Source organism: Ambystoma mexicanum, chromosome 11 (assembly GCF_040938575.1).
Source record: "Ambystoma mexicanum isolate Mex_15411 chromosome 11, UKY_AmexF1_1, whole genome shotgun sequence".
NCBI classification, from domain to species: domain Eukaryota; kingdom Metazoa; phylum Chordata; class Amphibia; order Caudata; family Ambystomatidae; genus Ambystoma; species Ambystoma mexicanum.
In genome coordinates, this window is record NC_090934.1 from 1189462160 (window position 1) to 1190615592 (window position 1153433).

Consider the following 1153433-nt stretch of genomic DNA (forward strand, 5'->3'; position numbering starts at 1 on the left):
GCTGGACCCATCCCTCCTAAACGAAATACCACTCCCGGTCCTCTCAGTTCAACAAAGGGCGAGACTAGACTCCGATCTCTCGGAGACCGAGGTGGCAGATGCACTGGCTCAGCTGCAGACCGGGAAAACGCCGGGCCCGAACGGGTTCCCGGTGGAGACATGGCAGAAGCTGGGAAGGGTCGACATAACGTCATCTCTCCATAAAATGTTATTGTCAGCCCGGGAGCAAGGTGCTCTCCCGCAGGACCTACGTAAGGCCACCATCGTGGTCATACCCAAACCGAACAAGCCCCAGGAGCACTGTGCCTCTTATAGGCCGATCTCGTTAATTAATGGTGAGGCTAAGATCCTTGCCAAGATCCTGGCCAATAGGCTACAATCTGTGACCGATACCCTGATACATCCGGACCAATGTGGCTTTATGCCACACAAATCGACCCGAATGAACCTGCACCGACTCCATTTAGCACTAGAGAGAGCTCCCGCCATTGACACTTCGCTTGCCCTTTTGGCAATCGACTTTGAGAAAGCTTTCGATTCGGTCCGATGGGATGGCCTCTGGGAGATCATGACACGTATGGGCTTTGGGGTGGAGTTCATGAGATGGGTGAAATTACTGTATACAAATATATTGGCGGAAGTCAAGGTAAACGGGTGGACCTCTCGCTCCTTTCGGCTGGGGCGGGGCACACGGCAGGGGTGTCCCCTCTCTCCCCTTCTCTTCGCCCTGGCGATAGAACCATTAGCCATATGGCTTCGCCAGAGTACATCCTGGATGGGATTCGGATGGCCGGAGGGACATGAGGACCGGATTTCCTTATATGCGGACGACCTCCTGCTATACCTGGGAGACCCCGCCCGAGCTTGCCCTATAGTAACCCAGATTCTTGTCCAATATGGGAGATTTAGCGGTTTAAGGATCAACTGGAAGAAATCTGTTTTCTTCCCAGTGAAAGGTGGGGGACAGCCCGACCCACAGGAATGCCCTTATCAAATAGAACACCTTGGTTTCCGATACCTTGGGATCTGGATCACATCGGACCTAACTGACTACTGCAGACATAACCTCAAGCCAATCCTAGATCGCTTCTCTGCCGATGTACAGCATTGGAAGCTTCTCCCCCTGACCCTCATGGGTAGAGCTGCGCTCTTCAAAATGCTGGCTCTTCCGCGATTTCTCTACGTCCTTCAGAACGCCCCTCTGCAGATCTCGAGGGCTGAATTTGACCGGGTGGATACTCTCCTCAGGGAGCTCCTGTGGGGTGGTGGTCAAGCGCGCATAGCTCTGGCCACACTTCAGAGGTCGGTCTGGGAGGGTGGGATTGGAGTGCCCCGCCTTCAGACCTACTATTGGGCCTCACAATTGGTGGTGGTCAACGACCTACTGCACGGGGATCGGGAACTACCCCACATTAAGGCCGAGGTGGCAACCATGCACGACACCGATCCACTACAGCTATTGTATGACACCCCCCCTAGACCCTCCCCACTAACGATGAGGGCGCAGATCACTACTATTTGGAGGCAAGTGCACAACTTTGTGGGATGGGGGACAAAGATATCAGCGGCGCAACCCCTATGGAGGAATACCAACCTGAAAGAAATGGCGAGGCTCGGACCTTGGCCGTGCTGGGAGAGCGCAGGGATACAAAAGGTGGGAGATGTTCTTAGTGGTGACAACCTTGCCCCGTTTGCCGACCTGCAACACCGGTTTCGACTCCCCGACACTGAAAGATACCACCATATGCAAATGTCCCATGCCCTAAGAGTCCACATAGCGTCAGACGTCAGCATACCGGAGTATTCACCTGTAGAACGTAACATTTTACCTGAATATATTCCCTCCAAATGCACATCCATTCTTTATAACGCCATCACATCCTTTGCGACCCCTGAATTGATTGGCTTAAAGACCAAGTGGGAGGCGGATGTAGGGGACATTGACCCGGAGGACTGGATACGGGTACTGATGCACCCCAGGGAAATTGCTATCTCCACGAGACTCAGGCTAGTGCAACTTAAAATATTACATAGAGTGTATTATCCCAGAACTGCACTGTTTGGGTGGAGACGGGCAACGAATCCAAATTGTCTTAGATGTGGGAGCGAGGAGGGGACCTTTTTCCACATTCTGTGGTCCTGTCCTCGCATCCGATCTTTCTGGGGGGCCTGTTGTAGTGAACTGTCCCGGACACTGTCCACCTCAGTAGAGCTTGACCCGAAAGTCCTAATCCTGGGAGCACCGGGGGAGAATGAACTGAATAAATGGGGAGAACTCTTATTGCACACAGCTGCAGCCCTGATGAAGCGGAACATTGCACAAAAATGGGGGGTCCCCGAACCCCCAACGATGGAGCAGTGGGCACTAGACATGGACACGTGCGCTATGTTTGAGAGACGAGTCTATAGGGCAAGAGGATGTCCCAACAAAGCCTCTAAAATATGGGAGGCATGGGAGGAGAGAGGGCCTTGAGACACGTGATCCTGAGAAACGTCCTTTTGTTCATTATGTTGTGAATTGTGAATTGCAGATGTGCTCTATGTGAACGGGGATGATATAACACTACTGTTGTATGGGACATGCTGGCCCCACCTGATGTAGCTGCCTCTTTTCTCCTTTCTCCTTTCTTTCTTGTGCCTCTCTTTCGGTTATGGTTTACCATGTCTATGTTATGATTAAATGAAAATAAAATATTTTATCAAAAAAAAAATAATGATTACACTGGTGTTCATCACAGCTGAAGAGTGTCAGTGAACTTCAGGGCTCAATGGCAGAGTGAGCTGGGAGTGGGTATGATGTGGCGGAACATTTAGATCGCAATATCATTATAATGTTATCTTATGGTAGCTGGGCCAGGTTGAGCAGGGCTTCTGGCTGAGGGCGTGAACGGCTAGTCAAAAACAAAGAAGTGATGGCTGGAAGGTTTAGAATGAATCTTAACCACTGGCATTGCTCTGGGCAACCCTCCAGACCATCGTTCTTCGCCTGCCAAGCCATTACAGAAGGGGAAAGACCATATGCAAATCAGGCTTGGCCCCACCCCAAAAGGGGCAGTCCAGCCCGAACTGCTAGGTCACATCCCTTCTGCACGAGACCACAAGCGTCCCCAAACATGTTTCGCCCTTTTTGGAAATGAACGGCTAGTGCCAGGCTCGGGACAGGTGAAAGCCTTGTTTCCTGGGCCTTCGTTCCAGTGGGCCGGCTTACGCCTGCCGGCTGTGATGGGTGCTTCAAATGCACCTTCCAGCCAATCCGGGCTCAGCTGGGGCAAAGTTAGGCAAGTGGAAGGGATGCCAGACTCGGGGCAGCCATCTTGGACAAAGCACCAACCTTGTGGTACTCAATGGTGGTTACTGTGGGGTGCAGGTCTCAGCACCTGCACAGACAGCTGCAAATGGAACAAAAATGTTGCGGGTGACTTCTGAAATACTCACTAAATAAAATGCAGATTTTCGGCGGGCAGGCGCAATTCAAATCGCGCTGCCTAAATGAGATATTCTCTCCCCATATAGCTATGGGAGCCTCTGGGGCGTCGGGTTGTCTCCTGGGGGGGGGACCGCTGCTCCATCAGCGGTCCTGATGCTCCTGCTCCTCCGGTGGAGCCACGTAACGAAGTAAGTCAAGCAGAATAATATCGATCTTTTTCAACATCGGATTTGTTAGACCATCCCAACCCATAGCCCTAGATTGTTTAGATTTATTAATCCAACCACTGTGTCCAAAGGAGAATATTGATCTTGCCAAACACCCAATGAGAAACATGAAACACATAATGAGGTATAAGGAGAGAACCCACATTTCTTTGTGTACTAACTGTTCTAAGTCCCTTCATAAATAGCGTTATTAATGGTGTCTGACTGGTATCCCTCTTCAATCTTAGCACCTTTACCGCATTTCCAAAAGGAACAAGTATCAAATTTACTAGCGATCCCCAACATATGCTGGCTGTCTACAATATCAAGATTCCCACAATGGAAATGTAACCAATTCCTATCATTCTGTTTTATAATGGGCATAGTGGTCTTCTTGCGTAGGGAAAGACTTGGAGAGTGCCTAATATCTCTAAGTGATTTATGCAGCCTTTGCTTCCTCACACAGCCATGAAGTCAAAAATAGGGGACCTCGCAAAAAGCGGAGGTCCAACAGCTGGGAGGTTGTTATGGGTAAAATGTAAAACTTGGTTAAAAGCCCAGAAAATGATATGGAATCCATCTCCCCTCCCCACATAAGTGGTGCTTCATAGTTAACAAAACTCTCATGTAAGTGCATTACATTTATAAATCATAGAGCTGGACAAAAGATACGATTTCCTTGATTGAGGGGGCAGAAAACCCACTGGGCCAATCATAGGGAGATGATGATTCCCGTGCACATTGTAAAAGGTAGGCGTGGTAACTAAGAGGAGTTGGGAGGAATCACCATAGATTCAATATTCCCAGGGAGCAATTAAGAGGAAAACATGTAATCTATTGTTGAACAGCTAGAGCCCTATGCCATGTGGGTTGGCTAGGGATATCTGTGAAGTGACCATGGTCTCAACCCAGCCTGCCCCTGGTTGGTCAGACAGTCTCAATGGAGCAGTATTTTTCACACAAAGCTTATTGCCGGAATCTGGAATGGTACCAGTAAAATCCCCCATTAAAAGTATTGCCTCTTGTCCAAAAGAATAGTAACCAAATTTCCCAGAAGAGTCTCTCAGAATGAAAGAATTCTAAATCAACAGTTTGTTCAACCTTCCAATAACTATTTACTAAAAGCACACTAGTACCCGATGTCTCCACTGCAAAAGGCCAATATGTCCGCAGAGGAGGCATCCCATTCTTCAATCGCTAGGACATAAGAAATTCTTGATCCCCCACAAGTAATCTGCCAAACGGGTGCCCAAAAGGGCCCTTCCTACTTTGATTTAAGAACACACAGTAACCATCAAAAACGGGGGTTTCCATCAGCCAGACTTCTTGTAATGCAAATCCATTCATACCGGGAAAATTATTTCAAAAGCTGGAAAACCCTCATCAGTTTCACATTAGATGAGATAAAGTGTAGAATCGTCATGTATCTGATTAGAACTTACAAGCGAGGCTGATAGCTTAGGCCAATCATTTCTATAGGACAATTCTGAATTCTTCTCCAGAGCCAAAGAAACTTGACTACTACCTTCCACAGAAATGACACTCTGCAACCTTGCAGGGCATGATTGCAGCGCCCTCCTAGTTGTACCTGCATACAAGGGAACCTTGCTCCCCGTTATGGCTGGTTTATAAACGTTAACATCAAACCCAAAACCCAAGAATGATTCTATTTCTTGTAAAATTAGGTTTAAAACCAACTTCAAAGCAATATGTAAAACAACCAAATCTGTTCTTAATCGTCCACAAAATCAGCCTGTAATAAACCATAAGAAACAATCATCCTAAGAGATGACATTTCGGCTAGTAATGATAAAATAGTTGCACGATTGAGGACTAAATTGCCACAGCTTCAAAAGCAATTAAATGAGAACTGTATCCAGCAGCAGGTGTAAGCTTCGGCCCTCTATTCAAACTCAAAGATAGTGAGGGCATAAACACCTTGGCTCCACTACTCAAACTCGGTGGACGGGTCATGCCAGTGGACGATCTCATAGACTCTGACAGTGAAGACTGAATTAGAAGCACCCTGTAAGGCATTTCAGCCCATTTGATCCTAAGAACTTCCAATGGAGATGATGGATTATCCAGCCGTGCAAGGGGAGAAGAACCATTTCTTGGTGCTCTGACAGATACCGTGAATTAATCGAATCCGAAATGTCCGAAGCAGAAAGAAATGAAAGCTATTTTACTGAAAATAACTTTCCGTTTTCTCTTCCCTGGACATTTCAGACTACCCCCTTGACCTAACCCCCTTACTTACCTGTGGGCAGCACACCTCCTTGTGTGCAGGCATCTCCTACATCCCTTTGCGACACCGGTTCCCTTCACTTGCGTGGATGGGAACCAGCGCCGCAGGGTCCTCTTTCCATTAAAAAAAGAAAATGTTTTAAACTTTATTCAGACGGGTGTGAGGGCCACCCCTGCAACTCCCGCTGACATTACAGTGAACAAGGGCACGGGGGACACCCAGCAGCCCTGGTTCACTATAATGCCACCCAATGGGGGACTTGGTCGAAATTGTCGCCGTACGTAAATTTCATACGGCCGAAATTCAGTCAAATCTCCCATGAGATGGAAGCCACTGTATTCAGAACTTCCTCTGAGGCTAATTAGTCAAACTGTCCATTGTGGTTGTATGATACCCAGCGCCTGATCTATTCAGGAAATAGGGCAGAATACTCATTGTGGATTGAGAAGAGTTTTCCTCTGACTGAACTTGAGCAGATGATTTGGCATCTGTTAATGCTTTTCTGGGCATTTTTACTAATGCCAGTTGACATAGGAGCATCAACTTGATCTTCAGCAACCTCTCCTGGAAGAATCGTGACGCAGGAATAATCTGGATTTAAAGCTTTGAAAACGGTTTTAGAGTGTCTTCATTTCGCTGCCCGTAAAGGTGGTTTCTTGTTTTTATGTTGCTGTTTCAATTTCGCCAGCCCCTGAACATCCAGCAGAATAAAGGAGGATGTTCGCTGTACATATGACCGACCAAGTTTGAGATCATGTCCTCTGCAATCGTTGGAAGGACAGTAATATACGTAGTATTGTGAATGGAATGTACCTCATACACTGAGCAGCACAGAGGGCGAGGAGATAGGGGACCAGCACGGCACTTGGAACACGACATTCACCACAGGAGATGCAACCATAGATACTGCGTCCCTAACTACTATTGATTTAGCAGATGCAGAAATAATTTAAAGAAATCAAGCATAACATCTGGGAATTTCATATATGTTCATTATTTAAAATGTCATAAAGTCGGACTACATAGGTTGCCATATTGGAAGACAAACCTACACAGCCCACATCAATGGATCTATTAAAGAGGATTCTCAGATGATGAGATGGCATCCTGTGAAGAGTGGGAAGACTTCCCAGAGGGATGATCGAGGCTTGCTTGGATCATTGCATGAATAGGCACGGAGGGGTGGGGAGTAGAGTTCTCGAAAACAGAGGGGGTAACCACGAGAGACTCAATCTCATTCCTTGGAGGCCCCCTTTCAGCTTCACTCTCGAGACTCAAACATAATTGCAAAAAGGAATTTGCCACCTCAACTAGCTAACGCTCTGTGGATGGAAGTGGGGGGAGGGGAGGCATTCTGCCTCATAGCAGATGGAACAGAAGCGGCAGTCCAAGAAATCCTTGAACATGCCATTGTAATAGTCGCCTCCTGTATTTCCCCATAAAAATCAGCATTACCCACAGTTGATTCCTTTAAAAGCAAATAATCTGAGGGCGAGAGAGTCCCCAAACTGCATAGGAGCACTCCGTAGATTATAACTAGAGTGATGCGGGAGTGGATGTTAGCAATACAAAAGGAATCGAATGAGAGCCTTAAATGCACCAGATACCAAGTAACAAAAAGACGAAAGGCACGATCTTACCGCTGGTGCCAAGTTTCGAGGTATAGCAATGCAATGCAATGCCCCCTTGCGTCAACTGCACTTTGCTGCCCCCACTTATGTGCTCTGCACGGTACACAGCTCTAAGCGTTAAAGAAAGCACTATCTGGTTTCCTCCGAAGGGTGGTGTAACCGCAAAACTGCTCCTCCCTGAAACACGCAGCAACTGCACTTTGCGGCCCGCACTTATGTGCTCCGTGCGCATTGGTGTAGCACAAAATCTGGGGGCCCCCCTAAGAGCCATGCCGAGGCCCCCCTAGCTCCTTAAAGTGAGGAGCACACCACAACCCGGGCCAGACAATCACATGTGCGCAATATCCATGATGATTATGCTGCTGCAGAGGCATGCACTACTCAAAGCTTACATTTTTCATCTTGTGTACAGTTGTTTTATTAGAGGTAGTAAATATTTGCCAGAAGTATGCGATTACAACCGAACAGAGCCAGGGGGCCCGAACTAACCAAAATGGAGAGGGGGCAGGTTGAGGGGATTCTTCACACTCCCGTCAGAACCTGTTTTGAATAATGGGTTAAATGGTGCATTATAAAGCAGCCTTTCTGTGAAAATGTGGGCAAAAGGCCAGACAGTTTCCAATCGGCTTTGTAGGGTGTATGGTAACTCACGAAAAAAAGCATAATAGATACAAGTCACCAAACGTGCACAAGCGCATTTCCCAATGCATTGTCATCCTGGTCCCTGCAATATATGCCAGTATAATGCTGGCTGTGCCCCTACATTTCCATGCTGGCTCCACCAAAATGTACTAGTATTCCCATTAAAGAAAATACTCATGTTCACTTTGAGATTTTTTTTAAATAGTATCTTTACTAGCAGTAGGCACAAAGATGGCTTGGCAAATATATGCCAGCACTCATATAAGAAAATACTCTGGTTGGTTTGGCCATTAAAAGTGACTCACATTAAGAAACCATCTCTCTCTCTCTCTCTCTCTCTCTCTCTCTCTCTCTCTCTCTCTCTCTCTCTCTCTCTCTCTCTCTCTCTCTCTCTCTCTCTCTCTCTCTCTCTCTCTCTCTCTCTCTCTCTCTCTCTCACACACACACACACACACACACACACACACACACACACACACACACACACACACACACACACACACACACACACACACACACACACACACACACACACACACACACACACACACACACACACACACACACACACACACACACACACACACACACACACACACACACACACACACACACACACACACACACACACACACACACACACACACACACACACACACACACACACACACACACACACACACACACACCACCACCACCACCACCACCCCCCCCCCCCCCCTCCTCTAATTCCCACTTCAGATCTCACTCAAGGAAATGCCCGGGTCTGGTGTTCCTGTCTCCCCCCTTTGCCTGAATCAGGGTTTTATTCCCTCAGTGGGGAGAGCATTGCCAAATCACTGGAGAGGGTGCCACGGGAGGAGCCACCGTATGTACCCGAGGTGGCGACTCCTGTGGCGTCTATATGCACAACAGAGAACAGGTACACAGAGCCTGAAGAGTACCTTGCTTCCAGGTATACTGTCATCCAGACGCCAGCCACGGCTGCAAGGGCCAAACACAACCATTGCGCGATGTCAGCTGTAGGATCACGTGAACTATAGGCTCGCTTAGTGGAAGTCGCGGTATAAAACAAATGCTACCTATCAAGACTGCGCTTCTCAGCTGTTTGTGTATGGCGTTTGGCGTTCCAACTTGGATGTTTTGCTTCTTCGTGCCACCAAGACCTCTGGACTTGGTTCTACAGACTACCCTTTGCTTCATCCTTTTTGTACTACGCCCTAGAATTGTTTTCCTGGTTTTCTGACCTCGGTTTGTCTATGGATTGCTCAAGGATTGTCCATTCATTACCACGCCTCTGGATTCTTGCAACTGATTTTTGATCTCATATTGTTTACGGACTGCTTCACGGATTATCCCTTGATTGGATCAACAGACCTGGGCTTACCATCTTTTGCCATCCTATCAGCCACAGGTCCATTTCATCAGACTACAGGCATTCCAGTGTAGTGTAAAGGCACTCCCTCATTCATCCCAGTGCCTTCGTATGTTGTTTGACCCACTGAGGGAAAAGGTATTGCCCTATCCATCTATTGTCCACCATTTCTCGGCTTCTGGTAGGTGTCCTTTCTATATTCTGCATAATAGAGCTTGCGTACCTTCTGCCATTACCTAACTTGCCCTTTTCCTTTCAGCAGCCATCCGGAAGCCCTGGGTATCCTGTTTCTACCACCACACCGCCACACCCTAATCTTCGAACAGCGAGTAATTCCTTATCTCGCTGTTGGCTGCTTAGGGATGGAGGTATTCTTGTTCCTCGCGACCATCAAGTCTTAACAGACTGAGAAGCCTTTACCAAACTAAAGGCTGCTTCACCTCAGCCCCGGTTCTCCAACACCCAAAACCCGATCTTCCTTTTGTAGTCGTAGCCGATGCTTCTTCCTTTGCCTTGGAGACGTCCTATCCCAAACATGCCCCAACACCGGTCATGTACATCCTGTGGCTTACCACTCCCGAAAATTCAACCACACAGAGATACATTACACGGTCACAGAAAAAGAGCTGCTGGCTATAAAAGAAGCATTCCAAGTCTGGAGACACTATCTATTAGGGGCCTCCCATCAAACAATAGTCTACTCCGACCACAGAAACTTGCAAGACCTGGCTTCTTTGAAATGTGCCAACAGCAGACAAGTCCGGTGGCACCTGCAGAGACGCCTTTATGGGAGGGCAAAAGGGGCACTTGCCCCGGGCCCCCACCTTGGAGGGGGCCCCAAAAGGGAGCCTTATTTAAAAAAAGGTGGTTTCCCAAAGTTAACAAAATTAAGTATCACACATCAAGATTTTCTATGGTCTGCTGCTAAAGCTAAACCTATTTTCTGTCTGTTGTTGACAAGTACATTTTGTTCAGATCTTTTCATCCTGTAATGCTGTGTTCGCTGTGGTATACATAGTTTGTGTGGCACAACACCTGTAGCATTCTCACCTTTCTGTGGGGATTATATTGATCATGTCCAATAGCCAAAGTTGAAATACATTGAGTGTCTCGATGGTTCAGAGGATAGCTCAGTGTGTTAAGCACTCATTGCAGAGATATGCGTTCACGTGCAAGATTGCAATACCGAATTCCAGCAAGGCCGGCTCAGTGTTTCCAATGTATGAAGTTGTTAAGCCTGCATGTATGTGTACTTTGTTCTATAGCTCTCCAGGTGTTATTATCACCAGCGTACCTGCACTAGTTAGTGGTTGCTATAGAAACTAACATAAAGTCAGTATGGTGATGGTCTAGAAATTGGTTTGTTTAGATGGGGAGTTGTAAAACCTAGGCAGGCAACTCCAATGATGACAATAAAGTGTTAGAGGTGTTTATGTATCAAAATTCCAGACTGTGGAACCAAAGTGTTCATGCTTGGATCCTGGCTTTGCCAGCAGACGATACAGTGACCCTGGACAAATCTTATATCACTGACAGTACTGCACTGCCTTCTATGAATAGGTTTTCTTCTCACATACTTTTGGCATTTTTTGGCAAATTGCCTGATCTTTCCTATCATGTAGGCCATTTGAGTGGAAGGAGTTCTAGACAGAAGAGAGCCGGCCAGATATTGCAGGCTTCTTACCAGTATATTTTAAGGCCTGCTGATGTAAAAACAAAACAGTTTGCTTTTTTGTAAAATTCAAAGGTTTTTTCTGCACATTTTTAAATACCATTGCAAAAGTCTGTGTTAAGGTGTATTTAAATCTTTAAAATACAAAAGAGAAACCTATCTGAAATCTTTTAAGATCACATCCATTAGTATGCTGGTGTTTATATACTTTCCTTGATAAATGAGATAATGAGGCTACAATCATTCCCATTTTGCATAATGTGTTCCTATGACGTTTGTTTTTATAATGTTTATATTGGGTTATGTGATTTTCATATTTTCCAAGTCAGTTCTGTAAAATGGGATTATTTTAGCTCAAGGTAAAAACTAGAAAATAAATTGTTAAAGAGCAGCAATTGTGTATACGAATCCCAGCTTCACCTTTTAATGAATGTGTGATCCTGGGTATCTCATTTAATCTTGTATTTCCTGACCTGTCAAAATTGCAAGTCACTAAACCTTTCAAAATTGTCAGCCCTCCAGAGTGAATTCGTTCTTAGGGTATGATATTTAAAAAGAGTCATTCATGGTTTCACTGGCTACATATAGGGCCTCATTACAAGGTTGGCGGAATGGGTTTAACGGCACCGGTAATGGTGCCGGTAAACCCATTCCGCCCTATTACGAGGTTCCCTTACGGGACCCGCACAGAACGTCTGGTCAGATCAGATGTCCTTTACGGGTCCCGCAAGGGGACCAAGGAGCTAATAACGGGCCTGTTATTAACGGGCCCGTTATTAGCTCCATCCCCATTCCCATTGAGGCCTATGGGGGCTCAAATCGTAATGGGGATTGGTTTTGTGAAGGTTGGAATGACCCGTAATTCCTCATTCACAGAACCCAGACCCGGACACGATTTTCGGAGGCAGCCATGACACTAATAGCACCATGGCTACCTCCAAACTAGTAATGAGGCCCATAGGGTTGCTTCCACTATAATGATAGTGAGCATTGATATATTACACACCACAGCCACCTATTTCTTTCCTCTCGAATGGCAACACTGCTCTTGAAAACCATGTGCCACTTCTAATCTCAGTCTGTCTGGATTCCTGATATCTTCAAATCGTCATCCACTCTATGCTATTGTATGTGTATTTTTATCCTTGCTTCCCATTGGTTGTCTGTATCCATGCTTGAGCACTTTTTCTGTCTCTGAGGCAGCTAAACTGAGACAATTCTGGATTATGTGTACCTTTGTCATACAATCTGTGTCCTGCAGTTATACTATGTCCAGTATACCTTCCACGTTGCTGCTAGTGATAATATGTTGCTGTACCTATGCTTGAACACAAGTACCCTCGCATAGACTGCTAACTTTGCCCTTGAAATGCTACTTGTTTATCACTCTGATTACAGTTGCAAAATAGAGGATTACCCCAAAATGTGGTACAGCTATCGTGGGGGTCTAAAATGTATAAACAAGAAATACGAAAGCTGTGAGACAATGAGTTAGTAGACTATAGACTTAATTTCAATAATTAGCGATTATGGTATCTAAGCTATCCAAAAATTCTTTCTTGAAACAAGAAAAGATAATCTAAGGGAATAGGAAAACATATAAAGCTGATGTTATAAACAATTCCAATAGGATTATTGAAAAAATAAAAACAAGTTGTCATATAGTTTTGGTGAAAACAGGGTGCATATAGAAACATTTTTTGGAGCACAATGGTTTAAAAAGTTAAGTAAAACACAAACAGAATATTAAGTACATGTAAGCAGAGGTTTAAATGAACAAGTCTGCCAGGATTGAACAATGAATGAAACACAAACCAAATGAGAAATAAATAAATACATTTGTGCAAAAAGTGTAAATTAACTTCACTTCACGGGTCTGCCTACGTAAGCTTTTCACATCTATTCATGTCAAAAGAACGGTCTCAGAATGATGTTGTTTCCAAAAGGTTGAGGTTCCAACAAATAAAGACCTAATTAAGTTTCGGCGGGCCACCTGTAAGGCCGTTGGTGTAAAAACAAAACGCCTTCCTCGGGGCAAAGTAAGAAGTAATGATCTCTGCAGGGAAGCAGACAAATGAAAGATACTGAATATCCAATAACATAAAGCTTCCTATTTAATCCTCAATAGACTATCTTAAGTTGACAGGGAACCTAAATAAATTCTACAAAAGATTTAACATAACTACTAATTCAACTTGTCTAGAAAAGGAACCTTACCCAAATCAATGTGGGGGGGGATCTTCCAGACAAGGTTTCCTGATGCAAAAAAACACCTTAGTGACAACCAGGAGCACAGGCGCCCAGTGAGAGATCAAAGTCAGCACTCATCTGTGAAACCTATAGATAAAAGTGTATGGGTTAAGGTTTGGACTCCAGACTCAAGTTGAAGCGCCAAACCTGAAATTGGCAACCAATTTTGCAGAGAGATAAAGCCATGATGCTGCCACCATCAACGAGTGGTGATGCCATTAGTATGTGTTGAAAGTGCCATACTGCCGGGGTAGTATTGCAAAAAAATACACAAAGTTGAAGCCAAGGTGTTGGAGAGTACTGCCATCTACATGCAATGATAATGCCAATGTGAGAGAAAAAAGTCAAGAAGCAAAGATGTGGCAGAGGTGGAATAAACTGGCTGAATGTAACCCTACTAGAGTCAGATGGAGACACTGAGCTCAGGTTCGAATGGAGTTGTCAGTAAATGGGCAAAAGACTTTGATGGTCCTAAGGTGTTATAATGGGGGAATGAATTCTTCATTCAATCCATGTGTGTGAGTTTCTAATCAAAAAATCCAACGTGCTTCTTTGTTTAGTAAGCTTTTGGATGTATTGGTGGAATCTTTAACTGTTTCCAGTATCCACCATAGCATGTCATTGGGAGAATGTTTCAAGGCCATGTAATGATTTGCAAGGGGTGCTGTAATGGTTTTGCATCTATTTCACGAGTGATGTTCTGAAATTCTAATATGTGCTGCTCTGCTGGTTTGTCCAACATAACTAAGTCTGCAAGGACATTCAATGCAGTATGTCACATTCTTAGTTTTGCAGTTTGTCAGGTAAGGTAAGGTCCAAACTCGATCGCCAATTTTGAAGTCCTTCATCTTTTTGGTAAAGGTGCATGCCACACATGAACCGCATGGGTAATGCCCTTTAACTGATCGCAGATCCCATGGACCTGTTTTGGGTAGCTGTTTGCAAAAGCTCGAGTGTAGCAGCTTGTCTCGAATATTCTGGGCCCTTTTGAGAGCGAAGGGAGGTGGAGGTTCCTCGGGTAAATCCAGTTTTACAATATCCCAGTGTTTCAGAATGATTTTCTTGATTTGAAAACATTTAATGCCATGAGTTAAAACACAGGTCATTTTGTTGTCTCCCGGGTGTTGGGTTTTGGTGATCAGTAAGGAGTCGCGGGCCGTAAAGCGCGCACGCTTGCGTGACCGTTTAATGAGTTTCTTGGGATAACCTCTCTCTTTCAGTCTGGTATCCAACTCGTCTGCTTTCTTGTAGAAGTCTTGTATGTCAGTGCAGTTTCTCCTTATGCGCAAATATTGCCCATAAGGAAGATTCTCCATGAGATGATAAGGGTGATCACTGGTGTAGTGCAACAATGTGTTCCTAGCACTGGTTTTGCGGTGGAGACAACATTTGAATGTTCCATCATTGTGCTTAATGATAAGATCCAGTAAGATGACTTGATTCTTCGAGTGTTCAAGAGTAAATTGGATGTTGGTATCGATCTGGTTAAGCCACAAGAGGAACGCTAAAAGTTCAGCTTCCATTCCTTCCCAAATAAAAATAATGTCGTCTATATACCACTTCCAGTTCAAAATGGATTTGAAGAAGGGATTGGACTCACAAAGAATATGCTCTGTTTCAAACTTAGCCATAAATAAAATGGCCAAGCTCTCTGATTACAACATGAATGAGGAGTGTAAGGTTTCTGAAAGGGAGTTTACCATGCTTATTTTGATCTCTGCGAGGCAGCATATCAAGCTATGGGTTGTTATCGTGACACGGGGTGCGCACACTATATATTCTATATCCCTTAATTCCTATGGTCTGTTGGAAGGGGGCCCCAGAGGTGTCAGTGCCATGGGCCCCCAAAATGCTTAAGATGGCCCTGGGCACCTGTTCTTTGCTACCTACGATTTTGTCATTAAACACAGGCCTGGAACTATACATCGGAAAGCTGATGCTCTTTCCCATTCCCCAGGGGGTGTTTCTCTCCCGATTTTCCCCGATTCCATCCTGGACAAGAAACATGTAGTGTGTTTATGCACCCCGCCCTTGAACCTATTACATACAATACGTCAATGGGCTGAATCACATCCTGAACAGGTATCGGACTGGGGGTTGGTGTTACGTGACGGTCTTCCATACTATCAAGACCTGCTTTTCTTACCATTCACAGAGTCACGCAACTTAGCCCTAGAATGGTCCCACGATGCCCCCATTAATGGCCACCCTGGGCAAAGGTGCACTCTGAGTTTACTTCAACGTTGGTGTTGGTGGCCCTCGATGAGAGCGGATGTTAACGCCTATGTTAACATTTGTTCTATTTGCGCGCAGCACAAAAATAGGAAGGGACGTCCTCTTGGCTTGCTCCAACCACTGCCCATGCCCCTGAGACCATGGCATACCCTCACCATGGACTTTGTTACAGACCTGCCCAGGGTTAAGGGGTTTGACACCGTATAGGTGGTGGTCGACTCATTTATGAAGATGGCTCGTTTTGTCCCATGTGCAGGCATACCCTCAGCCCTGAGGTTGGCAGAGATGTTCTTTCGGGAGATATTCTGTTTCTTCAGGTTGCCCACGGTCCTTATTTCTGATCGGGGTACCCAGTTCATGTCCAAATTCTGGAAGGCCCTCACCTGTTTACTAGGTATTCATGCCCATTACTCCTCTGCATACCATCCAGAGACGGATGGGCAGTCTGAAAGAGTGAACCAAGTTATGGAGCAATACCTACGTTGTCTCTCCCTGCAGAACCAACAGTCTTGGTATCAGCTTATCCATCTGGCGGATTTCGCCTACAACAATGCACCACACTCCTCTCTAGGTACTTCCCCATTCTATTCATTGTATGGGCAGAATCCTTGCACCCTGCCGAAACCTGACCTGTCCGGCCCTAACGTGCCCACTGCCTCTGCTTGTGTCCGTAATATGTCCCAGGTCCATGCGCAAACACTCACACACCTTCTGGAAGTGCAGGAAAGTATGAGGGTAGCAGCCAATAAGAAACGGTCTCCTGCACCATGTTATGCCCCGGGGGACAGGGCATGGCTCTCCACTAGACACCTGCAACTGCCAGGCTCTGGCAAGCTCATGCCCCGTTTTGTGGGTCCATACAAGGTTCAGCGTTTAGTGAATCCAGTAGCCTTTCAGCTGTCTCTGCCTCCTACTTGGAGGATACATCCTGTCTTCCACTCCTCCCTACTTAAACCATGCCCATCTACTTCTAGGTTAGCTGTGCCCCCTTCCCCGGTAGTGTGTGATGGCTCTGTGGAATATGAGGTCAATACCATCTTGGGTTCCTGTTTTTCCAGCGGGCGTCTGTGTTACCTAGTGGATTAGGTGGGTTATGGCCCCGAGGAGAAGTCGTGGGAATTGGCATCCGATGTCCATGCGCCCCTGTTGGTATCCCAGTTTCATCGAGAGCACCCGTCATGCCCACAGGGTCGTGGGCCCTTGGGGGGATCCTGTTACGCCCACGTGTCCCCACACTCATTCCCCTGCATACCCTCAGCAGAAACCTGATTCCCACTCCAGATCTCAGTCAAGGAAATGCCTGGAGCCTGGGTCTGGCCCTCCTGTCTCCCCCCTTCGCCCGCATCAAGGTTTTATTCCCTCAGTGGGGAGAGCATTGCCAAATCACTGGAGAGGGTGCCACGGGAGGAGCCACCATATGTACCCGAGGTGGTGACTCCCGTGGCGCCTATATGCACAACAGAGAACAGGTACACGGAGCCTGAAGAGTACCTTGCTTCCGGGTACGCTATCATCCAGACCGGCTGCAAGTGCCAAACACACCCATTGCACGATGTCAGCCGTGGGCTCACGTGACGCATCATGTGAACCATAGGCTCACGTAGCCGAAGTTGCGGTATAAAACAAACGCTACCTATCAAGACTGTGCTTCTCAGCTGTTTGTGTACGGCGTTTGGCGTTCCGACTTGGATGTTTTGCTTCTTCGTGCTACCAAGACCTCTGGACTTCATTCTTCGGACTACCCTTTCCTTCATCCTTCTTATACTATGCCCTAGAATTGTTTTCCTGGTTTTCTGACATCGGTTTGTCTACGGATTGCTTACGTATTGAACATTAATTACCACACCTCTGGATTCTTGCAACTGATTTTTGATCTCGGATTGTTTACGGACTGCTTCACGGATTATCCCTTGATTGGATCAACAGACTTGGGCTTACCATCTTTTGCCATCCTATCAGCCACAGGTCCATTTCATCAGACTACATGCATTCCAGTGTGGTGTAAAGGCACTCCCTCATTCATCCCAGTGCCTTTGTATGTTGTTTGACCCACTGAGGGAACAGATATTGCCCTATCCATCTATTGACCACCATTTCTCGTCTTCTGGTAGGTGTCCTTTCTATATTCTGCATAATAGAACTTGCATACCTTCTGCCATTACCTAACTTGCCCTTTTCCTTTCAGCAGCCATCCAGAAGCCCTGGGTATCCTGTTTCTACCACCAGTGGCCCTAATCTTCGAACAGCGAGTAATTCCTTATCTCGCTGTTGGCTGCTTAGGGACGGAGGTATTCTTGTTCCTCGCGACCATCAAGTCTTAACACCTAGCCTTCACACTGATGGGGGAGGACTGGGCCGGGGCCCCACCAGTCCTGGTGTGGCGGGGCCCCCGGCACCATGGGGGCTGCGGTGGCCACCACTCCGTAGGTGTCCATGTGGTGCGTGGCTCTCGGACCTTAAAGAAGGCTCCCTCTTCTTTAGACTGCAAAGACTGCTGCAACTGCAAAACTGGTCTCACTGGAGGTTCATTTCGAACCCTGCAGTATATGTGTGGAGACGGCATGATCCAAGTTACAGTAGTGCATTGGCCCTCACTCTTTTCAGTGTCTAGGTTGCAGCGCTGGCCAAGATAATGTTGGGGTAGATCGATTTCACCCAATATTCAAAGTTTTATTCTGTATTTGGACCGTCAAAGCATGCATCGTACGAATAAAAACATTACAGAATTATGACAAATAAGCACAAGATAAATCCACATTAAACTAAAAACCTCAAAGTTGCAAACTCAAAGTCTTCTTTGATGCTCAAATACTGGTGTGCACAATACAGTTTGAGGCAGGCCGCCTCCATAGATTGCCAACATGCCTGCAAGCCCTCCTTTTTTACCAGGTCCAGGGATCCCTTCAACATGGTAGGTCGATCCCACAGGATCGGGAGATTAAGTTTGCGCAACCTGAATTTGACATGTTTCAGCCAGGAGTGCAGTGGCTACCTTCCAGAGTCATAACATATATCAAAATAGCCCTCCAATAAATTAGAGCTGAAGAAGTCCAGAGACATATCCGGAACAAGAGTGGCTTAAGGGATATAAGGTCTTCGATGGGCCAGCGGTCACACTCTAGATGCAAGATTGCATTTGGCGATCCTTCCATTTGAGTACGAATGGATTTCTGAAAGGTATTTTCAGTAAGTCCCAGGGAGGTGATTTTGCGTAGCCCCAAATCTCTGTTCCATGCAGAGCGGCAGGAGCAGCCTGCAACCTGTATAGTTGCAGGGCTGCAGAAAATGCACCCCCCACTATGTGGCAATGAAAACCTTATTCTACAACCATACTTCTCTAGTTTCAGATTTGCTTTGGACACATGTTCAATCCAAAGACTGTTCTCAACAAAACAGAGCCTCAAATATTCATAAGCCGGGACCTGCTCTAATGTTTGCCCATTCACTTCTATGAAAACAGTGGATCTCCTGGACGATCTATGCCTGAAAATCATAGATTTAGTTTTCACTTGGTTTATATCCAGGCACAATTCCCAACATTTTCTTGCAAATAATGACATGGCATGCTTTGCTCCCATTGGACTGGTTGCAAGCAGCACAGCATCATACGTGAAAAACAACGCTGGATAGCGTGTGCTGTCCATCCTAGGGGCATCCAGGCTATTGGCCACCAAATCCTCGATTAGTGCATTGATGTAAAGACAAAAGAGGAGTGGGGCCAAAATGCACCGCAAAAGGCTCTGTACATTCACCACCCTCACACGACAGCCTTGCTTTCTGAATACAAGGCCTGAATTATAGCAAGCAAATATGGTGGGATGTCGTAAGCTAGGGCCAACCAAAGTTGGTTTCTTGGGACGGAATTGAGGGCAGTACGAAAGTCTAGGAACATTACATACAATTTAGAATTGTTGAGGAGTGTGTGCTTTTTAAGTAAAAGATCAAGACAGAAGCGTTGCTCCAGAGTGCCCATGCCACCCTGAATCCTGCTTGCAGGTGGCTCAGAATTCCCTCTTTTACTGCAGATGTTCAAGAATAACCTTCGCATATATTTTCCCTGCCCCGTCTAGAAGGAGATGGATCGATAATTCCTTGGGCGCTCCCACCCACCTTTTTTGTAAATGGGGATGAGTATAGCCTCCCACCAGGTCGCTGGTATGGTGCACAATTCAATAGCTGCATTAAAGACCCTGGTCAATACTGGTCCCCAGACTACTGGCTCTTCTTTATATAGGTCAATACTTATACAATCTGGTCCAGGTGCTTTCCCTCTTCTCATAGCACCAATTGTCCTCTTTACTTCCTCAATACTTACTCTAAAACCCATAACATTTAGTTGAACGTTCCCAATATCATGATGTATTCCATTATTGCCTTCCTCACCCTTATACAAATTAGAAAAATGGTTTTGCCGTATATCGAGTGCGATACTGCAATCGAGTTTGCATGGCAAATTAGATGCGTCACCCTCCACACGTTTCCAAAAGTTATTGGAATCACTAATCCTACAAGCTTCTGTAAGAATTTCCAACCGTAACAAGATTTTTTCTTCTCCCTAATTGTTGACTTGTAAGTCGCTCTAAGGGCTCACAGTCGGCTTTTATCTACCAAGGGACTCACCGTAAGGTAGGAAATAAAAACGTCTTTGCACTTTCAACAGTCCTCGTCAAACCAACTCTGCCTAGTTGCCCGATTGTGTTTGATCACTCAGTTGGGTTTAGTAAACAGGGGGTACAAGCTTTGTGTTAAGGCTAGAAACTCTTCCATAATAGACTGTCCATCAGTCAGAGGACTACATATTTGTGTGACATGCCCTTCGCAACCTGATAAAGCGCTGATATCTTGTTGGGCTCTGAAAGCCTGGACAACCTCTACACCCGCCTGGATAGACCACAGATTTCAATATCTACTGATCTCAAGGGCATTTTTCCCTCTGGTATTCCATCATTCAGTGATAAAACGGTACAAGCTAGTGGTGTGTGGTCACTCTTGCAGAACTACAACTTCAAACCACCCGTTTCCATAACATCACATTGACCATAATGCAATCTATTGTGCTTGCCAATAAAAGGTGTTCCTTGCAGGTTAGTCACTCTCACAGTGACCATTACATTCCCTTAGATTACTTTTAAACAAAATGTGTGCAACCTCTGCGGCCAGACAATGGGGATTCAAATTGTAAGTTGAAGTCACACATTGCCATTAAAAGATCACTTAAAGAAATGAGGGATTCATGGGTTTTTGAAAGATCACTCATGGTGGTTCAGCTCTCCAGTGGGGTGGTCCCAGAAGTTCCATTATGAACAACTTGATCTTAGACCCCCTATTCATGAAAACATTCAGGAATTGTAGATCTGGGGTTATGGTATCCTCTGTGTTATTACCCAATAGAGTTGAGAACTTGCCTATGTCAGCAACCCTCCCCTAGGTCTACCCCTCTAGCCTTTAGAGGCTAGTTTCATGTAGGAAGCATACCTCTGTATATCATACTTATCCATTGCCCAGGTCTCTTGGAAGCATATTAAGTCAAACCCTTGAATGAATCCTATTCAATCCAGATCTACCAGGTGTTTTTCAATACCAGCAATGTTCCACGAAAGGATCTCAAAGTCCTGAAGAGATAGGATATTAGAGGGGCCCGATGGGGACTGTAGTCAGTCAGCACCTTCCAACCCTGATTCGTAGCAGGTTGGTTAATTCACCGTAGCAGGCACCTCTTCAGCTATGGCTCGATGTTTGTTGCTTGCAGGACGAGATCCTCAACTTATCGTGGAAACTCTTAGAGGATATGTGCGAGATTCAATAGAAAGGAGTAGGTTAGCCAAGAATCTATCTCACAAAATCAGATGGATACAATCCCCATTCCCCATAGGGATCTGGACCCAAGTACAATGGATGATGTCCTCTCTAATGATGGAGGTATAACACCTGATGTGTCTTACCCAATAGAAATTCACATTGCGCACACCATATTAATGTTAAGAAATGGATGTGTACTTCTTACAATGTTGTAGTTTTGCGTGTATTTAGAATAGTTCATTGGGGTTTATTAAAGGTTACTTTGAATGTTATTTTGTGTAAAGCAGGATACATTTTAGATTTGCATAAATGTGTTAAGAAAAGCGTCTCGTGGGCGCTGGGTACCTGAACTTCCAGTGGATGGTCGTGGTGAAGTAGCCAGGCTGTCCGACTGATGGTTGCAGAATGTGTGACGCGAGGAACCAGCGCAACACCCGCCCTGAATTCAAACAGGGTCAGTGGTGAACCGGCTCCCAACGCCACGGATGCGCACCTCCCTGATTTGTGTGACGTCGGGACAGTGCAAGCACTGAAAGGGAAGGTGGGTCTTGACTGGATAGAACTCCACAGCTGGATACCACAGCTAGGCTCCAGAAGTAGCGGGTGTCCGATGAAGAGTACTGAAGTAGGCAGGTGCAGTGGGAGGATAGTAGACTCTGAACTCCAGAGCTCCAGGGAAGGCAAGGCGCTGAACCAACAGGCAAGAGGCAAGAGGCAGGAGGCAAGGCACTGAATCAACAGGCAAAAGGCAGAAGGCAAGGTACTGAATCAACAGGAAAAGGAGACTAGGGGCCCTGGGGCAGAACAAGGGAAAGAGCTGGAAGGGTAGGAAGGGAGCAGGAAGGATGAAGGCCCAGGGACCTACTGGCTAGAAAAGGAAAGAGGCAAGAACTCCCAGAGGCAGACAAGGAAAGGAGCCTTCAGCAGGGAAGGACAAGGAACTGGGAATACTGACAAGGTGTCACTCAAGAGTAACACAAGCGTGGACGCGATCAGGAATCAAACCGCGTTGAGACGCGGTTTGTTCAAGCAAACTGGCCCTTTAAATAAGGCAGGCAGCACCCGGGAGGCTTGGAACGCAATCAGTGCTGTCCCCGGGTGCTGATGCGCCCAAAACGAGGCTTGGGAAGCAAGCTTGCAACTTCCAGAGCGCTATGTGGACGGCGCATGCGCGGAGGGCGAAACACGGCCCTCCGCGCCTGCGCAAACCACGCGTATGGGAAAATCCGGAAGCGGCTTGAGCCGCAGACGACCAAGGTTCGCCCAACCTTTATCGGGGATAGATGCGCCAGGACAGGAAGCGCCGGGACCTGCAGATGCGCCCCGCACCCCGGGTAAGTGGCATGACACTATGTCCCCTCCCAGAAAGGCCAGGGGCCCCAGGTTTCCAAGGGAATCGGAGGTGGAAGTCGTGAACCAGACGGGGAGCGTGCACATAACTGCATGGTTCCAAGTGCGATCACAGGCCGGGTAACCCTTCCAGTCCACCAAATACTGAAGCACTCCCCGTCGCATGCGCGAATCACAAATCTCCTGCACTTCAAATTCGGGCAAACCATGGACATCAACAGAGGCAGGTCGGGAGAAAGATCGCTGGAAGGTGTCAACCACATAAGGTTTCAAAAGGGAGACATGGAAGACAGGATGAACCCGCCAGGACTGTGGCAACTGTAGGCGATATGCTACAGAGGACAAACGCTTAGTCACCTTGAATGGGCCAAAATAACGGGGAGCTAGTTTGGTAGGTAGGTTACGCACTGGCAGATTCTTAGAGGACAACCAGACTAAATCTCCCACATGGAAAAGTGGTTCGGGAGTGCGCCCTTTATCAGCCTGTTGTTTCATGCGCCCCCGTGCCTCAACAAGAGTTCTGCGTGCCAACGAGTGTTGCTTTTGGATGGTGACGACCAGACGATCAGCAGATGGAGCTGTACTGGGTGGTACTGGATGAAAAGGCACCAATTTAGGATGTTGACCAAAAGAACAGTAAAAAGGACTGAGTCCGGTAGCAGAATGTTTCGCATTGTTATAAGAGGCTTCAGCAAGAACCAGATGTGTCTTCCAATTGGTCTGAGTGGCATTAGCAAAACATCGAAGGTAGTGCTCCAAAGTTTGATTGGTTCTCTCAGTCTGACCGTTCGTGTGTGGATGATAACCCGAGCTCAGGGCTCTGTGGATGCCTAGATGACTACACAACTGACGCCAAAAAGAGGACAGAAACTGGGATCCACGATCGGATATGATCTTTTCTGGTAATCCATGTAGTCTGTAAATTTCCTGGAAGAACGCCAAAGCCATCTGGGATGCCGTGGGTATTCCGGGAAATGGAACAAAATGGGCAGTCTTGGTGAAACAGTCTACAACCACCATGATGCAGGTATGTCCATCAGATGGAGGAAGGTCAACGATGAAATCTGTGGCAATGGTATGCCATGGGTAGGGAGGTATCTCTGTGGGATGAAGTAATCCCATTGGTCTTTTCCTCGGGGTCTTGGTCTGGGCGCACACAGGACAGCTCTTGACATACTGCTCAATTTCTTCGGCCCAACCGGGCCACCAGAATTGCCTGGATATTAGTTCTTGGGTGGCCTTTATGCCGCGATGTCCGCCAATTCGGGAATCATGGAACCCGCGAAGTACAAGGGTCTGAAGAGAGACAGTGGGTATGTATAATCTGTTCCGGAAAAAATAGCAACCCATTGCTTTCAGTGATCTGTGGTCGTTTCAAGAGGCTTTCCCGAACTGGATCTGTTATGGTATCCTGTACAATCTTCTGGAGATGAGGCGAGAGCGTAAGTAGAAAATGCTTCGGAGAGATCAGTGGCTTGTCACTACAGTCGCCCTTAACGTCTCCTTCCAAAGAACGGGATAAGGCATCAGCCTTCAAGTTCTGAGCACAGGGAATGTAAGTAATTTGGAAGTCGTAGTGAAAGAAAAAGAAGGCCCATCGGGCTTGGCGAGAGGTACGGCACTGAAGAGAACGTAAATACTGTAAATTGCGGTGATCTGTACGAACTTCCACCGAATGCCGTCCCCCGAGGAGATGATGCCTCCATTCTTCAAACGCTGCTTTTATGGCCAACAACTCCTTCTCAATCACGGCATAGTTCCTTTCACTAGGAGTGAGTTTGCGGGAGAAATACGCCACAGGTGTTCCATGCCGGTTTCGGATTGATTTTGCAGGAGAACAGCACCAACAGCGAAGTCGGAAGCGTCTGCTTCTACAATGTATGGTATTTCGTCATTGGGGTGACACAGAATGGGGGCTGTGCTGAAGGCCTTTTTCAAGTTGTCAAAGGCCAAGGTGGCCTGCGAATCCCAAATAAAAGGTGTCTTGCTGCTGGTTAGTCTAGTTAAAGGAGCCGTTAGCTGTGAAAAATGGGGTATGAAGTGCCGATAGAAATTGGCGAACCCTAAAAACCGTTGCAGGGACTTCAGATCGAGAGGTTGGTTCCAGTCCTGAATGGCTTGTACCTTTGCGGGATCCATGAAAATGCCTGATCCACTGATCACATAGCCCAAAAACTCCATGCTTTCCTTGTGAAAAGAGCACTTCTCTGCTTTTGCGTACAGTTGATTCTGGGATAACCGTCGAAGGACCTCTCGGACGTGTTCCACATGTTGTTCCTGGGTAACAGAAAAAATGAGGATATCATCCAGATACACCCAAACGGAGATGCCAATCAAGTCACTAAAAATGTAGTCCATAAAGCGCTGGAAGACAGCCGGGGCATTACACAAACCGAATGGCATTACCCGATATTCGTAATGTCCGAATGGAGTTTTGAAGGCCGTCTTCCATTCATCGCCTTCCTTTATCCGGATCAGATGATAGGCTCCACGGAGATCTAACTTGGTGAAGACTTGGGCTGTTCGAAGTGATTCCATGATATTCCGGATCAAGGGCAGTGGGTATCTGTCTTTTTGCGTGATGTCGTTCAATTGTCGATAGTCTATACAAGGACGTAAAGTACCTTCCTTTTTCTTCACAAAGAATAAAGGAAAACCAGCAGGGGATTTCGAAGTTGTTATGTATCCCTTCTTGGTGCAGTCATCCAAATATTCCTGTAAGACCTTTTTCTCGGTTAAGGACAAGGCGTACACCTTCCCGTGAGGTATCACCGAACCTGGTATCAAATCAATGGAACAATCGAATGTTCTGTGAGGTGGTAGAGGTATATCCCCTGGCTCGGAGAAGACCATCCGAAAATCGTCGTACACTCGAGGGATTGGGAACAATGAGCAAAGACCAGGTGAATTATTGCTTCTTGTAAGAGGCGTAGAGATGACGATGTTCTGAGGCCTGCCAGGCAAGCAACAATTCCGAAGGCAATGAGCGGAAGCAAAAATCAAAGAACGTGCTTCCCAATCGATAGTGGGATTGTGGCATAGCAGCCACGGTAAACCCAGAACTATTGAATATGAAGGTGATTTGATGACGTCCAGAGCGATTCATTCACCATGTTCCTTTATCTGGATGAATAGACCCATGGTGTGTTGACGTATTGGCCCCGAGGATAAAGGAGTCCCATCAATCACCTCCACGGACAGAACATTCTTCCGGGAAAACAAAGGTATACCATGCCTTGCTGCAAAGCTTTCGTCGATGTAATTACCAGATGCCCCACAGTCCAATAAGCCAAGGGCCTTCACCTCTTTGTCTAACCATCTCAAGTTGATCTCCAAAACTAACAAGACAGCAGGTTGCATGGGCTGGAACAGGGAGCAAGGACCGTAAAGGACTGAAAGTGAAGGGAGACCTGTCGTTGCCTTTCTTATAGACGACAGGTCACCTAGTTTTCTGACTTCCTTTGGGGACGTAAAGGACAGGTACCCAAGTAATGTCCGGCGGCTCCACAGTACAAACATAACCTTAGGCTTCTTCGGCGTTTCTTTTCTGCTTCTGATAACGGACCCCTCACAGCACCCAACTGCATGGGTTCTGGACCGGAGTCCGAAGACCCAGGAATTCCGGTAGACGTGTTTGTGGGTCTGGGAAACAGCCTCTCAGCACGACGTCTCTCTCCTCTTCGTTCTGCCAGTCTGTGATCAATCCGCAAAACCTGTTCCACAAGTTGCTGAAGGGTGTCGGGCTCTGGAATGTGTAATAATTCATCCTTATATTCTTCTCTCAATCCCCGACGAAACAGAGTCTTCTGGGTTACTTCAGGCCACTGGGAATCGGTGGCCAATTGTCGGAAGCGACCTATATAGACTATTATGTCCATGGCTCCTTGCTTGAGGTCCATCAATTGATTCTGTGCTGCAGAAGCCAGATTGGGTGATTGAAAAACCTCTAGGAACGCCTTTTCGAAGGCTGCAAAGTCGTTGAGAATGGGGCTATTGGCAGCCACCAAAGGCGCTGCCCAAGCAAGCGCGTTCCCAGTCAAATTACCCAGAATATACCCAATCTTGGCTTTGTCTGAGTTAAAATAGGAGGACCTAAAGAGAACAATGATTACAAAACTCGACCACACGTCTTGGATCTCCATCAAATTTGATAGGTGCGGTATGAGCCATAGCACCTTCGCCCTGAGGTGTAGCCCCGGTACCTTGTGCCACCAACTGTCTTAGACCAATGTTCTCTTGATGAAGTGCAGACATCTCGGCTCGAAGGGCCCGCATTTCTTCCCGAAGTTCCTGGGCTTCATCCATCCCGGAGTCAGAAGGTAGGCGTCTCAATCTGTTAAGAAAAGCTTCTCGTGGGCGCTGGGTACCTGAACTTCCAGTGGATGGTCGTGGTGAAGTAGCCAGGCTGTCAGACTGATGGTTGCAGAATGTATGACGCGAGGAACCAGCGCAACACCCGCCCTGAATTCAAACAGGGTCAGTGGTGAACCGGCTCCCAACGCCACGGATGCGCACCTCCCTGATTTGTGTGACGTCGGGACAGTGCAAGCACTGACAGGGAAGGCGGGTCTTGACTGGATAGAACTCCACAGCTGGATACCACAGCTAGGCTCCAGAAGTAGCGGGTGTCCGATGAAGAGTACTGAAGTAGGCAGGTGCAGTGGGAGGATAGTAGACTCTGAACTCCAGAGCTCCAGGGAAGGCAAGGCGCTGAACCAACAGGCAAGAGGCAGGAGGCAAGGCACTGAATCAACAGGCAAAAGGCAGGAGGCAAGGTACTGAATCAACAGGAAAAGGAGACTAGGGGCCCTGGGGCAGAACAAGGGAAAGAGCTGGAAGGGTAGGAAGGGAGCAGGAAGGATGAAGGCCCAGGGACCTACTGGCTAGAAAAGGAAAGAGGCAAGAACTCCCAGAGGCAGACAAGGAAAGGAGCCTTCAGCAGGGAAGGACAAGGAACTGGGAATACTGACAAGGTGTCACTCAAGAGTAACACAAGCGAGGACGCGATCAGGAATCAAACCGCGTTGAGACGCGGTTTGTTCAAGCAAACTGGCCCTTTAAATAAGGCAGGCAGCACCCGGGAGGCTTGGAACGCAATCAGTGCTGTCCCCGGGTGCTGATGCGCCCAAAACGAGGCTTGGGAAGCAAGCTTGCAACTTCCCGAGCGCTATGTGGAAGGCGCATGCGCAGAGGGCGAAACACGGCCCTCCGCGCCTGCGCAAACCACGCGTACGGGAAAATTCCGGAAGCGGCTTGAGCCGCAGACGACCAAGGTTCCCCCAACCTGTATCGGGGATAGATGCGCCAGGACAGGAAGCGCCGGGACCTGCAGATGCGCCCCGCACCCCGGGTAAGTGGCATGACAAAATGTAGCAACATGAATTGTATGAATACAATGTGGGAGCACATTGTGCAACTAGCACAATGAGATTTAAAGCCCAGAACCTTTATATAAAGTGGGGAAAAGGCGCTTGAATGGGGAATCAAATATGAGGGGATGTGGCGGTTTTGAAATCAGGTACATAAAAATAAACATACACACACATTCTTGTTTGGGAAATCTGGTGAGCTGAGGGAGAAAGTATTGGTTGGCAGAAAGACAGCTGCAACTAGATGGAAATGGCTATATGGGAATGGCTATTTGGATCTGAAATAGAATGAAGAAGCATGGGCTGAGGGTTTGGCTTGGAAATTGTTGAACGAGTGGCAGAAGAAGCATCGGCTACCTGGCATTGTCAATCAAGAGTTAGTAGCTAAAACTGTAACAGGGTGACTGGTGACTGGGAACGGAGATGACCACGAGCCTATGAAAAGGTCAAATAGATCAGCAGGAAAAAGATGATACTGGGAATAGAGTCCAAATGGATTGAACTGGTGGGCATGCACAATGAAAAAGCAAGAGAATACCAAGAATAAATATCCAGAGTGTCAGAGTGCTTGGAGAAAGGAGTTAGTGCCCGATCAAAGGAGCCTTTCGTTAGCTCTATAGCCTCATAAAGTGTCCATACATAAACCATGCCTGTCAGATTTAGCTTTGCAGATCTGCGACCAAGTGGAAGCTGTACTAAAAATATATTATATGTCATGCTAAGGTTGTGGTTCTTGCAGGACGAAACCAAAGAAGAGGGTTTGGCTTGTATTTGTAATGTCATGAGAATTGTAAGACTAAGAGGAGGGTGCCACAGTGAAAGCAGCCAATGAGATTTTGGGGATTAGATTTCCTTGAATAGGGCCAACCCATTTCTATTTTGTGTAATGGCTTCTAAGGGAACATGAGGGAAATGTGGGAGCCTCTCTCTTAGCGTCCGTTGTGAAATAAACTTGGTTTAATGACAATGTGCATTCACTTGAGGGGTGGGCTATTTTAAAGTACAGAGACCGGAGGTCAGCCCTGACATTTAGTGACCCCTTGACTCACATCAAGGCCCCCCAAGAAGATGAGATTTTCCTGTCCGCACATATTGTCTGCAGCGCTTTTCTGAGTGGACCAGTTATTGTGCACATAGAAAAGGAGTGGTTTGCAGGCCCCATATTGGTTAAAGGCGTGTCTGCTTCCTAAGGCGTGGTGCTGCGGCTGAGCCGTGCAGGACGATTGAGAGGAGCACCACTTCAGAGACCTTCGGAGGGCGTCTAGTTTACGTAAGTGCACAGCCATCCTCCCCGTCTAGGGCTTAATAAACCCACTGTGAGGGTGTGTGGGGCAGTGTGTGGCCGCATTCATGGGGAACTGACTAATAAGCCATGGCGATGTTGGTCTCTGGGGCCACGGATCTGTCCGAAACTACAAGCCCCATGGGGCTGAGCAGAGCGTGCTCATTTGTGGCCAATAGCCTTAATTGGCCGCACCTGCTGAGTTGCTGATTATTGTTGGAACTAGATGGCACGGGCAGGGCGCGGTGTGCATGAGGTTGAAGGCAGAGGAAACTGATGAGCCCAGGTGCGGCGATAAACCTTAGGAAGTCAGGAGACTGACACCTGTTCAAAGACGGCAATCATTTCGGCCCGCTTCTACTATGCTTCTACTATGCTCGTTGACGTCACGGATGACTCCCTGAGCAGGGTCGGACTGGCCCCATCAGCCAATCGGCCCGTGGCCATGGCGAAATGATGTGTAGTCCCTGCGGGCTGGTTTCTGCCCACGCCTGGGCCGGTGTGAAAAATAAAATGTGAAAAAAAAGAATTTGAAAGCATTTTTTTTTCTGCCTTTGTCTCCGTTACATTCCATCTCTGTGTCCTCGGTCATTTGACAAAATCCTTGTGCCTAAAAGCTTCTGTACAGTACAGTGTAGAAATGTTTGACCATAGCACATCAAGTGGCCATTGACTTTATTGTGCCACAATGAATGCTTTGTATACTGTGAACAATATAAACTGTGTTTTATAACCAGTACTTGGCTCACTAAAGACTGCAAAACGCATAGTGTGGTTTCCCTATTTGCATCCAGTCTGGGAGCCAGAGTCTTCATGGGTTGCTTGATGTACAAGTGTGATGTTGCACGTAGTGTGCTGCTGTTTTGCCCATACTCAACTGTGATTAAGCTCATCAGAGCTAGCAGTCAAACTGACTGACCCCCCTCACTAGCGTGAGAAGGGGGTTTAGATTCTATTAAAGACAAGGAGGCGAGTATTAGGCATACAATCTTTACTTCTGAACCACAGCAGCAAAGAAAAAACGTTTACAAACAAAAAAGTTTGATAAACAGAACTAAATAGAGTTCAATGTCAACGTAAGGGAGACTCCCCAATCCATCATGGAGGACAGGTCATGCCCTGCAGATGTTATGCTCAACTGGTCTCTGCGGGGGCGTTGGGGCACGGTTGCAGCCCTCCCTGTGATGCGATCAGTCTTGTCTAGCTCTTCCCCTGCAATTTTGCTCTCGACTGCGGCAATTAGTAGCACTGCTCCTGCGTAGATATATAAGGGAACGTGAGTATGCCAGTCAACGACCCTGACCCCTTTCTTCCAGACCCTAAGCTCCCTAGGCATGATTTTCATGAGGATGGACTGTTCCTGAAAGGCTCACCTGATGATTGTTAATGATGAGCTCTCCGTCTGCTGCTTCTAGCTGGGGCGCTTGTATGACTGGGGCCGAGTTCCTTCACTGGCCCCTCGCATGTGGTAGTCCAGTCCAGCTGCGACTTGTCCACTTTTCTGCAGGTAAGTGTCGTTCTGTTTCCTCTTTATCTCCTCTTGTCTGTTTGCTTTCAACTGGCAGTAATTGTTTTGGTATTGTTTGTTCCAGTATTGTTGCCCATTCTGTAAGTAACCTTCTTCCAGGTGGGCCACCAGTAGTTTTTCTTTATTTTGGCCTGAGTTTTAGCTATTCCCAGATGTCCTTCTACTAAGGAATCATGATAGTTTGCTATGATTTGACCTTGTAGTTTTTTGTCTGGGATATACAGTGGCCCTTGAAAGTATGGTAGATTGTTCATGATGGTGTATCGGTCTCCCTTTGATAGCCAGTCTTGCTGTGCCGATGGATTCCTCGGGTATTGCAGATCAGATTTTATGTTGTCTACAGAGGTGGTGCGACAATCGTGCTTAGGGTTCGTTCCTCGGGAATGATGGCCACGGGATCCGGTGGTCATATAGGTGAAGATAAAATCGTATTCCGCAAAGAAGAGAGCCCAGCGGAGGTGACGTGGAGATTGCACTTTAGTGGTCTTTAAATACTGTAGATTGCAATGATCCGTGATGACGGTGACTGTGTGTCTAGCCCCGAGAAGGTAATGTCTCCATGCTTTGAATGCTGCTTTAATTGCTAGCAATTCTTTATCAGTGATTGCATAGTTTAGTTCAGGTGCAGAAAACTTACCAGACCAGAATGCCACAGGGTGCAATTGTCCTGTCTCGGGGCCTCGTTGTGATGGAACTGCTCCCATTGCTACGCTGGAGGCATCTGTTTTGACCACGTATGGTAGATCTTTTTGGGGATGACGTAAAACTGGTGCTGTGGTGAATGCTTGTTTTAGCTTCTGGAAGGCTTCTTCTTCCTCCGTAGACCAATGAAATTGCTTGTTCTTTCACAGCAAGGAGGTAATTGGGTGGACAATCTGGGAGAATCCGGGAATGAATCGACAATAAAAGTTGGTGAACCCGAGCACGCTCTGTACTCCCTTCTTGGATGTTGGTGAGGGCCAGTGGAGGATAGTGTCTTCCTTGCGTGTGTCCATGTGTACGCCCTGAAAGAAGCACTTCTCCAACTTGGCATATAATTGGTGTTGCCGAAGTTTATCTAGGACTGCCCGGACATGTTTGATGTGATCCTCCTTGGTGGCTGAGTAAATAAGATTGTCATCTATATAGACAAGCGTGTAAATGTCCAATAATTCACGGAGTACGTCATTCATAAAATATTGGAACACTGAAGGGGCATTACACAGCCCGAAGCGCATAACTTAGTATTCATAAAGGCCATACTTTGTTTGGAAGGCTGTCTTCCACTCGTCCCCTTTTTTGACTCTCACAAGATGGTAGGTCCCTCCCAAATCCAACTTAGTATAAATTTGAGCGTTCTTTACTTGATCCAAAAGTTCAGAGATAAGCAGCAACGGAAACCATTTTTTTTACCATAATCTGCTTAAGTGCCCTGTAGTCAATACATGTTCTTAAATTGTCCTTCATTTTAGGCACAAAAAAAGAGGGCCGAGGAGGCTGGGGACTTGGGCGGGCGGATGAAGCTGTTTGCCAAATAATAATTGACGTAGGTTTTAAGATGCTGGTTTTCCTGCTCTGTGAGAGCATAAATTCGACTGCAGGGAATTTGGGCTCCGGGTACAAGATCGATTTGGCAGTTGTACGGCCTATTTGGAGGTAGCATGTTTGCTTGTTCTTTCTGAAAGACATCCTGGTAATCCATGTATTCAGGTGGAAATGAACCGGTGAGACCCAGTACGGTTTCTTCCTTTGCTTTCGGATTGGTGGAGACTTTCAATGAGATTCTTTTGTCATAACAGGTATCGGCACATTATTGGGGTAAAGATCAGAACTCGTTCACACCAGTCGATCTTTGGGTTGTGGGTCTCCAGCCAGGGCATTCCCAATATCATCTGGAACTGAGGAGTGCCAATGAAGGTGATGCCCTGTTGAAGACCGTCCTGACACAGAAGCGTTACCTTCTCGGTATAATGCATCACTGGGCGGGATGATAGCTGAGATCCATCTACTGCTGTTACGTTCTCCGATTTTTGCTTCTGTTGAAGAGGAAGTCCTATTCGGGTAGCCAGATCTTAGTCCATGTAATTCCCCACAGCTCCACTGTCAATATATGCCTCTAAGGCATGTAATCTTGACGGTTGTTTGTGGTTTACCAAGCACACAGGGATGACTAGGTGTGAGGTCTGTAAAGGTTCCTTTGTATCGCTCGACAAGTGGACCCCTACGCTTGCCGGGTGTCGGAGTTTCGTGAGTCATGTTCTTCCCTTTCATTTTTGTCAGTTGCTCCTATGGTTTTCCTGGGTGGTTTCACAGGACATTCGCGGAGGAAGTGACCCGCTTTACCACAGTATAAACAGCGCTGTTGCAGTCTTCTTTTCTCCCGTTCCGCTTTGGTGAGTGGACTCCGCACCCCCCTGAGTTGTACTGGTTCTGATTGTTCATGTGGTTTGGTTTGATTCTCACGGGTATGCACGTAAACTGACCGCCCTTCTGCCTTTGTCCAATCTATTTTTCGATCCTGCAACCTGTGATCGAGCTGCACTGTCAGGTTGATGTAATCTGCACATTCTTCTGGGGTATTCACCACTTGGGATAACATGTCCTTAGGTTCCCCACGCAACCCTGAGTAAAAGAGCTTAGTTCTTTTTCCCTCTGCCCAGTTTGTCTGGGCTATGAGACTATTGAAGGGGGCGATGTAAGTTAGTAGATCTTGATTACCTTGTCTAAGTGACAGTAATTTGTTGTCCATGGCCTGTCCATGTGTATGCCGTGCAAACAGTTTCTCCATTTCGTGCTGAAATCCCCCTAAGTCCTGAAGCAAAGGGTCATCTTGATTTACCAGAGGTATTGACCAGTCCGCTGCACTGCCTCCCAAATATGAGAGTACAACGGCCACTCTAGCTTGATTGTTGGGGAATGCTCCAGGCGTGCATAGGAAATGTAATCGACATTGATTCATAAATATGGCGCATTTATTTGGGTCGACTGTGAAGCATTCAGGTGGGGCCAGGGGGACTGCCCCTGTAATAACCACCTGTACTCTCATTGATTGTGGAGGTGGAGCAGGTTGGGCTAACCCCGGCAATGGGACCTGGCCAGCTTGTGTCTGGAGCATCTGTCTCGCCAAGTCGTCAATTTGATCTTGGTTCACAATGAGATCCCTCCTTAGAGCGTTGGTTTCCTGCCTTGAAGCATGAACTTCAGCCCGTAACTCTCCCACTAATTGAGCCAAATGGTCTGTCTCAGAAGTATCCATAACACTCAGGCAGAGGTTCTTAGGAGGCTTCGCGTTCGGTTATGCTCACCTGATCCCTGCAGGGCACTTTGGGGCATGGTTGCAGCCCTCCCTGCGATGCGATCAGTCTTGTCTAGCTCTTCCCCTGCAATTTTGCTCTGGACTGTGGCAATTAGTAGCACTGGTCCTGTGTGGCTATATAAGGGAACGTGAGTATGCCAGTCTACGACCCTGACCCCTTTCTTCCAGACCCTTCCTCTCTAGGCATGATTTTCATGAGGATGCGCTGTTCCTGAAAGGCTCACCTGATGATTGTTAATGATGACCTCTCCGTCCTGCTGCTTCTAGCAGGGGCGCTTGTATGACTGAGGCTGAGTTCCTTCACTGGCCCCTCGTATGTGGTAGTCCAGTCCAGCTGCGACTTGTCCACTTCTCTCCAGGTAAGTATCATTCTGTTTCCTCTTTATCTCCTCTTGTCTGTTTGCTTTCAACTGGCAGTAATGTCTCTCTTTTGCTCTCTCCACGAATAGGTGATGCTGCAGACCCGGCAGTTGCTGCGGAGCACAAGACGGGAGCCGGAGAGATGGAGAATGGCTCCACAAAGGTCTGATAACTGGTAAGTAGTCTTTTAGGGAAGCGTGCTATGATTTACTGCGGCGCGACCTTCAGTCAAATTGTTGATGAATGTTCTATCCTTGTTTTTTAATTTCCTTCACAGGGTCCAGCTTTGGAGGTGAAGAGCGTGCTGAGCGGCGAAGTCAAAAACAGGATTGCTGGTTTCAGAGGACGCACACAAAGATGAGGTTGGTTTCCAAGGTATGAATATGCAGGTAAGGCTCTGGAATCCAAGAGGTAAGTCTGCTGACCCAGGCAGCGGTGAGCGTTACGTTGCACGCGAGAGCAAATTAACGCGAAGCACTGGCCTTGGAGATGGAGCAGCTTATATAGCTGAGCTCCTGTGGCCACGCCCACTAGTCCTGGTCTGCCTGCCATGCCCTGCCCCTCCTAATATCTGCACATGCAGCTCAACCCAAGGGAATGGGAAACACCCAAAATGTATGCAAGTGGGCCTGTAGTTAGCACGTGGAAAGAAAGCATTCTGGTTCATTAAATAAGTGTTCCTGTTTATATTTGTACATGAGCCTGGGGCCAAAGGCGCCAGGACTGAGTCCAGCCGGGCCCCCTTTGTTTGTACATCCCAAAGAGGCGAGAATGGGTTAAGTGCCCCATTGTCCCCATCACCTGGTGGTGTGGGGCCTGTGTCCTGGAGCCAGTGACCATGACAGCAGGAGACCAATGAGCAGGGACCCTCCTCTATATAAGTCCTTTATTCCAATCCCAACTCCTCTTTCTGTAGCTGTCTTGAACCAGACGTCCACTGCACAGACCAGATGATGAATTATGAGGACAAAATCCAGTGAAGCTCCTGGATCACGCACTCTCCACATCGTGTAACTGTGACCAATGTTCCTGCACAGAACATCTCAGCCCGAAGCTGTAAGAACAACAAACAACGAAGGGTGAGTCAATGTGAAGAACAACAAACCAAAAAAGGTTCTCTCTTGAAACAACTGTGTATAGGCGCGCCATAAATGCCATATCATATCATATCGTGGGTTGGTGGGTGTTATAATACTCACATCCTCGTCTTTAATAGAATCTAAACCCCCTTCTCATGCTAATGAGGGGGATTAGTCATTCTATGGCAAGACAGGAGGCTCCTATTATGCAAGTTCGAAGCCCTTGCATCACATTAACTACAACATGATCATACAATAGTGATAATACAATACAAGGAGAAGAAATGTTTAAAATGTTTCTATTTTGACTAATCAACTGATTGTAAAAAAATGTCTCTAGGCTAAATGTCTCTAGGCTAAGTCACCCCCAAGAACTATCCTAGAAGGCATAAGAGACTTAATTGCAAAGAACGAGGAAGATGTGGCAACTCCAGTATTCCTCACAATAACTAAATCCACCTGGTTAAAAAAGGCAAAAAAGGGACAATAGACAAAAGGTCTTTCTATAGGAATAGCAGCCAAAGGGCATTAGGAGCACTAAGCTCCTCTGTCTTCAACACAAAACCTTTAAAACACTTAATGTCATACCATCTTCTGGTAAACCTAGATAGTAAATGTACCTAGCTTAGGTGGAATTTAAATGCAAAAGACTTGAGGGCCTTGCTCATCCAGAAGTGTCTACCCCGAGTCCTGTCCTTAACTGCACAATTGTCTCCAGTCATATGTAACACCTGTATACCAGTAAACCTTTCTAAACCAAGAAAAGTATTACGTCATCTGGAGGCAGAAGCGGGATGGAAAAGTGGGGCCACACCTGAAATCCAGCAGATAGCTGCTAAATAACATCCTGACTAAGAAGAGCCCAAACAGGGGACACTGATGACAAAGAGATATTCTCGAAAATCCCAGGAAGAGTTAAATACGTCAAGCTGTAAGGACGGAGACCCTCAGACCTCCTAAGCTCTTGAAGAAGTCTCTGCTATCATGACAATAGAGAGATATTTACATAACCTTGACCCTTAAGAAACAAAACTTGGCAAAGAGAAAAAACGTATCTTATATCTAATCACTCCCATCATAGCGTTGCCTGAACTCCCCTGCTAGATGCGCCAGGTGCTTGGACATATCCCCTCCCCCATGGTTGATAAATCCCCTAGGGGAACATAAACTAACCAAAGGAGGACACACTAAATTCCATAGTCTTGGAAAGACTCTAGACTGCAAAGAAACTGATCACTAAACAGTTAATATGAAGTTGCTTACCAGAGGACTAACCTCCGTCTTAGTAAATCTTGACTATCTTGACACCCCAACACACTGTGCTGGCACTTTATTGCAGAACAATCTCCAGCAAGAACCAAAAGGTCTACCTGCCATGCAGGCGGCTAAGTGAATCCAGTCACTAACGAAGTGTCTCCCTGCCCTCGAGTAATCGCACTGACAGACACTTGCGGGGATTGCTAATGCTGAGCCGTTGAAACGCCCTGTGACAGAGAGGACGTAATAACCTGGATGGAAGATGAGCACCACTCCCAGACCCCTCCATCCCACTGAGGGATATTGTCACTTCCTATAGGAGGAGATAAACCTCCTCCACTTATCTAATGAAAAAATAAAACCTGCAACCCAGAAGTTGATCCTCTTATACCTCTTCAATATATATATATATATATATATTCTTGCCCTTATAACCGACCCCATGACCGTAGAAGAGGGCCCTGCTAACTCCACTGGACTGGAAACTAAAAACGTAACCAAAACAAGAAACAAGTATATCATCCGGACCCCTTATGACTGTGGTGAGCCTGCAATGGCTCCTTTTAACTTAGTGAAATACCAGGAAATTGGTGAAGAGGAAAGCAAACAGATGGGAGGCAAATGCCCAGTGCGAGTTCTGCACTGGTCACGAGCAAGAACTCCTGTTAAAGGAAAAAACGGAAACCATCAGGTGTTCCTCCCAGAGGTGTAACTTTATGATGCAAACCCCCCGAAAAGGGTGGTGGGGGGAAAGGGTGAGCAGGGAGGGGAAATGACCTTAGGGTAATTATCATGCCCAGTGATTGAAAAGGCTGTGAAGGACTATTGGGACCACCGTCCCTTCAACATTAAGGCCTGGACCTCTGTATGCATGCAAGGCTGACTGGTCTCTCCAGAGATCAGGGGAAAGGAAAAAGAAGCACATTGCACATAATAAAATAGTACTTATATAGTGCTACGAACCCTCAGGTATCTGAGCGCTGCTATTATTACTACCCACGATGTGTGGTGTGTGTGGTGTTCATTTTTTCGACCTCGGAAGGGTGAAAGGCTGATTTTGACCCTTCCAAAATTCGGAACTTGCGTCAGCAGGCTCTGCACAGATGTCAAAGCAAGCACTCTACGCTGCGCTAAAGGGAAAAAAAGAATGAAAATAAACAACTCCCTTGAGGGCAAAAAACCTGGGCTTGTACTCCTCGAGCAGAGGAGAAAATATATACACTGCTAGATGTATTAGCGGAAATAGGCAAAGCCTTGGGAGAAAAGGCTATAGGGCGGCCTCTAGATGGTTACCGTTTTGGTGATCTTTCCCCGTAACATTAGCAAGTGTTTACTAAACTCTGTAACCGGGTCAGAACCTGGGTTGTCCAACATTGTCTTGCATACAAGACTAAACAGTTGCCTTTGAGCTGACCTTGCCCCACAAAGATTTTAATATTGGCTTTGTTTAATGCCATCCTGGGACAAAGACTGAGGGAAGCAGGTCGATCTTAAAGGATGGAGAAATTGATGTTGCCGAGCAGGCAAACCCCATCTGTACATCAAGCGCAGTCCTTGCACGTCAATAGGGACATTACTAGCTAGTTCCCTCTTCTGCCAGCCTAGAGAAACTGGGTAATCAAACTCAACACACTGTTACCACCCTTCCAATCCTCATTTAACCCTTTCTTGGTGTCTTCCCTTTCCTGAGCAAAGAAAGGATATAAGGACTGTTTGATCCAAGGAGGAAAGAGGGGGGAGGTAGGGGTCTAATATTTTTTCGTGTCTTATTAGGGCGAGTATAACCTCCAAATATCTGTAACAGAAACAGGAACAGGTTCTAAGGGAGCAATAACGGAAAAAATGAATGAATACACTGAGCAAGTGCACCTCAACTGCTCACCCTAGCAGGCTGTGGTAACCAGCAGTACACGAGGGAGTAACCTCGTAGTAGAACTCAGGCAAAGCCTGAAACCCAGCAGGTTATGACACACCTAAAGTAAAGGCACATCACCTATGCCATGAGCAGCGCTTAACATAAAACTGCAGACTGGCAGCGCATCAGACTCTTGAACAGGCGGGTCCCCATATATAAACTGAAATATCAATTTAAAATAGCAAATTAAAAATATCCACTTTTTAAAGAAGATTATATATATATATATATATATATATCGAAATGGAAAGAGGAAATGGCAAACCGCACTCCCGCGGGACAGGCGTTAATAGCACTCTCCAAAGATCCGGACATAGCATACAAAACATACAAAACATACCAAGACACCGTATGAAAAATATAGGTGTCTTTAATGTTTAACAAATAAAAAAATGCACTGTAAAGAATAATGCACAACACACGAGCAGCAACATAGAGATGGACAAATGCAGGACGCTGTGGTACACAGCCTGCAAACAATTATTTTCGCGCTAACTAAGCTCTTGATCACGTGAGGGGAGGAAAGGTTAGTCAGTATAAATACACATGAAAACAACAGTCCTTTGACTATGTCTGGGACATCAATGGGTTATGGCTATATGAAGAAACAAGGGCGCCCATGTTGGAAGGGGGTCAAAATGCATGGAGGCAAGTAATGCATATGGAACAAACCCTTATGAAATGGAAGAAGGGGGAAGATAGCGCTGCAGGCTAAATGCACAGTGCATAAATAGTCTGTATACATGTTGAAATATAGCATCAAATTATGAAAAACAAATCACTTTACAATATAAAAAATGCAATCCCAACATCAGACCAGATTAACAAGGGGATTTGAAGATGTAAATACATAATCAATAGATCAAGTGAATTTGACATTGAAGATTGCAAATTATTCATCAATTACAATGTACATGCACATAAAACAGCCCAATATCCCATATTAACAATTCATTAGTATAAAAATTACAGTCATCCAGTATTACAACCATCAAAGCAAGGTTAAAAAAATGTAACCAGGCCATAATATGCATAATAAAGCCACAAAAGTAATAATAAAAACTAATCATATATACCAATTAGGTATACTGTGCCCATTAATCGAACGTGGAAAAACCAGCTGAAATGTCCATCGTAATAGTAAATAAAATAGAACATTATGTGTTCAAAAAGGTGCAAGTGAAATTTCCTGACTAAAGTGCATATATAGCAGCAAGGCAACAATGTGCCTGTCCAGCCTCATGATAATGAGGCTGTATTAAAGTGCAAATGCATCAGCAGCAAAAAACATTCCCAAAGATCCAATTTCCTAGCTAAAGTGCATAGATAGCAGCAAGACAACAGTGTGTCTATCCAGCCTCATAATAATGAGGCTGTATTAAAGTGCAAATGCATCAGCAGCAAAAAACATTCCCAAAGATCCAATTTCCTAGCTAAAGTGCATAGATAGCAGCAAGACAACAGTGTGTCTATCCAGCCTCATAATAATGAGGCTGTATTAAAGTGCAAATGCATCAGCAGCAAAAAACATTCCCAAAGATCCAATTTCCTAGCTAAAGTGCATAGATAGCAGCAAGACAACAGTGTGTCTATCCAGCCTCATAATAATGAGGCTGTATTAAAGTGCAAATGCATCAGCAGCAAAAAACATTCCCAAAGATCCAATTTCCTAGCTAAAGTGCATATAAAGCAGCAAGGCAACAGTGTGTCAATCCAGCCTCATAATAATGAGGCTCTATTAAAGTGCAAATGCATCAGCAGCAAAAAACATTCCCGTAATAAAGATAGATCATGGAATAAAACCACTATTCAGAGCACAGTGGGCAGAAACCCAAAAGAGCAAGAATCACAGACATATAGAGGACTGCGTATAAACCTCAAAGTGATGTGAACATGACATGACATAAAGTGTACCACTCCCAGTACATTGCAAAAAATACAGCTGAAACATAAGTCAAGGAAAATATGGAAAGGGATGAAAAATAAGATAATCAACCCAGAACTGAGGAAGCCACACAGGGGCACAACATTAAAGTCCAAATGGACAAACAAATGAAGAAACAAGAACCCAAAAAGAAAGCAATACCAAGGTGGGAACGGAATTTCACAAATAAATATGAAAAACAACAGATCATCAAGTGCCCAAGTAAGTATACAGCTCCTCATCTACACTGTGACCCTTGGGATACTTGGTATCAAAATCCAGAATAAATCTAGTTTCCAGTTGTCTCAATTTCAGAACACGATCACCTCCCCTAGGGTGAGGAGGTACATAAGCCACTGCACAAAAAGTTAACATTTTCAAATGATTGCCATGTTGAGATTTAAAATGCTTGGCCATTGGGTATGCCGGGTCAGAGTTCTTAATGGCTCCTAGATGTTGCAAAATTCTGAGTTTCAGTTTACATGTCGGACTCCAGACATACCATCTCGAACAAGGGCAGGAAAGCACATACACGACAAAAGTAGTGTCACAATTGATAGAAAATTTTATCTTTTGCTGAGTTTTCGTGACTGGATGTACAAATGTTTTCTGTACGGTGGCATGGGCACAAGCTTTACATTTCATGCACTTGGTAAATCCCATTGAAGAAGCGGGGAGGCAGGTAGTGGAAAGCTGATTCTTACCACCTGGAAATAGAAAACTGGACACAAGTTTATCTCTCAGGGAGGGCACACGTTTGTATGTCATGGTCAGACGATTGGCCAAAATAGGCCTGAGATCATTATCTGAAGTAAGAACATGCCAATGTTTTTCAATGATTTTCCGTGTGTTATTGGAGGCGGTATCAAATGAGATAATGAGTCTAGGGTCATCGTTGGTAACAATTTTAGAATTGGTGTCATACAGTAATTTGTCTCTGGACATACCACGTGCTCGGAGATAAGCCATTTCAATAGTTCTCTTATCGTACCCTTGTTTCAAAAAATCCCTGGCTGTCAATGCACAGTGATGGTCAAACCAGGCAATGTTCGTACAGTTACGGCGATACCGGATGAATTCACTGTAGGGAATGTATTTTTTGCATGATACAGGATGACAACTGTTGGCATGGAGAGGTAGACCAGTATTTGTGGGTTTCTTATGAAGTGCAGTGTGAATACCTGAGTTATCCATCATCACGATGACCTCCAAATAGACAATCTCAGACCGACTATGGCATTCAGTAAAGGAAAGATTGGCAAGATTACTATTTATGCTTTTGACAAACAACAACCAATCACTTTCCAAACCCTTCCAAATAATAAAAAAACACCATCAATATACCGCCACCAGGAAACTATTGTAAAAGAGGATAGTAATAAGTCAGACAGAAAGGTAGCCTCCCACCACCCCATCGTGAGATTAGCATAAAATGGTGCAAAGGTACTTCCCATCGGATTCCCCCTCACTTGTCAAAAAAAAGACCCCTCAAAAAGAAAAACATTATTATGTAGGCAGAATGAAAGCATATCCAAAATCATAGAACTGTGTCCAAGATAATTTAAAGAGCGAGTGTCCAAATCATATTTTCATGCATTGATACCAACAGTATGACTAATAGACGTGTATAAAGAAACTACATTTAATGTGGCCAAAAGCAGACCTTCCTCCCAAGGTGCATAAGTAACAAGTTGTAAAAAATCCTTTGTATCCCTCAGGTAGGATGGTAACACTGATACAAATGGAAAAAGTGTTTCATCAATAAATTGGACCAGATGTTCCAATAGTATGTGAACACTGGACATGGCTGGAAGCAAACCCAGATTCTCTTGCATGGTAAACTTGCAACTTTACTATTGAGCTATCCTGCTTTTGGGCTGAAGCAGAAGCTTTCAATACACTTCGAAACAATTGGGTCCCATGGGCGTCGGGCTAAAGTCAAAACATATATATATATAACATAATATAAATAAATATAATAGGAAAAACATGGATGAAAATTGTAATTGTTTTTCACAACACGTTCATAATTTTGAAATTGGAGGATTGGCTCGAACCCCCAACCTTTAAGGCACAAGCCACAACACTTACTGGCTGTGCCACAGAATTCGAATCATAGAGTCCCTTGTGCGCCGGGTCTGAAGTGGAGGCTTCCATCAGACCGGCGCGCAATGGGACATAGAGGGCGGCAACGCACATACTGAAAAAGAAAACATTACAGCGCTCGCGTGCGGGACATGGAGGGTGGGAACAGGCAAACTGAAAAGAGAAGAAGAAGCATTAAAGCGTTCTCGTGCGCCGGGTCTGAATAGAAGTTTCTAACAGACTGGTGCGCATCAGGACATGGAGGGTGTCAACGCCCAAACTGAAAAGAAGGAGGAGTATTAGAGTGCTCGCGCGCGCCGGGTCTGAGCAGAAGTTTCTGACAGACTGGTGCGCATCGGGACATAGAGGGCGCAACGAAGTGAAAAGAAGGATTACAGTGGCCCGTGTGCTGTAGATACGCTCAACATAAGTGTTAAATGAAAGAGGGGCACGCAACCTAAATTCATTTAAAAAACATCCATAGTTATTTAAAACTTTCTTAATACCCAGCGCCTACATTGTACACAACAACCCCTTAATAACTTAATAAAAAGTAACAGCCGCATGTGGCCTCCCATACACAAAGATACCAAAGAAGCAACACATCAACACATTATTCTTACAAAAAAAATTACTAAAATATACCAAATACATTAACACAATTTAAGACCAATATACTATCAAGGCCTGCTACTGACTAACATGCAAGGCACAACTAAATTAGGAGTGACTTAGCTGTGGTGTCAGCAGCAAAGAAAGAGGAGTTGGAATTGGAATAAAGAACCTATATAGAGGAGGGTCCCTGCTCATTGGTCTCCTGCAGGGCATGACATGTCCTCCATGATGGATTGGGGAGTCTCGCTTACATTGACATTGAACTCGATTTAGTTCTGTTTTTGAAACTTTTTTTTTTTAGAAGTTTTTTCTTTGCTGATTGTATGCACAATAGGAGCCTCCTGTCTTGCCATAGAATCTGGACCACCAGCCAGCTCCGTGAGTGGCCTTCTGAGCCGAGAGCACACGAACATCCTGTGCGGACTGCCATTCGAGCCCCAAGGCTCTGCTCCAATGAATATCGCATTCAGAGCCATGCACCACACCTGCATTGCCTGCTACCTTTGGGGGGACAGAAAGTACTTATGTTTTACTGTAAAATATGTTTTTATGATTCCAAGATATACACAGCACCGATTTTACTTAAACAGTGCTTCCCAATGGCAGCCTCCAAAGTGCCAGGGGCTGCCTCCTAACGATGTGCTCTGTAGAGTGCTGAAGGAAGAAAAATGCTCACGTTGAACAAGACTTTTCCTGAAACAAAACACAGGGCTTACCTTCCAGTCCTCTCCAACTCCTGTGATCCCTCGTTTTCCAATTTGCAGCTTGCGAGGCCTCTGGGCTGTCATGAATAGGGATCACACAGGTGCTGGAGAGGACCTTTGCAAGGCAGGCTATGTGTTTTATTTTCATGAAAAGATGCTCAAATTTGAACATGACCTTTTTGTTTTACTTTTGACTCCATTCACATTAAGTGATCGGCGGCCGCAAGCCAGACGGACAGGCTTGTTGCTTTGCAATATTCCCCTCCCCCAAGCAGACCAGTGTAACTATTTTACTCAGCTCCAGCACGTGCCTCTACCTTGCTCTTGCAGTGCAGCACACTTTGCAAAAATATACAGCAGCATGTGCAAGTGCCAGGGGTATAGCTAGGGCTGCTCTGCTCCGGCTGGGAAAAGGCTGGTGCATAGTCTCATTGTCCCAGAGTACTCGGGGCTGTCGGACACGACTGCCGAGCAGCCAGTGCCCAGTAATTCTAGCGTGCATCCTGACTGCAGCTTTAGTGTGGTAACAGCAGCAGACCCAGAGGAGTTCTTACTCTCGGCACACCAAACAAACTGGACTGGTGTGACTGGTACTGGACTTGCACACAGCAGGTATGGAGAGCATGGGGTGGGAAGAGGCTGTGCTAAACGATAAACGATTCTTCTGGAGTTTGACACTAAACCTAACAGTGTGACTAGTCTGTCCGTTGAGTACCGTTTGCCTGGTATGGTACTTCTGTATTTTCCTTGCAAAGTGCACTTGTACAGCCAGCTAAGGAAACGTTTTGTGTAGAATACATCAAAGGACTGACATTTGCAACTGGCAAATTTCACCACTGCTTGTGTTAGGTGAGGTCACAGCATAGCTTGAAGCAGGTGTTAATTATATTTCATTGCAATTCAGAGGCCCATAGTGGGAGTAAATGTAAAGATTAGAATGCCTGAATCATTACTAGACATTCACCACAGAGGAACGTGCCACCCTGAGAAACAGTTTATTTCAGAAAATAATTTCAAAATTCAGCACTCCACTACAAATGCAATACATATTTCTGGCTACAGGGTAAGCTCTTAATGAAGGGGATTGATGGGGGCAGTGGTTCTCCCTGCCAGGCCATTTTAGTTTACCAATTTTAAAGGGGGGGGATCTTACTGTGCTTAAGCATGCTCACAAGATTTAAAATGTGCACAATCGGCACTAAGTACATGGGCAACCTCACATTGGTAATAACATATTAAACAATTTCCAATTTTGGCGGTACATACCAAGTAATCAGTGTGCACTGTCAATGTTGTTGGAGAGAAAATACCACTGAATGAACTGCATGTAGTGCAGTGATTTTGGACAGTTTCAGGGATCCAAAAGGAGTTCTTTGAGTGTTCAGATTGACGACAAATTTAAACTAGGAAGCTAAAAGGTAGCACAGCAGGTTGAGTAACTGTTGCTGAGATGTTATATGTTCAGTTCGACCTGGAGATTCTTGGGCATTTGGTTGTGAGTGCGCTGCTGTCCCTATTTTGCCAACCTCTGAAGCCTGAAGGTAGATTCACGCAGGCTTGACATGCAGCAACTTTGCCCCAGACCTGCAGATGAACTTAACTGGTCTGCTGTTAAATCTCTGTTACCAGTTTAATGGTATGCACCACAGAATAATTGCTCATTTTACTATAGCTGATATGATAGCTCAGTGGGTTGAGTGCTTGCTGCTGCGATGTGGGTGTGATCTGCAGGTTGCAGGTTCAAATCCCAGCTAGGCCATTTCAGCCTTTTATTCTTCTGAGGTGAATAAATGAGTACCAACACAGGTTGGGTGATAGTGTGTGCATATTTGTTCTATAAAAAAGAGCTTAAGTGTAAGTGCTATACAATAACATTATCATTTGGCCTTGGACGTCTGCTTGCATTCACAGTAATTTGACAATATGATCTATACGCACAGATATTAATGATTCATATGGTAGCCATTATTGTATGAAATGTTTATCAAATGAGTGATCTCATAACCCTATTTTTCATAGTGTACTTAGGAACAATGCAATTTGATGCCACTTCCTGTTTTGTCAAGGGATGAAAGGTCGTGTTTCATCGCTTCCCGGGATGTCACTTTCGGTGATGGCATCAGAGGTCAAGGGTCGCAAGGCGAGGGGTGGGCCACTTTTTCTTGGGTGTCCGGGCCTATTTTTTGTCACGGTCCGACCCTCTCCCTAAGCCTGAGTTAAGTACTAGAGACACATACATGCATGTTTGTTATATCAGCACGCTGTGAGGGTATCAGTGTACACACGTTTGCTCACGAGTACAGCATGACTTTCAGGGCAAGCTGTGTAACTAGCAGTGAGGTTAAACAATCTCCCTGAGCACCATTGAAATGAATACGGTGCGGGGAGCATTTCAGACCATTTAAAGACAGTGCTAGTTAGCTCACCCAGTATTGGAATAACAAATGTATGGGAGCCATCATTTTGCTCAATGTCTCATGCCATCTGTTTTTGTCTTTGCCATATTTATGTTTCCATGTCATGACTTATGTGTTTCATTAAGACTTCATGTAACATCATGCTCATTTCATCAAGTTTTATAAAGTGACCATTGAGTATGAGTGCGCAGGAAACTGAGGGTAAAGTGTTCATACACAGGTAGAAGGACAGGAGCTTGATCAGCACAGTAGTCAGGAACTGTGAATAGCTCAGGCATCAAGCAAGACGTGTCTGAGTGGTGTCAGGGAGGATGTTATGTTAGGTATATTGTATGTTTTCCCTAAACTCCCTGTGCCTATCCCTCTTTCCTGTGTTCCTCTAGCCCCCTACCCATCCACAACCTCTCCCTAACCCTCTTCCCCCCATTGGCTGACCTGTGGTAAACTGTTCTTCCTGAAATCTGGGACTGTGCCAACCAAGGTGGGAGGGTCTTACCCCCTTTGGCTTCCATGAGTTAGGGAGGGGGCGTGGTTGCTTCCTACCCCCACCCGAAATTGACAGAATAATCAGCCCCCTAATGGGATGATGAGCCACCCAAGCCAAATGGAGTCCACTCCCTTAGCAGAGGTATTAAAGGCATTGCAGGATTTACAGGTGGATCTTGCTATTTCGAGGCGGGAGACGCAAGATTTAAAGGCACAGGTTAATGGGTTAGCAGCTCAGAATGTACCATTGCTGGGAGGATCAACCTCTACGACAAGCAGACCGACCACAGTGGTAGTAAACTAATCCTTGAATGTGCCACTCGCGGCACCAGAACGTTTCTCCGGAGATCCGAGGACGTATTTAACATTCCTTACCCAATGCCAACTCCATTTTCTGTGTAAACGCTTGGCCTTGGATAATACTCCGGCCAGAACAGTGTTTGTCATCTCGTATTTATCGGGGGATGCAGCGGCATGGGCTATCTCATCGGTTCAGAAGGATGATACACTCTTGTATAACTGGGATCTGTTTATGACCGAGTTTGGGCGGTTGTTTGATCGAAAAAATGTCTCACTGGGTCAGGATAAAGAATTATTGGCACTAAGACAGGGGACACGAGATTTGGTGACCTACACAACAGTTCAACAGGCTCATTGTCGAGACTGATTGGCCGGAGGGCAAACAAACTGTAATTTTCTACCAGAGATGAAAGGAGGAATAAAAGGATGCTATAGCGCAAGTGGAGCCTCATCCCACCACTCGTACAGCTTTGATTGACTTTGCATTACAACTTGACCTCCGAATCAGTGAACGAAAAGGAGAGAAAAAGAGACCAGAGATTCCCCTTGTACAGTTGGATAAGAGTAGGGAGGGGAGTTCACGAAAGAGAGAGTGAACCCATGCAGATAGGTAGCATTCAGGTCCCCTTACTGTAGACGAGAAGGAGAAGAGACAGAAAGATCATCTCTGTGTGTATTGTGGTAAAGGAGGGCATTTTATTTACAACTGTCCTAATGCAGCATAACAAAGAAGGGGGCTTAGGCAATGGCCGGAGGCAGGAAAAGAGCAGGCTCGTCAATCGGGGGAACTGAATTGACGAGTCAAAAAAGGGAAGGGTTCCCAAAGTGCATTGCTAACACGGTCCAGATTAAGACACCTCATCTGTATATACTGGTAACTCTACAACAAGGGTGACTGTTTCGGCTAAGATTGATTCCGGGGCTACTGGTAACTTTGTGGATGTCCTGTTAGCCACACAAAGCAAGGAGGTCACCGAACCTCGAACAGTGGATGGTTCCATGTTGACTTCAGGTCCAATTACAACTCTAACTCAGCCAATACAAATGATATGCTTGCCAGGGCATGAGGAGGTAGCATGGGTTATAATTGGAAATCATGAACCTGGAGCTGAAAGTAGCACCTGGGTGTCAGGAATTCTACTCTGACCAGAAGCTATTAAATCAAAGCTTCATTCATATGTTCCCAGAAGATTGTGCAAAGGCAATCGGACACTAAAGCAGTACTTTTCTTGGGAAGCTATTCAGCATTGGAAACTTATTCCACATAGGAAACTTGCCACTTGCTGGCTGCACTACCACTTTTTTTCTTGTTATTATTAATTTATTTTTCAGTATGTATTCCTGTTCTCCTTTTGCTCTGCACTTTCCACTCCCCCCCCTCCTTGCACTTTTCCCCCTCCCCGTCTCCCATGCAGTTGCATGCTCTCAATGTCACTGGGCCTAGTAAGATCGTTGTTTTGTTCTCCCCTGTTTCCCCTTCGCTTGCCTTGTCGCGCTCTGAAACACTTGTGTATGAGCGCGATACAAATAAAATATCAATATCAATAGAACAGTTAGTTGAGAAAACCTAAGCAGGCATAGCCGTTTCTGAAACCAGCTTGGGGACCCAATGTGATCGGAGATAATGTTTGCAATGTCAATGTAACCCATGAACCTTTGAAACGTCCTCTGATATTAAAATATTCACCGGGCTTGAACTTTTCATTCAAAAGCATTGGACTGAATGTATATTTTGAAGAAATGCGTGTCAATTTATTGGGCTAAAAATGTGTAAAATGCTTGGGTGACGGTTTTTATGAGGGCCATGTTATGACCTCAACACATCACTGCTGCAAACGATTGTTGCCATTTATAATACCTGGTGCATAAAATGTGTTAGTTGAGAAAAGTATTACCAGGCCTGGTGGGTCACTTAAAACACTTAAAGACAAAATAAGTACAGAGTTGGGCTATGTCTGAATAGGACTCTTTTGTAACTAATCTGAAACCTAGCTTCTCGTCATGACCTAGAAGGCGAGGGCCTCCTTTGATTCAGATTACACGTGAATCGTTTATGCATGACTTTTCACAGGTTCAGATTTTAGAAAAATATGTGGCTTTTCACAATCAAAATGTGGGGCCTAGAGAGAGATTGTTGTGTGCCTTTAATAAAAAGATGCTCATTGAAATACCCAATTCACCTCAGGGACGGTGAGAAAAAATAAAAAAATATTGAGTCCTAAACGGACATTATACTGGATACTAGAGTCCATGTATTCTTGTTACAACTCAACCTCAGGTGGACATTTATAAAAGACTGATTAGATCAGGGTAGAACTGAGTAGAACTGGGCACATGCCTCCAAGTGTTTCCCTGTTTTCTGGATATTTATGTCCTGTTTCAGTTCCTTTTAGGAGGAGGCTGTTCAGGTCCTGCTGAAGCCAATTCACCTTGTACCACATGCGGTTCTCTGATGTACTGAAGAGAAGAGAGCTTGTTAGGTTATGAATATTTATAAAGCGCACGTACGCCCCAAGGCACCACGGCACTAACTGGCAAGGGGACTCGTAAAGGTCGAGAAGTTGAACAGGAAGGTTTTCAAGGAGCGCCGGGAAGAGAGGTGATCGGGAATAGCCCGCAGGGATTGAGGGAGAGAATTCCAGTCCTTGGCTGCAGCAACTGAGAAGGCGCGCCGCCCATACGGGAGGGTCAGACCCGGGGGCTTGAACCATAAGAGCAGACTGAGAACAAAGCAAACCTGGGGCAACGTAGAGTGGAAACTTAACCTGAAGGTATTCCACGCCCAGTTTATAAAAGGCGCCATGCACAATGCAAAGAGATTTGAAAAGCTTTGTTGAGCTTAGTGTTCATTTAGGTCTGACACTACTATCACTACTCTCATCCCTCACTGTATTATTATAGATTTTGACTCATCATTAATTGGAATAATTACAAACTGAATTTCACATAGTGGGGAAAGGCGAAGGAAAAAAAACATACCCTAGCCGTCTAATACTGTTATTGGGAGCTGTAAAACCTTGGACAGTTAGTTAGCCAAAATAAAAGTACTCGTGTCGTGTAAAAGTATAAAAGTTGAAGTTGGACCTCCTGAAATTCATAAACACATGATCTCTGTTATATTGAGATAATTGCAAGGGGTCCAACAGCCCACTTACCTCCCTTTCGGAAATGAACATTTTGATTTGCTTATAATATGCATATTTCTGAAGAACATATACTAAGTTGCTGGGACAGCTGCTAATTTACATACATGCCAGGACGCTTCTCTTTCTACTTGATGCGGTCTTTCGTCATCCTTTATAAATCTCGCACCACAAGTCCAAGAATGCCAAGAAACCCGATCCGGACAGGAAGAGCATCTCCCAAAGGACATGGCGCGCTCCACTTAGTTTAGTGCATGCACTGACATTGGAAGCCAGTATATTGTCTTCCTGTATGGCTTAGGTGCTTGACTTAAGGCACCATTCCTGCACATATGTGTTTTATGGGCTGGGACCGTATTCCCGGAGGCACATTTTACAGATTATTCTCTTTATTGCCTAACTGAGCTTTTTATTTACATAAGAGTTACCCATTATATTTCCCCTTACAGGGGAAGCATGTTTGCAATGCACCCACGTAAGCGTTTCCTCTGGTTTATGAAAATGAAGCACCCATAGCAGAGAGCAGGACTCTTAGGTGCAAATGAGCATCTTTGCCATGTTTTGCAGCAGCCGCAGTCCATCAGACTTAGTAGTGGTAAGATGTGAACTGCATTTGTAGGGGATATGGGAGCATGTGAAGGGTAAAGCAGCAGAGTGAGATGTTAAAACCAGGGCCTTCCACCATGCACAGATGTCATCACGTCCCATGGCATTCAGGAAATGCTCTTTGAGTCTTGCTTTTTTTTCTTTGCATTCTGGCATTTGAAGTCCCGTATTTACAAAGGTTAAATTAGAACTCCAAGTCCCACAATGCAAAGAACCAGACGGGGTGGGCACCTCCCGAATGACTTGAAGCATGCTCAGTATGAATACACTTACCAGACCCAGCGGGTATGGTAAGTGTATGTATGACACAATGCATTGATTTTAGGAAACCCCTATGTTTGTCCAGCACAAATGTGGATATAATATTTTGTGTCTAAATTGGAATAACCTGTTTCAGCCGGTGGTTTAGCCGCATTCTGAAATAAAAATGTAGATCAATGAAAACCCGACGGGCAGTTTTTAAATCGTTGATGTCAATGTAGACGAGTGTGGTGGAAGATTCAGTGCAGACCCTGCTGTGCACTTACCAGGCCTTCTTGGACGAACTGTGCCCACCCTGTCGCCACCTGCTGGTAAGCCTCGAATGGCAGGCGAGAGTCATGGTGGTTAGCACCAGCAACTGTGACACTCCAGTGCCTGGGGTGCAGTGAGCAGCACAGTGATGGACAGGCAGCCGATAGAGGGAGGAGTATGGCCACTGGCATCGGAAGACCCCAGAGGGAAGTTGTGTGCTCTCCTTGCGATCAGTACTAAAGCATCGCAGATGCCCATCTGCCTCCTTAGCCTGCCCCAGGAGGCCTGCAACAACAATATGCCTGCTGCCTAGGGGGCGCATGTTCAGCAAGTTCTTGGGCATTCCGCTGGCACAGCATATTATCTGCTCTCCGATTTGTAAATCTTGATAAAAAAATCCTCTGCTGCCATCTAGTGGTCAAAATAGGATATGGCATCACATCTAATGGAGTCACGGTAGGCGCCAATGGCAGCGCCTGCATAGAAATTGAAGTGACTTACCAGGCGCCCAGTCATAAAACCCAGAAGCTAATTAGCGCCCAGCAATTTTGAACCCTGAGGTAGTAGCATGTGACTTAATTGCTGCACCTCAGTTTGGAGTGATTTCAGGGACGCCATGATTATAACCCCACCATAGACTGGGTAGAACGCACATTGTCACTTAATGCCTCACAATGTGCAGAACATGTACAAGAGTTGGCAGGGCCAGCAGCATTTTTGATAGAGTGTGCAACATGCCCCAGAAGCATTGGGGGTGGAAACAATGCTTCCTGAGGCCGCACCATAGACCATACCACCGTTTGATTGACTTGGACGATAATAGGAAGCTACTCTGCAGTCTCATTTATTTATTAACGCAGCAAGAGAATCAACATTTATGTAAATATATCGACGAGATGCTAGCTTGGGGGTTCATAAGGGTGTCCAAATCCCCAGTGTCCTCTCCATTGTTCTTTGTTTACAAGAAAGAGGGTACTTTGACGACCTGTATTGACTACAAAACATTGAACAAAGCAACCATTAAAAACAGGTTTCCTTTGCCACTGATTTCTGTCTTGTTAGACCACGTCAAAACAGCAGTGGTTTATACCAAGCTAGACTTAAGACGGACCTATCATTTGATCAGAGTTAAGGCCAGGTACGAATGGAAGACAGCACTTTGGACCAAATTTGGTCTGTATGAATACCTGGTGATGCTGTTTGGCCTATGTAATGTTCCAGCTGTATTTCAACACTTTATGCAATGATCTTAGCTACTACATAGACATTTTTGTAATTGATTACACTCATGATATTCTGATGTATTCAGAATCTAAGGAACAACATGTGCAACATGTACAAGAAGTTTTACGATGTCTCCAGGAACATCGGCTATACGCCAAACTGGAGAAATGTGTCTTTCACACTTCCAGGGTACAGTTTCTAGGGTTTATAATCACACCTAAGGGTATAGAGATGGATCAGAAGAAAGTACAGGCAGTTACCCATTGGCTATCCCCACAGAGTTTGAAAGACGTACAATCCTTCTTGGATCTTGCCAATTTTGATCAGCGATTTATTGCATATTTTTGGCAGATTGTTACCCCAGTCACTTGAATACTCAAGAAAGCAGGTCAATTTAAGTGGGACGAGGAGGCAGAAAGGGCCTTTCAGGAGTTGAAGGGGCTTTTACCAAGGCACCTATTCTGCAGCATCCAAGTGAGGAACACACTTTTCAGGTAGAGACAAATACCTCAATTCTCGCAGTAGGGGTGGTTATGTCACAAAAGGGTCAGATAGGAGTTTTGCACCCAGTAGCATTCTTTTCTCCCAAATTAACGAGCTGCGAGCAGAATTACTCCATTACCAACAAGGAGCTATTGGCCATCAGGGCAGCCTTTCAAGAATGGAGACACTATCTTATGGGTGCACACCACAAAGTAATAGTGTTAACTGACCATAAGAACCTACAGTATTTAAGAACAACCAAGACTCTGAGTCCCACGGAATTGAGGTGGGAACAATACTTTGGAGAGTTTGATTTCACCATTACCTATCGTCCAGTGAGAAGGAATGGTGCGGCAGATGCTCTAACGAGGCAACATGCTTCAGAGTCTGTCGTACAGGAATCACAACCAATCATACGGGGTCACAGGGTAGTGGGAGCAACCACCTAGTAGCTAATGGAAGACATAAGGAAGAGTATATCCAAAGAAAAATTATTGACATGGAAATCTGCAGGCCCACTTAGAACGGTGCATGATGGGTTGCCCTATTATGCCAATAAATAATTTCTTCCAACTTAACAATTGAGGGAGAAAGCGATAAGGTGGTGCCGCAGGCCACCATTGGTAGTACATGTGGAGGAACGGAAGACCCGACAATTGTTGGGAAGATATTTTTGGTGGCCTGGAGTACAAAAACAAGTACATGCTTATATACAGCAATGATACATGCATGAGAAACAAGAGTAATCACACGAGAAAAAAGGGGGTTGTTGCATCCATTGCCACGCCGGAGGGTCCATGGTCCCATATATCTATGGATTTTGTTACAGAGTTACCAGAGGATAACTAATAGATACCATCATGATTGTAGTTGATTATTTCTCTAAACAGGCCCATTTTGTCCCATGTGTTGGCATTCCAAATGCGGGACAGCTCGCTGAAATATTCCTTCAGCACATTGTATTTACATGGGTTACCATGCACCATTGTTTCTAACCGGGGGTCGCAGTTCACATCCCGGTTTTGGGGTGCTTTTTGTGGATTGCTAGGAATTAACTGTGTGCTATCTACCAGTTATCACCCGCGGATGGATGGTCAAATGGAACGAGTGGACCAAACCATGGAGCAATACCCTCGCAGTCTCTTGGCTGATGGTATGGATTCATGGGTGAGAGCTCTTTGTCTAGCGGAGTACATGTATAACAACACAGAACACACATCACTGGGTATGTCACCAAACATGTTTGTATGGCCAAAAGCAAAATATGCTCCCAGAACATATTCCAATGTTAGTCTAGTTGCCAGTCCTTACAGAGTGGAAACAGATGATTGAAGACATCAGGCAAAAGGCCTGTCAAAACTAAGAAAGGGCTAAAGAGTCCTGCAAGAGCTATGCAAACAAACAGCGACAGGCAGTCCCCAAATATAAGGAGGGGTGACAAGGTGTGGTTGCTGAAGCAGCTGTAAGGGAGACATGGTATCAAGAATAGACTGACACAAGTGATCACAGTTCAAGGGTGTTTATGAAACTCTAGGTAGGAAATACGCTGAATCTAAACCTAAATCTAAGATAGGAGCAAGCTACGAATCATCAAATAATAAAGCAGCCCGTGTGACGTCTTGTCAAATAAAAAGAGCCTATTCTATGAAAAACCTACTGCCAATCCTTACGCTAAATACAAAAAGAGTGTGGGATAGGGTTTCACAAGAAAGAAAAAAGTGTTCACAAATGATAAGTCAGGATGTGTTAGCCCGGGGTCTCCCTTCCCCATGCTTTGAGCATGGGACCCGGCGGGAGTCCTGAGCACAGCACAGTCTCGAGCTTTCCCAGCACAAGACAACACTTCCACTTTGCGTATTAGGACCTTCGGTGGTTACGTCTCTTTTCTACAAAAAGTCTCTTGCCCCAAGGGCCTGATGAGTTTCAAAAATAACAAACAAAAGTTCTGTTCCAAATGTACATTGGGTGATGCCTTCACCCCTGGGTCCCCCTCTTCCGGACATAGAGCCCCTCAAACAATTCTTATCAATATCAGGATCTTTGGAGTTTGTCTCTCCTGCTTCCGAGGATCGGATAGGTTCAAACCACAAACAAAAAGTTATTTCGGGTTACACTTGAGGTGATGCTTCTTCACCTCTGGGTCCTCCTCTTCATGGCGCAGACACCTCTCGAATATCTGCCTCCCTGCCATCGGGTTTCCTCTGGCTTGTATTCTAAAGATCTCTTATTCTTGCCTACATGTGTCAAAGGGGTAATGGTTTTATACCCCCTGGATCTCCCTCTGCCGGGCTGAGACCCTTCTCAAATATTGGCCTCCCTCCATCGGGTATACTCTGGTTTTGCAAAGATATTTTTCTCCTTGGCATTCACAAATCTTAATGGGCCTCATCACGACTTCGGCGGTAACCCTTAAATCTGGCGGTAGCGCTATTACCGCCGGATTTAAGGGTCCGCCGAATCAGGGCTTTGGCGGATTTCGCCCCAGCTCTGAGCTGGGGGGAAATCCGCCTAAAATTCGCGCTATTACCGCCGGCGGGAAATCCGCCGGCGGTATTAGCGCAAAGATTCCCCATTGAGCCCAATGGGGAATGGGGCATTCCTGAATGGGCTCAGTGGGGAATGTGGACTTACATTACCGCCAAACTCGTGATCCGGCGCTATTTGCGCCGGGGAGTTCGGCGGTAGGGCTAATACCGCCCGCGCTAATCGCGTTACCGTTACCGCCCAAGTCGTGATGAGGCCCAATGTCTTTTTAAACAGTTCTTAGTGGACATCCCTCTGACAGGTTCACTTTTGTCAACACACTGTTTCTTGGGATTTTAGACTCTGCCCCTCTTTATTGGCATCCCTCTGCCGGGTTCACTCTTACCATTTCACAATTCCTTCTGCTTCCTTCTAATACAGGATTTACTTCCCTTGTGTTTTCAATGGTTTGTCGGTGAAAGACTTTTGACTGTACAGTAGTTTCATTCAACGTGTGATCAACCAGAGTCTCTCGAGTGATCACCCATGTGGTGCCGTAATCCTCTGCAGCTGGTCTTCCCTTAACAAAGTGCAGTTCTTTGAACTTTCCTCAGTGTGACACTTTGTGACTTTCATTGAACACAGTTCGGTTCCCCTTCGACTCACCGGCTGTGATGAACCCCTTGGCTTTTCACTCTGTCTGGAGTCAAGGCCGGTGCCATGGTAGCAGGAGTCTCCCTTTGTCCTGCTTATCAGCGTAGGCACTCTCCGTGTACCATTGACATCTGCTGACACACATTCAGGCTATTGTTCTCTGTCTTATGTTTCTTTCTGCGGAAGCCTCGCAGGTCTGGTTCGGAAAGGGCAATATCGCTGCTCTCCTTGTAGCCCCTTCGATAGTCGTCGCCTTTCCCCTCCTCCTGAACTGCCGTGCTTGCATAGCTCTCTCGCCGTGTGGCCTGCCTTACTCCACCACTGGGTCTCCCTCTGTTGGGTTCAGAACATTCTTAAAATATCTCAAGGTTCTCCCTTGGCCGGGCTCAGACCCTCCTTCCAAAAGTCACAATTTTAACAAAAAGGTTTTGGGACTTCTAGTGCCAGAATGCATTTGGTTGATTTTGCTCCCACTTCATTGCTCCCCGAAATGGCTCTTTCTGTCTTTGGGAGCTGCAGGAACCAAAAGGGGATGTCTGTAGGAGGTCAGACTCTCTCCCTCAGTCCCTCAGAGGCCTGGGGTTGCCTGTTTGGCCCAGGGGAAAAGTTTAACTGTCAGTACAGCCAGGAAACCCCAGCTGCCCCTGGTCTTGCCTTTTGGAGAGACAGTTTCCTCCTCCACACTGCAATCTCCTCTATGGTAGCAAGGCCAGTGTTTGGGCAGTTTTCTTCTCCTCCTCCAGGCCTCCCAGGGTCTCCTTCCAGCATCCCTGGCTCACTCCCAATGCTGTTTTTGGCTGCTGCTTTTATACTCCCAACTAGAGTTCATTGGAGTCAGGTGTGAGTAGTTGACCCTCCCTGCCTGACTCTGACTGACCTCGTTATCGGGATAACATGGAGACTGCCCATAGGAATCTATTGCCCATTGATTCTAATGGGTAATCATCATGACTTCCATCTGCCTCTTCCTCGTCCCAGTCTTTGTGGATTTCAATAGGGGAATGGGATTATGGGAGTTGTAGTGTTGTTGAGAGACAACATTCGTATTGGGCTTTAGGGATGATCCTGAGTTCCCCTGTTGTTTTCGCCTTCTTTTTCATAAGGGAAAGAACTCAGTGAAAATGGGATTTTGGTGGCAATATCCCATACAGACTGCTGGGATCTCGGGTCGGGGTGCATCAGAAAAATGGGATACCGCGTTTCACCCAAAGGCGCTCCTCTCGAGTCTCCAAGGACTCCCTGCCCAGGTGATCCTCCTTCGCTCGTCCACCCCCAGGGTTGGGATCCAAGAGCAATGGCCCTCCCCTGGCCACCTGAACAAAGCATCCCCCGAAATAACCTGGGCGAAACGCCTCAGGTTTCTCACACAGCATATCAAGATGGCGGGGGCACATACATTTATGCCACGATATATTGGACCATATGGGATTTTTAAATGTATATCATATACAGCTGTAAAGTTAAAGTTGCCTGGAACCTTAAGTATACATCCTGTATTTCATGCATCTCTAATTAAACCTGCAGGGGTTGGGGCACGTACCAGAAAACCACCAGTCATTGTGCAAGATGGGGAAGAAGTGTATGAAGTGCGAAGAATCCTGGACTTAAGGAAGCGTCAATGATGTTTGTGGCACCTGGTGGAATGGGCGGGCTATGGACCCCAGGATAAGTCTTGGGATCCTGCAGAGGCTGTGCATGCTCCCAGACTGGTAAAGCACTTTCTTAAACAATATCAGGGATGGGAATTCAGGGGGCTGAGCACTATCTAGCTCCTCCTAGTAATCGCTTTGAAAGTCCAAGGCAGGAGCTGGTTTCAGCTCCTGCTGAATTAGCCTCCTGGGAACATGCATAAATCACCCCTGTCAGCCTCACCCCGTGAGCTAAGACAAAAGTTGCTTCTAAATAAAACCAAGCAAGTGCGCCTGCAGAACCCATTCCAGATTTACAGACCAAGAAACAGCTTGTGCACAAGTGACACTTGCCTTTCTAGCATTTAAAATGTGTGTACAATTTCAAACATTTTTCCTTCTGCCCTGCTTTTGAAAGAAAGTTCAGTCAATTTCACTCCTTTTCTTACAGGAAAGCAGTGATTTTACTGATATTTCTTTTAAAGCCTTTCTTTTAGAAGGCCTAATAACATATTTTCTTGCAACAATTAAAGGCTGTAAAAATATATAATAAACAGCTATACGAGACCATCCATTTACTTACTGCAGGAAACCCCACTGTTTTTCTTTTTTAAAGTTTGAGCGGACTATAGCTCTAAATGGAGACTACAGATTTTAAAACGCAGGTGTAGGTTTTGTTTGAAATTCTCTCCATTTACATGTTGACCTTTGATGCACTGTGAGTTACAGATAATGCCAGTTACAAAATAGTTACAAACTATGCCTGCAATTACAGCTGGACAGTTGCCTTTATGAGACCTTTCACTGTAACATTAAATAGAGGTTACTGATGAAGTCGTCTAACCTTTGTCATTTTGTTAAAAAAAAGTGTTCTATTCTGAAAAACATTCCTGCTGCTGTAAAACGCACTTTGCCAAAAATGTCTTATTTCCTTATCTCTCCAAAATATGCATTAAGTCTCATACATGTCAAAAGGAATCTCAAGTCGGGCCAGGATCTTAATGTTAGGGCAACAGCTGTGCAATAGGTTGTCGGCTATAAAAAAAATCTCCCATACAAGTATGCTGTATATGGCTCCTAAGAGAAACCACATAATACATTGGCCCAGATGCCTTTTCTAAATTTCGGTTTACTAATGTTTTGGTGTTGTTTGATATTCTAATTGGGTTACTGCACCCGATGCAGAGGTCGTAAATCTTTAAAATCTGTGTATCTCAGGTTGGTACCATAGCAGGTATAACAACCATTCATACTCCTGAGGTCCTTAAAATATGGCTAAATAACCCCTGCAATACACTGCGGCTTGAGTCATGTAGCGCATGTAGCAAACATCTTGGCAACTAGTATATTCAACACCTGCACCATAAACCCTTTTTCAGTCTTAACCAAAAGCTCAACCAGAGTTACTTTTAAACCTTACCCTATTTCTTCACCTAAAAAGTGAAGGCATAGGGTGGGGTAGATATAGGGTGCATTAGCAGGAGAGAGAACACGGTGGTAGCAGAGAAAGAGGCAGTAGCAGCATGAAACGTGTCAGTGAGGGGATAACAAAAGCAATAGATGTAGCAACAGAAACAGTGCTCTAGTGACAGTCATGGGTATAGCGACAGACATGAATAATGACTGTGTGAGGAAGCAATAGAGAGACACATAGGGAGGCTGGCATAAGAGTAAATAAAAGGGAAATAAATATGAAGCTGCATTGCACAAGAACATAATAAAAAGATACAGTCAGTGACAGAGTGCAAGACAGAGCATTTTCAGGTACTTATCACAGATTGGAAATAAAAGCAAGTTCATCCAATTTTCAGGCATTCCAGAGTAAATAAAAAGTGGCATCCTATATCTATAAAGCTTTTTGTCTGAGAATCTCTTGATCTTCTTTAACAGCTCCTGGTCAGATGAAATCCCTGACACCCAGGAGCTACTTTCAGCTACTGCTTCTTGAATCTGAATTTCGACCCCAGAATACCTGGGTAAACCCAGTCCTCTGGAGGACCCTGGGAGAGGAGGTACTGTGAGGGTCTTTGGGGCAGTGTGTGGCCGCAGTCATGGGGAACTGGCTAATAAGCCATGGCAGAGCTGGTCTTGGGGGCCGCGGATCGCCCAGAAACTACAAGGCCCTTGGGGCTTAGTGGAGCGTGCCATGCGTGCATGCAACCGGCAGCCTTAATTGACCACACCTGCCTGTGCCGAGTTGCTGATTATTGTTGGAACTAGACAGCACGGGCATGGTGTGGTGTGCAGGAGATTGCGCAGAGGGAACTGATGTGCCCGGATGCAGCAGAAAACTTTGGGACGCCACAAGGCAGGAGACCGGTGCCCGTTTCAAGACACTGATCATTTTAGCATGCTTCTACTACTCTCTGGGATGCCACGGATGGCTCCTGAGCCTGAGTTAAGTACTAGTGATACATGCATGTTTGTTATACCGGCACGCTGTCAGGCTAACAGTGTGAACGTTCGTTGTGAGTAAGGCAAGACTGTTAGAGCACACTGTGAGGGTAACAGTGTACAAACGTTTGCTCACGAGTACAGCATGACTTTCAGGGCAAGCTGTGTAACTAACAGTGAGGTTAAACAATCTCCCTGAGCACCATTGAAATGAATACGGTGTGGGGAGCATTTCAGACCATTTAAAGACAGTGCTAGTTAGCTCACCCAGTATTGGAATAACAAATGTATGGGAGCTATCATTTTACTTCAATGTCTTACGCCATCTGTTTTTGTCTTTGCCATATTTATGTTTCCATGTCATGACTTATGTGTTCCATTAAGACTTCATGTAACATCATGCTCATTTCATCATGTTTGTAAAGTGAACGTTGGGTATGGGTGAGCAGGAAACTGTGGGTAAAGTGTTCATGCACAGGTAGAAGGACAGGAGCTTGATCAGCGGAGTAGTCAGGACCTGTGAATAGCTCAGGCATCAAGCAAGACGTGTCTGAGTGGTATCAGGGAGGATGTTGTTTGTTTGTTTGTTTAGTTTTATTCATTTGTAATGCGCACCAGACCTGAGGGTATCAGGGCGCAGGAGCAACAAGTATATTTTCAGCTTGGTTCCAATGCTGTACGAGGATTGTCAGTTATGACCCAAAGGGGAGAAAGAAAGGATTCAATTACCCGAATGAGGGGAGGAAGACGACCCAAGTGACGCAATGGCAGAGTTCCTGTATTGAGATCCCTTCATTCTCTACCTGTCCAAGCCATAAACTGCCTCAAGACTCCTGTTCCTATAATCACTCCACAGACAAGATTAAAAGATTTTCCTATGAACCAAGACCACTCACTAGAAAGATAACACATTTTCCCCTACAATCCCATTCTACCTCTAAACCCTTTACCTCAGCTTTCATGGGGTATTTCCAGACCCATTCATGCCCCCCTCCCCACTTGCAACAAATACTGGGACGAGGAAGAGGCAACCGGGAGTAGTAAAGATTTCCCATAGGAATAACATTGGGAGTTTAAGGAAAACCGACTGTAGAAAGAACTTAAGTTGATAGAGTCAGGCAGAGTCAGGCATTTACTAATTATCACTCACACCCAGTGCTCCAGATAAGATTTTGAGGTAGGAGTATCTTACTCAATTTTAAACTTTGAGAGTAAATGTGATTTCAAGAGAGTAAAAATGACTTTTCTCCTTTGCGAGAGAGTAAAATGTATGCAGCCAACATGTGCACAAACTGTACAGAAATTATTACCATGCAGTAGCTTTCTAGATGGTGACAGAATACACCTTTCATTAATTCTCTAAGGTCTGGCCATTTGATCTCTCTTATATTGTTTTAAATGTTGAAAACACAAAAACCTAGCCGATTACATAGTAAAGCAAACATGAATTGTATTGTGTGTTTTAAGGTTCGATAGCAGAATTGTCTTTTGATGTTTAATGAAAGTCCTCATTTCCTGGAGCTATTACTACCTAACGGTATGCCAATGTTATGATACAATAGTGCAGAGGGGCAAGGACTCCATGCTAAATTCTCTACCTAATGTAATGGTCAAATGGTTATTTTATATAGCGCTTTTGGCAAAGCGCTTTACATATAACATATATATATCACAATTATCACCAAATCGAAGTTGGTACTCCTTTATCGACCTCGAAAGGATGAAAGGCTGAGTTGACCTTGCCGGGATTCAAACCTGCAACCTACAAATCACGCACAGATCGCAGCAACGAGTGCTCAACCAGCTGAGCTATCTTATTGGCTAACATCTTCAGAGGTCGGTAAACTGAGTATCAACCGAGGTATAATAATCATAGTGCCTAGATGTTGGACAAACCATGTATGAAGCACTACATAAAGTTAAATACCTATCTGGATTATCACAGGGACAGGTTTTGCTGAGTTTCTACTTCAATTACAAATATAACTTTCATTTGTTTGTATTTTAACAGCGCTTGCACTTCCTGGAGAGGTTCTGGATGTTTTTACTTGTTGTCTTGAAGATGTGAGACGCTATAACACCTGTGATTGGTTTAATGACACTCCTACACCCTTGAGCAAACACTTTGCTGCCACTGACAATTCATAGTATTGTACCTCATTGACTGCAAGGTTGAATGGATGTACACAATACTGTACATACTCATCTTTTTACACACTGTTTTTATAATTAGAGTATACATTAAATTATAAGTGTAAAAATGAGCTGATTATGCACACAGCACAGGAACGCTGAAAAATACAACTGTAAAATACTAGTTTGCTTTCACTGGGAAAAACAAGCAAACTTTGTTAAAAAAGATTAATTCTCAATTGAAACTTAGTTTTCCATCTTACTAATTATACATTACTAAAATGCTAGGAAAATGAATATGCACAGTGCTTCTGTTTGCCCCATGAGCATCTACACACAGCACAGCAGAAGCTGAACAGAAAGAAACCATTCATTTCATCACAGTGTGCAGTTTCTTTATTTGAAAGGCTTCAAATAAAACATTCAGTTTCAGAGCTTTTCTCAATGGCTTGCAATTACATCCATTTAGATAAAAATCAAAAGAAGCATTCTGGTTTCTGTCAACTAACATGACCTTTGCACTGCACTCTGCTCTAAACTTGTGTGTAAATGGGTACGTTGTTCATTCATCCCTCTTTTATATTTTGCTGCACTTTTTGCAGAAATGTTGTGCCGAAAAGACATTGAAAAATATTAGGGGGTGGGAGGAGGGCATATAAGGGGTAATGTGGGCTGGTGTATGGTGATAAATAATAGGGGAGGAGGGACTGGGGGACCCCCCCCAAAGAAAGAAAAAAAATCTGATAATTTTTTTTGGCAAATTCTTTTCGGCAAAAAGTGCAGCGTAAAAAAAATGGTTGAAGAATTAACATAGAACCGCGTAAATGTACACATTAAAATAATAAACCTATCGTATTTATAAGAATTTCATGTGTAAAAAGGCCTGGTACGAACCTTATCTGGAGGCCTGCTCACACCTGACTCCACTTGACTGTGTTTCCAACTATAAAAGGTATGGTTTTACACAGGTGAAAGAGCGAGCTGGGGACGTTGTTTGGACCAGAGAAGCCAAGGTGCAGAAATCAGCAGGAATGGCATGCCGAGACGCTGACCCAGTGTGTGTGAGGGGCTGCAGAGTGGCTAGGGAGCTGTGTCTCCAGAGAGCCGTAGCGAAGTACCCTGCAGGCTTCTGTTGGCCATCAGAACATTGCTCGTTCCTTTGGGACCTGTACCGACCCCAAGTGTGTCTGGGGGGAAGGTGGTGAGACCCTGACCTCAGGCCTCCACAACCAGAAGGGATCGCTTGTCACCGTGCTGCTGCCCGGGTGAGTCTTGTGAAAGTAAAAGAGAGACTCAGGAGCATGCAGCTGACTGAAACAGAGCGGGCGAAAGGAATGCAGAAAGCGGCATGAAGCGGAAAAGAGGAAAGAAATGAAAGGAAACTAGTAAAGCAGTATAGTTTGAAAGAAGAGTGACAAGATCAAGAGAAAGCAAGCAAAGTGGAGAGCGCAAGGGGCGCAAAGTGAAAGAGCTATAATAAAGAGGGCGCAAGCAACCCGAAACGAGAGAGAAGTGTGCAAGCGACCTGGCAGAGTATGCAAGGGTGCACAGGAAAGTTGGAAAAGGTGCTAGTGGGCACGGAAAGGTGAAGAGAGTGCAAGTGTGCACGAGAAAGCTGGAGAAAGTGCCAGGAGGCACAAAAAGACCAAAGAAAGTGCAAGTGTGCACGGGGGAAGTTAAAGAAGGGGCCAGTGGGCACGCGAAGGAGAAGAAGGGGCAATTGTGCAGGAGAAGGAAAGAAAGGTGCCAGTGGGCACAAGAAAGAAGTCAAGAAAACAGAGGGGAACAAGAAGGGGTGCAGAAAGTTCCTGAAGGCAAAAAGGTTAAGAGAAGGAAGAGCAGGAAATAACAGAGAGTGATTGAAGCTTGGAGTAGACATGCTCCGAAGGAGCAAAGAACCTGCCATTTTCTCTGATGCTACCCCTTGAAATAACTGTATATGAAAGAAAGATGCATCCTGACAAACTGCACTTGTGTTTTGAAACTGAAGAGGGGCCTAAGATTGGGGAAGTGAACCCCGAGAGGCCCAAGAGTTGAATCTGTGTTTAATGCTCAAGAGGGGCATAGGTTCAGGGAAGGGAACCCTGAGAGGCCCAAGAGGTGAACTTGTGTTTGAAGCACAAAAGGGACCTAAGCTTGGGAAAGGGAACCCTGAGAAGCCTAAGGGCTGCACTTGTGTTGGAACTTGGAAGAGGTCTGAGCTTGGGGAAGGGAACCTTAAGAGGCCTATCAAAGTGGAATCTTGATTATTTTGTGTTATTGAAGGAAGTCGGAGTCAATCAGAGTCTTTGGCGGCATATTCGAGGCATATTGAAGAGAGCCGAGTCTGTGTGCTCTGTTTGCCTTGCTAACGGAGGAGAGGAGGATGAGCCTAATCATTTATAATCCCTAACTCCAAGCGGAGCGCTGCGGAGTCAAGCAGAGTCTTTGGCGGCATATTGGAGGCATATTGAAGAGATCTGAGTCTGTTTGCTCTGTTTGCCTTGCTAACGGAGGAGAGGAGGACAAGCCTAATCATTTATAATCCCTAACTCCAAGCAGAGTGCTTCGTGGTCAAGCAGAATCTCTGGCTATCTTCAGTGGCTCAGAGGTGTGATCAGACTGAGTTTGCAGGTATAAAGTAACTTTCATCTCTGCTGTATTTGTCAGTCTGTTCCAGCCTAGAACAAAGCGTGTAGCCAACTGTTTGTTGAGTTAAGGGTGACATTCATTCTATTGCACTTCTACAGAGACTTTTCTTTTTTGCGTTTGCCCTTACTCAGAGAAGTACAGGGGAGCATTCCTCTCTCCTCCCCTCCCTTAAATTCACTCACTGGTAACTGCGAAGCTCGGTCCCTTTGAGCCAGTGATGGTGCGAGAAACAAACATCACACAGAGAAACAATGCTTTTCGAACTGGACTAAGAAGTCAATCCAGCACTGACAACAGTCCCCCCACCTACTCCACAAAAAGCGGGTTGTCTTGTTTGGTGATCTGTGGTTCAGCTGATTCTAAGGGTGTGAGAAGGATGTGGAGGCCAACCTTTTCCCTCCTTTTGAAGTAGGGTGCCAAGTCACTCCTACGAAAGCTCTCACTACCTAAGGATTAACGGAAGGTCATTCTCGTGGTGTTCGGGAAGTTCAGACCTGCTCGCTGAAGATGCAAGGGGGAAAAAATCTCAAAAGGCCTCAAAGTAGGCCAGTGTTGCACATATTGTCACCCATTGCAGGGCAAAAAATTACAGCGTTTTCCCCCCGAATCATTGGATTCCAGTACCGAAATACAAGCCGTAAATCCAACGCTCTGTGCGGTTGTATTGAACTGCACCCTGATGAATGTGCTAACAGACATGAGCATTATTGAACATGCAGATGAGGCTATTGGAGCAGATAACACCACAGCTCAAAGTAGTGTGAACAAACAAATCTGTGAAACGTTGCGTACTGGTACTCCAACTGACCTGACTGACTTCATGGCTCAGGAAGCAGCGGGGAGCAGCTTCTCCTATCCCTTCAGAATTCACGAATCTTTTAGATGGTGGTCCCATCCACCAAACACTTAGAGAAGTAGACGATATGGTTAAACTAACTTCACTCAGCTTGCTGCACCTAATATGGTGTTGAGTTTCATTGTACGCCGATACAATAACATATAGGAAGAAGTAAAAAAACATACTACATTGTTGAACTCCATCAGTATAAAGGTTGAGGATTTGGAAGCATTTCTGGGGCACATTGTGTCCTTTGGTCCGGCGGCTACCCTGGAGAAGCCTCAGAGTAATCCTACACCAAAGTTACACAAAGGCACAGTCATTGTCATCGATGAGTCCGCTCCAGAAGTCTCTATACTGGCCCTCAAGTCTTCTATCACCGAAGTGGGTGGGAGTGGTGAACCTGGAACATCGGGTACACAAAGGGGGATAGAACAGAAACCCCTGAAGGAGCTGCCTGTGGCTGAGAAAGGAAGGTCGAAGAAAATTAAAAAGCAGAAAACCACCTTTAAGAAAAGCTCTTCTTCGAGGAAATTCCTGCGAAATCTTTACTTACCAGGATTTGTAAAAAAACGTGGTGCTCCGAAAAGAAATCTTCTACAGGTCCTGCCCCCATTGTTGGATGAAGAGTCATTTGATATAATACCATCGATAAAGAAGGTGACCTCTGAAAGGGATCCTACACACCATTCATTACCATTCGAAGGAGTCGCCAAGATTCAAAATACTCTGCACACCGACACAAAAGCGTTGCATCCATACTTCCTGTCTCAGGAAGCTAAAGGAAGGGGCTCTACCTCAGCAAAGATAGATGTAAGGACTACAGTAATTTTACCCACATACTGAGGCAACTGTTCCATCTACAACATTGGAATGCCAACTGCAAGGGGGATCCATTGCAAGGGACGACTCTCCACAGTCCTGTCTACTAATGAACCAAGCATTAACAACAAGAAATATACCCTCCCAATGTACTTGCAGTGCAAAGTCTGAAGGGGTGCAGACAGAGGGCATAGGACCCTTGGAAAATTACACTTTAACAGCTGCTTTGACCAAACTTCCCTTACCGCTGCAGGAAAATATAAATCCATTAAGAAAGCCGAACTCAGATTTATTTAAAGTGTATTGCATTGTTCCGGCAGAAACATTTGGAGTAGCTGCCCCTGGGAACTTTGCAAAGTTTACACCTAACTTTTTACCAATGATTGATCACTCAACTTCAGCTCTTCCCGCTTTGGCTGCTCTCCCTGGCGGACTATGCTCAGAAGCCACTAACTTTAATCTGGGGAAACTTCTTGGTAAATTCAATAGCCCTGTGGTTCGGAGGAGAGTCTCTCACTTTGACAACTCTCCACTCTATGAGGGTGGCTCGCATCTTCCTAAAAGGAAGGAAGGGTCCTATAAAATGAAATCTAAATTATGGGAATGTAGCACCATATAGTGTTAATGCATTGGTAAAGGCTGGCCCTCCTGTGGATCAGCTCCTTGTTCTACCTAAGTATTCCCACCCTTTCAAAGAGGCAAACTCCAGACCTATATTTGGCCCTGCTTCGGCTAGGGTGGCATACTCGGGCGAAAGTGTTCTTGATCTCTCCAGTCTTTTGGGCAATTCTGTTTCTATATGTCTAAATCGTTCAAATGTTTTTTTGATCTTTGCTGAACTTGGGCTTTTAAGATCACTGTCTTCTACAAACATTGATAGTGTTTTTTTCCTGTTAGAGGGGTTACAGAGTATGTTCGCCTATATTTTGGATAAAGAGTGGTAATGGATTTGATTCTATCTCAGAGGGAAAATATGGAGAGGCTGGGCTCAGGGAAGGGAACCTGGACCTAAACCTTTTCCCCCTTGGTTAAAACCCCCAACGGGGCAGTTCACTGCTAACCAAGATAACGAGCGGAAGGCTCCTGATTGGGGTAATGAAGGGTTTGGTGGGCAATCTAGGCACACTGTAGTTCCTGCCTGGGTCCAGAGGAGGGGATGGTGACGATAAGAGGACTGTGGTCCCCATACTAGGAGCATCTGAATTAAAACTACTGTCCTGGAATTCTATGGGCAATCCTCACCTTCTAACCAATACGCTAACCAATGAGATCTTGAAAGGTGGTTCTGTAATTTTCCTACATGAACCCTGGTCACTACCCCTTCACTGCTAGATGGCTACTGTATCTTTGCACAGACAGCATAACCTAGTTCAGGGGGCCACCCTGAAGGTGGTCTGATGACAGCTAATAGTATTGGTCTGGCTTTAACAGCTCGAGAGGTTTCAAACTGTACGTATGGGCTATTGGCAGTGGAAGTGGTTATTCCTGAGGAGAAAATCTGTACTTTTGGTTAACATCTATTGGCACCGTGGAATGGTCTCTCTGGAGGAGTTTATCCATGTTTTAAACGTTCTGATTTTGCCCTGGCAGCTGAAGAAAGGGTTTCAAAAGGTTGTTTGGGGGGGGGGGGGTGATCTAAATGCAGAATGCTACCATGTCGAATGAGCTCCTGATTCTGGTGAATCCAGACCGGAAATCCCAGACAGGACTGAAATGGCTCAATGCTGCGGCCGCATGGGACCTGAAGCTCCTAAATGGACAGATTGGTAAACAGAAGGGGGGGCTCTGCATTGTTTCGGGGTTCTAGTGAGTCTAGATTGGATTATATCTTTGTGGGCCACTACCTTTTTGATCGTTGCTCAGATTCCTGCATAGAGAAAAACTCTTGGAGCGATCATAGTATTATCAGTGCAAATCCAAACTCACCCTTAGCCACAAACTTACTCAACACTTGGTAGGGGCATCGACAGATCTCATTGTACCACCAGGTTGTGATAGAATTAGGTGGTTGCCTCGAAACATAGATTCTTTAAATGATGCTCTTAAGGTGCAAATGTCTTTGTCAACTTTTGAATGGAAGCTAAGGGTCTTCAACGTCTTCAGTTGTGACTCTACATTGGAGTCACTAATGATGAGCTTAGTAAGAGGAGGGAGTATTAGGATGAGGCAGTGTCCTCGATGCCACCTTCGTGTATATGACAAAACACTTGCCTATAAGAAAGCAGCAATGAGGCGTGATATTAAAATACTGAGGGGAGATGGGTAATCCACTTCCCTGCAAGTAGAAAGAATTAGGTTATTAAAACAAAGGTATAAGAATTTATGCAAAAAAATGAAAGAAGATCTTGCGAAAAGGGATGCGGAAAACATGCTCCAGGCACTGATTAGTAAAGATGTGAACGCATTTTTGTCATTGATCAACTGACTTGATGCACCACTATTGCCCTCTCAAACCAACACAGTTTTGGAGAAGTACTGAGTTACCCGTTTCTCTGAACCTTACTCTTTGGGGAATGCAAAACAAGAATCCTCAGATGCTATATCAGCAATTGAACCATTGGTAGGTTTTGAAATGCTTATGGATATTAAGAGGGTGGGCAACTTATTTAAATCATGTTTGCCCTCCAGGGCAGCCACCCCGAATGGCCTAACTAATAGTACCTTAAGGGTGGACCCCTTTAATTGGACGAACACCCTGGTAATCCTCTTTAACAGCCTAATTAAATTAAATGTTCTCCCGCCTTCCTATCCTGCATCCATTGTGGTCCCCATATTCAAGAGGGGTGCACGCTCAGAACAATGTAATTATAGACCCATCTTTCTTCTGGATTCCGACAGTAAGATCTTTGCATCGCTATTGGTGCCCCACCTAGAGGCCTGGGCAAATTCCGTGACCAGGTTCTCTATTTTTCAAACAGGTTTTCGTAGAGGACACTCGACCAACATCAATGGTCTGGTGGTAAGAGCTATCCAGGAAAGATCCTGGTCGCATAAATTGGCTACTACATATGTGGCTTCTATAGACCTCTCTGGGGCCTTCGATCGAGTGTATCGTAGGCACCTATGGTGGACACGGGACTCTTGGGGCATGCCGAAGGGCATGTTAAAATTAATCATGGCCCTTCATGAGAAGTCAGGGTTCGTCTGACAAGAGGTGGCTTGATGTCAGACTTTATTCCAACTGCATCCGGTCTAAGACAAGGCTGAAAACTCATCCCTTTTCTCTTTAATTTGTATGCATCAAATGTACCAATGTAGGTAAGTAAGGCTTTTATGGCCTTTCCTAAATTGGGCACCAAGAACATTACTTGGCTGGCATACACGGATGATTTTTTGTAGTTCGATCATACACGCATGGGCATAAGGAAGCTACTAACTGCTTTTTCTAAATTTGCGGAAGTGAATGACCTCTTAATTAACTCCTCAAACACTAAAATCCTTAACTTCAGTAAAGAGAGGAAAATGGCCCGGCTAGCTTGGCCTGCCGAAAGGGCTATTCTCAAACCATCTTCTAGTATGATTTATCTGGATTTTGTCTAGTCCATCTACACTTATGCTCCAACAAACTCTGACTCAAAAGGCTTCAATATTGTCAAATCAATTGGCGATCCGGAACCAGAAATGTGGTCGCTACTCAATCAAACCAGCACTAAAATTCTATGAAGGAAAATTCATCCCTATAATCATCTACGGTCTTGAATTATTCTTTGGTTTGGTATCTAAATGGTTGGATCGAATAGAGGCTAAACCTTGGTGGAGAATACTGGGAATTCCTAACAGTATCCCTATTTCAGCTATAGGATTTTAGTTGGGGTTAACCTCCTTAAGAGCTCGAGTTAAGTGTTAAATTCAAGATGTTGTAAAGGTTTTTTTTGCAAACCGTATACAATAAAAAAAAAAGAAGGAATTGAAGCTTGGTGAAGGGAACCCTGAGACTTTTAAAGAAGAACTTTGTTTTCTTGTGGTTATGCTTTGAACTCGGAAGAACTAAATCTTGGGGAAGCTAGCCCCAAGGCATTAAAGACCATGACATTTTTTGAACTGTGGAGAAGGTACTATGAACAGTCCCTTTTGATTGAACTCATTCGTTTGAAGCGGACCAACATACACCTGGTGAGAAGACCACCTAAAACCAATCCTGGTTTCCTATTTTTGTTGAACCCCCACTTTTTTGATATTTATTTTGGACTTCCAGGCTTGAACGGCCCTTAGAAACATCAGTTATGGGAACCATCCCTTTAGTTTTAGGGCCAATTAGGCATTACACCAACCCAGGAACTTTAGTAAATAAAGGTGTTGAAACAAATATCTTTGAGTCTTTTTCTCCCTCGATACCATGCCTGTCTCATAGTATGTATGGAGTCTGATAGGGTGGTTGTGAGAGATAAGTGTTTAGTGGGAGTGAATGAACTTTTATATATTTTGAGTCTTTTTCAATTTTTCCTATTTTTTTACTTTGTTTATTATTATTTTTTCTTGTTTGGTCAAAAGTAATTTTGGGAATCCTTCTGTAGTCAGAAAACGACAGTGTTGTAGATGAGAGCACTGTAAAAGAGATCAAGAGATAAAGAGGATATTTCACCATGGCAGTGGCATAACAGGCTGTCTTTTGTGAATGAGTGTGTTTGGAAGGAATAGGGAAAAAGTTAGTGAAAATTGTGGTGTGGCTAAAAAGTGTATGAATGATTGGGGGAAAATGTTAAGAAATTGAGAGTGAACAATTGGCTTTGTGCTGGGTTGTTGGTTAGATTTTTGTTGTGCTGAGTCAGCTGTTAAGTTTTGGTAGAAATAGATTGTATCCAGATTAATTTAAATATTGAGGCTCTGCTCGATCAGCTGTGCCAGGTGCCTCCAGGGCATAAAGTACCACAGAGAATGGGTACAAGAAACTAAGAGGAACTTTTTAAAATCATGGCCAGAGGAGGGAACAGTTAATAAGGGTATGTTAGAAAATATGCATGCCTTTTTAGTTGCTCAGTATAGGGGTTCTAAATCAGAAAAGCGATTTCATATTTTAGAGTTATGGAACATATATGATTAGACAGAGATATGGAAAGGGTTAAACTATGATAGGCGTCCCTCTGCACCCCCGCCATATGGGTGTTATCCTTTGGTGCCCGCAGAAGGGAACTCCAATCCAGACTATGAGCCCCCACCAACTACTCCAGTGGCTGCGAACAGATGTAGGCAAGAACCAATGCCTTCAGAGAGGGTGCTATGAAAGATTGAGAATGGTGAGGTAGAGGAGAAATGACGCCTTTGTCAGCCGGGTTAGCAGAGAGCTTATGACTAGAAGAAAAAGAGAGGGTTACCCCATGAAAGGAGAGGCTTCTGGATAATTCAATTAAAGAGAATGTCGAGGGGATATGCCGACGACTGAAAGTTTAGTCGAAAGACTAAGAGCTGAAGATGAGAGAAGGTCAACATTCTCTGTGTGTGGGACCTATGAAAGAGGGCTGGAAGAGCCTTTAGCAGCCAGAATAGAAGATAGGTTGAGAAGGGAACTTGAAAACCAGATGCAAAGAGATTGGGAAGAAACACAGTAACAAACAGAGTAGGAGGGACTGGCTCTACAACAGCAATGCAGGTAAGAAGGGAATAGACAGAAAGGAGAGGTTGAATTGGAGAGATGGAGGTATGGACAAGTACTTTTAAGACTTGATAAATCTTTCTTCAAGTATTTTAAGGTAGACCTTGATGAGAATAGTGTTGCTTTAAGTCTAGGTTTTGTCTCGGGTGGATAGCTCAGCGGAAATGTGCTCACCTTGGAAACAGGACGACACGGAGCAGCACAGGTTCGATCCACGGGTCCGTGCTTTGAAACCTCTGGGTATTAAGCACGTTATAAATAGCCTATCATATCATAACAAGAAGGAAGAGAGATGGACGCAGTAATAAAGGAGGAAGATGAGGATTGGGAAGATGTGACTGGAGAGGGAGCTCAGGGCTTATCATCCCCGGCACTCCCCATAGCAGCGGTCACAGAATCCACACTATGGGGTCTTAGGACACGCAGTGGTCACCGCATGGCAGTTGTTAAGTAAAAGTGGAAGAACAGGAAAAATAAGAGCAACTCAATTTCCATTGCTTCAGAAAGGACAAGGAAAAGCTTAATATGTCCCCTGCTCACACATGGACCAGAATAATGTAATGAAGGCACTGCCCTCACTCACTGCAGGAGCAGGGAAGTGGATTATAGCTTTAGAAAAACATACTGCTGGGGTCATGTTAGTTATTGGGGACATGAAAAGTTTATTTTCAGCTTTAATTATGGAACAATCAAAAGGCCCGTGGAGGAAAGCAGGTTACCTCAAAGTTAGATTTGAATCAAATGAATATGATGGATCACCTTTCAATAATTGTAGGGCAGATGTTTGGAAGGCACTTCAGGTAATATATCCCAACACGCCAGACATGAATTCAATTTGAACTAAAACAATGAAATTGGAAGATAATCCTACTATACCATATCCAGTTATATTTTCGAAAAAAGAGTTTCTAAATACAAAAGTTTCGAATACAAAGTTTAGAGAAAAAAAATTTCAAATGCATTTTTTTTAATGTTACACGTTTTATTTTAGTTTCGTATAGAAAAAACGTGTGTTTTAAAAAGAAAACAGGGCGTTGGGGAGAACCCCCCATTCATTTTTTTTAAAAATGCATCTGAAACTTTTTTTTCGATGCTTTTGTGTCAAAACATTTGTATTTAGAAACTTTGCCTGTCGAAAAAATCACTATAAACCCTACTATACATATTCAGACAATTCGGGAAATGTAGAGAACAGAAATAGGAGAAGAAGCATGGGATAAGAACATAGAATTGGTGCATTTGGCAGGTTTGGTGGGATGAGGCCTGGATGATTGGGTTGATAGGAGGTCAGTATGGTGGGTTGTATGAAGTGCTGTGCTGTTCTTGTTGGAAAATGGGACATGTGTCAAGGGTTTGTCATAGTAGATCTCTGTATTTGTATTTGTTGTATTTGTTGGTAGGTTGCCATGCAGCTGTTCACAACAGATGCAGCCCTCAACCCTGCCATATGCCCCAGGATCTGTGCAACCAAAGCAGGTTCAGATTGGTCAGAACCCAGCGACTGAAGTGTCACAGAACTATATGCCCCCATCGGTTATGCCAGCACATGCATTGGTGCGGACATGGGATAGGAATCATTTGCCTCAAGGAACAATGGCGCATTACTCTGAATCATGCCAATGTGTATACAGTTTAGGAAAGCCCACAGAAATCTCTAGCATGTCCAGTGCTATCTGTGCCTGCGGATCCAGAAGAGGAGCCCCAGGTAGGTGTAACAATAGGAATATCAAACATTTGTTTATGATAGACACAGGGTCTACAAAATCTTGTATCAACAAAGGTGACTTTTCTTTATCAGGTAAAGCTATGGACATGCAGGGATGATTTTCTGGGGCAGTCCTGTCGGTTCCATACTTGGAGGATCTGTGTATCAAGGTGGGTAATCAAAATGTATCTGCTCAGACCCTCCAGGATATTGCAGCATGAAATGGAAACTTTCGCATCACAAAAAAAGCACATTTTTGCAGCACAAAATTGTACTTATTGCAGCATTTTTGCAGCAGACTTTTAATGACTTGAAGGTTTAAGATTGGCACATTGCAGGAAGGAGGCAGTGTGTGGCTACAAGAGAGACAGGTTGTTATTATTTGTACTTTTTGGATTCATTTAATAGGAAGAGTCCTTGATGTCCCTGGCTTGACAGAACAGTATTTGTTTCCTTCTACATGTTTGTTTTAATGTGCATTCATATTTATTATTACCATTCATTATCAGTGATAATGGTGAAAATGTTCCCCTTCTATGTTCCCTAATCCCCCAAACACATATGTCTCCCACCAACACTCTTCACACTCACCAATTCCTCATTGCATTGCCAAGCCACAACCCACACTCCTCCAGTCTCTGCCACATTCCAAACCATACTCCCACCTCCCCAATTTCTCCTGCAGTCCACAGTCCTTCATTCTGAGATCCCAGCACAAGGTAAGAGTCTCCTGACCCTTACCTCCTCATTTTCAATTGTAAAGCAGTCCCATTGTGCTTAACAGCACACAGAGAGCACTCCGTGCCTGGTTCTTCTCCCTACCCGCCCGCATCCTGGTTCCTATTCACCCTGCCCACCCTGTCCTGATTGGTGCTCACTACAGAGCCCGAACACAGGCAATAGACATAGCCTACAGCGGCTGACCCGAGCCACTCTGAGGCCCCAGCACAAGATAAGAGTCTCCTGACCCTTACCTCCTCATTTTCAATTGTAAAGCAGTCCCATTATGCTTAACAGCACACAGAGAGCACATAGCGCATGATTCTTCTCCCTGCCCGCCCGCTTCCTGATTTTCCTTCCCCCTGCCCAACCCGTCCTGATTGCTGCTCGCTACAGAGCCTGAACACAAGCCATAGACATGGCCTACAGCGGCTGATCAGAGCCACTCTGAGACCCCAGCACAAGGTAAGAGTCTCCTGGCCCTTACCTCCTCATTTTCCATTGTAAAGCAGTCCCATTGTGCTTAACAGCACACAGAGCACACTCGGGGGGTGGTTGTTCTCTCTGCCCACCCGCTTCCTGGTTTCCCTTCCCCCGCACCCACCCCCGTCCTGATTGGTGCACCTCTCCCTCATCAAGGACTCTCCAGGGCAGCCCCTCCAGCGAAGGGCCCCGAGGCAAAGGGCGGCTCCAACAATGGCAGCTCCAAACAGTGTCGGCAGGTGTCAGCCAGTGAATCCAGCAACCAGCCTCAACCACCAAAGTAAGTGTAGCTTGGGTGGGGAGTAGAGCAATTACTCTTCTCCAGAAAACCCTGCCACTCTACTTTACCTTTCCAAAACATAGACTGTCAGGCAAACATCACTCATTCTTAGATAAATTTGTCACCACCAGCCTGAGTTTATGTATGACAGGTACATGCTGCCTGCATTGCATATAAACATATATGTGAATGTAAGCATTCCCACACTTAGAGGCCGATTCATGGAATAATTAGCGCGGCGCAAGTGGCCAAAAACGTGCGAATCGCAGTGTAATAGCGAAAATCGCAGTGCAAGTGCGAAAATCGCACGAAAAGCAGCGCACATCGATTCATGGAAGGCCGTGCGCGAGAAAACCATCGGATGTGCGATAATAAAGTGCGCCGCGCACGTTAGCGCACAGGCCATCTAACTGCGTGCGCCAGGTCACAGCGAAAATCGCACAGGCCACAGTGAAAATCGCACATAGCGCGGCGCACGCAACCAAAGTAGGCGGAACACAGGGCGTAACACTCGGAATGGGGAACAACTTGCCAAAATGTGGGCGTCACGGGGGAAGTACAGGGTACAAGTGCGCGGAACGCCCACACGCTCGCCTACAACACGTATTCATGGAATAGAATAGGGCAAAAAAGCGCACGCTCAAACCAGCGCACAGGCACAAACACGACCGCTACAAGAAAGCAGGCGGTAGCGTCTCTGCGCCTGTAAGAAATGTGCGCCAAAAGGTGCGCCAACAAATAGCACCTATTTACTGCCATGATGAATGTCCCATACTGTGGCCCTCCAAGACAAATGACGTGCAAAGGGGTACCCACAAACACGGACACCTGCTGACAAAAAATACGTGTGCGTGTATACCGGGGTGCGCGGGAAGTCTCACACGCGAATTGGCAGGGCATGTGAATCCCAGGGGTTTGCGGGAAGTTCCACACGCGATTTGTCAGGGTACGTGGATTACAGGGGTTTGCGGGAAGTTCCACACGCGATTTGTCAGGGTACGTGGATTACAGGGGTGCGTGGGAAGTTCCACACACGATTTGGCCATGTACGTGGATTCCAGGGGTGCGCGGGAACTTCCACATGCGATTTGGCCGGGTACGTGGATTTCAGTGGTGCGCGGGAAGTTCCACACGCGATTTGGCCATGTACGTGGATTTCAGGGGTGCGTGGGAAGTTCCACACGCGATTTGTCAGTATACGTGGATTTCAGGGGTGCGCGGGAAGTTCCACACGCGATTTGGCCGTGTACGTGGATTTCAGGGGTGCGCGGGAAGTCCCACACGCGATTTGGCCGGGTAAGTGGATTTCAGTTGTGCGCGGGAAATTCCACACGCGATTTGGCTGTGTGCTCCCAAGTATTCCCTGTACACCCTCCACGGCCCCTGCAGGCAGCACACACCACAGGGGACTACCCTGCACACCTGCTCATGTCACCCAGCACCCCCACCCCCCAGCATCCAGGGGCACCCTCCACCAGGCCCCCACTCATGTCTCCCACCACCCCCACCCCCCAGCCACCAGGGGCAGCCCCCAACAGGCCCCCACTCATGTCTCCCACCCACCCCCAGCCACCAGGGGCACCCTCCACCAGGCCCCCACTCATGTCTCCTACCACCCCCACCCCCCAGCATCCAGGGTCAGCCCCCACCAGGCCCCAACTCATGTCTCCCACCACCCCCACCCCCCAGCAGTGCAGGGGCACCCTCCACCAGGCCCCCACTCATGTCCTCCTGCACCCCCACCCCCCAGCATCCAGGGGCACCCTCCACCAGGCCCCCACTCATGTCTCCCACCCACCCCCCAGCCACCAGGGGCAGCCTCCACCAGGCCCCCACTCATGTCTCCCACCACCCCCACCCCCCAGCAGTGCAGGGGCACCCTCCACCAGGCCCCCACTCATGGCCCCTATCACCGCCACCCCCCCGCCACCAGGGGCAGCCTCCACCAGGCCCCCACTCATGTCTCCCACCCACCCCCACCCCCCAGCCACCATGGGCAGCCCCCACCAGGCCCCCACTCATGTCTCCCACCACCCCCACCCCCCAGCAGTGCAGGGACAGCCTCCACCAGGCCCCCACTCATGTCTCCCACCACCCCCACCCCCAGCAGTGTAGGGGCACCCTCCACCAGGCCCCCACTCATGTCCCCCTGCACCCCCACCCCCCAGCATCCAGGGGCACCCTCCACCAGGCCCCCACTCATGTCTCCCACCCCCCAGCCACCAGGGGCACCCTCCACCAGGCCCCCACTCATGTCTACCACCACCCCCACCCCCCAGCATCCAGGGGCAGCCCCCACCAGGCCCCCACTCATGTCTCCAACCACCCCCACCCCCCAGCAGTGCAGGGGCACCCTCCACCAGGCCCCCACTCATGTCCCCCTGCACCCCCACCCCCCAGCATCCAGGGGCACCCTCCACCGGGTCCCCACTCATGTCTACCACCACCCCCACCCCCCAGCATCCAGGGGCAGCTCCCACCAGGCCCCCACTCATGTCTCCCACCACCCCCACCCCCCAGCAGTGCAGGGGCACCCTCCACCAGGCCCCCACTCATGTCCCCCTGCACCCCCACCCCCCAGCATCCAGGGGCACCCTCCACCAGGCCCCCACTCATGTCTCCCACCCACCCCCACCCCCCAGCCACCATGGGCAGCCCCCACCAGGCCCCCACTCATGTCCCCTATCACCCCCACCCCCCAGCCACCAGGGGCACCCTCCACCAGGCCCCCACTCATGTCCCCCTGCACCCCCACCCCCCAGCATCCAGGGGCACCCTCCACCAGGCCTCCACTCATGGCCCCTATCACCCCCACCCCCCAGCCACCATGGGCAGCCCCCAAAAGGCCCCCACTCATGTCTCCCACCACCCCCACCCCCCAGCAGTGCAGGGGCACCCTCCACCAGGCCCCCACTCATGGCCCCTATCACCCCCACCCCCCCGACACCAGGGGCAGCCTCCACCAGGCCCCCACTCATGTCTCCCACCCACCCCCACCCCCAGCAGTGCAGGGGCACCCTCCACCAGGCCTCCACTCATGTCCCCCTGCACCCCCACCCCCCAGCATCCAGGGGCACCCTCCACCAGGCCCCCACTCATGTCTCCCACCCACCCCCACCCCCCAGCCACCATGGGCAGCCCCCACCAGGCCCCCACTCACGTCCCCTATCACCCCCACCCCCCAGCCACCAGGGGCACCCTCCACCAGGCCCCCACTCATGTCCCCCTGCACCCCCACCCCCCAGCATCCAGGGGCACCCTCCACCAGGCCCCCACTCATGGCCCCTATCACCCCCACCCCCCAGCCACCATGGGCAGCCCCCACCAGGCCCCCACTCATGTCTCCCACCACCCCCACCCCCCAGCAGTGCAGGGGCACCCTCCACCAGGCCCCCACTCATGGCCCCTATCACCCCCACCCCCCCGCCACCAGGGGCAGCCTCCACCAGGCCCCCACTCATGTCTCCCACCCACCCCCACCCCCCAGCATCCAGGGGCAGCCACCACCAGGCCCCCACTCATGTCTCCCGCCACCCCCACCCCCCAGCAGTGCAGGGGCAGCCTCCACCAGGCCCCCACTCATGTCTCTCACCCACCCCCACCCCCCAGCCACCATGGGCAGCCCCCACCAGGCCCCCACTCATGTCCCCTATCACCCCCACCCCCCAGCCACCAGGGGCACCCTCCACCAGGCCCCCACTCATGTCCCCCTGCACCACCACCCCCCAGCATCCAGGGGCACCCTCCACCAGGCCCCCACTCATGGCCCCTATCACCCCCACCCCCCGCCACCAGGGGCAGCCTCCACAAGGCCCCCACTCATGTCTCCCACCCACCCCCAACCCCCAGCCACCATGGGCAGGCCCCCACTCATGTCTCCCACCACCCCCACCCCCCAGCAGTGCAGGGACAGCCTCCACCAGGCCCCCACTCATGTCTCCCACCACCCCCACCCCCCAGCAGTGCAGGGGCACCCTCCACCAGGCCCCCACTCATGTCCCCCTGTACCCCCACCCCCCAGCATCCAGGGGCACCCTCCACCAGGCCCCCACTCATGGCCCCTATCACCCCCACCCCCCGCCACCAGGGGCAGCCTCCACCAGGCCCCCACTCATGTCTCCCACCCACCCGCACCCCCCAGCCACCATGGGCAGCCCCCACCAGGCCCCCACTCATGTCCCCTATCACCCCCACCCCCCAGCCACCAGGGGCACCCTCCACCAGGCCCCCACTCATGTCTACCACCCACCCCCACCCCCCAGCCACCATGGGCAGCCCCCACCAGGCCCCCACTCATGTCCCCTATCACCCCCACCCCCCCCCCGCCACCAGGGGCAGCCTCCACCAGGCCCCCACTCATGTCTCCCATCCACCCCCACCCCCCAGCCACCATGGGCAGCCCCCACCAGGCCCCCACTCATGTCCCCTATCACCCCCACCCCCCAGCCACCATGGGCAGCCCCCACCAGGCTCCCACTCATGTCCCCTATCACCCCCACCCCCCAGCCACCATGGGCAGCCCCCACCAGGCCCCCACTCATGTCTCCCACCACCCCCACCCCCAGCAGTGCAGGGACAGCCTCCACCAGGCCCCCACTCATGTCTCCCACCACCCCCACCCCCCAGCAGTGCAGGGGCACCCTCCACCAGGCCCCCACTCATGTCCCCCTGCACCCCACCCCCCAGCATCCAGGGGCACCCTCCACCAGGCCCCCACTCATGTCTCCCACCCACCCCCACCCCCCAGCCGCCATGGGCAGCCCCCACCAGGCCCCCACTCATGTCCCCTATCACCCCCACCCCCCCACCACCAGGGGCAGCCTCCACCAGGCCCCCTCTCATGTCTCCCACCCACCTCCAGCCCCCAGCCACCATGGGCAGCCCCCACCAGGCCCCCACTCATGTCCCCTATCACCCCCACCCCCCAGCCACCAGAGGCACCCTCCACCAGGCCCCCACTCATGTCCCCCTGCACCCCCACCCCCTAGCATCCAGGGGCACTCTCCACCAGGCCCCCACTCATGGCCCCTATCACCCCCACCCCCCCGCCACCAGGGGCAGCCTCCACCAGGCCCCCACTCATGTCTCCCACCCACCCCCAGCCCCCAGCCACCATGGGCAGCCCCCACCAGGCCCCCACTCATGTCTCCCACCACCCCTACCCCCCAGCAGTGCAGGGGCACCCTCCACCAGGCCCCCACTCATGTCCCCCTGCACCCCCACCCCCAGCATCCAGGGGCACCCTCCACCAGGCCCCCACTCATGGCCCCTATCACCCCCACCCCCCCGCCACCAGGGGCAGCCTCCACCAGGCCCCCACTCATGTCTCCCAGCCACCATGGTCTGCCCCCACCAGGCCCCCACTCATGTCCCCTATCACCCCCACCCCCCAGCCACCAGGTCCACCCTCCACCAGGCCCCCACTCATGTCTACCACCCACTCATGTCTCCCAGCCACCATGGTCTGCCCCCACCAGGCCCCCACTCATGTCCCCTATCACCCCCACCCCCCAGCCACCATGGGCAGCCCCCACCAGGCCCCCACTCATGTCCCCTATCACCCCCACCCCCCCCCACCACCAGGGGCAGCCTCCACCAGGCCCCCACTCAAATCTCCCACCCACCCCCCAGCCACCATGGGCAGCCCCCACCAGGCCCCCACTCATGTCCCCTATCACCCCCACCCCCCAGCCACCATGGGCAGCCCCCACCAGGCCCCCACTCATGTCCCCTATCACCCCCACCCCCCAGCCACCATGGGCAGCCTCCACCAGGCCCCCACTCATGTCTCCCACCACCCCCACACCCCAGCAGTGCAGGGACAGCCTCCACCAGGCCCCCACTCATGTCTCCCACCACCCCCACCCCCCAGCAGTGCAGGGGCACCCTCCACCAGGCCCCCACTCATGTCCCCCTGCACCCCCACCCCCCAGCATCCAGGGGCACCCTCCACCAGGCCCCCACTCATGGCCCCTATCACCCCCACCCCCCGCCACCAGGGGCAGCCTCCACCAGGTCCCCACTCATGTCTCCCACCCACCCCCACCCCCCAGCCACCATGGGCAGCCCCCACCAGGCCCCCACTCATGTCCCCTATCACCCCCACCCCCCAGCCACCAGGGGCACCCTCCACCAGGCCCCCACTCATGTCTACCACCACCCCCACCCCCCAGCCACCAGGGGCACCCTCCACCAGGCCCCCACTCATGTCTACCACCACCACCACCCCCCAGCATCCAAGGGCCAGCCCCCACCAGGCCCCCACTCATGTCTCCCACCACCCCCACCTCCCGGCAGTGCAGGGGCACCCTCCACCAGGCCCCCACTCATGTCCCCCTGCACCCCCACCCCCCAGCATCCAGGGGCACCCTCCACCAGGCCCCCACTCATGTCTCCCACCCACCCCCACCCCCAGCCACCATGGGCAGCCCCACCAGGCCCCCACTCATGTCCCCTATCACCCCCACCCCCCAGCCACCAGGGGCAGCCCCCACCAGGCCCCCACTCATGTCCCCTATCACCCCCACCCCCCAGCCACCATGGGCAGCCCCCACCAGGCCCCCACTCATGTCTCCCACCACCCCCACCCCCCAGCAGTGCAGGGACAGCCTCCACCAGGCCCCCACTCATGTCTCCCACCACCCCCACCCCCTAGCAGTGCAGGGGCACCCTCCACCAGGCCCCCACTCATGTCCCCCTGCACCCCCACCCCCCAGCATCCAGGGGCACCCTCCACCAGGCCCCCACTCATGGCCCCTATCACCCCCACCCCCCGCCACCAGGGGCAGCCTCCACCAGGCCCCCACTCATGTCTCCCACCACCCCCACCCCCCAGCCACCAGGGGCACCCTCCACCAGGCCCCCACTCATGTCCCCCTGCACCCCCACCCCCCAGCATCCAGGGGCACCCTCCACCAGGCCCCCACTCATGGCCCCTATCACCCCCACCCCCCCGCCACCAGGGGCAGCCTCCACCAGGCCCCCACTCATGTCCCCCTGCACCCAGGTCCTCACAATCACCAACCATGTGCGTAATGGTCAGCCTCCACAGCCAAAAGGCCCTACCAAGAAACCCATTCACCTACATGGAAATGAAAATAACATGTTACACCCCCAACGTACATAAAGCAAATGAACCCATGTCTGTCACACACAATGGTTGCAAATGAATTTGAAAACACCCAACATGACATGCATGAAACCAATGAGATGATACCACACAGTGAAGTATGAAAACAAAAATGTATTAAAAAAATATGAATGCAAATGAAATGAAACAAACTGCAATGCAAATGAAAAAAAGAAAAGGTGCATGTCCGTCCCAAAAAATGAAAAACACCAAATCCAAAAAAAATGTACTTCAAAGTCACATGAAAAAATAAATCAATCCGACAGAAAAAAAATAAAATCCAAACACCATTGCTCCATGGAGAAGAAAAAATAAAATTTAAAAATAAAAAAATCCAATGAAGAACTATGTACAAAATATCCAAGGGTCCATGAGCCCAACTGAACAAAGGAAACCTACTAAAAAGCCTAACAAAAAAGCAACTATATACAAAAAGTGGAGCAGTGTCCGTCGACTCCAAATCATAAGAATAAACAAATGAAACCTAAAACTAAAGAACTATATACAAAGGTGGCGGGCAACTCCAGCAGCTCACTCCGTAGTGTTCCGGGCCAGGGCATCATCAAACTCCTCATCTATGTCCCGGAGGCGGTCCTGTTCCATGGCCCCGAGGGTCCGCAGGGACGACGCCATCTGCTCCTCCAACCCCCTGCAGATTGCCTCGAGGCACTCGGCCCGCCTCAGGGCCCTCTGCATGGAGTTCTCCGCCCTGACCATCGTGAGCCGCTCCTCTTCCGCCCGCCGCCGCTCCGCACCTATCTGCTGGCCCAACGGCAGCCACACGGAAGACACTTCCTGTCCTGGGTCCTCCTGCCCTCCGGCCGATGCCTGCCCCTCCGATGTTGATGGCCCCGAGCCATGATGCCTCCCACGTTGACTCTGCTGCTGCCTCCGACAGCACGACGGCATCCAGGCTGATGGAATCCACCGACGCTGTCGTGCACGTGCCCTGCCTGATGATGCCGGCACATCCTCCATCTGCTGGGGTACAGTTGCTGTGGTGTCCACCCCTGCTTGACCTCCGACTCCCGACTGTGGCAGTGATGGGATCCCCACCGAGCTGGCTGCATAGGTCAGGGCAGGTCCACAGGGGGCCCTGGTGGCATCTGGGCCGGAAGACGGCAAGGAGAACGACTGGCGTATTGCCTCCACAGAGGAGGAGAGGGCCGCCAGATTGGCCGACACATGCAGGAAACCCCCGAACATGGAAGATCCCAATTGGGCCACGTCGGCACGGTGCTCTTCGTGATGATGTGCGTGCTCCTCCCGGGAAGCACGCACGTCATCACGAATTGCACCCGCGCGCATCGCAACCCCAATCAGGACCTTCTCCATACGGACACGGGTCCCCTCGTCCGCAGGTGGAGGGGAGTCAGGTGACATGGACATCCCCTCTACCTGCGGACGGGCCTGGGACGGGGCAACCCTGCTGGTGCATGGTGGTGCACTCACAGGGTCAGGGACAGCGACATGCACAGGCCCCTCCACGGTGACCTGTGCTGCCTCCTGCCCGTGGCCCTGGACTGCACCACTTGCACCAGCAGGGATGCCCCCACCAGGCCCCATGTGTGCCCCTGTGGCGGCCTCCTCCTCCTCTGTGGAAACCACCAACCTGGATGGCTCCTCACCGTCTTCCACCGTAGCAGGCCCCTGTGGGGGCTCACCCACCCCTTCCGCTGCAGCCGTGGGGGCATCCCCTCCGCCTTGCTCCACAGCGCCGTCTCCGCCCTCTTCTTCACTAGCCGCTGCGTGGAGGGAGACAAAGAACACAAGCATCAGGGTACTGTACAATGGTCCCCTAGATAGGAAGCAATAGCAGATGAGTACCACTGTCAAAGTACACTTCCATCATGTCCCTCCACAACACATGGGTCAGTCCAGGCAAAACACACACAGTAACAGGCATGGTGCATGCCATGGACATTTCCATACATGTCCAATGGACTCTTGAAACATACAATGATATGGAACTCACATGCATCATGGGTCATGCCTATCACATGCACACACTTCACCTCAGTCACATCCATCTGGCCCCATACACCCCAAACACAGAGGATACAAGGGTAACTAGGCTGCATCAGTGAATCTGTGCATTGTCACACACATGTGTCATGCATCCATGGCATGCACAAGACACAGACACGCAGGTCAGGCACACAGACATGGCTACCATATATGTACCTGCCATCAGCACCCATCCCTCACCCCCACCCATGTCCAGGAACAGAGACTGGCATGCTCTCATGTCCAAAATCTGCATAGGGCTCCCCATGTGGCATTTAAACACATGCAACAACCATGTGGTTCACACATCACTGGTTGCACATGCATTACCATGATGTCCCTGCACACATACATGCATACATGGCCTATGTCACACATACAGGCAAGTATCAGAGAACCAGCACACCGCAACATGCCCTGTCTCACACAGCAATGCTTGGACACTTACCGCTCAACTCCAGACGGGTCTCCCTCTCAAGGATCTGGGCGTGGAGCGCTGGGCGTACGCATTCCAGGACCCTCATCTGGATGGAACTCATGCGGCCCCGGCCCCCCTCCACGAGGCGCCGGGCCTTCACGAGGGTCCTGGACCTCAAGTCCTCCCAGCGCTTCTTGATCTTCTGGATGTCGCGGGTTGCCACCCCCTCCGCGTTGATCGCAACCACACAGTCGGCCCAGATCCTCTCCCATCCTTCCTTGCTGGCGTGGGACGATCCAAAGAGGGCATCATACTGCCCCAGGACATGCTCCACCAGGACACCAACTTCGGTGGCAGTGAAGCTGGTGCCCCTCTGCCCCTCTGGCCTGGGGTTGCCACTGGTGCCAGATGTGGAAGTGCCCGACATGGCAACCCCAGAGGCAGGTGTGGGTGGGCAACTGGGTCCTGGGGCTGGGCTGTGGAGCGATGTAATCCCAGTCGGGAGTCTTCAGTTCCAGCAGGGGTGGACACAGCAACTGGACCCCTGCAGATGGCTGATGTGCAGGCACCAAATGGCAGGGCACGGTGGCAGCAGGCAGGCAGGCAGGCAGCAGCAGATGGCACATGGGAGGCTGCTCGGGGCACTAGGGGGCAGTAATTCGGCCTTCTGGGCAGGAGCGTGGTCTTCCGTGTGTTTTCGCGTGGCCAGCTTGATACGGAGTGATTTGGCACGTGAAAATCCTGCACATCAGCGTGAAATACGAGGAAAGGCCCTTAGCGCGTAAGCGCGTCAGCACGCATACGCGATTCTATTGGACCAAAGGCCCTCAGCGCGTAAGCGCGTCTGTGACGTGACCCGCACGGGTGTTTCCCACACAGCACGTGATGATGGAGCACACGTGGAAAGACTGCACGTCAGAGTGTCATCGCGTGTAATTGGACAGCACGTCAGAGTGTCATCGCGTGTAATTGGACAGCACGTCAGAGTGTCATCGCGTGTAATTGGACAAAAGTGCGCGTACACGCGATTGGCCTATGTACGTGTATTTCAGGGGTGCGCGGGCACTTACACACGCAAGTACGTCAGCGCACCTGTATCCCGGGGTGCGCGGGAATTTCCACACGCTATTGGACTGGGTACTGGATTTCAGGGGTGCGCGTGTCACACGCTCGCCTACAACACGCGCAACGCATAAATTTGCGTGCTAACAAAATAACAAGCTCAGACCCAGGATGAACATACCGTTCCTAGCAGCAGTGGGCATGGGCTACCAAAGGAGGAGGAGGAGGATAGTCAGGGCCAGAATATTCACACCCAGAACCAGCCTTTTCGGGATGCCTGATGACCAGGTGTATGGGAGGTACAGGTTTCCACCACACATAATACTGGACCTGGTGAGTGAGTGGGAGGATGACCTCACATCACCCACCCTGTGCTCCCAAGCACTCAGCCTCCTGGAGAAGGTCCTCAATGTACTGCACTTCTTAGCCACTGGATCATTTCAGCGGACAAGTGCCATAGTGGGTGGGGTATCACAGGCCACCCAGTCACGCTGCCTACACCAGGTCTTGAACATCATCACTGCACGCCCATCAGTCCGCAGGCACATATACCTGCCCAGAACACCTGCAGAAAGGCATACTGCCGCCCTGGATTTTTACGGTGTGGCACGATTCCCCAAAGTGCTAGGTGCCATCGACTGCACCCATGTGGCTCTACGTCCCCCCAGGGCATCAGAGCACATCTATAGGAACCGCAAGCACTGGCATTCCATCAACGTGCAGGTAGTATGTAATGCCAAGGGAATCATCACCTCAGTATATGCCAACTATCCCGGGTCCACCCACAACAGCTTCATTTACCGAATATCCACCCTAAGCCGGGACCTAGAAGCTGGGCGGCATGGCGATACATGGCTGCTTGGTGAGTATGAATGCCACTGCACATGCATGCATGTCAGATACTGAGCAAGGTCACAACCCCACCAATGATACCAATCACCACCTCCACAGGGGACAGTGCCTACCCTCTCAGCCCCCACATGATGACGCCAATTCGGAACCCCACCACGCCACCCCAGGTAAGATATAACACAGCCCACATTACAACCCTGGGCATAGTGGAGCGCACATTCGGAGTGCTAAAGTCACGCTTTCGCTCCCTTGACCGTTCTGGCGGCCAGCTGTTGTACGCTCCCCCAGTAGTGTGCAGGATCATAGTGGCAGCATGTGTCCTGCACAACGTTGCAACACGCCGGGGCCTGGCCGTGGACATGGTGGTGGCCCCACATCCCAACCACATGCACAGCCACTGCGCATGGGAGGGGAAAGGGCACGGGGGGAGGCAGCCCGTACACAGCTAGTGGCAAATTACTTCACATAGAAATCACACCCCTGTGGAGTGCACACTGCCCTGGCACATTCCATCTGACAATCAATGATGACTCAACCTGACACTGATCCTGAATGTCTGGAGAATCAACCGTGAAAACCATATCAGCCTGAGATTGTTCACCTGGAAGTGTTACAATGTGTGCATCCCTACCCACACAGACACCACCAATGCAGTTTTGTGAAGAAACACATTCAAGCAGCTAAAAAGAATACCCACTTGCAAAATGCAACAAGAGGACAGTGCCATGTCAGCCAACCCATCCCCAGCACCGCCACACGACACACCGTGCCATGTCATGCTATTTGCAGGTAAACAAAGTAATCCCCACAACATGACACTAGTGTCACAATGTACAGTGTCCCTAATTGAAACTTGCAACACCTGAAATGCTCACAGTAATGCAGGACCAACAACAAACTTGAGCAGGTACTACCATTAACATGACATCACAAATGTAATAAATTAGTAGTCTCACCACCTGGAAATGCCTGCACTCCCACCACTACCAACTGTGCAGTGTTGGCGCCATGTAGAGTTGTAGGTGCACTGCTGCCAACATGGACCCCATCTCCAAACTAGAGGGCCTTGTGTAGACATGAGGAAGGGACCTGCAAATTGGGAGGTAGACACAGATGATGAGTTACACATCAATGCAACATGCAGTGTACAACACAACAGCAATATGCACTAGGAATGAATACACAGTATTGACAAGACTACCCACACATGTAGTGGGAGTCCAATGTCACCATGTACGTCAATGTCACTTGGGCACACCCTTTGCAAGCCCATGGAAACGGGAAGCAGGAGGGGTGTGTGTGACTCAAACCCAAGCATCTGAACCAAATACATGACAAGCCTGCATGTGCCCAGCCACAATGCAGCGTATCCCCACAGGAACCACGGAAGGCAACAAATTGTCCCAAAAAAATTGGGAAAAAAATAGCTGTCGCTATTATCACCCTGTGCAGCTGCATCCGGAGGTGGTTGCACTATGGGAGGCAGCCCACGCAAGGCCCTAGTCTGCTCCTCCATGGCTGCAAGCATGCGGGTGTGGTAGGTCTCGTTCTGGAGGATGAGTGTGCGGAGGTCCCCATGCAACAACTCACGGGATGCCCGGACCTCCGCCCTCGTTGCCTGCATCTCAGCTGAGAGCGTACGGGTGAGACGCTCCAGCTGCTGTTCTGTTCTTTGGTGTGTTGAAGCCTCAAGCTCAACAAGAGTCGTCCTGAGGTGAAGGAGCTCCTGCCTCACGGCTTCCCTGTGGCCCTGGGACTCTATGGAGATGGCTTCCTGCAGAGTCGCCAGTGCCGCCCGCCTGTCCCTGTTGGACCCCAACATGTCCTCCCTGTGTGACTGGCAGATGGAGTCGGTTGCCTGCTGTAGTCGCTCCATCAGCCTTTCAGAGGGGACAATGGAAGTGGCCACCCTATCCATGGCCTGAGCCATCATCTCGGATGATGCTGCCTGTTGGGTTGCCATACCGTAAATGGATTGCTCCCATGCGGTATTGCCAGGTGGTGTACGGCCACCACGTCGGCGGGCACCACACCTGTCTGGGGCAAGGCGAACTGCGCCTTGCTGTGCCGGCACTGCCTGAGGCTGCAGGACTGCATTCCCCCTCTGATCTGCTGGCCCAGGAACAGGATCAGATGTCGCGGAGTGTGACCCTGCATCCGTAACCACCAAAGGCGTAGCTGCCAACACTGACATCCCCACTGAGGGTTCTGACCCTGGTGCAGGTGGGTGGGACAGAACAGAATCCCTCCCTGGAACACTCACCTGCGACGGCACGTAGGTCTCATCATCCGAATCAACACCTGAGTACAGCTCGGGGGAGGTGCAGCCAGAGACACCCCTTGAGAGCACGACCTGCAGCACTTGTGGGTTCTCACCCACAACCACACCACGTCCCTCACTGGTGGTTGGTCGGCCCTCGGACCCCTCCTGGGTCTGCACCATCTCCACAACCCCAGCAGTATCAGGTGCGTCTTCCCCTGCAAAGACATAAAAACAAAGAAATGGAAACAGGCATTAGCACCATGGCACACAATGAGGGCTGAGAAGCAAGAGAACCAGTACTTGATTGACACATGTCCCACATGACTAAAACCCTCCCATGCATGCACCCTCACTGCGTATGAAGGGGAGACAAATGGCACACATTGATGACACCAAGATGGAAGATGAACACATTTTCTGCATGCTGCCTGGCAGTGGCATCACACATTGGCCTGTGATTGCCAGGTGAAACACACATGCCATCACACAGATGGCATGTACCATTGCTATTGAGTGAAGATGGAGAGGAGGGCAGCACCTATTCATTCAGTCCAGTTCCCGCATGTAATAGCTATTCTAATTCAAACAGGTCAGATTTTTCACCTGGAGCTGCCAATCCAAAATGGTCCAATTGCACAGGGACATGTGTGAACAAATGATATCCAGGTAACAAAGTCACTCCACTTTACCATAGCCATGTCAGACATGTGACTAGAGGACTGCGAAATGCCTAGTAAAAGTGGTGGAATGCAAACAATCTGACTGAATGAACAGTGAAAAATAAGCAACAATGTTGTGGCAAGGTGACACTTCAAGGGCAACTGGCGTGCAGTTGGGCTAGATGTCTACTGTTGGCAGAAGGGATACTGCTATGGCCAAATGCAGCTGCGCAGGATGTATTGCATGGAGCACATGGCTGACCCATACGACTCAGGCGCACACACTCTCACCTGGCACACAAACAGAAGCCCTCACACACACACCATGCACATGGATGACATACACATGCATGTGCACTCACCGGACAATGCCCCGTAATCAGGCAGATCTCCCACGCCTTGGATCTGTTCCTCCGTGACGTAGGTCCCAGCGACTGACTCATGTGGAGTGAGTTCCATGTCTACTACTGGAGACCCACCTCCAGTCACTAGAGTTGCGGCATGACTTGAGGCCAGCTTACTCTTTGCCCTGCGCTTTAGGTCATTCCAGCGCTTATAGCAATCATTGGCTGTGCGCCTCACGATTCCAAGGGCACTTACGATGTCCGCAACGGTCTGCCAGTGTGCCTGGCGTTGTGCAGGTGTGGTCTTGGATCCTGCAACAATGACCATCTCGTTATCATGTGCGGACACATATTCGACAAGTGCATTCAGTTCGTCATCCGTGAAGCTGGGCTTCCTCGACGGGCCGGACTGTGTAGCCGTGTCTGGGGCATCAGCCTGTGCCGGACGAGCACTCTTCCTCTTCCGCTTGGAAGGTGGTGGTGATCCTGAGTGTCCTGCGCCGCTCTGGACACTAGGGGCAGGAGCCCTGGTGGACTCTGTATCAGGAGTGTGGGATTGCACACTCAGCATGGGAGTTGGTGCAGGCATTGGCTCAAGTGTAATGGTGTCAGGGGGAATGTCAGCAGGATGGACTAGGACCGACACTGTCCTGGCTGGGTGTGTGAGAGCTGGGGTGGATGGAGCCGCAGCTGCCCCTGCAGCCTCTCCGCCCTGCCTACTTGGGGCAGCAGATGACCTTGCTGCCCCAGATGCACGTGGCATGATGACATCAACGTGCACCAGCGCACGTGTCATAGGCCTGCTGACCTGGAAGTCAGCCATGGAGTCAGCCAGGTCTGGTGCCACAATGGGCTGGTCCAACAAGGGCTGAGCATGGATGGTGTCAGCCACATCAGCCTCAACGGGGGGGGGAGGGGGGGATTATGGGTGCCCTTGACTGGTCCTCCACACATGGGGGGACAGGCTCACCCTACAAGTAACAACCACGTCCCCTACCGGATCCACCACGGCCACCACTTGTGGCTCTTCCACCTTTGCCACCCTTACGGAATCCTCGCCTCCCAGCCATGGCACTGATGTTAATGTGCGTATGGGAGTGGCTGTAAACTATTGTCCTGGGCAATTGGGGGTCAAAGGGGTTGGGTACCAGATGGTAATTGTACCCTAGTGCTCTAGCAAGGCTGAATGTAACCCCTGGGGAAAGATGACGGGTCACGCTACGCACAGGAGCCCCAAAAAAGGGAGATGACGTGCACGCAACCCCTCCTAGACCACGTGTGCAGAAAGAAAAACCTGCACTACACTGTGGCACCCAGTAACACAAGAATGAACGTATGCGTGTCACACGCAGCCTAGAATGACCTCTGAAGGGGTAGGCGACACACGGGGCAAGCACAGATGTTAGATACGTGCGTGACTCACCGTCTGCCAGGTAAAAGAGCGTGAAAAAGGAGCGCGTTTGGTTGGCAACACCCCCACCAAAAGAAGATTTGTACGCTGTCTGAGGAGACAGGACAACAGTAGAAGGGAACACTGTTTGAGGGAACAGGCCCAGGTAAACCAGTAAAAGAGAAAAAAGAGAAAAAGCTGTCAGAGGTAACAGGGAATACGAACTTGAAACGCTGTGAAGTAAATCGCGTGTGAAACGTCAAGAAGTACAGAATTCACCCACTCGTTCTCCACGAAAAGCACGTACAAGGAAATGGTGTTCTACACGTACCATTTATACAGGCCCACACGTCCAGCGTCACTTACGCGGCGTGTACGCGCTAGGGCCATTTCCACCAATTACACGCTTTGTCACTGCCACGTGTACGCGCTAGGCCCATTCCCACCAATTACACGCTTTGACACTCGGACGTGTCTTTAATTTTTTTAACACGCAAAATTTTCAAACGTGTGCCCAATTCAACGTGCACGTGACTTCATAGACGCGCATACGCTGGCTACGCCTTTACGCGCTAAGGGCCTTTGGTCCAATGACATCGCATATGCGTGCTGCCGTGCATACGCGCATGGCCCTTTCCTCGTATTACACGCGGACGTGCAGTTTTTCACGCGCGCTGAAATGCGCATGCACGTCTGTACGCGTCACGTCACAGGGGCGCTTGCGCTTGAGGGGCCTTCTGTCCAATGAAAATGCGTATGCGTGCAGACGCGCTTACGCGCTAAGGGCCTTTCCTCGAATGACACGCTGACGTGCAGATTTTTCACGTGCCAAATCACTCCGTATCAAGCTGGCCATGCCTATGCACACGGAAGACCACGCTCCTGCCCAGAAGGCCGAACTACTGCCCCCCAGAGCCCCGAGCACGCTCCCACCTGTCATCTGCTGCTGCCTGACTGCCTGCTGCCCACGTGCACTGCCATTTGCTGCCTGCACATCAGCCAGGGGTGCTGTTGCTGTGACCACCCCTGCTGGAACCGAAGACTCCTGACTGGGATTCCATCGCTCCACAGCCCAGCCCCAGGACCCAGTTGCCCACCCACTCCTGCCTCTGGGGTTGTCATGTCGGGGCAAACACCATCTGTGACTGACCACTGACAACCCCCGGCCAGAGAGGCAGAGGGGCACCAGCTTCAGTGCCACCGAAGTTGGTGTCCTGGTGGAGCAAGTCCTGGGGCAGTATGATGCCCTCTTCGGAAGTTCCCGCGCCGACAAGGAAGAACGGACTCGGATCTGGACTGACATCGTGACTGCCATCAACGCGGAGGGGGTGGCAGTCCGCGACTTACAACATGTCAGGAAGCGCTGGGAGGACTTCAGGTCCAGGACCCTGAACAAGGCCCGGCGCCTCTTGAAGGCAGCGGATGCCAAGGGGCGCCGAGGCCACTTGTCGGAAGAACAGATGAGGGTCCTGGAACGCATATCCCCAGCGCTCCACGTCCAGGTCCTAGAGAAGCAGACCCGTCTGGAGTCGAGCGGTGAGTGTACATGCATCCTGATTGTGAGCAGTGCGTGTGGTGATTATTCGGTAGTGTGCAGGTTGCACATCTGTTTGTATGGGGTCGAGTATGGCTGGGGGTGTACAGGGCCGTGGGGCTGACACATGCGAGGGCTGTAATGTGTGAGACATGGATGGTGCTTGTGTGTGTAGGCTTGCATGCCAAATGCAGTTGTGTGGGCACACATGTTTGGATGAATGTGTATGTAAGTAGACATGTCCGTGATGTCACGCATGTATGTTGTTTTCGGCTGCATGTATCAGCACTGTGTCCATGTGCATGTGTGTGTATTTGACAAGGGTGCAACAGTGATGCAACATGAATGCATGTGACAGCGGTATGTGGAAGCCTGATTGGCAGATGTGACATGGATGCCCGTCTGAACAGTGCGACACTTGGCAGAGGTGTACACATGCATGCAAGTGTGGTGGTGTGTGTACATGTGTGGTGCACTTCCTGTGTTGCATGTGATGTCTGGCTCACCTTTGGCTGCTCATGCTGTTGTATGTGTAGGGATGGTGGTTGCAGTTGCGATATGGCTGTGGTATGGCTCATGTGTGCGAGTTGTAATGACATGTGTGTTGGGGATTGTGATGACATGTCTGAGGTTTGCCAATGCCACTCATGTGCAACTGTCATGTGTGTATGTGTCCATTGTACAGTGCCCTGATGCCTGTGTTTTGTTTCTCCCTGTCTGCAGCGTCAACTGATGAAGAGGGCGGAGAAGGTGCTGTGGAGCACAGCGGCGGGGATCCCACCGCCTTCCGGAGACGCAAGGCCCGGCTCCCCCCCCGTGTTGTCATCTCGTCGGGGAGTGAGGAGTCCGGTGCCGCGTCCCAGGCCGCAGCTGCTGGGGGGAGGTCCAAGAGGCGGAGGTTGGAGTTGGACTCCTCGGCAGCAGAAGGGGCAGCTGGGACCCCACAGGGCCCAACAGGGGAAGATGGCACGGAGTCATCCAGGTTGGTGGGGGGTTTGGTGGAGGAGGAGGCCGTGCAAGCACCAGAGACGGGGTCTGGAGGTGGGGATCCCACTGGTGCTAGTGGTGCAGTGCAGGACCAGGGACAGGAGGCAGCACAGGCCGCCGCGGAGGTGCCTGTGTGCAATCCTGTCCCCGATCCTGTCCCTGCATCATCTTGCACCAGCAGGGATGCCTACGTCCAGACCCGTTTTCAGGCAGGGGATGAGCTGACGTCAACTGGCCTTCCTCTGCCTGCGGACGTGGCTATCCAGGTCCGGGTTGAGCCTGTCCTGGCTGGTGTGGCGTTGCGTCAACGGGCCATGCGAGGTGACCTGCAGTCTTTTTATGGAGAGACTGCACGTCATCTCGAATGGCTCGTTGACCACGTCAGCCTGCTGGGACAGGTCACCCAGGACGGATTCCTCTGTCTGATGGGGCTTGCTCCGACCCCCTCCTCAACTGGACCCCCTACATGCCAGTCGTCCTCTGTGCCATCTTCCCACCCATCAGTCACCTGGGTGCCCTGTGGAGCTGCCTCTGACGGTGCGGCCAGGCTGGTGGAGGAGGCATCCCTGCCACAGTCGGGAGTCGGACGTCCAGCAGGGGTGGCCACATCTACGACTGCACCTCAGCCGGCGGAGGATGTGCAGGCAGCAGGCGGCAGTGCACGGGCAGAGCAGCAGCAGCAACATGGTGGGAGCCATGAAGGCTCGGGGCCTTCGACATCGGAGGGGCAGGCATCGGCCGGAGGGCAGGAGGACCCAGGACAGAGTGTCTTCCGTGTGGCAGCGGTTGGGCCACGCCATAGATGCGGAGCGGCGGCGGGCGGAAGAGGCGCGGCTCACAATGGTCAGGGCGGAGAACTCCATGCGGAGGGCCCTGAGGCGGGCCGAGTGCCTCGAGGCAATCCGCAGGGGGTTGGAGGAGGACACGGCGTCGTCCCTGCGGACCCTCGGGGCCATGGAACAGGACCGCCTCCGGGACATCGAACAGGAGTTCGATGATGCCTTTGCCCGGAACACCACGGAGTGAGCCGCTGGACTTGCCCGCCGCCTTTGTATATAGTTCTTTAGTTTTAGGTTTCCTTTGTTTGTTCTTATGATTTGGAGTCAACGGACACTGCTCCACTTTTTGTATATAGTTGCATTTTAGTTAGGGTTTTTTGTAGGTTTCCTTTGTTCAGTTGGGCTCATGGACCCTTGGAAGTTTTGTACATAGTTCTTTATTGGATTGATTTTATTTTTCATTTGACTTTGGACAACATTTTTTTGGATTAGGATTTGGTGTTTTTAATTTTTTTAACGGACATGCAGCTTATCTTTTTTTAATAGTCATTGTAGTTTGTTTCACTTCTTTTGCATTCTTATTTTTTTTAATACAATTTTGTTTTCATACTTCACTGTGTGGTATCATCTCATTGGTTTCATGCATGTCATGTTGGGTGTTTTCCCATTCAATTGCAACCATTGTGTGTGACGGACATGGGTTCATTAGCTTTATGAACATTGGTGGTGTAACATGTAATTTCCATGTCCATGTGGGTGAATGGGTTACTTGGTAGGGCTTTTTGGCTGTGGAGGCTGACCATAACGCACATGATTGGGGATTGTGAGGACCTGGTGGAGGCTGCCCATGGTGGCTGGGAGGTGGGGGTGGTGGGAGACATGAGTGGGGGCCTGGTGGAGGGTGCCCATGGTGGCTGGGGGGTGGGGGTGATAGGGGACATGAGTGGGGGCCTGGTGGAGGGTGCCCTTGGTGGCTGGGTGGTGGGGGTGGTGGGAGACATGGGTGGGGGCCTGGTGGAGGGTGCCCCTGCACTGCTGGGGGGTGGGGTGGTGGGAGACATGAGTGGGGGCCTGGTGGAGGGTGCCCCTGGTGGCTGGGTGGTGGGGGTGGTGGGAGACATGGGTGGGGGCATGGTGGAGGGTGCCCCTGCACTGCTGGGGGGTGGGGGTGATAGGGGACATGGGTGGGGGCCTGGTGGAGGGTGCCCCTGGTGGCTGGGTGGTGGGGGTGGTGGGAGACATGCGTGGGGGCCTGGTGGAGGGTGCCACTGCACTGCTGGGGGGTGGGGGTGGTGGGAGACATGAGTGGGGGCCTGGTGGAGGCTGCCCCTGGTGGCTGGGGGGTGGGGGTGGTGGGAGACATGAGTGGGGGCCTGGTGGAGGGTGCCCATGGTGGCCGGGGGGTGGGGGTGATAGGGGCCATGGGTGGGGGCCTGGTGGAGGGTGCCCCTGGATGCTGGGGGGGTGGGGGTGCAGGGGGACATGAGTGGGGGCCTGGTGGAGGGTGCCCCTGCACTGCTGGGGGGTGGGGTGGTGGGAGACATGAGTGGGGGCCTGGTGGAGGCTGTCCCTGCACTGCTGGGGGGTGGGGGTGGTGGGAGACATGAGTGGGGGCCTGGTGGGGGCTGCCCATGGTGGCTGGGGGGTGGGGGTGGTGGGAGACATGGGTGGGGGCCTGGTAGAGGGTGCCCCTGCACTGCTGGGGGGTGGGGGTGGTGGGAGACATGAGTGGGGGTACTGGTGGAGGGTGCCCCTGCACTGCTGGGGGGTGGGGGTGGTGGGAGACATGAGTAGGGGCTGTCATGATCTCTGCTTCCAAAAGGTCAGGGTTTTCCCAACTCCCTTGGAAGCAGATCCATAACCCAGGTTCCGAGTGCCAACCAGTCCCAATTGGGACCTTTTGGACCCAGTCCTGGCGCCAGTGGCACCAGGCTCATAAATATGCCCAGTCCCAGCGCTGGAAGCGCCGGGCTCATAATGCTTGGGTGGACTTACCTGCAGCAGACCATGCTGCTTACTTGCCTGCCAGTTGAGCCTCTGATCCTTTTCTGTTTGGAACTACTTTTCCTGTTGGGTGGGGCAGGAGCCACTCCCTAGGTTCAGAACACTGGAACTCTTCTGGAAAGCAGGAACTCTTTTCTTACCTAGGCGTGGCTGTGGAAGGAGACACCTAAGCACTACAGGAGGCTATTTAAACCACACCCGATGGATGAATCTTGCTTTGCGTTATTCTGCATCCTCTGCAGCAGAACGCTCATCGTGTCTTCTGCATGTGATCCTGGGCCTAAGGAAAAAGGCTTACCATCCTGAATCCAGTCTTCAGCAACACCTATAAAGACAAGAAAGAACAGGTTAGCATTACGGTCTTCAGTGACAGCTCTTCACTTACCTGGTCCATCGGCTGTCACCAACGCCTCGCGTTGCATTCCGACATCTGTAAGACAAAGGCTTACCTACTCTTCGTGCGCTCCGGAGGTCTTCACACTGCATTCCGGCATCTGAAAGACAAAAGCTTACCAACTCTTCGCACGCTCCGGAGGCCTTCGGCGCTGCATCCCGCATCTGAAAGACAAAACAAGGTGCGTTTAAAGACATTGGGGAACTTTAATACTCACGTGCCATTACTCCTTTCCACATCTAACCCAGTGAGTATTCCGGCACCCTGCAGCCGCTCCGAACTTGTACCTGCAAAATAAAAAGTCAGTTAGAGCGCATCGTGAAGCAGGCAACAAGCGCTTACTTACGTGCTTCCAGGCGCTTCTATTCATCACACGGGCTCCATCTTCAACTCACTTCAGCCCGTCATCCACCATCGCCGGAACCCTGCAAAACAAGAGACATCATTACTAAAGACTTTAAAGACATTAGAATTACTCGAAACTTACCGTTCGTGCAGTAAACGACGGACAGCAGTCCTCTGAAGTCAAGAGGCCTGCTCCCCTTATCCAGTGAAGAAACTGGTTACAGCACCCTGCCCCGAGGCAGATGGAGAGCACGGCGTTCACTTACCTAAGGTGAGAGCGTTAACCTTCGGGATTCTACAGGAGAAGAGAAAGGGAAGAAGAGAGAGACATTCAATAACCCAGTTCATTAATCCCATATTTTCTATCTGCAGACATCTTACCCTTCGAGTCAGACATACAGTGCACAGAGGTCCAGCCCAAAGAGCCAGCCGTGTGTTACACATCACCTTTGAAGATACGGTATACGCCCAGTCAAGACCGGCGCCTCTACGGGAATCAGGTGAGCGTTACAGGGGCCTGGTGGAGGGTGCCCCTGCACTGCTGGGGCGTGGGGGTGATAGGGGACATGGGTGGGGGCCTGGTGGAGGGTGCCCCTGGTGGCTGGGGGGTGGGGGTGGTGGGAGACATGAGTGGGGCCTGGTGGAGGCTGCCCCTGGTGGCTGGGGGGTGGGGGTGGTGGGAGACATGAGTGGGGGCCTGGTGGAGGGTGCCCCTGGTGGCTGGGGGGTGGGGGTGGTGGGAGACATGGGTGGGGGCCTGGTGGAGGGTGCCCCTGCACTGCTGGGGGGTGGGGGTGATAGGGGACATGGGTGGGGGCCTGGTGGAGGGTGCCCCTGGTGGCTGGGTGGTGGGGGTGGTGGGAGACATGGGTGGGGGCCTGGTGGAGGGTGCCACTGCACTGCTGGGGGGTGGGGGTGGTGGGAGACATGAGTGGGGGCCTGGTGGAGGCTGCCCCTGGTGGCTGGGGGGTGGGGGTGGTGGGAGACATGAGTGGGGGCCTGGTGGAGGGTGCCCATGGTGGCCGGGGGGTGGGGGTGATAGGGGCCATGGGTGGGGGCCTGGTGGAGGGTGCCCCTGGATGCTGGGGGGTGGGGGTGCAGGGGGACATGAGTGGGGGCCTGGTGGAGGGTGCCCCTGCACTGCTGGGGGGTGGGGGTGGTGGGAGACATGAGTGGGGGCCTGGTGGAGGGTGCCCCTGCACTGCTGGGGGTGGGGGTGATAGGGGACATGGGTGGGGGCCTGGTGGAGGGTGCCCCTGGTGGCTGGGGGGTGGGGGTGGTGGGAGACATGAGTGGGGGCCTGGTGGAGGCTGCCCCTGGTGGCTGGGGGGTGGGGGTGGTGGGAGACATGAGTGGGGGCCTGGTGGAGGCTGCCCCTGGTGGCTGGGGGGTGGGGGTGGGTGGGAGACATGAGTGGGGGCCTGGTGGGGGCTGCCCATGGTGGCTGGGGGGTGGGGGTGGTGGGAGACATGAGTGGGGGCCTGGTGGAGGCTGTCCCTGAACTGCTGGGGGGTGGGGGTGATAGGGGCCATGGATGGGGGCCTGGTGGAGGGTACCCCTGCACTGCTGGGGGGTGGGGGTGATAGGGGCCATGAGTGGGGGCCTGGTGGAGGGTGCCCCTGGTGGCTGGGTGGTGGGGTTGGTGGGAGACATGGGTGGGGGCCTGGTGGAGGGTGCCCCTGCACTGCTGGGGGGTGGGGGTGATAGGGGCCATGGGTGGGGGCCTGGTGGAGGGTGCCCCTGGTGGCTGGGTGGTGGGGGTGGTGGGGGCCTGATGGAGGGTGCCCCTGGTGGCTGGGTGGTGGGGGTGGTGGGAGACATGGGTGGGGGCCTGGTGGAGGGTGCCCCTGCACTGCTGGGGTGTGGGGGTGATAGGGGCCATGGGTGGGGCCTGGTGGAGGGTGCCCCTGGTGGCTGGGGGGTAGGGGTGATAGGGGCCATGGGTGGGGGCCTGGTGGAGGCTGCCTCTGGTGGCTGGGGGGTGGGGGTGGTGGGAGACATGAGTGGGGGCCTGGTGGAGGCTGCCCCTGCACTGCTGGGGGGTGGGGTGGTGGGAGACATGAGTGGGGGCCTGGTGGAGGCTGTCCCTGCACTGCTGGGGGGTGGGGGTGGTGGGAGACATGAGTGGGGGCCTGGTGGGGGCTGCCCATGGTGGCTGGGGGGTGGGGGTGGTGGGAGACATGGGTGGGGGCCTGGTAGAGGGTGCCCCTGCACTGCTGGGGGGTGGGGGTGGTGGGAGACATGAGTGGGGGTACTGGTGGAGGGTGCCCCTGCACTGCTGGGGGGTGGGGGTGGTGGGAGACATGAGTAGGGGCTGTCATGATCTCTGCTTCCAAAAGGTCAGGGTTTTCCCAACTCCCTTGGAAGCAGATCCATAACCCAGGTTCCGAGTGCCAACCAGTCCCAATTGGGACCTTTTGGACCCAGTCCTGGCGCCAGTGGCACCAGGCTCATAAATATGCCCAGTCCCAGCGCTGGAAGCGCCGGGCTCATAATGCTTGGGTGGACTTACCTGCAGCAGACCATGCTGCTTACTTGCCTGCCAGTTGAGCCTCTGATCCTTTTCTGTTTGGAACTACTTTTCCTGTTGGGTGGGGCAGGAGCCACTCCCTAGGTTCAGAACACTGGAACTCTTCTGGAAAGCAGGAACTCTTTTCTTACCTAGGCGTGGCTGTGGAAGGAGACACCTAAGCACTACAGGAGGCTATTTAAACCACACCCGATGGATGAATCTTGCTTTGCGTTATTCTGCATCCTCTGCAGCAGAACGCTCATCGTGTCTTCTGCATGTGATCCTGGGCCTAAGGAAAAAGGCTTACCATCCTGAATCCAGTCTTCAGCAACACCTATAAAGACAAGAAAGAACAGGTTAGCATTACGGTCTTCAGTGACAGCTCTTCACTTACCTGGTCCATCGGCTGTCACCAACGCCTCGCGTTGCATTCCGACATCTGTAAGACAAAGGCTTACCTACTCTTCGTGCGCTCCGGAGGTCTTCACACTGCATTCCGGCATCTGAAAGACAAAAGCTTACCAACTCTTCGCACGCTCCGGAGGCCTTCGGCGCTGCATCCCGCATCTGAAAGACAAAACAAGGTGCGTTTAAAGACATTGGGGAACTTTAATACTCACGTGCCATTACTCCTTTCCACATCTAACCCAGTGAGTATTCCGGCACCCTGCAGCCGCTCCGAACTTGTACCTGCAAAATAAAAAGTCAGTTAGAGCGCATCGTGAAGCAGGCAACAAGCGCTTACTTACGTGCTTCCAGGCGCTTCTATTCATCACACGGGCTCCATCTTCAACTCACTTCAGCCCGTCATCCACCATCGCCGGAACCCTGCAAAACAAGAGACATCATTACTAAAGACTTTAAAGACATTAGAATTACTCGAAACTTACCGTTCGTGCAGTAAACGACGGACAGCAGTCCTCTGAAGTCAAGAGGCCTGCTCCCCTTATCCAGTGAAGAAACTGGTTACAGCACCCTGCCCCGAGGCAGATGGAGAGCACGGCGTTCACTTACCTAAGGTGAGAGCGTTAACCTTCGGGGTTCTACAGGAGAAGAGAAAGGGAAGAAGAGAGAGACATTCAATAACCCAGTTCATTAATCCCATATTTTCTATCTGCAGACATCTTACCCTTCGAGTCAGACATACAGTGCACAGAGGTCCAGCCCAAAGAGCCAGCCGTGTGTTACACATCACCTTTGAAGATACGGTATACGCCCAGTCAAGACCGGCGCCTCTACGGGAATCAGGTGAGCGTTACAGGGGCCTGGTGGAGGGTGCCCCTGCACTGCTGGGGCGTGGGGGTGATAGGGGACATGGGTGGGGGCCTGGTGGAGGGTGCCCCTGGTGGCTGGGGGGTGGGGGTGGTGGGAGACATGAGTGGGGCCTGGTGGAGGCTGCCCCTGGTGGCTGGGGGGTGGGGGTGGTGGGAGACATGAGTGGGGGCCTGGTGGAGGGTGCCCCTGGTGGCTGGGGGGTGGGGGTGGTGGGAGACATGGGTGGGGGCCTGGTGGAGGGTGCCCCTGCACTGCTGGGGGGTGGGGGTGATAGGGGACATGGGTGGGGGCCTGGTGGAGGGTGCCCCTGGTGGCTGGGTGGTGGGGGTGGTGGGAGACATGGGTGGGGGCCTGGTGGAGGGTGCCACTGCACTGCTGGGGGGTGGGGGTGGTGGGAGACATGAGTGGGGGCCTGGTGGAGGCTGCCCCTGGTGGCTGGGGGGTGGGGGTGGTGGGAGACATGAGTGGGGGCCTGGTGGAGGGTGCCCATGGTGGCCGGGGGGTGGGGGTGATAGGGGCCATGGGTGGGGGCCTGGTGGAGGGTGCCCCTGGATGCTGGGGGGTGGGGGTGCAGGGGGACATGAGTGGGGGCCTGGTGGAGGGTGCCCCTGCACTGCTGGGGGGTGGGGGTGGTGGGAGACATGAGTGGGGGCCTGGTGGAGGGTGCCCCTGCACTGCTGGGGGTGGGGGTGATAGGGGACATGGGTGGGGGCCTGGTGGAGGGTGCCCCTGGTGGCTGGGGGGTGGGGGTGGTGGGAGACATGAGTGGGGGCCTGGTGGAGGCTGCCCCTGGTGGCTGGGGGGTGGGGGTGGTGGGAGACATGAGTGGGGGCCTGGTGGAGGCTGCCCCTGGTGGCTGGGGGGTGGGGGTGGGTGGGAGACATGAGTGGGGGCCTGGTGGGGGCTGCCCATGGTGGCTGGGGGGTGGGGGTGGTGGGAGACATGAGTGGGGGCCTGGTGGAGGCTGTCCCTGAACTGCTGGGGGGTGGGGGTGATAGGGGCCATGGGTGGGGGCCTGGTGGAGGGTGCCCCTGCACTGCTGGGGGGTGGGGGTGATAGGGGCCATGAGTGGGGGCCTGGTGGAGGGTGCCCCTGGTGGCTGGGTGGTGGGGTTGGTGGGAGACATGGGTGGGGGCCTGGTGGAGGGTGCCCCTGCACTGCTGGGGGGTGGGGGTGATAGGGGCCATGGGTGGGGGCCTGGTGGAGGGTGCCCCTGGTGGCTGGGTGGTGGGGGTGGTGGGGGCCTGATGGAGGGTGCCCCTGGTGGCTGGGTGGTGGGGGTGGTGGGAGACATGGGTGGGGGCCTGGTGGAGGGTGCCTCTGCACTGCTGGGGTGTGGGGGTGATAGGGGCCATGGGTGGGGCCTGGTGGAGGGTGCCCCTGGTGGCTGGGGGGTAGGGGTGATAGGGGCCATGGGTGGGGGCCTGGTGGAGGCTGCCTCTGGTGGCTGGGGGGTGGGGGTGGTGGGAGACATGAGTGGGGGCCTGGTGGAGGCTGCCCCTGGTGGCTGGGGGGTGGGGGTGGTGGCCGACATGAGTGGGGGCCTGGTGGGGGCTGCCCATGGTGGCTGGGGGGTGGGGGTGGTGGGAGACATGAGTGGGGGCCTGGTGGAGGCTGCCCCTGGTGGCTGGGGGGTGGGGGTGGTGGGAGACATGAGTGGGGGCCTGGTGGAGGGTGCCCATGGTGGCTGGGGGGTGGGGGTGATAGGGGACATGAGTGGGGGCCTGGTGGAGGGTGCCCCTGGTGGCTGGGTGGTGGGGGTGGTGGGAGACATGGGTGGGGGGCTGGTGGAGGGTGCCCCTGCACTGCTGGGGGTTGGGGGTGGTGGGAGACATGAGTGGGGGCCTGGTGGAGGGTGCTCCTGGTGGCTGGGTGGTGGGGGTGGTGGGAGACATGGGTGGGGGCCTGGTGGAGGGTGCCCCTGCACTGCTGGGGGGTGGGGGTGGTGGGAGACATGAGTGGGGGCCTGGTGGAGGGTGCCCCTGCACTGCTGGGGGGTGGGGGTGATAGGGGACATGGGTGGGGGCCTGGTGGAGGGTGCCCCTGGTGGCTGGGGGGTGGGGGTGGTGGGAGACATGAGTGGGGGCCTGGTGGAGGCTGCCCCTGGTGGCTGGAGGGTGGGGGTGGTGGGAGACATGAGTGGGGGCCTGGTGGAGGCTGCCCCTGGTGGCTGGGGGGTGGAGGTGGATGGGAGACATGAGTGGGGGCCTGGTGGGGGCTGCCCATGGTGGCTGGGGGGTGGGGGTGGTGGGAGACATGAGTGGGGGCCTGGTGGAGGCTGTCCCTGCACTGCTGGGGGGTGGGGGTGGTGGGAGACATGAGTGGGGGCCTGGTGGAGGGTGCCCCTGCACTGCTGGTGGGTGGGGGTGGTGGGAGACATGAGTGGGGGCCTGGTGGAGGGTGCCCCTGCACTGCTGGGGGGTGGGGGTGATAGGTGACATGGGTGGGGGCCTGGTGGAGGGTGCCCCTGGTGGCTGGGGGGTGGGGGTGGTGGGAGACATGAGTGGGGGCCTGGTGAAGGCTGCCCCTGGTGCCTGGAGGGTGGGGGTGATGGGAGACACGAGTGGGGGCCTGGTGGAGGCTGCCCCTGGTGACTGGGGGGTGGAGGTGGATGGGAGACATGAGTGGGGGCCTGGTGGGGGCTGCCCATGGTGGCTGGGGGGTGGGGGTGGTGGGAGACATGAGTGGGGGCCTGGTGGAGGCTGTCCCTGCACTGCTGGGGGGTGGGGTGGTGGGAGACATGAGTGGGGGCCTGGTGGGGGCTGCCCATGGTGGCTGGGGGGTGGGGGTGGTGGGAGACATAAGTGGGGGCCTGGTGGAGGCTGCCCCTGGTGGCTGGGGGGTGGGGGTGGTGGGAGACATGAGTGGGGGCCTGGTGGAGGGTGCCCATGGTGGCTGGGGGGTGGGGGTGATAGGGGACATGAGTGGGGGCCTGGTGGAGGGTGCCCCTGGTGGCTGGGTGGTGGGGGTGGTGGGAGACATGGGTGGGGGGCTGGTGGAGGGTGCCCCTGCACTGCTGGGGGGTGGGGGTGGTGGGAGACATGAGTGGGGGCCTGGTGGAGGGTGCCCCTGGTGGCTGGGTGGTGGGGGTGGTGGGAGACATGGGTGGGGGCCTGGTGGAGGGTGCCCCTGCACTGCTGGGGGGTGGGGGTGATAGGGGCCATGGGTGGGGGCCTGGTGGAGGGTGCCCCTGGTGGCTGGGAGGTGGGGGTGATAGGGGCCATGGGTGGGGGCCTGGTGGAGGCTGCCCCTGGTGGCTGGGGGGTGGGGGTGGTGGGAGACATGAGTGGAGGCCTGGTGGAGGGTGCCCCTGGTGGCTGGGGGGTGGGGGTGGTGGGAGACATGGGTGGGGGCCTGGTGGAGGGTGCCCCTGCACTGCTGGGGGGTGGGGTGGTGGGAGACATGAGTGGGGGCCTGGTGGAGGGTGCCCCTGCGCTGCTGGGGGGTGGGGGTGATAGGGGACATGGGTGGGGGCCTGGTGGAGGGTGCCCCTGGTGGCTGGCGGGTGGGGGTGGTGGGAGACATGAGTGGGGGGCTGGTGGAGGCTGCCCCTGGTGGCTGGGGGGTGGGGGTGGTGGGAGACATGAGTGGGGGTCTGGTGGAGACTGCCCCTGGTGGCTGGGGGGTGGGGGTGGGTGGGAGACATGAGTGGGGGCCTGGTGGGGGCTGCCCATGGTGGCTGGGGGGTGGGGGTGGTGGGAGACATGAGTGGGGGCCTGGTGGAGGCTGTCCCTGCACTGCTGGGGGGTGGGGGTGGTGATAGACATGAGTGGGGGCTTGGTGGGGGCTGCCCATGGTGGCTGGGGGGTGGGGGTGGTGGAAGACATGAGTGGGGGCCTGGTGGAGGCTGCCCCTGGTGGCTGGGGGTGGGGGTGGTGGGAGACATGAGTGGGGGCCTGGTGGAGGGTGCCCATGGTGGCCTGGGGGTGGGGGTGATAGGGGACATGAGTGGGGGCCTGGTGGAGGGTGCCCCTGGTGGCTGGGTGGTGGGGGTGGTGGGAGACATGGGTGGGGGCCTGGCGGAGGGTGCCCCTGCACTGCTAGGGAGTGGGGTGGTGGGAGACATGAGTGGGGGCCTGGTGGAGGGTGCCCCTGGTGGCTGGGTGGTGGGGGTGGTGGGAGACATGGGTGGGAGCCTGGTGGAGGGTGCCCCTGCACTGCTGGGGGGTGGGGGTGATAGGGGCCATGGGTGGGGGCCTGGTGGAGGGTGCCCCTGGTGGCTGGGTGGTGGGGGTGGTGGGAGACATGGGTGGGGGCCTGGTGGAGGGTGCCCCTGCACTGCTGGGGGGTGGGGGTGATAGGGGCCATGGGTGGGGGCCTGGTGGAGGGTGCCCCTGGTGGCTGGGGGGTGGGGGTGATAGGGGCCATGGGTGGGGGCCTGGTGGAGGTTGCCCCTGGTGGCTGGGGGGTGGGGGTGGTGGGAGACATGAGTGGGGGCCTGGTGGAGGCTGCCCCTGGTGGCTGGGGGTGGTGGGAGACATGCATTGTTGATCAGTAGTGCAAGGTGACATGTGGGTTGGCTGGGGGGCATGCCCATGGTGGATGGGCTGCCTGCGGGACATGAGCAGGGGTGCAGGGTAGTCCCCCGTGGTGTGGGCTGCCTGCAGGGGCCGTGGAGGTTGTGGAGCGTACACCTGGGAGGACCCACACGGCCAATTCACGTGTAGTACTCCCCAGAACCCCTGAAATACACATACCCTGCTGAAATCGCATGTGGAACTTCCCGCGCACCCCTGAAATACACGTACCCTGCTGAAATCACGTGTGGAACTTCCCGCGCACCCATGTAATACACATACCCTGCTCGCACTGGGCCAATCGCGTGTGGAACTTCCCGCGCACCCCTGAAAGACACGTATCCTGCTGAAATCGCGTGTGGAACTTCCCGCGCACCCCTGAAATACACGCACCCTGCTGGAATCGCGTGTGGAACTTCCCGCGCACCCCTGGAATACACGTACCCTGCTGAAATCGCGTGTGGAACTTCCCGCGCAACCATGGAATACACGTACCCTGCTCGCACTGGGCCAATCGCGAGTGGAACTTCCCGCGCCCCCCTGAAAGACACGTACCCTGCTGAAATCGCGTGTGGAACTTCCCGCGCACCCCTGGAATACACGCACCCTGCTGGAATCGCGTGTGGAACTTCCCACGCACCCCTGGAATACACGTACCCTGCTGAAATCGCGTGTGGAACTTCCCGCGCACCCATGGAATACACATACCCTGCTCGCACTGGCCCAATCGTGTGTGGAACTTCCCGCGCACCCCTGAAATACACGTACCCTGCTGAAATCGCGTGTGGAACTTCCCGCGCACCCCTGGAATACACGTACCCTGCTGAAATCGCGTGTGGAACTTCCCGCGCACCCATGGAATACACGTACCCTGCTCGCACTGGGCCAATCGCGTGTGGAACTTCCTGCGCACCCCTGAAATACACTTACCCTGCTGGAATCGCGTGTGGAACTTCCCACGCACCCCTGGAATACACGTACCCTGCTGAAATCGCGTGTGGTACTTCCCGCGCACCCATGGAATACACGTACCCTGCTCGCACTGGCCCAATCGCGTGTGGAACTTCCCGCGCACCCCTGAAATACACGTACCCTGCTGTAATCGCGTGTGGAACTTCCCGCGCACCCCTGGAATACACGTACCCTGCTGAAATCGCGTGTGGAACTTCCCGCGCACCCCTGGAATACAAGTACCCTGCTTGCACGGGGCCAAACACGTGTGGAACTTCCCGCGCACCCCTGAAATACACGTTCCCCGCTTGGCGTTTGCTGTTTGCCAGCCCGGTGAACTGGTCCAGGGTTAGCACAGCCCTTTGCGATGATTTAGCGATTTTGATGGCTTTTCCTTGCGCGAGGGCGTTCTTGGGGGCGTTACTGGCGCTGCTGCAGGGTCGCTGCGATTCTCTGCGCCACGACTGTTTTGGGAGCCTAAAATCCATGAATACGCTGTGCGCGGAAATCGGTTTTAGCGCATGTGCCTGGCGCAGACAATCGCACGCGGACACTCTGCGCCAGCCGCTTGCGACACTTTTCTGCGAAATTCTATGAATTACCCTGTTAGTATTGTGAACAATAGCTTGTGTCGCATCTAGACAGGATTGTGAATGTTAGCATGTGCCACACTTAGATGGAATTATGAAGGTGAGCAAGTGCCACACTTAGATTGAATTGTGAATGTTAGCATTTGCCACACTTAGATGAAATTACGAAGGCTAGCAAATTCCACACTTAGATTGAATTGTGAATGTTAGCATGTGTCACACTTAGATGGAATTATGAAGGTTAGCAAGTGCCACACTCAGAATTGTGAACATTAGCCTGCGTTGCATCTAGTCAGGATTGTGAATGTTAGCATGCGCCACACTTAGATGGAATTATGAAGGCTAGCAAATGCCACACTTAGATTGAATTGTGAATGTTAGCATGTGCCACACTTAAAAGGAATTATGAAGGTTAACACGTGCCACACTTAGAATTGTGAACATTAGCCTGCGTCACATCTAAATAGGATTGTGTATGTTGCATGTGCCACACTTAGATAGAACTTGAATGTTAGCATGTCCCACACATAAATAGAACTGTGAACACTAGCCTGCGTCGCATCTAGATAGGATTGTGAATGTTAGCGTGTGCCACACTTAGATGGAATTATGAAGGCTAGCAAGCGCCACACTTAAATAGAACTGTGAACTTCAGGCTGTGTCGCATCTAGACAGGATTGTGAATGTTAGCATGTGCCACGCTTAGATGGAATTATGAGGGCTAGCAAGCGCCACGCTTAGATAGAACTGTGGACTTCAGGCTGCGTTGCATCTAGACAGGATTGTGAATGTTAGCATGTGCCACACATAGAGAGTATTGTGAATGTTAGCAGATGCCACTCCTAGATGGAATTATGAAGGCAAGCAAATGCCACACTTAGATGGAATTGTGAATGTTAGCATGTGCCACACTTAGATAGAATTCGAATGTTAGCATATCCCTCACTTAGAATTGTGAACATCAGCCTGCGTTGCATCTAAATAGGATTGTAAATGTTAGCATGCGCCACACATAGATGGAATTATGAGGTTAGCAAGTGTCACACTCAGAATTGTGAACATTAGCCTGCGTCGCATCTAGACAGGATAGTGAATGCTTGCATGTGCCACACTTAGATGGCATTATGAAGGCTAGCAAGCACCACAATGAGTTAGAACTGTAAACATTAGCCTGCGCCGCATCTAGACAGGACTGTGAATATTAATATGTGCCATACTTAGATGGAATTATGAAGGCTAGCAAGCACCACACTTAGAAAGAACTGTGAACTTCAGGCTGCGTCGCATCTAGAATTGTGAATGTTAGCATGTGCCACACATAGACAGTATTGCAAATGTTAGCAGGCACCACACTTAGATGTAATGATGAAGGCTAGCAAATGCCACTCTTAGATGGAATTGTGAATGTTAGCATGTGCCACATTTAGATAGAATTCGAATCTTAGCATATCCCTCACTTAGAATTGTGAACATCAGCCTGCGTTGCATCTAAATAGGATTGTAAATGTTAGCATGCGCCACACACAGATGGAATTATGAGGTTAGCAAGTGTCACACTCAGATTGAATTGTGAATGTTAGCATGTGCCACACTTAAAAGGAATTATGAAGGTTAACACGTGCCACACTTAGAATTGTGAACATTAGCCTGCGTCACATCTAAATAGGATTGTGTATGTTGCATGTGCCACACTTAGATAGAACTTGAATGTTAGCATGTCCCACACATAAATAGAACTGTGAACACTAGCCTGCGTCGCATCTAGATAGGATTGTGAATGTTAGCGTGTGCCACACTTAGATGGAATTATGAAGGCTAGCAAGCGCCACACTTAAATAGAACTGTGAACTTCAGGATGCGTCGCATCTAGACAGGATTGTGATTGTTAGCATGTGCCATGCTTAGATGGAATTATGAAGGCTAGCAAGCGTCACACTTAGATAGAACTGTGACCTTCAGGCTGTGTTGCATCTAGACAGGATTGTGAAGGTTAGCATGTGCCACACTTAGGTGGAATTATGAAGGCTAGCAAGCGTCACACTTAGATAGAACTGTGAACTTCAGGCTGTGTTGCATCTAGCACCATTGTGAATGTTAGCATGTGCCACACATAGAGAGTATTGTGAATGTTAGCAGATGCCACTCCTAGATGGAATTAGGAAGGCTAGCAAATGCCACACTTAGATGGAACTTGAATGTTAGCAAGCGCCACACTTAAATAGAACTGTGAACTTCAGGCTGTGTCGCATCTAGACAGGATTGTGAATGTTAGCATGTGCCACGCTTAGATGGAATTATGAGGGCTAGCAAGCGCCACGCTTAGATAGAACTGTGGACTTCAGGCTGCGTTGCATCTAGACAGGATTGTGAATGTTAGCATGTGCCACACATAGAGAGTATTGTGAATGTTAGCAGATGCCACTCCTAGATGGAATTATGAAGGCAAGCAAATGCCACACTTAGATGGAATTGTGAATGTTAGCATGTGCCACACTTAGATAGAATTCGAATGTTAGCATATCCCTCACTTAGAATTGTGAACATCAGCCTGCGTTGCATCTAAATAGGATTGTAAATGTTAGCATGCGCCACACATAGATGGAATTATGAGGTTAGCAAGTGTCACACTCAGAATTGTGAACATTAGCCTGCGTCGCATCTAGACAGGATAGTGAATGCTTGCATGTGCCACACTTAGATGGCATTATGAAGGCTAGCAAGCACCACAATGAGTTAGAACTGTAAACATTAGCCTGCGCCGCATCTAGACAGGACTGTGAATATTAATATGTGCCATACTTAGATGGAATTATGAAGGCTAGCAAGCACCACACTTAGAAAGAACTGTGAACTTCAGGCTGCGTCGCATCTAGAATTGTGAATGTTAGCATGTGCCACACATAGACAGTATTGCAAATGTTAGCAGGCACCACACTTAGATGTAATGATGAAGGCTAGCAAATGCCACTCTTAGATGGAATTGTGAATGTTAGCATGTGCCACATTTAGATAGAATTCGAATCTTAGCATATCCCTCACTTAGAATTGTGAACATCAGCCTGCGTTGCATCTAAATAGGATTGTAAATGTTAGCATGCGCCACACACAGATGGAATTATGAGGTTAGCAAGTGTCACACTCAGATTGAATTGTGAATGTTAGCATGTGCCACACTTAAAAGGAATTATGAAGGTTAACACGTGCCACACTTAGAATTGTGAACATTAGCCTGCGTCACATCTAAATAGGATTGTGTATGTTGCATGTGCCACACTTAGATGGAATTATGAGGGCTAGCAAGCGCCACACTTAGATAGAACTGTGAACTTCAGGCTGCGTCGCATCTAGACAGGATTGTGAATGTTAGCATGTGCCACACATAGAGAGTATTGTGAATGTTAGCAGATGCCACTCCTAGATGGAATTATGAAGGCAAGCAAGCGTCACACTTAGATAGAACTGTGACCTTCAGGCTGTGTTGCATCTAGACAGGATTGTGAAGGTTAGCATGTGCCACACTTAGGTGGAATTATGAAGGCTAGCAAGCGCCACACTTAGATAGAACTGTGAACTTCAGGCTGTGTTGCATCTAGCACCATTGTGAATGTTAGCATGTGCCACACATAGAGAGTATTGTGAATGTTAGCAGATGCCACTCCTAGATGGAATTAGGAAGGCTAGCAAATGCCACACTTAGATGGAACTTGAATGTTAGCATGTCCCACACCTACATAGAATTGTGAACACTAGCCTGCGTCGCATCTAGATAGGATTGTGAATGTTAGCATGTGCCACACTTAGATGGAATTATGAGGGCTAGCAAGCGCCACACTTAGATAGAACTGTGAACTTCAGGCTGCGTCGCATCTAGACAGGATTGTGAATGTTAGCATGTGCCACACATAGAGAGTATTGTGAATGTTAGCAGATGCCACTCCTAGATGGAATTATGAAGGCAAGCAAATGCCACACTTAGATGGAATTGTGAATGTTAGCATGTGCCACACTTAGATAGAATTCGAATGTTAGCATATCCCTCACTTAGAATTGTGAACATCAGCCTGCGTCGCATCTAAATAGGATTGTAAATGTTAGCATCCGCCACACATAGATGGAATTATGAGGTTAGCAAGTGTCACACTCAGAATTGTGAACATTAACCTGCGTCGCATCTAGACAGGATAGTGAATGCTTGCATGTGCCACACTTAGATGGCATTATGAAGGCTAGCAAGCACCACAATGAGTTAGAACTGTAAACATTAGCCTGCGCCGCATCTAGACAGGACTGTGAATATTAATATGTGCCATACTTAGATGGAATTATGAAGGCTAGCAAGCACCACACTTAGAAAGAACTGTGAACTTCAGGCTGCGTCGCATCTAGAATTGTGAATGTTAGCATGTGCCACACATAGACAGTATTGCAAATGTTAGCAGGCACCACACTTAGATGTAATGATGAAGGCTAGCAAATGCCACTCTTAGATGGAATTGTGAATGTTAGCATGTGCCACATTTAGATAGAATTCGAATCTTAGCATATCCCTCACTTAGAATTGTGAACATCAGCCTGCGTTGCATCTAAATAGGATTGTAAATGTTAGCATGCGCCACACACAGATGGAATTATGAGGTTAGCAAGTGTCACACTCAGATTGAATTGTGAATGTTAGCATGTGCCACACTTAAAAGGAATTATGAAGGTTAACACGTGCCACACTTAGAATTGTGAACATTAGCCTGCGTCACATCTAAATAGGATTGTGTATGTTGCATGTGCCACACTTAGATAGAACTTGAATGTTAGCATGTCCCACACATAAATAGAACTGTGAACACTAGCCTGCGTCGCATCTAGATAGGATTGTGAATGTTAGCGTGTGCCACACTTAGATGGAATTATGAAGGCTAGCAAGCGCCACACTTAAATAGAACTGTGAACTTCAGGATGCGTCGCATCTAGACAGGATTGTGATTGTTAGCATGTGCCATGCTTAGATGGAATTATGAAGGCTAGCAAGCGTCACACTTAGATAGAACTGTGACCTTCAGGCTGTGTTGCATCTAGACAGGATTGTGAAGGTTAGCATGTGCCACACTTAGGTGGAATTATGAAGGCTAGCAAGCGCCACACTTAGATAGAACTGTGAACTTCAGGCTGTGTTGCATCTAGCACCATTGTGAATGTTAGCATGTGCCACACATAGAGAGTATTGTGAATGTTAGCAGATGCCACTCCTAGATGGAATTAGGAAGGCTAGCAAATGCCACACTTAGATGGAACTTGAATGTTAGCATGTCCCACACCTACATAGAATTGTGAACACTAGCCTGCGTCGCATCTAGATAGGATTGTGAATGTTAGCATGTGCCACACTTAGATGGAATTATGAGGGCTAGCAAGCGCCACACTTAGATAGAACTGTGAACTTCAGGCTGCGTCGCATCTAGACAGGATTGTGAATGTTAGCATGTGCCACACATAGAGAGTATTGTGAATGTTAGCAGATGCCACTCCTAGATGGAATTATGAAGGCAAGCAAATGCCACACTTAGATGGAATTGTGAATGTTAGCATGTGCCACACTTAGATAGAATTCGAATGTTAGCATATCCCTCACTTAGAATTGTGAACATCAGCCTGCGTCGCATCTAAATAGGATTGTAAATGTTAGCATCCGCCACACATAGATGGAATTATGAGGTTAGCAAGTGTCACACTCAGAATTGTGAACATTAACCTGCGTCGCATCTAGACAGGATAGTGAATGCTTGCATGTGCCACACTTAGATGGCATTATGAAGGCTAGCAAGCACCACAATGAGTTAGAACTGTAAACATTAGCCTGCGCCGCATCTAGACAGGACTGTGAATATTAATATGTGCCATACTTAGATGGAATTATGAAGGCTAGCAAGCACCACACTTAGAAAGAACTGTGAACTTCAGGCTGCGTCGCATCTAGAATTGTGAATGTTAGCATGTGCCACACATAGACAGTATTGCAAATGTTAGCAGGCACCACACTTAGATGTAATGATGAAGGCTAGCAAATGCCACTCTTAGATGGAATTGTGAATGTTAGCATGTGCCACATTTAGATAGAATTCGAATGTTAGCATATCCCTCACTTAGAATTGTGAACATCAGCCTGCGTTGCATCTAAATAGGATTGTAAATGTTAGCATGCGCCACACACAGATGGAATTATGAGGTTAGCAAGTGTCACACTCAGAATTGTGAACATTAGCCTGCGTCGCATCTAGACAGGATAGTGAATGCTAGCATGTGCCACACTTAGATGGCTTTATGAAGGCTAGCAAGCACCACACTTAGAAAGAACTGTGAACTTCAGGCTGCGTCGCATCTAGAATTGTGAATGTTAGCATGTGCCACACATAGACAGTATTGCAAATGTTAGCAGGCACCACACTTAGATGTAATGATGAAGGCTAGCAAATGCCACTCTTAGATGGAATTGTGAATGTTAGCATGTGCCACACTTATATGAAATTATGAAAATTACCAAAGGCAATACTTAAATGGAATTTGGAATGTTAGCTTGTCCCACACTTAGATTGAATTGTGAACATTAGCGTGCGCCGCATCTAGATATGATTGTAAAGGTTAGCAAGCACCACACTTAAATGGAACTGTGAATGTTAGCATGTGCCACACTTAGATAGAATTGTGACCATTAGCCTGCGACGCATCTAGATAGGATTGTGAAGACTAGCAAGGGCCACAGAATTTTGAATGGTAGCACGTTAAATGTCATATAACCCACTAACCAAAAAGCTCAAACTTTCTGCATACTTATCTCACTCAAAAAACTCACACAACCATCTCTCACACAACAAGCCACACGCACTTCACCACACCGCAACAACACCTAAGCCAGACCAACAGGACACAAGGACTGACATCGATCCTATACTCGCACCAAAGCACAGCACCCGGTGTATACCGAGTTGAAGCTGCCAACAGAACACCACTCCTCTCACTATCCTACTCCCTCTTCACCTTACTAAGCCATCCCACCTTCTCGTTTACAGATCCGCCAGAGCGCCTGGGGACCAACTCCGTTGGTGACGGTGCGCGGTACAAATACCTTTTAACATTTAACATTCTTTCTTGCTACTTCTGCATCTTGCATCCTGTCTCCCATTCCATCGTACACTTCCCTCATCACTTCTTCCAATCTGCATCTCGCTGCCTCTCTCCGGCCAACTGCTCTATGTTTTCTGATCCACCGCTCCCCCTGTAGCCTCTCTGCTTTCTGGCCCAATGCTCCACCTCTGGCCCACCACTCCCCCACTCTGCTTTCTTGCCTATCACTCCCATTCTGGCCCGTCACTCCCCTGCCCCGCTCCTCCCCCCTGCCGACCCCACATAGTGACTTTAAAAAAATAATAAAATTTAGATTTTGGCCCAAAACCTCAAAAAATGGTACATCTAAACATAGAGCAGAGGAGACTCTGTTTTTAGGCAGCCCATTTTTTAAAATGAACAGGTCACCTTATTCTCAAAAGGTGACCTGCACATTTCCATGGGGCTGAGCTGTAGCACAAATGGTATGCTGGCCAGCCGCCTGGAATACATTAGGGTCAGGAGCGCTCTCCCGACAATGTTCTTCAGGCTCCCAGCACATTACACTGTGACCGGCCTTTGAGGGGCCCATCACTGTAAAATGCAATTAAAAAAACATTTCTATCCTGTTTAAGGAAGAGAAATGCAATTGGGGCATCAGTGGTTCATACCTTTGCTGTCACACTTAAAAAATACACACGGGGTTGCCTTAGTTCTCGGCACATTTAAAAGCACATCCTGTTTGTATATTCAGGCTGCACTTTTAAAAGCACAGAAATGCCCCCTGATTTGTGCAAATGCACAGAGAGATGGAAAGGGCCATCTGAATGGGGGCATACAAGATGCACCCATTCAGATGTTCTTTGTGGATTGGGCTGCTCTTTTTTGGCACAGGTGATGAGATGTGCTAGCGCATTTCATTAATTGTGGCAATGTTTTTGTTAACTTGGCCCCTAATGTCAATTTTTTTTTATTGCTCTTTTGCCATAAACTACAGTTTTTCACTGGTGTTGTTGCAAAAACTGCAATTTCTGCGCCTTTTTGTGTTTGTACTAGGATGGGTCCCTGGATTTGACCTTAGGTGTGGTGTGGAGGTGTCTCCTGTCCACCTGATAGCGAAGGTTCTAGGGATCCTGTCCCTGGTACTGTGGTCTGTCCGCTGTTAACCACGTGCTGATTGGTGATGGTTATTGCGGGTCAGTGTCTCGGGAACACTGGGGCCACATTTGTAAGAGGAACTGTTTTCCATGGGTCACAAGACCGTTATTCTTTAATTGACCTTCAAGGAAGTGTGTGGGCCCCAAGTCGTGGATCACTTACTGAGTTTAAAAATGTGCAATCACATAAATACATATGTGTGCAGAGCGGTATAGTTTGCCCGTAGATGATAAAACCTTGTCTGTTGTTGAGGGCTCCTACTTGGTTATTCTGACGGTTCTGGGCTCAGTTGTTCAACTCTATCATTATTTCTGTTTGTCTGGTTTCTAGAACATAACCACTCTAGTTTTGTTTGAGTATAGGAGTCCTTAGGACAACAGACTTTTGGAGGTTCCTTCCTCCGTTAAAAGAGCTTTATTTGTTGTTGGTATCCCAGCTGTTTTTTTTTAAATATCCAGTTTTGAAAGGTCGACCGGTTTCAATGATTCTAGGTACTCATCTTCCTCAGGACCGGTTATTCAAGCCTGTCTGCATTGGATCAGGGTTTCAGGGAGGTCAGGGGCGCTGTCACTCCATCTGCCTATGAAAAAAAAAAGATAGTTTTTTAAAGTTTTTGAGAGGTTAATATTTCTTCGGTTCAGTCATTTGTACAGTACATCTGGTTATTCATTAGTCATTACTTTATATTCTGTTGATATTTAGTTATGACATTCTAGGAGCATTTGCTGAACAAACCCTAAATTTCTACACATAGTTTCTCGATATCTGCATTGGGTTACCTTGTGCACAGCTCTAGTGGTGGGACGCTGTGTGCCTTGGGTGGTCATCCAGGCAGGTAAAGTTAAACTGAAGTTTTTCTAAAAGACACATAAAATGTTGTGTCACACAGGTGTTTCGCCAGTGTGGAGTGCCAATACTCTCCGCCATTCGGAGCTGGGTGTCTGATCACCTGTCCTGTTTGGCAAAGCGCTCCAACGCTCTCATCTGATATTAGCATTATGTGAGCACTTGTCTTTTTTCGGTGTGGGGGCGTGGTGTTAGTTGTGCTCCCACTGTGCTGATAGTAGTGCTGCATTGTAATGAAAGATGTATCTAAGTAGGTGCAAAGCAGGTAGCTATTTGATTAAATGATATGATCATATAAATGCACAGGGTGCTCTACAGTTAAGTGTCACACTGGGCGCTGTGGTGTGAGAGTGGACGCTCGTTGTAACACTTGTGTATAGGCGCGTTATAAATGCCATATCATATCATATCATATCATAATCCACAGGGCCCCCCCTTTGTGTGATGCAGGCGCTCGGGAGTGTTCGTCTTAGTGAGGCATGGTGGGGCCTGATGTACAAGGCGCTCCCACCGTACTGGTTGCGCTCGTGGTTGCACTGAAAGCAGATATAATCTGTTTTCAGAGTGGCGCCGTACTACTGGCGATTTGATGGTCAAGTGGTTGAGTGAAATGTAACCAATGATCTACCACGCGAGAAGCTCTGCGAGTGATTGCAGCGCTGTGGTAAAAAGATTAGATGGGCGATTACCGTAGTGTTCAGGAGTTCCACTTCCATGGGAACGCGGGATGCTACCGCTCACGCTTTGTGTCTGTTCAAACAAAATGGTTGCACAGCAACAGTTGTAGCTTTTTTAGTCATGCATCATTTGTGTCTACGCTCCTATTTTTTGCCAGCGGCCATCTTGGAATGGTGAGGGCATGCTCAATCTCTAATGTCAGAAGCCAGTACTTGGCAATATTAGGCAGATCTAAATATTAGAGACACTGCATTTCACAAATATATGGTTAAATGATGCTCATGGCCATTATCCCCTTTGCATTTTCGTGCTGTGCAGCAGACCACTTGGGTGGTTTTAAGGGGGAGGACGACCCAGCTCACCCTGATTTCGCTTCCGTTTATTTTTGCACAGCCAGACCGGCTGCTGGGAAATATTAAGTAAAAAGTGGGTTTGAGCACTCTCCAACCCACACCACTGTGACGACAAGAACCGACAGTTCTGGACCACAAGCTGAACAAGCTCTCTACACTCACCATACAACAAGATGGCAGAAAATAATTACCTTGCATTCGCAGAAGAACTTGTGGAAGGAATCATGGCTAATCCCTCACTGCTGGGGACAAATGCAACAATACAATCCCTTACCAATAACGATGAATGGAACGAGATTGAAGCCCTGAGAAAAAAACTGATACGGACAGAACTTCATGGAGCCCTGATGGTTGAATACCTGAGAGCCCATGCAGCCCCAAGTAGACTTATTATACACATAGAACCCAGAATCATCCTGAATGACTTACAATTCAGGCAGGACTGGTCGTTCATTGCTAACAAGTGTACAAGAGACTGTCTCATTCTAATCATAAACACAGCCAAGACGGTCTCAGAGAAACTCATGAAGGACATACAAACTAAATTGGACACCAGCAAAGCCAGCAGTCCACTGGACATCTACAATACCAAACTTGCGGCACTAGAAACATCCATGAAGGAGTTCCATGAACTGAACCTAACAAAAAAGATTAATAAACTCAAGAAGGACCTGGCAGCCTTCTCCCACGTAAAAGTGTACCCATATATCACAGAAAATGACTTGTCTGATGAAGCCAAGCTGGCAAGAAGAAATGCATATCTCCAAAACCAACAGATGGGAGGAAGACAATATAGAGGCAACAGATCCGGCTCCTCAAACAACTCCACCTTGAGTTCAGATGACGACCTAAGGGCTCAACAACGGCAAAAACAGGGAGTCCAGTTGACCACAACATGACTTTTCCCCAACATCCAAGGGCAAGGACAAGGCGCTAACAATGTACGTTTTTTTAGGCCAACGAGGAAACCAACGGGGAAAACCACGCTGGCAAACTTTCTCCCCAATGACAGCACGCAGCCGAGGGCGAGGGTTCCAGCCAACTTTCATTAATCATGAACTTATCAACATATGAGCTTACTGAATCAGAAAAAAGCATCTTGGGAAAAGGACTCTCATTTGTACCAACCGCATGATATGACCCATTCCAGACTAGAATCGAGATCACCCAACTGATTAGAAAAATAAGACTCAAGCAATTTTTTGAAAACGTAGCAGAAAAAGACAGTGGGAATTTCACAGATTTACACCCAGAGTCCCAATTCTTTCCACCAACTGAGAGTAACACACCAGAATGTACCTGTCATGATCCACAGAATGCGTCCCTTTTGGACTTCCTGGTCACTGTCATAACAGGGCTTGCACTCCTTGGTACTCCCAACATGGCTGTCTAACATGGTACGCTCTTCACCAGCCCCCACGTCAGACGTAGCACATTTTATAAAGAGACCACTCCCGTGTGGCCCCGCGCGTCTCAACGCTACGGCTTGCAGTGGCTAGACGTGTGCTCCGTATTTTGCTGTAACTAATCTCTTGTTTCCTGGCTCCCGGACCCTCGATTTCCCCCTCTACCTTTCCGTCCTCCTTATTCTGCCTTGCTTCCCGGATCTCGTGTACCGCCTCCGATTACACCATCCTCGTTTCCTGGACATCCCGGAGATTCCAAGTACCCCTGGACGCTGAACGCACGCTGGAACCAGAAGAGGCTCGCTCGGGGTTGTACAAAACCCGATCCGTACGCAAGAAGACTCCTCCCAAGAATTCCAGCAAACATCGAAGTCAGGTGAGAAAGGGGGAAATCTGTAACAGATTGAGACGTCAAACGACCGAAGGCTAAACGGACATGGTGGAGGCCGTTCAGGATCTCATGCGCCGCATGCAAGAATTAACGACCGAGGTGCAGAATCTGAAAGCGGAGAATGCCGCATTAAAACAATTAGTTTTGTCCCGTGATTCCACTACAAAGGAAAGGGTACTACTAGGCGGCATAGTTGATAAATACGATGGGTGTGCAAAAACCCTTTGTGGATTCCTTGACTCCTGTTTAGTACACTTTACCTTTAAGCCCTACTACTTTTCTACCGCCAGGGCTAAGGTAGGCTTTATAATTTCGCACCTTTCCGGAAATGCACTAACCTGGGCCACACCTTTAGTCAATTCCGGAGATGCTCTCCTGGATGACTACGACGGATTTATACAGGCTCTTAAGACCATGTTTGACCGCCCAGAACAGGTCTATAGCGCCCAGGAACGTCTACTTGATTTCCAACAAGGTTCCCAGGACATGCTCACGTATGTAACACGTTTTAAACAATTGGCTAAAGAAGCGGATTGGTCCTCAGAAGCATGCTTTACTCTTTTCTGAAGAGGGCTAAATGAAGACATCAAAGATGAACTAGCCAGAGTCGCTCGCCCAGGTTCGTTCCTGGCCCTTATGGATCTCGCTATGCAGGTAGGCTTTCGTATCCAGGAAAGGAAGGCAGAGAAGAAGAAAACCAAGATGCCCTTCCAGAAGGTTCCCATTGAGACCTCCTCGAAGTCTGACCCTACTCCTGCCTCTGTTAATGATCCAGAACCAATGAAACTAGGGGCTTTCCATGGATCCATATCCCCGCAAGAAAGGATGGGAAGGATCCACACAGGGTTATGTATGTATTGTGCCTCGGATAAACATCTAGTTAGAGAGTGTCCTCTAGCCCCTCCACGGTGTTCGGGAAACGCCAGCTCCCGATCCTAGAAGGAGCAAGACTTCAGGAGAGAGATGTTTGCTCCACATCTATTCCATCCTTGAACTCTCCTGGACAGAACAATCTAGTGGTTTTACAAGCCTTTCTATCACCATCCAAGAATGAGACCTACCCCATTTTGGCCTTGGTGGATTGTGGAGCCATAGGGATATTCATAGATCAAGAATGGGTCTTTAACCACCACATTCCATATGAAACTCGAGACATCATGCAACCTGTGGAGGCCATCGACGGAAGACCTCTTTCTTCAGGACCCATAACCTTACAGACCAAAGAGATCCAACTCTCGATAAACCATCATCAAGAGGTGATCAAATTTGACATCATAAAGTCAGCTCATTACCCAATGGTACTGGGTATGCCCTGGTTATAGAAGCACAACCCATACATCAACTGGGCAGCAGGATCCTTGTTTCTTGGTTCAGAGCATTTCATGTCTCACTTTCTATCCTTGGATTCCTCGTTGACATCTTCCGAAGGCACTCCAACAGACCAGCAAGGCCCATTCATGGTTTCAAATTTCATCCAGGTTTATCAGGATTACACTGACGTGTTTTCAACTGCCATAGTTCAGGCCCTACCCCCTCACAGACCTGAAGACTACGCTATTGATACAGAGCCCTCAGCAGTGATTCCCTTTGGAAGGTTGTTCATTTTATCTGAACCAGAAAAAAGGGCCCTCCGAGAATACTTGGATACCAACCTTGAAAATGGCACCATACGACCATCCAAATCTCCAGCTGGAGCTTTGTTGTTTTTTGTTCCCAAGAAAGACACTAAAGAGTTTAGGCCTTGTCTTGATTATCGTGAATTAAATCAATGCACCCTCAAGGACCGCTACCCATTGCCCTTAATCTCAGATATCCTGGAAGCGGTGAGAGGAGCTGTAGTTTTCACAAAATTGGACCTCAGGGGTGCCTACCATCTGATCCGTATTAGGGAAGGAGACGAATGGGAAACGGCCTTTAGAACACCCTTTGGTCACTTTGAATGCCTGGTCATGCCCTTCAGACTCGCTAATGCCCCAGCAGTCTTCCAACGTTTCATGGACAGGGTGTTTTCCGACATGCTGTTCCTCTTCGTCATAGTTTACCTGGACGATATCTTGATATACTCCAAGGACCATCTAAAGCATGAAGAACATGTTAAGGCAGTTTTACAACGGCTACGTGAACACAAGCTCCTAGCTAAACCCGAGAAATGCCTTTTCCATGTCTCTACTGTTAACTATCTAGGATTTGTCCTTAGTCCAGAAGGAATTGGAATGGATCATTCAAAGGTAAAAGCCATACTATCTTGGCCTGTTCCCACTACCGCAAAACAGATTCAACCCTTCCTGGGACTTGCCAACTTTTACCGGAAATTCATACCGTCCTTTTCTGAGATAGTCCAACCGATCATTGCATTGTTGAAGAAAGATACTCCCTTTCTATGGACATCAGCACAAGATGAAGCATTCCAACGATTGAAAGCAGAGTTTACACAAGCCCCAATCCTGGCTAAACCTGATATTAATCAACCTTTTCTGGACGGATGCTTCTAACTTTGCCATAGGAGCAGTGCTAAAACAGGAATTCAAGGACAATTTAGAACATCCCATTGCTTACCTTTCACGAACCCTGACTCCCAGCGAGACTCATTATTCCGTCTTGGAAAAGGAGTTGTTAGCCATCCGTCAAGCCTTTACAGAATGGCGTCACCTACTTCTGGGAGCAAAACATCCTGTTCAGGTCCATAGGAACCATCGAAATCTTCAAGTTCTACAATCTTTGGAATGTAGGAATAGTTGTCAAGCCCGTTGGGCCTTCTTCTTTGCCCAGTACCAGTTCCACATCCATCATGTCCCCAGATCACAGAACATAATTGCTGACATCTTATCTCGGCCTCCCGACTACGAAACTCTTGAGGATCGGTCCTTCCGAAAGATGTTTCCCCACACAATTTTTGTAGCCCAAGCAATCAGCCTCCTGGAAGACATTCGGGTTGCAAACCCAGTCCTCTGAGATCTGGAAAGACTTTACGGGGAAGAATTGGTGGAATCTTAGAACAAGGGACGGGTATCTGTTCAAGGATAATGGCCTGGTCATTCCCACACAGAAACTACAACAAAGGATTATAAACCTCTGTCACGATACGCTTCACTCTGGACATCGTGGCATCACCAACACCCTCCGTCTCATACAAAGACAATTTTGGTGGCCTAAAATGCAAATTGACGTTCAACTGTACATTCAAGCCTGTGCAGTCTGCAATCAAAACAAGCATGATAACAAGAAACGGTGGGCCTCCTACTTCAACCTACGCTGTCTTCAAGGCCCTGGGAATTCATCACTACGGATTTTATTGTGGAATTACCACCTTCCAAAGGGTACACGACTATCATGGTCACCATTGATTTATTCACCCATATGGCTCATTTTACACAATTGTACAAGTTGCCATCTTCCTCAGAACTCGCTGGCATCTTCCTGGAACACATATTTCGACTTCATGGACTCCCTTCCAAAATCATATCAGACAGGGGACCTCAATACATCTCTCAATTCTGGAAACACTTATGCCGTATTCTAGGAATCCAACGTGCCCTCTCTTCAGGTTATCATCTACAGAAAAGAACACTTAGAAAAGGCCTGAATTCACACCAAGCATTATGCGGACTCCAAGAGAAGACCAGGACCTTCTTATGGAGTGGGTGATAAGGTCTGGCTGTCCTCGAAACTACTGCCCCGACATTTACGACCAAACAAATTGGCTCCCTGGTACTATGGCCCCTTTTGCATCAAGGAAATCATAAACCCAGTGACCTTCCGGCTCAAATTGCTAGACTCCTGGAAGAAGATTCATCCAGTTTTTCACACTTCTTTAATAAAACCTTACATCCAGTCCTCCCGGAAGTCCTTCAGACCCAACCCCGTGGTTGTGGGCGACAAACTAGAATATGAAGTATCCGGAATATGCGACTCCAGGTATAAACAGGGTCAACTTCAATACCTGGTTGAGTGGAAAGGATATCCTCCTAGTGAACGCACCTGGGAACCGTTTTCAAATCTGAATACCCCCCTGTTACTCAGAAGGTATCATCTCATACACCCGGGTAAACCTGGTGGGACAGGTTTTCGGAGGCGGCATGCTGTCATGATCCACAGAACGCGTCCCTTTTGGACTTCCTGGTCCTTGTCACAACGGGGCTTGCACTCCTTGGTACTCCCAACATGGCCGTCTAACATGGTACGCACTTCACTAGCCCCCACGTCAGAGGTAGCACATTCTATAAAGAGACCACGCCCCCACAGCCCCGCGCATCTCAACGCTACCGCTTACAGTGGCTAGACGTGTGCTCCGTAGTTCGCTGTAACTAATCTCTTGTTTCCTGGCTCCCAGACCCTCGATTTCCCCCTCTACCTTTCCTTCCTCTTTATTCTGCCTTGCTTCCTGGATCTCGTGTACCGCCTCCGTGCACACCATCCTCATTTCCTGGACATCCCGGAGATTCCAAGTACCCCTGGATGCTGAACGCACGCTGGAACCAGAAGAGGCTCGCTCGGGGTTGTACAAAACCCGATCCGTACGCAAGAAGACTCCTCCCAAGAATTCCAGCAAACATCGAAGTCAGGTGAGAAAGGGGGAAATCTGTGACAGTACCACTTTCGAGCAAGCGCTACTGAAAAGACTAGAAACAATGGAAAAAGACCAGAAATATGTACACAACAACTACAGTAAAAAAGAAGCCGAAGCACCGAGGACTCTGTCAAGCAATGACAATATAACAATCAAGCCAGCAGATGTCACGATGCCCGCTCCCGGGGAGCCGGCTCAGGCCCTGCGTCCCCGAAAGCGGACATCAAGTCCCCGGAGAAGGTCCCAGCAACCCCTTATAGGGGCCCTTTGGACAGCGTCCTGGCGCCTATGGCGCCAGGCTCATAGAAAACGTCAGTCCTGGCGCCGTAGGCGCCAGGCTCATTATGAAAGTGTTTGGGTGCACTTACCTGATGCAGACCATGCTGCAGAACCCCGGCCTCCTTGAGGCCTGAAAGGAACTACTTTACCTGTGGCACTCATTTACCACCCGGGCGTGGTCGGGGAAGGATACATACCTGCTTGGAGGAAGGACACATTCTAGGAACTTCTTCCAAGGCTATTTAAACCACACCCGATCAGCCACACGTGCTTCGCGTTGTTCTGCATCTAGCAGCTGGACGCTCACCGTGTCTGCTCCTGCATCTTGACTTCTGCCACACCTGCCAGTATCCTGAATCACCTGCAAAGGAAGGGAACAAGAGAACAGAAGAAGGAAAAGGCCTCACCTGCTAAATCTGCATCCCAGAGACATTTCGCCGACAATCCTGAAAAGGAAGACATTTATTTTTTAAAAGCACATCGCATCGATCGCTGCAGCGCCGCATTCTACTCACCTTTACAGGGCGCCTCCATGTTCAGCAGCGACCATCCGGATTCGCAGTCGCGCCCCAGCGCCTAGGGAGAAAAAGACAAGAACAAAGGTGAGAGAAAGAAGGGAAAAGGGAAGCTAAAACTCCATGTCAAGACTTACCTGTTGGGTCATTCCCTTTTCATTTCGGGTCCGCGCCGCAACCAGGCATTTTCGGACCCCGGCCCCTAAGGGGAAAAAGACATCAGCGTTAATGAGTGAATAAAAAGACATTACCAAAACACTCATTAAAGACTTACCTGATTTCCACAAGGATTTCACCGCTCACCTCGGGTCGGTGCCTGTTCCCCGGCATTCCGTACCCCGGCCCCTATGGGGAAAAAGACACTAGCATTAGAACATTAATGCATAGACACAAGGGGAACCACTTATAGAAAACTTACCTGGAAGCCAAGCAAGTTTGGTTCTCACCCATCCGAAAATCCAGTGACGTAACTAGATACCAACGCGCCCCTGCATCAGAAGCAGGATGGAGAGCTCGTCCTTCCAGACCCTAAGGTGAGACGCTACGGGGAAGCACAGAAGGGTTTTGAGGAGGGTCAGAGGGGTAATTGGGAGGCCGATTGCATTACCCCGCAGACAGTTAACCCCATATTCTCACATACAGAAGGATACTTCTGCGAGTCAGACAAGCCAGATCTGGGGCCCGGTCCAGTCCGTCTTCCGAACCCTGCGCATCACCTTAGACGAGGTCACAGCAGCGCGAACCAGGCCAGCGCCCCCGTGGGAGTCAGGTGAGCGATACAGAACGCGAAGCCTTCCTACAAATTCCCACCCAGGCGCTATGGAAACTTCTGAGACTGATCAGTTGGCCCAATTACTGGGGGAATTACGGGCCGAAGTACATGCCGCTCGTCAAGAGACTAATGCCCTCAAGAGGGAATTAATAATATCAAAGGAAAGAACTGATGACCTGGCCAGACAGCTTTTGCAAGGTCAAGCTGGACAAACTCCTCTACCCTGTTCCGGAGGGAACCCCGCTCCTGTGGTTCCCAGTAACCCTGTGCAGATTAATCTACCTGGAAACATGCCGCTGGCCCCACCTGAACGCTTTGCTGGGGACCCCAAACGATTCGCCGTATTCATGAATCAGTGTCGTTTGCACTTCCTATGCAGACCTGGGGCCTTCCCTAATGATCAGACCAAAGTAGCCTTTGTATTGTCATATCTCAGCTGCTGCGCTGCCGATTGGTCAGTTCCACTGGTTACTCAAGATGACCCGATTCTCCGTGATTTTCAAGGATTTCAAGCAAGTGTGGAAAGGTTATTTGCTCGACACTCTCAGGGGCAGGCTCTGGATGACGAACTTCTATCCCTGCGACAGGGCAATCAGGACCTCCTATCCTATATTGCAACCTTTAATAGACTAATTGTGGAAACGGGATGGCCAGAGGATAAAAGAGTCACGTTATTTTATCGAGGTCTACGCGGAGAACTTAAAGATGTCTTGGCCCAAGTTGTAAATCCGCCCCAAGAATGCACAGAATATATAGACTTAGTGGTCCAATTGGATCACAGACTTCAAAACAGAAAAACAGATCGGTCCAGGTTTGAGACCCGGGTGTTGGTCAAGACCCATGCTAACCCCTAGGGAGTTGATGTCTCTGAGCCTATGCAAATTGGAGGGGTTAAAGAACCCTTAACTCAAAAGGAACGTGAAAGGAGGCGGCAGTTAAAATTATGTCTTTATTGTGGGAACTCTGGACACTTTCTACGAGATTGCCCGGCAAAACCGCCCCGAAAAGCGGTAGGAGCCGCTGATAAAAACCATGAAGACTCTGTTTCGGGAAACGACTCAGCCCGACAAGCGTAGGGGTCCGCTTGCCGAGCTTGAAAACTAACTCTCAGACCTTGCATTTCATTGTGCCAATGGTTCTCGTAGATCCAGAAAAGCCTAAGCGGTTGCATGCAATAAAGGCATACATCGATAGTGGGGCTATTGGAAACTATGTGGATCGTGAATTGGCCTCTAGGATTAACCTCCCTCTCCGTCCTAAAACCAGCAAAGATGTCATCACCGCAGTCGATGGAACTGAAATTGCCTCTGGACCGGTAACACATTTCACTACTGGGGTGACTCTTATTGGTCCTGACGGCCATCGGGAGGCAGTTGTGTTTGATGTAATCAAGGCTCCACAGTTTCAGGTTATTCTTGGAATTCCTTGGTTAGAGACACATAATCCTCGAATTGATTGGCGAGCTAAGAGAATAACCTTCCCGGATTGTGCACAAACATGCTACCCAGAAAACCTGAAGATTAATCTAGCATCTGTAACCTCTGCCTCCATGCAATTACCTCCGGAATACCAGGACTTTCAGGACGTCTTCCAACAGGAACAGGCCAACACGTTACCTCCTCACCGATCGTACGATTGCCAAATCGATCTGGTGCCCGGTGCACAACCCCCTTGTAGCAGGATTTATGCCCTTACCGAACCTGAGAACCTGCATTTGAGACAATATTTGGATCAATACCTCGCCAATGGTTTTATTCGCCCGTCAAAGTCCCCGGCATCCTCGGCTTTGTTCTTCGTGCCTAAAAAAGAAGGCGACCTCAGAACTTGTATCGATTACCGCGCATTGAACCAGATAACGGTTAAAAAACGTTATCCTCTGCCTCTGATTCCTGAACTCCTTGACCAGGTGAAGGACGCTTGCATATACACCAAGTTAGATCTCCGGGGTGCATATCATCTGGTGCGAGTAAAAGAAGGCGACGAATGGAAAACAGCCTTCCGTACAAAATATGGATTATTCGAATACCAGGTAATGCCTTTCGGGTTGTGCAATGCGCCTGCTGCCTTCCAATTCTTCATGAATGATGTCCTTCGGGAACTCATCGATGTTTGTGTTGTCTATATCAATGACATTCTAGTGTACTCCTCTTCGGAATCTGATCACAGAAAACACGTTAGGGCAGTTCTGGAAAAACTGCGCCAAAACAAACTATTTGCTAAACTGGAGAAATGTGTTTTCCATACCACAGAAGTTGAGTTTCTCGGTTTCATCCTGACACCCAAAGGAGTCCGAATGGACTCAAGAAAAGTGGATGCCATCCTCAAATGGCCATCACCTAGCTCTGTAAAAGGGGTTCAAAGCATGCTCGGCTTTGCCAATTTCTATCGCAGGTTTATCCCGGAATTTTCATGCATAGTACAACCCATTACTGCACTCTTGAGGAAAAATAAATGTTTTGAATGGTCTGAAGAAGCCGAGCAGGCCTTCCAGGATTTAAAAGCTAAGTTTACCTCTGCACCTATATTGAAACACCCACGTCCAGATCTCCCGTATGTCGTCGAAACTGACGCATCCAGCCTAGCGATGGGAGCAGTTCTGTCTCAAAGAGATCCTGAAACCAACCAACTGCATCCCGTAGCATTTTGGTCCAGAAAATTCTCGGCACCAGAGATTAATTACGCAATCACTGACAAAGAACTGTTAGCCATAAAGTCCGCTTTTAAAGCCTGGCGGCATTACCTGCTTGGCGCTCGACATACCATCACGGTGATCACTGATCACCGGAATTTACAGTATTTGAAAACCGCCAAGGCTCAGTCATCACGGCAGCTCCGATGGGCTTTGTTTTTCGCTGAATTTGATTTCGTGATTACCTATCGACCTGGCTGCAAGAACGGCAAAGCAGACGCCTTATCCCGAATTGGAATGGGAGAATCTGATACAAACTCAGAACCAGTACCAATAATTCCCGAATAGAGAATTCTAGGCATGACTTCGTTACAGACGCTTGAAGACATTCAAGTCAGAGTGAAACAACTCCTGGACCCTACAGTCCTACAGGATTGGATACAAAAGGGATCAGACTTTACCATAGATAATGGTTTACCTTATTACCAAGGACGCTTATTCCTGCCGCACAAAGATTTACACGAACTAGTTATTTCAGGTTATCATGATACATTAATAGAGGGACACCCCGGTATTGCCAAGACAATGGAAAAGGTGAAACGACAATTCTGGTGGCCCTCTTGGCGAAAAGATGTTAAATCTTTTGTGATGTCCTGTGGTGTTTGCGCCCAAAATAAAGGTCAAAAGAAAAGACCAGCCGGTCTCCTTCAACCTCTAGACATACCGCCAGCACCCTGGCACACCCTATCAATGGATTTTATTACGGACTTGCCTCCTTGTTCGGGATACAATACCATTCTGGTAATTGTGGATTTGTTTTCCAAAATGGCCCACTTCATTCCTTTGAAAGGTTTACCTTCAGCTTCTGTCCTAGCCAAAGAATTCCTCGAAAATATTGTTCGGCTACATGGATTCCCATCTATACTAATCTCTGACCGGGGAAGCCAATTAATTTCCCACTTCTGGCGCAAATGTTGTCAAATGGCACAAATCGACGTAAGATTATCGACCAGTCACCACCCTCAGACCGATGGTCAGACCGAGAGGACAAATCAGACCCTTGAGCAGTACTTACGGTGTATGTTACAGAAATCTGAAAGCAACTGGAAAGACATTCTTTGGATAGCCGAATACGCATATAATAATTCGGTACACTCTGGAACTGACCATAGTCCTTTTTATACCTTGTTTGGACATCACCCTCGAACCTCAAACCTCGACTCACCTCAGAACCTCGGAGTGCCCGCAGTAGAACATCTGCTTTCTACCATTACCCGAGCGTTCAAAGAGGCAACCACGCATTTACAACAAGCCAAGAGAAAATACAAGGAGAATGCGGACCTACATCGGAGTGAAGCACCTCCGTATCAGATTGGGGATCAAGTGTGGTTAGCTACCAGACATTTACCGCTCAAAGGGCCTCGAACTTTTAACCCAAAATATCTGGGACCTTATTCTATTACGGCAATAATTAACCCAGTAGCGGTTAAACTTGATTTACCAGCTAATATGCGAATTCACCCTGTTTTTCATGTGTCACTTCTGAAACCAGTGGTCCCCGGAACCCGACTATTCAAACCTCCAGAACCTATTCAAATAGATGGGGAACCCGAATTCGAAGTGAAGAACATTTTAGATTCAAAAATGTTTAGGTCAAAGCTTTTCTACCTAATTGATTGGAAGGGGTACGGACCTCAGGAGAGGTCGTGGGAACCCAGTGACCATGTGCATGCACCTCGATTAGTCAGGAAATTCCACCGACTCTTCCCAAACAAACCAAAACCCCCGGAGGGAACAACCTTGGGAGGGGCCTTGGGGGGAGTGCTGTCACGATGCCCGCTCCCGGGGAGCCGGCTCAGGCCCTGCTTCCCCGAAAGCGGACATCAAGTCCCCGGGGAAGGTCCCAGCAACCCCTTATAGGGGCCCTTTGGACAGCGTCCTGGCGCCTATGGCGCCAGGCTCATAGAAAACGTCAGTCCTGGCGCCATAGGCGCCAGGCTCATTATGAAAGTGTTTGGCTGCACTTACCTGATGCAGACCATGCTGCAGAACCCCGGCCTCCTTGAGGCCTGAAAGGAACTACTTTACCTGTGGGACTCATTTACTACCCGGGCATGGTCGGGGAAGGATACATACCTGATTGGAGGAAGGACACATTCTAGGAACTTCTTCCAAGGCTATTTAAACCACACCCGATCAGCCACACGTGCTTCGCGTTGTTCTGCATCTAGCAGCTGGACGCTCACCGTGTCTGCTCCTGCATCTTGACTTCTGCCACATCTGCCAGTATCCTGAATCACCTGCAAAGGAAGGGAACAATAGAACAGAAGAAGGAAAAGGCCTCACCTGCTAAATCTGCATCCCAGAGACATTTCGCCGACAATCCTGAAAAGGAAGACATTTATTTTTTAAAAGCACATCGCATCGATCGCTGCAGCGCCGCATTCTACTCACCTTTACAGGGCGCCTCCATGTTCAGCAGCGACCATCCGGATTCGCAGTCGCTCCCCCGCGCCTAGGGAGAAAAAGACAAGAACAAAGGTGAGAGAAAGAAGGGAAAAGGGAAGCTAAAACTCCATGTCAAGACTTACCTGTTGGGTCATTCCCTTTTCATTTCGGGTCCGCGCCGCATCCAGGCATTTTCGGACCCCGGCCCCTAAGGGGAAAAAGACATCAGCGTTAATGAGTGAATGAAAAGACATTACCAAAACACTCATTAAAGACTTACCTGATTTCCACAAGGATTTCACTGCTCACCTCGGGTCGGTGCCTGTTCCCCGGCATTCCGTACCCCGGCCCCTATGGGGAAAAAGACACTAGCATTAGAACATTAATGCATGGACACAAGGGGAACCACTTATAGAAAACTTACCTGGAAGCCAAGCAAGTTTGGTTCTCACCCATCCGAAAATCCAGTGGCGTAACTGGATACCAATGCGCCCCTGCATCAGAAGCAGGATGGAGAGCTCGTCCTTCCAGACCCTAAGGTGAGACGCTACGGGGAAGCACAGAAGGGTTTTGAGGAGGGTAAGAGGGGTAAGTGGAGGCCGATTGCATTACCCCGCAGACAGTTAACCCCATATTCTCACCTACAGAAGGATACTTCTGCGAGTCAGACAAGCCAGATCTGGGGCCCGGTCCAGTCCGTCTTCTGAACCCTGCGCATCACCTTAGACGAGGTCACAGCAGCGCGAACCAGGCCAGCGCCCCCGTGGGAGTCAGGTGAGCGTTACAGCAGATAAGGGAGGGGCCACAGTCAAAATGAACACCCAAGATTACCAACAAATGGTGAATACACTGGACCAAGATCGGAGTAGCTACCGACCTCTTCCCACCGATCCGACCACATCACTGAGAAAACTCATTGGACCAATTGTGGAAGAAGCACTTAATGAGGAATACATCAATGACAAGGAAGCTGCATTCCTCACACCCACACACCCAAGGCTGCTGGCATTCTATGCACTACCTAAAGTGCATAAGGGGATAACACCAATACCAGGCAGACCCATAGTGTCGGGTATAAACTCAATCCTAGAACCTCTCTCACAGTACGTGGACAGGTTCTGACGGGAAAGAATACCAAAGATGACATCATACGTAAAGGACTCAACAGCAATCTTGAACATACCACCCTGACCTTTGACCATACCAAACAATGGTTGGTCACTATATATATCGAGGCACTCTACACTAACATCCCACAGGTAGAAACAGTGGAAATGGTGAGAAGAGTCCTGATGAACGATCCCCAAATAACACTGGGATATGCATGTTTTATTACCCAGCTTGCGAAAATTGCCCTGACTAGGAATTTCTTTATCCTAGAGCACACATTCTTCCAACAAATATCTGGCACGGCTGGCGAACCTCTAAGGCGAACATTTTGAAAATGAATTCATATATGCAAACACGAACCCTTTTCTGTCCAACATAGGGATGTGGAACAGATATATCGATGATGTCCTCATGATTTTTCAGGGCACAAATAAAGAGCTTACAGATTTTCACCAGTGGCTCAACACCTGCAACCACTATCTGAAATTCACAAAAGACTCCAGCAGAACGGAAACACACTTCCTTGACCTCCATATCTCCGCCCAAGAAGAAGGATTAATAGCCAAAGTCTACAAAAAAGACACCGATAGGAATTCCCTATTGCAATACAACAGCTACCATCACAAAGCTCTGAGGGACAACTTACCATTTGGCCAATTTCTTAGGTATCGAAGGACATGCACAAGAATAGAAGACTACAAGGAGCAATTGGGAACCCTGAAGAGACAATTAATCCACAGAGGCTACCCGAAGACAATTATCAATGACACAAGTAAACGTGCAAGAAACATACCAAGGGACATCACATTACAGCAACATGTAAAAGACACCAAAAGAGAGGATATTATGGCTGTAATGGGTTATTTACCCATGTTTAACACCTTGAAAAAAGAGATAAAGAAACTTTGGCCTATTCTGAATACAGGCTCCAGCACCCTGCCTCTGCCATCCTTCGCTATGAAAAGACGTAGAAACCTAAGAGATAGCCTAGTACACACACTAAAGGAACAAGACCATCCCCAAGAGGACAATACAATATGGGAGGCAAGTAAACCCATGGGGGTCACACCATGTTGAGGTTGCACAATGTGTGCACAAACCTCCAGGAGCAAGAATATTGAGATAGGGTGGCAAACACTGTGGGAGCAGAGACACCTAACCAATTGCAAATCCAAAGGTGTTATATACCTCATCACCTGCCCTTGCAATTTGAGATATGTGGGTATGACCACAAGGGAAGTCAAGAAGAGACTTATTTAACATAAATCCTGTATCCGCACCAAGAAACTGACCGCCCCCCTAGTCAGCCACTTCACCTTGAAAGGACACACAAAGGACGATTTCATCTGGGCCATCCTGGAAAAGCTAAGACCACCAAGGAGTGGTGGGGACTTTGGAGAAATGCTATTGAAGCGTGAACAACTTTGGATCTCCAGGCTGGACACAGTAAAACACGGCCTGAATGAAGACATACAATGGCATAATCTGGCCTTAATTAAATAAATCGAGGAAGCAGATGACCCGGCTATATGATAAGGCTACGAAGGAACACCAGGGGGGACTGCCCCTACAAGAATGAAGCCATACTAGGAAGCAGAACCATAATAAAGCACATCTATGCAACCAAGCCAATACAACAAGGGAACACCGCGGGGTATTGCCCCTACAAGAATGATTGACATATGTAACTAATTTAAAAATTGCCTTGTCAACATGGCACCACTATCCCCTTGCCTCCTGTGACCACTGTGCTTTTCAAAACTGCTAGGACTGATACCCTACCAAAGACCCATTAGGCTCCCAAACACATCCGACCCCCCAATTGGTCATATCGTCCTCCCCCTTAAGACCACCCAAGTGGTCTGCCGCACAGCACGAAAATGCAAAGGGGATAATGGCCATGAGCATCATTTAACCATGTATTTGTAAAATGCAGTGTCTCTAATATTTAGATCTGCCTAATATCGCCAAGTACTGGCTTCTGACATTAGAGATTGAGCATGCCCTCACCATTCCAAGATAGATGCCGGCAAAAAATAGGAGCTTAGACAGAAATGATGCACGACTGAAAAAGCTACAACTATTGCTGGGCAAGCATTTTGTTTGCACAGACACAGAGCGTGAGCCGTAGCGTCCCGCATTCCCATGGAATTGGAACTCCTGAACACTACGGTAAGCGCCCATCTAATCTTTTTGCCACAGTGCTGCAATCACTCACAGAGCTTCTCGCGTAATAGATCATTGCTTCCATTTCACTCAACCACTTGACCATCAAATCGCCAGTAGTACGGCGCCACTCAGAAAACAGATTCTATCTGTTTTCAGTACAACCACGAACGCAACCAGCACGGTGGGAGTGCCTTGTACATCAGGCCTCACCATGCCTCACTAAGACGAACATTCCCGAGCGCCCACATCACACGAAGGGGGGCCCTCCGGAGTATTATGACGAATGTCCACTCTCACACCACAGTGCCCAGTGTGACACTTAACTGTAGAGCACCCTGTGCGTTTATATAATCATAACATTTAATCAAATAGCTACCCGCTTGGCACCTACTTAGATACATCATTCATTACAATGCAGCAGTACTATAAGCACAGTGGGAGCGCAACTAACACAACGCCCCCCGCACCTAAAAACGACGAGTGCTCATATAATACTAATATCAGATGAGAGCGTTGGAGCGCTTTGTCAAACAGGACAGGTGATCAGACACCGAGCTCCGAATGACGGAGACTCTTTGACACTCCGCACTGGCGAAACACCTGTGTGACACAATATTTTATGTGTCTTTTAGAAAAACTTCAGATGAACTTGTCCTGCCTGGATGACCACCCAAGGCACACAGTGTCCCACCTCTAGAGCTGTGCTCAAGGTAACCCAATGCAGATATCGAGAAACTACATGTAGAAATGTAGGGTTTGTTCAGCAAATGCTCCCAGAATGTCATAAATAAATGATCAACATAATATAAAATAATGACTAATGAATAACCAGATGTACTTTACAAATGACTGAACCGAAGAAATATTGACCTCTCAAAAACATTAAAAACCATCTTTTTGTTTTTTTTTCCATAGGCTGATGGGGTGACGGCTCCCCTGACCTCCCTGAAACCCTGATCCAATGCAGACAGGCTTGAATAACCGGTTCTGAGGAAGATGAGTACCTAGAATCATTGAAACCGGTCAACCTTTTAAAACTGGATATTCCAAAAAAACAGCTGGGATACCAACAACAAATGAAGCTCTTTTAACGGAGGAAGGTACCTCCAAACGTCTGTTGTCCTAAGGACTCCTATACTGGAAGAGAACTAGAGTGGTTATGTTCTAGAAACCAGACGAACAAAAATAATGGTAGAGTTGAACAACTGAGCCCAGAACCATCAGAAAAACCAACTAGGAACCCCTTAACAACAGACAAGGTTTTATCTTCTACAGGCAAATTATCATCTTACGATCAGTAAGTGATCCACGACTTAGGGCATGCACACTTCCTTGAAGGTCAATTAAAGAATAACGCGGTCTCATGACCCATGGAAAACAGTTCCTCTTAGAAATGTGGCCCCAGTGTTCTGAGACACTATCACCAATCAGCACGTGGTTAACAGTGGACAGACCACAGTACTAGGGACAGGATCCCTAGAATTTTCGCTATCAGGTGGACAAGAGACAACTCCACGCCACACCTAAGGACAGAAACCTGCACATTATGTAAGGGCCACCCCAGAAGAAAACGTTATTGAGGCCACCCATTAAATTGCATGAAAATGATAAAAAATCTCTACAGGAAGTGTTTTTGTGTGTGAAAACCATGTTCTAACTATCACTTCAGGTTGAATTGCGAATTACAATACAGCTCTCCCGGATTGTGCTTCCGTTCCCTGGGATTTGAGACAGGAGTTGGCGAATACCACTTGAATTTCTGTTTCAGCCTCCTAATTCATAAGAGATAACTGTTACGCTCATCTGGTATCCACAGGGATGCCACGCAGCTGGGTTACTCGCTGGTATACTTCTCAGCTTTGCCCTGATTTGGTCTACGGGGAAGGTTCTGCCTGAAAATACAGGAAGACTGTATTCAAGACTGACCGACTGGGGTAAGTATCCTCCCTCCAACCCCGTATGATTTCACTCCCTCTGGTGCCGTCTCCTCACCTTGTGGTAGAATTAGGTGTGCTCTCCATCCTGCCTTCTTTGCAGGGGCGCGTTGTCTTTCATGGGCGAGTGCGGTCCAGTTACTTCACTGACGCCGGCCCGTTTGATACTGTTCAGGTAGGTTTTATTGCTGTTCTTTAGTTTTATTGCTATCCTGCATGCCTTTTTTTGTTTAAAATGTCTCTTTTTTCTCCCTTAGGTATGCAGAGCTTCAGCGCGGCGAACTGGCTTGGTTGAGCCCGCTGCTAAATGATGGCGCATTAAGAGCGCTATGATGTGGTAAGTAAGCGTTATGCGTAGCGCTGCCAAGTCTTGCCTTTGCTAACCTGAGTTTTCCTTCCTTGTAGGTCGCAGTGTTCTTCAGCGCAAGTGGAATGTCCGGAGTGGTGCCAGCCGAGAGGTGACCAGCCAGGTAAGCCTTTAAGCAGTTCGTAATTTGTAAATGTCTCTACTGCTTTCTTTAATGTTGCCTCTATCTTCCTCTTTCAGGTCGTTCTGTCCGGGAGGCGTGCAGATTCGAGGAAGCTGTTCTCAGTAGCTGGGAGTGTTTAAAGATGAAGACTGCAGGTAAGATGCTGCTGCTAATGATGTTCCTTTTGTCTCCTTGCAGGTTCTGCTTCTCCGAGGTTCGAGGGAATAGCTGGACACGGTGAGCGTCACGTTGCAAGCTGCAAAGTAACGCGAAGCGTGTTGTCTTGCTTGGGTGTGGTTTAAATAGCCCCAACAAAATAGTCCATGTAAAGTAGTCCCTAGGCTACTACACCCAAAACACTAGACCGCATAGCTTGGTTGTTAGGAACCAAGCTATGTGGATGCCTCCATGTTGGCTGACAATACAATAAAGTAGTTCCCAAGCAAATTGTTTTTCATAGTGTATGAGCCTGGCGCCATAGGCGCCAGGACTGGCCCCATGAGGGCTTTTGAAGAGGATGCCAGGCTCTAGAGGCCCGAGTCCTGACTCCACCTGGCCAATGGATTTGCCAAAGGGGGTTTTGGGCGAGGGTCATGACAATAACACCAGGTACCATTGCTACTATCATTTTAGAATCAGTGATTATCAAAAAAGATGTAGGTTCTCGCAGGCTTCGATGAGTAAGGTGACGAATGGCGTACAGATTTGGGCATTGAACCTACCTTATCGATCAGGACATTGTCCAACTAGCAGTTTGTTCAAGGACAAAAGACACAGGGGGAGATGGTTTTTGAGGTTGGAGTGCCTTGCCAGATAGCGGTAGAGCATAGGGAAGTACCTCAAACTATGTCTGTCATTAGAACCACTTCGCCATATTGGAAACAAGATTTAGAAAAGGTGCCAAGTCATATGTGGACTAGCAATACTCATGATGTGGGGTTATTGAAAAGTGTAGGAGCAGTGCGGATAAAATTGAAACCTGGTGCAATTCTTTAACGTGTGCAACAATACCCCATGACTAAAGAGGCAAACGAGGGGATTTATGAAACCATTATGGACCAAAGGCATAATCCAACCTTCTGTGTCACCATGTAACACGGCCATCTATCCAGTGAAAAAGGCAAAACAGTCCAGTTGGAGAATGATGCACAGTTTGTGTCCTTTGAATAATATTGTTGAGGCACAGTTTACAGTGGTTCCAAATTCTGCGACCATTCTATGTAACATCCTTACTGGGCTGATCCACTTTACAGGGATTGATTTGAAAAATGAATTCTTCTCAGTTCCCTTACACCCAGATTCTCAGTATCTTACTACAGTCACCTATTGTAGCCAGAGGTTCGAGCATACGAGGTTACCTCAGAGGTCCTGTGAATCTCCAAGTATTTTTAATTGGTGGTTCTGTTACGCTCACCTGGTCTCTACTGGGAAGTTGGGGCACGGCTGCAGCCCTCCCTGGAACTGGCTCCGCTGGGTCAAGCTACTTCCCCGGCTCCAGTGTTGTGGACTGCGCTGGTTGTTGATACTGCCCCTGCAAGAATACGAGAGGCCATGAGAAAGCTGGGATATGGCTGTGGTTTCCCTCGAACCCTTATTCCCAGAATGTGGTGAGCATGCGCCTAACCATATAGTCTCACCTGTTTATTTATGAGGGTGAGTTTTCCGCCCTTCTTCTCAAGTGCAGAGGCGCCTTAGATAGACCTAGTTTCTTCACTGGTCTATGTACGTGGCAGCCCAGGCCGGCTGTGGCTGAACCACTTCAAAAGTAAGTGTTCTTCAACAATGATTAGTGTCCGTATTCTTTTGCAATGTCCTTTTTTCCGTGATTATTGTCTGTATCCCTTGTAATGTCTTTCCTTCTCCCCAATAGCTGATAAGAGGCCCAACAGAGTCGCTGTGCTGGAAGCGAGCCCCAATGGAGGCCTGAGGAGTTTATGATGTCCCAAATAGATGGTAAGTTTGGTTCTAAGGTCCAGCGCGTGGATTGCATTGCGTGCGACCTTAGCGTAATGTCTTTATGTTGTTTCTAACCTTATTTGTCCTTTTCTCCTGCAGGGATAGCCTGGCGAAGTCAGACGGGAAGCAGCGATCCGAAGACCTGCCTGGCGGGTGATGGATGGCTGGATCCGCAAGGATGCTGGCCGAGATGAGCTCCTGAGTAAGTGTTGGAAGCCCGGACAGGTAAGGATGCGCTCCGACCGCGGTGACTGCTAGGATCAGCTAAGATGCGCTGCAAGCGACAATTATTTCTGGAATCAAGTAAGATGCGCTTCAGGAGATGGTATTGCTGGAATCAGGTAAGAAGCGCTTCAGGCGGCGGTGAGCATTACGCTGCTATGAGCAGACTAATGCAAAGCGCTTGCATGAGGGCGGAGCAGGCTTAAATAGCCTGGTCCCTTCCATACCCCTTTGCTCTGCCTTGTGGCCCCACCCTGCTGTGGGATATTTTGACCCATTCCAATGTGCCCCACTGCATCACTTTACAAATGGGGAAAGAAACATCCCAAAATGGATGCGCTGACTCCTGTGCGCACCAAAATCTGCAAAACTGTGTTTGGGTCACAACCAAGAAAAGGCTGCACACCCTGCCACACACAGTTAAGGGGGGTGAAAGCAGAGTCATCACTGCAGGAGAATGCCAGTGGGCTTTGCCACATTCAAGCAGCAGAATTGTGCTGAAAACCGAAAATGCCTTTTAAAATGCTAGCTTTGCAACCTTCAAAGGGCTGTTTTTGACGGTAGATCCATTTATTTCCATTGAATCATTGTGAGTAAAAGGTTACTGAAATGTCAGGATCATCCAGGGTGGCTCAGAGGAACCGGGCCTCAATGACTGACAGCCGTTATGAAATGTATCTAAGGAAAAGGCAGCCCAGGAACATTTGTTTTCAGTTCCACAGGAAAAATGGGGCTAAAATTGCAACATGTAACAAAATCAGCTGTGCAGACAGAAACTTTAAACAAAGGCAGGAAACATGTATCCAGACTGCAAACAATCCCATCACTCAAGGCAAGACCTAATGCTGAATCAAATGTGTATGTGCTGCATAGGAAAATCAGATTTAAAAGAACTCAGTTTAATGTGTTTTTCCATGAAGAAAGTGCAAAATTGCCTGTTTCGAAAGCATGTTTTGGTTGAAAGGCTCAATTCTTTAAGAAATGTCAAAGGATTGCTAATGTAAAGATCCACCTACAAACTGTGTTCATTTTATATGTTTTAATGAAAGATGTAGGTAAAACTTAAAGTAGCCCAGCTTGGAGTTAATGAACTATTTTTTAAAAAAACAATTCTGCTTGACAGTCCTCAGCCTGGGAAAGGTTGACCCTTCAGGTTGACACTTCACTGCTGGCAGGAAAGCCTAATTGCTGCTGGGAGGCTTTGCATACCCATGACAATGCGCTTCATTAGACATTAGTCTTTGCCTGGACACTTATCCTTCCAGAGAGGGGAGGATGCTGGGAGAGGCTTCTAATTGAACTTCAAAGGACTGGCCATTTGCTCACACTTGGGAAGTAAGAAAAAAGACTGACCTGTGATTGTGGGTTTAAATTGCTTATTTTGTCACAGAACCTCATGATATTTAACTTGGCAGCAAAAATAAGTAAAGGAATGAAAATGACATACATTGAAATCTGAATTTATGATAGACATATGAAGACTTGGCATGATTTCTTACTGTGTAAGGAACAAAAGTTATGCAAAAAGACTAATTGCACAGAAACTATTAATGCTGCAAATCTAATATTGTCTACCCATGTTTAAGGGGTGATTGCACATATATGTACCGAATTAGGAATTGTTAGGCCAAACCTTTATGATTAAAATTGACAAAATTCCACAGAAAAACAAAGCCAAGTCCCACCGACTTGGAAGGTGGATGTAAATGTAACCCACAAAATATGTAACGTATGTGTCCGATTTTATTAGAGGGCATACTTATAGAAATATGTATTTGTGGGAAAGTTAAATTTTGGTCCAAACAACTGTGGGAGGTTCCCAAGACACATCATAAAATATGACCACCCTTGTTGTCATCCAACCAGCAAAAAGCAAGGCGGGAACTGTGCCTTTGACCAATCATAGCCTTGTGGGTGTGGGTTGTAAGTCTGCCCATACCATAAACTTAGTGATGTCATTTGGCAGGATAAATAGGGGAACCTCACAACACACAGACACATACTGATTCCTGACTCCATCCTGATTTCCGCATGACCCCCTGTTTCTGAGTTCTACATCTTGTTCCTGATTCCAGATTTCTTTACCAAGCCAAAGCCTCAGCATTGCTGAACTCTTTCTCAGCTATGCCCAAATCCTGAAACCATCCCAAAACTTAAGAGAAATAATTCTGATCCAGTCTGGCTTGCTACCATTCATGCTTGCCTGCTGAAACTCACCGTCCCTCTGATCTACAGTGTCCAGTAACCAGAAGGACCAATCCAATCCAGTCCAGTCTGAGGTGCCAGTCCAATTGACCAGAACCGCTCAGCTGACCTATCCCGCTAGAAGTGCCCTGCTGTCTGTAGACCCGATCTGTGATGACCAGAACTTGACGGTTCAAATCTTAAATTAAAGTGGACTGTAAGTATAAATAGGAATCTCATAGTAAACCATAGCATATATTGCCTTGTTCTATCCCTATCTATAACCTATCCCATCTTTAACTTAAGAACCTATAATATTGTCAGAACCATTCTTGCAACCCTATTTGTAATTCTTAGTGTTAGCGCTGATTTTCTCTCATTGTGTTTTACTAGTCCATAAGCCATTAGTGATTTGGGGTAAATAAAATAATTCCCATAAAGAAAAACGGGGTATCCACCACGTGAAGTGTTACAGTGGCCAATTAATTGTGGAGATTCACAGGTGGCATTCTTCTTTTTCTTAGCCATTAATCTAGTTTCAGTAAAAGCAACCTCTCATTTTAAAACCGATTTTCTGTTTTCTCTGTTCTATTTTCCTAAAAACACCTCTCATTCAAACTTGCATATCTTCCTCAATTTAATAGCTAGAGACTTAATTTCAACTCTGACTTAAACCTATTACAAATCGCATAGTGAAATTTAGGCGAGAATTTGCAATTTTGCAAATGTTTTACACTTGTGTTTTCCCATTCAAAGTATTTCCAAACTTCTATCCTGATTCAAAGTGTGTACTGTTGCTCATATGATAGCTTATGTTTGTTAGGATCTTTCCAGTGTTGCTCCCATAGGAAATTATATCAATTTAAGGATTTTTTGCACACTTTCATTGTTTTTCTAAGCCATTTTCAAATGTCATTTTAAAAGTGTAAAATTTCCTAAATGTTTTTCTCTCTTGTTTGGGGAGGGAAGATTGTATTCAAACCCTGTACATTGTTCTTTATTGCTGAATACATGCTGCTTACTTATATCTGTGTAGAATTGCTTCTTTGTGAGTTGAGAAATTTGCAGGGGGAAATCTTAACTTAAGCGCTATCTTTTCAACAAGCCAAAACTGTTCTTTCCCTGTGTTTTGTATTCTGTGTTGCTATAAGTGAATTCAACTACATTACTCACTTTCTTATTTGTATTGTCACCACATCGGTGATTGCTGCCCATATGTATTAAAACATGTTTGGTTTGATTTTAAATAAATAAATAAATATTACCTTTACCAACCAGCCTGATTCCTGGTCCATTGTGACCTGGGGGTATTTTGAGAAGGGGTGTGATATGAGTGGTATATCACTCAGAATATTGAACCTATAGACACAATAAATAAGTATTTCATTTGTGCATTGCATGCTAGGCTAAGACCCGGTGTATTGCCTGATTGAAATCCTTAACACTGCCACTCCCAGAAGATGCTGCACGTGCAGCCCAATGTATTCCTATTGCTACGCACGACCTGGATGCACGTGGGGACCCTGCAGGGGAGGAAATAACACATGCACCAGAATAAAAGTATGCACAGCGCACTTTATCATGAGCCTGGCACCAAAGGCGCCAGGACTGGGTCCAACTGGACCCTTTATGTGATGGAGCTTGTGGTCCTTGCTCTGTGGCCATGACAGGTTCAAATGAACTTGTGAAATGTACACATGTCCAGTACAGTAATTCAGTCCGTGGATGATCTATTGGTTTGCACCATTGCAGAGGAGCAGTGTCAAGGAGATTCAAGAACGCCCCTCACAGTGCTTGCAGAAAAAGGGGATAAGATGGACAAAGATACATTGCTGTACTGCCAGGCAGAGCTAATATATTTGGGGGAAGTAATATCACCAGCAGGAAGGAAAGTATTGCCTGCGACAGCAGTTCAAAACACCCCTCAACCAGTTACAGTGAAACAAATGCAGTAGTTCCTAGGACTCTGTAACTATTGTAGACCAAGGATTTTTACACAAGGCCCCTGTTGCTAGGACTAAAGGAAGCACAGGCAAAGGGGTTGATCGAATGGTCAGACAAGATGGATGCTTGTTTTCAGGAACTCAAGACCATGATGAGCAATGCTTTGGTCTTGACGACCCCAGATTACAATAAGCCATTCTTTTTGTTTTCACAGTCAAATGAGGAACTAATGACAGCGGTCCTGACATAGAGAACATCATTGGGACACAATCCCTTGGCTTACTAGATCAGGATTCTAGATCCAGTCATACAGGGACATTTCCCTTAAAACAGGCTTTAGAAGCAGCAGCTTTTGTAATACAAAAGTCCTCAACCATTACTATGGGCTGTCCGGTGACACTGTATGTGGAGCATGTGGTCTTTGCATTTCTGGAAAAGTCTAAATCAACACTTACAACACAGAGGGCTTCGGGCTATGGGATTATTTTGTCAAATGCATCCATACATCCTGTATGGCATCACATAGTCAATCTCGTAACATTTGCAGCTTCACCAGTAAAACCAGACGATATTGTCCATGACTGTTCAACGTATGAGGGAGAAGAAGAAGAGAATACAAATATTACGGAGGATGCCTTAGAAGGAGCACCATACTCTTTGTTGATGGCTCATGGACAAGTGATCAGGACACTGGGGAAAGACCTGCAGGTACGGTTTTGTGAATGGGAAATACCAGGTCAGGAGGAAGGAAAGGAAGCCTTTGCATTATTCCATGCAAGCGATGGAACTATTAGCACTCATAGGGGCATTGGAAATGAGCAAGGGGAAGGCAATCACTATTCATTCTGACTCTGCATACCTAATCTCCACTATAAGCTCAGGGTTATCAAGATGGCATAGAGAGGGCTTTAAGAGATCTGACTGGAAACCTGTACAGCATGCCGCATTACTATCCTGATTAATTGATGCATTAACCTTACCAACAGAAGTCGGAATGGTTAAATGTGCTGCCCACACTAATAATACTTCACAACAGGTACAATTGTTAGTTGACAAGTACGAGCCCTCTTTGCATTTATAGTATAATTCATAATTCAGAAACAATACCTTCTTATAGAAAACTGCTTTCAAAAGTTGAATATAGTCAGAAGCTTTTTTATTATTTTGTTTACTTTATTTACTTTCTATTGTAATATAAACATTACCATCATATGTAAAAAAAAGAATTGTGTACACAAATGACGATTGTTGATTGACAATCATTAAAAACCTTCTAAAAAACACCACACCAGCCAGTGAACTCATATATCAACCCATTCATCTCATCCACTTCCATATTCATTCAAAAAACAACATTCATACTTGTGCAAAATAGCACAATACCTATTGTTTGTTCAAGGTACACCAAATGGCCTATCCAATAGACCTCTAGATGCTGGACGATATTGGTTGTCAAATAAAGTGCATCAACATCCAATCTGTACTTGGCATATATTATCAAATCTCTTTGAATATGTTTGATTGCCACATCATTTCTATGTAGACCCAAGTACTCTCTGACTCCTGGGTGGAGTTAGAGCTGTAATCGTGTCGACTCGAGTTTCGGGCAACTGGTTAACAGGACAAATTCCCACCAGTGCACCTCGTCAGGACATAAAAAGAGAGACAAACAATCTTGATAGTAATTAAAAAATGGTGTGTGTTAAGCTGATTTGTGAAATGGTTCACAGTTTTTTCCTGTGCGTTCCAATTCCAGCCCTTCGATGAATAGTCGCAGAGGAGAAAAAAAGGCAAAGAACATATATTTCAATCAATCTTTAAGTCAACAATTACATACGGTATACCGAATATTGAAACCATAACATTTTACTTTATCAATATGTTGCCTGAGCCATCTTCAAGTGTCATCTAAATTCTATTTATTATATAGGAAAAAATAAGTGGTTCCTATCTATTCTGAAGGGTTGTATTTGTAACACTGCCGCACTAGAGGGGAACTAATAATACTGACATAATAGTGCTTAGAAATAGTGCTGCTGATAAGGCGGCCAAGGAGGCAGCGTGTTTATATTTTCCAGATTCCCAGAACAAAGAATTGGTGAACCAGCAGGTACAGTTGCCAGTCCTGTATACTGGAGTCCAAAATTGGTTTATACCAAACTTACAAGAACAGGTAAGTAAATCGGTAGGGAATTGCATCGTGTGTAGAGAGTTCAACCCTGGAACCATGATAGAAGCGGTGAGAGGAATTATACCCCTACCTTCAGGACGCTTCCGGCTTCCGGGACTTGCATACCAATATTGTGGACATGATAAAGAGGTGCAGTCATTTTTACTGCCTTATTGTCATTGCTTGTCCATTCTCCCGATGGTTTGAGGCTGGTCCCTGCGTACACACTGATGCTAAGTCAGCAGCCACATTTTTGGTGAGAGAAGTGTTTCCAAGGGGGATCATACCATTACTGCGACTAATTAACTGCGACCACAAAATATGTCAACTTTTTTTATTTTGACCCCCTTTACACGTTTTATATATATATATATATATACATACTATACCCATCCACCCATTTGGGTGGATGGGTATAGTATATAATGCATTTAGGGGTGGCTGCAAGGGTCTCCTCTTGCATATTAACGGGGTGAAAAGAGGGGGGTAAAAACATTTTCGATGATCGCAGTTAATTGGTCGCAGTAATCACATAGATCCTTTCCAAGGTGGGGAATCTATGAAGTTTTGAAGTCAAACAATAGAACTCATTTTTTAATGCACTTTTGAGATTACTTCACTTTTGAGGTTCAAGCACAGGTTGTGCTCAGCGTACCACCTTTAAGCCAACAAAATTGTTGAAAGATTAAATGGGCTATTGAAGTTGAAGACTGAGTTGGGGAAAAATTGCCTATACTGCTTACCAGTGACATTGTTGCAGTTGAGGAACCAGCCGACAAAGAATAAATGCCTTTCTCCTCATGAAATAGTCACATGTCATAGAATGTGTACACCACTTACCCCTGTGCGCACTGCAGCAGATGCCCAAATTTCTGCAGAGATTCTAGGCAACAAATTTAGGAGTACCTTGGGGCCATAACCAAAGCTGTCAGAATGATATCTTCACAGACTGAGTTCATTCAATAACAGTTGACTGCAACGAAAGACAGTGCCAACAGATCTGAAGAGTTGAAGCATCAGCCATTGCTACCCGGGGTCCACATAGCTACACAGGTTTGAATCCCGGGCTTGTGCTTAGAAAATGTTTTCTGGTATTAAGCGCATTATAAAAGACCTATTATCATTATAATCCGAACTTTTGTGTGGAGGTGGAGTGAGAGGAGATTTCATGGCCCCAACAAGGTGGTTTTCGGCACTCCCACAGCAGTTAAGGTGAAGGGACATAGGGGTTGGCTCCAGCTGAGTGACCTGAGGCTGGGCACCGAAATCCTTCAACCGACACAGGAGAAGGATACACGTTTAAGTTAAGTATGGTCTAGAAAATGTCCTTTCACTCCAGTCAACCAGTACAAGGTGAATAAACATTTTCGAGTATATATGAGAAACATCAAAAGTAAAATGAATACTAGGATTTTTTATTGTGTAGGTTTTCTTTTTTCTTTAATTTTCTGTTCTATTGGATCAGAAGGAACAAATGGAAATATTTATGTGTTATCTAGGGCTATAGAGTTTAATTAAGTATTTTTTTTATTTTATTGATTGGCTGTAAAAACAACCTTTCAATATAAACAAAATTTACATCATACAATCTTTAAAACGACAATACATGAAAATCTGCGTTTAAAACAGAATACATATATAGAAAAAGTATATACATTCTGACATATTTTATGAGAAAAAGACTTTAAAACCAGCATTTAATTCTAGTTCTGCTTTAGATCGAGCTCATTTAAAATGCCTGTAGTTGCCAGTTTAACCGACATACGTCTTGCAGCAAAAATTAGTAACCATAGTACTTCACTTTCGGTCATAGTATAAAAGGTAAAACAATCTGCAAAATATTTAGAATGTAGTGCATATATTGCAGGGCAATAGGCAACAACATGCTTTAAGGTTTTGTGAATGCACTGTTTTTACAAAATCTACAGACATTCTCACTGGCCGCCAGTATTTTCCGTCTACACAATATCTTTGGTAGGCCATAAATTAAAGCGGAATCTCATGCAATCGTCTCTGAACTTCGAAGACGGGTATTTGGTAAGGTATGATTCTGTGGTTCTAAACCTCTTGTGTCCAAATTGTGCTGGAATCCAGGCTTTAAGATTTTGGCATGATTCTAAGGTGTGAATCTAGTCAGTGCGATAAAGCTTAACCTTTGCGCAGTTGGGATTATTAAGCAGAGTGTCTATAGAAATATCAGCATCAATGACAATGTCTGTTGCCACATTTCGCCAGTTTTTAGGGTAGGGGTGTACTGAATATAGCAGATATTGGGCCTCATCACAAGGTTGGCGGAATGGGTTTACTGGCACCGGTAATGGTGCTGGTGCCGGTAAACCCATTCTGCCCTATTATGAGGTTCCCTTGTGGGACCCGCACATAACGTCTGGTCAGACCAGACGTCCTTTGCGGGTCCCGCAAGGGGACCAGGGAGCTAATAACGGGCCCATTATTAACAGGCCCATTATTAACGGGCCCGTTATTAGCTCCATCCCCATTCCCATTGAGCACTATGAGGGCTCAAATGAGAATGGGGATTGGTTTTTTGAATGAGGAATTACCGGGTCCTCCAAGGTTGGAATGACCCGGTAATTCCTCATTCAAGGAACCCGGACCCGGACATGATTTCGGAGGCAGCCATGGTGCTAATATCACCATGGCTGCCTCCAAACTTGTAATCATAATCGTACAAACTCGTAATGAGGCCCATTGTCCTAAAATACACTTCCTTAGAAATGCAATCATTTTCCAGGCAACCATACTATATAATGATAGTGAACCCAATTCTAAGCGAATTAAAGAAACAGATACACAATTAGGCAGATTGAATATTGCTCACCAAAATTTGTCCTCAAACTGGTCCCAGAAGGCATGCAATTTCATTGTACGAACTTCCGAACCATATGTGATGATTGGCATCACTTTTAATGAAAAAAAGTCAGCAAATGACTACATGTAAATTTGCCAAATTTGTAGGAGATTACCTTGGATTGTGAGATCAGGGTTTGTATTTCGACGTTAAATCAGTTAAATACAGAGATTCCTTCCTGGTGTTACTAATCAGGACCCCCAAATATCTATAGGATGGCGTGATAGAGATGGAATCTCGTCCTTAAATCCAAGTGAACTGGTTCTGTTTCAAGGATTTGCCATGGTGGCATTTCATTATTTGTGTTTTTGATAAGTTTATAGACATAGCTCTTTCAGATGCATAGGTAGCCAACCCTCTAATCAGCCTTTGGAGACCAGCCAGCGTTTTGGAGAGGAGAATAAGATCATCGGCATAGAGAATCCACAGGACCTGATCAGAGCCTAATTTAGGGGCATCAGAGTTAATGTTCCAGAGTTTCTCACCCGTGTCCAGAATAAACAAATTGAATATGGAAGCCACAAAGATACACCCTTGTTTTAGTCCCCGGAATGTAAGAAGGGTAGCTGTTAATTGACCATCAAGGGTTAATTGAACATGGATAGAAGTGTTTGTATGGAGGAGGGAAATCAATTTAACCACCGAAAATGGACAGCCCATAGATATCAATTTGCGTAGCATTAGTAAACGATCAATAGAATCAAAAGCTTCCTTGAAGTCAACAAACACTATGTAAAGGTATTGCTTTTGATGGTGACAAAGAGCTTTGATAGAGGAGAGAGTAACAATGTTGATTGCAGTACCTTTACCAGCAACAAAGCCTGTCTGAAAGCTATCATGCATGTTGGTTAAATCAATCCACTGGTGTAGGTCTCGTAAAATTAGTGAGGTAAAAATGTTCCCTAGTGCGTCCAAAAGGACGATAGGCCTATAGTTGGTTGTATTCTGCCAGTCACCCTTTTTAAATATTGGCACGATTAGAGAACTACACCAGGAAGTAGGAATTTTTTGAGTAGATTCAGCATGTGTGAATATCTCCCACAAAATACAGTATCAGGTAATAATATCGCCATATATATGGTCGCCGTAAATAATATCGCCGGGAAAATGTCGTGGCGATATTATTTGGGTGACCATATTTATGGGGACAGGGGCAAAAGAAAAAAAAAAGTTTGGTGGTTGCGGGGGTGTCCACCGCATGTTCCATGCAATAATGTCGCCACAAAAAACAGCCATTTTTCGGCGAGATTTTTGTGGCGACATTATTACATGGAACCCAAAATACTGGCCCATAGGTCAGGATACTGCTTCTGCATGAAGTTGGAAAGGCGATCAGGGCCCGGAGCTCTGGACCTATTAGCTTTGTGAATGTAGTAAAGAATGTCTTCTATGGTGAAAATTAACGAAAAGGGTCCTTCTAAATTCAGTGCAGTAGTAAGCGGGTAAGAATTAGGCGCTGCATATAAACGAGAAAAATGCGCTTGCCAAGCAGACAAGGAAACATCATTAATCTGCATTGAGCATTGGGAGTTGATATGGGTTTTCGTGATTAGCACCCACATACCTGCCGGATTTTTCGCTACCACTTGGCTCAACATACTCTATCCATCATTCTGGAATAGGCAGGCACAATAGACTCTCCTCCCATTTCTATATTGGGTCTAAATTGTTTTTAGTGAAGACCATCACAACTCGGCCGGTAAAGATACTACTAATTTTCACTCTCTCTGGAATTGAGCTTTTCTTTTCTGCATATTAAGGTTAAAGGTATGAGCAGTGATTCTAAAGTTGGTTGATTTAGCACTGGAAGTAAATTTAAACAGCAGTTTTGTGTAATCAAAGTCAGGTTCTATCAGCGATTTAGGATTGGCAAGCTGTGTTAGCTTACGTTTGGACCAGTGTAATCTGTTCCGACCACAATTAACCTGTATAGTTCCTGCCATAGCAGCTAAGGGTTGGTTTCAGACATGGGTATTACATTGCCATTTAAGGTTTAACATATTGTGATCGCTCTCAAGAGTAGGAGAGACATGAAAACCTTTCAAGGATTGAAACAGCTGACGACTGCCATAAAAATAATCAATAATTGTTGTAGAATTTCCTCTCTTCCAGGTCGAGTGAGGCGGACAATCCTCAGGAAAAGTGCCATTCACCATGACCATGGGCCTCATTACACAGTAGGCGCTAAGGGATCCCTTAGCGCCCTAATACGAGGTCTCTCAGCAGGTCCCTTCCTTAACGCCTGGTCTGACCAGGCGTTAAGGACGGGACCTGCTGAGGTACTTCAGAGCTAATAACGGTACCGCAAATTGCAGTACCGTTATTAGCTCCTTCCCCATTCCCATTGAGCCCTATGGGGGCTCAAATGAGAATGGGGAATGGTATTTGGAATGGGGATTTACCGGGTCCTCCAGGGTCGGAATGACCGTTAAGTCCCCATACCACCTACCCGGACCCGGTATGCGGTAAGGGAGTAGCCATGCCGCTAATAGCGGCATGGTTACCTCCTACCGTGTAATGAGGCCCCATATCTTATGAATCAATAAAATAGTTCCAGCACAGCTGCCTATTGGAGGAAAGGTTTTTTCGCTGTCAAAAGGTTTAAATCACCAGCCAAAATTACATAGGATAAAGAGGCTGATTGATACACTCTCTCCCACACGGATTCAAGTGCTTTCAGAAATTGGTCTATTGATTGAACCACGGGATTCCAGTACGTATTAATTACAAAGTAGTTAGTTTGTGTAATAGTCAGTTGAACAAGCTGCAGGTAGGGATTTAGAACTTCTTGAAATACAAAAGAGATATGGGGACAGGTTTTCAAAAGTACCATTAGGCCAGATATGGGGTCAGCCTTCAGTTGAAGGGATAGCTGGGTTTAATAATATATGGTAACCGTCCCAAGAAGGACAATGAGTTAACCAAGTTTCTTTCAAAATAATAATATCATGGTCTGCCAATTTAATAATAGAAGGGGAAAAGAGGTGTCTGAATCCTCTCATATTCCAGCTCAGTAATGAAAGAGTATGAACAATGGGCAGACTGAGCTCCAGCAGTTACATTTAGTGGAAGTCTGGATAGGGCTTTTCGAAAAGGTCACGGATTTGAGAGATTTGTCTGTCTGGAGCTGTGGTCTACTAGGATTGTCATTGGTCTCAGGTTATCAGTTGAAAGCTCAAATCCTAGTTCAAATAGCTCAGAGCGGGCAGCCTATGGCATGTTCAGCACAACTCTTGAGTGAAGCCAGTGTCTGGCGATAGAGAGGTCACAGGTAGAGGGAAATTCTACCTGTTCGATATCGGTAGTAGTGATGTCTCGAGGGAGAAAATGTCTCCAAATATTGCTAGAATACTGGAACGATTCAAATCATATTGTGGAAATGGCAAAGCTCTGCATTTGATAATCAAAGAGTGGAATGCATGTTTTGTTCCGAGTTTATTTGGGGCAGATTAAGAAACTAACTGCTCATTATTTAGGTTGGCGAGAGAATTTGCGAAGGAAGGCAGGTCAGCAGAGCGGCTCGGAGGCCGGGGAGAAGGGTTGGATTTTTGTGTAAGAGCTAGATTTATTACAAGTTGTTTAAGTGGGACATTATCGTGTTGGGTAGTCAGAGTTCCTACGGATAACTTGTGTTTGAGCATATATTTCTCGATAGCCATAGAAAGAAAATAATCAAGTGAAGGCCCCACCATGCCATCAGTAATGCCATTCATACGCATAGAATCAACTATAGGTTTGGTATAATTTTCTGTGTCTCCCATCTTAGCCGACAAGATAGCAGAATCTAAAGGTTTGGCAGAGAGAGACGTCAAGAGTGTTGGCACTGCACATGGATTAGAGACACCAGTGTTGTCAATGGTGGTGCTCTTAGTCTTGTCAATTAAAGGGAACGAGTTGGTAAATTGAGTAGACAAATACAAATCAATCCCCTTTCCCAGGGCAACACGTCTCAGACATAGCTCAGAGTCCTTATAGTCATTGGTTTTTAATTTTCGCAAATTGCACGGCAGATGCACATCCGGGAGAATGGGCGGCTTTTTTCCAATTAAGGCCACAATTTCATTCAAGGGAGCGTATGCGGCAGGCAATACCGGTGGAACTGTATCCTTCAGCTACTTTTCAGCTGCCAGTTTAGCATATTTGTTTTGTACCGCCTTAGCGACCATTGTGATTTTTTTTCTAGACAGTAACTTAACTGCATTTATGAAAGATTTGGCAATGGACAGAAGAATCCGTACGTTTGGTTGGTTTTTAGATTTTTTCTCATTGTTCGCACAAAGTGCATTTTTGACGGTATCTTGGTTGGGTGGGGGTTTGCCAGAGAATATTGTAAAAAGTTCTTTTGATGGGATTTGGGAAGCCCCAGTGCAGTTAGTGGAATTCGGGACAACTGGGGGATGCTTAGCAAAAGGGTTCATCTCACGACAGCTAACATCCCGAATTTTGCCAATCAAAATTGATCAACAATCGGATCGGTTTGTTCGGCATTTTTTTATAGATGGGAGCATAATTGAGTTTGCCATCTAGTTAATTTGGCGAGCTGGCTGTCTTGTTTCACCAGCTTTGTATTCAAGGTTTCATATAACTTGAACAGAGAAAAAATGGCAAGGTTCATAGCATGCAGTGTAGTTTCAACCAAAATGGTGGGCATTACCGCTTCAGTGAGAGGAAGAGTGGGGGAGAAAAGAAGGGGGAAGGATAATATCAGGATTCAAACCAGGCAGAGGATTACGTGGGGTCGGGGCAGTATAGGAAGAAACTGATATCGAGTTTCTATCAGAATAGATATGTGAAACTTCAGGTCAATGGTAATTGGATTCATGCTCATCATCGCCGTCCAAAAAAGGCGAGTTAGAGTGGAGTTTAATCACAGCTTGCTCATTTGTCAAACCAGTGGTGATAGGAGCCGAAGGCGGAAGAGCCGGTATAATAGGTAAAAAGTGGCAAGGTGCAATCAGAGCATCCGGCTGTTTTGGGGGAAGCACTACCGCACCGGCGGAATCGCTTATCTCACAGATGGGAGTTAGAGACTTATGCTGATTCTCCATATTTGTTAGTAATAAGGTTTCACTCCCTTTAAGCATGGTTACTTCTGAGATCGGTAATGTAGAAATAGGCAGAAGTGGTGGTACAATATTCGCAACAGTTCCACAGGTTATAGAAGAACTCGTACTAGATAACATATAATTAGAGCCTAAGAAGAGCAGCATCTGCTGTATGTCACAGGACATTACTTTCCTAGTAGGACCATTGTGTTTTGCCACTCGCAAAGCAGATAAAGCACGAGGGCGCAGCATGCTGCCCATTTGTTTTCTTTTAAGATTGTTAGATGTTGGAGATCAATGTTGGAGACAGCAGTTTAGGGGTGGACATGTCTATTTTCAAAGAATACGTACATCTCATTTTGCAACTTCTCGTGATGAGTTAGGTTACGCTCAGGTAGACTTAGCAATAATAGGAGTGTCCACAAAAATAATTAGTGACAGTGACCGCTGGACGCAGCCCTGCAGACAGCTAAGAAGTACTTAGAATTCACGTGTGAGTGTATATCTAAAATCAAAAGATATTTAGGAACGATGTCTTAGAATAAAATAAATGCTGGTATTTAAGCGATCAAGCACCAGATTTTTTAGGCAACAACAGATAATCTGTGGAGAGCAGTATAGTCCATAGATGCAGGGTAAGGATTGTCCTACAGCTTGAGCAGCTGCCAGAGTCCAACTCTCCTCCCTCACCCTGCAGACGTATACAGTTAAGATAGTAGGAACTGTCAGAGTAGCAGTCTGGTAATGTGGTCTTGTAGTACTCACACGGGTATTTGTAGATGATGGATAGACGTCTGACACATCAATAAGGTGACCTGGGGCACTGGAGCACAGGTCACAGCCAAACAGCTAAACAGTAGCTAGCTCCAGCCCTTACAGCCTCCAGGGCTTAACGCTACAAGGGCGAATGAGCCGGCAATAAGAGCTTCCTACTACAGTCACGTGATCCGTCACGTGACTGGGTGATGCTCCGACCCTCCTGGGAGCGATTCAGGCAGGAAGAGCGGACGCTCGGAGTGCTGCTTTACAAATGGTAGCACCAGCAGATTCCAAGTAGCAGCAATGACAGCATACCTTCAAGGAATGAATTACAGCCAGTTTAATGAAATATTGTTTATGGTCGCCAAGAGACCTGGAAACAGAATTTATGAAATTGTATGATGAACCAAATTTTGATAAAATTATAATCAAGCATGGTTTCACTGCAGAGAAAGGCTGGTATGGACATATGAAGGAGATGGAGAGCGAGAAATCTGCAGGATCTTGTTATGTCTGCTCACTTATTCTCCACGCTGCTGGCATACCTAGGTTATTTATTCCAGATGAAAGAGAATCTAAAGTTGCACTGTGTTTGGTGCCCGTAGCCTTGTGTCGGGTTAGAGGGAAGTATCAAAGGTGATCTGTTACAGCTTCAGTAATTCCTATTGATGAAGAGGAATGCATCAAAAAGATGTGAAGGAGCATGAAAATAATGTACGTTGTACCAGAAGAATACAATTGAATCTCAAAGGCACTATTGTCGCAGATAACCGATGGGAGCAAGGGGTGAAGAGTTGTAAAGCTGGTGGAATGAGGGGCTATACTGATGAAATGGGAGCACAAGTTAATGAAAATTGTGGAAATATCTGCAACCATCCTATAAGATGTCTGACATGGCTTAAGGAGCCAGAGAAACCTATTAAGAATCAGCTACTTAAGCATTTGTCTGTTTTAAGAGTGACAGCATGGTGCCTGTGGGCACTAATGGAAACTGCAGTCACATTATACACCTTGCTGACCTGGCTGGAGGAACATCTGCATTGTTATACACTGTGTGGACTTGTGGAACAAGCTCCTATCGACAATTGTCTCCATCCTGGTGGGGTGTGTGCTGTTTGACTACATTGCATGTGCCCATCTATGTGGTTCTGAAAAAACACAGCATTTGGAAGTACAGTATTAAAAACTGTATCTGTGTCTACCATGCCCTCTGTGCCCCTTGCATCATTTGAGTTTCCGGATGAGAACAATACATCACCGCTTTATGAGCCTATGAAGATGGAACTTCCTAGTAGGGTCAAAAGCTCAAATTAGGTTTCAGATGCATCTCAGGAAGCACTTAACAGGATTCCTGAGCAGTACAGACTTATTAAAAAGGCCGAGATAGTATTTGGCTCATTCCTGGCCCCAGGTCTTAAAGTCATAGCATATGCAAAAAGGCTCCAGATTACCGGATTTCAAACTGGTTTTGTTGGAAATGCGTGCTTTAAGGCTTAGGGCTTTACAGAATCACTGTATCCTCTACCTCCTCACTCCTCCGAGGACAGGATTTGTAGCAGAATTGGTAGTTTGTGTTGCACCTTCTCACCTGTGCACGATGGGGAGAATGACTCACCTGCCCAGACTATTACCACATTGCATGAACTGAAACAGGCCATGGATTGTGAGGCTGGCATTAAATCAGATTCATGGATTGATTCTTGGTTTGCGTGGGTTCCATCATGGCCTAGCCTTGCAATGAAGATCCTGATGCCAATCATTGTTCTTGTGCTGCATATTTTTGGTCTTTTGTCTTTCTAGATGCTGTTCCTTTAACATGCCAAGAACTGCTCATTCAATATCTGCCAATCCGTCCAAGGCTACGGCCACCGCCATTTCATGCCATGTGGGTACTCAAACTGTAAATTGGGAATTAACGGGGGGTTCTGATTTGGGCCCAGTATATGTATTAGATAATTAATTAACTAAAGGGGGAATGTTGGGGTAGATTAATTTAATCCCAATAGAAAATAGAAATGCACGCTGTGTGCACCTTATTTGTGAGGTTTGGGAGGTGGAGTGCTGAAGTGGTTTGTTGCAGGAGACATTTGGGACACTTTTGTGGCAGGTCCAGGGCAGGTGGGGCTGTGTGTGGCACCAGGAACCACATTTCCCCAACAGGCCGGTTGGCAGGCACGTGTGAGAACACAGGATCAGGGCTGGAGGGGGTGACAGCTTAATAAACCTGCCTCTGCCTGTGCCGCTTGCTGGTGATTCGCAATTATGCAGGTACAGGTCGAGGGCAGGAGCAGGTGATGAAGCAGAGATGAGGTGAGAGGCGGTAGGAGAGCGGACATTGTCATGACGGGCTATAAAGAACTTTTGCTTCATGTTACTGGTCCTCCATTGCTTGGATGCTTATACTCGCCAGAAGAGATGGAAGGTCAGCTCGCATAATTCCATTCCCCGCGTTGCAGGCTGATGGTTGAGACAACGCCCAATACATCAAAACCTGGGGGTACTGCGGATGGTTCCCCGGGCCTGAGCTAAGTGCACACATTATCATTTTCATAACATGTGGTAGAACATTATGTGTACAAGACATTAGAGTCTGCACAGAGTGTAGAGACTGAATGGACCATAAGGCGAATGGGTAACCATGCATATATGCACCTCAGGAGGACCCAGCTCTCAGAGAGAGAGAGAGAGTGTGGCATGAAAGGGAGCTAATATTGAGACTAATCCATGATCATGTTTTGTAATGTGCTATTGCTTATGTCTGTGCTTCCACATCTCAATTGAGGTTGGTTATGTGCTATCCATGTATTGTATTTGGTCATTGCCTTCATCTGCTTTTGTTTGTGCAAGCATTTACCATGGGGTTATGAAGGAGCTGGATGCATAGGGTGTGCAGGAGCGCAGGAGAACAGCCTGATACTTGATCCTCTGATTAAGGAGAGGTTTCAGGTTCCAAAGTGATCAGGGAGTGCGGGAAGTGTCTGAAAGGCTGAGAATACAGGTCAGGCAGAGTTTGTTAGGGAGAATTCTCATTCTATGGCTAATTTCCCTCACCTAGTGAGTCCCCCAGCAGCTTTGCTGGATTTCTGGAGTTTATTTTTTCCACTTGGTAAGAGTGTGAGCCTTTTCCCCACTCTTACATGTGTTTTGCTATGTGTATTTCTACTGTTTGTGTGATCTTGGGCTCTGGAGCACACCACTCCATGAGACCCACTTTTTGGTGTGTGCTACACAGCACCTTCAGTGCAGTGACACGGGGTTGTCTTTTAGACCTCCCACTGACTCCATTTTTCTGGGGCTGACTACTGTCCCCCATAAACAGGTAAAGTTGCCATTTACTTTATCTAGTCATTTAAAACTATACACCCAGTACACCCCATCTTACATGGAGTACTGGAAAGGGTTAATTCCTATCCCTTTTTGTCTGTGCCTCTCTGAGCTTTGTTTTGCTCTTTTAACATTTAGACTTGGCAGGTGGCAGTGGTATCTACCCTAACTTTTCTACTGCAATGATATTATATAAACATGGTACTGTTCCAGGCTATCATATTAGCCTCGAACATAAACTCGCTTGACCAAATACTCTTTCTTTTGGCTCTGGTCGGGTTTATTCACCATTTCTTTTTGTTAAAGTCCTTCTTGTGTTTTACTTTGCGTGGCAAACCAGGTTTGCCTTCTTTGTTCACCGTCTTTTGGCGGGCCTCTTCCAAGAAGCCCTCCTCTTGGTGCCTGGGTGTCTAGGTGGGCTGTATGTGAGGAAGGGGTGTAGTCACCCCCTGCACAGGGTATCCTTGGAAACCCAAGTTGCACTTTGTTGTGATTGGCTGGGGTGGTTGTCCGGGCCGGACAAACCCCCTGCTGTGTGATTGACAGCCAGGCTGTGTGAATGGGGGATTTTTGCATAAAAGGCAGGACTCTTGGGCTGGAAGTCAGAGTCGCCACTGGAACTGCAAGGAACTGAAGAGAAGCGGGAAAGAAGACGGCTGCTGCAACTACTGAGTCCCAGTGGAGCCCTGCTGCAGTCCTGAGCTATCTACCCTTCAACGACAAGAGAAGATCCAGTCCGGATTCTTCTTCCCTTGAGCCTGGTGGGATCAACCAGCTCATCTTCCACAGGTAGAGGATCCTCTTCTTGATCGAAATCGATGCACACGTCTGTAGTGGTCCGGATAGCCATCTGAAGAGCCTCTCCTGTTTTAAAGGTTTGCACCTTTTATTCACCGTTGCTTTTGCTGTTGCTGGCCTCATCCCTGGGTAGTGCAGATCGCTCCAGACGTCCTCCTTCTTCTCCCCACGACTGAAGTCACAGGAATCGTGAGTCTGCAGGAACTACCAGGAACAACTGCCGTGGCACCAGCTCTTCTTCACTTGAATAAGGTACTGTGTCCGACCTCGAGGAACTGGGGTGAACCCCTTTCTTCTCACCTAAGGCTTGTCCTTATCTTCCTTCCCTCTTATAACTTTTGCTTCCTCCTTTTGACAATATCCAAGTACTCCTGGCAATCTCGAATCGTGAACTGTACTAACCGTGTGATCCTCGGCAACAGGAACCCTGTTCCACTTGACACTGGAGCAGGTCTATTGACTTTTATTCACTTGTAGGGAAGTGTCCTCTGATTCTATCTGCCTTGACAAAAGTATTGCCTATGATTTTTATCCCCAACTCTCTTGTGTTGATTCATGTGCTAAGTGTGTTTTAACTCCGGTAACATTTCTTCCTGAGGGTACGCATATCTTTAGTAAGACCGAACTGTCATTACTGTCAAAAAGTGATCGCATATGTATTCCCTGTAACGCCTTTTGTTTCATAACACCGGTTTGTCAAATCCTAATATACTTACCTTGAGTTGTTCTGCACAAGGAGAATTGGTTGTGTGTAGTGTATTTGAAGTGTGAATTTAATTTAATAGAAGTGAAGTGTTTTGTGAACAGATGGTTTAAAATAAATGTACTTTTACTTTTTAACCAAAAACCTTGAGTCAGTGTTTGCTTGAGTCACAGTAATTGTAGTCCTTTGTGTAATCTCTACTACTGCTCATTTGCTCTTGAGATAAGTCTGGCTGCTCCACTACTGCTACCATTTTAACAGTGTAGTACAAGCGTGTACCAAAGGTGAACTTGTATTACCACTTGTAGTCTTAATTGTGTGTAGTGGTCCCTAAAGGCACTGCACGGGATTCTGCCTAACAGAGTTACATGTCAGATAGATGATATTATGTCCCCTTTCCCATCCATTACATTTTCCTGCACCCTCTTTCCGGTGTTCTGAATTCCCCTTACCTTTCCACAACTTCTCCCTAACCCTCTTCCCCCTCTGGCTGCCATATTTTACCCTGTTATTTCAAATCAGGAACCCGTGCCAACCTTGGGTGGAGGGTCGACTTCCATTCGAAGCTGTGTAAGATAACCACTAGTGGGTTTGACAATATTAATGCTAAGAAATGGATGTGATATTGTTACAATGTTGTAGATATGCGTGTATTTAGTGTAGTTAACTGAGGTTTGTTAAAGGTTACTTTTGGTGTTATTTTGTGTGGGATACATTTTAGATTTTCATAGATGTAACAACATAAACTATGTGAATATAATATGGGAACACTGTGCAACTTAGCACAATGGGATTTAAGGCACAGAAGCTTCATATAAAGTGGGAAAAGGCTCTTTAATGGGGAACCCATTATGAAGCGATGCAGTAATTTTGAACACACGTACATGAAAATAAACACACACACATTCTTGCTAGGGAACACTGGCAGGCCGAGGGAGATAGTATCTGTTGGCAGAAACACAGCTGCAACTAAATTGGAACGGCTATTTGGATCTGAAATAGAATGAAGAAGCATGGGCTCAGGGTTTGGCTTGGAAATTGTTGAGCGACTGTCCGAAGAAGCATCTGCTTCCTGGCACTGTAAATCTCGGGTCAGTGGCTAAAACTGTAAAAGGGTGATTGGGAGTGGAGATGACCACCGGCCTATGAGAAGGTCAAATAGATTAGCAGGAAAAAGATTTTAATGGGAACAGAGGGCCAATGGATTTCACTGGTGGTTGTGCACAATGAAAAGACAAGAGGGTGCCAAGAATAAATATCCAGAGTGTCACACTGCTTGGAAAAATGAGTGCACGATCAAAGGAGCCTTTTGTTAGCTCTCTATAGCCTCATAAAGTGTCCATACATAAACCATATGCATCAGATTTAGCATTGCGGGTCTTTGGCCAAGTGGAAGCTGTACTAAAAATGCATTAATGCCATGTTAGGGTTGTGTGTCTTGCAGGGAGAAACCAAAGAAGAGGGTTGGGCTTGTATTTGCAATGTTATGAAAATTGTATTTCCAAGGGGATGGTGCCACAGTGAAGGCAGCCAATGAGATTTTGAGAATTAGATGTCCTTGTATAGGGCCAATCCATTTGTATTGTGGGTAATAACTTGTAAGGGAACATGAGGGGAATGTGGGAGTGTGTTAACTGTTCTGGAAATGTATATATACTGTATCTTTTCTGTGTTACTGGGAGACTCAGGTTAGTTCAATCCCCACAGAGTTGTCTAGCCTCTCTCCCAGCGGCCGTTGTAAAATATACTTGGTTTAATGGCAATGTGCATTCACTTCTTAAGAGCTGTGCTATTGTAGAGTACAAAGGTGCTGGCTAACCCTGCGGCAGCCTCCAACCCTCCTCTCGCCTCCCAGGCTCTTTGCAATGCCCTTGCCTCTCACTTTATCTCTAAAACCCAGGCCATCCTGTCCAGCGTCTCCTCTGCTCCCTCTCCTCCTCCCTCTCCTTCTCTGCTTGCTGACCCTCCCTCAGTTACTCCCTCCACCGTTCTCCTCCTTTCCTCTTTTCTCCCCTGATGAGGTAGCTAGACAAATCTGATCTATGAATACCTCATCAAAACAGGTCCATCCAAGTTCCTCTAAAACCATTAAGGACCACATTGGCACCCTTGCTCCGGCCCTTGCTGATTTCTGCAACCTCTCTTTTGCCTCTGGCTCTTTCCTCTCCCCTCTTAAGCAACTTGGGTCCTTCCTATCTTCTATCTCCCTCTCCACATGTGGTGTCCCCCAGGGGTCTAACCTCTCGCCCTGGCTTTTCAACCAATACCTGGCAACTCTCGTCTACTGCATCTCCATTTTCTGCCCAACTATCCAGTGCTATGCTGATGACACCCAACTCATTTTCAGGCTTCCTTCAGTCTCCTCCTCTCCTTCCCTCATCTCTGATTGTCTAATCGCCATTCAAAATTGGTGTGCCGCCAACGATCTATGTCTAAATGCCAACAAGACTGAGAACCTTCTTATTGGCACACCATCTCCATCCTTTCCTCTCACTCTCTGGCCGTCCTCCCTTGGCCCTCCTCCTAACCCCACCTGCGAGGCTACGAACCTCTGGGTCATCTTTGACTCTACACTTTTCTTCTCCGCATGCATCTCTGACGTCTCCAAAAAGTCAAACTTTTTATTGCACCTCTTTAGAGGTACTCTGCCTTTCCTCTCCTTCCCCCAAAACCTCACTGTCTCCCAAGCTCTGGTTCTCTCCAGGCTGGATTACTGTAACAGTCTCTTTCTAAATCTACCTGCCTCCACTCTCCGCCCTTTACAACTAATCCAGAACAGGACTGCAAGACTTGTCCTTGGCCTCAAGCCCTGGGATCGTATCTCTCCAGCCCTGAAATACCTTCATTTTCTCCCAGTGGATGCAAGGATTACATTTAAAACCCTCTGCATTGTACACAAGGCTTTCTGGGGCCTGGGTCCAAAATACCTTCAACTATCCCTCCGTAAATACCTCCGCTCTCGAGCCCTTCACTCCTCTACTTCTAACTCACTCAGGGTTAGTCGTTTTGCAAAGAAACAAGCTGGGGGTAGATCTCTGTCTTCGGCTGGCGCCTCTCTTTGGAACAGACTTCCGACCACCTTGAAACTTGAGGAAAACCTTCTCCGGTTCCGGAAGCACCTCAAGATAATCCTCTATGCCTCTACCCCTTCTCCCATGTTGATCTGTTTCTTCTCTTGGCATCGTGCACCTGGCCACCCTCTGTCATTCGGGCCCAGGCACCTGCTCACCCTGCCACCCTCCTGCACTGCCTCCAGGCCACCCCCTGCACTAGGGTTCTGTATCTGTACCCATACACTCCCCCTCTCATATTTCTTCTGCACTTATCAAATATACCCTATCTGACTAGCTTTCATCTGCCACTTGCTGGCTGTACTACCATGGTTTATTGCCCTTATTTATTTATTTTAATTAATATTTATTATGTTTCTCCCTCTGCTCCGCACTTTCCACTCCCCCCTTCCATGCACTTTCCCTCTTTTCCCTTTACCGTGCACTTGGCTTTCTTAAATGCCACTGGGCCTAGCAAGAGTGCAGTGTTCTTTTTTTTTCTCCCTTGTTGCCCTCCCTTTTTGCCTGGTCGCGCTCTGAAACACTTGTGTACGAGCGCGATATAAATAAAATATAACTTCATTTTATTTCCCCGAATGAGTGTTCGTACCCACAACTTCTTAGGTCCCCACATTTCACTGTTGCCCTGACCATCTCGTCGCTGCGCCCAAACCACCGTTCCACTATGATATCACTATGTGCCAGCCCCTTGCCTTACTGCGGTGTCGCTACGCACCCCCAGCTTCCCACCTGGTCCCCTAAGATATCGCAGAGTACCCATGCCCCTCTAGTGTCCCATTTAGTCGCTGTGTGCCAGCCCCTCTGGTCCCCTGATATTGCTGTATACCCGCAGCCCCTCTGGTCCCGTGATATCTCTCTATAACTTCTGCCCCTTCATGCCTGCTGTTTGTCCCTACCCCCGCCCTCTGCGATGTCGCTATGTACCCATCACCTCCGGTCCTCATGTATCATTCCCAGGCATGCACCCCGTCTGTGCCCTAGCTCATGCACAGTCTGGTTTCTCCAAACAGAGTACAGTAGCTAGTCTTCACGTTCATGCTGCGCTTGGCCTGTGGGAATGCCTTGCTTTCTCCCTCGTTCCCCTTGTCCCCTAATGCTTTCAAAGCGCACAGTGCTTAGGCGCTTTGTCGATGAACTATCATATAATATCCTATCACTACACTTACTCTCTACTCTACACCATCACACAATTAGAGTACAGCTATATCCCATGACAAACCAGCCTAGATGCACACATAAGCGTCCTTCAGGCCTAACGCAGCCAGAACCCAGTCTGGGTGTCCACCCACCAGACTGCACACATTCAACAGATATCATCACCACCACACCTAACGCTAGGATGCAGCAACCATCAAGCAATTACATCAGCTGCACACATAACTGGTGCACCCACGCACCCGATGACATTTACCCTCCCTACTGACCTAGACTGCGGTCCCCAAGGGCGTTCAACCTACCAGCGCTTTGAGGTCATACCAATGATATATAGAGTGCTATATAAATGCCAAATAACATAACATAACAAAGATCCGAGGTCATCCCTGACAATAATATATCTCCCAACTTGCATGTCAAGCCCCTTACCTGTCCATATACTTCATTGGGCTCTCACCTGCCAAAACCAAAATCGTCTAATTTCACACCTCCCGCGGACTCATAAAGTCGAGAGGTGTGAGATAAGGTGAAATGGTGAGAAATTGTGGAGTGAATGGAAAAAGTGAAGGCAAGTGAGCTCAGCAAACCATGGGGCACTTGATAGGTCTGCTGCTAAGATCTGTCCCTGGAAGCAGGTCACTTTACCACAGAAAATATTCTGCTGTAAAGGATTTTATATCCTGTTTAAAAAAACACAGAGTGTCTCTCTGCAATGGGAGGAAGGACTGGGACCTACGGAAGGGCGGGCTACTCCTACAGAAAAGGAACTGTGGTAATAACACATTAAACATCAGAAGTGTTTCTGTTAAAAAATTATATTTTTTGAGTTTCAAATTCAGTTTCGGGGTGGTAAGGTACATGCACATGCTTTTTCTTGTAACTGAACCATTGAATGCTCCAATACTCTGCCCAGTCTTTACATTTTTGCCTCTCCACTTTTCTCTTTATATAAGGTTCTCGTGCTGAACCTCCCTACTGAATCATCTTGCCATTGTGCTTTATGAGATGGATTATAACCCTTGTTTTAGGTGAGCCCTTTGTACCTCTTTTCAATTTCTTAAGTCTCCTCCAACCCTAGCACACTTTCATATTCCTGACCTAGGCTCCCTCACTGCCTATAAAAGGTCCATAACACCAAATGCCCGGTCTGAGGAAGACGCTTGAACATCTAGGCGCCAAAAAGTCTACCCTTTACTTCCAACTTCTATTGGCAGACCACCCAGACTTCTCACATTGGCAGACCTTAGCCCGGTTTCTCTCCTTCATAATTTCAGTCTACACCTTTCACTGGTGCTTGCCACGTTTTGAATGGAAGGACTAGCATTTACTTTTTTTTTTAATCACATCTCTTTATTTATTTTACCATAACAGACAAAACAAAACAAACATAGGTACGTTGAGGCATGATACAACGGTCTCCATAGGATACCATAAAAGCAATAACACGATAAACCAGAGGATGCCAGTGTGTGATAGTAGTCAACTCAACAGTCCAGGATTGAAACAACATGGACAACCATGCTCCCTCAGCTCTCCCCCAACCATTTACCCCATATCTTCAAAAATGTTTGGAGGCAGCCTGAGTACCCACTATAGAAGACAGTTTGCACATACATTTCCCCACAGTATATGATAGGTGCCACCCTCCCTTCCACATCTGAGACAAGAATCACTCCCCAAAACCCCCCACCTGGCCAATGCGGTACGATAGTGGTATACCCGATTAAGTATCTTGAATTGTATGAGCCACAACCTGGCCGTGATTCCCACCTCTCTCAGAAACATTAAGGCTTCCACCCACTTTTCCGGGTCCAACCTTCACACATCCTGTTCCCATCTCTCCCTTAGGCCTGTCAGTTCCAAAGTGCCAAAGGCCGTGATCACTTGATATGATGTGGATGTTACATTAGATGGGATACCTGCCGAGTAGAGGTTAGCCTCCAAGGGTGTGTTCTTAGGGATTTCTGCCTGAGAAGCAAACTGAACGCTCATAGCGTGCGCTATTTGCGCGTGTTGAAACCTTTCCCACACTGGTAAGACATCTTTCTCCTGCAGCGTCTCAAATGAGCAAAGTCGGCCCCCCTGCACCACATCTGCTAGAGTGGCGATCCCTTTTTCCTCCCAGCTCCTAAAATGTCCCACTTTTAGCACTTCGGTCAGGTGTGCATTATGCCAGATGGGCTGGCCAAGGGTCGGTCTTTCGATCTCTGTAAAAATGTGTCTGGTATTGGAAGCGGGGCATTCTGGAAGACAAACACATTTGGGATGCGCTCGCTTTTTAAAAAGAACTGCTTTGCGCAAAAGCGTCAGTGTAAGAGTTTGCCAGTGCATTTTGTCAAGCGCAAACCTGTTAACCATGGGAGAAATCTGACAAGCTCGGTCTCAGGTGGATACCCAAATATTTCAAACCCGAGGTTGCAATTGCGTAGGGCAATACTGTGCAATCGCTTCTTCCCCCCACCCCACCCTGGGAATAGGACTGACTTTTGCCAATTCATTTGAAGCCTGCTGAAGCTTTGGCAAGCTGTCAATATACGGGTTACCACTGGGCGTAAAACCCCTGGATTGCTCATGAATATTAAAGAGATTGTCTGCATAAAGTGAAAACTCTCCCCCCCACTCGCAAACCCCCACAGGGCCATTTCAATCCCACCCATTCTGGTCTCTCCCTGAGTTGTACCGCGAATGGCTCAATCGCCAGTTTAAACAGTAGCAGGGATAGGGCGCATCCCTGCCTCATGCCCCGGCCAAGGGAGAAGGTCCGAGAAGAGACACTGTTCACTGTAATTGTCGCCACCGTGGAAGTATAAAGTAGGCAAACCCAGGACAAAATGTTCCCCCCAAATCCTATGCGACCCATGATTTCTCAGAGCGAGTCCCATTATGAGCCATCATCCCAGAGAAACCTTGTTGTGCCGCTGGCTTCTCGCCCCAGCCCACTCTACACCTACGACCCCCTGGCCCACCCTGCACTGCCCTGCATCTGTGTGAGACCTCCCCAAGCCCTGTGTACCTCCCTAAACATGACCCCACAAACTCCCCCCTCCCTGTAGTTCCCCCTCAATCAGAATTATCTGTCGCCCTAGTCCTGTGTCATACAGACACAAAAAAACAACCTGTGCCTGTGTGGAGATCCATCAAGCTGGACATACAAAACAGATTTAAACCATAGGAACCCCCTTCCCATCCCTCCCCGCACTCCACCCTCCCCGACAACTTGAAACACCTGTCGCCCTAATCTTGCATCAACTGGACACAAGAAAAGACAACCACCTATGGGTGGGGTGCACATCCGGGCAGCCATTATGAGCCCTCCCCCTCCTGCCCAGCCGCCATCTGTGAATAAATACACCCTTTTTGTAGAAGAACATGAAAAAACATCTAGGTTGAACCGGGAACGTCCGGCAGTCAGCTCAGCCCACTTCTCCTGCATCTGTCACCGCGGTAGTGTCCTCAAGGAGATCCGCGGGCTGTGTTTCAAACAAAGTTGGGAATGTACCCTCGATTGCGGCTGACCATGGCCTCCTTTTTGGCAGACTATTTGCAAGCATTGACTCTTTAATGTCCTTGCCTTCCCAGAATGATTTGCTGCTTTCACTCCAATGACCTGTAGTGATTCTTTCTGTGAACAACTCATTGCTGAACCACTGTATTATTCTATCAAATATACCATGCTTTGCTCAAAGGTCTTTGTAAACATGTAATTGTGTTTTCCGTTGTGTATGTGATGACTCCTGTGGAGTCATCACTGATTCCCTAGTTGGCGATCTCCTCCCATGTGGACCAGGGACGGCAGTCTTTACCTGATCCTGACCCTATGGGTGGTATCATGAGGGAGGATCACATGAAAGGAGATGGGTATCGGGGAAAGGTGGTGACCCCAACAGGCGGGACGCAGTATTCTTCCCTTAGCAGAGAGGCAGACCGCAAGGTTCCTGAATTCTTAATGGCTTGTTGTCACTTTACAAATCCCTCCCATTGCAGTACCCAAAACCCACTTTCTGCAAAATACTAAGCAGAATACCATTCATACCTCATATACATGTAATACACATTTAACATATCTTTTCTCAGATGTTTCTGTTCTAAACAAGAATCCTAACCAGTATCGTTTTGGAAGACCTAATAATCCTATGGACTCCAACTCCCATAATACCTCAAGTACTGAGACAAGGAAGGAGGTAGTATGGATTGAGAGACACCCCAAGGTAAACACGCAGACTAGTTGTTACAATGGAGCTCAGCAGCGCACGACATTTAGAAATGGCTTACAACTTCAAGGGAGAGTCGGAGAAGCAGGCCCGGCTCTAGCAGGGGGGGCAAAGGGGCCAGCCCCCTTACCACCCAAGGGTACCCTCTGGCCCTCCCAGAAAGGAAGCTTTGTCAGTGGTGTCAACCACCACTGGGACCCGAGGGAAACTAGGGATTGCAAGCAGGGGGGATTTAGTGATTAGCATTCTGATGGGGCTGCAGGGATGTGTTTGCTTGCCTTGGACAATGATTTGTGCCCCACGGCCATGAAAGCAGAAATGGCCAAGAAGATAGAGGGCCATTTACAGCTCTAGGTAAAGTAGCACACTTGCTCAAGCAGGCAGCCTACACTTATCTAGCAAGATCCTGAGTTGTTCTTTTTAACTGCACCGTTCATCTTGCTTACATTTCAAACCTCTCCTTTACAAAGTAGCTATTTCTTTAAACCTATCAAGATGATTTCTGTAATTTTAAATATGTTTTGTGTGGGTGAATCAGTGCTCCAGATAAGATTATGATGTGTGAGTATTTTACTCCCTGTTTTTTTTTTTAAAGTTGGGATTAAAATGATTCATTGGGAAGTAAAAAAGTAAGTCCAATTCCCAATGGGAGTAAAAAAAGATTTTAACTGGAAAATGTAAAGTTTTGTAATAAAAAATGTCTTCATGTTTACCTCTGCGTATCAGGCAGTAACAATAGTCGTTTCTTTCTATGAAACGACATATTCTACTGGTGGAAACATTTCCATGGAGCTGTGTGGATGAGAACAGGGGAACGAGTTCCTATGTGCCTGTTTCTTACTTTTTGTTGGAATTATTTTTACTCCCTATTTTTATTTTTTAGGAGTATTTGCCTAATTTTAGGGAGTAAAAGTGGCCGATACACCCCTTATCTGTGGGGCTGGTGGGAATATATACCTGTTGTCCACATCATGCATAACACAATGGTTAACTGAATATAAACAAAAAATGGCAGGTGATGATGGATGGACACAGATTTCTGCAGTAGGTGCATAAATGGCTGAGCACCCAGACAAATTACATTTACTGAAACACGAGCCACCACAAGCATTTTTAGTTCTTGTGGTCGAGGAACTTGGGTAGGACTGCTCACATTAGTGGCAGGGGGGCCATGGCTGGTTTGCAAACAATTTGCATGGAAGCCTGACCAAAGCAATGCCAGTGGTTATGATTGATTCAGAGACTACATCCATCAGACTGTGGGCCCTTACAAATTACATTCAGCATATATATTCTGCTGCGTGAACTACTTGAGTATAAGTGAACAATAAGGTTGTTGGTAAGAAAACTGGATTGGAGAGTGGAGTAAAAATAAAAAGTAACTTTGTGTAAGGCTTTCAATTAGGTTATTAGGTGTAAGCCAGAATGATTGCACTAGACCACAGACAGGGTGGAGAAAGGATGTTAGGAGGGACGCACATTCTTTAGACGTGTGTGGTTGTTTACCCATCCATTTCCAAGTTAATGTCTATGGTATTCCCAACAACTACCTGCCCCCCCTACCTGCTGAAACACACCCTCGTGGATACTCTTTGAGCTAGCTCTGTCACAAAGTAGCATCACATATCTGTGCTGTATTGGGCCAGTTTGTCGTATATCTAAGCATTCTTTTGAGTGTTTAATGACTTAATTGCCTCTGTAAATGAGGTCCTGTTATAATAAAAAATATCTTAACCATGTGTGTTTTCTGCCAGTAGATTTAAAAGCAATAAGGGTTTTGTAGGGCAGCCAGTAAGCAGGAACCAGGCGAGGATAAGGTAAGTACAAAACAGGAAGGTACTTTATTTGTTACAGGTCAAAGTTAGAAGTTAAACAGGAGAGCAGGTACCAACATACTTCTATGTCCCAGCTCCCATCCTGAAGTCCCTTCCCAACCGCCAAACCCAGAACTCGCATGCCCCTCGCATTCTGCAATACTTCACACATTTCAGGAACAGGTCACAGCACAACCATCAGAACATGTAAGATACCGCACACCTTCCCCTCTTAAAAACCGAAGAACCACCTAACCAACTACAACAAACAACCAGGGAAACTTGCACGCAAAACAATATGTGGCACCGCCTGCCCTGACATCCCTCTACCGGGTTCACGTTTGTCAACACACTGTTTCTTTGGACTGCCCCTCTCTGGGTCCCCACCTCTTCTTGGCACTAACCCCTCTCAAATCTTTCAATGCTGGCGGGATTCATTTTCCTTGATTTCTCAATGCGGGATTCACTTCCTTTGCTTTCTCAACAGCTTGTTGGTCAAAGACTTTTGACTGTACAGTGATTTTACTTTACCTCCTGTATGACCACTTTGACCTATCTTGGCAGCTCGTCTGCAGCCTTCTGTTATCTGTAGTTTCACTCAAACGGGGACCACCAGAGTTTCTTGGAGCAGCACCGACGTGCTGCTGATCCCCTTCTGCAGCTGGTCTTCCGTTTACAATTTTACAGTTCTTTGAACTTCTTTCGCTCTGCCACTTTGTGACTTTCATTCACCACAGTCCGGCTCATATCGGTTCCCCCTTCAATTCCCTGGCTGTGATGAACCGCTTGTCTTTCCTTATAACTGGAGTCAAGGCAGATACCACGGTAGCAAGATTCTCCCTTGCTCTGCCTTATCAGCCTAGACACGCTCCATGTACCGTTCACATATGCTGCAACACACTTGGGCTATTGGCCTCAATCTTACGATTCCCTCTTCTGAGGTTTCGCGGGTCTAGATCAAAAAGGGTAAGGTTGTGTCTCTCCTTGGCAGCCTCTCAATTATTGCCTCCTTTCTCCTCCTCCTGAACTGCTGGCCTGGACAGCTGCCTCATCCTTCGGTCTGCCTTGCTCTTACTGTGCTCTCTTGCTCTGCCTTTTATTCCTGTGTGGAAGGGAAAGGGCCAGCAAGTGTGTGTGATTCTGATCAATTGCCTGACTTTGCCTGACCCTTGTATTGGGACATGTCAGGTAATTGGCTCTGGCGTTAGTCCGTTCTCTTTTGTGTTGTGCAAAAGTGTTTTTGTCGGAAAAGGGGGGGGGCAGTGGTTTTGAATGTGCTACGTGGTAGGATTGGGAAAAGGTGTTGAAAGAAGGGGGATACCAGGTCTCACCCGTCGGTGTCCCACTCCCACTCCCAAAGGACCCCCCCATCCAGGTGATCCTCCCTCACTGGTCTACCCCCAGGAACTGGATCCAATAGATGGCCGTGACCAGCCAACTCCAAATGCATGGAAAATGTAAAATACTCCAGAGGGTAGTGGTGATCAGGCACCACCCTCCGCACTGCATATTAAAACAAACATTTTCTAAACATAACATGTAAATACATTTTAACTTTTCTAAAAGGAAAGTAAGTAGTGATGGCAAAAATACATGTTCATGGTGAAATTGAAATCCTCTTCACCCCTCCTCCACAACACCTCCCAACTGCATGGACTCCCCAACATTAAAATACCAACACAGCATAGTCATAGAAGCGGTGTCCAAACCACACCGGCAACACATAAATGGTGTAAATGACCACACCTACAAAACATGAATGATGTACTAACTACACCCACAACACAACAGAGATGTACTAACCGCATCTACAACACACAAATGGTGTACTAACAACACCCAAAACGCGCAGTACTCACTACACAACCCCATACTAAATAAGCACATAAAACCCTTCATTCACTACTAATTGAATATCAACTTCACTATTATGTGCATAGCTACCGAGAACACATTTCAAATCACTTGGTATTACTAACACGGGACCTCATTAATAAGTGAATCCTAAAATGTCCCCACTGCCAAGCAACACGTGAGCACCTATCAAACTTGCCCTTACGCACATCGCTATGTCACTGAAGCATTATACACATTATTATACTCTAACGTACATCCGTGACTGTGAATATTTAATTCCAAATACTGATGAACATACACACAAATGTCATAAATGCTGATAAAATCCTAAATTCCTAATTGCATCTTCCCTCTCAGGTGCTGTAGAAGTTCCCATAACTTTTGTGTGAAATGTTCCTCTACTGCAGTCAATGAATAGCTCTGCGCTCTTTACATTGCTACCGCATTCACTTAAAACGGCCATACTAACTGTTACTTAAATGTAGAGGCCAGAGCGGTAATATTGGGGAGAGGGTATTTCTGTATATTTTAGGGGTTTCTAATGTGCGTCAGGGGTGTGATTTACTTAAAATAGGTTTCATTTTTGGGAGGTGGGGGGGTTCTCATGCAGATGGGCGATTTGCCCGGGGGAGATGTGTTTAAAGCAGTGGGGCTGAGCACAGCCGAGCCGCTCCTCCCTTCCCAACAGGACTTCCACTGTACCCGTGAACAGTACAGCGAATAGTTATCGTCTCCGCTGGAGAGGGGAGGGGGGGGGAGGATTTGTTATGTGCAGCAGATGGGGATATGTAGACGCATATGGGTACGCTTAAAAGTTCAGTTATTTTTTCTCCTGCATGAGGGGGTGATTTGGCGTTCCCCTGGGAGGGGGTTGTTTATTTAACCCGTGAAGTGTGGCAGAGAAGGCTAAAGGGAGGCTTTACAACATTGCGTTTATTATCAATGACAAATGTAAAGTCCCTATGAGACTCGATAGCATAGTGTTTGTTTAAAAGTTGGCCGATATTTTCAAAAATGCCTTTGCGGCGCCATGTCGTTTTCTGTTAAGTCGCCGTGACTTTGTCACGTAGGACGTCTATACGTGCTTAGGGGGAAGGATCACTCCGTGCATACAGTGTACGGGCCGGTATTTATTTTTTATTGTGTATTTATGTTGGTGCCGGTGGGTTTGTTTTTCCTATTTTTATTTTGGTTGCAGTGACAGCGGTCTTTGTGTGTCTTCTTGGCTGGTATTGGTAAACCCATTCTAACGCCCCCTCCCAAAACAGAAGTGATTTGTGGCCGTGCCATGCACGCCGAGGGAATTTCAGGGCAGATGTTTTTTCAAAATTCGTCTGCTGGACCGATAAATCGGATTATTCGCCATCTTTCTCGGTAGTGTGTACAACTGCATCCTACCCAGGAAACGGACCACCATAGCAACGGCCCGCCTACTCTTCTTCACGTGACTTCTGACGTCATCATTGTGATTTTCGGACCGATTTGAGCTGGTAGGCTTTGGCTGCTGGTGCAACTAAAACCTGCGTGCCTTTGGCTTGCAGTTGTAGTGGTTAAGGTGGGCATTTTAACACCAGATGGAACCGAGCTGGAACTCGGGGAGTAGGGTGACCAGACGTTCGGGTTTTCCCAGGACAGTCCTGGGGAAATAACCCTCTGTCCCAAGAGTTTTTTCATTTTTGAAACTCCATCGGTGTTTGCATGTTTGGGGGGCTACGTAATTATTTTTCACAACACTTTCACAATTTTGAAGTTGGAGGATTGGCTCAAACACCCAACCTCTTAGCTCCAAGTCAGAATACTTACTGACTGTGCCACAGAGACTGGCGTGGAAGTTATTTTACAGCAAGCCATGTAACCTCAATTAGAGCTAACGCTCTTTTTGAATTAACATGCCACTATTCGCAGACAAAAGTGCACAAATGAGATTATATACAGTTTATAGAAAGGAGAAGTGCTGGATATATGGTTGGGGGGTGGTTGTGGGTGTTGGGGGTTACTGGTGCCCCCCCCCAGCGCTGCCCGCAAGCCCCGGATCCCCAAGGAGACAGCCTCACACGTCCTTGCGGTTCGGGCTTCCCGGTCGCTCTGCGCGGCCGGAAAACGCCCCGTTTATTTATGCTGCACGCGGCAGTGTGCAACGTCACGCCTTCGCGTGCGCGCCCTGTCATCGGGCAGCGCCACACTCCTCCTTTTTCGGGAGGACAAACAACAAACATTAAAGAACTATACACTGCAAACCAAAACACTATATGTCTATAACAATTCACATGTCCCGTTCTGAAAAACCCCTTTATTAACATCCACCCGGGTCCCCTTACTTAACCGTTCCCATTGTCAGGATGATCAGACACCTGTCCCAGAACGTAGTCGCTGAGGTGAGCAGGTTTCCCCTTGCCCAGTCCTCTGGGGGTACCTCCTACTCGCCTCCGTCACGGGTGTTCGGTCCATAGGCATTCCCGGGCCGGGGACTCAGGCAGACATGATGATTCTCCTTTGTCCTCAGGGACGACCTCCAAGTCTGGATCAGGGGGTGGATCAGTCCTGGGATCCCGTAACTTCTTAAAGAAGCTCACGTTGCGAGTTACCTCAGACCAGCCATCCGATGCAGTCACCATGGATCCCTTGACCGCAACAACGTCCAGCGGCTCCGGCTCGTACGGTAGGGAGAGCTTCCCATGGGGATGTCTATTTAGAATGAGGACCTCATCACCCGGCTCCAGCTGCTGTGGGCGAAGCCCCCTCCAAAGGTTCTCCTGTTCAATCCTTATTCGCCGGTCCGCCTCGACCTGTTGATTGTCAATCACCCCCGGTTCTTTCTCTCCGACCTCAGGTAACAGGCCCCGAGGACACCACTTGAACAACGCCTCTGCCGACGCCACTCCAGTGGATGCATGCGGCGTGGTACGGTACACCCTCAAAAACTGGTAGAGGGCTCTTTGGAGGGACTGTCCTTGGCCTGGGCGATCCGAAATGTCTTATTTATGGTTCTCATCATCTGTTCGGCTTCACCATTTGCCCTTGGCCAGAGAGGCATGATCTTCCTGTGCACCACCCCATAGCTCTCCATCAGTTCCGAGAACCGTTTACTCTGGAACGGCGCCCCGTTGTCTGAGCACACCGTATGTGGGAAGCCATGGGCCGCAAACACCTTTTCCACGGCCACCACAACATGCTCAAACCCCACTAACTCTACAAACTCCACCTCGGGGTACCTCGAGTATTCGTCAACCAGCACGAGGAAGTGGGTGCCCATTGTGGTGGAGCCAAAGTCTGCATGAACGACTTCCCACAGATGCGTCCCTTGAGGCATCGCCTCTATGACAGGTTCACGCTGCAGGTGTGACGCCGCCTGACACCAAACACAAGCTGCCACGAAATCGTCCACCTTGCGCTCCAGTTTCGGGAACCACACTTTCAGCCTTAAGCGTGCTTTGGTCTTGGCAGCGCCCTGGTGACTTCTTTGTGCAAGGGCAATCACGTTCCCCACCTTTGACTGGGGCACCACAATTCGATCTCCCCGGAGTAGAAGGCCAGATGTTGAGAACAATAGCTCCTCCCGGACTTTCCATAACTGCTCCAGTCCAGTTCTGGCTTCCTGGGTGCGCCCCACTAGGGCCTCCTGCACCGACTTCCAGGATCCCTGCTGCATGGATTGCCTTAGTATCCTGAAACACTCGTCATCTGCTGCAGCTGTCTCAAGTTCCTTTAAGGGCATGGCATTCGGGGTGGCCGCCTCCACCACCACCCGGACATGCTCTTCGGCCTCCTTCGCACAGGTGTCATAGTCCTCCGCCCCAGACGCCCTCGGGTGTCTAGAGAGATAGTCTGCCGCATTGTTCAACCCCCGGCCGATACACCAGCGTGACTCCATATTCCAAGAGGGCGAGCATCCATCTCTCAATTCGTGCTGGCGGCTTGGAGGATGACCCCGCCAGGATGGGAATCAATGGTTTGTGGTCCGTTACCACCGTCACCGGGCGTCCAAGAACGTAGAGCCCGAAGTGCCTGCAGCCCCAGAGTACGGCCAGCGCCTCGCGCTCAATCTGCGAGTATCGTTGCTCCGCCTCCGATAGCGCCTTGCTGGCGTAGGCCACCGAGCGGACACTCCCATCATGGTCGATCTTTGTCAGCACGGCGCCCAAACCAAACAGACTGGCATCAACAATGATCTCTGATGGTAACACAGGATCAAAGAAGGCCATGGTGTCCTCTGCTGCCAGGGCGCCCCTGATGTCGTCAAAGGCCGCTTGTTCAAGCGGGCCCCAGTTCCAGATGGTGTCTTTTCTTGTCAGCGCCCTGAGCGGTTCCGACCTGGAGGCAAGATTCTGGATGAATCGTCCACAGTAAGTAGCCATGCCCAGATAACTCCGCACATCCGATACGGATTCTGGAGGCTGCGCCTTTCTGATGTCCTGGACCTTCTTAGGATCAAGTGACACCCCCCTCCTTAAACACGAAGCCAAAGAATTCTATTGATGGTCGCATAAATTCACATTTCTCCTTGTGGAGGGTGAGGCCCAGGGACTGCAGTCTCTCAAACGTCTTTGCCAGGCGTCTCAGGTGGTCTATCTCCGTTCTGGCAAACACCAGGATGTCATTGCTGATATTCAGGACGCCCTCCAGGTCTGCTAGGGCGCCCCTGATGATGTTTTGAAACACCTCTACCTCCGAGTACACCCCGAAACTCAGTCTCTTGTAACTGTACAGACCTCGGTGGGTGGTAAAGGTAGTAATATACCTCGAGTCGGGGTGGAGGACGACCTGGTGATAACCCGCTCGGAGGTCCAGCTTCGAGAAGAAGCGAGCGCCTTGTACCTCGGCAATGATGTCGTCTATCGTCGGGGTGAGGTGTCTTTCTCTTTTGATTGCTTTGTTCGGCAACTTCATGTACACACAGATCCGGACGGCATCAGGTTGTTTGGGTTTTCGTGCCACAATTGGGGGGAGTCGGACCTTCCACCTTCTCTATGATGTCGAGATTGACCAAGTTGTCCAGCTCCTTGTCAACATGTTCACGAAGGTGAAAAGGTACCCTGCAATGTTTCAGGGCGATGGGATGCACGGATTCGTCAAAGTGCAACCTCACTGCGTCACCAGCCATCTGTCCAATCCCTTTGAATAGTGCGGCATATTTCTCCAGCAAATCATTGATGTCTTCTAGATAGACGGAGTACGCAAAGCTGACAATGCCAAGGGCCTCCGCCGCTGCACAGCTCAGCAAGGTATTGTTGCTCACTGGTGTCACATAGAACCGTGCAGTGATTTGGGATCCATCATGCTCCACCTTCGCCACGAAGACGCTGTCTAATGGGATAGGGTCTATGCCACCAAACGCAAAGATGCGGGCCTTGGGTGCGACCAATTTGGGAGGCCGGTTCATGGCATCATAGTGTCCACGGGCCATCACATTGACAGACGCCCCCGTGTCTACCAGGACTGGAGAATGGTTTACCTCCACCACACATCTTGGCTGTCTCCTGTTCTTTCCTTTCAGGACCTCCACACTTGCGACAAAGAAAATGTTCTCTTCCTCTTCTTCGTCAGCCTCCTCTGCCTGGACATCCTCTTCGCCCTGGTCCACTTGAGCGACGTTGGGCGGTCAGCCCTGGCGAATGAAGATGGGCCGGGCGGGGCCTCGGTGCACCAGCACAGGCATCGCCGCCTTGCACACTCTTGAGAAATGGTCTGGTAGCCCACACCGTCCACAAGTCTTTACGGCCGCAGGGCATTCCTTTGGGTGGGGCAGGTCGTAGCCACACTTCTGGCAAGACCCTCCTGCCCTCCCAGCTCTGTCTCGGGGGCCACCGCCAGGTCTTCTGGTACCCCTGCAACCGCGCCACATCGCACACACCTCCTCGGTTTTGATGAAGCGCGACCCAGCCTCCATTCTCGCTGCCCTCGCCTCGGACACCTCATGGCACCTCCCCAGTTCAAGGATGCGTGGGAGTGTGATTCCGGGCTCCCTTAGCACTTGTCGCCTGAGCTTTCCTGAAGAACACGCCTGTATGAGCATGGACCTGCTCATATCTTCTGCATCACCATCTTCTGCATCACCCCACGCGCAAGCTAACGACAGGCCCCTCAGGCGACCATAGAAAGTGTCCAAGTCTCGTCCTCTTTCTGTTTGGCGGACAGCATCACGAAGCGCTCATAGTCCGCTTTGGCTAGAGGCAGAAAGTGAGCTTGAAGGGCGGCCTTCGCCTGACCGTAGGACCCATCCCCCGGCGGAAGCGATTCAAGAATTTCCTGAACTGAGGGCCCTGCTGAATATAACATGGTTGCCAGTCGGGAGTCATCATCAGCCACTTGAGCGGCTCGAAAGTACTTGTCCAGGCGGTCGACCCACCTCTTCCATCTGGGCCCCAAGCTGGAAGGTGGGCCCGAAACATCAACCTCCGGGATTGGCTGCAGGGCTGCGTGTGCACGAGGCTGGGCCATAGCTGGAGGAATCTGTTGGACAACTGGTACCACCGCCGGCTGCACAGGAGGTAGCGGACCTGGAGGACCTGCCTGCCCAACTAGAGGCTGCTGCACCTGCTGTACTGCTGCTGCTGCTGGTGCACCGTCTTGGTCCTTGGTGTCACTCAAGAGCTCGGGCGCACAGGCACCCCCAGTGTGGAAGATGGGGGCCGCAACTCAGACTCAAACCACCTCAATGGAGGAAAACAGTCACTGCAACACACCTCTGTGATGATGAAGAGGATGAAAAACAGTAGGGCCACCAGCAGTCACCCTGAACAAGTCACTGTAACACACCTCTGTGATGATGAAGAGGATGAAGACGGTTTCAGCCTGATGAAGAAATAGTAAAGTCACTGCAGCACACCTCTGTGATGATGAAGAGGATGAAGAAGGCTCCAGCCCTCGACTGTTCCAAAAATTGAGACAAGAAAGAAAAATGGGCTATGCAGGCCCAGCCATTTTAGCCCTCCTCCTTGCTTGCACTTGACGCAGGAGACCCAAGAAAATGAAAAAATCACAGGTATATCTGCCTGCTGAAAGAAGTTCCAAAAATTAGGTCTGGATGCACTTCAGAGCTCAAACCGGAGCTTCGTGAAGTTCCACGGCCTGATAGTCAAAATGGCCGCCAGCTGCGTGGGTGGCGCACTACCCGCGGCTTGAAATGAAGTCTTAATCCGACCTCGTTTCGGTGACAAAAATGTATATCAATAATCACCGCTGGGCCCAGGCATCGTCTTCCCCCCTACTCGTCGCCACTGTTGGGGTTTACTGGCGCCCCCCCAGCGCTGCTCGCAAGCCCCGGATCCCCAAGGACACAGCCTCACACGTCCTTGCGATTCGGGCTTCCCGGTCGCTCTGCGCGGCCGGGAATCGTCCCGTTTATTTATGCTGCACGCGGCGGCATGCATCGTCACGCCGCCAGGTGCATGCCCCGTCATCGGGCAGTGCCACAGTGGGGGCGTGTAGGGGGAGGGGCGGTAATTGGTCGGCTGCAATGGGGTAGTCCCTCTTTTATGTTGTTGGCCGTTCCGGTTTTTTGTTTTGAAAATATTGGGGAGGCTCTCGCTGTCAGGCTGCAACAGCAGCAGGAATCGCAGGAAGTGGAACCGGAATCTGCGTGCTTTGGGCTTGTAGCGGTTATGGTGGGCATTTTCTTCGGGATACCGGAACTTTTCTGCAAGACCCCGATGGAGCGTCCGATTTCGTCTTGTCCCTTAACAACATTTTTCTGAGTGGGAGGCTGCCAGGTTGCAAGAGCAGCAATCTGTGGATTTGAATACAATTTGCGTTTTCTTGAGAACGTTCCTGCAAGACACTAGATGCAGACCGGGAGCAGAAAATTACATTTACTTTAAAAATCATATTCAGCTATTAAACGTGAAAGGAAGAAAAAAGGGACAGTGGATGGTGGTTAACTGATCAAAGCGGGCTAATAGAGTAATTGAATGTTTGATGAGAGTATGTTTAGGATGGGTGGTTTTAGAGTGGGTCGACTGGGGCGATCTGCGTGTGGTTCGGGTGAGGCACATGGGCTTCTTGGTGCGGGTCTGCAGTGGGGAAGGTGCATCTTGCTATGTGCAGGGAGGATGGGGCATTATGTTATTGGTCTAGAGGGAGGGATGGGGCATCTTGGTGGGGAATCTGATTGGTTGGATAGGGGCATGCTGTTGGTGGGATGGGGTCTGGAGGGAGCGATAGGGATGCAGTGGTGTGGGTCGGGAGGGATGGGGCACATGGGTGTCTGTCTAGAGGGAGAGGGGGCACAGTGGGTCTGGAGGGTGGTGTGGGGGCATCTTGGAGGGGTCTGCAGTGGATGGATGGGGCACATTGGTGTTGGTCTGAAACAGGTATGAGGCATCTCTTGGTCTGGAGGGTGGCATGGGCCATCTAGGTGTGGGGTGGGTGGGATGCAGCATCTTAGTGTGGCTCTGGAGGGAGGGATTGTGGCATCTTGATGGGGTCTGGAACATGTATGGGACATTGTTGGTCTTGAGGGTGGGATGGGGCATCCTGGTTTGGGTGGGGACCTCTGTGTGCAGCGGGAGGGTGGGATGGTGGCATCTTGATGTGGCTCAGGAGGGAGTGGATGGAGGCACATTTGTGTTGGTTTGATGGGAGTGACCGCGGGGGCGACAGGGCTCTCAGTCCAAATGTCAACTGTGGTGGACTGCCCTCGGTGCACCCTGAACACGCTGTGCTGCTGGGTAGGGAGGCCCATGAAGGGTGCCAGGGGTGTGAGGTGATGTTAGTTACCCACCTGATCCGTCTTGAAACACGGACCAAGGAGTCTTAATACATGAGCTTTTTGGGGGGCCGAATGAAACCCTGTGGCGCAATGAAGGTGAGGGCGGGAGCGCGCCGGCTGGGTGGGATCCTGTTCTGCCTGCTCTTTCAGGGAGTTGGAGCATGAGCTTGTGTGATAGGACCCGAAAGATGGTGAACTAGGCCTGGGCAGGGCTAAGCCAGAGGAAACTCCATAGCGGTCCTGGCATGCAAATCGGTCGTCCAGCCTGGGTATAGGGGCTAAAGACTAATTGAACCATCTAGTTGCTGGTTGCCTCCAAAGCATCCCTCAGGATAGCTGCTGCATGGAAATCCCAGTTTTATTTGGTAAATCAAATGATTAGAGGTCTTTGGGCTGAACCTATTCTCAAACTTTAAATGGGTAAAAAGCCCGGCTCGCTGGCGTGGAGCCAGGCATCGAATGTAAGTGCCCATTGGACCACTTTTCGGAAGTAGAACTAACGCTGTGGGATGAAGTAGAACTGACACTATGGGATGAACCGAATGCTGGGTTAAGGCGACTGATGCCAATGCTCATCAGACCCCAGAAAAGGTGTTGGTTGATAGAGCAGGACGGTGGCCATGGAAGTTGGAATCCATTAAGGAGTGTGTAACAACTTGCCTCCCGAATTGATGGCGCTGGAGCGTCTGGAGCGTCTGGTCCATACCTGACCGGCACTGAGAGCCGCAGGAGCTAAGCTGCAACGAGTAGAAGGACTGCAGCGGTGCGCAGAGAGCGCTCTCCTCCCTCCCCGGTCAGCCTGGCAGACCAGATGTCCCCGGCCCAGCTGGCGGCAGGCAGAGTGGCTCGACCCAGCCCTTGGGAGGCAGGCAGGGGGGGAGGCATGGCAGCTTAAGCCCCAGCAGGCAGAGGCAGTATCACTTTAATCCCTGGACGGTGGCGTCAGGGTGAGCATGGCCGATGGGCCGACCTGCCATCTGATCGAGAGGCCAGGGCAGTCAGACCAGGTGGCCCTAGTGGCGGCTGGCCTAAATGACTCCTACATTTGTCTCTGGTTGGGCTTAATAGTCTTTGGAAGTGACTCCCTGCAGGGCGGCTCTGTGGCGCAGGCTGCAGACACCTGCTCCGTACCTGGACCGATGCATAGAAGAGAGTCTGGGCCTTGACTTGCCGGTGGCGGCTCAGTGCACAGAGTCTATGCCTTAAGTCCTGGCCCCAGCTGTTTCCGAGTGACGAACTTCCACCGAATGCACAGATGGACGTTGGAAACGGAAATTCCGCCCCCTGTTTACGACTAAAGTTTCAACTGAGCTAAGGCAAGTGCAAGTACCCGTACCTCTGCACAGGTAGAGGCTGGTCACCCGGCCGGAGCTCCGTGGCACCTTTCTTGTCCTCGGGGTAATGTCACCTGTGTGTGCCCTAGTCCAAAACGCAATGCTGGTGCGACGCGGTGCCCCGAGCAGGCCCATTTCCTCGGTGGGACTAGAACCACTAAGAGCGGCTGGCCAGGAGTTCCATTGCATTCATGGGTTAGTCCCGGTCCCCCGTGGCAAGTGTCACCTCTGTGTGATCAAGTCCAGTATTGGTCGTGGGGGAGCCCGGTGCAGTCCCTGTGTTTCTCTGGAGGGAAAGATTCCCCGCCTTGTGGGCAAGTGTCCTGTAAAATGATTTCCGAATTTTGGCCACCTTTCCCGCAGAGAGCCATCTGGTCGTGCAATGCTTTCCAATGGGCCCAGACGGGAAGGGCCTTTGGCCCCCACTGGCAAGTGACTAGCACGTGTCCATGAGCAGGGGGTGGCAGCAGCCCACCCCAGCTGTGTTCTCTCTTTCTCTCTTTCTCTCTTTCTTCTCTCTCTTTCTTCTCTCTCTCTCCTGAGCACACTGGGAGGGATGGGGGGGGGGGGACACCTTGTTAGGCAGAATCACATATGCAGCCCCCTTGGGGACCACTGCACACGATTAAGACTAAAAGTGGTAATACAGTTTCAACTTTGGGACACGCCTGTACTACACAGAAAGAGTGGTAGCAATGGCTGAGCAGCTAGACTTATCTCAAGAGCAAATGAGCAGTAGTAGATTACACAAAGGACTACAATTACTGTGACTCAAGCAAACACTGACTCAAGGTTTCTGGTTAAAAAATATAAGTACATTTATTTTTAAACCATCTGTTCACAAAACACTTCACTTCTTCTAAAATAAAACCACACTTCAAATCTACTACATACAACCAATTCCCCTTGTGCAGGACAATTCAAGGTAAGTACATTGGGATTTGACAGACTGGTTTTGTGAAACAAAGATGGTACCGGGAGTACACACACTATCACTTTTTGACAGTAATGACAGTTTGGTCTTACGAAAGATAAGCGTACCTGCGGGAAGAAATGTGTCAAAACACACTTGGCACATGAATTAAAACAAGAGCATTGGGGATACAAATCATAGACAATATTTTTGTCAAGGCAGATAGAATCAGAGGGCACCTTGTAACCAGTAGATGAGTTAATAGGCCTGCGCCAGTGTCAGATGTAACGGGTCCCGTTGTCAAGGATCACACGGTTAGTACAGTTCACGATTCGAGATTGCCAGGAGTACTTGGGTATTGTCACAAGGGGAAGCAAAAGTTATAAGAGGGAAGGAAAAAAGGACAAGCCTTTGGTGAGGAACAAGGGTTCACCCCAATTCCTCGAAGTCGGACACAGTTCCTTATTCTTTGAAGAAAGCTGGTGCCACAACAATTGTTCCGGTTCCTGGGGCTTCAGTCATGGGGACAAGAAGGACGTCTGGAGCGATCTGCACTGCCCAAGGAATGAGGCCAGCAGCAGCAAAGCAACGGTGAATAAAAGGTGCGCTCCTTAAAACAGGAGAGTCTCTTCAGCTGGCTATCCGGACCACTACAGCTGTGTGCAGCGATTTCTACCAAGAAAAGGATCCTCTGGCTGTGAAAGATGAGCTGGTTGATCCCACCAGGCTCAAGGGAAGAAGACTCCGGACTGGATCTTCTCTGTTGTTGAAGGGTAGATAGCTCAGGACTGCAGCAGGGCTTCACCGGGACTCAGGAATTGCATCAGCCGTCTTCTTCTCTGCTTTTCTTCGGTTCTTGCAGTTCCAGTGGCAACTGACTTGCAGCCCAAGAGTCCTGCCTTTCATGCCAAAATCCCCCATTCACACAGCCTGGCTGTCAATCTCTTAGCAGGGGGGTTGTCCGGCCAGGACAACCACCTCAGCCACTTGACACAAAGTGCGACTTGGGTCTCCAAGGAGACCCTCTGCAGGGGGTGACTAAACCCCTCCCTCACATTCAGCCCACCTAGACACCCAGACGCCAAAGGAGGACTTCTGGAAAGAAGCCCGCCAAAGGTCGGGGAACAAAGAAGGCAAACGGTTTGGCGCGAAAAGTAAAACACAAGAAGGACTTTAACAAAAAGAAATGGCAACTAAACCCGACCGGAGCCAAAATAAAAAGTATTTGGTCAAGCAGGTTTATGTTTGATGCTAATATAATAGCCTAAAACAGTACCACATTTATATAGTATAATCGCGGTAGAAAAGTTCGGGTAAATACCACTGCCACCAGCCAAGTCTAAATGTTGAGAGCAAAACAAAGCTCCAAGAGGCACAGACAAAAAAAAGGGTAGGAATTCACCCTTTCCAATACTCCATGTAAGATGGGGTGTACTGGGTCTGTAGGTTAAAAGTGACTATATAACGTTAATGGCAACTTTAAATGTTTCTGGGGGACAGTAGTCAGCCCCAGAAAAATGGAGTCAGTGGGAAATCTCAAAGACAACCCTGTGTCACTGCACTGAAGGTGCTGTGTAACACAAAAAAAGTGGGGCTCATGGAGTGGTGTGGCTCCAGAGCCCAAGATCACACACAAAGTAGAAATACACATGGCAAAACACATGTAAGAGTGGGAAAAAGGCTCACACTCTTACCAGGTGGAAAAAAAGAAACCCCAGAAATCCAGCAAAGCTGCTGAGGGACTCACTAGGTGAGGGGAAATTAGCCATAAATGAGAATTCTCCCTAACACACACCCCCACCCCACACCCCCACCCCGCCAGACTAAGGTACAGGAGGATTTAATCCACTCCTAGATGGACCTCATACCTCTAGTCGGTTATAAACATCCTAGAGAGACCATCAGCCCATCTTAGTAGTTTAGGGTTTTCCCCTTTCATTTTCATCAGCCATCTCAAGGGTTGGTGGTTGAAGGTGATCCATACAAGTATGGTCTAAACTTCTTCAGTGCCCACACAATAGCAAAGCATTCACGTTCTATTATTGCCCACCTTGTCTCAGGATCCTTTAACTTCCTGCTGATGAAACAAATGGGATGTTCCCTACCTTTCTCATCCAGTTGACTAAGGACTGCACCTATACCTGCATTAGAAGCATCCGTTTGTACAATGAAGGGTTGGTGGTAGTCAGGAGCTCTTAGGACTGGACCTTGACAAAGGGCTTTCTTCAGGCCTTCAGAGGCTTGCGTTCACTCCTCATTCCATCTGATCTTTTTAGGGAATTTTGGAGAGGATATCACATTGAAGGGAGAAGCTAAGCTATGGTCCCATAGTTCTCTATGAAGTTCCTGTAGTACCCAGTGACACCTAGGAAGGCTCTCACTTGGGTTTGAGTAGTAGGGATGGCCCAGTTTTGTACAGCCTGTAATTTGCTAGGTAATGGCCTTATTTCACCCCCTCATACCTCATGTCCAAGGTAGACCACTTTGCTCTGACCAGTTTGACATTTACTTGCCTTGACATTTGCTTGCCTTGATGGTCAGATGGGCCTGTTCAAGAGCCTGCAAAACATATCCTAGGTGATCAATATGTTCTTTCCATGTAGGGCTGAACACTGCAATGTCATCCAAGTATGCCATGCAGACGTGCTCCATCCCATTCAGAACTTGATTGACCATCCTCTGAAATGTAGCAGGTGCATTCTTCAATCCAAAAGGCATTACCTTAAATTGGTAGAGGCCTGCTGGGGTGGAGAATGCAGTCTTCTCCTTGGCATGGTCTGTTAGGGCTATTTGCCAATAGCCTGACATTAGGTCATATGTGCTGAGGTATTTGGCTGCACCAAGTTTGTCCCCCAGCTCATCTGTCCTAGGTAAAGGATGGGCATCAGTCTTTGTGACTGCATTTAGAGCTCTATAGTCCACGCAGAATCTCATCTCCTTGGATCCTGCCTTTGGTACAAGCACAACTGGGCTAGACAATGGGATAGTAGAGGGCTCTATCACCCCGAGATCAAGCATCGTGTTGACCTCATATGGGTTCTTACATTGTCTAACATTCTACCCCCTGCTTTTCACAGGCAAACGGTCACCAGTGAGGATATCATGCTGGCCCCCAGGGGTCAAGCCTGGTGAAAGTGAGAACAGGGAGGCAAACTGATTTAACAGTCATTTTCACTTTTCCTGCTGGTCAGATGTTAGACTGGAATAGTGATTAACTCCTTCCACTTTCTCATCTAAAGGTAAGCCTCTGAGGAGGTCAGGCAGAGGTTCACTCTCCTCCTCCTCTTGAGCTGAAGCTAGAAGCAAAGCTCCCATTTCAGGTCTAGAGACATAAGCCTTCAAACGGTTGGTGTGAAAGACTCTGGGAGCCCCCTTCGGATTGCCTAATTCTACCAGATAGTTCACCTCTCCAAGTTAACCCACAGCTTTGAAGGGTCCTATCCATTTGTCCTGCAAGACCCTCTGACTTGTGGGTACCATAACAAGAACAAGCTGGTCTTGAGTAAACTAAACCATGTTAGCCTTCTGACCATGCCAATGTTTGACCAGCCCTCAAGTTATCACTTGCCTCTACCATCATGTGTGACATTCTCCTCCGGAGACCTATCACATCGTCAGTCACTCTGACTGGCTTGGTGGAAGGAGCACTCTCCAACCCCTCCTTAATCGGGGCCAATGAACCTCTGACTGGATGGCCATAGAGACGTTCAAAGGGACTGTAACCTACTCCCTCCTGAGGGACTTCTATATGCAAAGGGAAGGCATGGCAGTAGACGGTCCCACTTTCTTAAGGGGTTCTTCTAAAGCACCTATCATGCTCTTCATAGTTCTGTTAAACCTCTCCACCAATCCATTGGTTTGTGGGTGGTAGGCAGTAGAGGACTTGTAAGTGACTCCACAGGTTTTCCACATGGGTTGCATGGAGTGGGACATAAAATTTGTACCCCTGTCAGATATCACTTCCTTAGGAAAACCTACTCTGGTAAAAATACCAAGTAGGGCCTTAGCCACATCCTGAGCCGTAACAGTTCTCATAGGTATTGCTTCAGGATACCTAGTAGCATGGTCTACTACAACCAGGATAAACCTGTTACCTGAAGATGTGGGAGGGTCAAGAGGACCAACAATGTCAATCCTGACCCTCTCAAAAGGAACTCCCATCACTGGGAGAGGCACCAAGGGTGCCACATTCTTGGCTCCACTCTTGCCAGAGGTTTGGAAAGTGTGACAGCTCCTACAGAATGTGTCTACTTCTGAACCCATCTTAAGCCAGTAGAAGTAAAGAGTGAGCCTTTCCTTGGTCTTCTTAAAACCTAAGTGACCAGCCAAAGGTAGCTGTAGGAACTGGAGTCGGTTCACTAGAGGTACTACAAGTCTGTTGCAGTCTCCAGGGGTTGACTCAGTCAGTTCACTGTAGAAGAGGCCATCTTCCCAGTCCAATCTATACTTCCCAGGCTCTTCCCCATCAAGCTGAGAAGCTGCGTGTAGGTGAAGACCTTCAAGAGTAGGACACTCTCTTTGTCCTCTGCTGAAGTCTGCCCTGTTGGGTCCACCTTATGCCAGTAAAGACTGCAGTTCAGGTTGTTCAACAGGGTCAAGATCTCCAACCAGAGTAAGATATTCTTCCTTCCAGATCTGAGCCTCGGTATCTGGTGGAACCACACAGAGTTGAACCTCACACTCAGCCTCAGCTGGTGGAGGAGTCACAGGTGTGACTTTGGACAGTCTCGGTGATGTCCTTGTAGGCACAGGGGTGCTTGCTGTTTTCTTGCTGGTAGACTTGGATTTCCCCTTTGTCTCTTTTGGTCTCGCAATAGCAGTAAGTAAGTCCTGTGGACTTGGGGTGATCGCTTCTTCTATCAAGTCCCCAGGAGAGCCTCTCAAGGTTCTCTCCCTTGCAGACCTTGTGAGCTCCTGCTTCCTTTTGCTGGGAGGACTGGGGGTACTAGACACAACTCGAGAGTTTTCAGGTCATTACCCAACAGAAACCTCCCAGTTGCGTCACTTTGCACACTAATAGGTATCCTGACAGTCATGTCATTACACTGGATGAGAGCTGGTAACTGGGGAACAATTTGCACAGGGCCTCCAGCTAACTTGGTTAGGTGTTTGGGTGCCTTAGCAACATCCTCTACCTTGAAAAAACATTAATCAACCACAGTTATGCTGGCCCCAGTGTCTCTGATGGAAGGTGTCTCCTGACCATTCACAAGAACACTATCTTTATAATACTCTTTAGTATTATCTGGTATTCTGTTATAGACATCTAAATTCTGTTGTTCCCAAAGACCCAAGGACACCAAAGGAACACTAGCTGAGACTCTCATGGGCTCTTTGTCATGATGCCTACCCCCGGGGACCCAGACCAGGTCCAGCAACCCCGGAAGCAGGCATCAAGTTATTTTGAGCAAGCCCAAAAACCCCTGCTAAGGGCTGTTTGAGTGCGGTCCTGGCACCTATGGCGCCAGGCTCATATGGAGAGTCAGTCCTGGCGCCATAGGCGCCAGGCTCATAGAGTAGAACTTACCTGATGCAGACCATGCTGCAAGCTTACCTGATGCAGACCATGCTGCAAGAGCTCCAAGCCAAATGAGGCTTAGAAGGGACTATTTTACCTAGGGACTATTTTTTACTCTGGTGGGGCTGGGGAGGAATACTTACCTCGGACTACTTTGGAGGCTATTTAAACCACGCCCGAAGAGCAGCACACGCTTCGTGTTATTCTGCATCCAGCAGCGTAACGCTCACCGTGCCTGCAAGTCTGCATCCAGTCTTCTGCCATGCCCGCCTCGAGTTTGGAGCTCCTAGAAAAAGGGAGAAAGCAAGAGAAAAGGTTAGAACAAGAGCAATACCTTTGATCCTTACCTGAATTCCCGATCCATCACGCCTTCGAGCTGGAAGAAAGAAGTTATTTTATGCGCATCGCCTCGCATGCTGCAGCGCCGCGCTGAACTCGCCGGCCTTCGCAGCATCTTCACATTCCACCGCATCCTCCTGCATGTTCCGCCGCATTCCGGCACCTAAGGAGTAGACAAGAACAGCAAGGTGAGCCAAGGGAATACACAGAGGAATATTAGTTACCTCCCCATAGACTTACCTGATTTTACCACCGGGGGTACTATTCCTCTTCGCGGGTCGGCGCAGCTTCCACTGCATCTTCGCCGAACCCCGGCCCCTAAGGGGAAACAAAAGGACAGCAAGGTGAAACAAAGGGATTATCAAGGGGAAGTCTCCTCACCACAATAGACTTACCTGATTTTACCGGCGGAGGTATTTTTCCCTGGGACTTCATACTTTCTCTCAGCGCCTGAATAAGGGAGAAAGCAACATGTTACATATTGACATTATTTATCGAACTGTGTTGGAAATACAAATCCTTACCAGTATATTACCGGTTGCCATGAGGAACTCTTCACTAGGGTCAAGCTGCAATCTGCAAGGAATCGGACAAGAGTGAAAGTCAGGCATTTGAACTCTTACAAACTACCTACTTTTCAGAGTCAATATTGTTCTGGAACTCACCAATTCCTTCGAGCCAGTGAAGCAACTGGTTATCAACGCGCCCCTGCGCTCAATGCAGGATGGAGAGCTCCTCTTTTCAAACCATCAGAAGAATATTCCTACGGGCCAAGCAAACAAAGCTAGGTGGGCCAGTCCAGTCCGTCATCTCGGCCCTACGCGTCACATTGGTGGAGACCGCAGCTGTCCAGTTTAGATCGATGCCTCTGTGGGAGCCAGGTGAGCGTAACAGAATGCAAAGCCTACCCACAAATTCCCACCCGGGCGTTATGGATACCTCAGAGACTGACCAATTGGCCCAATTACTAGGGGAACTGAGGGCTGAAGTGCATTCCGCCCGTCAAGAAACCAATGCTCTTAGGAGAGAACTGATTTTGTCAAAGGAGCGAACTGATGACCTTGCTAGGCAACTTTTGCAAAGCCAGGCTGGACAAGCACCCCTACCTCGTTCCTGGGGAAATCCAGCTCCTGTGTTATCGAGTAACCCTGTGCAAATAAACCTACCAGGAAATATTCTATTAGCTCCACCCGAACGCTTTGTCGGAGATCCCAAAAGGTTTGCCGTGTTTATGAACCAATGCCGCTTGCACCTTTTATGCAGACCTGGAGCCTTCCCAAACGATCAAGCCAAGGTAGCCTTTGTATTGTCATATCTCAGCAGCAGTGCAGCTGATGGGTCATCCTGAGTAACTAGTGGAATTGACCAAATTCTTTGGGATTTTCAGGGCTTTCAAACGAGCATGGAAAGACTATTTGCTCGGCACTCCCAAGGACAGGCCCTGGATAAGAAACTTTTGTCCCTACGACAGGGTAACCAGGACCTTCTATCCTACATCGCGACCTTTAATAGGTTGATAGTGGAAACTGGATGGCCTGAGGCAAAACGAATCACGTTATTTCATCGAGGGATTCAAGGAGAACTCAAGGATGTCTTGGCTCAAGTCGTGAACCCACCTCAAGACTGCGCTGAATATATAGACTTAGTGGTCCAGTTAGATCACAGACTTCAGAACAGAAAGGCTGATCGAGCCAAGTTTGAGAATCGGGTGTTGGTCAAAACCCACGCTAACCCAAAAGGAGCAGATGCTTCAGAACCCATGCAAATCAGAGGGGTTAAAGGACCCTTAACCCAGAAGGAAAGAGAAAGGAGACAGCAAATGCAATTGTGTCTATATTGTGGAACTTCTGGGCATTTTCTACGGGACTGCCCTGTAAAACCACCCAAGAAGGTGGTAGGAGCTGCTGATAAAAGCCATATGGAGTCAGACTCGGGGAAACGACCACGCCCGACAAGCGTAGAGGTCCGCTTGCTGAGCTTGAAGAAGGATACTCAGACCTCGCATTTCATCATACCAATGGTCCTCGTAGATCCAGGGCAGCCATCGCATATGCAAGCAGTAAGGGCATACATTGATAGCGGGGCCATAGGAAACTATGTGGACTATGGATTGGCTTCCAGGATGAATCCACCTCTCTGCCGAAAAACCACCTCAGATGTCATCACCACAGTCGATGGAACTGAAATTGCCTCTGGGCCTGTAACTCATTCCAAGGCAGAGATGACACTATTGGGTCAGGATGGGCATCGAGAGATTATTGTGTTTGATCTAATGAAAGCCCCACAGTTCCAAATAATACTGGGGATACCTTGGTTGGAAACACATAATCCTTGTATTGATTGGCGAGAGAAGAGAATAACCTTCCCGGATTGTGCACAAACCTGTTACCCAAAGAAAAATCGGAACGCAGGCCTGGCCACAGTAACCACAGCAGTCGTGCAACTACCTCCAGAATACCAAGAATTGCAGGATGTCTTCCAGAAAGAACAGGCAAACACCTTACCTCCTCACAGATCGTACGATTGTCAAATCGATCTCATACCCAGTGCACAACCCCTGTGTAGCAGGATCTATGCCCTTACGGAACCTGAGAACCTTCACCTACGACAATACTTAGACCAGTACCTTGCCAATGGCTTTATTCGCCCATCCAAGTCCCATGCATCTTCAGCTTTGTTCTTCGTGCCCAAAAAGGAAGGTGACCTCAGAACATGCATAGACTACCGCACATTGAACCAGATAACTGTTAAGAACCAATACCCATTGCCTCTGATCCCTGAACTACTAGACCAAGTGAAGGATGCTTATATATACACTAAATTAGATCTCCGGGGGCATACCATCTGGTACGTGTAAAAGAGGGCGACGAATGGAAGACTTATTTTCGCACTAAGTATGGGTTATTTGAATACCAGGTGATACCTTTCGGGTTGTGCAATGCACCAGCAGCCTTCCAATACTTCATGAACGATGTCCTTCGTGAACTCATTGACGTTTGTGTTGTCGTATATATCGATGATATTCTAGTATACTCCTCTTCAGAATCTGACCATGTGAAGCAGGTCCGAGCAGTCCTTGAGAAATTGCGCCAGCACAAACTATATGCAAAACTAGAAAAATGCGTTTTTCATGCCACAGAAGTTGAATTCCTTGGGTTTATCCTGACCCCAAAGGGAGTCCGAATGGACTCACGAAAGGTGGACGCAATCCTTAAGTGGCCATCACCAAGTTCAGTTAAAGGAGTACAAAGCATGCACGGCTTTGCCAATTTCTACTGCAGATTCATCCCAGATTTTTCACATGTCGTACATCCCATCACAGCACTCTTGCGAAAAAATAAACGCTTTATGTGGACTGAAGAAGCTGAAAATGCCTTCCAAGAGCTGAAAGCGAAATTCACGTCTGCACCTGTATTAAAGCACCCGTGCCCTGACCTTCCATACATAGTGGAAACTGATTAATCCAGTCTGGCCATGGGAGCTGTCCTGTCTCAAAAGGACCCTGAAACTGGCCAGCTTCACCCAGTAGCATTTTGGTCCAGAAAGTTCTCGGCACCCGAGTTAAACTATGCGGTTACCGACAAGGAGTTATTAGCCATTAAATCCGCCTTCAAGGCTTGGCGGCACTATCTTCTCGGTGCCAGGCATACAATTCCTTGATCACCGATCACCGGAACATACATTATTTAAAAACAGCCAAGGCCCAATCGTCACGTCAACTCCGATGGGCATTGTTCTTTGCCGAGTTCGATTTTGTGATAACCTATCGACCAGGTTGTAAGAATGCTAAAGCAGACGCCTTATCCCGAATAGGGATGGGAGAGGCAGAAGTGAACCCAGAACCAGTACCTATAATTTCCGAACAAAGGATTCTTGGCATGACTACTCTACAGACACTAGAGGACATTCAGGTAAAGATCCAGCAACTCTTTGATCCTACAGCCCTGCAGGACTGGGTAAAGAAAGGCCCGGACTACTCTGTCACCAATGATCTGCCTTATTACCAAGTGCGGCTATTTCTGCCACACAAGGAACTACAAGCTAGTAATTTCCCGTTATCATGATACCCTAATGGAGGGGCACCCAGGTATTGCAAAAACTGAAGCTAAAATTAAAAGACAATTCTGGTGGCCCACCTGGCAAAAGGATATTAAATCATTTGTGATGTCTTGTGGCATTTGCGCCCAAAACAAAAGTCAAAAGAAAAAACCAGCTGGACTCTTACAACCTTTAGATATTCTGCCTACACCATGGCACACCTTATCGTTAGACTTTATTACTGATCTACCTCCTTAGACTTTATAACTGATCTACCTCCTTGTAATGGATTTAACACCATTCTAGTTATTGTGGATCTTTTTTCCAAGATGGCCCACTTTATTCCTTTAAAAGGATTACCTTCAGCCTCAATCCTGGCCAAAGATTCCTCAAACATTGTTCGCATACATGGATTTCCATCCGTGTTGGTCTCTGACCGGGGCAGTCAATTCATTTCACATTTTTGGAAGAAATGTTGTCAATTGGCGTAAATCGACGTGAGATTATCGACCAGTCACCACCCCCAGACCGATGGTCAAACGGAGTGGACCAAGCATACTCTTGAACAATACCTGCGTTGTATGTTACATCAGGCTGAGAGTAATTGGAAGGACATTCTTTGGATCGCCGAATATGCATACAATAATTCAGTACATCCTGGAACTGGACAAAGCCCCTTTTATACCGTATATGGGCACCATCCTCGAACCTCAGACCTTGATTCACCCCAACACTTAGAAATGCCTGCACTGGACCATCTACACGCTACGATTACACAAGCCTTTAAGGAGACAACTGCACATTTAAAACAAGCGAAGGGGAAATATAAGAAAGATGCTGATCGGCATAGAAGTGATACTCCACAGTACCAGATAGGGGATCAAGTATGGTTGGCCACAAAACACATACCTCTCAAGGGAACGCGGACCTTTAACCCTATTTATTTGGGACCTTACTCTATTAAGGACATTATCAACCCAGTGGCCGTCAAGTTGGATTTACCTGCTAATATGCGAATTCACCCCGTCTTTCATGTGTCACTTTTGAAGCCAGTGCAACCAGGGACAAGACTAACCAAGCCACCAGACCCTATCCTTATAGACGGGGAACCCGAATTTGAGGTTAAAAACATCCTGGACTTCAAGTCAAAACTTTTTTATTTAATCGACTGGAAAGGTTACGGACCACAGGAAAGGTCTTGGGAACCTAGTGACCACGTGCATGCACCTCGATTGGTGAAAAGATTCCATTGAAATTTCCCAGACAAACCAAAACCACGGGGAAGAACGACTTTAGGAGGGGCCTTGGGGGGAGTGCTGTCATGTTGCCTATCCCCGGGGACCCAGACCAGGTCCAGCAACCCCAGAAGCAGGCATCAAGTTATTTTGAGCAAGCCCAAAAACCCCTGCTAGGGGCTGTTTGGGTGCGGTCCGGGTGCCTATGGCGCCAGGCTCATATGGAGGGTCAGTCCTGGCGCCATAGGCGCCAGGCTCATAGAGTAGAACTTACCTGATGCAGACCATGCTGCAAGCTTACCTGATGCAGACCATGCTGCAAGCTTACCTGATGCAGACCATGCTGCAAGAGCTCCAAGCCAAATGAGGCTTGGAAGGGACTATTTTACCTAGGGACTATTTTTTTACTCGGATGGGGCTGGGGAGGAATACTTACCTGGGACTACTTTGGAGGCTATTTAAACCACGCCCGAAGAGCAGCACATGCTTTGCGTTATTCTGCATCCAGCAGCGTAACGCTCACTGTGCCTGCAAGTCTGCATCCAGTCTTCTGCCACGCCCGCCTCGAGTTTGGAGCTCCTAGAAAAAGGGAGAAAGCAAGAGAAAAGGTTAGAACAAGAGCAATACCTTTGATCCTTACCTGAATTCCCGATCCATCGCGCCTTCGAGCTGGAAGAAAGAAGTTATTTTATGCGCGTCCCCTCGCCTGCTGCAGCGCCGCGCTGAACTCGCTGGCCTTCGCAGCATCTTCACATTCCACCGCATCCTCCTGCATGTTCCGCCGCATTCCGGCACCTAAGGAGTAGACAAGAACAGCAAGGTGAGCCAAGGGAATACACAGAGGAATATTAGTTACCTCCCCATAGACTTACCTGATTTTACCACCGGGGGTACTATTCCTCTTCACGGGTCGGCACAGCTTCCACTGCATCTTCGCCGAACCCCGGCCCCTAAGGGGAAACAAAAGGACAGCAAGGTGAAACAAAGGGATTATCAAGGGGAACCCTCCTCACCACAATAGACTTACCTGATTTTACCGCCTGAGGTATTTTTCCCCGGGACTTCATACTTTCTCTCAGCGCCTGAATAAGGGAGAGAGCAACAGGTTACATATTGACATTATTTATTGAACTATGTTGGAAATACAAATCCTTACCAGAATATTACCGGTTGCCACGAGGAACTCTTCACTAGGGTCAAGCTGCAATCTGCAAGGAATCGGACAAGAGTGAAAGTCAGGCATTTGAACTCTTACGAACTACATACTTTTCAGAGTCAATATTGTTCTGGAACTCACCAATTCCTTCAAGCCAGTGAAGCAACTGGTTATCAACGCGCCCCTGCGCTCAATACAGGATGGAGAGCTCATCTTTTCAAACCATCAGAAGAATATTCCTACGGGCCAAGCAAACAAAGCTAGGTGGGCCAGTCCAGTCCGTCATCTCGGCCTTACGCGTCATATTGGTGGAGACCGCAGCTGTCCAGTTCAGATCGACTCCTCTGTGGGAGCCAGGTGAGCGTAACACTCTTCAGCTAGTAACTGAAAGTTTCCACTGGCTATAGGTACTTCTTCCACCTGGGAGAAGGCTAAGGAGACAGTGTGGACCCCTGGAGGTTTCCCCTTACATCTGGGATCCCCTTTCACATGGTCAGTTGACCCACAAGCAAAACATTTCCCAAATGCTTTAATGAATGAGGGCTTGTTCTGACCTCCATCTGGTTTGGGACCAGATGGTACACTAGCCTGATTCGGTTTCCCTTGTGGCTTACCCTGGTTATGTGTGAGGCCCTCTTTTCAAACATTCACACACCCAGGAAGCCCAAGGGATACCATCATGCTTTTTGTGGGTCCTAAACCTCTTAAGGTACATGGAAGGGGTCTTCCCAAATCTAGCTATCAAAGCTAGCCTCACACACTCATAATTCTGCTTATCCTCCTCCCCCAACACCATTACAGCATCATTTGCAACAGGGGGAAGCCTAGGAAAAGCCAATGAATCATCTGATTCCCTGTGATACCCTGAATCCCATGATTATACTCAAACATTGCTAACCCATCCAAAACATCAAGTTTAGTCTCATACATACCAATCATTTCCTTTGGCATACAGGGTCTCTTAGGGCTGGAAGACCTAGCAGATTCTGGGAGAGAAGCATTTTCCAAAGACAATTTCTTCATCTCTAAAGCATGAGCCATCTCTATTTCCCCGAGCCTTAATTCTTGATGTTTCATGGCAGTTTGTGCCTCAGTACGTTTCACTTCCAATTCAAGTCTCATTTTCTCAAGGGCAATAAATTCAGGAGTGAGTGTAGGACCTGATGGGGTCCCTATGGGCATAGGCTGTGGCTTATGGGCATGTAGAGGAGTAGAGGGGTCATAGGGCCTTCTGACATAGACTCATCTACTCCCTCTAATCCAACACTCTCAGAAACATCATTATCCACATTTGCTGGAGTGGTAGGCCCTTCTGACCCACTCTCCAGACTTTGTTTTCCCAATAACTTAGCAACCAGTTCAGATTTCTTTCCTTTACCAGAGAGGCTCTGTTCTCTACACATGGTTCTCAATATCTCAGCAGTGTAGTTTGAGATTCTCTTTACTGTAGTTTTGCATACTTGACATGATTTTCAGTTAACAGATGGTGTTTAGCCTTGTGGTTGGTTGACCCAAGGTAATAGAGTGCTGCTAATTGTAATCACTATACTTAAAAATCCTACCCCTGCCACCAGTATTAGGCGGAATCATATGCAGTACCCTTAGGGACCACTGCACACAATTAAGACAAGTGGTAATACAATTTCACCTTTGGTACAAGCCTGTACTACACAGAAAGAGTGGTAGCAATGGCTGAGCAGCCAGACCTATCCCAAGAGCAAATGAGCAGTAGTAGAGATTACACAAAGGACTACAATTACTGTGACTCAAGCAAACGCATACTCAAGGTTTCTGGTTAAATATAAGTACATTTATTGCTAAACCATCTTTTTCACAAAGCACTTCACTTCTACTAAAATAAAACCACACTTCAAATATATTACACACAACCAATTCCCCTTGTGCAGAACAATTCAAGGTAAGTACATTGGGATTTGACTGACCGGTGTTGTGAAACAAAGACGTTACCGGGCGTACATATGCGATCTATTTTGACAGTAATGTTAGTTCGGTCTTACGAAAGATAAGCATACCCGCGGGAAGAAATGTAACCGAAGTCAAAACACACTTAGCACATGAATTAACACAAGAGAATTGGGGATAAAAATCCTAGGCAATACTTTTGTCAAGGCAGATAGAATAAGAGGGCACCTTCTAACCAATAGATAAGTCAATAGGCCTGCAACAGTGTCTAATGTAACAGGGGCCCTGTTGCCGAGGATCACACGGTTCACGATTCGAGATTGCCAGGAATACTTGGGTATTGTCACAAGGGGAAGCAAAAGTTATAAGAGCGAAGGAAGAAAAGGACAAGCCTTTGGTGGAGAAGAAGGGTCCACCCCAATTCCTCGAAGTCAGACACAGTGCCTTATTCGTTGAAGAAAGCTGGTGCCACAGCAGTTATTCCGGTTCCTGGGGCTTCAGTCGTGGGGACAAGGAGGAGGATGTCTGGAGCGATCTGCACTACCCAGGGATGAGGCCAGAAGCAGCAAAGCAACAGTGAATAAAAGGTGCACTGCTTTAAAACAGGAGAGGCTGTTCAGATGGCTATCCGGACCACTACTGCTGTGTGCAGTGATTTTGACCAAGAAGAGGATCCTCTGGCTGTGGAAGATGAGCTGGTTGATCCCACTAGGCTCAAGGGAAGAAGACTCCGGACTGGATCTTCTCTGTCGTTGTAAGGGTAGATAGCTCAGGACTGCAGCAGGGCTTCACAGAGACTCAGGAGTTGCAGCAGCCGTCTTCTTCTCCGCTTCTCTTCGGTTCTTGCAGTTCCAGTGGCGACTCTGACTGCCAGCCCAAGAGTTCTGCCTTTTATGCCAAAATCCCCCATTCACACATCCTGGCTGTCAATCAGTCAGCAGGGGGGTTGTCCGACCCAGACAACCACCTCAGCCAATCGACACAAAGTGCGACCTGGGTCTCCAAGGAGACCCTGTGCAGGGGGTGACTAAACCCCTTCCTCACATTCAGCCCACCTAGACACCCAGATGCCAAAGGAGGGCTTCTGGATAGAAGCCCGCCAAAGGTTGGCGAACAAAGAAGGCAAACCTGGTTTGCCGTGAAAAGTAAAACACAAGAAGGACTTTAACAAAAAGAAATGGCGACTAAACCCGACCGGCGCCAAAATCATTGCGGTAGAAAAGTTAGGGTGGATACCACTGCCACCAGTATAAATGTTAAGAGAGCAAAACAAAGCTCCAAGAGGCACAGACAAAAAAAGGGGTAGGAATCAACCCTTTCCAATCCTCCATGTAAGATGGGGTGTACTGGGTCTGTAGGTTAAAAGTGACTATATAAAGTTAATGGCAACTTTACATGTTTCTGGGGGACAATAGTCAGCCCCAGAAAAATGGAGTCAGTGGGAGGTCTCAAAGACAACCCTGTGTCACTGCACTGAAGGTGCTGTGAAACACACACAAACAGTGGGGCTCATGGAATGGTGTGGCTCCAGAGCCCAAGATCACACACAAAGTAGAAATACACATGGCAAAACACATGTAAGAGTGGGAAAAAGCTCACACTCTTACCAGGTGGAAAGAAATAAACCCCAGAAATCCAGCAAAGCTGCTGAGGGACTCACTAGGTGAGGGAAATTAGCCATAAATGAGAATTCTCCCTAACACACCTCTTTAGAGCTTTTCCCTCCGGGCAGGGACAAGGACCATTCCGGGGCTCCCTGGAACTGCTGCTGGGCTTGGGGACGGATGACTCACATGCCAGGCAGGAAGCCGGGGGCAGCACCCCTGGCCGGGCTGACCTAGAGCTTTTCCCTTCTGGGAGGGACGAGGACCCCACCGGGGCTCCCCACGACCGCAGTGAGTCTTGGGGACATTGGACAAGTGGGAGACGGGCTCCCACAGCCCCACAAAGTAAGCATTTACCTAACTGAAAGGAGGTGACTTTTATCAGTCCTCCAAAACGGTACCGTCCCGCAGAATGCAGAATAGTTGGCAACCCTATCTGCGAGCCCTGCCATCTGGTAGTTGGACATAGGAATTAATGCAGGGACAGGTGGTAGGGCTGCTCTGGAAGTATGGATGACCCTCAATTAGAAATGTTTCTCCAGTTGGGTCTATAAGGAGCCTGGATGCTTTTCCAACATGTCCCCCTCTGTCACTCTTGGTACACAGATTACAAGAAAGCTTAGTCACCTTCCTCCAGATTACTATAGACCGGGTGTGAGGGACCGGTCTCTGCTCGGTTCTCGATGCCCATCCTGGTCTCCATGGCGAAAAAACCATCCCACGCCTGAAGCCGGAGTAGCCACTTCCACACTTACTTGTGCACCATCTTCATTGGCTACCCAAGGCCAAGCGCATTCGGGTCAAAGCCTAATGTCTACTTCATCGTGCCTTTTTATGAAACTGGGGCAGAATATCTACAGGCTAAATTCTGACTGTACATTCCTGCTCCGACACTCTGCTTGGCGAATGCCTGTCTTGTTTTTGTCCCCCGATTCAAGGCCACTCGTATTGGGGACCGATCCTTTCAGGTCGCCGCAGCCCACCTTTGGAATTCTATTCCCTGTGCTTTACATGCCACTGAGAACTATCTCTGATACTAAAATCATATCTTTTATAGCTCTTTCCATCCTAATTCCGCTAGCTAGCGCTAAGATGCCTTTGGGTGTATGCTGCAGTTTACAAGTATTGGTAACATAACCTAACACATGAAAGATAAACAATTAAGTCTGGTGAGCCTCTGTTCAGGCTCATACAAAGGGAATATGTTGTCAAGAATTGCAATGTTCAATACAGGGAAGCGACCAGAATTTGTAAATGCCCTTGACCCATACCTGAGCAAGACCCTTGTGACGGACTCCATTCTTTCAGGTTGTGGAGACTAATGGGGCACTGGGAGGTCCATGACCTTTATAGCTCGCTGGAACTGACAAACCATATAAATTGACCAGTCCTCAGATCAATCTGACATTTAAGGCGTTCTGCACCATCCAGCAGGTCACCACTGCGTGTTGATCTGTCCTGACAACACAACTCAGTATTATGTCAGCATGAGGTCTGCAACTCTCTGCATGTTCGCCCTCAATTTGTGGGGCTGGTGCCTGCAATGTTTTCCCAATAGCGTCCCACATGGCGAAAGAGGAGATTGTATGGGCGGAGTTGAAGTCCTATGTCCCCCATGAATGGGAACATTATGTGAAAACATTACAGCCAATCTTCTGTCTTGACATGTTACAGTAATACGTTGTCTCTGATTTTATCATATCTAAGGAAGAGTTAGGTGTTGATTACCTGTTGTTATTGGAGTTAAAGGCACTGTAACCCAAACTTGATTCTTATACCCAGGCAGGGAGTTCCTCCCTTCTGAGGTCCTCCCTCATGTTACCAACTCTTGGGGGCGGGGGGGACATTATCATTTAGCGGCCTCATCGCCCTAAACTCCAAGAACGAGTTTCCCCCTATCATGCCCCCGCCCTCCCCTCCTGGGATGAAGTGACGCCATCTGAAGGATCGTTACAGGACCTAGTCACCTGGTACCTTCTCAAAAGAACATGGGGAGCGTTAGGGTCACTAGGAAGGATTCCACCAGGTCACAGTACACAAGTAAATGGAGGTGTTATTATTATAGCGCAAACTAAGGCCGAAGGGAGTCTAGGTGTTGCTGCTGGTGTATAGGGAGTGATAAAAATCCACTGCAGGCAAGACTGGATGATATCTCCTTCACACAATTATTGGAAAGTGGTTTGTCTCTGGTCTCTTATATAACCTATTTGGCAGCACCAGGGGCATCTTGGAACAGCTGACTGTGTATGATGTCATTTGTAAATCAACTAATTTGGAGCCATGTTAACTGTCTACACTACCTGCCGAGGAGAACACTGCACAACCAGTGGGACCTCAATGTGCTTCTGTCGGCGCTCATGTGAAAACTGTTTGAACTGCCAATTGTCAGTGGTTGTCGTTAAAGGTGGACTTTTTGGTTGGTGTCACCCAGGACTGCGGTTAAGAGCTTAAAGCGCTCCAACAGCCTTCTGTTGTCTTGTACAGGGAAAAGGTGGTTCTCAGAACGCACCCCAATTTACGACCGATTTCGCCTTCCACATCAATGAAGAAATGGCGCTACCAATTTCTGCAAAATCGCACTGTCTGCTGTGCAGCAACAAATTTCATTGCGCTGAAAACTTCATGGGTATAGATTCACTAATTGACTATACATTACTAGATTTATTGAAATAAGCCGTAAATGTCGCTAAACAATAAATTGCTATACTGAGTCGTTTTCCTCAATACGTCTGACAGTGTGGAGCAGTGTATTGTGTGTGAACAAAAATAAAAGCTTAAAGCATATAATACAAGAAATGGCAGCAAAATATATGCAGGTGCACTTTAATGTAGGAATACGTACCCCTCATTTTGCCCTGCTCGGAATGACTTATTGCAAAACACTAACCGAATACCTAACACAAAGAGCTCATCAAAAAAACAAGAATACATATCAAAACACATAAATGCATGTTAAATACTGACAAAACTGCTGTGTACATACAAATCCATTATGCGTCCATATAAAAGTGCTGAGTGCAAAATGTGTCATAAAGTCAATGTAGAACCATATTACTTCATCAAGGCAAATCGTACATATTGCAAATGCCAGACTGAAGTACAAAGAGTATAACAGATTTAAAAAGTTCCAGGTGCGCTTCAGAAAAGTGTCAAGTGTTTCTGAGTTCCTTCCACTCCATTTCAGGCAGGGTGAGTTGCTTCTCATGTTATTTTAACTCACTGTCCTATAAATCCATATTTTGAGTGACATTTCTAATTGGAAATGTTCTTTCTGAGAACTTTAGTTGTCTATAGTTTACCTGTACTTGTTTACACTACTGCACCATCATGCAAAGCAAATCATTTATAGATCGATAATTGCGTCACAAACCTCTGGCACTGTGTATCAGCGTGCCCATGCTGAAGGTGTGAAGTCGTGATATCTGTTGATCCCTTACAGGAAATATTGTGACAAAAAATTGTGAACATTTGTAATAATAAAGTTTACTTTTTCCGTTATCAAATTCTTGCAGCTTTTCATGTTCAGTTATGAGAACTGTTTTTGAACAAATGTTTCACTGTTGGGCTTTGTTTTCTTCCGTTCACTCCATATGGCTCCACCAATTTGATCTTTGGTTTTAAGAAGGCAATTGACAAATATACTGTGGAATGTATAGTATGTATCCAGTCTACACATGTATATCTACTATTTGTTGCTTTACAGTGTAAGCACTTGTCATAATAAACACACTTCCATTACCCAATTGTCTATTTCTTTAAGCTGTTATTCTTTTTTTAAGTTGTGTAAGATTTTTATTAAGAATATTAGTGAACATAACACCAGTTAACAGTATAAATATAGGTTTATGTATTTTGATCTCTCCCCCTCCCTCAATGTCTTCAATTTTTGTATACCACCAAAGGTAGATGGTGGGTTGGGGTCAGGCCATATTGGATTGTGTAAGGGGTGGGAGGAAGGTGGGTGGTGGAAGGGTGACCTACCCCACATTCTGACATTTAAAAATATAATTGAGGTACAAAACATTTGGAAAAAATGCAACTAGTTGAGGTTCAATTAGAAGACACATACATAAGTATGCCAGATGGATAATATATCTTACACTTTGGTTCAATTAAATGGTTATAATAAATCTTGAATATGATAAATATGTAAGAACCATAAACCGATAACTTGAGTAATATAATAAATGAAAATAAGGCCTACTTTAACAATATAAATACTTTCATGGAATATAAATGACTGAAAATACGAAACTGTCAATGAAAAGAATTACATATTGAGTAAAACAATGAACTGAGTGCCGGTATAAAAAAAGGAGAGAAAATGACCATATTTCTAGATGGCCACGTGAGAATGGAGCTGTGAGACCCTGGGGGGTAGAGGGGGAGGGGCTGTACCTCCAGTATATAAGGTATTCCCAGGGTGTCTACCCTCTCCATGTTCTCATTTGCCAGGTACCAGTCTGTAATTCAAGACCTGGTCGAGTTTTGAAGAATGAACAACTCTGAATTAGAAGGCCAAAAGGTCTGTGGGTATTGTCTTTGATCCAACTAAAAGTACATTTGAATACACAGTCTGCAGGATGGACTGTGTAAAAGACATACTTGAGCTTTAGGGTATGCAATGAAGTGGGCATGTGAGGTTTAAGGTCGGCAGAGTTATTGTGTAGCTGCAGCTGCCTGCAGGAGGCACCATGGTGGGGTCAGGCAGCTACTAGGAAAGCACTGCTTGACATCAAGTTGGCAGCTGACAATTTATAACTGATACAAACCACTAGATCTGAAGATCAGTTACTCAGAAGAGCCAATCACTTTGTCACGTACCCACAAAGATTTGGGTACATTCATTAACACCCTTCCTTTTTCAGTTTCAAAAGCGGCAGGACTATACAGGGAGGCTTAGGTTGAAGGCCTAGTATGGGAGTTTGGAAACAAACGTTGCAGTAAAGAACGGAGTAAAAGAGGAAGAAGGAAGGCGAAGGGAGTGGAAGGAGAGTAAGACTTAAAGAGAGGTGGAGGATGGTAGAGCGGTGATGGGAGAGGAAGGTGAAGATTTGTGAAAAGAAGGGAAAGGGGGCGAGCAGCGTGCAGGGGGGAAACTAGCAAGGGGGTGAAAGGAGAGAGATGGAAGATGAGACACAAGAGAAAGGAGGAAATTACTTGGAGATCAGTTTGAAAGGTACAGACAAAATCAGTGTAGGAAGATGAGGCCCACCGATGGAGTAACATTTTGGGAGAGGTACTGAGGAAGAAAAGGGAGGTGGAGGAAGCAAGAAGTGCAGAAGGTGGACCCTGAAAATAAGGTAAATACTGTGGAAGGGTTGTGTCGTTAAGTATGCTAGCTGGTGCCTTGTTGTACAACTTAACCTAATAACTAGCACATCAAAAGTAGAAAGGGGTAGTGGAACGGCAAGGAGGAGTGCAGTACCCTGGGTAAACCAACTTGACTGTGGTTTATCTCTCAACACCAAGGTGAGAGTGGAGCCTCTCTTGGGTTTCTGGCCCTGTCGATGCATCACATCAGTTTCTGGCCCCTGAAGGGGCTTATCTTTGTCTTCAAGCCCAGGAGTGCCAGCGTGTCTTCAATCCCAGGACAGACAAATGGACTTTCTGGCCAGGAGAGCAAACACATCTTCATACCTAGTAGGGCCAATGTGTCGTCAATCCTAGGAGGGTCAACCCATGCTCATATAGAGCACTATAGGGGGATTAACTGAACAATTCACACTACTCCGGTTGAGTAATATTAGAATACGAAATTGGATACAGGATTAAAATCCTCTAGAAGAAAGGGGGCCCCTCCCGAGTGTCAGGAATGTAATCAGAGGGAATGTGCAAACTCAGTTTGATATTTGCATAGCCAAGATGGACAAGCATTACGAGGTAAAGGGGAATAACAATGTTATCAATTTGCCATCAGACAACAAAAATTTTGTGAGACAATTGAGGAGTTTGTTACAGCACTGAGAGGGCTGGCTATAAAGTGTTGTTTTGAACATTATCAGAAAAGAGTACCTTCGGGACAAGTTGATGATGAACATGAGAGCAAGAGGTCCCCTTGACGAATGGGAATTAGCCTATTCACACTGAAGCATCTAATTCCCTTTAGAGAAACGGACCTCCAACCTGGAGAAACAAAAATGTCCTCTTGTCTAATGGGAACTAGCCTTCTTAGTGAGAATAATGTAAAACCCATTATTATGCTGGACTTGACCACAAGGGGTAAAATGGTCTATTTCTCTAATGGGAACTAGCCTTCTCAGTGAATAATGTAAAACCCATTATTATGCAGGACTTGACCACTAGGGGCAAAACGGCCATTTCTCTAATGGGAACTAGCATTCTCAGTGAGAGTAATCTTAAAACCATTGTTATGCAGGACTTGACCACACCATAGGGGAGCAAAAGGCCCTTTCTCGAATGGGAACTAGCCTTCTCAGTGAGAATAATCTGAAACCCATTAATATGCTGGACTTGACCTCTAGGGGCTAAAAGGGCAAATTTTTTAATGGGAACTAGCCTACTCACAAGGAAGAAGCTATTTCCATCTGAGATATGGCCCTAGCAACCAAAGGTCAGTTTCTCAGATGGGAACTAGTATCAACCCATCTTTTTTCACCATTCCCTGTGCAGCACAGCTTTCACTGTTAAAACATTGACCTCACCCAGTTGGAAATTGAGCCCCATGTTGATCCCATTTTTAGCACAGCTGCATGCTTCTTTTTCTGCACTGCTGCTTGGATGCCTCTGGGGCCGCTGAGACCTCGTGCGCTGGGGATGATATATGTGCCGCCACCAGAGCGGGGGCCGAGTGCGGCAGCACACCAGGGCTCTGGTTGAAGAGCAGCAGCCGCAAGGGGATTGCTACGATGTCATGAAGTTCCCTTGGCGTGACTTCTTTAACTTCACTGCCTTTACGAGGTGAGGGTTTCTGATTGGACATTGCAGGGAGATGTGCCTGACTTTACCGCTCATTGCTGCCAGGCAGTGCATTGAGCTGTACTAGCCAGAGTCTGTACCACAAGATGTCTTTCTTAGCACCACCCCCCACCCCAAGGCATTTCTTCCACTGTCTGCATAGGACAAAGTTCCTTCAATTCCCTGAGTTGTCTTACCGACTAGGTGCCTGTATACTTTGGTAGTATACAGTGAAAATACAGACTGCTGTGTAGTCTTACCAGCAAGATAACCCTTGAGTATTTCGCCTTTAAAAATAGCCTTACTGTAGGCAGAGGTCTTCAATCTGTGGGGCATGTGATCCAGGATGGCGAGAAAAGAGAAAATACTTTTTTTGCCTCACTTAACTGCATGGCGAGCCACTGTCACCCCACCACCCCCCATGCACATGCCCAGTCAGTGCGACGTGGCCACGAAACAGGAAATAAACACAGCCTGGACGTGCGTTTTCCTATATTTGGAGCGTGTGTCCACGCTGCGTTGTTGCTTCCTCCTGGTGCCGCCAGCGTCTTCTTGCCTGTTAAGGGATGCTGCTTATTGGCTCAGCCCTCCACACCACAGTTGGAGGGGGTGGCGGGAAGCAAGCGTTTCAGGCCTTTGCTGGTCCCTCTGCTTCCCTCTCCCCCTTTGGACCCACAAAGGCGAACGTGTGGGGAGAGAAGGCAAGCAAGGGGGCTGCATCACTGCAATGTTGGTCCCCCTGTGCCCCTCCCTCTGTAGCCCCGCCTTGGGGGAGAAGAGGTGAGCGGGGACAGAAGCACATATTGTTGGTGTGTATGATATCCGGCTCCCCCACGACAGATTGCCGGGCTCCAGCAAACTGCTGTGGGGGAGCCAGATATCGTACAACACCGGCCCCTCTGCCTTGTCACCCCTCTGGTCCATGGGATGGCCCTGGCCGGGTCAGAGATACGGCATCCTATGTCTGTCTGGATCTCGGGACCCAGCCTGCCTCAGCCATGACCAGGCTTTACCTAGCCTACAGCTTCACAGAAGAAAGCTGGGGTCTCGATGACCTAATCTTTGCGGTGCTCCTTTCCCCAGCCGTCACTCGCACATTTCATGGCTCTGTTTGCTCATCGCGTTTGTTTTCTTCTGTCTTCAAAGTGACACCACGGAAATCCATGGGCATGAGCATCACTGTTGGGGAGCATCACTGTTGAAAGCAGGCATTCTACATGCTGGACACATTGTTGTTCAAAAGTGCATTTTACACGTTCATAGTAAAAAAAAATAATTTCCAAACTCAAAAACGCTGCTTACACTTGTGTTCACTAGTTTTCTTTGAGATTTATTTTTGTCGGAGCACCACACCAATAATACTCTGTAATTTGTGTGCCCTTTGCTTTGTGTTTTATCACAGATCACAGGTTATATTTATAAAGATGTTATGTTTATCAAACTGGTTAATCACAAATAAATGCTTTCATTGTGCTGACAGCAGTTATTACGAAATTAAACTGGGTTCATGCGTGCCAACTTTTGTTTTATTCTACAGAGGCAGAAATACCCCAACCCATTGCCCAACCCATCCCTTGGCCAAACACATTTCATATCACTTCCTTTTTTATAAGTAATTGCAAAAAGTCATTTGATCAAAGCTTTGCATATATATTTTGTTTTTATTGTTTTAGTTAAATTCAACTTTAAACACACTAAAAGAAACAATATATCAATACGCATAATTATATTTTGCATATATAACGTCTCAGCAACGGTCTGTCAACCTGCTGTGCTAACCCGGTAGCCATCTACTATAGAGCGAGTGTATGCATCCCTTGATGTAGTAAATATTAAAATTACTGCATTACCAACAGTAGTTTGGGTGCAACGCTGCCATAGAACTGATTTTAAAGTGGAATTCAAAGTGGAATTCATGTATATCTTTCTGCTGTGAGTGCCAGGCCTTCGCCTGCATAGGGCACCATATGTTGCAAAGAAGCCAAGGGCCCTCGTGCCTGGCATGGCAGCTGCGGAAGTCTGCTGCTATGTCAGCGCTGTCACTGAACTGCAGTAAAAGCTACATGGCAATTACTCGATGTTCCCGAAAGTTAGCTCAGTGAGTTAAGAACTACCATGTCTATTCTATGTAAGATATGTAAATGAATGATTGGAATGCCAGCAGGCTGGACTTCTCAACTGTTCTATGTAGGGAATAGAAAGGGTCAAATAAAACAAGCTGATGTTCTTTCTATTATTTTTTCTCTCTGTGACTTCGTATGAGTCACGTTTTCAGGTATGTGCTCTGACTGCTCACTGTTCTCTCTGCCAGCTGGGGTGGACTGCCCTATAGGGAACTTTGGAGATTTCCCGGTTGGACCCCGCACCCTAGGGCCCTTTTGTGTGCGTGGGTGGATGTGTGCCGAATGGCAGAGTGTAGTGTGCAAATATTGGTACGGTCAATCTGGTATGTCTATAATATTTCTTTATTGTACTTTTTCATTTGCAGGAACACAAATTTGCTGTATCATCCCATCTTGGACAGTAAAGTCCCCATTAGCAATGGCACCATAAAAATTCCTGACATCTGCAGTAGGACTTGCCAATGGTAAGAATGCCTTTTTTTTCTAACACTTGTATTTTGCTGTGGGTGATGGTGGGACAATTTTAAAGGTATAGTTGGGAGTCACAATCTGGGGTTTCAAACCTGTTTTTGAGACTGTTCCTTTTTCATGGCCAGTTTGGGGGTGGTACTGAAAGTTCATGACTCAATGTGGGGGTTGCATTTACAGTGCACCGTGTACTCTCCTTGTTTTCCAGTGTTAAGTCCTACTTACTAAGATGCCTAACACCCAAGAGCTGGGTTTAACCCCTGCTCATCTAATCTTAATTTTGAAGTCTCAGATAGACCTATGTATCCTTGGCTAACTGTTTTCATTGCAGCAGCATGGCTCCAAGCGTTGGTGTGTCAACCTAACCACCTGTGTCCCAGCAAGAAAAATTTAGTGAAGCACTTGAACCAGTCACGCAGGCAGGTAAGGATTTCTTTTCCCTATGCACCATTAGTTGAGTGGAATTGGCCCCGTGCAATGTGCATCCAGGTGTGGTTTTCACCGCCAATCTGTGGCCTAGTCCAGGACTGCACTTCAAAAAAGAATTCGAGCTAGAACTTCACGATCTGAACAGGGAGTCTTCTGTGACTTGTATCAATGTGTTTTTTTTTATCCAACCAGTATTTCTGACCCATTTTTGATAATTCTTTTTGAAAAATATTTTTGAATGTTTTTTTTTCAAGCTGTTGATTTCTTTTGGGGACTTTTTATTTTTTTTGCCCCATCCTTTTCACATTGTTCGTTTTAAATCTTTGCACGTGGTGTTTGCCATTTTCAATCTTTTGAAGCATTTTTATTTTTTGAAAACTTGAAATAGTTTTAAAAAAACTAACGTGACATTAATTAAAGTGGGAGTTTGCAATGTCTTAACAAATTCGGGCTCCTTTTTTAGATGGACCGTTTGCACTAAGTGAAAAAATCTTTTTCACTGTACCAATGGGGGGGGGATGCTGGGGCGGGGAGGTCGCTTTAGAAAGACCGCTACATGACCCCACAGAGGGAACTATCATACTTGTCAAACCCCTGTTGCACACAAGTGCGCGCAGGGGTTGGCGGGTGCTGTGCGCCCCAGCGGAGTCGCCGCAGGAGGCAGAGGTGAGTTTTTGAACTGTATGTGTGTGAGTGTATGTGGGTAGGATGTGTGTGTTGATGGGGATGGTGGGTGAGAAAATTGGGGATTCAGGAGAGTTAACGAGTTAATGAGCGGGTGGGGAAGGAGGGGGGCAGTATGTGATATTTACGCATTTTAAAGCCAACACAAAAAGGGCCGAAAAAATCTTTTTTGTGTTCGGGCATTAAAATGCAGAAATATCACATAGAACTGGATCGTTTCCTAGTGCCCAAAGATGGTAGGAATCTCAAACAAAAAGCAGGAGAGGTGGAAACAGACAAGAGGTGCAAAAACACAGAAATATGATGTCTCTTATTTGGACTTTGGGTTCACATGGATCACAGTTGCTGTGGTTTTTGGCACTACATTAGCAAGCCTGAAGCCAACACAATTAAGGCAGCATTTGGAACCAAAACATGCCAATTTAACCTAAAAGACCAGGGATTTATTTGTACGGTAGCTGCAAGGCATACAAAAGCAAAAAAGACCTTGTTAAAAATGTGACCTCAGTACCTTCAAATGGTTTGGAAGCATCTAACCACGTTAGTTGGGCAAAACAAAAAGCTCTTTACAGATGCTGAGAAAGGAATTCTGCCAACAATTCTCGCTGTCAACCAGGTAATGCTTAGTGACGGTGCAGCAGAGAAATGCATCCCTATGTATGACACCACAATTTACCGCTGCATCACTGACCTGTCGTCTGATATCAGTACAGAATTGATATTGTGCTTGAAACAGTCAGTTTGCCCTACAGTTGGTTGAGGCCACTGACATTTCAAAAGAAGCACAAGGCCACTGACTTTTCAAAAGAAGCACATTTGATTGCTTTTGTGAGGTACTGCCGTGGAAATATTGGAGAAATATTTTGTAAACCAATCCGGGCAGAGCAACTGCATCTGTAGTCTTTGACATTGTTAACTACTTCCTAAGTTCCCACTGCCTAAAGTGGTAGGCGTGTATTGGTATTTGCATGGATGGTGCTCCATCAATGTGTGGGGCTAGAGCTGGGTTAAAAGCAAAAGTGTTGGCAGTAGCTCCACATATATTGTGGACACACTGCATGATCCTCCGGGAAGCTTTGCCTGTGCCCAATATAGGTTATGGACTCAGAGGTGCTGACTTCTGTTGTAAAGATTGTACATATTATTAAGATGCACTGCACAAGAGCCTGTCTGTTTGCCACATTATGTGCATAAACGGGAGCTGAACATGATGCTTTGCTATTTCATACGGAGATCAGGTGACTCTCGAGAGGGAAAGGTTTTAAATCACGTTTAGGAACTCGGGAACAAAGTGAGACACTTTCTCCTGGGTTTTGACCAGACGAAAGAAGAGCCTGATTTCACACTGGCTTGTACTGTTAGATTACTATGGTGACCCCTTTGAAAAGTTACATTTTCTAAACCTCTACCTGCAAGGCACAGAAAAGAAACCACATCATTGGCTACGAACTCAAAAATATCAGCGTTCAAGAAGAAGCTTGAGCTTTGGAGGAGGAGGGTTGATGTCTGCATTCCGATGCGTTTCCATTATTAGCAGATGCTCTTGAGGAGACAGAGTATGCTCTTTCATGTGTTACTGAACTTATAGGAAACCATCTCAGAACCAGTCTCAAGTACTTTCTAGAGGACAATTGTAGCTTCATTGACTTTGGGCTTCAGCCTTTCCTAGCAGACGTAGGGGCCCACCCCCGAATTGTCATGAACTTCAGATCACGCCCCTTCTGGACCTCCTGGTCCTTGTCTCAACGGGGCTTACATTCCGTACTACTTCCAACATGGCCGTCCAGAGCTGAAGCCCTTGCTCGCTCCATGCCCTGAACGCGGCGTGATCTATTTATAGACCGCGGCTCCGCGCGTCTCAATGCTATTGCAGAGTAGCCTCAGACGTGTGAAGCATGACGGACATGTTAAGGCAGTTCTACAAAGACTCCGGGAACATCACCTCTTAGCCAAGCCTGAAAAATGTTTGTTTCACGTTACCTCTGTGCATTATCTGGGATTTATCCTTAGTCCAGAGGGGATTGGCATGGACCCTTCAAAAGTAAAGGCCATTCTCGCCTGGCCTACTCCCACGTCCGTGAAACAAATCCAATCCTTCCTAGGACTAGCCAATTTCTACCGAAAGTTCATAGCCACCTTTTCCGAGATAGTACAACCTATAGTGGCTCTGCTAAAGAAGGACACCCCATTTGTCTAGTCAACATTACAAGAAACTGCATTCCAGCGTTTGAAGACCGAGTTCACACAAGATCCCATTTTGGCTCAACCCGATACAAGTCGACCTTTTTTAGTGGAAACGGATGCCTCTAATTACGCTATAGGAGCAGTGTTGAAGCAGAAAATGGAGGACGACTTGGAACATCCCGTTGCTTATCTTTCAAGAACCTTAACTCCTAGTGAAACACACTACCCCGTCCTGGAAAAGGAATTCTTAGCCATTCGCCAAGCCTTCACTGAATGGCGACACCTACTTCTGGGAGCCAGACATCCTGTCCAAGTCCGTACTGATCATCGAAATCTTCAGATTCTACAGTCACTGGAGTGCAGGAACAGTCGTCAGGCACGTTGGTTGGGCCTACTTTTTTGCACAGTATCAGTTCCACATTACCCATGTCCCTGGATCACAGAACCTGATCGCTGACGCCTTGTCTCGCCGTCCTGACTATGTGACCACTGAAGATAAGGCATTTCCTAAAATGTTTTCTCCCACGATCTTCGTAGCCCAAGCAGTTGATCTCCTGGAAGATGTCCGATCGCAAACCCAATCCTCGGAAATATGGAAGGACATTTCAACAAGAAATCACTGGAAATTAAGAGCCAAGGAAGGCTACTTATTCAAGGACAATGCACTACTAATTCCTACACGGAAGCTAAAGCAAAAAATAATAAACCTTTGTCATGACACACTCCATTCCGGGCACCGAGGTATCACCAACACCCTCCGTCTTATACAGAGACAGTTCTGGTGGCCTAAAATGAAGTCTGACGTACAGCAATACATCCAGGCTTGTATAACATGTGCCCAAAATAAATATGATAACAAAAGACCAGCGGGTCTTCTTCTGCAGCCCACTCTACCCTCTAAACCATGGGAAATCATTCTACAGACTTCATAGTGGAGTTACCACCTTCCCAAGGATATACTACCATCATGGTCACCATAGATTTGTTTACCCATATGGCCCATTTTACGCCACTGATGAAACTACCCTCTTCTTCAGAGCTAGCTGGAATATTTCTGGAACACATAATCCGACTACATGGGCTTCCTTACAAGATCATATCTGACCGGGGTCCCCAATACATTTCACAATTCGGAAAACACTTCTGTCGGGTACTAGGAATCCAACGTGTCCTCTCTTCAGGATATCACCCCCAAACCAACTGAGCCACAGAACATGCAAATCAGACCCTGGAACAATATCTCTGATGTTTCGCAACCAAGGTCCAGGATGACTGGTCTCTCCTGATACCCGTTGCGGAATTCGCTTACAACAACTCAGAACACTCAGCGTTACAGACCAGCACTTTTTATTGTAGTCAGGGGTTCCATCCATCGGTTTTACCCTTGGTTCTTCCTTACCCTACACCAGTACCTACTGTTGACTCCTGGATCGAAACTCTTATCAACATTCACCGGGAGGCTAGAGAACACTTAGAGAAAGCCAGATTACAGACCAAGAGGTATACGGATTCCAAGAGAAGACCAGGTCCTTCCTATACGGTCGGTGACCGAGTGTGGTTGTCATCAAAACTACTCCCCCGACACTTGCGACCAAACAAGCTGGCTCCCCTCTACTATGGTCCATTTCCCATCAAGGAGGTTATCAATCCTGTCTCATATCGAATCAAGCTACCTGACTCCTGGAAAATAATTCATCCAGTTTTTCACACATCCCTATTGAAGCCCTACATCCAATCCTCTCGAAAGTCCAGTAGACCTCCTCCTCTACTGGTTGACAACCAACTGGAATATGAGGTGTCCCGGATTTATGACTCCAGGTATAAGCAGGGCCATCTTCAATACCTAGTGGAGTGGAAAGGATATCCTCCTAGCGAAAGGACCTGGGAACCTGTTTCAAATATCAAGGCTCCTCGGTTGCTCTGAAGATTTCACCTAGTACACCCGGGCAAACCTGGAGGGAAAGGCCTTCGGAGGAGGCATGCTGTCATGAATTTCAGATCACACCCCTTTTGGACCTCCTGGTCCTTGTCTCAACGGGGCTTACATTCCGTACTACTTCCAACATGGCCGTCCAGAGCTGAAGCCCTTGCTTGCTCCATGCGCTGAACGCGGCATGATCTATTTATAGACCACGCCTTCCGCGGCTCTGCACGTCTCAATGCTATTGCAGAGTAGCCTCAGACGTGTGTTCGTAGCTCGCGGTATTGTTTCCTTTGTCCCAGTGCTATTACCCGCTCCTGACCCTTTTCCCCTTCCTGATTCCGAGCATTACTAGTCTTTCCCTGACTCCCGGATTCCTGGACTCTGCGCTCCCGGAACTAAACACAACCTGGAACCAGACGAGACTCGAGCAGCGCTGTTCAAGACCAGGAGCGTTCGCAAGAAGGCAGCGATCGAAGACACTGGCAAACACCGGACCCAGGTGAGAAGGGGGGAACTCCTTGACACAAATACACCTCCAGGAGGATCTAATGGAGCTTCAAAGTGACCACCTACCAGAGAGCCAATTCAAAAAATTGTCACTGGGTGGATTTTGGCAAAATGCAGAGTTTCCAACTTTATCCAAATGTACTGTTACCTTTCAGCACCTCGTACCTTTGCAAGATTGGAATCTCAGCACTTGCAGCCCTAAAGACTAAATATTGGTTGAAGCTGGACGAAAACCTGTGGTTGGCTATTGCAAAAATTGGACCCAATACTGACTGGCTGGCGGCTGAAAGAGAGGCCCCCCTTCACACTAGTTTCTCCAGTATGCGACTGTCCAACTTGCAAGTGACTGCCTTGATAGTAATCAAGTTGTTATTTGAGTTATTGTAAGCAATGATTTTGAAAGAATTTAGTGTTTGGCACCCACACCTCCATTTGGGGCACCATTCTACACCATCAGGCGATAGCTGTTCTGTATGGGGGGGGGTGTCCAAGCCAGGTGCCTTTTTCTTAGTGGGGCTCTGGGTCACAAATAAATAAAGATCACTGCTGTAGAGTGATGTAGAGTGACTAATGTGTTATCAAGAAACCGTTTTAAAAGAAAAAGGCAAAAAACCTTATTGCTATCTGGCTGGCACTGCTATATGTTAACATATATTTTGATTGCTAGTTTGGAAGAGCACTTAGACCCTCTCTGGTCCCTTGGGGACAGTGCACGTGTGGGCTTGAACGGCGGAAGATTAATGTACTAAACAAATCTTTGCAAAATCCCTGGTTGCTTTTTAAAGTGGTCCATTATCCACGTGGTTGCTGTGCCCTTGTGTGTGATGTTGCTATGTGCACGGTACGGTGCATATACAACTTGTACACATGACCGCACCTTCAGTCGGTAGGAGCAAAATCATTCCAGTACTTTACTTTGTAGGAAAGAGTTGCCCGGGCCCAGTGATACTCAAGATTTGACTAGGCCATCTGCTTAAGAACATTGCAGGGTCGCATAGCCCCTGTGAGAATGTGTGTATTGTATATAAAGGGCACATTGCTTGTAATTTTCAATAAGTTGCCCACACAGCTGCTTGCTGGTGCACAGACGCCCACTGGCATAGATTTCCCTTGTGTGGAGATTGTTGTGTGGCTCGTGGGAAGCATGTGTGACTTTCGCCGCATCTTTAATATTGCATCATTCTGAAGCAGGGTACCAAGTTTTGTTTGGCTGGCTACGTTTTGAAGAAGTGTGGGAGATTGTTTGAGCCACTGTGTGGTACGGGGTGTGCTGCACACACCGCCAAGTGTTGTCTCTGGCTGGGGATGATTGAAATGCCCAGAAGAATGCGTTCTTTGATTCCTGCATTCCTTCTTCTGGTAGCACAGGGCGCTTTGGGCTTTACTTTACAAAAGCTTCAAGTTAGATTTGCTGTTGTGATTCTCTGCACATAGAATGGTTGCAGATATTGGCCATCCAAGCTCTCATTAAGAAAGGAGAAACAAAGGCTCCTCTAACTTACAGTGGACAGATGCCCCCCATCTATTTATTTCTCTTAACAATGCTTGCAACCTGATCATTGCTTTCACTTAAGCCATTGAACACCAACCAACAAAAAAAACCTTGTTTAAGCTGGGGAAGATTGTTTACAGTATGTGCATTAGTTTGAGATTTGTGAAATGTGTACAGGACAGGTACTCTGTTAAGTTCAAGGTCAAAGCACCCCTAAAGAGGTTCTGCAAAGCTGCCCCCATACACAAGTGAACTGTCTGGCATTCAAAGACTGTCATTTCTTATTGTAATGCTTTTGAATATTATTTTTTCACTGCTGGAAGTTATGGATGCTATACCCATGAGGCAGAGCTTTTTATGCCATTTATTTTAAAGAACACATAGAGGGCTTGTTAAGCTGTTTTCCATTGCCTTTTCGGCTTCACAGTAGGGCTAGTAGTGCCGGCGTTTATGCGCAGAGGACAGTGTTCTAATTCCCTGCATGACTCGTGCTCGACTCCATCTACGTTTAGTTTGTTCAACACTTTGGGGAAATCCCTACATGATTTAATATATACAAATGTAAGTTTCAGGGTCTCAGGATTACTGCATGTTCTAATTGTACTTATGTCACATTTTCTATATAGTTTGATGAGGTTCCCGGAGGGATTTTATTGCCCCTTCAATGCGGTTTGTTTTTTCCAACCACTTGACCTCAGCAGTTAATTGAAGATAGTTTGCCTGTAAACTTTATTGAATGCTTGCTAGGGCTAGTGATACCTGCCATGATCTGTGGTGAATGCTTTTTATGGTGATGTCTGTGTTTTTTTTTTTTAATGTATTTTTTTTTGTGTCTGTGATGATGGGACCAGTTCAATCTTTTTAGATGTGGAGTTTACAGCTATTTTCTTGCTTTTTCGGATTTTTCAGCAGCCTTGTGTATCAGAGGACTAACGCGGTAGCGGGCGTTTTCCGACCTGGCCGTGAAAGGAGTGCTGTTAATTGCTTTGCTATTTTAAAGTGGGTCACTTTATTGCCTTAAAGTGGTCTTCAAGCCTTTTTATGCTGAGCCCCCCCCTGAGTTAAATATACTTTCTGTTCCCCCCGCCACATATGCTATATATTTTTTTTAAGAACAGTTGTCATAATACTTCAAGTGCCCCATCACCGGGTATCGTTCGGGCCCCCCAGTTTGAAGGCCACTGCTTTAAGGCTCACTAGTTGTTCAGCATACAGAGGCCCCCTTCCCGTGGGTGGGGCAACTCCTACCCAGTTCCACACAATGACTGTTCTACTGATCAGGTTGATCGCTTTCAAACAGTTGCCAAGTAGGGGATAAATGCTCCTACTGGCTGCCCTTCTCTGGCTTTTAATGCTGTTGCTGCTCCAGTGCCCCCACAATGTTCCACACAAATAGGTCCATGCCTTTCTCAGATAGGTGCATCTGACCCTCTAAGTAATACATTATGTACATGCATCAGGCCATGGTGCATGTGTGAGAAACCATGCCACTGCAAATTGTACCCATGGCTTGGTTTACTTTTTTGTAGGATTTTTCCACTGTTATGAGCGCTGCACTAGTTCAACTGAAGTGCATCATTTATTGCACAGTAGCGATGCTTATGGGGCGGGGGAGACTTCTGACACTTCTGGAGGATGGTGCCTGGCTCATATTAGCAAGGCCTTCCTGCTAAGGTGTAATTATTTTGTTCCCCCTCAGTAAAGATCACTTTGGACATGGGTTCTGTTATGTTATGTTATTTGATGTTATTTTGCACTTATATAGCGCCTTAAATACCATTGGTATGCTCTGAAGTCGCTGGTAGGTTGAATGCCCTTGGGAACCAAAGTTCAGATCAGTAGAGAGAGTAGGGAGAGTCAAAAAGTGCGTGTGAGCACCGGGTATGTGTGCAGCTGTCCCTGCATACCCTCCTTTATTGTCCCTATCATTTCCTGAATGTATTGCTCTCTCCTGGGACTCTGTGGTTGATATTTACATTTAAGAAACTGAAACAGATTCTTGTCTTTTTAAAGGACACACACACAATGACTACAGCATTTTAGGTACAAGAGCTCCGCAGTTAAGAACGTATTGCCTTTCCAGAACACCCACCTCCTAATTTGATTAGTGAGCAGATGCCACTAATTAAAGCCACAGTGGGCGAGTCTTGGAGAAAGTTACCAAGCACCAAGAGACGCTTCAATCACAAATCGGGACAGATCAGGCAGGAACATCCACAGCAAGCCCACTATAAATTAATGGTTTTGGGTACAGACCTGGTTCACAAATACTTGGAGCATACTAAATTAACTTTCTTAAATTTCTTTTTTTAGGCAATAACTCAAATCATGGCACTCTTTAATGTGTTTTTCTTTGATTCCGACAATTCTCTGTGTATTTGTAAGGATGGGGAATTTGAGTCTTTGGCAATTCCTGGGGAAGTTAATTGTAAATGTCTGATAGAGGGTCTTGATGACAATAGAAGAGAAATATGTGAAGAAAAGGATTCAAGGCAGTCGTGCTTTTCTAGTCAGGTAAGCAATGTATTTTTTTGTGTGCATCTATTTGATGTTTGGGGGAGGTTACATCTTACATCCCTACGCAGAGGCATTCGCTTTTTTCACACATACAGATGAATGCTGCACAATGCCCACCACTCTTACAGCATCTCTTTCCTCTAGAATAACTCTCTAAAGTATAGATGAGGTCACTGAAGGTGTGTATTTTAGTGCAGAGATTTGTAATTGTGGGAGTTTATTGGGTGTGATGCCATGTTGGCTAGAGGTGAAAACTGAAATGAGGGCGTTTACAGGTTGGTTTGGGCACTGTGGGCTGTATTTGTAGTTTTGTATACTAATTCAGTGAACCTTAGTTAATGACATTTGAGTGCTCTAGCGAAGATGGAAAGTAACGGCTGCAAATTCCTTTGAGGTTTTCCAGTACACTATCCATTAGTCTAAATAAATAGACTCACCCTATGGTAATATCACCTGTCTTGCACACAAGGAATCAAAACTGTTTTCCTAAATCGTTTGGAAGCAACCTGAAATAAATCCTCCTGAAGTTTTCTGCAATAATCGTTCACAATTTCAAACCCATCCTGAAGTTGTCATGGGGTCATCCTGGAGTAATCCCCCCCCACCCATCCTGAAGTTGTCATGGAGTCATCCTGGAGTAATGCCCCCACCCATCCTGAAGTTGTCATGGGGTCATTGTGATGCTGTAAATGCATTGGGGGGTTAGGGCCTCCATGTCCTTGTCCTGTAGTCCTTTTATCATGTGTGTTCTGTGTTATTTTCTGCACAGGAGTCAATTGCGGTTCTCCTGGCAGTGCAACTCTTCCTCCTTTTGGTCATGGTGACAGACCCTTGGGATATACTTATGGTACCCATAGGTGGGGGTGTGACCCTGTACTCACTAGTGTATGTTTTTGGGCACCTGTGTGTGGGCCACAGAGCAGGGTATGGGATGGTGGCAGCCCCATGCTGAATTTGACAGGTGCTCTGAGTATCCTCCATTTTGGCATACCTGGGGCCCTGCCATTGGAATCTGTTGATTCCTGATAGGAAACAAGATGGCCCCTGTGGCTTCTTACTTTCTATCGCCTGTTACCTTTGTTTTCCCCAAGTCACATGATGCCCTGACTCTGTCCCTTCCCCTGACTGGCTGTTGGGTGGAAGTTCCATATTTGGTATTGTGGGGAAGTCCAGGCCAGACTGGCTGGAGCCTTCCTAATGACTTTATGTTGTGTTTACGCCTGTGGTGTGGGACCCGGGTGAATGGAGTGTGTGACAAATACGCATTTCATGTTATGAGTGTTTTTGTTTCACACAATGACTGAGACAGCCCTGCCCGAAAACTGGTATGAATGCATTCTGGAGTGCTGAATGGCTGCGTACTTGTCCGAATCCACATTCCGTGTTGTTAATGTCTGGATGGAGAAGAATGGCCTGAATGCACTGTGAGCCTGATTGGCTGCCTGCCTGCATGAATGCCCTTTTTAATGATTGGTTGCCTGAGTGTGACCCAGCAGAGTGAATGAGAGACCAAACAGTATATCTGGGGACCTCTCACTGATGGAAATCATTCAGAGGCTGAAGTCGAAACTTGATGCTTACTCTCGAACCCGAGCCAGAAGAAGAAGGTTAACTGATGTTCCCTTCGACACAATCTGAAAGCTGCTGTGCCTTCAACAAATGGATCCAAGAGAGGACCTGGCTAGGAGACCTCTTACCGAGCCACGAGGGACCATCATGCACCAGCTGATCTTTGCCAAAGCTCCCTGGAAGTCAGACCCTCGAAAGGCTGCCGACCGGAGAAGGGGACCGCCACGGAATCCGAAGTGAAGCAACCGGACATCCAAGTCCATAGTCGTTGACAAGGGTTTGCAGGTGTGCTATAACTGCTGGAAGCCCATCGAAGTGTGTTGCCCAGAAGAGGGAACAACTTGATGTCGTGCTGCTCAACGACCAGAGCCGCAATGCTCCATTGCCTAAGACATTTGAATCAATGACTCCATTGCTCATCATTGTCGACAACTTTGTCTGGCTAGAGAAAGTGAAGGTCGTTGACAACCAAGGTGAATCCGCCGGTCGGTTCCCTGCCACCTGAAGACCTCAAAGACGCTCACAAAGAGCTGAGAGCCAGCCGTGTTCACGTCCCGAACGCTGACGATACGATGCCCTTGCTGGGCCAAAGTTCTTCATTGACTCTTTGCGGCAACAAACTATTGTCGTCTAGGTATACCGCACTCCTCATCTTCACAGGAGGTTCACAAGTCTTCGTCAACAAGCACCGCGAAGATCAAAGCTGCTCCCTCGACAACAGCATTCACCTTTTCTTCACCAAGGAATCTCGGCGACCCGTGGCTCCTGCCTTTAAAGGAAGTACACTCAAGAAGGGCCCATCGATGACTCATCAAAGAACTCTACAAAACCAGGTACATTGGGGTTGTAGAACCTTTAGAAGGAATCAAGACTATATTAAGCATATCTGGACTGGGCTTGTCAATACGCTTTATTTATGGGTTGTCCAGGTGGGGGGATCCTCAGACCGAATGGTCTCTAGGTAACGGTAGTCCATATTTTGCCATTGCTTGATTTAACTTGCAGTCTTTCTATTGTCTATCGTTGATTCATCTTATGATCTGATTCGTATGCCATTTGAACTGTTAGCAGTTGATGCATTTCAAAGGAATCGATAGTTAGGAGTGGTACCACGTAAACCTGTATATATTTGCCATTATAGTATTGCTGAGTACAAAGTGTGGTATTATGATTGTGTATATAACTTGAACCTTATTTATATAAAGACTGTGTTTTCATTAACATAGTGTGTGTACATTCCTTTGTGGGTACTTGGGGACTACACTGTACTTAAGAACCAGCCTGCATCACCTCCTGAGAGCTAAGCCTTGATTGCTCATCCATTGCTACCAACAATACAGAATCTTAGCTGGGGTGCTCTGCGCTTCTACTCTGCAATATACAGGGCAGGTGTACAGATAACCCCTCTCCAGTCTTTACGCTGGTGGCAGCGGTGGGATGCTAATTTTTTAAAGAATCGGTGTGTAACCTTGCCACTTAAAAAATATCTACACTTTGTGAATCTGAGGTTTAGTTGTGCACTTTATAACTGCATTACAAGCAATGGAATCTATTGCAAATGGTAAATTGACTAGGATGAACTTGGAGGCTCTCCAGAGTGCTTGTGAAGCCAGGGAGTTGCACTTTGTGGATAAGTGTAGGGCTGAGGTGATAGCTGCCCTGGTGGACTACCAGACTGACTGTGAAGCTCTTGAAGCAGGGGGGACGCAACCAATGAGGACCCTACCCCTGAGGTTGATAATGAATCTGTTTCTGGGAATGCCACCACTTCTGCTGCCTCTATTCCGAAACCCAGCAATGTTTCTTCAGGGGATCCCTTGGAACTTGAATTATTGAGAATGAAATTGGCCTTTGAATATTAAAAGTTGGAAACAGAAGCTGAACTTAAGGAGGAGTTGGCACAGCAAGTGATACTCAAGAAAAGGGATCTTGAACTCGATACATGGACCTTGAACTTAAGAACTAGGACACTGAATGTCAGAAAATCCAGCTAGAGAAAGCATACAAACATGATGGGGTGGATTGATGGTTACAAAGTGAAAACGTTTGTTGAATAGTTTTTTGAGCATTTTTCTGAGGTCTGCTCACCAGAGCTGTGTCAGTATATTGCTGACCAGAACAATTTAGATCCTTTTAAACTGGCCAGGCTGGCTGACAAGTGGGTCTCCCACTGGGTGTCCCCTAAGGAACGCAGTGGGAAGGACAAAGAAAAGGCAACCTCCCAGAAGTCTGGAATCCCAAAAGCAGTCAGTCGGGTAAACCAAAACCTTCCTCTCCTAAAACCCAAAAAATCTAGTGGTGATAAATCCCTGGGACCAGTACGCAGAAGTACTGGCTACAATCCCACAGAATACCTGTAGATTTTTGAGAAGTGTCCTTTTGAATGGCCAGCCTTCCACTGGTTTGAGAGACACTGGGGCAAGCATGACAGTGGTGGACAGGACCCTGCTGATGCCAGGGGAGGACTATGTAGGTGCTCCTCTGAGAACTATCAGGTTAGCTGGTAGGCCTTCCAAATTATCTCCTGTAGCCCTAGTCACAATCATGATTGGAGAGAAGACAGCAAAGCTTCCTGTCCTGGTTCAGGACAACGTACCTGCTAACATTTTGTTAGGCAATGATCTGGTGGAGTCGGGGTTGATCTCTGATGGTCCCCCCTTGACTGCTGTTGCAGTACTAGGTCACAGGTGACACCGGGTTTGACAGAAAGTCAGGTGCCCATGCCAAAGGGAAGACCCAAGGCAAGAAGACAGAAGAGTAAGAAGACCACCTCTGTGAAGGGGGCTCCTTCTCTTCCTGCTGCTTCAGCAGTACCCATTGGGATTCATGCTCTGGACGGGCTGGGTCCAGTGGAAACCCCAGTCTCCACTCCTGAGGCAGAAGAGCCAGAAGACCCTCCTGCGGGAGAGGCGCTCAACCCGCAGGATCACCCCAACCTTCAATCCCTGCTGGCTGAAGGGGGACCCTCTAGGAGTGACTTCTGTAAGGGACAGAGAAAGTGGCACTCTCTTGAGGGTCTGAGGAAACGGGCACAAGGTGATCCTATTTATTGGGAGGGTGAGCTCCTTTTTGTAGTGAGCCCACTAAGCCTGAACCTGCCCTCAAGAGGTTGGTGGTACCCCAGGTTTACAGGCCCTTCCTACTGCAGTTGGCGCTTGAGGTACCCTTAGCTGGTCATCTTGGTACCAAGAAGACTAAGCCGAGGCTCTCTGCCCATTTCTACTGGCCCCGGAAGGTTTGCTATAACCGCTGCAATCCCATCGAAGTTTGTTGCTCAGAAGCGGGGACAACTTCACGTGTTGCACAACGACCAGAGCCGCAACACTCCATTGCCTAAGCCATTTAAATCAAGGACTCCCTTGCTCATCATTGTCGACCTCTTTGTCCGGCTGGAGAAAGTCAAGATCGTTGATGACAAGCAGAATCCACCAATGGGTTTCCCGCCACCTGAAGACCTCAAAGACGCTGACAAAGATCTGAGAGCCATCCGTAGTCACGTCCCAATAACTGACGACAGATGCTGACAGCACCCTTGCTGGGCCAAAGTTCTTTCTTGACTCTTTGCGGCAATGAACTATCGTCATCGAGGTATACCGCATACCTCATCTTCACAGGACGTTCACGATTCTTCGTCAACGAGCACCGCGAAAATCGAAGCTGCTCCCTCAACAACAGCGTTCACCTTTTCTTCCGAAAGGAATCTCGACGACCCGTGGCTCCTGCATTAAAGGGAGTTCACTCAAGAAGGGCCCGTCGACAACTCATCGAAGAACTCTACGAAACCAGGTACATTGGGGTCATAGAACCTTTAGAAGGAATCGAGACTATATTAAGCATATCTGGGCTTGTCAATAAGCTTTATTTACAGGTTGCCCAGGTTGGGGGGGGGTGATCTGCACACTGGTCTCTAGGTAACGGAAGTCCCTATTCTGCCATTGCTTGATTTAACTTGCATTCTTTTTGTTGTCTATCGTTGATTTATCTCATCATCTAATTCGTTTGCCATTTGAACTGTTAGAAATTATCCATTTCAAAGGAATCAATAGTTAAGAGTGGTACCACATAGACCTGTATATATTTGCCATTATAGTATTGCCACAGTACAAAGATTGGTATTGTGATTGTGTATATGACTTGAACCTTATTTATATAAAGTCTGAGTTTTCACTAACATAGTTGGCCCGATTCATAGAATTAAATCGCGCTGAAAAACAGGCGCAAGCGTGCAAAACACGCACAAGCGCCCATTTGCTGATTCATGGAACACATAGTACGTGGCTAACCGGAGACTTGCGCTGAATCCACACGGGTCCAACACGTCACTGCGACACCACGAATGCCTTGCGCGAGATGCCCAGGGAAGGCGCATACCGGCTAGCGCAGTCACCTAAAAAGGGGACGGAACACCTGGAATAGGGAACAACAAGCATAACTGTGGGCATTATGTGGGAAGTACCACAGTAAAATACTTGCAAGGCCCACACGCGCGCTAACAACACGTATTCATGGAATTGAACAGGGTTCTCCTGCGCGCGGAAAAAGACGCGCTCATCCGGAAACACGTCCGCCATGTGAAAGCAGGCATAAGCGTCGCTGTGCATCAAAAACAATGCATAAAAAGGGGGCTCGAAAAACCAACGCGCCATACAGCTACGATGAATGTCCCATTTTTAGCAGCATTGATCGCGGAACACCGCAGGAGGAGGAGGATGATAGCCAGGGCACACATTTTTCTACCCAGGACCAGCCTTTTTGGGATGCTTGATGACCAGGTCTATGGCAGGTATAGGTTTCCACCCCAGATCATATTACACCTGGTCATGGGGTGGGAAGATTATGTCACATCACCCACCTTGTGCTCCCAAGCAATGAGCCCCTTCGAAAAGGTGGTCAATGTACTGCATTTATTGGCCACTGTGTCATTTCAGCGGACAACTTCCATTGTCGGGGGCATTTCACAGGCCACGCAGTCACGCTGCCTACACCAGGTGTTGGCAATCATGACTGCACGCCCCTCAGTCTGCAGGCACATATACATGCCCAGAACACCCTCAAAAAGGCAGGCCGTGGTCCAGGACTTTTACAGGGTGGCGCGCTTCCCTAATGTGCTTGGTGCCATCGATTGCACCCATGTGGCCCTACGTCCACCTAGGGCCACAGAGCACATATATCGCAATCGCAAGCACTGGCATTCCTTCAAGATGCAGGTTGTATGTGATGCCAAGGGAATCATCACCTCTGTATATGCCAACTATCCAGGGTCCACCCATGATAGTTTCATATTCAGAATGTCACCCTTACAGTGTGCCCTGGAAGCTGGGAGGCATGGCAACACATGGCTCATTGGTGAGTACAAATGGCCCTGCAAATGCATGCGTGTCTCACACAGACAAAGCCACACCACTGACAACCCATCTCACCTCCACAGGGGACAGTGCCTACCCTCTGAGCACCTACATGATGGCGCCAATATGTAACCCCACCAGACCACCCCAGGTAAGATACAACGCAGCCCATATTGCAACTAGGAGCATAGTGGAGCGCACATTCGCAGTGCTAAAGTCGCGCTTCTGCTCCCTTGACCACTCTGGTGGTGAGCTACTATAGGGGAAAGGGCACGTGGCGAGGCTGCCTGTACCAACTTGTGGCACAATTATTCACCTAAAATCAAACCCCTGCCGTGTGCACAGAGGCCTGGCACATTCCAGGTGACAATCGATAATGACAAAGGGACAATCATCTGTGCCAACCTTAACACCCTGAGAATGTGTCCTCGGAAGTGCTGCATTGTGTGCATCCCTTAGTACTAAAAGTATCTCAATCTGGTGTGCACAAAAGGAACACATGGATGATGGATTATGCCAGAAACGGCATGACAAGGTACACATCTAAATGCCGGTATGTCACCTAAACCCTCCCATACTTATGTCACCTGCTTGACACACCATGCCATGGCATGCAATGTCTAAACAGAGAAATAAATGGCCAACACATAACACTAGTGTCACAAAGCGTGCAGCGATCAACCTAAAAAGTCCAGAAATAACTCGCTCATCAATATAATCATGTACACAGGAACATCAATTGGCCATTACAACAAACCAGAAACACAGGACCCAAGAATTAATCTGTCTGACCGTGACCATATCCAAATGCACATGTGCCTCAATGTGTCGTGACTTGCACATGCCACCCTTCTAAATTCCACCCTTCTAAATTCTTGTGACACTGCTAACCAAAGGGGGTCAGGGAAGGGCATACAGCATGAAGGCTAACAACAATGGAGACAGTCAAGGCAATGCATGAAGATGGAACATGAACAAACGATGCATCTCAATGTACAAACATAAAATGATGGCAACCATGCACTAGACAAACCATTATGAATCCCACTAGGGGTGTATACATAGGTCGGACTTGAGACTGCCCACAGATAGAATGGAAGCCCAATGCCACTGTGTACTTTCACACGCTGCACTCCTAGCAAGCCCATGGAAAGGGGAAGCAGGAGTGGCATATGTGTCTGGACCCAAGGCACAAACACCAACACGAGCCACGCCTCTATGGGACCAGCTGGAACCTACAGTGGATGCCCTTGGCTGCCACACAAAGCAACACACTGTCACATAAATGCACAATAGACAAAAAACTAATATAAAAAAATAAAATATGCCCATAGGACCCGGGGGGGCCCACCCAGGAGGGAGGAGGTGCAGGGTCACGTTAACACCCACATGTGTGGATGTCAAAAAAAAAGAACACCCCATGGGTTAATGGGCTGCACGGCTATGATGGAGTGGGGGACCCATTGCTGCTGTCACCACCCCCAGGGTTTGCATCAGAATGTGGTAGTGGAAAGGGCTGATAACCACACATAGCACTGGTCTGGTCCTCCATGGCAGTGGCCATGCAGGAGTGAGATGCTTGCATCTGCAACATGATGGCCTGGAGGTCACCATGTGACACCTCACGGGATGCACGCAGTTCGTGATGGTACGAGTCATCTGTTGCATCTGCTGTACAGACCGTCTACTGCTGGCTGCCTCGACTGCAGCCAGTGTAGTCCTGAGGGGCCTATACTCTGACCTCAGGGCTTCCGTGTTGGCCCGACCCTCTGCAGCCAAGGATGCACACAGAGCCCTCATTTACGCCCGTCGGCTCCTGTTGCTGGCCACCATGTTCAGCCTGTGTGAGCCGCATGTGGACCGCAATGCCTGCTGCTGGTGCTCCACCTCTTGCTGGGGGTATCATGCAATTGGCCACCCTATCCATGGCCTGAGCCAACATCTCGTGAAGCAGCCTATTGTGCAACAGCATACATGGACTGCTCTCACGCAGTATCGCCAGCTAACAAACGGCCACCGCGTTGGCAGACCCCACGCCCGCCTAGGCCAAGGGTACCTGGCCCTTGATGTGATGACTCCATCTGTGGCTGCAGGACTGCATCCTTCCCTTGATCTGTTGCCCCAGGACCAGGAGTTAATACTGTGATGCGTGACCCTGCAAGCGTAACCAACACAGACGGATGTCCCAACACTGACTGGCCCTGTGAGGGGTCTCCCCGCCCTCCAGATGTTTGGTATGCAACAGCACCCACAGACAATGCACTCACCTGCGACACTACAGAGGTATCCATATCAGATTCACCACCAGAGCCAAAGGCTTCCTCTGAGGCGGACTCAGCTGAGTGTGGGCCAGGATGGCCTGTAGCACCAGTGAAACTTCATGGGCTACCACACCACGTCCGCCACTGGTGGTTGGTCATGGCACACTATCCTGTTCCTCCTCCTCCTCTGCATCCAGTGCTTCATCACCTGCACATGGACAGCAAGAAAATGAAGAGCCATGTAAATACCATAGACCACACACATGGGCATCACAATGTCCTCATGTAACACATAAACCTTCCATGTCACAAACTCCTGCACCTACGCAGTGTCAATGCAAGTGAAGGCTAGCATCAAAGCAGCCAAGGACCTGTGTGGAAGGGCTAAATACAACCATTAGTGCATGGTGCATAGCATCTGCTACACACAGGAGCACCTGACTGGCATAGTTCGACCACCAATATCACAGATGCAAAAACACATATATCATGTACCATAGCCATGCCTGATCTGTAATACTGCATTAGATGTGACTTGCTGACTACTGTCCCAGAGCCATGTACAATGGATGTGACATGACATGTTAATCACAAACACAATAAACACAGGTGTCACACGGTGCAACAATGCAAGGGTGGTGGAATGGAGTGAAGCCACACACACCCATCCCATGAGGCCAGCTCACATTGACATCACACGAGTGAATAGGCATGGTGAAAGTGAGACCTGGGGTTGGAAATGGAAGTCGGAGTGGGCAGTGCAGTACATGGGAATGGCATACCAAATAAATACAACTACATTATCAATGAAAATCCAGTGTGCTGGTGGAAGTGTATGTGCAGACATCAGCTGTCAATAGCTGCTAGAGAGTTGTAGGGATACAGTTAACAGCCATTGAGTGTGGAGTATGTCAGGGAGGCAGTGCATGGGTACAACTGGTGGCTCAGAAGCCTGTGTCGGAGATCATAGTGTGTGTAGGTGACTAGTGCATTCTCTCACTCATCCAGGACTCCAGCAGGGGAGAGGAGGTAGAGAAAGCAGAACACATGAGCAAGGATCATAACAGCCCCCAGGCTCAGAGAAGGTTCACCTCCAGTGCCATTGAGGCAAGGAGGCTGTAGCAGAGGTAGGCCCCAGCCGAAGCTAGAGATTAGCCACCAACGAATTGCTCTGAGAAGTAAATGACCCTGAGGGAGTAGAAAAGGGATGATCAAATACCATTAGAAGGAACCAAATTGGGAAGATGGAGTTGAAGGAACTGCGGCACCAGGAGCTATAAGGCCCTATGGACAATGCAGAGCGATTGACAATGAACAGTGGTAGCACTGGGAGCCAGTGCCATCATCACAGTCATAGGGAGACATAATACCTGGCACCAAGACAAAAGGACACTCGCCACTGTCCAGGTCAGGATGAGTTGCAGAGGTAAGAGAGTAGAGGCACAGAAACTGGGTATAGGCCGTTGCAGTACCCCACCAGAAGTATGACCAGTCCTCTGGAGACACTGAGCTACTGGGGGAATTGGAGGAAAGGAGGAATCCCCCTGAGGAGGTGCAGCTGGTAGGGTGACCCGTCAGAGATGTGCAGAGAGAAGGCCAGTGTGGAGTGCAAGATTGTCACAGGCTATCCGCCATCACAGGTTGGAGCAGGGAGAGGGCCAAGAGGGCCTAGACAGAGTGACATGGAAGGAGTGAGCAGGTCTTTGGATGGGGTTTGTCACGGTGTGCAGCACATTGTGCGTATGCAGTCTGCAGGTCAACAAGCACATGTCAGTCCACCATGACATGGTTCACCCATTGCAGTCATGCAAATGCAGCCAGAACTGCCAGACAACCAACACACTTCATCCAAGCAACATACACATGACATGTACACACACGCATCACCACTTACCAGACATTGCCTCATAGATTGGCAGGAATCCCACGCCTTGGATCTGCTCCACATCAATCATAGCACCTATGATCTCTGTTAGGAAAGATTTCTTAATTGTAGGTAATTTTCCTTCCATGTGGCAACCCCTATTGTTTTCACCCAGATCTAGACTTTGCCAGAGAAGCGCAGCCTTCCGCCGCACTCCTCTGGGCTTTCGCTCCATTCTTATGGGGAAACTGACATGCCCTTAAGACAGTCAGTACCGGGAAATGTTGTTTTCCGTAGTTCTTTTCTCATGTTGCAGCTTTCGCGCAACATGTCACAAGAGGGCACTGTAAGCTAAGTTACTACTCTCTTGGGTCTCTAGTCACTCTACAGGCCCTAGACACTCTCTTTGGATTGTTAACGAACGGTGCAAGTGAATCACGGACGGGACTGGTGGCAGCGATCGTTTCTTTGTGTTTTGAGCTCCTTTTGGCTGTTTAAGCGCGTTTCTCACGCTTAGCCCAAAATGGTGGCCTGGCTTCCAAAATGGCCAGACCATGAGGCTCTTTGTCCTGCCCGCTGACCGTCTTGCCCCCTTCACCTTCCCCAGGTTGAGCCGACCCGGGGCCATCCTTATTTGGGCATGTACTTTCCCGCGAAACACAGATGCTTTCGCGGGCTTCTACAGGCCTTGTGTGCGCCTCCAGGATGTGGGATGGGATGTCTGGTCCCAATACACATTCTGGGTGCCAGAGAGTCTAGTATGTCTTGAATGCCTGGGACCACCGTGGTCCGTGATAGGTCCATGTACGGTGTGAGTGTTTTGTGAGCAGATCTCCCTTTGGGTCCTCTCCGTTTTGGCGCGACGGGAACTCTGGATAAGTGGAGGCTGGAAACACCACTACCAGCTCTATCTCCTGAGTTCTCACGAACAACGGATACAGGAGCCAAGTATCCTGCAACTAAGAGGCTGAACCGAGGAATCGCTGGTGACCCGCTGAAGGACTGCTCCTCTGCACTGCTGTCGCCCTGTGAGACCATTCTGCCTCTGATCGAACGAGAAGGCCTGTACTGGTACTTCGACCCTTTGGAATAGTGGGAACAACTATTCTCGTCATCTTCATCATCTCCTGCACGTAAGCCTTCGGAAGCGTCTCTGGGCCATCCAGTGGACTGACCAGCCTACCCAGGAGTCTTGCTCTGTCACCGCCGACAGGTTGCTGCTGTATTCAGAGTCCTTGACACTCTCACACGATTTGTACACTTGGCATTCCCAGGTCTGAAGTGAGAAGTCTACATTGGGCTGAAATACACACAGCCGCCTCGTTGCCCTGCTGTGGTAACAATCTGTGTGGGTTCACTGCGTTTGGGACATCCTCAACTCTAACTTCTGCTGCCGACGCTGAGACGTCCCCTGCTCGTATCTGAACCTGCCAGCACTAAAACTGACGCGGAGAAGCCTGGGTCTGCCTGCATCGGGGACCGGTGAGTAGCAACGCTAGGAACCGGTCGCCCTCCTGCAGTAGCCTGTAGCTTTTCCTCGCTGTGTTAAACAGCACAGCCTTTTCGCACTCGCGCTCTGCTTCTGCCCGCAAGTGGAGGCCACGCTTGAGTAGCGGAGATCTGTTTGCCCTCCTTTGTTCACCGCTCTGAACTGCCTGATTCCCTTGAAGAGACTCCCCTTGGCCCATTGGCACCAGAGTGTGCAGGTACTTTTGAGCACAATGCTCCACTCTTCGTAGGGCTCGGACTTCCTTCTAGTTAGGTGGCCGTGAAGGCGAGCTGGGTCTAACAATTTCTTGCACTGCCTGTTTTCCTCCCCATCTAGGTGGTCTGCATATTTCATGCTTCTAACTCTTTAGACCCTTTGGTAATTGTATATATATTGTGATGTGTTGGTTTAATTGAGTTTTACCGTGATTCTTTACTATGATCAATGTTACAGAGGCCTTGTAATAAATGTGTCTATATTTTTAATATAACTCCTGCTTGGAGTAATTTGTAAGTGTCCTTGTTTTGTGTGGTCATTGCGGGCTTTCATTCACCCTGACCCCTCTTGAGACCTAGTCTTGACTGCCGCCATCGCTACCCTGATTGGTCTGGCTTGTCCAGAGGTTACCCTGTTCCAAGAAACTAGGCTGGCCTTCTGAACCTCTGCCCCTCCAGGACAGAGTTCAGAAATCCATCTTAACAAATTGGTGTACAGAGGTGGGATACGACTGAAGGTATCCGGTGTTGCGCACGAGCGAAGGCATTTCAAGTTATTCCTACCAGGACACGTAGTTAATTGTCGTAGTATAACTTTTAAAAGGCCATAGTCCTATCTAACAGTATGGAAACAAATACCTTGTTAACTTTAAATGCTTCTAAATCCGAAACATTGAAAAAGATGTGTGCTGAAAGAGGTGTCTCCTCGCAAGGCACAAAAATGGAAATGATCCAAAGAATCATGGCGTGGCAAGAAGCTCAGCTTGACTCTATAGTTTCTGAGAACAGTGCAGAAGGAGGTGGGGCTGCACTCACTGGTAGAACTTGCAATTCTGCCGCTGCACTGGTCCACCGCGACCATGAGGACAGGGAGGATGAAATGTCCAATGTTTCCTCTGCCAGTGTCGATGGAGAGGCCATGCTTGAATTCAAGAAGCAAGACCTCCTGTTTAGGCAGAAGGAGCTTGATTTCAGTATGGCCAAACTAAAAATCGAACAGGCAGAAAGACAGGGATCACCAGTTGGAACTGGCCAAGCTTCAGGTTGCAAATGGATCTAGGGGTCCTGGACATGGGTCTGGGGCCTCCTCACATCCAAGGTTTCCAAAAGATCTGCTCAGTGTGTATGAGGAAAAGAATGACATTATGGAGTGGCTGAATACGTTTGAGTATGCAAGTGAAGTTCAACAAGTTGACAATGCTGATAAAATTGCCTGGTTACTCAGCAGACTGCCCCATTCTGGCTGCAGTGCCATTATGGAAATGTCGAAGGCTGAGCGAGCAGATTTTGCAGTGTTGAAGCAAACTCTCATTTTAAAGTTTGGAAAGACTCCTGCCCAATATTTAAAACGATTCCGAGAGTATAAGAAAAAAGAAGGTGGTACTTGGGTATCTTATGTAACCGAATCCTTAAAAACCTTGACTGGCTGGGTCGAAGGTTATAAGGTTTTTACCTTTGAAGGTATGATAAGTCTTGTCATGCTGGAACATATTTTTGCATCTTCTTCCCCGGAGCTTAAGCAGCATTTGGCAGATTCTAAGGAGATAGATCCAAAGAAACTTGCCATTGCAGCAGATTTATGGGTGTCACATCGAGTGTCCCATAAGGACAAAACTCATCCTGGTAAGCAGGAGGAAGGGAAAAAGTCCAAAGATAAGGAGGGTGGAGAATCTGATAAATCTTCTTCTCAAAAGGGCCACAAAAAAGAAAAATAAGGCTAAGACACAAGAGAACTCACAGTGTAGTGGAGGTCAGCCTTCGAAGCAGAACTCTGGTTATAATAAGCCTCCCTATGTAAACCGACCCAATGGATCTTGTTTTGCTTGTGGAGCAACTGACCATGTGAAGGGGGATCCCCGGTGTAAGGTTAAACCTTTGGGGTCCGCTCCGCTAATCTGGCCTTCTCCTCCTACGAGGAAGAAGAGATTACAGTAGCATCCTTCTCCTCAGACTCCTTCCCCAGTGGGATAGAAGCTGAGGTAGTTTTAGTTTCCCTGGGTTCCTGGGAGCCTAAAGTCGCAGAGGCTTATGCTAGGATTCCAGATAATACCAAGCACTACTTTAAAGACAGTGTGCTGATCAATGGAGTCGATACTCCAGCTCTTAGGGATAGTGGGTGCAGTCGAACTGTAGTGGATTCTACCTTGGCAGACTCAGAGGAAGTTGCCAGAGCTACTCTGATGCCCACTAAGTTGGCTGATGGCCCACCTCGCATGTTTCCAGTAATACCTGTAAATCTTACTCTAAATGGTACAGCAGTCAAGGTTCCAGTGAGCATTCAGAGGAACGTCCCAGGAAAGGTCTTGTTGGGCAACGTTCTCAGAGCTTTAGGATTCGTAGGAGACACTGCTGACAGACCCTGCACACGTTCTCAAACACGGGCAGCATTGGCCAAGACCACTGCACTGCCCCAGCCAAAGTAAAGAAACCAAAACGAGGGAAAGAAAATATTCCCCCGAACTCACCTACCACTGCGGTGGAGGAAGTTGGTCAATCGCCCGGACCTGACGAGGAGGCAGCGATACCTGAAGTATTTGACCCCAATGACCATCCTGAACTAAAAGACTTGTTAGTAGAAGGTGGTCCTGACGGGGAAGAATTCAGTAAAGGCCAACGTGAGTGCCCATCTCTGGAAGGCCTAAGGAGACAGGCCTGCTGTCATGATGCATACCCCCAGGCATCCAGACCACTTCCACCAGCCCTGGGAGCAGGCATCATGTCGCCTTGAGAAAACCCAGCAACCCCTGCTAGGGGCTGTCTGGTTCAGTCCTGGCACCTATGGTGCCAGGCTCATATGGGACATCAGTCCTGGCGCCATAGGCGCCAGGCTCATAGTTGCACACTTACCTGATGCAGACCATGCTGCAAGGAGATCCAAGCCCATGGAAGGGACTACTTTACCTTAGGGACTATTTTGTTACTCGGGTGTGGTCGGGGAGGAATACCTACCTGGGACTACTTTGGAGGCTATTTAAACCACGCCCGAAGAGCAGCACACGCTTTGCGTTATTCTGCATCCAGCAGCGTAACGCTCAACGTGCCAGCAGCAGCATCCAGCATTCTGCCACACCCGCCTCGAACCTGGAGCACCTAGAAAGAAGGAAAGAAGCAAAGGTTAGAACAAGAGTATTACCTGATTTCTTACCTGATTCTGGATTCATCGCATCTTCAAACCAGAGGAAAGACTTTGTTTTAAACGCATCGCCAGCAGCAGCGCCGCGCCATACTCACCGTTCCACGCAGCATCTCTTCGATCCGGCGCTGTATCCATCTTTACATCGCCGAATCCTGGCACCTAAGGGGGACAAGAAACAACAAGGTGAGCAGGGAGAACAGACAGAGACAATCTCTTTAGCCGCCATATGCTTACCTGATTTTACCGCCGGAGGTATAATTCATCAGCACGCCACATCTTCTTATGCCGCACCTGTAAGATAAGGAGAAAGCAGCAAGTTTAACCCTTGGCATTATTTACCGGACAGTGTTGGGTAACACAGACTTTTACCGGAGCGCTTTCAGCTGTCAATCTTCTTATTGGGTCAAAGCTGCAAGATAAAAGAGGAATTGGACAGGAGTGAATTCCAGACATTTTGAACTCTTACGAACTATATACTTACGGCTCTTCGCCAGGACCTTTTTAGAGTCAGGATTCGTCTACAACTCCTCCAATATCTTCTGGCCAGTGAAGTAACTGGTCATCAACGCGCCCCTGCATGCTTCGCAGGATGGAGGGCTCATCCTTCAAGAATATAAGGTGAGATTGCTGAGAGGGCGCTTCAGAGGTGATAAGTGGGGAGGACAGTGGGGGTGCTATCACTTGAATCCGCAAGTGGCTAAATCCATCTCTCCACTTGTAGGAGAATATTTCTACGGGCCAAGCAGACAAGATTAGGAGGGCAGATCCAGTCAGTCATCGCTGCACTACGCATCACGTGGGTGGAGGCCGCAGCAGTCCGGGTCTGACCGACGCCCCTGTGGGAGCCAGGTGAGCGTAACAGAACGCGAAGCCTATCTACAAATCCCCACCCGGGCGTTATGGAAACCTCAGAAACCGACCAACTGGCCCAACTATTGGTGGAACTTAAGGCGGAAGTGCACTCCGCTCGCCAAGAGACTAATGCCCTCAGAAGAGAACTAATTGTATCGAAGGAGTGCACAGATGATCTCACTAGACAACTGCTGCAAACTCAAGCTGGACAAGCACCCCTACCTGGTTCCGGGGGAAACCCAGCTCCTGACTTATCGAGTAACCCTGTGCAAATAAACCTACCAGGAAATATTCCATTAGCTCCACCTGAAAGCTTTGCCGGAGATCCCAAAAGGTTTGCCATGTTTATGAACCAATGCCGCTTGCACTTTTTATGCAGACCAGGAGCTTTTCCAAACGATCAAGCCAAGGTAGCCTTTGTATTATCATATCTCAGCGGCAGTGCAGCTGATTGGTCAATTCCACTAGTTACTTAGAATTACCCAATTCTTCAGGATTTTCAGGGCTTTCAAACGAGCATGGAAAGACTATTATTTGCCCGGCACTCCCAAGGACAGGCCCTGGATAACAAACATTTGTCCCTACGACAGGGTAACCAGGATCTGCTAACCTATATCGCAACCTTCAATAGATTGATAGTGGAAACCGGATGGCCTGAGGAAAAACAAATTACATTGTTTCATCGAGGACTTCGGGGAGAACATAAAGACCTCTTGGCTCAAGTTGTGAACCCACCTCAGGATTGCGCAGAGTTTATAGACTTAGTGGTCCAGCTGGATCATCAACTCCAGAATAGCAAGACCGATCGAGCTAAGTTCGAAAATCAGATATTGGTTAAATCCAACGTTGCCCCCAAAGGAACAGATGCATCAGAACCTATGCAAATCGGGGGGGTCAAAGTACCCTTAACTCAAAAAGAAAGGGAAAGAAGAAGACAGATGCAATTGTGTCTGTACTGTGGAACCTCAGGACATTTTCTACGGGATTGCCCTATAAAACCACCCAAGAAGGTGGTAGGAGTTGCTGATAAAAGTCCAAAAGAGCCTGATTCGGAAAACGACCACGTCCGACAAGCGTAGAGGTCCGCTTGCCGAGCTTAAAGAAGGACACTCGGACATCACATCTGATCATACCAATGGTCCTAATTGATCCTAGACAACCCTCACGTATGCATGCAGTAAGGTCATACATTGATAGCGGGGCCGTAGGGAACTATATGGACCCCGAATTGGCTTCTAGGATGAATCTACCTCTCTGCCGAAAATCCACCTCAGATAGCATCACCACAGTCGATGGAACTGAAATAGCCTCTGGGCCTGTAACTCATTCCACCGCAGAGATGACACTATTGGGTCAGGATGGGCATCGAGAGACTATTGTGTTTGATCTAATCAAAGCCCCACAGGTCCAAATAATACTGGGGATACCTTGGTTGGAAACACATAATCCTTGTATAGATTGGCGAGAGAAGAGAATATCCTTCCCGGATTGTGCACAAACCTCTTACCCAAAGAAAAATCAGAACGCAGGCTTGGCCACAGTAACCACAGCAGTCATGCAACCACCTCCAGAATACCAAGAATTCCAGGATGCCTTCCAAAAGGAACAGGCAAACACCTTACCTCCTCACAGATCGTACGAATTTCAAATTGATCTCATACCCGGTGCACAACCCCCTTGTAGCAGGATTTATGCCCTTACGGAACCTGAGAACCTTCACCTACGACAATACTTAGACCAGTACCTTGCCAATGGCTTTATTCAACCTTCCAAGTCTCCTGTATCCTCAGCTTTGTTCTTCGTACCAAAAAAGGAAGGTGACCTTAGAACGTGCATAGACTACCGTGCACTAAATCAGATTACGGTAAAAAACCGGTACTCATTGCCTCTGATCCCCGAATTGCTAGATCAAGTAAAGGATACTTGTATCTACACTAAGCTAGATCTACGAGGGGCATATCATCTGGTACGTGTAAAGAAAGGCGACAAATGGAAGACGGCCTTTCGCACCAAGGACGGTTTATTCGAGTATCAGGTGATGCCCTTTGGGTTGTGCAATGCACCAGCAGCCTTCCAGTATTTTATGAACGATGTCTTTCTTGAACTCGTTGACGTCTGTGTTGTCGTATACATAGACAATATCCTTGTGTACTCCTCCTCAGAATCAGACCATGTTAAGCACGTACGTGCAGTCCTTGAGAAACTACGCCAGCACAAGTTATATGCAAAATTGGAAAAATGTGTTTTTCATGTTGCGGAAGTTGAATTCCTTGGATTTATCTTGACTCCAAAAGGAGTTCGACTGGACTCACGAAAGGTGGACGCAATTCTCAATTGGCCATCACCTAGTTCAGTTAAAGGGGTGCAAAGCATGCTCGGATTTGCCAATTTCTACCGCAGATTCATTCCGGACTTCTCACATGTTGTACATCCCATCACAGCACTTTTGCGAAAGAACAAACGTTTCTTGTGGACCGAAGAGGCTGAAAAGGCCTTCCAAGAGCTGAAAGCGAAATCCACGTCTGCGCCTGTCTTAAAGCATCCATGCCCAGAGCTTCCATACATAGTGGAAACTGATGCATCCAGTTTAGCCATGGGAGCTGTCCTGTCCCAGAAGGATCCTGAAACTGGTCAACTTCACCCAGTGGCATTTTGGTCCAGAAAGTTCTCGGCACCCGAGTTAAACTATGCGGTTACCGATGAAGAGTTATTAGCCATCAAATCCGCCTTTAAGGCTTGGCGACACTATCTTCTCGGTGCCAGGCATACCATTACTGTGATCACTGATCACCTGAACTTGCAGTATCTAAAAACAGCCAAGGCCCAATCATCGGGCCAACTCCGATGGGCATTGTTCTTTGCCGAATTCGATTTTGTGATCACTTATCGACCAGGCTGTAAAAATGGCAAGGCAGATGCCTTATCCCGAATAGGAATGGAAGAAGCATATGCGAACCCGCAGCCGGTGCCTATAATTTCTGAACAAAGAATTCTTGGCATAACTACTTTACAGACACTAGAAGAAATTCATTTAAAAATCCAACAACTCTTCAATCCAGCAGCCCTGCAGGACTGGGTAAAGAAAGGCCCGGATTACTCAGTCATCAATGACGACTCTTTCTACCACACAAGGAATTACAGGAACTTGTCATCTCCAATTATCATGATACCCTAACGGAAGGTCACCCAGGTATCGCAAAAACGAAGCCAAAATTAAGAGACAATTCTGGTGGCCCACCTGGTGAAAAGATATAAAGTCATTTGTGATGTCTTGCGGCATTTGCGCCCAAAACAAGAGTCAGAAGAAAAAACCAGCTGGCCTTTTACAACCTTTGGATATTCCACCTACACCATGACACACCTTATCTTTAGACTTTATTACTGATCTACCTCCATGTAATGGATTTAACACCATTCTAGTTATCGTGGATCTTTTTTCCAAGATGGCCCACTTTATTCCTTTGAAGGGATTACCTTCTGCTTCAGTCCTGGCCAAGGAGTTCCTCGAAAACATCATTCGAATACACGGGTTTCCTTCTGTATTGGTCTCTGACCAAGGTAGTCAATTCATTTCACATTTTTGGAAGAAATGTTGCCAATTGGTGCAAATCGACGTAAGGTTATCAACCAGTCACCATCCCCAGACTGATGGTCAGAAGGAGAGGAGCAACCAGACCCTTGAACAGTACCTTCGTTGCATGCTTCACCAGACCGAAAGTAATTGGAAAGATATTTTATGGATTTCCGAATATGCATACAATAACTTTTTATACCATATATGGACACCACCCTCAAACCTCAGAACTCGATTCACCTCAGCACTTAGAAATGCCTGCAGTTAGTCATTTACATTCTACTATTACACAAGCCTTCAAGGAAGCGACAGAACATTTGAAGCAAGCAAAAGAGAAATACAAGAAAAATAATGATCTACATAGAAGTGAAACTCCACAGTACCAAATTGGAGATCAGGTTTGGCTAGCTACAAAACACATACCTGTGAAAGGAACTCAGACTTTTAATCCTAGATATTTGGGACCTTACACCATCAAGGCCATTATCAACCCGGTGGCCGTCAAACTGGAATTACCCTCCAATATGCAAATTCATTCTGTCTTTCATGTTTCACTTTTAAAACCAGTTCAACCAGGAACAAGATTAACCAAACCACCAGATCCTATCTTGATAGATGGAGAACCTGAATTTGAGGTGAAAAACATCCTGGACTCCAAGGTGGTTAAATCAAAACTTTTTTACTTAATCGATTGGAAAGGTTACGGGCCACAGGAAAGGTCATGGGAGCCTAGTGACCACGTTCATGCACCACGATTAGTGAAGAGATTCCATCGGGACTTCCCAGACAAACCAGGACCAAGGGGAGGAACAACTTTAGGAGGGGCCTTGAGGGGGAGTGCTGTCATGATGCATACCCCCGGGCATCCAGACCACGTCCATCAGCTCCGGGAGCAGGCATCATGTCGCCTTGAGAAAACCCAGCAACCCCTGCTAGGGGCTGTCTGGGTTCAGTCCTGGCGCCTATGGCGCCAGGCTCATATGGGACATCGGTCCTGGCACCATAGGCGCCAGGCTCATAGGTGCATACTTACCTGATGCAGACCATGCTGCAAGAAGATCCAAGCCCATGTGAGGCCTGGAAGGGACTACTTTACCTTAAGGACTATTTTGTTACTCGGGTGTGGTCGGGGAGGAATACCTACCTGGGACTAGTTTGGAGGCTATTTGAACCACCCCCGAAGAGCAGGACACGCTTCGTGTTATTCTGCATCCAGCAGCGTAACGCTCACCGTGCCAGCAGCAGCATCCAGCCTTCTGCCACGCCCGCCTCGAACCTGGAGCACCTAGAAAGAAGGAAAGAAGCAAAGGTTAGAACAAGAGTATTACCTCATTTCTTACCTGATTCCGGATTCATCGCATCTTCAAACCAGAGGAAAGACTTTGTTTTAAACGTGTCGCATCGCCAGCAGCAGCGCCGCGCCATACTCACCGTTCCACGCAGCATCTCTTCGATCCGGCGCTGTATCCATCTTTACATCGCCGAATCCTGGCACCTAAGGGGGACAAGAAACAACAAGGTGAGCAGAGAGAACAGACAGAGACAATCTCTTTAGCCGCCATATGCTTACCTGATTTTACCGCCGGAGGTATAATTCATCAGCACGCCACATCTTCTTATGCCGCACCTGTAAGATAAGGAGAAAGCAGCAAGTTTAACCCTTGGCATTATTTACCGGACAGTGTTGGGTAACACAGACTTTTACCGGAGCGCTTTCAGCTGTCAATCTTCTTATTGGGTCAAAGCTGCAAGATAAAAGAGGAATTGGACAGGAGTGAATTCCAGACATTTTGAACTCTTACGAACTATATACTTACGGCTCTTCGCCAGGACCTTTTAGAGTCAGGATTCGTCTACAACTCTTCCAATATCTTCAGGCCAGTGAAGTAACTGGTCATCAACGCGCCCCTGCATGCTTCGCAGGATGGAGGGCTCATCCTTCAAGAATATAAGGTGAGATTGCTGAGAGGGCGCTTCAGAGGTGATTAGTGGGGAGGACAGTGGGGGTGCTATCACTTGAATCCACAAGTGGCTAAATCCATCCCTCCACTTGTAGGAGAATATTTCTACGGGCCAAGCAGACAAGATTAGGAGGGCAGATCCAGTCAGTCATCGCTGCACTACGCATCACGTGGGTGGAGGCCGCAGCAGTCCGGGTACAACCGACGCCCCTGTGGGAGCCAGGTGAGCGTAACACCTGCTCCCAGCTTGAGGGTGAACCTCCTGGGAAGCATCAGATTTATTGGGAAGGTGGACTCCTGTACAGTGAGCCCACAGAGTCTACAGAAGGAGACCATGGGAGGTTGGTGGTTCCCCTTGCTGTAAGACCCTTCCTCCTGCAGCTGGCGCATTAAGTGCCCCTTGCTGGTCACCTTGGTATTAAGAGGACCAAGCAAAGGTTATCCAACCACTTCTACTGGCCCAAGATGGGGGTGCAAGTAGAAAGTCACTGCAGGAGTTGTGCCTCCTGCCAGTTATCTGGTAAGAGTGGGTCAACAATCCAAGCTCCATTGGTACCACTCTTAGTTGTGGGAATACCATTCGAAAGGGTAGGGATCGACATCGTTGGTCCCCTCGACCCACAAACATCTGAAGGGAATACGTTTATTCTGGTACTGGTCGACTATGCTACCAGATATCCTGAGGTCATCCCATTGAAAACTGTAACTGACAAGTCAGTTGCAAAAGCGTTACTTGGCATCTTTACTAGGGTTGGCTTCCCTAAAGAAGCTGTGTCTGACAGAGGCAGCAACTTCGTGTCAAAGTATATGCAGGCTTTGTGGAAGGAATGTGGGGTCACCTACAAGTTCTCATCTGCATATCACCCCCAGACCAATGGTCTGGTGGAACGTTTCAACAGAACATTAAAGAGCATGATTGGGGCTCTGGAAGAACCTCAGAGAAGAAAATGGGATCTTCTTTTACCATGCTTACTGTTTGCCTACCGAGAGGTACCACAGGAGGGTGTTGGCTTCAGCCCCTTCGAACTTCTGTTCGGTCACCCTGTGCAGGGACCCCTAGCCATAGTCAAGGAGGGATGGGAGATGCCCACTCCCCCTATTACTACCAACGTATTAGACTATGTGTTAGGGCTCAGAAAACGGATGGTACTTCTGATGGGTCTGGCTAGTAACAAGTTGAAGGCAGGACAAGCGCTGGTGAAACATTGGTATGACCAGAAAGCTTCCCTCATCAACTTTACACCTGGTCTGCAAGTCCTGATCATGAATCCCATAAGGCCTAGAGCTTTACAGGACAAATGGGCAGGCCCTTATACAGTGGTGGAGCCCCTGGGTGTGGTCAACTATTTAGTGGACCTTGGAAGGCCTGGACAGGCTCCAAAAGTGTTCCACGTAAATAGGCTGAAGGCTTTCATCCCAAGAGTCGAAATCGCAGCACTCCTACTGGCTTCAGATGTTGAGGAAGAGGAGTCTGAACCTCTCCCAGACCTGTTCCAAAGCGGTCCTTCAGATAGCTCCTTTGAGGGTGTCGGAGTGGCCCCTCACCTGACTTCTGATCAGCAGGCTGAGGTGAAAAGTTTGCTTAGGCAATTTTCCCCCCTGTTGTCGCAGTCCCCTGGTTTGACACCTTGGTGCAAACATAACATAGACACAGGAGACAGCGTTCCTACCAAAAGTAGAGGATACAGGATGTCAGACAAAGTACGGTCTTACATTAAGACAGAGGTCAACAAAATGTTAGATCTTGGGGTTATTGAACCCTCTAGTAGTCCTTGGGCTAGCCCTGTGGTTTTGGTTCCAAAAGCAGGCACTTCTGAATTGAGGTTCTGCGTGGATTACAGGGCTCTGAATGCTGTCACCAAGACAGATGCACACCCCTTGCCTCGAACAGATGAGCTGGTGGATACCTTGGGTGCCTCCAAGTACCTCAGCACGTTTGACCTCATTGCGGGCTATTGGCAAATAGCCTTAGCAGAACATGCCAAGGAGAAGACAGCGTTTTCCACTCCAGACGGTCTTTACCAATTCAGGGTAATGCCGTTCGGGTTAAAGAATGCACCTGCCACTTTCCAGAGGCTTGTGAATCATGTGTTGAATGAATTCTGTCTCACATATCTGGATGATATAGCAGTTTTCAGCGCCACCTGGGAAGAGCATGTGAAACACCTCGGGATTGTGCTACAGGCTCTTCAGAAAGCACACTTGACCATAAAGGCTAGTAAATGCCAGATTGGACAAGGCTCAGTGGTTTACCTTGGACATGAAGTATGTGGAGGGAGGATACAGCCTCTACCCAGTAAAGTACAAGCAGTACAAGACTGGCCTACCCCCACTACACAGACCCAAGTGAGAGCCTTCTTAGGACTCACGGGGTATTACCACAACTTCATGGCAGACTATGGTACCATAGCTGCCCCTCTGACTGCCCTCACCACTCCGAAGAAACCCAAGAAGGTAACTTGGACCGACGAGTGTGAGAAGGCCTTCAACGGCTTGAAAGACTCCTTGTGCCAGGCCTCTGTCCTCAGGGCCCCTGATTATCAAAGACCTTTTATTGTGCAGACAGACGCCTCTGACACTGGGATAGGAGCTGTACTATCGCAAGTTGATGAGAAGGATAAGGAACACCCTATTGGTTTCATTAGTCGCCAGCTTAAGGACAGAGAGCTCAGATGGTCCACAGTGGAGAAAGAATGTTTCTCTGTTGTGTGGGCACTACGGAAGCTGAGGCCCTACCTCTATGGGACCCACTTCACTGTGCAAACTGACCATAAGCCCTTAAAGTGGCTGATGAACATGAAGGGAGGGAACCCAAAGTTGCTTAGGTGGTCCATAAGTCTACAAGGCTTTGACTTCACTATTGAGCATAGGCCAGGTGTCCAACATAGCAATGCTGATGGGTTGTCCAGAATGTTTAACCGACCTGAACAAGAGACTCATCCAGGGGTGGATTAGTTTCCCCTGTCCATAGCCTGGGAGGGGCGAGTGTTAGGAAAGATTTCTTAATTGTAGGTAATTTTCCTTCCATGTGGCAACCCCTAAACTTTTTGCTGTTGTTTTCACCCTGATCTAGACTTTGCCAGAGAAGTGCAGCCTTCCGCAGCACTCCTCTGGACTTTCGCTCCATTCTTACGGAGAAACTGACATGCCCTTAAGACAGTCAGTACCGGGAAACGTTTTCCGTAGTTCTTCTCTCATGTTGCAGCTTTCGCGCAACATGGCACAAGAGGGCACTGTAAGCTAAGTTACTGCTCTCTTGGGTCTCTAGTCACTCTACAGGCCCTAGACACTCTCTTTGGATTGTTAACGAACGGTGCAAGTGAATCACGGTCGGGACTGGTCGCAGCAATCGTTTCTTTGTGTTTTGAGCTCCTTTTGGCTGTTTAAGCACGTTTCTCGCGCTTAGCCCAAAATGGTGGCCTGGCTTCCAAAAAGGCCAGACCACGAGGCTCTTTGTCCTGCCCGCTGACCGTCTTTCCCCCTTCACCTTCCCAGGTCGAGCCGACCCGGGGCCTTCCTTATTTGGGCATGTAATTTCCCACGAAACACAGATGCTTTCGCAGGCTTCTACAGGCCTTCTGTGCGCCTCCAGGATGTGGGCTGGGATGTCTGGTCCCAATACACATCCTGGGTGCCAGAGAGTTTTAGTGTGTCTTGAATGCCTGGGACCACCGTGGTCCATGATAGGTCCACGTATGGTGTGAGTGTTTTGTGAGCAGATCTCCCATTGGGTCCTCTCAGTTTTGGCGAGAAGGGAACTCTGGATAAGAGGAGGCTGGAAACGCCACTACCAGGTCGATCTCCTGAGTTCTCACGAACGACGGATACAGGAGACAAGTATCCTGCAACTAAGAGGCTGAACCGAGGAATCGCTGGTGACCCGCTGAAGGACTGCTCCTCTGCACTGCTGTCGCCCTGTGAGACCATTCTGCCTCTGATCGAACAAGAAGGCCTGTACTGGTACTTCGACCCTTTGGAATAGTGGGAACAACTATTCTCGGCATCTTCATCGTCTCCTGCACGTAAGCCTTCGGAAGCGCCTCTGGGCCATCCAGTGGACTGACCAGCCTACCCAGGAGTCTTGCTCTGTCACCGCCGTCAGGTTGCTGCTGTATTCCGAGTCCTTGACACTCTCACACGATTCGTACACTTGGCATTCCCAGGTCTGAAGTGAGAAGTTTACATTGGGCTGAAATACACACAGCCGCCTCGTTGCCCTGCTGTGGTAACAATCTGTGCGGGTTCACTGCGTTTGGGACATCCTCAACTCTAACTTCTGCTGCCGTGGAATCTACACGACGCCGAGACGTCCCCTGCTCGTATCTGAACCTGCCAGCACTGAAACTGACGCGGAGAAGCCTGGGTCTGCCTGCATCGGGGACCGGTGAGTAGCAACGCTAGGAACTGGTCGCCCTCCTGCAGTAGCCTGTAGCTTTTCCTCGCTGTGTTAAACAGCACGCCTTTTTCGTATTCGCGCTCTGCTTCTGCCCGCAAGTGGAGGCCGCGCTTGAGTAGCGGAAATCTGTTTGCCCTCCTTTGTTCACCGCTCTGAACTGCCTGATTCCCTTGAAGAGACTTCACTTGGCCCATTGGCACCAGTGTGTAGAGGTACTTTTGAGCACAAGGCTCCACTCTTCGTAGGGCTCGTACTTCCTTCTAGTTAGGTGGCTGTGAAGGCGAACTGGGTCTAACGATTACTTGCACTGCCTGTTTTCCTCCCCATCTAGGTGGTCTGCATATTTCATGCTTCTAACTCTTTAGACCCTTCGGTAATTGTATATATATTGCATCTGATTGTGATGTGTTGGTTTACTTGAGATTTACCGTGATTCTTTACTATGGTCAGTGTTACAGAGGCCTTGTAATAAATGTGTCTATATTTTTAATATAACACCTGCTTGGAGTAATTTGTAAGTGTCCTTGTTTTGTGTGCTCATTGCGGGCTTTCAGTCCCCCTCACCCCTCTTGAGACCTAGTCTTGACGGCCGCCATCGCTACCCTGATTGGTCTGGCTTGTCCAGAGGTTACCCTGTTCCAAGAAACTAGGCTGGCCTTCTGAACCTCTGCCCCTCCAGGACAGAGTTCAGAAATCCATCTTCACAATCTCCTTCTGTGGAGTGAGTTTATCGTCCTCTTCTGATAACCAACCTCCAGTCACCAGAGTAGAGTCGTAGTTGGCACCCATCTTACCTTTGGCTCTGCGCTGCAGGCCATGCCAACGCTTCATTGTGTCAGTAGCTGAGCGCCTCTCATGGCCCTAGGCGTTAATAAGGTCAGCAACACACTGCCAGTGGGCCATACGCTGGGCAGGAGTATGTATGCTCCCAGCTTGCACAAGCATGTCGCGTTGGTGTACCTGCACGTAGTCCACAAGGACCTGGAGCTCCTCATCACTAAAGCTCCTCTTCCTCGACGTGCAGGTCTCCTGTGCCTTGAGACTGAGCCTGTTTGCCTACTGTACGCATTGCCTTCTTACGCGGCTGTGCACACCCCGAGTGGCTGGGACCACTTGGGTCAGTAGGGGCTGGAGCACTGATGGCCTGGGCTGTGGCATCACACACTGATGATGTGACTGTAGGTGCCCTTGCAGGTGGCTGTACCTGGGTGCCGGTGCCATGATGCTGCATAGCATGTCCCTTCCCCTTCGATGCACGGATAGCATCTGCCCCTGCGTCTCCGTGGACTGGGGCAGGGAGCACCACAGGCATGGCTGACTGACCTGCAGGATGGGTGGTGGTTGCTACAGCTGTCCCTGCAGCTTCCTGACCCTGTTGGGTGGGTGGCATGGCTCTCCATGCACGGGGCCAGACACCTCTGGCGCCTCCGTCACCTCGCACACTTCCGCCACCTCGGGTGCCTCCACCGCTGTCATGATGCCTACCCCCGGAGCACCAGGACAGGCCCAGCACCCCCGGGAGCAGGCATCATGCCCTCGGGTAAAAGCCCAGCGGCCACTAATAGGGGCTCTTTGGACTTTGTCCTGGTGCCTTTGGCGCTAGGCTCATGTTGGACATCAGTCCTGGCGCCATAGGCGCCAGGCTCATAAAAGAGGGTGTTTGGTGCACTTACCTGACGCAGACCATGCTGCATGAAGCCTCAAGCCAAATGAGGCTTAGGAGGGACTATTTTATCAAAGGAACTATTTTACTTGGGTGGGGACTGTGGAAGAATACTTACCTGGATCTTCTTCCAAGGCTATTTAAACCACGCCCGGACTGCCACACGTGCTTCGCGTTGCTCTGCATCTAGCAGCTGAATGCTCACCGTGCCTGCTCCTGCATCTTGCCTCCAGCCACGCCCGCCTCGATCTTGGGATACCTGAAGGGAAGGAAGGGAAGAGAAAAGGTGAAAACCAAGAACTTTATCTAACTTCCTACCTGTGTCCGGAACCTTGAGGCAAGCGATCCTGAAGATAGACATTCTTTAAAAGCATTGCGCTACTTGTTGCAGCGCCGCGCCTCACTCACCTGCCTCGTGGGCTCTTCACTATCCACCGCGACCTTCTGGACATTCCGCCACATCTCTGCACCTGCAGGGGAGAAGAAGAGACAAAAGGTGAGCAGGAGGAACAAATGAGGAAAGCCTGATTTTCCGTCATAAGACTTACCTGGCCATATTTGACGGGACCACTCCTCATTTCGGGTCGGCGCCACTTCTTGGCCTGGTACCGCACCCCGGCCCCTAAGGGGAAAAAAGAAAGACATTACTAGAGGGATTCAAAGACATTTAAAGGGATCATTTTATCACGAACTCACCTGAGTTTATCTCCGGCAATATCCCTCGAAGCATCACTTCCACTCTGCACCTGAAAATAAGGACAGATCGCAGGTTACGAAAAGCAAACAAAGAGAAGACTCTACTCTGGAACTTTTTAAACTACATACTTAAGGTATTTCGCCTTCCGAAACCAGTGAAGTAACTGGTCAAACACGCGCCCCTGCACCAGAAGCAGGATGGAGAGCTCATCCATTCAAACATTAAGGTGAGCCTTGATTGGGGATTTCGGAGGTGGTCAGAGAAGAGCAAAGGGGAGGTGGGAAGCAATCACAATACTCTGCAGACAGTTAATCCCCTTTCTCCACCTACAGAAAGATTTTTCTACGGGCCAGACAAGCCAGATTTGGGGGTCCAGTTCAGTCGGTGTTTCGAATCCTGCGCATCACGCTTGAAGAGGTCACAGCAATCCAGACCAGGTCAGCGCCTCCGTGGGAGCCAGATGAGCGTTACAACCACCTTTTCCTCCCTTCCCACTAGTTGCCCTCGCTGTCATGGCGCAGATGGATTGGTGCAGTGGGAGGTGCAGCTATCGATTGTCCTGGGCAATTTGAGTGAAGGGGCAGTGTACGCGATGTCAAACGTACCAGTGTGCCGCAGCAAGGCTCAGTGTAACCCCTGGGGAAAAAATAAACGGGCCGCGTAATGCACAGGCACCCCAAATATGAAAAAAAGTGTACGCGATCCCTCTGCAGGCCACGTGTAAAGAAAAAACTTAACGCAGTATGCTGTACCACCCAGCAACACAAAAAATACATACGCGAAGGACACATAAGCTGCAGTGATGTTAAATAAGGGATTACGAGACACACAAGGGCACCCACAGATTGCAAAATGCATACGCAACTCACCGTCAGCCTCAAAAGTACATGCGCGGAGGCAATCCCACACCAAAAGAAGAGGCTCTCACGCAGTGAAGAGATCACATGGAAATGAAGTCCACACGTCCGTCCGCTATAAATCAGCAAGCGTATGATGCTCTCCTACGCACCACTTTATCCCGATCCTGAACGCCACGCCCAATGTTCAGCGCGTGTCACATAAATTACGCACCTAGGGCCTTTCCACTGAATCCACGCTAATGCGCTAGTTCCGCGCCTGCAGAGTCACTGTTTCCGGATGGCCACGTGAGTAACACGGAAGACCCACGCTCCTGCCTACCAGCCAATTTACCTGCCTCTAACTGCCCCAAGCTGCCTCCTACGAGCCATCTGCTGCTGCCTGCCCACTCTGTTGGCCTACTGCCCACATGCCCTGCATTTTTGTGCCTGCTCATCAGTCATTGCCAGTGATCCTGTCGTTGTGACCACCTCTGCTGATCCTGAAGACTCCTGACTGCCATACCACCGCTCCACAGCCCAGCCCCAGGACCACCTTGCCCACCCACACCTTCCTCGGGGGTTACCATGTCTGATACAGCACCATCTGAGGCAAGTGGCAACCCCCTGGCAGAAAGGCAGAGGGCTGTCCGCTTCTCACCCAGGAAAGTTGGCATCCTGGTGGAGCAAGTCCTGGGGCATTATGATGCCCTCTTTCCCGGACCATCGCAAGTCGGCAATGAAGGATGGAAGAATATCTGAGCAGACATCATGGGTGCCATCAACGCAAAGGCGGTGGCACCCTTGCGACTACACGCATGTCCACAAGCGCTGGGAAGACTTCATGTCCAGGACCCACAACCACAGATGAGATGCGGGTCCTGGAGCGCTTCTACCCAGCGCTGTACGCTCAGGTCTTGGAGTTGGTGCTCCGTCTGGAGTCGACTGGTAAGTGTCCATGTGTTCTTGTCCACCATAGTGCATGTCGACGTGTGGCTGGAGTGTGCACCTTGGCCTTATGTCTGGCATGCCTCTTGTACAGATGTCTGTGTGCATGCCCCCGACACTGCTGCATGTGAGTCCTTTCAAGTGTGTGCAACATCAATGGTGTCTGTGTTGAAATGCGTGATGCGCGCCAGCATGTAACGACGTGCACATGTTTGCATCCCTGAGTGGGGACAGTGGCATGCCTGAGGTGTGACACATGGGTGCTTTGGCCGACATAATGGACATGCATGGTGTACATGTGCATGTGTCCGAGTAGTGAGTGTGGGACTGGACAACACTCTGTTATGTATCTTACTTGAGCTTTTCATTGTGTGATTGCCTCACGCTGCCAATTTGACCTCCAGTGCATTCTGACGTGATAGCTCCGTGGCCTGCCTCATGACTGCCAGGTGATGTGTGTGAATGAGATGTGTATTTCTCATGATGTGTGTGAGCTGAAAGCACAATTCTGATTAGCTGGCACGGCCTTGTCCAAGGATATGAATGTCTGTTGTGAATGACAGACATGATTGCGCATGTGTGTGATTGGCACTTCCCTGTGTGTAGTGGACGGTGATGATGGTTGTGACCTTTGACAGTGCCACTGATGTACATTTGCATTGTGACAAACACACATATGTTCAGTACCCTGATGTAAGTGTTCTATGTTTCCCTATCCACAGCGACGATGGGAGAAGAGGGCGGAGAAGGCGCCGTGGAGCACGGCGCATGGATGCCTCCACCAGGCGTAGACTCATGGCCCAATCTGCCTCCCATGTAGTGTCATCTTCCCGAAACGAGGAGAGTGGTGCTGCGTCCAAGTCAACAGCTGCAGCTGGTGAGCTGAGGGTACGTCCAAGAGGGTGAAGGTGGTGGAGGACTTCTCAGCAGTGGGAGGGACAGGTGAGCCCGCACAGGGGCAAGACACGTGGGGAGGCATCCAGATTGGCGGGGGAGGGAGAGGAGGAGGAGGCCACAGCCCAGCCCATGTGGCCCGGCAGGGGTGATGACGTAGGTGTGACTGGTACAGTCCAGGGTCAGGGGCCGGAGGCAGTGCAGGTCACTGGGGAGGGGCCTGTGCCTAATCCTGTCCCTGGTACTGAGACTACATCAGTATGCACTTGCGGGCATGCCCCAGGCTGGACCGATCCGCAGGTTGCAGATCTTTCCACCCAGACGGAAACACCATTGCCTGCGGATGTCGCCATTTGGTACAGGGTGGAACATGTGCTAGCTGGTATCACGAGCCGGGCAGACTCCATCTGTGATGATGTGCAGGCTTCCAATCGGGGGCATGCACGTCATCACGAGATCTGCCTTCTAATGAACTGGCTAGCACATTTCCTGGTATCGAAATGGGTGCATAGGCAGGCCACTTAGGTGACCCCCCCCCTCCTTGTCTGCCTCTGTGCGCCAGTCGTCCTCCCTGCAGTCTTCCGTCCTACATACCACCAGGGCCCCCTGTGCTCCTGTCCCAACCCCGGCGGCCAGTCTGGTGGAGACCACATCCCTGCCACGATCAGGACTTGAAGGTCACCTCAGAGATCCATCCTGCAACAGGACATGTGGCAATGGTGGTAGAGCAGGCACCAAGCAGCAGGGCACATACACGACAACCGGGGCTGCCATCATCCCAGAGGCTATCCCGGAGGCGCAGGCAGCGGGCTATTTGGCGGCAGCTGGCTCGGCGTAGGAGGCGACAGGACTCGGGGCTACCAATGGAGGGGAGGCAGGTATATGCCATCGGGCAGGAGGGCACGTGGACCTTTCAACAAGGATTTCTTCCGTGTTGGAGCGATTTGGCCAGCAGATCAGAGCAGAGCGGCAGCGGGCACGGGAGGCATGACTCATCATGGCCAGGGCGGAGAATACCCTGCGTCGGGCAGAGAGGTGGGTTACTAGAGTAGTCTTGTGGGGAGTTTGAGAGGAGCACATTGGAGTCCTTGCAAGCCCTCGAGGGGAGAGCACAAGCCCGCCTATTGGAAAACGACGCAGAGTTCGATGATGCCCTGGCCGAGACCTTGGGGGGAAATGGTCAAAGGACTAGCCTGTTGCCATTGTACATAGTTCTTTATGTGTAAGTTTCCTTTTGTTTTATCTTTCTTTGTAGTTTTTGGACTTTACTCCACGTTTTGTATATAGTTCTTTGTTTTTTTTATTCTTCATAATTTTTGGACATGGTTCGGGACAATGGACCCTTGTTTTTTTGTACATAGTTCTCTTTTCAAAGGATCATCTTCAATTCACCATGGAGTAATGAGTTTCTTTTTATTTGTGTATTCATTTTGAACTACTTTATGGACATGGACCACATTTTTACTTTCATCTTGATTTGTTTGACTTACAATTTCTTTTCTTTTTGATGATATTTTATTTATGGGACATTTGATGTTGATTTCATTTTTGTTGTATATGAGTATGACTTCAATACTGTTTTTTACAATATATATTTTGATTGAAAATCAAAATGGTGTCTGGTCTTGATGGTTTTGGCCAACATTCACTCTTGCTTACTCTGTTCTATGTCCATGATGCTGGCCTATGTTCATGTTTGTGCAGACATGCGTGCATGTGTCATGTTTGACTTCAAATGGCATGTTGTGGTGTGCATGACCAATGGATGTGTCTTAAGGTGCACTGTGAGTGTGCAGCGTGTGGTGGCATTTAATTTCACATCTGCTGCATTTATGTCTGAGGTGTGGGGGTGTGGACATGTGGCGGGGCCTACCTGCAGGTTGTCGTCACAGGTGGGGGGGGCATGAGGTGGGGCCTGCAGGTTGCCATCTCAGGTGGGGGGGACAACATGAGGAGGGGCCTGCCTGCAGGATATGGTCACGGGTGATGGGGGACATGTGGTGTGGGCTGCCTGCGGGGTATGGTTGTGGGTGATTTGGGGGGTCCCATGTGGTATGGGCTGCCTGCGGGCATGGTGATGGTAGGGGGGTCCCATGTGGTGTGGGCTGCTTGCGGGGTATTGTCACGGGTGATGGGGGGCATGTGGTGTGGGCTGCCTGCGGGGTTTGGTCACAGGTGATGGTGGGGGTCCCATGTGGTGTGGGATGCCTGCGGGGTATGTTCACGGGTGATGGGGGTCCCATGTGGTGTGGGTTGCCTGTGGGGTATGTTCACGGGTGATGGGGGTCCCACGTGGTGTGGGCTGCCTGCGGGGTTTAGTCACAGGTGATGGTGGGGGTCCCATGTGGTGTGGGCTGCCTGCGGGGTATGTTCACGGGTGATGGGGGTCCCATGTGGTGTGGGCTGCCTGCGGGTATGGTCACAGGTGATGGGGGTCCCATGTGGTGTGGGCTGCTTGCGGGGTATTGTCACGGATGATGGGGGGCATGTGGTGTGGGCTGCCTGCGGGGTATGGTCATGGGTGATGGTGGGGGTCCCACGTGGTGTGGGCTGCCTGCGGGGTTTGGTCACAGGTGATGGTGGGGGTCCCATGTGGTGTGGGCTGCCTGCGGGGTATGTTCACGGGTGGTGGGGGTCCCATGTGGTGTGGGTTGCCTGTGGGGTTTGGTCACAGGTGATGGTGGGGGTCACATGTGGTGTGGGCTGCCTGCGGGGTATGTTCACGGGTGATGGGGGTCCCATGTGGTGTGGGTTGCCTGTGGGGTATGTTCACGGGTGATGGGAGTCCCATGTGATGTGAGCTGCCTGCGGAGTATGGTCACGGGTGATGGTGGGCATCCCATGTGGTGTAGGCTGCCTACAGGGTATGCTCACAGGTGATGGGGGAGCCATGTGGTGTGGGCTGCCTGCAGAGTATGATCACGGGTGATGGCTGCTGGGGTCTGGCTGTCCCGTGAGGAGGCGTCTGCTTCCAGGGGAGTTTTGTGTGTAACGCAATGTACGCACAGGCCTTTCCTTGCGATTTGGCTGGTGCAAGATTACGCTGAGGTGCGGACGGGGTACGCACGGGGCTTTCCATGCGATTTGGCTCATGCAAGCGAGGTACGCAGTTAGGCTGGGGTGCGGACGGGGTACCCGCAAGCCTTTTTTTCTTGCTGTTTGGCTGGCCCAAGCGGGGTCCACGATTACGCTGGGGTGCTGACTGAGTACGCGCAGGCCTTTTTTTTTTCTTGCGATTTGGCTGGTGCAACCGGGGTACGCTCTGATTTTTCACGTGATTACGATGGGAGGGGTGTGTGCTGGGCTACGGATGGCCCGGACCTTGTGCCGTATTGGACATTTCATTGGCTTTTTCCTGCGCACAGGGGCGTGTTGGGTGCATTACTGGCGCTGCTTGGTGTTCATTGCACCACGGCTACTGATGCCTCGCAAGATCCATGAATACGCATACCGCGTAATTGCTGGTTTACGCCTCGGATGGCGCACGCTCCTTCTCGGCGTGCGGCGCATGCGCTACTTGCGCTGGATTCTATGACTTGGTCCCAGTTTGTGGACATTCCTTTGTGGGTGCTTGGGGACTACTCTGTACTTAAGAACCAGCCTGCATCACCTCCTGAGAGCTAAGCCTTGATTGCTCGACCATTGCTACCAAAAATAGGGAATCTTGGCTGGGGTGCTCTCTGCTTCTACTCTGCCATATAGAGGGCAGGAGTACAGATAACTGCCCTCCATCTTTGCAGTCAACCTAGAGATATCCCCCTCCCCCTCTGACCCATCCTGAAGTTGTCATGGCATCATCCTGGTGTAATCCCCACCCATAGTAATCCCCACCATCCTGAGGTTGTCATAGGGTCATCCTGGAGCAATACATCACTGGAAATAATCAGAACTCATCCTGGAGTAGTTTCTGTGCTAACTCTAGAGTCATCCCATTTAAATAGTTCAGCCTATATACATAATTCAGGATGGTTTCGGATGATATCCCTGAACTAGCCATGGATGACTCTAGGATGGAGACACCAGGATGACTCAAGAATGATTCCAGGAAGAGCTTCCTTTTTGACTTGGGTGATATTCTTTTGACTTTACATGTTGCAATACAGATTTACATGTTGTCATGTGGCTTTATTTAGTAGACCTGGAAATCCAACATACTGAGCCAAAGTTTGTGATCATGGACTCGTAACCAATCCGCCAACCTCCACCGCCCCATCCCACAGCCTTCTTTTTGGATGCAGCTGGAGTACCACTAGTTCCTTTTTTCCGCTTCCACCCCTGCTCAGGGCACTGCCGCCCCTAAGGCCGGCCTGACTTGGACTGTCCATTCAGCACCACCCCAACAAATCCCCAGGTTTGCCTTTATAAACCCCTTTAATGCCGCTCCCACTCCTTAAAAAAGCTGTAAACAGACCACCAGTTCCTAGGCAACAAGCCTTCTTTCTAGTCCATTCGATTCCCGCTATGCTGCACAGTGACACTTGTACCAAATGTTTAAACTGATATACCACAAATTTACCTAGACATACTGCAAGGAATTGGTGTCACCCTCTTGAGCTTGTTGGAATGACCATATACGCGTGCATCAGCTTTCAGCTTGTGTGTGGTCAATTTCCCACCTGGTAAAAGCATTACAAGCACAATGAAGACTGCATGAAACCTAACTTAACGTAGACAGATCTAGAAGTCACGTGACAGGAATGTGTTACTAGGTCCGTTCCTCTAATGGTAACAAAGCTTCTTTACTCTCATCGCTGGATTGCCAATTTTGAAGACACGCCCACCTCCACTCGAGCCCTGAAGATTCATTGTATCGCAAGGACCCGGCAGCAAATAGTGAAGGGAGGATGCTGTCTTTACCTCAGAGACGAGGAAGCAACAGTACGTTTTTATGCGTTTCCTAAACCGTTCTTCTGCCCTGTCAACATTAAAAGATAGATGTCTGCGCTCCTGCTGCCTGTACTAGTTTGTAGCAACGAAGCCCAACACGTTGGTCCAACTGTGCAAGCACTGTGGGTTGCTGGCGAATGAGGGCACTGCCAGGCAGAAGTTGTTTGGTTTGCGTGTCGCGATAAACCAGAGTTGTTTGGATTCACAGAACACTGCTAGTCCTATAAATTACTATTTTGGTGTTTTAGAGTTTGTTTACACCTTCAAGACCTGGTTGCGCACAAAGTGACGAGAGCCACATGAAATCAGACCCACACACAGTAACCGGGTACTTACGAACTGCACGCATCAACCCAAGAGCAAAGCCATCTTTTAATTTCCCTTTTCTCGCCCCCACTAACTAGCCCCCCCCACTCCTTTCAGATCCACATGGATGCCAAGAACCCTTGTAAACCGCAACAGAGAGTGTTATAAAAACATCACTTTGTCCATGCATCCCCATGCCACCTTCAATCATACTCCATGTGTCCTTGTGCTCTCCCATCCATTTTCCAGATTAAAATGTTCCTATTTTTTTATGAAACAAAGATACTGGGAGGAAGGTGATAAAAGTGGTAGGCTATTAGCTAGTAAATTGAAAGGTATGGTGAATAGATCATATGTTCAGAGAATAGTGGATGAACAGGGGACGTCTATGATAAAAAGCGAAGACATATGTGAATGCTTTAGGACTTTAACTTTTATATGCGGAAACCCAATTTCCGACGTCGGCTAATTTAACAAAAAAATAGCCATTGATCGGCCTATTAGGCAGGAGGTAATCATGGGTGTAATAGACCAACTTAAAACAGGCTAATCACCAGGTCCAGATAGTTTGCCAGTTGAATTTTATAGAGCTTTTGGCACTGAACTGGCTTCGTTCCTATGTGGTTTGTATAACTATTTCCTGACAGAGGGAGTCTTATGCCCGACAATGCGAGAAGCATGCATCACTGTAATTCCTAAGCCAGGAAGGAATCCAACTAGTTGTGGTAATTACAGGCCTATAGCATTATTAAATATGGATGCTAAAATATTTACTAGGATACTCGCCAATCGGCTGGCCAAATATTGGTTATCTGATTGACTGTTCTCAGGTTGGGTTTATGCGGGGGAGACATGGTTATGGTCATATTAGAACCTTTATTGATATCATAGGGCTTCCTAGGAATGAGCAGCCGCTAAGTCTTAAAAGGCTGTTCACTATTTTGACGTAACTGGAAATACTGCAGCGAGGAAGAAAAGTTAGCGTGCAGTTCCTGCACAGCAAGCCAGCCCAGAGTAATGTTGCACTTGTGAATAGTGTTAAGGATTTCAATCAGGCAACCCAAATCGGACCAGGACCCTTGCCCTTAGCATTGGATGTAGCACACAGTTGAAATGCTTTCTCTTTATTTTCTGCAAATTCAAATTGAGCTGGCACACAACTCGTCTCACACCCACTTTTAAAAATACCCCGGGTCACAATGGACCATGAACCAGGCCAGTTGGTGGGAATGCAATATTTATTTATTTTTAAAATTCAAAGAAATCGCATACATTTTAATATTCGGCCGCAATCATGGGGTGATAATTACAATGTAAACCAGTGAAATACACTTGGTTAACCTTCTACAAGCACAAATGAATAGCAGCACTTATTCAATTAGGATCGATGGCACCCGATTTAAGGTTTCCACCTGCAATGTTCCCTCAACTCACAATTAGTGGATAGAAAGAAGCAGCAAGGATTCAGGGATATTGGGCAGCAAACAGAATCAAAATCTGACCTTCCCTCACAAAATAAGAGGCACAACCCTTTGCCATTGCTAAAAATGACACTCAGATTTTGACAGATAATTCATTAAATGTGTGGTTAAATAATGAGGTACATATGTTTGATCACAGTATCAGGGAGGTCATATCACTAGCAACTATAAGGCAAGGTATCACAAAAGGCATACAGTTCAAAAGCAGCTTGAAAGTAAGAACACGATGCAGCCGAATCACATGTTTGAAAGTTGCATTTTTCTACTTTGCAGTTTTAAATGTCAAAAAGGTTTATTAAGAAAAACAGGTGAAATACTCGAAATCGGAATGCGTGTTTTGGGCTGGGGAATAGATGCACATCACAGGGACAGTATAGAAGTGAAAGGATGGCTATAGCTGAAGAATTGGATGAGATTGGCAAGATAAAAGGAGGTTTGGTTTTGGAAAAATAAAGCCTACAAAGAAAAAAACAAAGTTTACTTATACTAGATTATCAAGAAGATAGCCCTGCCCATGAAACGGGTTAAGTGGCCAGATTAACCCGCTCCATGCCGCTTTTCTCTTTATGTGGAAATTACTTAAATTATTCCAAATATTACTAAGCAGTTACAAGATGGGGTGACTGAAAGAATGGCCCTAACGCAAGGAATCACAGACAAGATGCACAGACAGTTGGACAATTTACCAAGGCATGGATAGGGTTGCTTAGAGAGTGGAACAAAGACAAAGGGTCAAGATGGGGTAGGTTATGTTGCTATGCGATGGGGGAATACTCACAATCCGCTCTTGAATTTGGGAATAGGAACTGTCAACCAGGTTCTGGACTCCAAGGCTCGGGTCACCAGGTAGCGGCGGTCTCTCCTAGCAGAACAACAGCTAGATGGCAGGAGTACAGCAGGCATGCAGTTAGTGGGCAAAAAGACGGTCTGGTCACAGGATGCTCCCCAAAAGGGTACCACAGCTCTCCCCCTTGGTTACTTGCTGGGATAAGGTCAGCTATGCTTTGGCCTGGCAGTAGAATCTGGAATCTGGCAAGATGAATGTAGAATATCGGGATACGCAGGCGGTGGAAATTCAGGAGGGAGTGTGTGTGTGTCCAGAGTTCTGTCAGCCTCCCTTATTTATAAGGCATGGTGACATCATAGGATTATATGGTGGGACAGGCTTAGCTGGGCAGGCCTCTAAACAACTGGATTGGTCAGGGGTGGTTGTTACCGCCTTGCTATCAGCTGGTTGGACGTTTAGTGACATGACATCAGAATTATGAGGTGGGCTTTACAATACAAAGGATCATCCCACAGTTAATTTATCTAAAATCATTATTCACTTGAAACACACATTAACGCAATTGTGCCATTTTTACAAATTATCTAGTCAGATTACATATTTCATGCATACCATGACAGTCCAACTCTCTAGTTTGTAAGACTTTGTTTTGTCCGTCTAATAATTTTTCTTCATTTTCAGTGATAAATATTCAACCTAAAATTCTATAACTTTATACGTGGGTATAGATTATCATAAGGCATGTAAGTATTGAATTTCAAAGTGGCATCATGTACACTTTCCTCAGACTATCCAATTCTTTGCCATTTCTGTTTCCAATATGGCAGTGAAAGCTTCGACATCTTGTTTAAAAGCCACAAACATTACATTTAAACTGTTAACTTTTTACCTTCATGAAAAGTCCTGTTGCAGAGATAAGTCTTAAACGTTTATTGATAAAATAGTATTTTGAGACAAATGGTTTGCATTGTCTCCCAAATAAGGGCATAGCTTACAAGGCTGTTCTTGAGTTGTCTTTGAAGCTCTGCGTAAAAGTTGCGAGGATGTGTGATTTCCTTTTTCACACGCATGTGTCCCCGAATCTCTATTGTAAGAGGCCTCTGCCCAGACAAAAGTCTGATGGGCATGGGATGTTTAGTGCTTTTGGTCCATTCAAAGTGTTCAAAGGTAGCAATTAGCAGGCATGTGTCAAAGAATCTATTGCATCTCCCTTTTTCAGGGGTTAGGCCACTCTTGTTGTCAGCCAAATGTCCCTTGAGCCATGGCAGAAGACCTGTTTGGGCTGATCTCCCCAGTATAGCCACTGCCATCATTTCTTTGTTTTATTTTGTTTTGAATCAGAAGCAAGCCTGTTGAAAATAAAATATCCCATATATGTTTCCCAACAAAACCCCCTTTAAATTGCTAGACAAGGACAAGTTTTGTACTTGTAAAACAGCATTTTTTTGGTTTGTAAAAGCCCATTTTGACACATGGTCAATGCTGCTGGGATTTCTCTCTCAAATTCTGTTTTTCTCTTCCAACTGAATTTCCACATTGTTCTGCAGCCCCAGTCAGTTTCTTTTATACAGCAGTTTGTTCAAGACACAGGTTCAATGAAATTGACATATGCCAATAGAGCTAGGGTCTCTTTGAAGCATTCATTTTTGAAATTTTGTAACTCAAAAGTCAAGCGTTTTCCTGTGCGGCTGAAAGTAAAGCTTCTGTTGCTTCCCCAGTTCTGGCCTAACATGGCCTGTCATTCAGGGATACTGATGTTTTCTGCTGAAGCACAATCTGGATATGGGTGGGCATGGCAGGGCCTCATTGATAAAAACAGTGTGATGTTGAACAGATGGAAATGGCGTCAAAGCGGCATCATTTTAAATGTAAAATATTTCCCTTTTTCAAGGGGAAATGTGCTAGCAGCAAAGCAGTGCTGCTTTTTCATTTTCTTCTTCAGTGCATGTAAGAAACACATTGGCAGGCTTTCTCAGTGTGCCCCCTTGTTCCATCCTGCCCAATAGGTGCTTGGCAAACAGTGCAGCCATCCTTTTTGTAGCTGCAAAACGGAGGTGTGATGCAAGGCATTGGTGCTCAAAGGAGTCAGCGCAGCCGTTTTGCTGTTAACTGCTGAAGTGCAGCTTGGTTATGGGTGGGAATTCTGCTGAGTGGGTCAATGTATCCCACAAAAGAAACACTGAAGGTAGGGGCAACAGCAGTACCTCTCAAACAGGCTTCTGCAGGGACGTAACTATGTACATCACAAATCATTAAGATGGATGTTTGTACAGAGTTTGGAGAAAAGAAAGGAGGCACTTGTGATGCTGGAAATGAATTGGAGGGACAGGGCCTCTGTATCCTTGTCTGCTTTTTATCGTGTGTTCTGTCGTGTTTTCCATGCAGCAGTTCATGTGGGACTCCTTTCGGTGCAGCTCTCTTTTGGATTGGTGTACAGACCCGTGGGATACCCTTATGGCACCCACGGGTCGGGGTGCAACTCTGTGCCCCTAGTGTATGTTTTTGGGCACCTGGGGGTGGCCCACAGAGCAGGGTACGGGTTGGTGGCAGCTCTGTGCTGAAATGACTGGTGCCCTGAGCATCCTCCATTTTGGGATCCCCAGGCCCTGTCATAAGAATCAGTAGATTCCTGATGGAATCAACATGGCTCCCGTGGCCTCTTGCCTTCCTTCACCTGTTACCTTGATCTTCCCGAAGTCCCAGGAAGCCCTGACTCTGTCCCTTCCCCCTGACTGGCTGTTGGGTTGAAGTTCCATATATGGTAGTGTGGGGAAGTGCCAACCAGACTGACTAGAGCCTTCCCAACGACCGTATGTTGTGGGTAAACATGTGGGTGGGTCCTGGGTGAATGGAGTGTGTGATGAATAGACACTTCTTGTTGTGAATGTCTGGTATCTGGTGTTGGACACAATGACTGAGACAGCCCAGCCCGAAACTGCTATGAATGCAGTAGGTAGCGTTGAATGGTGTGGTACTTGTCCGGATCCACATTCTGTGTTGCGAGTGTCTGGATGGAGAAGGATGGCCTGAATGCACCATGCGCCTAATTGGCTGACTGACTGCTGAATGCCCTTCTGAGCGATTGGTTGCCTGAGTGTGACCCAGCAGAATGAATGGGAGATGGGGGCATCTCACTGCTAGAAATCGTTCAGAAGCTGAAGAGAAACTGGAGTTCAAACTGAAGCTTGACCTTGAAGCCCTGCTGGAAGAGGAGAATTGCTGTTGCTCTACTTCGCCGATCTGAAAGTAGTTCTGTCTCCAAGAACTGATCCCAGCGTGGACCTGGTAAGGAGACCTCTCCCCGAACTATGAGGGACCATTGTGCACCAGCTGATCTTTGCCAAAGCTCCCTGATAGACAGACCTACGAAAGGCTGCCGACCGGAGATGGGGACTGCTGAGGAATTCCAAGGAGAAGCGCCCAGACTGTTGTCTGTCACCGTCGACGACCGCTGTCGCCGAACGGAGCCGTCGTGCTCCCGTTACCTAAGAATATTTGATCCAAGGACGCTCTTGTCTGCATTGTCGACCACTTTGTCTAATCGGAGAAAGTCGAGGCCGCCAACTCGCCGAGGAGCATCCACCAGTGGGTTTCCCGCCACCTAAAGATCACAGAGACGCCGGACGACTCGGCACCCTTGCTGGGCCACAGTTCTTCAAACTATTTGCCGTTCTGAACTATCGACATCGAGGTGCCCCACATACCTCTTCCTTGTAGGACGTCTACGCTCCATCGTCGACAAGCACTGCTAGGAACGAAGCTGTCACTTCACCGCCATAGTTCATCCTGTTCATCGCCTGACGTTCGACGACCCATGGCTCCTGACTTAAAGGGACTGCATCCAAGAAGGGCCGTTGATTTCCTGACAAGGAACTCTACAACACCAGGTACTTTGGGGTTGCAGAACTATTGGAAAGACTCTGGTGAACAATATATGGACTGTACTTGTGATATATCTTTATTCTACAGGTTGCCCAGGTGAGGGGATCTCCACACAGATCTGTGTCTAGGTAAACGGGGCCAGTATTCTGCCAATTGTTCTAACTATCTGCTTTCCTCTTATATCTATTGTTGGTTTCCTTTACAAACTGATTTGTGTGACTTTTAACCGTACAGTTGATGCACTTATTCATGGTAATGGCGGAGTGAATCAGGTATGAATGCTTTGGCCCTCTAGTGGGGATAAACTGCCTGCCTGGTGGTCATTCCATGGGGTCTTGTGAACGGGGCTGGAGTCAGGTTGCATGGATTTGTGTTAGGGGGGAGTAGGTGCGATTTGCATATATTTTTCGGCAGCAACGTGCCTTTGTTTGCATGCACTTTCTTGTTTGCAGTCTGTCTGCCCTCCGGTGGTTCCGTTTTGCGGTTTAAGCTTTTCTTATACCTGAATAACTGGCTACACTTTCTGCCCCTTAAAACCAAGAAGAAAAGCCCCCTCTTCGTCCTTTTAAAAGCACATATACATAACTCAATTGATGGAAGTTAACCACTCTCCCACATGGACATCCAGCCAGGATGACAATCAAACTTTGCAACAGTACATTACGCAGCTCCTCTCTCCGACTCATAGCACTTGAGTAAAGATTACACAGAACATCTGTCGGAAACACGACACACAGATAGCCCGTCCTAATTATTAAACAGGGGCGCAGTCTGTTTCTTAAATTATGCGGACATGGGGGGGGCAGCCCAGTACTTTTGAGACCGAGAAAAGCTATGTTTAGTGGTGCAATCGGCGAGCTGATGTTGGCAAGTTTTTCTGGATGTTTTGACTTTACTTTCTGTGGATGTGTTTGCATTTCCTCACCTGGCTTGAGCTTTTTGTGCGAGTAATGCAATGGCCGCAGTACTTATTCTGCCGGGAAACAAGTTTAGTGGCTGTCCTTGCATATGTAACATCTATTGCTGGTCACATGGTCATCTTCTGGAGGCACGAGAGCTACTGCCCTTCGGCCGTTGCCGATCTAGTAAGGGGGAGAACAGGATATTAGCCATGGGAGTGCAGGAGTGCGACCTGATCCTAGCGGATATGACACCTATGTGTATGCGCACATACATATATTACAGCATTGCTTCCATTCAAGGCGGGAACTGAAATAGTTTGCTATTTACGCGACCGTTGTTTTGAATACATTTCTAACATATGCAGGTTTGTAATGCTGCACCTTCAGCTATTGACTTAATGAGGAGGCGGCATTCATGTTCTTCCGCTCCACCTTCATACAGAGGACAATTGCTGGAAGTTGTAATGTGGGATTATGGATACCGTAATTTAAGGAATGTTGGTCGCCTTTCTCTCTTATGTTTACGGTTTTCATGGGAATCCAAGGTTATTGGGACAAAGGCTCCGTCCAGAGGTATGCACATATGAATTCACCCCTTCCGTCACTAGACTGTCAGGTTGCCGGTATCTGTTGTTAGATTCTTTTTTGTGCATGAAACAACATGGACATATCCCTGTGTCTATTTGTGCGGATAAGACATGTACCTCTTGCCCCATGGCCCATTTAAATACATGGCATGTGGTTCTTACTCATTATAGAGTTCTGAGCCCTGTAAAGAGCTGTCATTACTGAAATTAAAGGAACTTGCTTTAAGCCTTCATCTTCAGGTCAATTCAGACGAACTCCTAGTGGCAGCGTGTGTGCTCTCAGTGTGAGGCTATACAGAGTGTGTAGGGAAGGGGAGGGTTCATTTGAGTTTCTGGGTAATGCATTCTCATATATGAGATGGATAGTACACATGTTGTATTATGCTGCATAGTGAGGTCAGGTAAACTCATGTACATATATATATGGGTTGTGTTTGAAAACAAGGCCACTTATTTCATTTCTTTGTTCAAATTGTAAGTAATGCATAGGTAGTGCCGGATTTCGAACATGGTCATATGCAAAATAATTGACAGCCTTCTCAGGATATTACCTTGGCAGCTATACTACGTGGGTTCTACATATTGGAGTATTATGAGTGCGGGGTGAGGTGCTCTAGTTATTGTTAATATTCACATCACAAATGATCGAACTGAACTGATATGGTGAACCATTAATTTAAAACATGGGTTTTTTATCGACACGACTGTAAATAGTTTATGAAATCAAATTATTATATGTCGCTGGCTCCACTGTACAGTTTGGCTTTGCATTATCTTGAACATACAGTGTTTTCTGATGAAGCGTGTGTAGTAGTTCCATCTTTGCATAGTGATATTGATGGCATATATCGAATGTAGACAGTGGGTTGGTGTTATTCAAAGATATATCCATTGCTGCTAGACAAATGAGGCCATTTGCGATTGTAGGGATGTTAGCCAAGGGACATTGTGGACCATGGAATATTGGCAGCTGTTAATATTAGGGTTCGAAGTACTGTCCTTACTAATGTCATGTGCAAACTGTCTAGTATTATTGATGCGTCGTTGTTGCACATCCTTACATTTGAATTTTGGTTCTCGGTTGAGAAGAAGCGATTAGTTTACTACTCGATATCTTGATCTGCCATTTTGGATTAATGACAATGGGTTTTGGGGTTTTCGGGCAAGTACGTGGGGGTTTATGAGAGAAGCTTTTAATGGTTCTTTCATTATATGGTTGTTGCCTTATGTTCTTTCTGAGGTTAATATCTCAGGTATGTAATTACTTTGAGAGTGCATCATAGTGTTTCCTGGGTATTATAATATATATTTTTTTTCATGTGGAGGGATTTGGTATGTTTTGTTCGATTCTTATTGGCTTAAAGATTATAGGGAGTTGAAGCTCTCTGTTAGGAAAGAGGACACAGTTTAGTTACTTGTTCTATTCTCAGTTCAGCTCTGTCTTATGGTATGTTTTTTAGATTAGGTTCGTTTGTTTTTCAGTTTAGGTTTTTCTTTAGTCCTTTATTTTGTCTCATTTGTTGGTCTTTTATGTTAGGTCTCTTTAATTTTATTCTTCTTGATATTTTGAGGGAGTCCGGTTTACATAAGATTGACACGGCGGTCCAAGCCAATTTAACAAGAGATTATTTTCGAGTGGTTTCTTGGAACATTAATGGCTTGAGTAATCCCATTAAAAGGAAGAAGGTTCTTACACACCTTAAACACTTGAAGGCAGATATAATCCTATTGCAGGAGACTCATTTATCAAGTGATGAGGCAATTCAGTTTGAGAAGTGTTAGGCAGGGCAAATGTTACACTCCACTTATGGCTCCAGTTCGAGAGGGGTATCCACCTTGTTTAAGAAAAATTTCCAAGGTAAAATTGTTAGCTCTAAATCAGATAAAGAAGGTTGCTGGTTGTTCGTCACGCTCCAGATACAGGATTTGGAATTCACAGTTTGTAATATATACGCTCCAAACATGAATAGTGGTGTTTTCTTTAATGGACTACGCCGCAAGATGCTCACTGTGGGGAAAAAGGATTTGATGATTTGCGGAGAGTTTAACCTGGTGGTTGACCCGGCTTTGGGGATAGGTCCTGCAAAATGTGCAGAGATGGTAGTCTACACTTGCTAATAAGTGATTTTGGTTTGTCTGATGTATGGAGGTTAAAGCACCCAAGTGGGAGGGAATATACCTTTCATTCCAATGCTCATAATATATATTCTCGTATAGCTCTCATTTTGACGTCGGGAGTGGTGACCCAAAATGTAGAAAATTGTGAAATTGAATCTATCTTGATTTCTGATCACGCACCTATTATATTGGATATGTCTCTCAGTTACACTTCGAACAGATCCAAGGTTTGGAGGTTGAACACTATGATTATAAAGGAGGAGGGTTTGAAAGAGATGTTAATTAAAGAGGCTGAGGATTATATTGAATCAAATTGGAATGGTGAGGTTGGGTCTGGTGTTGCATGGGAGGCCTTCAAATGTGTGATGCGTGGAGTGGCAATAAAGTTATCAGGGATTAAAAAAAGGAGACAGGCTGAGGAGGCTGAAACATTAAAGGTTTCTATCAAAATTTTGGAAAAGGATCTGATGTGTAGTTTTGATTCAGAGAAGTCGACAAAATTGCTGAAACTAAAATATAATTTGAACAACATTTTGAGTGAAAGAGCAGAATTCATGATTTTCAAAACCAACTGCAGGTATTATGAAGGGGGTGAGAAATGTAGCAGACTGTTGGCCCATAGGTTGAGGCAGAGGGAGGTAAACAGAACAATTCATGCCATAAAGGGTAATCAAGGTGTGACCAGAGACCCAGCTGAAATAAATGAGGTTTTAAGAGTCTTCTATATCAACTTGTATGGTGAAGAAACTCAAGAAACTCATGTGGACTTGGACCGGACAAATCAGTTTTTGGAGTCATTGGATATAAAACAGTTGACAAATGATGAAAAGGACTTTGGATTCAGAGGTTACTCTTGATGAAGTAAGGAAGGCAATTTGGAAGCTTAGTTTGGGGAAGAGTCCAGGTCCTGACGGATTTCCGATTGAATTCTACCGTGAAATGCCAGAAGATGTGTTGATACTAATGAAGGAGATGTTTCAAGAAAGTAGGTCAAAAGGGATACTACCGCCAACTTTGCGGCATGCAACTATAACGCTCTTACATAAACAAGGTCGTCCTGAGCTTGAAACAGGTAGCTATAGACCAATCAGCCTGTTGAATTGCGACTCTAAAATTCTTTCAAAGATATTGGCCAGTAGGTTAGAAAAGCTAATTCCCAAACTTATTCATCCGAACCAGGCAGGTTTCGTCAAAGGAAGAACTTTGTCTGTCAACCTGAGAAAATTATTGCTTACACTGGAAGTTTGTCAAAAACGTAATTTGGAAGCTGTTGCCTTGTCTCTGGATGCAGAGAAGGCTTTTGACCAGGTGAAATGGAGCTTCTTGATGAACACAAGGGAGAAGATGAAATTTGGTCTGGGATTTATGAGCTGGGTTAAATTGTTATACGCAAATCCAATTGCTGAGGTCAATACGAATGGAGTTATATCGTAGAGGTTTGAGTTGCAACGAGGGACGAGACAGGGCTGTCCCCTATCTCCACAGCTCTTCATAATTTCAATTGAACCTTTGGCGGAAGCGATTCGATCAAATGAGAAAATTGTGGGAGTCGAATTCAATGGGATATGCCAAAATTGGTGGCTCTATGCTGATGACTTGCTGCTGGTCATTCAGGAGATGGATTCTTCCATTCCAGAATTGATGAGTCTGATTGAAGAATTCAGTCAGTTATCAAATTACAAAATCAATTGGTCTAAATCGGAGGCTTTGCCAGGTTCAAACTTGACGAATGGTAGGGTTCTGGAGAGCCTTGGCTTCAGTTGGTGCCTGATACAAATGAAGTATCTAGGAGTTTGGATTACCGGAAATTTGAGAATCATGATGTGCCTGAATTTGGACATGATGTTAAAAAAGATGAAGCTAGAGTTGGATCGATGGAATGAACGAGGCCTGTCCATTGGTGGAAAGGTTAATGCTATTAAAATGGTTATGGCTCTGAAACTGAATTACATTTTGCATATAATCCCCCTTCCGGTGAGTAACCAGACATGGAGAAGGGTGACTAATATCCTGCAACGCTTTTTGTGGAATAAGAAATCACTGAGGTTAAAGCTATGGAAATTGCAGTTACGAGAGGACAGAGGAGGGTTAAATATCCCGAACTTTGAAAAATATCATCAAGCTTTTTCTTTACAACATGTTCTACCTTTCTTGGAAGAGGTAGGTGATGAATGGGCTGAGGCAGAAGCTAGAGGTGCGGGGCCTTTAAGTACTGGGGCACTTCTGTCCACTACCACAATAGATCGGGGTAACCGATCTGCTTTAACAGATTTCCTCAGATCGACATGGAGATCATATGAGCTGTCTGCAGGATTGATACCTGGTAAGACGGGGGTTTCGTCCATCTGGATGAACCCGGATATCAAATTGAACAATAAAACCTTATTCTGGCCTGCATGGTTGTCAGCCGGGGTTGCTAGAGTTGCGGACCTCTTTATGGGAATAAAATGGAAGACGTTTAGAGCTCTGAGACTTGAGTATGATTTATCATCGTGTACATATGGTGTGTATAGGAAGTTAAAGAAAGCAGTGAAAATTCCTTCTTTGACCACATCAGATTTGCCGGCAGTTGTACATAGGATTGGCAAAAATGAACATTCAGCATCCAAAATGTATAATTTACTGAACAGTCTTGCGAAAGGGAATGATAAGCTCCACAGGAAATGGTCTTGTTGCCTGAAGGAGGAGATGTCTGCAGAAAGATGGAATGAGATATGTGAAAATATAAATAGTGTCACTGAATGTGGGAGAAAGATCCAGACAAGTTATGATCATGAATAGGGTTTTCTGGACACCAGTGAAATTGAAGGAACTAAAATTATCATTGACAGACAACTGTTGGGGATGTGGTCACTTTTGTAGTACTATGGAACATATGCTATGGGAGTGTCAGAAGGTCAGGAAATTTTGGGAGGACTTGCAACAACGATGAACAAGGTTCTTGGTGAAAACCTGGATTTTGATTTTGAAACTTTAATCTTGGGAGAAACCACTATGTTATGCTCCTTGAGTGTTCATCAGATAACATGGATTTTACGTGGTGTGATGCTGGCGAAGAAGCTAATTTTAAGAAATTGGAAATCGGCTGTTTACCCCTCACAGAACAGTTGGTTGGAGGAGATGTATCGAACATGCAATATTGAAAATGTGATATATTCAACACAAAGGAAGAGACATTGGTTTGATAAGATATGGAAGGCTTATCCTGTATTCAGATAAGTGAACATGCATGTTTTTTATTTGTTCATTTTATTGTGATTGTGTTGTTTGATATTACTATGTAGATATTTTGTAATTCGATGTTTTCAAAAGTTTTCTTGGCATATGCATTCTGGTCTTCTTCAATGCTTTATATCATTTGTTCTTGTTTATTTTTGGGATGGGGTGTGGGTTTTATTTATTTTTTTCTTTTCTTTCTTCTCTCTCTATTTCTTTATTTATACTTACTGCTATTGTTTCGCGGATATGTGAATTTTGCTGAACTCTGTTTTGTAATGATAATATGCTAAAATGTAATAAATAGGTTTGAAAAAAAAAGTTTGAATAGTGATTGTGGGACCACGTAGAACTGTATAGATTTGCCATTGTAGATAACCAAGTACAAAGTGAGTTACTGTGATATTGTACATAACCCTGAACATTAATTATATAAAGACTGTGTTTTAACTAATACAGTGTGCGGACATTCCTTTGTGGGTGCTTGGGGACTACACTATACTTAAGAACCAGCCCGCATCACCTCCTGAGAAGCTAAGCCCTGATTGCTCGTCCATTGCTACCAACAATAGAGAATATTGGCTGGGGTCCTCTGTGCCTCTCCTCTACCGTACAGAGAGCAGGAGTACAGAACCCCTTCCAGTCTTTGCAGCCAATTACTCTTGGTGACAGTATGGAAGATTGACTAAGACAAGAAAAGCGGCTCAGTTTAATCCCCTCTTTTACCTCCTCCAAGTAGCACATTTGTATGTTTGGCAGATGCCACTTGCCCCTAGAGCATTTCTAAGGTTAAGGAGAGTGTTGTCAAATGTGACTCTTTTTCCAGGTATTTAGCAGTGGAGAAGGACGGTGGAGGTTTCCATCCACAACCTATACCTCTTCTGTCATGATGCCTACCCCCGGGCATCTGGACCAAGCCCATCAGCCCCGGGAGCAGGCATCCAGACATTTATTAAAACCTCAGCAGCCCCGGCTAGGGGCTTTCTGTGTTCAGTCCTGGCGCCTTAGGCACCAGGCTCATAGTCATTACTTACCTCAGGCAGACCATGCTGCAAATGAATCCAAGCCAACGTGAGGCCTGGAGGGGACTATTTTACTACAGGGACTATTTTTTATTCGGGTGTGGTTCTAGGGACTTCTTACCTGGGACTACTTTTGACGCTATTTAAACAACGCCCGAACAGCAGCACACGCTTCGCGTTATTCTGCATCCAGCAGCGTAACGCTCAACGTGCCTGCAAGTCAGCATCCAGTCTTCTGCCATGCCCGTCCTGAATCCGGAGCTCCTAGAGAAAGAGGAAAGAAGAGGCAAGGTTAGAAAATGAACTTTATTCCAGTTTCTCACCTGATTCCGGAACCATCACGTCTCTGCACCTGGAAAGGACAATATTTCTGCACGCCTCGCATCGCCAGCTGCAGCGCCGCGCCATACTCACCAGTCCTCACAGCATCTTTCGATTCGGCGCTGCCTCCGTCATTTCTTCGCCGGACTCCGGCATCTGGGGACAAAAGAAATAACAAGGTGAGCCGAGAGAGCCAACAAATACAATCTCTCTTACCACCATAGACTTACCTGATTTGCCACCGGAGGCATTATTCTTTAACTCTCCACTTCTTCATACGCCGCATCTGAAAACGGAGAGAAAACACGTTAAATACATGCATCATTTACCGGACAGCATTGGGTAATACAGACCCTTACCTGAACGCCATCAGCAGCCACGAGACCATCGTTTCTCGAACTCAACTGCAAGATAAGAAAGGAATGAGACAAGAGTGAACATCGGACATATTGAACTCTATGAACTTAATACTTACTGGTCTTCGCCAGGAACCTCGGAGTCAATTCTCGTCTGGAACTCTCCCAACGCCTTCGAACCAGTGAAGCAACTGATATTTACGCGCCCCTGCAATCCACGCAGGATGGAGAGCTCATCTTTCAAGAATATAAGGTGACAAGAGTGAACATCGGACATATTGAACTCTATGAACTTAATACTTACTGGTCTTCGCCAGGAACCTCGGAGTCAATTCTCGTCTGGAACTCTCCCAACGCCTTCGAACCAGTGAAGCAACTGATATTTACGCGCCCCTGCAATCCACGCAGGATGGAGAGCTCATCTTTCAAGAATATAAGGTGAGAGTACTGGATGGGGATTTCAGAGGTGATTAGTGGGGAGAGCAGGGAGGTGCCATCACTAGAATCCATGGGTGGCTAAATTCCTCTCTCCATTTGCAGGAGAATACTTCTACGGGTCAAGCAGACGAGATTGGGAGGGTCAGTCCAGTCTGTCATCTCTGCACTGCACATCACGTTGGTGGAGGCCGCAGCAGTCCGGGTCCGACCGACGCCCCTGTGGGAGCCAGGTGACCGTAACAGAACGCAAAGCCTCTCTACAAATACCCACCCGGGCGCCATGGAATCCTCCGAGACCGACCAACTAGCCCAATTAATTGGGGAACTTAGGGCGGAAGTGAGACTAATGCCCTCAGTGGAGAACTGATTGTGTCAAAGGAGCGCACTGATGACCTTGCTAGACAATTGCTGCAAAACCAAGCTGGGCAAACGCCCCTACCTGGACTGGGGGGTAACCCAACCCCTGCTTCATCGAGCAATCCGGTGCAAGTAATCCTACCAGGGGCTATTCCGTTAGCTCCACCTGAACGCTTTGCTGGGGACCCTAAAAGGTTTGCCGTGTTTATGAACCAATGCCGCTTACACTTTTTAAGCAGACCAGGAGCTTTCCCAAATGACCAAGCCAAAGTAGCCTTTGTACTATCATATCTTAGTGGCAGCGCTGCCGATTGGTCAATTCCACTAGTCAACCAGGATGACCTCCTTCTTCGGGATTTTCAGGGTTTTCAAATGAGCATGGAAAGACTATTTGCCAGACATTCACAGGGGCAGGCCCTGGATAACAAACTGTTATCCTTACGACAGGGTAATCCAGATCTGCTAACCTATATCGCAACCTTCAATAGGCTGGTGGTAGAACGAATTACATTATTTCATCGTGGACTTCGGGGAGAACTCAAAGATGTTTTGGCTCAAGTTGTGAATCCACCTCAGGATTGCGTGGAATATATGGACTTAGTGGTTCAGTTGGACCACCGACTTCAGAACAGAAAGGCTGATCGAGCTAAGTTCGAGAATCCGGTATTGGTTAAACCCAACGTTAACCCCAAAGGAACAGATGTATCAGAACCTATGCAGATCGGGGGGGTTAAAGGACCCTTAACTCAAAAGGAAAGAGAAAAAAGACGGCAGATGCAATTGTGTCTGTACTGTAGAACCTCAGGACATTTTCTACGGGACTGCCCTATAAAACCACCCGAGAAAGTGGTAGGAGTTGCGGACAAAAGCCCAAAAGAACCTTATTCGGGAAACGGCCACGCCCAACAAGCGTAGAGGTCCGCTTGCTGAGCTTAAAGAAGGACACTCGGACTTCGCACCTAATCATACCAATGGTCCTTATTGATCCAAGGCAGCCATCACGTATGCACGCAGTAAGGGCATACATTGATAGTGGGGCCGAGGGAAACTACATGGACCACGAATTGGCCTTAAAGATGAATCTACCCCTTTGCAAAAAGACCGCTTCGGACGTCATCACCACAGTCGATGGACCTGAAATTGCCTCTGGGCCCGTAACTCATTCCACTACTTAGATGACATTGTTGGGTCAAGATGGGCATCGAGAAACCATTGTGTTTGATTTAATCAAGGCCCCGCAATTCCAAATAATTCTGGGAATGCCATGGTTGGAAACACATAATCCTTGTATAGAATTGCGAGAGAAGAGAGTGACCTTCCCGGATTGTGCACACACCTGTTACCCGGAAAAAACCTTGAACAAAGGCCTGGCCACAGTCACTAATCCAGTCGTGCAGTTGCCTCAGGAATATCAAGAATTTCGGGATGTTTTTCAAAAAGAACACACCTTACCACCTCACAGATCATATGATTGTCAAATCGACCTCACACCCGGTGCACAACCTCCATGCAGTAGGATCTATGCCCTTACGGAACCTGAAAACCTTCACCTACGACAATATCTGGACCAATACCTTGCTAATGGCTTTATTCGTCCATCCAAGTCCCCTGCATCCTCAGCTTTATTCTTTGTGCCTAAAAAGGAAGGTGACATTAGAACGTGCATTGACTACCGCGCATTAAATCAGATTACGGTAAAGAACCGATACCCATTGCCTCTGATTCCCGAATTACTAGACCAAGTAAAGGATGCTTGTATCTACACTAAGTTAGATCTCCGAGGGGCGTATCATCTGGTGCGTGTAAAGAAAGGCGATGAATGGAAGACTGCCTTTCGCACCAAGTACGGGTTATTCGAATACCAGGTGATGCCCTTCGGGTTGTGCAATGCACCAGCAGCCTTCCAGTATTTTATGAACAATGTCCTTTGTGAACTCATTGACGTCTGTGTTGTCGTATACATAGACAATATTCTAGTATACTCCTCCTCAGAATCAGACCATGTTAAGCACGTCCGTGCAGTCCTTGAGAAACTATGCCAGCACAGGTTGTACGCAAAATTGGAGAAATGTGTTTTTCATTCTACAGACGTTGAATTCCTTGGAATTATCCTGACTCCAAAAGGGGTTTGAATGTACTCTGAAAAGGTGGTCGCAATCATCAAGTGGCCATTACCCAGTTCAGTTAAAGGGGTACAAAGCATGCTTGGATTTGCTAACTTCTATCGCAGATTCATTCCCGAATTCTCACATATTGTACATCCCATCACAGCACTTTTGCGAAAAAATAAACGCTTCTTGTGGACTGAAGAGGCTGAAAGGGCCTTCCAAGAGCTAAAATCGAATTCACGTCTGCACCTGTTTTAAAGCATCCACGCCCAGAGCTTCCATACATAGTTGAAACCGATGCATCCCTTTTAGCTAAGGGAGCTGTCCTGTCCCAGAAGGATCCTGAAACCGGTCAACTTCATCCAGTAGCATTCTGGTCAAGAAAGTTTTCAGCACCCGAATTAAACTATGCGGATACCGATAAAGAGTTGTTAGCCATCAAATCCGCCTTCAAGGCTTGTCAGTATTACCTTCTCGGTGCCAGACATACCATCACTGTAATCACTGATCACAGGAACTTGCAGTATTTTAAAACAGCCAAGGGCCAATCATCGCGTCAACTTCGATGGGCATTATTCTTTCCTGAATTTGATTTTGTAATTACTTATCGACCAGGTTGTAAAAATGGTAAGGCAGATGCCTTCTCCCGAATAGGGATGGGAGAAGCATATTCAAACCCAGAACCGGTGCCTATAATTTCAGAACAAAGAATTCTTGGTATAACTACTCTACAGATTTTAGAAGATATTAATTTAAAGATCCAGCAACTTTTCGACTCAACAGCCTTGCAGGACTGGGTGAAGAAAGGCCAAGATTATTCAGTCATCAATGACCTACCTTACTATCAAGGGCGTCTATTTCTACCACACAAGGAACTACAAGAACTAGTTATCTCCAATTACCATGACGCTCTGATGGAAGGACATCCAGGTATCGCGAAAACTGGAGCTAAAATTAAAAGACAGTTCTGGTGGCCCACCTGGCGAAAAGATGTAAAGTCATTTGTGCTGTCTTGTGCTATCTGCGCCCAAAACAAAAGTCAGGAGAAAAAACCAGCTGGTCTTTTACAACTTTTGGATATTCCACCCACACCCTGGCACACTTTGTCTTTAGACTTTATTACAGATCTACCTCTGTGTATTGGATTTAACACCATTCTAGTTATTGTGGATCTTTTTTCCAAGATGGCCCACTTTATTCCTTTAAAGGGATTACCTTCCGCTTCAATTTTGGCCAAGGAATTTCTCAAACATTGTTTGAATACATGGATTTCCTTCCGTATTGGTCTCTGACCGAGGTAGTCAATTCATTTCGCAATTTTGGAAGAAATGTTGCCAATTGGCGCAAATCGACGTGAGGTTATCGACCAGTCAGCATCCCCAGACCGATGGTCAGACGGAGAGGACCAACCAGACTCTTGAACAATACCTACGTTGCATGCTACACCAGACCGAAAGCAATTGGAAGGATATTTTATGGATTTCCGAATATGCATACAATAACTCTGTACATTCAGGAACCGGACAAAGCCCCTTCTGTACCGTTTATGGACATCATCCTCGAACCTCCGAACTCGATTCGCCTCAACACTTAGAAATGCCTGCAGTTACTCATCTGCACTCTACTATTACACGAGCCTTTAAGGAAGCGACGGAACATTTGAAACAAGCAAAAGAGAAATACAAAAAAGAAGCTGATCAACATAGAAGTGTAACTCCACAATACCAGATTTGAGATCAAGTTTGGCTTGCTACAAAACACATACCTCTAAAAGGAAGTCAAACTTTTAATCCTAGATTTTTGGGACCTTACACCATTAAAGCCATTATCAACCCGGTGGCCGTCAAATTGGAATTACCCTCTAATATGCGGATCTATCGTGTCTTTCATGTTTCACTTCTAAAACCAGTTCAACCCTGGACAAGATTAACCAAACCACCAGACCCCATCCTAATATATGGAAAACCTGAATTCGAGGTAAAAAATATCCTAGACTCTAAGATGGTTAAATCAAGACTTTTTTATTTAATCGACTGGAAGGGTTACGGACCACAAGAAAGGTCATGGGAGCCCAGTGACCACGTTCATGCACCTCGGATGGTGAACAAAGTCCATCGGAACTTCCCAGACAAAACAGTGCCCAGGGCAAGAACAACTTTAGGAGGGGCCTTGGGGAGGGGGGGGGGGAGTGCTGTCATGATGCCTACCCCTGGGCATCTGGACCAAGCCCATCAGCCCCGGGAGCAGGCATCCAGACATTTATTAAAACCTCAGCAGCCCCGTCTAGGGGCTGTCTGGGTTCAGTCCTGGCGCCTTAGGCGCCAGGCTCTTAGTCGTTACTTACCTCAAGCAGACCATGCTGCAAATTAATCCAAGCCAACGTGAGGCCTGGAGGGGACTATTTTACTACAGGGACTATTTTTTACTCGGGTGTGGTTCTAGGGACTTCTTACCTGGGACTACTTTTGAGGCTAATTAAACCACGCCCGAACAGCAGCACACGCTTCGCGTTATTCTGCATCCAGCAGCGTAACGCTCACCGTGCCTGCAAGTCAGCATCCAGTCCTCTGCCACGCCCGTCCTGAATCCGGAGCTCCTAGAGAAAGAGGAAAGAAGAGGCAAGGTTAGAAAACAAACTTTATTCCAGTTTCTCACCTGATTCCGAACCATCACGTCTCCGCACCTGGAAAGGACAATATTTCTGCACGCGTCGCATCGCCAGCTGCTGCGCCGCGCCATACTCGCCAGTCCTTGCAGCATCTTTCGATTCGGCGCTGCCTCCATCATTTCTTCGCCAGACTCCGGCATCTGAGGACAAAAGAAATAACAAGGTGAGCCAAGAGAGCCAACAAATACAATCTCTCTTACCACCATAGACTTACCTGATTTACCACCGGAGGCATTATTCTTTAACTCTCCACTTCTTCATACGCCGCATCTTAAAACGGAGAGAAAACACGTTAAATACATGCATCATTTACGTCAGCATTGGGTAATACAGACTCTTACCTGAACGCCATCAGCAGCCACGAGACCATCTTTTCTCGAACTCAACTGCAAGATAAGAAAGGAATGAGACAAGAGTGAACATCGGACATATTGAACTCTATGAACTTAATACTTACTGGTCTTTGCCAGAAACCTCAGAGTCAATTCTCATCCGGAACTCTCCCAACGCCTTCGAACCAGTGAAGCAACTGGTATCGACGCGCCCCTGCAATCCACGCAGGATGGAGAGCTCATCTTTCAAGAATATAAGGTGAGAGTACTGGAAGGGGATTTCAGAGTTGATTAGTGGGGAGAGCAGGGAGGTGCCATCACTAGAATCCATGGGTGGCTAAATTCCTCTCTCCACTTGCAGGAGAATACTTCTACGGGTCAAGCAGACGAGATTAGGAGGGCCAGCCCAGTCTGTCATCTCTGCACTACGCATCACATTGGTGGAGGCCGCAGCAGTCCGGGTTCGACCGACGCCCCCGTGGGAGCCAGGTGAGTGTAACCTCTTCAACCTTTTTCAGTGCCTTAAGTGGCACTACAAATTGAGGTGGGGCTCATCGAGGGGGCGTGGCCTAACAACGGGGGTCTTCATGGCCCGGTAGGCCACGCCCTCTTGACGAGCCCCGGCTCAATGGGCTACTGGCACCCCTGCCAGGCAGCCTTTTGTAGAGATTAGCAACCTCTCCCCAATGCGGGAGAGGGTGCTGATCTCTGCGTTTATTTTGTATAGGCTTGCCTGGCAGGGGACGGCGCCTCGCCTATTCAGCCTTAATGGTGATGCTGCCCCTCGCCAGCTGAGGAGGGGCAGCGTCACCATTAAGGCTGAAAGGGTGAGGCCACTGGAAGCAGAGGCCTTTTTTCCTAAAGATTGAAACTCCTGCGAATCCACAGGAGCTTCAGTATTTAGAAAGCAAGGCCTCTGCTTCCAGCGGCCTCACGATTTCTCCATAATGGTGGCGCCGGCCCACGTGCATCACTTGATTAAAGGGATGCCTCGCAGGTGCGGCGCCACCATTATGGCTAAAAGGCATTTTTTTCTGAAGCTATCGCTCACGAACGAGAGCTTCAGGCTGTAGAAAAAAATGCCTTTTCGTGTAGTGGTCGGGGCTGCCAGGGGAGATTAGTGGGCCCCGGCAGGGCCCCGCCTCAAAACTAAATTTCGGAGACTGCCGGGGTCCAGCCACGGCAGGCGCCGGCCCACTTAAAGCCCTGACCTTTTTCATCTGAGACGTTCAAAGTGATCACTCTGTGCAGATTCAGTCTTTCGTCCATCAGTGGGATTGGCTCTCCGCAGTGGATCTCACAGGTGCTTGCCTGCACATTCCCATTTGACCTCATCCGCACCGGTTTCTTCGCTTTGCTTTTGGGTGTGGGCATCTCCAGTCTAGATGCTTCAATTTTGGTCTCTGCACTGCCTGTTGAATCTTCACTGGGGTGATGAACAAGATGGTCAGTTGCCTGAGGTTGCATCTGTCCACATGTTCCCATAGCCTGAAAACTTGCTATTCCAGGCACAGTTTCTGCAAGTTGCCTCATGCCACACCCTTTTGCAGGCACCTTTTGTTAGTGTCCCTTTGGCCTCTAGGTCATCTGGTAGAAATATTCTGTATCCCTGATTAAATCCATGGCCTTCAATGGGATAGTGTGCCATACAGACATGAGAAGAACGTTCCCTACTTACCAGAGGGTGCACTTCCTGGAAGTGAGTGATTGGCCTTGTTTCTGGATTGCAGGGCGTTGCTGGCTCTCTTCCTCAAACAAACATACTTTCAAACAATTCTTTGCCTCATAGGCAGGGGTGTTGCTAAGCCTGGAAAAGATCAGGGTCTAAGCTAATGTTGGAACTGGCGGGACTCCGGGCTAGGTAGCATTTCGGTTGTCGCACCTGAGCTTCTATCCGGGTCTACAACCAAAAGACCCGGGGCTATAGCCCCCTCATCACCCCCTCTAGCAGTGCCTCTGCTCATAGGGTCTTGCATAATCTCTGTACCGATTACTTTCTTCAGCATTTGATGGTTGATCCTTGATCTGTCAGGTTATTGGTATCGGTTACAGTAGGCTCAAGCCTTCATAATGGCAATTGCAGAAGTGGTGAAGGAGGATATTCACTAGTTGGCCTCCAATGGGAACCTCATGAGATGCTCCTCCTGTCTCCTTCTGGATCTATTTGTATCTCTGATGAGCGACTGCACAGTGTATGGATATGGGTCTGCAGTAGACTTGCTGAGAATCCACTTACACTGGTCCTTGGGGGATCGAAGGGATCACATCAGTGCTGCTGACCTCACACAGATCTTTCGGCATTCGGAGCATTCTTTTAAACAACTGGGTGGTCCTGGTCTATGGCAGCAACCGGGGCTCTAGGTCGACCCAATTTTTCGTATTATAATTGTTGGCATGGGCTCTCAATGGGAACAACTCACAGAGCAGGTATTTTTAATTCAGTGGTAGGGCTGATTGTTCCATTTCCCCGCAGAAAATAAGAAGAACTCGGACATCCTCTGGGAGGTCTTCTGTCGGCTGACCCATCCACCCTTTTGCAACTCGAGCCAATTGCAAATTACCCCCTTACACCTCCTTGATGGTTTAGGGGGCAAACTCTCGATGGCCCCTGTTTCTCTCCTGGAATAAGTTAATGGGCTATGCATCAATGCCTCTTCCGCTGATTCCAGAATTATAGGTAAGCTCGTGGACAGTCACAACTGATTATTGATTCTGGAAGCTCCTTTTTGGCTCAACAGATTTTGTTTTTTAGATCTATCTCGAAAAGGATCATCGCTTCCGTTTTTAGCTCAGCAAAGACCTATCCTAGCAAGAGGACCTTACTTTCCAATCCCCACACCCTAATTACTGAACCCATTGAGCTGTTCTGAGGGTTTGATCTTGCCTATCTGGGACGGTGTTGGGATAACATGGGGATCATTAAAGAGGCGAGGATGTACTCCACTTGCAGATAGCACATGAGTCAGCTGTCAAGATTTTGATGTCTGCTCTTGGGAGTCAGTCACATTCAGGTCTGTCTCAATCATGTGCTGTCATTCATCTCTGATTTGGCCAAAGCAGACATTAAAACAGATTTTTGCATGTCTCATCTGTTGGCCCCTGCATGAATCGAGAATTCTGTTTTTTTTGTGTCTAATCCAATGGTCAACTGACAATTGTTCCCCCTGCCAAGGCCCTGTGTTGAGCCTTAAAATATTTCTAGGGATTGTGGTTTATAAACCATTTGAGACTATGGCTTCCTCCTTCGGCCTTCAGTTTGTGAAATGGGAGACTGCATTCTTAATAGTAGTGTCTTCCACTCGCTGTTAAGTGAGGTCCAGGCTCTCTCAGCTGAGAATCTCCTCACAACATTCCACAAAGACAAGGTGGTTCTATGGACTTGCCACTCCTTTTTTCATATGTTTACATCAGGCTTTCATATAATCCAGTAACACTTCCTTACTATTTTCCTGTCCGACCCCACTTCTGAGACAAAGTGATTTTTACTGAACCTGGATGTGGCCGGAGATTTATAAATTCTGTCTCTGTCACAGATGCACAGAAAGATATGGAGCACCAAGAATAGTACACCGGTTTTTATTGGTCACTTTGTGGGCTCTATGGCTGTCCCTCTCTTTCATGTCTCCCGTCTGAACCCTCCCTAATCCATCCATCCATATACCCCGGTTAATGCTACTGAACGGTAACCCTTCCTGTCAGGGAAACAATTTTTAGTGAAAGCCAGGCTGCCAAAGTGCCAACTAGCTGGCACCTAATTGGCTTAATAACTTTCCCTACTCGCAACAGTGTTAGGGTTCTAATGGGAGAATTAGAGACGGTGCCTATCAGTCGCTCGGTACGTTTCACCTGGTTTCACTTACACCCACGTTTACCTGACCCGTATACTCCACTTTCTCCCACCCTGTCTCCTCCCGACCAAATTCCCGGCCCTGTAATGTGCCTCTCCTCCTTGCCCTCTTCGTCCACCCTTTGATGTTAACTGTTCTTCCCTTCTACTACTCCACTTGCACTAATACCACTCCTCTTCCTTCTGTAACTCTTCCTCTCCCTACAACCACTCCTTCCACTACCACTACTCCTTCTACCACTCCACTACTACTAATCCCACTAACACTAATCCTCCCACTCCATTATTCAGTCACCCTTATTTCACCCTGTACCAGTCTTCTCAAATTCACACCCTACACTAGTCCGTTATTCACACGTATATACCACCCACGCGCGCACACACAATAGTGCATACCCTCTTTCACTCTTTCTTCAATATCACACTCATTCCAGAAGTCTACGCCACACTCTTTCAGTCATTCTTTCCTTTCCCTGGTCTCCTGCTTCGCCTCTTCCTCCACCGTCGACACAGAAATAAACAATTTCCTACTGCCTCATTCTCCTTAAATACCCCTACCTTTGAGGGGATTGGTTCGTTTACCATAACCATTCAAAGACATCCTTCTAGCTGCGGGATGTGTATGTGCAGGAATAGGCACCTAAGCTCTGCGTGGCTGGGTAGGTGCAGCCATCTATTCTCTGTCAACTCATTAGGGATGCTTGGTCCATCCCTCCTACCTCGCCTCAGGTTGTCAGGGGACTTTCCTCAGTGATCTGCGGGCCTGCCTCCTCCCTGCAACAGCACAGCATAACAGATGACCCTGGTGGGCGGCAACCGCACCCTCTGTTCCTGGCAAGGCAGCATCATCGCCTGGTGCCGGTGTCACCAGCCGCTCTGTCGGTCCCGGGTGGCCTCCTTGCTCGGTAGGCCTTGTCGTGGCTTCAGCTGGCAGTACCCTCCAACTCCGAGGGCCACCACTGCACCTAGGACTCCCCAGAATATGGTGCATGTAAAGACTAGAGGCGGGGTCCGTACTTCGGCTCTCGATATGGTAGAGGAGAGGCACAGAGGACCCCAGCCAAGATTCTCTTTAAGGTAGCAATGGATGAGCAATCAAGGCCTAGCTTCTCAGGAGGTGATGCAGGCTGGTTCTTAAGTACAGTGTAGTCCCCAAGCCCCCACAAAGGAATGTCCACACACTGTATTAGTTAAAACACAGTCTTTACATAATTAATATTCAAGGTTATGTATACTATCACAATAACTCACTTTGTGCTCAGAAAATCTACAATGGCAAATATATACAGTTCTAAAGTGGTACCACAATTATTATCAGATCTCATTAAAGTGCATCAACTATACTCTGGTCGGGGGGCGTGGCTAACTAGCCATGGATTAGGACGTGCCTTCGTTTGCAGCTCCTGCCGATCCGACGAAGATCCTTGAAATATGCCTGAAAACAACACACGCGCTCCTGGAGATATGGACGTTGGAACACATGCCCTGCAGCTGTCCTGAAAAGCACGAGTATCGCTCCAGATATTTAAAAGAAAACAAACTTCGAAGACGCAGCCGCGAGGCTACAGTGTTGCCAAAATGGCGGACAACAATGGACTCGCAGCCTGGGGAGATGTCATGAGATGCAGCTGAATGGCATCCGCATAGCGCGACCTGCATCAGATACTAGCTGCATGAAACAACGCAAAGCTTTGCCTCCAGTGGGAAGTTACATTGTGACATTGGGCTCGGGCTCTGGGGTAGAGGAGCTTTCACTCGCTGAGCCACGGGAGCGGGTGCCTGAAGTTTGCGCAGCTCCCAGCTGCACTTAAGCTGCACAATAAAGTGTGGCGGGCGGCGCTGGAGCTTGTGGAACACACCGGCGAGCGAAATAAGACTGACGGCAACAGGGCCCGCATTATGGAGGCGGGCGCCTGAGGTGCGTGCGGCTCATAGCCGCTCCTAGCAGGCAGCAGCGCGGATTTGATGGGGACACCGACCGCAAACGAATCGCATATATCAGTGCGAAGCCCAAGGTGTGGAAGCGGGCACCGGGTGTTTGTGTGCCTTCCATCTGTCCACGCACCGCACTATGAAGGATGGCAGGCAGCAGTGTGGCATAGGGAGGACACGGACTGCAAGTGAGTAGCAGACAACGGCGGTGAGCCACAGGTTGCAGAGGCAGGCGCCTGATGCTTGTGCGGCACCCAGCCGCTCGTAAACGGCCACATTCAACATAACAGGCAGCGGAGGGATCAGCTGCTAACATTGGCCGCGAGCGGTCCATGATTAATTGTGGCGGGCCCTGGAGTGGTGGTACAGTCAACGTTAAAGTGCAAACTAAGCATAGTACAGGCGGCAAGCGGCACAGGGTCAGGGGGATGCCTGGACTTGCATTGGGCATTTCTCTCACTCTTGGAATGTGCAACAAGTACAGATTGGCTCGCCCCTGTTGGGAGGAAATGCCAAATGGAACATAGTGCTGCATGAATAGCTGCCCCTTTGGGACAAGGCCCAGGGACTGATGCAATACTGGGGGCCCTAGGGACCTGCACAAAATACAGTACTGGTGTGAAATCATTGACAAAGGGGGCCAGAGCGTAGACGTGGGAGGACATAGCCCACTCGTGATACTACTGTATGCGCCACTGGGCAGGGCAGTCCAATGAGAAGGACGCGCTTGCACGAAACTGAACTGCAGACGCCACAACAACATTGACGGTCTAGTACCAGGTGGGGAATAAGGACAGCAGGATGTTGGTGAAAGGGCCGAAAGCCAGAAGTAAACAGCCCACGATGGAGACCTAGGCAAAAACACAACAGGACTCTTCGACCCCAACACAGAGTGTGGTGGCGGCCACTGAGGATGACACCCTAGGAGGGGAAAACCAGCAGATCCTAGCGGCCATAACAGACCTGAGTACTAAGTGGGGTGCAGAAATGGCTGATCTGCGGACGGCCCAAGAGAACAAAATAGATGCAGTAGGGATTGAAGTCACACTGCTGCGACAAGATGTCAGAGCGTTAGCAGAAAGAACTAGCGGTCTTGAGAGCGCTGTAAAGATCAATACGGATGTAAGCACAAACAATGTGAAAGAGGTCCATGTGCTAAAACAACAAGTGGCCAACCTCAAAAATCGAGTGGAGGAAGCAGAAGGGAGGGCCTGACGGAACAACATCTGGGTGGTCGGCCTGCCGGAGGGGGGAAGAAGGCCAGGACCCCACAGACTATTTGGAAAACATGATTTTGCAAGAAATAGGAGCAGATAAGCTCTCGCAAGGATTTACAGTGGAGCGGGCGCACAGGGCCCTGATGAGGAGACCGAGGCCTGGGGCACCGCCGCGGCCGATAATTGCGAACATTTTGAACTATAAGGACAGAGAGAAGATCCTGGAGTATTTTCGTAAAGGTGGAACAATAGACAGAGCTTCCTCCAAGATCACAGCATACCCGGACTACACTATGTTGGTGCAAAGGCAGCGATACAGCTATGTAGTGGTCAAAAGGAGACTGCGTACAGCAGGCTTTCAGTATATGCTTTTGTACCCTTCGAAGTTGAAGGTTTTGCATAAGGGCAGGGTGTTGTTTTTTGATACCCCGGAGGAAGCAGCGTCATGGTTGGACTTGCAGGGCTGCCCAGATCGAAACGAAGAACAGGATCACCGGGAGCATGATGAGTGAGGAGACGGTATCATGTACGATACGGGATAAGCAGGAGGGAAGTCTTAGTACGAGGTTTGGCGACATTTGACTTATAATCTACACCTCTAGACTTTGTGATACTATTGGACTGGAATATAGAGAATTAAAATTGCAAGTGAGCATAGTAGCGCTAGACGTAGCAAATTTGGAACAAGAATATGATGTATAATAGCGCACATGAAAATGAGAGCATTCGGCGTAGCAACTTCAAAACAATAGGAGCAGCAGGATCGCGGTTATCTACCCCCGAGAACTAGTAACAAGGCAGCCAATAGGGCGGCCTCACCCTGCTGAGCCGCGAGTATGGGTTTCACCAGAAAGGGCTAGATGCGGGGGTGCCTGAGATCCAGGGATGGAGCTGGGCAACAGTTGGGGAGGGTGTTGTTGGGGAAGGGAAGGGAAGCTGGAGGGAGAGGGGAAGGGATGTTTGGAGTGTTTGTAGTTGTAGGGAGTTTGAATTGGGGAATGAGCCTAGACCGATTGAGGCAGAAGTGGGATCTGGACCGCACCGGTGGAATGGGAAGGGGAACTCTAATGGGCCATGGGGGATCTTAAAATAATCACGTGGAATGTCAGGAGGCTTAACAGTTATTTGAAAAGGAATAAGGTCATGTTGTAACTGTGCAGGCAAAAGATAGACATTGCACTGTTGCAGGAGACACATCTGACACAGGAAAGGATGGAGATGGTTGTGAAGAAATGGAAAGAGGTTGTGGTGGGCTCGTCATACTCTGCTTATGCTAGAGGAGTACTCATCTGGGTGGTGCCGCATGTCCCGTTTCAACTAATACAGGAAGTGGCGGAAACGGATGGGAGGATGGTCATATTGAGAGGATTAGTGGAGAATAAGGAGCTAAGCATTGTAAACACATATGCCCCCAACCAGAATACGGCAGCGTATTTCAGAACTCTGTGCACCAACCTTAGTACGTGTATGGGTAGTGCGGTGATCTGGGGTGGGGATTTTAACTGTGTATTAAACCCCAGGGTAGATAGATCAGATGGCAAGATAGATAGACCCACCCCAGTGGCTAAAGCACTGCAGACACTGCTAGACGACTTTGGTCTGGCAGATGTGTGGAGAACTAAATACCCCTAAGAAAGGCAATATTCGCACTACTCCACCCCGCAGCAGCTACATACAAGGCTGGACTATGTCTTTGCCACGTCGGAGATAATAACGGAGATTACTCAAGCAGAATGCAAAGCGAGGGTCCTTTCGGACCACTCGGCCCTGGTTCTCGGGTGGCAATATTGCCCTCAGAGAGCACGGATTCCGACATGGCGCCTCTGAGCGGAGCCGCTTAAGGACCCGGTTTTTAGGGAGGACATAAGGAGGAGATTACAAACTACTTCGAGGCGAATACGGGTAGCGTTGACTCGGCAGGTACATTATGGGAAGCCTTCAAGGTAGTGATGCGAGGGGTAGCCATAGCAAAATCAAAAGGCCTGCAAGGGGGGCTTTTGTCTGACCTACAAGGAACAGAAAAGGAACTAGAAAAGGCATTAAAGGGGGGAAGTGAAGACATGGAGCTGGTACTTAAACTACAGCAGAAATGTGCGGAACAGTGGGAAAGACTGTGCAACCTCAACTACAGAAAATATATAGAGAGACAGCATGCGGGAGGGGATAAAAAAGGGAGGGATTTTGGCATGGATATACAAGAGCGAAACTCCCAGACCCATGATCAGAACGATATTGAGAGAAGATGGTAGTGTAGTGGACACCCAGGAGGGAGTTAACCAGGAGTTTGCGGATTATTATAAGTTTCTATATGGGGATGAGGAGGAAAGTAGCCATAGGGAGATAACGGAAACATTGGAAGACATAGGACTGCCTATGATAAGTGTTGAGGAAAGAGAGGAGCTGGATGCACCAATTACTCTGGAGGAGCTAGAAGAAGTGGTGACGCAGCTGCCTACTAGTAAGACTCCGGGGGCGGGCGGGTTCCCAAGTGAATTTTATAAGGTATATAGGGAGGAAGTGCTCCCCCTAATGTTAGAAATGTTAAATGAAGCATTCGAGGTTGGACGGTTGCCGGAGTCACTTAGAGAAGCGATCATAATACCGCTTCCCAAACCCAACAAGCCTAGACATAGCTGTGGCTCTTACCGGCCTTTGTCGATGTTGAACCAAGACAGCAAGATATTGACGGCGGTCTTGGCAAGCAGATTGCGAAGAGTTATTGGCAAACTCATACACCCTGAACAGACGGGCTATGTCCCGAATAGAAATTTAACTCATAATCATAGACAACTCCATCGGGTTGTTGAATGGGGAAGTAAGAATGAGGGCGAAATGGCGATTGTGTCTTTAGACGAGGTAAAAGCTTTCGATTCGGTCAAGTGGCCATGGCTGCTGGCGACCCTGGTGGGGTACGGAATGGGGCCTGGATACATAAGGTGGGCGAAGACGCTATACAGTGAACCGCTGGCTAGCGTTAGAACAGGATCAGTGATATCCAAGAGATGGCAACTCAGTAGAGGCACAAGGCAGGGGTGCCCATGGTCCCCAATGCTTTATATACTAGCCCTGGAGCCCCTAGCAATATACCTTAGACAACAATACGATACTATAGGTATCGAAGTGGGAGGGGAACGACACTTGATCTCCTTATATGCAGATGATTTGTTGCTGTACTTGAGGCACCCGGAGGAAAATCTCCAGTACATCCTGGAGGTGATGGAGAGATATGCGGGGCTGTCTGGGATAGCGGTGAATGCACAACAATCCAGTATTTTCCCGTTAGGCAGTTGTAAGGGAACCCCTGTGAGACGGTTACCGGTGTTACAAATACCATGGGCGGTTAGTACTTTCCGGTACCTTGGTATAGACATGTACCACTTGGTTAAAGAGGAACATAGGCACAATACCGAGGTAGTTATTGTGAAAATTGAGCAGTGTATGAATTTCTGGGTGAAGTTGCCCCTAGCAATGATGGGACGAGGTGCAATGCTGAAGATGGTGGTCTTACCCAGGCTCCTGCATTATTGTCATGATCTCTGCTTCCAAAAGGTCAGGGTTTTCCCAACTCCCTTGGAAGCAGATCCATAACCCAGGTTCCGAGTGCCAACCAGTCCCAATTGGGACCTTTTGGACCCAGTCCTGGCGCCAGTGGCACCAGGCTCATAAATATGCCCAGTCCCAGCGCTGGAAGCGCCGGGCTCATAATGCTTGGGTGGACTTACCTGCAGCAGACCATGCTGCTTACTTGCCTGCCAGTTGAGCCTCTGATCCTCTTCTGTTTGGAACTACTTTTCCTGTTGGGTGGGGCAGGAGCCACTCCCTAGGTTCAGAACACTGGAACTCTTCTGGAAAGCAGGAACTCTTTTCTTACCTAGGCGTGGCTGTGGAAGGAGACACCTAAGCACTACAGGACGCTATTTAAACCACACCCGATGGATGAATCTTGCTTTGCGTTATTCTGCATCCTCTGCAGCAGAACGCTCATCGTGTCTTCTACATCTGATCCTGGGCCTAAGGAAAAAGGCTTACCATCCTGAATCCAGTCTTCAGCAACACCTATAAAGACAAGAAAGAACAGGTTAGCATTACGGTCTTCAGTGACAGCGCTTCACTTACCTGGTCCATCGGCTGTCACCAACGCCTCGCGCTGCATTCCGGCATCCGAAAGACAAAGGCTTACCTACTCTTCGTGCGCTCCGGAGGTCTTCGCACTGCATTCCGGCATCTGAAAGACAAAAGCTCACCAACTCTTTGCACGCTCCGGAGGCCTTCGGCGCTGCATCCCGCATCTGAAAGACAAAACAAGGTGCGTTTAAAGACATTGGGGAACTTTAATACTCACGTGCCATTACTCCTTACCTGCAAAATAAAAAGACAGTTAGAGCGCATCGTGAAGCAGGCAACAAGCGCTTACTTACGTGCTTCCAGGCGCTTCCATTCATCACACGGGCTCCATCTTCAACTCACTTCAGCCTGTCATCCGCCATCGCCGGAACCCTGCAAAACAAGAGACATCATTACTAAAGACTTTTAAAGACATTAGAATTACTCAAAACATACCGTTCGTGCAGTAAACGACGGACAGCAGTCCTCTGAAGTCAAGAGGCCTGCTCCCCTTATCCAGTGAAGAAACTGGTTACAGCACCCTGCCCTGAGGCAGATGGAGAGCACGGCGTTCACTTACCTAAGGTGAGAGCGTTAACCTTTGGGGTTCTACAGGAGAAGAGAAAGGGAAGAAGAGAGAGACATTCAATAACCCAGTTCATTAATCCCATATTTTCTATCTGCAGACATCTTACCCTTCGAGTCAGACATACAGTGCACAGAGGTCCAGCCCAAAGAGCCAGCCGTGTGTTACACATCACCTTTGAAGATACAGTATACGCCCAGTGAAGAGCGGCGCCTCTACGGGAATCAGGTGAGCGTTACAATTATTTTGGGAATATTCCATACATGATACCCAAGAGGTTTTTTGCTAAACTGAACAGCATGTGTAGGGATTTCCTGTGGTATGGTACCCGGAATAGAGTGACGCTATGGAAGCTGCCGAACTTTTATGAAAAAGGGGGGATAAAACTGCCTAATTATGAGGTTTATTATATAGCGAGCCAGCTTCAATATATCGCCAAATGGCTCTCAGATGAAGCGACCCCCGAATCCAGGCTGTTCTGTCTCATGATTGCGCCCCATTTTATTTAAAAGATATGATCTGGCTGCCCAAAACAGAAATGAGAGAGCGCCCTAGGATGATAATGCTGGGGTGGAAGATGTGGCGCCGGGCATGCCGGATGATGGAGAACCTATTCCCATGCTCCCCGAAGATACCGCTAGTTGCACTGGCAGGGGGAGATAAGCAGCTGAGGATGATAATCAGGAACCACTGGGAATTGGTGGGGCTGATAACGTTAGAAGATATCTGGCGAGAGGGGATTATTATAGATTTTGAAGTGCTAGGGCAGGAAACGGGGTTACACACGGGCCAGTATATCACATATCACAGAATGGTGCATTGAATCAGGAAAACATGGCCCGAAACAGTATTGGAAGAAGAACCAGATGCTATCATAGACGCAATATGATATATCGGAGGGGGGGGCATGAGATCGCTAGACTGTACGAGATGGTGATGTCAAAGGTCGGGAAGGATTTAACACAGTTGATGGATTGGGAAGCTGAAGTAGGAGCCCCGATAGAGGATGGGATGTGGGAACGCGCTCTGGGGTACCATAAGAAGGTGTCAAGGAATGCGAGGCTAAAACAGATACAGTTGTATATTACGCACAAGGCATATATGACACCTCAGAGGATATCCAGGTTTGAAAATGCTGGACGACAAGCATGTCCCAAATGTGACGAAGAAAAGGCTGACATGGTACACATGTTTTGATCATGCCCAGTAATCAAGCGTTTCTGGGGTGAAGTGGCACAGAAACTAGCAGAAAAGGGGGTCACGATCATCATAGATACAGCCTGGGCCTGCTTGCTGGGGGGGTTCCCCAGATCGCAGAAACTTAAGCATGTTGGTAAATGGAAAGATCTAGCATATGTGCTCGCAAAAAGGATTGCCATGGGATGGAAGACATGTCACAGGCCACGGGTGGAGGTGTAGTGGAAAGAGTTGCAGAAATGGGCGGAGGCAGAAACCATGGTATGGCAAGAGGCAAGCAATCTAGGGGGAGAGGAGGAGGCGGGAACCCTGATGGCATGGAAATCATTAATAGCGGAATTGTTTGGAACAATACAAGACCTGACAGAATCCACGGAAAGTGAGACCCCACCACGTGCGGCAGATAGAGTGTGTGGAATAAATAGGCTCATAAAGGGGGGTGGGATGAGAGGAGCAGTGACCGAAATTAAGCAATGAACAATTGAACTGTTGATATATGCACTGCGTGTTTGGTTTGTATTTTTGTTTGGTTGAATAAAATTAATAAAAACGTAAAAAAAAACACTATACTCTGGTCAAATGTCACACAGATCCAGGAATAAAAACAACCAACAATAGATATAGGAGGAAAGCAGTTGGTCAGAACAATTGGCAGAATACTGACCCCTACCAACTAGGCACAATTCTGTGTGGATATCCCCCACCCCCCACCTGGGCAACCCGTAAACCAAAGATACATCACAAGCCCAGTCCACATATTGTTCTAGAAGTCTTATTTCCTTCTATAAGGTTTAAAAAAATACAGTTTTGTCAGGTTGCACTCTGCTTTCTTTGTTAGGCCTCTTAGGATTCCCTTCCCCAAGCTTAGGCCCCTCTTTGGTTTCAAATAGAAGTTCAGCTTGTCAGGATGTATCTTTCCTTTAAAGACAGTTCTTTCATACACACTTCACTTGTGGGGCACAATCAGAGACTTTCGAAATTGCCTGGTTCTTTGCTCCTCCTTGGCATGACCACTCCGATCTGTAACCCCGCTCTTTATTCCTTGATCTTTCTTCTTAAGCCGTTCACCTTCAGGTGCTTCCTGCACCCCTTCTTATTTTCCTTTTTTTTTGTTTGCCTCTTTCTTGTGCACACTTGCACCTTCCTTACTTTCTTGCACACACTTGTATCCTTACTTCTCATGCACACTTGCACTGTCTCGCTTGCTTTCATGTTTTCCTGTGCCCCATGCACCTTCCTTTTCCTTCCCATGCCTCTTGCATGCTTCTCTTGTCCTTTTGGTGCTCACTTGCACCCTCCTTTTCTTTGGGGGTTACTTGCACCCTTTTCCACACCTTTATGGCCTTCTGGGGCTCATTGCGCCTTTCCTTTTCTTTCCGATCTGTCAGCGCTTCTTTTATACACTTTCTGCTTTTCACTTTCACTTTAGTGCCTTTGGCGCTCTTTTCCAATCGCTTTCGGCTTCAAAACCTTTTTACCTTCTGTCGCTTGCTTTTTTCTCTGTGCCGCTTTATATTCTGTCTTTCTCCCGCTTCGCTACAGTCAAACGCCCGCTCCCCATTTTCTTTCTCATTGCTTTCACGAAACTCGCTGTGCAGCGTTGCCTTGACTGGCGGTCCCTTCAGGATACACACGGTCGAGGTCAGGGACAACCTGCCCTTCAGACACCCTTGGTGCAGGCACAGGTCCCAAGGGAACAAGCACTTTCTTGGATGGTGCCAGCAGGATGCAGACAGCCTCACTCCGGCTCCTTGGAGGCACGGCTCCCTCGCCACACTGCAACCCCGCACAGACACTGAGCCAGCGTATCGACCCGCTGTTCTCCTCCTGCCCTCAGCTCCTATCAGCATCTGCTCCTTGGCTTCTCTGGTCAAGACAGTATCCCCAGCTCGCTCACCCTCTTGAAAAAGACCACACCTTTTATAGTTGTGAAAACGGTCAAGTGGAGTCAGGTGTGAGTGATAGATGAATAGATGCCTGACTCTATCAGTGGCACAGTTTTTAGTTTTTTCTTCAGTAGGTGGCCCTTACTTTCTCCATGTTGTTTCTATGGATAATCTTTACTGCTCTTAAGTGCCTCTGGCTCGTCTCAGTATTTGTTGGAAATGGGGAAGGGGAGATGGAGTGAGACTAAAAATACCCCATGAAGGCTGAGGGAGAGTGTGTTAGGGTATTACTGGGACCGGGGGAATACAATGTCTCGGCGTTGGGCATTCTCCTCCCGAACCCTCGTGGCCCTCCATTCAGGTGATCCTCCCTCGCTTGTCCACTCCAAGGGTCAGGATCCAAAAGCAATGGCCCTTCCCCGGACACCTGAATGGAAGATCCAGAGGGAGTAGGTGGGAGAATACAATCTGGTTTCTCACACTTCCTTACCTCCCTTTGCTCTCTCTTACATTCCTCAGCTCTCCACTTTAGCCTCCCCTCGCCTCCTTTGCCTTTCCGCCACCTCTTTTCTCCACCTCTTTCTCCCCCTCTTTCTCCCTCTCTCGTACTCAAGCAGCCTCCGTAACTTGGTTGCCAATACCTTCCACCCACCTCAATACCAAAGTGACTGTTCCTTTTATAGAGGCATAGACTCCCAGTACCCCATTGAGCCGCCCTGCTCTGGAGTGGGGACACTTAGGTGTGCTTATTGTGGCTGTGAACGAATTGGAGCAGCTGTGTCTGTGTTGATTTTACCTGATTGTAATGAGTCTGCGCCAAGCTAATTTTAAACTGGCTCCCATCTTGGATGTCATGGACGCCATTCGAATGCCGCGAGCAGCACGTACTAGAACTTTCTCTCCCAAACTGACTGCAACTTTGTTTGCTCTGCATTGGACACAATCAGCAGGCAGCCACTGTGCTTACCAGATTCGTTAAAACTTTCAGCTGTTTTCCTCAACTTAGACTGCCACAAAGGGGGACCCTAACGTAAACCCTTTACGTTAGGGTTCCCTTTTGTGGCAGTCGCGTATTGACTGTTCTAAGCAAATGAGAATCCATTAAAAGGCGAGTGTATTAAATGTTATGCTGCTAGTGATAATCCTCTTCCTTAGTCCTGGGGTCAGGCAGGGTTTTGGGGTAACTCTATGACCACCATATTCACTACTCACAAATGGGACACTTCATCACACCGGGTAAAAAGGTTTGTGATACAGTCCATTTAGTTGGCATTAGCATGCATTATTTGATTTCAATGAGATTGTAGAGGATATACTTATAGCGGGATTCATTAAAAATGCTGGATAAGCGAACAGTCCTTGTTCCTGGTTGCATTCTAGGTACCCTGTTATCTATGTGGCATAACATCTTTTATACTCTATGTTCATCCTTGGTGACTTAAAGTGCATTATAAAACTAGTAAATAAAATATATTATTAAATATGATGTGGCCTTACAACACTATGGTGAATAGTGTTGTATGCCACACACTGTGCTTCTGCGTGGAAGGACACCAGAACCCAAAGTCAACCCTTTGAGGATGGAGAGCATCAGTGCAGCCAAATATTATTTTGTTGAGTGAGCTTGTGCATGACAAGCAGCAAATGTAAAAGTTGCAATATGATTTTCAATTTATTTTATTCTTATTTTATTGGTATTTTATATTGTGCTAAATAGCAAGCAAGCGTAATCAACGTCCATGTCCATCATTGAGAGATGGGGGAGGCAAAAATAAGAGTTATAGCAAACATGCATCATTCAAGTATGCATAACCTAAAACAGAGAATGAGACAAAAGGAGGTGGCAATAAGATGTCAAGGGTTTTCATCAATAGATGATTGAAATGATGTGAGAAGGTTGGAAGTATAGGTGAAAAATCATCAACCTAGATTAACTGAAAGCAAATTGTCCCCGTTTTTGGTACCCACCAGTAGTGCATGTGGAATGTGGAAAATTGGAGGGGGTTGATGGAATTACAATCATTTCGTGAAGCTGTGATGTTGTGAAATGTAGTAGTAGCACATTGTGTGACAGATCTGTTGTCCGCACAAGATTTTGGTCGTGACAACAATAGGTAGGATTGTAGACCTGAGAAGTATCTCGTTGGATGATGAGCTGCTAAGAGACCATGCCAAAATCCCCAAAACAACCACATTCCAGCAGGCTATGATGGCTAAATGATTATTTAAAACAAAGAAAACAGTAATGCAGGTTTCAGTTGGAACCTGCATGATAACAAGGTTGTCAATTGTTAGGGACCTTTTTTGTTTTCACATAATAACTACTTTGAACACAAAAAGGGGAATTGGTTTGTGCCTTTCCTGATAGCAGATTGTTTAAGGTGGGCTGTGGCTTGAACATGTACTTGACATTTACCTTTCCTTTGTCTGGGCTGATTCTCTGCTTGGCTTAATTAGACTTTCTAGGTTTAAGGGTGCATGTTGCCTGCCTCATCCATGGCCATTGACCCTGATTTGCAGAACATACCAAGCTTGCTTTTCTGGTGTTGGCATGTTTGGGCTGTTCTTGAGTCCATTCCGGTGCCACATCTGAGTGGGTATTTGTGCCTTTGTTTATGCTAGAAACCTTGAAGCGCTAGATTAGAATTTTCTGGCAGGTGAGAGATTGATTTAGAGATCTTTCAGGTGAGGGCCATTGTATCTTCTGTATTGTTTCTCTAATTCAGCAGATCATCTTACCATCAACCCTTTACCTCATAGTAAGTAAGTGAATAAACCCATAGTGATATTGTCACAGAAAAGACTAACCAATCTAGCAGTTTTGCACAAGGCAGCACAATAGTTCTACTTATGTAAGTATGTGCCATTCAGGTCCACCTATGTTAAATAGGCTAGTCCGACTTTAACTCTCCATTGATAAGCATTAGAGCATATTGGTTTGCCATATTCTCAATGTAGATTCTACAATGACCAATGTGCAAATAGTCCTACATAATTGGAATGGCGAATCAAGGTTCTATAAAAAGAGAAATACTTTAATCAAACATGCCAATGTAAAAATAACTAGAAGAAATACTATGGAAGCCCACTCCTGGAACACAGAATATACAATAGATCGAAATCACTCTTAGTGCTGAAACGGCTAGGTATGAAAACGCATTAAGCAACTACAATGAATAAAAGGATATCTTTCAGTGGTAACCGTGCAAAAGTGACTTAACCATGCTTTAGGGCCCAAATATGGACCAGGGGGGAAGTTATGGGTCATGTAAGGGCGCAGGAGTAATGCTCGGACACAGTGGTGGAATGTTTGTTGGCATAAACTTTTATTCAAAAGAATATAAGGGAAAAACCTACCTAGCCCTATTACTAATAGGGGTTTCCTTGCCTTAAATCAAATACTAAGGACTCTGTCAGGATAGCCGATAAAAGTATACAGTCCATTGTCCTGTCGCAAACCTATTTCTGTCTCTTATCAACTTGACTAGAATGGATGTTGGTCTTCTTGATCCAGAAGAATGAATTTGGGGAAACACAAAGTTCCAAAGCGTACCGAAACAAAGTTCCAGCTTGTCCAAAAACAAAGTTGCAAAGTTCTCTGACTCAAAATAAGGCAAAGTTCCTCATCTGCATGGACTGGTGTATGCGGAACACTGCTGAGTACCGAGAACCTTGTGCAAGCCGTCCAACCGATCCACTGTTTCTTTAAACAAATCAATATCTACCGAGGCAAGGCGCAGAGCGCCTGCACGGAGCCGGCCGATAGTGTTTCCAGTCACTTGCCATTCAAGCATCTTGAGGCGAGTGACCAGGTAAGGATGGAAAAGGACTTGTGGAAAATACTCTGCCAACCGCTAAATAAAAAGGGGGTGATGTTGACATCAGAGATGGAGAACAACGAGAGAGGTCAAAGCCGACCGAGTGAGTAAAGTCGCTCAGAAGTGCAACACCGCAAACTACGGCCCAACCCTTTCGATTTTACAAGATCTCTATAGGACTCCTGGTGGCCTCAAAAGTGAAGCAGTTTAGACTGTGTTTAATACATCTGTCCCGGTTGCCAGATTGCATTCAGCTTCCCCAATGTTTCTTTTTCCCTCGACGGTGGAAGACGCAGAAACAATGCCACTTGCCCCTGAGAACATCAAAACAGAAAGGGTGGATCTGCTCAAAACTCTGACAGCCGACAGGGGCATGGTAACTCAAACTCACTAATAGTTGGGCGATAGATTCAATCGATGCAATGCGGGACGTCTCAATTTCGGCAAAGCCTGAGCCATTTGAGACCAATAATGACAAGTGCACACCGAAGATGCCAGAAGTAATAAAGGTCACAGAGAAGGTGGAAAGTTCAGTGCAGGCCTGTCTGTCGAACACGACAGATATATCCATCTTGCCCCCACCTCTTCCTTTCCTTCTCCCGCTCCCTCTCCTTCTATATCACGGCTACCTAAACCAGTGCTTCTGCCAGCAGCTGCTTTGGGGGACCAAACACAAGAAACACAAGTAAGAGTCTACAAAGATAAAAATCACAGCCAGTAGAGATAACTGTTCCTTAAGGCTTTGAAACCTCACTTCAAGAAAGATTCTCAACCTATAGAGACAGGTGAAGAATGGGGGAATGGTCCATGTCGCCCAGTGGAAGAGGCCTCTTTTTGGACTCCCCTTCCAACACAATTCGTAAATCAAACTACCATCATAAGGACATGCTTGCCAAAGGGGCTCAATTGAGAATCAAACCTGCAAACAGTAAACTAGACAAGAAATGGAAATGGGCTGGCCCGTTTTCCAAAAAGGATCAGGGGAGCCAGCAGGGACTTCAGGGGCATCCTCAAACAATGGTTGCTGCTTTGGAGAAAAGGAGCCATGGAAATGAGAGCCCCGGTACAAAAGAGGCTGCGTGTCTCCTCCTCACCACACTCCATTGAACAACTTGAGAAATCGAACCTATCAAACCAAAGCACGTTTCCTTTTCCTGTGCAGAATACCACCGAAGACGACACCAGGCATGTTCTACCAAAGAATCTGCCTAATACACCTGCTAATGGAATTTACTTACCTCAATTAGAGTCCACACAAAAAGAAGGTCCTGTTAAACAATCAACTGAAGAAGTTAGGCTAGACCGATTGAGAACGAGGTTCACCCCCATTGACGTATCACTGCGGCTTAATCCATATTGTGTGGTTGGGGTGAATCCCCATTCTGAAAAGCAGATCCAGCAACCAAGAGGAGACTCCTCCGGCGAAGACTTGGTTTTGACTAAATCGGTAACGCAGGAGGGGCTAAGTGGGGAGAAGCCCACTAAGGAAAATGGACAGTCTGACGAATGTAACAATGTGAAGAAACTAACTGGTAAAGCGACTAAAGACCACTTCGCACAACTTTCAGTGGTGACAATAGCAATGGCACCATTCATGAAGTTGTACAGGGCCATAAATTATACCTTAAAAGACCAGACGACCCTACTCGCCATGCTGCACTCTTGATGATTTTTATTGAGTGTTTAGTTTCAGCAACCTTGCAACAAAACGTGAGGATACAATCAACATTACTAATACAGGAGATGTAGCTAAGGGAACAGTACCCCATACACAGCCTTACTTAACAAATTAGCATCCCCCGAAAGATCTTGGAGGCCGGGGCCCCCCTCAACCCTGGACTGGTAGTACGATGAAACACAACTAAGTAATTGTAAGCCCAGATAACGGTGGTGGAACTACACGTACAGTGCGCATCCGAAGGGTGTCTGCTTCCCCGAGATCGGGGAATGATCATACTAACACCTTCTTGCTCTTCTTGAATTTGAAGACCGCTGGGACCCCCGTTAGCGAGAAGATAAAACGAAAGTCCCTGCTCCTAATCATAAAATCATTATCCTCTAATAAGACGACAAAAAAGAGGGGGTAGAGGGAGCCCCCGGAAGAAGACAAGGTGATCTCATTAACAAACATGTCCATCTACTCCACTGACGACAAGATGAGGACACGATTGCTGCGCAAACGTCTCGCCGGTGCTTCAATCAAGGGGGGGTGGGAGGAATCTAAAAGAGCTTCAGAAAACAATAACCTGTCGGAAAGCCCATTTTTGACATTGTCTGAAAGAAGAGAGCGGGCTATAAAGATTCACACCATTGAAGTCCTGGTGCTGGTCCAGCTGCCCGGACAAACTTGCAATTGCACTTGGCTAGAAAACCACCTCACCAAAAAGACCTGGAGCAAGTGCGAATGAGGTCCCCCCAACTTTTTCAAAGCTACAGATCGTAAGTGAAACGAAAAGAGACACCTCTCAAGATCAAGAGCAGTAAAAGGATCCTTAAAAGCCTGCTTTGATCAGGCAAGAGACTTGATCCGCTGTATAAGGATGGAGCAAGATGTAGACCTAAGAAGAAAATGTATCCTGAACAGACACAACATATTGAAACTGTGCCATTGTGTGCCTTTGCATCATATTACAGGTGAGGACTTCTCAATAATCAAGTTTCCTAACAAACAACGTACAGATCTGATCCTGCTCCACCTCCATTCATCATTGATAAAAAATCGAATACTGGAGGGGGTTGCTAGTTTTTTTTCACTAGGCTTCGACTTAAATGAACCCCAAGGACCGGGCTCTGATGCAGAACATCTTTCCAAACAGGAAATTTCACTGGGCTCTAGAGGAGTGGATCTCGAGAGATGCCTACCTACTCAAACTCAAGGACTCGATCTGAGGAGAGAGAATACCTCCCCTGATAAAGAAAGTGTCTCCAAAGGCTCAGATGTTGGTCTAACCACCGGTTTGAAAAAAAAGAGAAAACTTGATCCTGACCGTTAATAAGGTGTGGACTCGCCTAGCAAACAGGGTGGTTACACTTAGAGGACACTTCCCAGTATCAACAAAGAAGAAAGGCGGGAGTGGTCCTCCACGGTACAACATCCTTTCATTGCGGGACGTTTTTTTTGCGTTTTTTTTTTTTTACTGCAAATTATTTATCAAAAAAAAACATTGCTTTTTTTGGAGGGGTTAAAAAATTATATATATGGGATGTTGGTTTTTGGTAATAGATATAAACAAATGGAATCTGCGGTTGGGAGGACCCTCCCAAAAATAAATTAAAAAATGTGATGGGTTTTTTCGATAAAACGTTTGCAGTAAAAAACCCTGCGAAAAAACATCCCACGATGAAATGATATGGAACCGTCCTCCACATCTCCTGTGAAGGAAAAGACCACCTAGCAACGCGCGGCTGAGGAAGTAGGCTTTGCAAAACTTACTCTAGTCTTGGGAACACGAGAGGATTCTCGTATTTGATCGAAAAAGGAGACACAAACTGGGGCGAAGCAGACTTCATCTGTCTACAAGAGACATGGTTAGTGAGAAAGCGGTCCCTGGATGGCTTTGTGCCTTTTCTTAACCCTGCAATTACATCTCTAGGGGGGCACCCGACAGCAGGCCTCTTGACATTGATAAAGACGGGTACCAACTTTGAACCTTTAATCTCAACCAACTACGGTCCCACTAGCCAACTTAGGGTTTTGAAACCCCCAAAAACTATCTGCACCCTTTCCACCGAAAATACACACCTAGCAGTGATCATTATATACTGGAACCCTAAAATAAAAGGGTGTGGACTCCGTGACGACCGACACTATGAAGGACATAAATGAGGCATATTGTTGGGACGTTTTAATACTTTCGTGTGCGGACTTAAACCTGTTCTCAAATGATGGCGCTAAAACGATACAGAGGAGAACGTGCATTCCTCGACAGTGAAGCAACAAAGAGGTCTTTATCACGTGACCTACATATCTAAAATTGAGTCCTTGAAAAAGGAAAAGATGTAAACTCACTTGGCACACAGGACAACAAACCTCAGTTATAGATTTTATATTCGCTTCCAGAAATCTGTATGGTAAAATAGAATCCCTAGAGGTCTGCTATACAGACAAGTGACCACAACCTTTTGAGAGTTAAATGTCGAGCAGAGAAAAATCCCAGAAGCAGGTTCATTTGTGTGCTCTGGAACTTGAAACAAGGGATCCATACTCTGATTTACAAAAAGTGGTCTAAATGGCTCTAACTAGGCAGGCCCAACTGAAGGACTTGGACACAACAATTCCAGTATCCATGATCAGTTATACCACGTTGTTGGTGGTCCATTTAAAACCTAAGTGAGGATCCTATGATACCCAAAACCATCACAGACATGGCTATGACACTCAGCCCAAAAAAAAGGCCGTGAGACTGGAGCGACTCGACTGAAAAGATTGGACCTAGACGGAACCTCAGAGACTATTGCTGGACTAAAAAGAATATGAAAACTGGGAAGGGCATCAGAAAGGAATTATCACAAAAGATGCCCAAATAATGCTAAATATCTTGAAGGAAAAAAAATACCAGGGAAATGTGGTCTATTATTAACTCGACTGGAGGTAACCAGAAACTCCCGATAATCAATGGAGTAACGATTTGGAAGCATTATACACTGATCCTAAACTACATGAACAGCGACATGGAACCCACCACCTATGGATCTTGAACTACTCATAACGAATTGACTACCTAGTTCCAAAAAGTTAAAAACCATCTCGAGCCCCGGGCCCCGTTGGCCTCTCAAATAAAATTCTGAAAGACAACCCAGAGGAATGGGCCGGGGTGCTACACGCAATCCTTGGGACGGCTACTAAGACCATTCTAGCGTCCTGGAAAGGAGCAATTGTAGTCCCGGGTTTTTTTTTTTTTTTTTTTTTTTTTAAACTTCTGTTTATTGGCAGGTGGTCAAGACAGGTACAGTACATTTATCGTGTAAGTGAGAACAAAATAGGAAGCAGTATTACAGCATCAATATACATTGCTACCATGATAGCGAAAGGTTTACATTGTAGTGGGGCAGACATATATCAGAAAAAACAGATTCGTACTCCCATGGCGCGTGTCAGGAGGAGTCAAGTGGTGCCGGGGAAGGGGCTGATGTTTGTACGGCACCATCCTTGCCATTGAGGTAGCTACGGAATTCAGTCCATACATTTGCAGGTCGGGATGGAGCTGGCAGGGTGCCGATGTACTCACTTCGCATGTTTGTACCCAGGTAAGGGCGTTCAGCCACATGCTGAGGGTGGGGGGAGTACGGCGCTTCCAGCATTGTAATATGCATCGTTTGGCAACCATAACACTGACATTCAAGAACCTCGACATTTTTGTCACATTTTCTCCCGTCCACATGCCAAATAGCAAGGCCAGCGGGTCCATCTCAACCGGGGCATCTATTACCTCAGTGAGCGCTTGTGTCACCTCCCTCCAGAACCTGTGCAGCGCCACACAGGACCAAAACATGTGAGCGTGGTCTGCTACGTTTGATTCGCATTTCGGGCATTTATGTGTCGAACTAAGCGTAAATTTTGCCACTCTGTACGGGGTGTAGTAGAGTCTGTTGAGTATCTTGTATTGGATGCAGCGGAACCTGGCACTGAGTGATACCTTTCGCGTGTGTGCACACATCTTACCCCACATTTCATCGGTAATCTCTGTTTCGAGCTCACTGGCCCACAACTCTTGTGGCGCCGGAGAGGCATTCTCTATTTTTCCCATCTGCATTTTATACAGGGAGGATACTATGCCCCTACAGCCTGCGGAGTTCGCAATGTACTGGAGTTCAGGTGAGTCAGGAGGCTCCTCTGGAAAGGAGGGCCACATTGTCCGCACCGCTGCCCTCAGTCTGTAATACTGTAATATGTCGAGTGCGGAGCCGGAGTGCCCGGGGCGTAGTGTTAGAGGTGTAATGAATGAGCCTTCATGGTACAGGTCAGTCAGGGCGCGGTACCCCAGGTTCTCCCATCGCTGGGAGAGGTGTTGGTCATGCGTGGGGGTTAGGCCAGGAAATTGCCATAAGGGAAGCCACTTATAATATGGGCGCCGTATTGGACTGGGGGAGAGTATATTGTTCCATGCCCTAATCGTGGATTCTACCGGGTCCCATGGGGCATCCGCGCGGTAACCATGGTGCAGTAGCAGGGTCATAATGTGGATGCCATCTCCCGCCATTTTTTCCAACTTGACATGTGGGGGCGGGTCGGGGTGTGAGTACCAATGGGCAGCATGCTGGGCCTGCGCTGCGTTCCAGTAGAAAGCTAAGTCGGGGGCAGTGAAGCCTCCCTTCTCGTACGGGAGGGTCATGTGTTGCCACTTCTTGCGGACCGCCCCCGAGTGCCAAAGGAACTGGGCGAACGACGCATGGAGCCTCTTGAAATACTGCTTGCCGGGCCAAATCGGCACATTTACAAATATATAGAGTAGCTTGGGTACCGCGATCATCTTTATGAGGGAGAGTCTCCCAGCGAGGGACAGAGGGAGGTTGCGCCACCTGAGCATCTTGGTTTCAATGAGCAGCGCCGCTGCTTCATAGTTATCCGCCAGCAGGGAGACTCTCGCCCTTGACACCTGAACCCCGAGATACTTAATCCCAGACGGGGACCAGCGCAGCGGGAACTCGCAGGTTGGCTGCTGGGTTGTCATGGTGAGGGGTAAGATTTCGGATTTTGAGTAGTTAATAGTGAAGCCTGAATAGGTGCCTATTTTTGTTATGTCTCGAATGATATGGTCCAGGTGTGTGGAGGGTTGTCTGACGTAGAGGAGGACATCGTCCGCGTACAGCGAGATGATTTCCGGTGTGCCCTGCAGGCGGACGCCCTTGTTAGTGTGACGGTTCCTGACATGATCGGCCATAGGTTCGATGGCGAGTGCAAAGAGGATGGGGGAGAATGGGCAGCCTTGTTGGGTGCCCCTATGCAACGCGAAGGGAGGAGAGGGGACGGAGTTGACTAGTACCCTTGCCGACGGTCCCGTGTATAACAGCTGTATGTAGGCGATCATGTTCGGCCCAATTCCCATTTTCTCCAAGACTGTCCACAAGTATTGCCACGAGACCATGTCGAACGCCTTTTGGGCGTCCAGTGTGACTGCCACAGCATCCGCATTCGGGTCAATTCTCGACATCACGTTGAATAGGCGCCGGATGTTAAGTGCTGTAGAGCGGCCCGGGACAAATCCACTCTGGTCGGCGTGGACCAAGTGGGGCATTAGTGGGAGGAATCTGTTGGCGATTACTTTGGCAAAGATCTTCATATCAGTATTGATAAGGGATAGGGGTCTGTAGGAGCCACATTCGTCTGGGGGTTTCCCTGATTTGGGGAGAACAGTGATTAGTGCTTCTCTTAGGGAGGGGGGGAGGGAGTGTGAGCGGAGTGATTCGGTCCAGACCTTGTGTAGTGGTGGCGCTAGTATGGCCACATGCTCCTGGTAAAACTCAGCAGTGAGTCCATCGGGGCCAGGGGCTTTGCCCTTAGGGAGGTCTGAGATCACCTGGACTATCTCTTCTAGTGAGAACGGGGCGTCTAGGAGTTCCCTGGTGTCCTGGGAGATCAGGGTCATAGGAATGGATTCCAACAAGTCGTCTAGGTCGCGGGTCGTGTGCTCTGGCTGGGGGCCGTACAGGGTGGCATAAAAGTTGGCGAAAGTGTCAAGAATACATTGGTCTGCCCAATCTCTGGACCCATTATTATCCATAATGCTATCTATACGAGTCCCGCCTCTCTCAGCCCGGGCCAGCCTGGCCAGAATTCTGCCAGGTCTGTCTCCCTCGCCATATCTGCGGGCGGTTGCAGGGCGGGTATGGTATCTCACTTCGCTGAGGGCATGCGTTTCAAATAGTTCCAGTTCCGTCCTAATTTTCGCTAAGGTGGCAGGCACTGGCTTGGAGGCATAATCCCGCTCCAGTGTTTTGAGTTTAGATTCGGAGCGACTTAAGGCCTGTCTTATGGACTTGAGGACTCCCGCTTCTTTGGCAATGCACATTCCTCTGATGTAGACTTTGAAGGCCTCCCAGCGGGTCCCTGCGGACGTGTCGGGGGGCCTTGTTCGTTTCGAAGAATAGGTTTATGTCAGCCAGTATCTCTGCTCTAAAAACGATGTCTGATAGGGCGTCGGACTTAAAACGCCAAGCGGGGCGGGCCCCTGCAATGAAACCCAGCTGGATCTGAAGCAGCACGGGGGAATGATCGGAGAGTGTGCGCGCTAGGATCTTGACTTCGGATACCCTACCCATCCGACTACTCGACAGGAGGAATAGGTCTATTCTTGAGGAGCTGTCGTGTACCGTGGAGTAAAAGGTGTAGTCCCTTTCCTGGGGGTGGAGTGTTCTCCACACATCGTGTAGTTTCAGGGAGCTCATGTGGGTCAGCAGCCGCTTGGCCGCTCGGGCTACCGGTCTCTTGGCCGTGGTTGTCCAGTCTAGGGCTGTGTCGAGAATGAGATTCATGTCGCCCCCCCACACAATGGGAACCGCAACATATTTCATGAGAATGCCGTGCAACGTGTCCATGAAGTCGGGAGAATCAATGTTGGGAGCGTACGAGTTCACCAGCAGGCATTCTTCGCCAGCTAATGAGCAGTGTAGGATCACAAACCTGCCCTCGGGATCAATGTGGGATGTGTGAAGCGTGAATCTAATTGATTTGTTGATGAGAGTGAGGACGCCTCTGGACTGAGTGGAGTACTGGGTATAGATATGTAGACAGGATCAGGAAATACTGATATATAGGTTAGAGTTTGGCCATAGGCTCTGCTTTCGTTGGACAGTTGTTTGAAAAGTTTTTATTTGTTAGCAGTCTCGCCGGTAGCAATCAGGTATCTCTCCCAGAGTTCTTCCAGAGCTCTTCATATGGCACTCGAGCTATTATCAATGGGAAGAGCTATCTTACCCCCATGTAGATTCTGCACAGCAGCAGACTCAGTGGAATCCTTACAACATCTTTTCACACTTTTCCAAGGACAAACTAAAATGAGAACCAAGTACTTTGCAAAATCGGTGGAAACATCGACATCTCTATCTGCAGACGAGTGATGGTGGATAGTACTACAAGGCGATCATGTGAGCCTGACAATCGCTGCCGTAAAATTCCAAGGTAAAGTTTGAATTTGGGCAGTCGCATGATCCCCAATAAAAGAATTCCTTAGTTTTAAAATCGGATAAAACAAGGGGAAATCAGCTGATGAGCTCCTCTTCCCCTTTCCCTGAGGGAAACCGGTAACTCCTAGTTCGGAGATGTGGAGGTGATGAGTGATGATATAAATGTTTTGTTTTAAAGGAAAAGGAAGATATGCACGTTGCATTTGCTAAAAGCTTTTCTTTTAAACTAATAATGTTAATTTAAAAAAACACATTTTTTTTTCTCCAACTGAAGATGTTGACACCAAGGGAATCGTTCCCTTCTTTTGGTCTCACTCTGGCTTCTCGCTGTGGTTACAGACACCAGAGGAAATGTCTCCCTTCCTCAGTCTTTCTTTAGGCTCCTTACAATGTCAAGAGAGTACCTTCCTTCTCTTGTCTTCTCTCATGAAGTTCTCACAACACCAGGGAGGATGCTTCCTTTTCCCTGGTCTCTTCTTCTCTCACCTTCTTTCACCTTGCTTTGAAGTCTCTGGGATATGGGTTCCAAACCCATAAAGTTCTCTCGTGATAGTGTGGCAGACCTGGTTCACTAGCCTGCCAAGTAATCCGATTATAAAGGTGACTGATGATGTTAATCTTCATTGGGGGCGGGTCCCAGACCCGTCTTCCTTGGTTTCTTTCTTGGGGGCTCTCTAGGGGTTACTTTGCTTCCCCGGGATTCCCGTCTTCCCCTGTTTGGCTGGGTCAGGATATCATGCTGCTCCCTTCTGCCCCTTCAAACTGTCCTGGTCACCCGTTTACCTTTAGGGTCTTTTCTGGTAGTCTTTGGTCGGTCTTGAGGTCTTCCTGCTTTGGTTTTGTGCTTCTGCAGTGCCCCCCCCCTTCTCCAGTGTGCTGCGTTTATTCTTCAGCAAGTGGTACCCCAAGTTCTCCTGGTTCCCACCGGGAGGGTTGGGCTTTCTGTCAGGTCCTTTGAAAAGGGGTTCTCCTGGGCTCCCCCCAGTCCTCAGCACTTCGCTGGCGTGCAAAGGTTCTCCTTTATTCTGACAGAGCCTCTGGTCCACAGCTTTTTCTGCTTCTTAACAGCATTCCTGCTCCTTCACAGCATTCCTGCTCCTTGCTCCTCCAGGGAGAGCTTCTCTCATATTTCCTGTGTCTGTGTTCCCTTTTATATTGGCTCTGGCCAATAGGACTTGGGGAAACCACTAAACTGCTGAGCGTGGTTCTTGCAGGTAATCGTCATTACCCCGTACTTCTCCCTAGTCACAGTATTGATCTTATGACTCCCATGTGAGTCATATGGGATCGCCCTAGTCACAGTACTGGGCAAGGTATCTTCACTTGGGTAACTCCTATTCTTCCTCGTCCCAGTATTTTCGAGGGGAATGGTTGGGGTGACTACAAGTTGTGAACTGATTAGGGAAGTAGTTCTTAATGTTGTAGAAAGGGGCTGAGCTCTCATGCAAAGGGGCTCCAACTAGTGAAAAGGAGACAACGTCCCCAGATTTCAGTCATTAGTGGCTTTCTGCTGTTCTTAAGCAGTTCAACAGCATCAAAACAGGCTTCAAGCTTGTGCTGCAGTGCAGGTCAAACCAACATTGGGTGCAGTGAGTCATGCTGGGTCAAACCGCAAGCAGGCGTCTTGTCTGTCGGAATTAGGAGATTGGTATGGTTTGAATGCAGCACTCGGGTCATGCAGTTTGACTGGTTCACCAGGTTTGGATCGGGAGTCGAAGAGGCTTGAGACATTGGTAAACGCTGGTTTGGGTCGGTGTGACGCAATGTTCCAGCGGTTCGAGTTGACGTCCTTCGGTATGAGGCTTTTACCTTGGTGCCATGATGCAATGTTTGAAGTGGCAGCAGTTTGAGTTTGGTCTACAGCGTTGAGTAGGTTGTTCAAGCCCAACAGGTGACTTGCTCTGCTTGGAGCAATGCGGCAGCATGCTGGTTCGACATGTGCAATGCTGCCCTAGTTAAAGTTCTGCACTCCTAACCTAGGGAGGTTCTGTGCAAAGTGGCAGGTCCTGGTCCTCGGAAAGAGTCACCCCCAATGTGCCCTGGGAATGGGTAAGAAGTAGACTCTGCCTGTGCCTTGGACTACTCCTTTACCTTCATAGCTAAGGGCTTTGGAAAGATCTACTCTCCAAAAAGAGTTCCAAACAAAAGTGAATCAAAGAAGCAGTGGGATACTTCCACTTTATAGGCAAAGGTCCCAGGCGATTGGACAAAAGCAAGCCTGCTTTAAGGGCTCCAAACCCTGTTCTTGTGACAAGTGGTGCTTGCCTCCTGTCATGATTCCTGCCCCTCATGTCCCCAGCCCTCCAAGATGTCAGGCTGGAGCCAGGCCACGATCACCTACATGGCCCTCAAGGGCCTCTCCATCCCTCCAAAGACCCACTTGGAGTCAGACATGCCGCTTGTGGCACCAGATTCACTCACTCCCATAGGATAACATTGGGGATTGGACTTTTAGTGCATTGACAGGGACAAGATGGATGCCCCCACATATTTCGGTTCCCAGAACTGCATGTGCAGTCTAGTCTTTTGGGTGTGGTTCAGCCCAGAGACACCTGGGATACCCAGAGACTATTTAAGCCACGCCCAGGCTGAGAAACATGCTTTGTGTTTTCTGCACCTGCAGCGTGACACTCACCGTGTTCGGATCGGTCTCCAGTAGGCCTACATCTTTCTTCTGCGTTCAGCTCCTGCAAGAACAAGAACACCGTTAGGAACAGCCTTACCTTGCTGCGTTTCTGCCCATCATTCATCGCACCTTCTGTTCTGCGGGCATCTTCGGCAGTGTCAATCCCATCCCGGCACGCCGCTTCCTAAGGAAAAGGGAAAAGAACAGAAAAAAGGCATTAGTAAGCATTCAGCAAATCTTCGCTTATTTTTAAAGACTGTACGAGCTTCAAACACTTACCTGAATCCCAGCCGCTCTGGGGGAACTCTGTCTCTGGAACTTCTCATCCATCTGCAAGAGGGAAAAGACACTCCAGGTTAGCGTGGAAACATCTAGAGGCGCCGCATACCGCGCTTACTCGCCGCATTTCTTCTTCATAACGGGCATCCACGCTGAAAACGTCACGGCACCTAAAAGACACCGAAAAAGAACTCAGTTCAATACAAAAACGAAAGGGTTGCATCACGCATCTCGCTCTCACTCACCTTCAGCTCTACTCATATCAGCAGCACGTCGCCATCCCCAGACGCCGGCCTTCATCAATGGAATGAAGTTAGATAACTGTTCAAAAGACTTGTTATACTTACCTGTCGGACTCTTGCCAGTGAAGTAACTAAGCAGCAACGAGCCCGCATCAATCAACGCGCCCCTGCGCTGAAAGCAGCACGGAGAGCACACTTTCCAAGAAAACAAGGTGAGCTGTGGATCAAAGGGAAGAGTTGGACCCCGGGGAAGAAGGGGTTCAAGCACACAGAGACAATAGGGAGTTAAACTCTACCAATCCTGTGTTTCAGGCCCAGTCTCCAGTCGAGTAGACTCCAGGGAAGGGTTTGAGGTCATAAGAGGTCAGAACAGGCTGAGTGACATCCCTGTGGATATCAGCTGAGAGTTACACCTCCTGACATTGTACCCAAAGTGCCTTGTGTTAAAGGAAGTGGAGGAGACGGAAAGGAAAGAGATTTGGAGCTAGCAAGATGGTGGAATCTTCCTCCTAACTATGCTGAGCTCCCTCTATTCTATTTCCGCCCCTAACCTTGTTCATCACATCAGAGCCCCTTTTCACAGGACAGCTCCTGTTAGGAGGCTGTTTGCTGGAGAGAGGCGTTACCAGACCTCACTGAGGATCAAAGGAGAGGTGCAGTCACTCATTCTCCTGCCTTACAGGAGTGGCAGGGCCAGGTGGTCTGACCATAATACACACAATCTTTCCACATCTGGCCTAGGCTAACAGTGCTGACACATGATCTCAACCTGATGATGCTTTCATGTAGTTATGTGATGGGAGAGATAAACGCCTAATCTAAACCTATCCACTATACCCTAAAACCTTTAGGTTTAAAGATTAGACAGCCACCAGAATATTAATTCATCATGAGTATCTGGCTTTTGAGCAGAGGTGCAGACTTTAAATGTTGTCCTGCTCAGAAGTGAGTTGGCTGTCAAAACAGCTGTCAAATGGGCACCTGTGACCTTTGGACCTGCTCTGTGCCACTGATGAGCATGCTCTGCAGCTCAAGATACTGATTCAGCAGAGTACAGGTGTACACTATGCTTTTGGTGTGGAGCTTATGAATGAGGGTCTGATGAGCAGATCACCCTTTCTGAGATTAATTACCCACATCATTTTAATAATTGATAAAAACCAAAAACTGCCATGGATTCTACTTCCTTGCCTGGAGGTGGGCAAAGGATCTGTTTAATACATAAATCCTGTATTTCGACCTCTATTCCTATAGTGATTAGAATCAAGGACAAAGAGGAAAGCAACATGAATGCCACAATAGACGATTCTGAATGGAGGCATATTTGAACATGCGCCAAAGGGGTTTCTAGGCTGAAGCTAATTCAATACAAAAATGTTAGTACAGTATATTGAACCCTATCCAAATTCATAAATGTGTACCTCAATGCGATATCGCCTGTTCCAGTTGTGCATCAAGAAACACTAACTTCATGCATATGGTATGGCCATGCAGCTATATTCAAACCGTATATACACAGGGGGTAATCCTGTCCTCGCAAATTAAAGACCAGTCTCTCTCGGTCTCTGATCAGTCTTCTCTGTTCAGTCCACAAACGCCTGGCGCATACAGACTCAACTTCTCAAGTCTGACCAGCCCCTTTAGGGCATACTATTAGCACATGGCGCCAAAAGACTTTACTTTCTAAGCCTCATTGGCCCATACTGCTTGGACTTAAGAAAGCAGACCCAAAATGTGGTACTTTACAATATAAGGACTATGAGGTTGAGATTCATATGAAGCAATATTTTGTTGATCTCCAGTGCTTTTGAATGTATGTATAAGCACACCAGACAGATATGCTTCTTGTCTGTTTTTTGCATTGGTAATTGACTGCATTTGCACTTTCCACTGTTTTGCACATTGTGACTAAAAACTTGTTTGGTTATGTTTAAAAATCATGTTGTTTTTAACAATTTTCTGAGAAAAAGAAATGTATACAAAGCTACATGAATAGCCAAAATAATAAAAAGGCATATGTAGACTAATCTCAGAAGGTGGTTGGTTCTTCCCCCAGCGACAAGTATTGTTTACCGCTGTTCAGGTTATTCAGGAAGGTGTAAATCATGACTGCAAGAAGCCATTGCAGTCTTTAATTTGCAAGGACAGGATTACACCCTGTGTATATATTTACTCCTCAGCCCACTATATCCTGTCCGATCCAGGGCTGTCCCTCATGTTACTAATATTCAAACCGTATGGCAGAAAATAATGATGTACCTCGCTAACATAACATGCTGGGGTCTGGCCACGACTCCAATGCTGTGCTTACTCAGTTTATTCCAAATAGACGATCAGTTAGAATGAAAGTTACATGTCTTTCTTTGTGGCTGGTACTTGTGAAATGTCACATTGCTTCTGACTGGACAAACCTAGCACCCAGAAATGTGAGTATTGGACAAAGAACCCTACTTGCTGGTCAAGTGCAGAAATGATTTACACAGAATGAGAACTCAAATGTGGATAATCATTTTTTACCATCTGGAATCATTTTCTAGATTCTGTTAGTTACCCCTCTGATTTAATGCCACATTGATTTTCACAATTCTGTTTCCGTTGGTAAATACATTTCACATGCTTATGCTTTTATACACATGAATAATGTAGAACTATGCACGTTGTTAACACATTCAATTGGATACAAAATTGTCCTACTTTTATAGTGATGCTGTTTGTCGGTCATTTACTGTTGTTGGTCCTTCTATGAAAACTCAACAAAGAGTATTAAAACAAATAGTTATTTGGTGACTAGCCCAGAAAATCCTACATAAAATGCTCATAATTCATACATAAATATATTACAATAAACAATCTTAAAGTACTGTAAAACGACCTATATTTGAGTATATTTGTAAAAACTGTTGATACAGTTATACACAACAACAAACAAAATTATACACGACTTTGTGTCAGAAATACTGGGTGTATACAACATGGAGTTATTCATCAGTACATAGAACAATCTCATATATCAAAATGAAAATGTCAGACACAGTTGATGCCATTTTCTGGTACGAATACGTAGACCGGTTAACTGAAAAGGTTCTAAAACCCAGCATTTCGTGTACTCTTTTGCTTGAAGTAAATGATAACAGAGTACACTGTGAACATTTACACAATTTCACCAAAAGAATTGCCTTTTTTATATAGATTCAAATATCAAGAAAAAAAAGCGATGCATATTTGTTTCAACGTGCAGCCTCATTAGTACCTATAATTTTTATCCTTCAATCACGTACAGGTATATGCTGTTAAGGTAATTGGTCAAAATACAGTTGGGTTATGCATTTTCTAGTTTGCAAATTATGAGAAAATATCCCTTTGTCAGCAGAGCGGGCGAGTGGGTGGAGTGTTTCGGTGTTTGGAACATAACCCGCTCATCCGTCCATTTTGGACCCATTACATAGCAATAACTCATTCCTCTTTTTCACCCCAGAAAAGTGTAACATGAGTCTTGCTTTGTTTTTTGGCATAAAAAGGCTGCAGATTTATTTTCCACAATATCATAAAAACACACTGCACACATTAGTGGAAATAATTCTGAAGATGCGGCGACTGCTCCCTGTACAAAACCTGCTTCCCCCTTTCCTTCCAACAGTCCATCATAGGCCCAACTCTCCCAACCCTTTGCGCCTGAGCCTCGCCTGCCCATGCAGGTGTTCGTGGGCGGGGAGAGTGCCTTTTCCTTAGGGGAAGCTCAGCCCTTGTTGTCCCCCCCAGAAACCCCTGCCGTTTAGGCCCCCAAGGGGCGCTTGTCTGAGAAGAGCAAAGACCCTTCCAGCTTTTTCCTGGCTCATCTGGAGTCTGTCTCTTGTGTTTGGTTGCCCAAACACCGCCACACCGCCTGTCGTCCTGCGACGTCGACGATCAGGCTTCCTTGCTTATCCTGTTTGTATTGTGGGTTTGCTTCAAAAACAAAGTCCTCTGTTGGCAGGCGGGCGTCCCACTGCCGAGACTGGATGCTGCCTGCAGTGGGAAGCCGGCTCGCTATAAAGGGGGTAGCCCCTCCCCTTCCATTGTTGCCCTTCGCAGGCTTTTTTCCTTTTTTGGCACGCTGAACCGTTTCGCGGGCTTTTCCCCTGTTTTGCCGCGCTTCGGCAGGGCACCTCCCCTCTACCCTGTTGAAGAGGGAGGGCGAGTTTTAGGAGGAGGACACCGCCTGGGTTATCGGGGTGCCTCCTCCATTTTGTGAATTTTCGTCGTCACTTTCACATCCTGCATGTTTTTGAAAAAGCTGAGTATTTCTATGCTGGCCATTGCTTTACATCTGAAGGAGAGGACGCCAGCTTTATAATCCCTTTTATCAGCGGAGTGCAAGGAGTGGTTTGGTGTTGGGTGTGTGGGCCTGCAGTCGGAAGAAATTGCTGGCCTGCACCTCCACCTCCTCGCCCCATCATTTTATTAGATTTATTGCATTGCCTTCGCTGAGAACTACCATGGTAATCTCACGCATTGTGGCACCACTGTTATATTTCTCTACTGCTGTTGGGTATTAGTGCGCAATACTGACTTGGGTGTTGGTACCCTTTTTAGTATGCATGCCACCAAAAAGAAAGTATATATTGCATAGCAAAGTCCAGAAATCCGGCTAGCGCCCACACAGTCACATGCATGCCCCTAAAGCCCGGAGTCTGGTACTGCAGGCTAAGAAAGGCAAACTGGAAAACAGACTAAATAATGGTGTCTCTCTGCAACAAAAACATCACTGGCCTTGGGGATTACACACTGCTTGCTGGTTGTGCTACGATAACAGCTGGGCAATCCCTCGGCCAAACTGCAGCAAATGTATTATCTGCCCCGCCATTAGATTCACAACCTTCTATGGCGGTATCTATGGTTGAAGGCTGCACCAGTCCTTCCCACTGCTCGGCAATGCTGGACAACAATGATGCTTTGCTTAAATTGTGCCACAAGTTAAAAAGTATACCAACAGCTCTAAATAGTGATCCTTTGCCTTGTGTTCTGGATTAAAATATATACTCCACTCCGGATTTGGAGGCGCTGATGTCCCCCACGCAGGCTTCTTATGGACGTCATGAGGATGAAGAACTTTCCTTGGCTATTGCAGAACTGTCATCTGAAGGGAAGAATACTTCACATTGCGCCAACAAGGTATTCAAAGCCAAAATAGAAGCTGTACTGGTGTTGTGCACCAGCATTGCTTCTGAACAGAGGGATACAAAATGGTCCTGTCTAAAGTGGTGGGCCCCCTTATAAATGAAACCAATAGGACCTTTAGTACGGACAAAACCAGGTATGAGGCTCCCTCTCACACTAATGGGCCCTTAGTTGGTCCTAGGGAAAAGTGCCCCGTGGTATTGGAACATTTTTACAACAAAGTACTGAAGCAAGCTGAGTATCTTTAATATTGTAGCTGCTTCTGAGAGTGATGCCATAGATGCGCTTTGTAATGAGCCTTCTTTGATTGATAACCCTGTGATTTATGGGGACGACAGCCAAGCTCAGACGAGAGTGGCATTACTAAATGCAAGAACAACAAGAAAAGAGATGTTTTTTTAAACTCCTCTCTCTGCTCCCATTGTGAACCTGTGGATTCTGTGATATTGACATCACCCATCGAGGGATCCAAGCGGATTACCAAAACTTGGGGAAATGCCACTAGACGACAGGTTGTCCTGCATGGATGTACCAATGGATAAATGCGTTGGCTGCTCTAGGATCAACAAGAGAGCTCTCCTTCCTAATAGAACTTTGACTCTGCCTGGTCCCTCGTCTATTAATATTAGACACACTATGAGGGATTCTAGCTGTACTCGCGTAGTGGGATTAGGATCGCCTGTACATGGTTTGTTAGACTTGGTTCATTTGCCGGATCCACATTCACAAGTGGAGGTTGCTGTACAAAAACCAAGTTGATGCTATTTCTTTTGTTGTTGCTGCTATGGGATGCATGGTCAAATTAGATTAAATTTCTCCGAAGAGGGAGAGCTCATTTTTGAATCGTACGGATTTGCTCACTTTTTTTAACTAAATTCCTTGTTTAGCCAGCATCACTAACCATGATATTCTTAGGCTTGAAGACCTAAATGGGATAGTGCACTTAACTGGGCATTCATTGAATTTTGCTCCCCAGTTGTTGTTTCTCTATTATGTTCTTCTGTGCAAGACTTGAATAAAAGGGGTTTCAAACTTACCATCCTAAATATGACAGATGGGAAGAAATATCAACGGCTCATGCAGGTTGTCAGGGCTAATATACATTTGAGAGATGGGATGGCATCTATTGATAATGCATTGATTAATTCCACTAAACAAGATGTGTCAGCAGTGTACGATATATAGGACAGTGAGACATAAAGAAAATTATACTGGGTGCAGTACATTAGTTGACTCCAGCAGTATGATCATCAAATGAAATGGCTCTGCTGGAACACCCGTGGTTTTCGATCTTTATCTTTTCTTGAGCACTCATTAGGTCTGGTTTGCATAGATAACTGATTTTTTTTTTTACTACAAGAGGCATGGGCTAGGAAGGGTCTTTTTATTGACGGTTATATTATTTTGCATACGGTTGCTACATGTGGTGATCTGGGCAGACCCATAATGTGCCTCGCTATTGGTGCGTGGGTTAAGTATACACTAAGGGAATAGCCTATGGCTAGACCGTCATCTTATGTTATGGCCACCAATTGTTAAATACTGGACGCCAAGTTCTTATTATGAATATTTATGATCCCCTATGAGGTGTAGACAAGGGCCATTATTGCTAATATCGAAGTCACTTCATTACTTTGGCTAGACTTCTGCCCTAAAGGAGGAATTCTCATTGCTGGTGACTTGAATGCCCCGAGCTTGTTGCAGGGGCTACATTGTGATCATCTTGGTGCTGGTGGGAGTAATCTAGAGTATTTGGATTCTTGTACGAACATGGATTATATGCGGTTAAATTTGGCTCTGACGCAAGACCTTGTCTGCTTAAACGTTACTAAGCTTGGCCAGGGGAGTTCGAAAGATACTTGGACTAATGGTGCTAGTTATTCACGTTTGGATTTTGTGTTTCTGGATAGGCACACTATAGAGTATTGTGGGGGAGTTTACCACTATTTTTAATAGTGTCAGCAATCATGCAACCCTGGGATGGACTTGCAGTATTTTATCTGCTCGTCGTCCAAAGTTTTTACCGATTTCGGTTACTGTTAAACCCCAGGGTAACTGCATAATATTGAATGGCCGCAAGGTTGTGTCTAATAGCAATTTTGTTAAGGGTGGTTGGCTGGTTGGCTTTCTGAGCAAGGCTGGGACGTTTCGAATGTCATGGATCTGTTAAGTAGCAAGTTATATATGACTCCAAAGGTGAGTGCCTGCCCCACTTCTCATCCTAATAATTTTTATATAGTGGTCCATCATAAGAACAAAACTATACCATAAACATTGTAATCACATTAGAAAATCTGAGCATCATAGTCCTAGGGAGAAACCTGTGTTGCTTGCTCTTTTATCAACTAGATACAAGAACAGGCGTAGGTATCATCAATTTTCAAAGAATAATGTGGATTGGAAGGGCCTTTTTCAATTACTTCATAGTAATGATGACAGAAAGTTCTGGTCACGGTTTAGACCTTTTGCTAATGGTATTAGTGGAAAGGAGAAAAATCTCATTAATGTCGCAATATGGACCAAAGCTATTTTGGCATTATATAGTAAGATCGAATTGGACAGTATCTCCATTCCTTATACCCACAATGTAGAGTTCTGTAGGGGTTTTGATACAGAGGACATTGTGACTATTATCAAAGCTTTAAATGGCTCAAGAGCTCAATGTCCAGATATGATGTCAAATGTAATCTTTAAAGCCGACCCAGATTTGTGGCCAATGGTCTGTCGAATCTTTACCAGCGTATTCTCTTCACTTGCTTAATATCATCTAGTTGGCGCAAATCCATTATTATCCCAGTTTTTAAAAAGGGGATCGTAATAACACTGAAGATTAGACTATTGGCCATGCTTGACATTAGCTCAAAAATCTTTGCTATCATTCTGCAAAAAGAACTATCCAAATGGGCTATAACTAAAAACCTGCTGTCTCCGTTTCAAACGAGGTTCCACAAATCGCATGGCACCCTGCATAATCTGAGTGAATTACAAACCATTATCAGTCAATGTCAGGAGGATTCCTACTGAAATCTGTACGTGGGCTTCGTTTTCTCAAAAGCTTTCGATTCAGTTTCCCGTAATCTACTCTGGACTAAACGGATTAATTGGGGCATTGATAGTTCACACCTATATGTTCTCCTTTCCCTGTATACCAATATTACGGTATCGCTTTGAGTCAACCAGTATGGTGAGGTCACGGAAGACATTCCAACAAATACAGGCTTGAAACAAGGCTGTGGCCTGGCTCCATGTGGCAGACATGGGTTCTTGTATTGAAGCGGCACATAATTTCCCCCCGCGTATTGGCATGGTTCCAGTGTCTTGGATTGGATATGCCGATGATATGGTCATACTAAACCATGCTCCCAGTGGTCTTCAGAGATCATTAGATGCTCTGATGTATGCCCAGATGAATGGACTTTGCATTAATAGCACTGAAACTAAGATATTGACATTTGGTAAAAGAAGGAAGCAGAGATTAAGAGCATCCCGCTAGAAGTATTAGCTAGTTACCTTTTATCTAGATGTTCCTATGTATAATAACCCAACCGTGCAGACGTTTAGTGGCTATATGTACACTAAAACTATGAAGAAATGGCTCCTTATTAGGATATTTACACGCAACGGGGGGGGGCAATGTGGAGGTATTAGTTGAAATACACCATGGAAGTATTGTGCCTGTGGTTTTGTATGGCTCTGCCATTCATCCCAATTCTATGATGACCATTCCTCCCCACTCATTAGCCCATCATCACTCATGCCGTCTGCCATTCGAATTGTCTTTGAACTTGGCCTTGCAGAGTATCCCGGCTCCTGAGAATAGAAGGGAGTGTGAGCACGTTCTTATCTTCAGTCTGGATGTAGCTTGCCCATTTTCTATTTCCATCCGTCCCACATGACAGGAGACCACATTTGAGCTCCTTTCCTCGAATTTAATGATATTAAATGCATAAAACTTTGCATTCATAGTGTTTCCATTACCCCTTAACAGGAACTCTCCTTGCTTCTCACGTTCATTGTATCTCCTTGAATAGATAACCAGTGCTTGGCTGCCCCAACATTTGACACTGTGCCAGACAGCCTTCTCGATCCTTCCTTGATTTCCAGCTGCTTTTCTTCTACTGTGCCTCACTTTCAGCCCTTCTCTTTCACAGGTCCTGGCTTACTAAAGTTGTGACATTGAACACACACACACACACACACTCTCACACACATACACTCTCTCACACACATACACTCTCTCTCTGGTGGCACCGCCTGCAGTCTATTCACTACATATAGCCAGCCTTCATGATTACTTTCTACTTGCATTGCTGCATCTGTACAGTTATGAAACGACACAGAATCTGAACATGATCATCACCAGTAGTGCTCCAAGAAACTAGAAAATATTTGCCATCCATTGTGGAACCCATGAGAAGATTGATGCAAATAAGCTGTCATTCGCAATATCTTCTGTCTCATCTTCCATTTTGATGTGCAAGTTCGATAGCAGCGTTATGGCCTCTGTCAAGGTCCCATTCTCGTCATCATGAGAAGGTATGAATGTGCAACATGATTCTCCGATTTTGGCACAAACACCTCCATCCATTGCCGTAGTTATGTCCAGGAGATATTTGTTCTGGAGAGTCATCAGTCTTATGGCTCTCAATTTTTCATTGATAGCGTTGAATCCCTTTATGGTAGTGTTGATCGTCTGCAGGAGCTCCCAGTGAGTTATTTGCAACCACTTTGCATTTGCCATCCTCTGGATCCCTGGCATAAAGATAGTCGTGACTACCCCAGCAGTCTGACTGAACAACCTGTGTTCATAAGGAATAGAATCAAAGGATTCTACGGTTTTAGCTGAAAAGTAATTCTCCCTTTTTGTTTGATTGAGAAATCCAACAGATCTCTTCCTCATGGGAGCATCTGCTTTTGGAAACTCTCAAATGTTCAGGTCACTCTTCAGGATCACCAATGCTGGAACAAGAATGAGTACTATGGAACACAGCACTCCCCAATCTTTGGGCAACTTCAAATAAGCCCTGGATCCACAGGCGCAGTAGTGGTCCATTAACACCACTGTTCCATCCTTCATTCCAGGTACATCGGAAATTCGTCTACACTGCGGATTCATTCCAGCCTTTCGCGTTAAATACAATCAGGCCTTCCGCCCATCCTTCTGAAGTCAACACTGTTCCTTTGATTTGCAGCTAACCTCTCTCCTTGCATCTTTGTATTTCTTCGTGGTTCTTTCCTTGACAATTGAGCATTTTATTTTCTTCTCTTCTGACTCCTGCTCCATTTATTCCAGACTATTCATATTTTATCACTTGATTTCTTGTCACCGATTTCCTTCTTGTCTTTAAATCTTGCACATAGTCATCTTCTATTGGTGCCGTCTTCTCAGTCACCCATGCCAAGGATGATTATGAATATCTTAGAAGGTATGAGAGCACAAACATAGCAACTCTCCTTGGACATTCTCTCTCCCACCTTTTTCATGTACTGATACCACATCTTATTACCCAAGTTTGCTCTGCTGTCTAGATAATTATTCAATTCATAATCATCTTCCCTTGTGCTTCTCTTGTGTCTCCCTCTCGCAAAATGAGTGCTTGCATAATACTCCAGAAGGATATCAGTAATGGTCCTCCCTACGGGTGAGATCATCGGTACATATGATTTAGCAATAGGCAACCTTACATGAGCTACTGGTGTGTGGAAAATCACAAATGGTCTTGGTCTTTCAATAATGGACAAATCTGTGTGAGTCGCTGGAGTGGGAAGAATCAAAGGGATTTCTACCTTGCTTGGACCAATGAAGTAAACCGTATGGATTAAAAGAATCAGGAAGACAATGATGAATGCTGAGCACGCCTATATTATACATCAATACATTAATCCCCACCGTTTACAATTCCCCACATGTTGTTGTGCTTGCTCTCTTTCCAAAACTGTACCATGTTCAACGTTCCTCATCTACTACTCTAAGGAAGGGAAAAAAAAAACCTTTTTAATCAGGCAACTCTGTTAAATGGTCAGGTAACTGCAGGATCTGTTCAACTATTGCCAAAAGTAACCTCCTTATTGCAGGGCCATATTTAGGATCATGCAGAAAAGTAGGTATGTTGAAATTACGCCCACCAAGAGCAGGATAAGATCTAAGAATAAAAATGAAACCAGCGGTAAGGATCCTATGGGCATTATCATTTGACAAAACTATAAATTCAACTAAACAATTGAGTGGTGTGAAAGGAATCTGCGTATTGCTCACGCTTCCAATCTCCGATTAGATGTTGTCTCTCAAACACATCCACAACATGTCAATCAGTTTTCTAAAGTTCAATTTTCAAATGATTCCTGCGGCTCAAGAACTGAGTTTGCACTCCTGCTATAATATCTATAAAGAGTGTCCGATGTGAGCCACAGTCCAAATGCACGCTTGCAATAATATTTAATCTGCAACGTTGACGTCCTTCTTCCTTGTCATTGATCGAGTCTGCACATACTGAACTTCTTCTCCTTGTCTTGCTTCCGAATCAACCGTTGGGGGTGCATTGGTCTCACCAGCATATGGCTTTACGTCGTTCAAATAGATCCAAGTGAGTCTCCCTTGGACTTTTACTTTCAGTTGATCTGAAATGACAGAGATGCTAGCGGTCATACATCTTAAATATGCTCGTAACTCATTTCCTAACATTTCAGCAGTCTTCTGGGCATCACTTCTGCTCCTCGATGGAGGGGACAAAGGCATTCTCATTTTTCTCCCTGTTACTAACTCGCTGGGTGGGACATGGTGGTCTGACCCAGGCTTATTCCTCAATGTGTATAAGGCTAGGGGAATTCAATCTAGCCATCCCTTCTTCAGTGTCAATTTTAGTTTAGCGACATTGAGTCTCTCACATATTCTGTTCGCTTGCGCTTGATAAGCAGAAGAAAACATGTGTAATACTTACAATAGGCTAATCTGTTCAAATACTTCATTGACAAAATGGGGCCCATTATCGGATCTCAGCACCTCACGCACCCCCCCACCTTGGAAAGACCTCTCGTACTAAAACATTTGCTGTATAAGTGGCATCAGGGTGTGTACAAGGACCTGCTTCGTTCCACCTAGAGGAAGGAAACACCACCTCTATCGTAAACCTGTATCCAATACATACTTGCAGCATATCAACATAGTCAATATGTAAATGCTGAAAAGGACCATTCGGTCGAGGAATCACTCCTCTAATCGTTTGCAGTGTATGCCCAGTGGTTACCTTTTGACATACAATGCAATTTACTACATAAAATGCAACGTATTCTAACAGGTTCGGTATGAACCAGTCCTCTGCAATACTTGCTGCAAGGCTATTCCCTCGTTATATGCTCAGGGTAGGGCAGCTGTTAAAGCACTACCCTCAGTAATGCTACTGGCATCACTATCTTTCCAGTGCTGTTTTGCTGCCATAATGCTTTGGAGAAAGCCCTCATTTCCACAGCTCTTGCTCTTGCTGCGGTGCACTGCCCTGAATTTCCATCAATTATGTTCTCTCTAAATGATTAAACCCTTCATTCACTACCATAATTGTGACTACTTTTTCCTTTACATTTTGGACTCTATGTCTGCAGCTTCGTTCCCGCGAGAAATAAAGTCAGTTCGTATGTGCTGTGCATTTAACTATCTCTATGTCTACTGGGAGTTGTAGTGCCTTAATAAGCCTGTCCAGTAACGCTGCGTGTTGCACTGGAGTGCCATCCGCTCTGAGGTAGCCCCTCCTTTTCCAACGTCCTAATCCTGCGTACGCCGTTGACGTCACATAAACTGAGTCACTGTACACCGTATCTTCATGCCCTTCGTGTTTCTCGAGCACGACTAGAAGCGCCACCAATTATGCTGCTTGCACTGAAAAGTGCGACGGTAGTCTTGCACTTGCTACAACCTCAAATTCACCATACGCTCTGTCTCACCACAGCTGAGCCAGAATGCCTTTCCCCACTAGTTTTATCAATTTTCAAAGAACCATCAATGAAGAAAATCTCCTCCGCTAATGCATTTTCCTTTACGTGTGGGAAGTCGTAGAATTCTTTGTAGTTTGCGCAATCATGCACATGCTCACCCTCTGCCACAGGCTCGGTTACAAACGTGGCAGGGTTAACTATTTTACATTTGAATATTTTAATTGCTGGATTAGATATAATCAGCTGATACGCAGAAGCTCTCTGAGATGTCCATGTACCCTTAGGCTTCTCCAAAATAGCAAACAAAGCGTGCTCCACAAAGAGTGTCATAGAACATCCCATGACAATACTGGTAGACTTCTCAATTGCGAATGCGGATGCTGCCAGCGACTGTTAGCAAGGAAAGTGCCCTTTTCATAACTGGATCTAGAATCCCTCTATATTATGCCAGAGGTTTATACCCTAGTGTAGTCCTCTGTGTAAGCACTGCTGTCATAACTGTCCCATTTGTGTGTGAAAATAAAAGGAACTTCACGTCATAATTGGGAATTTCTAAAACTGGAGCTGTACAAATTGCTTCCTTCAACTCCTCCCTCCGTTTCATTTTGTCATTGTTTACCTGTGCTTCCTTTAGAGCTTTATAAAAGAGGCCTAATGCACGAACTATAATTAAACACACATGCTCTGACATAATTACATAGTCTCAAAAACTGCTGCATTTGCTTCATTGAGTGCGGTTTTGCTGTTTTCATGATCGCCTCAGCTCTCTCAGGTGTAACCCTTTTTCCAGCATGTGAAATCAACTGGCCTATATACAATATACAACACCTCTTCCTGGCAATACTGTAACTTCTCCTTGTCTACCTTATATCCCTTGTCTGCTAGGACCGTCATTAACTGAATCGAATCTTGTCTACATTAATTTTCTGTAGTGTTACAAATCAGAATGTCATCTACGTACTGTATAACAACACTCTTCAAATCAATATTGTCTAGGTCCATCTGACAGACCTTATTAAAGATTGATGGGGACTCACAGAACCCTTGGGGCAGCCTTGTATGTTTCAAACGAGTCTGGCTGACCTAAAAGGAAGTCGAGTCTTGTGATTCCTTATGCAACGGGATTGAGAAAAACACATTTTTCAAGTGCATCACTGTGAAATATCGATACTGCATAGCATCATTGCTGGATTAGGAACTAAAGGAAACTCTGGGCCTCATTACGAGTCCGTCAGTGGCCGTGCCGAAAAAACCGGCAGGCTGCCGCCGGACCCAAAATAACATTCCTCCCCCGTGATTGACTGAATCACCGGGGCATTACAAACCCGGTGACCCGGTAATTCTGGAGGCGGAATTCCATAAATCCCCATTCCATGGTGTGCCGTAGGACTCCATGGGGATGGGGACAATGGAAACACCGGATCAGTCTATGACGGAGCCGGTGTTTCCATTTCCGCCTGCAGGCGGGTGGCGTTACTCCAGCCAGGTCAGACCTGGCGGGAGTGACACCTCCCGCCTGCAGAACTCGGAATCAGCCAGTCCGGAAACAATGTGGCAGGGGATTTACCACCACCATTGTTTCTCCAGACCGGCATGGTCATAATGAGGCCCTCTGCCTCTAAAATCTGGTTAGTCAGTCTCATGTCTTGTATGAATCTCCCTGACCCCCAACCCCCTTTGATTTCTTGATAGGATACACTGCGGTTTTGCACAATGATTCAGACGGTACCAGAATCCCTTGTTCCATCAGTGCTGATATGGTCTTAACGATCCCTTGTCTCGAGACATGGGGTACTAACTTGCTCAAAGTAAAATTGCTCCTGGCTTCAAATTTATCTTGACCTCCCCTACCCCTTTCAATAGGCCTATATCATAGGGGCCCGTAGTCCATAAAGTGCTTGCCACCTTTTCCAAGTCCTCATAAATAAATGCTGGATGCTGTCGTACTAGCAACATTCACTCTGGGATCTCTTGTCTCTATTCTAATCCAGTCTGTAATACTCATCTCAAATATTACTTCATCATCTATTGGATCATCCCTAAACATATCATCATCAGTGACGTCAGTCAGTCTACACCCTTCCCCAATAATAATCAATGTTCTCCATGGGGGGGGCGTGGCTAACTAGCCATGGACTAAGACGTGTCTTCGAGCGCTGCTCCATCTGATCCGACAAAGATCCCTGAAACCACACATCAAAAATGCCCAGAAATGAAGGAGTGAGCATGGGAAATAACGCACTTCCGTAATCCTTTGTAGTGAGTGCATTGAGCCCGGCAATCGGCAGAAAACATACGCGATCGAGCGACCACGTTGCAACGTGTCACCAAGATGGCGGACAACAAAGGGACTGGGCCTGCACCCTCGGGGAAGAGGAAGCTGAGCTGCAGGGCAGAGCGGAGAGCCACTGCAGTGTGTGTGACGCCTCGCCTTTGGACTTGCTACTGTTGCGGGCATATCATATGGACCCAACGATGCGGCGCTCCGGAGCTTGAGCGGAGGAGCAGAACAAATTTCTGGATACTGTTGCACCATAATATAAATAGACTGCCGGTGCTTACGCGCTCCCTGCCGCTTGGGAAGAACATCACTGCAGGCACGAATTGTAAGAAGCAGCGTGGGCTGCTTATGTTATGCGGGCTGCGAGCGGCTGATTTACAACCGAAGCTGAGCCCCAGCTGACGGAGGGACGTTGTCGCTGCCTCCAGCTGCTCAACGCACAGCTCTTTTCAGCTGCGTACACACATGGCATCCCTCCGTCTTCTTCGGGCTGCGCGTGTTGAACACCCTCCATTTCCTGATGACATAGCTCCCCCAGCCTACCCCAGCTGTGGAAGGCACAACTCGCTCACAGGACTCTGAAACACCCGTGAGGGTGAATCAAATAGGCGCTGGAAGCGAGCGGAGTGCAACTACAGAAAGGTGGCAAACTATAAAAAAGAAAGAACATCCTTGGTGTGCGGTGGAGCACATAACTTTAACTCACAGGCCCTTTGTTAGGTTTGTTGGGTGCTGGAGTGCACCGGATGCCCAATCTCAGTTGCAAGGGGGCTTAGGAACTAAAGCATCACAGAGAGCAGGGAAAGCACCCAGACCTTGTGCGAGGATAAGGGCAATGCATCCAAGCACTGCCACTTTGAAAGGATATTCAGGTGTACTGCCATCTCTGTAGCAGAAGCAGCCCGTGTGCTGGCGCCCCCTGGATATTTATTAGTAATAAGACAGGTGGCAGGCATGGAAGCGCAAGGGCAGCACTGACCATATTTACTGGCAGCACAGAAAAAGGAGTATCCAGCGACCCAGGGTGGCAAGCAGAGGGAAGCCGACTGCAGCAGCCAGAGGAGATATGTGACAAGACGCGACCCACTTGAGGGTCCTGGAATGGCAGCCAAACTGGTATGATACAGAGGAGACTGTAACGGAAACGAGCAGTGGTGTGAGTTATACGGGGAGCCCGAGAGATGGGTGGTCATGTTGGTGGTACGAAATAGTCTCCAGCAAGCAGGGAGATAACCAGGAACGTGGGAGGACACAGCCCACCTGAAGACATAGCTTCGCAAACACAAACATATATAGAGGCTCTTCAAGGAAAACCACCCTGGGCCTGGAGTGACACACTGGGGTTATACCACGACAAAGAAGCAGGATTGGTACGCCACGGGACAAGTAACCTCAGACACACAACGGAAATTGCAAGATGGCAGGGAGAGGAACCGTTAGCAAGAGCAGAAATAAACAATCCACGATGGAAGCATTTGCTAAGAAACAGCAGTCTCCTATGGCGGCAACGCTCGGCGGCGGAACAGCACCGGCAGGCAGCTCCTCAGTGGCTGAGAACCACCAGATACTAGCGGCTATAACAGAGCTGAGAGACTCATGGGGAACAGCGATGGCGGATCTGCGAACTTCCCTGGAGGCTAAAATAGACACAGTAGGCACAGAAGTCTCCCTTCTGCGACAAGATGTTAGAACGCTGGCTGAGAGAACGAGCAGTATGGAAAGTGCGGTGAAAACCAACACAGACACTAGCACCAGCAATGCAGAGCAGGTCCATATATTGAAGCAACAGGTGGCCAACCTGGAGAACCGGGCTGAGGAAGCGGAAGGGAGGGCAAGAAGGAACAATATCCGCGTGGTCGGACTGCCGGAGGAGGAGGAAGGCCAAGATCCTACAGACTACGTGGAGAACTTGATCTTGCAAGAAATCGGAGCTGACAAACTCTCGCAGGGATTCACAGTAGAGCGAGCGAGCACATAGAGCCCTCATGAGGAAACCGAAGTCTGGGGCCCCCCCCCTCGAGCGATCATCGCCAAAATACTGAACTATAAAGATTGCGAGAAAGATTTGGAATACTTTCGGAAGGGGGGAACGATTGAAAGGGCCTCCAGTACCATCACGGCGTATCCTGATTACACAATGTTGGTCCAGAGGCAACGGTACAGCTATGTGGCAATCAAAAGGAGGCTATGCATGGCCGGAATTAAATACATGCTTTTGTACCCAGCGAAACTGAAAGTGTTGCACAAAGGCAGAATGTTCTTTTTTGACACCCCAGAGGAAGCAGTGGCATGGCTGGATCTACAGGGTTGCCCAGATCGAGATGTGGAGAAGGCCCATGAGTTATTGGGATATCATATGCATATTGTAATGACGCAGAGTGGGCACCCCAGTAGAGACTATGATAATGATAAGATAAAGGGGTGTGATTGAGTAATGCTGATATTTAACAGATTGTCTGGGACTTTCTTGAACTTAAAGGACTGGAATATAGGCGATTGAATATAAAAGTAAATCAAGTAGAAATGTGTGGTTAATTTAAATGCGAATAGGAGTAGCAGGGTAAAGACACTCTACCCCCCGAGTAGTAGTAGTAGAAGTTGTAGGATAGCTATTAGGGCGACCTCACCCTGCTGAGCTGAGAGTACGGGCTATTGCCAGAAAGAGCTAGATTCGGGGGTGCCTGAGATCCAGTGATGGAGCTGGGCAACAGTTGGGAGGGGTGATGTTGGGGATGGGAAAGGAGGTGGGAGGGGGGGCGATTGGGGAGTTTGGTGTGTTTTTGGTTAAGGGGAGTTTAAACTGGAGAATGAGCCTATATGGAAAAGGAGGGAACTTAGACTTGGACTGCATCGGTGGGGGGCGGATTGGAATTCTAACAGGCCATGGGGGACCTTAAAATAATCACCTGTAATGTCAGGGGGCTCAGCAGTTATCTAAAAAGAAACAAGGTAATGCTGTACCTGCGTAGGCAAATAATAGACATTGCATTGCTGCAGGAGACTCACCTAACACGGGAGAAGATGGATATGATTGCTAGAAAATGGAAGGGAGTTGTGGTGGGCTCATCGTATTCTGCTTATGCTAGGGGAGTGCTTATCTGGGTGGCACTGCATGTCCCATTTCAGCGACTGCAGGAGATAGCAGAGGGGGATGGGAGGATGGTTATATTAAAAGGATTGGTGGAAAATAGAGAGGTAAGCATTGTAAATACATATGCCCCGAACCAGAACACAGCGGCGTACATCAGAACGTTATGCACTAGCTTCAGCATGTGTATGGGGAGCGTGGTGATTTTGGGGAGGGAACCTCAATTGTGTGCTTAACCCAAAGGTAGATAGGTCGGATGGGAAGATTGATAGACCCGCCCCAGCCGCTAAAGTGCTGCAAGCATTGCTGGGTGACTTTGCTTTGGAAGATGCACGGAGGACGAAACATCCCCATGAAAGGCAATATTCGCATTATTCTGCCCCACAGCAGTTGCACACGAGGCTGGATTATGTCTTTGTCACGTCTGAGTGTTAGGCCACCTACCTGGGGGGGGAGACGCTCCCGGTCCTGGAGGATCTATCCGAGGTTTCGGTTAGCAGGGAGAGGAGTCTCCCGGCGCCCGATTCCTCGGATAGTATCCGTTGTGCGCATGCGCCACGGCCCGCGGAGTCCAACGGCTTGCGCTTCAAGCCTCGTTGTCACTCCGGGGTTTACGGGCTGCGCATGCGCAAGGCCTCGGTTTCATGCCGAGGGATTTAAATAGCGGCTGTGTCAGGTAACGAATCGCGTCTTAACGCGGTTTGTTCCTGACCAGCCGTAGCAGCGCCTACCTTCTGTTTTGCCTCCAGCCCGAGTTCCTGTTCTTGGTCCTTTTGCCTGTTCTCCTTCCTGGGTCCGGTCCACGTTGGCTCTCCCGAACCCTACCCTCCTGGGGTTATCTGGGAGCCTTTTCTTGCTGCCTACCAGGAATCAGTCTCTTACCTTTTGGACTCACCCTGCATTCTCACCCTGCATTCATTCACTCCTTGGTTACTAAGACTTTCCTGTTACCATTGGCAAGCCAATCCCTATACCCTGGTCTCCTGCCTACTGGGATTCCGCTGGCTCTCTGTGGTACCCGTCCCCTTGAAGTTATCCCACCTATTGGTGGTCACCGCTCCAGAAGAATCGGTGCACTTACCTGGTACCTTAGCCAGTGATTAGTCCCTCAGCCTGGCCTCTCCAGTACTGACGTCATCCAAGAGTCCCACCTCGACAGGTGCTGTCCGCCCTAGGGACACACACCTTAACAGATTAAGACGCCTACCAATCTGTACTGTTCCAGGGATGGATAACATTGAGGAATTAAGAACTGAGATCCGAGCCTTACGAGCCGAGATGACGGTACTCCACCAAGAGAACGTGGCCTTACGGCAGATGGTTGCTCAAGGTTCCGGAGCAAATATAACGCCAGAGTCTGTGATGGCACAGACCAGCCCGGTGAAATTTGATGGGGATCCCAGACGAGTAGCAGAGTTCTGCAACCATTGCCGGATTCATTTTTTGTGTCGCCCAACCCATTTCAGTCTGGACAAAGCCAAGATTGGATATATATTGGGTAACCTGGTTGGGAATGCGTTGGCTTGGGCTACGCCCCTGGTTTGTAGCCAAGAGCCCGATTCTGGAGGATTTTTTAGCCTTCGAGAAGGCCTTTTTGGACGTCTTCCAGTCGCCAAACCTAGCAGCAACAGCACAGAACCAGTTAATGGACTTAAAACAAGGCACCAGTGATATCATTGCCTACATCAGTCGTTTCCGTCAGTTAGCCACAGATTCCCAGTGGCCAGAAGTCACCCAGAAAACCCTCTTTCGTAGAGGATTAAGGGAAGAGTTCAAAGACGAATTATTACATATCCCAGAACCTGAGACCTTACAGGCACTACAAGAACAAGTCCTGCGTATTGATCATAGATTGACGGAGAGGCGAAATGAGCGACGCAGATCTGACAAACCACTTCCTAGAATCCTGCCAGACATTCCCAAAGTCCAAGGCTCACAAGAACCAGCATCCGAACCCATGCAATTGGGAGCTCTGAGAGGACCCCTGTCAGAAGCCGAAAAGAAAAGAAGAAGAGATCTCCGGTTGTGCCTGTACTGTGGGGCCTCAGGGCATTACCTTTCCACGTACCCACAACGTCCTCTCCGTAGGTCGGAAAACTAAATGGCCTATCGTATGTAAGGAAGGCGACGACAGGCCCCTCTTCTTTGTTATCAGTCCTTCCAGAGAACGACCGGGAGAAACAACCCATGCAGCCAGTAGTCCTCATGGCCTTGAGGATCAATGTTACCTGGGCGAGAAATGACCCTGTAGAAGTCCTCGGGCTGCTGGATTGTGGGGCGTCCGGGAATTATATCGATGCTGACTTCGCTGCCAAGACCGGGATTGCCTTGTTACAGAAACGTTGCGCCTCCATGATGGAGGTCATTGATGGCACTCCTCTGTCTTCTGGACCGGTCCATCAGCATACTGGGACACTACAACTTCAAATCGAGGAGCACCGGGAATCGATTTCTCTTGACGTCATCAAAACTCCTTTGTATCCAATCATCCTGGGTTTGCTTTGGTTGTTACATCACAACCCCAGTATTAACTGGGAGACCAGGACACTGGAATTCTGTTCAGTCCGTTGCAAGCAGGAATGCTTTGACCACTATCATCCGGCTCTGAAGGCCTCGTCTTCTACTCAGACCGAAGTAGGTAACAGGACTGGTCTCTACTCGGTCACTACGATACCAACTGAATACAGGGAATTCCACGAGGTATTCTCTGAACCCAAAGAGATTCCATTGCCTCCGCATAGGAGCTTCGATTGTTCGATAGAGCTCCTTCCTAACACAACGATACCACATGGCAAGGTCTACTCCTTAACTGTGCAAGAAAAGGAAGCTCTCCAGGAATATCTACAAGAATGCCTTCAAAAGGGATACATTATACCCTCCACTTCTCCTGCGGGATTTCCTTTGTTCTTTGTTAAGAAAAAGGAGGGCACTCTTCGGCCATGCATTGACTATCGTCAATTAAACGACATCACTAAGAAAGACCGGTACCCGCTCCCCTTGATACGTACCATGATGGAGTCGTTACATGAAGCCCGGGTGTTCACGAAGCTGGACCTCAGAGGGGCCTATCATCTTGTGCGGATTCGAACCGGTGATGAGTGGAAACCGCCTTTAAGACCCTGATGGGTCATTACGAGTATCGCGTGATGCCATTTGGGTTGTGCAATGCCCCCTCCATATTTCAACGCTTTATGGATAACGTCTTTGCTGATTTGATCGGAGTATCAGTCTGGGTATATCTGGATGATATCCTTGTGTATTCCAAAGACCGCAAGGAGCACTTAGTCCAAGAGGTTCTCAAGAGGCTACAGCTGAACCATCTGTACGTCAAGCCTGAAAAGTGTCTTTTTCATCAAGCTCAAGTGAAGTTCCTGGGCTATGTTATCAGTGCTACGGGAATACATATGGACCCTGCGAAAGTCCGTGCCATCCTAGAATGGAAACCTCCCAGAGACCGACGATCCTTGCAACGCTTCCTTGGGTTTATAAACTTTTATCGGCGATTCATCCCTTCATTTTCCAAATGGGCAGCCCCGCTCTCTAGCTTGACCAGCAGTAAGAGATCCTTTTTGTGGGAACCGGAGGCTGCTGCTTCCTTTCTGCAGTTAAAAGAAGCCTTTAGCACCTCCCCCATTCTTCAACATCCACGGGAGGATAGACCCTACATTGTTGAAGCAGATGCATCGGATTATGCTGTGGGAGCAGTTTTATTGCAATTGGATCCAGATGAAGAGATGGAGCTTCCCTTAGCTTACTATTCCAGAAAACTTACCGCCAGTGAGCGTAATTATCCCATCATCGAGAAGGAGCTCCTTGCCATCAAGACTGCTTTCGAAGAGTGGCGCCACCATCTATTGGGAGGACGTTTCCCTGTAGAAGTGCGTACCGACCACCGCAACCTACAGTTCCTACGTTCATTACAATGTAGAACATCACGTCAGGCTCGATGGGCCTTCTTCTTTTTGCAATTTGATTTCCACATCACATACATACCCCACAACAAGAACGTCAGGGCTGACGCATTATCCCGCTCACTGGAGGATGACGTAGCACAAGAAAACAAGGGAGAGCTTGTGCTAGCCCCGAAACACTTTCTTCTGGCTCTTACACCCTATCTACAGAAAGTCGCTCAGGAGACTGCTACGGACCCAAGACGTACAACTTTATTGAAGAACCCGCAAGTGTGCGAAAAGGACGGCTTCCTGCTCTTCCGAAATAGATTGTACGTACCCTCTGAAGAACTCCGTAGGGCCATATTGCAAGGACTACATGATTCAAAAGTTGCAGGACATCGTGGGGTACGCGCTACACAGGAGAAGATAGCTCGTCAATTCTGGTGGCCTGGCTGGGCTAAACAAATCAAGCAATATGTGGAGACCTGTCCAGTGTGTGCCCAGGTCAAGACACCTAGACAGAAACCTGTAGGCCTATTGCAACCCACTGAAATTCCTCCTCACCCCTGGCACACACTTGCCACAGACTTCATCGTGGACCTGCCAAGCTCCGAGGGTCAGACTTGCATCATGGTAGTGGTGGATTGCTTCACCAAGATGGCACATTTCGTTCCCTTTCCGAAAATACCCACAGCTGCTCAGATGGCCCAGTCTTTCTTACAGAACATCTATCGTCTACATGGCTTGCCAGGGAAGATCATATCTGACCGGGGCTCTCAATTTGTATCCGCCTTCTGGGGTCAACTCTGTCACCATTTGAGTATACACAGGGCTCTCAGCTCTGGCCACCACCCACAGACCAACGGGCAGACGGAAAGAACCAATCAGACTCTGGAACAATACCTACGTTGTTTCACCAATGCTTCCCAATCCAATTGGGTGTCTAATCTAGCTTTGGCAGAGGTCGCCTATAACAACTCCATGCACTCAGCTACTGGGTTTAGCCCTTTCTATTGTTCTTCCGGCCTACACCCCAAACTCCTACCACTCTCACCCGTACAACCCAGTTCAGTTCCCTCAGCTGATCAGCTGATAGCCAATATACAAGGTTGTCATAGCCAGGTTTTGAGTGCCTTGCATGTGGCTAAGGCGAGTATGAAAAAGGCCGCTGACAAGCATCGCAAACTTGGTCCGGTTTTTCATGTAGGAGACCTAGTGTGGCTATCATCCAGAAATCTCCCGGCCCGAAACCTTCCGTTGAAATTGGCCCCTAGGTTCCATGGTCCTTTTCGTATCACTAAGCAAGTGTCAGCGGTAGCTTTTAGACTGGCTTTACCAGCTTCATGGCGTGTTCACCCGGTCTTTCATGTGTCCCTGTTAAAACCCTATCGTCCCGATTCCTTTGGTCGTTCCCACTCTCGGCCAGCAGCCGTCGATGTTCAGGGTACGCCAGAGTTTGAGGTCCAGGAGATTTGTGACTCCCGTTTCTATAGGGGTAAATTGCAGTTTTTGGTGGACTGGAAGGGCTATCCCCCCTGTGACCGCACCTGGGAGCCGTTCATCAATGTTCATGCACCTCGTCTTGTTCGGGAATTCTATCTCTCTCATCCTTGGAAACCCGGTTCTTCTGCCCTTTCTGTGGGGGGTTATGGTGTTAGGCCACCTACCTGGGGGGGGAGACGCTCCCGGTCCTGGAGGATCTATCCGAGGTTTCGGTTAGCAGGGAGAGGAGTCTCCCGGCGCCCGATTCCTCGGATAGTATCCGTTGTGCGCATGCGCCACGGCCCGCGGAGTCCAACGGCTTGCGCTTCAAGCCTCGTTGTCACTCCGGGGTTTACGGGCTGCGCATGCGCAAGGCGGCCTGCGTTCCATGCCTCGGTTTCATGCCGAGGGATTTAAATAGCGGCTGTGTCAGGTAACGAATTGCGTCTTAACGCGGTTTGTTCCTGACCAGCCGTAGCAGCGCCTACCTTCTGTTTTGCCTCCAGCCTGAGTTCCTGTTCTTGGTCCTTTTGCCTGTTCTCCTTCCTGGGTCCGGTCCACGTTGGCTCTCCCGAACCCTGCCCTCCTGGGGTTATCTGGGAGCCTTTTCTTGCTGCCTACCAGGAATCAGTCTCTTACCTTTTGGACTCACCCTGCATTCTCACCCTGCATTCATTCACTCCTTGGTTACTAAGACTTTCCTGTTACCATTGGCAAGCCAATCCCTATACCCTGGTCTCCTGCCTACTGGGATTCCGCTGGCTCTCTGTGGTACCTTGCCCCTTGAAGTTATCCCACCTATTGGTGGTCAGCGCTCCAGAAGAATCGGTGCACTTACCTGGTACCTTAGCCAGTGATTAGTCCCTCAGCCTGGCCTCTCCAGTACTGACGTCATCCAAGAGTCCCGCCTCGACAGGTGCTGTCCGCCCTAGGGAGACACACCTTAACACTGAGGTAATAACCGAGATTACACAAATTGAGTACAAAGCGAGGGTCCTTTCGGACCACTCGCCTCTGATCCTTGAATGGTAATACTGCCCCCCGAGAGCGAGGATTCCGACTTGGCACCTACGAGCAGAGGCACTAAGAGACCCCTGTTTTAGGGAGGATATGAGGGAGGAGATTACAAACTATTTTGAGACTAATACTGGCATTGTGGACTCGGCGGGAACGCTGTGGGAAGCCTTTAAGGTTGTGATGAGAGAGGCAGCCATAGCAAAATCCAAAGGTCTGCAGGGAGGGATCCTAGCTGACCTATGGGAGACGGAAGGGGAACTAGAAAAGGCACTGAGAGGTGGAAGAGAAACCAAGGAGGACATGGAACTGATACTCGGGCTACAGCAGAAATGTGCAGAGTATTGGGATAGGTTGTGTAACCTTAATTATAAACAATATGTAGAGAGACAGCATGCGGGAGGGGATAAACCAGGCAGGCTCTTGGCATGGCTATATAAAAGCGAAACCCCTAGACCCACCATCAGAACAATAATGAGAGAGGACGACAGTGTAGCCGACACCCAAGAGGGAGTTAACTAGGAGTTTGTGGACTATTATAGGTTGCTATACGGAGACGATGATAAGAGTAGTCGCGCGACGATCCTTGAAACATTGGAAGATATAGGATTGCCAAAGAAAAGTGTGGAGGAGAGAGAGGAGCTGGACGCACTGATTACCTTGCAGGAGTTGGGGGAGGTGGTGAGACAGTTGCCTACTAGTAAGACCCCTGGGGCGGATGGACTCCCGAGTGAATTTTATAAAGTATATATAGAAGAGGTGCTCCCCCCTTTGTTAGAAATGCAAAATGAAGCATTTGAGCTGGGAAGATTACCAGAGTCACTTAGAGAGGCGATTATAATACCACTCCCCAAGCCAAACAAGCCTGGACATAGCAGTGGCTCCTATAGACCACTGTCAATGTTGAATCAAGACAGCAAGATATTAACAGCTGTTTTAGCAAACAGACTGAAGAGGGTTATTAGCAAACTGATACACCCCGATCAGATGGGTTATGTCCGAAACAGGAATATATTCAATAATCACAGGCGACTCCGTAGAGTTATTGAGTTCGGGTGCGAGAACGAAGGTGAAATGGCAATCGTGTCCTTGGACGCAATATAGGCTTTTGATTCGGTCAAGTGGCCATGGCTGCTGGCGGCCCTGGTATGCTATGGGTTGGGGCCTGGGTATATACAGTGGGCGAAGATGCTATATAGTGAGCCATTGGCTAGAGTCAAAACCGGAACAGTGATATCTGAAAAATGGCAGCTTTGCAGGGGAACCAGACAAGGATGCCTGTGGTCCCCAATGCTCTATATACCGGCCTTGGAACCCCTAGCAATATACCTGAGACAGCAATATGATATTACAGGCATTGAGTTGAGGGGGGAGCCACAATTGATCTCCTTATACACAAGTGTATGAAGTTGCCCTTAGCAATGATGGGACGAGGGGCAATGCTGAAGATGGTGATCCTGCCTAGGCTCCTGCATTATTTTGGGAATATTCCATACTTAATACCTAAGAAGTTCTTTACCAAACTGAACAGTATGTGTACGGATCTCCTGTGGCATGGCACACGCAACAGAGTGGGGGAATAAAACTGCCTAACTATGAGGTTTATTATGTAGCGAGCCAACTACAGTATGTAGCCAAATGGTTGTCTGATGAGGAGACCTCCGAATCCAGGTTATTTGGGCAAGATTGTGCCCCTTTTCACTTGAAGGAGATGATATGGCTCTCCAGGGCGGAAATGAATGGGCGTCCCAAGATGATGATATTGGGGTGGAAGATGTGGCGAAGGGCATGCCAGATGATGGAGACTCCGTCTCCATGCTCTCCGCAGATACCACTAGTTGCATTAACTGGAGGAGAGGAACAAGGAACAACTAACAACTAAGGATGATAATCAGGAACCACTGGGAGCCGGTTGGATTGGCGACAATGGGAGATATCTGGCGAGAGGGATCCATAACAGACTTTGAGGGGCTGAGGGAGGAAACCGGGCTACACACGGGCCAATATATTACGTATTATAGAATGGTGCAGAAAATTAAGAGATTGTGGCCCAAAGTTATATTGGAGGAAGAACCAGACGCTACCATAGATATAATATATGACATAGCGGAGGGAGGACATGAGATATCTAGAATCTATGAGATGATGATGTCAAAAGTAGGGAAGGAGGTCACGCAGTTGAGACTAGATTGGGAAGAAGAAGTGGGAGCCCAGATGGAAGATGGGCTGTGGGAACGAGTTCAGGGGTACCATAAGAAAGTATCGAGGAACGCGACATTGAAACAGTTACAACTGTATATCACGCATAGGGCGTATTTGACGCCCCAGAGAATATCGAGATTTGAAAATGCAGGACGGCAGGCATGCCCTAAGTGTGATGAGGAGAATGCGGGCATGGTGCATATGTTCTGGTCATGCCTGGTTATTGAACGCTTCTGGAGCGAATTGGCGCAGAAACTAGCGGAGAAGGGGGTCAAGATTGTAGTGGACACAGTGTGGGCCTGTCTGCTGTGGGGATTCCCAAGATCGCAGAAACTCAAGCATGTGGACAGACTGAGGGACCTGGCATATGTGCTTGCAAAGAGAAGAATTGCTATGGGGTGGAAGACATGCCATAGACCGCGAGTGGAGGTGTGGTGGAAGGATTTACAGAAATGGGCGGAAGCAGAAACCATGGTGTGGCAAGAAGCGAGCAGTGCCAGGGGGAGGAGGAGATAGAGACCCTGTTGGCCTGGAAATTGCTAATTGCGGAATTGTTTGGGTCCATACAAGACCCGGCGGAACCTATAGATGAGGGGACCCTACCACTGGATGCAGGAACGAGATGAGGACAACAATAGGCTCAAAACGGGGGGGGGGGGATAAGGGAAGCAGTGCCTGGAAGCAAGTAATGTATAATGGAACTGTTGATATATGCACTGCCTGGTTGGTTTGTATTGTTTGTTGAAATCAATAAAATTGTTTATTTAAAATAAAATGTTCTCCATGGCCTGCTCTCATCTTCTGTTCCTTCGAGCATTGCCATTTCCCCTCGCACTATGGCTGCATTTAACTCTAGGGGAATAGTCTGTCCGCCCTCTTCGCCCATAGGTATCTGTGGCCTGAATAAGAATTCATCCGGTATTCTCATATAATCTTTCTCACTAAGCCGGATAGCCATGTCAACAAAATGCGTACCCAATAAAGAAAGACTTCTAGTTCCAGTGGCATTCCTCGCAGAGCCAATTGCCCTGTAAATGCCAATATAAATTCACCCACATTCATATGATGTATCGCTGGAGTAGAGCACACTATATGCCTTCATTAGTAAAAGAAATTGTCATGTTAAGCTTCGTCATTAAATCTCGTCTTCGAATATTAACTGGTGTCTTTCTTGAATACAATAATGGAACAGACATGTCACACTCTTCTATGGAGACAGGCAATTCGTTAGTAAAAGGAACTTGACTTGTAGCTCCAGAGAATCCTTGAGCATTTATGGCCATCCCCAATTTTGGGTACTTTCCCTCTCTTATACATGAACAAGTAGCCCCATTGTCTACTCGAAAAGAAAAAGATGTGCCTCCTATCGTCACATCAACCCTTGATTCGTCTTGGGGTCAGGTGTCACTGATAGTACTGAACACAGCAAGTCGCCCTGTGAGCTGTCCTATTGTGGATACATGCATACCCATGTACCTGTGAAAGGACTCTCCCTTACCCCCACCACACCACAGTGACACCCTCTGTGTTTGCGTTCTGCTGTATCTGCATGGGTACATGCTGCGACTGCCCTTGCAGTGTATTCAATGGTGCTTGCTGTGGCTGCAATGCCTGTTGCATTTGCGGCGCTTGTACTTGATACGCTGTCTGATCTTGGGCAGACCCATCCCTAGCTTGTGAGCTATATGCTGCAGGATAAGCTGTCCCCTCCCTCTTGAGAATTGCCCATTCTGTACATAACCTTGGCTCCCTCATACATGCGCAATGTGCCCTGTCATTCCACAAGTCCAATATACAAGAGGAGCTCTTCTGACTAGCCCCCTCCCCCCCTTGGTGAAATCCTCCCAGCACATTCTGATTATCATTCTGCATATTCCGGAAACCTTCTTGGTTATTCTGAAAACCACCCCTTCCTCTATAGCCCTTTCCTCTGCCTCGTGGCACAAACCCATTCCCTCCATGGTCCATTTTGGTGCTGATTATTCGCCTGTGACGTGCCCACGGTTTGCTGTATTTCCAGTCCTTCTCTGCTCGCCAATACTGCCCTTTCTATGGCATACTTTGACAATTTCTTCTGAACTAATTTGGCTTCCTCAAGTTTTCTCACATCTTCCTTTTTCCTATTTTCCTCCTGGAACAGCGCTTCCATTCCCACTAATTTCTTGAGTTGTCTTTGTACTGGGTCGGGCAACCCCTGACATAAAATGTGTTAAAATACTGCCACTGTTTTCCACTACAGAGTCCACTGTTCCTGAAAGTAAGCAAGCAGATCTTAATCTTATTTCATCTTACGTGTCATAATTGCTCCCATATCTGATGTGTCAGGATACTGCACCCTGGGAGCTCTCCAGACATCTGCTCTACAATTATTAAATGTTGCTCCATCGTGTGCTGTGTTCTGTGCCGTGAAACTTGAATAGCCTGCTCTCGTCCAAATTCATCAGCTCTTTTTCCAAGAATGGCTGTTAGGAGACCCTTAATGCCCCTATTGCCAACGTATTGCACCCTGTAATCTTCTTTAATTCATAAATCCATTTTCCCACACCGCCATCAAAGTAGGAAGTTTACACGTGAAATTATCGTTAACCATTTGTGGCCAAGGAATATACTCCGGTCTTGCCCCTCCCTTCTCCAATAAAGGGAACTGCGTGAATCCCAACCCGCAATCGGCTCCTATCGTCTGCCTATCCATAGTGGGGACAATGGTTTCTGATCACCTTCTACCTGGCAATGACCTCAGCCTGTTCACATATGGCGGTGACTCTCCTTTCTTGCTGTACGATTGTCCTCTAGGACCCTCTGGATATGCTACAGGATCTGGAGTTTTATCCTTAGGTTGCTCTAAATCAGACCACCTCACTTCCTTGGGCGGGCAGACATTCCTTGGAACCGCATGCACCTCCTCCCTCTTCCCCACGGAAGGTTTCTCTCTCTTCGTCCGACATATCTAGCCCCCAGCTAGTATGTCTCTCATCCCCTTCACCCTTATCTAAAGTCAGCCTGTCTAAGGACAAGGCTCTATGCTAGAGACTAAACCTGTGTCTTCCTTCGCCTCGTGATTGGAAGACCAGGGACTGATCTCCCTTCCCCCAGCTTCCTGATTTGCTACCTTCTCTCAAGTCTTGATAGGCTTTATCGATCCTATCTCCTATACTCCCTATGTCAAGATTCTCTTCTATGGCTATTCTAGATGGTCCTGGCATTGCCTCCTTTAACGGAAGAACCTCCTATGTTCCCCCATTATATTACTGGACTTGGTTCCATCAACTCCTTTTGAATGCGATCAATGTTGTGCTCCCGCTGCCTCGCGTTTTACTCCAATTCTTTGTCTAATTCTCTTTTTTTCTCGCTTTCCATCTAATTCTTTCCTCTTCTTGTTTTTTCTCTTCTTTCGTTCGCTCTATGCTCTTCTTCCTTCCTTCGTCTCTGTATCCTTTTATCCCTTAATTTCCGTGCTTCATCCACTTCTCTTTTCCTTTCTTGCCTATTTCGTTCTTTGATTGCTCTCTGCCAGTTACTTCCTTTGCTCCTCTGCCCTTTCTTCTTTCTTTTGCTGCTCTTCTTGATACATCTGTTCCCGCCTCTGCCTGCTCTCTCTTATGTTCATCCTCTTTCAGTCTCTTTTCTCATTCCCTGTCTTTTCTGTCCTGTTCATCTTCATCCTCCCTTTGCCTAAGCCCCTTGTTGCTTTCCCCATCAAGCCTGAGCAATATCTGTCCTCCCATCCATTTGTTCTGTAGGAGCGTTACCTCGTCAGCTTTATCCTTTTCTCCTTTCCATCTCTTAATCTCGTTCTATAACTGCTGACATATTTGGTTGCTCACTTTTCTCCTCTTTATTCTGCACAATCTTAAAGACCTCTTTTCTTCTGGTCTCTTCTGGACTATCGTCACTGCTATAAGCAGGCAGTTCATATATCGGGTTACTATATCCTGTCGCTGCCTTTAGTTCCTTTAACGGATACAAACCTACGTCTTCTATACTATCACCATTGGTTTTACCCAAATTGACCTTTTACAATTGACCTTTTGCACAATTGACCTAATTATAGTGGTCCTAATTGACCTTCTGCACAATTGACCTTTATATTATTTTAGTTATTTTATATATGTATTGGGTTGGTTTTGGATTATAGAAAATATAAGGGGATTGGGTGGGGGATTGTGGGGGGTTTGGATTGGGTGGGAGGTTACAAGGGGTTTCCCCCCGCATATATGTCCTAATTGACCTTCTAAATTAGGTCAATTCTCCCGAGGTCAATTGTGAAAAGATCAATTAGTATACAACCTCACCATTCACTTCAGATGAGGTAAGGGGAGCAGAAGGCTCAACACCTTCCTCCCTACACTGAGTAAGCATCCACTCCTCAGGGGGTGGATCTTGTCTCTCCTCTTGGTACATTTTCTAGAGCTCTAAAATAGCCAACCTCTTTTCCAATTTTTTCCCTGTGTACGCAGCGTGCAAGTATGTGGTCATGTGTTGCAATACTGCCTTAGACAGCTCTCTGTATGTCATGTATTAAATTGGCAAAAGGATTGTTATGTAACCATATGCTTTAATAAAATTTAAAAAAAGAAAATATTAAGTTATCCAAATCCCTCTTAATGTACATAAAAGGCAAAAAAGCTTGACCAATGACTTTTGCTTGTTCTTTACAGACAATATTAAAAACCATATGATCAGAGGATTTTTATGAATACCTGTCTTGTTTGTCAGGATTTTAACCTGTAATACATATAAACCTCATACCACATACCTGCGGACTAAACCACTGTCTAGGTCAGACCTCTCGAGAATCTTGAAGACCTGAGAGCGGCGAGAAGCCTGAGTGAAGATTGCAAGGCCCTGTAGATGCCTAATCAGAGAACACTGTAGAAACACCTGGAAAAGGTCCTGAGGATGGTGGATGCAAAGTTGCTTAAGGATCTCCAGACTGTTCAGTAACTGTCATGGCCACAGGCCCCAGAACACACAAACCCCACCATCTAGTGATGGGGGCAATGGGTCCCTTAACTCACTTATGTCCCTTTGGGACCCATAAACACAGGGGGCCTGGCCTTTGGTGCCAGGCACATATAGAGATGTGAGCAGGAACACTTTAGTTCAGTGCAGGAGTGCTTTTACTTTATTTCTGTGCAGGAGTGCTTTTATTTTACAAGAACTTTCCAGGTGCTGAAAGCCTTTATTCCAGAGAACATCCTCATGTGCTGACTCATCGGGTGTGGCTCCCTAGGCCTGGTCTTCATGTGCTGACTCATCAGGTGTGGCAGGCAGGCTGAACCTGGTGGGTGTGGCTTCAGAAGCTCAGCTATATAAGATACTCCATCCTCAAGGCCGGTGCTTCGCGTTACTGTGCACTCGCGTGCAACGTGTCGCTCACCGCCGCTTTGACCAGTTTACTTACCTTTGGAAACAAGGCGTTCTCCTGCATACTCCCCTCCAGGAAACCGGTGCTTCATCGCTTCATCTGCAGACTCATCTCCTAACATCCAATGATATTGATCCCGATGCCGCAGCACCGCACTCCGCATCCACGAACTCGGACCCTGTGAAGAAAAAGAAAGACAAGGTTAGAACATCCGTCCTAGGGCCGCGCCACATTTCAACCCCGCGTGCCCCCTAGTTAACAATTTACCAGCTACTGTACCGCTGCAGCTTCGTTCCTCATTCCCTCCGGCTGTCACCACGAGCTCCGCAGCTTCTGCCGTCCTGGCAATATCACTTGCAAGGGAAGAAAGCAAAAGAACAAACCTCAAAAGTGGAGCGGACAGCAATACAAGACAACAAACTTTACAATACAACAAAAACAGACGAGGAAAGACAAAGGCATACAGGAACACTTACCTGAAGCATAGTGGCTTAGTCGCAGCAGGACTGGACTATCACGTCCAAGGGACCAGTGAAGAAACTCGGTCCAGATCATACAAGCGCCCCTGCCAGAAACAGCAGGACGGAGTGCTCGCCAAGACTAATCAACAGGTGAGATTTCTGGAAGGGGATGAGGCACACAAGCTGGCATACTCACACCCCCTATTCTCCACGCAGGAGCAGTCCCGAGCAGCATCACCTATTACCACCAGTCACCGCATAAGCACAGAGGACAAAGTTGGACCTGAGCGACCTCACCCCCGGGAGGTCTGCCACTGTGCCCCAACGCCTGCGCAGAGACCAGCTGAGCGTCGCAGTAACTCCTAGAGGAGACTATGCTGAAACAGTTTTTTTCTTTTTTTGGGGTTAGTTTAGGGACAGACTATAAGAATAGGATCTAAAAACTGTTTGCTCTGGTCAATCCCTGAAACCTTGGTTTATTAGCTTAGTGTATCCTAGAGGTTAAAGACCCTCATGGGTAGGTTTATTGATGGCCACATAATTTGTGCATTTTCTTTGTACCGTAGGCTGCCCCAGAAGGGGGGGCACTTATGAGTAGGCATTAATTTGAGTTGATATGGTGACAATTCGGAATCTGGGAACCACTTATTTCATTACACCATCTTGGCAATTATTTTATATGAAGTCCCTATTTAGTTTTAGAGTTTCCCCTAGTTCCCTTAGGCATTTGTCCAACCCAACCCCTAAATTACCTGATACCAAATAAAAATCTCTTGAACTGTACTTTAGGGGTGGCTTGTATTATTGTCTCGAATTCCCCACATTATTCAATGCAGGAATGAGGAATATCGTACTGGGTGAAGAATACAACAAATGTCCATAAAATAAAGTTGCATCCACTTTTTTCCCTGGGTCTCTAGTCCCCTGCCAGCCTCTAAGCCTGGGCCCCCAGGTGTGCTAGTTAGTTAAAGTATGGGTACCAGTTCTGTGGTCAAGAAAACATACAGCGCACACTACGGGCCCTTTATCAGGGCGCCTGAACATGTAAGCCTCCAGCGCCATACCGGTCCACATTCAACCCACGGCACTGGGGCATTTCAAATAAAAAAGGCGTTTGAATCTAGACCCTGGGGGTGGACCAGTGCGGGAGGAGGTTCATAGTCATAGTTTCGAATCAAAAGATTCGAAAAACAAAAGCTGTGACATGCTATGTTTAACATGCAAAGTGCATTTCTTTCTAAACCAATTTGTCGACAATAGTCATGGATTGGTTTCAATTGAAATGCACTTTTACATGTTAAAAGTAGCATTTCAATGCTTTTTTTTTTTTGTAACGTTGAAACGTTAAATAGAGCTGTCCAGTGCTGTAATTTCAGCACTGGACAGCTCCATGTAACGTTTCAAGGTTTAATGTATTATGGGGGGGTTCCCCACCACGCCGTCCTACCACCCCCCAACCCTAACCCAAGCCCCAACCCTAACCCTTACCTGAAGTTCCGAAAGGCAAACCTTTGCATTTTTCAATTTATTTTGTTTCCCAAATAAATTGTCATTTGAAAGAATGGCATTTTGAAAAAAAAGATTTGAAAGTTTGCCTTTCGAAACTTTTGTATTCGAAAACATGACTGGACACCGCGGGAGGATCACCTGGGTGAGAGGTCTGCAGGGAGTAGGGGTGAGGCAGTCAATGGTGAGACACGGTATTTCCCCCTTTCCTGTACCCCATCCTATTTTATAGGATGTTCCTATGTCCCAATTCCCACCCCACCCCCCTTGCAACACAAACATTGGGCTGAGGAAGAGAGCAACGGAGAGTAAAGAGGCTAATCCATACATATCTCATTGGAAATGTCCCGCTAATTGGGGCAGGCAGTCGGGCACTTGACTTTAATCACATACATCTGATACCTATTGGGTGTCCCAACACGGATAAAAGGCGGAACATAGAGACACACTCTGAGCAAGGTGGAACATGAGAAGGTGTAGAACTTCCAGGGTGAAGACAAACCTACTGGAGCAGACAGAGCGATGAGAGCAAAGGATATAGAAACCCAGGAGGTTGTTGCCTCCGAAGAGCCGTGAAAGATACACAGAGAAGGCCAAATCCCTGACAAGACTGCATTGTGTTTCAAGGAGGCCAGCGACCCTCCCGGGTGAACAACAGAGTTGGGAAGGCGAGGCCATGCCGGTGGTATTAACCTTGACTTGTGAATTGAAACAGCAAAGACAAAGAAATGCACACATCCGTTCAGTTGGCGAGTGACATGAAAGGCCAGTGTGTGTTAAGGAAAGATTGAAGTTGCAACAGTATATCTCACAATTGAAGGCTGCATGCGTGTGGATGAGACGCGAAGGAAGGCATGCATACCTGTGGTGAACTTTAAATGACTGATTTTTTTTTTTTTTGGCGCAAAAGCTCATTTATTTTTAAATTTGTTTATTGGCATTTTCAGTAATATCACTTACAAGTTTTGCAAATGCGTCTTGTGCATACTCTTTTACAATGCTTTTCGGTTTAGCCTTAACAATATAACAAGCAACAAATAATGAATAACAATAACCGTCTCCTTGCCATGTCCATATGTTTCAGCGTCTCTTGTTTCGGGGGGGAGGGGTGGTGTAGGGAAGTTGGGTAGCATACTCAGGGAGGGTGCAGGGGGGATACCTTCCCAGGGCCAGCGTTGTCTCCAGTCATTTATCTGGGGTTGCCCTTTCCTGTCTTGCAGGTAAGTTCGTTTCGGGTCATGGGCTCATGGGGGCTTGTCGTCCGAGGGGAGAAACATGTGTCTAGTAAGTTCTTTCCATGCCTCAAGAGCTCTGCTGGACTCATCCGTAGATCTAGTGACACTTTCTTCCCAGGCCTTGGTCTCAGCCGACACCCATCGCTCTGTTTCACTGTGCCATGCTTTGTATTGTGGTCCTGCGGGTCTTTTCCAGGACATGGCTATGGTTCTTTTGGCCAGTATGCACGTTATGTCCATAAGCCTGACTATGTGTTTCAGTTTGGCTAGCCTAGGATAGGTTCCGAGTAGGCATTCCTCAGGTGTCCATTTGTAGTTGGTCATGCCTGTTTTCTCGCATGTCTGTTTTACCCTATCCCACAGCGTCCTAGACTTGGGGCATTCCCGCATCATGTGGATTAGATCCGCTTCCTCCCTCATGCACCAGGTGCAGTGTAACTGCGCTTGTTTGTTAAACTTAGCTATTCGTTTCGGGGTTAGGTAGGTTCGGTGCATTCATCTGTATTTGTCGGAATCTATGATTTCTGGACACCTCTTTGGGGAATGCAAGCGCCCTATTCCACTCCCCCTCTGTCATTTCTCTGCCTACATCCGTTTCCCATTTACCCTTCATTTCCGTGCTCCGGGGGTTAGGTATTCGCTCAGGTGTCTGTATATTTGGAACTTTAAATTACTGATAACTGTGAAGCCAATTACACAAAGTAGCAGAGTGGTCCAGCGAAAGGAAGTAGCCCACTCAAGTCTCCTCGAAATATGTGATATCTGGTTATAAAGCAGCAAAGTGAACAAACTCTGAAATACACAATGGTTAAGATTAACACCGGCGAAAGGTGAAATTAAAAAGTGATTACATTCAGATAAAGATTTCTGTGAACATTTGTGTTTATGGTGTTGAACTACCAAGAGACACTGGGGCAAATAAACACAAGAGTGCGAGTTAAAGTAAAACGTGCACATTCTAAAGTCTTTGATATCAGTGAAAGGTCTGAGCCCGATTGAGGGAGACCAGAAGTGTCATAAGTTAGGGGAAGGGAACCCCTAACAAATGTGAATTACGCTTGGGGAAGGGAACCCCTGCAAGTGCTGTGATTGAGCGGTCCGAGCCCGATGGAGGTAGACCTACGTGAACTTTTTGTTGACCTGTGAAAGAACTTTTGCAATGCTGAAATAAGTGACTTTAACGTGGAAGTCCAAGCGGGCCTCGATCCATGCTTTTGAACTGCCTTTGTGTTGAGAACCTGAGCCAGAGTTTGTCATTCTGTGTACGGGGGCCGCCTTACTCCGTGCTGCCCAAACTGGGGAGTAGAGCTGGCTCAGTCACTTTGATCCTTTGTTATAACACTGATTTTCCTTTGCATACATCTTCCCCTTTACACACATTTTGTATAAGAGATGGGGCAGGCATTAGGTTTTGTCAGTATAGGACATTTTTATTTGACAGAGACTGACTAGGACTGTTTTCTTTATTATTTGATGATAGAGACTACTCCCATCATAGCTATAGGGCAAAGCAGGAGTTTTTCCAAACCCCCGAAAATTGAATAAATGTTTTGAAACTTGTACCTCTTGTGTCAGTGTCATACTTGTGATACCATGCCTCCTTTACAATGGGGAAATCAAAAATCCACTTACCCAGAGAACCTTAAATACCAGCTCCACTGGTTCCATCAACGCATTGCTGATTGCTCCACACCACACAAGTGCCCAAACTGACGTGCTGCAACTGGCACGCATATTCATGTTCATGACCTAGAGTGTTCTCTCTCTGGGCTATCAAGCCACTAAGGCTTCCATTGCTAGATGGATCGTGTCGTGCAGTTCTAATGCTTACGACATTAGTGGAGTGAAATTTCAGTTGAGACTTTGGGCTCAATGCTTAATACCCAAGGCAGTATTGGCTACCTTTGAAAGACATGCCCCTATTTCTCAAATCCATAGGGCTGCTATTTCAGCTACACCATTAGCTTTTTGCAAATATTCAGCATTGCACACATTTTCTAGGAAAGGTGCATACTTGGAGACTAAGTGCTTAACACCCTTATTTACTTTAAGCCAGTTCTGTATATGCGTTCTCCTCCATCCAGTGCATTAAAAAGGCTTGGCTCATTACAGGGTTGCTGGTAACCTTGCCTTATCAGCCCTGCCGCCCTATATCCCAGTATTACTGGGATAGTACAGGCTGTGGAGTGACCGTAAGTTCCCATTCCATAGAGTACCATAGTACTCCAAGGGATGGGAGTGCCTGAATCACAGTCATCAGGAGTACCGGCGCCGGTGATTCAGGCATTTATCTGCCAGTAGGGGCCTGATCTACCAGCAGGTCAGGCCTGCCGGGAGATCAGTGGCCCCCACCTGCAGACTTGTGTTTTGCCAGACCAGAATAAATACCAGTGCCAGAATTACCGGCATTTGTTTCGGACCAGCAAACACGTAATGAGGGTCTTGCACCAATCGGTTGTGAAGGAGGGAGAACTGGATGGCAGAAATTAAAAATTACATTCACTATAATTCATGCTCATGCTCTTGGTCCAGCTCTGCCTCCTTCATAACACTCCCCTAACATCTGTGATGGGCACATACTGCGCTGCAACAGGCTCTGTGAAATGGGTTAATAAGCATATGGATCTAGGTTTTGCGTTTGATGCTACATGGGTAGAGTGCCTGGGTAAATGGGGTACAAATCAATGCAGGGCCCTTTCCTGCCATTCAACGCTTGTGGTATCCTCTTAAGTAAACTTTTTCCGACCCACATGTGGATACAGGCCCAACCATTTATGAATGGGAGAGATCAAGGACTAAGAGAACCTAAATTGCCACAAAGGTAATTTGGTATGTAATATCTGAGGATGTGTGGTAAAATTATAATACAAGCACATCCTAAAATGCATTGATTGATCGCCTTCTACAGGTAGTGCTGTATTCTGCAAACCTTGACAAAGATAGCCACATTTGTTGTTTGGCCACTGTACTAAACCTAGTACAAGTACAACATTTTATTCACACCAATGATAGATTAACCATGAGACCAGAAAGAGTTAAAGTCACAACATGTCTACTTCGGGTGATGAGTGATTTCAATCTCACAGCCCATTTTAGCCTATTTGTTTTGGAATTTTAATTGTTTTTTGATGTTCCACTGATGTGCATTTTTGTCAGTCTTCAGCTGAAATGAGATCAATTAACCCTTTCATCTTCAAACTACAGCTCGGGGCCCCAGGACTAGAAGCCCCACACTTATTTTTTCAGAGTGCAATTTATCAGGTAGCAAGCTATTAGCCAGACATAAAGATCACTTGTCCCCTGGCATAAATGGCAATCCTCGAAATGGACAACGCACACCATTTCTGATTCAATAGGAGCACATTATTGGTCTTATATGGCTACTGTGCATTATGCGGCTTGCTCCCTTTAATTAGTTTCTTATTCAATAGGACAAAGGTGATATTTCCTCTCTGTTTGTGAACTGTTTTTTACTTGTTGCCGTACACGGGGATTTAGAATCCATATTTGAGCTTGTTTCTAGATGCTCTGCAAAGGCTGCTATGGAGCTCCCTTTAGTTGGTATGGCTAATTTGACCTGAGCATAAATGTGGTTGATACTGTATGTAATTATCTTTGCAGATCTTTAAAGACCGGAAGCACAACATGGAGCCTGAGAAGCCAGCACAAACCGCTACTCTCCCCCTTCCCATATCCCATCCTGGCCTCCCTCCAGCTATGCCGACAACATTCCGTGTCCTGCTAGGTGTCACTGGAAGTGTGGCTGCCTTGAAGCTACCCCTTCTGATCTCAGGACTTCAGGCTTTTCCTGGCGTAAGTGCAAATTGAAGCTTAATAAATGTACCGACCCGTGGCCTACATGCAGGGCACGGAGCAAAGACTTGATAATCAAATCATAGCAGAGGTGGAGTTTCTTTGAGCAGTTATATTCTAGGGGGTCTAGGGCTAATGCAGAAAAGTCATTATCCATTGGACATGGGTAGTTGGCACCAATGTTCCCTATAAGCTGTATGCATGTGGGCTTGTGGAGCTTCCTTCTGGGTGCTGTTCAGAAGAGTTTTAGCAGCACCCACAGAAAATGTTCACCTTCTCAAGAATGAATATGGTACAAGTCACGATAATATGGTACAAGTTAATGGACATTTGCTTTCTCTCAAAGTAAAGCTAAATTGTATGAACTAGTCTTGATATACTGGTCTAGCCTATGGGGGGTGGGGTCTAACCTCTCTCCCTAACTGTTCAACCAATACCTGGCACCCCTGCCCGCCGCATTGCCGCTCTCTGCTCCAATTTACAGTGCTATGCATATGACACTCAGCTTGTTTTCAGGCTCCCCTACGCCACCTCTTCTCCCTCATCTCTGACTGTCTCTCTGCCATCCAGGAGTGGTGCGCCTCCAATGATCTGCCTTAATGCCAGTAAGACAGAGATTCTCTTGTTGGGGAGAAGCTGGACCCCCACCAGGGCAGTGGGGGGCCAGCAGCCATACCCTCACCAGCTATGGGAGACCCCAACACCTCCCATATGGCCCCCAGAAATGCAACAGAGACCCCAGCAGGCAGCCACATGTTCCAAACTGCGTTTATTCCTGGGCAGCAAAAAAGAAAAAAAAAAAAAAAACACGCAGAGCGTCGTGCACATCGAGAGTTCAGGCGCCGTCTCCCCCGGGGCTGGCTTGCAAGCCAGCTTTGTAATCACACTGCAGGCTGACCTCACAGAATTGGATCAGCTCCCAGAAACCTATCTCCTCCTGTTATTGGCTGCTAAGTAATAGGTTACCTATGCAGACCTTATAGAGAGCCTGATAATTGGACATTAGAGTTTTGCGTCAGTGGGTTGGTTTAGCTGTGCCAGCCCACCACTACCTAATTCTAGCTTGTTGCATTATGAATGTGTTCCCATAACTTTTTAGCTGAAGCAAGCATTTCGCACCTGAGCTCTGACTGCTCATTGGCTAGGCCTGAGCCATTCTTGTTACAATTATGTTTCAAATGTTGTGCGAGTCTTTGCGAAAATGTCTTTCTTTCCCAGAAAGAAAAGAAAAAAAACACACTGGGTTGCCGTGGTTTACTCGCATTATTGGAGAATTAAAAAATGTTTGTCTGCAGAAAGCAATGTTATCTGACTGCGCGACCTTGGCTGCTCGTGGGTTTGCGAGGAGTATTGGTGAAGGCATCTGCAGCTAGTGTTCAGTGAGAGAAATGAACTTGGCTGTAATTTTCCTGAAACATGGCTTTACACTGTGCAATTAGACCATGTTAATTCATATAGGCATTTGCAAGCCTTTAAACAGGGATTTTTGTGTTTGTAGATTGTGATATTGCTGCATTGATTGTAATGTAGCATGGAAGTTGCACTGTTGGTGAAGTGGGTGTCTTTCAGCATATTTGTCACCCATGGGTGCGCTGGGGCCTGGTCCAAATGATAATTGCGCTCCTTGTTCTTCCTGCTGTTCTTCTGTATATGCGCCTGGGGTGAGGCGGCAAGGGTTTGATCTCGATTTTGTCGACCACACCACCAAGCAACATTCACCTCCTTCCGGTCTGCATATCTTTGTCAATTCCTTGAAGTGTCCATAATTGTTCACATTGTTGTTGATAAACAGTACATATAGGAGTGTTCTCCTTCTGTGTTCCCCCACACTCACTTCCCTTCGTATTTCTCTGATCACAGGGAGTGGCCACCTTTATTATTGCTGGAACCATGTCGCACACCGCTATCTTCTCCCTTAGTGCGCCTCTTCCTTTCACCATGTCTCTTCTTTGCATTCTGATTTCTTCTTCTGTTCTCTCACATCTTGCAATGTATCTCGATCTTGCACAATGATGCTGTGCTCGGTACTAGTGCTTCCGTTATCACCTTCAATCAACCAGGCAGTCATGATGTCATCCATTACCATGCAAGCACTAGCTAGTTCTTTGCTTTCTCTTTTCAGATGCATTTTTTGCTGATCATTCTTTAGTATGCTGGTACTTCACCCAATAATTCTTCTGTCTCGCTCGAGAAGTAAGTCCCCCCTCTTTTTACTCCTCTGTCTGTTTCTCTTCTTCCGTTGTTTTCCATCTTGGTGAATGTGTCATTCTTCGCAACTTCCTTGGACATCACCAACAAGGGCATGCTGATGTGCACCATCGAACAGTTGCCTCCCCAATTCGCTGGTAGTTTCTCTTGATCTTTATATCCATATGGTCAATAGTTGTCCATAAGCGGTGATGTTCCTGCTCTCCCTATTTCTTTCAACCTTCTTTCATCCAGCATGATTGTCCACTTCTTGTCACTGTTGTGCTGGTAACATAAGGCTGGTACCTTCACAGTATACGTCCTTCTTCATTCTCCACCCAAGTGACCATCTTCGCTCTTTTGTCTCACTCTGTTAGGCACTTATCATATTTTTGTCTCTTTTTTTTCTTCTTCTCTTTTTTTTTTCTCTTGCAGCTTGCTCACTGGTGCATTTGCTAGCTGTTTCTTCTCTTTATGTAATCATCTTCCATAGGGGATTACCCCCTTTTTTTTTTTTAATCATTCTCAATGTTGCTTTCTTCCCTTGCAATCTTCTTCACACCTTGGGATACATGGGCGTCGTGCTCTGCAGTAGTAATTTCTGTTGTAATCAATTCTCTCACGGCATATTTTAAAGAGCAGTCAGGACAGCTCTCTCCAGTGGTGTCCCTACCAATTTTGTACATGTGTGCATGTTGTTGGTCACTTCTGCTATGTGTGTTATGTGTATGTTTTACTCCCTTTGTGTCTGCCCTTACCTCTCCTTACTTTAGCAGCAGCTTTTCCTCACCAACTGACGCCGTAAGTCTTCCTGCTTAGGTTAGGGAATGTTAGCAGGGGATACAGCGGTAATGCTCACTATTACATATAATTTTCAAATTACCACCCCCAATATTTCGTTCATCATTAATAGTCCCATTGTGAAGGTAAAAGTCCTTATTTGCTTGCCCATAACCACTTACGCTGCTGGGTCCTTACAGCTGATGAGATGATAAAGTTGCCCGTCTGAAAATCACAAGAAAGGCGTTAATACGTTAGTACTTGTTAGTAACCTCAAGCTCCGCAAACTAAACAATCACTAAGGCAAAAATGAAACCTCCCCCTGGACATTTTGTGTTTTCAAAATTTCTGAATATGGGTAGGGAAAATCTTGGGCTGTTTATTCAATGGAAGCAAGGACATATACTTCAGGGAAACGTGCTCTAAGGGGTCACGTGCTCTAAGGGATCTGAGGTTCCTGATAGGGTGGGCAATTGAGTGGGGAATGCTTCACGATGGTTTAATTAGTAGGCCTCAGGGTTACTAAATGAAGATAACATTAAGGAAATTTCCTACACATTTCTAACAGCATACATACGCAACAACCTGCATGTGCGGGGAAAAGAGAAGGAACAAAACAGTGTTACAGCTTTAGGCGCACAAAATGTAATATGAAACTCAATTAAACTTTGGACATGGGTGTGTCGGTTCCTATTCTAGTTGCTAGTGTGCGTTGGACCATAGGATGGCCATGTTTCCCTAACTCGGGAGTGTTCGTGCTATTTTGCAGTTCATGAAAATCTTTTGCCTTGGCCCTGTTGATCGTTGCTCCCTCGTTGCCAGGGTGGCCACCGCTTTGTAGGGCTTGACGCCTTACACATCTAACGTCTGTCAGGAGGGCAAAATGTCCCACTGTAGTCCGTAATCATTGGGTGTTAGTTGTCCGTTGTCTTCAGGCCTGCCCTGGGTCCTTTATATCTGGCGAGAAATGAAATAGAAGCGCTTGAGACCTGAGCATTTACATATTCTTCAATTTCTTGACCTAACCTCTCTGCACTACTCTTGCACTATTCAGTGTCCTAGTGGGAGGAGCCAATGGTACATTTATGCACCATCCTGTCACCACCTGGTGGCGTTCAATGACGGTCTGACCGTAACTTGTTGCACTATTCGAAATGTACCCAAAAAATGGGTAGGCACTTAATTTATGTGAAGATACTCATTACACACTTGGATCATATATACGCAATTTAGGTGCTAGTGTACAAATGGGCCTTTGGATCTTTATATTTACTGTGCTTTTGTTGTAAGCTATTTTTTTTTTTTATTTCAAACCGTTGTTTAATTAGTTCGATCAACAAACTTTTACAACTTTTATAAAAGATATTTTCTATGTTGCACAGTTAAAACAAAATCCATAACCAAATTCCATATAGACTACATTATTCATATCCTTTACAGCATTCGCTTTACCTAACAAAAGCAATTTTATATACATAGAATTTTAAGAATCATGCTAGATCATTTTTGATACATCCTAACGTAGTCTTATAGCATCTACATCATTTCATATTGATATAATAACTGACTTGTGGAGGGACATTGACGCTTCATTTCATGACTTCAGAATAACAACGAAAATACTTCGACATTTCAGATTTGAGTAATACAAATCTATATTGACTTAGGCCTGTGTGTCAGTAAGATGAATTTGCCACGCACTATGATGCGGAATTCTAACAGCTAGTCTATGTACTTCACCTGATCAGCTGCTATGCAGCTGCGATATTAGTAGCATCAACAAGTTTCTTGCGCCATTTTCCTATTAAACATCCTCTCAAGTTCATTATTTATTACCAGTAGAAGTCTACACAAGGCTATTATAAAGCTCGTTCGAGTCCCCCACATACAGGCTAACCATGTCCATTCCCTGGTTGCCTCAGTTAGTATACAATCAGTTGCAATTGTTAATAAACGTGTTGACTCAAAATGAGGGCAACATATCACTAGATGTTTAAGGGTTTCTTGAGTTGCACTATCATTACAAAACCTACACCCTAATCCCGCCTGTAGTTTCCAATGCAGGCTCCAGCCGCTAATTCTTTCTAGGGTGAGGGATTGGTTCATTTTGAAACGCAAGTACGCTTCCCTAGCTTTATCACAGGGGAACTGAATTACATAAGGTTTATGCGGCCGTCTTGAGGAACAGAAGCGTGCTGCTTCCTTATAACCCTTAAGATCCGCCATTGCAGAAACCGTTTTACACCAGTCATTTTCTATAATGCGATGTTTGACAAGGTTTGATCTAAGTTCCAAGTCTACTGGTGTAAGTGCAATCTCGTCCAATAAATGAAGCATTTGTGCATGGTAAATCGTGAGGGAAGATCGTTCAGGTGCAGTCATTAGTTGCCCTAGATCTTCGTATAGACAATTGGCAGGGGGATATAACATTCTGGCAAAGTTAGCCAACAAGCGCCAATTACGGCGTGCAGATAGGGAAGTAAGACCAAGTTCCTGCCTTAACACAATATTTGGTGTTGATTTGGCTAACCTCAAAGCCCCCTTCCACATACAGCCTTGTAATTGATCAAGGTAGGGGTTAATATTCACGAGGCACATATCCAAAGCAAAAAGAATAACTGACTCTACTTTTAAGATGTAAAATTCCAGAAGTGGCAACAGTGAAAACTTACAAAACTTCAGATATACTAATCGCATTTGCGTGGCGAGCGGAGCAGCCTTCTTCTGTAGAACCTCTCTCCACATTGCCATCGAATTGGAATCAGTTATGGTATATCCAAGATAACGAATTTGAGTAACTATGGTTAGAGGAAAGTTATCAAGACTCCACTTACGTGTGATGTTTCCCTTCTTGAGATTCCTGAAAACTACTATGTTAGATTTTTCAACATTGTACTTTAAATTGTGTGCCAGACAATAGGATACAAATAGATCTAATTTAATTTGCATACCTTTGGGCATGCGATCAAATAATACAATGTCATCCGCAAAGGCCAGCCATTGGATCTTAAGATGGCCAAGCCTTGCTGGATAGGAGATCTGGTTATTCCAAATGTCATTGATGCCGCATAGGTAAAGATTGAAAATCGTAGCTGCTAAATTACAGCCCTGCTTGACACCTAGGCCGATGTTTATTGGATGTGTTGTTGCTCCTTCATTATTCACCCTTACCAAGTAAGTTGTGTTTGAATGGAGCTTTGATATCAATTGTATAATGTAAAGAGGTATCTTCATCTCAACCATTTTTTTCCACAACAATGCTCGTATGACTGATTCAAAGGCGGAAGTGAGGTCGATCGAGGCCATATACAATGGACCTGAGTCTCTGATTTTGTGCTTGGCTAAAAGATGCGCCATGATTGACGCATTTAACGGTGTACCCATCCTTGCACGGAAACCAATTTGAAACTTGGACAAGATCTTGAGCTCACCAATAACCGCTTGTAGTTCTCCCAAGAGCAAAATGGCAAATACCTTTGCAGCAGTATCGATAAGCGCTATCGGTCGGAAATTACTTGGGTGAGACCTTACTCCTTTTTTATGAATAGGGACAATGATGGAATTTAGCCAAGACGGTGGGGTAAATGTAGTTGTCAACATGTTATCAAACAGTTTCTTCAGGATACCGGCCCACATAACTGGGTATCGTTTAAGTACACAAGATGGAATCCCATCCGGACCTGCTGCCTTTGAGTATTTAAGGGCAGATATAGTGGCTTCAATAGTAGCAATCTCCCATGGTAAGAAGGAAGCAGGAGCCAAGCAGGTCCATTTAAATTCCAAATCTTGAAATGGTGGTGGGAGAGCAAATTTTTTTTCAAAATAAGTTCTCCATGTATGTGCTGAAATCGATGAGGACTGGTCAGAGGGGAGTACAGAGGTTCCTGCCCTAAGTAAACCCCAAGTGGACCTTCTGTCCCTATGACAAAGTGTATTAAACATATTTTGATTCTGCTGGTTTTGAATAAAGTGCCTGTGATCCCTGCATTTATTCCGGTAGGTGTTTAAGATATTTTTTTTTTCTATACAGTAGCTCGCCCAATTGGGAACCGTTTTAAAACTCTGCCTCAGGGCCGCTCTCTTTGCTCTTTTGGCTTTCAGAATGAAATCGGAATTTTGCGGGGGGGAGCCGAAAATGGGGCTCGTTGCCTTACCACGCAAGGATTGAATTATCTGAGTTGTTATATTAAATAGAACATCAAGCTCGCGGTTTGACATAGGGAGTTGAGAATCAGATCTTTGATATAATTGGAATCGTGCAGAGATCATGTCGTTGACCCTATCGCAGAGGTTGGTAGTCCAACGAAGCGATAGGCCAGGCCGATCCCCTACTAAAAGCCCTTGTTGTTTATCAATGGGTAATTGCGCAACATGTAGTTGAAGGTTCAAATGAATCATATAGTGGTCGCTGAGCCCAGGATCGTATACTGTTGTATTGCTAGAAACGGACTGCAAGCCGCGCGAAAGGGCAAAATAATCAATACAAGTCGATCTCCCCCCTCTTCTCCAGGTATTACACCCATCATTGGTGCTAAACGGGAGGGTGTCAAGCTCCCAGGATTCCAAATATTCCAACCATAATCTACCTCTATGCCCAGGTTGATGCGTACCTCCACAATTTCTAGGGCCAAGGTTAGTTGTTATACAATAGGCATTGAAGTCCCCTCCCAGTACAATATTACAAGTGGGATGGAGTGTCAGAATTTTATCGAATAGCGTGTCAAGCTCTTGAAATGCACCCGTTAGGGAGATCATTGGAGGATTATGATATAGGGATACCAGGAGGAGAGGAGTTGGATACAAGTCCTTAAATATAATCAGTGCAGCCAACATTGCCGTAGCATTGAAAACGTTCAATACCAATATATTTAGCGAAGTATTCAGGCATATCGCCAAGCCCCCATACGGTCGACCACTAGTCCCGCGTTTTGCCTTTGTTTGCAGAACAGTGTAGCCGGGTAATAGGAGTTCATGTGTGCACATGGTTTCTTGACATAACATGATATCACATTCCATTTCACCATGCGGATTACTAAACCATGATGTCAGATTACTAAAGCCGCAAGAATTCCAGGATACAATCGATAAAGGAGCACGCTACTTAGTTAGGAATATTGTTCATGGCAGGGTTGCGAGTATTTTGCAGAGCAGCCAGCCATGACCAGTCCTTGCTGGAATTAGATAGCGTTACTAACTGAGCAATCACCTCAGAGCTTACCCCACTCTGCGATTCGCCAGGGACCAGTTTTGGAGGTTGATCAGGAGGAGGCGCCAAGGGTGTTTCATTGAAAGAGATGGCATCATCAATTGAGTCAAACGGATACGGCATTAAGCCAATAAACCGTAACTCCTCAGTATATTGCAAGAGGGGGTTAGTTATAATGGCAGATTGCACCTTGCACACCATACGATTGTTTTGAGTAGGTGGCAATGTTATCCATTCTATATTGTTCGTGTGTAATGTGCGAAGACCAGGTATCCGATTGAAAGCTTGCATCAAAGCGGATCGATTCAGTCGCTTTATGCCATTTTTAAATGATATAATTTCCCATCCTATGATGGTGGTGGATAGCTTTAAGGGTTCCCCTGCTAGTTCGTAATCCCCCCCGGATGGTCTGGAGATACCCCCTGTAGATTTTGATTCTCACCTATGCCCTGTACCTTTCGTGCAGGGAAAGCTTTCTTGTCAATCTCTCGATTTAGGCCGGGATGGGGTGCCTGAGGGGATTCGTGATTTCCTGGAACCAACACCTCTGGAATCTTCGTATCCAAGTCCTTCTCACTATTGCATGATGGAGTACCAACGCCCCTACCTATTTGCGTGATTTTGTTGTCTATCGGTTTAAAGAAGTTGGGTAGCTGCGTCTGGGATGCAGAATGTCCACACTCTTCATTCATCGAATGCCTCATTTGACGGTACGTTTTTTTTGGGTTTTTATTGGAGATTATTTCCCCAGATCCCCCACCATTTGGAGGAAATTGCGCTATTGTAGCGTTTGTCTGTGTTGTAAGCTATTTATAGTGCGTGCCTTTGTCCCGTGGGGCATCAGGCTCTGACAAGCTAAACAGGGAAACATCAGGGTGGTAAATTTGTCATATAGGGTGGCTGTGTTTCTACATTAAGTGGACCATGTCACTTAGTTAAGATAATCGCAGGGTTTTTAAATCTTTTTTTCTATGGCTCCTCTCTCAACTTCTCGGGGCGTGTCTCACAGTGAACTGCAGGCACTTTAAGCTGGTACTAATGAAATTTGCTACCAATTATTCGCTACCTGTCCCTCCCCCCTCTTTGTATTTATTTATTTATTTATTTACTTCCTCTTTTCTTTCAAACCCAACCCTCACAATTTACTCCCATTCTCTCTATCCCACCCCATGTTCACTTTTTAAACCCTACCTACTCTGTTAATTACTCATTTAGTCTAGTATTTTATTACTCCACTACTGTAATTACTGTTACATTTGAACACATTTTTTCTCCCCCCATTACCTGCTCTCAAATTTTAATACAACCATTATTCTCCAGTTTGTGCAGCAATGACCTCTTTCCTATGTGTGTTGGCTAATGCATTTGTGTCAGTGATGTGTTCAAAAGCGCTAGTGGCATTACTACATGCACTGTGGTATTTTGTCGCCAAATTGAGTCTGTTGGGAACATGGGTCATCCACCCTTTACCTCTGTTTCTCTCCTCCCGTGGTGAACTGTCAATGAAATGTACACCCCCCTTCAAGTGCACCTTCCTCCACCTTGTGTGTCTCATTTAATTGCTGTGTTAGTCGTGTATGCATGAGCCCAGTCTCCTCGCTGAAAGATGTGTGCTCAGTAAGTAGCTAAATGTACTCTCTTGTTATGCGCTATCTCTATGCACCCCCCTCTGTACCGTGCACCCCCACTATTCTTAAACAATCTTCCTTACTTTCAACATGTGTATGGCTGGTTTTTAACAAGTTATGGCTTTCTCTATTAATAAGGTGGTCATATCCACATCGCTCGTGATGTCTCAAATGTCTCTTCCCTAATGCATGGCCTAGTCGCCCCACTGTCACCCAGAAAAGAAAATATTTTGATACCTATCACCATCCCTATGCAATTGTCCTCTGCATTATTGAGTGTGCGTGAGTGTGTGTGTCGGCGTGCGTCTCGCCCGCTCTGTTGGGGAGGTGGAGCATGAGTGTGTGTGGCAGAGTAAATCAAATCAAGTTTGTCTTGGGCTGTCCTATTAGGGGTATAATGTCAATCTATGTCCTTTGAAAGGTTTGATCCCCATCAGGAAGACCCCTCCCAGTCATGTAACCGGTACCGTTGCTATTGTGTCAGTGTTCTGTATGGGTGCTTACTGCTGTGCAGTGCCCCTGGGTTGTTATTCTTGTCAGTCCTGGTGTAGTGGTGCTGTCATTTGTTGTGTCTGTACATGTAGTGGCGACAGTGCCTGTGTTGGTGCTTGTGGTGTCTGCTGAAATGATCCCGTCCTGCCCCATGTATCCTCCCCACATGGGTGGTGCATATTGTGGTGGTTGTTGACACTGCTATTGTGATGCTTGTGCGTGTGTGTCGAGGCTGTTTTTAACTGCCCCTCCCATTGCATACTTTAATAATTTATTTTGTGCCTACTTGTCCTCATCTGCCTTTCTCTGCCTCTGCCGTTTTATTTATTTATTTACTTGTTTATTAACAGTCTTCTCTTGCCACAATCTACAATGCACACAGTCAATGTCTAGCGCGCTATCCTTCCTTCCTCCCTTCCATAACCCCATGCATGCTGCACCACCCCTTACTGATCCTCTATCATGTTTGGCTGTGCTGTCTCGTTCAGTCCTTCTCTCCTCCTCCAATCCCTTTCTTCCCTTTCCAGTTCCCCCTCTCTGTTGCTATTGTTACTCCTTGCACCTCCCCCGTTATCTTCCCTTTAAATTTAATTCCTCTGTACATGTGCCTTCAAATCTGCTTCCATGCACTGCAGCCCTCCCTTGCTCGCTCCTGTGCTGCTAGTGGGTTGTTCTGCACCTTCCTGTTTGTTCTCTTTAGTGTATTGTGATTGTGTGTTTGTGTGGTGTTTAAATGTCCTTCTGCTGTTTTCAGTTCTCTCATGCAATTCATTCCTTGCTTACCATCTGTGTCATCAAATATTACACTCCCGGAGGTGCAGAAGGGTGAGTCCCCTCTTCCCTCTGCTCGTGCTGGTTCAGCGTCTGCTGACGCCTCGCCACTTCCCTTCCCTTCGTGCACACCGTTCAACTGTAGCCAGGTGCTTTTAAACCTATTCCCGTGTAAGTGCTGTGTATGTGTGTCCTTAGCGATTGCTGCACGCTTCTGGAGAAGCCGCCTATGAGCAGCCATGGTCTTTTTTAATTTACCTTCAGTACTATTGAATCTTTGCACACTATGTTTTACGGACTTATTTCGGCATGGAAGCTGTGTGCTACACAACAGGTGAAGGGGAGTCATTTCTGTATTGTGTGATACATTTTACCTCTATTCAAATTGAAAATTTCGATAGTCCGCTGTTCAGGGAGCAAAAGTTAGAAGATAATTGAACATTTTTCAACTTCTGTGAGCCTTCTTGGCTCCGCACCTTAGCCAGTGCACTCCACGTGCAGCCCATCTTCACCAAACCATTGCCTTCTCCGGCACACCCCCACAATCTTGCGCATGTGTCTTCCACACACCGCCTCTGGGTCACCTATTCTCCAGATCCAAAACCACATCACTATCTCCTCACCATCAAAACTCTGTGTCCTATGCATCAATCTGAAGGTGACGTCACCAAACTAAAAACACAGTGCAAATGAACAGACAAATGTGCATACACAGAACAATAACCCATTTCTCCCAAACCCACAAAAATCCCAAAATAAAACCCCACAATCCCCACAGCTGTCTTCCTGTCTCAACTGGAACAAGGTAAACCACAATAAAAACTCTAATAATTGGACTGCGCACGCTGCGTCGCCTCGCGTGTGATACGCTCCTCACCAGGGGACCTTAACCAGCCAACTATCTTCCGCACTCAGGAACAATCTAGCTACCTCCTGCGGGGAAACATCATCCACTCACTGAACTAAAACGCTCAATTAGCAGGGAACCTCATCTACTCATTGATCTATAACGTCAATTCATAGGAAATCCAGACCCCCGTACATGGAATCGCCATCCAGACCAACCAGCGCGGCACTCCTGTCCTATATGTGGGGAGTCACTACCCCACCCAATAGGCTCAAAAACACAAGAAGGGACCACTGCCACCGCCCCAGTCCCAACTACAATTCACGTGCCCATCACCACCAATTTGCTGAATTTTGCGACAATGTACAATCTCCCACCACCCAATTTACAGTGCCTCCCCCCAGTTTCTATCCAAACAAAAGAACTTAAAATATCTGCAACATACTGATCAACAATACATCATGATACTTGAAACATTTGCCACAATCACACCCTCCCCTCAAAGCCCATGTTGCTGGTTAACTTACATTTCCTATGCTGCACTGGCACTTGCTCTGCTGCTGGACACCCCCTCAAGGCGCTTCACCGTACCCCTTCTTCTGCAGGGCTCTCACCTGCCCTCAAGCAGGGTATTTCCAAGTGGCCCCCAAAGCCTTTAGCCGGTTACGCGTTTTCTGGTGGTCTTCAGGTGCAGGCGAGGGTCCCACAGCTTCCTTGAGTCGGCGGCAGGGACTGCAGTTCAACGCAGGGCTTGCCCAGGCAGTGCTCATTCACCCATGTTACAATGAGTAATGAGCCTCACAGAGGGCACCAACTTGTTGGGGAGAAGCTGGACCCCCACCAGGCAGTGGGGGGCCAGCAGCCATACCCTCACCAGCTATGGGAGACCCCAACACCTCCCATATGGCCCCCAGAAATGCAACAGAGACCCCAGCAGGCAGCCACATGTTCCAAACTGAGTTTATTCCTGGGCAGCAAAAAAGAAAAAAACACGCAGAGCGTCGTGCACATCGAGAGTTCAGGCGCAGTCTCCCCCGGGGCTGGCTTGCAAGCCAGCTTTGTAATCACACTGCAGGCTGACCTCACAGAATTGGATCAGCTCCCAGAAACCTATCTCCTCCTGTTATTGGCTGCTAAGTAATAGGTTACCTATGCAGCCCTTATAGAGAGCCTGATAATTGGACATTAGAGTTTTGCGTCAGTGGGTTGGTTTAGCTGTGCCAGCCCACCATTACCTAATTCTAGCTTGTTGCATTATGAATTTGTTCCCATAACTTTTTAGCTGAAGCAAGCATTTCGCACCTGAGCTCCGAGTGCTCATTGGCTAGGCCTGAGCCATTCTTGTTACAATTATGTTTCAAATGTTGTGCGAGTCTTTGTGAAAATGTCTTTCTTTCCCAGAAAGAAAAGAAAAAAAAACACACTGGGTTGCCGTGGCTTACTCGCATTATTGGAGAATTAAAAAATGTTTGTCTGCAGAAAGCAATGTTATCTGACTGCGCGACCTTGGCTGCTCGTGGGTTTGAGAGGAGTATTGGTGAAGGCACCTGCAGCTAGTGTTCAGTGAGAGAAATGAACTTGGCTGTAATTTTCCTGAAACATGGCTTTACACTGTGCAATTAGACCATGTTAATTCATATAGGCATTTGCAAGCATTTAAACAGGGATTTTTGTGTTTGTAGATTGTGATATTGCTGCATTGATTGTAATGTAGCATGGAAGTTGCACTGTTGGTGAAGTGGGTGTCTTTCAGCATATTTGTCACCCATGGGTGCATTGGGGCCTGGTTCAAATGATAAGTGCGCTCCTTGTTCTTCCTGCTGTTCTTCTGTATATGCGCCATGGGTGAGGCGGCATGGGTTTGATCTCGATTTTCCCTCTTCACTCCTCATCGGCACATTTGCACCCTCCTTTCCTGTCACCCTCTGGCCATCCTCTCTTGGCCCTCTTCCTGCTCCCACCTGTGAGTATAAGAACATCGGCTCATCTTCGACTCCACACACTCCTTCTCTCCTCACATCATTGACGTCTCTAAGAAGTCAAACTACCACTGCACCTCTTCACAGATATTCGTCCTTTCCTCTCTTTCCCCCAGTATCTTACTGTCTCTAGAGCTCTGGTTCTCTCTAAGCTAGACTACTGCAACAGCATCTTTCTAAATATGCCTTCTTCTACTCTCCGCCCTCTGCAGCACATTCAGAACAGGACTGCGAGACTTGTCCTTGGCCCCAAGCCCTGGGATCGTATCTCTCCAGCCCTGAAATCTTTTCATTGGTTCCCAGTGGCTGCAACGGTTAAATTCAAGACCCTCTGCATTGTCTCTTTCCTCGGCTGGGGCCTCCCTCTTGAACAGCCTCCCTGCCACTCTTAAACTTGAGGGGAACCATCTCCAGGTCTGCAAGCACCTCAAGATCTTCCTCTTTGCTTCTGCCTTCGCTCTTCCTCTCCGCTGCTGAACTGTCTGCTTTGGCTCTGTGCACCTGGCTACCCTCTGATTTCAGTCCCAGGTTGCTGCCCACCCAGATACACACCCGCACTGCCTGCTGGCAACGCTTGCACTTGGGTCTGTATCTGTAACCCTACAGACCCCTTAACTGCAATTATCAGACACCCCTTGTCTGCCCCTTAAACCTTGCACTTGCCACTTTGCTGGCTGCACTACCAGTTGTTGTTTTTATCCCTTGTTCAGCATTTTCCACCTCTCCCCTGGACCTTGCACTTCCCCCCCTTCCCTCCCTCCTGCACTTGTGCGTTCTCAATGTCACTTGGCCTTTTAAGATAGTTGTTTTGTGCTCTCTTTTCCCCTCCCTTGCCTCATCGCACTCTGAAAAACGTGTGTATGAACGCGATACAAATAAAATATCATATGTACATTAGACTATTGAAGAGGTACCTTAAAAATCCCAAAACAATCACAACCCTAAAAAAAAGAGATTACCCCATAAAGAGGTTACAAATGAATATGAAAAAAGTGGTCCTTGAACATAACATCTAACTAGATATACCTGCACACATTAATCAAATAATGTTCCCTCCCCACGCAAGACTCTGATACTTGACCCTACCGCAATGATGCCTTATTACTAACTCTGAATGGATTGTGTTCCCCACGTATTCCACATCTTTATATAGATAGCCTCTCCAGCTTAACTACTTCGGAAAAAAACGTTTTTCCGGTAGAGGGTGCTGTGTGTCAATGCGGTCGACTTGATGTCCCTGAACGGCCTCTGTCTCGAGTTCGATATCATCACTGGTACATATAGCATGCGCAACTCCTGTTAACTTCAGTTTTTGTGCGATAGCTGACGCTTTGAGAAATTACGGCGTGTTTTGGTTCCAGTGACAAATGTGACTTATTTGAATAGCAATGGCCTCGTCTTCAACACCGTTTTTCAACCCGAAGACCGGGTTAAAAAAATTGCATGGTTGCAGCGCTAGTGATACCTTCATTTCCTTACTCAGGAAGTTCATGGGATAGCTAACTATGCACATATGCATATTGGAAGAGCATCCTAAGCACCATCACTCGTAGAGTTAAAAATAACCCGACCACAACAACACTATTTTTCTGTGCTATGTGCCCAATGGGTGCTAATGTGTAACCTTATAAACGAAGTGTGTTTATTTATTGCTTTCAAGTTCTTTTAACTTGTCCTAAATGAGGAATAAAATATGACAGAGGGATAGAATTAATTACTTGTTTGTGCCCCAGAGAGACTCGTCACAAAGATATTTCCCAAAGCACACTTTCCTTATATTTTCCCAATGATTGCAGAATATGACCAGGTGTTTTAAGGTTTCAGGCTCCTTATTCGAAGCACAAAAGCGACATGAGCCATCGGAACATGCACCCTTGTTTGTATGCCAATTTTTAGTGCAATCATTGGTATGGAAGAGATCCAGTTTAAATCTAAGATAAAGATCTCTAGCTTTATTACAAGGAAAGCATAACAAATATGTTAGTCACGGCTGTTGTGAGTGTACAAATAACGCATATTGTTTATAGGATTTGTAACCCGAGATTGACTCAATGACATTGGAACAATGGTTTTTTTTACTAATGCAGGACGAACACAAAGATCTATGGGTTCCATCTCTAATTGACAAAGTATAGATTTCATTTTTCTGTCAAAACGGACAATAGAAACTGGATGAGCATTAGTCAAAATCTTTGCCAGGTCTTTATAAAAAGAATTGACAGGTGGTTGCAGCATTTTTGTGTAATTAGTTAGCATTCTCCAATACAATTTAGATGATAGCGAATTCTAGCCAAGTTCGTGTATAAGAATAACATTGGGCAAAGACTTTGGAAGGCCAAGGACCCTTTTCCAAATATTGCCCTGCAGCTTCTTTAGGATTTTGCTAATGTCCACAAGGCAAAGGTCCAGTCCATATAGGAAAGTGGCTTCTACCTTCAACAGATAAAATTCCAATATTGGCGTCAGAGAAAACTTATCTGTGGAAAATCTGTTTTATTTGCAATGTTAGTTGTGCAGCCCCAGTGCAAAGAAAATTCTTCAACATTATTAGGGAGTTGGAGTCAGAGATGTTATACCCCAAGTAACGCATGGAGAGTGCACTGTCAATTTTACATCCGCCAATCATCCAATTAAATGTGCAAATTATTTTCCTATTTTAAAAAATTATTATATTTGATTTAGTGGGATTGGTTCGAGATTGTACTTTTGGGCATAAGCAGAAAATAGGCACAGCTTATTTTGGACCCCATATGGTGTCGATCAGACAAAATCACATCATCAGCAAAAGCCAATTGGTGCATACAGAAGCCAGCCAGTTTGATGGGATAGATATCAGGAGTATTCCACATATGATCGATGTCACATAAATACAAATTGAAAAGTATGGATGCTAAATTACATCCGTGTTTGACACCTATCTCAGTAGGAATGAGATCTGTCAGAAAACCGGTTTTGTTTATGTAAACTCTGTAACTACTATGATCATGGAGCAGAGCTATACTTTCCACTATGTGCATGGGAATACTATGGGAAAGCATCCTGGTCCACAAAAGATCCCTTATGAGACTGTCGGAAGCAGAAAGCATATTGAGGGATGCCATAAAGATGGGACCACTTTGGGTGTGCTGGGAGGTTTCTAAAAGGTGGGCCAAGATTGTGGCGTTGAGCGATGTGTCCATGAATTTAAAAAATCCAACTTGGTAATGCGGAGAATCGAGATGTGTTGTTCGAGTTCATTTAAAATGAGAATAGCAAAAACCTTGGCAGAAACGTCAATAAGTGCAATAGGTCTATAGTTCGACGGATTTTCATTGAGACCTTTCTTATGCAACGGAATGATAATTGAAGTTAACCAAGATGGAGGAATAACTTTCATTTTAAAAATAAGATCACATTTTAGTTTTAAGGTTTTGGCCCAAAAGTGAGGGTCATACTTTAGCATGCAAGGAGGCATACCATCAGGCCCTGCGGCTTTTGAAAATTAAGTTTTTGGATCGCCCAATGACTATCCTCCAATGACCACGGACATTGTGCAAAATGCCTTTGACAAATGCATGCGTGTTGGCAGGCATGTGCCCCTGAAGTAGCAAATATAATTGTTCTTTATGTACTCAGTCCATGCTTCTCCTGATATTGCTGAGTCAAAACTGGATGCGCATCTAGGAATCAGATTTCTCATTATGGCCCAAATGTTTTTGGTGTTACGTTTACAGAGATGCCGAATCATGCCTTGATTATTGCCCAAGTGACGTTCAAATTTAATTCTTCCTAGTTGATATTTGTATTTTGATAATATGTACTTTTTTTGCAGAAGAATAAGAGATCAGTGTGCTTGAGGACATCTTAACTAGTCTTAAATCCTTGTTCTTGGAGCGTTCGAGTACAACAGTTGCTTTACTGAATTTGTTGGGATGTGAGAGCCTAGAGGCCATCTGGTCTTGAGTAGCTAAACTCTTTAAGTCCGATTGTATCATCTGCATGTTCTGATCCTCTATGAACACATTCGACATTCTCGTGCACATGACATCGGTCGCAACCAATAGATCATGACTGACAAGAACAGATAGGAGCCTACACAGCTTAGGATTCCAGTGGATGGATGAGACATCATGTTCCATTCCACCAAGGACAAAACATCTAATTGTTGAAATTGCTTAATAGAGATGTTAATGGTGCAGCTTAAAATCATATGGTCACCAAGACCAGGATTGGTAATGATGACAGGTTGGCTGATGCCCATCAGATTCCGCAAAACCCCAATGTAGTCTATCGAAGACCTAAGCACCCCTTTGTGCCAAGTGAATGCTGGTTGATTTGATGCTGTGGGAATGTGTTGTCCCATTCACCAGGAAAATGTGCCCAAGAAGTGCCTCTGAGAAGCGATGAGGTGCCATGTGATCTATTATTGAAAATTGGGTCTTGATGGTCTTCCCCAGTGAGCGTGGCATTGAAATCACCTCCAATAATGATCTCCCAAATCATGGTTGCGGATAAGAGCATCTTGGAGTACTAAATTAAGAATGGCAAATATGGTTGTCTGTGGAATCGAAGTAGGATTCCAGTAGATTGTAATGATTAACAAACATAATTGTGATTCATCATTTGTACGGACATCAATGGCTAAAATTCATCAGAGGAATGGATGAGCTTTGAGTCTACCCTCATATTATTTTGAACCAAAATTGCTAAGTCGCCAAAGGGATGGCCGAGCAGCCTGCGCTTTGAGGGTTGCACAAAGAAAGTGAAACCATCTACAAAGATCTTAATTAGACACATTGTTTCCTGTAGCAAAACGATGGCAGAGGAGTTAGACTAATGAGAGGAATTAAGCCAAGACAGCAAGTTTTTGAAGCTGCAACTATTCCAGGATATTACAGAAAAAAGATGGTTGTTAGGTATTTGTCTGACTTCTATCGTGAATGATGAATGATTTCATATACGGCTCTATCCACGCAAGTCCCTTTATGGCGTTTGTGAATGAAGCGAGTTGACCTAGCATTTCATTGTTAAGACTTTCGTATAGACCATGCTCGCCCAAGTGATCATTGTGGTCACTAGGTGGTGGAATAAACTCTACGAAGGAGCGGGAGTCCTCCTTTGTTTGGAATACAAGAACTTCGAGGCCAAGTCAGCTCGTTGGTCCCACAGCATTTTGGAAATAATCAGGAATTGAAATTTACATAGCATTCTGTTGTTTTTATGGAGTGGTAATTTTATCCAATACACATCTGTAGAATTTAAACTGCGCAGAAGAGGAATTTGATGAAAAGCTTTGAGCAGATATGAGTGATTTAGGCTTGCTTGTCCGCTGATATTGACATTGCTGACCCAACCAAGAATAAGTTTCATTTCATTTGGCACATCTATAAAAGTTAAAGCGGATTCTGTAAAGCTAGGTGTCACGTTATTGTCAATGTTCACCTCAGAAGAGGGTGAGTGCGCTACCTGTGCATTCGGACCACCATCGGCCTTTTGAGCAGCGATTATGGCAAAATTTGTTGGCAGTATTTCATTTAAGACATTGCTACCTGCAATAGATTCTGCATTCTTTGAGCCTAAGGTACCTACACCCTGTTGATTACTACATCCGGGGTCTTTGTGAATATCTGACTCACTTGACATCAGTGGAATCATCGCCTGTGGGTTTACCTGATCAGGATGATTGTGCGATGAGATGGTTACTTGTAGCTGGGTGTCATTATGCTTCTTAGTCTGAGTCACCTGATAGAAGTTGGTTAACTGTGTTTGTTTGTGGGCTGCTGTTAATATGGGAAGCTGATCGAGCAGTTTTTGCTGCTCACCATAGCGGAGCAAGATCTGTGTTCAGGAATTGGGTATTTTTTTAATCTGTTACTAAAGGAGTTATATTTTGAGCAGTATTAATGGCGTGATGCAGATTCTGCCCCTGCAAGTTAGTGCCTATTCGGGAGAGTGTGATCTGAGGGTATTTGATGGTCATTAGGCTTAGGTGATTTCCCGACCAGACACTGGCATATTTTGTGTGCATCTATTGGCAATTGGCAGTGCGCGCAGTGGTACAGGCAGGATACTTAGTCTGTTACATTGAGTTCGTTTTTTTGAGGTGTAACAATGCTTTACTTTCATCATTAAGTTGAGTTCGATCAAGAGTCACTTCATTCAAGGAAATGTTACATAGATTCCTGACATTGGAATTGTGTCCCTTGATCTTAGTTGGTGGGAGATTTTTGGGTTTTTCGATAGGGGACCCGTTTTTATTATTACTGATGTTAGTATTTTTGCGAATAAGTCTTCTTTTTCGTGCTCGAAGTGGTCGATTGAGATGCTTCATTATCTGCCAAAGCATCTGCATTTTCAGGCATAGACATGACATGAATAGACTGTTGGTCGAGAAAATCGGTGAGAGGCGTCGAACTGTCCGGGGGTTCATAATAAGTTGTTTTATCCTGTACGCTCTTCAAGATTGAATTCTGTTGCACAATATGTCCACCTTTAGAAACTGTTGGTCTCTATTAATAGTTGCTCAATTTGCAAAATACTATCCTGTTGCAATTGGGCAACTTGTACCTTCTCACATGTTGATGGTGAACTTGCTATAATACCCTTGGAATTAAAACCACATGTTATGGAGTTACTCCGGGGTAATTGCGCTCCGTTTAAGTGTGAATTATCAGATATATATATATAGATGAACCTGTTCCATGTGCGGGAATGATCTGGCTACGGGGGTGGAAGGACCCAAAGATAGGCGAACACGCTTACCTAGCTCGGCCATAACTACTGGGGCAAGCATCAAGAAATCAGAGATCGATTTCTGAAATCTCTCTTTGAGATTAACTGTGAGCGAGTTATTATTTGGTGACGCGTTAAAAACTGCATCCAGCGGCCCCAATTGGTCAACATTTAACTCTCAGTGTAAATGTACTTCCCACATTTTTCGGAATGATTGCCAAGTGCCCTTGGGCCTCTACTTCAGTCGTGTTTGCACTATGGGATAAAGGAGTATGATCCACTGAGCTGCCAGCCATGGTGGATCCTGTAACATTAAATGATGGTCCAGGACATTGCAATTTGTGTGCTTTTGAATACATCATTGGGTTTTCCAATTGTACAGTGGGAGAAGTAACTGGAGACTGAAGGGAGAGCTTTTTCATGCATTTGCCACTCCTCAAATCTCTAACCATTTTCGGCTCCTTTACACAGGATGGGCAGGATGAGAAAACACTAAAAATGCAGTGTGGCTACTCGGGTATGATGTTGCGCACCTCCAACCATATACACCTGCGCATGGATTAGTCTTCAGTTAAGTGCGCGTGTAATAGAGACTTCCCACAATCTCGTCAAACCTGGGCGCAGCAACTTCTTTCTCAGACCAAAGCCAGAAGAAATGCATGAACCCCTTCCCACTCCCATCAGCAAACAGACAAATCTCTTAAGTTAAAGCACGTATGTGTGAACAATACAACAATTAACCTTTTGAGGAAGGGCTAAGCACACGTGTAATCACTATGGAAAAACAAGCCCGTTTTGCAACCACAAGGTTCAATTCTGGGCGTTCACACTACAAAGTACATGTGTGCGCGATTGAATACTATACTGACAACGTTTAAACATGGCCGTCAGGATAGTTTCAAATAGCAATGTTGGTAACAAACACTCATGTACGACACAATTGCACTGCTTTGGCAAAGGACAGAACTTCCTGAGGGATATAAATGTGTTGTGAATAAAATGTAGCCTTACCGATGCACAGGTAGTCCCATCACTCCTGCGTGCGTGGGCACAAGTCTATTGGAAAGATTGAAACTGGACAAAGAGAAAAAGCTGTGGCCATTTCCAACAAAGGTGCGGCCATTGAACGGATATTGCGGCAAGTGAAAGTTAAGAGAGCCGCCCAGAGCTGAACAGGCTTGAACAGGCACTTCCGGGGGCACGTGCGCAGTGGCGCGTGCCCGTGTCTTAAACAAGAAATAGCCTGTTTTTAGGAGGCAGGACCACAGTAACTCGTGGTAGCTGTAGATGAAAACACATCATTGAGGAGACAGCTTCCGACTCTCCCAGGCTTGAACAGGCACTTCAGAGGCACTTGCGGGGGCGTGCCTTTGTTGACCGGCTGGGTAACCAACATGGTCCTCGTATTGGGCAGTTCCTCTTCTGGCTTCAGCACACGAGCCTCTGGCAGAATCAGAACATCTGGGTAAAGTTGGTACTGCCAGTCCGACAAGTAAGGCTTTGAAAGAGCAAAAAGGGAAATTAGCTGCGGATAGCCCCCCTAATAAATCCCCCTCGACGATTCCATTGAAAAAGCACTCGTCCCTCAAGATATAAAAAAAAATCCAAAAAGCGCTATTGCTCCAGGAGTGGTTCTCACCACTCTTCATCTTTGTCGAAGAAGATGAAAAATAGGTGACATAGATCACCTTTCACCTCCTCATCCAATTGATCTCCTGAGAGGAGTATTACATGCCCAACCAAAGCGTCAACTCCTGCTGAGTGGGAGTCATTTAGACAGGAAATGCTAAAAATCTTTGAGAAGGAGGCCCTGACCCCCTCAAAGAGAAGGATAAAAGCCATGATCCTGTTGCGCCTGTAAAAGCCGACAAGGAAAGGGCTAGGGCAAATCCTGTGTGCCCTCTAGCCCAGAATGAAAGGCAGAAACCCTGCGAGAACCATTGAGGTCTCAAACCAACAGAAAATTGGCAATTTCTATTGAGTCGGGTTTCGTGCCTCTCGAGGGCTCCGTCGACGAGTTTTTGAGGACATCAGCGACATTTGCGTCGAAAACTGTCAACTCCATCTGTGTAGAAGTCATCAACACCACTGGTGCCAAAACCTTTGATGTCATCGACGTCAAAGCCATTGACGCCTTTTCCCATGAAATAGACATTACCCTCTGAGGATGAAAAATCTTTACCTAGAAAGCATTTTTTCAAATCTTTGTCTTCTATTTATGAAGAACACAAGCCTTCAGACCTAGATACTCACCCTTTTGGATTGTAGGTTGGTACACCTAACATCTCAGAAGCCTTTGTTTCTGAGGAGCACAGGTTAAAGGACTTGTACGAATCTTCAATCTGCAAGTAGTATTGACACAACACCTGAACTTGAATTTGGCAAGCTGGAACCGGCAGACCACGCAGATGCCTCTTATGACTAAGGTAATAGATTATTTAGGATGGGGCAGACCCTAACCCCCATTCGAACAAGATGACTTGATGGATATATTAGATAAAGGTCCATTTTGCCCTTCAAAAAAAGGTAAAGGCAAACTGGGATGCTCTCAAATCTAGTTTAACAGTGAATAAAAACCTCACCAAAAAATACAGACCTTCCAGTGCCGATCCTGAATATTTGTCAAAACATCCTACGCCAGAGAGCCTGGTAGTTCAAGGCAGCAGCATCTACTTCGAAACAAGCGTCTTATCCAACCATTCTACCAGAAAGGGATGAGTGCTTTGATGCTTGGGATAGGTAAGTGCTTTCTGCCGGGAGCATGGCTTTTAAGTCTGCAAATGCTTGAGCTTTAGCCAAATGTATATTCACCCTGTGGGACTGTATAGCCATAGCGATTGAGCATATTCCCGATGAGGGGAAGAAAGAGATGGCTTCCTGAATATTGTAAGAGACGGAAAGGAGGCCATGTGCGAGTCTCTTCCATCAGGACTGGACTCTGCTGACCGCATCAGTAGAGCCATGGCGGGCAGCGAGCACTTTTATGCGCAGGTTTGAGTGGTTGAAATATGGATTTGAACCAGACGTGCAATCTAGGCTCCTCAACCTGCTCCTTGATGGCACTCCGCTGTTTGGCAGCAAGGCTGATGAAAGCCTACAGAAGCTGCAGACCTCTAGGGCGGCAGGCAAATCCCTTGGTTGCACTATTAGACACCCACAACCATCTCACCCCAGTTGATCTTCTTGGAGGGGTAGGTCCTTTTGATTCTACACCTCAGTTGGAAGAGCGAGAGGACTGGCTAGTCAAAGAGGCCAAAGAAAATTCCCTCATGACGGACGAGGGAGGGATGCCAAGTCCGCCCAAGCAACGTCTACCTTACCATGAGCCGCTCCTTCAGCCACCTCAAAACCTCTCTGATGCCTTCACCCTCAAGACCCTGGCAGCATCTGCAAGAATGGCAGGGCATTTCTTCATATGCGTGGGCATTGGAAACCGTAGCCCTGGGTTACTGCCTCCCCTTTATAAAAAAGGCCTCTGGATCATCTACCGGGAAGCCACTCGGTCAAAGTTCCACATCTATACCTTTTGCAGGACATTTTGAGCCTGCTAGAGAAAGGTGCTATAGAACCAGTACCTGTGACAAGGGTGGTGCTCTCCTTATTTCCTAATCCCCAAGAAGGTCGGTGGATTGAGACCCATCTTGGAGTTGAGATGCTTGAACAAGTTCAGCAGGAATGACCCATTCAAGATGGTTACCCTTTCTCAGACCCTTCAGGCCCTCCAGTTTCAGGATGCTTACTTTCTTGTGCCTATTCATCAAAAGCACAGAAAGTACCTGAGGTTCGCCATTGTCAGTTATGACTATCAGTTTAGAGTTCTGCCATTTAGGCTGACCTGCGCCTGAGGGGTTTCACCAAGTTAATGGTGGTGGTGGCTGCGAGTCTAAGGAGGGAAGGGAATTCATGTTTACACCTACCTGAATGATTGGCTGATCAGGGCTCGTTCACCAGGACAGGTCCTAGAACATCTTAGCTTAACCGGTCACTCTCTCCACAGACTGGGCTTTCCCCCTCAATTACAAGAAGCCCCACACGATACCTTCTCAAAGCCTCCCAATTCATCAGAGCAGTTCTGGATGCATCCTTGGGAAAAGCCTCGCCACCCGAGGTGGGAAAAGCTTTGCCACCCGAGGTGATGGCTCAGCACATCCTGCAAATGGTCTCCAAATTCCAGAGTGCCCAGCGTCTTCCGGCCTTCTACTTTTTGAGGTTGCACGGCCTCATGGCATCCTGCATTTTCCTGGTGTCAGAAGCCTGCCTGAGTATGAGATCACTCCAATGGGCCCCCAGGACACAGTGGTCCCAGTTCTCGGGCAAGATGTCCGATCTAATCCAAGTTGCAAGCAGAGTTGCACAGAATCTCCTGTGGTGGGCCTGCAAGGACAACATCCTGAAAGGCGAACCTTTTTGGCAGCCATGGCCGGAGATGATGGTAGTTATAGATGCCTCACTCACAGGGTTGGGAGCACATGCCAATGATCTGATGGTAAGCGGTCGTCTGTCTCCATCAAAGTCCAAACTGCACATCAACCTTTTGGAACTGAGGGCAATCAGTCTAGCGCTGAAGGCCTTTCTGCCCTCTGTACGGGGAAAGAATGTCCTGATAATGATGGACAACACAGTGGCCATGTACTACCTCAACAAAAGAGGTGGTGTAGGGTCACTACCACTGTGCAGATAGGCAGTGCATCTCTGGTTCTGGGCAATTCTAGAAGGAAACTCCCTGTCGGCAGTTCACCTAGCTGGAAAGGAGAACACAGCGGAGGATGCTTTGAGCAGGCAGAGCACAGTCCCCCACGAGTGGGAACTAGCTCAGGAAGTCCTTCAAGAGATCTTCACCCTTAGGGGGAACCCCTCAAATAGATCTATTCACGACCAGTGTCAACTGGAAGTGCGAACTGTTCTTCTCCAGGGAATTTCCCCTAAGAGGAGCTTTAGGGGACATGTTTGTAGTGGTCTGGGTGTTTCCACTCCTGTACACATTTCCTCCAGTCTCTGCCATGCCTCGCGTGATCAGAAGATTGAAAAAGTTTGGGAAATCCATGAACCTTATTGCTCCTAATTTGGGCCAGGAGGACGTGGTACCAGGACCTTCTGAACATGTTCAACTGCCCTCCAATGCATACACCACAAAGAGAGGACCTTCTCTCGCTAGAGGTGGTCGGATTCTCCATCCCGAAGTCAAGACACTCAACCTTTACGCATGGTTTCTGAGAGGCTGACATATAAGGATTGGGACCTCCCGGATGACGTAATGGAAATTCTGCTTTCGGCCAAAAGGACAGCAACTAAATCCTTGTACCGCTGACATTGCAACAAATTATGCAGCTGGTGCAGGGAAAAGGATGTGGACCCTTTTCAATGTAGTACACCTATGGTGTTATCTTTTTTGTTACATTTGGCAAATCTGTGGCTCCAGATTGGGACGTCGGAAGAGGTACCCTACTTCAAGATGCCATTAATCATACAATTCCTAAAGGAACTTCGTAACGTGTTCCGTCCATCTCCATTTCAAGTTCCGATTTGGGAATCTTGTACTAGCGTTTCTTATGTGCACTACTTTTGAGCCTCTTAATATGTGTCCATCAAGGCTGTTGACCTTTTAAAACCATCCCATTAGTTGCATTAACATCAGTCTGCAGGGTGAGCAGACTACAGACTTTATCCTGTAAGCCTCCATACACTTGTTTTCTTTAAGGACAAGGCAGTTCTTTTTTTTTCTTCTATTTATGAACTCCTGGCAGGTACAACGAGAGACATCCGGCAGAGGAAAGCGGGCAGCAGCGAGGACACATTTGAGCATACAGATGTATAGCTACTTAACATATGAATGATAAACAAACCGCATACATGCAGCAGGTTTTTCAATTCAAAATCACAGTAGCTGCGAATGTGAGGTAATGGGGAATGAAGGACAATTCAACCGAACAGCCGGATGATCAGACCGAGGTGAGGCTGGTTAAGTACGAGCGGAATTCCGCCCATGTGCCTCTAAGTCTGGAGGAGTTGAAGAGTGTATCGATGTAGGCCTCCTCACAGTTCTGAATCCATCTGAGGTCCACCAGCCATGTCCTAGTTGTTGGAGCGTTCTTGACTTTCCATTTGAGCAGTATGCACCATTTGGCGATCATATTTAGAGATGGTCTGAGGCGTTTTGACCAAAGTGTAGACCAACCTCCAAACAATGCATCCAAAGGAGAACGATCCAGCGTGACCCCCACTATGACAGACAATGTTTTAAGACTGATTCCCAAAATCCAACAAGGGAGGAACAGCTGCAAAACATGTGAATGTGGTCAGCCCCACGTGTACGGCACCTTTGGCATAGTTGGCTCCCAGCATTTTACCCAGTTTCCCAGGCGTATAGTTAAGTTGGTTTAACAATTTAAATTGCATGACCTTAAACCTAGAATTCAGGGATCCATTTTGTGTACGTCGGCAAATTTAAACTCTCCACCCATGTCAACCTGGTTTCTGATGTATTTTCAGATGTTTTATTTAATATCATCCTATATAGTGTGGAAAGGAGGCCATGACAGTTTGGAGTTTGCAATTTATGTTAATTCAGCATTTTCGAGGGGTTTGTTGGGGGTAGTCTGGCCACCATGCAGTGACAGCAACCCAAATCCTGTAGTACTGCATCTGCTCTATGGCAGAGTCCCTGTGGCCCTGTCGCAGGTGTGTGGAGTAATGAAGGAACCGTTTGGATGCAGATCGGCCAATACTAGGTAGCCAGGCCCTCCCAGCGTGAGCTCAGTGTCTTGTCCCATTGTGATGCTAGAAATGCACTGGAGGGACATGGCCTCCATGTTCTTGTCCTGTACTCCCTTATGTGTGTTCTGTGTTGTCTTCTGCACAGGAGTCCAGTTGGGACTCCTGGCAGTGAAGCTCTTCCTCTTTTTGGTTGTGGTGAACAGAGACCTTTGGGATGGCCTTATGGCACCCATGGGTAGGGGTACAACCCTGTACCCCTAGTGTATGTTTTTGGGCACCTGTGTGTGGCCCACAGAGCAGGGTATGGGCTGGTGGCAGCTCCATGCTGGATCTGACAGGTGCTCTGCGTATCTTCCATTCTGGGATACCCAGGCCCTGCCATAGGGAATCAGTGGATTCCTACTAGGGGACAAGATGGCCCCTGCAGCCACTTGGTTTCTATTGCTTGTTACCTTGTTTTCCCAAGTCCTGGGAAGCCCTGACTGTCTATTTCCCTGACTGGCTGGTGGGTGGAAGTAACATATATGGTATTGTGGGGGAGGTCCAGACCAGACTGCCTGGAGCCTTCCCAGTGACACTAGGTTGCAGGTACACCCTTTGGGTGGACCTGTTTTAATAGTATGTGACCAATATTTATTCTATGTTATTATGAGTGTCTGTTTTTTGTGTGTGTGACACAAAAAATGAGACATCCCTGCCTGAAACTGACATGCATGCACTGTGGAGTGCTGAAAGGCTGGGTGCTTGCCCCAATTCACATTCCTTGTTATGGGTGTCTGGGTGGAAGTGAATAGCCTGAATGCCTGTGAGCCTGGTTGGCTGCCTGCCTTCATGACTGTCCTTTCTTCTGATTGGCTGACTGAGCTTGGCTTAGCAGAGTGAATGAGGGATAGATGTGTATATGTTGGGACCTTTCACTTCCCAATTTGTTCAGTAGCTGAAGTTGAAAATTGAAGCTGCTTATCCTTGAAGTCCAGCTGGAAGAAGAATTGCTGCTGCTTTCCTTTGACAAAATCTAAAAGCTGTCGAGGATTGATCCGAGGGAGGACCTGGCTAGGAGACCTCCTCACGTGCTACGAGGGAACAACATGCAGAAACTGATCTTCATTGAGGCATGCTGGAAGCCAGTCCCGAAAGCCTGTCGACCGTAGAAGGGGTCCGCGGAGATTCTTGAAGTAAAGCATCAGGACCTCGAGGCCATCGAAGTCAATTGCCGTCGACCGGGATTTGAGGATGTCCATAACTGCTGAGTCGTGTTGCCCAGACGCGGGGACAGATTGACGCCATGCTGCTCGAAGACCAGATCCGAAACGCTCCGTCCTTACCTAAGAACATTGAATGAAGGGCTCCCTTGCCATCACCGTCGACCGCTTTGTCCTGCTGGAGAAAGTTGAGGTCGTCGATGACCAAGGAAATTCTGCCGGTGGGTTTCCCGCCACCCGAAGCCAACAAAGACACTGACGGAGTGAAGATCCGAAGTCAAGCTCGTGGTCGAGTCCCGATCGCCGAAGCTATCAACTCCCGCTGCTGGGCCTACATCCCTCACTGAGTCATCTTTGCAGGAACCAAACTCTTTGCATCGAGGTGCACCACACGCCTCATCTTCACAGGACTTCCACAATCGATCGTCAAAGAGCATCGCAAAGGTTGAAGCTGCAGTCCTGATTGAAGTGTTCACTTTTCTTCGAGGAATCTCGACACCTTGTGGCTCCTGCTTTTAAGGGAGTCCACTCTCGAGGGATCTGTTGACAACCATAGAAGAAACTCATCTATCTCGGGTACATTGGGGTGGTTGAACATTTTAACCTTGAAACAAGACTATTTAAACGTTAATGGACTGGGCTTGTTAATACTCTTTATTACAGGTTGCCCAGGTGGGGGATCCTCATTCAGAATTGTCTAAGTAGCAAGAGAAGCATTCTGCCATTGTTTAACCCAACATGTCTTCCTTCCTATGATCTATGCTGTTACCCAATGCTGTATGATTTGTATGCCATTATAACTGTCAGCAGTTGATGCATTTTAAAGGAATCCATAGCGAAGTGTGGTACCACATAGACATTGTATATATTTGCCATATTAGATTTGCCCAGAGCACAAAGTGTGTTATTAATTGATGTATATAGCTTGAACTTTTGTTTATATAAAGAACTGTGTTATCACATAACATAGTGTGTGGACATTTCTTTGTGAGGGCTTGGGGACTACACTGTACTTAAGAACCAGCCCGCATCACCTCCTGAGAGCTTAAGCCTTGGTTGCTCGTCCAAGCTACCAAATAGAGAACCTTGGCTGGGGTGCTGTGTGCTTCTACTCTGCCATATAGAGGGAAGGAGTACAGATACCCCTCTGCAGTCTTTACACCCATGTGGGGACCATCCCAGGAAATTTCCCTAGTGGGAGCCACTTATAATATGGGTGTTTGGCCCCCGTTTTTGCAAAAATTGAGCGCCACACTGTTAAGATAGTCCTCACTGGTCCGAGGGGCAATCGTCAGTATATTTCTCCTCTAGGACCAGTGTCCGAAGGTCAGTCCTCCCTGAAACGTAGGTCTTCCAGCCTCACATGATGTTGGGATGGGTCCTCCCTGTACCAGTAGCATGCAAACAGGGCTTGGGCAGCTAGCCAGTATAATTCAAAATTCGGAGCTGTCAGTGCCATAGTCGAATTTGGGTAAGTCATAGCTAACAATTTTTTTAGCTGCTGCCCCAGCGTGCCATAAGAATTGCGCTAGCGTCCCATGTAGTTTAGTGAAGAACGGTTTGCCGGGCTAAGGGTGCGATTAACTAATGTGTAAAGCAATTTGGGAAGCAGGGTCATTTTAAATGGAGCAAGCCTACCCGCCTCTGATATTGGCAACACCCTCCACCTGTCGACCTTATCTGTGACGTATTCTTCAAGGGTTGAGTAGTTGTCACAGAGGAGAGAAGCGCCCTCTCGAGTCAACATCACACCTACATACCTGTTGCCATTTGGATCCCATAGACAGGGTGAAGTTGGGGTGGGGGGATTCTCGGACTTGGTATAATTTATAACAAATCCAGAGTACTCGCCTTAGAGAGTAATATCTCGGATGATGGGGTCGAGATTAGTTTGTCGGTCACAAATATAGAGAAGGACATCGTCCGCGTATAACAAGATTATTTCAGGGAGGCCTCGGAGACGAAGACCTCGACAGCTGTGATTAAAACGTGCAAACAGGATAGGGACTGAGGGCATGCCTGGTGGATACTCCTTCACAATTAAAATTGATCAGAGACCCTGGAATTAACCAGGGAGCTAGAGTACAGTAGTTTAATGTATTTGAGCATCTCAGACCCCAGGCCAATTTTTTCCAGCACCAGGTACACATATTTCCATGATACCATATCAAATGCTTTCTGGGCATCCATTGTTACCGCCACAGCTTCTACGTCAGAGTTTAGCCTGGCCATTACAATAAATAGCCGACGGATGTTAAGAGATTTCGCCTTGCCTGGGATGAACCCCGCCTGATCATGATGGATAATGTGGGACATTAACGGTAGAAGCAGGTTCGTCAGCACCATGGCAAACATTTTTGTGTCCACATTCATGAGTGAAAGAGGTTGATGGGACCCGCATTAATTGCTGGGTTTGCCAGGCTTGAGCAGTACGATGATGACAGCCTCATGCATGGACTCGGGCAGTAGGGAGTTAGACAGCGACTCTTCCCAGACCTCAATGAGAGATGGGGACAAGAGAGCTCCGTGTTCCCAGAAGAACTCGGCATTTAGACCATCCGGGCCGGGCGCTTTTCCTCTGGGGAGATCCCTGATAACGGCTAAGACTCTGCCCACAGTGAGTGGGCTGTTGAGGCTTTCAGTAGCTTGTGGACTCAACCTTGACAGCGGCACTCCCTCTAGCCAGGCATTAGTGGCAAGGGGGTCAGATCATGGGTCTGCCTGGTATAGGGCCCCATAGTAGCACCAGCACACTTCCAAAACATTGTGTTCCTCCCATTTGAGTTCCCCTTGTGCGTTGAGGATACTGTCGACTTGGGTTCTCTTGCATTTGGCCCGTGCCACTGTGCCGCTGTGGCCAGTGTCCTTCCGGGCCTTTCTCCCTCCTCTTATTTCCTGGTGGCTACCAGTCTAGCGAGAAAGAACTTCACGGGAGCCGTCTCCAACTCAGTACGTATCTGCGCTAGAGGTTTGGTTCAAGAGATCAAGCATGTTCAGTCTCGAGTCTGGCCTCACTGAGGCTAAGGTTGTTCCTGATTGGTTTAAGGATCCCTGCTTCCCTGGATATTGACATCCCTATTATGAAGGCTTTAAAGGCCTGCCACAGAGTTCCCAAGGATGTATCTCCAGCGGCATTGCAGGCAAAGGTTTCGATGTCAGATTTAAACAGTCATTCAAAGCCTCCAACCTGAATCTCCAAGTAGTACCTGTGGACAGGGATCTATCCTTCCTCATATTCAAAATAACTGGGGAATGATCAGATGATGTGCTGGGTTGGGTCTGGAACCCAAGAACCTTGGCCAGGAGTGAGCTAGACACCAGAAAAACGTCAATGCGCGTAGCCATATTGTGTACTGAAAGATAGAAAGTATATTCCCGTGTCTATGGGTGAGAGTCTCCAGGCATCCTTTAGGGACAATGTATTCATGTGTACTGACAGGTGGCGGGCAGCCCTGGATGCGGGTCTGGGGAAAGTACCAGTTCTATCCAGTCCAGATCAAAAATAAGATTCATATCCTCCCCTCATGATGAGGACCCCAATGTATGAGGATAGTATCTCTACAACTCCATCGAAGTATTCTGGGGAGTCAACATTAGGGCAATATGTATTTACCAGCTGAGTTTCGACCCCCTTGAGTATCCAATGTTTAAGGACATATTGTCCAGCTGGGTCAAAATGTGACTTTTTTCCTCAAATTTCAATTTTATGCATCTGTGTCATCGCACCACAAGACTGGATCGAGTAGGAGGTGCAATAGCTGTTCCCACCCCAATTAGGGGCAATACGACGACCGGTATCAACCCTAGTATGGGTTTCTTTTAACATAAGAAATTTGACCCCCATGCCTGGCGGCATAGGCCATTATTTTCTTCGACTTGGTATAGTTCCCCAACCCTCTAAAATTCCAGCTCATAAAAGCAACCAGATTGTCGACCATTGCATGCTCTTCATTAATGTTTGCCTCACTGCCGCTGCTCTCCCCGCCCATGCCTCACCGCCCACCAAGAGAATTTAACAGTTTCAACCAACCCTTCCTTGAATGAATAGACTCAAAAACCAACCAGGTACCTTCCCCACCCTCACTGCCACCCCCCAACCAGCAGTCTATTGATCGCCCATCCACCCCATCCCTTGTCAGCCCACAAACATCTAGTGGGTAGACCCCTGAACATCAAAAAATACAAAGCAGTTGCTGAGGGTTAAGCTGTCGCCGTGTCGGCACGCTAAACGAGTTACTCTGAGCATATTAAATACTGTGGAGTAACAAATGTGTGTGATGTACACAAGGAGTTTACAGGACTTCATGCATGGGTCAATAGAAATTTTCAACTCGGGATTGTCCACCAGAATCTGGGACTCAATACATTTCACTGCCTCCTCTAGGACAGTAACAAAAATATTAATTCCTTCAAAACTGAAAGCGCATGCGAGCTGGCAATAGCATTGCATATTGAATATTGCGATCTCTCAGCATTTTCTTGACTCCAATGAACAGACAACGTTCTTGTTGGACCGCAATAGAAAAGTCAAGAAGATTCAAATGGTTTGAGACCCCAGACGCAGTGCTTTCTTGTCCCTGGCGAGCCGAAGTATCTTTTCTCTGTCACGGTAGCTCAGGATTTTAGCAATGATCAGTTGTGGGAAATCACCAGACTTTCGTCTTGGATTGAGTGCCCGGTATGCACGTTCCACGGCAATGTATGGTGAGAGTTGTGGGTCATCGAGGAACTTCTTGAGCAGATGCTCCACTGCTCGTTCCATGCCTCCAGACTGCGCATGTCTGGGAAGCCCACAATGAAAATGTTGTTCCTTCTTGACGGGACTCTTAATCATCGGATTTATGTTTAACTAGCTTCATGTCCTTCGTAAGGGTTACCACAGCAGCTTGGAGGGATTGTACGTTATCTTCGGTCATCCCAATTCTTTCTTCAACTTCGTTAATCCGTTGGACCTCTTTAGCTAATTGGGAGCGCATTGATGAAACATTTGCTGTTATGTCATCTAGTTTTTCATGCACAGAGGGAAAACACTCTTGTCATGGCCTCCATCATTTGTTTGAGGTCTGGGTCAGATGATTCGGATGGGGGGTAGGGGGATCTCCCGACGGGGAGGCAGGAGGATCCTCATCAGTTCCCCCGGGGTGCCACCGTGGCAAACCTATCCATGGCGCACATTATTTTTTCCCCACCTGCCCCCTTAGTCCTATTTCGAAGATGAAGGGAGAATAAGGGAGAATAAAAGCTGGGGGGTGGTGGGGCGGCATGTTACACAGGGCCTCCGACTTAGCAATACCCACTGCAGGTGGTGGTGTTGTCTCCTCCCTCGATGTCCCACGAGGTGACTTCTCCCAGGGCAAGATCGAGGGCCCGGCTCAAAAGGCACAGAGCCTAGGGAGGACAGCAATGGGCCGGTATGCGGAGCGGTCCACCCCCCAGGATGGACTTAGATTTTCACCGGCGAGGTCCCCCCCCAAATGCACCGGGGGACTGCAGGCACTCAAAGCGCCATCGCAGGGGCCCAGCTCTGCCGCAGGGGGAATCACGGCTGCACCACAAGACACGAGGTCCTGATGCAGGGCCCGGCGGGCAGAGGGCCGCTCAGTCAGCAGAACGGGAATCTGGATAGTCACAGAGTTCCCTCAAGGCGCATGTCCCACACGGCCACCACGAGGAATCAAGGCTGTGGTTTCAGGTATAAGCTAGTTAGGGGTCTGCCACAAAATGAAAGTATATTGGTGCTGATGTGCGGAGCTCAAGGCTAGGCAGCCATCTTCTTCGACTGTTCAACAGCACCACACCCTCCAACCCCCACATCCCCCCAAGGACAAGGTAGTTCTTAAAGTCAAACTAACCAAAAATTGTGTTACCATCTTTTTATCTGCCTTTCTTTGCTTCTCTCGCTCTTCTATGGCTTCTGCAGTACTTGCGGCTCAGCAGCGTTTAGTTCTGGGCAGGCTGCGTGTCTCTGCATACCCACGCTGAACAAGTGTTGCACACCCGCAGAACAAGTGTTGAAGAAGCCGATGAGTGAAGCTCGGCATTCTAATAGCTTGGGCAAGCATTACCGGCAACAGTATCCAGCCCCCCATTTACTCGCGTATAAGCAAAGCAAGTGAATATTGTTAGCTGAACTTGAATTACTTGAATAATGGGAAATGTAGCACTTGTTTGTAAATTAAGTCTTTTTACTCGTGTAGAAACGAAATACTGCTTTCATCCATTAAGTTTTCTAAGTCTGTTATTGTATGAAGGAGTTGTCGCATGTCACCAATTAAGCAAGGTGAATGCTGCAGGTGTAGTTTCCGAAAACCCAGCCTTGTTAAATCCATTGTTGAAACCATTAACTTGTAAATATGACATTATGAAGTGGGCCTGTGTGCCTCATTGTAATTCCCAAAGGAGAGCTGAACTTTATCCTTCACTTTACATGGGAATACAATTCCATACTGAACTTTAAACTCTTAATATAACATCAAGAAGTGGGCACGTGGGCCTAGTTGTGATTTCTGAAGACAGATTACATTCTATTCTTTACTTTAACAAGGTATACCTCTCATGAACAACAAGTTAGTGTATATATTACTGAAGCAGAGAACAGGCATTGTTCAAGCGAGGAGTTTCCCCGTTTTAACAACAATGCCAGCTTTTCTTGAAGTTGAACAGCAATCTATCTGTACTGTAGAGTTACTAACAATTAATTGTCCTACAATATGAAGTGTGCAAGCATTACCTGAAGCTAAGAGTGGCACCAAGGCTTCTGGGTAATGACTTGGGGTGATTGCTGGCACAAAGGTACAGATAAAGTTGCAGAAGGGAAACTGACTGCTTGTAAAGACTATTTTGAAGCAGACACAACATGTAGTGCCAAAGACTGTGGAAAACAGAGAGAAGTGAGTCATAAAGGCAAACTCAGGTTGTTACTGTGGCAGACAGACAAGAGAGGCAAAGAGGCTGCCCCTTTTCAAAGGCGATATTCAGAGGAAGACTGCCTTGCCTACAAGAGGGGCTTGAAGTACTTTAAAGTATATCTTGTCGAAGCCTGTCTAAAAGTCTAAATCACTGAAGATGTGGTAGTAGTCCAAAGTAATGAATCAGTTTTGGTATATCCAGATGTCAGTAGGTGCAACATTGCAGTAGTCTAATCAAGGCGGAGTACTGTGAGACAAAGGTTACTGTGCTCGTGGTAAATCAAGAAGAAGCTTGTTTGTTGAAGTGGAAGCAGCAGCACTGAGAAGTCATCCTGACAAATATACCATTGTGAATGCTAAAGACGGCAGCTAAAGAATTCCTAGCTGTTGAACAAGAACTGTATGGTACTAACAGTTTGGATATTGCATTTTATTTTGAACTGTGGCAAATCTTCGTAAGGAGGTGACAAAGCATTGTGGCCAGGATTATCATTGGTGCTATTTTTTTGGGAACAGGATCTTTCACACAGGAGAAGAGATTTGTAGTCTGTGAAACATTTGTTGATTAACTTTTATTCTGACTCTTCAAGAACTGATTCAAGACATTCCTTTCTTTGGTTGAACATTTGCAGAAGTGACTTTGAATTCTCGGGAAGGGAAATTACCCATGACATTATGTCATTTAGAAACTGTGAATAATGTTCATGCCATGAGATATTGCCTTATATTTTCTTTGTATATTTGTTGCTTAGTGTGAGGGCCAGTTATCCTGTGTTAGTGTGTTCCTTTAGCTATGGTTAGGCAGTGAATTACTCAGCAGAGTAGGGACAGTGAGGCACTCTTAAATATTATTTTAAGAATAAAATGGTATACTTTTATCAATCATCAAACAGTTGTCCACCTCGCAATACTGACCGCTCACAAACCCCAACAGCCAAAACAAAAGCATCAGAGGAAATCTTCCTCGGTGCAGTAGTTACAAATAAACCAGTGTCCACCAGAGAAGGGTCTGGGACCCCAACAGTCAAAAAGAAAGCATCATAGGAAATCTTCCTTGGTGTAGTGGTAACGAGGAAACCACTGACCACCAAAGAAGGGTCTGGGACCCCAAAAGTTAGAAGGAAAGCATCAGAGTAAATCCTCCTCGGCGCAGTGGTAGTGAGGAAACTACTGGCCACCTGAGTAGGGTCAGGAACACCAACAGTGAGAGAGAACTGTACCAAGCATTACCAGGAGAAGGGACGCAGTCTCCTGGTATTGGAGAAAGGGCTGTGATGAGGACAACAGGATAAGGGAGTCATTCCCCCTGGCCATATTGTGAACTGTACCAAGTGACACCAGGAGAAAGGAGGTACTCTCTTGGTGTACTGGTCTTAGAGTTGTACTGGAGACACCAGGCAAAGGGAGTCATTCCCCCTGGTTCTTCTGGGAACTGCATACGTTTATACCTGGAGAAGTGAGTAATTCTCCTGGACATTGCATAAAGACTGGATGATGCCTGTAAGCTAGGGGAAGGGAGTCATCCCCCTGGTATTTTCTGTTGAAAGAGAACATTCTTTGGACACTGTTCCAGAAGCAGTAGAAGGGAGCCATTCTCCCGAAGAAGGAACTTTGTTAGTTTATCCTTTAGTTATAGTGTGAGGGTTAGAGTAGGATTTGACACAGGACGGTGGAACTTTGATTTGACGGACATTCTGACAATTCCTTTAGTTTTATTTCAAGACGAGGAAACCCTTCTTAGAGATGGGGACAGTGATGTTTTCTATTTGAGAAATACGTTTTTACCCAAAACCATGACACCTTTGAAAAATCAACTGATTTTGGGGTGTAGGAGTACCACACTAGACGTCCTGACATCTAATTAAGAACTGGTGAAAGAACCAGAACTCGACAACTAAAATAGTGGACGCTGACGAGTAAAATAGTTAAAAGTAGAAAACTGGACATGTACCGCAAAGAGCTCCTTGACCTCTCTCTACTCATACTTCTTCTTCTGTTCCTTTTTTCTTCTTTTCTTTTTTAAAAGTTTGTAACAAACTGTATAAAAATAATTTTAAAAAAAGACACCTTTGTGTCAGCTCCCTTCTTCAATACCCTTACAGTGGACTGTGACTCATAGATGTAGTTCACTGAGCCGCACAGGAGATGTCTGGTTCCTCAGCAAGGAGCACAAAATCGGCGATTGAGGCTCCTGCCAGACGATGACCAGGAAGGCTTTAAAAGAGAGAAGGCCAAAACTCTCTGTAGGTCATTTAGTTTCAAAGTCTGTCTTACACTCCTTCAAAGAGAACATCTTCAGTAGGCAGGAGCTCTAGGGGCGACAAGTCTGCAGAAATGTCCAGGAAACGCTCAAAACATACCAAACGGTCAAGATCGAGGAGCGATTCCCACCACTCTTTGTTTACATCGTCACAAAAGTTGAAGAAACAATACCATTGTTCCTCATTTTCCAACTCGTCACCCAAAAATAGTCAGGTAAGTTTTCCCAATAAGACCACCTCAATGCTCAAATTAGAAAAGTTCAGTAAAAAAATGAACGAATTCTCGAAGGTGGGTCCCCTCGTCCATTGAAAGAGCCGAGGAAGGCTAGTGATCCCACAGGGAATTGTCAAAGGCTTTGAGCCTCATGAGCAAAGACCCAAGTCAAAAGGCCTCAGGGATGTCGTCTTGAGTAGCGTCAACAGTGTCAACCATGATGACATTGAACGCTCCTGCGACTTCTTTTTTGTCGAAGCAATTGAGGTCGAAGGGCCTTTCCAGGTCATCCTCGCGTCCAACTTTGAGTTTTAAATCTCAGTCTAAGAAACATTTCCTTCAAATCTTTTGGATCCATTTTTGAGGATGAAGGTGAAGAAGACGACGTTAAATGCTTGGGTATTTACATTTTGGAACATCTACTAATGTTCCAGAAGGATTGATCTCTGATCAATCTCGTTTAGAGGATGTAAATCCAACAGATTGTCCACAAGATTGTGGAACTCTCCCGTCCCCTGCACACCCTTTATACTGTAGAAACAGTCAATATTTCTATACAATGGTAATATTCAGTTTCTTTCAGAAAAAAGAAGAAATTAATGAGAGAGGCTAATTCATGACACTATTATAATAAAACAGAATGATGGGGACCATCGGTTTTAATTGAATTTTAAATTAATTGTTATAGATATGAATTTCAATTCATTCATCATCCAGTCTTTGTAAACATAATAACATAAATGTGTTCATTTTGAAGTTACATTCAATATTATAATACAAGGGCATACAAGGTACTCATCACACTTTCTATACAATAGGCTTTTCACATGGTATATCCACAGAAAGTAATGATGAATATTTTCTCGACGCGTTTCGGGGTGTCCCCTTCTTCAGGAATTGATAGCCCTCTTCATTGCCGTTAATCTTTGTTTCGTCTATAATGTATGATACAATGATCAAATTTTAGATTCTCACTGATAACTGTCATTTAACTCTTGGGAGAAATTTTTAATAATAATCACCTGGATGTTCAATGTGGAATATCCTAACTGGATTTATTATCAATAGCAATATCAGCCCAATAATGGTTATTCAACCTGTAGATGTGATAAAAAGACAATAGGGAAAGCTCAATTAAAAACGGGATCTTAATTCATGAAGGAAAATCTAGTCATGTAATATCTAAGAAAAAATATTACCTTTCGGTATTTCTGTAAAAAGCTACTACATCCATGGAATGGGTCGCTGTGGTATGTAGAGAGTCCTCAGGTACGGAGGTAGTGCAGTAATGGGCGATTCCTCCACTCGTGTCTGTAAAAACACGTATATATACTATATTAGATACACGAAAACAATGGGGTGGGATCATTCTGTGGAGAGTATTCTGTGAAGGCCTCTAGGCTCATGATATGCAATTGGGGAGCTGTTTACAAAGGATTCTCTTACCTCCTTCCTGAGAAGATGGCCGGTGCTGTAGCTCGAACCGTTCTACACGGTTTTCGCTAAAGATGGCCACTATTTACATTATGACGTCATCACGTCGAAGCGTGACGACGTCACTATGTTTAGAACGTCAGCGTGTGACGGGAAAACAGACGTCATACGGACATATTTTAGAAAACAATGTGTAATTAACCAATAGTATATAGGTGTATATCTATACTGGTGCAGGGAGTTTGAGTCAAATGAAATAAAGGTGAAAAGAGTCGAAAGATAAATGTGAGGAGTGTCTCATGTAACTTCTGGGAAATCTATTGTTTACCACGGACAAAAGTTAATCGAATATTGGACATCCGTGTGTTTACTATTTCAAGAGAAGCATGCTCACATTCTATGGTCTGTAACTTAATACATCCTATGTCAGTAAAAAATCATCCTAAGTGAACTGAACAAATTCAAAAATGTATTTAACAGCAATTGATATTGTATCCACACTGGGTTTCTGATTGGGTCAGGGGAAACAGTATTTAGTTACAAAAATGAGGCTAAACTGTAATCTTCGTTCATCCCATTGGGAGCTAGACTGTTTAGTCTCTCTATCCAGAAGATTTCCCTCTGGTTCATACGTCTGGCATGATTGCCACCTCTTGGGGCTCTGTTCACAATTTCCAAAATCACAACTTTTAGTTGAGAAATATTATGTTTCTTTATGGAAAAATGTCTTGCTACAGGTGAGTTAACACTGTTGGTACGTATGTTACTTTTGTGTTCATTCCAGCGCTCCTTGGCTTTCCTTTGTGTCTGTCCAACATAGTAAATGCCGCATGGGCAGCTTAAACCATAAATGATTGATTTCGTGTCACAAGTGGCAAAATCCTTTAGTGGGATTTTTTGGCCATTTGATGGGTGTCTTACATAGCTTCCCTTCATTATGTTGTTACAATTGCCACAACTGAGACAGGCAAACGTACCTATTTTCCTCTTGGTGAGGGTTCTTTGATTGTCCACTCTCGGTCTTTCTGCTTTAACTAGGCTATCCCTGAAGTTCCGACCCCTCTTGTAGGCGATTATGGGTGGTTCAGGAAATAGTCTCTTTAGTTGTGGATCCAATTTGATTATACCCCAGTTCTTCTTGATCATCCTTGTTATGTGATGACTCTGTGCTGAATATCTTAAAGCGTAGAGAAATGGGATCTCCTTAGATCTATTTCTTGATATACGGAGGTCTTTCCTCTCCAATGTGAGTGTTTTTTCTTCTGCTTTCTTGATGATAGACTCTGGATAGCCTCTTTCCTTGTATCTTTGTGTCATCAATAGGTTTTCATTCCTCAGGGTGTCAGTTGTTGAGATAATTCTCTTTAGTCTAAGGAATTGACTGTAGGGCAAATTATTCTTTAAATGCGTCGGATGATGGCTCCTGAAGTGTAACGTGTTGTTAACATCGGTGGGTTTGTGATAAATATTGGTGATTATCCCATCTTCCCCAATCTCTAGTTCAACGTCCAAAAAATGTAGTTTAGGGGTTCCAATTTCCATCGTGAATTTGATTCTGTCGTGGCCTGAATTGATGTATTTTAGGAATTCCTCTAGTTCGTGATGTTGTCCTCTCCAAATGACGAAAACATCGTCAATGTATCTTTTCCAGGTGATGATTTTTTTGCTAAATTTTGTTGGTATCAAAATCCATTTCATCTCCAAATGGTACATGAATAGATTAGCATAGGCTGGGGCCATTGCTGACCCCATTGAAGTTCCTGATGCTTGTAAATAGTACTGCGTCCTGTATCTGAAATAGTTGTTAATGAGTATAATTTTGCTTAATTTCATTAGGAAGGTTTTGTTTGCTTCACATTCATTTCTTAGTAGACACCATTCGAGTGCTTCCAAACCGTCTTGATGTGGGATGCATGTATATAGACTCTGTACATCAAACGAAACCAGTAGATCATTTCTGTTAATATCTGTTAAGGTGTCTAGGTGATTGAGAAAATCTGTGGTATCTTTAAGATATGTTGTGGTTGTTTGGACTATGGGTTGTAATGCCTTGTCCACATAAACTGCTAGTGGGTTGAAGATACTATCAGTTCCCGCAACAATCGGTCTGAGGGGGGGTTTTGTCAAGTTCTTATGTATTTTTGGCAGTCCATAGAAGATTGGAGTAATAGGATGTTCATTAATCAAAAACAATTTAGTCTTGTTGGAAATCCATCCTTGGTCCTCAGCTTCCTCAAGCGTAGTTTCAATAATGCTTGATATTTCTCTGACCGGATCTTGTTCAATTTTTATGTACGTGTTCTCATCTGTTAGGAGCTCTAAAATCTTCTCCTCATAGTATGTAGTGTCCATAATAACTATGGCCCCTCCTTTGTCTGCCGGTTTTAGGGTCAGGCTTCTGTCATCCGCAAGGTTCTTGATGATTTCATTCTGCCTTCTCCTGGTATTGTAGTTCCTTGTTCTGGTGAAATTAACCCTTTTGAGATCTTTTATCATCTGTTCTTCAAACATTCTGATGGTTATGTTATTGACTTGAGGGTCGAAATGACTCTTGGGTTTCATTTCTAAGTATTGATGTGGCTCTTGTGTAGTGTTGATTCCCATTTGTGAATCAAAAAAGACTTTGAGTCTCATTTTCCGTGCCAGTCTGTGAAGATTGATTTTTTCTTCCAGCAAATTGGAATTCTGGGTTGGTATAAATGTTAAACCTAGGTTCAATGTGTCCGTTTGGTCTTTGGATAGTGGTTTTGATGAAATATTAACAACTAGTTGTTTGGTTTGTTCCGCGATCTTAGATTTCTTATTGCCTCTTCGCGTAGTCTTTTGTCTAAAAAAACCGAGGGAGTGGTTTGTGCGTTAGAGGTAGTCGCTTCTTGTGATGTATGTATAATCGGTCCACTTTCCGCGTTCTCCCTATTGATAACTTCGTCCCCACTTGTAGGTATTTCGCTACTGGATCCACTTGGTTCTTGTCCCGGTATTGGTGTTTTGTGGTTTTGTGGTCTTCTACCTGGTGCGGTTTTGTTTTGTGCGTAGTATTCTTGCCAGGAGTATACTATATCCTGAAGATAATCCAACGTATCTCTTCTGAATTTTCGGACTTTGCGTTGTTCTATGTCCTTTTTGTAGTTGTCCAATGTTCTGTTCACTTCCTCTATGATGGTTGTTAATTCCTCTTTGTTTTTAAATTTCGACAGTTGTTCTGTCAGGTCTTCGATTTCACTGTCGAGTTTGCTGACAGATTTTGCTAATTCCTCGATTGTCAATAATATAAGATCCAAAGAGCATTTATTTAAGATCTGCTCCCATTTCTTCACAAAATCTGGGTTGTCCTTGCACAGTGTGGGTCTTAAATATACCCTTAGTCCTCTTGGGATTCTTTGTGCTCGGTAGTATTGTGCTAATGTAGTAGCGTGTAGTTTTTGCGATATCTCCCTTCTGATGACCCTCTCCAATTGTGTAATAAGTTTCTCTGGACTAGTCGTTGTTGGTGTGGTTGTTTCGATTTCCTTCAAAAGCCCTAAAATTCGTGTGGCTTCCTCTTCGTTAAATGCCAAAGTTGTGGCGTGTTTTTCTGTAATTGCATTGATCTTTGAAAAAGACATCCCTTAGGGAGGCGGAGGTGATTGTTAGTATTTCTATTGGGTGCTGCTATGGCTGTTGTGTCACTCCCTAAGCATTTTTAGGGGGGCAGAGAGCAAGAATCCAATATTTGTGTTGCCTAGCGCACACCTAGGTTTAAGGTTTTTTTACAGGATTTGTTGAAAATTTACGGGGTGCCGGGGAGAATAACAACCTTGACACTGGGTTGTTTTAACCTATGTAAATCCAACAGATTGTCCACAAGATTGTGGAACTCTCCCGTCCCCTGCACACCCTTTATACTGTAGAAACAGTCAATATTTCTATACAATGGTAATATTCAGTTTCTTTCAGAAAAAAGAAGAAATTAATGAGAGAGGCTAATTCATGACACTATTATAATAAAACAGAATGATGGGGACCATCGGTTTTAATTGAATTTTAAATTAATTGTTATAGATATGAATTTCAATTCATTCATCATCCAGTCTTTGTAAACATAATAACATAAATGTGTTCATTTTGAAGTTACATTCAATATTATAATACAAGGGCATACAAGGTACTCATCACACTTTCTATACAATAGGCTTTTCACATGGTATATCCACAGAAAGTAATGATGAATATTTTCTCGACGCGTTTCGGGGTGTCCCCTTCTTCAGGAATTGATAGCCCTCTTCATTGCCGTTAATCTTTGTTTCGTCTATAATGTATGATACAATGATCAAATTTTAGATTCTCACTGATAACTGTCATTTAACTCTTGGGAGAAATTTTTAATAATAATCACCTGGATGTTCAATGTGGAATATCCTAACTGGATTTATTATCAATAGCAATATCAGCCCAATAATGGTTATTCAACCTGTAGATGTGATAAAAAGACAATAGGGAAAGCTCAATTAAAAACGGGATCTTAATTCATGAAGGAAAATCTAGTCATGTAATATCTAAGAAAAAATATTACCTTTCGGTATTTCTGTAAAAAGCTACTACATCCATGGAATGGGTCGCTGTGGTATGTAGAGAGTCCTCAGGTACGGAGGTAGTGCAGTAATGGGCGATTCCTCCACTCGTGTCTGTAAAAACACGTATATATACTATATTAGATACACGAAAACAATGGGGTGGGATCATTCTGTGGAGAGTATTCTGTGAAGGCCTCTAGGCTCATGATATGCAATTGGGGAGCTGTTTACAAAGGATTCTCTTACCTCCTTCCTGAGAAGATGGCCGGTGCTGTAGCTCGAACCGTTCTACACGGTTTTCGCTAAAGATGGCCACTATTTACATTATGACGTCATCACGTCGAAGCGTGACGACGTCACTATGTTTAGAACGTCAGCGTGTGACGGGAAAACAGACGTCATACGGACATATTTTAGAAAACAATGTGTAATTAACCAATAGTATATAGGTGTATATCTATACTGGTGCAGGGAGTTTGAGTCAAATGAAATAAAGGTGAAAAGAGTCGAAAGATAAATGTGAGGAGTGTCTCATGTAACTTCTGGGAAATCTATTGTTTACCACGGACAAAAGTTAATCGAATATTGGACATCCGTGTGTTTACTATTTCAAGAGAAGCATGCTCACATTCTATGGTCTGTAACTTAATACATCCTATGTCAGTAAAAAATCATCCTAAGTGAACTGAACAAATTCAAAAATGTATTTAACAGCAATTGATATTGTATCCACACTGGGTTTCTGATTGGGTCAGGGGAAACAGTATTTAGTTACAAAAATGAGGCTAAACTGTAATCTTCGTTCATCCCATTGGGAGCTAGACTGTTTAGTCTCTCTATCCAGAAGATTTCCCTCTGGTTCATACGTCTGGCATGATTGCCACCTCTTGGGGCTCTGTTCACAATTTCCAAAATCACAACTTTTAGTTGAGAAATATTATGTTTCTTTATGGAAAAATGTCTTGCTACAGGTGAGTTAACACTGTTGGTACGTATGTTACTTTTGTGTTCATTCCAGCGCTCCTTGGCTTTCCTTTGTGTCTGTCCAACATAGTAAATGCCGCATGGGCAGCTTAAACCATAAATGATTGATTTCGTGTCACAAGTGGCAAAATCCTTTAGTGGGATTTTTTGGCCATTTGATGGGTGTCTTACATAGCTTCCCTTCATTATGTTGTTACAATTGCCACAACTGAGACAGGCAAACGTACCTATTTTCCTCTTGGTGAGGGTTCTTTGATTGTCCACTCTCGGTCTTTCTGCTTTAACTAGGCTATCCCTGAAGTTCCGACCCCTCTTGTAGGCGATTATGGGTGGTTCAGGAAATAGTCTCTTTAGTTGTGGATCCAATTTGATTATACCCCAGTTCTTCTTGATCATCCTTGTTATGTGATGACTCTGTGCTGAATATCTTAAAGCGTAGAGAAATGGGATCTCCTTAGATCTATTTCTTGATATACGGAGGTCTTTCCTCTCCAATGTGAGTGTTTTTTCTTCTGCTTTCTTGATGATAGACTCTGGATAGCCTCTTTCCTTGTATCTTTGTGTCATCAATAGGTTTTCATTCCTCAGGGTGTCAGTTGTTGAGATAATTCTCTTTAGTCTAAGGAATTGACTGTAGGGCAAATTATTCTTTAAATGCGTCGGATGATGGCTCCTGAAGTGTAACGTGTTGTTAACATCGGTGGGTTTGTGATAAATATTGGTGATTATCCCATCTTCCCCAATCTCTAGTTCAACGTCCAAAAAATGTAGTTTAGGGGTTCCAATTTCCATCGTGAATTTGATTCTGTCGTGGCCTGAATTGATGTATTTTAGGAATTCCTCTAGTTCGTGATGTTGTCCTCTCCAAATGACGAAAACATCGTCAATGTATCTTTTCCAGGTGATGATTTTTTTGCTAAATTTTGTTGGTATCAAAATCCATTTCATCTCCAAATGGTACATGAATAGATTAGCATAGGCTGGGGCCATTGCTGACCCCATTGAAGTTCCTGATGCTTGTAAATAGTACTGCGTCCTGTATCTGAAATAGTTGTTAATGAGTATAATTTTGCTTAATTTCATTAGGAAGGTTTTGTTTGCTTCACATTCATTTCTTAGTAGACACCATTCGAGTGCTTCCAAACCGTCTTGATGTGGGATGCATGTATATAGACTCTGTACATCAAACGAAACCAGTAGATCATTTCTGTTAATATCTGTTAAGGTGTCTAGGTGATTGAGAAAATCTGTGGTATCTTTAAGATATGTTGTGGTTGTTTGGACTATGGGTTGTAATGCCTTGTCCACATAAACTGCTAGTGGGTTGAAGATACTATCAGTTCCCGCAACAATCGGTCTGAGGGGGGGTTTTGTCAAGTTCTTATGTATTTTTGGCAGTCCATAGAAGATTGGAGTAATAGGATGTTCATTAATCAAAAACAATTTAGTCTTGTTGGAAATCCATCCTTGGTCCTCAGCTTCCTCAAGCGTAGTTTCAATAATGCTTGATATTTCTCTGACCGGATCTTGTTCAATTTTTATGTACGTGTTCTCATCTGTTAGGAGCTCTAAGATCTTCTCCTCATAGTATGTAGTGTCCATAATAACTATGGCCCCTCCTTTGTCTGCCGGTTTTAGGGTCAGGCTTCTGTCATCCGCAAGGTTCTTGATGATTTCATTCTGCCTTCTCCTGGTATTGTAGTTCCTTGTTCTGGTGAAATTAACCCTTTTGAGATCTTTTATCATCTGTTCTTCAAACATTCTGATGGTTATGTTATTGACTTGAGGGTCGAAATGACTCTTGGGTTTCATTTCTAAGTATTGATGTGGCTCTTGTGTAGTGTTGATTCCCATTTGTGAATCAAAAAAGACTTTGAGTCTCATTTTCCGTGCCAGTCTGTGAAGATTGATTTTTTCTTCCAGCAAATTGGAATTCTGGGTTGGTATAAATGTTAAACCTAGGTTCAATGTGTCCGTTTGGTCTTTGGATAGTGGTTTTGATGAAATATTAACAACTAGTTGTTTGGTTTGTTCCGCGATCTTAGATTTCTTATTGCCTCTTCGCGTAGTCTTTTGTCTAAAAAAACCGAGGGAGTGGTTTGTGCGTTAGAGGTAGTCGCTTCTTGTGATGTATGTATAATCGGTCCACTTTCCGCGTTCTCCCTATTGATAACTTCGTCCCCACTTGTAGGTATTTCGCTACTGGATCCACTTGGTTCTTGTCCCGGTATTGGTGTTTTGTGGTTTTGTGGTCTTCTACCTGGTGCGGTTTTGTTTTGTGCGTAGTATTCTTGCCAGGAGTATACTATATCCTGAAGATAATCCAACGTATCTCTTCTGAATTTTCGGACTTTGCGTTGTTCTATGTCCTTTTTGTAGTTGTCCAATGTTCTGTTCACTTCCTCTATGATGGTTGTTAATTCCTCTTTGTTTTTAAATTTCGACAGTTGTTCTGTCAGGTCTTCGATTTCACTGTCGAGTTTGCTGACAGATTTTGCTAATTCCTCGATTGTCAATAATATAAGATCCAAAGAGCATTTATTTAAGATCTGCTCCCATTTCTTCACAAAATCTGGGTTGTCCTTGCACAGTGTGGGTCTTAAATATACCCTTAGTCCTCTTGGGATTCTTTGTGCTCGGTAGTATTGTGCTAATGTAGTAGCGTGTAGTTTTTGCGATATCTCCCTTCTGATGACCCTCTCCAATTGTGTAATAAGTTTCTCTGGACTAGTCGTTGTTGGTGTGGTTGTTTCGATTTCCTTCAAAAGCCCTAAAATTCGTGTGGCTTCCTCTTCGTTAAATGCCAAAGTTGTGGCGTGTTTTTCTGTAATTGCATTGATCTTTGAAAAAGACATCCCTTAGGGAGGCGGAGGTGATTGTTAGTATTTCTATTGGGTGCTGCTATGGCTGTTGTGTCACTCCCTAAGCATTTTTAGGGGGGCAGAGAGCAAGAATCCAATATTTGTGTTGCCTAGCGCACACCTAGGTTTAAGGTTTTTTTACAGGATTTGTTGAAAATTTACGGGGTGCCGGGGAGAATAACAACCTTGACACTGGGTTGTTTTAACCTATGTAAATCCAACAGATTGTCCACAAGATTGTGGAAATCGAAACAACCACACCAACAACGACTAGTCCAGAGAAACTTATTACACAATTGGAGAGGGTCATCAGAAGGGAGATATCGCAAAAACTACACGCTACTACATTAGCACAATACTACCGAGCACAAAGAATCCCAAGAGGACTAAGGGTATATTTAAGACCCACACTGTGCAAGGACAACCCAGATTTTGTGAAGAAATGGGAGCAGATCTTAAATAAATGCTCTTTGGATCTTATATTATTGACAATCGAGGAATTAGCAAAATCTGTCAGCAAACTCGACAGTGAAATCGAAGACCTGACAGAACAACTGTCGAAATTTAAAAACAAAGAGGAATTAACAACCATCATAGAGGAAGTGAACAGAACATTGGACAACTACAAAAAGGACATAGAACAACGCAAAGTCCGAAAATTCAGAAGAGATACGTTGGATTATCTTCAGGATATAGTATACTCCTGGCAAGAATACTACGCACAAAACAAAACCGCACCAGGTAGAAGACCACAAAACCACAAAACACCAATACCGGGACAAGAACCAAGTGGATCCAGTAGCGAAATACCTACAAGTGGGGACGAAGTTATCAATAGGGAGAACGCGGAAAGTGGACCGATTATACATACATCACAAGAAGCGACTACCTCTAACGCACAAACCACTCCCTCGGTTTTTTTAGACAAAAGACTACGCGAAGAGGCAATAAGAAATCTAAGATCGCGGAACAAACCAAACAACTAGTTGTTAATATTTCATCAAAACCACTATCCAAAGACCAAACGGACACATTGAACCTAGGTTTAACATTTATACCAACCCAGAATTCCAATTTGCTGGAAGAAAAAATCAATCTTCACAGACTGGCACGGAAAATGAGACTCAAAGTCTTTTTTGATTCACAAATGGGAATCAACACTACACAAGAGCCACATCAATACTTAGAAATGAAACCCAAGAGTCATTTCGACCCTCAAGTCAATAACATAACCATCAGAATGTTTGAAGAACAGATGATAAAAGATCTCAAAAGGGTTAATTTCACCAGAACAAGGAACTACAATACCAGGAGAAGGCAGAATGAAATCATCAAGAACCTTGCGGATGACAGAAGCCTGACCCTAAAACCGGCAGACAAAGGAGGGGCCATAGTTATTATGGACACTACATACTATGAGGAGAAGATTTTAGAGCTCCTAACAGATGAGAACACGTACATAAAAATTGAACAAGATCCGGTCAGAGAAATATCAAGCATTATTGAAACTACGCTTGAGGAAGCTGAGGACCAAGGATGGATTTCCAACAAGACTAAATTGTTTTTGATTAATGAACATCCTATTACTCCAATCTTCTATGGACTGCCAAAAATACATAAGAACTTGACAAAACCCCCCCTCAGACCGATTGTTGCGGGAACTGATAGTATCTTCAACCCACTAGCAGTTTATGTGGACAAGGCATTACAACCCATAGTCCAAACAACCACAACATATCTTAAAGATACCACAGATTTTCTCAATCACCTAGACACCTTAACAGATATTAACAGAAATGATCTACTGGTTTCGTTTGATGTACAGAGTCTATATACATGCATCCCACATCAAGACGGTTTGGAAGCACTCGAATGGTGTCTACTAAGAAATGAATGTGAAGCAAACAAAACCTTCCTAATGAAATTAAGCAAAATTATACTCATTAACAACTATTTCAGATACAGGACGCAGTACTATTTACAAGCATCAGGAACTTCAATGGGGTCAGCAATGGCCCCAGCCTATGCTAATCTATTCATGTACCATTTGGAGATGAAATGGATTTTGATACCAACAAAATTTAGCAAAAAAATCATCACCTGGAAAAGATACATTGACGATGTTTTCGTCATTTGGAGAGGACAACATCACGAACTAGAGGAATTCCTAAAATACATCAATTCAGGCCACGACAGAATCAAATTCACGATGGAAATTGGAACCCCTAAACTACATTTTTTGGACGTTGAACTAGAGATTGGGGAAGATGGGATAATCACCAATATTTATCACAAACCCACCGATGTTAACAACACGTTACACTTCAGGAGCCATCATCCGACGCATTTAAAGAATAATTTGCCCTACAGTCAATTCCTTAGACTAAAGAGAATTATCTCAACAACTGACACCCTGAGGAATGAAAACCTATTGATGACACAAAGATACAAGGAAAGAGGCTATCCAGAGTCTATCATCAAGAAAGCAGAAGAAAAAACACTCACATTGGAGAGGAAAGACCTCCGTATATCAAGAAATAGATCTAAGGAGATCCCATTTCTCTACGCTTTAAGATATTCAGCACAGAGTCATCACATAACAAGGATGATCAAGAAGAACTGGGGTATAATCAAATTGGATCCACAACTAAAGAGACTATTTCCTGAACCACCCATAATCGCCTACAAGAGGGGTCGGAACTTCAGGGATAGCCTAGTTAAAGCAGAAAGACCGAGAGTGGACAATCAAAGAACCCTCACCAAGAGGAAAATAGGTACGTTTGCCTGTCTCAGTTGTGGCAATTGTAACAACATAATGAAGGGAAGCTATGTAAGACACCCATCAAATGGCCAAAAAATCCCACTAAAGGATTTTGCCACTTGTGACACGAAATCAATCATTTATGGTTTAAGCTGCCCATGCGGCATTTACTATGTTGGACAGACACAAAGGAAAGCCAAGGAGCGCTGGAATGAACACAAAAGTAACATACGTACCAACAGTGTTAACTCACCTGTAGCAAGACATTTTTCCATAAAGAAACATAATATTTCTCAACTAAAAGTTGTGATTTTGGAAATTGTGAACAGAGCCCCAAGAGGTGGCAATCATGCCAGACGTATGAACCAGAGGGAAATCTTCTGGATAGAGAGACTAAACAGTCTAGCTCCCAATGGGATGAACGAAGATTACAGTTTAGCCTCATTTTTGTAACTAAATACTGTTTCCCCTGACCCAATCAGAAACCCAGTGTGGATACAATATCAATTGCTGTTAAATACATTTTTGAATTTGTTCAGTTCACTTAGGATGATTTTTTACTGACATAGGATGTATTAAGTTACAGACCATAGAATGTGAGCATGCTTCTCTTGAAATAGTAAACACACGGATGTCCAATATTCGATTAACTTTTGTCCGTGGTAAACAATAGATTTCCCAGAAGTTACATGAGACACTCCTCACATTTATCTTTCGACTCTTTTCACCTTTATTTCATTTGACTCAAACTCCCTGCACCAGTATAGATATACACCTATATACTATTGGTTAATTACACATTGTTTTCTAAAATATGTCCGTATGACGTCTGTTTTCCCGTCACACGCTGACGTTCTAAACATAGTGACGTCGTCACGCTTCGACGTGATGACGTCATAATGTAAATAGTGGCCATCTTTAGCGAAAACCGTGTAGAACGGTTCGAGCTACAGCACCGGCCATCTTCTCAGGAAGGAGGTAAGAGAATCCTTTGTAAACAGCTCCCCAATTGCATATCATGAGCCTAGAGGCCTTCACAGAATACTCTCCACAGAATGATCCCACCCCATTGTTTTCGTGTATCTAATATAGTATATATACGTGTTTTTACAGACACGAGTGGAGGAATCGCCCATTACTGCACTACCTCCGTACCTGAGGACTCTCTACATACCACAGCGACCCATTCCATGGATGTAGTAGCTTTTTACAGAAATACCGAAAGGTAATATTTTTTCTTAGATATTACATGACTAGATTTTCCTTCATGAATTAAGATCCCGTTTTTAATTGAGCTTTCCCTATTGTCTTTTTATCACATCTACAGGTTGAATAACCATTATTGGGCTGATATTGCTATTGATAATAAATCCAGTTAGGATATTCCACATTGAACATCCAGGTGATTATTATTAAAAATTTCTCCCAAGAGTTAAATGACAGTTATCAGTGAGAATCTAAAATTTGATCATTGTATCATACATTATAGACGAAACAAAGATTAACGGCAATGAAGAGGGCTATCAATTCCTGAAGAAGGGGACACCCCGAAACGCGTCGAGAAAATATTCATCATTACTTTCTGTGGATATACCATGTGAAAAGCCTATTGTATAGAAAGTGTGATGAGTACCTTGTATGCCCTTGTATTATAATATTGAATGTAACTTCAAAATGAACACATTTATGTTATTATGTTTACAAAGACTGGATGATGAATGAATTGAAATTCATATCTATAACAATTAATTTAAAATTCAATTAAAACCGATGGTCCCCATCATTCTGTTTTATTATAATAGTGTCATGAATTAGCCTCTCTCATTAATTTCTTCTTTTTTCTGAAAGAAACTGAATATTACCATTGTATAGAAATATTGACTGTTTCTACAGTATAAAGGGTGTGCAGGGGACGGGAGAGTTCCACAATCTTGTGGACAATCTGTTGGATTTACATAGGTTAAAACAACCCAGTGTCAAGGTTGTTATTCTCCCCGGCACCCCGTAAATTTTCAACAAATCCTGTAAAAAAACCTTAAACCTAGGTGTGCGCTAGGCAACACAAATATTGGATTCTCAATCTCGTTTAGAGGACCTAGTATCAAGTGTAAGCATGCACTGACCTGTGCTTCACCTGTGCTTCAGAGTTCAGTTTGTAGAAAATGCCGAACAGCCCTGATGGCACTCGAAACCCTGAAGGCTACAGGGGACTCCAGAGCTGTCCGGGATGTCGGCTGGGAAAAACCCTCATAGGGTCGAAATAAAACCTTGCTGACGGACCGTAACAGTTTTTGAAGGTGTAGATGGTCGTGAAGATCTGCTGATGCCCAGAAGTTCGGGAATCGGAATGGTACTCCGAAAGGCAGGAATTCAGGAACGAAGGAAACGAGGTAAGAAAGAGAATCCAGGTACAAAGAAACTCATTTTTCTGAGCAGAAGCCATTTGGTGGGTTTAAATGAGCAAATCGACTGGAATATATAATTTCCAGAGCTCTTTGTGTGTCAGCGGTGTACCAATAGAAAGTGGTGATCGTGACCGCTCTGTTCCAAGCACCTATTGTGTGTATCTAGCTTAGGCTAATGCACGCGATATACACGCCCCCTTTTTTTGAATTTCCGAGTTTGTAATGGCATTTTGAGAGTGGCTGCCAGTCAACATGCTGGCAGGGAGGCCGTGTCCAGATGCCTTTGGCATCTAATTCATTCATGCTAATTCAAGCGTAACGTGACCATTACGGGGTTGCGCAAATGACCATCACGTGGTTGTACGTGGGGTCACGTGAACTATATATGCTCCGGACGTACGATTCCACGACGGCTTGCGAAATCATTGCTGTTGGTGGGGAGCGTCTTGTACATTTATGGAGGTAAGTGGGTTCACGAGAATTATGTTTTGGAAGGCCCTGTACATTCGTGAATAGTTGGTATCTTGCCCGAAGGGGTTGGGGCATGGTGATAAGTTTATAACACGGCCAGATGATGCCTGTTCCAAGATAAGAAGGAACGGTGGCGAGAGTAAGGCCAACGTTCTGCAGAACAATGAGGTGTCTCTAAATATAGTGTGCTGTTGTTTTTTATTACATAGACAACTCGCCATGCTTCAGATTAACCAGCCAGCAATTGTCGCCGCTCCCGGCCGACACATCGCAATATGAATGAATACTAGAAAGTCATATTAACATCCCGTGCCGAATGTGGCGTGTTCTTAATATCAGGTCAGTAAGACCCCGGTCCGCAATGTGTCTACCTCTCCCTGTTTTGGAGGTTGTGGATCGGTTATTCATTAACTACATATACAGTTGTTAACGATTGAGGTGATAATTTTGACGCAGTCTTTTCTTCTTGTTTCTTTTTGTGTGCTGTTTTGTTCCTGGCCGGCCTGTCATTTACAGCCTGACTGAGTGGGCTGTATATTATCGCGGTATCGGCAAGTACCGTATTGACCTTTTTAACCGATCGACTGAACAGGTCAAACACCACTGTTTGTCGCTGCGAAGTGACGTGTCTTTGCGAGCCTCATGCATTGGAGGACTGTGAGTCTAAAATGTATTGGTTTACCTACGTGGTATCACCGGTGTCTGCTGGTAGTCCTATGGGCCTTTGGTATCACTCTTTGCTTGCTTTTTCTGGTATAAATTGCATTTTCAGTGTGTATGCCGCCACAACTGACCTTATAGGTTACCACATGTGGGGTTAGTTTTTTGTATTTTACTTGAACCTGAGTCAGGATTTGCTCTGGGCAGCCACATGACTGTACTGAATTAAGCCCAATAAGTTTCTTTGATTGTCCTGCCATGTAGTGATATCCTAATAAGGCAGAATATGTATGACCCTGGATATTTTGGTGTGTTTCACGGTGTCATTGGTCTCCCAGTCACTGTACTGTTCGGGTACCTGTGACCTCCTCGTAGGATGAGGATGTAGTGGGGTGGTTATTTCCCCAGTTTTGCACTCCGCTTATTGATTTGGCGGAGGTAGCATATGTCAATCGGTATAATTATGCATCTAGCCCGATTGAATGTTTTTATGTGTTTACATTTATAGGTGAGCTCCTGATGTTGTCCACATGTTTATACCTCCATGTATACTCCCCTGAAAACACCGGACCTACTTACCCCTGAAGAATTTCTGCTGAATGAAATTAGCAGAGAAAGAAACATGTTGGGTTAGGGAATTTGCTGCTGCTATAGGCAGCAGTTTAAATCACAGTGTTGTGCGTTGTTTTGAATTTATTGAATACTTATTTGTCGCCTTGCTATGAGGATCTCCTGTTCTTCCTTGTAACCAACGGAGATTGTATTTTAGAATGTTGTTTTAGATTTGAGAGTTAAATGTTACAATTGGATGAAATAACAGTAATGTTAGGTTGTTTGATTGAGTGTGAATGAGGTATGTCTGGAGAATGTTTTCTGGGAGAGGATGTGAATAGTGTGTTGAATAAGATAGATTAACTGTGTCTTTGACTTTTTTTTAGAAGTGCTTTGATGTTAGCACTACGGATGATTTTAAGATATATTTGATCAATTTATAGTGATGTGTCTTTCTACAATTTAAAAAAATGTTAATATTTTAACGTGTCCAGTGAAGTGAATTGAATTGTTTCACTTGACTAATCTTTATATTTGGACATTGTATTACCCTTTGGTTTGTATGAGTGAGACATTGGTTATATAGACATGTGTACCTCTTTAGAGCTCACCCCATAGTAACACCGGTTCTATGATCTTAGTTGTTTAAATAAATATAACAGTTCTTTCCAAGTTAGATCATAGAACAGAGATAGACCTGGTGTCCCCTGTTACTCTTGTTTTTTGCTGCCATGGAAGGGGTACCTGTAGCGGAACAATACCAGAGTTGGTACTTGTGAAGAATTCTACGGATCCCTCACTGAAAACCTGCCTAAAGTCTCCTCCCAGGTGGCCAGTGAAAGGCAGACACTTCCTGATCCTGACCTTGGGGGTGGTGTACTGCAGGAGGATCACCTGAGAAGAGGCAGGGCCCAGGGTGGTGTGGAGATCCCATGAGATGAGACACAGTATTTGTCCTCTTAAAGGAAGTGCCTTTCTGGGTTGCAAAAAGAGGCAATTGCATATTGTCATTGTAATGCCCCTGTCCCCCAATTTCAGATCTGTAACCAGGGGGTACGAGTTCTGTTAAAAGCTGAGCAACCCTTGGTTTTTCAGTGTATCTCAGGATAAACACCTTCCTTAGCCCCAAGGTTCTAATGTAAAAGTATCTAGAGAAAATACCTTAAATTCAATATCTTCTCCTGTATCAACCAATTCTAAAGACCCATCTTTTAATGACTTTAAGGGAAATGCATCTACCCTTAAAAGTGACTCGGTGATTAAAAGCGCTAACTTTGTTGAAGGGGACTGCAAGTCCCATAATTCCCTAAGTACTGGGTTGAAGAGGTATGCAGTTGCAGTAGTCGGGCAATTAAGCCCAACAGCCTACACCTGAGAGAAACTGGGAGGCATAAAAGGCCCCCCTCAGGTGCAGGCAATTGGAAGTGAAAGGACCTGGAACCATGACTGGAATGCGAGCTGTAGCAGTAGGAAGAAGGCACAAGGAGTGCAAACCAGGCAGAAGTGGGAGAACAAGAGGGACGCCGGAATGTGGAGACAGCAGATTTCACCTCCTTGTTCTGAGAGGGTTCTGTTCGCTCGAACTTTGAAATGCAGAGGCTGCATAGTGGAAGATGTGCAGAAGAGCTGTCTTTCCCCATGTGAGCTTGATTGCTGCGCAGTGGATGTGCTGGAGACCGAGGCAAGGAGCAGCTGTCAAGCCTTGGGTCTCGGAAGCTTGTGGGATGTCTCAACCCACTAGTCCAAGCCCTGCAACATTACTGGGCATTGTTTGCAGCAGAAACATTATAATGACCGCCGGAAAGCATGCTGCTCGCTGAAAATCACCAGAAAGTGCGCAGTAAAAATCTGAAAAATAGGCTGCCATCCACTTTTGCCTATGTCAGTGGTAACATAGGAGACCACTGCCAAAACCCGCCATTGGGCTACCCACAAAGTAGCCTGAAATAACTTGAAAAAGCAATGCTGATTGCCAAAAAGAAACACAGAACTGTTTGGAAATCCGTTTTCTTGATTGTCAAAAATGTGCAAAAATCATGGCTCACAAAAAACCTAAAAGATCCAACCTCCTTGTTGGGTGTCCCACATTATTCTACTGCAAGAATCCACATAAATACAATGTCAGCAAGAATCAGATGTTATCAGAACAAAATCCTTTTTTAAATATACTTAATGGAAAGAAAGCTGTCAAAAATGGGTGTAGTACCGTTACTCACCTCTGTCAGAAGCCAGTGATTTAAAACTTATCATGTGTAAAGTTGAACATTGAACTCAAAATATGCTAAAGAAGATATTTCCATCAAAATGCCATATAAGAGTGCCACATATTGATTTTCATGTTGAAAAAGGACTGGAAGTAAAGATCGGTTTGCTTATTTTAAATTTATAAATGTATTTCTTTCACAAGGACTATGTTACAATTGACCAGAAGGTAACCTGATTCAGTTAAAACTTCCAAGAGGCCTTCTTCTCCTGAGAATCTCACACCTTGTTCATTCCCACCAAAAGGAGAGCATTTCGCACTGGCATGTTAATCAGAAGGGGAGGCGATTTCCCCTGCTGCCCAGACCAAGAAACAATGGATTCCTTGGGCTGAATAGGAATGCTAATTCGGGTGTGACTGACAACAAACTGCTCTGGCAGGAAGGCAGGCCATGTGACCCTCTGACTCCGCCCAGCTCTGGAGGCGGGCCAGACTGAAATTGTTGATTGAAGTTGGTGTAAATATATGTTTTAGAAAAATGCTTATAGCAAAGTGTACTGAACTGACAAAAATATGAAACTTAGAGATTGTTAAAATGGAAAATTCGCTCACAGTTTAAGACTAAGCTGGAATCTGTACGATGTTCTGAGACTGAACCCTGGAAAATATTCATATTGTAGCCATGGTGTTTATGTTAGGAACATGAAAAATTACAGGAATGTGCCTAGAGGGGACGTGCATGCATGTATAAAAATGGGTGCAGAACTAACATTGAGAAACCCACCAAAAGCGCTAAAAAGTTGTCATTTATGAATCATAGCTCACAAGAAGATGGGAGTTGAACAGAAATGTACCTTAGGCAATCTGTCATGTAATTATGTATTATGAACAACGTGTTTATCTTGGAAATATGTTTTTTGGGGAAAATAGATTTCCTAAGAAAAAGCAATGGGGAGGGATTTCCTTTGGGCCATAAACACAGCATCACTCTGACACCTGATGACACACTGCTCCTGTCTCAAATCAGGAGAGGGGACAATCTCTGACCTATCAGATCCTTAGAGGGTTGGGCATAGATAATTAGCCTCCCCACCCACTTTGGAAATGGATAAATAGGGACTGCTGAGGACAGACAGACACACTTTCCACTCCTCAACTGATTTCTTGGCGAAGCACCCTGCAGGAAGATCCAGGCTCCAGACATAGATCCAGAGACCAGACTCTAGAACTTTGAAGCAGAGAGGCCTAACCCAAGAAGCTGAACCCTTTTTCAGCATGCCTCAGAATCTTTTGCAACCTGATTCTAACCCCTAAACTTCCTCGGGGCCTAACTAAACCATTCAACAGCCTGGCTGAGCTGTTTTGCTTATGGCCAAGAACCCTGTGCTAGAACCAAGAGCCAGACCCGCAGAGCAGAGCTGTAACCCAGAACCCATCAGATCCAGTCCAAGAGGCTGCGCAGACCAGAGTGCCTTGCTGAGAGCAGAGTCCAGGTGCCCTGAATTCTGTCCAGTGGCAAGTGAAGTCCAAACCTTTGACCATATCTTTGACGGGCCCACTCCCTTCCAAAGCCATAGGAGCGAGTATTTAATCTAGAACTGTCTATAGTCATCTCTTAGTTTAAAGTAATCCTATTCAATCCATTTCAACCTGTCCAGAACTGCATTATAGAATCTTGTGTCCATCCTGAATTCTTCTCATTATATAGTCTGTGATAATCGTAGCGATAATCATCTGTGCGCTGATATTTTCTGAAGAAAGTCAAGTGTCCTGGCGCACAGCAATCAGAGCGGAAGGCACCCTGGTCTGGTGGTTGTCCCGTTGGGTATCTTGTACTTTCATAGCTCCTTAGAATAAGTCCATCTTGGTTCTAATCTTCAAAGCGCATCTGTCATTTTTGAAATCTTGACTTTGTTTCTGAAAAATCGACCTTCACAAAAACCTCTAACATTTGAACCGTATATCCTAGAGACAAAATGTCATCTTGAAGCTAACATCCTCAGCTTTCAAAAGCACCCAAAACGACATTCCAGTTCCTTATAGTTTTTCCGTAATCGTGTTTCCCGCATGCGGATAAATTGCTGCGATTTACAATTTGGCGCAATTTCATTCTATGTAAAATTAGCTATTTCTTGCTTTCAACTTCTGAATTTCGTTTTCCATCTGCTAATCATTCTACAATCATTGCTAGTGTTGACCTGAGCCAATCCAAAGCAACTCTCAGTAGTTCTGAATCCATTTAGCGAATTAAAATCATTTTTAGCATTTTCCCATTCAATTCAAACCACATTTAAAAGCACTTTAACCTGTTTAAAATCAGCCCTGTTTCTCTCTGCTTGCTGGGGGGGAGTGGGATTGAAACTGCAATTGTGGATTGTTATTCCTGATACCTGTGTGCCCTCATTCCATCTCTTCATATTGCATACTGGGGGGAGTGAGTAATAACGGGGAAAGAGTGATCATATTGTCTTTTGATTGAAGTCATATCAAGTTTATTTCTGTGTTGCATTCTTTCCTATCATTGCATTCCCTTGAACCCACCCAAAGTTATTCTCTGCTACACTATTCTTCCTATTCCTAATTGATTAAAGATATTGTTGATATTGTAACATTACCCATTGCTAATCACTGTTCATATTCATAAGTGTGATATTCAGATATTATTCATAAAAGTGTAATCTATATATTGTTCAATTCTTCAAATAAATCTTTTAATTTGCAAAACAAACCTATTTCTTGGTTCAGTGAGAATGGGGGAATTCAAAGAGAGAGGTGTTATATAAGGGTACATCATCCAGAATTAAACAAACTTTGACATACAAATATATAAATAAGGGTTTCCATTGGGCATTCCATACTAGGCATTGACTTAGTTGGAGTGCTGGATTTAAATCACTTACAAGCAAGAGGGGCTCCATAAATGTGTGGCCATCAGAGGCACCTCAGAAGCAGTAGAAGTTGTGGCAGAAGTCATGGAAGCAGTGCGACGCACAGAGCAAGTGTTAAAGAAGTCACTGAGTGAAGTATGGCATTCTAATACCTTGTGCAAGCATTGCCAGCAACAATATCCAGTCCCCTTTTCATTTTCATCATTTAAAGGGAGTAGAAGTTGTTTGTTGAAGCCGAAATACCTGAACAATGGAAATGTAGCACTTACATGTAATATCAAAGTCCTTTTACTTGCATAGAAAGCGAAAGCTGCTTGAATCCATTGTTCAACCTTTAAAAGACTGTTACTAGCTGAAGGAGTGGTTGCGTGTCCCTAATCGAGGAGGGTAAATGTTGAGAAGACCATTACTGAATACCTAATCTTAAAAACACCATTGTTGAAACCTTTAACTTGTGAAAACTATATAAGGAGTGGTTGCGTGTGCCTAATTGTGATCCTCAAAGGAGGACTCCACTCTGTCCTTAACTTTCACTGGAATACAATTTCATATCAATCTTTAAACTTGCTGGTAAGCCCAGCCAAGATGGCCACTGGCCTGTCAGCTCCTAAGTACCTCTGTATATCCGGTCATAATCCTGGCATTCCTTGACCCGCTCATGCTCTGATAACACATGTCCTGCTGTGTGAGCAATCTGCTTACACCTGAATGAAATCTAGGAGCCCTCACTGCTGGGGGATTGAAGGTATTGGTGGCCACTCCTGGTCAACACCGACAGCCCGGGAGGCAGAGGGCCTCGGGCGAAGAGAGAAGGGGGTGTGGCAACCAGTGCGCGCCGTTAGACAGGGCTGGAGTGTGGCAGTGAGTCTATCGTGGCGATCCCAGCACCATCCAGAGACTAACCGTGGGGCCTGTGGAGAGAAGCGGCACAAGACCACAGAGCTCGGGGGGAGAGGGGCTCCAGACGACCGCAAGGCCTAGTGTTCTAACATACAAGGAGGAGTGCCAGAGCATGCATTGGAGGACCCCTGGGGAACATGAATGGGGAAAACCTCTCCTCTCTCCTGGAGGTAGAAGAGCGGGGGATTGAATGGGACGAAACCCCAGAGGCAGTCGGAGGCCGGTGATCATGGCCTGGGAGTGTGTGGCTGCCGCCTGCGGTCACGGTCTGGTGGCTTTGCCATCACTGTGGACTGGCCTAAACTGGGGGGTAAAAAACGCTGAATGCATATGGTGCCCCTCGACAGCTCGTAGTGATGGACACACTGGTGGTGCTAAATAGAGCTTGATTGCCGGCAGCGGTGGGGGGACCAGCCTGCAACCACATGAAGGCATTTGAACCCCCGTTCTTTTTACTTGGATATCAACTGCTTAGGGCCATCTAAGAGCGTTGAATTGTGATGGACGTTCTGGAAAGGGGATAGCAGGCTCCTCTGGTGCAGTGACCATATTATATGAGGTGATGAGACTGTCCTGTGGAATGCAGTGAAATAGTCCGGCAAGGACAGCACTGGTGAATGCACTCTTATTGGTCTCTTGTCAGCCCTTTTACGGTTGGACCTAAGATATTTGTGGCAGCGTGCTACCAGCTGCGATGGGGGCCAACACACGCAGCACGGACGACCCAGTGGAACAGCAGAGTATGAACGACTGGGATTAAGACAAGTCGGTTGAGTGCTGGTGTGGGAGGTGTGCTGTATAGTGTAGAGAGTGACATTGAAGCATTTGGAATATTAGGGCTCTGAGACAATCAACTACAGCAGGGTCGTCACTGCTGGTGTGGGAGGTGACTCATTCCGCCAGAGAGGAGCGAGACGACATAGGAGGCACAGGATACTGTGACCAACATCAAGACAGAATCGCTAACCTTTCAAGCCCAGAGAAATTGAGGGAGTGACAGTGGCACTAGATTTAAATCCCATCAGTATGTCTAAAGCAAGCAAGGTGGGGAAAGGGCAGTCGAAGTTGCAGTTTGAAACTTCCTCCCAAGCCAGGAGTCAGACAATGGAGGACTCACCAGATGGGGGGGCCCCAACTCCCCACTCAGGACGGTTCTGGGGCACCTCAGCATATTAAAATGATGGTATCATTGGGCAGGAAGGAGGATACCCAGCAAAGGCCAAGGCACGAAAGCTGCCCTCCTGGACTTAAAGAACCAAATCACTAAAGTAATGGACACAGGCAAACCAGCCCTCTTACTACTACTGGACTCAGCCGCATTTGACCTCGTAGATCACAAAACTCTCACCTCCCACCTCACCAGTGCGGCCCACTTCACCCATGCCACCTCCTGGATCACCTCTTTCTTAGAAGGTAGAGCAATGAACGTCTTCTCAGGCGCAGCTTACGCTGCTCGCACCACCATCCACTGCGGTGTGCCGCAGGGATCGTGCACTGCCCCAACACTCTACAACTTGTTTACCAAGCCCCTTTTTGACAAGCTTGACTCCTTCAGGATAGCTTACACAAACTATGCCGACGACACTCGAGTCCTCCTCCCATTCACAGGGTACTACGAACATGACTCAGCAGCCCTTCTCCAAATTTACTCCACCATCCAGGCCTGGATGGTCACCAACGGTTTGTGTCTCAATGGAGACAAAACCAAGATCATTATCATAGGCCCAAAAGAAACCCTGAACAAACTGAACCCCAAATATGACAACTTCATCATTGAAAATACCACCATCACAGTCTCCCCATCTGTTAAGACCCTAGGCATATATCTAGACACCACCTTATCCATAAACAAACAGATCAGTGCCATTGCCTCTGCCTCCGCTCACACCACCAAACTTATAAACGCTGTCAGACCATTCCTTACTAACCATAACTGCCTGTCTATCGCCACAGCTAACATCGGTGCCAAGATAGATTATTGTAATGCCCTACTAGCAGGCACCTCTGCAAAAAAACCTAAACCGGCTTTAGACAGTACAAAATAATGCACTCAGAGCGGCCCTCAACATCCCCAAGAAAGATCACATTACCCAAGCAAGGAGAGATGCTCATTGGCTTCCGGTTACGGAAGGAATAACCTTCAAAACTCTTACCTTAACCCACAAAGGCCTCAGCCTTTCCGCCCCCTCCTACCTCTCCGAAACTATCAACTGAGATACCTCCACACGCCCCACAAGGACACATCACACCAACCAACTACGCATTCCCTCAATCTAAAGAACCAAAACAGGAGGTATAGGCTTCCCCTTTTTCGCTCCCAAACTTTGGAATGCCTTGCCCAACGTCCTGCGAGCTGATACCTCCCTTGCCACATTCCGCAAAGGCCTCAAAACCACTTTGTTGAACTGACCCACCCGATTGCCAACTGTATTCCCCTGATACTGACAATAGTAACTAAGTATGTATGAATAGTTGTTACTGTACCTGCAACTCTTTCATATGCATGTAACAGCTCTTTGTTCCACTGTAACCAGAATTGATTCTTGTCCTGTTACATGTAACAGATTTTTCTTGCAAAAGCGCCACAATGCCTTAGGGCTGCTGTGCGCTTTAAAAATGCTAATAAATAAATAAATACCCTGACACGTAAGGTAGAACACATGCATGTCCGGGAGGGACGAGCATTGTTCGTCCTGGGAGCAATACACGGACAGGCAATTACTCTATCAACTACTATGGTCCCAGTCAGGACTCGGTGGAAACACTGGAGTGGATAGCCCAGCAATTAGATGAGCGTACCCCTGGTATAATTATGTGGGCGAGGGACTTTAATGCGTTCTTGGAACCAGACCTCAACAGAACAGGGGGTGTACACAGGCCACTGCTGAGGTTGACCTGTAAACTACGGGATCTATGTTGGACCTGGGAGTTAAATGATATAGGGCGTACTTGGCATGAAGGTGAGGGTGGCTACATGTTTCACTCCACGGTGCACCAATTGGCATCTCGATTGGACTATTTCCTGATTTCAGACACAATGGTGTGCTAGGTGACTGAGGCCACAATACTGGTGTGTATGCTGTCAGATCATGCCCCGGTGGAATTGGCCGTTGAGGTACTGGGGCAGATGGGTGGGAAGTCGTCCTGGGTGGTTAAAGTGAGGGACTATCTGATGGGGTGTATCGGACTGGGATAGAGTACGCTATTGATGATTTTTGTTAGGAGAATATGGGTTCGGTTGATTCATATACAGTACTATGGGAACGTTTCAAGTGTAATCTGGGAGGAGGGCACCTTGAAGGAGTCTGGAATATTAATACAAATTCGAAGAGTATTGGTGAACAGTGAGGTACTACTACGGCAGATGCAGGCAGAGACAGGAACTATGAATGTGCCACTCAGGCAGAAGGAGATTCTGCACACCTCCCGTTTCGATCCCTGCTTCTATCATTTCCTGTCATAGAAACCCTGCCAGGAGCTCTAGTGCCGGAGCAAATAATCTTGGGGATGCTTCACACCCCTGTCATGTCCCCCTGCTTAGTTCCCACTTCCCGAGACCCAGTCATTGGTCCTTACAATCGCTACCGGTTTATTGTACAGCAGGCCCACCATTTACAAATGTTCTCCCCAAACCCGAACTCCTTCAACACTCGGATTAACCACTTCCACTCCAGCAAATGAAACGCCTTCATGGCATGAAAGGAGACAATCGCCATGTCCCTCTTTTGAGATTTGATATGATCCATCACATGATGGAGATGACTGATATTCCCTGTCATATTTCTTCCCCAACAAACCCACAATGATTTTGGTGAACCAATACCGGAGCTACCCTCGCCATCCTGGTTGCCAAGATATTCCCCAGGATCTTCCCGTCAATGTTCAATAGGGATTTGGGACGGTATGACATACAGTCCAACAGATCTTTCCCCTCCTTCAGGATTAGTGTTATAATAGCTTCCCTCATGGACCCTGAGAGACTCCCCTTCTCGAAAGCCTCGTCATATACCTTCTTGAGCCATGGGGCTAGAAGACATATGAACTCTGAATAAAATTCTATAGGGAACCCGTCGCTACCCGGCGCCGTACCTTTCCTCATGGAACGTACTGCCCATCTGATATCCCTCTCCTCCATCTGGGCGTCCAGTTCTTCCCTCATATCCACCACTAGTTTTGGTAGCCGCACCATATCCAAGAGACCCTCCATATCCTCTTCCATTCTAATCTTCCCGTCCTGTGTGCCCACTATTTCCCCTGATTTGGTCATCATTTGAGTTATAGCCTGCCTCAGACTTTCCCTATTTATCAGCCAGGCCAATGGTTTCCCTGCCTTATCCCCCCCAAGTAGCTGTACATCCCGTCTATTGTTGTCAAAGTGTGTCAGACTTGTTAGTGTCTTGTGGTAAAGCGCCAGGTTCTGAGCCAGTCTGCCCCCCACCTGATTTCCCCTCACGGCTTCCCTGTCTAATTCCGCCACCTGCTCCTGTGTTTGTCAGAGTGTCTCCTGTAATCTTTCTCATCCCCACCGTCATTGAAAGGCAGACACCTCTCATGCTTGCCTTGAAGGTCTCACAGAGCACCTCTACGGATGTCACCGACCCCACGTTTAACTCAAAGTAGCTTTCAATCTCCTTAAGCATCTCTTGTTTGAAAGCCCCGTCCTATAGCGCTTCTCTCTGCATCCGCCACATTCGTCGCAGGGAGTCCCCTGCCCTTCCCCACCAGCTTAGCCACCAGGGGGGAGTCATCCGTGAGAGTGTGCCCTAGATATTCTGGTCCCTCAAACAACTGGCAATGTTCTCTACCTCTTAGTAGATAATCCAAGCGTGAGTACGACACATGTGCTCCCGAGTAAAACGAGAACCCCCTCTCTTCACCATGCTTTTCTCTCCATAAATCCACCAGGTCTAGCTCCTCCATCACCTTATGAAGTGATGCTGTCATTTGTTTTTTACTGGGCCCACTCCCCTCGTTCCATCCAGGTTTGTGTTCAGGTGACAATTGAAATTCCCCTCTGACCGCCATATAATCATTTCACATCTGAACGCTCCAATCATATGTAGCACCGAGTGGAAGTATTCCTTATCATCAATGTTACGTGCGTACAAGTTCACCAAACATATTGAACGTTCCTCCCATTTCCCTATCATGACCACTGTCCTTCCTACCTCATCTTTCAGCAACTTTGCCACCTGCAGTGGTACCCCTGTCGCCACCCAAATCAATACCCCTTGCCTGTGTTGAGTAAGACACACCCACCACTTGTCCACCTCACTTGCCACCTGCAGTGGTACCCCTGTCGCCACCCAAATCAATACCCCTTGCCTGTGTTGAGTAAGACACGCCCACCACTTGTCCACCTCACTTTCTCCCCAACGCCACTAGGTCCGCTTTACCCATATGTGCCTCCTGTATCAGGGCTACCTGTATCCCTTGTCATTTCAAAAACTCTCCTACTTTCTTGTGTCTCGTCCCTAGTCCACGGACATTCCATATCCCAATTTTCAACCCTCTAATCTCCACCATTGTTGTTGGTCAAATTTAAATTCCATATCTCTCCCTCCAGGGTTTCCCCTTTTCAGGGTTCTCTTCTTATCCCCACCCTTCCTCTTTCTGGTTATCCCACCATCCTTGTAGTGTTGACATCCCTCTCTCTCGACCCCGGTTCCGGTCTCATACGTTTCAGTGTTGGGTCCATCCTCAGTTCCCCCACTCCCTTCTTGTCCCCTAACTGTTCCCCAGCTCATAACCATCACCAACTCGATATCCCCCCCGCAAGTCCTCTCCGCTCCCCTCACCCTCCACCCTTCTCCCTCTTCCCCATAACTTCCCCCCTGTCCCAATTCCAGAATTGTATTCATTGGTTGTCCCCCCTCCGGGTTCCATCCCACCAATCCAGGCACACTGGACAAGTTGACTAGCATATCCCACCTTTTCCCCTCTCCTCATGGGTTAGTAACCAGTGGCATTGTAAGGGGGATTCCACGTTTCCCCCGCTCCCACCCACCTGTTCCAGATTTCCCCTCCTCCGTGCCCTATAATTACCCCAAGGTATAAACTTCGTAGTAGCTCCCTACTTAGTCTCGGTCCTCCCCGGTTATCCTCAGTCCCCTGCCCCAGGTTGTGTCCCATTTTGCGACTCCTTTCCCTGTGGTGTGGTGAGGTTTCTAGCTAATCCCATACCTCTTTCGGGGACATAAAGAACCATGACTTTATCCCCGATATGATTTTCATTTTGGCCGGGAAAAACATCATATATTTTAGATTCAGTTCTCGGAGTTGGCGTCTCACTGCATCGTATGTTCTCAGCTGCCGTTGTACTTCCATGGTGAAGTCCGGGAAGATGCGTAGTTTCGAGTTCCCAATTTCGTAGAATCCCACCTTGCGAGCCTCTTGTAGTATGGTGTCTCGTTCCCGAAAGTTCATAATCTTTTCCACCATTACTCTTGGCGGGCCACCTGGCGGTGGTGCGCTACCCAGCACCCTTTGGGCTCTCTCCACCGTGAAGAATTTAGATAGTCCTTTTATCCCTAGCAATTTCAGGACCAAGTTCTCCACAAATAGCTCAGCACTGGGTCCTTCTTCCCTCTCGGGTACCCTGACCAAGCGAATGTTGCAGCGTTTTGAGCGGCCCTCTGCATCCTCCACTCTTACCTTGAAAGTCCTGATCGCCCCACCAGGCCTGCCACCTGGTTTTTGAGGTGTTGAATGTAGTCCTCCACTGTACTGACCCTTTGTTCCACACCCGCTCACAGACCTTATGGAGGTCAGCTCTTACTAGGGAAACATCCACGCCCACCTCCTTAATGCTTTCTTCTAGGGAGGGTCTGGTAGCTTGTATCACCTCCATCAGCACGTCCAGGGTAACGCCTCCACCACCTGTCGCTCCTTCCTCCGTGGCTCGGTCCGACCCCTCCTGTTTTTGTGACTTCCCTTTGTTTCTGTGTATTTCTCCATCCTTTGATGTCATTTAACCATACTGGCCGTGTCCCCCTTCATGACTGCACTCAGTTGTGTTCCCAGGGCAAAGGTCGTTTTCCGGTTGTATATCCCTGCCTTTCCTCTGTTCCAACTAGAAACCTCTTTGACGTAACTCCTGAGTCTTCTGTTTGGTGCCTCGAGGGTTATGATGGTAGAGCGCCCCCTCCTGCACACGGGTTGCTTCATGTCACCCGACCAGTATCACCAGCGTTGTCCTTTAGGTATCCGCCTTGAGCCAGTACCCCCTGTTTCACTTCCTCATCTGGGCTACAGTGTCCAGTTCTCCACTCCGCCTTGCTCTCCCTTTTTCCCCTTTGCTCTGCCCACTGTTGGGGGTGGAGGGGCAGGTTGTGATCCGTGACTTGGGCATAGGGCTTCGGGAGTGTAATCTGTTCAACCCCTCGCTCGCCCCTTTTTCTTCTCGGGTGCCTTGTTAGGAGTCAGTTTGCCATATCCGTGTATGTGGCCCGGGTCTCCAGTGCCTGATATGTCTTATGTTGCTGCAGGAGCACCTCCTTCAGTTCTCTTGACCAGTGCAGACTTCCAGGCTAGCCCATCCAATGTTCCTCCACCGTTGACCGTTGCGCTCTGGCCGCTCTTGATTTATTCCAGTCTCAGCTCTTTGATCTTGGTTTCTACCTCAGTTATCTCCTTCCCGCTCTGACCCAGAAATGAGGCAATGGGCGGTGATGTATTAGGGGGGAGGTCGAGACCCCACTGTCAGTAACTTCACTTTTACCTCTCTCCATGTCTTGTCACGCTGTGGTCCACCTGCTCTGCTTCCCCTTTCCTCTTGCTGTCTTGTCCGGATTTCAATAGGCAACTCACTGGTCTCCCAGACCGAAGATGGCGGGTGCAGTGCCTCGCTGTTCTTCTGGTTCCTTGCAAGTGTGCTGGCTCGGGGCTCCCGGACCGTTCTCATTCCGATGCTCAAGTTCTATGCTCCACGGTCTCTCCCTCTCCGCCGCACAGCGTTCCAGGGTGTATCTCACGGCCACTTCCCGGCCTGGTGTTCCGATCCCTTATGATGTGGAGGTGGTCTCGATGATCCGCGCAGTGAGCGTGAGAGTCTCATCAGGCCAGTCGCAGGTGCTGCTTGCCTCCTTCCGCATCAGGGCAACATTGTCTCTCTCCAGGCTCTCCTGGGGGATAGCACCGGTTCCCTGTCTGCCCGGATAGCTGCGGGCATCCGCTACGTTCCGTTAATGCAGACATCTTGGGTCTGCATTGTGGTGTCGTACCCGCCACACCTAGGTACCATTTATAGGAGGTTGTACCCCATGTTTCCTCTCCTCTGGACCTCCGCTCGTGGCACCCGTCCCCCCCCCCTGCAGCGATTGTGCTGATTTTGGCACATTCTTTGGGGTTCTAATACCGGATTTCAAAAGAATTTTGGCTAGTGGAGCAGGAGCTCTGTGAAACTACGTGCTCATCGCATGCTGGCTAACCACACCCCATTATATTTTGAAGTTGGCACAACCTGTAGTGCCAGAGACTGTGGAAGACGAGAGAGAAGTGAATCTTAAAGGCAAACCCAGGTTGCTATTGTGTCAGACAGACAAGAGAGACAAAGAGGCTGCCCCATTTGAAGAGAGTTATTCAGAGGTAGAGTGCCTTACCTAAGGTGTTGAAGTACTTGGAGTGTATCTTGTCGAAGCCTGTCTAGAATTACAAATCACTGAAGCTGTGGTAGTAGGCCAAAGTACTGATCTTGTGGTGGTATACCTGGTTGTCAGTAGATGCAACATTGTAGTAGTCTAAACAAGTGGAGTACTGTGAGACCAAGGTAACTGTTCTCGTAGGGAATCAGGTAGAAGTTGCTGAAGTGGAAGCACCAGTACTGAGAAGTCATCCTGACAAATATACCATTGTAAACACAAAAAATGTAATTGAGGAAATGCTAATTGTTAAACAAGAGCTGACAGCTGTGGATATTGCATTTCTTCTGAACTGTGGAAAGTCTTTTTGAAGAAGTGACTAAGCATTGTGGCTGGGATTACCATTGCTGCTATTTGGAAGTGGAAAGTGGATATTTCAACAAGGAGAAGAGATTTGCTATCATTGGAACTTTGGTTAACAAACTTTTCCTTTGACTTTAAAGCATCAAGAACTGGTACAAATCATTTTTTCTTTGGTTGAGCATTAGCAGAGTTGACCTTGAATTCTGGGGAAGTGAGTGCACCTTTATTCAGAATCTATAAATGTTGTTCATGTCATGTTGTATTGCCATATATTTTCTTTGTGTATTTGTTGCTTAGTGTCAGGATTGTAATCTTTAAACAGATTGACCTGGTCGGACGCTGACAAATCATTGGGCTTTCTCCAGAAATGAAGATATTGGACAAAAGCCTCAGTAAGCATTAAGCTCCAGTAACTGAACACAAGGAGATGAGTGCCTATTGGGCGGAGCCCAGATATTAGTGGAAAGACCAATGTGGAAAGGAGATGATGTAGTGAAGTCTGCCCAGAGATGCGTGGTGTGGTCCGTAGATCGAAGCTGGATGACCAGGTGAACACCAAGGAATCCCAGGAGGGAGAGCCAAAGAAGAAGGGTGCAATGGAATGCATGTAAGATTTGGCCAAGCAGTGAGCAGAGAGGAGCCCTGCTCCGAGATGCCAAGGCGAGAAAACAAAGAGAATGTCAGCAGCTGCGAGCTGGGAGGAGCCCAGCTCCATGGAGCTTAACATAAAGAAAGAGGACCAGGCAAATAGCAGCGAACTGGAGGAGCCGGAACACAGCATGCAGGCAAAAGAACAGAGTATCTCCGAAATGGTAGGAACCGTGACACAAAGTGTCGGAGCCAAGAAGGCGAAGCGACGCAGTTGCCTTACCGTCGAATCCCCCTATGCAGCCTGTTGAATGGTGGCCTGCAGTAATGCTGCTAGATCCATGAACGTAATGAATGGAGCGCCATCTTGAGGGGGTGAAAACTGCATTCAGATGTCTCCTTCTCCATTGTTGCCATACGGACCAGGAGTTGGCATGAGTCCTGACCTTAGTGGGAGGGCCAGTGATCCTATGTTAGAGTGTTTCCTTTTAGCTTTGGTTAGGCAGGGAAATCTTCAGCAGAGTAGAAATGGTGAGGCATTTTTGATCCTATTTATTATAAGAATAAAATGCCATGTTTTGATAAATCATCAAACAGTTGTCCGTTCCGCATTACTGACCCCTCACATACTCCACTTATTTTCTGGTTCCCAAAAAAGATGGGGGACTGTGACCTATCTTGAACCTGAGACGCTTGAACAAATTCCTCAGATAGGACAAATTCAAGATGATCACTCTTTCGCAGTTCCTCCCGACCCCTCAGCTGCATTATTGAATATTGTCATTCGATCGATGCTTACTTTAATGTACCTATACATCCCAAGTACAGTAAGTACGGGAAGTTCACCATTGGCAGTTCTCACTATCAGTTTTAAGTACTACCTTTTGGAGTCACCTCCACTCCGAGGGACTTCATCAAGTTGATGGCGGTGGTGGCAGCAAATCTAAGGAGGGGAGAGATTCCCATCTTTCCCTACCTAGATCAGAGGCTGTTCTACCGAATAGGCTCTGAAACATCTGAACAGCACCTGCCACTCTCACCGCAAACTGCACTTCTTCCTCAACTTCAAGAAGTCCCAAGTGACACCTTCCCAAAAGCTGCAAGTCATTGGAGTGGTACTGGACTCTGCACCCTGAGTTGAGGGCTTAACGTATCTTGCAGATAACAAGATTTCAGAATGGCCAACATAGCATTCGACTTTCTGAGGTTGCTGGGACTCATGGTATCCTGCATTTTCCTTGTCCCGGAGGCCTGCTTAGGATGAGGTCCCTTCAGTGGGCTCTGAGATCTAATGGTCCTAATTTTGAGGCATGATGACGGATCTTCTTCAGGTCTCGAGCAAGGTCGCACAGGATCTCTTGTGGTGGGCCTCTGAGGAAATGTGATGATAGGTGAATCTTTCTTTTTCGCAACCCTGGGCGGAGAGAACAGTAGAAATGCATTCTTCCCTCACCGGAAGGGGAGCTCACATGAGCGATCTCAAAATCCACATCAGAATCAAGACTACACAAAAACCTTTTAGAGCTGAGGGCAATCAGACTGGCGCTAATGGGCCTTTTACCTTTCATACAGGGGAAGAGTGTCCTGATAATGACTGACAACACATTGGCTATGCATTACCTCAACAAGAGAGGTGGTGTAGCATTACTACCACAGTGCAGGGAGGAAATGCAGTTCTGATTTTGAGTACTACAAAATGGGATCTCTCCATTGGCCGTTCACCTAGCCGAAAAAGAGAACATTATGCTGGTTGCTCTGACGAGACAGAGCACATTCACTCGCGAGTGGGAGTTGGATCAGGAAGTCCTTGCCCTTTGGAGAAATCCCTCAGGTGGAACTTTTGACGTCTAGTATCAACAGGAAATGCGACCCCTTCTGTTGCAGGGAATTTCCACAGAGAGGAGCTCTTGGGGAAACGATCATAGTGGACTGGGAATTCCCACTCCTGTATGGTTAAGACCCTAGTTTTTGTTAAATCGTATTGAGACATGCACGAAAGCTGTTTTATATAATTAATTGTAATGATCAGGTTTTTATACATAGTTTATTTGCGTATGTTAAAGCTGCTCTTTTATTCCAGGCTTGTTTGCTGTGAATTTTATGAAATATGATATATATTTCTTTTATGTTGCAAACTGAAGGCTTTACAGATCACTTCACTGGCGTTTGAGGGTTAATCCGAAGAATTGTTGGTATGTAATGGCAAATAGTGCATTTTATAGCACCTGCAACTTGTTACATTGGTTAAAAAGTGGTTAGGAATACAAATAATATGTCATGGATTTGGGTCCTTTCTTCCCTGCATAAAAGGGATTTGTCACAAAATGAAAAACAGGTGTTTGGTGGTGTTTATTTGGATAATGCATTAACAATAACTTCATTGATTTGAATATAAGGCAAAGTATTTAATTATGAAAAATGTTGAATGCATTTGCCTTATCTGCCCATTATCCATGTGGTTTTCCACCATATAACAAATGTACCCGACACTAAACTTAATATTTCCTATAAATGTAATTTTTGGTGGCATCAAACCTAAACCTTACTTGTATAAAAAGAGCATATGCATGCCACCTATGTGTCCATTGTGCTCTTACTAGCTGTAACAAGGAACAGACGATTACCATTTTCTCCAGGATTCAAACATTGGTTCAATTATTTTGCTCATTCCTTCATTTGCCAGCTGGACAAAGTATCTGAACATGACAAATATTGTTTTATTTTGTTAGTTTTTATTTAATCAGTTTCAACAATACATCATATGGTCTCAAACAAAAACATCTATCCACGTGCATTAATGTCCAACTGCAACTACAGACAGTGACACAGCTAAACTATCCCTGTGCGGAAATAAAATAAAAATCGAACTCCTCCCACCTTCACATTGCCCTACACCAGTCCCCCATAAACATGACAACTTTTTAACAATGTTATTATTCATCAAATTGCTCTAATAACACAGAGAATAATAATGATTCGATATATTATTCCCACATCATGAATCACAGTTCAATGTTCAATACATTCATACATTGTATACAGAGCAATATATACTTGCTGTTGCGCAGCGCAAGTTTAAGATTAAGTGTTTAACTTGAGTCCATACCATTACTTGCATTTAGCTGAGAATGTATAGAGAGGCGGTGACTGGGATACCATGAGATGGATTGACACCTTCTATCCGTGACTGTTTACATTCATTGAAGGAGGTGATTTTCAATAATGGACCTAGTTTTTATACTTAATTGATGCTTGTATATATTCATCTACATGTAGAAGTTCTTATATCATGGGGTACACTATATTTCTTTTACAGCTTTTGGAATAGATGACTCCACTGAGGGGAGACAACTTGAATTGTGACCACCAAATCAGACAGGTGGGTGAACATACATTTAGTACTTTAACTGAATATTAGACTGACCGATACTTTCTCTCTTACTTTCCTTAGAACTCTTGATTCTTGATAGCAGTTACACCTGAAGAAGGAGCAACACACCCCGGAACGTGTAGTGTGGTGTCCACAACAAGCACCACAGTAGGAATACTTAGTTTTGCTGGTGTGGTACGACTTGTATTGGACACAGAACTGTGATTCATTATGTGGTAATAATATAACGAATAATTATTATTCTCCGTGTTACTAGAGCAATTTGTTGAATAATAACACTGTTTGATGTAAAAACCTTCAGTTGAATTAATGAGAAGAATGGCAATACCCAGTTGGATATGGAGTGATTAATCTTCATGTTGAATTATTTGTCTTTTGAACAAGAATTGAGTTGGTTTGATACTGAGAACCATATGTATATCTTTTTGTATTAATATCTTGAGTGAAATGTACCTATTCTTGTGAATAAAGTGTTTTATAATGACACAAAGGGGTTTTTCTTGGACCTTGATTAGAGTGACTGGGTCATTCATCAGTGTGAGTGATTCATTTTGTTGGTATTTAGTTTATTCCTTCTGTAGCAAGGGTTGGGCCCGGAGCACTGGAAGATAAGTGACATTGTGAATATACTTATCAAATAAAACTTTGGAAAAAAAGTAAGAGGTTGTGCACCCAAATCCCCCCTATACCTAACATTTTAACAATGACACTGCAATGAGAATGGACATCTTCTGAAAAATAAGTTGCATGGTGGCAAAAAACACAAATCTTGCATCTACAAAAATGAGCCAACCCAGCAGGCTCATTGGCTAACATTCTGTAAAGTTCAGAAATACTTTGTGGTAATACTGCTACCAAGGTTTCATCGCGTTCGCCCCTCCTTCTTGAACATGGCCCACAGCAACTAGCAAGCAACATATTACTGTGTCGCGAGCAACATGTTGCTCCCGAGCTACACGTTGGGGATCACTGACCTAGAATATATACATTTTCCAATATCCCCTTCTCAAAGGTCACCTCATTAGGCAAATAATTTAGTATTTTACCCTTAGTTTTCCACAGCTGTTCCTGGTGGTACTTTAAAATCTTCACCTTTATAGCCAGGAAGTACCTGATACAAATGATTTAGTGGCGTCTCCATACTCCAACCCAATTTAACCAAGACATGTCACTTCAAAATTAATGACTTTAAACACTGAAGCCAAACCTGTGGCACTAAATATAAAACTAGGAACCCCTTTTTTTCCCCCCTTCCCGGTTTCTTAGTCTTCCCCCACAATCACTCATTTTGCTTGCTTTCACCACAATCACCTCGCTCAGCTATTCACTTTAGTTACACTTCTCCCTCTTACACAAAAGACAGCATCTTATCCAAAACACACACACCGGCCAATAGCTCTGGGATATCTCCTTCTATTGAGAATAGAAGGAACGCAATGTTTTTCACTACAACACTACTGCACTCACTGTCTTCATTGCTAGTACAGTGTTTTCTACTACAACACTGTCTTTCCATAACTACAGGAAGATTCCCTTCCCTTCACTACTTCGACTAACCAAAAAAAGCAAGGCGAGAGGGCTTCATCCGCTCAGTCAATACAAAATGAAGGGTGCCAAGGGTATACTTCAAGAAAGGTATCTATGGATGGATTTACCATAAAATGCCACCTCACCCCTAGGTGAGAGCAACAGCCAACCAGACAAGCAATTTGAAGGGTATCAGGACCAACCTCACAATGGTCATGCTGGTGGGGATACCACCTCACACCTCTAAAGTAACAAACTAGGTAATATATTCAAAGGACTTAAGACATAAAACAGTTCACTCACTCCTTCAAAGAATTCACCCTTTCAGTCCCTGTAACCTTGTCTAACTCCACACACGCACTCCGATTCTCCCCTTAACAAATCCCTTAAGAGAAAGAAAAAACCCTCTTCTTCCCCTATTTCCCCCTTTCTTTACCTGTCAAAAATGCACTCACGTGAACCCGAAGCGCTCCAAAGTGGTGCTCCTTCAATTCACCCTGCACAGCTGAACCACAGTACCATTCCCCCGGGGACCAAAGAGGCCTCTAACCAATATGGCACCTGTGGACCTCTCCTTTTATCATGCACAAAAGACTGGTCCCTGCAGAGAAGTGCTGCAGCTGAGTTGTGTGGACTGGAAACCCACAACATCTCTTAGCAGCCTGGGTTCCTTCGCTGGCTCACCAAATGTGCGGATGGGCCTCTAATCACCTTATCCCAAAGTAGGCCCACCACTTAAGAAGCGAGTGCATGTTTGTACGTAAATTAAGTTTACTGTACAATCAGCCGGGAGGAGCTAGATGGCGCTGTACAGTCAATCTAACGACAGAAACATTTTACATTATAACCATTTTGAACAGTTAAAACACTCCAACATATGTTATTACAAATCATCCCCCCACACGGTTGGTCAACCCTATACAAAAGAAAGCCAGTCCTCTCTAATTCCCACATTCTCATTGGCCACATTCATTTATCTACCATAATCTGCTCATATTTGTAGCACTCCCCTTTCCTGGAGTCTTAGTACCACATTTAAACATAAAAATAATTCAGGGGAGGCCCGCATTCCTGGCGAGATGCGATAATTATCCCACTATACAAGAAAGGCGAAATTAAGAACCTGGGTAATTACTGACCCATCTCGCTTTTCGACGCAGTGGGCAAGGTGTAAGCAAAGGTGCTGTTGACACGCCTACAACACTGGGCAGTGGTGAATAACACAATCAACCATCTTAAAGTCTGGTTCTCCCCCGGCGTAAGTACTGTGGATCAATGTTTCAGGCTGAGTGCCATTCTGGCCAAGTATGTATCATTACAGCACATTCAGGTTTATGCAATATTTGTAGACCTTTGCACAGCTTTCGACAGCGTTTTGCATTGGAAGCTGTGGTCTGTGATGAGGCAGAAGGGAGTCCCTCGGTACCTCCTGGCCTTAATCAAGTCTTGTTACACGGATAACAGGGCTTCTGTGAGATGGGGGCTGTATGGGGAGAAAATTGATTCCATTGTTGTAGAGGCGTGGGGGGTTCCGACAGGGGTCTGTGTTACTCCCCCTCCTTTTTTGTATGTATATTAACCCTATAATAGAGGAACTCTGGCCCTCTGGTTTTGATGTCCCGAAGCTGGGTTTGGATACGTTCCCAGTGTTGTTCTATGCAGACGATGCAGTGTTGTTATCCACCACTCCAATGGGGCTGAGGCATAATTTGAATATTTTTAACAAGAAATGTGAAGAAATTTAAGTGATAGTTTTTAACAGAAAAGGTTGTAAGAAAATAAAACGGAGGGTTTCCGTGGACAATTATGTCCTAGAACAGGTACGCCACTATGACTACCTGGGGATTAGGTTTGTGGATGACCTCACATGGACGGCACATCTCTCAAAAGCCACAGCGACCCTGGGAAAATACAGCAGTGGAGTGATTTTTCAACACTGTTGGTAGGGGCACTATTTTCCCTGCATTTAAGCTGTACAGAGCCCTCTTATGGGGCTGAGCCATAGGGTCAGTGTAACACCAGGGAGATAAAGGTAGCTGAACATAATTTCCTGCAGTGTCTACTTATGCAGACCAAGGGTGCCTCCGTACTAACACACAAGCCACTGCTTTACTAGATCAGGTTGTCGAGCACGCCTGATCTTGTAAAGTATAGAGAGGCATTTATCATTCTGCAGAATGTCTCCGGATATGGTACCCTCAAATGGTTCACGTTTATTCATAATGGTTTTGAGGAGCTGCGCTTGGATAGCAAATGGACTAATCCAGTGGGGCTACAACCTAGCACTAAGATGCTGGTTAAGACAAAATGCCATGAAGCCGCTACCAGAAAGATGAAAAGGGCGTGTGCTGTAATGCGGACGGGTGCAACTTATATAATGTTAAAGCATCTGGAGGGCTTTGAGCCATATTTAGACAGTGTGACACCCGCATACACCCGTGCAATATTTCTCCAGCTGTGTACCAACACCCTTAAGGTGGCCGCCTTCACAGCAAGGTAGTCAAACCCACCAGGCACACATTGTAAAGTCTTTGGGGATCCAATGTAATTCATAAAACACTTCCTGTTATTCTACCCATGGTACACCGGATTGAGGAGACATTATCCGTTACCACTCTTCCGCATAAGAGACATTAGATCGGCTGAAATAGGGGTCACATTTTGTAAGAGCACCACTGATGTGAATTTAATTCATTTCATTACAAAGTTTCTTCACAGCGCTTGGCTCCAAAGGGCAAAAAGTATAAAGTAAAGGAAAAAAAGTCTAATGAATTATATAGCACGTAAAGAGACGATTTCAGATTTTAAAATATTCGATTGATTTTATACAGGAGAGTATTGGGTTTATATGTGCAAATGCAGCTCATGTATTGCTTGTACTGATTTAATTTTTATATATTGCGATGCAACTATGCTTTTATGGTTTTAAACCGAATAAAGTTATGTGAACTACTTACTAAACTTAATTCATTACAAGTTGCAGCTTGCCTGGGAACTTCTAACCCCAAGGTGATTGCACATGGTTTGCAAGGCCACTTCAAACAAGATGGGGGGGGGGGAGTAAATAAATTTCCTTTGAACTGGTGATAACTATCTGACCCACCCAGACTTGCTGTCGTCCTTGTTTCATTATAATGAAAACGACTACCAATTCAACACGTGGGACCACCGGACCCAACCTGAGAAAATAATCAAAACCCATAAAGTATCAGTCAGCACTGCACTTAGGTGTCTTTTCACCCCAGTTTTATTGCTCAGCCAGAAACAGATTGACGGTCCTATCTGAACAGTGAATAACTGGCTCTCATGTACTTCAGAAGATTGCATCTCCTTCTCACAAGAATGGCAAGTCATAAAAACCCATCCTGGCTGTAACTGACCATCTGATAATGTTGCGGCTACTCATTTCCTTCCTTCAGCCTCCAACATTGAAAAAGAAACAATTTCACAGTCTCACAGAGATCAATTCTGAGTGCAGGGCCTGGACGAACTATGAAAAAGCACACGGCATACAGATTTGTACACTTTCACCATGTACCCCAAACTATCCCAAACATATGTGCCTTGAGGCCTCAATGTATCTTGTCGATGAATGAGTGTTTTTAAACTATTGCGTCCTCTGTACAGTGGTTCCTTCATGACAAATCTCCTTTCTCGCATGCGCATTATGAAACTTCTCGTTATCAAGTTTCTAGGTGCTGCGTGGGACATCATACCTATATTGCATTTATATTTCATCTGCAGTTTTGACATTTATCTTGCTGCGTGCTTGCAAATCTAAATGTATCAGCTTAAACACAAAGTAACACTAAAGTAACAGATATCCCAGTCTCATTAACTACGCTAGATATGTAAAACTGCAACATCCTGCCAACTTCGCCGCTCCCCCAGTCACTAATATGGCACTTGCAGCGTGAACCCCTCTTTCTCATTGGGACCTTTCCTGACCACCCATAAACATTCATTAATTTAGCCTGAACAGAGGACAATCCGAGTTCTGATTGAATCCTTTCCATAGAGAGGGATTAACTAAGTCCCAGCAATCAAGTCCAGATTTTACTTTTCATAAATTAGAAAGAACTTCCTTCTGATTGCTGCAGACATCTGCACTGTAAAGAATTGAAGGAACCACTTTAGCTTTAAGCAGTTGCATAATCGAAAGGGCACCTATATTCCACAAGAACCAGGTAATGCTGACATTCAAAGTATATTTTAGGTTTTTGTTTGTGGTGTGGAAACAACCAGTAAAGCCTCCTCTTAACCCATATTCCCAAGTAACAGGAGTTCAACCTTTTCTAGTTTGTCTTCCCTGTACCACCCGTTTTTCAGTGGGAGTTCCCATTGGTCTTCATCATAATTTTGGTTTTATCTTGATTCATTGATCTCACATTAAAATTGCAAAACGTTGATCGATTTCAGCGAGAAAATGCTAGTCAGGTTGAATAGGACCTGATCATCTGCAGAGGTGTGAAGCCAGTTTTCCAATTTCATTTGAATAATAACTGCAGCTAGGGCAGCTGGAAAGACAGAGATATTTAGGTATTGGGCACATACACATATGTTCTTGTTGTTCGGCACCTGCCGAATACTTTGTCTTCTTACTTAAATGCAATTTAACAATGCACTATATGTTCACCTCAAGAAGCGAATCTGGAGTGCAGATTGGAAAAGTGAACAGTATTAAATTGTCTGACAAGATTTATGATTGAATATAAAACTCATATATGTTTGTGTTGTGTATTAGGGAGGAGGAGGGGTTGTAAGGCTGAGCGAGTGGTGAGCATGATTTGCTATAGTGGGAAATACCTTCTGTGAAAATGTACGAGTTCACAACAGGTAGTGGTAAACACTATGGCTGAGGCTGTTGTTTATTTGTGAATCAGAGGGAGTTACATGTGCATGGCCAAAGAACCTCCAAGAGGAAATTCAAGTTGGGAAATCTATACAGTTACCCTGTGAGTTAACTTGGCAAAGGGAGTATTAAGAGATAGGTGTGAGGGAACACTTTGTGTGGGTCACAGTCGAGGACTATGTCCTGCTGATGTAATTGGAAGTAGGCGAGAATGTCTGGAAAGCATCACATTGCTCCATCTAGGTCAATAGGGCTGGGCATGAGTCAGTTACATGCCCGGCAGTACAAGATGCAGTGGGCAATGATCAACCCATATTGGCCTCTTGAGAGGAGTGTTTTATTTGGAAAGCCCTCGAATAGCATTATAGGACAGTCTGCCCGAAAAGGAAATTTATGAGATGAGAGCACGTTTCTGTTTGGGCAGAGAAAGAGAAAGAGAACACTGTATCTGTTGGTGCTGTGGGGTAGAGGGCTGAAGAGTGATGGACACATAAAAAAGTCATAGAGTATTGCATCCAATAGTGTGGTGTGAAGGAGGTGGGGTAAGTGGACATGAATTGAAATTTGGTGGAATTGTGCAACTGCTCAACAGGTGAGTATTTTCTTAGGGGTTGCAGAGATTGGGCTGACTTAGTTACTTGCCAGCCTTTCCAACCCTGTCGGCCCCTCTGGGGTTTCCTCTCCTATATAGCCTTGCAACATTGTTTCCTGAACCCTGTGCTTTTACTCCGTTTTATATTGAAGTGCTGATTTTATTCTTGTTTTCATTCATTTATATTCTTAACTTTTTTAATTAATTTTTTATTGGCATTTCAATTTTTTCTAAACACTAAACTTACTCCATATACCCCTTTGTCCCCCTCCCTTCCCATGTCATCCCCCTCCCACCTCCCCTAACCGTAGATCAAAGAAGAAAACAAGAGGTTCTTGAAATAATCAAGTATATGCAATGCCAAGTATTCTCAGTTTGTGCGGGCAAAGTGCCACATTATGGTCTTCTTGCAGAAATCTCAATACTATTCCCCAGACTTTCCAAAATGCTGAATGCATCCCCTGAATATCATGTGTCAGCCATTCAAGAGCAACAGAATTCAACATTTTTAGAAACCAATCCTATACATGTGGGGGTTCTTTATCCTTCCAATGTTGAGCGATTACTACCAAAGCTTCCACCCTTAACACAGTCTGTGCATTACATTTGAACTTTGGGCATTTACTCTCTTCCAAAGGGCCAATACCTAGCAAAGTGTCTTTTGCATCTGGCAGCGAAGTTTTCTGAAACAGTTCTTGGATATGCTTGTTTATAATTACCCAATAGTTCGCCTGTTTGGGACAACTCAGCCACATGTGCATCCATTCCCCTGTACCCTTACAGTCACTCCAACACTGTGTTAATACAATAAATTTTATAGAGTCTGTGTGCAGTGTAATGCCATTGCGTCATAGTTTCATACCGGGCTTCCCTGAACTGCAAAGAGCGTGTTAGTTTTGGGATTTCTTTCCAGAGAGTCTGCCATTCTTCGTTGGCTATTTCTATCCCCAAAGTTCGTTGCCAGGTCTGGACATACCACAATGTACCTATTATGTGCTGCTCTTGTGCTGCTCTTGTATTAAATGGTAAAGATGCGAAATAAGAGATTTCTGTCCCAGATTCGAGATGAGAAACTTCTCAAATGTTGTGAGTTGTCTAGTGGCCGCAGCCCTATTCAGGGGGCGGTGGGGTTTGGGGGGATAACAACCAATGTCAAACTTGAAAATATTGAAATTTCTCCAATTCCTTAAGCCCTAGTTTTACATTGATCAAACAATTTGAAGTGCATGCCCTGAAACAATTAGCTTTTTTCCATCCAGTAAAAGACCCTTTATCCAGACCTGGTTTGAACTGTGGGTTATCAAAAATCAGTGTAAATGGAGAGGGAAATGTTGTGACATGGCATTGGAGCACCACATTATCCCATATCTTTTCAACTAGTTGGGTAATCTTGCTAGCATGCATCATTTTAGGGCAATCCTGTTTAGGAAGCCATTAAGGTTCTGCAATATTTGCACCGCAAATCGCACGTTCCATTTCAACCCATATGTTTTCTCACTTTGGGGACACCCATTCTTTCACCACAGAAAGCTGCGCTACCTGATAATATTTTACAACATTCGGAAGTCCTAAACCCCCTTTAGAAGTTGGCTTCATTAGTATCTTCAATGCTACGCAAGGGGTTTATTATTCCAAATACATTTTTATACCAAGCCCATTAATTTCCTGAAGATGATGTGCGGTACATGTATTGGGAGAGCCTGGAAAAGATATAGGACCTTAGGGAGACTTGTCATTTTTACTGCATTAATCCGCCCCAACCAAGATATTGTTAATGGGCCCCAATGCTGCATTACTTCTAAAGAGAACCGACAAAACAGGTACTCACACTGTAGACAGTCCTAAATTCTGGAGGCTAGTGCTTGCAAAGGCTAGTCACGAAGGATAAACCAAAGAAGAAGTCTAGAGTATGCTGACAATACATTTATTGTTGAAAGCACAGTTCTTAATGAATCCGAATTTTTATACTTTTGATAAAAATGAATAAAAGCAATTGGAAGAAATTGAAGAAAAACATAAGACATAACATTCATCATGAATACATAAAGTACAAAAGAACAACATATTCATCAAATCGCAAACGTGGATTGTTCAAGAGCATTTAATGAGAAGAATAAAACAATCCTTGCAGGATACCAATTGTTCCTACAGCATGGGGCCTACCAGGGTGTATGAAAAATTACCCTGGTGGGTGTAGAGAAAAAAATAAATTAGCTAAATTTGCATGTTTATCTGCCAACGTGTAGGAGGAAATCATAAACTCGTTCCCAAAGGGAACAACACACATAGATATCACGTTTCGGCGTGCCAAACTGGCATCAATAGTAGAGGCCTTCCTCGGGGCAGGATTGGAGTGGTTTGATAAAATCACCCTAAAGGGGGCAGAAAATAGAGGGGACATAGATTATACATACAAGCTTCTGTTGGGACAACTTCAAAGGAATATCAAAATTCAAGAGTAGCTGTCTTTTAATATGCGGAACACTCACCCAGTATAGATTGGAGAAGACGGGGTGGAGTCCGTGGGAGCTACTTTTCCAGTTTATTAAACTTCTTGCATGGGATAACAGTGCAACCTGGTATTGAGAAGAGAGTGAACCTGATAGACGGTTCTAAGCTCGCTGTGGGGGAGTCTGCCAACTGTATAAACAAAATTAAATTAAACAGGAACGGTGGACTGCAGGGCAGAGAGGCCATACAAGCTTACTGTTAGAAAATTACAGGTGGATAAAATCATCTGCCTATACTTAGAATCAAGAAAAAATATTTTGTGACTGTTCAAAAAAATATTATGTATATAATAGTGAACACCAAAATCAGTGTGAAGTGTGCAAAGAAGAAAGAGACCCAGAAGAATGGCAATAGACCTGAGGGATACCTTATATAATTGTGCTCCAGGTGGGGCTGGTCCATGGAATCAAATAGGAATGAAAATACCGCTGGTACGGTAAATGTTGATCAAAAGAAGGCGCCACAATGGGTGCTGTGGAAGGAAGCACACCAAACATAGCAAAAATGAGGCGTGGGAAATGGCAGCATGTGGAAACATATAACAGCGCTATCAGGATTAGGTACCAGAATAGAGCGGATACTGGCCCTGACCCTGAGGCGAAGAGACCCGTGTGGCATGTGTAATTGACAACTCACCAGTAGCGGTGAAAAGGGGCTCAGGGAGCAAGGCTCGCGCAGTCAGAGCCAGCGGGAAGAAAATTGCTGCGTCATGCTTCAGGGAGACGGATTGCTGTGAGACACTCTCGAGACAAGCAGTTGAGGCTGGTAAAAGCCGGCTTGCACGTCGCGGGAGGGTTGTCACGACAACCACGTTCCGAGCCCAAAATAACCCTTACGGAGGGTGTGTCAAGCGTCAGGCGCTCAGATCAGAGAGGAGGCTCAAGCTGGAGAGCCAATGAGAGGGAGGGCAGGGCAGCATTAAGCATTGAAGTTCTATCAGAATCTGAGGAAAATGTACTGCATACATTGATTGCAACGATTCCGTTAGATAGACACCCAGGAATTTGATTTTCCCTCCCGCCCATGTAAATTGTGTTTTTAGAGACCCGGCCCACCAACACTAGAGTAAAGGAGATCGAATCGGAAGAGGCCTCTGTGTTGAGTCACGAGTTACGAACTCTGAGGTGCAGCTTGATTCGGAAATCTCTGTTGTTGATGTACGTTGGTCATGTTGAGAGGTCCTTTCCTCCAACAGTTCCGGCTCACTGATTTAGCTGTGCTAGGAAGACGTATCCTGGGCCATGCGGTGCAAACTGTGTACTGTGGGCTGCATGGAGAGCTAGCGCGGAAGGCTACTCAGAGCCGTCCTGCTGAGGTACGTAGGTAAGGCTTGCCCTTGGGCAGTGCAGGCTGTGTGCTGACCCGGAGCGGATAGCAAGTCAAATTTAGCTAACAGGGGTATGCTGGGGAGCTCATAGTGCCGAGTCCCACAAAGGAACGGATGGTGAACCTGTGCCACGTAGTTCAGGAGCCGAGTTAAAAGTCACGGGCAAAGTTGTGAGGACTATCTGGTATCCCGTGCTCAGTGCCTAGTGTCTGCCTAAAGCACATTAAGCCTACCACAAACTGCGGTTAGTGGCTTCATCGATATAAGTAGCTGGAACGCATGCTCATTGAAGTAATACTATTAGTATTATTAGGTACAGCTTCCCTTGCGGTGATTGCTTACCTCGCCTGGCAATTTGGCTCACCCCCCCACTCCCCAACTGATTGACGACCCAACTATGGCTGTTTCCTCCATGTGGACCTGGTCCCAGCCCAGATAAGCTATTTGATCGCAACTTATGACTGGAGATTGGGAGCCGCAGTTCCTTGGGGGCGACGCTTGGAGATAACAAGGGTGCAGCATTGGGTTCCATCTGACCGCTTATCCAATATTGGAGTAGGGCGGTGGCTGCTGCTAATAGGTCTGCAACCAAGAGCACAAGCAACGTGAACAGGAGACTGCGGGCTATTAGCCTTTGATCCTGGTTAAGTAGGTGAAATCCACCTAAGACTAATTGCTGCTGCCATACCACTAAATGTAATTTGAGCACTGAGCAAGACTAGTAGGCAACCCTTAGGAGACTGTGGGGTTTTTCTCTTTATGACCCTGCAATAAAATGGAATATTAGCCTTGCTTCTTAGTAGCTGCTGTGCTAGTCACCCTAATAACTGGTGGAAAGTATTATACTAAAGAATACAAGACCATAGTTGGATATGGCATCTATTGTTAATACTGAAATGCAGTCAGGGAAAAGGGCCATACAATCTAAATACAACCTGTGGAAAATAAAGACACAATCTAGTAAGGAGAACTTGGAGATGCAAGTGAAGGAGAATACATCTGAATCCAAAAGAAAGCTAAGTACTCCATTCCAGCTGATCAAGGTGTAATCACTGGGTTTTTTCCTGTGAACCCACTCCCTGAATTTAATTCAACAAGAATTGAGGAAATTGTAGTCCCAGACCCAAGTGGTAGTACTCTAATGAACTCAACCAATTTCGATGATATTGATAATAACTCCCTATTGGAGCTGTGTTTGAACATACAGAGAGGGATGTCATCGCAAACACCAATGACGGTGGTAAGCAGCACTGTACCGCATAATGAAAGTAATATGAGTATTCCGCCTGATCTACTTAATCCTATTTGGAGCTATGGACGGCTGTCGGCTTCCCCTAATCTAGTAATGGCTTCCATGGAGGATGTCCCTGACAAAGAGGCAGAAGAGCCTGACTGCCTGTACCATGGGGCAAACGAGATCGCTGAGCTACAGTCCTCTGTTGCTTCGCTACAATTTGCACTTAAGATCCTATTGCAAATGTCTGGACGTATCTTGCAAATACTGGAACGCGAGGAGGCGGAAGTCAATGGGCCTCATTACGACCCAGGCGGTAAGTTACCGCCTGGGCCGTGACTTTACCACCATGGCGTAAACTAAGTTTACGCCATGGTGGTTGGCGGACTTACCGCCCCATTCCGAGGTCGGCGGGGCGGTAAGTCCCCAATCCCCATTTACCCTTCCCCATTCCCATTTTTGCCCCATAGGGCATAATGGGAGTGGGGAAGGCGTTAATTACGCCACCGTAAATTACGGTGGCGTAATTAACTCCATGGTCCCTTAGCGCCATGGATTTTAACACCTGCTAAAAGCAGGTGTTAAAAGCGCCATGGCGCTAAGGGACCTCGTAGTTGGCGGTAAGGGGTCGGCGCAGCTAACGCTGGCGTTAACCCCTTACCGCCAGGGTCGTAATGAGGCCCAATCTCTCCGATGCTATTCACATTGTGGAAGGAAGTGAAGATCAGTAAGGTATTGAGGAGACTGAAGTAAACCCTTCTGAAATTATCCATAGTGTGGAAGGAAGCGATGAACAACAAGGTAACAAGATTGGCAAGGAAAGCACTAAAAAGAAAACAATCAAGTGCTCTTCCCTCCCCATTGGGAGCTTTGACAACGTTTGATACACACTCTAAACAAACAAAGAAAAGAGCAGCTAGAGCGAAGGAAAGGGCCTCTACAGCTAAGGGCCACCTAACCAGCTGGCTATTACCGGAGGAAGGGAAGATGAAAGATCTGGTTGAAGTTGAGGAATTATTGGAGATAGAGGACCAGGGGGAAGATGTAAGATCAACATTGACCCCTGAGAAATCCGTAAGAACTATGGGCGAAGGAGATATCCCAGTGGCTATATCACTCAAGCTGGGAAAAGATTGTAAGGATACTTATGACAATCACATTTGCCTGTGTAAGAACTTATACCAAAGTTGTAAAAACAGTTGGCTATCGCAATCTGAACTATTAATTAGATTCAACTGTGTACTGCAACTTTGAGTCTTGAAATATGATGACTTTTTATTCGTTGAGCCGTTGAAAGGCCCCAATCCCAATGTCTCTGCTCTACATTGTACTTTCTTATCCACAGCGCGGATGATTAGAAAGTACAAAGATTAACTTTGGGCAGTAGACGTTGACATTGATGTGAACTTAAATGAGATCGATCCTATTTCTATACAAGATGATATGGCTACTCCAGTCTTGGAACCAGCATGTCTTAAATCGACCGAAGGAAAGAATTTGGAACTTGCTGAAGTACAAAAAGTGTTAAAATGGCTGATGGAATCTCTTCCGGGGGTCTTAGCTAATCATTGAGCTTTTACGTTTCTTACATGGAATTGCAGAGGTTTTGCCCATTTTTTGAGAACAGAGGGCTCTGTTGATTTCTTAGCAAAACACAGTTGCATTTGTTTACAAGAGACTTGGGCAATGGACTCTATGATATTAGATGGTTTTGTTTGTACCAAGCAGATGCTTAAAAGGGTGAAAGAGGTCGTCCATTTGGGGGACTACTCATGGGGGTGGCAAATGCATTCGTTTCTAGAAGGGTATACTATAATCAAGAGGACTATCTTATTGCAGTGGAGGTGGAGTATGGGGAGGAATGTAGTTCCCAAAGATTCCTCCTTGTAAATCTTTACAATCCTCCTGGAGCACTAGCAAGGGAACTAATACAAGACGCACTTCATGACTTAATGACATCTTGGATGATAAAATCAGGCAACTCTGCGGTAGTTGTAATGGGGGACTTCAATTGCCTTATGACAGGCGAGGGAGGAACTTCACAGAACCCTAAGCTAAATGAGAAATGTATAATGACCCATGGGAAAAGGGAGGTGGAGGGCTTAGGATGGATCCAACTGCTTGAATCCTGGGAACTAGAGATGATTAATGGCCGTACCCCAAGTGACTGTCCTGGGAAACATAAAAGGACCAACGGGGCAGTTTCTAGTACCTTAGATTAGATATTTGTGTCCTATAAAGCAGCTTCAAGTCATGGACATAGAAGTGATTCCCAATAATTGGAGCGACCATGCAATACTTCGATGTTCCCTTAACATTCCTAGGGTAGTCCCTGCACAAATGAATATTGGCAGAATAAATGTTAATAATGTAGAGACTAGAATTAGCTGGTCAGATAAGAATATAAAGTCTGTAATTGAAGCTTTAGACACTAAGAACACTTTTAGCTCCACTGGTTTCAAGGCCATGTCCATTAATGCAATTGACAAGTGGATTTTGGCATTTTCTGGTAAACATGCAGTTGCCAAAATGGGATTTATGGTAAGAACAGAAGGAAATATGCTGTCCTTCAACAAAGATAAGAGATGCCAAGAGGGGTCTTGGAACTGAACTCCGCAGAATCAAGGTCAAGAACTTGCCAGTGTCACAGTATTGTGATAGGGTGAGGAAAGTTAAAAATAGATATAGAGCTGCCGTAAAGAACATTAAAAATGGCTGAAAGAAATTGCGCATACCAAGGGTAGTGCAGAGTATCTGCTCTAAAAATGTGCGCAGTATTTGGTCACTCTTGAGTGAGGCAAGGGGCAATGTTAAAGGTCAATTAGTTACTCCAATCAGCGGAGCGGATTGGGTAAAATTCCTGGAAGGACGGAATTCAGGGGACAATGTAGCTGAGAGCATACCATTGAGTAAAGCTCCGACACGTCCTCCCTTTGATGTTTCTTATGGGGTAATTTTAAATAAAATAAAAGATCTAAAGTCCTCAAGAGCCCCGGGACCAAATGGGTTGGCTAATGTTGTAATTAAGAACTACCCAGAATTTTGGGCTAGCCTACTCACCGTACAGTATGAGAAGATCTTAACTCAGGTAAGGATACCCTATTCTTGGCAAACAGCAATCCTCATCCCAATTTTTAAAAAGGGGAACCGATTAGATCCTAGCAATTATAGACTTCTGTCTATGTTAGACACAACAGGAAAGCTGTTTGCCTCACTATTGTCAAGTGAAATACAGAAATGGGTGGACGATGCCAACATTATTTGTAAATTCCAGAGTGGGTTCCGGCGGGACTACTCTACTACTCACAATCTCATGGTGATGAATATCTTACGCATTAGATCGATTAGTAGGGGGAAGCCTCTGCTTTACACTCTTTATATCGGTTTTAAGGCTGCGTTTGTGGTCCAAATTAGAAGCCATGGGTTGCCCAGGGATACTCCTGTATTATCTGACTTTTGCACCAGAACACTACGGTCAGACTTAAATTAGATCTGGAAGGAAACATGACTGAAATGGTCCTACAAAATAGGGAGGTAAAGCCGGGGTGTGTCACTGTACCACTTATCTATAACCTGTATGTATATGACGTACCAGCAGCAATAGCAAAAGTTCATAACTGCCCACCTAAAATCGGTAAGGCCCCGTGTGCTGTGCTAGCATACGCTGATGATTTGGTAATATTGGATAACACCATAAGTGGACTCCAACGATCAGCGACTGCTTTATGGGAATATGCTAGCAAAAATGGCCTGACCATTAATTTAAATAAGACCAAAGTGCTGAGATTTACTGGTAAAAGAGCTTCGCGTGTTAACCTGATGGTGGGTAAAATAAATATACCATATGCGCCTTCTTATCGTTATCTGGGAGTTTAGATTGAGCCAAACGGTGACTATTACGCATGAAGACAAACACGCATAATTAGAGCAGCACAAGTCACTGCTTTGATTTCCAGCTTTACGAGTAAGCAGAGTGGTTTTACACTTAGGGGGACACGGCATCTCTATATACAAGTGTTTATCCCAATGATCACATATGGTTTTGAGGCCCTTCTTTCTTTTGACCTAGCTTGGCTTCAGGTGATTGAAGGGAAATTTTGGCACCGGATTCTGAGGTTACCCCCAGGGGTCCTGATGGCCCTAATAAGGCTAGAACTAGGACTTCCATCCCTAAAAGCGACAGTATTAAAAAAGAGGGCTAGGTTCTTTCTGAGGATGATTAGCGGGAGCACTAACCCATGATTGATGGTGGTACATCAGAAATTGGTCAAAAAATATACCACCTGCCCATTATATAAATCAATGACAAAGTACCTAGCAGACATAGGCTGGACTCAGAGGAGTTAGCTACTTAAAGGAAGTTCAAAATGTGTTGATTTATGGGACTGGTTAGAGAACTTTGCTCATTTGAGCATGCTAAACAGCTACCAGTTCGTCAAATAGAGGCAATACACCTTGATGAAGCCACAGGCGTATTTTAATCTTTGTCCTGCTAAAAGGCATAGACGCTTTATCCTCCTATTCAAAATGGAACAATTACCAACTAGGATGATCTTGGGAGTAGAGAAGACATTCCCATTAAAGAGCTAATCTGTCGCCTTTGTAATTTAACTGAAACACTAGAGACAGCTAAACATTTATGAACTGAATGCCAAATAATGACAGGTACAATCCAGTTGTACATTGGTAAATATGTACACAATTTAGAAACCAACAGAGAACTCTCCTTTTGGCTATATTGTACGAATACCTGGAATGTGCGTTTGTTTATTGCCCTTTACAATATATGGTTGGAGATTGAATCTAGGTTGGGCCCCATGATATGAGAATTCTGATGGCTGTTACGCTAAGCTGATGAGACCTTGCTTTGGGGGCAACTATTATCATAGCTGAAACCTTCAATTAATCTACGAACACTGGAAGGAAAGCTTAAAATGAATTTATAGTACATTGTACATAATGGGATTAATGATCCTTACACTAAGAGATAAATATGAGAGAGATCTTGAGAAGATACTATTGTATGCTTTAGGTTCATTTTATCTTATTCTATTTTTAATGATTAAGGTTTTATGTATTTTATATTATTGTATTTTCTTTTCCTTGTACACCTATTTATTTGTACGATATGTGTAAAGTTTGAGTTTCTTAAACTAAATCACTTTACAGAATAAATAAAAGTAAAGGATAAATTCAGAATTTCAGATTTAGTATATTTCATTTTAATGCCTGCCACTTTGCCAAATTCTACCAGCTCCTGCGTGACCGCTTCCAAGGACTCCACAGGGGTTTCCCCCGTGATCAACATGTCATCTGCGTAAGCCATAATCTTATGTTTGCCCATCCCAAATGGTATCCCACGCATTGTATCCAATTGTCTAATTTTAATTGGAAAGGGTTCTAAATGTATTGTATATAACAGGGGAGATAATGGGCATCCCTGTTTTGTACCCCTGCTCAGCGTTATTGGTGTAGATAATTGACCGTTTATAACTATTCTAATCTTGGGCACTTTGTAGTTCACTCGTAACATATGCAAAAATCCCGGACCAAATCCCATAGCCTACAGCGTTTTTAAAAAAAACGACCACTCCACCCTATGAAACGCTTTTTCTGCATCTAAAGACAGAAATTGCGCTAACTGTCCTTTTTTGCCTATTTTTTCTATCAATTGGCAAGCCCCTCTAATATTGTGATGTGTCTGCCTGTTTTTGATAAACCCAGACTGATCTGGGTGACTCAAGATTGGCAAAATATCTATCAATCTATTAGCTAATATTTTAGCGTACATTTTTGCATCCAGATTGATCAATTCAATAGGTAGATAAGACCCACACATCTTCGGGTCTTTATTCGGTTTGGGGAAAAGAATCAGTTTGGCTTCCTCCATGGATGGTGTTATACGGCCCTTGTTTTTAAATTAATTGTACAATCTTAACTTTGGGCCAGAATTGAAAGATACATTTTATAAAACGAAGCTGTATATCCATCTGGGGTTTTAATCATTGGGAGATTTTTAATTGTCAGTCAGTCAACAAGTTTATTCGGATTGAAAAAAGATCCATCAAACACAAAGCAGAAACATCACAGAAAAAGCATTTACAATCAATAGACCACATACTCGAATAGTACAGCAAAGAGTCTCTTAGGGAAAGAAAAGGGTGAAACAAAGGCCCCCATCACCCTCTGGATAACTCCCCTTGCCTGGGCCTGATCCCCAAAAAGCCTGTCCGGTTACGGCCCAGGGGAGTGAGGTTTGCCCCAGACAGGGGGCAGGGCCTCCTGACTGGCCTCATGGGCGATATAGAGCCTAAATAAGAGTGCGGGCTGATTAGAATTCCGCTCCCTGGTGTCCCTCCCGTCCCCCCCTCATTGACCCAGGACCCTGCTCGCCAGTCTCCAGTCCCAAAAGTCCAATTCCACTATGTCCTCCGAGCTCTTGCCCACACTGGCCAATCTCCGACAGCCTACCAGGGTTTCCCTGGACACAAACGAACATCCTCTCACGGATCGTAACCAGTGTACACTTTTATTTACAAGAGACTCCCTGGAATCCAACATGTTCCTTTCCATTTTTGGTACACCGTGAAGATACACTGTAGCTCGACCATTCTGGTCATGAACAGGAGGCTGAGATGGACCGACTCTGTGCCGTGGACCAAAGGCAATCTTCCCCTCATGATTAGGGCTTTTTAGGACTACTAGACTTGAGGCAAATTCCGCCACCCCACCAAGTTCACTGTGCTTGGTGCCGCCTGCCCTGGGATCTTTTCCAATGTCTGAATGTGCAATCTCAGACAACAGGCTGGGGCAAGAAGATGATGGAACTATAGTCTCGGGACACAGGGGGGCTTGGTCCTTGGGGTGTACCAGAGGGAAGTCAGAGAGACCCTTACAGACAATCGGAATGGGAAAGGGCTCCCCCTCCCTTTGCTCCCTCCCCTTAATGGCTATTAGTGTTGTAAGCAAATTTCTAATAGCAGCCAACTCAGCCAAAACTTGGTTGCACTTACACCCCCCGAGTGACAGAACCACCTCGGCTGGGGGGTTAATAACCGGCCCTACAGCCGGGGAGGTTTCACATTTTGGTTGCTTGGACACCCTAAGTGGAAATAGGTAGAGAGAGGGGCTGGCCAATGGGCAAAGTGTGGGCATAGGTACACTCCCGAAACTTCTGTTGCCCAGGGAGAGATTGCACACAGGGTCATTGTCAATAAATGAACTGCCCCCCACAATTGGGCTAGCCAGAGCGGAGCTAGAAAGTGTGTTTCCCGGGCTGGTACGAATGATAGAGCCTGGTGACGGGGTGGAAGCCACGATGTTGCTGGCAGGAGTGGAGCTTACTGAGGGATAGCTGCTGGCTAGTACTCCGATTCCTGCAGTGTCTCCCTCATTGGACTCTGGCATCTCTGATCCGGGGCCAAGGTTACCGGAGACGGATAACACCTTGGGGGGGAGGGGGGGACTGATGCTCAAGGTGGGGACAAGGGGAGAGAGCACATCTGCAGTAGATGGACGGGACATCGGGCCTGGATGTCTTCCTCCGTTGGGGCCTATGATAGCCTGGTCCTCCTGAGGCATAGAGGTACAATCCCCTCCTACGCAAGGATCAGACAGACTGCCATGGTTAGTAGGTATTGGACCTTCCCTGATCCCTTGTCCGGCAGCTATACTGTCCCCCTGTGGCAGCCGACAGCCCCCATCTTTCATCACTAGTGGGGATTCGGGGGAGCATGGGAAGGGCTCACCCCCATGAATTAGGACAGAGTTTTGCACATCCAGGATTAGAGCTTTGGCTGGCGCTCCCTTTTGATCCTGGGAGCGAAACCTCTTCACAGCCAGGACCTTTCGCTTGGGTTTGGGACCACTCTCTTGGCAGGCGAGAAGAACCTCTGAACAAAATGAAGGGAGGGGGAAGGGTGAGAGTGCTGGTAATGGGGGGGGGTTTCCTTTGTGGGCCATGAGCTTTCAAAGTTCTTAGGGACTTGAGGAGTGACATTGCAAGTTTAGTGGGTCCACACCAGTGTTTCTGCCCTCTTGTCCAAGACACACAGACAAACCGCTCCTCGTACAGTCCCTCTCCTGCACTTACTTCACCCTCTTCTCCCAGGTGGATCCAGGCTGAGCCTCCCTCTTCACCGCCGAAACACTGTGTCCTTGTACCGCCTCAGGGTCAAAGGGACAAAGTCCAGATGGTGCACCTCCACGGGTCCGCAAACACCCTCCGCGGGACGCCAACACCTGCGCCCTTGTCCCCGCGGGCTTCACCCTGGTGGGCCGTGAGTCCTGGGAGAAGTAGTGAAGGGGGCGTGGCTTGCACGCAAGTATGGAAGCCCTCCTGGGCCAAAACTACACCCTCCGCGGGACGCCAACACCCGTGCCCTTGTCCCCGCGGGCTTCACCCTGGCGGGCCGTGAGTTCTGGGGGAAGTAGTGAAGGGGGCGTGGCTTGCACGCAAGTATGGAAGCCCTCCTGGGCCAAAACTACACCCTCCGCGGGACGCCAACACCCGCGCCCTTGTCCCCGCGGGCTTCTCCCTGGCGGGCCGTGAGTCCTGGGGGAAGTAGTGAAGGGGGCGTGGCTTGCACGCAAGTATGGAAGCCCTCCTGGGCCAAAACTACACCCCCCGCGGGACGCCAACATCCGTGCCCTTGTCCCCGCGGGATTTTTAATTGCATATGAAAGTTCTTCAATTGTTATCTCTCTTTCCAATTGATCTTGTCTCTTGGATGTGATGCATGGAAGCTTAACTGATCGTACGTATGCTGTTTGGGATAAGGGGTCTGGTTTCTCTGATTCATGGAGTTCAGAATAAAATTCGACAAATTGTGACATAATCTTAGGTGTGTAGCAGTTACCAACCCACCATTTTTATCTTTGACACCTACAATTGTACGTGTGGCCTGGGATTGCCTTCACTGTCTGGCCATCAATCGATCCGCTTTATTTGCCTGAATATAAAATGTTTGTTTCCAAACCCGACTCAATTGCCCTACGTTGTTTTGTCTTGCTGCCCACGTGGATATCAATTTGCCTCTAAACGATGCCTTAAAGGAATCCCATAAAATAGCGAGGTCCCCCCGTCTCATTTATCTCAAAATATTCTTCAATTTTCACCCCCAACATGTCTTTCTGAATGGAGTCCCAGAATAATTCAGAAGGACAGACCCATGTCCATAACCCTTATTTTGTTCGCGGAAGAAGACGTTTCAATTTTAGAGAAAATGATACGAAATTGTTTTTGGAAGTATCTCTATTTTAATACATTTCCCAGCAACACTGCCGATGACCATACATAATCTATGCTTGAAAAAGAGTTACGGACATGGGAATAATATGTGTATCCTTTTTCTATAACCTTCAAAGTTGTGCAAACATCAAAGACTGCTATCTGTTTAATTGTATTACAAAGCCCTTGTGAGGGAGAAGGTTGTATAAATCTAGGCCTTACACTTCTATCATCCAATGGATCCCACGCCAGATTGAAATCCCCAAAGATTAACCGTTCCCCTATCATACATTTTTCTAATTCCGTTGATGTCCTTTTCAAAAAGCTATCCTGGCCTGTGTTTGGGGCATAAAGCGATACTAAAGTCATTTTAGTCAAATCTAAATCGACTGCCACAGAAAGGAATCTATCTTCCCTATCCATTTTCCTATTAATTATCTTTACTTGTAACCCCTGTCTGAATGCTGTTAACACCCCCGCCACTTTCTGGGGTTCATTAGCTTGGATAATTATGTGGTGGTGTCTGATGTAAAGACGGAACTTATTTTGTATTCTAATATGGGTTTCCTGCAAAATTAAAACTTCAGGGCGATGCCACGCTAGGAATCCTAATTTATTGCGTTTAATTGAGGAGTAAAAGATATAGGGCCTCATTACGACCCAGGCGGTAAGGGGTTTACGCCGGCGTAAACAGCGCCGACCCTTACCGCCTGAGTACGAGGTCCCTTAGCACCATGGAGGTTTTAACACCTGCTTTTAGCAGGTGTTAAAATCCATGGCGCTAAGGGACCATGGAGTTAATTACGCCACCGTAATTTACGGTGGCGTAATTAACGCCTTCCCCACTCCCATTATGCCGTATGGGGCAAAAATGGGAATGGGGAAGGGTAAATGGGGATTGGGGACTTACCGCCCCGCCAACCTCGGAATGGGGCGGTAAGTCCGCCAACCACCATGGCGTAAACGTAGTTTACGCCATGGTGGTAAAGTCACGGCCCAGGCGGTAACTTACCGCCTGGGTCGTAATGAGGCCCATACACTTGAATGCAGTTCCTATTTTATTGCATTATTTGCATTTGGTACTCCACCCCACAAACTCGGGCAGTTAAACATTGCCATAGCTTTCTGCGGTTATCCCCTACCACCCCCCAGCCCAACCCACCCCAACTCCCCTTGTCCCCAACAACTTGTCCCCTTTCCTCATTCCCCCCAGCCTTTCCTTGGTTTGTTGGTTTGACCCATAATACCTAGAGTACCCACTACAATCACTTCTCCCACATGGATCACCATTTCCTCCAGGGTGCCCCTTACGGTATCCTAAAACTCTCTTCTCCACCTCACCGTTGATTCCAAGTGGTGCCTTCTGTGCCTATGCTGTCTACTTCGCGGCATAGGCACAGAGTGTATATGCCGCGAAGTATAGACATTCTTTGCATAGCAGAGTTGCGTCGGGTGCTACTGCTGGTGCGCTCTTGATTTTTTTTTTTTGGATTCTTTTTTTTTTCAACTTGGAGCTGTTTATTTTTTCTTCGGATGTGGCATTTTCTATCGTGGAACGGATATTTTTTGGTGCTACTGGATGGATTGCTTTTTTTGGATGGTTTTCTATCTTGGAATGCAGTTTTTTTTCTACTACTGGATGGATTTTTGCCTTGGATTCTGGATTCCTGATCACTTGGATTGGATCTTCATGGACAGTTTGGATTTGTTTGGGCGAATTTTTCATTTGGAATATTATTTTGATTGCTGAATTTCAGTGAAATCGGATTTTTATGGTTATTTCTTACTGTGGATTTTTTGGGGTATTTTCCATTGAAATAGTCTGAGCGATTTTAATTCTTGTGCTGATTGTTCCATTTTAAGTTCCTTTTATGAAATGCCACAGATTTGGGTTATTTACGTTAAATTCTTTATTTATTCTACTATTCCATCCTTCTTGAATGTTGTTTGTTCTTGCCCTGTTTTCCTTCACTGCTTGGTAACAGTTTCATACCGAAATGGCATATTTTGCTTTCCTCCTTGTACCATTCTGAGTAAGTTGCCCTATCCAGGTGCTTTCCATGTAATCTAATAAATCTACAAATTGTTCCTCATTTATCTTAAAGTATTCAGTGTCAATTAGGGTTTCATAATACTCAATTACTTGGTCTTCTTTAACAAATGCTAATGAAAAAAGTTGCTTTATGTTGTGTTGAAAATCACTGTTTTCAATGTATTTTGATTGCAGTTCCAATTTTTTGTATTTTTCTCCATTTTGCTTGGCAAAAATGAAAAAAACATCCCTGGATGTGTCTCTGGGTATATTGTTTTAAAAGCTTTTATTTGTCCTTGCTCGTAGTCCATTACTACTGTATTTGGCATTTTTTCTGGAATAGCTTCTTTTATTTGTCCATATAGACATCTATACAATTCCTCTGTTTTCCCTGGCATTAATGCATGTACCAACGGTATTATTGTCTCATTAATATTGCCATGTATACTATAAAATTGTACAAACGGTTCTGGACATGATTTAAATGTTGCATCTCCATGCCATACTGTTGAATTTCCCAGATGTAGTAAATTGTCATTAGTTGTAAAAATTTGTATTTTTTCCTTCCTGTTTCATTTCTAATGTGCCGAAGAGAAACTGTTCCCCCTTTTCAGTTTTTTGCAATATTTCTGGTATCTATTTCAGCATAGGTAATTGGTAATAGGTGCCATTGGTTTTCTTTTTGTTGTTTTTGTCTATTAATGCTACGTTGCAGTAGTTTTGTATTTGACATTTGAGCCACTACATGCAGCAGTATTTTTTTCACATGTCCTGCTTACTATTGAGCCACTTGCCTCATTTTGATGTGTTTCCGCATTTTTCTTAATTTCATTTATTGTCTTTTTTTTTATCAATATAGCGGTATTATCTGGCATATGATTGTGCTCCCCTGTGCTTTGTATCTTTTCCCCTTCCATAATGGCTCTTCATGTACATTTCAATTTGTGGTACGCTGTACATTTCCAATATGTTGTTTCTTTACGATTCATTTCAAGATTGTACGTGTAACCTCCATATACCAACTGTTTTCCTCCCATTTGTGATTTTACATAATCAATTGTGGCACTCATCATGTATCTGAAATATCAAAAGTATGGGTTAATTTTGTTTTCGTTACTCAAATATGGGTAATTTTTTCTCAATTTGACAGTTCATTATCATTATTCATTTTACCTGATGTTTTTTGTCTCGCAATGCGATGTTCGTGTTAGCAGGTGTTTCCTTTCTCCAGTTCTCTCACGCACTGACAGTTTGTTTTCAACTGTCATCTGTGTCTCAGTCTCTACATGAGGTTCTTTACTCGTCGTTCTTTTCTATTGTGTTAACCCTTAATTGAGCGGGTGTTCAAGTACTATCTGGTTTTAACGTTCAAAGCTTTTGTTTCAACCAAATGACTGCTTACATGATTTCTATTAGATGTTGAAACTTTTACTTTTGATACTTTTGATTCAAAACTTTTGTTTGTCGGCACTATTTTTTCGGTACTATTACTATAAACTAATCAGTGCCCGTGAACTTTAGATTAGACTATTGCAACAGTCTAATACTGGGCACATCACAAGGCAACCTCCATCGCCTTCAGACCACCCAGAACGGGGCTGTGAGGGCAGTTCTTGGGCTCTCTAGATGAGACCATGACACAGACTCCAGGAGGAAACTGCACTAGCTCCCTATCAAACGGAGAATACGACACAAGTCACTTCCTCTTGTATACAAATGCCAGAATAGCAGCGCACCTCCTTACTTATTGTAGAGCTTATCCCTCAAAACCTCTACTAGGAACCTACGCTCTTCTAATACTGTGCAGTTAACTCAACCGCATTTTCTTGAAAAAATTTGGTGAAAATAGTTTTGACTACCATGCACCACGTGAATGGAATGCTCTTCCTACTGCTATCGATAGTCCCTTCTCTCTGATGGGGCGGACTAATCCTTAATTTTGCTGAGCTGACCTACCTTGCTGTTCGGCCTTCCTCTCACTTGCTGCGCTCTGAGGCCTTAGGGCATGTAGCGCCTTACGTAAAACCTAAAATAAATGAATACAGAAATATACTTAGCCCTCTCTTCGACAATACTAGCAGGACGGCGTGCACTCTCCTCACATTTACCTTTGACTTGTGTCCTGCAAGAGCAGACAGAAATACTTTATACATTTAAATGTGAGTTGCAAGGAAAGTTTGAAACTCACTCTCCACCCAAGAACCCTTGCAACTTGCAAGAGGTTGCAATGTTTGTGATTCACAATGACAATTGCTAATTGCAATGCTCATATTGTTCATTGCAACATAGCACATTTCATTTGTGATGCCTGCCACTTTGAGTATCACTGGCTTTTTCATTTGCAACATTTTTCTTTAAATAAGGATGATGTATAGATTAAAATGGAGAAATTAATTAAACCTGGGAACAGATATTGAATATATCGCCTTCTTGTTTTAAAGTTTGTTTTTCAAGTTTGGAACATGATTTATTAAATACGATAACTATTTGGCCTCATCCAAATACTTGACAAACTATTTTGCATTCGTGCGAATCCTAAACTTGCTATTTGGGAAACTCCTAATTAAAATAAATGGGGCCGTTATACAGTCTTGGTTAATATTCTTTCAATATTAATGTTCCTAATACATGCCCTATTTGTCCCCAATCAAACTTTGACCCAAGTATCCAAGTACAAAGCAAAACTTCGGTTAAATAAAAACCTTGATTTCGGATGATCACCGCTCAGTGACTTTTCCCAAGTAGATACTGTGTGCCAAAACCGGGTTTGCACGTTTATCTGATGCCCACGCGATTTCCATCTCCCATATTCCTTCAGCCTAATACTCGGTTCTGGATAGATGCTGATAGTGAAGATGCAGGATAAAATAAGGGGCGTTTTCTTGGTGAAATAACTACTTTCAGATCTGTTATTCTATCTAGTTTTAGCAGTATTTGCCCTACTAGGCTTCTCTTTTTTAAAGAGATAGGCAAGTAAATACTTTGAACTGGAAGGGTTAAGACGCTTGAAAGGCGGTTGCCAGCTGCCTGCGATAGTTACACACCAATTTAACCTGCAAAAGCAGTGTCTGCCACACGTTGGTAACATACCAATTGTCTCTTGCAAATTGTTTAAAAGGCTGATGGCTTTATTTTAATCGTGGCAGATGGCTGCCATCAGATTAAAGCGGCCGCCATGCTAATAAGTCACCCAGTGGCGTTGCTGGGGGGGGGCTAAGGGGGCTATAGCCCCTGATCTTTTGGTTGTAGCCCCTGATAGAATCTCAGGAGCTACAGCTAAAAGACTAGCTAGCCCCCAGTCCCAACAGTTCCGACATCAGCGTAGCCCCTGGTCTTTTCCAGACCTAGCAACTCCCCCGAACTCACCTCTAGCAGCAATGCCTAAAACTACCAGGTTCAATTGTGCGGCCTTTAAACAGGCTGGTATTTTTTGGCGCCCCCCCCCCCCAGCTTGGTCTTGTTGCTGCTTTCTATTCCCATCCTGGAGTCGTGGAATCACAGGAAGACTCCTGCATGTCACGAACATCAGACATGGGGGAGGCTATGCTTTCAGTTCCTGAGGTTGTCCCACCAGCCTTGCAGTTGAGGCCAACCTCCCTTGGTACGTGTGCCTCTAGGCATCCCTGCTCGCTGTAGTGGAAGTTATTCAGAATTATAATCTCTCCGTTCCTCATTACACAGAACAGCGTTCAGTGTAAACTGCGGTAACAGTGCTGATACAGCAGGTGAGGGCGCCAGTGGTTTAATTGTGCAGATTACAAGTGTAGTGGGGCAGCAGCCATACAAGCAGGTACGATCTAACTCGCCTGCTTGCTTCTCCCGTGCTCTTCACAGTGTGAGTCACCATAGAATGAACAGCGACGGCAAAATATCTTATGTTGGTATTTTGATGATCTTTTTGGTAGATCTGTGCATCTTGTGTCTTACTCCATACTTACGGCTATGCAAAGGAATGGCCATTTGTGTGGCCATGTACATCGTCACAAATGGTTGGTTCGGTATTGCAGGGTGTGTGGTTTCCCAGTTCAGTGCCAGCACCATGCTAAGCGATGCTATTTGACCTGCGCACTGTCGGTGGTATCCAGTATATTGTGGGCCTATTGGGCCTACTCCACACACATGCACTATCTTTAGGAAGAAGCCTGGTGATGGATATGTGCAACGCTACCTTGATCCACAAATGGGAGTAGTAGGTGCACAGTTAAGTATTAAGTACAGAGGGTTGAGCACCTTATAGGGAACATTCGGATATTTTCCAGAAGATTAAAGGCATGTATATTTGTCCTTGTTTTTGTCCCGGCAATGTTGAATCCTATGCAAGTGTACCTCTTGATTTGCTGGCACCCCTCCCAATGCTGTGTACCCATTTTAAACACGGTATAGAAAATGTATATAACTTATTTATTTTCCAATGTGCTCTAATGTATCTTTTTTGTTGGGTAAAATGTATTGCATAACATAATGTTGTTACCTCCGGGTAGCTGGCGATCTAGCAAAACAGAGAACAGACGTTGGCCGTGTTGAATATTTTTATTTCTCCCCTTTGCTTGCAGGAAAATCCCTTCTGCTGGTCTAATTGGCGAGATTGTCCACATTTCACCAGCAGATGGCAGCATCAAACAACTATCGTGCCGCAGGACTAATGTAGTAATCGACTCATTTGCGAAATAAGCAAATGATGCGAGTCAGCAAAGCCGTCCTTCTTGATGTGCACCTAACCTGGCCACGTCTACCGCTAGTTTTTGGAAACCCGTCTTGCTTTCATTCAGCTGGCTGGATGCAACCTGATTACCCACTAGCATCCTGAGTGGCCAGGCAGGAGCTGATTTCACATTCTCTGACGCTCATCTTGGCACCGCGGGCAGCTCCTTATTTGCCTGATGCAAATTAAGGCGATGCTGGTACCTAGAACAGATTTACCTATGAAATATCTGTTGTCGGATGATGGGTTTTTATTGTTTTTGAGTTGACAAGCAGCTTTACAGGCGTATACACTGATGCGCTTTTTCACGAGAGAAGGATTTTGGTGGACAAAGCTGTGGGGGTCGGGGAAAAGGTCCTGGCTTTGTGGAGTGAGGTTATGAAGTTCACGTGATATATTGCACTAAGTTTGGGTTGCAGCTTTATAGTCGAGTGATGAACCATAGTGCCAGAAATGTAGGAAACGGATTAGGTAAAATCTCAGAAAAAAGAATCCGGAGTTTAGATCCCACACATCTCTTCTTAACTGTTTCCGTCCTGACATTTCTCCAAACATATAGCACTGATTGGATATTTTGTTGCATACTTAATTTTTTTTTGGCATTCATTGTTTCAGGTTGAGACCATTTTGGTACTGAGGTTTGGAAAAGATTCGGCCTCCAGAGCGATTTTTAGTTTGGGCTATTCGACAGCCATAAGCCAAAACTATTGCATTAGAGTACACCTAAGGAGAAATGGCAAATGATGAGGGATGCACAACTTCTAGGTGTTGTTTCGTATTTGCCCACCCATTGAATGGCCATGGCCATGCTAGTTCTTATACCCATTCCCACCCAGTTCCTGCCCCTGCCCACCCAAAACACCTCCTCTTGAGAACTCTTTGAGCACGCTTTAATCAAGTTTTACTACCATATTTTGCCCTAGAAATGCCTGCTAGTGTTTTTTCAAAGCAGTCTTCTGAGAGTTAATGGCTTAATTGGAGTTGTAAACCAGCTACTGGTGTAATAAACTTTTCTTAACCATGTCTGCTTTCAGCCACTCGATTTAGAAGTACTCTGCATGTCCTTCACTGAAGTCCGGTTAAAAACAAGCATTGGACTTTGTGGTGGGGGAGATTGTGTTAGCTGCGGACGTTAATTTGGCTTGGGACCCACGTATAGATAGTGCAGGGGAGTTGACGGAGGTAGCTGGCCGCTAGCTGCAGAAGGTCCATCTTCTGGCTCTTTGGGCAACTTGGAGAGTTCTTAATAGTAATGACAGGGGGTACACCTATTTTTTGCATTTCCATGGGTCAATGTCCAGAATTGATAATATCTGGGTCTCTGATACTTTCATGAGCACGGTGGGTGATATAGATATTGGGACTATTTCCCTGTCGGATCATGCAACACTTTTTTTTGACTAGTGCAATTTCAAGTATGGAGGTGAGGGGTGGTCTCTGGAGATGGACATTTTCCTGCTGAACTAGTGAGGGATTCAGTTCCGGGCCAGGAAATTAGGGACAAGATAGATCTTTTCATGGGACACCAGGGATTCGGCGGGACATCCTTTGGAATTCCTTTAAGGTAGTCATTTGGGGAGAACTTAAATCAATGAAAGTGAGGAGGGACAATCAGTGGGGTGCAATGGAAAAAGAGCTGGAAGAGCAGTCGAATGCGACGATGTTGGCGTTAACGAGGAAAAAATTGAGGCTGCTGCAAAAGACGCTTGGGGCTATCCAGGGTCAATTGGAACTTATTTGCACTCGCCATGCAGAATCTTTTTTGTCATATGGAAAGCAGAGGTACTGTGTCGGCGCAAGTAAGACCGACCGCTTATTGGTAAGGCAGCTACAAGTATGTCGGAACTGTTGGGACTGGGGGCTAGCTAGTCTTTTAGCTGTAGCTCCTGAGATTCTATCAGGGGCTACAACCAAAAGATCAGGGGCTATAGCCCCCTTAGCCCCCCCCCAGCAACGCCACTGGGTGACTTATTAGCATGGCGGCCGCTTTAATCTGATGGCAGCCATCTGCCACGATTAAAATAAAGCCATCAGCCTTTTAAACAATTTGCAAGAGACAATTGGTATGTTACCAACGTGTGGCAGACACTGCTTTTGCAGGTTAAATTGGTGTGTAACTATCGCAGGCAGCTGGCAACCGCCTTTCAAGCGTCTTAACCCTTCCAGTTCAAAGTATTTACTTGCCTATCTCTTTAAAAAAGAGAAGCCTAGTAGGGCAAATACTGCTAAAACTAGATAGAATAACAGATCTGAAAGTAGTTATTTCACCAAGAAAACGCCCCTTATTTTATCCTGCATCTTCACTATCAGCATCTATCCAGAACCGAGTATTAGGCTGAAGGAATATGGGAGATGGAAATCGCGTGGGCATCAGATAAACGTGCAAACCCGGTTTTGGCACACAGTATCTACTTGGGAAAAGTCACTGAGCGGTGATCATCCGAAATCAAGGTTTTTATTTAACCGAAGTTTTGCTTTGTACTTGGATACTTGGGTCAAAGTTTGATTGGGGACAAATAGGGCATGTATTAGGAACATTAATATTGAAAGAATATTAACCAAGACTGTATAACGGCCCCATTTATTTTAATTAGGAGTTTCCCAAATAGCAAGTTTAGGATTCGCACGAATGCAAAATAGTTTGTCAAGTATTTGGATGAGGCCAAATAGTTATCGTATTTAATAAATCATGTTCCAAACTTGAAAAACAAACTTTAAAACAAGAAGGCGATATATTCAATATCTGTTCCCAGGTTTAATTAATTTCTCCATTTTAATCTATACATCATCCTTATTTAAAGAAAAATGTTGCAAATGAAAAAGCCAGTGATACTCAAAGTGGCAGGCATCACAAATGAAATGTGCTATGTTGCAATGAACAATATGAGCATTGCAATTAGCAATTGTCATTGTGAATCACAAACATTGCAACCTCTTGCAAGTTGCAAGGGTTCTTGGGTGGAGAGTGAGTTTCAAACTTTCCTTGCAACTCACATTTAAATGTATAAAGTATTTCTGTCTGCTCTTGCAGGACACAAGTCAAAGGTAAATGTGAGGAGAGTGCACGCCGTCCTGCTAGTATTGTCGAAGAGAGGGCTAAGTATATTTCTGTATTCATTTATTTTAGGTTTTACGTAAGGCGCCCTTCCAACCTTACCCGACCCTCGGAACTAAGGGAGACAACAGTCTGATGATCTTTCGGGTTCAACTATGGACTACAGAATCCTCCCCCATAGAAGTTCTAGCCATGCTGGACTGCGGAGCCGCAGGTAACTTTATGGATATCGAATGGGCTAAGGCACAACGAATCGCCATTAGACGCAAGGAGAAACCTATCCCTGTAGAAGGGGTAGACGGTGAACCCTTGTCCTCAGGCCCCATAGATTCCGAGACTTTACCCTTACACTTGGTCTTGGGAGAACACCATGAATCTATGATATTTGACCTGATTCGAGCAGCACATTTTCCTTTGGTGATAGGTATTCCATGGCTTAGACGTCACAACCCTATGATCAATTGGACCACCAATGTTGTGCGTTTTGACTCTACTTATTGTAAGGACCACTGTACCATCAATCCCCCTACCCAGGGAGAGAACAAGGAGCACCGAGCACCCCAGCATAAGGTGGTAGCTGCCATTCCCCTACGATACCAGGAATATGCTGAGGTGTTTCAGGACACTGTACCCAAGCTATTACCTCCCAATCGACCAGAGGACTGTGCCTTAGATCTCCTTCCAGGGTCCGTGGTTCCCTTTGGTAGAATGTATCCTTTGTCTCCTTCCGAAAAACTAGCCTTACGGATCTACTTGGACGATAACCTTCAGAACGGACTCATTCAGGAATCCCGATCGTCCGGGGGAGCATCGTTATTTTTCATCCCCAAAAAGGACACCACCGAATTGCGGCCTTGTATTGATTACAGGGGACTCAACCAGATCACTGTACGTGACCGCTATCCTATGCCTTTAATCAGAGACATTCTGGAAGCGGTCAGAGGGGCCTCTTATTTCACGAAACTAGACCTCAGGGGAGCCTATCATCTTCTCAGGATAAGGACTGGCGACGAATGGAAGACCGCATTTCGAACCCCATTCGGGTTATACGAATACCGTGTCATGCCCTTTGGTCTCGTGAATGCCCCAGCTGTTTTCCAAAGATTTATAGATAAGATCTTTTCTGACATGTTGTTTGTGTCAGTTGTCATTTATCTGGATGACATCCTTATCTACTCTGAAAGGCTTCAAGAACACCAAGAACATGTGAGACAGGTGTTACACCGACTCCAGTCTAACCACCTTCTGGTAAAACCTGAGAAATGCCAGTTCGAAGTAACAACTGTTTCTTATCTAGGTTATATCCTATCCAAGGAAGGAATCCAGATGGAACCCGAGAAGATTAGAGCCATCATCGAATGGAAAGAACCTAGAGGAATAAAGGAGGTTCAAATATTTTTGGGTTTAGCCGATTTCTATCGCCAGTTCATTCCTAACTTTTCCGACCTGATGTTACCTATTACCGGTCTTCTCAAGAAAGGAGCTAAGTACATTTTTGGTCCAGAACAGAAGAGGGCATTTTTGCGCCTTAAGGAGTTATTTACTTCGGCTCCCATGCTGGTACAACCTGATCAAACAAGACCCTTTATCGTGGAAACAGACGCGTCTGGAGGAGCACTGGGAGCTGTACTTCTACAAAGAACGGACGATGGCCTCAAACATCCAGTCGCTTATTACTCAAGGACTCTGACGAAAAGTGAACGTAATTACTCAGTTCTGGAAAGAGAATTACTTGCCATAAAATCAGCCTGTCAAGAGTGGAGGCACCTACTCTTGGGAGCAGCTTATCCTTTCCAAATACTTACAGATCATCGCAACCTCCGGGTATTGCAGCAGATGGAGTGCACCAATGCTCGACATGCCAGATGGGCTTATTACTTTTCCCAATTTGAGTTCACCATTTCATATGTACCGGGTACTGCAAACAAGATGGCAGACGCACTCTCCAGATGCCAAGGAGAGGAAAACAACCTACCGCTAGAGCCTGACCTCTTGTTCCCAAATCTGAAGATTATGGCTAGGGTCGGGCCCCTTCTACAAGATCTGGTAACCCAATACAGTCATCTACCGGCCATACCCGCCTCTGTCACTCAGGCCAATGACGGTCTATACTACCATGGTACAGAGCTGTTTCTCCCTTCCAGAGAGCTTCAAGAACAGATACTATCATGATGCCACAATACCCCCCTAGCGGGACAGCCAGGTATCAAGAAAACACAGGAACTCATAAGCCGCCGATTCTGATGGGCAGGACTACCCAAGGATGTTAAGAGATATGTAACCACCTGTCCCGTATGCGCCGCTAACAAATACCAAACAGGCAAACCTTTGGGCCAGTTGCAACAGCCTATCCTACCCACTAGACCCTGGGAACTGATTTCCATGGATTTTATTGTTGACCTGCCGGAATCCGAGAATAAGACAGCAATTATGGTCACTGTAGACACCTGCAGCAAGATGGCTCATTTTTCTGCTCTTTCAGGTCTTCCGTCAGCTCCAGAGATGGCTTCGATCTTTCTCAGAGATGTCATTCGTCTCCATGGATTTCCTCGGACCATCATTTCGGACCGCGGAACCCAATTCACCTCCAAATTCTGGACGTTACTATGTCACCAATTGGGTATCAGCCGAGCACTTTCCTCTGGTTTTCACCCCCAAACTAACGGACAAACCGAGAGACTCAATGCTGGGTTGGAACAATATTTAAGGTGTTTCTGTAGTCACAAACAAGAAAGATGGTCAGCCTTTCTCTCTCAGGCCGAATTCGCCTATAATAACAATTACCACACGTCCATTCGCATGAGTCCATTCTACTGCACTTACGGGTACCATCCACAACAACTGCCTTGGACCGGAATGCAACCTACCCAATCTCCCGCCATAGACGACAGGTTGTCAGAACTCAAGGAGGTTCATAGAATGGCTAGAGAAGCACTGGAAGGCAGTCAGCTCACACAGAAAAGATGGGCGGATAGAAGTCGACGGTCCAACCCAGAATGGAAGCCAGGACAGAGAGTCTGGTTATCTACCAAACATCTTCCTAGATGGATACACACAGGCAAATTTGCACCTCGATACCTGGGTCCTTATCCCATCATCAGACAGATCAACCCCGTAGCTTATGAACTACGCTTACCTAAGGGTCTTCAAAGAGTACATCCAGTCTTCCACACCTCATTACTCAAGGAATACAAGGAGGATCCTTTTCACCACAAGACTCAGAAGACTAAGACTCCCAAGGTAAAGGAATCACAAGAATACGAGGTTGATTACTTAGTGGATTCACGTTACCACCGAGGGAGGCTCCAATATCTGGTCCATTGGAAGGGATATTCCGAAGATGAAAGGACGTGGGAACCCAGGTACCATCTTCACGCACCCAGACTCGTAAGAAGGTTTCATCTGAGGTATCCAGGAAAACCAGGAGGGTTCCGGCGAGGGAGAGGCCATACTGTTATGATCCGCCCCTGGAAGCTATGGCACGATTGGAAAGCACTGCCACGAAGAACCTGACAGTAACGGCCTAGCCCTCAACCAATATGGCGGCCACCGCTACTTAAACCAGCCCCGCCCACTTACCTGCGCGTTGTATCTGTGATTTCCATCGATACGCTCGCTCGGCTACTCCTCCGAGTAGCCTCCTCCCAGCCTTCTACCGTTTTCTACCTGCGCTTCACTCTTCTTGCCCAGCCTACGATTTTACCTTGCTTCCTTCTTTCTGCGGCATCTGCCGCTTATCATTCCACTCTGATTCCTTACCTTCGGCGCCTCGCCGTTCCGACTCGCGGTCTCCTCCGCCACTCTCGCGCCTCCTCGCGTTCTCCTCTATTAGCTTCGGGGTTCCGTCTATCCTTTGGGTTTGGGACTATACCTGGCTCCTAGTCTCTCCCTCTCTTTCTATCCTTTCTGCTTCCATCGCTCTCTTCTGAAATTGTTACGGATCCTTCTGTGACAGCTTACAGTACTCTACTACTTCTCCCAATACCTCGTACTCTTTGCTGGTATATTATTCCTGGGGCTTTGCCAGTTTGCTTACTATGTGATCCTGAGAAGTGAAAGTCACCCCAGAACTTTACCGGTCTGCCTCTTGCAACTATACTCGACTCGAGTATCCTTCCTGGAACAGCCTGCAGGGTTTTTTGTGCCATCCATCGGCTTTTTCCCTGTCTTTTTGGGGCTTGGCTCCTCGGGGCCCCCCTCAAGACAGGTCCCATTCCCTGTCGAGGTGGCCTCCGAGGGAGCCAGGCCTTACTTGCATGACAGGAAGTCAAAGGACAAGCCATCTAAGGAACATCCCAAGGTACTACGGAAGAAGCCATCCAGTGTCCAAGAAAGCCAAGAAGAATCTTCAGGTGAGGAGCAGGGGGCGGAAGGTGATCAACGTGACACCGTGACCCGGAAGTGGTCGGTTAAAACACCGGGTCGCGGAGCGCCCAACCAATCAGAATCAGAGGAAGGGAAACCAGGAAACAGGGGGCGTGGCCAAAGTGAACGGAGCGAAGTTCTGCGTCGCCAGCGGCTCCATAGACGCCAGGAACTCGGCGGCATGACACTTATCTCAAAAAACATGAACACAGTTGAATCGATTCTAAAGCTCTATTCTCATCGGCTTCCAATATGTTTGCTTGCCGATTTTAACGCCAAGATTGGTGAGATGTCCTTAATTGATAAACTGACGACTGAATGTTATAAATCTGAGGCAATTAAGCTGGCATTTAATATCCAAGGTAATACATGGCGTAAAACACTCCAGCCTAGGTCCGCCTAAATGGTCTGACTTCTGGTAATTCCAAATGGCACCCACAAGAATTGAGGGCCGGTCTGCTGTGACCATAGATTACATATTCTCCAATCAAATGGGTATGCAGTATATTGTTGACATGGGAGTGGCCAGTCGCGATGAAAGTGACCATCTGCCCCTCTGTCTTCTGATTGAGCCCATGTACGTAGTCATATCTTCTGTGGAATATGATAGGAACGGGCAGATATCACTCATTCAGGGCCATAATCGCATCCTGAGAAAAAAACACAAAATCTTGGAAGCAAATCAAACGGCGCAGGTTCTCCTGCCAGAATTCATACGTTCTTGTACTTCTAATCATGAAATGATAGATAATTTTATGTCAATTATGGTGGCTATCCAAAGTAAGGCCATGGAACAACGATCGTACAAAACGGTCCTGGAACGTGCTAATTTCCCTCTGCCTCTAAGAACCGGCAATGACAAAAAGATTCAAATCACTAAAGGAAAGTTGCAGCATGAAATTAAAATCATTATTGACTGCCAGGATCGCAGGACCTCCAATCTTACGATCACAGCTCAAATGCTCGTACAGAAGTTGGTTAAAAACCCACAAAAAAGAACTTTAGTTGCAGCTCTGGCTCAAAATTGCCAGTCTCGCATTATCAGGTGATGGCAATGGCATATGGCAATTGCTCACAAAGAATAAAAAACGAGATCTAACCCTTGACTGCATCAATGAGGATACATGGGCGACACATATTAAATCTACCATTGGTCGTGTTGAATCTGCTGCTTCAACTTTACCGATTCCTGAAGCCCATGGGAATGCAAAGCCTCTGTTCTCGATATTATAACCATCATAGATTGAAATCCTCACGTGCCGCCGGTCCTGATGGCATTAGCAATCTTGTAATTAAAAGTGATCCTCCATTATGGGGTGCTGCCTTACATATACTTTCGGATCATATTGGAAAACATGGAATACTTCCACCTTCTTGGAAATCTAGCAACATTCTGACAGTACAGAAGAAAGGAGCATGGAGCGATCCATCCAACTTTCGAATTTTAGTCATGCTCGACTCTACTTCTAAAATCTTCACCAAAGTTCTTCTTCATGAGCTGAATATTTGGATCACTGACAACAAGATCCTGTCTACAAACCAGATAGGTTTTAGAACCAAATCCAGCACCTCACATAATTTGCTAATTTTGAGCTCTGCCATTGAACATTCTTGGCAACGTCGGAACTTAAATGTACATTGCGCATTTATTGATTTTTCTGCCACATTCGATACTGTTTGGTGTCAAACCCCCGGGACTGCAACTCCCAAGATCCTGACCTCCCCTCCTCAACTTCCTCCTCACCTAACAACCAAGAATCGGATGTAGCCTCTACATGTGGTCTCCTGGAACGGTAATCCTTCTTCTTTCTCCTTTCCTTCTTTTTTTTGTAGACAGTGTCACGCTCCCAGAGAGAGAAGCCACAGTGGTAGGTTGTAATACGATACCATTGGCCCCTTCCCCGAAAAGGGCCTAATGGGGAAAAAGCCGTTCGGCACAAAAAACCCCAGGATGAGATCCAAAGTAGTGAAGACCCAAGCACCAGCTGGGGAGTGGAAGATGGGCTCCTCAGGCTCAAGTGTAAACAGGCACGGAGAAGAGCAAGGCTTCTGGATAACAACAATGTTTGGGCGGTACCTTCAGGAGAAGCACGGAAGGTAAAAACCCAATTTTCAAAGACAGAACAATAGAGGACAGCGAGGCAAAACTGTGCGAGAGCTGGGAACCGTACAGGATGTACATGTAGAAACCAGGTAAGGAAAGACAGCGGAGAGAGAGAGAGCAAGAGTGAGAGACAGAGAGAATGAGAGTGACGGCGATACAAAGACGATCGCTAAAGCAAACACACCGCAAAGAGGCGGCAGAGGACTAAGGAAAAGCTGAAGAGAAAGCAGAGCGGAAAACAATCGAGGAAAGGTACCCAGTGCGGGTAACTAGCACAGCAAACCAAAGACGCTGGAACCGAAGCGGTTGCAATGCGTAGCGCGCAGGGCGGGGGTGACAGATGAGCCTCCCTGAGCGCTACGAGAAAAAAAAAACTAGACCACAGAGTCCGTGCGGAAGAAACGTGGCGGCTCTGTCAATGGCCACCACGCAACCTGAATCGGGGCAACAGGCGCCACGAAGTTGGGCGCCTGACATTTGTAGAAATCGATTGTGGCGGAAACTGGATAGTTGGGGGGTCCCTCCTGGTTTGCTCCGTATGTTGATGATTCTCCATGCCGACACAACTGTTCGTGTACATCTTAATGCACTTGGAAAACGATCTAAATCTATATCTAATCACTGCGGAGTAAAGCAGGGGTGCATGATTGCATCCATCTTATTTAATTTATATTTGGCTGATATGAGCGATGCATTTAACATCCAGGCAGCCAACCCTATAAAAATTAAGAACGTCACCATAGGCTGGCTTGCCTATGCAGACAATCTTATATTGTTGGATTATACGCCAGCATGCTTGCAAATGATGTTAGATGCTCTTGTTATGTATTCTGCAGCCAATGGCCTAACGATTAATACAGCAAAAAGTAAAATCATGGTTTTTACCCAGAAATCTAGACCTAAAAGATCCTATTGGTCACTATCTGCCAAATCGTTTGAACAAGTGTTATCGTACAAATATTTGGGCCTTATGCTCAATGACAAATTGAAATGGGACCTACACTGGGCTGACTTGAAATGGAAATGCATGATATCAGTTAATGTATTAAGTGCATTTATTGGTCGTAACAATGGCTATTGTGCATCGGCCGTTCTGTCCATCCATAATGCAAAGATCTCAGCTATGCTGTCCTATGCAGTAGTGATCTGGGGCCATACATTTAGGAAACAGATTGTCACCTTCGAAGCAAAATTACTGAGAAAGATATTCTGCCTTCCACAATGTGTAAGCATTGAATTCCTTTACCTCGAATTTAATATAAAAGGTATCTGGAACATATATACAGCCCAATGTGTTCTGCTCTTTGAACGTTTACTTAATGTGCAAACAGATACAATCATTGTCCCCTATATGAAAGCTTTTTTAGATCTTGCTGCTAATACTCCGATAGGTAGAATTGGTGTTCTAAAACGCACCCACAATAAATGGCTTTACGAGGGTAGTCACATATATCGATCTGGTGTTGTAAAGCTCTGGCTCAAGAACAAATTACGAGAGGCAGCATTCATGGAACATATGCTCCATATCGGGTCCATGTCTTCCACTCGTGATTATTGCAGCAAGAGAATATCAAGGACATTTCCTCCAATATACATTACTGCCTATCCTAGCCCACACATATTTCGAACCTATTTACTCATCAAATTTAATGTTACAATAGTACTATCCTCAAAATATTGGAGTAATCAATTGTTTTATGGACATACATTTTGTCGCCGATGTGGCAGTTTGGTGCATGAGACGGTCTATCATCTGATTACAGAATATGAATGTCTTGAGTATTTACAAATTAAAGTTTTTAAAGCCTATAATAATGCTATTACTGCGAATGAAATACCTTCCCTGTGTTTGGTTTTTATGCAAGGAAATGACGTGAACTTAATATATTTTATTGTTCGGTTTTACATGTATTTTGTTGACATTTTCAAGTATCTCCAATAAGTCCCGAGTTGATTTTGTGGATATTTTATATAAATTGTATAAATATCTTTGTATGTGTTTTGTAAGTCATGTGTTATACAAAGCATTGTTGCTATATGTTTATCTAATAAAATGGAATGAAATTTTCAATTTTCTAACCATGCACCCCTACTCCCTTCCCTACCTTCTCCTACTATACCTGTTACCTATTTACATTTGGCTCTACACTACGACTCCTACTATACGTTGTTACCTATCTGCATTTGGCTCTACCACATTGGTGTATGTACTTTACTTTATCTTCTGTTAATCTGTTTGCCCTGTACATGTAAATGTATTCTAAAGTGCCCAGATACCTCTGGGTCAGGCGCGCTATATAAATAAAATAAACAATCAAAAAAACAATCATCCATGACGGGATGTTAGTTTTTTCTCAGCACTTGAAGGAAGACTGTTAGTTTCAGTGCGGCTCGTCTCAGGAAACGGTAGGCAAGAACTGCAGGCACTTTCGGCGATAGTCGCCACAGTCTGGTAAACCATGACCCAGAGGAGCTGGGACGAGTTTTGGTGGGGGAAGGCCCAGGACCACAAGCGAGCGATTCCCAGAATCTCGAGTCTCAACTCGGAACGGCAGCGTTCCTATGCGATACCCTCGTTCAAGCTGGTCAGTTCACTGGATGGCCCGAAGAGGCTCTTTGCGAGGGTAAGCAGGAGAAGCCGAGAGTAGTTGTTCCCACTACTCCAAAGGGGCGAAGTGCCCTTGCAGGCCTTCTTGGTTCGATGAAGAAATAGGGGTCAGACCGGACACACAGTGCTGTCAGGGTGCCAAACCTTCCAAGCACATCACCGCAGTGCCTCTAGTCTGCTTTCTTCCTAAGGAACCTCATCAGATCGACCTGGATTGGATGCAGTGCCCCTTCTATTATCCAAGATTCGGTTCACGCTCAAATCTCATATAGCCAATGGAAGATCTGCTCTTTTGCCTGCATGCCAGACGTGGCCCACGGTGGTTCCAGTCATTCATGGCTACCAGACATACTGGCACCAGTAGTGTGGATTGGGACCAGACAGTCCCAACCCTCTTCCTGGGCACCATCACACGTGACATGCAGGAGCCAGCAAAAGTTGCAGTTTTCGCGGGAGGCTGCATGCCCAAATAAGGAATACACGGGTCTCTCAACCTGCAAAATGGAAGGCAAAGTGGCAAAATGACCAAAGGACAGCACAAAAGACTTCGTGGCAGAGCCATTTTCAGCACTGGCCACAGTCTTGGGCCAAATGCAGTAAACACTGTATGGTCCATAAAAACAAAGTAAAAATACTTTAAAAGTAAATTGCTGCCACCAGTTCGTCCTACGTTGTACAAACACCAAAAAATACTTAGAGGATGGTTAGGGCCATAAAACTAAAGGTCCCCTATTCGCAGTACTCTAAGGTACTTGGCACATAACTAAAAAGTTACCAAGAAATGGCAACAAAGTTGAAGACTAAGTGAAACATAGTTTCCCAGTACTGACAGCCTGAAGGACATTTCCACATAAGAAATGAGCAAAAAATCCCAGAGGAGTGCAGTTGAAGTCTGGGCTTCACTGGTAAAAGTCATGTTGGGTACTCCAAACAAAAGCAAAAGGTTTGGGGGGTTCACAAATAGAGGCAAAATTGCATCTAAGGGAAATCTTTCCTAACAGAAGACCCGCTCCAACTCGTCCTCTTCAGCTGGGGTGCGGCAGCGGCTGCAGCATTGTGCCATTCCTGCGCGTAGAGTGCTATCGCCGAATCGCAGGTGTACATTTCATGGGATGAAAGGCGTGGAGTTGTGCTGTGTGCCTTTATATCATGACATGTGGCGTCATGTGTGTGCTGATGTGCATGATCACGGTAGTGGTTGGTTTGTTCTTGTTTGTGTGGGATGTTCTGCAGCTGTGTGTGTGTGTGTGTGTTCTGGGGGGGTTCAGGTGTGTCTTGTTTGCTGGCATTGTGTGTTTTGCATGGGGTGTTGTTCTTTTTTCAGGTTTGTTGTATTGGTTGCACGTAAGATGTAGGAAAAGCAGAGGTGCAGTGCACTCCCAGGTAAGATGTGGCAGTATGTGTGTTTGATGTGCTCTGTTGTGTTTTATGAGACATGTGTGTGGTTTTGTGTGTTGTGAGGAACCCCAAGGGTATTCTCACTCCTACTGCCCTTGGGTCCTCTGCGCAGGTGGCCAGGGAAAGGACATTGCTCTTGTATCGCGACCCTGGGGCGGAGAAGCGAGGATCAACTGGGAGGAGGGTCCTTGAGAATTTGGAGTGGGGTGCCCTCGGGCGAGACATGGTATCCCCCCTTTTCCCATTGATGACCAACCTAACCCTCCTCCTTTTATAACCCAGCTCCCCTCATTTCCCCACCTGTGACACTTGACAGTACTGAGAAGAGGAAGAGGTGACTGAGAGTAATGCACACTAGCCATGCCACCACTTCAGTACTGTAAAATGTAGTGAAGGTCAGGCTTCTCCTCCTAATTATGGTGTGCACACCTGCAACCTGTTGAAAGGTTGCAGGTGTATAAAAGTAGACAGAATGTGCAGCAAGACAAGAGACCTGGAGACCTGTGGGAAGGGGACCAGCAGGAGACACATGTTTGGAAGAGGCAGCCGTGGTGGGACTTGTTGAATAGCCAGGTTGCCGGCCTGAAGCCCAGAAAGCCTATTAAGCCCAAGGCCTGTTGGGACGTTAGGCGTGTGCAGGAGCTTCTGTGGCAAGAACCGTGCAGCCGGAGCTGCAGAAGCATCGAAGGGAGCGGGACGCTGTCCGTGCCCTGTCAGAGGCAGTGGAGCAGACAGTGGGGCACAGAAAATCCCCTGAATGTGAGCGGGGTTTGTAGCTGCAGGCCCGCCCACCTGCGAGGCTGGAAGAGAGAGCGGGAGCCGCCAGGGAGCATTGTCGAAGACTGGTGAGGGTCAGAAGAGGCACTCTGGAGCCGGGGGTGTTCCTAGCGGGTGACAAAGCGGTAATGCATTACTGAATGAAGGAAAACGCTCAATTAAAGCTGCTAGATGCACATTGAATACCAAACCAAATGGGATTTTGAAATTAAGTATATTGAACATTTATTAAACAAAAAACTGAATGAAACGATAAGACAACCAAAGCGTAAATGCCTAAGTAACAACAACAAATAAGAAACTAAACCAGTATGAAAGAGTACCATAAAAGGTGGGACCACTACAAAGTGAACTTTATGAACAATTGCAGTGTGGCAAGGCCAAAGACTGCCAAGAGGTGTGTGACATACTCTGGCAGAGCTAGGGGGCTACTAAGGAGAAGCCAAAGAAGCATAAATATTATACATAAAGCCAAGAGGCCACAAGGAGAGGGATCCTAGTTGTACAACCTTGTCCCTAGACCAGTGAGCCCTGACCTGTGAAAACCAAAGGACATTGTGGGATAAAACAAAAAAGGGACACTGCCAGTGAATGGATGAGGCAATTCAGGAATATGGTCAAGCTGACCTTAAATTATGTTAACCCTTTTGTTTGAAAGATTAAAATAACTATGTCTTGGGGAAGAGAGCCCTGAGGCGTGAGACATTACACCTGATGTCTTGGGGCAAAGCTTCGAGACCATTTTCCTTTTAACTATATTGCTTGGAGCTTGGGGAAGGGAACCCTGGCGATTGCGTGGAACTGTATTACCTTGAGTGGAAGAAAGGTAATTCTAAGACTTTTGTGGAACTTTCTTGAACTTGGGGAAGGGAGCGGAAGAAGAAACTGAGAGCTGAAAACAGCTCAGAACTTTGCGTTGAACACTATTTCCTTTGACTTTGACATTCCTACACATTGGTTAGCTTTAGTTGTGAGGGCAAGGATAATCTTTGGACCCATACAGACTTTTAAGTTCAACTCTTTCACTCAGATTTTCCTTAGTTTCATTCAGGTAGGGAAATCCCACCTTGGCATAGGGCAAGTTAGGCCTTCAACTATACTGACATTTAAGTTTATAAATATCTCTTGTTTGAAATTTAAGTCAGTTGTCTGTGTCCTACTTCCTGATGCTTTGACAGTGTCCAGTGTGAGAAACTGTGTCTAGCTCGGGAGGATAGCTCAGGGGCAATGTGCTTGCCTTGGAAGCAAGACGATGCGGAGCAACACTGGTTCGAGCCCCGGGTCCGCGCTAAGAAACCTCTGGGTATTAAGCGCGTTATAAATAACCTATCCTATCATATCAAACCTAAAGGTGTCTCACCCGCTAGTCCTCCGATCTGTCATCCAGGTGGTCAGACACGGCCATCGCTTTTGGATCCAGTTTCTGCGGGTGGACCAGTGCAAGAGGATCACCTGGGTGAGGGGTCTTTGGGGAGTGTAAGTGGGACACTGGATGGCGAGACACGGTACCCCTTTCCTGTAACACATTTACAACATCCTACCAAGTAGGATACTTAGGAACTCAACCCCCATTCTTTCCCAACAAGAACATTTCCTCACAGACAGCTCACTACAAGAGCAAATGGACTAACACCCGAGCCATATACCTGACATGTCCCAATAAAATGGTCAGGCAGAGCTAGGCAATTACTTCTGACCATTAGACACACCTGACCTCCATTACACTTCCCCACACGGATAAAAGGCGGAGCACAAAAGCACACTCTGTGCAAGGCAAAGCACGCAAGGAAGCAGCAATTCCAAGATGGCAGTTTAATACGAGGTGAAAGACGGTGAAACCGAAGAGGATTGCAAGGAGGGAAGTGCCCTTAACATTTTCAACAAAAGACTGTTACTTTCATGAACCTTTGAGAATAGGAAACGTTAGACCAGGAATCAAGGCTGAAGAATCCTGCATTGTGTCGGGGGTACCCGAGGCTTTCCCGCGTTGATAGTCAAGGGGGAGGGGGTAATAGTTTGTTGCTGTGGTACTGTCCTTGGCTCCTACAACAAAGTAGCGCCAGTGAAGTCAGCACAGCCAGTGAGTTGGGGAGACTGATACCAGACCGGTCTGTGTTGAAGCCAAGGTTGCAAGTGGCAACATTGTATAGTGAAAACTGAAGACAACAGTGTATGAAGCTTATGTGGCAAGCGACACAAACACAATTAAACAGCAGAAGAGTGACTGAACTTAAAAGCCAAGATACAATACCATAGACAGAGTATTCCGGCACCACGTGGGTGCTCATTCTAAGTCTCTGTTAGGTATCCAGCCTAAAGGTGGCAAATGCATTTCCCACCTGTACCTACCCTGTAACTAAGCTCCCTGCAAGTAATAGTGCCTCGATGCCCATGGGCTGTTTTGTGCGCTATACAAATGTTAAAAGTAAATAAATGTGAAGAATGATAAAGAATTGTGAAATCGAAGTGGTCCTGCAACGGGTCAAGCAAAACCCAGTGCACATTCGAAAGTCTTCGATATATGATGAAAAAGTATTTGAAGTTGGTCCGAGACCACCAGTGGGAGATCAGCAAAAAGGTTTTGGTTAAAGAAAGTTTGTGTAAAGTTATATTGGAAATTGGAATTTGTCAGAGCCCGGCGGAGGGAGACTAATTGAACATTGTGTTGAAAGGGATCTGAGCCCGACTGAGGGGATCTGAGCCTGATCGAGGGGGATCCGAGATCTAAGCCTGACTGAGTGCATCTGGGGTGAACCGTGAGTCACCCGAGAGAGAATATCCTACAAGAAATTGGATATATAAATAACCTATGAACATTGTGTTGAGAGGTTCTGAGCCCGGCTCAGGGGGGTCTGAGGTGAATAGTAAATCGACTAAGAAATTGATTACTTGGGAAAGTCTGAAAGAGGAAAATAACTTATTGTTTGATTTTTGCATCAGGCTCTCTGAATGAAGAGACTTTGAAAGGCAAAGAGACTTGGGCACGGAAGGCCCTGATGCTAATGATTGAACTGTATCCTCGTGCTAGAGAAGCCAGAGACTATGCTAAGCTCGAGTGTACCGCCTTGTCCCGTGCTTAAAACGTGGGGAAGGGAGGCCAACGGCCTGAACATCCTGACATATCATTTTGTGAACACTTCTTTCGAATGGATTGTGTCCTCCCGCGTATTCCTTATCTTTGATATTCATTTCCAGCTTGCTGGCCTCTGAATTTTTTTCTCAGTAGAGGGCGCTGCGCGTCGACGACCCTCGAGTCGATGTCCCTCAAAAGCCTCCATATCGGCGTCAACATCATCATAGGTATAAATAGTCGCACGCAGCGTCCGTTGCTCAATTCTGTTTTTCCGTGCTTCGTAAGCCTCAGAGACGTAACGCTCGGTTCCTCAGTGAATCAAAACCTTTGAATATTCGTGAAGAAAAAACATTGAATCTTACAATCCATGATGGCATCTTCGTCAGCCCCATCGACGCCCTGATGCGGCGTTTAAAATATGTCAGCATTATGGGTAAAATATGTTGTTGACTGATTCCCACAGGATTTGTCTATGGTGCCTGGGCCCAGAGCACCCGTGTTCAGAGTGTGAAGAATGTCTTTCCATGACGGTGAAAGCCTTGAGGGAGCGTAGGGGGAAGCTGGAGAAAGGTCAGACCGTTAAATCTGTTACCCCTCAGAATTGACCTCTGACAAGTCAAGACCGTCGTCTCCTCGTCGAAAAAGAAAACGCTCCCGTTCGAGGACTCAGAGTGGATCACACCACTCATCCGCTTCGAGACACAATAAGAAGAGGCACCATAGATCACCCTCATCTTCGTCCTCCAGTTCCCCAGAAAAAGTTGCAAGCCCCACTTAGTACAGCTCCCCGGCTCAGTGGGTGGAATTTTGTTTAAAAATGTTAAGGGTCTTCTAGAACGCGGCCTTGCCACCCCCAGAGACACCTAGAGGCGATACCCCAGGTAAAAAAAAAAACCTAATAAACATAAAAGCAGTGAGTCGTCGACCTCGGCAAAACATACTCCTCGAGAGCGTCATGAACCCTCGAGTAGAGAAAAAGCCTCTTTGACGCTAAAGATGTCGATTTTACCTTCGAAGCCCAAAACTGCATCATCAACGACTCAGTCGAAAGAGAAACTACTGATGCCTCGTGCACCTTCTATGCCGTCTGTACCCGAGGCATCGAAGTCTCCTTCGAGAACGTCTGAACCGGTGTCGACCCCATCGGCAACATCGAAGAATAAACCAAATCCCTCTACAACATCGAGGCCAATCTCGAGTACATAGATGCCTTTCACGATTACATCGAAACCTAGGACGTCTACCTCGACAATTTCGAGTCTTTCTCAGTCAGTGATGACTAATATAGCCCCCCTCATCATTTGAGATGGACTTCACACCACTTCCATGCTCTGATTATTTCAGGGCTTTATCTTCCATATATGAAGAAGGAGAAGACTCAGATTCAGAAAGACCTTTTGGTCTAGAATCTACAAGGCATCCTCTACCAGAGGAGTTTGTACCAGAAGAGGTCAGGCTAAAGGATTTGCAGGAATCCTTACAGGACGCCACTGGTATTGATACCTCTTCAGAGATGGACTTCACCAAACCAGAGCCTGGTGACCATGCAGATGGAAATTATAGGTTACTCATGAACAGGGTAATGCAGTACATGGGATGGGTGAAACCCAAACCTACCTTTGACCAAGATGACCTAACAGACATCTTAGATAAAGGACCTCGGGAAGACCCTATAGTTCCCTTCCAGACAGCTTTGCAAAAGAGAATGTCCACAAATTGGGAGACTCCGGAAGTAATTCCTGCAGTAAATAAAAAAACTCTCTGCAAAATATAGGACATCGGCTGGAGATCCTCTTTATTTATCTAAACATCCCACTCCAGAGGGTCTAGTAGTTCAAGCCGCAACTTCCTCAGGCAGACAATCTGCATACCCCACAATCCCACAAGATCGAGATCACAAAAAATGTGGTGCCATTGCCAAAAAGGTCTTCTCGGCATGCAGCCTGGCTCTTAAGTCTGCTAACGCCACATGCACGCTGGCAAGATTTAGCCACACCCTTTGGGAGTGTGCTGCAATGGCTGCTGACCACCTCCCTGAAGGAGTGGAGAGAGATGGTTTCTTGAGTATTATCAATGACGGAAGGGATGCAATGTGTGAGTCCCTCCAGACCGGTTTCGACTCTGTTCACAGCATCAGCAGAGCCATGGCGGCGAGTACCACAATCCACAGATTTGCGTGGTTGCGGAAATCTGGCTCTGCTACTGATGTACAATCCAGGCTTCTGAATATGCCCTTTGACAGCACCCATCTATTTGGAAAGAAAGCTGATGACAGTTTGGAGAAGTTGCAATTCGACAAACTCCAAACCGCCCCACAGGTACGCCCTGGAGGGGTAAGCCCTTTCGCCTTTACTCCGCTTTCGGAAAAGGCAGAGGACCGCCAGCTCAAAGGGGCCAGAGACAATTCACCCATGGTGGACGGGGCAAGGGTACCAAGTCCGCATCAGCAGGTGCTGCCTTGCCCTCAGCATCTGCTTCAGTCACCACAAAACCCCTCTGAGGTCTTACTACACAAGACACCAGTAGTAGGCAGGTTAATTCAACATCTGACAGAATGGCAGGCTATTACTTCAGATGTTTGGGCATTGGAAACAGTTGCCCAAGGTTACTTCCTGCCTTTCTTACGCACACCTCAGAGTCATCCACCGGGGAACAACTTTTTGATTTTTCCAGACCCGCTCCTTATGCAGGAGATTTTAGACCTGCTAGAGAAAGGTTCTATAGAACCGTTACCTGTAGCGGAGAGGAACAAGGGTTGGTACTCCCCATATTTTCTAATACCGAAAAAGGTCATTGGAATGAGACCCATCTTGGACTTATGAGAATTGAACAAATTCCTGAGGAAAGACAAGTTCAAGATGGTAACCCTTTCTCAGATCCTTGAGGCCCTCCAACTTCAGGATTGGTTGGTATCTGTGGACCTTCAGGATGCTTACTTTCATGTGCCAATTCATCTCAAACACAGGATGTACCTGAGGTTCGCCATTGGCAGCTCTCACTATCAATTTCGGGTTCTGCCATTTGGGCTGACCTCCGTCCGAGGGTTTTCACCAAGCTAATGGCGGTTGTGGCAGCAAGTCTCAGGAGGGGAGGGATTCATATCTACCCCTACTTGGACAACTGTTTGATCAGAGCAGTGTCCCCCGGAACAACCTCGAGATCATCTGTATTTTGTTTCACTTCCTCCACAAGCTGGGCTTCTCCCTCAACTTTAGGAAGTCCCATATGATACCATCACAGAAACTCCAGTTTATCAGAGCAGTCCTGAACACATCTCTGAGAAAAGCCTTGCCACCAGAGGTGAGGGGCTCAAGATATTCTACAGATGGTGACCAGATCTCAGAATGCCCATCATCTGCCGGCCTTCGACTTTTTGAGGTTGTTCGGCCTCATGGCATCCTGCATTTTTTGAGTGCCAGAGGCTCGCCTGAGAATGAGGTCTCTCCAGTGGGCTCTAAGGGACCAGTGGTCGCAATTCTCAGGAAAGATGTCAGTTCTCCTACAAATCCCGAACAGAGTCTCACGGGACCTTCAGTGGTGGGCCTGTCGGGAGAACATCTTGAAAGGAGAACTTTTTTGGCAACCATGGCCAGAGATAACAATAGTGACGGACAGCTCACTAACGGGGTGGGGAGCCCATGCCAACGATTTGACCATCAGCGGTCATTGGTCTCCATCAGAGTCCAAACTAAACATCAACCTATTAGAGCTGAGAGCAATCAGGCTAGCACTGAAAGCTTTCCTGCCATCAGTACAGGGAAAAATTTTTCTAATAATGACGGACAACACAGTGGCCATGCACTACCTCAACAAAAGGGGAGGCGTAAGGTCACTGCCACTGTGCAGAGAGGCAATGCAGCTCTGGTTCTGGGCAATTCGAGAAGGAATTTCTCTATCGGCAGTTCACCTAGCCAGAGAGAAGAACACGGCGGCGGACGCTCTTAGCAGGCAGACCACAGTCTCCCATGAGTGGGAACTTGCTCAGGATGTCCTTCAAGAGATCTTCACCCTTTGGGGAACCCCTTAGGTGGATCTGTTCACACCGAGTCTCAACAGGAAATGCAAACAGTACTGCTCCAGGGAATGTCCCCAGAGAGGAGCTCTAGGAGATGCGTTTGTGGTGGACTGGGAGTTTCCGCTTCTATACGCGTTTCCTCCAGTCCCTGTCGTTCCTTACATAATAAGGAGGTTGAGAAGATTCCGGAAAACCATGATCCTAATTGCCCCGGATTGGGCCAGGAGAACGTGGTAACATCTTCTAGACATGTCCATCTGTCCTCCGATTCATCTTCCACAAAGAGAGGATCTTCTCTCGCATCCAGATATCAGAACTCTCAACCTTCATGCATGGTTTCTGAAAGGCTGAGATACAAAGATTGGGACCGCCCGGATGACGTAATGGAGGTGTTGCTTTCGGCCAGAAGGCCAGCAACCAAATCACTATACCGCTGTTGTTGGAACAAATTCTGCAGCTGGTGTAGAGATGAGAATATTGACCCTTTTTCATGCAACACACCGACAGCATTGTCTTTCCTACTAGACTTAGCAAATTTAATACTACAGGTTGGCACAAGTAAGGGTTATCTCGCTGCGTTATCAATTTTCAAACGCACAGCGGAGCAACCCTCATATTTTAAGATGCCTTTAGTGATTCCATTTCTGAAAGGGTTGACTAATGTCTACCCTCCAACCCCTTTCCAAGTTCCCCTGTGGGAATTAAATCTAGTTCTAAAATATCCAATGGGCACTCCTTTTGAACCCCACCACTCCTGCCCATTAAGATTTCTCACTCTTAAAACAGTTTTCCTAGTGTCAATAACTTCTGCCAGAAGAATGAGAGAACTACAAGCTTATCTTGCAAACCTCCACATACTACTTTCCACAAGGATAAAGTAGTTCTTCAAGTAAAGCCTAATTTCCTCCCAAAGGTTGTGTCAGAATTTTGCATTACGCTGAAAATAACATTACCTTCATTCTATCCACCTCCTCATCCTGAGAAAGAGGAGGAAAGATTGCACAGACTTGACCCAAAGCGTGCTTTGAGTTTCTACATCAGCAGACTTGCAAGATTTAGGCAACCAGACCAATTGTGGGGTATGCAGGACATAAACTAGGCCTGGCAATCGCCAAACAAACTATCTCAAGATGGATAATTTTAACCATCCAAGAATGCTATAAATTTGCAGGAAAAGACCCCCCCTCAACAACTGAGGGCTTATTCAACCAGGGGTATCGCAGCTTCGTCAGCTCTCCAGAGAGGAGTTCCAATAAACGACATCTGTGCAGCTGCCACATGGTAGTCTACACATACCTTTACCAGGTTTTATAGTCTTGACTCCTCCACTAGCTAGCCAAGAAACTAAATTTGGAAAAGCTGTATTGCACTCTGTGCATACTTGAATCACACAAAATTTTACTCCCGCCTCCTGTACACATTACTTCTTTGGGAGTCTATCAAAGATAAGGAATATATGGCAGGACACAATCCATTTCAAGAACAAGTTAGCTACCAACTGTAACGTTCTTTCGACTGGATGTTCCTCCCACGTATTCCTTATCGCCCCTCCCATTCTTCCCCACAGTAAAACTTCCCTTGTAGTTGCAGCCTACGCTCCCTCAAGAGGACTAACCATCTCATCCTGGATAAACATAGCACTTCTAAATGGAACTGAGCAACGGATGCTGCATGCGACTATTTATACCTATTCTCCAGCATGGGGTCTGGCATGGATTCACATGCTCATGAATATTCCCCGTCGTCAGGCTGGGAATCCTCGGTAAAGAAAAATCAGTATCAGTTTCGTTTCTGATCTGTCTTTCGTAGTAGTAACCAATCACTGATCTCTGCGTCATACTGACCACAGCCAATGACTGCCCTCTCCTAAAGCCCCGCCTCTGGCAGCCATCCTCAGATTTTTACCACATGTTCAAGTGTTGGGATCCTCGTGTTATTGCTCTCGAGCTTTAGTGCGTTTTCGCGCTTTTTCATAGGAAAATTCTCTCTTTTTTCGGTCAAAAGAGCCCCAAGCTCTACTGTTCTTTATCCGATCAACGGGGACCTGTGTCGGATTTTTCTACGCCCCTCAAGGGTGAAGATTTAGTCGAGCCATGCTTTTTGAGGACTCCAGAAGTTTCTCAGGCCCATCTCGGACATGGCCCAGGAGAAGGGAAGCTCGACGCACGGAAAGCTGTTCAGGGTCTGCCCTGGATGCCAGCTTCAGAATGTCTTCAAGGAGGACGAACACTCCCTTTGCCTCTACTGCCTGCATGAGGACAAGACACACGTGGAGAAGGACTGTGCGTTTTGCGGGAACATGTCGGAGCGGACCATGAAGGACCGCCATCTGCGTCTCGCCAACTGGTTGGAAGGGAAGAGCCCGTCAGGCGAGAAAAAGAAGAAGTAGTCCGAGCGGTCTTCTAAGACCTTTGAGGGGGCCAGACGACGGGGGCCCAACAGAAGGCCAAGCACCGCGAGTCCGCTGGCACAGGGAGCGCCGAATGGTCGGGCTCTTCGACTGCCACGCAGGGCGCAACCTCCCCGGTGCCATCAACCACGAGCCAATGCTCTGGCTCGGGTAAGAGGAAGTCCGAGCACCCGGCAAAGCTTCTGGAGAGGCCCCGGTCGAGCTCGAAGGCCCCATCGGAGGGGGAGCGAGGCAGTGACCCTCCCCCCAAGGAGAAGGCGGTGAGCGCACCTAAGGTGGTGAAAGCCTTGATCCACCCGGCCAAGGCCTCTATCGAGACAGTCGCGGCAGCCCTGGCTCAGCCTGTGGAGGCTACACCAGTGGAGGCGACCTCGGGGCCCAGAGTCTCCCTGCCACCGCGGAGGGAGTCCTATTTCAAGCCCATCGACAGGACCCCCATGAAACCTCCGACGGAGAAGAAAAGGGGGGGGCAGGAGGCCATCGTGGATTCGGCCTCAACCTCTGAAGAGGAGCTGATCGAAGTCTTAAGCCTCGGCATTGGTGTGGAAGAAGACCAGCCCATCGGGAGGGACCCCGACATAGGAGACGACGAGAACGTCGAGGGTGCCGACGAGGTTCCTGACCGCCCGTCAGAATCCCCTCAACCAGTGCCGCAAGACAACCCGGCGGCCATTTTGTTGGCTATACAGTCCTTATGCTCGGAGATAAGGACGAGATTGCCGTTACCACCAATGGAGGAACCGCTCCCGACGGGGGACCCGGAGCCAGGCCCTTCTGGGAGCCCTACTCCTAAGAGAAGAAGGATTCATCCTCCACCTCCTTTTCAACCATCATGCCCTGCTCAGCCCTCCTCCCCGTCCACGACCCCTGGGGATGATACGGGGACGGACACGGCCGCGACGGGTACAGACGACGAAGTTTACGTCGAGGATCTTCCGTCGTCACCTCCTCCCCGGGCTTCCCCGCCCGACGAGATTGGATCGTTTCATGCTATGATCGCCAGGGCATCCGAGCTTTTCCAGCTCTGCCCGGAAGAGAAGAAGAAGGAAGGTTTCCTTTATCAACGGCGCGAGACCAAGAAGAAGACGGTCCTCGCTGTACCTCTACTGGACGATATCTGGGATGAGGGTCTCGCCCTCCTCAAGAACCCATCCACAACGCCTGCGAGAAGGGACCGGTACGAGAAGAAGTACCGGGTCCCGGACGCGTCCCCCTTGTGCCTTCGGTTACAGCCGACCCCGGACTCGGTCGTCTCCGCGGCAGCCAGGAAGAAAGCCGGGGGGGGGGGGCATTGGCCTCTACGTCAACCTCCCCCCCGGACGGCGAGGGAAAGAAATTGGACACGATGGGACGCAGAGTCATCTCGTCGGCAGCAACGACGATTAAGGCTGCCAATGCCTTGGCTATCTTAGCCCGCTACGACAGGGAGTTGTGGTACAAGATCGCCCCCCTGCTGGACTTCCTACCAGACGACAAGAGGGCGGAGGCCCTAGAGATCTTGCAGGAAGGAGAAGTGGCGTCGGACCACGTCATTACGATAGCGACAGACATCGCTGACACTGGGTTTCGCCAGTTGGGCAACAGCGTGTGCCTTAGACGCCATGGATGGCTCAAGGCAACGGACTTCCGGCAGGACGTGCAGACCAGAGTTTTGGACATGCCGTTCGACGGGAGCAACCTGTTTGGGAAAACAGTGGACGATTCCCTACAAGCCATCAAGACGGACACGGAGACGGCCCGGGCTCTTGGTGTTCTCCAGCAACAACGGCCGCCCTTTCGGAGCACCGGAGGCAAGCAGGGTGCCTCCAAAGGTTCCGGCGGCGGATATTCCACCTAACGTCAAGCGGCCCGTTCGTCGTCACAGGAAGCCTACAGGGGATGAGGCAAGTCGGGCGGACCCCGCCGTCGTCGCCAGGGAGGACAATGCGGCAAAGCCTCGTCGAAGCAGGTCTGAACCGGCCGTGGGGTCGGCCCCCTACCGAAGCACCCCGGTGGGAGGCAGGCTGGCGAACTTCGTCAGCATGTGGGAGTCCATCTCCACCGACCGTTGGGTGCTGGACGCCCTGGCCCAGGGTCACGCACTCGAGTTTCTAAAGAAGTGCCTGCGCGTCCCCCCCGTGGCCAGGAAGGTACATCATGTCCCTCAACTTCTCTTGGAGGTAAAGGCGATGCTCAAGAAAGGTGCCATCGAGCTCCTCCCAAAGAGGCTTCGGGGCTCCGGAGTTTACTCAAGATACTTCCTCGTGAAGAAGAAGACAGGAGGATGGCGTCCCATCCTGGACCTACGACGACTGAACAGATTCATCAAGGCACAGAAGTTCCGGATGGTCACCCTCCAGCACATCCTGGGTCAGCTGGAGGAGGGCAATTTCCTGTCGTCTTTGGATTTGGAGGATGCTTACTTCCATATCCCCATCCTAAAGGGGCACCGAAGGGTTCTCAGATTCGTGGTCCAAGGGCGTCACTACCAGTTCAGAGCCCTTCCCTTCGGATTGAGGTCGGCACCCAGGGTGTTCACCAAGTGCCTCGCACCGGTCGCGGCGCGGCTGCGCCTGGAGGGGATCCACGTCTACCCCTACCTGGACGACTGGCTCATCCGAGCAAAGACAAGGGAGCTCGTCGCGGAGCACACGGCGAGGACCGTCCAACTACTCACGGACCTGGGATTCTCCATAAACTACGCCAAGTCCCACCTGGTGCCCGCGCAAGACGCACTGTGTCTGGGAGCGAAACTCGACACAGTGGCGCTTCTGGCCTCGCCGTCGGAGGAAAGGACGAGGGCCATCTTGGGCAAGGTGCAGCGGATGCTGGTTGAGGACGTGGCCAGGGTGAGGTCCATCAAATCCCTCCTCGGAATGATGTCTTCTTGCATTTATCGCATCCGCCTGTGCAGGCTTCGGATGCGCCCGTTACAGGAGTTCCTGGACGCTCGCTGGATCCAGACGACGGGCAGCTTCGAGGACAGGATCACACTCGACGAGAGTTTCCGACGAGCGATCCGGTGGTGGGGCACCCGCGCGCATCTGACGGCGGGCATGGACTTCCAGACCCCGGGCCACCAGAAGACAGTGACCACGGATGCCTCCCTGGAAGGGTGGGGAGCGCACACCGAAAATCTGCACGCGAGAGGCCTTTGGCTTCCGACGGAGAAGTCCCTCCATATCAACGTCCTGGAGCTCCGTGCAGTGTTTTGGGCCCTCAGGTCCTTTCTTCCGTCCCTCAAGGGCAAGGTGGTGAGGATCTTCACCGACAACACCACCACCATGTTCTACATCAGGAAGCAGGGCGGTACCAGATCCCCAGCCCTGTCCAAGGAGGCGCAGGATCTGTGGCATTGGGCCGTCGCCCAAGGGATGTTTCTGGTGCCATTTCATCTGACAGGAATAAAAAAATACCATCGCCGACTCGCTCAGCAGAGAGCTGCGCTCGTGCCACGAGTGGGAACTACGACAGGATCTAGTGGACCGCCTCTTCCGACGGTGGGGCACACCCCAGATCGATCTGTTTGCGATGGCGACGAACTCCAAGTGCCGGAGGTTCGCCAGCAGGTTTCCCCAGCCGAGGAGCATGGGCGATGCTTTCTCATTCCCCTGGGAGAGCCTGTTTCTATACGCGTTCCCTCCATTGCCGTTGCTGATCCGGCTCATCAACCAGCTCAAGAGGTCATGGTGCAGGATGATCCTCCTCGCACCTGCGTGGCCGAGGCAGATATGGTTCCCGGACCTTCTGGACTTGTCAGCGTCCCCGTCAATCAAGCTGCCAGTGGATGGGGATCTTCTCTCCAGGGAAGGAGGCGCCATCCTCCATCACGACCCGAAGTCGCTGAACTTGCAGGCCTGGCTCCTGCAGCGCTAGAGTTTGGAGGTTACGACATACTGGCCGACTGCAGAGAGGTTCTTGCAAAGGCCAGGGCGTCCTCAACTCTTAAATGCTACGGACACAAATGGAAGAGGTTCTCTGTCTGGTGCCACGCACAGAAGATTAACCCTCTACGGATTACGGCTCCTCAAGTACTGCTGTACCTACTGACGCTGGCCAAGGCTGGACTGGCGCACGCTTCCATCAAGATACATCTTGCTGCGATCTCCCGATACACCAGAACCACGGGACGGACGTCTTTGTGGTCTCATCGTCCTGTGAAAGAATTCATGAAGGGACTGTTCAGATCATTCCCGCCGGTGAAGGCTCCGGCCCCGGCGTGGGAGCTCAACGTGGTGCTGACCAAGCTCATGGGACCTCCGTTCGAGCCTCTGCACTCAGCTCCGTTGAAGTTCTTGTCGTGGAAAACAGCGTTTCTTGTGGCCATCACCTCCGCACGACGGGTGGGAGAGATCCAGGACCTTTCCTGCAAGCCCCCGTATTTGACTTTTTACGACACAAGGGTAGTGCTCAGGACGCACCCCTGCTTCATGCCCAAGGTGCCGTCGGACTTCCACCTCAACGAACCCTTGGTGTTGCCTGTTTTCTTCCCGTCGCCTTTGTCGCCGGCTGAAAGGACTTTGCACTCGCTGGATGTGGCTAGAGCGCTGAAGTTCTATGTGGACCGCACCAAGAGTTTTCGGAAGACGTCACAACTTTTTGTGAACTTTGGACCTGTCAATCAGGGGAACGCTCTCTCAAAGGCTTCTATTTCCAGATGGCTCTCTGGCTGTATCATGTACTGTCATCGGTTGGCAAACCGACCGCTGCCCGTCCGTCCGAGAGCCCATTCCACCAGAGCGATCGCAGCTACCACGGAGTTCCTATCTGGTGTGCCCCTTCTGGATATCTGCAGGGCTGCTACGTGGAGGTCGACGCACACCTTCACGAAATTCTACTCATTGACCGGGATTCCAGGGAGGAGTCCAGGGTCGGCCAGGCAGTGCTGCGCAACCTGTTCGCTTAAGGTGAGCCTGGTGAGGAGGTAAGAGATGCTTAATGTTGAGTTGTTTTGTTGCTTAATGTTGAGCCTGTTGCCACCTCCTGTGGTTGTGCATGTGCGTACTGCTATGTATTCTTTTATTCATGAGCATGTGAATCCATGCCAGACCCCATGCTGGAGAAGGAACAAGTTACTTACCTGTAACTGTTGTTCTCCAGCATGGGTCTGGCATGGATTCACATGCGAACCCTCCCGCCTACCCCTCTGCGGCTCTTCACATGGTCATACTGCCACTTCACGTGCTACCAAATCTGAGGATGGCTGCCAGAGGCAGGGGTTAGGGAGAGGGCAGTCATTGGCTGTGGTCAGTATGACGCAGAGATCAGTAATTGGTTACTACTACGAAAGACAGATCAGAAACGAAACTGATACTGATTTTTCTTTACCGAGGATTCCCAGCCTGACGACGGGGAATATTCATGAGCATGTGAATCCATGCCAGACCCATGCTGGAGAACAACAGTTACAGGTAAGTAACTTGTTCCTTATTACATCGACGGCGATACGAAGGCCTTCGAGGGACATCGACTCGAGGGATGTCGACGCGCAGCGCCCTCTACTGAAAAATAAATTCAGAGGCCAGCAAGCTGGAAATGAATATCAAAGATAAGGAATACGTGGGAGGAACATCCAGTCGAAAAAACGTTACAGTTGGTAAACTTGTTCTTCTTTTCGTAACATTGTTTCCCACTCTATTTGTATTTAGAGGTAAGGTTTGGCAATAGGTTTATTAGTGTAGGCCCTTTTATTTTGACAAGACACTACAAGGACAGCGTTATTATTATTTGATGGTTGAAGCTTGCTCCCATCTGTAGATTTAGGATTAGATAGGCGTTTTTCAAACCCTTTTTTAAGTTCATTAAACACACTTGAACTGTGGTCACTTGTGTGTGTTTTACTGTTCATACCATGCCTCCCTTACACCAGTCTCTTCTCTGGTACCTTAGTGGTGGTTGTGACTGTTATCTATTTTCTGGTAACTGTTTGGCAGAGATATTAATAGTTATATGTTTTGGGGTTATTTATGCCTATGTCTTTGCATATCTTCCCCCTTTGATGGAAGATATGCTATGGTATACGCTCTTTTTCTTAACTTCCGTCTTTCAGTATTTTGGTCACAAGTCTTTTTCTTAAATACATGTAACTTACCTCCACACAAGTTATGACTCATTTTGGGGGCATAAGTTTGACTTACGATTCTTATCTTCCGTAGTAAATTTGAGTCATATATTTAGCATAGGTGTCAGTGAGCGTGGCAGTCATTTCTTTTCATAGCACACACATGCCAAAGTTTGGTCCACTGCTTGTGTAATATGGGAATCTCTTTTGCTTTCCAATTGTGGGCTATGGTTAAGCGTTCTTCTGTTAACATAGGTTGGCCAGCCTTGAGTGTTTAGGTCCGGGTATAAAAATCTCTTGGTTAAATAAGTTGCCCAATAAAATCATTAATGTGTTTAAAGGCAAACTGATATTGTATTGTATTGTATTTGGTTATTTATATAGTGCTCTTTCCCCATTTGTGTGGCCTCAGTGCGCTTTTTGGTTGGAACGCCCTCAGTGACCGTAGTCAATGTGCTGGAAAATTTGAAAGAGTTTAGATTCGGAGATGCATGTGTGCATTTTGCCAGTCTAGGACTTGGGTGGATGGCTAGGCTCGACTAATCAGCCCAAAGCAAGGTCAGGCACGTGGATGGGCGCTGTTGGTGGTTTGCAATAGATTGCTATTGTTGAGTCGATGTGTGACCAGCTATACCGGATTTCTTTTGTAGGTAGTCGCCGTATGGTAGTGGCAGAGGTGTTGAGGTACATCAGATGCTTCAGTCTGGGCAGCTTTATGTGCGGCTAAACCGGAAAGCATAGCCATAGCTGCATTCTATGGTACATGGATGTTTGGCCGTACCTGCGGCCTGTGTCCACAGATGTGGTGGAAGCTATACATACCGTAGTCTTCAAGGTTATACGTACCGTAGCCCTGCTGGATGATATTCAGTTATATCTAAATGTGGTACTGGCTAACATTCACAATCCTGTCTAGATGTGACACAAGCTAACAATCAATCCTATCAAATGCCTTGATTGCATATAATTCCAGTAATGCAAGAGGTGTCTTTTTTTACAACAAAAAAGTATCTCATTAAAACCTCTCTGAAAATTATTAGTTTAAAAATTTAGTATGAAGCCTGATTGCTCTACATTAATTAAATTGAGTAGGAAAGGAAGTAGAAGGTTCGCCAAAATCTTGAATGAATTCTAGCATCATAATTCAGAATGGTATGGGACGATATGCCAAGTTGTCTTTGGGATCCTTATGTGGTTTGAGTAAGAGGGTGAGTGTGGATCGTGACATTGGTGTAGTGACACCACATGAAACTGGAAAATGATTGAAGCGACGCATAAGAGGGTCGATTAGATGAGAAGTAACTTTTTGTAAAAGTCAGTGGAGAAGCCATCAGGACCTGGAGATTTTCATAAGGGGAATGATTTAATCGCTTATAATACCTCTTCCACTTACATAGGCCGATCTAAATTAGGCCTGTCGGCTTAAGTTAGAGTTGGAAGATGTGTCTGGTTGAGATCAGCCTGCTGGACAGTGGAGTCTAAACCTTTGGATTTAAAAAGGAGGTAGAAAATATATCAAACTAGCGGTACCACCCAGCGTTACACGGTCTGTAGCTGACATGCAGGTGGGTGTCTGCTATAGCCTTGTGTATGTTATTTTGTGTCATAATGTCCTATTTTAGAAAAATTGCAAAATCGTCAATCTCCCGAAATCACCTATACTGATAGCACAGGGCCAGACCCCGCCCTGTGTAGGGCAAATGGGTGGGGTTAGTCAGATTTCACTGTCGCCAGTACACCCCAGACTGATATGCTGACCTCAGGCCAACGTTTCAGCCCACCAACTGTTGTGGGGCTGGAGCCAACAATCGGAAAATCGGCAATCTCTTGAAATTGCCTAGACTGATGGCACAGGGCCGGACCCCGCCCTGTGTAGGGCGAATAGGTGGGGTTGGTCAAATTGCACTATTGCCAGTACACCCCCAGACTGATTTAAGTTGGGGCAATTTGTAGGCTAAAATGTTATTAGCTAGTTGCTTTTAGTATAATTGAACAGTATGGTGCATAATAACGATGTGGTCGCTTCTTCACTCAATAATGTTTCTGTCTCATCCCCTGGCTGTTCTCAATGTGTGATAAACCATAGAGGAACCTGTTTGCTTGTGTTCCTGTTCTAAAGTTGAAATCTGAGCTCAAAGCTCGGCTAAACGTGATTTAATCATTTTATGTTTGGCTGCCAAAAGTTTAATTGGCTTATCCCAAAGCGACCACTTTGCAAGCTTTAAACAGTGATTCTAATGAGACTTCTCCATTGTCATTTAGCTGAAAATAATGAAGAATGTATTTCTTTATTTTCTGTTAGAGAATGGGAATGGGGTTTCTCTACAGCAAATCATTTAAAAGCCTGGTGTGAAGAGAAGGTATCTTCAGAGTCCAGAGAAACAGTTAAATCAATAATTAAATGGTCAGAGTGAAACTTGCTACCAATGAGTGCACCTTGGACTAAATCTAATAATGAGGGGGGGGAGAGGGGTTCTATCCTTACTTGAATAGATATTATGCATTTGGGAATACAATGTATAATCTCTAACCTCTGAGTGGAGGAAATGCCAAAATACCTATCAAACCTAAATCTCGGATTCCTTGGGCTAGGGCGTCCGAGGCGGGAGCGTCAGTAGATGATTTGACAGGACTATTATATGGTAGGATCCATCACAATTTTAAAATTGCCACCCAAAAACCGCAGACTCCTGGAAAATTGTGCAATATTCAGGAGGAGGTGGGCAAGACAAGAAACATTGTGACTGTTTGGGTCGTAATCTGAAAATAGGGTAATGTGCTTCCTTCCTAGATCACCCAGTTAGCAAACATAACCACGCTTCAGTGTCTATAAGAAAATTTTCCATCTTGAATTTTGTCTTGGCATTAATTAGTGTCACCAGGCCTCTTTACATGCAGTTATTGAATGGGGAAAATTGAGAAGGGAATGTGCTAAAATGGAGTTTTTTCAATCAGTAAAAATACCTTTATTCACATTTCTCCATTAAAACATATACAAAATCATATAATGGAATTGCCATTCGTCAGCCTTTTTTAAATGCGTTTCTTGAAGCAAAATAATATCTGCATCTGAGGGAGCTAAATGTGTGATAGTGCTTTTCTTTTGAAGGGGGAATTCAAATTTACATTAAGGGAAAATATTTTAATAGACATGATTGACATTTGATCATTCACTTGTATGCAAGAATTGTGTCGTGTAAACAAGGTATAGTGTTGTCGGAATATTCCTAATATTTTTTCCACATCTTATTTCCACTTAACTTTAAAAAAAACTAAGGGGTAAGTGATTGTTCCAAAGACCGAAAAGCAATATTCAACATCGATGAGGCTTCTATAAATGGCGGTCCCCAAGCAAGGAATAATCTCAATATAATCCAACATTGATTGTGTTTCAATAATTCCCAGAAAACAGCGTAACGGGCCAAACTATAGCATTAAATATTATATAAGGTGAACAAATATGTATTGCTTGTAGGTCTTAGTAAAAACATGGATACAATAAATGAGGTAATAACACTAATGAAGCAACGTGTGTAAGAGGGTGTTGGAAGGGGAAGGTCAAACTGCTTTTCTATCAAAGTAATATTAACCCCTCATCCATTCACAGCAACACAATCATTTTGTTTTAAGTTGTTGAAGGAAGAAGCTTAGTAAAGAAACATATTATATCCTCTTAATCTATATATATAAATATTTGTGAAAATGTGTTTGTATGTTTGGGGTTGGCTCCAGCCTCATAGCAGTTGGGGGGCTGAAATGTTGGCTCAAGGTCGGCATGCCAGTCTGGGGTGTACTGGTGATAGTGACATTTCGCCAACCCCACCCATTCGCCCTGCACAGACGGGGATGGAACAGGGTCAGGCCCTATGCTATCAGTGTAGGCGATTACAGGAGATTGCCAATTTTGCGATTTTTCAAAAATAGGCAGTTAGTACACAATACAACATACACAAGGCTACAGCAGACCCCCACGTGCATGTCAGCTACAAACCCGGGCAACTCTGGGGTGTATGGCTAGTTTATATATAAAAGTGAACATGTGTTTGTGGCAGGATTTGTAGCAAAGTGTTGTTCCATACAATTCCACACAGTTCACCAGCCTGCACCAAATTTTGCATAGTTGTCTGTTAGGACCCTACAGATGTTACTGGCTACATGACATTTGGACACCAGACCCCGTTCCCCGAATTTCAGCACAAGTCAAAATTTGTTTGCAAGTTTGTGGCTTGTATGAGGCACAATGCTTTCTTTGCCAATTCCACACTGTTTCACGAATGTGCACCAAATTCTGCATAGTTACCGGTTAAGACCCTCTGGACATTACTGGCTATGTGACATTTGGACACACACCCTGTTCCCTGGATTTCAGCACAAGTCAAAATGTGTGGGTTTGTGGCTTGGCAAAGCCTTGTTTTTTATACAATTCCACACTGTTTCACCAATCTGCACCACATTTAGCATAGTTACCTGTTAGGACCCTCTGGACATTACTAGCTTCATGACATTTGGACACTCTACCCCATGCCCCGAATTTCAGCACCTTCACACATGAGACGGTTGCCTTAAATCGGCGAAACATCAGTGTGGTTGTAGAAGGACGGGTCCCGACACGAGAAACAAAAGTAGAAGTCCGGGCACTAGGGTGCACGATTTCCAGGATATTTGGACTGCAAGGAACTACACCACACCAGGCTGGGGCAACAGGTGAGAAGAGAGCACAGAATGTCCCAGTATGCATCAGCACACCAACTCTCGCCTACCTCCAACGTTGTCTCCAGGGTATGTCAGCCAGCCACAGGTGCTCATTCTCAGTAGTAGTTTATTACAGGGTGCAAATCACATCTGCGATAAGCGAATCAGAACAGCGACCTACAGGATTAGTGTTATCATGTCTGTCTACAGAACCTGTTTGGAGAATGGGTACTTATGCTAATCTGATATAAAATTCTCATAGAGAGGTTTGCAAACAAAGATCAAAAAGCTCAGCTAGATAAACTGCTTCATGTGTACAGCTTCAATGCTTGTCTTCTTCTTGGTGATCCATTTTAGAGTTTCTGTTGAAGTTGCTGTCTCCTTTCGGGGCAGGTTGGCCAACAAATTTTCCGTGGTCGAAGGAAGGATGAAGAAGGATGATCATGCACAGTGCCAAAATCCAGCTGAAGGATGGCGGAGGCTTTGTCTAAAGAAGAGACCTCAAAATGTTTGCTATTAAGTTTATAGAGAAGCTTAAAAGGAAAGCCCCTCCAATATGGAGTGGAATGTTCTTGAAGCCAAGAGGTTACAGGTTTCATGGGGCGTCTTTCTAGAGTGTGGATTGTGCCAAATTATGGAAAAAGGCACTGCTTCGTTCTGCGAAAGGTATAGAACTCCAAATTCTTTGTTTACTTCATGATATTCTCTTTCGTGTTGAAATACTGGACCCTGGTTAGGACATCTGGGAGAAATCCCTGTAGCTTCTCATAAACTGATAACGCATGGTCCACAAGGTGAATGATCATGTCCATTTCTTCTGGAAGGTCCAAGATTTCTTCGAAAAAGTCTTGTACATATCTTTCTAAATCCACGTTTGTGATTGTGGATGGGACCTCTCTGATTCTGACATTATTCCACCTAGCTCTGTTTTTGCCATCTTCAATTTTAATTAGTACTTATCCCTGATGTTATTTTACCGCTAATATATTTTGTTCAATGCCTCCTCGATCGTTATAAACTTCCATCAGTGAAATCCCAACCTCATGGGGACGCTGCTCTGTTGCATCAATGTATTTGTTACTATCTCCCACTGTACATTGAAATTCTATTTTGCAATCAGAGATGTCTTGTTTTAGCTCTTGTAGCATGTATTTTTTCAAATGTTGAAGTTGTGAGGCAATGATAGCTTGTAGGCCGATGAGGTTTCTGCATGATTATCTTTACTTTTATTTGCTGTAATGAGTAAGTCCTTAATATCAGATGTTTTTTGTTGTTTGGGTTTAGCAAACGCCATGGCCCGTACTGGTCTGCTCTTTACGGCAATGAGGAGTGTCAGAATAAGACAAAAGACCAAGCAATGGGTGACAAGATATACAGTGTCCCTAGAATAGGCCCAATTAGCAGGATAACAGAAGAAGGGGGTGTACATGACAATGGTTGTAAGGATATGTAGAAATAGAGGACAAATCTGCTTTTGTCAATGTTAATTTAATTTCTCTTGATATTTTCTTTCACTTTTCAACAGTTATTTTCTTGTTTACTGCCTATTTCTCTTATCCTCCTGCTTTGTCTCAAGATTTCTGTTGCACCCCTTAAGTTCTGTCTTTCCTGTTACAAATTCAAAACTTATTTTAATCGTTCCCTTTTTTCTCTCTCATGCACTCCTTCGCTTGGTCTTTGCATTTTTCTTAATGTTTGTGAATTTCTCTTGTGACCTTTCTGTCATCTAATTAATCATTTAATCAGTAAGCTCCCAAGGCATTCCTCAAAGCCAGAATTGACCCCCCCCCCCCCCTGCAAGGTCTTATTGCTATTAGATTCCCAGCCTGTAAGACCTGGGGTACTAATAGTGTTTTTTTAAAGCTTTGATTCCCTTCTCTGTTTCCATGGCAGCCATTCAAAAGCAAAGAAAAAAATAAACTAGCAAGATGGCCGCCATTGAACGGGGAAAAGGGACTACAAGTAGTCCCTTCTCCCTTTCCATGGTAGCCATTAAAAAGCAAAATAAAAAAAAGTAAACAAAGAAGATGGCCACTAGAAAACGTCGAGACGGGACTACATGTAGTCCCTTCTCTTTCTATGACGGCCATCGGGTCATTGAATGTGACTCAGTGAAAGGCTTTGTCGGACTGGTAACGACCAGGCAAGGGCCAATGACAGCGCTTGTTACAAGCTCATTGTCCCTCACTGGGTACTAATGAGAATTCTCTTCCCATGCTTTATTCCACGCATTCTTTTCCTTTCCCAATCTTTGATCTCTCCCTTTCTCAATTTTTCAATGTCTTGAGTTCTTGTCCTTCCTCCAAATTAATTCTGCGTTTCATCCATTGGGACCTTAGAGGTCTTATTAATTTAATGGGTTAAAGCTTAACGTAGTGATGATTCCGGCTGATTCTACTTGGCTGAAAATATATCCCTGCTCCCCTGAGATTGTTCAATTTTGATCCCTCCTATGCATCCAAGTTTAAAACACTTGAATTATCTGGGAAGGAGATCTTGGTGCGAGTACCCAGATTAATGCTATTATGCAAAATGTTTTTGTTAAATTTGCCAATTAGGCCGGATTTGACCTTTTATACGAAATGTGAGAAACCGAAGGGTATTTCCACTCCTTCTCCCCCTGGATCCTCTTCTCAGGTGGCGGGGAAAGGCCATCGCTTTTGGATACTGACCCGGCGGGGTGAAGAAGCGAGGGAGGATCTCGTAGGCGCAGGGTCCTTGGCGATTGGGAGTGGGGTGCCCACAGGCAAGACATGGTATCCCCCTTTCTCTAATGATGACCAAATGATGACCAACCTACCCCTCCCTTTATACCTTTATAGGCTGTTTTAAATCTGCTTCCCTCATTTGAGTCGAGAAAGTACTGGGATGTGGAAGAGGCGACTAAGAGCAATAAACACTCAAAATCCTTTTCACCCCTTTGATACTGGAACAAAGAAGATGCCTAACTATGGTCAAGCAAATCTAATTAGGAATCCACACCTGCAACCTGTCAAGTGATTGCAGGTGTATAAATGGAGAACTAGAGAACAACAGAGAGATCAGCAGGGAGACCTGTGACGTGAAGAGAAGGCTGTGGTAGGGCCTGCGAGGCATCCATGACGCCAGCAATGCTCTGAGAAGCTGTGGTGCCCAAGGCCGGTTCAGCCATGGGGCTACCACCTATATGGGAGCCTCAATATTGGAAAGCATGTTGGTAATCCTGCCAGCAAATCGAAAGAAGGGACGCCGTCTGTGTCAGGGAAGCAGAGGCCCCGGCGTCTGCAGACGAACACACATAGTGAAAGCAGGGCTCGCAAGAGGTGGTCCGCCGACAGGAGAAGCAGACAGAAGGCAGGATGAGCCGCTGGAGAGGACGGCAAAAGCTGGTGAGTGTCGGAGGTCACTCGAAGCTGTGGCGCCTCGGGAAAGCTGCCCACAGATAATGAACTGCCGTACACTGTTTGAATACCGAATGGAATGAAAACATGAAACAAATCTGCAATATACATGTTGAATATGGAAATGAGTGAAAACTCGAACCAAAGATAAAATATGCATTTTGAACACCTAGCTGAATGAAAACTTCAACGAACACTATGGTGTATTGAAAACCGAACTGAATGAAAACGTGAAACAAGAGATACAAGGCAAAGTTCCCAACTAAATGCAAAATTCATAAAAGCGTGCAAGTGTTAAAGAGTATCACAGAAAGGTGGGACATGAGCCATACCATCGCAATACAGTGAACCTTATGAATGAGTACAGTGCTAAAAGGCCAAAGAGTAGTGCAGAGGTGTGTAACACATAATGGCAAAGTCAAGAGGCTGACTAAAGAGAAGCCTGGAAAATGTGAACTTATAGATAAAGCCAAGAGGCCGACAAAGAGAAGTCAAGTGAAGGTGAATCTGTAAACAGGAGTAAAAGAGAAAAAGCTGTGTGGGCTAAAGAGCCTAGGGTTCCTGGTTGCGCGACCTGTGATGGTTGGACCGTGTGGTCTGACAACTGTGCCTAGACCAGGGAACCCTGAAGTGTGAAAGGCAAAGACATTGTGAAATATATCCAGAAGAAGCACTACAAGTAAGCTGGTGATGCAAACTAGGACTAGGGTCAAGTTGGCCTGGATTTGTGTTGAACTTTGAAAGACTGAAACAAATATCAGTTGTGGTATTGAAGTTTTGGGGACAGTAACCCTGAGACCCGAGGAATTACAAACGCTGTCTTGAGGACAGAGCCTCAAGACTCTTTTCTTTTTAACTGAGTTGTTTGAGTCTTGGGGAAGGGAACCCTGAGTATTATGCGGAACTGTATTGCTTTGAACTTGAGAAAAGTAATCTTAAGACTTTGTGGAACTTTATTGAACTTGGGAAATGAGAGCCGAAAAGAATGCTAAGAGCTGGGAGAAGCTCAAACTTTGTGTTGAACACCATTTCTTTGATTATTGACATCCCTACACATGGTTTAGCTTTAGTTGTGAGCAGGGATATAATTTGGACACATACAGACTTTTAGGTTGAACTCTTTGGCTCACACTTTCCTCAGTTTCATTCAGGTAGGGAAATCCCACCTTAACATATAGGGCAAGTTAGGCCTTCAACCATTCTGACATTTGCTTTAATAAATTATCTTATTTTGAACTTTAAGTCTGTTGTCTGTGTCGTGCTTCATGATGCCTTCACACAAAGGATTCATGTTAAGTGGTGGTTAGTGCTCTGATTATTACCAAACTAGGGAATTCTATTGCTCTTTATACGGAATTGAAAGCCCATCAGATGACACGGCTGCAAGGTGTCCAAAACACTGCTGTTCAGCTAGTCTTTAATATCCTTAGTCTGACTTTTAATTGTATTTGTGGTTTGGCCACAGGATATATTTTGGAGATGGACACCTGGTATACTCCTAATCAGATTCTTTGATCATCTCATCAGAGATTACGCCCTGTTCCTAGGTTTTGGTGCTCTTCCCGAAGAGGAAGACGTTTTTCTATTCAGGCGCCTCCTCTATAGAATGCCCTTCTCCTCCAGCATAAGAACAGTACAAGAACCCCTACATTTTTGGAGAACATTGAAAGCGTTGATTTTAAATTTGTTATTAGTGTGGTTTTTCTATCAATAGCAGTTATTGATTAGGTTCTCGAACCTAGAAGCAATTGAATTTGCTGTGCATTATTCATTCAAATTGTCATGATTTCCTTTTCCTTTTGTTCTCCCTCCCCGGTCAGTTATTAAAATAATCAGTATCCCTCATAACTGTCAATAAAAGTTGGTTTTAGCCAGATTTACAAGCACTCATTTAATGTAATTATTCTCTCCTCCCACCTTTTCATATAGGTTGAAGTACGAGTGGTGACCACTGAGCATGCCAAGCATTTTTACAGTTTACAGGATATTTTGGTGCCCGTTTATAGCGACTCTGATGAGTGGGATGTGAGTACCTCATAAGACCATTATTCATGTCTGTAAACTGTTGTGTCTGATAAGCGTGTCTGTGAGTTGATGAGCATGTTCCAAAGCAATATGTTATTGAGAATGTGTATAGGTTTCAGTAAAATGTTATTAAAACATAAACATTAACAATTTCTTCTTGTAGGAGGGAGAACAGCTGGAAATGGCTTTCAGATTTTAGGTACAGGTGTGATGTTTCATGGGCTTGGCAAGAGACTTTTGATTCCAAACATCAAACCTTTTGAATCGAGGATTTACTTACCTGGCTAAACCCCTCCCAGTTTTATGGAAATTGGTTGTTGGACAGGCTACCCTGGAAACGTGTTCACATTGGCATATGTGAAGTTTCATTGACAGTCCGCAATAAGATGGTCTTGAAAGGCTTTGTCATGATTCTGGAGAATAGCTCACGGGCAACACGTTTGTCTTGAAAGCAAGACAAATCAGAGCATCACACCGGTCCCATGTTTAGAGGCTGTCTCTGGTATAAAGTGCGATATAAAAGCTCCTTTATTTTTAGTAGAAGTAGTATTAACTTACTTCTATAACATTGTACCACTTGGTTTTCAAGTGTCCATGGAGCCTTCTCCTGCCTCTTTTTTTCCCTTTGAATGTCAAATTCTCCTGCTTAAATTAATAATGCTTGCGGCTTTAAAAATGCAGAGAAAAGACATTATTGATAAATTAACGAGACACCACTATATAAGCCGCTCAAATGATGAACTATGGAATGAGCTATTTGCGACTCCAAAAATCACAGTAAGAATAGCCACTATTCAATTCCTAAATAAGCTTTTATGTCCAATTTGTCCCAGTAAGTAATCGATTGCTCTCCTTGTTTTGATTATAAGATTATTCATGTAAGTCACATGTGTTATTGTTCGATGTTTTAATTGGTTACTTGGCATACCTTGCCTTTTTACTGTATGTTTTTTTTAATATTTTGTATAAAAGTAATTTTGTTTGAAAGGTTAATCTAATTAGCCAAATCAAACCAAATAAAAAAAAAAAAAAAAAATTAATAATGCTTCTGCTAACCTATCTCCAATTTTCAGGCACTGATTTGTGCACGTTTACAATGTGGTGAAATCCTTTTTGTCCAGGATTGGTTAGAATTTTTGAAACTTTTAATATTTGTCTTTTAACTGCAGTGTTTACCTATGTGTAACTATGCCCTGTGTTTGAAATATCAGTGCATATTCTCTGTGCATAATCATTTGACTGATGTTAAAAATTATTTCACTGCAAAACATGAGCACAAATGAGATGTTAGGTGAAAATGCATTAGGTGAAGTTTGGAGTATGAGAATTTGTATTTTTCAAGAATGGAAAGTAAATAATCCTTTAAAGCAAAATAAAAATGCTAGCGTGCCCATCCACAAATGCAAGACTTGAAACCACCTCTTCCTTAACACATTGAGTCATCTTTGATGGCATCCTTTCTTTCATAGCTGAGGCCAAATAGGTTCTCTATTCTGTGACCTTCAGCATTGAGAGCAATTATTCTGCTGTCAGGTTATTCACTTTGCGAGTTGTATCTAGGAAAACATGGATTTATAGGTTTTAATGGAGGAAGGTCCAATACAAAACAAAATGTAGCCAACTGGCTTTCCCAAGGGCAAACTGAAGAAAAATAATGTCTTGTGTTTGGTGGGGGGCAGAGTCTGTCTCCAAGTGTCTATAGATTTTCAGGCCATTAGTCAGGAAGGTTGGATGCTGGCCAGCAGAAACTTGAATCCGGTGCAGGAGCAGTAGGTAAGGACTGAATGATTAGGGATAACTACCTTATATGGTGAGAGAGAGACAATGCTTCCTGGTTGTCTTTCTCCAGATTGGTGCGCATGCACGCTGTAGGCACTCCCAGAACGAGTGGGCCACTGATCTCCCACACATGTGCAGTAATTCGAAGGGGATGCTAACTCCATGTGGTCAGTGCCAGCTGTATTCCTCTACAAGCGGTCCTTCATGCCTGTCTAGAAGGTTGCTGCTCCACAGGATGCTGTTAAGTGTTAAAAGGTGGCAAGGGGGCAGACACCCTCACCACAAGCTGGATGTTTACAGCCATGCAGATGGATGTTTTCAAAGCAGCAGTGGGTTCCTGAACATGTTCTAGGCTCCCTGACGGCCACAGTTCGAGAGCGCAGTACCACCCTTCTCTCTCTCTCTCCAGACTCTCTTAATGGTCACCTAATGCATGAAGCCAGGGTCTGAAATATGTCTTCTATTAAACACGGCCAGTAGTTTGGGCGCGTGTAGTTTTTTTTTACAGGATCCCAACTTCTCTCTTTGGGCCTATACCACTCCCAATTCACCAGGTACTCTAGTGAATAGCCCCCGATTACCATAGGTAGGATTTGAACATTAGTTTTGTCATTAAGATCTAGTTTCAGAAGAGATAACATGCACTGCTCTTTTTCTCTTCCTTTTTCCATCCTTGGTGCCCAATTTGTTTCTCTTAAATACAAATGTTCATTTTCCCTCCCTAGAGGTTGCTGGAGTGGGCTAGGAGCATAGCCCCCATATCCTTTCTTTGAACTGTTTATGAACATACTTATTGAGCATTTGTTAGGCATTTGTTATTGAGTGTTTCCAGGCACTACAAGACAAAAGTGGGGCGGGAGCAAAGGCACTAAATAGTAATATACAATTGTGGTCCTCCTAGGCCTTGTGGCATTCGGACATGCAAGTGCAGTGAAGAGGAGTGCAGGAATTGTTGAAAATCAGCTTATCGCTTGATGTGCTTTGCACCCTGAAGTAAACTGCACTGAGAATGGGCGCGTATGGCCGGTTGATATACCGGACGTTTGGGGAAGGTGAGAGTTGGTGTGCTGCTACATACTGGGACCTTCTGTGCTCACTCCCCACCTGTCAACTCACCCTGGCATGGTGCAGTTTGTTGCAGTGCGCTGCGGTGCAGATGTCCCAGAAACAGTGCATTCTAGGGTTGAGGACTGTCCTTCTACGACCACATTGATGTTTCGCAGATTTTAGGCAACCGTCTCATGTGTGAAGGGCTGAAATCTGGGGAAAGGAGTCGGGTGTCCAAAGGTCATGTAGCCAGTATTGTCCAGAGGGTCCTAACAGGTAACTATGCAAAATGTTGTCCGTACTGGTGAAACAGTGTGAAATTGTATAAGGAAAAACACTTCACCATGCCACAAAAAACCCACACATTTTCACTTTTATAAATGTAGATAATTTGTACAAAGTACAAAAAAGATAAAATACTGTTTTATCATCGGGCAACCAAAAACAAGAACAAATGAATTGAATGTATTTATTTAATATGCATACAGCTTTCAGGGTTTACATATAAAACCAACAATTCATACAAAATTATACAATTCATCCTATAAAAAAAAAACGTGATGCCATAATCCTCTCGGGGAAAGTAAAAAAAAAAAATCTTCATAATGTGATATATCAAATTAAGATAATTTCCTAGCAGTACAACTTGCCATATAATACACATATTAGCACATATTAGCAACATCATAGCTATTGTCATATGCCTTCAAACATTTCGCTCTTAAAGAATTCAGACTTTCGCAGTGGCACGTTAGATGTTTAGCAGTTTCTGTGGTTAGATTCCCACACAGTCTACAGTATCTTGTAGACTTAGGGATACCCAATTTTGCTCCTAAAATTTCCAATGTATCTCGTATATTGAATTTAAATAGCAATGACTGCCTTATAATTTCACAATCTGGGTAGGTTACTTGGTACATTGGTTTTGTCAAATCGGTCAACCAGAATTCTAAAAACAGGCCGTTATTCGCTTAGTTGCCAGGTTGATCTCGTCACGTTCTTGCGCATAGTTAAATATGGCTAATTTCAATAGACGTTTAGTCTTGGCATGGATATTTTGTAACCATAAATATGCATTTTCTTTAGCCCATTTAAAATAAACCCTACTTATCATTACTAAAATATCAATATCTATCAGGATTGCCTTTGTTTCAAAGCTTTTCATTAATTCCATTATAAAAGTATTATTTGATAGGTTATATAGTTTCACATAAAATGATTCTAAAATGTCTGCGGCGCCTATAAAATTACGTTCTAATAAGAGATCTTCTCTGGATAGTGATTTTGGTATTCTAAATAAAATCTTTAAAAGTTTTGCTTCAAACCGATTTATTTCATCGGTATATCTCATTCCCCATATTTCTGCAGCATACAAAAGACACAATGCCACTTTCGATGAATATAACATCATAATAGTGTTAACTGAAAATCCACCTTGTTTGGCAATGAAATGACTAAGTGACATCACTATTTTTAAACATTTCATTTTTGTATCCAAACAGTGTGGCTTCCAACTGAGCTTTTGATCGATTATTACACCTAAATATTTATAGCATTTAACTATGTCTATTGTTTGGCCCATAATCGTCCATCTATAACTCTTAAAGCTGGAACATTTAACCTTATCTACGAATGGTACAATTTTGGTTTTACTAATACTGATGCTAAGACCATTCAGTTTTGCAAAGTTTTCCAGGGCCTTCAATTTGTTTTGGAGACATTTAGGAGAGTAATCTTGGAGGAGCAGGTTGTCTGCGTAACCCAGCCATCCCAGCCTCAAGGAGCCTAACTTGATATCTGCGAATATAGTCTGTGAATTTCTCATAAAATCTGCAAAATACAAAATGAATAGAGTAGCAGCAAGTATGCAGCCTGACTTGACTCCACGTGTAGTTGTCATGGAGATTGATTGCTTTCCTTCATTATAAAGGCGCATTCTTACAGTAGTGTCCCTATATAATAATTGGATCATGCTTAATAAGCCAGCTGGTATTCCCCATGCTTTCAATTTCATCCCTAGTCGCTCCCATATTATGGTATTGAAAGCTGTTGTAAAATCTATTTTTCATAAATTGTAGAAGGCGTCCCTCTCCAGAAAGAACACGGCATGATAACCTGTTCAGTGTTTTTTTTCCCAATATGAGAGTTCGCAGCCATCGCTTTTTGCTCACTGTACCTTTCACAGTTGGGAAATATCCATTTGCATATAAATCTTTGTCCCGCCCACATGGGCAGTCCAGCACCGAAAAGCTATGGCAATTCCCTTATGAACAAGAGTACCAACAGCAACCCCATACACGTGTTTCAGCCTCGTTGGGCCTCGTCAGTGAGGTGGAGCTGTGCCTCCCTGAGCACAGTGAGCAGGGAGTCCACATCTGGGTTCCCCCAGGTAACTCAGGGTGACCAAGCCTAAGTTCCTTGCAAACATTTTTCATGAATCTATAAATGCAGCATATACAGGGAGATTTAGAATTTTCCAAGAAACTTCAATAGCTGTTACTAAATTGACCATATTATGTGTAGTGGATGATTCCTTTCTAAAACCAGATTGATTAGATGGCAGTATCTTAAATTCATCTATCCACTGATTTAATTCAGTCAACAGGATTTTAGCGAAAATCTTTGCAGGAATATCCAGAATGGCTAACATCCTGTAATTTCCAGGATCCTTCCATGAACCTTTTTTATGAGGTTATAATTATTATTATTCATAATAAGAGAATTATGCTCTCGCGCCAGGATGATAGTATTTTCCCATGTTCACTGATCCATTGAAACAAAATATTCAATGCCATTGGCCATTTCTCTGGAGACCTCTTCATCAGAGCATTGCAAGTACCATCTGGGCCTACTGCTCTAGAACTACGCAAGTTCTTAATCAATTTAATCAAGTCATTCAGAGTATATTTACCTTTTCAAGGAAAAAGTTACATGAGATAGCAGTATCAACAGATATAACGGCAACGCATGTTCTCTCTATGTGTGAAATCCAATCTTTCTCAGCAACACTATTTAAGGGAAGTTTTCTTTTCTTGGTGCCATTAATTATGTCCCAAATTCCTTCACTATTATTATTTTTTGCAAACCACGCTATGGTTCGCCATATTTAATTAACTTTCTGAGTTCGATGAGACCGAAGCCATAAACGATAACTTTTTTTAGCTAGTCTAATTTGCATCGAGGCATCTTTATTGCCACTATTGTTAATTTCTCTAATGGCAGCTCCGAGTTGTTTTTTGGACTTATGGATAGCTGCATTAAATTGATTTTTCTTATCATGGTTAAGATTCCATCTCTCATAAGTACTTTGGTAACTGCTTCTCTGGACCGTTGCACTTTTTATAGCTAAAACTATTTCTTCAAATGCTGGTAACATTTCTTTAGGTCTCTCATCTCGCATACTTATCATATAGTCAAGGAATTTTACCAACTCTCATTCTGCAATCAATTTGCCCTTTTCCAGTTTAGCTGGATTCCATACAATCCGATACCCCCATTATTTACACTTATATTTCCATTCAGTTGATGTTCACTGCTTGTGCAAGACTGGGGTAGCAGGATATACAGGGGTCAAAATAAAATAGGTAAAATCATTGTGTTCAAATTTGCATTCAAATACAATAATTGCACAATAAGAACAAAAATTACACCTATAGAAACATTAAACACCTATTAAATGAAAAGACCAAGTAAAGCAGTATTTGGTTCTCAGTTTGACCCACTTGAAAAAATGATTTCTTTATCTCATTGCACCTTGGAGGAATTTCATAAGCGCCCATGACGCAGCTTCCGTATTATCCCAAATTTATTTTTAAACTCTTCTTTATTCATTTTTTTCCAGAAATGAAAACAAGAACAGAACATGCCATATCCAGTCACATTCATCAGTAACATTGATAAGAGCAACTCCTCCAATGAAAGCCCACTCCATTGCAACAATGCACTAATATACAATACCCCCTTAGTTACTCCACCCCACTCATTCGTACCCCCATTGCATCTCCAAGTTTTCCCAACTAGTACCAGCAATAGCATGTCTTCACCATAATAAGATTGATCTCGACCCTCGCTCTCCCTTTGATAATACCCTACTCACATCTGGAGACGGCTTACCACCTCCCATCAACCCAATCTTTCTGACATTTGTCTCATGGGGGTTTTAGATCTGGGGAGAAAGCCAGTTCATTCAATAAATGTCCCCAATCCATTCCACCCCCTCTTCCTCATCTGGTTGTTTATTTCTCCTCAAACATTCCATTTCTGCCATTCCCCATCTTCGTACATTGTGGAGCCACTGCCCGATTGGTGGACTCAAGGCGTTCTTCCAGGCCATTGCTACTCTGGCCTTGGCCTAGACCATTTATTTTTACATTTACAGCATCTCACAAAGCGCTGCGGCATCTGGGTGCTAGTTACAGTTACAAGTGGTTTCAAGTTACATGGTTGCAGGACAAAAATATGAGTAGTTTAAAATTAAACAAAATCAAAGATACAATGAAGTCAATTATATTGTGATTTGCGTGTATAGGAAAGAGACTAGGACATGACCTGCCTACTGGGTCCAGGTTGAAGCACGGTGGGCGAGCGGAACACAGCAGGCAAATATAGGGAACAGTAATGCCAGGTACATGCCAGAAAAGCTGCACCAGTGGGCTGGTGGCTACATCGGTAGTGCAAGCCAATGGACTCTAGAGTCAAAAGTATGGTATTTGGAATGCTGTAGTAGTTACAGGACCAGCGTTTTGGGGTGCAATGAGCAAAGGCCCTAGATATTTCCTGGTAGCAGCTCCTGGGTGAAGATGAGTGAAGTCAGGTGCTGCTAAAATACTAGTAAGCATGTCTGGGTAGTAGGTTTGGAATATTAGGATTGGGCTTACAATCAGATGAAGAACAGGGCACGTACCTCAATTAACGGCCCTGCCGGAGGCCTTCCTGGCCCGGAACGGCCCAACAGAAGTAGATAAGGCCCTTAAAGGTGGCCCTTCGAGGGGGCTGGCTTCGCCTGACGGCTCCCCTAACCAGAAGTAAAGAAACATATCCCTGGCCAATCTGCTGATTGCAGAGTCAGGATTTCCTCAGCATAGGTTCCAGGGGACATGGGAGGCCCCTGCAGCAATATTTGACTTGAGCAGATGCTCCAAAAAAGTGAATGGAAGTCCAGCTGGGCTTCCTGTTGAACGCCTGAGGCACAGATGTCTTGTATGCACACTGGACGTCTTGTGCTGTTTCCCAGACAGGAGTAGATGAGGCCCTTAAAGGTGGCCCTTTGAGGGGCCAGCTTCACCTGCTGGCTCCCTTTACCAGAAGTAAAGAAACATATTCCCAGCCAATCCACTGATTGCGAAGGCAGGATTTCCTCAGTGAAGGTGCCAGGAGACGCAGGGGATTCCGGAGCAGACATATTTGACTGGAGCAGACTCTCCGAAAAAGTGAATGCAAGCCCAGCAGGGATTACTCGTTGATGGTTAACTCCTGAGGCACTGAGGTCTTGAATGCACACTGGAAATGAGCCATCAGAAAACAAGCCATCCAGCGCAGAGTTTTGTCTGATTTCTTTTTCCTGGGAATCAAACCGAGTAGACAAACAGTTGGGGAGCATTCGTAAGTACTATTCAATAAGGGGTTTGAACGAACCATCACCCCTCTCCAATATCTATTGATCACCGGGCATTCCCAAATCATATGCCAAAAGCCAGCAGACTCTGGTTTACATCGCGGGCATTTATGCTATAACGAAGGGCTAATTTTATGCAATCTAGCTGGGGTCATGTAGACCCTGTGTAGATGATTAAATTGAATTAATTGGAAACGTTCATTCCGAGAAACCTTTTTCCCGTGTTCCCATATTTGGGACCACTGTTTCTCTGTGATAGAGTAGCCCACATCTCGCTCCCATTTACTTTTGACCATGAACTACTCCATTGATCGGGTCACCTGTAGGGTAATATACAGTTTAGTGATCATGTGTCCCCCCTCTTCTAATGTTAACAACGTCTGCATTAGTGAACTCATCTCTGGCTCCCCCAGGGATACTGTCCCACAATGCGGCTAACCTCCTATATATCCTGGCATAGAGGGGAAAGTGACCAGGTAACATACCAAAGGTCATCTTCCATTGTTCAAAGGTCCTCAGCTGTCTGCCTACAAAGAGATCCGCCAGCACTCTACTATTGCTCCCTTCCAGTGTGGCCAATCCTAGAGACTTCCAAGATAACCTCATCTGTGCATCATAACCTTTTGATAACTCGGTACCATAAAGGCTTGTCACCATTCGCTTATTCAACAACTTTTTCCATAGTTCCCGTATCACTGTAAAGATGATAGAAGTTCCCTTAGACCCCATGGGATGCCACAATAGTTCAATGCCCTGCCGTTGCCATGGTGCACCCCCCAGTAGACCCACAATTCCTCCTTCAGTGAGGAATCCCACCTGGCCACAGATTGCAATTGGACTGCCAACAAATATATTTCAAAATCTGCTAAATTCAGCCCCCCCATCCTTACATCTACACCGTAACGTCCTCAGAGCTACCCTGCATATCCCTGTATTCCACAGTAGCTCAAACAATTTTTTTCATCCATCATTGTGAAGAATACCATCTTAATTGGATATTGAATATTTGTCAAAAATGCAATAGCCTGGAGAGCAACACCTTCTTGCAGAGTGCCAACCTCCCCTTCAAAGAGATAGGTAACGTCTTCCAGAAATTAATGTAATCGCCTATGCCCGACAACGCTCTACCTGTATTATATACAAATGTGTCTTCCACCTTATGGAATATTTGAAATCCCAGATATTTAAACAATTCCATTTCCCATTTGCGACACCAGTCCCGTAAATCGTCACTCTGCTTCTTGCACAATGCTGCTAAGCGGAACAACGATTTATCCGTATTAATTAGAAAGCACGACAACTTCCAAAAGTTGTCCATGACTTCGAATACAATTGGGACTGATTTCAGAGGGTTAATGATATATAATAATACACCAGCTGCATATAACGATACATTATGCAGCACCCCTTCAACCTGTATACCTGTCCTCTGATGTACATCCGAAAGTACCTAGCCAGTGGTTCTAGTGCTAGTGAAAACAAAATGGGTGATACTGGACACCCTGTAATGTACCTCCTTTCTAAACCCCATCGTGAAGGCATCCAACTGCCAGTCTTAACCCATGTGACGGGACCAGTTTAACGAACCCCTAATTTCTACCCCGAAACCAAAGGCCTCCAGAACTTTAAACAGCCACACCGACTCAACTGAGTCGAATGCCTTGACCGCATCTAGTGATGCAATGGCCAATTCCAGTCCCGACTCTTGCATCTGATCCATGACCTGATGTAATCAGCGTAGGCTCATGGTCGTATTGCATCCCCCTATAAAACCACATTGGTCAGGATGTACCAGACTGGGCGCTACCTTAGCTAGCCTATTTGCTAGTACTTACCCCCAGAGTTAAGCATCAACATTCAATAGCAAAATGGGTCTATACGACATACATTTGTTTGGGTCTCTGTCCCCTTTGAGCAGGATCATGATGATTGCTTTGCTCATGGTTTCCGGCGCAGAACCCCTCTGAAGCACACTGTTGTAAAACCTCTTAATTTGGGGCACCAAAATATCTACAAACGTCTGATAAAACGCCACAGAAAACCTGTTGCTTCCTGGTGCTTTATTCCGTTGCAATAGGTGCATCCAATTCTTCCCTAAAATCGTCCTCTTATTTGGGCAGTTTTATTTTAAAGCTGTGGTTCAAGATCGGAGTAGGTACTTTCACTAGCATACAGTCGTGCATAATACAAGTGAGACACTTCATTTATTTTCTGCTGGGATACCACTATATCACCATTCAGGTTCCGAATTTGCGTAATTATTGACTTTGGGTGCATGTTGTAAGAGCCATGCTAACAAACTACCCGCTTTGTACCCTTCTCCATGCACCTCGATGGTATATTGGCTGTGTTCAAACTTGGAAAGAGAGTCCTGTATAGGTGGTCAATTACCTAGCTAATTCGTCCCCCACCTGGATCGCTTTCGCCAACTCTCCTTGTAAGTGCTAAATCACTTTTTCCGTCCTGGTCAGGGAATTCTCCAGCATTTTCCAGACACCAGCCACCAATGAAATACTTAAGCCCCTTAGCATCAACCTAAATGCTTCCCATTCTGTTACCATATCTGCCACCAATCCCTCATTTAACTAAAGAAAATAGTCATTTTCTCCCGTAGCTTAGTGCAGTAGGCTACATCCTTCAATGCTCCCGCCTAGAACCTCCTTGGTGAGATCGCCTGTCTCTGAAGCTGTGTCATCAGTGTCCCTGCCAGGGTGGAGTGATCAGATAGAAACCTCCCTAGATATACAATATCTGCAAACCAATTAAAATGTTTCCGCCCTATGAATAAATAATCCAGGTGAGAGTGCGAATCGTTGGTTTTAGATAACCGTTTTCCTGTCCATGTGTCTCCCTCCATAATTCAACATGATCCAGGTCTGCTGAGACCTGACGCAGGTGGCCGAAGCCTGGGGCTTCGTCGCCCCTGGTCTCCCCTTACGATCCAAATCGTGATCCAGAAAACATTGAACCCCCATTCCCCAGAAACACACCAGACGTTTATTGCCACACCAACCTCAACACCGAAGGAAAAAAGTCCTTATCTGTGTTAGGCGCATATGTATTGACGACCAAAATATCTTCCCCCACCACGATGCCCAGTTGTGCCTTTGTCCTGCCTTCAATATCCCTGATGGTGCCAGTCACCTCTAAGCTACCCAGATCAAAACCCCACTACCAAAGGAGGAATACAAAGACCAAACACTCCCCTCTCCCACACCGAGTCTCCAATCTTTGCAAGTCTGCCCCTTTCACATGGCTCTCCTGGAGTTATGCTAATTGTATCCGCTGGCGTTTGAAAAATTGCCCCACTTGAGCCCTCTTTACCACCTTCCCCAAACTTCGCACATTCCAAGTGCATATTCGTAACGTGTGATCACCCATTGGTCTCATCAAGTGATACCCTCTGCAACATCCCCTCACCAGGTAGTATTCTCTCATCTAGAGTTCGTGCAATCCTCACCTTTTGACTGGACATGAGAACAATAACAAAACATAAACACAAGAACCCCTCAAAACACCTTCCCACCCTCTACCTCCCCTCAATACCATATCCCATCCCCCTGGCCCTTCCCTTCCCCCAAACTCCCCTCTGTACACTCCCCCACCCTCTTTGCAACAGCCCATCACCCTAAATACTTCACCAGCTAAATCTTCTGACTGCCCTCAAAATACCTCCTCTGGCCATCTGACCCAAGTCACTAGGAGGGAAGCCAGTCCGCGGTCCCTCCGACCAACCCATATAGCACCTCAGTTGACCACTTTCCCTCCCATACCCAGACCAATAATAACCTCAAGAGAACCAAATCATCACGTGATCTATCTGCTTCGCATTCGAGGCCCACAACATTTGCCCCAGTGTCCATTTCAGACCCCTGCTTTCCGTGCAATCAAATGACCTCCTCTGTTTCTAAACTTTTTGTGTGAAATCAGGTAGAATTTAAATCCTCACGTTGCCCACTCAAAATCGACCTGCTCTACTCGATTCTGCAGGATTGCATCCCGATCTCTAAAATTGAGCAGTTTAGCCACCATGGCTCTCGGATAGCTTCATGGGGTGGGGGTCTGCCCGGCACCTTATGCGCTCTTGTCGTGATTGCCTATGATTAGGTGTGACCAGGAGCCTCTTATCTCCACCTCTTTCAAGGCTGTGTCAACAGACGCCTGGTCATCAGTCATTCATGTCAAAAAACACCCTACGCCGTCTCTCAGCGCTAAAAGACAGTTAGGCCTAGGCTCATGTGCTTATCAACATGATTAAACATACACATTCAGGAAATGAAGGTTCTTGGACTTAATCCGAGACACCATTCTGACTCATCGCACTGAAATATAGACTTGACAAGAGAGTTATGGTTTGAATGCATTTAATGATTCTCTATCTTTTGAGGATTCTTATCCTCATTAAACAAGCTAAAGGAGACATAACATATCATCCTACCTATTAACAAGAGCGTCATATAAGCAAAGAGCATCTTGAATATGTAAATAATAGAACAAGTGATGTTTAGTTTATAAGCATGGGTAACACATATCTCTAGCTAGGCTACTCTGCACTACACTCCTCTAGTCTCCATGCTGTCATAATTCCTGCCCCTCATGTCCCCAGCCCTCCAAGATGTCAGGCTGGAGCCAGTCCACGATCACCTACATGGCCCACAAGGGCCTCTCCATCCCTCCAAAGACCCACTTGGAGTCAGACTTGGCGCTTGTGGCACCAGACTCACTCACTCCCATAGGATAACATTGGGGATTGGACTTGTAGTGCATTGATGGGGACAAGATGGATGCCCCCACATATTTCAGTTCCCAGAACTGCATGTGCAGTCTAGTCTTTTGGGTTTGGTTCAGCCCAGAGACACCTGGGATACCCAGAGACTATTTAAGCCACGCCCAGGCTGACAAACATGCTTTGTGTTTTCTGCACCTGCAGCGTGACACTCACCGTGTTCGGATCGGTCTCCAGTAGGCCTGAATCTTTCTTCTGCGCTCAGCTCCTGCAAGAACAAGAACACCATTAGGAACCGCCTTACCTTGCAGCGCTTCTGCCCATCATTCATTGCTTCTTCTGTTCTGTGGCCATCTTCAGCGGTGTCATTCCCATCCCAGCACGCCGCTTCCTAAGGAAAAGGGAAAAGAACAGAAAAAAGGCATTAGTAAGCATTCAGCAAATCTTTGCTTATTTTTAAAGACTGTAAGAGCTTCAAATGCTTACCTGAATCCCAGCCGCTCTGAGGGAACTCTGTCTCCGGAACTTCTCATCCATCTGCAAGAGGGAAAAGACACTCCACGTTAGCGTGGAAACATGTAGAGGCGCAGCATACTGTGCTTACTCACCGCATTTCTTCTTCATAACCGGCATCCACGCTGAAAATGTTGCGGCACCTAAAAGACACAGAAAAAGAACTCAGTTCAATACAAATACGAAAGAGTCGCATCGCGCATCGCGCTCTCACTCACCTTCAGCGCTACTCATCTCAGCAGCACGTTGCCATCCCCGGACGCCGGCCATCATCAAAGGAAGGAAAGGAACGAAGTTAGAGAACTGTTCAAAAGACTCATTATACTTACCTGTTGGACTCTTGCCAGTGAAGTAACTAGGCAGCAACGAGCCCGCATCAATCAACGCGCCCCTGCGCTGAAAGCAGGACGGAGAGCACACTTTCCAAGAAAACAAGGCCCAGTCTCCAGTCGAGTAGACTCCAGGGAAGGGTTTGAGGTCGTAAGAGGTCAGAACAGGCTGATTGACGTCCCCGTGGATACCAGGTGAGTGTTACACATGCACACAGGCAACATCCATTTGTCACTCACCTTTAGAGAGGAGTCTGTCTCAAAGCAAGCTGCTTCTGAGTTTGACGGGATCTGCCTCGCTGGACCTGGCTATCTGTCTCTTCTCTTCTCCGTTACTCCCCAAACCCCCTGGCTTTAATGAGCAACCAAGTCTACTTGCCCTCTGTCTCTGTGTGTTCTCCTGGTGTGCTGGCCAAATATGTATTAACAGCAAAATGGCTGCCCTGCATGTGTGGATTTGTCATATGCTGCACTTACTCAGAGCATTGCTGCCCTGCTTTCCCCTCCCCTCTCCCTTCCTTTCCCCTTGCACTTCTCGCACTTGCATGATCTGAATGACACAAGGCCTAGTAAGATTGTTTGTCTTGTCCTCCCTCTGTTTTCCCTCCCTGGTCTTGTCACGCCTGGAAGCACTTCTGTACAGGCACGTTATAAATGACCTATCGTATCGTATATTTGCCTTTTTCAACAGCAAGGGGTGGCACATTAGAGGTAGAACTCTGTAACATTACAGAAACATGTTCATTTGTAAGCTATGCTAGACGGCCTTTTGTTATTGAAAGGTTACATCTTCTTACCTGTTAGCCAGTGCCTCTCACTGTAATCTATGGCACTTTGGGTTTGTAACTGTAAAGAGTGGCCACGCAAGCCTTGCGTGTTAGCTGGCCATTTCCTGCATCAGATAAGAATTAACTGTGCAATGCTAAAAGCTACCAATTGACATTCTGTGGTTAGCTGGCCGGCTTGAGGAGGGAACCGAACCATTTCCTTGTTCTTAGCTAAGCTAGAGAATGTACGAACGCAGTGCAAGTTTGGACATCTGTCTTTACACATGCTGGGTTAAGGCACTTGGCTTAGCATTTGAGTTATAGCGCTAAGCGCAAAGAAGACATGGCACACGAATGCGCCTTTTAAAGTGTTCGCCCCATAGTGTACAGGGTGTCTGGGCTATGAAGACTGTCTTAATTGCTATGAGTTTCTGGTGCATGTCACCCTTCTCAAGACAGTCGTAATAGATCAGAGATCTGTAGCGTTTCAAACCCCTTTCTGGCACTTTTAGGCACTTTATTCGCAAAAAGAAGCAGCCTATATTGGTGGCAAAAATAAAGCATTCACATCGTAGCAATTATGATCAATAATTACTGCATATCCAAATAAATGAGTTGGAAAGTGCATACATGAGTGCTTAGAAACATATTGTAGATTCTAAGAAAAACATAAATGAGAAAAAGAAAGCATAAGTGAACACATGTATTCAATTTTGAGGTATTCAGATTAATTCGAATTGCTATTACTGGTTATAGCCAAGAAAAAACATAAATGAATACATGTGTTTAATGTGAGGTATTAAGGTTAATTCCAATTCCTGTTAATGGTTATAGCCAAGAAAAAGCATAAATGAATACATGCATTTAATGTGAGGTATTAAGGTTAATTCCAATTCCTATAACTGGCCATAGCCTTGTGGTAAAACAGGGGCGCGGGGGGGGGGGGTGGTCTTTGAGAACCCATTAGAAATGAACATTTCATCTCCAAGCTCATTAATGCTTCCTTCAACACCAGTACAGTTCCAACCAACCTCAAAGAATCATGGGTACTACCACTTCTTAAAAAACAGACTCTAGACCCATCCATCCCGACTAACTATAGGCCCATCACACCTGTCCCTTTTCTCCTAGAAATTATTGATAGAGTAGCCTACCTCCAAATATAAACATACTTGGAGACCAACCACCTCCTAGGCTCACGCCAATCGGGCTTCAGACTGCAACACGCAACTGAAATAGCATTAATTGATCTAAAGACACAAATCGACGAGTTGAAGGACAATGGTAAAACAGCCATGCTACTCCTCCTTGCCTGTCTGCAGCCTTTGACCTGGTGGATCACTCAGTGTTATGCCAACACCTAGCCACTGCTGCACACTTCTCAAGTGATGCCATAGCCTGGGTTCAATCCTTCCTAGCCAACCGCAGGATGAGTCTTCTCCCCGTCAGCTTCAACAGACCCAATCCATGTTACCTGTGGCGTCCCACAAGGTTCATGCGTCTCACCTACGATGTATAACGTCTTTACTAAGCCTCTCTTCGACGAACTTGACCGACTGGATGTCACATAGACGAATTATGCTGACGATACTCAGATTCTCATTCCCCGGTAGGGCAACTTTGTTGAAGATACAGCTCTGGTTAATAGGATATACCTCCTCATTCCGTTATGGATGGCCTCTCACGGACTCTGCCTGAATGACGACAAAACTGAGATTCTGATCCTGGGCTCTGACTCCAACTTAAAAAACACTTAGCCCGGAGTACCATGCGTTCATTATCGATGGTAACATAATTAAAGAAGTCACTCGAGTAAAAACACTAGGTTTTTATTTTACTTAAACTCCACTCTTTCACTAAAAAAACAAGTCGGCTCAATGGCCTCTACCACAGCCTACTCCTGTAAATTAATTAGGGCCTTCAGACCCTTTCTATCAAAAGCTAGTTGTATCACTCTTGCCAATGCACTAATAATGTCTAAATTAGACTATTGCAACGCTCTGTATGCTGGCACCAACAAAAATACTATCAATAAAATTCAAATCCTTCAGAACAACACTTTGAGAGCTGCTCTAAACATACCACGCAGAGAGCATATTTCCAATTCCAGAAGAGACCAGCACTGGTTAAACATCAGTGACAGGATTGTCCTTAAAATGGCATCCCTTACCTTTAAATGTCTCAACAAGGCCGCTCCCCCCTATCTATCTGCCAGACTCACCAGAAAAATCCCAACGCATCGCACTATGGCATCTTCCCACCTCTGCCTTGAAGTCCCTAGATCTAGACTATCCAAAGCGGGAGGAACTAGCTTCCCTGTCAAAGCGGCCACTACCTGGTATGCCCTCCCTACCACCATCAGAAAGGAACAACCATATTCCAGCTTTAGACGGAACCTGTTGAACTGGTTGCATACTAATGACCTCTAGATATAGCACACCCTGAACCGGCTTCAGGTACTGACATGTGAATTTATAGGCGGACACCGCCACCCATCCCCTTACCTGACAATGTAATCTGGGTTGTATGTATACACCCCCAACTGTATGCTATACACCTATGTATATTTTCATTTACCTACCTGTCCTCTATAAGCAAGCATTAAGCATCCTTGTAATCTAAGTTTTTCTGTACCTAAATGTCATCTATTCTCTGTAACCATATGCATGTTGTAACTAAGCTTTAAGTATCCTTGTAACCGCTGCGCCCACCTACCTAAGGGTTTGGTGCGCATTACCAAATAAACAAACAAACATCCAGCACAAATTGGATCCTGACTTTCTGACCCAACAATCTTTAGAATGTGTGATCTTGAGCTTATGTCCACTTGTGTAAATTGTCCAAAGTTTAAATTGGTGATCCTTGAGGTACACCAATATGGGAGTCCCTCTGTCACCCAAAGTGATTTGCAGGTAGCGATCATCCAATACATACGTATGCTGTGTGCTTAAACTTGGGCTCTGAGGTTATAATGCAGTATATTTCCAGTTCATTGGACCCAGATTGTGATACCGATGGTGGCGGATTTAGCAGTGTTTCAGTCTTTCTGATATCAGCGTTTGCTGTTAATCTTCTCTTGAGGTGTGTGAGGAAACAAACTGGTGAAGGAAAAAGAATTTGCATTCCAGATTTCTGCAAGGACATGAGCTTTGCCTTGTTGTGCCTTGTACTCCTGGAATCAGAAGTATCCATCACTTTTCTCAAATTGGTTTGCTCCTTGGCACCCAGCGTTAGCGAGGAAGCAGGTGTTATATCGTGTCTGGCTTGAATCAGGCTTTGCAGCTGGGGCCCCATTTGTTCAACTTGCTGCTGCTGGTTTCACAGGAGATATCTGGACATAATCGTCGTCTTTATCCTCTGAGCAGTTTCCTTTTCCCTGGCACAATCCCATGGCGAGCTGTGGCGGCTGGAGGGGTTTCAATAAAATCACAATTGAACACTTGAGGGAAGAATCTCTGGACCCCACACATGTCTCTGTGCACAGACAGAGTTGGCATTCCCGTAATGAGTTTATTTATAAACAGAGGTGTGCCTGGTCACAATCCCTGGTCCTCCAGGCTAGTCACTATAGTAAATCACCAACATGGACCAGTAGGACAGGGAATGGTACATATTCTACATTTATCTTTTTACAAATAACAAAAAATGTCACTATTTAGATTAAAAATAAATTTTATTTGTCAATCACAGATATAAAATCTCAATTCATAAAACATGTATCAAAAACATTTCTCTAAATTCAGCTCGCATACATTCAAACCTACCATCCATTCACTTCCTTAAAAAGTATATATATCACACCTATCTCGTTGACCACTTGGTCAACAATCAATCTATTTCACTGTGAAAAATGCCCTCCACCTGTCTCTCAGATGGTACTATCTGTGTTTAAACAATTACACAGATTTAAATGTCTACATATGTTTCGGTTGACTAGTTGGACTTCCACAAATTCGTCCACTTAATAAAGCAACCTTTATCAGGACCACAATGGGGAATTGTGTCATTCCCACATAATCAGTACAGTGTTATTTCAGGACTTGAAGGTGAACACACGCATGTGAATAAGGCACAACATAGTCCTCCATGATCCATGTGTCATTAATCAAGTGCACATGACCCCAGGAATGCAGTTCCTGACAAACCAGGGAAGCTGTAGTTTTAAGGGGAATATTTAAAACACGATGCAGAATACAAGTAGTCAGTCCCGGTACCCATGCAGATGATGCTACAAAACCTCTTGTAAGCACACTAAGCAACAAGAAGGTAGAGTCTGACATTGCCTGGCGTATTGCAACCCTGGACAAGTTAAGTGTATTTATTTGTTCTGGCCATGAATCACATTCCAATCTGGGACTCCTCTGCTAAGAATGTCTAGGAAGTCTGTTACATCAGAAAGACTTACTGCTGCTTCTTGGTCGCTTCTAATTATGGACAGGTGATTTTGAACCAATCCTACTAAATCTGTGAAGACATCCCTTAGCGCATAGAAGCCCTGCTCTAGTGCTTGTTCATTAGAATCTGATGCATGGAATCCTTGTTGTCAATGCTCCAGATAGGATTTTGGCATGAGAGTATTTTACTCCCAGTTTTTAGAATTGGAGAGTAAATCCAATTTCAAAAGTGTGAAAATGAGTTTCCTCCTTCGCAAGAGAGTAAAAGTGTCTGAAAACTATCCAATTTGTATGTAAAATTATAACTGTGTTCGAAAACATTAGTGACAAAGAACTTGTTGATGCGTACTGTATTACGCAGCTTCATCTTCATTATACTTGGACACTAAAACTATGTTAAGAATTACTAGAGATGCCAGCTAGTTACATCATAAATGAAGTCCCTCACTCTACCAGCATCGCTTGTCTGCCTCTCGGGCCTACTGTTGTTGCCTGGCACTACCTGCTTGACAACAACCACTCCATGTTTTTGCTACCTCGCTCCTCCCCTTTGCTACTCTGTTTCCCCTGTCTCTCACTTTCTGATGTTCTGCCGATCACCCTTAAGTATTGCTATGCCACGTTTTGAGGTCTGTTGCTCTGTCACTCTGCCTCTCCCATCTCTGCATTCTATTATTGCTGTGTCCATCCTACATTGTGCTGTATCGGTTGATATAACTCCTCCTCCTCCTCTCTCATGTCATTACTCTGGCTATATCTGTCTTTTCATTTTCTCTGTTGTGGTTGCTACTCCTTTTGATTATCTTGTTGCACTGCCTCTTAGGTTATTCGCCTGCCTTTCTCTAATATGGATTTTCTATTTCCAGCTCTCCCCGTCTGCTGTTGATATGTGTTTTCTTATTTTACTGTCTCTATATGTCTCTTTTGCTCTGCTTTTATCCCTCACTCCTAGTGTGTGTATGTGTCATATTATTTTCCTCTTTTTCCCTTCCCACTTTCTTTATTGCTCTCTTATGTAGCTCACTGGTCTCTATCTTCCTGTTGCTCGAATTCCTGTTTTGGATTGTCTAATAAGTTCTCTCGGCCTCACCTCCCACCCCCACTTTGTTCTCCTGTATTGCTTGGGCTCAGAGTTGCTCATTCTCTCTTTTTTGTCTTTTGACATAGCACCAATAAATATTCAAAAAACTGAATATGCCTTTTCCATTTACAAATCTAGTACAGCTTTACCATTGGGTGCTCCTTTTTAGATGCGTGTAAACCTCTTTTTGGCCATTACGATAGGAATTAGAGTTAGAGGTTTGTCTCACCAGATGCAGCACTTGCTTGTTGAATGCAGATGTTTTAGAAGCACTGTATGCCATTACAAGTATAGGAACCCAGATGAGATGTGTGGTCTGAGCCATTACAGGTTTAGCAGCCCTCGTGGAATGTGCTTCTTCTGATCCATTACAGTTATAGCAACCTTGAGTGAATCTGCCTGTTCTGAACCATTGCAGGTATAGCAGCCCAGATGAGATGTGTGTGCTCTGAGCCAATTCAAATATAGCTGCCCTGATGAGTTGTGTGTGTTCTGAGCCATTACAGGTATTGCAGCCCTCTCAGGATGTGTGTGTTATGAATCATTGAACAGTTAGTAGTCCCTTTGATAAGTCCTGATCCAGCCATGTCCCTGCACTTAACGCTGATAAATTAGTCTACTTTGCCTGAATATAATATAGCAGTCGTATTAAGTGGTACTGGTACAATCAGTGCCACTGAAAATATATACAGTACTGCTTCCACCTGCATCCATTATACTGTTGTGTTTTACCTATCCTGACTATGTGGCTATTCCCTGTATGTATGTGTGCCTGAGTCTGGAATGTTTGGTATGGAGTGTTCTGGTTGGAATGTTTGGATGTGAGTGCCTGTGTTCCTGGATTTCCAGTTGGAAACTTAAGCTTGGCACAGGGGGACCGGTGGATGCTTCCATTCTATGAACTTGTCCTGTATTATACCTAGTGTAATTACCTGTGTTCCTGTGGACTTTCTAAAGATACCCAAACCTAACAAGGCTCTTGAGTGGTTATTTATAACCCCAAACCCACATCTTAACATTGGCGACGAGGATTGTTGGAAACTGAAGGGAGCAGCAACAGAAAAGGAACAAGGAACCAAGCAGTATACACAAGGACTGTTACCAGGACACAAAAGGGGCAAGGAAGTTGCCCATCAGCAAGGAGCAGTAACCAGAGAGGCATCCACCGTGCCCCCCCCGGCCCCCAAGGTAAGCGTGCTGTGCCTGCATGGATGAGTGAAAGGCTCAACCCAGTGATTTCGCAGGGCAGCGCTGCATGGCTGTCATCGTATATAAAATTGGCCTTTAAAGTGAGCAGCGGCCGATATAAACAGCGCACAAGGGGCCGGGGAGTTATCTACTGAAATGTGGCCAGCACTAAAGCATTGTGAAATTGAGCAGAGGGAACAATGTATTAAGGCAAATGAGATGCTGATAATTTTGCTTTTGGAGCAGCCTTTATTCAATGTGTGCGTGTTGGCAACCTGTCTTGGTGCGATCCCTGCCTTGCTGACACTGGTGACGGTTGGTGCGAAGAGCTCCGCACAGGCCGGCGTCCCCGACAACAATGGTGACGTCATCAGGATTATTGCGGAGTCGGCGAGGGTCCGCTGTAGAAGAACGTGGTGGCGAATGTTCTGTGAGCAGGCAGCAGCGAGAATGGAAGCCGGAGGCAGTGAGGATTACATCATTTCTGTGGATGTCTTTGTTAAAAAAACGTGGCCAACGTGCTCCAGAACGTGCCCAAACGTGCTCTAAGCGTCTAATTGAGTATGAAGAAGATATTACGGAGCACGCAGTTTTGAACATGTGAGGAACAAATGGTAACAATTTCTTGGAATAGCGATATTTACGCATCTGTGAGCTAAAGGAAACCGCATGGAAATATCATTCGACGTTCATTTTAGTGTTATCTGTAGTGGCATGAACTATGAACTACGTAATTTTTATATTATGCCGGTGTGGACATAATGGATTGGTCGCAGTGTTAGAGGGAATTCAACGACGGAAAGTTTCCTGGTGAACCCTGCACAATGGACAGCATTGGGAGCAACGGATTACAAGCACAGGAAATCTGTTTGGTGACTTTGTTGGCACTATATTATTATCTGCATTTTTGTTTACAATATTGCTATGTGAGGCGTAATCAGATGATAAATTCAGTTATGTTATAAGCTGCATGCTGGTTGGAACAACTACTATTTGTTGTTTTATGGTTGCTAGTAACTGTTTAACTAGTTAGTATTGCATTTTCACAGTCAAGATGCTTAAGTGGAAATTAGTGGTTGGCAAGAAGGTTCGCTTCTAGTTGTGGGAAGTGTTCCCAAATTCTGTAGTGATTTTACGCATGGCTTGCAATGGCTATTTAGTGGCAGTTTTTTCTACTTGAGCCATATGGTGGCATGGTTAAAAAAAAAAAAAAATAAGTGGAGAGTTTTGCCAGTATTGGTGGCATTGTGTGGCGCTAAAGGGTGCGTCTATGGGAATTTCTATGGGAATTTCTGATGTCTTGGCTATATACTGGATCTCAAAAACTTGTACTGAAATTGAAAACCTAATGTGAGTGGTGTTTATGTTTTACAATGTATTAACCAATTATTCTTCCACAGGAAAATAACCATAAGGACTTTGAAAGCTTTATTATTGGACTCAAGTGTGGTGCTTAGCCCTTGTTTATCATATTAAATGCTCAATTTTCCTTACTGGTGTGTTTGAGGGAATGGTTTGGGCAGTGATGTGACTCTGTGAGAGAGTGGAGGTGTGCAAATGGAAGGAGGGATGAGACTCCTGACACTTTTGGTGTTTAATCTTTGGGGGTGGTGTCAAATCTTTGGGGGATGGAGAATCCCAACATTGTTGGTGTCAAATATTGTGGGGATGGAGAATCCCGACACTGGTGGTGTCAAATTCTTGGGGGGATGGAGAATCCCAACACTGGTGGTGTCAAATCTTTGGGGGATGGAGAATCCCGACATTGTTGGTGTCAAATATTGTGGGGATGGAGAATCCCGACACTGGTGGTGTCAAATTCTTGGGGGGATGGAGAATCCCGACACTGGTGGTGTCAAATCTTTGGGGGATGGAGAATCCCGACATTGTTGGTGTCAAATATTCTGGGGATGGAGAATCCCGACACTGGTGGTGTCAAATTCTTGGGGGATGGAGAATCCCGACACTGGTGGTGTCAAATATTGTGTGGGATGGACAATCCCGACACTAGAGGTGTCAAATGATGGTAGGGACTTAGATTCCTGGCATTACTTTTAGGACGCCACTATTTAGTGCATGGAGTGGTGGAGTGGTGGAAATGGTATTGTGCTCAGTTGCGAGCTTTTGGTTTCCTTAGAGGGTGTTGTTTGGACACTCACTGTGGAGTGGAGATGAGTACGCTTTAGGCAGACAGTGGGGTTTAACCCTGTAGATTGTGTTAGCACAATTTGTTGTTGGTGAATGATGATGCAGGGTTATTGTGTGATGTAGGTGGAAATGGTTGTGTATGAGATTGCGGGCTGGTTCCCTTGTAGCGAGTTCCATAATAGGCCTGTTATGGTCCTAGTGATTGTTTTGGAAGTGTGTTAGCCAATTGGCAGGTACTCTAAGGACTTGGTAGGGGATAGCTTTATGCTAGGAGCAGTTTGCTGGATGGATGTTTAGAAGGATCGTTTTTTTTTTATATACATACATGTTAGTAACACTGTTCCTTTTGTTTCTTCCTTTGATTGCATGGTTATGTATGGGGGGAGATGTGTTGTGTTTTACCTATCCTGACTATGTGGCTATTCCCTGTATGTATGTGTGCCTGAGTCTGGAATGTTTGGTATGGAGTGTTCTGGTTGGAATGTTTGGATGTGAGTGCCTGTGTTCCTGGATTGCCAGTTGGAAACTTAAGCTTGGCACAGGGGGACGGTGGATGCTTCTATTCTATGAACTTGTCCTGTATTATACCTAGTGTAATTACCTGTGTTCCTGTGGACTTACTAAAGATACCCAAACCTAACAAGGCTCTTGAGTGGTTATTTATAACCCCAAACCCACATCTTAACATATACCCGCTTGCGGTGGGCGGTTGGTCAGAAAGGGAGTAAAAGTAAATTTCAGACCACATGGCCAGCTATTCCTTGCTCTCTAAGATGGCAAACTATGTACAGTGCCCTTTAATGCATGCCCACAAACACATGCTATCTTCAGACTAAAAAAACATCTTCATATAGAGCACCAAAACCTTTTCCTTCTCACAAATGCCAAACAACTGCTTGCTAGGAGGCTCTCCTAAAACATCAAGAACCCCAAGCCATTAAATGTAATAAATGTTCTCCTGTGATGGAAAAAACACAAAGTATGAAATACCCATACTGTTGCAACTGCACTGCCTCTATTAAAGCTGATTAAAACAGGAAAATGAAGCACAAATGCATCCTTTGTTTAAGACAATTTTCATTTTGCACAATACTACATGTGTCCTAAAGCAATGTGAAAAGCATGCTCATGATTCAAAATGCGTCAATAATAGTGGAACCTACAAAATGCAAGCAGTTGAAGGAATTGAACAAAACACAGATTCCCTTCTACGTTACTCAGAAGTATTATCTTGATAGAATTATCAACAGAGATTTGCAAGCTGCTGCGGGACAGGCTGTCACCAGTGAACTCCATGATTTATGACGGTGCTACTATAATTAGCCTGCGTGAGCTGTACGCAAGGAAGAATTAAAAGGGCATATTGACAAGATTTTTGTGTGTAAAAAGGCCTGATACGTACCTTATCTGGAGGACTGCTTGTCGTACTGCCTCACTTTTAGTCTGCAGGATTTGCAATATGGCGTGTGACCAAGTGTAAGTTCTACTTGTTACTGATGCTTGTCCCACCTCACAAGGTATCCTAGGGTCAGTGGTGCTGTAAGTAGCTGATCTCCTGACGTGCCCTGTCACCTACTCTGTGTGCGCCTTAGAACAGCAGCTGCCTGCATGATAGCTATCCAATTATTTTCTTTTGTAAAATGATCTAAGGATTGTATCACCTAATTCAAGTGAGATTGTGAAAGCATTCCTTGGCACAGCTTATCTATTGTTGCAGCTTGTGTCAGGGAAGTGTTATGGGAATTCCAAGCCCGATATGGGGCCCATGCTAGTTCCTGCTTTTTTTTTATTGCATTAATTTGCTTGAACAGCGCATAAAACAGGACGCCCTGATGCTTATGTAATATGCGTGGTGCCATGCAGTTCTTTTTTCTCTATTTATTTATTTTTGCATTTATAAAGCACACAAAACCCCTTAGGCATCAAGGCACTGTTACACAGGTACACTTAAAGTGGCCCTGAAGAGAAAAGTCAGGTGGAAAGGAGCAATTCAATAGTTTATGTGAACAGACAGATTTTCAGACCCCTTCTGAAGATCCAGCAGGATTGCTCTGCTCTTAGATGAGGTGGGAGCACTTTCCAATGGCGAGTAGCAACAGAAAGGAAGCTGGGACCTCCACATTCGGCTTTCTTGACGGTGGGGAGGACAAGTCTGTAAGTGTAGGTACTCCTAACATATCTGGAGATAAGACGCACTCCAGAACTCACCTTCTTCCTTGTTCCGCTATGAGTAGAAGCTCAAGTTAGTATTACTGCAAGTGGTCTGGTACTGCATATAATTAAAAAAAAAATACATCAAATGTGGGAATCTACATGCCATGTCTAACGTGTGAACAACCTTGATTTGCCATATTTGCTAACTCCAAGTGGACCACAGAGGGACAATTTCCTGCCATGTTTGTTCAGTCATGTTTGCAAAGCATTCTCTGTCAAAAATGACAATCTGCAACATACATGCACTGTGCATTATTTGGCTCTGTTGGGAATTTATGCTGATTTTCAAACTTGTAATCCTCTGCTTGGTATGGCTTCAGTGAAATATATGGGAACTATGCTTGGAATTCTGGACTATCAATTTGGAAAGGCACGGCACAGTGTTCCCAGAAAGTGTATTGGGTCCACAGGATGGGTTCACATTTGACAAACAAAAAGGCATTGTAATATCGCGCATAACACACATGGGTTACCATCTCATGGAGGTCCTCAATATCATCAAAAGCATCAAACAAAGCATTTTGCGCAAATGTCTGGAGCCTAGTAGTTAACAGTTCTCTATATTCTGGACACAGGATTACTGGGTGCAAAAAGTGTGTACTTGCAGCTGCTGGGCTGGGCCATTAAAAGTCTTGAACAATGGCATCCACATGTGACCTATGTTTAGAGGAAACATTTGTAGTGAGGCTGGAGTTTCCGGCCATTGAAGATCTCTTCTCTAACATGTGTGAAGAACTTAAAGATTTTAGAATAACTTCTTTGCTTACAGGTGGGGTGGAAACCTTTATCAAAAAGTACCATGAAGTCAGTGAGATGAGAAACACAGTAAGGCTCAGCCTCAGCCACAGGAGAAGGCAGTGTACTGCCAGTATTATGTAACATAGTTTCATAAAGTTTGTCCAAAACAATACTTTCATCATTTTAGAAACCAAAAGGGCTTTTTGCTTCCATATTGTCAGACCTGTAGTACTTCCCTGAATTGTGGAGTTGTAGTCAAGTGTGGCTTATTCTTCATCTTGCATGCCAATCGTCATCATTTGTTGAATCTCCATCTCTTCTTCTTCAGGCTCCTCAACTGGAAGAGGAAACATTGTGTAACATTGGAAACATTGCATGGAAACATTGTGGTAACCAGCTGGAGCAGGTTTCAGGTGATCCACAGAAACTTGTCTGATACCTCTCTTGGGTGGTATTGCGGGCAGAACAGCAGTTCTGGAACCTTTCCACCTGGTTATATGTACTGCCTGTCTATAGGAAGAGCCAAACCGAGTCTTATCATGGATCTTCCCACGACCCTGTCTCCTGCTTTGAGGGTGGCCCTAGGACTGGCCTCGGTAGTTTCCACGTGAAGGGATTCCGTCAGCAGCGTTGTCACCAGCAGTTGCTCTTGCCCAAGGAGGGGGCTGGGGAGAGTGTGCAGGTCAGGCATAACATTTTTTCTTCCAAACAGGAGTTCAAATGGTGTCATGATGCCTACCCCCGGGCATCCGGACCAGGTCCATCTGTCTCGGGAGCAGGCATCCAGATACTTGGGAAAAACCCAGCAACCCCGGTTAGGGGCTATCTGGGTACAGTCCTGGCGCTGTAGGCGCCAGGCTCATAGAAGGGGTCAGTCCTGGAGCCATAGGCGCCAGGCTCATTTGCTTTCACTTACCTTATGCAGACCATGCTGCTCAGCATTCAAGCCAATGTGAAGTATGAAGGGGGACTACTTTACTTCAGGGACTATTTTCTTACTCGGGTGTGGTCTTGGGAACTTCTTACCTGGGACTACTTTGAAGGCTATTCAAACCACGCCCGAAGAGCAGCTCACGCTTCGCGTTATTCTACATCCTGCAGCGTAACGCTCACTGTGCCTGCAAGTCGGCATCCAGTCTTCTGCCACGCCCGCCTCGAGTCTGGAGCGCCTAGAAAAAAGGGGAAAAAGGAAAAAAGGTTAGAACAAGAAAAATACTTTTATTCCTCACCTGATTCTGGATCCATCGCGCCTTCGAATAGGAAGAAAGACATTATTTGATGCGCGTCGCATCGCCTGCTGCAGCGCCGCGCTATACTCACCAGCCTTCGCAGCACCTCCACGATCCACCTCTGTCTTCATCACTTCTTCGCCGAACTCCGGCACCTAAGGGGGACAAAAAGAACAGCAAGGTGAGCCGAGAGAATAAACAAGGCAATATTAGTCACCACCATAGACTTACCTGATTTTACCGCCGGAGGTATTCTTCATCTCCACGGGCCGGCGCAGTCTCCATCTCATCTTCGCCGAACGATGGCACCTAAAGGGAACAAAAGGACAGCCAGGTGAGCCGAAAGAACAAACCAAGGGAATCTCTTACACCATAATAGACTTACCTGATTTTACCGCCAGAGGCATTATTACTCAAGACGTCATAATTTCTCACTCTGCACCTGTAATAAGAGAGAAAGCAACAGATTACATACAGGTGTCATTTGCCGGACAGTGTTGGGTAATACAGACTCTTGCCTGGACTTTACCAGCTGCCACGAGGCAATCTTCTCTTGGGTCAAGCTGCAAGGAATCGGACAAGAGTGAAAGTCGGACATTTTGAACTCTTACGAACTATATACTTACGGCTCCTCGCCAGGAACCTCAAAGTCAATATTGTTCTGGAACTCCTCAATTCCTTCGGACCAGTGAAGTAACTGGTTATCCACGCGCCCCTGCATTCCACACAGGATGGAGAGCTCATCTTTTAAAAACCTAAGGTGAGAATATAAAAGGAGACATCGGAGGTGATTAGAGGGGAGAATAGTGGAGGGGGGTTATCACTCAAATCCACGGGTGGCTAATTCCCTTTCTCCACTTTCAGGAGAATACTTCGCAGACAAAATTAGGTGGGCCAGTCCAGTCTGTCATCTCTGCACTCCGCGTCACGTGGGTGGAAACCGCAGCTGTCCAGTTCCAATCGACGCCCCTGTGGGAGCCAGGTGAGCGTAACAGAACGCGAAGCCTCCCCACAAATTCCCACCCGGGCGTTATGGAGACCTCAGAAACTGACCAGCTGGCCCAATTACTAGGGGAACTAAAGGCTGAAGTACATTCTGCCCGCCAAGAAACTAATGCGCTCAGGAGAGAACTGATTTTGTCAAAGGAGCGAACTGATTACCTTGCTAGGCAATTTCTGCAAAGCCAGGCTGGACAAACACCCCTGCCTGGACTCGGGGGAAACCCAACTCCTGTTTCATCAAGCAACCCTGTGCAAGTAATTCTACCAGGAACTATCCCATTAGCTCCGCCCGAACGCTTTGCTGGGGACCCCAAAAGGTTCGCCGTGTTTATGAACCAATGCCGCCTGCACTTTTTATGCAGACCTGGAGCCTTTCCAAACGATCAAGCCAAAGTAGCCTTCGTACTATCATATCTCAGTGGTAGCGCAGCCGATTGGTCGATTCCTCTAGTCAACTAGGACGACCCTCTTCTTCGTGACTTTCAGGGTTTTCAATTGAGCATGGAAAGACTATTCGCCCGACATTCACAGGGACAGACCCTGGATAACGAACTTTTGTCCCTGTGACAGGGTAACCAGGATCTACTAACCTATATCGCTACATTCAATAGGTTGGTGGTGGAAACAGGATGGCCCGAGGTAAAACGAATTAAATTATTTCATCGTGGATTGCGAGGAGAACTCAGAGATGTTTTGGCTCAAGTTGTGAACCCACCTCAGGATTGTGCTGAATATATAGACTTAGTGGTCCAGATAGATCACCGACTTCAGAATAGAAAGGCGGATCGAGCTAAGTTCGAGAATCGAGTGTTGGTTAAACCCAATGTTATCCCCAAAGGAACAGATGCACCGGAACCCATGCAGATCGGGGGGGTAAGAGGACCTTTAACTCAGAAGGAAAGAGAAAAGAGATGACAGTTGCACTTGTGTCTGTACTGTGGAACCTCGGGACACATTTTCTGCGGGATTGCCCGGTAAAACCACCCAAAAAGGTGGTAGGATCTGCGGACAAAAGTCAAACGACCACGCCCGACAAGCGTAGAGGTCTGCTTGCCGAGCTTAAAGAAGGACACTCAGACCTCGATCCTAATCGTACCAATGGTCCTCATTGACCCAAGGCAACCATCATGTATGCACGCAGTAAGAGCGTACATAGATAGCGGGGCCATAGGAAACTATATGGATCATGAACTGGCTTCAAGGATGAACCTATCTCTTTGCAAAAGAACCACTACAGATGTCATCACTACCGTCGATGGAACTGAAATTGCCTCTGGGCCAGTAACTCATTCCATTACAGAGATTTCACTGTTGGGTCAAGATGGGCATTGAGAAAGCCTTGTGTCTGACTTAATCAAGGCTCCACAATTCCAAATACTTCTGGGAATGCCATGGTTGGAAACACATAATCCTTGTATAGAATGGCGAGAGAAGAGAATGACCTTCCCAGATTGTGCACACACCTGTTACCCGGAAAAAACCTTGAACAAGGGCCTGGCCACAGTCACTAACCCACCTGTTCAGTTACCTCGGGAATATCAAGAATTTCTCGATGTTTTTCAGAAAGAACAGGCAAACACCTTACCACCGCACAGATCTTACGATTGTCAGATCGATCTTGTACCCGGTGCACAACCCCCATGCAGCAGGATCTACGCCCTTACGGAGCCTGAAAGCCTTCACCTACAACAATACCTGGATCAATACCTTGCTAATGGCTTAATTCGCCCATCCAAGTCTCCTGCATCCTCAGCTCTGTTCTTCGTACCTAAAAAGGAAGGTGACCTTAGAACATGTATAGATTACCGTGCATTAAACCAAATTACGGTAAAAAAAACGATACCCTTTGCCTCTGATCCCTGAATTATTGGACCAAGTTAAGGATGCTTGTATCTATACTAAGTTTGATCTCCGAGGGGCATATCATCTGGTACGCGTGAAGAAAGGTGATGAATGGAAGACTGCCTTTCGCACCAAGTACGGATTATTCGAATATCAGGTGATGCCTTTCGGGTTGTGCAATGCACCGGCAGCCTTCCAGTATTTTATGAACGATGTTTTTTTCGCGAACTCATTGACGTCTGTGTTGTTGTATACATAGACGACATTCTAGTGTACTCCTCCTCAAGATCAGACAATGTTAAGCACGTTCAAGCAGTTCTTGGAAAAATTACGCCAGCACAAGTTATATGCAAAGTTGGAAAAATGTGTCTTTCATTCCACAGAAGTCGAATTTCTTGGATTTATCCTGACCTCAAAAGGAGTTCGAATGGACTCTCGAAAAGTAGGTGCCATTCTCAAATGGCCATCATCCAGTTCAGTTAAAGGAGTTCAAAGCATGCCTGGCTTTGCTAATTTCTACCGAAGATTTATCCCTGAATTCTCTCATATTGTACATCCCATCACAGCACTTTTGAAAAAGAACAAGCGCTTCTTGTGGACTGAAGAAGCTGAAAAAGCCTTCCAAGATCTAAAATTAAAATTCACGTCTGTGCCTGTTTTAAAGCATCCACCCCCCGAGCTTCCATACGTAGTTGAAACGGATGCATCCAGTTTAGCCATGGGAGCTGTCCTGTCTCAGAAGGATCCAGAAACCGGCCGACTTCATCCAGTAGCATTCTGGTCAAGAAAACTCTCGGCACCCGAATTAAACTATGCAGTAAGAGTTATTGGCCATCAAATCTGCTTTCAAGGCTTGGCGGCATTATCTTCTCGGCACCAGGCATACCATAATTGTAATCACCGATCACAGGAATTTGCAATATTTGAAGACAGCCAAGGCCCAATCATCATGTCAACTTAGGTGGGCATTATTCTTTGCAGAATTCGATTTTGTGATCACTTACCGACCAGGTTGTAAAAATGGCAAGGCCGATGCCCTATCCCGAATAGGAATGGGAAAGCATACTCGAACCCGGAACCAGGACCTATAATTTCAGAGGAAAGAATCATTGGCATAACTACTCTACAAACTCCAGAAGACATTCATTCAAAAATCAAGCAATGTTTTGATTCAGCAGCCCTATAGGACTGGATAAAGAAAGGCCAAGATGATTCAGTTATCAATGATCTACCGTACTATCAAGGTCGTCTATTCATACCACACAAGGAGCTACAGGAATTAGTCATCTCCAACTATCATGATGCGCTGATTGAAGGACATCCAGGAGTCGCAAAAACTGAAGCTAAAATTAAGAGGCAATTTTGGTGGCCCACCTGGCGAAAAGACGTTAAGTCATTTGTGCTATCTTGTGGAATCTGTGCCCAAAACAAAAGCCAGAAGAAGAAACCAGCTGGTCTTTTACAACCTTTGGATATTCCACCTACGCAATGGCACACTTTGTCGCTTGACTTCATTACTGATCTGCATCCATGTAGTGGATTTAACACCATTCTAGTTGTAGTAGATCTTTTTTCCAAGATGGCTCATTTTATTCCTTTAAAGAGATTGCCGTCCACTGCAATTTTAGCCAAGGAATTTCTTGAAAATATTGTTTGACTACATGGATTCCCTTCCGTATTGGTCTCAGACCGAGGTAGTCAATTCATCTCACAATTTTGGAAAAAATGCTGCCAATTGGCGCAAATCGACGTGAGGTTATCTACCAGTCACCATCCCCAGACCGATGGTCAGACAGAGAGGACTAACCAGACTCTTGAACAATACCTACGTTGCATGCTACACCAAACCGAAGGCAATTGGAAGGATATTTTGTGGATTTCTGAACACGCATACAACAATTCTATACACTCAGGAACTGGACAAAGCCCCTTTTTTTACCATGTATGGGCATCATCCTCGAACCTCAGAACTCGATTTGCCCCAACACCTAGAAATGCCTGCAGTGAATCATTTGCACTCTGTTACACAAGCCTTCAAGGAAGCAACAGAGCATTTAAATAAGGCAAAAGAGAAATACAAAGAAAATGCTGACCAACATAGGAGCGATGCTCCACAATATCAGATTGGGGATCAAGTTTGGCTGGCTACTAAACGCATACCCCTGAAAGGAACTCGGACCTTTAACCCTAGATATTTGGGACCTTACACCATTAAGGCCATTATCAACCCGGTAGCCGTTAAATTGGAATTACCTTCTAACATGCGAATCCACCCCGTCTTTCATGTTTCACTCCTGAAACCAGTCCAACCCGGGACAAGATTAACCAAACCACCTAACCCTATCCTAAGTGATGGGGAACCCGAATTTGAAGTTAAAAATATCCTGGACTCTAAGATAGTTAACTCAAGACTTTTTTATTTAATTGACTGGAAAGGTTATGGACCACAAGAAAGATCCTGGGAACCTAGTGACCACGTTCATGCACCCCGACTGGTGAAAAAATTCCATCGGACCTTCCCAGACAAACCAGGGCCAAGAGGAAGAACGACCTTGGGGGGAGTGCTGTCATGATGCCTACCCCCGGGCATCCGGACCAGGTCCATCTGTCCCAGGAGCAGGCATCCAGATACTTGGGAAAAACCCAGCAGCCCCAGCTAGGGGCTATCTGGGTACAGTCCAGGCGCCGTTGGTGCCAGGCTCATAGAAGGGGTCAGAACTGGCGCTATTGGCGCCAAGCTCATTTGCTTTCACTTACCTCATGCAGACCATGCTGCTCAGCATTCAAGCCAATGTGAAGTATGAAGGGGGACTACTTTACTTCAGGGACTATTTTCTTACTCGGGTGTGGTCTTGGGAACTTCTTACCTGGGACTACTTTGAAGGCTATTTAAACCACGCCCGAAGAGCAGCTCATGCTTGACGTTATTCTGCATCCTGCAGCGTAACGCTCACCGTGCTTGCAAGTCAGCATCCAGTCTTCTGCCACGCACGCCTTGAGTCTGGAGCTCTTACAAAAAAGGGGAAAGAAGAAAAAAAGGTTAGAACAAGAACAATACTTTTATTCCTCACCTGATTCTGGATCCATCGCGACTTCGAATAGGAAGAAAGACGTTATTTGATGCGCGTCGCATCGCCTGCTGCAGCGCCGCGCTATACTCGCCAGCCTTCGCAGCACCTCCACGATCCACCTCTGTCTTTATCACTTCTTCGCCGAACTCCGGCACCTAAGGGGGACAAAAAGAACAGCAAGGTGAGCTGAGAGAATGAACAAGGCAATATTAGTCACCACCATAGACTTACCTGATTTTACCGCCGGAGGCATTATTCCTCAAGACGTCATAATTTCTCACTCTGCACCTGTAATAAGGGAGAAAGCAACAGATTACATACAGGTGTCATTTGCTGGACAGTGTTGGGTAATACAGACTCTTACCTGGACTTTACCAGCTGCCACGAGGCAATCTTCTCTTGGGTCAAGCTGCAAGGAATCGGACAAGAGTGAAAGTCAGACATTTTGAAGTATGAAGGGGGACTACTTTACTTCAGGGACTATTTTCTTACTCGGGTGTGGTCTTGGGAACTTCTTACCTGGGACTACTTTGAAGGCTATTTAAACCACGCCCGCAGAGCAGCTCACGCTTGACGTTATTCTGCATCCTGCAGCGTAACGCTCACCGTGCTTGCAAGTCAGCATCCAGTCTTCTGCCACGCACGCCTTGAGTCTGGAGCTCCTACAAAAAAGGGGAAAGAAGTAAAAAAGGTTAGAACAAGAACAATACTTTTATTCCTCACCTGATTCTGGATCCATCTAAGGGGGACAAAAAGAACAGCAAGGTGAGCTGAGAGAATAAACAAGGCAATATTAGTCACCACCATAGACTTACCTGATTTTACCGCCGGAGGCATTATTCCTCAAGACGTCATAATTTCTCACTCTGCACCTGTAATAAGGGAGAAAGCAACAGATTACATACAGGTGTCATTTGCCGGACAGTGTTGGGTAATACAGACTCTTACCTGGACTTTACCAGCTGCCACGAGGCAATCTTCTCTTGGGTCAAGCTGCAAGGAATCGGACAAGAGTGAAAGTCAGACATTTTGAACTCTTACGAACTATATACTTACAGCTCCTCGCCAGGAACCTCAGAGTCAATATTGTTCTGGAACTCCCCAATTCCTTCGGACCAGTGAAGTAACTGGTTATCCACGCGCCCCTGCATTCCACGCAGGATAGAGTGCTCATCTTTTAAAAACCTAAGGTGAGAATATAAAAGGAGACATCGGAGGTGATTAGAGGGGAGAACAGTGGGGTGGGGGGTTATCACTCAAATCTACGGGCGGCTAATTCCCTTTCTCCACTTTCAGGAGAATACTTCTACGGATCAAGCAGACGAAATTAGGTGGGCCAGTCCAGTCTGTCATCTTTGCGCTATGCTTCACGTGGGTGGAAACCGCAGCTGTCCAGTTCCGATCAACGCCCCTGTGGGAGCCAGGTGAGTGTAACAATGGTGTCCTACCGCTGCATAAAGATTGGCATGGTAAATTATTTAAACTTCTGATCACTGGAGGCACATGGTCTACGCAGTTACCCCTCATTAGTCAGGCACAACTTTGAGTGGTTTGCCCTTTCTATAAGCACATTTTGTCTCCGGACAATACGTGTTAGAAAAGTGCAGCTCTGATCCGCAAACCTCTAATGCTTTTCTCAGGGTCCGCCTTGCCATTATCAGGATGGAACGTTTGAGTTGCTGTCATGGCTACTACACACCGGAGTGCCTGTATGACTGCTTTGCAGTCTGCTCTCTTCGGAGTAATCCTCCAGGTGAACCTAGTGCAAGAATCCATTATTAAGCCGTCAAGTGGCAGAGCGAGTAGAGTGCTCGCTTTGATATGTGTGCAGAGCCTGCTAATGCAGGTTCGAATCCCGGCGGGGCCAAACTCAGCCTTTCATTCTTCCGTGGTCGATAAATGAGGACCACACACCGTGGGTAATAATAGGCAGCGCTCAGATACCTGAGGGTTCGTAGCGCTATATAAATGCCAAATTATTATTATTATTACTACAATCTATTTGTACTTATTTATTGCCGGTAGTGGGTCAATGTCTTCTAGATATTTAATCTCAAAAGGCGAGGTTGCCTTTCTTAACGAAGCCTCTTTAGGTTTTTTGCTATGGTCCACAGTTGTCTTCAGACATGTGTCACAATTTGCTATCTATACTTAAACCTGTTACCTTAATTCTGGCCACCAATACCTATCAAGAAGCAGCTGTGTGGTTGCTGTAACCCCAAAATGGGTAGATACAAGTCCAGCATGCGTGGCAGCTATTAGATTTTCCCTGTCTGCTCCATTGGGGATTACTCTTTGAATATGATCTCCTTTTTTCATAGAAATTGTCACTACTGCTTTGTTATTCTCAATGTCATGAATGGAATTACTTGGGAAGCCTTTTGGCCTGTGTAAAATATCCAAACAAGCTTCTTTTATTTCCTCCTCCATTGCAGTTGCTGAGCGAGTTATGGCTGCTACTGTTTTTCTCACTATGTGCTCTTCAGCATATTTTTCTGCCATTGCATTGCCAATGCTATGAATGTGCCCTTTAGTATGTGCTCTTGTATGCATCACCCATAGCAGGGGGTTATTCTGTTTAAGGTCCCAAACTTGTTTCCAGGGTTGCCTGGAAGCAATAGTTTTATGCCTGATGTCTCTAAGCTCATTTTGAATCCACCAATGTAAATCAGTGTTATAAGCCCTAACAATGTAGTCTGAATCTGAGACCCCTAATGTGGGCTTCTCTGAGTCTGCTCGGCGCAATGGAAGCAACAGTCCATGCAATTCAGCAGTCTAGGGGGACATGTCTCCCAGGTGCTTGGTTGCAATATCAGTATGTATACATTTCCCCTCTTGTGTAAAATTTCCTACTATGGCTGCACATGCAGCTGCATTGTTGGAACGTGTTGCGGAGCCATCACAGTAAATTACTGGGAAATAATCAAACAATGGGATTCCAGGCAATGAGGTGTTTGGCTCTGTAGCCATTGTCCAAGTCAAACCACTCATTGTTTGGAATTCCACTTTATAATATTTTACATCTTGATCATGTTGAGATGCTGATCATTGAATCCACCTAGTGTGTAATGCTTTTGCATTGGATACGCTAGCTCTTGTGGCAGTCTCAAGTTGAACTAAAGGTGTATTTATGTTTATAGTTCTATTCTCTGCTATGGGCCTTTCTTTTTGAAAGATAATCTGAACTGAAGAGAGAATCTTCTCCTCAGTTGTGGCCTACACATGTGACTTATAAGCAGTTGGTTTAGTCTCCCCTAAATTACAGACTATGTATGTGAAAGCGTCATCTCCCACCAACAGATTTATTTCTAAATCCTTATCTGTGTTTCTGTCTTGCAACGGACCATTTTGAGTCATTAATGAGTACAGATGGTGCAAAATGTGAGTGTGCCCTGGCAATTAATGAGCTGCTTTGAAATCTGCTTTTATCAAAGCATACAATGGTTTCACTAGCTCTACAGAAATGGGCACATAAGATCTACCAAAAGTTAAAAGACCTAAGATGGCTTGCAATTGTCGAAGCGTGTTAGAAGTAAGTGTGTTAGAAGGTCGTATCCTGGCACACTTTTTGGGAAAATCTGCTGACAAGTCTCTGCCATCTGTAAGAGTAAAACCTAAGAAGGTTACTTCACAACGAGCTATTTTTGATTTCTTTAAGTTGATCAGGTACCCTTTTGCAGACAATGTATGAATGACTAAGTGTTCTTGTTGCAAGTGTTCATTAATTATCTCATGGGTGATATAAATGGCATCTACATATTGCCAACAATTAGGGATGTCTATTAGAAAACTCTGTATTCTACTTGAGAATGTGCTGGGCAAATTCTTTCACCCCTGCATTATTCTAGTGCATTGAAAATGCATTTCCTTAAATGTAAATGCGGGATATTTCTGGCTTTCCACACTTAAAGGTTGTGTAAAATATCCATTACCTAGATCAAGGTTTGTTTTGTATCTGCATCAGTGTAAATTGCTAGAAGTCCCCTGCTGTGCTGCTTTTTAGCTGCCTCTGTTTTACAATGGCATGAAGTGATTATAATGAAAATAAAAAGAATTAAATATTAACAAAGAAAATATCGAAAAATAAATAGATGGTGGTTGGGGGTAAGACATTGATATTTTATTTCTATCGCGCTCGTACAGAAGTGTTTCAGAGGGCAACAAGGCAAGGGAGGGGAGCAGGGGAGAACAAAACAACGATCTTACTAGGTCTACTGACTTTGAGAACGCGCAAGTGCATGGAAGAGGGGGAGGGGGAAAGTGCATGGAAGGGGGGAGAAGTGGAAAGTGTGAAGCAAATAAGAAACAGATAAATAATTAAAAAAAAATAATAATAAAGGCAACAAACTGTGGCAGTGCAGCCAGCAATTGGCAAGTGCTAGGTTTAAGGCAGCATACAGGGTAGGTCTAATAAGTGCAGTAAGAATAAGGGGTGGGGGGCTGTATGGGTATAGATACAGACCCCAGTGCAAGGGGTGGCCCGGACGCAGTATGGGAGGGTGGCAGGGTGAGCTCCTGGACCTGGAGGACAGAGGGTGGCCAGGTGCACGGTGCCAAGAGAGAACAGATCAGCAAGGGAGAGGGGGAGCAAAGGCAGAAGAAAAGAGAAAGGTCTTGGGGTGCTTCCGGAACCGGAGATGGTTTGCCTCAAGTTTTAGAGTGGCAGGGAGGCTGTTCCAGAGGGAGGCCCCAGCCAAAGACAGAGATCTTCCCCCAGCTCGTTTCTTTGAAAAACGACTGACCCTGAGGTAGTTAGAGGTAGAGGAGCGAAGAGCTCGAGAGGAGAGGTATTTGCGGAGGGATAGCTGAAGGTATTTTGGACCCAGGTTCCAGAAAGCCTTGTGGACAATGCAGAGGGTTTTGAATTTAATCCTTCCATCCACTGGGAGCCAATGTAGGGATTTCAGAGCTGGAGTGATACAATCCCAGGGCTTGATGCCAAGGACAAGTCTCACAGTCCTGTTCTGGATTAGTTGCAGAGGGCGGAGAGTAGAGGCAGGTAGATTTAGAAAGAGGCTGTTACAATAGTCCAACCTAGAGAGAACCAGTGCTTGGGAGACCATGAGCTTCTGGGGGAAGGAGAGGAAAGGCAGAGTACCTCTGAGGAGGTGCAGTAGGAAGAGGTTAAAAGGTATTGGGGGTGGTGCAGGGTGGGGTTAGAAACATGGGAAACAGGATGTGGGGGTTGCCCCTCAACCCTCAATACAAAAAAAAATGTGATCTTTTTTTTCTTCGTAAATATTTCATTTGGTTCGTTACCACATGTAATCCTTACAATGTGAATTCAAAATTTGATAATCCACTATAAAATGGTACACACCATCTGGTTTTAAAACCGGCAACAAAGGACTTTTATATGGGTTTGCTTGCTTTATAATTACCCCTTGGTGCATTAATTGGTCCGCTATGGTTTGTATGTGTGCTATTGCTTGTGACTGAACCGGATACTGCCTCTGAGGCGGAGGTGGTTTTAGCACTATAATCACATGCGCTGGACATTCCAGATCATGTTAGATGGTTTTTAAACAGTTGCACTGTTTCTAGTGCTGCCCATTCTTGTGCATATTTTTGTACTAATTCCCCACTACCTTGCTTTGAAAATGCAGGTATCACCACTTCTTCACCTCTGGGTGCTTGTCTCACATACAGTGGTGGCCAATCTTGAAATGCTAAAAGCCCTTTATATTGGATATGTAACTGTGCCTAAAACAGTGCTTCGATTTACTTGGAATTTTCACCTTCTAGCTGAATGGTTACCAAATACACTTCATTATCTGCTAAAATCTGCCCTGTGGGTGTAGTTATTTGTGCAGTTCTATGTGCCTTTGTGTGCTCCAGCAGTGCCTTTTGGCTGCATTCAAATATAGAATTATAAGGTCCAGAATGTCAAAGGACCTCTATCCAGTCCGTGTGTCTCTTAGTCTTGGGAATGATTCGATGAGTGTGTGCACTCTGCATGTTGCTGAACTTGAAGGGCCACTGTGTTTTTTCTCAACCTTCACGTCCTTCCCCCTCAGTTTCAGAACAGTCTGGCGTCTTCGCCTGTGAGGAATGATATGAGCCCTCATTAGTACCATGTTTCTGTGGACTTCTCATTTGTTTTCTGTCTCTGAAATCATGGTCTGTTGGTCTAAAATGGTAGGTACTGCCCCCTAGGTTTACCTCAAGGTCGTCTAACCCTGTGAGTGCCCTGCCACGGAGGGGTGTCCCTTTCTCCTGCAGCTTTCTCTTTGATACATGTTCTGGGTTTTTTCTTCCTCTATCAGGGGAAGCTGTTGTCTGTGTGTTCTACCACCCCACCCCATTTACCTTGAAAATATCCCCTTCCTCTTAAGGGTATCCCTTGCTAATGTGTCTCCTTGTCTGGCTTACTATCCTTGCTAACCTTTTTCTTTGCCTCTGCTGGTCTCCGGCCTAGGTGATCTCTGCATAATGACTGATAAGTGCCAGTCACTATGTCCCCAAATTGCTCCTTTTTTCCTGCTCATTCCATTGGGACAATTTTCTGTGAACTTCTAATCTTGCAGGATCTCTTTTCATAAGGCTAGAATTATGCTCTCAACCATTCGATAATTATTGGATGCTATGGACAATCCTAAGATCATGGCTGCAGCAGCACCCTGTGTTCCATTGATGTCTGCCAATATTGATACTAAGGATGGGATAGACGGAGAGCCAGACATAAATTGAAATCCGGCTGTCGCAGCTTGCTAAGGGTGGTGTGCACCAGAGGGAAGAAACATGGCTAGGGCCCTGTGCCTGTGATGTAATCTGGGGATAAGTGGCTTGTAGCTGTCCTAGCTTTTCTGAATACCACTTGGGTATGTCCTCATTTTTGGAAGGGCATGACTCTAATATAATTCTCAATGTCTGTAGCTACACTATTCCTGTGTCCATCTGTCCTTGTGGCTGCTGGGCAGGCGCTTTGCCATGTTATGCAGTACATTGTAATGCAAGGTTATATGCAGTGTCAAAATGTGCAGCGAGGAGTTGATAGTCTGCTTTTAAAAAGGGGCCTTTGCCATCTGGATGAAAATGGGCTAAGAATTCTAGTGACAGGTTGGGTGTGGCTAATAGTCTGTGCCTAGCATTTGTTTGTGGATAAACTAGATCACCTCAAAACCAGTTGACATGATTTATATGTGTTATAGCCAATTCAGGAAACTGGTATGGCCGATATTGGATGTTGTGAGAAACCTGAAGGTGTCTACCTAACTAGTCCCCGGGGGTCTGTCATCCAGGTTGCCAGGACACGGCCATCGCTATTGGATTCTGTTCCTGGGGGTGGACCGGTGAGAGAGGATCACCTGGATGGGGGGTCCTCTGGGAGTGGAAGTAGGGCACCAATGGGTGAGATGCGTTATCCCGCTTCTTATGACACCTTTTTCCGAACCTACCACGAAGGATACGCAAACACTTTACCCCCCTTTTCCCCTGTAAACACAATCGCATATTTCGAAGGACGATGGACTAATACTCGAGCCATTTACCTGACATGTCCCAACACCATGGTCAGGCAACGTTAGGCAATTGACCAGAACTGCACACACATGACAGCCCTTTCCCTTCCCCACAGGGATAAAAGGTGGAGCACAAGAGCACAATACGAGCAAGGCAGACCGCATGACGTGAGCGCTAACTCAGCATGGCAGTTCAAGAGGAGGAGAAAGACAGCGCAAACTGAGAGGGTGACAAGGAGAGAAGCGACTTTGCCCTTTCCGACCAAGGTCTGTGAAACATCTTCAGAAGGAATTGTAAGACCGCAAACAATAGCCAGCGTGTGTTGCAGCAGATGTCAACAGTACACAAGACCCTCCTCCACTGATAACCAAGCCGGGGAGAGACACTTGTCTCTCTGGTACCAACCTTGACTGCAAAGAGAAAGAAAGCCAAGTGGCTCATCACAGCCTGTGAGTCGAGGGTAGAGTCGATATGCAACCAAACTGTTTTGAACGAAAAGTAGCAAACAACCAATTGAACTGTGAAAGCATAAAGCGCTATTGATGCTTAAAGGCGGAAAACCAGCAACAGAGGAGTCCGGCACCACGTGGGTGCTCACTCAAGAAAACTATGGTACCAGAAGGCCTTGGGAAAGGCAAGGGGAAGGGTCAAAGAGGTCATACGGGTCTTATAAAATCCTCTGTACAGTCGAAAGTCTTTGACCGACGTATGATTGTGAAGCTAAGGGAAGTGAATCCTGCATCGTAAGAGTTGAATGGTAAAGGTTCGATTGATAACAGTGATCCCGAAAGAGGGATTCCGATAAAGACGGGACAAAGTTTAAAGTCTCCCTATAAGGTGTGTTGACAAGAGTGAACCTGGACGAGGGATGTCGACAGTGAACTGTTCAAAGGGATATAATGATTTGTAAACATCACAGAAGAGATTGTTGAACATTTATTCTGTTACTTTGAACCTGTCAGTCCCTCGAAAGCAAGAAAACATAGCTATCGGAGGTCCTGCAATCATTAAGGAGCTTTCTAGGGATCTGCACCCGGAAGAGAGGCCTGCAAGAGTGAAAGGCATCACCCAACGTACAAGCAGAAAATAACTTTTGTTTTTATTTTGAATGCATAAGGCCCACAGCGACAAGAGACTTTTTGTAGAAAAAAGACTTAACCACCGAAGACCCTGATTGCTGAGCGCGGAACTGTTGGCTCGTGCTGGGAAAGCTCGAGCGTGTGCTGCGCTCCAGAATCTTACCTTATCCTGTGCCTAAAATGTGGGGAAGGCAGACCCCGACTACTGCATCCTGACTTATTATTTTTGAACACTTTGTTATTTCTTAAGAATATTTAGCGTAAGGACTGGCAATAGTTTTTTTTAGTGTAGGCCCTTTTATTTTGACAAGAAGCCACTCGGACTGTCTTACTATTGTTTGATGGTCGAAGCTTGCTCCAAATTTGGGTTTAGATTAGGTGTTTTTTCAACCTAACTATACAGTTTAATAAACACCCTTGAACTGTGATCACTTCTGTCTGTCTTTCTGTTGCCACAATGAGTTCCTTGCAAAGGCATTTAAGACTCCCCTTATCACGAAAGTGACATATACATTTTTTTACTTTTTAACGATCTAAAGCAGCATTTACCAGGGTGAGAACAGGACTTTAGAAAGGACAATAAGCAGGAGCAACTATCAGGAATCAGGATTAGCCTTCACTATGCTTTGAAACTGCACCAAGGAGACAGGTGGGTTCTTTAACATACTTTTGGAGCAAAAATGATTGAAGGCTTGATTCAGTGAAAGGAACCCATTAATTACTGAGTGTTTCAACATAGCAGCTCCAAGGATCATGGTTCAAAGGGTAAATGTAGTACACAGGAAAGTACTTTCTCTGCAGGTTGCTTTTTCCAGTGCAGCATTTAGCAGGTCAGTATCGGTAGTGGTCTGGCTTGAAGGGCACGTCCTTTTCCAACCCCAAATACTTAGCCAGGTCATCTGTTAATTTGGTCAGTTTCATGCCCAGTTTGTCTAGGTGAGCAACAGCTACGGCTTCATCCAGCTTCTGTGGTAGGAAGTGCACACCCACACGTGTCTGTATTAGTCCAAAGCTCTATCTGGGCCAGAACTTGATTGGTGAAGGAGTTGCTCATGGCAAATCTTGGGTGGCCCATGGCACAACCTAAATTCACCAAGCGCCCTTCAGCTAGGAGGATTATGTGCCGGCCATTCTTCAGCTGGTATCTGTCACCCTAAGGTTTAATGTTAACTTTCTTTGCTGCATTCTCATTCAACCATTTCACATCAATCTCGCAATGAAAGTGGCCATTGTTGCAGACAATGGAATCATCTTTCATCTCTATAAAGTGTCTGCCTTCGATAATGCCTGTGCACCCTGTGGTGGTGACAAAGATATTGCCTTCCTTGCACGCTTTATCCATGGTTGTAACTTCATAGCCTTCCATTACTGCTTGAAGTGCATTGATTGGATCAACTTCAGTGATGATTACTCTGGCACCGAAGTTTCGTAGGGCCTGGGAACAGCACTTCCTCATGTCTCCATAGCCAGCCACCACAGCCACCTTGCCTGCTATCATGCCATCCATGGCATGCTTAATGCCATCAACGAAGGACTCACAGCAGCCATACAAATTGTCACATTTACTCTTGATGACCGAGTCGTTGACGTTGATAGCAAGCACTTTCAGAGTTCCGTTGGCCTTCATCTTGCATAGGTTGTGCACACCAGTGGTGGTGTCCTCCGATATTCCCTTTATTTCTTTCAGCAGCTCTGGGTACTTTGTGTGCACTAGGTTGGTCAGGTCACCACCATCATCCGAGATGAGAGGTTTGCCGTCCTTGAAGTACAGAGTATGATCGATGCACCAGATGTACTATTCGTCCGTCTCCCCTTTCCAGGCGTACACAGGGATCCCAGTTTGGGCGATTGCTGCAGCAGCATGATCCTGAGTGGAGAAAATGTTGCAGCTGGACCACTGCACCTCAGCACCAAGAGCAACCAACGTTTTGATCAGCACAGCAGTCTGCAGTGTCATGTGGAGGCAGCCTGCAATACGCGCCCCTTTCAAAGGCTTGGATTTGGAGTACATCTCGCGCATTTTCATTAGGCCCGGCATCTCGATCTCAATGGCCTTGCGCCCCCATTCAGCCAGGCTGATGTCAGCGAATTTGAAGGGCAGTTCGTCTCATATATTTTGATTGATGAGGCAGACGGAAGTTCACGTGTGCTGAGCACAGTAGCTGAGACGGGAAGGGCAGCCTATACATTGCTTACCTTGTTGGCTAGGGTTTTCAAGTAAGTGAAAAATGATTTGAAGGACAGACCTTCCAATTGTGCAATCGCTATTCTAAAGTTTAATTTGGTCCCTCACAGTGTGATAGCCTGAGCCAATCATGGACAGCAGTCCCGCAATGGATAGGGATATTGATTTCCTGATGGTCCATCTTCTGTACCCACCTAACATCTTTATTATTAAAAAAAAAGCTTTTTTAGAAAAAATATTTTTGCCTGGTCCACTTATCGTGACTGGGGCTTGAGGTTATTATTAGCAATGCTACTGTCATGTCATCTCTAAGAAGTCACATCTACGCGGGGTGCCACCTGTCGTGATTGCCTATGATTAGGCATAACCATGAGCCTCTTATCTCCACCTCTTTCGAGGCTGTCACAACAGACCCCTGGTCATCAGTCTTTCATGTCAAAAACACCCTAGACCGTCTCTCAGCACTAAATGACAGGCAGGCCTAGGCTCATGTGCTTATCAATATGATACACATTCAGGAAATTATGGTTCTTGGACTTAATCAGAGACACCATTCTGACTCATTGAGCTGAAATATACACTTGACAAAGGAGTGATCATTTGAATGCATTTAATATGATCCCCTAGCTTCTGAGGGCTCTTATCCTCATTAAACAAGCTAAAGCAAAAGCAGCTATAGTATAACATATTAAAGAGTGTAATATAAGCAAAGAGCATGTTGAATCTATATATATATTTGGTGAAATTGTTTTTTTTATGTTCGCTGTTGGCAGCATATGATATGATATTGCATTTATAACGCACCTATACACAAGTGTTTCAAGGCGCGATGAGGCAAGGGAGGGGAACAGAGGGAAGACAGAGACATCGATCTTAGTAGGGCATGTGACATTGCGATCGTGCAAGTGCGTGGGGTTAGGGGGAGGGGAAGTGCAGTAAATAGAATACCAGTAATAAATAGGAACAATAAATAAGAAGTGTGGCCAGCTCGTGGCAAGTGCAAGGGTAAGTGCTGGCATCAGGTGTCAAGTGCTGGTAGGGGGCTGTAGGGATACAGAACCAGATCCAGAGTGCAAGGGTTGCCAGGAGGGCAGTGCAGGTGTGCAACTGGCGGGGAGGGGTCCTGGGCCAGAGAACAGATGGTAGCCAGGTGACCAGTGCAGCTTCAGTTTCAGCAGGGGAGAGGAGGAGAGAAAGCAGAGGCAAAGAGGAAGGTCTTGAGGTGCTTCCGGAACCAGAGGTGGTTCTCATCAATTTTCAGAGCGGCAGGGAGGCTGTTCCAGAGGGAGGCCCCAGCCGAAGAAAGAGATCTACCACCAACTTGTTGCTTGGAGAAGCGACTGACCCTGAGGGAGTTGGAGGCGGATGAGCGAAGAGCTCAAGAAGGAAGATATTTAGGAAGAGAGAGTTGAAGGTATTGAGGCCCCAGATGGCCTTGTGGACAATGCGTAGGGTTTTGAACTTAATCCTTGCAGCCACTGGGAGCCAGTGCAAAGATTTCAGTCCTGGAGAGATACGATCCCTGGGCTTGAGGCCAAGGAGATGGGTCTCATTACAAGTGAGGCAGTATGGGGTTAACGGCATCTGTAAAGGTGCCGGCGCTGTTAACCCCATACCGCCTCATTACGAGGTCCCCTCGCGGGACCCGCTCTGGACGTCTGGTCAGACCAGACGTCTTTTGCGGGTCCCGTGAGGGGACCAGCATGCTAACAACAGGCCTGTCATTAACGGACCCGTTTTTAGTATGCTCCCCATTCCCTTTGAGCCCTATGGAGGCTCGAATGGGGATGGTCCGGGTCCGGGTTCCCTGAATGGGGAAATACCAGGCCCTCCAAAGTCGGAATGGCCTGGTATTTCCCCATTCAGGGACCACCGACCTGGACCCGAGTTTGGAGGCAGCCATGCCCTTAGTAAGGGCATGGCTGCCTCCAAACTTGTAATGAGGCCCAAGTCTTGCAGTCTTGTTCTGGATGAGTTGCAGAGGGCGGAGAGTAGAGGCAGGCAGATTTATAAAGAGGCTGTTGCAGTAGTCCAGCCTAGAGAGAACCAGAGCTCTGAGCTTCTGGGGGAAGGTGAGGAAAGGAAGAATACCACTGAGGAGGTGCAGCTGGTAGTGTGACTTCTTAGAGACGTCAGCGATGTGAGGAGAGAAGGAGAGTGTGGAGTTGAAGACGACTCCAAGGTTTTTAGCCTCACAGGTGGGAGCAGGAAGAGGGCCAAGAGAGGCCGGCCAGAGAGACAGGAAAGGCGGAAGCGGGTGTGCCGATGAGGAGAATCTCAGATTTACCGGCATTAAGGCAGAGATCATTGGCGGCACACCACTCCTGGATAGCAGACAGTCTGTGATGAGAGGAGAAGAGGTAGCTGAAGGGAGCCTGAATATGAGTTGATTGTCATCCGCATAGCACTGAATGTTGGGGCAGAGAGCGGCAATGCAGTGGGCAAGAAGTCCCAGGTATTGGTAGAACAGCCAGGGAGAGAGGTTAGACCCCTGGGAACACCACAGATGGAGATTGAGATAGAGATACAGGTGAGGGGAAGGACCGCTTCAGGGTGGAAGGGAAAACTGCAGTGGGGAATGAGTGGTTTTAGAAGTCAGCCAGGGTGGGAGCCAGGGTGTCAATGTGGTCCTTGATTGATTAAGAGGAACAGGGGTGAACCTGTTTTGACAAGACTTTCATAGATCGGACTTGTCTAGCAACTTCGTCTGGGGAGAACAGGAGACAGGCAGAGAAGGAGGGAGGAGAGGTCTGAGATTTTGGCCCAAGGTCGGCATACCAGTCTGGGGTGCACTGGCCATGGTGAAATCTGACCAACCTCACCCATTCACCCTGCACAGGGTGGGGTCCGGCCCTGTGATATCAGTATATTGGATTTTTGGAGATTGCCAATTTTGCGAGTTTTCCAATAATAGGAAGTTAGGACACAAGGTCGACATACCAGTCTGGAGTGGACTAGCGATAGTGAAATTCGACCAACCCCACCCATTCGTCCTGCACAGGGGTGGAGCAGGGTCCGGCTCTGTGCTATTAGTGTAGGCGATTTCGGGAGATTGCCGATTTGTTTTGTGATTTCTCAAAAATAGAAATTTATGACACAATAAAACATACACAAGGCTGTATCAGACCCCCATGTGCATGTCAGCAACATACCCGGGTAACGCCGGGTGGTACTGCTGGTATGTAAATAATAGAACAAGTGATGTTTAGTTTATAAGAACGGGTAACCCATATCTCTCGCTAGGCTACTCTGCACTATACGCCTCTAGTCTCCATGCACACAGAGAACATCCATGTGTCACTCACGTTTAGAGATGAGTGTGTCTCAAAGGAAGCTGCTGCATCAGAGGTAGAAATCTTTAACATTACAGAAACGCGTTCATTTGTAAGCTATTCTAGGAGGCTTCTGTTATTGAAAGGTGACATCTTCCTACCCGTTAGCCAGTGCCTCTCACTGTAATCTATGGCACTTTGGGTTTTGTAAGGAAGGCATGGTGCCGCAAGTAGACACTGACACAAGATTGAAAGTTTGAAAACCTTAATTTGTATATTTTGAAAGGGGGTTTTGCGAGAACTCCTAGCTTGCCCTAATACTAAAACGGTGAGTAATCTCCATCATAAACTAAAGAAAACATTCCTGGTCAGTCTTGTCAAAATAATAATGGCCTATGCTAAAAGAAAACAAATACCTGCCCTTACTCTAAGATAACAAATGGGTGAAGGGATATGGATTGGGTCAAAAGAAAATCAGTATAAAAAACAAATGTCAGTGTGGTTGAGCAACCGTCTCTCCCCACGTTTTGCAGCATGTGGTAAGGTGCCACACTTGGCTTGGGTGACACACTCTGGCTCCAGACACATGAATGCAGTTCAAAAGATGGTGAACCAGGTCCCACTTGGCCTACCACGATCAAGTTCCTTTTTTTGGCAGTAAAACAAAATGACCACCGTTCACAATCACGGCTCAGCTTCTTCTCCAGAAATACAATTTCACCCAGGTCTCCCTCTGCCGGGCTCGGACCTTTATATCAAAGTTCAGGGGGTTCCCTTCCCCAAGCTTTGTATCTCTTTCACTAGGCTCCCCTCTGTTGGGCTCAAGCCTTTGTTTTACTTTTCCTACTGTCAAAGATTTTCGAATGTGCAAAGAGTTTTCTAAGACCGCTACATGACCACTTCGTCCTTTCTTCTTATTTGCTTTTTCCCTTTGTAACACAAATGTTCCTTGATTCCTTATAACTTCGCAAACATACAAAAAGAAAGTTCAGCAAAATCTTCACCAAATGACACTTTCTCGCAATGCCTGCCGATACTTGTAGTTTTCAATCTCAGGCTCCCCTCAGTCGGGTGCACGCCTTGTTTCCTTCTTTCGCTAAGTATTTCTTGTCTGCGCAATATTACAAAGACCTTCGATTGTACCCCTTCTCTCGGTATGAGCACTTTGTTACCTGGTATCACGCTGCACCATTAACCATGAACAAGAGTCTTTATCACTTTCCTCACGATTGCCGTCTTACGCGCAACCTTTGCTTGCCACTTTGTTGCCGCTACAATCTTCGTTTCACACAGACCAGTCTTTCAGGGCATTAATTTCTCTTACCGGCTGTATGAACTCTTTGCAGCTACTCGCTGCTCTGTTCCTGGAGTCAAGGTTTGCAGTTCACAGCTGGTGTCTCCCCTCCCCAACTCTGTCATTCACCTGGGAGGGTTACTGATAACGTGGATACACTATGCAAGCATTCTCTTTCCTTTCAATCGGCCTTTCATCCACAACCTTCAGGATCCCGGGTAGGTAATGACCTCTCGGAGGGAGGTTCAGGATTTCTCTCTCCCTTGCTTCCGTCCTTCCGACTGTCGGTTTGACGCAGCCCTGGAAGTACTGCTTCATTCCTTGTCGCACCTTGCTCAGAGTGTGTCCCAGTGCTCCACATGTGTGTCAGGTCTATGCAATTGTAGTCAATTGCCTGACTTTTAATCATGGAAAGACATCCAGAGGATACAATTCAAAGGTTTGGTATCAAGGATTTTTATTAGACCTGATACAATTTAAATAGATGAATCAAATCATGATTTAATCTGCACTTATGGCAACAATTTACATAGCAGGAAAAAACTTTTTAAGAACACATCTAAATAATAAAATTCATACTGTTCAATCGTTGAAGCATTCATCCACATGCATTTGTCAAAACAACAATCCACTCATACCAAGAACCAATGGGTGTACGATATAAAATCTATAAAAAAATCATGACATATAATTCATCAGAAGGATTATTTATAGAAAGAATGTTAGATCAATATGTAGGGCCACAATAGATAGTGCCAGTGGCCGAAAGGTTGAGATGGGTCCCAGAAGTCTCCGACCACGACCTCATCCCAAGTTTCACTCTACCGGTTTCGACGTATATACTTTATTATAGTGACGTCTTCATCAGGAGTAAAAGTTTACATTCTACAAAGAGGAAAGGAAAGGGAAACACAAATTCATGAATTCCCTTTATTTTGATGACAACATGAAACGATATGTTAAAACCAATACAAAAAACATATGTAACATCATTAAAAAATCAATTGATAGACAAAAACAACAACCTGCTCTCACCCAGAGTGAGACTCTCTGGGTTGGACCTTAGGTGTCAGAATGGAAAAGTGCTACCATCATGAATTGATGTCCTAAAGTCAAGTGGAACCAGGTCATGAACAAAACCGACACCAAGGTTTTAAAATTTTAGAGTTTGGACAGGGGATGTAAACTGACCCCGGCTGACTTCGTTGTTGCAAAGGTGTTCAGAAACTGCTAGCCACATAAATGCTCAATTTAACAATTTAACCATATATGAGTGACCCAACTGTTAGGCCTGAAAATAGCCGAGCTAATGTAAGATGGTACCGGGAAGCTCGGTGACAACCCTTACTCTGTGCTAGGACTTGTTGAATTCAAACCGCAAGGTACTGAAAGAGGTGGTAACTGACCTTAGCTTTGATGGAGGAAGGCTGTCCATGGCTCCCTTTCATTTTTAACTGGGTCTACTTGTTTGTTCTAATTGACAGCATCCCAGGGTTGGTTCCTGCACACGGGATTGCTGAGCTCACAACCAGGCTCCACCCTGTCAAATGTTAATATATTTATAAACATAGCCAGGTTGGAACCATCCACCTAGGTCTAAAGTTACAAGTCAAGAAATCTTACCTAATGTGTCCAAGTGGTGACACAAAACTGTGGGTAGATGTGCTAGCGCCCACGGAAGTATGAAGCCGGGCCACACATATGTTTCGCGTGCCTGGGTAGTAAGAAAACAAGAGGACCAATCACAACGCTCTATGAATTCGGATGGACAAGAGTATTATAGAGTGTAAACTCATTGTGGTCACAATAGTTCTACCATGTAGTGTCCTCATAGTTGTTTATGGGACAGACAATGGCCCATGGATTGGGTGGAAAGGCTGGGACCCCAGATCATAGAGATCCCAGCTCATGGAGGGAACCATGTTGAGTTAACCCATAGATTGAATTAAATGACTGGAACCCCCAATTGCCGTAGCAATGTGTATTGTCCCTAGACATTGGGTGATCTAAGAATTAATGGACCTCCCCTGGTTAAAAGGCAGCCTATAGCCAAAATCACGCAGCACGATTTCACTTACCTGCAACAAACAGGAGATGTTATTCCAATCGCGGCCGCCGACTGGGATTCTGGGAGCGAAGTAAACTGCGGCAGACAAAACCGCTCGGCAACGCTGTGTTTATCCCGCTGAGAGGTAAAGTAGCATCTGCTCGAGCATGTGATCTTTCATTCTGACACATGACTTTGCGTTAGAGCGCGCTACCTAGGTAACACAGAGTTATGTGTTAAAAAGAGAATTTCTCTCAGGTTCGTATAGTTAAGTTGAAGCAATTTCACCCAAGACAGAGATTTGATTTCTCTGCAGTGTATGATTTAAAATGCAGCAAAATACGTAATTCCGGCAGCAGCGTGTCGTTATTTTTGCCGTCATTTTAACGTGTTTGAAGAGGTTGCCATGGCAACACAATGTCTGATGTTGGAAGGATTTCTCAAGGAGATCAAAAGGTCATGGTGCTGGGCCTGACCGGATTGACCTGATTGGGGGATTTGATTTCCCCGCCATGTGAAATTTGAGTAGAGGGGTGAACTTTTTAGAACATTTTTTCTTTTTTTTAAAAAAACCCGGGACTCCAACAGAAAACTGTCGTCATGTTAGCCGTCATGATTTGATTCATATATTTAAATTGTATCAGGTCTAATAAAAATCCTTGATACCAAACCTTTGAATTGTATCCTCTGGATGTCTTTCCGTGATTCATTGTTATATTAATACTCTTACCCAGAGTGTGGGGTCCCCTGTGTCTTTCAGAGAACACAATTGCCTGACTTTGCCTGATCATATTAACAGGACATGTCAAGTGTAACATATGAGTGTCAATCTTTTTCCTCTTAGACCTCTTCCTCAGCTCCGTATTTGTGTAGGAATGGGGGGACTGGGATTTTGGAATAACCTAAAAAATAGGATGGGATCGGGTTATTGGAAAGGGAGGGGTACCTCGTCTCACTATTAGATGCCTCACCCCTACTCCCCGCGGACCCCTCACCCAGGTCATCTTCCTGCACAGGTCCACCACCAGGGGCTGGATTGAAAGGCGATGGCCGTACCCTGGCCACCTGAGCAAGAGACCCCTGTGGACTAGACAGTGAGACACCCTCTGGTTTCTCACAGTTTGTAAATGTAAAGAGTGGCCACGCGATCCTTGTGTCTCTACTGGCCATTTCCTGCATCAGATGAGAATTAACCGTGCAATGCTAAAAGCTGCCAACTGACCTGTTGTGGTTAGCTGGCCGGCTTGAGGCAGGACATTTACCATTCCTTGTTCTTAACTAAGCTATAGAATGTACAAACGCAGTGCAAGTTTGGGCCTCTGTCTTTACACGTCCTGGGTTAAGGCACTTGGGTTTGCTCTTGGGTTATGGTACTAAGACCTAAGAAGACATGGGACATGTATGCACCACTTAAAGTGTTCTCCCCATAGTGCACAGGGTGTCTGGGCTATGAAGGCTGTCTTAAATTGCTATGAGTTTCTGGTGCATGTTAGTCTCTATCGTAAAGAGTCTGAGGAGGCCTCCGATTTTCAGTGTTTCTAAAATCCACTTTTCCACACACAATTCTGCACTTGTGCCCCCTCACCTTCTGGCACCCCAACCAGGCGAATGTTACATCTGTGAGACCGGCCCTCTGCATCCTCTGCTCTCGTCGCCCCTACTAAACCTTCCACTTGTTTTTTTGGGGGGATTTTTAAAAAAAAATGTTTTAAAATCAAATCTTTATTGATATTTTTGCATGTCTGGTCCATCAACGATATCACCAACTTGTACAAACATATACGAGTTGCAACCTCTTCCCCACCTCCCCTCCCTTGTACCCAGGGTCTGCTGGCAGGCAAGGAGACTGGCTCACCTCTTGTGTTAATGCTGTGCACCCAAGTGTTTAAAGGAAGGCACCCGTCACTGGTAAATTGCTTGGTGATCACTGTTATGAGCTCCTCCCAGAAAGTCTGGGGGAAGGCTTCTGCCTGCTTTATGGAGTTAAAGACCTTTGCCAAGGGCCCCGCTATGGTGTCTTGAAACTGCTTATAGAAGCCTGCTGTGAAGCCATCCTCCCCGGATGGCTTTCCCGTTTTCAGTGGCCCTATTGCCCTCTTAACCTCTTCTCGTGTTATTTCCTATTCGAGCATGGATTTCCCTCTGTCGTGAGGCGGGCGATGTGGAGCCTGCCCAAATATTCCTTAATCTATCTTCCTTGAAGTTTTACCGGTTGGTAGTACACTGCTTCATAGATGTCTGCGAAGTGGTCTGGGTGTGGTCCTCAGAACCGAGTGTCACCCCGTTCTTGTCCCTTAACCAGTGAACCCTCCTGTCTCCCCTACATTCCTTGACCCGGTTTGCCAGCAGTTTCCCCACCCAGTCACCCCCTTAATAGAATTTTTGTTTGGTGTATCTCAGCTTCTTTGCCACTTCCCCTATCAGGGGTGAGTGCAATTCTTTCCTCTTGTCCTGCGTTGTATCCAGTAAACTGTCTCTGTCTTGGTCCGGTCTCGTCAGCCTCGTCCTCGTGTCCCTCAACTGTTCCTGTATCTTCCCCTCAATCAACGCCATTTCCCTCCTTTTTTTGGGCCCCTTCCACTATGAGTAAGCCCCTCACTGTCACCTTGGCCACCTCCCAAACCGTCTTTGGGCTTGTCTCCCCTGTGTCGTTTACTACAAAGTATTGGGTGATTTCCGTCTGGAGGAAGTCCGTGAATACTGGTCCTTAAGGAGGCCATTGTTGCACTTCCCAGTGTGGGCATTCCTTCCTCCCTTCTTCTAACCACCAGTCTGTTATAACCATCTCATGATCCGACCATGTCACTGTTTCTACCTTTGTGATGACATTGTGGCCTCCTGCTCATTTGGGACCAGTAGGAGGTCGATCCTGGTGCATGTGTGGTGTGGGGGTGAGAAGAAGGTGTATCCTCCCGCCTGGGGGAACTTGGACCTCCATACATCTACCTAGAAGTGGTCTTCCAGCAGTTGGACAAATGCTTCATGTTGCTTTCCTTTTGCTTTGGTCTTGTTTCCATTTGCCAACCACCAGTCCACTGCCAGGTCCGTTATCAGGTTGAAGTCTCCTCCCACCATTAGCATGCCCTCCCCCCATTTAGAAAGTTCCAAGACCACCTTACGCAGGAATGCCAACTGATGTGTGTTAGGTGCGTATATGGAAGCTAGGGTGATTAAGCGCCCTTTGACTACCACAACCTACCACCAAAGCCCCTCTTAACCTGCACTTCCCTTAGTTGCATGGGTTATCATGGGACAATCCCCACTCCCTCTTTTTTGCTGGTCTTATGTGAGGCCCAGAAGGTCTGTCACACCGCTATTCCCTTGAGGGGATGCTCTTACCCCCGCCTGTAATGTGTTTCCTGTAAGAATAGCACTATGTTGGCTTTGCGGAGCATATTCGACATGAGTGATCTTTGTTCAGTGAGTTTAATCCCTTTATATTTAACGCTGCAACTTTCCAGTTAACCCATCTCCCCTTCTTCGCATTCTCTCTGTGCGCCTACCCATGGTTTGACATTTCCCCCAGTTTGGTAGTGGAGTTGTACTGCATTTCACCCTCCCCTGTCTCCATATCCATCCTTTCCCCTTCCACTCTATCAATGTGAATTCTGCTCATGTTGCTAATTCCCCTAGGTGTCCACATCTCGTCGACTTCTCCCCCTCTGCCTCTCCCCATCCTCCCTCCCCTTTCCCCATTGAGGCGTTCAGCCTCCAGTTTTCGTATGTCCAGGCATTATGGCCGAACCACCAAGGTGGTGGTCCCTGTCCTATTCTTTCTTTCACCCTGTTTTAAACTTTCCCAATAGCGTATCATTATAGAGCTGCCTGACCCCTTTACCCCTTATTGCCTGCCTGGTGTGGGCCCCCTCTATCTGGTCCCTCCCCCCCGGTACCAGGTCTGTGCTAATCCTGTGTTTTCCCCCTGTTGAACCAACTCAAATCGTAACATGGCAACGGCCAGTAACTCGGTCTTCTCAACTATATGTATTGCCCCCCCCTCTCCTGTTTCTCCTCCCCACTTCCTCCATAGGCACAACATTAAACCATACAACAGAGTCTTGCATCCTGGGCTCTTTGGGCCCCCTAGTTTGATCCATTGACATCAGGGTGACTCATATCCCTTCAGGTCGTTTCATGTTTGGGAGGAGGGCTGTTGAGCTTTTGAAATTTCCTGCCCCCCTACCCTCCCTGTGTTTTGCGCCTTCCATGATCCATCTTGGGGCCTCTGAGTTCACGTCTTTTGGAAGGCTCAATCCCTGCTCTTTCCCCCTGTTGATCCTGATGATGTCCTATTAAGTCCTCTGTGGCCCTCTTGATATCTTCTTTGTGCACCAATTGGTATCTCTCTCCCCCCAATTCAAATATGAGTGCAAGGGGGTATCCGTTTGTGCTGAGAGGTCCTGAAAGATGGTCACTTTAGAGTTCTCATAGTCCTTGACCCCCATTCTTCTCGCTTTATCCAAAATATCTACCTTGTCTCATTAATAGTGCAGCTTTGCGAGCACCAATTGGGGGCCCCTGGTACCTCCTCATGCCCTGTGGACCCAGTCTATAACCACTTGGTCACCTTCTTTGGTCCCTCAGACCCTCCCCATTATTTCTTTATTATTTGCTTGACAAGGTAACAAAACCATCCGAACAGCAGCAACACAGGGCGGAACATGTTCATACATTTACAGAATCAACAGAGATATTATATCTCAGCAAACCAGGCTACGTTATTGCAGTGTTTCAATGGATCATGAATAGTATTAGTGGGACCCCCTAAGGGTGAATAGTTCATGGGGGGGTCGAGTGGGACTGAGTCCCTTTCATTTTCTGTAGCGAATTCCTGTAAGTATGTGCGGAAGGGGGGCCAAATGTCTTCGACGAGGCGAAAAGCCTGTTAGTTTGCAGAGAGATCCAGCGCTCCTCCATGTCCGCCCAAGTGACGTCTCCAAGCCCTTGTTCAACAGTGGGGGCAACAGGCCTAAACCATAACAGTAATATACAGCGTACCGCTAGAAGCATGCATAGGCTAGCTAGTTTACGCGCACCACTTTACAGAGAGGGGATCTCATGAAATAAACAGTTCATATGGTTGGTCTCCTGGAGTTTGGTGAGTGGTTTGTTGATCCGATCTTGGAGGTGCCTATATAGTACAGACACCGCTCCATAGGGCATCACCGTCCCGGCAAACAACAAAAGCAAGGGTTCGTCTGGAGGTTGTGAGGGAAAGTCTGGCCATGCCCTCCTGATTGCGCGCCGCAGCCCTGCATACTGAAACCATCTGGAGGGGTGCCCGTTGAGACGTTTGTGGAGGTCAGACCAGTCGATGAATGAGCCTTGCTTATACATGTCCCCCAGCGTGGAAAAGCCAGGGATGAGATTCCAAAGAAGCAGCTCCCTGTGGAACGGCAGGAGTTGCCGGTCCGCCTCCATATCCTATCACATGCAAGTGCGGTGACAGCTGCCGGGTTGGGGACACCGGTGTCCCTCCACTTAGGAGGTAGAATCAGAGAGCGGAGTTCCCTGGGCTTGTTGGCCAGGCGTTCGATTTCACGTGGGGCAGTGGCGGGCAAAGCTCTGACCAGTACATTGCGTAGTGGGCCTGGCCGGTCAGCCAATAAAGCTCAAAGTCACGGGCAGCCAGGCCTCATCAGCATAGACCACTTCAGTTCACCACTCCAGAATGCCACAGGAAGCTGTTCACCGCGGCTTGAAGCTCAGCGAATAGCGCTGCCCCCAGTCACAGAGGGACATTGAGGAAGTGCTACAGCAATTGCGGTAGCACCACCATCTTGAGAAGAGCTATTTTGCCCGCCAGGGTGATGGGTAGTTCCCCCCTCTGGATAGTTTTCATTTGAGTTGTTGTAGATATGCCTCATAGTTGCGTTCTAATGACGTGTCTTGGCTCCTAGTGACCACCAACCCACGGTATTTTATCTTTGTTGTGACCCATGAAAATCCCAGAAGGTCCGTGGGGGCTGTGGTAGCATTGGTTAGGGGATATAGTTCAGACTTGGATCGGTTAACTCAGAGGCCAGGAAGGGAACTAAAGTGGGAAATATCTTGCATGATGGGCTTGAGATTACATTCGAGATCTCTAATATACAGTAAGGAGTCATCTGTATAAAGTGAAATAATTTCAGGGGGGCCAGTGAGCCGGATCCCTCTGTGGGGGTGTTTGACGCAGCAGGTCAGCGAAGCGTTCCATCACTATTGCGAAGATAAGTGGAGAAAAGGGGCAGCTTTGTCTGGTTCCCCTGCAGATATCAAAGGGGCTGGATAATTGCCCATTGGTACATACAGTGGCAACAGGATTGGCGTACAGCAGCTGCGTCCAAGATATAAAGCGGGGACCGAAATTGCATCTCCCAAGCACCGCCCAAAGAATGCGCCAGGAAACAGAGTCAAAGGCTTTCTGGGTGTCCAGTAGGGCAACCACCGTGCGCACCTCCGGGTCGATTTGAGCAAGGACGTTAAACAAGCGCCGCAGATTGAGGGCCGTGGAGCGGCTGGGGACAAATCCAGACTGATCACCAAGTGCACCATATATGGACTAAGGCAGAGGGCAAGTACCTTTGCAAATACCTTGACATCAGAGTTAATCAGCAATAGGGGGTGGTATGAGCCGCAGCTCGCGGACAGGCTTGAGAAGGACTGTTATCACTGCCTCCCTAAGAGTCGGGGGAAGTTCCTTCCTCACACAGGATTCCTCCCAGAGATCGGCCAGTCGGGTAGCAATGGAGGATTTGTTGCACTTATAAAATGCCATGGGTAACCCATCGGGGCCTGGAGCCTTGTTAGAGGGAAACATATCTATAGCACAGGAAATCTCCTCAACCGACATCGGCCAGTCTAGGGCCTCCCTGGAGTCGTCAGTGAGCCTCGACAGTGGGTTCCCGTCCAGGAAGGCATCTATATCCCGGTCCGAGGCATCATCGCTGTCGGAGTAAAGTGGTGGGTAAAAGGAGCGGAAGACCCCATTCACTTCAGCTTTGGTATGAACCACTCTACCCTCTGAGATTTCATAAAGCGGGATACGTTGTCCCCCTTCCTCCCAGCGGACCACTCTAGCCCGGAGCCCGCCAGGCCTCTCCCCCTCGCTGTATTGTCGTGCAACCAGTGGGTTGTGCAGAAATTTCAGCTCCCTTTCGGCAGCCTCCCTAAAACCATCCAAGGCCTCCTTAATTGCACCCAGGGTTGTAGTGGAATGGTCAGTGGCATACCCAGTTTCAAGCTGCTTAAGGGAGGCCTCGCGTCTCTGTATATCTCTGCGTATTGCCTTAAGGATCCCAGACACTTTGGTCAGGCCCATATTGCGGATATACGCCTTATAAGCATCCTAGAGGGTGGCAAGAGAGTTCACTGAGCCTGTATTAATACCAAAGTAGTTGTCAACACAATACCCTAGTTCAGCCCGAAACACAGGATCCTGCAGTGCATTAGGCCTGAGTCTCCAAGGGCGTCTTTGGGACTGTCGCTCTTGCCAGGACAGTGATAGGGTGATTGGGGAGTGGTCAGAATATGTTCTAGGGAGTATATCTGCCCCAAGTACACAGTTAATTAATTTCCCTGACTACAGCCACAGGTCAATTTGAGAGTGGGAGTCATGCACAGTTGAATAAAATGTATAGTTGCGGTATTGGTGGGGCATTAATCTCCAAGCGTCAGCCATCCCGAGATCGGCTGCCTGTCTAAGAGGGCATTTGCAGCTCTGGTTAGCAATCAGGCCTGACTCCCGGATCTGTCTAACTGTAGGTCAAGGATTGTATTAAAGTCATCGCCCCAGAGGATCGGGATCAGGGGGTAATGGACCAGTATTCCAGTAATTTGTAAATAGAAATCAGGATGGTCTACATTAGGGCCGTAAATATTAAGCAGGATCACATCAAGCCCGGCAAGCATGCCAGGTGCTAGCACGTACTGTCCCAGAGGGTCTATGCGGGTGTCTATTGGGGTATATTGGATTGCTTTATTGATAAGGGTTATGACTCTGTGACTCTGGGTCGAGTACTGCGTGTAAAAGCACTGGGAGCCCCAACACTTGGCGAACCGCTCACATCCCGGCGCGAGTGCATGCGTCTCCTGCAGAAAAAGGATATGAATTTTATGATGTTCCACATACAATTGCAATCTGCGCATCATAGAATAGTTACCCAGCCCCCTGACATTCCAGCTCATGCATTGCAATAAGTCAGGTGCCACACGCCCCTTGTTGGGAGAAATTACTTGTGCCTGAGCAGGCCAACAAATAGCACCAGTAGGAATGCAACATTATATATCGAAGCCATCTGGAAGTCCCGTCACACATGCCAAGCATTTTCAGTAACTTAGTTCCACCCGTCCCTCCCACCTCCCACACCCCCTCCCAATCAGGTGAGTGAAAATCCTGAAACCAGAAGGGAAAACATTGTAACTCGGCATGGGGCGGTGGCTGATTACCTAAATAGGTACACTGTGCCGATGCACAACAGAGCAGTAGTGGCCACCAGAGCCTGGTGGAAGGAGAACACACAGATTCAGACGTGGCTGAGTAGCAAAGGCCATTATACACACAATGGTTTAGTTGAAGGACAGGGCAACCTCATCCGGGAAAATGTTGCTCCAGGAATTTCATAGCCTCTTCAGGCAACATGAAGAAGAAAACTTTGTCAGAGTGCACAATGCAGAATCTGGCGGGGTACATCATAGCGCAGCTGACTGCGAGGTCCCTTAGCCTCTTCTTGACTGAAAGGAAAGATTTGCATTCCTGTTGTACAGCGACAGAGAAGTCAGGGTATAGATGGATTGTATTTGATCCAGAGCACGTTTTGGGGACTGTTCAGGGTTTCCACCTGGAGACTTCCCTCATCGGTTTGTCACACAGAAAAGTCTTCGGTATTCATGATTTCAGGTAATTTCCTTGGCACGAGAAATGGCCCTTTTACCACACTCACTAAAAACAATCTGGTTGTTCTCATATGTTTTTTTTTTTTTTAAACTTCTATTTATTCGTTTTTCAAGAAGAGAGAAACAAACATCAATGAACATAAACAGTAACATACTTATAAACTACGACCCATCCCTCCCACCCTCCCCCCCGTGGTGCACACCCAAGAGTCACTTCTCATTCCCTTCACCCCCGGGCCTCCATCGGATCGTATACGTCCAATAATTTTAGTCTCTGTGGACACCATTGGGCTCTAAAGTCTCCTTTTAAGGATTCCAGGGTCACCCCCCAGTCCGCGTGAAAAGAGCCCAATTTATCCTCTGCAGCATAGGAGGCCAACTCCAACGAGACTATATCCCATAACTTTCTCAGCCACTCCTGCTCTGTCGGGATCGCAGCCCCCTTCCACCTCTGCGCAATGAGAGAAAGAGCTGCCAGTATGAATATCACCCTAGCTTTGCTGCAGCCCAGTCCGGTCTCCTCTACCCCCACACCCTCCTCCCTCCCAGTCTTCCCCAGCAATATCTCGCGTGGGTTTCGGAGGGGGCCTCCTCCCAATGCCTGAGCGATGGCTGTCTTAAGATCATCCCAGAAGGGCTGTATAACAGGGCAGTCCCACCAGATATCTGTAGCTGTGCCCCTCTCCCCACATCCCCTCCAGCATTCTCCTGAAACGGCGGAGTTCATTGCATGTAGGCGGGCGGGAGTGTAGTGCCAATCCACCAAGCATTTGTACCACATCTCCCTAACCTGGATCGCTTTCGCTAGCTTGGATATCCGTGCCCATAATCTCTCCCAGTCTGCCTGCTCCATACTGACCCCTGTGTTATTCTCCCACTTAGTCATGTAGGTCCACTTGATGCTTGGGTTACCCCTCTCAAGTTGTCTGTATAGGTCCGAGACTAGTCCCTTTGTGCCCTCGTGAGTTGCTAAGAACCTTTCAAAGTGAGTCAGATCTCTTGTCGCCGCCTGCCTAACAGCCGGAGACATCACCCAGTGGCGAATTTGAAAGTATCGGTGCCTCTCTCTTTCTCCCACACCAAATTCATTTTTACATTCCACGAACGATTTCACTCTCTCACCACTGAACATGTCCCTCAGTGTCCTGCAACCCCCCTCCTCCCAAGCCAGTAACGCTCCCTTTTCCATCCCTGGGGTAAAATCCCCGTTCCGGAAGATAGGGGTGAAAGGCGAAGGAAAAGACGAGATCCCCCCTTTTAGCACAGACCGATCCCAGCAGTCAACCACATTTTTCGTGATGTCGCTCAAGTAAATGTGTGAGGGGCGTAGCCGTCGCGGGAGCCAGAGAACCTCTCCCAGATGATGCCTCGCCACTGCCCTGTCCATCCTCACCCAGTGTTTTAAGTACTCTTTCGAAAACCATTCCCTAATTATCCTGAGCTGTGCTGCATCGTGATATCGGCGGAAATCGGGGAAGGCCAAACCCCCTCTATCTCTGGAGGCAGTGAGCAGCTGCCTGGATATACAAGCTTTCCTCCCCCCCCATACGAAACCCCGTACCAATCTATCCAGCCTCTTAAAGAACGTTTCAGGCACCCTCAGTGGGATGGCTTGGAAAAGGTAGAGGACCCGGGGTAGTACCACCAACCTGAGCACCGCCCCCCGGCCCAGCCAGGAGATCGGAAGGGTCCCCCATCTCCGCAGGTCTTTCTGAATTGCTAAAAGCAGGGGGTCATAATTCGCTCCAATCCAGCCAGCCAGTGAGGGGGTGATCCTAACTCCCAAGTTCCGCAACCCCGAGGGGCTCCACCTGAAGGGGGACAGGTCCCTTACAACCTGCGCCTCCTCCTCCCACAGGGAAAGATTCATAAGTTCCGATTTCTGGAAATTGACCCGCAGGCCTGATGCCTCCCCGAAGGAGGATAATTGTGCTATGCAAGCTGGAAGGGATTCTCTAGGGTTAGTAAGTGTAAGCAACATGTCATCTGCGAAGGCCGCGATTTTATGTTGTTCCCCACCAAAAGGAATCCCCCGATCTCCGTTGTCTGGCGGATCGCCAGTAGGAGGGGTTCCAGATAGATAGCAAACAGCAATGGGGAGAGGGGGCACCCCTGTTTCGTCCCCCTCTGAAGCCTAAACGGTCTAGACACCTCTCCGTTAACCAGAATGCGTGAAATGGGATTTTTATAATTAGCGGCGACCAGGTTGATAAACCCCTCACCCAACCCCATCTTCTCCATCACCCGGAACAGGAAGGCCCACTCAACCCGGTCGAACGCCTTCTCGGCGTCAAGCGCCAGAAGGATCGCCGGGGTACCTGTTTTGCGGGATTTCTCAACAAGATGCGCCACCCTTCTGATATTATCCGCTGTTTGCCGTCCCATGACAAACCCAGACTGATCCTGATGGATCAGAGTTGGGAGATGTTTTTCCAGGCGCCGTGCCAAAACCTTAGTGAAAATTTTTGCTTCGGTGTTATTAAGAGCAATAGGGCGATACGAGGTACAGTCCTCCGGGTCTTTTCCTACCTTATGAATAAGGGTGATCTTAGCTTCCTCCATCGTCCTGGATATGCCGCCCTCCTTCTTAAATGAATTAAACAGCTGCGTCATGTGTGGGACCAGGAGGTGAGAAAACTTTTTATAAAAAGAAGCAGGATAGCCGTCAGGGCCCGGTGCCTTATCATGAGGAAGAGCGGCAATAACAGCCCTCACCTCGTCTTCCGCGATGGGGCGGCCCAGCTCCTCTGCCACTTCCCTGGATACCTGCGGGAGAGGCAGGCCCTCCAAAAATCCCCCCTGTAGACGAGGGGGTGGGCCCTGGGAGGAGTACAGGGCCTCATAGAATTCCACGAATCTCTCCCTTATCTCATCATTCCGGGTAAGACGCCCACCACCCTGATCTTTCAGTGCGGTAATGGCCCTCCGATCCCTTTGTCCCCTCAACAGACGAGCCAGGAGGGTGCCCGCTTTATTGGCCTTAGCGTAAAATGTTTGTCTCGTTCTGAGCATAGCTTCTTCCGCCCTCTTATTCCGCAGAATCCCCAATTGGCCCTCCGCCAGCCTATATGCCTTGAAGGCTCTCCTCGTGGGAGTGATCCGAAGTTGGGCTCTGGCGACCTCCACCTCTCCCTCCAATTGGGCCTCCAAACCCCTGAGCCGCTTATTCCTTTCTGCCTGTAGGGCGATAAGATCCCCCCAAAGAGTCGCCTTAAAGGCGTCCCATCTTGTACCCAAGCTCGTATCGGAGGGGGGATTGTTCCTGAAAAATCCTTGAATCCTAACTTCTAGCTCACCGCAAATCACGGGGTCTCTCAAAAGCCCGTTCGGAAATCTCCAGCTCCACACCCCTGGCCTACGTCTCCCCAGTTTAAGGACCATCTCTACGACCCTGTGATCCGCCACCCCCAGGGGCCCCACCTCCACCGCCTTCACCGCCCCCACCAGACTGGCCGATACCCAAATGTAATCAATTCGGGATTGTGTCCTATGTACATCAGACAGGAAAGTGAAGCCCTCCTCCTTCCCCCGCAGCGACCGCCAGACATCCTGGAGGCCAGCCCCCTTCCATCTCTCCCTCAACTGGGAGAAGGCCACTGCCCCTCCCCCCCCGTCTCCACTCCTGGAACGATCCCCAACTCTGTCCCAAGCAATGTTGAAATCCCCCAACAACACCACCTGGCCCCTAGCGAAATTCTCAATAATGTTTAAGAGCTCCCGTAAAAACTGGTCCTGACCCACGTTAGGCGCATATATGGACCCAATAGTGTAGCATGAACCCAATATGGTCCCCTTAACCAACACGAACCTCCCATCACTATCCCTAAGAGCTTCCTGGAGCTGAAAGTCTGTGCCTCTGCCAAAGGCGATGGCCCCCCCCCTTTTTCATGGGGCCTGACGCAAAGTAAATCTGGGGAAAGCCCTTAAGTCGCAGCCGGGCTTGATCTTGTTTCCTCAGGTGGGTCTCCTGAAGGGCTAACACGTCCTGCATTCTATTTGTGGGGCTTCACCCCCAATCACACTTCCCTTGGTGCGGCTCTGTAAATGCCAGGCTCGTAGGGTGATTCGTCCATGATAAGTGCTGCAGATACCCACCTCCATATGTTTTTAAAAAGGCACATGCCGCAATTATCAGGGCATTTGTCATCTGCCTTGCAAATGAAAGGATTATATATGTTTTATTCTTTTTCTTTGTTTGGCAGAAATACTAAACATAGATGTCTTTAAATTCTTTTCACTCTTTAATAAAAACAGGGTGTTGACCCCAAGAAATAGTACTGTTTAGTTTGTGTGTTGTGGTTTCCTGAGAGACACACGGCTAAACAGGAATGCTGTCAGATATTTCTAGGCAGAATAGTAGTTTTTTCAAGAATGCTACCCCATGTGTTCCACAATGTGCTTGCCCTTTTCCTGGGTAGCCTGTGGTTCACTCTGTCTCCTTCCTAGGTTTGTTTGGAAGGACCCCTATACGGTTTTTCAGCATGTCATTGGTAAATCTTTACTGACAAGACCGGAAAAAGCCTACCAGTTTCAGTGGACAAATGTCACTACGCCACTTTCTTCAGGGTTAAATTGCAGCACATTGCAGTGTGTTGCTTATGTTTTGGCAAGGTACCCCACCTGTAGAGGGGAGATAAAAAAGGGGGTGGGGAGTTTGGAAAAAGATGCATAACACAATTAGCTCTCTATATCTCAAGGATTACCAGTAAATAGTGGCAAGCCCAATGAGAGGAGTGGTGAATTGCCTACCCCACTTGTTTGATGAGATATTCAGACAATAGTTCTTGAAGCGGTGTGGTTTGAGTGATTGAGTATCTTCTTTGGATGCCTTCCTTGGTGGCATTCTATGATACCTCAATACTCGGCTGTAGATACATTTGTGTGAAAAGTGTAACACGTGAGACTCAGGGGGCTTTGTACAGATGGGAGCAGCCTGGCGCCAGAGCAAGGGTCGCACAGAAGCACCCCCTGGATCCGCTGAGAGGGGGCAGCTCCCCGGGCATGAGCCGGCACGTCCGGGAGTGAAGCAGCAGTGGTTCCGGTCCAGCCACCCCAAGACGTAACTTGCAGAAATAGAATCACACTGTGCAGCCTATGAGGCCAGGCGGCAACAGCAAGGAGTCTTCCAGCAACGGTGTGCAGTACAAGCAGGGGCCTCAGCCGCTCAGGGAGTACTGGGGACCAGGAGCACCCCCAACACTAACCAGGCATCTGACGAACAGGTCGTAGCCCGGCACCGAGACTCAGTCCTGGGCGCACCCAGGAGAAGCAGCCCAGGCGCTGCAGTGAGTAGGCAGCAGATATCAAGTGCAAATAGCAGCAAGCCACAACAGATCTGGCGCAGCGAGTTAGACGCCACTCAATCCACGTAGGGATGTCACCACCACTTGGTCCAGAGCAGTATCGGAGCAGGCAGGGGCTTAATGGTGGAGCATAGATCGGGCCCTCCTACCTCCATAGTAGCCCAGTCAGGGACTACACGCAGCCGGAAAGCGCCTGAGCTCACCAGGATAGTTGGCCGCCCGGGTCTCAGGTTCAGTAAAACGGCTCCAAGAAGTCAGAGGCCTGGCTCCTCCAGCCCAAAATGTTGCCACAAGCCCCCCGAGCCACCGCAGGAGAGGAGAGGGTGGATCGGTATGGAGAGTTCAGTCGCCTAGCCCCCTGCTGGGAGGGAGCTCAGAATCCCCTTGGGCCGATAATACAGATCTCGGAGGCCCAAGGGTCACAGAGCGCTCCCGCAGAGACTCTGGTGTAGTCCGCAGAGTTCAGCAGAGCTTATATAGCAGCAGGGCCGATGTACCCCTGCAGTCTAGCGAGCAACGTGCAATGCTGGTAGGGTGTCCCTCACCACCTACAGCACAGCAATCCAGGCAGCACAGGATCCAGAGGGACTCAGGGAGCGAGTGTGCCGTTTTAGCAGGAGATGTCACCAGGAGGGAGCACAGCATAGCTTGTCGGGCCGCCTTCTCGGCGTCACCGTATCCCACAGCGTCTTGCAGTCTCAGCCACAGTGCAGCACAGCACCAATCCATGCTCCAGAGACCAGTTGGTTTCGCTGGAGGGAGCCACAAGTAGCAGCGGCGTCTTGCAAGGTATACTCAGCCCGGCACATAGGGCAAATAGCCCCAGATGATCTCCGGAACGGGCGAGAGCCACACTCTGTGGCCCGCACACCCAGGTCCGAGTGGGCTGCGTGGGCGACTCAGGATTCCACCGCTCAGGCGCAATCTTAATTCACGCTCAACAGCGCTCCCTTCCCCATTATTTCTTGAAATTGTTTCTTTCAAGTCCCTCCACAGATTCCCCCTCTTTTTCTTCCAGTCTGAAAAAGCTGAGGTTGTGGCGCCTCTCTGTTCTCTATAATGTCCGCTTTGAGCTTTCACTGCTTTCAATGTCCCAGAAGCTGACCTCTATCTGGGATTCCAGCACTCCTGCCGAGACTTGATTTGCTCCCACACCCTCCAATCTTCCAGGGTGACTACCTTTGCAGATAGGTCCACCACGTTCGCCCCAATGTCTGTGCGCATTCTGCGGATTTCCTCCAGTATTATTTGGATATCACTTTTTATGGTCCCTATTTCCGTGGCACAAGGGTGGAATCCCCCTCCGCCTTTGCTTCCGCCATGACCCCTTTCGCTGGGTACTGGAACTTCGAGAGAACTATCTTCCAGCTCATTCACTTGCTGAGGGCCTTGGTGAGGGCCTAGTGTTGCTGGGTGTCCTCTATGGTGTTCCCTCCTTGCTTCTCTTTCTTCTTTCCTGTGCGGTTTACTTTTCACACAGGGGTGTAGCGGGTTTTCCTTCTCCCACAAGAACTACCTACGGGTGCCGGCCTCACCCTGTTGCTGATTTCACTGCGGTCATGATTTGGCATTGTTTGTATCTTCTGGGGGGGGCTGTCCCTCTCCCCCTGGCTTTTCCTTATCCCCTGTTGCTTTTCCCTGAGCCACCTCACACTTTTCCCTGGTCTCAATACTGGGACCTTGCGTAGCGCCGGGGCCACTGGTTTCCCAACTGCTCAGTTAATGGCTTCTGCGCGATCTGCACGTTCTTCCGCAGCGCGTAACCTCTGGCAGGTCTGGGACTGCACTCTGTATGCTCCTCCAGCTTTCCCTGCTGCGCCCCGTGACTCTCTGCCCTTGTGCACCGTCCCACCAGGTGTCCTGGAGCGGGCCTTGTCTCATTATGGCTTTTGTGCCCTGCAAGTTTGTGGGAAAGGGGGGCCGCTTCCCTCTTGCTCCTCCTCCTCCCCTTCGCTGTGCCACTCTCTGGTTTCCCCCATCAAAGCCCCCGGGGGGGACCGCCCAGGCTCCCTCTGCTTTTGCGTTCCTCTCCCCCCCCCACCACCACGGCTCTTCCCAGCAAGGGGACTCACTGATGTGGCCCCTCCCTCAGCCTTCACCCCTTCTGCCTGACGGGCTGCCTCTTCGGATGTGTCTCCTTCGGTCTCCACATGGCTCTGTCATTTGTTCAAGGTGCGCCACTGTTATTACGCTGCCCAGGGACCCCTATGACATTGGTCCCGCGGTTCTCTACCCGCCACAAAATCACCGCTATTTGGGACAGGGACCGGAGCTACGTAATCAGGACTACGCCTCCTTGTGCCCTCTGATTTCTTTCTCTTTAAATATTTTTATTGAATTTTAAATATAACACTGGTCTACCCTCCAGCCCCCATCTCCCACCCCTTCACCCCCCACCCATTCACCCCCCTTCTCTCCGGATCCATTGGGAGAAAGCCCAGATTTATAGGTTTAATATATTCGTTTCTGTTATGCCTACAATTCCCAGTCTTTGTGGACACATTAGCTCTCTGTAGTTGTTATGCAAAAAGCAAAGTATTGCTCCCTGTTCTGCTCTAAGCCTGGATTGTTCCCCCTGAAGGGAGTAAGTCATCCATTCTATTGTTTGTTTTAAAAAAGAAATGTTTTATTGATTTTGCAAAAACACTAACAAAAACTTAACACACTGCTGCCATATGCAATATCAACAGCCTTTTCCTTATAGCATGTCTTAACCCATGCCGCCACATTCACCCCCTATTCCCTCCTTTGCCCTCCCAACTCCCACCCCCTGAACTTGCCTGCTTTCCACTCGTGCTATAAATGCTCTACATTTTGTCAGATAGTAGCAACATGTTCTCTCGCTAGGGTCTATCCACTTCTACTTCTTCAGTGTGTGCCTTCGCAAACAGGGTTTGTAATAAGACTTCCCATTCACTTATTCCTCAGGAGGCTTCCTCACAGTCCCGCTGTACCTCCCCCTTCCATACTGCAGTCTCCTCCACTCCCCAACTATACAGGTCCCTCCACTATTTCTCTATTTCAGGGCCTTTAAATGATTTCCATGCCATAGCAATTCTGCGTTTAGCCAGAATACACGCTAGATCCTTCAGCTTGGCAACGTGTTTCCGGCCTTTGGGACGTGGGAAACTTCCCAGCAGACATGGACCCGGGGAAAGCACATCCAATTCCACCCCACTGTTTGTAATCTATTTGCCACCTCACTCCAATATAGCCCCACCACTGGGCATTCCCCAAACATATGCAGCATTTCCGCTTCCGTAGCCTTACACCTTGAGCATCTTTGTGCAGCTGCCCCCGGAAACCTGGAGATCCGCTGAGGCATCATGTATGCTCTGTGTGTCACTAACAGTTGTATAAGATGCAGTCTTGCATTTCATGACACTTTCTTGTGGTATCCCAGTATCCTCCCCATTGTGCTTCTGCGAAGGTAAACCTTAGGTCTTCTTCCCATTTGCCCATTATTGCCAGAGGGGAAGCCGGCCCGTTAGACAGTAGGAGGTCATATATTTGCAATATGGTATGCCCGCCCTCAGTTACGGCATACAGGATATCCACTATTGAATGTACCTGCAGTAATTTGCTGTATGCTGGCCATCTACGTGAAATCTCTCTTAATAGCGCTATGTAACATGTATTGGCCTGTGTGTATGTCGGTCTGTCTAGCCAACTCTAAGAAGGGTACTAAAACAGTATCCTGCAACAAATCCCCTATTGTGGCCACCCGGCAGGCTTCCCAATACCTGTGTATACCCTTACTCGCCTGAGGCGCTGATGACATTACCGAAACCAAAGGAGTCTGTGCCGATATTGGGTCTGTTAACCCCATCACTGCCAGGGCTCTGTCCCAAACGTTCACTTCCAGGGACACTAGTTGTGACCTTCGGCTCCTACAAGGTTTCCCCATCCACAATATCTCCTTTAAATAATAACGCAGCCCAGTAGTTTGTCACATCTGTGTGTCTGGAGTAGGGTTATCGGCAAGCCAATTCACCACAAATTGCAGTTGCCCTGCTATGTAATATAACTCAAAATGCTGGACTCTGATATCCCCCTCTGCGTGCGGCTTGTATAATGACGCTATCCCACTTTGCCCATTCTGCCACAGGAAGCTTCTGCTGATACCCTCCAATTTCTTAAAAAAGGGCCTAGCTATGTAAAATGGGACATTCGCGAAAAAGTGTAATAGTCTGGGCAATACCACCATCTTCAGTATGTCCGCCCTCCCGATCATTGACGGTGGCAATTTAGTCCAGAACTTCATGGGGCTCATGATACCCTCCAGTGTGTGTAGCGTGTTGTGTATGTGCTCTTTCTCCGGGGCATGATACACTTTAACCCCCAAGTACCTAAACGTCCGCTCTTTCCACTGTAGGGCCAGCACTGGCAGCACACCTCGCTCTATCCTACGTAGTCCTGCTATCGGAAATAATTCCGATTTATCCATGCTTATAAGTCCCTGACAGTTTCTCAAAAAATGCCATGGCCTCTAGCTACAGCTCCAAATTATCCTCCGGGTTCTGAATATATAATAAAGTGTCATCTGCGTACAAGGATATCAAGTGTCTAGCCCCATCTATTTCAATACCCGCATCCCTGTATTTTGTCCTGAGGTACTGGGATCAGCTCCATAGCAAGGACATAAAGCAGTGGTGATACAGGGCAGCCATGCCTTGTGCCTTTTCCTAGTTCCCACGCCCCCGAGAAGCATCTACCCGTTTTAACCCTAGCCATCGGTCTAGTGTACACCAGTTGGACCCACTTGATGTATGCCTGCCCAAATCAAAATCTATGCAGAGTTGCGTAAAGCCAGTCCCATCTCACTGAATCAAGCGTTTTTACCGCATCCATTGTGCAAAGGCACAAAGATTGTCCCAGGATGCTGTCCTGTCCATCACATGATGTAATCTCCTTAGGTTCCAGGCTATACTTCGGCCTGGAACGTAGCCCATCTGATCCGGCTGCACCAATTTATGTATCACTCATTTCATTGTAGTCGCTAGTATGGACCTCCATTTCTCATTATCCTGTTTGAGGATTGAGAGAGGCCTATAAGAACTACATTCCATCCGGGTTTTTGGGGTTTTAGGAGGGGTATAATAATATATTCGCTCAGGCTAAGTGGGAGAGCCCCGGTCTCATAGGAATCATTGAAGGTACTAAGCAAATGGGGGGCCAATTCTTGTGCATATTCTTTATAGAATTCAATTCTCGGAACGCCTCATTAATCCCATTTTGGTTGTAACATAAATTCCCTTGTCCCGAGTTTACCGAGTTTATGGGGCCCCTTTGCACTTCATTCTTGTATAGCCATGCTAGCAATCAGCCAGGTTTATCACCCTCTCTATGCTGCTTCTCTGTATATTTGGCAAAACTGTGCTTGCCCACTCTCTCCCAGCGTTCCATGCATTTAAGTTTTAGTTCCCTAGCTTTCACATTACTGTCCGGGTATTCCTCTTGGGACTACTCAAATTCCCTCAGTTGTTCCTCTGCAGAAGTTAGTTCTTGGTTTATGTTTGCCTGGGCACCTCTGGACCCCGCCATAGCGGCCCCTCTAACCACCACTTTCAATGCTTCCCAGAAGGTATCAGCACTTGGTACACTGCCCAAATTATGTGGCACATAGTCTGTGATGCAGTCTTTAATGCTATCGTGAAATGGGGGATCACTCGGCCATTCACTCCTAAGCCTCCACTTAGGCACAGGATCCTCTTTGTTGTAAAGCTTTGACTGCTAGTAGGCCGCGCCATATGCAAAAGGCCATTTACAAGCGTCTAGGACCCCTTCCACAGGGTAAGTATCCCTGAATAAGAGCCCTCTGGCCTAGGAGGTCTGTAGTTATACAAGTCTGCTTGTGCACTCCACTGTGCAGATCACACAGTCCAAAGTACTTTAATTATCTCTCGCCTCAGGTTGAGCAGGGCTCTCTTTGCATCTTCCTCAGTTGTCGCCTCCCTCCTTTTCGCCGGGCCCAATCCTCACTCTGTCCATCCATGCCTGCGCTTCCTCTGGGAGATCAAAAAACCAAGACTTGTTTTTATATATGACCTTAAGTCGTGCTGGGGAGGTCAACATGTATTTCAGTACAGCCGCACAAAGTCTAGCCTTAGCCGCTGTGAAATGACATATAGTCAGAGTAGACGCCAGGTCTGCAGATGCCCTCTATAATTCACCTCCTTGCCTGGAATAAGCAAATATTATTTCCCTGCCCTTATAGTTCAGGACCATAGCAATAATCGGTCTCAGGAGTGCTCCCGGAGGGGGCCGCCTGGTTAGAGCCCTATGTGCTCCCTCAATGGTAAAGCCCTATGTGAGGTTCCCGGGCCCAATCTCCTGGAGCAGCATATTTTCTATATACGTTGTCTGGTCTGTGCTATCATCTCCGTCAGGCAGGCCTACTATGCAAATATTATTTCATTCGGGGTCATCCCTGCCTCTTCAACTCTGTTCTCCAGTAGACTGACCTATTGTTGCAGAACATGGACATCTGCATGTGTGCCTCACCTGTGTCTCCAGCGTAGTAGTGCGCTCTCCCAGGCTCTGCACGTCCTGGCGCAATAGTCAAACGTCCAATTGCACTGCTGCAATTTGCGTCCCCAATGTAGCTTTTAAATCCGCTATGGGCAGCATCACCTGACTGTGCAACTCCATGGCGCCCCCTTCTTTCTCCTGCGCTGAGTCCGTACTTTTTCCTGGAGCCTGCAGTTTATCCTTGGGAAAGCTTTCCAAAGTTGGCTGGTTCACTTTGGCTTTAGTTCACTTGGGAGGCATTCAGCCAGCTTCCCCTCTCTGTTGGCCACAATTGCTTCTTGCTAGGATTGCAGTACTTTAAGTTCCTCTGGGTGTTTACCGCGTAGAACGCCTTGGCCAGCAGCCCATACGATATTATAAGGAACTATGGCGCCGCAGTTCTCCTAGGCGGAGTCCACTTTTGCAGTACCCTTAAGAGGGTGGCGCGCCCCTGTCCCCTGTCCTCTGGCTCATATGGCTACCTCAGTGCTTTGCGTGCTAATGGCAGTGTGAGATATTGTCACCTTCTTGGAACTGCCTACTGCCAACTGATCATGTTTACCTTTTTTGCTGCCCTCCGTCAAGCAGTCTGCAGTCTACTGCCCTGTTCTCTGTTAGCCTAATGCAAATGGAGATGTGCTTCAGATTTCACCACCCGGCCCAAATTCTTGAGGTGCTCCCCTGCTGCAGTGACTATTGTTGGCCGGTTTGGTGCCTGCTCACATGGCCGCTGCAGGCTCCTCGCTCAGGATCAGCAGGCTTCACAGGGCATCTCACTCAGCCACTCGCTTTTGATGTCTTCTTTGTTGTGCCTGCGCCATATTTGTTCCTGGCACTGCTGGAGGGTCCTTTGTTTCGCGTTGCGTTCCTCGCTCACAATGCAACCTCAACGCTCTACCTTTCAGCTGGGCACTCTCGAAGTATTCACTCAGGTTCCCCGTTGTTTGCAGGCAATATGTAAACCTTACAGCTTGCTTTCCCACCGGATCATGAAGGATCAGGCGGGAGCAGTCCAAGGAGCCGTCCTACTGCATTGTCTGCTAGCCACGCCTTCTATTCATCAATTCTAATGAAACAAAGTTCCATATCCTCATAATCCAGTCCTGCTATCCTGGAGGATCCGATTGCATCCACCTGTGGGCAATCACCAATAAAGCTGCAAGAGACATGATCATATAGGCCTTCCTTTTGTGTCGGCCATGCCTTTCTGCTCTGGACCTTTCAGACCCAGAATACGTTGTTCCATATCCCTGGTCCCTCGCTGATCAAAGATATATTGCAGCCTACTATTCACATCGGACCAGAACTGTGTAATTTTTGGGCAGGCCCACCATATATGTACCCAGACTTCTGTCCCCCCGCATCCTCTCCAACAGAGGCTGGACGAGTTAGGATAAAATGTATGCAATTTAACCGGAGTGTAGAGCCACAACACCATCATTTTCAGCCACATCTCCCTGACTTGGATCGCCCTCTTTAGCTTAAGGATATCTGCCTATAGACGCTCCCATTGACCTAATGGAGTCGAGTGCTCCAGGTCTGCTTCCCATTGTACCATGTATGGCCATGTTGGGTCTTGTGGTCAGCAGATAACAACTTATATAGAACTGATATCAGTGTTTTGTCCCCGGGTTAGTAGTGATGTCTTTTTCAAATGGAGTTAAGTGTCTAATGGCTGTTGTTTTTACCATAGGTAGAACCAGCAAGTGCAGAAGTTGGAAGTATCAATTTCTCTCTGATTCCTGTACCGCAAAGTAAGTTTTACATAGATCAAACTGCTTTATATTCTGGCCACTAACCATGTCCCCTAATCTCAAACAACCGTTCCCCTCGCACTGTCTGAATGCTCCTGGCTCTACCCCAGGGGAGAACTGGGGGTTCTGCAACAGTGGGGTGAAGGGTGATGGGAATGAGGCTATCCCTTTCAGTTGAACCTGTTCATCCCAAAGGACCTCCACCAGGGTTGTGATCGTGCTTTTGTGCATTTTCTGTGGTCGGTCTGCATGTGGTAGCAATATGACTTCATCTAGTGGCTTCCCCTCTACCGCCCTATCCATACTGCACCATATTTTATTCTTGCTGCCCACAAGCCATTCTCTAATTGCCCTAAATTGGGCCAGCACTTCGTATGTATACATATCTGGGAGGGCTAGACCCTTTATCTCGAGCCTCCATCAGTACCCTTGTGGAGACCCTGCGGTTTCGTTTTCTCCAGATAAATAACAATATTAACTTGTAGAGCGATTTAAAGACTGACTTCGGAGTCTTGACCGGCAGTGCCTAAAAATATAGTATTTTTGGAAGAATCACCCATCTTTATGGTGTTAACTCAGCCTAACTATGAGACCGTCAATGGGCTCCATTTGTTCAATAGTTGCTTCACCTTCTCCAGGAGGGGAGTATAGTTCACTGCGTACAGGGATGGTATAGATGTGGTAATCTGGATGCCTAAATACATTAGTTGGTTGTCTACCATAGTGAATGGGGTGCTATGTTGTAGTGTGGTTACTTTGGAGGCACTCAGGGACATGTTTAGCATTTCTGATTTCTTACTATTCATTTTCAGGCCTGCCACCATCCCGAAACACTTCTAGCTCTTGCGATATCCCTGGTATGGATTTCTCTGAATCTGTTAATGTAAGAATCAAGTCGTCCGCAAACGCCATAATCTGGTGCGTCCCCACCACCCTCAAAAGGGATTCCTTTAATGTGGCCCGATATTAGAATTTTCATCAGCAGCGGCTCGAAGTAAATTGCATAAAGCAACGTGGATAGTGGGCAGTCCTCTTTTGTCCCTCTTCTGATATTTATTGGTTGGGACAGGGATCCGTTGAGGTGCAACCTGATCGTTGCATTAACATAATTAGCCTGTATCGTTTTCATAAATCTTGGCCAAAACCCCATGTGGTCCCTTATTTGAAAGAGGAATGACCATTACACTCTATCAAACGCTTTCTCAGCGTCGAGTGCTAGTAGAATGGCTGGGCATTGCTTCTTCAGAGACCTTTTCTTCTAAGTGACTAACTCTCCTGATGTTACCAAAGGTTTGTCTATGTTTTATAAATCCTGATTGATTGGGTTCGTTCAAATCTGGGGTCGTGGACTCCAGTCTATTTGCTAATACCTCATCAAAGGAGCTAAGGTAAGCCCTCTGGGCTATTATAATCATTGCGCACGTCGCGCTTCATCAAAGCAAAATTTTCCCCTGCTTGCCTTAACCATCCTTCAGCATTTGCTGATAAAGAAAAAAAACATAATTGTTAAAGATACACTGCGGCAAGGATTCGTTTCACCTTTTAAAGTTCCTCACTCCTCTCTTTGCATGTGTGGAGCTGGCCAGCCCAAGTTGGCGGCTCTCACAATGTGCACTTGAGAGTCCCGACGCTGTGTCATCTGATTGGTTGCAGTCATCAACATACTGGCCTATTGGAAAGCCTGCAGGCTTGGCCGGCCTTCCTCGCAAGGCCCACTCCTGGCCCCTTCCTACATCCACACATCACTCGATCCCCGCCTCCACAGAAGGGCACAGCTGCTGGACTCCTGCAGCGCTTTCTCCCTGCCCACCGGGAGCCCTCTCCATCATCAACGTAACTAAGAGCATCAGCTGCTGTGCGCACGACTGCACATTCTTTCTTTCTCCAGAAATACAATTGCAACATCAAAGGAGCTAAGGTAAGCCCCCCTGGGCTATTATAATCATTGCGCACTTTACTCTTCATCAAAAGGAATTTGGTTGAGGCCATCACCATACCGGCCTATTGGAAAGCCGGAAGGCTTGGCTGGCCCGCCTCGCAAGACCCACTCCTAAGGCCCCTGTCTGCTCCCTGTCCGCTGCCGGTTCTGTGTGTGAGGCCTCCCTGGACCCGCTTTATATGCACCTTGATGTTGATGCTCTAACATTTTCCTGGAATCCTGAACTACTTTAACACTATCACATCTGCAATTATGGGTTAGTCACCCCTATCTTGTCTTTCTACCCCCCCCTGACTTTTTACACTTCCACCTTATCTCACCCTTTCTTTTTCCTTTCTCCCACGCTCACTTCCTGTGACTGGACTGCTTTTACAACATTTGCTGATGCTTTGAAATTAGCTTTTAGTAACATTCGCTGATGCTTCGAACTTAGCTGTTATTAACATTTATGGCCGCTTTGAATGTAGATGTGCCCAGTGATTACCCTGTGCTACCCCTTCCTGCTTTTGCCCAAATCCTGTCTACCCCGCACCGTCACTCCCTTCTCTCTTGTTCTTACCCCTACTCCACGACACCTATGGCACTCTTTGTCTCTCCCATTTTCTCAAACTGTTTCTCCATTGACTATCCTACTCTTCTCACTAAGTCTGGCAGGAGAAGTTCAAAAAGGATATCTTGACCTCTAACCATGGTCTCCCTATTGCTGACACTCCAGCACTTCCTCTAGACAGACCCTCTTCCACATCCTCTTTGTTGTTCCTTCGCCTCTGTGCTCTCTCCTTTCTCTTCCTCACCCATTAATGGTGGCGCCCGGTGGGAGGCACTCCTGGACCCTTTCCACTCCTCTAAGGTCATCATTAATGTCTACCTGAATGGCATTGTCATGGTCCAAGGTCCACAGACCAAGCTTCTCCTCTTTGACAGATGCTTCCCACGACTCATCAACTTCCTCTCCTCTCCTGTTGTCCCATCTCTCCCATCTTCTGTCTCCTTGCCTCCCCCCCTTCCTCCTCCTTGGCTATATTACCCTCTCCTCCTTCCTTTTCTGCCCCCCCTCGTGCCCCTTCTTCACCTCCGCAGGGTGTACCTCTGATTTGTACCCCATACCCCACCCCCGGAAGTCCTTTAAGGATGACAACCTTCTCCATATTGCAACTCTCAATTATCGCTCAGCTGTCAAACACTCTTCTGACATCTGCCGCCTCCTGGAAGAACTTGACCTCATTGTCCTCGGTCTCACTGAGACATGGTTCACAGCCAGCTCTATCATGTGCTTTGAGACTCTCCTCAATGATGGCTACAAGATCCTCTCCACACCCAGACCCAACCGTTCCAGAGGGGGTGTAGCATTGATCTTCCTGGAGTGGATTCCTGCCTATGCAGGCCTACTCCTCTTTTGAAGGCCTTGTCTGTAGGCTCTCTCTCTCCTGGCCATTCTCTTACTGTGGCTACCATCTATCGGCCACCTGGTCAGATCTCATCCTTCCTCTCTGAGTGGACAGACCTCTCCTCCTCCGTCCTGGCCTTGACCACTCAACTCCTCCTTCTTGGAGACTTCCACATACATCTGGATGCTTCCTGTACCGCATCTGGACTCTTTTGCGACCTCTACGACTCTCTCTCTCTCTTCCTATTCTCCCCTCTGGCCTGACTCATTCGGCAGGACACACTTTTGATACTCTGATCTCCTCAGCCCTCCCACTCTCTATCCCTCTGATCACTCCTCGCTACTCGAGTGATCACTCTCTCCCTTCCTCCCATCTCTCCCTTGCTACCCCTCAGGCCAAGCCTATTCCAATACTTCCACCTACCTTCTCGGTCATCCGACCCATGAAGCGTGTGTCAGTTGAGGCTTTCGCTACCACCTTCTCGCCCTCTCCTCTTTCTCAGGCTGACTCACATCCTGACACAGCCCGTTCCACGCTCTACTCCTCGATCTCTGATACTCTTGATGTTCTTGCCCCTGTCATGAGGATCCGCTTGAAGCCCAAAGCCAAGTGCAACTCTTGGTACGACTCTGACCTAGTCACCCTTAAACGCAAGATATCCTCCCAAAATCCTCCTCCCACCTCGTCATTTACCCACATTCATGACCACTCGTTATTGCATGCCTTTATGGCATTATCATAACATATATCCTGCTCCCTCCTCCCCTAGAACCATCAATGTTCACAGTCCCCCTTTTTGTGCTTACTGTGCAACTAATCGAACTATACTTCTTGTTCCCCTACACTAATTCCCAGTTCACCTGCTTTTCCTTTGCACAGGGAAAATCTATTCTATTCCTCCCTCAGCGATGTTCCACTCTGCTTGTGTAGGTAAACCATCTATCGCTACAATCATTACTTTTTACAATGCACACAATCATCCTCATGGGTTTGCAACAATATCCCCAATTCTTTTTATAACATCAGTTTCCTGCTATATCTCTAGCAGGGTGAAGGAGGGGCTATGATCAGGGGCTGACCGAAGCGAGGCCAGCTAGAGGGTCCATTTTTTGTTACCACAGTTCCTGATTGGTGACAGCATCTTCTACAACAGCAGATTACTGCAGCAATTATAAGAGAGAATACTGGGAGACATACAGTGGTGGTAATCTAAGGCTGTTCAGACACTTCCTGATTTACAGCACACAAGCCATCCTCTGCAGTACATATTGTGGCAGTACGATTAGCCACTTCAAATGCATGTTTCGAGGGGATTGGTTCCTCCGACGTATTCCATATCTATGACAGGTAATCACCACAGCTGTGCTGCTTCGGAACATTTTCAGCTCCTGCGTCGATGACGTCGATACGCTGTCCTCGAGGGCCTCCGTCAGCTGACGTCAACGGATGTTATAAGTAGGACGCACAATGCCCCTAGCCTCAATTCTGTTATTTCCGCGAACGTGTTCGCTTCAGAGATCTCGGCGCGCCTCGGTTCTTCTGAGTTATTCTATAGGTTCTTCAAACTCATTTGTTTGTGAAGATTTCCTGATGTCTTAGTCTTCTTCTACCCCGCGTCCGGGTTTCAAGAAGTGTCGGGACTGCGGTTCCAAGATGTCGCTGACGGACCCACACGACGCCTGCCTCTGGTGCCTCAGTGAGGACCACGCCATGGACGATTGTGACGATTAGCAGTCATTAACATCGAAGGCCTTGCGGGAGCGTAAGAAGAAGCTTTCTGTCGGTAAGGTGTCCAAGCCCCGTAAGTCGAAATTCACTGGGCTTTCGACCGACGATTCGAGGGGCGACACTCCGCATTGTTGGCGTAAATCCACAGGGTCTCGGAGTGGGTCCCGCCATTCCTCTGCCTCTGTGAGGCACTCTCGGAAGAGCCGTCACCGGTCGCCTTCCCCGTCCTCGTCCGAGGACTCCGCCTGTCGGCGGGTTGCTTGTCCCAACAAGCATTCCTCTCCTGCGGAATGGGATTAATTTCGTAAGGCGATGTTGGCGTTTTTTCAGTCGCAGGGCTCCATTCCGTCTGCTCCATCGAAAGACGCTGGCAGGGAACGTGCTAGAGCCACTGTTCGCACGCCTTTGGGCTCGAGCGGTCGGCGCGATCACCGGGAACCTTCGAGGTCCCGGTCGGACAAGGTGGATCGCTCTAGCAATGCCCGCTCCAGGTCCCGGTCCTCGATGCCCTCGAGACCGTCAGAGTCTGTGAGGTCTTCGAAGAAGACGTCGACGCCATCGGCGCCATGTCCGTCGAGGGAATCTCTCGAGGCTCCGCCTCTGAGGAAGTCATTGACGCCATCGGCGCCAAGGCCGTCGAAGGACACACTCAGGGCTCTGCCCTCGAGGCCTGTGTCGAAGCCATTCTGTTGACGCCCTCAACATCTTTCGAGGAGGCTTTATCAGAGGTGCCCCGTAGATCGGTGGAAACTTTGAGGAAGGCTTTGGCCAAGTCCAATCATGTGCCTTTTTCTGTGCCCTCATCCAGGGATTTATTCCAGCCTCTTGATTATATCTCTGAGGTGGATGAAGGATCTGATGAAGGTCTGGTTCCTGAGGAGGTTCCTGATGACCTATTATCTGGTCCTAACTAGTTGGAAGACCTGCGTCAGTCTTTGCACAACGCCAGTGGTCTGGACACCTCCCCGGAGTTTGGCAGGCCTGAGCCGGGTATGCATGCCGAATACTCGAACCGGCGCCTCATGTCGAGGGTGACGGAGCACTTGGGGTGGTCTGTGCCACTAGGGGATTTTCTGCACGATGACCTGACAGATATCTTGGACCACGGTCCACCAACTGACCCGGTACTGCCATTCCATATGGCCTTGCAAAGAAGGGTGGCAGTGACTTGGACTGCTCTGGAGAGTCTCCCGGCTGTGGGCAAGTCTTTGCCAAAAAAATACCGTCCAGCCAGTAGTGACTCCAGCTACTTGACTACGCACCCCACTCCGGAAAGTTTGGTGGTGCAGGCGGCTACGGCCCCAGCAAAATAGGCATCGTACCCTACCATCCCTCCTGATGGGGACGACAAGCGTTTTGATGGCTGGGCGAAGAAAGTGTTTTCTTCAGGGGGTATGGCTTTACAGGCAGCCAACTCTGTGTGTGCCTTAGCACGTTTCACTCATACTCTGTGGAATTGTCTCTCTTTGGCGGCTGAACATATTCCCGAAGGGGAGGAACGGGAGGGCTTTCTTTCTCAGTATGGCAAAGATGCCATGTGTGAATCCGTTCAGTCGGGACTGGACATGGCAGATTGTGTCAGCCGGTCTGTGGCGGTGAGCACTGTAATGCGCAGATTTGCCTGGTTGCAGAAGTCGGGATTTGCTCCTAATGTGCAAGCCCGGCTTGTCAACATGCCCTTGATGGTGAACACCTTTTTGGCAGCAAGGCTGACTCGAGCCTTGAGAGGTTGCAGACCTCCAAAGCTGCAGCGAAGTCGTTGAGCACTGCAGTTCACCAACCTCTGCCTTTTCGTCCTAGGGGACAGCTATGGTGGGGAGGTTCCTTTCGATACTACTCTTCCTTTGGTAGATCGAGAGGGGCTGCTAGTCAAAGGGGGTGCCAGAGGTGGAAAACAAGGTACTCGAGGTGCCAAAGCCACCAAGGCAGTTGCCTCTTTACCCTGAGGCACTGCTGCAGCCGCTTCAGTTCAGTCATGAGGCCATGTCCATGGTTCGCCGGTTGGGGGAAGGCTGGTGCAGCATCTTGTAGTATGGCGTACCATTACTTCAGATGTGTGGGTTCTGGAGATCATAGCCCACGGCTACTGTCTTCCTTTCCGGCAGAGGCCTCACGACAATCCACCACGGAATATCTCTTTGAAGAGTCCGGATCCGCTCCTTGCGCAGGAAATCAAATACCTGCTGGAGAAAGGCGCCATAGAACTGGTGCCTGTAGCGGAGAGGAACAAGGGATGGTATTCCCCTTATTTTTTGATCCTGAAGAAAGACGGGGGATTGAGACCCATCATGGACTTGCACGGTTTGAACAAGCTCCTCAGGAAGGACAAGTTCAAGATGGTTACTCTCTCTCTCAAGTCCTCCAGGCTGTTCAACTTCAGGACTGGTTGGTGTCTCTCGACCTGAAGGATGCTTATTTTCAGGTGCCGATTCATCCCAAGCACAAGATGTACCTGAGGTTCGCGGTTGGCGACTCACATTTTCAGTTTCGGGTCCTGCTGTTCGGATTGACCTCCGCCCCTAGGGTCTTCACCAAGCTCATGGTGGTGGTGGCAGCGTATCTCAGGAAAGGAGGGATTCACGTCTACCCCTACCTGGACGGTTGGTTGATCAGGGCACGCTCTCCCGAGCAAGTCCTGGATCATCTGTCAGTCACCTGCCACTCCCTTCACAGGCTGGGCTTCTCCCTCAACTTAAAGAAGTCCCACTTGACACCTACCCAGCGGCTCCAGTAAATGGGAGCTGTGATCGACACATCCCTGGGGCTGTGTTTTCCTCCCCAGGTGAGGGCTCATCACATTCTGCAGATGGTGAACAAGTTTCAACATGCCCAGAGTCTCCCGGCGTTCGAGTTCTTGAGGTTGCTCGGCCTCATGGCATCCTGCATTCTCCTGGTGCCAGGCTGCAGATGAGATCTCTGCAGTGAGCTCTCAAGATGCAGTAGACACAGTCCTCCGGCAGGATGTCGGATCCCGTTCAGGTGCCGCCCTCGGTCGCCCAGGATCTTCTGTGGTGGGCTGTCGAAGGCAATTTGATGAAGGGGGGTCCGTTTTGGCTATCCTGGCCGGAGGTGACGATCGTGACAGACGCATCCCTCACGGGATGGGGAGCTCAATGCAACGAGTTGACAGTCAGCGGTTGTTGGTCTCCGTCGGAGTCCAGACTCCATATCAATCTGTTGGAGCTGCAGGCCGTCAGGCTTGCCCTGAAGGCTTTTCTGCCGACTTTGAGAGGGAAGAATGTCCTGATTCTGACAGACAACACAGTGGCCATGCACTACCTCAAAAAAGGTGGTGGGGGCAGGGTCATTTCCTCTGTGTAGAGAGGCGATGCAACTCTGGTTCTGCGCCATCCAGCAGGAAATTTCGATCTCGGCGGTTCATCTGGCAGGAGACGAAAACGAGACGACGTACACTCTGAGCAGGCAGAGCATGATCTCTCACGAGTGGGAGCTGGCTCAGGAGATTCTCCTGGAGATCTTCGCCCTTTGGGGGACCCCACAAATGGATCTCTTTGCCACCAATGTCAACCGGAAGTGCGAAAGGTTCTGCTCGCAGGAATTTCCTCCAAGAGGAGCCATAGGGGACGCGTTTGTGGTGGAGTGGTCCTTCCCACTACTGTACGCGTTTCCTCCAGTCCCCATCATTCCGCAAGTGCTGTGGAGGTTAAGGAGGTTCGGTTCCCGGCATGGGCCCGGAGAACGTGGTACCCGGACCTTCTCAACTTGTCCATCTGCCCTCCATGCCGTCTATCCTACCGAGACGATCTGCTCTCACAGGAGGGGGGTCAGGTTCTCCATCCTGAGGTCAGATCCCTTAAGCTTCACGCTTGGCTTCTGAAAGGTTGAGGTATAAGGATTGGGACCTCCCTGAAGACGTGATGGATGTGTTGCTTTCGGGCAGACGGCCTGCGGCAAAGTCCCTGTACCGTTGCCTTTGGAGGAAGTTCTGCGACTGGTGCAGGGTTCAGAATGTGGATCCTTTTTCATGCGACATTCCTGTGGTTCTGTCTTTTTTGCTTTCCTTAGCCCATAAGGGCCTGCAAGGGGGTACCATTAAAGGTTACCTGGCGGCGCTGTCCATATTTAAGCACTCGTCTGAGGAGTGTTCTTATTTTAAAATTCCTTTAATTTCTCAGTTTCTGAAAGGGCTCACTAATGTGTTTCTGCCGTCACCTTTCCAGGTGCCCGGTTGGGATTTGAACCTGGTTCTAAAATTCCTAATGGGTGCTCCATTTGAGCCTCTACATTCTTGTCCGTTAAGACTGTTAACCCTTAAAACTGTGTTTTTAGTTGCGGTTACTTCCACTCGCAGAGTGAGTGAGTTGCAGGCACTTCCTGTTAAGCCGCCCCCTGTACCTGCAAACTCTTTGTCACATCTGTCACATGTCTTAATGCTGCTTCCGCTTCCTCAAGCTCCTAAAATCTATGTGGAATTAACTAAGGCCATCCCTTCAAAAACTTGACATAAACCTTTACCATTCTTCTCTGTGTAGCCGTCCAGAAAACAGTAAACTGCTTAGTACCTGTATAAACCGTGTAATGCACATCAAACTCCGGTGTTGCCACTAATTCTATTTAACAATCCTTCTCTTGGAAAAACCTTTTGGAACAACCTTTTTCCTACCAAACTATATCCAGCTTCCTGACCTTCCCAGCGCACTCTGTTTCCAACCAACATAATCTCTCTCTCACTTAATTTACTCAAACATTGCAACACTGGGGGTTGCAAAGGCCTCAATTCCCAACTTCAAACAATGCTAAACCACACATCGGGGGTTATCCCTGTGGCAGAGATCAGGTATTGGGAAGCACCGTTGGGTGGTTTGTCTTCCCATACTTCATGATGCATAGCCCACTCTCTGTTGCATCCTGCCCATGCTCCAGCCAGTATTCTACTGTCCAGCACCCAAAGTCCTTTGGTTGGCACATGTGCTGTGAACGAAACACTCTTTATCCTCACAATACCAGCAATTGTACTTTCAGAAATGTCTCCATTCCCATAAATGTTCAAGTATCCCGGAGTCATTTTTCGGCAGTCTTGGCCAGCTATTGTGTTCGCACATCTTCTCTGATTGATACCAGTTGAGTGTTCAGACAGTCTTGCACCTCTTCACACACCATGTCCCAGTCCAGGTTTCTTCCTGCTCAAGCACCCTTTCCCTCTATTTCAGTATCTTTATTATGGGCTGTTGTTTATCGAGTAGAAACTTCACCAATAGTCCCTCTTTATTTCTCTTATTAGCTCTTGTAATTCCAGTAAAACATTCTTGGCCTTGATATTCTCTTTAACAAAGTATTTAGGCCAGCCTTTCTTGTGATACTTTCTCAGTTTTTGGTTGGAAGGTTTAGATCTCCCACAGTGCATTGATTCAGTTTTTCTCAGTTTGGTTTTGGTTTCTACCCACTTGATATTTCCCCACGTATGGACTCTCTCTTTATTGCCACTTTCTCTACTTGACAAACTTGTTGCAGCTTCTTGCTGACACAATTTTATCCCTTTTTTTAATTATGTTCTGGTGTGAAGCCTTCATAGACTTCCCATCCAGGATTATCCAATTCCCTGCTTCTCAGCTTTATACTGGTCCAGTTACATAGCTTTTAAAAAATGTATCAACTCTTTGCGAGTACTGGGAAGAGTTCCTCTTCTCGTTGGCCCTTGTCTGCAACCTCCCACTTCTCCTGTCCTCCCCATTACCACTCTGCAAGCTGAGGACGTTGCGGGCTCTTGTGGTTGCTCGGGTGATCTTCTCTGGTACTGGGTTTCTCCTTCCTTCTCTTCGTCACCCCCTCATCACTGGCCGTTGTCCTGCCATATGTGGATTGGGCAATTGGGAAGCTTCTTGCATTGCCAATGACTATTTCGTTCTCAATGCTCGTTGGTCTCCTGTTCTGAGCTTCCCTTACAGGCTTTACCGCTTGGAAGCTCCTCAGGCTTCCCGTTGCCTTCTCGGATGGTCTTGCCGTGTTTGGTTGGGTACCCTGCCCACCATGGTAGACAAGTGGTCTCGCCACCACCTGCAGCAGGACTCGGCATTCCTGTAATACAACGGTTCTTCCGTTGTATACACCCAGTCTCCAGCGTCACACTCGGGCACTCAGCCGCTCTTTAAAATTTTGGGCTCTGTGGCTGTTCTCTGGTCTTCCTCCTCCAGGCCTGCTCGCGTGTGGGAGCTACACTTTCATAGGATATTCTCTGCTTCTTATGATGGTTATCTTCACTTCTCCCCAAGGAGGAGCCCTTTCCCATGAGGCTAGGGAGGTGCAGCCGCTACCCAGTAGTGCCCCTAGTGTTGGTTCATTGCGGGAGGACCTTATAGGGAGTGGACTCCCCCTCTGGGGATAAGGATGATCACCTAGGGTACAGCCTGTTGTTCAGTGTCACACCACAAAATTCCCTAACCACCCCCCCACATTCCAAACTACATCCTTGACAGTAGAGCTATGTATTTCTGTAGTGTAGGAGAAATAGCCAAAACAAAAAGTACCAGGATGAAGAAGAGCACAGAAGACATGAAGATTACTGACTGTGATAGAACTGGTACGAGATGATGCTAGTGAATAGGGACCCTTAACTCTCACAACCCGATTCTGGGACAGGGCTGGCTGTGACTCACTGCCTGCTAGTCCCCTTGTCCTGCCCCCAGCCAGGGTCATGGCCCTGAAACTGCCACAGTTCCTTGGTTTATCTTCCCATGTTCACCATTTCTATCTGTGTTGTAATCGATCTTTGCTCACATTAATGCTTGTTCTTCCCTCCCTTTTTGCTTCACTATTCAGTGTCTTCGCCCAATACTTGTTTCTTGGTCTTTTTTGCCAAAACTCATCTCTGTTTCCTGTGGTTTTCCTAGCCTCCCCTCTGACTTATTTTCCTGTTCCCCCCTACTTCTTCTCTATACCCTTCCATTACTTCCTCAATCACCTCTCTTTTCCCTGTGTTCCTTTAAATAATTCCCCAATCTTTCCTCTCACTCCTTTCATTTTCTGGCCACTCAAACCTTCCCTTTCCCTCTCTGACCCCTTTCCCTTGTCTATTTCACCTCAGAAGATGAATGAGAAAAGCATAGAAATTGGATCTGTGCTCCGATCTATTGTGAGTATTCTCACAGAGGCTGAGTGGGATGCACAAGCGACTGAACTCAGAAAGTGTGGCTTACAGACTTTATTTTTACAATGCCAAAGAATGAATGCAAAAGTCAAATTGGTGAACGGAAAAGTCTTAGCGATAATCATGCAAAGGTTCTCACCTTCTCGCCCAAAGGTGGTTTCTCTGCCTTGCCTATTAGCTAGATTCAGGCTTTCCTCGACCCCTTAGTTACAGCTATCTAGCAACAAAAGTCCCCAACAAGTCAAAATTGAAGGTGGCTCTTTGAATCCATTGGATGGCACATCTATGCATCACCTCTACCAGCTGTAGGTACAACTCAAACTTCTGGAGGAGCTGGAGATGTGTGTCTCCACTGCCACTCTCTACTCCTCGTGGCCCTTCTACGCCTACAGGCTTGCGTCCATGGACCAATTGTTTTCTGCATTTCTACTTTAAGCTTACTGCATGGGTGTCATAACTCCTCCCGCCTCTGCTGCCTTGAGCAAACTGGGCCTCTTCATTCTTTCCAAATGTTGCTGTTTTTGCCACCACCTTCTTCAATTGTTACCACTCCCTCCTTGAAATCACCATCTCCTGCTCATGTCGTAATTTCTTCCCTACTCTTGCCAACGCCCCCTGACACAAACACCCTTCTTAAGCATTTCAACAGCACCTCCTCCAATATCTCCACCAGCCACACCACTTTACTTCCTTCTGGCTATTTCTTCAACTCACAGTTCCAACAGCCTCCACTCATCCACAGTCCTTGTTTTACGCTCAGAACTCCTCCAACTGCCAACCAGAGCCTTCTCCAACAACCCACGTTGTCAGATTAAGCTGCTTATCTTATATCGTAAGGTCTCCTCTTCCCCTGTGTAACACAATGGTTGAGGGCCTGCACCTGTGATTCCCAATTGCTGGATGGCTGGGATTGGTTGTTACTTTCAGTCTCACCTCAGTGCAGTTGAGGCTAAAAGGGGCATCCTAAACCTATATCAAGACTGGCAACCATTTTAGACTTCAGGTATGTGTCTGCAGTGCCTGGGATAGCTGCTAATAGAAGAAACATCCCTGTGTTTTGTTGCTGTGCATGTGAGTCCTGTTTGAGGGAAGTTCTTTTTTTTGTTGCTAATGTTAATTTCTTGTCTCTCCTGATGTTAGCAGTTGTTTAACAAGTTTGCAAACTGTTATATTTCAAATGTTCTAGGCATTGTGCTGGGTAGATGGGGTAGAGGGAGTGGCTGGGGTAGGTGGGGATAGATAGACTGGAGATAGGGTGGGTGAGCGGGTGAGTGGTGGCAGAGAGTGGCGGTAGAGCGGGTGGGGTGGGGCAGGTGGCCAGTGTCAGATGGTCGGTTGCAGGACACATGAAGAACAAAGCAGCCTCGAGAGGACACATCGAAAGTAGGCCAGACAAAACCCAACCAGCACATGTAATTGCGGTGGGTTTGCGGGTGGAGAGAGTGGGTGTGGGGAGGGTGCGTGTGTGTGGGTAGAGAGAGTCGGGGTAGGGCGAGTGGGGTAGAGTGAGTGTGGGTGGAGTTAGTGAAGGTGGGGTTAGGGTGGGTGGTTGACGCTAGAGAGTTTGGGTGGGGGTAGGGAGAGTGGGGGTTTGGTGGGTGACTGGGGTAAAGAGAGAGAGAGTGTGTGTGTATTGTGGCGGGTCAGAAGAAGGACGCAGACTCTGATTAAACATTTCACTTTTAGATTTATTAAAAAAAAGTTAAAAAAAAGTCTGGCTTTCCCTATTCTATAGGGCTTCCCTACCCAACATATCTAGTTAAGGTGCTAGTTAGTCGTCATTGAATGTCTTAACAGAAACTGTCTACTTTCCACGACTAAACTAACTGACCCTGCCACTATAATAACAACTAAAGACAGGAGACTGTCTCCCTTCTCCTGGTGTGAGGTTTGCTTCTTGAAACCTTTTATTTCAATATTTAATCTTCAGGTAGTCTCTAGTCACAGTTTTGATTAGTTCATATATGACTTGTTTTGACTTCAGCTTTCTTTTTATACTTGTGTAGTCTATTACTCTTCTCTTGATTCTCTCTACAGAGATTTGTTCTCCTCTCTTCCTGGGATAAACTGTTTCACCATGTACAAGTTTCTCCTTCTATTTTATTTTCTTGGACTATATTTGTATAAGACTAGATATTCCAGTATTGATTCTTATTCACTTCTTAAGGTTGTCCTATTTGGATTTTCTTTTTTATTCAGATGAATAAGATGGGTCTCATGATGATTTTCATTCACCTTTCTTGTTTCAAGTGTCATAGTGTCTTTATTCTGACTGGGACGAGTAGAACTAGTTCCCTAACGATTCTTACTTCCCTCCCAGGTCTTCCATTCTCCCTGTTACTTGGGAATTCTAGGGACAAAGTCACTGGGGCTTCTTGTGGCTCAGGGTTTATTCTCTGTACAGTCAGGGTTCTCTCTTACTCCTTTTAAGGCTTTCTTTCTCATGCCGTTGTCGTGGATGGTCATCAGGTACTTCCCATACCATAGTTTTGTCTACAGGATGGTTTTTGCATTGGTTGGGGGAATCGTGGTTCACCACGAGTCTTTTGTGGTCACGCCACCACCTTTGATGTCTCTTTCTCTCATTTCACCTATATGCTCTGCACCCGTCTGCTTCTTTGGTTTACGTCCAGGTGAGACCCTACGCATCTATCTCTGCTTCATATTCCCTCTTGGACCCAGGTCGCTGCAAGTCCAACTCTCTCTCTCTTCCCCAGGTAAGACGCTGCACCTCTGATGCTCCTTCACTCTACCAGGTAAGACTCTGCATGTCAGATTCTCCTTCACTCTGCCGTGCGTCTGCTGCTATCTCTCTCTCAATAGTAAGACGCTGTACATCTACTTCTCTCCCAGCAACCTGCAACAGCCTTGTTTTGTAACTCGTAGGCTTTCTTGTTTGCCAGTCCATTCCCTCGTTATGTGGGACAAATGCTTGGGACTTCCCTGGCATACGTTTGGGTCCTTCTTTATTGCTCTTGCTTGGCCTCCTTGTCTCAGTAGAATGGGGTATTCCATTTAAAGAGATATTTATGGCTTCTGAATGACAATAGCAGATGCTAGTTTCTTCCTCATACATGGTTCCACAGTATCTGTTCTCAGAGGTATTATTGAGCGTGTTTTTAGGGAGTTACCTCAGAAAAACCCTACCCTCAGAAAAAAACTAAGACACTAATTAACTTAAATGTGAAAGCTGCTTACGAAAGCCTGTGAAGAGCTAAAATATAAACCTTGCTAGATTGCAAAAGAGTATTAAATATAGCGGTCCAGGAAGACCGGGAGTACCTTTCAGAAACAGTTAGAAAGTGAATCAAAGTAAACATTAAGGTCGGTTACGGAAACCTGAGAAACCCGAAGTCTAAGCCTTTGGAGAGGACACCGAAGTTATTATGCACAACACATCAACACCCTATCGGAGACAGTGTGAAGCTCAATGAATCTGAAGTTTTAAGAGTGAGAAAGAGAAGACAAAAAGAACTGTGTGAAAAGGGGATGGAAGAGGGGTGCAAGACAGATCCCCATTCCCTATGCAATACAATTTGGAAATATATATTATAAGAAATGTGGAGACTTTTTCTTTTATTGATTTTAAACATTTTTTGTAACAACAAGAAACTTTGTTTCTCTTAGTGAAGTAACCCAGAGAAGAAGCCCACTGAGTTTGGCTTAAAGGGGAAGTTATCGGAAGCTGAACATTCTGGTCTTATATAGTTGTTAGTTAAAGTGGTAGGGCTAGTTAGAAGTAGGTTGGATGGAGGACAGTCCCTTTGGACTTTGGAGGATGGATGAACACCCTTAGTTTTGTTAGGTAAGGAATATCCCCTTTAGTAATAGGGAAAGTTAGGCATTTTAAAATTGTTTATTAAAATCCCTAAAATGTCCTCTGTGTATCATACTCCTTCTTCTGGTTTGACACAGTATGTAGAGACAGTGGGGTGGTGGGTGGCAGTACAAAGAGTTTGGGGTTATGGTGGGTGGTCGGGGGTGGAGAGAGTGGTGGTACAGAGAGTTGGGGAAGAGTTGATGGCTGGGAGTAGAGAGAGTGGGGGTTTGGTGGGCAGATTGGGGTAGTGAGAATGGGGGTTTGGTGGTGTCTGGGGATAGAGAGAGGGTAGGTATGTAGAGAGTGTGGGGGCAGGTAGGGGTAGGGAGAGTGGGGGGTATGGAAGTGGGGTTACGGTGGGTGAGGGTAGAGAGAGTGGGGGTAGCATGGGTGTACCTCTGAAGTAAGACATTTGTGGGAGGAGTCAGGCCTTGCAAATTCTTTACAATTCTGCTAGACCTGCAGGTCGAGTAACTTAGTTTACCTACTAAACCTAAGCGAAATGCACTCGACCCATAGCAAAGGATGAAAAAAATTGAAATGTGCTTTCTGTAGAAAGGTGCATGTCACCACAGATCCACTTCCTTTGGCACATTGCTGCCACCCAGAGGACAGCTACGCACAGTGAAACTTTTATTTGACATTTTGTCATGGGTACTAGCATGGGAACACAAACACGTGGGGCAAGGCCTGTGACACGAGCAGGGGCTAGATGGGTGAGGGCCTGGCAAGCAAAACATGCGCTGAGAAACTGTTAGTAGGAACACATTCTTATGGGCTTGTTTTCCCATTCACTTCCTGTACCCTCAACATGGATGCTTGGGGACATCCAGGAAATGTGAGAAACTGTAAAGCACGCTCTAGTGTTTGGGTGTGGCTCCCTATATAAGTCACACCCAAGATTTGGTCCATGCCTCGTGTGCCTTCTGTTGCCTTGTGCACACGTTCACCGCCGCCTGGATTCCGGCCTGCTTCAGCCGCTCATCACTTTGGAACGAACTTACCTGTTCTCTCCCTTCATTGCTCGGATATCCTGGGATCACTGACAGCTGTTTTACTTACGCGATCAGGTGAACTGCCTCTATCAACACTTCAGTACCCGATCTCCAGTTCTCCTGCTCTCCAAACCCAGTCTCCTGTTCTCCAGCGCTCCGGACCCGCTTATCAGTTCTTCCGTGCTCCGAGCGCGATATGCGGAAGAAAGAAGAGAACTAGTCAGAACAAGAACAAGTAAGCGTGTGCATGCCAAATAAACCCTGATCTCCCGCGCGACCACCGAACTTACCTTTCAAGGCAAGGCTAGCCGAACTCTTCTCTCCAAAGCCCGCAAGCTGCTGGCAGCCCGCTCTGAAACCTGTAAAGACAATAAACATTACTACAGCGCTCAGTTTTTGCCCGATCAATCGCCCGCCTAAAAGCCACCAGCAATCCAGTGAAGTAACTGGTTGGACTTGCCACTCAAAGTTTGGACTTACCTGCGGGTTCTTCTTCCGCCTGAATTCACGGACATACCCAGTGCAGAAACTGGGCGAACTCCAGAAAGGGCACAAGCATTCTGCTCCAAATCCCAGACTTCAGCGCCCCTGCGGATGCAAGATGGAGGGCGCGCCATTATAATACAAAAGGTGAGCCACGCCTCCATTTAGGGAAGACGCACCACAGGGACACAGGGAGGGCAGAGGGAGGTTTAGAAAGCTAATTCACAAAACCCCTCTAAACTCCAAATCTCTCTTGGCAGGTCTGCTTTTCAATCTCGGGGTACGAGTGGAGGGATCTGGAGGACTCCATTGCTCCCGCAGAGACCCAGGTGAGCGTGACAGAACACAAAGCCTACCGTAAACCACTCTGCCTGAGCAATGGAAACCTAGGAAGTGGATCAGTTGTCCCAGCTCTTGGGGGAGTTGCGAGCTGAAGTGCATGCAGCCCGCGCTGAGACAAACACCTTGCGGCGCAAGTTGATAATCAACAGAGACAAGACTGATGAGATAGTCTGGCAACTGCTCCAAACCCAGGCAGGGCAGTCACCATTACCCGGTGGAGCTGCTGCTTCCTCAATGCCACAGACTCAATCCGTAACCCCTGTACAGGTGGTACTTCCGGGTAATATTCCATTAGCACCACCAGAAAGATTTGCGGGAGACCCGAAGAAATTTGGAACCTGCCGTTTGCATTTCTTGTGCAAACCCGGGTTGTTCCCCAATGACCAGTCCAAGGTGGCCTTTGTGCTATCATATCTAGGGGGTCATGCAGCACAATGGTCTGTCCCGTTAGTAAGTAGGGACGATCCCTTGTTACGAGATTACGCCAGTTTTCATCATGAAATGGAGACACTCTTTGCCCGTCGCACGCAAGGTCAGGCCCTAGACGATGAGCTGTTATCACTCCGACAGGGCAATCGAGATCTTCTAGCTTACATGGCCACGTTCAATCGGCTGATTGCCGAGACAAATTGGCCGGAAGAAAAACGAGTTACTCTGTTTTGCAGGGGCTTTTGTGGGGAATTAAAAGATGTACTTGCACAGGTGGTAAACCCCCCAGAGGGTTGCGCTGAGTACATAGATCTAGCTCTCCAGCTTGATCATCGGCTACAAAACCGGAAGACTGATCGTGCCCGTTCTGAGAGTAGAACATTCTATCTCTGACCTAAGGAATTTGCCCCGCCCTCTGCAGAACCACACCCCGAACCCATGCAACTAGGCGTAGTACGGGGCCCACTCACTAAGTTGGAATGGGACAGGAGGCGACAAGAACAGGTATGCCTATACTGTGGTAAATCAGGGCATTTTCTCCGCAATTGCCCAGCAAAAGCCACCTCGGAAGACAGTAGGTGCCTTGGATGGAAACAAAAACACAGAGGTGGCGGAAAACATAGAGGTCGGTTTGTCGAGCATGGTAAAGACCCCTCAGACCTCCCACTTTGCCATTCCAGTCATCCTGAATCCACCGCACTCGCCCAAGATGCCTGCAATCGAGGCCTTCATCGACAGTGGGGCTGCAGGCAATTACATGTACCTGGAGACGGCCGACAGGATGGGGTTATCAATTAGCCCAAAGACCATAGCTGACAACGTAACCGCGGTAGATGGTTCCCAATTGCTTTCTGGCCCAGTAACTCATTGCACTACGGATGTCACGCTCCTCTGCCAAGATGGTCACAGGGAAATAATCTCCTTTGATTTGATTAAGGCTCCACAATTCCAGGTGATTCTCGGAATACCTTGGTTGGAGACTCACAACCCCCGTATAGACTGGTGAGCAAGAACACTGACCTTCTCAGAGGACTGCAAACGCTGTTATGGGACTTCCAAATGCCCAGAATACCCACTACTCGCGTCCCCTAAATCAGTGCCAGTGCTAGGGATAATTGGAGTCCTACCACCCGAATACCAGGAATTCCAAGACATAGACGTGTTCGCCAAAGAACAAGCTAACACTCTTCCTCCTCATCGTTCGTATGACTGCCAAATTGATTTACTACCTGAGGCCCAAGTACCATGCAGTCAAATCTACACCCTGACTGAAGAAGAGAACTCCCACCTAAGGAAGTATCTGGATCAATATCTAGCAAACGGATTCATCCGTCCTTCAAAGTCACCTGCACCGTCACCACTATTCTTCGTCCCCAAGAAGGAAGGTGACCTACGCACATGCATTGACTACCGCACATTGAATCAAGTCACCATAAAAAATAGGTACCCACTGCCACTAATACCAGTCCTGTTAGACCAGGTAGACAAGCGCAAGTTTTTACTAAATTAGATCTACGAGGAGCCTATCACCTGGTGCGAGTTAAAAAAGGTGATGAATGGAAGACCGCGTTCCGCACCAGGTACGGCTTATATGAGTACCAAGTAATGCCGTTCGGGCTATGTAATGCTCCAGCGGCATTTCAACATTTCATGAATGACGTTCTGCGGGAGTTACTTGACGTGTGTGCAGTAGTGTATATTGACGATATTCTCATCTATTCGTCCAACATGCAAGAACACATCATGCACGTGCGAGCTGTACTCCGTAAACTGTGTGAGAACCATCTTTACGCCAAATTTGAGAAATGCGTGTTCCATGTTACAGAGGTGGAATTCTTGGCGTTCGTGTTGTCTCCGCAAGGCATCCCGATGGACAACAGAAAGGTTAAGGCCATACTTACTTGGCCTTCACCCCATCTCTAAAAGGGGTACAAAGCTTCTTAGGCTTTTCAAATTTCTATCTACGCTTCATACCCAGTTTTTCACACCTGGTGCATCCGATTACCTCACTTCTCCGTAAACACCGAAAGTTCGAGTGGACGCCAGTTGCCGAAGAAGCCTTCCGTGCACTGAAAGACAGGTTCACCTTAGCCCCTGTGTTACAGCACCCTCAACCAGATCTCCCTTACATCGTAGAAACCGACGCATCCAGTGTAGCCATGGGGGCTGTCCTCTCTCAGCAGAATCCAACAACTGGCCACTTACATCGGGTGGCATTTTGGTCAAGGAAATTTTCTCCAGCGGAGCTAAACTATGTCATAACAGACAAAGAGCTCTTAGCAATCAAGGACGCTCTCAAGGAGTGGAGGCACTATTTACTCGGCGCTAAGCATACCCTCACAATCATATCTGATCATCGGAATCTACAATACCAGCGCTCAGCTAAGGCCCAGTCATCACGACAACTTCGCTGGACATTGTTTTTAACTGAATATGACTTTGTAATCACTTACCGACCTGGAGTCAAGAACGGCAAGGCAGACGCGTTATCGCGCATCGGAAAAGGAGAAGAGGCCTACAATAATCCAGACCCAGTGGACATAATTCCCAGTGAAAAGATCCTAGGCCTTTGCGACAGTACTCTCTCCCCACTGGATGCGCTCAAGAAAGAAGTGAAGGGGAGCATTCCCACTGAAGAACTAAGAACTTGGGACCAGAAGGGGGCTCACTTTTCCATACAGGACAAACTCCCCTATTTCCAAGGGCTCCTATACCTAGCTACACGTGCTCTTCAAGAAGAGATTCTCACTAGTTACCACAGTTCGCCCCTGGAAGGTCACCCAGGAGGGGACACGACATTAGCCAAAGTAAAGAGACACTACTGGTGGCCGACCTGGCGGAACGACACACTGAATTTCGTGAAGTCATGCGGGATATGTGCTCAAAATAAGGCATCAAGGCAAAACCCAGCCGGTCTGCTACAACCCCTGGCTATACCTCCTGCTCCTTGGCACACAGTGGTGATGGATTTTGTCACAGATCTACCTTCCTGTTCCGGGTACACCACCATCCTGGTGGTAGTTGACCTTTTTTCTAAGATGGCCCACTTTATACCCTTGAAAGGAATACCTTTGGCTCAAGTATTAGCCCAGAACTTCCTAGAACACATAGTGAAATTACATGGGTTTCCATCCGTGGTAATATCTGACAGAGGAAGCCAGTTTATATCTCAATTCTGGAGGAAATGCTGTGCGTTAGCAGGAGTGGAGATTCGCTTATCCACCAGTCACCATCCACAGACCAACGGGCAGACGGAACGCACAAACCAAACTCTGGAGCAATACCTTTGTTGTCTGCTACACCAAATAAACCATGCTTGGTTGGAGATCTTATGGATGGCAGAATATGCATACAATAATTCAACACATGCCTCTACTCAACTGACTCCTTTTTATACTTTATACGGACGGAACCCACAAACTTCCAAATACGATCCACCGGAAGCTGTCGAAATGCCTGCGGTCAAGACCTTGCCTGAACATATCAGCCAGGCCGCCAAGGAAGCAGTGAAGCATTTACAGATTGCTAAAGAAATGCAAAAAAGATATGCAGATCAACACAGAGAAAAGCCCCCAAACTATCAGATCGGAGATTCGGTGTGGCTAGTAGCAAAATATATAGCACTAAGAGGTCCAAGGAAATTCCAACCTAAGTTCTTAGGCCCATTTCCAATCGAAGCAGTAATCTCCCCAGTTGCTGTGAAACTAACCTTACCACCTTGCATGCGCATACATCCGGTGTTCCATGTTTCACTGCTAAAATCAGTGCACCCGGATACACGCATAGCAACACCCTCAGCAGCTCCAATAGGAGTGGAAGGTGACGAACCAGAATATGAAGTCAAAAGGATTCTGGATTCTAAGATAACCAAGGGATACCTATACTATCTAATAGACTGGAAATGGTATGGGCCACAGAATAGGTCATGGGAGCCTAGTGAGAACATTAATGCCCCCCGGCTACTGCGTAAATTCCATCGGGATAACCCCACCAAACCTGGACCAGGGAGAACACCCTTGGGTGGGGCCTTGAGGGGGAGGACTGTCATGGGTACTAACATGGGAACACAAACACGTGGGTAAGGCCTGTGAAACAAGCAGGGGCTAGATGGGTGAGGGCCTGGCAAGCAAAACATGCACTGAGAAACTGTTAGTAGGAACACATTCTTATAGGCTTGTTATCCCATTCACTTCCTGTACCCTCAACATGGATGCTTGGGGACATCCAGGAAATGTGAGAAACTGTAAAGCACGCTCTAGTGTTTGGGTGTGGCTGCCTATATAAACCACACCCAAGATTTGGTCCATGCTTCGTGTGCCTTCTGTTGCCTTGCGCACACGTTCACCGCCGCCTGGATTCCGGCCTGCTTCAGCCGCTCATCACTTTGGAACAAACTTACCTGTTCTCTCCCTTCATTGCTCGGATATCCTGGGATCACCGACAGCTGTTTTACTTACGCGATCAGGTGAACTGCCTCGATCTACACTTCAGTACCCGATCTCCAGTTCTCCTGCTCTCCGGACCCGGTCTCCTGTTCTCCAGCGCTGCAGACCCACTTATCAGTTCTTCCGTGCTCTGGGCGCGATCTGTGGAAGAAAAAAGAGAATTAGTCATAACAAGAACAAGTAAGCGCACGCATGCAAAATAAACCCTGAACTCCCGCGCGACCACCGAACTTACCTTTCGAGGCGAGGCTAGCCGAACTCTTCTCTCCAACGCCTGCAACCGGCTGGCAGCCCGCTCTGAAACCTGTAAAGACAATAAACATTACTACAGCGCTCAGTTTTTGCCCGATCAACCGCCCGCCTAAAATCCACCGGCAATCCAGTGTAGTAACTGGGTGGACTTGCCACTCAAAGTTTGGACTTACCTGCGGGTTCTTCTTCCGCCTTAATTCACTGACATACCCAGTGCAGAAACTGGGCGAACTCCAGAAAGGGCACAAGCATCACCGCCTGAACTCAGTGAGCTTTCTGCTCCAAATCCCAGACTTCAGCGCCCCTGCGGATGCAGGATGGACGGTGCGCCATTCTAATAGAAAAAGTGAGCCACGCCTCCATTTAGGGAAGACACACCACAGGGACACAGGGAGGGCAGAGGGAGGTTTAGAAAGCTAATTCACAAAACCCCTCTAAACTCCAAATCTCTCTTGGCAGGTCTGCTTCTCAATCTCGGGGTACGAGTGGAGGGATCCGGAGGACTCCATTGCTCCCGCAGAGACCCAGGTGAGTGGGACACATTTACTGCAAGCAAAGTAAATGTTAAGTTTCAAACATCCCCTGCAAATGGTACCCTTTCCAAAAATATACTTGGCTGTTCGAGTGGGCGAGTAGACTTTGCAAACCCTGGATGAGTGTCTGTAAAATGAAAAATGTTAGCTGCATGAATGGACACAAATAAATAAATGGATATTGTAATAAAGACTCTCAAAACAGTTTGGCCAGCTGTCTCCAGCAGGTGCTAATATATATTGCAATTATAATCATAGAGCAAAGCGAGCTCTGGAGACTTAATACAGTGCATGGTATTGCAGTAGATCTGTAGATGTACAGATTGGATGGAACTATGAATAACGACTTTGTGTTAACATGTAATTAATTGTGTGTATTCATTATGTAAGAGGAAAGAAAGAGACTAAGCAAATTGGATGGAAAACGGGCAGAGAACTAGACAAACTAGGTAGAATATTGTAGTTTGCGTCCATCTGACTTTCAGGGGAGATGGTATAAAGAAACAGGGTGATAAGATAGAATGTCAAGAAGTATGGGATCAGCTCATGGGTTGAGACCCAGTTGCAGAGATGTATGCAAAAGCAGGTTACATAACTAGGTTTGCCATCAAAAGCATTTGGCTATGTGATCATGTACATTTTCAAAAGGGTTCCCTAGTCGATATGATGCATCTTCCCCAACAAAATGAAGTTTAGTTGACACTGAGATTGAGATACACACTTACACTTACAAGTAAATCATGGAGGCAATGCAGTGTCTTACAGTAGCAATAATGTAATTATGCATTATGTAACGGCTTCCATTTTTAGAAATGGGATTGCATGGCTGTCTTAAAAATAAAAGTAAAGGCAACATCTTCTGATCTTTGTCAGACAGGATATAGTTTGGTTAGTAAAATAATCCTCCCAATTTACTTCTGGTTTGCAATTATTTGAAAAAGAAAAGAAAATCTTGCCTAGTACTCCTAAACAGGCCTTTGGCACAAGAGTGGAGGAGACGATTCCTGCTGCACTCTCTCCCTCTATAAGCACATTTGAACTTGCACATAGAAAAGAGGGTGGAAAGAGAGCCATGAGGGTAAGACATAAATGCAGGGTGAGCTGTGTTTTCAGTGAACAGGGCAACTTAAATAGCTAGTTTTGCTACAGGAGTTTTAATTTCATTGGTAAACCTACTGAACTGCATAGCAAATTGCTATGCAACACTGCTTATTGTATGCCTTTGTATCACTGGACATTCAGAATGCTTACTTCCATGTGCCTATTCATCACAAGCACAGGATGTACCTTAGGTTCGCCATTGGCGGTTCTCACTATCAGTTTCGTATCAGGAACAACGGGATACGCTGGGAGAGGCCATCACGGTGGAGGACATTTCAGATGCGATTAGATCCCTTTCCACATGCAAGTCCCCCGGGACTGATGGTCTTACCTCAGAATTTTACAAGGCCTATGAGGAGATTTTGTCCCCTGTATTGCATGCAGTATACATGGAGGCATACAAGTCTGGAACTCTTCCTAATACCATGAGAGAGACCCTCATAGTCCCAATGCTCAAGCCAGGTAAACCAGCCGACGAGTGTGACTCATATCGCCCACTGGCGCTCCTAAACTACGACGGCAAAATATTAACAACCATATTGGCTAAGAGGCTCTCGAGGGTGATTGGATCCCTGGTACATGAAGATCAAAATGGTTTTGTTCCGGGACGAAACACTACTGCCAACCTCAGGAGCCTCCAACATATAATAGCACAAACAACCGAATGCAAGGAAGACCTAGCAGTACTCTCACTTGATGCCATAAAAGCCTTTGACTCAATTTATTGGGAATGGCTGATTGAGACTCTGACGGAGTTTGGGCTCGGAGAACATTTCATCCGTTGGATCAAGGTGCTCTACAGCAACCCGGTAGCAAGAATAAAAACGGGAGCCATGGTGTCAGGAGCCTGGTCTATTCAGAGGGGTACCAGACAAGGATGCCCGCTGTCACCAATGCTGTATATCCTGGATTTGGAACCAGTGGCAATCTACTTCAGGAAGCAGTTTTTTGACGCTGGCATTAACATTGGTGGGTCGGACAATATTATGTCTTTATACGCAGATGATGTCCTCCTATATCTGCGAGACCCCCTGAAGAATGCCCCAACAGTACTGGATGTCCTGGATAATTTCGCGAAATACTCGGGGATAAAATTTAGCAGACAGAAGTCATGTTCGTTCCCACTTGCAAGTCTAAGGGGAAAGCCTGTGGAAGAGCTTCCTGAGATCGGGATCCGTTGGCAGGTGGACGCCTTCCGCTATCTAGGCCTTACTATCACACACACGCCAGTATCCACCCATGAGTCCAACACGGAGGCTGCAATGAGTGGAGTACGTAGATCCATAAAATTCTGGTCGAAGCTCCCGCTCTCCATGATGGGTAGAGCTGCAATATCCAAAATGATAATATTCCCCAGGTTCCTCTACTACTTCACCAATGTGGCATACTACATTCCCCCACCCTTCTTCAGGAAGCTGGAATCCCTGATTAGGGACTTTCTCTGGGGACGAGCCAGACACAGACTCACACCAAATGTCCTTACACTTACCTGCACCGAGGGTGACATCCAACTTCCCGATTTCCAGAGATACTACTTGGCGGCTCAATCGACACATCTAGCAAAATGGCTTTCAGATGAACCTAGAGCTGAGTTGAATCATCTCTCCCAATTAACACCACCGTTGCACCCCAAAGAGTTAATATGGAACACACGAGTTGGTCCATCCAACCCACCCATGATACTAGATGTGGGGAGACAAGTATGGAACAGGGTTAGATCCATAGTCGGACTACAACACTCATATGCACCCGATATCCCCATGCTGGCGGACGTTTGCAAAACCCCCAGTGATCTATCAACACTGAGGTGCTGGGAGAGTTATGGCCTCTACACATGGGGAGACATGTTTTGCAAGGGACTCTTCAGGGACTTTGAATCACTGCAAGAAAGGGACGGACTTCCACCACGCCAATTCCTATGGTATCAAAAAGTGAAGCATGTAGCCAAGGAGAATTGGGACAAATGGCCTGAAGAGCCAGAGACACACCCTCTTTTGCGGGAAATATACGACCTCGGCGTTGGCTGGAAGCCAACATCACGGTTATACACTCAAATAAACAACAGGCCCAACCTGTAACGCTCACCTGGTTCCCACGGGGGCGCTGGTCTAGTCTGGATTGCTGTGGCCTCTTCTAGTGTGATGCGCAGGACCCGGAACACTGATTGGACAGGACCTCCAAATCGTGCTTGCCTGGCCCGTAGGAATATCCTTCTGCAGATGAGAAAGGGGATTAACAGTCTGCAGAATAGTGTGCTAGCTCCCCCCTTTCCCCCTTCCCCCTTCGTTCCTCTCTAACTTCCTCCAAACCCCGGTTGAAGCTCACCTTATGGTTTGGAAGGATGAACTCTCCATCCTGCTTCTGGTGCAGGGGCGCGTGTTCGTCCAGTTACTTCACTGGTTTTCAGAATGGTGCTGGCAAAATCCACTTGACTTTCCTGAGCGATGCGCCATAAGTATGAAAGTTCAAAGTTCAAGTGAGGCCCCCTTTATGTTGTCTTTCTAACCTGTGATCTGTCCTTTATTTCAGGTGCAGAATGAAGGCGATGCGTCGAGGGGTTAAACTGCCGAGGTGAGTAGTGATGAGGGCGATCCCTCTAAATGTCCTTATCATTCCCCAGAAATGTCTCTTGTCCTTTCCCCATAGGGGCCGGGTACGGTGCCTGCCAACGGGGCGGCGCCGACCCGAAATGTGGAAGAAAAGCCGGTAAGTATTATGGCTGTTAATCAGGCTTTCCTTCTGTGTTCCTTCTGCTCACCTTTTGTTTCTTCCTCTCTCCCCTAGGTGCAGAGATGTGGCGTCTGATGCTGACAGGTTCGATGGAGCCGGGAGATGTCTCGAGGACAGATGAGTGAAGCGTGGCGCTGCAGCGAGCAACGCAATGCTTTTAAATGGAAGTCTTTCTTCAGGGATGCTGGCGAGAAGATTCCAGATGCAGGTAAGAAGTTTGAAATAGTCCTTGGTTTTCACCTTTCTCTTCTCTTCCTTCCTTGCAGGTCTTCCAGGTTCGAGGCGGGCGTGGCTGGAGTCCAGGAGCAGGAGCAGACACGGTGAGCGTTAAGCTGCAGGAAGCAGAACAACCCGAAGCATGAGCTGCTGTCTGGGTGTGGCTTAAATAGCCTCCAAAGAAGTCCCAGGTATGTATCCTTCCCCAACTAGGTATGTATCCTTCCCTGGCCACGCCCGAGTGAAAGAATAGTCCCTATGAAAAAATAGTCCCTTTCAGGTCTCAGGGAGGCCTGAAGCGTGCAGCATGGTCTGCATCAGGTAAGTGCACAAAACACCTCCCTTTATGAGCCTGGCACCTATGGCGCCAGGACTGATGTCCAACATGAGCCTGGCGCCAAAGGCGCCAGGACTGAGTCCAAAGAGCCCCTATAAGGGGCCGCTGGGCTTTTACCCGAGGGCATGATGCCTGCTTCCGGGCGTGCTGGGCCTGGCCTGGTGCTCCGGGGGTAGGCATCATGACACAACCCAAGGAGTGCACGGCTGAAAGAGAAATGGGAGACCGACTTGGGGGCTGAAATCACAGAGGGCGAATGGTCGAGAGCCCTGGCATACCCAAAGGAGGTGTCTAGGAATGCCAGGCTCAGACTGATTCAACTGAACGTACTCTATAGAACTTATATGACCCCACACAGGATATCCACGTTTAATAACACAGCCGAACCAAAGTGTCCTTGGTGCTCCTCTGACCTGGCGGACATGATCCAGATGTTCTGGGCTTGTCCCAAATCTCAGAAACTCTGGCTGGCCGCTGAACAAACCTGCAGGAATGCTGGGCTGGAGACATATGAATGGACACCCAAGGAGTGCCTATTGGGCACTTACCCTAGGCTGAGTAAAATCAGGCACCTGGCAAAACGTATGGACATGGCTTGTGTGTTAACTAAGAGGACGATTGCCATGGCCTGGAAATCGCCAGCAGGCCCCAGACATGAGTCCTGGATCAAGGAGATGGAGAGGTGGACCATGGCCGAAACTAGAGCTTGGGAGGAGGGGAACAGCTGGGGAGGTGACGATGCGAGCAACACACTAGAGGCTTGGAGGGCCCTCCTGAGAGACATGATTTTTTCGACGAACTATAAACCTCCTTGAATCTAACCCCCTTAGACGCCAAAGGGGAACAGAGCGCAGAGATCAGTCAATTATTCCCATATACGTCACTATGTCACTGCCCTAAGTGGGTCAATGCAGAGAACCGGCTTTGGACCTGGGCCCCTAACCTAGAAACATGGAACACGAGGTGCTAGTAAATGGTGGGACAGTCAATTTTGTTATTTTGTTGATTTATTCGTTATTGTTTTACTGCAGTTTAATTGGCACACAATATATGCATTAGATGATGCAATCCAAAGCAGTTGCTCAACAGTTTTTCTGTATACTTATAAATGCCAATAAAAACATTTAAAAATAAACTCACTATCAGTTTCGAGTTCTGCCATTCGGGCTGACCTCCACCCAAGCATTTTCACCAAGTTGATGGCAGTAGTGGCAGTGAGCCTCAGGAGGGAAGAGATTCACGTCTACCCCTAACTGGATGATTGGCTGACCAGGGCCCATCTCCCGAACAGGTCCTGGAACATCTCAGCATCACTGCCACTGACCCCACAGACTGGGTCTCTCCATCAATTTTAAGAAGTCCCACATGATACATTCCCAAAATGTCCACTTCATCAGAGCGGTCCTGGATGCTCTCTCAGGGAAAGCCTAGCCACCCGAGCGCTCACCACATTCAGCAGATGGTCACCAAATTCCAGAATGCCCAGCGTCTTCTGGCCTTCGATTTCCTAAGGTTTCACGGCCTCCTGGCATCCTGCATTTTTCTGGTCCCTGAGGCTTGTCTGAGAATGAGGTCCCTCCAGTGGGCCCTCAGGTCTCAGTGGTATCGATTTTCAGGCAAGATGTCGGATCTACTTCTGAGCAGAGTCACACAGGATCTCTTGTGGTGGTCCTGCGAGAACGGCATTCTGAAGGGGGAACCTTTTTCGCAGTCATGGCCAGAGATAACGGTAGTTACGGACACCTCACTCACGGGTGGGGAGCCCACGCCAACGATCTGACTGTCAGCGGAGTCCAAACTACACATCAACCTTTTGGAGCTAAGGGCAATTAGACTAGCCCTGAAGGCCTTTCTGCCCTCTGTACGAGGAAGAAATGTCCTGATAATGATGGACAATACAGTGCTCATGTACTACCTCAACAAGAGAGGAGGTGTAGGGTCACTAACACTGTGCAGAGAGGCAATGCACCTCTGGTTCTGGGCACTTCAAGAAGCACTCTCCCTATCAGCAGTTCACCTAGCCGGAGAAGAGAAAACAGCAGCGGATGCTCTGAGCAGGTACAGCACAGTCTCCCATGAGTGGGAACTAGCTGAGGATGTCCTTCAAGAGATCTTCACCCTTTGGGGAACCCCTCAAGCATATCTGTTCACGTCCAGTGTCTTCCGGAAGTACAAGCTGTTCTGCTCCCAGGAATTTCCCCCGAGAGGAGCTTTAGGGGACGTGTTCATAGTGGTCTGGGAGTTTCAACTCCTGTACGCGTTTCCTCCTGTCCCCGTCATTTCTCATGTCATCAAGAGGTTGAGGAAGTACGGGAAAACCATGGGCCTGATTGCACCGGATTGGCCCAGGAGGACCCTTCTGGACATCTCTTGATAGTACCTTCTGGACATCTCCATCTGCCCTCGAATGCGTCTTCTGCTAAGAGAGGACCTTCTCTCAGAAGAGGGGGGTTGGGTTCACTCTCCAGAGGTCAAGACTCTCAACCTTCATACCTGGTTTCTAAGATGTTGAGATATAAGGATTGGGACCTCCCGGAAGACGTGATGGAAGTTTTGCTTTCGGACAGAAGGCCAGCAGCAAAATCTCTAGATTGCCTCTGTAGGAACAAGTTCTGCAGCTGGTGCAGAGAGAAGAATGTGGACCCTTTTTATGTGTGACACACCTATGGTGTTATCATTCTTGCTACATCTGGCCAACCTGGAGCTCCAGGTTGGCATTGTCAAGGGATACTTGGCAGCGCTGTCCGTATTTAAGCGCATGCAGCAGACTTCAAAATGCCTCTCGTGATTCAATTGTTGAAAGGGCTCACAAATGTGTTCCCTCCAGTCCCTTTTGTGGTTCCCGTTTGGGATTTAAATCTAGTTTTGAAAATCCTTGTGTGCTCCGTTTGAGCCACTTCATTCTTGTCCATTAAGATTACTGACATTGAAGACAATCTTTTTAACATAAGCATGCAGGGCCATCGAATTGTAGGCTTTGTCGTGCAAACTGTTGTGTACAACCTTTTATAATGAAAAATGAGTTCTGAGGGTTCGTCCCACTTTTCTGCCAAAAGTGGTTTTGGAATTTCACCGGTCCCCAAAAATTGTATTGCCAACTATTTACCCTCCGCCTCATCCTGGTAAGGAAGATGAGAGACTTCATAGACTTGACCCCATAAGGGCTTTAAACTTTTACATTTCTCGTTTGGCGAAGGGGAGGCAAGATGACCAGTTAATTGTCAGATATATTGGACACAAACTGGGTCTTGTATTGACAAAACAAACGTTATCCCGCTGAATAATTCCGTGCATCACCAAGTGTTATAGCCTGGCCGATAAGGATGTCCCTCTGGGCTTGCATGCTTATTCGGCAAGGGATGTGGGCACTTCATCCTGGCAAAGAGGGGTGCCGGTACAGGATATCTGTGCGGCAGCCACTTGGTCATCTTTGCATACCTTTACGAAACACTATTGTCTGGACTCTTCGTACAGACAGGAGACAGGATTCGGAAAGGCTGTGCTCCACAGCATGAATGGCAAACCTTGAAAATTCTTACACCCTCCTCCAATACCATACTGCTTTGGGAGGCTATCCTAAGATGGAGGAATACGTGGGAGGACACAATCCATTTGAAGAGCAAGTTACTTACCCCTAGTAACGTTCTTTCGTCTGGATGTTACTCCAACATATTCCTCATTGCCCCTCCCATCTTACCCGTCAGTAGAATTTTCGTGCATTACACCTTTCTTCTCTTGAGTGCCTGGTCTTTTGACCTCGTACCTCGCTGTTACCAGAGGGGGAAAAAAGGGAACTAACGGGCGCGGTGTGTGCTATATATACTGTTGGTGACGTCTGCCTCGAGAGGGGACTGAGGGCCTTCGAGGGACGGGATATCAAGTCGATGACGACGCACAGCGCACTCTAATGCAAACAAAATTTCAAAGCAGCTGACGCTGAAAGAAGTTATCATAAGATGAGGAATATGTGGGAGGAACATTCAGTTCAAAGAACGCTATCAGGGGTCAGTAACTTGTTCTTCTCGGGCCATGCAAGAGCACTATTGAAACCACAGTTCTTTGATTCACTGGGGAGCTGAAGTTCCGCCAAATGTTAATTGCCCTTGGAAAAGACAGTAAAACATCCTAGAGCTTGAGATTACTGAATAAACACTGTTCCCAGCATTCCTTTCCTCATGAGGGAACGAACCATCAGCTAAACCAAAGTTACCTCGAGTTACTAGGAGCCTGTAAATCGCAACTGCCAGCGTTGAGAGAGAGACCACTACAATGAAATGCAATTTGCAACGTAGATTAGAGGATCCGCCGTGTGAACAAGAGATGGCAGAGGACTGTGCACACACATGACACTCTAGGGACATTGTGTTTACCTGAGGCAGAGCTGCGGAGTGCTCCCCAGTCAAATGAGTAACTGAGCGGTCTGCAAGACCCTCACATGAACTGGGACTTGAGTACCATAACTCCCCACCGCAGGCTACCATTGCGGAATGCTGACGGACCTTAACATGAGAAAGGGGCACTGCTTAGACCCCATTTGTACTTGTTGATATTTATACCACCTCCTGGGAGGGGAGAACAGGGAACGATTGGCTCAGGGAACCAGTGGGGAGAGATAGCCAAGGGGTGAAAAGGAGGACAGGATAATGGAGAATCTGAGATAGGAAGTTGTCGGTTGTTTGGGTGAGGTCGGCAGAGGTGTACCAAGAGATATGGTGGAGGAAGAACAGTGCAGCAGAGTGCGGAGGAGGATTATACAGGCAGTCTGCAAGATAAGGTATAGGTTTGTGAGAGGAAGTGGTAATGGAAGTGAATGTGCATGTGTCTGAGTGGAGTGGCAGGAGAAATTAGGAGTGAATGAGACAGAGTTGGTAACTGAAAGGAAAGAGTGAATGCTGGACAAATGGTATAAAGATTTAGGGAGAGGAATATCAGGGCATGGAAGGAACAGCGAGGATTAATATCTTGGTGTTTGAAAGCCCCATACCTTAAATCATTCCTGTGTGGAAAGCCATTGCATAGGAACCTGTACATTGATCCCTCGGGAAGATGAGGTAAAAAAAGGCTTTAGCCTTTAGGAAACCACCACAAGACATATTTTTTATACAGTAGTGGTTACCGATTTCTAGTGCCAATTTAGGATAGAGGGACACCTGGGTTGGAGTGGGTCTGCCCGTTCCTAGGTTAGAGAGAGTGACAGCCATTTGACCCACTGCTGAAAGAAAAAAGAAAATCCCTTGAACTGTCTCTGGGAGTTGGTGTGTTCTTGAGCCCATCTGTGGCATTATCCAGTGGCTGGGAGTTAAAGGGGCCACTGTCTAGCACAGCATTAGATGAGCGTCGGGGTAACCTTTTTCTCTCAATGGGGTATTGTTCATGCAAATACAATACCTGGAAATGTAGATATTTCAGTAGACCTCTGAAGTTACACAAGTGATGCTGTGCAGCTCGCCTAATAGCTTGGGGGCACGTTGGTGAGCAGGTGGGGCTGTCCCTGCTTGTTTCAGTCCTTCCCTCCCCTTCCTTCATAAGACTATGCTTCATGGGGTCCCTGGACAGTGCATTGCCAGTGTTATGTTTCAAATGAATGAAGCTATCTCATAAGGGTGAGGTAGGAAAAATCAGGAAGGTTTAGGCAGGCTTTATTGCACTTCAGGAAAGTTCAGGTCACAACTTAAGCCTCCCAAGTACTTTAAGGACAAGGGGCATTCGCTGGCCACCTCACTCAGCTCAGCCCCCAATTGACACACTGCACAGAACACTCATTCAAAGCAGAAACAGTCACAAAGCATTCCAACATTTTCTGAACTGACACGCACTCGTCATTCACCATCATTCTATCTGTCATTCACTGTAGCCTGTAGGACAAGGAGATGGGGCACAACACGTACCGTACTGGTGTTTCTATGCACTCAAAGGAGGTGAGTTGAAGGACCACTGAACTTATGTCAACAAGCCATTTGTCTCCTACTTCTATGTACATGTACTTGTAACAATTACCTATGTTTAACCGCCCAGATACCCCAGGGTTAGGTGCACTCTACAAATAATAAACTAAACCGCGCCCACCACAAGGCACATTTTAGTGCAAAGGGTGGGGTTTTGACAGGAGAAGAGCGTCCAGTAGTTTAACGTGACGGGCTCCAGCTAAGCATTGGGGCTTAGCAGAGAGTGACCCGAGGATCCTCCCCATTCCAACCACGGAGGCACTCCCAACGATGGATGGGAATGCTTGTGCCAAAGAGTCATAACCACTCGAAATGTATCTGAGCAGCATTAGCTGATTTGTGTGATGCAGAAGGGGACCAACCATGCGGAATTCTGTCTTGACACTGGCCCCAGAGAAAGCCGTGAAATCCAGACACCTAAGCACTCTATATGTGCATATATGTTATCACAAACATGTTTCAGCCTTGATTTCCATCATTTGTACAAGAAGACCTAGTTATCTAGGCACACCAATCAAAGCACACACATCTGGGAATCCCCCCTATATACCAATGCATTATGCATTGATCGATAACTCGCTCACTTATTCATTCCTTGCTCTAGAAGATGAAAATGGCAGAGGGAGTGGACAAACATTACACCAGTTGAAATTGAGAGTGAGGAAATATGAGTGGATAGGAAAAGGACAATGTAAGTGGCTAATTGCCCCATTTTCAGAGGGAGCACATGGTCTCCTGGGATGCCTTTCAACCCTGTTTCCTAGGAAGGAGGAAATTACCTTCCTTTAACTCCTTTTGTGTCTTCTGTCATTTTTCTAGATGTCCCTCAGGAGTTGTAAAAATGAATGAGATCCTTTATGCCTTTTGGTTTACAGATGTGGAAGCAGAGAACTGACCCAGTGCTGCATATTGAGTTGAGACGGTGGGCAGATGTTATGGTTGTGGCTCCGCTGGACGCAAATACAATGGCAAAGCTGTCAACTGGCATATGTGACAATTTACTGGTAAGAAGTGCTTCACTTTTGAACTCATTGATAGTACAGAAGTAAACACTGGTTTTGTTTTCCACCGCAAACAGTATAAATCATATTTCAACATACCACATTTCCTTTTCCATTCATTCTGAAACAAGGAAAGAAATTGCATTGTCCTTTCCTTCATTCAGTCTAATGTGACTCAGATATTGCTGGCCAAAAATATACCATTCTAAATAACACAGGCTTACAATCGCAATAGAGATTGCACATGTTGCTCTTTAAATTCGCTAAGAAAATATAATAGCAGTTTGCACTAGAAAGCACTTGGTATGTATATCACTGTCTCCTTTTATTCAAAGTACAATGTCAAACATCACAGAGTTTTTTAGTATTGATCATACAGGGAGGAAAACACAAGGGCATGAACAATAATTGATCCAGTTGCTTCTGCATCAAACAAGGAGTGAGTCCTTCACTGTCGTTATCTGGTGGACAGTATTGTACAAAAAGCAAGTGAACATTTTTAACATAAACAACACTGTCAGCAAGTCCACATCATTGTGTGGGCGGGCCGCTGTTGAGGACCAGGCGCGAAGCGCACCGGACGTTACGTGGGGGCTAGGGAGGGGCCGTGTCCAGGGGAGCTGCAGTCGCTGCGTATGTTTAAAATAAAGAAGGTCCTAAGGCAGCCAGGCTCTGTGTCTCGTTTACAGGAGTCACTCCTTCACGAACCACGAGGGTATCTAACAATGGCGACGAGGGGTGAACAACCCGCTCGTGTCACCATGAGGCCTGCCGTCGGGCAGTGAAGCGCGTTGGCGCGCCTCCGACAAACTTCAGAGGGACATCACGCGTCATGCCTCACTTGAGACGAAGACCCGCTCGGCAGGCAAAGTGAAGCCCAGGCAGACTCCACAAGCAGCGGAGGAGAACGTGAGTGCACCGGTGACAGAGGGGCATATAGGCACCCTAGCAGTAGCGGGGCACGAGAGCACCCCGGCTGCAGAAAGGCACGTGAACACCCCGGCAACAGCAGAGCACGTGAACGCACCGGCCGGGCGGCTCATACACACCGGAGCGCCTTGCCCACATCAAAGGATAACCCCGCCTGCTAGAACTATGCAGGAGAATCACAGAGCGATTTTCACAAGTCTCAGGCGGGTGACAGCTCCTCCAGTAAAGCAAACGTAGCCGCACAGGGTTAAGAAACCTAGTCACGTGCCCCGACAAGCGTCACACACATAACACATAACAAGTAACAAATTGTTCTTCCAAAAAACAGTGACAATACACTGTGGTTAAAAGTAGTGTCGACGATACACTGTAGTTAAAGGTGCGTCCATATATTCGAAAAACTGCAAAATATTTGGTCTGTAATGACTCTTCCAGTAGATAATTTCTCCTGATTTGAAATTACTAGATTCTTTCAGTCTTTACTGCCACCCTCCCCAAAGTACTGTCAAGATAGCTCTGTGAGTTAAACATTCGACCCAGCATTCAGGGCGCCACTATGCATCCCGGGCACTCCAACTCAGCCCTCTATCTTCTAGAAGTCGGTAGCATTGAGTACTTTTCAATTGGGTACTAATAAGCACACCTTCTAGCATTGAGAAGTGAGTAGAAACCAGCATGGATGTCTTTTTTTCAAAGAATTCAATGATATTTAAAAGGTTTGTCTGCATTTCCCAGCATTTTATCACATTTTTTTATAAGGGGGTGGATCTCCACCCACTACCTTAACCCCAACTCACTTTACCCCGTTCCCGCCCAAAAAATACCATATTTTACTGTTGTGAAATGTCCAGTGGTAAAATGTGGTGGAAAGGATGCAGAGACATGGGAGAGGACTTTAAATGTGCAGCACTTGTCATCAACGTTTATGTTCTTTGTCGACTCATGACGTGCACTTTGCCACGGTATGATATGCAAACACTATAAGAAATGCAAAAACAAACTGAAAAAAAGGATTTATTTGTACAGAGGCTGTTTGCTTTGAAATAATAATTATAGGTCACTGCAGAACCCCATAAAAGAGCCTTGGTTAATCAGAGGGGATCGAATTGAGAAGTAATTTTGACTATCATCTCATGATGCATTGACCAGTACAGACCACCCTATGTACATTACCTCCCTAGAAGAGATTACATTCGGAATTTAGGCTATTGGTTATCTTTTGCAGACTCAGCGAGTTCCTCTAGGCCTCCAATGCCCTTCTTGAACATATGGACCATGTTTAAAGTGCCTACTGTTTACTACAGTAGGTGTTTATTAATGATGGATTAATGCAGGCTGGACCAGGTGTTTGACTAGACTAAAAATAAATTAAATAAGGGCATACCTGAAGTTGAGTTTTATCTTGGAAAAAAATAATACTGAAGTACATTAAATAAAACATAAAATCGCATGGCACTCTGGGGTGGGTCTTAGAACTGGTTATATCTGTGAATATAAATGATGACTTTGGCAGGTCTGCACCAGCCCCTCTACAGTCAGGGTCGCCTGTTAACTTTGGTTGCCTGGAAGGTCTTAGTGAGTTTATTTAATTTTTCACTTGTAAGGTGCTTATATAGGAAGCAAATACCGTTACAAAGCGCCTACAGGGCAACAGGGAGGGGACATGGGATAATACATGATTGATAAAAAAAGATATATAATACAGTGGGGATGGGGAAGATGAACCCACTATGCCTTGTGAGTTTTTAGAATGTGCAGGTGCAGAAGGGAGAGGGAATAGGATAGGTGCAGTGATGCTCGTCGGTGAGCAGCAGGTGAAGTGCAATGTAAGGTTAAGTGCAAGCCACCAAGGGTGGTGAGTGAATCGATGCAGGTCCTGAGGATAGACAGAAGCCGGGATGATAAGGTGTGGGAGGTCAGGGCCAAGAGGATGCATAAGGGCCCTGCACACCAATCCGGCGACTGTGAGACTAGCAGAGTAGAGGGGGGAGGAAGAGGTGAAGACAAGTGTCTTGAGGCTCTTCCTGAATTAAGTCCTGCATAAGACAAAGAGGGAGGGGAAGGCTGTTTCAAAGAAGAGAGCCAGCTGAGGAAAGGGATTGACCACCTGCCCTCTGTTTAGCAAACCGCTTTACACACAAGGAATTGGTGCCAGAGGAGCGCAGAGGTCTAGAGGGGGAATATTTAGTAAGACAGAGTTGCAGATAGTTGCAGAGTTTATGAATGTAGTCTATTGATGACCTTCTACACACTGACCAGTTCATGTAACTTATCAATTCCCTACATGAATCTGTGCATCTGGTTGTAAATACTGTATAATAGGAGGTTCTACTCCTAAGAAATGTATTTCACAATGCTCTGTTGGAATGGAGCCCTTATTGTACATCTCTTTACATAGCAGTGAGCCTGTACAGCACCCTTCTGACTTGCACATCTGCACAGTCACACAGACTGCATTGGTATCTCATCTTAAACAAATTATTTGATCAAAATATATGATAGTATTTTCTTTTTCCAATAAGTTATTATTTGCAAAATGGAACCGTGACAACTTCCACACATTGAATTTCCGTCCCCCCCTCAACTTCCCCCCCTTCCCTCCCTTGATCCGGTTGCAGTCCTTGCAGGAAGTCTGCGTTGCAGAGGCGTTGACCAGACGTGTTGGACTCCCCTAGTCCTTAGGTGAAGTGAACCTTGTTTCTGTGGTCGTTATATGTCCTCTTCCCCCGGGCCAGCTGTTATTCCTAGGAGGGACATGGACCTGGGGCACCATGCCCGTCATGCCCCATGTTTTAGATACCCCAACAAAGTTGACCATTCTATGTTAAACCTAGCGTGTTCTCCTTGTATCGAGTATGCAAGCCACTCCATGGCAAGAAGCACCCATATTTTCGTTATACATTCGGGGTCTTGGGGGGGAGGGGGGGGTTCTCTCGATTTCCATTTTCGTGCTAGAACCAGTGCCGCTGTCATCATCATAATGACATAGTTTTTGGTCTGCTTTTGTCTCGATGTTTTCAAGGGCCCCATTTAGTCCAATCATTGCTAGCCCCTGTTTGTTCCATACTTCATCCCTAGGACCCACTCAATTGCCTCATGAATGCCCGCCCAGAATTGATCTAATTTTGGGCAGTCCCACCATATGTGGCTCCAAGTGCCAACTCCACCGCAGTTCCTCCAGAATGGTTGTGGCACCTCCGGATATATTCTGTGTAGTTTGAAAGGGTTTAGGTGCCACTGAAAAATGAGCTTCAGCCAAATCTATCCTGATTTGGAGGGATCTTGTTAACTTAGGTATCTGCCTCCTAAGTTTCGACCACTCAGTATCGTCTATAGTAGAACCAGTGTCCGCCTCCTATTTTCCCTTGTAAGTTCTGCTTGGGGGGACCTCCCCATCCTTAATGAGTTTGTATATGTTTGGTACCGCTTTCTTTTCCCCTGTGTCAGTGTTCAGATACTTCTCGAAAGGGGTCACTTGTCGAGTCCCTGCACGTTGCATGGTTGGATGTGACAACCAATGCCTCAGTTAAACATAAGCAAATCTCTGTTTCTCCCCCAGCCCGAAGTCCGTTTTGCATTGCTCGAAGGTTTTAATCTGATCCCCGTTAAACATGTCCCTGATTCTGTGGCATCCCCCTTGTTGTCAGGAGCCGAATTTTGTGGTGTTGTGCCCAGTGGTGAATTCTGGATTGTTGAAAAGTGGTGTGCATGGGGAGGGAAAGGAGGTAATGTGTGCGCTTTTTACTGCATGGTGCCCTGCATTGCCCACCGCAGATGGGATTAGGCTACTGTGCACTTGCACCGGTCTGTCCGCCCTTGGTTTCCACAGAATGTCCTCTAGGTCAGCCCCTGCAACTGCCCTGTCGATAGATCAACATATTTTCCCCCTAGCATCTATATGCCAATCTCTAATGACCCTCATCTGATCTGCGGTTTAGTAGGCCTTGAAATCTGGTACCCCCAGGGCTATGGGGGTTCTCATTAGCTTTGCCGCCACTCTCGGGGGTTTATTGTTCCAGAGGAATTTCCTGGTTGCTTTATGGAGAGCTTTAAAGAAGTGGGATTGTATGTGAAACGGGAGACATGTGAAGTGGTAGAGAAGCTGCAGTAGCACTACCATTTTCAGGACATTGATACACCCCAACCAAGATATAGATAAGGGCTCCCAGTTTATCAGTTTCAATTTAAGTTTCTCCAAGAGGGGCAGATAGTTGGTCTGGTATAGCCCCGTTGGTGTTTTGGCTTTACCCCCAGGTATGTTATAGAGTTGTTGACACATCTGTAATGGTAGGTCTTTTTAAGGTTTTGCTCTGCTGGGGCAGAGAGGGAGATGCTGAGTCAGATTTGTTCGTGTTGACTTTTAGTCCCACCACTGCCCCAAAACGGGTGCGTTCCAGTTGCACTGCTCTCAGTGAAGTATCTGGTTGTGTCACCGTCATGAGCATGTCATCTGCAAAGGCAGCGACTTTGTTGGTGACTCCCCCGAAATGTATTTCTGCTATGTTCTCGTTGGTTCTTATAGCTGCAAGGAAGGGTTTTAAATGCAGGGCGTATAATATGGGGGTCAGCGGGCAGCCCTGTTTCGTGCCTCTCCCTACTGTCACTGGGTGGGAGATGTGCCCGTTTATGGCGAGTCGTAGGAAGGGGTTGTTGGTGATTGGCACTAATGCACCTCAGAAAGCTCTACCCAAAGCCCATCTTAGTCATGGTGGCAAAGAGGAATCCCGGGTCCACCCGATCAAAGGCTTTCTCTGCATCCACTGCTAGGAGGAGAGCGCAGATTCCCTTCTTCTGGGATTTCTCAATTAGATGGTCTATTCTTCTTATGTTATCCCATGTCTGTCTACCCCTGATGAAGCCTGACTGGTTGGCCTGTACTATCATGGGGAGAATTGTTTCCAGTCTAGTGGCTAGGCTCTTGGTGTGGATTTTTGCATCCATATTTATCAGCGCTATGGGCCAGTAGGACCCACTGTCAGTTGGGTCTTTACCTTTATTAGGGATTAATATCACATTAGCCTCTTCCATTGACTTTGGCAAGGCTGTGGACTGTCCTATCTGATTGAACAAATTTGTGAGGTGCGGGTTTAGCGTTTCTTTGTGGGTTTTATAGTATTCTGCGACGTAGCTGTCTGGGCCCGGGGATTTATTAATTGGAAGCAAGTTTATGGCTAACCTAACCTCGTCCCCCTTGATCTCCCCTTCCAGTGCCTCCCTCTCCTCCCCAGTTATTTGTTGTAACTCTATTTTATGTAAGTAGGCTTCCTGGGAGGAGTGTGATGGTTATCAGAGTTGTACAGTGGGGAATAGAATTTCACAAACTCCTTCTCTATGTCCTCTGTTTTGGTGCTAGTCAGGCCGCCCTGTATTCTAATCTTCAGAATTGTCTTGTCCTTCTCATCTTTTCTAAGCATTCTGGCTAGAAGGCGGTCCGACTTGTTGGCCTTAACATAGTACTTTTGACTGAGACGCAGCAAGTTGTGGTCGGCTGCCCTAGTTTGTATGATATCGTGTTGCCCCGGTATTGTCCTATATTCTCTTTTTATAGCGGGTGTTTGTTTCTGGCCCATGTTGGCCATTATGTCTTTTAGTTTTGTCTCTAGCTGCGCTTCTTCCAGGCTCCGTTCCCTTGCCCGTCTTGCTTTTATGGCTATAATCCTGCCTCTTATTGTCGCTTTTAGTTCGTCCCACCAGGTCTGCGGGGTATTGTCACTGGCCCTATTGTTCTCAGCAAAGGTTTCTACTTCTTCCGCCAATTCTCGTACTAAGGTTGTGTCCTTAAAGAGCTGGGTCGGATATCTCCACTTCCACAGGCCGGGCTGACCCTGGTTTCTTTTTATGGATAGGGTCATTGGGACATGGTCTGAAAGGGTGATGGCGCCTAACGCTATGTCGGTGGCTTTGCCTAATAGTGATCTAGATAGCCATATATAGTCAATCCTAGAGCGCCATCGATGTGCATGAGAGTAAAAGGTGTACCCTTCGCTATTCCATTGCATTTCCCTCCATGTATCAACTAAGGCAAGGTCTTGGAGTTTCCGCTTCAAGTCCCCTGAGGGACGGACCGGCTGTCCCTGGTAAGTCGAACTCCTGTCTTTGGTGGGGTCCCAGGCTACTTTGAAGTCCCCTGTTAAAACGACTGGGATTTTCAGAATTTCTCTAATGGGGTGAGGACTTTTTGAGTGAAAGCATCCTGTCCTGTGTTAAGCGCGTAGAGTGTCGCTATCGTGTAAGCCTCCAACTCGCCCCTCAATGCTACTGCCAAATATCTCCCCTAGGTGTCTTTTTCCGAACCCTTCACTGACAGGTCAAGCCCGTCCCTCAAGGCTACCAGGACTCCCCCTTTTTTGGTGCTTTGTGTGGCCTGCAGGATCCTTGTATAACCCCAGAATGTTATCCTGTGAGAGACCTGGGTCTGGACATAGGTCTCTTGTAGGGTGACTATGTGGGGCAGCTCCCTTCTCAGGAATGTTTCTGCCTTCTTCCTCTTGACCAGGGAGTTGAGCCCATTGACGTTTAGTGATAGAACCTTTAGTTGATCTGACCTAGCCATAATCGTTCCCTTGTGATACTTTTGTCAGGGCCGGCGAGCCCTTTGATTTGGGGGATGCCCCTCTGTGTCTCCTTTGTCTCCGTAGTTGGCCACTCTGCTCTCTTATTTCTCTTATCTGCTGCCTCCGGATCCTCTTCTCCCTTCCCCCCTCTCTTTTCCCCTCCCCCTCTACCCTCCCCAGCTGGGTGGGTTCAGCCTGCCCTCAGCCCCCCTCATTTTGCGTTCACGAGAGCTGAACCCTAGTGACTGCCCAGCATTTCCCCACGCAGGATATCCCAATCCCATTCCAACAGTCCAGCCCGCCCCCCACCCCTGTGAAGATATTATTTCTTAATTTCTGCTAGGCTCTCGAGCACTGAGCTTGTCTTCTCATGCACTCTCCCCAGGCATATAGTAGCTGTGGAGTCTGTTCCTTGTTCAAAGTTCATTTGTCGCTGTTGTATGGGTTCCCGGCGTTGCCGTGGTCCTTATTGATTGGCGGGCTTCTGTGGAGAGGGTGCGGTTCCCCTTTCTTAGACCTTTAAGATTTAACCGCCGTCCATTCCCATGGCCTTCGGGCCTTCGTTTGGCTGGATGGCGGGGAGGCGTGTGACTTGGTCTTCTGCTTCGATTCCCCCAGTAAAGTTGCCCACTGTTCACATGTCGTTATTTTGTGCTACTTCACTTGCCAGTTAAAGCTGAGACCGGATGGGTGCAGCCATCTGTATTGTACCGATTGACTTCTCAAATGGGCCTGAATCGGGGACATGCGCCTTCTTCTGTTTAGGGTTGTCTGGGATAGATCGTGGTATAGGAAGATTTCCACCCCATTGTAGGTGATTTGGTTTGCCTTCCTGGCCTTGGCCAGAATTTGTTCCTTGAGCATATAGCTGTGGAACGCCACCAGGATGTCTTGTGTCCTCGCCCCCGGTTCCTGACGCCTCGGGCCCACTCTGTGGATTCTATCGAACTGGATTTCTGTGCCCGGCTCCGCTTCTAGTAGGTCCCCGAATATGGTCTGCATGACTTGGGTCAGGTCTTGATCGTGAGTGTCCTCAGGCAGGCTCTTGACCCGTATGCTGGACCGCCTGGATCTGTTTTCCAGGTCTTCTGTCTGGAGCTCGAGGTTGTGGGTGGCGACCGCTAAGGTTTCCAGCAGATTGTCAGCTTTCCTTGCGTCTTCTGTTAGTTCTTTAATGGCCCTTTCGTTGGTGTCCACTCTCTCCTCAATCTTATTAATGTCTCTCCTTATTTCTTCTATGCCCTCGGCCAGGTCTTCTAGTAGTGCGTCCATTTGTTGGCCTGCGTCCACTATTTCCCCCAGCAGATATTTGAGGGATATGTGCGTCACCGGTCTTTCTTGGTCTTCCTGCATGTCGTTAGGTACAGTTTCGGCTCCCCAGTCCTTCGTGGTGTGGGGTCCCGATGAGTCGGTTTCTCTGGCCCATAACTGGGCTAGTGGGCCTTCCTGCCCTTTTTTAGCTGTTTTCGGGCCAGCTGGTGTCTCTTCATTTCTATTTCTGGACATCTGTCATGATGCCTACCCCCGGGCATCCGGATCAAGCCCATCAGCCCCGGGAGCAGGCATCCAGATATTTAATAAAACCCCTGCAGCCCCGGCTGGGGGCTGTCTGGGATCAGTCCTGGCGCCTTAGGCGCCAGGCTCATAATAGAAATCAGTCCTGGCGCCACAGGCGCCAGGCTCATAGACTTTACTTACCTCATACAGACCATGCTGCAAATGAATCCAAGCCAACGTGAGGCCTGGATGGGACTATTTTACTACAGGGACTATTTTTTACTCAGGTGTGGTTCTAGGGACTTCTTACCTGGAACTGCTTTGGAGGCTATTTAAACCACGCCCGAACAGCAGCACATGCTTCGCATTATTCTGCATCCAGCAGCGTAACGCTCACCGTGCCTGCAGTCAGCATCCAGTCTTCAGCCACGCCCGTCTCAAATCCTGAGCTCCTAGCAATAGAAGAAGAAGAAGAAGGAAAGGTTAGAACACCGATATTATTTCAATCCTTACCTGAATTCCGGATCCCTCACGTCTTCAACTTGAAAAGGACATTATTCTACACGCATCGCCAGCTGCAGCGCCACGCCATACTCACCAGTCCTCACAGCATTTTTCGATCCGGCGCAGCCTCCATCATTTTCTTCGCCAAATTCCACCATCTAGGGGACAAAAGAAACATAAGGTGAGCCGAGAGAGCCAACAAATACAACCTCTCCACCATAGACTTACCTGATTAACAACCGAAGGCATTATTATGTAACAAACCGCAACTTCTTACGCCGCACCTGTAAGGAGGGAGAAACCAGCAATTTAAATACACGCATCTTTTACCGGACAGTGTTGGGTAATACAGACTCTTACCTGAACACCATCAGCTGCCACAAGACAATCTTCCCTTGGATCCAGCTGCAACACAAGTAAGGAATGTACAAGAGTGAACATTGGACATATTGAACTCTTTGAACTTTATACTTACGGGTTCTCGCCTGGAACCTCGGAGTCAGTATTCATCCGGAACTCTTCCAACGCCTTCAACCAGTGAAGTAACTGGCATCTACGCGCCCCTGCATTCCACGCAGGATGGAGAGCTCATCATTTAAAAACATAAGGAGAGCTTACTGAAATTGAATATCGGTGGTGATTAGTGGGGAGAACAGTGGGGTGCCATTACTAGAATCCACGAGTGGCTAAATCCCTTTCTCCACTTGCAGGAGAATACTTCTACGGGTCAAGCAGACGAGATTAGGCGGTCCAGTCCAGTCTGTCATCTCTGCACTACGCTTCACGTTGGAGGAGGTCGCAGCTGTCCGGGTCCGATCAACGCCCCTCTGGGAGCCAGGTGAGCGTAACAGAACGCGAAGCCTATCTACAAATCCCCACCCAGGCGTTATGGAAACCTCCAAAACAGACCAACTAGCCCAATTATCAGGGGAACTTAGGGCGGAAGTGCACTCTGCGCGCCAAGAGACTAATGCCCTCAGGAGAGAACTGATTGTGTCAAAGGAACGCACAGATGATCTTGCTAGACAACTGCTGCAAAATCAAGCTGGGCAAACACCCCTACTTGGACTCGGGGGAAACCCAGCTCCTGTTTCATCGAGCAATCCTGTGCAAGTAATCCTACCAGGGGCTATTCCTTTAGCTCCACCCGAACGCTTTGCTGGGGACACAAAAAGGTTTGCAGTGTTTATGAATCAATGGCGCTTGCACTTTTTATGCAGACCTGGAGCTTTTCCAAATGACCAAGCCAAAGTAGCCTTTGTACTATCATATCTTAGTGGCAGCGCAGCTGACTGGTCAATTCCACTAGTCAACCAGGATGACCCTCTTCTTCAGGATTTTCAGGGTTTCCAAAGAAACATGGAAAGACTATTCGCCAGCCATTCACAAGGGCAGGCCCTGGATAACAAACTTTTATCCCTACGACAGGGTAATCAGGATCTGCCTACCTATATCGCAACCTTCAATAGGTTGGTGGTGGAAACCGGATGGCCTGAGGAGAAACGAATTGCATTATTTCATCGTGGGCTTCGGGGAGAACTCAAAGATGTTTTGGCTCAAGTTGTGAACCCACCTCAGGATTGCGCAGAATACATAGAATTAGTGGTCCAGTTAGACCACCGACTGCAGAATACAAAGGCTGATCGAGCTAAGTTCGAGAGTCGGGTATGGGTTAAACCCAGTGTTACCCCCAAAGGAACAGTTGCATCAGAACCTATGCAGATCGGGGGGGTTAAAGGACCCTTAACTCAAAAGGAAAGAGAAAAGAGACGGCAGATGCAATTGTGTCTGTACTGTGGAACCGCGGGACATTTTCTACGGGATTGCCCTATAAAACCACCCAAGAAAGTAGTAGGAGTTGCTGACAAAAGTCAAATAGAGCCTGATTCGGGAAACGACCATGCCTGACAAGCGTAGAGGTCCGCTTGCCGAGCTTAAAGAAGGACACTCAGACCTCCCACCTAATTACACCAATGGTCCTAATTGATCCAAGGCAGCCAGCACGTATGCACGCCGTAAGGGCATATATTGATAGCGGGGCCGTAGGAAACTACATGGACCACGAATTGGCCTCAAGGATGAATCTACCCCTTTGCAAAAAGACTGCTTCGGATGTCATCACCACAGTCGATGGAACTGAAATTGCCTCTGGGCATGTAACTCATTCCACTACTGAGCTGACACTGTTGGGTCAAGATGGGCATCGAGAAATTATTGTGTTTGATTTAATCAAGGCCCCGCAATTCCAAATAATTCTGGGAATGCCGTGGTTGGAAACACATAATCCTTGTATTGATTGGCGAGAGAAGAGATTGACCTTCCCAGATTCTGCACACAACTGTTACCCGAAAAAAACCTTGAACAAAAGCCTGGCCACCGTCACTAATCCAGTTGTGCAGTTACCTCAGGAATATCAAGAATTTCAGGGTTTTTTTCAAAAAGAACAGGCAAATACCTTACCACCTCACCGATCATAAGATTGTCAAATCGACCTAGTACCCGGTGCACAACCTCCATGCAGTAGAATCTACGTCCTTACGGAACCCGAAAATCTTCACCTACGACAATATCTGGACCAATACCTTGCTAATGGCTTCATTCGTCCATCCAAATCTCCTGCATCCTCAGCTCTATTCTTCGTGCCTAAAAAGGAAGGTGACCTTAGAACGTGCATAGACTACCGTGCATTAAATCAGATTACGATAAAAAACTGATACCCATTGCCTCTGATCCCCAAATTACTAGACCAAGTAAAGGATGCTTGTATCTACACTAAGTTGGACCTCCGAGGGGCATATCATCTAGTACATGTAAAGAAAGGCGATGAATGGAAGACTGCCTTTCGCACCAAGTACGGGTTATTCGAATACCAGGTGATGCCCTTCAGGTTGTGCAATGCACCAGCAACCTTCCAGTATTTTATGAACAATGTCCTTTGTGAACTCATTGACGTCTGTGTTGTCGTATACATAGACGATATTCTAGTGTACTCCTCCCAAGAATCAGACCATGTGAAGCACGTTCGTGCAGTCCTTGAGAAACTACGCCAGCACAAGTTATACGCAAAATTGGAGAAATGTGTTTTTCATTCTACAGAAGTTGAATTCCTGGGATTTATCCTGACTCCAAAAGGAGTTTGAATGGACTCTCGAAAGGTGGACGCAATCCTCAAGTGGCCATCACCCAGTTCAGTTAAAGGGATAGCATGCTTGGATTTGCTAATTTCTATCGCAGATTTATTCCTGAATTCTCACATATTGTACACCCCATCACAGCACTTTTGCGAAAAAACAAATGTTTTTTGTGGACTGAAGAGGCTGAAAGAGCCTTCCAAGAGCTAAAATCGAAATTCACGTCTGCGCCTGTCTTAAAGCATCCACGCCATGAGCTTCCATACATAGTTGAAACCGATGCATCCAGTTTAGCCATCGGAGCTGTCCTGTCCCAGAAGGATCCCGAAACCGGTCAACTTCATCCAGTAGTATTCTGGTCAAGAAAGTTCTCAGCACCCAAATTAAACTATGCGGTTATTGATAAGGAGTTATTAGCCATCAAGTCCGCCTTCAAGGCTTGGCGGCATTATCTTCTCGGTGCCAGGCATACCATCACTGTAATCACTGATCACAGGAATCTGCAATATTTGAAGACAGCCAAGGCCCAATCATCACGTCAACTTAGGTGGGCATTATTCTTTGCCGAATTACGATTTCGTAATCACTTATCGACCAGGTTGTAAAAACGGCAAGGCAGATGCCTTATCCCGAATAGGGATGGGAGAAGTATATTCGAACCCGGAACTGGTGCCTATAATTTCAGAACAAAGAATTCTTGGCATAACTACTTTACAGACTCTAGAAGACATTCATTTAAAAATCCAACAACTTTTCGATCCATCAGCCCTGCAGGACTGGGTAAAGAAAGGCCAAGATTATTCAGTCATCAATGACCTACCTTACTATCAAGGATGTCTATTTCTACCACACAAGGAACTACAAGAACTAGTCATCTCCAATTATCATGACGCCCTTATGGAAGGACATCCAGGTATCGCAAAAACTGAAGCTAAAATTAAAAGACAATTCTTGTGGCCCACCTGGCAAAAGGACGTAAAGTCATTTGTGATGTCTTGTGGTATCTGCGCCCAAAACAAAAGTCAGAAGAAAAAAACCAGCTGGCCTTTTACAACCTTTGGATATTCCACCTACACCATGGCACACCTTGCCTTTAGACTTCATTACAGATCTACCTCTGTGTAATGGATTTAACACCATTCTAGTTATTGTGGATCTTTTTTCCAAAATGGCCCACTTTATTCCTTTAAAAGGATTACCTTCCGCTTCCATTTTGGCCAAGGAATTTCTCGAAAACATTGTTCGAATCCATGGATTTCCTTCCGTATTGGTCTCTGACCGAGGTAGTCAATTCATTTCGCAATTTTAGATGAAATGCTGTCAATTGGCGCAAATCGACGTAAGGCTATCAACCAGTCACCACCCCCAAACTGATGTTCAGACGGAGAGGACCACCCAGACTCTTGAACAATACCTACGTTGTATGCTAAACCAAACCGAAAGCAATTGGAAAGATATTTTATGGATTTCCGAATATGCATACAATAACTCTGTACATTCAGGAACCGGAAAAAGCCCCTTTTATACCATAAATGGACATCATCCTCGAACCTTAGAACTCGATTCGCCTCAACACTTAGAAATGCCCGCAGTGACTCATCTGCACTCTACTATTACACAAGCCTTTAAGGAAGCAATCGAACACTTGAAACAAGCAAAGGAGAAATACAAGAAAAATGCTGATCGACATAGAAGTGAAACTCCACAATACCAGATTGGAGCTCAAGTTTGGCTGGCTGCAAGACACATACCTCTAAAGGGAACTCAAACTTTCAATCCTAGATATTTGGGACATTACACCATTAAGGCCATTTTCAACCCGGTGGCCGTCAAATTGGAATTACCCTTTAATATTCGGATTCATCCTGTCTTTCATGTTTCACTTCTAAAACCAGTTCAACCTGGGACAAGATTAACCAAACCTAATAGATGGAGAACTTGAAATCGAGGTAAAAAAATATCCTGGACTCTAAGATGGTTAAATCAAGACTTTTTTATTTAATCGACTGGAAGGGTTACGGACCACAAGAAAGGTCATGGGAGCCTAGTGACCACGTTCATGCACCTCAGTTGCTGAAGAAATTCCATCGGAACTTCCCAGACAAACCAGAACCAAGGGGAAAAGCAACTTTAGGAGGGGCCTTGGGGGGGGGAGTGCTGTCATGATGCCTACCCTCGGGCATTCGGATCAAGCCCATCAGCCCCAGGAGCAGGCATCCAGATATTTAATAAAACCTCAGCAGCCCCGGCTGGGGGCTGTCTGGGATCAGTCCTGGCGCCTTAGGCGCCAGGCTCATAATAGAAATCAGTCCTGGCGCCATAGGCGCCAGGCTCATAGACTTTACTTACCTCATGCAGACCATGCTGCAAATGAATCCAAGCCAACGTGAGGCCTGTTGGGACTATTTTACTACAGGGACTATTTTTTACTCGGGTGTGGTTCTAGGGACTTCTTACCTGTAACTACTTTGGAGGCTATTTAAACCATGCCCGAACAGCAGCACATGCTTCGCGTTATTCTGCATCCAGCAGCGTAACGCTCACCGTGCCTGCAGTCAGCATCCAGTCTTCAGCCACGCCCATCTCGAATCCAGAGGTCCTAGCAATAGAAGAAGAAGAAGGAAAGGTTAGAACACAGATATTATTTCAATCCTTACCTGAATTCCGGATCCATCACGTCTTCGAACTTGAAAAGGACATTATTCTACACGCGTCGCATCGCCAGCTGCAGCGCCGCGCAAATACTCACCAGTCCTCACAGCATTTTTCGATCCGGCGCAGCCTCCATCATTTTCTTCGCCGAATTCCACCATCTAGGGGACAAAAGAAACATAAGGTGAGCCGAGAGAGCCAAAAAACCTCTCCACCATAGACTTACCTGATTAACAACCGGAGGCATTATTCTGTAACAAACCGCAACTTCTTACGCCGCACATGTAAGGAGAGAGAAACCCGCAATTTAAATACACAAATCTTTTACCGGACAGTGTTGGGTAATACAGACTCTTACCTGAACACCATCAGCTGCCACAAGACAATCTTCCCTTGGATCCAGCTGCAACACAAGAAAGGAATGTACAAGAGTGAACATTGGACATATTGAACTCTTTGAACTTTATACTTACGGGTTCTCGCCTGGAACCTCAGAGTCAGTATTCATCCGGAACTCTTCTAACGCCTTCAAACCAGTGAAGTAACTGGTATCTACGCGCCCCTGCATTCCACGCAGGATGGAGAGCTCATCATTTAAAAACATAAGGTGAGCTTACTGAAATTGAATATCGGTGGTGTTTACTGTTCTCCCCACCAGTGGTGGGGAGAACAGTGGGGTGCCATTACTAGAATCCACGGGTAGCTAAATCCCTTTCTCCACTTGCAGGAGAATACTTCGACAGGTCAAGCAGACGAGATTAGGCGGTCCAGTCCAGTCTGTCATCTCTGCACTATGCTTCACGTTGGAGGAGGTCGCAGCTGTCCGGGTCCGATCGATGCCCCTGTGGGAGCCAGGTGAGCGTAACAACATCTTGAGGGGTAGCTGTTGGGGGTGTGGACCTTGGAGGGTCCCGTCTGACCCTGGTGTGTTCCGGGGGTATGGTGGGCCCTAGATGGCCAGGCTAGGCGATGTTGTTGTTCTGCTGTGGATTCTGCCCCCGTGGGGCCCCTCGTGAGCCCCCTCTTGCACCCCGTTGCGGTGCCACCTCAGGGAGCTGTGTTTTAGACTTTGTTTTGCATGCTCTCTTGATGTCCCTACTGGGGTGGTGCTCACTGGAGTTGGCTTGCTGGAGGCCTCCCTGTGGTAGGTCTGCTTGCTTTGTCTGCTTGCTTGGAAGTGAATTAGCTTGGGCCTTTCGCAGATCCTTCAGATGCTTCTCCTTGAGGCCCCCCCCCCACCCTGGTTAGCAATGAGCCTCTATGGCGCAGGGCATTTGTATCTCTCTGGTGGGTGAGGGGGGGTTTCCCAATGGATTCGAGGCCTTCCCCCATCTGCTTTGCAGGGTGACCGGGGTTAAGAGGTGCACAATGGTCCGGCGCAGGATAGCCGGCCGCATGGTTAAGGCTGCTTTGTGGGTTGGGGTTTGTGTGCGCCACAACAGAAAGTCCTCGCCCGTGCCCCTGGTGCCCTGTCTCCGGAGAGTGTAGCTGTACGCTGGGACCGTGGCTGGGCCTACCAGCTGACAGGAGCACAGGTCTTGTTATAGGTATGCGATTGAGGGCCCACTCAGGGTTGGATCACTTCCCTGCATCTGCCAGGTTCGGTAGGTGTCTGCGGGCCGGTTCGAGTCCCAATTGCTATCCCCTGCCGGAAGAGCGGTGCGCCTCCCCTGGGTTGTCCGCGGGGCCCCCGGGCACTTACTTGCAGTCCTGGTCCTGGTGTTGACAAATTGTTCTCTGGCCTCAGGGAGGGGGGGTCGGAGGGCTGCCCAGATAGTTGGCTGAGTGGGCTCTTCCCGAGGGCCTGCTCTGGTGGATTCGCAACTCCGGCCGGTTAGAGCCTTCACCGCTGGTTGCTGGCTAGAAGGGAGGTAGGGGGTCCCTCAGCCAAGGTCCTCCTCTGGACAAGCCCTCCATTTCAGTGAATCTGGGTCAATCCCTCGTTGCTGGCCTCAGCAGGTTTGATGTTACCAAAGGTGGTCGGAGGACCGCGGCACCGCTGCGCATCGTGGTGGCCCTTCCCCGCAGGCGGCCGACCCCCGGTCCGTTAGGGGGCCAGTAGATGGGTGTGTTTGCCTCACTCCTCCATGATCGAAGATGCTCTGTAACTCTCACCTGATATCCACGGGGACGCCACTCAGCCGGTCCGGACTTCCAACCACTTTGAACCCTTCCCTGGACTTGCTCAACCAAGCACTGGGCCTGAAACACAGTATTATCAGAGGTCAATTCCCTATTGGTCTTGCTTGTCTGGCCCCCCTTTTCTTCCTTGGGTCATTGGGTGATGCGGGCTGGAGGGTGCCTAGTTGCTTCACTGGCACGGGCCCGGCGGACGGGGCTTGCTGCGGCTTCAGCCCGACCGGTAATTGGAATGAGTCTTACCAAAAGTTCTGAAGGCTCTAGTCTCTTTAATACTGTGTCTTTCTTTCCTTAGGTGATGAAGGTCTTGAGGATGGTGATGCGCTGCTGAAGTAAGTAGGAATGCGGAGCGTGATGCTTATTGGCTTCCTTAGCACTAACTAATGTTCGTCTTTTCCGTGTCCTTTAATGTGCCGCAGTAACCCCGCATGGAAGCGAGCTGAGGAGATAAGCTGCGGTGAGAAAGCGCGATGTGCGGCACCTATTAAATGTTTTGCGCTAACCTGATGTGTCTTTTCCCCTTTTTCAGATCGGCGGGATGCTCCAGAGCAGAAGTTGTCCGATCGACTGGAGTTCAGGTAAGGATTAAACTCTATTTGCAAATTCGAGAGAGCTAAGTATTGCAGAATGCTTACTAACGTCTTTTCTTCTATTCTTTCCCCTTTGGTAGGGCGCGGCGTGCCGAGATGGAGAGGACTCTGCCGTAGGAATCCGCGAGACTGGGAAGAGCTGGACAGAAGTTGGATGCTCTTCGAGGTGAGTATTGGTAACATAGTTCTTATTTTTGCAGGTGCGCTGGCGCTGAAGAAAGAAGTGGGCCTCTTCAGGAGGTCCGAGCACGGTGAGTGTCACGCTGCAGGTGCAGAGAAACGCAAAGCATGTTTCTCAGGCCGGGTGTGGTTTAAATAGTCTGTAGGTATCGCAGGTATCCCTGGGCTTAGCCACACCCGAAAGACTAGACCGCTCATCCAATTCAAGGAACTGAATTACATGGGGGCATCCATTGCCCCATAATACATTGCAAGTCCAATACTAAGTGGATCTCAGGACTGTGTGTGAGCTTGGTGCCAAAGGCGCCAAGTTTGAGTCCAAGTAGGTGTCTGGGGAGATGGCGAGGCCCTTAGGGGCCGACTAGGTGGCCGTGACCTGCCTCCAGCCTGATATGCCTGGGGGCTGGGGGCAGTAATTGTGACCTGCTCTTAGTCTACCAGAACGTCTTCTGGCTTGGATCCGCTGCCTCAGTTGGGTGTGAACTGAAGAGTGGGCAGTCGCTCTGCATTGCCAGGCAGCCCTTCCGGCTTGTTGCGGCCCTGTGTGCAACGGCCTTGGCAGCCTGCGCGCACTCCGTCCCGCGGTGCTAGGGGGATCAGAGGGCAATGATGGTAGCTGCCGCTGTCGCACCCATTTTGTGGGCAGATAGCATTAGGCAGTGGGTCCTGGGGAGGGCTATTCAAACCTATTTTTGTGCTTTGCTGCTGTCTCAGAGCGGGAGCTCGGGGGACGCAGTGCTTGCGCAGTCGCCGCCATCTTGGAATCATGTGATAGTATTTTTAAGCAGATTACTGAGTTATCCGAAGTACAATATTAGTCATATATCTTTTTTCTCATTACTTAAACAGGTTTCATGAATGGAATGTTGTTCCAAGAGTCACATGGAGCATATCTTATAGGGCGATTATCAGATGCCTCAATGTTATCCCATTCTAGACCAGCCCTGGAATACATGACTTACTGTATTCAATTTAAGTAACCCAAACTTCATGTACATAATAGATTTGATGCAGAATTGTAAGGAATAATAAGTAATAGCAAAAGAGCCATTCATAAAGATACAAGTTTCATGGCACTACACAGAAAAACACATTTGACTAATAAAATGCAATATAATTAACACACATATTAAATACATTCAGAAATTTCCAACCACTAACATACATTTAACCAGTATGGCAGGCAAAATTAAATATGGCACTTGCAGTTCAAATAAGCAATGCTTTCACATATGCTTAAAAATCTGCATTGAGGAGCAATCCCTAATTGAAATGGGCAACACATTACTTAAGGTTTTCCTGCTCAGGTGGATCTGTGAAATTTGATGACTGATACTCCATACTTTGAATGGATTGTGTCCTCACACATATTCCTCATCTTTGGTATATTCAAGTCTGCTTGCAGCTTGCTTTGCAAAATGTGTTCATAGAGTCGAGCGTAGTGCAGTGTCGAATCTTGGTCCTCTACGCTCTCTCCGTACGTCCTTTGTGACTTTGACAATGATATATATTGGCACGCGCTCTGACCATTACCTCACGTACGTTTTTTGCCCATTGCTGCGTTCTTCAGAGCTACTCGCCTCAGCGATTAAACTATGTTTTACTCCGAGGATGGCCTGCACACCGAAGATGGGCTTCAAGCGTTGTACCCACTGTGGGGCCAAGATGTCGATTACAGATCTGCACCGTGTTTGTCTGTGGTGCTTGGGATCAGGCCACAATGTCGATGACTGTGGCTCGTGTCAGTCTATGACGGTTAAGGCCTTGCGGGAAAGGAAGGGGAAACTTGATGCAGGTAAGCCCTCCCCCAAATCCCTGGCCTTTACCCCTTCGAAGAGGAAATCTTCCTCTGACTCAACAGATGGCTCTCCTGTAAATAAAACATTCAAAACATAGATGTTCGAGGTCCGGTTCACAATGCTTGTCTTACTCTTCCCATAAAAAGGGTAAGAAACAGCACTGCGGGTTCTCATCGTCGTCTTCATCTTCCTCTGCTGAAAGAGTTAGTTTCCCAAAGATGAACTCGACTCCAGCGGATTTAGAAAACTTCCACTTAAAAATGTTAGAATTTTTTTTTAAATGCGCTCCTGTGAGTTTTTCTCTAAAGGAGTCCGAGAACAGTGGCCACTCCTCTGCATCTTGGAGACCGGTAGGGAGTCCCGTGTGTTCCCTTCTCATGCACCTAAGAGCCTGAGAAGAGAGGTTCCTCAATATAAATCGAAGGAATCTTCCTCAACGCACAAGAAAAAGCCGGTGTCTGTTACCTCAAAACTTTCACTAACGGCATCGAAACCTTCTTCAAAGGAATCAAAAAGTTTGTTTGTCACCTGAACCTTCGAGGCATACAATTCATATTGAGCCTACGAAGCAACATAAGATGTCGATGAATTTGTCGACAGTTTTGAATAAGCCATCAGCGCCTTCGACCTGATCGAGAGCAAAGAATGCTCTGAAGATTGTAAAATCTATTGTTGAGTTTAGATTGTTCCAACCCATTCCAAGACCTGATTTCTTTAGGCAGATGGGTTCAATCTTTGAAGATGATGAGGAGGAAGATGATCAGCACCCTTTTTGGTATGAGTATGGAACTCCAAATGTTCCAGAAGAATTCATTTCAGATGAGTCCAAGATGCAGAAACATTTGGAAACATTAAAGGAAACCAGTGGTTGGGAAACCTCACCAGAAACAGAATTTTGAAATGCTGAGATATCTGGTTATACTGACCCTTCTTACAGGATGGTTATTGGTAAAGTAGCTGAATATCTGGGATAGTCCAGACCTGCAGCCACTGTGGAAACTGATGACCTCACTGATATCTTAGACAGTGGGCCAATTAGAGGAGTTTTACTACCATTCCATGCAGCCCCGAGAGTAACGGTAATGGAAAACTGGTTGAAACCAGATTCTCTTCCGTCTGTTTATAAGTTATTAACAAAAAAATACAAGACCGCTTCTGTAGATCCTCCATTTCTGAACAGGCACCCAACGCCTTAAAACCTAGTGGTTCAAGCAGCAACAGCAACTTGTTTATTTATTAATTTGTAGGGTGTTCCGAACGCTTAGGTAACTGGGCGCAACTAGGTACAAGAATACTTAAAGCTTGGTTACACAAAGAAGGATACAGTGAGGCAGAGGGTCAGATACAAAGGATGCAGTCAAGTGCAGGGGGGGGGAGTACAAAGGTTACATAGGTAGTGTACATCATACATCATTTTGTTGCGCCAAAAGCTGGAGTGAACTGGTCAGTTCTCAGGTCTAGTGGTAGTGCATTCCAGTATTGAGCGGCTTTAACTGGGAAACTGCTTGCACCAGATTTTTTAAGCTTAAATCTAGGTATCTCTAGGCAGTGGGAGTTGGCCTCTCTGGACGGGCAGGTCGAGGTTCTCCTGACCATTCTCTCAGATAGATGGGGGAGAGCTGTGTTGTTGAGGCACTAAAATGTTAGTGATACTGTTTTGAGTAAGATACTATCACATATCTTTAGACACTGGTGTTCTCTTCTAATATTAGATACATGTTCTCTGTTAGGTATGTTCAGGGCAGTTCTGAGGGCTGAGGGGTTCTTCATAGGCTGCAGCCTATCCTTCTGCTCCAGCAGATAAGGAAGATAAGAGGATTGACTCTTTGGGTAAAATAGTGTTTATTGCTTGAAGGGCACCAATGAGGAGCTCCACAGGTATGAGGATTTCCTTAAAAATAATTTCTTTGGTATCACACTAACTGGAGAATCCAGCAGAACCTCGATTGATTTCCTTGATCTGACCATTTATATAGCACAAGGCAAAATAGAAACTCAAACTTTCCGCAAGGCAACAGAGGTTAATTCGACGTTGCATGCGGATAGTTGCCATCGGAAATCTACCATTATGAATATTCCAGTAGGAGAGTTCTTCCAGGCATGCCACAATTGCAGCCATGATCAATCGTACCTGCAGGAATGCATACTTTTGACCAAGAGATTTTGTGAGAGGGGATAGCATACTTCCACAATCTCTGATGTCTGTCTGAAAGTGGAGAGGAAGCCAAGAGTAGACATGTTAAAAACTATCATTAAGGATAAGGAGAAAACACATTCCAGGAGGAGTGTGGATATCATCACCAAATATACAAGGGATGCAAATGTGCTATATAAAATAGTGACCAAGCATTGGGATACTTTAGGCTTGGACAAGGATTAATTGCCCTTTTTGAATAAGAACCCATCCTTTGTTTATACTAGAGCTCCAACGATTAAAAATAAACATTGTCCCTACCTTCTGACTGACACATGTCCAAAAGATACTGACTGGCTGAAACCCACAAAAGGGTTTTTTAAATGTGGAACTTGCAATATGTGCAGATTTGCACATTCTAACTGTCAAGAAATTGTCAACCAACAAGGTATCAAAGTAGTGATTCATGATTTCATCAATTGTCGTACAAAATGTGTGGTATATTCAATTGTTTCCGTGTGTCTAAAGGTGTACGTAGGTAGCACCATAAGACAGCTTCATATCAGACATCTCAAGTCTGAATAAACAAGATCAAAGGTTGTCTTTAGCATTGCATTGGCAAGAATATCATCAATTGGATGATGTTAAAAATATTAAATTTATTGGACTGAAGAAAGCCCAATTAGTCAAAAGGGGAAGAGATCTGCAATTAAAGTTACAGAAAATTGAAGCTAAATACATATCATTTATGCTGTGTTCAAGAAGGTCTCAACTCTGAACATGAGATGAACGTGTGTTTATGATCAATATGTCAATGTAATTCTGTTGTTATGGGTCCAAGTATGTTCGTTTTTAGGATTTGTTTGTCACATGCATTGGGGAATACTAAGCAACAGAAGTGCCAATGCCCTTTTTCATTAACTCATGTCAATTATTACCATGGCATCCAGATATTATAGTCCACCATATCAGACTCAAAGTTAGACTAGTGTACCTTATCATTAGACTTTCTTAGGCCCTTTACGCCAAGCACATATAAAGATTATCTGCTCACACAAAGACATTTCGCCAGGTGCAGGATTTTGTTCGCTTTAAAGAACATCATCTGTAACGCCTTTTTTTTTTTTTTTAACTTTCGTTTTTATTGGCATTTTAAATTGTACAAACAGGCAAACAAGGAAAAAGAACCGTGGATCCCCCCCCCCCCCTCCCCCTCTCCCGCCCCACCCCTGGATCCCCCCCCCTCCCCCGTGTCCAGTTCAACGTGTTCGTCTTGGGAGACTCACGGAGCTGCCGCCGTCTCCCTTGTCGTAGAGTCGTTGCGATGCATAACCACTACATCAGTTGGCTGGCTTCTGGCCTTCCCCAGGTCCTGGGGCCCCAAGTTTTGGTTGACCTTCCAAAAGGGAGACCATCCCCTCAGATCCGGGGTGAGGGGAGTTTCGAAGGGTTCAGTGTACGTCCCATCCCCAGGATTGCTGGACACCCGACCAGTCCGTAAGAAATGTGTTCATTTTGTTATTTACCATGGCCGTCAATTTGTCCATCAAAAACATGTTTTTGACCTTTTTCATCCAGTCTTCCTTCGAGGGGGCCTCCGGGCTTTTCCATTTCTGTGCCAAAGCCACTCTTCCAGCCCTTTACATCGTTTCCCACATCCTAGGGTATCGGTGCACCTCTGTGTCCTCTGGGGGGAGGCCCAGCAGCATCGTCAGGGGATTAAGTGGAATACGGGTCTCAGTCACTTCCTCCATCCAGTCCCTCACTTGCTCCCAATATGTTTGGACCTTCGCACAGTGCCACCACATGTGGCCTCTGGTCCCCGTCTCCCCACACCCTCTCGGGCACCTTGGTGATACTCCCGGAAACATCTTGGATAGTTTTGCGGGGTCTCTGTGCCATCCCTGCAGTATTTTAAAATTATGTTCCATGTCGGCGGTAAAGAGATTCCCATGGAATGCAATTTTGAAGATCCTGGCCCAATCATCCTCGGGGATTTCGGCACCTGCCAGACCCTCCCAGAACAGGCGAAAACTCCTTCTGCCCTGAAGGTTGTACGTGTTGAGGACCCTGTACAGACTTGATACCGCCCCCTTCCTGGAGGTCGCCAAATCAAGGAGCTTCTCAAAGGGGGTCAACTGTCTTCGCAGGTTGGAGCCCCACGATGGGTCACAGAGGATGCCCTTCAGGCGAAGGTATTCGAAGATAGATATTGGATCACGACCTAGTGCCTCCCTGAGCTCCTCATACGGTAAGAATTCGCCGTCCCTAAACATTTGCCCCGCCCATTCCATCCCCCTGTCTGACCAGGTCTGGGAATATCTGAACCCTCTTCCTCCCAGGTTAATGGGGTGTCCCCAGAGGGATGACATTGGAGACGGCCATGTGGTAAGGTGGGCGGTTTGAGGGCCTTCCTTCCAGATGTCCCATAGTACCCCCAGGGTCGGGTGGGCCCGTAGACGCCCTGGAATTTCCTTACGAGGAGTCCACAGGAGGTCGCGGACTTTGTGGGGGTGAGCGTCCATGTCCTCCAGGTAGGACCAGTATGTTCTCAGCCCCTCCTTCATGTGCTCCAGGAAGACACGCAGTTGGGCAGCACAGAAGTAGAGATGGAAATCTGGCAGCCCAAATCCCCCCTCCTCCCTTGGTAGGGTCAGGACGGCCCTTCCAATTCTCGGGGTTTTGCCTTGCCACACAAAGTCACGGACCCCCGATTGCAGGTCTTTAAGGTTCTGTGTCGGGACCCTGGTCGGGAGGGCTGTGAATAGGTACAGGAGTCGCGGCAGGACATTCATTTTGACAGCCGTCATTCGGCCATACCACGAGAGAATCATTTTGTCCCATCTCCTTAAGTCTGCGGTGATCTCTGCAATCATGGGACCATAGTTGGCGGGGCCCAGGTTCGACATATCTCTGGGGATGAGGACCCCTAGGTATCGTATAGCGACCCTCTCCACCTTGATCCCTCGGAATCTATTCTGGGGGTCTAGCACCCGGTCTGTTTTTCGCATTGGGAGCAGGACTGATTTAGCAGTGTTTATTTTTAGGCCCGAAAATCGGCCGAAAGCCGACAGCAGGGCCAGGAGGGGGGGGGAGGGAAGAACCCGGATCCACTAGGTAGGCCAGGATGTCGTCCGCAAACAGGGAGAGCTTAAATTCCATCTCTCCCCTTCTTATTCCCCTAATGTTCGGGTGCGCTCTAACCGCTATTGCTAAGGCCTCCATGGTGAGGACATAGATCAGGGGGGAGAGTGGGCATCCCTGCCTTGTTCCTCGGGAGAGGGGGAATGACCCGGACAGTATCCCGTTTACCTGTACCCTCGCTGTGGGGGTTCTATAAAGTGCAGTTACCCAGCTCATGATATGGGACCCAAAGCCCATTCTTTGAAGTAGAAGCTCCATATAGCGCCACTCGACCCGGTCGAAGGCCTTCTCTGAGTCCAGTGAGAGGACGCAGGCGTCAAGGTCCGATGCTTGGGCAAAGTGAAGCAAGTCTAGGGTCTTGCGGATGTTATCCGAGCCCTGCCTCCCGCTTATGAAGCCCACCTGGTCCCCGTGAACTAGCTTCGGCATTATGCCTTCCAGCCTTTTCCCCACCACCTTGGCCAGGATCTTCACATCTACATTCAACAGTGATATGGGTCGATAGGAGGAGCATTCTGTGGGGTCTTTCCCCTCCTTGGGCAAAACTGCTATCACTGCTCCCATCATAGACTCGGGGAGTATGCCCCCATCGAGCACTTCATTAAAGACCCTCACCAAGTATGGGATCAAGGTGGACCGGAACTTTTTGTAAAAGAAAACTGTGAAGCCGTCATCCCCGGGGGAGGTTCCCACCCTCATCCCAGAGATCACCTTGTCCACCTCATCCTCTGTGATCGGGCCCTCTATTCCTTCTGCCATATCTCTTGTGAGGGATGGGATCTGTATTGAGTCAAGGAAGGTTTCTATCTGGGCATCGTCCCCATCATATTCTGAGGAGTAGAGAGTTGTGTAATATTGGCGGAAGGCCTCACCGATATGGGGAGGGTCGTTGCCAAGAAGCCCCTGGGTGTCCCTCACCTCCCTCACCCTTCTATTCCTCTGGACCTCTCTCAGCTTCCATGCTAGGATCTGGTCCGCCCTGTCCCCCTTTTCATAGTATTTTTGTTTAGTTAGTTGAAGGCACCTTTCTGTCTTATGTAGGAGCAGGTCTTTAAGCTGTAGCCTGCAGTCTTCGAGGGCGGCCACCTGCTCTCCCGTTAATGGGTGCCCCGGAGAGCTCGCTGGCTGGAGGCGGGATATCCTATCCCTCAGAGCCTTCTCCTGTATCCCCCTCTCCCTTTTCTTTTGGGCCCCAAGTTTTATAAGGACCCCCCTCAAGGTGGCTTTGAAGGCGTCCCAAAGCGTGTGGGTGGCGACCTCCCCGTTGTCGTTTAGGTCAAAGAATTCTGTTATGGAGTCCAAGACTTCCTGGGTGAGGACCTCATCTTTTAACAGAGCGTTGTTGCACTTCCAGCGCCCTCTGTGGCCTCTGCACCACCCCATTGCTATTGTGACTTTGACCAAATCATGGTCTGACCAGGGAACAGGGTCTATTCTGTAGCCTGACACATAAGGGCTGAGTGACTCCTCTACCAGGACGTAGTCTATTCGGGAGAAAGAGTTGTGTATAGCTGAGTAATAGGTGAAGGAAGGGATTCCCCCTCTGGGGAGAGGAATTGTATCGGATAGGCCCAGATCCGCGTTTACCCTCTGGAAGGATTGTGCCATAGCTTCTTCTGTGGCTCTGGGAGTGAGGGGGTCTACCCTTTTCCTGTCCCTAGTCGGGTCAAGGACCATGTTGAAGTCCCCCCCCACCACTAGCGGGCCCTGCACGAATAGTCTGATCCTGTCACTCACCGATTCCCAGAATGAGGCCTGACCCTCGTTGGGGCCATATACTACCGCCAGAGTGAGGGGGGAGCCCCGTATGGTGCCCCGGACCAGCAGGTATCTTCCCTCTGGGTCTTTTAGGATGTCCGCCTTCTCGAACCCTGCGTCTCTGGCTACCAGGATGGCCACCCCTCTCTTTTTGGTCCTGTGGGAAGCGTGAAAGACCTCCTCGATTCCCCCCCCGCGCAGCCGGGGCTCCTTTCCCCTTGCCCAGTGCGTTTCCTGTACAAACAGAAGGTCCAGTTTAGCCCTCCTGAACTCCCTACAGACTAGGGATCTCTTCGAAGGGGTATTCAAGCCCCGAACATTTAGGGAGCCCACCCCCAGGGCCGGCAGTCCGTCAGCCATTGTCTATGGGTTCCATTCTAACGGATGGCTGCCTCGCAACGGATCTCATCTCTAACTCCCCGTGAGTTGACTTATGGACACTTTTGACGTGTTTCCCCAACTGATCCCCAAACCCCTTCCCAGACAAACAATCCCCAACTTGTTTCGATCCCCCCACCCCCTGCCCCGGCGTCCAGCCAGTTAGTTCAGCCATCACTGGCGCTTTGGCCGGACCACCAGCCTGCCCCTCTCGGCCAGGCCATCATTAACAGGCACCTTATAGTGAGCCCCCCCATCTATCCCCCCCCCGATTTTGCTCACCCAACTTGCTTTGCGTGGGGATTTTAGTTTCCTCCTCTTCTCCTATCTTTTTGCCGGGTTCTTCGCCCTCAAGAACACCCATTCCCTCCGGGATCTCCAGCGGCCTCGTTCACCCTGGGACTGCCCGGCCACTGTCTCTCAGAGTCATTCTGCTCCCCTTCTTTCCTTGGGGAGGGTGTATTCATCCTCCTGAATTTCCTCGCTCCTGACTTTTTCCGTCTTTCTCTCGGCGGGCCTGGGTCTCCAGCTCCAACTCTGGCCGGCCCCCGCGGTTCTCGACGGGGCGCTGGGTCTGAGACATAGTCCTGGATAGCCCCCTTGATGTCTTCCTCCGAAATCAGTGTCGTTCTCTGACCCAGGTACTCGAATGACAAGGAGAATGGGAAGCCCCATCTGTATCGCACTCCTTTTTCCTTCAGCATCTGTGTGAGGGGCCGGCACATTCTCCGCTTGGCCAGGGTGTATGCTGAAAGGTCCTGGAATATGGAGATCTGGGAGTTGTTGTAAGTGATCTCCTGGGCCTTTCTGGAGGCCTCCAGCACCCGCGTCTTCTCGAAGTAGTAATGAAACCGAACCAGAATCGACCGGGGGCCCCCTGCTCGGCCTCCCGCTCTATGTATCCGATCGAATATGAGTTCTGTGGTCATCTCTTCTTCGAAGAGGAGGGCGATTATGTTGCGTACTACTCGGGTCAGCTCCCTCTCTGTTTCCCCCTCCGACTCCGGGACCCCAAAGATCCTGAGGTTGTTTCTCCGCTCCCTGTTTTCCAAATCGTCCATCTGTCTTGACCTCTCCTCCTCCCTTTTTTCCAGGGCGGCTAGTCTCATGTTTACCTCTACTTCCAGGGTGGCCGCTGAAGATTGGTTGGATTCGACCTGAAGAAGTCTGTCCTCAACTGTCTCGACTCGGCGGTCCATTTGTTCAAACTTTTGGGCAATGTCCGCCCGCATATCTCGGATCTCTTGCAGTATGGAGGCAAATCCCCGCTCCATTGCGGCCGTAGAGGGCGCAGGGGGTTCCAGATGGGCCATTCTCTCTCCGTGGGGCGGTTCTGTAAAGGGGGGGACTGGGTCTCGGTAGCGATACTTTTGCAGGTTCTGCTGCCAGTCCATTAGGTTGGCCCCCCGGGTACTCTGTCAGGAGGGTTATCTCGCTTCCTAGTGGGCTCACCTCATTGGACCGTTGGTTTCCCCTCGGCGGTGAGGCCCCTCAGACCTGTTGCGCGCCTTTATCCAGTCTTGGCAGTTGACCCCGGGCAGGCTCTCGCCCCACCGGCGGCAGGTGGGGGTCTCACTTCTCGGGCAGTCTCCGAAGCGCCTCCGGTGTACCTCGGTTGTCTTTCCAGTAGGTTGATTTCCCTCTGGAATGGGGGGGGGGTGCTCTTGCCTCCGCTGGGTAGAGTGCTGCAGGTTTTCCGTTGGGGGTCCCTCCTGGCAAGGTGTGCCGTCCCCCCTCCTTCCGAGCGGTCTTTCTGGGCTTTGGTTGATGCCCCCCCGGGAGGTCCTTGCTCCAGGGCGGCCACCGCAGTCTCTCCCGTACACCTCTTTAGTGTTTCAGGCACTCGATATGCCCCCTCTGAGATGGGTGGGGGGTGTTTTCGCCTCCACGGAGTGTTGTGCTGGTGGCGTCACGTTGGGGTCCTCTCCTTCCCCCCTGGGAGCTCTGGGTGCTCCTTGTGGGATGCCCCCGGGCGGGCACACGCCCCGCCTGCCCTCGGCGGGGGCCACACACCCGGGGGGGGGTGGAAGCGGGTCCCGGCGAGCCCCTCCGGAGCCCACTGGGGGTGGGGGGAGGGGTGTGTTGTGCAAGCTCTAGGCGGCGGGTTGCAGGCCCCGCTAAGGCTTCCCGTGCAGGATCGTGCTGGCAATGAAGGGGAGCAGGGGGAGGGGGGGGCTCCACGGGTCCGTCCCCCCTCCGTATCTCGTACCTGGCAGGCCGCGGCCTCCCTTGGCGCTCCTGTAGTGGCGGGTGTTTCCTCGCCCCAAGGCGTCCTGGCTCGCGCCTCTTAAAGGGGGAGGCGAAGGCTCGCGCCGATGGGCCCGCTTGCTCCTCCTCGGGCTGCGTTCGCGGCCTGCTGTGACGATCCCGCCACTGCCGCCGCGTTCTCGGATCTCCGTCGTTCGGCGGTCCCCGGATCTCGTTGTTTCGCCCCGGGGGGGCACTGGGGGGGCGGCTTTACGTTCGGCCCGCTTGCGCTCCGTGGGGGGGTCTCGGGGGGGGCTCAGACCCCGTACTGACCCGGCCTTAGGAGGAGCTCGCAAATCAGGCTGCCATTGCCTGTGCGCCCCCTGGTGGCCTCGCTGTAACGCCTTTTTTCATGATAATTTTTAGCTAATAGGCCTTGTCAATATACATCCATTCATTCCATCCCATATTGGGGGAAGCCACCACCAAGAGATGCATAATCCTCACACATTAAGAACACCACCATTCCCATCATAGATGGAATCTTCATGTCAGTATTGATTTGACATTTAAGGACATTCTAGTAATGATTTACATATATTGGAGAACATCCTCAGATACCATAGGGGCATTTCGGATCATTCCGATTATCGATATCATTTAGCTTTATCAGGCATCCCATATTGGGGGATGCCACCACCAAGAGATGCATAATTCCCACACATTGAGAACTCAGCCTGACCCATCTCAGATGGAATGTTTATGTCAGTATCGATTTGACAGTACAGGACATTCCAGTAATTATTTACATATATTAGAGAACATTTACAGATATCATACGGGCATTTCAGATTAATTCTGCTTCTGGAAATCATTTAGCTTATCAGAGAATAACTACTGACAATCCATGATCATCTCTGATCACGTTTCACTTAGTGTTTGAACCATTCTGTCAATACATGACGATGGTTTTGCGAAATGCACATGCGCGTGACGTTACACGGCGACGTGTGATGTCACATGCTCTTTATTGCAATAAATACACAAACAAGATGGCGCCGGGGGTGCAAGATAATAAAATAGCACGAGACCCAGCCCGTGAAATTGCTGAAAAGTGCAGGTATGCTAGCACATCAGGGTATTGGTATCAGTGCAGAACTAGGGTCACCATGGAACTTGTGATCAAATACTGTAATCTATATATTTCCGGTCTTTGTACCAGTGATATTGGAAGAGGAGATTCTACGAGATTTGGCGCCACAATTAGTTGACAGGAAATCTAATTGACTATTAGAGGAAGAGTGGCCAATGGGCTAACATGGAATATTGATTGTTGTCACCACATAGATAAGACATAACATAATTTAGCACCTGACTTTATGGATTTGTTTGTCCAAATGCAGCATGTATACTCAACGATTATATCAATCATATTTTTAGGGACAAGTATCTGAAGGAACATATGATGAGTTACAGGACTTAATTACTCAGCCTATACATTGAGTGTGGAAACGCACCATACCAGCTACTACCATTGATTTGACAGTGACACACTTGCTACAGCAAGGGTAAGGGACATCTATTGTTAGGTCTTCCAGACAAGTCTATATTTTTGATTAGACGGAATAACAAGTGCAGAAAAAATATGAAAAATGTGTTTATTCATATTTCTTTGCTACAGAGCTCAGTCCGTTGACAAGATAGGTGAGTCGATATTTATCGTACCTAAGAATGGAGCAGCATTCGAGACTGCACTGGGATAATACACAGTCCTTTGTGCCGGGTTTTGTTCACTGGATTTCACTAGCTATTGTTTACCCGGAGTGACACTGGGGTTACAAGAGGCCAATAACGCTGTGTATCCACCATTGATTACCTAGTTATTATGTTTGCTCACATGAGATTGATCCACAAGATTTCCTGGGGCATGGTAACCCTGTTCAACCTATTTATAATTGAAACTGGCATCTCACACTTGTGATTCCTCTGATTAAGTGATGATTGTACTACCTGGATGGCATGTAATGGGCACATTCAGTAATGGCTGACTTCAGGGCAAGCACCAGTAACCTATGAAGATTAATAATGTAGGTTGCAATGTTCTTTAAGAATTGACTATTGCATTTCTGTATGCATTATTTTATTTTTATTCTTCATATTTGTTTATCCCTCTGCACCTGTTCACCTTGCCTGACTCTGAATGACATCATTGTATGTAATTACCATTTTTGTATTGTACTGATGACAATCCTGTTATATGTGTTTATTGCATGGGCATGCATCCCATATGCAAATTCAAATTCGTTGTGTATATTGTTATTTTTGTGGGAACAATAGCCTTGAGGACAACCCATTGGTTGAAACAGGTGTCCGCTTTTGATTGTTGGATTCAAATCTGAATCTTTACATTAGACATGTTGGGACTTGATCTTCAATAAGGATTATTTGCATTATTATCAAATTGATGACCCAATACAGGGTTACTTGTGTGGATCGGCAGCATATACAATTTTTCCTTTTATTGCAGGAAGTATGGCATTAAAATCTACCAATGCTACCAGTGCATTATCGAAATACACACATACCCTTTGGGGTGTAGCTGCTTTAGCAGCAGAACACATACCAGAGGGAGAAGAGACAGAAGGTTTTTTTAAGCCTGATACCAGATGGCAAAGGTGCCATGAGGCAATCTCTTCAATTTAGTTTAGATACAGTGGACTCGACCAGTAAAGCCATAGCTGCCAGCACAGTACTTAGACGTATGTCTTGGTTAAGAAAATCTGGATTTTCAGCGCATTTTCAGGCACGCCTGCTAGACATGCCGTTTGACGGTACATCTCTTTTTGGGGAGAAGGCTAATAGCAGTCTAGAAAAACTGCAAGCTTCTAGAGCTGCAGCAAAATCTTTAGGGGCGGCAATAAGACAACCTAAATCTACAGGTCAATGATGTAGAGGTCGTTCTTTTTGTTTCTATTCCTCCATATCTAGAGGAAGAGGTCAGTTCCAAAGAAGACCCTATCGTGGAAGAGGTAGAGGGGGAAGGACTCCCCATTCAGCACCTGCAAAGTTACCCTCAGCTGCAGGTGGAGCAGCAAAATTACTCCTTCAACCACAGAACTGTGGTAGGGGGCAGACTGTCATACCATGTCCAGAGTTGGCGAAGCATGACTTTTGAAGCATGGGCGTTACAAACAGTAGCAGATGGATACTGCCTACCATTCTTGAAAAGACCTCCCGATTGCCCCCAAGAATAAAATCTTACTTTGGTTCCAGATCTACTCCTCCAACAGGAGACTTTCACCCTTTTGGAGAAAGGTGCGATAGAATTGGTACCTGTAGCAGAGAGGAACCAAGGTTGGTACTCTCCTTGCTTTCTAATCCCAAAGATGGACGGAGGAGTGGTAGTCTTCTTGGACTTCAGATGCTTGAACAAGTTCCTCAGGAAGGACAAGTTCAAGATGGTAACGCTTTCGCAAATCCTTCAGGGCCTTCGACTCCAAGATTGCTTGGTGTCATTGGACCTTCAGGATGCTTACTTTCATGTGCCGATACATCAGAAGCACAAAGTACCTGAGGTTCGCGGTTGGCGGTTCTCATTATCAATTTTGAGTTCTGCCATTCCATTACCTCACTCGAGCCGCGGAGCTGCTCGCTGTGGTGCTCGCAGTCTGAGGCAATCCGCGGCCGCCCGGTGGCCCGCTACCAAGGGAAATGCCTGCACGACAGTCTGGTGACGAAGGGCACTGGTTGAAAAGCCAGCGAACCCGGAGTGAAATTAGCGGCCTGGAGCGCAGGAGCCCGCTGAAGTTGCTGGCCCGCTCGAGAAAAGTGCCTCCAAACCCAGAAGATGGACCATGGCGCAATCGCAAATTGAGCGAAACGAAGGCTCAAGCGTTGTGCAACAAGCACCAGATAAACTGCATGATTGCCCCACACGAATCCTCCATAACACCATTGATGCCGAGGGAAAAGCCACTCCCTATCAACTGCAAGGTGCCTGACCCGGCCGCACCAACCATGGATACGCTCAAAGAAGATGCTCCAATCCTTGAAGGAGAAGGACTAACACACCCACCCCCGCCTTCCAACAATGCCGTACTCGGCTTTACCAGCCCTCAAGAAGTCCTCGCCCCGAACATTGCTACCCACGCACTTGACGATGCTGCCACGGGCGAGGACGTGTCCAGGGGGGCGAGGGTGGATGAGGTGCAGAACACATCCCCTTCCGGTCTCCCAAACTTGTCCATCCTTGCATCATGTCCATCTGGCTCGCGCGATGCCGACAACCGGCACCCCGTTGCGGAGGTGACAAGTGGCTCGGTTGATCGAGAACGGGCAATGGAGAAGGAGGGGGAGAAGGAGGAGCCGAGTTGGAGCAACAAGACGGCTTCCACGAAACGGTTGGTGATGGTGCCGACACAGGAAAATGTGGAATCACACAGCCCTGCGCCGCATCTGGAATTGGAACCTGCTCCGGATGCCAATTCTTGACATCAAAAGCCGGGGCATCTCCCCTCCAGTCAACTGGACCCCAGCAACCTCAACAGCATATTTGAAATGACGGCGGACCTGAAAATAACTTCCATCACGCAGGAAGAATTTACAACCCCCCTTCCCCCCGCCTTCTTGCAGAACTGACATCCTGGCACAACAAGGTCTACCTTTAATTAATGAGACCGTTAAGGTAGACATTCACTGGCACAACGAGCTCTACCTTTAATTAATGAGACCATTAAGGTAGACATGCACCAGGCCCCCAGTCACGAGGATTTAGCCAGCCCTCCTAACTATAGTGCTATGGATCCGGCAATCGATGATTGCTCATACTCTACTATAGAGTATTCAGAGGACGAAATCGAATCATCCATGGCCACCTCCAACCTTCAGACTATCCCCCTAAGGTCAACCAACCCCAAAGAACAACACTCTACGCCGACTGTAAGCGTGCCCATAAACCCCCACAAAGCAACGTTGGCTAAAGTGGCCCGGCTTCAATCTCATGCAAAACAGGACTCCAAATCTATTAATCGACAAGCCCACAAAAAAACCTTAACGAAAGACAAAGTGCATCTACGTCCATCAAAGTCACTAAAAACACCAACGACAGGATCTATTGCCAAATTTTTTGCCATGAAAAAAAAACAGTCCCAGGCCGAGGGAAAAGGCGAATGTCAGATGCAGACTTACTTAAAGGAACATGTCAGGAGTTGTTATCCGATCCGGGCCAAAAAAGGGCTGGTGTGGACGCAGGAGACCGAGAATGATTCATTGCGCAAACTAGCGTTTCTCAAGAGATGGCACCTGAAATCAGAGCGGTCAATAGAAACTGGAAGCCCCTCACAAGTGAAAGGGCTAAAACCTACATCCAATCAAACAAAAATCCCGACAGACCAACAAATAACACAGCACTCTCTCATTTGGAACCAGTCAGTGGAAGACCCTACGTCAAGATGTATGAAAAGTTCCAAGAAGACGATAAACTCGGTGGAAATTTTAGGGCTGACACCTAAGATCTTGGCTGGTCCCGAGATTTTTGAAGGCAACAAGTCATTGGATTCTATTCCCCCTAAGAACCTGATAAGAGAGACGCCCATCAACCCAGTTCGACTAACAACTGGAAACACCACGATCATCCGAGAGTCTCAATCTACTCCAACAACGTCCAACACTCCAAGGAAATTATCAAGACCCAGCAACCCTTTGGGCGATACGGGCCCCTCTACTCCGTCAAAAAAGCCGGATTTCGTCTCCATTATGTCATGTCTGACAATAGCCCTGGTCCCTTTCACAAAGCTTTACGAAGCCCTTAACGACACAGCAAAAGATCAAGTGACAATATTGGCATACATGCAAACAGGACTTTCCTTCATAGAAGGGTATATTACAGCAAAAGACAAAGACAAACCTCCTATGAAAGAGGCTTCTTCGCAATCAAAACAGCCAGAACCTGTAACAAAACACCCAATCGCTACATAAACAGAAGTGACGCCTTTCAGAACCTTTCTATTTACAGGAAGCACCACGAAAGAGCCCAAAAATATGGCTGCCAGCACAGCAACCAACCTGCAGCCGGGCCAGCATCAAGCAAAACCAGTGGATGCAAACCCTTCCAATGTGCCCCTATTAAAATCAAAGGAGAACGACCCAGTTAACTCCAGGAACCACCACCTTCCGCCCATTGAGCATGTAAAGACAAGCAAGTCAAAAATGTTGACGCGAAAACCCCTAAAAAATGGATGTGCTATATGGTCCACCGACTTGTTGATCCAAAAAGACAGAGAAAGACCAGAAAGGCCCTCTAAGATGACCCCGAGCAGACGACCAGCCCGAATAAAAACTGCTGAGCCTAGCCGGGCCTCCACACTAAAGCAAGCTCGTCTGACCTTTCAGACTAAATCCATAGATCTTACCCTGCACCCCCAAGTCAGCGAGCTCCTTATTCCTATTGATGCAGACCAAGACCCGGAAAACAGTGTCCGATCAATAACAGAAAGTGAATTGATGGAGGCGGCACTCAACCTGAACACTGATCCGGAGGATACGGACGACGTGGAGTGGACAGAACCACAACGAGGCAAAAGAAAGGAAAATAGACAAACTCCCTCTCAAAGCCTCGACAAACCGGATCAGAAAGTCTCAGCCTTGGACTCGGCAAGTCCAATCTTCCTTACGCTTGAAGAGAAGAAATTAAAACTTCTTGCAAAGAACAAGGATCCTAGGCTGACTCAATATCCAGCCTCAAGAAAAGCAGAAAAGAAAATATTCTGAATAAGTCGGAGGAGTGCACCACCAACAGAAGGATCCAATGAGAGAAGCCACCCACAACTCAAAGAACGAAAGATCGTCAAGAAACCCCATACGCTGGAGCTCCAGAGTCCACCGAAAAAGAAGCTCAAAAAAATCGCTCGACCTCACGACAACCGAACTCTGAAAGTCGAACATATTGAAAGATCGCCCAGCTCAACCAGAATTCACACTTACACAAGCCCAAGACGGTCCAGAAAACCAAAACACGAGAACTCAACCAGAGAGCGAAGTAACGATCATCGAGCCAAAAGAGCAATGCTAAAACGCTCTGAAAGAACCACAGTGACCGGCACATTCCTCTTAAAATCCATTTGGAAAGAAGACGCCTCATTTATTCTAAACAGAAAAACCATCTTGTGGATCCTTCACCTCGTGCCATCACTTAAGTGCCTCTCAACAGAGGAGATCACAATTGTAGAATTCCTAGACAAAAAACGGGTGGATAGGGTTTACCTTCACATACAATCGTCAACCACAAAGACCTTGTTAATTGAGGCAAAAAACAAACTAAAATCTCTGGGATACGATCTAAGAGAGTACGAGTCAAGTGACTCGAGAAAACCCCTTCCTCATGGACGCCAAGATAATCCTCAAACAAAGTCACAAGACCGCAAACCGGTAACTCCAAGACCTATTTCCAACCATCGAAGCAGAATTCACGACAAGAAACATCCCCAAACGAATGAGAGAACAATTAAAAGAAACTTTTCATGGCACAAAGATAACGACCGAGTGGCAGAGTCTACGGAAAGAATAACTCTCGATAGAGGAACTAAAGACCGATACGACAGAAAGAACCGAACTCCGGCCCGTCGATCTCCACCAAGTCCTATTAGACACAACCAAACGTCGCCACCAAGGGATCGTAAAATTGATCATCGTTTAAGCTCCTTGGAAACCTAAAGAGTACCGCCGGGCCCACAAAAGAATTGGAATTTCACAATTGACCAAGATATTTCCAAGAAGAGTTACAAGGACGCAGTACTTGATCAGAAGCAGTGCCGCCCTAAAGTAGACATAAACCAATGGACCTGGCTGTCGAGAGTCCTAACAGCCAAATCAAGATTTTAGCAATCAGCAGCAAGACAATGTAGCAAGGCTAACCCCACAATGTCATCAAATATGGAGGCTGCTCCCTGTCTAACCTTGGGCTCATGGAACACCCGAAGCTTCTCTCATTTGACAAACGCCTCCGATATAAACTTTGGATCATTTGACATCTTGTGTCTTCAAGAAATATGGATGCTCAAAAAACCAACGATCGATGGCTTTGAGATCGCCTTCTCCTCAGCCCTGAAAGGACCGACGGGTAGGCCGAGGGCGGCCTACTAACAGCAATTCGCATAGGGTCCAACCTTCAACTGACCAAGGTTGTAAAAGAAGACCCCCACATCTTGGCCACCTTGATCCAACGAAGCTTACTTCAATCTGGCACAAACCAACAGAAGAGCATAATGTACCTATTGATAAACGCTTATTGGAATCCGAGGGAAACCCCAACAGAACTATTCCTCTCTAAAATCGAAGACCTACTGGACGAATCCAGAATCAATGAAACAATCGACAGCATAATCATTTGTGGGGACATGAACGCTAAAATAGCACTAAAACAAACTGAAAACCCATCGAGGAAATCTTTGCCCAACTCAAAGATAAACACCACCTGTACGTCAGGAAGGTCATCATGTAGAGGGATGGAATGGGCCAACCTGATGGCGTCTCACGACCTGCATAACGCACACTCTCTGAGAAAAAACACCGACCCGGTCATTCTGACCTGGGAACTAGCAGGACGACACGCCATCTTAGACCATGTATATCTTTCCAGAAAACTCCTGACACAGGTCACCTGTTTTGAGGTCACTCGAACACTCTAGTGACCACAACCTTTTGAAAACAACTTGGACAACCCCCCCACTTACTACCAACTGCTTGCAAGAATTTATGCCTACCAACATTGAGACCAACGCAAACGCCACACGTCTGCGACTGAAGGTGACAGTGATAACTGATCTAACAAACAGTTATCGACAAGCAAAAACACTGAAGAAGCAAAACGAGGTCACAAGTCTCATGGATTATTGCCCGCTACTGCTACCTTACCAGGTGAAAAAAACAGAGGCAAAACTCTACCTAAGGCCCAACAGCACAATAACCTGGTCCTCGGAGAAAGAAGACTCACCATGAGACGAGCGAAAAGAAAGGCTCTTCGTTTTCCTTCGATCACTAACAGTGCGAAAGCACGGATAGCGACTAACCGATACAAGAACTGGTTAAAGGCTACAAAATTCAACTTTATCAGGAAGATTCTGAATCAATGCTGAGAACGCTCAGTGGCAAGCAACCGAATGCTTTTTGGTCACTCATATCATCCAAAAGCCGTTTAACTCAAGACAACCTAACATGCCCATAACATGCGGTGTACCACAAGGATCTTGTGTGTCACCCACCCTCTACAATGTTTTCACGAAGCCCCTCTTTGATGAAATGGATCATCTGGGTATCGCCTACACCAACTACGCAGACGATACCCAGATCCTCCTTCTGCTCTCAGGAGTTTACGCCAAGGATCTGGCCCTAGTGAACAGAATCTATAAATTTGTTCAGGCATGGATGGCCACACACGGCCTATGCCTGAACGATGATAAAACCGAGCTTATCATCCTAGGCACCCCAACCTATATATCCAAACTCAGCCCTGATTATGCCAACTTCATTATTGATGGGAACAACATAAAAGTAGCTAACGAAGTGAAAACCATAGGATTCTACCTAGACGCCACCATGAACTTTACCAAACAAATTAACTCTCTAGCCTCTGCTACAGCATATACATGCAAACTTATCAGAGCGAGTAAACAATTCCTCTCCACAGACAGCTGCATTACACTTGTCAGAGCCCTGATACTATCCAAATTGGATTATTGTAACGGACTCTACATTGGGGCAAATAAACAGATCATCCACAAAATTCAAGTCCTCCAGAACAATGCCTTGAGAGCAGCACTCAAGATTAACAGAAATGAGCATATATCCTCTATAAGAAGAGAACACAAATGGCTCTCCACCGTTGATAAAATTCAACTCAAGATCGCCTCCCTCACCAACAAATGCCTCAATAATAAAGCTCCACCCTACCTCATGGACAGGTTATGTAAAAGAACCTCTTCCAGACCAACAAGAACAGCTAACTCAAACTGCCTCCAAGTTCCGCGCTTCAAACTCTCCACTATAGGAGGAAATAGCTTCCCTGTCAAGGCTGCGCAGTTATGGAACTCCCTCCCCCATGACATCAAAGCACCTGAGCCCTTTGCCAATTTTAGACAGAACCTAACTAGGTGGCTGAGAGCCAATGACATCTAATTACTCTAACCTGCATGACCCTTTAAATGCTCCTTCTTTGACTCCCACTCCCTGCTCCTGGAGCCTACCTACCATGCGATTGAAGCTCTGTGCGCAGCACATCACTCTGACATCGGTGACTTGATATGTCACACTGTACATAACTGTATATTACTATCCTATGACTATGCAGGAACATGTACCTTGTTCCCCTTTGTTCCTTGACCTTTCCTTGTACATACCTGCCTACTGTAACATTGTTGATGTCTGTATTTTTTCCTACTTATCATGTACTTGTAACTAAGTTGAGCATATCCTTGTCTGTTTGCGCCCTGATGCCCCAGGGTATGGCGCGCCATATAAATAATAAACTAAACTAAACTAGCATCCCAGAAAAGTCCTGGATTACTCACTTCTCTGGTCTCTTTGACTCGCCACTGCATGCAATCGAATCCCCCGGTGGAACCACAAACAAATGGGACATAGAACTCACCCCACTTAGCATCGAAAGCAAAATCAAAAAGCTCAAATCATCACACGCTCCCGGTCCAGATGGGCTCTACAACATGGATCTAAAGTCTAATCCTGCTTGCTGGTCCACCTTAGTGGCTGAAATTTTCGAATCCTGTGCTTCAACAAAATCTATCCCCTTGTCCTGGAAGACAGCTAATGTGGTGCCGATATATAAATCAGGTGAAAGAGGCGATCCTAACAACTATCGCCCCATCGCACTGCTCGATAGCATCGGAAAGCTCTTTGGATCACTTCTTTTGGAAAGTATCAAGGCCTGGGTTTCTTCATCAGAAGGTTGGGGCCCATTCCAGACTGGCTTCACAAAAAATCTAGGCACAACGGCCAACATATTTACGCTTCACATCCTTAAGGCCAGAGTCCTGGAAGGCGCCCCTCCTTTGTTTCTGGCCTTTATTGACCTGTCCAAAGCTTTCGACAAGGTCAACAGAGACAAATTGTGGAAAAAACTCATTAACTGGAACTGTCCTCACTCGCTGTTGGAACCCATTCAAGAACTGTATTCCCAGACATCCATGAGAGTCCGACTCAACGGCACAGGCCTCCTCTCCACAACTATCCCGATGAGTCACGGAGTAAAGCAAGGATGCTCCCTGGCGCCGGCCCTCTATAATGCCTATACAGGAGACTACCAACACTCTGAAAAAAGCGTCAAAGCATTTCCACCGACCTTGGGCACAGAAAAGGTCAGCAGGTTGCTCTATGCTGACAAAATCATTTTAATTGACCAAACTCAGATCGGGCTACAGAGAAAACTGGACAACTTGAACGAATATCTCAAAACCAACGACCTGGAGAGCAACACGATGAAGACCAAAGTGATGCGATTGGTCAAATCAGCCAAACGAAAAACCCACGGTGCTTGGTTCCTTGCTGGCGCACGACTGGAAGAAGTTGAAACCTTCAGATATCTGGGCATCACGTTCAGCAATAAAAACAAAGAGCAACCGATGCAAGAAACCTTGGTCCTTAAAAACAAAACCTTGACCAATCAAATGATCCTGATGGACAAAAAATGTGGTCACTTTTTACTCAAAGCGGCAATCACCTTTTATAAGGTAAAAGTGGTGTCAGCTCTCACTTACTGAGTAGAAGCCATGCCAAACATCCCCAAAACTAGAAGGCTTTCTCTGGAGGATCTCGGCTTCGACCCCAATGGCTCTGATAAGAAGAGAACTCAGTCTCATCTCGCTCAAGGGTACGGTGTCTCTCAACACCCTGTTGCTTTACAGAAAAACAAGATCGTCCAAAGAAAAAATCTACACACTTATCCACGGAGAAATGGAGACAGGTACAAACAAAATGCTTCAAGAATGGATCAGCAAAAACCGGACAATTTTGGAAGAGATAGGAAGCACAGAAGAGGAACTCTTGACTAACCCAACGAAGACCGCAAAAAAATTCAAAGAAATAGACTGGTGTGATGCACAGTCGAAAGCGCTGAGTTATAAGTCTGCAGCTCATTTACCACCCTTCGTGCAAAAAATAAATGAGTCCCTCTGTTACCTACTGAAATTCCCAAACAAGAAAACCCGCTCAACCTTTCTGAGAGCAAGATTAAACATCTTGAAAACAAATGAGGTACTGGGAATTCGTGGTAAAACAGAGGTGAACTTCTGCCACTTTTGTGCGATGCCTGACACAATCGAAAGCTTGAAGCACCTGATCCTCGACTGCCCAGGTCTAATCTCTAACAGAGAAATCCATCTCGGGTATCTATATTCAGAATTTTCAAGGTTGGACGAAGATTACTGGTGGACGTTCTTGATGAACGGGCTAAGTCGAAGACCAGTCATAGCAATGGGAAACTTCTTGCACAGCCTCGAGTTGGACTCCCGAACTTAGAAGTGCAACATTAAAGGACTTAGCCCTTGCAAGCCAACTTAAAGCAACTTAAAGAAACCCAGAGAAACTAAAAGAAGAAACAACACAAACTTAAAGAGGAAACATCTTCCTTTGTAAAAACTGTTGACACAGTTAAATAAAAAAAAAAAAAAAAAATTATCAATTTTGTGTTCTGCCATTCGGGCTCACCTACGCCCCAATGGTTTCCACCAAGCTTATTTCAGGGATGGCAGCAAGTCTAAGGAAGGGGGGGAATTCACATCTACCCCTACCTGGATGACTGGCTGATCAGAGCTGTTTCTCCAGAACAGTGTCAGGGTCATCTCAGGAGCACCTGCAACCTCCTCCGTGATCTGGGCTTCTCGCTGAACTTCAAGAAGTCCCATTTGACACCCTCTCAGAAGCTTCAATTTATTGGAACAGTCCTGGATTCCTCCTCGGGAAAACCTTTGCCACCCGAATTAAGGGCTCAATATCTTTTGCATTTGGTCCAAAAACGTCAGAGTGCCCAACGTCTTCTGGCCTACGACTTCCTAAGGTTGCTCGGCCTCATGGCATTCTGCATTTTTCTGGTGCCAGAAGTCTGCCTGAGAATGAGATCCCTTCAGTGGGCTCTCAGATCCCAGTGGTCTCAATTCTCTGGCATAATGACGGACCTTCTCCAGGTCCTGACAAAAGTCGACCAGGATCTTCTGTGGTGGGCCAGCCGGGAGAATGTAATAAGAGGAGAAAATGTTTGGCAACCATGGCTGGAGACGACAGTTGTGACGGACGCCTCCCTCTTAGGATGGGGAGTACACATGAGAGAGCTTTCAATAAGCAGACACTGATCTCAGTCGGAGTCCAGACTCCCTATCAACCTTTTGGAGCTGAGGGCAATCAGACCAGCGCTGATGGCCTTCCTGCCCTCCATATGGGGGAAAAGTTTCCTGATAATGACGGACAACACACTGGCCATCCGTTACCTCAACAAGGGAGGGCGTGTAGGGTCACTCCTGTGCAGGGAGGCAATGCAGCTCTGGTTCTGGGTACTAAGATAAGGAATAACTCTTCTGGCAGTTCATCTAGCCGGATACAGAGTGCAGGGGCAGACACTGTGAGCCGGCAGAGAACTAGCTCAGGAAGTCCGTCAAGCGATCTTTACCCTTTGGGGAACCCCTCAAGTGGATCTGTTTGTGACCAGTGTCAACCGGAAGTGCAAGCTGTTCTGCGCCAGGGAATTTCCCCAAAGGCGTTTCTCGTGTAAACTTCCCCAGGTTTTATCTTTCCTACTTCACTTGACCCATTCTGGGTTGCAAGTAGCCACGGTGAAGGGCTATTTAGCGGCCCTTTCAATTTTCAAAAGATCATCCGGATGAGGGATCATATTTCAAAGTACTGATTGTGACACAATTTCTGAAAGGCTTAACAAATTTGTTCCCGCCTACTCCCTTCATTGTGCCATCATGGGATCTAAACCTTGTACTAAGAAGTCTTATGGGAGCTCCCTTTGACAGTTTACATTCGTGCCCTCTAAGGATGCTCACCATAAAAACTGCCTTTTTAGTGGCTATCACATCTGCCCGTAGGGTAAGTGAGCTACCGGCTCTGTCATTCAAACAACCTTTCACAACCTTCTCCAAGGATAAGGTAGTTTTAAGGGTTAAGTCATCTTTCTTGTCTAAGGTTGTGTCAGAATTTAATTTGGCACAACATATTGCACTACCTTCTTTTTATCCTCCTCATCCACCTGAGGAAGAGAGACATCATCATTTAGACCCAAAGAGAGTTATACGTTTCTATATCTCAAGGACTGCAATATTGTCGCCAAGATGATCAGCTTTTTATTGGTTATGCTGGTCATAGGTGAGGATTAGCTGTCACAAAACACACCATCTCTAGATGGATTGTTATGTGCATAACTGAGTGTTACTCATTGGCTGGCAAGGATTCACCTGAAGGTCTAAGAGCTCTTTCTACTAGAGGAGTGGTTGCTTCATCGGCTCTTAAAAGAGGTGTACCAGCAAGGGACATTTGCAGGGCGGCAACATAGAAGTCCAAGAGAGGAATTTGGCAAAGCTGTCCTTGACAAAATTAAAAATTAAGGACAATCTGAGCACCCTCCACCAAACTCAAACTGCTTTGGGCGTCTATCAAAGATGAGAAATACATGGGAGGACACAATCCATTCAAAGAACAGGTTATTTACCCCATGTAACGTTCTTTCGACTGGATGCTCCTCCCACGTATTCCTCATCGCCCTCCCATCCATCTCCTCTTGCCTAGAATTTCTGTGTCTTACACCTTCCTTTCTCACAACGTCCAGACTATCTCCTCCTGGAACACAGCATGCTACTTAAGGAGGCGAAAAAACTAACAGCCGAGGTAACAGTCAGCAGACGTGCCAATATATATCAGCATTGACGTCATGAAGGACGCTACGGAGACCGTCGAGGACCAAGATTTGATGCTGCACGATGCTCGACTCTATGAAAGAAATTTCAGAAGCAAGCTGCAAGCAAACTTGAATATATCAAAGATGAGGAATACGTGGGAGGAACAGCCAGTCGAAGAACGTTACCAGGGGTAAGTAACTTGTTCTTCTGTTGATACCTTGATTTCAGTCAAGGGTAGGTGTGGTTTGGGAACATGGACTGCATTAGAGACTGAATTAATTCAAAATACAGTTAAGGTTGCTGCTGGCCCGGCTCCTACCTGAAATACAAAAGGCCTTCATGGCTAGCAAACCATGACGAAAGTAGAGATTTAAGTGCCCTTGATGCTTTCTTCAAAGCTTAGGAATCCCTTTGATGTGAAGAGAAGATGGGACTGCTATGATGAGCAGAGATCTTTACTGAGTCTGCGGTTCAACACTTGGCCCCACTTGAGATGCATTTCTGGTGACATTCTGTCTAGAGCAGAGAGCAACGATGAGTGATGTGGTTAAGCAAGTATGTGGCCTTCATGACTGTGGTTATGGCTGTGGGGGCAATCCGGGATCGGCTGCTATCGAATGCACTGCCAGTGCAACCCAACTTAAAAGAACACTCTTCAGCATAGACTCTGCCTGCTATCATCCTGCATTTCTCTACCCATCTGTGGAATCTCACAACAGTTTTTTTGATAAATGACTTTCAATAGTTTAAATGCTGGCAACCTACCCCCTGTCAATAGATATCCTAATGTTGAGCCCATCGCTGTTGAGTGCCTCCATACCAGCCTCAATGTTGAAATTCACAATTTCTCTAACTTACTTTCAGTGATAGAAAGAAATATTGATTGTAGAGGTCAAACACACCATCTTGATACTAAGATGCAAAAAGTGACCGTCAAGACTGTCAGAGCCCAGAATCTGCTGCAAGAAGCCTTCACCAAGTTCTGGAAAGCCCAGGACTTTGCTTCTTGATGACCACTGGCATCTCATTGGTTTACCAATCCTACTAGGTATACTCCTAAAACCTGCGTATACTGACACCACATGTGATTGTTAAGGTTAATCCTCTAGCTCTGCTAGATATCATCTGTGAGAAACCTAAGAGTATTTTCCCACCTACTCCCTCAGGATCTTACATTCAGGTGGCCTTGGCTTTTGGATGGGTGGACAAGCAAGGGAGTATCACCTGAGTGGAGCGTCACAAGAGATTGGGAGAATACCCAAGGACGAGTCATGGTATTCCCCTATTCCCAATAATACCCTGACCCACTCTCCCTCTGCCTTCATGGGGTATTTTCAACCACACCCTGTCTTCCCCTCCCCATTTCCTATAAAAACTGAGTCGATGAAGATGCAACTAAGATCAATGGAGATTACCCATAGGAAAAGCATTGGGCAGCAAGACATGGCCTACTACTACTATAGCCTACCACTAGGCTGTCCCACTAATAGAGTCAGGTAAGGTCAGGCACTTGATTCCAACTGTGCACACCTGACTCCACTTGACTCTTTCCTACACTATAAAAGGTGGAATTCTGCCAGAAGCAGTGAGTGTGCTGGGGGTGCTGTCCGGACCACAGAAGCCAAGGAGCAGAGAGCAGCAAGAGCTGAAGCCTGGAGGCGAGCGGCGTGCCGAGACGCTGGCCCAGTGTTTGTTAGGGGCTGCAGCGTGGCTAGTTGTTCCTCCAATGAGCCAAAGTGAGGCAGCCTACATCCTGCTGGCGACATTCGGCCAAGTGCTCACTCCCTTGGGATCTGTGCCGGCTCAAAGGGCGTCTGAGGGACAGGTAGTGAGACTCTGACCTCAACCCCACGTATCCAACAGGAGACCGCCTGAAAACGTGACCTGCCCGGTGAGTTTCGTGAAAGTAAGCGAGAGAAACTCTGGAGCGTGCATTTGACTGAAGCGGAGTGTGAGATGGGCACAATTTGTAAAGCAGCATGGAACAAAAAGAGAGAGCAAGCATAAGAAGTACAGAAGGTGTAAGAACGAACGAAAAGAGAGAAAACAGAAAGAACGAAAAGGCGTTAGCGGCGCTGAAGGAAAGTGAAGCCGAGCAAAGGCATGTGAAATGTGCAAGAGGTACAAGAAACAGACAGGTGCAAGTGTGCATGATAAAGAAAGGAAAGTGTGCGAGAGGCACGATACAAGGACAAGGAACTAAGGGAAGGTGCAAGTGTGCACAGTGAAGAAAAGGGAGTAAATGTGCACCGTGTAATCAAGGAAACTAAAGAAAGCAAGAAGGGGTGCGGAAAGCACCTGAAGGTGAAAGATTAAGAAGGAAGAGCAAAAAATGAGGAGAGGCGTTTAAGGTCAAAGTGGGCGCGGTTGGGAGGAGCAAAGATCCCAGCGTTCTCGAAAGTCTCTGATGCTACCCCATGTTAGAACTTTGTAAGAACTCTGCAGTGAAAGGTACATCCTGGCCAGAAGAACTTTGTTAAAAGACAGAAGGGGCCTACCCTTGGGGAAGGGAACCCTGAGAGGCCTAACAAGAGTTGTGCAGGAGACATTATTGAGCTGTGTAAGGAGAGGCCTACACCCTACACTTGGGGAAGGGAACCCTGAGAGGCCTAACAAGAGTTCTGCAGGAGACATTATTGAGCTGTGTAAGGAGAGGCCTACACCCTACACTTGGGGAAGGGAACTCTGAGAGGCCTGACCCGAACTGTGTATTCTTTTTATTTGTTTGGAAATGGAGGAGTCTGAGCTTGGGGAAGGAAAGCCCAAGGGACCCAAGGATATTGTGAGCTTTGTTTTTGCTGCAAGAGCCCTGCGTGGAAGGTTCTGGGGGCTCCGCGTTTTGAAGTTAACTATCTTGTACTGGCAGAACTACATACACTGGTAGGACTATCTGAAACTAGCTGTGGTTTACATTTCCTATTCTTTGAACCACTATTTCTTCCCTAACACTTTTTTACACTTCCTAAAACATATTTGTAAAGAGTGAGGGCAAGCATAGGTTTAGACACAGACGGATTATTATTTTGGACTTTCAGACATAGACAGCCCTTAGGAACATCAGTTAAGGGAACCATCCCTTTAGAGTTAGGGCCAGTCGGACATTACTCCAACCTAGGAACCTTAGTAAATAAAGGTTTTGAAACTAAGATCTTGGAGTCTGTGTCTCTCTTGATACCATGCCTGTCTCGCACATCCATCTGCGATGACCCTGACAAAAATTCAGAAAAGAGCAGCCCTACAGCTGAATATCCAAAATGTAACTGAGAATGGGAGATGCCAATTATTTTGAAATCTCTGCAACTTTGAGAGCCTGCTTAGATCAATTATCCCTGTGCTTCCAGGGTCACTTGATCCAGTGATGGAACATTTGTAGGTCCATCCCAGGTGATCCAGAAACAAAGGTGCAGCAAAATGTTTGGTGCTTCAGACTCACATTTCCTCTTCAACAACCCTCCATCAGACTCTCTGATTTTCTCAGGCATCAGGAAGATATTCTCCTCTTATCCCCAACCTCACTCCTCTTGACAAAACAGGGCTCCAGATAAGATTTTGAAGTCTTGAGTATTTTTTGAAGTTAGCAGTAAAATTATTTTTTATGGAGTAAACCTCACCTCATTTCGAGTGAGGTTTAATAAAGTCCCCAGTCTGGATAATGGGACTTATTTGTAGGTGATCTAAAATATTGCACAGTCACCCTCCCTTAGCCCCTGTTACATTTCAGGGTATAGTCACGATGGCAACCTTACTCGCTGCGCTGTCCTTTTAAGGGAAATCACTGGTATTGCTTGTGGACCTTCATCCCTAACGCCTTAAAAGTCTTGTCCCCCAGACACAAGCATTATCTCCCTTCTGCGAGAAACTGTAGCATTGATATTGTCCCTTTGCGAGATTGGAACTTGGAAGACCAAGAAAACGAGATCTGCAGACCCCGTCCCATGTTAACAAGCCTGAAGTTATCACTACCTGGACACAAAGACCCAGATAGAAAATGCATTTAAACAGCCTCCACTAGTGCTTTACAACTAAGAAATTATCAAAAGGTCATTGTTATTGTTAAAGAGAACGCTGCAGGAAAGAGAAACCCACTTCAAAGGCCCAGAGAAGTTCCCTTGAGTAGTACAACTTTTCCAATTCAGTCTTTACGGGCATCGTTTACAATTGCAAGTGAAACAGTTTTGCCAATGAATTGCCTAACGGCAGAGTTTCCACTCATGAGTGTTAAGTAACTGCACTTTCTCCAAAGACAAGCATCCCTTTGACACGTAGAAGGTTTGGACACACTGTAAGTTTACCAATTTTTATTATGGTCACATCAAAAACTTGTAAATGCATGACAAAGGTAATGAAATGTAACAGATATATGAGATGAGAGAAATAACACTCCTCGTCACCAAATACTCTATACTCCTCAATTAGAGCAGCATTCAATGAAGAACAACACAAAACAGTAATCAATTTAAAATGACTGGAGGGTAATATATAAACAATAAAAGATTACAAATATCACCACCCAACTGTAACCAGTAATGGGAGGTGAATAAAAAAAAGCGATGTACTTAAGAATATGGTACAGCTTAAGAATACAAATACATCCAATAAATCATTCTAACACTATTGGGCAACACAAACAAAAGGAGAGTATGGGATACAAGGGTGGGAAGGACATTCAAAGATATAATGCAACCTGTACATATTAGTCAAATAGTCAAACTCAAGCAAATCCAAACTAAATGAATTAATCTCTAATAAGGGACTGTTTCTCAACAATCATGTCACAATGAATGAGATTGTGAATGGGATGAGACGAAAAAAAGTGACAAAGGCATGCCTTTTGAATGTCATACCTGAAAGTTAGGTTTGGAGTTGTCGCAAGGCATTTGTTTAATAAATCTATGAATATTACATAAGCCATTCCACCATGCCTTGATCATATTTTGGGGATGTTTCTAATACGTTTTAATGACTTGTAATGCAGTAAATGTAAATAACTGAAAAAGGGCATAACAGCTTTTATCAGTTGTAGCCCTAATAGCTTTGCTACTTAACTAAATATTTCCAAAACAGAGGGGAACTTTCATCTTAAATATACAATGCAATATCTGACAAACTTGATTCGAGAGTGATTTAATGAATTTACATCAAAGAACATATGTTTAAATGTACCATGCTTGTCAAGGCATGACCAGCACTTTTCAGTATTAATATGTTTTGCATTCAACAGGTCAGAGGGGGTTAAGAAAGCTCTGACGGATTAATATGAAGTTTGAGTCAAAGAAGACATAGAAATCACTCCAACTCTATTCCAAATATGAGACCACATTTCCCCACCCCAAGCCATTTCACAGACCAACTCCCAACTCATTTCAGAAGACCACTTGATGTCCCAGTACCTGTTAGTATTTAGAATGGAATAACACATGTATTTATTTATTTATTGGACATTTGTATGGCGCCTATACACAAGTGTTTCCAGGCGCCACAAGAAAAATTTCGGGGGGATTGGAACGAAAACTACAAAACACAGCAATAACTGTTATATTGACAGTGGGACATCCTACCGTGCAAGTGTGAGGGAGAGGGAGAAGCGAAGGAGGGGGTGCCCAGAAAAGGGGGGTGGGTGAGCAAGTTGCAGGGGGCTAGGGGGCGACAAGACGGCCAATGCCTGGGGAAAGAGGGGGAAGGGAGGGTAAGTGCGATGGACAGGGTGGACCAGGTTGGGCTAGTCCAGGGAAAGGTGCCCGAGGGCAAGTACAGGCAGAGGATGCTGGCAGGACTGGGGGGGGGGTCTGGCCCCTGTAGGATTCAGAAGGGACCAGGTCCCAGTCACAGAGGGGTGTTAGGAAGGGAGGGGGAGAGGGAAGGAGAGGAGAAAATGAAAGTCTTGAGAAGTTTCCGGAACTTAAGAAGATCCGAATCAAGTGTGAGGGGTCAGGGAGGCTGTTCCAGAGGGAGGAACCTGCTGAGGAAAAGGGACCTACCACCCATTCTCTGATTGGAGAAACCTTTGACCAGCAGAGAGTTTGAGCCAGAGGATCGAAGAACTCTGGCAGGGAGGTATTTAGGGAGGGAAAGGTGGATGGACATAGAAGCCCTAAAGGAGAATACATTCCTTAAATGCAATCTGGCATTATCAGGGGTACATTTATTATTAAATAAAAATTGTAAGTTATCAGTAAAGGCATTAAGTATCTTAACGTATTGAAGTAAAAATGAAGTGAGGTGGAGGGGCATGTTTAGCCCTAACACATCACCATTCAAGAATTAAGTCCCAAAACAAATGAATTAATTTCTTCACCCAAGGCTTCCAGGAGAGATGTTTCCCATTAATCTTAAACAAATTCAGACATATTTCGTATATATGTGGGAATAGGATGGGATAAGGTTATATTAATGCAAATTGGTTAATTCTTAGCCCTATTATTTGAATGTAAAGTATTGCTAATAGGAAAGGGCCTACACGCTCCCTTTCCGAAATAGACCAGACTGGGGAATTAATAAAGACGTCTGGTAGAAACCACCATTGCGCATAGTTTTTTTTTTTAACACATTTTTATTGTTTTTGTTTAACATAACATACAGACTTACACACCAATGTACAACATCGCCACAAAAAGTTACGTCTGCTTATCCCTCCTTCCCCACAACTCCCCCGCCCACCTACTTGCATCCAATAACACACATACTTGCAATTAAATTCCACTGCATCCTTCGTTTCTAATACCTTAGGCCTTCCTCTCCTACCCTCTTAACTAGTGTCTTCGTACCTGGCGGCGGTTATATCCATTACTATCTGTCTCCAAGCTCCCAACCCCATGTTACTCTGTTTTGGGTCGTGGCTGGTTGCTTCTTGCCAAAAGTCGAAGTGGGCGGGAGCGGTCTGGAGCGGTGCTCCCATACTTTTTATTTTTAAGTTTCACTGTTCCTATACTTTTATTTATAAAGAAACCGTTCTGGAATGGTTAAGTTTTAAAATAAAAGTGTAGGAAGAAGTTGAAGCTTGCACTTCAGTGCACTGCACTGCACATTCCCATAAATAGCAGGTGTGTTTGTTTGGGGGGGTTTGGATTGTGTGTGGGAGGGGGCGCAGGAATGGGGTTTGTGGGGAGCGGGGCAGACCAGCAGAGAACATAGCTCCACTACTTCTTTTCGTACACTTTGACCACTGCTTCTTGCCAGGCCACAGTTTCTGCATTCATCCACTTCTGGAGATGCGCCCAAAACACCCATGCCATCAGCCCGTTCTGTGCTTTCCACCCCATCGCTATCCTGCGTTTTGCCAGAATGTATGCCAGATCTTTTAACTTATTCACATGTCTAGCTTTCTTGGGTCTTGCAAAGCCCCCCAACAGGCAGGCCTTTGGGGATCCAGTGTCTAAGGTAATACCTGCTCGCTCTAAAGCTAGGGCTATCTCCTTCCAAAATTGTCTAATCTTCCTACAGGCCCAGAACATGTGAACCAGATCTGCGTTGATTAATCCACACTTCGGACATGATTGTGCTGCCGCATTGCAAAACTTCTCTATTCTTCCAGGGGTCAGGTATGCCCTGTGTGTCACGTACAATTGTATCTGCTGTAATCTGGCATTTCTGGACACCTTGTGATGAACCAATGCCCTGCCCCACATATCATCTGACAATTGTTACTGCAACTCCGCCTCTCAACTAGCTTGTATATTCTCGAGACCTAGTGTCCTCCCTCTGAAATGTCGTAAAGCGTCTCAAGCTTTTCATCCTCATGTAAACCCTCTTCTACGGTATGCCATTTCAGCCTGATCTGAGTTAGCAGACGGGTATACGTGAGCTATTGTCCCTGATGTAGCCTCGTGTCTGCCGTCAATTTCACTGAAGTCTAGGGGGCACCCCTTCTTTCAGCATATTTCTCACTGTTGCCACTCCCGTGGGTTCTCAATACTTCCTCACATTTAATCTCACCTGCCTATCTCCCCCATGCAGTGTGACCAGTGGGATCTGAGGGGAATATGGTTCCACCCTCCCAAGCAGCTGACAAACCCGTCGCAATGTATCCCTCCCCAACTTCAATAGTAACCATTGAGCTTAGTTAAGAAAAAAAGCAGCATAGTATAGTTTAACATTTTGGAACTTGACGCTTCTGCTATCTTTAGTTCGATTAAGTTCAGGGCCATCTTAAGGTTTTCTGGGCCCAGGACACAGACACCACAAAAAGCAAGGGCACTGTTAGCAGAATCAAGTGCAGTACCCTTTGGGAACACTACACACAATTAAGACTACAAGTGTAAGTACAATTTCACCTTTGGTACAAGCCTGTACTACACAGTAAAGTGGTAGCGATGGCTGAGCAGCCAGACGTATCTCAAGAGTAAAGTGAGCAGTAGAACAAGTTACACAAAGGACCAACAATTACAGTGATTCAAACAAACACTTACTCAAGGTTTCTTGGTAAAAGAATATACATTTATTTACACACTCAGTTTGAAAACATTACACTAGCAAGAGCAACTCAATATCACACACTAATCAACCACAATTACACAACCGGTAAGTAAATTAACAAGTTCAACTCCCCTGAAGTGGGAGCAAAATGGCACTTCAGATACTTTAAAAAGGAGTAAAAAGACAAGGTTATAGGACTAGACAGCACAAATACTTGCATAGGCAGGGCAAAGGGTTTCAGTAAACTACAACCAGCAATTCAGTTCATAGGCCTGGGCCAAAGTCAATGGTTCAGAGTCTTTGAATAGGATAGCACAGTCCTGGTAGTAAACGATTAAATCTTTGCCACAGAATTCAGAAGAATTTGGCTAGGTGAAAAGTTTGACGAATGTTTATGGAAGGACAAGCCTTTGAAGTTGAGAATGTTTCCACGAACTTTCGCAATGGCCAAAAAGATTCACGGACCGCATTTGCACACTACCTTGGTAGTGAAGAAGAGCTGTAGCTGAGGCAGTTGTTCCTGTCAGTTCGAGCAGATCTCGCTGTTACTGCGCTTCAGTTGTGGGGACAAGGACGACGTCGGGAGGTTCCTGCACTGCCCAGAGATGAGGCCAAAAGCTTACCAAGACGTCGGTTTAAGGTGTGAGTGCCTTAAAGTCCACAAGCTGGTTTCCTTCCCTCTGGCTATCCGGTTTTCAACAGCACTCTGATGAGAATTCGACCAGATGGGGACGGTGTCCAGGTGGCTTGCGAGTTGGTTGTTCCCACCAAACTTAAGGGAAGAACTTAACCTTGAAGGGATTCTCTGTCAATGGACTTTCAGGCAATTCGGACCTGCAGCAGGGCTTCACCGGTCGTCCAGGAGTTGCAGCAGTCCTCATCCTTCAACTCGTCTTTGGTTCTTTCGTTCCAGTGGTCGACTCTGCTTTCCAAATCCCAGAGACCTGCTTTTAAACAGTTTTCCCCCATTCATTCAAGCCTGGCTGTCACTTACACAGCAGGGTGGCTGTCCTTGCCGGACAGCCAGCCGGCCAATCACACCAGAGTGCATTCAGGTCTCCTAGGAGATTAAGCACAGGGAGTTTCGGGCACCTCCCTCACATCCTGTCCACCCCAGACACCCTCGCGCCAGAGGAGGACTTCAACAGTGAAGCCTGCCAAAAGCCAACAAACAAAGGGACCAAACCTGGTTTGACGCGCAAGAAATGGCGAAAAAAGTTGACCGGAGTCTCTTTTTACAGATAGGTCTTGGGCGCCATATTAAAAAACATGGCTGACCCGATTTTTAGCTACCGTTGTTCGCGGTCAGGAAAAATCATGGTAGTTTGATCATTTAAGGTAGGAAAGGGTAACATTTGACTGTTACATGATTGTTTTGACTCAGGGGAAGCTAGGCAACCCCTCCAGCCCTCTATAGGAATGTAGTGTGTTCTGGGTCAGTAAATTCAAAGAGACTAGTAAAGTCAGTTTAACTTTACATGCTCTGGGAGACAGTAGTCAGTCCCAGAGAAGGTATTTAAACCTTGGGAAGTCTAAAAGACATCCCTGTGCCACGGTTGAAGGTGTTGTGTGACACTCAGAAAAAGATGATGCCTATGGAGTTGTTTTAAAACTCCATAATCAAAGAAGACAAAAGTAAAACACACATCAAAATACATGGACGAGTGGGGAAAAAAGGCTCTCGCTCTTCCCAGGTAAAAAATAAAATCTTAGAAATCCAGCAAAGTTGCTGGGGGTCTCAAAAGGTAAGGGAAATTAGCACATTCTTGTGAATTCTCCCTAACAGGCACTCCCTTAAAGCCCCTTACCCTCTTCGTTCTTATGGAAATCAGAATAATAAACAGGGGGTATTTTCAGGGCAACATTAGCAGTTCTGGACCAGTGCATGTGTTCTAACATAGATACAGGGCACTTTTTAGTAACAGCAGCCATGGCAAAGGTATACCGGCCGTAGTATAAATGCTGGAAACAGATCAGTAGCTGTATGAAAAAGGAACACATAGCCCAGCCTAGACAGAGAACTCAGATTAGTAGTCTCACAGAATGCTTAAACATGGAATCAGATCGAAAGCAACAAAAAAGGTACACATAGCATTGGTAGCAGATACCGGATAGAAGCTTTAGGGAAAGTGCACCTATCAGGATTTAGACGGAGATTAAGAGGGGGCATGGTTTTCAACTGGTACTGCTTTTACTGAGCAAATAAACAAATGACGTTGTGATGCCATGGCCCTCTGCTGCCTTCAGAGGCAGCGATTGTGTAACAGCGGCTGCCCACCTCTCTACGGGATGGTCGCGCATTAACTCTGTTCTCGCTACGCCCCTTTTTTGCACCAACGGCACTGAGCCACGCGAAGCTCCCACAGGTCCCCTGCCCAATGACAATGTTGCCGCTATGTCACCATGTACTACCGTGTCTGATGCTATGCACCCTGTCAATACCCTTGTCAGTCTGCCATATAATATTGTCACTAATTATGTCTCTGTTGCCCTGCACCCTGACAATGCCCTTGCTACCCTAGCATGTAATACTGTTATTGATTATGTCTCTGTTGCCTTATACCCCAATGCCATTGATGTTATCTTGCCTAATAACGATGTCACTGCTGCCTTGCCCCTCTATAACGCTATTGCTACTGTGCCGCCTGAAGGTACTATTGTCCCCGTGTCACCTGCTCTTGCTCATGATACTACACCCTGCATCACCTCACCAGCCCATCGCAACACCTCTACCACCCCCCCACCACCACCACGTACCACTTGGCAGATGTCCCACTCAAGAGTGCACTAATCAACTACTGTTCCCTTCCTACACATGCCCTAGACGTGCACGACCTAGTCACTAGGGATAACCTCGTCTTTCTCTTCCTCACTGAGACTTGGCTCACTGAGTTCTCCGGCACTGCACACACCCTTGCTATCCCGAATGGCTTCACCATCCACAGACAAGACCGATCCTTGCATAGAGGTGGGGGTGTCGCTGTCATAGCCGACAGGCTCTCTCAATCAGAAGGATTGAAGGTGACCTTGGACCTAATTCTGACTATCTGGCTCTTAAATGTAAGCTTTCCCACAACTCCTCCATTGCCATCCACATCGTCTACCGCCCTCCTGGCCCTGTCACTGACTTCCATGAAGCCCTCATCCATTCACTCTCAGACAACCTATAAACAACATCTAAAGTCTTACTCCTTGGCGACTTCAACCTAGGGCTTCACGACGCCAATGACTCCCACGCCACCACTTTCAACAAAGCGCTCTCCATCCTTGGGTTCTCCCAAGCCATTACTGAGTCCACCCATACTAAAACCCGGACCCTAGATTGGGTTTCCCACCATAACTGTACCCCTTATGACACTGAGGTTACTCCTGTTCAATGGTCTGTCCATTACTGCATTAAATCTAAAATCACTACCGTCAAAGGCCCCTCCAAAGCCACCATCCCCCTCCCTGCAGCACTCTCAAGAAGCGCTCGGCAGCTCACTGTGGAAAATATCTCCCAACACCTTTCGTTGCCTGCCCTACTACCCTCATTCTCCAACGACCCTGGGGAACTCGCAAATGCCTTCAAAAGCATCATCACCAAAGCTGTCGACACCGTGGCTCCACTCACCCTTAAAAAAGCCTAAAACTTTAAGCATGCCAATGCATGGTTCTCCCAGGAGCTCGCACAACTACCCTCCAAAAAAAGGGCTGAAATTACCACTTGGAAAAACCACCCCAACAAAACCACCAAAGCCACTTTGAAGGCCCTGACTAAAGAATACAAAATCGCTATCATCAAAGCAAAAGCCCTGTCCTTCAACACTAGGACAGTTAATGCCAAATCAGGGACGAAAGAAATCTTCAGAGAACTAGAGACCCCGGCAGCCCCGCCCTCCTTAAGGATGAGGCCTGGTGCAATAAAATTCAACGTGCCATGCTCGACAAGCTGGACACCCTGCACTCCAAAATCATTGCGCACCAACAGGCACTTAACATTATCATCGCCAATAGCCACTCCTTCCCATCACCTGCCATTGACTCTTGCCAAACCCTCCTATTTAAGGACATCACTGTGCCTGAAGTCACTGCTCTCCTCAGATCCATCAAACCCTCCAGTGGCAAAGGAGACGCCTACACAGCCCAGGTCATCAAGGACTGTGCCCCCTCCCTTGCCCCCCTCATCACAGCGTTCATCAATGCCTCCTTCCAACCTGGCCACGTTCCAATTGGACTTGAGGAAACCTGGGTTTGTCCGCTACTCAAAAAACCCACCCTAGACCCATCAGACTCTGGGAGCTACAGACCTATCACAACTGTTCCCTTTCTTCTAAAAAATCTTGGACAAAGCAGCCTACCTGCAGGTTCAGAAATTCTTAGAAGAACACCATCTTCTTGGCCTCCGTCAGTCAGGGTTCTGGCCAAGACATGGCACCAAAACGGCCCTCCTTGACCTTAAAAATCAGATGGATGATCTCAGAGACGTAGGCACACCTGCGCTCCTTCTCCTCCAAGACCTCTCAGCCGCTTTTGATTTGGTAGACCACAATACCCTCTGCCATCATCTATCCACTGCAGCCAACTTCTCCCCAAAGGCCTGCGACTGGATAACCTAATTCCTACAGGATAGAGCGATGACAGTCTTCTCCGAATCATCATTCACTACTCCCAGGATCATCAAATGTGGGTTCCCACAGGGCTCCTGCATTGCCCCCACTCTCTACAACTTCTTTACAAGGCCATTATTTAAAATCTTGGACACCTTGGCCATCTCATACACTAACTATGCTGATGACACCCAAGTCCTCATCCCCCTCTCGGGTGATTACTTGACGGACTTGAACACACTCCACTCCGTTTACTCCACAATCCAATCCTAAATGGCAGAAAACTGGTTATGCCTCAACAGTGAGAAAACCGAACTCCTGCTGATTGGATATCCATCCACCTTGGGCAAGTTGGATAAACCATACAAATCCTTCCCCATCGACAATATCCCAATCACTGTCTTGCAAAACATTAAGACCCTGGGTGTGTATCTCGACCCCAACCTGTCCATCAACAGGCAAGGAAATGCCATCACGTCGGCATCCGCATACCACGCCAAATTTATTAATTATATTAGACCGTTCCTCTCCAAAGAGAACTGTTTTACCATTGCTAGAGCCATAATTGGATCCAGACTGGACTATTGTAACGTCCTCCTCCTAGGAACCTCAGAATGAAATCTGGCCAAACTCCAAATTACTCAAAGTAAGGCCCCTAGGGCCGCCACAGGGCTCTCACGCAGGGATCATATCTCTGGACTGAGGAGACAGGTCCATTGGTTACCAGTCAAAGAAAGGATCATCTTCAAAACCCTTGCTCTGACTCACAAGTGTCTTCATGATTTGGCATACTTGGTGCAAAGATTCTCCAAGGCCTCATGCTCCAGACCTACTAGGACCCCCTACTCTAACAGGATAACTATTCCCAAATCACGAAAAGCCTGTGCTGGTGGCAGTAGCTTCCCAACACTGGCTGCCACCCACTGGAACGCCCTACCGCCACCTATCAGGACCATTGACTCGCATGCGGCTTTCCGCAAGGCCATTAAAACAAGGCTCTTTGTCTAAAAAGTTGTCCGCACTACTCTGTATTATGTATGCTATACGATGTGCTGTCAGTAGTGTAACCGTCACTGTATCCACTGTAAGTACCTGTAACTTTATCATGTAATCACTATTAACAAAACTTTGGGCAGCATTCGTGTAACACTGAATCAAGCCTTCTTTTGCTCACCTTTAGCACCTCGATGCCTGCGGGCTGCAGTGCGCTTTACAAATTCAAATACATAAATGTGCAATATATCAAGGGTCACTAATATATAACGCAACAATATAGCCGTTTAGACTGAGTCAGGTTTTAGAGTTCCCTGAGAACTAAATCACTCGTTGGGACTGACAATTTTGAAATATTTAGGGACTACATATGTGACAGGTTAATTGAGTTTCCAAGGATCAAACACATTAATGAACATGGGAAGCTGGAATTTGAGCCCAGTGTGTAATGTCAGCACTTAACCAAAATGTTTTTAAATTATTGCCATATAGCTCCCTGTTTAGTAGACCTGGCTTGGAAAGCACACAAATCACATAACAAGCGAACATTTAAAAAAAGCTTTATAGAAGCGTGTTATGCTAAAGGTGAATGATTTTTGCTTAATTTTCTCCATCCTCAAGCAAAGTATACAAGTATGAGAATGTTAATTGATGCAAGCATAGACAAATCTCCTCTGGGTTTCTCCATTGCATTGTATTTATTTAAAGCTTTAAATACACGTAGCAAAGCCTTGTGTACTGTTAGTCATGATGTGCAGAAGAACATCTTAAATTGTACAAAAAAGCAAACCTTTTTGTGACAAGCAAGCTGATCTGAAAATATTCTTGCTACAGTTAGTGATATTTGGTCAGCTCTTTTCTGTGTAGGATATCTTTGCATCAAATGGCCTATATAAAAGGAAAGAACAGGTAATGGCCTAAATGTACCGAAATATAAGAGGACAAACATTTTCACAGGGTACAGCACAGTACTATGCAGTGAGATTAGATGATTTGTCCAGGATTATTATATTGTATGGTGGGAAAGCCAAGACTATAAGCCTCGACACTTAGGTTCTACAGTCTTGAATTTGGCTCCTAATCACCCCTTCCAACTAACATTTTATGCTCTTCTTTGGGTTTTGCTGCCCAATTTTTACTTCCCTCGTTAGGAGGAAATGAGCTTTAGCATTGCACCATACTGAAGCTACATGCATTCATATAGCTAGTGCGATTTAGTGCAGTTACATTGTTTTGTAACATAGAAGATGTTAGTGTCCCCAAATTATATGTACATACAAGATTATCAACCTTAGACATGAGAAAGGCACAGTCAGGCCTTGGCAAGATTTTGAACTGTGATCTGGCATATGAACAAAGAGCTCTATAAAAAGTGCTTTACACACTGAGCTATCCTTTGAACTATAGTGGCACTTAAATGTATCACTATGCGTTTCAACTTCTTTTAAAAAAAAATATTTTATTTGGTTAAAACAATAACCTGTAACAATTTTCAAAATTATTCAATCACATTAAAAATTCATTTGAAACTTTAGGATCAATGCATAAAAGTAATTTGAAGCATTATGACCAATAAATAAAAGTCGCCCTACAACGCACCCGCCCTGGGTTTAAAAAGAACATTACAGGACAATGCACGACACACTAGGAAATACCCCTAACTATCACGTGCCAGGCTTCCTAGAGTCTCTCTGAGTTCCGGGAGAACCCAGACTAGCACGCTCTCCATCTGATCCGCTTACAGCCTCGTTTCTGTGGGCCCCTCCTTAGGCCCTCCTCTCACCTCCCCCGGCTCCTACCCCCCCCCCGGCTTACTCCCCTGCCATACCTCCCTCTGAGTTCACGCACCCTGCCATCTATTCTCCAGTCCTGTGTTGAGCCATGAACAAGCCCCGCTCTTTATGAAAAGCTGACACCTTGTGATGATCCATATATGCAATGCAAGTTTCTGCATAAGATAGACTGCCCATACATTTGTCAACCACTTCCCTTTATCTAGTATCTCCGGGGTCTTCCACCTTTGAGCCACTACTATCCTTCCTGCTCTCAGAAGGGCTTCCCACATTCTTGGGAATCTATAATCCCCATGTCCCCACAGCGGAATCCTGTGAGCGGCTCAACCGGTAATTGACACTTCGTAATCTCTTTCACCCAACTCAGCAGTTCTTTCCGAAAGACCTGTATCTCCGAACACCCCCACCACATATGTATTAGAGTGCCACGTTTTCCACAACCCCTGGTGGATAGCGGGGAAGACCCCTAAAACATTTTGGATATCCGCACCGGATCCCGATGCCACCGATGTAGGATCTTAAAATGATGTTCGATGGCATGTGTGGAGAGATTCCCTTGAAATATCACCTTAAATATTTTCTTCCAAAGATCATCCGGGACCGCCTCTCCCAACACTTTTTCCCAGTAGGTGGTAAACCTCCTTCCCCTCTGGCATCATTCATTTTTTATCACATTTTTTATCACAGGAGCCAGTCTGTCCCAACCCCTGTCCCAAGTCTGGCTTCTTTGGCAAGGGCATTTTGAGACATTGACGTTTTCTCGCTCCCTGGACTCGTCAATGTTCAGACCTCCCCTGCCCTCTAACCGGCCCACCTATCCCTGCATCCCGAAAAGGCAGCCCAGTCCTCGTGACCCTCCACCATTTCCTTCGTGACCTCCAAAATATCCTCCTCCATTGCCAGGTTGTACTTCCCTCCTTCCCACTTGAAAACCAGAGCAAAGGGGAACCCCCATCTATATCTTGCCCCTTTGTCCTGTAGCCATCTGGTTAAGGAGGCACACTTCTTCCTTCTGGCCAAAGCGAAGGTGGATAATTTATGGTAAATACCCACCCTTGAATCCCCATAGTCAAAGGAGCCCAGCCTTCTAGCCTTCTCATGGATCCTGGAATTAACCCTGTAATAATGGAAGCGTGCCAACACCGAGTGGGGCCCTCTGCCCCCTCCTTCCGCCCTGTGCAGTCTGTCACTCTCAATGCGCAGGCTGTCCTTGTCTCCGATGACCTGCTTAAGTATCCCCTGAGTGGACACTTGCAAGTTCGCCACTGACTCGCCCTCCTTTTTCTTTAGGCCGAAGAACCTCTGGTTATTATGCCGCTCCCTGTTCTCCATATGGTCAATTTTTAGGCTCAACTCCTCCTCCCACCGTTCCACCTCTGAGCCCAACATCCATTCGCAATCCCAGTGTATCCACCGATGCCTGGCTGGCCTCCACCACCAACCTCTCTCGCATCACGTCCACCTTGTTTGAGAGGTCTGCCACCTTAGCCCCAATGTCTGTCCGCATATCCCTAATCTCTTCCAGGATGGCCTGAATATCAATCTTTATTGTGTCTGCAGTCGTTGCAGAGGCCGCTGGGTCCCGATTTGCCTTTACCATCTGCTTGCTGTCCTACCATTGGAATCTAGCTAGCAAGTCCCTGCAGATCATCCAGCTCTACACGGGGGTCCCCTTCACCCCTGTTCCACGACCCTGTGAAAGGGGCAGTCCATGCTTGCTTCCTATGCCGAGCCCCCGACCAGGTGCAGGCTCTCTACTCTGGTACCAAAGAAACCCGAGGGTTAAACAGAGGGCCTATAAAGCGGGGGTACTTAGGCCTCAATAAACATGTCAACAAATACGTGTACCCCTGCATTGGTTGCAGAAAAGAATACTGAGTTTGTGGATAGAATCCATTATTTGGATCTATCCTAATTCTGTGTTGTCAGGTCTCCTTAATTAGAGATCCATAAATTTAAATCTGAGAATATCCACACACAATACCAGTGAGCAGTCAATGGGGGTCATTCCGAGTCCGGCGTTAAGGGAAAAACGAGGCCGGTAAAGGAATAACGACTTCCTTTACCGTTACGGCCCATTCTGACCCGCCACACCGTTATTTACGCCACCGTAAACTACGATGGCGTTAATAGCGGACCAGTGTCGCGCGCCCGACACACCATTGCGGAAATAACGGGAAGGCGTAAACCATCTCCGATTTCAAGCAAAGCGAACACGGAAATAACGACCTCCACAAGGGCGCAAAGTACCTTACCGCCATGGCGTTAATACCGGCATCGCGGGGAAGGTGTTAACAACCCTGATCAGTGATTGGAAGAGGAACAGGTGCACCCAATCAGCACAGGTGGAGGCAATAGAGTCTGGCACAGCACAAAAGGAGCACACCCACACACCACACCCCCTCCCACACCAAGATGATACCAATTGTAGCAGCATTCCTGGAGCTGGAGGCCCTGCTTGCAAGGCAGCAACTACGACAACAGCAACAACAGCAACCACAGCCCCCACCACAGAGGATACACAGGAGGAGAAGGAGGGTGAGACAGGGCCAGCATGCCCTACCGGTGCAGCCACCATTACAACGCCGGCAGCCCCCAATTCCCCGCATCAGAGCCACCCCCTTCAACCTCACACCAGAGCAGATCCACACCCTGTACCGGCTTGACTGGGACACCATAACCACCATAGTGGCCCTGATACATACCGACATAGTGAGCCTCATAGAAATCAGCACTGCCATCCCCCCTGTACTAAAGGCAGTGTCCGTGCTCCACTTCCTTGCCACAGGCACCTACCAGCATACAGTGGGGCACATGCATGGCATTTCACAGCCAATATTTTCCCGGATACTCAACCAAGTGCTGGATGCCCTCCTCAAGCACAGAAGGGACTACATATGCCTCCCCCGGACTCCACAGGAGATATATGATACCAAAGCTGCCTTCCATGCACTTGCAGGCATGCCAAATTGCATAGGTGCCCTCGACTGCAACCACGTAGAATTGGTGGTTCCTCATGCCATGGAGGTGCCGTATCGCAACCGCAAGCAATACCACTCCATCAACGTCCAGATGGTGTGCAATGCCAGTAAAGCCATCACACAATGCAATGCTCGGTACCCCGGATCAACTCATGACTCCTTGGTCCAGCGGAACTCAACACTACCACGCTACATGGGCCGACATGCCGGACAACGTACCTGGCTGCTTGGTGAGTAACCGTAATGGGCCATGGCAGTGCATTGGGGCTCTGAGTAGGTTGTCAGCATACCCCACTGTGAAAGGGGGTGGGAGGGATGCATACTCCACCCGGGAGGGAAAGTGGGGGGGATGCATACTCCACCCGGGAGGGAAAGTGGGGGGGGATGCATACTCCACCCGGGAGGGAAAGTGGGGTGGGGGAAGCATACTCCACCCGTGAGGGAATGTCAACGCTATTGTACGTTGTGCACCTCACAGAACACTGTGCCCCATGACAAGTGGCACGCCACATTACCACCTAACCACACAGTTGTGAATACGAGCCAACACCTAATGGTACCTGACAAACAGTTACCCTGGCCAAAGACCACGACACATGCACCACACATGGGTGGACCGTACACACTGTAAGGCCATCGTGCACCATGCAGTGCAATAGCACCATGTCGCTGACTCCTGCATCTCAACACAAAGGACAGTCATCCATGGGAGTGCATAGAGGTTAGGCTAACAGGGATCCTACTGCGTGTGACTGGTTCGGCACCTCCATAGGATAGCTGCCAATCACCATGATAGGGATCAGTGCTGAATGGAGGGTATGCTACCAACTACTACCAACACACCCTTACAGCAGGTCTCATGCAAGTCATCAACTAATGCAGTCCAACACTGCTGCATGCATAAACGATGCACATGCAACAAGACATGAGTGCGCACCATGACCCATCAGGGAGAAGCTACCCCCTCCATCATTCCATTGGCCAGCACACATGTCCGGACCAGTAATGGGTTGACTGTATCCAGGGACATGTGTGCATGGCCAGTCATCACCCGCAGCAATGTAAGACTAGCACAGTTCTCCACCATGAATGTACTAACACTTACCTTCATTCCACTCTCATGCAGGTGATGCTGGCTACCCTTTGAAACCGTGGCCCATGACCCCGGTCCGCAACCCCCAAAACAGGCACGAGGAGGACTATAATAGATCTCATACCCGTACACGGGTGGTCATAGAGCAGGCCTTCGGCCTTCTGAAGGCACGATTCCGTTGCCTCAGCCGGTCAGGTGGGGCCCTCATCTACAGCCACGAGAAGGTGTCAAGATCACCATGGCATGTGTGATGCTGCACAACATGTGCATCCGTCGGAACGTGCCACTGCCCCCTGACGTGGGACTGCTACCACCAGATGAGGAGGAGGAGGAGTTGGAGGAAGGAATGGCAGAACAGCAACACGGTGCCAATGCACGGGAGGGACGTTCCGTGCGACAAGCACTGATCGAGCAATATTTTTGAATCACAAGTCAGCTGAGGGGGTGAGGATGACAGGGCATTGGGCACTGGGTGTGGGGATACATGCACTGTGAGACATTAAAAGACACATGCACAATAATGAATGTCCACTCTGTATTGTAGGATAGACCAAACTGTGTATTGTATGATGATGTCCAAACGTGTACAACAGATCCTTCACCCTCAACCCCCTCACCCTCCCCCCCCAACTCCCACACACACCCTCACACCCCTCCCCCTCCCCCCAACTCCCACACACACCCTCACCCCCCTCCGCCTCCCCCCCAACTCCCACACACACCCTCAACCCCCTCACCCTCTCCCCACAACAACCCCACAATGTTCCCATCAGTGCAGCATTGGCCACATGTGTGTGGCTGCATGGTCAATGGGCACTGCCAGAGCCTGGGCCATCCCTTCCATTCCGGCGCATCGTGCGCAGTGACCTACGGTCCGGGCTGGTCTGCGTGGAGGAGCTCTGGGAGGGTGGCACCTCCTGCTGGGGCTGTGGTCTGGGGGGTGCTGCCTCCAGGGAATCAGCAATCCTGCCAAGCATCTCACAGATGCGGTTTGTGCTAGTACTGATGATCTCGCCCAGAGCCTGAAGGTCATCATGAAGCACCGACCCTGATTCCCGGTTGTCCTGGAGAAACTCCTCTATCATGCCCGTGAGGTGCTTGCAGCGCACTGTTTCTGCAGCCGATGTGGGCGATGTGGTCGGCAGGCTTCGTATTGTCGTGCCTGCAGGACTTTCAGGACTTCCTGCAGGGGGAGTGGGCTCATGACAGACAGGTGTATCCCCTTCGCCTGTGAGCCCTGGGCCGTCACTCGACCCAGGGTCGCTATGGGCAACCTGGCTGTACGAGGGAGTGTCTGGGCTCTGTACATAGTCATTGGGCTCCTCCACGTTGTCGATGGTGTTTGGTGATGTGCTGCCTGGCACATCGAGGATGCACATGGCAGCATTCTCCCCTGACGCACTCGATTCCTCATGGTGCAGCGTGGGGCATGTGTCCCGCAGAACTGCAGGCATGTCCAGGGCCGCGGATGGGGGTTGTGTACCCTCCATGGGGGTTGCTGGGGCAGGTGGTGTGGCATGTGCCTTCTTCCTGCTTGCAGGTGTGTGCTGTCCCCTGCCTGTGCCCCGGGAGGTACTTGTCCGGGGGCCTTCCTAGTCCTCACTTTCATGACCGGTGCATTTGGGGGGCAAGAGAGAGACCGCATGAGCAATGATCTGGGGGTCAGAATTACTTCCAGACAATGGTATTACGATGGGATAGCAGCGTTTTGGTGACATTTGGGTGCTGAGTGGGACTGTGATCTTTGCTTGGATGGGAAAAGCATACTGTCGGCAGGGTCACTCATGTTGGCGGAGTACTGTGGTGACTGACATTGACCAGCTTTTTGTGTGGCATGCCCAATATGGGTGTCAGCCTTGCACCTGACATCATCCTGGGTCCCAGTTGTTACGGCATCATTGGAGGGGGGGGGGTCCCAGTTGTTACGGCATCATTGGAGGGGGGGGGGGGTTTACCCAGACATGATGTGACTGCTTGACCAGCCCTTGGCGATGACTTGCATTAGGGATGCATGTACTGTTTACACTCATGGCACTCACCTGCGTCAGCTGATGAAGGATCACCGCAATCCATATCGCCAACACCTTCGATGGCTTCTGTGCCCATCATCTCTGCACATGTTTCCTCCCAGGGCATCATTTTTATGGGTGAGGCTGGGCCTCCTCCTGTCTCTAGGGCCAGATTGCGGTTTGCTGAGAGGATGGCCCGCACCCTCAGACGGAGGTCATCCCAGCGTTTGCGGCAATGCGTCGTGCTGCGGGGGGTGTTTTCGACAGCGCTCACCCTCTGCGAGACCAGTTCACATATCTCCTTCTTCCTGAGGATGGTGGGCCTGCGCATGACGCTGCTGAAAACAATCTCAGCATGTTCATGCAGAGTATCAACGAGTACCTGGAGCTCATCCTGGGTGAATTTCTCCTTCCTGATGCGCGCAGCACCCTTTTTTAATGCTTTTGGCATGATGCTGGTCTCTGGAGTCTATTTTGCCTGTCACAATATGCCCACGAGTCCTGTATGGAGAGGATTGCAATGGATTGTGATTTTAAAGATGGCCGCCATGATGCTTCCCGTTCCTTTTCAATGACGTAATTTCCGTTTACGGTTTTTACCGGTGCCCGTAATTTACGGTCATCGTTAATTATGGGCACCGTTATTTATGCACTAAGTGGAGGGCGATGGTGTTAGTTACATCTCGGTTGTTGTCGGTAAGGGGTTTGACGCGCCCTTTACCGCTATGGTGCTAGGGGGTTTACCGGCATGGCGGAAAGCTCGTGCCCGCGAAGTCGGAATATGGTGCTAATTACGCCCTGCTACCAACGCGGATATGGTATTTCCGCCATGCCGGTAAAGTCAGTAATTTAACGCGAACCTCGGAATGAGGCCCAATTACATTTGAGAAGTAAACATTAGAAGGAAAAAAGGAAAAACAGCATTTAGTCAATGATGCTGCTTTACTCAAACAGACATATTTTTATTTTACTCTCTGATCATGGAATCTATCAGCTGTTTCAGAGTGTAACAACAATAAAGAAAAAACTAAACGAGAACACATGTATGGAGATATAGACAGACCTCAATTATTATTCATTGATAATGATTATCTTCGCATTGGATCAACAATGATGCATAATAATGAATAGAAATATTTTTAAACAAATAAAAAATTGTGATGTGTGATATACAATGTGACGTAAGATCAACATAATAACATAATAAATCATTAATTGAAATATTTTGAAGCAAACTGAGAATTGTAATGTATGACATACAGTATGAATTCTAATAATTCCTAAGCCGAATTCTTGTGGTCCAGATGCAGGCTGCTAATCAATAAGTCAGATGCACGCTAGGACAGAAAGGGTTTCACAGTTACCCTCAAAGTGCAAGATATTTTAGAAAAAGAACAGAAAAATATTCCAGGGTCATTAGGTAAAAGATATCTTTGCCAACGTGGAAGATAGTGATTAGGCAAAATCTAAGGACAGCGGACCTGTCTTTTACTATGGTTCCCTGTGGTCTTCACGTTTCAGCGGTCATTAGCTATACCAAGGCCGCCTTCATGAAGACTCTGAGTCGAGGACCCTGTGGAAAGGTACAGAAGTGGAGTGTGAGTGGAATATTTCTGAGGGTGCCTGTAATAACTAGGCACGGGTGATAGTTGATTAATTCTCACAGTGCCGGTTATATGCTTACCTGCCGGGACTAGAATCCCAATTTCTGGGTTTGAACATTAGTGGAGGGCGTCACAAGCGACTTTAGTGATCACAAAGGTAGTGGTGCGGTGTGGTATCCGGTTGAGGTGCGGGAAACAGGCCTTACTGCGTGGTATGCAGGAGAACAGGTCAGGCATGCCCGATGTCCTGTGGATACATTTTTACATTTGAGCGGGCTATTGAATTTCTGGGTTACATATGTGGTCATCTAGTGTCTCAAATTACTTGTAGTTTTTATTTTGGGTTGTATTCGGATCTGTAGGTACTCCAGTGTGGTTGAGAGAAGGGCAGTTCCTGTCATGGCACGCCGTGGTTTGTGCTCCTGTGGAGGAAGGCAGAGGCCAGGGGCCATGATTAAAGGCAGGCTCCGTCTGACCTGTGTCATGTATGCATACTGGAGCCGTATTTTACGATATCAGATTTGGTGTGGCATGTATAGTAAATTAGTATTTAGTGGGCCATGGGTATGTATTAGGAGAGATGACTGCCCTGAGGTCAGCCCTCACGACAGTCACTTTGTATGTGGCGGCTTCCATATTGTGCACAAAACGCCAGCGTGCTACATGGTTGAATCGCTGGTCTAAACTCAAAATTCTTGGCCGTGCGAGCTGTGTATGTATCGTGCATGTGGATTATGAATCTGCCCAGAGGGAATACAACTCAATGGGGATACTGTGCTGTACAGGTCCTTATCTGTTTGTTTCTCCGTCTTCAATGATTGGAGTAGTCGGCGTTGCGTCCGTGTTGGGCTGGTCGGGTCAGATGCGCGCAACATGGTAGGTTCTTGTTATTGTGTTGCCATGGTAATTGTGCATGCACGGCTTGGGATTCCCGTTCGAGCATGAGCGTTGTACTCTAGACAGGTACCTATTCCTTTGAAGTAGGGGATCATGGAGGATGCCTAGTGTAGTCTGAGCTGGCTTAGTAGTGCTTGTGCACAGTTATGGGTTTGAATTATTGGCAGCTCTACTGGGAAAAATTGTGTGTATTTCTGAGTTGAGTGCCTCTGCAACGTGTTGTTGTGGGGTTGCCATGGTGATTGTGCATGCGTGTCGGCGCTTCTACTGCCATATTGAACTGTGTGCAGAGCTGGCACCAGGTCCTGTGTTGATTGTGTGGAGGAGTTGCCTGGGTGGGCAGAGGACTCTAGAGGTAATCACCCACAATGGTTCAAGTGACTGGCCGGCAATGCTGATATGTTCTGTAAGCACTCAAACCAGTGACGATCTCATTTGTGTCCATTTAAGGATTAATTTGTCATGGCCACAGGCCCCAGAACACAAAAACCACACCATCTAGTGATGGGGACAATGGGTCACTTCACTCACTTATGTCCCTTTGGGACATATAAACACATGGGCCCTGCTGGACTCAGTCCCGACGCCTTTGGTGCCGCTAGGGTCATATAGAGATATGAGCAGGAACACTTTATTTCAGTGGAGTGCTTTTACTTTATTTCAGTGCAGGAGTGCTTTTATTTTACAAGAACTTTCCAAGAGCTGAAAGCCTTTATTCCAGAGAACATCTTCATGTGCTGACTCATCGGGTGTGGCTCCCTAGGCCTGGTCTTCGTGTGCTGACTCATCGGGTGTGGCAGGCAGGCTGAACCTGGTAGGCGTGGCTTCAGAAGCTCAGCTATATAAGCTGCTCCATCCTTAAGGCTGTACTTCGCGTTACTCTGCACTTGCGTGCAACGTGACCCTCACCTCTGCTTGGACCAGTTTACTTACCTTTGAAACCAGGCGTTCTCCTGCATAGTCACCTCCAGGAAACCGGTGCTTCATCTGCAGACTCATATCCTGACATCTAGTGATCTTGATCCTGATGCTGCAGCACCGCACTCTGCATCCACGAACTCAGACCCTGTGAAGAAGAAGAAAGACAAGGTTAGAACATCCGTCCATGGGCCGCACTGCATTTGAACCCTGCGTGCCCCCTAGTTAACAACTTAGCAGCTACTGTACCGCTGCAGCTTCGTTCCTCATCCCCTCCGGCTGTCGCCTCGAGCTCTGCAGCTTCTGCCGGGCCAGCAACTTCACCTGCAAGGGAAGAAAGCAAAAGAGCAAAGATCAAAATTGGAACGAACAGCAATACAAGACAACAAACTTTACAATACAACAAAAACAGGCGAGGAAAGACAAATGCAAACAGGAACACTTACCTGAAGTATAGTGGACCAGTGAAGGAACTCTGTCCAGATCATACAAGCTCCCCATTCAAGCCAGAATCATATTTAAAACCCTCAGTATAACGCACAAATGCATTGCCAACAAAGCTCCCAAATATCTCATCAACACAGTCATGAAGAAATCTCAGACTAGACTTCTCAGATCCAATAACAATTCACATCTTGAAATTCCATGATATAAAAAAAAGAAAGCGGGGTGGCAGTAGCTTTAAAGTATTTTCTCCCAGACACTGGAACTCCCTACCCACCAATTTCAAGAACGAAACATCCTACCCACAATTCAAAAAATCATTGAAAACTTGGTTATTCAACGAGTATTAACTAAGCCATGATCACCAACCCTTCTTGATGTGACCCCCCCTTTTTTTTGTATATACACTGCATGTTATATTTTGTATTGTTTTGCTGTATCTCTGCCATAATATAAAGATTGTATTTAACCACTGTCTGTAACTACGCCGTGATACCTCCGGGTCTGGGCGTATTATAAATGTAATAAATAAATGAAATAAATAAATAGATAGAAGCAGCAGGATAGAGTGTCGGCAAAACTAATTATCAGGTGAGCTTTCCAGGGACAGCGCATCCCACGGGTACCACGGTTTGGGAGAAGGGTTCTGGAAGGGGATCAGGCGCACAATCTGGCATACTCACGCCCCCTATTCTCCACGCAGGAGCAGTCCAGAGCAGCATCACCTATTACCACCAGTCACCACATAAGTACAGAGGGCGAAGTCGGAACCGAGCGTCCTCACCCCCCGGAGGGCTGCAACCGAGCCCCAACGCCACTGCAGAGACAGGTGAGCGTGACATAATTATGTTGATTATTGATGGGGGAGCTTGATCCCACAGTAAAGATCGAGTCCTTTGCCGGACGATATGACCCTTGTAGGGACTTGAGAAATGCGTGGACAGGTGATACTCCCAGTCTGACAGTGCCAGACTGTGTCGGCATGGTATCAATGGAGAAAGGATGTGCGTAGTACAGTGCCGGTGTGGCTGTATTTTGCCAGATTCAGTAAACCATGTCATTGTGGAGGAGCAAGTATTTGGGCGCCTAGGAATTTGTAAGGGCCTGAATTTATGTGTGGCACTGTTGTGTGTCACAAATGTTGGTGTCCCGGCTCATGACCCTGGGGACTAGAGAAATGCATGGACAAATGCTACTCCCAGTCTGACGGTGGCAGAATGTGCCGGCATGGTGTCAATGAAGATCGGATGTCAGTGGTACGATGCCGGGGCGGCTGTATTTTTCAAAATTCTGAAAACAATGTCATTATGGAGGAGCTAGTCCTGAGGCACATAAGAAATTATTCGAGCCTGAGTTTAAGTGTGGCACTGTAGTGTGTGTAAAGCTCACTTGGTATCCACGGGGACGTCACTCAGCCTGTTCTGACCTCTTATGACCTCGAACCCTTCCCTGGAGGCTATTCGACTGGAGACTGGGCCTTGTTTTCTTGGATAGTGTGCTCTCCGTCCTGCTTTCGGAGCAGTGGCGTGTTGATTGATGCGGGCTCGTTGCTGCCTAGTTACTTCACTGGCAAGAGTCCGACAGGTAAGTATAATGAGTCTTTTGAACAGTTCTCTAACTTCATTCCTTTCCTTCCTTAGATGATGGCCGGCGTCCGGGGATGGCGGCGTGCTGCTAAGATGAGTAGCGCTGAAGGTAAGTGAAAGCGCAATCCGCGATGCACCCCTTTCGTATTTGCATTGAACTGAGTTCTTTTTCTGTGGCTTTTAGGTGCCGCAACGTTTTCAGCGTGGATGCCGGTTATGAAGAACAAATGCAGTGGATAGGCGCGGTATGTGCCGCCTCCAGATGTTTCCACGCTAACCTGGAGTGTCTTTTCCCTCTTGCAGATGGATGATAAGTTCCGGAGACAGAGTTCCCCCAGAGTGGCTGGGATTCAGGCAAGCGTTTGAAGCTCGTACAGAATTTAAAAATAAGCGAAGATTTGCAGAATGCTTACTAATGCCTTTTTTCTGTTCTTTTCCCTTTTCCTTAGGAAGTGGCGTGCCGGGATGGGAATGACACCGCCGAAGATGCCCGCAGAATAGAAGGAGCGATGAATGATGGGCAGAAGCGCCGCAAGGTAAGGCTGTTCCTAACGGTGTTCTTGTTCTTGCAGGAGCTGAGCACAGAAGAAAGATGCAGGCCTACTGGAGACCGATCCAAACACAGTGAGTGTCACGCTGCAGGTGCAGAAAACGCAAAGCATGTTTTTCAGCCTGGGTGTGGCTTAAATAGACTCTGGGTATCCCAGGTGTCTCTGAGCTGAACCACACGCAAAAGACTAGACCGCACAAGCAGTTCTGGGAACCGAAATATGTGGGGGCATCCATCTTGTCCCCATCAATGCACTACAAGTCCAATCCCCAGTGTTATCCTATGGGAGTGACTGAGTCTGGTGCCACAAGTGCCAAGTCTGACTCCAAGTGGGTCTTTGGAGGGATGGAGAGGCCCTTGAGGGCCATGTAGGTGATCGTGGCCTGGCTCCAGCCTGACATCTTGGAGGGCTGGGGACATGAGGGGCAGGAATCATGACAGAGTGTCACAAGCGTTGGTGTCCCGGTTCATGACTGTAGAGATGGAAGAGAGCAGCGCCCAGCTCTTCAACAGGTTATTGGCTGGAAGATCTCATTCACGCCGTGCTGGTATATGTCTAAACGATGGATCCACCTGGATTCCTTGTGTAAGAGGCTGCGTTGAATGTCCGGTCCTCCCTTGATTTTGTTTCTACCACCCACCAGAAAATATCATTTGGTGTGTGGTTGGTGGCTAAATAATGTTCGACTAAGGGTGCTGTCAGGTTTTTGCACCTGATTTTTGATCTGTGTTCCAATATTCTGATATTCACAGACTGGGTAGTCTGTTTGATGTATTGTAAGCCACATGGGCATTGGATGCAGTAAATGACATTGTTGCTTCTGCAGTTTGTGAGATCTCTTAGGTACCTGTCTAGAGTACAACGCTCATGCTCGAATTGGAATCCCAAGCCACGCACTCGTGATAACCGCGGCAACACAATAACAATAACCTGCCATGTCGCACGCATCTGACCCGACCTGCCCAATGCGGACACAACGCTGACTACTCCACCCATTGAAGACAGAGAAACGAACAGGTAAGGACCTGTACAGCACAGTATCCCCATTGAGTTTTATTCCCTCTGGGCAGATTCATAATCCACATGCACGATACATACACAGCTCGCACGGCCAAGCATTTTGAGTTTAGACCAGCAATTCAACCATGTAGCACGCTGGAATTTTGTGCACAATAGGGAAGCCGCCATATACAAAGTGACTGTCGTGAGGGCTGACCTCAGGGCAGTCACCTCTCCTAATACATACTCGTGGCCCACTAAATATTAATTTACTATACATGCCGCACCAAATCTGATATAGAGCATGCCTTTAATCATGGCCTCTGTCCTCTGCCTTCCTCTGCAGGAGCAGGAACCACGCCGTGCCATGACAGGAACTGCCCTTCTCTCAACCACACTCGAGTGCCTACCAATCCAAAGATAACCCAACATAAAAACTAAAGGTAATTTGAAACACAAGATAACCACATGTATTACAGAGAAATTCAATAGCCCGCCCAAATGTACACATTTATCCACAGGACATCACGCATGCCTGACCTGTTCTCCTGCATACTATGCAGTAAGGCCTGTTTCCCGCACCTCGACGGGATACCGCACCGCTACCATAGTGATCACCAAAGTCGCTTGTGACGCCGTCCAATGATGACCAAACCCAGAAATTTGGATTCTAGTCCCGGCAGGTAAGCATATGACCGGCACTGTGAGAATTTATTAACTTTCTCCTGTGCCTAGTTATTACAGGCACCCTCAGAAATATTCCACTCACACTCCACTTCTGTACATTTCCACAGGGTACTTGACTCGGAGCCCTGATGAAGGCGGCCTCGGTATAGCTAATGACCGCCGAAACGTGAAGACCACAGGGAACCATAGTAAAAGACAGGTCCGCTGTCTTTAGATTTTGCCTAATTACCATCTTCCACGTCAGCAAAGATATCTTTTACCTAATGACCCTGGAATATTTTTCCGTTCTTTTTCTAAAATATCCTGCACTTTGAGGGTAACTTTGAAACCCTTTCTGTCCTAGCGGGCATCTGACTTATTGATTAGCAGCCTGCATCTGGACCACAAGAATTTGGCTTAGGAATTGTTAGAATTGTTACTGTATATCATACATTACAATCCTCAGTTTGCTCCAAAATATTTAAATTCATGATTTATTATGTATCATTGATCTTGCGTCACATTGTATATCACACATCACAATTTTCAATGTGTTTCAAAATATTTCTATTAATTATTATGCATCATTGTTGATCCAATGCGAAGGTAATCATCAATGAATTATAACTGACGTCTGTATATATGTCCGTACATGTTGTTCTCTTTTTTGTTTTTCTTTATTGTTGTTACACTCTGAAACAGCTGATAGATTTCATGTTCAGAGAGTAAAATAAAAATTTCTGTTTGCACTGAGTAAAGCAGTATCCTTGACTAAATGCTGTTTTTCCTTTTTTCCTTCTAATGTTTACTTATCAAATGTATTTGAATGATCACTGGTATTGTGGGTGGACATTCTCAGATTTAAATTCATGGATCTCTAATTAAGGAGACCTGACAACACAGAATTAGGATATATCCAAATAATAGATTCTATCCACCAAACTCTGTATTCTTTTCTGCAACGAATGCAGGGGTAAACATATTTGTTGGCAGGCTCTCTACTCTCCAAGAGTGGGGATTTAAGCGCCTCCTTCCCTTCCTCACTCCCACTCCGTGGCACTGTGTACTCCAGTATCCTATGGCGAGGGCATCTCTTGGATTCCTGACTGCCTCCGCAGTCCAGCCCAGTGCCGACCTCGGCAGTTCCACTAGGAACTCCCACCTCCTCTTCTAGGCACCCCTGCGCCTCTCCTGGTCTTGCGTGGCAGTGCTCTGGGGACAGACCCTCCTCCTTCCCCTCGCCATGCCACAGGCTGCACCTCACCAGCTCCACTGTGTCCCCTGGCTGCCAACTATTCCTTCAGTCTTGTCCCAATTTCCACTCCTGTACACCACCACTCTCACTGGCAGATCTGTTATCCCTTACTCTCCCCTCCGGGCCGGTAGAAGCCTGCCAAGGCCTTGGGTGTCAGGACTCTTTCATAAATCCCTGGGCCTTCCCATGGCCAAAGCGAAAAGTGGCACAGGGGGTGAGGAGGGCGGCCGCTCCACCTCCGCCCAGGTGACGTCTGACCCTTGTCTCAAAACCACTCTGTGGCTCCTTCCACCTCTGTGTGCTCCCACTCTGGGCCTCCTTACTGCAGCGCTGCTCCGTAGCTCTCCCTGTCCTCTGCCCTGTGTGCTCGTACACCGGGCTGTTTCGCTGCTGCTCCCTCCTTTCACAGGGTTGCGGCCGCCATGTGGCCAGCAACCTTCTCCCCACTTTGCCACAGCTCACAGGAGGGATTCCTCGCAACTGTGGGCTGGCGACCCCCCTCCTAGCTCACCTCGTCACCACACCGACTCCGGATGGCTTGTCATCTAGGAGATATACATCCGCAACGCTACCACCTCCCCTGCAGCTATGCCTCACTCGGATGCAGTACAGACCGTATTCTACTTTTGTTCCTCCAGAACACAGAGGAATCTAATCTCCAATTGTACCTCTGTGCCACAAAACGAATCGATGATCCACCATTCCTTCAGAATCGCCTTAACCAATCTAAAGTCGATGTCTCTGGAGTATCTCTGCTAGGACATGGGAAAGGGGGCAGAGCTACCAGCTCAGTCTGCCAATTTGCCTGCACCCCCTGGTGGCTCTCCCCACCCTTTTTTAAAGACGGGAAGGACATAGGCGGTGGACCAGGAAGTTTGAAACTGTTAAGTCAAGGAGATATGTTCAAAGAGAATAGTCAAAATCTCTGGCCTCATGCGCGGGTTCCCCTTAAATAGCAATTTCGTTAATCTATTGAGCTCAGGGGCCTGGGAAACACTGATTCTTTGTATAATCTCATTGATCGGGGTAGGGGAATCTGATAGCTTCCTGGTAGTAGCATGCAAGCTCAAGTCACAACTGGAAGCACGATTAGCCCTCAACCATTTTTTCTATGCCTGCTTGGCTTTTTGAATAGACCTGTATTTATTTATCAATGATAATGGCAGGGTTCTCTTAATTTCTCTTATTTGTGCTCTCATATTTTTTTTCCGTTTTGCCATTTCATAAAGATGTGCGTGATTCCCTCTTGAGCGCCTCACGGGTGCACTGAATCTGAAGAGGCAATTATTTATTAAATCACTTACAGAACTTTCAAAGTAATCTACCAAAAAGTAGTTGTGTTGCTTTTCCGGTGTTATGGTGTTGAGATCATTTGTAACACTTTTGTTTACATGGTACACGGTTGGGCGATTCCATCTTACCTTCTTTCCGGCTGTATTGATGCAAACTCCTTTAGCTATGTGATCAGACCCCTTTCCCATTCCCCCACCCATTTCAGAATCTGCATTCAAAATGTAATGATCACTAAATTCTGTGGGGACGATGGATAAGAGCTTGCATGTCTCAAACAAAAAGCTACTTGTGATTATGTAACCCAGTGTAGACTGGTAAGAGGCACTATACCAAGTAAAGTCGCTTGGAATGTCACCTATAATGGCTCTGTTCAACATCACTAAACCCAAACTGGTTAATAATTTAGACCAAACATGACAAAAGTATTCCTTACCTTTTAGCATAGTGGTTAGGCCAGTTGTTGAGTTTGCATGCAGACATGTTGCATTAAGGTTGCCAGAAAAGAGGATCCGCCCACCTTGCCATTTATCAAGCCACTAATTTATACAGCTCAGAATTAGATTAAGAAATTTATTTACATTACTGCAATCTAAATGCTAGTAGATGTTCAGAGCCAAAATATCTGAGTCACAATCGATAGAAAATCTAACATGGGTTGCTATAAAACCAAAAGTATGTTTTATACGTTCAATAATGGAATAGAACCGACTAGATTTCACAAGGGTCAGCAGTCCTCCAGAAGGACGTCCACCCTGGATACCGGAAAGCCTGTCAGGAAAAAGCCAGAATGCTGTTTGTTTGGTGTTCATCAAGGAAACATCAAAGGAAAGGCTACTGAAGAAACGGAAGTTAAGGTGGTTCCCCGTATGCTGTTTGCTGGGCTATTGACGATATGGGACATTTTTAAGTGAACTTGTGTAGCGCGCTGCCTTTAAGATCAAAGCATGAGTCTTGAAAGAGAGAGCATTCTGCTTCGTCCCTGCTAGCCCCGAGCTGATCGCCAGGCTCAGTTTGCACTTGGCTTTTCCCCTACAACATGCAGGTGAACTTTGTGGTGATTTCTTGAAATGCAAAACCTGTTTTGTTTAAACAGGACAGTCTGAGGCACTTATAAATGTGCTTAGTGTGAAGCCTCGGAAAACCTGGGAAAAATAAAACAAGGTACTTCCTGCAGCTAAAGTGCACATGATCGTGCATGCAAAACAGTTATTTTACTTGTCCTCTTTGTTTTCTGAAGGCAACGCAGTAACTTTATAAGGATAAGCAGAGCAGAGGATGGAGGAGTTGCACTATGGGTGTCCCTCGAGCCGCCCGGGCGTGCCTCCCCTGTCTGTGCTGGTGACTCTTGACAGGCTTTCATCTGAGCTAGTGGCACCGGGCGGCTGATGAAAAGCGATTTAAATATTAATTCTCCAGCATGAGGTCTGGCATGGAGTCACATGCTCATTAATATTCTCTGTTGTCAGGCTGGGTATCCTCGGTAAAAGAAAAACAGTTTCACTTTCACAGTATGCTATAATCTCACATCACAGAAGGGAGGGAAGGCTCTGGGCCCTGGCCTGTTGCATGTTGATTTGTTTACAGGTGAGGTCAGGGATTAGGATCCAATCTTGTGCCTCCTCTTTAATGCCTGTTTGAATGTTGGCACAAAGCTACCATCGGACCGATTTATAAGAAGGGAGGGCTCGATGACCCAGCTAACTATAGGCCAATCTCGCTCCTGGATGTAGTGGGGAAATGTTTAGCTAAACCCTTAAGTACATTTACAAGAGTGGGTGGATGGGAAAGGTATTATTTACCATTTTCAGGCAGGGTTCTCCACGGGGTAAGCACATTGGATCAGGTCTTCCGGCTGTATATTATTGTGCAGAAATACATGGTACTGAGGGGGATGAGGGTATATGCGGTCTTCAACGACCTCCGGACCGCGTTTGATAGCTTTTCGACAGCGACCTTGTGGGCAATTCTTGTTAGGAGGGGGATTCCAGCAGGCCTTCAGATATTGAGCAGCTTTACTCAAATAACTCTACCAAAGTACGTTGGGGACTGGGGCAGGACCTTACCGACCCTATCTCAATAGCTAGAGGGGTCCAGCAAGGCTGGTCCTTGCGCCTATATATTTATTGATACATATTGATGAGGTAGTCTGCTATGTAAAATTGAATTGTCTAGATTCCCCGAAGTTGGGGCTTGAGACCCGCCCAATCCTTCTCTTTGCGGATGATGCCGTATTGTTATCAACGTCCGTGAAGGGCCTTAAAGCCACGCTGGAGGCTTTTGTGATGAAATGTAGAGAACTGAGTTTTGAGATTAATATGGGCAAGACTAAAACCTTGGTCTTTCGACCTAAACTCAAAATGTTGACCTGAGCGCGGCTGGCCATAAATGGGCCGTTACTTGAACAAGTACATATTTACGAATACTTGGGTTTTAGACTTAATGATTCTGGCGATTGGACCCCTCAGCTCCTAAAATCCAGTTTGACCCTGGGAAAATATGAGGGAGGTATCATAAGGTTCTTTTATTTGCATGGCCAGGGTGCCATCTCCCCTGCAATCAAGATGTTCTCACCTTACGTAAAACCAGCAGCCACTTATGGGGCAGAATTATGGAGCTATTCAAAATGTAACAATGTTTAATTTAAAGAAACTATTAGGCCTCCCAAAAAGTTAGCCTTCTGCTCCCATTTATCTTGAGGTGGGATTAAGTCCAATCCAAAAAGAGTTCCAGTATCAGCCAGTGTTTTTCTGGTTTGATTGTCGTCGACTCCTGAATTTCAGACTTTCCAGGAAGGGGTGTCCCACATCCTGGAATCGGGGAGTGGGAAGTCCATACCCTGGTTCCAGCATGCAAAAAAACTTCTGGCCCGTCTGGGCATGGCTGACCTATGGCTATGCCCACAGAGAATAACTCTAAGCGACTTTGGCAAGACCAAAGTGGCCCTGCAAAGGCTGCTAGAGATGGACCTGGCTAGAGATTGCTTAGAGGTGACTGCTGGTAGGCCATACTTGCACTCCAAAATAGCATCTGGATTTGAAGATTATCTTGATTTTGTTGTCCCCCTCTCCCCCCCTGCTGGCACGTAATCTTTACTTGAGGTTCGGATTGTCACAACTGAACTTGGCCTATCATACATGAAAATGTTACCCTAGTGAGAATGAGCTTTGTCCAGTTTGTGGTTTGCTCAAGGAGACAGTGCTCCATTTTGTGTTCTTCTGTCAAGGTTACAGGCTTTGTCGAGGTAAATACCTTAAAACAATATGTAACTATGGTATCTGTACTACAGGTCTGATGCTGCAATATTCATGAATAGTGAAGATGAGTGTTGTTTACTGTATTGCAAGCTATTTGGCCTTGTCTTGGAGCGTAAGGGGCAAAACTATAAAGGAAGGAATACTAACATGAAAGCCGTAATGGAGTCTGGATGCAACTTGGTTATCGAATTAATGTGCTTTACTAAAGAAAACGAGGGGTAGAAAGGAGAATAGGAAAAATAAAGGCCGAGCATGTATGCTTCTCATGACAAATTTACACATTTTATGGAATTGTATTTTATGTCCGCCTTTGTTTTTTAAACTATGCACCGTGCGAAATTGGGAATAGCTGGAGGGGTAGGCTTGCCAAATTAAGTTTAAGCAAATCATTTTAATGTGTTCTTGTCGTTTCTTGATTTATGTATCATATGAAATTATATTTTTGCCTCCTTGTATTTTAACGCAGCATGATGTAATTACTTGGTACTTTAATGTTTTTGTGCTTTTATGGCATTCCTGCCGAAATGAAGTTGAAATGATGATGATGAGTTTCACTTTCGCTTAAAAACTGTATTTTGAATGGATTGTGTCCTTCCACGTATTCCTCATCTTATGATAATTATCCTTCCAGCTTCAGCTGCTATGAAATTTATTTTCGACAGGGGGCGATGTGTGCCGTCTCGTCAAGTCGATGTCCCTCGAGGGCCTCCGTTCAACTGTCGACATCATCATCAGTATAAGTAACGCATGCAGCGCCCGTTGGCTTCTTTTCCGTTTTTTCGAGCGAACGATTCGAAGAATTGCGGCGCGCTTCGTTTCTTCTGTGAAATTCGTCAGCTATTTACAATCAACGAAAATGTCATCCCCGTCGGCTCCATCAATGCTTAAGACGTTAAGACGGGCTTCAACAAGTGCCAAGACTGTGGATCGAAGATGTCGATCACCGACCCCCACCGTATATGTCTGTGGTGTATTGGTACCGGTCACCGTACCGCAGACTTTAACTCCTGTTAGGCGATGACCGAGAAGGCTCTGAGGGAGCATACAGGTAAATTAACGGGGGGAGGTTGCCTTCGAAGTCTCCTTCGAAGAGCTCAAAAAGTCCGATGAGTGGAGAGATTCTCCTTGACGGAAAAGATCTAAAAAATCTTGATCGAGAAGTCAATTGCGCCATTCTTCGTCGTCTTAGAAGAAGGCAAAGAAACAGCATCATAGGTCACCTTCGACCTCCTAGTAATTCCTCAGACGAGGTAATGAAATGTCCAACTAAAGCAGACTCCCCAGCAAAATGGGATGCATTTTGTAAAGAAGAAATGCTTAAGATCTTCATGAATGCGTCCTGAACTCCTTGAGGGACAAGCGGAAAGCCCATGCCCATGTCAATCCACATCAAGGCGACAAAGGGAAGTCGAAGACAAAATCTTCTAAACCGAGCCATAAGCCGGTACAGCATTGAGAAAATCTCAGACGAGAAATCGTTGAGGGCTTTGACAAGTCAGGAATCCAGTCCTTTGAGGGTTCAGTCAGAAAAGCATAAAAAGTCGATAACGCGGACGCCTTCGCTAACACCCTCGGTGTCAACTCCGACAAAATCGACTCTGCCTTCAAAGTCGTTGTCGATGATTACATCGAAGTTGTCGAAGCCAACAGTAACCCAGGAAAAGATTTTCAAACCCTTGCCAAAGAAAGATTTGTTTAAACTGTTTATCATCTATCTATGGAGATAATTAACCTTCAGATAACACACCTCCATTTGGGTTATAATATGGCACCCCTCATGTGCCAGACAAAAATTCATCTCAGAAGAGTCTAGGTTAAAAGACTTGTATGACAACCTTTAATTAGCCAGTGGGTTAGATACCTCTTCCAAACTGAAATTTGGTAAACCAGATCCTACTGACCATGCTGACTCCTCATATAGGAAGCTGATGAGCAAGGTTATTATGTTTTTAGGATGGAGCAGGTCTACTCCTTCTTTTGAGCAGGATGACCTGACCGATATTTTGGATCAGGGTCCCCAAAAAGATCCAATTTTGCCCTTTCATAGTGCACTATAAAAAAGGGTCTCAGCAAATTGGGAGACACCAGAGACTGTTTCTACAGCAAATAAAAATGTTGCTAAAAAATATAGGTCATCCAGCAGCGACCCAGAGTACTTGACAAAACATCCAACACCAGAAAGCTTGGTGGTTCAGGCTGCTACATCAACTAAGCAAACTGCATACCCCTCTATCCCTCCTGATGGGGATGATTAGAGAGTGGATGCCTGGGTGAGAAAAATATTTACTGCTGGCAGTATGGCATTAAAGTCAACTAACGCAACTTGTACCTTATCAAGGTTTACGTTTACCCTGTGGCTCCCCGCTGTCGTCAGATGAAGAAAAGAGCACATAGGCTTCTTTTGAACAAAAATAGAACTTTTTCCGTCAAACACGAAAAAACATACAAATAACTCGGAGAGCAGACTGGAGGACTCCCAACACTGAAGCGTGCAGTAAAAATCTGAAGATGACGGCCAGAGGAGGGGTTTAGGGAGAGGACTGTCATTGGATGGGGGCAGTATGACCCGGAGGACAGTGATTGGTTTTGAGGAGAAGTTACTTACCCCTGGTAACGTTCTTTCGATTGGAGGTTCTCCCCACGTATTCCTCATCTTATGATAATTATCCTTTGAGCTTGGAATGCTATGGAATTTATTTTCCACAGGGTGCACTGTGTGCCGTCTCATCAAGATGATGTCCCTCGAGTGCCTCCATTCAACTGTTGACGCCATCATCAGTATACGTAGAGCATGCAGCGCCCGTTGGCTTCAGTTCTGTTTTCGCCCGCTTTAAGAGGAATTACCAGGCATACTATAGATGGTAGGCTCCAAGAAAGTGTAAACTGCAAGAACACGTCAATTCTGCGGCGGGGTAGGCTGGGAGGGGCGATGAGGAATACGTGGGAGGAACATCCAATCAAAAGAACGTTTCCAGGGTACAAGTAACTTGTTCTTCGAATGGATTGTGTCCTCCCACGTACTCCTCATCTTATAATAGACTCCCAAAGCAGTAACAATTTGGTGGTAGGAGTACCAATTATATATTTTCTTAACTGTTGTCATGGACTAAATGAAGGACCGCTTTTCCAAATTGTCCTTCCTGACTGGAAGATGAATCCAGGCAGTAATGTTTCACAATGTTTTAATAGAGGACCAAGTGGCTGCTGAACAAATGTCTTTGATTGGGACACCTTTCTGAAGAGCAGCAGAGGTTGCCATGGCCCTTGTGAAGTGTGCTCTCAAGCCTTCCGGCAGGTCTTTGCCCACTAACCTGTAACATTCCGTAATAGCCAGGATGATCCAACTGGATAGGGTCTGTTTTGTTACAGCTAAACACAATTTAGGGCCTGTATAACCAATGAATAATTGGTTGTTTTTACGAAATGTAGCCATTCTTGATATATAAAAGCTGAGAGCCCTTTTTGGGTCCAGCCTATGTAATCTTTCCTCCTCCTTTCCAGGATGAGGAGGTGGATAGAATGTTGGCAAAATAATCATTTGTGACAAGTGGAAGTCAGAGACTACTTTTGGTAGAAAAGAAGGTTTTATTCTGAGAACAACTTTGACTTTATAGAAAACCGTAAATGGGGGATTACAGGAAAGTGCCTACAACTCGCTTACCTTGCGGGCTGACGTTATTGCGATTAGCAAAACAGTTTTCAAGGTTAACAGTCTTCATGGGCTTGAGTGTATAGGCTCAAAAGGAATGCACGTTAGAAAGTTAACACCAGGTTAAGATCCCATACAGGAACTTTTAATGGACCCGGCGGAAATACATTAGTATGACCCTTTAGGAATTGAACAATCAGAGGGATTTTAAAATATGAATCCTCCTCTAAATAGTGCTTGAAAATAGATAGTGCCGCCAGGTAAACTTTAATTGTTCCAATCTGAAGTCCCAGATTTGGCAAATGTACCAAAAAAGAAAGCACCATAGGTATGTCACATAGAAAGGGATCCACATTATTATCCCTGCACCAGCTGATGAACTTGTTCCAATGGAAGTGGTACAAAGATTTCATTGCTGGCCTTCTGGCCAAAAGCAAGATCTCCATTACGTCCTCTGGGAGGTCCCGATCCTTGTATCTCAACCTCTCAGAAACCATGAGTGGAGGTTGAGAGTCTTGACATCTGGATGGAGAACATGACCCTCCCCTCGTGAGAGAAGGTCCTCTCTTTGTGGAAGACTCATTGGAGGCAGAAGGATAATGGATTTCCCGAAATTTCTCAACCTCCTGATCGGAATGACGGTGACTGGAGGAAACTCGTATAGGAGTGGAAATTCCCAGTCCACTACAAACGCATCGCCTAGAGCTCCTCTTGGGGGAAATCCCCTGGAGCAGAACAGTTTGCACTTCTGTTTGACACTGGTTGCGAATAGATCCACTTAAGGTGTTCCCCAAAGGGTGAAGATCTCTTGAAAGACTTATGGGAGACTGTGCTCTGCCTGCTCAGAGCATCCGCCGCCGTGTTCTCCTCTCCGGCTAGGAGAACTGCGATAGGGAGATTCCTTCTCTCAGTTGCCAGAACCAGAGCTGCATTGCCTCTCTGCACAGTGATAGTGACCCTACGCCGCCTCTTTTGTTGAGCCAGTGCATGGCCACTGTGTGGTCCGTCATTATCAGGACATTCTTTCTCTGTATAGAGGGCAGGAAGGCCTTCAGCGCTAGTCTGATTGCCCTCAGCTCCAAAAGGTTGATGTGTAGTTTGGACTCCGATGGAGACCAACGACCGCCGATTGTCATGTCGTTGGTGTAGGCTCCCCACCCCGTGAGTGAGGTGTCTGTCACTACAGTTATCTCTGGCCATGGCTGCCAAAAAGATTCTCCCTTGAGAATGTTGTCCTTGCAAGCCCACCACAGAAGGTCATGAGAGACTCTGCCTGGAACATTCATGTGGTCTGACATTCTGCCTGAGAGTCCATTGAAGGGATTTAATTCTGAGGTGAGCCTCTGGCATCAGAAAAATGCAGGATGCCATGCGACCGAGCAACCTCAAAAAAACAAAGGCCGAAAGATGCTGGGCACTCTGGAATTTGGTCACCATCTGTAGAATATGTTGAGCTCTCACCTCGGGTGGCGAGGCTTTCCCTAAGGAGGCATCCAGAACTGCTCCAATAAATTGGCGTCTTTGAGATTGTATCATGTGGGACCTCTTGCCATTGAGGGATTAGCCCAGTCTGTGGAGAGAGTGTCAGGTTATGCTGAGATGTTCCCGGGCTTGTACGGGTGAACATGCCCTGATCACCCAATCGTCCAGGTAGAGGTAGACGTGAATCCCCCCTCTCCAGAGACTCGCTGCCACCACCGCCATCAACATGGTGAAAACCTCAGGTACTTTCTGTGCTTGTGATGGATAGGCACATAAAAGTAAACATCCTAAAGGTCCAATGACACCATCCAGTCTTGGAGTTGGAGAGCCTGAAGGATTTGGGAAAGGGTAACCATCTTGAACTTGTCCTTCTGTCCTTCTGTCCTTCCTGAGGAACTTGTTCAAGTTTCTTAAGTCCAAGATGGGTCTCAATCTTCTGTCCTTTTTGGTATCTGAAAATATGGGGAGTACAAACCCTTGTTCCTTTCTGCCACAGGTACTGGTTCTATAGCACCTTTCTCTTGCAGGGTCAACATTTCCTGCACAAGGAGCGGATCCTGAAACAGTTGTTCCCCGGTGGATGATCCTGAGGCCTTTTTTGAAATGGAAGGCTGTAACCTTGGGCTACTATTTACAGTGCCAAGAGGAAAGATCCATCAAAGCTTCTACAAGTTCTCTTAGGCCTACTTTGCGACCTCCGACCATGATGGAGGAAAAGGAGGGAAGGTCCCTCTTTGGCAGAATGTTTGTGGGGGACAAGCACCTTCTGTGCTTCTACTGCCTGCACCTGGTTCACAAGGAAGTATATGCCTCGGTTTCTCCAAGCAGAGTTGGCTGGTGGCATGGCTTAACGCCAAGGGCTGTAACCTGTGCTCGGAGCAGGGTTGAGCCTCACCCTGGACCGGCCAGTCTGAGGAGCGGTCATCTAAGTCCTTTGGGGGCACCTCATCCGTGATCGCCCAAGATAAGGGCAAGATCTGCAAGTCTGAGTCCACCGTGTTCGCCGCAGAAGCAGGTCCCAAAGGATAATATGGCGCGATCAGCATCACCTCTGCCTCCATTGCCAGCCTACTATCAAGCTCCTCTCAAAAAGGAAGTCATCTACCCCGGCTAACCTGTGTGAGAAATTTGAGAAGCCACGGACAGTGGAGAAGAAAGTCGAGCAGCCCAAGCAGGCTCAACCGGCACAGACGACCTAGTTGATGACTGCTACTACCACAAAAGCTACAGGCGCTGATCATACGAGGGTTGCGTCCACGGCTCAGAAAGTGTCCCTGCCCCCAAGGCGCAACACTGCCGCAGTGACTTTGGCAAAGTCTGCCGGCACGCCAGAACGGGTGAAACCGGCCCAGTCCCGCTTCAAAACCCTCGGGGGAGTAGGAGGGGGGCGAGAAGGCCCTGAAACAGCCTTCCCAGGCCATTGCCCAAACCATGGAGTTCTGGTCCACGGACGACAAAGATCAAGAGTCCTTGCATATGGTGCATGAGGACGTTGAAGAGGAGGACGACAGCGAAGGGCCTACTTTTCCTGTTCTGCCTTCTCAGCCGAGGGACATTTCCTGGGATATTCTGTCTACTATACACACCTTGGTGTCAGAGATCCAGATGAGGCTGCCTCAGGTTGCTGTGCGTGTGGCCCCCTAGGTCCCTGATCAGCCTCCAACGAAAAAGAGGAAGCGTCATCCGACGCCCCCATTTCAGCCTCCTCCACCACATCTGGTCCCTTCTCCCCCAGCAGACCCAGACACGGGAACGGGGATGGATACGACCATGACGATGGATGAGGACGAAGACATTGTCGCAGCGGGCGGTGAATCGCCACATCTGAATGCTCCAAATAGGGTGCCCCCACCGGACTAGGTAGGATCGTTCCACCCCATGATCGCTAGGGCCTCCGAGCTGTTCCAGCTGATGCCCGAGGAAACCAAGGAGGAGGGCTTCTTGTACCAAAGGCACAAGGCCAAGAGGAAGACGATCATGGTGGTTCCTTTCCTGGACGATGTTTGGGGGTAAGCCCTAGCCGTCATGAAGAACCCTTGCACGGCTCCAGCCAAACAGGATAGGCTGGAGAAGAAATATAGGGTGCCCGACTCCGCACCAAAGTGCCTGAGGTTGCAGGCATCCGCGGGCCCAGTGGTGTCGGCATCCGTGAGGAAACAGTCGGCTAACCTGTTGTTGTCGACTTTGGTCCCTACGAACAGCGAGGGGAAAGGAAGGACGCCGTAGGAAAGGAGGAGATTAATACCACAGCGATCCTGGCCAGGTACGATAGAGAATTGTGGTACAAGCTGGGACTGATTCTGGAGTTCCTCCCAGACGATAGGAAGATGGAGGCCGTCGCTCTCTTCCAAGAAGGCAAACTGGCGTCGGATCACACCATCAAAGTGGCTTTGGACGTCGCCAACACAGGGTTCCTGCAAATGGGGAACAGTGTCTGCCTTCGTCGACAATGTTATATGAAAGCCACTCATTTCCGTCAGGAGGTTCAAGCGAAGGTGCTGGACATGCCCTTCGATGGAGACAATCTTTTTGGGAAGGCCGTCGACGAGTCCCTCCAGGCCATCAAGACGGATACAGAGATGGCCCGTTCCCTGGGCGCACTCCAGGTGCACCGCTCGTCTTCTTTTCACTCCTCCAGGGGAAAGTCGAGCAAGTCTTCAAAAGGGTTCTCCTCATCGTACAGACAGCCTTCCAGATCCTCAACTCAAGAGGCCTACAGAGGCCATTCCCAGACCTACGGCAGCAGAGGATAGCGCCAAAGCAAGCCTGAACCGACCGAGACGTCGGGCCGTTACTCGTGCACCCCAGGGGGAGGCCAGCTGATGAGGTTTGTCAGTGAGTGGAGAAAGATCACCACTGACAGATGGGTGCAGGATGCTCTCGCCCAACGACACAACCTGGAGTTCCAACGCAGGTGTCCACGGATCCCTCTGTTTCCCATCAAGAGCAACACATCTGTCTGCTTCTGGAAGAGGTACGAGCCATGCTGCAGAAAAAAGGGGCGATAGAGCTGGTTCACAAACGACTCCGGGGCTCAGAGTCTATTCCAGATATCTTCCAGTCAGAAAGAAGACGGGGAGCTGGAGGCCCATCCTAGACCTAGAAGAAATACCTAAAGTCCCAAAGGTTCAGGATGGTCATGTTGCAGCACATGCTCGGTCAACTGGAAAAAGGAGACTCCTTGACGTCGTTGGACCTGGATGATGCCTATTTCCACATTCCCATTCACAAGAACCATAAGAAGATTCTACGTTTCGTAGTACAGGGACAGCACTACCAGTGCAAGGCCCTTCCTTTTGGCTTGAAGGCGGCCCCCAGAGTGTTCACGAAATGCCTGGCACCAGTGACAGCCCATCTGCGTCTACAGGGCATATACGTATACCAGTACCTGGACAACTCGCTGATTCGCGTCTGCTCCTGGGAGCTGGCCGTCGGACACACAGACGACGGTACGGCTACTGATGGATCTGGGATTCTCCATCAACTATCCAAAGTCCTGCTTAACGCCATCACAGAACACGCTGTTCCTAGTCGCCAAACTCAATACAGTGTCTTGCCTAGCGTTGCCTTCAGAGGAGAGGAAAGGTGCAACGGCTGTCGTCGATGAAGACAGCCACGGTGCGACCCATCAAATCATTGCTGGGAATTATGTCATCCTGCATCTACCTCGTCTGTCTCTGCAGGTTGCAGATGCGACCCCTTCAAGAATTCCTGGATGCTCACTGGATACAGGTGTCCGGAAGCTTCACAGACAAGATCTCTCTCAATGAAGAGTTCCGTCGGGCGATAGGATGGTGGGGCGTCCGCTCTAACATCACCCAAGGCATGGGGCTTCAAAATCCCCCATACCAGGAGACGGTCACCACGGACACCTCCCTGGAGGGTTCGGGAACGCACACCGGGCGTCTGCATGCCAGAGGCATGTGGCTGCCGGAGGAGAAGGATCTTCATATCAACATCCTGGAGCTACGGACAGTGTTCTGGGCCCTCAAGTCGTTCCTCCCGTCTCTGAAAGGCAAGGTGGTGAGTATCTTCACAGTCAACACCACCACCATGTTTTACATCAGGAAGCAAGGGGGCACTCAATCCCCACCGCTCTCCAAGGAAGCGCAGGACTTGTGGCGCTGTGCCGTCAGACAGGAGGTGTTTCTCGTCCTGCTCCATCTGGCGGGAGTCAAGAACACGATTGCAGACTCCCTCAGTGGGGAACTGCAGTCCTGCCATAAGTGGGAGCTTTGTAAGGATCAGGTGGACCACCTAGTTGTCAAATGGGGCAGACCCCAAATTGATGTTCGTGACGGCAGCAAACTCCAAATGGCAGAAGTTTGCCAGCAGATTCCACCAGCCGAGGATCCTGGGGGAGCGTTCTACCTGTGGGAAGGGCTGTTTCTGTATGGTTTTCCTCCAATCCCTCTCCTACTATGAGTCATCGACACACTCAGACAGTGTCATTGCAGGATGATACTCATGGCCCCGGTGTGTCCAAATCACATTTGGTATCCGGACCTTCTCAGCCTGTCGGTGTCGCCTCCGGTCAAGCTACCCATGGTTCCGGATTTTCTCACCAGTGAAGACGGCGCAATCCTTCATCATGAACAAGGATTGCTGAACCTGAGGGCTTGGCTCCTGCAGCCATAGAGTTTGGAGGATATCAGTTGCCTGCACACTGCTGGGAGGTCCACGCCAAGGCCAGGACGTCAGCGACCTTGAAGTGCTATGGTCACAAGTGGAAGCATTTCGCTATGTGGTGCCGGTCACTGAAGATGACCCCTCTGAGGGTCATGGCCCACAGATCCTTCCCTTCTTGCTATCCTTGGCCAAGACCGGGCTGGCTCACGTCTCCATCAAGGTACATCTGACGGATATCTCCCGATACACCTGGTCCCCAAGAAGATCTTCAGTTTGGCCCCACCTACTCGTCAAGGAGTTTCTCAAAGGACTTTTCAGATCTTTCCCCTGTCGGTGAAGGCTCGTGTCCCGGGTGGGAACTCAACGTGGTTCTGACGAGGTCCATTGGGGCCCCCTGTGAGCCTGTGCATCAGGCCCCACTCAAGTTTCTCTCGTGGAAAACAGCTTTCCTTATGGCCATCACCTCTGGCAGAAGGGTACATGAGATCCAGGTGCTATCCTGCAAGCAACCGTACCTGAATTTCCATGAATCGATGGTGGTGCTGCGAACACACCCCTCTTTCATGCCGAAGGTTCTGTTGGAATTCCACCTCAACGAGCCTTTGGTGTTAACTGTTTTTTTCCCGAAACCTTTGTCATTGATGTAAAGGGTCTTGAACTCTCTGGACGTTGCTCGTGCCCTGAAGTTCTAGGTGACACGCACAAAGATTTTTTAGAAGACCGTACCACTGTTCATGAACTTTGGTCCTGTGAACCATGGGAAGGCATTGTCCAAGGCTTCCATTTCAAGGTGACTCTCCGGCTGCATCACGCACTGTATTTGGTTGATCGGTTGGCGAACCAACCTCTGCCTGCCGAGAGCCCACTCCACCAGAGCGATCGCTGCGACGACAGCGTTCCTTTCTGGTGTGCCCCTGCTGGACATCTGCAGGGCTGCTACATGGAGGTCCACGCACACCTTCACGAAGTTCTACTGTGTCGACAGGGATTCCAGGGAGGAGTCCAGAGTCGGCCAAGCAATGCTATGAGACCTGTTCGCTTGAGGTGAGCCTGTTCCAGAGGTAAGAGTTAATTGCTTCTGTTGAGCCTTGCCACCTCCCTTGGTTGTGTAATGTTGTACTGCTATGTATTTGTTATTCATGAGCATGTGAATCCATGCCAGACCCCATGCTGGAGAAGTTTTAAGTTACTTAGCTGTTACTATTGTTGTTCGACCTCCAAGCCTTTCCTACTTCCACAAAACATTGCTGCCTACGACTGTGCCTACTAACTCCAAGTCCCCTACAGCATTCTGCAATATATTGAGGGTGTTTCAAAACAGCGTCACTGGCTCTCTAAGTATCTGGTCACAGGAAAGCCACCTGTATGGCCATTATCAATAAATATCTTCAGATGAAGCTTTACAACCCTCTCTTGCCCTCACTTGAGACTTGTACAGACAACCAAGCCCATATGCGTTAAGTCCCGCTGACCACCTAACTACCACCCCAATGAAGGTTATCTAACCATCCGCCACAAAGAACACAAATATCCCTGAACCATGTTCTCAATCCCTGCATCCCATGAAGAATATGGCACACAATATAACTATCCTAACGTAAATACAGACAGCACTGGACCATCAACCTTGACGACAACCTTTCAAACTCCCATGGATGGACCACCATTGACCTATATAACACAAGAGACAGAAATAACGAATTTGCCCTAAGTCTAAAAATAAACCGAGCACAACATCCTCTTCACTGGATCCGGCTGACTGTAGAAACCTTAAAATCGCACTGCTAAATAACAGATCACTTAATAAACATGCAATTGTCATACATGATTATATCATCGAGAACAACCTGGACATTCTTTGCCTAACTGAGACCTGGATCACCGACTCTAGTGGCCCCGTGATTAATCTAGCCACCCCTGAGGGATATACTATCACCTGCAAAAACCGAGAGCAGGGTCACAGCGGGTGGCGTAGCTATTATTGCGAAGGAAAAATTCCAGTTCTTTGAAACTCCAAGTCATTGTAACGACTGTGAAATCCTTCACTTGAAACTTCCTCCCACACACTGCAGCTGTGTTAACTCATTCTATTATACCGACCTCCTATAGATATGCCAAACTTCAACGAGGATATCGTACAGCTATTAAGAACACTGAATGTATCTAATTGTGCCACCCTATTCTTAGGAGACCTAAATCGATAGGCGCAAGAATATCATTGACAAAGAAGCTATTGCATTAGAACAAGCCCATAATAATGACCCGACCTCTTACAAAGGCAGTATTTTAGACTGTTTTGTTTCGATAAACTTGGATTTACACATCAAGAACAGAACTCTGTGCATTTGGTCTGACCATTTCATCATAGATTTTAACTTTCGGCTTCAAGCTCCTCCAGAGAAACAAACTAATGCTTGCAAAGTGTCATTAGCCGCAACTTTAAAAAGGTTCATACCTCAGACCTACAGGAATGCCTCAATGACATTATGTCCTCCACATCCAGCTCTCACCTCCCAGATCTATTGGGGTCCACATATAACTCCACTATGACACGTATGTTGAACAAGTTGCCACCACTAAAAAAGAAATCATTCAGAGAAAACACCAGACATAAGAGGTGGTATGCTGAGGTGGTATGCCCTGGAGCTCACAACTCAGAAAAAAGAAGAGACGTGCTGAGCGCTGATGGCTGAAATACCCCACCGATACCAATAAAGCAGCCTGGAAGAAACTAGAACCATTGTACAAACTTGTAATACATGAGACAGCATTTTTATTTTTTTAATGAGCAAATAAACTGAGTTAACAACAACTCCAAAATACACTTTGAAATTTTAAAACTTCTCATAAAACCTAAAGCGCAATCACTATCCTTTTCCCCGAAGGATCAAGACTGTGCAGAAGTTCAGCGTGCCTTCGCTGATAAAATATCCATGGCTCAGAATAAGATCAATAGTGACTTATTTGTATGCCTGGATATCCTACCCTCCAAACATTACAAAAAAACCATCACCTAAATACAACCAGTTGAAATTCTACTTTAAATCCATCACAATCTTGTACATGGAAAGAACTCTGGCTACAATGCACCCCACCTCCTGGATACGTTATACCAGCCAAATCCATCTTGGTCAATAAAGGTATCTTCTCCCATTTTCTCACCAGATTTGTGAATGCGTCCTTCCATCACAACCATATCCCGACATCAATAAGGAGGTCACCATCACCCCCCTCATAAAGGAAACGGGTCTGGATCCTAAAGACGCTAAGAACTTGAGGCCTATCACCAACTCCAGCTTCCTACCCAAATTCCTAGATAAAATGGCAACCCTACAACTTCAAGCTTATCTTGATACCACTCTTAAACTACACACCAGGCAGTCAGGCTCCAGATCGGAGCAAAGCACAGGGGCGGCCCTGCTAGACCTCCAGACTCCTATGTATGAGATCCTGGACAAAGGGAAAACAGGATAATTAGTCCTATTGGACTTATCGGCTACGTTCGAACTCCTTGACCATGAATTCCTGCTCAATAACCCGGCTGACCTAGGAAACGTCACACACGAAACAGTAAATCGGGTTCAGTCTTTTTTGTCCTATTGGAAATCCACTGCATGCTTGGGCGGTACTACCTCAGAACCTGTCCCAATCCTCTGTGGTGTGCCCCAGGGAGCTTGTCCATCCCCCACTCTGTTCAACCTATAAATTAGACCACTCGTCAGTTTTCTTGAGGAAATGGGGGTACTTTTCACAAATTACAGTGATGATACTCAGCTCATCCTTGAGATCAGTGGAAAGTATGCCACGGACAAAGCAAACCTCCAACATATATATAATACAATCGAACATTGGATGACCAGCAATTGGATGTGTCTAAATGGAGGGACGTCAGAGCTTCTCATCTTTGGATCCTCTCAGGCAAAAATGAATGCTAACTATTCTAGTTTTAACATTAAGGACTGCAACATTCCTGTGCTAGGGAAAGTTAAGACCCTAGGCATCCACCTAGAATCATCCCTCAGTGCAGAAACACACATGAATCAGACCACCAACAATTTCCAATACTAACTCAGATCGCTAAAAAATATAAAACCATTTATTTCTGAGGCAAACTGCATAACGATGCAACAGGCTAATATATTGTCCAGGCTAGACTATTGTAATGCCCTATTGATTGGCGCTAACAAAATATGCCTCCAAAAACTACAAATCCTCCAAAATGATACTATTCATATCATAAAGGGGATCTCTAGGCAAGAGCACATCTCCTCTAGCAGACAAGCTATGCACTGGCTTCCAGTCTCAACACGCACACAGTTTAAGGCTGCCACTCTGGTCCATAGATGCCTATTTGGAAAAGCTTCAGCCAACTTGAAAACCCGACTGACCATATACGGCTCTAAAAAAAAAAACACCTACACTCAACTAACCTGGCTCTGGCCGGCTGTCCCAGATCTAAATGAACAAATGGCCTAGACAGGTCTTTCCCTATCATGGCGGCCCACTTCTGGAATTCCTTACCTTTGGAACTACTACACGAAGTACACTTTAAGCCTTTCCCTAAGTCACTAAAGACTATCCTCTTTAATTAAAGCAGATATTTACAGACCTTTCCATGGTTCACGCGCTGCCTCCTTCTCTTGTCCCGTTTTCTCCGTTCATACTACTGTGTTTTTGTGCGCCCTGATGCTTGCAGGTTTTCGGCACTGTATAACTAAATAAATAAATATTAAGTGTAAGACATTTGGAGTCTTTTCAAATGAGTGATAGCATGCAGGACCGTATAGTCTTTGCAACCTTTTTTTTATTGATGCTCTCACCTTCTACTTCTGCCGGTAGGCAGGTCTCAGAAGTTTCCTCTGAGGTCAGCTTCTTTCACAGAAGCTAGGGGTGGTCTCTCACTCCTCCGCTCAAACAGCATCCTTAGCTGAACATTTCCTGAGGACTTACCCTTTGGCTACCTAGGTTTTACTTTGAGAATAGTAAGATTTTTCAGACAGCAAGAAAATAGTAATCTTGCACACAGTACAGAAGTAGATGGATGAGTTTGTGTTTTTAGGCATTGTAGAAGAATAGAAATCCATTGCATTGCAACCTAGATGATGTTTCTAGTAAGCAGAATCTAGCATTTAAGTTGAATCTTGTTGTATACATTTGCTAGCTGTTTCGGCAGATCTTAATTCTGAATATTGCTGCTTCACTGGCTTTGTCTGTCCTCAATATGTCTTTGGTTCTTAATTGACTGATTGTTGTTGTAAGAAACAACAAGACTGCTCCTTCACAATGTTGGACCATACCCCTGTTAAACTCCTTTACAGGCTACTGAATACCTACCGCTAGCCGCCTACATGGCATCTTAACCTGTCAATGTTTGAATATAAAGACATTACCAATTACATTTCAACTGTTATAAATGATTTGTGGGTAATAGCTGTAACCCTGTGGTTCCGTATAGCCCACTCTGCTACACGATGAAGGAATAGGTACAAGGAGGAAGGAATAGGTACAAGGTCAACACATATCCCTCTCATCCGCCAAACTAAAATATTTCAGGAATGAGGCTTAAAGGTTGACTGAGGAAACCATCAGCCTCCAAAGGAGACACTCACAAATGCCTCAGAATTCTTTTAATATTGGTTAAGCTGCATGAATGCAGAGAACATCTGCAGGAAATGTCTCTGGCCCCAGGGCCTACATTCCTCCCGCCTTGTAATTAATCATACTAGAAGTATGCTTATTAACTGACCAAAAGGATGACTTATATATACACATTTTCAAAACAGGCACGCCTTATTCACTAAAAACTCAAGGGTCAGGAGGATTTAACATGTGACATGGGCATCAACATTGACTCATTACGACAACTTTTATGAACTCTGTCAGGATGGCCACCGGGATCATCAGTCGAGACCTACTCAAAGATATAGTTTGAGTGTTTATTATCTAAACAACACCATTGAAGTGAAAAGGGTACATTAGAACTCCTGTGGCGGATGAAGTAATATCATTGTGTGGTGTATTGTACAGTGTGATCTCCACAGACTTTATCCACTATAAAGACTCTTGATGAGGACTTGCTTAGGGAGTTTCTGTATCCCTAGTCATTCCTTCCCTATAGCATACACAATGCCTGGAATCTATTTGACCCCAGTGTGAGACATCAGTTGCTGATTAAAGCCCTTCATTGTTATGGCCCGGGATCCCTCCAAGACCATTGTCTTCCCTGTGGGACACTGGATTCACTGAGAGTGAGGTCTTTGGTCCATCAGTGTGTGTGTGTGTGGCTGGCTGGGAGGCCCACACTAGGGTCCCTTTTCTACTTCACAAGTTTGCTGGTACTTCAGCTGGTCCTGCCCTTCCCCTTGCAATGCGACATCCTCCTACCTCCTGCCACCGTGGGATCCCCCCTGCAGATTGTAAATTGACCCCATGTTCAGCCCCTCTACTTCTGCGTGCTTGTTTTCTGCTTCCTCCTAAAGTACTTCACCTGCACTTCTCTCCGCTCTGCTAATCTTTTCCTACTCTCTCCTCCTCCATCACCCTGCGCCCCCTCCCGCTCTTTCCAACTCCTCGCTCCCTTTCACTGGAACCGCCTCCCCCTTCACATCCGCTCTTCTCCCTCCTACCTTTCCTTTTGCTCTTCTCTAAAATCGTATCTTTTTCACTCACCTCCCTAAAACCCTTTGCTTCCTCTCCTCTTTCTCCCTCCCCCTCATTCCTCACCCCTTACGTCTGCTCTTTCTTACCCTCTCCATCCCCTCTACCTCCTTCCACCACACCCCCTGCTCTCATCTATTCTTACTATTTCCTCTCTTCTTCCTCACACATTCTTGCATTCCCTCTTACTCCCGCTCTTACCTCCACTAACACCTACCATTCTCTTGCACACCTCTGCCCCTCCCTACTCTCTCCTCACCTCTGCAATATTGTAAATAGTTCCTTAAACTGTTTTCGAGTTTTGATTCAGTTGCCATTGTATGCTTTTTGTATTTTTGCTTGTTCTCATGTAAAGCACTTTGGATTAAAGGGCTATATAAATTCAATAAAATACAAATACAAATACCTGTGTTTGCTGTTCTTTCGCTAGACTGTCTGGCCTCCTCAAACAAACCTCCTTCTCTCCAACTCCTTCCAAGTCCCTAACAAGTCACCACCTTCCTCCTTTACAGTAACATCTTCTACCTCCAGATGTAATGCACCTCCTTCCCTATTTTTACCACCTTCAACGTCCTGATGTTACACCTGTCCTTCCTGCAGTTCTTCAACCTTCTCGATCAGTACTTCCATCTACTTAAACCCTCAGACCTCGAATTCAAATTGCCACCATGCTCTAACAACCTCCTTGACTTTGCTAACATTCCTCTTACAATATTCCCTCCACCTTCTTAAATTCTCTGACCTCGTCCTTAAATTCTATGACCTCCTCCTTAAACTAAACAACAACTTCCAACAGCTCTCCTAGCTCCTTCTCCAATAGCACTCCTGCCTCCTCCAACAACTCTCCTACTCCCTCCTTTTTTTCTTCAGATGATAATCCCTGCTCTAATCATTTTCCCCTTGCAACCTTCCACAAATCTCTTGAGGTTATTCCTCTTCATCAGTCCTCCTCTCCGGGCCAACCACCACCAACCCTTTTCTGCCTCCTTTCTGCCCTAAAATGTCACCAGCTCTCCACCACATTCTGCTTCTCTAACCTCCTCTTCCCTGCTGTGTATATAGTGTCCTGACCCCTCCCATGAGCTGATTCCCAAAGCAATGGGTTGCAGCTATGATAGTAGGGGAGGGCTGTGCTTCCTGCAACACCCTTGGGCTTGGCCTTAGTGAGACGGGGGCTGCAAGAGGTGTGGTGGCTGTCTTGGTTGTCACTGGTTTGCCCTCTTGGTTTTCACTGATTTGCCCTGCCTCTCCCTCTCTGCCTATCTGTAGCTCTCACTTCAGTTTGTATACTGTACGCTTAAGTTTTGACATGTATTCTGTTGGTTTTCCTGGACCCACACCCTCCTCCCGGGGCTTGTTGAGGCCCTTTGTGTGTTTCTTGAGTTGGTTCTAATGTTTTTGGTATTTCCCAAATCCACGGATCTGCAGATCCCGCGAAATTCAAAAATAATTTTTGTTTTGGCCTGGAGGTCCACGGACCCGGCAGGGGAGCCACGGATCCCACGAAACTCAAAATAAGGTGCCTGACCATCTGGTATGGGTCTCTGTGGCACTGTATGTCCTATGTCTCATTACAGCTGCTGGTCATGGTGGTGCCGTGGCCGACTTCGATACGCTGGTGCATTATGGTATTCCAACATGGCTGCCGGGAGGCGCCGAGCCTGTACAGAGAGTCTGCGCACTCCTGTTTCTGAGTGGACTCCGCCCATGGGTGGTCAGGTGACAAACTATAAGCTGCCTGCTGCTGTGGGTCAGCGCGTCGCTACTCTTGTACTAGACACTCTGGAAGTTTCGCTTCCTAGGAAAACTAACCTACCTGTTACGTGTGTTCCTTCTATGCTTACTCTTCTCTCCTGTTACAGCTCTGCCAACTCTGCAGTTATGTCCGCTCTTGGTTCACCCCTATCCCACCCCGCCTGCCCGTACTGCGCCTCCAACTCGGAAGTCAGTCTTCAGCTTACCTTCATTCTTGATTCATGGGAACTTAAGATCACAATAGGGATCATCCTCTGGGTTTTCTTTCATATCAGTCTTGACCATACAGAAGATCTAACCCCTCTGTCTCTACAGGATTCTCGCGAAAGGAGCTTTGCCTCTTCGTCAATCACGCAGTCAGTGCAGAAACGCTGACCTGCTGCGACACGTGTTGCCCAGTAAGTCTACCGGGGAGGGAGCAGATATTTGTTTGGGATCAGGAAACTACTACTTCTTACTCTTCATCTGCCTCTATATAGAGTTCACCGTTCTTTGGAAAGGAATCCAGGTCCACAACGCCTCTGCAGCAGACTGAATAAGGACTTCTCAGGTGCAATTTGTTTCCTCTCTTCAAATTCTGTTCCTATTTTCTCTCCATGTCACTACTGCCCTCTCCCTTATTTCCGACAGAGGGTAGCATCATCTCTTCCTTATGGAGGCGTCCAGTCCAGTTAACTCCTGGCCGTGGATCTGAAGACCAAAGATCTGCCACTACCTTCGCTCTCAAATCCAGCACAGGGTTTTTTCCCCCAGAGGGATTCCCTGGGGATTTTGCTCCTCTCCGATCCCTGCCTAATCAGGCGGAGAGTTGTAATGCGTGATTTTATGTGGGGTGATAGGTCCTTAATTATACTATCTGTGAGTCGTATTGCTGAGGCGTGTGTGTATAGTAATTGTGTTCAAGGACTACAGGAATTACTGGAATTGTAGTTTCCCTGTGACTGGCCCCAGCAATGTGGTGAGATCACAGTGCAGTGTTCCTGGGTATCTCTCCCACTCTGCCGATGCCTCTTTCCTGAGGCACAGAGGGCCCCTTAGCTCCTGGAACGACCACCCTGTCGCCCCCCTAGTACCAGCAGCAAGCCACAGTCCTTGTGAAAACACTTCTACACCACACAGACGACATACTGGCAATGGGAATACAATCCTTTTTGTATTGGTTGATCTGCCAGTGGTGGATAAAGACCCATCTAAACACACCCATTTTGGTGAAGGACACCACCTAAACTATTTGGACGCTATTTGGACGCTACACAAAGGAAACTTGGGTAGGCGGGATGGAGTCCAGATAGATTTTTCCCAAATGTTTATAGATCTTTTAGTCTCTAAGTTTGCATAAATGTTTACGGTCCCCCTTGCACCTTGATTGTTGCCTCAATTTCTTCACTGAAGCTCTTACAAGCTGATACATGTCTCAAAAAATCTTTAAAATCCTGCCGTACCTGCAATTCAAGTAACTGCTGTTGTCTGTTTCACCTAAGTGAAAAGAACTAGACCCATGAACCTGATGGCATAATGATGTTTGTATTAAAAAAAACACGGTGATGCAGGAAGAAACATTACCAGCAATGTGTACATGCCTTTTCAATGTTCTCCTCCTGGGCACTTTGCAACACAATTTTCTGTAGACTACAGAGATACATGGTCCCCCGCATGTGCAGTACCATTGAGCGTGGCTAATTTGAGGGTTATAATGCATTTGGGTGATAGGCTTACAGATAGCATTAGCTTGTTGGATTGAGTTCCTAAATCTAAAACATAGGAAATGAACCCATACTCAACGGACCATCACCCAAGGCCCATGATAGGGAGACAGGTAGATTAGAGTATGAGCTTATTAAACAAAAGCAACACTAAATAGTGCAGGATGGTTCCAGAATAAAATGTGGTTGGCTGAAAACCGATTAATCGTTATATCAATAGGAGTAACAGTTCCTGTGTTTATTCAGTCAATCTTTTGTACCCCATAACACAGCCCTTCACTGATGATATGTGTCTTATTGCACAACAGCAGTGTCGGAGGGACCCAAAAGGAGCAACAGGCTGCTGCCTACTGTTGGTTCAATATACATTCACAAAATGAATGAGCAAAGCCATTAATGAATTTAAATGAGCTGGGTGTCTGACATCTCCAAACCAACTATACCTGAAAATATTTACATATCTATTTTGAGGATCAACATTGAGTAACTCGTCTGCCCCCTCACCATGAGAGCTGCTAGATGCATTGTGGCCACAACAGCCAGGGATAAAACATTCACCAGGCTTCAATGCAACTGCCCCTCCTCCCCGGCCACTCACTTCTGATCTGTCCAGACAGTAATGTACAAAAATGAGCCTATATGGGTGAAGCCTGTGTTGTCATTGCATTGTCGTTACCATTTCCTCTAATATCTTATATTGTCTTTATGGCACAGTACTTTCAATGTAAGCTTTGCCAGCCTCCAATCTGCATCGTCGAACCCCACAATGAACATTAGTGCTCGGTCTATTGTTTGCTGTTGAAGCCATTGGCCTTGGGTCCTAGTGTGATGAATGCAGGGAATTTGTCTGCTCTCCCCAAAGGGATGCCACCCCCTTTGGAACTATGCAGCTGAGCCTGCTAAGCGTCACACCCCCTAGGGCAAGTGCGATCCAACTGGGGGCAGGAAATGTCTAGATAAGGATATATGTTCTCCTCCCTTGCCTCAAAAATACAATAGGTTTGGACATATATAATGAGGTACCACTGCATGTATCAATGGCGGGTGTGGTTTCTGACTCTACTCGGGCACCATCTTTAATCTGGCCCAGAGAAAAAGAGAAAAACACTCACCCTCACTGTGGAACGGGAGGCGAGTCCATCCACGTCAGCGGAAGCGAAGAGAGTGACCCGCAAAGCCACACAGGAAAATCCTCTTCCTTAGTTTGTGTGCCTGGGCTTTCGAGTATGCATGCAGTGTGGTGCGCTGAACACATATAGCCTGCAGAATGTTAGGAAAAAAGCTACAGCACCGAAGAGGGACGAAAGACCGGTGGCCCAGCCGAGCGAACTGTGGCCACTGATTGGCAATGAGACTTCAAGCAGCCGCAAATTCCCTGGTAGGAGCCTGCAGGGAGGGAGTATCCGCTCCAGTCGAGACAAAGGAACTCGACCAAATGTGACTGTACCACCTTCTTGAGATACCCGACCAGAGGAGCGCCACTTGAGGATAAAAGGTACATGAATGCTCAGGAAAACCAGGCGGTGGGTGGCAAGGTCAAAACCGACCCCAGGTGGGGTGAGAAGCACGACAACCCTAGAGTGGGGTGTAAACTAAATGACATGTAATTTCCCATTTCTGAAGTCTATGGGACTCCATGGGGATTTTGGCGGATTTATTGCGAGCCGTAATTCTGCTGCAGTAAATCCATCGATTTTTGGATGAAAAGTGGAGCTTTTTGCTGGACACGAATCCTCCACTTTTGACTCCAAACTTGAATTCGGTGGTACAGAAAAAACAGCAGTAATTCCATTGCCACCCAAAAAAGTGGCAGTTATGGAATTACCACCACTTTTTTTACCCCACAGCCGAACTCATAATGAGGCCCATTTACTTACAGCAAGCTCACAAGTCATGTGCTTGGTTGTGTGAACTGCACAATGGAGTCAGGGATGCTCTCTGGATTAACAGAGACATGTCTCTGGGCCATCTGCCATTCACTTATGGGGCAAGAGGCCCTCTGTTTCGTTATTTTATATTCCATTCTCTTATAGTGGTAGGTATAAAGATCAGGATAGACTAGGTTTTCTGGACAATGGAAAGAGAGTATTTTACGTGACATGCAGATGAGTGCCCTTTAGACTTCTTTAATGTTTTTCTACGATAGGGCCAAGAAGCAATAGGAACAGGAAGGTTTATTGTGAGTAAAGAAAGAAGTTAACCAGAATGACACCATGTTTGTCTCCTGACTTTGACTTTGCACACTAGGGAGCTGGGATTCTCTCTCTGCCTCACTTAGATTCTGGCAGTAGCCACCTAGACTGCTGCTGGTGAAGGTGTCCAGCAATCCTTTTCCCTTTATGGATAGGGCCAGGCTCACCGCCCAGCCTCCTGCTTGAACTTTGGGCCTCTCCCAGCTCCAGGCTCAGCATCAGAAGGCCATTTAACAACTCTGTTATGGACAATATGTTCATTTTTAATTGCCTCATACTGATTTTCTTCCCAACACTGGAGTTTGGGCTACTAAAACTGCCACACTCTTCAAGTTTACAAACTCCAAATATACACAAACCTATAGTGAATCATTGTTCTGAGTAATTATCAATGCTATAACAAGACACATTTACAAAATCTATTTAATCCATTGCAGGCCTGTATCATGTAGACAAAATCATAATCCAGCAAGTTGGTGTGTGGACATTGGGAGGATGAGTCTGATATGAAGTATTTTGATATACTGACTAATGTAATGCAAAATTTGGATTGAACCACACCAGTTCTAGGCTACATGGGTACCTTTTTTGCGCTATTTGCAGGTCTCAGTGACCATTCCTCTACGATCTTTTCTTAGCGATAGAAGAAGCAGGCTGCCACTCAGGCAGGCAGACGTCATAGCTCTCAGGACACATCTAACACAGAGCTGCTCCAAAGCCCATCCCCCCAAGACAAACTTCACCAACAGGCTTGAATGGCAGATTGTCACAGATTGACTTTCATGTAATTGGGATTAACCTGGCGCACTGGTGCTATGTAGAGGGCTGTTGCAATTAGTGCACAGAACATTTTAGAAGGCACACTCGACCACTGAGTCAAGCACTATTGAAATGGTACTTGCCCCTCCCAAAATGTTCTCCTCTATGCTAGTGATTGAGTGATTTTACAAGCCTTTTGATATTCTTGATCAACACAGGTGCAGCCATTCTGGCTACATGTTAGGGGACAGTGTGAGGAAATGATTGGACTTGATTCTGGTAAGACAAGGGGACAATGACTTAGTTTCAGAAAAGGTGTCTCACAGGACCAGTTGAGAATGCATCTCCAGGCATATTTGGCTGTGCTGTATCATGCCCCTCTGACTGTGTTGTAACTATTGGCATGGTATCCTGACACTTTTGGATTCATTTAAGAATTAGACCCCTTTGACTACACATGCTCTCAATTGAACATCTAGTGGCGGCAATATGGCAAAGGGTGAAAGTACAGGACATATCATACTGGGGAAAGAATCATTTCACTATTGGTGTAGCACACATTTCAGTTTGTCCAATCTGGAGACATCTATGCCCGCACTTCTTGACGTCCTATGAAAATATGGCTTTGTCACAGGTTATATGCTTGCCCTGACTAAAACCAAACGGATGCCCATTGATCTTCGAAAGATGGATATTTGTGCATTGGGTGGTCATTCCCAGATACAATATGTGAAACATCTGGGTATCTGAATTACCAATGGATTTGCTGGCCTACTGTAATTTCATCAATTACCCTTTGCTACGCTACCATAGCATTCTGTTATATGTCCTGTTATCCACTACTATCCCGCAGGAGGAAAGGGCGCGGGTGTTTGCTCCGAGGACCTGGAGCTGAGGAGGCTGTCTGCTGCTTGGCCCCACCCCCTGCATGTCTAAATCTGCCGCCATAGCCCGCGAGGGTGGAAGCCCGCGGGAGGAAAGGGCGCGGGTGTTTGCTCCCGCCTGGGTGTTCACGCCCAGACGGTGTGGAGCACCTTGCACCCAACATCACACACCTTGCATCTGGACCCAACATTTGGCACAAGAATCGGCGCAGAAGCAGACTGTCCCTAGCACTGCGTGCACGGGGGCTAGGGGTAAGGTGAGATTTCCTATTTCTTTTGGATTCTGGATTTTGACCCCCAAAACATCCCTTATTGCAAGATGGTCGGCCTCCTTGGGGGTGCTAGTTCTGGAGTCCGCGGTCCCATGGAAGAGGGGGATCTCTCATCCCCCTCCACCTCTCCAAATCCACCCTTTTATCCAGCATACAAGGCCCCTTGGCCCCTGTGGAGCACCGAAAACGGATTTTGGTGAGAAGACTTGGGGGGGCCTGCCACATAAAGCAACCGGGGTCATGCAAGGTACTGAAGTCTGCATTGGAAGTCCACTTGTGAATGAAGGGCATACCCGACCAACTATGCCCAGTGGTCGGGACCCTGCACACAAGTTGCCCTGCACCCATCTACCAAGTATCCACAGCCCCTCTACGTTCCTCTGGGACCACATGGGGTCTTGTTTCATCTCCTCGACCAATTCCTGCTCAGCTAAGCCAATTTTTGGATGAAAATGTGCCCTCGGTCAACCTCTTATTCCCAGGGGGGGGCCTTGACTGTGCAGCCACCGCTGTTCTTCTGGACACTCTAGCCACTGGATGTGAGAGGATCTCTTTGGGCATCTTAAAGCTGCCAAAAGGGCACGTTGTATTGGCCCCACCGCTGGAACCTCCGCACCCACCCTCTGGTCTGAACCCTGTTCTATCAATTCCGCAGTCGACAGTTGTTCTCCCTGAAGCCCATCCACTGTCTGCTTCTGCTTCTGCTCCTCTGTCTTCTGCCCTAAGTGGGGTGGGCAACTCTGATTTGGGCAAGAGAGTGAAACCTAACCCCCCTTCCTGCAATGCGAGCGTGCTCACGCCTGCTGCCCCTATGGGGTCAGCCCCTCTTTACGGATCAGCTCTCTCCGGGCTCCTGACCCCCCTCAACTGGAGCCCAGTGTTCGCAAGTCCTATCTTCTACTGCATGTGCTGACCTGCCTAGCTGTCTGTGCCAACTCCTGCTCTCCGAGCTGGTGGAGATCAAAAACCTCCTATTGGTTCTGACCAAGGAGGTGCTCGGGGTCAGGTGGGAGGGTAGTGCGGGGGGGAGAGGAGAGGTCTCAGCCGGGATAGGGCCAGGGGGTCCGAACCCAGTCTCCAACCAAGGGTCGTATTCCTCGCACCCCTGCCCGCCCCCAGTCCCGGTGGATAAGAACCCCCAGTCTAAAAGGAGCCATTCAGGGGGGGTCCATTCCCCAGTGCTACCCCCTCGGAGGGAGCTCAATGGGATTACAGCTATTGAGCCACCGCCAATACAGAATTCTGCGGGGAGAGTCCAGCGTAACATGTGCTCTGTGGGGAGGGGGACTGGTATGTCAATCCTCGGGCGAGGCAGGTCTATGCCTGGGCACTTTATTTGCCAAGGCCACAGTAGTTCCACAGTATTCCTTGAGGGAGTCCCTAAATTACCCACGGACAAAAGAGAACCAAGGGACGCCTTGCGGAATAAATGTCTTCACTGGCTGCGGGCTGTAGGGCAGTGTGGGCTTGTGTCAATGGACTCTTTGTTGGAGTGCTCTAGATTGTCCGAATATGCAGCTAAAACGGACACTGTTAGAGTGGTCTTTGGGGACGCAGCTTTGGCAAGGGAGGTTTTGGAAAGATGTAATGGTCGAGGGCGCCCGTGGGAATCTGGTTTCATGGTCCACTCTACTCTCATTCCTGCTGGTATGAGACCCATGGGTGATCCTCCAAGCAATAGCCCCCTTTCAGGGGCTAATCTGACTGCCCTGGGCCCGAGGCAGTTTGGGAGACGGAAGGGTCAAAGGGACGGTGGCTCCTGATTTCGGGTCAAATGTACTTTCGGGCAGCACCCAAGTTAGGGTGCAGCCTTTTGCTCTTGCTTGGGTTTGTCTCTCCTTCTTTTTGCCTTGTCTATTGTAATTATATTTTAGCAGTGTATTTTTAGGATGTACTTTGATGGCCTTTTCAGGCCGAATAAAGTTGTTTGACTGACTGACTATCTTGGTTATCATTTGCCAATATGTATATTCTTGTTTTGCCTTGCCCTCTCGCACTGTGTACCCAGGACCACTAGGGCTTTATGTAATTTGTGTTCTCCAGCATGGGGTCTGGCATGGATTCACATGCTCATGAATATTCCCCGTCGTCAGGCTGGGAATCCTCGGTAAAGAAAAAATCAGTATCAGTTTAGTTTCTGATCTGTCTTTCCTAGTAGTAACCAATCGCTGATCTCTGCGTCATACTGACCACAGCCAATGACTGCCCTCTACCTAAGCCCCGCCTCTGGCAGCCATCTTCAGATTTTTACCGCACGTTCAAGTGTTGGGAGTCCTCGTGCTTAGCTCTCGAGCTTTTACTGCGTGTTTCACGCTTTTTCAGGTGAATTTTCACATTTTTTCAGTTAATCGAGCCTCAAGCTCCACCGTTTCTACTCCCGTTAACGGCTACCCGTGGCAGGATTTTCCTACGCCCCTCAAGGGTGAAGATTTCGTCGAATCGACTTCTTGGAGGATTCCATAAGATTCGCAGCCTACTTCGAGATGGCCCAGGATGCGAGTTCGTCGCCCGGACCCAAGCTGTTTCGCAGCTGCCCTGGATGCGGGCTGCAGAATGTGTTTAAGGAAGACAAACATTAGCGATGCCTCTACTGTCTTCATGGGGACAAGACTCATGTAGAGAAGGACTGCCAGTTCTGCAAGAACTTGTCGGAGCAGACCATGAGGGACCGTCGATCCCGTCTCGCAAGCTGGTTGGAGAAGGGCTCGACGGGTGAGAAGAAGAAGAAAGGGTCTGAGCGGGCTTCTAAGTCCTGTGCGAGCGCCCCGGCGATGGGGGCCCAACACCAGGCCAAGCGCTGCGAGTCCGCTGGCTCCGGGAGCGCCGAAAGGTCGGGCTCTTCGGTCACCAGGCTGGGCGCACCTTCCCCGGCACCGTCAACCACGAGCCAACGCTCCGGTTCGGGGAAGAGAAAGTCCGAGACCCCGGGTAAGCTTCAGGAGAAGCCACGTCCGATCTCGGAAGAGGGGGAGCGAGGTGTCGCCCCTCCCCCGAAGGAGAAGGCCCGGGACGCACCTAAGGTGGTGAAGGCCCCTACCCAGCAGGCGAAGGCCTCTATCGAGGCTATCGAGGCGACTCTTGCCAAGCTGGCAGAGACACCGTCAGCGGAGACTGCCTCCGGGACTAGAGTTTCCCTGCCGCCAAGGAGGGAATCCTCTTTTCAGCCCATCGTCGTGGCCGCCATGATGGAAGAAGCGAGGGGGGGCACGGTGCCCTCCTCGAGCTCAGAGTCAGCCTTGGAGGAGGAACTGACCGAGGCCGTGAGGAACCTCGAAGTCCAATTCGAGAAGGTTCGATCCCGTCAGGAAGATCCTCGGGAGATAACCGAGGAAGACGACGATGGTGAGGAAGAGCGGCCTTCCCTTCCGGCGCAGCCGGATCCTAGGCCTCAGGATGGCTCGGCGGCCATTTTGTCTGCCATCCAGTCCTCATGCTCTGAGATAAGGACGAGATTCCCGCGGCCCAACCTGGCCCGTCGGGAAGTCCTCAGAACAAACGACGGAGGACCTAACCCTCTCCTCCGCTCGCCCCCGTAAGGCCTACAGTTCCCTCCTCGTCCTCCCACGAGTCGGGAGATGACGGTGCGTTGGGCTCGACGACGGGTTCTGAGGGCGACGGCGATGACGACGGAACGGGTCTCCCGTCGCACGGGCCTCGCCGCCCGACGAGATTGGCTCATTCCACGCCATGATCGCCAGGGTGTCCGAATTGTTCCAGCTCTGCCCGGAGGAGCAGAAAAAGGAAGGTTTCCTCTATCAGCGGCGGGAGGCCAAGAGGAAGACGGTCATCGCGGTGCCCCTAATCGATGACATCTGGGAGGAGGGCCTGCCGGTTCTGAAAAACCCCTCCACGGCACCAGCCAAACGGGACCGGTACGAGAAGAAGTACCGGGTCCCCGAAACCGCTCCCCTGTGCCTCAGGGCCCAGCCAACGCCAGACTCGGTCGTCTCGGCGGCGGCGAAGAAGAAAGCGGCGGGGTCAGGAGCCTCGACGTCGAATTCCCCGCCGGACGGCGAGGAAAAGAAGTTGGACGCCATGGGGCGGTGGGTCATTTCGTCGGCGGCGACGACGATCAAAGCGGCCAATGCCCTGGCGATCGTGGCCCGTTACGACAGGGAGCTCTGGTTTAAGCTGGCCCCCATATTGGACTTCCTGCCGGACGACAAGAGATCTGAGGCCCTGGAAATACAGCAAGAGGGCGAGGTGGCGTCGGACCACGCCATAACGGTGGCAACCGATATTGCCGATACCGGGTTCCGCCAGCTGGGCAACGGGGTTTGCCTACGACGACGGGGTTGACTCCGGGCGACCAACTTCCGTCAGGACGTCCAGACCAGGGTGTTGGACATGCCGTTCGACGGCAGCAATCTGTTCGGGAAGGCAGTGGACGAGTCCCTCCAAGCCATAAAAACGGAGACGGCCCGTGCCCTAGGAGCCCTTCAGCAACGACGGCCCTTTTGGAACTCCGGAGGCAGACAGGGCGCCTCCAAGGGATCCAGCGGTGGCTCGTCGTCCTACCGCCAGGCGGCACGCTCCTCCTCTCAGGAGGCCTATAGGGGTCGCGGCAAGCAGGGAGCGCCACGCCGCCGTCGGCAAGGTGGTCAGGGCGGCAAGGCCTCCACCTCCAAGCAGGACTGAACCGGCCGCGGTCTCGGGCCCCCACCGAAGCACCCCGGTGGGAGGCCGGCTGACGAATTTCATCGGCGTGTGGAAGTCCATCTCCACCGACCGTTGGGTGCTGGAAACCCTGGCAAGAGGACACTCTATCGAATTCCTGAGGAAGTGCCCTCACGTTCCACCTGTGGCAGGAAGGAAAATCACGTCCCGCAACTGCTGTTGGAAGTACGGGCGATGCTCAGGAAAGGCGCCATCGAGCTTGTCCCGAAGAGGCTCCGGGGTGCACTCAAGGTACTTCCTCGTCAGGAAGAAGACGGGCAGCTGGCGCCCCATCCTGGACCTTCTTCGTTTGAACAAATACATCAGATCACAAAAGTTCAGGATGGTCACCCTCCAGCACGTACTGGGACAGCTGGAGGAGGGCGACTTTCTATCGTCGTTGGACCTGGAGGATGCTTACTTCCACGTTCCCATCCTCAAAAGTCACTGAAAGTTCCTCCGGTTCGTCGTCCAGGGACGCCACTACCAATTCAGAGCACTGCCGTTCGGATTGAAGTCGGCCCCCAGGGTCTTTACAAAGTGCCTAGCACCAGTGGCAGCGTGGCTGCGCCTACAGGGGATTCACGTCTACCCCTACCTGGACGACTGGCTCATCCACTCAAGGACGAGGGAACTCGCCGTCGAACACACTGCGAGGACCGTCCAGCTATTCACAAACCTGGGATTCTCCATAAACTACCCGAAGTCCCACCTGGTGCCGTCGCAGGTGGCCCTGTTTCTGGGAGCGAAGCTCGATACAGTGAGGCGCCTGGCGGCCCCGTCGGAAGAACGGACGAAGACCATTCTAGGCAAAGTGCAGCGCCTGCTAGCCACAGACGTGGCCAGGGTGAGGTCCATCAAGTCCCTCCTGGGGATGATGTCCTCTTGCATCTACCTGGTGCGCCTCTGCATACTACGGATGCACCCTCTTCAAGAATTTCTCGACGCCCGTTGGATACAGACGACGGGCACCTTCGAAGACAGGGTCCCCCTCAACGAGGTGTTCCGGCGGGCGATTCAGTGGTGGGGGTTTCGAGCGCACCTCATCGGCGGGCAAGGACTTTCAGACGCCAGCGTACCAGGAGACAGTGACGACGGACACCTCCCTGGAAGGTTGGGGCGCCCACACCGGAGATCTCCACGAAAGAGGCTTCAGGCCCCAGAGGAGAGGCTCCTGCACATCAACGTCCTGGAACTCCGAGCCGTGTTGTGGGCTCTCAAATCGTTCCTCCTGTCGCTCAAGGGCAAGGTGGTGCGGATCTTCATGGACAACACCACGACAATGTTTTACATACGGAAGCAGGGAGGCACCAGACCCCCAGCCCTATCCAAGGAGGCACAGGATCTGTGGCACTGGGCGGTCGCCCAGGGGATGTTCCTGGTTCCCTTCCACCTGGCAGGAGAAAGCAACACCATCGCCGACTCGCTCAGCAGGGAGCTGCGCGCGTGTCACGAGTGGGAACTGCGCCAGGATCAGGTGGATCAACTCTTCCGACAATGGGGCAAACCCCAAATCGACCTGTTCGCAACAGCGAGGAACTCGAAGTGCAAGAGGTTCGCCAGCAGGTTTCCCCAGCCGAGAAGCATGGGCGATGTGTTCTCGTTCCCCTGGGACGGTCTATACCTGTATGCGTTCCCTCCGTTGCCGTTGCTGCTTCGACTCATCAAACAGCTCAAGAGGTCCCGGTGCAGGATGATCCTCGTCGCACCGGCGTGGCCGAGGCAGATCTGGTTCCCGGACCTTCTGGACTTGTCAACGTCCCCTCCCATCAAGCTGTCGGCGGGCGCGGACCTTCTCTCCAGAGAAGGAGGCGCCATCTTCCACCACAACCCGGCGTCGCCGAACCTGCAGGCTTGGCTCCTGCAGCGCTAGAGTTTGGAGGCAAAGGCCAGGGCGTCCTCGACTCTCAAATGCTACGGTCATAAGTGGAAGAGGTTCTCTATCTGGTGCCATGCACAGAAGATCAACCCCCTACGGATTACGGCCCCTCAAGTGCTGCCGTACCTTCTATCGCTGGCAAAGGCTGGGCTAGCCCATGCCTCCATTAGGATTCATCTGGCAGCGATCTCCAGATATACCAGAACCACAGGACGGACGTCCCTGTGGTCCCATCGACTGGTAAAAGAGTTTATGAAAGGACTGTTCCGGTCGTGAAGGCCCCGGCGTGGGAACTTAACGTGGTGCTGACCAAGCTCATGGGGCCCCCATTCGAGCCGATGCACTCCGCACCTATGAAGTTTGTGTCGTGGAAGACTGCGTTCCTGGTGGCCATTACCTCCGCACGTCGAGTGGGAGAGATCCAGGCCCTATCCTGCAAAGCACCGTACTTGACTTTCCATGCCTCGAGGGTGGTGCTTAGGACGCACCCCTCCTTCATGCCCAAGGTGCGTCCATCTTAACGAGCCCTTGGTGTTACCTGTTTTCTTCCCGTCTCCTTCGTCGCCGGCCGAGAGGACTTTGCACTCGCTGGATGTGGCTAGAGCGCTGAAGTTCTATGTGGACCGCACAAAGAGTTTCCGGAGGACATCACAGCTGTTCGTGAACTTTGGACCTGTGAATCAAGGGAAGGCTCTCTCAAAGTCTTCTATTTCCAGATGGCTCTCCGGCTGCATCATCCACTGTCACCGGTTGGCTAACCGACCGCTGCCAGGCCGTCCGAGAGCCCATTCGACCAGAGCGATCGCTGCTACTACGGCGTTCTTATCTGGTGTGCCCCTGCTGGACATCTGCAGGGCTGCTACGTGGAGGTCGACGCTCACCTTCACGAGATTCTACTGCGTTGATCGGGATTTCAGGGAGGAGTCCAGGGTCGGCCAAGCAGTGCTGCGCAACCTGTTCCCTTAAGGTGAGCCTGGTGAGGAGGTAAGAGATGCTTAATGTTGAGTTTTTTGTATTGCTTAATGTTGAGCCTTTTACCACCTCCCGTGGTTGTGCATGTGTGTACTGCTATTTAATCTTATATTCATGAGCATGTGAATCCATGCCAGACCCCATGCTGAAGAAGGAACAAGTTACTTACCTGTAACTGTTGTTCTCCAGCATGGGTCTGGCATGGATTCACATGCGAACCCTCCCGCCTACCCCTCTGCGGCTCTTCACTTGGTCATACTGCCACTTCACGTGCTACCAAATCTGAAGATGGCTGCCAGAGGCGGGGCTTAGGTAGAGGGCAGTCATTGGCTGTGGTCAGTATGACGCAGAGATCAGTGATTGGTTACTACTAGGAAATACAGATCAGAAACGAAACTGATACTGATTTTTTCTTTACCGAGGATTCCCAGCCTGACGACGGGGAATATTCATGAGCATGTGAATCCATGCCAGACCCATGCTGGAGAACAACAGTTACAGGTAAGTAACTTGTTCCCTGTCTCGCATCTATTGCCTTGTAGACTGTTGCTACTACCACTCTGACCATCTGAAACCTGATCCCTAGTATTATTGTGTCTTTTGCAAATGTAATTGTAACATCTTCTCTATGCTCAAGCACCCAGATACCTCTGGGTTAGGCGCGCTATATAAATAATAAACTAAACTAAAACTAAACTCTGGTTGTTGCTAAAATCAAAGTGGGATGTCATTCCTCTTTCCATAAACACACTTTGGGACTCTCAGTGTATCGTACCTGACGATATGCCCTAGTCTTTTATTACATTCAAAATTATCAGGTCAGTAGTTTGTTATTCACTATTTTAATGTTACCAATCATGTAACACTAGCTTGCCCTCCAACAATTCTTCCTATTCCCTCATGTAGTCGCTCTTCCTAGGTTGCGCTGGTGGAGCCGCTTATCTAGGGTGAGGGGATATAGTAAGATATAGTAAGAACTTGCCTTATCACTATTTTGCTGCAGTCACTGATACCTTTTGGTTGGTATGGTAAAGTAATAGAGTTATGTCAACCTACCAATGAGAGTGTCTTAAACTACTAGTTTGTCTTTTATGTAGTCATTTTTGATTTTAGTTGCCAAGCAAGGAAAGAGAATAAATTACTTGCAAAACAGATAACACATGATTATGTGTTTTTTTAGAAAAAAGGTATCGGTGCTGCAGCAAAATAGTGATAGGGCAAGTTCTTACTCTATCCCCTCACCCTAGATAAGCGGCATCACACACAAATCACCCCGTCGACGACCAAAACACACACATCACCCGGGAGTAAGCCGACGCAGCCTTCAACCCTGCGACCACTGTCACAATTGAGACCACAGAGTTGCCTATACAGGACAATATATCGTCCTCCAAGAGTATGTTAAAAACCCTGACAAGGGACGCGGTAGAACATGAGCATGTTCCTCTAGGAATATCTCTGATAAACTACCCAGACATCATGCATGAGGACATTTTACAGCATGAAATCCCTTCAGATTTTGAGCCTCCCTCAGAAGAGTGTCCAGGGGTCACTGACTGCGATCCAGAGGAAGGTACTTCCCAACCTCCCATTCAGATAAACCCTCTGATCGCCTACCGCCAAGAGGAGAAGACACACTTCTAAACATTTCAGACACCTACTCTACCTGCAACACCATTGGGAATGGGAGGTATGAATCTGCAATACCCCCTCCTAAACCCACAATTATTGCTCTCCCTGCAAGTGCTTTCCACACCACAGTCACTATTGGGACAGCTCAATGCCAGGCTTCCACCCCCGCAGCCACGGCCAGTTCATGTATGCGGAAAAGACCAAGGTACACTAGGGCAGCAGCATCAAAGGGATTCAGGCCATCCCTCTAGGGAAAAAGACCAAATGTCTACGAGCTCAATCCCCTCCTAGACCTCCACTTCCGTGAGGACATAGTCCAAGTATACGCGAGCAAGAAAAGGGGGAATTGGTAGACACAAACTAGGACACTGGTCCACAGGACACAGGCTCCACCACCTCTTCATTTCCTCAAACAGCCGACACGGGGGACATGGATGACCCGGACCAAGATATGCAGGGTAGTCCTGCTCAACCCTCGCCTCCAGATGACATTGGGGCTTTCCGCACCATGGTTTCTAAGGCATGCCAGGCATTCAGCTTAATTCCTGAAGAAGAAAAGGACTGTTTCCTTTTTTACCACATGGGGAAGCGCAGGAAAGCAGTGTTTTCCACTCCCATCTTGGATCATGTTTGCTTGAGGGTCTTCACATTCTTAAACATCCATTTACAGAGCCGGAAATTAAAGGGAGACTGGGCAAAAAGTTTAAGGCACCTGAACCAACACTAAAATGTCTCCCCTCACAACCCACCCCAGAGTAGGTGGTGTCAGTGGCAGCGAGTCAGAAGACTTGTACGGAGCACAAATGCACCACTCCTCCAGACAATGAAGGCAGGAAAATTGTTGCCTTCGGTAAGAAGGTGCTCGTCATTGGTACAACAGATGTCAAAGAAGTAAATGCCCTTGCTATAGTTGCTCGATACAATCGAGACATGTGGCATCTGTTGGCTCCTATATTAGAACATTTACCTGAGCAACAGAGGAAGGCAGCCATGTTGCTCAAACCACAGCATTAATATCGCTGTAGATCTCGCAGAAACAGGGTTTAAACAGATTGGCAATGGGGTGGCCCTCTTGAGGCAAGGATGACTACGTTGCACCAATTTTCGGCAAGACGTCCAGCAGAAGGTGATCGACATGTTGTTTGAAGGAGAAAATCTGTTTGGTGAAAAGATTGGCAAGGCCCTCAAAACCATGAAAGCAGACTCATTCACAGCTAGATCTCTTACTCCCCTACAGGGCAGGTGGTCCTTTTGGTGGTCCTTTTGGTCCTTTCGAGGAACCTCGGGTAATTCTAGATTCTTGTCCTCAAAGGATAACAAGAATTACAACAGATCCGGATACTATTCTCAGGGCTGCAAAAGAAATTACCAGTCCTCCCAGCGCAGCAGGGACTATCACCAAGGACAGATAAAGCGCCGATCAGCCACCTCACAAAGAGGTAGGCAGAACAAGTCCCAACAATGGCTACTTCAGGGGCAGACAGGTGGGAAGAAATGTGGCGTTTTTCCTCAGCATGTGTCAAGCAATAACAAAGGACAGGTGGGTGCTGGATGCCATCTAGCATGGCCACTTGTTGGAATTGAAACGCCCACAAATCCTGTTACCTCCCATAATGGTATCACACCCGCAAATTTTACAACAGTAGGTGCGTCAAATGATAAAGAAACATGCAATCGAAAGGGTTCCTCATTCAGCAAATGGAAAAGGAGTATACTCCAGGTACTTTGTCATAAAAAAAACAGACGGGAAGTGGCGTCCTATTCTGGACTTGCGAAAGCTAAACAAAAACATCAAAAAGCGAAAGGTGAAGATAGTAACACTTCAGGACGTCATAAAGGCCATACAAACCCGCGAATATAAAAGGTCTCTTTCGTACTTTTCCTCCAAAGAAAAAGATTCCACCAGTATGGAGCCTGATTCTCGTCCTGGCTGGTCTTATGAAAACTCCTTTGGAACCTCTATCATCAGTGCACATCAAGTTTGTGACCTGGAAGGTGGCATTCTTAATAGCCATTACATTCTCTAGACTAGTTTCGGAACTACAAGCTTTAGTAGTAGATCCTCTGTATCTTTGATTTGCAAAGTTACTTTTCTAGGATGGGAAAAGTGTGCTAAAATATTATTTAGACCGGTCAAATCATTTAGATCAACTAAACAGCTTTTAGTCACCTTTGGCCCATCCAACAAGGGAAAATCCATTTAAAAACAGGGCATCACAAAGTGGATCTCATCAACAATCTCCTTCTGCCACTCGAAGGCTAACAAGTCTTTGCAAACTGTGGCTAGTGTGCATTCTACAAGGTCTACGGCTGCCTCTGCGGCTCTCTGGTCCGCAGGGCCCATCAAAGACATTTGCCAGGCGGCAACATGGGCAGTGCCTCACACTTTCCAGGCGCTACTCCTTACAACAACAGCACGCTGAAGACGTGCGCATGGGACAAGTAGTCCTTCATCGGCTGTTCCAGTAAGGTAAGCACTGCAGCTTCCGGGGTATTTTTTCTTATGCATATGTATATTTACTTCTCCCATTAGAGCAGAAAATGTGCAAGTCTGTAATTTCTGTTTGCCTGTTTTATCTCCCCCTAACATGTATACTGCTATAAAATCTATTCACAGCATGTGAATCCATGAAAGATCCAATGCTGGAGAAGGGAGTAGTTTCTTACCTGTAACTCCATTCCTCCAGTGTTGGTATCTTTCATGGATTCGCATGTGCCCTCCAGCCTACCCTCTACAAGCAAACATCCTCTGTAGGGGGATATCCTCCAGCTGGAGTGGTTAAAATCTGAGGGGAAGCTGCTTGGGCTGAGCTATACGCTCAACGTCCTATTGGTGGGGACCAAAAGCACCCACGATGACATAGATGGGACACTCATCAGTGTCAAGTTTTTCCATTTGAAAATATCTAAGTCAAAATAACTGAGGATTCCCAGCCTGACGACAGGGAATATTCACAGCATGCGAATCCATGAAAAATACTAACGCTGGAGAAATGGAGTTACAGGGGTTCCATTTGATAATATCCCTGCAAAAATGTTTCCATGCAAGAATGGCGCTGTTTTTTGCGGCGATATTACCAACTGGAACCTGCGGGGGACACCCCACGACCCCCATATTTTGTTTAAGGAAGCGGGTAGCCACCCCTGCCTCCCCCGCTCCCATTTACCCCATAAATTATCCCCATAAATAATTTCGAATATGCGGTTTCCCGGCGACTATATGTATGGCAAAATTATTTATGGGGATAATATTACCTGATACCGTTGCAGGTAAAAAAACACTCCCTTCTTCCATGGTTATGATTGCCTAACTGCATTCAGAAGCATCCATTCATGGGTTATGCTTTGAAATGTTGGGCCAAAATAAAAAAAGATTGGCTGGCACAGCACAAGGGATCTCCTAACCACTAATAGGGGTCAAGCACACCCAATGTACCTACCACCTACATATTTCAGAGGCTGGATGTGTCCAGGAAGCACTTAATCGATATCAGGGAGTTTTATGACATAGTTAGGTTGCATATCATTATAGACGTGTGGTTTGCTCAAAAGAGCCCAAGATTCAAATCACAAAGACTGTTATTACAAAACATATTGTACAAGCATAGACTACAGAAAAATCCCATTGTATTTTATCGGGAAAAGTATGAATTTCAAATTCTGCTGATTCAAACAGTTAACAGTGTTGACATTAAACACTGTAGGTGAAGATGTCGACACAGATGTGTTTCGGCCAGTTGTGGCGCATTGTGATGCCAATGATGCGTTACACGGTATCAGGCTCCACTTGCATCAGTTGAGGGGAGTCCAGGATAGGCCAGTCATGCGCTACAGGTAGGTTAACTGTGGAGGAGAACGGAGAGCATGGAAAACCCAATGTCCCACGCACATGCAGTCATGCACCCAACACCCATGCGGTCGTTGGTTGCAGGGGTATATGGTCTAGGTCGGTGGGGGACCGTGTGGTTAATACCTCCCATAGCTGCCACTTGATGTCAGTAATGCACCCTTGTGGGTTGGTGAACCAAATGTACTATAGTCCGTACGGGTGGTTGGTCAACGTGTCATGTGTGAAGTACATAGATGATAAAAGTCCTGTGAAGAATAAGTATCAGTAGCAGGATGAGTTTAGAGTTACCAGTATTTCTCATAGTGCAGAGCGATGGTGCCGTGGTGCGTTAGTGATAAGGAAACCCTGTGCGGAACACCCGATCTGATCGCTGCTGGTGATGTGTGGGCGTCATGAATACAGTATTTGCAGCGAAAGGCTTACCATTGTCATTGTTAGGATGTAGATGGAACGGACCGTCTGCGTGCAATTCGTGTGGTGGATCACTTGAGCTGTTGTGAGTCGACTATGTGTGTCTCAGGAGGTGTCCATTACCATGGCAACGAAGGCCGTCGCGTGTATGGAGGCCTTGAAACAGTGGCAGCCATGTTGGAATGGTTTTTCAGTCAGCGCATACTGTCCTAGCTGGGAAAACATTATATAACATATCGGTCACGTGGACCAACGTAACAGATTTGCTAAAGTTTAGACTTATAGCAACTGGGGTATTGTTACTTAATTCTGCTATAGTTTGCAAATACACCAGTACACTGTATGGTGTAGAGCAAAACCATGGCTGATGGTGCCAGGATGATTGGAAGGCTGTAGACAGCAATTGGAATGCTGTATGAGGTTACCATCCGGAGTGGCCCGTGTCTCTGGATCGACAACAATTACAAATGCTGGCATCAGTGCAAAAAGACATCATTTTGCTCAAACCTGCTATCACAAGAACTGTGGTGACCTATATGGATTTCAAGTTTTGGGCATGTGTGAATTCCATGTGTGTGTCATGCATCAAGAGGCCATCATCAGACATATTCAACTAAAATGACATACCATATTTCACAGTACAATCATGCCACAGAATGCAAGATGCATGGCACGATGAATGTAGATTCATACAGTATTATACATAATATTCATTGACCCTAAAAAGGGGGGTTTTGGGTGGTGGGGGTGGACGGTAGGGGTCTGTGTCTAAACAAACCCCAGATATGGGCTTTCAAAGTTAAAACACAACAACATAATCCTGCCAAATCAGGCTGTCAGAAAGGTCATAATGGCCTTTGTGGGTGTTGCATGTGTGGCATGAGTAATTGAGCCCCAGCAATGGGCTGGTGACACATTTAAGACCATGAAAATAACACTGAGTCCAACTGACATGGAGGACTACAGACATTAGTAATGGGAATTTCAGATGACGTTTGCATCCTGTATCAAATCAAGCAGTGGCACTGTGGTGATAACCACTGTGTTGGAGGATGTACTTATCCCAAAAACGTATAATTATTGGGTTCCCAGGAAATGACTCCATTCGACTGATTTATTAAGTCTGTTATTAATGGTGTCGAGACGAAGTATCCACCTCTGTTCACGTTTTTTCAATTGTTTGTTGATGTCTCCTACCTCTTCTGTGGTGAGAGCATCTGCAGGACAAACCATTTCAGTTCCAACTTGGTGTGTTTTTTTTTAGGTTATAGTGTTCCATTAGTGGTTTGCCTGGTAATGGTTCTTAATACATGAGCGGTGCTCAGAGATGCGCTGCTTTACTGCCTGGATGCCTTTGCCGATGTAAAGTAAGCGGCATGGGCACTCTATCATGTAGATAACCATTCTACTGTTGCAGTTGGTGTGAACTTGAAGCTCCCACCTAATGTTATGTTAACAAACGTTTCCGTTTTTGGTAAAATTGCATGCAACCCAATGCCCTCACTTGTGATGTCCTTTTACGGGCGGTGGTGGCTGTTCTGATTGGTTCTGCGTAGGTGTGAACCAGTTCCTCTTTCAAATTGCGGCTCTTTTTAAAGGCGAATAAAGGTTTTTTGGCAAGGATACCAGTATTTTTGATCAGATGCCAATGTTTGTTGATCGTACTCTTTATCAGGTTACTCAACGGGCTGTATGTTCTCATGCAGACTAGTCTGTCTAAAGGTTCTCGTATCCTCTGTGTCAAACATGTCTCAATGCAGGTGTTGGCTGCCCTCTTTTTTTTACATCTTCACATCTTTTTTCGGATATCACCTATCAACCAGTCTTTGTTGGAGAAATTCTGCGTGCTCAGAAACCTTGGTCTTGACTGTGCAGTTCCTCCTAATTCTCAGTAATTGCCCACAGGGTAGATTGTACTTGAGGCCCGCTGGGTGGTAACTTAAAAAATGGAGAAGACTATTCTGATCCGTTTTTTTGTGTGGAATAGTTCTGTTTTCAGTTTGTTGTAGGACCTATAGATGTGTAGGTCAAGAAAGTCAATTGCGTGTTCATCCCAATGGATCGTGAACCTAATGTGTCTATTACAATAGTTCAGCCATTGGTGGAAAAGACAATACATTCGACGTCCCTGTCCAGTTGAGCAGGACGTCGTCAATGTACTGTCGCCAAATGAGTATGTGTCCCCTATAAGGATTGGTGTCTGAATAGATGTGGTCAACTTCATACTGGGCCATGTAAAGATTAGCTACATCTGGGGCAAATGTTGATCCCATACTCATGCCCTTGGTTTGTCTGAAGAGTTGGTCTTTAAAGGGGAAAGAATTCTCTGTCATGGCAAGTCTGGTGCACTCCAGAATAAAATCTGTCGGTACCGTCCGATTGTCTAGTCTGGTGTTTAAAAAGATGCGTAGAGCCTCCAAACCTTCTTGGGGGGATGGACGTGTACAAAGCTTCTACGTCGAGATTGGCGAGAATGCAAGGGTCTGATACCTCCATGTTGCTTAAAATGTTTCAAGTTTCAGTGGTATCCTTAATGTAGGATATCATCTGAGTGACAAATGGTTTTAGGGAAACATCTGCGTAGAGTATAGTGGTTCCAAAAGTGAATCCCATGCGGAAACAATAGGTCGGCCCGGGGGGATGCTGGAGTTCTTGTGGACCTTTGGAAGGATATAGAATGCTGGAATCCCGTGGTGCGTTTTGTTAAGAAAAACTCTTTCATCCTCACAGATCCAACCTTCTTATTCTGCATGACTTGTCGAGATCTGTATCTCCTCTTGGCGTCATGTAGTCAGGTTGTGATTTACTTTTTCATAGGCCTCAGTATCGGAAAGTAGCCTTTCGCATTCTCTCTCACAGTCTTCTGTGTTGAGACGTACAATGCCTCCCCCTTTGTCAGCGGGTTTTATTGTGATTGCTTTGTTGTTGTTGAGGGAGGTAAGGGCTAATCTCTCTTACCGTAGTGTGTCCTCTGGTAGTGTTCATTGTTTTATTTTAGTTTGTTGTCTTCTTTAGATCACCGGCAATACACCAATTGAAAACAGCATGAGAAAGGAGGTTGTGTTCGATACTTCTGAGATTAAACTGTTATGACCGTAAGGAATCCTACTATTACCCTCATTAATCAATGGTATCCTTTGGTGAAAATAGAAAAATGGATATGTAGATATTAAAAAATCAACTATAAATGTAAGGAACTTGTGGTGGCAACAGTAAAGACGGGCACACATGATCACATGATCACAGTTCAAGGGTGTTTATTAAACTGTAAACGCAGGGTGGAAAATGCCGAACCTAAATCTAAGATGGAAGCAAGCTTCGACCATCAAATGAAAAATAAGGCAGTCCTTGGGGCGTCTTGTCAAAGTAAAAGACCTATACTAAAAAAAAACTATTGCCAAAGTGTTCACAAATAATAAGTCAGGATGTGATTGCCAGGGGTCTTCCTTCGCCATGTTGTGAGGACGGGACAAGGTGGATCTCCTGAGCACAGCACACACTCAAGCTTTCCCAGCACGTGTCTGGAGTGCCATACCAGCTATCAGGTTCTTCAATGGTTAAGTCTTTTGCCTTCGCAGGCCTGATGTATTCAACAAAACAAACAAACAAAAGTTCCTTTCCAAATGGAAGTTGGCTGATGATTTTCCACCCCTGGGTCCCCCTCCTTCGGCCTTAGACCCCTATGCTTCCTTCGATGGGGCTCAGGTCTTTCTTTCGGAATCTCCCTCTGCCGGGCTCAGATCCAATTGCTAAGGGGGACAATCTACTTTGCCTTTCTTACATTCACAAATCCTAATGTCTTTTTAAACAGTTCTTCAGGCTTCCCCCTTTTTTTTCGGCCACCCTCTGCCTGTTGAACTCTTGCCAACTTTTGCAAAACAGTTCACTGTGTACATCCCTCGGTTGGGTTAATTCCTGTCAACACACTGTTCATAGGAACTTCAGGCCTCGCCCCTTTTTGTTAGCATCCCTCTTGCCACTCTTGCCAACTTTTGCTAAACAGTTCACTGTGGACATTCCTCTGTCGGGTTCACTCTGGTCAATCTTGTCAATCGTACCTTTCTCAATCAACTCTTACAATGCAGGATTCACTTCCCCAATTTTTGCGATATGGGATTCACTTCCCTTAACTTCAACTTCATAATCCTTTGTCGGTCATAGACTTTCGACTATAAAGAGGATTTTACAAGACCCCCTGTAAGACCACTTTGACCCCTTTTCAACTTTTCTCAAGGCCTTCTGGTTATGGTAGTTTCTACAATCGGGTAATCGCCCAGAGTTTCCTGCGTGAACACCCACGTGGTGCCGGACTCCTCTCTTTCTGATTTCTCCCCCCCTTTTTTCATCAATAGCTCTTTAAGCCTTTCATAGTTCAAATTAGCCGTTTTCTACTTTTCGTTCAACAGAAGTTGGTTTCTTATCAACTCTCCCCACGATTCACCCGCTGTGATGAACCACTTGGCTTTCTTTCTCTTTGGAGTCAACGTTGGTACCACGGAGACAAGCGTCTCTCCCTGGCTTGGTAAGAGCGGAGGAGGGTCTCTTGTACCGTTGACATCTGCTGCAACACACGCTGGCTGTTGTTGGCGGTTTTACGATTCCTTCTGCAGAGGTTTCACAGGCCTTGGTCGGAAAGGGCAAGATCGCTTCTCTCCTTGTCACTCTCTTGGTATGCGCCGTCTTTCTCCTCATCTTGAACTGCCGTGTTGAGTTAACTCTCACGTCGTGTGGCTTGCCTTGCTCCTCCTGTGCACTTGTGCTCCACCTTTATCCCTGTGGGGAAGGGGAAGGGCTGTCTGGTGTGTGTGATTCTGGTCCATTGCCCGACTTTGCATGACCCTCATATTGGGACATGTCAGGTAAACGACTCTGGTATTAGTCGTTGTCTTTTGTGTTGTGTGAAAGTGTTTGTGTCGGAAAGGGGGGGTGGCAGTATTTTGGAATATCCTACGTAGTAAGATGGGGAAAAGGTGTCGGAGGAAGGGGGATACCGCGTCTCACCCATCGGTCTCTCGTTCCCCAACGACACCCCATCCGGTGATCCGCTCTCACTAGGCCACCCCCAGGAACTGGATCGAACAGCGATGGCCGTATCCCGACTACCTGCATGACAGATCCCCGGGGACTAGCCAGGGAGACACCTTTAGGTTTCTCACAGTAGTCCTGTATTCTGACCACGTTTGTTCACCTTTTTGAAATCTTTCCTCTAGAATACAGGGGAGCTTATTCAAGTTGTGTGTGCATCTGCGTGTCCATTATACACAAGCAGAGGCACAAAAACTAAATAAACAGCATTGCACTGAGTCTTAAAAATGCATTTGAGACACACAAATGTATTTTAGTGTTGTAGATGCATTTTTAAGAATCTGGTCTACAAAGTTGCAGGCCCTGGTTGGAGAGGGAACTAAACAAATAAACTTCAAGGTGTGTCTCAATTCTTAAAGGAGTGTTCTTTGAGTTGCACCTTTCATGTGCTTTTTCCGTAGGCGCCAGTGGAGAAAGCTCTGTTCTGTCATGATCTTTATAGATCCATATTAGCAAAGAATATAAACGTTCACACTTTGCATGAGCGTTTCTATTATTGTTTTCCTTTCCATTTCCCAAAATGGAGCCCGGGCGAGGGCGAGTGGGGGGATGGAACAATACATTTACTGTTTCAGGTGCTTTAAGTACTGTCACTGTGAATGTGATTATGATGATGACGTTGGTAGAATGCTAATTGCAGTCCTCCATTCCCTTGGGGGAACAGCAAGTGATGAATATATCAGTGACGGGCGTGCAACACCACTAACATTTTGTAAGGGTCAGGGTACTCACACCAGGCAAGTCAAGAGTCATGGTAGAAACCATCCCAGAACATCTGGTGGCAGAGTATGGACCTGGCCAAGTACATCTCACAGGTAGGAGCAGGAGGGACATGGGGTCTGTGTAGGAGTCTCATGTAAATTTAGCAAAAAGAAGTTTAAGGGCCTTAGCCATGTAATCTCACAATAGGTCAAAGTTGCTGTGCTTGCAGAGCATTTACTCTGAAACATGTTCATTTCCATGAACAACCTATTAGGTGTAACTTTTTAAGCAATGCTGGGAGGGCTGACTCAGAGTACTGACCCCCCCCCCAATAATTTATTACAGTGTTTGCTCTCAAGCATAAGTAATGTATTCTTATTCAGGCAACTTTAAAACTACTTCATGAATAAGTAGACTATTTTGGGCTCATATGCTGTTTGAAAGTAAACATTCTTTGTATCTGGGTAAATTCACAGCTGCAAGCATTAACTAGCAGTTCTTGAAAAGTTACAGAATAAATGCCCAATTAACTTTCAATTTTCTGTGCTAACTTTCAAAGCAATACTGAACTCTATTGGTTAAGCCTTGCCGTCTTTGCCAGTATATTTATATCCAGTGCAGGTTATAAATCCAAGATAAACATGCTTGCTGCGAATATGTGCATGTTGAGGGTAGATTTATAGCACACAACCTATCAAATGCTTTACGTGGGTCTTTATGCTACGATTCTCATCAAACATTAAACTTACAGTGAAAAGTATTAAACAAATCGAAGATTTTGGAAACTCATATTAGCAATTCGATGATAACAAAAAGGTCTGACCCTCTAAGTTGATGTCACATAAAAGCTGGGACAGAGCAACTAGTATGTCACTGGGGAAGCTTTTAAATAGAGGACACTGATGGCAGTTTGCTTGCAACACTTTTGCTCTCAGAAGGGCCGCATATGCTCCAGCCACCCCACATAAGTAACTCTATAGAGGAGACTGATGGGACAGAGTTCAGAAAGCAGGCACATTTGGACAGGGCTCCCCCTGTGCCTGCTCCACTATCCAGCCAGCACATGGTCACTGATAAGAGCTCCTGATTGGGGTAGAGGATCACATGAAGGCTCTCCACATGCATGGAAACTATGCTGTACATGTTCTTTGCAAGTGAATCTTGCACATTCAATGCGTATGCTATATTTGTGAGAATGTATTTGTGGGAGAAGCCTACTGGCCCCGGCATGGTCTAGCAGTTCCTGTTTGCATGGATCCTGCACTGACCCAGCCTATGTTGTACCTGTTTGTGAAGGAAGTTTGCAGTGACCCTGCACATACTGTATCTTTTTGTGAGGGAAGCCTTCCTGGCTCTGCCAATGCTGTTCATGTATCCATTTGTTAGGGAAACATGTAATAGACTTGTCAATGCTTTTCTTGTCCCTGCTTGTGAGAGAAACATGCGCTAGCCTATCCACTCTATACCTGTGCTTATTTTTGAGGAACGCTTGCGTTGACTTCCACTTGTTCATGCTGAATGTTTGTGAGAAGCTTGCTCTTGTATAAATGCTGCATCTATTTGAGATGAAATCTTCAACTAGCCCTGTGCCGCTGTATGTGTACTTGGTAGTTAGGGGAGCTTGTAGTGACCCTATACATGCTATAACGGTTTGTGAAAAGCTTCCACTGGCCCTTCGCTTGCTGTACCTGAAGGATTTGGAGGAAAGCTTGCAATAGCCTGCTCTATGTTGTACCTGTTTGAAGAAAACCTCTGCTAGCCCTGCCCATGCCCCTATTAATATAGTAACTGTATGTGCTGTATTTGTGAGGAAAGCCCATAGTATTGGAAATATTTGTTGCCTAGACTGTGACTTAAGGGTGCTTGTGAGGAAACTGGGGCCTGCTAATACCCATTCAGTGCCTGTCTGGTGCGAGAGAGTAGCTTGCAGATTTGCGGACCATGATGTATCTATCCAGTGTGTGATGGAAGCTTTCAATGCAGCTCTCTATGCGGTTCCTGTTCTTTGCGTGAGGGTTACTTGCTCTGATATCCATTTTCTACCTTTCCATTAAGTCAGGAAAGTTTGAAATTCTACTGCACATGTTGTCTTCTCTGTGTGTGAATAAAATGTGCACTGTTTGTGCCAGTACTGTACCTATTTAGTCAGTTAAGGAGGTGGTGTGGCGCACAATCATGAAACACAATTAATGCCTTTACACAGCACACTGAGGAACTTCTTTGATCAATTTGTGAGAAATGGGACTTTTTAAATAAAATTGGTAGAGTAAAAATGGTTAAAACTCCCAGGTGCACAGCGCATAAAAGCCCCTATTTAGAAATGCTAGTGGAAGCAGAGCTTTTCCCCTGATCCCCACTCCATCTCGTGACAGCCTGACCGGGAGGCGGAGCCACTGGCCCATTTTTGTATCTGGGCCTAATGGCATCCTGTTGGCGGTAATCAGCCTGGTCAAACAATTTTCACCAGGTCGATTCCCTGTAACTCAGGATGGCGCTTTTGGTAGTGTACCACCTGCTTGGGGGTGCTGTCTCACTCCTGTTCGCCTCTATCTCTGTGACGCCAAAGAATTTAAATCCACTCGCCTGCAAATGCTTTCGAGCATAGGATATTTCTCGTTCATCTTGCGAATACCTGGAAAGACGATGTTAGGCAGCTAGGACCAAACAGAGCTAGCGGTGGTGGTAGCACATTTACTGACAGCCACTAACATCCTCTCACTTTCAGTGACTTGAGCAGTAGTTTCTGCCACTCTCTTTAGTGGCAGCTTAATGGATGCAGGTGGAGACAGGGCAGAGGCAGAAATATGGCAAGCAAAAGCTAGTGGTAGTTCCACTTACAATTCAGGGGTGCTCGCAGCGAGTCAGTGAGGTTGGCGTTAGGAAGCGATACCCTCCTTCCGACAACCTTTAAAAAGTGGAGGAGAGAAGTGTTTAGAAGGAAATGTCTGAGGGTCATTATTTTAAATCCTACTGATATCTCTTTTTCATGATTCTGTCTATTTGTATTGCTAAACCTTCCTGATCTGATAATAGTTTCTAATCCAGGCTGCATATTATATATTGTGTGCATAGGAGAGTCTTTTAATTTTACTTTCTTATGAAAAGATCTAAAACTTGATGCAGAAACTGCAACTCGTGAACGTGGTGGGCAAGACATGCGTGTAAAGTGGTGAGGATACATCTGGAATGAGCAAATTGTATAGTCATTACGCTTTGGTTGTGGGGCGGCCACATTACCTTTCCCTAGGATGGCAGAAATCCTTGCATCATACCTGGTTTTACCGCTATGTGTCATGCCCCAGAGCCATGCTCAGGTTCACCACTACTGACTTGTGCTTGTGCTTTGACATTCTGTAAAATCTTTTGTTGACGGCAATAACTACCTGTCTCTCTCCTACACTCCGGAAAGAACTCCTGTTGCTGCAATAACCATTCCACTGAAGCACTCATGCTATGCAATTTTGCCTCTCCATGAAAAGCTTGTCATCTTTAGCTGATTTTGTTGACTCAAACCTTTAAAATATGCCCAGATATGGGGGCCTGGCCTGAGAGTGAAATGTGATGGCTGCTGGAACCGCTCACTCCATCTTGTGCCTGAACCCTGTACCTTCTGGTGCCGGATTGGGGGATCCCCTATACACGGGCTGACATCAGGCAGATGCACGCTACTACAGTGCCTTGAGTGGCAACTCAAGTAGCAGCTACCATGCTGGGGAAGTGATGTGAGGGGTGGTCCTGCCGAGCCCTAAAACAACATGGCGGTGGCGAGGCTGGTGAAGGGCGCTGTCTGAAGCCTGTCGGGTGGCTGATATCAAGTATTTTATTACAAGCTAACCGGCGACCAACCCACCACTAAAGCGAGTAAGAATACTGCAGTAAGTACCGTGGCAAAATTATTTATGCATTTGGGACGCCACATGATGTGTCTTCCATAGAACGGAGGTTGTTGCGTACTTGAAGGAACACATTGTAAACCCTACTGCCTACTGTTTTTTGAGCTTGTGACCTGCGTTCGGGTGCTGCACAGCAGGGGCTGTGACGGTTGGTGTCAGGGCTTTGGGGCTGGTGAGACCACCGGCTCTTCGAAAATACCATACAAATCAGGCAATAAATGGTCAAAAGAAAAGCCGAGAGTGCTGTCCCCCCCCGGGGCTATCCACCGTAAGATCTCGAGGCTACTTCAACCGATAAAAGACGTTAATATCCTGATAACTGAGATCCAGGGCTTTCTCTCTGATATTGATGTCTTGACGAAACAGCTGAACTAGTTGGAACCTCCAAATCCCATGAATTCTATGCACCTAGTGTGACACATGTAACGACCCCTTTAACATCACAAGGGTCTAAAAAAGGGCCAGATAATTAGCCACTGGTAACACAATAAGAGCCACTAAAGCGGTTCCTACAAATCCTTAACACCTCAGGTTCTAATCGTGTGCCACAGAATGATAGTGCAGATTTATTATCCTTCTGCAGTAATGAAGAAAGCACTGTGAAGCCACTGAACCCTGTACGGGTCCAGCTCTACACATCACCAAGGAAGACTCTGGGTTGGTTTGAAACTGCCCTCAAATCTACCCAAGTTGGAGGTAGAAATGTTACCTTTGGCATTTCCATTGGAACCCCAAGTGGGATTTTAAGAGATAGAGTGGAATCTGACTCATGTGGACCTAGCATCATTGAACTTCACCAACAGACTAAGGACCCCTCAGATATGGTTATTTGTCTACCTTTTCCAGTTACATCTCCCCTCTCTATCAAATGTAATATAAATGATTTAGCTCATTAATTTCTCCCATTGCCATTGTCAGATCTGCCTATAACTGGCCATAGAGAAACGGTTTGTCAGCCTTCTGTATTGCTCATTGTTTATTCTTCCACATCTCCCCACTCACCTTAAGCAATCACTTTGATCCATCCTCTCCTTTTACCTGTCTGAATGACATTTGAAGATATTGACCCGAAAAAAAGAATAAGAACAAACAAGTCGGCTTTTACCAGTGGGTTGTAAGAAGTTGGGTGGGGCCAATCTAGTGCTGTTAAGCTACCGGGTGGGCTGCTCCTTGGTGCTGTTAAAGTTTATAACAATGTAGACTCACAGACATGTCCTTTGGTAAGTGGGTCTAACAAGAATGATGTTAATGTGTGCAAAGAGGGCGACCAGCCCAATCTGAAGTAGATGAAATTCTTTCTGTACTGAATCTATTGAACATAGCATAGACAAGTGAGTGAGAGAACTGTTGGGCATAATTTAAAAAATCTGGGGAAAAATGAAATTCATAACTCACAAAGAGCGAGCCCAAAATGTACCAGATTATAATATTAATTCGAGTGGATTGTGTCCTCCAACGTATTCCTCATCTTAGATGTATTCCATCCAGCTTTGCTGCTCTTGGGAAATTTTTTCGGCAGAGGGCACCATGCGTCGATGTTGTCGAGTCAATGGTCCTTCGAAGGCCTCCATCGAGGGTGACGTCATCGGGTGTATAAGTAGCACGTGCGGCGCCCGTTGGCCTCAGTTACGTTTTTCCGCAGTTACGTTGCTTCGGACATTCGGCGCGCCTCGAGTTCTGTGAAGAAAATATATATAAACAAGAAGAAATATTTCCTCGTCATCGACCACGACCCCGAGATCGGGTTTCAAGAAATGCAAGTCGTGCAGCTCAAAAATGTCGATCACGGACCCGCACCGCAAGTGTTTGTGGTGCCTCAGAGAAGGCCACGACATGGAGGCCTGTTCGAAGTGTCAGGCGATGACGGGGAAGGCCTTGCGAGAAAGGAGAGGAAAGCTACAGGTAGGTCGGAAGGATCAAAAAGCCTCTAGCGTCGAGTCGAGACCCCATGAGGAGAAATCTCCTCGACGCGAAAGGTATCGATCTAGATCCCGAAGCGATTCTCATCGCTCGTCGTCTTCGTCAAAAAAATCGAAGAAACGACGCCACAGGTCTCCCTCCACCTCGTCGTCAGACAAGTCTCCGAAAAGGATGAAATGCCCCACAAAACATTCGTCTTCCGAAGAGTGGGAAGCATTCAGGGTCAAAATGATGGAGGTGTTTGAGAAGGCAAAGCCTCGGTCCGCGTCTTCTTCGGAAGCCGGCCGGGAGCGTCATCGCTCCGATACTCGCGCGCCCCCGAGCCCGGGTGATCGTAAAAGGAAGGTTATGGAACCTTCCAGGACGCCGAGTGATAAACGCTCGAGTCGAATCGACCGCTCGAGGTCACCGACGCCGTCCAAGACCTGTCACACCTCGAAGGGAAAATCGTCGAAGACTGCCTCGACACCCTCGAAGCAGACCCTGTCGACGACCACTATGTCGTCGACGCCGTTGATGCCTTTATCGACGTTGACGCTGAAACCCTCGGCGCCAAAGGCTCCAACCAAGCCAGGGCAGCCAGAAAAAGAGGAGAAAGTTACAAAACATGTCATTTCTTCAGAGCCTGGTACTACACCTCTTCCTCCTCCTCTCCCAGAGAAGGTTTTCAAGCCTCTCCCTAGGAAGGAGTTTTTCAAATCCTTGACCTCAATTTTTGAGGAACAGGAGAGATCCGAGGAGGAAAATGTACCTTTTGGATTGGAATATGGCACCCCAAATGTCCCAGAATGCTTGATCTCAGTGGAAAGCAGAATGAGGGATTTGGTGGAGTCTTTACATAATGCAAGTGGCATTGACACTTCTCCTGAGAATGTCTTTGGTAGACCAGATCCAGGAGAGTATGCCAGTCCATCTTACCATCAGTTAATGACCAAGGTGGTAGATTACTTGGGATGGGCTAGACCACCAGCCCAATTCGTCCAAGACGATTTAACAGACATATTGGACCATGGTCCCACGAAGACCCAGTACTACCTTTTCATGTAGCCTTACAAAACAGGGTGGCCAGGAATTGGGAAACTCCGGATTCTATTCCTCCGGTAAATAAGTCCCTCGCAACAAAATACCACCCAGCCAGTAGCGACCCCGGCTATCTGTCAAAACATCCAACTCCCGAGAGTCTGGTCATACAGGCGGCCACAGCTTCCAACAAACTTGCGTACCCGTCTATCCCTCCAGACAGGGACGATAAGCGTGTGGATGGTTGGGCACGGAAGGTATTTTCAGCCGGGAGCATGGCATTAAAATCTGCCAACTCCACATTTGCCTTGGCAACATTTTCGTACACTCTGTGGGAGTGCATCACAATGGTGGCGGGGCACATACCAGAAGGGGAAGAAAGGGAAGGTTTCCTAGCCATCGTTACAGATGGAAAGGAGGCCATGCGGGAATCCCTTCAATCTGGATTGGACACTGCGGATAGTGTAAGCAGGTCCATGGGCACTAGCATGGTAATGCGCTGGTTTGCGTGGTAACGGAAGTCGGGTTTTGCACCGGACGTACAGAACCGCCTTCTGAACATGCCTTTTGACGGGTCTCACCTTTTTGGCAACAAGGCTGACGAGAGCCTTTGGAGGTTGCAGACCTCAAAAGCAGCGGCCAAATCTTTAGGAGCTGCTATTAGGCAACCTCAGCCTTTTCGTGCGCAAGGGCAATCATGGAGGGGACGATCCTATTGTTATTACACCTCATATGGAAAGACGAGAGGAATGGCCAGTCAAAGGGGCCAAAGAAAGGCCACTCGTGGTGGACGAGGAAAATGTGCTAAGCCAGCTCCAGCTACAGCTTCTTTGCCATCAGCGGCTGCAACATCCGCCACAAAACCACTTTGAGGACTTGCACCACAAAACACCTGTAGGAGGCAGGCTGTCGCAGCATCTGCAAGAATGGCGAGCCATTACTTCAGATGTTTGGGCTCTACAAATAATAGCCCAACGCTACTGCCTTCCTTTTCTAAAGCAACCTCAAAGCAATCCACCAGGGAGACACCCGTTGAAGTCTTCAAACCCGCTCCTACAGCAGGAAGTTCTAACCCTGCTGGAGAAAGGTGCTATAGAACCAGTACTCGCAGCGGAGAGGAACAAGGGATAGTACTCCCTGTATTTTTTGATCCCCAAAAAGGACAGAGAACTGAGACCCATCTTGGACTTAAGAAACTTGAACAAGTTCCTCAGGAAAGACAAATTTAAGATGGTTACCCTTTCTCAGATCCTTCAGGCCCTTCAACTCCAGGACTGGTTGGTGTCATTGGACCTCCAGAATGCTTATTTTCATGTGCCGATTCATCTCAAACACAGAAAATACCTGAGGTTCGTAGTTGGCGACTCACACTATCAGTTTCGAGTCCTGCCATTCGGGTTGACCTCCGTCCCGAGGGTCTTCACCAAGTTAATGGTAGTGGTGGCAGCGCACCTCAGGAGAGGGGGGATTCATGTCTACCCCTACCTGGACGATTGGTTGATCAGAGCGCGCTCTGCCGAGCAAGCACTGGATCATCTGAAAGTCACCTGCCACTTCCTCCACAAACTGGGCTTCTCCCTCAATTTCAAGAAGTCTCAAACGACACCTTCCCAACAGCTTCAGTACATAGGAGCTGTACTAGACACATCCTTGGGAAAGAGCTCGCCTCCTAAGACGAGGGCTCAAGACATTCTTCAGATGGTTTCCAAATTACAAAATGCCCAAAATTTCCAGGTTTACGACTTTTTAAGGTTGCTCGGCCTCATGGCATCCTGCATCTTTCTGGTGCCAGAGGCACACTTGAGGATGAGATCCCTACAATGGGCCCTAAAGACTCAGTGGTCCCAGTTCTCGGGTCAAATGACAGATCTTCTTCAGATTCCAAACAAGGTCAGACAAGACCTTCTATGGTGGACCTGTACAGAGAACATCCTAAAAGGAGAACTTTTTTGACAACCATGGCCGGAGATCACAGTAGTGACGGACGCCTGACTCCTGGGGTGGGGAGCTCATGCCAACGATTTGACAATCAACGGTCGTTGGTCTCCATCGGAGTCCAAACTACATATCAGCCTTTTAGAGCTGAGGGCAATCAGACTAGCGCTGAAGGCCTTCCTGCCATCTGTCAGGGGAAAGAATGTCCTGATAATGACGGACAACACAGTGGCCATGCACTACCTAAACAAAAGAGGAGGTGTGGGGTCACTACCCCTGTGCAGAGAGGCAATGCAGCTCCAGATGATGTTATGGAGGTGTTGCTTTCGGCAAGAAGGCCAGCAACAAAGTCTCTATACTGTTGCCGTTGGTAAAAGTTTTGCAACTGGTGCAGGGAAAAGAATGTCGATCCTTTTCTATGTTCTATTCCGGAAGCACTATCTTTCCTTCTGACCCTAGCACATAGAGGTCTGAATATCGGAACAATAAAAGGTTACCCTGCAGCGCTTTCCATTTTCAAGCGCTCATCAGAAGAATGCTCCTACTTCAAAATTCCTTTGATAACCCAATTCTTAAAAGGTCTCACTAATGTGTTTCCTCCTTACCCATTTCAAGTACCGATTTGGGATCTAAATTTAGTCCTAAAATTCTTAGTGTGCCCCTTTTGAGCCTATGCACACGTGCCCATTAAGATTACTAACATGGAAAACGGCCTTTTTAGTTGCTCTAACTTTGGCAAGAAGAGTGAGCGAATTGCAGACACTGTCTTCTGGGCCACCCTATACTGTGTTCCTTAAGGACAGGGTTGTATTGAGGGTTAAACCATCATTTTCACCAAAAGTAATATCTGATTTTCATTTAAGTCAGAACATTATTTTACCCTCATTCTATCCTCCACCTTATCCTTCTAAGGAGGAAGAAAGATTACACAGACTGGATCCAAAAAGAGCTTTAAGCTTTTACATCTCTAGACTTTCTAGGCTTAGAGTGGACAACCAGTTGTTTATAGGCTACACAGGAAGGAAACTGGGTCAATCGGTAACAAAACAAACAATTTTACGCTGGATCGTACTTTGCATTTCAGAATGCTACAGACTAGCAGAAAAAGACCCACCAGAAGGGTTGAGGGCTCATTCCACCAGAGGCATCGCCTCTTCCATGGCCCTTCAAAGAGGTGTCCCAATAAGGTCCATTTGCGAAGCAGCAACTTGGTCTTCACTTCACACCTTCTCAAAATTCTATAGCCTGGATGCTTCCCAGTCTAGGGAGCTGACTTTTGGAAAAGCAGTGCTTTATTCCGCCATCTAAAGGCATTGATGGGGAAAATAATCAGACCCTCCTCCAGAGAAAGTAACAAAATACTGCTTTGGGAGTCTATCTAAGATGAGGAATACGTTGGCGGACACAATCCACTCAAAGAACAAGTTACTTACCAACTGGTAACGTTCTTTCGATTTGATGTTCCTCCAACGTATTCCTCATCGCCCTCCCAACCTACCCCTATGTAGATTTTTTCTGGGTTATTGCCATCTCAAATCTCGCAAGGCTGATACTTGTCTGCCGGCACAATCTACACAGTACAAGATCAAAGGCAAAAAAAGGGGGAAAAGCAGAACTGAGGCCAACGGGCGCCAAGCATGCTACTTATACACCCGGTCACCCTCGACGGAGGCCTTTGCGGGACCATCGACTCAACGACATCGACGCACGGCGCCCTCTGCCGAAAAAATTTCCGAAGAGCAGCAAAGCTGGATGGAATACCTCTAAAATGAGGAGGAACATCCAATCGAAAGAACGTTACTAGTTGGTAAGAATCTTGTTCTTCTGGATCCGTTGATCTGAATCCTTGTATAGTCAATGCTATTTATGCGTTGGTCTTCAGCCTGATTGTATGAAAATGCAGAATGTGCAGAGAGGGGGGGTCTGTCCAAACCAGCAGTGTAAGTCGATTTCCTCCCCGCGCCCGCATATGGAGGGGATCCATAACCGGAGGGCTCATCGCCCCAGTAGTTGGGTTTCCCTCCTAACGGGGTCTAATGCTTGTCCTCTTGGGGGACACACACTCATCAAACAGAAATCAATGGGTGAAAGTGTTAACCCAAAGTTGGATGAGCGCAGGCCATCAGTGATTATGACGGGTGTTTCTAAACTTCGTCTCTTCTCATTTGAAGACCGAGTCCTTAAAGAACAAGTGTACTTGTTAGGACAGTTTTTCTGAACTCCAACTAAGGGCTTAGTAAAACCATTCAACTTAGGCAGTACAAGACTCCACTCTTAATATAAGGCTGTACCACCTACCGAGTACATGGTAGAGTAGACAGAGCTGCCAAGCTTATCTTAGGAGAGAGACAGGGCTGTAGAATCAGTACAAATGAAATTGTAATGCAAATGATCCAAAGAAACACAAACACTATGGGCCCGATTAATGGAATAAAATTGCGCGGAAAAAGGAGTGCTTGTGTGCAAAACGCGCGCTAACGCATGTTCGCCGATTCATGGAACACAACGCACAGGGATTACCCGCAACTTGCGCCGAATACCCATGGGTCCAACATGTCACTGCGACACCACGAACACCTTGTGCGAGACGCCCAGCGAAGGCACATACCGTCTTGCACAGTCACCTAAAAAGGGGGCGGAACATGTGGAATGGGGAACAACAAGCGTAAATGTAGGCGTTACGTGGGAAGTACCACAGTAAATACTTGCAACGCCTACACACGCACTAACAACACGTATTCATGGAATCGAACAGGGATCACTGTTGCGCGGAAAAAGACGCGCTAATCCAGAAACACGTCCGCCACGCGAAAGCAGGCATAAGCGTCACAGTGCACTAAAAACAATGCATAAAAAGGGCGTGCGAAAAACCAACGCGCGTATACAGCTACGATGAATGTACCATTTTTCACAGCAGTGATCGTGGAACACCGCAGGAGGAGCAGGATAGCCAGGGCACACATTTTTTTAACCACGGACCAGCCTTTTTTGGATGCCTGATGACCAGGTCTTTGGCACGTATAGGTTTCCATCGCATATCATATTAGATCTGGTCACAGAGTGGGACGATGACCTCACATCACCTACCCCGTGCTCCCAAGCACTGAGACCCTTGGAAAAGGTGCTCAATGTACTGCATTTTTTGTCCACTGGGTCATTTCAGCAGACAACTGCCAAAGCCAGGGGCATTTCACAGGCCACACAGTCACGCTGCCTACACCAGGTGTTGGCAATCATGACTGCATGCCCCTCAGTCCGCAGGCACATATACATGCCCAGAACACACGCAGAAAGGCAGGCCGTGGTCCAGGCCTTTTACGGGGTGGAGCACTTCCCTAAAATGCTTGGTGCCATCGATTGCACCCATGTGGCCCTACGTCCAGTTAGGGCCACAGAGCACATCTATCGCAAATTTAAGCACTGGCATTCCATCAACGTGCAGGTTGTATGTGATGCCCAGGGTTTCATCACTTCTGTATATGCAAACTAACCAGGGTCCACCCATGATAGTTTCATATTCATAAGCATGTTGTGTTTGTGTTCCTGCACGTAGTCCACAAGGATCTGGAGTTCCTCATCACTAAAGCTCCTGTTCCTCGACGTGTGGGTCTCCTGTACCGTGCCTTGGGACTGAGCCTGTTTGCCTACTGCACGCTTTGCCTTCTTGCAAGGTCGTGCAGACCATGAGTGGTTGGGACCACTTGGGTCAGTAGGGGCTGGAGCACTGGTGGCCTGGACTGTGGCATCACGCACTGATGGTGTGACAGTAGGTGCCCTTGCAGGTGGCGGTACCTGGGTGCTGGGATACTTCACAGCATGTCCTTTCTCCTTTGATGCACAGATAGCATCTGCCCCTGCCTCTCCATGGACCAGGGTGGGGAGCACTACAAGCCTAGCTGGGTGACCCGGAGGCTGGGTGGTGAGGTCTGCAGCTGCCTCTGCAGCTACCTTACCCTGGCGGGTGTGTACATCAGTTGACACTGCTGCATCTGCACCCTGGGTACCAGTGCCAGGACGCTGCACAGCATGTCTCTTCCCCTTTGATGCACAAATAGCATTTGCCCCTGCATCTCCGTGGACCGGGGTGGGGAGCACTACAGGCCTGGCTGGGTGATTCGGAGGCTGGGTGGTGGTTGCTGCAGCTGCCCCTGCAGCTTCCTGTCCCTGTTGGGTGGAGGGCATAGCTCTCCTTGCACGGGCCCAGACACCTCAGACACCTTTGCCTCCCTTCCCACTAGTTGCCCTCCCAGTCATGGCACTGATGGATTAGTGCAATGGGAGGTGCAGCTATTGATTGTCCTGGGCATTTTGAGTGAGGGGGCAATGTACGTGATGTTAAACGGACCAGTGTGCACCAGCAAGGCTCAATGTAACCCCTGGGGAAAAATAAATGGGCCGCGTAATGCACAGGCACCCCAAAAATGAAAAATATGTGTACGCAACCTCTCGGCAGCCCATGTGTAAAGGAAAAACCTAACGCAGTATGCTGTGGCACCCAGCAACAGACAAAATATGTACCCGAAGGACACGTAAGCTACAGTGATGTTAAATAAGCGGTTACGCGACACACAGGGGCACCCACAAAATGCGTATGCAATACAGTCAGCCTCAAAAGTACACGTGCATTTGCAACCCCCCACCAAAACAAGAGGCTCGCACGCAGCAAAGAGATCGCGTGAAAATGAAGTCCACACTTCCGTCCGCTATAACTCGTCAAGCGTGTGATGCTCTCCTACGCACTACTTTATCCCGCTCCTGGATGCCATGCTCAACGTTCAGCACATGTCACGTAACTTATGCGCTTAGGTCCTTTCCTCTGATTTCACGCTGACGCACACTTTCCGTATGTGCGGAGTCACTTTGTTTCCAGCTGCCCACGCGAGTAACACGGAAGACCCACGCTCCTGCCTACAAGCAAATTTACCTGCCTCCAAGTGCCCCGAGCTGTATTTATTTCTATGTCTCCCTATCCACAGCGACGTTGGAAGAAGAGGGCGGAGAAGGTGCTGTGGAGCAAGGCAGCGGGGATGCCTCCACCAGGCACAGATGCAAGTCCCCGTCGCGCTCCCAGAAAATGTGATCTTTGGGGAACGAGGAGACTGGTGCCGTGTCCGAGACAACGGCCGCAGCTGCTGAGGGGAGGTCCAAGAGGGCAAAGGTGGTTGTGGACTCCCCGGGAGTGGGAGGGACAGGTGACGTCGCACAGGGGCAATCCAATGCATAAGACGGTGGGGAGGCATCCAGGTTGGTGGGGGGGGGGAGGAGGAGGCTGCATCAGCCCAGTCCATGGGGTGATGAGGTGGGTTTGACTGGTGCAGTCCAGTCTCCGGGGCAGGAGGCAGTGCATGGCACCGTTGAGGGGCCTGTGCCTAATCCTGCCCTGGGACTGCAACTGCGCCAGTATGCACCTGTGGGTATGCCCCCGGCCGGACCCATCTGCAGGTGGCGGATGTTTCCACACAAACGGAAACAGCAATACCTGCGGATGTCGCCATTCGGGACAGGGTGGAACCGTTGCTAGCCGGTATCATGAGGCATACAGGCACCATTTGTGATGTGCAGGCTTCCAATCGGGGGCTTGCACATCATCACAATGAGGTTGTGCGTCTCATGAACTGGCTATCACATTGCCTGGTCTCGAATTGGGTGTGTGGGCTGGCTACTTATGCGACCCCCTCCTCGTCTTCTCCTCTGTGCGCCAGTCGTCCTCCCTGCTGCCTTCCGACCCAGATAATACCAGGGCTCCCCGTGAACCTGTCCCAACCTCTGCAGCCATTCTGGTGGAGAACACATCCCTGCCAGAGTCGGGAGTCGAGGTTGGATCAGCCGAGGTGGTCACCACGCAGATCTAGCCGGCGACAGGAGCTGTGGCAAAGGACGGAGAGCAGGCACGAAGGAGCAGGGCATGTACACGACGCTCCAGGGGAGTGTCCTCATCCCGGAGGTTGTCCTTAAGGAGCAGGCACCAGGCTATTCGGCAGCAGCAGGCTTGGAGTAGGAGGCAACATTACCCAGGGCATACACACTCAGGGAGGCAGGTATCGACCATCAAGCTGGATGCAAACGTAGACCTTACACAAAAGATGTCTTCCGTTTTGGAGCGTTTCGGGCAGCAGCTCGGGGCAGAGCGGCAGCGGGCACAGCAGGCACAACTCGCCATGACCAGAGCAGAGATTTCACTGCATCGGGCAGAGAGGCGGGCTGAGGTCCTCGAGTAGACTTGCAGGGAGTGGGAGAGCAGCATGTTGGAGTCCCGCCAAAGGTACAAATCACACAAAGGAATTTCCCGCCCTGGATGTCGGGGGAAGGTACAAGAAAGGACAAGAACCACTAAAATGGTGAAAAAAGAAGACAGGGGCCATTTTGGTAAAATGAGCACCTTTAGGTGTCTTTACTGCAGCTGCGAACACAGCCTGTGGTAAAGGTGCACCAAATTAACAAGGTATCACTGCCACCAGCCATTGAAGGCAAGCTTGTCCCTGTAACAGAATTGTTACAGTTTTGGTGTGAAAGGGGAGACATTACATCTCCCCAGCACTCCACACAAGGTGGGGTGTGCTGCTTTCACCAAACAAAATGTAAAAGGGATCCAAAGATCTTTCTACCCTTGGGAACTGTAGATCTCTCGAGATTAGCAAAGGAAAGTTAAAAGGGGTGCCCCTAGGGCAAGTCAGCAACAACAGGCACTTATTGCCAACAAGTTGTTAGAGGATAACTTTAAAAAGCCACTATTGAGAGTCAAAAAAATGACACCCATAAAAAGAGTTCAAGATTCTGTGAGTGTGGAAAAAGGTTCCCACTTACTGAGGTATTAAGGAAAAATATCCCACTAGTAAAGCAAAAAGTTCTGGGGTTGACCCAGGTCAGGAAGATTTACCAGTTCTGTGAAAATCTTACCTAACAGTACTCATTGGTTCCATCACACCAGGGACTGTCTCTCTATTATTGGGGATGATATCACACACTGTGTCAGGGGTTCCTCTCCCAGTGTTAACTTTATTTATTTATTTATTTGCATTTATAAAGCGCACGCCAGGCTTTGGGCATTGCAGCGCTGTTACAGAACGCTTGTTTGTTTGTTTGTTTGTTTATTTATTTATAGAGTGCACCAAGCCCTGAGGCATCTGGGCACTAAGCTTACAAGTTGCATAAATTATGGTAATCATTTTACAAATACAAAGATTACATATATACAGAAGAAAAAGAACATTTTTCACAGGAAGGTTGCATATGTACATTTACCTTTGCATCAGCATCAAATAAATGTACAGTAGGAGTGTCAAAGCGACCTCGACGTTAGTGTCAGAAAAATAACCGTATCGGAAGGCAGGCAGTGTTGGGCGGATTTACTGCATTCTTGCTCAGCTAACCAGAGCTTGACATTCTTCCTAAAGAAGTGGTAGGAAGGTTCGGCTCTTAGTGTTATGGGGAACGCGTTAAAACATTTTGCTGCTAAGCCCAGGAAACAAATCCCTCCAGCTCTTTAGCACTTGAAAAAGGGGATCTTGATGCAATGAGCCTGAGCGGTTCTGGTTGGACGGGGTTGGTATGTTGCTTGTGAAGATGTTGGACAAGTACTTGGGTGCCAAATTGTGTAGACACTTATGGGTAAGAGACAGTGTTTTGAGTGCGATTCTTTGCTTGACGGCAAGGCAGTTCAAATTGCATCTGGTTTCAGAGATATGTTGTGATCTTGGTATATTTAGAGCTGCCCTAATGGCGTTATGTTGGATAATTTGTGTTTTATTAAGGTTCTGTTGAGTGGTGCCTAGATATAGTGCATTGCAATGGACAAGTTTGGACAGGACTAAGACTCTTGCTAAGGTGATGCAGTTTGCCAGAGTTATAAATGGTCTGCAAGCAGTGATTAATTGGAGGCAATGGCATTAGTTTGTCTTGTTAGTAAGAGGGCCGAGTTGATGTATATGCCTAAAGTTTTTACTTCCTTGGAGATATTGTTTCCATCAATGTTAAAGGAGGTGAATTGTTTATCAGGTTTGTTCAAGTTGATGGGTGAGCCTAGAAAGAGCAACTCTGTTTTATCATTAAGACAGAAACCGTTCTTGGCCATCCAAGCTTGTATAGTGAGGTAGATGTCATTAAGTATTTTGCTGTCTGTGGCATAGTCGCCAGTGATAGGGTTGAGTATTTGGGTTTCATCAGCATAATTGGTATATTTGACACCCAAATAGTCAAAGTCATCAAACAGTGGCTTAGTAAACACGTTGTATAGTGTTGGTGACACGCAGGAACCTTGAGGCAAACCGAAAGTGACAGGTGTTGGTTCTGCAGCAGCTGATGGTGCAAAGACCCTCATGGATCTATTGTTGGGGAAGGACTGGATCCAAGCGTTGGCTTCATCTGAGAAATACATGGCAGATGTTAGGTGTTTGCAGAGGACTTTGTCCTGCTGACAGATTGAGGAGGAGAAGCAAGGCAAGTTTAACTTTGTCTTTAAGGGTTTGTTTTGAGTCTTAAGGTCAATCAGTGCTGTATCAGTCCCATGTCCGAGTCTGAATCCTGATTGTCTGAGACCAAGATAATTGTTAGATTCAAGGTGGTATTGGATCAGCAGATAAGCTGCTTGTTCCAAAATTGTCAGCAGGAAAGGTACTCTTGTGATAGGCCTATAGGATTGCTTGGCTCTAATGTAGGCTTTTTTGAGAGTGGAAGTACCCAAGCATCTTTTAGATTGTTGGGTACAATACTAGATTTCAAAGAGGCATTAATAAAGGATGTAATGAAAGGGGCAAGTTTATTTGCTGCCTCTTTGGCGATAGGAGCAGGACAGATATCGCCCTGGCAGATGGAGGTTTTTATTTCAGGATAATGACCTCAACCTCTTTGATAGATAGGGGGGAGAATTTAAATTGGTTGTGGGTATTCCTGCCTGGAGTAATGGGGTTGGGCGTAAAGGAGGCATTGAGGATATGGAGTTTTTGGTTTCTATTTTACTTTGGAGCATAGTAATTGTATCTTGAAAAGCATTTTGAATATTGGTGCACCATGAGCTATCTTTGGTGCATGTATCTGGTGGTCATGCAGGTGATTCTAATTCTTTCAAGATATTGAACAGTTCCTTGGTGCTAGATTTGGCCTTGGTGATGCAGTCATTATAAGTGTCTCTTTTGGCTTGGACAATGGCTTCTTTATAGTTACATTACTTAGTTACATAAATGCTTGCAAAGACAAACATACATACGTGTTGCCCAACCCCATGTTGCAGGGCGGCAGCAACATACAAATGCAGAGTCAGTTTAGGTGGCACAAACATGTTGCTCAGGTGTTGCAGGGTGGCAACCGCATGCAAGTGGCAAAGGTCGGTTTAGGTTGGTGTGGTTTGGAGGAGAGAGAAAAAAGGGTGCAGAGGACGAGGAGGGGGACGGTGGGGGTACTCCCAACAACACAGGCGACCATCAGGTGGTGTGGGGTACTCACAACAGCACAGGCGACCATGGGAGGGTGGGGGAATTATGGAGTGGGTAAAGTGGTAAAGTGCATACCTGGTAGATACAGTCTAGGATAAGAAGGCTACATTATGCAGGTGGACAAAGGCAGATGTGGTATGGCGATGGTACAGCATGTAAGCATGGTGTACCAGTGATAAAAGAGACTTGTACTATGAAATTGCAACATTGGAAATATGAGGAAATCTTGACAGAGGATGCGAAGTAAGTTCATACATTAATGCATACTTATTGACCCAGTAAGGGAGAAGACATAAGTTGAGCCAGTATCCGTCGGTAACGTAAATGTTAATGTGTTAGGGATATGGGGCTGAGATGCGTGAGACCAACCCTGGTAACTAGGCATTGACCACAGGACCGGGATGAGTTGCATGTTGGCGCAATGGTCAGTGATTATAGTGCGGGCGAACAATGTTCTGTCCGGCAGGCATTAAAGAGGGGATCCAGGCAGTAATGGTACGGGAGGCAGGACCGCAAGTTAGAACAGGCATGAAGCAAGAGAAGCTCAAAGGGAGCATAAGGAGTAATGCTTGAGGGCATTTGCATCAGGGTGGTGTAGACAGCAAGCATATAACACAAGGGGAGCGTACCCCCAAAACAATAGGTACAACCTAGACAAATTAAACAAGTACTGGTGTGCAGTTATTGAGCTGCAGGGGAAACTACTACATCTACTTTCCAATTCGCTGGGGCCAACAGAAATAGCCCACAGTCCAACTGAGTGCTGTGTGTTGAACAAGTTACTAACAAAGAGAGATTCAACCAATTGTTAGTCCACACAGATGATAGAAAAATATACAATTTTATTCAATAAATGAAGCTACTCGGTTAACCAAGGATTTCAATTGTTAACCGAATGTGTCATCAAAAATCTCAAATATCCATTCATTATCATACCACACCATTCCCATTCAACCCAACATGTTTCATTCCTCACACACTTCTCATACCATAAAATAAAGAGAAATTCTTCAGGGGTGCTGATTTGCCTGTAAATAGTTTGTAATGCTTCTAGTAGCACACAAAAAAAAACAAGGGTCTTTGATTGAGGACTCTTCTAAATGAGTCAATTTGCTATTCGTCCACAGCAACAGGCCACTGCTTCTTACTGCGATGACCCTTGTTGTCAGATGTGGAAAGGCGTGTTCCCACTGGGAAAAAAGACCTGTGTGGAACCCGTAGAGTGGAATTAAGGTCCGCAGCTGTGGACTTTGTGTTATTTGTTCACAAAGAATGACCAGTCCGGTGTCTATGGTTGAAGCAGGTCATGCCCCAGAGACTAATCGCTGTATTGTCTTTCAACTGGAGTCTAGATGTAAACAGCGCTCCTGCCACGTTAACCTTCTTTATTCTAATAACGAACAGTATGTCTGTCTACAAGGCTGTATTCTTCCCACATCAAGAATTAGTGGGGAAATGGTGCTCGCCGTCAATTCGGCGTTCTAATGTGCGGTACACTGGCGCTGGCACTCGTCCAGTTCGGTCGCCGTCAGTAAACAGATCTCATGCAGCACTCTGCTGCAGCCATCTTCTAGCATGCGTGTGTTAATCACTAGTGCCTTCTGTCTTCCAGGGCGCTCCAGACCGCGCGCAGGTGGCGGTGGGCCAATGGTTACACATCGGGCATGAGGGACAATTCCAGCCAAGGACAGGGCCCTTAGACTCGGCCCTTCGATATAGGCCCGGCGCTGCCTCCCGGCTCCGTCTGGTCTGTGGATTTGCAGGATCCAGTGGCCAATCACAATGATGCTTTGATTACATGCAGTTTTTTTTTTACATCATGGCTGTTGGTCGAGGGTCTTTTTAGTATTGATAGCAGAGACTCTCAGGATCCAACTTGGATCCACTAATTCTTTTTTTAGATCACTGACCTCTTTTACTCCCCATGTTAAAAATAAGCTGCAAGTGCGCTTCTTTGCAGTTCCCTGGAGTATTGCATTATTAAGGCTGCCCTCGCATAATAATCGGGCCATTATTCCAGTGGTCTTAGACTATGTGGATTGACTGAATGGCTCGGAAGGTATTGCCATGAGTTCCTTGGATGGAATTAGATTCTTGTAATGGAATATCGCAGTGTGAACAAATTGTTAAACATACCGGACTGGTGTAGTATGTGCGTAGGTTCCATATAATAATGCTGCAGGAGACCTGGGCAGTTGACCCACCATTATTACAGGGGTTTCAGACATTTGCAATTCCTGCTGCTAAGAGACCTAGGGGGTGCCCGTGTGATGGCCTCTTCATTCGGGTTGACATCTCACTTTTCTAGAAGATTGAGCAGAGTATAACTGGCTCAATAGAGCTTCAAGCATTAGTTATTTGGTTAAGTGCATATGAATCGTTGCAATTATATAATGTTTACCATAGACCATTAGCATCATAGGGTATGGCTACTATAGCTGTCCTTACGGAGCAAATGTCCATGAATAGCAAACCTTTGCCCCTTACCGACTTTACCATAGCGGCTGGGGATTTTAACCTTCAGACTGATCCTTTAATAGAGTTATTGGAGCTTTGGGATGACCAGGACCAGACCTGCGACTACCCGCAATTAAACGCTAATTGTCCCTCCAGAGTACATCCCTTGGCCATAGACACAGCCTGTATGATTTTTAACTGGTTCCTCAAGGACCAACCGGCAAGGATGACATTTAGCGGGCACAATGGAAGTTCCCTTATTGATTATATTTTAATCTCGGAGCGAGTTGCTGATTTTGTAGTGGAAGACAGGACAGAAAGTGACCACCTTCCCCTTACTGTGAGTCATAGTGGGGTTAAAATGCAATTAGGTTGCTCTGGTTCCCCTCAGATAGTGGAAGTTTGTGGACATTCCCAGAAACCAGTCAAATGGTCCAATTCGTTAAGACCCGACCTGAAGTCGTTAATCCATTCCGCAATTCTTGATAATCTTCAAGTTATTTGTAAAATGGGTATTAATGAACTACAAATTCTTGGTGAATATAAGAAACTGATTGTCAAGTTAACCCCATATGTCTCATTTCCAGACCAGGTTGGTATGATGGAGCCTGTCATAATGCTAAAGGCAAATTTATTGAATGTTCCAAACCTGTCTTGGGAATAGAAAGGTCATAACTTTGTTCCCCTCGTGCAGAATACAAGACCTTGCTTAATACCAAAAAGAAAGAGTTTGTCCAAGGGAAATGGTCTGCTCTCCTAAATGCTCTTCAATTAAAAGATTATGTATTATTTTGGGAATTGGTGTCCGATAGAGATCTTAGTAGTGATCAGGGACTATATTGTTGTGTTAGTGAGGATGATTGGCGGACTCACTTTTCAAAACTGTACCAGGAATCTACTTCGTGCTCCACTTTGTTAACCCATTTTCCCCTCCTGACAAATGATCATTGGTGGTGACTGTTGAGGAGGTAGTGATAGCTCTGAACTTTGTGAAGAGTGGAAAAGAAGCTGGCCCTGACCTAATCCTAATCGATTTGCTAAAGGAAGAAGTGGCGCCAGTTTTAATAAAAGTATTTAATGCCATATTGCATAAAGGTGTCATTCCTCCTTCATTGCAGAAAGCTGTAATTCTATCCATATATAAGAAAGGAACACATGAATGTCTGGGTATCTACCACCCAATCTCTCTTTTAGATAGCATGGGGAAACTATTTGTTAAAGTTATCCTGCAACATCTTCAAGATTGGCCCAATAGGGAAACTATTATTCATGATTTGCAGGCAGGTTTTAGAGAAAACTGAGGAACAATCGACCAGTGTTTTATGTTCTTTCTACTGATTCAAAAAGAGTGCATTTATATGTAGCATTTTTTGGATTTAAGGACGGTGTTCGACTCAGTCTGCAGAACAACACAGTGGCACATTTTATATGCTTAAAAAAGCCCCCCAAAATGAATTCATATAATTCGCCAGCTGTACTCTAATAGTGGGGCAAGTGTACGATTTGGTCTGGGAGGTGAGTTTACGCGACCCTTCGCTATAGAGAGAGGGGTCAGGCGAGGATGTGTTCTGGCCCCTCTTTTATTTAATCTCTATATCCAAGAAATCATTGAAGGGTTGCTTAGTGATTGTCAAAACTGTCTCAAAATCGGTCTAGAGAACTATCCAGCTCTGTTTTATGCAGAAAACGTCGTCCTTATATCCACTACTCCTTAAGGCCTAAAGAAACTACTTTCTATTTTTCTTGAGTAAGTTCAAGGAACTTAACTTTGAGTTAATCATCGATAAATCCAAGACTACGGTGTTTAAACCTTCTCATTCGAAACCTTGACTAATAGGTCTAGAAGCAAATAGCCAGGCCCTTGAACAGGTAAAGTATTATGACTACCTAGAATTGAGATTTCAAGACAATGGGGGTTGGTCGTAACAAATAAAAAATCCTCTATTGTTTTTGAAAATGTTAGTGGTGCAAGACTCTCCTTTCATGTGAAACATGGTAGCAGTGCAATTTCCCCAGCATTAGATCTTTTTCATAAACAGGCTCTTCCAGCCGCTACCTGTGGCTCAGAGCTTTGGGGTCATTGCGATATTTCTAAAATTAGCATTGATGAGCATATGTTTTTTAAAGAAGCTCTTAATGTTACCCTCCAGTGCTCCTTCAGCACTAGTCTATTTAGAACTTGACACTATTCCGGCTGTTTCTCTGATTCGGGCAAAACAAGCCTTTTTCTGGGCTCGCATATGGAAGCAACAAGGCTTAGAATCCTATTGGGTTGCTTTGAAGCATTTCCTTGCTCTGCATGGAGGTAAACGTGTTAAATGGGTACTAAATCTCAAGACTGTTCTCCAAGATTTGTATGCTTCTGCTTTATGGCTAACCCTGACCGCGTCTACAACCTCTTTTGTATTGGACATGAATCATATGCTAAAGTTACAAGGTAGCGAATTACTTGTGCTCAACGCCACCAGTCTAAAGTCAGGGTTGGATTACCTAGAGCACAAGTTGTGGCCCGTCTTTAAATCATATCTTGATGGTATTTGCCCCCCATTTGAAAGATCCTTATATTTAAGATTCAGATTAGGCATTTTACCTGTTGCTTCATTTACCAAAAATTGGAGGGTATCTAATACCAGTATTTGCCCTCTCTGTGGGATTGTTAATGAAACAACCACACACTTTCTGCTGATTTGCCCTGGATCTATTAATCTGAGAAATAAATATTTAAATCCGATTTTGAGAGATGCAGGGGTTCGTCAGATACCAGCAGCTGAAAGATTTTTGAGTCAATGTGTAAACTTGACTGTAATTTATGCTACTGCATGTTTTATCCATAGGGTCTGGCTATTGAGAAAGAAGAGTTTGGGGTTGCTTAGAAGTAGTATTGAAAACAGCTGATGTGGGCGAGGCTGCTAGATTATCTCTCCTCGTCCCTCAGAGTTACATGTTATTATTTGAGTAAAATATAAAACAACTTTAAAAACTTAATAGGTTTGTAACCCTTACCATGTACTAGTGGATTTAATCAGTATATTATTTCCTAAATTTGTTTCAATTTTATCTCGATTAGCTGTATCTGGTTCATTGTATTTTTCCGATTAATATATTTTTAATTGAACTTTGTAACTAATATCCTTTGTAGTGTATCTGTAGGGGAACATTTGATCTCATGTTGTATTCTATATGTACCTTTATGGTTTTCTCTCACCGAAATAAAGTTTTATCGGTGAATGAGTAACACTCTGACGGAACCAAGCAGCCAGTCAGGGGCAGTTGTGGAGATTAGCAGGTGAGGGGGATAGTGAAGGAAGAAGATAAAAGGAGAGTCTTGAGAAGTTGCTGGAACTTAAGGCGATCCAGCTCAAGTCTGATAGGGGCAGGCAGGCCATTCCAGAGGGAGGCCCCTGCGGAGGGGACCGACCCCCAACTCGCTGCTTGGAGAAACGGCTGATCTGCAGAGAGTTGGAGCTAGATGACCGAAGGGCTCCAGTTTGGAGGTATTTAGGGAGAGAGGTTTGGATGTAGCGGGGTCCCAGGCCCCAGAAAGCCTTGTGGGTGATGCAGAGGGTCTTTGAACCTGATCCTCGTAGCAACCGGGAGCCAATGGAGAGATTTTATTGCTGGAGAGATGTGGTCCCTGGGCTTGAGGTCAAGGATTTGTCTCAAAGTCCTGTTCTGGATGAGATGAAGGGGAGTGAAAGGAGGAATTAGGCAGATTGAAGAAGAGGCTCTTGCAGTAGTCTAGCCTAGAGAGAACCAGAACTTTGCAGACATTACGGTTCTGGGGGAAGGTGAGAAAAGGGTGAATGCCTTTGAGGAGTTGCAGCTGAAAGTCGGCCTTCTTGGCAAGGTCCGTGAAGTGAGAAGAGAAGGAGAGAGAGGAGGCGTAAATAACACCAATATTTTTTGCTTCTCAGGAAGTTGTGGGGAGGGGGCTGATGGAGGACAGCCAGAGTGACACAGGCAAAGAGGGAGCAGGGGTTCCAATGCGGAGGATCTCAGTCTTACTGGCATTACGGAGGTGCCCAATGCCTGAATAGCAGACAGGCAGTCAGGAATGAGAGAGGGAGAGGGAGAGGAGGAGGCAGAGGAGGGAACCTTGAAAGAGAGTTGCGTGTCATCTGCATAATACTGGAAGTTAGGAGAGAAGGTGAAGATCAAATTGGCTAGGGGGCAAGGTAAATATTGAAAACCCAGGGCATGTGGATAGACCCCTGAGGGACACCACAGGTGGAGAGTGAGGAGGTGGAGAGATAACGGCCAAGTTGAACCTGGGAAAGTCAGTCAGAGAGGAAGGAGGTCAGCCAGTCCAGAGCCAGGTCATTGATGCCAAGGGTATCACAGAGCCGATTTATCAGGGAAGCATGGTTGACCGTATCAAAGGCTGAGGAGAGGTCAAGAAGGATGAGAGCGGAAGTAGAGCTGGAATCTAGATTAGAGAGCAAGTCTTCACAGGTGTTTAGGAAAGCAATTTTGTCCTTGATAGTTCTGGAGGAGCAGGGGAGCATCTGTTTAGATGAGACTTTCATAGAGCTGACTTGTCTAGATACTTCATCAGATGCAATGGGAGAAGAGGAGAGTCGGAGGGGGAGAGAGAGGGGGGCAAAGGGAGGCCAGAGAGAAGGTGAGGGAGAGGGGTGAGTAGTAGAGGAGAGTGAGGCCAGGATGTCCCGCGTTTTAGAAATGAAGTGAGAGGTCAGGGAGGGCAAAGAAGAGGGAGACTTGCAGATTGGAGGGTTGGCGAGTTGTTAGGAAAGATTCCCAGTTAGGTGTAATTTTCCCTCCAGTTGAGAACCCCCCAACTTTTTGCTGATGTTTAACACCATAGTCTGACTTTACCTAAGGAGCCCAGCCTTATGGTGCACTCGTCTGGGCGTTTAGCTTACTTCTTATGGGGAAACTGACATGCCCTTAAGACAGTCAGTACTGGGAGACTTTGTTTACCTTAGTCCTTTCCAATGTTGCAACTTTTCTGCAACATGTAACAAGTGTACAATGTACCTTCCAGTACGGTACACTTGGGTCTATTAGTCATTTCCAAAGGCCCTAGATACTCTCAAAGGATTATTTAGGAGAAGTGCAGATGTGCCTAGGACAGCCCTGGTGGCAGCTTATCATTTTGTATATTTTTAACCCTTTCCTGCCAGGTAAACCGTGATTACCGCGTTTGGCACAAATAGGTGGCCTGGCTCCAAAATGGCCATGCCACAAGGTTCTTTGTCCTGTCCTTTGGCCATCTTGCCCCTTCACCTTCCCCAGGTCGAGCCGACACGGGTCAGTCCTTATTTGGGAATGCATTCTCCTGCGAAACGCCAAGCTTTCACGGGCTTCTGCATGCCTTGTGTGTGTGCCTCCAGGATGTGGGCTGGAACGTCTGGTTCCAATACCCATCCTGGGTGCCAGAGAGTCTGGAGTGCTATGCATGCCTGGGACCACCGTGGTCCTTGATTGGTCCACGTATGGTATGCCTGTATATGAGCAGATCTCCCATTGGATCGTCTTCATTTTGGCGTGGAGGAGATTCTGGATATGATTCTGGTCCCCAAACACCCATACCATGTCGATCTCTGGAGTACTCACTGAACGAAGGATAGGATCCAAGTATCCTGAAACTAAGAAGCCGAGTTGAGGAACCACTGGTGACCCTCTGGAAGGTTTGCCACTCTGAGCCCGCTGTCATCCTGTGGGATCCCTCTGCATCTAGTCTTCCTAGAAGTTCTGCGAAGACCTTTTGGCCCATTGGCATAGTGGGACAAACTATTCTCGGCACCTTCAACAAACCCTGCAAGTAAGCCTTCTCGGAAGTGTCCTTGGGCCAACGAGTGGGCTGACCAGCTTACGCAGACTCTTTGCCCTGATACCGTCGCCGTTTCGAGGAGGTCCTCGAAACTTGATATATATCGCTAGCTAGCTCTGTGTAGGATTGTGTTGGCTTAATAGTATTACTGTGATTTGATTTGTGTTTTGAAACTCAAAGGCCTTGAAATAAAGGTATATGTATTTTTAATATACCTACACCTGACTGGGAGTGATTTGGAAGTGTCCTTTTCTCTGTGTGCTCATTGAGGTTTTTCAGTCACCCTCACCCCTCCTGAGACCTAGTCTTCACCGCCGCCAAGCTACCTTTATTGGTCTGGCTTGTCTAGAAGGTTACCCTGTTCCAAGAAACTAGGCGGGCCTCCTGAACCTCTGCCCACCAGGTCAGAGTTCAGAAATCCATCTTATCACAAGTTCCTTGCAGATTTTGAAAAGTTCAGCCAAGTTGTTAGAGGCCGCAGAGATGCGGCCTTGGATATAGGCCCTCTTCTTTGAGCAGATGGAGAGTCTGTATTGCCTTTGGAGCAGGCGGCAGGCCAGTTTGTCAGAGGAAGTGCTCAAAGCCTGATATTTGGGTTTCAGAACAGCCAGGTCAGAGTCAAACCCAGAGTTGCACTTGGAGGCAGGCTTCATGCAGCTCTGATGACAGGGGCAAGGATGTCCAAGCTATTGGAGATGGAGTATGAGGTAGGGGGAAGGTGGCAGTAAAAACAGCAACTTCGAATGACGGAGAAGGCTGGCTGACGCTTAGCTGCGAGACCCAGGAGGTCCAGGTGAGAGGACAGGAGAGCATGATTAGAGGAGTGATGATGGGGAGGTATGAAGAGATGGGAGCATCCGAGGTGTGTTCAGCTGATTGCATCGGACCGAGGGGAAGAAGGGTGAGAGAGACAGGTTTTGGAAGAGCCCAGAGGCAACGCTTGGCCCACACTCTGCTTTTACCAACAACGCAAACTTCTCCACAGGCTTGAGCGGGGAGGACTGAAGGTGCTAGCAGCCTTGTATACTAGGGGCATACCCATCACCTTTGAGGAGGCCAAGAACACATTCACGCTGGAAGAGTCTGAAGATTACCGCTACATACAATTGAGACACTGGGCAACAAATCCAACCATTGAAATGGCAGGGAACAGCCAGGCAATCCCACCAGAGGTAACGCTAGTAGGCAGTTTGGAGAAAGGTAGGATCTCAAAGTGGTGTCACCTGGCAGTGGGGGCAGATGAGGGGGAGGCACACCCTTACACAGAGCAATGGTAAGAAGAATTGAGCATGGAAGTTGCGTCCGACACCCGGTGTCGGAAGTGGGCTAAGGCGGCAAAGGGTATGCAGTGATTTTAATGAATACAAAACAACGAATGGAATTATCAACGAACCCAAAACATCTTAAAAAATATATATATTTTTTTTCTTCAAAACTCTATATGTGTAGTTGGGAATGGGGAAAAGTAGTTTTGGGGTGGGAGAAAAGTAGAAGGGGGGACTTGGGTTGCGGCCAAAACAAAGCAACAGTTTTTAATTATGTTTTATAGATATTTTGCTTATGTAAAAAATTAATTTGTTTTGTGATTCGTTAAAATCACATGTAAACCGGCAAAGTCCTCTAGATGAACAAGAGTCAGGGAATGCGCACACAAAATCCACTTACGATGGTACCTCAGCCCCCAAAGACTTAGCAGGGGTGACCCTCCCATTAGACCCATTGATTTTGGCATTGGGGGACACTGGGAATGAGGGCCAGTAGCCAATGTCTGGCACCATGGCCAGCCTTTTGACAAATTTATTTTTAGCGGCCAGACTAACCATCATCCAGCAATGGGAGAATCTCTCTTCAGAAATGTATACTGATACTTACCAAGTATAGGGAGAACATTCGAGAGGGCAATAGGGACCATATCTCATATCTAATGAGCATGTGATGCGTACTGTGATGTCGAGATGGGGAAGGGGTCAGTGGAGGTGTCCTTAGGTGGTTTTGTAATGTTCTTATTCTTTAAAAAATAAATGTTTGGTAAAAAAAATAACTATGGCACGCAATTAGGACTGAAAGCATGTTTTGTTTCTGTGGTCACAGGACATTTTACTTCCCTCATAGCCTTGTCTCAATAAATGTGCCATATGCCTCATGCAATCCATACCACCCCTATCTAACGACTTACTTCGAACTATAACCTGGTTGATCACCGAACACCCCTTACTATGTTACTAACCATGTTGCCTCTGCTGCGCTTGCGGTGTTGAGCGACACAGGTGCACAGGAAACACTGCCCAACGAAATGTAGCACGTTTGCTACGTTCATGCAGCTGTGCCTTTAAGAACTGAGGCACGGACCCTCTGCGGCAAAGCCCTCGCTGTGTTGAGTGATTCAGGTGTTTAACGGTGAAGGGGATGCAGCACAGACGGTGAGCGCGGGCGACTCACCCTCCTGTCAGCGGCTGCCAGGTAACAAGTTGCAGGGAGAGGTTATCTTGCCTTACTCCATGTAACCCCCTGACCTGGTGCCCCCTTCTAGCCCTTACATTCGCGCTGTTTGTTTGTTCCATGACCTGTACCCCTGCACTGTTGTTTCCTCTGTGACTTGTACCTTGCTCCCCCATCTATCCCTGTTCACTTCGCATCCTCGCTTCCCTGATCGCGTGCGCTCTCTCGCACCCTAGGTTACACTTGTTCCCTCTTATCCCAAGCGCTATTTTTCAGTGCCGCATGCGCACCCTTGCATTGTAGGACTGCGTTGCTCTCTTGCTTCCTAGGCCGTGTGCTTTCCCGCGCATTCCTTGATTGCGTGTGCTCCCTCGCTCTTAGGCCGTATGTGTTCCCTTGACTTCCTTTTTTTTTTAATAACATATTTTTATTGATTTTATAACATACAACCACTGGTCCTTACCGGGCCAGATCTCGATAACAACAACCATAACATTTGATGGAGCACACGCTCAAATAGATCACATATAATGCATATCTTAAGGTAGGTTCTCTACTGCAATGTCCACATCCTACATCCAACGGTGTTGCATTATCAAAAGTTCAAAAGGTTCACATCTTATCTTCCCATCGTTGCCAAATCTTGTCCGCTTTTTCGGGGCATCCTCTGGCTCTGTACACTCTCCTTTCTATGGCAATGCAAATTTGTACGTCTGTAATCCACTGGCCCACTTGCGGCGACTATGCCGCTCCCCATAGCTGCGCTATGTTTCTTTTGATTATTGCTGTTGCAGTCATGAAGCAGTGCTTTTCATATCTTGACAGATCTATCTCGCTGTCTACTCCCAGTAACAGCAGTTTGGGGTCCCTGGGGATCGTCTGTCCCAGGACCCTTGTAAGGATATCGCAACATTGCTGCCAATAATGGTTAATATTTGGGCATTCCCATAGTATGTGAGAGAAGGTTCCCTCCTCTCCTCGGCAGCGTAGATAGTTTGGTTCTGCTATTTTACCCCAGCGGTACAGGGCTACCCTCGGGTAATAGATTCTGTGTAAGATCTTCAGTTGCACTAGTAGTAGCCTGGTCGATATAGCAACTTCCCTGCCGGGGGTACATTTGGATGTGAACCCAATCCTCTGACATGATCTCCCCCACTTCAGATTCCCATTTTGTTTTTAATCGTACCAGTTCTGGTGTGGCAAAAGAGGTGATAACATTGTACATGACTGTGGTGACTTTTGCCTGAATGTGATCTGTGACTATGTTTCGTTCCAGCAGGGTACAGTCTGACATGTCAGAAAGGATAGGGAGGTGTTGTAGTGCATGCCGGAGCTGTGTGTAGTGGTATCTTTCTGCTTCTGGGAGGTTAAAGGACAAAGTTAGCTCCTCGTAGGGTCTAATAGTTCCTTCTACTTTAATGTCTCCCACTTTTTCTATGCCATGTCTCACCCATACTGGCCATTTCAGCAATTTAGCCACTTTGGAGAGGTTACTATTGTTCCATAGCGGTTGTATTGGTGTGACTTTGTCGCCCAGCCTATGAAAGCGTGTGACTCAGCCCAGACATGAGACGTCTGTGATAGCATATCTCGAGGGGTTGATCTGGGTGTTGTAGCATATAGCTCTATGGGAGGTGATGCTCGCATGTGTGGTATTGTGGCTTCAGTGTGTAATGCATCGTTTATTGCTGACATCTGGCTGGCCCAGTAATAGGTTTGTAACCTTGGCAGGCCAATGCCACCCTCCCATACCGACCTTTGCAGTGTTTGGAGAGCTTTTCTCGGATGCCCACTGCCCCATAGGAGTTTCCTAAGTGTGCCGTCTATTTTTTGGAACGTCTTCGCGGGTACGTACAGTGGGGCTTTCTGGAGTATGTACAGGTATCGGGGAAGTGTTAGCATTTTAAACAGTGCAGTGGTAGAGACATCCAGTGCTGCACGTCCCCTGTGAATCGTTCTGTGATGGGTTGCAGGTTATTAAGTATGTAGTCATTGAGATTTCTCGTGATCCGGATGCCCAGATATTGAAAATGGTAGGGAGCAACTCTATATGGGCAGGGTGCGGGAGCCTCCATACCCAATTGATTTAATGCAAATAGTGTGGGTTTGGACCAATTCACCTTTAGGCCACTAAAGCTACCATATTCTTGGAGTAGCTGTGTCACCACTGGGCATGTCGTCCTGGGGTCCTGCAGGTATATTAATAGATCATGTGCATACAGTGAGACTCTGTCCTCCCACTCTGGCCCGCCTGGGATACCCCTCCACGAACCTGTATCCCTCAACAGCTGGGCCAATGGCTCCATGGCCAGTGCAAAGAAGAGGGCTGATAGGGGGCAGCCTTGCCGCATCCCTTTTCCCAGGACGAAGGATCGTGATGTCCAGCCATTTACTTTGACTTCGGCCATCGATGCGTTGTACAGCAGTTGAACCCGGGATAGAAATCGCTCACTGAATCCCATTTTACGCATGATCCCCCAGAGCGCTTCCCAGTGGATTGAATCGAACGCTTTTTCGAAGTCTATTGCGAGTACTCCCAAAGGTATATTCAAATTTTGGGCACGTTCAATGGCTATATGTAGTCTTCGTATTTTCATTCTTGTGGACCTACCTGGCATGAAGCCACATTGGTCTGGGTAAATTAGGGATGTTATGTCCTGTTGTAGGCGTGTTGCTAACAGTTTAGCCAGTATCTTCGCCTCGCTGTTGATGAGGGATATTGGTCTGTATGAGCTACAATTATCTGGGGGTTTATCTGCTTTGGGTCTTAAAATTATTGTTGCCTTCCTTAGGTCCGCTGGTCCCCTTGACTTTCTTGATCGCGGTTTCCTTGCACATCCCTTGATCGCGTGGGCTCCTAACGTACCTGGGTGCATGCACTCCCACGCATTCCCGGATTGCGTGCGCTCCCTTGCGCTTAGGCCATGTACATTCCCTCGCATTCCTTGATCGATGGGGCTCCTTGCGTCCTTGGCCGCATGCGTTTCCGTGCATTCCCAGACGCATGTGCTCCCTCGCGCTTATGCCGCATGCGTTCCCTCGCTTTCCTTGATCACGTGTGATCCTCACATCCTGGGTCACGTGGTTTCCCACACATCCCTTAATCGAGTGGGCTACTTGCGTCCCTGGCCACATGCGTTCCCACGCATTCCCAGACTGCGTGCGCTCCCTTGCGCTTATGTCGTGTGCGCTCCATCCCAACTTTAGGCATTTATTCTCCACTTGCTGCGTGCCCTCTGCCTCCCCAGCAAGCCCTTCCTTCCTCTTCCTAATCCCTTCACCCGACCTACTGTTCTGTGATTTTGTTCTCCATGGTTTGCTGTTTTTCTTTCCCTCTAGGTTCCCTTGGCATTTGTCCTGCCTTGGGTTGTTTTTCTATTCTGGGTTGCTGCTCACACAGCACTGCCTACATCCTTGCTGTTATTTCTTTTCTAGGTTCCACGGTTGATTGCCCTGTCTTTGTGCATTTTGTATCTCCTGGTTGTTTGTGTCACTATATCCCTGCTGAATCTTCCTTTCTAGGTTCCCTGGTTGATCACTCTGTCTTGCGGTTTTTGTTACTTGGGTTGTTTGCATGATTTTATTGCCTGCATCCTGCTGTTCTTTCTTCTTTCAGGTTCCCTGTTTGATTATTTCTGTTTCTAGCAGTGTTTTTGTTCTGTTTCTAGCAGTGTTTTGCTCTTGTTAGCTTGTCTTTACTGTATCCAAGTTCGTTAATTGTTCTGTCCGCTTTGTACCCCCCTTCCTTCTTTGTCCTCCCCTCATCCTAGTTTTTCTCCCCGTCCTGCCTGCCCCCTTGCCCAACTCCCATGCCCCCCTCTCTCCACTCTCTTTTCCCCCCACTCTGCCCTCTGCACCCTCTCTGGTGCTCTCTATCTCTCCCATCTTCTCTGGTTCTCTCATTGACTATCCTATCCTTCTCACTAAGTCTGGTAGCAAGAAGTTCAAGAGGGATATCCTGGTCTCTAACCCAGGCCTCCCCATCGCTGATACCTACACCAGTACTTCCTCCAGACAGAACGTTACAGACATCATATTTGTCATTCCCGCTCTGCGTCTATATGGTCTTTGTTCTTTCTCCTTTTTCTTCTTCACCCATGAATGGTGGCACCCATTGGGAAGTTATCCTGGCTCCCTTCGACTCCTCGAAGACCATCATTAAAGTTTATCTAAATAGCACGGTCGTGGTCCAAGGCACTCAGGCCAATGTCCTCCTCTTTGATAGACGCTTCCCGTGTCTTAACTTCCTTTCTTCTCCTGCTGTCCCTTCTCTCCCCGCTTTGGCTCATCTGCCTCCCTCCTATTCGGCCATCTCTATGGCTGCCCCTGCTGCTTCTCCAGCCACCCTGTTGCCTCTTCCTTCTGTCACCCCGCTGGCACCCACCTCCTCTCCCTTGATTACATTACCCACTCCTCCTTCCTCCTCTGCCCACCCTCGGGCACCTCCAACACTTTGTCAGAACGTACCTCTGACCTGTACCCCTCCACAGAAGTCTTTCAAAGGTGGCAACCTGCTCCACATTGCTACTCTCGCTCAGCTGTCAAACACTCCACTGACATCTGCGGTCTCCTGAAAGAACTTGACCTGGATGTCCTCGTTCTGACCGAGACATGGTTCACGGCCGGCTCTGTCACAAGCTTTTGACACTCTCCTTCCTGATGGCTACAAGATCCTCTACGCCCCCAGAGCCGGCCGTCCTGGTGGGGGTGTAGCTTTGATCTTCCCTGAGTGGATCTCTGCTTCTATCATTCCTATGCAGGACTACTCCTTTGAATGACTGATCTGCAGTCTCTCTCTCTCTCTCTCTCTCTCTTTTTCTCTCTCTCTCTCTTTTCCCTCTCTTTTCTCTTTTCTCTCTTCTCTCTCTCTCTCTCTTTCTCTCTCTCTTTCTCTCTCTCTCTCTCTCTCTCTCTCTCTCCTCCTCTGAGACCTTAACATCCACCTGGATGCTTCCTGTCCTTCAGCAGGACTCTTTCACAACCTCTGTGACTCACTTTGTCTCTCTATTCTTCCCTCTGGCCTGACTCACTCTGCAGGGCACACTCTGGATGTTCTGATCTCCTCAGTCCTCCCCCTCTCCAACCCTCTAACCACTCCTCTCTCCTGGTGTGACCACTTTCTCCTTTCCTCTCATCTGTCTCTCTATCCGCAGGCTAAGCTGATCCCAGCACTGCCACCTACCTTCTCGGTCATTCGACCCATGAAGCATGTGTCAGTTGAGACTTTCACCGCTACTTTCTCTCCTTTTGCACCTTTGGCTGACTCACATCCTGACACAGTCCTCTAACCTCCATCTTTCTATCTCTGACACTCTTGATGTACTTGCCCCTGTCATGAGGATCCGCTTGAAGCCTAAGTCCAAGTGCAACTCTTGGTACAACTCCGATCTCGTCACCCTGAAATGCAAGTGCAGGGTGGCTGAGAGGAAGTGGAAATCTACTGACGCACTCTCTGGCAAACTGGCCTGCCGCCTGCTCCAAACATCCAAGCCCGTGTCTATGCAGCATCTAACAACTCAGCCAAACTCTTCAAATGATGCAAGGAGCTGGCCAACCCTACTGCAATCTCTACATCTCCTGTGTCTTCCCTGGCCCCCTGCAGGGCCTTGGCATCACATTTCATCACTAAAACCCAGGACATCCTGTCCACCCTCTCTTCTTCCTCCTCTTCTTCCTCTTGCACACCTGGCTCGCCTGTGGCCTCATCTCCTCCTACCCTCTCTTCCTTTCCCTTGTTTACTCCAGACGATGTTTCTAGACCAGTCCGATCTATGAAAGTCAAACAGGTTCTTGCAAAACCATCAAGGACCACATCGACACTCTGGCTCCAGCCCTGGCTGATTTCTGCAATCACTCTTTTGCCATGAAACCTTCCCCTACCCCCTGAAGCACTCTCTTGTGCACCCCCCTCAAGAAGCCCTCAGCCGGTCCCTCCTCTCCAGCTAGCTATCGCCCTATCTCTATCACTCCTTTCTTGGGCATACTCTTGGAAAAGCTGGCCATCTCCCAGCTCAACCTTCAAACTGAATCTGTTTGATGGTCATGAAGACAACCGTCTGGCTTCAGAGCGGCCAGAATCATGGAAACTGCTCTCCCGAACATCTGTGAAGACCTGCTCTCCAACCTTGACTCTAACCTTCCTTCTGTCCTCATTTTCCTTGATCTTTCTTCTGCCTTTGACACGGTCAGCCATGCCATCATTCTCAAGCGCCTCTGTAATAACCTGGGTATCACTGATCAGGCCCTGGCCTGGCTGACCTCCTTTCTCACTGACTGACCCTCTCCGGTCCAACTGGGGTCCTTCCTCTCTTCTATCTCTCTCTTTACCTGTGGTGTTCCCCAGGGATCTAACCTCTCTGCCTGGCTGTTCAACCAATAACTGGCTCCTCTCGCCCACCACATAGCTGTTCCATGCTCCAAATGTCAGTATTATGCGGATGACACTCCGTTCTCTTTCAGGCTCCCCTCGGCCACCTATACGCCTTCTCTCAATCAAGACTGTCTGTCTGCAATTCAGTAGTGGTGTGCCACTAATGATCTCTGCCTCAATGCCAGTTAGACTGAGATCCTCCTCATCGGAACACCATCTCCCTCCTTTCCTCTCTCTCTGGTCGCCAACTCTGGGTCCTCTTCCTTCTCCTAGCTGTGAGGCTAAGAACCTTGGAGTCATCTTCGACTCCACCCTCTCCTTCTCTCCTCACATTTCTGACATCTCTAGAATGTATTAGCTACACCTCCTCACTTTCCCCCAGAAGCTCACTGTCTCCAGAGCTCTGGTCCTTTCAAGGCTGGACTATGGCAACAGCCTCTTTCTAAATCTTCCAGCCTCTACTCTCTGTCCTCTGCAACTCATCCAGAACATGACTGCAAGAATTGTCCTTGGCCTCAAGGCCAGGGTTTGTATCTCTCCAGCCCTGAAATCTCTTCACTGGCTCCCAGTGTCGGCAAGGATCAAGTTCAAGACCCTCTGCATTGTCCACTAGGCTTTCTGGGGCCTGGGTCTGCACTAACTCCAACTCTCTTTTCCTAAGTATCTTCCTTCTCAAGCTCTCCGCTCATCCACCTCCAGCTCTCTGAGGGTCAGCCACTTCTCCAGGCAGATAGTTGGGGGCAGATCTCTTTCTCCGGCTGGGGCCTCCCTCTGGAATAGACTCCCTGCCACTCTGACGCTTGAGCCGAACCATCTTCGGTTCCAGAAGCAACTCAAGACCTTCCTCTTCGCTTCCTCGCCCCTGCTGATTACCTGTCTGTTCCACGCACCTGGTTACCTGGCCACCCTCTGAACTTAAGACCAGGTACATGCCTGTCCAGTTGTATCCCGCACTGCCTCTTGGATCCCCTAGCATGTGTGGTCTCTATGTGTAACCCAACAGTCCACCAACTCTCTTCACTTATTAGCTACCCGTTGGCTGCACTCTGTTACCTGCACTTCTCCTTCGCCCATCCCTTGTGTACTTCTCCACTCCCCCATACCCCTTTTTTGCACTTATCCCCACCCACATTCCCTGCGCTTGCGCGATCTGAATGACACAAGGCCTAGTAAGATCGTTGTTTTGTCCTCCCTTTGTTTCCCCCTCCTTGTCTTGTCGCGCCTAGAAACACTTGTGTACAGGCGCATTATAAATGACATATCATATATCATATCATAGCTCCGGTCTAAGTCTGTTCTTTAGGAGTATCCCTTATAGAATAAAAATGCTTCCCAGCAAGAATGTCCACAGTAAAGCCTCATGATCTTTCCAATTTAAAGGCTATATTTATTATCCAGTGTTTGCATGGCTCCCAGTCCTAGTGTGACATCGTTTGCCTCAAGCACACAGATGTGCACAAAGACAGGTGCTCTAATATCTCTCTTACCTCCACAGACCTGTGTCATCCGAGCCTGGGACTTGAAGAAGCCATTACTATTCTGCCCCGCCATGAACACTTACATGTGGCAGCACCCAGTCACTGAGCAGCAAGTGGAGCTGTTGAAAGGATTTGGCTATACAGAAGTCCCGTGCATCTTCAAAAAACTGGTGTGTGGGGACGAAGGTGAGTGGTCTGCCTTTCTCCATCCTCTGTCCTGCATCATAACATTTGGCAACTAATGCCAAGTCAAAAGGGGATTTGAGACATATTGAGATCACTCCAGAGAAAATAGGTAGTGGTGTGCCGAATTTCAGTGAGTGAATTTCTCTGTGTGGACTATGACCTTGATTTGTGTGGCGATGTATGTGAAATCGAAAGGTCATAGCTGAAGGCCAGCAGTCAAGGCAACCCTAACTCTTAGGAGCAGACTGCTGTGTAAGGCACCCGCTGCCTCCAGCTTGCCTGGCCACTGTGACAATTGTGGCCAGTGTTGCTCTGTTTCTTCCAGGGCACTATCATCTTGCCTAGGAGCCCTGCACCTCCGCGGATTGGGGCACATCTTCATCACGTGAGTGGGATCTAATGCCTTGTTCTTTATCGGCTGTTCTTCCGAGGGTATCTCTCGCACAGGTGCTCCATGAAGCCCCCTCCCAACTCCTAATATTGTTTACGTTTTGTGCAATAAATAATTCAATGTGCTGTTTATCCATGCTGATTCACAGGCGAAAATCTAATCGCTTACCCTTTAAAAATGTGCGCCTTCTAAATATCCAGTTCATACAAACACTGCTTATACTTCAGAGTGTATTAGTACTGTAAATACTGGGTTCACTAATTTGAAATGCATTTTGTTAAGTGTGCTGCTGAATCACAAATGCTCATTCTAGCAGATCCGTTTGGTGACTTTAACCTTCAGTGAAATAAGGCTAATAACCTAATACTTTAAGTAATGTAATTCTTCATATTTTTATCCTTGATGCTTCTTTGCTTTGGAACTTCTCCTTTTCTGTCTGATCACACTGCTGTTCCTTTCTCTCCCTCTGAATCCCTCTTTTCTCTTTTTATAAATAAACTAGTGCTCAACCTTTCCTCACACAGTCTTTCAGGTATGTCTCGGATTCTTTGGTTAGAGGTTCTTGTCTGCCTATTTGTTAAGACTTTCCCTGAAGTAAATGTTTTCTCTTTGGACAGACACTCTTCTGCTTCTAATATAGTTGAATCTCTTGCTCGATTATGAAACATGAAAAGTAAGTCTTGTCCATCTGCCCCCTGGTATAACCCTTGTTTACGTCTGAAAAGCTAACCCTTTGCTGTACTGATAAAACAGTGGCGTTAAACGTCATCTAATCAGCTTCTTGTTTCACTCCACTCACTTATACGGGCCACAAATTGCACGTATTGAGGCTCACTCCTACCATTTGCTGATTCAGATTTCAAATGCAGTAAACAGGCCTTCTGAGTTATTGAGACAGTGGCGGCTGGTGAATTTTTTAACTGGACAGGTGTGAATGTTTTCCCTGAATATGCAGGAGCGACCGGGTGTGGCGAGGGAATCGGAACCAAGGGAGGAGAGGTTCGGGGGCTTTTCCCTCTTAGAATTAAAAAAATATATATCGTGCAAAACATTTTGCATTTTCAACACACTTTGTGAACAATTGGGCAAAAAGCTATTGTTTGCAGTGGGTTTTGTCGGGCAGCACATGACAAATCCAATAGATGCAAGCAATCAGAGTTGCACAGCTAATTTTCATGTGCTTTTGCACACAATGTATGCAAGTATAAAAATAAAATTCATGCGGCCTACACCAATTTAGGGGTAACTGGAGGTATGGCCCAAAACAGAAGCAGGACTATGGGCTAGCAATAGATATACACAAGAGGGGGTGTCCTGTCTGTGGTATTTGAACAACTGCAATATGTTATAATGCAAAGTTTAGTCAAAAGGGTACAGTCATGCAAACTACTAATGTTTGTCATGTAATATACTGGTGTGTACGATACAAATGAACACTCAATGTTGGGGATATAGGTCAGCTTTACATTTTGCTGCAACTCTTTTTTATTTTTCTGAAATTTTCTGAAGGTAAAGGTCTGTGTGTAGTTAATGTTCGACCTTAATCCATTGGACCAGAGGGTGGCATAGCTCATTCCCTCTGTGCAGGTGTCTAAATTACTTCATCAACTTTAGACATACAGCGAAAAATAATATAGGTAAAGAAAAAAGGGATTCTGCTTTCTGCTTTCACCCTTGATGCCCAGTAATAAATGTCATGCCACAGTACAGAAACATGTGCAGACGAACCCACCAACGTGGGCCGGTAAAACGTAGGACCTTTCAATATGCTGCCTTTTTACGTGATGCCCAGTAAAAAATGTCATGGCACAGTAAAGCAACATATCCACTGGACCCACCAATGAGGGCCTGTACAAGTAGGAACTCTCATTTTCTCTTCTGCTTTGTTGCCCAGTAAAAAAAAAAACTGCCATGCAACAGTGAATATTTGTCCAAACGGAAACACCAACAAATGATCATTCATGCAACATTCATTCTTCAGTTGCTCTCCTGTTCTCACTCGCACATCAGCATTCATACTGCATCATTCATTCTGCATTACCTCCACATCCAAAGAGGCGTGGGTAGATAATGTACAGAAAACTTTGGGCAAGATGGAAGACACTGAAGAGGAGTTTGTATGAACTGAAGATAGATTGCATTAGAAATATACTACAGAAGACATCATTATGCACAATAAGAATGTTGTGCTCCTACAATGGGCACATAAAACAAGTAACACATAAGGAGCACCCTTTATGGGGCACAGTCTGTCGTCAAAACGGCTGCTGCACATAAGGTTGGGAAGGAAATATTAACATTGTTTGAGACTAAAAGAAGTACAATTGATAATTATAAAGGCACATGCAAAACATTAGTTATATGGAAAATTGTACAGTTGGCATTATAAGTTTTATATTCAGAATTTTAAATGATAAATTATGAAAACTATAAACTATTGAATCGTAATAACTGTAACTTGTATGTTCATGTGTTAGTGTATATGTATTTGCTATAGAGTTTTTATTTAATGTATATGGCTTTACGTGCTTAAAGCTTGCATAATAGCTAAATGCACGATAAAGAATGTTGTGCTCCTAGACCAGATGGCACCTGCAATGTGCTCTTGAAATTGAGCCGAGAGAAATGGGGCACGGTCCAGCATTGGTTGTGTATGTTGATTAGCGACACTGGGATACTACCCAGCACCTGGACGGCAAGTATAGTGGTGCCGGTTAATAAACGTGGCCCTGCGAATGAGCCTAGTAGTTTGTTGGCAATGCTTTGTAGCAAGAGTGTTGCTTTTTGAACTCCAAGATTGGCCACAAAGTAGAAAACGTTTACCATTTAATCAACTTGGCTTTCGGAAAAATTGTTCTAACATGGCTAACTTGATGATACTCATGACAATAATGGAGAGTTCATGGAGTTTACTCCAACAATCACTGTATGGTGTGTTTGTTGATTTCAGTGCCACATTTGACAATTTAAACCGTGATATCCTTTGCAAAAAGATGGATGCTTGGGGGATGACGAGTGGTCTTCTCAACATCTTACGTAAGCTATGCACTGTAAAAACCATTAGAATAGCGCTTCATTTAAAGGGGAACATGGCACCTAATATTAGGACAACTACATGCTTTAAGCAAGGGTGCATATTAGCCTCTTTGCTTTTCAATCTTTATATGGCAGACATCTCAAAGCACCTTGATTTGGTGGATGCTTGCCACCCTAAGGTTGGCTCCAAAAAGGTGGCCTGGCTGGGTTATGCGGACCACTTGATCCTGATTAGCTAAACCCTTACTCTTGATCAACTGTTGGAAATCGGAAAAGAACATGACCTGAAAATAACACCGCAAAAACCAACGTAATGGCTTTTCACCCAGGTAAAAATAAACATACATGCTAACTATATCTGGCGGTTGTTGGAAAAAAAATATAACAGGTAGAGAATGATAAATACCTAGGAGTAATGGTAGATAGGCAACTGAAGTGGGGAAGTCAAATGGAGAAACTAGAACTTGAGCTCACCCACCCAGCGTATTTAAATTAGGAGTTTAAAATTGGGATGATTAATTTATCTCATAGTTCGCAATGCGCTTTATACTACTGCAAGCTTTCCACAGAGAGCGATAAGATGTGGCTTATAGCATCACAGGGTGAACTGGAAACATTATTATGATATTTCAAACTAGCCACACAAATTTGGAGGACTGGAGTATATTGGGACATGACAATGGGTTGCAAGGCGTCCTGCCTCACAAGAAAACAATATAAACGCATAATGTAAACCTACTTATCAGATGTGGAACAAGAGCAAATTTGGACTAATGTAGCCGCTAATGTAAACAGTGGAAACCATCTTAATTATAGACAGTATTGGAGTCCTCAAGGCCAGTACATTAATGTTTTCACTAACTCCTTCATCCGTATGGAATACATCAGGCTCAAATGTAACCTGGTTTGAACTCTTCAAATGTTGGGACCTCGTATGACCTTGCCTAGAGATAAACGTAATTGTAGATATTGTGACAACACAAAATGTGAGTCTGCTAAACACCTGCTGTGCGCTTGCTCAGGTTTTGAGACGGAAAACAAAATTATTCATTTAGAGATGTTTGTATGGATGGCATTATAGAAATAACTGCAGACAAAGTTTGGGAAATACTGATGGAGGAAAATTAAATAATAATTTATCATCTAACGAACCTTTGGGTACAGATAGCTAAACGTCTAGATGACAATGGAGTTTCATAACGTTCACATGACTTTTAACAATATATTGAGCATAAACAGAAAAATGTTCAAATTACAAATTTAATTTGTATATAGCCTATTGTTTTTATTTATTGATGGTGTAATACCTGATTGATGTAGTTTTAAATTCTGAAAATTGATATGAATTACTGATGTAAGTACAATTGTATTGTTTTATAAAAAGCCTTATTGGCTGCAATATAATGAAAGAAAAAAATGACCACCACATGTCACTTTCATGTCCCAGTACTTACTTGTGATGCAAGTACCGTGACGAAAAATAGTTGGACTAGGAGTGATGGATTATATGTACGCAATCCCCACATTCACTCTCCTATTCATTTACACAGAATAATTCATTCTTCATTCACTGTCCTGTTCTCTCTTAGTCACACACACACACACACACCATTATTCATTAATTCATTGTCCTGTTCACACACACACACATCCGCATTCATACGGCATCATTCATTCTTCATTACCTCCACGTGATGGAAGGATTGTGACGAGATTGAGATGGACTCGGAGTAATGAAAATTACGGGTAAGTAATCCGCACATTCACTCTCCTATTCACTCACATGCATCAGTGTTCATACAGCATCATTAATTCTACATTTACTCTCCCATGCGCATGCTTGCATCAGCATTCATATGGCAACATTCATTCTTTCTTCCCTCTCCCATTCACACACATACATCACCATTCATACAGCATTATTCATTCTTCATTCACTCTGTGGCACACGCATCAGCACTCCAACATCATCATTCATACTTCATTTACTCTCCCATTCTCACACATACATCACCATTCATACAGCATCATTCATTCTTCATTCTCTCTCCCATTCACACACACATCAGTATTCATATGGGATTCTTCCTTCATTCCCACATGTACACTTACACCAAAACAGCATTCATGTGCTCTCACATAAACATGTGCACACAAACAAATCATTCACGCAACCACTTACAAACGCAAACCCTCGCATACATGCACCCACAAATACCTTTTTTTATTTTCTTACCTGCTCCAGATTGCTGTCTTCTATAATGAACGCGCTCTGGCTCCCGTGCAGCATAATACAGGAAGCAGAGAGTGCTTCCTGGTTCCTGCACACACATGCCAGGCATCTCCATCACACCGGCCCTTTGGACCATGGATGTGCGGGCCGAACAAGAGCACCTTCTCACATATTCAGGCCTGCAGTACCCCTGCCTGCATCCCCAATGGGCCATGCAAGGATGAGGAAGCGAACACCCCGGCCTTGCATGGCTCATTGGGCATGTTCTGGAGTACTGCTGAACTGGCAAAGAAAGACCGCGTTTCACTTTGACAGTTCGGTTAAAGGTAACCCAAGAGCAGTCCCTCAGCTGCTTGCTGTAGTTGGGGGAGCGTGCAGTGTTTTCACTGTGCTGGCTTGGCTCATCCATAATGGGAGCGGGTCAACACTATGTTGCCCTTAAAGGACAAACCACCCCTGTATTTAGAGTCATATAGCACTTTGTCAACCCCTGTCCTCCCATTACTCTGTGTCTTTCTAAATATTATGCTCACATTTTTAACACTTTTAAATATTCAAATAGGCAACATTTTATGGGTTCAAAAGCTCCAAATTCTAATGCTTCTTTTATTTCACTTTTTCGAATTCTGTTTCCATTTGGGATTCTTCTCTCCTCCCCTTTCCAAAGCTAATTTTATCAGTCTTTTCTCTTCAGTTAAATTAACCCCATATTCCGATGTTCCCCTCCCATTTTATTGGATTAAAACTATTCTTTCTTTTGTTTCTTCTCTGTGACTTTACCTGGTGAATTTTTCATTTAGCCCCAGGGTTTTTCCTGTTTCTCTGAAAAGTGGCTAAGGGCTTGCTCCACCGAAAAGGCCCTTCCTTTATCTCCTTAATCATACCAAATACCAACCAATCGCTGCTTTACCTTTCTTGAGACACATTTCTTGAAGTGCTCAGTCTTCAACCTTTCCTCTCTTATCCAAACACACTATCACTTTGGTTTGTGCCTCTGGCGTACCACTGTGAATGCTCCCTTTCGGTTGTTGGATGATGCCATGCTCATGCTGGATTCTGGGGGGCCATCTGCCTCTTTGTTCTCCTTGATTTCTTTGATATGGTCAACTATGACGTAGGCTACAGGGAACCACTGGGAGATCTGGTGTCGGAGATGGGCCCCAGCATCAACCTGTTTACTGACAACGCATAGATTTCTTAGTGTCATCCCCGGCTGACATTGTCCACCCGAAGGACTGTCTTGGTGCCACCGAGTACTGTATGTCTTTATTAGCTCTCAAACTAAACCCCTCTAAAACTAAATTTCCTTTGGTACCTTATTCTCCTTTACCTTTCCAAGAGTGCCCCACTCACTTCTCTCATATCACTCATGTCTTGGTGTCCTCTTTTAAATCTTAGTTTTACTTTAGCTTCCAACAAACTTCAATCACATATGTCTTGTCTTGCCATTTTCTTTTTTCAGTCGACTCTTGTTCGTTAAATCAAACCTTTTCTTCTCTTGGATACCTCCATCAAGGCTTTAGTGCTTTTATGCCGGTATGGTAGAAATTATATCTTTATGGGTTTTCCTGCTTTTACTTCTCAAAGTCAGTTTTGAAATCTGCTGCCTGTTTGTTGATTTCCGTTTTACAGAACTTTGAGAACATTAATACCACGCTCATCTCTCTGTGACTCCTCACTTACTCTGGCTCATTATTTAAGATTTGCTGTATCATTTGTCATAGAAGCCGTGGAAGGGGAAACAAATGACTGGTTGTAGACAGTGTAGTTCAGTCTATATTTCTGGTTCACACAATCCAAAGGTTCCATTCAAGAGTCAATGCCTCAACCGGCTAGATGTGGGCTTCCCAGAGACTCGTTCCAAGAACTATCTAACACCAGGGTCCATAAACTCCACTTCAAGCACGGCACCTCTGACTCTTCCAGTCATACACCTCTGCTTTGTCTACACCAAACCGAGATCTTATGCTAGTTTCTTCAAGGGTAGGAGTTGCAGCCAGGAGTTCACACTAACAACCTCGATGGCCATCTGCGACATTCAGTGTTCTGTGATGATCCTACAGATGTCATTGCTTCTCTCCCGGGAGGAGACCTTTCCTGTCAGGGTGGGGTGGTGAGGCCGCTAACTGAGAGTCCCTCTAATGGTGGTAAAATGCAGGAGGACCTTAAATGGAAAGACTCCCCTCCTGGGGACCAGGACGTAAGTCTGCGGCAATGCCTCTCTAACCCTCAACCTCACATGGCAGTGATAACACCAAATCCTTGTGGAAGTAAGGATTCTCGTCCAATTATGGAACGCCCATCGCCTTTCACTCTTAAGACCCCAAAGCCAGTAAGATCTTGAAGAGTTCTTCTGAAAGTGCCAATATATGCTGTTGCCATGTCTTTTCCTCTAAGTCTGTTATTCCTGGTGTGGTTAAGAGGCCTAAGCTAGACTGGTTAGATCATTTTAGCCTTTCTTTTAACAGTTCTAGAAAGAACAACAGTGAGGGCAGACAGACTACTACTAAATTAAAGGTTGAAAGGACTGAGATGAAGAAGAACACGTTACAATCAAGTAAGAAGAGTGCTCGACCAGCTGTTGTAAATCGAACTGATGTTACGTTGGGGCAGTCCCTGCTATTTAAATCAAACAACAAAAAAGGACCTTGTTCTCTTCTGAATCTGGAAGGAGAATCCTGCGAGCGAGGGCACCATCAAGAAGCCTGCAAGGTTCAAACTGGGCTTCAGGAGACTGCTGCGAGGCAGCTCTCCGGTGTAGGAGAGACGAGCAGCAGGACGCCCGGACTGCATCTTGCGATTCGGCTGGGAGCCGGCACACTTTAAGTGGATAAACTTGGAGGTGGTGGTGTGACCTGTCATTGGTGGACCGTGCGGTCTGAGAACTGTATAGAGACCGCCTACTCTGGCCTACCGCAGAGCCGTGTAGGCAAATGTATTGGGACCATGAGAAACTGTGGTGGTGGCGTGACCTGTAACAGGTGGACCATCTGGTATGGAACTTGCGCCAAGACAGCCAGTAGTACCTGGCCGTGAACAGAAGTGAGCCTGCGACGAGAAGCAGAATCAGAAGTAGAAGGTGGAAGAACAAACCTGCGGCCCCTGGCGAAACCTTTGAAGCATTCCCTGAGAGAAAGTAACAGGAATAAGTGGAAGTCTAAGATGGGGCTGGGAAAGTTTGAGACTGTGAGTCGAGAAGCAGAAGAAGTAGAAGATGAAAAAGGGAAAGTAGTGAAGCACATTGTGAGGCAGTTCCCTGTCCAGTTCCACAAGAGTGATGTACTGGAGAATCAAGGAGGACTCAGGGAAACCTCTTCATCGTCCTGGTGGGTGCAAGTTAGCCAAAGCATAGAAATTAGAAAACAGAAGAAGCCCTTGGAGGGAACTACAAGATTTGTTAAAGAAGTTGAAGAAAACATAGCCTGGAAGAGACTTACAAAGAACTGGGGATCACGCTATGAAAAAGGAGTCATTCTCCTAGCTCAACCTGGAATTTTGTTTCTTTTGTGTTGAACTTCGGAACCTCTCCTTTGTTTGTGAACCTTTGAACATTTCCTGAGCTTGATAACGCTGCACCGTGAAAGACTCACACTCAGGAGAAGGGAATTATTCTCCTGGGTTTTAGAAATAACTTTTTTTCCTAGATTAGGATTTGTGTTCACGTGTTAGTGAAAGAATAGGAGTTTGGACTTGGACGGTGAACAAATCATTTGGACTACATAACTTCCTGACGGCCTGAGTTTTAGTTTGTTTGAGGTAGTGAAACCACCTCTAGATAGGGATAGACAGGTTTGCTTATTCTATAAATAAGTCTATAACAACCACTATGCCACCATTTGGTCAGACTGCTCATTCCGTGCTGCCACAGTCCCCACCCACCCTCCCCCTGGACTTCTTTTCCATGTACCCCTTCTCTACACGTTCTTTTGTCTACCCTGCCAGCTGCTTATACCTCCACCTGCTATCTGGGTCTGACTTGAATTCACTAGAACCACTGGAACCTTTTTTGTCCTACTGCCTTCACCGTCTTTTCTTATGATGACCATCTTCTCCATCTCCTCCTGAAATTGCCACACCCTTCAGACTATTACCACCTCCTTTCATTGCCCCACTTCCTTCAAACTTGCATCACCTTCTCCTTTCTGTGACTACCTCCTCTTTTTACAGCCACCTATCCTCCTCCTTCTGATGTTACTGCCTCCTCTTACTGTCCTCACAGTGTTCTATTGTAACCACCTCTTTCTGATAATGTCTCCTCTAAACTGTCACCACCTGCTCCTTCTAGAGCCACACCTCCTCCAAACTCTCTCCAAAGTCCCCTGATTACTTCTCCAGCTTTTACCTCCAACAGCCTCCAAATGCTGTGAATCCCGTAGTCTACAGCTCTTATCATCCATTCAGTCTCCAACCATTACAAAACATGAGTGTCCCGCTTTTTCAAATCAAGCGCCCAGATTGACCGGCCTGGCTTATATAAGGCAGTAACTGCTCCCTTGGCAGGCCTTCCCCTTTAGTGGCTGCACCTGTGCCTTGTAGGTTGGACTGGGGTGTGATTGGACCATGTGCCTCGGGATAAGTGGGCTCAGAGGGGGCCGGCTTAAGCCTATATCAACCCTTTTGGATTTCATGTGTGTTATGACGAGCAATGGGGAGCTGCATGTGTAGCTAGATAGCCTTTAGGTGCTTGCTGACCTGGTAAGTACAGACTGGGGTTTCTGGGGTGTTTCCACAACTATCCCTTTGCTCCACTTAAGGTTTGTCATGGAAAAATAACCACAAGATGGGTGACTTTTAATGGCAGTCAGCAAAGCCAGCATACACAGGACAACAGCAACTCAACAACAGAACAAGACACGGCAAGCAATCCCCCCTGTGCCCCATCCCCCCAAACCCCATGCACTCCAGGCACTGACCTTTATACAGGAGAGCACACATGCATTTCAATGGAAAAGGAGGTCTCAGACGTAGCATGATCTCGTCAAGCAACAATGGTTGAGGTGAATGGACAGTGCCTCAGCATGCAAGTCTTAGGCAGAGGCTGCATTCTCACGCTCACGAAAGCATTATCAGGATGGTAGGCAAACAGTGATACATTTCTGGTTTTCCTGGGTAAGCTATGTGAGAAACCTGAAGGTGTCTCACCTGCTAGTCCCCGGGGATCTGTCATCCAGGTGGACAGGACATGGCCATCGCTTTTGGATCCAGTTCCTGGGGGTGGACCAGTGTGGGAGGATCACCTGGATGAGGTGTCTTCAAGGAGTGGAAGTGGGACACCGGATGCTGAGAGGTATCCCCTTCCCTGTGCCACCTTTTCCCCATTCTACTAGGTAGGATACCTAGGAACTCAACCCCCCTCCCTTCCCCGGCACAAACACTTTCTCACGGACAGCTCACCGTGCGCGACAACGCACTGACACCAGAGCTGTATACCTGACATGTCCCAATATAAGGGTTAGGCAAAGTCAGGCAATTACTGATCATTACACACACACACACACCTGACTTCCATCACACTTCCCCACACGGATAAAAGGCGGAGCACGAAAGCACACTCTGAGCGAGGAAAAACACACGAGGAAACAGCAGTTCCAAGATGGCAGTTTAATACGAGGAGAAAGACGCCAAGAACAGAGAGGGTTGGAAGGAGGGAAGTGCCCTTGACCTTTAAAGACTTTTACTTTTGGGAACCTTGGTAAGTAAGAAACCTAAGACCAAGAACTAAAGCTGGTCAAACCTGTACAATGTGTCGGAGGTACCCGGGGCTCTCCCACGTCGATAACCAAGGCGGGGAGGGGCGATTGCTGCTGTGGTATTGGCCCTGACTCCTACAACAAAGCAGCGTCAGTAAAGACAGCACAGCCAGTGAGTCGGAGAGACTGATACTAAACCAGCATGTGTTTTGAACCAAGGTTGCAAGCGGTAGCATTGTATGAAGATATCTAAAGAGAACAGTCTGTGAGACAGATGTGACAAGCAACGCAAATATAATTGGCAACCAAAGGAGTAACTGAACTTTGGGAGGCCAAGAAAAGATACCGTAGACAGAGTGGTCCAGCGCCACGTGGGTGCTCATTCAAAATTCTCTGTTAAGTATCCAACTGATGTTAAGTGCGAGAAACAGGAATCTTGAAATCGAAGACAGACATCCTGCAACGGGCCAAACTAAACCCTGTCACATTCGAATGTCTTCAATGGTTTAATGTTTACTGCAATCGGTCCGAGCCCAGCTGAGGGAGACTAATTGGGTAAAAGAAAGGGATCTGAGCCCAGCTGAGGGGGATCCGGGGTGAAAGTGAGTCACCCGAGAAAGAATATTCTTTTAACATTTTAATAAGGGGATCTAAGCCCGGAAGAGGAGGATCCAACATTGAACGATTGTTTTTGAAAGGGGTCTGAGCCCGACTGGGGGGGGATCCAGGGTGAACATCCAAATGGAATACTTTTACAAAAACAAGATGCAAAAGTTATTTTCTTTTTACATCAGGCCCCCTGAATCATGAGACTTTTTAAGAAGTAATGCTGGTAATGGAACTGTTTCCTCATGCTGCAGAACCCAGAGTGTGTACTTTGCTCGAATGAACAGCCATGTCCCGTTCTGAAAACGTGGGGAAGGGAGGCCAACGACCCAGACATCCTGACATATAATTTTGTGAACACTTCTTTCTTTTTCATGAACACTATCCCACACTATTTGTAAATTAGCAATAAGAATTGGCAATAGGTTTTTTATTGTAGGCCCTTTTATTTTGACAAGACTCCACCAGGACTGCATTATTATTATTTGATGGTCGTAGCTTGCTCCCATCTGTAGATTTAGGTTTAGATAGGTGTTTATCACACCCTTGCAAAAGTGCAATAAACACCCTTGATCTGTGGTCACTTGTGTCTGTCTTACTGTTGATTCTATGCCTTCCTTACAGCTACTCCTCCAGTTCACACACCATTCGGGGCATGCAAGCCTGCTTACTATATGACACCTTTCGTCTGCTACAGCTGCCTTGCCTAGGAAAGTGGGTCTCTAAACATGCTTCTGAATGCCAAAGGGTAAACATGTCAGAGGTGAGAACTGTGCAAGTGAGAACTGCTGTAATTTGTGTCTTTGATCTTAGCTAGCCCTGTAAACTAGCCCTGTAATGGAAGCACGGTCAGTTACTAACATCATCTTCTGCCCAGTTATAATATTTTTGCACTTCTGTGGCCCATCCGGTAGCTAAACACTCTAACTCTACAGCTGCATAATACTTCTCTCTTGGCTGGAGTGTTTGCTAATAAAGTGTGGGCTGTCCAGCCACCATTCTGAAACCCTTGACAACACTGCCTCTAGCCTCACCTTGAGCATCAGTTTGCAGGATAAATGGGTCTAAAAAATTCATTGTAATCAACGGGGCGGATGACCTCGGGCAGGCTTCAACTAGCTAAATGCTTCCTTGGTTACTTTGGTCCACTGAATGCAATTGAACTTTGAGCCCTTCAATTGGTATGTTAGAGATCCGGTGGTCGTTGAAATTGTTGGTATGAACTGACGATAAATGCTCACTAGGCCACGGTTTGCATTTCATCTTGGCGTTGGGAATATCCTGAATAATTAGGTCGGCTGGGTTTGAACAGTCGCTTTTCTGCATGGAAGCCCAGATATTTCAGTATTGACAAAACAATATGACAGTTGGCTGTGTTGGCCATGATGCCCACTTTCCTTAAACTGTGGGTGATTTGGTGTAGGTGGTTTGAAAGCTCTTACCATGTTTCACTATAGGGTTATGTCATCCAGGTATATCCAAGAAGGCCTGGTGTGGCTCGATGGCCAAGCCTATCAACCTTTGAAAAGTGGCAAGCGTGCCACGAAGGGCAAACTCTACAACTATTAAGTGATGTAGATCCACTGGTGTGACAAAGGCATTCTTCTTATTGTCTTCCTCTGCTTGAGGGATTTGCCAGTACCCCTTTGTGAGGTTGAGCTTAGAAATGTACTTCGCTCACCCAATGTTGCGATTATTGCATACACCCTGAACATAGAATTTGCATTGAGCTTGGAGATTTCATTGATTTTAACAAATTCCATGCAAAACCGGCATGTGCCATCAGGCTTCGATACCAGAATGAACAGTGTGGTCCAATGGGTCTATAATGGTTAGATGACATTGGAGCATCTCCTCAAACTCTTCCTTGACAGCATTTCCACATGTTCCAGTAGATAAAAGCTCAGTCTCATCGATTGTAATGAACCTAGTCCCCAGCTCTCACTGGTTGGTCAAAAAAGATATCTGAGAAATGTTGTAGCTAGGCTTGGTGATCTTTCTTCTGCGTGAGCTGAAGATCTTCAGGGATTTGTTTGTTCGTGGAGCAGCGGTCGGTGCATACGGATGTATAGGATCCATCAAGGACTGTTCCTCTGGGATTCTCCAGGCTTTAAACTGGCTTACATGATACACCTGACTGGTCTTCCAGAAGCCTCCCTGCTGAACTCTGTAGTTATGGTCGCTAAGTGGTCCTTGCCGGTTGGCCATGAGCTTGTCCTCTGAACTGGGTAATAGAACTAGCATCAAGTATCCAACCTTGAACCACCACAGTTGTGCTCCCCACTCATAGAGGGGCTTCTGTTTCTACTGATCTTTAACTCGTGCTGGGCCAGGGGTCGGATGATCTTCAGCTTTTTCTGGATTGCCTGGGTGAATTCTTTGGATTCTTACTATTAATTATCTTTGCCTTTCCTCTTTCAGTATGTTGAGGACAGCATGGGACTCTCTTCAGTAGACCATTTAAAAAGTAGAGAAACCAGTGGAGCCCCGTAGGGCTTTCCTGGTCACGAAGAGGGATGAGGGAAGGCACTTATCACAATTCCTTGAATTTTGAAACATATGCTTTATTATATAGAACTTTAATGTCTGGTTGAAGCGCTCAACATGCCCATCAGTCTGGAGAACGGAAAGGGAGGTGAGGAAGATCTCACCTTGCAACAACCTTGATAGTGCTGGTATTTATTTATTTTATTTATTTTTACGTTTATAGAGCGCACTGAGCCCTGAGGCATCAAGGCGCTAGTACATGGCAAGATACAAACAAAACAATATGCAATTCTTATTGGTTACAATGTCAAGGAATGGATTACTGTGGATCACTGTTAGGCGAACAACAATGTTTTTAGCGCCTTCCGGAAGGTCCAGTATGAGCCTTTGGCCCGCAAGGTAGGAGGTTCCAATGTTTGGCAGCCATATTTGGGAAGCTGGATCCACTGCTTTAAAACGTTTGAATTTGGACTGGGTGATACGGTTGGCGTATGCTTCCCTGGTGGGTCTGGACGAGTTGGTTCTGATGAATTTCTGATATAGTGGGATAGGTAAGGTGGGGCATCGTTCGACAAGCATCTGTGCGTAATGGATAGTGTCTTGAAGGTAATCGGTTCCTGGGTTTTTTTTCTCACTGCAGTTATGTGATCTTTTTTTCGGGATGTTCAATGCAGCTCGAAGTACATTGCTCTGAATAACCTGCAAAGAGGGCATTGCAGCAGTCAAGCTCGAACCTTATAATAGCTCGGACTATGGTGAGACAAGTGTTCGGGGGGAGAAACGGTCTGGATGCAATGGAATTGACTTGTCGTGAGAGGGACAGGGAGACATCCAGGTATGCGCCTAATGTTTTCACAAAAGGTGACGGATATAAGGGAGCCTGTCAGTATTAAAGCTGGAGTATTGGGGGTCAAGTCTTTTTACTTTTTCTAACTGAGGGTGGACTCACTAAGAGTAACTCTGTTTTTTCATCATTCAGGCGGAGAGGGTGTGTGGCCATCCAGGCCTGGATGGTCAGCTAGACAGAATAAAGGGTGGCCGAGCCGTCAAGGTAGTTGCCTTGGGGGTGGGGGGGAGAATTTGCGTGTTGTCAGCATAATTTGTATAAAATATGCTGAGGGAGTCCAGGAGGGCAAATAATGGTATTGTAAATATATTATACAAACTAGGGGACACACAGGAGCCTTGGGGCACCCCCAAGTTATAGGTGCCGGGGAGGCAATGGCATTGTCTGCAAAGACTGAGGGATCTGTCTCCTAAGAAGGAGGCAAGCCAGGTGATGGCTTCTTTGGAGAAGGTGGCTGAGGTGGAGAGGTGCTGACCTAGGATTTTATGATCCACAGGTTGAATGCTGCTGATAGATCGAGGAGGAGAAGCAATTCAGGCTTGCCTTCATCCCTGATTTCATCAATCTGGATCTTTAGGTTGAGTAAAGCGACTCGGTTCCATGGGCTGGGCGGAACCCTGATTGGCGCAAGCCTAGGATATGCTTGGCTTCTATGTGGCATTGCATTTGCAGATAGGCTGCTCTGTCCAGCATTTTTAATAGGAAGGGGACAGTGGTGATGGGCGGTAGTTGGTGAGGATGGCAGGATCTAAGGATGTTTTTTTGATTATAGGGAGTACCCAGGCTTCCTTGAGGTTGGTGGGAACAATGCCAGTGTAGACAGAGGCATTGATAAAAGCTGTAATTAGTGGAGCAAGAGAATCTGCGCATTCTTTGACCAGATTAGCCGGGCAGGAGTCTCCTTTCCAATGGGAAGGTTTAAGGTCTTTAAGGATTGTTTTGAATACCTCTACAGAGACATTGGTGAAGTGAAACATGGGTTCATTGTGAGATAAGGGGGGGGACAGTGGAGAAGTAGCTCTCACCCCCTGTGAGAGATCGATGCGGGATTGTTTTGTGCTGATTTTGTGATGCACAGTGTCAACTTTTCCGAGCATAGTATTTTGAATGCTAGTGCACCCCTCATCTTTGGTTATGGTGACTACTGGGGTGTTGGGGGTTTCCAGTTCCCTAAGGCTAGTGAACATTTCTCGGGTGTTAGATTTGGTGTTAGTAATGCAGGCGGTTCGCTTTTTTTTGTACTGCTTGGCTAATGATGTAAACAGTAGTTTGTTTTCCTCAGAGGGTGAATTATTTTCTGCCGATCATTCATTGGATAAGAGTGCTTGAAGTTCTGGGGTAAACCATGAATTTCTATGTGCTGATGGTTTAAAATTGCGTGTCTTGAGGGGGGCTACAGTGTTAATAGCATCTGAGAGGGTTTTGGCATACAGGTCTGCTCTTGAGTTGGGGTCAGTCGGAAAAGGGAGCTTGGGTAGGAGTGGCATGAGTATAGGGGCAAGGTGTACCTTGGTGAGGGATTCAGAACTTCATGACAGAGTAGGGGGCAGCTAGATGGGGGTTGGAGTGATGTGCACTGTTGGAGAGATAGTGAATTGCAGAATGTTGTGGTCGGACCAAGGGCACGGGTTGCTTGAGTAAATAGTCACCTGGCAATTATGGTCTACAATCCAGTCTAGGATACAACCTTTATTGTGAGATGGTGTATTGATTAATTGTGCAAAGCCTAGAGCGCTAAGGGAGTTAGTTGGTGAGGTTGCTGCAGTGTCATCAGGGTCGTTGTAACCAACGTTGAAATCTCCTAAGAGGATCATTTTGGATGAAGGTTTGATAGAGGCACCTCAAAGGCTGTGGCTGGGTGATGGGGTCGGTAGATAATGTGGATGGAGATAGTGTCTGAGGCAGATAAATCCAGTTTAGTTGATAGTATGTCATAGTTGTCAGGCAGGGAGGAGCTGATGACTCTGATGGATAGTGAGTCTCTTGCGATGAGTGCTACTCTCTGGGCCACCTCCGGTATAACTTGGGACTGTGACATAGTCTGCTGCGTGACCTTGGGGAGGACAGTGGGCTGGCCCAAGGGGCCAAGTGCCACCCCGAGCTGGTGCATGCTAGGCCCGAAACAGATATACAGGATTACCAGACCTCTCTCACTGGGTCCCCGCTCTAAATCAGAACAAAGTCAAAAGAGACCTTGTCCCCTCCCCAACCTCAACCATGCTAAGGGGAATAGCAACAAACATCTTTTAGACAGCTCTGTCTCTAGTCATGATAGTCGGGGAATGCTCTGTAACCCCCACTCTCCTCTCCAGCCGAAACAAAAAACTGAGCTTGGAAATTAAGGACTTTCCCTTTAAGTGGATGAACTTGTAGTATTCTAGATTTACTTTAGAGACATTTCCTTCCTCGACGCTGCTACCAAGGATATCCGCTAAATCAAAGATGAGGCCAGCACGGCTTGTTGTATCCCAGCGAAAACCAGCAAGGTTTGCGGATAGTCTGCAAGCACAAGCGAGGCTTGCACGACGCCTGCAGATGCCAAAACATACATGCATCAAAGAGACACCTGAAAACATGCACAGTCCAATGGACTCCGGCATAAACCATGGTCTGGTTAACAAACATACATGAAACGTGTGTATGTCTGGTGCATAAATGGACAAACAAACTGACATAACACCCCCACTTCAGCTAGTATCATGTGGAATACAGTATTGCCAGTTTCGAGCAATGACTGCTTCTTAGCAACACTAGACAGATTCCTTGGCTTAGAAAATGTTCCAAGGGCTTCTAAGTCACATGCTGGGGAGGCAGGAGGACACAGAATATGGCCTGCCAGCAAAGCTCCAGAGGGTAAGGGCAGAGAACACACACATGTCCAAGGCCACTATAAAATCCAAAATGCTGGCATGTCTTAAAATAACCTCTGGCAAACTCCTCTCAGCCCATATGATTTCTTTTATTTTATTTATATTCAGGAGGAAGAGTGCTCTTTTGATCACAAAAGAATGTACAATAGATAAGTAATCACATTTGACGGGAAGTAGTGAGCTTCTTACAATGGGGTGAGTTTGAGAGACATTCTGGCCAGGTTGTAGATGGGGGTAAATGGAACAGTCACCGGGGACAATACATAAGTGGACATACATATGACCGCAGGCTGGCTCAACCTACACTACACAGGCACAATCCATGATTCCAAGTACCACCAAGGAGAGGAAAGACCAGACTATAAAATACAGTACCCTCAATCTGTGAGTGTGTGGTGTACAAGAAGGAGCTGGAGGAAGGTGTTTGGAGGAAATTGACGAGCGAGAGGTCATTTGAGCGGAGATGCGGAAGGAGGTTGCTGGAGGATGGAGGCAGAGAGTTATTGGAGGAGGAGGAGGGTTGAGATATGGAGGAGAAATATTTGAGGCGAAGGAGTGAAAGGAAGCGCCCCCAATTCAGCACGATCCTCCCCGCAATGAGAGACAATAAAGGACTCTCCCGTAGTGGGAATAAGACCAAGACAGAGTGCGGGTGAGCGTAAATGGGAGTTTATCCAAGAATAAGGCATGCAAAGAACTCTGCAACCTCCGAGAGCGCTCTGTCTGACAATAGCAAAGACAGGCGTATTTCTAATACAAAAAAACGTCATCAACACCTAAACACTATAGGGGGCACAAGTTAATTGGGATTGGGTGTCGTCGACTAACTATAGGTGTTGCTGCAGCGTGGTTGGTCTTGGCAAGACGACGTCACTGGTCAGCCTCGTGGGTTGGGTTGGGCCTGGCAGGCCGGCTTGAGGTCATCCGTGCGGTGTTGGTATGCTGGGGCAGCCTGTGACAATGACGAATACCTTCCCTGTCTCATTTGCCCTAGGCCATGCACCTTGCGGTTATTCAGAAAATGACATTTACGTTCACTAATAAATCGCTCTGTAGCTTATCTTATAAAATAAACGCAACACATGAGGAATGCACCTCGTGAGAGGTCTGGTGGTTATCGGTTGGGGTGAGATTTACCTGTGTCCTATTGACCGGTATTTTAGGTCGCAGGACGGGACTCTGGGGCCTGGGCCGAATGATACATGTCTGTCTGCTGCGTTAGAAGTTATTATATAGATGGGTCTCTGTGTCTTGTCTCAATGATGGGGGTCGTCCTTACACGGGGTCAGGATTCTTGGGGGGTTCGTGGGATTTATGAAAGGGTGCTGGTAGATCAGTGGGTTCATCCGTGGGTTTATTACCGTGCTGTAAATAACACAGGTGGTGGGCTCTGGCCTTGGTTGCGGCGCCGGGGCCTCTGACTCTCTGAAGTAACGCCAGCTTGGTTGGGGGAGGTGAGGGAGCGCGGCACAAGTCTTAGCTTTTTTATCTGGCAGGCTTGGTAGGGTGGGAGAGGGAATGGCCTTGCATATCCACAAAGGTATTTTCCTCGTGCGTTGCTGATCAGTGAATGCAGAAGTTTTATACTGTTCTGCCTTATTTTGACGTTATTTAGACACACATATATATTTCAATTTCGTTACACATTTCTTTAAGACAGTCGGTTCCAGTACCTTTTCATTACCTAACATTACGTTCACTACATTGTGTGCGTATTGTATGTACATTAGACGTTATACGAGGGATATCTAGGTTATGGCCTACAGAGATTGATGCTCGCCGCTTTGGGTGATTCAGAAAACATATATGAGTTCCAGTTTCTACATACTATGGAAAAAACACTTTTACAGATAGAGGTTATACGTTTGGTCAACATCTTTCTCCGTGGTTATAGCAGCACTAGTCCAGACCTGGAGGGATATCATATAACGTTACATTTTTATGGCTTATTCACATTTTAAACAGAGGTAGTTCATTAATACCAATACTTGAATTGTTTTCTACCTTCTTCAGATAGTGATGCTTCAGCTTTTTTCCTCGCTACCCCGGCCTTGCGGTCCGGGTCATACGGGGTGCAATATCACATTGTTACTAATATAATGTTGCCGTGTTGGCGTCTCGGGTTTAGTTCATCTCCGACTTTCTCATGGGAACGCGCTCGCAGCGGATCGGCCAGGGCTGCTGAGGCGGCAGAGATGCATGAAAGGCCCTCCAAAGGTGGGGGCCTCTTTATAGTGTGCTGAACTCACGCCATGTTTGCTAGACAAGATGGCGTCTAGGCCTAACTAAATGCAAGGAAAGGATACGTGTGGGCAATGTCGTCGGCGGGTGAATCCTCCTCCACCTGGGCCCGGGTGGCATGAGGGGGCGCCCACCGAGTCATGGTCCTCACCTGGGGAGAAAGCTGTAGGTGAGGAGGGCCTCGCGGCCAGTCCTCCCCTACATTTCCCCCCTTTCGTTACTTAAAGTAACGAATTTCTTTAGCTCTTCTAATCTTCTACATTCTTGTTCCTCTAACACTGCACCATCCCATGCAGGGGTTCCTTTTATAGGCATCCATGCTCTGCACACCCCCCTTAAACTCTCACCTCTCCTAGCATACTCGTCTGGTGTACATGTTAAATATATACAGTCGCCAGTTTCTTCCAGATCTACCCAGACCTCCTCATACCATTCCAGTTCTACGTCTCGTGGTTCTTTGATAGTGGTGTGCCATAGTTTATCTACTATGTACTTATCACGGCACATAGGCACTAACTGGTACCTGGGGGTGTTGTCTGCTCCTGTCTGCACATGTACTTCTTGTGTTGCTTTAATTGTACCACCGGAGTTGCCCATTGTCACCATCATCATTGCACCGTTAGGAACTGCATTAGCACAACATCGGAGGCCCACCTGGCATAGGCAGAACATCACAAGGACGATCACCACTATTGGTATCAGGAACTTCATTGTCACTCCAAGCCATGAGGGAACCCAAGAGAAGATATTGTCGAACCACGAGCTATCCTCAGCTCCACCTTCCATTTTCATCTTCTCGCCCAGGTTATGTACTGCTTCAATAACGTGGGACAGGGACCCATTTTCTGCATCTTCGGAAGGTACGAACGTGCAGCACGCACTCCCTATTTTTCGGCAAACACCTCCATCGATTGCTGTTAACAGGTCTAGAACATACCTGTTCTGCATGGTCATTAATCGCAGAGCTCGTAGTTCCACCTTTATTATGTTAAACCCTTCTTCAGTGTCATTGGCCAACTGGATCAGTTCCCACCGTGTGATCTGGAGCCATTTTGCATTTGCTCTTGCTTGGACACTTGATACTAGCGAAGCAAAGAATGTTTCCACGGAGCTGAACAGGCGATACCTGTCTGGGATCTGTGCCAATAAATCAGATGATGCTTGTGATATGTAGTTCGAGGCTCGCTTGTTCCTTGAGAGCTCTTCTCCCTTCCCTCCGGAGGACAGGACATAAAGGTGCGCTTGTGTAGTTGGAGAAGCCTGGTTCAAGCCTTCTTTCATCATGTTACTTCTGTCAATATGGCTTTCTGGAATCACCATTAGTGTTGAGTGCAAAGTGGCCATTGAGCAGCTACCACTCCATGATTGGGGAAGATGCAGGTACGCCTTGTTTCCGCATACCCAGTAGGTGTCCATTAGTGCTGCTGTCCCTTTTTTCATATCTGGGATGGTGAGAGTTTTGTTACAGTTCTTGTTCGTTCCCATTGCCATTTTTCCTTCTCCCTTGAAACATAGTTCGTTTTGTATTTCACTTTGTAGCTTGAAGGGTTTCTCCATCGCTGTTACCCATGTTAGTTTAGGGATGTGTTCTTTCCATGTTGGCAAGCACGTTCTTTCCATCCACCGCAACTTGTCCGGTTGGACACCTTTCAGTGCTTCTGCCTTGCACAGCACTTCTTCGTCTTTCCATTTGTTTTCGGAAAACAGTGTCCCTTGTATTGCAAAGAAAGGTTCTTTAAGACAGATCACTCCAGACGCTTGCGAATAGCACGTTTTGTTGTTCTGTAGCATTCTGAAAGAGACATCGTGTGCTTGGAAAGTGTTCTTTATTCTACACAGCGTGAGATGAAGGAGACATTGGGCATCCACAATGGGCAATTCTCGTGGCAACAATACTTTAGGTGTGCCTGATGCATGGGGGATAAGTGAGCAGACATAACAGCTCTCATTTGTTGTTTGTTTGGCTGTTGTGCTCATATCTGCATACCATTTATTTGCTTGGTGTGGGTGTCGTGGGTCTTCCATTTTGTCTAGCCCTAGTCCATAATACTCATCATACCCTTTCCCACCAATCTCTCTTCTCCGCCTGCTTTTCTCCCTTCTTCTGTACCTTCTCGTTATAGTAGGTGAAGAACCAGGCCCCCCTTCCTCCTCCCCACCCCCCTTTTCTAATTCTTCATGTAGGGACTTGTGTTCTGTCATCATAATCACTTTTCCATCCTCCTTAATAAACAAGAGATCGTTGTTTGAAATTGGGGCGGGAGGGATCGTGTGGTTGTTGTATGTTCCAGGTTGGGACATTGTGTCATTATTTACATTTTTGGTTCTCGATTGTGAGAGGACAGCAGTGGGTGGTGTAGTATAGTATCCCCACACAAAGTGTGATCCATCCCAGATCAAGAAATCACCTTCTTTGATACCTACAGTCGGAATTGTTTTCGTTCCAGGGGCAAGGGTGGTGTTGTTCCCCCCTCCCCCCTCGTTCATCTCGGTAGAGATGAACGCTATAATCCAGTGTACTACCAGACAAAACATTGAGATGAAGAACACGATAGCACACATTGATAAACCACATTCAAATGAATACGTTAATCTAGCCACTAACATTTCTCTAAATCTAACATATCTATTAGTTGCAGGCTGCCCATTCGATGCCATGATAAATCCTGTTTGAGACACAAGAGTTCATTAAATACAAACATGTAAGCATTTCCACGTTGTAACGTTTCGGTGATAAAATATAGGGTTGGGTGAGGGAGGGGGTGTGTTGACAGACAAGGTAGCCTTTCAATCATCATTATTCGTACCTTACTATATATATATAAATAATAAGAAACATGACATTTTTAAAAACAATAATAATAAAAACATCTTAAAGAGCACAGGAGGGGAAAAAAAAAGAACCCCACGCAAAACTTTCAAAAATTGTAATAAAAAGAAAATTTACATATACATATGTACATGTTTTAGTCCAGGACATTTGTTGCGCGCTAATTGTGCTCACTGTTCATCTCATAAAGCACACAAAATTCCAATCATTCATTCCGCACAACTTCATCGTCCGCTGTTGCCTGTGCCTCGTCCTGCGCCTCACTTTCCGCAGCGCTGTAAGCTTTACGTACGTCTGTCAAATGCACCCAATATCGCAGGCCCTTCACCTTTACTGCTGTAGGTGTGCAAAACACTACCTCATAGGGGCCATGGAAACGTGGTGCATTCCACCTCCGCACAAAACTTCTGACATATATAAGGTCACCAGGCATTAGTTGTAGTGGTTTTTCAGGCAACCTGTCTGGTTCAGTTGCGTTCCCCTCCTCTCTTGTCGAGGGGGGGGCTAGTTGCTTTGCAATTACGCGCGCTGCCCGTGTCAGTTTTCGCAGATATTCTGTGAACTCCTCCCCCAATATAGCTGCGCTTCTGTGTGCATCAGAACGCTCACGGAGAGGCGAATGCGCTGTATGCATTCTTCTTCCCGTGACGATCTCGTGCGGGGACAAATGGTGATCCTTACTTGGCTGGTTTCGTAGTTCAAACAAGGCCAAAGGCAGGCAGTACATCCAAGTCTTTTTAAGGGAAAAGCAAAGTTTTGATAATCTGCTTTTTAACAGGCCATTTATCTTTTCCACGACGCCATTACTTTGAGGATGATAAATCGAACATAATTTGTGCTTTATTCCCAATAATGTAGTCACTTCTTTAAATAATTCATTAACAAAATGTGTCCCGTTATCTGAGCGAATAACGTCGCAAATTCCCCAGCGCGGAAATACTTCCCGCACTAGGAACTTCGCGGCGCCCCTCGCGTCAGGGCGGGCACATGGGCCTGCCTCCACCCACCTCGAAAAGGGACATACAACCACAATCATGTATCGCGCCCCGTTACACCTTTCTCCCATGTCTACATAATCAATGTGGAGCTCTCTGAATGGGCCACTTGGTTTTGGTATCGTACCCCTTAGTGTGCGCAAAGTCATACCTGAGTTGTAAATTTGACATGTCGTGCATTCTAAAGCTAACCTTGTGACGTGTTCCTGGAGGCAAGGTGCAAACCAATCTTCTTGTATCTCTGCCATTATGTGTTTCTTCGTGTTGTGTGCGGGAAAGTGTAGTTGTTGAAATGCTATTTCTAACAGCGTAATTGGCATTACCACTTTTCCTGAACTCTCTTGTCGCCACAATAAATCAGTCGGTGATTTGCTGCATCCTCTCTTAGTCCACAGCAATTTTTCCTCTGCACTAGCTCCCTCTTGCAGCTCTATTATCTCCTGTGTGGACATCATGTTGTATCCTGTGGGGACCTCTTGGCTTTCTGTGTGGTGCAACATGTACTCTCCTATTTCACCTTTTTGTAGATATGAAGCTGCTTTGGCAGCGGCGTCTGCTGCCGCGTTCCCCAAAGATACAAAATCTGTATTGGTGGTATGAGCTTGACATTTTACGATGGCCACTGCCGTGGGGTCTTGCAGGGCCTCAATCAGCTCTTTCAATAACTCTGCATGCTGGACTGGCGTTCCGTCTGCTCGTCGGAACCCTCTCCGCCCCCACCGGGCCAACCCACCGTGAACTGTTGTTGTCATGTATGCTGAATCTGTATATATGGTCACTGCGCACCCCTTGGCGGCATGCAATGCTTCTATTAGCGCTATTAGTTCTGCTGCTTGCGCTGAATAGTGTGATGGGAGGCGGTGTTGTACTAGTATCTCATATTCATCTTCCTCTAATCGTACCACTGCCATACCCACATGCTTTTCTCCTGTCTCCATGTCTATTGATGCTGACCCGTCCACAAAATACACCTCACCCTCGGTCAGGGCATTTTCAAAAATCACTGGATCCTTACTTTCGTCACCTGAGTACGTGGCGCAGTTATGGTTTTGCATGTCCTCTACGGTGCATGCCTCTGTGATGAATGTTGCTGGGTTCACTGTTTTACATCTTACTATATGGATGTTAGCGCTGGACAGTATTATCTCATATGCTGTGGCGCGTTGTGTTGTCAATGTGCTCTTTGTTCGCTCTAATATTGCAAAAAGTGAGTGTTCCACAAACAGTGTCACCGGGCAGCCCATCACTATCGTGGCACTTTTTTCAATCGCGAACGCTGCTGCAGCTAGGGATTGCTCGCACGCGAAATGACCTTGCATTACTGCGTCTAGGGTGCCGCTATAGTAAGCAAGTGGTTTGTGCCCTAAAGATGTTTTCTGTGTCAGTACTGCTGTCATCAGTGTTCCTTTGCAGTGTGAAAATAAGAAAAATTCGCGCCCATAATCTGGATTTGCTAGTACTGGAGCGCTTGATATTAGCTCTTTTAGTGAGTTAAATGCTGTGTTCATCTCCTCTGTCCATTCTATGTGTTTGTGTTCTTGTTGTGCTTCCTTCAGTGCCTGTAACAAGGGCCTTGTGTACGCCGCATAGTCCAATATCCATGCTCGGCAATAGTTACACATACCCAGAAATTTCTGCATTTCTTTTACTGTTTTGGGCTCTCCAATTGTTCTAATCGCTTGTGCCCTGTCGGGTATAATTCGCTTGCCATCCTTTGATATCAACTGACCCAAGTATAGGACCTCTGTCAGACAGTATTGCAATTTCCCTTTGTCCACCTTGTACCCTTTGTTGGCCAATAATGTCAAGAGTGTTATTGAGTCCTTTCTGCACTCTTCCTCAGCCTGTGCACAAACCAATAAATCATCAACGTACTGAATCACTGTGCTTTCTACAGACAAATTCCCCAGATCTTCATGTAGTACCCTGTTAAATATGCTTGGGCTCTCGCAATATCCTTGTGGTAGTCTGCAGTGTTCGAACCTCCTTCCTCCCAATGTAAATGCTGTCAAATACCTGCTTTCTTCTGCTAAGGGAATCGAAAAGAATGCATTTTTTAAGTCAATTACTGTGAAGTGTGACGCTACTTTTGGAATATTGCACAGTATTGTCGCCGGGTTCGGCACTAGAGGGAACTCCTTCATTACCACATCGTTCAGTGGGCGTAAATCTTGTATCATCCTCCATGAACCCCCCTTCGCTTTTTTGATTGGGTAAATGCATGTGTTGCATGGGGAGTTTGAGGGCACGATTATACCCTGTGCTAGCAGTGCTTCTATTGTCTCTCTGATCCCTTCTTCTGCTTCTCGCGACAGTGGATATTGTTTCACCCGGGGTAGTATTGCTCCCTGTTTTACTTTTATCACCACAGGCTGAACTTCATGCAGCAACCCTACATCGTGGGGGCCATTAGTCCATAAGTTAGTGGGTACTGAACTCATGTCTTCATTAAAATATGTGTGCGGTGCTCCTACTACCGCCATTAGTTCAACCTTAGTTTGTCTGGCTGTAACTACAATGTCGCAGGGCATTGCCAGTTCCATCACTACTTCACCATCTCCCTCAGTGTCAGAAAATAGCTCCTCGTCCGAGAGCTCTCTCAGCGGGATATTTGCATTTGTACACAATACTGTCCGCCACTCACACCCTTCCATGTCAATACCAATCACACATATCCTGTTTACTGATACATGTATTGCATGCAAATCCAACGATAGTACTGCCCCAAGAGCAGTGTCAGGGCTTGCTATGGGACGAAAAAGGAATTCTGCTGGGATCCTCCACTCCACCCTTTTTAGTTCTGGTACTATGAGAGCCAATGTTCTCATACCTTCGACAAACATCTCCTCATTTCTCGGTACCCCTCTGATCTCTTTCATGATTGTGTGGCCGTGTATTACTGCTAATATACGGAGGGGGCATATGCCTGGCGTTGAACATACGATACCGCTCCCTGTGAATGATATTGTCATGTTTAGTTTGCTCAAGAGATCTCTCCCCAGTAAGTTGATGGGAGAGTTTTCATAGTACAGTAAGGGTGCTTTCACTGTTTTTCCCCCTACTGTCACATCCAATACCTCTGTGTAAGGAACTTCAATTACAGCCCCAGAGAACCCCTGCGTCTCTAACGTTCTATTAGATAACGGGAACCGGCCCTCTCTAATGCATGATTTCTCCGCTCCCGAATCCACCATGAATATGAATTGCTTGTCTCCTATCTGCGCACCTATCAATGGTTCCTCTGATGCATTGTGGGTCGTAGACAGTACTGGACACGCAAGTGCTCTCTGTGGGCTGTCCTATGCGGGGTGTCTCATTGCCCCCCCTTGATCGAAAATGTTCCCCGAAACCACTGACACTCCACTGTAAGGTGCGGGGGCGGGTGCCCCATTAGCTACTGTGGCGAAAGTGTTACCAGGCGTGTAGTGCACATTGTCATTATTCTGTGGGCTGGTTTGTGTTCGGTACTGATGTCCATGCAGTTGTGCGTTACTTCTTTGTACTACATTGTCTGGTTGCTGGTATTGTCCCATGGGGAGGCCGTAGGGGCTTCCCGGATGGGGGTGTCCGTATTGTTCTATCTCTTGGAACCCGTTGTTTTGTCTGCTCCTACATTCTCTTGAGTAATGCCCCCATCTCCCACAATTCCAACAGCTCCCCTGTGGACCTCTGGGACCCTGCCACCCATTTCCTCCCATTCCTCCATACCCTTGTCCTCCTCTTCGACCCCTGTACCCACCTCTTCCTCCTCTTGGGGCCCACTCTTGCCACGTTGGACCTCCGTTCTGCTCCTGCTCTGTCCACTGTCGTTGCCCTTGTCCTGCCCAATTCGCTGCTATTCTTCCTTGTATTGCTATTTGCCCCTCCTCTCCTTCCTCTCCCTCCCGTATGAGTGGGAGTCCCGCTACCGCTGCTGCGACCTTCACCAATTTTGATTGCACCAACTTCGCCTCATCCGCCAACCTTTTCTGTGCTACTTCCCTCTCTCTTTCTTTGATCCGTTTACAATGGTGTACTATTATGCTTTGGATCTCCGGCCAGCCTTTTGCCTCAACACCTGCTATTTTATCTAGTGCCTTTTGCACTTCCTTTGGGAGCCCTCTCTTAATGATGAAATAAAATAGAGACGTGGATTGGTGCCAGGGCGTACCCGTTTCCGCTCTCCACATCTCCTGCACCCTGAGAATGTAATCCATAGCGTCTTCCCCGTCATTCATGGTACATTGCATTACTGACTGCAAATCAGGGGTATCTGGGAAGGTTTCCCGCAGTGCGTCCCACACCCTTGCTCGCACGGTGTTAAAAGAAGCCCCATCATGGCGATCACACTCTAAAGTTACAGCTGGAAAACCCGCTTTAGCCCACACTCTGTCCGCCTGATCCCCTACTGCGGACACTAGTAGGCTTTTCACATCGCCTACTGCCAGCGGTATACCAGCGGTATGTTTCTCAAATGCATATATCCACTTGCTTGCCCCTCCTGACAGCTGTGGTAGTAATTTCATTAAATTAGCCTTGTCCATCTGAGCCCACGGTATATAGTTTGGCCTCCTGCCCCCTCTGTGGAGTAATGGGAGTTGTAATTTCCCTTTTACCGTTGCAGCTTCCTTTTCCTTAGTCACTGCTGACTCTAATGACGCCATCTTCCCCACTCTATTTCTTAGTCGTCCCATCCATTCATCTTCTATAGTCTCCAGTGAACAGGCACCATCTAGCTCCTCGCCTTCTCCTCCTATTGCCATGCTCAATCTATCACTCTCATCCACCCCTCCTCTGACATCACATAACAAATCCTCTCTGATCCCTCTTTCTCGTGATACATCTCCAATGCTTCCTTCTGCTGTCCCCACTTCTATTATTCTTGTCGGTTCTTCCTCAATTCTGAACAGTATTTCCCCCTTTTTCCATCCCTCCTCAATTTGTCTAGTTTCGCTCGACGCTCTAGACGTGCGTCCAGATTGTGTAGGGGCGCATGCTGTGCGTTCATATATGTCTTTTATTCTTGAGAGTTCATCTCTTGCCACTGTAAGCCTCGACTCTAAGTCACTCGTTAACTTCTCTATATCCACCCTCTGTGTGCCTCCCTGGGCGCGCTCTCTGGTGTTTTCGTATGGTGGGGGTGCAGTTGGCCTCTGTGGTGTGCTGGTCGACGGGGGAGGCACATAAATCGGGTCGCTATATCCTGCTGCAGGGGCTGGTTTAGGTAACATTGGGTACAACATAACCACCTCTGCAGGTTGTTCTGTGCTTACCTGTTCCTTTTCTTCTCGCGGGATCATTAGTGGATTGTCTGTGGTGGAGGGTAAATCAATATTTGGAGTTGGGGCTTTAGGTGGGGGTACTTCCTCAAACAATCTCCAGAGATCTAATATCTCCTTCCTATTCTGCCATTTTTTCCCCTTATACTTGAGGCGAATACATGTACATACCATATCAAGAACGCTTTTGTCAAAAGACCCTCCTTCTGGCCAAATCTGGGGCAACCCCTCCCCTTTCAATTCTGTTAACCACTGATCATGATATTTATTTATGCGTTCAGCATATCCTGGCAAGCTCTTACAAATGTGTGACAAGGGAGTTTCAGCCCCCATCCTCTAACTTGCTAGCGCTACCGCGTTCGCCTTCGTAACTTTTGATTAGGTGTAAATATGCGTATGTATACCTTTATGGCACAGACAAGAGCGGATCTCTCAAAATTATCACCCACTGTAATTCACTGAACAAATCTCTTCTCACTCACCATATCTCATCTCTTTCCCATTCCCAGGCACTCTTATGTGATCTCACTTGTAATTGATCAAGTACTGGTTATGGCCACACTCTCTGACACCACCTCACGGCCACCTGCTCGTCTCTAACACTCGTACGGTGCGCGCACCCTTCACAATGCTTTCCACTCACACTTTTGTCTTTTTCCTCCCTTTCCTCCCTAGCCAGCTGTCCCTGTTTTCCTGCTAAGGTTACTGTGTTCACGTCTGTACGTGCCACTACTGAGTCCCCACCTTTTAAGATGTTCTACCCCCCTTTTTTTTTTTATTTTTATTTTTTTTTATTCCCCAAGTCTAACTACTTTATACCCTTCTCATTTTCCCCCCCCCCTACCCCGTGGAAATGGAAAAAAAGAAATAGAGAGAGAGAGCACAATCACTAAAAAATATTCCCGGTGTCTCCTTTTGCTAGACACCAATAACTTATTTCTCACTTCTTCATATATTCCCAGTACTAGTCTAGATAGTACTATGCGGCGCCGCCTTCCACCCCCTTTCGGAGCTAGGTTCCCGTCACTTCTACCACGTCACTTATTTCTTACTCCTAATGGCCATATGCAAAAGAAAGAATAAAGAAAGTTTCAAGACCCGTCTTTAGTAGACCCCCGCAATTCTCCTCCTCTACCTTTCCCCGTTCCTCTATTCCCAATTCCCCTTCTTTTCCCTTTGACGATCACTCGCACTCGGTACTCACGTGCCCGTCTTGAACCGATACTCTCCGAAACTGGGTCCGTCCAGGCGGCGTCACCGGTAACTCAACGGTCGGCCCCTGGCTCCGGCGAGCGGCACTCAAAGGGGATTTTTTTCCAATCGGGATCCCGTACCCTGTCTCATTGAGTGCGCACTTCTTATTGTGCTGGTCGCCGTTGGCGGGCGGCCTCCCGGAGACGGCTCGCCGTGCGTATCCCTTCTCGACCGGAGATTCTCGTGCCACAAGGGGGTCGTTAAGAAGGAGTTAGGAAAAACAGTTTGGAGATATCACGTCGGGGTCACCACTGAAAGGAAGCGCCCCCAATTCAGCACGATCCTCCCCGCAATGAGAGACAATAAAGGACTCTCCCGTAGTGGGAATAAGACCAAGACAGAGTGCGGGTGAGCGTAAATGGGAGTTTATCCAAGAATAAGGCATGCAAAGAACTCTGCAACCTCCGAGAGCGCTCTGTCTGACAATAGCAAAGACAGGCGTATTTCTAATACAAAAAAACGTCATCAACACCTAAACACTATAGGGGGCACAAGTTAATTGGGATTGGGTGTCGTCGACTAACTATAGGTGTTGCTGCAGCGTGGTTGGTCTTGGCAAGACGACGTCACTGGTCAGCCTCGTGGGTTGGGTTGGGCCTGGCAGGCCGGCTTGAGGTCATCCGTGCGGTGTTGGTATGCTGGGGCAGCCTGTGACAATGACGAATACCTTCCCTGTCTCATTTGCCCTAGGCCATGCACCTTGCGGTTATTCAGAAAATGACATTTACGTTCACTAATAAATCGCTCTGTAGCTTATCTTATAAAATAAACGCAACACATGAGGAATGCACCTCGTGAGAGGTCTGGTGGTTATCGGTTGGGGTGAGATTTACCTGTGTCCTATTGACCGGTATTTTAGGTCGCAGGACGGGACTCTGGGGCCTGGGCCGAATGATACATGTCTGTCTGCTGCGTTAGAAGTTATTATATAGATGGGTCTCTGTGTCTTGTCTCAATGATGGGGGTCGTCCTTACACGGGGTCAGGATTCTTGGGGGGTTCGTGGGATTTATGAAAGGGTGCTGGTAGATCAGTGGGTTCATCCGTGGGTTTATTACCGTGCTGTAAATAACACAGGTGGTGGGCTGTGGCCTTGGTTGCGGCGCCGGGGCCTCTGACTCTCTGAAGTAACGCCAGCTTGGTTGGGGGAGGTGAGGGAGCGCGGCACAAGTCTTAGCTTTTTTATCTGGCAGGCTTGGTAGGGTGGGAGAGGGAATGGCCTTGCATATCCACAAAGGTATTTTCCTCGTGCGTTGCTGATCAGTGAATGCAGAAGTTTTATACTGTTCTGCCTTATTTTGACGTTATTTAGACACACATATATATTTCAATTTCGTTACACATTTCTTTAAGACAGTCGGTTCCAGTACCTTTTCATTACCTAACATTACGTTCACTACATTGTGTGCGTATTGTATGTACATTAGACGTTATACGAGGGATATCTAGGTTATGGCCTACAGAGATTGATGCTCGCCGCTTTGGGTGATTCAGAAAACATATATGAGTTCCAGTTTCTACATACTATGGAAAAAACACTTTTACAGATAGAGGTTATACGTTTGGTCAACATCTTTCTCCGTGGTTATAGCAGCACTAGTCCAGACCTGGAGGGATATCATATAACGTTACATTTTTATGGCTTATTCACATTTTAAACAGAGGTAGTTCATTAATACCAATACTTGAATTGTTTTCTACCTTCTTCAGATAGTGATGCTTCAGCTTTTTTCCTCGCTACCCCGGCCTTGCGGTCCGGGTCATACGGGGTGCAATATCACATTGTTACTAATATAATGTTGCCGTGTTGGCGTCTCGGGTTTAGTTCATCTCCGACTTTCTCATGGGAACGCGCTCGCAGCGGATCGGCCAGGGCTGCTGAGGCGGCAGAGATGCATGAAAGGCCCTCCAAAGGTGGGGGCCTCTTTATAGTGTGCTGAACTCACGCCATGTTTGCTAGACAAGATGGCGTCTAGGCCTAACTAAATGCAAGGAAAGGATACGTGTGGGCAATGTCGTCGGCGGGTGAATCCTCCTCCACCTGGGCCCGGGTGGCATGAGGGGGCGCCCACCGAGTCATGGTCCTCACCTGGGGAGAAAGCTGTAGGTGAGGAGGGCCTCGCGGCCAGTCCTCCCCTACAGGAGATGAACACCATCTGGGAAGAGAGTTGTTGGAGCCATAGAAGGGATACCACCTGAAGAGAGTTCTTGGAGGAGTTGAGGAGATAGCATAGGGAGAGAGAGTATTTGAAGAAAGTGGAGGGTTAACAGTCGGAGAGAACTGTATTGGAGAAGGGGGGATAACCTCTGAGACGAAGAACCTAATACTTGAAAAGAAAAGGGGAGTGTGTACAGCAGACTAGAGGGGGTAAGATAACTTTACTCAGCCTGAGAAGGAGGGAGGTGACCAGTCAGCTCGTATAGTGAGGCAGACTAGGAAGGTTGCAGCGAGCCAGTTCCTCTCAGGGCAGTTACTAGAGGAAGGTGCAAGAACAAGAAGGTGCAAGCTCACTGGGGACCAGAAGGTTTCAACAGTCATAGTTATGTAGGAAAGATCTGAACAACCAGGATCCTGGTGGAGCAAGGTGGCCAGGGGACCTAGAACCACCCAAGCATGCCACATCATCTTTGGAATGCAGATCCCTACCACACAAGATTTATTTTCAACTAAAGCTGCTGGATAGAAGCCTAAGATACCTAGATGGAATGGACAATGGACTGAAGAGGACCGAGGAACTCCAAAGCCTAAAGACGAAGATGTAGAGCCTTGTTTATTTTCTGTTGATTGGTGGAGGGGAATTTCATTCAGACGCTTTGTTTGCACTAACACTTTTGAGTTTTACATTACCCCTTTGGTTATTAACTCCACCACATGCTTTGCAATTGGAAACACAGACAAGACTGAGACCTCCCACTTAAGTGAAACTCATTTTGGTTCCCCTTGCAATTGTATTAATTTTCCCTGCCCCACAAATCCTGACCACAATATGCTTTGTTTCTGTTTAACCCCAGGTGTGTCCACACACTGTACATTCTGTCACAGCACATTAGGCCTCATTACAAGCATGACAGTAAGCGGTACAATTGGCGGTCACTTAGTTACAGCTGATTTTTGGGTCACTCATAAATTACCACTGCAGCAAATTATGAGTGACCCAAAAATCGGCTGTAATTCCTCTAGCGGAATTACCTCTGGTGGAAAATCCGCAAAGAATCAGCAGAAACAGCGCTGGGCTAATTCCTCCGATGGAATCGCTGCCAATAACAGAAACCCATTACTGCAAGATTACAAGTACAAAAACAGCAGAATTACCTTAAAAAATCGAGGTAATTCTGCCAAAAACACAGCACCATTATCTCTGCAAAAGGGAGGTAAATGCATACAGGTGTTACAAATCAGGGCCCAGGTGCACCTGTAACAGGTGGAGTAAAAAAGGCCCACACCCACCCCAATACACATACAAGCAACATGCAGCCACAAGCAGACGTAGATTTCGGGTTCCACCACCTGCTACTCTACATCGAGGTACAGCAGCATGCTGGCCCACAGCAGGGAAGGAGACAGGTGCAACCAAGGCGTAGGAGATGCATGCTGCGCAGGTCAGCCATACCACATATCTGACCCTCCCCATGGAGACTCATGGACAGCTAATTGGTCACCTTTTACAGATTCGACCGTCCAACCATTGCCGACCTGCTCACCCAGACAAAGGCACAACTGTAGAGTGCCATCAGAACAGCAGTGCCACCCCTGCGGAAGCTTCTGGCAGTCCTACATTTCCGTGGCACAGGTGCCTTCCAACACACAGTAGGGACACTGCATGGCATATCCCAGCCCACATTCTCCAAGGCGCTGGACCAAGTCCTGGATGCCCTAATGATGTACACACATCTCCATGCCCATCACCCAGGCACAGGTGCATGCATCCACGGCAAGGTTCTACAGCATTGCCCATTTCCCCAACACCATTGCGGCATTGGATTGCACCCATGTGACGTAGGTACCACCTCAGGCAACAGAACAGGCATACTGCAACCAGAAACAATATTACTCGATGAGTGTGCAGATGACCTGCGATGTCGACCTCACCATCAGTTACTGCTGTTCCCGATATCCTGGGGCCATACATGATTCACTGATTGTCTTCAACAGCACCCTGCCTGTGTACATGGAGAGACATAGGAAGCATACCTGGCTCGTGGGTAAGTAGCACTCAGACCTGACTGCCAAAAGCACTGACACACACCTGGAGCATGTAAGCAGTAGTAAAGTGAATGAACCACAAGTCACAGTGCTCCTGCAAATGCGGTTGATTGACCTCGACAGCCATCTCAATGCCCCCTGGACGCAGTCAGCATGGACTCAGCATGCCTCAGTGTTCCTTTGCGATGGTGCTCATTTCCGCCTGCCTCTGTTCCATTCAGTCCCAGATGGCCTGGAGTGTGGGGGCAGGCACTGGCTGTGGTGATTGACCTTGGTCATGGTCATGGTCCTCATGCTGGCCATGACGGCAAGTATTCCTGCACAGTCCTCACATAGCGCAGGGCACTGCGGGAATCGTGGCGTGGGGAGAGGCTGCATGGGGGGAGGACTCAGGAGAAAAATGGCGGAAGGGGGATGTAGGTTCCTGGATGCAGGGGAGGTACCCTCATACTGCTCGACAACCGTTATCTGTAGTGGCCTGCTCTGATTGCAGGCTGTCGTCAATACTCTGACCCACCTGTGAGTCCGCAGTGATACCCGATGTGGTTGTGTCCTGACTTGTTTCTGTCAAGGAGTTCCCCCCTTCTTACCTGAGTCCGATCTTTGCTGGATTTCTTGGTCCATACCTTCTTGTGGACGGATCAGGTCTTGAATAAGGCTGCACGAGTCTCTTCCGACTCCAGCGTGTGTTCAAAGTTCTGGGATGCAACGATCCAGGAATCCGGGAAATTAAGAAAGTGCACTTCTCAGCACACAAGTCCAGGAAGTAAGAAAGAAAGGAAAGGGACTAGGAATGGAGTTAGTAGGGACAGTATCAGGGAAACAATACCGCGAGCTACGGAGCACACTTCTGGTCGCTACTTTGCAAAAGCATTGAGACGCGCGAGCCGCGGGGGGCGTGGTCTATTAATAGAACACGCTACGTCCAATGTGTAGAGCAAGGAAGGTGTTTCACGCTGGACGGCCATGTTGGGAGTACCAGGGAGTGCAAGCCCCGTTGAGACAAGGACCAGGAAGTCCAAAAGGGGCGCATTCTGTAGGTCATGACAGTTTCTGGTGGCACAGATTGTACACTTGGGGTCTGTGGTGGCTCTGTGGGTGTGTCTGCTTGGACGCCCGGAGTGTCTTTCGTGGCCTAATAGCCTGGTGTCTCTTCTTGGGTGGCAAACTCCCACTCACCGAACTGCACTGGTCTGGCTGCTTCCTGGCAGTGGTTGGTGCTAGTGTCGTGGAGGGGCCAGTCTCCTCAGCCCTTTCCTGAGTGTCTTACATTCCAGTTGGGACAAATTGACATGTGCTTTACCACATTGGTGCTGAGGTGCTTGGCAAATCAACATTCACTGTCACTTGTACTATGTCGTCACTGTATGTTGGTCCTCCTGGGGGGCTGGCATCATGTGTCTTCAATGTGGGCATGGCATACATTGCACCGGGATGGCCAGGTGTGGGTTGGCCAGCTTAATTTGGTGTTGCATCCCTGGGATGTGTTAGGCTACAGGCTGTCCTGGCCAGTGGTGCGTCAGGACTGTTGGTGGCAGGTATCAGGTGGTGCAGTCAGGTGGGGGCAGTGCATTTGGTTGTGTATGGCTCAGGTGGCCATGTTGTCAGATGTGTACTCCTCTATCTGTATGTTCATGGGGCATTGTAGTCGATTGGGCCAGTGGCTGTGACACAACTATCCACAATTTTACATGGGTAGGGACAAGTTGCATGGTGGATATGTTGATTGTGCAAGGGTGTCATGTCAGGGGGCCCTGTGGCCAATGGTTGCTGTCATTGTGGTCTGATGCCTCACATGGATGGTGATTGCTTACTGTGTTCCCGTCGCTTGCATGGCAGTGGGGTGTTTGTGGATGCCTGCAGGGTTGTCCATTCATAGGTGCATATGTAATGAAAAACAGTTGCCACTTCACAAATTTCGCCAGGATTATTTTATTGCAATTATGTCCTGGGGTTATTGCAATTATGTCCTAAGGTTTACACGTGTTTCAGCCCTTGGCCTTTCTTGAAACCGGACATAAGCTAGAATATATAAATTATAGCAATTGGAGACGGGTAGGATTAATGGGTAATCGAAAAGGAAAACAAAGAAAAATATAAGATAGTAGACGACATTGGTTCAAATTTATAGGAACGACAGTATGTCAATTGTCTTCATACAAGTTAACATAAGTGAGTAAGATGTTATTTCGCTATGTGTCAAAAAGGAATGGCATAATAAGGAAGCTATTGTGCACTTTTATTTTCGATTCTTGACACTTTTGTTGCAAGGACAAATGTGTTTTGGTAATAATTGCTCATTCATTAGTTGAGCTGTAATGCATACAAAATGCCAATGACAGCTATTCTTACTGATGTTTGTATGGTAGAAAAAGTAAGTTGCCATAACATGTCAGGTGTTACTTCTTTAAAATCTTGAAGCTGTTTCTTTAAATACAGAATGCGCTTTTGATCTAATATGTGACATTCAACTAGCAAATGACGTAGGATTTCTTTCTGAGAGGATTTGTTACAAAATCGACAGATATTGTCTTCTTTATCTATTGGACAGATGTCTAGAAGGCCAACCTATATTGTGACAGGGACAACTCTGGGATGCTGTAGCCAAACCAGTTTAAGGTAGCAGTGACAGGTGGTCTAGGCTAAGTTCTTCAGAGAGGTGAGAGTGTAAAGTGTCCACAATGAGGTCACACAATGGGAGTCACAAATTACACTTAGATAGGATGTATAAAAATACAGTTATTTAATTATGGCCGAACACACTATAAGAAAAATGAATACAAGCAGGTAGACTTATCAACCAATACCATTAAACTAAAATACATATATACAGTCACAGGTTTAAGTGCATAATACAAATCAAAATACTTCTGCAAGGGAATGAATAGGTGAGTATCACACACAAAAAGGTCAACAGAGATGGTCCCTAACTAATATTGTCCAACCCTAAGTTGCTTGGGGCCTTGTGCCCTATTGTTCAGGATACAAAGACACAGAACTCAGGAGGCAGGAGAAAGTGTAGGTAGGGTCTCTGGGGTCCAGTGATGGATTCTTAGAGTCAGGGTTCAATTTAGACCAGTGTCCAAAATTACCCCCAACAGTCAGAAGTCTTGTTAAGGCAAGTACTGGCAAAGCCAATAGGTTTAGGATAAAGGATATTATAAGTCCATTGACTTATAATGGGAGTGTAGGGGTATGTTAAAAGCTAAGTAACTTACCGCCCTCACTCTGAATCTTCCCACGACTTTTCAGAACAAAGGAAGAGTGTCCTGGCTTGCTTTTCCCGCCAAATTCCACAGTCCTCGATTTTCAAGGGTTGCAGGTTCGAGTGATTCTCCGGTTAGGATCTTTTGCTGGTGCAAGGACTCCTGATGAAGAAATGCAGAAACAAACGATGCAGCACCCTTCTCAGGACTGGAGGTAGGTCAGAAAAGCAGGTTTCAGACAGTGCATGCTGCGCACAGTGATGCAGCAGGACTCAGTAGCGGCAGTCAGACTTTCCGGTATTTCTCGGATCCCCTTGGCGCTAGGACGCCGACATTTTGCAGAAGGTGTCGATGCAGTGGCCGCTGAGGGTGTGCCAAGTTTCAGGCGGAAACTCGGAACGGCAACGAAGATAACCCGGTAGCCCAAAAACAAAACTGGTCAGCCACAGGACGATTCCCGGGTACTTCCGAAGGCGGTTTTTGTGCTGGGCACCGAGTAGGCTTCGGGAATGGATGCTCCCTCCATTCCTGGGGTCGTAGCACCTTTGCAGGCCTTCTGGAGATCACGGGAAAGAGAGGGCTCCACCAGGACTGCAGCAGAAGTTGGTTGCCAGGCCTCCTTCAGACAGGTTACAGGTTTCTTTGCAGGTCTTCTCAGCTGGACGGATTCTTGGCTCCTTCAGGTTCTTTCAGGATCTCTCAGAAATGCATGCAGTGCCCCTCTTCCTATCCTAAAAGCCAGGTAGGAGTCGAAACTCCCACTAGTCAATGGCAGAACGAGCCCACACACGCACCCCACAGTGGTCCAATCAGGACCACTGGTGGGAGCACTCATGCATACCACTCAGACACACAGAAACCAGGATGTGTATTGGGGTCAGACTGACCCAGCCCACATCCTGCCTGCAAACACACAAAGCCCTCCAGTAGCCCGCCAAAAGCTGCTGCTTTCCAGGGCACTGGAAGTCCTTATAAGGATCTTTCTGGCCTCTGAGGCTAGGAAGAAGGCTAAACAACAAGATGCAAAAAGAATGGACGAAAAGCCTCGTGGCACGGCCATGTTTGACCAGTAGCCACAGTAAGTAGCCAAACGCGGTAAACGCGGTTAAGCTAAAACGAAATTCCCCAAAAAGTGGGGAAAAGTCACTGCTGCCACCAGCCCATCTTTTAAGCACCTCTAGAGTAACCAAAACATCCTCTGAGTGTTAGTCTAGGGCAAAACAAAATGAACTCCATTGCACTGCAATGTAGGCTGCTGTGTGCAATGATAAAAAGTTACCACATGTGATACAAAAGTAACCACAAGTAGCAACACAATCACAAGACTAAGGGAAACACTGTTTCCCAGTACTGATAGCCTTAAGGACATATCAGTTTCCCCATAATATGTGAGCAAAGGCCAGTACAGTAAAGCATAAAGCTTCACTGCACTGCAAAAAGTACAGGTCAGATTTAAAAATAAAAGCAAAAAGTTTGGGGTTTCCATAAAGATGGAAGGAAAGGTGCAGTAAAGAGAATCTTTCCTAACACACGCCCCCACCAGACTAAGGGACAGGGGGGGAACTAATCCACCCCTGGATGGGTCCTCTGTTCCAGTTGGTTAACCCTGCTGGACAGCCCATCAACATTGCTACATTTGGGATCTGGCCTATGCCCAATAGTGAAGTTCAAGGCGTGAAGACTCATGAGCCACCTGAGCCACTTTGGATTCTCTCCCTTAACTTCTATCAACCACTTCAATGTTTGAGGGAGAGCATATACAGTGAAGTGAGTCCCATAGAGGTAGGACCTCAACCTCCTAAGGCACCATACAATGGAAAAGCAACTCTTTTCCACCTGGAGCCAACTGAGTTCTCCACTCCTAAACTGGTAGCAGAGTAGACATATAGGGTGTTCTTCACCTTTGTCATTTAGCTGTGAAAGTCTTCCAACTAACCCAGTGTCATAGGCATCTGTCTGCACTAAGAAAGGTCTCTTCCAATCAGGTGCCCTTAGACCAGGGGTCTGACCTAGGGATGCTTTCAGGCCAGTGAAGGCCTTCTCATACTCGGGAGTCCATAAGAACTCTTTAGGTCCCCTATGAGTAGTGAGGGCAGTCAGAGGGACAGCTATATTTCTATAGTCTGCCACTTTACTCCTGTATTTCCCAGTGAGGCCTAGGAAAGTCGTCACTTGGGCTTGGGTAATGGGAGTTGCCCAGTTTTGTACATGAAGTACATGACTGACAAGAGGTTGCATCTTGTCCCCGCATGCACCAACTTCATGCATGAGGAAGGCCAATGGCTCCTGTTCATTTTGACACTTGGCTGTCTTTCTGAACAAGTTGGCCTGATGAAGGTCCTGACACCCAGTCTCTTGAGTCAGACCCAGTTCTTTCAAGTGGGGGTTGAATCTGCATGTCATCCAGACAAGTATTGTTGAGATCCATTTTCCCATTCAGAACAGGGGCTAAGCTCAGTTGACAGGTGTCAGTTGCAGCCACCAATCCAGAAGATCTTACACTGAAGTAGGGCTCTGAAAAGGCAGAAACTGCTGTCTCCTCCTCAGCACAGACTGACAGGGATATGTTGCCATACTCTGCAGAGAGAACATAACAGCCTCTGTACTTTTCAATACAGAGCTGACCCACTAAGGTGTTACCCTTTAGTGAAGAGTATGCTTCTGTCTTGGGAACAGAACACAGAGCTCTAGTGTCCATACATAATCCAAAACTGGCTTTACATGTATATCCCTCCAGTTCCTCAGAACTGAACTCTTGACAGCTAGAATGCTCAGACACTTTGTTCCAACACAGGGTGAATCTCACACCAACTGTCAGAACTTTGTCTTGGTTCTGAACCACCACAACACCCAATATTTGTGGGTTCACTTATTCCCAGTGTACAGTCTGGTTCCCACCATCCTGTTATAAAGGGTGTCAGTGACAACAAGAGCGGAGATTGCCTCAGCAAATTCTCCAGCTGACCTTGATGATGTGGGGTCTGATGAGGAGACACTAGGCTATCCTCACTGAAGCCATTTGAAAGGCTGCTTTGACACAGGGTAGGGAGACACACAGATTTCTCTGGCTCCCACTCTATAGCCATAAGCTTGGCTCCAATTTTATCTCTCAAGATAAAATCCACCATACTATTTACAAGAAACTGTATGGCAACCTGTCCAGGTTCACCAAAGCCTTGAGAATAGTTTACCTTGCCAAGCTGTGAAACATGGCAAGGCCCAGACCACTGACAGGTAGTCAGGGATTTGTAAAACAGATTTGACAGGAGAAGGTCCCACCTCCTTCCCCGGGGCTCACAGAGAGCTCCAATCAAACTCCTGAGATATCTGACAGATCTCTCTCTCAGACCATCCTGTGGATGACAGCTCAGTGACACGTGACAGGTCACTTCACCATCCCTCCACTGGGTCTGACCACTACTGATGACAGAAGAGGAGGTACCTCTGTAGCTGTCATTCAGCATGGTGTCAATGACTGACTTGGCAGTCATTCCCTGTAGGTTGGCATAAGGGCAGATGGGACTATGATCAGTAATCCCTGATTGTAACCTATTGCCTGAGCTCTCCAGAGTCAAAGGGCTAATCAAATTAGGCCTTGTTTGTGGTAACAATGAGTTCACTACTAAAAGTGAACTCTGGAGTAACTGAATTCCTTTCTCACTTCTGTCAACCTGGTGACAGAGAGTGAGACCCCTACATTCGTTTTCCTCTGGGACCCCCATCATGGGCCAGCAGGAATGTGTGTTAGACCACAGAGGTGATATTCTCACACTAGGATGCATCACAAGGGGAATGTTACACACCAACTGTAGGAGGAAGGGCCTCACAATCTGAGTAACCTCCAATCTCTCAAGGTTTGCTCTGGTGGATTCTGTGGGCTTACTTTGCAATAACCCATCTACCTGGTAAATTATTTGCTTCACTGGAGGAGAATCCTCCAATTGGAAGCAGGCATTTCTCCATAGGCCTTACCATGATGGTTTCCTTTTCTGTTGGCCCATACTTCTTCTTCTCCTAGGACTCTCCTCTGCCTGTATACTAGGCAGCTGAGGAGGCCCAAAGGATGCAAGGTTTTCTGGGGGTCCCTCTTCTAAACTGGGAGGGGGGACACTTCCAACTACCTCAACATCAGTTGTAGGTAAGGCAGGAGGAATATTATTCTTTCTTCTGCCTGTTTTTCTGACTCCACTGGCCATGGGTTTCCCCGTAGGCCTAGGCTTTCTCTTAGACTTGGCTAAAACAGCCTGATTTTGAGACATATGCTTGAAGGGTCTGGTGAGGGCCACCATTAAGAACCATGAGGGTTCTTACCATCTAAAGATGGCTGTCGCCATCCATCTCTAAAGCCAGCCCCTCAACCCCTCTGCCGGCACACAACCCGCCCTACCAGCTGATTGCCCCGGCCGCGGCCTTATCAGCCTATCGGGAGCCGCCAGAAGGCGAAGCCGGCCCGACAACAAAGGCACGACAAGGAAGGCATATTGCCTGTCCTTGCCAGTTCTTGCCTCTTGCCAGGAATGCTGCATCCCAGCGGTTTGGACCTCATTGCACAGTCACCGCCCCTTTAAGGTACAAAGTGTTAATCTTGATGCTACTGCCACTCGCATTGTGACCATCTTTTATACACCTGCCCACTCTTGGCCGTCGTTCTGTAATAAGGTAAACTGATCAATGTCTGATTACTGATTACGCCCTTTACCACCCTTGGGACCATCTCCAGCTAAACCATTTCCTCACCCCACTAAAGTATCAGACTCAACATCCTAATGGCGCTGAACTACACGCCAGCATAACTTTTCGTAATACTCGACCTACTACACTGCTTAGCCTCTGTCTGGCACTATAGGCTTTAGAAACTAATCATTTAGACTAATGTTTGGCCCCACCAATCTAAAGGTGCACCTGAACTTGATAAACTACTGCCGTACTGCACCCTCTGATTGCATTACTTATCCACTGTTAGGCATTAGCTAGCCCTAATCGTGTATTTACACCTAAAATTAGGCGAACTACTGCTTGGCACTATGTGTGTCCTGAACTAGGCGTCCAGCCTCTGACTGCCACCACTTCTGTCTATATGTTTCCTTCGAATCAGTGAAGTATTGTCATATTTGTACCTCTGGTGCACTGCCTAGTCCAGCACCTTGCAGTCTCAAAGGCATAATTCTGTTCTAGATGAACCACCTTTTGGATATTTAATACATATTCTGTTCAGTGCTGCCCTACAGCGCCACCCTATCTGAGGTATCTAACTTGCATTTTTGGTCAGTGCTGCCTTATAGCGCCACCTTGTCTGATGTATTTAACTTGCATTTTGGTCATTGCTGCATTATAGCGCCACCCTGTCTGATGTATTTAACTTGCATTTTGGTCAGGGCTGCCTTATAGCGCCACCTTGTCTGATTTATTTAACTTGCATTTTGGTCAGTGCTGCCTTACAGCGCCACCCTACCTGATGTATCTAACTTGCATTTTTGGGCAGTGCTGCCTTATAGCGCCACCTTGTCTGATGTATTTAACTTTCATTTTGGTCAGTGCTGTCTTATAGCGCCACCCTGTCTGATGTATTTAACTTGCATTTTGGTCAGGGCTGCCTTATAGCGCCACCCTGTCTGATGTATTTAACTTGCATTTTGGTCAGTGCTGCCTTATAGCGCCACCTTGTCTGATGTATTTAACTTGCATTTTGGTCAGTGCCGCATCATAGCATAAATTTAACTCTTGTACCTAGAACCTCACATCCAACTACTCCTGACCACACTGGCAAAGTTGCATCTAGATGGCCCATACAACCATTAATATACTCTTAACCCTATATAACTTGCTTCTACCATCCTATCCCGGTCGATATTAGCACAGCCGTTTCATGACCATACCTATGTTAGGTATCTCAGGAACTTGCCAGTGCCTAACCAGCCTTATGGTCTATAACGCACCCCGGAACCAGTGGCCCAGCAGCCCCTTGGCTCACCTAGAACCGCCCACTACCACCAGGATGCCCTCTCATAGCCTACTCAAACTCCTTTCAGGTACCCTCCCCAAGACACCTTGGTCAACGCTTTACATGGCCTTTGCCCTCCTACTAGCACTACAGACCAACAGTCTGCCTATAAAAACTAGTGACATGTTGGTCGCCCGTACTGCTCCTCTTAGCACTCCCCTCTGCCTTACATCTCTAGACACACAAAAGCCCAAAACAAGGCAATACCAAGAATATCCATCCACACAGTAACCCAGTTACCATGTTGCACGACTGACAGAAACCTAAGATTACGTGCCCGTCTCTTCAAATTGCACGAGCCACCGGCGAAAAAAATTGAACAATTAAACCTTCTAAAAAAATGCCTATCCCAGAAAGTAACCAAGGAGCATATCTTGAGACCCTCTAACTACCATAGACCTACTTTGAGCCATACTAAACAGAAGACTCAAGTTAGTCCTAGCACTGCCCCTACACCAGTTAGCCACCAACCTAACCTCAGAGCTGCCCTTACAAATGCTAGGTCTCTAGTCGTCCATGCAACTGAAATTTCTGACATTCTACTAATAGACAACTTAGACTTCCTGGCCATTTCAGAATCCTGGCTACATGATGCAGCAGGCCCTGCCATATCGCTGGCAGTCCCAGAAAATTATACTATCCTACGAGCAGATAGACACACCTCGCGAGGTGGGGAAATAGCAATTATAGCCAAGACCAACTTAGACTTGAGAATTGTGACAGTACCTACTATGAAATCCTGCAAATGCCTGTAGGTCAAAGTCGCCATGGCCAATTCACAAACGCTAAACATTTTCCTGATCTATAGACCACCTGGCCCCATTGGAACCTTCTCGGAAGACATCTCTACCGCCCTGTCTAACAACCTCAAAAATACTACCCAAACACTAGTGTTAGGTGAATTCAATCTAGGTTATGATGACACTAAGGACCCCCACTCCACTGCCATTGCTTTGACTCTGCAAGAGCTTGGCTTCTCCCAAAAAGTCAACTCACCTACGCATAACAAAGGTCAAATCCTCGATTGGATTGCAGAATATAACTGTGAGGTAAATATCACGGCTATCGTTCCGCAAATCTGGACAGACCATCATCTAATAATATTCTCACTAGCTTCCAACCTAGCTAAAGCCCAGCCATCGATTACCCCACCCTCACTCACAAGGAATAAAAAACTCATGACAGTCGAAAAACTACTGCCACTTATCTTACCTAAACTTAACTCTATACCGGACAATATTGACCCTAACGCTCTAGTCATACGGTACCACAAAGTCATGAATTCAGCCCTTGATAATATCGCACCGTTGAAACAAAGGAACAGTAAATCAAAAAAACACCTCAACTCTTGGTTTACCCCTCATTTAAAAAACTTGAGACTACTCAAACGAAAACTGGAAACTGCGTGGACAGGCTCCCCAACAGTAGAAAACTAATTAAACCTCACCAAAGTCTCATCTCAATACAAGAAAGACATCCTCTCAGCCAAACAGGATACCTACAATAATAGAATATCCCAATCCAAGTCCAGTGTTAAAGAACTGTTCATTATCCTGAAAGAACTGGAAACACCCATTGTACCACAAGAAAACTCTATTAAAGACAAAAAGTGGTGTTCCAGTATCCAACGTGCCCTAACTAACAAAGCAGCCAACCTACAAACTAAAGTTGCCCATAAGAAAGCTTCTCTAGTACCCCAAACCTAGCCCCCCTATCTCATCGCAAACAAGAAACTCGGTTCAGTTTCTCAAAAGTCTCGACCATCGAGGTGGAGAAAGTCATACTGGGACTTAAACCATCCAATTGCAAAGGAGACCAATGCCCGGCGCAACTTATCAAGGACGCCACGAGAGAACTCTCTCCTTTCATAACTAAACTTATCAACTTGTCATTCACCACCAGTACTGTCCCTAACAATCTGAAAGAATCCTGGGTTCTGCCATTACTGAAAAAGCAAACCCTTGACCCTGCCATTCCTACGAACTTCAGACCCATTACGACCGTGCCATTTCTTCTAAAAATCTTAGATAAAGTGGCATATATTCAGATACAAAACTTCCTGGAATCCAATCTCCTACTAGGATCTCGTCAATCGGGGTTCCGCCCTCAACATGGCACCGAAACGGCCTTAATTGGCCTTAAGGCGCAAATAGAGTTTAGAGATAAAGGCCAAGCAGCACTACTCCTCCTTCTAGACCTCTCGGCTGCATTCAACCTAGTCGGCCACAAAGTCCTATGTAGTCACCTTGATTGCGCAGCCCATTTCTCCAAGGAGGCCATAACCTGGATCGAGTCTTTTCTGAGTGGCCGGACCATGAGAGTCTTCTCTCCATCGGCCTCAGCAGACCCCATACCCATAACTTGCGGCGTTCCACAGGGATCCTGTATGTCACCTACACTCTACAATGTATTCACCAAGCCCCTCTTCGACGAAATGGACCATTTGGGTATCGCCTACACTAATTATGCAGACGATACCCAAATCCTCCTTCCGCTTTCAGGAGGTTACGTTGTTGACTTGGCTTTGGTGAATAGAATCTACAGTATCGTTCAGGCTTGGATGGCCACTGACGGTTTATGCCTGAACGACAAACAAACTGAGCTCATCATCCTAGGCACCCTGACTCTTTTAGCCAAATTTAGCCCAGATTATGCCAACTTCACTATTGATGGTAATAACATAAAAGTAGCAAAGGAAGTGAAGACCCTAGGCTTCTATCTAGACGCCACTATGAACTTCACTAAACAAGTTAACTCCCTTGCATCGGCTGCTGAATACACATGCAAACTCATCAGAGCCAGTAAACAATTCCTTTCCACAGACAGTTGCCTCACGCTGGCTAGAGCCCTCATACTTTCCAAACTGGATTATTGTAATGCACTCTACATCGAAGCGAACAAACGATCCACAAAATCCAGGTCCTACAGAATAATGCCCTGGGAGCTGCCTTGAAGATCAATAGAAGTGAGCATATCTCATCCACTAGAAGAGAATACAAATGGTTATCTACTTCGGACAAAATCAAACTCAAGACTGCCTCCCTTACCCACAAGTGCCTCAATAATAATGCACCACCTTACCTTACAAACAGAAGCTGCAAAAAAACATCCTCCAGACCGACGAGAATTGCTAACTCCAATTGCCTCCAAGTTCAAAGACTTTGACTATCCAACATTGGGGGACATAGCTTCCCAGTCAAGGCTGTGCAACTATGGAACTCCCTACCTCCAGACATTAGAGCCCCCCAGCCATTTGTCAAATTCAGACAGATTTTGACCAACTGGCTAAAAGATAATGATAAATAAAACCCAGTCCAACGCCCTCCTTATGTTTCGTCCTTATCCTGTCACTTAACTTTGTAATGTACTGTATTTCTTGCACCTGTAACCTCAGTGCATCCACTTGCAATTATGTAATGTTACTTTGTATATATTGATGTGATTTTATATGCTGGCCTGTTGGCCTTGTAACCAAGTTGAACATATCGTTTTCTGCTGCGCCCTGTTGCTCCCGGGTCTGGTGCGCATTACAAATATTAAACTACACTAAACTAAACTAAACTATCAGGACCTAAGTCTTGAAGGCTCAACTCACCCAGCACTCTTCTAGGAACCACTCTCCTGACATTGACAGATGCCCTGACCATTTCTCTATTCACAGCTTGAATGACAGGTGCTACTGGAACATTAAGAGAGGGCCTACCAGCCAGCTGAGTATCCCCCACAGGAACTCTGGCAATAATCTGTGGGTTTACCATGAAGGAAGCTACTTCAGTCGGACTGGGTCCAGTGTTCCTAACAGTAGAGGTACTTACACCTACTACCTGAACACTATCCTCAACAGAATTGACACTATGCAATAGGACAGGAATGGGAGCCAGGGCTCCAGCACTGCTAGTTTCCAAGGAATCTAGACAAACCTCAGACTCTTCCTCTGAGGCAATGGAGTCTAAAGGGAAGGACACCCCTGCCATCTCTTCTTCCTCATACTGAGAGAAGGCCAGACTGACAGAGTGGACCCCAAGATCTTACCCTTGCATTTGGGGTCCCCCTTCCTGTGGTCACTTGCTCCACAAGTGTAACAAGCCTCACTGGCACTTGACACATAGGGAGGCTTAGAGTAGCCACTTGCCTGCTTGGGAGGGTTAGTGCCACTACCCTGACCTGATTCTGATGACTTCCCCTTATTAAACTTTGTGTGAGCTTTCTTGGACATAGTTTTATCAGTATCCCCACCCTCTTTCTCTTTCTGCTTCCTTCCCTCCCCCTGCTTAACTGAAGCAGGCTTGTCCTTATGGGACACTCTATGTGATACCCATAAGTCAGCAGCAATGGCTAGCCTCTTTGGATTTAACTCCTTTGAGTCAGCCAAATGCTGCTTAAGCTCTGGGGAACAAGAGGCAAAAATATGTTCAAGCATGACCAAATTGACCATGCCCTCAAAGGTGGTTACCTGAAAGCCTTCTATCCAGCCACTCAAGTTTTTCAAAGAATCTGCAACAAAACTTACATAGGTCATACATTCTTTCTTTCTATATTCTCTAAACCTCCTCAAGTATTGGGCAGGAGTCTTCCCAAACTTGAGGATAAGAGATTGCTTAAGTTTTACAAAGTCTAACCTATCAGCCTTTGACATTTCCATGATGGCACCACAGCCAGAATGGGGCAGTCTGCTGATCAACCTTTCAGTTCTGTCAGCATCACTCACTCCTTGTACCTCACAAGCATATTCAGAAGTTACAAGCCAGTCAATTATATCATTCCTTTCCTCATACATACTTAGGAGATCTTTAGGAAACTTAGGATGTGAAGAGGACCCAGAACCATCTCCAGATCCTCTGGAAGAACCATGTGAAGCCTGAATCTTGGCAAGCTCCAGCTGGTGATCCCTATCTTTCTGCTTCTCAACCCTCTCCATATCCTATTTGGTCATGGCAAGCTCAAGTTCTTTTTCCTTGAACCTGAGGGTGTCTTTCTTCAAATTGAACAATGCCTCAGCATTAGAGTAGGACTCAACCAGAAGTTCAGAGGATGCACTTTCTCCCTCCTCATCTTCAACACCAGTCACTGGAGTGACAGTAAGGACATTATTGGTGCTGGGTCTACCCCCAGCTCCACTATCAGGACCATTAGTTAAGATAGGCACAACTTTGCTTATTTCAAAATTCAGAATTTCTATAATTTACTCAGCTTTTAAGCCGGAGACTGTCAACCCTATAGCAACACATAGCTTTCTTAATTGCTCCACTTTTAAGGCACTCAAAGTGGTGAAAGTGATTGTTTGACTTATATCCACAAGGCAATCAAATATTATACTGTCTTGTGTAAGTATAATCTGGACACACCACCAGTGATCTATCTACACTGTGGTACCCAATACAGATCCTGTTAACAAAACACCCAGATGTTATGTGGAGAGGGTCATCCCACCTGCCACCAATTTGTTAAGACTGATTTCCTATACTCTGGCCTGGTGGACAGATCTGGGAAGCGGTAACCAAACCAGTTTAAGGTAGCAGTGACAAGCGGCCTAGGCTAAGTTCTTCAGAGGGGTGAGAGTGTAAAGTGTCCACAATGAGGTCACACAATGGGAGTCACAAAATATAGTTAGACATGATGTATAAAAGTACATTAATTTAATTATGGTCAAACACACTATAAGAAAAATGAATACAAACAGGTCGACATATCAACCTACACCATCAAACTAAAATACATATATATAGTCACAGGTTCAAGTGCATAATACAAATCAAAATACTCCTGCAAGGGAATGAATAGGTGAGTATCACACACAAAAAGTTCCACAGAGATGGTATAACTAATACTTGTTCAGGATACAAAGACGCAGAACTCAGGAGGCAGGAGAAAATGTAGGTAGGGTCTCTGGAGTCCAGTGATGGATTCTAGAGTCAGGGTTCAATTTAGACCAGTGTCCAAAATTACCCACAACAGTCAGAAGTCTTGCTAAGGCAAGTATTGGCAAAGCCAATAGTTTTAGGATAAAGGATATTATAAGTCCATTGACTTATAATGGGAGTGTAGGGGTATGTTAAAATCTCAGTAACTTACCCCCCTCACTCTGAATCTTCCCAAGACTTTCCAGAACAAAGGAAGGGTATCCTGGCTTGCTTTTCCCGCGGAATTCTGCGGTCCTCGATTTTCACGGGTTGCGGGTTCGAGTGATTCTCCGGTTAGGATCTTTTGCTGGTGCAAGGACTCTTGATGAAGAAATGCAGAAACAAATGATGCATCACCCTTCTCGGGACTGGAGGCGGATCAGAAAAGCAGGTTTCGGACCATGCACGCCGTGCACAGCGATGCAGCAGGACTCAGTAGCCGCAGTCGGACTTTCCGGTCTTTCTCGAGTCCCCTTGGTGCCAGGACACCGAAATTTGGCAGAGGTGTCGTTGCAGTGGCCACTGAGGGTGTGCCAAATTTCAGGCGTAAACTCGGAATGGCAACGAAGATAACCTGGTAGCCCAAAAACAAAGCTGGTCAGCCACAGGACGATTCCCGGGCACTTCTGAAGGCGTTTTTTGTGCTGGGCACCAAGTAGGCTTAGGGAATGGATGGTCCCTCCACTCGTGGGGTCGTAGCACCTTTGCAGGCCTACTGGAGATCATGAGACAGACAGGGTTCCACCAGGACTGCAGCAGAAGTTGGTTGCCAGGCCTCCTTCAGACAGGTTACAGGTTTCTTTACGGGTCTTCTCAGCTGGACGGATTCTTGGCTCCTTCCAGGATCTCTCAGAAATGCATGCAGGGGTCCTCTTCTTAACCTAAAAGCCAGGTAGGAGTCGAAACTCCCACTAGCCAATCTCACACACACACACACACCCCACAGTGGTCCAATCAGGACTACTGGCGGGAACACTCATGCATACCACTCAGACACACAGAAACCAGGATATGTATTGGGGTCAGACTGACCCAGCCCACATCCTGTCTGCAAACACACAAAGCCCTCCAGTAGCCCACCAAAAGCTGCTGCTTTCCCGGGCACTGGAAGTCCTTATAAGGATCTTTCTGGCCTCTGAGGCCAGGAAGAAGGCTAAACAACAAGATGCAAAAAGAATGGACGGAAAACCTCGTGGCACGGCCATGTTTGACCAGTAGCCACAGTAAGTAGCCAAACGCGGTTAAGCTAAAACGAAACTCCCCAAAAAGTGGGGAAAAGTCACTGCTGCCACCAGCCCATCTTTTAAGCACCTCTAGAGTAACCAAATAATCCTCTGAGTGTTAGTCTGGGGCAAAACAAAAATGAACCCCATTGCACTGCAGTGTAAGCTGCTTTGTGCAATGATAAAAAGTTACCACATGTGATACTAAGGGAAAGCCTCTTTCCCAGTACTGATAGCCTTAAGGACATATCAGTTTCCCCATAACATGTGAGCAAAGGCCAGTACAGTGAAGCTCAATGCGTCACTGCACTGCAGAAAGTACAGGTCAGATTTAAAAATAAAAGCAAAATGTTTGGGGGTTCCATAAAGATGGATGGAAAGGTGCAATTGTATGTGATTCACAGAGAAAAAGGGTTGGAGAAGAGTACGATTAATGGGTAATCGAAAAGGAAAACAAAGAAAAAATATAAGATAGTAGACGACATTAGTTCAAATTTATAGGAACAACAGTATGTCAATTGTCTTCATACAAGTTAACATAAGTGAGTAAGGTGTTATTTCACTGTGTCAAAAAGGAATAGCATAATAAGGAAGCTATTGTGCACTTTTATTTTCGATTCTTGACACTTTTTTTGCAAGGACAAATGTGTTTTGGTAATAATTGCTCATTCATTAATTGAGCTGTAATGCCTACAAAATGCCAATGACAGCCATTCTTACTGAAGTTTGTATGGTAGAAAAAATAAGTTGCCATAAGATGTCAGGTGTTACTTCTTTAAAATCCTGAAGCTGTTTCTTTAAATACAGAATGCGCTTTTGATCTAGTATGTGACATTCAACTAGCAAATGATTTAGGATTTCTTTCTGAGATGATTTGTTATAAAATCGACAGATATTGTCTTCTTTATCTATTAGCCCACGTCTTGTTTGTTCATCTTTTGTAAGCCACAAATTAAATCTGACATGCAGAAAGGCTGACCTATGCGCTGGAGATGGACATTTGTTCATATCAGATTCTACTGTGTGGTGTCTTTTGTCTTGCAAGGGATTATTCCTGAAGTCTTGATGAGTTTGGCATTTTGCCTGTGTTTTGATCCAGTCATGTTGGAAAAGTTTAGTTTTAGCCCAAATAGGATTTTCTAGCAAAAGTTCTAATGAAATGTCTGCATCAGATAATGTGTGAATATATGTATTTCTCCATTTATTTGTACATGTGTGTTTTGAAGAAAACATATATCTTGATAAAATTCTGAGCAGCATATTTAACGTTGGGGCCAACAGGCATTTCCTAAATAAAGCAGTCAAATGCCTTAAATATCTTCCGTGTAAGGATATAAGTCCCTGTTTGTGTCTAATCCAAACCACTGGGACACATCTTGGTAAATTGAGGATCCGTCTCCAAAATGTGCCTTCAAATTTTTGCCAAAAACTCTCTAGTAAGATTTCTTTTGTTTCTGAACCATATAGCAATATGGGAGTAACCTTCTGATGGTAATAGGTTAGTGCAGGGATGATGGAACATTTGCCAAATCTTGCCATTATAATAGCAGCCTGTGAGATTGCTGTGGTTATTTTTTTAATAAATAGGGCTTGTTGTTGTTCTGATCGTTGATGGGAAGGTCTAAGTATGTGTATTGATGAACAAGCTCTAGTTCTGTATTTTGTAGGGTCAATTTGAATGATTTCATTCCTTGTCGCTTTCCATTGCAGCACATTACCTTTGTTTTTTCGAGGTTGATGGTTAGTGAATGTTTTTGTACATAGGTTCCAAGAGCATTTAATAACCTCTGAAGACCTTGTGGAGTTTTAGATATAGAACTAGGTCATCCGCATATAGTAGTGTTGGTATTTGATGCGGGCCTAGTTCCGGAGCATCTGCAATGATGTCCACAAAAGATTCTTTTAAATCAAAAATGAAAAAAGGGGGGTTCAAGATGGCCGCCGGCACAGCCTGACGTGCCGACGGCGCTCCCCGGGCCCGACTGGCAAAGGTGCCCACCACCCTTGCAGCGGTCCCCCTCTTGTTAGCGGGTGCATCCCTGCAACGTCGCAGAGAAGAGTGGGGATCCAGGAGAGCTGCTCGGATCCACCACAGCGGCCCGCGGACTTTGGTCTGTGAGGAGGCAGCGGCCGTCAGCTCGTGAAAGGATAGGAGCGGCCGTGCCGAAGCACAGCGGCACGCTGCGCGGCCCGGCTCCACGACTGCAGAGCTGGGAACGGCGAGGTGAAGCTGTCGCCTCGCAGGAGGAGAAGCGACCTGGAGGCCGCCCAGCATGTGGACTACTGCAGCGGTGACCCAAGACGGGACACGGGCACCCCATCAGAGGAGCGAAGGGGGGGCGGGGCCAAGCCGGCGGATGATCCCCCACTAGCCTGCACGTCGGTGGTGTCTGGAACCCCGTTCTTGTGGGGGTCACCTGGGATTTTGGCGGCCGTTGCATTGGAGCGCGGGGTTCAATTGGGGGCCCCCGGCGAGGGAAACCTGGTGTTGGAGTGCCTGCGTGGGAACGCAAATCATCACAGGAGTGGGAGTCGGGCAGGAGCGGCCCGGCGAACGGCCCGCTCCTCTGTACATCGGAACAACGTACTGGAGACAGCCAGGAGGCCCCTATCAGCGGAGAAATCAGCCTGCCGCCGAGGCCTCTTGAGAGAGGAAGCAGCGACGCGCGTCTCTCGGGCAAGAAACGCTCGACTTCTCCCGGGACTTACGGGTGTGGGAGGTAAGGAATCTGACAGAGGTGAGAACTCTCCCATTCCCAGATCAGCGAGGCCTACACGCTTGGAGGACCCTGGGACAGAAAGGGAGCTGGGCCCACCCCCCCGGAGAAGCGCGGACGCATGGGTGGCTGGGGAGATGGGGAAGGGGGCGCAGCGCAGGACGGATCTTTTGCGGTGTGAGGCGCTGTCCCCCATTGATAGCTCCATCTAGGCCGTGGGGAGAACTCCCACACCCCCCTGGTCTGGTGAAGCACAGCAGAAGGCGCAGGGCAGCCGGCAGCTCGGAGCGGGAACCATCACTATTACCAGGCCCAGCGACAGACGAGAAGCGGGGTCTTGGGGTGCTCCCATAGACCTACTACTGGTGGAGCAATCCGGCCCTAGGGAAGAGGCACGTCCGGGATATGTCTTCCAAACCTAAAGGGAAAGGAGGGAGGGTGCTGCAGGATGCAGAGGACACTCAGGGCACCCTCCAAGCGATGTGGCAGACACGGAACCCAAAAGATGGACCCGAAGCCCCTGGGAGTTCGGAAAGAGAGGAGAGTGCTCAAGGCGCGGCAGACGACATGGCGAGTTGGGGGAGTTGCAGGCATTACAAGTAAACCTAGCAAAGACATTTCAGGACCAATTCCAGCTGATGCGGTCTGATCTTAATGCAGCAATAGGAGAAATAAAACAGGAAATGAGGCAACTAGGAGAAGGAGCAGACATCCTGGAGAAAGGCCCCCAAGAAATTGACAAGGACACTACAGCTAACAGCGAGGCAAAAGAGAGACTGGATACAGCTACCAGAAATCTTGAAATACAGTTGGAGGACTTGGAGTATAGATCACGTAGGATCAACATCCGGGTGAAAATGCTGCCAGAGTCGGTGACCGACAAAGACTTGAAAGGGGTGCTCCAAAGCGTCTTTGCGGATATCCTAGAAGAAAGCAACCCTGAAGTAATAGAGCTGGATCGAGCTGGATCGAGTAAGGCCTAGGGATGTCTTAGCAGCATTCGCTAGATACGCCCAGAAGGAAGCGGTCCTCAGGGCGGCAAGACAGCATGAACCCATCAAGTTCCAGGGCCAACAGATTGCGCTATATCAAGACCTGGTGACTAGTACACTTGTGAAGAGGAGGCAAATGGGCCCGCTGCTACGCCTCCTCAATGAGAAAGCAATTCGATACAAATGGACCTTTCCGTTCGGGTTGATATTCGAATGGGAAGGCGCCCAAAGGCAGATCACCTCTCTACAAGAGGGTGCTGATCTTTTGCACATCGACCTGGACGGCCCCCCTGTCTACTACCGGGCTGGGGGTGCCGTTCAAGACCGAGGCCGTGGGAGTGGTCAACAGTTGGGGATAAGAGAAGGAGACCACGAAGCGGCGACCCGCAGAACACAGGAAAGCTGGGTGACACAGGAGGCGGCTCTCCGGCTAAGACTTAACTTTGTAAGGTAGTCATAGGGGTGGTGGGCCCCCATAGGGATGCGGCAGGCTAGAGGTCCCATGAGGAGCATCCATGTTGGAATCGGTAAGGGCGTAGATGCCCGAGTTAGGAGTGGAGAGAATGCGGGAAGGTATCATCCTTCAATTGGGGGGAGGCAGAGTGGGGGGGGAGGAAAGGGGAAGTGGGCAGGGGGTTGGCAACGAGCAATTGATAGGGGGGAAGAGCAGACAAACACCTTCACATAGGGGCACTATCTTCTGAATTGAGATCATCTCAAGTATCTGACGCATAATGTGAGGGGTTTAAATACCCCTCTAAAGAGGAAGAAACTTGAACTCTTTACACAGAAGGAAGGACCGGACATAATGGGTCTCCAGGAGACTCACCTTATACACAGGGATCAGGGCAGGTTGAAATTGCGTGGTTACGACCGGATTCTTCACGCTTCGGGACAAACTAAGGTGAGGGGGTGGCCCTGGCTATTAAGAACTCAGTCGACTTTAAAATCTCTGACATAACTAGGGACAAAGAAGGGCGATACATTGTGGTAAGGGGGACGCACCATGAGGCCCAATACACACTTGCGGTGGTGTACGCTCCTAAATCTGGTCAGGAGCAATTCTTACATCGGGTCTTGAACATTCTGGAAGAACAGGCTTGGGGCCATATAGTCTTAATGGGAGACTTAAATGTAGCCTGGCATAGGGAGAGGGATAGATCTGGCATTCGGGGAGACTGGGGAAGGGCGCAGTAATGTCCACAGTTATGAAAAACAGGTTTGTTAAGATGGGGTTGCGGGATGCATGGAGGGAGATAAGGGGAGAGGAGTAGGGTTTATACTTTCCTGTCAGGGGTACATGGCTCCCAGTCCAGAATCGACTACATTTGGGTCTCGGCTGGGGAGGTGGGCTCCATACGGGAAGTTCACACAGGCCCGATAGGCATTGCGGATCATAAAGTGGTTTCGGTGGTACTAGAACTGGGTCGAAGGTGATGGAAAGTCCCGGGAGCCATCCTCAGAGATTCAGTGGCTCGGGGAATTCTTGAAGAGAAAACGAAGCTATACTTTGCCACTAATAAGAAAGGGGATACAGATGAAGGTATTAGGTGGGACGCATTTAAGGCTACACTCAGGTGAGAAATAATTGCACTTTCTGTTCTTCGAGCTAAACAACTCAGGGCTTTGGAAGCTCAATTGGAAGCGGAGGTGGAAGCGGCTAGACAGGCGGCGGGGGAACCCACTCGAGAAGAGCGATGCGGGAATATAGGAAGGCGGTGGGTCAATTGGAACTATTGAGAACTAAAAAGGTGGAGGGGGCGCTTCTACCAGTAAGGCAACAATATTATGCAAAGGCCAATAAGGCAGACGCCCTGCTGGTACACCTCTTAAGGGGCAAAAAGGCGAGAAACGTTATTTCGGCGCTGCAACTGGGCCCGGGTGAGTGGATCACTAGGCAAGAAGCTCTGCAGGAGGCCCTGGCACAGTATTATGACTCTTTGTATGCCTCCCAGCATCCCCAGATTGATAAACAAGAATCATTCCTCCAGGGGGTTCGGCTGCGGGAAATAAGTAGAGACGCGAGGGAAGCCCTTAACCGAGAAATATCTGAGGAGGAGGTTAGAGGGGTTATTAGGGCTCTTCCGGCACACAAGGCACCCGGCCCAGATGGCTATACTGCCGCTTTCTTAAATTGTTTATTTCACAGTTAGCTCTGCACTTAACATCGTTATATAACTTGTTCCGTCAGACCGGTCGAATTGCTCTGTCCATGGAAGAAGCCAAGGTTACTCTCGTCCTTAAACCGCATAAAAACCCAGAGGAGAGAGCTTCGTATCGCCCCATAGCTTTATTTAATATTGATGCGAAGATTTACACCAAGATCTTGGCGAATAGACTTGATTCCATCCTCCCGTACCTGATCCACCAGGGTTTATTAGGGGCAGGCAAACCGCAGACAATATTAGGAGAGTGGCCCATATAGTCGAAAAGGTACAGAAGACAAGCATTCCCGCAGTCCTGGTAGCACTGGACGCGGAGAAAGCTTTTGACCGCGTGGAATGGACCTTTCTATTTCGACTAATGGAAAAGATGGACTTCGGGGGGGAGTTCCTGACGATGGTCTGGGCCAATTATCAGGCTCCATCCATTCGAATAATGGTAAATGGCACGGCTTCTAGACAGGTACGCATACAGAGGGGGACTAAACAGGGCTGCCCGCTTTCCCCAATCCTATACGCAATTTATTTGGAACCGCTTCTACAGGCAATACGGGAAGCGGCGGAAATCCAAGGCATTCCCTTTGGAGGCAAGCAGCACAAAGTCGCAGCATTTGCGGATGACATGCTGCTTATGCTGACAGCGGCAAGAGATTCACTTCGTGCTAGTATTGCCCACTTGGAAGAGTTTGGTGCAGCCTCGGGCTTAAAGATCAATGCAAACAAGTCACAGGTGTTGGACTTAACCCTGGGGGTGACGGATAGAGACAGGCTGAGGGGAAGTACTCCTTTACAGTGGAGCCCGAGGGGGGGATTCGCTACTTGGGGGTAAAAATCACGGCATCCCTTGCAGGCTGGTATGGGGCTAATCTCCCTCCTCTTCTTAAGGCAATTCAGAAAGACTTCCAACGATGGCGTGGCCTCAGGGTATCATGGATGGGGCGGATAGAGGCGGTAAAGATGGTCACTCTCCCGAGGCTTTTATATTTATTCCAGGCAATCCCGCAGCCGATCCCGGCAAGTTTCTTTAAAGAACTGGAAGCATTAACTAAGAGATTCATATGGGAGGGGAAAAGACCCAGGGTGGGAATTGGGCTTCTATGGGCAGCTAGGGGAGAGAGAGGTTTGGCCTTGCCGAATTTTAAGCGTTATTACGAAGCAACCCAAATTCGCATCATCAGGGAGTGGTTGAGGGGAGAGGAGGCAGCGCATGACAAGATATGGGTGAGAATGGACAGGGCGGTGGCTCATCGCAATTTAGCAGAAGTGCTGTGGCTCCCCAAGTCGCATAGACCCCGGCATCTATATAAGAGTGCCATTACCAAACTTATGGCCGACACTTCGGACAAGTTAGGGGACCCGAGGGGATCACCACTTTTTCATCTCCCTTCACACTCATCTTTGAGAATAAAGATTTCACCCCAGGCTTGGAAAGGGGAGCATTTGTCAAGTGGCGGGAGGGTGGCTGCAAAAAACTGGCTGATATATTTCGTGGAGGGGCGTTGCTGTCCTTCTATGACTGCAAGAGGGAATTTGCAATACAAGAGGGGGAAAGGTTGCGATATGCGCAAATACGGCATTGGCTTCTACACCCAGAGGGTCAAAAGGGCAGCCACACGAGAGCCCACCCTATTTGAGAAATTTCTTTCTCACTAATGACGGGGCGAAAGGCCTCATATCCAACATCTACAAAATCTTGGACAAAGACAAGGTAGGCACGAGCTGGACCTATATGAGGGACTGGGATCGAATTGTAGGGTGAGAGATCACTAGGGAGGAATGGGAGAAATTATGGATGAGGATTCCCAAACTGGCCAAAGCGTCCCAATTCCAGGAAATCTGGTATAAAGTACTTTTTGGGTGGCATTACACCCCGGCCCAGCTACAGAGGATGTTCCCAGAAAAATCGGAGAAATGCTGGAGGGGCTGTGGGATGACAGGCTCAGCAGAACACATTTGGTGGAAATGCCCCTTGATTGAGCCTTTCTGGGAAGAAATTCGACGGGCGCAGGAGCAGGCCTTCGGGGAGGTAGATGAAAGAACACCAGCACACATTCTGTTAGGCTTCCGAAAGTCACCGAGGCAGGGGGAACCGAGAGGTAGGGAAAAGGCTAAAACTATACTGGTCCTGGCTGCTATGTTGCTAATAGCACAGAGATGGAGGGGCCCGGAGGTGCCTCAGTATCAAGATTGGTATCGGAAGATTTGGGAAATAGCGGATCTGGAATGGGCTACGTTCGCCGAGGACAATAGAGTGCAGAACTTTGCAGCAGAATGGGGAGAGATCATGGACTTTCTTAGGGACGATTTTAGGGTAATGTGGTGCCCGCAGCGCTTGAGGCTATTGGACCTACACTGAGCGTGGGGTGTTTGCCCAGAGAGGCCGGGGATCTGGGAGACATTGCTCGATGCCGGGGGATGGGGGGCTAGAGGTAGGGAGGGGGTTTGGAGGGAATGTTTCTGTTACTACTGTTGTTCATCTTAAAATTCAATAAAAAGAGTTTTAAAAAAAATGAAAAAATTGAAGAGGGCTGAAGCAAGGATACAGCCTTGCTTCAAGCCTTAAAATGTGTGGAAGGGGGCGGTTAGATCACCTTTGGGCGTCAATCTGATCTGGACCTTGTTGTTTCTATGCAAAGCTTCAATTAGTGAGCTGTTGGAGGATGGACATTAGGCTTGACATAATTTGTCCATCAAGAGTTCTCTTGAAACAGAATCGAAAGCCGCACAAAAGTCGACGAATGCCAGATAGAGAGGCTGTTTTGCAGTAGTCAGTTGTGTTTTGACAGCAGTGATGGTTAATACATTAATTGCCGTCCCCATCCCAGCCACAAGTCCAGTCTGGTATGGATCACACTTCTGACGTGTGGCAGACCATTGATTAAAATCTCTGAGGATGAACCGGGCAAAAATCTTTCCTGGCGTATCTAGGAGCGCAATCGGTCTGTAATTCGAAGGAGAGGAGCAATCACCCTTCTTAAATATTGGGGCTATTATGGAACAGTGCCAAGAATCCGGGATAGTATTGGTTTTTAAGATGTTAAAAAAAAAGGTTGTGCAGAAGGATTGCCCATACTTGCAGATGTTTAAGCATCACATTATTTAACCCAGCTCTTGCGCTACTTCATTTCCATATATAATACTCTGTCCTCTTCTGAGATTTGTAGTTTTGATTCAGTTAGTGTTGTCATTAGGCGATGGCTTGACATGTCAGGTTGCGAGTATATGCTAGAATAATAAGAGACCCACTGGTGCTCAGATACTCCATTGATCGGAACTGGGATTTGACTTGCATGGTTTGCTAAATTGAGTAGGGCCCATGTTTGAGTTGAGTTTTTTGAAGTTATAGCTTTAAGCATGGTTTCTCCATCATGTTGGTAATGTTGTGCCTTTTTGGCTCTCGACCAATTCCTATATTTACATCTTAGGCTTTTGAGGGCCTTGGCTCTTTCAGATGGAGGAAGAAATAAGGCTACCTTTTCTTTTTTTACGACAAAAGCCAGCCTTTCTTATCTTAACGTCTGGGTCAAAGCTGTGCTTCTTTTTAAAGTTTGGTTGAGATGCTGAGGTAGAACAAATTTTGAATAGCTGTAATAAAGCTGTATATGATTCACCTTGGAACTTAGTGTTCTTGGCTGCACTAGCTTGAACTTCTAAGCTATTTATGTTCAAATGTTGTAGACTGTAGTCTGTCCAACGAAATCAAGTTCTTGCATTATTGACAATGATTTGTTCATTGTTTTGGTGGTAAATCGTTGAGACGGGAGACGACTTTTCAGACTAGTGCCAGGTTAACATGTCGTGGCAACTATGAAGTTCTTTGATTATTTTGAGTTTTGTTGCTTTGGAAAATTTATGTTGATCTACATAAATGTAGTCAATAATGCTTTCACTTGAACCTCTGCCACCGTGCCACCACTCCAGGAGGCACAGTGCTCCCTGGAGTGGCTGTGCTATTGTATTAGTATTAAATATGTATTGGTGACATTAGTGATAAACAACCAATTTAGAGTAGAATAAGCATCCATTTCGGACTATGTATTTTGCCTTTCGCTAGTTGCAGCTATAGCATGTGTTTTTTTTCTGCCGTTGTCTCTGTTACGATCATCATAAGACATTCCATCTCAGTGTCCTCGGTCACTTGACAAAATCCTTGTGCCTAAAAGCTTCTGTACAGGGTAGACATATTTGACCATTGCACATCAAGTGGCCATTGACTTCATTGTGCCACAATCAATGCTTTGCTGTAATGTGTCTATATTTTCCATCTCCCTGGTATGCTGTTCAGGATGTTTGTTTGCATGTATGGGGTAACGAGTGCTCAGAGTATGGGATGTCCTGTGAGTGTGCTGCTTTCCCTATTTTGCCAACCTCTGAAGCCTGAAAGTAGATGCATGCAGGGTTGACATGCAGCAACTTTGCACCAGACCTGCAGATGAACTTAACTGGTCTGATATTAAATCTCAGTTACCAGTTTAATGGTATCCACTACAGAATAATTGCTCATTTTGCTATAGCCGATATGATAGCTCAGTGGGTTCAGCGCTCGCTGCTGCGATGTGTATGTGATCTGCAGGTTCGAATCCCAGCAAGGCCATCTCAACCTTTCATCCTTCTTAGGTCGATAAATGAGTACCAACACCGGTTGGGTGATATTGTATGCATATTTGTTCTATAAAAAAGAGCTTAAGCGTAAGTGCTATACAATAACATATCATTTGGCCTTGGACGTCTGCTTGCATTCACAGTAATTTGACAATATGGATCTATACACACAGATAATAATGATACATATGGTGATCCATTCTTGTATGAAATGTATATTACATTAGTGGAATCATAACCATATTTTTCGTAGTGTACTTAGGAACAATGCTGTTTTATGCCACTTCCTATTTTTTTAAGGGGTGAAAGGTCGTGTTTCATCGCTTCCGGGATGTCACTTTGGGGTGGGGTCAAATGACATCACTTCTGGTGAGGCGAGGGGTGGGCCACTTTTTGAGGTGAGGGATGGGCCACTTTTTTTTGGGTGTCCAGGCCTATTTCTTGTCCCAGTCCGACCCTACCCTGACTGCAAGTTTAAGTCACCCACTAGAATGGTGTTGGTGATATCTGGGGATTGAGCAATAATGTCCAAGATATTTTCAAGATCATAGAAAAATGTTGTATCTGGTATAGCTGCAGGATTTCTATAGATGATGATTCGAGCTATCGTTCCCTTAGAGTGTATTATTTTAAACAATTGCAAGAATTTGTTTGGGGCTTCCCACGGGTGTATCTTGAAGCCTGAGTTGTTCTTAACTGCTTTTATAAGGCGTGAGGTAGGACGGCCTTTTTGCAGTGACTTTGCTGGATGTAAAATAATATTATGGCCGTTCCACACTGGGACTTCAGTAAGCCATGTTTCTTGAAATGCAGTTATATCAAAGGAATTTATCGTGTTTGAACTTGCATCTAAGAGGTGAGGGAAACCTTGCGTATTCCAGCTGGCAAGTGTACATTTATTTTGCCCATTTTTGAATTGTTCTGATTGTGTTCTATAACAATTTCTAAGGGTTGACGGATTTTCAAAGATAGGCAATGTGCATGGCTTTGTCTGGCCATGTATAGTAGATGAAATGGAGGGAAGACATGTTTGGGTTTTTGAATTAATAGATTGTTCCGTTTTGCTAGAATAATTGGGCACTGTCGGATCTTGAGCTATAACAAATCCCAGGGCAAAGAGCTCTATTTTGGCTCGCCATATGGCATTAAGCACTACGCCCAACGGAATCCATAGTCTCGCCACAGATAAATCAACATTGTTCAGGAATACTACTTGGTCGAAAATGTTGTACGCCGGTTGGACTAAATCGATGCATGTTTTTGCTGACTCAATAGAAGCTACTGGCGGAGACTGATTAGATGGTGCAGAGGACTGTTCGATTATACTATCCTTGCAAGGGCAAATTACTTGCGTGAACATCGGTAGGACTGTTCGCTCCAGCACTGGCACAGGAGGGACAGAGTTTGGTAGATTATAAATCACTCTCTGTCGTGAGTGCGAGTCTTGGATGGTGAGTTATGGTGTTGAGGTAATATCACATCAGCCCTTGATATTTTGTCCTGTTGGATTTTTTTCATGCAATTTAATATTTGATTTATTTGTATAGACTGATTTGAAATCTTAGCGTCTAAAGTTTCAAACAATTTAGAGAGAGAGAGAGTATAGCCATGTTCATAGCAGACAAGGTAATTTCTAGTAAAGATGGCTCTAAGGTTACAAGGTCTTGATTAGGAAATTAAATTACGAGTATGGCGGTAGTCCGACAGTGCTTCCTTATATAGCGATGACGAATTTCCGCTAGCGGAAATTCCTCCGGCAGAATTTCTGCCAGTGGAAATTCTGCTGACCTCCATGGCGGTAACAGTATTTCTGCCATTTTTTGGTGGAATCTCTTCATACCATGGGTTGTTCAGCATCAAATCTGCTGGACGGAATTATCGTTACCGCTATTGGTGTGTCCCTGCACCCGCTAGGTTGTAATTCGGCAGACATTCTGCTGCTACACACAGCGGTAATGCTAATTCTGCCACAGCAGAGTTACTGCTGGAATACCGCCATACTCGTAATGAGGCCCATAGAGTTTCCTGTTTGTTGATGATCGCCTTGCGAAAACCTACCCAGATGAAGTAGCACATTAAGTAATTGACCAGGCTAAAGCTAGTATTCCTTTTTATGGGAAATGCCTCATGGTACCCAGTGGCTTAATCGATGATGGTCTGGACGTATCTGTTTCCTTACGTAGACAGTCAGGTTATCCATCAAATCCATACCAATTTGAGAAAAGGAATCCTCAATGGTGGTTGAGGGCTACTCTCTACAGAATTTTGGTGTATGCCATGCCAGGAAAATATAGCCATGACATATTCCCGGGTTTTTGTGACCGAATGGCCAGCCGGTATGAGCCAAATCCAGGACTGTCATTGGTTTGGTTTTTTGCACAAAAACATACCTGTTATGACGTGACTTTCTTCAACAGAGATGGCTGTGTCACAGGCTGATCTTAAGCAAGGGTCACTACATTTAACCTATGAAAACTCTTCCCTCAGACTCTGGCTGTTGTGGGCAGGTTAGGAGTCTCGGGTTTCAGATCTTTGTCTCCCAAGTGAGCCATCACATGGAGTTGGGGAAAACCCAAACCTGGCCGTGCTCCTTTTGGTTATATCCAAGCCTGGGCTCTCTTCGGGTTGTGTCTGAATTGGAGCATATGGTTCTGTTGGTCCCACCAACTTCACATGAGCTGCCTGCTCTCCCAGCTCCTCCTATATGCTCATCCGCATTTCTATTTATTCGCACCGTCCTGTTGATCTCTGATTCCGACACCGGGGACGTTGTTCTTGGGGTGGAGCCTCTACTCATACTACAACGGCTGAGTTTGATGACCTACCTGCAGATTGTGAACCTGATGATCCACCCATCAATGATTCCCCGCCTGAAGAGTTTAGTACTTTTTATTCTTTTATGTCCAAGGCTGCTTTATGTTTGGTCTGCTACCCGAAGAGCAGGGCAGAGGAAGAAAGGCTTCTTGTACCAGCACAGGGAACAGGCATGGAAGATTCTTGTCTTTATCACTGCATCTGGCTGGATGGCTTGCTAACTACGGAGAACCCCTTTACAGCCCCTCTGAATAAAAGACAGGTTCGAGAAGAAATACATGGCCCTGGATGGCACCCCTAAATGCCTGTGAACACAGCACAGCCCAGAGACTGTGGTTTCCTCAGCTGTTCGATTTTAAAAAACCCTCTGCCAACCCTTCTTCCCTGTGTGTCGTTCCACCGGATAAAGAAGGGAGACAACTGGACACTTTTGGTAATGCATTATTTCCACTGAGGCCACAACAATTAAAGCCACCAACTCCTTGGCCATTATGTCTCTCTAACAGAACTGCGGTACAGATTGAGACCCATTCTGGATTTCTTGCTTGATGACAATGGGGGGATTTTAGGCTTCTTCGTGAGTGTGAGGTTGTTTTCAGCAATGCCATCTCATTTGCTGTGGACATCGCTGACACCGGTTTCCGACAGATGGGCAATGGTGTGCTGCTACATTGACGGGGATGATTAAAGGCTACCAACTTCCGGCTGGAAGTACACGCTAAAATCATAGATATGCCTTTTGACAGCAAGGATCTCTTTGACAAAAATCTTGATGACACTCTACAGGACATCAAGACTAAGGTTGACACGGTATCCGGTCATATTGTTGAAAAAAAAAGTTTCGAATGCCATTTTGTCAAAAAAAATTATATCGAAAAAATAAATGTCAAATGCATTTTTTTTATGTTATTTTTTTGGGTTTAGCTAGTAAAAAAAAACGTGTAAATAAAAAAAACAGGGTTTTGGGAGGTACCCCACCATTAAAAAAAAAAAAGAAAAAATTCCACATTTTTTTGTTCTGCATTTTTGGTTCGACAAAATGACATTCGAAAAAGTGACATTCGACATAGTCACTATAAACCGGTTGACACTGCCCAGTCTTTTGGTACTGTGAGAAACCCAGGGGTATTCTCCGATGTAGACCCCGAGAATCCTCTATTCAGGTGGCCAGGGGAGGGCCATCCCTCTTGGATCCCAACTCTGGGGGTGGATGAGCGAGGGAGGCTCACCTGGGTAGGGTAACCCGGGGGTTGTTCTTGTGGGAGTACCACAGGTGAGATGCAGTATATCCAAGGGACAGTAGGAGAGGAGGAGGAAGTCCCAGAGGCCTTTATGGGATATTCCGGGTCTGTTGTCCCTGATCCAAAGGGGAGAAGTAAGTGGTACAAGTACATAAAATTGGATAAGAAGGAAGATCAAAAGAGGCAGAAACATGGCGTTAACATTACTGTCCCTTTATATCCCGCCAACCCAGACACGTGTTGGCAGAACAGGATGTCAGGGGTAAGGAGTAATCTACCACAAAAGGAAGCCACTTCATTGAGTAAACACAAGGCTAGGGGATTCCTCTCTCTCCTCTGTCAATCATACAATAATGTTTCACTACATAGACCTACCCTACAATCTCATTCCATCTCCCCCTCCCCATTTTCAACTAATAATGGGACGAAGAAGAGGCAACCAAGAGTAGTGACAATTACCTATGGAAAAGCCATTGAGAAACAGAGGAAATACTACTACTACCTACCATTGAACTGTCCCACTAATAGAGTCAGGCACTCTACTATAATCATTTACACCTGACTCCACTTGACTACACTGAGGACTATAAAAGGTGTGGTTCTGCACAGGTGGGAGAGCGAGCTGGGGATGCTGACTTGACCCGAGGAGCCAAGGAGCAGGGAGCTGCAGGAAGAGAAGCCTGCAGGATCCGGAGGAGAAAGGCGTGCTGAGGCGCTGGCCCGATGTTCTTGAGGGGCTGCAGCGTGGCTAGGGAGCCATGTCTCCAGGGAGCGGGAGCAAGGCAGCCTGTATCCTGCCAGCAGTGTTGAGGGAAAAGCTTGTTCCCTTGGGACGTGTGCCAGTCCCAAGGGTGTCTAAGGGGCAAGTGGTGAGACCCTGACTTTTACCCAAACCCATTCTACCTGCTCGCCGGCGCTGGGCTACTGTTGGTGAGTTTCATGAGACAGAGAGAAACTCAGTAGTGCGCAGGTGGCCAGAGTGGGAGCAGGTGCATTGTTGAAGGAAGAGCCTGGTGAGCGAAAGCGGGACGAAAGCAAGCGAAAGCTGGAAAGCGGTGAAAGAAAGCAAGAGAAAGGTAAAAGCAAAGCGTTGCAAGCGAAAGCTGGAAAGCAATGAAAGAAAGCAAAGCAGAATGACAGAAAAAGTGTGCTAGAAGCGCAGAAGTAATGTAAGACAACAAAGTATGCTAGCGACACGGAAAACAGCCAAGAGTGGGTGCAAGAGTGACCCGAAAGATAGAGAGGGGTTGCAAATGACCCAAAACCGAGAGAGACAACAAAGAGACAGTGAGAAGGAAAATGGACAGTCACGAGAGGGTGCAAGCAACCCGAAAGTGAGAAAGAGGGTGCAAGGGACCTGAAAGAAAGACAGAGTGCAAGAGGCATGATAAAGGGCAAATAAAGGTGCAAGAGAGCACAGTGAAAATTAAGGATACGTGTGCATGATAGAAAAAGGCGTGCAGGAAGCACAGTAAAGTATAAAAAGGACAGAGTGAAAGAGGCACAGAAGAGGAAAAGGTGCCAGAGAATAAGGAGAGGGGATAGAGGTCAGAGTAGTCACACCTGTGAGGAGCAAAGAGACCAGCATTTTTGAAAGTCTCTGATACCTCCCCCATGAAAGAACTGTACAGTGAAAAGGTACATCCTGACGAGGAGAACTATGTTTGAAGACAAAAGAGGCCTACGCCTGGGGAAGGGGACCCTGAGAGGCCCACAAGGACATTGTGAACTTTACAGGCAAGGCCTAGCCCTGGTGAAGAGAACCATAGGAGGCCTGAATGGAACTGTGAATCCTCAGTTGAGTTTTAAAGTAAGAAACTGTGAATCCTTTGATCCAGTGAGGCCCAGACTTACCCAGCGAGGTCTGGAAAGAACTGTAACTTTTTGCTTTGAAACCAAAGCGGTCTGAGTTTGGGGAAGAGAACCCCAAGTGACTCAGACATTGACTTTGATTTGATTTATTTTTGAACTGGCAGAACTACACCTATTGGTAAGACTACCTGAAACCAGTTGTGGTTACATTTCCTTTTCTTTTTTAGTCACAATTTTTCCTTTAACAAAATCCCCCATCACATTTGGTTTAAGAGGGCAAGCATAGGTTTGGTCACAGATCAACTTTGGCTGTGGATTTATGGACATCGAAGGCCCTTCAAAACATCAGTTGAGGGAACAACCCCCTTCAAGTTAGGGCCAGATATGCATTACACCAACCCCACAAAGTGTGATAGTAAAGGTTTTCAAACTGTTACTTTTGAGTCTGTGTCTCTCTTTATACCATGCCTGTCTCACAGTACCCTGCACCAGCAGTCCTTTCATTTTAGAAAGTCCCAATTTTCAAGATCCAACAGGGACTACCGGCAGTCTTATTGATCGGAGTCTTTTTTATCCATCACGTATCCATTCAGAGACACCTCAAGGAGCAAGTCTCAGTCCTACATGGGCAACCAGCAGCATTGTGGTGCCTCCCAGACAAGGTCCACCTGCCTGCTTCCAAGCGCTTGTGGGTAAGATGTGGGAAAAATGACTCGCAAGTGCTGCAGTCCACCGTTAGCGTCCGCGAGTGAAGGGCGGAGGAACCGGCAGTCCACAGCAGGATTCAAAGCAGGAGAGCGCTGCTCGCAGACACCTAGAGAAGTGTGCGCAGAGCCAAGAAGAGAGAGAGAGAGAATGCCTGGAGGAGCCGCCGAGGACCGGTGAGTGTATCAGAGGGAACACTCATACCGGGGCCATCCTGGGGCTACCGCAGGGCATATGGTGATGCCGGTTGAACAGAAATGTGTGTGCAAGTGACAGTGAACCCAAAGAAAGGGGTTTTTGAATACTACGAGCAAACATTGAACTGCAAAGTGAAGGAAAATACATGAAAAGTATGTATTATTGAATACTGAACTAAAGGAAAGCTGTGCAAGCATTATTGAATACCGAACTGAAGGAAAACTTTAAGAAGCCCATGAATGAAATGCAAAAAGGTGTGAACGTTCTGAATAAAGTGGAAAGCAAGTTATGAATAAAGTGAAAAGCAACAAGTGATGAACACTTATGAAGATTGCAAAACAAGGTGGTGTAAGAGATGAGCACCACAGAGTGAGTTGCATGGAAGAACACACGGTAGCAAAGCTAAGAGACTGTTAAGGAGAAGCTAAAGTGAATCTGAGCCAAGGCCCAGGTGCGGTGAGAAAGACTGGAAGAACAATTGGAGGGAAATCGGGTACAGCTAAAGCGGGAGGGGGGGGGTAAATAAATCTGACATATCTGTATCAGACAAAATAAAGACCCCCACGCTAAAGGTAGGTTTAACACAAACAGTTCGCTGGATACAGTTGGGAAACTCACATTACCAGAACTACTTCAAGTGTGGGAAAATAGAAGTTCCAGGAGAATTCAACCTGACTTCACCAATAAAGCCTTTAAAATAAGATACATTTTAATAGAATCATAATTTGCATAAAAACAAATACCTAAAAACTAACATATAAAAATGGACAAAGATGGCAAGTGCTTCGGAAAGTGCTAGGTGCTCATAACTAGAGAACTGACAATGTGCTATTCGCAATTGGACTGTATCTCTTCTCTGAGATACTGTACTCACATAAAGTGTACATGTGAACATAAAAACATTTTCAAATACTAATCACTTTGCTCTTCATTATACATCAAAGCACATGGTATCTAGAGTCAAAGACCATTATTATAGAGTGACTCTAAATTGACTCTAATTAGGATGCCTGAGTCGACATATACCTAAAGTGCATCATGTATATTTGTTATTAGATACTTCTCAGTTGTACCTATAGAAACCCTACATGTTTCATTCCTTTAGTAATTAACTAGACCGCAGGTGTCAGTCTTTCCAGTCAATACGGGGAGAGCCGAGAGACAGCACTACTTTTCGAGCGCCTTCACAGCCGGAACCTCATAAGGTAATGTGCAATTGCCCTTCTATCTGCACGCCTTGCTACATGCCGTTTGGGTTATCCCCGTCCCATAGTGGCTTTTTATAGATCTCCGGTGTCATTCTTTGATGCTTCACGATTTTATGCCCTGTGACGACTGCTGTATGATCTAGATCATTTCTTTCATTACTTAATTTAAACTCCCGGATTAGACCTTGGGCTTGACCAGTTATATATTTTATATCATCTAGTCACTGATGTAGTTTTGATCTATTTACAGGTCAACTTCCAGATTTACCAACTTGAAGTCTCCTATGTTACAACAACATTGCGTACACAATGGGCCTCATTACACGGAAGGCGGTAATGGTTAACGGCCACCGTTAATGGTAACGGTGACGGTTAACCATTACCGCCTTATTACGAGGTCCCTTAGCGTGTTGGTGCTTTAACGCCTGCTTTTTGCAGGCGTTAAAAACCAACCCGCTAAGGGACCTCGGAGCTAATTACGGCACCGCAAAATTGCAGTGCCGTAATTAGCGCCTTCCCCATTCCCATAGAGCCCTATGGGGCAGAAATGGGAATGGGGAAGGGCAATGGCGGAAGGGGGATTTACCGGCCCTCCAACCTTGGAATGGGGCGGTAAATCCCCTTTCCGCCAAGGCGGTGCCGGTATTTTACCGGCATGAGCCATGGCGCTAATAGCGCCATGGCTCACCGCCTTCCGTGTAATGAGGCCCAATGACAGGCTGTCCTAACCTCGAGATATGAGTTATGTAAGTCGGTTTCTCCCCAATTGTTGTTATTATTACCACTTGTTTCCCATTTCTCCAGCCAATGTATAATACGATTTGTTGCCTAAACATTTTCCACCACAGTGGCGTATAGGACTGAGTGTCCTGTTACTTTGTATGTCCACAGGGATGTTTTGAACTGCCATCCAGACAATAATTGCAGTCCCTGAGGATGCTTCACCGACACTGAGAGACGGTAAGCTCCTAGTGACATCTAACTTAGAGAACTAATGACTGATGTACACGTTTAAACAACCACACTAGTTAGTCTGTGGTTTGTTTCTATTATTAGGTGCACACTGGATCTACTCCCTTGTAGTCAACACAAGTGAACTGGGACTTTTACTTCATTTAAGTGCCCATTGGGATTTACCATCTAAGACTTCACACCTCTATGACCACTTCAACTCTTCAAGTGTTACCTTGATACCACCGCCAGGTGGGCTGTGGGTGCCCTCCCTAGCTCACGCGTTCCCCTGAAGAAGTTCCTGTTACTAGTTTTAATAACTAAAGGAATGAAACATGTAGGGTTTCTATAGGTACAACTGAGAAGTATCTTGTGTAATAACAAATATACATGATGCACTTTAGGTATATGTCGACTCAGGCATCCTAATTAGAGTCAATTTAGAATCACTCTATAATAATGGTCTTTGACTCTAGATACCGTGTGGTTTGATGTATAATGAAGAGCAAAGTGATTAGTATTTGAAAATATTTTTATGTCCACATGTACACTTTATGTGAGTACAGTATCTCAGAGAAGAGATACAGTCCAATTGCAAATTGCACATTGTCAGTTCTCTAGTGATGAGCACCTAGCACTTAGCACTTTCTGAAGCACTTGCCATCTTTGTCCATTTTTATATGTTAGTTTTTATGCAGTGAGAAAGACACCTTTGTGGACAAGAAAACTTAGGGTTATCAGTTACGTCTCCTTTAATGGGTGGACTGTGTGGTCCGACAACTGTGCCTACACCGATGATACCCTGTCTAGAAAAGTCAAGGAAAGTCAAGATAAATAATCTCCACTTCTGCAGCAGATTACTGAAGTGAATGTGAAAGATAGCAATCTGTATAGACTTGTTGAAGAGCCTGAAGGATTATACAATCGACCTGGAACAGGTTTTAAGAATTGAGAGACTTGAATTGATTGAGTTGGCAAGCTGGAATAGCTGACGTCTTGTAAAAGAGAACCCTAAGATTTGTGGAACTGTCGTATAGACTTGGGGAAGGAAACCCATAGGCTTTTTTTCGGAACTGTGCTGGCTACTCGGGGAAAGGAACCCCAAAGTATTTTCTAGAACTGCTTTAAACGTGTGGAAGGGGTGCTGGAAAGTAAGCCTAGAGCTGGAAGAAGCTCAGTACTTTTTTGGAACACCATTTCGTTTGTTGCTGACATCCCTACACATTGTTTAGCTTTAGTTGTGAGGGCAAGTATAGGTTTTGGACACAGGCACACTTTTAAGTTGAACTTTCTTGCTCTGACCATCCTTAGTTTCTGTAGGTAGGGAAATTGCACCTTAGCATAGGTCAAGTTGGGCCTTACACCATCCTGACATTTAAGTTAATAAACATACTTTGTTTGAACTTTGAATCTGTCTTGCTTCATGATGCCGTCACACCTAAATCAACTCCAGTAGGGAGATTTCCTGTCTTCACTGCACTTGAAGAATGCATATTTTCACGTTCCAATCTATCAGTGCCACATGAAGTTCCTACGGGTCACAGTTGCAGGCCGGCACATTCAGTTCAGCGTTCTGCCCTTTGGCCTCAAGTCTGCCTGAGGTTTTTCACCAAATGACTTGCTCTGGGGCATACAACCTTGCTCAGGGGACATCCATGTCTACCCATACCTCATCGACTGGTTGGTCAGAGATCCTACCCTTTCTCAGCCCAAATGTCACATGGCGACTGTGATTTACTGTTTGTCCTTTCTGGTATTCTCACTCAATTACAGCAAGTCCTGCTGTGGCAAGTCAGACTCAGGAGATGGGCAAGAGATCATGTTTTGCAACCTGAAGTTTATTACCAACAAAAATAATGCCTATCTTATTCCTAATTCTGAATGTTCTTTGCCTTCTCTAAGGAAAATAACAAAGGGTTGTAGGATGTTTTAATCGGGTGACATCTAATTCAGGGGAATTCCCCACCCACCCCAAATCAGGCATTTAATATTTTCATTTATTTGATGAAGTTCTTTTTTGTGAATTTAACGATATGGATTCCTTACAGCCCCCCAAGAAACACACAGGGTTGCACAGAAGGTCTATTTATTTTTTTAAAAAATGAGAAATAACTGAATCAATTTAAATACAACCAAACTATGAATCTATGAAATCCTAAGATCAATTATTACTACAATGTAGAATGATCGATGCACTGGTTGCATAACTTTTCTATGCTACATTCTCTTGAATAGACTTTTGTAAACAAATTCATCACATCTATACATTCTGTTTACCCTAATCGCCCATCCACTATGGATTGAAAACTGAATGAGGACTCTAGGTAAAGCTTTTGTTTAAGTGAATCAGAATATTCCTGCCTATCTAAGTCGCTCTACTTCCCCTTTATTGAAAATAGATACACCCCCTCTTACTCAATAAACATGTCACTTTCAACAGCGTTCTAGAAAACTCAATTGAGATACTGTCTACTTGACATTCCTGTATGTAAATAGCATGTAAAAGTGAAAATGTATGTTCAGTATGTATGTTTGCTAGTTCTCCAGTGGTGTTTCTATTGCATTAATATGAAAATTAACAACTTAAAGCAGTGAAATAGGCAGTGAATAATCACCTTTTCCCTTTTGTCTTGAGTGGTCCAGCACTAATAACAGGATTCTGCTAAGTGGTGCACCCAAGAAATGACTTTAATTACACAATGTTTCTAGGTATGCACACAATGAGATGTCCTTTGACTCCCAAAATACTACTTCTGTGCTAGACGCCTTCACAGAGAAGGAGTGAGGGGATTTCTTTGTGGATATGGCATATTGCCTACTCTATCAAATATACTATTCCAGTACATACTCTTCTGAAATATTCTCTAACGTCTTAGGATGCAGAATCAATTTATTTACATCCAACCCCCATACTTTCACAAATAACAGAAAGGGGTTGAAATTTAATCGTTTCCTCTTTATGATATGATATTTTATTCATATCACACCCATACACAAGTGTTACTGGGCGTGACGAAGCAAGGGAGGACAAAAACAACGATCTTACTAGGCCCAGTGACATTGAGAATGCGCAAGTGCAGGGGAGACGGGAGCGGAAAGTGCAAGGGCCGGGGGGGGACAAAACTCCCCTCTTACATAAGAGTTTATTTTGGCTGTCTCATAGACAGGTGGGCACCCTTTGAAGGACTGGTTCAATTCTCCCCCTATAGCAATAGGTGGGCATCCATCAGCAAGATGGGTCCATTGCCTGGTTTTCTGTCTTTCTGTACTTGGGCCTGCCTGCTGTCTTTCCTTCTGATGAAAGCCTGGGACTGTAACTCCAGGTACGTGATAAGATTGTGGGGTTCAATGATGAGGTAGACACATGTCGTTGTTAGGTACTTCACTTTAGTTCGAAGTAACAGCTTACAAGTATATAAATTAAGTTGGACGTAAGTTAAGGGCAAGGTAAACATCCACCAGCCCCTCCGATCACCTGGCTCACACTAACGGCTCTCTCAGGAATCTTGCAGCCATCAACATTCCACAATGCTACGTTCCATCCCTGAGAGACCCATACATACCAAGCTGTGGCAGGAATACCTGGATCATAACATATCTCGCCCCTTTTATATTAAAAGAAAATACAAAACAATTCCAACACCTTCAATCAAATCGACCAAACATCGCCTCAACACAACCAGACATTTGTGCACATCAGTGCACCATCATTCCAACCCATAAACTTCTCGGCTTGCGGGCCCTGCAGCCAAACATCATACAAGGAGACCAGCCCCTTCACCACAACTCCTCTCCTACACCAACATCACCAATCACCATAACCACCAACCACTCATCATTCAACTCATAAACCGTCCCCACTGGCCTATACCCCTCTATGGACAGCAGTACATTGACACTGACACACCAACAACAGCACCCAACCCAGCCATGCCACAATAATAACACATCGAGATCCAACCCGGCCATGCTGCAACATTAACACTTCCGGACCCAACCCGGCCATGCTGCAACAATGAAACATCAGCACTTCCGCACCGCAATAATGAAACATCAGCACCTCAGCACCCAACCAGGCCATGCTGCATCACTAATTTACCAGCACCCAACCCGGCCATGCTGCATCACTAATTCTTGCTAACACCAAACCTGTCACGCTGCAAGCACAATAACAGAAACACAGCCGTCACTTAAACACTTTAAAGTCCTTAAATTGCTCGCCAACCCTAAAAACAAGGAATTTGCATTTAACATCTGAGCATTAAATTCCCTAACATTGCTATGTTTGAACACACAGAGGCCACGACACACATCAGCTCTCATCTCTGCACTACCACATAACTTACACAACATCCCAGGGATCAAATCACACAACATATTTAAAGGCCTAATACTCCCTGTTGTAACATGACAACTCTCTAAAAAACCTTAATAAATCAGGGTCCAGTTCTTCCAGCACTCTGATGTTGACATCCAATTCACCATAAATCCACGCCCCACACGGTAGGCAGTGATCCTTCATTTCACCCCTGCAATAGTCCAAAACCCTGATGGCTGCTGCACAGCTCTCACACAGATTAGCATCTCTTCCTCAAAAGCTCTCAATCTTCTCATTATGCCTGGCCTTCACATTTAAAGTCATCTTCAAAATTATTTTAGGCTCACCACTCAAACATTATTCATTACATACAGGCGGCACCCCAGCCAAAACGTGATCTTCATCCTACGCCTGTTTTGACTTTCTGCCGTATCGTAAGTACTCCACATCTTCACTATTCATAGTAAGCGGTACCTCATCAGACCCCATGCGTGCCATAACAGCATCCTCGTATCCGCTCGACTTAACAAGCAGAGCCGTAGAGCATTATTTTGGAGAAACTGCCTGTTTAACTTTTTTGCCATAATGTGAACTGCTCGTACCTCTACGCTTCCTAAGCAGAGCCATAGAGGATTCTTTTGAAGACAGAACCTTCTCACCATGTGACCAGCTTGTCACTCCCCTAACTGCTGTTGATCATATGTGCCGTTAAAAGGTATTACTTTCGCCTTGTCCGTATGATGAAGCACTAACACGTGCAATGTTCGCGCTGGGAGGCGCGTCTCTCCAGCAGTCCTCACACACTGTCCGTATTACGAAGCACAAATGGGCACAACGCTCCTGCTGAGAGGTGCTTTGCTCCTGCAGTCTTCCAACCGTATCACTCTCTCTTGCCTCGGCCTCTCAATGAGCCCATTGGTTGCTGCCATAATATTCCTAAGTGCCGTTCCCTTTCCCTATCTGGAGGGACAGCTGTCACCCACTCCATGTCCCATAATAATGCCCCTGCTTCGCTTTCGCAACACCCGAGATCACCCACCTGCATCTCTCCTTCTGGTGCATCGTAGCAGCAGGGTTGACATCCAATTCGCCATAAATCCACGCCCCACACGGTAGGCAGTGATCCTTCATTTCACCCCTGCAATAGTCCAATACCCTGATGGCTGCTGCACAGCTCTCACACAGATTAGCATCTCTTCCTCAAAAGCTCTCAATCTTCTCATTATGCCTGGCCTTCGCATTTAAAGTCATCTTCAAAATTACTTTAGGCTCACCACTCAAACATTATTCATTACATACAGGCGGCACCCCAGCCAAAACGTGATCTTCATCCTACGCCTGTTTTGACTTTCTGCCGTATCGTAAGTACTCCACATCTTCACTATTCATAGTAAGCGGTACCTCATCAGACCGCATGCGTGCCATAACCGCATCCTCGTATCCTCTCGACTTAACAAGCAGAGCTGTAGAGCATTATTTTGGAGAAACTGCCTGTTTAACTTTTTTGCCATAATGTGAACTGTTCGTACCTCTAGGCTTCCCAAGCAGAGCCATAGAGGATTCTTTTGAAGACAGAACCTTCTCACCATGTGACCAGCTTGTCACTCCCCTAACTGCTGTTGATCATATGTGCCGTTAAAAGGTATTACTTTCGCCTTGTCCGTATGATGAAGCACTAACACGTGCAATGTTCCCGCTGGGAGGCGCGTCTCTCCAGCAGTCCTCACACACTGTCCGTATTACGAAGCACAAATGCGCGCAACGCTCCTGCTGAGAGGTGCTTTGCTCCTGCAGTCTTCCAACCGTATCACTCTCTCTTGCCTAGGCCTTTCAATGAGCCCATTGGTTGCTGCCATAATATTCCTAAGTGCCGTTCCCTTTCCCTATCTGGAGGGACAGCTGTCACCCACTCCATGTCCCATAATAATGCCCCTGCTTCGCTTTCGCAACACCCGAGATCACCCACCTGCATCTCTCCTTCTGGTGCATCGTAGCAGCAGGGTGGACTCTGCTTGCCTCCACCACGAACGGCTCCACGCATTTGCATGAAGCATGGGGATATGCATCCTTCCAGTCGTTTGCACCCCTTTTTGCATTGGCAGCTGCCTTGGCGCCTATCAACATGCTGGGTGATATCTTGCGTTGCCATGGAACCGCGGACTGCAATAAGTCATGTGGCACGTACCTCGCAGTCACGTGACTTGGTTTCCTTAGCAACCTTTAAATAACGGTGCTTTGCGCCTTTCTACGCTTCACAGCTGTTGTATTGGATCACCGTTTGGCTTTGTTCTATCTTCGTCTCGACTCTGGATTATCTTGACCACTGACTTTATCGAATTTTGCCTGGCTCAACCCTTTTTGCTACGTTTGCTTTCTCTTGGCTGACTACCTGGAATATCTGACCTACGGCTTTGCTGCACGGACTGTTTTTGCATTCAGATTTTGTTGTGGCGTTTTCTCTACTGGATTCTGAACCCCGTATTTGTACCTTTTTGGACTCCTTGCCTTACCAGTTTTTACATCCTCTTGCCAAGTGACTCTCACCAATAACCATCTCAGGGGCGTCCAGTGTGTGTCCCCATCCTGGAGCTGGTTGCTACAGAATCCTCTTGCTGCTGCTCTTCCACACACTGAGGGTACGGAATACACTTCAGGGAGCCATCATTCAACTACATTCTACCTGGTTGTCCTTCACGGATACCCCCCCAACATTAGTTAAGACATCCTCCTTGACATTGACACCTACATTTTTGCCTGTCTTGCGCTAAAAGACCCTGTTTGTGTCATATGCTAATTGCTTGTTTCCTTATAGCTGTTCGGGGGTTTCCAGTGTTCCAGTACCTGTCACCTGTTGCCCTAACAACTGAACAGTGAGTTCTTGTTACCTCCCTGTTTGGTATCTAGGGACGGAGGTCATCCTAATCCACGCAACCATCAAGTCTTGATAGCAGCTTTCTTCAATACCCCTCAACAGGTGCCCCCTTTCTTACTTCCCAACTGTCACAGTACTGGACTTTAGTGAGGTCGAGCCTCACACCCTAATGCTCCCTGACAGTTTCGCTCACCTTTGGGGCCTTGCCCCGAGGCTGGTGAATCCCCACTCAGCTCAGACATCTTCTCTCCTTCGCTGGGTGCCGCGCCCAATTCAGTTTCAACTTCCTTGTGTCCCGTTACTGCAGCCCTGGCAAGCTCCGAAATCCTTGTTGCCAATTAAAAGATTGTGGGGTTCAATGACGAGGCAGACACACGTCGTTGCTAGGTACTTCACTTTAGTTCGAAGTAACAGCTTACAAGTATATAAATCAAGTTGGACGTAAGTTAAGGGCAAGGGAAACATCCACCAGCCCCTCCGATCAGCTGGCGCACACTGCTCTCTCAGGAATCCCACAGCCATCAACATTCCACAATACTATGTTCCATCCCGGAGAGACCCATACATACCAAGCTGTGGCAGGAATACCTGGATCATAACAGTACATCTCTCTTGCCCTCTTGCTTGTAATGCAAAATGGGTCCAAAAGAAAAGCAATCTATTCCATTCTCCTTTCTGTTATTAGCAATTCTTCTTTCTCTCCGTCTACCAATCAGCCAGTGAGTGAGTATCTCCCACTGAATTATGGGTTTGAACTTTTATAGAGCAGAAACCACTCCCTTTTGAGGCGTGTATAATATCTAAAATCGTATTGGTCAATGTATGTGATTGGACAGTGTTCCAAAAGTGACATCACGCTAAACCAACCCCTCTGTAGTCATTCAACATATTAATGAGGAAGATAGTGTATCACTTAAGGCAGACTTTCAGGGCCTCTGCCGGCCCAGAATTAAGAGGCTCTATGGGAATGGGCACTTATGATTTCCACTGCCTGAGATCCTGGGACGCCGGGTCTTGTAATGTCCCGGTCAAACTGGGATCTCAGGCGGTGGAAACGGTGTTACAGGGTTGGTGGTTACCGCCAACCTCGTAATGAGGCCCTCAGTCTTGACACATGTCAGATATTTCCTCCTATAAGCAGCTGGGCTGATGACATGGTCTGATAATGTGGGAGAGGGACTGATGTGGTCCACCTTTCAGACCACATTTAAAGATTTTAGCCTAGGCTCAGAGACAGATGGGAGCAATAAATAGGAAGCATTCTTCTTTATTGCTTGCAAAGCCGGTTTCCAGAACAAAAGTAGTTGTCAAAGTTTTACAGATCAGCCTCCGTCCGAGAGTCATTTCCTTCTCTGGAAGCAACTCACACCCTCTGTCTTCTTGGTGTACTGATATGGGTTGGGGGAAGGAATACCATATGGTTTGTAGACCCAAAGATGTGGTGCTTGATTCACAAAATGTAACATTTTAAAGTCATCTTTTTTCCATGTTGCAATTGCCACCTAAAACAGAATATTATGAAATGTTTGTTGTCACTAAGAACGTTTTTTCCTCTCCTGTCAAATACTGTGCTTTTTTTAATCTTAGGTTGGACCGTTTCTCAGATAAATGGTTGCTGGATACTTTCTGGTTCTTGGAAATATTTATCTCAGGCTTTGTCGGTTACTTGGGACATGCATTCCGACTATAGATATGCTGCAAACATTGGGCATTTCCTTGCATGTATGTTTTTTGAGATGCTATGCACAGGCTGCAGCTCACATTTGTGTTTTAAACTGGTGCTTTTCTCTGCATCCTTTTGTTCTGGATAGATCTCTTTGCAGGGTGCTCGTTACGAGGTCTTACAGCAAAAAACAGTCCTCCATCCAAAACCTAAAGTATCTAAGGTCTGTCCATACCACGAGTACATAGGAATAACATAAACTAAACCAGAAAGCCCTGTAAGGGCCTTTTGCTTAATCTTGGCAATGATGGCTAGTTTCTGACCTGCACCCAAATATCTTTCAGGCTTCACTCGGGCCACGTGCCTGATTACTCAGTTCACAGTGGTTCTGTATTAGTCTTTGGCCCTCATTACGACCCTGGCGGAATACGAAAAACGATGGCGGAAATGTAATACCGCCATCGAATACCGCCCGTTGCGATTATGACCCGTCACCGTAAAGTACGATGCGATTAGCGACACCGTAATGAACGCCAACGCTAACTGCACCAAGTACGCGCAAACGCGCCGTGCAAAACCGCAATATCAGCCATGGCGCAACGGTACGCGAATGCTGACCCCAGCGGACATTCACCTAACGCCATCAAGCATGGCGGAAAGTACCATTCCGCCATGGCGAGAACTACGGCATCGCGAACCAACCGTAATGGCCCTGCTGAGTGCCTGTACTCCACTCCCTGGCCACATTGCACAACTCCTCGTAGGCGCAATGCAGTCACACCATGCAACCAGTGAAATGTACAAGTCACCCATGCATGCCAACGAACAAATGCATGCAGGGGCCCCAAGTGCCCTGTGAGTGGCCATCCCCAATTGGCAACACACCATTGCCGTACTGATGCAGCACAGGCATCTGAAGGTGCAAGTACATCAAAATGAACTGAAAATTCCATGACACAAAACAACAACAGTCCCCCATCGCTTGCCACCAGTGTAAACCAACAGTCAAAGCAGTAACCTGAGGGAGACTGCACCAGCCCTGTACACATGGCAGTAGTCAAACCAACCATCAACATAAGCACGTACCACACAACTGTACCCAGAAGCCGGAACCCAATGCAGAACACCTCACAATACATCGCGCCACAAATCGGAATATGCCACATTACTAGCAAAGAATAACGCTACACGGTTAATATCTGAATATAAATTTAATGCACATCAAAATCACCAAGCCCATACAGCCATTTGAGCATAAACTCACAAATGATCAGCATTACTGTGGGCTGCATCCGCAATAAATGACCAGCTTCCCCATGTGTGACGCCCTGTACCTTCATGGCACACAGGGGCTACATCCACGTCCAAAAAGGCAACATGGAAGCGCCTAGGACCGCAGGCCCGTCCCATAAAGTAGGCACTAGTCCAGCTGGAAGCTAGGTATGCTGCACCTAGCCACTAGTACTGCGTAAGGGCATGTGGGCCATTGGCGATCGTCCCATAAGATCGTAATGGTGCTCCACTGATTAACTCGAAGCTGCAGGTGTCGACTGTAGAAGCCATCTGCAGGAGTGGCGTACAGATGGCAGCGGCAGAAGGGGAGGAGATACCTGTCACCCAAATGAAAAAAAAGATAGTATGGGCATCCGAACTTCATATGTATTACTCACTACATTCAACACACCAAACCTACAACCATATGCATGCTAGCCCACTCATAAGGATCAATTGCACCCAAAAATCACTTGCGAATCATTACGACACAAATCGAGGTGAATACACTATTTCAAACGAGTGTCTGTGTGCATGCGCCTGTCAGAACAGGATCCATCAGATGGGATCATCCACGTGCATAGACACAAGTGATTGAAGGCGCGTCGAGACAGGGAGGGTTCAACAAGGGCAGACAGACGATGGTCCCACTATGGCAGCCTTGCATCACATAGCGCAGGGGAAGGGGATACATTCCAAATAGCCATGTACATGGCAGACTCCCAATTAAATCATCTTCCCATGCATCCATTCATCATTCCCTCATCCCGTAATGAAAACGCCTGAATATTCACTCACATAACATTCGAAATTTCCATTGAGTCTGTGCGTAATGCAGCCTTCAAAATCCACTGTGCTCCTGCCCGGATTCCTTGTGTAGTGAAGTCACATGTATTTGGGAACGTCCTGCCTTATCGTCCACTACGCTATAGCGCATCCCATTCAAATCATATCAATCATTGCATTCCCGTCATGGGCCCTGTCCCAAGGACATTCAACAATAGAACGTTACATTTCCAGTCAGACCTTTGGGCGTCTCCACGCCGCTAGTTGAAAACCGAAAGCGCTGTCCTTCGAATTCCTAATTTGCAACATCACGTTGAAAAGGCATCTGTGAACGCTTGTATTCACAAATACATCTATGCAGTGCGGCTGTGTGTGAAAATGGTAACTGCCCTCAATCACTGATGGGACTCCCCGCCGTCGGTGAACGTCGGTACAGTGCTGCATGAGGGTCCACCGTTGATCGAGCACTACATTCCACTGACCCTTCACAAGTCTGCTCGCGAATGCAAATATCGTATGTGCAACAATGGGACCATAGCAGAATTAACATATAAACCAATATTCCACAGCCTTCGGGATTAAGAACATGAATGCAAATGCAAGATGCCATGCGTCGAATTGCAGCGTCGTGTGCGGGACGTGCTCGCACGAAAGGCATTGCAGCTGACACAGGTGGAATGAATCACCACAGGTGAAGGCTATACAGCCTGAAAACACATAAATTGCATACCCAAACCCCTCCCACAACCACACCCACTCCAGAATGCTACCGGCAGGACTAGCGATGTTGGGCCTGGGGGACCTGATTGCACTGCAAGTACTCCAACTTCAAGAAGAAGACGAACGCCAACTACTACAACAACCGGCCGCACAGAGGAGACGCAGGAGGAGGAGGAGGAGGGCAAGGCATGGCCAGCAAGCCCCACCAGCACAGCCACTACCACCACGCAGGCAGCCCGCAATCCCACGCCTCCGAGCTAATCCGTTCAACCTCACAGCTGAGCAGATCCACACCATCTACCGTTTGGACCGGGACACCATAACCGCCATTGTCGACATGACACACGCTGACCTTGTCAGCATGATAGATAGCCCAACCGCCATCCCACCCCTACTGAAGGTGGTGTCTGTACTCCACTTCCTGGCCACAGGCACCTACCAGCACACAGTCGGACAGTTGCATGGCATTTCACAGCCCCTATTCTCACGGACACTATTCCAAGTGCTTGATGCCCCCCTGAAGCACTCAGACGACTACATCACTTTACCACGCTCGGAGCAGGAGCTTACAAACACAAAAGTGGGATTCCATGCACTTGGCGGCATACCGGGTTGCATTGGTGCCATCGACTGCACCCATGTGGAATTGGTTGTCCCACATGCCATGGAGGCCCAGTACCGCAACCGGAAACAATATCATTCTATCAATGTACAAATGGTGTGTGACTCCAACAGGATCTTTACACATTGTTCTGCCCGATTTCCAGGATCAACACATGATTCTATCGTCTTGCGGAACTCTAGAATACCACGCTACATGGAGCGACACACAGGGCGCCGATCCTGGCTACTCGGTGAGTCTCATTTAATGCATGAGTATGTGGGGTAGGTGATGCGTGAATGACCTGGCAGGAAGGGGGGGGGTGCGTACGTAGCAATGACATTACACAAACATCCTTTCTTGTCCACATACAGGTGATTGCGGGTATCCACTGAAGAGATGGCTCCTCACGCCAATCCGGAACCCACAGGACCAGCATGAGGAGGACTACAACCATGCCCACTCACGTACCCGTGTGGTCATAGAACAGGCATTCGGCCTACTGAAGGCTCGTTTCCGCTGCCTCAGCAGGTCTGGCGAGGCACTCCTGTACCGCCATGAGAAGGTGGCAAAGATGGTCATGGCATGTGTCATGCTACACAACATGTGCGTACGTAGGAATGTGGCCATGCCCCCCGACGCAGAACTGCTAGCACCTGAAGATGGTCATGATGAGGGTGGGGATGTGGCAGCACCTCAAGGGGTCCGCGAGGCACAGGAGGCCCGTGAATTACGTCAGAATCTCATAGATGCATGCTTCTAGTACTCACGCCTGGTGGCTGTTACATGGACACGGGACTTGTGGCACTGTGTGTGTCTGGAACATGCACAATGTGGACTGTACGCCAAGATAGGCCTCGTACACAGAGATCAATGTCCACACATCTCATTGGATGAATATGAAGAATTGTATTGCAGATGTGAAATGACATTACACACCCAATCGAACCGCCACCCAAAGAAGCACAACACACCCCCTCCACCCTCCTACCCCCCCCACGACCACCAGTGTCCAATGACGCTCATTGTCAGTGGGCAGACGCTATTGCAAGCCCCTTCTCCGGGTATCAGGGGCACCCCTGCCTGTGGAGCGCCGGTTCCTCCCAGATCTACGTTGGGGGCTGCCCTGGACGGAACTTGCAACGGATGATGTCTCTGCCTGCTCACGTCCATGCATGTCCCTAAGGGTTTGTGAGAGCTCAGTGAGCACACGGCGCACAGCGGCAAGTTCACCACATACGTCTTTGGACGTCGCATGCAGTTCCCCCCTCAGGCTCTCGGTGCTTCTCTCCATTTGTCCCCTCAGGCTCTCGGTACTTCTCTCCATTTGTCCCCTCAGGCTCTCGGTACTTCTCTCCATTTGTGCCCTTAGTGTCTCTGTACTACGCTCCATTTCTGCCCTAAGTGTCTCAGTAGATGTTTCAATGGCTGCCTTAGAACCCCCACATTCATCAGCATGCTCCTTGAGGAGCGTGGCCATTTGCTGCTGTTGCACTATCATCTGCTCGAGGGACTGTTGCCTCTGCTGGGCCATGCCCATTTGCGGTGGTGTCACAGAGGGGCTGGACGCCTCATGTTGCCTTGCAACAGGCCTTATGGGGGTTGGCCAGTCGTCGTCTTGTGGGTGCCCCTGCGTGGTTTCCTCATGGTGTACGGGATGATACAAACAGGGGGATTGAGACAGGTCATGGATGTGTCCTACTTCGGCAGCACCGTTTTCTGTGTCGGAGCATGCTGGCATGTATGCAGTGTCACCTGTGGTGCTGCTGCCACCAGAAGCAGTGCCTTCTGTGGCATCCATTGGGGGGACCTGTGGTGCTGCTGTTGTGGACATGCTGACTGCTGGGGTGCCTGTTGATGTCCCCTCCAGTGTGCTGCCACTCGATTTGTGCTGCTGCCGTGTCTTGATCCGTGCAGCTGAGGTGGAGGGTCTTTGGCCGTTGGTCTTGGCCCTCTTTGCAGGTGTGCTGGTAGGGGTGTCCTGAAGCTCGTCGTTGGAATCGGACCCTGTGGTGGAGTAAAGGAGGGCGAGCGTTATTCATGGGTCTGTGGTAATTGTAATGGCAATTGTATCACATGCATTGGGGTGGTACCTGGGGGTGATTTGGGTCAGGGCCTTGGAGGTGGTCTCATTTTTGTGTGCATTGGGGATGCAGTTATTTTGCAGTCTGCAGTTAGGGTGTGCATGCTGCACATGTAGAGTGTGTTTTTTGGATTTTTAAATATTTATTTATTTAATCTGACTTTTAAGGGGCGCTGTCATGGCAATGTATGTGGTCGTTCTCCTGGACATGTGTTTCTAGTGCACTATGGGGACACATGGTACTTCACATGGTTGGTAATTGTGGATTTGGCATAGTTTCATTTGGGCCACCTACCTGATTCTTCTGATGTCTGCACTCCTTTCTCCATCCCTCCGACTCCCTCTATGCTCTCCATTCCAATGGTGGAGGCACAGATTTCTTCCCAGGGGGTCAACTTGATGGGTGATTCCGATCCTCCCCCGGTAGCTGTGGCAATGTTCCGGTTGGCAGAGAGTATGCTCCGGACGCGTATCCGTAGGTCGTCCCATCGCTTTCTGCATTGCTGTGGGTTGCGGGGTGCGGTCCCCACCGCACTTACCCGCTGTGCCACCAGCGCCCATATGGCCTTCTTGTTCGCAAGTGCCGTCCTGGTCATTTGCGTCGAGAAGACGACGGCAGCGTTCTCCTGGAGGGTCTCTGTGAGCACGGTGAGTTCCTCATGGGAGAAGTGGACCTGCCGCTTGCGGTCGCACGCTTTTTTAGCAACTTTTCCCATATTAATTTTTTTAACTGGGGTGGCTAACGGGTTGGGATGTGTCTCAGGGTCGGATTTTTAATGGTTGTGTTGGGATTCTGATTTTATAGGTGTACGGCGTGCTGTTTCCCGTTCCGGCCCCATGTTTTTACTTCCGTTTCCGTATATTTACGGTCACCGTATTTTGCGCTGACCGCTCATTACGGTGACCGCTAATATGGGTGGCGGAATTGCACCTAGGGCGACGTACGACGGCGGTAAGGGGCGTTTTGGGGTCATTTCCGCCATCGCGGACTTTGCACTTCCGCCATGGCGTAATGCTCGTGCCCGATGGGTCAGAATTAGCCGCACTTTCCTCCATCGTGCAGTGGCGGAAACGCTATTTACGCTATGGCGGTCATGTCAGTTGATTTCCGCCAGGGTCGTAATGAGGGCCTTTCTCTTTTCCTGGTGGGGTTTGTTCATGGCCCCTCCCCAAATGTGTCTGTCTTCTCCCAGGCCATCTGCCTGCTGGTGCAGTTTAAGCCTGAGGCTTGCCCAATGTCTCTGTATTCTTCCCCGCCACCTTATGACTGTCTGTTTCCTTGGGTTTGCCTAAAATTATTTGGTCTTGTACTGTAGTCTCTCTCTCCACTGCTTTGGGCTGTTATTCCTACTCCTTGCCTGGGAGACTTGTGATTTGCACCTCACCTTTGAGTCCTGCTTCTCGCACCCCCACTTAGGAGTTTGATGTTTTACTCCCTGGCTTGTTGTCTCCTGTTTCCTAGCCTCTCTCTCTCTCACACCTTGGGCTGCCTTGCCCTTTAACCCATCTGGGGATAGCATGTACCTCGTCCCTTCTTGGGTTTTCTGGTTTCCCACCCCGTCTTGGATTATCTGGTATCTCATCATGTTCTGGGTTTCTCACCCCTTCTCAGATCATCTTCAGACCTTGTTGCCCTTCTCCCAACTCCCAGCGTATCTTGTTCTCTGAGGCGAGTGTCTTTGGTGAAGGCGGTCACTTTAGTCAGCCCAGAACCATTACCCTGGTTCCTTCTGGGCCTCTGCATTGGTTCCCTTTGGTTGGCTCCTCCTGTCGGTGCATGACAGAACTTTAGTGCTGATTCCTGCAGGCGCCAATGGACCGCTTCTTGGCAAGTTGTTTCTCTTCTGTGTTTGGCAGGCTCAAGCTCCTCTGGCTCTCGGTTTGGATGAAGGTCTAATGGCTCCACCTCCGTGAAGGACAATCCCTCCATTGCAGTCATCTGCAGGTTTGCGTCTCTCACAGGCTTCCCCTTTGCATCCGGCATACAGGATCTTTACGTTCCTCTCTGTAAGTAGACAGGGCATCCCATTGGTCCTCTGCATCCTGCAAGGACGATAACCAACTAGAGTCGCAAACCACACCAGCCACATTTAAAGGGCCCTACACCTCATTGCCTTGCTCAATCCTCATGTAGTCAGCAAGCAAATGAGACTCTTTGCCCCACTGGGATCCAACTTGCCCTGTCCCCTATGGGATGTTAAGCATAGTGGCTCACCTCCCTAGCCCCAAAGAGTGTGTCACACGCCTACCCAGCAGATACCATTCCTAGGGCCACACCTGGACACTGTGTCCTGTATGACTACCCCATTGGCCATTCTGGCAAATACCAACTTCCTCTTGCGGAAGCATACTTCTGTATGCTTATTGAAATCTCTCCTGTGGAGGATGTATTTTTGCATCCCCTTGATGCAGTGCAGGCTACGGATGGGGACTCTCCAGGAATTATTGGATGCCTGTTGAAAGCAAGTCTCGGGCGAATGGGACGACAAGTTGTCACTCACGCCGCTTCTGTCTGGTGGTAGGTTCCTGTCGGCCTTGTCAAGGGCACACTGTTCCACCCTGCCACACACTAGATTGTGGTTGCCAACGACATGTCATTGGAAGTCTAGTGTGCGCACACCAGTAGCTATCCGGCCAGAGGCCTGTGGTCCCTATCTGACACATTTCTGTACATCAATGTTCTCGAACTAAGACTTCTGTTCTGGCCTCAGAAGTCCTTTCGCCTCCATCTCTATGGGAAAGTGGCATGGGTGTTCACGTAAAAAATGCCACTACCATGTTTTACATCCAGAAAACAAGGCAGCACTCAATCTCCTCTCAACGAAAGTCCAGGCCTTTTGGAAATGGGCCCTAGCCCACTGGATGTTACTGTTCCCCTCTCCTTTCATCTACAAGACATCCACAACTTGCTTCCCGACTCCCTGAGCAGGGAACTGCACTCCTGCCATGAGTGGGAGTTCCTCCACAACCAGCTTCATTTTGTCTTTCAGACATGGGATGTTCTTGGGATAGATCTCTTTGCAGCCAAGGAGAATGCCTAGTATAGTGCATTTGCCAGCAGTTTCCCTAGGCAGGAAGCCTGGGAGACACCTTCATGTTCTCGTGAACGGACAGGTTTCTCTATGCATTCCCTCATTTTCCACTGATTCCCCGGGGGTCCTGCATGTTTTCAGATGACAGCGGTGCAGACTTATCCTGGCAGCCCGGGCCTAGCCAAGACAATTCTATTTTTCAGAACTCAACAGCCTCTCATTGGCACCTCCGATCCATCTACTTCCTGTCTTTAACCACCTCTCCAGGCACAAGAGGGTGGTCCTGCAGCATGATCCACCCTCTCTCAACCTGACGGCTTGGCTCCTGCTTTCCTAAGGTTCCCTATGCCACAGGATTTCCGTGATGTTCTGACTAAAGCTCCCAACCCCTCTACGGTCATGCTATCATTACAAGTGGAAGCATTTTACAATTTGGTGTGCTGCTAATTAGGTGGATCTTTTTTTCGCTTCCTATCCCAAAACATTTAGCCATACCTTCTGTCTTCAGCCTGCAGTGATATTTCACACTCCTCCATTAATGTCTATCTAGCGTCAATTTCAATGTTTACCTGCATATCGGCAACACCATCTCTGTGGTCCTATCATCTTGTTTAAGAATTTCAGAAAAGTCTTTTCTTTTTTTTGTTTTCTGTTTTTATTTATTGGCAGAGGTTTACAGCAAACACACAAATCAGAGCACAAGATATAATCAGCACACTTATAGGACACAGTTCATACGGGGGAAGATAACATAACATTCTTTCAAGAGGAGTACACTGCCAATTATAAGACACCTTGACATTCTACATCACCCTTGAGAGACCCTGGGTGAGTCCATTCTGAATGCACTCTCAGCTTGATTGACAAGATAACAATTGAAAGCGGACCATACGTTCGTGGGTCAGGAGTGCACCGGAAGCATAGTAAGGTATTCTTCTTCACAGGTTTGGGACCAGGTAAGTGCGTTAAACTACTTCTGAAAGGTTGGTGGGGGGAGGGCTCTTCCAGCTGTGAAGCACACACCTCTTGGCCACCATGCAGCTGTTTGGAATGTAGCCATCTTTTTGGTGTCATCAGTACTCCATATACCAAATAGGATCCCCAGCGGGCAAGGATCGACCACTGTACAAGTAATGTCTGTAAGAGCCTTTAAGACCCCATCCCAGAAGTCTCCCAGTATGCGGCATGTCCAGAACATGTGTAGGTGGTCTGCCCCCTCCAATTTGCAGCCGGCACAGGTATGTACACTATTACGGCTGAACTTAAAAATGTTTTGGGGAGTGTAATATAATCTGTTCAACAATTTAAACTGCATACATCGGAAATTACAGGATACCCTGTTAGTGTGCGGGCACATCTTTTTCCATAATTGATCTGCGATCACGAGGTCCAGTTCGTCTGCCCATTCAGTACGGGCTTTATGAAGTTGAGTTGGGGTCCCTGCCAACAGCATTTTATATAGGGAGGAGACCATGCCACGGGCACCGCTCGAGTTGGCTATGTAGGCGACCTCCGGGGCGTCAGGAGGCTCATCCGGAAAGGAGGGCCACCTGGCACGGAAGGCAGCACAGAGCCTATAGTACTGCAATATCTCGAGCGCAGACCCGGAGTGACCCTGCCTCCATGTCTGTAGATCAATAAACTTCCCTTAAAGAAAGAAGCCAGTCAATGCCTGATACCCCAGAGCCCCCCAACATTGAGCTAAGGCTTTATCGTGTGTGGGTTCCATCCCAGGGAATCCCCAGATAGGGAGCCATTCATAGTAGAGGTGGGATTCCGACGTTGGGTTCAGGAGTCGGCCCCATGCAATTAGTGTGGTCGCTACAGGATCGAATGGGGAATCCGGCACATAGTCTCGACAAAATATTAGGGTCATAATGTTAATCTCAGCCTGCAGCAAGTGTTTCTAACTTAACATGCGGGCAAGTCAGAGGACTCTGGTTCCAGTGCGTGGCATACTGGGCTTGTGTGGCTGTCCAATACAGTGTTGGATTTGGAGCAGTAAATCCCCCCTTCTCATATGGGAGCGTCATGCCCAGCCATTTCTTAGTATGCCACAAGAATTGTGCACACGATTTATGTAGCCTCACAAAATATTGTTTCCCCGGCCAGATAGGTACGTTGCCAAAGATATAGAGTGGTTTAGGCACCAGAATCATCTTGATGAGGGAGAGTTCTCCAGCAAGTGACAGCAGGAGAGAGCGCCACCTCACCATTTTTGACACAGCCAGTTGTGCTACGGCAGTGTAGTTTTTGGCCAGCAGGGTTGATTCGGACAGGGACACCCGGACTCCCAGATACCTGATTCCCCCGGGGGACCAGCGAAGTGGGTACTTTGAGACAGGTTGTTGGGTAGTGTTAGTGAGCGGGAAAATCTCTGACTTAGAGTAGTTAATCGTGAAGCCCTAGAAGGTGCCCACACGCATGATATCTCGCAAAATGAGGTCCAGGTGGGTGGCGGGGTCTCTGATGTATAATAGCACACAATCAGCATATAGGGATATTATTTCAGGGGTGTTTTTCAAGCGTATTCCTCTATGGACGTGGCGTGCTCTGATAGGGTCCCCATTGGTTCTATCAACAACGCGAAGAGGATCGGGGAGAACGGGCAACCTTGCTGGGTGCCCCTGAAGAGTGTAAATAATGTAGACGTTAGGGAATTAGCCCGGACTCTCACCGCCAGAGCCGTTTATGGCAATTTAATATATCCAATCATATAGGGACCAACCCTCATTGTTTCTAGGACCAACCACATGTATTGCCACAAGACCATGTCAAATGCCTTTTGGGCATCCAATGTGACCTCTACCGCGTTCGAGTCCTGGTTCATTCTAGCCATCACATTAAGAAGCCGCCAGATGTTGTGGGAAGTAGATCTCCCGGGTACAAAGTCCCCTTGGTCTTCGTGCACCAGGTGTGGCATGATCAGGAGGAAGCGGTTTGCTATTACCTTTGCAAATATCTTGGTGTCAATGTTCATGAGTGAGAGGGGCCTGTAAGAGCCACATTCGTCGGCAGGTTTATCGGGCTTAAGCAACACCGTTATGACAGCTTAGCGTAGGGAGGGAGGATGGACTTTTGAAGTGATTCAGTCCACACCTCTAGTAATTTGGGAGCAAGAATCACCACATGTTTCTGGTAAAACTCGGGGGTGAGTCAGTCTGGCCCTAGAGCCTTGCCCTTCGGGAGATCCGAGGAGGCCTCAACAATCTCTTCCAACAAGATCGGGGAATCAAGTTGGTCCTTGGTTGAATAGGAGATGCATGTTGTAGGGATCTGATCGAGGAGGTCTCTTATTTGTTGCTCACTGTGTTCTTGAGGTGATGCATAGAGGTTAGTGTACAACTCAGTAAAGACCGTTGATATCTGCTGGTCTGACCATTGTGGAATGCCCCGTGTATTCTTGACACACTCAATCTGGACCTGACCTCATTCCCCTCTCACCAGTTTAGCTAGTGTCTTCCCTGGTCTCTCGCCTTCCCCATATCTCCGTGCGGCGACGGATTAAAAATGGCAAACTTCCCTCATGGCATGTGCCTCAAAGACCTCAAGTTCCTCCCTTATTTGTGCAAGTTTGGCAAGGTCAGCTGCTGTCGTGCAGTCTAGTTCCATCTCCTGCAGTTTAGACTCAGAACGGCTTAGGTCGTTCATTATCGCTTTCAGTACTCCCGCTTCCCTCGAGATGGACATTCCCCTGATGTATATTTTGAAAGCTTCCCAGCGGACCCCCGCAGTTGTGGCATGTAAGGTGTTACTTTCGAAGAAAGTTACGATATCCGTCAGTATGTCGGCTTAGAACACTGTCGAGGAGGGCAGCAGAATTAAAGCGCATGTGCTACATGTAGATAGGTGCGATCCCAACTCTACCGACCGGGTGATCGGGGCATGGTCAGACAGTGTACGGGTAAGTATGTGGGCCTTTCCTATCAAGTCACTAGATGTCAAAAAGAGATCAATCCTGGAGGAGCTATCATGTACGGACGAGTAATACGTATCTTCTCATAGCTGGGGGTTAAGAACCCTCCAAATGTCTCGGATGCCAAGTGGTGTACAGTGCATTTGTAGTCTACGTGCCGCCTGTGATAGGGTTCTGGGTACAGTCCCCGTTCTATCCAACCCGGTGTCGAGTATTAGGTTCATGTCCCCCGCTCAGATGATCTGCACACCTACATACCCCAATAGCATAGAGGCAACAGCATTGAAAAAGTCTGGGGTGTCCACATTGGGTCCATACGTGTTCACTATAAGGAACTCTCTATTTACCATTGTGCAGTACAAGATGACATACCTGCCCTCCGGGTGAATGTAGCTTTTTTTAGTACAAATTTAATCGATTTATGGATCAGTGTTAGCACTCCTCTGGCCTGTGTGGAGTAGATTGTGTAAAATCTATTGGGCCCCCAAGATGGTGCGATACCCATTCTCCAGCATGAGGTCTGGCATGGATTCACATGCTCATGAATATTCCCCGTGGTCAGGCTGGGATTCCTCAGTAAAGAAAAAATCTGTATCAGTTTCCTTTCTGATCTGTCTTTCTTAGTAGTAACCAATCACTGGTCTCTGGGTCATACTGCCCCCAGCCAATGAATGCCCTCTCCCTAAGCCTCTCCCCTGGCAGCCATCCTCAGATTTTTACCTCACGTTCAAGTGTTGGTAGTCCTCGTGCTATAGCTCTCGAGCTTTTACTGCGTTTTGCATTTTTTCAAAGAGTTTAATCTAATTATTTTGGTCAATCGAGCCTCAAGCTCCACCGTTTCTGCTTCTGATCAACGGGGACCCGTTTCGAAATGTTCTACGCCCCTCAAGGGCGAAGTTTCGTCGAGTTACGCTTCTTGGAGGATTCCAGAAGATCTGAGGCCTACCTCGTGGACATGGCCCAGGACAAGGGAAGCTTGACGCCCGGATCCATGCTGTTCAGGAACTGCCCTGGATGCGAATTACAGAATGTTTTCAAGGAGGATGAGCATTCGAGATGTCTCTACTGCCTTCACGAAGACAAAACGCACATGGAGAAGACCTGTGCGTTTTTCAAGAACTTGTCGGAACGGACTACGAAGGATCGTCGGATCCGCCTCGCCAGCTGGCTGGAGAAGGGCCTAGCAGGTGAGAAGAAGAAGTCCGAGCGGTCTTCTAAGTCCTGTGAGGGCGCCCCGGCGGGGGGCACTTTCACCGACGCCATCAACCACGAGCCAACGCTCTGGCTCAGCGAATAGAAAATCCGAGAACCCGGGTAAGCTTCTGGAGAGGTCCCGGTCGATCTCGGAGTCAGCCGAGGGGGAGCGAGGCGGTGACCCTCCCACCAAGGTGAAGGCCTGAAGCGCGCCCATGGTGGTGAAGGCCTTGATTCACCCGGCTAAGGCCTCTATCGAGGGAGTCGTGACGGCCCTGGCGAAGCCTGTGGAGTCCACCCCAGTGGAGGCGACCTCAGGGCCCAGAGTTTTCCTGCCACCGCGGAGGGAATCCTCTTTTCAGCCCATCGATAAGACCCCAGTGAAAACCCCGGTGGAAAAAGAGGGGGGGTGGTGGCCATCAAGGACACGGATTGAGCCTCTGAAGAGGAGCTGGTTGGAGTCGTGAAGGTCCTTAGCAAGAGGTTCGAGGAGGTCCGTTCCAACGGGAGGAATCCCGATGAGGCGGATGAAGAGAGCACCGGTGGCGCCGACGAGCCTGTGGAGGAGGAGGACTCCACCCCCCAACTGTCGCGCCCGTCACAGCTGGTGCCCGAGCCTCAGGACAACTCAGGGGCCATCTTGGTGGCAATCCAAGCCTTATGTATGGAGATAAGGACGAGGTTACCCTTACTCTCGACGGACGACCCAGCAGAACCGGGACCGTCGGGAAGCCCTCCGGGCAAGCGGAGGAGAGCTCATCCACCGCCGCCCTTCCAGCCTTTGCGGCCCTCTCAGCCTTCATCACCTTCCCCTGATCCTAGGAAGGAAACGGGAACGGATACGGCCACGAAGAGGATGGATGACGACGACGGTGGTGACGACGGGATGGGCCTGTCATCACCACCCCCCTGCCTGACGAAATTGGCACTTTCCACGCCAGCTCTGCCCCGAAGAACAAAAGAAGCAAGGCTTCCTCTATCAACGGCGGGAGGCCGAGAGGAAGACGAACCTCTCGATCCCGTTGCTGGAAGACATCTGGGACGAAGGGCTGTCTCTCCTGAAGAACCCGTCCACGACGCCCGCCAAGAGGGACCAGTACAAGGAGAAGTACTGGGTCCCAGATTCCGCCCCTTTGTGCCTTAGGGCGCAGCCGACCCCGGAATTCGGTCGTCTCTGCGGCGGCCAAGAAGAAAGCGGCTGGAGCGACGGCTTCAACTTCGACCTCCCCACCGGACGGTGAAGGAAAGAAACTAGGCGCCATGGGACGACGAGTCATCTCGTCGGCGGCAACGACAATTAAGGCGCCCAACACCCTAGCGGTTGTGGCCCGCTACGACAGAGAGTTGTGGTTTAAGATCGCTCCCCTGCTGGACTTCCTTCCGAACGACAAGAGAGCTGAGGCCCTGGAGATCTTGCAGGAAGGTGAGGTGGCATCGGACCACGCAAATAACGGTGGCCACAGACATTGGGCCTCATTACAACTCAGGCATTAAGGGTTAACGCCGTCGTTAACCCTTAACGCCTGATTCCGATTTTAACGGCTGCATTTAGCAGCCATTAAAATCCATGGCGCTAAACCGCCTTGGTGCTAATTACGCCACCGTAATTTACGGTGGCGTAATTAGCACCTTCCCCACTCCCATTATGCCCTATGGGGCAAAAATGGGAATGGGGAAGGGTAAAATGGGAAATGGGGATTTACCGCCCCACTCACCTTGGAATGGGGCGGTAAATCCGCCATCCACCATGGTGTAAACGTAGTTTACGCCATGGTGGTAAAGTTGGCGTACTTACCGCCTGGGTCGTAATGACCCCCATTGCAGGCACCGGTTTCCGCCAGTTGGGCAACAGTGTTTGCCTTCGGCGACGGGGGTGGCTGAAAGTGACAGATTTCCAACAAGACGTGCAAACCAAAGTTTTGGACATGCTCTTCGACGGGAACAACCTGTTTGGAAAGACAGTAGACAAATCTCTGCAGGCCATCAAGACCGACACAGAGACGGCTCGGGCCTGGGGAGTTTTGCAGCATCGACAGCCGCCCTTTCGGAACTCCGGAGGCAAGCAAGGTGCCTCCAAAGGATTCGGCGGTGGCTCCTCGACGTACCGCCAGGCGGCTCGCTCCTCGTCGCAAGAGGCCTATAGAGGGCGAGGCAAGTCAGGAGGATCTCATCGTCGTCGCCAAGGAGGTCAAGGCAGCAAGCCCGCTGCCAAGCAGGACTGAACCGGCCATAGTGTCGGGCGCCCACCTGAGCACCCCGGTGGGAGGGAGCCTGGCGAAGTTCGTCAGCGTGTGGGAGTCCATCTCGACCAACCGTTGGGTGCTGGATGCCCTGGCCCAAGGGCACACTCTTGAATTTCTAAAGTAGTGCCCCCGCATTCCTCCCGTGGCCAGGAAGGAGAACCACGTCCGTCAACTGCTGTTGCAAGTAAGGGCGATGCTGAAGAAGGGAGCCATCAAGCTCGTCCCAAAGAGGCTCCGTGGCTCCGCAGTGTACTCACAATACTTCCTCGTCAGAAAGAAGATAGGCGGTTGGCGACCCATCCTGGACCTGCGTCGGTTAAACAAGGCCCAAAAGTTCCGGAAGGTCACCCTCCAGCAGGTGCTGGGACAGCTGGAGGAGGGCGACTTCCTGTCGTCGTTGGATTTGGAGGATGCTTACTTTCACATTCCCATTCTAAAAGGACACCCAATGTTTCTCAGATTCATGGTCCAGGGACGGCACTACCAGTTCAAGGCCCTTCCATTCGGTTTGAAGTCGGCGCCCAGGGTATTCACCAAGTGCCTAGCACCAGTGATGCCGCGGCTGCCCCTGCACGGGCATCCACGTTTACCCCTACCTGGACGATTGGCTCATCCATGCAAGGACAAGAGAACTCGCCGTCGAGCACACAGCGAAGACCGTCCAACTTTTCACGGATCTGGGATTCTCCATCAACTACTCGAAATCCCGCCTGGTTCCGTTGTAGGTCGTACTGTTTCTGGTAGCCAAGCTCGATACAGTGGCGTGATTGTTTTCTCCGTCGGAGGAGAGGACGAAGGCCATCTTGGGCAAGATGCAGCACCTGCTGGCTACGGACGTGGCCAGGGTGAGATCCAGCAAGTCTCTTCTCTGCATGATGTCCTAATGCATCTACCTGGTGTGCCTGTGAAGGCTGCGGATGCGTCCTCTACAAGAGTTCCTCGACGCCCGTTGGATACAAGCGGCGGGCAGCTTCGAAGACAGGATCCCGCTCAACAAGGCTTTCCGCCAAGCGATCCGGTGGTGGGGAAACCCGCGCGCATCTCGCGGCGGGCACGGACTTTCAGACCCCGGCACATCAGGAGACGGTGACGACGGACGCCTCCCTGGAGGAATGGGGAGCACACACCGGAGATCTCCACGGAGGAGGAGACGTCACTCAACATCCTGGAGCTCCGAGTCGTGTTCTGGGCCCTCAGGTCGTTCCTTCCATCCCACAAGGGCAAGGTGGTGAGGGTCTTCACCAACAACACCACCAAGATGTTCTACATCCGGAAGCAGGGAGGCACCAGATCCCCACCCCTATCCAAGGAGGCGCAGCATCTGTGGCACTGGGCCATCGCCCAGGGGATGTTTCTGGTGCCCTTCCATCTGGCAGGAATAAAGAACACCATCGTCGACTCACTCAGCAGGGAACTGCGCTCGCGCCACGAGTGGGAGCTGCGTCAGGATCAAGTGGATCGACTCTTCCAACGATGGGGCAAACCCCAGATCGACCTGTTCGCGACGTCGACAAACTCCATGTGCCAGTGGTTTGCCAGCAGGTTTCCCCAGCCGAGGAGCATGGGCGATGCTTTCTCGCCCCCTGGGACGGCCTATTCCTGTATGCGTTCCCCCCGTTCCTGCTGCGACTCATCAACCAACTCAAGAGGTCCCGGTGCAGGATTATCCTCATCGCACCGGCGTGGTCGAGGCAATCTGGATCCCGGACCTTCTGGCATTGTTAGCGTCCCCCCAGGTCAAACTGTCGACGGACACAGATCTTCTCTCCAGAGAAGGAGGCGCCATCCTCCATCACGACCCGGGGTCGCTCAACTTGCAGGCCTGGCTCCTGCAGCACTATAATTTGGAGGGTACGATATCCCGGCAGACTGCAAGGAGGTGCCTGCAAAGGTCAGGGCATCCTCAACTCTCAAGTGCTACGGACACAAATGGAAGAGGTTCTCTGTCTGGTGCCGCGCACAGAAGATTAACTTCCTACGAACTACAGCCCCGAGAGTGCTGCCGTACCTGCTATCGCTGGCCAAGGCGGGGCTAGCTCATGCCTCCATCAAGATACATCTAGTGGCGATTTCCCGCAACACCAGAACTCCTGGGCGATCATCTCTGTGGTCCCATCGCCTGGTGAAGGAGTTTATGAAAGGACTGTTCCATTAATTCCCGCTGGTGAAGGCACCGGCCCCGGCGTGGGAGCTCAACGTGGTGCTGAGCGGGCCACCATTCGAGCCTATGCATTCGGCCCAGTTGAAGTACTTATCGTGGAAGACAGCGTTTCTTGTGGCCATCACCTCTGCACGACGAGTGAGAGAGATCCAGGCCCTCTCCTGCAAGCCGCCGTACTTGATTTTCCACGAGACGAGGGAGGTGCTGAGGACGCACCCCTCCTTCATGCCCAAGGTGCCGTCGGACTTCCACCTCAACGAGCCCTTGGTGTTACCAGTCTTCTTCCCGTTGCCTTCGTCGCCGGCCGAGAGGACTTTGCACTCGCTGGATGTAGCTAGAGTGCTGAAGTTCTATGTGGACCGCAAGAAGAGTTTTCGGAAGACATCACAGCTGTTTGTGAACTTTGGACCTGTGTACCAAGGAAAGGCACTCTCAAAGGCTTCCTTTTCCAGATGACTCTCCGGCTGCATCATGCACTGTCACCGGGTTGGCAAATCGACTGTTGCCCGGTCGTCCACGAGCCCATTCGACCAGAGCGATCACTGCTACCAATGCGTTCCTATCTGGTGTGCCCCTGCTGAACATCTGCAGGGCTGCTACGTGGAGGTCGATGCACACCTTCACGAGATTCTACTGCGTCAACCGGGATTCCAGGGTGGAGTCCAGGGTCGGCCAAGCAGTGCTGCGCAACCTGTTCGCCTCAAGGTGGGCCTGGTGAGGAGGTAAGAGATGCTTAATATTGAGTTGATGTAATGCTTAATGTTGAGCCTTGCCACCTCCCGTGGTTGTGCATGTGTGTACTGCTATGTATTCTTATATTCATGAGCATGTGAATCCATGCCAGTCCTCATGCTGGAGAAGGAACAAGTTACTTACCTGTAACTGTTGTTCTCCAGCATGGGTCTGGCATGGATTCACATGCAAACCCTCCCTCCTTTCCTTCTGCGGCTCTTCGCTTGGTCCTACTGCCACTTTACGTGCTACCAAATCTGAGGATGGCTGCCAGGGGAGGGGCTTAGGGAGAGGGCAATTATTGGCTGGGGGCAGTATGACCCAGAGACCAATGATTGGTTACTACTAAGAAAGACGGATCAGAAACGAAACTGATATTGATTTTTTCTTTACCGAGGATTCCCAGCCTGACGACGGGGAATATTCATGAGCATGTGAATCCATGCCAGACCCATGCTGGAGAACGACAGTTACAGGTAAGTAACTTGTTCCTTGCCAAACGGCCTCGGACATGTGTTTCTTGTAACATGAGTATTTTAATTCCAACCCTTTGGGCATAGGCCATGATCTTACAGGCCTTGGTGTAGTTACTCAACCCCCGAACATTCCATGACATTATGTCTATGGCAATTTCATTGTCCTAGGGTACATCCCAGCAAGTATGACCTAGTGTGAGTCTGCTGGTAAGAATGTTTCTGCTGTGTCGCCCTTCCGTAATGTGTGATTATTGGTATAACTTCCCCCAACAAGTCCCCCCACCCTCACCGCCTTATCCCAACTGGCAATGTCCCCACTCATAAGTACCCATGGACCTCCCCCAACTTGGCCCGTCCGTAGTACAGGCCCAACAGGGGCATGCACACAACAGAACTTCCAAACTAGCCATTGCAATCGCAATGGGGTGCGCTGTAGCCGTGCAACCAATTTAAAAGGAGCAGTGGATTACCACACCTAGTACACATGACAGGCGGTTTGCGCCACTATAATGCAGTTAGATCTTTCCAGAACAGGAAATGACAAAAAATAGCGACAATGCTGTCCCGCAATAGGCTATCAATTCCAGATATTTCAGACGCGATGCATTGCATCAATAGGATGTCAAGACAGCCTCGTGTCTCATAGTATTCATTACTGATTAATGCAAGAGGCCCCCACATTGAACCCACATGTCATAGGGTGTTCCATGATACACCATTCCTACATATAGTGGGGGACCAGCGAGTTCTAATGCTACCATCAACCCAAACGCTGAAGAATAATAGGTATCAAAAACCAGGTAGACCAGGAGCAGTCCATCACCGGTTAGTCATTTTCCATAAGGTCATCTGCCGGATTGTTCAGTGGTATATGTGCTTCTATAAACTTCACTGCTTTGTCGGGGACTGTAAAGAAATGTAGCTTCTCTCTAAAGGTGAACTTGAGACGTGCTGGAAACAGTATTGCGTAGGTGATGTACCGTTCCCTTGGCATCTTTTTCACACCGATAAATTGGCGTCTTTCCTGTTGCACTCCCATGGAAAAGTCGGGGAAGATTCTGATCGTTTGGGAGCGGAGGCGCAGCTCCCCCTTCTCCCAGGCAAGTCGTAGGACTTGATCCCTGTCTCTGTAGCTTAGAATTTTAGCAATAATGGGCCTGGGAAAATCCCTGGGTTTGGGTTGTGGAGCTAGTGCGCGGTGGGCACGTTCAACAGTAAAGAAGGGGGATAGCACAGGATTGTCCAGCAATTCTTTAATCAGGTTTTCGACTACCAACTCCATGCAGCCTTTGAGAGCATTCTCCGGAACCCGTATAATTCGAATGTTGTTCCTGCGGGATCTAGATTCCAAATCGTCACATTTTGCTTTCACAAACTTCATGCCGCGTGTAAGGGAGGCAACTGTATCCTGGAGGTTATGTAGTCCATCCTCATTTGCTCCAATTCTAGACTCTGCTTTCGTGATCGGGTTCCGGCATGATCTATTTGAGATTTGAGTGACGCAACATTTGCGTTTATATCGTCCAGCTTTTTGTGGAAGGAGGCAAAGTTCTTGGCGATGGATTTCATCATCGCGGTGAGATCGGGGGCCAGTGTATCTGAGGGTGTAGTAGCATCTTCCTAGCCAGCTGATGAGTGACCTCGCTCCGGTCTGGGTGCCACCTTGGCAAACTTGTCCATGGCACCTACTTTTTTGGTGCCCTGGGATCTGTTCGACATCTCTGTGGAACTAGCTGTGTAGTCGGATCCGGGTGTATAACCTCCAGTCATGGTATGCCTTCCCACTTATCAAACCAGCCCTGTCCAAGGCGCAGCGGCTCCTAGCAGATGGTATTAAGGGCCCGGAACCAGAGTTACCGCCGGGCAGGGGCACTTGGTGGGAGCAGGTCTAATAAATGTCTAGCGGCTGGAGGCTAGCCGAACAGTTAAAGAGCGGGGGCTATCAGCATAGCAGTATTGCAAACCCCCCAGCCAGATCTCCGGGTAGATGGTAATGCGTACAATGCAGGGGGTCGGGTAAGCCTACCGTTTCTCCTCACGTATCAGAAATCCTGGCACTGTTAATGTATGAACTGTGCATCCATCAGAGCTAGCAGGTAGGTGTCAGATGGCTGGAAGGTAGCTCAAGCGTGTCTCTGGATGTGTATGCAGCATGATGCTTGGTAGGACCACAGGGGAGCAAGCAATGGAGCAGCAGGGCGCACCCCAGAAGTGCTATGTATGCTGCGGGATCAGGCCCCAAGTCTGGGAGAGGCTAAGTGCACAGCTCTGGATAGCGGCCCACCGCCGACCAATGCAAGCAGCAGCAGGTGATTTGGCTGCGCTAGGACCTCACCCCAAACTCGGGCCGCCCGGCAGGCTGGGAGCCCAGGATTGGTCACTAGGCTGTGCGGCGGCGGCAGTGGCAATTGGGAGCCCCGGGGCCCACTATGGAGTGAGGGTGCAGTTGCAAGTCTCTGCCTGCCGCCCAAATGTGCATGTCCCCACGGGCATCAGGAGCAGGCGTGCCCGTGCCTCACCAACGCACCACCACCGTGCAGCGCAGCCGGGGAGAGCCTGGGAGGCTGCCAATGAGGCACAGATGTCAGGTTAGGGCCCAGGAGAGCCCGGTTCCCCCAAAGATCCACCTACTTCTGGCTGGCCTCCGGCTTGGGCCAATTCCTGGCATCGGGAAGCCGGTCCAGGCATTCCAAGTACGTCGCAGGGACTTCCAGGTCCGCCCAAGCTCATCCGCCGCACCCGGCCAGGTTCCGGAGTGGGTGCTTCGTCTGGTGCCACAGCCAGCGCCCAGATGGATCGAAGCATGCAGCTCCCGTCAACTTGCTAAGCTCCGGGGTGACGGCTGGAATGGGGCGAAGCCCATGCACATGTCCGTTAGTCCAGCAAACAGGGGGAAGCCGGCCAACGGCACCCTCCGCAGCAGCAACACCCAGTAGTGGAGGGATGTTGCGGGTGTCTGCTCCCATTGAGCCACGGCTCGGAGGAGGGCCGCCGAGTAGGCCCGGCCAGCTGCCAACGCAGCCACTCACGGTGCCAAGGTTCCGGTAGGCATAACTCGGTCACGGCACTCCGATTCTCTCCGGGATTCAAGGCAGACGTGTCACAAGCTGCCTGCAATGTATGGCGATAGTTGTAGATGAACAGCTGCAAAGTATCCGCCGTTGTAGTTGGATTAGCGTTGGTGCCACATGGAGCTCTTCAGCTAAACAGCCATCTTCCAGGCTGCTCAACAGCGCCCCTGCCTGAAAAGTCTTTTTTGGGCCTTCCTGCGTGTGCAGATACAGGACCGGCTTAGAAGTTGAACGCTGTTCTTTCCAAATTCATAGGTCCACCCTTCGAGCCATTGCACAAGGCAGACATAAGGTTCCTCTCCTGGAAGACTGCTTTTCCCTCTGCCGCTGTTGGGTATAGGCAGGGCGGCCATATGGAGGACCAGTTCACACCTTCACGAGATTCTACTGTGTGGATAGGATTTCCACAGAGGAATCCAGGGTTAGACAAGCTGTGCTTCGCCATCTGTTTTCTTAAGGTGAGCTTTTCTGAAGATGAGCCTTTGCCTGCCCCCTTGTTTTCATAGTATTCTTGTGTATGCTGCGTTATAATCTATTCAAATAGCATGTGAATCTATGAAAGAGCCAATGCTGGAGAAGGCATTAGCTACTTACCTGTAATGCCTGTTCTCCAGCATTGGTATCTTTCATGGATTTTGGTATCTTTCATGGATTCACATACGACCCAGCTCGTGGTTCTTCTTGGTTCACATTGTCATGTTCACGTGCAATATGTAAATCTGAAGATGGCCTCCAGAGGTTTCCACCTGTCTCTGTCTATTGGCAGTTGGCAGTGTGACCCAAAAAAGCTCCCAGAGAACACTAAAGTGACTGCAGTTTCAAATTTAAATTTAAATTGTCTTAATTTTACTGAGGATTCCCAGAATAACAATGGGTAATATATTCAAACAGCATGTGAATTAATAAATTATACTGTAAAGACTGGGGGGGAGCTGTACTCTGCCCTCTGTATGGTTTGGACAGGGGCACAGAGTACCCCAGCCAAGGTTCTCTATATGGTAGTTTGGCTGAGCAGCCAAGACTTAAGCTCTCAGGAGGTGATGCAGGCTGGTTCATAAGTACAGTGAGTCCCCAAGCCCCCACAAAGGAATGTCCACACACTATGTTAGATGGTGACACAGCTTCTTTATATAAAATAAGGTTCAGTAATATATATACTGTGAGAAACCAGAAGGTGTCTCACCTGCTAGTCCCCGGGGCTCCGTCATCCAGGTGGCCAGGATACGGCCATCACTTTTGGATTCAGTTCATGGGGTTAGACCAGTACGGGAAGATTACCTGGATAAGGGGTTTTTGGGAGTGGAAGTGAGACACCGGATGGTGAGATGCGATATTCCCTTCCCTGTAACACTTTACCCCATCCTACCCGGTAGGGTACTTAGGAGTTCAACCCCCACCCTCCTTTGCTACATGAACGCATTCCCACGGACAGTTAATTGTGAAAGAAAATGGGCTAACACCCGAGCCGTATACCTGACGTGTCCCACTATAACGGTCAGGCAGAGTCAGGCAATTACTGATCATTACACACACCGGACTTCCATCACACTTCCTCACACGGATAAAAGGCAGGGAACGAAAGCACACTCTGAGCAGAGCAAAGTGCACAAGCAAGCAGAAATTTCAAGATGGCAGTTTAATACATGGCAGAAGATGGCAAGACCGAAGAGGAGTGCAAGGAGGGAAGTGCCCTTGACCTTTTCTCCGAAAGCCAGTATCTTTCATGAGCCTTCGAGCATAGGAAACGTAAGACCTGGAATTACAGCTAAAGAATCCTGCATTGTGTGTCAGAGGTAGCCGAGGCTCTCCTGCGTCAACAGTCAAGGCGGAGAGAAGCGATTGCCGCTGTGGTACTGTCCTTGGCTCCTACAACAAAGCAGCACCAGTGAAGTCAGCACAGCCGGTGAGTTGGGGAGACTGATACCAAACCGGTCCGTATGATGTAAACCAAGGTTGCAAGCAGCACCATTTTATAAAGAATATGAAGAACAGTGCATGAAACGCATGTGGCGTGCGTCACAAGTTTAATCAGAATAGCAGACGAATGATGGAACTTTGAAACTAAAGTACGATACCATAGACGGAGTGGTCCAGCACCACGTGGGTGCTCATTCGAAGGTCTCTGTTAGGTATCCAACGAAAACGTGACAAAGGTTAAAATAAGAGGAATTGTGAAATCAAAGTGGTCCTGCAGTGGGTCAAGCCAAGCCCTGTGCACATTTGAAAGTCTTCGGTCTATGAAGTTGATTGAAATTGGTCCGAGTCCGGCTGAGGGAGACTAATTGTAGAAAATGGATCTGAGCCCAGCTGAGGGAGATCTGGGGTGAACCGTGAGTCGTCTGAGAAAAGAAAATATTATAAACATTTTGTCAACGGGATCTGAGCTTGGATTAGGGGGATTTAAGGTGACAAATATTGTGGAAAAGGGATCTGAGCCCGGCAGAGGAATATCTGGGGTGAATAGTGAATCACCCAAAGCGAACACTTGTACAAAACGGAGAAGAACTTGTTGTTTCGTTGACTGCATCAAGCCTTCTGAGCGAAGAAACGTTTAAAAGCAAGGAGACTTGCGCACCGAAGGCCCCGGTGCGAATAATTGGATCTGCATCCTCGTGCTAAAGAAGCCAGAGACTGTGCTACACTCTACTGAACCGATTGTCCCGTGCTGAAAACGTCGGAAAGGGAGGCCAATGGCCTGAACAACCTGACATATCATTTTGAACACTTCTTTCTTTTCATAACATTGCACTCCAGCATGGGGTCTGGCATTGATTCACATGCTCATGAATATTCCCCGTCGTCAGGCCGGGAATCCTCGAATATTCCCCGTCGTCAGGCCGGGAATCCTCGGTAAAGAAAAAAATCATGATCAGTTTCTTTTCTGATCTGTCTTTCTTAGTAGTAACCAATCACCGGTCTCTGTGTAATACTGCCCCCAGCCAATGACTGCCCTCTCCCTAAGCCCCTCCCCTGGCAGCCATCCTCAGACTTGGTAGCCCGTAAAGTGGCAGTAGGACGAAGTGACGAGCCGCAGAGGGGAAGGAGGGAGGGTTCGCATGTGAATCCATGCCAGACCCCTGCTGGAGAACAACAGTTACAGGTAAGTAACTTGTTCCTGGCTCGTAGAAATAACAAGTGGAGAGATGGGTTTAGCCACTTGTGGATTCACGTGATAGCACCCCACTGTCCTCCCCACTAATCACCTCTGAAGCGCCCTCTCAGCAATCTCACCTTATATTCTTGAAGGATGAGCCCTCCATCCTGCGAAGCACGCAGGGGCGCATTGATGACCAGTTACTTCACTGGCTTGAAGATATTGGAAGAGATGTAGACGAATCCTGACTCCAAAAGATCCTGGCGAAGAGCCGTAAGTATATAGTTTGTAAGAGTTCAAAATGTCTGGAATTCACTCCTGTCCAATTCCTCTTTTATCTTGCAGCTTTGACCCAATAAGAAGATTGACAGCTGAAAGCGCTCCGGTAAAAGTCTGTGTTACCCAACACTGTCCGGTGAATAATGCCAAGGGTTAAACTTGCTGCTTTCTCCTTATTTTACAGGTACAGCATAAGAAGATGTGGCGTGCTGATGAATTATACCTCCGGCGGTAAAATCAGGTAAGCATATGGCGGCTAAAGAGATTGTCTCTGTCTGTTTTCTCTGCTCACCTTGTTGTTTCTTGTCCCCCTTAGGTGCCGGGATTCGGCGATGTAAAGATATAGACAGCGCTGGATCGAAGAGATGCTGCGTGGAACGGTGAGTTTAACGCGGCGCTGCTGCTGGCTATGCGATGCATTTAAAACAGTCTTCCCTCTGGTTTGAAGATGCGATGAATCCGGAATCAGGTAAGAAATCGGGTAATACTCTTGTTCTAACCTTTGCTTCTTTCCTTCTTTCTAGGTGCTTCAGGTTCGAGGTGGGTGTGGCAGAAGGCTGGATGCTGCTGCTGGCACGGTGAGCGTTATGCTGCTGGATGCAGAATAACGCTACGCGTGTGCTGCTCTTCGGGCGTGGTTTAAATAGCCTCCAAAGTAGTCCCAGGTAGGTATTCCTCCCCGACCACAACCGAGTAACAAAATAGTCCCTAAGGTAAAGTAGTCCCTTCCAGGCCTCACACGGGCTTGGATCATCTTGCAGCATGGTCTGCATCAGGTAAGTGTGCCCCTATGAGCCTGGCGCCTATGGCGCCAGGACTGAACCTAGACAGCCCCTAGCAGGGGTTGCTGGGTTTTCTCAAGGCGACATGATGCCTGCTCCCGGGGCTGATGGACGTGGTCTGGAGCCCGGTGGTATGCATCATGACAGCACTCCCCCTCAAGGCCCCACCTAAAGTCGTTCCTCCCCTTGGTCCTGGTTTGTCTGGGAAGTCCCGATGGAATCTCTTCACTAATCTTGGTGCATGAACGTGGTCACTAGGCTCCCATGACCTTTCCTGTGGCCCGTAACCTTTCCAATCGATTAAGTAAAAAAGTTTTGATTTAACCACCGTGGCGTCCAGGATGTTTTTCACCTCGAATTCAGGTTCTCCATCTATCAAGATAGGATCTGGTGGTTTGGTTAATCTTGTTCCAGGTTTAACTGGTTTTAAAAGTGAAACATGAAAGACAGGATGAATTTGCATATTGGAAGGTAATTCCAGTTTGACGGCCACTGGGTTGATAATGGCCTTAATGGTGTAAGTTCCCAAATATCTAGGATTAAAAGTCTGAGTTCCTTTCAGAGGTATGTGTTTTGTAGCTAGCTAAACCTGATCTCCAATGTGGTACTTCTATGTAGATCAGCATTTTTCTTGTATTCTTTTTTGCTTGCTTCAAATGTTCTGTCGCTTCCTTGAAGGCTTGTGTAATAGTAGAATGTAAATGACTAACTGCAGGCATTTCTAAGTGCTGAGGCGAATCGAGTTCTGAGGTTCGAGGGTGGTGTCCATATATGGTATAAAAGGGGCTTTGCCCGGTTCCTGAATGTACAGAGTTATTGTATGCACATTCGGAAATCCATAAAATATCTTTCCAATTACTTTCGGTCTGGTGAAGCATGCAACAAAGGTACTGTTCAAGGGTCTGGTTGGTCCTCTCTGTCTGACCATCGGTCTGGGGATGGTGACTGGTTGATAACCTTACGTCGATTTGCGCCAATTGGCAACATTTCTTCCAAAAATGTGAAATTAATTGACTACCTCGGTCAGAGACCAATACAGAAGGAAACCCGTGTATTCGAACAATGTTTTCGAGGAACTCCTTGGCCAGGACTGAAGCAGAAGGTAATCCCTTCAAAGGAATAAAGTGGGCCATCTTGGAAAAAAGATCCACGATAACTAGAATGGTGTTAAATCCATTACATGGAGGTAGATCAGTAATAAAGTCTAAAGATAAGGTGTGTCATGGTGCAGGTGGAAAGGTCGTAAAAGGCCAGCTGGTTTTTTCTTCTGACTCTTGTTTTGGGCGCAAATGCCGCAAGACATCACAAATGACTTTATATCTTTTCGCCAGGTGGACCACCAGAATTGTCTCTTAATTTTGGCTTCGGTTTTTGTGATACCTGGGTGACCTTCCATTAGGTTATCATGATAATTGGAGATGACAAGTTCCTGTAATTCCTTGTGTGATAGAAATAGTCGTCCTTGATAGTAGGGTAGGTCATTGATGACAGAGTAATCCGGGCCTTTCTTTACCCAGTCCTGCAGGGCTGCTGGATTGAAGAGTTGTTGGATTTTTAAATGAATGTCTTCTAGTGTCTCTAAAGTAGTTATGCCAAGAATTCTTTGTTCAGAAATTATAGGCACCGGCTCCGGGTTTGCATATGCTTCCTCCATTCCTATTCGGGATAAGGCATCTGCCTAGCCATTTTTACAGCCTGGTCGATAAGTGATCACAAAATCGAATTCGGCAAAGAACAATGCCCATCGAAGTTGGCGCGATGATTGGGCTTTGGCTGTTTTTAGATACTGGTGATTACAGTAATGGTATGCCTGGCACCGAGAAGATAGTGTCGCCAAGCCTTAAAGGCGGATTTGATGGCTAATAACTCTTCATCGGTAACCGCATAGTTTAACTCGGGTGCCGAGAACTTTCTGGACCAAAATGCCACTGGGTGAAGTTGACCAGTTTCAGGATCCTTCTGGGACAGAACAGCTCCCATGGCTAAACTGGATGCATCAGTTTCCACTATGTACGGAAGCTCTGGGCGTGGATGCTTTAAGACAGACTCAGACGTGAATTTCGCTTTTAGCTCTTGGAAGGCCTTTTCAGCCTCTTCGGTCCACAAGAAACATTTGTTCTTTCGCAAAAGTGCTGTGATGGGATGTACAACATGTGAGAAGTCCGGAATGAATCTGCGATAGAAATGGGCAAATCCGAGCATGCTTTGCACCCCTTTAACTGAACTAGGTGATGGCCACTTGAGAATTGCGTCCACCTTTCGTGAGTCCATTCGGACTCCTTTTGGAGTCAAGATAAATCCAAGGAATTCAACTTCCGTAACATGAAAAACACATTTTTCAATTTTGCATATAACTTGTGCTGGCGTAGTTTCTCAAGGACTGCACGTACGTGCTTAACATGATCTGATTCTGAGGAGGAGTACACAAGGATATGGTCTATGTATACGACAACACAGACATCAATGAGTTCTCGAAAGACATCATTCATAAAATACTGGTAGGCTGCTGGCGCATTGCACAACCCAAAGGGCATCACCTGATACTCGAATAAACCGTACATGGTGCGAAAGGCCGTCTTCCATTTGTCGCCTTTCTTTACACGTACCAGATGATATGACCCTCTTAGATCTAACTTAGTGTAGATACAAGCATCCTTTACTTGGTCTAGTAATTCGGGGATCAGAGGCAATGGGTTCCGGTTTTTTACCGTAATCTGATTTAGTGCGCGGTAGTCTATGCACGTTCTAAGGTCACCTTCCTTTTTTGGCACGAAGAACAAAGCTGAGGATACTGGAGACTTGGAAGGGCGAATAAAGCCATTGGCAAGCTACTGGTATAAGTATTGTCGTAGGTGAAGGTTCTCAGGTTCCGTAAGGGTATAGATCCTGCTACAAGGGGGTTGTGCACCGGGTATGAGATTGATTTGACAATCGTACTATCTGTGAGGAGGTAAGGTGTTTCTCCAGCATGGGGTCTGGCATGGATTCACATGCTCATGAATATTCCCCGTCGTCAGGCTGGGAATCCTCGGTAAAGAAAAATCAGTATCAGTTTCGTTGCTGATCTGTCTTTCGTAGTAGTAAGCAATCACTGATCTCTGCGTCATACTGACCACAGCCAATGACTGCCATCTCCCTAAGCCCCGCCTCTGGCAGCCATCTTCAGATTTTTACCACACGTTCAAGTGTTGGGATCATCGTGCTATTGCTCTCGAGCTTTAGTGCTTTTTTCGCGTTTTTTCCTAGGAAAATTTTCTCTTTTTCGGTGAAAAGAGCCTCAAGCTCCACCGTTTCTTTATCCGATCAACGGGGACCCTTGTCGGATTCTTCTACGCCCCTCAAGGGTGAAGACTTCGTCGGGCCACGCTTTTGGAGGACTCCAGAAGTTTCTCAGGCCCATCTCGATCATGGCCCAGGAGAAGGGAAGCTCGACGCCCGGAAAGCTGTTCAGGGTCTGCCCTGGATGCCAGCTTCAGAATGTCTTTAAGGAGGATGAACACTCCCTTTGCCTCTACTGCCTGCATGAGGACAAGACGCACGTGGAGAAGGACTGTGCGTTTTGCGGCAATATGTCGGAGCGGACCATGAAGGACCGCCATCTGCGTCTCGCCAACTGGCTGGAAGGGAAGAGCCCGTCAGGCGAGAAGAAGAAGAAGTCTGAGCGGTCTTCTAAGACCTTTGAGGGCACCCCGGCGACGGGGGTCCAACAGAAGGCCAAGCACCGCGAGTCCGCTGGCACCGGGAGCGCCGAACGGTCGGGCTCTACGGGCGCCAGGCAGGGCACATCCTCCCCGGCGCTATGTGATGCTGGAAATGCATCAGAGGGACAGGGCCTCTGAATCCTTGTCCTTTACTGCTTTTTATCGTGTGTTCTGTCATGTTTTCTGCCCAGGAGTCCATGTGGGACTCCTGGCAGTGCAGCTCTCTCTTTTGGTTTGGTGAACAGACCCATGGGATACCCTTATGGCACCCATGGGTAGGGATACAACCCTGTGCCCCTAGTGTATGTTTTTTGGGCACCTGTGGGTGGCCCACAGAGCAGGGTATGGGCTGGTGGCAGCTCCATGCTGAATTTGACAGGTGCTCTGGGTGTCCTCCATTTTGGGATACCCAGGCCCTGCCATTGGGATCAGTTGATTCCTGATAGGAAACAAGATGGCCCCTGTGGCCTCTTGCTTTCTATTGCCTGTTACCTTGTTTTCCCAAAGTCCTGGGAAGCCCTGACTCTGTCCCTTCCCCCTGACTGGCTGTTGGGTGGAAGTTCCATATATGGTGTTGTTGTGAAGGCCCAGCTAGACTGACTGGAGCCTTCCCAGTGACTGTATGTTGTGGGTACCTCCTGTGGGTGAGACCTGGGTGAATGGAGTGTGTGACCAATATACACTCCTTGTTGTGGTTGTCTGGTTTCTGGCATGAGAGACAAAGACTGAGACAGCCCTGCCCGAAACTGGCCTGAATGCAGTGTGTAGTGTTGAATGGCTGGGTACTTGTCCCAATCCACATTCCTTGTTGTGAGTGTCTGAAAGGGAGGAGTGTGGCCTGAATGCACTGTGTGCCTGATTGGCTGACTGACTGCATGAATGCCCTTCTGTATGATTGGCTGCTGAGTGTGTGCCAGCAGTGTGGATGAGAGACAGAATAGTATATCTGGGGACCTCACACCACTGGTAATGGGTTCAGGGAACGTTCAGAAGCGTTCTGGAGCTGAGTCTCCACTCTAAGAGTAACTGGAACTGCTGATCCTCGACGTCCAGCTGGAAGAAGAAGACTTGCTGTTGCATTTGCTTCGACTGATCCGAAGGCTGCCGAAATCGTCGAAGACTGACCCGAGAGAGGACCTGGTAAGGCGCCCTCTTCCCGTGCTCCGAGGGACCATCGAGCACCGCTCCATCTTCGCCGAAGTGCCCTGGAAGACAGACCCTCGAAAGGCTGCCGACCCGAGACGGGACCGCCGAGGAGATCGAAGTGAAGCACCCGGACATCGCCGCCGTCGAAGTCCATTGCCGTCGACCAGGGTTCGCAGGTTTGTGTAACCGCTGGAGGCCCGTCGAAGTTGTGTTGCCCAGCCGTGGGAACCACTTGACGCCGTGCCGCCGCCGACCGGAGCCGTCCGCTCCTTTGCCTAAGAACATTCGAATCGAAGGACTCCCTCGTCCGCACCGTCGACCGCTTTATTCTGCCGGAGAAAGTCGAGAACGACCAACTCGCTCAGGAGAAACCTGCCGGTGGGTTTCCCGCCACCCGAAAACCACAAAGACTCGAACGACTCGACGCCCTTGCTGGACCTCCGTCTCCACAATCTTTGCGGTCCAGAACTATTGTCACCGAGGTGCCCCGTACGCCTCTGCCCTGCAGGACGCCAGCGCTCGGACGAAGCTGCCGCCTCATCGACGCCGTTCTACCCTGTTTGTCGACGGACTTTCGACGCCCCGTGTCTCCCGCTTGAAAGGGAAGGCATTCAAGAAGGGCCGTCGATTCCCTGTCGCCGAACACCGAGTTCCTGACGCTTCTCAACGCCTCTCGACGATCCGTGACTCCCGCTTGAAAGGGGGTCGCTCAAGAAGGATCTGTCGACGCCTCTTCGAAGAACTCGACTCCACCAGGTACATTGGGGGGGTAAAAACATTATAGGAGGGAATAAGACTTGCGGAACAATATATGGACTGGGCTTGTGCTATATCTTTATTTTACAGGTTGCCCAGGTGGGGGGATCTCCACACAGAACTGTGTCTAGTGGTAGGGGCCAGTATTCTGCCTATTGCTCAACCATCTTATTTTCTCTCCTCTCTCTATTGCTGGTTTCACTCTATTGATCTGTGTGACATTGTTACAGTATTGTTGATGCACTTTAATGAGATCTAATACAAAGGGTGGTACCACTTTAGAATTGTATATATTTGCCATTGTTGATTTTCCTAAGTACAAAGTGAGTTATTATGATAATTGTACATAACCTTGAATATTGATTATATAAAGACTGTGTTCTAACCAATACAGTGTGTGGACATTCCTTTGTGGGGGCTTGGGGACTACCCTGTACTTAAGAACCAGCCTGCATCACCTCCTGAGAAGCTAGGCCTTGATTGCTAGTCCATTGCTACCGTAATAGAGAATCTTGGCTGGGGTCTTCTGTGCCTCTCTTCTACCATATAGAGAGCAGAAGTACAGACACCCCCTACCGGTCTTCTTCACACTGGTGGCAGCGGTGGGATGCTTATGGTTTTAAGAATCAGTGTATAACCGTGCCACTTACAAAAGATATCCGCACTTTATTAAATTAAGGTTTAGTTGTGTACAAGATAACTGCATTACAAACAATGGAGTCTATTGCAAATGGCAAATTGACTTGGATGAGCTTGGAGGCTCTCCAGAGTGCTTGTGAAGCCAGGGAGTTAGACTTTGTGGATAAGTCTAGGGCTGAGTTGATAGCTGCCCTGGCGGACTACCAGACTGATGGTGAAACTCTTGATGAGGGGGGGAATGCAACCAATGAGGGCTCTGCCCCTGGGGTTTCTGCTGAATCTGTTTCTGGGAATGCCGCCATTCCTGCTGCCTCTGTTACAAACCCCAGCAATTCCTTGGAGCTTGAGTTATTAAGGATGAAATTGGCCTTTGAATACCGCAAGTTGGAAATAGATGCTGAACTTAAGAAAGAGGAGTTGGCTCAACAAGTGGAGCTCAAGAATAGGGATCTTGAACTCAGAAATAAGGACCTTGAACTCAAGAGCCAGGACACTGAATGTCAGAGAATCCAGCTAGAGAAAGCTAGAGTGGAGACTTCAGTTAAAACCAGTGAGAGTGTCAGGTCCCCAGCCACCAAGTTTATGAAAGATTTGGTTGGTGTATTTGTGGAAGGTTCAGATATCCTCCAATGGATTGAAGCGTTTGAAATGGCTTGTGCGATTCATGATGTTGATAAAAGAGATTGGGCTAAGTGTTTATTAAGCAGAGTGCCTCAAACTGGATATGACTGTATTCTGAAGCTGAGTGTGGAAGAAAGGGGTCAGTATGAGTGTATGAAGTCTGCTTTGATTGCCAAGTTTGGCAAGACACCTACCCAATACCTTAGAAGGTTCAGGGATTTTAAGAAAAGAGAGAATGTGTCTTGGGTTGACTGGGTGAGTGCTGCGCACATGAACATGATGGGGTGGATCGATGGATACAAGGTTAAGACTTTTGTTGAATTGTCCCACCTCTTGTTTTTTGAGCACTTTTCTGAAGCCTGTTCACCAGAGCTGCGTCAGTATGTGGCTGACCAGAACATTTTGGACCCCTTTAAGCTGGCTAGGTTGGCTGACAAGTGGGTCTCCCACCGGGTGTCCCCTAAGGACTCCAGTGGGAAGGACAAGGACAAAGAAAGGGGGGCCTCTCAGAAAGCTGAGGAATCCCACAAGCAGTCACAGTCGGGTAAACCTAAACCTTCCTCTCCCAAGACCCAAATATCTAGTGGGGATAAGTCATCTGTGGGTGGGAATAAGAGTAGTGGTCCACCTGCTGCAAAGCAGGCTCCCGGTGGTTCCAGTACCGTACCCCGCACTCCTGGCGCTTGTTGGGACTGTGGGGCTCTGGATCACAAAAGGGGTGACTCCAAGTGTAAAGGTAAGGCACTTGGAGTACAGGCTGTCAGCCTGACCTACCCTTACCCCGTGTCTGAGGTGGAGGCCACTGTCCTCCCCTCCTCTACCGGGATCACATTTGGTGCTCCGGTAGAGATTTCCTTAGTGTCCCTTGGGGCCTGGGACCAGTATGCAGAAGTACTGGCGACTATCCCACAGAACACCCGTAGGTTTTTGAGAAGTGTCCTCTTGAATGGCCAGCCTTCTGCTGGTTTGAGAGACACTGGGGCAGGCATGACAGTGGTGGACAGGACCCTGCTCAAGCCAGAGGACTATGTAGGTGCTCCTCTGCGAACCACCAGGTTAGCTGGTGGGCCTCCCAAATTATCACCTGTAGCCTTAGTCACACTCATGATTGGAGACAAGACAGCAAAGCTTCCTGTCCTGGTTCAGGACAAAGTCCCTGCTAACATTCTGTTAGGAAATGATCTAGTAGAGTTGGGGTTGATCTCGGATTATCTTCCCATGACTGCTGCTGCAGTCACTAGGTCACAGGTGACACCGGGTCTGGCTGTGGGTCAGGTACCCGAGCCAAAGGCGAGGCCGAAGTCAAGAAGAAGGAAGACCAAGAAGGCCACCTCTGTGGAGGGAACACCTTCTCTTCCTGCTGTTCCGACAGCGCCCATTGGGATCCATGCTCCAGACGGGCTGGGTCCAGTGGAAAACCCAAACTCAACTCCTGTGGGAGAAGAGACAGAAGACTCTCCTGTGGGAGAGGTTCTCAACCCGGAGGATCATCCCGACCTTCAATGCTTGTTAGCTGAAGGGGGACCCTCCCGTGCAGACTTCTGTAAGGGACAGAGAGAGTGCCACTCTCTCGAGGGACTGAGGAAACAGGCCCTGTCCCAGGCACAAGGAGAAGTGCCTAGGACATTCCGGATTTATTGGGAGGGTGAGCTCCTTGTTAGTGAGCCCACTAAGCCTGAACCTGGTGCCCTCAAGAGGTTGGTGGTACCCCAGGTTTACAGGCCCTTCCTACTGCAGTTGGCGCATGAGGTGCCCTTGGCTGGTCATCTTGGGACCAAGAAGACTAAGCAGAGGCTCTCTGCCCATTTCTACTGGCCACGGATGGGAGTAGAGGTGGAGTCCCACTGCAGGACCTGCCCAACTTGTCAGTTGTCTGGCAAGACTGGAGGTAGTGTCATTGCCCCACTGCAGCCATTGCCAGTGGTTGGCACACCATTTGAGAGGGTGGGCATCAACATCGTCGGTCCCCTTGACCCTCCCACTTCAGGTGGACATCGGTTCATCCTGGTCTTGGTAGATCATGCCACCAGGTACCCTGAGGCAATACCCCTTCGGACTGTTACTGCCAAGGTGGTTGCCAGGGCTCTCCTGGGCATTTTCACCCGTGTTGGATTCCCCAAGGAGGTTGTCTCTGACAGAGGATCCAACTTCATGTCTAGTTACATGAAAACCATGTGGAAAGAGTGCGGGGTAACCTACAAGTTCTCCACCTCTTACCACCCCCAGACCAATGGTCTGGTTGAGAGATTTAATAAAACTCTCAAGGGCATGCTAGGGGCTTTGGAAGAACCCCTAAGGAGGAAATGGGATCTCCTCCTGCCATGCCTGCTGTTTGCTTACAGAGAGGTACCTCAAGAGGGTGTTGGTTTCAGCCCCTTTGAGTTACTCTTTGGACATCCCGTGAGGGGGCCCCTCGCCTTGATCAGAGAAGGCTTGGAAGCCACCCCTCCAGGTCCCGCCAAGCAAGTGGGGGACTATGTGTTAGGCCTCAGACGGAGGATGACACAGATGATGGGTCAGGCAACAGCAAATCTCAAGGCCAGCCAGGATTTGAATAAGTACTGGCATGACCTTAAAGCCTCGCAAGTGGATTGGACTCCGGGACAGGAAATCCTTGTGATGGAGCCTACCAAGCCTAGAACTCTAGCAGACAAGTGGACTGGACCCTTCAGGATCATCTCCAAGATGGGCGAAGTCAATTATCTGGTTGACATGGGAGCCTCTGGGGTAGCCCCTCAGATATTCCATGTCAACAGGCTCAAGACTTTCCACCGGCGAGCAGAAGTCTCATGTCTCTTGCTAGCTTCAGGGCAAGAAGAGGATGAGAGTGAACCCCTTCCTGATTTGCTGCATAGCAACCCTCAGGATGGCTCAGTGGAGGGAGTACATCTCTCTCCGGATTTGACAACAGAGCAACAGAGGGCCTGCAGGGCTTTACTCCAACAGTATGCCTCTCTGTTTTCACTGACGCCAGGCCTTACACCGTGGTGTAGGCATGAAATTGACACTGGTGACAGTGTGCCTGTCAAAAGCAGGTGCTACCGTATGTCAGATACCATCAAGAACCACATCCAGGCTGAGGTTGCCAAGATGTTGGATCTGGGTGTTATTGAACCCTCAACCAGTCCCTGGTCCAGTCCAGTGGTCCTTGTCCCCAAGGCAAGTTCCCAGGCGGTTACCAAGGATTGGAGGTTCTGTGTGGACTACCGAGGAGTCAATGCCATCACCAAAACTGACGCGCACCCATTGCCCAGGGCTGATGAGCTCGTGGACACCATAGGTGCTGCCAAATTTGTGAGCACCTTTGACCTTACCTCAGGCTATTGGCAAATAGCTCTTACGGACCATGCCAAGGAAAAGACGGCCTTCTCAACACCTGAGGGACTCTACCAGTTTAGGGTCATGCCTTTTGGGTTGAAGAATGCCCCTGCCACCTTCCAGAGATTGGTCAACCATGCGCTCAGTGGGCTGGAAGCCTTTTGTGTGGCTTACTTAGACGACATTGCTGTCTACAGTTCCACCTGGGAAGAGCATTTGACACATCTGGATAAGGTGTTGCAGGCCTTGAAAAGGGCTAACCTCACTATCAAGGCCACCAAGTGCCAGATAGCTCAGGGGAAAGTTACCTATCTTGGTCATGAGGTAGGAGGGGGTCAAATCCAACCTCTCTCCAGTAAAGTACAGGATGTACAGAACTGGGAGACTCCCACTACTCAAACCCAGGTGAGAGCCTTTTTGGGCCTCACTGGGTACTATCGCAATTTCATGGCAGACTATGGAACCATAGCTGCACCCCTGACAGCTCTAACTTCACCCAAACAGCCTATGAAGGTTAATTGGACCGAAGACTGTCAGAGGGCCTTTGATGGCTTCAAAGAAAGTCTGTGTAGGGCACCTGTGTTGTGTGCGCCTGACTACAGCCGACCCTTTATCGTCCAGACGGATGCCTGCGACACCGGAATTGGAGCTGTCTTGTCCCAGTTAGATGACAAAGGGAGAGAACATCCTATCATATTCATCAGTAGACAACTCAAGGGTAGAGAACTTAGGTGGGCTACTGTTGAAAAGGAGTGTTTTAGCATAGTTTGGAGCCTTAGGCGTTTTAGGCCCTACCTTACGGGGTCTACCTTCAAGGTCCAAACAGATCATAAGCCCCTGAAGTGGCTTATGCAAATGAAGGGTGAGAATCCGAAATTGCTCAGGTGGTCCATTAGCCTGCAAGGGCTAGACTTCACCATAGAGCACAGACCAGGGAAGAGTCACGATAATGCAGATGGCCTTTCCAGAAGGTATGTTGACCGTCTGGATGAGGGTGTTTATCCCGTGGGAGATTAGACACCCTCCACCTCAGTCTGGGGGGGGCGACTGTGATGCTGGAAATGCATCAGAGGGACAGGGCCTCTGAATCCTTGTCCTTTACTGCTTTTTATCGTGTGTTCTGTCATGTTTTCTGCCCAGGAGTCCATGTGGGACTCCTGGCAGTGCAGCTCTCTCTTTTGGTTTGGTGAACAGACCCATGGGATACCCTTATGGCACCCATGGGTAGGGGTACAACCCTGTGCCCCTAGTGTATGTTTTTGGGCACCTGTGGGTGGCCCACAGAGCAGGGTATGGGCTGGTGGCAGCTCCATGCTGAATTTGACAGGTGCTCTGGGTGTCCTCCATTTTGGGATACCCAGGCCCTGCCATTGGGATCAGTTGATTCCTGATAGGAAACAAGATGGCCCCTGTGGCCTCTTGCTTTCTATTGCCTGTTACCTTGTTTTCCCAAAGTCCTGGGAAGCCCTGACTCTGTCCCTTCCCCCAGACTGGCTGTTGGGTGGAAGTTCCATATATGGTGTTGTTGTGAAGGCCCAGCTAGACTGACTGGAGCCTTCCCAGTGACTGTATGTTGTGGATACCTCCTGTGGGTGGGACCTGGGTGAATGGAGTGTGTGACCAATATACACTCCTTGTTGTGGTTGTCTGGTTTCTGGCATGAGAGACAAAGACTGAGACAGCCCTGCCCGAAACTGGCCTGAATGCAGTGTGTAGTGTTGAATGGCTGGGTACTTGTCCCAATCCACATTCCTTGTTGTGAGTGTCTGAAAGGGAGGAGTGTGGCCTGAATGCACTGTGTGCCTGATTGGCTGACTGACTGCATGAATGCCCTTCTGTATGATTGGCTGCTGAGTGTGTGCCAGCAGTGTGGATGAGAGACAGAATAGTATATCTGGGGACCTCTCACCACTGGTAATGGGTTCAGGGAACGTTCAGAAGCGTTCAGAAGCGTTCTGGAGCTGAGTATCCACTCTAAGAGTAACTGGAACTGCTGATCCTCGACGTCCAGCTGGAAGAAGAAGACTTGCTGTTGCATTTGCTTCGACCGATACGAAGGCTGCCGAAATCGTCGAAGACTGACCCGAGAGAGGACCTGGTAAGGCGCCCTCTTCCCGTGTTCCGAGGGACCATCGAGCACCGCTCCATCTTCGCCGAAGCGCCCTGGAAGACAGACCCTCGAAAGGCTGCCGACCCGAGACGGGACCGCCGAGGAGATCGAAGTGAAACACCCGGACATCGCCGCCGTCGAAGTCCATTGCCGTCGACCAGGGTTCGCAGGTTTGTGTAATCGCTGGAGGCCCGTCGAAGTTGTGTTGCCCAGCCGTGGGAACCACTTGACACCGTGCCGCCGACGACCGGAGCCGTCCGCTCCTTTGCCTAAGAACATTCGAATCGAAGGACTCCCTCGTCTGCACCGTCGACCGCTTTATCCTGCCGGAGAAAGTCGAGAACGACCAACGCGCTGAGGAGAAACCTGCCGGTGGGTTTCCCGACACCCGAAAACCACAAAGACTCGAACGACTCGACGCCCTTCCTGGGCCTCCGTCTCCACAATCTTTGCGGTCCAGAACTATTGTCACCAAGGTGCCCCGCACGCCTCTGCCCTGCAGGATGCCGACACTCCGACGCCGACGAGCACCGCTCGGACGAAGCTGCCGCCTCATCGACGCCGTTCTACCCTGTTTGTCGACGGACGTTCGACGCCCCGTGTCTCCCGCTTGAAAGGGAAGGCATTCAAGAAGGGCCGTCGATTCCCCGTCGCCGAACATCGAGTTCCTCGACGCTTCTCGACGCCTCTCGACGATCCGTGACACCCGCTTGAAAGGGGGTCGCTCAAGAAGGATCTGTCGACGCCTCTTCGAAGAACTCGACTCCACCAGGTACATTGGGGGGGTAAAAACATTATAGGAGGGAATAAGACTTGCAGAACAATATATGGACTGGGCTTGTGCTATATCTTTATTTTACAGGTTGCCCAGGTGGGGGGATCTCCACACAGAACTGTGTCTAGTGGTAGGGGCCAGTATTCTGCCTATTGCTCAACCATCTTATTTTCTCTCCTCTCTCTATTGCTGGTTTCACTCTATTGATCTGTGTGACATTGTTACAGTATTGTTGATGCACTTTAATGAGATCTAATACAAAGGGTGGTACCACTTTAGAATTGTATATATTTGCCATTGTTGATTTTCCTAAGTACAAAGTGAGTTATTATGATAAGTGTACATAACCTTGCATATTGATTATATAAAGACTGTGTTCTAACCAATAGAGTGTGTGGACATTCCTTTGTGGGGGCTTGAGGACTACACTGTACTTAAGAACCAGCCTGCATCACCTCTTGAGAAGCTAGGCCTTGATTGCTCGTCCATTGCTACCGTAATAGAGAATCTTGGCTGGGGTCTTCTGTGCCTCTCTTCTACCATATAGAGAGCAGAAGTACAGACACCCCCTACCGGTCTTCTTCACACGCCATCAACCACGAGCCAACGCTCTGGCTCGGGTAAGAGGAAGGCCAAGCACCCGGCGAAGCTCCTGGAGAGACCCCGGTCGAGCTCGAAGGCCCCATCGGAGGAGGAGCGAGGAGGTGACCCTCCCCCCAAGGAGATGGCGGTGAGCGCACCTAAGGTGGTGAAAGCCTTAATCCATCCGGCCAAGGCCTCTATCGAGACAGTCGCGGTGGCCCTGGCTCAGCCTGTGGAGGCTACACCAGTGGTGGCGACCTCGGGGCCCAGGGTCTCCCTGCCACCGCGGAGGGAGTCCTCTTTCATGCCCATCGACAGGACCCCCGTGAAACCTCCGACGGAGAAGAAAAAGGGGGGGGGCAGGAGGTCGTCGTGGATTCGGCCTCAACCTCTGAGGAGGAGCTGATCGAAGTCTTAAGCCACGGCGTTGGCGTGGAAGAAGACCAGCCCGTCGGGAGGGACCCCGACGTAGAAGACGTCGAGGGTGCTGACGGGGCTCCTGACCGCCAGTCGGACTCCCCTCAACCAGTGCCGCAAGACAACTCGGCGGCCATTTTGTTGGCTATACAGTCCTTATGCTCGGAAATAAGGACGAGATTGCCGTTACCACCAACGGAGGAACCTCTCCCGATGGGGGACCCGGAGCCAGGCCCTTCTGGGAGCCCTCCTCCTAAGAGAAGACTTTTCAACCATCGCGCCCTGCTCAGCCCTCCTCCCCGTCCATGACCCGCGGGGATGATACGGGGACTGACACGGCCGCGACGGGCACAGACGACGAGGTTTAATGACGAGGATCTCCTGTCGTCACCTCTTCCCCGGGCTTCCCCGCCCGACGAGATTGGATCGTTTCATGCCATGATCGCCAGGGCATCCGAGCTTTTCCAGCTCTGCCCGGAAGAGAAGAAGAAGGAAGGTTTCCTTTATCACTGGCGCGAGACCAAGAGGAAGACGGTCCTCGCTGTACCTCGACTGGACGATATCTGGGATGAGGGTCTCGCCCTCCTCAAGAACCCATCCACAACACCTGCGAGAAGGAATCGGTACGAGAAGAAGAAAGCGGGGGGGGGCCTCGGCCTCTACGTCAACCTCCCCGCCGGACGGCAAGGGAAAGAAGTTGGACACGATGGGACGCAGAGTCATCTCATCGGCAGCGACGACGATTAAGGCTGCTAACGCCTTGGCTATCGTAGCCCGCTATGACAGGGAGTTGTGGTACAAAATCGCCCCCCTGCTGGATTTCCTACCAGACGACAAGAGGGCAGAGGCCCTAGAGATCTTGCAGGAAGGAGAAGTGGCGTCGGACCACGCCATTACGATAGCGACGGACATCGCTGACACTGGATTTCGCCAGTTGGGCAACGGCGTGTGCCTTAGACGGCGTGGATGGCTCAAGGCAACTGACTTCCGTCAGTACGTGCAGACCAGAGTCTTGGACATGCCGTTCGACGGGAGCAACCTGTTTGGGAAAACAGTGGACGATTCCCTACAAGCCATCAAGACGGACACAGAGACTGCCCGGGCTCTTGGTGTCCTCCAGCAACGACGGCCGCCCTTTCGGAGCGGCGGAGGCAAGCAGGGTGCCTCCAAAGGTTCCGGCGGTGGATTTTCCACCTATCATCAAGCGGCCCGTTCGTCGTCACAGGAAGCCTACAGGGGACGAGGCAAGTCGTGCAGACCCCGCCGTCGTCACCAAGGAGGACAAGGCGGCAAAGCCTCGTCGAAGCAGGACTGAACCGGCTATGTGGTCGGGCCCCCACTGAAGCACCCCGGTGGGAGGCCGGCTGGCGAGCTTCGTCAGCGTGTGGGAGTCCATCTCCACCGACCGTTGGGTGCTGGACGCCCTGGCCCAGGGTCACGTGCTCGAGTTTCTAAAGAAGTGCCCGCGCGTCCCCCCCGTGGCCAGGAAGGAACATCACATCCCTCAACTTCTCTTGGAGGTAAAGGCGATGCTCAAGAAAGGCGCCATCGAGCTCGTCCCAAAGAGGCTTCGGGGCTCCGGAGTTTACTCAAGGTACTTCCTTGTGAAGAAGAAGATGGGAGGATGGCGTCCCATCCTGGACCTACGACGACTGAACAAATTCATCAAGGCACAGAAGTTCCGGATGGTCACCCTCCAGCACGTCCTGGGTCAACTGGAGGAGGGCGATTTCCTGTCGTCGTTGGATTTGGAGGATGCCTACTTCCATATCCCCATCCTAAAGGGACACCGAAAGTTTCTCAGATTCGTGGTCCAAGGGCGTCACTACCAGTTCAGAGCCCTTCCCTTCGGATTGAGGTCGGCACCCAGGGTTTTCACCAAGTGCCTCGCACCGGTGACGGCGCGGCTGCGCCTGGAGGGGATCCACGTCTACCCCTACCTGGACGACTGGCTCATCCGAGCAAAGACAAAGGAGCTCGCCGCGGAGCACACGGCGAGGACCGTCCAACTACTCACGGACCTGGGATTCTCCATAAACTACACCAAGTCCCACCTGGTGCCCGCTCAAGACACACTATTTCTGGGAGCGAAGCTCGACACAGTGGCGCGTCTGGCCTCTCCGTCGGAGGAAAGGACAAGGGCCATCTTGGGCAAGGTGCAGCGGATGCTGGTTGCGGACGCGGCCGGGTGAGGCCCATCAAGTCCCTCCTCGGAATGATGTCTTCTTGCATTTATCTCATCCGCCTGTGCAGGCTTCGGATGCGCCCGTTACAGGAGTCCCTGGACGCTTACTGGATCCAGACGACGGGCAGCTTCGAGGACAGGATCACACTCGAGAGCTTCCGACGAGCGATCCGGTGGTGGGGCACCCGCGCGCATCTGACGGCGGGCATGGACTTCCAGACCCCGGACCACCAGAAGACAGTGACCACGGATGCCTCCCTGGAAGGGTGGGGAGCGCACACCGAAAATCCGCACGCGGGGGGGCCTTTGGCTGCCGACGGAGAAGTCCCTCCATATCAACGTCCTGGAACGCCGTGCAGCGTTTTGGACCCTCAGGTCTTTTCTTCCGTCCCTCAAGGGCAATGTGGTGAGGATCTTCACCGACTACACCACGACCATGTTCTACATCAGGAGGCTCAGGATCTGTGGCATTGGGCCGTCGCCCAAGGGATGTTTCTGGTGCCGTTTCATCTGGCAGGGATAAAAAACACCATCGCCGACTCGCTCAGCAGGGAGCTGCGCTCGTGCCACGAGTGGGAACTGCGACAGGATCTAGTGGACCGCCTCTTCCGACGGTGGGGCACACCCCAGATCGATCTGTTCGCCACGGCAACAAACTCCAAGTGCCGGAGGTTTCCCCAGCCGAGGAGCATGGGTGATGCTTTCTCGTTGCCCTGGGAGGGCCTGTTCCTATATGCGTTCCCTCCATTGCCGCTGCTGATCCGGCTCATCAACCAGCTCAAGAGGTCACGGTGCAGGATGATCCTCGTCGCACCTGCGTGGCCGGGGCAGATATGGTTCCCGGACCTTCTGGACTTGTCAGCGTCCCCGCCAATCAAGCTGCCAGTGGACGCGGATCTTCTTTCCAGGGAAGGAGGTGCCATCCTCCACCACGACCCGAAGTCGCTGAACTTGCAGGCCTGGCTCCTGCAGCGTTAGAGTTTGGAGGTTACGACATACCGGCCGACTGCAGAGAGGTTCTTGCAAAGGCCAGGGCGTCCTCAACTCTTAAATGCTACGGACACAAATGGAAGAGGTTCTCTGTCTGGTGCCACGCAGAGAAGATTAACCCTCTACGGATTACGGCTCCTCAAGTACTGCCGTACCTGCTGACGCTGGCCAAGGCTGGGCTGGCGCACGCTTCCATCAAGATTCATCTTGCTGCGATCTCCCGATACACCAAAACCACGGGACGGACGTCTTTGTGGTCTCATCGTCTGGTGAAAGAATTCATGAAGGGACTGTTCAGATCGTTCCCGCCGGTGAAGGCCCCGCCGTGGGAGCTCAACGTGGTGCTGACCAAGCTCATGGGACCTCCGTTCGAGCCTCTGCACTCAGCCCTGTTGAAGTTCTTGTCGTGGAAAACAGCGTTTCTTGTGGCCATCACCTCTGCACGACGGGTGGGAGAGATCTAGGCCCTTTCCTGCAAGCCCCCGTACTTGACTTTTCACGACACGAGGGTAGTGCTCAGGACGCACCCCTCCTTCATGCCCAAGGTGCCGTCGCACTTCCACCTCAACGAACCCTTGGTGTTACCTGTTTTCTTCCTGTCGCCTTTGTCGTCGCCTGAAAGGACTTTGCACTCGCTGGATGTGGCTAGAGCGCTGAAGTTCTACGTGGACCGCACAAAGAGTTTTCGGAAGACATCACAACTTTTTGTGAACTTTGGACCTGTCAATCAGGGGAAGGCTCTCTCGAAGGCTTCCATTTCCAGATGGCTCTCCGGCTGTATCATGTACTGTCATCGGTTGGCAAACTGACCGCTGCCTGGCCGTCCGAGAGCCCATTCCACCAGAGCGATCGCAGCTACCACGGCGTTCCTATCTGGTGTGCCCTTGCTGGACATCTGCAGGGCTGCTACGTGGAGGTCGACGCACACCTTCACGAAATTCTACTGCGTCAATCGGGATTCCAGGGAGGAGTCCAGGGTCGGCCAAGCTGTGCTCCGCAACCTGTTCGCCTAAGGTGAGCCTGGTGAGGAGGTAAGAATGCTTAATGTTGAGTTTTGGATGTAATGCTTAATGTTGAGCCTTTGCCACCTCCCGTGGTTGTGCATGTGTGTACTGCTATGTATACTTTTATTCATGAGCATGTGAATCCATGCCAGACCCCATGCTGGAGAAGGAACAAGTTAATTACCTGTAACTGTTGTTCTCCAGCATGTCTCTGGCATGGATTCACATGAGAACCCTCCCGCCTACCCCTCTGCGGCTCTTCACTTGGTAATACTGCCACTTCACGTGCTACCAAATCTGAAGATGGCTGCCAGAGGCGGGGCTTAGGGAGATGGCAGTCATTGGCTGTGGTCAGTATGACGCAGAGATCAGTGATTGGTTACTACTACGAAAGACAGATCAGAAACGAAACTGATACTGATTTTTCTTTACGGAGGATTCCCAGCCTGACGACGGGGAATATTCATGAGCATGTGAATCCATGCCAGACCCCTGCTGGAGAACAACAGTTACAGGTAAGTAACTTGTTCCTTGCCTGTTCCTTTTGGAAGACATCCTGGAATTCTTGGTATTCTGGAGGTAGTTGCAAGACTGCTGTGGTTACTGTGGCCAGGCCTGCGTTCTGATTTTTCTTTGGATAACAGGTTTGTGCACAATCCGGGAAGGTTATTCTCTTCTCTCGCCAATCAATACAAGGATTATGTGTTTCCAACCAAGGTATCCCCAGTATTATTTGGAACTGTGGGGCTTTGATTAGTTCAAACACAATAGTCCCTCGATGCCGATCCTGACCCAATAGTGTCATCTCTGCGGTGGAATGAGTTACAGGCCCAGAGGCTATTTCAGTTCCATCGACTGTGGTGATGACATCTGAGGTGGTTTTTCGGCAGAGAGGTAGATTCATCCTGGAAGCCAATTCGTGGTCCATATAGTTTCCTACAGCCCCGCTATCAATGTATGACCTTACTGCGTGCATACGTGAGGGCTGTCTAGGATCAATTAGGATCATTGGTATGATCAGATACGAGGTCTGAGTGTCCTTCTTTAAGCTTTGCAAGCGGACCGCTACGCTTGTCGGGCGTGGTCGTTTTCCGATTCGGGCTCTTTTGGACCTTTATCAGCAACTCCTACCGCCTTCTTGGGTGGTTTTATAGAGCAATCCCGTAGAAAATGTCCTGAGGTTCCACAGTACAGACACAATTGCATCTGTCTTCTTCTTTCCCTTTCCTTTTGAGTTAAGGGTCCTTTGACCCCCCCCCCCGATTTGCATAGGTTCTGATGCATCTGTTCCTTTGGGGACAACATTGGATTTAACCAATACCCGATTTTCGAACTTAGCTCGATCAGCCTTTCTATTCTGGAGTCGATGATCCAGCTGGACCACTAAGTCTATAAACTCTGCGCAATCCTGAGGTGGGTTCACATCTTGAGCCAAGACGTCTTTAAGTTCTCCCCGAAGTCCACGATGAAACAATGTAATTCGTTTTTCCTCAGGCCATCCGGTTTCCACTATCAATCTATTGAAGGTTGCAATATAGGTTAGCAGATCCTGGTTACCCTGTCGTAGGGACAAAAGTTTGTTATCCAGGGCCTGTCCTTGGAAGTGCCGGGCAAATAGTCTTTCCATGCTCGTTTGAAAGCCCTGAAAATCCCGAAGAATTGGGTCATCCCGAGTAACTAGAGGAATTGACCAATCAGCTGCACTGCCGCTGAGATATGATAATACAAAGGCTACCTTGGCTTGATCGTTTGGGAAGGCCCCTGGTCTGCTTAAAAGTACAAGCGGCATTGGTTCATAAACATGGCAAACCTCTTGGGATCTCCGGCAAAGCGTTCGGGTGGAGCTAATGGAATATTTCCTGGTAGGTTTATTTGCACAGGGTTACTCGATAACACAGGAGCTGGGTTTCCCCCTGAACCAGGCATGGGTGCTTGTCCAGCTTGAGTTTGCAGCAGTTGTCTAGCGAGATCTGTGCGCTCCTTCGATACAATTAGTTCTCTTCTGAGGGCATTAGTCTCTTGGCGAGCGGAGTGCACTTCCGCCCTTTGTTCCACCAATAGTTGGGCCAGTTGGTCGGTTTCGGAGGTTTCCATAACGCCCGGGTGGGGATTTGTAGATAGGCGTCGCGTTCTGTTACGCTCACCAGCTCCCACAGGGGCGTCGGTCGGACCCGGACTGCTGCGGCCTCCACCCACGTGATGCATAGTGCTGCGATGACTGACTGTATCTGCCCTCCTAATCTTGTCTGCTTGGCTCGTAGAAATATTCTCCTACAAGTGGAGAAATGGGTTTAGCCACTTGTGGATTCACGTGATAGCACCCCCACTGTCCTCCCCACTTATCACCTCTGAAGCGTCCTGTCAGCAATCTCACCTTATATTCTTGAAGGATGAGCCCTCCATCCTGCGAAGCACGCAGGGGCGCGTTGATGACCAGTTACTTCACTGGCTTGGAGATATTGGAAGAGTTGTAGACGAATCCTGACTTCAAAAGATCCTGGCGAAGAGCCGTAAGTATTCCTTTTGGAAGACATCCTGGAATTCTTGGTATTCTGGAGGTAGTTGCAAGACTGCTGTGGTTACTGTGGCCAGGCCTGCGTTCTGATTTTTCTTTGGATAACAGGTTTGTGCACAATCCGGGAAGGTTATTCTCTTCTCTCGCCAATCAATACAAGGATTATGTGTTTCCAACCAAGGTATCCCCAGTATTATTTGGAACTGTGGGGCTTTGATTAGTTCAAACACAATAGTCCCTCGATGCCGATCCTGACCCAATAGTGTCATCTCTGCGGTGGAATGAGTTACAGGCCCAGAGGCTATTTCAGTTCCATCGACTGTGGTGATGACATCTGAGGTGGTTTTTCGGCAGAGAGGTAGATTCATCCTGGAAGCCAATTCGTGGTCCATATAGTTTCCTACAGCCCCGCTATCAATGTATGACCTTACTGCGTGCATACGTGAGGGCTGTCTAGGATCAATTAGGATCATTGGTATGATCAGATACGAGGTCTGAGTGTCCTTCTTTAAGCTTTGCAAGCGGACCGCTACGCTTGTCGGGCGTGGTCGTTTTCCGATTCGGGCTCTTTTGGACCTTTATCAGCAACTCCTACCGCCTTCTTGGGGGGTTTTATAGAGCAATCCCGTAGAAAATGTCCTGAGGTTCCACAGTACAGACACAATTGCATCTGTCTTCTTCTTTCCCTTTCCTTTTGAGTTAAGGGTCCTTTGACCCCCCCCCCCCCCGATTTGCATAGGTTCTGATGCATCTGTTCCTTTGGGGGCAACATTGGATTTAACCAATACCCGATTTTCGAACTTAGCTCGATCAGCCTTTCTATTCTGGAGTCGATGATCCAGCTGGACCACTAAGTCTATAAACTCTGCGCAATCCTGAGGTGGGTTCACATCTTGAGCCAAGACGTCTTTAAGTTCTCCCCGAAGTCCACGATGAAACAATGTAATTCGTTTTTCCTCAGGCCATCCGGTTTCCACTATCAATCTATTGAAGGTTGCAATATAGGTTAGCAGATCCTGGTTACCCTGTCGTAGGGACAAAAGTTTGTTATCCAGGGCCTGTCCTTGGAAGTGCCGGGCAAATAGTCTTTCCATGCTCGTTTGAAAGCCCTGAAAATCCCGAAGAATTGGGTCATCCCGAGTAACTAGAGGAATTGACCAATCAGCTGCACTGCCGCTGAGATATGATAATACAAAGGCTACCTTGGCTTGATCGTTTGGGAAGGCCCCTGGTCTGCTTAAAAGTACAAGCGGCATTGGTTCATAAACATGGCAAACCTCTTGGGATCTCCGGCAAAGCGTTCGGGTGGAGCTAATGGAATATTTCCTGGTAGGTTTATTTGCACAGGGTTACTCGATAACACAGGAGCTGGGTTTCCCCCTGAACCAGGCATGGGTGCTTGTCCAGCTTGAGTTTGCAGCAGTTGTCTAGCGAGATCTGTGCGCTCCTTCGATACAATTAGTTCTCTTCTGAGGGCATTAGTCTCTTGGCGAGCGGAGTGCACTTCCGCCCTTTGTTCCACCAATAGTTGGGCCAGTTGGTCGGTTTCGGAGGTTTCCATAACGCCCGGGTGGGGATTTGTAGATAGGCGTCGCGTTCTGTTACGCTCACCAGCTCCCACAGGGGCGTCGGTCGGACCCGGACTGCTGCAGCCTCCACCCACGTGATGCATAGTGCTGCGATGACTGACTGTATCTGCCCTCCTAATCTTGTCTGCTTGGCTCGTAGAAATATTCTCCTACAAGTGGAGAAATGGGTTTAGCCACTTGTGGATTCACGTGATAGCACCCCCACTGTCCTCCCCACTTATCACCTCTGAAGCGTCCTGTCAGCAATCTCACCTTATATTCTTGAAGGATGAGCCCTCCATCCTGCGAAGCACGCAGGGGCGCGTTGATGACCAGTTACTTCACTGGCTTGGAGATATTGGAAGAGTTGTAGACGAATCCTGACTTCAAAAGATCCTGGCGAAGAGCCGTAAGTATATAGTTTGTAAGAGTTCAAAATGTCTGGAATTCACTCCTGTCCAATTCCTCTTTTATCTTGCAGCTTTGACCCAATAAAAAGATTGACAGCTGAAAGCGCTCCGGTAAAAGTCTGTGTTACCCAACACTGTCCGGTGAATAATGCCAAGGGTTAAACTTGCTGCTTTCTCCTTATCTTACAGGTGCGGCATAAGAAGATGTGGCGTGCTGATGAATTATACCTCTGGCGGTAAAATCAGGTAACCATATGGCGGCGAAAGAGATTGTCTCTGTCTGTTCTCTCTGCTCACCTTGTTGTTTCTTGTCCCCCTTAGGTGCCGGGATTCGGCGATGTAAAGATAGAGACAGCGCCGGATCGAAGAGATGCTGCGTGGAACGGTGAGTTTGGCGCGGCGCTGCTGCTGGCGATGCGACGTGTTTAAAATAAAGTCTTTCCTCTGGTTTGAAGATGCGATGAATCTGGAATCGGGTAAGAAATCAGGTAATACTCTTGTTCTAACCTTTGCTTCTTTCCTTCTTTCTAGGTGCTCCAGGTTGGAGGTGGGCGTGGCAGAAGGCTGGATGCTGCTGCTGGCACGGTGAGCGTTACGCTGCTGGATGCAGAATAACGCGAAGCATGTCCTGCTCTTCGGGGGTGGTTTAAATAGCCTCCAAAGTAGTCCCAGGTAGGTATTCCTCCCCGACCACACCCGAGTAACAAAATAGTCCCTAAGGTAAAGTAGTCCCTTCCAGGCCTCACACGGGCTTAGATCTTCTTGCAGCACGGTCTGCATCAGGTAAGTGTGCACCTATGAGCCTGGCGCCATAGGCGCCAGGACTGAACCCAGACAGCCCCTAGCAGGGGTTGCTGGGTTTTCTCAAGGCGACATGAGGCCTACTCCCGGGGCTGATGGACGTGGTCTGGATGCCCGGGGGTATGCATCATGACAGGTAGCAGCTCTGGTCGAATGGGCTCTCGGCTGGCGGGGCAACGGTCGGTTTGCCAACCGGTGACAGTGCATGATGCAGCCGGAGAGCCATCTGGAAATGGAAGCCTTTGAGAGAACCTTCCCTTGGTTCACAGGTCCAAAGTTCACAAACAGCTGTGATGTCTTCCGAAAACTCTTTGTGCGGTCCACGTAGAACTTCAGCGCTCTAGCTACATCCAGCGAGTGCAAAGTCCTCTCGGCCGGCGACAAAGGCAACGGGAAGAAAACTGGCAACACCAAGGGCTCGTTGAGGTGGAAGTCCGACGTCACCTTGGGCATGAAGGAGGGGTGCATCCTCAGCACTACCCTCGTCTCTTGGAAAGTCAAGTACGGAGGCTTGCAGGAGAGGGCCTGGATCTCTCCCACTAGTCGTGTGGAGGTGATGGCCACAAGAAACGCTATCTTCCACGATAAGTACTTCAACTGGGCCGAATGCAGAGGCTCGAATGGCAGCCCCATGAGCCTGCTCAGCACCACATTGAGCTCCCACGCCGGGGCCGGAGCCTTCATCGGCGAGAATGAACGGAACAGTCCTTTCATAAACTCCTTCACCAGGCGATGGGACCACAGAGATGGTCGCCCAGTTCTGGTGTAGCGGGAAATCGCCGCTAGATGTATCTTGATGGAGGCATGAGCTAGCCCCGCCTTGGCCAGCGATAGCAGGTACGGCAGCACTCTCGGGCCGTAATCCATAGGGGGTTAATCTTCTGTGCGTGGCACCAGACAGAGCACCTCTTCCATTTGTGTCCGTAGCACTTGAGAGTTGAGGACACCCTGGCCTTTGCAAGCACCTCCTTGCAGTCCACCGGTATATCGTACCCTCCAAGTGCTGCAGGAGCCAGGCCTGCAAGTTCAGCGACCCCGGGTCGTGATGGAGGATGGCGCCTCCTTCTCTGGAGAGAAGATCCGCGTCCGTCGACAGTTTGACTGGGGGGGACGCTGACATGACCAGAAGGTCCGGGAACCAGATCTGCCTCGGCCATGCCGGTGCAACGAGGATCATCCTGCACCGGGACCTCTTGAGTTGGTTGATGAGTCGCAGCAGCAACGGCAACGGGGGGAACACATACAGGAACAGGCCGTCCCAGGGGAATGAGAAAGCATCGCCCATGCTCCTCGGCTGGGGAAACCTGCTGGCGAACCTCTGGCACTTGGAGTTCGTCGCGAACAGGTCGATCTGGGGTTTGCCCCATCGTTGGAAGAGTCAATCTGCTTGATCCTGATGCAGCTCCCACTCGTGGCACGAGTGCAGCTCCATGCTGAGTGAGTCGGCGATGGTGTTCTTTATTCCTGCCATATGGAAGGGCACCAGAAACATCCTCTGGGCGACAGCCCAGTGCCACAGATCCTGGGCCTCCATGGATAGGACTATGGATCGGGTGTCTCCCTGCTTCCGGATGTACAACATCGTGGTGGTGTTGACGGTGAAGACCCTCACCACCTTGCCCTTGAGGGACGGAGTGCCCAGAACACGGCTCGGAGCTCCAGGATGTTGATGTGGAGTGACCTCTCCTCCGGGAGCCAAAGGCCTCTTGCGTGGAGGTCTCCGGTGTGCGCTCCCCATCCCTCTAGGGAGGCGTACGTTGTCACCATCTCCTGATGTGCCAGGGTCTGCAGGTCCGTGCCCGCCACAAGATGCGCACGGGTCCCCGACCACCGAATCGCTTGGCGGAAGGCCTTGTTGAGCGGGATCCTGTCTTCGAAGCTGCCCGCCGCTTGTATCCAACGGGCATCGATGAACCCTTGTAGAGGACGCATCCGCAGCCTGCACAGGCGCACCCGGTAGATGCATGAGGACATCATGCCGAGCAGGGACTTGATGGATCTCACCCTGGCCACGTCCATGGCCAGCAGGCACTGCACCTTGCCCAAGATGGCCCTCGTCCTCTCCTCTGACGGAGAAGCCAATAGCGCCATTATGTCGAGCTTGGCTCCCAGAAACAGTGCGACCTGCGACGGAATCAGGCGGGTTTTCGAGTAGATGATGGGGAATCCCAGATCCGTTAGCAGTTGGACGGTCTTCGCTATGTGTTCGACGGCGAGTTCTCTTGTCCTTGCACGGATGAGCCAATCGTCCAGGTAGGAGTAAACGTGGATCCCCCGCAGAAACAGCCGCGCCACCACTGGAGCTAGGCACTTGGTGAATAAGCTGGGCGCCAACTTCAAACCGAATGGAAGGGCCTTGAATTGGTAGTGCCGTCCCTGGACCACGAATCTGAGAAACCTTCGGTGTCCTTTTACAATGGGGATGTGAAAGCAAGCATCCTCCAAATCCAACGACGACAGGAAGTCGCCCTCCTCCAGCTGTCCCAGCACGTGCTGGAGGGTGACCATCCGGAACTTTTGGGCCTTGATGTACTTGTTTAACCGACGCAGGATGGGTCGCCAACCGCCTGTCTACTTTCTGATGAGGAAGTATCGTGAGTACACTCCGGATCCCCAGAGCTTCTTTGGGACGAGCTTGATGGCTCCTTTCTTCAGCATCGCCCTTACTTCCAACAGCAGTTGAGGGGCGTGGTTCTCCTTCCTGGCCACGGGAGGAATGCGGGGGCACTTCTTTAGAAATTCGAGAGTGCCCTTGGGCCAGGGCATCCAGCACCCAACGGTCGGTGGAGATGGACTCCCACACGCTGACGAACTTCGCCAGCCGGCCTCCCACCAGGGTGCTCAGGTGGGGCCCCGACGCTACGGCCGGTTTAGTCCTGCTTGGCAGCAGACTTGCCGCCTTGACCTCCTTGGCAACGACCACGAGATCCTCCTGACTTGCCTTGTCCTCTAGAGGCCTCTTGCGACGAGGAGGGAGCCGCCTGGCGGTACGTCAAAGAGCCTCCCTCGAATCCTTTGGAGGCACCTTGCTTGCCACCTCCCCTTCCTGCAAGATCTCCAGGGCCTCAGCCGTCTTGTCATCCGGCAGGAAGTCCAGCAGGGGAGCGATCTTAAACCACAACTCCCTGTCGTAGCGGACCACAATAGCTAGAGCGTTGGCCGCCTTAATTGTCGTGGCCGCCGACGAGATGACTTGTCGTCCCATGGCGTCCAGTTTCGGTGGGGAGGTCGAAGTTGAAGCCGTGGCCCCTGCCGCTTTCTTCTTGGCCACCGCCGAGACAACCGAATCCGGGGTCAGCTGCGCCCTAAGGCACAAAGGGGCAGAATCCGGGACCCGGTACTTCTTCTCTTACCGGTCCCTCTTGGCGGGCGTCATGGACGGGTACTTCAGGAGAGACAGCCCTTCATCCCAGATGTCGTCAAGTAACGGGACCGAGAGGACCGTCTTCCTCTTGGCCTCACGCCGTTGATAGAGGAAGCCTTCCTTCTTCTGTTCTTCTGGGCAGAGCTGGAAAAGCTCGGATGCCCTGGCAATCACGGCATGGAAAGAGCCAATTTCGTCGGGGGGGAGGCCCGAGCGAGGGGGTGGTGATGTCAGGCCCATCCCATCGTCACCACCGTCGTCCTCCGTCCCCGTCGTGGCCGTATCCGTTCCCGTTTCCTCCTTACGATCAGGGGAAGGTGATGAAGGCTGAGAGGGCCGTGAAGGCTGGAAGGGCGGGGGTGGATGAACTCTCCTCCGTTTGCCTGGAAGGCTTCCCGGCTTCCCGACGGTCCTAGTCCTGCTGGGTCATCCGTCGGGGGTAAGGGTAACCTCATCCTTATCTCCGTTCATATGGCTTGGATTGGCATCAAGATGGCCCCCGAGTTGTCCTGAGGCTCGGGCAACGGCTGCGACGGGCGCGACGGTCAGGGGGGTGGAGTCCTCCTCCTCCACTGGCTCGTCGGCACCACCGTTGCTCTCTTTGTCCGCCTCATCAGGATTCCTCCCGTGGGAACGGACCTCTTCGAACCTCTTGCTGAGGACCTTCACGACTCCAACCAGCTCCTCTTCAGAGGCTGAATCCGTGTCTGTGATGGCCACCGGCCCCCCCCCTCTTTTTCCACTGGGGTTCTCACAGGGGTCTTATCGATGGGCTGAAAAGAGGATTCCCTCCGCCTTGGCAGGGAAACTCTGGGCCCCGAGGTCTCCTCCACTGGGGTAGCCTCCACAGGCTTCGCCAGGGCCGTCACAACTCCCCGATAGAGGCCTTAGCCGGGTCAATCAAGGCCTTCACCACCTTGGGCGCGCTTGAGGCCTTCACCTTGGCGGGAGGGTCACCGCCTCGCTCCCCCTCCGCTGACTCCTTAGAGATCGACCGGTGCCTCTCCAGAAGCTTACCCAGGTTCTCGGATTTTCTCTTCCCCAGCCTGTGCGTTGGCTTGTGGTTGATGGCTTCAGTGAAAGTGCGCCCTGCCTGGCAGCCGAGGAGTCCGACCCTTCGGTGCTCCGGGTGCCCGCGGACTCGCGGTGCTTTGCCTTCTGTTGGGCCCCTGTCACTGGGGCACCATCACAGGACTTAGAAGACCGCTCGGACTTCTTCTTCTTCTCACCTGCTGGGCCCTTCTCCAGCCAGCTGGCAAGACGGATCCGACGATCCCTCATAGTCCGTTCCGCAAGTTCTTGCAAAACGGACAGTCCTTCTCCACATGATTTTGTCTTTGTGAAGGCAGTAGAGACATCTCGAATGCTCATCCTCCTTGAAAACATTCTGTAATCCGCATCCAGGGCAGTTCCTGCACAGCTTGGATCCGGGCGTCAAGCTTCCCTTGTCCTGGGCCATGCCTACGAGGTAGGCCTCAGATCTTCTTGAATCCTCCAAGAAGCGTAACTCAACGGAACTTTGTCCTTGAGGGGCGTAGAAAATTCCGAAACGGGTCCCCGTTGATCGGAAGTAGAAACGGTGGAGCTTGAGGCTCGATTGATCGAAAAAATGAGATTAAACTCTCTGAAAAAACGCAAAAAGCAGTAAAAGCTCGAGAGCTATAGCACGAGGACTCCCAACACTTGAACATGTGGTAAAAATCTGAGGATGGCTGCCAGGGCAGGGGCTTAGGGAGAGGGCAGTCATTGGCTGGGGGCAGTATGACCCAGAGACCAGTGATTGGTTACTACTAAGAAAGACAGATCAGAAATGAAACTGATACTGATTTTTTCTTTACGGAGGATTCCCAGCCTGACCATGGGGAATATTCATGAGCATGTGAATCCATGCCAGACCCTTGCTGGAGAACAACAGTTACAGGTAAGTAACTTGTTCCTTGCCAAACGTCCTCGGACATGTGTTTCTTGTAACCTGAGTATTTTAATTTCATGCCTTTGGGCATAGGCCATGATCTTACAGGCCTTGGTGTAGTTACTCAACCCCCAAACATTCCATGACATTATGTCTATGGCCATTTCATTGTCCTAGGATACATCCCAGCAAGTATGGCCCAGTGTGAGTCTGCCGGTATGAATGTTTTCGCTGTGTTGCCCTTCCGTAATGTGAAATGCCATTCTGCCCCGCCATTTTTGGTATAACTTCCCCCAACAAATCTTCCCCCCCTCCCTCACCGCACAATCCCAACTGCCAATGTCCCCACTCATAAGTACCCGTGGACCTCCCCAAACTTGGCCCGTCCGTAGTACAGGCCCAACAGCGGCATGCACCCAACAGAACTTCCAAAGTAGCAATTGCAATCGCAGTGGGGTGCGCTGTAGCCGTGGAACCAACTGAAAAGGAGCAGTGGATTACAACACCTAGTAAACATGACAGGGGTTTGTGCCACTATAATGCAGTTACATCTTTCCAGAACAGGGAATGACAGAAAATAGCGACAATGCTGTCCTGCAATAGGCTATCAATTCCAGATATTTCAGACACGATGCATTGCATCAATAGGCCGTCAATACAGCCTCGTGTCTCATAGTATTCATTACTGATTAATGCAAGAGGCCCCCACATTGAACCCACATGTCATAGGGCGTTCCATGATACAATACACCATTCCTACATATAATAGGGGACCAGCGATTTCTAATGCTACCATCAACCCAAACGCTGAAGAATAATAGTTATCAAAAACCAGGTAGACCAGGAGCAGTCGGTCACCGGTTAGTCATTTTCCATAAGGTCATCTGCCGGATTGTTCAGTGGTATATGTGCTTCTATAAACTTCACTGCTTCGTCGGGGACTGTAAAGAAATGTAGCTTCTCTCTAAAGGTGAACTTGAGACGTGCTTGAAACAGTATTGCGTAGGGGATGTTCCGTTCCCTTGGCATCTTTTTCACACCGATAAATTAGCATCTTTCCTGTTGCACTCCCATGGAAAAGTCGGGGAAGATTCTGAACGTTTGGGAGCCGAGGCGCAGCTCACCCTTCTCCCAGGCAAGTCATAGGACTTGATCCCTGTCTCTGTAGCTTAGAATTTTAGAAATAATGGGTCTGGGAAAATCCCTGGATTTGGGTTGTGGAGCTAGTGCGCGGTGGGCACGTGCAACAGTAAAGAAGGGGGATAGCTCGGGATTGTCAGCAATTCTTTAATCAGGTTTTCGACTACCAACTCCATGCAGCCTTTGAGAGCATTCTCCGGAACCCGTATAATTCGAAGGTTGTTCCTGCGGGATCTAGATTCCAAATCGTCACATTTTGCTTTCACAAACTTCATGCCACGTGTAAGGAAGGCAACTGTATCCTGGAGGGTATGTAGACCATCCTCATTTGCTCCAATTCTAGACTCTGCTTTCGTGATGCTGGTTCCGGCATGATCTATTTGAGATTTGAGTGACGCAACATTTGCATTTATATCGTCCAGCTTTTCATGGAAGGAGGCAAAGTTCTTGGCGATGGCTTCCATCATCGCGGTGAGATCCGGGGCTGGTATATCTGGGGGTATAGTAGCATCTTCCTGGTCAGCTGATGAGTGACCTAGCTCCGGTCTGGGTGCCTCCTTGGCAAACTTGTCCATGGCCCCTACTTTGTTGGCGCCCTGGGCTGTTCGACATCTCTGTGGAACTAGCTGTGCAGTCGGATCGGGGTGTATAACCTCAAGTCATGGTATGCTTTCCCACTTATCAAACCAGCCCCGTCCAAGGCGCAGCAGCTCCCAGCAGATGGTATTAAGGGCCCGGAGCCAGAGATACCACTGGGCAGGGGCACCTGGTGGGAGCAGGTCTAATAAATGTCTAGCGGCTGGAGGCTAGCCGAACAGTTAAAGAGCGGGGGCTATCATCATAGCAGTATTGCAAACCCCCGAGCTAGACCTCCGGGTAGATGGTAATACGTACAATGCAGGGTGTCGGGTAAGCCTACCGTTTCTCCTCACGTATCATAAATCCAGGCACTGTTAATGTATGATATGTGCATCCATCAGGGCTAGCGGGTAGGTGTCAGATGGCTGGAAGGTAGCTCAAGCGTGTCTCTGGATGCGTATGCAGCACGATGCTTGGTAGGACCACGGGGGAGCATGCAACTTTAGCAGCAGAGCGCACCCCAGAAGTGCTATGTATGCTGCGGGATCAGGCCCCAAGTCTGGGAGAGGCTCAGTGCGCAGCTCCGGATAGCGGCCCACCGCTGACCAATGCCAGCAGCAGGGGATTTGGCTGCGCTGGGACCTCACCCCAAACAGCGGGCCGCCCGGCAGGCTGGGAGCCCAGGATTGGTCACTAGGCTGTGCGGCAGCGGCAGTGGCAATTGGGAGCCCCGGGGCCCACTATGGAGTGAGTTTGCAGTCACAAGTCTCTGCCTGCCGCCCAAATGTGCATGTCCCCATGGGCATCAGGAGCAGGCGCGCCCGTGCCTCACCAACGCACCACCACCACCGTGCAGCGCCGCCGGGGAGAGCCTGGGACGCTGCCAATGAAGCAGAGATGTCCGGTTAGGGCCCAGGAGAGCCCCGCAGTGGCCACAGCACGGTTCCCCCAAAGATCCACCTACTTCTGGCTGGGCTCTGGCTTGGGCCAATTCCCGGCATCGGGAAACCGGTCCACGCATTCCAGGTACGTCGCAGGGACCACCAGGTCCACCCAAGCTCATCCGCCGCACCCGGCCAGGTTCCGGAGTGTGTTCTTCGCCTGACGCCACAGCTAGCGCCCAGATGGATCGAAGCATGCAGCTCCAGTAAACTTCCTCATCTCCGGGGTGACGGCTGGAACGGGGCGTAGCCCGGGCACTTGTCACTTAGTCCAGCAAACAGGGGGAAGGCAGCCAACGGCACCCTCCACAGCAGCAACACCCAGTAGTGGAGTGATGTTGCGGGTGTCTGCTCCCACCGAGCCACGGCTCAGAGGTGGGCCGCCGAGTAGGCCCAGCCAGCTGCCAAAGCAGCCACTCAAGGTGCCAAGGTTCAGGTAGGCATAACTCTGTCACGGCACTCCGATTCTCTCCGGGATTCAAGGCAGACGTGCAACAAGCTGCCTGCAATGTATGGCGATAGTTGTAGATGAACAGCTGCAAAGTATCCGCCGTTGTAGTTGGATTAGCATTGGTGCCACATCTTCCAGGCTGCTCAACAGTGCCCCGGCCTGAAAGGTCTTTTCTGGGCCTTCCTGCATGTGCAGATACAGGACCGACTTAGAAGTTGAACGCTGTTCTTTCCAAACTCATAGGTCCACCCTTCGAGCCATTGCACAAGGCAGACATAATGTTCCTCTCCTGGAAGACTGCTTTTCCCTCTTCCGCTTTTGGGTATAGGCAGGGCGGCCACATGGAGGACTGGTTCACACCTTCACGAGATTCTACTGTGTGGACAGGATTTCCACAGAGGAATCCAGGGTTAGACAAGCTGTGCTTCGCCATCTGTTTTCTTAAGGTGAGCTTTTCTGAAGATGAGCCTTTGCCTGCCCCCTTGTTTTCATAGTATTCTTGTGTATGCTGCGTTATAATCTATTCAAATAGCATGTGAATTTATGAAAGAGCCAATGCTGGAGAAGGCATAAGTAACGTACCTGTAATGCCTGTTCACCAGAATTGGTATCTTTCATGGATTCACATGCGACCCTTCGCCTACGCAGCTTGTGGTTCTTCTTGGTTCACATTGTCATGTTCACGTGCAATATGTAAATCTGAAGATGGCCTCCAGAGGTGGAACTAAGGGAGTCTCTGTCTATTGGCTGTTGGCAATGTGACCCAAAACAGTTCTGAGAGAACACTAAAGTGACTGCAGTTTCAAATTTAAATTTAAATTGTTTTAATGTTACTGAGGATTCCCAGAATAACAATGGGTAATATATTCAAACAGCATGTGAATCAATAAATGATACTGTAAAGACTGGGGGGGTTAGCTGTACTCTGCCCTCTATATGGTTTGGACAGGGGCACAGAGTACCCCAGCGAAGGTTCTCTATATGGTAGTTTGGCTGAGCAGCCAAGACTTAAGCTCTAGGGAGGTGATGCGGGCTGGTTCATAAGTACAGTGAGTCCCCAAGCCCCCACAAAGGAATGTCCAAACACTATGTTAGGTGATAACACAGCTTCTTTATATAAAATAATGTTCAGTAATATATATACTGTGAGAAACCTGAAGGTGTCTCACCTGCTAGTCCCCGGGGATCTGTCATCCAGGTGGTCAGGATACGGCCATCACTTTTGGATTCAGTACATGGGGGAGGATTACCTGGATAAGGGGTCTTCGAGAGTGTATGTGGGACACTGGATGGTGAGATGCGATATCCCCTTCCCTGTAACACCTTTACCCCATCCTACCCGGTAGGGTACTTAGGAGCTCAACCCCCCACCCTCCTTTGCTACATGAACGCATTCCCATGGACAGTTAATTGTGAAAGAAAATGGACTAACACCCGAGCCGTATACCTGACGTGTCCCACTACAATGGTCACAAAACAAAAAAGTGTCCTGACAGGTTCACTAAACATATATATAAATTTAATTTATAATAAACTTCTCAATACCAGAAATATGGCACAAGCTATCTAAAGTATTTCCTAGGTATGTGTTTTACAGTTTTCTGTGTCCACCTAAGTTTTCATAGGGATACATTTTACAAAAATCACCATTTCGTACTTCTGTTTAAGCATTATACAGAAGTAACTTTTTATTATTTCAATTATTACTCATAAGCAAGGTCTGTCAATTACCAAGCACTATTAGCTCAACATAAATTCCAAATCAAGCACAATATGTACAAAAAAGAACCAATAAATATCCATGTTCATGTACACAGTATTTCATACAATGCAAAAGACAGTTATATACACACATTAGAAAAAAACATTTGAAAAAACTTTTTCTCAGAATAGTCAACACTATATAAATTTTGAAGTTGATAGGCCCCCACTCAGAGGTTGAAACCATATGTCTCTGGATTATAAATTTTCAGTTCCATTGGGGGCATTTTCAATTGGTTAGCTAAACTCAAGGGGCCTCATTAGGACCCTGGCAGATTTCGCGGTGCTTAATGCACCGCGAAGCACGGCGGAAAGCCGTCGATAGCGCCATGGGGGTTGGCGGATTTACCACCCCATGCCGACCTTGGCGGAGCGGTAAATCCCCAATCCCCATTCTGCCCTTCCCCATTCCCATTCTTGCCCCATAGGGTATAATGGGAGTGGGGAAGGAGTTAATTACGCCACCGTAAAATACGGTGGCGTAATTAACAACGAGGTCCCGTAGCGCCATGGTTTTCTCCGCCTGGTAAAACCAGGCGGAAAACGGCGCCATGGCGCTACGGGAACTCGTAGTGGGGCGGACGGGTCCGCCGCGAATACCGCTGGCGGAAACCCACTCCGCCAGGGTCCTAATGAGGCCCAAGGTCTACTGGCTAAACTCGGGGTTTAGCTAGTAGACCTTGAGTTTAGCTAACCAATACATATGGTTTCAACCTCCGAGTGGGGGCCTATCAACTTCAAAATTTATATAGTGTTGACTATTCTGAGAAAAAGTTTTTTCAAATGTTTTTTTCTAATGTGTGTATATAACTGTCTTTTGCATTGTATGAAATACTGTGTACATGAACATGGATATTTATTGGTTCTTTTCTGTACATATTGTGCTTGATTTGGAATTTATGTTGAGCTAATAGTGCTTGGTAATTGACAGACCTTGCTTATGAGTAATAATTGAAATAATAAAAAGTTACTTCTGTATAATGCTTAAACAGAAGTACGAAATGGTGATTTTTGTAAAATGTATCCCTATGAAAACTTAGGTGGACACAGAAAACTGTAAAACACATACCTAGGAAATACTTTAGATAGCTTGTGCCATATTTCTGGTATTGAGAAGTTTATTATAAATTAAATTTATATATATGTTTAGTGAACCTGTCAGGACACTTTTTTGTTTTGTGGTTTAGTGAGTTCCCGGTCCTTGACAGAGTAGGGATATACCCTCTAGTGCATTACCACTACAATGGTCAGGCAGAGTCAGGCAATTACTGATCATTACACACACCGGACTTCCATCACACTTCCTCACACGGATAAAAGGCAGAGAACGAAAGCACACTCTGAGCAGAGCTAAGCGCACAAGCAAGCAGAAATTCCAAGATGGCAGTTTAATGCATGGCGGAAGACTGCAAGACCGAAGAGGAGTGCAAGGAGGGAAGTGCCCTTGACCTTTTCACCGAAAGCCAGTATCTTTCATGAGCCTTCGAGAATAGGAAACGTAAGACCTGGAAGTACAGCTAAAGAATCCTGCATTGTGTGTCAGAGGTATCTGGGGCTCTCCTGCGTCAACAGTCAAGGCGGAGAGAAGCGATTGCCGCTGTGGTACTGTCCTTGGCTCCTACAACAAAGCAGCACCAGTGAAGTCAGCACAGCCGGTGAGTTGGGGAGACTGATACCAAACCGGTCTGTATGTAAACCAAGGTTGCAAGCAGCAACATTTTATAAAGAATATAAAGGAACAGTGCATGAAACGCATTTGGCGAGCGTGACAAGTTTAATCAGAATGGCAGACGAATGATGGAACTTTGAAACTAAGTATGATACCATAGACGGAGTGATCCAGCACCAAGTGAGTGCTCATTCGAAGGTCTCTGTTAGGTATCCAACGAAAGGGTGACAAAGGTTAAAATAAGAGGAATTGTGAAATCAAAGTGGTCCTGCAGTGGGTCAAGCCAAACCCTGTGCACATTTGAAAGTCTTCGATCTATGAAGTTGATTAAAATTGGTCCGAGCCCGGCTGAGGGAGATCTGGGGTGAACCGTGAGTCGCCTGAGAAAAGAAAATGCTATAAACATTTTGCCAACAGGATCTGAGCCTGGATTAGGGGGATTTAAGGTGACGAATATTGTGGAAAAGGGATCTGAGCCCGGCAGAGGGATATCTGGGGTGAATAGTGACTCACCCAAAGGGAACACTTGTACAAAATGGAGAAGAACTTTTTGTTTAGTTGACTGCATCAGGCCCTCTGAGTGAAGAAACGTTTAAAAGCAAGGAGACTTGCGCACCGAAGGCCCCGATGCGAATAATTGGATCTGCATCCTCGTGCTAAAGAAGTCAGAGACTGTGCTACACTCGACTGGACTGATTGTCCCATGCTGAAAACGTTGGAAAGGGAGGCCAACGGCCTGAACAACCTGACATATCATTTTGAACACTTCTCTCTTTTCATAAAATTGTTTCCCCACATTGTTTGGATTTAGAGGTAAGAGTTGGCAATAGGTTTTTTTTTAGTATAGGCCCTTTTATTTTGATAAAGACACCGCTAGGACTGCATTATTATTTGATGGTCGTAGCTTGCTGCCATCAGTAGATTTAGGTTTAGATAGATGTTAATCCACACCCCTTTTGAAGTTCAATAAACGTTTTTGAACTGTGGTCACTTGTGCCTGTCTTACTGTTGATGCCATGCCTTTTCTTAAAATATATATAAATAATAACACTTTGTACTCATGCAGTTGTATTCTAATAATGTCAAAGATAAATACACTCTGTGGTACCACACTAGACTTCAATTCAGTACAAATGCACCAACTGCTGACCGTTTTAAACAGGCATATGAATTTTTAAGTAAGGTGTGCTTTCATAGATCAAGGAAGAAAGGCAGGGTTTTTCCGGACCATGGGCAGTATACTTTCATGAGACCCAAATAGCAATACTGTGTGAGGATACCCCCCCCACGGATAGCAATACTATGCAACCTGAAATGGAAAAGTTAGGGAGTGCCTTATCTTGTCTTTTACAGCCCAGTCCAAAGATTTTCAATAACGCTCTACTTTCTTTTGACATGTTCTGTACCTGGGATGCCACCAGAGAACAGGATCCAAGATGACTCTGGGACCTCTGGACGACTCCTGAGGCTGGAAAACGCTCTTCCTCGCCACAGTACCTTTGGTGCCTTGGCAGGCGAAATCGCTGAGTTTCTTAGACCGGACCCATGTAGGATGGCCCCCCTTTGCAAGGAGTAATTGGGATGTCGAGGCCAAGAGAAAAAGGGGAATCAAGTGCTTTTGCGGAAAGGCAGCAGTTTCGGTCTTATCGGTGGTCTCCTTTTGGACGGGTGTTACTCTGGCTGTGGAAATCCTAGGAAGGTGAAACTTGCTGTGGACTCCGAAAAGGCCTGGCTTAAGAAGATAAGATCACTGGGGACCTTGGATACTTCCAGTGGCGACGGCTGCAATGGCAGAAATAGCTGATGGGTTTCACGATTTCTGGGTTCACTGACCTTCAGATCTTCGGTGCTGCAGCCACTGCACAGACCTCTGGATGGCTTCTGGCAACCTGGACTCGGCCACTGGACTGCACTACGGGCCCTCACCAAGGCGGGACCCTCAGGACATCTTCTTCGGATTTTGGTGGTGGAAAACCGAGCGGCGGACCTTCCTCTGCACACAGCAAACTGGAATCTTCGTTGGGAAGAAATGTTCGGATGTCGTGTCAGGGATGTCTATTGAAGGATTCTTTAATCAGGTGTAACTTTCGCAGCTGCAGGTGTCAAGTAGCCCTATTTCAGGGTACCTACGCTTCTGGGCAGTAGATGGCAATCTGGCTTCCGCCGGTCACAATCGCACTTCGGAACCCTGGGCGACACAACTGGACTTTGACTCAAGATGCCCAAGCACTTCTCTTCTGGATTCACAAAAACCCTTCTCCGGACGGCAGGCACACACGACTGGGTCCCAGGGCACTTCTGATGAAGAGTAGCGGGTGCACGATCGTCCCTCGTTGCTCAGGAAAAGGGTTCCTATCTAGGTCCTCTCTTGGATCAGTCCTTGGAAGAACACAGTAGCTTTCAGATTGCGTGAAGAAAATGCAGCAGCAGACTTCTTCCTCCAGCTGGGATTCCAGGGAACAGCTTCTTCTTGCTTTGGCTTCTACTTCAGCTACTAAACAAATTTGGGAGTGAGAGGTTCCCTGTAATACACATCGGTTCCACGTTCACTCAGGCTGAGCCAGGCTCAGGCAGCCAGTCATTCATAAGGACATTCATTCATGCAGGCAGGCAGCCAATCAGGCTCACAGGCATTGAGGTCATTCACTCCACCCAGGCACCCATAACACAGAATGTGGATTGGAGTAAGCACCCAGCCTTTCATCACACTACACTGCATTCATTCCAGGTTCAGTCAGGACTGTCTCAGGCATTGTCATACAATCAATACCAGACACCCATAACAGAGAATGTGAGTTCACTTCAGACTCCATTTATACATATCCCGCCCCTGTGGTGTACCCAATACACACAGCCCCTGGGAAGGCTCCAGTCAGTCTGACAGAGGCAGAGCCATATATGGTATTTCCTCCCAACAGCCAGTCAAGGGAAAGGGACAGAGTCAGGCCTTCCCAAGACTTTGGGAAACAAGGTGTAAAGGCAACATAAACCAAGAGGCTACAGTGGCCATCTTGCCTTTCTTCAGGAATCCATTGATTCCTATGGCAGGGCCTGGGTGCCTCAAAAAGGAGGATACTCATAGCCACTCCCAAGTCAGCATGTAGCTGCTGCCAGCCCATACCCTGCTCCGTGGGCAACATACAGGTGCCCCAAAACACACCTAAGGGGTACATGGGTGTACCCCCACCCATGGGTGCCATAAGGCTTTCTGATGGGTGTTGTTCACCAAAAGGAGTACGTGAAGAGCTGTACTGCCAGAGGTCCAGTGCAGAAAACACATTCAGAGAAGTGGTAGGACAAGGACCAGGAGGCCCTGTCCCTCCAGAAGGCATTTCCAGCATCAGAGATACCAATGCTGGCGAACAAGAGTTACAGGTAAGGACCTTATTCTGTACTTTAATTTAGCATTACGATAAATAAACCTTTAATAAATCAACTCAAACTGAACTCTGGTTCTTGGCCGGTCTGTTGATATTGTCACCTATGCAACAGGATGGCGAGTATATTCATCCTGAATTTCCATAAGGAATCATTTTAGGCTCTTCCTATCTTTTACTGATTAAGTGAATGCTTTTCTTGTTATCTGATCCAGCTCGTTTGGCTGTCATATCACAATTACATTTAGCCTGTTATGCAAGAGTAAATATTTGGTAAACTTTCTATTTTTAGCCATTCTGAAAGAAAACTGTCCAGTGTGGTGATGTAACTGATGTGTTCACATTAATGCCACCATATAAGAAAACAAATCTATAAATAAAGCAGCTTATTTGTGAATTAGCAAACAATATACATGTTTGTTCCTCCCACAGGCCGCGGTGCCATGGCTGAAGTGGCAACCATAGTGGAGAAGGTGAGATTATTGATCCCTGAGACCAAGGCCACACCACAGAGTGGACTCCAAGAAGCTGAACAAGAGCATCACTAACAAGGCGGAAGTTGATAGAATTGTTTCCTGCCACGTCCATATGGCAAAATTAAAGGTGTTTTTCTCCAGCTCACCGACAGTGTGATGAAAGTACAGTTTTAAAGCTGGTGATGCAAAGTGTCAGAGAGCATCTTGTACATCCAAACCAGACCTTGCAAGCACTGGAGCATGGCTTACACCAATGATGCCAACACTTCAGAACACTGTAGCGCTCGTTACAAATGTGCCCCGCAGTGCCGGATCTTCCCACACCCAGCAAAACGGCTCACAACATTGCACTCCTTTCCTTGCACCGATATTCCAGTTAATTGTGGTTTTTGTAATGCTGCACTCTAACGCACCATTTCCTTTGAGGGCACAGCTGGAATACTATGTTTGTTCTTGCTAGTGGAGATATGCAGGTAATTTACGTATTGAGTCTTTAAGCAACCCTCTTTATCATACTGTTAGGTATTTAACTTTTGCTCCATGAAAACATATTTGTTTAAATTATCTATTTGCTCAAAACAAATCTAAAGCATTTGCTTAAATTGTCTTTTTAATTCTCAGGAATTAAACATCCTTCATTAATATATTTTGAATCATGCCCTTATTTATATTGATGCCCATGTATTTTACTTTGCTCTGATATGCCTAGCATTTGTGTGACAAAGATGCAGAAATAACTTCACTTCAACAGAACATTTTCAACTTTTCTGCCACCACCGTGTGCTTCCCTGTCAAATATCACTCCCTTAAAGCATCATCCAGCCTAGTTTCCTTTCAAGCACATCCTTTTCACCCTCACAAATATATACTGCTACTGCACATGCTCATTTTTGCACCACATGCATCCCATTTTCTAGGGTCCATTCCTAATTATTACTTACATCATTTCAGTATTTTGCCATATTACATCCTTATCAGGGGCTACTAACTAAATCCACATGAAGACCTCGACACACCTATAATTGGAGAACTGCAGTTATATTCCTATCTTGTGATATTAGAGAGGCCATAATGGCCTGGCACCTAAACCCTTTTTGCTTCTCTCCCAATTCCAAGCTGTAATGCATGTGAAGCTTCCAGAAACTGTTCTGATGCAAACAGCCAAAATTGCTCTAGATAAAAAATGTTTTCAGTAAAACAATCAATTTTTGAATCTTACCCATGGGATCTACATGGGATTACAGATTTGAAGAACAGATGATTTATTCTGAAATTAATCATTTTATACAGCATAGTGTATTGTGAGGAGTCAGAAATGAGATGTGGACACAAATGTATTTTATTCTCAAAGGCAGACATTTTATTAAACAGCAATGGTTTGGAAAAATACCTCTCTAGCCCTATTCTAAAGAAGACTCTCCTTAGCTGAGAAATAAAACTAAAGATCTGTCTTTGTCAAGTAGTCAGTAAAAGTGCATGGAAATGTCTTTGTCTTGATATTAGCAAAAGGTATTGATAACAAAAACATATAAGAACAGCTCCAACAAAAGGGTTATCCAAGGAAAGATCCTTGGATGCAGAGGGTGTTTCCCTTCCTCTGGATTTTTAGATAGGATAGCAAAAAAAATTCTCGTTATCCAACAATTCCTCTGTGTCAAAAAGTGTCTCTTTAGCCAACAAATCCTGTGTGTCAGAAAGTGTCATTATCCAACAGTTTATTTGTGTCTTTGATACTGATTCACAAAGTTCCACCAATAAATCCTGTAACAGTCTTGATTTAACTTTATACAATACATCCCATAACAGTCTTTCATTTGCTCGTCTTGTTGCTATGAGGATTGCATATTGTTCTGCCAGGAATCCTTCTATGGGGTTTTCAGATCCCCTGGTATACTCCCCTGCTAGGTATCGTCCCCCAATCTCAAACTCTTTATATAACTGTAGGTGCCTGGTATTCTTCACTGCCAGGACCGCTTTCTTGGGTTCCTCAGATCCCCTGGTATACTCCCCTGACCCCGTTTCTTCCCACAATGTCAAACTCTGTACACAAATTCAGCTGCCTAGTATACTCCCCTGCCAGGACTTCTGCAAAAGTTCACGAGGTGAATGTTTTCCTCTCTCCCACCTTTTTCCCCTCTCATGCTTTGATTCCTAAATGCCTGGTGTATTCTTCTTTGAGGAATTCCGCAAAAGTTCATGAGGTGTGGGTTTTCTTTTCTCCCCTCCTCCACCTTTTTACCTCTCCTGGGCTTTGCTACCCATCTTCCTGGTGTACTCATCTACCTGGACTTCTTATCTGTTTCACTGTTCTTTTCACTGTACCAAAGTAGCATATGTGCCAAGGTACTCAGTATGTTTGCTTATGGTTGCACGTGCCCCTAAATTGACATCTCGTGCATCCTTGCTTGCCTGGGGTTTTTTTTGCGGCCGTTTATTTTGTTTGCTTTCAAACACTCTTATTGGCGTTTGAAACTTGTTCTTTTTCTTGATTGCAATTAAACAAGCTGTGTACCTTTCTGTTATTTGCAACTTCATACTGTTCAAACATTCACTGGCGTGCGTGTTGTAATGCCCAGGGGTCACCTGCTGCTCTAGGCCCACTCACTAGATCTATGTTGCTTGCACTTCCACAGTGCTGTCCTTTCCCCATCAGGAATATGCAGCCACTCTGTTGGCACCTCACATGGCTCTGCTGGATTCCCTGGACCGGAGAGTGCTGTTTGCTTGGGCGGTCGCATTCCCTGGAGTTTTTGCGCAGCCTCCCACCTTTCCATGGCTTTCCTTCCTCCGCGCAGTGCTTTCCGTCTCGCCACACTGGTCCGGATACCTCACAGTCTGGGGCCCCAGCAGAGGGTTTCTCATTCTCTCCTGCACAGCTCTCTTCTGCACTGCCTCTGTTATTTTTAAATGTCCTCCTTAATTTAGGGCCAACAAAACAACCAGTCTGCATATTGGACTTCAGGCTTCTCTTGATCTGCATAAACTCCTTCCTCCTCTTCCTCGTCTTAGTACCTGAGGATTTATGGAAGTTGAAGTCCATAGATGTTAGTGGAGTTCTTGGATGTGGTGGTTCAAAAGCTTCTCATAAATATGCATCAAAACCATAAGATGTGATGTATGAGTTGTGAGTGTTTGAGTAATAAATCAGGGCTTGATTAGAGCGACTGCACTCCGTTGCGTCTCAAAGTTAGGTCCGCGCTCAACAAATACCATAGTAATAGTGATTTAGAGGAAAGGTTTTCTCACTTTTACTTTAGTTTGAAACTGTTAGATGACAACAAGCCCTTAAGGACTTGGGTATTCTAGGGTCGTCCTCAAGGGAAAGATGGGCCTACCTCGCCTCATTTGATGGAGTCGCAACCTCCCCCTGGCAACTGCCCCACTTACCCCCCGATGTGATCCTTCCTTATACAGCCACCCCCTGGATCAAGATCAGGCAGTGTCTATTGTTCCCTGGCCACACGGGAGGAGGCCACTGCAGGGAAATCAGTGATGACTCCACTGGATTCATCACAGTATGCAGTACTTGTATGATTTGTTTTGTTATTTGGGTAGGGACAAATGACACTGTGGCGTCCTTTCACATGTGGCTGAACCAACAAAATTGATAATTAAAGTTCACATATAAATCAGACATGTTTAAAGATTTCTTAGCTGTAACCCTCATAGCAGTTGACAGAGGACTGTACACAACGACCTACAAAAGAAAATTACACTTTCAGGCCTTGCAAATTCATAAGAATCCCACTAGACCTTCAGGGTGAGTTCCTGAGTTTACATACTCGACCTAAAAGAAATGTATTTGCCCCAAGGTGACTGGTGACAAAATATTTACCAGTGCTTTTTGTAAAATGGTGCATCACCATAAGCACGCTTTATATTTGCTGCAATGCTGTCAAGCATGCACAGTGAAACCTGTATTTGTCATTTACTGTAAACAAAGTGTGTTTGCAGTAAATGAAAATAGGTTTCTAACATCCCCATTCTCGCCAGCAAGGTCGAGTATCATGCAAATGGAGCACGCCCTGCATAAAAACTACTCGCCAATGCTAGTAGATTTTGCAAGCCTTGTCTGTCAATGTGATTTTTTTTTAATTACATGTCTGTGTGACCTAAATATTTATTTATTTTAACATTTGTAAAGCACACCAAATTCATAGGCATCATGGTGCTGAAATATGTAGGATGACAACACAAAAAATCAGGATTCGAATAAATAAACAAAGGTCAAGTATTTGCACCAAAAGGTTCAATGCGCCTTTAGTTGAATATTCTGTCCAGAATTAGCATACAGCTAATGGTCTACAATGGAATATAATCAAACAGGTAACAGGAAGCTTGCGGGAGGAAAGGGCGTGGGTGTTTGCTCCAGGACACGGGAGTCTGGGAGGCTGTTTGCTGCTTGGCCACACCCCCTGCAGGACTTAAGCCGTCGCTGGAGCCCAAGAGGGCGAAGCCCGCGGGAGGAAAGGGCGCGGGTGCTTGCTCCCGCCTGGGTGTTCGCGCCCAGATGGCGTGGAGCTCCCAGCACTTAACACCCAATACCCTGCATCTGGTCCCAATACTGGGCAAAAGAACCGGCGCCGAAGCACATTGTCCCTAGCACCGTGTGCACGGGGTAAGGTGAGACCCCCCATTACTTTTGGATTCTGGATTTTGACCCCCAAAGCCCCCCCATTGTAAGATGGTCGGCCTCCTTGGGGGCGCTAGCTCTGGAGTCTGCGGTCCCACGGAAGAGGCGGACCTCTCATCCCCCTTTACCCCCCTCTACCTCTCCAAATCCACCCTTTTGTCCAGCATACAAGGCCCCATGCCCCCTATGAAGCACCGAAAATGGATCCTGGGGAGAAGATTAGGGAGCTTGCCACATAAGGCACCCGGGATCACGCAAGGTACAGAGGCCTGCACTGGGAGTCCACCTGTAAATGGAGGTCATACCCGACCATTTATGCCCAGTGGTCGGGGCCTTGCACCCAAGTTGCCCGGCACCCCCCTACCAAGCATCCACAGCCCCTCAGCCCTTCTACATTCCTCTGGGACCACATGTGGTTTTGCATCATCTCCTCGACCCATTCCTGCCTAGCTAAGCCAATTTCTGGATGAAAACGTGCCCTCGGTCAACCTCTTAACCCCTGGAGGGGGCCTTGACTGTGTAGCCGTTCTTCTGGACACTTTGGCCATTGGCTGTGAGAGGATTTCACTGGGCATTCTTAAGCTGCCAAAAGGGCCAAAAGGGCATGCTGTTTTGGCACCACCGTTGGAACCTCCCCACCCACCCATTGTTTTGAACTCTGTTCTATCAACCCCGCAGTCGACAGTGGTTCTCCCTGAAGCCCCACCACTGTCTGCTTTTGCCTCTGCTCCTCTGGCTCATGCCATAAGGGGGGTGGGCAACTCTGGACTGGGCAAGAGTGCGAAACCTAGCCCCCTTTCCTGCAAGGGGAGCGTGCCCACGCCTGATGCCCTTATGGAGGACAGCTCCTCTTTACGGACCAGCCCTCCCGGGCTCCGGACCCCCCCTCAACTGGAGCCCGGTGCCCGCAGGCCCCACTTTCTACTACATGTGCCGATATGTCTAGCTGTCCATGCCAACTCCTGCTCTCAGAGCTGGTGGAGATCAAAAACCTCCTATTGGTTCTGACCAGGGAGGTGCTCAGGGTCAGGTGGGAGGGTAGTGCGGGGAGGAGAGGAGAGGTTTCAGCAGGGACAGGGCCTGGGAGTCTGCACCCAGTTTCTAACAAAGGGTCGTATCCCTCGCACCCCTGCCTGCCCCCAGCCCCCGGGGTTAAGAACCCCCAGCCCGAAGGGAGCCATTCAGGGGTGGCCCATTCCCCAGCACCACCCCCTCAGAGGGAGCCTATTGGGATTACAGCCACTGAGCCACCGCAAATACAGAATTCTGCGGGCAGAGCCCAGCGTAACATGCGCGCTGTGGGGAGGGGGACTGGTGTGTCAATCCTCGGGCGGGGGTGGTCTCCGTCTGGGCACCCTATCCGCCACGGCCATTCCAGCTCCACAGTATTCCTCAAGGGAGTCCCTAAATTACTCACGGACAAATGAGAACCAAGGGACGCCTTGCGGAACAAATGTTTTCACTGGTTGTGGGCTGTAGGGGAGTGCGGGTTTGTGTCATCGGACTCCTTGTTAGAGTGCACTAGACTGTCCAAATGTGCAGCTAAAACAGACACTGTTAGAGTGGTCCTAGGGGACGCAGATATGGCAAGGGAGGTTTTGGAAAGATGTAATGGTCGAGGGCGCCCGTGGGAATCTGGTATCATGGTCAGCTCCACTGTCATCCCTGTTTGTATGAGACCCACGGGTGATCCCCCAAGCTACAGCCCCCTTTCAGGGGCTAATTTGACCGCCCTGGGTCCGAGGCAGTTTGGGAGATGGGAGGGTCAAGGGGACGGCGGTTCCTGATTCTTGGCTAAAAGTACTGTCGGGCAGCAGCCCAGTCAGGGTGCAGCCTTTTGCTCTTGTTTGGGTATGTTCTTTCTTGCTTTTGCCTTGTCTATTGTAATTACATATTTTAGTAGTGTATTTTTAGGATGTACTTTGATGGCCTTTTCTAGGCCGAATAAAGTTGTTTGACTGACTGTAAATCCAAATATAAAAAGTGACAATATTGAAGCTTTGTTGCAAAAAAATGAACATTGGGTATATAAACTTGCACATCAGTAGAAGCGCTTGATGAAGCCGTAGAGTGGCATAGATTAGCTCTAGATGCCTGAAACTCTTATTCCATTAATATCCTGGAGCAGTTTGTATTCTACAACAGTACAGTGCAATATAATATGATCAGGCTTGACATGTTGATTAAATAGAATTATAAATGATAATTGGTGTTTGTCACAGTACAGATTGGTTAAGTAATCTTCTGTATTTGAATTGGAGAACATGTCATTTATTCTAAATAGCGAGATGGATAGTGTTGGTAATAACATGGCATGATGTTTCTTTAGCATAAGTCCTTGTTTGGCAAACATTGACATCTCAAAGTTCCCTAAAGGGGAAGTTTGCTTAGAAATGTTATCGGTCCAATCGATCGGGCATGTATTTTTGAGCATTTTACCCTATTTTTTCGCACATTTACACATGTGAAATGGACGGGTGGGGTACCGCCATCTTGTGAAAAACTTAGCCATTGATCCATCGCCCTAAGTTAAGTGCCCTTGCAGCAGTAATTCAGAGCACCCGCCCCTCTAGCTGACATCACTAGTCAAAACAATATCCTCTACCTATTCTCATGACTTTGGTGGACAGCATAGCCAAACGTACCCTATCATCACCTACATCGTACCGTTACCTGGTGCAAAACCAGGAAGATCAACACACACATCCACACACAGCGCAAATGTTCACTTTCTTTTCACAAGAAGGAGAACACAATGTATACTTTGAATAAAATAGTAATAGCTTGAATGTAACAAGTAGTTATATTTTTAGCAATGGTGTTCAAATTACATCCATGACAACATTTGCGTGCTTCAAATTTTTTCCATAACTGTCAACTTCCATCAAATATGGTTGATTGCATTGATCGATCGATTAATCCCTGTATTTGCATTGTGTATCAAAGTTCTGTGGTGAAATCTAATGCACTTATGTTCCATCTCCGATGTTTAACGGATGCACCATTAGTGAGAAGAAAGGACTTGTTTCGCTTTGAAATGCAACACTTTTCGATACTCACATATTCATACCATAAACACAGGCATGTTGCTCCATATTACTGCCAACAGACATGGACAAACTGGTGCCTGACAATTGTCCTAGAATATTGATATTACAGATGCATTGTTGATGGTTATTTTTCAATTCCGGTTGAAAAATCCGTCCAGGGGAATATTGTATGCATGACAAACGCACATCCCGTAGCTAGGTCAATTTGAGAAATCTAAAGTATATTTCATTACCCATTTTAAAAAATAATATACACATTACATAAATGTTAATGAACGATTTACAGTAAAATGTACACTTAGAATGTCTAGCCTTGGCATCAAATTGAACATTAATCCAGCACATCTTTAATCATCAAGCATACAGCACACATGCCAACTTTAGTCACTTTAATATTATGTACAATTTTGCTTACATTATTTTCTAATTTTCCATTGTCTCTATGTAAACATGAGCAACCCTTTCCAACGACAAATCTCAGTAATACAAAAGTAACTGTATTATGTTTGGTTTCATTATAGGGAAACGTATACATTCTATGTGGTTATTCAACACTTTGTGCCCTCCAAACTGTTAGTACGAGGGATTCAAGGACAAATAACAAAGAGACACTTTATTGTGTGTACTCGGCCTGCCAATAGAAAGGTTTGGTTTTTGGGAACAAATGCCACAAAAACGAACAATGTCATTTTCTACCTTCAATTGCAAGCTGAGAGTGAAAATAATGAAATATTTCAATTATTCCACACAATGGAATAATTGCTTCCATTTTAACAGTCTCATGGCGCACTGTCCCACCCAGCTTTTGGCTACTTCAACACATGCAGCTGGGAGCGGTGCAGAACATGGACACCACACACTACTGTGTGCTCATAGCCGCCACCAGTCATATGCCCTGGACATGTATGTATTGTTTGTTATAGATGCCCAGAAGGAAGGCCATCCTGCGGTAGTGGGGTTGGGGTGGAGATCTGTCTGCCCATACAGTTTTGATCAGCCTAGGTGGTGATTGTGTTACTGTCGAAGAGTTTTTACAAACACGTACCAGTCTCTTAATTGTAAAGTCAAGCAGCCCATCACAACGAAACCTAACAGTATTGCACCTGTACACACCCAAGCCATCTCCTCACTTTTCAAAAACAGAATTCAAATACACACCATGAAATCACACTTTTTCATCTCGAACCCAATACGACTTCTGAAATTCTGTCCGTAGGTTAAATCATTTCACCCTTGTGACTCTGCCACCTATTGCAACATTACTGAATGCACCTACTTCCCAACACCTGATTAGTATGTATTGCTGTTATCTACCTAGCTATTCGCTACCCACCTTAACTGCAGAAGGGGGGCCAAGGGGAAATTACCCACCAGGCTGACTGGACTGTTGCTCCCAGGGCAGAGGTGGAAAGTGCACAGATAAAAGACAAAATTCTTCAAATTACAGCCTGCATAGAATGAGATGAGTTTTGAAAGGCTTGCTGGCTTCTCTGTATAAGATGTAGTCAAGCAATCATCTTGATGTCAGCGATTCTGCAGGCGTGCCTGGTTTGCCTCCACAGTGAGATGGAAATGAGCATAGGCCACAGGTGCATGTCCATACTGCACATCTGCAAAGTATGCATTTAAATTACATATTCTGTGACCCTGGATGTCAATGTTGCCAACACTGTGACCCATAAACCTTTGGTCTATTGCAAGTCGCAGTCACTTACCACGAATCCCACTTGCCAAGGAAGATAGATTCCATACCATACAAGAGTTATTCTTTGCTTTGATTCTGTATGACTTCTTCTCCTCTGTTCTGGTGAGTTTCTTGAGCACTTGTGAGTTCTTGTTGTGTCTGGCAGAGGATAATTGGCAAATAAGGGTCATCTACATGTGAACCAGGTCAATGGAAGGGGGTCAGGAGTTACAAGCAATTAGTCACTGAGCAATGTGTGCAAGGGAAAGGGTTGGGTGCCAGGTAAGGGAAGGGGAGTAAAGAGTAAAGGGATGGCGCAAAAGGGTAACAGATGTTTTCAAGTTATTGTAAGCAAGCGAAGGGTGAAGGGGCATCAAGGATGTGGTGCAAAGGAAGAACACCAGAGGGTGAAATGTGTGGAACATAGGGTAAATGAGACAGAGGTATAAATCAAGAAAGGTAGGTCAGTAGATTCAGTGATTGTTGCAACAGATCTATGCCTGGCTTGCAAGCCACTGCTCCTTGTGGAACTGACTCGACTCCTTATTTGTTCTAACAAGGTGATGCACACTTGCATTATGAAATGTGTTTCAATTAAGACTCGTCTTATTCTCCAGCATGGGGGCTGGCATGGATTCACATGTTCATGAATATTCCCCATCGTCAGGCCGGGAATCCTCGGTATAGAAAAAAATCAGTATCAGTTTCGTTTCTGATCTGTCTTTCTTTGTAGTAACCAATCACTGGTCTCTGGGTCATACTGCCCCAGCCAATGACTGCCCTCTCCCTAAGCCCCGCCTCTGGCAGCCATCCTCAGATTTTTACCGCACGTTCAAGTGTTGGGAGTCCTCGTGCTGTAGCTATCGAGCTTTTGCTGCGTTTCCGCGCTTTTTCAGGAGATTTTTCTAATTTTTCGGTTAAATAGAGCCTCAAGCTCCACCGTTTCTACATCCGATCAACGGGGATCCGTTTTGGAGTTTTCTACACCCCTCAAGGGTGAAGATTCCATCGAGTTACGCTTTTGGAGGATTCCAGAAGTTCTGAGGCCTACCCTGGACATGGCCCAGGAGAAAAGAAGCTAGACGCCCGGGAAGTTGTTCAGGACCTGCCCATTATGCCAGCTTCAGAATGTTTTCAAGGAGGACAAGCATTCGTTATGCCTCTACTGTCTCCATGAGGACAAGACGCACACGGAGAAGGACTGTGCGTTTTGTGGGAACATGTCGGAGCGGACAATGAAGGATCGCCACCTCCGTCTCGCCAACTTGCTGGAAGGGAAGAGCCCGTCAGGCGAGAAGAAGAGAAAGAAGTCCGAGCGGTCTTCTAAGTCCTGTGAGGGCGCCCCGGCGACGGGGGCCCAACAAAAGGCCAAGCACTGCGAGTCCGCGGGCACCGGGAGCGCCGAACGGTCGGGCTCTTTGGCTTCCAGGCAGGGCGCATCCTCCCCGGCGCCATCAACCACGAGCCAACGCGCTGGCTCGGGTAAGAGGAAGTCCGAGAACCCGGCGAAGCTTCTGGAGAGGCCCCGGTCGATCTCGAAGATTCCGGCAGAGGGGGAGCGAGGCTCGGACCCTCCCCCCAAGGTGAAGGCCCCAGGTGTACAGAAGGTGACGATGGCCTTAATTCACCCTGCTAAGACCTCGATTGAGGATGTCGCAGCGGCCCTGGCTCAGCCTGTGGAGGCTACGCCAGTGGAGGCAACCTCAGGACCCAGAGTCTCCCTGCCACCGCAGAGGGAGTTGTTTTACAGGCCCATTGAGAAGACCCCCACAAAGTCCTCGTTGGAAAAGGTGGGGGAGGGGCAGGTGGCCATTGTGGATACGGACACGACCTCTGAAGAAGAGCTCATCGAAGTCGTGGAAGAGGCCCAGCCCATCAGGAGGGATCCCGACTAGGATGACGACGAGAGCGACGGTGTCGCCGACGAGGTTCCTCAAGTGCCCTCGCTCCCGTCGTTTCCGGCGCCGCAGGACACTTCGGCGGCCAGTCTGTCAGCGATTCAGTCCTTATGCTCGGAGATAAGGACAAGGTTGCCCCTCCCCCAACGGAGGTACCTGAGCCAGGCCCGACGGGGGAACCGGAGCGGGCCCTTTGGAAAGTCCACCGCATAAGAGGAGGAGGACGCATCCTACGCCACCTCTCCCACCTCTGCGGCCTGCTCTGCCCTCCCCCGGTCTACTACCCACGGGGATGATACAGGCACGGACACGGCTACGACAGGTACAGATGATGACGGAGGCGACGACGGGACGTGTCCCCCGCCGCCCCCTGCTCGGGCGTCCCCGCCCGACGAGATTGGATCCCTTCATGCCATGATTTCCAGGGCATCCAAGCTCTTCCAGATCTGCCCAGAAGAGAAGAAGAAGGAAGGAAGAAGGAAGGGTTCCTTTACCAACGGCGCAAGGCTAAAAGGAAGACGGTCCTCGCCGTACCACTTCTTGATGACATCTGGGATGAGGGGCTCGCCCTCCTCAAGAACCCTGCCACGGCGCCGGCAAAGAGGGACTGGTACAAGAAGAAGTACCAGGTCCCCGACGCTGCCCCCTTGTGCCTTCGGGCACAACCTACCCCGGATTCGGTCATCTCGGCGGCGGCAAAGAAGAAAGCTGGCAGGGGCATCGGCCTCGACATCAACTTCCCCGCCAGACGGCGAGGGCAGGAAGCTGGACACGATGGGACGACGGGTCATCTCATCCGCAGCAACGACTATCAAGGCGGCCAACGCCCTGGCTATCGTAGCCCGCTACGACAGGGAGTTGTGGTTCAAAATCGCCCCTCTGTTGGACTTCCTTCCAGACGCCAAAAGGGCTGAGGCCCTTGAAATCCTACAGAAAGGTGAGATTGCTTCGGACCACGCCATCACGGTGGCAACGGACATTGCCGACACCGGTTTCCGTCAGTTGGGCAACAGCGTTTACCTGAGACGACGAGGATGGCTCAAGGCGACAGATTTCCGCCAGGACGTACAAACCAAGGTTTTGGACATGCCCTTCGACGGGAACAACCTGTTTGGGAAGGCGGTTGATGAGTCCCTTCAGGCCATCAAGACAGACACGGAGACTGCCCGGGCACTGGGAGTGCTCCAACAACGACGGCCGTCCTTTCAGAGCTCCGGAGGCAGACAAGGTGCCTCCAAGGGATCCGGCAGTGGCTCCTCCACGTACTGCCAAGCGGCAAGATCTTCGTCCCAGGAAGCCTACAGGGGACACGGCAAGTCAGGTGGTGCCCGTCGTCGTCGGCAGGGAGGTCAAGGAGGCAAGGCGGCCTCCAAAGAAGATTGAACCGACCGTGGGGTCAGGCCCCCACCCGAAGCACCCCGGTGGGAGGCCGGCTGGTGAGGTTAGTCAGCCTGTGGGAGTCCATCTCCACCGACTGTTGGGTGCTGGACGCCCTGGCCCAAGGGCACGCCCTTGAGTTTCAGAAGAAGTGCCCTCGCGTTCCACCGTGGCCAGGAAGGAAAATCACGTCCCTCAACTACTGTTGGAAGTAAGGGCGATGCTCAAGAAGGGTGCCATCGAGCTCGTCCCAAAGAGGCTTCGGGCCTCCGGAGTTTACCCAAGATACTTCCTCGTAAAAAAGAAGACGGGAGGATGGCGCCCCATCCTGGACCTGCGACCACTGAACAAGTACATCAAGGCACAGAAGTTCCCGATGGTCACCCTCCAGCACGTGCTGGGACAGCTGGAGGAGGGCGATTTCTTGTCGTTGTTGGACTTGGAGGATGCATACTTCCACATCCCCATTCTAAAAAGACACTGAAAGTTCCTCAGGTTCGTGGTCCAAGGGCGGCACTACCAGTTCAAGGCCCTCCCGTTCGGATTGAAGTCGGCACCCAGGGTGTTCACCAAGTGCCTCGGACCGGTGGCGGCACGGCTGCGCCTACAGGGGATCCACGTCTACCCCTACCTGGACGACTGGCTCATCCGGGCAAGGACAAGGGAGCTCACCGTGGAGCACACTGCGAAGACCGTCCAGCTGCTCACGGACCTGGGATTCTCCATCAACTTTCCAAAATCCCACCTGGTTTCGTCGCAAGTCGCCCTGTTTCTGGGAACCAAGCTCGACACAGTGGCGCGGCTGGCCTCGCCGTCGGAGGAAAGGACCAGGACCATTCTGGGCAAGGTGCAGCGTCTGCTGGCCACGGGCATGGCCAGGGTAAGATCTATCAAGTCCCTCCTCGGGGTGATGTCCTCCTGCATTTATCTGGTGCGCCTTTGCAGGCTTCGGATGCGCCCCTTACAAGAGTTCCTCGACGCCCGCTGGGTCCAGTCGACAGGCAGCTTCGAGGACAGGATCCCTCTCAATGAGACGTTCCGTCAGGCGATCCGGTGTTGGGGTACCCGCTCTCATCTCTCGGCGGGCACGGACTTTCAGACCCCAGCTCACCAGGTGACGGTGATGACGGATGCCTCCCTGGAAGGTTGGGGAGCGCACTCCGGAGATCTTCATGCGAGAGGCCTTTGGCTCCCGGAGGAGAAGTCACTCCACATCAACATCTTGGAGCTCGCGCAGTGTTCTGGGCCCTCAGGTCTTTTCTTCCGTCCCTCAAGGGCAAGGTGGTGAGGATCTTCACCAACAACACCACCACGATGTTCTACATCCGGAAGCAGGGCGGAACCAGATCCCCTGCCCTATCCAAGGAAGCCCAGGATCTGTGGCATTGGGCCGTTGCCCAAGGGATGTTTCTGGTGCCTCTTCATCTGCCAGGAATAAAAAACACGATCGCCGACTCACTCAGCAGAGAGCTGCGCTCGTGCCACGCGAGGGAACTACGCCAGGATCAAGTGGCTCGACTCTTCCGACGATGGGGCGAACCCCAAATCGATCTCTTCGCGACGGCGACGAATTCTAAGTGCCGGAGGTTCGCCAGCAGGTTCCCCCAGCCGAGGAGCATGGGCGATGCTTTCTCGTTCTCCTGGGATGGCCTATTTCTTTATGCGTTCTCTCCGCTGCCGTTGCTGCTCCGGCTCATCAACCAGCTCAAGAGGTCCCGGTGCAGGATGATCCTCGTCGCACTGGCGTGGCCGAGACAGATCTGGTTCCCGGACCTTCTGGACTTGTCAACGTCCAAACCAGTCAAGCTGCCAACGGACGCAGATCTTCTCTCCAGAGAAGGAGGCGCCATTCTTCACCACAACCTGGAGTCGCTGAACTTGCAGGCCTGGCTCCTGCAGCACTAGAGTTTGGAGGGTACGACATCTCGGCCGACTGCAGAGAGGTTCTTGCAAAGGCCAGGGCGTCCTCAACTCTCAAGTGCTACGGACATAAATGGAAGAGGTTCTCTGTCTGGTGCCGTGCACAGAAGATTAACCCTCTGCGGATTACGCCCCCTCAAGTATTGCTGTACCTACTGTCATTGGCCAAGGCTGGTCTAGCTCATGCTTCCATCAAGATACATCTGGCCGCCATCTCACGATACACCAGAACTACGGGACAGGCGTCCTTGGGTCTCATCGACTGGTGAAGGAATTTATGAAAGGATTGTTCCGATCATTCCCGCCGGTGAAGGCCCTTGCCCCGGCATGGGAGCTCAACGTGGTGCTGACCAGGCTCATGGGGGCCCCATTTGAGCCTATGCATTCGGCACCATTGAAGTTTCTGTCGTGGAAGACAGCGTTTCTCGTGGCCATTACCTCCGCACAACGAGTAGGAGAGATCCAGGCCCTATCTTGCAAGCCGCCATACTTGACGTTTCACGACACAAGGGTGGTGCTGAGGACGCACCCCTTCTTCAAGCCCAAGGTGCCGTCGGACTTCCACCTCAACGAACCCTTGGTGTTGCCAGTTTTCTTCCCGTCTCCTTCGTCGCCGGCAGAAAGGACTCTGCACTCGCTGGACGTAGCTAGAGCGCTGAAGTTCTACGAGTTTTCCGAAGACATCACAGCTGTTTGTGAACTTTGGGACTGTGAATCAAGGGAAGGCTCTCTCGAAGACTTCCATCTCCAGATGGCTCTCCGGCTGCATCATGCACTGTCACCGGTTGGCAAACCGACCACTGCCCGGCCGTCCGAGAGCCCATTCGACCAGAGCGATCGCTGCTACCACGGCGTTCCTGTCTGGTGTGCCCCTGCTGGACATCTGCAGGGCTGCGACATGGAGGTCGACGCACACCTTCACAAGATTCTACTGCATCGATCGGGACTCCAGGGAGGAGTCCAGGGTCGGCCAAGCAGTGCTGCGCAACCTGTTTGCTTAAGGTGAGCCTGGTGAGGAGGTAAGAGATCATTAATGTTGTGTTGTTGTTTTGCTTAATGTTGAGCCAGTTGCCACCTCCCGTGGTTGTGCATATGTGTACTGCTATGTATTCTCTTATTCATTAGCATGTGAATCCATGCCAGACCCCATGCTGGAGAAGGAATAAGTTACTTACCTGTAACTATTGTTCTCCAGCATGGGTCTGGCATGGATTCACATGCGAACCCTCCCGCCTACCCCTCTGCGGCTCTTCACTTGGTCATACTGCCACTTTACGTGCTACCAAATCTGAGGATGGCTGCCAGAGGCGGGGCTTAGGGAGAGGGCAGTCATTGGCTGGGGGCAGTATGACCCAGAGACCAGTGTTGGGTTACTACTAAGAAAGACAGATCAGAAACGAAACTGATACTGATTTTTTTCTATACCGAGGATTCCCGGCCTGACGACGGGGAATATGCATGAGCATGTGAATCCATGCCAGACCCATGCTGGAGAACAACAGTTACAGGTAAGTAAATTGTTCCATAACTCCTCTTAATGCAATGCAACAGAGAAGTAATGGTCTTCAAAACTTTACAATAAAATGCACCTTTGTTGTATGCTAAAATCCATACATTGTCTTCCTCTTTGCTCAGCGCTGTGCACGATCAGACCATAATGCAGTGTTCAAGTCGCAACAAAACAAAGTGGGTGGACTCCTTTACATACCAATTGAAAGTTGTTTCACCAGAAATTAGCAAATGAAGGTGCCCTCTGAAAAATGTGCGGGGACTCCTGAAAACAGTGGGGCTACTGCGTCCACATTGTGTACATCGACTTCAGCCCTTTCATAATGCACGATTACTATCAACCACACAATTTTCCTGTCAATTCATGTTATGTGTGCCAGATAAATTGTAACAAATGTAATATTACCTCTGGCACCTATTTTACAGTAGAATATCCATTTTGTCAATGCATTCCTTTCAATAGATGTTCTATTGCTTGTAATGAACATTTAGTTTAATATGACTTTTTACACTTTTGTAAACATTAAACATATGTATATAGAATTTTAATCATACAAGACTATTCCATGATTTTTCTAAAAAGGAACAGACTTAAAATAATCACATTTGCATTGTTATAATATCAATTATATTGTAGGAAAAAATAAAGAAAAGGTCATATAAAACAGATGTATTAATACATATCTGCTAAGATTATATCACAAACAATAATGAAATAAAAATAAATTCTTCAACATTTACAATTCAAGTATTATACAATTAAATGTTTTGTGTGATCAATACAGTTTTCATACATTATACAAGTGATTGAAACCTGCTTTGTATGAAATTGTAAAGACCACAACACATCATTTGAATCTTGAAGTGAACCTTTCCACAAGTTCATGTTTTGGAGGACAACCCCATTTTGCAATGTTCTGTGGCATAGACTTGGCATTGGGAACATAATCTGCTGCCATTCTGTGCATATGCATGGCCAGCACAGTCAATGCCAGATCTTTAACAAATTCAAAGTCCATATTTTGCGACCCATTGCTTGCTACTTTTTGTAAACGCCATATTGTAATGAACCTTCCAGAAACTGCCTTCAGTTTTGGCGTGTTCCCTACCAAGGTTCTCATTGTATGCAAGTACAGCTAGTATTGTTCTGGCCTCCATACCCTCTATTTAAAATGCAAACTTTTAGGCCTGTACATTTGGCACTTGTTATGGAACAACTCCAACTCTCCATTGTGGCAAAATTCAGTGAGTCCCTTCATGTCTCTTGAAAGCGTTTTATCTGACACAATCTTCTCAAGTGCTGTGTGAGGAGGTAAGCCTGGCACCACCAACCTTTTCATACGCTCCTGCTCCTTACTCAAAGGTCTGTGAACACATTCGTGAAAATTATCGTTTTCTTCCCGAGAGTGCATGTTTGAGCAATGGTGCAGGCTTGAACGGCACTTTTCAAGAAGAATATCTACAGATCCCCCACACATTTGTGAGCGCTACCCATGATGGTTGCTGAGACTGTGAGCAATTTAATGTTTTTTCTGTACCCTTTTTTCTTTTTTACCAGCAGCGACGTGCCATATATCAAATTGATGCTTTGTGTGGGAACTGCTCTCGCATGGCCTTTGCTATTCTAATGTGCTTGTCAGTGTCTATCATTTCTATTTGCCTTCCCCTTGATTGCAGAAATCAATGGATTTAATGAAACCATATTGCTCCATTGCAACAGAAGATGTACTTTCATACACTTGCATGACAACTTAATTCCCAATTTCTTTGCTTTCCATGTCTTGGAAGGGGTGAGTGCAGTATTTTGCAGAAAAAAACAGTACTGTTGCGCTGTCCACCACCAGCAAGCCTGAGCCTTTTGCCTGCGAGAGCATTGTCAATTGATATCTGTTTGAGATTCCAGGCTTGGCTGATTGCAGTGAAAAAGACGTTTCTCTGGTAGTTCTAATATGCGGTTTTAGCAAGGAACTCGGGTCCCACAAATGTACAGAAACTTGAAATTGTACTGCAAGTTGATCCACTAAACTATAAAGCAGGTGAACAAAGTACATTTCCAGCAGGCACCTTTCCAAGGGTAGGTTGAGCGGACCATGAAAATGTGTTATGTTTGTGGACACAGCTACCCTTTATCTTCAGGTTGTTGCCTTTGACTACACGAGTAAACTTCACCAATGGCTCTCCACAAATCCCCCTTGATAATTTATGATCGCACTTAATCATTTGGACAATCTCTAGCAGGCAGCAGTCGAATACAAGGTATTTTGGCTCCCTTAATAGCCAATCGTCCTGCAATACAGTGGTGTGTGATTCGATGGTGGTGGACAAGTCCTCCACACTAGGAAGAATGAAATCCAGATCATGAACACATTCATCAATAAGATGCTTCAGTTATTTTAATCTGTGATGTTTCCAGATTGTTAATATGTATTGAGGAAACAGGGAACATTGTGTCTTTCTTTGATTGTTTAGAGGATGTGGATTGTGTGAGCAGGTCTGCAAGTAATTCTGAAACATCTTCTGTCTTGTCTGTCTCTTCTGGGGGACGTTGTGTGCTCTAACAATGATCCATGGTTACTTTCCTTGGGTCACTGGTGACATTAAGTTCAAATTCCAGCCACTGGACATCTGCATCCCGACTCTGAAGCTTGAGACAAGCATGCTGAACCTCAAAATTTAGTTGCTCCCAAGTGACATTTGTTTGGCAAGTGACATCATTAGTTTGGTGTGTGGTTTGAGTCTTTCTGATCAACTTCTTCCTAGGCCTCTATTCAATTAAAAAGCGTGTCATTTATAACACACATACAGAAGATATAAATTTCAACCTCAAAATGTAATATCAATTAAATACATTCTAAACAAACCCTGTATGTTATTTACCCTAGTTTGCCTAGTGTGGCTTGATACCATCAATCTTGATTTGCTGACTTCATCACCCAACTGAAAAAGGGCAGTTTGAAAATGTAGAAACCTAGTATTTTACTCTTACATTTCAATTTACATATGTACAAACAAATAGAACATAATTTCCATATGAAAACCATTATCACTTATAAAAAATTATATGAAAAGGAAAATAGATAACTGATCTTTTACAATATCACATGTATACCTCTGGTCCATGTGTCTCTTCAGTCTCAACTGATTCAGGAGAACACTCATTGTACATAACAAATTCAACAAAAATAGTTTAATAGTTAAACAATATAAGTTAAAATCTTTGATCTCAAAAAGTACATCTTGCACATTTAGTATTTATGATTGTTGACTTTGCAACATCAGTTATACCTAGAAAACAGAGACGGAAATTTACTTGAAGACATTTCTTAGCAAAAACGTTTAAAACGTTTATAAAAAAAAATGTTTAATAAGATAAAGTCGAACACTGTTGATCTAATGTTTTAAAAAAAAACAATTGAAATTGTACCTGGTGAGCTACCAAGATGTCACAGGAAATTGGTGTTTGATCATCTCGCAAAACCAAGTGAATACATGATTGCCTCCAAAAGTATGTTGCATTATAATGTCTTTTTTTAATCTATTGAGATTTAGGTAGGTAGTAACAGTTTATTAACACATACATGGACCATTCACAGAGTGAAAGATTTCATGTAATTCTTGTACAATCAGTTAATTTGTGATGGATTACTGTCATTGTTGTATGTGTCTGGGTGAATGACACAACAAGGTTGAATGCTTTCCAATTTGTTAAAATTAATTGTAAATAAATGATCACTTTTCTTATTACTTTAAACAAACTATTATACAATAATTATTAATATCATTCAATAAATTCTCTCTTCTTATACCTCATCCTCCTGACCAGTTGAAAAAGAAGAATTGTATGTTGTTGAAGTTCCTGCATCCCCATGTATCAAAATAATTGTTATAATAGTGATGTAAGAGAAATATAGCAAGAAAATGTGATGAAAAAGACAGTCAATGTTGAGATACGATCCTACATGCCAATGTATATCAAAGCAAATATAATAAACAACAATGATCCATATTTTTAAGTTGAATTTCACTTTATAAAAATATTGTGTAGTCGCATCAGAATGAATAGTATAAAAAATGGCTTGAAAAAAAAGGAGTCAGGTTGATAAGGTTTCAGAATATTTGTCGAAGTTGAATCTCAGTCCTTTTTTTCAATGTATATATTCGTAACAGTGTTCAATAGAAACATATATTAGTATTAAAATGTAGACAATTTCGTACACTGTAAAAGAAGGTTACGTGCATGTCGGTTGGCCTTAGCGTTTGGATATTTCATGTGTCTGTTGTTTCCGCTGTGGTTACGGTCTCTACTTCCATCAGTGTGGTCTACTAAAAGACAGATATAGTAATCAACACATTTACCAAAATAAAAAATTTACAGAGGACACTATTAAAGATTTTAGAAAGGCTCACCTTGCACTGAACTATTTGTTTATCCCTAAACTATGGATACACAAAGAAGTAAAAAGTGAACAATTTAAAAACTACTGTACATTGTGTCACTATGAAAAATTGGCAATAAAATATTGATACCAATAGTCCCCAAAAACTCCAAACCTTTCATCATGTTTCCTTTTGATACACCATTTCAATAGATTGTGTGATAATTTTGATGACAAATGTATACACACCAATTGCGTATATATGACCATACATAAATATTTCAAAGTTCACTATTCAACTTAGTCAGCGCGTGCTGAAATTCAGTTGGAACTGCATTGGGACGTAATTTGCAAAGGAGTCTGGTGCAATGCTTTTTAGTGTACTTTGATGGTTTGTACATATCTTCCGAGAAGTGCATGCTGCAAATTCAGAATCCATTGCCCATTACGTCCTCCAAGACATCCTTGGCTCTGCTTTCAATCTTAGATACTGGAAATCCATAGTTCAACAACCATGTTCTTATTAACCTCATATCCTTTGGGAAAACATGCATCACTGTACCAGTAGTTTTGACATGGCTGATATTAGGGCAACCATTAACAATACATGAAGGCATTGTTTGATTGTCCAGAAGATCTGCAACATAAATCTAAGTAAAGATTGCAATTAATAAAGTATTACAGTGAGCAATTCAACTATCGGATGGCTTTGAAAATAAACTTTTTTTTAGACTTTGAAAAAGTGCCCTAGTCTAAACATCACAGCGATCAAATTAGTCAATCATTGGTCTACCACAAGAAGAAACGTATTACTGGTACATTGAACAACCTTCGAGCCACCTAAAGAAAACATGAATTATGAAACATTGCATTTCCAAACAGTACATTGTGATGTTATGTGGTAATTCCATAGATAAAAATATGTAGAAAGCATGATAATGGTGAAGTCTTTGAGCTTAAAATCAAAATAAGATGTATATTGAGTAAAGAGCACTCAAAGTACTGAGCTGAAAACGATGACACTCGAAAAACCAATAGCTGACTAACCGTTGCTTGGAAATATAGATGGGCCGATTCAGCACCAAGGTAACAAGTGGCTCGACAACGATATTCTTTTGTAGATTGCAGAGATGTTTTCTTGCTAACTTTCAAGGTGTTTATAAACTCTTAGCAAAGTATGTGTGTGTATGTGAAGGTTTGATGTGTTTGTTCCCACCTGCCCACTCCCCTTGTGAGTGCACGGTCACAGGTGCAAACTGCCACTGATAGCAGAGGGGGGTTGATTGTGGATGAGGCAAGTGCAGAAGGCCAGGAACCCAGTCAAAGGACACAGACATATGTTGATGAGAGGTGCAAGGTCTTCAAAGGGAAGTCTGGAGACACCAGGGCTCGGGTGGCCGTGTGCCCAAAGTACCACCATGCAAAAGAACCCTTTGAGGTGCACATGGTATTCAGCACATTTTGTTCCCACCCGCCCAGCCCCCTTGCTAGTGCAGGGTCACAGGTGCGAACTGCCATTGATACCGGAGGGGCTATGAGGATGATGCAAGTACAGAAGGTCTGGAACCCAGTCAAAGGACACAGACATATGTTGATTTCAAGGACAGTGTCTTCAAAGGGGAGTCTGGAGACACCTGGTCTGGGGTGGCCATGTGCCCAATGGCCCCCATGCGAAAAAAACTCTTTGAGGTGCACATGCTATTCTGCGGCTTGTTTCTTCACACCCACCCGGCCCCCTTGCGAGTGCACGGTCACAGGTGTTTACTGCCATTGATACCAGAGGGTGGATGGATGTCGATGAGGCGAGTGCAGAAGGCCCGGAACCTAGTCAAAGGACACAGACATATGTTGATTACAGGGTCGAGGTCTTCAAAAAGAAGTCTGGAGACACTGGATCTGGGGTGGCCATGTGCCCAATGGTCCCCATGCGAATGAACCCTTGGAGGTGTAAATGGTATTCAGCACCTTGTTCGTTCCCACCCACCCAGCACGCTTGAGAGCGCACAGTAACAGGTGCAAACTGCCTGGAGGGGGATGGATGTGTATGAGGCGAGCATTATATGCCATGAACCTTGTTAAAAGGACACCGATCTTTCATGATCTTCTTGGTATAGCATACAGTTATAAATATATTTCTGAGGCTTGTGGAATCTGCTTAGATCACATGCTGTGCATAGGCCGACATCTAGTGGAAGCTGCAGAGTATTACAGTTTGTTTTTCGAAAATCGAAAAAGGGCGTCGACACAGGGCGTGCCAGTAATACTATCCCTAGTGTGACGTCCACTGTACCCATGATCCCTCACGCGTCTAGGATCCCCAGATTGTTTTTTTCCGCCATTCTGGTCGGAAGCACTTCATCGGAGTTCCCTGGCTTTGCCATATTTACACTTAAAACTAATTCTAATTTGCCCCGTTTTGTCACCCTTACGTCGACCAGCATCTCGACGCCGAACCGGGGAGGAGATCAACGTCGAAACCCGACGGATTGGGCCTTGAGGCTTCCGCCTCGGCTCGGGCCTGGGCCGCTGGCCTCGGCCCTACAAGTAGGGAGAGTGGGGGGTGGTACACTTCCACACTCGGTTATAGACACCTTCTTACCTACACACACTTGCCCGCTGCCCACAGGCGCGTATGGAGGGTACGCCCTTTCAGTTTTGCCCCAAGTGTAATAAGAAATACCCTTGGGTAGATAAGCACGCTACGTGCAACCTTTGCCTGCCCAGAGACCACCCCGAGGCGGGTTGCAGGGCCTGTAGCAGGTTTAAGACCAAAACTCTTAAGGACCGCTCCACCAAGCGTTGGGCCCACCACGCCAAGCTAGCAGCTATGGAGGCGGAGGGTACCTTCAGCGACGGCAGCGACGCCGGACTTTCGGACGGCGAGGGCACCAAGGCGTCGAAAGACAGCCTAACGCACGTCCCCGGCCTCGGAAGGTCGTCCGTCCCGGCGACTATGGGGAAGTCCCCCGGCGACAGGAGCGTTACACATACACACGCTAAACACAAAAAAGCCACCCGAGATTCGACGTCGTCGAAACCTCGGAAAGAGGCACAGAAGGAGCGGTCCGAAAGGACGTCCTCTGGGCGGTCCCGGTCGAGGTCGCCGCACGACGTCAGGCAAGCCTCCACACTTGCACATAGTGCCTCGCCCATTAACATCACGGAAGATCACTCGTCCGGAGACGAACACGGCTTCCATCCCCAGCCTGCACCCCAGGGAAAGGGTACATCACTTGGGAGTGAGGAGAAGCCTAGTTCGAAACACAGGGATTCCACCTCCGATCCTCGACGCCAGGCGTCGAAAGATAAGGGAAAGGGTAAACACACTTCCACCCACGGGGAAGGGGGTAAGCAACAAAGGAAACAACCCTTGCAATCCCCCACAACAATAGAACTGACTTCCCCGTCCAAGTCTTCTCAGGGACAGTCCATAGAGAGTTCCAGCAGGGTCACCCCAAGCTCAAAACTCTGGTCATGCGAGGACATTGACAGAGTAATGTCAAGGATGTCCTCCTTAGCAAATTTCTTCGAAAGACACCCTGACCAACTACTAGCTTTAAACCCTCAGGAATCTTCTCCCTCAGGTTCAAAGGACCCTATCTCTTCAAATAAAAGGCCCCGGGTCGAGACACCATTAAAGGCTTCAGACCCCTTCGAGGTCCAACCCTATTCTTGCCTTTTCCCTACAGGCCAAGGAGACTCTTCCCTTATAGAGGGCCAGGATTTTGAGACACCAGAAGATCTCGCAGTGTCAGATTATTACGGGGAGGACGAAGACAAGGATGAGCCAGAAAATAGCCCAGATATTTTCAGAATGGACTCACCAGTCGAAAGGGAAGCCCCAGTGTCTGATTCCCCAATAGATAATCAGCCCCTCCTGAATGAACTGCTCTCTCGGGCAGCTAACCACTTCCACATAGACACACAAGGTGTCCAAGAAGAGAGGGACTTCGCGGAGGAACTAATAGGGGAAAGGAAGACAGTAGCCCAGACCATTCCCATCCTGAAATCTATTCAACGCAGAATAGCACCATCCCTTGTCAACCCAAACCTGACAAGACCTGTAAACCCGAGAGTAGAGAAGCTGTTTAAAGCAGCCCAGTCGGACCCTCTATATATTAGAGGCCAACTTAAGCCAGACTCTCTAGTCGTAACTAACACCCGCAAGAGAGCTGGAACCCCATTATCTTCCTCGGAGGCTCCCCCCGACAAGGAAAGTAAGAAACTCTATGGTTTTGGTAGAAAAGTAGCTTCCACGGCAGCCTACCAAACCAGAATCGCGAATTCCACCACACTGTTGGCCAGCTACAACTGCCATCAGTGGGAAGAAGTGGCAGCACTAATAGATTCCGCTCCCGAACCCCTTAAGAGCCAGCTATCTCGCATTTGTGCAGAGGGAAGAAACGTCTCAGGCTGCATTTTAAAAGCAACTTTAGACGCCGCAGACAATGCGGGTAGAATTATAGCAGAGGGGACTGTCATCAAAAGACATGCTTGGTTGAGGCAGTCGGGATTCAGAGCAGAAACACAAGCTGCACTCTTAGACAAACCAGTGGAAAGTGATCTCCTGTTTGGAAAGGCAGTCGAGGACGCACTAAAAAACGCTAAGGAGGAATTCGACACCCTCAAATCCCTTGGCCAGTTAACTACAAAACCACCTAACCAAAGAGGGAACGGCAATTTTCGTCGCCCCCGCGGCCAAAATTCCAATAGAGGAAATAGCTATTCCCACACCCAGGGTACACAGTGGAACACCAACTCACAACAGTCTACCCAGGGGTATGGTAGGGCTAGTAGAAGAGGATGTGGTAGAGGCAGAGGCAGCCCCAGTAAAGGAGGCGGCACGCCTCCACCAAAGCAGTGACGCTCATTTCAGGGTCCCTTCCCATGCAACCCCAGTAGGGGGACGAATATCCAGCTTCACCCAGGCATGGGAAGGGATAACATCCGACAGATGGGTGCTGTCGACGGTATCCAAGGGGTACTGTATAGAACTACTGCAACGTCCCCGAAACCACCCTCCAAGACAAAAAGTCCACTCTTTAGAACATCAAAAGATCCTCCTCGAGGAAATCTACAATCTGCTCCTAAAGGACGCGATAGAACTCGTCCCAGGACACCAGGTAAACAAGGGTATCTATTCAACTTACTTCCTTGTGCCAAAGAAAGATTTAACAATGCGCCCAGTATTGGACTTACGGCCTGCCAACAAATATGTCAAGCCCCAAAAATTCCGTATGACCACGCTACAAGAGGTAATCCCACTCCTAAAAAAGGGGGATTACATGGCAACCTTGGATATGAAAGATGCCTATTTTCATATTTCCATGCTCCCGGCGCACAGAAAATACTTGCGCTTCAAGGTGGACAGTCGCCACTACCAATTCAAGGTACTGCCCTTCGGGATAGCTTCAGCACCAAGGGTATTCACCAAGGTAATGGCGGTGGCAGCTGCACACCTACGCAGGGAGGCAATCCCAGTGTACCCTTATCTAGACGACTGGCTCATAACGGGGGAAACCCCAGGAATCTGCAGATCAAACATTCAGAGGACTATCGACCTCCTCCACGAATTAGGCTTCTCTATCAACGAGAAGAAGTCAAGTCTGGTGCCAAGCACCTCAAAACAGTTTCTAGGAGCTATCCTAGATACTCAGAGAGAATTGACCTTCCCTTCGGAAGAAAGAATTCGGAATATACTTCTGCAAATTCCGCATTATCAGTCAGGTCAACAGATAACAGTACGCAAAGCTATGCGGTTACTGGGCATGATGGCGTCATGCATTTACCTGGTCCCCCACGCGCGTCTGCGCATGCGTCCCATGCAGGAATGGTTGGCGAAACAGTGGTCTCAGGCAAGTGGTCAGTGGGACGATCTAGTGGTCGTTTCGCCAACACTCGTACAGAGCCTACACTGGTGGACAAGAGAGAATCTCGCAAAGGGGAAACCCTTTTACGATCCCGAAGTACAGGCAGTGGTTACTACAGATGCATGCCTGACTGGGTGGGGAGCTCACCATCTCCACCACACAGCTCAGGGTCTCTGGTCTCACTCAGTAGCCAAGAACCACATCAATCTGCTAGAGCTTCTGGCAGTATTCCGAGCGCTGCAGGCGTTCGAGCCCCATCTACTGAACTTGTCGGTGCAGATCAGGACGGACAGCACGACAGCCATGTTCTATCTGAACAAGCAAGGAGGGACTCGTTCGCCAAATCTGTCCAAGCTTGCCCAGAAAATATGGATATGGGCACTCAGACGGAACATCTTCCTGTCATCGCAACATGTTCCAGGGGAGCTCAATTCCCTAGCGGATGCTCTAAGCAGAGACCCCCTCCCAGAAGAACACGAATGGGTCCTTCACAGAGACGTAGTAGAAGATCTCTTCTCTCAGTGGGGTTTCCCCACTATAGACCTATTCGCCACAAGCGAAAACAAACAATGCCCAGGATTTGCATCCAGGTTCCCCCAAACGGACTCCCAGGGGAATGCCCTGTGGATGAACTGGTCAGGGATGTTTGCGTACGCTTTTCCACCAACTCCTCTCATCAGGAAGGTGGTGTACAAGATGAACAAGGAATCAATGACGCTCATCCTAGTTGCTCCCATGTGGGCGAGACAACCATGGTTTCCACACCTACGCAGGATGGCGGTGTGCGAGCCCATCAGACTCCCAGCCTGGTACAACCTTCTGTCCCAGCAACAAGGTCAAACACTGCATCAGGAACCCAACTCTATGAACCTAGCAGCATGGCTCCTGAAGTCATAGAGTTTGGACATCTCAAATTACCACAGAGGTGTATGGACATTCTAAAAGAGTCCAGGAAACCAAATACAAGACACTGTTACTTTGACAAGTGGAAAAGATTCGTTATCTGGTGCCAGAATAAACAAATCAACCCGGTTGATTGCACTCCTTCCAACGTTGTAACATACATGCTCCACCTGCTGGATGCAGGGTTGGTTTTTAACTCTCTGAAAGTACACCGGGCAGCCTTCTCGGCTTACACCACATCCCATAACAGGGTCTCGTGGTGGAAAGTACCAGTGGTTAAAGCCTTCATGGAAGGAGTAAAGAGACTTCACCCTCCTATTTCGAACCCACCGCCAGGATGGGACCTCAACGTGGTGCTAGCTAAGCTCATGGGGCCCCCCTTCGAACCCATGCATAAAAGTAGCCTCAAACACCTGACTTATAAAACGGCCTTCTTAGTAGCCATTACCTCCATAAGAAGGGTCAGTGAAATTCAGGCTCTGTCAGTGCAAGATCCTTTCTTTACTATCCACAAGGACAAACTGGTTTTACGCACACACCCTAGGTTCTCACCAAAATTCATATCCAAGTTCCATGTAAACCAGTCCATCGAGCTTCCGGCTTTCTTCCAAAACCCACAAAGCTCAGCTGAGGTGAAACTACACACCCTAGATGTGCGTAGGGCGGTCTTATACTATGTAAATAAAACCAGACCGCTAAGGAAAACAGATCAACTGTTTGTCTCCGTAGCTACAGGCAGAGAAGGGGATCGCGTCTCTAAGGGCGCTATCTCTAAGTGGATTATCAACTGTATACAGCTGTGTTACTCTCTTTCTAAAAAGACTCTGCCGTTTACACCAAGGGCCCACTCTACTAGAGGCATTGGGGCCACTCTGGCTTTCATTGCAAATGTTCCCCTCGACACCATTTGCAAAGCAGCTACTTGGTGCTCTATTCACACTTTTACTCAGCATTACTGCATTGACACTCATTCCAAGACAGATACACAAGTGGGACAAGCGGTTCTAAGACACCTGTTTGCTCATGACCCTTCTCACATCCCACCTCCTTCTTCTGGTACTGCTCGCTAATCTATGCACAGCATGTGATCTAAGCAGATTCCACAAGCCTCAGAAGGGATACATTACTCACCGTAATCGTATTTCTGATGCTTGTATCTGCTTAGATTCACATGCGACCCACCCTTCCTCCCCTCCGAGAGAAGGCGCATGGTTGCTTGTAGTCTTACCTTTCTGTCTATCTGCTTGGACTATCTGTACTCACGCTACTCCTCATGCTACCTCATGTCAGGAAAAACACAATCTGGGGATCCTAGACGCGTGAGGGATCATGGGTACAGTGGACGTCACACTAGGGATAGTATTACTGGCACGCCCTGTGTCGACGCCCTTTTTCGATTTTCGAAAAACAAACTGTAATACTCCGCAGCTTCCACTAGATGTCGGCCTATGCACAGCATGTGAATCTAAGCAGATACAAGCATCAGAAATACGATTACGGTGAGTAATGTATCCCATATCATCAGTGATGTCATCAATGACATTTGTGATGCCATCTTTCATGTCCTGGGTGTTAGTGTTAGCAGTGCACAGTGGTGCAGGCAGGTATGGTTGCTTAGCCTACCATAACTATCTAATTTCAGGGTTTTTTCGGTTTTACTTTGAACCATAATTTCACATTTTTAAAGTTTTTTTAGTGAATTGCACAGGTTTTTAATAGGGAAACTTAACCATAACGTCTCCTTAACAAAGTTTTTTTTTAGTGAATTTTACGGGTTTTTAGTAGGGCAACTTAACCATAATGTCCGTTTAACAAAGTTTTTTTTTTACTGAATTTCACAGGTTTTTTGAAGGGGAACTTAATCATAACATCTCGTTAATAAAGTTTTTTTGCTGAATATAAACTTTCGTCGTGTGATTTTGGGAGATATGTAGTATAATTTCCTTACTTTATGTACATGTAACGTACAACATACTAAACCCCCTTGCTAATGATATTTGAAAGGCACGGACTGAGCGCCTGTCTGCGGACGGGCGCGGACGAGGTCAACAGTACCCAAACAGTCAGGGGGTATCTGAAATTGTACTATTGTGTTATATGAAAAATGCACCACTTTGAAAAAGGACACATAAAGACATTATAAGTACGGATGTGTTCAGGACATGATCATGTGACCGCACCCACGCTGAGCGTGTGGACTAATTTGCGCAGTTTGTCTGCTTCCGCAACTTTGCAAAAGAACTTATATAAACATGGGAAATTATTTTACAGTATAAAATCACCATTTCACATGTCCCACACAATAGCTCTACCTCTGAACGTAGTGTTTAGAAGTTTTGCAACACTTTTGAGTGATCATTAGGGTCACGAGCCGCACCCCTCCACTCCTATAAATAGCCACACCCCGAGCTCATCTTCGTTGTGCTTCTGGCTATAGCAGATTGAGTTGTGCTGCCTTTACTGCTGTAGCGACCATTAGGCAACTAATCCTTATGGCACCCATGGCTACCGTTGCTTCATTAGCCTCAGCACCACCCCCAAACCCTCCACCGCCACCACCTCCCCAAGGGCCCACAGAGGGATATACGGATGAGGATGTAGAGATCGAGGAGGAAGAGGAAGAAGAGAATGAGGTGGAGGAACTACGCACTACAAGCACTCGTCGGGAGTCGTGGGTGTGGCGGTTGTTTTCTGTTTTTGGGAATGTACTAAAAGCACGTGCGAACCTGGTCAGGTGTAACCAGTGCCAGTTGGTGCTGAGTCGCGGGAGACCTGGTGCGTACAGCTTTGGTACGACAACCATGAAGCAACACCTAACTTGGTTTCACAGTGCGGACATTCGCAAGGTGTTGCCATGTGAAGCACGTAGCAGATTGAGTTCCTCCGCAGCATCCTTCGTGTCCGACCCTCTCACCACAAGAGAGACTTCTGTGGGGGAGTGCATCCCTCCAGCTGCCTCACAAGCCATTTGCGATGCTGTTGACCCTTACCTTTCGAGGGTCACAATATTGTGTGTGTACTGCAACGCAGTACTCTGCAGGGGGGAGAGTCTTCGAAGTGCTTTTGAGGCTACTGTCACGGAGCACCAGAAGAACTGCCCCTTACCTAAGTAAAGGCCACCCTATATCTTTCTGTCTCCACCTGCCCGTTCTTATCCCTGTGGTTGGTGTCCCTTCCTTACCCTCCTTTGCCCTCCTCTCCTAGTGTGTCATGTGCTCAAAAGCAGTAAACTGGAAAAGAACAAAAATTACAAAAAAGGCTCTTTTCAGAGCCGCCTTTCTCAGTTTAACAATAGAACTATCAAGTGACCATTGTTGGCCCCCGCTCATTTTTCAAAATGTCAAAAGAAAGACATTCGTATGACTCACAAAAATGGAGGGTGCAAGCGTAGCAAAACCAATAGACTTTTCGCTGGGAGTAAGTGGTGGCTCTGAAAAGAGCCTTTCGGTGGTGTTTTGTGTGTTTCAAAAACTGTAGATTGGGAAAAACGGATTGCCAAATAGGTGACTATGAATCGAAAAAAGGTTGCAATGCATTTTGTACATTGCGAAGAAAAATCTGATTGCCAGCATATGTGAGATGGACTCCATCTCTGCGAAAAATGAAAGTGCTGCGAAACAATTTTTTCATTGTGGAATGAGGTCATGCCAACATCTCTTAGAAAGGCACAAACAGCCTTATTGACATTGCGCCTGGCTTTCTCCATTTGTGGACCAAACGCAGAAGAACGCAGCCATATTTGTCTTTGTGCAATATTGGAAAAAAGTTTTTGGATATTTGGAAACGTCCATGACCTTTGCAAGTCCTTCCTTCATAGCAAATTGCAAAGAAACTCCAGAGACATGGCCTAAACTGTTTACTCTGCAATGAATGATTAGTATATCAGGATGACGCTCTGTCTGTGAAGTAGCACAGAGAGTTACCAAGTCCAGCCACCTCATTCCATGCACGCCATGCCAGTGCACTTCCACATGAGGAAATCCAATAGCTGCACATAGACCACAACCTTCTGCATGCACCTTCAACCAATGTATCCATGAGTCTCCCAAAATCCAGATAATCTGTTTTCGAGCACACAGAGCCATGGCTTTCTGGTCTCCTGTCAGGGAAAAGACCTTCTCACTAAATTTCTCTGTTCAGAACACACCCACTGAACTTTACTGACCAATCCCTACCTTTCCACATTCTCATTTGCATGCGTCTCCACCCCAGAATCCCTGTTGGTAATACACGCTGCCTGCAAACTACTGCCATGTCCGCGGACAATTACAGGATCAGAGCGTAACGACTGTACATGTAAATATTATTTCCCTTTTCCCCTTTAAGGTGGGCTCTGAAAAGAGGCTTTTTTTTGTTTTTTTGGGCAGATGCCTGTTATTTTGTTTTTTTTAAATATTTTTTCTTCTTACTTTACTAATACAACCATTACAGAACCTTCTCCAAAGCAAGCCTTACATTCCAAAAGAACATGGCATTTCCCAAAGAAGATAACGCTACACCATCTGCTTCAAAATAGGCAATGTTCTCGTGGCTGCAGAAAATCATACCAGCTCGTAACATGAAAGCATGCATGTTGTGTTTGATGTTACACCTCCCAATACTTTGATCAGGACAGAAAACAGAACTGTTGTCCCATTTTCCTCTAGCGAGTAACCCAGAAAAAATTACTTACGCAAAAGTACCACATGAGTGGTCATCGTACGCATGTCTCTGCAAACTTCGAGAATTGCTGCAACATTGCGATCAGTCTCAGCACTCCAGGCCACCTCCACTCCTCTCACATCGAAATTGTGTGCCACATGCCTACTTTCGGCATAGTGCTGTAAACCATGGACAAAAATATCTCCAAGTACCAAAACCCTGACCCTCTCCACCTCTGCCATCTTCAGTGTACGCACCATCTTTCAACACAAAAGAGCAATGTGAACATCTGATTGGCTGATGACTACAGTCCCCTCTCCATGCTGGATTTGCTGTAGAACCCCGTATGTGACACGCCCTAACCGCGCACAAGCGTTGTCTATGTGCGGCACGGGACTCTTAGCCAGTCCTACCATTTCCACATCACTCGTGAATCCATTCCCTCATTGGACACAGCTAAACAGTCACACAACCATCCACCAATCACATTCAACATCTCTACATCTAACTCCGTCATCAAAATTTCGCACTTCAAATGTACTATTGATCCCTCTGAATGCAAGTCGCATATCATTACAAAGCACCTACTTGAAAAGCTACTGTGCAAGTGTTGCGTATTTCTACGTACAGCTCAATGCATGCGAACATGCATGAGTATGAAGTACAGGTAAGCATATTTTAATCAGAGAACATGTGCAACCCTTATGATTTCATTTAAACAAATGAATGCCACTAAATCTGCATAGCCAATACATATCAACGCTCCCCCTTTAAGTGCAAGATGTCCGATTTTTTCATTGACAAACCGCTCTACTTCTTACTGTCTGCCGCATAACCTATATGTACGTTACAACCCTCCCTATTTAGCTCGACACTCCATTTTCCATTAGAAAATGTCCCCATTATTTACTGTGTACTGCCTACATTAATGCTACTTCCAATGTGATCGTATGAGAAAAATAAACGCTCCCGATTGCTGTGGTGACATCTCCCTCTGAGGGTCTCCCGATTTTTCGGATTCATACTTATTATATGAAAGTAATGACATTTTTCCCATCTACTATAATGACCTATCGCTTACAAACCTCTCTGCTATAGATAACACAGCTTAAAAAAACAAGGCATTTTCATAACCTAAAAAATGTACTCATTTCTTAATCACTTGCAACTAACATACTGCAAATAACATACAAAGGCAGCACATAGTGAAGTGAAATGCACACATGCACTGTGTTGAAATATCAAAGGAGAATACTGCGACGAAAGATGCAAAAATAACGTGTACAGCAACATCACTGCTTTAAACACACAAAGATACTAACTTCTTCTTTTTACAATCGCAGTGAAGACTACTCTCCTGAAAAGCAACAGCATCTACACTGTAAATGACATATCCGAAGAAACCTGGTCATTCCGCAAAAAAAAGTAAGTACAGTACTACCTTTATATTCTAACTATTTCTCAAAGAGACTGTGCGTTATTTATTTCATTTGCGCACCAAAGGAAACATTGATTTCTGAACCATTCTACCCACAAATCTCTGTTTATTAAACAAAAAATAATAGGCAGAATGGCTCACAAATCCCTGTGTTTTTGGAACGCAAATAACATACAGAAGCCTTAGAATGTTAGTACTAGAAAACAAATAGCTGTTTCAATTTTATACCATTACGTTTACTATTAATGCTTCTCCTCACCACTAGGCCACTTTGTACTCTCATCTGAAGCACACTGTAGTCGCATAGAAACAGGAAAATAGCCTTCCCAAATCATTGTAAGAGGCCAATGCACATTCACACACCACCACAAAGAGCTTCCCCATCAAACTCATGCACGGCTTGCACACAGCACACATACATTGTACAACACACCAAACCATGCCTTCTTTTTTTCAACAGACCCCAAAGAATGCCTACCAAAAAGCAAGTCCGTAGAAAGGAACGCAGAAATAGAGCAAATTAAAATAAGTGTCCAACCTAAGCATCCATCTGTAGCAGAGTTTGTAGAGAACGTTGGAACAAAACAGTTATACAGTCGTTTAGCGAAACAACGGAAGTCTCAACTACCGAAACTTTACCTCCTCCATCAAAATGTGGCACGAAAGACAAAACTCTTCACAAAAAATCAGCTACCAGTATTGCTAGCAATGCTCCTATTAATGCTGATATAGTAACAAGAACCCATAGTAAAAAAAAAATATTTTAGCAAAAATGTTTCACCACAGAGTCCTTCAGAATCTAATAAGAAGATGACCAAAATCATCCTCAACCCTTAAAACCTACCATAGAAAATTAAGCCTAGAAGCTCTTGTGGACAGTGCAATCCTTCTCAAAAGGAAGTTGTTTGTATTAGTGTTAAATAGGATGAAACCACTAACAAAACTAAGTACCAAACTACAAAAGAAACTTATCAAAAACGGAATGTGAACAAAAATAACTTCTTACATATTTGTGGAGGTGAATGGAGTCACACAACAACCACAGAACCATATTTTAATGACGAAGCATACAAACAAAATCAAACAAACACAATTGCCATCCATAGCAGTGGACAAGGGTATGAAGAAATCAATATTCTCCAGCATGGGGTCTGGCATGGATTCACATGCTCATGAATATTCCCCGTCGTCAGGCTGGGAATCCTCGGTAAAGAAAAAAACAGTATCAGTTTCGTTTCTGATCTGTCTTTCGTAGTAGTAACCAATCACTGGTCTCTGCGTCATACTGACCACAGCCAATGACTGTCCTCTACCTAAGCACCGCCTCTGGCAGCCATCTTCAGATTTTTACCGCACGTTCATGTGTTGGGATCCTCGTGCTATTGCTCTCGAGCGTTAGTGCTATTTTTTCACGTTTTTTGCGCAAAACTTCGTTTTTTCGGTCAAAAGAGCCTCAAGCTCCACCGACTCTCTATCCGATCAATGGGGACCCGTGTCGGATTCGTCTGCACCCCTCAAGGGTGAAGATTTCGTCGAGCTAGGCTTTGGAGGACTCCAGAAGCTTCTCAGGCCCGGACATGGCCCAGGAGAAGGGAAGCTCGACGCCCGGAAAGCTGTTCAGGGTCTGCCCTGGATGCCAGCTGCAGAACGTCTTTAAGGAGGACGAGCACTCCTTTTGTCTCTACTGCTTACATGAGGACAAGACGCACGTGGAGAAGGACTGTGCGTTTTGCAGCAATATGTCGGAGCGGACCATGAAGGACCGCCATCAACGTCTCGCCAACTGGCTGGAAGGGAAGAGCCCGTCAGGCGAGAAGAAGAGGAAGAAATCCGAGCGGTCTTCTAAGACCTTTGAGGACGCCCCGGCGACGGGGGTCCAACACAAGGCCAAGCACCGCGAGTCCGCTGGCACCGGGAGCGCCGAACGGTCGGGCTCTACGGGCGCCAGGCAGGGCGCACCCTCCCCGGCACCATCAACCACAAGCCAACGCTCTGGGTCGGGTAAGAGGAAGGGCGAGCACCCGGCTAAGCTCCTGGAGAGGCCCCGGTCGAGCTCGAAGGCCCCATCGGAGGGGGAGCGAGGCAGTGTCTCCCCCCTCAAGGATAAGGCGGTGAGCGCACCTAAGGTGGTGAAGGCCTTAATCCATCCGGCCAAGCCCTCTATCGATACTGTCGCGGCGACCCTGGCTCAGCTTGTGGAGGCTACACCAGTGGTGGCGACCTCGGGGCTCAGAGTCTCCCTGCCACCTCGGAGGGAGTCCTCTTTTGTGCCCATCGATAGGACCCCTCGTGAAATCCCCGGCGCGGAAGAAGAAGGGGGGGCAGGGCGTCGTCGTAGATTCGGCTTCAACCTCGGAGGAAGAGCTGATCGAGGTCTTAAGCCACGGCCTTGGCGTGGAAGAAGACCGGCCCGTCGGGATGGATCCCGACGCAGGTGACGACGACATCGTCGAGGGTGCCGACGGGGCCCCTGATCGCCCGTCGGATTCCCCTCTGCCAGCGCCGCAGGACAACTCGGCGGCCATTTTGTTGGCTATACAGTCCTTATGCTCAGAGATAAGGACGAGACTACCGTTGCCGACGGAGGAACCTCTCCCGTCGGGGGAACCTGAACCGGGACCTTCTGGCGTTCCCCCGCCCAAGAAAAGAAGGATTCACCCTCCACCTCCTTTTCAGCCGTCGCGCACCGTCCAGCCCTCCTCCCCGTCCACCCGAGGGGATGATACGGGGACTGACACGGCAGCGACGGGTACGGACGACGAGGTATACGACGAGGATCTACCGTCGTCACCTCCCACCAGGGCTTCTCCGCCCGACGAGATTGGTTCGTTCCACTCCATGATCGCCAGGGCATCCGAGCTTTTCCAACTCTGCCCTGAGGAGAAGAAAAAGGAAGGATTCCTTTATCAACGGCGCGAGGCCAAGAGGAAGACGGTCCTCGCGGTGCCTCTACTGGACGACATTTGGGATGAGGGCCTCGCCCTCCTCAAGAACCCTTCCACTACGCCAGCTAGAAGAGACCGGTACGAGAAGAAGTACCGGGTCCCGGACGCGGTCCCCCTGTGCCTCCGGGCGCAGCCTACCCCGGACTCCGTCGTCTCAGCGGCGGCCAGGAAGAAAGCGGGGGGGTGCGGCCTCCACATCGACTTCCCCACCGGACGGCGAGGGAAAGAAATTGGACACTACGGGACGCAGGATCATCTCGTCTGCAGCGACGACGATTAAAGCGGCCAACGCCTTGGCTATCGTGGCCCGCTACGACAGGGAGCTATGGTACAAACTGGCTCCCCTGCTGGACTTCCTACCGGACGACAAGAGGGCGGATGCCCTGGAGATCCTACAGGAAAGTGAGGTGGCGTCGGACCACGCCATCACTATTGCGACGGACATCGCCGACACTGGGTTTCGCCAGTTGGGCAACGGCGTGTGCCATAGGCGGCGTGGATGGCTCAAGGCTACGGACTTCCGTCAAGACGTACAGACCAGAGTCCTGGACATGCCGTTCGATGGGAACAACCTGTTTGGGAAAACAGTGGACGATTCCCTTCAGGCCATTAAAGCGGACACTGAGACGGCCCGGGCCCTTGGGGTTCTGCAGCAACGACGGACGCCCTTTCGGAGCAGCGGAGGCAAGGGCGCCTCCAAAGGTTCCGGCGGCGGTTTCTCCACCTACCGTCAAGCGGCCCGCTCGTCGTCTCAGGAGGCCTGCAGAGGACGAGGCAAGTCCGGCGGACCCCGCCGTCGTCGCCAAGGAGGTCAAGGCGGCAAAGCCTCGTCGAAACAGGATTGAACCGACCGTGGGGTCGGGCCCCCACCGATGCACCCCGGTGGGAGGCCGGCTGGCGAGCTTCGTCAGCGTGTGGGAGTCCATCTCCACCGACCGTTGGGTGCTGGACGCCTTAGCCCGGGGCCACGTGCTCGAGTTTCAAAGAAGGTGCCCGCGCGTCCCCCCCGTGGCCAGGAAAGAGCTTCACGTCCCTCAGCTTCTCCTGGAGGTAAGGGCGATGCTCAGGAAGGGCGCCATCGAACTCGTCCCAAAGAGACTTCGGGGCTCCGGAGTTTACTCGAGATACTTCCTCGTGAAGAAGAAGACGGGGAGGATGGCGCCCCATCCTAGACCTGCGACGTCTGAACAAATTCATCAAGGCGCAGAAGTTCCGGATGGTCACCCTCCAGCACGTCCTGGGTCAGCTGGAGGAAGGAGACTTCCTGTCGTCGTTGGATTTGGAGGATGCCTACTTCCATATTCCCATCCTAAAGGGGCACCGAAAATTCCTCAGGTTTGTGGTCCAAGGGCGTCACTACCAGTTCAAAGCCCTCCCCTTCGGACTACGGTCGGCACCCAGGGTATTCACCAAGTGCCTTGCACCGGTGGCGGCGCAGCTGCGCCGCGAGGGGATCCACGTCTACCCCTACCTGGACGACTGGCTCATCCGAGCCAAGACGAGGGAGCTCGCCGTGGAGCACACGGCAAGGACCGTCCAACTTCTCACGGACCTGGGATTCTCCGTGAACTACGCCAAGTCCCACCTGGTACCCGCGCAAAACGCACTGTTTCTGGGAGCGAAGCTCGACACAGTGTCCCTTCTGGCCTCCCCGTCGGAGGAAAGGACCAGGTCCATCCTGGGCAAGGTACAGCGGATGTTGGCTTCCGACGCGGCCAAGGTGAGGTCCATCAAGTCCCTCCTCGGAATGATGTCTTCTTGCATCTACCTCATTCCCATGTGCAGGCTCCGGATGCAGGAGTTCCTGGACGCGCGCTGGATCCAAACGACGGGCGACTTCGAGGAGAGGATCACACTCGACGAGAGTTTCTGCCGAGCGGTCCGGTGGTGGGGCACCCGCGCGCATCTGACGGCGGACATGGACTTCCAGACCCCAGACCACCAGGAGACAGTGACCACGGATGCCTCCCTGGAAGGGTGGGGAGCGCACACCGAAAATCTGCACGCGAGAGGCCTTTGGCTCCCGACGGAGAAGTCCCTCCATATCAACGTCCTGGAGCTCTGTGCAGTGTTCTGGGCCCTCAGGTCCTTCCTTCCATCCCTCAAGGGCAAGGTGGTGAGGATCTTCACCGACAACACCACCACCATGTTTTACATCAGGAAACAGGGCGGAACCAGGTCCCCAGCACTGTCCAAGGAGGCGCAGGACCTGTGGCATTGGGCCGTCGCCCAAAGGATGTTTCTGGTGCCGTTTCATCTGGCAGGGATAAAAAACACCATCGCCGACTCACTCAGCAGGGAGCTGCGCTCGTGCCACGAGTGGGAACTACGGCAGGATCTAGTGGATCGCCTCTTCCGACGGTGGGGCACACCCCAGATCGACCTGTTCACGACGGCGACGAACTCCAAGTGCCGGAGGTTCGCCAGCAGGTTTCCCCAGGCGAGGAGCATGGGGGATGCTTTCTCGTTCCCCTGGGAGGGCCTGTTTCTCTACGCGTTCCCTCCTTTGCCACTGCTAATCCGGCTCGTCAACCAGCTCAAGAGGTCACGGTGCAGGATGATCCTCGTCGCACCTGCGTGGCCGAGGTAGATATGGTTCCCGGACCTTCTGGACTTTTCAACGTCCCCGCCAATCAAGCTCCCGGTGGACGCGGATCTACTCTCCAGGGAAGGAGGCGCCATCCTCCACCACGATCCGAAATCGCTGAACTTGCAGGCCTGGCTCCTGCAGCGCTAGAGTTTGGAGGATACGACATACCGGCCGACTGCAGAGAGGTTCTTGCAAAGGCCAGGGCGTCCTCGACTCTTAAATGCTACGGACACAAATGGAAGAGGTTCTCTGTCTGGTGCCACGCACAGAAGATTAACCCTCTACGGATTACGGCTCCCCAGGTACTGCCGTACCTGCTGATGCTGGCCAAAGCTGGACTGGCACACGCGTCCATCAAGATTCATCTTGCTGCGATCTCCCGATACACCAGAACCACGGGGCGGACGTCCTTGTGGTCTCATCGTCTGGTGAAAGAGTTCATGAAGGGACTGTTCAGATCGTTCCCGCCGGTGAAGGCTCCGGCCCCGGCGTGGGAGCTCAACGTGGTGCTGACCAAGCTCATGGGACCTCCGTTCGAGCCTCTGCACTCGGCCCCGTTGAAGTTTCTGTCGTGGAAAACAGCGTTTCTTGTGGCCATCACCTCCGCACGACGGGTGGGAGAGATCCAGGCCCTTTCCTGCAAGGCCCCGTACTTGACTTTTCGCGACACGAAGGTAGTGCTCAGGACGCACCCCTCCTTCATGCCCAAGGTACCGTCGGACTTCCATCTCAACGAACCCTTGGTGTTGCCTGTGTTCTTCCCGTCGCCTTCGTCGCCGGCTGAGAGGACTTTGCACTCGCTGGATGTGGCTAGAGCGCTGAAGTTCTACGTGGACCGCACAAAGTGTTTTCGGAAGACGTCACAACTCTTTGTGAACTTTGGACCTGTCAATCAGGGGAAGGCTCTCTCGAAGGCTTCCATTTCCAGATGGCTCTCCGGCTGTATCATGTACTGTCACCGGTTGGCAAACCGACCGCTGCCTGGCCGTCCGAGAGCCCATTCCACCAGAGCGATCGCAGCTACCACGGCGTTCCTGCCTGGTGTGCCCCTGCTGGACATATGTAGGGCTGCTACGTGGAGGTCGACGCACACCTTCAGGAAATTCTACTGCGTCGATCGGGATTCCAGGGAGGAGTCCAGGGTCGGCCAAGCAGTGCTGCGCAACCTGTTCGCCTGAGGTGAGCCTGGTGAGGAGGTAAGATGCTTAATGTTGAGTTTGATGTGATGCTTAATGTTGAGCCTTTGCCACCTCCCGTGGTTGTGCATGTGTGTACTGCTATGTATTCCTTATTCATGAGCATGTGAATCCATGCCAGACCCCATGCTGGAGAAGGAACAAGTTACTTACCTGTAACTGTTGTTCTCCAGCATGGGTCTGGCATGGATTCACATGCGAACCCTCCCGCCTACCCCTCTGCGGCTCTTCACTTGGTCATACTGCCACTTCACGTGCTACCAAATCTGAAGATGGCTGCCAGAGGCGGTGCTTAGGTAGAGGGCAGTCATTGGCTGTGGTCAGTATGACGCAGAGACCAGTGATTGGTTACTACTACGAAAGACAGATCAGAAACGAAACTGATACTGGTTTTTTCTTTACCGAGGATTCCCAGCCTGACGACGGGGAATATTCATGAGCATGTGAATCCATGCCAGACCCATGCTGGAGAACAACAGTTACAGGTAAGTAACTTGTTCATACCATCATGGAACAAGAAACACTGCTTAGAAAAGTATCCCCTGAAAACTCAGAATTACCTCTCGATTCGACTGAACCAGACCGTCCAGTATACAAATGGCCGGGCACGTCAATGTGTGCCATTCCTAACAAATCTTCAAATCTTTACGTCGGTTCCTCAATCAGTAAGTGAAAGGTAGTGCTGCAAAATATGGATATCTGTCCAGTGCGCAAATACACAGGACTACAAGGACATTCATTAGCCTGCATTTCAGGACCTATTTGCAAAAGCACCTTCCATGATATCAAAAGGATATCAATACATCATTCAAATGTAAGAAATCTAGTGTATAAAATATACTATGCTAAAAGTCCAGCTTCAGAATTAGCCAATTTAAATAACACTCTTCTACATGGTACACCGAAATACCTACAAAAAGAAATTGACCGTATCCAGAGAAAATATTTTGGAAGTGAAAGCCACTTACAAAATGCAATAGTTTTAGAACAGACTAGCAACAATTCTGCACATAGCAACCTTCTATTACACACATACAAAAAAGAAATACTAAAATTTAAAAGTGCATCGGCTGGAGTACCAAATAATGTGTGTGTGTGTTGCCGCAGAACGTTTTACAAAAGGAACACAAAAAATATAGACAGCATACAAAATAGAAGACAATGAAGATTCCAAATGGTTTGAATTGGCTCTCTACCTTTTAGCAGAAAACAAATATCAAATAGGTGAATGCCTAATATGTTGCAGTTACTGCACGACAAAACTGGACAACAACCAAACTCCTTCACGTGCTATCACAAATAATTTGGAATTGTTCCCACTACCCAAAACGCTGCAACAACTCAATTTGTATGAGAACATCATAATTCAAACAGTTCACCCATTTCAAGCCTTCATATGCCTTCACCCAAAAACAGCTAAATTACCTCCCTCTGAATTGGTGAAAGGCGTTTGTGGCAAAGTAGTTTATTTGCCATTAGATCTAACAGAAAACGTACACACTCTAGGAGTGCAACGTTCAATAGAGCATTCTTTAATTGTCTTGGTAAATGGTGTACCAACAAAAGACAGACAACAACTGGTGGACTTACATAAAGTCAGACAAGCCTTGCAATATGTAAAAGACAATAATGAATACTACAAGGAAATAAATATTGAAGAAAGCTTAAGGGAAACAACTGAAATGATTCAAGAGTCATCACAAACTGGACAATTTGAACTTCTGGATCCTGCTGCTGTATCCACTCTTTTGGACCATTATACAATTCATCCATTGCATTCCAATGAAAGCATAGATGATGCACTAGAAACTTACCAAATGTGACAAACCAAAGGGTCACCAATGAGCATATGGGAAAAAAAGTATAGAAGCACATACTTTTCCAAGATCCCAGATTTAGACAAAATGTGGAATACATATATTTTGAAATCTGGAACCCACTTTCAAAATATGTCAGCTACGCAATTAATACAAAAAGTACAAGAAAAAGATGAAGTTTTACAATCAAGTATAACAAATTTGTTTGCAAACATGCGTGGTACAAAAAAATACTGGTTCCGATAAAGTTGGTTTTGGGAGCATAGCCTTTGGCCATGCACCCAAAACGCTATGCCCTCCCCACAACCACCTGAATGAGGTTTGATAGTATGAGTGTACCTATACCTGTGAAATGTCGCAGTAGTTGTGGCCACAGGCTACAGACTTGGGTGTAACGCCATAGATTTTTCAATGTATGGGCATGCAGTATATAAAATCCATAGTGGCTTACAACTGTAGTGCTCATAACTTTGTTCTTGGGAGCATGGCCTTTGGCCATGAACCAAAGACTCTACGTCCTGGCCACAACTACCACACCATAACACACCCATTGTGGCTTGTAACTACACTACGTATAAAAGTGCTGTTGGGTGCATGGCCCAAAGCCCATGCACCCATGACTGCAGGCCCTCCCCACAACCTCCTGAGTGATGTGCGATACTACAGGTGTATGTATAGGTGTGTTATGCTGCAGTGGATGTGGCCAGAGTATAGATTCTTAGCTGTATGTCCATAGATATTCCAATGTATCGGTGTGCATTAGCTTATAACTCTAGTGCTTACAACTTTGTTCTTGGGTGCATGGCCTTCGACATGCACCCAAGTCTCTACACACTCTCCACAACCATCTGATCCATAAGCAATACTACATGTGTATCCATTGCTGTGACATGCTGCGGTGGTTGTGGCCAGAGCCTAGAGTATTGAAAGTATGGCCAATGGCCTACGGCCATGCACCCAAGGCCCTGGCCACAACCACTGCAGCATACTGCACCCATGGTCGCTCGAAACATTATAACTGTAGCATGTACTCAATTTTTACCCAGGACTCTAGCCCCTGCCCACTCCTACCAGATACATAATCAAATGTATGGGTGTGATGTATGAATGTGATATCCTGTAGTGCTTGTAGGCAGGGTCTACACTCTTTGATGTATGGCCTACAGCCATGCACCCAAAATTCTACGTCCTGCCCACAACCGCCACACTATATAAAACCCATGTTGGCTTATAACTTTAGAGCTTATAAGAGTGTTCTTGGGTGCCTGGCCTTCGGCAACCAAGACTGCAGGCCCTCCCCACAACCACCTGAGTGATATGCGGTAGTACGGGTGTATCTATAGGTGTGGTATGCTTCAGTGGTTCTGGCCAGAGGCTAGACTCCAAGCTGTATGTTCATAGATATTGCAATGTATGGGTGTGCAGTGGCTTATACCTCCAGTGCTTATAATTTAGTTCTTGGGGACATAGCATTCGGCCATGCATCCAACACTCTACACACTCCCCGCAACCATCTGATGGATAAGCAATACTACAGGTGTATCCAATGCTGTGACATGCTGCGGTGGTTGTGGTCAGGGCCTACAGTCTTGGAAGTATGGCCTTCGGCCATGCATCCACGACTCTAGACCCTGGCCATAACCACTGCAGCATGTCACACCCCTTGCGGCGTACTAATCAATAGCACACCCATAGAAAAAAATAATGTAATTACGGCATGTAGTCAATTTCAATGTTCGCTAACACCACACATGTCCTTTGAAAAGTTTCAAGGTGCCTGCTCACAGCACAGACTGAAATACTACCCTTATGAGACCCCTCATTTTCTGCACTTAAAAACATCCCGAACAAGGCGGGCATAGAGAATACATCATTAACACCTACGGCCTAAATAAATACAGTTTTTCACCCATCTCTTACTAGCTTAACCTCCCCAAGTAGTATGACACAGCAAAATAGTTTTCGCAATAGCATGTTGCTGCTGGTCGCCGCTGCGCTGTCGGCTAATCCAAGATGTCGGGCGCATCCAAACAATCTGACGCAAAACACGTCTCACTGGAGCCCATCGGCAGAGACGTTGCGTGTCCGCGGTCAGGATGCCAGCCCCTTAGCCAATCGGTATCTTGTCCGCGGAGCGAACAGCGAAGTGTGACCGCGGAGCGGACATAGATATCACTAATTTTTGGAGACATCCATTTTGGTCATTTTAAAGAAAAGTACTGCATGGTCTGTCACCAAATTTACAAAAGCAGACTTTCGGGACCAAGCCCCTGCACCTGCCGCAACTTTGGTGAAAATCCGTCCAGCGGTTTGTCCTGTAGCCGTGCGCAAAGTTTTTTCCCCATTCAGTCTATGGGAAAAAAGACATTTTGGGATCCCCCCTATAACTTCCCCCCCTGGACGAATCCTCAACAAACTTTGCAAAAAAATTCAGAGTGGCCCATATACTTTTTTTTATGAGGATTCGTCCAGGGGGAGCGGAGTTATAGGCTGCCCAAAAAGTACTCTTTCTATGGAAACAGCAACTTAACCATAACTACACAGCCACTACAGTGGCTGTGTAATATATATACACTCATTGAAAAAAACGTTAGTTAAGTTGCGCAGATTTAATGCAATAAAACCCTTCAGCAGATGTTATGTTACGTTACTTTGGCATTTATATAGCGCCTTATGTATCATTGGTATGACTTCAAAGCCCTGGTAGGTTGAACGCCCTCGGGAACCGTAGTTCAGGTCAGTAGAGAGAGAGAGTGCGTCGTATGGTGCATGGGTGCACCGGATATGTGTGCAGCTGGTGTAGTTGTTGGATGATATCTGCTTATTAGCGATAGGTGTGGTGCTGAGGAAGTCAGTTGGATGTGTTCAGTCTAGTGGGTGGACGTCCAGACTGGGTTCCGTCTGCGTTGGGCCGGAGGAACACCTATGCTAGCCAGAATGTGCTTCAGCTAGCTTTGTTTTATTAGGGTGATGAGGTGTTCGTGTTCATATGTGAACAGTTAGGCCGAATTATCAGGGGTATGGCTGTGTTCTAGTTGAATGATGGTGTATAGAAGAGAGTAAGCGTGTTGATGAGATATGGTGGTCATCAGTGTAAGCACCTGAGATCATGCACGTGAGCAGGACAGAGGGGTTGTACAAAGTGACATACAAATATATAGCGACAGGGTGGATAGAGGTCTAAAAGGGATACAGATATATATGGGGATACAGGTGCACAGGATATATCTGTGATCTCATTGATCCTTAGCTGCAAAACCCAACCCTGGAGCTCCACTACGGACCATCACATCCACATCATCCGTCACCTCTGCACCATCCGTCGCATCCGCACCATCTATCGCATCCCTAACACCTGCACCATCCCTAACATCCACACAATCCATACCATCTGCACCATCCTATAACATCTGCATCATCCGTAACATCCGCACCACCGTAACATCGGCACCATCCGTAACATCTGTAACATCCGAACCATCTGTAACATCTGCACCATCCGTTACATCCGCACCATCCGTTACATCTGTACCACCTGCGCCATCTGTAGTATCCGCACCACCCATAACATCTGCATCATCTGTAACATCCGCACCATCCGTAATATCCGCACCAACCGTAATATCCGCACCATCCGTAACATCCACACCATCTGTAACATCCGCAACAGCCGTAACATCCGCTCCATCTGTAACATCAGTACCATCCGTAGCATTCGCACCATCCGTAGCATCTGCATTATCCGTAGCTTCTGCACCATCTGTAGAATCTGCATTATTCGTACCTTTTGCACCATCCATAGCATCCGCACCATCCGTGGCATCAGCACCATCTGTGGCATCAGCACCTTCCGTGGCTTCCGCAATATCTGTAACATCCATCTGTGGCATCTGCAATATCTGTAACATCCACACCATCCGTAGCTTCTGCACCATCCGTAGCATCCGCACCATCCTTAGCATCCGCACCATCCTTAGCATCCACACCATCCGTAGCATCGGCGCCATCCATCGCATCGGCGCCATCCATCGCATCGGCGCCATCCATCGCATCGGCGCCATCCATCGCATCCACACCATCCATAGCATCCGCACCACCCATAGCATCTGCACCATCCGTGGCATCTGCACCATCCGTGGCATCCGCATTATCCGTAGCTTCTGCACCATCCGTAGCTTCCGCACCATCCACTCCTTCCGGTCCGTCCACTCTATCCGTTCCGTCCACTTCCGTTCCGTCCTCACCATACGTTCCATTCTCTCCATGGTTTCTGTCTTCTCCATGCGTTCCGTCCTCTTGGTGTGTTCCGTCCTCTCGCTGCGTTTGGTTCTCTTTATATGTTCGTCCTCTTCACACGTTCGGTCCTCTTCATGCATTTGGTCCTCTTCATGCGTTTGGTCCACTTCATCTTTTCCGTCCACTTCATCCGTTCCATCCATTTCATCTGTTCCATCCACTCCATGCGATCCGTCCACTCCATCCGTTCCTACCACTTCAGCTGTTGCTTCCACTCCAACCGTTCCACTCCATCGGGTCTATCCGCATCATCCGTTCCATCCACTCCATCTGTTCCATCCGCTCCTTCCGCTCAATCTGTACCTTCCGCGCAATCCATTCCATACGTTCCATTCAGTCTCTCTTTTAGTCACTCAGTCCGTTCCATCCACTCCATTTACTTTTTTTTTTTTATCCCTGTTCTATCCACTCTGATTTTCTGTTTACTGTGACTATTCACTCCGTTTACTTCTTCCTTTGACTCTATTCGAAGGACGGATACATATCTTTGGAGGTCATTGGTGTTATGGGAAGAGCCACGTTTTCAGGAGTTTGCGGAATGACAAGTAGTCTTTGGTGAGTCCGATGTGGGGTGGAAGCGCGTTCCATAGAGTGGGAGCCAAGACTGAAAACGTGGATCCTCCTATCCTGACTGAGTTGGTGTCCTATCACTAAAAGGAGGGCGGAGCTTGATCTTAGAGTGTGCGGCGGGTGGTATGGTTTAAGCTTGTCTTGCAGGTATATTGGGCTGGTTTTGTGCACTGCTCGGTGTGTGATGCATAGGGTTTTGAAAGTGGCCCTTCGTCCGACTGGGAGCCAGTGACGAGTTCGGAGAGCTGGAGAGGTGTGGTCTCTTGGGCCCAGCGCTAGAAGCATTTTGGCCACAGCGTTTTGTGCTCTTTGTAATTTAACAAGGTGGTATGCCCGGACTCTGAGATAGAGGGAGTTAGCGTAGTCCAGTCTCGACATTACAATAGATTGAACAGCGGCAAGTCTGTTAGGAAAGGAGAGGTAGGGAAAAATGCGTCTAAGAATTTTGGGGTGGTAATGACAACACTTAGATACGTTGCTGATTTGGCGAGAGAGGGTTAGGTCAGAGTCGAGAGTGCATCCATGGTTATTTACTGTGGCTGAGGTGGTGGGTGGAGAAGAAGCTTGGTGTTGCCGCATACCATGATTTCGGTTTTAGTGGGGTTTAGGAGGAGGTATTTTGAGTCATCCAATGATCAATGTCATGGAGGCAGGCTCCCAGGTCGGGCTGAGAGTTGGAGTCAGAGTTGAGGAGTTTTAAGATTATTTGGATGTCATCGGCGTAGTTATAGCACAGGATGCGAATTATTCCAGGTAGGGTGGACATATAGAGGTTGAACAGGAGGGCTGATAGGCATGCTCCTTGTGGTACTCCTGTATTGACTGGTCGGGCAACGGAAGTGAAGGTGGAGAGGAGGGTTATTTGTTTCCTGTTGTTGAGGAAGGAGGCTATCCATTTGAGAGCATTTCCAAGGATTCCGAGGGTGTGGAGGCGGTCAAGTAGGATTGAGTGTTTAATTGTGTCGAAGGTGGCAGAGATGTCTAGGAGGATTAGAGCAGCGCATCCTGCAGAGTCCGCGGTGATCTTAAGAATGTCCCAGATTGCGGCCAGAGTGATTTTGTTTCCGTGGCATGGTCTGAAGCCTGATTGTGTGGGGTCCAGGAGGTTGTTGGATTCGACAAAGGTGTTTAGTTGGGAGTATGCAGTTTAATCTATGAGTTTAGCAAAGAATCTGGTGTTTGAGATGTGGTGGTAGTTTTTGGGGTTGAGGAGGTGGAGGGAAGTTTTTATTTTTTTAGAAGAGGCTTGACATGTTCAGTTTTGAGGGCGTCGGGGAAGATTCCCGAGCTGAGGGAGTCATTTAGTATGGTTCTTGCGTACTCTCCTGCTCAGGTGGATGAGAATATTTCTTTGAGAACTGAGGCGGGGCAGGGGTCAAGGGGGGAGCCAGATGGTTTCCGAGCAGAGAGAAGGTAAAGAAATTCGATTGGTGTGAACAAGTCGAAAGTGGGTGGGGTTATTGTTGCCGTGGCAGGCCGGGGGTGATTGATTGGGCGGACGGATTATGTGGCGGTGAGAGGAGGACCAGTTTGTTGTAAGGTGAGGTTGTTCTGTCGAGAGCAGTGGTGTAGAAGTGGAGAGAGAGCAGTCGCAGAGTGATTGAGATGGGGTGGATTGGGCTGAGGTGCAGGTCGGTTTGACAAATTCAGAAATTATTTTGTGGAGTTCCTTGCTGCGGATTCCACAACAGTTGAGAATTCGAGAGTTGTAGAGGGCTTTTTTAGCTTTTCGGATTCCAGCTTTGTACTGGTGATGGTGCAGGGTGAAGTTGGATCTACTGAGGTTGGTTTTACTTTTTTTTCGCCATTTGCGTTTGAGGGATTTATTCAGCTGTTTCGCGATCTTCAGTTCTGGTGTAAAGCATCTGGGATTAGGGCCACAGCGAGTGGAGGATTGGCAAGTGTGGGTGAGCGGGATTAGTGGGATATTGGGCCAGGAGTCGATTGTTAAGGGTTCATTATGTGGGATGGTTGAGGGAGGTCTTTAAAGCAGAGCTTCGGCTAGGTCAGGGAGGATCTTTAGTTTCTTCCAGCATTTACGGCAGAGGGGGTCAACTGGCGCAAGGATGGTTATGGAGGCAGGTGAGAGGATGGTGAAAGGGACAATGAAGTGGTCAGACCAGATGGCAGGTGAGGTGGGGTTAGATGTATCTGGTCATGGGAGCTAAAGATGGCATCAAGGGTGTGCCCTTTAGTGTAAATTGGGCCATTCATGTGGAGGCGGAGGTTAAGGGCATTAAAGCAGTCGACCAGTGAGTGGGTCGTGGGGTTGGTGGGAGTGTCTAGCCAGATATTGAAGTCCCCTAGAAGAGTGAGAGAGGGGTGGTTTACTTGGCTGGTGGCTATAGAGTCACAGAGGTTGGTTGTGAAATGTCTCTCATAACCGGGGGGTTTGTAGATGATTAGGAAGCTGTTGGGGGGGGGGTGATAATTTGACGAGAAGCGATTCGCAAGAAGGAGTGATTGGCAGTCGACGAGTGAGACGGAGAAGTGTGATTTGAAAATGACTGCTACTCCACCTCCTCTAGAGGGTCTGTTGAGTGCGATGATGAAGTAGTCGAGGGGGGCAATGGTGGGGAGGCCTCATGAGCAACAGAGGCAAAGTCGTCAGAGAACCAGGTTTCCGTGATAAAGACTAGTAACGTCATTACGACCCAGGCGCTAATTGCGCCAACATTACCACCATGGTGTAAACCATGTTTACACCATGGTGGATGGCGGATTTACCGCCCCATTCCAAGGTGATTGGGGCGGTAAATCCCCATTTCCCATTTTCCCTTCCCCATTCCCATTTTTGCCCCATAGGGCATAATGGGAGTGGGGAAGGCGCTAATTACGCCACCGTAAATTACGGTGGCGTAATTAGCATCATGGCAGGTTAGCGCCATGGATTTTAACGGCTGCTAAAAGCAGCCGTTAAAATCAGAATAGGCGCTAAGGGTTAACGACGGCGTTAACCCTTAACGCCTGGGTCGTAATGAGGCCCTAGGTCTGGATTGTCGGAGGCAAGGAGGTCAAAGATGCTGTGTCTGTTTTTTTGCTACTGAGTGGGCATTAAAAAGGATGCATCCTACTTCAGAATGGGGGGTTGTCCTGGAGGTTGTAGTGGTGGTTGTGGCGGGGGGAATTGGGTGAGTTGGTGCGGACAGTGGCGGGGGTGGGTCGGGGTTAGGAGGGAGAGGGAAGGGTGGCAGTGGGATCTTGGAGGTGAATGATGCAGACCGGTCGATGGAGGTTGGGAAGAGTAGGCGGGCTGAGGAGGGTGTGGGCGTGGGGAGGATGGAGTTGGGCGGGTGTATGCGGGAGGGCAGTTGGGCAGAGGGATTTGAGACTGAGGATTTAAGGCTGAGTTGCATGGGGCTAGGAATGGTAGGTGTGTTGGGCGAGAAGTCGAAGGAGAGGGGTTGGAAGTGGGGTGAGGGGGGAGGGTGTTGATGGTGTGGGGTGAGAGATTGAGGGGATGGGTCGAGGAAGGAGGGGTGAGGAGTAGTGGGAGATTGAAGGGGACCAGGCTCATTTTCTTTTTTTAGGTGTTTGAGTGCAGTTGGTGTGTGTGAGAGGGTAGGGAGTCGGAGGGCAATGGAGATGCGACCACTGTTCTGGCCAGGGCGAGACATGCAGTTTTTAGGGAGGGAAAGGGATATGGTGGATGGTGGATGTTAGTGGGAGTTGACGGGAGGAAAGGGCAGGGAGTTTGGGGGGTGGAGGTGGGTCTGAGTGGGCAGGTGGGTGGGTTCAGTGGTGGGAAGGGCAGTGGACTCACGGGTGGAGGGGGGAGTATGCTTGGAAGCGGGTGGGTGGAAGGGGCGGGAGAAACAGAGGTCTTCGGATGGTTGGCGTGCCATCAGGCTCCTCTGGCTTGGGTGTTGGATAGGGGGTGGGGTGAGATTATAGTGGGGGGTGGATGGTTTGAGATGGGAGGGGGAGGAGTTAATGGGAGGGAGGTGGCAGGCGCACCAGAGTGAGGCTCTCACCCTGGACCGAGCTGGGAGGGATGGAGTCATGGCGAGGCGCGGGCGGAGTTAAGGTTTGGTTGTAATATCAGGAAGCGTAATTCAGCACAGTGGATTCACAGCACAGTGAAATTAAAGGGTACACTCAGTATCGCTTGACCTCAGTATGTAGTTGCACGATTCAATACAGTAAAGCCCTAGTGGATGCTCAGTGTTGTTTGGGCAGACTTTTTAGCTTCAAGATTCAACTCAGTGAGGCTTTGGGACGACACAGTGAGATTCTTAGGGCACACTTAATGTTGTTGGGCACGCTTTAAAATCACATTTTAACACAGTGATGCTATTAGGGCACACCCAGTGGTGTTGTGCACACTTTCTAAGATCAACATTTAACACAGTGACTCTATTAGTGCACACAAACTAGATGCAAGATTCAGCACAGTGACTCTATTAGGGCACACTCAATGATGTTGTGTACACAGTCTAGAGGCAAGATTAGAGCACTGTGACACACACTTTCTAAGTTCAAACTTTAGCACAAAGACACTATTGGGGCACACTCAGTGTTGTTGGGCACACTTTCTGAATTCAAACTTTAAAGCAGTGACGCTATTAGGGCACGCAATCTAGATGCAAGATTCAGCTCAGAGACGCTATTAGGGCACACTCAATGATGTTGGGTACACAATCTAGATGCAAGATTCAGCACAGTGATGCTATTAAGGCACAATCAATGATGTTGGGTACACAATTTAGATGCACGATTCAGCACAGAGACGCTAGTAGGGCACACTCAATGTTGTTGGGTACACTTTCTAAATTCAAACTTTGGCACAAAGACGCTATTTAGGGCACACTCAGTGTTGTTGGGCACACTTTCTAAATTCAAACTTTAACACAGTGACGCTATTAGGGCACACAATCTAGATGCAAGATTCAGCACAGAAACAATATTAGGCACACTCAATGATGTTGGGTACACAATCTAGATGCAATATTCAGCACAGAGGCGCTATTAGGGCACACTCAATGATGTTGGGTTGACAATCTAGATGCAAGATTCAGCACAGAGACGCTAGTAGGGCACACTCAATGATGTTGTGTACACACTTTAGATGCAAGATTCAGCACAGAGACACTATTAGGGCACACTCAATGATGTTGGGTACACAATCTAGATGCAAGATTCAGCACAGGGATGCTATTAGGGTACGAATAATCGCTTGACTTATTATGGAGCTGCACAATCTAACACGGTAAAGCTTTAAGTAAGAGTGGAAGGGCTTTCTGGAGTGAAGTAATTGCTTCAATCCCCACCCTTGCCACACTTACTTTCCTTGGTTGGTGCTGGTTGATGGCAGGCTATTCCTGCAGATACGATCTGGGGCCGCCTCTGTAGGAGCCGCCCTTTGCCTTGGGGTCCTTCGCGCAGGTGCTGCCAGGCAGAGGGCTGCTCTGGTAGGGTCAGTTAAAACCAATGGGATCAGCCAATCACGTAAGGGATGGGCGGGATCTGAATCAGGAAGTGGGAGCAGGGTGGGGAAGCAGGGGGAGATGTACTGGAAGAGGCCCTGGGGCCGAAGAGAACACGAAGCAAACAATTTAAAATTGGGCACACAGTAAGATTGAAGCCGCCTAGTTACTCACTGGAGCTCAGCAACAAGATGCGAGCGTATGGTGCACGCGATTCACTAGGCCTACAGTGTGTGGGGAATGAGCCAATCACGTAGGGGGTGGGCGGGCTGGGAGGCGGGAAGGATCGGAATCAGGAAGTGGGAGCGGGGTGGGGAAGCAGGGGAGACGGACTGCAAGAGGCCCTGTGGCCAGAGAGAACACAAGGCAACAATTTAAAATTGGGCACACAGTAAGATTGCAGCCGCCTAGTTACTCACCGGAGCTCAGCAACAAGATGCAAGCGTACGTTGCACGTGATTCATTAGGCCTACAGTGTGGGGGGAATGAGCCAATCACGTAGGTGGTGGGCGGGCTGGGAGGTGGGAGGGATCGGAATCAGGAAGTGGGAGCGGGGTGGGGAAGCAGGGGGAGACGGACTGGAAGAGGCCCCTGGGCCGGAGAGAACAAGAAGCAAACAATTTAAAATTGGGCACACAGTAAGATTGTAGCCGCCTAGTCAATCACCGGAGCTCAGCAACAAGATGCAAGCGTACGGTGCAAGTGATTCACTAGGCCTACAGTGTATCGGGAGTGAGCCAATCACGTAGGGGGTGGGCGGGTTGGGAGGCAGGAGGGATCTGAATCAGGAAGTGTGAGTGGGGTGGGGAAGCAGGGGGAGACGGACTGGAAGAGGCCCTGGGGCCGGAGAGAACACAAAGCAAACAATTTAAAATTGGGCACACAGTAAGATTGCAGCCGCCTAGTTACTCACCGGAGCTCAGCAACAAGATGCGAGCGTACGGTGCATGCGATTCACTAGGCCTACAGTGTGTGGGGAATGAACCAATCACGTAGGGTGTGGGCGGGCTAGGAGGCGGGAGGGATTGGAATCAGGAAGTGGGAGCAGGTTGGGGAAGCAGGGGGAGACAGACTGGAAGAGGCCGTGGGGCCGGAGAGAACACAAAGCAAACAATTTGAAATGGGGCATACAGTAAGATTGCAGCTGCATAGTTACTCACCGGAGCTCAGCAAGAAGATCCAAGCGTACGGTGCACGCAATTCACTAGGCCTACAGTGGGTGGGGAATGAGCCAATCACGTAGGGGGCAGGCAGGCTGGGAGACAGGAGGGACTGGGATCAGGAAGTGGGAGAGGGGTGGGGAAGCAGGTGGAGACTGACTGGAAAAGGCCTTGGGGCTGGAGAGAACACAAAGCAAACAATTTAAAATGGGGCACACAGTAAGATTGCAGCTGCATAGTTACTCACCGGAGCTCTGCAACATGACATGAGTAAGGTCATGACCAGCTTAACTCTGCACGTTCCCGTTGATGTCCCCCATAATGCCATTTTATGTCATTGTGAATCCCTTCTCTTATAATATGTATGTGCTCTTTGGCTTTGCAACGGGAATGCATTGAGTTAAGATGGTCATGACTTCCACGTCTGCTGAATTACAAGGGTGTTGTTGCGTTAAATCTGCTCAAGTTAAAGGCACCTTAACTATGTTTTTTTTAGTGAATTGCAAGTGTCTTCTTATACCATAGTTTTTTTTACAGGCCACTAACCATGACCTATGGCCATGGCTAGTGGTCACTGTGAAGAGCCAGGAAAGAGAGGGGGACACAGAGGACTCATGGTGTTTGCCATAAAAATTTATGGAAGAAATAAAGGGGTTGGAAAATGCCTCACTGTCCCTAACCTAGGAGGTATTTCCCTACCTCAACCCACATTAAGGGCCTGTCGTGTGTCAAGATATCCAAAGCAAAAATGCCCTGTGTCCAAAATCCTATCCTAGCCCTCAAACTGCAAAATTAACTCTAAGGTACTAAGGGTAATGTTTCTGACGTGCAAAGTGGCAAATGTTCAAATTCAACGAAAAAATGTAAATCCAACAAAAGTTTCAAATTATTAATGTTCACAGTTCAACAGAATGACTCCCTTCCCCAGGTTTCTCTCCACGAAAAGAATGACCAAGTTCTTTGTAGCTCAAGAGAATAACTTCCCTCCTCTTGATGTTGCATCTTATTTCAGGGGAAATGTTTCCCTTACCCAAATCCTTCTCACATTCAACGTAATGCCAAAAGGACATGAATCTTCGTTGGGATTCTCGGACTCATACAACAACACCTGGTATACTCTCCTGCCAGGTTCTTTTTACATATTCACTGTCGTTCAGAATCCTTACGGCAGTGATCCCCAACGTGTAGCTCGGGAGCATATGTTGCTCGTGGCACCATAAATTGTTGCTCGCCAGTTGCTCTGGGCCATGGTGTGGAAGCCTAGCAGGAGGTGCTGAAGGGATGAGACCTCCTGGGCAGTGCAAGAATGTTGACCGATAAGCCTGTTGTGGTTCCAGCTGGCTTACTTTTATACATGCAAGATTTGTGTTTGTTGCCACCATGCAAACTATTTTGTGGTAAACGTCCTTACTTACTATAGCACTGTCATTGTGTCATTGTTAAAACCATGTCCTCTTCAGATACTTTGCCCAGCTGACAAATGAATAAAATAATTGAAGCATGTTCGTGTCCTGGAGAAAAAAGTCATTTTCTGTTCTTTTGTACAGCTAGAAGGAGCATAATGGACAAATAAGTGGCTCGCATATTCAACTTTCTTTTATCAAATAATTAGCATGCACTGCTTTTTGTACAAGTGAGGGTTGTGTTTGATGCCACCATGCATTTTATTTATCAGAAAAATGTATGTTACTTTTGCCTAAATGTATTATTACATAATACATAGTGTCCTAGTGAAAACATTGTCATCGTTTGATACTCTGCCATTCTGGCATGTGGATAATGGCAGATAAGGTAAATGCATGCCACATTTTTCATAATTAATTTGCCCTGTATTCAAATCCAATGAAGCTACCTTTAATTCATTTAAATTTGCAAGCAAATTAACTAATCCAAATACTTAGTTACCACCACCACACTCCTCTATGACGTGGCCATCAAATGCTCAAAGTTTTGACCAATGTTTGCCACTAAGTTGTGTAAAATCCCTTTGGGCAGAGAAAAAAAGACTTTAAATCCTTCAGAAAAGTATTATTTTTATTCCTAACCACTTTTTCACCAATGTAAAAGGCCCCAGGAATTTTTCAGTGCACTTTTTACCATTACATGCCAGAATAATTCTTAGGGGGTAACCTCCAAAGCCCCAGTGAAGTGATCTTTAAAGCCTACCATCTAATGACCAGTATTACTCAATCAATATTTATTTAATCGTATTCCTCCATTAAGTTAGCAACATTTAAAAACATGTATCATATTTCATAAATGACTCATAGAACAAACACAAAATAAAAAAGCAGCTTTAACATATTCAAACAAGCTATATATAAAACCTTGATCATTGCAATTAATTATATAAAACATAGCTGTCATGTATGTCCACACTTGCGCAAAACAGAGAAACGACAAATTAACAGGAAATTAACCAAATCTTCATCGACTCCTACTTTGCAGGCACAGTTTGTGCTTCTTCCTGCACACCATAATTTATTGAGTGGGTGAGTACATTTAAACGTACCATTAGCATCAGCCTCCTGCATTCTGAGGATTTTAATGCACAGATTTCCCCTTGCCATCTTATATGTGTACGTAAGTCTGTATATAAAGCTAAAGAGGGCAGCCTATCCATATTTTGGGCATCTGCATCTTTCCCCATTGGACAAGCTCATGCTTTATGAGCTATTTTGAGTTGACTTAATGTGCCAAATTCAGTTATTTCCCACCCGCTATCCAAATGGATTGTGCCTTACAACCCCCAGGTCCCTCTTTCCACATATATGTATCTCTACCAGGGGAGGTTGTAATCGCTTGTGCACTGAAATTAATTTTATGATTAGCAGAAAATCCCAGATATACTTTTACAAAATAAGTAAAAAATCTTAACTGGGCCAACACTGTGAAACTGCACAACCCCAATTCACCTCAGAAGGCGCTACCAGGTGTATCTGCAGGGTGACCGGCTATTTGGCACAATAATTCATTTTGCAACCTCTGCACGACATGACAGTTTGAACCACCCTAGATTTTGCTGCCATAAAAATTATGGAACAGACCTTTGCCTTATATACCTCTGGGCACTTGTCCAATCCGAATGCCCCAAAATTGAAATAAAAAGTAAAAAGCCCTATAATCCTTAATGATGCCCTTTCCACTGTCTTCTGAAATAGTTGACCCAAGCACGGCTCTTTGAGAAGCGTAGGCTCAAATAAAAATTAGACTACCCCCGCATCTCTACATTCATTTAAAAACTACCTACAAGGTTTCAGCTTTTATTCGAATACCATCATCTTTGTTTTTTAGCATATTTAATTTCAAGCTATAGATCCCAAACTAGTCATTTGTGTTTAGCATGCCCTGTTGGAGACCTGCCGGGGTTAAGTCCAAAATAGCTGTGTCTTCGGCATAAAGAAGCATGCTATAAAATGTACCCTTCACAGAGGGTGGATAAACTTTCCTAAGAGAAGTACTAGAATGAACATCAGAGCTAATTATCTACCCTGGACATCCCTCTCGGTATACGTGACTATGAGGTCGAGGTCATTCCAAAGAGCTATCAACGCCCCCTCCCCCTTCTTGCTTTTGTCAGTAGATTGGTATGTTTGGTGCAATCCCCATATTCCTATTATGTCCCTATCCCGGGTCTGTACATGGGTCTCTTGTAGAGTTTGTGTGTCTGGGTACTTTTTGATTTTCCTCCTTTTCAGCAGGGAGTTCAACCCATTGACATTAAGGGATATAATGCAGAATGTAGAATGTTTACCCATTATCTTGAGGGCATTCCTGTATGGGTTGCCTTCTCTTAGGATCTTGTGTGCCCCCCCTCCCTTCTCTCCTGCCCTCCTCCCCACCCCTACCTGCCCCCCGTCCTGCCCATCCTTCCTCCCTTCCCCTTCACTGGGTGGGCTCAACCAGCCCCTAGCCCCTCAAATTGCCTTCTCGAGGATTGTACTCCATAGTGCCCCCAGCTCGTGCCTCTGCGGGTTCACCCAAGCCCATTCCAGATTCCACTTTCCATCCCCCTTTTCCTCCCGGGACCAATTCTGTAGACCCTATTGACTGACCTCCCCAGGCATGCACTCTGGGTAGGCCTTTGTACCTTTTAAAGTCTTTCTTTAGTTGGTGTCCTTTGCAGGACGGTTCTCTCTCTCCTGCTGTTTCCCCTATGCGGGGCCTTTCAGTTTAGGTTGATATCCCCCTTCTTGGTTCTTTTAGATCTTTGTGTCGACCATTCCCAGGTCCTGAGTTTGCTTTGGGCTTTCACTGGTGGATCTCTTGGGATCTGATCCTCTTCTTCGATCCCTAAAATTCGTGCTCCTTCCTTGTAGGATGCTATACGATGGTGCTTCCCCTGCCAATCAAAGACCATTCCAAACGGGAAGGTCCAGCGGTAGCGAATATTGTTGTCTCAGAGCACCATCAGGATTGGGGCCATTGTTTTGCTTTTCCTTAGAGTTATCTGGGCCAGGTCCTGGAAGAGGAGGATGTCAGCTCCATTGTAGGACATTTTTGTTTCATCTGCCTTGATGTTTGCAGGATCATTTCCTTTGTTGTGTATTTATGTAGAGCTGCTAGAACGTACCTTGATCTTGCCCCTGGATCTGTCCTAAGGGAACCCACTCTGTGGAACCCATTGATTCTTCTGGCAAATCCCCTGCATCGAGGAGGTCTGTGAAAATGCTTTTGACCAAACCTCCTTGATCTGTTTTCCAGATCTTCAGCCTGCAGCTCAATGTTGTGGAGCACGTTTGCCAGTTTCTCCATCGTCGTATCTGTCTTTCTAGCATCTTCCGTCAATTTTTGGATTGCCCTGGCTTTCTGTAATTTTCCTGGATATTTCTTTTTCGTGGACCCTATTATAGCATAGTGCTATATCTAAGACCTGTTAACTGGAGGGACAGCCCTAGGTACGTCAGGACTATGGGCTGAACAAATATGAGACACAGAGGGTTGGCCTGACGTCTGGGATCAAGGGTTTACCTTTTAGTTTCTGTAAACACAATATTATTCTGTCATGTCTGACACAGTTCAACTTATTTTGTGTACAATAGAACTCAAGTGACTAAATAGACAGACACTAATATTCAGCAGAATCAGCATTTAATTAGCTGTTCATTTGCTTCTTTTGGTATACATAATTCTGTATCATTTACTTATTTTCTTATTTCTTCAATTTTTTTTATACATACTGTTTTTGAAAAGAATCATCTGTATTGCTCGCCCAGAGTGCACGGACAGTCATTAATCACCAGCGCAATTGCAGAGCCAATACTTTAAACTCAGGTAGACGACGCAATGACTTACAACCACACGCACGCTTAGAAAATAATGAGCACTATTGGGTTCCGCATATATGCACTCCTCAAAAAGGGGTGGTAATTTCTCGAACCTTCGGGCAATGCACTTGCGCATTGATGGGTAACCGTTGGTTGCCAGCTGGGTCAACCGACAGTAACCTCAAGGAGCAGCAAAGCTTTTCCCTCTCCTAAGAACAACATCACGGAAAACAGTCCCATAACTCAAAACAAGACATAACAAAACCAGCTTTCCCAGCAGAATGTCCTTGACTGCATACCAGGTTTGGAAAGCATGTTTTCTTCATCAAAGTAAATTCAGCTCTCAGCAAAATTAAGTACAGCTTTTCACTGAGAAATGGAGTAAATGTCTGTAATTGCTACCGCCGGTGTGGACTGGGATCCGGATAATTGGGATGGTGACATTTTTAACTCAACCAGTCCAGAGAGCAGTTCAGCAAATGAGTCAGATCCCAAAACGGAATTTAAGCAGAAGACAGTGGTGGCCAAGCCAGTTAGAAGACGGCGAGCTGGGCCCCACCCGCAGAATCCAGATTTAACCACGCTGGAGGATTACACCCAGCAGGAGGTTGAGGAAATTATTACCCCTTTGATGCAAAAATCAGGGGAACCTTTATTGACATGGATGGGGGCGCCGCAGGGTTGTTGGTAGATTTCATGGACTCACCGCGTTTTCTACCCTTGTCAACCCTTGTCAACTGACACCAATGTACAGGAGGTCTTAAGGGCCGCCCCCTGATGAGAATGGCCAAGATTCACAGGTGTCTTTGTTGCACCTAGCATCCCAAGCATGTAACCGTAAATACCCCATTACCACAGATTGGCCTAGCGAGGAAACAAAGTGGTATACTTTGAAAGAGGCAATTCAAAAGGTCAGAGAGCATGCTATGAAAGAGGCAATTCACGTAGATGCTCCAGGACACATAGGCCCTCATTCCGAGCTAGGAGGTAAGTACAGGTACTTTCCGGCATGGCGGAAAGTACGACACCGGCCGGGTGTCAGACCGCTAATTGCGGCCCATTCCGACCTCGCGGACACGTGCTTTTTGCCATGCCGGAAAAGTACCTAGTGGCATGTGACGGATCCCATAAATTACGGTCACCGCAAAACAACGGAACCGGAAATTTTGTCATCGCACAGGAACGGGAAGGAGTGCGGCGGCCATCTTTAAAAACACAATCCATTGCCATCCTCATCAGGCAGCACCCTTGGGAGCAATCCAAAGTCGGGGAAAGGACCACACACCCAGGAACAATACCAAAAGCCCCAAAGAAGTCTGGGGACCGGCTCCGCAAGAAGAGATTCATCCCTGAAGAGCTGCAGGCCATTGTGGACTACTCAGCAGAGCACGCTGACGTTGTGTTCAGCCCCGACATGCAGAGAGAGTCAATAATCCGTAAAAAAAAATCTGGGCACAAATCGCCCAGAGGGTGAGCGCAGTAGGCACCACCCTCCGCACCTCCCAAGGACTGTCGCAAGCGGTGGGATGACTTGCGGGTGCGGGGCCTCCTCTCCGCCAACCGGAGTCAGGCAATGCAGACCGGAGGGGGCCCAAGTTCCCCAGTGAGACTTGAGCTATGGGAGGAGACATGTGCGGCATTGATTGGGACCGAATCGATTGAGGGCGTCGGCGAGATGGAGTGTGGGGCAACGTCGTCTGCCGAAGGAGGTGAGTGTCCAAAGTCAACACTGCCAATGGCAATTGCATGATGTATACTACCCCAAGGGCCATCAAAGGCACCTTGTCATGTTGCCTTCCCCCCATCCAACTAATGCAGAGCCAACTGCCACGCAAACAAGGGCCAAGTGCAAGTACATAACGCACATCAACCATAGTGCACTAACTTTCGCATCCCATCATGCACACTGTGCAGCAGGTTCGGCAGTGTGCCAGCCAGACTGCACATTACCAGGCCAGGATGAGTCACTCCGAAACCTGCATACATATCATACTCATGCACATGTACCACTGCTGTTGCTACACCCAAAAGGCCACAAACCCCAAATGACTGAAATGTGAATGCAGCCATGTATGCTATTAGGACATCATACAATCACTCATGTTGGCCCTCTCTTCTACCCCCACAGGCACTGATCATGACAGCGGTGAACCACAGACAAGCCGTCCAACCACCTCCATGGGCAGTGGCAGAGTCCGGCGCATTCCAGCACCGAAAAAAACACCCACCCCGGCTCCTGAAAGGTCAGTGGAGGCTGCACCGCCCCAATCCCTCCCAGCATCAGCACCTGCCACAATGGCCACCCCAACGTCGGCAGAGTCCAGCATTGCTGGGGAGGTTGCAGCTACAGGCCCGAGGAGAATGTGGACAGCCCTTCATCCATACATGTGGGGCGTCCGAGGAGGAGTTCCATCCCGCAGTCCACACCCCGGAGCCCAGCAATGTCCCCCTGGCATCATGCAGTGACTCTGGGGATCCAGAAACACCTGGCCGTAGTGCTCCTACAGACACACCGGGATACGATGATTGTGGGCCAAGTTCACCAGTTGAGTCCATGCCAGAGCACGTAGGGCCAAGTCACTTCAGTGATGAATTCCTATCATTTGGCACACGTCGTGCAACTGAGCTCACTGACCTAATCACTGAGTTCATGGAGGACAACCGCCAGGCCATGGTGGAATGGCAAAATGAACTCCGGGAAATGCGTCAGACAGTTACTGACAGCACTAACAGGTTGTGTGACGTCCTAGGACGCATAGCTAATGCCCTTGAGGCTGCACATTCAAATCCGCAGCATCAGCAGGAGGACAAGGCCACATCCAGTCGTGACACATGGGCAAGTCCACTGCAACCCATTCGTCGTTCTATACGGCGCCGGGACATGCCTCCCCGGCCCCCGGGAGCATGGAATAATCATAATTGCTGCCACATGTGGCCTTAATGTACTTCATTGGAGTACTGTTGTGGAGTTGGGGGGAGGGGTGAAAGGGTGAGGGTTTGTTGTGGAGTTGGGGTGGAGGGGGGAGGGGGGTGAGGGTTTGTTGTGGAGTTGGGGTGGAGGGGGGTGGGGGGTGTTGGTTTTTTTGTGGAGTTGGGGTGGAGGGGGAGGGGGTTGAAGGTTTTGTTGTTCACGTTTGAGCCTTCTTATTCAATACACTGGTTGTTCATCCAAAAAATTACAGAGTGGACATTGTGCATGTGCCATTTAATGTCTCACAGTGCATGGTGTACATGTATCCCCACACCCAGTGCCCGATGTCCTATCATCCTCACACTCTCAGCTGACTTGTGTGTCAGAAATATTCTCCAATCAATGATTGCCGCACGGCACGTCCCTCCTGTGCATCGGCACCGTGATGCTGTTCTGCCACTTCTTCCTCCTCCCCCTCATCATCATCTGGTGGTAGCAGTTCCATGTCAGGGGGCAGTGGCACGTTCCGACGGATGCACATATTGTGCAGCATTACACATGCAATGGTGATCTTGGACACCTTCTCGTGGCTGTAGATGAGTGCCCCACCCGACCGGCTCAGGCAACAAAATCTTGCCTTCAACAGGCCAAAGGTCTGCTCTATCACCACCCGTGTACGGGTATGGGATCGATTGTAGTCCTCCTCGTGCCTGTTCTGTGGGTTGTGGACGGGGGTCATGAGCCACGGCTTCAAAGGGTAGCCACCATCACCTGCATGAGAGGGGAATGAAGGTAAGTGTTTGTACATTCATGGTGGAGAACTGTACTAGTCTTACATGGCAGCAGGGGATTTCTGGCCATACACACATGTCCTTGGATGCATTGACCCCATTACTGGCCCGGCTATGTGTCCTGTGCAATGGAATGATGGAGGGGGTAGCTTCTTCAAGATGGGTTATGGTGTGCACTCACATCTTGTTGCACGTGCACCGTATATGCATGCAGCAGTGTTGGACTGAAATCATTGATGTCTTGTGTTCTGTGAGATTCGGTGGCAGGGGGTGTTGGCTGTAGTCAGTAGCATACTCGTCATTCTGCACTGATCAGTACCATGGTGACCTGCAGCACTCCGATGGGTGTGCAGAACCATTGACACGCTGTGGTATCCCTGTTAAGCTCACTTCTATGCACTCCCAGGGATGACTGTCCTGTGTGGTGAGATGCAGGAGGCTGCATATGGAGTGCACGGAGCAGGATGCCCTTACGGTGTGTGAGGTCCGCCGATGAGTGATGCATGTGTTGTGGTATTTGGCCAGGTTACCTGTTAGTCATGTAGTCATGTAGTGTTAGGTTTCGGCATTCAAACATCACTGTGTGGTTAGGTAGTCATGTGCCGTATCATTTGCCTTGGGGCACAGTGTTATGTGAGGTGCACATCGTGCACTGGCGTCAACATTTCCACTCAGGTGTAGTATGCATCTCCCCCCCCTTTCCCACCCAGGTGGAGTATGCATCCCCCCCTTTCCCACCCAGGTGGAGTATGCATCCCCCCCTTTCCCACCGAGGTGGAGTGTGCAGCCACCCTACTCACAGCCCCAATGCACTGCCATGGGCCATTCAGGAAACTCACCAAGCAGCCAGGCACGTCGTCCAGCATGTCGCTCCATATAGCGTGGTAGCGTGGAGTTCCGCAGGACCAAGGAGTCATGAGTTGATCCAGGGTATCGGGCACAGCAATGTGTGATGGCTTTACTGGCATTACATACCATTTGGACGTTGATGGAGTAGTATTGCTTGTGGTTGCGATATGCCACCTCCATGTCATACGGGACCACCAATTCCACGTGGGTGCAGTCGAGGGCACCTATGCAATTTGGCATGCCTGCCAGTGCATTGAAGGCAACTGTTGTATCCAATATCTCCTGGGGAGTCCGGGGTAGAGATATGTAGTCCCTTGTGTGCTTGAGGAGGGCATCCAGCACTTGGTTAAGTATCCAGGAAAATATGGGCTGTGAAATAATGGTGGCTGCACCAGTAGGGCATGCTGGGCCTGTCTCACCCTCCTTCTCCTCCTGTGTATCCTCTGTGGTGGGGGCTGTGGTTGTTGTTGTTGCTGTTGTAGTTGCTGCCTTGCAAGCAGGGCCTCCAGCTCCAGTAATGCTGCTACAATTGGTGGTATCTTGGTGTGGGAGGGGGTGTGGTGTGTGGGTGTGCTCTTTTTGTGCTGTGCCAGACTGCATTGCCTCCACCTGTGCTGATTGAGTGCACCTGTGGCTCTGGGAACCACTGCTCAGGGTTCTTTATTCCTTCTCTGAGATGCCTGTATGTACTCCATGCCGGTAAGGTACTTTATGGCATTAAGGAGGCCGTTATTTACGTGTGCTCCTTACTTGTAAACTGCTCCGGTTTATGCCATGCCGCTAATTTCGGCATGGTGGGGCGCGCGCGCGACCCAAGACCGATAATTACGGCATCGTAGTTTATGGTGCTGTAAATAGCGGTCTGACAGGTCGGAAAGGCCCGTAGCGGTAAACGATGCCAGTAAATCATTAGCGGCATGGTTTTTCCCTTACCTCCAACCTCGGAATGACCCCCCTCAGTTTCAACTAGAAATATGGTGATCAGAACTGCACCGCCCGCATACAAAAGTGTCATTATGACTTTGCTCGTAGGTATGACGGGCAAATCCACTGATGAAGTAGTGGATGCCATTCAGCAACTGGCAGATTTAGGGGAGTGGGACAAGAGTGATGACAAGCCACGGGAGAGAGAGGGGCGTAGTGAGAGAAGAACTGAAGGCAGGAGGCAAGATAGTAGAGACTCCCGAGTGTCCAGAAAGGACATGTTTTTGGCTTTGTTAAAAGATGGTGTGCCACGAGAAGAAATTGATGGCATTGAAACTAGGGTAATGTATGAATTATACAAAAAGAGAGGGCTTGCAGCCAAAGAGCGCTATAAACAGGTTAAGAAACAGGTAGTAACCAAGCCACAGGGGGACACCTCACCTTCCGCTCCTCCTGAGGAAGAACAAGAAGAAGGGTCTATGGGGACACCTTCCCTGTACCAGCCAACATACGCTGATTTGTGGAAGGTGGTGAGTGCAATGGTAGAGGCAGAGTCAAGTCACACTCATTCAAAATTTGACTAGGGTTACGGCCAAGCTCCGGCAGCGTCTGCTCGCATAAAAGTTGATAGGCCGCCCCATGTTAATGTTAAGATTTTTTGGGGGCCAGGAAATCCGCAAGGGGTGCGAGCATTGATAGACACCGGGGCGGAGGCCTCTCTGATTCATGGCAATCCAGCACGATTCAAAGGCAGACAATTTACTATTACAGGTCTCGGGGGGAAAGGAGACCTGCCGCAGTACAAAATGAAGTGGATATGAAAATAGGCAATTTGAATAGGCAGAAATACCAAGTGTTGATTGTCCCGATACCTGAGTACATAATTGGCTTTGACATTCTAGAAGGGTTGACTTTGGGACTGGGAGATAAAAACGTAACAGTCTTGGGTGAGTGCATTGACCTGCACACCCATTACCGTAGGCAAATTGAAGATGCCCCAGTGCAAGTGCCTGTGGCAACCAAGCGGGTAGCAATGAAGCAATACCGCATTCCCAGGGGGCACAAGGAAATTTCAGACACCATCAAAGGGTATGTGGAGGCGGGTGTGTTACGCCCTATCACTACCGCATGGAACAATCCTCTCTGGCCTATCAAAAAAGGGGATGGGTCTTAGAGGATGACGGTGGATTACCGTGAGTTGAATAAACACACTCCTCCCTTAGTGCCCGCGGTCCCAGATGCCATTGCCTTGATTGAGAATATCCAAAAGTTTGAGGGGACTTGGTATGCAGTGGTAGATTTAGCCAATGCATTTTTCTCTGTGCCAATTGCTGAAGAGTGCCAAGAGCAGTTTGCATTTTCTTGGAGCGGGTGTCAGTACACCTTTACAAGGTTACCTATGGGGTACATACATAGCCCGACTATCTGTCACCGGCTGGTGGCAGAGCACTTAGACAAGATACCGTGTAAACCTGACATACAAATCTCTCACTACATTGATGATGTTTTAATTCAGAGCAAGGATGAGCGCAGTGTGCAAAACCAGTTAGAAGTCATTATGGAACGATTGAAGAAGGAAGGGTGGGAGATTAACCCAAATAAAATTCAAGGCCCAGCTGAAACAGTGATATTCCTAGGGATTCAGTGGCATAATGGGCATCGAGAAATGGTGCCGAAGGCCCGACAGAAAATACTCGAGTTCACCACTCCAATGAACAAAAAGCAAGCTCAGCAGTTTATAGGGCTGTTTGGGTTTTGGAGACAGCACATTCCCCATTTAGGGCAGATACTGGCCCCCCTCTACAAAGTGACACGAAAGAAATATGAGTTTCAGTGGGGGGAAGAGCAGCAGAAAGCATATGATTTGGCGAAAGACACCGTGCAGCAGGTGCTTGATCTATGGCCATTGAAGGAAGGCGAAGTGGAATTGAATGTGTCTGTACAAGACAATTATGCTAACTGGAGTGTGTGGAAGAAACAGGACAGGAAACGTGTGCCATTGGGGTTCTGGAGTCGTAAGCTACCTGATGCTGATAACTCATACACTCTGTTTGAGAAGCAGTTGCTGGCATGTTATTGGGCCCTTGTTGATACCGAGCAAATGACGGTGGGCCATGATGTATTGATGAGGCCACAAATACTGATTATGCAATGGGTACTAAGATCTCCTAAAACACATAGAATAGGACATGCTCAAGAAGCCAGCATAATAAAATGGAAATGGTACATTCAAGACAGAGCCAAATCAGGGAAGGGTGGAGTTGCAAAATTACATGAGCAAGTAGCCAACATACCGCCCTCAGATTACATACCACCGAAGTGCCTGAAAAACGCGAGTCTCCCGTAAAATGGGGAGTACCTTATGGCGATTTGACCGTGGAGCAGACAGAGCATGCCTGGTTCACGGATGGCTCAGCCCGATATGTGGGAGTAGAGCGATACTGGAAAGCGGTGTGGTACAATCCCAAGACAAAAACGATTTTGACAACGTCAGGGAAAGGGAAGAGCAGTCAGTTTGCAGAGCTTTACGCAGTTTACCAGGCATTGAAACAAGAGACCCCTGGTCGACGTCATTTGTACAAGGATTCATGATCAGTGGCGAATCGGTTGGCGGTGTGGTTGCCAACCTGGCAAAAGAATGAGTGGAAGATTCATTCAAAAGAGTTGTGGGGAAAAGAACTGTGGCAAGATATTGCAGAAATGTTATCACAAAGTGAAGTCACTGTGTATCATGTGGACGCGCATTGTGCTACAGACTCATTAGAACGTTGGTTTAATTCTGTTACAGATGAACACACCAAGATTTCATTTGTGGATGCGGAGGCTCAGGAAGACGATTTGGAGGGTTTGGCCAAGTGGGCTCACCAGAAATGTGGGCACCTTGGAGAAAAGGCTACTATCAGGTGGGAACAAGCTCGAGGAATCAGTATTCCTTTAGAGGTAGTGAAAACGATCATTTTGCAATGTCCAGTGTGCCAACACCAACAGCATAGGCCTATCCCTCAGATTATTCGGGGTGCATTGCGAAGAGGAAAATTACCAGGTCAAATTTGGCAGATTGATTATATCGGTCCCCTGCCAATCAGTAAAGGTTGTCAGTATGCATGCACTATTGTGGATACATACTCAGGATACATGATGGTTTTGCCGTGCAAGCGTGCCACACATCTGAACACCATTAGGTTGTTAGATCAGATCATATTGCATTACGGAGTGCCTTTGCAGATTCAAAGTGACAATGGGTCACACTTCAAAGGCACATTGATTCAGGAATATTGTCAGGAAAAGAGCATTGAATGGCTCTACCATGTGCCTTATTACACTGCCGCTTCAGGGCTGATTGAACAAATGAATGGTTTGTTGAAAGAACAGCTGCACAAATCTGGAGATGGCAATTTGGCAGGCTGGTGTGATCGTGTGTTTGATGCGGTGCAAGTGCTAAACAATAGGCCTGTGAATGAGCATGAAACTCCTTTGATGCGGCTAATGACTCCTGCTTTACAGATTCAACCCAACTCAGTCAGAGAAACCTTATTGTACTGGGAAATTACCCCGGGTTTTTTAGCTCCCTATCGAGCGACTCCAGAGTCAGCAGGGGTAGACTTGCATTCCCCTGAGGAAATCAGATTAGACCCAAGAGGGATTGTTGTAATTGAAACATGGATTGGAGTACAGATTCCCCCAGAGCATATGGGATGGATTGCCCCTAGATCTGGCCTAGCATTGAAGGGAGTTCAAGTGTTGGGAGGGGTAATTGATGCTGATTACCAAGGCGAGATTAAAGTCATCCTGATGAATAGTGGGGACCAATTGTTACCAATCCAAAAGGGCGATCGGGTGGCCTAACTAATTATTATCCCTGTGTAAGTTGTCCATGATTAAGAAGGGGGAGCCTCCTACAGTGTTAACTACCCGTGGGGATCGTGGTTTTGGCTCTTCAGACAGTATGGTACCGTGTGCGAAGGTGTGGGTGGAAAGGCCAAGTGGCCCACCAGTGCCCGCAGATGTCATTGCATAAGGCAAAGACCAAGTAGTTTTAGTAATGGAGCCCGGTAGAAAGAAATGGCAATATGTGCCCGCAGACAAATGTTACCTGAGAGAGTGATTTACAACACTGATATCTCTTTTCTGGGTTTCCCTTGTAGATCCTGTGTCTGGCTGGTGTAATTGTGGGACTAAATGGACTCCGTTCGAGAGAGTCAAACGGCATGCTGCTACCAATGAAAAATGTCACATTTGTGCCAGCGATCAAGGAGAAACTGATAATGATGGGTAATGATGTCCAAAAGCAGCCCTATGCCGATGCCGAAAAGCCAGCCAGACCGAAGACATGGATTCGTGAAATGCGGCAAAAACGTCAGGCGCAAGTGAAAACAACATTGATGCCAGTTCTGCGAGAGGCATCTTCAGGACGGCGAAAACATTGTCCAATGATCACCCAAACGGAGAATATGTGGACATACCTGGCACAACAGGTGCTCAACATTACGCACTTTTGCCTTACTGACGTGCCCAATGCTGAAGCCTTACTGACTACGTGCTTAGTAGCAGTGCCAACGCCAGTTCCGGTTCTAAAGCATATTTTCGGCGTCACGCACAATGATTCTTTGGTTCAAGATTCCGATATCAGGCAATCCTTTTCCGTCTATGAGTACTGCAGGTTTTGCCAGGAAACAGATCGCAAATGGAGAAATTTGAAACGTATTATAACCTATAATATAATTCAAGGTGATGTGTGTTACCTTATGACATGCAATGCAAAAGAAATTGGCAAATGCCAACAGCTCAATTTAACCAAACAGCAAAATCAAACTGTTCGAGAAACGATTGTGTTCACGAATTCCACGCACATGTACCAGTGTGAATAACACTATGTCTTGTAATCATACAGTGATAGCTGCTAGTCATCTGAATCATGTGAAACTTCCAACAGGATGGCTCTTTTCATGTGGCAACATCACATACACTTATATTCCAGCTAACATTTCCGGAGGTCCATGTGCCTTAATTCGATTAGGACTAATGATGTTCCCTTTACACCCTGTGATATCTCGAAGCAAAAGGTCAACTTTTGAGTCTGTGGGTCTATCCCCCGATTGTGATTCACATGTGCATTTGCTATCAGAAGCTGAGGTTCTAGCATTAACCCTTTCATTAGTGGGAGTTTAGCTGCTGGGGGTTACAAATCTTTGATCAAATTAGCTTGTTTAGTAGTCAAAGCACTCAATCATACTTCTCAAGCATTAGAAGAGTTACTCCTTGATAGCAAGGTTATTAGAAAAGCAACTTTGCAAAACAGGGCTGCTGTTGATTATCTATTGCTAAAGCATAATTTAGGTTGTAACGCAGTTGAAGGTATGCGTTGTTTCAATCTAAGTGACCATTCACGATCCATTGAAAGTCATATTCGAGGTTTGAGGGATCTAATTTCTCAAGTGTCCCAAGATCATACTGGGAATTGGTGGGATTGGTTATTTTCATGGATTCCTGATATTGGGGGTACACTGCGTTACGCTTTTGCTTGTATTGGCATTATATTAGCTATCATAATAGCTTGTTGTTGTTGTATTCAATGCATTGCCAACTTAGTTTTAATATTTTGTCGGTTTCAGAGACCGGCTCCTCTGCCACTGGGCTATGGAAGATAAATATCCAAGGGTGGAATTGTTATGCTTGAGCTAAAACATGGCTCAGGTGCGCAGTGTATTCTGAGGGCACTCAGATCCATAATGGATATTTACTCCATGCCTCAGTGAAAAGCTGTATTTACTTTGCTGAGAGCTGAATTTACTTTGCTGAAGAAAACATGCTTTCCAAACCTGGTATGCAGTCAAGGACATTCTGCTGGGAAAGCTGGTTTTGTTATGTCTTGTTATGAGTTATGGGACTGTTTTCCGCGGCGTTTGTTCTTAGGAGAGAGAAGCGCTTTGCTCCTTGAGGTTACTGCCGGTTGACCCAGCTGGCAACCAACGGTTACCCATCAATGCACAAGTGCATTGCCAGAAGGTTCGAGAAATTACCACCCCTTTTTGAGGAGTGCATATATGCGGAACCCCTCAATGGTCAGACGGGACAAGTACAAAGACCTCAGTCGGAAGGGGGACGCCTTTGTCCGGCATACATGTGGGATGTTGTGCTCCCGGCCTGGCTGTTATCGGGGTCTTCCAGCTGCTTCTGGCGAGATGAGGGATTCAGTTACGCCCACGGTGATGTATTCTTTTTTAAATTCTCTGTCTTTTCTGTGATTTATTTCTGTGTTCTCACTTGTTGCTTCCAAGCTTTGAATAAATAGCCGTATAAGTGCTCATTATTTTCTAAGCGTGCATGTGGTTGTAAGTCATTGTGTCGTCTACCTGCGTTTAAAGTATTGGCTCTGTAATTGTGCTGGTGATTAATGACTGTCCGTGCACTCTGAGCGAGCAATACACTTGGTGGGATAATTTTAATTTCATTAAAATGACCTTAACTCCCATTGTACTATATGCTTTATACATTATTCCCATATGTGTTTCTATTTTGTTTTTTAAGAAACTTGATTGCATATTTGTCGAATTGTTATGGAATAACAAGACCCCAAAAATTGTTCTTAATAAACTTAAACTTCCTAAAATGTATGTAGGAGTAAATTTCCCTCGCCAGATTTCCCTAGCTAGTATAAAGCCTTTGTACTATGTCAACTGCTCCTGTTCACTAACTATGAGATATATGGTTCTACACCCATACTTGCTTTAAAGGTGAGGCTGAATTGATTGCTCCATTCGATACATGTATGAGTTTCTTCAAATGACCTTGTGGCTAAATACTTCTGCTGCTGCCAATTCAACACAAACTGTTCTCTATTTTATATTGTGCATATCTTACTCTGTTGAGAATTAAAGGATTTCTCCAAATAGTTTCAAATTGCGTTGGGCTTGTCAATTACCAAACACTGATTTCAGTCACACTTTTTTAAAATGTAAATTCATCCATGCTTTTTGGCTGGATATCTGGGATGCTTTGCAAAGAATCTTCAATTGTAATACTCCTCTTAACTCTTGTTTATTTTATTGTAGGCTCTTTAGGTGACACTGATATTAGGAAAATAGAATTTCTAAAATTGTTTAATCTTTTTTTTGTGCCACTGCTTTTCAATTGTTATCTTACTATTGGAAATTCTCTGATAAATTAACCTTTACAATATGGTGGAACTATGGTGGTTGTTTGCACAGAACTGAAAAATGCTGAGCTAAATCTTTGAAGATTTTCAGATATTTAATGAAAAGTGGATGGTTTTTATTAATTTCTTTAATGCTTCTGTACCTTCTGTTTATACAAATCAAACTCTAAACAATGTTAATGTTCCTTACCCCCTATAAAGCTAATTTAACTATTGCAGTGTCTAATGACAGAAATTATACTGCCTTTCCTATTATATTTGACTTTGTCTTGTTATGTTTCCCCATTTACTTATAGTCTTTCATATCATCTCTCATTTATTGTACGTGTATTTACTATAATGATAATTCATCGCACATAGGTGGATTTCTTTTCCAATTAATTAATACTTTTATTTTGTATTTAACATTATCCTCCATAAGTAATATCATTTAAATTATATATATGCATTTGTATTTTATAGTAATCAAAAATATGAATACCTATTTTTTAACAAAAATATATATATATATATTTGGCAGAATGGAGCTATCCACAATGGATTGAAAGGAGGGTGGCTTAGCCTAATCATTTTTAGTAATATTCAGCAGACCTAGTTTAAGCCCTCATTTATCACTCCCAGTACCTTCTGAGTTGCATACTATTATGTATTTCTGGAATCCAGTCAAGGAAGTACAGGAAAAAGGTGGGTGGAAACACTGGGCCATTAGTCCAAGGGCTGCAATGAGAAAGACACAACATAGTTAATATGCAGTATCGATGAAGTAAACCAGATGCTGTAAAAATTAGGATAGTGTTGAATGCCTAGGGCTCAGAGACACCATAATATCCTAAAACGTGTAGAAGAAAGATGCAAGCTGAACTCAAGTTGTGGCAGGAGTAAGAAAGTAAGCAAAGCAAAAAAACAATTGGACAAGAACGAGACGTTGTAATCCAAGTGGCTCAATCAAACAAGGATGCTGAGAGTGTGAGTTCCCTTTTATTTGAAATAGCCAGTAAAGGATCATCAAAGTTAATTACCAAAAAACAAGGTAAAAGGACCAGATTCACCAGTTGAACCAGACTAAGGACAGTCCAGAGAAAACAGTAGTCCATGCAAACAGTCAAGGAGGGATATTTTCTAAGTAAATCTGTTACAGCAATCTGAGGATTGTTAACACAGCAAGAACAAACCAGTTAACCCAACAGCAGCAGTAAATGAAGTTCGGGTGGCAGACAGGGGTCAAGGTCAGGAATTTCCCAATACAAAGGAAGAGGGAAAGAGGGCGTAGGCCCTTCTGGAAAATCCAAACAATGATGAGAGGGCCTGAATTGTAGAAAACACAACTTTATGACAAATGCAAAGTAACGGCCGGGAGAGCCAGTCAGTTCCGTAGGACCGAAAAGCTTAGAACTCGCCCGCCCACATCAGACAGTAGTTTTTAAAGACAAAAAGCACAAAATTTAGAATAATTTTGTATGCAATCTAAAAAATATTTGGAGCTACATTCTAAGAATCCTATTGGCTCCTGCCTGTATAAAACCTAAGTCAGCATACATTGTTCTCTTCTAATTGGTTAGTACATTGCCTTATTCTGATTGGTAAGTACAACCCTTTAGATGTGCATTCCCCTGTAGATGACCTAACCATGCGCAGTCAGTACGAAGAGAGAAATCTGCCATCCCCAGCAATAACTAAATACAAGACCATGCTCCTCTCTCTGAGAGCAGATAAATTGGCAGCCCGTGTTACTCCCTGCACCTGCAGCTCTCCCAAGTGAAAGCCCATCCTCATTAATATTGCATACTTGTCTGGTTATGCCAAGGCCGAAAACCATGATTGTATTGTGTACTTGACTCCTTTAGGAACGATTTCATAAGAAAGTGTAACAGAGACCTAACTCTTTGAATAATAGCTAATATGTGTGCTGGCGATCCAGCAATGAACTTGGCATCCCAAAGGCTCTCTTGGATGTGGCAGAAATGAAACCTAATTCACCATGGCAGAGACACTGGGGGTCATTAGGAGTTTGGAGGCAGCCATGGCGCTATTCAGTAAACCATTCCCCATTCCCATTTGAGCCCCCATAGGTCTCAATGGAAATGGGGAAGGCGATAATAACGGGCCCGCAAATTGCGGACCTGTTATTAGCTCCAAGGTCCCTTAACGGGTCCCGCAAAGAACGGCTGGTCAGACCAGCCATTCCTGCTGGGACCCGCTAAGGGATCTCGGAATATGGTGGTAGGGGCTTAACGGCACTGCCATCCTTAACGGTGCCGTTAAGCCCCTACCGCCATACTCGTAATGACCCCCACTGAAATAAAATGGCTGAACGTTCAGAGGCCTTCTTAATAACAATGGCTAATATTTGTGCTGCTAGTTCAATCTGCAGCACACTTGTCAGTTAATGGGCTCTTTAGAGTGATGCAGAAACAAGGCCTAATTTACTAAAATGGTTTATAGTCATAAAATCGAATACAATAATGTCGAAAGTCAAAGAATCGAATTTCTTTGTTTATTACAGTTTTTATTAAAAATGGGGGGGTTCCCCCAACCCCCTTTTAAATTTTTTTTTGTTTTGACCTTTTTTTTTACATGCGGAGCCCAAAAAAATATATAAATAAAAAAATAAAACATTGGACTTTTTTTTTCGACATTATTTTTTCACATTTTTTGTAATTCAACATTATTTATTCGATTTTATGACTGCACACCTACTAAAATGGAAAGAACACATCTTAAAAACAGCCCCTACGTCTATATTTTCTCTTACATTTGGGAAGTTGCACCCCCCATATTAACAAGGGGGAGAGCAAGCAATGGGGTACATGAACTATACACACAAGTAAATGCACTCTAGGCAGTCCCGATGAACTCATTGAGGAGCAACTGTTTTCTCTTCTGCGCTTCCTGATATCGATGCAGAGTGTCAGCCACATGGACTGATGCACAGGGTTTGAAGATGTTTCCTGACCGTTTCCTATCCCCATGGCCTCAAAGGATGAGGGCAGGGCAAGTACAGACAATGGAAGCGGGTCAGTATTCAAGGTCGTTGGACATTTGGGGCATCTTCCCAGTAGTGATCATGCTGTCGGCAACCAGGAGGGAGAGCGGGACGCCAAAAGAAGAACTGAGAAGTCCAAAGCCGGTTGCAAGCCACAGAGGGAGAAGGCAGACTTGCAGGAGAACTCAGAGGTGGCCCTGAGTCCTGGGAAGTGAGGACGCTCCCCATGGAAGAACAGTCTGTCCGAGCCACCGCAGTCCCAGGAACATGCAGCAGAGCCCCGCGAGTCACACGAGTGCAGAGCGGAACTGGAAAGGAGCAGAAGCTCTTGCCGAACCAAGAACATGGTACGTGGGTGGGCAGAAAGGTTCCATGCTCTAGAAGAGGTGGTGGCAGAGGGAGAGAGGCACAGAGTACCCCGAAGACAGGGTCTGGGACCATGATAACGAAACGTGGTCACATTTGGTCGTGAACAGTAGTGCTTGGCAGGTTAGTGAACCAAGCATACCGAGAAGTGGAGAAGGCAGGCGAGTGTGGAACTCACCCCAAAGAGAAACAGTTAAACTCAATAGCCCGAAGACTTAAGGGAAAAAGCAGATTGTGTGAGCACTAATCCCACTGGACACAGTACTTGGCAGGATAGTATACCAGGCTTACTGTGAGTGCAAGCATAAGAAAGGGGAAGGAAAACAGTACCCTTGGGACTGAAGCTGATAAGAAAAAACCTGAGAAAGATAGTCTGCAACTCGCACCTATGTGAAGAAGAAAACTCCTCTTCATGTTCCCAGTACCTGACAGAATAATATACAAGGGACACTGGGAAGGCAAACAAAAGAAAGGGGGAAAGAAGCCACAGTACCCTTAAGAACAAAGTGTTAATAATAAATATCCCATACCTACCCTGGCGGAGAAAAGGACGCCAGAGGATTAGGGAAGAGGCTTGAATTAAACCAGGAGAAGGGAAACATACCCCTTGAGTTATGTGTAGTAGAGACATTTGGCTGAGGAAACGGCAGTGGAGAAGCCCAGAAGAAGCGAGACAAATACCTTGGGTTCAACTATGAACATTGAAGAAAGCTAGGATAAGAGGAAGCCTCTCTTGGTGTTGTAAGAAGCTGACAACCTGTCAGACTAAGATTATCCACCGATTTTGGAAGTTGTTTTGTGCACTATTTGGGAACTTTACTTTGTGAACTGAAGTAGAACATTTGAAGCCATTAAGAGGGCTAGAAGTAGGGTATTTGACATGACCATTGACTTATTTTTGGTTGACATCCTAACTGACCCATTGGATTCCTTTGATGAAGGGAAACTCCTCTTAGCTTTGGGGACAGAGAGGCATTTAAAATGCACCACTGTATCTGTCTCTTAGCTCTACACCTTACACTACGTGACAGGATTTATCACTTTGGTGATGTTGAAAGGACCCCCAAAACTTTGGAGGAGTCTATGGTGCCTGGGAATGAGGAGAAATTGGGTAGTCAAGCATATTCTATCCCCCACCATCAATGTTGGGCCAGGCACTTGCTATATATCTGTCTATGCCGCCTTATAAACTATCTGTGCTGCTGTGAGAGGTTTTCTTTTAAGTGGACAGAGAGTGATATGGTGCATTCTAGGTCTTGTGTAGCCGGAGATGCCGAAGATGAAGGGACCTGAATAGGTAGCACTCAGGGATTGTGGTAGGTCAGAATCAGGAGATGGACAAGGTGGCATGGTTTTAAGCCCTTTTATTGTTTTTAAAAATTCTAATCTTTCCCTAAACCTGGGGTTCTAACCCTACTCTAAACAGCAACAGAAAAAGAAGGGTGCTCATGAGGATGTCAGGGTATATACATACATAAAAGGCCTCTGTCTATCTTCCAAAAAGCAAAATACAAAACAACCAACACATGCTTTGGAAAATTGCCCAAGGAAAGTAAAGGCTTCTAACCACCACCCATTTCACTTGTTACCATAGGCCCTTTCCTATGTTCACAGTTCCAGTCTATATAGTTTGTGGAGTGCTGGAATGCAGCACCTGGCTCCAGGCAGGTAGCTCGCTTCCTTTTCAAACTTATAAATCTCACTGCCTTTCTTCCTTCGGAGAGATCGTCATCGTCTTGTTTCCCCAGTCTGTGTTGTCGCCTCACTCTGTGGTTCTGCTCCTTCTGATTCCCCACTATGGGGTTCTTGCTCATTTTCCCCACTCTGGGGCTCTCCTCCTTCCCACTCCTCAGAGGTTCCTTCTTTCTCTCCCCACTCTGGTGCAGGTTTCTTCCTCCCGTCCACTGCTGGGTTTCTCCATTCTCTCCTCACTCACAAGGGTGCACTTCTTTCTCTCTGTCTCTGTCTCTGTCTCTCTCTCTCTCACTCTCTCTCTCCACCCTCGGTTTCTCTGTGTTCTTACCACTCTGGGGCTTCTCATTCCTCTCCCCACTCTGGGCTTGGCTTCCCTCTCTCTCCACTCTGGTGGTTCTCAGTGCTCTCCCCACTCTGGGGCTTGTGTGTGCTATACCTCTTCTTGGGCTTCTCGTTGCTCTCCCCACTCTGGGGCTTCTTTGTTCTCTCCCCACTCAGGGGGCTGGATTGCTTCTCTCTTTCCACTTTGTGGCTCTTGCTTTCTCGACCAACTCAGGAGCTTCTCTGTTGTTTCCCTCCTGGTTCCCTGGAGCCACCACATACATGTTTGCGCTGATCGGGGCTCTTCGGGAGGGCCATGGCGTCTGTTCACCGTATAACCACTTACCCGACTTGTCAACCGTGTTCCGTATCAGCTTCTCTGTTCTCTCCCTACTCAGGAGGTCGGATTCCTTCTCTCTCTCCACTATGGGGCTCTTTCTTTCTCTCCCTACTCATGAGCTTTTCTGTTGTTTCCCTGCTCCGAGGTCCTGCTTACTATTTTTTGTCTTGCCACCCGTCTTCTGGTTCTGTTGAGCCACCACACATCTGTTTGTGCTGAGCAGGGCTCTTCGGGAGCGCCATGGAGTCTGTCCACCACGGAGCCTCTTACCCGGCTTGTCAAGAAGGGAATGTGAGCAGTAATGATGTTACACAGAGGTCTACAATCACAAGTGTTCAAGTAAACTCTTACACTCAAGGTTTCTTTGTGCATACTTATTAATGTATCCGTCAGTTATAAAACTTCCATAAGAAGGAGGCAATATAATCACACACAAATATACTTCAGTACTATTTCAGAATACTTTTCAAGAGGAGTGAAAGGCAAAGATTATTAGAACATGAAAATTTACAATTATTCTTAGACAATGCAAATACTTTGTGTTCACCAGAAGAGTCAATTCAGTTCAATAGGCTAGGCCAAAGTCAATGGGCTAAAGTCTTAGATAGGATAAAGCGGTTCTGGTAAGTACGGTAAAGTCTCTGCACAAGTTCTTGGAAATAGTTTGTGAAAAGAAGAATCATATGTTGGGTCACAAGCTGATTAGGCCTGCGAGTTGCAAAGGTTTCAAGCACTTTCACTGCGAGAGGTATGTACTCTTAGTCTTATTTCACAGTACCTTCCATTGAAGAAAAAGATGCAGCGGATGACTTCTGTTCCTGGCATTTCCTGCAGATCTCGCTGTTCCTGTGCCTCAGTTGTGGGAAAAGAGGAAGGACGTCGGGGGACTCATGCACTGCACTGGGACTGGTCAAAAAGCTGCCACTTGGCAAAACCTCCGGTGGCTGTAAGTAACGCAAAGAAACTGGTGTCTCTCCCCCTGGTTATACTGTTTCCTGCAGCACTCTGAGGAAGATGCAACCAGCCCAGAGATAGGTATCCAGGTGGCTTACTATTGAGTTGATTGGTCCCACCAACTCAAAGGGAGAAGTCGTCCTTGCAGGGCTTCTCTGTTGAGGTGAACTTGGCGATCAGACCTGCAGCAGGGCTTCACCAGGCAAACCAATGGTCCAGGAGTTGCAGCAGCCGTCCTCTTCAAGCTTGTCTTTGGTTCTTTCGTTCCAGTTATTGACTTTGCCTTCCAAGCCAAGAGACTTGCCTTTTATTCATTTCTCTCCCATTCATTCCAGCCTAGCTGTCACTCACCCAGCAGGGCGGCTGTCCTTGCCGGACAGTCAGCCAGCCAATCACCACAGAGTGCATTTGGATCTTCGAGGAGACTAAGCATAGGGAGTTTCGGGCACCTCCCTTACTTCCTGCCCACCCCAGACACTCGGGCGCCAGAGGCAGTCTTCACTCCTGAAGCCCGCCAAAGGCAAATGAACAGAGACCAAACCTGGTTTGGCACGCAGAGCAGAACTCTAGAAGGACCTTTCCACAAAGAAATGGTGAAAAAAGAAGACCTCGACCTGTTTTTACAGAGGGGGCTCAGACGCCATCTTGAAAAACATGGCTCCTGCGATTAAATGCTACTGGGGCTCGCGGTCGGGAAAAATCATGGTAGTTTGTTATAAAACCACTGCCACCAGCCATTCTGAGAGGAAAGGGTAGCATTTCACTGCTACATGAGTTCCTAGACACAGGGGATACTAAGTAACCCCTCCAGCACTCTATTGTAACATAGGGTGTGCTGGGTCTAGGAATTTAAAAGACTAGTAAAGTCAATTTCACTTTACTTACTCTGGGAAACAGTAATCTATCCCAGAGAAGGTATTTAAACCTTGGGAAAGCCTGAAAAGGTTTCCCTGTGCCCCTGCACTGAGGGTGCTGTGTGACACAAATGAAAAAGATGATGCCTATGGAGTTGGTTAGACTCCATAACCAAAAGAAACAAACACAGAAAACAAATTGATTTGAAAGTACAAAGTCCCAAAGTTCAGCAAAAGAGCTGGTGGTCTCTAAGGTAGAGAGGAATTAGCACATTTATGAGAATTCTCCCTAACAGAGTGACTGTTTTATTATCATGGTTACCTCAATTGTCAGGTAAATTATTAAGGATACATGATACATTTTTGTTCAGGCCAGAAATTCCTATGGATGATGAGGAAGGGCAAGTTATTCCTTTGGAACTAGACGCAGCATTGGTAAGAGAAGAAAGGGTGATGCTTAATGGGACAGAAGATGAGGGAAGGAGATGGAGAACAGTGATAGCCATCAATAAAGGATATAGACTGACAGAGTTGACAGATGAAGAACTGTTTAGGGATGACTATTCAGATGATGAGTTAGTATTATTTACAAGTCTCACTTATTGGATTAAGTTGAGAACACAGAGATACCACAAAGAATGGCGTTGGTAAAAAAGAAACTGCCATTTTTTCAGGAAGACTTGAAAAATGTGGCAAGTATTTTATGGACCACAAGTCCATATGAGTGGGCCTATTGAAAGGAGTGGGAGCAGTGAAAATGAAGCTTACATCAGGTGCTATTATGCCATGTGCAAAACAGTACCCGATGTCCAGAGAAGCGGATGAGGGGACATTCAAAACTATATCTGCCTTAATGAAACAAGGCATTCTAGTACCATCAGATTCTCCATCTAATACGGATGTGTACCCTGTCAAAAAATCTATGTGAGGGTCGTGGAGGTTTATACAAGATCTTTGCCCCTAAACAATATAGTCGAAGCAAAGTTGCCTTTCATTCCAAAATCTGCAACAATATTGTGCAATATTCCATCAATAGCCAGGTATTTTACTGTTATTGATATGAAAAATGTGTTTTTATCAATTCCCCTACATAAAGACTCACAGGATTTGACTTCCTTCTCATATAGAATGATTCGCCTGAACATACTTGTTTGCCCCAGGGGTATTGCGAGTCCCCTTCAATTTTTAATAGAGCCCTTCAGATGGGCTTGGGAAATGTTCAGCTTGTAAGTGCCATAATTCAATACATGGATGACATTTTAGTGTGCAGTGAGACAGAAGAAAAATGCAGAGAAGACTCTGTCAAACTTATGACGATACTTGCAGAGAAAGGGTATAAAGTAGACAAAGAAAAATTACAATATTGTCAAAAAGTATCAAACATAGGACAGTTAATCTTGCATGAAGGAAGAGAATTGACACCTGAAAGAGCAGAATTAATATGAGAACTGTACAACCAAAACCGGTGAGACAAATTAAGCAATTTTTATGTCTATGCAATTATTGCAGGGCCTGGGTCTTTGACTACAGTATCTCGATTCGACCACTTTTAAAAGTGCTTAAAAAAGCACAGGTGGCCAAAACTTAATTAGTGTGGACAGAAGACATGACTGAAGGATTTAATGAATTAAAAAACAAGATTAGTGCAGCTCCTGTATTAGGGATACCAAATTAGAGTGAAGAATTGTACTTATTTTCCCATTCAAATGGAGAAGTCAGCAGATCTTACATAGAAAATGACATTAGGACATAGTCATAAACCATTAGCTTATTACAGTGGGATTTTAGATCCAGTTATGAAAGAACACTATCCCTGCGAACAGTCTTTGGCAGCAGCTGCATCTGTCATAGAAAATACTTCAAGTATAACTATTGGACTCCACAGGAATGGGGACTAACATTTTCTGGCACCTGACATCCCGGGCCATCAGGACTTCTAATGTCCTGGTGGCACTGTCATATCAGGTGACACTATTTTACATTCTGACTTGTAATGGGCCGAATGAGAGAAGAGTATGAGCTTTGAAAGAAAAAGAAGAAAAGATTTCTGATCTTCGTTTATGATACACATCATTACATTGTATATACATTCTTAGTTATTCTTTTTTCCTAACTTTCTCAAACATATCCAGCTTTGATTCGAAGAGGAATAAACATTGTTGCATTCCTGGAGAACCCAAAGAACAATTGTATTGTTTGGAGAGTGAATCTTTAAACAATACTCCAATTTCTGATATAGAATTGATTTTAAAAAGGAGGTAATATAGTTGCCTATTCATAGAATGGAGAGGTTCAACATTTAAGAGATTCATTACCATCTAAAAAATCAATAGGGTTTCATGTGATATTGATGGTGATAGCAACTGGTATTATGATTTGTGTTTTTCTCCTTATTATTATGGCATTGCGAACAGTTATAAAAAATGATACAAATATGGAGGGGGAGAATGAAACATTTACTATTGTCACCACTTTAAGCACTAATAGCCTGTTATAAAATATAACTATACGGTTATTTCGATTTAAAAGGGATGTTGAGGAGAACCAGGAAGGTATAAATACATATCTTGAAAATTCAATTCATTTAAAGAATAACCTATGGTACCAGCACATGAAAGAGGTGGGTGAAAGAACATCAGACAAAAGTTATGTTTGTTCTTTAATACTGTCTGCCATGAATGTGGCAAGAAACATTTTATTGCAAGAGAAATGTCTTCACGTGACGCAAAATGTCTCAGCCATCTAACAGCATGAACAACCAGAGGACAATTTGAAGGAAAATGGGCTATGATACGATGGTGATCATCAAAATTGCCATTCCCATATGAAGATACGTATGTGAAAACAAGAAGGGTGGAACATGGATTAGGATGGACAATAAAGAAACGCATGTATCCATCCCAGATAGGAGAACGAATAAACGTTCCCCAGATGAATAAGTTAAAATGCTCAGACATCACTGAAAAACCAGGAGAGTCAAAATGTGGAGAAAGACCTCAGTTAGTGATATATGGTTATATGTTCACTAGTACTGGATGGGAAGAAGGGCTATTGGCATGCCCTGCAATTCTATTAAAGAAAGAAACAGAAAGTATAGTGCAGATAGTGAGTGACAAACATCTAGATTCAAGTATTCAAAGTTACCCATATGTGTCGACAATGAAGCAGAACCAGTTTCTATAATACCACTGAAATAGGCAACACCATGCTTCAGGAACGATGGACTGATCCTGGTTGGGAAAAATAAAGGATGTAGACAGATAATTAAAGTCCCAGAAATGAATGGAGGAACTGCAGTGTTAATGGATCAATATAGGGCTTGTGGATCCAGAGTCTACATGCAATTGCCTAAAAATTGGTGAGGAATATGCTACATGTACCAGCCTTGGTGATTCCCCAAGGTTACCCCCATATTGATGAATTTCCAAATATTGATGAACATTTAAGGAAGAAGAGATTACCCGAACTCCGCCGATAGAAGGGAAGCAATTATTGTTCTGCAAAATCAATGGAGTCTTATGATAATATTCCTGATGAGCATAAATTGTTCAGCAACACAGTAATGATAATGACAGCTATATTCTTGCCAAGACTTCAAGCTGCAGTAAACGCCAAGTGGCTGCAGATTACAAGATGGGAGCAGCTGCAGACAATCAATGACACAATAAAAGGATTAAATGCATTCAGAGGATAATTAAGAGCCATCAGACTGATGACTCTCCAGAATCTGTATGTCCTGGAAATTACAGCCATGGTTGGCCCTTCTTGCTGTACTCTTATACCATCTCATGATGCAGAAAATGGAACCCTGACAGAAGCAATAACCGTGCTGTCAACTTTGCACACAAAGATGGTGGAGGAAGTAGATGGATTCCGACCTGGCTAGCAAATACTTTCAAAATGCTTGGAGCAATACTAGTGTTCGTATTGCTAGGATTCTGTCTCATAAGGGTTATTGTGGGACAATGTAAAAAGACAGCCAAGAAAGCTATTGGAGTGAAGATTATGATTGACATTGATACTGTAACTGGTGAACAAGTGCAAAGTGAAGATAGTATTCGTGAGAACATAAAGAAAAGTACCCTTGCACCTCCAGGAATGAAGTTTTATTATCCTAAAGATCGGAAGAAATATGAGGAACAATGGATATTCTCTGCATCAGCAGGAGATTCTCGTCTGATGACCTGGAGTGAGGATGAACATATAAAAAATGCTGGTCACCCGAGGGGGAGAGGGGTAGGTGACAAAGATATGGGTCCCGAAGAAAAGAAAATATGACGAAAATCTAGAAGAAGCAGGATTTGCAGAAGAGAAGGTGAAGAGTTTGGTCGAGAACTCGACCAGAGGGGGGAATATAGAAGAGCAGGTAGACACTGTCTCTGCACCCTTAGCACCATCCAATTGAAATGACGGACAAAGAGGCACAATTTGGAACCTGTGCATAAATCCTTGCAATATTTCTGTGCCACATCGTGTATATGTAAGACGATATGCACTCAGGTAACTATTTAGAGTGTACCCACAAGCTGACATAGTGGAAGAATGTTACCAAGAAGAATGCCCCTTGCTGAGCTAATATTTGTGCTGCTAGTTCACTCTGCAACGCACTTGGCAGTTCATGGACTCTTTAGAGCGATCAAACAAGGAAAAACAGATCAACTTCCCCTCTCAATTGTCCCTTGGTAGACAACAGGCAGTCAAACTGTTTATCTACTTTTGTTTTTTAAAAAAAGGGGAGTACCCAATTTATTTTCCTCTTTAGGGCGATTACTGAAACAAGGCCTAATTTACTCAAATGGAAAGAACACTCATGTTAAAAACAGTCCCTAAGTCTATATTTTCTCTTACATTTGGGATGTTGCACCCCCATATTAACAAGGGGAGAGCAAACAGTGGGGTACATGAACTATACACACAAGTAAATGCACTACAGGCAGTCCCAATGAACTCATTGAGGAGCAACTGTTTTCTCTTCTGCGCTTCCTGATATCGATGCAGAGTGTCAGCCACGTGGACTGATGCACAGGGGTTGCAGATGTTTCCTGACCGTTCCCTGTTCCCATGGCCTCAAAGGATGAGGGGAGGGCAAGTACAGACAATGGAAGCGGGTCATTATTCAAGATCCTTGGACATTTGGGGCATCTTCCCAGTACTGATCTTCAAGACCATGCCCTTGCCAAGCAATCTGGTTTTGCAATATTTTTACAGACTCATTGAGAATACAGATTTTCAGTCAACCTCATATTGTTCTTGCACCTGATTCAGAAGATGAGGGAGTCTAGTATATAGTCTCATATCAGGTCTACACAACTTGATTAGTGAGATGTCGACTACACAGTGCACCCTTCAATGAAAAGGAAGCTATAGAGCATACTGTGACGAATCCTTAGATTTTGTCCCATCTTCCATGGTGGAGAACCCTTCTCATGTGGCCAGGGCAGTGCGGCCACAGGCCAGTAACCGCTCTGGGTGCGCTGCACCATGGGAGGATCAAGTGGGAGGGGAAAACCCTCATGTGATGAGGGGTGACATCACGGGAAGAAAACGGTATTCATATACCCCTATAGAGACTCTCATAACCTCATACCCAGTCTCTACCTCCCTTATGTGCTGTTGAAGCATAGACATACTTAATCCAGTACCATACACTGAGATGAGGGAGAGTAGGAAGTTCCCAAGTGAAGATCAGACCTCGGCTACTAGGACGAAGAAGAGGCACGGATGGGTGCTGAGCACTGCACAAGTCTCAATAACACGGTCTAGTTGATTCAGACAGTTAAGACTGCAGGGAAGTATAACGATGGAAGAAGGGTGTGAGAAGGAGAGAAGTCCTCCTCGGAGGAGCCTGCCAAGCTGTTGCCGTGCTGTCGGCAACCAGGAGGGAGAGTGTGACGCCGAAAGAAGAACCGAGAAGTCCAGAGCAGGTTGTAAGCCACAGAGGGAGAAGGCAGACTGGCTGGAGAACTCAGAGGTGATCCTGAGTACTGGGAAGTGAGAACGCTCCCCGGTGGAAGAACGGTCTGTCAGAGCCACCGCAGATCCAGGGATATGCAGCAGAGACCCCGTAAGTCACACGAGTGCAGAGCGGAGCTGGGAAGGAGCGGAAGCTCTTGCCGAACCAAGAACAGGGTACGTGGGTGGGCAGAAAGGTTCGCTCTTGTGTTTCTATGGGTATCATGCTTCTATGGAATAGATGTTCAATCTCATCTTTAAATATCCTACTTCTATTCATTTCTTCCTCTCTTCTCCTTATTTGCCTTAATTCCTCTTCCTTTCACCTTCTTTGCAGTCTATGTATTTTCAATCTTTGGACTTCTGCTTCTTCTCGTTTCTCTTCTTCTAGTCTCTCTTTTTCTCTTTTTGCCTCATGCTTTCTGTGTTCTTCCCTTTGCTTACATTCTTTGTCCCTTTCTTGTTTGTATAGTCTCTTTTTCCTTCTTTCTCTTTTTTGTCTCACTCTTCCTTTTCCTCTCTTTCTCAAACTCCATCAATACCTTTACCATCTAGTTTAAGCAATATTTGTCCTCCCATCCATTTGTTCTGCACTTTTGGCATAACTTTAGCTGTATCTTTTATTCTTGTTTGTTTCTCCACCTCTTTCTCTATCTGTTTATTCTGTCTATACGTTTTCTCATCACACTGTTCACTTTCATTGTCTGTCTATATATATTTGCGTTCTCTGCTTTTTCTCTCTGACTCTGTCTCTTCATTAGTATAGGCAGGGGGTTCGCATGGTGGATTAACATGCCCTGCTGCTGCTTTTAATTCTGTTAGAGGGTAAAATCCCTTCTCTTAATCCTCTATGTCTTGTTTCTCGGGAGTGAAAAGAGGAACTGAAGACATTACATCTTCCCCTTTATGCTGATTAAGCATCCACTCCCTATAGAGTGGGACTTCTTTCCCATTCTGATACATTTTCCAAAGCTCTAATACTGCCAATCATTTCTCTAGCTTCTTTCCCTTATGTGTGGCATGCAAACATGTCACCATATTATGTAATACGGTATTTGACAACAAACCTCCTGAAGGTCAGGGCATAAATAAACCTGTGAGAGGTGCTTCTTCCGTGATGACAAGTTTATTACATTTATTGGTTTAATATATTTGAGCAGGCACCATAAAACCTCTGCTCGTATTCCAGAAAATCAGAATATTTTCCCCACCTTTGTTTATTCTTTTTTGAAAAAATCTATTGACCTCATTCTTCTTGCTCCTTCGTTTACACTTTAATTGTTTTTATATCGTTCTGTGTTTTTTAGTATCTTTAAACTGTCCTCTTTATTTATATTTTGGTTTCATCTAATTCTTGTTGTTTGATTGACGTCAATCTTTTGTCCAAGAAATGTAAGGAAAAAAATAGTTTTTTATTTATTGATGCTCAGCCCTCCAGATAAGGGGCGAATAGGGCCTTTTTACGCATTTAATTCTTGCCATTACACCACATTTCACTTTTAAATGCGTACCGTTTACGCAGGATTGTCACTGTAATTCTTTATTTTAAAAAGTCCTCTTTCTGCCAGTAGATGGCACTGCAGCATGAACCATTAGTATATGTACACGCAAGCTTCGTTAGAAGACTCTGCAGTGCCACTCGCGAAATTCCTTTCAACTTGGTGGGCTGCGTATAAATGAGCAGCATTTTCTAAAGGTAGGTTACTAGCCCTAATGTAGGTTACTCTGCCCTGGTAGTACCCAACCCCCTTTTATTTTGGACTTGTCAGCATTTGTCAAGGAATACATGGTGATTTGAACTTGAAGCCTACCAACAACCATAATTAACTATAATCAGCTCACTCAAACTTTTTATTTTATTTTAATCTACCGGGTCCGTGGCCCATTCACTCCCAATTGAAATAGCACATTTTTTAAATAATATTTCTATGCCAGCAGACTGAAAGGATATCGGAGCCGCAGCACTTAGGTCTTCTACTCTCCTGTACAGGACACTCTGCAGGACCAACAGTCACCTGTGTGCTGATCCTCTGCCGTTTATTGACATTTTAAACCTGTTTGTCGGAGCGATTTCAAAACGTCAATTTGTAGTAGCCGGCAGTGGCCTGAAAACAGGTGTGTGGATGCAAGGTGTGTAGGAAAAGCATAGGTAATAAAAAGCAAGTGTGCGAGCGTGCCCGGGTGTGCAGATGTGAGGCTATGTGAGACCTAGCACAAGTGTGATAATGAGCAAGGGTGTGCAAGAGTGCAGGCTTGTAAGTGCAAGGATGGTGTAAGTGTGAGCAAAGGATGTGAAAGTGCAAGGATATATGCAAGTGAAGGTGCAACAGGGAGCAGGGAGGCGCGTTGGTGTGGAGGACAGCCGGTGAAAGAGGGCGATGGCTGCAAGGGTGGAACTGAAGATTGAATCAAATTGTTCTGCAGAATGGGCAGTAGCCTGCACCTAGGACAGAAGATTATGGGAGGTGACACCACCATGGCAGCAAATGTCTGAGTGGTGCCTGAAGAGAGGCTTAGGGAAGGGGGCAGCATGCATGTTCTTACTGAGGCAAATAACAGCAGTACTGGGTTCACACAGCATGTTTTCTTATAGTAAGTAGAATGTGTAGCCCATATGCAGCTCATCTAGCAGAAGTGTTCACACAGTGGGATGGGCGAGGTTGGTGGTACATACAATGTCCTTTCAATAGGGTGTCCTTTATAGTGTCAGTAATGGCGTAATTGGGCTCAGGCAGCACTGGTGTTCCTGCATTGAGAAATACTGGCCTTACATGACTGGCAATGGCATCTTCAGTGTTCTTACATTGCATAATGCACTGTGCAAATATTTATAATAAGTTCGAACACTGGCCAAAATGTGCTCCAGAAGAAGTCTGAGTTCAGTGGACAGCCAGACACCCGGGGCCATGGAGGTAACAGGAGATGCCTGGACTCCCTGTATCCGCTTAGGGAGGCTCCCTCACTGGAGGAGTGCGTTCCCCAGGCTCTGTACAAGAGGCAATTTAGTATTTTCTACAATTACTTGCTATCATTTGTTTGCCCTTGTATTTCCATTGTATTGTATTGCCCTTAGATTTCACTGTGTATCCGCTGATGATTCACACAACCTGATGAGAAAAGTATAAGCGGGGAGGTGTGATCATTTGTTTGCCCTTGTATTTCCATTGTATTGTATTCCTCTTAGATTTCACTGTGTATCCGCTGATCATTCACACAACCTGATGATAAAAGTATAAGCGGGGGAGGTGTGACTGGATTTTGCTTCAAGGTTCGGGTCTCGCAATACCATGAGTGAGCTCATGTTCTCCAGTGCTTTTGCCAGTTCTTGCTGGACACGAGACACTGCATCTTTTCAGGATTTAAGCAGAAGATTTGCCCCATTGTACAGCATTGCTCTCGAAAGCAAAATGTATTTTGAGAATCCTGCACCTGTTTGTAATGCAATAAGACAGCTCAATGGGTTTAGCGCCACCTGCATGTATCCTATAGAGGGCAGGGTCTAGGCCCTCAATGCTGGCTCAGCCTTTCATCTTTCTAATCTTTGATTATTCCTATACCGCGTGTTGTTAAAACATCAGGTGAGACATTAAGTACGGTAGTGCAATCGGATTCCTATATTAAGTGAAGCCAGCAAATAGCAGGGCTTGGTTATAAAGTCCACTTTCAGGCAGTTAGTACGACTTGGAGATCAGACAAATATGTACACTGGCAAGTGCATGTATATGTGGGTATGCGTGTGTCTGTCTAGAAGGGTATTGTCTGCACCCTGAATACTGAAGCAGGGTACGCGTTAAACCAACTGGGATAATACACCTGCTGCAGAGATCTTTTTAACAGAGGTTCGTGAGTTTGAAACTTAGCAAGGATGAGTTTGCTTTTTATTTCCTGTCATTAAAAGCACTAGCTTCCTCTCTGTATTGGGAAACCTCGCCCTGGTAACATTTACACAATAATTCAAAATGAGAATCCAATCTGGGTAGTTTGTTTTCCTTCCTCATTGGAGCTTTGCACCACACTAAAAATTGACCACAAACTGTAGCTTAAGTCTGTGTGCTTAGCTGGTAGGTACAAGGTGCCCAAGCTGCACACACTGTGCATTTCCATGATTTCAGGCATACTGTTGGCGCAGGAACCATTCCACTGTGCAGTTTACCACACCTCACCCCACACTCCATGGTCCAGTTACCATCTCAGTGTTGACTGATTGGTTAGTCAAGGCCTGCAATCATGCCTTAAGTTCTCATTTCTATCACTGGCTGAATGCATGGACTGAAGTTTATTCCCCAAATGTCTGAACATTTCAGATACATTTTACTCTCTTGTGAAGAAGTAAACTAATTTTTACTCCCTTGAAATTGCATTTACTCTCCAACTGTAAAATCAGGGAGTAAAATACTCCCTCAAAATCTTATCTGGAGCACTGGGTAGAGATATGTCCTGTCAAAGTGTACAAATATCAGGCTTGCTAAACATAACCTGTTCTATCAATACGTGAAAACAATGTCTACCATTAGCATATGCATAGAGATGTGCTGTTAGCATGCGCACAGTGCAAAGGTGCAATTTACACATGCAAATGACACAAATTTGCTCTTCAAATGCTAACAGCACATCTCTGAAAATGCTGAAAGTAGATGTGCCTTTACCATGTGCACAGAGTACGTGGCATACTCATTGGTATGTGTCAAGGGGAGATGCATAGCTAGCATTTTCAGGGAGGATATATGCCATTATCAAGTGGAGTGATGTGCTGTTACTATGTGCCCAGACGAGATGTGCCGTTTGCATGTGGAGTGAAGGGCTCTGCACAAGCCAGACAACTTTGATCTACAACGCTTTTGGTCTATGGGTCTGATTTTACGTATGCATTGGGTGTATGTGTTGGATACATTTTACTCTCTTGCAGAGGAGAAAACAAATTTTTACTCTCTTGAAATTACATTTACCCTCTGATTTGAAAAATCATGCGTAAAATACTCCCACCTCAAAATCTTATCTGGAGCACTGTTGATGCTATCATTTCTTATTTATTATCCTTCATTTTAAACATGTTATTCTTTATACAAACATATTTTACCCCTTACATATGTGCACTTTCAATATATATATATTCCCCCTACATGTATCTTCCTGTACTGTCTTAGTAAATGTAACTCCTCTCTTTTTGTTACTCCCTCTGGGAGTTTGATACACTGGGCCTCATTACGAGGTTGGAGGTAGCCTTGCCGGTTTTACCAGCAAGGCTACCTCCAAACTCGCATCCGGGTCTGGCACCCACAAATGGGCAATTACCGGGCTATTCCAGCCCAGCCGGACCCAGTTATTGCCCTTTCGCGGGTGCTTGGCCCGGTACATCCCCATTCGAACCCCATAGGGCTCCCTGGGGATGGGTAGGGTGGTAGCACCGGTACCGTTAATAACGGTCACCGGTACTGTTAATAATGGTACCGGTGCTACCATCATGTTCTGCTCGCGGGTGCTGGTACGGCCACCAGGTCAGACCTGGTGGCTTCAAGGGCACCCGTGAGCAGAACTCCTAGTATGGCGGTACAGTAGCAACGGTGCCGGTAGCGAAACCGGCGCCGTTGTTGCCTTACCGCCATACTTGTAATGAGGCCTGCTCTCTTCTAATTGGCTCTGCCTTCAGGAATCCTTACTACTCCTATATGGAGTTATAGAGTGTTACTGTTCCGTCTTTCTCAGGCCCATGAATTCTAGGCATTCTTATCTATCTTCCTTTTATAATCCCCCAAATCCAGTTTTGAACAGTAGAAGGTGGGTTAGGGTACCAGGTTAAGTATCGCCATCAAGCCCTGGTGCCTTATTGACCTATTGAAATGTTGCCATGTCAAAAGGTTTGAATACCTTGCAAGTTACCAAAGCCAGCGGCAGTGATTTTGCAGGAGGCTAACATCTCTATATCAGAGGGCACTCATAACCCAGAGCATTTACTGGACGAAGCCTGTCACACATTTTAATGAAGTCTGCTTAATGAAGAAGATCAGCGGCGATACACAAGTGTCACCAGGCTTCGGTTTAACCCTTTAAGGACCAACATTAAAAAAGCACTAGTCCAGAATATCCCAACTGGACTATGACAATGGCAAAGTCTGTAGCAGCAACAACATCAAACAAGTGGCACAATTATAATATAAAGAAGAGCAGCACACATTTTTATAATCAAGCCTGGTTTTTTGTCTGTTGATTGTAATGCTTTAATTCTCTTCTCTACCAAAATAAAAACAATGAGCCTCATTACAAGTTTGCCGATACGCTGGGGGTGAATCCGTCAGGATACCGTCAAACTGAATTACCGATACTGGCACTCCATCCGGCGGTATTACCTCTGGATTACGAGTGCTGGTCGTAAATCCCCATTCCATGGAGTCCGATAGGGGATAGAAATCCCCCATGGAGTCAGATAGGTATTATCGTAATTCCAGCGATTTTTGCCAGTAAGGTGCCTGACTTACTTGAGCTCTTAGCCTGGAGGTAATTCAAGTACCTCACCGTCAAACTTGTAGTTGGCCGGTGCAGAAACCAATTCCAAAAAGTTGTTATAGTATTTCAACCCTGATCTCATGAATGCTCAGTCGGTTGCCCTGATCCATTGCACTATACCAATCTAATATGATTGAGGCCGGCAGACGCGTAGATGAGCAATAATACATCTCCCGCACTCCACCATGTACTCAGCTCGGTCAAAATACTACTTTTGGCCTGCACGGTTTCCATTTAGAGTCACACAATTGAGAGGGGGGAGATGTGTAGTTACTTACGTTTTAGGGACATTGGCGATGGGAAATAAGAAACAAATCAAGAAGAGGTCACTCAATGAGACATGTCTGGTCTTGCACGGGGGCAAAGGGCGCATTGCGTGCTGGGCAATATTACAGCCGTCTGGGACAGTTAGTGCAGCACGCTCTTTTTCGGTCAGATCCTTTACCAAACGTCGGACCAACTACATGATAAGGCTGTGTATGGGCAGCATTTCAAAATTGCAGTACATTAATCGACTCAGAAGATAAAAGGAAAGTCACTTTCAAACACAGAAATAGCCTTTTGGTAATGTTGCCTGGCTTGACACATAAGGCTTCAGGCGGGGTTCTTTCCAGGTCTTCCAAAACAGTGGCATACTGGTGCTACTGCCACTTAAAGGGACTTCAGTGACTGGAGGATTCACCCTCGGGTTCTCAAAAATATTTGAAACATTTGAAGTCCTTTTTAAATAAACACGTTTGCCTCCAGTTTCAACTAGCATCTTCTGTAATTCTTTGGTTGGCATCCAGATGCACAGGCTGTGGATGCATTTATTTTTTCAAATTTGTGGTCCAGGTGTCTGTTACCCATTCCCACCTTTCATCGTGATCCCAATATGTCCTTTGCAAATTCAGTCTCAGTAGGCCTCAGTGGTAACGATAGCCTCCCCGTGGCTCTATCAGGCAAGGTACCCACTCGTAATGACATTTTTAGTAGCTCTCCCCCTTCTTGTTACTTGACCTTCTGATGAATCCCAGCACGGAGCATCATTACCTGCTAATGGTGGAGAGCCTTCAGCTACTAGCATCTTACCTATTGGGGAAAGATGGCATCCCCCAGGGATTTTGTCATCAGCTTCATCTTTCTTCAAGGACTCTGGGGGCCCGTGTACTATTGGGTCCAGCAACTCTTCCTGGTCATCCTGGAATAGCTAATGATTTTAAGAGGGGTCTGGATTTCTTTTTCCCTGAATCTGTTTGATTTTTAAAGTTCTTGTGAGAAACTGCTAACACATCCTCAGTTTACCCAGGGATCAATTGTTAAAGGTCAACAGTCTCCTGTAGTTGTATTTTGGTGGACAGCGCACACAATGGGGAACACCCGTTGGTTAAATGGCTGTTGAGAGGTGTTAGGCTTTACAATCCTTCCCTTCCTAAATATACTTGCATGTCGGAAAATAATTTGGTATTATCCCTCTTTCAAGACTGACCAGATAATACAGAACTGTCTTTTAAGGCCCTTTCTGCTAAACCATTCAATGGCCCTCATTAAAGGTTTGCTGTTATCCCATTGGTAATTACGGTGGGATACCGGCAAACCTGCCTTATCATCTCTGCCACCTGATATCCCATTATTACCCGGATATTATGGACGGCGAAGAGCTGCTAGGTTCCCATTCCCATGGAGCCCCATAATTCTTTCATCCAGTCTCCTCATCCATGCTAGCAAGGTAGGTCAGGTGGCTTACATTCTAGGTAGAGGTGGACATGGCCATCTTTGTGGCCCACTTATCCAGGGCTTTGATGGCATCTGAGGCATATTGGTCTGGCGCTCGCTTACAGGACATACTTAAATCATCAGACTGGGCAAACAGTAAGACACTCCATACCTTTTATTGCAAACCTTTTGGCATGCTTCATTTCTGATGTTAACTCAGCTTTGAACTTGCGTAATGGGACTTCCTTGCTGTGACATAAAATTTGGATTGCTACTAGTTATTGTGTTGAAAAGGCATGGTTATAATGACAGACATGTCAGCAAGTATTATCCCTCCTCCTAGCTTGGATGTCCCCATTCGCTTTGGCCACAATGTGAAAATATATTCTGGAAAAGAATCTTACAGCTCCCACAAAGTACACCAACAGCGTGTATTCGGTACAAATTGGGTCCGACGTCAATCAATGCCAGGGTCATATGGAACACCCTAACCCTATTCGAGAAAGCAATAGGAGCGGATAACTTAAAGCAATTCGAGATTCTAAATATACTGACTCTGCAAAATCCAGAATGTGTTCTTGAAAAATGGATAAAGAACTGTGAAATGACCTTATCCCAACTTCAAATTGATAAGAAAATGCTAATAAATCCAGAAGCGGTAAAAAACTAAAACATTGTGTGCTCTCGACTAGATTGAAACAGTTGAGAAAAGAGCGCAACACGCATGTATGCAGACATATCCTGCAGAGGTGAAGGCATGTAACGAGATTCCAAAATACCTTCTGATATTTCCTTGCAAAAATCGAAGGAGAAGCTTTCTCAAGCTTAGGCTGAACCTGTTTGAAACAAAGGAATTGCCAAACAGGAGAAAAAAGATAGGCGAACCTGAAGATTCACTTTGCCGATTTTGCACAAAGGATGAGGAGACGTTGAAACACCTTGTGATCTTCTGCCCGAAACTGAGATCTCTCCGAAAAAAATGCATGGGTAAAGAGATTGAACTTTACCCAACTAGAAATGGAGACACCTAGTGGAAAAAAAAATTGGAAGGAGAGGAAAAAAAGCTAAACTTCGCCCTAACATTCTTTTTAGAAGAAATGAACTTATTGTCTAACCAAACGTAAGAGTTCACACATGTTATTTTGATGGTTTTTCACTTTTTGATCCTTTAAGAATGGACAGTGTTCACTACGAACCGAGGTGGATCTTTCAGTGATTATGAATATGCTCATTACCTCGTCGCTTTTCTTTCTCTCGCTTCTTCTGCCTTCTTTTATTTTTGTGTTTTTATTGTTGATGCATTTTAAAAAAGTTTGGAATAAACTGAATTTTAATAAAAATAAAAAATAAATTATCCCTCCTCCTATTAAACCCATATTTTGTCTGTCTCTCATTGTAGCCTTATAGGGAAATGTCAAACCTCCATTGAGCTAGAATAAACAGCCTTACAGACTCCATGATTCAGTTGAAGGGTGGTGACAGTCCAAAGAGTTTTTGAAGTCTAGCTGTTAGGAGTAAAGTCGAAATTTTGAGAATAAGACTTTGTGATATACTGTTAGGGCCCCGCTGAATGAAGGAGAGGAACAATTTCAATATGGGGTTTGTAGTTTTTTTCTTGCTGCTATAAAATAGAATCAACATGAAAATAGACTGCATAATACTCACCTCTGTAGCTATTAATTAAATCTGATCCCTCCGTCATAACTAGGAGCAGTTGGTATTCCATCACAGAACATGAAAAGACCAAATACAGTAAGGAGGTAGAGGAAAGAAAACAACATGCTCACCTGAATAAAAATGCTTGCAAGCCTCTCTGACAGGGCAGGCTTACAATGAGAAACTCTGTGAGTAATATGAGAGAAAATGGCCAATACCCATTGTCATGAGATGCCCCACCTCATGACCAGTGGTTACATCCACCACTTTATTATACCATAAGACACACCTCATTTAGCACTTGTTCTTACATTATGTGATGATTCACAAGGTGTCGTCGCTTCTCCCCAAGGAGGAGCCCTTTCCCATGAGGCGATGGAGGTGCGGCTGCTGCCGCAGACTTCATCGGCAGGGACTCCCCCTCTTGGGACAGGGACGATCACCTGGGGTACAGCCATCGAATGTTGTCACTCCCCTACATTCTCTATCCCTTCCACTGTTCAGAAGCACTTTATTGAAAGTCAACCCATGTACTGTTGCCATAAGTACTATGATGAAAAAGAACACATGAGACATAAAGATCATTGACTGCGCTTGTACTGGTACGAGGTGGCCCAGAGGAGGCATAAGGAGCCAGTTGTTAACAGAGACAAATTACTTTTACGGTTTATAGTGACATTTTCGAATGTCACATTTTCAAATGCCTTTTTCTCGAATGAAAAATGCCGGAAAAAAGGGTCCATTTTTTTTTTTTTTTTTTTTTTTTTTTAATGGGGGGTGGTTCCCCCCTAACCCCCTGTTTTTTTTAAATTGACCCTTTCTTTTACTAACTAAACCAAAAAAAATATATAAAATAAAAAAAAATATTCAGAATTTTTTTTTCGACATTTTTTTTTCGACATAAAGGCATTCGAAAATGTGCATTCGAAATTTTAACTGGATACCAACTTTTACAATCCGAATAGGAGGAACTCAATACAATGTATAAAAAGGAACACGGGACTATCAAATGTGTCAAGCGTGGCCTTGTCAAACCCCGCCTGGTCTGGCAGCAGGTGCAGAGGCAAACCAGTGTGAGAGATCCAGGCACTGCCGAATGACCGGAGGGAAGATGATGCCTGTGAAGTGCCGTGGCAGTCCTCCACACGTTCTGCAGACGTGAACCCGGTAGCAGACCAAGCAAGAGAGCAGACCCATGGAACTGACGAAAGAAGTACCGCACAGCCGACAGAGCCACCGCAGTGAACCAGCAGAGTCGGAGAGAAGACCCACAGTCCCAGGAAGTCCTGGTGACGTACCACGATCCCACACAAGATAGCGGAAGATACGTGAGGACCGGAGGGGACGCAAGGGTAGAAGGGAGACTGGTTCAGTAAGCTCTTTCTCTCTCCTTAGTAGTGGGAAGCCCGCTACTTGGTATAACCATAAGCAGAGAAGGGTCTGGGACTTGAAAGCAGATACTGACCAACTTCACCTACGAACATTTAGAAAAAAATCGATCAAAACTACCATGAATCTATTTTCCTTCCCAAACTTGTCATACGGTCCTAAAACATCCACTCCAACACACACCTTCTGGTGTCACAATAGGCACCAAGAGCATAAGAGGAAATCTTCCTCATCACAGTGGGAAAGATAAAACCACTGACCACCAGATAAGGGTCTGGGACCTGAAAGCAGATTCTGAGAGCATAAGAGGAAATCTACCTCATCACATTGGGAAAGAGAAAACCACACACCACCGGAGAAGAGTCTGGGACCCGAAATGGATACTGAGAGCATTAGAAGATCACTTCCTGACCACAAGAGATGGGTCTGGGACCCCAACAAGATTTGGAACTTTGCTAACAACAAACCAGAGTGGCAAAGTGCACATCAAGCTGAAAGTAGTGAGAAAGAACTGTGCCAAACAATACCAGGATAAGAGAGTCAATCTCATGCTACCGAAATAGGAGTTGTGATAAAGATGCCACAGGAATTGAGTCATTCCTCCTGGACTTGTTGGGAACTGTGGCAAGCAGTACCAGGAGATGGGAGGCATTCTCCTGATCCCGAACTGGAAGTTGTGCTGCAGACGCCAGGGGAAGGGTGTCATTCCCCCTGGTTTTACTGAAAACTGTATAGAGCTACACGAGGAAAAGGGAGTAATTTTCCTGGAAGCAAACCATGTGTAAGGGCTGTGTGAAACCTGCGAGCCAGGGCAATGGAGCCATTACCTCTGGCATTTTGATTGCAAGAGAACATTCTTTTGGATGCTATCCAGGCAACAGGAGAACGGAGCCTTTCTCCTGGAGAAGGAACTTACTGTTAGTTTATCCTTTAGCTATAGTGTGAGGGAGAGAAGTAAGTTATGACACAGGACGGTGGAGTTTATTTTGACGAACATTCTGACGGACCCTTTAGTATTCGTTTTGAGGCAGGCAAACCCCTCATAGACATAGGGATAGATGTGTTTTTGGTATTGAAAATAAAGGTTTATAACCACTACCATGACACCTTTCTTTCAGCTTCCTTTTTCGACACCCTTACAATTAGCAAAACTGTATATGATCTTATTTTTTCAAAGACCTATAGCGTTTTAACTACAAATGAATTGATGGAGAGTCGGATTTCCCTTTTCTGGTTGTTTTTTCAACAAATGTGTTCCTGTTTCTAAAGCTGTCAAATACGGGCTGTCCATAATTGGAGTTAGAATTTTAGGGAATGCCCTCCTAGTGCTCTTTCTATTTTCCTTATTGTGCTGATACTATGCCTCTGGAGGAGGCTAAGTTGGGCACAGCTGTTGTCTCTACTGGAGGGATCTCCCCAAAGGACAGTGAAGTTCATACTTCATGGGCATCTGATCCTTGGCCTCTTGCCTGAGGCATCCCCTTGAGAGGGTGAGAGGGGAGTTGACTCTTCCCGCCCATGAATCCTTGGCCTTAGGCCTAGAATGATCTCCAGGGTGTGAGTTAAGAATCCAGTTTCTATGCCAATGAGGTCCTCAGCTGACATTGGCAGTACGTGTGTATTCTGAGTTATTTGTGTACTGTGGTGTCACAAAGTCGAGTGGTTTCCACAAGGAGGCACAGAAGATATGATTACAATTATTTAATTGGGAGTTAGGAAATAAAAGGGTCAAATAAAATGGTTAAATAACAAAAGTCTTTTAGGGTGTCTTCTGTACAGAAAAGGTAACTATTCTTGATTCATTCTCTGTTTCCAGTGGGGAAGGGGCCTTCTCAAAATAAGACCAGCACGATCAACATATATAAATATTTAAGCTTCAATTTTCCGAGCTCAGAAAACCTTCAGTTTAATAATTCTGGGTGTAACAATCCCACCTTCACACTTTGTGATAATAGACAAGCTGGATTACTATAAGAAATATTTTATTAAATACAATGGCATCAAAATAACGTTATAGGTAATACCCCACTTGAATAACAATGGGACTGCACCCACACATAAAACTAAATCACCTTCAACTATTTGCTTTCCTCTCTATGCATTGCCAAGTGGCACAAAAACCACTCGAATCCTTGCAGGCAGTGTGAGGGTTTTTATAGTTTCTTTATGCACCCTATGGCCAACCCCCTCTCTCTCGTCTAGTATCAGACCTCCTCGCCAACCCAGCCATCCCTGACCCCATGTTAGTAGATATAGATTGTTGACCCTTACTGTCTAAGTTCTATCTTTTACTGGGTGTGAGGACCTAAAGGCTGGATGCCATTTCTATCCAACCTCCCTCAGGGACCGCCTTAGACTGTCCCTACTCTATCCAGTTGTTTGCGTTCTAAAGGGGGAGGGGAGAGTGCCTTACAGACACTATTTCCAAGTTGGTCTCCTTTATACCATTCCCACATATTCCTCTCCCTCTCCTTGTCTGTTTTTCCTCTTACTACTCTTCTTTTAACTCCACCCACCTCTCGCATCCCTTGTCCTACTTCTTACCCTCCTTCTCTCACTCCTTCTAGGCCTTTCCTCCACCCTTTGATGTTACCCCTACCTCTACTACTCCCTCTTCCTAACTGTTGCTCCTCCTTCCACATTGCTACTTTATTCTCCAAACTACTACTCCCTCCTACACACCCTGTTAGGGAGCTTTCTCACACAAGTGCTAAATTCCCTCTACCTTAGAGCCCTCCAGCTTTCTTGCTATATTTTTGGGGCTTTGAACTTTTCATTTTCAATGTGTTTTACTTTTGTGTTCTTTGGTTATGGAGTTTTAACAACTCCATAGGCATCATCTTTTACTGTGTGTCACACAGCACCTTCAGTGCAGTGGCACAGGGATGTCTTTCAGACTTCCCAAGGTTTAAATACCTTCTCTGGGACTGACTACTGTCTCCCAGAGCATGTAAAGTTAAATTGTCTTTACTAGTCTCTTTAAATTTAAATTTACAGACCCAACACCCACTGTCTTCCTAAAGAGTGCAGAAGGGGTTGCCTAGCTTCCCCTGAGTCAAAACACTCATGTAACAGTCAAATGTTACCCTTTCCTACTTTAAATGGCTGGTGGCAGTGGTTTAGATCAAACTACCATGATTTTTCCCAACCGCGAACAACGGTAGATAAAAATCGGGTCAGCCATGTTTTTCAATATGGCGCCCAAGACCTATCTGTAAAAACAGACTCTGGTCAACTTTTTTTTCGCCATTTCCTTTAGGAAAGGTCCTTCTTGTGTTTGTCTCTGTGCGCCAAACCAGGTTTGGTCCCTTTGTTTGTTGGCCTTTGGCGGGCTTCACTGCTGAAGCCCTCCTCTGGCGCCAGGGTGTCTGGGGTGGACAGTATGTGAGGGAGGTGCCTGAAACTCCCTGTGCTTAGTCTCCTAGGAGACCTGAATGCACTCTGGTGTGATTGGCCAGCTGGCTGTCCGGCAAGGACAGCCGGCCTGCTGTGTGAGTGACAGCCAGGCTGAAATGAATGGGGGAAAACTGTTTAAAAGCAAGTCTCTAGGACTTGGAAAGCAGAGTCGACCACTGGAATGAAAGAAATGAAGACGAGCTGAAGGAAGAGGACTGCTGCATTTCCTCGACTACTGGTTAAGCCTTGCTGCAGGTCCGAATTGCCTGAAACTCCATTGACAGAGAAGCCCTTCAAGGTTAACTTCTTCCCTTGAGTTTGGTGGGAATAACCAACTCGTAAGCCGTCTGGACACCGTCCCCTCCTGGTCGAATTTTCTGCAGCGTGCTGTGGAAAACCGGATCGCAAGTGGGAAGGATACCAGTTTGTGGTCCACCCTCTTCCTCTACTGACCTCACCTGAACACCTCACAATCTTGCTTTATGTCTGACCTTTTGTACTCCCCCTCCTGATCCCATTGGTCCCCTAGCCAATCTGGCCTTGTCTTCCCTTCCCAAGACGTGTTACCGACAAAAAAGTTGTTAAATATCACAGCAAGCCCTCCCCACTTTCTCTGTGCTGGTCTGCCAATATTGACGGCGCATGTGGTTCACCAAGTCCCAGTTCATTTCAGAGGGCCTGTAGATGCGCTCCCTGAGTTAAGTGTGGTTCCTTTTGGGGTTTGACTCCTTTTTCATGTCACTGGGGGTCCATGGTTCTGTTTGCTGGCTGAACACTCTCTGTCGAACCACAGTTTGCTACATGGTCACATGAGTCCTGCAACTTCAGTGCTGCTCTCTCTCTCTCTCTCTCTCTCTCTCTCTCTCTCTCTCTCTCTCTCATTGGAGATACTCTGTCAGGAAGGCTTTGCACTTGCAGGATACCAGTGGGTTGCTGTCATCTGTCTTGTGCTGTCTGCGGTTTTGGTCCGGTGCATGGTCTCTAGGGTAAAAAGAGAGACTCTGGCGAGTATTGAATTTAGGAGGAATGGCGTGCGACAAGTTTCTACTGCACAAAAACCAAGGGTGTGAATAAGCACTGGGACACTCTCAATTTAACTGTTCTCCTCAGGGGAAGGACTGTCTCTGAATTTCTCCTTGGTAAGCCTCCTAGCCCATGGTGAAAGGGGTTGCCATCTCCTGTTGTAAATGCCAGCGTACTGACCTTGTCACAGTAGACACCCAACTTGATATTGCTGGTTTCACAGAAAATTGACTCAATCTGCAGCAGAGAATTATGCTTTAAACACCACATTCGCCCAAAAATCAAATGGTGAAGCAGTTCTCAGAATAAAGTTTAAAAAGAACAATTTACTGCAGTTCCATCTCAAATGTGATTCTCAGTAGTTAGGCTGATTTAAACCTAAAATGTTGGACACTATGACAATTTATTGGTTCTTCGCTTGGGGCGTAGACGCTACTTGCGTGCCTCTTATATGATGTTGAATGTGTTCCACTTAATTGCAAAACCTTGGGTTTCTCAGGATTTCGGTTGTTTTTGGAATGTTGGGACAGTGGGGCTTAACTCATTCACTATTTTAAAGGATTCAGAACACCCCTATTCAGTGTGTTCATGAAAGAATAGATTTCAATTGCTTTATTGACTATGGCAGACACCAATCACAGGATGTATTAATCCACATTCAATTTGAGATGTCTAATACTTCCAGGTGCTACCTCTAGATGCTACCTAGAGTTTCAGTTGTAATTATAAATCACAAAGCACACACACCCTGAACTTTATTCCCTTTTCCAGTGATATATGTTTTAAATGGCGCTCCCCAAAAAAAAGTGCTATCTGGGATTTAAATAATTCTTCATAATAATGTCTAAATAAAATAATATTAAAGCTTGGGTACTCACAAGTATCTCAGAACGTATAAAATCATACTTACATGAGTCTCTTTTCATGTAAATTGTGTACCAATTTGTTCCATCTCTCTAGAGTATACAGTTACAATGTTGCAATTTTAATATTTAGTTGAAAATCTTCACATAATGCCAATAATCTTAATATATATGGCCTAAGGTTGAAATAATGCATATATGCTTTTTTTTAAAAGGACTTGTTGAGGCAGAGATATGGGGGAGTCATCAGGAGTTGGGTGGAGTGGTAAAAATGCAGCAGTAACGCTCTTACCGCCGCAATACCTCTCTGCCAAATCCCGAGTTTGGGCAGAAAGTGGGAGGTCTCCACTTTCCGCCCATTTGCAACGCTATTACTGCGGCACAAATTGCACAACGGTAATAGCGCCCAGCATGCCCCATAGAGTTCTATGGGCTCTTAAAGAAATTGGGATTTACAGCCTTAACGCAACTCGGGATCCGGCACTAATAGCGCTGGGCCAAGTTGCGGTAACACTATTTGCATTGGCAGTATCGCAGCAGATTTACCGCTGGGATACCGCCAACCTTGTGATAGAGCCCACAGTATTTTTATTTGGTTCTACACCTTAAGCAGCTTTAAGTTCACTTTTAACCATATTGTCATCACAATAAGCTGAGATGCAGTTTCAATACCTGTGAACACAGTCCCTGTTTCCAATTTCCTTAAGATAATGCTTTGAATTATTCTCATATTATATTGTGTGTTATTAAAGGTAGACACTGCTTGAAATACATTGATCTATCGTGTGTCCTGTGTGAGGAACCAGAAGGTGTCTCACCTACTAGTCCCTGAAGATCTGTCATCCTGGTGGCCAGGACAAGGCCATCGCATTTGGATCCAGTTCCTGGGGGTGGACCAGTGCAGGAGAATCACCTTGGTGAGGGGGCTTCGGGGAGTGGGAGTGGGACACTGGACGATGAGATGCAGTATCCCGTTCCTTATAACACCTTTACCCCATCCTATCCAGTAGGATATTTAGGACGTCTAACCCTCCTTTTACAACACAAACACTTTCTCACTGCCAGCCCGCTCTTAGGGAAAACAGACTAATACCCGAGCTGTGTACCTGACGTATCCCCATACAATGATCAGGCAAATACTGATCAGCACACACACCTGACTTCCATTACACTTCCCCGCACGGATAAAAGATGGAGCACGAGAGCACACTCTGAGTGAGGCAAAGCTGACAAGGAAACAGCAGTTCCAAGGTGGCAGTTTAACGAGAGAAGAAAGACAGCGAAACAGAAGGGGGTCGCAAGGAGGAAAGTTCCCTTGACCTTTTCGACAAGGAATTGTTACTTTCACGAGACCTCGAGAGAAAGTGTAAGGCCAGGAAACCAGACTGAATAATCCTTCATTGTGTGTCAGAGGTATCCGGGACCCTTCTGCGTCAGTAATGAAAGCAGGGAGAATCTCCAGCCACCGTGGTACTGTCCTTGGCTCCAAAAACAAAGCCGCTTCAGTGAAAACAACACAGCTGGTGATTTGGGGAGACCAGTACAAGACCGGTCTGTGTTGAAGCCAAGGTTGCAAGCAGCAACATTGTATGGCAAGCACTGGAACGAACATTGTTAAGCGCGTATGATAAGAGACGCAAATTAAGTTAAACATTGTATGGCGAGCACTGGAACGAACATTGTTAAGCGCGTATGATAAGAGACGCAAATTAAGTTAAACTGCTGATGATTGAACAAACTTGCAAACCACAATACCTTTGACAGAGTGGTCCAGCACCACGTGGGTGTCCAATCGAAGGACTCTGAGGGAGATCAATTGAGAGAGACCGAATACATGTGAATCGAAGTGGTCCTGCGATGGGTCAAGTAAAATTCTGCACACAGTCGAAGGTCTTCGATTTCAATGAAGTAGATAAATGTTTGGAAAAGTACATGGATTTGGTATGAACCTGACAGAGAGAGCTCAAGTGAAAGCTTTGTGTTAAAGTGGGTCTGAGACCGGCAGAGGGGGGCCTGCGGTGAGTCCAGAATCACCCAAGAAGTTGTACATGAGAATCCTGAGGAGAAAAGAACCTTTGAATGTTTGTTTATCTCATCAGGCTCTCTGAAGTAAGAGACTTTGAACGGCAAAGAGACTTTGACATAGAAGGCCTGATGCTGCGATCTGAATTGCATCTTTGTGCCAGAGAAGCCAGAGACTGTGCTAAGCTCGAGTGTACCGCTGTTCTGTTTTTGCTTGACCACGTGGGGAGAAACGTAGACTTACGTTTCCCCTGCCCCTGACAAAACAAGTTATTTGAACTCAGATAGGCAAAACATCACACTTAGACCCTTAGTTATCGTAAAAAATGTAAATAGCTCGTTATAGGCCCTTTATTCACACCTTATATTTGGCTACATTGTACACAAAATAAACATATAGTCAGTTATACAGAAACATAGAAAAAGAGAGCACCTCCGTTATCAATGTTGCAGAAGACACCTTAATCTTGGCCACTACGACAGTGCTTAGACCCAGACCAGGTAGGCAAAGAGATCACGCGTAATAACGGGGTCTGGAGTGGAGCGTCCTCCCTCTCAGTGAAACTGCCTCACCCCGGGGTCCAGATTCTAACTGCTGACCAGAGAGGAAAAGCCTCTTCTCTTTATGGGGGCATGTCCCTGCCCTTCTCAGTTATGACTACCCTCAGCCGAAGAGCAGATCATAAGTGGAAGGAGCAAAGAGTGGATGAAAACAACTAGAAGTGGAAAACCCAGCTTCCTTCGCTTTGCATTGATTCCCAGGACCCCTTATCACTGCACCTGCAGAGTGCTCCGACTCCCTCTCTGGCTCGTCCTTCAGCGGACAATACAATAACTATTCTAACCGGTAAGTCCACTCTACAACAATATTTATGTGACCTTGCCTTCCCTTCGCTGCCGAGATGCACGTTTACTCTGCTGAGCCCATGAACAACGTAGGCTTTTGTTACGATGATGGGAGATGAGTGTCCAAGATGGCTGCGCACCGGCGCCATGTTGTTTTAGCTCGCATTTCGCGTAAGCATTACAGCCGCCTTGTCCTGTGCTGAAAATGTGGGGAAGGGAGGCTAACGGCTTGAATATTCTGACATCATTTCTTGAACACTTTTCTTTTTGCATAGCATTGTTTTCCACGCTATTTGTATTTAGAAGCAAGGATTAGCTATAGATTTATTAGTATAGGCCATTTTATTTTGACAGACTCGACTAGGACTGCATTATTAATAATTGATAGTAGTTGCTTGCTCCCAACTTTAGATTTAGGATTAGATAGGCATTTTTCAAACCCTATTGAAGTTCAATAAACACCCTTGAACTGTGGTCGCTTATGTCTGTCTTAGTGTTTGATACAATACCTTCCTTTACACCTGTTACCCACACCCATGTGACCTAACAAAAGCGCCATCCACTCTTTTTTTAGATAGATGCACCCCTACAAATCACACAGCATCCCAGTTTTACTGTACCTTGTATCAACTAACAGTCTCAAGAAGTGCTGCATCTTTAACTATCTCTAATGTAGTGTTCTGTATCATTCCCTCATTTTGTGGTCCAGCAAACACTAAACATATACCCATATTGTATCATTACCATAACTTTAATACCCTGCGCAAGGAATTAATTTATCATAACTTTCTGCATACCTAAGGCATTGTCAGGCCACCTTACCATAACCTTCAGCATTCCTCGGATATAGCTCGACTGTTTTATCTTAACTGTCTGCATACATAACACATACCTGTACTGCTTTACCATAACTGTCTGCATTCATAGCATATAACTGGGCTGTCTTACCATAAGTGCCCGCCAACCTAGCACATACATGGGCTATTTTGTCATAACCATCTGTATTCCTAGCACTTTATGCATACTTAGCACATTGCTAAGCTGCTTTACCATAATTGTTCGCGTACCTGGCAGATAGCTGGGTTGTCTTACCATAACTGATGGCATACCTAGCACATAGCTGGGCTGCTCTACAATGTATTTATTTATTTATTTGTTTATTTTATTTATTTGCATTTATAAAGCGCACAAGCAGCCTGGAGGCATCATGGCCCTGTTACACGGGCTAAGCATAGTTACAAGCAGATGAGCATACTTAGGTACACAATGTGTTACATGAATGGCAGTAAGGTACACCTGGTAACAAATAGCAGACAGTTTTATTCTAACCCTCTGCATATATGGCACATAGCTGCGCTAGTTTACCATAATCTGTATACACACCAAGAACACTGCTGTGTTCCTTTATCATAACCTGTCTGCTTAACTAGCACTTAGCTGGAGTTTTTTTTCTTTTTACCATACCTGGCTGCATACCCAACAAACATCTGGACCACTTAACCATAATTGTCTAGATACCAAGCACATAGCTGGCTGTTCTACCAAACTGGCTGCATATCTAACACACATCTAGGTTGTCCTATTAAAAAGCGTCTGCATGCCCAGCACATAGCTGCGATACCTTACGAGTAACTGTATGCATACCTAACCCATAGCTGGGCTATCAAATAGGAATCAAATACAAGGCAATTTTTTTACCCAAACAATTTCCCTCTCAAACTCGCAACACCCCAGAACCATGATGAACGCACATTGAATAAAGAAAATCTATTTGCAAAAACAAGTCGTAAGACATCTTACATCATGCAATATTTATTTATGGTATTTGTTATATGCCCAGACCCTGGGGTATCACGGTGTAGGTTACAGAAGTCTTACATCTCTGGTTACACGGGAGAATAAAATTACATGAATGGTACAGTACATCTTGGGTAATGCAGTTGGGATGCATGAATGGTACATTAAATCTTGGGTAATGCAATTGGATCACAGGTTATGTAGAAGCACATAGACATAGTTGCATTAACAGTTTGGATCATGTAATAAATCAAGGGTTCAGTGTTCAGGGGATAATCGTGGGATAGACAGTACTAGGTTGTGTGATTTGGTCAGATGGGCAATGTAATATTGCTGGTTAGTATCTGTTGAACAGCCATGTTTTTAGTGATTTCTTAAATTGCAGGAGGGAGGGTTCATTTCTGGTAAGGAGCGGCAGGGAAATCCAGGTTTTGGGTGCCATCACTGGAAAGCTACTTCCTCCTGCTCTCATGGATTTGAATCGTGGGACGAAGAGTTTGGAACTTTTATTGGCTCTAAGTGTTCTGTTGGCCTTAGTGTAGGCGATGGCGTTGTTGAGGTAGTAAGGTGCTGTCTTGGTCAGGCACTTGTGTGTAATACTGAGAGTTTTGAATCTAATTCTAGCTTTCACATGAAGCCAGTGTACTTCCCTCCTGGTAATGGAGATGTGGTCAGATTTTTTTAATGCCGAGGGCAGCTCACAATGCTTTGTTTTGCAGTAATTGGCATTTTGCTAGGTTGGTATTGGATGTTCCTAGCAATAAAACATTACAATAGTCTAATTTAGACAAAATGAGCACACAGGCAAGTGTAATGCAGTTTTGTGGAGTTAGGAATATCTTTCAACCTATCAACTAGCCAGATCTGTGAGACAAGGGCTGACATGAAGAGAATGGCCAGCGGACGATGCCAGTGTAACCCTCAATGGAACATGCCTGCTGAACAGAGCGCTGCTCTCATCCCCCAAAACACCTTGAAAAAAGTGATTTCAAGAAATAGAACAGCAAATGAGTGTAGCACACTTCCCCCCCCCCCTTTCATAAAAAAAAACTGGAAAAACAACACCATAGACAACAATGCAGGACAGAGTGATCCAACGCCCAACTTTTGGAACTTCTCGACAAGGAAACAGATGAAACTTCTCCAAACACTGGACCACGCAGCAGTGCTCAATCTTCAGACCAACAACCCAAGAACTACACCCTGCTGTTACCACCCAGATAACTATTCACCTATGTACATTCCAAAACGAATGCTGCTGAATGCAGCCTAATCAATGTGCACTCAATGACAAGGCACAAAACTGAAACTATGACTTTCTAATTGAATGTGGCACAGATGCTCTTTTTTCCAGAGATAAATGGCTCTCAGAAAACTACAAAGTAAAAGTCCATGAATCCCTGGCAAACAACTTTAAACTTCTACAAGGAAACACAGAAGGCAAAAGAGGAAGAGTCCTTGCCGTGGCCCACAAAAATCACATCACTGCCTCATCTCTACCATCTGCGTACATTGAAGATTGTGAATCGTTCCTTTTCAACTTCAAACTCAGTGACAAGTAAATTTACTTTTCCTATTCATATTGTGACAGGGTCAGGGGGTCAGGACTCTGTCAAAACAGGGGATGGGGGGCCGCAACCCTTTGCAACCCAGGTGGCAAACTAGAACAAAAGTCTGAAGTAGGCCTGCCCCAGATATGTGAAAGGGTAGTTGGTGGGGGCACCAGTCCTTGAAAAACTCCCCCACCCCACTAGACTGTTGAGGAAAAGGAGATCTTAGAGACCCCGTGGTTTATTTGTTTTACTGGGGAAAAGACGAGCCTGAAATAGCTGATCCAGGTATTCGTCCAGGGGAATATCTACCAACACTTTGTTGGGACCAGTGAGCAGGCAAACAGCTATTGATGCTGACTTAATATCCCCAGAGGATTTCCAACCAGGGCTGCTGCCCCAAAACACTGTTGCTCCTGGAGACACTAGAGTATATTCCCCCGGCAAAGGGTGACGAAAACGACTGGGTCATTAACAAATATTTCCCATGGTGGCTGGCCTGACTTACCTGAAAATGTACTCCTCGGGACAGACTTCCTTCTTTTCCTACAATGTTTCATGATGATACAGAAGCTAGACAGGAAGAGAACATTAAAACATCCTAAGTCAGTTAGAGGGGTCAGAGAAGAAGGGTGCAGAATATGTCAACCCTGCTACCACTCTTTGTATCTCAATGCCTCCGAGTACAGGTGCTTCCCACCGTTCTCTTGCTTATAGTTCAGAACCACATCTGTCAGAATCTACCTGGAAGCAGCAACGAAAACCCAAACCGGAATCCAACAAAGGGGAGAACAACAATACGAACACTAAGATGACCCAGCAGCCTTTACCAGATTTGAACAGTGACTAATACCCCGGAAAACCAGAAAGCTCACCACCAGAGCAGAACAATGAACTTCCAGCCATACAGTATGACAGGGAAACACCAGCAACTGTTTCTGAGACCCGGTGGAAAAGAGGAAGTGGCTTAGAGGGTTTTTTAAACCCTCTCACCTGTGCAGCACACCTCCTGTGAGAAAGATAGGCACCAGTGCTGCAACCAATGGGAGGGGGTGAAATACACTAAACCAGCAGCCCTGCAATTTAAAAGCAGATGACAGCAGAGACAGATTGTGGGCTGTACGGGTGAGGCCACAGTTGGAGCTGGAGAGGGACCGAGAGACCGGGTGGAGGGGGACAGTGGAGAGGAGTGTTGGAGAGTTGTGGTAGAGCTTTGAAAAGGTGAGGTACTTGAGAGAGGGTGGTATCAGTGGTGTATAGTGTAGAGTAGTGTATGAGTGCTCTGTTGAATGGTCTAGACTTTCTCCAGACATTGCCCCACTTTGGGGACTCGGGTAATACCAGGGGTATCAAGGGAATGCTTCTAGGATGTATCCTGTATACAGCAAAGAACAGAGATACCCTAGGGGCTCAGTGGTCAGAATTGTTGTCTGCACATCCGTCTGGGCTCAGTGGTCAGAATTGTTGTCTGCACATCCGTCTGAAGGTGGTAAGTGGATGAGAGTCGACTGTCGATATTGAGTCTACACATCAGAACTGGGAGGGGAATTGTGTACCTCTATCTGTGATGGTGTTGGATGGAATCCAGTGCAGACCAAGAATATGTTGTATGAAAAGGTCTGCAAGGGTTATAGTCAGAAGGCCAACACAGGGGATAAAGTGGACCGTTTTCGAAAACATATCCACCACCACCCAGAGAGTGTTCTTGCCTTGTACCCTGGGTAACTCCACGATAAAGTGCATGGAGATGGCAAACCACAGTTTATGTGCTGTAGGTTTGGGTTGTAATGCTCCGACTGGTCTACCTGTTCAGCGTTTGCACTCTGCGCATAGGACACGTATGGACATATTCGATAATATCGTTTTTCATGTGAGCCCACCAAGCCCAGCGCCAAAGGAGTTCCAGCGTCTTTTGCTGTCCTGAGTGACCTGAAGCTGTGTATTGTGGTAGGATGCCTTACAAGCATTTAGATCAGGTAGGAATAACCAATCTTTTATAAACGGAAGTCTGTCTTGCACTCTTAAGTTATATTCCTTGAGTTCCTTCGGGTCGCTTTGAACCCAAGCTCTTACCTGATCCAGCAGTCCCAAGGAGGCAGTACAGGCACAAACAACCCTATCTCCATATAGGATGGGTTCAGGTAAAATCAGAGTCCAAAGTCCTAACAACAAGCATTCCTATGGTAAAAATTGTATTTTATAGAAATTGTAGTCTTGTTTGGATACTTTTTACAAAATAGATATTGTAGTTTCAGGTGCAGAGGAGAAAACATCAACCCTGACATATGGGTTGCCTATGAAACATTGAGAGAATAGGTTCCCTGTTAGGGAACTCCCATCACCTGCGCACTATCTAGGGCTCAGGAATAAGCCAAACTGTTAAGAAAACAAATTGCCTATTGATGGAGATTTGTAAAATTTGGTTGTATTATGTTTTCTTCTCTTATTAGCAAATGAATTTCCTCAGTAGTATTTCAAGATATTTATAGATAACAATTCAATAATTCAAACAAAATGTATTGTTCATATGTCCCAAAGCGTTTTGACAAACCCTCTTCACCAGGGACATGCAATCATTATTTTCTATAAAGATATTCAAACAAAAAGGTTATAGGTTAAAGTTTAGACTCAAAAGGGTCGAATGACAAAAGGGTCGAGTCAATTCGACCGAAAAAAAAGGATTGAATTTTTTTTTTTGTTTGAAACGCCAAGACATTCGAAAGATTTCACCAGTAGAATTCATCATGCTATGCTTTCTAAACAATTTACATTTATGGTACCAACATTTATGCTATTTTCATACTTCAGACCTGTTCAGTTTAGTTTAAATTAGTTTCACAAACTCTGATGATTCAACAACTTATTTCTTAGTCATGAGTATTACTGGTCTGACAACTGTAAATTTAGAGTTTCCTAAATGATCGAGTTTCAAAGTAAAAAAATAAATACAAAAATGCTAACCTTTAAGTGAGTCTATCAAATAGAATAGATGCTAACCTTGATCATGGTCCACAGGACTTAGTTGTAGTCCTTAATTTCACGATGTATCTAAATGTATATAGAGAAACTGCTATGAGATACCATCTGAGATATATTTCATTTGTGTTACATCAGTCTGTTGTGTAAGAGTGGATCTTACCCATAAAACAAGGGGCTATAGTCCATTGTTCAAGAGCCTGCTGCTTAAATCTACGTGTTGCAGAGGTGTGCGCAGCGCATCTGTAAATAGAAAAAGCTATGTTTATTAAAAGGGTGCATACAAAGGCTCTAAGTCCCTACATGAGGTGGGACATCCTCATATTTGACTATCTCAAGTTTTAAAAGGCATATAAATGCAATAATTAGATGGAGAATTGAAGTAACGCTCCAAACTCCATGCTGAGCGCTACAGTAGGATTCAAGATGTCCGCTTATTGTAGTGGTGTCACTTTGTCACGTCATCACGTGATTACGTGCGTGACGTGATTATAGTTAATAAGCACTGCTCGCAGTAGTGCAAACTTACTAAACCCAATAATGTTTAACATTTAATAAGGTGCTTGAATGCTGATGAAAAAACTTACATCAGAAAACAATGTTAATAATAGAAAAAAGAAAGTCTCTCTGAGATGTCATCACGTGCTAATGTGCCTGACGTCATGTTGGCAAACATTGCCTACTAGCAGTAGCGCGAGTATCCCAAACTGAGTGATCTTGGTTAAATGTGGTAAGGCGCTAGTGCTAGGCCAGCAACTTTGTCACTAAATGCAAAACCCTCAGTCAGTGCATGCTAAATGAAATGGATGTATTGGTATTTATCTATGGACCTACCACATAAAAGGTGTTAGGTGGTCTAATATGCTGTGTAGCTTTTAAGGTGGGATGTATATATAATAACATTGCAAAACCAATGTTTGCAGGTATGTCTAAAAATACATCTAGTAACTGGAGCTCAAATGCGCGCTAGCTTTAAAAGTTTACTGCAGTCTACTGCAGAATGGCAGTATTGAGTTCTTTAGTGGATTTCAAAAAGACCTATGGTTGTAAAATACGCTGTAGGTTGATTGCAGAAATCTTGTATGTAGCGCAGCAATAATACCAAAAAATGCTAATAGTTGCCAGGACAAACAATATCAATGGTGTCCCTCCTGTGTAAGTGAAGAGTAGATTATCATTTTTAGGTAAAGTTCCACAATATATAAATTGAGTCGATTAGATCCGGTTCTCAAATCTATTCATACTAGGTTATAAGTTAGTGTTAAGATATTTAGTGCACTGACTCATAAGAGTTCACAATCTTTAGGGTTCATACAGTTAACAGCGTTAAGATAGCCAACGTGAAATGTATGTATCAACACTCATTTTCCTGTCTCTAGAGTGTAACTGGTTGCTAAAACACTGCCTTGCCGTTCTGCGAGTACAATGGCAAAGCCTTGCACATTCCTTATTGCCGAAGTCCTTATGAGAGTGGTTGGGAGGGAAAACTGGTCCTGCTTAGTTGTCCCGGCGTCTGCTGGCTGTAAGGATAAGGTTGCTAGTCTTCCCCGCCATATTTATTCCCCAAGACACTCTCCTTTCCTTTGTTATTTTTTGTGGGTTTATGGCCCGTTTGGCGGTCTTCGTGTCCCTTTGCGGGCTCCCCTTCCCGGATTTTGTACAAACTCCTCCCCATTAACCAGAGGGGAAGATGGAGGACGCTGCCCGATTATCTGGGCGCCTCCTTGAGGTTTACAACCCTGTCGTCTCCTCCACGCTGGGAGGTGCCAGTTTGCACTGCAAGGAATCTCAATGTTATACCATCCTATTACACACATGCTTAATTATTACAAATGCAGACAGTCTGTCTGCAGACAGCCTGTGTTAGAACCAAGGTTGCAAGTGGCAACATTGTATGAAGAATTCTAAAGAGAATTGTATGTGAAAAGTATCTAACGAGGGACACAAATATAATTGAAAACCAGAGGAGTGACCGAACTTTTTGAAGCCAAGAAAGAACCGATAACAGGGTGGTCCGGCGCCATGTGGGTGCTCATACGAAGGTCTCTGTTAGGTATCCAACGGGTTGGCAATTGGGAAAAGGTGAACTAAAGATCGAAGTGGTCCTTCAACGGGTCAAGCTAAACCCTGTGCACATTCAATAGGCTTTGATAGTTTAAACCAAACTGAAATTGGTCCGAGCCCGGCTGAGGGAGACTATCTGTGTAAGAGGAAGGATCTGGCCCTTTTACTTTGACAAGACTCCACTAGGACTGCATTATTATTATTTGATGGTCGTAGCTTCCTCCCATTTATAGATTTAGGGTTAGATAGGTATTTATCACACCCTTGTTGAAGTTCAGTTACTGTTGATACCATGCCTTCCTTACAGTGGGCACAACGCCGGAACGACGCCGCCAAGATCACCATTCCATGAAGAGTCAATAGCTTCTGATTAACTGTTCCAGTGTACGGCAGGCACCTGGCGAGAAACAGAGAACAGGAAGACGATGACTGAGAAGAGCGAGAAACTGTACCCGAGCGAGAGCTGAGCCCTGTCACCTTCACCTGCATATACAGAGGTACTGGGGGAAACGGGAGAAGCGGGAGGCCACTGGGGCACCATTATCGATGTGGTGAAACTCATCCCAGTTCTAAGGACGAAAAAGTAAAGGTAAGACTGTGTAATTTGAATAGTAAAAAGCAGAGAAAACAAGTAACAAACAACCCGGTTGGGGAAGAGGGTTATTATAAGAAGAGAGACACTTGTCCCAGTCCTTAGGACAATATATTAAAAGGGAAACGAGTTGACAACAATATATAAAAAGGGGTTTACTCAACCCAGGTGGGGAACAAGCAGAGACTGCAAACAAATCCTCTGCGACGAAGGGAAGATACCGTATGAATAGGATAAAAGAGGAGAGAGTCTAAGACAGAATTAATCACAAAGAAAGCCTAAACAAGCATCAGGATAAACCCAACTCAGGAAAGCCTGAAATTAAAGTCTTGGAAGAGTCTTCAAGGGATGACAAGCGTGTGAGGAATCACAGCCACAGAAAACATTCTCAATATAGGACCACAGACATCACAAAAACCAAGAGTGTCCTTGAAGAACTAAAAGAACTGATCTCAGAGAACATCCAAGGAGATTATGTGAAGAAATATCTGTACCACAGAGAAATGTTGTAAATAAAGATACTGCCTGAAGAGAAGAGAAGGCAAAATAAGACACTGGTCTGGCCTATTTAATTTAGTTAGATATTGTGGTAGGGTCAGATAGAGATTGTTTGAACAGAGGACACATTTACTTTGAGCTTCCTAACAACTGACGAGAACCTTTAGTTCCTTTAGATAGGTAGGGTAGTCCCTCTAGCAATAGGGAAAGTTAAGCCTTTTATTAATACTTTCATGAAAGATATAGAATAATGTCCTCAGCATGTCAGGCTCCTTCTGAACTGCCACAATACATACACACATACTGACCATGGACAGTAAACTTCAGCATAGGTCCGGATTGGCAGATTGGCTGCTTCCTGGCAGCTTCCCTGAAATGCAGTCTACCCCTAGACACTCTGAAACTGTTACATAACGACACCTCTCGGAATTTGTTACAGTTCTGGTGGGTATTTCGGTTGGTCAGTTGCAAATGGTTTCTAATGGATCCTGTTGCTGGAAATGTGGTTTCAGACATTAGGCCAAGACAAATAATAAGGACTACTTCTTATTAAATAATATAAACAGAAACACTGATAGACATCTATATGCATGGTGAATGGTGAGGCCAGTTTGCATCTTTCCCAGCAAGTATTTCGTAGGTAATTCTGTGCACCTACTCCTTTTAGGAGGAGGAGCAGAAATGCTGCATGCACCATGCACTACGTTTAAAATAATTATAAGGAAAAGTCGTGTTCAGAATCACCATGCACTACGTTTAAAATAATTATAAGGAAAAGTCGTGTTCAGAATCATAAAATAACACCCCTCCGGACCTCTTGTTGGGGGGTTAAGCAGCTCGAGTTATGTTTCCCTTCTAACATTCTGTGCACTGTGGACTATTTGGGGCAATGTAACCACATGTTTCCATTAACCTAAAGAAAGTCACTATAAATTCAGATGCCTCGACCAGTATTATGGTCAAGAGAGGCCACTTTCCACCCCCCTGTAAGTCGTTGACCTGAGTTCTGCGGCTCATTAAGCATAGCTATGGTAGCCTCTGGCCCTGCTTTGCGCAACCTATCTCGACCTGCCATCTGTTTCCGCCCACGCCCACCTGTGTGCTCTACTTCCTGCACGTCTGCGGCCGTCGGCTATAATAATAGCAGTGTCGCTCGTCTCTCTGTTGCTCTGCTGCCCTGACTCGCCCTCTGAGGCTGCGCCTGAGCAAGATCTCACTCTCCATCTCGGCCAGACGGAGAACCCTCACTTGTGGCTGCTATCTGCCTCCCTCCAGCATTTCCCAAATAGCGTCTTAAACATATATGCCCCCCTTCGCTCATACCTCCAGTCTAAACAGATGGTGGACCGCGATTGCCTGGTCGGTTTATTGGACTCTCTCTCATATTGTGCTATCTTCTTTTTACAGCACTGAAATTGTTCCTGCTTGATTTTTGGTTTGGACTATTAGTGCACTTATAAGCCGAAACTATTGCTTTAGAGTATAGATAGGGAGAAATTGCTTACAGCTTGCAGGTGTTGTTTGGCAATTTGCCTACCCATTGACTGCCCAGGGCCACGCTAAACCTTATGGCTATTTCCACCCAGTTCCTTCCCTAGCCCACCCAAAACTCCTCCTCATGGGAACTCTTTAAGCTCGCTTTAATCAAGCCTTACCATCAAACGTTGCACTTGAAGTGCCTGTCAGTGTTTTTTCAAAGCAGTCTTCTGAGAATTAATGACTTTATTGGAGCTGTAAGCGTGCTACTGATGTAATGAAAATGTCTTAACCAGGTTTGTCACAGCCACTTGCTTTATAAGCACTATGCATGCCCTTCACGGAAGTTCTGTTAAAATCAGGTTTTGCCAAAGCCAACAGTTTTGGCTTGTGTGTAAGTATTAGCATTTGCCAGGCACTACTATTAGATGCCCAGGTATTTTCCTAATGTTTCTTTCACCTGCTACCATCAATAGCCAGTTAATATCACGTTGGCAGTGTCTGACAAGTGCCTTTCTCATACCTACCCAAAAGCCCAAACAGTTGGCATTGCCAATGATTTTTGGCCATGCGGTGAAGCTGACCTAGATCTCTGTGACAATGCTACCGTGTACATCGATGGGCCCATATGGAAACTGAGTGCAAAGCAGAAAGAAGATGTTACACAAGCTAATAGGCAGCAGGGGGAAACACTGAAAAACTTGTGGCAGCTAAAATAATTGTAGGTAGTTAAGAGGCATACATATCATCGGGTTGCTTATGGAGCTCGCAACCAAATGCCCAGATGATGTAATTTCTGTATAAGTCCCACCTTGAACTTCTGCATAGCAGTGGGACCTTTATTGTCGGGCGGTGAAGTCACGCCATCACAGTCTGTTCAGGGTGCCTGTCATACATTTTATGTGCAAGGCATCTTTACGGGTGTCGACGCAGAAGATAAGAGGGCCATCCCGAACATACCCTCCACTTCTATGAATAGGAAACCCAGGCCTACATACAAACGACATTTTGTGGACAGTGGCTAGTATCCCAGGTCATAGAACTTCTGCCTCTGTGGTGAGGCAATGCAATCTCGCAAATTATTAGTCCCTGTTAGGTAAGATTTTCATATCAATGATAAATCTTCCTGACCTGTGTCAACCCCAGAACTTCTTTGCTTCGACTATGTAACCATTTGACCTTCTCCCCAGGTGAAGGGGAATCTTTTTCCTCTCTCAACTAGTATTTTACTCTTTTTATGGGTGACCTGTTCATATGGTTGAAGTTATAGTTTCCTACAACTTTTGGGCTTAGGCTGGGTTGCCCCTTCTAATTTCTCTTTCATGTACTTGGGTGAACTACAGTTACCAAGTTGTAAAGAGGGATTTGCATCCCGCTTTACTTTTTATATAGTGCGCCGGCACACCCCACCTTCTGTGGAGTGCTGGGGGGATACAATGTATCCCCTTTCTTAATTGGTAACATTTTGTTACAATTGTTTTACATGTATGGCTGGTGGCAATGGTTTTACCTTTGACTTTTCGTCTTTATTACTTGCAGGCTGTTAATTCAGCTCCGGTAAGGCACAGAAGGGCCACCAGTTTTCTAAAATGGTGGACTCCTTCTGTTTTTGCCATCTCTTGAAGGCTTGCTGGTTCTGAGGTCCTCCCCTGCCATTCTAGGCAGGAACGACCTCAGTGGCTGTTTTGTCTTCGGGGGGAATCCTGTGGATTCTTTGCCACCCAGGCTCCAGAGTGTCTGGAAAGGCAGGAAGCGAGGGAGGAGTCAAAATCTCTACAGCCATGGGTCAACTCGAGGGTACACGCGGGTGGACTGAGTCCACCCACTTTTTTCAGAGAGTGGACTCAGGCCCCCCCACCCAGCTAAAATGAGAAACATTGAATGTCCACTTTGAATTTATGAATTAAAGACGACCTCAGGGTTCAAACCACAGTAGTCAGGTTTGCAGGCCGGACACTTCACCACTGCACTATATAACCTGATGAAAAATCTCAAACAACTAAAGGTGAAATGTTCCATTTCGGTTCTGCAATTTCCAGGGAAAACACTTGTAGTGGTTCCTGGAGTTTAAAATATGCACGCCTTTTAATGTTTTAAAAACACTATTAGAAGAAAATATCTCTTGGTTTTGTGTGTGTGTGTGTGTGTTGATTTCATGAAAGGCAAATGCCATTCTTCCTGTGCAATTTGCTGGTTTTGCAAAGCCAATTTAATGAAATGTGCATATTTCACCTTGATATGCAAATTTCTGACAATGTCACATCCCATCACGTGTGTTGATGCGTCCCCCGACTTTAATTTTTAGCATGTGACCCCTGTCTACAGCCCTTTGTCTTCCACCTTGCCTGAAAGGGAACAACTCCTAGTGGGGGCTGGCTGTCCTGATTGGACCACCAGACCGCCCCTTTCTGTAAAATGCAGGGAGAGAATGCAGAAGTTGTTCTGTAGTTCCTGATAAATACTCCGAGCCTGGAGGAAGATGAGGAAAACCGGACTGAGATGATTTCCAGTGACCTGAGTGCATGCTGTGTAACCGGAAACTGCTGTTACCCTTCCTTCCAAGTGACCTGGGGACTCCAAAAATGACGAACCCGACCCGATCCAATAGACCCAAGAATTCCTGCATTTTCAGCCATCCCACGTTGTGCTGCAGCCTTGCAGGCTGCAATACTCCAATACCCTGGGACCTCAAGCCATTCTGCAATGCACAGTCCTCTGAATTCTGAATCGAGGTGAAACATTGGTGGCGTTCTGCTGGAACTCCAGAGGAACGATTTGAGTCCTAAAAGTCCCCTAACCAGAGTGCTGGACCTTGCAAATGATGGGAATCCGACCAGCGATATCAGTCTTCTTCTGGCTCCTGAAAAGGGTGCCAAAACCACAGAGCTGCATCCAGCCGTGAGGAGACTCTTGCCTGTAGCCTTCTCCAGTGATCCCTCCAAAGTCCTGTCTACCATCTTCTTGACAAAGGATTCCACCGACTGGGTTTTTGGCTGCAGATCCTGAAGTTGGCTGGGGTATTTACTTCCCTTACGCCTTTGTGAATTCTGTAAAGCTTTTGGGGTGTTTTCTGTGATTTGGAGTCCTCTCGTCCAGTTCACCCAGGCCCAATGCTGGAATCTTAGGATGTCTTCTCTGAAGTCCCTGGACCCTAACTAACTTTAAAGTGAACTCCTTACTTGTTTGAACAGTCTTCCACAGGAACTCTGACTTTTGTCTGCAACAGAAGCCTATCTCAACCGGCCTACAGCTGGCACCTAGACCCCTAGAGTCCCTCTTCTGCTCCTGAGTGAACTCATGCAATACAATAGGGAAGGACTGGATAAGTAAAGGATTCTGTCTGGAAAAGTACAACAAGTGTTAAAAAGTACTTACTTGTGAAAGAGTTAGTAATTGTAACTCTGAGAGTGAACAGTTACAAAAGTGCTTACTTACCTTGAAAGTGTTCTGCCACTTGTAAAAGGATATGCAGTGTTATTTTACTTACCTTGGAAATGTTCCACCAATCTGAAAAGTATATTTAAAGTCATACTTTCCCTAGAAACTGTTTCGCCTTTCTAAACAGAAAGTAGATAGAAGATTAATTTACTTACCTGTGAATTGGGTCCCCCTCTTCCTGAAAGTAATGATGTTGGTTTCTCTTTACCAATCCTCTTAACATATAAATGTATGAGTGTCCCCAATTGGGTCTTGCTTCCCCTCACTTGCTGTTAGCCTGTCTAGAATAAGTCTCAAAGAGGTTATATTTACCCTTAAATTGCTAATAGCTCCTTTTAAAAGTATATAGGTTTTACCTGCCTAGAGTAGCTGTGTGTTATTCTTGAAAAGTGTTCCTTTAGGTGTAGCTGACCTTGGTCTGCCTGGTGCATCCAAAATTAGTGCAATAAGTTATTGCTTATCTTAGACTGTGTTCCACTGAGCTGAATAGCAACTGCAATTGTTTATTACACCAAAAGGTCTTAATCACAGCATAACTGTGTGTTATCATACATGTAGTTATAGGTTCCTACTGCTTCTTGAATGAGTGTTCCACTGTTCAGAAAAGTATACTTGCAGGTTGGTTTACTATGTGATTTCTTTGCTGAGCGTCACAGTACAACTGCTAGGGTCTACTACTTTTGTATTACAGAGAGTAATTGAAATGTAACTAATGGTTTATACTCCCCAATAGTAGGTGTGACCTATACTGAATGTGTAGGATAAGGGTGTCTTCCCTAGAACTACTGTTAGGTATTCTGAAGAAGCTTATATGCCTTGGTCTTTGTACCTGTAAGCATAGCGGTGTGTTTTTATAAATGTGTTTATGACTCTATGACCAGCACTTACCCCAAGTCATGACTTGGCCTATTTGTATTTATGCTAAGCCTTTATTTTTTTTATAATACTTTTGGTTGTCACTCTTTCAATTGAATCCTTGGTGTATTACAGGTTCTATGTACTTTCCTACAGCCCTCTCTCCCTTCTAAGATAAGCCTGACTGCTCGGTCTATTCTACCATATACTCAGGTGGTAGAGCCTCATACTAAGAGTTGAGTCTTTTACTGTCTCTGTTGAATGGTTTTACTAAGTCTGGACTTCAGAAAAACTGTCCTAACAGTCCCTGGCTCCTCATCAGGATACTAGACTCAGGTGGCAGACTACTGTGTGGCTGTCCCGTGACAACCTTGGGAAGATTTCTGGGGCTTTGTCCTTCATCTGGTGAGCTTGAATCTTAGCATATTCATCAATCAGTTATCCATCACTGGCAGTATCCCAGTGGACCACAGGGACTGCCACATCTATCCACAGATGCCCTGCTAGTCTCTTGAAGTGTGATGTATTTCGAGTCACCAAGCTCTATCTACAGTTTCCATTGTACCTTTAATGTGGATGACTGTCTGTGTGGTTTTCTTTGAAGTAGCACTGGTTTTTCCTTGGGGTTGACTATTTAGACAATAAGAAAGCGGTACTAAAAGCAAAAACTATAAAGAAAATGGGCACCAGGGAAGGGAAAACAGAGGCCGTTTTCCCTTTCCGTGGCGGCCATTGCAAATAAGTAAAGAAAAGTAAACAAAAAAATGGTTGCCATGGAAGGGGAGAAGGGACTACACATAGTCTCTTCTCCCTTTCCATGGCGGCCATTCAAAAAATAGGAAAAAAAAGCAAACAAAAAAATGTCTGCTATGATATGATAGGTTATTTATAATGTGCTTAATACCCAGAGGTTTCTTAGCGCGTACCCGGGGTTCGAACCTGTGTTGCCCCGTGTCGTCTTGCTTCCAAGGCGAGCATGTTGCTGCTGAGCTATCCTCCCGAGACTATATGTAGTCCCTTCTTCCTTTCTATGATGGCCTGTCACAGATCGGGAGCGGACGTGCTGGGGACAGAAGTGTTCTCAGCGCGTCCGCTCCCAAAATGGACAGAAAAGAAGGTAAGTGGGGGTGGGAGGGCAGGGAGGGATTTCTGTGGATGAGGCGAGGGGGTAGGGAAAGACTTACCTGATTCACTGGCAAGGGGAGATGGTGGCCTCCTGCCCTGAAGATATTCATGGTGGTGGGATTATCATCTGGTAATGCCCGCGTTCTGAGCTTCCCCATTGGCTGGGAGGCTGCCACGCACCCCTAGCTGGGCAGTTGGTCAACACCTTGGGATGCTATTGTGTGCCTGTGTGTGCATTGATTCGCTTGCATTCTTCAGTGCCTCCATTAGCGGGTACGACGAGGATCCAGGATTCAGATAGTCGAGCAGGCATTTGGCCTATGAGGAGGGTAGCCGTTGCACACCCAGCAGAGGACTAAAGTCATACAATAGTTTCTCAGAAATCTTTTACGTTCCAGTGTGGACTCTCTTCCCTTTTACTGAGTTATGCAGATTACTTTGTTCAGGGTTCTCACGAACCTTTGAGTGCATTTGTTCGGTTGGGGTGATGTGGGTGTGCTTGAACCCAAATGGACCCAACTAGCCATGACATTTGCAACCTTGAAATGGTGGCCCATTATCCATATTATGGAGTTTCCATGGGTCTATATCTTTGCAATTACATCCTTTGTGCTGGTGGATTCTGCTGCTTGACTGTTGGTATCAGAAATTGTCTTCCACTATTACCAGTAGGCATGTCCTCAGGACAGGAAATAGAAATCGACACTGATCTTCACCAATGTAATGTGTCCTCTATCTGAGTGCATATGAGCGAAGGGCGAGCTGTGGAGCAGTGGCCTGACACGTGACGCAGGTGCCAATGATTTCTTCAACCATCTGATGTATTCCACGAAACTATATCTTTTTTCAATAAAATGCTTTGGTCTTAACAATATAACATAGCATCCTCCATGGGTGAGCAGTATAACTCTTCTAGAGAGTGATGTGAGAATGACAGTTCTTGTGCCTGTGAGCATGAAGCCCTCCAAGTGTGTGGTAATTCTTCATGAATGGAGGCCATGACACTTTAACTTGGGCGGTGCTGCATATGAATGGTTTCCATTAGCACGACGACAGGTTGGATAGAACAGTTTGAATGCATGCAACTATTATGTTTCTCTTATTATTTCATCCACTCTTAGTGATTTGGGAAAAGTAATTTCCATCACTTTGCTTTCATGTGCCTCAGTACTTTTTGATGAGTGTACTTTCTGGGCAGTAGTTGGACTTGGTGAGTAAAAGAGTCTTCTGATCAGGGATGTCATTTCCCCAAAATTCCAGGGGTGTGACACCACATGGCCCTTCACCACTGATGACATCACAGGAAGTGATGTCATTTAACCCCACCCCCAGGTGCCAACATGGGAAGTGATGGCACACGACCTTCAGATGCATCTAACACCTGTGTTTCCAGGCGCTAGCTTTTTAGCCTGATATAAGAACCGAGGCACATAGGAAGGTAAGATTTGTCCACGACCGCACATTTTGGGAATGTAATTTTACAGATTCGACGTGGAGCCTATTTGTAAAACATAAATAATGCAGTACTTGTAACAGGGTAACCAAAATCTCTAACACAGGCTACAGCTAGTGTATGAAACATCTATAGATCAATAGACACAGACCTACTCGTTATCTCTGGCATTGATGTGTTAAGCAAACCAGAAAAACACTCACCTGGGAAGGAGTGCACTGCTGTTTACCTAGGAGAAAAATGCTGCAAAAGCAAGGCCTGAAAATTAAATAATTGACCAGAATGTAGTATCAATAAAATTCCCTGGTTCTAAATGTATCTATGAGTCATCTACCAGTACGATAGAAGAAAACTATTGTGCGGGACTAAACTGAGGCCATCTATCTCTGTGCGCATTTATCTTTAAGTTTTGTGACAACCCAGAGCCGAACATGATGCCTCAATATCCTAGGCTTTGATACATGATTCTTCTTCAATCTTATTTAACAGGTTGAGGCGTGAGGAGGGGGCATGGCTGCACTTCCCTCAGAGTGGGGCTGAATGCATCTACGATTTTCAGAGCTCTACGTGCAAGGTGCGTTATTCAATGACCCTCCACGTTTGAGTGGGGAGGGGTGGGTCACTCCATGGCTCTCTTACTTCGGACACTCTTTATCCAACGCTTATTTTCCTAAACAGTGTTGCACCAGAGCAGCATCCTAGTCGAGTTTGCGGCCCCTCTCAACCATTGATATTGATATTGATATTTTATTTCTATCGCGCTCGTACACAAGTGTTTCAGAGCGCGACAAGGCAAGGGAGGGGAACAGGGGAGAACAAAACAGTGATCATACTAGGCCCAATGACATTGAGAATGTGCAGGTGCATGGGAGAGGGTGAGGGGAAAAGTGCATGGGATGGGTGAGAAGTGGAAAGTGTGAAGCAGAGGAGAAACAGATAAATAATAATAAATAAATAAATAACAAACAGTGGTAGTGCAGCCAGCAATTTGCAAGTGCTAGTTTTAAGGCAGCAGACAGGGTAGGTCTGATAAGTGCAGGAAGAAAAAGGGGGTGCTGTATGGGTACAGATACAGACCCTAGTGCAAGGGGTGGCCCGGAGGCAGTGCGAGAGGGTGGCAGGGTGAGCAGGTACCTGGGCCTGGAGGACAGAGGATGGCCAGGTGCACGGTGACAAGAGAGAACAGATCAGCAGGGGAGAGGGGGAGCGAAGGCAGAAGAAAAGAGGAAGGTCTTGAGGTGCTTCCGGAACCGGAGATGGTTCTCCTCAAGTTTTAGAGTGGCAGGGAGGCTGTTCCAGAGGGAGGCCCCAGCCGAAGACAGAGATTTACCCCCAGCTCGTTTCTTTGAAAAATGACTGAACCTGAGGGAGTTAGAGGTAGAGGAGCGAAGAGCTCAAGAGGGGAGGTATTTGCGGATGGATAGCTGAAGGTATTTTGGACCCAGGCCCCAGAAAGCCTTGTGGACAATGCAGAAGGTTTGGAATTTAATCCTTTCATCCACTGGGAGCCAATGGAGAGATTTCAGAGCTGGAGAGATACGATCCCAGGGCTAAGGCCAAGGACAAGTCTTGCAGTCCTGTTCTGGATTAGTTGCAGACGGCGGAGAGTAGAGGCAGGTAGATTTAGAAAGATGCTGTTACAATATTCAACGCAGAGAGAACCAGAGCTTCGGATACCACAAGCTTCTGGGGGAAGGAGAGGAAAGGCAGAGTACCTCTGAGGAGGTGCAGTAGAAAGTTCGACATTTTAGAGACCTCAGAGATGTGGGCGGAGAAGGAAACGGTGGAGTCAAAGATCACCCCGAGGTTCTTAGCCTCGCAGCTGGGGGTAGGAGGAGGGCCAAGGGAAGCCAGCCAGAGAGTGAGGGGAAAGGTTGGTGAAGGTGTGCCGATGAGGAAGATCTCAGTCTTGCTGGCATTCAGACAAAGATCTTTGGCGGCACACCAATCTTGAATGGCAGTTAGGCAATCAGAGATGAGAGAAGGAGAGGAGGTGGCCGAGGGCAGCCTGAAAATGGGTTGAGTGTCGTCAGCATAGCACTGGAAATTTCAGCAGAAAATGGCAATGCAGTGGGCGAGAGTTGCCAGGTATTGGTTGAAAAGCCAGGGCGAGAGGTTAGACCCCTGGGGAACATCACAGGTCGAGAGGAAGATAGATGATAGGAAGGACCCAATTTGGACCTGGGAGGGTCGATCAGAGAGGAAAGAGTTCAGCCATGCCAGAGCCTGATCAGGTTTTGACGGAGACGGTTGAGCAGGATGGTATGGTTGACCGCGTCAAAGGCAGAAGAGAGATTGAGGAGGATGAGGACAGCAGAGCCTAACCAGTGGCGTAGCAAACAATTTGAGGCCCCCCTGCGCGCCATGCTGAGGCCACCTGCCCCAAGCTCCTTAACAAAGCACAGGGCACACCACGCCCCAGGCCAGACGGACCACCACATGTGCTCAGTGTCCATGATGATTATGCCGCTGCAGGGGTATGCACTACTCTAAGTGAAAGAAGTAAATATGTTTTTTAATGTAAGCCTTAATGTTTCACCTAGCGTAGAAAGAAGGTGGTGGTGCCTGGTCACAAAATATACGTATATATATATGTATATATATATATACTAAATATATATGAGTTGTTTTATTGGAGGGTGTAAACATTTGTCACAAATATATTGCCACTGAGCATAGTGAGGGTGCCCGAATTAACGAAAATGGGTTTGGGAGGGGTCAGGGGGATTCTTCCCCCACCCATGAGAAAATGATTTCAGTAATGGATTGAAATGGTGCATTTCACAGCACACTTTCTGTGAAACTTTGGGTAGAAGGCCAGACAGTGTGCAATTGGTTTTGTAGGGTAACTCATGGAAAAAAATACAATAGATGCAAATCACCAAAAGTGCACAAGCGCATTTCCCAATACATTGGGGGTCATTATGAGTTTGGAGGTAGCCATGGTGCTATTAGCACCATGGCTGCCTCCAAACCCGTGTCCTGTTCCGGGTAGTCAGAATGCGGACTTACTGGGTCATTCCAACCTTGGAGGACCCGGTAAATCCCCATTCTGAAAACCATTCCCCTTTCCCATTCGAGCCCCCATAGGGCTCAATGGGAATGGGGAAGGGGCTAATAATGGGCCCGCAAATAGCTGGCCCGTTATTAGCTCCCTGGTCCCTTAGCGGCTCCCGCTAAGGGCGGATGGTAAAACCAGCCGGCCTTAGTGGGACCCGCTAAGGGATGTCGGAATGCGGCGGTAGGGGGTTAATGGCACCGGCATCCTTACCGGTGCCGTTAACCCCCTACCGCCATACTCGTAATGATACCCAGTGTAATGTTTGTCTCTTAAATATATGCCAGTATAAAAAACATTTTCATGCTGGCTGTGCCCATACAATTCCATGCTGACTCCACCAAGATATGCTTGTATTCCCATATAAGAACATTCTCATGTCCGCTTTGAGATGTTTTTTATATTATCATCACTGGCACTATGCACAAATCTGGCTCTGTCAATATATGCCAGTACTCATATGTAAGAAAATACTCCTGTTTGTTTGGCCATTGAAAGTGGCATGTCACAATAAGAAAACGTGTCAAAACTGGTTCCAATGTAAGCCAGTCTAAACCCATAAAAACACTTAACGTTCTTGCTTCATCATAGATGCTCAGTTAATAAAAAGTCATGCTACAGTAAGAAATATACAGGCCGCTTCACCAAAATGTCAGTCTAGCGACATAGTACTACTTATCATGCGTGCATTATCAAAGATGCTGAGTAATAAATGTCATGCCACAGTAAGCAATGGCTAGACTGGCTGTACCAAATTGGCAATCTAGCCAGGTAATGACACACATGAATTTGGCTTTTCCTGTAAATACCAGTAAAACATGAAAAGTCAATACAGGATGTGTCAAAAATGCTATAGTGATCCCCAATCTCCCAGTGCCACACATGCGCACACGCAGGCATCCCTTTCACCCACCCATGCATCTCTTCTGAGATTCCTTCACACTGCATTCACCACACAGGCATGCACCCACCCACCCAGACCCATTCACCCACCTGTCAGTCACCCATATACCTTCTCTCACATACACTTACACGGGCACCCACCCACCCAGAACATTCAAACACACATTCCTACTCATTCACATACCACTCACTGACCTACACAATGTCTCTCGCATCCACTCGCACTGCATTTTCCACACAGACATGTACCCATCCAGAACATTGAAACACACTGTCACATTCATACTCATTCACCCACCAGTCACTCATTTGCACACCTTCTTTTACATCCACTCTCGTTGCATTCTCTATACAGGCACACACCCACCCATCCACCCAGAACATTCTAACACACATTACCACAGTCATACTCATTCACCCACCAGTCACTCACTCATACACCTTTTCTTAGATTTACTCTCACTGCATTATCCACACAGGCACACATACACCCATCCACCCAGAACATTCTAACACACACTACCACAGTCATACTCATTCACCCACCAGTCACTCACTCATACACCTTTTCTTAGATTTACTCTCACTGCATTATCTACACAGGCACACATACACCCACCCATCCAGAACATTCATACACACACTATCACATTTCATCTCATTCACCCACCACTCACTGATCCATAGCACATACATACATGTGACACGCACTTCACACATGCAAAATACACATCACATAAAAAAAGCCTTCAAACCTGTTTTTCCAGCTTTGGTTCATCTCTCGAGGTCACCCTCGGCTCCTCCATGCGGCTCACAAACAGGAAGTAGGAAGCTGGGAGAGCTCCTGGTTCCTGTATATGAGCCACAAGGAAGCTGGAGGAGAAGGGGTTGGAGCTGACCATGGCATGTGACACATGCCACATACCACGGTCAGCTCCAACCCCTACTCAGCTTTTCCCTGTTGCACTGCAAGACCTGGCCCAGCCTTTACCCTGATGGGGGAAAGCTGCGCCGGGGCACCCCAGAGCTGGTGTGGTGGGTCCCCCGCACTGTGCCCACCCCCACTACTTCAGGAGCTTTTTTTAACTGGGGTAGCCAGGGAAATTGCAGGCGTTGCATTGGAGGACACTGGTGTCCCCCAAATGGCGTGCCTGCTTATGATCAGCTAGTTGGCATTCTGAATCGAAGTTATAGCCTTGCAAATTAAGCTTTTAATTCTCTAACCTGTCTGGTAGCCAGGGAGCAGTGCAAAATATGGACTAGTGGTTTGTGATGCATTTAACATCTGTCTTTGTGTGTACAAATGAATGCGATTGATTCTCCATAGTGCTGATGTGGTTTCCCTCTCAATACAGGAATATCTTTGTTTTGGTGGGGTGAGCGCTTTCATTGCATATGCAAACATGGCATTTTGTCAGTCGGTTTCGTTTGTGTGAGGAAAGCACCAATGCTACAGGGGCTGCATTGGCGGTCATTTCTTGGTCTTTCTTTTTCTCAAAGTATGCATTCATGGGGTCTTGGCTGTACTCCATTCCCAACACGTGGAAGCATGTGTTGTGTGTGGGTTCTGTAAGTATTTCCAGCTTTGAGATGACTCGTACACAGTGGCTGCCCAAGCCCAGAAAGCTGCACATTCCCAGAAAAATACCAATGGCGGTGCTTCTTTTATGTCTTTCATTTTCTTTCAAAGATCTTTGGGGCTTTTGTGAGCAAAGATGTATCCAAAGAATGTCAGTCACACCTTGAAAAACATGCACTTTTCTCTGTGCAAGGTTAAACCACAGTCCTTCAGTCTTTGTAGCACAGCTCATAACACTGGTAGATAATCATTCTCTGTCTAGGTGTACACCTAGATGTTGACATGTTGACACTATTATTGGTGTTACCCTAAAAGCCTCTCTTTGCATGTGGCATTGTGTCTTGGAAAACCTCTGCAGGAGATGAGATGCCAACGCTCAGGTGTCATTGTCCTTGAAGCTTCACATGCATGGTACAGGTAGTTATGTGACGTGATTCCTTGCTAATCAGCTGCTACGCATAGCCTGCTTTCAGACCTACTTTTTAATAAAATGCTGGCCCTGTGAGGTCTACAATCAGCCTATCATCTGAAGTCGTAATTTGTCTTTCCCTACCGATAACCACGTTCAGCAGCCAAATGTGAACTCAGATGCAAACTAGACCTTGATGTTTAACCTTCTTGTGACCACTATGGGAGAAGCCCACGGTGCCTGCTTATACTTTTTCAGTTATGTCACCATTTTCTAGGGCTGTAAATCCTTCTTTATGAAAAGGTATTCACTCGGATGTGCCTCACAGCTCTGGGCTTGATTGTCTCTGGGCTTGACAGCAGTGTATTTCAATCAGCCAATTCCCTTGAAGGTTCTGTGGCATTCTTCAAACAATGAAACGATTATAGACATTAAAGGCGAATCTGTTGACATTAGGGCATTCTGCAGCCTTGCAGTTGAGCAGCATGCCTGACCCTGCCTTGGCAACAAACACATTCCCTATGGTCTGGCTGCCTTCATGCTGCATTGCAGGAGTGAAAACTCCTAGAATGCTGATCAGTGTAACACATCGGGAAGACACAGCTCTTGATCTTGGTGGGTTGAAATGATGGTACAGGGTTAAGCAGTCTATTAAGGTTATTGTCCACAGAATTGACATTGGCCTCAAGGCAATCTGCTTTGTCTATCATCTTGACTATTCGGACCAGGTGTCCTTTAAAGTGTTTTTTCTGGCCTCGTGTATTGAGAAATATTGGTTTCACAAACCTACAATCTGGGGAAAAGTAGTTAAGTGTGCCATACCGCTTATACGTAAGGTAAGGCCTTGTGCAGGATATGGGGCAATGGACTGGGACTGACAACTGGTAAGGTTTTGGGCAGTTGCCCGTTGACCACAACTATAATCATCATCATCAAAGTTTATTTGGATAAAAAAAATCCATAAACCAGCATTAAGAAACATCGTTACAGCAATACTCACAACATTAAAAACAAGGACCAGGTAAAATCACATTATGCAACATGTTAAAAAGGAAAATAACATTTGAATAAAATGCAGATTCTGTTTCAACCATCAAGCATTTTCTTTCCGCTGGTGCAGGCTTTTTTCAGGAATTCTAGGCAGCCCCATGGAACTGGGGTGGTTTCTGCTCGCAACAAAAATATGAAAAAAGGTCTGGCTTGGATAAAGTCAGCATTTTTGAGCAGTGGGACAAGGGTCCTCTTTCTAAAGTCTTGATAGCCAGGACAGAATAAGACAAATGCAGTAGGTCTTCTTCCGCCCAATTACACCCTGGGCAAACTGTGCACTTGCCAGCACTCAGCCAGTTTTTAGTTCTCGCCCTAAGCCATAGTGAATTAAAACGAGCCCTAGTCAGTGCCCAACGATCTGTGATCTTGTTGCTATGCAAAAGATACGGCTGGATACCTTCTAAACCTGAAATAAGCAGATGTTTTCTATTTGACTCCACCTGAAGCCCAGATGTTTCTCTACTAGTCACAGCGATGGAAAGAAACATCTGCTTAAATTTTTTAGCAATAACAGGAGTTAGAAGAACAAGCGGGCACTGCAAACTCTGGGCATTCAGCTCTAATAAACACTTAGAAATGAAGTTCAGCCATGGTATTTTACGCCATGACAAACTTGCAATACGGGTTTTAACAATCATGTATGTTAAACTAGCTTTTGTATTTGACCAGAGCGCCAACCAATGAAAAAGTGGTGCCGCTTGCCAGTCATCACCTATGTGAGGGATTCCTAGTTCAATATGTATGGCATAACTTGGTGCCGAGTAGTTTTTAAAAAAAGTGATTTCTATTATTTCAATGACAGCGGTTTTCTCATTGCCCCAAAGGCCCGCACCATAGTTTGTTGCACCCTTAGTTTGTGCTCTATAGACTTCCAAAATCATTTTAATTGGCTGGCCTAAGCACATGTTCCTAAAACGAGACAGACCCCCCAGAGCCAGTTTCATTTCTATGTGTGAGGCCCCTGCCAATTTTCACTAAAGGTGACGCCTAAATAGTCCAATTTTTCTACCCGTGGCATGATTTCACCATTACTCCACATTCTTCTCAGCTTTATCCCTGTGCCTCCTCCACTAGAACACACCATCACTGCTGACTTTTTAGAATTTACAGATAGCAGTGTAAGCATCTATTAGGTCTTGTGCTGCAATAGGGGTACAAGCAATCAATACCGTGTCATCTGCGTAAACCAACACAGGGAGGTGCAATGCACCCATCCTAAGAAAATCATCAGTGTTTGTTTCTACCAGTGCCTTATATAGGCCATTCATATGAAGGGCAAACAGCACAGGGGCTACCACACAACCTTCCCGAAGCCTCCTCAAAATAACCTGTGCATTGGCCCTGTTCACCAAATCTCACACATGCACTAGTGTCTTCGTGGATAATCTGCAGTACTTTTACCAGCTCTTCTGGACATCACATTGACCTGAGCACCTACCACAGCGTTGCTCTATCTACTTTATCAAATGCTGTGCTCAGGTCCATGAATGGCAGGTATAGTGGATCCCCCCTTAATAAAATAGAGGATGCTCCCATCAGGTACAGATTAAGGGCTTGGTCTCGAGTCACGAGGCCTGGCTGGAAACCATATTGAATGTTTACAAGGACCTCACTATCAGAAATCCATTGTTCAAGGTGCTCCAGAACTGCACAACCAAAAATCTTAAAAGATGTATCCAGTAGGGAGATAGGCCTGTATGATAATGGGCTTCCAGGGTCACCCTTTTTAAAAATTGGGTAAATTATAGCTTTACTTTAGGACTGGGGGTATTACCCCAATTCCAGATAAGCATTGAAGCAGTTGGTCAATAAGGGGGCCCACAATTCTACTTCCTCCCTAAATAAATCTGCAGGGATTGCATCTGGGCCGGGCGCCCGGTTGGGTATTTGACGATTGACTGTGGTTTGCCCATCCCTCAGAGTTAGGCGGAGTTTCGTGCTCCGCTCCCCATCGTGAACTCTAGCTGCCTGACCTCTAAATAAAGAAACAAAGTGGTCTGACCAGGTTTTAGCACTCAAAGTGTTCCCTCTATGGGTCTTGCCCCTCTTATAGACCTGGCTATCTGCTACGAATTACCAAAATGTTTTAGAGCCAAAAGAAGTTCATCCGACACCTGAACTTCTAGGCAGATTTTTCTAGAAGCCAGGGCACTTTTGTACTGTGCCCCGGCATTTTATTTCTTTTCTTGTGCTTGCCCTATCCAGCAGAATCCCCTTCAGATTATTTTGTGCTACCCTGAATGTTTCGTCAAACCAGCTGTGTATAATTTTTTAACATTTTTTTGTTTGTTTATTTGTTCTTGGTTTATCACAAACCTTTACAAAAATGATCGTAAAACGGAATGGTACATATGAAACACAATTAAAATATTACAATTAAGATATAAGATTTCTTTTTTTTTTTAAATATGTACAGGAGAAAACAAAAACGAATTGAATTTCAAAACCAAACCATAAATAAAAATTCAGAAAGCAAAAACATTCCTAACTCAATTCACATACTATTTTTAAAAAGGTAATTACTCGAATAATCAGAATCGATGAGTATCCATTTCTCATTCTGTACCATATGAATTTAGGATCATTACAAACACCATTATCAAATAAATCTGCAAAGAATTCAGTTCTTTGATTTAACAAATAAGGACATCTTAACATAATGTGTTCTAAAGTCTCATCTGTTTCCAAATCATTACAGAAACAACACCATTTCTTTTCCTCCAAAGGGTTCCTTAAATTTAGTATACTACGAGTATGCATAACATTAAGTCTGAATCTCATGTAAGAATTTCTAAACCTCCTGGAGGGATATTTAATTAAGTAATTCTCCATAACCGGCATAATTTTCCAGAAAGAATGAACCTGGTTATACAGTTTGGATGCGAACACTTTGGATTTGGTCAGAGACCAATCCATACCTCTTAAAATCTGTTTGCATTTATTGGGTTTGTTCATTACGGGACATTTGGCGATACCAAACTCTTCAATCGTAGATTCGATGACATTATTTAAATCACACATAAATGGACAAGAAAGGTCGGCACCTGCTTCCGAATAAAAGTTATTAGACCCAGATAATTTGCATTTTCTCCATAACATAAGTCTTTTAGTTACAACGAGCGAATGAAGCGATTGCAGGCCCAATTCGTACCTCAGTACTTCAAAGGGTATGCAATTGGGCAAGAAGAATAATATCCCCTCCATATAATGTCTTCCAGAATTTTCAAAAAGTCAACAATCTCTATTGGAAAAAATTCCAGACCATAAGTAATCCGCGGGACAACCTTTCTTAAATAAAACTCCCTCATTGGTTTCATAGTGAAGCCTCCAAATTTCCTCTCTAGTATTCGCATCTGTCTTAGGGCCACTTCTGCTCTGGTCCTCAGTTGGTTTTTAAGAAAAGTGATTGATTCGACACCTGTAAAACAGTAACCAGGATATTTGAACGTTTTTTGTGACTTGATTTGTTTGCCTCCGCAAAACCAGGAGTAGGAGTCCTGCTTCTTATTTACACGTCCCATTCTGATTATGATTGTTTTAGCAGGATTAATTTTCAAATGTAAATTACTTATGAACTGTTGAAAGATCTTAATTAGGTGCTGCAAACCCACTTTGGTATTGTCCATGAGGAGAAAATCGTCTGCCTAAGCCAACCAAGAAATGACCTTCCCATTTAGTTTGGGGGAAATCAAACCCCTGTTCGCAAATGCAAATTGAGCTCCACTAACATACAGATTAAAAATCGTAGGGGCCAACATACATCCTTGCCGTAAACCGTTGTTAGTTACAATCTCAGAAGAGAGGTCTCCCACTGTGTTCATTCGGACCACTAGCCTAGTGTCAGTGTAAAGCTCTATAATAATGTTCAATAAATGGTTAGGGATTTTTAATGATCTTAATTTGTACCATAACATTGGCCTATCCACTAAATCAAACGCCTGTCTAAGGTCCATAGATGTTGCGGACATCTCAAGACCAATCCACCACAATCAGTACCACAGTTTTTCCTAAAACCAACTTGATTCATACTGAGAATGTGATTATTATCCATCCAACTCTGAACATCCATTAGAACCAAGGAGGCAAATATTTTGGAGTCCAAGTCTGCAATCGCAATCGATCTGTAGTTGCTGGGCAATAATCTGGAGCCCTTTTTAAATACCGGAATGACCACTGCAACCCTCCAAGAATGTGGAATAGATTTAGAGATGCACACGTCCTTAAACAAAATACATAAAATTATTGCCCACAGTAGAGGATTGGATTTCAGTACCTTATTACTTAGGTTGTTGAAGCCGGGGGCCCCCGTATTTTTCGATTTTATTATCAGTCTCTTAATTACATCTACCTCACAACTCAGTGACCATAACGAGGAACATGTTTCCTCCGGTGAGTAGCATTGGTCATTGGTCTTATATAGTTCAGCAAAATGACCAGCCCAGATAGCTTCTGGAATTGGGTTTACCATTGTTAAAACTTGTGTCGAATCAACATTATTCATTAATTGCCAAAATTTGAGGATGTCTCCCCTCTCATAGCACTCAGGATACGTTCCCCATCACGTTGGGCAATAATACTTTTATGGCTAATCAACCAGTTTTTGTGTGATTGCTTTAATCTTTTGATAGAGATCCAAAAACTAGATTCAATTGTACTCATTTTACGTAGTCTACGGAGCTCCCTATTAAGTTCCCTTTTTCTTTCATGAACCTTTATATCCATGGAATGTTTATGAAGTGTTGATTGGGCTTTTCTACTGGGTCTATGATTGACCAAACTCTTAATTTTGGAACCAATGGTCATGTTAAATTCTGCTACAGAGAACATTTGCAGACGTTGTTCCAGCTTAGTGGTCTCATATTCCGCAATCAAAGTAGAAGTAAATTTATTAGTAGAATTAAAAGACCATTTTATTCTATTATTTGCAGAGTTAGGCAAAAGCTCCTTGTTATAACACTGTTTAGTCATCTCATACATTGTAGATTCAAACTCCACCATCAACATACAGTGGTCACTCATCACAACGTTCCTTACTTCAAATTTAGCCATGGAGAAGTTTAGTTTAGCACTCAGAAAAATATAATCAATCGTAGACACGCAGCCTTTCGCATTCCAAGTATAATGGTTGTTAGGTATCTGCTTTAATCCCCACAACTCGGTGTATTTTAGCCATAAAAACCCTCTAAGTCTCTGATTACCAATTGAACTGGTCGCCAACTGGAGATACAGAAGTTCTCCTGTCAGGCTATCCACGCTACAATCTGCATTGAAGTTGCCTTACTATTATTATTTGCCCATCTGGGTTATCTATAGACCACTGGTCTATTCGATTCCCTAGGTCAATTAGGTTAGTTTCAAGCTGTTGATCTAATAAATCATTAGCATTCCAATAAACATTAACAACCAGTATGGAGAAACAATTGGTATTTTCTCCAACCGAATAATCAGTTAAGAGAAAAGAATGGCCTTGTTTTGAGGTGTTTTTAATTGAAATACCTGAGAGCTCTTTAGAGGCCGTAAGCATACCCCCCTTAGGTCTACCCCTTGGTCCTTTGATGGCACATAAGTCCTCCACTACAAAATCTTCCCGGCCCACATGTGAAGTCAACCAAGTTTCCTGTAGCACTAATAAATCAAAGCCATGTAACTCTGTCATAAGTATCTCGTTATTGAAAAGATTGAAATTGCCGCGCGAGTTCCAGCAAAGCAATTTCAAGGTATGTTTTCTAGCTATGCAGGTTTGACCGATTCTTTTAGATTGGAGATCGTGTCACGCAGAGATAGGGCCAGCCATCTCCAATCTTGTTTTTCTGGGACATCGTCAGTTCTTTGTTTTGAGGGGTAATTTGCCTGTTCAAAACTTTCTTGAACTGTTGACCCGCCCCTATCTGGGGCTTGCGCTATAGTAGATTGATCTTTAAATGGAAAGAGATCAAAACCCATACGTTGCAAAGCTTCTGCCTCCTTCAGAATCATTGAACGAACCAAGGGGGGTGGAACAACCAGTCTTACAAAATCTATTCTTTCGTTATCTATGAAGTCGACCAGATGGATATCGGCAGAGGTAATGAGTTTGAGTTCGGATATCCCCGCAAATAATGAAAGAATGTAAGATCTATTTAGCGGTTGATTTCTCTCATCTTTGAACAGTGAGCATAAAATCAATCCCGGCATATTAGGAAATGCCAAAGGTCTGGCCTCCTGCACATATTTGTAGTCTTGGGGAGGTTCCTCATTATACCATCTATCGTCCCCCCTTACATAAGAGCGATAGTCACGTTCATTCCTCTCTTCATCCTATAAACCCTCGTCTTTTTTTTTACTGTTAAGGTTAAAAACTTTGTTTCTCAACCTCTTATTTTCTTCCACAATATCCTGCACATTTTTTAGTAGTTCCCCAATTTGATCATGTTCTTTTGCCTTCTGATCTTTACTTATGTCAATCGGTTCCTTATGTGTGATAGGTTTATCCATTAGTACCATGTTTGTCATCTTAGTATGTAATACCAATCCATCACAATTTGTACATGGATTCTCATTCGTGTGGTCAATTTCACTATCTTTTTCTTTCAACCTTTTGTTTTCACTCATCAACTCCTGTACATTTCTAAGGATATCCTCCACATTTGTCTGAATCTTAATTGGAGAGGAATGGGAGTTAAGAAGTCCATCCTTAATACCTTGCAATAGAGACATTTCATCAGGTCTTCTACAAGAGTCAACCATCGTTTTACTTATAAGAGGCAGAGTATTAACTTTTTCAGTATCTTTATGATATAGACCCGTATTTACAGATTGAACAATCGGCCTTATTCGGGACTTTATTACCTCTCCAGAGTCGTCAGGCGGTTGATTAATTTTGGCCTGTTCTATAGCAGTGTTTTTTTTTACAGGTCTGGTCGGTTCATCTGACACTCGTGGGTCTACATCCTTACGCACGGTAATCGAAGAGCCCTTAAAGATTTTAAAAATATCACTTAACCCATTTTCCAGTATGTTGTTGTTCACCACAGACGATTCAATTTTTTTTTTTCATGACTTCATAAATTCCATCCAAACCGTCTTCATATTCACTCTGGGTTGCCTGATCTGTAGATGTTTTCTCAGTTACAAATGCATTAGTCTGCTTGGCACCCGTATATGGTTCCTCATAAACAACTGCATCCGCAGCATCCTCATCTATCATATGTTTCATATCAAGATCTCTTAAAAATTTCCTGGAGGATTTGTTCTTTTGGTCAGCCTCTTTTGCTTTATTATTATTTTTTTTGGCTTGTTTTTTTGCTGCTCTAGAGAACGGAGTACCCGTCTCAGGGTCTATAATTATGACCTTTGGGATGTTTTTGACCATACGGTACCCTTTTTCGACACAATTTCCAAGAATTTAGGTATCACCTCAATTTTTTTTGGGATTACATCTTTTAGCAAAAATGGAGGGTCAATTATTTTAGGTATTACATCCTTTAGCAGTGTTGGAGGGTCAAGCTGACTCGTCACTGACCCATCCCCTTCCAACTTGCTTAAGAGTTTCACTTTGTCTCCCCGGGTTACCATCGACTCTTTGATTAGAGGCACTAATATATCAGATAGACCATTGGGCAGTATCTCTATACTTTTCACAATGGGTATGAAGGAATCTGATAGGACTCTTGGAATATTATGAATAGCTGTTACCAGTGTCATCAGCAATTCGTTATGTTTCCTAAGTTCAACCAGAATAGCTCGATTAAAGATTCCTAACATAGTCGTAGTGTCACTAACGGGTGGAAATTCATTTATACCCCCCGAAATTATATCATATATAGGATCCGACATAGTGTCATCGGGAATAAAAATGGCAGAAGTGTCTAAATCATGAATACCCATCTCAACAGCATTTTCCCCCTGGGGTAAATCACTGCATAACTCTTCTGTTTTATAATCGAACATTGGTTGAAAGGGGTCCATATTTCCATCATAGTTTCTGATTTCTGCGGAGCAATCCTGTGCACATTGTAGCAATTCCTCTTCGTCCACGCAGGGGGCAGGCAAAGGGAGTGCTGCCGCATGGGCCAAACTAAAGAATTCCGCCCTGTGATCTTTACGAACAGCGGCTAATTTGGGTTTACCCATAGTGCCGTTGTTTAGTACACACTATACCTCCAAACACGAACAATGGTACCAACGGCAGCTTCTTTCGAAATTACTAAGTGTACTTTAGAAAGTCAAAAAGGAGAATTTAAGTACTTGTTAAGGAAACCTAATATACTTTTGAAATGTATTAATAACCAACTCACTTCATACTTGAACTCATCAGCATCCGAATCAAGCCCCACCAGTGCTTTTTTGAATCAGGATAAAGATCACTCACATACACAGACTGCAGAGCACAGAGCACAAACCGCGAACAGCAAACAGCATGCTTTCTTGTGCTTCCGTGTGCGCACGCGGGTGCGAAGCACACCGTGTTTTTGTAATAAGGATGGGGGGGGATGAAGGCGGGTTTAGAGAGCAAGCCCAATGAAATTAGCTAAAGAAAAGAAAAAGAAAAACAATAGGGAAGCGGATGTTAAATACTGGGAAGAAACAAGTTAACAGACAGCAGTATTGGAGGATGTCAATTTCAGAGTCAATTTCTGTATTTACTTTCCACCCATTCGAGTCAGGCAACTTCCTGTGTACCCTCGATGGACGTCCGCTGTTGGTGTGAGCTCCCAGCACGGCAAGAGGAATCCGTGCGGGTTGGCAAGAAGAAAAGTGTCCGTCTCAGCGGATGAACGGTGGCATGTCTATAGCAGCGAACAGCATGCTTTCTTGTGCTTTCGTGTGCGCGCGCGGGTGCGCAGCACACCGTGTTTTTGTAATAAGGATGGGCGGGGATGAAGGCGGGCTTAGAGAGCAAGCCCAATGAAATTAGCTAAAGAAAAGAAAAAGAAAAACAATAGGGAAGCGGAGGTTAAATACTGGGAAGAAACAAGTTGACAGCAGAATTGGAGGATGTCAATTTCAGAGTCAATTTCTGTATTTACTTTCCGCCCATTCGAGTCAGGCAACTTCCTGTGTACCCTCGATGGACGTCCGCTCTTGGTGTGAGCTCTCAGCATGGCAAGAGGAATCCGTGCGGGTTGGCGAGAAGAAAAGTGTCCGTCTCAGCGGATGAACGGTGGCAAGTCTATAGAAGCAAACAGCATGCTTTCTTGTGCTTCCGTGTGCGTGCCCGGGTGCGCAGCACTCCGTGTTTTTGTAATAAGGATAGGCGGGCTTAGAGAGCAAGCCCAATGAAATTAGCTAAAGAAAAGAAAAAGAAAAAAAATAGGGAAGCGGATGTTAAATACTGGGAAGAAACAAGTTAACAGACAGCAGTATTGGAGGATGTCAATTTCAGAGTCAATTTCTGTATTTACTTTCCGCCCATTCGAGTCAGGCAACTTCCTGTGTACCCCCGATGGACGTCTGCTCTTGGTGTGAGCTCTCAGCACGGCAAGAGGAATCCGTGCGGGTTGGCGAGAAGAAAAGGGTCTGTCTCAGCGGATGAACGGTGGCAAGTCTATAGCAGCAAACAGCATGCTTTCTTGTGCTTCCGTGTGCGCGCGCGGGTGCGCAGCACACCGTGTTTTTGTAATAAGGATGGGCGGTGATGAAGGCGGACCTAGAGAGCAAGCCCAAAGAAATTAGCTAAAGAAAAGAAAAAGAAAAACAATAGGGAAGCGGATGTTAAATACTGGGAAGAAACAAGTTAACAGACAGCAGTATTGGAGGATGTCAATTTCAGAGTCAATTTCTGTATTTACTTTCTGCCCATTCGAGTCAGGCAACTTCCTGTGTACCCTCGATGGACGTCCGCTCTTGGTGTGAGCTCTCAGCACGGCAAGAGGAATCCATGTGGGTTGGCGAGAAGAAAAGTGTCCGTCTCAGAGGATGAACGGTGGCAAGTCTATAGCAGCAAACAGCATGCTTTCATTTGCTTCTGTGTGCTACCAGCTGTGTATATTATTCTTCCCGGCTTTGAAATCATGTTGGAATAGATCTGTAAGGGATTTCCATATTTTTTGTGAAGCGAGAATGGTTGCCCTAGGTTCTTCATCGTCAGATAGAATTAATACAATATGCTCCATATTGGGTTGAACCGCCTTGGACTGTGTAGACAATGGGTCGAGCTTAGCCCCTTTCACCCTGCGCTTACATAGGGGATTCATTTCACAAAGGTCCAAGTGCGGATGATTAACTGTTGGAATCCTGAGATAACCCACCCTCAGTACCAATTAATTGATGATGATATGCTGAAGTATGGGAATATAAGAATATACGGACAAAACAGAGTTAGGCAGACCCAGAAGCAAACAGTCAGCAGTCAAAACACATACGGTAGCCACTGGCCATAACTATCAAAAGCTACCAAGCTACCAAGGGGTTTGAGTATCTTTAAAATGGCATGACCACGGGGGGGAGTCAGCAGCTTGCTCCAGTTAATCCAGTAGGTGAAACCCACTATACTTTAACCACCTACCACCTTAACTGCCAAGGGGGAGAGAGCACTCACAAAGCTCTCGCAGTCCCCCAGCCAGGCAATGGACTTCGCAGAGGTGATTCCCCATTCCCAGGCGGTTCCCAGTTATCCAACGATTGCAGTGGGTTTTCTAGCAAAACAGGGAACAGTTGATGGCTCCGAGGACAGGGCACGCCCGACGGCTTGAGGAGCCGCCTTAGTCTGCCTCTCCCCCCCCGTCCCTTTGGCCTGTAGGACTTGCGTTCTTGTGGTTAGTAGTTTGATTCGGTTAACAAGTTCGCTGTTCAAAAGGAAGGAAGAGCATACACTAACATAGAAAACTCACAGGAACCTTGGTCCTTCACGTTGTGGCTGTGTGTCCGTGTACATAACCAGGGCTGAAACAAGGGGTTCTAGGCACAGTGGTTAAGCTCCAGCAACCACAAAGGATTCTGTGGTGCTGCCGCTTCCTGCGTGGACTTTGCAGACTGCAGATGACTCTGCCCCCGACTGAGCCACTCTCCGCTGGGTGAAACGGTTTTGTATAGATATTCTCGCCTCTACAATGAAGTCAGCCGATAGACTGCAGGCTCCAGACAGGCTCCAGGAACTGTGCGGACTGCCGATGACTCTGCCCCTGACTCCGCCACGCTACGCTGGGTAAACGGTTTTGTATAGATAGTCCCACCTCTACAATGAATGCAGCTGACAGACTGAAGGCTCCAGGCAGGCTCCAGGGACTGCGCAGACTGCAGATGACTCTGCCCCCGACTCCGAGTTCACTTAACGGGCTTCCTACTTAGATCTCAAACCAGATTTGGCAAGGGCCTGAGTCTCCCCCTTCTTTGACCGACCTATGGCCTATCTTACTTTCAATGGTGCAGGTTCTGGTGTCCGCTGGCTCATACTTGTGTATCATTTCTAGATGTTCTTCAGCGGTTACCTCAGTTCACAGAAGCGGTTAATGGAGCCGTGTTGAAGCACAACCTTGGACTCAAATGTCCTATTCTTCGGTCTGTAGCTTGCTTTATTGCGTTACGTGTTCAACTGTTGCATGAAAACTGTGAAGAGATTCACTTCACATTACTTCTGATATGCTTGACAGAGGTTGAACCTTTATTAAAGTCTGATTTGACCTTCAAGTTGAATTACGTATTGATGGCCATAGTCAGAACATTTTAGTCACCATCACCACCATTATCTCAGAGGGACATGACTAGTTTGTGCATATTCTTGCCAACCGGATGCAGCAACATGGACCTCTTAAAATCAGGGTCTGTTTCCCTGGTGGAATGAAGGTAGTTGATCAGGCGGTCTAGACCCATGGTCCAATGAGGAACAACTGTACTGGCAGACAGGGAAGGTGACCCCATCAGTCATTCAACCACCCCTTTCCTTGAAATTACTCTTCCATGCTGCAAATGCATTCTCAATAACTGGAGACATGAAAGAAAAGACTCAGAGGCACTAAATACACTACACATAGTTTTGGGTTAAATAAGGTTGTAACCTTGGCACTGTTTTGCATGGCGAGAGCTTCATCCTAAACAGCACAAAAACCGCTCTGAAAACCAAGCCACGGACAGCTGAAACCCTGACTACCTGCTGCACCAGGCTGGCCGTGAGGGGCCCTCTCTGCGACGCCCGACGCCCTGCCCCCACGGCGGCAGTGGCCCGCTCTTTGTCTAAATGGATTGCACCTTAAATCATTGAGTCCGAGGACACCACTGATGCCGCACTGGCCGCGTTGCCGAGGCCGCTTACTGTGACAACTGGAGATGCCTGAGCGGTGCCTGGCCCCTGCCCTCTAAATACCAGCCCAAGCTCGGGCTCCGGAGGGGAACTGCACTGAGACCGGAATGCCCCGCTGGGCTGCGACACTGGTAACAATCTGCTTCATGAGAGCTGAGCCGCACACCTGGGAACTATAGTGCCTCTCCTGGGTACGGGATATGTGCTGCCCTGCTCTCCCTGCATCAGCAGGATATCTGCTTCTGCCAGACTTGCAGCGATACTGACTTTCCCTAATTTCGAGCTCTGACGGTGAGGCCTGCTTCACACACAACACCTGGTGGTGACGGATTTGCAGAGCCTGGCAGTGGCATATGAGCTTGACTTGATCTCTACCCCTAGACTCGAGTGCCCCCCGGCTTTGCAGGTCAGCTGTGCTGTTACCAAGCGTACGGATAGGGGAGAGATACCAGAGCATTTTCCAAACCACCCACGGCGGGTGTGCTTCGCTCACTGATCCCACAGCTTCCCTGTGTTGGAGACAGGTCTACCCTCTCATTACTGCTGTGAATGAGCATGCCGCCCCTGCTGGGTCTGTGGCGGTGCAGTGCAGATTACGGGCGTGAGGCGGGCACTGCTAGACCCAACACCCACCCTACAATTAACAGGGCCCTGGGGGCCTGAGCAACTGCGCTGAGTAGGGCCAGTTCACTGTGGACTGCTCACTTGCACCGTGGATATACAATACCTTCCTCACATATCACTGGTCAGCTACACCGGCCACTGGGAACTACAAGAGCCCCCTGGCACACTATACTAGCTCTATGCTGTAAGACCTGCATGGAGTCACGTCACCTGCTTCAGTCATCACCTACCGTCACGCTCCCGACACTCATTGCTGAGCCACGCTTCCACCTCTGTGTTGCTATGACCAAGTGGGCGGGCAGGAAACAAAGCTCCATCAACATTTTTGCAAAGGTGACGCCTAAGCCCACCGAACCCTGCCGGTGAAGCTGATGATCATCACATGGCACCCACGACATCTGGCAAACCCACAGAATTCCAAAAGATGATGGAATACATGCGAAAAGGATTGCACTGCACACCAAACTTAAATACATGAGAGGTACGATCAGCTCAATCAAGGCCCGCATGGAAAAAACTGATTCCCGTGTCACAGAGGTTGAAACCAGAGTGGGTTCAACTAAAGACAACATAATGGCGCTCAGATCCGAGGTCACCTCGCTGTTTTACCAAGTACAGGCTATCCGTAAGAAGAACAATAACTTAGCGTCCTGGTCGCGTTGCATTAACCTGCACAATTCGTGGATCACACCCTCTTGTCCCTGTTGGATGGTCCTAAGCTGTCACCCCATTTCACGATTGAACAAGCCCAATGCTGCCTAGCTGTGAAACCTAGACCCGGGGTACCTCCCCGGCCCATAATAGCCGGAGTTTTCAATTATCGCGTATGGGACGAACTATTGCAGGCAGCCAGAGCCGATTTCTCTGTTGCCGTACAGCAAGAGTGCAAGACCTTTCTGGCTGCTAAGAAATGGCTTTGGGAACTAGGGGTCAAATACTCCATATTATATCCAGCCAAACTCGGGGTCGAACACGCTGACAAGGTATATTTCTTTACCATTCCTATGGAAGCCTCGAAGTTTCTAGATGATCACTTCCCAGGATAGTCACTATCGACCTGTCATTCGATCCTTGATTGCGGTGGGCATCCAGCGGGAACGGTTTACAGCTGCTCACCTCATGCACTGGGGTTCCCCACAGGCAACCCCTACTACTTTTCATACTGTTTATTGGTGATTAAAATGTGCACTTAATTATGCCTCTAATGTCTAGCGTCTGTGCTGAAACCGGGCTGAGGTCGGTGCACAGCCCCATGCAGAGTTGCAATTCTTGTTGGTTGGTTGGGAGTTGGGGATTCACTCTTCTGTTTGGGATGGGGTTTGGGGTACGGGTGGGTGGGGTTGGTCAAAAGTTCAAAAAGTTGCTTAACCTACAACCCGAGATGTCAGGTGAATCTCATTTCTGCTTGATGTTCGAAAAGAGGTACCTTGTCCCAGTCATATTCAAGCTCAGGATGTCATTTGTGTACCGACTAAATGGTGGATGATGGGATTCTATTTATGAGTTGGAACATTAGAGGGTTGGGAAATCCTGTTAAGATGCGCAAACTCCAATTGTATACTGAACGCCACAAAGCTCACATCCTATTCTTTCAAGAGAAACATGCTATTGCTATGAGCTACGAGAGGTTTGCAAAGTCATGGGGTTTACAGCGCTACTACACTACTTACTCTACCCAGAGCCCCAAGGTAATGACCCTACTTCATAAATCTCTTAGATACACTCAGAAGGCGTCACATATAGACCCCCTTGGATGATACGTCCTGCTGCATGGTATATTGATGGGTCAGGAGGTGGTTCTTCTAAAAATATACATACCTAATTTCAACGATCCTGAATTTTACTCCCCATTAACTGACATGCTTGCCCAATATCCTCTGGTCCCCATCTTGTGGGGCGGTGACTTTAACACCATAGTTGACATGGATCTCGATAGATCCAGCACTAAGACCCGGCAGCTGACTAGATCAGTTGGGGCTATCTTGGAGGGGCAGGCATCACTGGGTGTTAACGATGCTTGGAGGGCGATGCACCCGCGATCCCGCAAATTCTCTTTCTACTCTACGGTACACAATACCCACTCGTGGATCGACAGATGGCTGCTATACGGAACCCTCATAGGATGGATAGATAATATAGCAATCCTGCCCATGACCTTCTCCGACCATTCCCCTGTGACTGTGTCATTAGCTTGGTGCAAAGGGCATGGGCTAGGGCGACCATGGAGACTTGAGCCAAACGTGCTGCTGGATCCTGTGTATGCATCCGAGCTTGGTTCTGTATTGACGAATACTTTGGGATCAATGCTGGCACTGCGGATTCTCATGCAACTCTATGGGTGGTCTTCAAGGCCTACATCCGAGGCATGGCCCTTGCAAAGGAATCCGGGATCCTTAAAGCGATCCGCTGAACCATCCAGAAGAGGGAAGCCCTGCTTGCTCAGCTGGAGACGCAATATGCCATTTCTCCCTCCACTGTCACACTCAGTGAGATAGGGGCCGCCCTCAATGCTTTCATAGATCGAGCAGACCAGGACTGCAAGTTCCTCGATGACCCCCAAGCCGCGAGACGGTATGGAGAGGGGGAGCGTCCTGGCAGGCTGTTGGCCAGACTGGTGCGACAGGAGGATGGCTCTAACCATATCCCTTTGAATGAAAGACTGGACGGGGCCCTAGTCCATGTCGTCTCTAAAATTAATCAGGAGTTCCGCTCCTTCTATCAGTCACTGTACTTAAAGAATGATACAGCGACAACATCCGATATTGAGGCATTCCTCGTTGGACTCCCGCTTTCGGTGCTGACCAACATAGCCGGAGAGGAGTTGGATGACCCGATCTCCAGCGAAGAGATGCTAAGAGCCATTGAATCACTTACTTCAGGTAAAGCCCCTGGCTTTGATGGGCTAACCATCAATTTTTACAAGTGGTACAAGTCCACGCTATGAGAAGCGGTCATATCAGTATTACTGAAGCCCTGCAAGCCTGCCACACAAGGTGGCTCCTATCGTCCTCTCTCATTGGTAAACAGTGACGTGAAGATCTTCGCTAAGGTGCTGACCCTTCAGTTTGCCCCATACATGATGTTTATTATTTACCCTGATCAAGCCGGGTTCATACCGGGGTGTTCCACGACACTTAACCTTAGGTGCTGCTTCAATATTTTGACCCAAATGGACCCAGAGGCGCAGGCGGTTGTGGCGACGCTAGACATGCAGTAGGCTTTCGATTCGGTGTTTCCTGTGGGCTGTGCTGCAAAAAAGCAACTTTGGCTGCTGCTTCATCTCGTGGGTAAAATTGCTCTATACTCTCCCAGTAGCCAGGGTATGCGTCAACTGCCTTCTATCTGCACGGTTGAACATCGCCAGGGGAACTAGGCAGGGCTATCCTTTTTCGCTCCTGATATTCGCTGTAGCTATTTACCCCTTGGCAGAAACATGCCCACAGAGGTGTGTGACTCATGGGAGAGCTTGAGATCATCTCACTGTATGCAGATGATGCATTGCTATTTGTGCGCAACCCTGAAACAAACCTCACTCCAATCATGCACAATGTCCTCCTTTTTGGTACCCTACCCGGACTCAAGGTCAACTGTACCAAATCCAAGTTCTTTCTGCTCACAGACACCAGCGATGCCCCGCAAGATCTCGTTGGGTTCATCTGGTCACTGACGGAGATCAAATATCTAGGTGTTTTTGTCACGCGCTACCAGACTTCACTATATGATCGAAATTATGGGGACTACCTGTTGACGCTCTTGCAGAAACTCAATTTGTGGGCGAAACTCCCAATCACAGTGGCTGGACGCGTTGCCCTTCTTTAGATGGTAGAGCTTCCACAGTTACTGTATTGATTCGTAACTGTCCCTCTCTGGCCTGGAGCTGCACTGTTTGAAAAACTCAAATCGGCGGTTAACAGCTTCCTGTGGCACTCTGGTGCTGTCCGACTGAAAAGAAGCACACTGACGAAACCATATAAACTGGACGGATGAGCTGCCCCAAACTTTGAGAGATATTGGATCGCAGCCCAAGCACAATATGCGACATACTGGTTTGATCCCGATAGCCCTCTTCTACATGACTAGCTGGAGCGGCAGACAACCGGAGCCTGTGACCTGCGCTCTTTGATTCTTCCCCCATCTAACCGCCACCTGGATGACCCTAACCCAGGCATGGTCACAATGTTAGCATGGGGCAAAATCTGGAAGCAGGTTGATGCCGCCAACCCTTCCCACGGCAACCTTCCTCTTTGGAACTGCCTGTCTGGGACCACCCGATGGACAAAACGACTGTGCATAAGTGGTCAATGGCCAGTTACGGCCTCCTCTATGATGTCTTTGTGATGGGGTCCTTCACAGAATGGCCTGCAACCCTTCCGCTGGTTGCACTATGCGGGTTTACGCCAAGCCCTCAAAAAGGGGTGGAAAGACTTCCCCTCGCTCCTCCATGACGACTCGTTACTATCTCTGGTCATGGAGGGCAACTCGACCTGCGGGGGAGTGGCCAGATTATATGGACTGATCCAAGACCCGGCATGCAAACCGCTACTACGACTCTGCAGGGCCTGGAGCAGAGACCTGGGTATGGATATAACAGCGAGATATGGGACTCCATGTGCGCTCAAATTCAAGGGGTGTCCCTAACCTCCAGATTTTGCTTAATCCAATTGAAACTGCTACATAGATACAACTGCACCCCCGCTACACTCCACTCTATGTCACATGAACGCTCCTCTAAGTGCCCAAGATGTAGCATTGATAAAGCAGGATATATTCACATGCTCTGGGCCTGCCCAAGGATTGCTACTTTCTGGGAGGGGTAATGTGGGGCAGTTTCGATGATGTTAGACTGTACGATTGTACCATGTCCAATGACATGCTTGTTTCACGACTTTCCACAGCTTAGGGGCAGCTATAAGAAACTGGCTGGTCTTTGTAGGCTATTAGCGACACGTTGTATATTGATACTATGGTTGCGCCCTGGTAAAGGAATGCTGGGCTACTATGCAATTGCCCATCAGCAGACTAATGAATATATGGCCCTGCTTCTGTACCTACCTGCAATCAGTGATCATGAATGACACAGGAGAGGCAGATGCCCCAGCGCCCCTCAAACAGTAATGGTACCAGTAGGTGGATCACATGACCCTTGACCTCGAAATCCATGTATATGAAATGTGCAAGTTACTGGAACTGAGCTATTCTTAGCTATATTGTTGAGAAGGTATTTCGTAATGTATTATTCACGTATGTCCCTGTTGTAACGTCAAGCATTATAAATAAAGGTTTTAAAAAAATAAGGTTGTAACCTAATTACTGGTAAGAGGGCTACATGATAGGGGAACAATCTATGGATAGTTCACCTGTCTGCCAAACTGGTGGCCATTTTAGATGGTGGCCGGAAGGCTGTGTCCTGGGGGAGAAAGCTGCCCCCACTGACCTGGCAGTCCCATCTTTCAGACCCACGGCTGTTAGACCCAGAAATGTGAGCCGGCAAATGGTGCCCATCAGCACCCACAGAGTAAAACTCATGCCAGAGTAACTCCACACTGAAGCCGGCTGAGTTAGTGTAACCAGGGGACCCACCTAGTACTGCCACAGCAATGGACGAAGGCTATTACCCGCCTCGTAGAACCACTGCCGACCTAACCTCTAACAGGGGAAAAACAGTAATCTTTCCTCACCATACACCACACTGCCATATGTGCATTCAGTACTATTTTATGATGTAAGGCCTGGGGGTGCCTTGTTGATACGGGTTCGGCATCCTGGCAAAGTCACTTGTTCTCTTCTTGTGCAAAAACTAATTTGGAGGGAAAATAAATGGGGGTTCATACTCTTTTCAGGCCCAGCAATAATTCCTGCTATTCACAGACAGATGTGCGCTCCAAAGCTTTGCCAGGGTGAAAAGACTCACAAAATAATCTCCCTCTTTGGGATGGTAAAAAGTGGAGGAAAAGTTCCCTGATGCCCTTTGCTGACCATAAAGTCAAGGCTGCACAGTTAGACTGTGCTTGGCTCAGGGACTTGCTGTCACTGGGGCGCACATAGTGGCGAAAGTATCCCGTATTCCATCTTGCCAGTTTTATGATCACCTCTTTAGATAGGCCTGCCGCTCTGCTGCTGCTGCCGCCTTTGACGCTTCACCAATATGGAAAGAGAGGGATCTATATTCTTTTGAATTAATCCCCACCTCTCTCAAACAGCTCCTCATGCTGCTCCTGGACGGGTATTCTGTGAGAGCTGATCCGTCCATGTTGTGAATGAGGAGACCTTTTGTCCCACCAATTCTTTCCTGCCAGCAGTTTCTGGTCACTGTACTGGACAGCATAGATTCCTCCCTGCCATTCCCAGAGGCACCCCTGCCCCTCGGTCTGTTTTAGCTGTCTGGAATCTGGAGATCTTAAACCTTATTTGGTTCTATTCCACGAACAGTCCTCCGATTGCCCCACCTTGCTTATGTCCTCTTTAGTTCCTTTAACTACCAGTTCACTCACCCTATTGCCACCATGAAAAGCCATTAAGAATAACAACAGAACACGAAGGCAATCAAAAGCATCACCATATACCCTTGCCAGACAGTGCTTGGTGTCCTGGAAAGTCTCCCTGAGAAGTGCCCTTCCTTTTGTCAGTATCTTTCTTGGCTGACCTACTTCACCTCATTAATATCAATTTATCCAAAAGTTAGCCTGGGCAGTGAATGAAATGGTAAACACTCTCAGTGCTGCTCACGATTTACGTCTTCACTCTTTCCAAGCCAACAAGTAAGCCTGCGCTGTCGTTTCTGATAACCCATGGGATTCTCCTTTGAAAAAGGCCCTGTACTGCTGTCTGTAATCGCGAATGCCAACGGCACCCTTTCCCTCAGTCATCCTGGACAGAGACATCATTACCATGGACTCTAATACTCCAGAGGTTTTGCCAGAATAACGACTTGGTCGGTCAGTTGGAAAGTTTACTGATTGTCTTAGTGAAATCAATCGCCTCCACTTGCTGATCGTATCTCTGCTGGAACACATAGGTAACATCTACCTGAAAAGATGCTGCTTCAACGGGGCATTGAAACTAGAAATACATGCACTGTCATGAATAGAATGTGGTAATTTATTGCAAGGCCTGGGTCGCAAGACTGACAATCTTTTATCTCCTGCTCTGACAGAAAAACCCAGGGATAAATAGGCTGGGATCCTCCACAGACCAAAGGTTGCATCGTGAGATATGCCATGTGATGCTATTCTTAAGGTAGGCAGGAGGAGCTCTGGGGACAAGATGAAGATGATTCTGAGAATTTGAAGGGGAAATGTGTACTCTACTGGAAGCCATAGCAGATGCCTGTGAGCGACTTAGACATGATCACTTTTCCTAAATCCAGAAACCAATCAATTTTGAGCCACTTGTAGTGTGCTAATATGTTTTATTGAAGTGCCTCCAAGGGAGTGCATTACAATAGTCTATTCCACTAGTCGCTTAGGCTCGTACTACACCTGCACACTTGTCCAGCGCCATGAAGGGACAAATCCTATATTGCCACCTGATATCAAAATAAAATCCCTTGCAAATGGCCTGCACCTTTGTCATCTGTAGCGTCTATGCATTTAACCTGAGATAATTACTTTATATACTCTTCAATACTTTCTTATTGTTAGCAGAACCTCCTCTATCTTCCCCTCTCTAGGATGAAGCCAGATACTGTCCATCCAGGCTTCATGTCATGCAGGCTTTGTGAGTGTATGGCCAAGCAGGTTTTAATCTAGCTGTACATTCCAAAATCAAAAAGGTTAAACAAAAAGGGAAGAAAAAAATAGCCAAGCAAAATGCAGAAGATAAGCTCTTTATTGCTATATCATGTTTTGCCTCCATTTGGACTGACTGTGTCTAGTAATAAGCACTTGGAAGTGGAAATGATCCAATGAATGCAGGATTCTTTCATTGAAAAGAGAACAACATCTAAAAAATTGAAGCGTCTCAAAAAACAATATACTAGGTGAGACTTTGATGTAAAATAAAACTATCTTCATACTACTCTGTGTCTTGCATATGATCAGTAGTAAAATGTAGAAAACAGGTTCCCAAAATACACATCCATTTACTTTGTGTCTATTTATAGGAAATACATCCTAACAGCTGAACAGTTAACTTGAGAACACTCACCTGGAACCAAAGTTGTGGAAATACTCTGCCTTATACGGTAAATACTATTACCAGGATAAGATTAAAAAGGGTTGGACTAGATGCTAACTGAAGAAAGCACTAATGGCTTTTTGTATGGTTTTATTGCAGTGTTAAGGAAGCCTGACGGCAGTTTTGAAAAAGAAAAGGAAACACAACTTCAATATTTTAATATTTTTTTATGAATAGTATTTTTTTAGAAAACTGGAAATCTAGAGTGAAGATAGTAAGACTAAGAAAAAAACCTCCTGACGAGTGTTCAGCATATCAGCATTTGAACAGAAACATTTTGAGTAGATAGTTATAGATTACTCAAAATTAACCCTCATTATGAGGAGGGGTCTATAAAAAATCCCTTAGTCACTCAATAAATCAATTAAATAGCTTCTTCTATATAACAACCACAACTAGATGTGGAGTGACTGAAACTGAATATAGACAAGAAACAATATTTTGCCTTATTTATTTTGGCACATTTTGCACTTTATTTTAGACAAAACAACGATCTTACTAGGCCCAGTAACATTGAAAATGCGCAAGTGCATGCGAAAGGAAAAGGGGAAAAGTGCATGGAAGGGGGGAGAGGTGGAAAGTGCGGAGCAGTGGAGAAACAGAATAAATAATAATAAATAAAATAAATAAGAAAGGCAATAAACAGTGGTAGTGCAGCCAGCAAGTGGCAAGTGCTGGGTTTAAGGCAGCAGACAGGGTATGTCTGATAAGTGCGGAGAGAAAAGAAAGGGGGTGGGGGACTGTATGGGTACAGATACAGACCCCAGTGCAAGTAGTGGCCAGGGTGAGCAGGTACCTGGGCCCGAAGGACAGAGGGTGGCCAGGTGCACAGCTCTTGGTTTGTAGAAGTGCGAGGATAGAATGGGGCCGTTAGCCTCTACTCATCCCTACTCATCCGTGTACTCTTGCCTAGCAGAAGTCAATTCATCACAGACCTATACAACATACAACGTCTAACATACATACAAGTGCTTACCTCTGTTCATTGTAGCATCCAAAGAAACAGTCCAACCTTCATTCGCCAGGAATAGGAAGTTAGTGGTAGCCTCATCTGAAATTTTTTCAAGAATAAGCCTCTATCACATGATAAATGCGCATAAATAGAATTCTTTTCTTACAACCAATCAAATATTGTCATTGTATCACACAACTTACTAATTCCCAAAGATCCAATCTATAGCATGAGAGCAAATATGCGTTATGCAAGCTGTGCAGAATGTGTGATTTTAAAGGACAACTCCAAAACATTTATTTTTTCTTTTCAATTCTTGCTTCTCCATCAGATCTTCATGAATGCGGTCATGTAGGATCATGAATGCGCAAATGCCCTACCGTGTGACCGCATGCTTCAAAATGTCCTGATAATTTCAACTTGAAATTATTCAAGCAGATAACTGATTTGTGTTCATTAAGGAACATTTGGGTTTCACAGCCTGGATTGTCTGTCCTACATACCACAAACCACCTGGCCAAATTGCATATATTACACATATTATTAAGGTGCCATTTGATTGCTCTTCCAGACTGTGGATATTTACATGAAACACCTTTAGCAATGTTATTGCAGGTTGAATAACTTGGGCACAGAAATGTGCCTTTCTGTGACATTAATAGAATGTCCAATCAAGGTTCTATGAAAATATATCATTTAATCAAACACACCATGTACAATAATAACTATTTAGAAAACACTGTAAAAACCCACCCCGTTGGATGAACACAGAATATGCAAAGATAGAATAGATCCAACACTCTGGATAGTGAGAAAGGGGGAGAAAAGGCAATGAAAGACACAATGTTCAAAGGATATGTTCATGAGGTTGCAGAAGGGATTAAAACTACCTATCCTGGTTTCCAAGATGGCCATGCTCTGCTGAGGACGTCGCGTCCCAGGCTCCTGTCCTGCTAGACCCTAACACACTGCCCGCAGCAGCTACAGCCCTCCGTGAGGGAGCCGTCTGTCGGACCTGGGGAGCGGGGAGAGATGTCCGGATCCCGGTAGCGACCCCGGGGGAAGCAGAGCGGGATGCGGCGTGGGAGCACTGTCGGCTCCGCCGCAGTGGGCTGGGCCCTGAACTGTCTGCGCTGAGGCCAGGTGCACAGGGCACTCTCTGGGATAGCCGCACAGCTGCGGGAGTTGCCTATGCTGTGGGTGGAGTCGGCGGCCCCCGGTCTGGGGAACACTTGCGGGTCTGCGGAGCCCCCCGCGGCCCAAAAAGGAGAGAGCGCGGTCCACCCCTGCCACCATGGTTGGGGGGCGCCCAGCAGAGGCAGCATCCATCGGTGGGTACGCCCCCACAGAAGGTACGGAGGAGGCCCACGTGGGGGTTGGGGGGAGGCACGCTGCGCCAGTTGTTCTCCCCATCCGCCGGGGGTGCCCCGGGGAGGAGAGATCCCCCGAACTCTGCAGCCTACTAAACGGCAGTCCAGGTGCTAGGACCGCTTGAAAGAATGCATCATTGTGAATGACAACAGGGTTCCACTCCATTACCCAGAAAGAGGACAGGTTTGCCCCAATACCTAATTCAATACTGGAACAAGTCCGTGGTGCACAAAGAGGGACACTTTGACCCTGGATGGACTGTCTGGAAACTTTGCTGGTTTTTCAACCCGCCATAAACTATTCCTTGTGGTGAAGCTTTGCCAGCAGTATGGGAGAGTTATCTTAACTCAATGGGGCCAACTAAGTCACTTGCCTCACCAACCCCTTGACACTGATACAACAAACTTTATAAGGACAGTCTTTAAAGGGAAATCTGCTTACCTGCTGCGGTCACTGGAACATCATTGCACTGTCCCGCCATCCATTAGAACTGTTGGACATATTGATGCAGTTTTTACCTCTAACGCACAGGTCCCCGTTTTCCCCAGCAGCGACAAATTCCTTTTCTTCATTTGTACCATATTTTAATCTTCTTTGGTATAGTATTTGGAGACCATCTGCATCACTGGAGCTGGCACCCGAATTCTGGGATTCGCAAACATTTGGCGTCTGAAAACTGATGATCTCTGGAGGGCTTGAAACTGCAAAGACTAGTCTGGAACTAACAACACATTCTAACACAAGATTCCTATCTTTTAATACTGAACCCTAGGCTGCCATTGGACAATCAAAGCATCTGGTCCAGTATACTATTTCACCAATCAGTCCAGGCGCCGGGAGCGCAGTACAAGCGGCACAGTCCCAGGGAGAGACAACTCGGGGTGAGTGCCGCCCAGGGCCGAAGACTGGCCTAGCTCCCTGTAGGCGGGCCTTGGACTCCCAGAGTGGCCCTCTGCACGGGCCTGGAGATCTGGGGGACACCCAGTGGGGGTGGAAGAGTCGGGACCCTGGCTCCTGGCAGACTTGGCGGAGCGTTTTCCGCGTGGCACCGACTGTCCCAAACATCAGAACTTCACGAGAAGGAAGCACTAGTCAGTAAAATAGTGTGAGAGAGCCCTGGCCCCCTGATTGGTGGTCTCAACGGAAGACGCTCCACCATTTTAATGGTCCTCCTACAACCCAGCTACCACCACTTCTACGCTTTCCACAGATGTCAAGAAACAAGGCAAAAGACATGTCTGCTCTAGGGAAAGCCCCCAGAAAAGGGACAGACGGCTCCCTCACGAAATACTGGGCAAAAGATTCCGAGACGCAAGAGGCCCAAGGAGGGGGACACCCCTCGGAGGATAATGAGGCACCAGTCTCCCATGACAAACAAGATAGGCCGGTCTCTCAGGCAATGTTATCGCAGTTCATGGGGGAGCTGGTCGAGAAGATCAAAGCAGCAGGCAGAAGCAAATGGACAAGTTGCGAGAAGACCTGGCGGAAGGCTTGAGAGAAATCAAAAGGGACATCAACAAAGTGGAAGAGAGAGTGGACATTAATGAGCGGGCCATGCAAGAATTGACAGAGGATGCGAGGAAGATCGACAATTTGCTGGAAACCCTAGCTGTGGCCACACAAAATCTGGAGCTGCAGGCTGAGGATTTGGAGAACAGGTCAAGAAGGGCGAATATTAGAGTTAAATCCCTACCCGAGGACATTCCAGATCAAGACCAGTCCCGAACACTAAAAGGGATATTTGCAGATCTACTAAGTTCGGACTCTGACTCAGAGATGCAATTCGACAGAGTTCACAGGGTGGGCCCGCCAAGACAGGAGCAAGGATCAAGGCCGCAGGACGCGTTTGTGGCATTTCACGATTATGCAGTAAAGGAGAAGGTTCTGGAAAAGGCTAGAAGAGCCACGAGCATTATCTACAACGGCCACAACATTTTCCTCTACCAGGATCTGGCACAGATAACGGTAATCAAAAGGCGGCGGATGCGCCCAGAATTGTCATATTTGCGATCTCAGCAGATCTGCTACAGATGGTCCCACCCTTTCGGTCTGCCCTTTGTTTGGCAGGGCTCCCGCCGCAAGATCACAACCTGCGAACAGGGGATGGCCCTGTTGGGTCTGGAGGAGCAGACCCCAGAGCCCCCCGGAGGTGGCGGGGACAAAGGCAGTAGGTCGCAAACCATGGGAATGGTCTACGTTCAGGACCAAACGAGCGAGGAAGAGTGGGGGGGCCTCGCACCCAGTAAAGCTATCAACAACCCTGATGTGGAATCCCCGGCGGCAGCGAGCGGACCCCCAAGCGGAGCTTGAGGATCTAAGGAAAGGCTTGTGGCCGAGGTCTGAGCCCAGGGAGGGCGCCAGCCACAGACGTAGTGTAATTGGTTGCGGGTGGTTCATTAGAGGCAGTCATGTGCAGCAGGGATGGGGGAAGGCCTGGGGTCCTGGAACGGGATTGGGAAATCCTGCGTGGGGTGATTCTGGATCAGTTATTGAGTCCGACTCTCGGTTGGATAACACGAGGGGGCATGGTGCCAGCCGGATTCACCTGGAAGGGGGCGGGAGGGTGCTGGGGGGGAGCAAGGGAGCGGGGGGGTGGATTATCCAAGGTCCAAGTGGTGGAGGCTCGGCCAGCGGATCACAGAATAGAATTCCAAGTTTAGGACCAGTTGACTGGAGGGCGATGGCCGCACATTGGGCTAAAACTGAGCCTTACTAGCTCTTCAGATGGCTTGCATGGAACCTTTAAAGTTGCCTTCATTAAATGTGAACGGGCTTAATTCACTGACTAGAAGGAAGAAGGTGAAGAGGTTTATTGGGATGGAACAACCCCATGTAGTAACCCTGCAGGAGACCCATGTCCATACTAAAGACACGCACAGGATAAAATTCCGGGGGTACTCGAGAGTGCTTCAGGCCACACAAGCAAGCAAAAAGGGGGGAGTTTTGTTTGCGCTGAAGGATGGGCTCGACCTGGCCATTAGGGACATGCAGAAAGACAATCAGGGGAGGTACCTGGCGGTGATCCTGGAGGGGAGGGCTGAGTCCTTCAAGGTAGCTACACTGTATGCTCCCAGTCAGGCCCAGGACTCCTTTATACAAAATATTCTTACCCGGCTAGGGAAATTTGCCAAGGCTAATATCCTGCTTACTGAAGACTTTAATTTAGCCTGGGAACCCTCGAAGGACAGAAGATCTACCTCATGGGATGCGTAGGGCGGACCATCCGGGGACCTGATCAAAAAGATGCAGTATTTGGCCTTGGTGGATGCGTGGCAGGATTCTCACGCACACAGGTCACACTCACGTATCGATTACGTTTGGCTTTCAGAACCTCTGCTGGGGAGAGCCATGGCCTTGGACATAGGGGCAATTGCCCTTGCAGACCATGCTCCACTTACCCTTTCGATAGCTAGACCAAAGGGGCCCCCAGGTATATGGAAATGGAGATACCCGGTATCGCTAATCAAAGATCCAACTCTTGTTAAAGAATTAGAGGGGCAAGTAGTAGAATATGCCAACCACAACAACGGGGATGATACGGCCCCACAACTTTGGTGGGATGCCCTCAAGGCGCCAATCAGAGGGAGTATTATAGCTATCAGGGCCAGAAGGGAACGTGAGTTGAGATTGGAGGAACAACAGCTAGAAGCCAGACTCAAAGACATCATGGCCCGTATGAGCAGGAAAATATCAGCAGCAACCAAAAGGGATTACAGGGCGGTCAGAGGCCAGTTGAACCTAATACAAACAAGGGCGGGCGAGCGGAAATTGCTCTGGCTGCGTCAAATGTACTATATTAAAGCTAACAAAACGGATCGCCTTCTGGCCAGAAAGCTAAGGAAAGAGGCAGGTGACAAGACAATCTTGAAAATAAAAGGGAAGGGTGGGGTTCTCTACACTAAGAACTCAGTTATAGCAGGGGAATTTCGCAAATTCTATACAGACCTCTATAGGTCGGGCATACTCCATGGATCAGGAGGCCTATCTAAAAGAAACAATCTGTCGACAGATCCCGCAGGATGAAAGGGAGGCTCTGGAGGTTGAGATTACTACCGACGAAGTTAGAAGGGTAATTAATAACCTACCCTCCAGTGAAGCCCCTGGCCCGGATGGGTTTGTATCTGAATTCTACAAGACACATAAGGAAATCTTAATTCCCATCCTTACCAAATTGTTTAATTATACAGGATCCACCGGGGTACTCCCCAACTCTATGAACAAAGCCAAAGTGATCCTGATTCACAAGAAGGGCAAAGACTTGACCGACTGTGGGTCCTACCGCCCAATAGCTTTAATAAATGTAAATGCAAAAATTCATACCAAAGTTCTCGGCAAGCGCCTTGAGGCAATCCTTCATAAATTAATTCACCACGATCAGTCAGGTTTTATTAGTGGCAGGCAAACATCTGATAATATTAGAAGAATGGCCCACCTGATCGAAAAGACACAGAGAAGGAATATCCAGGCCCTACTGTTGGCGATCAATGCTGAGAAGGCATTTGATTGGGTCGAGTGGGGATTTCTGTTTACTGGTATGAGCAAGATGCGTTTTGGCCCAGGATTCATCAACCGAGTTAGGGCGAATTACCAGAATCCATTAATTCCACTAGCAATAAATGGCCAAATCTCAGCCCCAGTGCAGGTAGGAAGAGGCACAAAACAGGGATGCCCAATGCCACCCCTCCTCTATGCGCTTCACCTAGAACCATTCCTCGCGACAGTAAGAGCTGCCGAAGATATAGAAGGGGTCCCATTCGGAGGTAATGTCCACAAGGTGGCGGCCTTCGCTGATGACATGATTCTGTCGTTGACTCACCCGGTCACCTCCTTGCAGGCAGTAGCTAGGGAATTGGATAGGTTTGCCCAGGTGGCGGGGCTAAAAATCAATGTTCACAAATCTGAAGTGTTACCTCTCTCTCTGACATCCAGAGCCGAGCAAGACCTCAAGACGGCCTATAGGTACAGATGGGTCGACACCTCGCTAGAGTATCTGGGTATTCAATTGACTAAGGTCTACCCGCTGCTTCTTCAGAAGATTAAATCCAAATTGGTGGACTGGGTACCCCTCGAGATTTCTTGGCTGGGTCGAATTAACGCTTTGTAGATGACGATATTGCCCCTGCTCCTATATCATATTTCAGCGCTCCCTGTCCCAGTCCCGACAACCTTCTTCAAGGCCATCCAGAGACTAGTCAATTGTTTTGTCTGGAAGGGTAAACGCCCAAGGGTGTCGGCCTCCCTCATGAAAGCGCTCCCAGCCCAGGGGGGTGAGGGTGGGGATGCCGGACTTTAGAGTTTACTATCTGGCGGCTCAGATCTGTGTTATTAGGGATTGGCAAAGGAATGACAGAGGGAAAGTGTGGAGACCGATGGATAGGGCGGTGGCGGGAGGGAACCTAGAGGGGGTTCTGTGGTTGCCAGTTCCGGATAGACCTTCCCAAATGTAGTGCAGTGTTATAACAGCGACTACAGGTGAGGCTTGGGACCAAGCTGTGAAAAGGGCGAACACTACCTCTTTCCCATCTCCGTATACTCCCCTGCATGTTAATCCACAATTTACTCCAGCTATTACCAATGCGTGGGCTTTCGACCCTTGGTTCCAAGTGGGTTGCCGGATGGTGCGGGACATGTTGGTTGGAGTCGAAGTTAAACATTTTGAGCAGTGCAAGAAAGACTTCGGTATAGGGGAGAAGCAGAGGTTTTCTTACCTCCAGATTAGGCATTGGGTTTCCCAGCCGGCGGTTAGGCAGGGGTGGTCTCGTCCTCTAACCATGTTCGAAAAGTACCTAGACAAGGACACGGGTGACAAGGGTGTTTTGGCTTCCATTTATAAATTCATCAAAATGGGGCCAACCCTGCCACCCAGAAATGATATGGTCAAATGGGAGCAGGACGTGGGGACGGCCATAGAGGAACAGGCATGGGTGAGGCTGTGGTCTCAGATCCCAAAACTCACAAGATCTATCCAGATCCAGGAGATGTGGCTGAAACTGATGCTACGGTGGCACCTAAATCCAGTCAGGCTAAATAAAATATACCCTAATGTCTCAAGGTGGTGCTTGAGGGAGTGCGGCGCAGTGGGATCTTGGGCTAATATTTGGTGCAAGTGTCCAAAAATTGATGAGTTCTGGACTCAGGTTCAGCAGGCGGTCTCCCAGGTGTTGGGAGTCAGGCTGGGTCAAAATAGAGGGCTTGACATACTGGGCCTCAACGGGACTCTGGCATCCCTCGCTAACAAGGTGGACCGCAAGCTCTATGTGATGATGATGCTGTCAGCAGCCCAGGTCCTGGCCCGAAAGTGGAAATCAAAGACCCCACCACTAGAACATGAATGGATTGCTAAAATCTGGTCGTTGGTGGCGCTGGAATTGCTCACCTACTCAATTCAAGGGGACCATTTGCGGTTCATCTCAGACTGGTCCAATTTACTAACATACCTAAGAATGGGAGCCCGCCGAGCCTGGTGCCCCAAGGCCATGGAGCTACTGGGCATAATTAGCCCCGGGGATGAGTCGGACTTGTGAACACTATTGCAGCGATTCTCCCAAGAAGCTGTCTTAAGGAAGTAGCTTAACAAACTAGCTAACTAGCCGGTGGATCAATCATGCAATGTGTTACTATTTTGTTTGTATATGTTTAAGAGCTTTCAAAGGACCTTTTGGATCAGGGGGAGTTGGGAAGTGGGGGGTGGGGAGCCTGGGGGGGGTCGTTGAGGAATGGGGCATTGTTTGTTTGTTTTTGTTCTCTGAAAAGCCTTAATAAAAACGTATTGGAAAAAAAATACCTATCCTGTCTCTAGAGCCCAACGATGGATCAGGGGGTAGATAGTAGTTAAGAATACCTTTGCAAAGGTATTGGTAGTTTGACAGCAGCAAACCAGGCTTCTAAGTTTTGATTGTGAGTTCTGTACAGTTTGAGGATGTGGCAGGAATGGTGGTCCAGCGGCAAGCTGACGTCGAGTCTGAGTCCAGTGGATGCGTTCTCAAATCATCTACTGGTGCTGTGTGGTCAGGCGGTCATCAGTTCGATCGGCAGTCGAAATTCAATGGTGGTGAGTTGGTACCAGGATGTGCGGACGAGTGAATTCTCTGCAGAGGCTCGGTGGTCCTGGGTTAGGAAACACCAGGGTCCGGTTGATCAACTTAATGTAGCGGCGAAGATGACCTGGAACTTCAAAGGGGGCCTAGAGCAATGCAAGGCAGAGGTGCTCTGTTGGCTCGAGCTGAATCAGTGACGTGGAGCAGTGCAGCGGCAAACAGAGTCAAACAGGCAAATGGTGGTTTGAAGAATAATGAATGCCAAAGGCAGTGCCAAAGTGTCCTGACAGTTCACTCAGTATCCAACACCCTTGATTCACGGCTTGTAGCGGGTCGATGTTCAAAAGTCGGGATCTCTGTTACTCTTGCTTAAAGGTACACTGAGTCCCACTCCATGGTCTCAAGGGCCAAGGTTAGTCCTTTCTTGGTCTCCCCAACACAGTGGAGACTGGCACACACCTTTAGGGGGCCCGCAATATGGTGAGGTCCCAGGCAACAGGGTGGATGGCAGAGATGCTGCTTGGCCCAGCAGTAGAAGTCCCCACTAATGGTCCCTGGGGATGGTTAGTGGACAGAGCTTGCCTCTGCCTTTAAACACCTGCCGTCAGCTCACAACTGGAGGACTCTGGAAAGGACTGCTCTCCCATCGGGGTCCAAAAAGGATGATTAAAAGAAGTGTTGTGGGGCACTTTCTTTTAAAGCCAAAAACCCATAAAGTTACCCTGCTTCAGAGGTCCAATCCCTGCTCTTGAAAGGAGTGGACATTGCCTCTCTGACATCACGACCGAAGAGCTTTGTGCTACAGCAAGTTGAGGGGTCAGGAAAGAGAAAGAGAGGCAGAGAGAAAAAAAATGGCAGAGGTTTCCCAAACTTGTAGAGATCTCTCTCTCTGGCTACGCTAATCCCTCCACCCCCTTTCCCTTCTTAAGAGTATCAAATTCCTTTAGAAATGCTGCACCCTGGTGTGAGGCCTAGTCCTTTGTGAATGGGTGTGCCTTTTGATTCCTGTCCCCACGCCAACATGCTGCGGAGTGGCTTTCTCTGGGGAAAGGACGCTCCCTGCCCTTACAAAGGAACAAAGAGAGGCAATCCCCCAAGGCTATAGTCTCTCTGGTGGGCGGGGGAGCTTTATCTGGAGTGAATACACATAGACTTTCACAGCTGAACTAGGCCCACAGGGCTGGTACATGTGTGATATCAATTTAGTGTGGCTGGAATAACTCTGAGAGATACTGGCCACCATACCCTAACTCAGGTATGGCTTATATTTGCGGTTTACCGTGCCACCAGGCCAGCATCCCCAGAGATATGGAGTTTTAGAATAGGTGTGCATATGTTAAATGTAGCCCATGCGCTACAAAGGCGTGGCTGTCACTACAGCTGTTAAGTGGCCACCTGCGACCTCTGAACCTGCTCCGTCCCACTGGTAGAGTAGGTGGATCAAATCTCGATAATGCTGCAGCAGGGCACAAGTACACACCATGCTTTTGACATGGAGCTTATGAAAGGTGAATCTGATCAGCAGATTTCCCTTTCATAGATGGAATTAACTGTATAATTTATTATTTAATAGAAATTTAAGCTGACGAGTTGGCTTTTAGTGTGAGTTGGCTTTTGGTGTATATGATCATTGATTAAATCAATTTTTGATTGTTTTTCGTTAAAGTCTCACCTAAAGATGGACATAGCCGGAAATGCTGTTTCGCATTAGTTCAGTTTCTGTTGTACAGATGTTTACTTGATTAAAATCAGTAACAACAAGCAATATGCTGTTTGTAAAATTATGATTGAGATGCATTTGGAAACGTGCAAGACACAGATAGTCTCTTCCTGTGACATTTTGTGTGAGGGTGGGATTGACCCGGACACCCCATTTGGTATATTTGAGTTGAACCGCGGTTAAGTGGGAACCCTCTGCACCAATGCAAGGTATCAAGATAGTAATTCAGTGTGGCTTTTAGACTAAAAAAAACACACCCTCACCCTCGACGACCATCCTGAGGAGCCTCGTTGGTCTATCCCCCTGCTCCCGTCACCCCTGCCCTCTCTTCTCTATTTTTCCCCTGCTCTGCCACCCTTTGTTCTAACTGTACCAAATCCTCCTTGTCCTACACCACTGGTCTTCAAATTGTGGGACTGGCCCCCTACGAGGAACCAAAATATGGGCAGGGGCGCAAGGCTGTTCAAAAAGGCAATACAGTGACTGATTTTAATAGAAAATATAAGCAGATATGACATCTGGCAACAGCATTTGTGTTTAAGCTGGGCTTGACAATAATATTTTTACTCAAGGAGGGCTCAGAATACAATAGTTTGAATGTCACTTTCCTACACTAATTGCAACCACACTTACCCCACCTCCTTTAATAACAGCGTCTTGAAACCCTCTAAGACTGATATCCACTCCAAGGGGGCAGGAGGGCTAGCATGTAGTTCTGGGGTCTTTCTTTTTATTAAAAACATTTTTTATTTGATTTAATTGTATAAAACAATTTTTACAAATTATGTGAAAACTGAAGTTCTGGGGTACGTCAAGTTTGTTGAAAGTTCCTTGCATATATAAAAAAAGTCATTCCTGTCACTCCCACTTAAAATTCAAATGAATGTTTCTTTATTGGTTGTTTCATTTTATGGCTTGAACGTCCAGGCCAATCATTCTGAAAAAGCCCACTACTGCAATAACCCAGCTCATTTTTTCCCCGCTTATTAAGTGAGCCCACCATTCATGTTCGTCATAAGCAGGTAGATTTTTGAACAGATGGCCCAACCATAAGGTTCTTTCTTTTGACAAGCCTGTACATGACAAAAGGAGGTGTCTTCTTGACTCAACTTGATTTTCTTCTAAACAGAAGCAACATTTATTTGAGTCCACCAGTCGCCTGATTGCTTGTATCTCGTTGGTACTAATCAAGTTTAATCAGATTCTCATAAAGCTTAGACTTAAAGCTTTATCTCGAAGTTTCATAAGGTATGGTAGAATCTCGTTGACTTTTTTGGGTTCTGAGGAAGATCTTTTGTCAAAATGCATTGATCAGCTGCGTTCTGAGTCGCTATCCAATACATTTCAATCAGCTTTTTATTGACTTTCACTGGATTCGAAAGGAGTTCTTCTTCGGAACTTCCTATTTTTTCCAATAAGGTCCTGTTCTTAAATGTCCATGTTGTGAGCATATGGGTTTCTTCGCTCAACATTATTCTGTTGATTATCTCCAGGATTGATTTCGAAGTAGGATGGATGATCTTCCTATATGGCATCAAGCCATTTCTTTCAAAGACGATTCACGTCGAATCAGCTACATTGGGATTGTCTGTGGCAGTGACAAAACCTGTCGCCAAAATAGGCCCCCTAGCTTGATCCATAAGGAATCCAGCAGTGATGGCATCGCTTCCACTCCAAAGACTATACTTGGAATCACCTTTGACCTGAAAAATGTCAGAGTTGGCATCAATGAAAAGCATCCAAACTTTCTGTTGATTACTCTTGTTTGGACTGTTAAGGTTCTTATCTTCGCTCGAAGATGAACTTGCATTGGTGTTTCCGTTCTGCTATTACTTAGAATTATCCCCAAAAATTTGAAACTGGGAACATTTTCCAGCCTGCTCCCCTCCGTGAACAGTTTGAGACTCGTTTTTGTGTTCTCCTTGTTTCCAAACGAAATTACCTTCGTTTTAGTTTCATTGAGTTCCAAATTGCTATCTCTAAGATAAACCTTCAGATTATCCATCTGTCTTTGCAACGCCACGGGGGTTTGGTCTAATAATATTATGTCATCTGCATAGACAAGTCTGGGGATTCTTGCATTTCCCAATGAGGGTGGAAAGGCTCAAATTAGATTTTGTGAAGCCATGAAGTCAGCGATATATATGAATATATATGGCAACCCTGTTTCACTCCACGCGTAGTTATGATCTTGTTATATAGCAGTCCAGCTTTATTCAGTCTTATTCTCATTGATGTCTCGGAGTACAAGGCCTAAATTGGCTGTAAGATTGAACTTGGGCACTTTCGATGTGTCAGCTTTTCCCACAAGATTTCTGTTAACCCTATCGAAAGCTTGCAACAAGTCCACAAAAATTAGGCATAGTCGTGTTTTACCTTCCTGTACTTTTGCCTTCAGAGCACTTAATAGCAGAATGTTTGCTGAGGTTCCCAATCCATGTACGAAACCTGCCTGTAGTGGGTCGTAGTTATCAGTAGCGAACGCCCACTCTTGGAAACCTTCTAACGCAAAAGACCAGAAGATTTTGCCAATAGTATCCAGTAAAGCAATTGGGCGGTAATGCCGCAGATCCTTTTTATCTCTTTTTTTGAAGATTGGCACTGCGTTGGTGTTTTTCCACGTTAGAGGAATTGCACTGCAATCTACAAAATCCTGAAATATGTCACTTATCAATGACGTCCAGGCTTCTGGGTGCTGTTTCAAGTAGAGTTAGTTATTCCGTCGGGTCCCGCTGCTCGCAAACTATTTAACTTTCTGATCTTTTCTTCTATCGACTTGTTATCACTGGAGATATTCCAGTTCACTTTAACTGCCGGAGCGATGGGAGAACATTTATTAGCAGAAAGTTTGTATAATTCCGTGAAGTGGGATATCCACACTTGTTCAGCCACATTGTTATACAGGGCTGTTGTTTTCTTTGAGCCTGGGTCTATGAGTGTTCAAAAGGCCCTGGAATTCATTCCACTAAGAGTATGTAGCATTTCTTCCGAATCTGCTTGATATAAATGTACTCTTTGCTGCCATATCCAGGATTTGTAGTTTTTTTCCTCTTCTTTCGCTTTGGTTATTAATATTGGATTTCTGGTTTTCTTCGCCAAACGTTTGCTTTGTTTTACCACTCTCTTCTTAGCTACTAGTAATTTATTATAAACATGTAAGCTTGGTTTTAATATATCACAGGTCTGCCTTTTGGTTACTTTATGTACTTTTAAAAAGGGCTGGTAGGCGAGAACTTCAATGCCTCTTTTGTTCCACTTTTTCTTTGCTTGGCGGTAGGCCGAAGTCGAGAAAACAATCTCTCTTTCTTTTAATCTGAGGCGTGTGTTCCCCTTACAAGCTTCAAGGTCAGTTGGCATGCATTTCATGTGTGATTGTGTAGCTTTCCACTGAGTTACTAAAAGATTGTGGTCACTGTTGAAGGTTCTCACAACCTCAAAGTTTTCAGTTAACACCAAAAATGTTCTTGAGAAATACGTGTGGTTTTACGTGAGACCCAAGCCCTTTCGTTCCCATGTCGGAACACATGGTATTAGTTTATTTTTTGTTTTATGAAGGTTGTGAAGGTCATATGCGTCCATGAGAAGGTTCCATTTCTTTCCTCTTTTGTATGAAGGCACCCTACGTTGATGTTGTGCCTTCATTGCCACTTCTGTTTCACACACTGAGTTTAGGTTGCCAGTAATTACTGTATGATCGATTTTGTGGATAGCATTGGTCTCTTCAAGGATTTCCTCCACGGCATATAAGTATTTATTATCAGTGGTTCTAGCAGGGTTCCAATAGGTGTTAATTAAGAGGATCTTCACACTTTTTGTTGGTTCTTCCCCATTCTCATGTCTATTCCACGAAACTAAGACTGCTTGGATTAGTTCATTTGCTCGAAGTGTAGAGTCAAATGTTAACCCACTGCCTGATCTTATGGCAGTGAGGAGCCCCGATAGGGGCCTATCCGCCGAGCCCTTGGTCGCAGGTGAGAGTTCCAGGTCGTAGCCATCGAGACTCAGCTTTGAAGATAGCCATGTCTCTTGTAGTCATGCGATATCAAATTCTCCCAAATTTACATCTGAGTCAGTAGTTAAATGTCCAAAGCCTCAGGTGTTCCATGAGCCCATTGAAATTTTCCTTGAATCCATTTTTCTTCCATCTTCCCTAGGGTCACTCCCAGGGACTTCCCTGCTTTCAGGTGTTTGTTTCTCAAAGAATTTGTAGTTTTTGTGGACTCTCGAGTCCAAATGCTTTGCTTTAAATGCAGATGTTGCTGGTTTTCTTCTCTGTACCTATGATGATAGTTTCTCAATTCCTCTTGTTCGTTTTTTCCTCTTTGCCATCTGTATTGTTTCTACAGGCGACGGGTCCTTGTGGGTATCTCTCTTTATCCTTATTGTAGATTCCACTCTCCTTCATTATTGCTGGTCTTTCACTAAGGCTCAGCTCCTGTGATGGTCCCGAGTCGCGACTTTGTGAACGCCATCTCCGGCTTTGCTTGGGTGGCCTTGTGTAATTTCTTATTCGTCTGTAATCTGTATGCTTTAGTTTTGTGCTCCTTTCTCTATCTTGTTGTTCTTCTCTAAACCTGTGTCTTTCCCTATCTCGATCAGTTCTCAGGATTTTGTCTTTTTGTTGTTGTGGATCTCCTTCATCTCTTAGCCCAGACTTCTAAAATTTCCTATAGAGCTTCTTAGGAGGTTTCTTATGTTAGTTGCTTCAATATGAAGGTACAACACTCTTTGTGATCTTCTGCCCTTGGTTCCCTGATCACAAAGTCCCCCGAGTGAAGTTTTTTCAAGCTTGCAATTTGTTTGCACAGTTGCAGTACCTTTCTCCGATTGAGCACTACTTTATTCCTCCTATTGGAGATAATTTCCAATATAAAGACACTCACTTTTTTTTTTAGAGGACCTTATGTACTTCTGCTCCATGACAGGTTCCCCTTTTGAGTTTTTCTCATATATTTGATTTATCGATTAAGGCGGGGGGCCTCATTAGTAAACCGCCCCCTCTTTCATATGACCTAGAGCTACTCGTCGCTCCCTCCGGCCTCACTCCTGATTTCTCGCTGGGCCTTTTATAGTGAACTTTCTCCTCTTCGCTTTGTCTTCCGAACGGCAGCCCCGTCCCGTGGCGTTGGTCCTGAGGGCTAATGCACCTTGCTGCTCGTTTCTGCGGTGTGTTTCTTCTTGCTTCCCGGATAAACTTTTTCTTTTTAGGCTCCATTTTCTTTAATCCGTCCTGCTTATGGTCCGTTTTCCTTCTTACTGCTGGCATGGGTGTTAGCTCTGATTCAGAGTCTTCGGGTAAACACTTAAGTCCATTAACTCTTTCATCTGATCATTGTCGACGTCGTTCGGAGCCACTAGCTCAGATCTCGCAAGTTCTTGGGCTGCTCCCCCATTTTAATTTGGGTTCAATTTCAAAATTGATTTTTTGGCCTTAAGCCCTATGCCCTTTGCAGTATCTTTGTTCCCCCTAAATATCATGACTTCCTTTGATTTTCCTTGTAGGTTTTGCCCAAAGATACCGTAGGATGCCTTGTTCGCTACATTTAGTTCCGGCAATGGATTTCGTGAAAGTTGCCGCAGAGGCAAGGGCTCAATAAGTGCAAGTGACCCTAGGTCTCTTACTATTGCGCCATTTTCCTTTGATTTGTCTTTGACTGCACTCTTTCCTTCTCCGCCCACATCTCTGAGGTCTCTAAAAAGTCAAATTTCCGACTGCACCTCCTCAGAGGTACTCTGCCTTTCCTCTCCTTCCCCCAGAATCTCATGGTATCTCAAACTCTGGTTCTCTCTAGCTTGGACTATTGTAACAGCCTCTATCTAAATCTACCTTCCTCTACTCTACGCCCTCTGCAACTAATCCAGAACATGACTGCGAGACTTGTCCTTGGCCTCAAGCCCTGGGATCGTATCTCTCCAGCTCTGAAATCTCTCCTCTGGCTCCCAGTGGATGCAAGGATTAAATTCAAAACCCTCTGCATTGTCCACAAGGCTTTCTGGGGCCTGGGTCCAAAATACCTTCAGCTATCCCTCCGCAAATACCTCCCCTCTCGAGCTCTTCGCTCCTCTACCTCCAACTCACTCAGGGTCAGTCGTTTTTCTAAGAAATGAGCTGGTGGTAGATCTCTGTCTTCGGCTGGGGCCTCCCACTGGAACAGCCTCCCTGTCACTCTAAAACTTGAGGAGAACCATCTCTGGTTCCGGAAGTACCTCAAGACCTTCCTCTTTTCTTCTGCCTTCGCTCCCCCTCTCCTCTGCTGATCTGTTCTCTCTTGGCACCGTGCACCTGGCCACTCTCTGTCTTTTGGGCCCAGGTACCTGCTCATCCTGCCACCCTCCCGCAATGCCTCTGGGCCACCCCTTGCACTGGGGTCTGTATCTGTACCCATAAAACCCCCCTTTTTTCTTCCTGCACTTATCAGACCTACCCTGTCTGCTGCCTTAAACCTAGCACTTGCAAATTGCTGTCTGCATTACCACTGTTTACCACTGTTTGTTGCCTTTATTATTTATTTATTGTTATTTATCTGTTTCTCCTCTGCTTCGCACTTTCCACCTCTCCCCCCTTCCATGCACTTTTCCCCTCCCCCCTCTCCCATGTACTTGCGCGTTCTCAATGTCACTGGGCCTAGTAAGATAGCTGTTTTGTTCTCCCCTGTTCCCCTCCCTTGCCTTGTCGCGCTCTGAAACACTTGTGTACGAGTGCGATAGAAATAAAATATCAATCAATCAATTTACGTGCTTCAGTCCCCCGTGGCTTCAACTTTGAAATATTTCTTTCGAGTTTGTGAGCTCCTCTCCACTTATCTTATGCTGGTACCAATTCTTTTTTTTTTATTGGTTTGTACAAACCTTTAAAATACATCATTTGTCAAAATCCAATCGTAAATATAAAGCAAAACAAAACTAGACAAGGCAGAGCATATAAGCATGAGATAAGCATGAGACAAAGTTCCATCCTTTTGTCAGGGATCAAACCTTAGGTGCCAGCTGAGCCTTATCGAGAAGATCCCTATGGGCTTCATCTGAGGGTTTACACAGTGTTAAGTGCTACCCTGAAGTCCCTGTACTGCGGCATCAGATGACTCAAGACTCCTTTCAATCTCATGCAAGAATAAAGTCAGCACCCTTGTCAGTTTTGTGTTGGAGCCCGTAAACATCAAGTGCCACCATTCTTCAGCACTCCTCAGTGAGTATTCATTTAACATTTGGCCCAAGTGTTTAGTTCTTAAGGATCTATGGAAAGGGCAGAATAGGACAAGATGTTTGAGTGTTTCAGTGCAGGTTTTACAGAACCTGCATACTGTGTCTAACTTATCCCTTCCAGCCCAGTTCTTTGTTCGTTCTTTTGTTCTAAACAGATTTAGGCGAAATCTCATGAAAGTGGCCCTCCTCCTGTTGTCTGGGAATAAGACCACATAATTTTGCAATTTGTTAAACGCTCTTGCTTCACTAGGGGCATCTCTCATTGTTTTCGAGGTCCTTCGGTCTGTGCTTGTTTGAATCCAGTCTAATTCCCAAATCTTTTTCTTTACCATCATTGGATTGGCGTGCAACGTTTTGATATTTGTCTCGTACATGGTCAAAAGCTCTTCACATTTTTTTGACCATATGCCTAACAGCCCCTCTGGGTTCGCATTTCCAGGATTCCTCAATATTTTGTATTGGGGAGCGGCATCAGGCAGCGTGATTTTCCTGAATAGAGCCAAGGCATTCCACGCAATACGGGCCTCAATGGATATCAGGCCTAGCTCGTATCGCAAGCACACTGTTGAAGTGCTATTTGGTAGGTGTAAGGTTTTCACCCAGAAGATGTGTTCTAGGGTTGACCAGAGTTCCACTGGACACCCAAAGGCATTTTCAGCTCCATATATGAGAGCTGGAACAACCTTCTGTTGGTAGAAGGATATCACTGGCTTAAGCGAAAACTTCCCATATCTTTTATTTAGGATCATGGCTTGGGAAGCAAAATTTCGGCATTTTGTTTTCGCGGTCTCCACCCAAGGGCTGTCATTTAAGTTTGTGTTGACTTGCATGCCGAGATATCTTGTGCTTTCTACCGTAATTAGTTTCTCTTTTCCTAAATGCCAACAGAATTTATTGCTATTCCGGTAGCGGCCCGTTTGCAGATTTTGCAGCGTCAAAATTTCACTTTTTGTGTTGTTGATGTACAGGCCGTTGTTATCCGCATAGCGTTCTACTGCGTATATTTTGCGCTGAAGGCCGATTGGAGTGGTGTCTAGCAGGATTAGGTCATCAGCGTACAACATCCAGCTCAGAACAGAGCCATGTATCTTAGGGGAAAAGGATCGAGGCTTATCAATAGCAATGCCGATGTCCGAGAGGAATAAATTAAATATAATTGCCGCCAGGGGGCAGCCCTGTTTAACTCCACAAAAGGTGTTGATTTCTTCTGTAAGAGTTCCACGTTGTTCAAGGCGCACTCTAATGGTTGTTGCAGTGTGGATTTCTTTAATGGCGGCTAATAAGCTCTCCGGACAGCCCCAGTTTGTCATCTTGGTCCACAAAAGTTCTCGGTCGATGGAATCGAAAGCATGGGAAAAGTCTATCAGGGCCAAGTAGACCTTTTTGCCAGATCTAATTGCTTCCATCTTCAGCAGATTTATTAGCAAGAGGTTTAGACCACAGCCGACCCCTTTTACAAAGCCCGTCTGTCGATCGTCAAAGTGGTTGCTATCTTTAATCCATTGTGACAATTTCTGTTGGAGCATTGTTGCATACACTTTGCCTAATACGTCCAGAAGCGCTATTGGTCGATAGTTTTTTGGCTCAAGGCGATTTCCTTTTTTGAAGATAGGAACTATTATTGCAGATTTCCAGGAGTTTGGAGTTGCACATTTTCTGCTGATTCGGATGAATAGTTCTTCGCAGAACTCTGCCCATTGCTCAGGGTTTTGCTTTATAGTAAAGTTAGTAAGGCCGTCCGGCCCTGGGGCCCTTGAGGCGCTCACGTTCTTGATGATTTGAAGTAGATCCGCTTTGGGAAAAGTGAGGTCCCATTTTGTTAGATTTGGTGTTGTCGGGGCCATCCATTTCCCTTTTTTACTGTACAGATTTTCAAAATGTGAGGTCCACCCTGCTTCTGAAACTGTGTTTGTCGTCAGTGCTCTTTGGGGAGCTCCTTCATTGTTAATTAGGCTCCAAAATTCAGATGAGTTTTTATTTCTCATCTTTTGCAGCATCAGTTCAGCATCGTTTTGTAGCATTTGAGCCTTGTGAGAGCGAATCCAGTTTTTGTACTTCTGTTTTGCAGCATGTATACCTTGCATAGACGTTGTAGGATCTTTGATTTTTAAGTGTCTGATAGTTGCACGAAGTTCTCTCTTTCTCCTCATAACCTCTGCGTCGAATTTGTGTTTATTTGCAAATCCAGAGTTTCTCGATCCGTGTTTTTTTTCCACAAACAGTTTGAGAAGATGGACGTATTCCACTCCAAGGTCAGTCTTGATAAAACTTTCTGAGATTTTGGCGACTTCATCAGGGTGGAGTGAGAGCCTCACACGGTTAGGCTCTACCAAGATCTGATGGTTCCAGCATTTGTTAAGGGGTTGTTTCGAAGCTTGCAGGGTTAAAATTATCATCTCATGATCACTTTGGGTCATCTGTTTTACTACAAATGACAGAGTTGATTGTTGGATCTTTTCTGAGACGAAAAAATAGTCTAAAGTGGATTTTTGTTTGAGTCGTCTCCATGTTGGCGCGGCAGGTATATCTCCAGCAGTGTTTCCATTAAGCATTTCAAGATCTCTGGCTTCCATTTCTACCATCCATTTTACGGCCAGGTTATTTGATACATTAAGGACTGCATTGTTTTTCCGTCTTAGGTCTATACAGTTGATATTCAAGTCTCCGCATATGATTATGTTATGTGACTCATTTTTGATCATTAGGTCATCAATTATTGAGGAGACTTTATCTATAAACAGAGTTGTCCCGGCCAGGGTATGGTTCCAGTATAGGTTCAATAGATGGAAATGTGTTATGTTGGCCGGTTTAGGGTCTGCCGAAGCTATTGTTGTTACTTGGATGAATGGCGACAAATTTGCAGTGTTTATTATACGGCATCCGGAACTTTTTTTAACTAAAGTCAGCAGGCCTGCCATGGGTCTTCCTCTGGTTTTTTTGGCGGCCGGATTAAAGGCCACTTCATAGGTGTCCACGGTCGGGCAAGTTGTTAGCCATGTTTCCTGGAGGCATACCACATCAAGCTCATCCAACCAAGGATCTTCAAGGAGGTGGGAGAAGCCCCTGGTGTTCCAGGATCCAATCCTGAACTCCAGTTGCTCCTCTACCACATGGCATTATCTTCTTGAGGGTCTGCATAGAGCTTCCGCCAGCCAGGACCAATCTTTTTGGTTAGTGCTTGATTTTTTAAGGATTTTTAAGTCATCACTACTTTGTTCAATGGCACCAATACCTTTAATAGTGATCTTGATGTTTTCGTCTTTTGAGAGTTTTCCCAAAACATTCCCAGTAGAGCTACAGGATGGTTGAGATTTCTTGGAATCGGATCCAAGGTGTAGTTCACTCTCACTAGAATTGTCAAGCAAAGTGGTTTCAGAGTCTCTCTTTACAGAAGACAGTTCTTGATGTACATTGTCCGATTTAATTTTATGAGTTTCTGTCGAGTGCTCCGTTTTGGCGTACTCAGATAGTTCTGAAATGTCATAGCCCATGGACATGAGTGCAGATGCAGCATCCGTGACAATGTTCAGGACAATTCTGGATCTGAAGTGAAGGATGACTTTATCATTATGATCCTCGTTCTCAAATTCTACGGTCTTGATGTCGTCGGAGCGAATCGTTCTAAGAGATGGTACATGCTGGAATAGGCATAGAACGTTTGTTCGATTTAAGATGAGATTGTCACTATGTTCAATGCGTTCCAACCGGACTTTGTGGAGTGATAATCCTTTTTCACTACATCCTTTGTCTATTCTGTTTTTTTGACGCTCTTCATTAAGATATGAGCCATGAACTAAGTCCTTGGTCTCGTGTCCGGCCGGTCTTGATCTAATTTTGTTTTCATTGTTAGGATCAGGCCTAACATAGGATTGTCCTTTTCGGGCGCCATTATTTCTTAGGCCCTCTTCCAGATCTAGAACTCTTTTCGTCGTCGGTTTAGAGGTTGGCTGTGAGTGCACAAGGGCTTTTCGTCTGTCTTCCAAAGTTTTAAACGTAGGACTCACAGGGACGACCTTTTGCATCTCCTGTACAGTGGACATTTCAGGTAGAGTGCATATTCTTGAGACTCCAATTGGTATTTGGATGATTTCCAGATCATATTCGTCGTTTGATTTTTTTTGTAATTCAGGATCAACTGCCTGGACTTCTGCTTCCGTGTCAGCAGCTAGGACCTCGGAATCCAACTCCTCATACACGGAGAGGTTAGTGAGGTCAATGGAGGTTTCCTCTGCAGGTTCAGAAGGCAATGTCGGGATCTTACCATTTATAGTTACACTGTCAATGGAAAGATCTTTTTTAGGTGCAGAACCTCGTTCATCTGTGAGAGTATTATTGACAGTGACATTGACAGTTTTTAAGTTCCGGAGAAATTTTCTTGAGTTATTTCCAAGTCTCTGATTTTTAGTTTTTTGATTTTTTGTTTTTTTTGTCTGTGCTGGTTTGGGGGCCCTTGGGCCTGTTTTCTGAAATGTGGTTCCTTTAAATATATCGAATATTTGACTTTTTGGCTCATCTGTTTGTGGAATTGAGGATGCCCAGGGCACGCAAGGGACACCCGTGTCCGATGTAGATACTGATGTCGTAGGTGTTTGTGGGTCCAGCGTCGCAAGGTTGGATGAGCTCTTGCTACTTTCCAAGACACTAGCAAAGTTTATTTGTTTAAGTACGTCATCAGTCGATTTTTTTTGACCGAGGGCAAGGACCTCCGGCAAGAGTTTTGTAATATCAGGTGTAGGGCCCTGATTACACCAGATTGCAGGTGCTAAGTCGATCGAACTCCCTGAGAGGCTGATCGGTTTGTTTGAAACTAAGCAGTCAGCATTAGGTGCTGTTGTTGTTAGAACAACTGTTGGCCCACCAGGGAGCTTTGTAGATCCCAATGTTTCTATAATGATTTGCGGCCTCCGAGCTCCAGTGTCCTTATAAAGATTGCTGGCAGATATGGAGACAGGGGGGTCAATGGGTGATTGCCCATTGCAGTTTTTAAGGTGGTCTTGGGGCTCCAGTCTCGCTTGTAAATTCGTGTCCTGATGTAAGACCTGTTGTTGTTTGAGCGCGCTCAAGGCTTCTTTGGCGATCTCGGCCAGGAGTTTTCTGTCCAGTTTGTTATTTTCTTTCTGATCTGCTAGAGTTTGCAGGGCTGTGGTTATTTTGGCCTTAACAGTCTCGTTTTCCCTTGTTTCGGTGTTCAGATCTTTTTCAATATTAATTAGTTTTGAGTTCATAAGCGCCACTAACGTTGACAAGTCCTTCACCTTATCATTTAATTGCTCATAAAGCTTTAGAAAGGGGGCAATCGAAATTCCAGTAGAAGACATTAATATTGATTGAAGATCTTTTATGCAGGTCGCGTCGAGCTTGGCGTTTGAGCAGCGAGTTTTTTTGTGTGCTTGGACTTTAGTTCTTCTGACTTTTGGGTACTCACGTTCTATGAGTGAAGAAACAGAAGAGCGAGTCTCAGACGAGGTTGAACTGGAAATGGAAGAGTCACTTGCCACGCCAATTTGTGTGTTCGTGTATTTTACACATCTAGAGTTAGATGGTCGCGTTTGCAGGGTGTCGTACCTTTGGGGGGCCCGTGCTTGAGAGCAAGAAATACTGGGTGAGGCTGGGCACACAGGTTTTTCTTGATGGGGCGGTGTGTTGCTCAAAGTGACCATCGGGTTTAGGTATAGGGTGGTCCTGTTTACCCCTAGTTGTACATTATTAGTAGGTACTGAGGGTGTCCATTGTTTTTCTCGACCTGCTGGAGGGCTGACTCTTCTAGTTGCGAGTTTGCGGTCTCGATTTATTTGTGAAATTCCCTGTAGGATTTTGTTTACCACTTCTAGTGAGTCTCTCCTGTTATTCATGGGAGGCGGGGAGGCGTGTCCTTCATGTGGAGTGCTTAAGGGGTGTTGTGGCGTGGCCAGGGAACAAAATACATCTTCTTCTATTTCAGAGGTTATCTCAGCATTGATATTCTCCAGGACAGTTTGATCACAGGATTTCGAGGCTGCTTTAGAGGGCGCACAACGTAAGGGGCACGTTCGTGATTCAAGAAGTTCTGACCGATTTAGGTCAGGTGTGCCTTTAATTTTGTCGGTATTTCCGCAGTTTTGCGCTGTGTGGGCACGCCAAGCTAGTACCATCAGTTTGGGCAAAGAAGCTGTGGGAAGATTTCCGACGTGGTACGATATAGGGGGTGGTGAGTAGAGTACATTCAGACTAGAACAGGGAGCACTGGGAGTGGACGCGGCTTCCCGCTCCATGCCACGCACGTCCAGCTCGGGTGCGGCCACGCGGGACTCCGCTCCAGATTCCGCTCCCCCCCCAGCGTCCGCCGCCGAGTCAGACGCAGACACCTCCAGAACAGAGGCAGAGTCAGGCAAGCAACAGCGAGGAACAACCCCATCCTCGGCCGGCGATCCAGCCACTGGGCCGCACCCGCCGACAGCCCACACGTCTCTCTGAGTCAAGCCACGTGGGCCAAAGTGAGTGGAATAAGGCGGACCTGGGTTTTCTGCTGTGTTCACGGCCGTGAGGCAGTCTTCGTGACCGCCGGCCTCCTTCCTCTCATACCCCCCCTCCTCCTCTGGACACGGTAGCAACACTCGCAACGAGGGGTCTTTAATGCCATCTGCAGAATTGCGTAGTGGAGAGCAAGGGAGAGGGGTGGGCAGGGGGCCAGGCGATGGACAATGCTTTGGGTAAGGATGAGGGTGGGCACACGAGAGCATGTCTACAGGTGAAGGCTTGGAGACCAGTGGTGGGGTTAGAGACTGGAGGGCGTTTTTCTTAGCCGTGTAGATTTTGGAAGTCGGCTGACTCGACTGAATCGCAAGTAAGTCTGCATCTGAGTGAGTTCCAATGAGGCACACCTGTGTGTCTTTTGCAGGTTTCGTGACAGTGACAGAGTCAGTGTCATTAAAAAGAGTTAATTTAGTACTTACACGAGATGTAGCTAATGCTTCAGTGGAGCTGTAAACCGCCACGCTATTCCCACGCCGCCGCTGTAGTCTAGTGTGGGGGGGGAGGGCAGACGGTTGATGTAAGCTTTCCCACGGTGGCTGGACAAGGTTTCCTCCATCGGTAAGGAGCTACCTGCCCCTCACCCTCACCTCCACACCAGAACACCAAAACACACTGCGCACACCGCGCGCTCCGCGTGTGTTAGAGGTTTTAAACTACTTCCTCCTGGAAGCAGTAACAGTGATGGTAAACAGACTCCAGGTAGCAGGTAAGGCAGCAGAAGAAAGAGCCTGGGCAGTCTCAGGCTCACCAAAACACCAATTCTTCTGTTTGGGTACCTGCTAATTTAACAACGGGAGTCCTCTGTTCAGGGAGGTCACGTGCCGATATTTGAGTTGAACTTGTTGATGTTACTACATCTGACTGTCTAGTATTCTCTCCATTTTTTGCTTCAATGAATCCCTCCAAGTATATTAATTTTGTGTGCATGGATGACATTATAGCTGAATTATCTTTGAGTGCTTCGTTCATAGCCTTGTATGCTAGGGCAATTGTAAACGTTAACATTATAGTCATCAAATCAGCTGTTTTAGAAGAGGTATCTCGTACAATAGGAGTTGAAATTTCGCTAAGCCGTCTACTAGGAGGAGTCATTTCCAAGGTCATGCCGTGCTGGAGGTTTAATTCCAGTTTTTTTTTCTTCTTTTCATATTTTTTTATGGGAGATCCGACTTTCTCCATTTCTTCCTTTTCCGCCGTGTGTAGATTGACTCTCTTATGTTGGTTCCAATCAATTGGCGATGTTACTAAGCGCTCTTGTCTTGTTGCGCTACTTGCACTAGACATTGCAGGTGGTAGATCTAGATGACTTGTCTTTGGGGTCCACTCTCTCGTCTGTCCACGTTGTTTGTCCATAGGCAAATAATTCTTTTGATGATAGTGGTTCATTGGCTGATGCCGTTTCGTTTGTCTTCCTTAGGGTGCTTCTCTGTAGAATATCACGGTTTGCGTAATCCTCATGCCCTCCCTTGCCTTGCCTGGTACAATGCCATTTTGTCATTGTCAGCGTCTTGGGCCTGGCCTCTGTGGCATTTGCATTGACCGTCTATCTTTGCAACAAGCCAACGGAGGGGGCATGTCTGCAGGACTTGCTTGTATTGTTACCTGGGCGCCAACACCAGCTGACATATTCAGAGCTTCCGTCCCGCTATCATTTTGGCGTCCGTCAATTCTTCAGCGGGCCGACATTCCTCTGTTGAGTTTTTTGCAAAGAAATGTTTTTTTGCTGTTTTGTTGCAGGTTGTGGGAGTTTCCATCCCCCCCCTGGTTCTTTTTCTGCCTTTTTCCCAGGTGCTGCTTGGTCCCTAAGGACCCCATCGCCACTTGATGATCGTCTTCGCTCAAAAGAATTAGAGTTAGTCCTTGCATGGATTGTTCTTTCAACTTTAGGCACTTTGCCTTCGTAGACGTTCTTGTCGTGTTAGCCTGTGTTTCCCCTTAGTCATATGTTCTTTTGTCTTCTCGCTGTAATTGGGTTGCAGTATTTCCACCTTCTATCACTACCGGACTGGCCCACCGACCATTGTTCATTACGAGAGTTGATGGAGGAGTTGTTAGATCTTCTCTTTCCACAACTGCATGGACTTCGATATTCACTTCCAAATCAGATTTATTGGAGTCCACAAATATACAACGCTTGGGAGATGCGGGGGGTAGGCTATAGCCCGGCAGGGATACCGGACTTGTGAGCTCACACAAAAATGGGACTATGTTTACATCGGTTTCAGGTAAGATCTTTGAGTGACTGGCCCCGATCTTTGTGTCCATGTGCATGTTGGGCCCGGCTGACAGGGATGGATCGACACACTGCGCTGGTGCAATGTTGCTCCTGCCCTCCAAAACAACACACACTGTGCTTTCAGAGGATGCACTTCACTTACCTTCCATCTGCTTGCTGCCCCTCGACATGGATGGGGTTAACGTTGGTTGTTACAGGTTGCCGGGGCACACTCCTTGCTCCTTTATTCTTTGGCGCCCACTACGCAGACTTCTGTTTACATCCATCAGCAGGACACCCCTGGCAGCACCAACTGCCACGCACTGCAAAAGACAGCGTCATCACTCTGCGGCCCGCTCTGCGGCCCGGATGCTGTTTTATGGGCTTTCTCTAACTGGGTAGAAAACATAGAAAGTCTGCCGTCCAAAAGGATGTCTCACTGCAACAGACTGCATCCTTCTGAGCTTCCTCACTCCGCGGCTCGCTCTGCGGCCCGGATGCTGTTTTATGGGCTTTCTCTCACTGGGTAGAAAACATAGAAACACTGCACTTGACAAGGATGTCTCACTGCAACAGACGGCATCCTTACTCAGCGTCCTCACTCCGCAACCCGCTCCACAGCTGGATGCTGTTTTATGAGCTTTCTCTCACTGGGTAGAAAACGTAGAAAGACTGCACTCCGAAAGGACGTCTCACTGCAACAGACTGCGTCCTTACTCTGCATCTTCACTCCGCGGCCCAGACACTGTTTTATGGGCTTCCTCTCACTGGGTAGAAAACGTAGAAAGACTGCACTCCGAAAGGATGTCTCACTGCAACAGACTGCGTCCTTACTCCGCATCCTCACTCTGCAGCCCGGACGCTGTTTCATGGGCTTTCTCTCACTGGGTAGAAAACGTAGAAAGACTGCACTCCGAAAGGATGTCTCACTGCAACAGACTGCGTCCTTACTCCGCATCCTCACTCTGCAGCCCGGGCGCTGTTTCATGGGCTTTCTCTCACTGGGTAGAAAACATAGAAAGACTGCACTCCGAAAGGACGACTCACTGCAACAGATTGCGTCCTTACTCCGCGGCCCGCTCCGCGGCCTGGGTGCTGTTTTATGGGCTTCCTCTCACTGGGTAGAAAACGTAGAAAGACTGGACTCCAAGAGGACGTCTCACTGCAATAGACGGCGTGCTTACTCAGGGTCCTCACTCCGCGGCTCGCTCTGTGGCTGGACGCTGTTTTATGGGCTTTCTCTCACTGGGTAGAAAACGTAGAAAGACTGCACTCCGAAAGGACGTCTCACTGCAAGAGACTGCGTCCTTACTCCGCATCCTCACTCTGCGGCCTGGGCGCTGTTTCATGGGCTTTCTCTCACTGGGTAGAAAACATAGAAAGACTGCACTCCAAAAGGACGTCTCACTGCAACAGACGGCGTGCTTACTCAGCGTCCTCACTCTGTGGCCCGCTCTGCGGCTGGACGCTGTTTTATGGGCTTTCTCTCACTGGGTAGAAAACGTAGAAAGACTGCCCTCTGAAAGGACGTCTCACTGCAACAGACTGTGTCCTTACTCCACATCCTCACTTCGCTGCCCGCACGCTGTTTTATGGGCTTTCTCTCACTGGGTAGAAAACATAGAAAGACTGCCCTCCAAAAGGACGTCTCACTTCAACAGACTGCGTTCTTACTCAGTGTCCTCACTTCGTGGCCTGGACGCTGTTTGATGGGCTTTCTCTCCCTGGGTAGAAAATGTAGAAAGACTGCACTCCAAAAGGACGTCTCACTGCAACAGACGGCGTCCTTACTCAGCGGCCTCACTCCGCGGACCCCTCCACGGCTGGACGCTGTTTTGTGGGCTTTCTCTCACTGGGTAGAAAACGGAGAAAGACTGCACTCTGAAAGGACATCTCACTGCAACAGACTGCCTCCTTACTCCGCATCCTCACTCCGTGGCCCGGACGCTGTTTTATGGGCTTTCTCTCACTGGGTAGAAAACATAGAAAGACTGAACTCCAAAAGGACGTCTCACTGCAACCGACTGCGTCCTTACTCAGCATCCTCACTCCGCTGCCTGGTTGTTGTTTTATGGGCTTTCTCTCACTGGGTAAAAAACGTAGAAAGACTGCACTCCGAAAGGACGTCTCAGTGCAACAGACTGTGTCCTTACTCCGCATCCTCACTCCGCGGCCCGGACACTGTTTTATGGGCTTTCTCTCACTGGGTAGAAAACATAGAAAGACTGCACACCGAAAGTACGTCTCACTGCAACAGATTGCGTCCTTACTCTGCATCCTCACTCCGCTGCCTGGTTGTTGTTTTATGGGCTTTCTCTCACTGGGTAAAAAACGTAGAAAGACTGCACTCCAAAAGTACGTCTAACTGCAATGGACTGCATCCTTACTCAGTGTCCTCACTCCGCGGCCCGGGCGCTCTTTTATGGGCTTTCTCTCACTGGGTAGAAAATGTAGAAAGACTGCACTCCAAAAGGACGTCTCACTGCAACAGACGGCGTCCTTACTCAGCATCCTCACTCCGCGGCCCGCTCTGCAGCGGGATGCTGTTTTATGGGACTTCTCTGACTGGGTAGAAAATGTAGAAAGACTGCACTCCGAAAGGACGTCTCACTGCAACAGACTGCCTCCTTACTCCGCATCCTCACTCCGTGGCCCGGACGCTGTTTTATGGGCTTTCTCTCACTGGGTAGAAAACATAGAAAGACTGAACTCCAAAAGGACGTCTCACTGCAACCGACTGCGTCCTTACTCAGCATCGTCACTCCGCGGCCCGCTATGCAGCTGGATGCTGTTTTATGGGCCTTCTCTCACTGGGTAGAAAATGTAGAAAGACTGCACTCCAAAAGTACGTCTAACTGCAACGGACTGCATCCTTACTCAGTGTCCTCACTCCGCGGCCCGGGCGCTCTTTTATGGGCTTTCTCTCACTGGGTAGAAAACATAGAAAGACTGCACTCCAAAAGGACGTCTCACTGCAACAGACGGGGTCCTTACTCAGCATCCTCACTCCGCAGCCCGCTCTGCAGCTGGATGCTGTTTTATGGGCCTTCTCTCACTGGGTAGAAAATGTAGAAAGACTGCACTCCGAAAGGACGTCTCACTGCAACAGACTGCCTCCTTACTCCGCATCCTCACTCCGTGGCCCGGACGCTGTTTTATGGGCTTTCTCTCACTGGGTAGAAAACGTAGAAAGACTGCACTCCAAAGGACGTCTCACTGCAACAGACTGCATCCTTACTCAGTGTCCTCACTCCACAGCCTGCTCCACGGCTGGACACTGATTATGGGCTTTCTCTCACTGGGTAGAAAACGTAGAAAGATTGCACTCCAAAAGGACATCTCACTGCAACAGACGGCGTCCTTACTCATCGTCCTCACTCCGCGGCCCGCTCCATGGCTGGACGCTCTTTTATGGGCTTTCTCTTACCGGGTAGAAAACGTAGAAAGACTGCACTCCAAAAGGACGTCTCACTGCAACAGACTGCATCCTTATTCCGCATCCTCACTCTGCGTCCCGGACGCTGTTTCATGGGCTTTCTCTCACTGGGTAGAAAACATAGAAAAACTGCAATCCGAAAGGACGACTCACTGCAACAAACTGAGTTCTTACTCCGCATCCTCACTCTGTGGCCCGGACGCTGCTTCATGGGCTTTCTCTCACTGGGTAGAAAACATAGAAAGACTCCACTCCAAAAGGACGTCTCACTGCAACAGACTGCATCCTTACTCAGCGTCCTCACTCCGCGGCCTGGGCGCTGTTTTATGGGCTTTCTCTCACTGGGTAGAAAACGTGGTAAGACTGCACTCCAAAAAGACGTCTCACTGCAACAGACGGCGTGCTTACTCAGCGTCCTCACTCCGCGGCCCGCTCTGCGACTGGACGCTGTTTTATGGGCTTTCTCTCCCTGGGTAGAAAACGTAGAAAGACTGCCCACCGAACAGACGTCTCACTGCAACAGACTGTGTCCTTACTCCGCGTCCTCAATTCGTGACCCGGACGCTGTTTTATGGGCTTTCTCTCCCTGGGTAGAAAATGTAGAAAGACTGCACTCCAAAAGGACGTCTCACTGCAACAGACTGCGTACTTACTCCGCATCCTCACTCCGCGGCCCAGACGCTGTTTTATGGGCTTTCTCTCACTGGGTAGAAAACGTAGAAAGACTGCACTCCAAAAGGATGTCTCACTGCAACAGACGGTGTCCTTACACAGCATCCTCACTCCACGGCCCGCTCTGCAGCTGGACGCTGTTTTATGGGCTTTCTCTCACTGGTTAGAAAATGTAGAAAGACTGCACTCCGAAAGGACGTTTCACTGCAACAGACTGCGCCCTTACTCCGCATCCTCACTCCGCGGCCCGGACGCTGTTTTATGGGCTTTCTCTCACTGGGTAGAAAACATAGAAAGACTGAACTCCAAAAGGACGTCTCACTGCAACAGACTTCATCCTTACTCAGCGTCCTCACTTTCCGCGGCCCGCTCTGCGGCCCGGACGCTGTTTTATGGGCTTTCTCTCACTGGTTAGAAAACGTAGAAAGACTGCACTCCAAAAGGACGTCTCACTGCAACAGACTGCGTCCATACTCAGCGTCCTCACTCCGCGGCCCGGACACTGTTTTATGGGCTTTCTCTCACTGGGTAGAAAATGTAGAAAGACTGCACTCCAAAGGGCGTCTCACTGCAACAGACTGCATCCTTACTCAGCGTCCTCACTCCACAGCCTTCTCCACGGATGGACACCGTTCATGGGCTTTCTCTCACTGGGTAGAAAACGTAAACAGACTGCACTCCAAAAGGATGTCTCACTGCAACAGACTGCGTTCTTACTCAGCATCCTCACTCTGCGGCAGGACGCTGTTTTATGGGCTTTCTTTCACTGGGTAGAAAACATAGAAAGACTGCACTCCAAAAGGTCATCTCAAAGCAACAGATGGCGTCCTTACTCAGCATCCTCACTCCGCGGCCCGCTCCATGGCTGGACGCTGTTTTATGGGCTTTCTCTCACTGGGCAGAAAACGTAGAAAGACTGCACTCCGAAAGGACGTCTCACTGCAACAGACTGCCTCCTTACTCCGCATCCTCACTCCGTGGCCCGGACGCTGTTTTATGGGCTTTCTCTCACTGGGTAGAAAACGTAGAAAGACTGCACTCCAAAAGGACGTCTCACTGCAACAGACGGGGTCCTTACTCAGCATCCTCACTCCGCAGCCCGCTCTGCAGCTGGATGCTGTTTTATGGGCCTTCTCTCACTGGGTAGAAAATGTAGAAAGACTGCACTCCGAAAGGACGTCTCACTGCAACAGACTGCCTCCTTACTCCGCATCCTCACTCCGTGGCCCGGACGCTGTTTTATGGGCTTTCTCTCACTGGGTAGAAAACGTAGAAAGACTGCACTCCAAAGGACGTCTCACTGCAACAGACTGCATCCTTACTCAGTGTCCTCACTCCACAGCCTGCTCCACGGCTGGACACTGATTATGGGCTTTCTCTCACTGGGTAGAAAACGTAGAAAGATTGCACTCCAAAAGGACATCTCACTGCAACAGACGGCGTCCTTACTCATCGTCCTCACTCCGCGGCCCGCTCCATGGCTGGACGCTCTTTTATGGGCTTTCTCTTACCGGGTAGAAAACGTAGAAAGACTGCACTCCAAAAGGACGTCTCACTGCAACAGACTGCATCCTTATTCCGCATCCTCACTCTGCGTCCCGGACGCTGTTTCATGGGCTTTCTCTCACTGGGTAGAAAACATAGAAAAACTGCAATCCGAAAGGACGACTCACTGCAACAAACTGAGTTCTTACTCCGCATCCTCACTCTGTGGCCCGGACGCTGCTTCATGGGCTTTCTCTCACTGGGTAGAAAACATAGAAAGACTCCACTCCAAAAGGACGTCTCACTGCAACAGACTGCATCCTTACTCAGCGTCCTCACTCCGCGGCCTGGGCGCTGTTTTATGGGCTTTCTCTCACTGGGTAGAAAACGTGGTAAGACTGCACTCCAAAAAGACGTCTCACTGCAACAGACGGCGTGCTTACTCAGCGTCCTCACTCCGCGGCCCGCTCTGCGACTGGACGCTGTTTTATGGGCTTTCTCTCCCTGGGTAGAAAACGTAGAAAGACTGCCCACCGAACAGACGTCTCACTGCAACAGACTGTGTCCTTACTCCGCGTCCTCAATTCGTGACCCGGACGCTGTTTTATGGGCTTTCTCTCCCTGGGTAGAAAATGTAGAAAGACTGCACTCCAAAAGGACGTCTCACTGCAACAGACTGCGTACTTACTCCGCATCCTCACTCCGCGGCCCAGACGCTGTTTTATGGGCTTTCTCTCACTGGGTAGAAAACGTAGAAAGACTGCACTCCAAAAGGACGTCTCACTGCAACAGACGGTGTCCTTACACAGCATCCTCACTCCACGGCCCGCTCTGCAGCTGGACGCTGTTTTATGGGCTTTCTCTCACTGGTTAGAAAATGTAGAAAGACTGCACTCCGAAAGGACGTTTCACTGCAACAGACTGCGCCCTTACTCCGCATCCTCACTCCGCGGCCCGGACGCTGTTTTATGGGCTTTCTCTCACTGGGTAGAAAACATAGAAAGACTGAACTCCAAAAGGACGTCTCACTGCAACAGACTTCATCCTTACTCAGCGTCCTCACTTTCCGCGGCCCGCTCTGCGGCCCGGACGCTGTTTTATGGGCTTTCTCTCACTGGTTAGAAAACGTAGAAAGACTGCACTCCAAAAGGACGTCTCACTGCAACAGACTGCGTCCATACTCAGCGTCCTCACTCCGCGGCCCGGACACTGTTTTATGGGCTTTCTCTCACTGGGTAGAAAATGTAGAAAGACTGCACTCCAAAGGGCGTCTCACTGCAACAGACTGCATCCTTACTCAGCGTCCTCACTCCACAGCCTTCTCCACGGATGGACACCGTTCATGGGCTTTCTCTCACTGGGTAGAAAACGTAAACAGACTGCACTCCAAAAGGATGTCTCACTGCAACAGACTGCGTTCTTACTCAGCATCCTCACTCTGCGGCAGGACGCTGTTTTATGGGCTTTCTTTCACTGGGTAGAAAACATAGAAAGACTGCACTCCAAAAGGTCATCTCAAAGCAACAGATGGCGTCCTTACTCAGCATCCTCACTCCGCGGCCCGCTCCATGGCTGGACGCTGTTTTATGGGCTTTCTCTCACTGGGCAGAAAACGTAGAAAGACTGCACTCCGAAAGGACGTCTCACTGCAACAGACTGCGTCCTTATTCTGCATTCTCACTCCGCGGCCCAGACACTGTTTTATGGGCTTTCTCTCACTGGGTAGAAGATGTAGAAAGACTGCACTCCGAAAGGACGTCTCACTGCAACAGACTGCGTCCTTACTCAGCGTCCTCACTCTGCAGCCCACTCCGCGGCCTGGACGCTGTTTTATGGGCTTTCTCTCACGGGGTATAAAACATAGAAAGACTGCACTCCAAAAGGACGTCTCACTGCAACAGACTGCGAACTTACTAAGCGTCCTCACTCTGCAGCCCGGACGCTGTTTTATGGGCTTTCTGTCACAGGGTAGAAAACATAAAAACTGCACTCCAAAGGGACATCTCAATGCAACAGACTGCATCCTTACTCAGCGTCCTCACTCCGCGGCCCCCTCAATGGCCCGAATGCTGTTTAGTGGGCTTTCTCTCACTGGGTAGAAAACGTAGAAAGACTGCCCTCCAAAAGGACGTCTCACTGCAATAGACTGCGTCCTTACTCCGCATCCTCACTCCGCGGCCCGGACACTGTTTTATGGGCTTTCTCTCACTGGGTAGAAAACATAGAAAGACTGCACACCGAAAGCATGTCTCAATGCAACAGACTGCGTCCTTACTCCGCATCCTCACTCCGCTGCCCGGACGCTGTTTTATGGGCTTTCTCTCACTGGGTAAAAAATGTAGAAAGACTGTACTCCAAAAGGACATCTCACTGCAACAGACGGCGTCCTTACTCAGCGTCCTTACTCCGTGGCCCGCTCGGCGGCCCGGGCGCTCTTTTATGGGCTTTCTCTCACTGGGTAGAAAACGTAGAAAGACTGCACACCAAAAGGACGTCTCACTGCAACAGACGGCGTCCTTACTCAGCATCCTCACTCCAAGGCCCGCTCTGCGGCTGGATGCTGTTTTATGGGCTTTCTCTCACTGGGTAGAAAATGTAGAAAGACTGCACTCTGAAAGGACATCTCACTGCAACAGACTGCATCCTTACTCTGCATCCTCACTCCGCGGCCCGGACGCTGTTTTATGGGCTTTCTCTCACTGGGTAGAAAACATAGAAAGACTGAACTCCAAAAGGACGTCTCACTGCAACAGACTGCATCCATACTCAGCGACCTCACTTTCCGCGGCCCGCTCTGCGGCCCGGATGCTGTTTTATGGGCTTTCTCTCACTGGGTAGAAAATGTAGAAAGACTGAACTCCAAAAGGACGTCTCACTGCAACAGACTGCATCCTTACTCAGCGACCTCACTTTCCGCGGCCCGCTCTGCAGCCCGGATGCTGTTTTATGGGCTTTTTCTCACTGGGTAGAAAATGTAGAAAGACTGCACTCCAAAAGGACGTCTCACTGCAACAGACTGCATCCTTACTCAGCGTCCTCACTCCGCGGCCCACTCCGCAGCCTGGACGCTGTTTTATGGCCTTTCTCTCACCCGGTAGAAAACGTAGAAAGACTGCACTCCAAAATCCAAAAAGACGTCTAACTGCAACAGACTGCGAACTTACTAAGCGTCCTCACTCTGCGGCCCGGACGCTGTTTTATGGGCTTTCTGTCACAAGGTAGAAAACATAGAAAGACTGCACTCCAAAAGGATGTCTCACTGCAACAGACTGCCTCCTTACTCAGCGTCCTCACTCCGCGGCCCGCTCTGCAGCGCGGACGCTGTTTTATGGGCTTTCTCTCACTGGGTAGAAAATGTAGAAAGACTGCACTCCAAAAGGATGTCTCACTGCAACAGACTGCGTCCTTACTCCGCATCCTCACTCCGCGGCCCGGACGCTGTTTTATGGGCTTTCTCTCACTGGTTACAAAACGTAGAAAGACTGCACTCCAAAAGGACGTCTCACTGCACCAGACTGTGTCCTTACTCAGCGTCCTCACTCCGCGGCCCGGACACTGTTTTATGGGCTTTCTCTCACTGGGTAGAAAATGTAGAAAGACTGCACTCCAAAGGACGTCTCACTGCAACAGACTGCATCCTTACTCAGCGTCCTCACTCCACAGCCTTCTCCACGGATGGACACCGTTTATGTGCTTTCTCTCACTGGGTAGAAAACGTAAACAGACTGCACTCCAAAAGGACGTCTCACTGCAACAGACTGAGTTCTTACTCAGCATCCTCACTCTGCGGCAGGACGCTGTTTTATGGGCTTTCTTTCACTGGGTAGAAAACATAGAAAGACTGCACTCCAAAAGGTCATCTCAAAGCAACAGACGGCGTCCTCCCCAGCATCCTCACTCCGCGGCCCGCTCCACGGCTAGACGCTGTTTTATGGGCTTTCTCTCACTGGGTAGAAAACGTAGAAAGATTGCACTCCGAAAGGACGTCTCACTGCAACAGACTGCGTCCTTATTCTGCATCCTCACTCCGCGGCCCAGATACTGTTTTATGGGCTTTCTCTCACTGGGTAGAAGACGTAGAAAGACTGCACTCCGAAAGGACGTCTCACTGCAACAGACTGTGTCCTTACTCCGCATCCTCTCTCTGCGGCCCGGACGCTGTTTCATGGGCTTTCTCTCACAGGGTAGAAAACATAGAAAGACTGCACTCCAAAGGACGTCTCACTGCAACAGACTGCATCCTTACTCAGCGTCCTCACTCTGCAGCCCACTCCGCGGCCTGGACGCTGTTTTATGGGCTTTCTCTCACTGGGTATAAAACATAGAAAGACTGCACTCCAAAAGGACGTCTCACTGCAACAGACTGCGAACTTACTAAGCGTCCTCACTCTGCAGCCCGGACGCTGTTTTATGGGCTTTCTGTCACAGGGTAGAAAACATAGAAAAACTGCACTCCAAAGGGACATCTCAATGCAACAGACTGCATCCTTACTCAGCGTCCTCACACCGCGGCCCCCTCCATGGCCCGAATGCTGTTTTATGGGCTTTCTCTCACTGGGTAGAAAACGTAGAAAGACTGCCCTCCAAAAGGACATCTCACTGCAACAGACTGCGTCCTTACTCCGCATCCTCACTCCGCGGCCCGGACACTGTTTTATGGGCTTTCTCTCACTGGGTAGAAAACATAGAAAGACTGCACACCGAAAGGACGTCTCAATGCAACAGACTGCGTCCTTACTCCGCATCCTCACTCCGCTGCCCAGGCGCTGTTTTATGGGCTTTCTCTCACTGGGTAAAAAATGTAGAAAGACTGCACTCCAAAAGGACATCTCACTGCAACAGACGGCGTCCTTACTCAGCATCCTCACTCCAAGGCCCGCTCTGCGGCTGGATGCTGTTTTATGGGCTTTCTCTCACTGGGTAGAAAATGTAGAAAGACTGCACTCTAAAAGGACGTCTCACTGCAACAGACTGCATCCTTACTCCGCATCCTCACTCCGCGGCCCAGACACTGTTTTGTGGGCTTTCTCTCACTGGGTAGAAAACATAGAAAGACTGAACTCCAAAAGGACGTCTCACTGCAACAGACTGCATCCTTACTCAGTGACCTCACTTTCCGCGGCCCGCTCTGCGGCCAGGATGCTGTTTTATGGGCTTTCTCTCACTGGGTAGAAAATGTAGAAAGACTGCACTCCAAAAGGACGTCTCACTGCAACATACTGCATCCTTACTCAGCGACCTCACTTTCCACGGCCCGCTCTGCAGCCCGGATGCTGTTTTATGGGCTTTCTCTCACTGGGTAGAAAATGTAGAAAGACTGCACTCACAAAAGGACGTATCACTGCAACAGACTGCATCCTTACTCAGCGTCCTCACTCCGCGGCCCACTCCGCAGCCTGGACGCTGTTTTATGGGCTTTCTCTGACCCGGTAGAAAACATAGAAAGACTGCACTCCAAAAGGACGTCTCACTGCAACAGACTGCGAACTTACTAAGCGTCCTCACTCTGCGGCCCGGACGCTGTTTTATGGGCTTTCTGTCACAGGGTAGAAAACATAGAAAGACTGCACTCCAAAAAGATGTCTCACTGCAACAGACTGCGTCCTTACTCAGCGTCCTCACTCCGCGGCCCGCTCTGCAGCCCGGACGCTGTTTTATGGGCTTTCTCTCACTGGGTAGAAAACATAGAAAGACTGCACTCCAAAAGGATGTCTCACTGCAACAGACTGTGTCCTTACTCAGCGTCCTCACTCCACGGCCCCCTGTGCAGCCCAGATGCTGTTTTATGGGCTTTTTCTCACTGGGTAGAAAACGTAGAAAGACTTCACTCCAAAAGGACGTCTCACTGCAACAGACTGCGTCGTTACTCAGGGTCCTCACTCCGCGGTCCGGACACTGTTTTATGGGCTTTCTCTCACTGGGTAGAAAACGTAGAAAGACTGCACTCCAAAAGGACGTCTCACTGCAACAGACTGCATCCTTACTCAGCGACCTGACTTTCCGCGGCCCGCTCTGCAGCCCGGACGCTGTTTTATGGGCTTTCTCTCACTGGGTAGAAAATGTAGAAAGACTGCACTCCAAAAGGACGTCTCACTGCAATAGACTGCATCCTTACTCAGCGTCCTCATTCCGCGGCCCACTCTGCAGCCTGGACGCTGTTTTATGGGCTTTCTCTCACTGGGTAGAAAACGTAGAAAGACTGCACTCCAAAAGGACGTCTCACTGCAACAGACTGCGTCCTTACTCAGCGTCCTCACTCCGCAGCCCGGACACTGTTTTATGGGCTTTCTCTCACTGGGTAGAAAACGTAGAAAGACTGCACTCCAAAAGGACGTCTCACTGCAACAGACTGCATCCTTACTCAGCGTCCTCACTCTGCAGCCCGCTCCGCGGCCCGAACACTGTTTTATTGGCTTTCTCTCACTGGGTAGAAAACATAGAAAGACTGTACTCCAAAAGGACGTCTCACTGCAACAGACAGCGTCTTTACTCAGCGCCCTCACTCCGCGATCTGCTCTGCGGCTGGACGCTGTTTTATGGGCTTTCTCTCACTGGGTAGAAAACGTAGAAAGACTGCACTCCAAAAGGATGTCTCACTGCAACAGACTGCGTCCTTACTCAGCATCCTCACTCAGCGGCCCACTCCGCAGCCCGGACGCTCTTTTATGGGCTTTCTCTCATTGGGTAGAAAATGTAGAAAGAGTGCACTCCAAAAGGACGTCTCACTGCAACAGACTGCAAACTTACTAAGCGTCCTCACTCTGCGGCCCGGATGCTGTTTTATGGGCTTTCTCTCACTGGGTAGAAAACGTAGAAAGACTGCACTCCAAAAGGACGTCTCACTGCAACAGACTGCATCCTTACTCAGCGTCCTCACTCCATCGTCCGGATGCTGTTTAATGGGCTTTCTCTCACTGGGTAGAAAACGTATAAAGACTGCACTCCAAAAGGACTTCTTTCAAGTGGGAGACATCTTGCTCTGAGGAACACTGAAAATAGCTGAAAACAGTGTTGGCTGTTGTTCCTTTTACCAGCATCTCATACAGACAGATAAAACAACTGTAACCTTCTAAGAATTCACCTTTTCTTATTCGTGAGAAAACAATAACTTAACTAACCACCTGCAACATATTTATGCGGAAACAGTACTATGACAATGAAGGCAAAACACAATATAAATGCGGGCAAAACACAATATCACTGCGGGCGAGTACAATTGAAAGCACTCACAATACGGTAAGCAACTGTACTCACTCTGTTCCTTGATACATGGAGCATTCTAGTACTTGTATGTAACAAGGTAACTGCTACAACAAGCACTTCCTCTTTAATTAATGAAGGGGAAACAAAACCATGCTGCCATCACTTCCCTGTTTTTTAAATACTGCAGAAAATACAGTTCTTTAAAAAAGGCAGGTAAAACAACGGTAAACCTCACCCATACACACACAATTAGGGATAACTGTTAGTTTACTTAATGCCACAAAAGCACCTCTTTGTTTGCCCACACTTCTTTAAATTCCTAGGAACGCTGTTTTAGTTTGAGAGAGTATACGAGGTGTCTTGCGAGTCTGGCACCTGCACCCAAATTGCGTTACTTTGCAAAGAGAATCCCAAGAAAGAGTCATGCCCTTGAGGTTTTGAATTACAGTGTTTGTGGAAAAGACTTGGGGAAGTGCGTTATTTCCCCTGGAGTGGATTGTAACACCTAGAGAGGCAGAAGCATCATCTTGGGTCTTAAAGAACTTGCTTATTCTTTTGAACTTTTTGTTTTGGTTGAGAGAAAACTGTGGAAGGATGCCATTCCCAGGAACTGTGAACATTATCCCTTTGGAACTTTTGTTTTGGTGAAGACAAACCTGGAAGGGGAGCCATTTCCAGGAACTGTAAACATTATCCATTTGGAATTGTGTATTAGATTATATCTTTTTGGTGACCTTGAACATTTGTGCACTTTTCAAGCCAGAGACAATACCGTTAGCACCATAGAGTTAGTTTTAAAATGCAAGGGCTAGGATAGTATTTCAGATACAGGATATTTTTACTTTGGACGTCTTCACACAGGACAGACCCTTACTTTTGGTTGAGGTAGGGAAATACCCCCTACATTAGGGACAGTGAGGCATGTTTCAACCCCTTTCTTCTTTAATAAAAGTCTTTAACCAATACCATGAATCTTATGTGTCCGCGTCTCATTCCTAACTTCTCACACTGGCCACAGCCAATAGGAATGTCTCCCTTAGCTCCTCCTCTGTTGGCCATTTTCAGATTATTTATCGCACGTTCGTGTTGGGACTCCTCACAAATCTCTCTCTACTAATAACTTTGAAAATGATCCTTATATTTCATCTTTTGATGACTTTTTGACATCCTCAGCATTGGAAACGATATTGGCGACTCGTGTCCAACAACAATTCCCATACAATCAAGTCGTATGTGATTTGGGCCTGCCTCCTGGCTGAGACCAAGAGAAAGAGACTCTTCAAGGCCTGCACTCACTGTTGCCTTAAAAACATGTATATTGAAGACTTGCTTGATGACTGCCTATACTGCTTGTATCTGCATCATGTCATCAAATAATGCAACATTTGCCACTCTTTTTCGAATAAGATACTCCCTGACCGACACCGACGGGTCATGTGGCTTGATGAAGCCTGGGGCCTCTGACTCTGCTTCAGTACATAGTCATGCCTCACTTTGGCAGTGTAGGACGACCCAACAAACCACGTCTAGTAAGAGGCCTAGGTCACATCAGGCTCCTTCCAGCAGTAGGAAAAAGGCACAACGGGAAGCGTCCAGAGACAGACTGTCTACAAGATGGCAGAAAGATCTTCTTCACCAAAGGTCAGTGCCTCAGCTGTTTTAAAGGACAAGGGGATGCCAGTCCCTTCTTCCCATTCAGGGGAACCCAGATCGTCCACATCTACGAAGAAGGCTCAGTTGCCTAAAGCGCTTACACCGTCTTCGTTTTCCATCATTAGACTGTCGACGACGAGACCGTCAATAACCAAATCGTCCTCTACTTCATTGACGCCGAAGAAAAAATACCCCATCGACGACTACATTGTTGAATGCCACAGCAATCAAGCCAACTACAACACCACTGATAACATGAACGACACCGGCAACGACAGGTGCCATACCAACATTGTTGTCAAAAAGGTCTTCCAGGATCCCGTTGACGACGAAACAATCGGGACACCAAAATTGGTCCCAACCATCCTACCATCAGCGGCTCATACTGCTTCGCCGTTGACCACGTTATCTACAATGTATGCGCTGGCAGCGATTCCATGCCCTTAATACCCTCTCCCAGAGATTGGGTTGCCGGTGCAACCAGCGATAGTGGTGGAGCAAATCCCGTCTTCCTCTGATGAAGGGCCTGAGGAGGGTATCATGTCTCCCCCAAGTTCTCCTCTTCAGGAGCCCATCAGGCCACCGCCAAGACTTGTCTCACCAGAAAGGAGGCAAAGTCCTGCCAGGGCACCAACACCACAGCTGGAGCCCTACACCACCACATAGGAAATTAAGCCTTTAAAGCCACCTGCATTGCCTCCATTGTTGCCAACCCCGGCAAGGGATATCTCTATGAACATGCTCACTACCCTCACTACACTGGTGTCCACACTGCAACAAAGGCTGCCGGATCCTTCATAAACCTCAGACCTTCGTCATCAGTACTCTTGAGGCAACCTTGACCCTTCACGGGCCTCCAGCAAGGATGTCTCTTCATGCACCTCAAGGGAGGAAAGGCACCTAACAAGGGCTCTACAGTTGTCCGACTCAGACACAGAGACCGATCAAAACCAGAAGGATGATGTGGCTTCCACTCATACGTCTGTTACAGATGAATTTGATGAGTTTGTTCCAGCAGATGGCAAACCAGATGAAGTCCCTCCTAGAGACTCTCCCCCAGATAAAGTGGGCTTGTTCCATGTGCTCATGGGAGAGCATCCAAAATGTTTGGCCTACCTCCGGTGGAGCAACGTTAAGGAGGGCCTCCTGCATTAACAGAGAGAACATCGGAGGAAGTCCATCCACTCCTGGAAGATATTTGGGAAGACGGCCTTGTTAACATGGCACATCACTCTTCACCGCCAGCAAAAAAAGACTGCTTTGATAAGAAATACAGAGCCCAGACACTGCTCCTGTCTGTCTCCACACACAGCCGACTCCTGATTCAATGGTCTGCATTGCTGCCAGGAAAAGATCTGCTAATCCTTCCTCATCCTGCTCCATCCCTCCAGACAAAGAGGAAAAATGCCTGGATGCCGTTGGTAAAAATGTTATAACAACCGCAGCCACCACCATCAAGGCTGTGTATGTAATAGCCATTCACGCAAGATACAATTGCGAGATGTGATGCAAGCTGGGCCTTATCCTCAAATGTTTGCCAGACGACAAAAAGCAGGGGGCTATGGACATAGGGTGAGTTGGTGTCAGATCATGACATCTCAGTGCCAGTCGACATTGCTGACATGGGGTTCCGCCAACTGGGCAATGGAGCAATGCTTTGCTGATAAAGTTGGCTCAAAGTGACTCATTTTAGACCGTAGGTACATGCAAAGGTCATCGGCATGCCTTACGACAGTATAGATTATTTTGGAAAGGCATTCGACAATACTGTGCTCTCTATAAAGAGGGACACTGACACTGCTCGTTCCCTGGACACGCTTCAGCAGAGGCACCAGTCCTTTCGCACAGGAAATAACTGTTACGGGGGGACTTCACGGGACAATCGTCCCTCTTACCAATCCTCCCCTTCTTACAAGTCACTGACATACTCATCAGCCGATTAGTTTGGAGGAAAGTCTCAATCCTATCAAGGCACCCAGCGCTGCTGGGGTTCCTCCCAGTACAGGGGCCAGGCGGGCATGCAGCCCTGACCAGGTCAGTGTGAAACCCTCCCACTTTAGCACCCCAGTGGGAGGAAGACTATCACAGCTTGGCAGGGAATGGAACACCATCACATCTGACCACTGGGTGCTCTCCTTTCTCCAGCAAGGCCACTAGCTGGAGTTTGTAAGCATACCACTGGACATTCCCCCTGTAAGCATCCCGGAAAAGCTCTGCCATCTGCTGATATAAGAGGTGCAGGCATTGCTGGACAAGGGGGCGGTGGAGGAAGTGCCGAAGAGAGAACTATCGTCCGGTAATACTCACATTATATCCTGGTAATGAAAAAGTCGTTACACAGTGGGTTGGAGACCCATCTTAGATCTAAGGGTACTCAAAAGATTCCCCAAAGTGCAAACATTGTGTATGGTGGCATTACAACAGGTCCTGTCTCAACTACAGCAGGGAGACTTTCTGACATCCCTCGACCTCGAGGAGGCTTACTTCCACGTCCCTGTTGGCTGCTCACACTGCTGCTAACTGTGGTTCGTAGTGGCTGGGGTGCACTACAAATTCAAGGTGTTACCATTCGGCCTTCACTCAAGCCCCATGGGTCTTTTACCAAATCCCTCACTCCAGTGGTGCTCACCTACATCTAGCCATACTTAGACGACTGGCAAGTGAGGGCCCCATCTTGTGTCATGACAGCAAGGAACACGGCATCCATCATCCAATGGCTGAAATTCCTCCACTTTTTGGATCAATTTCCCAAAGTCGGGCTTAATACCAGCAAGACAAGCTCTTTGCCTGGGAGTGAAGCTCGACACGTTGTTCTGCGCTGCAAGACTACCGGACGATCGGTTGGCCATAGACCTCACCAATTTGCATCATCTCAGCATCGCTCCTATGACGTCGGCCCACAGTTATAAATCCCTGTTCGGCATGATGTTGTCATGCATTCCTCTAATCACTCATGGCAGGAATTCCTAGATGCTCGTTGGGTACAAGTTTCAGGATCCTGGGAAAATTGCATCACTCTAACACGGCAGTTCAGACAGAGCCTTCACTTTTGGTAGTCAAAGCTCACCTTATAGAGGGTGCTCTTTTCCAGCTGTCCGCTCACCAATCCACAGTCACGACGGCAAAGCTGTTACATTCCTTGGACGTAGTATGTGCCCCTATGTACTATGTCGCTCATACAAAGTCCTTGCATCAAACAGACCAACTGTTCGTGACATTTGGGCCATCTGGACCAGGGAAGGCTCAGTCTAAAATGTTCAGTGTTGAGGTGAATTGTGGCTTGCATTTCCTTCTGCCATCAACAGACTGGCAGACTGCTTCTGGGCAGGTCCCGAGCTCATTCCACCAGGGCAGTGGCGGCTACTACTGCATTCCTCTCCTGGAACCGGCTGCTGGACATTTGCTGGGCAGCCGCCTGGAGGTTGGTGTACATGTTCACCAGATTCTACTGTGTCGACAGGGATTCTGTGGCAGAGTTGGCCAGTCGGTTCTTTGGAACCTGTTTGGGTGAGGTTAGTTAGTCTCCTGTGGTAAATGTTGTATGTGGAGCTTGCCTAAGCCCATATGTAATGTTTTAATACTGCTTTGTAATCTATTAACAGCATATGAATCTATGAAAGATCCAATGATGATGAAGCTGGAGAACCAAGACTTGGTGCAGAGTGAAAGTAGCAGAAAATGAGGCTGCTGGAAGAGTGACCTGCGAGGAAGAGGCAGTCACCAGCTGGAGGACTCACGCTGGTAAACCGTAACCGCTGACAGCACGCAGACTATGGGAGAAAAGCCACAGAACTCTGCTGTATTGCTACAGCGAGACTTCCAGAGGGAAAGCAAGTCTGCGGCTGTTAAATGCATCCAGTGAGTCTGCCTGGGAAAGGGTGCCTGGACACAGCAAGAGGGTGGTTTTGTCCATACGTGCAATATATTCATGAAACCTTTGAGCGGTGAACGTAAGAATGGCAATTGTGAATGCCGAAACAAATACTTTTGAATCCCAAATGAACTGTAACTCCTGTTCTGCAGCTTTTGTATCTGTGAGGAATCTGAGGCTGTCCTCACTTATTTACCCAATATATCCTCGCCCAGGTGGCCAGGGAAAGGCTGTCGCCAGCGAATCCTGACTGTGAGGGGGAAATATGTGGGAGGACTACCTCAGTGGGGGAGACTTGGGGAGTGGGGCTGAGGCACCCTTGGGTGAGACACAGTATCCCCCAGGCCTTTGTAGGCTATTGCCAGTCCCTTCCCTACTTTTCCTGTAGATCATTCCCCAGTAAACACCAGTCAGGTACTGGGACGAGGAAGAGACAAACCAGAACCATACATCCTATCTTTATTGACTCAAACACGCACACACCAGTTAAGTACTGGGACGAGGAGGAGGCAAGCAAGAGCAATGCAGAACTGCCAGATCAGCAAGGAACTGTCTAGTCCTTTTCTGACCAAACAACCTGGCAGGAAGTTTAAAAGCAGCAAGAATGACAGAAATTGAGTCAGGTGTGGAAGCAAGTCGGCAATCAACTGTGGAGGCTGGTCTACAGACTGCTGAATGAAAACAATATGAGGAACCTGAGGGCGTCCTCACTTATTTTACCCCGGGATCCTCCTCAGGTGACACGGGAAAGGCCATCGCTTTTGGATTCTGACCCTCGGGTGGACAAGCAAGGTAGGGTCACCTGGGTGGAAGTAACTTGGGGAGTGGGGAGAGGATGACCTTAGGTGGGACATTGTATCTTCCATTCCCTTTGCAGAATAATCTTTGGGGGCTATTGTCAGCCCTTTCCCTTATTCTTCTTCTTACCCCAAAAATTTACCCCAGATACATCACCTCAACACCGGGATGAGGAGGAGGCAACACAGAGTTATGCACACTTCCTTTATTACAAGAAACTTCCCCAAACACTATTTTCACACTGGGACGAAGAAGAGGAGTCCAGAGTCAATTCAGACTACCTGTGACTTGTTTCAAGGTGAGCAGACTAGCTCTAATGATCCCAAGCTTCAGCGCGGGATATTTAAAGAGCCTAATGGAGATCGGCTGGGTAGCAGGAGAGGAAGGTGGAGCAGGTGAACAACTCCCTTGACCAGAGCGGAGAGAGAGCGCCATGGCAAGTGAATCGCTGGAGAAACAAGAACGGGTGCAGAGTGAAAGCAGCAGGAAAGCGAGGCTACTGGAAGGCAGAGGTCTGGGTTGAACTGCGAGGAAGAGGCAGTCACCAGCTGGAGGATTCACGCCGGGAAGCAGAACCGCTGACAGCACACCAACTAAGGGGGCAAAGCCACAGAATGCTGCTGCATTACTACAGCAAGGCGTCCAGAGGGAAAGCAAGTCTGCAGCCGCCTGGGACCTGGCAGAAGTGCTGCAAAAGGCATCCGGTGAGTCTGTCTGGGAAAGGGGGCCGGACATGGCTAGAGGGCGGTTTTGTTCATACGTGAAATATATTCATGAAAACTTTGAGCGGTGAACGTAAGAAAGGCAATTGTGAATGCCGAAACAAATACTTTTGTATCCCAAACAAACTGAAAGTTATTGCAAGCAATTATGAATGCCGAAAGTAGTACTTTTGAATACTGAACGAACTGAAAGACATTAAAACCATTTTGAATGGCAACCAGAGCAAAGCAAGTTGTGAGCACTCATGAGTGGAGTGAAAGAAAGGTGGTACACGTGGCAGATACCACGTGATGTATTGTTTGAGACCCAAGCAGGGGCAAACGTCAAGAGAATACCAAGAAGGGTATGAGATGAGAAACCAAGTATTGGGCAAGGCTAAAAGAGTTCAAGGAACTGCAGGTTAAGAGAAAATCTGTATTGGTAAGAGTCAGAGGAATACAGAACAAGGGTAGCAAAGAGCATAGTGGCCCAGCAAGTCACAGAACAGTGTTAAAGAGTTCGACACTAATGAAATAACCAAGCTTCGCTGTCAAAGGAAGACAGTGGCCAACTGTTGATGGAAAACAGTCAAGAAGGGGTATCGGTAGCATGACCTTTAATGGGTGGACCATGTGGTCCAACAACTGCACCTAGAACGAGTGCCTCCCTGTATGAAGAAGCTAAGAAAAGTATCCATAAAGAAGTTTGTGTTTCGCAACAGCCGCTTATGTGATTTGAACATTAAGAAACAGAACTATCTGTGAAAGCCAGTGAAAAGTACTAATGTCAAAAGAGCTGGGAAGTGTCCCAAGGAATTGTGTTGTTGAAAGCTGGGAGACTTGAACTCTTGGGGAAGGGAACCCCTGTGTTGTATGAATTATTTTGGGGAAGTGGAATCTGATTACAAGCCAGGAGCTGGAAGAACCTCAGACCTTTATTTTGAACACTTTTCATTTTGATGCTGACATCCCTACACACTGTGTACAATTAGTTCTGAGGGCAAGTATAGGTTTTGGAGACAGAGAGAGATTTTATTCGGACTTCCTGACGCATCTATCTTTAGTTTTCTTTAGGTAGGGAAATCCCACCTTCGAATAGGGCAAGTTAGGTGTTACTCCACCCTGCCTTTTAAAGTTAATAAAAGATGTGTTAAAAAACTTGAACCTGTTGTCTGTGTCTTACTTATGATGCCTTCACAGCAGGTACGGTTGAATACTGATCTGATTGAAAGGAGTTTTGTAGAATTTCCTGAATATAAGGAACTGTGTAACTTGAGAGAACATGCATTGGCAACAGCCATAAGGAAGGAACTGTGTAACCTGAGAGAACACACATTGGCAATAGCCATAAGAAAGGAACTGTGTAACTCGAGAGAACAAGCATTGGGAAGAGCCATGAGAAAGGAACTGCGTAACTTGAGAGAACAAGCATTCGCAAGAGCCATAAAGATATAAGAAACTGTGCAAAGCAGTGGCAAGAGCCATGAGAATATGTGAAAGTGCAACAAGTGAATGGTGGCAAACCAATGCATCCTATATTTATTGATATACACACACACACACACACACACACCAGTTAAGTACTGGAATGAGAAGGAGGCAATCAAGAGCAATGCAGAACTGCCAGATCAGCAATGAACGTTCTAGTCCTTTTTGGACCAATCAACCTGTCGGGAAGTTTAAAAGCAGCTAGAATGACGGAAATTGAGTCCGCTGGTTAAGCAGGTCCGCAGTCAGCAGTGGAGGCAGGTCTACAAACTGCTGGATGAGAGCATACCTATTCTGGAAGGCGGCGTGGCAGACAGAGTGCTTGAGAACCCCAGGAAGATGCCGAGTGTATGCAGCGGGAAGCAAGGCTAAAGGAAGCTGGAGGCCGGTGGCAGACCCTGGAAAGGGAAATGGTGTGACCATGCGAAGCTGCAGTGTGAGGCCCGAGCTGCGAGAGACCCATCAGTGGTGGGAGCGAAGCCACGGAGAGCTGCTGTGAAGACAGAGCGAGGTGCTGCATGAGAGAGAGAGTGCTTGTGGCAGCTGCAAGACTCACTGGAACACTGTAAGCACCGACCAGTGAGTCAACCTGGACAGGGGGACACCCGGATAGCAGGCAAACATGTAAAGTTTGTGAAAATGTTTGTGAATGTTGATTTAAATGAAAGCAAGTACCTTTTCAATACTGGGCCGATTGAAAATGAAGCAAGCACTTTTTGAATATTGATCTTAATTAAAGTAAACCTTTTTGAATACTGATCTGAAAGAAATCAAGTATGGTTGAATACTGATCTGATTGAAAGGAGTTTTGTGGATATTCCTGAATATAAGGAATGGTGTAACTTCAGAGAACAGGCATTGGCAAGAGCCATAAAAAAGGAACAGTGTAACTTGAGAGAACAAGCATTGGCAATAGCCATAAGGATCTAAGGAACTGTGCAAAGCAGTGGCAAGAGCCATGAGAATATGTGAAAGTGCAATAAGTGAATGGTGGCAAACCAAAACATGGTCAAAAAACTTCCAAGAAACAAAGTGTATCCACTAAGTTAAGAAAGGCGCATCTCAGTTTGCCCCAATTTGGTTGCTAATATTCAGTCACTGATTTATGATATGGAAGTAATAGAGTTCCAATAAATTCTTTTGGCAGGAATTGTTTAATTCACATTCCTATATCGTTTGCCGCCAATGGAAGTTTAATTTTTATACATCACACAATGAGTTCTCATCTCAAATTGCCCATAATACTTTGGTGCCAATGCATTTCGGATACAATCCTTCTTCAGGGCGGTATTATAGCAAAAAGCATAAAAATTAGTTTAACTAGTAACAGTATATGTATATGCAAATATAGTAATTATAACAAATATAACAATTATTGCAGGCATTTGTAGAGAGTTATTTCGAAAATCACATACCCATCCACGAGTCATGTTCATTTGGAGAGGAAATAAGCAAAAATAAAACAAAACGGTATGTCAATTAGTTGACTAAAGTAGAAAGACATTCTATCATTTTCTTTTAGCTCTATATATTTGTCATACCTCGGTCAAGCCGATCTCTGAACTCGAGTCGTTGTACGTATACACAATCAGATCTATAAGCAAATTAAACAACAATTTTGAGTCATCCTCAATCTCTTTCGTGGGTATGTTAATCCTAATCGGTACTGCTGTACTTACTCAGCTCCTGCCGTGCACAACGTGTAGCTGCAGACTGAGCCGCTTGGAACGCGCTCGTGTAAGTTTACCTTTCGTTTTAAAGGTCACCATGGAGACGGTACGAGGCGTCGTGGACCGACCTGGTGCACGTACGCCTCGCGCCCCACCCCCGAGTGTTAGCCCGGGGGCGGGGATGTCTCCATGGTGACCAGCACTCTGTGAGGCAGTGCAAGTAGTTAACTGTCTACAGCGTCAATTGGCGCCGTAGCAATTGGAAAATTAGCAGCGTGTGTCAAATTTTTTTAAAATTTTTTTGTCGTAGTAGTGTTTATATGCAAGACATAAGGTCCGCATTAACAATTGAACATATGGAAGAGATAAACAGTCTAGAGCATTTTCGCTCCCGAACATATTTACTGTCGCTACTAAGTCATTAGAGCAATTTGGGGCAAAATAAACAGCGCAATAATACAACTAGGAAATAAATTGTGACAAAAGGATAGCAGATATATGACAGATATTTACATGGCAGGTGTAAATCTTCTTTAGATAAAAAATCGAAGAGTAAAGAAATAATTAAGTTGACCAAAATGCTTTTACAAAAAGCACATAAAGTTTATTTCTTCATTGAGCCCCTTTGGAGAAAGGGAGCTCAGCCGGTCTATCCAAAAGGATTCTCTTTGGTCCATCCTTTTTTGGAAATTCTCGTGGATGTCTCTTTTTGAAACCACCTCTAGGATGACAAAACGGATTTGGACCAAGTTGTGTTTCTTTTCATCCCAATGTCTTGACACTGCTGAGTTTGGATTATGGTTTCTTATGCACGATCTGTGTTCATTCCACCTAATTTTTGCTACTCGCAATGTCTGACCCACATAGTACAGTCCACACGGACATTTGATAGCATAAATCACGTTGGTTGAATCACATGTAGCAAAATTTCTCAGTCTGATTGTCTCTCCTGTGTGTGAATGTTTTATTGTCTCTCCTCTCATCACATAGCTGCAATTACTGCAACTTAAACACGGAAACGTCCCAATTCTTTCTGTAAGCTTCTTTTTAGGTGCTGGTTTAGTTTGAACCAGTCTATCTTTTAGGTTTTGACTCCGTTGGTAAGCAAATGTGGGTACTTCCTTAAATAGATGTTCAACTCTCTGATCGCATAATAAAGTATTCCAATGTTTTTGAATAATGCACTTAATGCGATTACTTTGTCGTGAGTATCTAGACACAAACACTAATGGTGGAACTGATTCCTGTCTGGTTTTTGTCTTCAATAGCTCTTCTCTGTTTTGTGTAGCTACTCGTGATTCTGCTGTGTTTATTTCCTCTTCTGTATATCCTCTTTCCAGGAACTTTTTCCCCATCTCACGGATAGCTAGCTTGTAGTCTTCTGGGTCACTTACCAATCTTTTCACCCTGAGCATCTGGCTGTATGGAAGATTTTTTATGAGGCTCGGTTGATGGAAGCTGAGACGTTGTAATAGATTGTTACGATCCGTGGGTTTTCGAAAGATGGTAGTCTGATATCCTGTGTCAGTAATCTTAATGTCTACATCCAAGAAGTGTATGTTGGTTTGGGAGTGTTCTTGAGTGAATTGGATACGAGCATCTATGCTGTTCAGATGTGCGAAGAACTTTAGGTATTCCTCTTCCGTATCTTTCCATATTCCGAATATATCGTCAATGTACCTGATCCAGAGACTTAATTTCAGGAACCAATGTTCATTCTGTAGTATATGTTCGGATTCGAATTTATGCATGAATGAATTAGCATAAGAGGGGGCCATGGTGGCTCCCATGGCTGTCCCAGCCACTTGGAGATAGTACTCATTCTTATATCGAAAGTATGAGTTGTTACTAATAAACTCCAGAAGAACCATTATAAATTCTTTCTGAGCCGGTATCTCTTCAGCATTGAGTAGCATCCATTCTACCGCTTCACCCCCTAAATCGTGCGGGATCGATGTGTAGAGACTTTTAACATCGATAGTAAAGCATATGTTGTTGCAATTGAATACAGTTTCGTTCAAGAGTTGTAAAAAATGTGTCGAGTCCTTGATATATGTACTGGTTTTTTGAATCAGTGGTTGTAAGAAGTAATCCACATATTTCCCTAAGGGTTCCAGTATGCTGTTAATCCCTGCTACGATTGGTCTTCCAGGGGGTTTGATGAGATCTTTGTGTACCTTAGGAAGGGTATAAAAGTGTGGTATCTTAGGGTGTGTATTAATCAAGAATTTATTTGTGTGGTGATTAATCCACTCCAATTCCTCCGCCTTGTCCAACAAAGTCTTCAAATTCTCTTTAATCTCCGATGTGGGATCTTGTGTCAATCTGGCATAAGTATTACCATCGCTTAGTTGTCTTTCACATTCTTCTTCATATTCCCTTGTGTTAAGTAGTACTAAGCCTCCTCCTTTATCCGCAGCCCTTATTGTGATTGTGTGGTCTCCATATAGATCACGTATCAATTTAAGTTCGTGAGGTTTCATGTTTCGAGGTGATTGACTTTTGAACTTAAGTTTCTCAAAGTCTCTTGTGACTTGTTTTTCGAAGATTTCTATTGAAGGTATACTTATTGGAGGAATAAAGGTACTTTTACTTCTGAATTCCTTAAGTTCTGCTTCTTCTCTGGCTTCTTGATGTTCTAGTTCACTGAAAAACACCTTCAGTTTCATCTTCCTAATAAGTTTAAAGAGTTCTATTTTGGAATCAAATAGTGTGCTATCATAGGTAGGAACGAAACTTAGGCCTTTCTGTAAGGTTTCTATTTCTTTCCCAGTCAAGACTCTGGATGATAAGTTTATTACTATGTTTTTTTCTGTTGTAGTCTCGTGTTGGGTTTTCCTTTTGGTCTTTCTCCTCCCCCGTCTCGTTCTCTTCTTCCTTTGTCTAAAAAAGAAGAAGTCGCTGTATCTTCTCTTGCTCGCGAAAGGCCTGAAGTACTTGGCGTGCCTGCTTCTTCTTGGTTCGGGGGTTCCCTTTCTGTCTCAGTTCCTGAACTTGATGTTTCACTCAAATTCGTAGGCTTTGGTTTCCTTTGTGGAGGAGCATATTTATCCATCCAGTTATAAACTTCATCTTTAAGGTAATCATAGGTGTCTCTTTTGAATTTGCGAATTTTCTTGGATTCTAATTCTGTTTTGTAGTCTTCCAATTTGTCATTTATCTCTTGGAGGATAGAATCAACTTCTTCTCTATTCAGTGTTGTTACCAGAGCTACTTCTATTTCCTTAATTTCTTTGCCTAAATCTGATATGTCCCTTGCCAATTCTTGTATGGTCAGTAATATAAGGTCCAGAGAACATTTGTTAAGTATAGCTTCCCATTTCTTCACAAAGATTTTGTTTTCTTTACACAATGTAGGACGCAACTGGATTCGTAATCCTCTCGGTATCCGTTGACTTTTATGGTATCTGCCTAGGGTTATCGCATGTAGCTTGCGATTTATTTCCTTTCGAATTAGATATTCTAGTTGTTTTATCTGTTGTTTAGGATCTTGTTGTTTGTTATTACTGTTTCCAAAGCCGCTGTCTTTTATCAAACCCAATATTGCTTCTGCTTCTTCAGATGAAAAACCCAGTGTGTCTGCCCTGTTAGTGGTCAGGGCTTCGATGTCAGTGTATGACATTCTTTATACGAAAAATGCTTCAATGATCTATATTATTCTTTTTGGCCTGTGTGCTCCTCCTCTAGTTGTGCTAAGTGAGAAATCTAAGAAAAAGAGGATAAGAAGGGCACTACATGTTGTAGTTCACAGTTTGTCCTTTAGAAATCATAGATATGATAATTAGTAGTTTGTATGGTTTATTTTCGCCTGGAGCTGCCAATCTCAAAAGAGGTCCTGTAGCACTAGGACCAAAATGATCAAAAAAACTTCCAAGAAACAAAGTGTATCCACTAAGTTAAGAAAGGCGCATCTCAGTTTGCCCCAATTTGGTTGCTAATATTCAGTCACTGATTTATGATATGGAAGTAATAGAGTTCCAATAAATTCTTTTGGCAGGAATTGTTTAATTCACATTCCTATATCGTTTGCCGCCAATGGAAGTTTAATTTTTATACATCACACAATGAGTTCTCATCTCAAATTGCCCATAATACTTTGGTGCCAATGCATTTCGGATACAATCCTTCTTCAGGGCGGTATTATAGCAAAAAGCATAAAAATTAGTTTAACTAGTAACAGTATATGTATATGCAAATATAGTAATTATAACAAATATAACAATTATTGCAGACATTTGTAGAGAGTTATTTCGAAAATCACATACCCATCCACGAGTCATGTTCATTTGGAGAGGAAATAAGCAAAAATAAAACAAAACGGTATGTCAATTAGTTGACTAAAGTAGAAAGACATTCTATCATTTTCTTTTAGCTCTATATATTTGTCATACCTCGGTCAAGCCGATCTCTGAACTCGAGTCGTTGTACGTATACACAATCAGATCTATAAGCAAATTAAACAACAATTTTGAGTCATCCTCAATCTCTTTCGTGGGTATGTTAATCCTAATCGGTACTGCTGTACTTACTCAGCTCCTGCCGTGCACAACGTGTAGCTGCAGACTGAGCCGCTTGGAACGCGCTCGTGTAAGTTTACCTTTCGTTTTAAAGGTCACCATGGAGACGGTACGAGGCGTCGTGGACCGACCTGGTGCACGTACGCCTCGCGCCCCACCCCCGAGTGTTAGCCCGGGGGCGGGGATGTCTCCATGGTGACCAGCACTCTGTGAGGCAGTGCAAGTAGTTAACTGTCTACAGCGTCAATTGGCGCCGTAGCAATTGGAAAATTAGCAGCATGTGTCAAATTTTTTTAAAATTTTTTTGTCGTAGTAGTGTTTATATGCAAGACATAAGGTCCGCATTAACAATTGAACATATGGAAGAGATAAACAGTCTATTTTGCCCCAAATTGCTCTAATGACTTAGTAGCGACAGTAAATATGTTCGGGAGCGAAAATGCTCTAGACTGTTTATCTCTTCCATATGTTCAATTGTTAATGCGGACCTTATGTCTTGCATATAAACACTACTACGACAAAAAAATTTTAAAAAAATTTGACACACGCTGCTAATTTTCCAATTGCTACGGCGCCAATTGACGCTGTAGACAGTTAACTACTTGCACTGCCTCACAGAGTGCTGGTCACCATGGAGACATCCCCGCCCCCGGGCTAACACTCGGGGGTGGGGCGCGAGGCGTACGTGCACCAGGTCGGTCCACGACGCCTCGTACCGTCTCCATGGTGACCTTTAAAACGAAAGGTAAACTTACACGAGCGCGTTCCAAGCGGCTCAGTCTGCAGCTACACGTTGTGCACGGCAGGAGCTGAGTAAGTACAGCAGTACCGATTAGGATTAACATACCCACGAAAGAGATTGAGGATGACTCAAAATTGTTGTTTAATTTGCTTATAGATCTGATTGTGTATACGTACAACGACTCGAGTTCAGAGATCGGCTTGACCGAGGTATGACAAATATATAGAGCTAAAAGAAAATGATAGAATGTCTTTCTACTTTAGTCAACTAATTGACATACCGTTTTGTTTTATTTTTGCTTATTTCCTCTCCAAATGAACATGACTCGTGGATGGGTATGTGATTTTCGAAATAACTCTCTACAAATGTCTGCAATAATTGTTATATTTGTTATAATTACTATATTTGCATATACATATACTGTTACTAGTTAAACTAATTTTTATGCTTTTTGCTATAATACCGCCCTGAAGAAGGATTGTATCCGAAATGCATTGGCACCAAAGTATTATGGGCAATTTGAGATGAGAACTCATTGTGTGATGTATAAAAATTAAACTTCCATTGGCGGCAAACGATATAGGAATGTGAATTAAACAATTCCTGCCAAAAGAATTTATTGGAACTCTATTACTTCCATATCATAAATCAGTGACTGAATATTAGCAACCAAATTGGGGCAAACTGAGATGCGCCTTTCTTAACTTAGTGGATACACTTTGTTTCTTGGAAGTTTTTTTGATCATTTTGGTCCTAGTGCTACAGGACCTCTTTTGAGATTGGCAGCTCCAGGCGAAAATAAACCATACAAACTACTAATTATCATATCTATGATTTCTAAAGGACAAACTGTGAACTACAACATGTAGTGCCCTTCTTATCCTCTTTTTCTTAGATTTCTCACTTAACCAAAACATGGTAACACATTATGAGTATGTGAAATTAGAATAAACCAAGCACCACTGTAGAGCTGAAACAGTGACAAACTGCATATGAAGGAGAAGCCAGTAAGGTGTGTCGATTGCGTGACATGTAATGGGTGGACTGTGTGGTCCAACAACTGCCCTAAACCGAGTACACACATCTATGAAAAAGCCACCTGATTTACCCACAAGGAAGCTTGTGATTGAATATAAAGGAAATCTTGTGTGATTTGAAGTTAAGCAACTTGACTATATGAAATTGGTGTAAGGTAACCAACCCAGAAGAGCTGGGAAGGATCCCAATGAATTAGGTTGTTTTGGAAAGTTAAAAAGACCTGAAAGCTTGGGGAAGGGAACCCCTTTTTGCACTGCAAACTATTTGCATCTTGCGGAAGGGAGATCCTTTCCAAACCAAGAGCTGGAAGAAGCTCTAAACTTTTATTTGAACACTTCTCATTGTTGATGCTGACAGACCTACACATTGTATACTAATAGATGTGAGGGCAAGTATAGGTTTTGGAAACAGGCAGACATTTATTTTGGACTTCCTGACACAAACTATCTTTAGTTTCATTTAGGTTGGGAAACCCCACCTTAGCACAGGGCAAGTTGGGCCTTTTTCAACCCTCTTTTTGGTTTAATAAAAGTTTATAATCCAAACTTTATTTCAGTAGTCTGTGGGCCTCATTACGAGTAGGGTTGGTAAGGGATACTGGGCACCCTTAAGGAGACCGGTGCCGGTAATCCCTTACCGCCCTACTACGAGTTCCCTTAGGGGGTCCCTCCTTCAACGCCTGGTGTTACCAGGCGTTATGGATGGGACCCGCTAAGGGACTAAAGAGCTAAAAAAGGTACCGCAAATTGCGGTACCATTATTAGCTACTTCCCCATTCCCATTGAGACCTATCGGGGCTCCAATGGGAATGGGGAATGGTTTTTTCAATGGGAACTTACGTGTCCTGCAAAGGTCGGACTACACCGGTAAGTCCCCATTGAAAGAGACCGGTGCCGGTACCGTTATTGGAGGCAGTCATGGCGCAAATAGCGCCATGACTACCTCCAATCTCGGAATGAGGCCCAGTGTCTACTTCATGATGCCTTCACATATCTTTCATAGATTTACATGCGACTCTTCTGCCTACCGCTCTGGCTCTTTTGTGGCTTATACTGCTACTCTTGTGTGCGCTTGCCAAAATCTGAAGATGGCTAACAGAGGAGGAGCTAAGGGAGACGTTCCTATTGGCTGTGGGCACTATGACCCAAAAGTGACTATATTAGAGCACAAAAGTGACTGAAGATTTCAGTTTACATTTAAACTGCTCTATGTCACTGAGGTTTCAGAGGGAATATTCACAGCATGTGAATCTGTGAGATACCAATGCTGGAAAAAGGAGTTACAGGAAAGTAAGTTCTTCCTTCTAGAACAGCAACAAAACAAAGCATTCATAGCTGGAAAACAATGGCTTGTATCCTGCTGAACAGAAGTCCAAAAGCATTGTGTTATAGAAGCTGCAGGGTTTAGCTGTGTTAACGAATGCCTTCGTTCTCCCACCATGGCTTCCTACATGCCTCGATTAAGTTGAGTTGACTTTAAAATCATCATCCGTGTGTTGGTAGGCAAGGTGCTTGCCTTTGCTCATAATGTTATACACGTTATTTATTTCAGTGCAATAGAGCAGAATATTCGCATACATTATATCCATAAATACGTTTTGTACTTTTGTATGTCTTAAAAAAACACAGTAACTGTTTTTCAATTTTGTCAATTGCATGTAAGACTTAAAAATAATAAGCCCAGTAACCCTAGTGAATCCTGTGCAGTCTAGTATATCAGTGATACCTTTTTAAAGTTACACAGAAGAGGTTATTTTTGGCTAACGATGCCTCAATCAAGCTCCAGCTGCTAGTCCTGGTTTATAATTTGCCATCTGAAAAAAACAGCCAGCCATTACTGCGTCCCCTTCCTGCGACATGCCAGAATTGTGTGAGTGCAATGCCCATCAAATTATCAATGAGATACACATGAAATGTCAACCTATCTGCTACTTTTGATGACAGAACATCGGGGCCGGTGCAAGCACTGGCAGACTAGGCTGCTCCCTGCGGCACCAGCCCGCAGGGGTAGCCAAAAAGCTCATTTTCATTCTGCTAGCATTAAATATTAAAATGGGTTTTATCTTATGAGAACAAGCGTAGCAACAGGACACCCTCCCTCAACTATGCAGTACAATCTTGCAAACTATAGTACTCACAGGTGCAGAAGATTCTCTTTCGTGGTCTACTCTGTAGTGGAAGCAGGGCCACTTCTTGTTGACACATGCTTGTATGCTTCAGCGCCACAGGGTCTGGCTGGAAAGAGAGCATACAGACATGGCAGGTTGACGCCTTGAAAGAAACCACAAGGTCAGCACCAGGTTGCTCACCTCAGACAGGTCAGAGAGCCAGCAAATTGCTGAACCTAGAACTTCTTGAGGCCGAGCATGGGCCAGCCGAAGGGAGACAACTGTGCTTGTCCACACACTCCTGGAATGGAATGGAGAGAGCTGTGATTGCAGCACAGTTGCTTCTAAGCTTTTCATTGGCATGAAAACGCTGACTGATATTTATCATAACTGTTCAAGCAATGCTGAAGTACTGAGCTCAGATTGGATTGTTGCAGTGTTTGCTCTCAAATGAAGTAATCTATTCATAGAATTGTAAAACTACTATATGAATAGATATTTTTCGGCCCAAAGTGTACTTTAATGTTGCAGTTATTTAATATAAAGTGTGAATTCAAATCTGCAAGCATTGTCCAATATTTATTGGAGAGTTAGCAACGGAAATCTAAACAATTAATTTAAAAATGCAATATAATGTTTTCTACAATAACTGTCCAAGCAATACTGAACCACACTGCTCAGGGGTCGCCCGTGCATATTTATCCAGTGTAGGTTACACAGTCAAGATGAGCACGGTAAGTGGAACCATATGCATGTGCTGGGGTAAGGCACAGTGTTCAACCTGTTGAAGTTGTAATGTGAGTCATCTGATATTAAAATGCTGGCCATAATTAAACTTCAATTGAAGTGAATTAGTCTAACATAATGAACATTCAGAGCGTCATTTCAGGAAACTGCTACGTTGGTGATTGCAATGTAGGGTCACTTAAAAGCAAGCCCGAAATAACCAATAGGTGATTTGGAGAGACCTTGAATAATGGGGGCGCTGGCAGCACTTTGCAGTGCACTCATGCTTCAAAGGACCACCTGTGTATGGATGTGAGCCTCTCTGCCCTGCAGTCTGTTGACCATTCCCATACCATACCCTCTCATCCAGGAGAGCCTGTGATTGGGACGCAGGCAGATTGGGAAGACTTGAGCATGGGACCTTCTGCAGTAGGCATGTGGTACTGCCCCAGGGCTCCTTAAATAGTCAGCAATTCTGTATGCACAGTCTAACAACAGCTATGTTAGCCATCTCATCCGCACCAACCGCACCCCACCACTTAAGAAAAAAGACAGAGGGGGTTTGCCGAAAGCCAGGGCAGGAACAGCAGTGTCTGTCAGTACACTTGTACACACCCCTTACCCTAGAAGGTGCATGGCCGCAGGTAAGAGCTGCCGGAGAGAGGTGGCATGTGAAAGCAGGGTGCTTGACACCTGTGCAAATTTGCAGGCTGCAAGAGAGCCAGCATAAATTCTGTGCCTGTTCTTTGCAAATTAAACATACGCTGGTCTGGTTCAAGTTGTGCCCATTGTGTCTATCAGGTTAGCTTGCTGTACATGTGCCCGTTTGTGAGGGAAGTTTGCAACAGCCTCATCATGACGTACTTGGGAAGCTTGCTTATGAAAGCCTTGGTCACACTCAACTTTACAGATGCAGCTAATTGTTGTGCTATGCAAACCTTGCAGTGACCTAGCCTATCCTGTACCTGCTTGTGAAGAAGCATGTACTGGTCCTGCCAATGTTGTACTGTTTGCGAGGAAACTTTCACCTGCCCTGTCCATACTGTATCAATTGTTAGGGACTTTTGCTCTTGCCCAGTTGCATATATTTGTGATAGGTTTGTGATTGAAGCTGGTACTGACCATGTGTATGCGCAAAGTGTGTGTGCCTTTGTATGCAGGTTTTTGTGTTGTGTTGAGTTGCCTGAACATCCTAACATGTGGCGGAATAGATCCACTAAGGTCTGCGTTGGTTGCTCCCTGATTGTGTTGTGCCGAGTTGCCTGAACATCCTGACATGTGGTGGAAGAGATCCACCATGGACTGGGCTAGGTGCTTCCTGATTGTGTTGTTGAGTTGCCTGAACATCCTGACATGTAGCGGAAGAGATACACCAGGGACTGGGCTAGTTGCTCCCTGATCGTGTTGTGTTGAGTTGCCTGAACATCCTGACATGTGGTGGAAGAGATCCACTAGGGTCTGCACTGGTGGCTCCCTGATTGTGTTGTGTTGAGTTGCCTGAACATTCTGACATGTGGCGGAAGAGATCCACAGGGGACTGGGCTGGTGGCTCCCTGATTGTGTTGTGTTTAGTTGCCTGAACATCCTGACATGTGGCGGAAGAGATCCACCAGGGACTGGGCTGGTTGCTCCCTGGTTGTGTTGTGTTGAGTTGCCTGAACATCCTGAGATGTGGCGGAAGAGATGCCCCAGGGACTGGGCTGGTTGCTCCCTGATTGTGTTGAGTTGCCTGAATATGCTGACATGTGGCGGACGAAATCCACCGGGGATTGGGCTGGTTGCTCCCTGATTGTGTTCAGTTGTGTTGAGTTGCCGGAACATCCTGACATGTAGTGGAAGAGATCCACCATGGACTGGGCTAGGTGCTTCCTTATTGTGTTGTTGAGTTGCCTGAACATCCTGACATGTGGCGGATGAGATCCACCGGGGACTGGGATGGTTGCTCCGTGATTGTGTTGTGTTGAGTTGCCTGAACATCCTAACATGTGGTGGAAGGGATCCACTAGGGTCTGCATTGGTTGCTCCCTGATTGTGTTGTGTTGAGTTACCTGAACATCCTGACATGTGGCGGAAGAGATCCACCATGGACTGGACTAGTTGCTTCCTGATTGTGTTGCTGAGTTGCCTGAACATCCTGATATGTAGTGGAAGAGATACACCAAGGACTGGGCTAGTTGCTCCCTGATTGTGTTGTGCTGAGCTGCCTGAACATCCTGACATGTGGTGGAAGAGATCCACCATGGACTGGGCTAGGTGCTTCCTTATTGTGTTGTTGAGTTGCCTGAACATCCTGACATGTGGCGGATGAGATCCACCGGGGACTGGGCTGGTTGCTTCCTGATTGTGTTGTGTTGAGTTGCCTGAACATCCTAACATGTGGCAGAAGGGATCCACTAGGGTCTGCATTGGTTGCTCCCTGATTGTGTTGTGTTGAGTTACCTGAACATCCTGACATGTGGCGGAAGAGATCCACCATGGACTGGGCTAGGTGCTTCCTGATTGTGTTGTTGAGTTGCCTGAACATCCTGATATGTAGCGGAAGAGATACACCAGGGACTGGGCTAGTTGCTCCCTGATTGTGTTGTGCTGAGCTGCCTGAACATCCTGACATGTGGTGGAAGAGATCCACCATGGACTGGGCTAGGTGCTTCCTTATTGTGTTGTTGAGGTGCCTGAACACCTGACATGTGGCGGATGAGATCCACCGGGGACTGGGCTGGTTGCTCCCCAATTGTTGTGTTGAGTTGCCTGAACATCCTAACATGTGGCGGAAGAGATCCACCATGGACTGGGCTAGGTGCTTCCTTATTGTGTTGCTGAGTTGCCTGAACATCCTGACATGTAGCAGAAGAGATCCGCCAGGGACTGGGCTGGTTGCTCCCTGATTGTGTTGTGTTGCGTTGCCTGTACATCCTGACATGTGACGAAATACATCCGCCAGGGACTGGGCTGGTGGCTCCCTTATTGTGTTGTGTTGAGTTGCCTGAACATCCTGACATGTGGCGGAAGAGATCCACCAGGGACTGGGCTGGTTGCTCCCTGGTTGTGTTGTGTTGAATTGTCTGAACATCCTGAGATGTGGCGGAAGAGATCCCCCAGGGACTGGGCTGGTTGCTCCCTGATTGTGTTGAGTTGCCTGAATATCCTGACATGTGGCAGAAGAAATCCACCGGGGATTGGGCTGGTTGCTCCCTGATTGTGTTCAGTTGTGTTGAGTTGCCGGAACATCCTGACATGTGGTGGAAGAGATCCACTAGGGTCTTCGCTGGTGGCTCCCTGATTGTGTTGTGCTGAGTTGCCTGAACATTCTGACATGTAGCGGAAGAGATCCACAGGGGACTGGGCTGGTTGCTGCCTGATTGTATTGTGTTGTGTTGCCTGAACATCTTGACATGTGGCATAAGAGATCCACCAGATACTGGGCTAGTTGCTTCCTGATTGTGTTGTGTTGAGTTGTCTGAACATCCTGACATGTGGCACAAAAGATCCAACAGGGACAAGGCTGGTTGCTCCCCGATTGTGTTGTTTTGAGTTGCCTGAACATCCTGACATGTGGCGGAAGAGATCCACCAGGGAATGGGCTGGTTGCTCCCTGATTGTGTTGTGTTGAGTTGCATGAACATCCTGAAATGTGGTGGAAGAGATCCATAAGGGTCTGCGCTCGTTGCTCTCTGATTGTGTTGTGTTGAGTTGCCTGAACATCCTGACATGTGGCGGAAGAGATCCACCAGGGACTGGGCTGGTTGCTCCCAGGTTGTGTTGTGTTGAGTTGCCTGAACATCCTGAGATGTGGCGGAAGAGATCCCCCAGGACAGGGCTGGTTGCTCACTGATTGTGTTGTGTTGTGTTGCCTGAACATCCTGACATGTAGCAGAAGAGATCCACTAGGGACTGGGCTAGTTGCTCCCTGATTGTGTTGAGTTGCCTGAATATCCTGACATGTGTCAGAAGAAATCCACCGGGGATTGGGCTGGTTGCTCCCTGATTGTGTTGTGTTGAGTTGCCTAAACATCCTGACATGTGAAGGAAGAGATCCACCAGGCACTGGGCTGGTTGCTCCCTCATTGTGCTGTGTTGAGTTGCCTGAACATCCTGACATGTGGTGCAAGAGATCCACCCAGGACTGGACTGGTTGCTCCCTGATTGTGTTGTGTTGAGTTGTCTGAACATCCTGACATGTGGCACAAGAGATCCACCCGGGACTGGGCTGGTTGCTCCCTGATTGTGTTGTGTTGAGTTGCCTGAACCTCCTGACATGTGGCGGAAGAGATCCACCCGGGACTGGGCTGGTTGCTCCCTGATTGTGTTGTGTTGATTTGCCTGAACATCCTAACATGTGGCAGAAGCGATCCACTAGGGTCTGTGTTGGTTGCTCCCTCATTGTGTTGTGTTGAGTTGCCTGAACATCCTAACATGTGGTGGAAGCGATCCACTAGAGTCTGTGTTGGTTGCTCCCTGATTGTGTTGTGTTGAGTTGCCTGAACATCCTCACATGCGGTGGAAGAGATCCACCAGGGAATGGGCTGGTTGCTCCCTGATTGTGTTGTGTTGAGTTGCCTGAACATCCTCACATGCGGTGGAAGAGATCCACCAAGGAATGGGCTGGTTGCTCCCTGATTGTGTTGTGTTGAGTTGCCTGAACATCCTAACATGTGGTGGAAGCGATCCACTAGGGTCTGTGTTGGTTGCTCCCTGATTGTGTTGTGTTGAGTTACCTGAACATCCTGACATGTGGCGCAAGGGATCCACCAGGGAATGGGCTGGTTGCTCTCTGATTGTGTTGTGTTGAGTTGCCTGAACATCCTAACATGTGGTGGAAGCGATCCACTAGGGTCTGTGTTGGTTGCTCCCTGATTGTGTTGTGTTGAGTTACCTGAACATCCTGACATGTGGCGCAAGGGATCCACCAGGGACTGGGCTGGTTGCTCCCTGATTGTGTTGTGTTGAGTTGTCTGAACATCCTCACATGCGGTGGAAGAGATCCACCAAGGACTAGGCTGGTTGCTCCCTGATTGTGTTGTGTTGAGTTGCCTGAACATCCTAACATGTGGTGGAAGCGATCCACTACGGTCTGTGTTGGTTGCTCCCTGATTGTGTTGTGTTGAGTTACCTGAACATCCTGACATGTGGCGCAAGGGATCCACCAGGGACTGGGCTGGTTGCTCTCTGATTGTGTTGTGTTGAGTTGCCTGAACATCCTAACATGTGGTGGAAGCGATCCACTAGGGTCTGTGTTGGTTGCTCCCTGATTGTGTTGTGTTGAGTTACCTGAACATCCTGACATGTGGCGGAAGAGATCCACCCGGGACTGGGCTGGTTGCTCCCTGATTGTGTTGTGTTGAGTTGCCTGAACATCCTCACATGCGGTGGAAGAGATCCACCAGGGAATGGGCTGGTTGCTCCCTGATTGTGTTGTGTTGAGTTGCCTGAACATCCTAACATGTGGTGGAAGCGATCCACTAGGGTCTGTGTTGGTTGCTCCCTGATTGTGTTGTGTTGAGTTACCTGAACATCCTGACATGTGGCGCAAGGGATCCACCAGGGACTGGGCTGGTTGCTCTCTGATTGTGTTGTGTTGAGTTGCCTGAACATCCTAACATGTGGTAGAAGCGATCCACTAGGGTCTGTGTTGGTTGCTCCCTGATTGTGTTGTGTTGAGTTACCTGAACATCCTGACATGTGGCGGAAGAGATCCACCCGGGACTGGGCTGGTTGCTCCCTGATTGTGTTGTGTTGAGTTGCCTGAACATCCTCACATGCGGTGGAAGAGATCCACCAGGGAATGGGCTGGTTGCTCCCTGATTGTGTTGTGTTGAGTTGCCTGAACATCCTGACATGTGGCGCAAGGGATCCACCAGGGACTGGGCTGGTTGCTCCCTGATTGTGTTGTGTTGAGTTGCCTGAACATCCTAACATGTGGTGGAAGCGATCCACTAGGGTCTGTGTTGGTTGCTCCCTGATTGTGTTGTGTTGAGTTGCCTGAACATCCTCACATGCGGTGGAAGAGATCCACCAGGGAATGGGCTGGTTGCTCCCTGATTGTGTTGTGTTGAGTTGCCTGAACATCCTCACATGCGGTGGAAGAGATCCACCAAGGACTGGGCTGGTTGCTCCGTGATGACCCTCCAGAGGGTAAATGAGGGGGAATCATGACAGCTCGCTGACCCACCAGACATATGCTTAATTATTCCCAAATGAAGCCAGTCAGGCTACTCTGCCTGAGGCACATAACGCCTTCTGTAAGAAAATGATAGACTTTACTGGGCACAAACTGATAGTGGTCATGAACCGCAGAGAAGGAACAGCCCTACCTTTCCTAAAGTTAAATGAAGGTAGACGCAGACCTACAGCTTTGACGCCTCTGCGCATGCCAGGGCGCTGCATACCACAGAAATGAGAGACTGCAGAACGTAGCAGAACCCCTCTCAGAACTGAAAGTGAATCCAAGATGGCGTGCATACCGCAGATACCTTTCATATCCCGCATTGCCTTGTTAACCTTGGATATTAACAGATACGAGTCTTTTGGCGCCGGATATTCTGGCGCGGATGTTTGGCCGCAGCCAGTAGGGCCTGAGGACCTATTGACGCCAGTACCTTTTGGTGCGATAAGATGCAATGAACATGTACTGTTTTAGTTGATCTCAGATGCTCTAACTTATACGTCTTGCCCTTTAATGTCTATATAACTAACATTTTCACTCTCTCCCTCCCCCTTTGAGATGTGCATTCCTATAATATATTTTAAATATGCAAAAATAACATTTCGATAAATAATGTCTACGAAAACGAAATAGAAAACAATGTCTTGTCTACTGGCTTTGAGCCTTGGGGCGGCCATGCTATGTTGTGTATTCAACCCCTACCATTGTATGCTCCTGCTGCAAATGTATTAACACGTGACTGCAAATAAACACTTCTAGGATATCAGAAATTCTTTATATGTTTATCTAGACAGGTTTATGTTGGGATTTTCATGGGAATATTGAGAAGTAATTCAATTTCAGTCATGTTTTCTCTCTTGGTAATGTCTTTTATTCTCCTGGAACTTGGCATTGGTGCTGCCTCACCACCAACTCGATGGTGATAATGACAATGTGGACTATGTAAATAGTGCATACAGCTGCGTTATAGATCTTAAATAATATGCATCGTTATAACTTGGATCAATGGCACTCATTTTTTTGGATCAATTCCTGAATGATGAAAGGCTGAGTCGACCTTTCAGTGAATTAAACCTGTGACCTGCAATTTACACATAGATCCCAGCAGCAGGAGATGTATCCCACTGGGCTATCCCTCCACGTGTTTTGTAAACAAACGAAAAAAGCATGACACCAGAAGAGTGATGCATGCGTTCTAAGAAGTACAGAAAAAGTGTGCTACCTGCTTTGCATGCGGTACACTGCAGAATGGTGCAGGGCATCCTGCAGTGTGTATTAGATGATGTACACAAACGTACACACATTCGTGGGGAAACAGCAGAACAGGATAGTATGCCACAGTCAGTATTTTAATTACAGACATCACACCCACGAACCCGGTTAAGACCGAGGGCACCAAAAAGGCGTAATGTCACGGACAGGGAACTGCAGTGAGGCGATAATTATTAGAAAGAAGTAAGGCGAGAAGATTGCTAGCCCTCTGCGGCCCCGGGACCAGGCCCCCCAGCAGGAGATGTATCACACTGGACTATCCCACCGGTGATGTGGTGCCTCTCGTGGAATTGAACTTCCCCTGTATCATTGTCAAATGTGTGGAGAACCCCCGACACTGCCTGGCGAAGGAAGCGAAGCACAGAGGGAAAGACACCTTTATTTTGCGTCAATACAAGCAAGAGTGGCCTGCAAGAAATATGCTGAATATGAAACCGTGTTGTATCATCCGCAAAAGCTTGTCTTCTGTGTATTTCCAGACATTAAACTACCTGTAAGGAAACGGGGCCACTCATATTCTTTGCCTCTTTACTATATAAAGAGGCAAAGAATATGAGTCCTGCCACAAAAATCTAGGGCAGGATTGGTAGAAGCTGCTGCTATGCAAGCGGCGTCTAAACGACCCTCGCGGCAAATCAACGGCACCGGAATGGCTTTCGGGCCACTATGGGTGCACCAAAAGGGCTGGATTTTCAGCTCTCTTTTCGGACCAGTAATTATTAGTTCTTCTCTTCCTGCTTAGTAATGTTTGCTCCTTGCTTTGCTGCACTCCTTTTCCTTCAATTCGATTGACCGCCCCTCATCACCTTGGCACAGCCGGTGTTAGTTTCCAAATTGATGGAGCCACTTGACCTGACACACAAAGGCAGTTGTGTAAAGCTCTTGATGTCAACTGGTTGATGAGTTTCACTGATCCAAGTCAATGCATGCACATATTTCCCCCACACTGCCTTGCAGCTATTATTTATTTTTGACACCATCCCACTAAACCTTCAGCATGACATTGCATTATTCCCCCCTCCCATTGGCCACATACCACACTGCTCCTTTTATTCTCATTAATTGTCTTGTATGACACCAGGCAATGCTGTGCCCCTCTTCGCCTACGCACTGCAGTCGTATGTGTTCACTTATCCCCCCTTTTAGAGGCTTCTGTTATGTTTTCTACTATCATCTTTTTTGTTTCTCTGGTTTTTGCCATCCTGTCAATTTGTACGTATTTATCTGTGTACACCTCTTCCCCTTCATCCACCCAATGGACAGTGACAATTGTTTCTTGGAAGAGACCCTTAGTCTTACAGAGTGATAGGTGCATTAGGTATCCTGCTTTCTCATATGATACAGCCCGAGACAGGAAAAGCTTGGGTGCCCCTATTACAAATGGGATGAGGGAGCAGACGTAACATGTGCCATTTGCTCTTTTTCTTCCCACACGCAACATTTCATTGTACCAGATGTTTCCTGATGATATAACCTGCCCTTTTTCAGTGTCATGATGGAAGTCTTCTTCATTTAACACATTTCTTTTCCCCTCTCTCCTACACATGCATATCAGTCTTTTCTTTAAATAAAAAGCCTAAGAACAGTATTAATCCTACACTAATGCATGTTAATATTATCACATTGCAAAATCACATATTTGTTGCTGTCTGTTTATAAAAACATTGTCCTGCGCATCGCCCTCTCCTCCTTCACTTGTTGGCCTTCTGTAGAACCTTATTGCATAGTTAAAAGTCAATGAAAGCTGATTTATACTCCCCATCATGTTTCCCCTCTTTTCCGGGTGAGCCAGTGCTCTTGTCCCTGCACACGTCGGTGAGATGAACCCATCCTCGGCACCCTTGGATCCTTGCTTCAGTTGCTGTTGCGTATACCACAGTATGCGGACCCGTAAACTTGTCCTCCTTCCACTCCCTGACTTTGTTTTTTATGAATATTCTGTCCCCAGCGTAAAGAGGTGTTGCTTGCGGAAATTCCCTTCTCTGCTCGCCTGCTTGCTCAGTCCGAACTCTCTGTCTTGTCTGTTGGGGTATATATGCAAGTCATTTTGTAAGTTCTGTGAGATACATATACAATTCCTCCCCAGTATGTAAGAAGAAGAGTTAGCACCAGAAAGTGTGCGTGTCAGTGATATAGGCGCATGCATTCGCCATCCAGTAACAATCTCATGTAGAGTAAGCTGATGCCTCTAGCGTATTACTCAAAGCAAGGAGTGCAAGAGGTAAGCAGTGCAACTTACCAAGCGTGTCTGGTAGTTTAGCCAAGTGCCGAAAGGGGGTGTACCAAACTGGAATCCCTAAGAAGTGAGCTTGCCACAGGTGTACCCAAGCAATTTCCAAAGATCTGGGGCAAATTGGTAAACCAATATCTAGCGTATCCCACTGGCAACCATTTGAGAAAGGAAAGGAAGTGAAAAACCTGACCTGTTGCAGCAGGGTGACAAAATATCAACGGCTTGAGAAGGACCATGAATTTGGATGGGGAGAAATACACATTAATAGACCGTGAATCCTGAGAAACCCAAGGTCAAGGAGAGACCTTGTGTGAATCCTGAGCAAACCACGGTCTCAGAGGGTCCTGCTGTGAATCCTGAGAAATGTAAGGGCCAGGAGGGACATTCTGTGAATCCTGAGCAACAAAGGTATAGGAGAGACCACATGTGAATACTGAAAACCTGAGGGCTGGGAGAGGCCTACAAGTGAATACTGTAGGGCACCAGATAGCACTTAGAAGAGAAAGATGTTAAAATGAATGCCTGGAAGAGAGGTCTTGAGATTGGCATGCCCTCCTCTCAAGGTCCATTCCTGGCCCCTGCCTCCATCCACACACCGAATGCTGCCTACTCTCTGCACTGAAGCAGCAGGACGTGGGTGGCCCTGCCCCTCTCCCCCCTCTATCGGGAGACTCGACACCGCTTCCCTCACCATCAGGAAGTAAGGTAAGCTCTGGAGGCCTATCCCAAGCATTCTCGCGATCGAGCACGATCATTTTATTTCTTTCCAAAATTGCTCCTACATTGCTGTTGAGCAGTAGCTCCCCGCTGCCCCTTGGCAAAGAAAGTTTACAACCTTGCCACATACAGGCCCTTTCTGGGAGACAGCCCTCTTTGTGCAGTGGCTGATTGTGTTTTTGGGCCATTCCAAGATGGTCGCCTGCATTCACCTGAGTGCCTGGGCCTTCGTTCCTACTGCTGACTGGGATTGGCTGGGACTCAGATCTTACTGGCTTATGGGAGAGCCGGGAGGCTTGGCCGGCCCTCCTCTCAAGGCCCGCTCCTAAGACCCCTGTCTGCTCCCTGTCCGCTACCAGGACACTCTAAGGTGAGATGCTGTCCCCCTGCTGTATGCATGTGCCAGTGTGCCTGAACCCTGTATTTAGCTGCCCCCCCTGCTGTATGCATGTGCCAGTGTGCCTGAACCCTGCATTCAGCTGTCCCCCCTGCTGTAAGCATGCGCCAGTATGCCTGAACCCTGTATTCAGCTGTCCCTCTTACTTTATGCATGTGCCAGTGTCCCTGAACCCCGTATTTAGCTGCCTCCTCCTGTATAATTGTGCCAATGAATGTGCCCTCACTAACTTGACCCCCCCACATTTTCATGTCGCAGCCGCCCTGCAACATGGGGTTAGGCTCCTGGAATGTGTCCATCGGATTGACTTTACTGCACCTTTGTGTCGCAGTTGCCCTGCAATTTGGGGTTAGGCTCCAAGAATGTGCCCATTTGATTGACTTTACTGCATCCTTGTGTCGCAGCCGTCCTGCAACATGGGGTCAGGCTCCATGAATAGGCCCATCTGACTGACATTACTGCATCTTTGTGTCGCAGCCGCCCTGCCACAGGGGGTTAGGCTCCATGAATGTCTTTGAACTCTTGTTGGACTTTTGCTTGTGATGTAATTACCTCTGTACTTCTGTCTATGATGTAATCATTTCCTGCAATTTCTTTCTGTAATCATAAACACAGTGACAAATCTCGTAACCATAAGCGCCAAGATACCTCGGATTTGGTGCGCTATGTAAATAAAATAAATAAAACAGGTGGTGAAAGCAGCAAGGCTGAAGGAAATTCCAGACTGAAAAAGCCTTCCCAAGAGCAGTTGTTTGTTCTTGTTTTGTTTGGCTTTAAGGATGACCTTTGGGGCTGGTGTTATTAGTCTAGGTTAGCTAGGAGACTAAAAGGCTTGTTCATATTTATTTTGGGATCTTCATGTTTGCCAAATGTTTGGGGATCTTGTTAAGTAGATTACAAGGGCTCTTTAGACTAGGTTTTAGCTTTATGATTTAGAACCCTTACCTACAAAGGTGTTGAATCCTAGGATAGGGCGAAACTTACGTTGACCAATCCTGCAGAGTGTTTTCTGTAGGATGAAATTATTGTTTCTTGAGAACCCCGTGGTACTAGTAGGTGTTTGGGCAAATGCATCCTTCAAGAAACCAACAATAAAACCCAATATGTTTGCAACCTTAAACATTGTGCCAAGTGTGTTATTGCTTGGCTGTACCATAGCATGTTCTTTAAAATTGTACAGTGTAATTAAAAGAAGTTTTAAGAGCGATGGCGAAAGATGAGATTGTGAATGTGACAGGTATAATACATATGTGAAGGAGCTGGAACACATTTGAGGGTAGGTCATGGAGACTGGGGCATACAGTTGTTGCACGGCAAAATTACCAAGTCCAAGAGTGTTGGTTATCCAAACAAGTCCTCAGGAAAATAAGCACTGCAATGCCTCCTCAGGAATACACATAAATCGGCTGTAATTTGTTTGAGAGTGCTCTCCAGCTGCTCATAGCTGTAAGAGTTGTGATGATCATGGAGAGCCCCATGCTCTGTATGGGCAAAAGGGTGCATGTGTAAAGGGCTCTCTGATGGCAGTACGGACGCTAGTCGAGTCCTGTGGTTTATACTTGCAGAGCCAAAGGGCTTGAAAGTGGAAGGCCGATGGGGAATCCTTCCAAAGATATATGTTCTTATGCCATGTGAAACCAATGGTTGCATGCAGCACAAGGAAGTCCTCTTTTCAGAGGTCAGTCCTGGGTAGTTAGTTTAGCCTAGTGGGAAATGGAGAGAGGTCTTAATATGATAGGTCACCACCTGGGAAAGATGAGTATGGTTTAGTGCCAGGGGAGCGCCACCTCTTCTGGCCCTTTAGAGTCTCAAGACTTTTGAATATTCTACAGATTTCCCTAGCCGCCTTTCAGGCTGTGGGCGAGATGTCTTCAATTCTCTGCAAATGAAAGGCACTGGGGAAAGCTGATTACCTTGGGTCAGAGCGAAAGTGGCAATTCACTGCTACAAAACCTTGCTTTGCTGTATATGTTTATTTATCTAGGAGACGAAATGCATGTATTGTCCTGGAAGAGGCCCTTGAAGTCCGCTCTTGGCCACAGCGGTATCTTCGGGGAGGCAGAGTCCTGCTACAACTTCGGAAACCAAGAGGTTAGCCATTTTGATACCCTGAATTAACTCAGTGATGTCAAGATACCCAAGCTCATGGAATGGGCTGCGATGAATTTTGAAACAAAGACTAATGTTCTAACTGAACAACAATGATACCTAATTGTGAGACTACATTAAAGTCATGCGCCCCTGCTGCGTTTTTTCAATCTACATTTGCTCCTTTTACCAGTTTCTCATTCTCAATGGTTCAGGACTTACCTGCACTGGCGATATTTCTTGCTTTCATCCTGCATCTGAAGGCAGGATCGGATTTGTACAAATAGTCATTGTCACACAACTGGCCTACATGCACATGTTGAACGTTGTTAGTGTTTTTGACAGTACTGTATACGTAGTACTTGGACACATAATTTGTAGAACATTTTTGGTAGGTGGTGTATTTTATATCCTATTGGGCTAATAGCATAGGTCAAAACTACCATCTTTATGGACTATAAATCATCCAAATGGGCCACAGAGGTACCCCCTAGACTCCCATAGAACCCCTTTGCACGTTGCCCTATAAGCCAGCTTGAGCTTGTCTAAAGGTGGCTCCCCAAAAATGATACTATTAGGGTTCCCCAGCTGTCAGTTACAAAGCTGTGCAAAGTGCAGTGAGGTCTCCCTTAGATGAGCAAAGAAAAACAACGTACACTACTTCAATTAGGCCATCAGATCTCAATCCATTTGTTCACGATGTCTGTCCCTGCCTAAGACCAGCTGCATGACAGGAACCAAACATGTGAATCACTTGACAAACATGAGTTTTATCCTAGTCCAGGTGGGTGAAGATGTCCATGTTCACAAAGATCTCCACACTCCATTCATGCACCAGACCCTTCTCAATGTGTGCATGTTCCTCAGTCAGTCTCTCTGTCCGTTCATGTGTTTAATTGCCCTCACACCATCTTTACGTCTGCCCTCAGCTACCCCGCTCTGGGAATCCATTGCCACCAACTCGGCGTTGCGTGTACCACAATCTTTTCACTCTGTGTGCCCTTGATCACTAAAGTGCTACTCATTGTTCTCGGCCTCCATTCATACACACCCACGGGAAGTCATTGTTTATCCATAATGCCACAATCTATGTTTCACCATCTGTTCATGTAGCCTAAGCTACTTTCACAATCTCTGATTGTTGAAGACAGAGATCTGTGGGTGATGTCTGCCTTCTCGTGCTCTTTGATCCCCCAATAGCTTTCAATACAGTTGTCCAGGATGGGATGGTGGGGGGGGTGGGGGGACTCCTTTCAGTCTTGTCCATCCTCACAGGTTAGGTGGAGGTCATGTCCTGGAGGGATTCTCATCTTTCCAATCTGGCTTTATCTAGTTCATTTGGATAGGATCCTCCTGGTCTGGTGCAGTGTGGTTGCCCCAAGGTTCTTTCTTATCTGCCATGTGGTTTAACATCTACATGAAGATTCTGGGGGTCGGGGCTGGGGGAGGGTTCAGGTGAAAAGGTTCACCTGAGGTAGAATGTATTCCAAAGGGGCCCCATATCACACATTGTAAGCAGGGCAACCTCTTTCCTCTAAGAATATTTGGTTAATAACATAAAAAAACACACAAAATAGGCCCATGATGCAGAGGCCCACCGTGAAAGCCAGTCCACCCCTGACGTTTACCAGTATGTAAATAACATACAACTTATCTTGCAAGTGCTTTCACTGGTAGACGGCGTCCGCCACAGTGAGTGTCTTGATCCCATCAAACGCAGGATGTCTCTATTCTCTAAAACTCAATCCTTCTAAAATTGAGCTAATTCCCGTCTAATATGTCATCCCCTTCCTCTATGCAGCATTAGCTCACTACACTGACATCACTGGGTATCTCTCTGATCCTGATCTCTTCTATTAACTCTTTAGAACATATAATTGATTAATCTCTTAACATTCAGTACATTATTTAATCTGTCTTGAAATGTTGATGGTACTATCTTTATTTTCTGAAAAAATCAAACTATTTGTTTGCCCATCTAATTTCCGTAGCACTATCCAGTGCGGCATTCTCTCGAAGTTAGATGGCCATAACTCTTCTCAGTAAGGTCTTCCTTCATCTGTGCCTGCTTCTCTCAAAGATGTTCTCCACTTGACCACTCGACTCATCTCTGGGTTCCATAGTATGAGCATGTCACTCACAATTTCCATGAATTTTACCGTTCTCGCCTTCACCTCTGTATTCAAGTTAATCTCTGCGGCATCACCACTTTTAAGGTATTGAGCCTTAGTGTTCCCATTTACCAGCTGAGGAGCTTTGAGTCTATGCGCATGCATAGTAAGGATATTCTTTGCTCGGAAATGTTTAGTTCTGGTGCACAAAATGTTCTATTCTGTTATTTTCTGCACACACTCCTCGACCATATAACTCGATTCCTATCCACATGAAACAAACCCTGACCTTCATGCTTTCAGGAAAGCCATATAAACCCTTTTCCATACACTTGTTTGTCTCTCTGCTTAGCATTCAGATCCTTGAAGTTTCCAAATCCTTGGCAATCTCTTACTGTAATGTTTTTCTGTTATCTGTTACTATTCCTATCTTCACCCACTTCCTATTTTAATTTATTTACTGTTGAGCTTGCATTCTTCCTCTTATTCTTCCTTTCTTGAGTTATTCTTTTTTTAGACTTCACCTAATTTCTGCTTGTTTTAGTATTTCATAGCACCTTTTCTTCTCTACTAAGGAAACAACTCCTTTTTAAATATTAACAGTGTCTTAATGTATGCATGTGCTCCATGAACCCGGATTTGGGTTGTTTGACCGAAGTGCAGTTATTTTTTCGGTGGAATTGACTGTAGACAATTTCGCCACAAATCGCTTTGCACTTCTGCCAAACAAACCCAAACGTCCCTTACACGACCCTCACCTCCCCTGCCCTATTTACCTGCTTGCTTGCCTCTGCTTGCCCTGCACCCATGCGGCATCAGATCCGTCCCTCTAATGCGGGTCGGATCTGACGCCGCAGGGCCACTTTTTTTCTTTCCTTTTTCTTTTTTTTCGGTCCCCCACCTCAACTGTTGAGGAGGCGGGGGACAACCCCACCACCTCCAAGGCCAAAATACCGGACATGTTCAGTATTTTTTATCATCGATTGAACAGTACTGGCCTAATTTGGTCAAATGTACCATTTGATTGATTATAAACGATCAAATTGGGTAATAACCATGAACCCTACACTTCTCATGTTTTCTATGTACGCTAAGCTCCTCCAACTAACTGTCCATGTTCTACATGCTTTACTCTCTGTGCCCCCCTCACATTCTTTCCTAGTATCCAAGTCCAACTAACACTGCCTGCCAATGTGCCCCAAGCTTCTCAAGTGATATTTTAGTGGACAAGTTCTCTGTAGTCTATGTAACAAAAGTCCCTCAAATAGTCTGTTCATGCGCCCAAACTCCTCCAGCAGTCTCTTCGTGTCCCTCAAGATTCCTGCCACATGTCCTTGTGTTTCAAGCGACCTCATCATGAGCCTTACACTCTGTCTGTGTATCTAAATCCTGCTCAGATGGGTGAAAAACAACTGTTCCAGCAGTGTGTGCTAGCCCCCCCCTACTCCTCCATCTGCCCACTTACTCAACCCACCGTGGATCACACTTGACATGAACACCCTGTTCTCCATGTTACAGAGTTAAAGGAAGGCTGAGTTTAATCAAAGGTTACCGTGAAAAATGAGAAATTAGCGCTATTTTCAGATGCATTTTGCAAAGGGTTATCATGGTTTTCAACTAAAAAATGAATTTTACACTTCTGAATATCCCTTGGAAAGATATGACCATATATGGAGAACTTTCTTAGAGTTATATGTGCTCCTGTCTAGATTGTGTTTAGCACATGTGAATCCCTGCTATCTTCTCCTCTCAATCCTTGCCCTCCCACCACATAAGGAGCTCCTGTGGCTCCAGTATATACCTGGTACGTTTGCAATCAGGCATGGCCAGGTCCCCACCAGCGAATGTCCGCAAGGCTTTGCTGCTTTCATTAACGTCATGGCTCTGATGAACATGACCCCCAAGGGTTAAACCACGTTCGTTTTTGATTTACAAAATGTAATCATATTTTTTCTTAGATTTTTGTAATTCACAATGCAATAAATAATACGGTAGTATTCCTCTCTATGCATCCCAGCATCTATAATTTTATTGCGCGCTTTAATTTGTCTCTCTTAATGAACGCGTTATTCTGAAGCACAGTAGCGCTTTGGTTTAGCGGCAGCGTCAAGTGATGTTGCACTGTTTACTGCTGCTTGGCATGACCTCTGCTCTTCCTAATTATTTTCATGGGGGCAGCATGCACATGCATACAATTGCTAACATATTTCAGAGCATTAGGGAGGAAGAGTTCATTTTCCGCCCGAGGTTCCTCTTGACCCTTATCTCTCAGCTCCCAAACAGATATGATCTCTGTAGAGAGGAAGTCGTCACTGAGAACAACTTGATGTCTTTTTCGCAAATAGCCCGAGCAACTTGTTATCAGCCACAGAGTGAAACCTCAGATAACGACCTGGTGCTCTTGCAGCTGGCTCTGACCCACACAAGACACTTGGAATGCTATGATTGGCTAAGAAGGGACCTTGCTTTGATCAGCACTTTAGCTTTGTCGGTTAACCCCCTGTGTTAATATCTCTGAGTCGTGTGCTGATACACAAACCAAAATGCTTCCCTCGAGGGAATGGCTGTGATGGAAAGTTGCACTTCGTGAGAGTGAGATGCCTGGCCATCATGTACTTATGTACATATGCATGGGTGTTGATGGCAAGGGCCCAGATCACTTGCCATTCATCTTCATTACTCAAAATCAGAGTTGTCCAACTCCAGGCCTGGAGGGCCGGATCCATGTTGGATTTGCAGGAGATTCCTTATTAATATTCATGAGGAAAAGTGTGCATACATTTAGACTTATTGTATGCAAAAGTATCTCATGAATATTAATGAGTGATATCCTGAAATTCCGACATTGATCCCTCCAGGCCTGGAGTTCACAACCCTGATCTAAATCTTAGGACCCGATCAAATACAGAATGATTTACTACTATACAATACAAGTAAAAGTTAGTCACCACATGTGAAAATATCGGACACAAAGCATCCGAAAAGAACCGATGGAGTGTATTTATTTATTTATTTTCATTCTTGATAACGCGCCAAATCGCACGCAGGCCTCACGGCGCACAAACACAATGCTGGATGCAGAGAGTGACTCATTACGGATGCAACGTTTACCACGCATCTCCGACCTGTAAAAATAACACTTTAAACACCATAAGTAGTTACTGGCATGAAGCAGAGGTGTCGCTAAATCAATCTCCGAGGCACATCATCAGCCCTCCCAAGATAAGAAGCCTTCACCAGACAACGTCCAAGAACAGCAGCAGCATGCAGCCAATATCCCTAGGGGAGCAGTACCTGCTGTTTGATGTCCTTAGGAATGCAGCAATCGTGCAGCAAATTGGCTGAAAAAAGGACAGAAGAGGAGGCAGAGGCATCCAGTGCCTAGGATAAGAATAACCCCAGTGGCACGAACAGAAACACATATCTTGATGACTTAGCGGCTGGACAGGGTGGTACACATAATCCATGTACTCTTAACTCATTTTGAATATGATATGGTATTTGTAACTCGCCTATACACAAATGTTTCAAGGCGCGACGAGGCAAGGAAGGGGGAACAGAGGGAGGACAAAGACAGCGATCTTACTAGGCCAAGTGACATTGAGATAGCGCACGTTCAGGGGAGGGGGAGGGAAAACGGGAGGGGGAGTGCTGTACATGGGATCAAAACAATAGCAAGAAGTGCGGCCGGCAGGTGCAAGGGTAAGTGCAGGGAGCAGGTGTCCAAAAGTGCAGGTAGGGGGACTGTAGGTTTACAGATACATACCCAAGTGCAAGGGGTGCCGGGAGGCAGTGCGGGTGTGCAACTGGCCAGGCAGGGACCTGGACCCGAAATCACAGGGTAGCCAGGTGACCAGTTCAGTATCAGACAGGAAATCAGCAGGGGAGAGGAAGAGAGAAAGCAGAAGCAAAGAGGAAGGTCTTGAGGTGCTTTCCGACCCAGAGATGGTTCTCCTCAAGTTGCAGAGAGGCAGGGAGGCTGTTCCAGAGGGAGCACCCAGCTGAAGAAAGAGATCTACCACCAACTTGTTGCTTGGAGAAGCGACTGACCCTGAGGGATTTGGAGGTGGAGGAGCAAAGAGCTTGAGTAGGAAGGTATTTAGGAAGAGAGATTTGGAGGTATTGAGGCCCCAGAAGGCCTTGTGGACAATGCAGAGGGTCTTGAACTTAATCCTTGCAGCCACTGGGAGCAAATCCAGAGATTTCAGTGTTGGAGACATACAATCCCTGGGCTTGAGGCCAAGGACAAGTCTTGCAGTCCTGTTTTGGATGTGTTGCAGAGGGTGGAGAGTAGAAACAGGCAGATTTAGAAAGAGGCTGTAGTAGTCCAGCCTAGAGAGAACCAGAGCTCTAGAGACAGGGAGCTTCTGGGGGAAGGAGAGGAAATGAAGAATAGCTCTGAGGAGGAGCAGTTGGTAGTTTGACTTCTGCCAAGGGAGGCTGGCCAGAGAGTGACAGGAAAGGAGAGTGCAGGCGTGCCGATGAGGAGAATCTCTGTTTTACTGGCATTAAGGCAGAGATCGTTGGTGGCACACCACTCCTGAATAGCAGACAGAGAGTAAAAGATGAGTGAAGGAGAAGAGGTGGCAGAGGGGAGCCTGAAAACAAGCTGAGTGTCATCCGCATAGCACTGAAAGTTGGGGCAGTGAGCAGCAATGCGGTGGGCGAGAGGTGCCAGGTATTGGTTGGATAGCCAGGGAGAGAGGTTAGACCCATGTGGAACACCACAGGCAGAGAGTGAGATAGAGGAAAGGAAGGACTCAAGTGGGACCTGGGAGGGACGATCCGAGAGGAACGAGGTCAGCCAGGCAAGGGCCTGATCGGTGATACCCAGGTTATCACGCAGACGATTGAGCAGGATGGCATGGTTCACCATGACAAAGGCAGAAGAGAGATCGAGTAAGATGAGAACAGAGGGGAGATTAGAATGAAGGTTAGATAGCAGGTCTTCACGGATGTTCAGGAGAGCAGTGTCCAAGCTTCTGGCTGCTCTGAAGCCAGACTGATGGTCATGGAGGCAACCAACAGATTCGGTTTGAAGATTAAGCTGGGAGATGGCCAGCTTTTCCAGGAGTTTTCCCAGGAAAGGAGTGATGGAGATCGGGCGATAGTTAGCCAGGCAGGTGGGGGTCGGCTGAGATTTTCTTGAAAAGAGGGTGCACAAGCAAGTGCTTCAGGTGGGAAGGGAAGGCTTCTGTGACGAAGGAGTGGTTGCAGAAGTCAGCCAGGCCGGGAGTGAAGGTGTCAACGTGGTTCTTGATGGTTTTGGAAGAACAAGGAAGAACCTGTTTTGACGAGACTTTCATAGATCGGACTTGTCTAGAAACCTCATCAGGGGAGAACAGAGGAAAGGAAGAGAAAGAGGTAGGAGAGGAGGCCACAGGGGGGGCTTAGGTAGAGGAGGGAGTAGAGGTAGGAGGAGGAGAGGAGGAGAGGACAAGAGGGTGGATAGGGTGTTCTGGGTTTTAGAGATGAAATGAGAAGCCAGGGCCATGCAGAGGGCCTGGGAGGGTACAGGAGAGGTAGAGACTGCAGCAGGATTGGCCAGCTCCTTGCAGATTTCAAAGAGTTTGGCAGAGTTGTTAGATGCCGCAGAGATACAGGCTTGGATGTGGGCTCTCTTCTTAGTGCGAACAGAGAACTGGTATTGCCTTTGGACCAGGCGGCAGGCCAGTTTGTCATTGGATGCACAAGAAACTAGCCATTTCATCTCAGCCACCCTGCATTTCGTTTAAGGGTGACAAGCTCAGAGTCATACCAGGAGTTGCACTTGGCTTTGGGCTTCAAGCGGATCCTCATAATAGAGGCAAGAACATCAAGAGTATCAGAGATAGAAGAGTGAAGCATGGAAAGGGGTGTGTCAGGATGTGAGTCGGCCAGAGGAGGAGTAGGGGGAGAGAAAGTTGCGGCGAAAGCCTCAAACTGACACACGCTTCATGGGTCGGATGACCGAGAAGATAGGAGGCAGTGCTGGGGTTGGCTTGGCCTGAGAGATAGAGAGGGAGAGATGGGAGGAAAGGAGAAAGTGATCACTCCAGGAGAGAGGATTGGTGAGGGGGTTAGAGAGGGCGAGGTCGGAGGAGATCAGAACATCCAGAGCATGCCCTGCAGAGTGAGTCGAGCCAGAGGGGAGAATACAAAGAGAGAGAGTTGTAGAGGTCGTGAAAGAGTCCAGAGGAGGGACAGGAATCATCCAGGTGGATGTTAAAGACTCCAAGAAGGAGGAGTTGAGTGGTGAATGCCAGGAGGAAGGAGAAGAGATCCACCCACCGAGAGAGGAAGGAGGTGATCTGACCAGGTGGCCGATAGATAGTAGCCACAGTAAGAGAATGACCAGGAGAGAGAGTGAGCCTGCACACAAGGCATTCAAAAGAGGAGTAGGCCTGGAATTCACACCGGGAAGATCAATGCTACATGGATCTGGGCATGGAGAGGATCTTTCAGCCATCAGGGAGGAGAGTGTCAACGCTTGTGACAGAACTGGCCGTGAACCATGTCTCATTGAGACCGAGCACATCGAGAGCAAGTTCTTCCAGGAGGTGTCAGATGTCAGAGGAGTGTTTGACAGCTGAGCGAGACTTGAGTGTGGCAATAAGGAGAAGGTTGCCAACCTTAAAAGTCTTCTAGGTAAAATGACCTTGAGAGCCAAATTGGAATACAAACTCCCATCTCCTCCACTCAATTTACTGGCCTGTACCCCATTTTCCTGCTACCGGCAGCTATTAGCACACTTTCAGCATGTTTCATGACATTGCTCATATGAGGAATCTGAGGGCGTCCTCACTTCTTTCCCCATAATATCCTCCCAGATGGCCAGGGAAAGGCTGTCGCTTTCGGATCCTGACCTTGGGGCTGGATATGCGAGGGAGGATCATGAGTGGAGGTGACTTGGGGAGTGGTGATGGGAACCCTTGGATGACACACAGTATCACCCATTTCCTTTTTCTAGTGACTCTAATTTCCCCCAGGCCTTTGTAGGTTATTAGCAGCCCCTTCCCTATTCTTTACCTAAATTATTTCTCAGTAAACTCCGGTCAGGTGCTGGGACGAGGAAGAGACACACCAGAGCCATACATACTCTCTTTTGGGATTCTCACTCACATGAGCACCACTTAGGTACTGAGATGAGGAGGCCACCATTAACACAGAAGTCAGACTGGAAGAAGAAACATAAACGGTCTAGTTATTGGGCTCATTATCATAGAGCCAGGAACTTTAAAACAGGCTCAGTTGAGAGTCTGAGAGGCACAACAAGTGCGAAGCAGAGTTCCAGGGCAGAAGTTGTGGCTGCAAGAAGGTACATTCCCAAGATGCTGGGAGGTATAGAGAGCGTGGAAAGTGGAAATATTGGTAGACTTGAAAGCTTGGGAAGGGAACCTCTCTTTTGTAAAGTGAACTGTTTCAACCTTGGGGAAAGGAAACCCCTTTTCCATATAAGATTTAGAAGAAGCTCTGAACTTTTACTTTAAACACTTCGGATTTGATGCTGACACCCCTGCACATTGTATACAATTAGGTGTCAGGACACAGATGAACATTTGCTTTGGACTTCCTGACCCAGACTATCCTTAGTTTAATTTAGGTAGGGAAATGCCACCTTTGCATAGGGCAACTTAGGCCTATTTCCAATCGTTCTTTTTAGTTAACTAAAGTTTGTATCTCTCCCGTATGGGGGTAGAAGAGCAAGGGTATCAGACCCCTGACCCAAAGCAATCATCCCGAGTGACAAGCTCCTAGGAATCACAGCAACCATAACTCAGAAAGAATTACATGAAGAAATCCAAAACCTGATGAGTCCGGAGCAATTACAAGCGTGGAGTGCACAAGGAGAACATTACATGATAAAAGATCAGTTGCCCTACTTCAGGAATTGTTTATTCTTACCAAACCAAGAACTACGAGAACAAGTCATGTCCGGTTATCATGATTCCTTGATTGAGGGCCACCCCGGAATCGCTAAAACCCTAACCAAGGTAAAACGAAATTATTAGTGGCCCATGTGGCGTAAAGACATTATCCAATTCATCCTATATTGTGGAGTGTGTGCTCAAAACAAGTCATCCAAGCAGAAACCGACTGGGCTATTACAACCGTTGGAAATCCCACCAGCACCCTGGCATACGTTGTCCCTCGATTTTATTACTGACTTACCACCCAGTCAAGGGTTTAACACTATTCTTGTGGTCGTGGACCTATTTTCAAAAATTGCACATTTCATTCCTCTTAAGGGGCTCCCAAATGCTTCCATTCTGGCAAAGGTATTTCTTGAAGGCATTGTATGGCTCCATGGGTTTCCTTCAGTTTTGGTCGCCGACCGAGGTACTCAATTCGTATCTAACTTCTGGAGAAAATGCTGCTCTATGGCCCAGATCGACATCCAGCTATCCACCAGTCACCATCCCCAAACGGATGGTCAAACTGAAAGGACAAATCAGACGTTATCTGCGTTGCATGTTACACCAAGCTGAAGGAAGCTGGTTCGACCTATTATGGATAGCTGAATATGCTTATAATAATTCCCTACACACCAGACACCCTTTTATACCATGTATGGCAGGCACCCACGTACTTCTGAGTTGGACGTTCCTACAACCCTGAAAATGCCAGCAGTCAAAACCTTGCGCACTATCATTTCTCAAACCTTTAAAAGGGCAGCTGAACACCTACTTCAAGCTAAGAATCGCCAAAAGAAGTTTGCTGATCAACACCGAGCAAAGGCCCCCAACTACCAAGTGGGAGACAAAGTCTGGCTGGCGTCTAAGACGTGACCATTAAAGGAACCCAAACTTTCCGTCCAAGATACCTGGGTCCATTCACCGTCACCTCCGTGATAAATCCTGTGGCGGTCAGACTAGCTTTGCCGTCAAACATGCAGATTCATCCGGTGTTCCACATGTCTCTCCTTAAACCTGTTCAACCTGGGACCCGGGTAGCAACGCCACTGGAGCCAGTAGTAGTCGCCAGGGAGCCAGAATTTGAAGTCAAGGACATCCTAGATTCAAAGTACATCAGATCCAAATTATACTACTTAGTAGACTGGAAGGGGTATGGTCCACAAGACAGGACATGGGAGCCTTGTAAGTACATCCATGCACCTCGCTTGCTTAGACGATTTCATCAAATCCATCCAACCAAACCAGGACCAGACAGAGGAGCCACCTTGACCTCTCAAGGGAGGGAGTGCTGTCATGATTCCTGACCCTCATGTCCCCAGCCCTCCAAGATGTCAGGCTGGAGCCAGGCCACAATCACCTACATGGCCCTCAAGAGCCTCTCCATCCCTCCAAAGACACACTTGGAGTCAGACTTGGCGCTTGTGGCACCAGACTCACTCACCCCCATAGGATAACATTGGGGATTGGACTTGTAGTGCATTGATGGGGACAAGATGGATGGGGATGGCAGATGGGGACAAGATGGATGCCCCCACATATTTCGGTTCCCAGAACTGCATGTGCGGTCTAGTCTTTTGGGTGTGGTTCAGCCCAGAGACACCTGGGATACCCAGAGACTATTTAAGCCACACCCAGGCTGAGAAACATGCTTTGCATTTTCTGCACCTGCAGCGTGACACTCACCGTGTTCGGATCGGTCTCCAGTAAGCCTGCATCTTTCTTCTGAGCTCAGCTCCTGCAAGAACAAGAACACTGTTAGGAACAGCCTTACCTTACGGCGCTTCTGCCCATCATTCATCGCTCCTTCTGTTCTGCGGGCATCTTCGGCGGTGTCATTCCCATCCTGCCACGCTGCTTCCTAAGGAAAAGGGAAAAGAACAGAAAAAAAGGCATTAGTAAGCATTCTGCAAATCTTTGCTTATTTTTAAAGACTGTACAAGCTTCAAATGCTTACCTGAATCCCAGCCGTTCTGGGGGAACTCTGTCTCCGGAACTTCTCATCCATCTGCAAGAGGGAAAAGACACTCCAGGTTAGCGTGGAAATATCTAGAGGCGCCGCATACCGCGCTTACTCACTGCATTTGTTCTTCATAACCGACATCCACGCTGAAAACGTTGCGGCACCCAAAAAACACAGAAAAAGAACTCAGTTCAAGACCAATACGAAAGGGGTGCATCGCGCATCGCGCTCTCACTCACCTTCAGCTCTACTCATCTCAGCAGCACGCTGCCATCCCCGGACGCCAGCCATCATCTAAGGAAGGAAAGGAACGAAGTTAGAGAACTGTTCAAAAGACTCATTATACTTACCTGTCGGACTCTTGCCAGTGAAGTAACTAGGCAGCAACGAGCCCGTATCAATCAACGCGCCCCTGTGCTGAAAGCAGGACAGAGAGCACACTATCCAAGAAAACAAGGTGAGCTGTGGATCAAAGGGAAGGGCTGGACCCCGGGGAAGAAGGGGTTCAAGCATGCAGAGACAATAGGGAGTTAAACTCTACCAATCCTGTGTTTCAGGCCCAGTCTCCAGTCGAGTAGCCTCCAGGGAAGGGTTTGAGGTCGTAAAAGGTCATAACAGGCTGAGTGACGTCCCCGTGGATACCAGGTGAGCGTTACAATGCACTAAGGTGATCGAGCACCCTCCTCTATGTGCACCCCACTTAGCCTGCTCCGTGGATGTGCTCTCTTAGCATTTATTTCTCATTCGGTATCGTCTAGAACGGTAGGAAGACCCTCTTTCCTTCCCAACACCTACTACACCATGCAGCAGCATACATTTCCCTTCCCTACCAATAACAAAAATAGGGCATACATTGATAATATAGTCAAAGGCACACATGCTATGAAAGGACGCTTCTAGGATGTTGCCCAATTTCGATATATAATTAGTGCCTTGGACTGCACACATGAGCCATTTTTGTCTGTCACCCTGTCTGACAGAGCAAGGGTACAGAAACAGGAAGCAGAAGCATACACTGAATGTGCAAGTGATATTTGACACCAACATGCCCATCGCATACTGCTGTGCATGGTTTCCTTGATCTACATTTGACGCAGTGGTACTGTGCAACAGTACCCGCCCTGCAGAAATTGCCATAGACAGGGGACAAAGGACATGGCTCCTAGATAGGCACACCATCAGTGTTGTGTCCCACCCCAAACTGGGGGAGGTGGGGATGATGTTCATAGAGGGTTTAAAGCAGTCATACACAGCACAATTGTACAACCAAATCATTTCCCACAGCTATGCTCCAAGGACCCGGTCATGCATACACAACATCCCTATATGTGTCGGGCTTTACAAACAAAATGCATGCATTGAATAATGTCTTACCCACAAGTGCCACCCGCTATCCGCTACCTGCCATGGCTATTGACCCCTTGACGAAATCCCCAGAGGCCTGCAAAGAGGCACTATAATGTGGCACATTACGAACATGAGGCATCATAGAGCGATCCTTCGGACTACTGAAAGCCAGGTTTGGTTGCCTAGAGAAGATTGGTGGAGCACTGATGTATGCCTCCAACAAGGTTGGCCATATTGCACGCTCCACAATCTGTGTGTCACGATGAGCAGACCAGATCGCCCAGCCCAGCAGCAATAGGAACATTGTTGCACATTAAGGCCCTGACTGGATCAAGCCTCAAAGGAGGGCCACCTGGACCCAGTCCTGGCGTCTCTGGCACCAGGCTCATGGAGATAACCTCAAGGAAAACACAGGTATAGTTGGTCTGCCACTGAGTGATTGACATCTGTGCTAATTGCAGTTAAGGGCGTGGCTCTAAGCCATTAGCTTGTGCATCAGTCTGCAATCATGGGTGGGGCAGAGAGCTTCTAGAATTAATTGCACAATGGGAGTGGCAGGGCGTGGTTGGCTATATAAGCCCCACCCAAGCCCTAAGGCATGTTCCGCGTTATTGTGGAGTTAGCAGTGTAACGCTCTCCGAGAAACTCCTGCCAGCAATCTTCTACAAACCTGCAAAGAAAAGCCGGAGACCATCGGGCCTCGTATACTCACCTGCTCTGATTTACCTGTGCCTCAAGCAATGGCCAGGTTGTTCGTCGAGGACTCCAGCTTTCATCGAGGACTCTAGCTTTCATCTGTCGCCGGCACCGGCAGAAGCAAGAGAAGGAAAACAAGGTTAACCGCTGAGCTCATTCATCGTGCCCTGTCACCGCTGCACATTATTCACTGCTTCCGTCGCCATCAACCGATTCATTCATCATGCCGGCTCACAGTTACCTGGAAAAGAGAAAGAAAGAACAGGTTAGATCACGCAAACTGCACCTGAGCTTGCTCTGTGCACTAGACACAAGGCAGGCCACCCTGACCCAATGGCTCAGCCACTCACTTGAGTTGCACCAAACCAACGCACACCGAGGAGGGCTTAGTACCACAATAGTGACGCAAGTCACAGTAGTGAAACAAGCACGGACTGCGGCACGCAGCAAAGGACAACACAGATAACTGGACACGGACAACATACAATACAACGGATTACACGGACAATAAGAAGCAGAGCAACACGAGTTGCAACCACAGCAGTACTGGGTTGCCACTCGACTTCAAGGGTCAGTGAAGTAACTGGATCCTACACGACATTGCACCCCAGCTGAGACAAAGCAGGAAGGAGAGCCCACCAAAGAAATACACAAGGAGCTGACCCAAGACCAGTCCAGGGAACAAAAGACTCTAATCTGGGAAGCAGACATTCCACGCATCAGTGCCCGAGGTCCACACAGAGACAAGGTGAGCCTAACACTGTGCTTGCAGCACCTCATTACAAGTTGGGCGGTGCTGGTAAAATGCAGCGGTATTACCATATATCGCTGCATCACCACACTGCTCAACTATGATTTTGGTTGAAAGTTGGAGGATGCCAAATTTCAGCACAATTTACACTGGTGGAATTACCTCTGCGGTAACACCAGCGGAATTACTGCTGTAGTAATTCCGGCGAAATCCCCCATTGAGTCCTATGATCTCCAATGAACTGGAGACTAACACCCATTTGTAATCCACAATAATACCGCCGGAACAAGTGACAGTAACGGTATTACAGTTTGGTGGTATGTCAGAAATTGTACCACTGAGATACCACCAAACTTGTAATGAGGCCCAATGTAACAGTGCCCTAGAATGTCATCATTCCACTAGACAGTAATGATGATGATAATGAAGAAGAAGCCCCAGCCATACACCCGGCATGGTCTGTGCAGCAGTGCTAGATCACAAGGCAGCACTCAGTGGCCTCGTATTTCTAAGTGTATGTCTGGGTGGTGTGAGAAACCTGAAGGTACTCTCACGTCTACACTGCAGGATCTTCTGTTCAGGTGGCCAGAGAAGGGCCATCTCTTTTAGTTCCCAACCTTGGGAGTAGACAAGCGAGGGAGGATCACCTGAGTGGAGGACCTTGGGGATTGGAGAGAGGGTACCGGAAGGTGAGACTTGGTATTCCCCCTTTCCTGATATTGACATACCCTCCCCTCCCTTCCTTTAGCCTTTATGGGCTATTGCCAACCTCATCCCATCCTCCCCTATAGTTTTCCCTTACGTACTGAGAAGAAGAAGAGGCAACTAGAAGTAGTGCAGATTTCCTATTCTAAACAGCGCTCTGGTACTGGGACGAAGAAGAGTGGTCTGAAGGCATGTGGCAATGAAGATCAAGCATGCCACACTAATAGGTTCAAGGAGGGTCAGGCAATGGAATGCACCTCATTTCTCCTGCAGCCTGTTAGTAGGAAAGGATAGTATAAAGGGTGGAATCCAGAAACACATGGGAGATGCAGACGCAGAAGAGAGCCGAGGAATTGCTGTGCTGAGGAGCGAGAAGCTGAGATGCCGACGAAGATCCCGAGAGTCTTGCCGAGGTGAATGTGCAGGACTTGGAGGCTCCTGTGAGGGAAGGTGTACAGCAGGCGCTGCCAGGGAGAGAGGCAGAGCCAAGCACGAAGGCAGGCATGTGCGTAATGGAGCACCCAGAAAACGGACAAGTTGTTTTTCCTGCTCGGGGAGAAGCTGCCAAATGGAGCTACAGAGATCGTCAGAGCGCTCCAAGTGACCTTGGAATTGGTAACGGTCCATGAAAGTAGTAAAAACTACATTGATTGAATACATAACTGCATGAAAAGTACTATTCAAGTTGGCACAACTCAAAAGGTAGTTATTGAAAGCTGAACTGAATGAAAGGTGCCATCCTGATGACTACAACGCAACATTACATTTACTGAATCTTGAGCGGCAGGAAAGTCGTGGTTTGAGTGAAACCAAGTAAATGTTACATCTATAGAAAACGGAACAAAAAGAAAACTGTTATTTGATTAGACTATGAAGTGCTAAAAACTGCATGAACAAGGTGGGACAATCGAATATAGCAAGTAACCCAATACCAGAAAAGCACCTTATGAATAATGTGAAAGTGAAGAATTGTCTTGAATATTATTGAACAAAGGCTTTGGGGAAACTTATGGTAGATTTTGTTGTAGTTGTGAGGACAAGCATAGGGCTTGACACAGACAGACTTTTTGGTTTGATCTTGTGGACACAGACTTTCCTTAGATTTCTTTAGGCAGGGAAAATCCCACCATAGTATAGGGTTAGGTAGGCGTTACACCAGCATGATCATTAATAACGCTTTGTTTAGAAATATATATCAGTTGTCTGTGTCATCTCTCTTGATACCATGATTGTCTAACAGTGGCCACTGACAAAAATGGAACAACGCTGTGTATGAATTTTGCAGTATGAAGCAATGTGAACAAATATGAATTCAATTCAATTCAATTTCAGCTTTATTTCTACAAGAAAGTCATAAAAGCAGTACACAATAAAAAGTAAGTACAGCAACATCATAAACACTTGGAACATTAGTAAGCTACAACCGAGAGCCAATTCATCAGCTAGCGAATACAAAACAGCTTAAGAACAAATAGGTTCCTCAACAACATTGCGTAGAGCTAGTGCCTTGGCCTTTCTCAAGTGGGTTTTTCCTGCCCAGCGCAGATATTTACAGGCAGCAGCGATGGCCAGTGCGTCTGCAGTGTCCAAACACTTAGCCATAGCTTTGCTTAGGGTCCTGCAAGCGTATTTTAAGAACAGTGGCTTCAGAAAACGCTTCCTCAAAGGCTTAGTCACCGGACAAAGCAATAGATAATGTTGTATAGTTTCGTCCGCCTCACCGCAAAGAATACATTTTGCAGGAATGGCATTATACCATTGATGCCAAAGAGCAGCTTTGGGCAGGACTCCAATACAGAACTTTTAAGTACCCAGCCCTTTCCTACCTAGAGGTGTCATGATCCAGGTACTCTTTGCATCAGACCCGTTTCTTAATAGCAAGATATCGGCCTAGTTGCTCAGAGACCCTGGATTTCGACAGGATATCACCCTGGGCCATAGCCCCCGCTGCGATCTTAATCACCTCCTTCGACATTCATGTTATTGTGGTGGGGTTAGACCAATACTCCCCCAAGCCAAGGTGACACAAATCATTTTTCACATGGACAACCCACTGCAAAGAGCTGCTCCCTTGCTGGGACAGCACATCCATAACCGCCACTTTATATTTGCGAATTCAATACTGTATAAGTTTCACATGCAACATGCAACGTGATGTGACCCATGATAAAAGTGTATAAATTATGACTAGACACATATGGACTGTGCATCCTAACACCCTTTATTGAATAGACTATCAAGCACATGCACTCAGACGGTAATCACTCCCCTTGCCCATCCCCAGCACACCCCTCTATCTCACCCTTCCCAACACACCCCTCAGAACTCCCCTCCTCAACAAACCCCTCAACCTCCAGCCTTCACAACACTTAACAATAAGCAACCGTCCACATGTTCACCTGGGTTTCCTCCCCTTGCCAGGCGACCTTAGAGTGTGTGGGTGTGATAGTCTTGTAGAGCTATGGGGTAGGCTGCAGGGGACAGATTCATTCATGGTGTTTACAGTTAGGTTCATGTTGGCCAAGGATTGCAATTTGACTAGTGGCCTCTATATATATCCTAAAATGCCAGACATCAGTGCAAAGCCCTGGTTGGTGGCCTTGGTGCTCTCCCTCGTGCACTTGCTCTGGAGGGGGATAGCACTCATCATGCTGTCCAGTTTCCCACACGGATGTACGATGGGCTGTCTTGTCGTCTTCCCATGACACTGTATGGCCTTTCGGAAATCTTGGAGGACATGAAGGTGTTCATTTGATGAGTCCTCCTGTTTCTGTAGTATGAGCTTCATCTCTTGGAGATACTGGATGACTGCCTTGTGTTGGGCCCCAATATTCTTTTGTTGGACTGTTGTTAGGGTGCAGGGGAGAAGGTGCAGACAAGGTTACAGGAGTCATTTGTTTTGCAATATTGCCAGGCCCATGCGCATCAGGTGCAATCCTAGTCATGATCGGAGCTGTCTGTGCCAACTTCAGTAGCTGTACACACTGGAGTGTTTGTGTCCTCTCCCTGGGCATCCACAACGTCCACTGTCAACACTTCTGAGTGCGTGATGAGTCCTAAAATGTCTTGGTCAACTTCTACAGGCACAGAAATGGTGGAAGTAGACATTGTGGGTGCCTTTGAATGACATGATCCTTCAGTTTGCACATGCATTGCCTATGGTGCACCCTGTGGCGGCTGCACGGCTGAAGGGCCATGCTGTGGCTTGGCTGATGTCTTGCCCTTCTATGTTGTGGCTTCTGCATCAGTAGCAACTACTTACTTCCCTTTTTTGCTGTTGTGGTTGTGGTGGTGGTGTTGAGGGCTGTTTGAGCGTCATATTGGCCGGCTTGGTCACTTGAGGTGTCCTCTGTGAAAGACATGTGGCCAGTGACTCTGCCAATGACAGCAACAGTGATGCATACATTTAGTGCCAGTCAGATAGCACAGAGAACTGAGCACTCATTTCTGACATCTGTGAAGTAGGCTGCTGTCCAGGTTTGAATCCCGGCAGGGCCAACTCAGCCTTTCATCCTTCCAAGGTCAATAAATTGAGTACCACATGGTGGGTAATGATATAAACTGTTATTACAGCACTTTGATGCCCTTGGGAGAGCTAGCGCTATATAAAAACTGGTCTTATTATTATGTAATTAGCTGGCCTAGACATGCCCATCTACTGTGTATGCATGCCTATCCAAATTGTCTGCATGTGGGGGTGACTGTTGCCACTGTTTTGTGGTGCATATAGGATTGACACACATGCTAACGTTCTTTAGTTCTTATATGTTGCCAGCAGGTAGGCTGGGGCGTTAGACATTTTTATGCAGGCAAGCAAAGTGCGGGGGACTTTTCTGGGATGCTGTGCTGTGTATTGTGGGACACATTCCCTCCTCCCGTTTCAGTGGATGGCGAGGCACACGGACATGCTGTTGGGGTTAGCATCCATGCACTTTCTGTATATATATTGTGTACTCACAAGCTGCTACATGTGCGACTGCCATCAACCTCTGTAACACTGGATCCAATAATGCTACTGATGTCCATCACAGTGGCTGCCTTTGCCTCCCATGATTGTTAATATGGGTCTAACATGGTTCCCCATCCAGTTGCTTGGCGCTCCTACTGGTAGTCTGAGATGATGTAGCGGGCCCCTCGCTTAAGGCCATCCCACCTCTTCTTGACATCCCTGGATGTATGGCAGTGTACAGAAACAGCATGAACCTTGTCATGTGCCCACTCCTAAAGTGCTGCACACTTGGAAGGGGCTGTTTTCACCATCAGGTGGTCCAACAGCATGGGTGCCTCCTTGGCTACTTCATCTGCAAGGAACTGTGAGCTCCTTCTCTGAAAATGTTGCCCTCCTCTGCCCACGCTCCCCTCCCTTCCCTCCTGCAAGGGCTCCGATTCATATCTGCCACTCACTCTGCCCTGATGGTGTACAGGAACTCAGATTTCCTGCGGATTGCCTTCCTGTAATGGCAACACAGACTTGTCTTCTTTTTCTTAGATGCAACATTTCTGTTTCCGGTATTGATATTACCAGATGCAGAACTGCACTTGCGGTTGTTTCTTCGAATGTGGTGTGTAATTAATCAGGAGTAAGACACAGACACGGGTGTGTCGTGGTGGTTAACAAAGACGTTTATTAACCAAAATACAATGGGGTTGGAGAAAATCCTCTCTTGCCATAACTCTTAGAAGGGTTTCCCTGCCTCAGCAAAACGAAATAGCATCCGTGTCAGAATGTCCAAAGGGAAGTTCTCCGTCCTCTGTCCAAATTCTAACCTGAACGTTATGTAAAGTGAAAGGGAAAATGTCTCTCCGCTGGTCACTCGCAGCTCCTTTCTAAAGTCCCAACATAAAGTTTCAAAGAAAGGTGCTGAAAACAAGTTCCACAAGTCTTGGTGGGGTGGCGGGGAGGGGGCTTCCAATCTGCTTGGTTTCTTCAGATTTCATAATGTTCACACTCTGAAGGGGTCTGGGCCTTCCCTTGACCTTTCTCGGATTTCGACCCTTGCTCCAAAGGGATGGACTCTTCCCTTCAGCTTTTCCAGATTTACACAAGGTCAAGAAGAAGTTCCCCTTCTCTTACCCTCTTGACAGCACCAGGGGGAATGATTCCCTGGTCATAATATGTCCCAAGCGCACTTCACCCAGGCAATAGTAGACAGGGATGTCCCTCAGTAATAATGGCTAATGCCCCTGCCTCCTTGCAACTCATTTGAGGACCCTGATGCATTAGTTAATAAATGCACGCATTGGCACAGACATTCCAAGGAATGCCTTTCGATCATCAGGGAAGACATTGTCAGATGCATTAGGTCACTGTCCCCTAACTCCACATTGGTCCATATACAGGTGTTTTTCAACTTTTGGGACTTGGTGGATCGGTTATGGGTACTGGGTTCTGGGTTTTGACCTTAGATCCCATCCCCCAGCGAACCTGAAAATAACACTCCTGTCAACATCATGGTTCAGGATGGGAGTACCGGCGCACATTGCCCCGTCACCAGCCAGTGATGTTGCAGGCACCTTGGGAACAAGGAGGAGGGCACCTGAAGATCTCAGAACGGAGTGTGTGATAGAGCCGACCCACAAGTGACCTTGAAGAAATTGACTAACTGGTCCGTGATCTAGGCAGCCCAGCTGCGTCAGTGGGATTTAGCCTTGAATCATGGAATATAGCAGGAGTGGTTAGGGCCATTGATGACCCCGAATGGAAGTCACCAGGTGATTGCACTTCAGGAAACATAGGCTGTTGACAAAGTCCAGTTTCAGGGGTATCAAATGTTTGCCATCCCGGCTGTGAAAGGACCTAAATACAGGCCAAGTGGGAGGCTCTCGGTCTGGATTGATCTTAATCTATACTGGGAAGTGAAAGAGTGTCACCCACACGCCTGACCGTACCTCTCCATCTGCACAAGCAATGGTGAAGTCTTGTCATTGTATAATATTTACAATAGGCCCTACGGATTACAGGGGTTGACGACATTAGAAATATTGCAGGAACTGGTATCTCTTCAGGAAAAGCAAAATCTACGCATGCACTAGACAATAGTGGCAGGAGATATCAACCTTCAGTTTGAGCCAGTTGTGGAATTGGACGGTTGTTGGAAGACCAAGATCTGGCCTGGGACATACCGACGTTGTCAGCAACTTACCCTAACAGGGTGCACTGTTTAACCATCGACACTGCCCAAATACTTTTTGGTCTAACTTTAAGGGCCTGTAATGGCCGCTATAGGGAAGGACTGGGGCAAAATGTACTTTGAAAGGCAACAATGGTGTTTTCCATATAGATTATATATTGATTACTGGTAAAGACTGGACACGGGAGTGCAACTTTGTGGTTTTGGAGAGGTCCGAAAGTGACCACAAACCCCTGAATTTTAGGGAAACTGGCTTGCAGGGCTAGGGCCTTGGCAGCGTCAAACCCTCAAATAATTCCGATCACACTGCATGGCTGTAAGACACTCAAATGGACAAAAATCATTGATCATTCAGTAAAACTAGCCAGATATAATGCACTACAGGTAAACCTGGGCATTATATGTGGAGTGGGAAGTTCAGCCATAGAGATCGTCCGTGAGTTTGAATGCTTAAATCAGAACTTGATCCTTTATATTTCGACCAAAATGAGCACAGTAAAAAAAGGGTAATATCAAAAAATAGTTGGTGTGAGGGTGCCTATAGAGTGACAAAACAGAAAATAGAGGCCTGCGTCAGAGATGGGCTTACGGCGGATAAAGTTGACCTTTTATTAGCAAGGGATGAATATAAAAATCTCATAGCATCTAAAAAGAGAGAATATGTTCTAAATCATTGGGAAATTCTTTTTAAGGCACTCGAAATGGGCATACTGACCTTATTTGGAAGATGATTGTCGTCTCTAAATTAAATACGGATTGGACACTACACTGTTGTGTTCCAAGTGAGTCTTGGCGGACCCTCTTTTCCAAGTTATATGCTACCCTTGAATAAGAAACAACAGGCGGGAGAGTCACAGGGGTGATGCCAGAACTAAGCAGCAGGAAGTTAGCTTTTACTGCACAAGAGGTGGTGATGGCTCTAAGGTTCCAAAAGGGTGGGAAGGCAGCTGGGCCAGACCTCTTTCCAATTGATTTATAGAAGGAGGGTCCCGGTCTTGTGCAAAATGTTTAATACCATAGCACTTTCTGGGAAAATGCCATCATCCTGGTAAAAAACAATAATTGTGCCCATATGGAAAGAAAGGTGATAGGGATTCTCCAGTTAATTACTGCCCTATTTCATTGCTAGATAGTGCTGGCAAAATCTTTGAGTAATGTGATCCTGAACAGCCTGCAAGAGTGGACTGACTCTAATGACATAATTACCAATCACCAAGTTGGGTTCAGGGAGAATAGGGGGACAGTAGATCAATGACTTATGCTTTCGTTGTTGGCCCAGAAATACACTGGGCCTCATTACAACTATGCCGGTCCGGAAATAGCGTTGCCGGTATATCCATACCAGCACCTTTTTCCTGACCGGCGTAGTCAGTCGGGATGCCGGTACCATCGGCATCGAAGGTGCCCCATCGCATCCGGTAACACCGTTGCCAGTATCTACAGAGACACGGGGCAGCCGGGCCTGAGATACCAGCATTGCGTAAGTAAGTGCACATTCTGAGGGGATAATTGTCCAACTAAACAAAGCCACAATGTATTTCCAAGCTAGACTTAAACCAGGGATATCACCAGCTGGAGCTACACCCCCTCCCACAGAGTGCTAACAACATTTGCCATGCACAAGGGTTGATTTCGATACAAACATCTACATTTCAGGATTTCCTTTGCTGCAAAGATATTTCAGGAGGCCTTCCAACAGGTCATCCTTCCCACAAACTCAGCTTTTAACTATAGCGATGACATTTTGGTCTATGGAACATCTAAGGAGGAACATGACCAGGCACTGACGGCTGTCTTTGAAGTGTTACAAGAAGCGGGTTTGATGCTGAACTTTGAAAAATACAACATCAATAGGAAGAAACTGGGGTACTTTGGTCGCATTTTGTCCAATGAGGGGATGATAGAAGACCTGGTGTCATGATGCATGCTCTGAAAACCCCGGAACTGATGGGCCCACCCCAGTCACAAGCACCCATAAGGGCTTATCAAGCCCCTAAAAGGTGCCTTAGGACCCCCTGGAATCAGTCCTGGCGCCTTTGCCACCAGGCTCATAATAAGTGTTGACTTGCATGGGACTACTTCTGCATATCCAGGGTGTGGCTGAGGGACTACTTTGCCTGAAAGGCAGGGTGTGATTAAGGGACTACTTTACCTGGAACTACTTACAAGGCTATTTAAACCACACTCTGCAGGCAGAACACGCTTCGCATTATTCTGCACTCCTGCAGCGTAACGCTCACCGTGTCTGTCCTGTCCTCGAACTGCTACATCCACGCCCGTTCAGAAATTCCATCCATCGGTGCATGAGAGAAGAAAGAGAAGAGAACAGGAGTCAGTACAGCAACGAAGGCCTTACCTGCATCATTCCATCCCATCGGTTTCGCTTTCAGCTGTTCTCCGGACCGCCGCACTTGCTGAAAAGAAGGTATCCGCTCTGGCATCCAATACTCACCCGGGGCCAGCATTCTTCAGGAATACGTAGGAGCGGTTCATCCATTCGTCATTCCCGAGACACGCAGCATCTGCAAAGAAGGAAAAGAAACAGCAGGTTAGTCGCGCACGGAGGAGAAAACAGTCATTCAGGCATTCAGTGCCACTCTCTCGTGCTATTACTCGCCTGAAGGAAACCTGATCAGCATCTTAGGAAGAGTCAGTCCTCCATTCAAAATCCGCTCGAGATTGCGCCTGAAAGAAAAGACAAAACACAGATCAAAACATGGGCAATAAAGACTTCAAGCACTTATACCAAGCAACCATTGGCATAGAGACTTACCTATTTGGCCCACTTTTCCTAGACTCAGCAACAGCCCACTGGATCAGTGAAGTAACTAGATCCGGGCAGACTGTGCTTACTGCACCCCTGCCAGAGATTGCAGGACGGAGAGCCTACCTCACAAAACTCTAAGGTGAGACCGAAGAGGAGCAGGGCATCAGAAGGTTGAGGAGGTGGATTCAATCCATTCCCACCTAGTAGCTAATATCTTCTTTCGATCTTGCAGACCAAAGCCTCTTTGGGGATAGCAAAGGAGAAGTCGCGGCAAGCAACATCATCCACGCAGTGCCACGCCAGAGCAGCCATCATTCGTGCAGCCACGTGCTACACCCCCGTGGAGACCAGGTGAGCGTGACAGAATGCGAAGCCTTATACAAAATTCTCTACCTGGGCATCATGGAAACCTCTGAGACAGATCAGCTAGCCCAGCTTGTGGGGGAACTCAGGGCTGAGGTACATTCAGCTCAGCAGGAAACCAATGCCTTGAGGAGAGAACTGATCATAGCCAAGGATCGTACTGATGACCTTGCTAGACAATTGCTTCAGTCACAGGCTGGGCAAACACCGTTACCTGGATTGGGGTCAACGGTTCCAACTACACCAAGCAATCCAGTTCAGGTGGTCCTTCCAGGAGCCGTACCTTTGGTACCTCCAGAACGCTTTGCTGGAGACCCAAAAAGGTATGCAGTTTTTATAAATCAGTGCCGACTACATTTCCTATGTATATCAGGAGCTTTTCCAAACGACCAATCTAAGGTGGCATTTGTACTTTCGTACCTCAGTGGCAGTGCGGCGGACTGGTCAGTACCACTAGCCAATCGGGACGATCCCATTTTGCGGGACTTCCAGAGTTTCTAATTGAACATGGAGAAGCTGTTTGCCCGCCACTCCCAGGGCCAGGCATTGGATAATGAGCTCTTGTCTCTGCGTCAAGGCAATCAAGATCTGTTAACTTACATTGCAACCTTTAATGCTGAATATATAGACTTGGTGGTTCAGCTTGATCATAGACTACAGAACCGTAAGGCAGATCGAGCTAGAATGGACACTTGGGTATTTGTGTGCCCAAAGAAAAATGCATCTAAGACCACTGGCTTGGCCGAGCCCATGCAGATTGGAGGGGTGCGCGGGCCGCTGTCCAAGGCTGAAAGAGATAGGAGAAGGCAACAACAGTTGTGTTTGTATTGTGGGTCAGCTGGCCACTTCCTCTGAGAGTGCCCAGTAAAACCACCCAAGAAAGCAGTTGGGGTTGCTGGCAAAGTTGAAGCAGAGCCAGAGTCGGAAAACTACCCCGCCCGACAAGCGTAGAGGTCCGCTTGTCGAGCGAAAAGAAGGACTTCCAGACCTCGCACCTAGCATTGCCAATGATCCTCATAAGTCACCAACAGCGTGTCTCGAATGCATGCAGTCAGAGCATATATATCGACAGCAGAGCCATTGGAAATTATATGGATCAAGAATTGGCTACAAGGATGAATCTTTCTCTCTGCGAAAAGGCAACAACAGATTTAGTCACCACTGTCGACGGAACTGAGATCGCTTCGGGACCGGTAACGCACTCAACGATAGAGATGACACTTTTGTGCCAAGACAGACATCGGGAAGCCATTGTGTTCGATATAATCAAGGCTCCACAATTCCAAATAATCTGGGAATGCCATGGCTAGAATCACATAATCTTTGCATCGACCGGCGTGCTAAGAGGTTGACCTTCTTTGGTGAATGTGCTCGTACCTGTTATCAAGCAAAAGAACCTCTGGTCAAGGAAGTGACAACGATCATGAGTCTAACTAACCCGCTACCTCCAGAATACCAAGACTATCAGGATGTTTTCCAGAAGGATCAAGCCAACACTCTCCCTCCCCATAGATCATACGACTGTCAGATTGACCTCATACCTGGCGCACAGATTCCATGCGGTCGAATCTATGCACTCACTGAACCTGAAAATCAGCATTTAAAAAAGTATCTAGACCAGTACATGGCTAATGGTTTTATCCGCCCGTCCAAGTCCCCGGCAGCCTCACCCTTATTCTTCGTGCCTAAAAAGGAAGGAGACCTTAGGACTTGCATCAATTACCACGCATTGAACCAAGTCACTGTTAAAAACCGTTACCCCTTACCCCTGATTCCTGAACTTTTGGATCAAGTTAAGGATGCCCAAATTTATACCAAGTTAGATCTCCGCGGAGCATACCACCTGGTACGAATCAAGAAGGGGGACGAATGGAAGACCGGCTTTCGCACCAAAAACGGGCTATTCGAATACCAACTGATGCCCTTTGGCCTTTGTAACGCCCCAGCGGCGTTCCAGTATTTCATGAATGACGTCCTTCGAGAATTGATTGATGTATGTGTTGTAGTATACATTGACGACATTCTGGTATATTCCTCGTCTCATGGATACCAACACTCTGAAGGATTGGCCTACCAGAAGTGCTCACCACTCAGTCTCAAACCAATTACCATATTTTCAGGGACGTCTCTATCTACCCAGCAAGGAAAAGGTTATCTCAAATTAACACGGATCGCTGGTAGAAGGTCACCCTGGGATCGCTAAAACCGAAGCCAAGATCAATCGACGCTTTTGGTGGCCAACATGACGTAAAGACATCAAACAGTTTGTGCTATCCTGTGGAGTTTGTGCACAAAACAAGGCTCTAAAGAAGAAATCACCAAGTCAACTGCAACAGCTGGATATTCCGCCTACACCTTGGCATACATTGTCACTCGATTTTATAACTGACCTTCCTCCTTGTAATGGGTTCAGCACAATTTTGGTGGTGGTGGACTTGTTTTCCAAGAGGGCCCATTTCATCCCACTGAAGAGTTTACCCTCAGCTTCGATCCTGGCAAAAGAATTCTTAGAACAAATAGTCTGAATACATGGATTTCCTTCCATCCTGATTTCAGACCGTGGCAGCCAATTTATCTCACGTTTCTAGAAAAAGTGCTGCGAGTTAGCTCAAATTGATGTAAGACTTTCCACCAGCCACCATCCCAAACTGATGGTCAGACTGAGAGAACCAACCAGACTCTGGAGCAATACCTCAGATGTATGTTACACCAAACGGAAGGCAATTGGAAGGATATCTTATGGATAACCGAATACGCCTTTAATAATTCCCTACACTCCAGCATTGGACAAAGCCCTTTCTATACCATTTACGGGATGCATCCACGAACCTCTAATCTTGACCCACCTCAACTTCTGGATATGCCAGCAGTACAAAGTTTGCACACTACTATTACTCAAGCCTTTAAACAAGCAATAGACCATTTGAAACTAGCTAAAGAACGATACAAGAAATCGGCAGACATGCATAGAAGTGAAGCTCCAAAGTATCAAGTTGGGGGTGAAGTCTGGTTGGCGTCAAAGAACATACCCATGAAAGGAACCCGTACCTTCAATCCCAGATATATAGGTCCATACACCATTAAGGCCATCATCAATCCGGTAGCTGTGAAATAGGACTTGCCTTCACACAAATGCTGATTCATCCCGTGTTTCTTGTCTCACTTTTGAAACCAGTACAAACAGGGACCTGAGTACAAAAACAACCAAAATGGATCACGGTCGACGGGGAACCCGAATTCGAAGTTAAGGATATCCTGGATTCAAAGGTCATCAAATCAAAACTATTTTATCTAATAGGCTGGAAAGGATATTGGCCCCATGAAAGAACGTATGAACCTAGTGAACACATTCATGCTCCACGGCTATTAAAAAGGTTCCATCGTAATCACCCGAACAAACCGGGACCAATGGCAGAACCCACCATTAGAGGGGCCTTGGGGGGACTGCTGTCATGATGAATGCTCTGAAAACACCGGAAAAGATGGGCCCACCCCAGTCACAACCACCCATAAGGGCTTATCAAGCCCCTAAAAGGTGCCTTAGGACCCCCTGGACTCAGTCCTGGTGCTGTTGGCACCAGGCTCATAATAAGTGTTGACTTGCATGGGACTACTTACTCAGCCTAGTGAGGCTGAGCCTTTCTGCATATCCAGGGTGTGGCTGAGGGACTACTTTGCCTGAAAGGTAGGGTGTGATTAAGGGACTACTTTACCTGGAACTACTTACAAGGCTATTTAAACCACACCCTGCAGGCAGGACACGCTTCGCGTTATTCTGCACTCTTGCAGCGTAACACTCACCGTGTCTGTCCTGTCCTCGAACTGCTACAGCCACGCCCGTTCAGAAATTCCATCCATCGGTGCATGAGAGAAGAAAGAGAAGAGAACAGGAGTCAGTACAGCAACGAAGGCCTTACTTGCATCATTCCATCCCATCGGTTTCGCCTTCAGCTGTTCTCCGGACTGCTGCACTTGCTGAAAAGAAGGTATCTGCTCTGGCAGCCAATACTCACCCGGGGCCAGCATTCTTCCGGAATACGTTGGAGCGGTTCATCCATTCGTCATTCCGGAGCCACGCCGCATCTGCAAAGAAGGAAAAGGAACAGCAGGTTAGTCACGCACGGAGGAGAAAAAAGTAATTCCTTGCACTTACACTTGCATGGGGTCCAAAGCTACCTCAGTGCCTTTTCATGATGTTGGCTATCCTGTCTCCCAGTGTGGCTGTGCCCTCACTTACACTTGCATGGGGTCCAAAGCTACCTCAGTGCCTTTTCATGATGTTGGCTAGCCTGTCTCCCAGTGTGGCTGTGCCATCACTTACACTTGCATGGGGTCCAAAGCTACCTCAGTGCCTTTTCATGATGTTGGGATTTCCTTTGCTGCAAAGATATTTCAGGAGGCCTTCCAACAGGTCATCCTTCCCACAAACTCAGCTTTTAACTATAGCGATGACATTTTGGTCTATGGAACATCTAAGGAGGAACATGACCAGGCACTGACGGCTGTCTTTGAAGTGTTACAAGAAGCGGGTTTGATGCTGAACTTTGAAAAATACAACATCAATAGGAAGAAACTGGGGTACTTTGGTCGCATTTTGTCCAATGAGGGGATGATAGAAGACCTGGTGTCATGATGCATGCTCTGAAAACCCCGGAACTGATGGGCCCACCCCAGTCACAAGCACCCATAAGGGCTTATCAAGCCCCTAAAAGGTGCCTTAGGACCCCCTGGAATCAGTCCTGGCGCCTTTGCCACCAGGCTCATAATAAGTGTTGACTTGCATGGGACTACTTCTGCATATCCAGGGTGTGGCTGAGGGACTACTTTGCCTGAAAGGCAGGGTGTGATTAAGGGACTACTTTACCTGGAACTACTTACAAGGCTATTTAAACCACACTCTGCAGGCAGAACACGCTTCGCATTATTCTGCACTCCTGCAGCGTAACGCTCACCGTGTCTGTCCTGTCCTCGAACTGCTACATCCACGCCCGTTCAGAAATTCCATCCATCGGTGCATGAGAGAAGAAAGAGAAGAGAACAGGAGTCAGTACAGCAACGAAGGCCTTACCTGCATCATTCCATCCCATCGGTTTCGCTTTCAGCTGTTCTCCGGACCGCCGCACTTGCTGAAAAGAAGGTATCCGCTCTGGCATCCAATACTCACCCGGGGCCAGCATTCTTCAGGAATACGTAGGAGCGGTTCATCCATTCGTCATTCCTGAGACACGCAGCATCTGCAAAGAAGGAAAAGAAACAGCAGGTTAGTCGCGCACGGAGGAGAAAACAGTCATTCAGTGCCACTCTCTCGTGCTATTACTCGCCTGAAGGAAACCTGATCAGCATCTTAGGAAGAGTCAGTCCTCCATTCAAAATCCGCTCGAGATTGCGCCTGAAAGAAAAGACAAAACACAGATCAAAACATGGGCAATAAAGACTTCAAGCACCTATACCAAGCAACCATTGGCATAGAGACTTACCTATTTGGCCCACTTTTCCTAGACTCAGCAACAGCCCACTGGATCAGTGAAGTAACTAGATCCGGGCAGACTGTGCTTACTGCACCCCTGCCAGAGATTGCAGGACGGAGAGCCTACCTCACAAAACTCTAAGGTGAGACCGAAGAGGAGCAGGGCATCAGAAGGTTGAGGAGGTGGATTCAATCCATTCCCACCTAGTAGCTAATATCTTCTTTCGATCTTGCAGACCAAAGCCTCTTTGGGGATAGCAAAGGAGAAGTCGCGGCAAGCAACATCATCCACGCAGTGCCACGCCAGAGCAGACATCATTCGTGCAGCCACGTGCTACACCCCCGTGGAGACCAGGTGAGCGTGACAGAATGCGAAGCCTTATACAAAATTCTCTACCTGGGCATCATGGAAACCTCTGAGACAGATCAGCTAGCCCAGCTTGTGGGGGAACTCAGGGCCGAGGTACATTCAGCTCAGCAGGAAACCAATGCCTTGAGGAGAGAACTGATCATAGCCAAGGATCGTACTGATGACCTCGCTAGACAATTGCTTCAGTCACAGGCTGGGCAAACACCGTTACCTGGATTGGGGTCAACGGTTCCAACTACACCAAGCAATCCAGTTCAGGTGGTCCTTCCAGGAGCCGTACCTTTGGTACCTCCAGAACGCTTTGCTGGAGACCCAAAAAGGTATGCAGTTTTTATAAATCAGTGCCGACTACATTTCCTATGTATACCAGGAGCTTTTCCAAACGACCAATCTAAGGTGGCATTTGTACTTTCGTACCTCAGTGGCAGTGCGGCGGACTGGTCAGTACCACTAGCCAATCGGGACGATCCCATTTTGCGGGACTTCCAGAGTTTCTAATTGAACATGGAGAAGCTGTTTGCCCGCCACTCCCAGGGCCAGGCATTGGATAATGAGCTCTTGTCTCTGCGTCAAGGCAATCAAGATCTGTTAACTTACATTGCAACCTTTAATGCTGAATATATAGACTTGGTGGTTCAGCTTGATCATAGACTACAGAACCGTAAGGCAGATCGAGCTAGAATGGACACTTGGGTATTTGTGTGCCCAAAGAAAAATGCATCTAAAACCACTGGCTTGGCCGAGCCCATGCAGATTGGAGGGGTGCGCGGGCCGCTGTCCAAGGCTGAAAGAGATAGGAGAAGGCAACAACAGTTGTGTTTGTATTGTGGGTCAGCTGGCCACTTCCTCTGAGAGTGCCCAGTAAAACCACCCAAGAAAGCAGTTGGGGTTGCTGGCAAAGTTGAAGCAGAGCCAGAGTCGGAAAACTACCCCGCCCGACAAGCGTAGAGGTCCGCTTGTCGAGCGAAAAGAAGGACTTCCAGACCTCGCACCTAGCATTGCCAATGATCCTCATAAGTCACCAACAGCGTGTCTCGAATGCATGCAGTCAGAGCATATATATCGACAGCAGAGCCATTGGAAATTATATGGATCAAGAATTGGCTACAAGGATGAATCTTTCTCTCTGCGAAAAGGCAACAACAGATTTAGTCACCACTGTCGACGGAACTGAGATCGCTTCGGGACCGGTAACGCACTCAACGATAGAGATGACACTTTTGTGCCAAGACAGACATCGGGAAGCCATTGTGTTCGATATAATCAAGGCTCCACAATTCCAAATAATCTGGGAATGCCATGGCTAGAATCACATAATCTTTGCATCGACCGGCGTGCTAAGAGGTTGACCTTCTTTGGTGAATGTGCTCGTACCTGTTATCAAGCAAAAGAACCTCTGGTCAAGGAAGTGACAACGATCATGAGTCTAACTAACCCGCTACCTCCAGAATACCAAGACTATCAGGATGTTTTCCAGAAGGATCAAGCCAACACTCTCCCTCCCCATAGATCATACGACTGTCAGATTGACCTCATACCTGGCGCACAGATTCCATGCGGTCGAATCTATGCACTCACTGAACCTGAAAATCAGCATTTAAAAAAGTATCTAGACCAGTACATGGCTAATGGTTTTATCCACCCGTCCAAGTCCCCGGCAGCCTCACCCTTATTCTTCGTGCCTAAAAAGGAAGGAGACCTTAGGACTTGCATCAATTACCACGCATTGAACCAAGTCACTGTTAAAAACCGTTACCCCTTACCCCTGATTCCTGAACTTTTGG

The 1153433-nt window shown here is 47.0% G+C and overlaps 1 protein-coding gene, 2 long non-coding RNA genes and 1 pseudogene across 29 annotated transcripts; 2 read left to right on the top strand and 2 right to left on the bottom strand.

Annotated features, from left to right (window-relative positions):
* Positions 1-171433: 171433 nt before the first annotated feature.
* Positions 171434-899850, top strand: PPCDC (phosphopantothenoylcysteine decarboxylase). Of its 25 annotated transcripts, none has more exons than XR_011279806.1 (9): positions 171444-171474; positions 206846-206944; positions 207280-207371; positions 344245-344436; positions 485782-485877; positions 594002-594130; positions 753862-754030; positions 824644-824712; positions 899163-899850. XR_011279806.1 is itself a non-coding variant. In XM_069624526.1 (9 exons), exons 4-9 carry the CDS (start codon positions 344269-344271, stop codon positions 899276-899278), a joined length of 747 nt encoding a protein of 248 aa, XP_069480627.1. In that variant the 5' UTR covers positions 171456-171474; positions 206846-206944; positions 207280-207371; positions 344245-344268; the 3' UTR covers positions 899279-899850. The 25 variants fall into 25 exon arrangements, 23 of the variants coding, with proteins under 23 accessions (XP_069480635.1, XP_069480627.1, XP_069480623.1 ...); XM_069624526.1 differs by lacking the exon at positions 824644-824712 and adding an exon at positions 582724-582792 and having other exon boundaries at positions 171456-171474; XR_011279805.1 differs by lacking the exons at positions 171444-171474; positions 207280-207371 and adding exons at positions 171725-171788; positions 582724-582792.
* Positions 382962-389235, bottom strand: LOC138504211 (uncharacterized). Of its 3 annotated transcripts, none has more exons than XR_011279803.1 (3): positions 387912-389235; positions 383536-383647; positions 382962-383433 (listed from the first exon to the last, which is right to left on the bottom strand). It is a non-coding gene; the product is annotated as an uncharacterized lncRNA (long non-coding RNA). The 3 variants fall into 3 exon arrangements; XR_011279802.1 differs by having other exon boundaries at positions 382962-383271; positions 383359-383647; XR_011279801.1 differs by having other exon boundaries at positions 382962-383647.
* On the top strand, positions 395242-396728 carry LOC138504213 (uncharacterized). Its single transcript, XR_011279804.1, has 2 exons — positions 395242-396331; positions 396419-396728. It is a non-coding gene; the product is annotated as an uncharacterized lncRNA (long non-coding RNA).
* On the bottom strand, positions 528931-530164 carry LOC138504834 (adenosylhomocysteinase B-like; annotated as a pseudogene).
* Positions 899851-1153433: the final 253583 nt, after the last annotated feature.

What these genes read in the sequence shown, in the direction of transcription:
- PPCDC (XM_069624522.1), top strand. An exon ending in GCATATGTGACAATTTACTG is followed by an intron (nt 594,131 to 753,861) that starts GTAAGAAGTGCT and finishes TTACCTCCACAG; the next exon opens with ACCTGTGTCATCCGAGCCTG. An exon ending in ACTGGTGTGTGGGGACGAAG is followed by an intron (nt 754,031 to 899,162) that starts GTGAGTGGTCTG and finishes TTCCTCCCACAG; the next exon opens with GCCGCGGTGCCATGGCTGAA.